At 37.1% G+C, this 1,153,433-nt stretch overlaps 7 protein-coding genes, 5 non-coding genes and 2 pseudogenes across 15 annotated transcripts in view; 10 read left to right on the top strand and 4 right to left on the bottom strand.

The window, feature by feature from the left end:
- The window catches only part of LHFPL3 (LHFPL tetraspan subfamily member 3), a 650,778-nt gene extending 508,321 nt beyond the window's left edge, over positions 1-142,457 (bottom strand). For all 3 annotated transcript variants that reach the window (XM_049783636.1, XM_049783642.1, XM_049783630.1), the window contains exon 1: positions 141,928-142,457. In XM_049783636.1, coding sequence (XP_049639593.1) covers positions 141,928-142,372 — 445 coding nt within the window. In that variant the 5' untranslated portion in view covers positions 142,373-142,457. The remainder of the gene's footprint in view (positions 1-141,927) is intronic.
- A 122,523-nt stretch (positions 142,458-264,980) lies between these two features.
- ORC5 (origin recognition complex subunit 5) lies at positions 264,981-329,872 on the top strand. The gene is made up of 14 exons (XM_049783402.1): positions 264,981-265,134; positions 267,787-267,879; positions 271,950-272,150; positions 284,410-284,484; positions 287,748-287,859; positions 292,983-293,113; positions 294,300-294,348; positions 294,432-294,522; positions 296,949-297,001; positions 298,146-298,258; positions 299,491-299,538; positions 300,892-301,002; positions 319,476-319,588; positions 329,334-329,872. The coding sequence occupies exons 1-14, from the start codon at positions 265,063-265,065 to the stop codon at positions 329,377-329,379; spliced, it is 1,308 nt and encodes a 435-aa protein (XP_049639359.1). The 5' UTR covers positions 264,981-265,062; the 3' UTR covers positions 329,380-329,872.
- Positions 329,873-356,492: 26,620 nt separating this feature from the next.
- LOC126033717 (U2 spliceosomal RNA) lies at positions 356,493-356,683 on the top strand. Its single transcript, XR_007504490.1, has one exon. It is a non-coding gene; the product is annotated as a U2 spliceosomal RNA (small nuclear RNA).
- Positions 356,684-451,868: 95,185 nt separating this feature from the next.
- RELN (reelin) lies at positions 451,869-1,000,465 on the top strand. Its single transcript, XM_049783824.1, has 64 exons — positions 451,869-452,145; positions 520,617-520,727; positions 604,542-604,677; positions 653,047-653,117; positions 681,458-681,490; positions 684,967-685,045; positions 710,442-710,538; positions 717,622-717,673; positions 761,807-761,903; positions 769,307-769,547; positions 786,779-786,924; positions 798,741-798,892; positions 805,051-805,163; positions 806,594-806,802; positions 807,508-807,636; positions 808,718-808,827; positions 813,068-813,134; positions 818,437-818,670; positions 819,283-819,444; positions 824,178-824,414; positions 844,467-844,659; positions 845,396-845,508; positions 853,538-853,675; positions 854,721-854,907; positions 860,515-860,720; positions 866,396-866,567; positions 867,424-867,624; positions 870,194-870,426; positions 877,033-877,190; positions 878,522-878,729; positions 880,960-881,036; positions 898,999-899,157; positions 899,339-899,527; positions 900,346-900,619; positions 902,860-903,000; positions 903,101-903,278; positions 907,789-907,873; positions 908,727-908,909; positions 911,952-912,123; positions 912,217-912,319; positions 917,199-917,428; positions 923,586-923,806; positions 924,642-924,789; positions 928,392-928,650; positions 929,708-929,957; positions 935,633-935,801; positions 948,584-948,724; positions 949,884-950,061; positions 952,503-952,696; positions 956,421-956,677; positions 958,093-958,247; positions 960,582-960,796; positions 963,944-964,121; positions 965,016-965,191; positions 965,319-965,425; positions 967,639-967,881; positions 974,668-974,843; positions 979,526-979,599; positions 981,164-981,325; positions 982,676-982,833; positions 983,387-983,606; positions 986,662-986,859; positions 988,597-988,695; positions 999,385-1,000,465. Exons 1-64 carry the CDS (start codon positions 451,920-451,922, stop codon positions 999,479-999,481), a joined length of 10,377 nt encoding a protein of 3,458 aa, XP_049639781.1. The 5' UTR covers positions 451,869-451,919; the 3' UTR covers positions 999,482-1,000,465.
- LOC126028487 (uncharacterized) lies at positions 473,604-473,704 on the top strand (annotated as a pseudogene).
- LOC126022767 (cyclin-dependent kinases regulatory subunit 2-like) lies at positions 578,087-578,328 on the bottom strand (annotated as a pseudogene).
- Positions 687,910-688,020, top strand: LOC126027365 (U6 spliceosomal RNA). Its single transcript, XR_007502252.1, has one exon. It is a non-coding gene; the product is annotated as a U6 spliceosomal RNA (small nuclear RNA).
- Positions 724,606-724,687, top strand: TRNAL-AAG (transfer RNA leucine (anticodon AAG)). The gene has a single exon. It is a non-coding gene; the product is annotated as a tRNA-Leu (tRNA).
- Positions 1,000,466-1,025,079: 24,614 nt separating the features above from the next.
- SLC26A5 (solute carrier family 26 member 5) lies at positions 1,025,080-1,068,266 on the top strand. Of its 2 annotated transcripts, XM_049783237.1 has the most exons (18): positions 1,025,080-1,025,231; positions 1,027,236-1,027,375; positions 1,031,962-1,032,072; positions 1,033,472-1,033,638; positions 1,034,167-1,034,331; positions 1,037,658-1,037,810; positions 1,038,990-1,039,072; positions 1,042,744-1,042,891; positions 1,044,586-1,044,699; positions 1,045,950-1,046,027; positions 1,046,690-1,046,785; positions 1,047,025-1,047,131; positions 1,049,763-1,049,832; positions 1,052,659-1,052,751; positions 1,054,801-1,054,908; positions 1,059,726-1,059,926; positions 1,062,466-1,062,520; positions 1,068,082-1,068,266. In XM_049783237.1, exons 1-18 carry the CDS (start codon positions 1,025,080-1,025,082, stop codon positions 1,068,264-1,068,266), a joined length of 2,226 nt encoding a protein of 741 aa, XP_049639194.1. The 2 variants fall into 2 exon arrangements, with proteins under 2 accessions (XP_049639194.1, XP_049639199.1); XM_049783242.1 differs by lacking the exon at positions 1,046,690-1,046,785.
- On the top strand, positions 1,065,110-1,065,242 carry LOC126031372 (small nucleolar RNA SNORA51). The gene has a single exon (XR_007503287.1). It is a non-coding gene; the product is annotated as a small nucleolar RNA SNORA51 (small nucleolar RNA).
- A 9,908-nt stretch (positions 1,068,267-1,078,174) lies between the features above and the next one.
- Positions 1,078,175-1,097,504, bottom strand: PSMC2 (proteasome 26S subunit, ATPase 2). Its single transcript, XM_049783414.1, has 12 exons — positions 1,097,337-1,097,504; positions 1,094,214-1,094,251; positions 1,092,942-1,093,023; positions 1,090,220-1,090,319; positions 1,087,550-1,087,681; positions 1,086,499-1,086,571; positions 1,085,432-1,085,527; positions 1,082,856-1,083,020; positions 1,080,730-1,080,817; positions 1,078,692-1,078,894; positions 1,078,497-1,078,593; positions 1,078,175-1,078,411 (listed from the first exon to the last, which is right to left on the bottom strand). The coding sequence occupies exons 1-12, from the start codon at positions 1,097,404-1,097,406 to the stop codon at positions 1,078,254-1,078,256; spliced, it is 1,302 nt and encodes a 433-aa protein (XP_049639371.1). The 5' UTR covers positions 1,097,407-1,097,504; the 3' UTR covers positions 1,078,175-1,078,253.
- Positions 1,097,505-1,100,378: 2,874 nt separating this feature from the next.
- On the top strand, positions 1,100,379-1,132,932 carry DNAJC2 (DnaJ heat shock protein family (Hsp40) member C2). Its single transcript, XM_049783886.1, has 17 exons — positions 1,100,379-1,100,597; positions 1,106,366-1,106,556; positions 1,112,273-1,112,348; positions 1,114,626-1,114,724; positions 1,117,048-1,117,189; positions 1,119,100-1,119,180; positions 1,121,370-1,121,435; positions 1,122,689-1,122,780; positions 1,122,852-1,122,973; positions 1,124,246-1,124,395; positions 1,127,744-1,127,832; positions 1,128,352-1,128,421; positions 1,130,275-1,130,459; positions 1,131,128-1,131,228; positions 1,131,329-1,131,436; positions 1,132,462-1,132,616; positions 1,132,804-1,132,932. Exons 1-17 carry the CDS (start codon positions 1,100,534-1,100,536, stop codon positions 1,132,876-1,132,878), a joined length of 1,866 nt encoding a protein of 621 aa, XP_049639843.1. The 5' UTR covers positions 1,100,379-1,100,533; the 3' UTR covers positions 1,132,879-1,132,932.
- On the top strand, positions 1,119,425-1,119,554 carry LOC126033050 (small nucleolar RNA SNORA77). Its single transcript, XR_007504212.1, has one exon. It is a non-coding gene; the product is annotated as a small nucleolar RNA SNORA77 (small nucleolar RNA).
- A 129-nt stretch (positions 1,132,933-1,133,061) lies between the features above and the next one.
- Positions 1,133,062-1,151,674, bottom strand: PMPCB (peptidase, mitochondrial processing subunit beta). The gene is made up of 13 exons (XM_049783340.1): positions 1,151,564-1,151,674; positions 1,150,334-1,150,477; positions 1,148,999-1,149,085; positions 1,147,936-1,148,065; positions 1,146,691-1,146,889; positions 1,145,662-1,145,741; positions 1,142,129-1,142,241; positions 1,138,633-1,138,776; positions 1,137,211-1,137,371; positions 1,135,140-1,135,225; positions 1,133,943-1,134,031; positions 1,133,234-1,133,309; positions 1,133,062-1,133,151 (listed from the first exon to the last, which is right to left on the bottom strand). The coding sequence occupies exons 1-13, from the start codon at positions 1,151,660-1,151,662 to the stop codon at positions 1,133,090-1,133,092; spliced, it is 1,470 nt and encodes a 489-aa protein (XP_049639297.1). The 5' UTR covers positions 1,151,663-1,151,674; the 3' UTR covers positions 1,133,062-1,133,089.
- Between the last annotated feature and the right edge of the window lie 1,759 nt (positions 1,151,675-1,153,433).

Here is a 1,153,433-nt window from a genome sequence, read left to right as displayed (position 1 = left end):
TGGGGAACCACTCAAAGTTTATATAAATAGCACAAGTTCAGGGCCAAGATAGAAAAGATCTATGGAGCAAACAATTATCTCAGTGGAGACATACAAATGCTATAAAATGTCAGTTTTAAACACAATTTGTTATTTGCATGGGAAACAGAGGCTGACAAAACATGAAGAGCTCATTTGTAAAACTGTTTTCTCATGTTTAGAAGTATGAAATCATGTGTCTATAATTATAAGGTATAATTCTAATTTACAGATTTAGAGTTATCAAAAAGGAGTCAGTTCTGGCTAATATTATTCTAAATGATCCTTTTCTTATTTTTGAAAATGTAGAGTCTGACCCTTAGGAGCTGTCAGTCTTGAGGCTGACTGTTTAGAAAATACTTATATCAAGTTTCAAGAATTAACCTATTAAGTAATACTATGAATAATTAACAGCGTGTTTGTGAGGAATTTTTCACTGAGAGGAAAATCAGACACAAAAAAACATCCAGTCTAACAGCACCCCAAAATAAAACTATATCTACCAGGAAATGTTTATAAAATGAGAATTACTGCACAGTGCTTTCAAGTTCCATCACCAGGCAGAGTTCACTGATCCTTTCATAAAAGGTCACAGGGTTAAAAAAAAAAAACTGTCTCCACCTCTACTCACATAAAACATGTTGTTGATGAGCTGGAAACAGTCTTCTTGCAAACCTCCTGTATAACATGACAATGCTTACCCACTCCTAAACAGCACTTTAATGATCCATGACAAGAATTTCAATAACATACCCCTTAGCTCTGAAAAGACTAGTGCTCACTTTGTTTAAGCCCATGACCATAGGCAGGATTCAAACCTTCCATAAATCCACAGGGAAAAGCTGGTTAACTTGAAATTTCATAATGCATGACTGACACAAACACTGAGTGAGTGAGTCAAAGTTTTCTTGTCCAGAAAATAGTTCAATGGTTATAGGTAGAAAATGTTCCCACCAGTCCTTCTATTTTGGGGGATTTTTTAATTCTTTTTGGAAACTGTGCCAGACTGAGAATGCTCAGTCTGAAAACAGACCTTCGTGTCTTTATCCTCACTTGCCAGGGCACAAACACCTGTAGGTATTTTAATAATCCAAAGTCATTATTATCTTTCTTTTTTTTTTTTTTTTTTGTTTTTGGGCCACACCCAGGAGGCACTCAGGGGTTACTCCTGGCTCTCTGCTCAGAAATAGTTTCTGGCAGGCACCGGGGACCCTATGAATGCCAGGATTCGAACCATCATTGGTCCTGGGTTGGCCACTTTCAAGGCAAACGCCCTAACTCTATGCTATCTCTCCAGCCCCATTATTATCTTTCTTTTGTTTCTCCAGTCCTCAAAATTATCTGACAAAATAAGTCAGGCAGGCTCTCATATGTATTAGCACTATTTCTCATTCTCATTCATTAAAAAAACAGGAAGTTAAAAGCTGCATGGCTCAAGCATAAAACATATCCATGTATGAGGTCCAGATCTGAACATTGGTACCACATTGAATCTTGCCAGCCAGAACTCACACAAGAATCACACTGGCAGAGTGTTATTACATGTATATTCCTACCTGTTAGGAAGTCTAGAAATTCAACTATTTTGGTGTCTACACACCTATAAATGCTTGGAGGCCAGTAGGACCACATTCAACTTTCACTGCAACCCTTTGAGCCTGCTTCCTAATGAAACCTAGAAGCAAGAAATTCGAAGTCTCTGTTCATAAAATGACTTACAACTTACCTTAGACACGCCTGAAACTACACAAATGCAAACAGAAAACTTAAAATTAAAGAACATTTTGTTCTAAAGAGATCTTGAGAAAGAGATGAAGCTTGTGCTAAAATCTTTGGAAGCCTAGTGTCTAATTATTAGCTTCAAGGGAGCAAACCAAATAGGTATCAATCATGAGTAGCACTAGAAAAGACCTCTGAGCACAGAGGCAAGAGTAGCCCTTTAGTACAGATGGGTATTATTACAAATTTCTTTTAAAGACTTGAAATCAAGAGTATATATGGGGTCAGAAAGATAAAACATGGGTTAAGATGCTTGCTTTGCACTTGGCAAACCATCATTGAATTCCCAGCTCTATATGGTCCCCCAATCACCACTAGGTGCAGTGCTGGTGGACTCCATGCACCAAGTAATCTCTGGTACCATAAAGCATGAGCAATCAGAACAAACTAGCTTAGAATAACTGGGAGTGGCCTCCAAACTCTGAACTCTTATCAATGCCTGGAAGGCCACTACCCCAAAAGAAATGCAAAAGATTTCTGTTCCTCCAAGTCCTTTCAATAATTTTGGTAGACTCTTAATTCTCTATATTAAATTATTCTGCTTAAAATATCTTAGTATATGTTTTTAAAATGACAAACTCATCTTTCCTAGTGAGAATTAGATAAGGGCCTACCCTTTACAAAGAATGCTATGGAAAGACAAAAACATTGAATAGTATGAAAGTACATGGATCAGTTTATATAGGTATAAATATAATGTAGAGAAAAAGAAAAAGACAGAGCGATAAGGGTAGGGTGAGGGAAGGAGAAAAGAAAGAATAGTAAAGAAGAAACTAAATGACTTAATGTGGGAGTTCATAATTTGCTCACTGCAAATTCTCAACTTTGCCGATCTATGTCATCTATCTATTCTCAAATATGGTTCTGTGCAAAAGTTTTTAGTTTATTGATTGGGTGAAGAGAAGCCAACCTAAAATGTTATTAAATTGGATATGTATCTATCTGTAGTTTGCCAAGTAATAAAAAATAGCCTGTTTGCCATGAAATTCAGTAGAATACAGAAATAATAAAATGGATTAATCCTACACTGTAAACTTGCCAACTTTTTCCTGAACAAAGATAAGCCCACATGACCTACATTTTCATAGCACTTAATAGCTATATAAGTTATATTCAGACACTATGTCTCATTTATAACTAATAAATTCATATAATAAATGGGTTTGAATTACTTTATTTCAATTTTACAATGGACAAAATAGCTATCTGGGGACTCCATGTTACTGATTCAGAGACTTGACTTAAGTTAGTTTATGGCCTCTGTTCAATTTAGGTGTTTTCCATTAACCCTTCTGCCTCCAGTGAACTCTTTCTTGACTGCCACAGTACCCAGGCATGTAGGACAAGAACACTCACACCCATTTTTTTCTTATTTAACTTTTATTGGGGAAGGATCACTCCTAAAGATATTGAGTGGCTACACCAGACTTGGTGTTTAGGTGTCATGCCTGGCAGTGCTCAGAAGAAGTATCATAATGAAGTATCTTGGCTGGAACACAGAAAACTTTCACTGCAACCCTTTGAGCTTTCTTCCTAGTGAAACCTATAAGCCAGAAATTCGAAGTCTCTGTTCATGAACTGACTTACAACTTACTTTAGACACGCCTGAAACTACAAAAATGCAAACAGAAAACTTAAAATTAAAGAACATTTTGTTCTAGAGAGATCTTGAGAAAGAGGAGTAACAATGTAAAACAAAACAGGGAATTGATGTTAATAATAATGTTGACCATGTATTTTCTGGTTTTAATGCTGAGGATTGACTCTAGGTTTCATGTATACAATCCAAGTGTTTTACCACTGAGGCACATCCCTGGTCAGTAACAAAGTTGATTAGTGAAGAACTGTTAGATGAGGTTATGCTGAAAAGTGATGAGCACTGTAGACACAGGAAGATAGGATTAAAGGAACTGGTCAGAAAGAGTCCTTAAAAAGAAGGAAAATGGGAAGAGAAACCAAAATTCAGATAGTGATTCTGGACAAATCTAAGTTATTGGAGCACAGATGTGGAGTCCTATAATACTGTTTCATTTGATTCTCATCAGACTTTCATTTCAGCTAAAGTATTTTTTAGCCCATGTAGGATTATAGTTAGGTCTAATATCCAGATCAACTTATGCATAAAATCTTGGCAAAACAAAACAAAAAAACACATACAAAAAACCCAACCAAAAATGCAGTTTACTTCAAAGGGGAAGAATTGATGGGAAAACCAGCAAAGTTATGGTTGAAGAAGGAATGACAATAAAATATGGCTTAATGGACACTATAGAATTTGAAAAATCAAGGAATACTATTTAGCAGAAAGCACATTACCACCAAATTACTTAACTATTAATTAAATTAATTAAATTAAAGTAATTAAATATTAAGAAGCACTGTATAATGTTAGAGAATTATTTTTTGAAAATTTTTATTATTGTTATATAATATATACTAATATAATAATATATTATTAGAGAATTTATTACCATAATGATATTATTATTATTATTACCATGCTTCTCCCAAATTCTATAAAGAGCTCTTCATGCCCAAGATCATACTAGTAATAGATGGGGACTTTGATAGGTGATTTTGTGATTATTTTATTATGATGACTTAATATCCTTTAAAAGTCACTTCAGAGTACCTGTATCTCTCTAAGGAAGGACACAGTGAGAAGACAGGAATGTCCAAAGCAGGAATCAGCTCTCACTCCAAACAGAAATCTTTTAGTGACTTGATCTTGAACCTTTCAGCCATCAGAACCATGAGAAGAAACAAATTACTATTGCTTTTAAACCACTTGGTCTATAGGATTTTGTTATAGTTGCACAATTGGAGCAGGACAAAGACAGAGTTGTCTGAAGCATAACATCTTTTCTTTCTTCTTATTTCCAACATCAAAATTTGCCACTCTCCTGGGCAAGAGTAAAAATGTAAGTATTATATACAAACACATTTATTTAATGAGTTCCTGCAGCTCATTCCTTCAATAAAATGTATTCCTAGCCTCTGGGAGGTCTTGAAAAAACACATTTTTAGAAGTTTAAATCAGAAAACAAATAACAAATTCTAAGATTGGGGATTCTGTTTATATTTATATTTAGCTTGCTGCTTGTATTTTAAAAAGTAACAGTTATTGTCCAATCATTGATACACAATGGAATTCTATATTATTGGTGGCACAAAAATGTAGCATGAATAAGCAGTAGATATTAATAATACTATATATTTGAAACCATTATAATTGGTTATTTTTTCATTGGTTTTTATTGGAGGGGAATAGAAAGTTACACCCAAAAGTTCCCAGGGGGTTTTCTGGCTCAGTTCTCAAGGCAGTGCTGGGGGATCATTTGCAGTGCCAGAGACTGAAATGATATCAGTTACATGCAGCGCTGGAATGTTAACCCTGATACAATCTATCTCTCTAGTTCTCTTTATTCATTTCAATTGTCAGATATAAAAGCCTTATCAAACTTCTTGTATTCAAGTCATGCATTCTACCACTGTCCTATATCTCTAACCTCAGACACCTAAAAATTATTTTTATATAAATCTTCAGACACATAAATTGTTACTGGCTTGTATGAGTTGTTAACTAAGTATTTTTTAGTAAATCTGTTTAAACTATAGAGATAGATCCTTTTCTTAAAATTAAAGTTAACACTGGACTGAAAAATCATTATACAAACAAGGAGAATATCTTGCACAAGTGTAAAACCCATCATTAATCCCAGAACAAAGGTGTATAGTCCTTTAATTACATATTTCCTGTCCAACAGAAGACACTAACAAGGCTCTTCTGCCAGTTTGTAAGATTCTAGCCTGGGGGAGGTATAATGCATTTAGATGATCAGATAGTCAGCCGTATAAGTTCTTGTGTTCCTATAAATCCTGCCTTCCCTATTCTCCATGGCAAAATATCTATAAAACACACATTGAATGGCCAGTAGTGTCAGTTTGTATTACCAATTTTTATGTACTGTGAGATCAATATTTCTGCCCACTCCATCCTGTTATATTGGCTTCTTGAAGAAGATACAGAAGGAAGCATAATATCCAAGGCTACAATTTTATTTGGTGTTTAAATCTCTTACTTCAGTTAAAATTCACTGTGTACATTAACATGCCAGGATTAGAACCTATTAACAGGTAGCAAGAGGTATTTAAATATGGAATTGAGCATAATATATTAAGAACTGGTAAGAAAAGAGAAATAACTCTGACTGCATTTTTTTTTAACTTTAATAGGGTAATTGGTTATACAAGTGTTAGAAACTCTTAAAAAGCTAAAGCATGGGGCCGGAGCGATAGGACAGCGGTAAGGCGTTTGACTTGCACGTGGCCAAAACAGGACAGACCCCAGTTCAAATCCCAACATCCCATATGGTCGCCCCAGAGCCTGCCAGCAGCGACTTATGAGCGCAGAGCCAGGAGTAACCCCGGAGCGCAGCAAGGTGTGACCCAAAGACGACAACAACAACAAAAAAAGCTAAAGTAGAGGCCGGAGTGATAGCACAGTGTTATAGCTAGGGCGTTTGCCTTGCACACAGCTGACCCAGGATGGACCTGAGTTCAATCCCTCCCCAGCCCCTGAAGTCCCATGTGGTCCCAGGAGCCAGGAGCAATTTCTGAGTGCATAGATAGGGGTAACCCCTGAGTGTCACCGGGTGTGGTGGCCCCAAAACAAAAGAATTAAAAAGAAAAAAAAAAGCTAAAGCAAGATCAGGATAATGGCTGAAAGAGATGGAACTCATGCTTTGTAGTCAAGAGGCACAAGTTTAATTCCTGACACTACATATATCCCTGAGCACTGAATCAACAGTGCTACCAGGTATGCCCCTACCCCACAAAAAAATAAATAGAAAGAAAATGAAAGAAAAGATGCAGAAACAAACAAGGTAAAGCTACTCAAGCTATTAATAACTTTAAGAAATTATGACTTCCTTCATTTGAAGGAGAAGATTCTCAGAGGCATTAGCTCACTGCTACAATTTAGCTCTGTATTGCAGCCTCGCTCTATGAGTAAGAATCTAAGTTCTGCTGAAATGCTGACCACACTCCCCGCAACCTCCCTCCACCTTTTCACTATCCACTGTTCACAGCCAATTACACTGCTGAAAAGTTGCACTGTTGAAAATTCTCCAGCATCCAGATCATTCTCATCAGTCCAATGCCTTTTCTTTAGCAGAAGAGGATGTAAGGTTCATTGACAAGAGGATGTGAGAGGCACAGTTTGAAACAATCAGAGGGCAAATGAAAAGGTATTCACTAATCATCTCAAATATGCAAATCAAAACGACAGTGAAACATTATCTCATGTAAGGAAGATAGGTATACATCAAAAAAGACTAGAAACTACTGTACTGGTGGGGTTCTGGGGAAAAAGAATCATACATTCACTGTTGGTAAGATAGTTATCTTACTTCACCTCTATGGAAAATGGGATGGCAATGTTTCAAAAAAAAAACTCAGAATAGAATGACAATCTCACTTTTTGGCTTCTATTCCAAGAACAAACTATATTAACTCAAAAAGATGTGTGTCAAAAAGATATTCATTGCAATGGTCACGAAGTTGAAAAGACCCAAATATCCAATGACAATGGATAAAAAAGTTGTGGTGAATATATATGTAAATATATATATATATACTTGAAGATGGCAGCCAGAGCAACATTAGGACAATGATAGACATTTCTGAATCTTGGGCACTTTGGTGATAGTGGGGTACAGTCACTTTGTACATCAACTCTTCAAATGTTAACATTATTGTAACCCTGTTACCTAAAGTACAATAACAATTTTTTTCCAAAGGGAAAACTGAAAGCAGTAGAACTTCAGCAGAGCATAGGATATCTGAGAGAAAAAGGGCCAAGAACAGCACATAAAGTTAAAAAACAAAACTAAACAAGAAAACCCTTTTAAAATGAATTGGGCATAAAAATTTTATACAGTCAAAACATTTAAAATTAAAATGCATGTCCACTGTACATATTACCAGATCAGGAGCAGCATTCCACAGTTTAACTAGTTTACATACTGGGGTTTATTTGGAAACCAACTGACTGAATACTTATATATTGTATCTATATTATTCCAATTTATCAGTATTATTATTTTTAAAGATGTGTGTTATTAATTCTCTATGCACTTATACATTCCATTTCATATTAATTAAAAAAAAACAAAAGCTCTGAAGGTGAGCAGAAAATAGTTCTATCATGAGTTAACTATATAGAAATAAACTTGGAACTTAAAAAACAAAGTATCACACTGTACCTGGTCAACTTTATACTTTTAAATGTATATGAATATTTACATCTTCATTCAAAGAGTACATAAAATTTTAAAGGCATTTCCATATTATATGCAGAACTGTAAGTCAACTCACTGAAAATTGATTCTGATTGTACTAAAAAAATTACAGAAAACAAGAGTATTCTTAACATACTAGAGTGCTCTTTGTTGTGTTGGACAATGGGGGAAGATAATCTCAAAATCAAATAACAAAAGTCCCCTTTTGAATGCTATAAATATAAAACAATTATCGTTAAATAATTATATGTGGTTTTATGAAAATTAAAACTGCTCCCTTTTAGCATTTTTCTTACGATCTAAATACTTGTACAATTTATAGGTATATACTATCATTTCTATAAGCAATTTGAGAGAAATAACTATTAAACAAATGGGATTCAGAGCCTAATGCATCTTTTTTTTATGACTCTGGGATTAGATTGCTCTTTGAAGAACCTGCCATATATTATCCAAATTCTAAGATATGAAACTTTTTTTGATTACTTGGAAATCAACTATGTTGAACATTATAGAACTGAGATAAGCATTTTGTGACTCAATTAAATTGCCTTATCACCAATAACTCTTTAAAGAAAAATTCTGGGGGCCAGAGAGATAGCATGGAGGTAAGGCATTTGCCTCGCATGCAGAAGGTCGGTGGTTCGAATTCCGGCATCCCATATGGTCCCCCAAGACTGCCAGGAGAGATTTCTGAGTGTAGAACCTGAGCGCTGCCGGTTGTGACCCCAAAACCAAAAATAAGTAAACAAACAAATAAATAAAATGCTGGATCATATACGAGCTCAATTTCCAGATTTTTGAGAAATATCCATATTGTTGTCCAGAAAGACTGGACTAGATGGCATTCCCACCAGCAGTAAATGAGAGTTCCTGTTTTCCCCCACATCCACGCCAGCCCTGGTTCTTTTTTGTAATAATGTATCTCTGTGGTGTGAGATGGTACCTCATAGTTATTTTGATTTGCATCTCCATCATGGTAAATGATGTGGAACAGTTTTTCATGTGTCTTTTGGCCATCTGTATTTCTTCCTTGAGAAAATGTCTGTTCATTTCTTCTCCCCACTTTTTGATTGAGGTAGATGATTTTTTTTTCTCAGATAAATACAGAATAATATCACCTATATGTGGTATTTAGAATAACTAAAGAAACACATCAGTCTAAATGGCACTTGTATCAAGCACCGTTGGCTCCAGAGTATAGCGAGGAGAAGGAAACAAACTGTGTGGAAGAGGAGAAACACAAAAGCTATGATATCTTCCATATTTCAAAGAGATATGCAGCTGTTTAGACTGAGCAGATCTTCAATCAATTGCTCTTTATAGAGATCTATAATAATGTTCTAAGTCTTTTATTCACAGAAACAGATGCACATCATTTGGAAGCCAGGGGCTTCCACTAAGTGCTCACTATAAGAATGTTTTAGTGTCTTAATTTTTTTCCTTTGGTTTTATGTCACACCTGGTAGTGCTCAGGGGTTATTCCTGGCTCTACGCTCAGAAATCGCTCCTGGCAGGCTCAGGGGATCATATGGGATGCCGGGCTGCGAACCACTGACTTTCTACATGCAAGGCAAATGCCTTACCTCCATGCTATCTCTAATTTTAATATGCCTATAATACCTCTTTAATCTTTTTGTTCACAGTCATTCTTGGAGATATAGGTTTGTTGTCCTAGTTTTGCATTACAGTGCTCAATTACATTAGACTTGAAACACTGTTCTCATTTTGATAATGTGTGGGGTTTTTTTTTGTTTGTTTTTGTTTTTTTGGGCCACACCCGTTTGATGCTCAAGGATTACTCCTGGCTAAGCACTCAGAAATTGCCCCTGGCTTGAGGGGACCATATGGGATGCTGAGGTATTGAACCGAGGTCCTTCCTTGGCTAGCGCTTGCAAGGCAGATCTTACCTCTAGCACCACCTCGCCGGCCCCACTCATTTTGATAATGTTTTGACAAATATTCTAATCTATTCATTTTCCATTTGATTATGCCTGCTAATATGACCTAGTGTTTATGTCCACAAGTACCATTGGAATAGGCAATTACATGCCATAGACTCATGCTACAATGCTCATTCTTTGAGTATGTTTTTGTAGTTTATTTTCAAGCTAGTTTACTGTTATATAATAATGCAGGGTGTGGGGGAAGAAATAAATAGGGCACGTTGTTGGTGGGAAGGTTGCACTGATGAAGGGGAGTGTGCATTTTATGACTGAAACCCAACTATAAACATCTTTGTAACCATGGTGCTTAAACAAAGGTATTATTAGAAAAATAAAAGAAAAATGCTAATTAATGTGCATTTAAACCCACTCTCTATTTAGGGAACGGGGCTACCCATAAGTCAATGGAGATATTGGTGATGAAGTAAAAAGTTGCAATCTGTCCCTCATTTGTGCAGCAAATTAAATGAAACTATAAAGGAAAAACATCCAAGGCATAATGATGAAGTCAATGAGGAGACTAGCTCACTGATCAAAGCTAATATGCGAGATGAAAGAGGTTACAAACTTTGTTTCCTTTCTATATAAAGTTCATACACTATCACCTAGGCCTAAAAACAAAGGTTACGATTTCCAAGTAGTTTGTATTATTTTAGATGGATAGTATAAGATGTACAAAATCGAACTTTATGAAATTGCAGTCAACATGTAGGGAAGATAAAACAATAGCACTCATTCTATGTGAAGATCTTTGCGTACATTTTTTTTGCTTTGCCAGCACTTTGCATACATGATCTTACTTAATTAACTCAATAATCTTAAAGGGATAATGTCATTCCTTCACAGATAAAAACACTGTTTTGCTTAGAAGTTAATTTCTATTTGTCTACAAATTCTAATAAATAATAAGAGTTATGATTAGAAAACAAGTACATATGATTAAGAACTCAGCTCTTCAAGTATTCAGGGTATTACCTCTAATGCCCTTGTACATGGTGCCAGAAAGATGGAACACTGGAGGAGGGCACTTGCCTTATTTCCAGCTGGTCTGGTTTCTATCCCTGGAACCCCATATAGTCCCCAGAGCCCACCTGGAGTGATCCTTGAATGCAGAGCCAGAGTACTGCCAGGTGTGATCCAAATACAAAAATAAACAAACAAAAACAATTTGTTGACAGATGAGAAACAATACCTTTTTTAAGAGAAAATAAAAAGGTTATATTATATAAAATATAAAAGTAGAGGAGAAAGGAAAAGGAACTCTCCATACAAGGAGGAACTTAGTATAGGGCTAAAGTCAAAATTCCAGTTTTGAATACTCAGCAACACCAATACTCACTAATAATAAGAGAGGGTTCACTGCTTCACTCACTATTACTTCAGCTCAGTAGATTTCAAAATAATACACTCAAATATGATGTTCCACCCCACTATCCACCATGTTCCTTTCCATTCAACATGCATTGTTACATATATGACACATTTCAATCCTAGCCTCTAAAAATGCCCTTAGCCACGATGAAGAAATATTAGTTATTCATTTTCCCATCTCTTTTATTATCTTACCTTTTCCTGAGAAAATGATTACCCCCCCCCTCTCTCGGTTTTTGGGCCACACCCAGCTATGCTCAGGGGTTACTCCTGGCTATCTGCTCAGAAATAGCTCCTGACATGCACGGGGACCATATGGGATGCCAGGATTCGAATCAACCACCTTAGTTCCTGGGTCGGCTGCTTGCAAGGCAAACGCCCCAGTGCTATCTCTCCGGCCTATTACTACTATTCTCTAAGTGAGCAAAAACAGTCTTAAGATTCCTTTCAGCCTGAACTTAATATGCTTCTTTCTAACTGTATGATGCCCTTAACTCTCCCTCCTGGGAGCATTTCCTTTTGAAAACCTGTAGATATAAATTACTGTGCTGTCCCCTCTCTTTTTGGGGGGTCGCACTCAGAGGCGCTCAGGGTTTACTCTTGGCTCTAAGCTCAGAAATCGCTCCTGGCAGGCACCGGGGGTGTGTGTGTGTGGGGGCACCATATGAGATGCCAGAATTTGAACCACTGTCTGTCCTTGGATCGGCTGTGTGCAAGGCAAACTTTCTGCCGCTGTGCTGTGTTATCTCTCCGGCCCTGTTCTGCCCTTTTATGATGCAAATCAATGTTCCAGTATGGCTTTTTTTCAAGGACCTAAAAGGCATCCCTTTAACATACAATCATCAAGAATGATATCTCTCAGTCTCTTTGGGAAGATAGAAACATAATTTCAAGAAGTAACAATTAGAAAACCAGACACAATGACTATTCCTCCATCAACTCCCAAATTTTCAAGCACATTTTCATTAGCTTTCTCTAGTGCCTAAATTCCCTCCTTTTTGTTTCAGTGGAGTTGAGTTCAATCTGTTTCAATAGTCTTGCTTGTCTATTTAATTGATCCAACGCAATTGCTAATTTACAAAAGAAAGTTTTGTATATAAATAAGTCCTAATGGTCAAGGAGATAGTTGAAAGGGCTTAGCAGCCTTATATTTTACATGCAAGATGCTTCGGTTCCATTCCTGGTACCACATAGTTTTCTGAGAACCACCAGGATTGACCTCCTCTAAATGACTGACGAGGAGTAACGCTTAATACCACTGTGCTTTATTTTATGTGACTTCTTTATGTATTTTAGATGTCATTACTTTGCCAGATATCTGATGTGCAAATATCTTATTTCAATTGCTGGGTTACCTTTTTAATTTTGTGGTGACTTTTTTCATATATAGTTCCATTTGTTGAGTCTTATTTTTATTTTCCTTGCTAAGGCATCTTTAATATTCCAACTCTGAAGTATCTTATTGTTTGTTTCTGTTTTTATTTGAGGGGGGCAGACCCAGTAGTGTTTAGGGGTTAGTCCTGGCTCTATACTCAGAAATCACATATGGCAGTACTCAGGGTACCAGATGAGATGCCAAGGATCAAATCTGGATCTGCCATATGCAAAGCAAGTGCCCTACTCACCGTACCTCCTTTTTTTCCTTTTGTATATTTTCATAGCTTCAGAGGTAATATTAAAGGACTTAATTTATTTTGGTTTAATTGGTATTGTGACATACTTTCATTTTGCGGAAGAGGGCCACATACAGTGATACTCCCATTTCTGTACAGAGCGACCACTGCTGCCTATTGATTCTCATGGGGCCATATTCAATGCTGGGGATTGATTGGGGTCTGTTTCAACAAGGTAAGAGCCTTAAGCCCTGTACTGCTTCTCTAATCCAACAGTTATCTTATCTACAGTAAAACAGACAATACCCAAAACTTTATCTTATATAAATGACATTGGAGACATTTCTATAAAAATATTTTATTTTATAAAATTAATTATAATTGTTCCCTAGTATTAAAGCTTAATTACCAAATTCTTTTAGCTTTATTTGGTTGCTTTGCACATATTATGTTTAAAAGTAGAAAAGGTGGGCCAGAGTGATAGAAAAGCTATTTCTGTAGGGCATTTGCCTTGCATGCAGCAGATTCAGGACAGAGGATGGTTTGAATCCCAGCATCCCAGGTGGTCTCCTGTGCCTGCCAGGAGTGATTTCTAAAAGCAGAGCCAGGAGTAACCCTTAAGTGCACCAGGTGTGACCAAACACACCCCCCCCCCTAAAGCCAGAAAAGGCATTGCATTAGAAAACAGGAAAAAGCCACTATAATAGCATTTCTCCTTCCTCAATATCTATTCCCTTGCAGATTAGATATGCTTAATCAATTTATAATTGATTGACTTGCCTTACTGCTTCTAATTCCTTTAGTTGCTTTAACTTTGAACATAGCAGTCAAGTTCATTCTCAGTCTTGCCATCCTAAAACCACAAAGAAATTTTACCAGCTATAAACTACATAAGCAATATCCACAGTTTTCTATCGAAACTTCCCAGACACAATAACAAATAAAAATAACAAACTAGTTATGAACATGCACATGTTATCAACCTGAAAAAGCAAAATCAAGACCTCAAGTTTAAATTTAATTTTTAAGTTGTTTCTGACCCTAAACCTCCTATATTTTAAGGAGCTCCTTGCTCAAGGCTCTGGTCCAATCCATGAACCTCCCACGGTGATGTAGAGTGAAGGAAAAGGGAAAGCACAGTTGATAGGGGTCAGTTTCACTCATTTTTACTCTGATTTGTCTCTTTAGTCAAGGTTTTTCACAGAGGGAGAAAGACACATAAATAGAGATAAAGAGCTCATTGAAGAATAAGGAAAGGATAATCAAAGGGAAGTCACAGGGCAAATAGAATCATTCTTTGTCATTTCTGTCTAAAAATGGGACTTCACTTCCTACAACTACCTTGTAAAAGGGACCATTTAAAACTCAGAAGTCAGCTTTAAATGCCAAGAGGCACTTTTGATGTCAAGCTCCCAAAGCAAAACACATTTTTCTTTTTTTCTTTTTTTCTGTCTTATGCTCTCTACTTTTCTCTGATAGGTTCAGGAAGATTTTTCCCCCCCTTGTGAATTCTTGGGAAAACTCAGAACACCACAACTGTTTCTAAGGGTGGAGAGGGATCATGAAAAAAAAGAATGCATTGCCATATTATATCCATTGATAAGGGTTCTCTTTGTCTCTTTTCCTTAAATATTTCCATTTAAATTAGGGATAAAATGTGAAAACAAAACCAGGAAGTTGTATGGACTAAAGGAAATATAATGAATCAAAGGAAGATCACTCTAACTATGGAAGAGGAGGGCATTCAGGTTTTTACATTGTGTTTTTGTGGTCCTTGGGTATATCCCTAGGAGTGGTATAGCTGGATCATATGGGAGCTCAATTTCCAGTTTTTTGAGAAATCTTCATATTGTTTTTCCATAAAGGCTAGACTAGATGGCATTCCCACTAGCACCTATATTCATTGCAGCATTATTTACAATAGCCAGACTCTGAAAACAACTGAGATGCCCTTCAACAGATGAATAGCTAATGAAACCGTGGCACATATACACAATGGAATAGTATGCAGCCATCAGGAGAGATGAAGTCATAGAATTTTCCTATTCATAGATGTACATGAAAACCATTATGCTGAATGAAGTAAGCCAGAGAGAAAGAGAGACACAGAATAATCTCAGTAATTTATGGGTTCTAAGAAAAAATAAAAGACATTGTTCCCCAGAGATGAGGGCCAGAAGGACCGGCTCATGATATGAAGCTTTCCACAAAGAGTGGTGAGTGCAGTTAGAAAATAACTACACTAACAACTATAATGACAGTGTTAATGAGTAGGAGAAGTAGAATGCCTGTCTCAAATATAGGCAACACAAATGAAGGAGGAGAGAGATAAGGGGGCATTGGTGGTGGGAACATTACACTGGTGAAGGGGATTCTTCTTTGTATGATTGAAACCAAATTACAATCATGTTTGTAAAAAGAAAAATAATTAAAATAAAATTTAACTAAGGATGAAACAAAAAAGAAAACTACACTAAATACTTCAGCATTCTTAAGTTAGCCAAGACATGCTAGAAGAAATAGATCAATATAAACAAATCAGGTAGATATATAAATAGATGATAGATAGATAAATAGATAAAATGATAGATAGATAGATAGATAGATAGATGGATGGATAGGTAAAACTACTATTACCATAATAGATAAGGAAGCAGAACTAAGAAATTGTACTTTGTCCTTATACTCAGGTTTTGCCCTGATTCAATTGTAAAGATAAACTGAAGGAATTCTGAAAGGAATGTAGATGATATATAACAAACCCAATTGCTAAATACTAAGAAAACACATTGTGATAGGAACCAGAGTTCATATTAAAATTTTATTGTTTGTCCTATCTTTACAGAAAGTAGCAGAGCCTTATATGATTCGTGGGATTCCTGCCTAGAATTCTTATATGATTTTATTCTCACTTCCCTCCTCTGTGCCCAATAGAGATTTGAACATGAGACTCTGGTTGTCACACCTGTACTCAGTATACACATTGTGTTTTGGGGGGAAGAAGCAAGAAACAACATGACATTTTCCATCATGGCTCAGGTGTACAGTGTAGAGAGATAGCTCCTTAGTGCAGGGAGTTTCGTACATTTTATGTTATAGATTCTGCTTCACTGCTTTGTTAGATATACTTGTATGATGAATCACTACAAAACAAATGAGCACCAATCCCTTATTATAACATTTCCATAGATTCTTTTATCTTTGTTCTGAAGTCTACTTTTTGGTGCCTCTGGGGTAAAATACCAAAAACCCAAATTGCAATTTTATCCTGAGAGAAATGAGTCCTTTCAGGAGATAAATGAAAACTTCATCTTATTTGAATCTGAAAAGAATCTTGCTAAAAACTAACCGTATTTTTATCAAAGTTCAGTCTCGCTGCACATGCCAGCTTCCATACAGCAGCTATACACACTTGAGCCTATATTCCTAAATGGGTGTTATAATTCTGTCACTAATGTACTCCAGATTTACCAGATCAAGGAAGTAATTTTCTGATGTCTACATATTATATAAAATCATTTTATATTACTATTTCATGACAATCAAATTTTCATTTCTATCAAAGCAGTTCACATTAATAGTCTGGGTGATGTGTCCTGGTGCCTCTAACACTGCTCATAAGAGAAATATCTATAAAAAATAACTCGACTAAATAATTGTTTACACTGAAATCAGGCTTTGTACATTTTTAATAGGCAACAGTAGTGGTTTTTTTCAAAAGGAGATTTCAAAATACTCATATAGAGTGGTGGGGAATTAGCTGAATGCTGTGGATTGACAGGCTACCAACAAAATAACACACATTTTCATAAACTGACTAAATCACTATTTACTTGATGAAATGCAATGTAATGGCTCTGAAGGAGCCATTTTGCTATATTGGCTAAATAATGCGTGTTTACCAAAACGGAGTAATTATAGAGTCATCGTATTAAGCAGTGTCCATGACTGCCAAGGAACTAGATAAACCTGCTACAGTGTGAGACCTTGAAATTTGGCTACAGTTGCTCTAATTCTGTTACTGCAGACAGTTATGAATAAACTATGCACTGAAGAAAAGCTGTAGAAGAAAAGAAATTTCTCAGTCTTTTTCAGTATTCAAAACTATCCAGGCAAAGACAAAAAAGCCTATCAGTTAAATCTATCATTCCAATATTAATTTACTGAAAAGTATGTAATCTTTTTTGAAATATTTATATTAATGATAATGGAAATAACCCACATGAGTTGAGAAGAAAAAGACAATATTAAAATAAATTAATTTAGTTGAAAATGAGAATTTTTCATTGAAGTGTATTGTAAAGCCTAAAGGTAAATTGTATCTCAATTTAAAAAGCAAAAAAGACTAATTTTTTACATGCATGGAAGGAAGCAAATAAAAAGATAAGAGAGAAAAATGCCAATATTTAACCATCTTGACCTGCAAAATAGCTATTTCACATGGTTCAGCTGAATATAGTACAAGTACCATGAACATTTACTTTCAGCAAAATAGATGTTTTTATTTAAACTGTTATAAGGATGTGAAAAGTATGAAATAACATTTTAAAAGCAATTTTGAAAAAGAAATGATTCAGAGAGAATAGAAAATGTTTTAAGATATGAACCTAGTAAAGTAATAAGGAACACTGGGCCAGAGCAATAGCGCAGCAGTAGGACGTTTGCCTTGCCCGTGAGTGACACAGGATGGACCTCTGGGTTGATCTGGCATCCCATATGGTCCCCCAAGCCAGAGCGATTTTGAGTGCACAGCCAGGAGTAATCCCTGAGCATCACTGGGTGTGGCTCAAAAACAAAACAAAACAACATAAAACAAAACAAAAACAAACAAACAAAAACTAGTAAGGAACACAAAAATCATAAAAGGAATATTAGCCTATAGTTCCCAGGGAGATGAGCATTCACTGATGCTCAACACCAGTGAGATACAAAAAGAGTGCTCGAAAATACCACTGGATTTGAAGATTAGCAGGTCAATTATTGGAGACTGGGATGAGCACAGGAGGTAAGGTGCATGACTTGAACACAGCCAACCAATTCCCATTTGATTTCCAGTGCCATATGGGTGCAGTCCTGGAAATTCCCAGCACTGTACATCAGACCAAATCTCACAGCCCATTCGTTCATTGAACCAGTTGGCTAGAATCACTGCAGTCCTCCCCTGGGCCTCCATTATCATATGCTGCATATAATAATTATAATGATAAAAATGAAGAAGGAATGTAAATAATAATTAGGATTATATAAATTTGACAAAAGCAATAGACCATTGGTGCTCTTTATTTATACTGAACTTAACTAGATTTTTTTTTACTTTATTAAACAACTAGAGAGACATTTTGGTGAAGGTAAGAAACTTGTCATTCTTGAATTTTTCACCTAGTTCATAAATCCACATATTTTGGGGGGGGGTTGTTTTTGTTCTTTCTTTCTTTCTTTCTTTCTTTCTTTCTTTCTTTCTTTCTTTCTTTCTTTCTTTCTTTCTTTCTTTCTTTCTTTCTTTCTTTCTTTCTCTTTCTTTGTTTTTGTTCTTTCTTTCTTTGTTTTTGTTCTTTCTTTCTTTGTTTTTGTTCTTTCTTTCTTTGTTTTTGTTTTCTTTCTTTCCTTCCTTTCTTTCTTTCTTCCTTCCTTCCTTTCTTTCTTTCTTTCTTTCTTTCTTTCTTTCTTTCTTTCTTTCTTTCTTTCTTTCTTTCTTTCTTTCGTTCTTTCTCTCTTTCTTTCTTTCTTTCTTTCTTTCTTTCTCTTTCTGTTCTTTCTTTCTTTCTTTCTTTCTTTCTTTCTTTCTTTCTTTCTTTCTTTCTTTCTTTCTTTCTTTCTTTCTTCTTTCTTTGTTTTTGTTTTCTTTCTTTCTTTCTTTCTTTCTTTCTTTCTTCTTTCTTTCTTTCTTTCTTTCTTTCTCTTTCTTTGTTTTTGTTCTTTCTTTCTTTCTTTCTTTCTTTCTTTCTTTCTTTCTTTCTTTCTTCTTTCTTTGTTTTTGTTTTCTTTCTTTCTTTCTTTCTTTCTTTCTTTCTTTCTTTCTTTCTTTCTTTCTTTCTTTCTTTCTTTCTTTCTTTCTTTCTTTCTTTCTTTCTTTCTTTCTTTCTTTCTTTCTTTCAGTTTTTGGGTCACACCCTGTAGAATAAAAGCCCTGATGATTACTGACATGGAGCATTTTTTCATGTGCCCTTTGGTCATTTGTATTTCTTCTTTGAGAAATTATCTATACATTTCTTCTCCCCATTTTTGATGGGATTAGATGTTTTTTTTTCTTGTAAAGTTCTGTCAGTGCCTTGTATGTTTTGAATAATAGCCCCTTATCTGTTGAGTATTGGGTGAATAGTTTCTCCCACTCAGTGGGTAGCTCTTGTGTCCTGGGCACTATTTCCCTTCAGGTGCAGAAGCTTCTCAGTTTAATATATTCACATCTATTTATCTCTGCTTCCACTTGTTTGGAGAGTGCTTTTTCCTCCTTGAAGATGCCTTTAGTCTCAATGTCATGGAGTGTTTTACCTATGTATTGTTCTATATACCATATGGTTTCAGGTCTGATATCAAGGTCTTTAATCCATTTGAATTTTACCTTCATACGTGGTGTTAGCTGGGAATCTGAGTTCGCTTTTTTGCAAGTGTCTAACCAGTTGTGCCAACACCACTTGCTGAGAGGCTTTTTTTTTTTTTTTGCTCCATTTAGAATTTCTTGCTCCTTTGTCAAAAATTAGGTGATTGTATGTCTGGGGAACATTTTCTGAGTACTCATGCCTATTCCACTAATCTGAGGATCTGTCTATATTCCAATACCATGCTGTTTTGATAATTATTGCTTTGTAATACAGTTTAAAGTCAGGGAAAGTAATGCTTCCCATATTCTTTTTCCTAAGTTGTGCTTTAGTTATTTGAGGGTTTTTATTGTTCCAAATGAATTTCAGAAGTGTTTGATCAAATTATTTGAAAAATGTCATGAGTATCTTTAGAGGTATTGCATTGAATCTGTACAATGTTTGGGGGAGTATTGCCATTTTAGTGATCCTGACAATCCATGAGCAGGGTATGTGTTTCTATTTCCACATGTCCTCTCTTATTTCTTGGAGCAGGGTTTGATAGTTTTCTTTGTATAGGTCCTTCACATCTTTAGTTAAGTTGACTCCAAGATATTTGAGCTTGTGTGGCACTAATGTGAATGGGGTTGTTTTCTTAATGTCCCTTTCTTACCTATCATTATTTGTGTATAAAAAGGCCATTGATTTTTGTGTGTTAATTTTTTAGCCTGCCACATTGCTATATGAATCTATTGTTTCTAGAAGCTTTTTGGTAGAGTACTTCCAGTACTACGTTGAAAAGGAGTGATGAGAGAGGACAGCCTTGTCTTGTACCCAAATTTAGAGGAAAGATTTAGTTTTTCTCCATTGAGGATAATATTTGTCATTGGCTTGTGGTAGTGGCCTTAACTAGATTGAGAAAGGTTCCTTTCATTCCCATCTTGTTGAGAGCTTTTATCAAGAATGGGTGTTGGAACTTAACAAATGCTTTCTCTGTGTCTATTAATATGATCATGTGATTTTTATTTTTCTTGCTGTTGATGTTGTGTATTACGTTGATAGATTTATGTATGTTAAATCATCCTTGCATTCCTGGGGTGAAACCTACTTGATCATAGTAAATGATCTTCTTTGAGACATTCTATCCTATTTGCCAGTATTTTGTTGAGGATCTTTGCATCTGTGTTCATCAGAAATATTGGTCTGTAAATTTCTTTTTGTCAGCATCTCTGTATGGTTTTGATATCAAGGTGATGTTGGCTTCATGAAAGCTATTTGGAAGTGTCCCCGATTTTTCGATTTTATGAAAGAGCCTGGCCAAGATTGGTAGTAGTTTCTCTTGAAAGCTTTGAAAAAATTCATTAGTAAATCCATCTGGGCCTGGGCTTTTGTTTGGGCAGACATTTGATTATGGTTTTAATTTCCTCAATGGTGATGAGGGTGTTTAGATATGCTACATCCTCCTTATTCAACTGTAGAAGATTATAAGAGTCCAAGAACCTATCCATTTTTCCAAGTTCTCATATTTGGTGGCATAGAGTTTCTCAAGGTAATCTCTGATTACCCTTTGGATCTCTGCAATATCTGGAGTGATCTCCTCCTTTTCATTTCTTATATGGGTTACCAAGTTTCTCTTTCTCTCTTTCTTTGTGCATTTTGTCAATGGTCTATCAATCTCATTTATTTTTTTCAAACAACCAACTTCTACTTTCATTGATCTTTCAGATTGTTTTTTGGGTTTCACTTCATTGATTTCTGTCCTAAGCTTTGTTATTTCTTTCTGTCTACCTATTTTTGGTTCCTTTTGTTGATCATATTCTAATTTTATAAGATGCTTCATTAAACTATTCAAATATACCCCTTCTTTCTTCCTATTGTGTGCTTGCAAAGCTATGAATTTTCCTCTTAGTACTGCTTTTACCTGTGTCTCATAAATTCTGATAGTTTGTGTCTTCATTGTCATTTGTTTCCAGGAAAGTTTTAATTTCCTCTTTGATTTCATCTCAGACCCACTGGTTGTTCTGTAGTAGGCTGTTTAATTTCCAGTTGTTAATGTTCTTCTTCTGTGTCCCTTTGTAGTTCACATCTAATTTCAGAGCTTTGTGGTCAGCAAAGGTAGCTTGCAAAATTTCTATCCTCTTGATTTTATGGAGGTATATTTTATATACCAGCATGTGGTCTATCCTGGAGAATGACCCATGTACATTGGAGAAGAATTGTGTATTCAGGTTTCTGGGGATGGAGTGTACTATATATTTCTAGTAGGCCTCTTTCTTCAATATCACTTTTTCAGGGGTAGTATATTTTTGTTGGGTATCAGTCTGGTTGACCTATCAAGTGTTAAGAGCTGTGTTGAGGTCTCCCACAATTATTGTGTTATTATTGATGTCCTCTTTCAAATTTGTCAATAATTTTATTCGATATTTTTCTGGTCTCTCATTGGGTGCATATATGTTTAGTAGTCTGATTTCTTCCTGTTGCACATATTCCTTTATTAGTACGAAGTGTCCACCTTTGCTCCTTGCAACTTTTCTGAGTCTAAAGTTTATGTTGTCTGATATTAGTATGGCCACCCCAGCTTTTTTAAGGGTGTTGTTTGCTTGGATGATTTTCCTCTAGCTTTTGACTTTGAGTCTGCTGTAAATCTTATGAATGAATTTCCCTTTTTGATCTTGCTGCTTTCAGTATTCTATCACTATCTGTAGGATTTGTCATTGTGACTAGGATGTGTCTTGGGGTGTTTTCCTTTGGGTCTTTTTTAGCTGGTACATTCGAGCATGCAGGATTTGATTGCATGCAGTATTTAGTTCTTGGAGTTTCTCTGTGATAAAGTATTTGACTGTTGATTCTTCCTGGTAATCTCCTTCTTGGCTTCTGGGACTCCACTGATTCTTATGTTGCTTCTGTTGAGTTTATCAAAGACTTCTATTTTCATCTGTTCACATTCTTTGAGTACTTTTTCCATTGTCTGATCATTTGCCTTAAGGTTCTTTTCCAATCTCTTCTTCTGTATGGAGTTGTTCTGCATTTCATCTTCCAATTCATTGATTCTGTCTTCAGCTGCTGTTATCCTGTTGAAGAGGCTTTCCATTCATGTTTTCAGTTCAGCTGCTGTGTTTTTCAGATGTGTTATTTTAGTTTGACGTTTCCTGATTTCTATCTTTGTGTTCTGTTCAACTAGCAATATGCTTTCTTTGATTTCCATGAGGATCCTCCATATTTCTATTCTAAACTCTTTATCTGAGAGATTAATCAGATGGTTGGTAATTTTTGGGTCATCAGAGCTATCATCTTCATTCTCTGTGCATGGTGTTTGCCTACAAGATTTCCCTATTGTCATGCTTGTAGTGTGATTTTTTTTCCCTGCCTGTTATGGTGGGGTTCATTAGTTTGAAAGAGTGCACTCTTCTGGAGCCTCTAGGAGTGAGTTTTTGCTGGCCGCTCCTTGGCCTTCTCAAGAGAGGTTCAGGAGACAGAAGAGTAAAGAAACATGCACAGGTGACAGGCCCCCTCAGTCTCTCCCAGTTGTCAATCTCACAGCAGGGGCAGATTCCTCCCGCCTGCCTTCACAGACAAAGGATCTGCCTGTCTGCTGAGGCACTGCAGATAGCCAGTTTTCACTCAATCGCTCACTCACTCACTCACTCACTCACTCACTCACTCACTCACTCAGTCTTTATTGTTTTTTTCAGCTTGGGCATCTCTAGGAGAGCAATTTTGCTGGGCCCTTCTCGACCCTCTTAGGAGAGGTTCAGGAGATAGAAGAGTAGAGAAACATGCACAGGCAACAGACCTTCAATAAAACTTAATTACAAAATGTTCTGATGAAGATAAGGTTTATATTCACACCCATAAAGAACACAAATGGCTCTACAGGATTTTCAGTGGCCCACATCTTTCGTGACTATGGTACTATGTTTTTTGTAGGGGAGGGTGGAGACAGAGCACTGCAATAAGTGTTTTGGAAAGACAATACTAGGGGTTCATGAAACTATGCCCAGCAAATATGAGGGCTATTAAGTACCAAAGACGGCTCTACACCTGAGTCATCCCCTTGCTCCCTACAGGGACTGTTTTATCTTTGCTTTTTTTTCAATACTCTTCCTGCTGCAATGTAAGAGACCATTTCAGATTATCACAGAACAAAAAGCCAAAACTGATTTCCCAAAAGTAGTTTCTACTGGAAATTACTTTCTCAAGTCCAATTTTTTTTTTCATTTTTGGGATCATTCCCAGGCCTCTTGAGGAAAATTCATAGAAACTGGACTAGAAGTCATTTTATCAAATAAATATCCTACTTTGTACAATTATCCTCTGTCTCTTGGAGACAACACTGATTAATAAACCTTCCTGGTGATAAAAACAATGTCTTATAACACTTGACTTTCGTTAGCAGCTCCTGCAGGAAAAGAAATATTCTGCTTTGTGTATCAGGGTCATGAAGCTCAGATTAAATCAAAGAACAGGAAAATGGTCTTAGTTTCTCTTTTTGCTTTGCTACTATTAGCATACAGAAGAGATACTAATACAGGTGGGATTTGAAAAATTGGTAATTGCAATGTGCAAAACTCTATCCAAAATACACCAGAGAATGAAATTGTCTCTACATATTTACCTTCAACTTTTCCTTGATAGCATTTTATTAAAAATAAAATAAGGGGGCACCAGCCATGCTCCTTTTGTGAGTGAATATTTTGTAATTTTCTGAAGAGTAAATGTAGTAAGTGGATAAAAATTAACACTGTCTAGAAGGCACTATTTCTTAAAGCTGTGAGAACATGAGAATGAAACATGAAAATGAGAAGATAAAAGTTTATCAAATCTTTACTGTATGTCAAGCCATGTATCAAATGGATAGCATTATTTAATATTCAAAACAACCCTATAAGGTACTCTTTTTTTGGGGGGGGGGGTCACACCCGGTGGTGCTCAGGGGGTTACTCCTGGCTCTCTGCTCAGAAATCGCTCCTGGCAGGCACAGTGGACCATATGGGATGCTGGGATTTGAACCACCATTGGTCCTGGGTCAGCCTCTTGCAAGGCAAATGCCCCACTGCTGCACTATCTCTCCAGCCCCATCTATAAGGTACTCTTAATAGCCTCATTTAACAAAGAAGGAACCAGAGGTTAGAAAAGATTAATAGGTTTGCACTAGGACATATCTAACAAATATGTAGTCAGACCTAAACTCAACTCTGACCCAAGAATTGTTACACCATGTTCCTATACACCAAAACTTATGAAATTAATTTTAGTGCCATAAAATATAAACCATATATGTATTGCTCACAAAAATACATAAAAAGACCATCTCATCTCAACCAGAATAATAGTATTGCATTAAAAATAAAACTACCGGGGCCGGGCGGTGGCGCTCGAGGTAAGGTGCCTGCCTTACCTGCGCTAGCCTAGGAGATGGACCGCGGTTCGATCCCCCGGCGTCCCATATGGTCCCCCAAGCCAGGAGCGACTTCTGAGCGCATAGCTAGGAGTAACCCCTGAGCGTCACCGGGTGTGGCCCAAAAACCAAAAAATAAAATAAAATAAAATAAAACTACCATGAACAAATCAAAAACTGCCTAGGCAACAGAAAATTTCAAATAAACTATAAAACATATTCAAATAAACAATTATCAAAAAGGTTCCCATAGCTATGAAAAACTTTTTTTTTAAAAACCACCTCCATTTTGTGTTGAAGTACTTACTAATTTTCTTCTAGCAGTTATGAAAGCTCTTTAAAACCTAGATATAAATTTATGAGACATTTGCTTAATATCTGAGTGATGGGCATGATGGGGTTGAAAGTGGTGTCAAATATTCATGGCACTTCTCTCCTTCAATGCTAAGAAAATTGAAGAACAGATTCTGGAAGTCAAATATCCATGCTCTGGAAATTACTGTCATACACCTGTCCTGGACCTTCTGACAAGTCATTACTCTAATGTTTGCCATCCAAAATAAGTGTTCCTGGTATGCTTTGGGTGAGAGATGCTAAGTTTTGAGTTGTTGCTAAGTTTAAGTTGTACTGCTCACTTAGGAGAAAAATTTAGGGCTCTATCTCACACATCTCTCTAAGCCTCTTCACTGACTACACAAGACCTCATAATAGCCAAGTTTCTTCCAGCCACATTGATTTTCATTCTCCTAAAATAACTTACTCACACAATTTTTTTACCTGACAAGGTCACCAACTTTAAGTATAAGCTACTGATACTCTCCCCCAAATAATCCAAAATATTGAGCAAATTCTGGGTACATCACCAACCTAAAGATGATCTACTCCAAAGGTACCTCCAAGTATTGAAAAATTTAAGAATTGTGCTTAAGAATCAGAGCAGGAGTACAGTGATATCAAAACTTAAGGAAATCCCTTTTTTAAAAAAATGATTAGCATTATTCTAGAGCATGGGAAACTAAGTAGTAATCTCTGCCAGATCCTGAGATACACTTGATAAAATACACCATAAACTCAGCAGTTTGCCAAGGAGATGCTTAAAAAAATGCATGATATGTTGCCAGAAACAACAAGCTTTAATAAGAACACAATTAAATAATCTAACAAAATACTGCTCCATCAGATGGAATCCAGTCTGCAGAACCATCTGGCTAAAGAAATATTCAGGAAATCATCAACCTAAAAGCCCAGATTCTGCCCAGTAGGTATCAAAAAGAGATTTCTAATATAAATATCTTCATGAAAGTATAATGATACTCAAAAGCTAAGAAATTTTCTCTCTTTCTTAAATTGAGCAAAACTGGGTTGTAAGAGTATAAATATTAGTGTTCTGGAGGTTCAATGTTATCATATCATGGGCATCTCAAAATACCAATGTCTTACTACCACAGTTTAGGGGTTCATTTCAGCCCATTCTATTACCTCCCACCTTAGTAATCTCAGTTCTTTTGCCTAGCCTAAGGGTTTGTTTAGATTAGACATTATCTATTTTCCTACTAAGGTTTTATTTAAATTAAATTTTTTAATTGAATTCCCTTGAAATACATAGTTACAAATATGTTTATTATTGAGTTTGCCATCAATGTATAATTTTCATCACCAATGTCCTCAGTTTTTCTCTTGTCCTCCCCACTGCCTTCTCCCCTGATTGCCACTGTAGCAGACATTTCTCATCTCTTTCTAGCTCTATCTCTTCCATTTTTTTTTCTTCTAGGAAATTTGCAATATTGTAACTGAAGGAGTAAATGCTTATCATTTTATTTCTTTTCAGCTCTCAGTTCTTATTTAGAGTGACAATTTCCAACTATCATTGTCACAGTGGTCTCTACAATAACTTCACTGCCCTGTTATTTTTGGTACTTTTCCTACCATGGGCTAGTTCTCTTGGCCCCTGCCTCTATTCACTCTTGAAACTATTGCCACACTATGTTTTTTTTTTTTAATATTCCACAAATGAGTGTGATCATTCTATGTCTATCCCCCTCCCTCTAACTTATTTCATTCAGCATAATACTCCTCATACCCATATACATATAAGCAAATTTCATGGTTTCATTTTTCCTAAAAGCTGTATAGTATTCTGTTGTATAGATGTACCATTATTACTTTACCCAGTGATATTTTCTCAGACATTTGGGTTGTTTCCAGATTCTGGTTACTGTAGTGTTACAATGAACATATGAATGCAATGGGCTTTTCTGCATTGTTTTTTTGGGCCCCTAGGATATCTTCCTAGGAGCAATATTGCTGGATCATATGAAAAATCAATTTCTAGTTTATTGAGGAATATCCCTATTGTATTCTCAAAGGGCTGGGCCAGTCAACATGCCCACTAGCAGTGAATGAAAGCTCTTTCTGCATCTGCACCAACATGGTTGTTCTTTTTCTTTTTGGTGTGTGCCAGTCTCTTTGATGTCAGATAACATCTCATTGTTTTGTATTTTTCTAATGATTAATGGTGTGGAGCATTTTTTTCATGTGCCTTTACCAATCTTTATTTCTTCTTTGAGGAAGTTTCTGGTCATCAACTCTTCCCATTTTTGGACAAGATTACATTTTTACTTGCTCAGCTCTACCAGATTCTTAAATATCTTCAATGTTAGCCATTTATCAGATGGGTATTTGGTGAATAATTTTTCCCATTCTAAGGGCACTCAATGTATCCTGGTTATTGTTTCCTTTGAGGAACAAAAGCTTTTAAGTTTAGTGTAGTTCTATTAGTTTACCTTTGCTTCCATTTGCTTAGTTTTGCTTTGTTTCATTCATCCTTGAAAATGCCTTTATTTATTTTTAATAATATCTTTTTTAAGCATTATAATTACACATATGCTTTTAGCTTCAAATCATGGAGAGTTCTGCTGATATTTCCATATATGTACCTTACGGTTTCAGGCTGATATCAAGGTCTTTATCCATTTTGCTTTAGTCAAAATGTGCATGACATTAAAAAGAGGTCTAACTTCACATTTTGCATGCAGTTGATCAGTTTTTCCAGCACCACTTGTTGAAGAGGCAAGAGGTCCACTTTGTATTTCTTGTCCTTTTATCAAAGATTAATTGATCTTTATATAACTAAGGTCTGTCTCAGGATATTCAAGTCTATTCCATTGATCTGAGGATCTGTCTTTACTATAAAACCATGCTGTTTTAAGTCTTACCATTTATAGCATAGATTGAAGTTGGAAAAGTAATTCCCCATCTTCTTTTTCCCAATGATAGTTTTATTTATTCATGGAGGACTATTGTTCCTTATGAATTTCAAAAGTGTTTGATGTATTGCCTTGGAAATTATCATGGTTATACTTATATGTATATATAAGGATTAAATATGTGCAATGCTTTGGAAGTATTACCATCTTAATTATATTAATCCTCCCAATACATAAGCAAGGGAAGTGTTTCTATGTCCTTTTATGCTCTTTTATTTCTTGAAGCACTGTTCTGTAGTTTTCTTTGTTTATGTCTTTCACCTCTTTAGTTAAGATCATTCTGGGGTATTTGATACACTGAAGCACAATTGTAAAGGAGATTGTTTTGTAAAGGCCTCTTTCTTTTATTTTACTTCATAACTGTAGAAAAGCTATGGATTTTTGCATATTAATTTAGTAGCCTTCCAGTTTACTATACAAATCTATTGTTTCTAGAAACTTTGTTGTAGTCTTTAGGATTTTATACATATAGTATCATGTTGTCCTCAAACAGTGAGAGCTTGACCTCTTCTTTTCCTATTTGGATACCCCTGATATCTAGTTCTTACCTAATTACTACAGCATGTACTTCCTGTACTATATTGACTAGAGGTGATGAGAATGGGCAACCTTGTCTTGTGCCACATCTTAAAGGAAAGGCTTTCAGATTTCCCTATTGAGCATAATGTTTGCCATGGGTTTGTGGTAAATGGCTTTGACTATAATGAGAAAATTTCTTCAATAATCCTCATTATGAGAGTTATTATAAATGGGTTCTGAATCTTGTCAAATAATTTCTCTGCATACACTGTCTGACCATATGATTTTCATTTTTATTTTATTGATATAATGTGTTGATTGCCATCATATATTAAACCATCCTTGCATCTTCAGGATGATTCCTACTTGGTCATAGTGTATAAAATTTTTGATGACTTGTTAGATTATATTCTAAGTATTTTGTTGAGGATCTTTGCCTCTGTGTTCGCCAAAGATATCAGCTTTAATTATCTTTCATTGTGTTTTATTTTTCTGTCTGTTTTTGATATTAGAATGATGTTAGTTTCATAAAACTTGTTTGGAATTGTTTCTCTTTCTTTAGTTTCTTGAAAGAGCCTGAAAAAAATTTGCAGTGGTCTGCTTTATAGATTTGAAGAATTCACTAGTGAATATATCTGAGCCTGGGATTTTGTTTTTGGGAAAAATTTTTATTACCATTTCAATTCCTTTGATAGTGATAGGTCTGTTCAAGTATTTCACATCACCTTGGTTCAACCTAGATTATAGGAGTCCAAGAATTCCATTATTACTTGTTTTGTGGATAAAATTCTCAAAGTAAATTCCAATTACCCTTTGAATTTATGTAGTATCTGTAGTGACATTCTCACTTTCATTTTTAATTCAATTTATTTTTCCCTGTTTCTTTGTGAGTCTTATTAATGTTTTATTGATCTTTTTTATTTTTTTCAAAGAACCAATTCTTACTGTTACTGATCTTTTGTATTTTGGGGGATGTCCAGTTCATTAATTTCTGCTATAAATTTTACTATTTCCTTCTTCCTGCCTGTTTTTGGTTCATTTTGTGGGTTATTTTCCAATTTCTTAAGCTGTGCTGTTAATTTATTTACATAGTCTCTTTCTTCTTTCCTGATGAATGTTTGCAAAGCTATAAATTTTCCTCTTAATACCACTTCTATTTTGTCCCACAAATTCTAATAATTTGAATGTTCATCCTCATTTGTTTACAGGAATCTTTAGATTTCTTCTCTGACCCATTGGTTATTCAATAGTGAACTGTTTAATTTCCAGGTGTTAAATTTATTTCTCCATGTCTGTTTATAATACTTCTATTTTCAGTAGATAATTATCTGAGAAGATAGATAATATAATTTCTATAATTTGGATTTTATGGAGGAATTTTTATGGCCCAGCATGTGATCTATCTTGAAAAATGTCCTGTGTATACTGGAAAATAATATGTCATCAGCTTTTGGGGAATGAGAAGTTCTCTCTATATATCTACTAAGTTCTTTTCCATTTCTTCCTTCAAAACCAATAAGTCCTTTCTGAGTTTTATTTTGGTGACAGAGAAGTGTTGAAGTCTTCTACTACTATTGTACTGCTATTGATATCTTTCTTCAAGTCTGCTTGAAGCTGTTTTAAAGTATTTCGTTAGCCTCTTATTAGGTGTATTTTCACATCCAGGTAAGTGTGTTATGAGAAATGTGAATACACACATTTATTACAGTCATTGAGCCACTCCACAGCACATAAAAACACCACCATTCTGTAATAGCCACAATGGAAAAGCTTAGTATATAAAGATGGTAGTTCTGAAGATCCAAATAGTATCAACCGCTTATATAGCCTCTATGATAAGGACTTTAGAAAAGAAATATTGAAGATGTTCAAGGAATGTGAAGAAACCATGGACGCAAGAAGATATGAGAGTAGAATTGAGAACAAATAAAACAGAAATGACAGAACTGAAAAAATCGTTAGGTGAAATGAAAAATTCACTGTAAGGCTTCATCAACAAAGTAACAGCTGCTTAATCAGTAAGCTTAAAGATGAGCTGCCTAACACCTCCTGGAAACAACAGAAAATAAAACAGAAGATGGAAAAAATCCTCAAAATAGAGGAACATACAACAATATAACTTTGGGATAAATTTAACAAGAATAACATAAGAATCACTGGGTTCCAGAGATCACAGAAGAAAACCCCTATGAAGAAGAACCAGTCAAAGATATTATTGCTGAGGACTACGCAGAGCTGAAGAGTGCTTGCACTCACATCCTGGATGCCCCAAAAATACCAACTACAAGAGATATGAATATAAACATCCCAAGTAATAATTGAAAACCATAGAAATAGAATATTCAAAGCAGTGAGATCAAAAAAGGAAATTACATACAAAATCATACTTAAGATTTATAGAAGATTTATTGCAGGCCCCAAAACAGTGATATTATATAGTGAAACAACTCAAAGTAAACAATGCCTCATTAAGGATACTTCATCCAGCCAGACTTTAATTCAGGTTTGAAAGAAAAATACAAAGCTTCATGAATAAATAACAGTTCAAGAACTTTATAGACTCGAAACCAACTTTAAAAGAACTGAAGGGCAAGAAAACCCCATGAGACACACAAAACTTCTATAAAATGATGGCAAATAGTACCATGATATTAATCTCTCTCAATATCAATGCACCAATTGTCAAAATGGATCAGAAAACTGAATCCAATATTCTTCTGTCTGCAAGAAACACATTTGAATAGTCATAGTCAGATCAAACACAACTCAAAGTCAAAGGTTTGAAGACAATCCTTCAAGAAAATAAGTCCCTTAAAAAATTCTGGGTGGCAATACCAATATCAGACTATGTAGACATTAAGCTCCAAAAGTTTATGACACAGAGAGGGTCATTTCTCAAAAAACAAGGGATATGTGTTGCCCTTACCACACACAAATCCACCCCTGCCTGAAAACCTGCTCTGCTCTCTTTAGATATTCCCAAAGGAAAAAAGATGAGAACTGCACACAGGATGACTTACATAAAATTTTATTTACAACAACAACAAAAAAATCAAGGGGTATGTACATAAGGAATAAATCACACTCCTAAACATATATTCCCTTACTTTGATTCTTTTATTAGCATATGACTGGAACCATGTAGTATTTGTCCTTTCTCCTATGTCACCTAACATATAAATACCATCGGTTCCATACATATTATGCAAAAAACCAAAATGTCATATTGTATTAAAGTTGAATTATATCCCATATATACATAGAGCACACCAACATTGGTGGAGGGCACACTCAGCAATGCTCAAGGATTGCTTCTGGCTCTGCACTCAGAAATTTCTTCTGGCAATGTTCAAGGGACCATTTGTGGTATTAGTGAATGAATTTGGGTTGGTCACATACAAGGCAAATGCCCTACCTGGTGTTTCACCACTCCAGGTCCAGAACACATTTTCTTCATCTGATTACCAGTCTTTGGGCTCTGCTGATTTCTAGACCTAGGCTAAAGCAAGGCACTATGTAAAATACAAAAGATTAAAAGTCTACTCTTAATTTCTTCTAAATCTTGTACAAATGTTTCTTCCTTAATTTTTCAATTAATTCAACGTGTAAACATCATTCATCTTTTAACTTTTTTATTCTGTTTTTGGGCCACACTTGGCAGTACTCAGTGGTTCCTCCTGACTCGGCACTCAAGAATTACTGCTCACTCATGGTGACTTCTGGGATGCTAGGGACTGAACCTGAGTTGGTCACAGGCAGAGAAAACATTCTACTCAGTGTACAATTTCTCTAGCCCCTAATAGTTTAACTTTAAAAAAACGAATCTTTGTTTCAAAGTTTATGCTAATGCATTAAAATAGGCTAAAATGGGGAAATATTCAGTATGGCTAGAACTTCCCTGAGATGTCTAAAACTAAAACTCAGGGCTTCCCTGAGATAAATAAAAAGTGGACATCCAAAATTCTTAAGAAATTCCTATAAATCAAAGCAAACACCACAAAAACTTCAATTCAAAAATGGACCAACGTGAATAGACTTTGCTTCTAAAGTTATATAAATAGTCAATAGGTGTATAGAGAGTTCTAATCATCAGGAAAATACAAATCAGAACCACAGTGACCTACTATCTAACAATTATTAGAATGGCTATAAAATGTATACTAACTGTTAATAAGTATGTGAAAAAACTGGAAGCCATATACTGCACTTGATATAAGTGCAAATGCTTGGCAAATGGGATACCCAGGTTCAAACCTCAACAACACATGGCCCTCCGCCCCCAGGTACCACTGAGAGCAACCCCCAACCACAATGCCAGGAGCATTCTTCAAACAGAGCCAGGTAGGATTACAAAAACAAACGTGAAAAATAAAATAGCCACAAAATGAGCTTGGATGGGGTTCAGTGGAAAAGTACTTGCCTTGCACATTGAAACTAAAGGCATCTTCAAAGAAGAAACAGCACTCTAAACAAGTGGAAGCAGAGATACACAAATAGGATTATATTAAGCTGAGAAGCTTTTGAACCTCAAAGGAAATAATGCCTAAGATACAAAAGCCACCCACAGAATAGGAGAAGCTATTTACCCAATACCCATCACATAAGGGGCTAATATCTAAGATATACAAAGTACTAACAGATCTTAACAAGAAAAATATATCTAAACCCATCAAAAAATGGGGAGAAGAAATGAACAATTTCTCAAAGAAGAAATACAAATGGCCAAAAGGCACATGAAAAAAGCTCCACATCACTAATCATCAGGGAGATGCAAATCAAAACAACAATGAGGTATCATCTCACACCACAGAGACTGGCACACATCACAAAGAACAAGAATAATCAGTGCTGGTGGGGATGTGGAGAGAAAGGAACTCTCATTCACTGCAGGTGAGAATGTCTTCTAGTCCAGCCCTTACAGAAAACAATATGGAGATTCCCCCCAAAATTGGAATTTGAGCTCCCATTTGATCCAGCTCTTCCACTCCTAGTTATATACCCTAGGAACACAAAAATGCAATACAAAAATCCCTTCCTTACACCTATATTCATCACAGCACTTTTCACAATAGCCAGACTCTGGAAACAACAAGATGCCCTCGAACAGATGAATGGCTAAAGAAATTGTGGTACATATACACAATGGAATATTATGCAGCTGTCAGGAGAGATGAAGTCATGAAATTTTCCTATACATGAATATACATGGAATGTATTATGCTGAGTGAAATTAGTTACAGGGAGAGAGAGACACAGAATAGGCTCATTTATCTATGGGTTTCAAGAAAAATTAAAGACATTGAAATAATTCCCAGAGTTGAGGGCCGTAAGGACCAGCTAAAGATATGAAGTTCACCACAAAGTGTGCCTAGAGCAGTTAGAGAAATAACTATCATAACAATGTCAGTGAGTGAGGGATGTAGAGGACCTGTCTCGAATGCAGGCAGAGGGGTGGGAGAGGGAAGAGATAGGGGCATTGGTGATTGGTGATGGGAAGGTTGCACGGGTGAAGGGGAGTGTTCTTGTTATGACTGAAACCCAACTACAATTATGTTTGTAATCACAGTGTTTAAATAAATTATTTAATTAAAAAAATAAACACACAAAAAATAAAATACTTGTCTTGCATGTGTTGAAACCCTGAGTTGAATTGCCAGTACCACATAGTCCCTTGAACAACGCCAGAATGAACCAAGTATGTAGCTGAGTATCTGCTGAGCACTGCTAGAAAACATTCAAGCACCTCTTTGTTTCCCCTCCGCAAAATAAAGAAAGAACTGCTATTTTATCAACAATATACTTCTGGCTATATATTCAAAGAAGTAAAATCAGAACCTTAAAGAGAAATCAGTCATATTCACTGCAGCAAAATAACCATAATATGGACACAATTGAAGAACATGGTGTTATAAATTGAAAAAGAAACTGTGGTGTGTGTGTGTGTGTGTGTGTGTGTGTGTGTGCATAAAATAAAATAAATGGGCCAGAGATAGTGTATAGTTGATAAAGCACTTTCCCTGTATGCAGCCAATCTAGGTTTGATTCCCAGCACCAAATATGGTTCTCTAAGTTCTGCCGACTGTGATTCCTGTGCACTGAGTAAGTAGTAAGTCCAGAGCACAACCTTGTCTGGCCCAAAAACCCAGAGGGAAAAAAGTAGAATATTTATTATTCAGCCTTAAGAAAAAAGGGAAATTTTGCCATGAGTTAGACATAATTTCTTTAAAAGTTTACAAAAATAATTATTCAGTAATTTTATTGATGTGTACATTTGTATGAGAATAATTAGAAAATCTACTCAACAGAATATTTACCACTGTCATTTAGGAACTGCACATAGAGGAATTCAGGGGATCTAGGGCCACTTCCAATAGAAGAAGTAGTGCTGACCTGAAGAGATAGTCGAGAGGTTAAGGCACAAACCTTATAAGTGACTGGCCCTGGTTCAATTTCCAGCACTCCATAGTCCATAGCATGACTGGGTACAGCACAAGAAACCCTTGAGTACTGTCAGGTGCTCAAGCACCTGGATCCAGGAGCACCTCCAAAGTAGTCTAGATATCTCCAGCACCACAGGGCCCAAGCAGTACCACATTCTCAGGGCCCTGTTCAAAAACTGGAGAAACAGTACTGTTCACCCAGCAGTAGCCAGGATCAAACTCATGGTGGGGCACAGCATGGCATATATTCTACCTCTTGAATTATCTCCAGCCTCTATTACTCTTTTCAGGGCATAGAGTTCATAGTGCTAATCCTTTTGCTTCCTGTTTTCTTCTTCCTTTCTTTTCTTCTCAAAAGTCTTGCTAGATAAAGATATTATTATAAAAAGAAAAAGACAAAAAATGTCTTTCTAGAGACAATACTTTTGTTGATATTTTTGCAAAACCACTTTGGCTTTGTTAATTTTCTGTGGATGACATTTTGTTTCATTAATTTCAGCTTCCTACTTCCTTACTAATTGCTTTTCTTTTATTTTGTGTTGGGTTAAAATATTCATCATTTTTGGGCCGTGCGGTGGCGCTAAAGGTAAGGTGCCTGCCTTACCTGCGCTACCCTAGGACGGACCACGGTTCGATACCCAGGCGTCCCATATGGTCCCCCAAGCCAGGAGCGACTTCTGAGCGCATAGCCAGGAGTAACCCCTGAGCGTCACCGGGTGTGGCCCAAAAACCAAAAAAAAAAAAATATATATTCATCATTTTCTATATAGTAACTAAAATAAAATGATGGATTTTTTTAAATAGTAGCCACCACAAAGGTACTATGAGGTAGGGCCAGCAGAGCAGGCCAAATGTTTGATGTGCTGCAGCTCAAGCCCTGCAGATTTAGGGGATAACAAGATGACACTACAGTCACTGTGGGGCTTTTGTAGCCACACAATTTCCTGGTTTTGTGTGGCCAGAAATGGACTAGTTAGCAGAAATTTTTTTTTAGTTAGCAGAATTTTAAGAACATTCCAATCCTGATGCAATGTATTTTCACTGTCATTTAATTCAATATACTAAGTTCCCTCAATCAAAAATTATACCCCAATAACAAAACCATGATGAATTATTTTTGTTGGGCCAGATAGTACAATTGACCCTAGTTGAGTTCCCAGCACTACATGGTCCCACCAAATTACTATCATGGTCCTAAAATAAGTGTAGCGCCAGATAGGGTAGTTCAGTAATTTCTGGCACTTAAAGGGCCTGAGTAGTGTCACATACATGAGCCCATGCACTGAACCACTGAGGATCACTGGAGGGGCCCCGAGTACCCCTTGGAAGATTCTCACAAACACCACCCCACATCCAAAAAACAACTGCTTTTGTGAAAGAAAAGCTATACTAATATACTAGCAACTACCAAGACAATGTTAATGAGTGAGAGAAGTGGAATGCTTGTTTCGTATATAGGCAGGGGGTGTGGGAGTAGAGAGATGAGGGGCATTGATGGTGTAATGTTGCACTGGTGAAGAGGGGTGTTCTTTTTGTAGATGAAACCCAACTACATTCATGTTTGTAATCACGGTGTTTAAATAAAGATATTATTTTTTAAAAAAGAAAAGCTATACTAGAGAATCTCCATATATACAGTAGACTGATTATTTGGTGAGAAGGTTTGTGGTGAACTTCTGCAAAGTGGTACAAAGTGGTGAAGTAACTTAAATTTAGGATTTTACCCTAAGAAAAAGATACCTAAGGATCTTGTAAAACTCATACATTTCACATGTACAATTTAAGCTGATATAACAAAAAGTCAAATGCATTCATTGTGTAATGAAGCATCATCAGTGTAGTTAGTTTTTTTACCAACATTTTTTAAATGAAAATCTGGTAGTAACTTCACAGTACTTTAAAAATAATATTGCTGCTAACATCAAAAGTTATTGATTTCTGGTGACAACGTACATAATTAAAACTGTCAAATTAAAAAACACTATACACTTTTTGAGGGAGGACAAGTGTTAAGAACTTTGTGAACTTTCTGTGATGACAAGTAGTTAACAAATATAGCAGATATTTTGAAGAAAAGAAATTGATTCACACATTGCTTACAAAATGTGTAACTTTTAGCACTGAGAATATAAGGATGTAAAAAAGATATACATATGGAAATGTTTAAACATAAGGGATTTTAAAGATAAACATAAGAAAGTGTTTTGATATTTTTTCTTCGTGAACACCTTTAAAAAGTTTCACATCATTTTAAGCCCATTCTAAATCTCTTCAGATAAGCAAATTTAGTAGGAACCAGTGGTAATATAAAATGCAACATCATTCAATTAGCTTGCAAGAACAAGTTAATGACATCAGAAGAATTAAAAATCTACTGGTTGAACTTCAATTAAAGCTTCTGCACAATTTAGTAGATTTTGAAATTGAACATCCTGATTTAGTAAGCTCAGGCAATGTCTCTCTCACATGACATATACATAACATTGCAATATACATATTTCATCTATCACATTCACAAAATGAATACATATTTCAAATGAACAAGACATAAAACCTCTATCTGAAAAAACAGAAAGTCATAATTTAAGAAAGAAATCATCGTATTCAATTATTATTCTGTCACTGATATCAAAAAGCAAGTGTGCTAACAGAGTACATGTTATGAGCATGAATGTGGCTTAGTACTGGCTCTAATAAACATCATCCAGGGATAATTTTTTCTCTCTGATTACCAGTTTCTATGAAAAGTGATAACATTAAATATACATTTTTCACTCAGGGTTGTTGTAAAAATTAAAGAAGACTATTTTCTTTCATAAAAATTTTATTAATTATTATTTAGAATTTCTGGGTTTTATTTGAAGTAACATTGTATTTTGATGTTTGAGTCTTGCACATTAAAAATCAAAATGTGCAGACCAGAGAGATGGTACATGGGTTAAAGTGCTTGGCTGCATCCTTCCAACACAGGTTTGAATACCCAGCACCACATAGAGCCCCCTGAGCAATGAATAGACCCTAAACCCATGAATAGCCCCTAAACAATATTGGGTGATCCCCAAAGTATCTTCCCAAGTAAAATTAAAATGTGCATTACTTTTTGTCCTGACTTAGTCCTTCACCATTCTCTTCTTTTCTGGTGATCACTAAGTTAAGTCTTATATCCCAAAAGTTTTTGTTTAGTTATGTGTATTTTCACTATAGAATATATATGAGTAAAATAATATGGTGCTCCTTCATCTGGCTTATTCCACTTAGCATAATATGCTCTATGTTCAGCAATGTGGTACAAAAGGTACGATCTCATCTTTCCTTACAGTTGAATTGTATCCCATTGCTGGAATACTTTAACACTTACCAGCTGCTTTATAATTCATCAATCATTGTACTCCTTAGTTCTTACCCATTAAAAATAATGCTGAAATAAATGTGAAAGATGTATGTATCTCTTTAAATCAATGTTTCTATCATTCCAAGTAAATATCTAGAAGATATAATCAGGTCATAGAATGTAGTAGTCTTAAGAATCTTCATACAATTTACATAATTGCCACTAATTTACGTTACCACTAATAATATAAGGGTTTCCTTCTCTACAGATCTCCAAGATTTGTTTACTTTTTAATAACAGCCATTCTTGCTAGTATGATGGCATGTATCAATGTTTTTATGCATTTTTCCTTGGCGTAAGTGATACTGAACAATTTTTCATGTGTCTGTGAGCCATCTGTATAACAGTCTTTTAAAACTTGTCTATAAAAGTCTTTTGCTCATTTTATACTAAGCTGTCTGCTCTTCTGTTACTGAATTCTGAGTTTTCTCTATGTTCTAGTTATTAAACAATTGCAATGTTGCCTTTTTACTCTTATATTAGTTTATTTGATCATTGTGATTTTCTTTATTTTATAGTTTCATGTCTAATCTCTAAGCCTTTCCTCTATTTTGAGTTAATTTTTGTGTATGGTGTTAGTAACTTCTTTTAAGATTTTTTATTCTTTCTCTTACATGTGCATGAATGTAAACTATTCAGGTTTCCCAACAACATTTGCTTAAAAGGCGTTTTTCCCCCATTATATGAAATTGGCACTGTCGTTGCAAGCTACCTATTCATAGATTCAGTGAATTACTCCTGGGATCTATATTCTATTTCATTGTTCTGCATACCCATTTTTGTTCCAATACATACTGTTCTCATCTCCAAATGTTACAGTTTTTATTACCATTACTGTACAATACTTTGAAGTCAGGAGCATGATTTTTCAATTTATTTTCTTTTTTCTTTGAATTTATTTGCTTAATTGGAGTCATACAGTTCAATAAATTTTTTTAGAAATTGTTTTTTTTAGTTCCTTTAAAAACGTCACTGGTATTCTGACAAGGGTCAGCATTGCTTCGATAGCTTGCTTTAGATAAAATAGGCATTTTAATAATACACATCTTAATTTGTAATCATGGAATATCTTTTAATTTCCTTTGTATCTTCTACTTTTTCAACAAATTCTCATAGTTGTGTGGTTAAAGTTAACCCAAGATACTTATATCTTTTAGAAGCACTATAAACAAAATGTTTACCTTGATTTTTCTTTCTGCTAGCTCACTGTTTGCAATAGAAATGCAACACCAAATTTTTTAATTAATTTTGTAGCTCACTATTTACTATATTTATTATTTCAAACAACTTTTTTACTTGGCACATTTGTGATTTTTTGTATATATTATGTTATAAAAATATTGACTGTTTTCCTTCTTCCTTATAAACTGGGGAGCATTTTATAAACTTTCATCATCTAACTGTCTCTTTTTTAGTATTTATAACCAATATTGAATATAATAATCATAGTGAACATCTTTTTCTTGTGACTTATGCTAAAGAAAGGCTTTCTACTATTTCACCAGTGTGCATGATGTTGGCTTGGTTTTGTCATCTATGGCTTGTATCGTATTTAAATACATTACTTCTGTTGACAGTTTCTTTTCATAAAAAGTAAAAGGTATCATTCTTATTGTGTATTTTCTTATGTAGATTTATTTTTCCACCAGTAGTATCATGTGGCATTGTTCCTTTTTGCATAGGCACATTAAAATGGGGACATCATACATATAGGAAGAAGTTCTTATCTAATACAAATAGGAACTCATAAATTTTATAGTGCAGTGGGGCCTTTCACCCCAAGCATTTGTCACAGTGACTTGACTTAGGCTTCAGCTGATCAGACATCAGCTATTCACCTCAGAACCTTGGATCCCATCTTTGGAAACTGGCACCCATTTTCTGCACCAGCACCAGAAAACTTCTATCGAAGAAGCCCTAATGCTAGAGTGAGTTCATAGGACATCCTGTTGACTTGGAAACAGCAATAAATTGCTTTCAGGTCAGGTTTCCCTGCATCACCACCTAATTATGAGATGAAACCAGAGGACGCTCCATGACACCCTGACTTTGATATAGGATCTGTGCAAAGAACAAGATCTTTAATTACAGAAAGCTGATTGCAACAATCGTGATTGAGGAGAACTTTTACTGGGACCATGAAAAAAGAATTTGAGGTTATGTCGTTTTACTTCATAGTTCTGCATTTTTCTATAAAATTAAGAAGAAAAGAAGAAAGGATGGGAGCAGGAGCCAAGTAGTCTCAGGTACATTGGTGGAGGAAAAAAAAAGGACAGATCTAAATATCCAAGCTGAAATCAACAACAATAGAATGAAAAGACCTAAACTTGAGCAATCTAAACGTAAATGGGCCTGATGTACTGGCAGGCCAGGGGTAAAGTGTGGTGGTATAGAATACACTCTGGGAACATTGGTGAAGGGAGGTCAGCACTGATGGTGGGAAAGGCCCTGATTCACTGTATATCAGAAATTCAACTATAAAGGACTTTGTATATCACAGTGATTTCAATAAAATAAGAATTTTTAAAAATTAAGTTAACTTGTGGCTGGGAGGTAGCGCAGAGGCTAAGGAGAAGGCTTAACATGCACCTAACCAGGTTTGGTTTGTAACACCAAATGGTCTGCTGAGCATCACTGGGAAGTCATGGAAGCCTCCAGCACCACTGTGATGGCCTGGGCATATGTGACTCTGCAGGCCCCAAGCAGTACACCATCCTCAGGCCCTTTCATTGAACATACCACCTAACTAGTGGGAAATGGCTGGCAAGCACCTAGACCAGTGTGGTCGGCAAGCCGGGGCTCGCGAGCCACATTTGGCTCGTCACACTTTTTAATGCGGCTCTCTGTGTGCCGGGGCTGCCGCTCCAGCAATCAGGACTCTGCTCCTAGCCTCTGTCCGTGCGCGCCCCAGAGGCTGGCTCCACATAGCTCCAGTCGGGTCAAGTGGTAGGAGGGCGTGATTTTCTGTGTGGCGCCACAGCGTTGAGGCAGCATCCTCTCTCTGCTGCCCTTAGAAGACTGGCCTCCTAAATCAGCAGCATGTCATCCGGTAGGTGTAGCAATGGCTTGGCTTGCCTGCCTCTGGGTACTCAATTTCTGTCACAGAAAAAGGAAGGGGTGGGGGGGCAATGGAGAGGATGAATATGAACTATATGCCTCTGGAACTTGGAAATGAGAGATGTGGACAGGGCCAAGATGTAATTTTCTCTACATTGTAGGCAAATTTTACGGAATTTAATGTTATCGATAAATAATATCATTCTAAAGTTTTTGTTTTATTAGTTGTGTTAATTGTTTCTTCCCGACCTATGTGGATACTTGCATGCAGAATATTCTCAATAAAAACTTATTGAAAACTAAAAACAGTGTACCATCCTATGTATTTTCGGTTTTAAAAATGTGGCTCTCAAAATAAATTTCAATCGTGGTTTTGGCGAGATTTGGCTCAGTTGAAAAAAAAGGTTGCCCACACTGACCTAGACCACCCTGAGCAGCATTTTAATGATCCACCCACCCAAATTAAGTTGAACTTGCCAGACGCTTTCTTTGTTTATTTGAGAAAATTATATAATTTGTCTCCTTTTTATGTAGTGTTGATTGATCTGCGTATCAATCAATATTGAACCCTCTTTGGACCCCCCTTTATGTCCATATCTAATGTTTGAATCAGAGTTACGTTTGCTGCACAGAATAAGTCAGGAATTTTTCACTCAATTGCACAAAAGAGTTTGAGAAAAAGGTATTAATTTTTCTTTTAAGTGAGATTAAATGCATGTAAAGCGCCAATAGGGCATAGCACTTGTAAAACTTTTTACTACATTATACTGTTATTACATCAATAGTAAAACCATTATCATGTAACTTTTTATAACATAATGTAAGTCACTCACGTAGCTTTAAATAATTCTAGTAGCCTCACTAAAAAAGAAGACAAAGGTAAAATTTTAATATCTTATTTAACTCTTTGTTTTAAAATACTCATTTAACATTTAAAACTGATAAAATTTTTAGTATCTGGCAGTTATATATTACTCAGGACTACATTAGCTAGTACCATCCAGAATAAAATGAATATGTATAAAATAATCATTGTTTTTATTATTATTGTAAGTCTCAAATACCAGATATCCTTAATTTCAGAGGCAAATCCAAAACATTTCCATATATCAAATGTATAATTTAATCTTTGCTATTCTCTTCTGAATATTTAAAAGCATTTTGCTGTCTGAAAGTTACTGAAATCATTCAGTTGAATTACAGGCCCTGGGTTTATTTTTAAATAATTGATCATTATAAAGTTACCCAGAACATGAGCCAAAGAGAAGAGGAAATGTATACATAGACAGAAATCCAATAAGAAACAGATATCTTGAAGCAAACTTTCAAAGTTAGAAAAAAGAAAAAATATTCAAGCAAGAAATTAATTGAAAACCTTTGCATGCTTTACCAAGTCTAGAAAATGTCCAACTATAAAGAGGTGAATTCCCTACCAATTTATACATGTTGGATGAGTTGGGGAGGGCGAATAAGATATCTAATCTGTCTGGAAAAATATAAATGTTTAATTCATGATAGTAAGTGAATATTTTGTATATTTCATTAGATGTAGTTCCTTAATAGGTATAATTCTTAGTGTGTATTTCCTTATGTAGATATAGCTTTCCCATCCTTTTTTTTTTTTCTTTTGAATTTTGGGTCATACTCAGCAGTGCTCAATGTTTACTTCTGGTTCTGCATTCACAACTTGCTCCTGGCAGGCTCAGAGGACCATATGGGATGCCAGGGATCAAATTTGATTCCGTCCCTGGTTGGCCGCATTTAAGGCAAACACCCTACTGCTGTGATCACCCATCATTCTTTTTTGTATTGGCTTAGTAGAAAATTGTAGTAGATAAATTTCCCTTTGGTATTGAGTACAGTACAAGTATTAGATTATAGAGATTGTTTAGCTTATTATTTTTACCCATATTCCACCAGTAGTATCATGTGGCATTGTTCCTTTTTTGCATAAGCACATTAAAATGGGAAATATTACATATAGAAAGTAATTCTTATCTAATATGAATAGGAACTCATAAATTTTATAGTCAGGGTCTCCTTTCACTCTGAACTTTTGCCATAATGATTTGACATAGGCCTCAGTTGATCAGACATCGACTGTTGAACTCGAAACTCATTCTTGGAACCAGCACAGTTTTCTGCCCTAGTGCCAAGAGTCAAACTTTCACCAGGGGAAGTCCTAATACCATCTTGCACCAATTTGTTCCAAGGTGGGCTCATATGACATCCTTACAACTAGGAAACAGCAATAATTTGCTTTCAGGTCAGGTTTCCCTGCATCGCCACCTAACAGTGAGATGAAATTAGAAGACACTCCCTGAGATCTTGGCTTTGACATAGAATCTTTGCAAAAACCAAGATTGTAGAAGTCTGACTGCTACAACCATGATTGAGGAGAACTCTTCCTGGAACCATAAAGACCTTGGGGTTAGACAACTTCATATGGCCAGAACCCAAAGTTGGTCTTATGATGGGCTCCTTCATGTGTGGGACACCCTTTTTTTTTTAACAAATGGTTTTCCCTATCTAATTTAATCAACATTTGCTGCGCCTATGCAAAATAAAACTAAAACTGCCACTCCCTTTTTTAATTTTATTTTTATCTTTTAAATAGGGCTCCCACTTTTTTCATAGAACCTTGGGACATAAATTTGTTTAAACTCAAATTTCTGCATTTCTTTTATAAAATCGAAGGAAAAAATTAATGGGGCCAGAGGCCAAGTGGTCTCATGTGCATTGATGGAGATAAAAAAAAAAAGAAAGAACTAAGTACCCAAGCTGAAGTCAATAACAATAGAATCAAGAGACCCGACCTATAACAATCTAAATTTAAAATGGGCCTGTTACACTGGCTGGCCAGGTTGTTAAGGTATAGTATGCACACTGGAAACTTTAGAGGAGGGAGGTCAATACTGGTGGTGGGAATGGTTCTAATTCACCATCACTCTATGCCTTGAAATACAACTATAAGGACTTTGTAAATTACATGGCTTCAATAAAAAAATTAAAAAATATTTTTGATTGAACTGAATAGTAATTGACAATTTTTAGAAAATGATTTTTTCCTTTTTTGCACTCCATTTATTTGTAATTGACTTGAGCATCAGTTAATAAGATTACAGAATGACATGTAAATATATCCTTCCATATTGTGTTTAATACCCACCACCAAAGTTTCAGTACATAATACCACCAAATAGAAACCCTTACAAATTCCTTCACTTCCCTCCCTTTATTGATAATTAAACATAGTTTTCACTGAATCCTAGGATTAGCTGCTACTATTATTAATTCATTTGCTTTCATAATTCATGCCCACTTAAGCATTGAAACCATATGTTAATTGGTTTCAACCTTCCCCTACTTATTTTACTTAGCATATTCCACCTCAAATTCTCTTTTTGTCCTCAAAGACACAATTTCATATTTTAATAGCAAAGTAGTATTTAATAGATAATTTGTAGCACAACTTCCTTAGTCATTTTTCAAAGGGCATTAAATTGATTCCATACTTCAGCTATTATAAATAATTCTCTGAAGAAAGATACACAAATATCCTTTACAATAATGTTTCCATTCATGAGCAGAGAATATATTTCATATCTTAGTGTCTTCTATTTTTTAATATGTTTTATATTTTTCAGGTCTACACTTTTAATCTACTTACAAAACAGTTTTCTAAGCAAAAAACTATCTTAGCTGTGATCTATTAACATGAATCTGAAATGTTAGACCCAAATTTTCCAATAACTACTTTTTAGGTATTAACCTATTTTCACAATGATGCATGCTTTATAGTTGTTATAGGATATTAACACAGAATTACATAAATTTAATAAAGTATTCTTAGATATTGTGCATATTAATACACACTCACAAAATAGAGTAGGAGTGACTGATCTTGCACTTAAGTTCATTCACTTTCACAGAAAATAATATAGACCATTAAACACTGAAACAAGGAGCCAGAGAGATAGCACAGCGGTAGGGTGTTTGCCTTCCACATAGATGGATGTGGTTCGACTCCCGGGACCCCATATGGTCCCCCGAGCCTGCAAGGGGTGATTTCTAAGCACAGAGACAGGAGTAACCCCTGAGCGCTGCCAGGTGTTACCCAAAAACAACAACAACAAAAAATGCTGAAGTGAATTTATAATTTATTCATCATAAAATTGTTCTTATACTTTTCTGAGTTTGTGACCTCTTTCAAAGGTGAAAGTTACCACTCTTTCCTCAGAAAATAAACTCCCACAGGCAAAGCATTGCTTGCATCTTGTGTCTCTTCTGTTCCTTTGACCCTAGACTCAATTTTCTGAACATAGAAATCCCACAGATAATATTTCATACTTGTAGCTGGCCAAATTTGTAACTGTTTTTCTTTTTAATGCTGTAGCTCTACAATATCTATTTCTTGTCAGGTAAAAATGGAACTAATCAAACAGTCTGCTATAACAACTTAATAAATTAGTTCAGAAAATGCACCCTATATTACATCCACATATAAGTATTATTAAGGCTTTAAAACTAAAATTATATAACTTGATAAATTTTATAAGTTTGTAAACAGGCTGAAGTAATACATATTTATGGTAAAGCATAACCCAACTTCAAAGAAAAATGTGTAGGTAATTAATAAATGCCGTATATAAGTATGTTTCATTCATTTATTTGATAATGCTAATTTTCAAGAACATCTGCATGCCTGTTAAAGACTGGCAATATGCATACCTATGATGAACAAGTTCAAGGATGTATAATAGGAGAGGATGTGGCTAAAATAGATCAACTTCAAAGGAAACCAAAAGAGAGGCTAGGTTACTGGGGATGATTCTAGGCAAAAATGAAACAGAAGAATTGTGCTGTGTACAGCATTTAAAGTTAAGCATATATCAGAAACAATACACTAAGAAATAAAAATATCCATTGAGATCCACAGGCTTTCCAATATGGTAAATACACAGTTCAGAGTGCAGGCACCAAAGAAATGAGTCTGGACAGATAGGCAGAAGTCAATTCATGAAGTGTCTTTTATATCAGGCTGGAACATTTGAATTCATTCCCTAATACCATGACAACTTATAAATAATTACTTTATTTAAGTACCATGGTTACTAAATTGTTTATGATTGAATTTCAGTCATACCATGTGTATTATCCTTCACAAGTGCTCATTTTCTGCCATCAGTGTTCCCCCTTTCCCTCCCACTCCCTCTGACCCTCCCTCCTGCCTGCATCTGGAGTAGATATTTTACTTCCCCACACTCTTTACTTTTTTGCATTATTTCTAATGAATGTAATTTGCATTATTTCTAATGAATCAATATTATGTTTATCACTTTATCCCTTTAAGTACTTGTTCTTGTCCAGAGTGATCAGCTCCAACTATTATTGTTACAGTGGACCAACCACTTACTACCACTTTCTACTCTAATTGCATTTACTGTTCTTTGTGGCAAGCTTCCTACCATAAACTAGTCCTTTTGATCTTCATCTCTATTGTCTCTGGCTATTTTTTATTACCATACTATCATTTATTTTTCTTATAGACCACAAATGAGTGAGATTATTCTGTGTCTATCCTCTCTCTGACTCATTTCATTCGGTATAATCTCCCATCCCTCCATGTATAAGCAAATTTCATTGCTTCATTTTAACAGCTTCATAGTATTTCATTGTGTAGATGTGCCAAGTTTATTTAGCCATTCATCTGTTGTACCATGACAAAAGTTTAAAGTGACTTAAACTGAAAAACAAGAGATCACAATTAAAAGGATAAGACAATGATTTCCTCATGAGATCAAAACTTTAACCATCAAAACTTAAAGTGGGCCTATTATGCTGGCAGTCTGAGGAGCGGAGTGGTAGTGGCATGGGATGCACTCTGCATTCTGGGAACATAGGTGGAGGGAGGGTCAACACTGGTAGTGGGATTGGCCCTGAATCACTGTATAGCTAAAACCAACTATAAAGAACTTTTTTTTTTTTGGTTTTTGGGCCACACCCGTTTGACGCTCGGGGGTTACTCCTGGCTATGTGCTCAGAAATCGCCCCTGGCTTGGGGGGACCATATGGGACGCCGGGGGATCGAACCGTGGTCCTTCCTTGGCTAGCGCTTGAAAGGCAGACACCTTACCTCCAGGGCCACCTACCCGGCCCCTATAAAGAACATTTTAAATCACAATGGTTTCAATAAAATACTTTTTAAAAAGACAGTGATCTCCAATTTGAGATTCATTGATCTCTGAGGGATTTCTAAGATCTTCAGGGGCTATGTTAAGTCAGAAAAATTTCCTACAAATAATGATGCAACAAATAAATAAGACATTACTGCTTAAATCAGAAGAGATCACCATTTTATTCCCTTCAGTGTATACAGTGATGATGCTATCAAGGGTCAGAAGGTTTTTAGCATATGCACTAGTGTTAGAATATGTACTAATATTATTTTTTATATTTTAGTTTTAATTTCTAATAATGTGAATATCTGTACTTATCTATAATACATGTAAATGAAGATCCTTAGGGATCTTGACAAAGTCTGTGAATGTAATGGTTGTCAGAGACTACAAGTTTGAGAACTATGGAATTAAATATTTAATTCTATTTATATTGAATAAACCAGAGAAGGAAGACAAGAGCAATGTCTAAAGTTAAGAAATCAGGAAGATTTTCATCACAAATAAATGATGATGGTGGCCTGGGACTGGGAGATGTATAATGGTTAGGATGGTTGCAATTGAGATTTTATTCCTAGCACCACAAGAGCCACTAGCTCTGACCCTGGAGGTCCTTACCACTCTGTGGTGGTCTAGGAATCCCTTCACTGCAGAGCAGAGCAGCAGTGCATCTTCTGGCCCTCATATTGAACTAAAGTGGCTATTTGGCTAAGAAATATTAGTTGGACTCTCAGCACTGCCCGTGAGGGAGTCCCCACCTCAAAAAAGGAAGTTTTGCACTTCATCACTCTCATCAACAAAAACATCCAGCATGTGGTAAGTAGGATAGATTTATTTATTTATTTATTTTTGGTTTTGGGGTCACACCCGGCAAAGCCCAGGGGTTACTCCTGGCTCTACGCTCAGAAATCTCTCCTGGCAGGCTCGGGGGACCAAATGGGATGCTGGGATTCGAACCACTGTCCTTCTGCATGCAAGGCAGATGCCCTATCTCCATGCTATCTATCCGCACCCCCCCCTTTTTTTGGTTTTTGGTTTTATTTATTTATTGTAAAACTCTGAATATAGACCCAATACCAGTGTTTTAGTTTCAGAGGACAGTATATGTATATAAGGAAAACATCCAAAGATTTCTATCAACTGAATTATTTGAAGGAATAATCATAAGTTTCCAAAATAAAGCCATATTGATATTATATCAAAGGTAGGCCCTTTAGTGGAGAAACATTTTCTTATTCATTAAAATATAGAAATATAGGGCTGGAGTACAGTTGAGAAGGAACTTGTCTTGCATATAGGTTAGTAGGTTGAATCCTCAGTGACCCGTATGGTGTCCCAAGTACTATGAGGAATGATCCCTGAGCACAGATATAGGAGCAAGCCCTGAGCACTTCCAGGTGTGGCCTACAAACCTTCCTCCAAAAGCAAAACTATGAAAATACTTACAACATTAGTTTCTAAAGTTGCAAGGTTAATTTACAAATCCTACAAGGTTATCTCTAATAGTTCCACATAGTTTTATTGCTGGTATGATTTGGGCATGAAGCAGATATTTTAAAATATAGGAAACCCTGTCAAGCTTTGATTAAGTAAAAATTCTAGATTCAACATTGATCAGACAATATATCTGAGTAGCATTTCTTAATGTGTCAAGTATACATAGGGAGATATTAGAGAAATGTATATCAAACTGTCTAACATGTAAAGAAATGTCTTTCATTACTTCCTAAATTGCCAGAAAGATTCAGTTGTGAGCTGGAGAAATAGCAGGTAAGATGCTTGCCTTGCATGCATCTAAAAAAGGGTTAAAGCCCCAGCACCTCCTAGTCTATGGTACCCCAGAACTACCAGAAATGATCCATGAGCACAGAGTCAGGAATAAGTCCTGAGCACTGCTGGTTTGGCTCCAAAACAAAACAAAAAAGACTCAAATGTTTTTATTTCTGACAAATAAAAGAATATTTATTGAATAAAAATATTTAAACAGTATGCACCTTGAGCATGGTAAAGCAACATAATAAGTATTTTAGAATGCTGTTTCATGCATAGTCTCATAGTCTCCTAAGTGAGAAAAATCCAGGGTCATAGATCAGACTATCAAAACAATAAAAATGTAGCAATAATTTAGGATGTTATTTATGAAAAGGCTACATTCTAAGTGGTTAAATTGCTATTTAAAAACTTAGAAAGCAAGATGAAGCAGTGCTGTTGCCTACCTGAAGCATTGTAATACTGAAGTATTGTCTGCCTTATTGAGAAAGTACTTTCTATCTCTTTTAGAAAAGTTCTGTCCTGGCATATGGTATCTAATCTCAGATTTTATCTTTTGCAGAAACAGTTGGGGCTGTTAGTGACAAGTCCTCATTACTAATGCTCATCACAGCAAAAACTAATGCAAGAGGTATTCTGAGTTGTGATTGCTTGAACTGAACAATCCAAGATATTTTATCCGTGACCCTGTATATAAAAATGTCAAGTACTTGAAGAACTAGATGATTTGAATTTGAAATACAACTCGGAAATTCTGATTCCACATGAACCATTGGTCTGTGTATTACCCTAGCTGAGAGAACACCAACGATTTTAATATACTGAAAGAAAAGCCCTAATGTGGAGCAAATATGCCAGTGAACAATCTGTACTGTCTTAGTATAAAGCCTGATTATAGAAAGCTTATTATAGAAAGATATATGGTTTGCATCTTTCACATTAACAAAATAAATGTGTTATCAAAGTACGTACTGACTAAATATTTTCAACCAAAAACCTTGCCATAGCAGCTTTAAAACATGATATATAGCAGCACCATTTATTTTCATACAAGTGATTAGTGAATTTAAAAAGAATAATTATCTTCCTGTAGTAAGAATAAAATTGATTGTTTAACCTGGTAATTTCTCAGAGAGTTCCATGTAGATTGTAGTGGACTTAGAAATAATGAAATTTAATTCACCTACAAAATCAGAGGTTCAAAGGGCTTCATCTGAACCTTGACTGGTCTCCTTGAAAATACTCAAGGACTTTGGATTGTGTGTGTTGTTGTTTATTCTCTATCTCTTCAGAAACATCACTGAATGCTAACAATGACGAGTCTCTGGTGGATTTGATTAGATAAACTCTTAATACCTGGAAATAAAATTCTTTTAATTCTTACCATTTTAGCACAGTATCTAGACAAATGTTCATTAAGTATTCATTAATTCTATTTTATTTAACAAACATTTACAGCTGAGTATATTTATGATATTACATATATTTATGTGACAGGGAGGTAGTAAAAGTAATAACTAAAATGTATTTCCCCTTTTAAAGATTTGCATCTGATAAAGACAAAATATCATAGCAGACAGTATGAAAATACAATATTTTCATATGTATAAAAGGTATTTTTAAAATCACAAACATTAATAAAAGCATGTTACTGACTCAGAGAATAAAGTTTGTTTGGGGAAAGACAAACTTTATTGTATGTATGTATGTATGTATGTATGTATGTATGTATGTATGTATGTATATATATAACCAAATGTACATTGTGAAGAAAGTCAGCAAAACAAAGTTATCTTAGAATACCCTTTTTAAAAATGTTATTATAGGGGGAAAATAAAAATCTAAATGTTACTATAATTTAGGTCAATAATACCATGGTTACAATGACATTATTAATGTCGTAGGTGTACAACTTATGTATTAAAACCACCAAAGTAACAGATCTTTACTAAACTCCTTCATCTGCTATTAATTTGCTATTGAAAAAAAACATTTACTTGACTTGTTTAGAGATTCATTATATTTTGCAATATAGTATAGAATACTAGAATAAAAGTTTCATCAAAGTTAACTCAATAAATTTAGTCCTTATAATAAGCCAAATTAAAATTTGACAAAGTCTTAGTTAAAAATGATTATTTTATTACATAGGTACATAATATACACTAGAAGATAGCCAATGGCACATTGCTTCATCTGAGAAATGGTAACATTTACATGCTCCATGGATATTAGCTAATATTCTTACCTTTGTGAGCAGAAGTGATAAAGAGTGTTGATAGAACACACTATCTATTAATGACACAAAAGATTTCCTGAAATTTGTCTTTCATATACAATAGTTTATTGTAAGAGTATGTAGAACAGTAAAAGGAAGTTCTAGGAAAAGATGACTATTTTTAAGTACACGGTGAAAATGAGATGAGAAATAATTCATTCCGCCCTCTATATAAAGAAAAGCTTCATTTAAAACTTTCTTGGCAGGGTTCTTTCCTTGCATGTGGCTGACCGAGGTTCAATTTCCAGCACTGCATATGGTCCACTGACCACTTCCAAGAAAGATCCCTGAACGTAGAGTCAGGAGTAAACCCTGAATACAGCCGGGTATGACTCAAAAGTAAAAATAAATAAACAAAATACTTCATTGGCAATAACTTTACCAGATTACTTATCTCCTCTCACAGATAAGAGAAACATTTCTAAATGTGAAAATATAACCACAGTTTAATCACTAAAAATAGAAATAAATAATATAACTTATTGTCTACAGATTTGATAATAGAACTAAGAGCAAAAGCTGAAATTTCAGAAAAAAATATTTCAGCTTAACACTTTTTTTTCCTTTCCTTTCCTTTCATTTCATTTCATTTCTGGTCTTTATCTTTATCCTTGCATGACAATAGCAAAGTTAGTTATCTAATTATCATAATAATAATGAAAGTAAAATTTAATAATTATTAAATAACTAATAGTTGTCATCTAGCACTATGTAATATACCATTAGATACTTATTCAACAGTTTAACAAATTAAGAAGTTTTAAAAAATGGGGCCGGAAAGATAGCATAGAGGTAAGGCATTTGCCTTACATGCAAAAGGACGGTGGTTTGAATTCCGGCATCCCATATGGTCCCCTGTGCCTGCCAGGAGCAATTTCTGAGCATAGAGTCAGGAGTAACCCTTGAGCACTGCTGGGTGTGACCCAAAAACCAAAACAAACAAAAAAAGATTTAAAAAATGAAGATTTAAATTTTTATTGTAAATAAAAACTAGTGGGTTGGAGAGATAGTACAGGGTTAAGATGCTTATTTTAAAAAAATTAAATTTTTATTTTAAATAAAAAAAACAGGTGGGTTGGAGAGATAGTACGGGGTTAAGATGCTTTGCATCCATGCAGTCAACCCAAGTTAATCCCTGGCACCACATATGGTTCTTTAAGACATGCCAAAAGAAAACTCTGAGCAGGGATCTAGGAGTAAACCCTAAGCACCAACAAATGTAGTTAACAAAAAGAAAAAAAAAAACCAGGTTCACAGAAGTTAACAAAGATAAAAAGTTTACAGCAGCTTAAGATAAAGTCAAGTACACGTGTATATGTGACATGTAACTTCCTTTGTCAACCTCAATAATACCCCCCAATCAACTACTCTGGAATGGCTGATAGGAGGTTCCAAAAATCTCCATTCTAATGCCACCTATTTAATAAGATTAAAATGTATTTTTTAACAACATAGCTGGAATTAAAAATAATTACACTATGCAAAATAAACTAGAAAGAAAAAAGCAGAGAGGAGTGCAGGGTACTGGTTTTGCCTACCTGGGTTTGATTCTCAGTATCTCTGTGAACACCAAAAGTGATAATCCAGGAGTGCAGAGCTAAAGGCAACCCCTGAGAATTTCCAGGTTGAGACACCCCAAAAAAGAGAGAGAGAAATCTGGATGGTTTTTGCTAATCTGTAGACTATAAATAGTCAAAGAAAAAGAACCAGAAAAATACAAAGCTCAGATTCTGTTAAAAAGAATATGGTGGGTACTAGTAGCAAAAGAGAAGGGTGATGGTGGGAAGGATGAATGGGCAGAAAGATTCATTCGGTTTAACAAAACAGCACTGGAACTTTCTAAAAAGGTGTAGCAAGGTGTATAAGCATATAGAGGTCTGAAGTCATTCCAAATATTTATAGTATTGTAGAAGTAAAGTAAATCAATAAAACATGTTTTAAAAGTTTAAACAAGGGCTGGAGCTATAGCACAGCATTAGGGCATTTGCCTTGCACATGGGCCAACACAGGAAGTCCCGGTTCAATTCTCGGCATCCCATGTGGGTCCCCCACGCCTACCAGGAGTGATTTCTGAGGGCATAGCATAATAGTAACCCAGAGAGTCACCGGGTGTGACCCAAAAACAAAACAAAACAAAAAGTTTAAACAAATTAGTGAATGAATGATATAAAAGAATGATTCATATATACTACTCAAGGGCCACTACAGGTCAAGAATTTTTGGGTGCAACCCAAAAACAAACAAAAGAAACTTAAACAAAATTAGTGAATGAAGGATATAAAAGGATAATTCAGATATACTACTCAAGGGCCACTACAGGTCAAGAATTTTAAAGGAATCAGAGATTTAGTAAAACAGGTAGGGTGTTTTTGCTTTTTCTGTGGCCAATCTGGTTTTATTTCAGCAACCTATATAGTCCAAAGCCTGCCATCAGTGATCCTGAGTGCAGAGCCAGTAATAAGCCTTGAACAACACTAGGTCTGGTCCAAAAACAAACAAACAAACAAGAATTTTTAAATAAATAAAAATTTTAGTTAAAACATTTTAAACCACACATCACAAAGAATGAGAACAAGCAGTGTTGGCGGGGATGTGGAGAGAAAGGAACTCTTATCCACTGCTGGTGGGAATGCCGTCTAGTTCAACCTTTATGGAAAGCAATATGGAGATTCCTCCAAAAACTGGAAATCAAGCTCCCATATGACCCAGCTATACCACTCCTAAGAATATACCCTAGGAACACAAAAATACAATACAAAAATCCCTTCCTTACACCTATATTCATTGCAGCACTATTTACCATAGCAAGACTCTGGAAACAGCCTAGATACCCTTCAAAAGATGAATGGCTAAAGAAACTGTGGTACATATACACAATGAAATACTATGCAGCTGTCAGGAGAGATGAAGTCATGAAATTTTCCTATACATGGATGTACATGGAATCTATTATGCTGAGTGAAATAAGTCAGAGCGAGAGAGAGAGAGAGAGAGAGAGAGAGAGAGAGAGACATAATGGTCTCACTCATCTATGGGTTTTAAGAAAAATGAAAGACATTCTTGCAATAATAACTTTCAGACACAAAAGAGAAAAGAGCTGGAAGTAACAGCTCACCTCATGAAGCTCACCACAAACAGGGACGAGTTTAGTTAGAGAAATAACTACGTTTTGAACTATCCTAATAAGGAGAATGTACGAGGGAAATAGAAAGCCTGTCTAGCGTACAGGCGGGGGTTGGGTGGGGAGAAGGGAGATTTGGGACATTGGTGATGGGAATGTTGCACTGGTGATGGTGGTGTTCTTTACATGACTGAAACCCAAACACAATCATGTATGTAATAAAGTTGTTTAAATAAAAAAATAAAAAAAACATTTTAAACCAAAATTCCCATTCCAAAGATCCCCTGCTCCAATACCAATTTGACTTTCTTTTCATTTCCTCCACTACCCTGACTTCCACACTCACTACAAGTAGACCTTGATCTAGAACATAACAGCTTTACTACGCCTTTTCTAGTTCAAATTTTATATTTTATTACAAAGATTCTCAACTCAGCACTACTGATATTTGGGGCCAGATAATTCTTTGTGGCAGTTTGGCTCCGTTCCTGAACTCTGAGCTTTTGCCCCGAACCAGTCATGGTAATCAAAAATTTCTCCAGACTTGGCTAACTAACCTCTCAGATAAAGTAACATTTAAAAATATTGTCCAAAGGGGCTAAAGCATGTTTATTCAGTGAATCTACACTTAATTATTCTTTGGTATTACTTGATTTCTTCTGTAATAGAAAACTAGACCCAGCTATTCCACTCATAGGGATATACCCTAAGAACACAAGAATACAATACAAAAACCCCTTCCTCACACCTATATTTATTGCAGCACTATTCACAATAGCCAGGCTCTGGAAACAACCAAGATGCCCTTCAACAGACGAATGGCTAAGAAACTGTGGTACATATACACAATGGAATATTATGCAGTTGTCAGGAGAGATGAAGTCATGAAATTTTCCTATACATGGATGTACATGGAATCTATCATGCTTAGTGAAATAAGTCAGAGGGAGAGAGAGAGATGCAGAATAGTCTCACTCATCTATGGGTTTTAAGAAAAATAAAAGTCATTTCTGCAACAATCCTCAGAGACAATGAGAGGAGGACTGGAACTTCCAGCTCACTTCATGAAGCTCACCACAAAGAGTGGTGAGTGCAGTTATAAAAATAACTACACAGAGAACTACCATAACCATGTGAATGAATGAGGGAACTGAAAAGCCTGTCTGGAGTATAGATGGGGGTGGGGTGGGATGGAGGGAGATTTGGTACATTGGTGATGGGAACGTTGCACTGGTGAAGGGGGTGTTCTTTACATGACTGAAACCTAATCACAATCATATTTGTAATCAAGATGTTTAAATAAAGAAAAAAAAGAAAACTAGAGCATTCTGAAATGAATTAAAATGCTATCTAGTTCTGGTGTGGTTCCTTTTTAAGAGTTCCTCTGTGCCTTAATGTAATGTCATTTTTTCTTTTTTTCCTCTTTCAGCAGCATTTCTATGAATTACAATAGTTCTCTGATTCCCTAGCAAAATTACCTTGAGCCAAGTGGGACTCTGTGGCCTCTTGCATAGCAAGTGCTTCTTGAGAGAAAACTAAATCAGAAAACCAATTTCTATATAATAGTATCAGTAACTCATACACTTGGTAAAATAGCCATAGTTTTAAGAATTAACATGAAAAACTATAAGCCAGCCTCTATTTCTTTCCATTTTGTTACTGGACAGAATTATTTGTAATATTGTATAAATTTAAACTGTATAGTGGTACTTTGATACATTTTATAATAAGCAGTTTAAAATGTATATTATATCATTTTAGAAAAGTATTATTGCCAATACTATACTATGTGTGAGGACTCATGACTTGTATTTTTTCTTACAAATTGACCTTCAAACACCTTCAATCTTATACCCCCTTACATATACCATCCTCCCATAATCAATTTTCTGCTTTATTTCTTTTTTAAAGTAGAATAATGTTATATATTCCACATATAGGAGATAGCATATAGCACTTATTTTTCTTGAACTTATATGATTTAGTATAATGGGCTTATGTTATATCTGTGCTCTTACATATGACACATTTGTCATGGCTGAATAATACCCATTACATGTGTATGTCTATATATATAAATGCCACAACTATATTCATTCATTCAATGGTGAGAAAATAGGTTTCTATATATTGGCTCTTGCCAAAATGTTAAACTAAACATAGCATTTTATATAATCTTAATAAAATCCTGTTTTCATATCCTTTGGCTATATACAAAGAAGTGGAATAGTTAAATCACATGATCAAGCTAGACATATATTTTTACAATGAAAATATCAAAATGGTCAATATGCACACTAGGAGATATTTCAACATCATTATTTGTCAGGGAAATGAAAAGCAAATCACAATGAACTATAACTTCATACCTGATAGAAGAATACAATCATCAAAAATATAGGAGACAACAGGTATTGGCAAATACAAAAACATGTAAAAACAGAAACATTTATGACATCCTAGCTATTGCGCTAAGCACTACAATGAACAGAGCTGTGCATATATCTTTTGAAATAGTTTTTGTGATTGTCAGTAGATAATAAAAATTGTCTCTCCTTTTGGTGGTTTGGGACCTGTTTCCTTTCCTATGCTGGGGAAACTCAACATAGTTTTATTAGGAGTTTTATTAGGAGACTGTAAAGGCCAGCTCCTTCCCAAATCCTATTTAGTCTTTGTAATTAGGGCATGGGAACATCCTGAGGATCACCAGGAACATCTATCTGTTCCTGCCAAGCTTTAAGAGTTATTGGCCATCAAGACAGAATGGTAAAGGACTGTTTCTCTCTGGAAAGAAAAAGCGTTTCCTAGACCTACTGAAACAAAGTGCCACAAAGGAGAGTATTTAAAAACAATTGAAGCTTAGTGCCTTGGAGACTTAGTTTTGGAAACTAGAAGTTCAAATTCAAAGTGCTGGCAGAAATGCACTTGACCTGAAACTAGTAGAAGACTTGCTTTTTCTAGCTTCTGAAGTGTGCAGTGGTCCCAGATCTTCTTTGTCTTTTAGCTACTCCACATAGGACTATCTCCTGTTTGGGTGCCTTTCTCCTTTGACAAAGACATCATTCACATTGAATTAAGGTCTCACCCTGTTCTTGTATGACCTCAGCTTAAGTAATGACATCTACAATGCTTTTCAAGTGAGGTGTCATGCTGAGGTCTTGAGAGTTAGAACTGCAAAGAGGAGGTCAATATCATCAGTATCAAGGAGTATCAACTTGTTCCATCTCCAGCTGAAGCTGCAGTGTCCAGTTCATGTGGCAGTGGTGGAGCATATTTTTGGTTCATCATAATTGAACAGGACCTTGCTTTAGACTCTCTAGCCAAGATGGTAGCCTTTCTGGAAATTATGAAAGCTATCTAAAGTCCTTTGGGTCTTAATTTTCTACTAACTTGACTATGTTTCTATTGTATTAAATAAAGGATGCTACACAATTATTTTAAAGTATCTAAAGAATTATGTGTTTATGGCTTTGGCAAATGTGTTCAGTCGTAGAATATCATCTATAACAGTTGCAGTGCCTTAAAAATTCCCTTTGCTATTTATATATCTCTCCATCTCCCTAGTGGAAATCACTAATCTTTTTCATAGTCTCTACTGTTTTGACTTTTACTGACAGTGACAGAGTTTCAAGCTTACAGTTTATAGCATTTTCAGATGAACTTTCATTTACCAATATGCATTTAGGGTCCCTCTGTGTCTTTTATTGTCTGATAGCCTATTTCTTTTATCACTCGGTAGCATCTTATTATCTAGATGTACCCCTGATATATCATCTATTAAAAAAGTATAATACAAAAAGTAAATACCAATGTATACTATGGGTTTTAGTTAATAATTTATCCATGTTAGATCATCAATATAACAAATGAACCATACTTATGCAAGACAATAGTAGAGAAAACTGTATGAGAAAGTTTAAAAATGGAAATTCATGTTTCACTCCATCATTTTGTAAACCAAAGACTGCTAACACAAAGGCAACAGAATCTGAAAACTCTAAAATTACCAGGTTGGGGAGAGACTAGGTGATCGATTGATGGGGGACACTGGTGAAGGGGCATGTGTTGGAACACATGAAATCCTATCATTAACTATACTGTAGATCACTGCCTAAAATGTTAAAAATGAAAATGAAAAACAAACCCTACAATTAAAATACTTTTATGTATCATACACAATAAAAAGATAAACTATAAAATATAATGTTTATATTTGATATGAAAATAAGTACTTACATAGCCAAGAATTTAAACGCAACTTTGGTAACATAATATTATACAGGACTGGTTGAGTGACTAACTGTGGACTATTAATTTTACAGAATTTCCTTTCACATTACTATATGATTTGGGGAATTTTCAAAAATTCTAGAGGTAGGAAGAAAAGAAACAATAACTCTGAGTATTTTTCCAATCTGATTCTATAATGTATTATTTTTTTAGTAGGAATTTCAAAGTAGTGTTTGGGGATACAAGAATCCATCAAACATTTAGGTAGCGAGAAAAAAAAATCAAGTATCATTCACAGAATACTTAAGAATAACAATCACTCAACCAAGCTCTCAAGTTATAAATGGCATCTTTGCTTTTTGACATTAGCACCTGGCATTTGCATCACAATCAGAACATGCTGAATAAATATTTCCTGCTGAACTGTTAAATTATTAATAATTGCATGTGTATGCAAGTGTCCTTGATGTAAGATTAAGGATTTATTCTACAACCTAACTGTTTCTATTTCCAATCTTGTGATTTTTGCTCAGACCAATACCAATTGATATTTTTAAAGTATGCTCTTAAATCAATTTCTATGCTCATCATTCTTCAGCATGATCTCAATTACATGCTAATCAGAGTTAACACTTACTGGTAATATAACAATATGAGGCGAGTTGTTCTCTCTTCATGCTGACCCGTGAATGAATGCTAACGACCATTAAATCCAAACACATCATAAGTGAAATTGTTTTTAAATATCGAAAACACTCATTTGGAATGGTGGATAAATTTTTTCGATGGTAACATTATCTAAACTTGTCTGAATTCTTTTTAAATCAGTAAGAGAATTCAAATCTCAAAAACTGAAATGTTAAGACTTTTGGTTGGCAGCATGAAATTGAATGCAATGAGCTTGTTTTGGATCACTGCTTAGTAGCTAAGGTCAATAAGACCTTGTTTGTGCCATCTACAGTTTATGCATAAATCTAACAGCATAAACGGATACTCTAGCCAATTTACATTCTCAACAGCATCTCTGCACTTACAAATTGTTTCTGTCTTCTGAAAGAAGAGGGGGAAGAACAATCTAATTGATTGCATATAGTGTCTCCCTCACAATTTTCTTAAAAATATCAGGACAGCTGTGTTTCATTTAAGAGTTCCCTGTCCTCAGATCTGGGCACAATCACGTGTTGGTGAGAATATAGAGGAGCCTAAGAAACTCTATACAGAGCTTAACAATGTTCCCCTTCTGCAAGATCCATTTAAAAGAAATTCCTCTGCTTAGGGATCCAAAAAGAAAGTCATCAGCTGCAATTTCCTCTTCTTATTTCTAAAGCTCTCTGTATATTTCTCAAAATTGAAAAGGAAAATTGTAATGAAAAGCATATTTTTAAAATGGATAAAATATAAAAGTCACTGTGGTTGATGGCTAATCATTTCAGTATAACTTTGATTATCTATCTACTCTTCATGCTAAATGCCCAAGAATGGATTTTAAGAAAAAGATTTAACTTTTGTATGATACAATTATCTCTGACTGAAATAACAGGGGGAAACAGTGCCACATTTTGAAGAATCAATGGCAGTGATTAAAATATCCCAGATCTTAAATAAAAGGGGCTGTGGGTTAGAGGACGTGAGACCATGTTGGAAGGAAGCAAACTCGCAGGGGTCTTCAAACTACAGCCCGCGGGTCACATATTGTATTTATTCCCATTTTGTTTCTTCACTTCTAAATAAGATATATGCAGTGTGCATAGAAATTTGTTCATAATTTTTGTTTTTACTATAATATGGCCCTCCAACAGTCTGAAGGACAGTGAACTGGCCCCCTGTTTAAAAAGTTTGAGGACCCCTGAAAGGGAAGAATGTGGTGTTGGAACATTATATGCCTCAAGCCTTTTCGTGAAGAGTGTTGTAAAATATGGCACTTCAAAGAAAATAAATAAGTAGTATAGCACAGTTGTAATGTGACTTCTAACTTTTTTTCTAATGAAAGAAAGATACTGTTTCAGTCACTTTTTTGTGCTGCAGAGAACTTAATCTGGCCAATGGGTCAAATGGAAAGTTACAGAGATCCAAGCAAAGTATCAGTGATTCTAAATATACGAAGTTCTCTTTGGCATAGGACTATAATGGTAATAGAGCTGTGCGAAAACAATGACCTCTAAAACAAAATGAGATGGGATTTCTATACAGGAACACTAGGATGTGTGGTGCAGAGCACACCACATTTTGAGCATCTCAGGAAGGTTTCAGCAGAGAAAGTGAAGCCAAGTTCTTGTCAAAAAGACAGAAGTACTTTGGTCAAGAACATCACCTCTGGTAGGTTCAGAGATAGAATGGCTTCCTGACATGTACAAGGATAAGCTCCTAGATTCAATTTTCAGGGAGTGGGGGAGTTGGAGAGGAGAGACGAAGGGAGAAACAGAGAGAGAGGACTAATTCTAAAGAACATTTGGGTTCTAATTTCCTTTTACCTCTGAAAGATGATGTGACCTTAAACAAGTTATCTTACTGCTCTGTGCCTCAGTTTCTCCATTTATAAAATAGCTATAGATAATGGCTATAGGGAGATGGCTCAAAATGACTGAATATAAATCTGGCACATAGGACCTATGTTTTGTCTCCTATACCACAGGATGTTGCCCCATGGCCCTTGGACCCTATAATAATAAGAAATATAATAGCATGTCTAAAATAGGATTGAGCCTAGATTTAAATGAGCTCATATAAAAAGTTCTTGGAAGAGTAAGTGATTTAAGTGACTACTGTGATAAAAAAGTAAGATCTTTCTGGATCTGAACTGTGAACATACCTAAGTGTGGCTATAACTATAAGATACACCTATATTTAAATATATCCTGGACAAAAATGAAAAAGACAGTGATCTGAAACCTATATCAAGGTCTTTATGTCAACTTTGATTTCACACTATCAGATTCACTATTGTGAAGACAGTGACACTTGACATCCCACTCTATTAGCACATGCTAGCTGCCAATCTGACCAGTTTGATGGGAAAGAAATTTGCAGGTGTCATTAGGCATATAGAAATTCTTTTCTTCCTGCTTCTTGACATATTTCTTAGTTGTTGATTTCAGAGAAAAAAATGACCAGAAGTTATCATGTCTTCCTCTAATGCTACAGGAAGTCAATGAGCCAAGAGCATGTTTACAAAACATACTCTCCTTAATTATGTGTAAGTATTTAGCTGACAGAGAGGAGAGAGAGCAGTTATGAACAGTTATGACATGAACAGTTCATATCTCCAAGTCAACATGCCAACAACATATCTGTGAAATCATTGGTATAAGAGAAGAAAGTTCTTTTCTACAAAATTCTTTTTTTCTGTTGTATTTAGGATTTCATCTGTTTAACATGCGTGAAGTCTGGATTTACAGGACATAAAATAGAAAGTGTCACATAAGCTATAAGCAAATTGTATAAAATGTAGCCTCACCTTCTGTGTAGCCAATATGTTCAGCTTTTGGTTAGCAGATGCAGCAATAAGGGGGAGGGGCTGTTTATGTAATTTAGCAATAGAAGTCTTGCTTTGCATGTGTGAGGCCCTGGCTTCTCTCCTAAGATCACAAAGAAAAAGTAAGGACAGAGGTAAGTGGCAAAAGAAAGTTGATCATTTTCTATCTATCTCACATATATTTCTCTCTTTAAAATTATTACTAATATTGGATCTAGAGAAGAATTTTATATTATGTGAGGATGATTTCACTCGCTGGTGCTTGGTGATATTCAGGCTTATTTTGGATAACTACTGAGCCATTCTAGTCTCAATTTGTGAGTCTTTACAGAACTTAAGTTCACAGAACTTACAGAGTGAGTTTTAGGAGTAGATTGGTAAAGAGCAGAAGCTTTAAGTGTAAGATCACCAGTTACTGGTCACAAAACCATGGAAAAGATATTTAATCTGGCTTCCACTTAGTTTCCTCTTCTGTTAATTAGATATAGAAACACCCACCTCCACACTTCCAGGGATGGATTAAGTGAGCAGAAGTGTATATATTATTTATTAAACCATAGCTATTACTAAAATTAAGGAGAGATTATACTAGTTGAAAGATTGCTGCCATTGGCAGACAGAGAAAAAGTGGAAAGTGACAGAAAAATATTTCTAAATTCCCTTTCACCATCATTTTTTATGCAAATGCTGTCCTTGTTCTGATACAAACAATCAGAAAAAAATATTTACTAGTAAAACTTCACCTACATTTAAAAATATTTAAATATTATTATCTGTTTTGTATTTGCTTTCTGGAGTTAGCAAATTCAGAGCCACAGATAGTTGTAACTTTGAATGACTGAATTGCAGTAATATTAATAAAAGGAAAATATGCATGCATGTGTTATTTGTCCTGGTGATATTCTGATAGCTTTAAGTGAAATTAGAACAAATACTCAAATATGAAAGAAGCTAGAAAGAGCAATTTTATTTTCTGAGGACAACTAGGTAGCCTATTCTCATTTTTCTTAAACAGTTAGTTATAATCATACATATTTAATAGGTAATTTCAGAAGAAGATAGGGGAGGGTTCTGTTAGGTCATACACATTACTTATATATTTCAAACAATTAAGCTACCAAAATTCAAAAACTGTACAAAATGGTATACTCTTTCTCTTTTCACCATCTTTTGTTAGACTCATACCAATAAATCTTTCTATTGTTCCACTGCAAAAGAATATTCAAACTCAAAATAACCTGCCATTCTGAGGAATGACTTGAAGATATTAAATAAAAAAGTTGATAGCAATTTAGTTATGTATCATCTTGCTAGTCCTCACTTATAAAGATAAGTGATCAATATTGCTATCAATAATTAAAACCCTGGAGCCTAAAATTATACTTGAAAGTCAGAAATCAAAATGCTATCACATTGAAAACCATCAAGTCATCAGCAAACATGAAAACAGTAATAGCACGTTCCACACAACTACAATCTTATACTTATTATATCATTAAAATTAATCATTTAGGAAGAACCTACTCTTATAAGGCCATAATCAATATCTAGTGTTTAAGTTACAGGAGGAGGTATTTTCTACTAAATTTATTTCTGGTCATGCCCTATAAATACTTCTCTTTTCCTAAATAATTAAGGAAATGAATCACATTTTTGAAAATCATTCAGAATCACCTTGAGACACTCAAGATGTACCAGCATTACACAGTTTGCTTTGCCAGTCTATCAAATGTTTTAATTTGCATGTTTACTAATGCCTTTCTTAGCTTCTTCCTTGTTGAGCTATTAAGATGGTTTGGTGATTAGATTTTATAACTATATTAAGCAATATATCATTAAATAAATTATTCCAAATGCTTTCCTCACTGCTGCAAAATATGTCCTTTAAATGACCTTGGTCTGGATCTCCAATAAGAACAGTTTTAACTCATAAATGACTAAGTAGGACAGTTTAATGAAGAAATATTACAATTTGTAAATTATTATTTTCTTAAGTTGCTAACAGATCATATCTATGTTAACTTTTAACTTCTATTGATTATTTTATATTAACCAGTCAATTCTCATAACAAACATGTGGACTGGTAAGGTAGTTTCTTCAGTGGAGGATGCAAAGAAATTTTAAAAGTCATGCAGTTGGGACCAAGAAGATCACTCAAAGGACTGAAATATTTATCTGTCATGAGGTAAATCCTGAGTTCAATGTCAATGGCCCCACAATAACCAAAGGTGTTGCTTTGGTGGTCTCCCAAAACTATGGGACCAGAGTCCAAACACTCATGCAGTCCATTCAAAGATTGTCTTGATCTCATAGTTTGGTACAAGTGCTGTTTCTAAATAAAGGAAAACACCTAACATTTGTTGTGAATCTATTGATCTCATCACTCCTCCACTTTTAGTATTATTGACAAAGGTAGACAGGCACACAAGTTTCTAAATCATTAAAACAATCCTTTGAAATACTAAAGAGGGACTACAGAATCAATGAAAGCAGAGATGGTGAATGTAGTCTTCTATATAGTATGATATAATAGTGGTCACTGAAAAGATAGAGAAATGCTTTTCCTGTAATATAAAGAAGCACATGAAAATGATCATTCACTATTTGTCCTTCTACTGTATGATTTCACTAGGAATAAAATAGTCAAGCTTCATCCATGTAACAGAAAATGGCAATGTTTCATCTTTTCTTATATCTGAGTAGTAGTCCAATGTACACATGTACCATAGTTTCTTTATCCAGTCATCTGTTCTTGGCAACGTGGGTTGTTTTCAGATTTGGGCTATTCTGAACAATGCTGCAATGAACAAAGGAAAACAAAAATCTTCTATGACTAGTCTTCAAGCTTCGGGGAATCGATGTAAATCAGTGGAATTACTGAAAGATCAATTCTTAATTATTTTGAGAAGTATCCATACTGTTCTCCAAAAGGGCTGAACCAGTCAAATCTCCATCAACAGTGGATGACTTCCTTTTCCCCACATCATGTTAAAACTGATTGTTTCTGTTCTTTTTTGTGCCAGTACATATTTCTTCTCTGAGGTGATATCTTATTGTTGCTTTATTTTGTATTTCCCTTATTAGTTATGCAGAGTATTTTTTCATATGCCTATATGCCATTTTCATATCGTTTTTGAAGATGTTTCTATTCATCTCTTTTCTATATTTAAATGAATTTTCCCTTTAAATTTTACCTGTTCTTTATATTAGCGTGAGTTTTGCTTGTTAGGTGAGTTGTAGACAAATAAAACTCTTTGCTGGTCTGAGGACTATTAGATCAACAATAGTCAAGATGTGGAAACACCTAAATATTTACAATTAGATAGAAAAATATTATTTAGCTTCCCAAAGGAAATCCAGCAATATGTGACAGTGTGAAGGAGGTTTGAGAACCTCCAGAAGGATAAATGATGAAAAACGCATACATCCAAAATAAAATCCTAGCTGTTAGGATCTTAGAGAAGGATGAAATTGGAAATTTTTGTTTTCAACTTGAACTTCAACTTTCCAGATGATTACCACAAAGACAATGTGATAAGTTAAATAAAACTATTTCACCCAAGGAACCAAAGAGTTGTCTCAAAGAACTGGAGTGTTTTTTATATGGAAGACTTTTGTTGAATCTCTAAAACACAATTAGGAAGGATCCCCAAGCAATAAGTGTAAAATAGCCCTAAACATCATCAGATATGGTCTAAAAATAAAACAAATAAATAATAAAAAATAGAATTATTTCACCGCAAATGAGAAGTGAGGTACAGAGAACATATTTACCTCTACTAATAATATGTACACCATCACTCATATTGATATTTTAACTGTCCTCAAAGAAAACTAGTTTGGGGGGCTGGAGAGATAGCACAACAGTAGGGAATCTGCCTTGCATGCAGCCAATCCAGGACAGACAGGTAGTTCGAATCCCAGTACCCCATATTGTCCCCATGTCTGCTAGAAATGATTTCTGAGTGCAGGGCCAGGAGTAACCCCTGAGAGCTCCCAGGTGTGACCCAAAAACCAAAAGTAAAAAAAGAAAGAAAGGAAGGAGGAAGGAAGGAAGGAGGAAGGAAGGAAGGAAGGAAGGAAGGAAGGAAGGAAGGAAGGAAGGAAGGAACAAAACTAGTTTCTCCCATTTTTCAAGTTCTTTTAATTTTAAAGATTCAAATAACAATTTCCATATCTTTTTATATAAATGTGCCCTACCTACTACTCAAACTAGTTTTGTTTTGAAACAATGATTAAATTTTTAAAAATATTTAAGGGTAAAGATTGTATTTTATAATCTTTTATTGACCACAGGTCCTAGAAGGCTGACTTAATCTTTAGAAATATGGGGCCCGGAGAGATAGCACAGCGGCGTTTGCCTTGCAAGCAGCCGATCCAGGACCAAAGGTGGTTGGTTCGAATCCCGGTGTCCCATATGGTCCCCCGTGCCTGCCAGGAGCTATTTCTGAGCAGATAGCCAGGAGTAACCCCTGAGCACCACCAGGTGTGACCCAAAAACCAAAAAGAAAGAAAGAAAGAAAGAAAGAAAGAAAGAAAGAAAGAAAGAAAGAAAGAAAGAAAGAAAGAAAGAAAGAAAGAAAGAAAGAAAGAAAGAAAGAAAGAAAGAAAGAAAGAAAGAAAGAAAGAAAGAAAGAAGAAAGAAAGAAAGAAAGAAAGAAAGAAAAGAAGAAAGAAAGAAAGAAAGAAAGAAAAGAAAGAAAGAAAGAAAGAAAAGAAGAGAAAGAAAGAAAAGAAGAAAGAAGAGAAAAAGAAGAAAGAAAGAAAGAAAGAAAGAAAGAAATAGTAGCTAAGATGGGGTCAGAGAGGTTGTGCAAGTGGTAAGGCATCTTCCTTGCTTCGATTCAATCCCCTAGCACTCCATATGGTCCCCTAAGCCAGGAGCAATTTCTGAGCTCATAGCCAGGAGTAACCCCTGAGCATCACTGGGTGTGGCCCAAAAACACAAAAAACTAAGAGCAGCTGGAGAGATAGCACAGTGGTAGGGCATTTGCCTTGCATGCAGCTGAGCAGGACTGACGTGGTTCAAATCGGGTATCCCATATGATCCCCATGCCTGCAGGAGTGATTTCTGAGCACAGAGCCAGAAGTAACCCTTGGGCACCTTCGGTGCAACCCAGAATTTAAAAAAAAGAAAGAGAAAGAAAGAAAGAAAGAAAGGAAGGAAGGAAGGAAGGAAGGAAGGAAGGAAGGAAGGAAGGAAGGAAGGAAGGAAGGAAGGAAGGAAGGAAGGAAGGAAGGAAGGAGGAAGGAAGGAAGGAAGAAAGAAAGAAAGAAAGAAAGAAAGAAAGAAAGAAAGAAAGAAAGAAAGAAAGAAAGAAAGAAAGAAAGAAAGAAAGAAAGAAAGAAAGAAAGAAAGAAAGAAAGAAAGAAAGAAAGAAAGAAAGAAAGAAATAGTAGCTAAGATGGGGTCAGAGAGGTTGTGCAAGTGGTAAGGCATCTTCCTTGCTTCGATTCAATCCCCTAGCACTCCATATGGTCCCCTAAGCCAGGAGCAATTTCTGAGCTCATAGCCAGGAGTAACCCCTGAGCATCACTGGGTGTGGCCCAAAAACACAAAATAACTAAGAGCAGCTGGAGAGATAGCACAGTGGTAGGGCATTTGCCTTGCATGCAGCTGAGCCAGGACTGACGTGGTTCAAATCGGGTATCCCATATGATCCCCCATGCCTGCCAGGAGTGATTTCTGAGCACAGAGCCAGAAGTAACCCTTGGGCACCTTCGGTGCAACCCAGAATTTAAAAAAAAGAAAGAGAAAGAAAGAAAGAAAGAAAGGAAGGAAGGAAGGAAGGAAGGAAGGAAGGAAGGAAGGAAGGAAGGAAGGAAGGAAGGAAGGAAGGAAGGAAGGCAGGAAGGAAGGAAGGAGGAAGGAAGAAAGAAAGAGAAAGGAGGAAAGAAAGAGAGAAAGAAAGAAAACAAGGAAGGAAGGAAAGAGAGAAAGAAAGAGAAAGAAGAGAGAAAGAAGAAAGAGAAAGAAAGAAAGAAAGAAAGAAAGAAGAAAGAAAGAAGAAAGAAAAAGAATGAAAGAGAAAGAAAGAAGAAAGAAAGAAATAGTAGCTAAGATGGGGTCAGAGAGGTTGTGCAAGTGGTAAGGCATCTTCCTTGCTTCGATTCAATCCCTAGCACTCCATATGGTCCCCTAAGCCAGGAGCAATTTCTGAGCTCATAGCCAGGAGTAACCTGAGCATCACTGGGTGTGGCCCAAAAAACAAAATAAAACTAAGAGCAGCTGGAGAGATAGCACAGTGGTTAGGGCATTTGCCTTGCATGCAGCTGAGCAGGACTGACGTGGTTCAAATCCGGGTATCCATATGATCCCCCATGCCTGCCAGGAGTGATTTCTGAGCACAGAGCCAGAAGTAACCCTTGGGCACCTTCGGTGCAACCCAGAATTTAAAAAAAAGAAAGAGAAAGAAAGAAAGAAAGAAAGAAAGAAAGAAAGAAAGAAAGAAAGAAAGAAAGAAAGAAAGAAAGAAAGAAGGAAAGAAAAAGAAGGAATAAGAAAGAAAGGAATAAGAAACAAAAGAAGAAAGAAAGAAAGAAAAAGAAAGAAAGAAAGAAAGAAAGAAAGAAAGGAAGGAAGAAAGGAAGAAAAAGAAAGGAAGGAAGGAAGGAAGGAAGGAAGGAAGGAAAGAAAGAAAGAAAGAAAGAAAGAAAGAAAGAAAGAAAGAAAGAAGAAATGAAGGAAGAAAGAAAGAAGGAGAGAAGGAAGGAAGGAAGGAAGGAAGGAAGGAAGGAAGGAAGGAAGGAAGGAAGAAAGGAAGGAAGAAAGGAAGAAAGAGTAGCTAAGAGTGAAAACTAGTGTGAGGAACATTTTTTGAGAAGAGGGTCGCAAGTGTTTCTATGTAATAACATTGAAGCCTCAAGTAAATCTCCAAAGAATACATCCTGTTGTTCACATTCTATAGACAAGAACAGCAGCAGCAAGAGGAGTTCCTGAGAGTGCTCAAGATCAAACACTCATAAATAGACAAGTAGGAATCAAATCCATCTTGAAGACTGAAGCCCAGGGTCTTTCTGCATCATGACCTATGAGATACACATAATTAGGGAACATTTCCAGAAATTATTGATTGTCTGCCCCTGGGGCCAGTCAGGTCTGTGTCCTGGTGGGAATAGGGAACTTCCAATTCTAATCCCTCTCACCAAATGCAAATGCAAATGATGCTGTCTTTTGGGCCTTCCTCAGCCTTCTTCCAGTTTCTAGAGCCATTCCTGAACATCTGCCCCCTGGGGCCAGCCAGGTCTGTGTGTGAAGGAGGAACCCCCACCCCCTTCCCATCAATTCTCCTTTTCCCAAAACAAGTCATTTCAATTTATATCATATAGTTCCTGGCAGATTGGATCTAGCAATTCTTTCTCTAGAAAATATACAATTCAAAATCCTGCTGAACAAACCAATGAACTAGTATGCAATATTTTTATCTTACTTAGATAATTTTGCCTGCTTAGAAAAATAGTCTCTAAAGAAGATATACCTTGAGCCATGTTATAGCCAGATTATAGGGGTTGTTTAGCTTGTTACTTTTACCCCTTATGCACCAGTAGTATCATGTGGCATTGTTCCTTTTTGCATAGGCACATTAAAACAAGGAAATCTTATGTATAGAAAAAAGTTCTTATCATAAATTTTATATTGCAATGGGCTTTTCACTCTGAACATTTGTCACAATGACTTAACTTGGGCTTCAGTTAATCAAACATCCATTGTTAACCCCTGAACCTTGGATCCCATCTTTGGAACTGTCACGGTTTTCTGCACCAGCACCAAGAAACGGACTTCTACCAGGGAAAACCCTAATGCTGCGCTGGCACCAAATTGCTCCAGAATTGGCTTATATGACACCCTGGCGACTTGGATACAGCAACAACTTGCTTTCATGGCAAGATTCACTGCATAATGATGAGATGAAACCAGAAGACACTTCTTGACGCTCTGACTTCAACATAGGATCTGTGCAAAAACCAGAATCTCTAACTACAGAAACCTGATGCCACAACTGTGATTGAGAAGAACTTTTACTGGGACCACAAAGAAAGACTTAGGCGCCTTAGTATGCACAAAGCCTGCAGTTGATCTATGGTAGGATGTTTCATGGGGAGGGGCTCCCTGTTTTTAGGCCAAAGCTTTTTCCTTTATATTTTCCCCATCTTCTGCTGTGACTTGCCAGAAAGAAGAAAAAAAAAAAACTACCACACATATACCCCTTTCTGTTCTTTCTTTCTTTTTTTTTTTATTTCTTATCATAAATAGAAGATCCCACCTTTTTCATAGAACCTTGGGACATGGATTGCTTTGTTTTACCACACATTTTTGCATTTTTCTATAAAACTAAGAAGAAAGTATAAAGGAAAGATCGGGGCCAGGGTCCAAGTGGTCTTAGATGCATTGGTGAAGAAAAAAATAAGGACAGAACTAAATAATTAAGCCAAGTCAACATCAATAGAATAAAGAGACCTAAACTTTAACAATCTAAACTTAAATGGGCCTGTTATACTGGATGCCAGGGGGCAAAGAGTAGTGATATAGGATGCACTCTGGGTTCACTGGTGGAGGGAGGTCAACATTAGTGATGGAAATGGCCTTGACTCACTGTATATCTAAAATTCAACTATGAAGGACTTTGTTGATCACAATGGTTTCAATAAAATAAGATATTTTAAAAAAGAACCACTTACTCTGTATTAGAACTCTACCTGGTACTTTTACCTGTCAAAGTTTTGCTAACTTCTTTATGTTATAGTGTCCTATTTATGAACCAGGAATAATGAATCCTGTGAGGATTAAAAGAAACTGAATATCACTTAAGTAAGATCTAATATTTATTAATACTCAGTAATGCATGCTGCATTCAAATAATTTCAAACATACCCATAACTTAAATGTATTTTATAAATATTTATCATTTAAAAATTTCCAGAAATATAGTGATCAGAAGTCATTATAGTGCAGGGATTAAAGTAATGAACTATGGAGCTGGGAAACAGCTCAAAGTGCTTTTAAGGTCTCAGGTTTAATAATAAATTAATTTTCACTCTCTCAAATAGTGCTCAGGAATCCCACGCTCCTTCTGTTGATTCCCAGCTAATCAGACTTACAGTTCAATGTGAGAAGCCAAGAATGTGGTACTGCTCAGGTCCTGCAATGTTGAGAATTACCTGGGATACCTGGTAGTGCTCAAGGGTCTCCAGGGCCACACTTAGCAGTGCTTGGAATTCTATACCCAAATTTGTATGCAGTAGATATTGAACCAGAGTTAGCATTGTGCAAAATATATGCCTTAATATATATATGCCTTGATCCTTGTTTTATCTCTCCAACCCTTCAAAGTACCAAGTTTGAGCCATCGCATCCCAGTTTCCCCAGTACTACCAGGACCCAAACACTGAACCATCACACTTGTATTACAGGGTTGAACATAATCAGGAGTGGACCTTGGGTCCCCCCAGTACTCCACTAAATATGGCCCCAAGTGAAAATGAACAAAATAATGAGTTATGTTTTAAACAGCCTAAGTTGAATTAAAAATACTGTTATGCAATTACAACTGGCTTGTCTTTTTTTGGTCCAGATTATAAAATAATTTTAATCACAATATATACTTCAGTAGAATTGCTGACAATATGAAAATAAAATTTTTATTGAAGCAGTTTGGAAACATTTGCACAAAAGTACTTCTGTAGCAAATGCTATTGGGAGATATCTGGATTTTATTTATACTTTGTCAGTCATTAATATATTTAGTATTAAAAGTACTATTGAATTGTGCAATAAAAACATTTTATTTCCCAGTATTCTACTTTTTCTTCTCATAACAGCACAAAGAAAAATAAAAATAGATTTTTCATAAAATATTAAATAGGAGAAAAGATCTCAAAGGTCATTTTTACTTCATTTTATGATTCTGGTCCTGAAATTTGTTTTGCCAAGTTCAAAAAGTCTAGTCCATTAAAAAAGACTGCCAGATCCCATTATGATTTATACCTTAACTAAACGTAATAATTAGCACTATTTTTTAAAAAAAATAACTATCCATCTGAACTTATTCAAACATTCACATAGTATCATTAAAACAACAAATATGAAGTAGATTAACAACTTGTTGAGTAGGTTTAATAAAATTGATTAATTTCTAGATACTGAAGAAAGACCAGAGTGAAAGGGAAAATTTTTAAAACACAACATAATTTTGTATTTACTATATAGGTAATTCTAACAATTTTTGGGGGTATTTGTTTGATTAAGCTACGTGGATAACAAATATAGAAAGTAAGGCACTTGGGGCTGGATGAGATAGCATGGAGGTAACTCGTTTGCCTTGCATGCAAGAAGGATGGTGGTTTGAATCCCAGCATCCCATATGGTCCCCTGTGCCTGCCAAGGGCGATTTCTGAGGGCAGAGGCCAGAAGTAACCCCTGAGCGCTGCCAGGTGTGACCCAAAAACACAAAAATAAAAACAAGAAAGTGAGGCCACTTATAGTACCTACCACATAGCATAGATTTATAATACAAAAGAGTTCAACAAATATTTAGCTAGTTTTATAGGTGAGTGACTTCAAGCAAGAAAAAAGCTACCTTGAGTTTTTTCAGGTTAGAAAACAGAGAGATCAGCTACTATGTTTTCTAAAAAAAGATCTCAGGAATGGAGAGATAGTATAGTAGGTAGGGTGTATGCTTGTTAGCAGTTGACCCAGATTTGATCCTCAGCACCTATACAGATCCCTGCCCACCATCAGGAATGATTTCTGATGCAGAACCAGGAGTATCACAAGTATCATTAGGTGAGACAATCCTCATCCCCTCCCCCCCGCCCAATGTTCTTCTCTGGCACCGTCAGCTTGCAGAAACCTAGTGGCAGGATATCTAGTTTTGGACCAAAATGGAGCTTGTCTTTTCTTTTATGGTTCACTGCTGATTCTTTTTATGACTGTAGAAGCGACTCTGGTCACTGACTGTGGCTTATCAGTCAAGTCAGTAATGTTGATTATGACAACAGACTTTTCCTCTCAAGTATCACATGCATTTACCAGATAATTTTACTTCCGAAATTTTTGGTTTACAGACTTCCATATCTGTAGTTCTGATATGCCTGGCAAGTTCGCGAGTATGTTGTTACCTTTGATACGATTAAGTTACTTACTAAAGATATGAGAGAAATATCCTGGCCATTTAATCTATCAACTAAAGAAATGATGTTAGTGGAGGACCTGGTTTTCTTAAGCATTGTTCTGCCCTAACTGTGCAGTTTCTTAGAGTCCATGGAGAATAATGTTTAATAATAATTATAATTACTTGTACTACATAATTGCATTAGAACTACAGTCATTACATCTGTACCAAACATGTACAGACTTCCTTCTCTTGTCATCAGTCCTTAAAAATACAGTATAACAGGTATTAAACAGCTATTACAGGGACCAGAGTGATAGTAAACTTAGTATGATGGAGTACTTGCCTTGAATGTGTGAAATCATAGGTACAATTCCCAGCACTAAAAAGTTAAAATAGGGGTGGGAGCAGTGACGCAAGTGGTAAGGCATCTGCCTTGCCCACGCTAGCCTAGGATGGACAACAGTTAGATCCCCTGGCGTCCCATATGGCCCCCCAAGCCAGGAGCAATTTCTGATTTCAGGACAGAAGAGATAGATAGTGTAATAGGGAGGGTGCATGCTTGCCAGTAGCTGACCCAGTTTTGATCTTCAGCACCCTATATCATCAGGAATGATGGTGTTACCCCTGAGTAACCCCTGAGTGTCATTGGGTGTGGCGCCAAAATTAAATTAAATATAAATTAAAAAATAAAAAATATATAGGGGAAAATGTATTTCAGTTATATGCAACTATAAAACCATTTTATATAAGTGACTTGAGACAGATTTTGATGAGTGTGGAGGAGGTACTGAAACCAATCTCTTACATGTATAAAAGACTATTGTCTGGTAAAATCATTACTGATCTCTTAATAAATCACATAAACCTTTGAAAATGTTCTTTAATTCATTTACAAAGAGTCTAACTCCAAAGAAATTTAATTAAAGGTAATTCTATTTCTTAAATGAAAAATATTTTATTTGAAATATTTAAACTGGCTATTTCCTCAATACTAGTATAGAAAGTAGAAAAATATATAGATAATTAAGCAATCTCATTAAAATACCTATTGAAATTCAAAGTGGACTAACAATCTCAAGATTAGATAGATCAGAATCCATAAAATACACGAAAAATATTAGAAGAACTTTCCAGGAAATTGACGTAGAAAAGTCTTCAACAAGACAACCATAGTGGCATAGACAATAAAAACTAAAATAAATAAATGGAACTATATCAAATTAAAAATCTTACTGCACAGTTATAGAAATTCAAGCTATAATAAAAAAACTCTACTGAATGAGAAAATATTTGCACAGAATACCTCATATAAAGGGCTAATATTCAAGATCTATAAAGTCCTCACAAATTTCAACAACAAAATAATTTAACCACCCTATTCACAAAAGGGTAAGGAAACAAACACTTTATCATAGAAGGCAGCAAGGCCAACAGGGATATGAAAAAGTGCTAATTGACACTCATACCTAGGGGAATATAAATCAAAACAACATTGAGATATCATCTCATATCAGTGAAAATGACATAACAAAATGACATACCAAAAGTCAAGAAACAGTATTGGGTTGTGAGAAAGGAACCTTCACCCACTATTAGTGGGAATGTCATCCAGTTTAGTCTCTATGGAAAGCAATAAGGAGATAACTGAAAAAAGATAGAAAAAGAAATATAGCTTCTATAAACCCCAAAATACCACTTCTTGGAATCTAACTCCAAAACATTAATTTGAAAGGATACATACATGCCTGTGTTTATTACAGCCTTAGTACAACAGACAAAATGTTGAAAAAATCCAAATGCCCAACCACAGATGAATGGATCAAGAAATTGTGCCTAATGGAATTCTATTCAGTTCTCAAAAAAAATCATGCAGTATTCAGCCATGTGGACAGAATTAGAGAATTCCATGCAGTGTGAAGTCAGTCAGGGAAAAAAAGGGATAAAGGAGCCGAAGTGATGGCATAGTGGGTATGGCACTTGCCATGCATACAGCCAACCTGGGTTAATCTCTGATATCCCATATGGTTTCCAGAACCTAACAGGAGTAATTTCTGAGCTCAAAAAAGGAGTAGCCCTAAGTACCTCTGGGTATGGCCCAAAACAAAACTAAAACTAAAACAAACTAAAACTATAAAAATAATTTAGAATGACCTTTTTAAAAAAGAGGGAAGACAAATGTCCTCTATAAAGGCAGCTGTTGGGGGGGGACAGGAGGAGTAAGTGATGAAACTGATGTGGAGGATAAAATCTGGTGAAGAGATGGGAGTTGGAACACTGACTGAAACTCAACTGTCAACAAATTTTTTTTTGTTTGTTTTTGTTTTTCTGGGGCCACACCCGGCAGTGCTCAGGGGTTACTCCTGGCTGTCTGCTCAGAAATAGCTCCTGGCAGGCACGGGGGACCATATGGGACACCGGGATTCGAACCAACCACCTTAAGTCCTGGATCGGCTGTTTGCAAGGCAAACACCGCTGTGCTATCTCTCCGGGCCCGTCAACAAATTTTTAACTGTATCTCATGTTGCTTTAATAATAATCATAAAATGATCTTTCTTATACATGGGACTTAAAGATACACAATAAGTTTGCAATAAAGGGCCAAAGACAACAGAACATACTGGGAAAACTAATCCACACAACTGAGTTGGTGGGGAGAGGGATCCTTAAGGAGGGAGGTGGTTTCTGGTGATGGGTGTGGTGTTGAAATTATAAGCATGAGAAACCACCCTCCCTCTTCTCTTTTTCTCACTTTCTCTCTCCTTCTCTTCTCTCTCTATATGTGTGTATGTATATGTGTGTTTGTGTGTTTCTCCCACTTTCATTCTATCAAAAAGCACGTTTCCAGTGAGTTTTCTCTGTGCAGTACCACAGAGATGTATGGCAATACAGAGAGGGATAAAATCAGTGCATGCCCTGAAGAAACTCAGAATCCAGTAGGAAAGAAAGACGAGTAAATGGAAAATTTTATTGCCCTGTACAGGCATATATTCTCATTCCACTTCAGAGAGGACTGACATCTAATATCCAGCCCTCAACTGGGTGGCAAAGGCCATACCAACTAGTATGATAATTTGAGTTTAATTCAAAGTATTGAACTTTCCAGATAAGGTGAACCAGAATAGTATAAACATAGTTTGTTGGTATATGTTCTTGATTAATTAAAACAAACAAAATTTCCCAATTTAAACCTTGCTACAAGTAGGATCCCCCCCCCAAACCCACCTTCTTAGTGTTTGAATCTGAGACTATTAATGGATTAAGTGAGGTAATAACTAGTGACAAAGAGAGGTTTTTTTTGTTTGTTTGTTTGTTTAATTTGCTTGGAAAGCTCAGTGTTTAAACCTATCACATTTACAGTGTCAATAAATACCCAGACATCTAAAAATACTCACTGGTCTTAAGCTTTTTTTTTTTAATAACCTTTTTTAGTTTATTCAGTTATTTCTCATTATACCCACGTGGCACCATGCTAAATAATTCCCCTCTCTTCATAGTTTTTTACATCTTTTTAATGTTTGTACACAGCTCTTATGGTTCTCTTGAGTCAGTTCTAAGCAAAGCTACACATTTTTTTATACTTTAATCTTTCCTTTGCAAATTAATTGCATTGTTCCCTTAATAATATGCATTATTTGTTTTCTCTTTACTGGATTGATTCTTCAATTTTCTGAATCTTTCCCATATTAAGAGACCTACATCTGGGCTACTCAAATACCAATTCTAGACCAAATAAGTTTATTTATGACTGGTTAAGCAAAGATTTAATTTGCTTCATATTTTCTAAATATTCTCTTTTTTTTAAATTGAATTTCAAAAAATATATTTGGCACAGGTTATCTTGTTTTTCTTTAAATAAAATTTGAGTTTGGGATTTCTGCTTTTGTTTTTCAAATTCTAACTCATCCAAAAGGTTATACTATTTTTTCTTTCTTCCTTCTCCATTGGTCTCTGTCCTTCTCTATTTAGTAAATACACATTATTTTATGGTCCTCTGAACACAGCTAAAATTGATTTGGCTGTTTTCATTTAATGAAAATGTTAGCTTAAATGTTATGCCAAATACATTTTTTATTCCATCCCCTGGTAAATGGGAATCATGCAGATGGGTTAGTTACAGCTTTGGGAAAATGTACAAAATTACTATTTCCGCTCATATTTTCTTTCTCCCCAAGAATATCAACACGCTTTATACACTCACATGGGATAAATGCTAGGGATGTTCCCAGAATAAACATGTTTTATTGTATTTAAAATTTACAGCTGAGAATTTTTATTTTCTCCATACATGGTTCATTATTGGCACTGCTTTCAATCATTCTTCAGGGATATTCCTTGCCATTAACCAAGTATAGTTGGTTACCTAATAGCCAAGCCCAGCCCCAGACTAAAACTGATCTTTAATCTTTACTTCATTTAATAAGCAAGGACACATATTTTTGTTACTTTGATAGGACTCTAGTATAGATGATAATATAAAATCCATTTTTCTAAATTATTCCTTAATGAAACACAGTACAAGTTTAGTATACCTTAGCTGTCTTCATCAATGGGGAATATTTATGAAAATAATTCCAAATGAATCAGGAATACATAACTCAATAGTAGAGAGCATGCTTTGCATGTATGATGCCCCGATTCAATCCCTGCCACCACTGAAAAAAATGTTCAGACAACATATGATGGAAATCATATACAAATTTTATAAACATCGAGAGACATTTTGACAATTTTGTTTAATTGGTTTTACTTTTAGGGCCATATGAGGCAGTGCTCATAACTATTCCAGCACAGTGTTTAGCAGTGTTCAGGGGACCAAGTTGTGCCTAGGATCACACTCCAGGCCTCTCATATACAAAGCATACACTCTAATCCTGTGAGTGATCTTCCTGACCCAAGAAGTTGGAATGGTTGAAGTTAACATACTGACAAAACTTTGTAAATGTTTATGAATTTCAAAGAAATTAGAGGTTAAAACATCCTAGAAAGTGATAAAAGGGTAGTTGAACTTATAAGTTTAGCTGAGTAAGAAAGATATTACTTTAAGATAAAATTTTCAAATCTTTTCATTTATCAACTGTAATGTGGTAAAAACATTGTATGACTAATAACAGAAAATTAGTAATGCTGGTAAGCAATACTCATAAACTAAAACAAATCATTGTGACTTACAGAGATTATTTGATTTTTTTATTATGATGGTACCAAATGACTTATCACAAGGTAAAATAAAAATAAGAATACACCAGTGGTAAAAACTTTGCATGCATGAATCTCTGGGTGGAACCAAGGAGGAGGAGGAAGAAGAAGAAGAAAGACAGGGAAGAGGAAAAGGAGAAGAGTTACTTCTCGGTCTTTTAGCTAAGATTAAGTGGAGAAGAAAAGGAGGAGGAGGAAGTGGAGAAAAAGAAGGAAGATGAGGAGGAGGTAGAGGAGGAGAAGGAAGTGGAAAGGGAGGAGAAAAATAAGGTGAAAGAGGATGGTAATAAATGCACTGCCTTCTGGTATCATGAAATGTGTGCAGTGGGTAAGATGAGACTACTTCCAGTAAGGAAGAAAAAAAGAAACATGAGTCATTGAGGATAAATTAGGAGGTAATTTGATGTAATTTAATAATTTCCGAACCAAGAGGTCTCTTTCTTCTTATGATGTTACTATAAGAAAATACAGAGTTGAGGCTGGAGTGATAGTGCAGTGGTAGGACATTTGCCTTGCACACGACTGACCCAGGAAGGACCTCGGCTTGACCCCCCAGAATCCCATATGGTCCCCCAAATCAGGAGTAATTTCTGAGTGAATAGCTATGAGTAACCACTGAACATCACCAAGTGTGGCCCAAGAACCAAAAACCAAAAACAAACAAACAAAAAAAAAAAACCAGAAGTTTCTAGAAATATCTCAAAGGCTTCAGATATGTTGGAGAAACATAGTATTATAATTCTTACATAACAATATTCAACAAATAGAGACTGGAAATAAAAAACTACAAGGGTTAAGAAACTTGCCTTGCACATAGCCTTCTCTCAGTCCTTGAACTGCAAATGGTATCCTGAGAACCACCAGGCGTCACTTGTGAGCAAAGAGACAAGGAACAGCATCAAAGCACTACTGGTTTTGTTCCAAGAATACAAACATTCATCATAAGTCTGAGGGCCAGTTTCAGAATACTCATCTATTACATTGATCTGAGAGTCTTTATTCCAATACCATGCTGTTTTAATGACTACTGCTTTGTGTACAGTTTGAGAGTGATGCCTCCTATCTTCTTTTTCCCAAAGATTGCTATAGCTATTTGTGGAGATTTATTATTCTATATGAATTTCAAGAGTATTTATCTATTTATTTGAAAAAATTTCATGGTTATCTTTATAGGGATTGAATTAAATCTGCATAGTGCTTTGGGAAGTATTGTCATTTTAATGATGTTAATCTTCCAAACCATTAGTAGAATAAAGGAATGAGAAATATGAAGTGGACCAAGGAAGGTCCCTTCAATAAGTAGTGCTAGGAAAACTCATCAACTACATGCAAAAAGAAGTGAACCCAGACCTCCTTAACTTCATGCACAAAAGTCAAATCAAAATGTATTAAAGAGTGGGGCCACACATTGATCACCTCCCCTAAGCTCTAGGCTCAGACCAGGACCCATGGGAACATCCAGTTCATCTACCCTCCCAATCCAGAGAAGTTTTTTAAGTGACAGAGAACCTAAATCTCCATTATGCCCACTAACAAAATGTAAAAAAGAATGGGGGAACTATGAAAGAAAACAGCAAATGAGGATGTAAAGAAAAACCTAGGCAAATCTCTAAGCCCATGCAAACATCTGAGCCTTGAGATAAGGAACAGAAGATCCACACTTGATGCTTAGCAACAGAAATCAGGAGGCACTAGCCAGTGAAATTAAGCAAACAGTAGATAAACAATTCAAGCAACTCAAAGAAGAATTCTTTCAGAATATAAGAGAATCCAACAAATGGAACTGAAGGAACTAAAGAAGACATTAGCAAGTCAGAGTAGCAGAATCACACAAGTGGAGAACTATAGACACTTGAAGAATACTTACAAACCAGCATTGACAAAGGAGTCAAAAAGAAAGAAAAGGCAAAACCATGGGAGAAAATGTAAGGTTAAGACAAGAGAAATAATGTCCAAATTATAGAAATACCAGAAGGGGACGAATAAAAGAAAGGAGAAGAGCAAGAGAGAGATAATAGCAGAGAAATTTCCCACTCTCTGGAAAGAGGTCACTGTACAAGTCCAGGAGGCAAAAAACAATTCCAAACAAAATAGACTGAACAGAATAACATCAAAACATATAGTAATCCAAATTGCAAAAAAAAAAAAAACCAGAGACAAACACTCTTTCAAGCAGTAAGGGAGAAGAAAACCTTAGGTATAAAAAAAGGAGTATAAGAATCAAACCATATTTCCCATATGCAGCTTTCTAAGCAAGAAAAGAGTGGAATAACATATTCAACTTACTGAATAAAAGAAATTTTAACATGAAGTCCAATACCCAGATAAACCTCTCATTTTTATGAGAGGGAGAGATAAAAACATTCTCAGTCAAAAAGAACTCGCAACATTCACACTAACCAAACCAACTCTAAATTAACTACTCAAAGGTCACTTGTATAAACCAAAAAAGGTCATTTGTATAAACCAAATACCCAATTGTAACAGCAACATCACTACACAATATAATAGCACAATTACCCTTTTTAGGATAGACTACAGTTTAGGACATAAGTCTAACTTTAAAAAAATATCACAACATAAGAATCATATCGAGCATCCTATCAGACCACAATGCCACAAAGATTGAGATTGTTTATAAAAACGGATGTGGATAAACTCTTAACACCTGGAGATTAAACAACATTCTGCTCATTCATAGCTGGATCAAAGAAGAAATAAAGAAAGAAATATATTTATTGAGACGAATGAAAACAGATTACCAAAATCTATGGGACACACAAAAGAGCAGTAATTAGGGGGAAACTCATAGTGATACAGGCCTACATAAGAAAAGAAGAGACAAAAATCAACTATGTACATACACACCTTAAATATATGAAAAAATAACAAAGGAACCTAAACACAAACTGAAGAAAAGAAATAACAAAAACCAGAGCAGGAATCAATGTTATATAAACAAAGAAAATAGATTTTGAAGACTAATTCTTATCATCAAGTAAATTACCTGTTGTTCAGATGATAAAAAGTAAAATTTATAAAATTAAGCATACGGACTTAGGTAAGTTTTATTTCTTTATTGCATTGGTCCTGAAATTTGGTAGGAAAGGAGGAAAGATTCATTTGGGGATCTAATAAAATATGTGATCTTCATCTCAGAAAACACTTTGTGTATAATACAAGGAACTCTTGATCTGACAAGAACAATAATTCCAAGTTAATAAAGAAGTGTTCTTGTTCAAATAGACTTGGAAAATATGCTTTTCAAATGAGCCAAGACCTGAAGAATCAGCGAACCACTACTTGAAAGCTCTAATAACCGAAAACTCTGCCTTCTCTCCCTGCCAAAGCCGTATCTGCTGCCTCTATCTCACAGATAGAGAATCTCACAGAATCACCGTTTTCCTAATGGTCCTGCCTCATTGTCCCTCTATGATTCACTTCAAGACACCAATCTGGTAAAACTTTACAAACAGACCAATTTAGCAGAATAGACAGCTAACAAGAGCTTACTAAATCTTCTGCCAGTGTATTAATGACTTCATTGGAGATACATTGGTTTTCACAAATGTGCTTAATTCTGTACTTTTTTTTTTTTTCCTTTCTTTTTCTTTTTAAAATGTTTCTTTTTCTTCCTTCTTTTTGATTTTTTATTTATTTTTTAAAATTAATTTTTAATTTTGCTTTCACTTATCTGGAAACAAATATATTATGATTATAATACATTTGTGGTCAACTATGTCAATATGTTGTTATGTATTTTCATTAAATAAAGTATAAAAATTATTAAAGACATTGATTTCAGGCTTAAAACCTTGAGATAAAAGAGGAAAATGCAGGAAGAACCATGACATTGAAGTTAAAGGCATCTTCAAGAGTGAAACACCATTGTTTAAGCAAGTGGAAGCAAAGGTAAACAAATGCAACTTACTAAACTAAGAAGCTTTTGTTCCTCAGAGAAAACAGTGACTACTTACAGAATTGATTCACCTAATCAATACCTATCTGATAAAGGGTTAATGTCCAAGATATACAAGGCACGGGTAGAACTTAGCAAGAAAAAAATCATTTAACCCCATTCAAAAATGGGAAGAAGAAATGAACAGGCATTAATTCAATGAAGAAATACAGATGGCCAAAAGATACAAGAAAAAAAGCTTCACAACATTAATCAGGGAGATGCAAATCAAAACATCTCATACCACAGAGACTGACACACATCACAAAGAACAGAACTACCAGTGCTGGTGAGAATGCAGGAGAAAGGGACTCTCATTCACTACTAGTGGAAATTCAGAATGGCCCACCCTTTTTGGAAAACAATATGGATATTCCTCAGAAAATTAGAAATTAAGCTTTCATATGACCTTACAATCCCACTCTTAGAAATATAACCTTATAGCCCAAAAACACAATGTAAAAAAATCTCTTTGCATCCCTATGTTCATTGCAGCATTAGAACCATAATCTGGAAACAACCCATGTGTTGAGGACATATGAATGGATAAAAAAAATGTGGTATATCTACATAATGAAATGCTATGCAGCTGTTAAGAAAATTAAAGTCATAAAATTTGCTTATACCTGGATGGATATGGAGAGTATTATGTTGGAAAAAAAATGAATCAGAGGGAGAGATAGATATAGAATGAACACACCAATCTGAGGGATATTTAAAAAGTTTCATGGTAATAATATCCAGAGACAATAGAGATAAGGGCTAGTAGGACCAGTCTATGGTATGAAGCTTCCCACAAATAACAGAAGAGTGCAGTTAGGGCAGAAAAGGCCTAATAATAGTTGTAAATGGTCAATATGGATAAGAATTGGGTGATAGGCATGATTCCCCTCAGTAACAGTATTGCAAACTAAAGGGGGGAGGAAGTGAGAGTGAGTGAGTGAGTGAGTGAGTGAGTGAGTGAGTGAGAAAACCTTTCTGCCCTACTGGCATGCAGAAGAAAGGGCAAGAAGAAAACTAGTGGTGGGGAAAATATTGATGATTGGAAATGTGTACTAGTGAAGGTGTTGTACATTTCATAACTTTGTATCTGTGAAAAAATGTATTAAGAACAACTTTGTATCCATGGTATTTAAATAAAACAATTTAAAAGCAGACATAGGAAAATAAACCATCATACACTAAAATTATCCTCTCTCTGCACTGCAGCTATAGAATTCTCCAGTTTTTAATTTTTATTTTATATTGGTAATGTTGGGCATCAAACCCATGGGCAATTAAGGCAAGTGCTATACCATTGAGCTACATCCACATACCCTCAGCTATATATCTCTAAAGATAAGAATGTCACAAAATAAATTCTTCTCAGTGACTGCTTCCTTTTGGCTAAGATCAAAGGAATATTACAAAATATAAAATTACAACCTATAATTCTTACAGTAATGGAATTGACATATTTTATTAGAAAATTCAACTGTTATCTATGCTTTAAACATATCAAGTTCCATAAAATTATTCTTTTATGACGTAGTATAGTTTTTCATATTTTATTGTTTTCAGTCATACCTAATTTCTCATATTTTACTGGGATTTCTTAGGCAGCTTAAACTCTTGTATTATTTTTACATTTTATTTTAGTCACTGTGATTCATATTACTGTCAAGGATAGGATTTCATGCATACAATATTCCTATACCACACCTACCACTAGAGTATCTGTTTATCTCTACCATGTCTCAAGGTCCTCCTTTCACACTCCCTCCACTGCTCCCACATATCTAACATGGCAAACTCTGCTGATATGTTTTACTTCAATCAAGCAAAACACTATAAAGTATAAAGTTGTCATAAATATTGGCATATTGCTTATGAAATATAACCAAGGATACAGAAACAAACCAGCACATATTTCTATCAGTTGACTTTCATCAAGTTTTCTATGACCACTTATTGAGAAAGAATAATCTTCAACAAAATGTAATGAAACAATTTTATATTCACAAGCACAAGAATGAATTAAGGCTTCTACCTCATATCATATGTAAAAATTAACTATATTGGATTGTAGATCTAAATGTTAGACCTGAAACTATAGAATGCTTATAAAAATATAGTAGTAGGGACTGGAGAGTATAGGGGTTAAAGCATATGTATTAATTTGACCCATGGTACCACATGGTTTCTGGAGCATCTCTGGGTATAGCACTGGAGGCTCCATGGTACTGCTGGGGTAGTTCAGGTGGTAGAAGTAAATAGTCTACTTTTTTAATAATATATTACTCTTACAATTTTAAGTGTTATTTATTGAATAAATAAACCTCTTATTCCCAATTTGTCTTTTTATAATAAAAAGTATGTTGTTTTTTAAAATGCTTTTCTGATTTCTGCTAAAATTATTATGTGATTTTTGTTTAGTATCCCAATAATATGCTATATTATATTTACATTATTGGAAAAGCAAGTTTACAGTCAATTCCAAATGTTCTTAGTATATAATTTATAGTTTTATAGATTCAGTTTGTTAGTATTATGTGGAAAATATTTTGTCTTTATTTCTACAGAATATTTGTCTGCAATTTTCTTTTTTTAATTTGTTTTATTTGTTTTGGGACCACACCTGGTGATGCTCAGGGGTTACTCCTTGTGTGCCCTCAGGAATCACAACTGGTAGTGCTCAGAAAACCAGATGGGATGCTGCAATTCTAATCTAGTCTGTCCCAGGCAAAGCAAATACCTTACTCTATACTATCTCTCTAGACATGGTAGCTTTCTTTTGAAGTCTTTAATTTTAATATTATGATAATATTCTTTCCAAAGAGTTCAAATTATTAAATTCATTTCTTTTCTTTAAAAATGTTGATGAGCTGTTGTGGCATTATTTTCTTTAAGCATTCACGTTTTGGCAAAAAGTTAAAAGTTCATCCTGTTGGGAATTCCTTTATATGACAGTGTCCTTCAATGGTTTTACAATAAAGTGAAGAGGTGTGTATTTGCTAATTTTTCCTATGTGATATTCCCTCAGCTAAGAATGTTTAGTTGATGCCTTCCATCAAACTTTTAAAATTAGACTAATATATCTTTAATATTCTAAAGTCTGTTTTTTTCTCCATTCTCACTTCATATCTTCTGGGATTCCCATGATAGATATGTTGGTATGCTTGAGATTAGTCTCTGAGACTGATAACTGTTCATGCTTTTTTCTTACTGTTTCTTGGACTATCTTAATTGAGCTCTGTTCAATTTTCTGAGTCTTAATTGATCACACTTCATTTTTCCCGAATCTTCCTTCTACCAGTTCAGATATGTGCTTAAGCCTGCTAATGAATCTTCCTTTATTATTATACATGCAGTCCCCAAATTATTATTCTGTAATTTTTTCATAATCTTTTATCCTTTTTGATAATCTCTGATGATTGTCATTATTATAACATCCTTTAGTTCTTAAGGCATGTTTTGCTCTAGTTTTTAAACATATAAAGCTGATTTAAAATCTTTGTCTAGTAAATTTTGGTTTCCACAGGGATAATTTTATTGACTGCTTTTTTCCTACTATGGGGAAAATACTTATCTGTTTCTTTGTGTGTCCTGTAATTGGGGGTTGAAAATTGGCTGATATGATATAACTACTTTTTAAAATGTGAAGCTTTCTTTCCCGTTTAGAATCTTTTGTTGCTGCTGGTTTTTATTACTGTTTACTGAGAGACTTTTCTGAACTAGCAAGTTAGAATGATGTAACTAAATAATTAAATAATGATATTCTAATTAAATAGAATACTGTGTTTTAACTATGATTTTTCTTAAAATTCAAAGATTACCTTGAACCAACAGCTCTCTGGCCTTGAAACAACCCTGCAATGCTCTGGGTTTCAACAATAAGAGATTTCTGGAAGTTTAGTCTTAGCACCTTCATATCTTTCTTATACAGTACCTCAAGGTCAGGCAGAGAGAAATTTTAGAACACTTAGTTATGTTCCCTGAGCATGATCAGAGCATTGCATAAAGATGTGGTCTTCTAGACACCAGAAATATCACAGTATGAAAAAACAGGGGGAAACAAAGCCTCCTATGAACACCCTTTCTTTGCAAAAATGTCTTTCAAATTTTTAGCAAAGCTTTTATTTATTCCAATTGATCTTGCAGACTCAGATAGAAATGATATAAAAAATTGTCGTGAATTGATTTTTACAAACTCCCTGAGATGTGTAGTTTTCCCTGGATAGCCTTTTCAAAGAATTGTGAGACAAACCAAATAACATAAAGCTCTGAGATAATCAGACCATTTTACCCAATAAGCCCATTCCAGTGGCTGCTAGGCTGATAGTTTTTCACAACAACCATTGTTGTGAGACTACTTGTTTGCAAGGTTATCACACAAATGAAGTAAAGAAATGAGTAAAGTATAAGTAAAACTGTCATTAAGTTCCCCATCCATACTGAGATTCAGCTGTTTTTTTCTGGAACAACTTCTAAGAAAATTTGCAGGACTTTGGTTAATTTATTGCCAGTGTTCTCATCACTTTCATGGCAGTACTGAAAGTCCCTTTCTGAAAGTTCTTCCTTCTTTTAAACTTTAAAAAATATTTTAGATTTTACTTCTATACTAAAAAAGAAAAAAACCAGCACTTTATGCATCTGTCTTCAATTTAGAAGTTCTTTAGTTATCAAATTATAAAATAAATTACAAATACTTTTGTTTTACTTATTTTACCTCATCCAGGCATTTAAAACAAAACTCTTCCTTGACAGTGTAAAATTTTAGTGGTCCTCAAACTATGGCCTGCGGGCCACATATTGTATTTGTATGTTTTGTTTCTTCATTGAAAAATAAGATATATGCAGTGTGCATAAGAATTCGTTCATAAGTTTTGTTTTTACTATAGTCAGACCCTCCGATGGTCTGAGGGACAGTGAACTGGTCCCCTGTTTAAAAAGTTTGAGGACCAATGAATGAACTGATATATTAATAAATTAGTGAATATAGGCATAAACGATAAACACCTACCCAGAGAGCTCAGTGTCACCAGGAAAGGAAGTTTGGCTGCCTACCAGGATGCCTTCTAGAGAAGCAATCATTATCTAGCTGATTTTACCCTGGTGCCAAGTCTGGCCTTCAGCTATGCAAACTCAGCTTAAAGTCAATCTGTTAGCACATAAATAGAGCCATATCTCTGAGAGAACTCCTCATTAACCCAGCTCATAGAGATCAGGATGTGAACATGTTAACTTACAATAAAAGTTATAGGGCCAGGGAGTATGACTCAAAGAGGAAACTCCAGATTAGATTCCCAGCACCAAGCTGAGACAGACCCCTGAACACAGCTGGGTGTAGCCCCAAACCAGAAACACCAATAATCAAAGAACATAAGTGACACGAAGACCAAATCATTCTCTCAGCAGGTCTTGAGCATCTTCACTTTGTAGGGAGGTGAATGAAATAAGATAAATCCTTTTGAGAAGTCTGGCAAGTAAACTCAGAAACTGGACAATGAAAAATGCAAAGATTTAAATACACTGAGTACTAATGCTTAAAAATCTAATAAAAATCTTAATTCTTACTTAATTTTATTGCTTTATGAGACTGGAAATAAAGAAAAGGTCATCTTATCATGTAAGACTTAAAGTTTTCAGGAGATAGTACCTTCGTTTAGATCTTTGCGGCCACTCGCAGACTTTGTGTAGAAATTGAACCTGGTATAAACATAACCAAGATCTAATTTCAAATTCTTGCCCTTTATGTGCCAAAGATTTACTTTTCTTGGACAAAGTTTGACATGTGAATGGTTCTCACAGTGCAATATTCTCCTTGTTAATTATCCTTTTAATACATGCCGCTTTGTGGGGGGGGTAACTATTTTTAATGAACTTAAACTCTTTCTTACTAAGGCTCCATTCTAGTCCTTCAACCTAATTTAACAGAAAGATGCTCTGATCCATATTCATGAGTTCATCTCAGTGTTGCCATCAAATCTTGATACCACCATTTTGATAGGTATTATTGTACTAGAATTAAGCAGGATATTGTGGCATTTTGTGTTTTTAAACTGAGGAAACAGGAATATTATTCAAAAATACTGGAGTACATGCTTAATATGGTCCTTAGTTCAATGCCCAGCTACAGGGGAATTAATTACATGTTCCCCAGAACATCACCTGATGTAACCTGGTGGTCCCCAGCCGACCCAAGCAACAAGCCTGAGCACCATCACTGGCCTGCCCAGACAGAGGGTCACTAGGAGTGACCCTTGGGTCCATGAGAACTGCTGGCAAACACTCCCCTCCAAACTTTTGATCCTCTTCTCTTTTCCCTTTATACTTTCTCTAATCCCCTATTTCCTTTTTTTTCAGAAATTGTTTTAGTTTCTCTTGCATTCTGGTATTCTTATACACTAGGTCTTTTCCCATTCCCAGAACTCAGGGATTGGTTTTACTTCATTTCTCTGTTTACCAAATTTTTCGCTCTATATGACGCACCAGACCATAAGACACATACAGTTTTTAGACAAAAAGAAAGAAAAGAAAAAAGAAAAGTTGAGGGGGCCAGAGAGATAGCATGGAGGTAAGGTGATTGCCTTTTATGCAGAAGGTCATTAGTTCGAATCCCGGCATCCCATATGGTCCTCCGAGCCTGCCAGGCGCGATTTCTGAGCATGGAGCCAGGAGTAACCCCTGAGCGCTGCCGGGTGTGACCCAAAAACTAAAAAAAAAAAAAAAAAAAAAAAAAAAAAGTTGCAGCAGTGATCAAATAATCTTAAAAGCTCTATATGTGAAGGTGAAAGTACATTAACCTGATTGCTCATATTTTGTGGTATATCTGCGCAATAAAGTTGGTGTAACACTGTGGATGCCAAGTGGTTAGTATATGCTCTCCTGTTTCAGCGCCAGGCAACATTCGCTCCATAACATGTACAAACCGTTTCACTCCATCTTTGTAGGGGATGGGGTGTGTCTTATGGTATGAAAAATCCAATATATTATTCTCCCCATATACTAGGCTCAAACTCTAGTTTCTCTTAGTTTTAACGTCTCCCATCCATATCAACTGCAGAGGTAAAAGTAAAGCCAAATGAGCTGCACTCATATACAACCTCCAGGATTCTTAGTAGCTGTCTAGAGACATGAAGAAGTCAAGCAAGTGATCACATGCGTGGAAGTAATTCTACAAGGCACACAGGGAAACAAGCACTATTAACATTCAAAATTCAAAAATAACCTTTAATTAGTGTCTATAAAATCTTCTAAACTACAACTGACAAGACAACAAAAAAAATGTCATTTTTCTTGCTTATTTGAAGGTTTTTTTTTCTCTCAAAACAAGATACAGTTTTACTGAACAAAACATTTCCTTCCAGAAATCAAATGAATTTAAAATGTTGCTCCTTAGGAGGAAAGATCATTTCCTCCAAAACAACCCTTTCAAAGAGAAGACAGGTGCTGTACTTTCAATCAGCAAATAGTTTTGAACACTAAGATCTGAAGCTTGCCTGCCAGTTTATCTGAATATCTGCTAAAGAAATCATAACCACAGGGTGGGGGCATATATATACTTTTGATAATTAACTTCATTTTGACAGACAAGATGAGCCTGTGTCTACATAGAGTAAGAAACTACTAATTTTTAAAAGAAATTTATCTTGAATTTTTGTTATTTTTTTAAAATTATTTTATTTAAAGACCATTCAGCTGCTCATAATACATTTGTTTCAATCCCATGGCTAATGTTAAATTCTCTTCATCATTGTTTTCAGATTCAGACACATTCTCAAACCTTCCATATTGGAAGGCAGGAAAATATATATCTTATATTGCTTGTGTATAGGTAAGTGATAATGAAATATTTTGTTATTCATGCTCTAATTTTTATTTATATTTGTGTGTGAGATCTCATTTTTTGTCACAGTTAAGAAGTTTCTCATGATTTTGTTCCAGTCATACAATGTAGAACTGTCTTTTGTTAAGAGGAGTTGAAAAGTCCATTAGCCCAAGTCCCTATCTACAATTAATCTTGGTGCCTAAAATCTTGATATTACATCCCAAGTGTTAGGATCCATGAGATATGATACTAAATTGCAATTCTTTGGAATAAAGACTAGAAGAGAGATTTTCACATATGCTGCTTCAGAATATATGTTACTGTATTTGATCTTCCCCCAAAACTCCTGTGCTGTTACCATTATAATGGAATTAGCTTATGGTGATCAAAAGAAACACAGGCTGTAGAATGGCATGCTGTTCCTCACTCTAGCCTGAACTCCATGCATCTCTAAGAAACCAGTTGTTGAGGTTTAATTTTCACATCATGCAGATCAAATGAGGCTCAGTAGATCTGACAATTTCCAAGTGGAGCTGGTAGATCACAAAATTTCACAACATGCAGGTCACTGTATCCTCCCAGGTACATCCCTAAGTAATGAAAGTGGCTTCATCATCTCTTCTCTTCACTTCACATGTCACCTGCAATAGTATGATGATAGGTTGTATACAATTAGGATCCACAGAGAAAATCAAAAAGGATCCATAAGACAATCATTTTTTGGTTATATTGAGGATGGACTGATCTGGGGTTCAGAGCTCATCGAAACACTCAGGGAGTATCAGCTACTTCCAAAAGATGATTTCTTTCAGTAACTTTTCATGAATGTAGTCTCAATGCCCCACTATGACACTATCGACAGCACAGCAGGCCTTTCATAATCGAAGAATCTGGTTCTGTCCCATACTAGTCCCACACTAGTGCCTCATTTATCTATATGTGTGAGAGCAAAAAAGGAAGCTCTCCACAGGACACCTCTGAAGAGTCAAGAGATCACTGAAGTTAACCTGACTATACAAATAGCTGGTACTTGGTAAAAATGTAAAAGAATCTTGATTATTATTATTATTCAGCTGAGAAAACTAAGCCATAGGAAGTAAGGTAATCTAGTAACAATCATTACAGAATTTGCTGCCAAAGCCCTGTATTGTGCCTAAGACTATCTCTCTGATACAACAGGCTATCTCTTTGAAACGACAGGCCTCCCATTGGTACACTCTCCTACAACAAGATAGCTAATGAAACTGGATTAGCTTTCTAGGATTCTTAGTAGAAATTGAATTAAGGATATGAAAACTCTGATGAAAAATGGGTTATAGAAATGGATGATGATCTATAAAGATCCGGGCTAATGATACCCCACCTCAGTAGGCCAAGTACAAAAATCTTGATAAATAGGTCACAACCAAGAACAATTGAATTTATATCTTTGTGTTGGGAGTTGTAGGTGCAATAGTTAGCAAAACTCATCAGATTATTCTACTGTGCAATAAACTAGAAACTGTCAACTGGTCAAAACAACCTTTTGGTCCCCAATCCCAGATTCCTGAGGCAGAAATATCGAACTAATAAGAATTAATGTTTTTAACAGGAGTATATGGTGCTACTCTTACTGGTTTAGAAAACTTGCTTTGAGAACTATTTCCTTACATAATCAAGAATAGCTAGGAAATGAAGAGATAATATAGCAAGTATAGCACTTGTCTTGAACTCAGCTGGCTCAGGTTCAATCCTTGGCATTCCATATGTCCCCCAAGCACTACCAGGAATAAATCCTCAGTGCAGATCCAGGAGTAACCCCTAAGTATTGCCAAGCATGGCCCAAAATCAAAACAAAACAATTTTTTTTAAAAAGAATATACATAAGCTGGATAATCTGTGGAACCAAAATGTAATAGGAAGGTGAATATACAGTGAGGTAAGGAGGAGCTAAGATCCCAGAAGGAGATCTGAGGACACTCAGACAGAGGGCAAAACCAAAGTCTTCTGCCCACCTCAAGATTTCTTTTCTAAAACTAATTTAAATGTAAACAAGAGCTTATATTTTTATGCAAATCTTTGTCAGCTTTAATCAAATTAGAGATTCTCTACATTCAAGAGCAGCTGCTCCAGTAGAAGCAGTAATATTTTGCTCAACACCAAGCTTTCAATAAAAGAGATTAAATTTTTTAAGTCAAAATGAACTTACTGTTACTCACCACAAAAATAAATGCTTTACAGTGAAAGGATGAGCAGAGATTCATCAGGAAAATAGTGAAAACAGGAGTTCTGTTCCTTTTGTAATTAAATTACTATGAGATAGAGTTAAAAAGTTGCAGCATTTCAGTCACAATGTTCCAACATCATCCCTTTACCTGAATTTCTGCCAGCAGTTTCCCCAGTTACCTCCCATCCCTACCTCAGCCTGGCTCTATGATAGAACTTTATCTTTTTTTTTTTCTTTTTCTTTCTCTATTCTCTCTTTTCTTTTAGGTACGGTGGTTTGCAATACTGTTATTAAAGGGGCATTATGTCCTTGTCCAAAGTGATCATTTCCAACTATTTCTTAGTTGTCATAGTGATCCCTTCTCTGTCCTAACTATATTTACCTTTTCCCTGATCATTTCATTAGTCTCTGGATATTATTTCCATACTATGTTGTTTTGTTTCTTTTGAAGTAGTAGAGATTAAAGCAGCATAACATTGGGATAAAGACAGGTCAACAGAATAGTGAATAGAATTAAATATTCTGAGATATCATATACCCAGATCTCCAGGAATAAGGTAAGTTAATCTTTAAAGGAGAAAACAATGCAAAGTGAAACAAGAAAGCCTCTTCAACAAATGGTGCAGAAAAACTGGGGAGGTACATGCAAAAAAATTCTTTCTAACACCATACACAGAAATCAAGATAAAATGAATTAAAGACCTTCACATCAGAGCTCAAGCCATAAAGTATATAGAGGAAAGAATAGAAAAAACTTTTCATTACACTGAAGTTAAGGGCATCTTCAAGGATTAAACATCACTGACCAAGCAAGAGGAAGCAAAGATAAACAAATGACACTACTTTAAGAAGTTTCTGCACCTCAAAAGAAATGGTAGTTTCTACACCTCAAAAGAAATGATACAAAGACTTCCCATGGAATGCAAGAATCTAGTCACCCAATACTCATCTGATCATGGGTTAATGTCTAATGTATTTAAGACACTGGTAAAGCTGAACAAAGAATAAACATCCAACCCCATAAAACTGGGGAGAAGAGGTAAACAAAATTTTTCTCCAAAAGATACAGATGGCCAAAAAGCACATAAATATTCCACATCATTAATCATTAGAGAGATGTAAATCAAAACAACTATGAGGTGCTTGAGCAATAATACAGTGAGTAGTGCATTTGCCTTTCATACAAAATCTGGGTTCAGTCTCTGTGAACTCATATAGTCCCCTGAGCACTGTCAGGAGTAATTACTGAGTAATTCCAGAGTCAGGAGTAACCCAGAAGCACCACCAGATGTTACCCATGAATAAAAACAAAACAAACTAACAAAAAAATAACTTTAAGGGGCCTGAGCTATAGCACAGCAGTAGGGCATTTGCCTTGCACATTGCTACCCATTATGGTCCTGGATTTGATCCCCGCATTCCATATGGTTCCCCAAGTCAGGAGCGATTTCTGAGCGCATAGCCAGGAGTAACCCCTGAGCATCACAGGGTGTGGCCCAAAAACCAATAATAATAATAATAATAATAATAATAACCTTAATAAGATATAATCTCATGCCATAGATATCAAAAAAGAACACAGCCAATGCTGATGTGAATAGAGAAAGGGACTGTCATTCACTGATAGTGAGAGTATCAATTGGTCCAGTCTTCTTGAAAAATAATAAGGACTTCCTCAAAAAACTAGAAATTGAGCTTTTATTAACTCAGAAGTACCACTTCTGGAACTATATGTCAGGGACCCAAAATCACAATGCAGAAAAGGCATCTGCACTCCTGGGTTCATTGCAGCACTATTCACAATACCTAGCTGAAAACAACCTAAGAACTCAAGAACAGGTGAATGAATAAAAAAATGATGGTACATCTACACAATGGAATATTGTGCAGCTGTTAGGAAACGTAAAGTCATGATATTTTTTTTATACTTTGACAGATATGGAGAGTATCATGCTGAATGAAATGAATCAGAAGAAGAGGAACAGACATAGAATGACGGCAATCATATGTGCAGGATAGATATAAAATAAAAAAGGAGTTCTGATCTTTCTTTTTAAATTGGACTTTACGTTCCCTGAGAGCACAGAGCAGATATATTTTACTTACAAGTTCATGTCCAGAAGAAATGAAATGCTAGGTCCAAAGTTGTACAATAATTACAATTTGAAGAAAGGAAGAAGGTAATGATGTAGAGAGTATGGAAGGAAAGAAGGAAATAATTTAGAACGTAATTCAGACCACCCAAAATTATCTTTTCTCTGCAATCAAGTTTGTGATAAAAAAATATGACATTTTTTATTAAAATAAAAAGCAGATCTTTTTTTTTTATTTAAACACCTTGATTACATACATGATTGTGTTTGGGTTTCAGTCATATAAAGAACACCACCCATTACCAGTGCAACATTCCCATCACCAATGTCCCAAGTCTCCCTCCTCCCCATCCGACCCCCGCCTGTACTCTAAACAGGCTCTCAATTTCCCTCATACATTCTCATTATTAGGACAGTTCAAAATGTAGTTATTTCTCTAACTAAACTCATCACTCTTTGTGGTGAGCTTCCTGAGGTGAGCTGGAACTTCCAGCTCTTTTCTCTTTGGTGTCTGAAAATTATTATTGCAAGAATGTCTTTCATTTTTCTTAAAACCCATAGATGAGTGAGACCATTCTGCGTTTTTCTCACTCTCTCTCTGACTTATTTCACTCAGCATAATAGATTCCGTGTACATCCATGTATAGGAAAATTTCATGACTTCATCTCTCCTGACAGCTGCATAATATTCCATTGTGTATATGTACCACAGTTTCTTTAGCCATTCGTCTGTTGAAGGGCATCTTGGTTGTTTCCAGAGTCTTGCTATGGTAAATAGTGCTGCAATGAATATAGGTGTAAGGAAGGGGTTTTTGTATTGTATTTTTGTGTTCCTAGGGTATATTCCTAGGAGTGGTATAGCTGGATCGTATGGGAGCTCGATTTCCAGTTTTAACTTAGATACTATTTTCTTTTTTTTCTTTTTTCTTTTTTTTTTTTTTGTGTGTTGCTTAGGGGCTACTCCTGGCTATGCACTCAGAAATCACTTCTGGCTTGGGGATCATATGGGACACCAGGAGATCAAACTGCAGTCCATCCTAGGTCAGCCATGTGCAAGACAAGCACTCCACTGCTGTGCCACCATTCTGGTATTTTATTTTTCTATATTGTTTTAAAAAGTCCTTGGTCAGGGATGTGGTTCAAGTCATAGTAGAACACATCTTGTTTGTGCAAAGCCTGAGTTCAGTCCATGGTACCGTAGGGCCTCTGAACACTGTTGGGTCCTACCCTACTAGTACTTAAATACTGCCAGTCTAACTAACACCTATGACCTCAACACCACCTACTACCAAATAAAGCCTTATTGAGAAATAATTTAGATGCATTAAATTTACCCATTATTTGTGCCTAAATTCAGGGTCTATGCTTTTTGTAAGCTATGGTTCTATATCAAATTTTACTTTAAGTACCTTTTGGTATAAAAAAAAACACATTAAGTATTTGACACCAATTATCAGCAAGAAAATCAACAGTACTTATTTGCTCCCTCTCTTGGGATTATAAAAGTATAGTATTTACTATTTTTCAGGACTTTCCACCAAGTTTATAAAGTTAAACTAGTACTTATCTTCTTTTTGAAGAATCATTTATTATAGTTACATTTTACTCTGTAAACAAATTTTCAACAGTCAAGAATTAAATCTTAAATGATTAAATGTAATGTTCACAACAATCCATATTTCCAATTTGTGTTTGTTTGTTTTTAATTTATATCTCTGTGTATTATAACACCTGAAAATAAAATTTTTGAGCTGTATATAAATGACATATTTTAAGCCCTTCCAAATTTTAAAATAACTTTCTGACTCCTCAGATATCTTTGCACAGTTTAGAATTCCTCCATCACAAGCAATTCCTCTAAAACTCTGCTGACATGTGGCATATATCATAAATGCCTTTTTATCCATTGCAGTAATTGTGTTTCGTTTCGTTTTGTTTGTTTTAAAGCCAGGTTACTCCTGGCTTTACACTCAGGCATTACTCCAGGCAGTGTTCAGAAGACCATATGGGATGACAGTGATTGAAGCCAAATAAGTCACACACAAGGCAAGTGCCCTACCTGCTGTACTAACTTCTAGGCCTTTTAGGAAACATCTTTCCAATATTGAATGATTGTAAGAATTTCTCTTTACTCTTGAAATTTGAGATTACTACATTTGAAGTGTGGATTATCAATAATCCAAATAGATAGTGAAATTATAGGAATTATAAATTTTTCACAAATGTGGTAAATCATTTAAATCTTCAGGTTCAAGCTTTCTTGAGACAATTATATCTATGTTTCATTTGTTCCTGAATGCTTTTCAAAAACGCCAATAACATTATTCTCCATCTTCTACATTTAACATCTCTAATTTTTATAAGACATGTTCTCCATGAAAGATTTTTTCCCATGAAAGATATGCCACAGATAGAATTCATTGTTTCTGTTTTGGTCATGTTGCTTCAAGCCACTTGAAAAAAGCCCACTTGAAAAAAGGCATTTCCCAAATGCTTTTTAAAACCTAGCACAGCACTGTGTCTAAGGATCCCCTATTAAATCTCCACCCACACTCTCTACATCCTTTAAATGGAATCAAGGCTGTGCTTTTCCCTCCATTCCAATCTCCCCCAATCAAATTTTATCTACATATGTAAAAAAATGTTATGAACCCCTCAAAAATAGTTTGGTGTGCTTTGGGGGAGACAAACCTCTGATACAGAAAGAATAGACACAAGGATCAAAGAGATATAGTACAGGACTCATACAAAACTTCAACATAGTTTCCCTGCCAGGAGTAACATGTTAACACGGGCTATGTCTCATACCATCATCCTGTGGTGTCAGAACTACATTGCCCCATAGAGAGGGCCTACAAAATGCACATCAATAGAGGTGAGTTGACCCCGCCCCTGAATTTGGAGCCAGTAACAAAAATAGACTAAATGAATGCTTCACCCAGTCGTGATATACAGTAATAAAAATAAACTAAATGAATGCTTCACCCAGTCGTGATATACAGTAACAAAAATAAACTAAATGAATGCTTCACCCAGCCAGACTCACATTCAGGTTTGAAGGAGGGATACATAGCTTCATGGATAAACAATACCTTAGAAACATTACAGATTCAAAACCAGCCTTAAAAGAAAAACTGAGGGCCCGGAGAGATAGCACAGCGGCGTTTGCCTTGCAAGCAGCCGATCCAGGACCAAAGGTGGTGGGTTCAAATCCCAGTGTCCCATATGGTCCCCCATGCCTGCCAGGAGCTATTTCTGAGCAGACTGCCAGGAGTAACCCCTGAGCAAAGCCGGGTGTGGCCCAAAAACAAAGAAGAAAAACTGAATGGCCTACTTTAAGACAAATCAGAACAACAGACACATCAAACTCCTACAGAAAGATGATATCAAATCCCATGACAAATATCTCTCTCAATGTCAATGGACTAAATACATCAGTTAAGAGACACAGAGTGACAAAAATGATTAAAAGCTGAATCTAAAAATTTTGCTGCCTACAAGAAGAACATCTGAATAGTCAAAACAAATATAGACCCAAAGTCAAATGTTGGAGGAAATCATTCAAGCATACAACTCCCTTAGAAAGCACTGGAGTGGCCATACTAATATCAAATGACACACATTTTAGACTTAAAAAATTTAAAAGGGAAGGAGATGAACATTTCTTAATAATCAAGGAATATATACAACAGGAAGAAATAATAAGGCTTAGAACAGAATGTAATGAATTGGAAATCCAAAAAATAAAATTCAAAAGATCAATGAAGGCAAGAGATGGTTTTCTGAAAAATAAACAAGATCATTAAACTATTAGAAAAACTCACAAAGAAGGAGACACAGAGAAAGTTAATAAATCAATTTAGAAATGAAAAGGGGAAGATGACTACAGATACTACAGAAATGCAAAGGTTAACCAGAGACTAGTTTGAGAAACTTTATGCCACAAAACAGAACCTGGAAGAAAAGGATAAATTCTTGAGTTCGTATAACTTCCCAAGATTGAACCACGATGATATAGCATATCTGAATAGATCCATCACTATTGAGGAAATTAAAATTGTGATAAAAAGTCTTCCCAAAAACAAAAACCCAGAACCAAATGGATTCATTAATGAATCCTCTCAAATCTTTCAAGAGGACCTACTCCCAATCCTCTTCAGGCTCTTCCGGGAAGCTGAAGAAACAGAAATAATCCCAAATAGTCTTTATAAAGCTAACACCAACGTGATACCAAAAGAAGTCAGAGATGCCATAAAAAGAGAGAACTACAGAGGAATATCTCTGATGAACAGAGATGCAAATATCCTCAACAAAATCCTAGCTAATAGGTCCAACACCTCATCAAGGTCATACACCATGATTTTATTCCAGATTTTATTTATAGATTTTATTCCAGAGATACAAAGATAGTTTAACATACAGAAGTCAATCAATGTAATATTTATATAAGAAAGAAAAATAAAAATCATCTGATTATATCAATAGATAAAAAGAAAGTATTTGACAAGATTCAACACCTATTCAAGATAAAACTCTCAATAAGATGGGAATGAAAGGAACTTTTCAAGATCATTTACTAGAAGTGGATGGTAAATTTTATATTCAATGGAGATAAATTGAAAGCCTTTCCTCTAAAATCTGGTACAAGACAAGGCTACCCCCTCTCTACACTCCTATTTAACATAGTACTGGAAGAACTGCCATAGCAATTAGGCAAGTAAAAGATATGAATGGCATCCAGATAGGAAAGGAAGAAGCCAAGTTCTCACAGTTTTCACATGACATATGATACTAAGATACTAAGTATGATAACTATATTTAGAAAATCCTGAAGACTCTACCAAACAGCTTCTAGACACAATAGATTCATATAGCAAAGTGGCTGGCTACAATTAACACACAAAAATGAATGGCCTGTTTATACAGAAATAATGATAGAGAAGAAATAGACATTTAAAAAACCATCCAATTCACAAAAATGCCACAGAAACTCAAATACCTTCGTGGCAACTTAACTAAAGAGGCGAAGAGCTTATACAAAGAAAACTACAAAACACTACTTCAAGGAATAAAAGAGTAAACAAGGAAATGGAGACATATACCCTATTCATGGAGTGGGATGATTAACATCATTAAAATGGCAATACTCTCCTAAGTACTAAATAGATTTAATGCAATTTCTCCAAGGATACCCATGACATTCTTCAAAGAAGTAGGTCAAACACTCCTGAAATTCATTTCAAACAATAAACGGCCACTAAAGCAAGCCTTAGGAAAAGAAGATCAGAGTCATCACTTTCCCCAACTTTATATTACAAAGAAATATTCATTGAAGCAGCATGCTATTGGAATAAAGATAGACCCTCAGATCAATAGAATAGACTTGCATATTCAGAGAAGGCTCCCAAGATATATAATCAATTAATCTTTGATAAAGTGGAGCAAGGAAAACCTCTTCAACTAGTCGTATTGGGACAACTGGCCAGCCACATACAAAAAAATGAACTTCAACCTCCATCTAAGACCATGCACTAAGATCAAATCAAAATGGGTTATAGACATTGACATCAGAACATGAAGCCATGAGGTATATAGAAGAAAAATTAGACAGAGAACTCCATGGTATTGAGACTAAAGGCATCTTCAAGGAGGAAACACCACTGTCCAAATATGTGGAAGCAGAGATAAACAAATGGGACTACATTAAACTGAGAAGCTTCTGCACCTCAAAGGAAACAGTGACTAGGATACAAAGGCCACCCACAGAACAGGAGAAACTATTAACCCAATACCCATCAGATAAAGGGCTAATATCTAAGATAGACAAGGCACTTACAGAAGTTAACAAGAAAAATAAAACATCTAACCCTATCAAAAAGTGGGAGAATAAATGAACAGATATATCCTCACAGAGGAAATACAGATGGGTATAAGGCATGTGAAAAATGCTCCACGTCACTAATCATCAGGGAGATGCAAATCAAAAGAACAATTAGATATCATTTCACACCACAGACTCTGGCACACATCAGAAAGTACAAGAGCAAATCAGTGCTGCCGTGGATGCAGAAAGAAAGGAACTCTCATTCACTGCTGGTGGGAATGTCGTCCAGTTCAGCCTTTATGGAAAACAATATGAAAATTCCTCAAAAAACTGGAAATTGAGCTCCCATATGCTACAGCAATACCACTTCTAGGGATATACTCTAGTAATAACTAAACACAATACAAAAACACCCTCTGTACATCTATGTTCATTTCAGTACTATTTACAACAGCCAAAATCTGGAAACAATCCAGGTGCCTGACAACAGATGAGTAGCTAAAGAAACTGTGGTATATCTGCACAATGGAACACTATTCAGCTGTTAGGAAAGATGAAGTCATAAAATTTGCCTATACCTGGATGGACATGGAGACTGAGTGAAATAAGTCGAGGGAGAGAGATAGACACAGAAGTTTCTCTCATCTCTGGAATTTAAGAAAAATAAGACTGTATAGTAATAATACCCAGAGACAATAAGGATTAGGACCAAAAAGACCAGACCAGGTTATGAAGCTTACCACAAAGTGGTGAGCACAGTTAGAGAAATAACTACACCAACAACTATCGAGATAGAATGAAGACAGGCGTGAGTGAGGGAGAAGGTAAATGGAGGATATTGGTAGCAGCACTGGTAAGGGGGGGCATACATTTTATGACTGAAACCCAACTTTGAACATGTTTGTTACCATGGTGCTTAAGTAAAGATATTATATTTAAAAGAATAAAAAACTTCATAAAAAGTTTGTTTGCTTTCTGTTTAAAAAATAGACAAAGTAAATTTCACTTGAGAAAAATTCAACATTCTAGTGCAAGGTAAAAACTCCTTTATTTTCATGAGGTAGTTTGGGTTTTCTTTTATATTTAACAAAATTAAAGAAGCCATGTGCCAGCAAAACCTAAGTTTTTAAGTAAACAGCAAATAAAGGTATAGAGATTATTACTAAGAAACACACAGGGAAACTTGGGAAGCATAATTTGCCTTTTGTAAAAATGCAGATTTGCCCTTCCAAGGGTTATGTAATGCTGAGAAGACACTGCAGATGATTTGGTTTTCAGATGGGGGTGAAATGTGAGGTGGTCACCACTGGACCAACTTGCCACTGAAGATGAGGAGATTCAACTTACCTTCATTGACCCCGATTCTCCTGGGTACCAGCTGATGCTTCACAAAAGCTAAAAAGTAGGTTTAAGTACATGGCCTCTGCTGTTTCTTTAAAAATTAATTCCAAAGAATAAAATGCTATTATGGTGAAGAGATACTTTTCCAAGAATCTAGTTTGAAATGTTCTTTTTCTTAAGTTCTCCCTTATCCTCCCACTTATGTGTGCCTGTGTGACACACAGAAACCTGATTTTCCACCTTTTCCTACCCCCCCCAAAAAAAAGCTCTGTCTCCTTACAAGGAACACATAATCAGGTGAAAAATAATTTTAAAGAAATAAGTGTGCATTGCGGGAGTTGTGCAGCATTTTACAGCACCCTGCAGTCCTCTCTCTATCACCTTCCATAGTGGTTTGAATCAGACACCTGCAAGGATGGCAGGTGAGTCAGCAAATCCTTCTCTCCTATCTTGTGATTAAACAAGGCATGGAACTTTACAAGATGTCACAACGCATCCAGTCCCCTGAAACCCACACAGCAGAGATATTTTTGACCTTCCTGTAATTCTAATGGAGTTAGCTAGAAATTGGATATCATCCAAATATTTGAGAAAATTTAGCCAATTTATGATGTCTCCTTTTTGTCCTTACCAGGCAAAATTTACAACAAAAATTAAACTTGACCGTATGTCATATGGCAAAAATTTTAAGTCATGATCCACATATTGACATTCCAATAAAGCTAGTTTTCTATGAAAGTCTCCAGATTTATAAGTAAAAAAAATCTATATTTTAATTATAGGTATGTAAATTATATATTGATATAGTGACTAAAATTACATAATTCACTGTTATATTTTAGCAATTTAGTGGAAAAGTTCAGCCACAACTCCTTTCCCAGAGGAAAAATACTATTTGCAGATATTTAACCAATGTTACCAGTTTCTTGATCTCTAACCAAGGAGAATAGTTTGCTGAAAGCTTTCATAGGGCAAAAATTCCTTTCACAATGCAACTTTTCACAAAACTCTGCCAGTTCACCATGACTTATTACCATGGCAACCTAGATTCTAACAAAAAAACAGTAGAGATATGATTGGAAAATGGTAAGAGAAATAGATTCCCATGTTACTCTTGCTCCTACTGGGAAATTCTCAGCTTTAGAAATCTCAAGTAGCATTTCTCTCCCTATTGTATCTAACCATTTGATCACCACAGAGAGGTTCTCAATGAAAACGTCTTATAAACCAGAGATTCAGAATCAGTAATCTAGGGCAGCACCAAAGAGTCTCAATTACTTAGCAAGCATTCCACATGTTACCAAAGCACCTTTGAAAACACAAGAGAGAAAGAACATGAAAGCAGTTTAATATAGAAGACAGAGACAGGCAGCTATGATAAGGATAAGACTACGTAGGTTACAGGACAGTTCTCTGAAAATAAAGTAAAGGGAATAGTAGCCCAAGCAAGGTGACTTGGGAAATCCACTATTGATTCAGGAGAGGATCTGTGAAGCTCCTTTCTATCCATTATTTCTAACAAATTCATTTATGCTTTTGAGATCATATCTTACAAATCTAAACTTTGCTACATTTTCTTTTCCTGTGAAATCTTAGCCAATAAGAAATTTAACCATGTGTGATTTTGAGCCTGGTTAGTTTTATGCTACTTCTATTCCTTTTTTTTTTTTCATCAAGGTTAATTTTCCCAGGCCAATTTTTAGATTTCGATTTTTATCAAAATTTTATCAGATTTAGTTTTACAACTAATTTGACATTCATACTAAAGAATACCATGTGTAGTGTATAATTTCTATTTTACTTTCTGCTGTTATTTATATCATTATGAACATAATTAAAATATACTAACAGTTTCTATTTATTGCTTGAAACAAACATCACCAAGGCCAAAAATATGTTGGAAGTGGTAGGTTGGTCAAAATGTTCAACTTCCAATTTGAGTAGTTCATTAAACATTTAAAAACTAATTTCATAGTTACTGTCAAGCACTTTGCCAGGTTACAAAATCATAGTTTATTGTAAAAAGCTCAAAATCTAATGAAGAAACCCATAATACTCATGAGTTCCAAAATTATTTATAATAACGCTAGTCTATCTGATGCTCTTCGTAAATAGATCATGAACAAAGCCAATTCTATTCTATTATAAAGGTTTCTGCATTTCTAACACCTCAGGAAATTTCATCCATCATATTAGCTCAAGAGCTGTGTCTTAATTTCCAAGTTATTATATGTTGTGATGATGATACAAAAGGGACACACTTAGAGTTCTGGGTCTCATGCATGTGATAATACTATTTTAGATACATCCAATTTCCAATTTAAATATAAATCTCCCAAAAAACACTTTAATATCATAAGTAACAGAATTTCCCCCCTAAGTCCTCCAATGTATATTCTCAGTTTGGGAGTTAAAATGACAGATTAACAAAACATAACAAAAAGAAACAGAAAAAATATCACTTCAAAAGTTTTTTAAAATATATATGCTACTTTGGAGCTAGTGTTTTCCTATATTCACCCAACTAAAAATATATTTATTGTATTTTGTGTGTGTAAAATGTGTCTACAACTGTGCAAATAAGCAAAAACTTTTTCCTTTAATTTATTTCCAAGCAAAATTTTTATTATCATCTTCATCTTAGTCTATTAATAAGGTATCAATATAATTAATATATTAATTAATTATGTTAATATCATAATACAATAAAATATGTTGTGTTATAATATTAATATATTGTATAATAATCTTATATTAATTTTATTAAATAATGATATACTAGATAGACACACTAGTCATTAGATATTACATAATCTATTTTCTAGATAATGTAGTCTATTGTGTATATTGTATGTAATTATGTAATCTAAATATTATATATCTATCACCCAAATAAGTAGAACATGTTGGATTAATAAAGATCACTAGCATTATTTTATTTTTTTAAAGGCTGGTAAGAAATTGGAGTTTATTTGTATGTAAAATATAAGGGCTTAAGACCATTTAAAATCCAGGTTTGAGAGAGGGTTGAGCTCAGGCTCTGCGGCCATCACAGGTGGGAGCTGGCAAGCATGGCCCCGTAGCCTTGGCCACCCCTATTTCTGCATTGGGCTTTGGGTCTCTGCCACTTGGCATCCTGACCTCAGGTACACAGAACCAACAGGCACAGGACGACCGCTAGGATGCTCCTGGTAACCAGGGCCATGCCCGCCGAGACAGCAATCGCCTGGAAGGTGCAGCAGGATGCAGACCCCGAAGGTCATACACAGGGCTCCTTGCAGGATGGTGATGGCCACGCTAGCTCACACCTTGCACGGCTCCCTTTGCTACTGGTTGCTCCAAAGCCTGGATCTCTGGGAAAACACCCGCTTCCGCAGCTGCATCTTAAATTTCGGCTTCTGGGCCAATGGACAGGCAGTGATTTGGGTAAAAGACAAGAAAGCGACCTGGATCTATTCAGGGGGAAACGTCCTTCACTAGCATTATTTATTTTGGGATATCTCAAAACTTTAATATATTCATGTGCTATACAATTTGCTATATAAAAAAAAAAGATTCGAGTATATAGCATTTCACAAATTTATTTGCCTACAGAAATATTTTTCTAAAGAAGTCTCGGGTAGAATTGGGGGTGCATGTTTCAGCCATAGACATTTTCCTTTAGTGGTCACTGAGAAGCTTTATTTGATTTAACTCATTATTCAACCATTAACTGGATAATGTAAAATAAAATTGCATTCAATTGATCCTAGAAATAATAGAAAGTGAACAGCATTCTGGAAACAGTAAAGTGACAGATAAATCAAGAAACTATGCTAACCTGTGCTTCCCTAGCAAAAGAAGGGATGGGTTTGGCAGGATGAACTTCTCACCACTCCAGCACAGCCAATTAGGACAGAGTCAAGCTCTGGCCTCTATTAGAGAACCAAGAAATGAAGCACTTGAATAATATTAAGATGCAATGATCAGTTTTACTGTGCCTCTCGGTTTCATATTAACATCATCATGCTATATTCAGAACTGCAGTCTTAAAAATTCCATTGCACAAGTTCTTAGACCAGAAAAAGACAAGATCCTAAAACTCCAAACATCCATGAGAAAGTAGCTTTCCTCATCATACTCAGGCAGTTAAAAGGGAAATTTTCATGCTCTGCATGAACATGTTGAATAATCCAGCTACATTGCCATTGTTCTTGTGGGAGCCATCAGCTCCATACCCAGAAGTTTGCAGAGGGCGGCAGAAGAAGCTAGAGATTGAACCCAAGTCTTCAACATCCCCAGTCTTCAAGTTTATTGTGTCTAATGGTTGTTTGAAATACTAACAAAGTATAAGCATAAGCTAGTCAAGGGTCTCAAACTGAATTTACCTGGGGGCTGCAGGAGGCAAAGTCGGGGTGATCCTTAAGTGAAAAGTCAGTAGTAAGTCTTGAACATTGGGGGGGTGTGACCCAAACAACTAAAACAAAACAAAACAAAAAAAGATTCCTCTAGGGCAGGGCCACAAAATGTTGTACGAAGGGCCGCAAACAGCCCACGGACCACGGGTTTGAGACCCCTGAGTTATTCTTAAATGGACTGTGACTTTCATTGAAAAGAACTGAATTAATTGGCCATTTACAATCACTCACCAAAACAATTTTAGCCTCCTGATGTTCTCATAGTGCAGTGATATCATTCTGGTTTGGACTTTTGGTCTGAATAAATCTAAAAATTATGAAAAATATATACCTCCCACATGTATATTCATGGAATGGGGAACACTCATATGCTATGTGCATATTCCTGACAGTTCACTTTATTTAGTTACAACACTATTTGTCTATGCAAAATTATGTACCAATACTCATAAATATTCTAAGATGTCACAATTTCTAACATAAAAATACCACACAGCCTACTAAACCAATTATGCATGTGTAACATCTATATTGTGACTCATTTGGAAAAAAATAGATGACTTGCCCAATTTCTTAGTTGAGGAATGCCATAGTACTATTACTATTCTACTATATGGAGGATATTTTGCTGGGTTAAGTTAGAAGGATAGATACAAAATTATTTTTTCATATATGAAATATAAATAAATATCAGAGCATAATAAATTGCCAAAAGCAAAAAATCCTGAGAACTGATTTAAAGAGCTGAGTTTATCAAGGTATGAGGTGAGGGATAGATAGGTTGAGAGGGAGAGACACTGGTAGAGGGTACGGTATTAAAATATTGCATATATGAAATAATTTCAGAGCATAATAAATTGCCAAAAGCAAAAAATCCTGAGAACTGATTTAAAGAGCTGAGTTTATCAAGGTATGAGGTGAGGGATAGATAGGTTGAGAGGGAGAGACACTGGTAGAGGGTACGGTATTAAAATATTGCATATATGAAATAATTTCATTGACAGTATTATATATTGTGATGCCTAAATAATTTGAAATTTAACCTTAAAAATGCATATAGGGGTGGAACAATAGCACAGCAGTAGAGCGTTTGCCTTGCAGACAGGCAAGGCCTGGATTTGATTCCCGGCATCCCATATGGTCCCCTTAGTCTGCCAGTAGTAATTTCTGAGCACAGAGCCAGGACTAAACTTTGAGCACCACCAGGTGTGGCCCAAAAACAAACAAACAAACAAAAACGTATACTCCAGAATTTTCGACCTAAAACACAGAATCAAGATATTTGGACACTTTGACTATATTAGATGGTCTACCATGGACTATATTAAAAGAGATAAGCCATATACCATTAGTAAACCATTTTGCTGTTGTAAGAAGTAGAGAGTTAGATGAGGAAAACAATTATGAATATGTTAAAAAGGAAAAAAAGCAGAACAGCTTCTTTTGAAGACTTAATCTAAAGTTCATAGGCTGGGATTTCTATAAGTAGTTTTTAGACCTGAAATTCTAGTAAAGTATCAAAAAAATTGAATAACCATGATTTTTCCCCCAACCATCCAAATCACAGAAGACATAAGTGTTGACAACAGGATGGAGTACTGTTTGTTTGTAAATCATATGCTTATTACAATAGAGTTACAGCTAATGTAGCAATTGAGTTCTAATCTTAGTTCTTATATATCTTATATAAAGATATCTAGATCTCTTCATAAAGCTACACAATATTAGCACCATGCTCTAACCAACTGAGCTAACCGGCCAGAGTTTTAAAGTTACACAATATTTTATCCTTTATTTTCTCATTTGAGAAATTAAAATAAGAGTAGCTAATAATAATAATAATAACAACACAATATGCCTTATACATGGTCAACCTAGGTTTGATACCTGGTATCCCAAATAGTCCCTGAGCCCACCAAGAGTAATTCCTTACTGCAAATCCAGGAGTAACCACTGAGCACTGCTTGGTGTGGCCCACCACCCAAATAATAGCAGCACACTAATAGTACCACTTATCCAAGTCAGCTATAAAGCTATTGGTAAACAGCTTTGAAACCATCCTTCTATAAGTATTCTGGGGCTTGTACTCTGAAAGTCATGTTTATTCTTTGTCATCATACTCCTTGATAGGCAGCTCCAATGGGGTGAAAGTGTTTGAGAGAAAATGGCAGGTTGAAAGAGGTGAAAAGAGACTCCTTGATCTTCCTGTCAGTCACTTGAACCTTCATCCTTAATCAGCAGCACTTCGCTCCATAGCAGCAGTTGACTGCAGATTTCCATTTCCAGCATTCCAAGAAATGACCCTATTGAACCTTGTAGGGAAATTATCTACTTCTTTTGGTGGTAGGGAAATTATCTACTTCTTTTGGTGGTAACTTTTTCCATGCAAGTTATGTACATGTGTTTTCTTTTGGGCTCTTAACTACTTACATGTAAATATATATGCCAACATGGCTATGAATTCTTTATACTTAAATTCTATCTGCTGCAATTTAGGTGTTAAAAGACCAGCTACAGTCTGGGATAAAATACTTGCCAATTAGAATTATAAATCTAATAAAGGGTATGTATCAAAATATGTAAGAGCACAACTAACAAAAGAACTTGAAGAAACATTTTATCAAATAAGGCATAAAAATTACATATAAAATGCACAAAGTCACTACTGATTCAGAAAAGCATATCAAATCACAATGAGATACCATTATTACTATGTCTATAATCAAAAACATAGATAATACCATAGATAGCCAAAGATATGGAAAAATTAGAAGCCCTGGCAATGTAAAAATGATGCATCTACTTTGGAAAAGAGCTTGACAGTTCTTTAAAATGTCTTGTGGAGTGCTAGAGAAAACATATAGGGGATAAGGTGCTTGATTTCATGCAGTTAACCCAGTTCAATCCTAGAAACATCAGGTAAGATTTCTGAATATACACCCAAGAGTAAGGTTTAAGCACCTCTTGGTATGATAAAACACACACACACACACACACACAAATTATGTAGATATCACACAATCAAGTAATTCCAGTACTCATTTTTAAGTTAAAACATATATACCCTTACATTATTCATAACAAAAATGAGGTCACAAGTTAGACAATCAGTGCTCTTCATATGTGGCAAGCAGAATTCTGGTGGTTGTTTGAATATGGCAACTCTGTGGCCTATGATCCCCAGAACCACATAAATTTCAGCTGGACTAGTGTCAGGTATGTACAAGTGAAAGGAGTACACTTCAGCACCAAGAACACAATGCTCTGCAAGCATAACAGCAAAATGTATGAGCACCACAGCCCTCCTCTCTCTAGTCATTAAAGGCAAAAAACAGAGGGAAGGGCAGGCAGGAAGGAATGTTTTAACATATAACATGCCCAGAAGATAGTTCAATAACTGCAATAACTTACCCCACAAGCATAAGGCCACGAGTTCAGAACCTGGAGCCCCAACATGTACTTGGTCAATCCTGCCAGCACTGTGATTAGGGATCCCTGCCAAGAAAGGGCCCTTAAAATGGTTCAGTGTCTTAGTTAGCACTCAGGACAAGGTCTGAGTTTTGAGCTTAACTATAAGGAAAATATTATTACTCAATCCAAAATTGCTCTCCTAGAAAATATAAAGTACAAGAGCCACAGCTAAGGCTTCCAAGTAAAGGCACCTAATTCAATCATGCTAAATCCTATGGTATACCTATGATGTTTGAATCACAGTCCCACCAATAAGGAGCTAACAACTTCACTGGATCCCACTTTTAGTAGATAAACAACATAGCAGAAGCACTGAAGATTCACAGAGGAAATCTGGGCAAATAGGCAAGAAGTTATTATCAAAGAACAAATGACAAACTTCTAAGTGTTCCTAAGCTAATAACTTCAGATTAAGAGAATAAAGCAAAAGGAAACCTGGATAAAATAGCTCCTTTTAATATGTAACATTACAGATTTACAGTTTTCCCATGTCCTTAAATAAAATTTAAGATTTTAGTATGGCTTTCTCCTTCCTCCTTCCAGCCCAGAAAATACTCAGAAACATGAGCTAGTTAAGACAACTGATTTGCAGTTGTCTTGGCAGCCAATAACAACAACAAAAAAATACATTACACATAAACTTTTTCTAACACTGTGTGAACAGTCCCAAAATTTCCAAGTTGTAGAATAATATCTATTAGACTGGTGTTTCCAAACTCACTCTTTTTGGCTGTGGTCATAGATAAGACAATGATGGTATTCCTTTTTCTTTCTACTTCAAATCTAATCATCTATTTCCCTAAGTCATCAGCAGTTTATTTCCTCTATTCAAAATGACTAGTGGGCAGTGGTTAAACTTCAATTTCATTTAGGACAGAGATACTTGGATATAACATCCCAAATATCTAACTCAGAAACAGAACAATTAGAAAGATGTTCACTCTGGTTACAAGTTAAAAATGGGAATCTGCTTTTCAACTGGAAGTGAGAGATACCCTGACACTTCTGGCCCATATAGATATCAGAACTTAGTGCCAAAAAAAAAAGTCTCTGATGAGCAAATGTGTTATTTGCATGATAAAAGGCAGAAAGTTTAAAGGGCCCTGAAACAATAAAGAATGTCTCTATGGCATATAAATCATTAGAATCCAGTTCAACCCACCCCTATGTAATTAATCCACAAATTTTATAAGAAAATAAAACCACTTCTCAGATAAAAAATCTAATATAATAATGGAGCAAGAAAGCCTTATGCAGTCCAGGCTTCATTACATTTAGAAAACATGCTTCAGGACATTCACCACTAAACGATGAAGTATTATCATAAATATGTAATTAACAACCATCCACACATAGCAAAATAAATGGGGAAAAGGATATTCAGTAGTTCTGGCTGTTTGATTTATTTGTTTTCTTCTTCCTATTTTTCAGCATCCAGCAAACCACAGACTCACCCATCTCTAATATAAACTAGCTGGGCTCTCAACTACTGTTTCATTTTCTCAATATTATATTTACCGGATCTCTGGGAATAACTCTTTATCAAAAATGCAGCCAGGGTCATGGCCATAAAATGAATTCATAAGGCAAGCAGAAAGATATGGTTTTGTATTATGATGATAGCAGAAATCCTTCCTCCAGAAGTGGGAGGCACAGCTGGCTATACTTGGGGAAATGATTCCTTATTTATGGACCCAGTTTTAAAGGTGAGAAGAGCCCTCAATGAGGTACATTGCAAGAGAAACTAGGTCGCTGCCCCCGAAGGAGATACTAATCTGTACATACCAGCCATGCCTAAAGCCTGGCACTGCAGAATTTTCTTCTTAAATCTAACTTTTGTCATCATCCTGCATTTCACTTAATTTTCCTCTGCATGAACAATATACCAAAAGCTAGGATATTAAAGTAAAGCAGATCTTTGTTTCTAATTTGATTGGGCTCACAGTCTAGAACTCTGCCTACCCCTTCCTCAACTATCTCAAAAAGAATGTAATCCTCACTCTGATGCTGAACTTCATTTGAGTCCTCTGCTCAAATGTTTGCTCCAAAATGTTTCTAATCCGCTGTTAACTCTTTTGATCATGCAAACAGTTGTCCTAGATGTTGTCTCTTCTCCTTAATATTTTCCTCTTCCACCACTTCACATATTGGAGGTAGGTTGTTTTTATTGTTTTTTTTTGTTTGTTTGTTTTTTTGCCTTGGGGGAGGATTAGGATAGGGTTTGGCTGTGGTGGTGCTCCAGGATTACTACTGGTTCTGTGCTCAGAGATCTCTCATGGTAGTACTAAGAAATGTATGGTGCTGGAGATCATGCTGGTGACCAAATTGGTTAGGCCATGTGCATGGCAAAAGCTCTAACAGCTATATTGTTTCTCCTACTCACTTAGGCAGAGTTTTGTAAGTCTTCTTGGTGTCAGACCATTCTCTTCACTGTCTTGAAAAACCATTATATCCTTCCCCTGTGTCCTCACTCCAAATTTCCTCCCTACTTTTAAAGGTGAAATATAGTCATCCCTCTTGGTCTTTTGATACCTCTCTTGTCCACTCCCTTCACAAATTTGTTATAAAATAAATCTTTCCCCTATACCTCCAGTTACTTCTTCCAACAGACTCCACTAACTTAACTTTTTTTTAAAGTGACTGTTCCTTCTTCCCTCTGAATTGGCAGTCTCTTTCTTTATTTTCATTAACAAATATAAATTTCTAATTTTCCTCTCCAATATCAGCTGACAAGTGAAAACAAAAAAGCTGAATGTCCTGCCCCATGGTAAGACACATTGTCCATGAGACCAATGTGTGTAAGGTCCAGTGTTCAGTTCCCAGCAACACTCAACTGTTTGAGGTTTAATCCTTGGCATCACAACAGTGTGACTGACTACTCCACTAGCACTACAACAACAAAGACAAGTATGTTTTCACCACAATAGAATTGCCCTTTCTCCTAACGTCTGTCCTTGTCCCTTAAATCTAATCCCAGATGTACCATTGTTTGTACAAAATTCTTAGATCTATTTTTTTGTTTTGTTTTGTTTTTGTTTTTTACTTTTAAACAAGGTTAAAGAAGTATAAAAATCTAATATTATGGTTGGGCTAGAATAATAGTCCAGCAGATAGGGTGTTTGCTTTGTACGTGCCAGCCAGAGTTTGATTGTTTTAAATGCCTTGCAGATACTAAACTTTACAAATAATATTAACAATGTGCTTCCTTCATTGCATAAAATATAAAAATTTAAAAGTATAAAAGTTTACTATAATGGTATTAATTTAGCTGAATTCATTGAAGGCCATCACTAGTTTTTGTATAGTTCTATAATATAAATTCATCCTTATAATTTTATCATTTAAAAACCATACGGTTACCCAAGAACCATTAGGCATAATTCCTGATTGCAGAACCAGGAGTAATTCCTGAGCATCAGAAGGTACAACCGAAAAATAAAAATAAAATGAAATCCAATATTCACTATAGGTTTGTATGGGTTTTATTCCCCTTCAAAGCCATTTTTTTCTATTTTTCTTTTTTTCAGTAACCTCTTTGAAAGCAGTGTGTATTACTACCTAATGTTTCTTTTACATTTACAGTTTAGTTGTCATTCCAGTTCATGAATAAAGCCCACAATGAAATAAGCTGCTGGACCACCTGCTGAAAAGAACAATTCCTCATAAACAAGCCCTGCCACCATGATGAAATGTTATCAAACTGTGCTGCTACTGAAGTCTCTTTTTACTTGTTTGATATTAGGCTTTTGAGTAATGACAGCATGGTTGTTTACTCTTTCAGGCCATCTAAAAAAATGGCTGACTCCCAAGATTATCTTTAGATGCAGTTTGGGAGTAGAAAGTTTTACAACACATCCTCCTCATTACTCTGCCTCCAATTCTCAACTCTAGGAATTTGCAGATTCAGAACCTAGGTAACTCCAAATTTTCATAAATTTGAATAGAAAAATTGATCCTGAATCAAATATACTCCAATAAATATGACCTGCTTAATAGCTTAAATCTATCAAACTATTACCAAGAAAAAAGGAGATTTATAAAAATTAATTAAGCCTACCTGGGGAGACTATATTTTAGTCATCAATATTCTGTGTCCTTACAGTTATTGTCATGAATTGTTAGCAAAAGTAGCACGTCAGCCCTAAGCAAAGTTTGAAGAGACTAGGCTTTAAGTAAATACACACGTCTTCTTCTTGCTGCCAATTGGACTAGACTAAGACAAAGAAAACAAGGATCTTATGGTACAAAACTTAGATGTCACTCATTTGTGGGGTCATCTGGATGCATGGTTGGTGAGTATAGTGCTCAAGAGTGTGTTCCAGAAGTGCCTTAATTGCCTTACCCTGAAACCATTGCTATCAGTGACTATTCCTTTAACTCAGATTCTCAAGAAAAGATCTTATCACCACAATGCCATCCTCCTGAATATCTTAGTAAGAGAAATACACTGAGGTTAAACCATTGGAATTTGGGAGGAGATCTGTTACTATATCATAACCTCTCAATGTATACTACCTACCAAAATTATAACTTGGAAACAAGACAAAATTTTAGTAAAAAGCCAAGTACATTCTAATGTAGCACAGAGAAAGAAGCAGTGCTTAGTTTTAAGCAAACTGGGTTCTGCATACTAGGCTTAACTATATTCTAGTATATGATCTCCTAGTATAATCTATTATAATTATATTCTTAAATTAAGTTACTGAGCCATTTATTAACTCTTCAGTTCTGATTGTGAAATATAAATACCTTTCTGGCTCTTTTCAGAATTAAACAAAGTTCCTGAAAAAATGTGCAGCACATTGCACAAGAGGGTACCCATCAGACGAAGCCCATTTGTCTATAGGTTTAATAATTCCAGAAATACATCCTATAATTGACTTTTCTATATCCTCCCCCTTTTAAATCATTTACCCTCATTTTTTGGGAGTGTATATATATTGTATAAATCTTAATAAATTTATCTTTTTTAAAAATTAAGATGGGCTTATATATTCTGAAATTACAATAGCATCTCTCACCATGATTTCCTTGCTACCTGGCCCCAGTACAAACACGTGTTTAATCATCTAATCTAAACTGTTTTAGTAGAAACCTATTATTTTGTGAGTCTGAGATGAAGAACATTATCTCCAAGCCTTCTGTGAAATTAATAATAATGTCTTATACTTATATAGTGCTTTTCCTTAAACAACTTACTGTCTATATATTATCTCATTAATCCATGAGGCAGCTCTTGAGATGGTCTAGAACCAATGGCCACTGTACCCATCCAGACCTTTCCCTTTGGTTCTCAACCCTCAATAGGAAAGCTCAAAAGCAATTTAAAAATTAAAGCATCTAATCAACATTAATCATGCTCATGCTAATCAAATTCCACATGCCATTCACAATGTACGTTCACAATGGGCAGTAATTATTGCATGCCCTTCACACCAACACAGATTAAAGAAACACCAAAAATCTATAGGAATCTTTAAACAAAATCTATGCTCAGCTAGAAGTCTTTGAAAACAATTTTGTTTTCCCATCAGTCTATTTTTTTATAATAATGTCTTTATTTAAGCACCATGGTTACAAATATTTCATAGTTGGGTTTCAGTCATCAAATGTACACCACCCTTCACCAGTGTATCTTTATCACCATCAATGTTCCCTATTTCACTCCTATCCTACCACCTACCTATCTTCAGAACAAGAATTCTATTTCACCAGTCTTAAAAAGGGATGGTTTAGTTTACTATTGCTTAGATATTTGCAAACTTGTTTTGTTTTGCTTTTGTATTGAGGGGGCATACACAGAAGTGCTCAGAGCTTACACCTGTCTCTGCACCCAAGGATCACTCTTGATGGGTCTCTAGGGTCTGTCTATACAGAGTGCTGGGTCAGCCAGGTACAAGGCAAATGCCTTACCCACTGTACAATATCTCCATCTACCGAGCTTTGTAAAAACTTTTTAGTGACCAGATAATAAATATTTTAGGTTATATGGGACTGTGGGGCTTCATTTCATTATTATAACCACTCATCTCTACCTGTAGCATCAAATCAGTCATAAATAATAAAAAATGCACAGGCTGAAACCTATTTATGGACAACATTTGAATTTCATGCAACTTCAGTGTCACAAAAAATTATCCTTTTGGTTTATTTCAGCCATTAAAAATGTAAAAATCATTCTTCATTTTTTATGAGTATACAAAAACAGTCAACAAGAGGGATTTGGCCCATATACTCTATTGGCTGGGCTTCAGCTTGGAGACCATCCGGGAGATTTTTGAGTTTCCAGAGCAAATGATTTCTCCATTTTCACTCTCTTATCATCTCCAAATTTTGTCTTTATTCTTTCTCATCTTGGTCAAAATGAGAGTATATTAGTATGTACACACAAAATCACTTTTAGAATAATTCACTGTAGAAATTAACTTCCCTAAGTTTGAAATATAATATTTGGATTTGATCAAACTGCACTGCTTTGGCATTTCAGGTGCCAAATAATGCATCCAAAGACAAACACAGAAATAGGTGGCTTGCTTTCAAGTCTTGTTATCCCATCCCAAGTTTCCTATTTTATCTACCCAGTGTCCCCCTGGGTCTTCTATTATCTGAGATACACCTGGATGCCTTTACCTGCCTAATTCAATAAGCACTTTGTGTGGCTCAACACGACAGCTCCCAGTGCAGTTCAATGCTGCCTGTTCCAGGGGGTGTCCATTCCACTCCGTGATCCAGGGCGCTGTCAGAGTCCATTTTCTTGGTGATCCATAACTCTAGATAAGAATTCATCTATGTCTGTCAGTACCAACAAATCTGAAAAGCTTTTCTCAGAACTGTCACCACTGCCAAAGGATCATTATGCTGACATCTACCTTATGCCAGGAGAGAGCTTGTGCTATACACAGAGGAAAAGACCCAGACATCATGGTCTCCGATAAAAAACAAGTCTGAAACACATTTATTGAAGGAAAAAAAGAACCACAGCAGTAAAATATTCTCAAGAGCCCAAGAATAACAGCCAAGCTAAATCTCAGTTTCCTCTCTGACAGGCTAAAGATTCATGACTATCATCCCAATAGGCACATGCTAAGCAAAAGCTCCCTACAGCTGAAGATCTCCATCATTGGCCCTGGGAAGGTCACCTAATCCTGCACTGTATTACTCAGTTCATTTTCAAACTGCCTAAATCAAGCCTGCCTGTATCCTCACATTATACTCTGTGGGTTCAGAGCAATAAGCTTGAACAATGTCCTCAAGTATGTGAGGGAGCTGTGGCTAGTATTTGTCAAGAACTGAATCCCCTGCTAGAAGGTTAATACACTAATGTGGTACTTCTAAATTATACCCACAATGAGGAGTTGTTACAATTTTGGATCTGTAGCTATCAGCTGGGCCAAACACTGTTTTGTGACAGTTAAGTTAGATTATTTTTTATTATAGTAAAAATACACATAACATAAAATTTACCATTTCAAAAAGTACAATTTAAAAACACACTGTGTAGTTATGATCATCATTACCCTGTTCCAAGCATTGGAATTGGTTATTCATTAAGCAGGTTATTTTCTCACAGAGAAGTCTCCACCACCCCCTAACCCTTGGCAAATATATATGTTTTTCTTTTTTTTGTCTCATTGGATTTCTCCCTTTGAGTATTTCATATAAATAGATTCCAACATAAAGTGGTGCTTGTATCTCTGGTTGGGTTTTCTCTTACCTTTCCTTACATTTAACTTCAGGGCTGATCTATGGAAAGTAGAATAGCCCATTTTAACTGTCAATTTGGAATTACTATTGAACATAGTTAGTCAATCAACTATTACTCTATGTTGGTTTTTTTTTTTTGGTAGATATGATTACATTTCAGAATATTTTAGAGCAGAGGTCTCAACTCACAGCCCGCGGGCCATTTGCAGCCCTCCGTACAACAGTTTGTGGCCCTGCCCTAGAGAAATCTTTTTTTGTTTTGTTTTGTTTTAGTTGTTTTGGTCACACACCCCAATGTTCAAGGCTTACTACTGACTTTACACTCAAGGATCACTCGACTTTGCATCCTGCAGCCCTCAAGGTAAATTGAGTTTGAGACCCCTATTTTAGAAGGTCTTAAGAGCAAAATGCAAGCATCCCTAAAGATAATGTAGAAGAAATTCCAACTACAGATATCATCTTAAGATGTTCTAGCCTGCTTAAGAGTCTAGCCTGCATTTTCTGACAAGCCACCTTCCACATTTCAGACCTACCCATGCAGACCCCACAATAACACAAGCCAATTCCTTGGAATCTACCTCTTTATAACTCTTAGTGGTTCGTTTTCTCTGGGTGATATCTTTATAACACCCAATGGTTTTGTTTCTGTGGAGCAAATTTCAATTTATATGATAAGAAAGATAGACTTAAATATAGAGTTAGAAGGGCTGGAATGATAGTACTCAAGGAAGTAGGGTGTTTGCCTTGGATGCAACTGAACCAAGTTTGATTCCTGGCATTCCATAGGAGCCTCTGAGCCCACCAGGATTGATCACTGAGAGCAAAGGCAGGAGTCAGCCCTTGGGGACTGCTGAATATAATCTAAAATAAAAAGTGTGATAGAGTTAAACATAAAAATTTTTTCTTGTTTAATGACATTGGCCACCTAAAGTTAGTGTTTACAGAGTTCAAAAGATTCTCTGACTCAAACTAATAGTTGAAATAATAATTTACTAAGATGCCCTAGTCAATAACCATAAATTTACATTAAGTGGAGGTAAAAAGTCTGACTACATGTAGCCAGAAAACTAGTATAGCAGGTAAAGCCCCTACACTGTCCTCAGCTGACCCGTTTAATCCCTGATACAAAATATGGTACCATCAACACTGCCAAAAGTAATCCTTAATCACTCCTGTTCAGGACAGGAGTAAACCCTGAGCACAGTGAGGTGTGGTATTAAAGGGCAACAAAATCTATAATCTGGGTTATCCAGCCTTGCTAATCAGGGAGCAGGTTCCTACACAGCATCTGACTTGAAAGAAAATAAGGATCATTTTACAGCTCGAAAATACTCTGGGCTGCCTTCATCTACTAGACATACACATGGATACATATTCTTGTTTGTTTTTATTTTATTTTATTTTTTGGGTCATGCCCAGCAACGCTTAGGAGTTACTCCTGGCTCTGTGCTCAGAAATCGCTCTTGCAGGCACTGGGACCATATGGGATGCTGGAATTCGAACCACCGTCCATCCTGAATCGGCTGCATGTAAGGCAAACACCCAACCACTGGGCTATTTCTCTAGCCCCTGGATGCATTTTCTATTTAGCCCTTTAGTACAGATACAATACACAAAGAATCCTATGTGTATAAGAACATTACACTAGTCTTCTCTCTGAAAGAAGGGTAAGTCCTTCAGATTTCTTTTTTAATCAGGTCATCTTTCCTGTGGAAATTCTACTTACACTTCAAAGGTCAATCTCAAAAACTAACTGATCAAGATTTAATCTGAATCCACTAATCAAACTCAATGTAAAGGATTTCCTCTTTGTACTCCTACATTATCATGCATCCTTCTTAGACTACTTAGAACTCTCTACCCTCAGTTTATATTGTCTGTATATTAGCACCATGTCTTTCCCTATATGATAGTGAGGATTACGTATCACTCACCTTAAGGAATTCTATAAAGAAGAGCACAGTGCCTACTGAAAGATCGTTTGCCATAGTGAATTAAGTTTTATGAAAATAGGGAAAGAGGGGAGTCAGAGATTCCATCTTTAATCCTTTTGCATCAAAACTGGTTTTCTTTTCTTTATTCTTTATTTGATCCCACTATAGACTCATTCCTAAAGCAACCATTCCCTTAACCACTAGTGTACAATTCTTGAATACTGTAACTGCCATAGTCTGAATGAAACTCTAGAAATTGCATAAAATAATGGGTAGGGTACAAGATTCAAAAAGGCCATAGAAAGATGATTCTAGTCCATATATGGATATTTCTTTGCATTATGTGCTGCTCAAGATGGCCCATGCCTAATTTAAAGGTTGAAGCTATATGCCCAACCAGAAAGTAATATATATGATTTAAGTGATCCTGAGGTACTCTGGCACTGTTGGAGCTGATAAATAAATACAAGGAAAAGGTATTTCTGATCTGTGCTTTTCTATTTCTCAGGAGGAGGAGGTGCACACTCAAAGGTGCTCTGAGTTTCCTCCTGCCTTTGTGCTCAGGGATCACTCCTGGAAATAACTGGGGAATTATAGGTGGTATTTGGAAATCAAAACCAGCTCAAACCTTTGCAAGGCAAGCACCTTAACCCCTACTATTTCTCTGGCACCTATCAGCTATGTTCTGGCCTTTAGTCTAGAAGATTCTGAAGATTCTGTTTCTTCTTCATATCCTCTCTGGACTGAGCAGTGACCAAGTCTGACTATGTGATTTTTTTAAGTTGCAATAACCATATTTTTGTTCTTCCATTACAGATTGTTTCCTTCTGTTATAAAAGCTACATCCTAATATAATCATTTTATAGATACTACATTTGTTCCACAATCACACTCTTTATTATTAATGTCTACCATATTGCATCTTATTATCTCTTAATTTGGTACATCTGTGTAATGAACTATATCAATGATCTCAAGATGAAAATGAATATTTCTATATATCATTCTTATTAAAATGATACAATTGCTCGATTTGCCTATGCAGTAAAATACATTAACTAATCCTAATGTCAGATTACAACAGATTCAGAGATTGTTCTATTTATTCATTCTAAACAGATGCTAGTGGAGAAAAAGGCATTACCACGAATTTCAGATCCAAGAGATTTCTCCAGGTACTTAGGATATACAACAGTTAATTCTGTGGATGGGTCTTTCTGGGTATGGAGTTTTTTAAATGAATTTATAATAGAAAAATTACCTTATTTCAAAAATTTAATTTGTATATGTTTGATGCTCTTTCCTATCAATTATAAATAAAATAATACATTTGATTTATACATTTATAGGCATGTTTAATATACACTAGGTATTGGAAAACACCAAAAGTTGAGTTATTAGATGATGCACAATTTTAATGAAGTTCAAATATGACTGCTACAAGCTACCTTAGTTTCAAATGACTCTGCTGGCAATTATAGCAAGAATTCCTCTGGATACTAATCCAACAAAAGACTACATTTACAGACACATGATTCTTCTAGAGCCTCACTTTAGTAATATATGAATAATCTTAAATGCAATTAACGCAAGAATGCAGTGAAAATATTTTGTCATGTGAGGTACAACTGCAGTTTGTTGAGAACCAAGAAGAAAAGGTATCATAAGAAAAATTCAAAATCTATAATCTGTAAGTTTATCAGGATGCTCTCTCAGACAGTCCACACTGTGAAGTCAGGAGAAAGGTAACGAACTATTACAAAATTAGATAAACATATTAGATTAATACAAGAAGGATTTTATAATAATCAGGCATTCCTCAAATTTTATAAGCAGTGCAATTTTTGTTAAAACTTTATTTATATACTTATTGGGACCAGAGTGGTGGCGCTAGAAGTAAGGCAAGCGCTAGCCTAGGATGGACCGAGGTTTGATCCCCGGTGTTCCATATGGTCTCCCAAGACAGGAGTGCATAGTCAGGAGAAACCCCTGAGCGTCAACATGTGTGGCCCAAAAACAAAAACAACAACAAAAAACCCCAGTTTATCTATATACTTATATAAGAATATATAAGTATGTGGGGCATTAGTGATGGGAATGTTACACAGGTGAAGGGATTGTTTCTTTAATGACTGAGGCCGAACTGCAAACATGTTTGCAATTTTGAAGAATAAAGTATTATTTAAAAAGTTTACTTATATAAAAAGACTACATTTCATTTTATTAAAAATTTTGCATCTGAAATGAGATTTACTTTGTGTGTGCATATCTATGCATGTGTGATGCCAGATTTCATATATACAAGACATGTGCTTTGCCACTGAGCCATATCTTAGGTCTTAAGTATCCTCTCATTCTTAAAAGGGATTTTGAAGATTATAGAATAAATAAATAGAAAATATCATTTAGTGTTTAATAGTTACATGTAAAATATTTCTAGACTGAGTTGATAATAGTGAATTAATAACTTAATAATTAAGTCAATAATTAATAAAAATTCATAATTAATGCTATTTATTGACTTTTTATTAGTGTTAAGGCCAGATAATTAGTACAAAGGTTAAGGACTTGCCTTGCATGTAGCCAGCCCTGGTTCAAAACCCCAGCATTGCATATGAATCACACTGAGCACAAGAATAGCCACTGAGCATTGCTTGGTATGGCCCACAACCAAAAATAAATAAATAAAAATAAGTGCACCTCTTTTAACATAATTACTAGAAAATTTGAAAGATGTGGTCACATTCTTTTTTGAATGGACAAAGAAATGAGCATTATCTTGGCCATGATCATAATCCCCTGAGCCAGAGAATAGTAAAATTCTAGAAAAATTTTAGCCAACAAGTATATAAAAAATGTATGTATCAAAAACATAAAAATGGAGAAATAAAAATTGAAATATGAGATATTTTATATATTCAAACAAGCTGAAATTAGAAAAATTAGAGAACTGGAGGTGACAGTGGGCATGAAAAGATATGGGCTCACTCTGGTCCTTATTGTTGGTGATAGCCAACTTCGACAGATAATTTACACAATACAACAAAAATGGTATGTAAATTCCCAACAGTTCAATAATTTACCAATAATCCCATATAGTTTTATCAAGAAACATGAATACTAAGTTCACCTCAGAGTTCTTGGGTATGGTGGAGTCTTAGAGGCAATGTGGGTATGTGTCCCTCACTTGATGGAAGTGGTGGGCACTCCCTTTAAATTAATTAGTCATTAAGTAATAACAACAGACTAGAAGCACATTCTCATGAGAAATCTTCTAAGCCCACTGCTGCATGAAAAACTTTCAGTAGTCCCTGGCAGCCATGCCCTTAAACCAGAGCCTTCCGCCATGTCTGCACAAGCAGTCAACTTCATAGAGTCATCAACATCAAGAGTTACTCATGTAATTCTTAAAAGAGAGGCCCAACTAGCAGAAAAAACTCATGGACATACCAGCCTCATGACTGATCTCATGGGGTCCTACAGCGGACCCCTTAGAACTACCACTGTTGCCATATGAGCTCATCAGCCCAAAGCTGCAGATCCTTAAATTGTGGACTGTGACTGCTTATGAGGCCACACAACAACCCAATAATGTTTAATTCTGAACAAAATAAAAAGTAAATTATTTCTACCTGCCAAGGGGCAGGTTTTGGTGGTTGGTAAATTGATGACCAGAGTGGAGGGAATGTTTTATTTGTGGTGAAATATTGAATGATAAAATGCCAGAAATAGCTATATTATGAACAACACTGTAAAACCACAGTATCTAAAATAAATTTATTTTAAAAAGAAAACAATTAAGTAAAGAACGTATAAAAATCTATAGTAGAATTCAATCTACTAAAATTTAAAACATAAGAACATCAAAGCACCTATTTTATTTGTTTTACAAGTACCTATTTAAACAAAGGACACATAAGACTCATGATAATGGTTTGTAAGGTGAAGAAGGCAATGGGTCAGAATATGAGTTTATGGAAGAGAAAATCTAAAAGAAGAGAGAAATATGGAAATAAAAAATTAAAATAAAAATTCTAAAAATAAGGGTCTTGAGCCTTGTTTTTCTACTTGGTAGATTAGGTGGTTCTGAGCAGACAAGTCACACGTCTCTGAGTTTCAGTTACCTCATCAGCAAAGAACAAAATATACCTTGAGGGAATGTTAAGGAAATTCAAGGTGCTTTGCACAAATCACTCAGCACAGTCCTGGAACATCTTAGTGTTCCTTAAATGGAGTTTATGCAGGTTCTGCACCCCCTTTGAAGCGTATCCTTCATGCTCGATTAGGTGCTGATGCTCATAGTTTATTTAACTGCAGGTTAATAAGGCATCAACCAAAAAAAAAATAAGGTGCCATAATTCTGATTTTATTAGTTATAAAGGATTATATCTTACAGGAATTTCTCTCACTCTACAAATTCTTCTTCCATCCATAATATGCCATCTTTATTTATATATGAATGCATAATTTATCACTGTATAAAGAACAGACTCAAACAAAGGCTGGGGAAATATAAAATATATAAGAAAGTATAAAAGACTAAAATGACTCAATGACAGGATACTAAGTTTTGAGAAAATTGTGATAGCTCCAATATGTTATGTTTTATCTATCATCACACCAGAGTCTCCTGAAGCAAACCAGTTTAGAGCAGTTGCTGAGAAGTCTAGGGACTATTCAAGTGTGAATTCCTCCAACACTAATTACTGGTAAAAATCTTACTCTTCCTTGTAGAAGTGAGAAGTACATATTTCTGTCACATATGTAGTGCACAATAGATGTATATTTTTTATGATTTTAAATAACCAAAATGACTAAATTCATCTACAAGTTAGAGTTTTCACAAACTCTGCTTCTTCACAAACACTGCAAACATAAATCAGTACATTTCAACACTTTTGGAAGCTTTGTGAAGTACCCAAAAAACTATAGAGGGAAAATAGCCTTTATGAGTGGTCTCACCAGCTCCCCACTGAAATCAGGCACCTGCCCAGTGCAGTTGGAGACTCACTCCTTCTCATCTGCCAACATTTGAGGTTTTCTGGGCTGTGTTTAAGTGGAGCTAGAAAATCCCAACTGTCACTGGCAGATTTGCCAGAACTATGTGTCTAGTTTGACCTGGAGCCCATATTATGAACTAGGTCCAGAACTCTTATTAAATGGAGACACAGAGATGGATGCATGTAAGATGCATCCTACACTGAGAAAAGGGAAGAGAGAAAGTTGCACTATGGAGAAAAATGACTCATTGTCTTCTACCTTGAAGCTTACCTTTAAAATCATAAAATGCTGTGGTAAGTAGGCAGTATCTCAACAGTTTTGTTTTATTTTGGGGTCACACTTAGTTATGTTCAAGGCTTAGTCATGGTTTCTCATTGAGAAATCACTCATAGTGGGCCTTGGGGAACCATATGTGTGCCAGGGATCAAACCTAGGTTAGCCACATGCAAGGTAAGCACCTTACCCAATAGTAGTTTTGTAGTAGTAGTAGTAGTAGTAGTAGTAGTAGTAGTAGTAGTCAGCAATAGTAGTTTTATAAGACTTTAAAGGGATTTAGAGAATAGGATCACCAATATTTAGGGTAGATTAGAAGGATTATGTAGAGAAGCAACATTCAGGAAAGGAGACATGAGATGCTCAAGAAATAGGGGCTATACTGAACAACATAGTTGGGACACAAAAAGGAAGGATAAGGTGCTTTAGGGAAGACCTGCTAAATAAAGCAAATAAATGAATAACAGGGCTGTAAATAATGATGACAATAACTGACTAACATTTATAAATTTTGAAACATTTTAGGTCTTTAGTTCATGGTTGGCAATGCTCAGAAGCTCTTTCTGGCTCTATGTCCAGGAAAAATTCCTGGCAGTGCTCAGAGGAATCTATGTGGAAATGGAAGGTCGCTGTACTAATTAATCCACTTTTATGATATTTTTATCATGTACTTGGTATTGGAACTTTACATGCTGAAGTACTTATATGTAAAAAGTTTGCTATATAATTGCAAAAGTTTATAGCTACTGATCATTTTAACAAAGGAGTGACAATCATGCAATTGAATTTGGAAGATATAGAAATCAAGGAATGAAGATTCATAATCTAGAGCAGTGGTCCTCAAACTATGGCCCACAGGCCACATGTTGTATTTGTATCTGTTTTGTTTCTTCATTGCAAAATAAGATATATGCAGTGTGCATAAGAATTCGTTCATAAGTTTTGTTTTTACTATAGTCAGACCCTCCAATGGTCTGAGGGACAGTGAACTGGCCCCCTGTTTAAAAAGTTTGAGGACCCCTGATCTAGAGGGAGGATGTAAAGAAATTCTTAATATCTAAGAAATCAAATCTTCCTAATACTTGGCAAAAGAGAAAGATATCCTTACAGGATACCAATATAGTTGCTATCTTTTTTTTTTTCAATTTACTCAAAGTTTAGGAATAATTTCCTTTACCGAGTCAAAGTAATAACAGTTTAAAATAGAATTTGGAAGACTTTCTTGAATCTAGAAGTAAAATTTAGACTACAATTTAGCTTTGTTTCCATTTAACTGTCTTCTAAAAATAACTTTATTGGTTTGGAAGAATATAGAGTAACTTCTATATATAAATTATATATTCAATTATTTATTTCTGTCTCCCCCACAGCCATACTGTGTGGTCCATGTAATAGTGCATCCTTCAAATTCACTGATAAGAGAACATCTAAAGCCAGATTTCATCTTAATCATTTTACTCCTACTTATCTGGAAACAAATGTATTATAATCAACTATGTCAAATATGTGATTCCTGGTCTTTAAATAAAGTTATTTTATTATAGTATTAAAGAGATAACTAGTTTTAGTGACATGGAAACATCTGCCTGTTTTCCTCTATGTTTCTTATGGTTTCAGGCCTGACATCAAGAGGTCTTTAATGCATTTTGATTTGACTTTCTGTATGACTTCAGGAAGAGATCTAAGTTCATTTTTTGCATGAGGCTAATCAGTTTTCCTAATGTCACTAATTAAAGATTTCCTTGCCCTACTTCAAAGTTTTTGCTCCTTTATCAAAGATTAACTAATCATGCACTTGAGATGTGTCTCTGGATTTTTGATTCTATCCTATTGATTAGAGGTTTTTCTTTGTTTCAGGACCATGTTTTTTATTATTATTCCTTTGTAATACAGATAGAAATTGTAAATGTGATGTTTCACATTCTTTTTCCCAGAGACTGACAATTGGGTGGCTTATTGTTCCATATGAATTTGAGAAGTATTTAATCCATTTCTTTGGGGGAAAATGTCATGAGTAATTTTATGGAGACTGCAATGAATCTTTATGACACTTTGGGGAGTTTTTCCATCTTGATTCTCTCAGTCCATGAGCAAGGGATAGGACATTTTCTTAATCTCTTTGTGCCTCCACTTCCTTGTTAGGAAAATAATTGTGGGAGTAGGAGAAGAACAATGAGGAAAACAAAGATAATGAGGTAGACTTTATGATGATTAAATAAAATGCTATGTAGTGTACTAGAATAATATCTGGTACATGAAATTATCAATATTATCTTGAGTAAAAGATGTTGGATTTGGTATGATATTTAATTGTTACTTAAACATAGCAAAAATATTCTAAAATGCATCGGACATATAAGCATTTTCAAAAAAGCAACTCATTATACCAGAAAATAGAGAAAGTGTAAGGGAAATCTAGAATAGCATGTCAACAAGTTGACAATGTTAGCTGCCGATAAATGTTACTCTTTAATAAAATAGCAGTTACCATAGTAGCTAGATATCACAAAGTTATTTCAAAATCAGAAACAACAGAATATACTAAAGAAACTGTGAACAATATAACTGAGCAATATCATAAAAGGGCTCTTTTGTATGTTTGGAGTTTATTGTAAAGAATACTTCATTTCCTATAACGTGTTTCAGTCTTCAGTGTCTATAACTGCACCTAAGATTCAACACGTATTTTATATTTCTGAGGGCTTCATTTAAGTGTTTTTTTTTTTTACAGTGAGACATGAAAAGCAGTTAAAATGTAAGAAAAAAATATCATGAGGCATATCTACCTTATCACTGCAATGGGAACATCATTTGGATGTTATGTTTTAAAAGAGGCTCAAATTATCTTATTATCATGTATTATCTTTGTGTTAGCTTCCAAATAAAATGTTCTTCACTATGCCTTTATAACTTTTTCATTTAAGACTTCCTTTTTTATCCTTCCCCAAGAATCTAAACATCAAGCAAAATTTGGGGAAAGGACAGAAGAGGAGGGAGGAGAAAGAAGTATTAAAAAGCTTATTTGGTTTTCTGAATAGACATTACCTGATCAATTCTCCTCTTGCAACATTATGTAAATGTCTGTAAGTGGAACAGAAATGGTAGAAAAGCTCAAGATTTTTGCTATGTCTGTCACATGCCAGTCCCATCTGTTTATCTCCTTGAACTATGCTGCTCTGTATCTTTTTGTCTTTTCCTTTTGCCCTCTAAAAATTCTGATCTTGCTTTACTCTCAAAATTTATGGCATTATTCTAAAGGTTGAGAACAAAAAGAATTTATTTTAGCAAGTAATCTTATGTTTAAATAAAAGATATAGATTCAAATAAATGATACTTTGTTCAAGATGTTTTTTTCTTAATATTATAGTGAAATTAAAAGTGATAAACCATAGGACCTACATACTGATTTTAGCAAACTATTTTTCATTCCAATGCCTCTGTTTAAGGTGAGGCATTTAGAATAAACAGTCCATATTCATATACACAAGATATCAAAATATACCATATAGTTTGGTTCCGTTTATCATTTTTAAACTTAAAGTAAAACTAGAACCTATTTTCTTTTCTTTCATTTTCTTTTTTGTTTGTGGGCCACACCTGGCAGTGCTCAGGCATTACTCCTGGTTCTGTACTCAGAACTTGCTCCTGGCAATCTTGGGGCCATATGGAATGCCAAGGATTAAACCTGAAACCATCCAGGAGAACCTGTTTTCTTTAGTACAATTAAAGTCTAAAATTTCCAGGAGCACTCACTCCCTAGGAAAAATCACTCCTTCCCCAGAGTGAAGAAATTTCTGTAACCAATTCCTGGGACACAGCTCTGTACTGTGGCTTTATTTTAGTGCAATAGAAGACAAGCCAAACTAAGAACTACAAACAATATGGGAACCAAACATTCAATGAACAAAATGGTCATGGAATCAGTCTTCGAGGCACCTACAGTAAGGAACATAAGGAACTACAACACTTTCCTAAGAATATTGTTGTTGTTGTTGTTTTTGGTCACACCCAGTGATGCTCAGGGGTTACTTCTGCTATGCACTCAGAAATCGCTCCTGGCTCAGGGTACGCTGGAGATCTACCCCAGGTCCATCCTGTGTCAGCCATGTGCAAAGCAAGTGCCTTACCACTGTACTGTTGCTCTAGTCCCCTAAGAATATTATTCTATAGTTTTTCAATTTCCAACCCAAAAGCCTGAAGGCTAAAGGTCATCACTCTCTTAGGAGGGAAGGGTTCTGTTCTTCTTTCACCAATAGCCACAAAGGCCTAGAGTTGAAAGAACTAAGCACATAAAATAAAAATTAAATAGCAGAGGCCAGGGGGAAAGTACAGCAGTTAAGGTGCATTTCTTGTATGCCAGGGTCTCAAACTTAATTTACCTGGGGGCCGCAGGAGGCAGTCAGGGTGAGGCAAGGCCGCATAAGGGATTTCGCTTACCAAATATTCGCAATAAAAAATCGCATTAGTAAGAAAAAAAATCGCAAAAAATTGCATTAAACATGTGCATATCCCGAATGGAACTGCTCGGGGTATGCGAATGTTTAATGCGATTTTTTTTTTACTAATGCGATTTTTATTGCGATTATTCGGTAAGCGAATAATCGCAAATACTGCGATATTTGAAGGCCGCTGCGGGCAACAACACGTTGTACAGAGGGCCGCAAACGGCCCGCGGGCTGCGAGTTTGAGACCCCTGTTGTATGCAGTTATTTCTGATTTGATCTCCAGCACCGCATGGTCCCCAAGCATTGCCAGAGCAGCCCAGTAATTCCAGAAACCACAAAGCAGTCATTGTTTTCTGGGCCTACACACTGAATGGCTAGTCTGGAGGGGACTCAGGCTTCCTGATTATGCTTGGAGACACCCAGAAAAGTAAATGTAATAATGTTTTTAATAGGCAATCACCATATTCGCACCAGGCCAGGTAAATAGATTCACTCCTTCCTCAAAAGAGATGTAAACCAAGTTGTAAAAAATCATAGGTGTATAGCAGGAAACAGTAATCTCCGGAGAAGAGTGTAGGACAAGTCCCCACCCTGCTGAAGCCATGCCTGCTGCATGTATCACCCAAAATCACCATTTTTGCCTATAATCCTTCCTCACCACTCCTCTACCATTCTCTTCAGGAGCACCAATCTGACCAAATAAAGGTATGCCAGTATTTGGGCTGATATTACCAGGGCTTTTTGGAACTATTGCAGGCACCTTCTCCCTGCATCCTCCTTCATCTTAGAGGCCTGGTAGCTAAAAACATACCTCTACAAGACACAGTATCAGTAACAGTACTTTGAATTTCTGGACATCTTCATTTGTTTGATGTCATACTTATAGGAACATACCAATTTAACACAGTGGACAAGTAACAAAAACTTACTAAACCTCTGCCACTGTATTAATGACCTCATTGGAGAAACAATAATTTTCACAAATGTGCTTGATAGCGTACTTTTTTCCATCTTTTTAAAATTTTTCCTTCTCTTCCTTTTTCTTTTTTCTTTCTATTTATTTATATAGTTTTTCTCTAACTTATATGGAAAAATGTAATATTGTCAACTATGTCAACTATGTGATGTATTTTCTTTAAATAAAGAAAAAGTTAAAGTTCTTAATAAATTAGTAATGTACTGTGCAGCTTCACAAGTTCCTCTTGTAGATTAAAAGATACAGGACAGTAACATTTGGGGTCCTTCATTTCTGTTTGTTCCCTTTATGAAGTGTGATGACTATGATGATAACAATGATGGCACTCATGCCTAATAGTTATTAGCATTTTCTGTGTCTGATCATGAGATCATGATGATGATGATGATGATGATGATGATCATGAGATTATCAGAAATAATACTGGAAATGCTAACCAAAAACATAATGATGGCTAGGCTAAGTGACATAACTACAATATAAGTGTATATCACCTTATTTTTCACTGTACAAGTTCAAGCTTGCTTCCTTAGAAATCGTGCTTTTACAATACACTTAAGACAATACTGCACAACACATTAGGGAATAAATTCCAAATGAATTCTTTATGTTACCATAACATGTGACATATATGTGAGAAGTACTCTATTTCCAGAATAAGTGTATCATTATTAAATTTTACTATCTAGAAACAATATTTTATACCATTTATAAAAATCATAATCATAATCATAATATTCTATACACATTAAATTCAACCCAAAAATTCTAAGTTGCACCACAGCAGTACTAGATGCTAGACTTGAGATTTTTCGCTTGACTTTTTTAGGCACAGACACCAGCATACTGTGAGTCTAGAGGGGGGGTTTGGGTCTAATGAGAAGGAATTCTTAAGAGGATTCAAAGGAATTTATTTTTATTATGAGTGGGGGTAAGGCCTTAATGCTGTGCAAAGAATTGTTATTTCTCGATATTTTCTCTGAAGAATTTTTACATTTAAGATAAAGTAGAAATCAGATTGAGTTTAGATCTTTGGTTTATATTTAAGTAATACTGCATTATAACATAATATTAAAGTTTTAGAAACATGCATTTTTAAAAGTAGCATTAGGGTATAAAGACAGCATAGAGGGTAAGGTGCTTGCCTTGCATGCAACCAACCCTGGTTAGGCTCAAGCACCATGTGTTCCCTGAAGCTTTACTGAGTGCAGCTCTGAAGGTTCCTTAGCACCATTAGGTATTAACCAACTCCCTAAATCAATGTATCTATTCCATTAAGTTCACCACCAAAAGTCATATGGAATTTACATGTTTTTAATAAATTTCAATAGAAAATATTATGCTTGAATACAATATACCTAGATTCTTTGTTTTTTTTTTCATATTATTACTAGAGATTGAGATATGCAAACAGGAGTTAATAATAAACGTAGGTGCCCAATTTTTTTATTCTGATAATGTGTACTATTATTTTCTACTCACGTTGAAAGTTATCATAAGCACGAACATTCTGAATAACCCCTAGAGTTTCCCAAAAATGAAATTGTCAATTCTACTTTTTCTTATTCTTAAAATATGTTCAGGCTACTGCAGAAACCACATAACACACAGTTCACAACCTCCAACATCAAAAAGAACTTAGAATCCAACAAGTCAGCTTCTTATGAGTTCCCCAGTTAGGTCTCTGGTAACAGGCTAATTTCCAGGGATGTCCAAGATATTTTAAAGTGTTCATAATGGTTCTGGCAGGGGAGTGAGAAAACCAATGAGTACTCTTTTAAAAAAAAAAAGTAGGCTACTGGAATAGCAGGATAAGGAAATGCAAGGCATCAAAGAGGGTTTACCTAGATTAACCTGAAACTTAGAATGCAGAAATAAGAATAGGGAAGGTAAGAAATGGAAGTCAGGGAAGCAAAAATAATCAAATACAGGATAACAAGCACAGAGGACAGGGCCCTCAAACATGCTGGCGGCAAAGGGTACCATGTACTTAAACATCTGAACCATTGAACCTGAACTAAAAGCATGAGAGCCAAACTCTAATAACTTAACTTTTAAATGTGCCTGGGTGAGACGGTGGGAGGAGGGGGGTTAGAATGGAAAAGCACTGGTGGAAGGGGAGTCAATACTGCAGACCGGACCTGTGCTGATAAGTCTATGCCTGAAACACAACTATGAATAACTTGTAAATAATTGTGCCTGTATTAAAAAGTATTTTCTATAAAAGGCTTCTTGAAAGTCAAAAATGTTTCTTTAGAAATGAGATAAGTTGTAGAGAATAATGGGTAGACTATCAAAGCAAGACCCAACAGAGGAGATAGCTTTTCTCTGCAATCAAAGGAACGTTCCTTTCCTATTGCATGAATTAAGGTTAAACTTCTTTTCTTAAATCTTCATATTTTATATTTTGTCTTCTGTCCCTAGAATGTTATCTTAGAAGAAAGTGTTCTAGGGTAGAGAATGACTCTGGATTGACCCTAATAAAGACAAAGTTCTGAGAAACAGGAGATAACAGGGCTAGAGCTCCCTCTAGAGCCCATATTGCAATCAATGGAGGGTCTTTAGTAAAGTGTGTGAACTTAGGGAGAGTGGATTCTGACCCATTTACCCATGTAGCTCATCTTGTTGGAGAATGTCTCTCAGAGAATTAACAGTCTAGAAATGGATGGGCTTCACTTGGATCTACAGGATGCAGAGAAATAGCAGCTGGTCCAGAAGTGCTCACCAGCATATCTCTTCATTGGAATCTCTAGATGCTGAGACTGATCAAGCGTGGTTATTTAATAAGTTCTCCTGTCAACATCAATTCTGGATACCAACCACAAAAAGGATCTTGTTAAGATGCTCAACAAAGAATGTTCATGTGTTTACTATTCAGAAATTTGGGTCACTATCTTAGCTGTATGTAGTGAAAGCTATTCTTATTTTATAAATGAACTTGGTATATACATATGAAGAAAAAGCCATGCTAGATTTTATTTTTTTTTACATTCTTTTTTTTTTTTTTTTTTTTTTTTTTTTTTGGTTTTTGGGCCACACCCGGTGACGCTCAGGGGTTACTCCTGGCTATGCGCTCAGAAGTCGCTCCTGGCTTGGGGGACCATATGGGACGCCGGGGGATCGAACCGCGGTCCGTCTCCTAGGCTAGCGCAGGTAAGGCAGGCACCTTACCTCCAGCGCCACCGCCCGGCCCCATTTTTTTACATTCTTTAAACAAGTTATAGATATACAAGAAATTAACATGTTTGCGAAAAACAAAAAATCATTATCCTCACCAGTACAAAATTCTGAGAATCCCTTTGTTTTTTTATTACAAAGAAAATTTGAAATGCACAAATATGGAAAAGATTATTTTCAACATATTTCAACTATATTTAATATATTAAAATAATATTACAAATATGTTTCTGATATGTTATGCAAGCCTGAGGCTGTTTATTTTGTTTTGGATAACCACAAAAATTATTTGGGGGTCATGCCTGATTTTATTTCTATAGTATTTGAATAAAAATGCCCAAATGTCTAAGAACTGATATAATCACAAGACTATCTTGCTCACCTTGTCTTCAAAACAAGACTTGATTTTTCAAATTCATCACACTAAAATTATTAAGCAGTTCAAAATTATTCCCAAAATATATTTTGCTATTTTGAGTCATTAGAAAAATACAGTGGATTAGCTAAAGCATGTTTAGATAAAATTAACTCTTAACTGAGTATGATGTTTTATGTAAGTTGTGTAGTGTATGTTTCAGTCTACTAAATTTTCCCAATGTAAACCACCTCTATAGTCCAGTTCTCAATAATAGTAACAGTAATAGTAATAGTAGTTGTAGTTGTAGAGAAGCAGTAGTAACATGATCATAGCTTGATTCACTGTTTATTGTGTCTGAGGTCCTGTTTTTATTTTGTTTATTTGCACAAATTTTGATTGTAGTAAATATTCCAGTTCTCTGTTTGCAATGCATCAATACATTTTAAAGTATTGGTGATATAAATTTCACTGGATTTTGATATTGTCAAATTCCACAGGTTCTTTAACCTTGAATTTTTTGTGTATTTGCTATCATACCTAATTTACATTTGGTGTTTCTTTTATGCTCCTGTCATTCCTCACAGATGGATTTATTTGCTTGTTTTTCAAATACTGAGGAGTCCTTCAAATGTATATAATTATATACATTTCCCATTTGGGTTTTGCAGTCTTGCTTTTATGATCATTAAAACCCAAGAATGGTACCGGTGGAACACCTCCATTAGGTTAATTTCCAGAGTCCACACATCTGAACTCAGATACATTATGGCCTATATATATTATGTAGTAAGTTAGAGAAGCACTCAATTCCATCTCAACAACTCTGTCGTGGAAAGGTTTGCCTTCTTCATTCGTTCTCCCTATATTTTACATAACTGATGTCTGTATATCAATTGTTATATTATTCATATTCCTCTTGCAAGTTATTCAGTTTTCTGTTTTATTTAATTGAGATATGAGAAATGTGCTCAATATTACTATTTAGGACAGCTTAAAAAATAGCACAAAGAAAGTACAACTGGGAGAAGGCTCAAAGGGTCAAAGTACATGTCTAAGGAGCACAGAGTCACAGGTTTGGTCCTGGCCACTTTATGATCTCTGATCCTGGCTCACTGTATGAGCACTGAGTGGCCCTGGTGGCCCCCCATCACTGCTGCTCCCAACTCAAGCTATACTGAAAGACTGAACACTAAAATAATCAGACCATATCACCAGGTCCCTCAGCACCACTGTATTTATAATTCACAGTAGAACATTATAGAACTATAGTTATAATTCAAATTCATGATATTATCTGAATATTTAGATATTGGAAAATTGTTTTCTTTTTGAAATGTCCAAATGACAGCTTGTAAAAGCTTCATATTTAAGTCATCAAATAAAATGTTCACTATTTGTTATGAACCAGCCTCTTACTTTTGGTTATAATTAAGACTTTCTTGTTAGTGTAAAGACTAAAGGTCAGGTCCCATTATCAAATAAGAATTCCAGTGACTCATTATGAGAAAAAAAAAGATTAATTAAAGCTAGTGCTGACCCCCAAAGTTCAAGCATATTATAAAAATTAGACTTAAAACATTCCAGTTATTATACTACTAAGCCCCCAAATTAAAATTCTGTAGCCTTCTTTGCTTCACGCCAATGTGATCAAAAGTTCTCTCTATTGCTTTTCCCATAGTTTATCTCCTCACACCACACACAGAAGTGCACTGAGCCACACACTGCAAGTATAGCTATATGCTCTGCTGTTTAATTTTTATCTTTATTTCTAAATTTTCTCACTGTAAAAGATGCCTTAGGTATATACACATAAAATAAAATATAATGACATAGCTATTTGGAGTCTCTTTCCAAGATCATTCCTCTTTATTAGATCAAACCAAATAAAAACAGTAATTACTAAACAAATTTTTCACCTTAAGAATCTAAAACCACATTCTCATTAGATACACACATATACAGGCATGTACTTATGATTTATTTAAGTATATAAACATCTTATTAACATTTTAAACAAGGGGTAGATATTTAATTGTAATCTTACAACAAAAAAAGGAAAAGAACCTGCCCAACATATACTGAATGGATTATGTGGGACTGTTATTTTATCACAGATATCTACTTAAAATTTTCCTGTTACAAAAATAATTTGTTTTGACATTCACAATAATATATTTTCTAACATCTTTCAATTGTCACATTCCTTGTCATATTACAAAAAAAAGCAGTTACTAAATTCTCATTTGAAATCAATTTTTAAAAGTTTGGTTGCATAAATAGAAATTGGTTCTAAGTAGAACATGTTTGAAAGTGAAAACTATCCTCATATATGATATACACTCATCCCTCTGCATCTAAAGGAGCGTTTAAAACTCTCTGACAAAAGAAAAGCCCTTCTTTAGGAGTCTTCCCTAACTCTGAATGTTTGTAGTTTTTTAAGGCAAACCCTGAATTTCTCATATGTCCAGTTTGGGCCAAATGGACCTGGTCTTAACTATACAGTTTGCAGATGAGTAAATGCCAAGTTTGTCTCTCATTCTTCCAAGCATCCCTGTCAACGTCCTGAAGGCACAAGGGTCCAGACAAGTCTGAAAATGGCTGATGTGTGTAACAAAAGTGAAAGAAAAAAAAAAGAGAGAGAAAAGCTCAGAAGCCAAGTACTATATTACCTCCCTAAAGATACATAAGAAAACCTTCCCTGGTCTTCTGAAAAAAAAAAAAAAAAAAGCCCATATGTGTACTTACATGAAAACTCTTTTTTGAGGAATCCCATTCTTTAAGTGACAAACTAAAAATAAAGGGGGAAGTTCACTGAACTCTACGCTAGAACTGACTATATCCCAGTGTTGAAATACAGTCAATTATCCATTCATCAGAAAACCTTCCATTTGGGAATCAGCTCTTCAGTCATGAAGCTGTCAAGTCACAATTATTATCATCAAAGAAGTTTGAGAAACTTCTTGAGGGACATAACCACTGCCACTCAGTGATTACTCCTGACCCCGCTCTCGAGGATCACTATTGGCCGTGCTTGGGGAACCATGTGGGATACCAGGAATTGAACCCAGGTCTGCTTGTACAAGGCAAAGCCGTACATGCTGTGCCCAGAAAACTATCCCAGCCTCCAGAAGACTATATTTAGTACAATTATTTCTGATGCCACAAACCAATGAGAAAGAGAAACGGCATGGCTTTCAAACTATCTGAATTCCTTTTGTTAACAAGGCATGTGAGAAAATGTAAATAATTAATTTCTCCTTTCTATATATTTTTGCTATACTTTTGCTATATTTCATCACTCTTTAAGTTCCTTGATTCAATAAAAACTTATTTTAGGGGCTGGAGTGATAGTACTGTGGTAGGTGCTTGCTTTACATGTGGCAAATTCAGTCCTTAGCACCATATTGGGTCTCCCCAAACTCCAGTAGGAATGAACCCTGCGAACAGAGCTAGGAGTTAGCTCTCAGCACAGTTAGGTGTGTGCAACTATTCTCCACTCCCCCCCAAAAAGAATAGCCATACCTAACACTCACACATTATACTTGTTTATAATGTACTGGATTCTGGTCTTGGTACACATGTAAACTCATTTAACACCAATCTCCTGGGGTAAAATAGCAGATATTGGGCTGGAAAAATAACACACTTGGTAGACTGTCTTGCACAGGACCAACCCAGGTTCCATCCCCAATATCCTCTAAAGTCCAAGCCTGCCAGAAGTTATTTCTGAGAAAGATCCAGGAGTAACCCCTGAGAGCTATTGGGTATAGCCCAAAAGCCCAAGGGGGAGGAGGAGATAACAGATATTTATTGCTTTACAGAATTTTCAAGGCACTAGAGAAAATACAGATCTTAAATAAACATCAAAGCACATTAGTCACTGCAAATATTGGTAGGATATGTAAGAAAGCAACATGAGGGCAAAAGTAAGAGGAAAGAATAACACTGCAAAGGCTCTTTTTGCAGGCCAAGAAATGCTGTGATTACCTCTGGAGATGCTCATCTCACCTCAATGACAAATTTACAAAATTCAAAAAGACAATTTGGCTAATATGATCAGGAGGAGAGATGGAGGAGATAGATCAAGGGGCTAGTGTACATACTCTGCAAACAGAAAGCCTGAATTCAATCCCCCCAAATTTTTGATTGCATAAGTACCAGCTGGGAGTATCCCCTAAACACTCCAAGTCAAAGTGTGGAGAAAACTAAAGCTAATTATGAAAATTTAGAAACTCAGCCCTTAATCCTTGCCATGGGACCTTGCCATTTGAGTGGTGGAATTTGGGGAGAGAGGGTGGCAAGGAGGCACATCTGTTTGTGCTCTGGACTTACTCTGGAGGGCCCAGAGCACCATATGTGGTGCTGGGGATTGAACCCATGTCAGTTGCGTGCAAGGCAAACACCATACCCATTGTACTATATTTTCAGTTCTTTGGTAGTTTTTCTTATTGTTACATTTATTAGAGCAAGAGGTAAAGGAAAATGCAACCTTTTCTCTCATACTGTCCAAAATAAGAAAGTCTAGTCGAGAACAGTACCCTTCAGAAATAGGTACATCAACTGACTTTAATTAATAAGTTCATGGTGGACAGCTATAAAACCTTAAACTGACCCAGTGCTTTGTCTTACTATTTAAAAAAGAAAAAAAAAATACACCTTTAGAGGCTTGACTATTAATAAGACCTAAAAATAGACTGAAATAGTTATTTTATGAACAAAATTAAAACAAAATCAAATTTCCAGAGCACAATATCCTTTATATCAGAATATTTTAAACTTGGACTTTTTATTATACCACTTGGCCAATACAGTTCTATCTCCTTTGTAAAAATTATAGAGAGCATTTCACCAAAATTCTACAGAGAAAACAAGGTGTCTAAAGAAGTCTTGCATCTATGATTATTCAAGTTATGCATTACTTTTACATCTTCAGTGTTTATATAGAAGTATATCTGTAAGTAGTATGACATATTATTTCCTAATTCTGTCATTCATTATATTGAGGTTAATAACCATTTTGAGGGTAGAGCAATAGAAGGCAGGTGTTCATAACAACACCAATAATCTAGATAGAAGAGCAACATCATTTTCAGGTCCAATAAATTAACTATTTTTTCTACTTCATTGTTCATAGTTATAAAAATTCTTGGTATACTGCCAAAATAGGTCTCCTATTTAATCATCTGAATATTATCATTTAATCTGAGTTGTTATATTCTAAATGGCTCTGATTTATAATGGTACTATATTAAAATACACAGGTAACTAAATACACAAGTTAATAATTTTGTTTCCAATGAGCATTAAGTAGTCTCAAGTAAGCAAATAGTTCACAGCAAATTACACTTAAGATTAGATTAGCCTAAATATACTTAAGTTATAAAGTATAAGAAGTCTCTGGACACCAAAAACCATTAGTCTAAAAGTTAGACATTAAGCTGTATAAGTAACTTATAATATACTATATTAAATTCCTTATTATTTCGTATTTTAAATTAAAACCTAAAACTACATTAATGTGACATTTTTCAAAACTACTTTTTATGCCATTCCTTGAAATAGATGTGAAATAATTGACTTTGATTTTAATTACCCCATCAGAATTCATTCTTTAATATACTTCATTAATAACTAAAACTCTCTTTGCATAGTTTATATATAAATAAGACACCAAATAAATTACAAATAAAGTTTTTTAAAGTATACCTAAAAATTAAAGATGTGAAATTCACTAAACATTAAGTTACTTTTCTATATATGTATACATATATATATATATTAGTACAAAGGCTATTATCACAGTTTACACTGATTTTTGAGAAACAGGATGCAAATGTATGTCAAATTTCATAAAATATGACATTTTTAACTCATAATAATTTTTATAAATTCTATCCCAGAAAGAGAAGGAAACAACATTATAATAGTTCACTTTGTATCAACTTTAAAGTTGATTATTATTTTCCAAAGATAGTATTTCTTTTTCTTAAAAAATTTTAAACCAGTATATAAAATTTTATAAAAATAAAATATTTAGGAATATGTTGTTGAGAATTCACCTACAAATTACTCTCAGACCTTTGAAAAACAATCTAATTTGAATAACCAGTCTAAATAGGTCATGTAACTTAGAAAAATTAAAATTAGCTGTGCAGGGTCAATTCTTTTTCTAAAACATCTGCATCTTCCATGTCCTACCATCTTCAAAGTCAAACCAGAGTCAGGTGTCAAGAACAACTATGAATCATGAATTTTGTTCAAATTTCAAAGTTAATGTGCTCCAAAGTCACCATTATATATAAAGACATGGAGAGGGACTTGCTTTCCGAATGGGAGGAGGGTGTAAAAAGCAGAAGGAAAAGCTAACGTTTCCGGAGACTATGTGAGGGAGGTGATTCTCCAATGAAACTCATTTTTTGCCTTTTACATGCATGTTCAGAATACAAGGCAAATCAAAATAGCAGAGACTCACTGACTCTAAAGCAAATACTTCCATACAAGTTGAGGCTTCCAGAGCTTCTCTTTCATCCAGCTAGCAATATGCAATCATAAGCCTTGACACTAGACACTTGACACCTTTAAAGATTTAATCATCCTGCAGCACTCAGGTAAACTGGGATCAAATCCCTACCCTCTAGGAAATCTTCACTAGTTACTGAAAAATGACAAAACCTTGGCAATAACATCTTAGGACAATGAAAATAAAAACACAGTCCAAACACACATGATAAACGTTGACAGCCTGAGACACTGCACACACACACACACACACACACACACACACACACACACACACAACACACACACACCCTAAATGACCCATAGGATCACAAGGATCCCAACAATGTCGGAATAGGAGGGTGGAGAAGTTTCTAGGGCTGAAATGTGTCTTAGGAAGGCATTTAAGTCAGCTAGCAGAGAGAAAAGTGGCGACCTGGGAGCCAGAGAAAGCGGGCAGTTTTGTGACAGGACTCTACAGAACCACCGGGAAATGCATCACCATCCTTCTGTTAAAACTTTGGAGCCTGGAATGAGTACTAAGATATTTAGCAACCGTTCGAGCATACACATGGGCAAAGAGTGATCATCAGATGCTAATGTAGTCTGGGTTTCCTTCTCTGCCCAGTTCCTAAAATGAGATATCGACATCTTGCTTCCCTTGAGACCTCTCGCAGTAGAAAAGACCGAATGTAAGGACCCATGCTCTGGGAGGAAAGCCTGTTGGAAGACTGGCATTCGGCAACTGCTAAGGAACCTTTTAGATACATGTTTTTCCCCCTTAAGAAGGTGAATGAACACCAGGACAAAAATCAGGACTTAACTCTCTTCCAGGTGGGTGATGAACACATTATAGATGCCGGGATAGAGGAAAACAAGCCAACCACCTAATCCCTGCCAATCCCCAGTAGCAGGAGCAGAAAGATCCCAGAGACTGGCTCCATCCACAACCTTCTTGCCAAAGCCGATTTGTGCAAAGTACACGCGCGCATTACACACATTTACACATACACACGCGCACACACACACACACACACACACACACACACACACACTCCTGGTCCCTTGCACGCCCCTGGAGCGGCCACTTCTCTTTCATTGGGGCCAGATTGGCCCAGCAACAGTGCAAGCTCCAGGGCGCCCCTCTGGGTCGCATCCTAGACATCGGGGAGGCTGTGCAAAAGCCTCGGGACGCTGTGCACGTGCCGGTGCTGGGGGAACCCCAGGGGTTCCGGTAGTCCCAAGGCTCTCGCCCCCCTCCACACACACACACACACACACACACACACACACACACACACACACACACACACACACACTCGTCCCCCCCTGGTCCGAGAGGCTGAAGTTGTTGGGCACCTCGAGGCGCATGGGGACCGAGTCCCTCCCACTCCCGCCCGACCCGGACCCGGGCGCCCGGGGGACCCCCCTCCGGCTCCCGCGCAGCCCCACCACACGCCTCGGCGGAGGTGAGCGCAGACTCACCGGAGGTGAGCTGCATCCAGGCACAGATCTTGTACACGGTGGCCGTGTTGCAGAAGAAGAAGAGGGTGAAGCAGACGATGCAGGCGATGATGAGCATCATGGAGAGGCCGATGAAGAAGGAGGCGGCTTTGAAGGCGCCCGAGGGCAGCGTGGAGAAGTCCGTGAAGCTGCCCCTGCAGGTCAGCTCCCGGGAGAAGCCGTTGCCGATGCAGTAGTGGAAGAGCCCGAAATAGCCGGCTTGCGGAGTGTCCACGCCGTCGCCGATCCAGTAGGGCTGGATGAAGCACACCACGTTGACGATGGCAAAGCAGATGGTGAAGATGGCCCACAGCACGCCGATGGCCCGCGAGTTCCGCACATAGTTGGTGTGGTAGAGCTTGGCAGCCTCCTGGGCCGGGAGCATCGCGGCGGCGGCGGCGGCGGCAGCGGCAGAGGCTCCGGGCATCTCCCCCTCCGCCTCCTCCTCCTGCTCCTCCTGCTCCTCCGGCTCCGGCTCGGGCTCCGGCTCCTGCTCCTCCTGCTCCGGCTCGCTCGTCCTCCGCCTCGCCCGCTCCCCCGCCTCCCCTCGCGGCGCCCGGGAGACACGCGCGCGCTGCCACTCCGCTGCCTCCGCCTTCAGCCCAGCGGCGCCACTTTCGGAGTCTGCACCGTGGCTGGCTCCCGGGAGGAGGAGGAGGGCGAGGGCGGGGGGCGCCGGGCACCCCACCTCGGGCTGCCACGCGAGCCCGGCCTCCCGGGGCTCCTCCCGCCGCTACTACGCCCCTCCTCGGCCCCCCTGTGCGAGCCGCAGCCGCAGTCCCGCTCGGCGCCCCCCGCTCCGCTTCCCGCCTTCCGCGCCCCCCGCCACGGGACTCCCGGCTCCCGCAGCCCGCTCCGCCGCCTGCCACCACTCCGGGGCGCCCCTCCTAAAGGCGGGGTGTGCACCGGCAAGCGGTCCTGGAGTTTGGAGGAAAAAATGGGGTGGGGGGGATCTCCCTGTGTACCCGGCGCGCAAGAGGCGGGTTCGGGGAGCAATTTTTTGCGGCGCCGCACAGACACGTGCTCCGACCTCTGCGTCTAGGCCGAGGCGCGAGGGACCGCGCCGGCAGGTGCGCTGACACTAGCCCCACAGGACGGGACAAACTGCTCACCTGAACAGGTTTGCTCAGGACAGCCACCGAGCCGTCCCACTTGTCCCCGCACACACCTCCTCCTTGCCTTGGCTCAGCTAGGTGGGGAGAGGAGTTGGGCAGGAGCCTAGAAGACCTGGACGTGGGCAGGTGGTCTGGCATGGTCCGTTTAGTTCCCTGCTCCATGGGGCGAGTTGCTACTTCACCTTTGCCTTGGAGACCCTCCTTCAACAGGGCTGCGAGTGGACGCCAGATTCTTGCCTTTAAGCCACGTGTCTTCAAAATCTAGACTTTCAGCCAGAAATGGGCCCTGTGGAACAGGAAAGTGAGCAGAAAGTGAGCCCAGAAATATGTCATCTACCTGACGCAAGCTCGTTGGGCGTGTGTTGTGGTGGCTATACACAGATGTGCATTGGCAAGTTCTAGGGTCCGAGCACTGTGCTCAATGCAGAGGAGACAATAGGAACCTTGGCAAAGTAGCTTTTTCCTCCTTCAGTAACTAGGCTTATTTTTCAAAGTAATTTCCACCAAATGATCCGTCTGTTGAAACTCTTACATTTTCATGGGACTTGGTTTCACAGCCTTACTTTGTGCCATGTCCCTAACTTCATCTCTATGTTCTTCTAAAAAAACCTACCTTCCAAACTCCAATTCTTTATTTCCACTGGGGGCTCCTTCTGAATCTGAAGTACATAAATATGTACCCCAGCAACAGATTTTAGCGACTGTTTTGAACTACATAATGATTGCTGAATTTCTAGGCAGGAAGGAGAGAATTCTGCTAGATTTTCAAACCTGAGCCCTTATTATAATGCAAAGGCATACATGACCCTTCTTGACACCATCTTTTCATTTTGCCCAATCTGTCCACCATCTTCTAAGTGCAATGAAATACTTTATATGCCAGGTGAAATATGAAACTCTGAGGAAACGATAAGAAAATTTAGAATGGTTTCGGAAGAGGAGAGCTCCAAAGGTATTTGCTGCATATGTGGCATTTATATGCAAGAGCAGGCATAAGTGATGAAGACTTCTCTGCAAACCTGATGACTTGACATGGTATAGGGGAGAGTGGAATTGAGGACACATGAAGTAAAGAGCTCTTAGTGAAACTGGGAATGAATTTAAAGAGTGCTGATGTGTGGTTTTTATTTCTTACACATTTAAAATTCTGGTGTTGCATTTGAGGTCCAAAGGCAGAATTTAGGAGATCAAAAGGACAAAACGAAACAAAATCATTACATGTGCAGATTTAACTGATTAAGAATTTCTTATAAGTATGATTGGCGACTCAGAAATTATTTTAAAAGTCAGAGGGAGTTCAGGGAGAGGGCTCAAAAATCCCTAGGGCATACTTTTAATGCTTCAGTTCCCGACTTCAATCCCCAGGACCACATGACCCAACACCAGTGTCACTGAGTGATGGTCTGAGGGTCCAGCACTACTGGACCATTACTTCCCTAAACACTGCTTAGTAGACAAAATAATTTAAAAATCAAAAGAATCAGAGGGAGTTGGTGTTGGGGGGGGAGGATGACCTAAATATGAGCCATCCCAATATAACACTTGCAAGTCTCTAAAAATATAATATGTGATGATGCATCATCAGTGCATTGGTGGCATTGAAAGGTCAGGAATCCTGTTACATTTCACTTGTCTTAACTTTCAAGTTTTTGGTAAGTCCGAAATTCAGAAGAATTTAAACATGCAGAAAAGAAAGAGGAAAGGTGAGGGTAATTGGATATATGGGGCCATCTTGTAAGCCAGTGTTTGTGAGGCAGAGATAGCTTTAAGCAAGAATTGGCAAGTAATTTCAAATGACACTCCAAGTCCTCAAACACTCACACCCCCAGCCTTTTGCAAAGTTTACTTTCATAAAAATAAAAATAAAACATGCTGGGACACTCACTACCTTACTCTTCTCATGGGGTGGTAAAAGAGGACAGGTTGCTGAAAGACAAAGACAGAGAATCCAAAAAGCCTGGTTTAGACCTCAGTGATTAAACTCCACTACAGGACAAAGAAAAGAGTAGCAAGTGACTCAGATTAACATGTTGTAATTCAAAGAGCATTTCTATTTGAGTCATTCTCATGAGAGCCCTTTTCTTATTTCAGGTTTGGAATTGCCTCTGGATTCCTGCTCAGAATCACTATACCAAGGGGGCAGACTCAACAACCGGAAACAAACCTGTGTTGGTATATTGCTGAAATGAAGTAATCTTTCTGAGAATTTGAGCGGGTCCTCCTTGAGATAATGAACTGAAGAACCCTGTCAATGTTCATTCCCCCAGTTTAAGCCTGCCCTGCACCAAAGCAGATTTTCAAGATATTCCAATATGCCTAGAACTCAGGATGGCCTAATTCCTCAGTTGTCATCAATAAAAACAGATTATTTTATGGCTTTCCAAATCTCTTCAATGTCTTCTCCCAGCCATGTGGCTGTCAATAACTATCTCAGAGGTGATCTGATTTCACCCTTAATCTAAAACTTTCCTTTAGTAGCCTATATATTGTCTCTAGGAATTCAGACAGTTAAGCATTTGAATAACAGTAAATTCATCAAATACAATGTCACCAAGAAAGCTGGTTTGAGGAAGAAGCAATAAAATTATTCTGATTCATGCTTACCAAGTAACTATTGATAGAAAAGTATTTTGAAACTATATTATGATTAGTATGTGCTAAAATGAGTAGAAGTTAGTGTCATTGAGAATTAGAAACACTGAACAGTTAAACCTCAAGCTTCATTGTTGAAAATATGTTTTTTCTTTCTGCCACAAAGGGTCAGTAGTGAGACCCACTCTTTTCCCAAATCATCTTAATGAATATTAGGGTTATATAAGAGCAAAATGAATGAAAAGCTGTTGGATTGTGTAACCCTACATATTGAAGACTAAAATTGTTCAAGGTGAGTTAATAAACTAAATGTTTTTACTCCAAATTAATCTGTCATGGCATGAACAAGTGTAAAAGGTTCTAGGGTAGAGGGACATGGATGTGTAGCACTGTCTCATTGAATGAGACCTATGGTGAGTGAATAGCGGTTGAGGGGGTCTGTTTGCATATCTAGTATTAGGATGAGGGAGAGGAGGCATCAAATGAATTTTAAGCTTCCTTTCTGAAACAAATTTCTGTTCTACAAAAGCCATTCTAAGATAACTTTATAAAAAAAAAAAAGATTAAATCCAGTATTTGAAAATGAGGTGGAACCTAACATGAGATACAAGCTTCTAATGAAGTAGAAATTTTATTTAAAATTCAAGATTCCTTCTGAAATCCTGTTGTTTTCATTTTTGTTAGATAATAAGTACTTAGTGTTTTCACATGAGTCATTGCTTTGACCTTGGGAAACAGAGAAAACATTGATTTCTAGACTCTTTTCACCAATTTCTGGTGTCCTTACCAAGGTCAAAGTCTGTCCCCACTCCAGAATATAAACATTCTAACAATGAAGCTCTGAGCTATCTCCAAGGGTTTCCATCAACCCTTCCCTCATCTTAGTTTTCTTTCAGTGCTTTTTAGAAATCAGGAAGCACAACTTCTTCAGTCACTAGGTTAGCAATGGCAATAAAAATGAATTGGTTTATTATCCCCTGCAAATCGTGATCAATTTGATCACAAGACTGGTTTTACTGCAGTTCTGTCTCTCTATTTTTCAGTGAGATATGAGTGCCACACATGTAGAGAAATGAAAACTAGGAGTATCAGTCATTCTCATTTTATTTTCTTTTTCTGAACTTGGAGTTTGTGTGCGAATATCATTTTCGTAAGTTTTCTCTTCTTCAGGTTCCATTTGAGAGCATGTGGTTCTTTCACAAGGCTGGTCACCTCCACAGTCTGTGCTAAAAGAATATCTTTGGTAAATTATTAAGCCTTTGATGATTTTAGGACAGTTTGGGTTGAAGGTAAATAAAGAACTCTGTTAAAATAGTACAGTCATATGATCTGTGAGTTTTAAAAAAATCTTTCATGGGGGCCAGAGCGCTAGTGCAGTGGTAGGGCATTTGCCTTGCACGTGGCTGACCAAGGACAAACCTGGTTTGAAAACCAGGGTCCAATATGGTCTCCCAAGTCAGGAATAACCCTGAGCATCACCAGGTGTGGATCAAAAACCAAAAAAATAAAAATAAAAATCTTTTATGGATGCTAAACTTTTAAATTTCATACTTAATTCTGTTCTCTTTGGTGCTAGTTAATCTTTCTGATCTTTAAGACAATATATTTTGCTTATTCTCAATAGATTATTTTTTCTAAATGCTATCCTTTCAAATGGTTTTCTTGAATTTCCCCCTTCAACTTTATTCAATTTGGGCCTTATATTTTAAACAACTTCTCTAATTCTTTAATAAAGGTACTTTGTCCAAAATGCTTGTCTCTTCTGTGTGGCAATCACTTGAGTTTCTCAAACCTCAGGTTTAGAGGTTTAAAAATCTTGGGGCCTGGCATGATAACAAAGTGGGTAGGGTGTTTGCCTTGCACATGGCCAACTCAGATTTTATCCTTGGCATCCCATATGGTCCCCTGAGCCTTTCAGGAGTGATGTCTGAGCATAGAACCAGGAGTATCACTTGAGAGCCACCGGGTGTGTCCCAACCTCTCCAAAAAAATTAAAAAATCTGGTGAAATCTCCAAGTCAGAATGTAGGTATTTTATATCTTGAAATCCCAAATTCTTCTGTAAATACAAAGAAATACTTTAATTTTAATCGTTTCTTTTACAGCTGCAGTAATGTAAAAATAATTAGTCATGACAATTCATTATTTCTGTCAGTGAGACTTACTTTTATACCTTAATCAGTTTTATTTGCTATATAGACTCTTAGTAGCTTTTCACTACAAACTTTTACTTCTAGCCCATACCTCACCATGTGCTGGTTGTTTGTAAGCTGAGATCCTGCTTCAAAGAGTTTACCTGATTGAAGGTGGACTTGTTTTCTCATTCTGAGGTCCACATTAAAGAAACAACTCCTATCAGGGACATAGTGTTCACATAAGAACAGAGTATAAGTTTTTTTAGGAGTTTTTTAAACAATCTCTAAAACTATAGCTCAGATAAAGCATGCAATCTGTCATCTGTACTCCATTGCCTTCAACAAGTCAAAGTTGGGCAAGAGAGATGGTACTGAGATTAAGGTGCTTGTCTGGCATACTGCTGACCCAGGGCTCCCGTTTGATCCTTGGCATTGAATTGACATTTAAAATTGACAAAAGTTTTTCCAGAAGCCCCAAGTGTGACCTGAGCTTCGCCCAACACACCTGAAAACTTGAATGGAAAAAAAGCAGTAGCACAATGGGTAGAGCATTTGCCTTGCATTTGGCAGGCTCGAGTTTGATCCTCAGCATCCCATATGGTCCTTAGCACTTGCCAAAAGTAAATCCTGAGTGCTGTTGGGTGTGGCCAAAAAAAAAAAAAAAAAAGAATTCTTGATTTGATTTTGAGTCACAACTAGCGATGATCAGGGGTTATTTATTTCTCTGCATTCAGGAATCACTGTTGGGGAACTGCAGGAGAGACTTTATGTGATGTTGAGAATCCAACATGGATCTTGCATGTAAGGCAAGCACCTTACCCACTGTACTGTCTCTCCAGCCCCCCCAAAAGTCATGAACTTTAATCAGAGTTATTTGTCCACTTATTAAACATTGACTCTTTAAATGTTTCCTAGAAAAACTATATTCATATATAGACTATTTAATTTGGGGCTAAGTTTGCATTTTGCTCACTTTTTTATTGAAGAATCTGTCATGTTCCTTACTACTATCATGAAAAACTAACAAAATAAAATTATTCCATGAAATAAAAAACTATAATTATTTTTTACTTTATAATATTCAGGTGTCATGTATGAATCTCTTAAGGTTTATGTAATAAAATCATGTATATCAGAAATGATATACATAAGAATTTTCTTTAGTTTGCCCAAAATTAAAATATATGTTGCCTTGCAAATTCTCACCGGATTACAGTTTTTAAAACTTAAGAAGAATCTTGATGATCTATAAGGAATTACACATGTGATCACACATATTTAAGCTGTCATAGGTCTTTAACATCTTGCCTTGTCAGGTTGAAAACATCTTGGACATATGTCATCAGCAAATCATTTTCTCTATGCTTCTGAGCCTTGTTTGTAATTCAGTAATAAATCTATAATACCTTTATTATTTTTAAAATTCTAGTCTATTCAGGGAAATGCTATAACATTATTATTGTAATGGTACTTAAATGCACAGAGTGAATTTTAAAAAGATAAAGCTTAGTTCACTTTCACTTCTGACTGTCAGGAAGTAACAGGAATCATTCCATGACCCTCTAGATGCTTCATCAATAAAATAGAAGTTGCAGATTAAAGTTCTGCGATAGGGAACATTAGAAACAGGGAGATTAGTTCTTCCCTGTACCCTGAAACTGTTAAGGGAGAAGTTTACATGTAAACATTCTTCTAAAAACAACTTCAATTTTACCTTCAGCTCTCCTCCTTTAAAATTAACCTTCCACCAAAGACATATTTTGGTTGTCACAGATATTTGTTTCCTTACAACAGCATAATGAAATCAGTGCATTCTCTTTGCCCTTATAAAAAAAAACAACAACAATCAAACGAGTAATAAAAACAATCAAACAAATCAAAATTGCATTCATTGTCAAAACAACCATTTTAAAGCTCTTAAGTTTGAACAAAGGCAAACAGAAAGTTGAGAGGTATATGAAGGATGCTTGGAATTTGCATAAGAAAAGTAGGTATCTAAGGTTCTGTTTAGGGTAGTTCCTTTTTTTGTCTTCCACTGTACACCTCTCCACCCCACCCCTACTCCTACCCTACTTAATTATCACATTGTTTTAGTAAGACAGAACTGATAGTGAATACCACTCATCTGTTTCTGCCAGAAGAGGAATACTTAATTTGGAGTGGAATACAAAAGTCCATGCCAAACAACATTATTATTGAAATTAGTGAGCTCAGCTGGAAGGGACTATAGAAAGTCCATAGCTCTGCTAGCCTAAGTTCCCACTGAGAAAAAGCAGTGTACTAATTAGAAATGTGATGGTTATACCCTGGGAATGAGAGCATGTTAGAATAACTAGAAAATATCTCTACACATCCCAAGTCAACTAAGGAGTGACATATTCGTTCAAGGAAGAAAAAATAATTTGTACATATAAAAAACTGGGAAAGACTTAAGAAATTCCTGAAGCCATTGTCAGAGAATAAAATTTCAAAGTTTGATGTATTTGAGCATAGGCTCTGTCCAAATGATTTCCTGAGCGCTAACCAGTATTCATTTATTTGTGAGAAATCTCTAAGAAAACAGACTGAAAAGTAAGATATCAAAATAAAAAGTTTTAAGCCTAAGTAGAGGCAACAGTATCCCACACACCATGAGGGAGACAGGTTCTGTAAATTAATTCCACTGAAGTTACTGGAAAAATTTCCTCAGGAGATAAATATCAGAATCTGTAGTTGCTATAATTTATTATCACAAGGTTTAGTTTTCAACAAGAATAAGACATGAAAGAAATAGAAACACACAGGAGAAAAATCAGTCTATGGAAACCAACTTTGAACAGACCCAGATACCAGTTTTAACAGATATAAACTATAAATACCTATTTAAATATATTTTTTGAATGAAAGGAAACCATGTTTAAAGACTTAAATAACTTTAGGGGATAATACTGTTACTCAACAAATGCTTACTTTCAATAAAAAATAAATAAATAAATAAATAAATAAATAAATAAGGTATATCCATGAATCTGTTACTAGGTGTCCCATAATGACAGGGAGATTTTCTGAAAAATAATGGCTAAAAAGCTCTCAACTTTAATAAAAAATATTACTGTACAATTCCAAGAATGTCAACAAATCCCATGTATGTAAAAGAATCCATACCTAGTTCTATCAAACTTAAGCTACCTAAAATAAAGACAAAGAGAATATTTTTTAAAAAGCAACAGATGAACAATCCATAAAAATGTTAGAACACCAGGTGGACTCTATAGGTCTCCTCAGGCTCCCTCGCCCAGGGGCATGGGGAGGAGGGCGGGCAGAGGTCTGGCTTCGGGTTCCCTTTTTGGTTCTGGAGGCTAGTTCTTGCCAGGCATGGGGTTTGGGGAGGCCCAGGCCATAGGCCTTCTTCCTAGCTTGGGGGCTGCTGGAAGGTTTGGCAGGCCCCCACCCATCCCCCTCTTTCTCCCCTGGACTCCAGGCCTTCCCTGGGACCAGTCCAGGTGGCCAGACGTTGAGTGCCAGGTGGACTCTATAGGAGTCCTCAGCCTTACCCCCATCTCTCTACACTAGAGGGGAGGGGCATAGGGAAGAGGGCAGGCAGATGTTGTACTGGGTTGTGTTGGGGCAGTCACTAACAATTTTTTCTTATTGGTCTCCATTTTAAAAACCGCACGGGGGCTAGTGCCCCCACGCGTACAATTTTTTTATAGTATTCTATGCATATATTTTACATATGTATAATATCCATCTTGTATTGTGCCCTTGGCAGTGCCCTACAAAGCTCATTTCTAGTCCTTTACTGCCTCAGTCCCACCATTATTTCCTCCCATTTACTCTTTTTACCCTCAATACTGTACAGGTCAAATCACAGACCAAAGTGGTGCACTGAATTTAACACCCCACTCAACTATTTCAAAATTGTCCTATGTATTTGTTTTGTCTGTCCTTCTCTTTGTTATCTGTTTAAAAAGGAAGTCTGTAGAAGTGTCCCTCCCTTTAAAGTCTATGCTAGAACCAAGTCAAGGGGATTGTTAAACTTGCTCTAGCGACGTCCCCATAAGCACCAATCACACCATGTGGCATTGTTCTTCCTTTATATAGGCACATTAGAATGGGAAATTACTGTACTTAGAGACACGTTCTTATCTAATAGAGATGGGAACACACAAATCTTATTATGCAGTAGGACCTTACACCCTGAACATTGTCATAATGACCTGGCTCAGGCCTCAGAAGAATGGGCATTGTCCATTTACCTCTGAACTAGGGATGCCATCTACAAAGCAACCAAGGTTGTGTACAACATCACCTGAAAGCAATCCTCTACCAGGGAAGACCCTACCACTGCGCTGGCATAGACTTACTCAACAGAGACTTCCCTTAACACCCAGAAGACTTAACAACAACTACCTGCTTTCAGGACCGAGATCTCCGCATCACCCTCTAATTGTGAGGTGAAACTAGAGGACACTGCACACCATCTTGACTTCAATGTAGGATATGCAGACTCCAGGATCTTTAATACAGAAACATGATACCAACAAGAGAGACTGTGTGAAAAATAAAAGTGTATTGGCACTACAGACAATGACTTGGGTTGGACAACCTAGAGCCTAAAGTTGGTCTTATGCCAGAAAACTTCAGGGGTAAAGTCTCCTAGTATTTAGGTGAAGGCTTTTCCTTTCCATGTCCCCTATATTTTTCTGGGCCCATGCAAACAATTGCCACTCTAACACCATCTTTGCTATGCTCCTTTGACTCATCCTTAATGAAATAATGTATTATGATCAACTGTGTTAACAATACTATAGCCTTTAATGTAAAAGGAGTTGCATAAATTTTGTGGCTTTAGGTTGCTTTGTGTACTGCTAAGAAATATTATAATGTACTACAATATGGGGGCTTGTGGGACAAAGTAATTGTGCATGCATTTTATTTTTCTTAATGTTTTTTGGCTGAAAATTCAAAATTAAGCTGTCAGCAAGGGGATTTCTTTTGAGAATTCTGTTTATGGGTGATTGTCTTCCCACTATAACTTCACCTTGTCCTTTTTCTTTGCATCTTTGTTTTCATAAAATTAAAAAAAAAGAATGAGGTTAAAAAAAACACTGGAACAATATTAACACTTATAGCTACTTATTAATAGAACTGGAAACTAGAGGCACTAGAGAAGAACAAACCAATCCTGTAAACCAAGAATTCCATATTTAGGAAATTGTCTTTCAAAATTTAATAGTATTCTGCAATATATTTTTATTTTGGAGGGGAATGAGGGGCACACTCAGCTATGTTCAGGACTTCCTTCTGACTCTGTGCTCAAAAACCATAAGGATGTAAATGTTCAACTCAATGATTTTCTTAGTAGATTTCTACAGTTATACCATAAGGATGGTGGTGGTGCTCGAGGAACCATAAGTGGTACCAGGGATCAAACCTGTATTGGAAAACAGCACCCTACATTCTGTAATATCACTGTAGATTCTACTTTGCAATTTTCATTTGTTTGTTTATTTATTTATTTATTTATTTTGGGGTTTGGGGCCACACCGTTGACGCTCAGAGGTTACTCCTGGCTATGTGCTGAGAAATCACTCCTGGCTTGGGGGACCATATAAGATGCTGGGAATCGAACCACCATCAGTCCTGGGTCGGCTGCATGCAAGGCAAAAGCCCTACTGCTGTGCTAGCTCTCCGGACCAGGAAAGAAACAAATACACTATATCCACTAATCTATTATTTCTTAAAATGCCATGTAAATCTGAAATTATCTAAAAATAATTATCTATTTATATTTTTGTGCACAAATAAGCATCCACATTTAAACACTAAAAATCATTAATGGACCACAGTACAATGAAAAGATAGAGATTATAAGATTTATTTAAAAATAACCTAAATGACGGGGCCGGAGTGGTGGCTCAAGTGGAATGGCCTTGCACATGCTAACCAAGGACAACCATGGTTCGATCCCCCAGCGTTTCATATGGTTCCCCAAGCCAGGAGCGATTTCTGAGCACATAGCTAGGAGTAACCCATGAGTTCATGAGAGTTATTGGGTGTGGCCCAAAAAAATCTAAATGTTCTAGAAATAGCAATGGGTTTTTTAGGTATACACAAGGTTTTTTTAATGTCTTATAAATTTATTTCCTTATCCTTAAAAAATAAAAAACCTACTGATATAAGTTACTAGATACATAAACTTAAAATATTATACTAAGTTACAAGAAACCCAATATAAAAATATTTTATTTCTAAGAAATTCTGGGTAAGAAGCAGTAAGGTTTCAGGATAGGCACAGTGACTACCTAGAGCTGAATGAAGGGTGGGAAGTAGGAATCAACATCATAGGAGCACAAAAGAACTTCTGAAGAAATTTAAGATGTTTTAAGATTAGATTATTGTGATGGTTTCACAACTGTAGAAATCTACTAAGAAAATCATTGAGCTGAACACTTACAATGGTTGAATTTTGTAGCATATAAATCATCTTTTATAAAACTACAAATTAATCCTCTTAATAGTTATTACTTCTTTTAAAATCTGGTTCTTGCAGTTATAAATACAAAGGAAAATTTATAAATACAAATATCAATCTAAATAAATCACCAAGTCAATAGACTTTTAAATTAACATTTCCAGATATAACTAAAAAAATATAAAATACCACCTTAAATATATCTTATTAAATATTATTCACTAATATATTAGGGCAATTTGTTATGCATAGAGACTATATTAACTCTATAGTGTCCTATCTCATTGTAAATTTGGCCATAGTTGACCTAACATAGGATTTTTAAATGTTGCAATGTCAGTCTGCCCTGTGGCAACTCAATTCTCTCACCACTTTTCTCCCTCTGAATTACTGCAACGTTCCTTTATACAGTTGGACCATAATGTGCTTTACTTGGTGCCTAAATGTTATTTACTAGACTGTAAGCTCCGCAAGACCAAAAAAGTATACTGATTCACTGCTGTATTCCCAAAGCATAAAGAAGGCATATTGTAAATATCTAAAGAATAAATTAATGAACTTCCATATAAAGACTGCTTCTATTACATAGTACTTCTTCACAATTTTATTCTAACATACTATCTCATTTTGAAATGTTAGTATCATCAGCACTAACTAGGAAGCTAATTTCTCATTTAATGAGAATAACTTTCAGTTGCAAGTTATCACCACAAAAGAGAAGAGGTAGTTTTTCAATAAAACCAGACATGCTTACCAACACATTTAACATGAAACCCTTTGTCAATCTCAAACATAGTTATTGCTAGCGGTCAGGAAATCATGTAGTACTGAAGAATGAAATATAGGCTCCCACAGGCATACACTCTATCCTTTAGAACCATCTTCCTCACCTCCAGTACTTACTGTTCTATAGATAGAATATGTTTCAGATAATTTGAAATGTGCTTATATTATTTTAAATTAAGATCTAATTAAAATATAAAATGAAAAAGTTTCCTAGAGAACTCACAAATGCTGAAGAATATGTCATGTTGATCTTAGTTTGGAGGTACTGGCCTAAGTCATTATGTATTTCACCTGACAGTGTTTTTAAGTTTCAGGAGTATATTTATATTCCATTAATGCCCTCATTAACAGCATGAAATCATTCAACTAGTTATTTTGTTTGTAGGGGTATTACACTTGCCACATTTTCTTAAATTGAAAACACCTGCTTTTAATTATTTCTCAAGCCCAATTTACTTCTCTAATATATTTTATGTTGGAAAACTCTAAATTCATAATATTTCTTCAAATGCTGTAACTAGATATTGGATATAGGCAAGAGTAAACATCGCAGAGATAAGAACTGCATACTACAAAGAGAGAAGTAACTCTGGAGTGTTCACCAGACATTCTGGCTACACCAATTATTAGTGATGGTAACATTCTGGAAAAGACTAGTTACACTCATAACATTTCCCCCTCTGAATACCAGTTAGCACCTTTGCCTTAAAGAGTCTTATAAACATAATATTAATTAATTCCTAAAAGCAAATACTAATAATAGTATTATATACTGTAGATTTTACAGTATACCGATTTCTGGGGTTACACGTATGAGTAAGAAGCAGTCCCTGTCTGAGAAATCTCATAAAATTAGGTGAAAGAGAAAAGGCAAATCAAGTGTTGTGATGTAGTGGGAAAGTTCTAATGTTCAGTAGAGAAGACTTTGGGAAGCCTAGTAAGAATGTACTCAACTAGCCTAGATACAGAAAAGCTCTCATGAGAAGGAATGAATTGATGAGGAATGGAGAAATGTGAAAACAAGCAGAAAGCATGTTGTAAGCAAAGAGTAATATGAGTAAAGGAAATGAAGCAAGAGAGAACTAGAGAATTTGGAAATGAAGACGATGGGTGTGCCTAGTTTCTTAATTTACACATCTGTCCATCCATCCATCCATGCATCCATCCAAACAATACTCTTTAAATAGCTCTTAAATTACAGCTACTAGACTCAATGATGTGGATGCAAATTTTTAAATTAAAATTTGATTCCTATTACTCAAGATGTTCTGAACCTTATTTGGCTTACCACCTCTTTAACTGAAAACAAACAAAACAAAAAATTAGTTTAACCCTGTAAATCTACTCTCTTCAAGCAAATGAAAAGAAAATGTAACTCAATTGCATCTGAGGTTACTACCATTCACCACTTCCCTCAGGTGGGGAGTCTAATATTTCAGGAGAGAAGCCAAAATAAATCTAGAACCTATTTTTGAGTCAGCTCAATTGTCTGTCTTTATCACCAGCCTATATAAGTTATTGATCACATGCCTCCTGCGTCAAACACTATAACAACCACTTCATTGTTCTTGCTCTCACCTTCCCCTGTTTATCCTTCCCACTGAGGACACTGTACTTTTTGAAATGCAAATCTAATTATGCCAGTTGTCTCTGCTTAAAATTGCAGAGACAATAGCTTCTCTCTCTTCTAACACTGAAGGCAAGATGCCTTAACATGTCACTGCCTAAACTGGACACTTCTACTGATTTTCTCAGCCTAATATTACTCTTTTTTTTTTTTAATTCTGTCTTCTCCAGGTGTGTAGGACATATTTGTATTCTTGCTCTTATCAAGGTTCTTCCTTCCACTCTGAGGCCTTTCCACATGCTTTCCTGAGCATGGAATAGCCTCTTTCTCCCTACTTCCTATCTTGGTTTAACTCTGGTTTTTCTTGAACGAAGTCTTTATTAACTAACCTCTTCAACTTCTTTGTACTTCTTGATCTCATATTTGCTCATTTATTACGGTGATATACCTATTTTTGCAAATTATTTGAATAGTCTATTTTCCACAACAGAGAGTAAGCTTATCTTTCCTTACCATTAAAAGTAATTTCTAATTTAGTGCTCAGTAGCACTGATTGAATACTCATTATAGGACAGACTGCAGTTTCCAAAGATGACCAAAATATCCCCTCTCCCACATGTTTTTCTTTTTCTTTCTTTCTTTCTTTCTTTCTTTCTCTTTTTTTTCTTCTTTCTTTCTTTCTCTTTCTTTCTTTCTTTTCTTTCTTTCTTTCTTTCTTTCTTTCTTTCTTTCTTTCTTTCTTTCTTTCTTCTTTCTTTCTTTCTTCTTTTTCTTCTTTCTTTCTTCTTTCTTTCTTTCTTCCTTCCTTCCTTCATTCCTTCTTTCTTTCTTTCTCTTTCTTTCTTTCTTTCTTTCTTCTTTCTTTCTTTCTTTCTTTCTTTCTTTCTTTCTTCTTTCTTTCTTTTTTCTTTCTTTCTTTCTTTGTTCTTTCTTTTTTCTTTCTCTTTCTTTCTTTCTTTCTTCTTTCATTTCTTCCTTCCTTTTTTTTCTTTCTTCTTTCTTCTTCCTTCCTTTCTTCCTTTTTTCTTTCTTCTTTCTTTTTTCTCTCTTTCTTTCCTTCTTTTAAGTTTTCTTTTTCTTTTCTTCTTTCTTTCTTCTTCCTTTCCTTCCTTCCTTCCTTCTTTCTTTCTTTCTTTCTTTCTTTCTTCTTTCTTTCTTTCTCTCTTTCTTTCTTCTTTCTTTCTTTCTTTCTTTCTTTCTTTTTTTCTTACTTTTCTCTCTCTCACTCTCTCTTTTTTTTGCTGTCTGTGGGGTATATCTACCTAGTGGTGCTTGTAGACTGTTTTGTACCAGGAATAGAACCCAGGGATCCTGCATGCAAAGCAGAAGGTCAGGACCTTGGTGCCATCTCATCATACTCAAATGCTTTACTTATTGTGTGGCTATAATGCTCCTCCTGTTGAGTGGTGAAAACTATGTCCTTTTTTATAACTAGGTGACCTTATAACATAGAAGAACTGAAACTTTTTCATTTCTGACATTGGGTCATAAAAGGCATATCTGTGAATGGTAATTTTAAGGTTTTTTTGCTCTTGAAACTTTGAGGGAGTTCAAAAAGCCTGAGAAAAAGTTGATGTGAAAAGGTACTAACCCCTCCATTTCTCAGTCTGGTGGAATATCCTTCTGACTACCATTTTAGAGTATTTATGAACCATCTTGAAAATGCAACTTCCAGGGGTTGGAGAGATAGTATAGGGATTAAGTTACTTGACTTGCACAACTGACCTTAGTTTGGTCCCCAATGACAAAAATGTCCCCTGAGCATTTGAAGTGATCTCTGGTTACAGAACCACAAGTCAACTCTGAAGCACTGCTATTTATGCCCTACCATCCCCCACCAAATAAAGGAAAGGAAATGGAGCCTCTAATTCTCAATGATCCACCACAGCTAGTAGGACATGTGGAGTAGCAATGTGCCACCTCCACAAAAATTCTGTTCCCAAATGAATTATTGTTATTGTTTAAATTGTTGCTTTTAAGGGAGATGACTTGTTAAAGATCCAAAGATAACTAGAATATTATAGTTTTAAAAATAACACATACTTCAGTGATAAATTATTTGAATCACTGCTTGTTAAGATCACTGAATCAGGTTTAATAACTGACTACTCACAAAGTGCTTTTCAAAGCAACTATTGTAATAATTAAATAAGAGGTCAGGAAATAACTCTCAAATTTCAACCCTGGCCCAGCATTTTCATGTGTGATGCTGGGTTCTCCAGCACTGCCACATCCAAGCAGTGCTGCCTTGAAGAGCTGATTAGGGAATACCAGATTGGCTGAGGAGTGCTCCTTAACTTCCTATTTGGGATTTACTGTCACCCCCCCCCAAATTAAATAGAGCAAAAGTAACCACCAATTAGCACATTGCAATAGCAATTTTACAATGAAATCATTAAAATAGAGAAGATGTGTGCCTTTGACCAAGTCTAGTCTCTAGTATGTTTTATTTCTGTCCATCCTCTTTTCTAGTCATTCTAGTTCCTTCTTTCCTGTCTCCATTTCCTTTTTCCTTTTTTTTTATTAATATTTAAACACCTTGATTAAAAATATGACTGTAGTTGGGTTTCAGTCATGTAAAGAACACCCCTCTTCACCAGTGCAACATTCCCATCACCAATGTCCCAAATCTCCCTTTTCCCAGCCCCACCCCCACCTGCACTCGAGACAGGCTTTCTACTTCCCTCATTCATTCACTTTGTTATGATTGTTCTCAGTGTAGTTATTTCTCTAACTCTACTCATCACTCTTTTTGGTGAGCTTTGTGTTGTGAGTTAGACCTTCCAGACCTCCTCTCTTTTGTCTCTGGAAATTATTGTAAAAATGTCTTTTATTTTTCTTAAAACCAAAGGAAGAGGGGGACTATTCTGCATCTATCTCTCTCCCTCTGACTTATTTTACTCAGCATAATAGATTCCATGTGCATTCATATATAGGAAAATTTCATGACTTCATCTCTCCTGAAAGCTGCATATTATTACAGTGTGTATATGTACTACAGTTTCTTTAACTTTGAAGGGCATCTGTTGAAGGGAATCTTGGTAGTTTCCAGAGTCTGGCTATTGTAAATAGTGCTGCAATAATTATAGGTGTGAAGAAGGGATTTTTGTGTTGTATTTTTTGTGTCCCTAGGGTATATTCTTAGGAGTGGTATAGCTGGATCATATGGGAGCTCAATTTCCAGTTTTTGGAGGAATCTCCATATCATTTTCCATAAAGGTTGGACTAGACAGCATTCCCACCAGCAGTAAAAACGAGTTCCTTTCTCTCCACATCCCCACCAGCACTGCTTGTTCCCATTCTTTGTGATGTGTGCCAATCTCTGTGGCATGAGATGGTACCTCATTGTTGTTTTGATTTGCATCTCCCTGATGACTAGTGATGTGGAGCATTTTTTCATGTGCCTTTTGGCCATTTGTATTTCTTCTTTAGCAAAGTGTCTGTTCATTTCTTCGTGCAATTTTATGGGATTAGATTTTTTTTCTTGTAAAATTCCATCAGTGCCTTGTATATTTTGGAGATTAGCCCCTTATCTGATGGGTATTGGGTACATAGTTTCTCCTGCTCCGTGGGTGGCTCTTGTATCCTGGGCACTATTTCCTTTGAGGTACAGAAGCTTCTCAGCTTAATATATTCCCATTTGTTTATCTCTGCTTCCACTTGTTTGGCAAGTGCTGTTTCCTTCTTAAAGATACCTTTAGTCTCAGTGTTATGGAGTGTTTTACCTACGTGTTGTTCTATATACCTTATGGGTTCAGGTCTGATATCAAGGTCTTTAATCCATTTGGATTTGACCTTTGTGCATGGTGTTAGCTGGGGGTCTGAGTTCAATTTTTTGCAAGTGGCTAACCAGTTCTCCTTGCTCCATTTAGGATTTCATGCTCCTTTATAAAAAAAAAAAAAAAACAAACTAGGTGATTGTATGTCTGGGGATCATTCTCTGAGTACTCAAGCCTATTCCATTGATCTGATGGTCTGTCTTTATTCCAATACCATGCTGTTTTGATAACTATTGCTTTGTAATACAGTTTAAAGTTGGGGAAAGTAATGCCTCTCAAATTCCTTTTCCCAAGGATTGCTTTAGGTATTCTAGGGTGTTTATTGTTTCAAATGAATTTCAGAAGTGTTTGATTTGATCGACTTCTTTAAAGAATGTCATGGGTATCTGTAGAGGGATCGCATTAAATCTGTACAATGCTTTGGGGAGTACTACCATTTTAATTATGTTAATTCTGCCTATCCAAGAGCAGGGTATGTGTTTCCATTTCCACGTGTCCTCTCTTATTTCTTGGAGCAGGGTTTTATAGGTTTTTTTTTGTATAGGTCCTTTACATCTTTAATCAAATTGACACCAAGATATTTGAGTTTGTGTAGCACTAATGTGAATGGGGTTGTTTTCTTAATATCCATTTCTTCCCTATTATTATTGGTGTATAGAAAGACCATTGATTTTTGTGTGTTAATTTTGTAGCCTACCACATTGCTATATGAATCTATTGTTTCTAGAAGCTTTTTGGTAGAGTCTTTAGGGTTTTCTTTTTTTTTTGGTTTTTGGGCCACACCCGGCAGTGCTCAGGGGTTACTCCTGGCTATCTGCTCAGAAATAGCTCCTGACAGGCATGGGGGACCATACGGGACACTGGGATTCGAACCAACCACCTTTGGTCCTGGATCGGCTGCTTGCAAGGCAAACACTGCTGTGCTATCTCTCCGGGCCCGCCTTTAGGGTTTTCTAAGTAGAGTATCATGTCATCTGCAAACAGTGAGAGCTTGACTTCTTCCTTTCCTATCTGGATTCCCTTGATATCGTTTATTGCCTAATCACTATAGCAAGTACTTCCAGTGTTATGTTGAATAGAAGTGGTGAGAAAGGACAGCCTTGTCTTGTACCAGAATTTAGAGGGAAGGCTTTTAGTTTTTCCCCATTGAGGATAATATTTGCCATTGGCTTGTGGTAAATGGCCTTAACTATATTGAGAAAGGTTTCTTTCATTCCTATCTGGTTCCACTCTTTGTGGGTGGGTCAACTCACCTCCAAGGAAGGGGAGCCCTCCGGATTGAAGCCATACTGGATAAAGTCTTAGGCCTGACCAGGTAGAGCAAGCAGAGAAGACAGTCGAGAGAGGTCTGCTGAGCTTCAGAGACTCAGCACAGTTCCTTCATTTTCTTAAAATACTTAAATCTTCTAAATTGCCTTATCTTTATCTTTGTGATGCATGGTCCAAGACAATGATAATTTTGTTACTGGTAGAGAAGCAGCTTAAGAGACTGTTGCAACAATCATAGAAATACCCAATTAATGAAATTTTCAGCATAATCTCGCTGGAACAAAAATGTCCAAAATTGTTTCATTTCTTGATTTTACTCTCATGTAATTTGTAGCTTGTTTATTACTAGATATGTACAAATGAAGGATCTATATGAGATCCCTGAAACATGACTTCTTTCAGCATAGCTATGGTTACATATCTGTGATTGGGTGTTAAACCACTGTCTCCAAAACCCATCTTGAGAAGTATTGCTCCTGTCTCTTCGTATAAGTTGTGCATCTACTGTCAGGCTAAATATAGCACACAGGAATTTGTACATAGAGTACTAGATATTTTAGTTCAAGTTTCTGGGGCTGAATTTTTTCACTTTTTCATTTGATTACTGTGACTTTCCAAGACTCAATTTCCTTTTTTCTAGAAGCACAAAATGTCATCCCATCTGAAGGGTTATTAAAATAGTTAAGAAATTAATCTCCTTGGAGCCAGAACATTCATACAGTGGGTAGGATGTTTGCCTTGACATGGCTAACCTGGGTTCAAGGTCCAGTACTGAATTTGGTTTCCTGAGTCTATCAGGAGTGATTCCTGAACATAGAGTCAAGAGTAACCCCTGAGCACCACTGAATGTGGCCCCCATAAAAATATTGATTAATCTCCATAAAGTATTGAGGAGATATTGTACTATAGGATATGCTCAAAAAATACCAGCTCTTAGATTATACTCATCATGAAATCATCACTTCCAGTTTCATCCTTTATATTTTCATAGTTTATGTCTACATATTTATGTTTACATATTCTTTATAGGAGTTAGATAATCTTGAAATAAATGAATTTATTTACTATTTTTCAGACTACCTCTGGGCCAGGAATTAATTCAGTAGAAACACTGTCTGCCTCGTAGGCATAGAGCTAAATTCAGTATCTGGTGCCAGTTACATGTGTGCAGTGACCTTGTTTGGTGCCTCCAGACACCAAAACAGAGTGTGCAGTCTTCTGTGAACACACGTGTGAACACAGCTAACAAGTATGACCCTTGTATGCAAGCACTACAGCTAAAAAAAAAAACGGGGGCACAACCCTTGTAGAGCATTACAAACCAAGCATGCATGAGCTCCATGATCCTCATTAATTCATTACAATGGCAAAAAGAGGGAAGGGAGAAATCTCTCTCATATCAAATCAATCTCCACTCTACTACTCTTTACTTGCAGTTTGCTCTAGTATCTTAGGGGAACTTGAATATCATTTATAAATTAAATTCACAGTACCCTGAATGATTTCATCATGTTTTCCACAAATTTCCAGAAATGCCTACTTTATTTTCAGGAAATTGTTTAATAGTGTTTCGGGTAAATCTAAATGAATATGTATTTTAAGTGTGACTATAAGAATGTTTTTCCAGAGAAGAAACAGGGAGAATAATAGAGTATGTTTCCTTTCTCAAAGACTTTATCTACATAGTGCAGTAGAATTTTATTATATTAAGCATAACTGATATGACTAAATATAAAAATGGATTGAGATAAGAGATGACTCAAAATCAATTTAAACAGCAAATCAAAGGTGCTTTGATGTGAGTTGATTAAAATTGTGGTATATTACTTATAAATTTTAACCTAGGAATAAAATAGTATCACATTGATAATGATGTGGAATATAAGAACAGCTTAAAGACCTAGTAGTGTTCAAAATGGTTTATTCACACATGTGATCTTATTTAATCTTAATAGCAATATCAATTGGAAGTGCAAATTACTAATTCCATTTTGTACATCAGCAAGTGTTCCAGAAGACTGAACACCACAACAATGATGGATAGGAACCTCTAGAACCTAAAGACTCTATTCTAGACCCTGACCTATATAACCTGCGCAAATACCAAGATCGCTAGCTACAGTGGCTTGATTTTCTCACACACAACCGAGAGGAAACTTTCCTGGCATCACAAAAAAGCCTTTGGGATGGGGTAATGAGTATATACGGAGCCAGGGGTTGATCCCATGATGGTATGCTTCAAGAATGGAGAAACCCTGAATCTCTTAGGCCATGGGAATTCCCTTTCTTCCCCAATGCTTACTGTGCCTATGCAAAAAAAAAAAAAAAAAAGTGGGGGGAACGCCAAACACTACCACTCCAGCACCCATACTTTTTCTTGTTTTGTTTTGATTTGTTAGTTTTTTACTTATTTTCCTATTTTTATTTGCCAGGTCCATTTTTTTTTCTTTTTTTCTTCCATTTTTCTTTTTCTTTTTCTTTTTCTTTTTCTTTCTTTCTTTCTTTCTTTCTTTCTTTCTTTCTTTCTTTCTTTCTTTCTTTCTTTCTTTCTTTCTTTCTTTCTTTCTTTCTTTCTTTCTTTCTTTCTTTCTTTCTTTCTTTCTTTCTTTCTCTTTCTTTCTTTCTTTCTTTCTTTCTCTCTCTCTCTCTCTCTCTCTCTCTCTCTCTCTCTCTCTCTCTCTCTCTCTCTCTCCCTCCCTCTCTCTTTCTCTCTCTTTTTGGTAGTTGTCACCAAATTTTTTTCTCCCCTTTTTCTTATCCTTTTTATCTCCAATGACGGTAGAATGGATGCTCAATCTACAACAAGCTGTAAAGTGGAGACCAGACCAGTTGCACTAGCATACTGGGGGTAGAGGAGGGAGATATGGGATGCATACTGGGAACCAGGGTGGAGGGAGGACAGGACTGGTGGTGGGAATGCCCCTCACTTATTGTCACTATGTACCATAAATGATGCAGTGAAAGATTTGTAATGCACTTTGGTCACAATAAAAATTAAATATATATATATATATAAATATATATATAAAGAAATTCTAACTTAAAACAATTTTCTCATGGACAGAGTGGTAATATAATGTGTAGGGCATTTGCCTTGCTCAGCCAACTCAAGTTCCATCTCTGGCATTCCATATGGTGCCCTGAGCACTGCCAGGAGTAGTCCTTGAGCACCAGTGTGTGTGACTTTCCCCCCAAAAAAAGTTAACACAACTTCTTCAATTTGTTCAGAGTAAGAATCAGAACTCCTTTTATTGTATCATCCCACTGTCTTAAACACTGTATTGTTATTAAGTAGGACATCACTAAAATTAAGAATGTCTGTTCTTCAGGAGGCACAATTAAGATAGTAAAAAATGTTTGAGAGAAAATATATCTGCATTATCTATCTGACTATAAAACATGATGCTGGTAAGAAATTGAGGGCGTTTTGTCATGTAAGACAGCTCAAGAGCACTCTTGCATAATCAACATCAAGAAATTTCAGAAGCATGAATTTTTTACTACTTGGGTACCTGATGATGGTTGGTCCTAGTTCCTCTATTCTATTACTAAAGAGAATTTTTTTACATTTATCTTAAAAGAATCTGGCAATGTAATTGTCAGGAAAAAGAAAAATAATGGGATAGAAAATGTGTAAGAAGTAAGTCAAGTAACTCAAAAATAGTTGGAGGTGCTAAAGGAGATGTCATTAAAAGGGCTCTCCTGATACTTGTTAGGTATTTTATTGAAAAATGACACCATTAGAGAAATTAACTACAGACTCCATGTGTGTTCATTTACTCTCCCCTATATCCTTCTGTGGTGTATGGGAGACATCTGTTCTGTCATGAATGATAAAGTCAGACCTCTATATCTAGAGATCTAGGTATCTGTACGGGTCAAGGAATAGAGTTTATGAAGAAGTCTTTTTTTTTTTTGGCTCTCGAAGTTCAGCTCCTTCATTGTCGTTTTTATCAGTGTTCCGTGGTTGGTGGTTTTGGTCATTGTGCTGAACCTAAGATAGAGCCTGCAATGGCAATGGGTCTTTTGTTATGCTTTCAGGAGACCCGTTCAGTTGCTGTTGTCTCAGTCATACCTCTGGAGTTAGAAATCTTGATTGTTGTTCAGATCATAGGTTGTACTCCTGGACTATAGGCTTTTGTATTGGACCCAGGATACATTCTGCCCATTGATGGTTGTCACAGTCAGTCATCTGTAGATGGTGAACTTGGCTTTTGTGCTGATCATAAAAATGAACAAGTCGTTCTGATTTTGTCTTACCGTTAAATGGTGAGGGTAAGGACAACCTGCTCTTAGGTCCCGATGTTGCCCTTATTCCCATTGTTAGGATATCATATCAAAGCTGGTTCATGTTGGCGTCAGAACAGCATTTAGGATGTCCCAGAGGGGGGTTGGTTCCTGGAGCTGTTGTGGAGAGCTGTGTCGTTTCTATGTCTGGAGTCCAGGGATCAAGGTTGGACAGTCATTGTATAATCTCCTAGAGTCTAGGTTGGGTCCACATGTCACATGCTTAAGGTAGGAGGAGCCCTGTATTGTTGAAAAAAAGGTGGAAAAACCTGTATCACTTAGGCCAAGGGAATTTCCTTTCTAATTTCCCCAATATTTGCTGTGCCTATGCAGAAGGAAATAAAAAAAAAAAGAGGAACCAGTACAAATTTTAGTTTAGTTTAGTTTAGTTTAGTTTTTGCTTCTTCTGGTTTTGTTATGGTCATTGTTGTTTCCTTTCTTCTTTGGTGCTCCATTCGGACTTTCTGTCAGAAGCGTGATTATTGTGTGGTGCTTACATCTATTGCTGTAGTGCTCATTGATTTCTTGTTTTATTTTTCTTTTTGTATTGTGGTGATCCTCATCTCTTTTTTTCCCTTTCTTCTCTCAAAACTGAGGCTTAGATCCGTTGAGAAGGGACCCTGCCCACTTTTGGGCCTGTGGCATTTTTACCCCTCCTATTTCTTTTTTTCTTATTTTTTTTCTTCAAACAGTACCACATAACTGGAACCATCTTGCTCTGCCCTCAAATTGAGAGGGAAATAATAGAGGGTACCAAGTCCAAATAACTGTATGATCATTAAATAGTAATAAAAATGATCAGACATAACCACCAAATCCAAAGCCAACAACAACAAATTGATACCCAATCTACAACAAGCTAGATACAGAAGGGGAACACTTATACTAGCAGCCCAGGGAGTTAATGGGGGGGGTGGTACCAGATGCATGCTGGGAATGGGGGGGGGAGGCCAACTTTGGTGGCGGGAATTCCCCTGCTATCAATGTTTAATATGTACCAAAAATATTACTATGAAAGATAAGCCACTTTGATCAAAAAATAACTATTAAACAAATAAAAAAGAAAATGACACCATTAGAGCTTTATAAATGAGTTTTGAAAATGTTTCTGTGTGTGTGTGTGTGTGTGTGTGTGTGTGTGTTTGTGCTGGAGTGGGGGGGTGGGTTAGGTGGTGGTGGGGTTGGGGATTATTTTTCAAGTGCTGTCTAGAAGAGCCAGGGGAAACTTCCAGCAATTCTTGGCCAAATGGATAAGAAATTCAACAAAAGGATGTGATGTTTCTCAAACTCTGTGGTACTGGGCATTACCAAGGCTACTGGGTGGTGTTCAGGGACCTCCCTGGCTATATCTAGTGATACTTAAGGGACCCATGCGGTGCTGAAAACCAGCCTTGATTTGTCTGCTAAAACATACCCCTTACATAATAGCATAAATTAACTATGATGTTAACCTTAGTACTCTCTCCCCTCTGGCCTAAAAGTGTTTCTTTAGAACAATTTTCATGAAATACTAAAATATGCATTATCTAGAGTTTTGATGAGACATTAAAACATTGTAGAAAGACAAACACCATCTAGTGTGCTGTATTATAATGTTGAAGGCAAGGAAACCTATCATTAACAGTACTCTGAACTAAATCATGATGACTAGAATAAATTTTGGGAGGGACCCACACCTGCAGTACTAAGGGGTTACACTTAGCTCTGCTCTCAGAAATTATTCCTCTGCAGACCTCGGGGGGATCATATTGAAGTGCTGGAGATAAAATCCAGGTTAGACACATGCAAGGCAAATGCCCTACTTGTTTGAGCTATTAATCTGGCCCCTAAATAAAAAATTTAAGTGCATAAACCATAACAAAGTTTTACAATCACTGAAATTATTAAATAAATCAAAAGTAACAACCATTGAAATAAATAAAATATTAACATTACTCTCCAACAGCTTCCCTTTCTTTCTGCTGAGATAATAGAGCTTTCTTTATAGGTTTTTATTAACTATGTATACAATACTTAATTTCTTAAATGTATATGTTCTTAAATTATATCATATTTTCCACTTAAAAATCTTTAAAATGGAATCTTGCTATAGAATATTTCCTCTTTTGATGCTATCACTGTAAGATTTATTAATGATAATAAAGCCTTTAGCTATTGCAAACTCATTATTATTGATGTATAGTGTCCCACTGCACTTCTACTATTGATGGAATACATTTTCTTTTTTTTTTTTTATAAAAAAAAATACTTTAATGATAAAACAAAGACCGTGTCAGACTCCCCAGACTCTGATGAGCGTATCTGCTGCGAAGATGCCAGTCAGTCAGGAGGAGGCACGATGGCGGAAGTGCACCCCCACCCCCGGGAGCCCAGGCCTCTTTTCCGCTCCCATCCGGGGTATTCATGTCTCGGATGCGATACGGCTTGGTTCCTCAACACCAGGCAGGCAGGAGGGCCTGGGATAAAGGAGCGAGCGCGGGGGGTGGGGGGGTGATACATACATTTTCATTTAGGAGTGTTGTCCCATTGGTTCTTGGGACCATCAGGACAACATTCAGTAGTGCTTAGAAGGTCATGTAGTAATAAAGATGGGACATGAACTAAACAAGCCATGCCTGTGCTCCAGTCCTTTGAGCTATCATCTTGGCCTTTTCATGTTTTGAGTTATCAATTTTTCTACTTCAGTTTTTTGTGCTACATATATACTACGTAGTATACATATATTGATTGCTTTTTAATGATAACTCTTAGTTACCATTGTATTGTATTGGTATACATATATTGATTGTTTTTAATTTTTTTCAGCCACACCCAGTGAATGCTCAGGGGGTTACTCCCTGGCTATGCGCTCAGAGAAATCACTCCTGGCTTGGGGGGACCATATAGGACACCAGGGGATCGAACCACGGTCTCTTTTAGGCTAGCATGCACAAGGCAGATTGCCTTAGCGCTTGCACCACTGCTTTGGCCCCTAATTGATTGGTATTTTTTTTAATGTTTATTTTGATCATAGTGGCTTACCATATCTTTCACAGTAGTATTTTAGGTACATATTAACAATTGAATCAAAGGAATACCTGATTTGTCCTCCCCCACTTCCCCATTCCCTTTCTGCAACCCATATCCCCAACCATCGACCACCTGGACTGCTAGAATAGGTGGTCCCCTCTTTGTCTAGCTTACTATCAGTGATCATATATCTGTATTGCCCTGGTGCCCTCCCTTGTTTCTCCCTCTATTTGAGAGGCTGATCTAGATAAATAGAGTTATGTGGTTTTGTTTGAGGGAAAGAAGAGCAATAGAATGGGGTAAAGAATAAAAAGAAAAAAAATAAATTAAAATATGCTGAAAATGGGGCGAGTCCTTCTAGTGGCTATCATCAACCTCAGTTTGAGAGAGGACATGAAAAAAGTAATTGAAAGACAATCAGACCCGAATCTATAAAGTTTATTGAGAATAAAATAGGCAGAACACTCGAAGACCTATATATCAAAAAGGTCTTCGAGAATGGAACACCAATGGCAAGAACTTTAGCACCAAACATAAACAAATGGGACTATACATCAAACTAAAAAGCTTCTGCATGGCAAAAGAAACCCTACTTAACACAAGAAGACAGTTAACTGAATGGGAAAAAAATCTTTGCACTCAACACGTCAGATAAAGGGCTGATATCTAGAATATACAAAGCACTCAGAAAGCTGAGCCCCCAAAAACCAAATAAAGCCATAAAAAATAGGGGTATGAAATGAATAGAAACTTCTCTGAGGAAGTCCAAAGGATGGCCAACAAACACATAAAAACATGCTCACCTTCACATCATCATTAGGGAAATCCAAATCAAGACAATATTGAGGGTACCATCTTACACCACTAAGGATGCCTCACATCAAAAAATAATGGGAACAATCTCTGTTGGTGGGGCTGTGGTATGAAAGGCACTCTCACTCCACTGCTGGTGGGAATGCCCTCTAGTCCGAACACCTATGGAGAACAGTTTGGGAAGTGATTAGTTTTTTTGTTTTGTTTTGTTTTGTTTTGTTTTTTTATTTTTGGGCCACACCCGGCGGTGCTCAGGGGTTCCTCCTGGCTGTCTGCTCAGAAATAGCTCCTGGCAGGCACGGGGGGGACCATATGGGACACCGGGATTCGAACCAACCACCTTTTGGTCCTGGATCGGCTGCTTGCAAGGCAAACACCGCTGTTGCTATCTTCTCCGGGCCCAAGAGTGATTGGTTTTTACTGATAATTCTTTAGTCTGGATTTAGAACAATTTACATATGTTGAAATTATCTTCTTTTTCTTTGAGTTTCATCCTTATTGGGGTTTTTGGAATCAAGGATATTGCTATCATCATAAAGGAAGTTGAAAAAATATTCATCTCTTCTAATCTCTGGAAGATTTTGTGCCAGATTTGTTTCATCAATGGATGTTTGGGTACAATTTTACTGGCTAAAGAACTAATTCTATTCCCTCACCTTGGATGCTACTGAATAAAAGGTCAAGTTTCCTGGTATTTTTCTAACATAGTAAGAAGTCCTTAGGCATCATTGGCATGCACAAACCTTTTTTATTTCTATAAGATCAGAACATCATTATCTCAACATCTCTCACCTCCCACTTATTTGGCTGAACGCTTCAATATTTAAAAGGCTTAAAAGGTAAATTAAATAAAGTTCAATGCCTGGCATCATATGACCTCTTAAGTGTTATTGCACTGATAAGTGAGAACCAAGTTGGGAGTAAACCTTGAGCATTGACAATTATGATACACCTACATCCCAAAAATCTAAAATATTTTAAAATAAAGTTAAATTTAAAAATGTTTAATTTTGGGCTGGAATGATAGCACAAAGATCGGGCCTTGCATGTGGCTGATCCAGGACGGACCATGGTTCAATCCCCAGCATCCAATAAGGTCCCTTGAGCCAGGAGCAATTTCTGAGTGCATTGCCAGGAGTAACCTCTGAACATCACTGGATGTACCCCCCAAAAAAAAGGTTATTTTTAAGTCAATAATATGGTTTCTCTTCAAGTCTAAGGATGGTGGCTCTAAGAATTTTATATAATATGAAGATGCCTTAATAAAATGCACCTATCTTTGGGAAGTTCATCTTTTTAATACCTCATTCACTAGAGTGCATATGTGTACAGTATGTTCCAAAACTGAGGACTAGATAGGTCAACTGGAGTAAAGGTGAAAGATACAAGGCTGTGCCCCAATAAGAAGACAGACCATGGAAATGATACTTAGCTCCTACACCACACTAGAATTAGTAGGTATTTGTGTTGCCCCTTAGCCACTTATGTCACCAGGTCAGTCCTAACTCCAACATATAATTTTTTTTGGTTTTTAGGCCACACCCAGGACACTCAGGTGTTACTCCTGGCTATGAACTCAGAAATCGCTCTTGACTTGGGAGACCATATGGGACTCTGGGACTTGAACCACTGTTCGTCCTGGATCAGCTTGGTGCAAGGCAAACACCCTACCACTGTGCTATCACTCCAGCCCCTCCAAAATAATTTTAATCTTTGTTACCATCCTGCTGACCCCCCCACTTACTGGCTACACAACTCCTCTGGTTCCAACACTACCAGCCATCTTTGTTCTCAACTTTTTCATACCTTCAGTCTAAAATATGTAACAGTTGATTAGTCTTTCAAAACTGTGAGAACCATCCAGTCATTGAGCCTTACAGATTCTATCTTAAAACAACTGGATTCTTGAAGAGATTCAGTGGCACAGCTTCAAGAGTCACATGGTGCCATGGGTGAAGTAGCCCATCTCAGCAACCACTCTTGACTGTGGAGAAGGGCTCAGATCAACAGCATCAGATAAAAGTCTTCTGTTCTTGAGGCCCCTTAGACATTTTCTTGTTTAGTAATTACCACTTTTGGAAAAGTGTTTTACTCTGAACGTGAGAACTGTCATAACTACTAGTATTCTCAAGTTATGACAATATAGTTTTAACAAGTAATTTCTTTAAAACAATTTTATTTATTTATTTTGGTTTTGGTGGGTTTTTTGGGGGGCCACACCCAGTAGCACTCAGGAGTTACTCCTAGCTCTGTACTCAGAAATCACTCCTGGCATGCTCTGGGGACCATATGAGATGCTCAAAATAAACCCAGGTTCGTCCCTGGTTGGTTGCATGCAAGGCAAACAGTCCTACACCCGCTGTGCTATCACTCCGGAGCCCCATTAACGAGTAATTTTTGTGTGGAGGGGTATATTTAGTCCTGAGAGATAGCTCTTGCACATGAAGCATTATTAGGCTAGTAGGAGAGATAAATGTTTATTCTTTATATAATCTATTGCAGGCTGTGCCTTTCCATGGCAAAACTTTTTGCTTAAATATATGGGCAGTTTCCTTATCACTCCTATTCAAGATTTAAGCTACTACCTAAAATATACATATAGTACATATCTCTGTACAATGACATTCTATTATTTTCCCCTTTCTGCTAATATGTAATCAATAGACAAGTCCTTTGAAAATCCCTATTTAAAATAGATATATCCTGGTGAGCTATAAAATTACTGATCTGGGTCCAGGATGCAGGATAGTGTAAGCACATACCTCATATGTGTAAAGCTGAGAATTTAATCTTTGGCACACTTCTCACCTGCCCTTCAAGGGGAAAAACAAAAACAGTCTGCTTTTCATCAGAGCCAAACTTTAGCACTGATGTCAATGGGTGTATAACACCGAGTATGTGTCACTTATCATCCTGGAACTTTGGGCTACTTATTAAATGATGATTACATTAAATCAAAGGATATTAAAATCTAGGTTTTTAATATAGTTAGCCTGGAAATTCACTTTTAAATTTAAATTATTTGGTTTAAGGGCCAAATCTAGAAGTATTCAAAGCTTACTCCTGACTCTTCCTGCTCAGGAATTACTATTGCCAGGGATTGAGGGAGCCATACGCTATGCCAGGGCTCAATCCATGGTCAAATACACAAACAAATTTACATTTTAAATTTTTATTTTGAGGATTAGAGCAGTAGCCTAAGGTTGAAATCATGTTTTGCATGATTTGCATGAGGCTCAGGTTCATTACCCAGCACTACATGGTATCCTAAGCATTGTCAGTAATGACCCTCAAATCCCTGAGCCAAGAGTAACTCCTGAGCAACACTGGTGTGACCCAATAACCAGAAATATTTACAGATTATATTGGCTTTAGCAAGAGTATAAATTTTAATTCATTTTAGGGGAGCATATTGCCATACAATCATTCAAAAGTTTCAGAATTCAGCCTACTTTATACTCATCAGCCTACTACCTCATTGGTAAACCCAGTTCTGTGCTAACAGTCTGAGAGGTTTTTTCCATTGGACTTGCCTCTTAAACTGCTGACAAACTCATTCAATACAAAAGAGGGTGGACAGTTGTTTTAGAATGGATATATCATAGTATAGTTGCCTCCTTTCTTCAAGAAGAAAATACACCTGAGACTATTAAACTTTTAGGTAGGGGAAAACTTGAAGGGACCCAGCAAAAATAATAGGTTGCTCTCCTATTGTTCTACTAAGGAACTCTGGTTTTCAGCCCTTATATCATAATGCCATTTTACTCATCTCCTGGATATGCTTAGCTATCACCTATGAATGTTTTAGCCAGTCACTGTAACACATCTGCTTTCTTTTGCTTTTGTTTGTGGGTCACACCCTGCTGTGCTCAGGGTTTACCCCTTCTCTTTTTTTCTTTTTTCTCTTTTTCTTCTCCTACTCAGGAATCACTTCTGCCAGGGTTCCAGAGACCATATGTGGTACCAGGGATAGAAACCTGTTTGCAGTTCTCTCTATTTTAACCTATTTTTTTTTAAATTTCCAATCTACTTAAGGATTGTCATAGGTATGCACAGACAGAGCTTTGTATGAGTGCTGATTACTAGCAGAACAATATGAGATGAATTGTGTAATACATGAAAAAAAAATCAGACCACTTATCTATGTCACAACTGTCTTTCTTTCTCTTCTTTCTTCTCTTTTTCTCTTTCTTTTTCTTCCTTCCTTTTCTTTCTTCCTTCCTTTTTCCTTTTCTTTTTCTTCCTTCCTTCCTTCTTCCTTCTTCCTTCCTTCCTTTCTTTTTCTTTCTTTCTTTCTTTCATATCTTTCTTTCTTTCTCTTTCTTTCTTTCTTCCCTCCTTCCCTCCCTTCTTTCTATCTTTTTCTTTCTTTCTTTTTCTTCTTTCTTTATTCTTTTTTCTTCTTCTTCTTTTTCCTTTCTTTCTTTCTCCTTCCTTCCCTCCTTCTTTTCTTTCTTTTTCTTATTTTCTTTCCTTTCATTCTTTCTTCCCTTTTCTTTCTTCTTTCTTTTCTTTCTTTCTTTCTTTCTTTTTTTTTTTTTTTCTTTCCTTCTTTCTTTCCTTCCCTTCTTTCTTTCTTTCTTTCTTTCTTTCTTTCTTTCTTTCTTTTCTTTCTTATCTTTCTTTTTTCTTCTTTCTTTCTTTCTTTCTTTCTTTCTTTCTTTCTTTCTTTCTTCCTTCCTTCCTTCCTTCCTTCCTTTCTTTCTTTCTTCCTTCCATCTTCTTTTTTCTTCTTTCTTTCTTCTTTCTTCTTTCCATCTTCTTTCTTTCTTCTTTCCATCTTCTTTCTTTCTTACATTCTATCTTTTTCTCTTTCTTCTTCCTTATCACCAGGGTAACCAAAAAAATCCACTACAATTACTTTAGACCTCTCTTCTCAATACCCTATCCTTCACTCCCATATTAAGGATTTTAAATTTAACATTCGCCCCTTATTCAGCCCCTTGGTTAATGAGAAGCATAATAGACCACTGAAAGAGCAGAAAATTAGTACAGAGATTAAGGCACTTGCCTTGTGTGCAGCTACTGCAGTGGTGACCTCAGTTTTAATCTCCAGCATCACATATGTATCCCCAGAACTACATGGGGTCACTACAGAGCACTGGAACAGCCCCTAAGAATTACTTCACTGTGATCAAAAATCTCCCACTAAAATTAAGATTTTTTTAATATTTAAAATATACTGCTGAATTAGTGGAAGTAAATGTACCAGAAAATGCCATGTGGAAAAGTAAAAATTATTCTCCTCAAGTGCTCAAGTGTAACCTTCACATCATTTTCTAATTTCTTAAAAGCTACCATATGAACCAAGATAGTTCAGGAGGTAAGGCAGTAGCTTAAATGCAGTAGTCACAATGGTTCAACTACCCAGCACCACATAACTGAGCACTTCAAGGAGCCAGTCTTGAGCACATAGACAGGAATAGTCTCCAAGCACTACAATGTGTGCCCCCACAAATTAATAGATAACATAAGAGCACTATTTTCATTTCAGTCCTTCCTTCATTTATGAATTTTACTTTTAATTTCTTTTGGTTTCTTTTTGGAATTTCTCTGGGGCTACTCCTAGCTTGATGTTCAGGTGTTGCTTTTGCCATTGTGGTGTTTAGAATTCAAAATTGTGTTTTCTGCATGCAAATCTTGGGCTTCAGTCAGTTAAACTACCTCCAACCCTATTTCTGAATCATTGTGAAGAGAATAAGCATCCCTCCATCATTTAATTATATGACATTTTTCTATTACACTATTAAGATCTTTTAAAGTCTTATTCCTTCTTTATTTTTACTTCTCATAGCGACCTACAACCTTGCCAATGTTTCTGAAAAATTTTCCATCATAGATCCTTCTATTGTTTGCTTTGTTTTTTCCATTCTGTAGTTAAGAAATTAATATAGTCATTTCTGCTTTCACAAAGAATTTAATCAGGGTATTTCCTGCTGGGGTACACATTTTCACCCCTCAGTCTTTAAACTAAGCTAAACTTGTTTTATACCAGAGACAATCTCAGCCTTGGGGTTTTTTATTAAAGGACTGTTTCCAAAGTCAGTCATTTAACAATTGTGTATTCTTGGTCACTTAATTCCTTGGAACTAAGATGCAGGAGCCTTGGACCTTTGTAGTTTCCTCCAAAACCCTTTTTTTTCTTTAACAGATGCTTAATTGTTTAACCTATAAAATAATCACATGAGTTAATAGGTTTTATAATTATTTTATAGATGAGAAAAGTAAGATTAACTAATATAAGCAAAACTTACAAATGGCTGAAATGGGATTTGAATCTAGTAGGCCTGAATATAAACTCTATATCTTAATTGTGATATTTCATGACTTCCTAAGAGAGAATCTTTAATGAGCTTTAATTCTCAAATTAATACATAGAGTGGGCCAGAGAGATAGTGCAGTGGGTAGAACACCTATCTGGCACATTGCACCTGTCTTGGTACCTGGCTCTCATATGGATCCCTGAGCACCACCAGGTGTTTTCCCTCCTTATATAAAGTAAAATAAAATTAAAAATGCAGAAGCTGAAAAAATAACAAGAGCACATACCTTGCAGCATAAGACCTTAGATTTGATCCTCACCACCCCAGCACCATTGGATATAGTCCTAGTGGTCAGTAGCACTATTGGGTACAAAAAGTACTTCAGGCCCTTCTATTACAGCTGAACATTGCCTGGTGTGGTCTATGGGGCCCCCACACTGATAGAAACCCTCCCCCAAGTAAAGCTATAAGATGGTCAAATCTAGAGCACTCATTCCTTTCTTTTGTCTATACAATAAGATATGGTATCTTATTTTCATGAGGCAAGCAAAACGTGAATTAAAGATGAAAAGAATGACAATGTTCTGACTTTTTAGTCAAGATTGGATAATTGAAAGAATGGCAGTAATAAATAACCTGTCTTTAGATTTCATGTTATGTGACAAATCAAAACTCCTATTTGTCTGAGTCACTTAACTCGAATTTTCATTACTTGAAACCAAGCTCTTTACTTCTCAGTGTTACTGCATAATACTCTATCTCTCACACTGCTTTTCAAATTGCAACAACAACTTGTACCCATAATACCTTCCCTTACTAAACTGAATGTTCTCTAATAGCAGGAAAAACCTAGTCCAATACTTAGTATCTATGGGAACTGACTCCTAGTGATACTGCCCCTTACTCCATGTCCTTATATGATTTATGTCTTTATGTTATTTCCCTACTTCCAAATGTGGGCAAGAGCTAGTGGCTTGCTTCTAATGAGTAACCATCAGTAAATGTGAAGCAGGATACTCTGACACCAGAGCATAAAAGAATAGTTCTGTCACATGTAGATATATGTCCCTTATTTCTATCTTATATTGATAAAATAGGGAACCATGTTGTGATGTGATCTGTGGATAGGCAAGAAATTAAGGGTAATTTTAAAACAACTACTGCATCAGTTCAACTTGTCTCCCAGAAATCAACTGTGCTATCATGAGTGATTTTGAAAGTGAATCTTTAAGATAACTGTAATATGCAGTGGTTCCCCACTGTGAGAAACTGTAAGTGTTGCCTGTGCGTGTTTTTCCACTGTCCTATCTCCTGAACCTCTTGGGGGTGGGCCGAAAAGGGCCCAGAAAAAATAGCTCTCCCAGAGGCTCCAGAGGAGCACGGCCGCTCAACTTTGCTTCGCGGCCAGGCACTCTTTCTATCCAATGAACCCCCACTACAACACTCAGAAAAAATCACACTGCAAGCGTGATAATGGGGAAACCTTGTAGGCAAACACCATGCACAGAGAATGAAGATGATAGCGAGGATCACCTAAAAAATTTCAACCATCTGATTAACCTCTCGGATAAGAAGTTTAGAATAGAAATAAGGAAGATGTTTGTAGAACTCAAAGAAAGCATAGATCGATCTGAACAGAACACAAAGACTGAAATCAAAAAATGCCAAACTGAAATGACAGATCTGAAAAAAACGGTAGCTCAACTGAAAACCTCAGTGGATGGCCTCGCCAGCAGAGTAACAGCAGCTGAGGACAGAATTGGCATGCTGGAAGATGAGATGCAGAAAAACTCAACACAGCAGAAGAAATTGGAAAAGAACCTTAAGACAAACAATCAGGCAATGGAAAAAGTACTCAAGGAATGTGAACAGATGAAAATAGAAGTCTTTGATAAACTCAACAGAAACAACATAAGAATCATTGGAGTACCAGAGGCCCAGCAGGAGATCTCCAGGAAGAATCAACTGTCAAAGACATCATCAAAGAGATACTCCCAGAGTTAAAGACTACATGCAATCAAATCCTGCATGCCAAAAGAGTACAAGCTAAAAGAAACCCAAAGAAAAACACCCAAAGACACATCCTCGTTACGATGACAAATCCCACAGATAGAGATATTGCACTGGTGATGGGTGGTGTTCTTTACATGACTGAAACCCAAACACAATCATGTATGTAATCAAGGTGTTTAAATAAAATATAAAAAAACAGAGGTTTGAGCTGCAGTTGGAAATAAAATGTTCATCTATTGCAAAAAAAAAGGAACAAACAAACAAAAAAAAGAATACTGAAAGCAGCAAGATCAAAAAAGGAAATTACATTCAAAGGAGCATCCCTAAGACTTACAGCAAACATGTCACAAGAAACTCTCAAGGCCAGAAGACAGTGGTGGGATATTGTGACAAGACTGAATGAAATGGGTGCCTCACCGAGAATACTGCACCCAGCCCGACTCACGTTCAGGTTTGAAGGAAAGATACATAGTTTCATGGATAAACAACAGCTCAGAAACTTCACAGATGAAAAACCAGCCTTAAAGGAAAAACTGAAAGGTCTTCTTTAAGACAAGAGAGACCAACAAACACAGCAAACTTATCTACAAAGATGACATTAAATCCTATGACAATAATCTCCCTCAATGTAAATGGACTAAATTCACCAACTAAAAGACACAGAGTGGCAAAATGAGTCAAAAAGATGAATCCAACCTTCTGCTGCCTACAAGAAACACACATGAATAGTCAGAATAAACATAGACTCAAAATCAAAGGCTGAAGGAAAATCATCCAATCAAACAATACCCTTAAAAATGCTGGGGTGGCCATATTAATATCTGATGACACCAACTTTATACTCAAAAAAGTTGTAAGGGACAAAGATGGATCCTATGTACTAATCAAGGGATATGTGCAACAGGAAGAAATCAGACTATTAAACATATATGCACCAATGAGAGACCAGCAATTATTTAATACAATTACTGACAAATCTGAAAGAAGACATCAGTAATAACACAATAATTGTGGGAGACCTCAACACAGCCCTGTCAACACTTGATAGGTCAACCAGACTGAAACACAACAAAAACATACTACCCCTGAAAAGAGTAACGGAAGAAAGAGGACTAGCAGATATATATAGGACACTCTACCCCAAAAACATCTGGATACACATTCTTCTCCAATGTACATGGGTCATTCTCCAGGATAGACGACATGCTGACACATAAAACATAACTTCATGAAATCAAGAGGATAGAAATCTTGCAGGCTACCTTTGCTGACCACAAGGCTCTGAAATTAGATGTGAACTACAAAGGCACACAGAAGAAAAACTTTAACAATTGGAAATTAAACAGCCTGCTACTGAACAACCAGTAGGTCCAAGATGAAATCAAAGAGGAAATTAAAACTTTCCTGAAAACAAATGATAATGAAGACACAAACTGCCAGAATCTATGGGACACAGCAAAAGCAGTCCTGAGAGGAAAATTTATAGCTTTGCAAGCACACTTCAAGAAGGAAGAAGGGGCCTTCCTGAATAGCTTAATGACACAGTTCATAGAATTAGGAAGTGCTCAACAAAAGGACCCAAAAATAGGGAGACAGAAGGAAATAACAAAGCTGAGAGCAGAAATCAACGAAGTGGAAACTCAAAAAAACAATCCAAAAGATCAACGAAAGCAGAAGTTGGTTCTTTGAAAAAATAAACAAGATTGATAGACCATTGGCAAAATTCACAAAGAAAGAAAGAGAGAGAAACCCGATAACCCATATTGGAAATGAAAAGGGGGAGATCACGACAGATACTGCAGAGATCGAAAGGGTAATCAGAAACTACTTTGAGAAATTTTATGCTACTAAACATGAGAACCTAGTAGAAATGAATAAATTCTTGGACACTTATAACCTTCCACAGTTAAGTAAGGAGGATGTAGCATATCTAAACACCCCATCACTATTGAGGAAATTGAAACTGTAATCAAACATCTGCCCAAAAAGAAAAGCCCAGGCCCAAATGGATTTACTAATGAATTCTTTCAGACCTTTCAAGAGAAGCTACTACCAATCCTAGTCAGGCTCTTCCATGAATTTGAAAAAACGGAAGCACTCCCAAACAGCTTCTATGAAGCCAACATCGCCTTGATACCAAACCAGACAGAGATGCTGCCAGAAAAGAAAATTACAGACCAATATCTCTGATGAATGCAGATGCAAAGATCTTCAACAAAATCCTGGCAAATAGGATTCAATCCATCATCAAGAAGATTATACACTACAACTAAGTAGGTTTTATCCCAGGAATGCAAGGATGGTTTAACATCCATAAATTTATCAACATCATAGACAACATCAACACCAAGAAAAATAAAAATTACATGATCATATTAATAGACACAAAGAAAGCATTTGATAAGGTCCAACACCCATTCTTGATCAAAAATTCTCAGCAAGATGGGAATAAAAGGAACCGTTCTCAATCCATTTAAAGCAATCTACCACAAGCCAATGGCAACTATTATCCTCAATGGAGAAAAACTAAAAGCCTTTCCTCTAAATTCTGGTACACGACAAGGCTGTCTGCTCTTACCACTCCTCTTCAACATAGTACTGGAAGTGCTTGCTATAGCGATCAGGCAAGAAATAGATATCATGGGAATCCAGATAGGAAAGGAAGAAGTGAAGCTCTCACTATTTGCAGATGACATGATACTCTACTTAGAAAATCCTAAAGACTCTACCAAAAAGCTTTTAGAAACAATAGACTCATATAACAAGGTGGCAGGCTACAAAATTAACACACAGAAATCAATGGCCTTTTTATACACCAATAATGATAGGACGTCAAGAAGGCAATCCCATTCACATTAGTGCCACACAAACTCAAATGTCTTAGAGTCAACTTGACCAAAGATGTGAAGGACCTATATAAAGAAAACTATAAAGCCCTACTCCAAGAAATAAGAGAAGACATATGGAAATGGAAACACATACCCTGCTCATGGATTGGCAGGATTAACATCCTTAAAATGGCAATACTCCCCAAAGCATTGTACAGATTTAATGCGATCCCTCTACAGATACCCATGACATTCTTCAAAGAAGTGGATCAAACACTTATGAAATTCATCTGGAACAATTAACACCCTCGAATAGCTAAAGCACTCCTAGGGAAAAGGAAAATGGGAGGCATTACTTTCCCCAACTTTAAACTGTACTACAAAGCAATTGTTATCAAGACAGCATGGTACTGGAATAAAGAAAGACCCTCAGATCAGTGGAATAGGCTTGAGTTCTCAATGTACCCCAGATATACAATCACCTAATCTTTGACAAAGGAGCAAGAAATCCTAAGTGGAGCAGGGAAAACCTCTTCAACAAGTGGTGCTGGCAGAACTGGTTAGCCACTTGCAAAAAAGCAAACTCAGACCCCCAGTTAACATCATGTAAGAAGGTAAAATCCAAATGGATTAAAGACCTAGATATCAGACCTGGTACCATAAGGTATATAGAAAAACAGGTAGGTAAAACACTCCATGACATTGAGACTAAAGGCATCTTCAAGGAGGAAACTACACTTTCCAAACAAGTGGAAGCAGAGATAAACAGATGGGAATACATTAAGCTGAGAAGCTTCTGCACCTCAAAAGAAATAGTGCCCAGGATACAAGAGCCACCCACCGAGTGGGAGAAACTATTCACCCAGTACCCATCAGATAAGGGGCTAATATCCAAAATATACAGGGCACTGACAGAACTTTATAAGAAAAAAAATCTAATCCCATCAAAAAATGGGGAGAAGAAATGAACAGACACTTTGATAAAAAAGAAATACAAATGGCCAAAAGGCACATGAAAAAATGCTCCTCATCACTGATCATCAGGGAGATACAAATCAAAACAACGATGAGATACCATCTCACACCACAGAGATTGGCACACATTACAAAGAATGAGAACAATCAGTGTTGGCAGGGATGTGGAGAGAAAAGAACTCTTATCCATTGCTGGTGGGAATACCGTCTAGTCCAACCTCTATGGAAAGCTATATGGAGATTCCTCCAAAATCTGGAGCTCTCATTCGACTCAGCTATTCCATTCCTAGGGATATACCCTAGGAACACAAGAATACAATATAAAAACCCCTTCCTCACACCTATATTTATTGCAGCACTATTCACAATAGCCAGGCTCTGTAAATAACCAGATGCCCTTCAACAGACGAATGGCTAAAGAAACTATAGTACGTATACACAATGGGATATTATGCAGCTGTCAGGAGAGATGAAGTCATGAAATTTTCATATACATGGATGTATATACATCCATATATACTCCATATACATGGAGTCTATCATGCTGAGTGAAATAAGTCAGAGTGAGAGAGAGACACACAGAATAGCCTTATTCATCAATAGGTTTTTTTTTTTTTTGGTTTTTGGGTCACATCTGGCAGTGCTCAGGGGTTATTCCTGGCTCCAGGCTCAGAAATTGCTCCTGGCAGGCACAGGGGACCATATGGGGCGCCGGGATTCGAACCGATGACCTCCTGCATGAAAGGCAAACGCCTTACCTCCATGCTATCTCTCCGGCCCCTCATCAATAGGTTTTAAGAAAATAAAAGTCATTTTTGCAACAATCCTTAGAGACAATGAGAGGAGGGCTGGAACTTCCAGCTCACTTCATGAAGCTCACCACAAAGAGTGGTGAGTGCAATTATAGAAATAACTACATTGAGAACTACCATAATCATGTGAATGAATGAGGGAACTGGAAAGTCTGTCTAGAGTATAGGTGGGGGTGGGTTGAGATGGAGATTTGGGACATTGGTGGGGGAAATGTTGCACTGGTGAAGGGGGTTTTCTTTACATGACTGAAACCTAATCACAATCATATTTGTAATCAAGATGTTTAAATAAAGAAAAAAATACTGAAAAAAAAAGATAACTACAACACTGGATAACATCTTTTTTGATGAGGGATGGTTTGGTGCCAAACCAGTTTTCACAGAATCTCAGGGTTACAATGGCAATTCTTAGTTGGGCAGGCCATTAGCTCAATACAAGAGTCAAATATGTGATGCTTCTCTGGCCCTGCAGTACTGGGGATATTTGGATCACTCCAAGATGCTGGAATCTTCAGAGTCACGCGAAGTGATGATCAGGGCCTGTGGAACTGCATTCAGTAATGTTCCAGGTATGCATGTGGTGGCTGGGCATGGAACTTGGGTCAGGCTTATGCACCCTAACCACTGTACTATCCACCCCCCCCAGCATGAGGACAATGCCTTTTGTGCTAGTTTTTGTTTTTTTGTGTGCCAAGGATTAAGCCCAGGTCTCATGCATGCAAAGCATTTGCTTTACCATTAAGCTGCTTCATGGGTGCTGAATATCAACTTAATTGAAGCCTTGGCAAATATAGGAGACAGATGTTAGTGATAGAATGAAGTATGTCAGGTGACAGAAGAAATCTCAGTCTGAAGGGAGATGACAGTCTCCACCAGGGCTTCCAAATTTAGTCTGCCTTCTGTGTGACCAGGATTGAGTCTTCCTCTGATTTCTTGAAGGTGACCTATTGGGTTCTGTGACTTTTTATAGGCTCTTCAAAACAATTTGACATAATTTAAGGTCTAATTCAAAATTCTTCTTTTGAAGGGCATCTCTAAGCTCCAAAAATTCAAGTTCTAATATGATTTCAGGCTCTACTATAAATATTGTGCGACTTTTTAATTTTTTATCCTTCTTCCTTCCTCAGATTCCTGCAATGCTGTAAGGATTCACAAGATCACTGTGTTCATTTTTGTATCTGCCTAACACAGAGCAAAGTACTATATACCACAAAGTATTATGAATGTGTAATAAATGTTTACTTTGCATCTTCCTCATCCTAAAATAATTAGCTCTTCAAGAGAAGATTATAAATATAAATTTATAAATTATAAATATCTTCAAGAAGATATTTCCCATTTTTCATAAACAGAAGGAAAACCTATGTATTTTAGTATTTAATTTTTGTGATCAATACACTGAAAGTCTATAAACATAATAATGTTTAAGCATCATTATTTATATCACATTAGGTAAAAATTGTTATAACATTAAAGTATACTGTGATATAAAGGTAAATAAGTCTCTATGAGAAACTGATGGCATCCATCTTCTATGTGCATCAATAAATTGTAAGTGGTCATTTGCAAACTAAATTAATTAAGTAAATTTAATCATTACATTATTAATAATATATTATTAATTATTTAATTATTATTTAATTTAAGTATTACTGTTAATTGAAAAATTAGACTCTGAGACAAATTCACTTTGGTGTTTCTGCCTTTGTCTAATTTAAGAATTCTATCAGGTTAAAGCAAAACTGAGTCAAATTATTATTCAGTTCAATGTAAACTGAGGTCAAGACATTTTCTCTTGGGGCTGGAGTGATGGCCCAGCAGTAGGGTGTTTGCCTTGTATGCGACTGACCCAGGATGGACCGCGGTTCGATCTCCCTGTGTCCCATATGGTCTCCCAAGCCAGGGGCGATTTCTGAGCACATAGCCAGGAGTATCCCCTGAGCATCACTGGGTATGGCCCAAATTTCAAAATATAAATAAAAATAAAATTTTAGCTTATATTTGGAGACCAATTATATCCTGTCTTCAAACTTAATGCAATGTAATAGGTATATGGTAGGTACATATGGAATAATTAGACTATTTCGTGTGCAAAATGTAAGTTCATATCAGATAGAAATGGAAGAAAATTATGTTTCAGTATAGTAGATTTTTCTTTATTGAATCTATATATGGTGTCTTTTATATTGTATAATAAGTCTTTTGGGAGGAGGTACACTCAGAAGTACTCAGGGCTTAGTCCTGGTTCTGTGCTCAGAAATCATTCCTGTCAGTGCTCGAGGAACCGTATGAAATGGTTGATCATGTGCAAAGCAAACTTCTTAACCTTCGTAGTAGCTCCCTAATCACTCATTTCCAAATCATATCTATATATGTAGAAGAAACCCACACTCAATACACTCATCATCCTTAACTCTTCATTTTCACTGAGCCTGAAATATCACAGAATTAAGTTTGTAATGCTTTTACCTTCATCCAAATTGAAGAGCAACTAAAATACCAAAAAGAATATACTCTGGCAGTGTGCTTTATATCATTTTCTCCTTGCATCACTCAGTATACACTGGGGCATTTTTGAGCCAAGTGATAGGAGAATTAAGAGTGAGGGACTGCCTTTTTGAGTCTTAGTGCATCCCTGGCTTTGTGGTAAAAAAAAGCCATCACTGGAGTATTTAGAGGCCGTATGCTTAAGGGGACTGTCCATCAGCAGAGACATAAAGCAATGTTTGAGCCTGCCTGTGATCAATAAATATCCCCTCACCCTTCTGTGAATAGCCTTAGTGTCAGATGACCTCAGTGACATAAAATTTCTAATTTGGATAATTACATTCAGCTTCTCTCTGTTACTCCTGTAGGTTAAATAAAAAATAGAATTCTTCATTTTCGTCCATCAACTGCTGCTTAAGTTGCACTGCTGTGAGGTGTTGCTGTGAGCTGTTAAACAGCTGCTGCGCCCTACTTTGGAGGTGGTTGCATTTTAATTGAATTTTACTTTAATTGACTTGAACATAGTGTATCAGTAATAAATCTGTTTGTAAAAACGCTTTCAAGTCTGTTAGCAAGAGTCACAGAAGTATTAAATTGACAGCTTCATGAAAAAAATATTTGGGAATAGGTTTTTCTTAAAAGACAGTTTGTAGGAGCTGGATAGATAGTATTGGGATAGGTCAGTTGCCTTGCATGCAGTCAATATAAGTTTCAATATCCAGCACCACAAAGCTATGCCAGGAATGATCTCTGAATGCAGAGCCTGGAATCAGCTCCAGGAGTCAATCCTAAACACGGTTGGGTGTGACTCAAAATAAAAATTTGTTTTTAAATAATTTCTTTATTTAAGTACAGAAATGTTCATAGTTGGGTTTCAGTCAATAAAGTCTTTTGCTGAGTGTTTTCCATAAATACAATAAAATGTACATTATCTTTTCTTTGTAAATATTAGCATTTTCAATTGGCATTTTATTGAGTCCATGGGTATGTTCTCAACACTTACTTAGCCCTGAGCTGGGCTCTGTTTTTAATAAAGAAGTGCTAAACAAATCAAAGAATAGATTTTTCTCCACAGAGGTCAGACAGATTCTACTAAAGCAAGCAGTGACAGATAACAAAATGAGGTGTAGGAATGATACTAGGTGCCCTGCCTATGCCTCCAGTTAGGCACAAATTCCTCAAACCCCACTAGTAAGATTCTATGGTAGAATCCTTGAAATGAAAATACATGTCTTGATAGGCCTGTCAAACTATTAAATATTCCTGCACGTTTTTCTTTTAACATTTATTGAGCACCTTATATTTCTAGAAAATGGTTTACATTATTGAGCAGCAAACTGACCAAGGTTGCATCAATACTAAACATTAAAAAAAGTTCTTTTCTAGGACAGTGCTGCTTGTTTCTGTCTGGTACTCCACCCTTCACCCTCCTGCTCCCAACTCAACATCTTCCCTGCTGATGAATTAGATATAGCTTTGGTACTACCTGTTGACAAGAGGGCATGCACATAAGTACATAACTACAGTTTCCACTGTAGAACTGGATCCAAAATAAAAATGAAATGCTCACCTTGAGAAATCAGAAAACAGTTCATGCAAGAGTGGTACTTTAGACTGGGTATTGAAGGGCAAAATAGAATGCATTTCACAACTGATCCAGTAGTAGGCATTTTTGCTTTAGAATTAAGAGAGTTTGAATACTAATTCTAGTAAGTCATTCTGTGAATTTGATCGTTTTATTATTTTTCATGGCATAATTTTCTTATTCCCAAAATGGGCAAACAATATCTGGAAAGACAGATAGCAAAAAGCCTGGCATATAGGGAACTCTAAGTTATCAATGGTCACTTTCTTTAGTTTTTCCCAGAGAAAGTAACAAGCATAAAGGCTTATTGAGGGAAGAGCCAGAAATTTAATTTGGTTTCGGTAAGGGGCATCCTAGTGAGAGTCCAGGTTTATACAGATCCTAAAAACACCTTAGGTTTTCTGCTAGAACACTGACATGTCAAAGTTAACAGTCATTAGACATTTTACTTTTAATTTAGTCACTGTGGGGTGGCGCTAGAGATAAAGTGTCTGCCTTGCAAGTGCTAGCCAAGGAAGGACCGTGGTTTGATCCCCTGGCGTCCCATATGGTCCCCCCAAGCCAGGGGCAATTTCTGAGCACTTAGCCAGGAGTAACCCCTGAGCATCAAATGGGTGTGGCCCAAAAAAACAAAACAAAAAACCCAAAAAACAAAAAACACATAATTTAGTCACTGAAATTACAAAGTTATTTATGATTGGGCTTCAGGCATACAATATTTCAGTACCAATTCCTTCACCAAGTGTCCATTTCCCTCCATCAGTTTCCCCCAACATCATTTACCTCCTACTTACCAATCTGCTTCTACAAGAGATGCTATATATTAATATATAGATTGATTATAAATTTATATATAATATATTATTATCAATGCCATAACTATTATAAAATATTATATATTATGATATATAATTATATTAATATTATTATATAGATTGATTATATAATCTACTATATAAATTATTATACACAACTATCTAAATTCTCATATAGATTATCCTACATATTATTACATAGAAATTATATATAGTTAGTTATATATATCTCAATCACAAACTGTGATTATGACATTTATAAATTTATATATATAAATTATTTGTGCTGTGATTTATAGTAATGTTGTTGATAGGGTGTTTTCCATAAGACTTTACCTTTCAGCACCAGTTTACCTTTTAGCACCACTTCCTATGCCTGGTTGAACACTTTCCTCTAACTCCTATCCCTTTGGTCCCTCAGGTGGTAATATTTCCTACTGAATACCAGTTCTCATGTTCTTTGTTCCCATTGTCTATGAGTATTTGTTATTCTACACCATTACCATTCTTTTTTTTTTTTATTGAGTCCAATGTGAATTACAAATCTTTCACAGTTGTATTTCAGTTGCATAGTGACAGTGAATTAGGGTCATTCCCACCACCAGTGTTGACCTCCCTCCACCATAGTTCCCAGCATGATTCCCATACCTTCACCCTTCGCCACCTTGACTGCTAGTATAGCAGGTCAATTTTGTGTATCATTAGTCATTTTTAAACAAGACAATATCTCATCAAATTTGTTTCTCAGAATAAGTGGGGTCATTGAAAAGATACTAGAATCACAAAGAGGACAGCTATGAAACTGGTGCAGTAGAACAATTGGTAGATTTAAGAGACCCTGTAACTAGTAGGAAAAATAGAAATGAAAAGGCCATGTAATTAAAGAAAAAAGAGGGCTCTTTCCTAGTAACACTTGGTCCACCTATGAAGACTGAGGATTTTATATACTCAGACCTACAAATGCAGCTGACTGTTCTGGGAGTACATCCCCTGGTGCTAAGGAGTGAGAAGAGAGCAGGGGCAAGAGACACACACCAGAATTCTTCATGCAAGACATGCACTTCAGCTCTCTGAATACTCTTCCCAGTTCTGAAGAAAATATTTGACCATTAGAAATTGCCCATTACTTGAATTTTCTAATTAATGAAACTGTGATTGTGTCACTACTAATCAGATACAGGTAGGAATATTTTAGGTGGTATTATTAGTCTTATTTTGTACTATAGACTTTGAGAAGCTTGTGAAACAGACACTACAGTATGCATTTCCAATAAATAAAAATTTGGCCTGAAGATCAGAATACAGACATTAACTTGGCCTTTAATAATATGCAGCTGAACAATGAAATAATGACATTGGGACATTATACTGGGAGTATGTATAACACTACAAGAGGATGCTCAAGTGAGGGGCTGTGGAGAACATAAACATTTGAAGAGGAAGCAAATAATGTGAAGCTAAGAAAAAAAACTGGAGAAAATATCAAAGGAATTTGAAAGAGAAATTTGGAGAAGACTACAGAGAGGTAATCTAGGACATAAGAGGGTACTCAGGAGTGGTAAGCCAGGAAGTAAGAGGCACACAAATTTTTCCCACTATGATGAAATATGTTGCATGAGAAAAGGGACTTTTCTCGCACTGTATTTTACTAATATTTATGCAAACATTTGGAATAGTGCCTGGAAACTAAGTGAAGAAATAGTATTTAACATAATAAAGAAAGGAGTTTTAGGAAAGTTATAGTGGTTAACAGTGTCAAATGCTGTAAAGAGGTTGGGCAGGGTAAAAAATTGAAATGATGAGCAATTGGAAACAAATTGAAGATGGTCCAGTATAGAGCAACCATACTTTAGTGCATTATATTCAATTTTTGAGGCATTAGTGACTTATAACTTTATGTTTTGGAGTACAATTTCACAGCTCTTCAAAAGATTAGTGTTATCCCATATACCTAACACCTCAGTAACAATTCACCATACCATTCATCAAATCCATTGGATTCCATTCATTTTAAAATATATTTTTATTAAAAAAAACATGACTTATAAAGTTAATGATAATTGAACTTTAGTCATATAATGTAGAGTATTCTTACAATTATTCTATGTTATTAGTTCTGTGCTTGTCGTCCCACCTGGATCTTTCCGGTGGGGGCGATTGAGTGAGAAATAAAAGAGCGTGTGGGGGAGGCGATTGAGGCTTTTTTGCCAGAGCTGACGACTGGGTCGGATGGCTGATTGAGCTGTCGTCAGACTGTCAAGAAACTCTCTTTGCCAAACCTTTGGTCCCCTAACTTCTTTGTCTGAAGAAAATTATTTGTGGCGGATTTGTTGCCAGGGTCTCCTCCAGGAGGAGGACGGAAGAATGAGGTTTAATCTTTCTCTCTGGGAGTTACTTTTGGACTCTCAGACCACCAACAAGGGGTTCGACCTCTCCCCACAGTTAATGATAATTGAATTTTAGTCAGATAATACTCAACACCAATCCAATCACTAGTGTCAACTCTCATCACCAATGTTCTCAAACTTCATTGCTCAACCCACAATCATCTTATTCCATCTACCCCTGCCTGTCCTCTTGGCAGGGACATTAAGGTTCTATAGTGTCAGCTTAGATCTCATGTTTTCCATGCTCTGGATTCTGTGCTTTGGATATATAGCTATTACCACTCTCCCACATCCCCAATATAACTAAAGCCCAGAACTCTGATCCCCTATTACTTCCCTTTCTTATCTTTTCCTTCCTACCTTGATTATTTGTTTTGTTTTTGGACCACACTCAATGATGCTTAGGGGATACTCCTAGCTCTCACTCAGAAATCGCTCCTGGCAGGTTCGGGGAACCATATGGGATGCCTAGGATTGAACCTGGGTTGGTCATGTATAAGGCAAATGTCCTATCCACTGTGTTATCAGTCCAACCCTTCCTCACCTTGAATTTTGTTATTCACTGTCATTTTCTTTCTAGTCTCTGGGGTCACAGTATCTAGGTATCCCACATTTACTATATTACATTTATTTATATACTACAATGTAGAATAAAAGCCTTTTGGATGGGGCTGGATGGAGGTGGATGGAAGTAAATGGGACCTCACACTACAATAAGTGAGGTGATTCTGTATTTGTTTTTGGGTTTACTTCATTCAACATGATATCTTCAGTTCCAACCAGATTTTAGCAAATTGCATGATTCATCATTCCTTACAGCTGCATAGTATTCCATCGTGTATATGTACCAAACTTCATAAATACATTCACCTAGACTGATTCCATATCCTAGGTTTTATACTCATTGCAGCAATAAAAATATCTTTTTGAATGATTTTTATGTCCTCGGGATAGTTACCCAAAATTGGAATTGCTGGGTCATTGAAATTACTTGATTCTAATTTTACTAATGACTCTCCATACCATTTTCATAGGGGTTGACCAAGACTATATTTCCACCAGCAGTAAATGAGAGTTCCTTTTTTCAACACATCCTCACCAGCACAGATAGTTCCCACTACTTTTGGTATGTTTCAATTTTACTGATAAGATATCTCGCTGTTGTCTTAATTTGGATTTTCCTAATGATAAGTGCTGCTGAGTACTTTATCATGTGCTTATTGGCCATATGCTTCTCTTCATCTGCTAATTTTCTATTCCCATTTTTATAGAATATTTGAATCTGTATTTTTTTGGTCATTGCTAATATATTGGATATTCTGGATACTAAGCCCTCATCTGAAGTGTTCAATGCAAATGTTTTATCTCATTCATTTTATCTCATTCATTTATCTCATATCTTCTTTTACCTTTAGCCCATATTGCTCTTGCTATGCAGAAATTCTTCAATTTGATATAGTCTCATTGGTTTATTTTTTATTTTGTTGCCTTTGCCAGTGGTATCAGATCAGCTTTCTGTCCAGGCAGTTTTAATCACTAAAGATTTATACTATAGTTAAAATTCTGTATTAAGAATTTAACAAGATAAAACATCTAACCCAATGAAAAATGGGGAGAAGAAATGAACACACTTCCTCAAAAAAGAAATACAAATGGCCAAAAGGCACATAAAAAATGCTCCACATCACTAATCTTCAGGGAGATGCAAATCAAAACAACAATGAGGTACCATCTCATACCACAGAGACTGACTCATCACAAAAAAAAAAAAAAAAAAAAAAAAAACAAGAATAATCAGTGCTGGCTGAGGTATTGGGAGAAGGGAATGTCATCTAGTCCAGACTTTATGAAAAACAAAATGAAGATTCCTCAAAAATTGGAAATTGAGCTCTCATATGATCCAGCTTTATCATTCCTAGGGATATGCCCTAGGAACACAAAAATACAATACAAAAATGCCTCTGCACACCTATATTCATTGCAGTGACAAATGAGTGGCTAAAGAAACTATAGTACATGTACACAATGAAATACTATGCAGCCTCCTGGAATGATGAAGTCATGTTTTCCTGTACATACATGGACATGGCAAATATTATGATGAGTAAAATAAGTCAGAGGAAGATAGACATTGAATAATCTCACTTATCAGTGGAATTTAAGAAAAATAAAAGACAGTATTCTAATAATATCCAGAGACAATAGAGATAAGGGCTGAAAGGACTGGCCCACAATATGAAGCTTACCACAGAGAGTGCTGAATGCAGTTATAGAAATAACTACACTAACAACTATCATGACAATGGTAGTGAGTGAGAGTTATAGAACGCCTGTCACAAATACAGGCAGAAGGTGAGGGAGGAGGAAGATGGGGAGCATTGGTGATGGAAAGATTGCACTAGTGAAGGGGGGGTGTTCTTTTTTATGACTAAAACTCGACTACAAAAATGTTTGTAATCATGGTGTTTAAATAAAAATATTATTAAAAATATTTTGTTAAGGATTTTGGCATCTATTCTCATCACAGATATTGGTCTAAAATTTTCTTCTCTGGAAATGTCTCTGCTTTGGGCATTATCATCACATTTGCTTCATAGAAAGCATTAGGAAAGATTCCTGTCTTCAATGTTTTGAAAAAGACAAGTAAAAGTAGTAAATCTTCTCTGATCCCCTCCACTTTTTAACCTACTCTCCTCCACCTTCAGTAACCTAATTCTGCAAGTCTTGTTGTTGCTCTTGTTGTTGTTTGTGTGGGAGGGGTAGCTTGTTGCCTTACTTTGCAGCTCTATATTCCACATATAAATAAGATTATTCCTTATTAGTATTTTTTCTGAGTTATTTTTCACCTCCAGATACATCCATGTTCCAGCAATAGGCAAGAAAGATTTCACCATTTCTTTCAGTTGAGTAGTGTTTCATTAGATATTTGGACTATTTTGAGTGGTAAATAGGTCCTTAACTAGTAGTGGTCTGTGGGGGGAGGTCAAACCCCTTGTTGATGGTCTCCAAGTCAAAGAATGATTCCCAAAAAGATAAATTGAATCCCATTCTTCCGTCCCCCCTTTTGGGGGAGACTTTGATAATAATATCCGACGTGAATAATCAACGAATGCAAAAGATTAGGGGACCAAAGGTTCAGCAAAGAAAGTCTTTTGTCAGTCGCAGCCAGCTCCAAAAAGCAAACTGAACAAGCCATCAGTTCTGGCAAAAGAGCTCCCTATGCCTCCCCAACAAGCTATTTATTTTTTTCCTTAATCACCCCCACCTGGAAGATCCAGGTGGGATGACAGGCAAAAACATTATTACAACAATCACACAACAGTGATCAGGGCTTACTTGTGTCTCTGCACTCAAGATCATTCCTGGTGGTGTTCAGGGGGCCATATGCAGTGTCAGGGATCAAACAGGGGTCAGATATGTGCAGGTCAAAGGTATTAACCCCTGTTCTATTTCTCCTGTCCATAATATTTTTAATTCATTCCTGTGCCATTGGATATTTGGATTGTTTCATATCTTAACTATTATATATAGTGCCATTATGACATAAATATACATATAGCTTTTGTAATTAATGTTTTTGTGGCTTTTATAAAGTACCTAAAGTAGAATTGCCAGGTCATGGGGTAAATTTTTTTAAATATTTGGAGTCACCTTCATACTTTTACCCATAGATACTGGACCAATTTACATTTTAACTAATAATATACTCTGTCTATTTTTTCCTTCTTCATTCCTGCCCTCTCTCCCCACCTCAGTGGTCTTTTTTATAATTGGTCATTCTCACAGGTATAAGATGATAATCCCATTGTTGTTTCTTGATTTGCATTTCCCTGGCTAGTGATGAGACTTTTTCATGTGCCTATTGACCATTTATATATTTTCTTTAAAAAGGCCTTTTTCAGTTAGAATATAATTCAACAACCCTATTCTTATTTTTAGGGGGGGGGAGTGCAACACTGATAGGGTTCAGGACTTACTCATGGCTCTGCACTCAAGGATAACTCCTGGCAGTACTCAAAGGAACTGGTGTGCTGAGGATCAAATTATGCATGGAAAGATCCCTTCCCACTGTACTATGACTCTGGCCCCAACAACCATCCATGTTCTTTAATTGGTATTGTTGGGCTACAGTCTAACAGAAAAATTTTGTGGACATTTTTTAAAATGCTAAAAATAGAATTACCATTTGATGCAGTGGTTCCTCTTCTGAGTATATCTCAAGAGAAGCAAAATCAATATCTTGAATAAACATTGCACTGCTAGGTCACTTCAGCATTATTCACAATCACAAAAATATGGTAACAACATTTATTGGTCAATGAGTGAACAGAAAAATAAAGTATGGAATAGTATTTATATATATCAACATGAATGAATCAGGAGAACATTAAGCTAAGTAAAATAAATATAAGAAATAAGGTATGATCTCATATAAATAATTTAAAATCAGGTATAGAGAGTGGTTTATCATAGGAGGGAAGGTAGAGGCAATGAGAAAGTTGGTCTGAGTACACAGTTGCAGCTATTAAGATGATTAAGGTTTTTTCTTTTATCATGAATGGAGGTTAGATTTTGTCAAAAGCTTTCTTTGCATCAATTGATACACTCATAATGTACATCATAATGATTATAGCTAATACTAATTCAATACTAATAAAAATTTTAGAAATTTGTTGAAAGTAGATTTCAGGTTTGAGGCAATTATATGTTAATTAACTTGGTCATACTAACCAGTTATGTAGATTTAAAGAAAAATCATTGTTATATATCTTAAATGTTTGCAATTTTATTTAATGTTCAAAATAAAGGAGAAAAGTATTGAATAATAATATATGTAGTGAGAATACCAAAACATTTCAAAATAGAGAAAGAGAGGAAAGCCTTTTTTTTTTCTTGAGGAGAGAAGGGGTTAGAAGTGCCCAGTGCTCAAGGATCACTACTGGTAGTGTTTGAGCAGCAAAGACAAGAGCCTACCTACTAGGCTATTGTAGTTTACCTGCTACAATATTTCTCTAGCCCCAAGAGAACAATTTTGGGTGAGAGTCGTCATTAATATATCTGTAGAGAGATAAATAATGAGAGGAAAAAGAAAACATGCAAAGGCAAGTAGTGACAGAAAACTTTGAGTTCAGTCTTGAGAAGGAAGAGGAGCAAACATTTTTAAGGAGCTTCTTGGTTATTTCTTTATTTTGAAGTGAAAGTGAGAGATTGTGATGATGTAGAAGGTAAGGTAGCCTGACAATGTTGGAGAGACTCAGGATTAGATAAGTGAAGAAAAGCTTAAGAGTAAATGTTGCAGGAAATTAAGGATAGTTGAGGATGTCTCATTTGTTCTAATAAATAAGACTTTGAAAGGCAAAATTCAAGGATCAGAGGAAATGCTGTTAGGCAGGAGGGAAAAAGTATAAAAATGAATATAAAGGGCTTATTGGCCAAAGAGAAATAACAGAAATGGGAAATGCATGATGTTCGTGTGTGTGTGTGTGTGTGTGTGTGTGTGTGTGTGTGTGTGTGTGTGTGTATGTGTATGAAGGAGAGAAAGAGACAGACAGAGAGAGAGAGATGTTGAACTCCTGAACTGAACCAGGAATTCAGAAGCCATCAATTCAGAACTTTAATCCAGAGGAGCATCACAACATTCACTGTGATACTGCAAATATACATATATATGTAACTTTTAAATGTCCTAAAATTAATGTTTATATAATTTACTTCCCTGAGTCTTAACCTTGACTAAATGTGAGTAACAAGATATATTTGAGAGATTAGGAATAGAAAGAACACTGACAAGGTGAGGTAATATTCTGAGATTTAACCTCTGACATGGGAGATAGAACCAGACAATATGACAGTAGTGTTAATAACAAGAGTGTTAATGATTTTTGTTTTGAAAGAGAATTTGCCAAAATGCTTTATTCTCCACATTGGTAATTTTACTTCTTAGCTTCTAGAACAAAGTCTACAGTGTTATGCCATATTATACACTATGTACTGCATCATTCAGGAGATTGGAAGGCTAGATGGCAGAAATGCGTGTTCTTCAAAGAATAGGAGAGGATGAGGACTAGAAAGACTGGTGCATGGTAGGAAGTTTGCCACAAAGAGCTAGGGAGTGCAATTAGGGCAGAAAATGGACTATATTGGCAATAATAGTGGGAAATTATCACTTTGGAAAAGAATTGGGTGCTGAAAAGACTTAAAGTGATATGCATAATACCCCTTCAGTAACAATATTGCACAGTGTCTAAAAAGGAAAAAGGAAGTGTGTATGAGAGAGAAAGAGAGAGAGAAATGTATGCCATTGACACAGACAGGGGAGGGGAGGGAAGAGAGCAAGAGGGAACCTGGGGATGTTGGTGGCAGGAACTGTGCATTGGTGAAGAAATGAGTGTTGGACTGAAACTTAGTCATGAACAACTTTGTAACTTTCTCATGGTGAATCAGTTAAATAATACACCTTTTAAAAAAAAGGAATAGGAGAGGAGATCATTTTAATCAAGCATAATGAATGGATCTTAACCTAGTCCAAAGGGACCAAATTATGAATAATAACGTCATGGAGACAAAATTTATCTTTTTGTCATGCAGTTTGCTGCATCAGAGATAAAATTGGAGGGCATCATGTGAAGTAAAATAGCTCAGAGGGAAAAGAACAAACGTTGGATAATCTCACAAATGTTGGATGATCTCACTCATCTATAAAAGATAGAGTTAAAATAAGAGACTAGATGGTACGAACAATGACAAACCCTGGGCATTGGAATTCAAAACCACTTACTAAGTAGTGGATTAAAACTGGGGAGAAACCTGACTAGAAGAGACAAAAACAATAGTGATGAGTGGTTGTAGGCACATGGTATGTGAGTATAGTTATTTTATATATAAGATATATATATATTTATATATTTAAAAGACATGTATTTATTACCATAAACTAGGGCTAGAGCAATAGCCTAGTGGGTAGGGCATTTGCCTTGCTCACGGTCAACCCAGGCTTGATCCTTGGCATCCCATATGGTTCCAGGAGTGATTTCTGAACCCAGAACAAGAGTAACCACTGAGCACTGCTGGATGTGGCCCCAAACCAAAAGCAAAACAAAACAAAACAACAATAAACTTTAACACTATTGCTGAGAAGGTGTCTGAACAGGATAGACATGAACAGCAATTAGGGGAAGTTGGTGAGGGATCTCTCACTTGCAGGAAGGTGGATCCCTCAGTGTTTAGAGGCAAGGAGTGTTATATCCCTACTCTTTTTACATGCAAAGTATTTTTAATATGGGCCCATAGCACTAAGTTGATTTCACAACTTACAAATGAGTTTGACCCAGAGTTTGAAGAATGTCACTTTAGGATTTATAATGTAGGTTTCTATATTCTTCATTTTGAATAGGATATGAATTTTATTATGTTATAATACTATTGGAAAACACATGGCAATATAAAAAAGGCTGATGAATAAGTAAGGTAGAAAAGAGTGAATTTTTATATTAATGAAAGTATCTCTGGATGAAAAGCTAGACCACGTGTTTAGAAGGTAAGAATAGTAACTGGAATCAAGAAATTAAGAAAAGTAACTGGAATCAAGAACTGGAAAATTTTAAAAGTAGAAGAAAGGATCATGAAAGAAAATGCTTTAAAGAGCCATAGTTGATTGTCATCAAGGCTATTTCTAGACTATTTATGAAAGAAAATATCCCACTTTAACTGCCCAGTGTGCAGCTTATTAGAGAGAGGTAAGCAGGAGCCATTCCTGAGAATGGAGTTCTCTGGCAGCAGTCCAGGTGCTCATTTGAATTGCTGATGGTCGATGATGAACATCTTTATTTGAATTGCTAATAAAGTAGGATCCAATCTTGGTATATCAGGGGGTTAGGTGTATAAGGAAATACTTTCAATCTTAGAGAAAAAACAATATGACACCTAAAATACCAAATATTTGTTACTAAATATTGCCTTTCTGTCTCTTTTCCTGACCTTACCATATTCTGAAAAAACCATACCGGCAGTAGTCCTCAGATGGGTGACTGAATAGTCAACAAACCACTCACCAAGCTTCAATTACAGATTGTGAGAAAAACCAGATGAAATGAATAAGGCTGGTTTTAGAGAAAGGTATTCCAAAGAGAAAGGCTTATACACTGAATAAAAAAATCAGCTCAGCAATATCATTTCTTTGTTGGCAAGAATAGTTAAAATAGCCATTTTAAGCGGACAAGACTAAAAGAAAAAAGAAAGGGAAGGAGAGAAGAGGAATTACAATGAGAAGGGAAGGGGATTTGTAGCAAATGAAGGCTACATTGTTAAACTGATCTACAGATTCAAATAAGGAGGTCTGTAGTAGAAGTACAAAATCCAGAACATTCTGAGCACCTATGTAACAAAACGCAGTGGGAAAAGTTTGATTAGTGTTGGCCCCTTAATTCAGTGTTGGTTCAAGAGTTAAATTCCCAGAAGAAAGTCTGTAATGGCCTGGTTTGAGTCACAGTTCCTGACCTTACCTGGGATCCAAGACATTTTGATAATTGTACCTATAAAGTCTGTATTCAGTCAAGGAGGAAAGATAATTTTCTATATAAAAATGGCATGAAGTTCCAAATTCTAGGCAGGGGAAGACCCTAGTGTCCACCAGCACTGCCATCAGGAAACCATGCTGATTTAAAAAAAAAAAAAGAGGCAACTTCAGGAGGCCTTACAGAATCCAGAAGAAGAGAGGAATTGACATGGATTTTAAGAGGCTTTGGATCCTCACATGGCTCGTGTCCAAAGCAAATGCATTTTACTGTCCACATTTCCTTCCAGGACAGAATTTGGAATTCAAATCAAACATTATTCGGATGGAAGAGATAGAACTTTACCAAGCTGTTTCAAAGAGTACATCAAAGGAACTCTTTGTAAATAAATCATACTGCTATAAGTGTTACATAAATCTTGAAGGACTGTAACCACTCTTCAATATGCAACTGGGTTAACTTACAATTAATAACAAATGCCAGGACACTACTGAATATATTTTCCTTTTATCCTTTTAAGAGATAAAAATATTGATTTCTATGCCTTGGGAGTTATGAATCTATCCAGTGTATTCTGCTCATCATCTGTCTTTACATCCCATGTTTTTACATTCTTGCAAAGCAAATTTGGCTTTGCAAATATAGGTTGGTTCTAATAAAACTAGATTATTCTTAAGTCAGCATAGAACATAAATTATTCAAAGTTAAAATACTCCTGGCTATGCCACTTTCTTGAATGAAGAAACTTTGCACACAAATTCAAATGTATCTCTTTAGTAAGTTTAAGGAACATAGCACAATGACACTGGCATACAAATTTATATGTTCATATTGCTACCACTAAACTGCTTCTGCTATTGCTGTGTCCAGAGCTCTTGAGCCCATCTGAAGTTGAAAATGTACATTTGTGACCAATTTTTCTTTCCCTATAAGACTAATATACTTCCTGGGAAGATTAGTGTTTTCAGAGCTTGAATCGTATCAAATACGTGCTCGTTGCCTCATGATCTGCGTTAACTAAAAACTTCAGCAATCTTCTGATTGCCACTCAATTTTTGTTCCTTGCTGCTATTTTCTAATATATCACAGATTTTGTGTGAAGACAAATAAATAATCTTGAACAAGATCAGCAGTGTATTATCTTTTTGTTTTGTTTTGGGGCCACACCTAGTGACGCTCAAAGATTACTCCTGGCTATGCACTCAGAAATCGCTCCAGGCTTGGGGGGGGGCATATGGGATGCCAGGGGATCAAACTGCAGTCCATCCTAGGTTAGCGAGCTCAAGGCAAACACCCTACCACTTGCGCCACTACTCTGACCCAAGCAGTGTATCATCTTAATGCAAATATGCTATTACTTAAACCCACACATTCCCATGACATTTAGAAGCAAATAACCTCTCAATTCCAATGCACAAATTATTCAACATGTACTGGTACAAATTTCTCTAAAATAGTATATGTTATTGTTGTTTACTCTACTTAGCTAAACCTTTCAAATGGTTTAGGAATTGATAATCCATTTCTGAATACTGATTTTTATGAGGAAAAGAAAGTTATAAAAAGAAAGAAAACAGTAGAAAATTAATATCAGAGGAGCAGAAAGGGTTTAAAAAGGTTATCATTGTTTTTTAGTCTCTGAATGTTAATCCTAGTTGGCAAGAAGAAAGATGAATGAGGCCTACTGAGGGACATTGGAAGGTCATATTCTTAATGTGAATGGAATTAGATAGATCAACATGTCATTTATTCATTTCATGTGGTCACTAGACAATTTCATTTTTTTGACAGATTATCAATTTCATGGAAAACTGGACTTCATACTTATATAGTTATTTTCATTCCCTTTCCAGATTTAATTTCTTTGAAAGTGTGCAATTATAAATGAATGGAAATAAAGATATCTGGATATATAGCTCCTCTTTACCATTCTAGAAAAGGATGTTTTAGAGGATATTTACCTCAAAAGTCTAAGCAAAAAATTTTGAGATTCACAGAAATTCTAGAACTCTAGTTTTTATTTCATTATAAAATTAATAAGGCAAGCACACATAAAATTCCAAATTGTACCAATTATTATACTCTTTGAGTATAGCATACTTCAAATTACTAGCCTTTCCCATGTATTATATGCGATGACCATGGTTTTATATTATACTTATGAAAATCTATACTAATACTACATGTAACCATTTTCCCTTTGAATTTGCTTCTGAACAGCCAGCCAATTCTGTGACTACTAGTATAAATCAATTAATAATATGCCATCTCTTCAACATATTAAATCTTGAAAGCTTCAGTTTTTATTTTCAGATGACATACTGTATTTTCCATGACTTGGGTGTAAGCTCATTTTCCTAAAATAAAGATTAGCTTCATACTTTAAAGGTTTTTTTTCCCAAGTAAGCTTAAGCTTACATGAAAAAGCAACAATATTTTGTCATAATATGAGAACTACACTAGAATTTTTTGGTTGGAAGGATCATTTTTTGATCTTCAACCTGGCTTCTTGTCAGAAAGCAATATTTTCTTATCACTTTCTTAGAGCCTTGACAATCATTTTATAAAAAAATTACAATCAACCTCATGTGGGTTGCTCTTTTATCAAGCATATAGAATCAATTTAGTCAAGTGCAGCTCACTCATCTTGCTACTTGATAACATGAATAATTATAACCCAGGAGACTTCTGAAATAAAAATATAATTTTAATATAGTTTTTAAATTCTTAAGAGATTTAATTATAGACCTGAAAATTATAAAAGAGATATCTATTGTTTTACTTTCTTTTGGTTATTCTAAAGGTTAAAATGATAGCTTGAAATTTTGCTCTATCCTAGAGATCTTTTAAAATGCTTTGTATTGAAACTTTCTATTAATGATGGTTATTATCAATCTAAGAATTATTAAATTGGTAAAAATAATTACTACATATAATCAAATTTTGGGGGCTCAATAATTTTCTTCTTCAAACTTTTCCCTTGTAGTTTTCTTTGAAGCAGTTATATGTGCTGACTCACAGCCCATTCTGACCAACTTCCCATATTAAGAGTTAGACAGAAGTATAATTTGAGTCAGGAGCAAGAAGAAAATATCTCCTGCACAGAAAGAAAAAACTTTTTTCTACATATTATGGCTTGGAATTTTTTTCTCAAGAAGCAAAGTATATTGTTTCATGGCTAGAAAACAAGGACAAACACCTAGATTTAAATTGCAGTGTAGATGAGATTAGATTAATTCTAACTCCATATGCCACTCGCGGGGGCTGGTTATGTAAAGGGTTGGGAAAATAAAAGATGTACCAGCAACAATGAGGGTGAGAAGCTGTTAATAATAACTAACGAATAATAAAAGAGAAGTTGTGGAGAAAATTGAGCCCAGTTGTGAATAGTCAGAAGGCTGAGAGAGCAAATGAAGTGTTGTTGTTGTTGTTCCATTGGGTAAGGTCTTAATCAAGAGAAGTATATTAGGGAATTCAGAACAGAAAACTGATGAGGGGTCATATTGATATCACAGTAGGTAGTATGCTGACTGTGCACACAACCAATCCAGATTTGATCCTCTGTATCCCACTGAACCTGCCAGGAATGAACCCTAAGTGCAAAGTCAGGAGTAAGCCCTTAGCACTGCCAGGTAAGTACCCATTCCCCTCTCCCCGCAAAAGAGAAGAGGCAAAACTAAAAATTGGTGGCATGTTTTTATGTTTTTATATTTTCTTGGTTATGGTGCTTCTATCTGTAGAATTGGAAAAAATTCTGTACACATTGGAAATCTGTACAATCTGTAGACATTGGAAAAAAATTAACTCAACTCTCAGTTTGGGGGCAATACTCTGAAATATGACTAAGGATTTAGATTCTAATCAAAGTTTTTAAAACATAGTAATAGAATGTTAAGCAAATCCATGAAATAGATAATCAGGATACAATTAAATATGTTTATAGTCATGTGTCTCAGATTAAAATACTGAATGAAAATTGCAAACCAAAACTCACTAAAGGACTTTGACGGAATAAAAACGTGTTTTTAATATTTTGTTAGACTTTCATGTAATACAGTACTAAGAAGTTTGAGGGGCTCTAACTTAAGTTAGGGACAGTTGCTCATCAGTATAGTGAACCATGTTACAAAATGTAGTGAATCGTGTCAGCAAAACATTCCAGAAAAATGAAGCAACTTCAAACCAAGAAATATTCTCTGACTAGTGGTATGCCCTAACTATTCATAGCAAGCATACATATGAGAAAGGAAATTGGAAGCAAATTTAGATGACTCTGAACATTTTAAATTAACATAGTGAAAAATATGGACAAAATTGGAAACTGTAATACTCATTGGCTATAAAGGCGAGCTCATCGGGAATAATAATTTTAAACTATTTTCTTTTGAACAAGAGTTCTAGTTTGATGGAACACAAGCATCAGATATTTAATACATACATTTTTCTTGCTTTTATATATTAACTTTGAAATAGAGTCACAACTGGCAATGCCTTAGGGCCAGCCTCACTGCATATAATATTTAGATTAAGAAATAAACAGAAGCTTCCAGAGCCATAGCCATTGATGCTTTGGGACATTATAGAGCCATGGCTCAGTCATACCTCACAGTACTCAACATGTGCTCTACCACTTGAGTATTATTTCCCACTTTCAACTATAATAAATGTTTGATGATGATTTCTGCAGAAGCCTTGTGGATAAGTTGTTGACAACTTTGTTAGTAAGCCATGGAAGATTGTTCAGCCATATTTAGCATTGATGATAAATAGCACACACCTTAACCTTCAGAGCAAATGCTAAGTAAAGTACACATCATTGGGAAATTATCTTTTATTATTGTTTATTCATATCTTTAAGCACAATGCTTACAAACATGCTTGTAGTTGGGTTTCAGTCATAAAAAGTATACCCCCTTCACCAGTGCAACCTTCCCATCACCAATACCCCCCATCTCTCTCCTCCCCCATCATCTTAAATAAAGTTATTTGACTTTGCCCTTTTTGACAATATGAGTGATTTGAATAAATCACAGAAAGCCAGATTATCTGTGGAATCCTGCCATTATCTGCAGATTACTGCAGTTATCTGTAAGGCTGCCTGCTGCTCAGCTATTACTCAGCTGCAAGAGCCACAAAGCTGCAAAGGCTCCATAGGCTGCATAGGCTGTAAGGGCTCAAGGCTGCAAGAGCCTGGTGCTGTAAGGCTTGCAGGGGCCATGTAAGTCTCTAAGGCTGTAAGGTTCATGGGGCCCAGCTGCCAGTGGGGCCAGCTTCCCAACTAGGGACCCCAATTTGTAGCCACCCCAATTTGTGCCTGTCGCCAGCCCAGCTGCCTGGGAGGGAGAGAAAGAAGAGGAGAGTAGAAACTAAGGGTCTTTTCATTCCAGCCTGAAGTCTAAAGTCTGCTGCTGCCTGCAGGTTTTCTGAGAGAAAGAGATAGAAATTCACTGGCCAGAGCAGGCAGGGTGGGGGATTTTCTGTAGACCCAGGTTCAAGAGAGAATAGAATAGGGATAGATGCAGGCAGTAACTCGCCCATGCTTTGTCTCCACCCCCACCCCACTCCCTCTGACTGACCAGTGCTGCTCTGGTCACTATCCTGGGCTCCTCAAACTGTCCAAGTTTTAATTTTTATACCCTGCATAACAGGGGGACTGTCCAAAGGGCATGTCCTCTCCTTTCTCTCCCTCCCAGTCATGTCCAGTCATGGTCTAACTAGCACTATAGTGGGGGTATTCAAGGTGCATGTCCAAGTCCAAATGCAATTACCTCAACAATTATCCAAATCTCAAAAGGTAAAATAAGGAATTATAATTTATTCAATAAAAATCAACCAAATAATTGACTGCATACTTATAGATTATATTCTATGAACTAGAATAGTTTATTAAAATTTATATACATCTAAAGAAATAAATGACAGCCTATACATCATCTTTCACTAAAAAGGCAAACCTGAATGTCTCTTGGAAGTACTGATTATTGTGTTTTATTTTCTTAGTTGCACATTTTAAGAAAGACATTGACAAGTAAGGTGACTGGAACATCCTGGATACTATATGTAATGAGGAGCAACAGAAATATGCTACTTAAGGTTGGCAAGAAAAAGTGGGAAATTCTAAGATATTGGCATGTAGATGATGTGTACATACACAATGGCATACTATTGAATTATTTTTTAAAAAAGAGTAGATCTGTACACTTGTAACACTATGAATTACCGAAAGAGAATTTTACTAAGTGATATAAGTCAGAGAACTGTTTCACTTATATGAAATATTAAAAAAAACCACAAAGTATAAACAAAACAAAAACAAATTCTTAGAACAAAACTGTAACTTCCAGAGAATAAGAGTGATAGCACAGTGGGTAGGGCATTTGCCTTGCAAGCAGCCAATACAAAGGGATAGAGGGACAGTGGTTTGAATCCCGGCATTCCACATAGTCCCCTGTCCTGCCAGGAGCTTTTTCTGAGCACAGAGCCAGGAGTAACCCCTGAGCATCACTGGGTGTGGCCCAAAAACAAAAAAGTTTTTTAAGAAAAAAAAATGTTCTGGGGCCGGAGAGATAGCACAGTGGTAGGGCATTTTGCCTTGCACACATGGTGGTTTGAATCCCTGCATCCCATAGGGTCCCCTGAGCCTGCTAGGGGTGATTTCTGAACACAGAGCCAGGAGTAACCCCTGAGAGCTGCCTGGTCTGACCCTTCCCAAAAAAGAAAAAAGAATAAAATGTTCTGGATTCTTGTTGCTTTGGCAGTGAACAAACATGAACATGTAATACACACATGTTGATTTATATTGCCGTACATATGATACCTATATTATGTTAGAAACCAATGCCATTTTAATAAAATCCTTTTGAAAAAGAGAGTACATGATAAAGATTTTAAATAATATATTGAAGTGTTTTTCTAGATAAGCAAAAGAATAAACTTGTTTTATATTTTCATAAAGGAAATAATAAGAGGGCAAATTTCCATTACATCTAAGAAAATAGTTATTTAAATAACTAGAACAGTAAAACAAGTTTATGGGCAAACAGAGAGACCATCAACCTCATAGAATTGTCTGTGAGAGACTTTCCACAGGATCGGAACAAGACATTGGAGGAAGTAGAGAAGATAGAGATTACAAAGAGAAGAGTACCAAAGAAGAAATTCTGACTCTGGGGTCATTGAGGAAACAATCAAAAGTAGATATAAAGAATTGTTTCTGGAAGGTCAAAGGAGAATGCCAAAAAGAAATAAAGTGTTCATCAGCATCAGACACTCAAGAGAGATCAAGCAAGTTATGGGCTAAAACGTAAGTCTTTCAATCTAATAGACAAATAGTATTAAAACTCATGGAAAATTGCAATTATTTTAGTCTCATTATGAGGAAGAAAGCCAAACAGGGAAGAGCTATGGTGAAATGAGATATAAAGAAGAGAGTGAGAAGTAAAAGTTACTCTTTTCTAAGAGTTAACTGAAAAGTTGTAGAAAGACAATGAGGCAGGATTGTATGGATCTGAATGGATCTTCTTTCCTAATTCAAACATTGTGATTATGACATAACATTCCAATATCCTTAACAATGCTCAGGACTAACTCACGGATCTGTGTTGAGGAATCACTCCTGATGCTCATGGGATCATATGTGTTACTTGAGGCAAAAAGGGGTCAATGCCAGGCAAGGTAAACTCCTTCACACCTGTACTATCTCTCCAATGCAATGATAATGACATTGCATTGATTGACATTGTATTAAGAAAATGAGAAGGCAACCTTATGCAAACTAGGAAAAGAACTCAGCAAAGCTTAATAATGATGACACTTTAGTGTTGAACATCTAACTTCCAGGCCTGAGAGAGAGGTAGTAAACTATTTTTAAATCCACCTAGTCTGCTTCATTATGGTAGCCTGTGATGATTAATATACAGAATAACCATAATGGGATTCTGGGCTAAAGAAAAGACTTAATTTTAAACTCTTTTTTTGTTGTTGTTGTTGGGTTATTTTTTTGTTTTTTTTTTTGGGGGGGGAGACACCTGGTGGCAATCAGGGGTTACTCCTGGCTATGTGCTCAGAAATTGCTCCTGGCTTGGGGACCATAAGGGACTCTGGGGAATCAAACTGCATTCTGTCCTAGGTTACGGCATGCAAGGCAGATAGATAGATGCCTTACCGCTTCTGTCACTGCTCCAGTCCCAGAAAAGACTTAATTTTAAGGTTTTTTTTTTTAATAATCAAGATTGAAAATATGAAAGACTGGTAACTCAAAATGGTCTCAATAAAAATTTTTTTTTAAATAATCAAGATTGAGCATCAGGTTGAAGGCAAAGAAAATGCAAAGTTAAGGAGACAGGAGATAAAAAAAATAATGAATAAGAGAGATAATGGAGCAGAGAATTAGACCATAAAAAACTTGACATAAAAAGGAAAAAGATAGACAGAAAGAGAGAGAGAGAGAAAAAGAGAGAAGCAAATTGTCTACCCTACAGACAGGCAGGGGGTAGTGGAGATAGGGGAGAGGGAGGGAAATGGGAGACATTGGTGACAGGGAGGGTAGACTGGTGAAGGGTGGTGTACATTCTATCACCGAAACCCAACCATGAACAATTTTGTAATCATGGTGCTTAAATAAAGCAATTAATAAAAAAAGAGAATTGACATAAAACAGGATAAGTTATGCACTGGATATTTATCAAGACTTGGTGCTCTTATATGTCATTAAATTATTTAGTATTCTGTATTCAGGCAACGTTGGAGAAGAATAAAGTGACAGGTTAGAGAAGAGCAGATTTCAGAAAATGCTTTGTTAATCAGGAATTATGTTGGTTTATATCTGGTCTTCCAGAATTATTTTCTTCTAATTACAAGACCATGTATTTTCAGGGATAATGGAAGCAATTGTTTTTATTGAAGATATGTTGGCAAAAAGACAGTCTCCAAAAGAAGTGAAAAATAATATATTACTTACGCTGCATAGTAGTTTGTCAAAGCATTTTCTAAAAATTTCCGATGCAAAACTGGCTGCCAAAAATTTTTTTCAAAGGAGAGAATAATTTCACCTCTTGTGGAATTACTAAATACATAATATATAAGATGCTGTGTTTATTTCATTATTGGAGTATTTTTTAAAATATAATGTTATCTGGGTCCTATTAGTCTCTATCAAACACCATCATTAATACAACTTAACTTTGACTTTTCCTTCTCCCATGCATGGATCACAGCTTTTAAGTACTCCTCAAGTAACACCTGGCACCTCTTAAGTACAGAGACGATGTTTGTTAATTCAAATTTTATTGCCTTTTAGCACTTGCCCAGGAAGTAATAAATGTGAGGATCAAAGCATAACTACTTTGTATAGACTCATCTATAGATAATATAAATAGTCTGATTAAAAGATAATCAGCTAATTGTCCTGATTTGCAAGTGAAAGAAAGACATTTTAAAACACTGCCATCTACTGCAATAGTTATAAATTGCACTGTCATGTTTGAAACTAAATATGACAATAGTAAAGTTGTTTCATACCCTTAGCAGGAAAAGGGATTTATTCTTGAGCTGTGGATTCTTGAGTAAAGATTTGCATATAAAACTCAAATGCTTAAGGGGTTAGAGTGGTGGCACAAGTGGTAGGGCATTTGCCTTGCACATGCTAACTTAGAACAGACCGAGGTGCGGTTCTATCCCCTGGCATCCCATATGGTCCCCCAAGCCAGGAGAGATTTCTGAGCACATAACCAGGAGTAACCCCTGAGCACATCTCAAAAACCAAAAAAACAAAGAAAAAATTGCAAATGCTTAAGATGCTAAAGTTTATTGTATAGTTTAAGTAGATGGCTATGAATTCCTCCTCAACACTCAGGCTACTCCTTATACCTGTGTATGACATTACTGTCCCTGGATGTCAAGTCCAAAGTACACCTTCCTAGCATTGTACAATGACCCAATCTTGTCCAGTGCCACCATTCTCTCTCCAGTGTATGCTTTTATAGTCTTAAATCTGCAACTGGAACCCTCTGACCATTGTCCCCTATGGTAGGCCTTGCTACTCTGTGACCTTAGACTATACCCCAGCAGCTCCCTTTCCTTGGCTTTCCTTGGTCTGCAGCCATAGTCACATGCATGAGGTTAAATCCCGGCTGCTTGCTATCTACCTAGGCATAGGTGAGGGGATAAAATAGCCTGGCCTTTGGCAATCTTTTATCTCCTGCTATCTCCCATCCCAGGCATCCCATGATCTATTCCAACTTGGCCAAACTATACCATATCCAACTGTATCATTGTTGTATTATTGTTGAAGATGTATTGTTGTTGAAGATGATTTGAAATCATAACTATTTTCTTTTTTGGAGTTCTGGGGAACAATTCATGTGAGGTGTGTACTGTCCCATTGAGTTACATCCCTTTTCTTTTTAAAAATGTATCTTTTTATTTTATTTAAGCTTATTAAGTATTTATTTTCAACATTTTATTTTTATTTTAAGTTGCTAAATAGCATAAAGTTTCCCTATTCCCTTATTGTTTTATATGCAATATCTAGTACCTATTCCTTTTATAGCCTTTTATTTTATTAATATTATTAATATTTTGTGATTTTTGTTTATTTTTTCTTGATCTGTTGACCTTTTCCAGAACTGATTTCTTTGTTGATTTTCTTGATAGTTTATCTATTTTTATTTCACAGATTATTGTTGTTTTATAATTTTTTTCTGTCATTTATTTTAATATAATTTTACTCATCCTTATTTTATTATTAATTTATTTGCTTTCTGTTTCAATTTTTATTATATTTATATGGTATAACAGCATATTATTATTTTTATATTTGTGTTGATAATCCATGCCCTCCACCAGAGAGCCAAAATCCTCCCCCTTTATACAAAGGCTCCATCTCATGCCTTTACCATCCACAGATCACAATTATATTGTACATCTCCCTATCCTCTGCCTTCCTATTACATTGCTTCACTTTCTAGAACAAAGAAGTTTATTTGAAAGCAGGATTGAAGAGCACTGGTGTGTTTTGATCTAAGAAGCTTAGTGTGAAACTAGTCTTTTTAGTATAGTACTTCTGTTAGTAGCAAACTCCTTTGGCAAGTCTCTTAATAATAATTAACTTGAACCTTTAATTCAAGCTGGGTTTAAAGAGAAACTTATAAAACTTTCAATGAAACTAAATAGCATTTTGTCTGATATTCACAGTCTTTTAAATTCTCAGTTTAAGGAAGGTCATATAATTATATCATAATGCAGAGTTAATCCATCTTTTTCTACATTTTTATTATCTAAAGTTTCTTTCAATAGAATAATCTTCACTGTTTCTTTTTATATCCCATATGAGTATATATATTTGGCAGAAAAAAATTTATAAGAATATTATCTGTAGGGCCTCTATCACCCGAACATCATGAAAAGTAACCTTGACTGAATTAAATTTTTAAAAGGTACTTTCATTGTTAAGTCTCCATTTGTCTAGGGAAAAAAATGTTTTCAAAATCTTTATCTGTTTGCCTCTCACTGAAGTGTATGATCTATCCGATTATTTTATGGTTATTTCCTAGTGATACACATTAAGGTGACATATCTTAGAATTTCCATTGACAAGACAAATATATACAAGCAAGATCAATAGCCTGATGACCCATGGATCAAAACTTCGGAGTCTTTCTGTTTACCCATTATCTTTCATGGGCTTCTGTTTAGATATGTGCTATGAATACCAAACATGCCTGCTTGGAATCTCTGAATAAAGCATATTGGCATAGAAAATAAGAGTGAGGGCATGATAAATGTGTGAGTTCTGTTCTAACTACTGATTATTAGAAAAAGCAACTTTAAAACATGTATAGTAGGGGATCTGTAGCATTAAGATTCAGAATCTATACAAAACTTGAATTATATGTATAGTCAGTAAATTTTGGGATTACTTGTAAAAAGATTAAAAACAGTAGTCTATAAAAATAATGCTTGGGGCCAGAGCAATAAATAATGCAGCAGCTAAGGTGCATGCTGTGCGCATGACTGACCCAGGTTCAATCTCTGACATTCCCATATAGTCCCCTGAGCCTGCCAAGAGTAATCCTTGAATGTAGAGGCAGGAATAGCCCCTGAATACTGCTGGGGATAGCCCTAAAATAAAACAAAACAAAACAGATTCCTTAATTTATCATTCATAGTATCAATATACTCAGTAAGTATGGTATGATGGTTAATTTTATGTGTCAATTTGGCTAGGGCATAGTGCCCATATGGTGCCCAAGTGATTAAGATAAATATGTGTTTAAGCATTATTCTGAATTTTCTCAGAGAAAATTTAGATGAAAGGAACATTTAAATAGATAGACTCAGGTATAAAAGAGTAATCTCTATTAAAAAAAAACTCACCCAATCTGTTGAAGGCCTGAATGAAACAAAAGACTAAACAGTCCTGATCTTGGGGCTGGAGAGATAGCATGAAGGTAAGGTGTTTGCCAGGGGCGATTTCTGAGCATAGAGCCAGGAGTAACCCCTGAGTGTTGCTGGGTGTGACCCAAAATCAAACAAAAACAAAACAAAAAAAACACTCCTGATCTAGAGGAAATTCTGCTGTAGCATTTTAATTTGATCTTTAGCACTAGCTTTGCCTGGGTCTCCAGATTTTGGCTACAGGTTTCTATTTACATAGATAGTCTACTACAGTTTCTTTAAAAAAAAAAAAAAGTATCACTGTGAGCTACACAGTTACAAAATTGCTCATGTAGCATAGTTAGAAAGTTGTTTCAGTTGTTTCAGTAATAAGTGTTCCAACACCAGGTCCTTGACCAGTGCACATTTCCTAATATCAGTGTTACCAGAGTCCCTTCTGCCCTCCACCAGCATGCTTCTGTTGTAGTCATTTCTGTCTGTCTGAGTTTGTCTGTCTATCTCCTTTTAGGCATTGATTGTGGTATTTGCAATACTCAAAGGGTATTATGTAAATCTTAAATACCTGCTTTGGACCATTTCTACTGACCCTTGTTTCTGTTGTCTTGGAATATTACTACAAAGTTTCTATTTTTCAAAAGAAACGGGACTAATATGTTTTGTGTTTAACTGTTACAATTAACGATTTATGTTGTATTAAAGCATTAGGGTTCAAGCAGCAGAACATAACTTTTAGTTGGTTATGGTGTCCATGCGTTCACTGAGTAAGCTTTGGACTCTCAGAGTGGAGGAGGTGTAGCAGCCTCTACCTGTTGATTGTGGAAATAATTATGCATTTAATAAACATTCACAGGAAACAATACTCAAATAATTATCTGTGAGTTAAAACATTAATCCAGAAACTCTAGTACATAAATTACACATATAGTAAATGTAGTTCATTCTAAAATTATGTATTTGTTTCATCTTTTAGAGTATATTACTATACATATCCCCCTTCCATTTTTCTTCTTTTCATTCCCCCTCCTTTTCATTCATCCCAGTAAGTAGCAGGACATTTCAATTCTTTGGTTATGTGTCTTTGACATTTATCATCTAAATATAGATTTAGCTCTATATTTGTCTACTTTGGACTTGCTTGGACTGATTCCAAATAAGGATCTGGAGACAGTTGGAGTACAAATAGGGGCGAATTATCTTTTCCTTGCAATAAAACAAGGTGTTTATACACAAGGTAGGAGCACCCTTCTTAAAGGAGCAGATGGTGCTTCTGGAAAGAGGCTTAGGGAAGTTTATTGGTTTAAGAGTCACCCAAGTATCATCCTAAATTTCAATTCTTAGGAGGACATTCTTTTCCTTAAGAGTTTTTTAGCAAAGGAATATGGCTGTAAATTTATCTAATATAATGAAGCAACAAAGAAATTTAGATAATCAATTTTCAATTTTTATTTTCTAGTATGTTGGTATTTTCTAGTATGTAAGATATTCTTATATTTTAATTTTAGGTATCCTATTGTTTTCTGCTAAATGAGAATAAAATAGGAAGATTCCTCTATTGTTTTTCTTTAAACTATCCAGTGCAATTGGAAGCAACCAGCCAAACCATTGAAAAAGGCTTGGTAGTCCAGATGCTGCTTTGACTCAGAGAAATGAAGAGACAGTCACTCAGGCAAAAGCTCAAGTGGATTCTTTATTCTGGCCAGCCAGGGTCCAGTGCCCGTTCAGAATTGAACAGAGGCAAAAGGACCACGTGGCTTTCTTTGTTCATCCTTATATACCATAAGAAGGGGAGAGGGGGAGAGGGGGGAGGGATGATTTCCTTATAAGGGTGTAACATCCGCTGAGGTAGTACAAGTTCCCTATAAGGGCATAACATCTGCTGAGACATTCTAAGGTAGTACAAGTTCCTTATAAGGGCATAACATCCGCTGAGGTAGCACAAGGTTAGGGTTGGTATAAACTTCCTTTTTAGGACAAAAAGGGTTGGATACAAAAAGCAGGTATAAGCATAGAAAATTACAGAATTCTGGTTACAAAACCTGACCTTTAAGTTCCATGAGCTACAGCAGTGGGGGCTGGTGTAACTAGTTGTTGACTTCCTTTTCACCATCAGCTCTTAAATTCTTTTTTTTTGGGGGGGGGGCACACCTGGCAGTGCTCAGGGGTTACTCCTGGCTATCTGCTCCAGCTCTTAAATTCTTACCATCTTTACATTTTTGCCGTAGTAGCAACTACCTGAAATGCAAAGTAAGTCTTGCCTTCCTTTCACATTTTATCCATCTGACAGTAAGTGTCAATTAGATTGTCTAACTTAATTAGCTCTTTTTGAAACTGTCTGAATGTTGTATAATGTCAGAATCTCTTATTACTAATTCAATTTTAAAGGCCTCCAGACCCAACTAGCCCAGGTATATTATTTCAGATTTTCTTTTTATTCTCTCGTGTTGTCTTTACAGTAACTTTTCAAGTTTTGGGGCCACACCCAGCTGTTCTCAAGGCTTACTCCTAGCTCTGCATTCAGAGATAACTCCTGATGGTGCTTGGGGGACATTTTGGAGTGTCAGGGATCAACCCAATTTGGCACTGTGCAAGACAAGTGCTCTGTCTGCTGTTCTATCTCTCTACACACCTGCTATAATAATTTTATTATTGCTTTTTATGTCAAGAGTTTTCCATGGTGACTAAGAAAAAAGAATGGCATGGCTGATAAAGATTAAAATAAGAAACTCAAGAAATTGTAACAGTGTTGAATTAATTAAGTTAATAAGAGTCCTCGATGGTGCTGGATGATATGGATGAATGGTGAGGGCTTTCTCTTCCAGGCCAGGCCAGGCACCTGCACCCCCTTCCAGCCAGAAGGTCTGGGGTTTCAGAGTAATGGCAAAGAAATGATCCACAGCCAATCAGCAGAAGTCAGGAGACATGAAGCTTTATTAATAATAGCCCCTAACCACCATGTGCGTAATTTACATGACTTCCAAACTAACCTTTTAAGCAGACTTCTTAAACTGCTTTGCATTTAATCCTTTCTCTCCATTTTTCCATCCAGTCTCCTTCTCAGGCTTCTTCCTGAATTCTCTGCCGAATCTCTTTCTGAATCTTTCAATTCCCTTTACACCCCTCAGGCAATCTTTTTGTTACCTTTCATAGACCCCTCCCAGATGTTGTCTGGTCTGACCATCAAGTAAGATTAGCATTTAGCTTTGGGGAGGGGTTACATAGTAGTAGCTAGAGAATGAGCCCAAGATTAATCTTCTAGAAAAAATTATTCAAAAGCCTATGCAGAAGCCTATGTTTTTAAGGAAACTATGTCCACCACCCAACTCTAATACCAGGATTTGGATTTTTCTATCAACATTGCAACTTCTGTGCCAAAGACTAAACCTTGCAGCCAGTGCCTTCCCTTGTAGAGAAATGTTTTACATGTTACTCTAAGGCTTTAAGACAAATTAAATAAGCAAGGATTTTATTAGGGAAAATAGCTGTGTGAAAAAAAAATGGGAAAGGGCTGGAATGGTATGAAGGAGTCATCAGACCTCTGACCAAGTTAGACCCTTGAGTAAATGAAAAATAATGCAAAGGTAAATAGAGGTATATGAAATAGCTTCACTCTAAGGAAATTTCTGAAGATATGTCTTTGATCTCTACCTGAATTGGTTATCAAGGATAGAATAGACCTATTTGAGTATTTCTGTTATTATTTATTGAGCAGCCATATAGAACTTTTGGCTTTAGCAAGGATGCTGCAGTGATTCTAGGATCCAGCTGCTGACCCATGACCTTTAATTTACCTAACACTTGAGGTTACTGCATGCATTTTCATTGCTGCAGAACTCGTTGGGGAAGCAGAAGCTTCATGCCCCAATCCCAAGGGATTGGGGAGTGCAGGTCTGGAGGCAACACAAACACAACACAAACATAGGAAAACGCACCCATAGTTAGGGAAAGGAAACAGATTCAATAATTTCCACCACAAACTTTCTGCCAGCCTGCAAAGGTACCAGCAGACAACCATCTGTGGCAAAGAAACCAAAAGCAGTTTCTCCCTGAGACCTGGGGTCTTTATTGGGAAGTGAAATACCACTGACTGGGGTGGAAAACAGGTAGGGTAAAGGACCAATCCAAAAGGTGCTTTAATCCAAAGGTGCTTCCAGTCCAATGAGTGCCAAACACGTGCAAAGAAGAATTATATACTGAATAGAATGAAAACCAATACTGGTTATTCCAATACTCTTGACTTCTCTTGCTAGCATGCTGAGTCTACATATTGTTTATATATGTGTAGGTGAGTCCTAAGACTAGTAGAATCTAAGTCATGTTCCTGTGTTTTGGCTGTCAGGATTGGAATAGGTTAAGTTGAATTCACAACTTGTGAATCTATGGAATTCACAAATATAGAATTTATTTTTTTTAATTTATTTGAGACAACTGCCACTATGTCTGCCCATTGGCCATAGACTCTTCTAACTCTAGAAAAAGAAGCACACCAAGCTGTGAAAATTCATGGATATGAAGTCTTATAGCTGATTACACTGGAGCCCCTTGGTTGGGGAGAAGGGCTAGTCCCTTACCCTAATGAAACCTCAGCAGCTGCACACACACACCACAACCTTTGATACTCCAATGGCCCAACTTCAATGATTTTTCATTAATCTCTGCAGAAACACCTAACTGCTTAAAACACCTAGTATTTTGAATACTGAAATCTCTAGGGGCTTTTTGAAATCAAGGCAGGCCACCTGCCCCTGCACCTCTGTACTACAGAAGTTCTGGCAGCCATGCCCATATCACAGCCTCTGCCATGTCAGTTCATCAGCCCAGCTCCATGAATCCTTGAATTCCTGGACCTCACAGCCACCTATGCAGCCATAAGACACCTCCATATTTTTCAATACTGATAACCCAGTAGGAATGCATCAAGTTAGATATTAAATTCTCATGGAAGACACCTAATCTCAGCAAACAAAATCAACAACAGAATGTTCAACTAAAAATAGTTTAGTAATCCTTCAGACAATGACATAATGACCCCACTGCAAGATATGACAATTTTCACAGTTTCATTTAATAAAGGGTTTTTAGGATAATTTTATTATGATTTAGTTGAAACAAGCAGTATTAAGTAGATTTTTCATACCTGTCAAGGGACAAGCTAGGAGCAGGATGGGAAACTGGAGACAAGTTGATGAAATATTACACTGGTAGTGAGATTGATGTTGGAATATTGAATGCCAGAAATAAATGTATTATGAGCCACTTTGTAAACCACGGTGTTTAAATTAACAAACTTATTTTTAATTGGAGGCAGGATAGAGTGTATAGGAGGTAAGACACTTACCTTTCATGTGGATGTAGTTACAACACTAATTTCAAGTCTCCAACACCTCATGATTTCCCGATCACTGTTTGGAATAACTCCTGAGCACCACTTGGTGTGGCCCCAAAACCCAAAATAACTCACTGATCATTTCACTTTTTTTTTCAATTATTTTTTTTAATTTTTATTTTGATCATAGTGGTTTACATAGTGTTGACAATAATATTTTAGGTACATATTTACATAAAATCAGGGGGGATTCCCATCACCAAATTGTCCTCCCTACACCTCCGTTTCTGTCCTACCTCCCATTTCCTTTTCAATCACCCCAGGGTGGCTAGAATATGTGGTCCCCTCTGTATCCAACCCACTACTTAGTAGTCTTGCACCTGTTTGGTCTTGATGCCTCCCTTATTTCCCCCTCTAACTGGAGGCAGGACTAGCTAGTTCAAGTTGTGTGGTTTTGTTTGAAAAAAAGAAAAGTAATAAACTGGGGTAAGGGTCTAATACACCGAAACTGGGCGGAATCCTTCTAGAGGCTCTCATCATCGATTTGAGAGATGGAGAAAAAGAAGGTGAAACACTCCACCAGTACCAAAAGAAGTGTCAAATATCCAGTGAGGGCTTGAGCTATATCGATAAGCACCACAAAAAAAAAAAAACAGGCAAACAAACAAAAAAAGCAAAACAAACAAAAAACAAACAAAAACAAACAAACAAACAAAAAAAACACGCCATGGTCTTGAAATGAGAAACATGGCATAGCACATAACGAAAGAAAAGAAAGGAAGAGAAAATATAAGTATGATTGGGGACAATTTCAATACTCACTCCCAAACAGAGAAATCGACCAAAATAGATAGGTAAATAAAAATAATAATAACAATAATAAATGGAGGTAAAAAATATATAGATAATAACCAAGGTTTTGTGCTTTTTGTATTTTTGTTTTTTTCCCTCCTGCCCTGGCACAGTAAATATTGGGGTCATTCGAAAAGGAATTCACTTGGCCTAAAAGATATGGGGTTTCTCCGTCCTTGGAGCATACTGTCATGGGATCAACTCTAGACTTTGCTCAGGAACCTTTACTCTCCCGGTGGTGGTTTTTTTTTTTTTTTTTTTTGGTGTGTGGAAGACTTCTGTTTTGTGTTTAGAGGTCTCAGTATCTGCACAGATCCTGAGGTGGAACTTATGATAAAGTCAGTCTTTGTGGTTCTAGAGGTTCTGTTACCTCAGTGTCATTTTAATCCATCTTCTGTGGTTGGTGATCTTGGTCTTTGCACTGAACCTAGGGTGGCACCTAGGATAGCGTCTTTATTTGTGCTTCCAAAAGCCCCATTCCGTTACAATTTTCTCTGCCGGACCTTTGGGACTGGGGATCCTGATTATTGTGCAGGTCATAGTTCAAACCCTAAACTAGGGCTTTTTTTTTGATCCCAAGATGTATACCGTCTGGTCGTAGTTCTAGCAGCCAGTCATCTATAAATCACGATCTTGGCTTTTGGACCTACCAAAGGGTGCCAAGACTTCTAGTTTTGTCTTGTCGTTAGCTGGTAAGGTAGGTTAATCTGCTCTAAGGTCAGGTTGTTCGCATTTTCCTCATTGTCAGGATATCATGTTAGAGTTGGCCCTTGTTGTTGACCCCGCAGTATTAAGGCTGTCCCGGCTGGGATTTGTTTCTTGCAGCTGTTGTGAAGAACTGTGCCGTTTCTATGTCTGAGATCCAGGGTTCAAGGCTGGATGAATGGTATCTAATCACCTGAGGTCTAAGTTGATTCCACATGACATATTCTCAAGGTAGGAGATATCCCTGTATTGTAAACAACTATGAGTTCCCATCTCTAGTAGATAAGAGCTCTTTTTTTTTTATATGTAAGATTTCCCCTTTATTTGGTGTGCCTTTGCAGGGGGAAGTAGTGCTACATTATAATGTCGGTGTATTTGTGGGTGGACAGAGGGGATAACAGAAACAGGTCACATACCCAAAAACGAGGAAAAAAAAAGAAAAAAAAAAGAAAAAAAAAGGAAATAAAAATGTATGTGCTCACAAATGTATATGTAGGACAAACATTTAAAAAAATAAATTAATTAATTTAAAAAAATTTTTAAAAAAAAGAAAAAAAGAAATAAAGTGAGTTAGTGAGGTTTTTAAAGGACCAAAGTGGTGCAAAAGACTACCTTACATTTGGGGGAGAGCAAGTAAAGAGGTGGTGTATTACCGGTCTTATGCCTATGTTGGAGGTACAGTTTTTCCCATTGTCTTTTGGGTTTTTCTTGTGGTGTGTGGGTTCCCAGGCATCTTCCTATCACACCCCCTGACCTTCTTCAGATTGGTAAAAATTTGCGGCAGGGAGGTCTTGGAAGAGTTCTTGCGTTGGGGACACTTTTGGACCTAGGTCTGGTTTCAAGAAACAGTCTGCGTTAGGGGGAGTTGGTAGGGAGGGCCTCGCAGCATGAGTCCGCAGGGGAGTTGGCTGTCTTTTCTTGCAGGAGACGAGGTGTGGGTTTAACTGGGTGTCCCCTCGCCTGGGTGCTGGGTACTGGTTCGTTGGGTAGGAGGTCGGTCTTGATGCCTAATAGATTAAGGACTGAGGGTGAAGAGTTTTAATATGGTGGGAGATCCAAATCACTCTCGCAGGCGCTCGTGGTCCCTGGGGGATGTGCCGGGCTAGGCGCCCGCGTGAGGGAGCGGAGACCCACCCAGGCCTTTCGGGCCGGCGTCTGGGGTCTCCGGGGATGTGCCAGGCTAGGCTCCCGCGTGAGGCAGCAGGGACTCACCCAGGCCTCCCGGGCCGGCGTCTCTAGGACATATTGACAGGAAAGAAGCTAGAAGAAGGGTAAGACATGAGTGGGGGGGGGGGATACTGGAGATAACTTCAGATTATCTGAGAGCATTTTGTCTTGCATGTATGAGGTCCTAAATTCCATTCCTGCCAACACACACACACACACACACACACACAGAATCTCTTGCTACACTGAAATAATGTAACCCAAGTTTACTACAGAACTAATAAGTAACGCTGATATTTGTATCCAGAGCTCTTAAGTCCTTGTTCTCAGAGCCATTATTACTTCATTAAAAAAAAAAAGTCTCTGGACTATTCAAACGTATTTCACATTTTTTCCAATTTATTTTCATTTAATTTGGAAATAAAAACTTTAACTCATGTTCAAATTAAGGTGGTAATTCATTACTTTAACTATGCCGCTTTTGCTACTGAATAAACTACATAAATGGTCATTAATTTTCTTCCTTGAGTTTTAGTTTTGCTTTCTCCTGCATGTTTTTCCATGCTGGAAAAGAACACATAAGTTTTTGTGTGTTGGCCTGATATTCCCACAATTAATAACATTTGTATTTTCTATGATCCTTATAGATAGCTTTTTATTAGGGATGCCCATTTTTCTCTGTACAATTTTGTGTGGTGTACAATTTAGATCCGAGGCATTTGAGTTAAATTAAATGTAAAATGTATGTAAATAATTTTTCTGGTTTTCATTTTATTTAGGCTGGAAGGATTATAATTTTATTACATGATTTCAGGCTATAATGGCATTGCTGTGTTAATCCTGAAAAAATCAATTGTATTTTATATACTAACTATAACAATCAGTAATATTTTATAGCTATATGATGGCTGTTATGAATACTAATTGCTGCACACTCTTTCTGAACTGCCAACATTTAGTCTCTATTGCTTTGGCTTTACATTGCTCTACAGTTAAATCTCATTATTTTACATTCAATACAGTTTTTAATTCCTCTTTAAAATTTTTTGATTAGACTAATTTTGTCTTCCTATCTTTAATGAATGACTATTGTAGAAATAGATAATTTTGGAACTGGAAGTCTAATTTACTTTTATTATTCATAAATTTGATCTATCTTTATACACATAGAATATAATATATTCTAGCTATACTAAAGGAAAAATTGGAGGGGAGCATTAGTGGTCAAAAGAACTAACAAAATTTAAAAAATCTGAATAATATGTAAACTTTAGGATACTATCAATAACTACATAAAATATAGTCAATATTATTTAGTGACATGCTTTTTATATGTTTGAATAATAAGTAAACATCACCATTATGTTTATACTTCTTTGGGGAAGAATTGACCACAGTTGGCAGTGTTCAGGAGCCACTCTTAGTGGTACTCATGGGACAATGTAGTGCCAGAATCAAATTTGTGACTCAATCATTCACCACTCAGAAATGATCCAAATAAGGGCCAGAATAATAGCACAGCAAGTAGGATGTTTACTTTGCTGAACCTGGTTTGATCCCTGGCACTCCATATGGTCACCTGAATCTGCCAAAAAGAGATCATCTGGAGGACTATATAAAGTTTCAGGAATTTAATCTGACTGGTCCCTTGCAAGGCAAGTACCCTACCCTCTATACTCTTTCAGGTCCTTGATATGAACACTCTTGACCTAATAATATATACAGATAGTATATAATCATATAAAAGTATATGCAACATTTTGTCATTATGGAATTATGAATAAAAGCAAGATACCACTATAATTATTTTTAAGGGTAAAATTCAGAAAGCCCAGTACTAAACTGGTAAAGATGCTAAGCTACAAGAATATTCATCAATTATCGAAATGAAAATAGTATAATTTTGTTGTTTTATTAACCATTTTAATTAAAGGCCCTGGATTTTTACAATACTTTTAATCTTACTTTCCTTGCATACATTGTTCCAACATATCACTAGACCCATTTCCATCTCATCCTCTAATGTAAGCTAAGTTCTATAGACAAACTGCATTTTGGATGACTTTGCCAATTTATTGTTCTTTTAATATGTTTCATTTTCATTCCACATATATCTGAGAAATATATTTTTATTGTGGAAGTGGTGACACCTATCCTCATATAGATGGATAGAGCTAATCTGAAATTTCACAAAAATTATAAAACAATGATAATTAATAAAGTAAGTTTTTACAATAATTATATCTTTCTTCTTTTGGGGATATATATTAAAAATTAATAGTATGGATAATTCTAGGTTAATACATTTTAAAATTTGCACAAAATAGTTAAATAGTACAAATGAGAATTTTAGTAAGCATGAAGAAAATGAAGAAAATTTAAGGGGACAGTCACCGCATTCGCACTGAGCCAGCTCCAGAGACTCACTCTTTTCTCAAAAGAAATGTAAACCAAGCCATGAAACATCATGGGTACACAGGCCAGGCAGTAGAAGGCTGGTAACCTTGAGAGGAGAGGGCAGACCAAGCTCTTTCCTTGCTAAAGCCATGCCTGCTGCATCCATTACCCAATGGCCCTGCCTCACCACTTCTCTAAGATTCTTTTCAAAGATACCAATCTGGGGGTCGGAGAGATAACACATGGTAGGTCATTTGCCTTGCCAACCCAGGATGGACCTGAGTTTAATCCCCAGCATCCCATATAGTCCCACAAGCCTACCAGGAGTGATTTCTGAGCACAGAGCCAGTAGTAACACCTGAGTGCTACTGGGTGTGGCCTCAAAACAAAAATAGAACAAAACAAAACAAAACAAAAAAAACCCAAGGATACCAATCTGATGAAACTTCAGGTACACCATTATCTGGAATGATCTCAACAGGGCTTTTTGGAGAGAGTGCAGAGTCTATATCTTCCTTTTTCCAGGAAACCTGGCAGCTATAACCATACCACAAATGCAGTTGCCATGTTCACACCAGGCCAGCTCCATAAACTCATTCTTTTCTCAAAAGAGATGCAAACCAAGCCATAAAAATTCATGGATACAATGGCTAAACAGCTGAAAGCTGGCAATCTCAGAAGAAGCTGAGACAAGCCCCTATTCTTCCCTCTACAGGATTCTCTTTAAGGACACCAATCTGACTAAACTTCAGATATGCCATTATTTGGACTGATATCATCAGGGTTTTTTGGAGCGAGTATGAGCACCCTTCCCCTGCATCTTCCTTCTTCCAGGAGGCCTGGCAGCTGAGAATATGCTCCCAGAAAAGCCATAGTATCAGTAATAGTTCTTTGAATTCCTGGATAACTTCATTTGTTTGATGCTTTCATCCCTATAGGAACACACTAATTTAACAGAACAACAACTAACGAGAGTTTACTAAACCTTCTGCCATTGTATTAATAATTTCATCAAAGATACATTAATATTCAAAAATGTGCTTGCTGTTATACTTTATTTTTCTCCCTTTTAAAATTATTTTTGTCTCTTCTTTTTTCTTTCTCTTACCTATCTGAAAATAAAAGTATTATGATCAACTATGTCAACTATATGATGCATTTTCTTTAAGTAAAGTAAGAATAGAAAATCTAAGGGAAAATCTGAATATGTCTATAAAAGTCTTTTTTATTCTAGTAAAGGAGATATTGGCTTATTATTAAGAAATATTATAGGGGCTGGAGAGATGGCGTGGAGGTAGGGCGTTTGCTTCACATGCAGAAGGACAGCGGTTCTAATCCCGGCATCCCATATGATCCCCTGTGCCTGCCAGGAGCGATTTCTAAGTGTAGAGCCAGGCATAACGCCTGAGCGCTGTCGGGTATGACCCAAAAACAAAAAAACAAAAACAACAAAAAAAGAAATATTATAGATACTGATTAAATGTCTACATAATAGTAAAAATTTCTAATAAAAATCTCTGTAGATGTAAAAAAGTATTCAGACAAAGCATTTGATATAAATTAAACATTAATTCTCTATCCAAAATGTATAAAAATCCTTTAGCAAGCTAGGAGTGAACATTCCTTTCTTAATCTAGCAAGGAGCAGCCATGAGTGAGTCCATATTCAAAGCCACATGCTGGGAGTTTGTCGTGTGTGTTAATGAAGCTCTTTTAATGCTGCTTGCAAAACTAATTTCAAAGCTATGAATTACTAAATTGTTGCCTGTCCATAAAACTCTGTATTGTTCCTTTAAATATCAATGATAGTCAAAATGGATAGAATGTTCTAGGTGAGTTGTTCATTTTATTGAGTTTTTGTACTATATTCTCTTCTGGCTCATAGAGTCTGATTCGATAGATTTTTCTGTGACTCTTATGGGAGAGCCTTTGTATGTAAGTTCTCTCTTTGATTTTACTGCTTTCAATATTATCTCTCTGTCTTTGGTTTGTTCTTCTGAGTGTGCTTATAGTTTTCCTAATTAGTCTGTTTTCCTTGGAGCTTTCAGGCCTCTTTATTTAGTTGCCTATATTTCTCAACTCTGAAAATTGTTATTTATAAATGTTTCCTTTTATTTATTTCATTTTTTGTTTGTTTGGGGCCATAACTGGTGATGCTAAGGAAGTACTCGTATCCGCACTCAGACTCAATTCTGGAAGACTTGAGGGATTATATGAGATGCCCACGACCAAGTCCGGATCAGCCAAATGCAAGACAAGTGCCTTATCCAGCCCCTCTTTAATTTTTTTAACTATTTTTTATCATCAAATTTTCCTTCAGGGACTCTGATCATTCTTATATTTTTCATCTTGAACACATACCATATTTCTCTGGTCTGCTGGTTTTTTTTTTTTTAGACTCTTTTCCATCTTCTGTTGTTTTCTAGTCAGTCATCTCTGCATAACATCTTGGAATTCCTCAGTCATTTCCTCAGCTGCTGTTGTTCTGCTGCTCAGACCTTTGAAAAAGATATCACGGGAATCCAAATAGGAAAGGAAGAACTCAAACTCTCATTGTTTTACCAAAAAGCTTCTAGAAACAATAGACTCATAGAGCAAGGTGGCAAGCTACAAAATTAACACACAAAAATCAATGGCCTTTCTATACACCAATAGTAATAAGGAAGAAATGGACATTAAGAAAACAACACCCCAGAGAATGGCACACATCACAAAGAATGAGAATAAGCAGTGTTGGCGGGGATGTGGAGAGAAAGGAACTCTTATCCACTGCTGGTGGGAATGCCGTCTAGTTCAACCTTTATGGAAAGCAATATGGAGATTCCTCCAAAAACTGGAAATCGAGCTCCCATACGATCCAGCTATACCACTCCTAGGAATATACCCTAGGAACACAAAAATACAATACAAAAACCCCTTCCTTACACCTATATTCATTGCAGCACTATTTACCATAGCAAGACTCTGGAAACAACCAAGATGCCCTTCAACAGACGAATGGCTAAAGAAACTGTGGTACATCTACACAATGGAATATTATGCAGCTGTCAGGAGAGATGAAGTCATGAAATTTTCCTATACATGGATGTACACAGAATCTATTATGCTGAGTGAAATAAGTCAGAGAGAGAGAGAGAAAGACGCAGAATGGTCTCACTCATCTATGGGTTTTAAGAAAAATGAAAGACATTCTTGCAATAATAAATTTCAGACACAAAAGAGAAAAGAGCTGGAAGTTCCAGCTCACCTCAGGAAGCTCACCACAAAGAGTGATGAGTTTAGTTTGAGAAATAACTACATTTTGAACTGTCCTAATATTGAGAATGTATGAGGGAAATGCAGAGCCTGTTTAGAGTACAGGCAGGGGTCGGGTGGGGAGGAGGGAGATTTGGGACATGGGTGATGGGAATGTTGCACTGGTGATGGGTGGTGTTCCTTTTATGACTGAAACCCAAACACAATCATGTATGTAATCAAGGTGTTTAAATAAAAAAAAGAAACAAACAAAAAATATTGTGTACATTACATTATGCTCTTACCAAATATTTGCAACACAAAAAGTGACTTCTTGCTTTTTCTTTTTTGTCTTTTTTTCCACTTTTGAGGCATGCCTGGTGTACTTACAGTTTAATCTTGGCTCTGTACTTAAGTATCACTCATGGCAGGTTTCAGGGGGCAATATGAGGTGTCAGAGCTCAAGCCCAGATTTGATTCAAGACAAATGCCCTGACTTCTGTACTATCTCTCCAGTCCATTTTAATTTTTTTAACTATTCAAGAGATTTTCTAATCTTCCAGAAAATGACAATCTTGTTTCAATATATTACAAACAACCTCACTGCAAAAGGACTGAGAAAAAGCATAGGCTTAAATAACTTTGGAAATTAATGTAAAAGGAAAGGCAAAAGGAACTGTGAAAAAATAATGTATTCTCAATCTATAAATTGTTTTCTACTGGAGTATGGGATAACAAATCAGAGACTGCTATACATGTTTACCAGAGTTGGGCAATTAAGTAAATGAATGGCAGATGGTAAAAGTAGGATTTCTTACTGCTAGAGAGGAAATGTGTACATTCACAGGGGAGAAAACTAGAAAGATTCTGTTAATCTACAAGAGTTGGATACATCATTAAAAGCTCATAGTTGACAATTTATAGATAAAATGGTTATATATAGAAACATTTATATATGTGTGAATATATTTGGTTTAGTATATAGATACATTTTTTGCTCTGTCAGCTGAGAGAAAATTTAAGAAGTCCTGATATTCTGATAGCAATGAACACATTCCTCTCAACAGAGATTTTTCAATGCCATTCTCCAGTAAAAAGAACAGAAATCATGGAAGAAATGCCTGAGACAGAAAATATACAAGTTACAGTGACAGAAAATAAGAAACGTTTTTTGTAAGAAACATTTTTAATTAATAAAAATACCTACAGCAGTTGGGTTATATCAAAGGATCCTAGAATTAGATTAAAATCTCTTCTAGTGGCCGAAAAATGACCAATTGACCACAAAATAAACCAGTATTGGGTTATTGTTAATATTTATTGAGTAACAACCCTATAACAGATATCATATTTATTCATTGCAGCACTATTTACCATAGCAAGACTCTGGAAACAACCAAGATGCCCTTCAACTGATGAATGGCTTAAGACACTGTGCTACATATACACAATGGAATATTATGCAGCTGTCAGGAGAGATGAAGTCATGAAATTTTCCTATACATGGATGTACACGGAGTCTATTATGCTGAGTGAAATAAGTCAGAGAGAGAGAGAGAGAAATGCAGAATGGTCTCACTCATCTATGGGTTTTAAGAAAAATAAAAGACATTCTTACAATAATACTTTTCAGACACAAAAGAGAAAAGAGCTGGAAGTTCCAGCTCACCTGAGGAAGCTCACCACAAGAAGTGATGGTTTTAGTTAGAGAAATAACTACATTTTGAACTGTCCTAATAATGAGAATGTATGAGGGAAATGGAAAGCCTGTCTAGAGTACAGGCGGGGGTCGGGTGGGGAGGAGGGAGATTTGGGACATTGGTGATGGGAATGTTGCACTGGTGATGGGTGGTGTTCTTTACATGACTGAAACCCAAACACAATCATGTATGTAATCAAGGTGTTTAAATAAAATATATAAAAAAACAAATATCATATTTAATTCAGAAATTATATAAAGAAACGTTATTAAACAAATTAGTGATTAAAATATTAATCATAGGCATATATGTGTATTCAATATACTGATGTTTTTGAATCCCCCAAATTTTTTGAATAGTAAAATAACTTTTAAGGTAAGGAAACAAAAAGAAAGATGATTACAAGGCCAATTAAATGACTTACATAGTTAAAACATGAGTGTTTTCTCTTGCCTGTCTTTTCTTTCTCTTAGGAGGCCACACTGGGCAGTGCTGGCAGCTGCTTTGTGCTGGGGGTTATTCCTATTGGAAAACTGCCCATACAATGCATATGAGCAGCTTGTCGCAATATCTTTCCACTCAATTCTCTTTAGTTTTACATTTTTCTGCAGTAAGAATTCATTTTTATAAAAAAAATGATTTTTAAATTTCCATAGAATACACAGTCAGTGCTTTTTATACCATTCCTGCCTTCCCCTTTCTCTCATCGCAAAGAGTAGTCAGAGCCTCTAATGAAAACAATTAGAACTGGAGGGTTTAGAGTATGTAAGGTTCAGAAGTCCAGGCAAGGAAGAAGGTGTGGGATCAATGATAGCTTAAAGTAGAGGTCCTTAACTGTTTAGGTGGGAATCCTGGAGTATCACTTTTAGGACATGATAACAGCTGAAGACCCTCTCCTGGAAAAATAAAAGTGCCTCAATTTAGAAATTTAGAAATTACAAAATTAGAAACTTTAGAGTCTTATAGTGCTCCTGATCTGCAGAAATTCAGGTTCAGAAGAACTGAGCTCTCCCAGAAGCAGCTGTTCAGCAGACCTCCTCACTCCTAACTTGAAGAGTTAGGGAAATCATTTGAAGAGAAGAAATAAAATGACACATCCTCTTCTTGCCTGCATGTTAATTTTATTGTTGGATATTAATTATGATAATCTAGTAGAATTTTTTTAAAATTTAGACACCAGGATTTACAAAAATTTTATAGCACTGTTCCAGATCTATATAGTATTCCCACCTCCAATCTCACCAACAATCTGATTTCTTGACAGACACATTTTTAAGTTTAATTGTAGTTTGTTCCCAATGCTTTTTTTCAGTTGAGTTGAATATATGAGTCAAAATTTGTATAGATACTTCCCCTCTGCACCACATTAGTATCTTCCATTCTCTATAAAGGTTATTTTTATAAACCACAGATTAGTGACAATATCTAATAATTGTCCTTCTGACTTATTTCACTTAACATCAGAGCCTCCAGTTTCTGCATGATTTCCTCATACCTGTGGCTGCTTATCATTCCATTCATACCACAAACTCCATTATCTATTTTTTTGTCCTTGGACACCTAGGTGGTTTCTAAATGCTGACTTCTGTATATAGTGCTACAATGAATATAAGTGTTCCTATATCTGATCAAATAAATGTTTGGGAGTAGATACCAAGCATGGGATTTCTGAGTATAGAGAAAGAAAAATAATAGCTATTTGTTAATTTTTAATGTAAAAATTGTTTGGTCTCTCGTGCGCCCTGCATGTATTAAGAGTATTCCCTATCCTTATGTTATGTTTTGTGTATCCAGAATGTCCATTTTGTATTCTGCCCTTTCCCACACCCCTACAAAGCTCATTTTTACTCCTTAACTCTCTCACTCCCCAAATATCACTAACCCACATTACTCTTTTTAACTTCAGTACTGCACAGTCCTAATCACAGACCAAAGCCGTGCATTGTGTGTAACAACCTCCAACTATTTCAAATGACATAAAATGGACACGTATTTCTTTTGAATATTTTATGTGTTTTTCTCTGACAGCTATAAGTCTTACTAAATATTCTTTTATACAGTGACGATTCTAACCAATTTTTATCTTCTCTTTATGAGTGTTCAATAAGAAATTTTGGTGAAAGAGTCCCCCAGTTTAATGTTTTTGAATGAACCATGTCATGGAGATTGTTGGACTTGTTCTTATGGCCCCCATATGCGCCAATAACGCCACGTGGCATTGTTCCTTTTTTGCATAGTCACATTAAAATAAAAAAAAATATTATGCATACAAAGCAATTCTTATCTAATAGAGATTGGAACGCACAAACTGTGTAGTGCAAAGGGACCTTACACCCTGAACATTGACATAACGACCTGGCACAGGCCTCAGAAGAATGGGCATTTTCTTCCCCTGACCAGGGAAGCCATCCACGAAACATCCAAGTTTGTCTATAACATCACCTGGAAGCAATCCTCTATCATGGAAGACCCTACCACTGCTCAGACATCGACCTGCTGAAAAGAGACTTCTCTTAACACTGAGAAGACTTAACAACAACAACCTGCTTACAGGACAGGCTCTCTGCATTGCCCTTTAATTGTGAGGTGAAATGAGAAGGTGCTCCACATCCTGAGTTCAATGTAGGATATGCAGATTCCAGGATCTTTAATACAGAAACATAATACCAACAACAGAGACTGTGTGAAAAATAAAAGTGTGTTGGCACCACAGAGAATGTCTTGGATGATCTAGCTTGCCTGGAGCCTAGAGTTGGTCTTATGCCAGGAAACTTCAGGGGTAGGGTCTCTTTGTATTTAGGCCAAGGTTATTCCTTTCCATGACCCTCATATTTTGGTGGGCCTATGTAAACAATAATTGCCACTCTAACACCGTTTTACTGTGCTCCTTTGACTCTAATCCTTAAAAAAAAACACTTAAACTTTTGAGATTAACTTAAACTAATATGCATGTACATGGAAATGTAAAACAAAATATACTATGCCTCTAATGTTTAAGGAGTTAGACATAAGTGTTATGTCTTTAGATTGCTTTGTGTGCTGCTAAGAAATATTATAATGTATTACAATCTGGGGACTTGAGGGACAAAGTAATTGTACATGGATTCTGTTTTATTTATCTTAATGTTCTTTGGCTGAAAGTTCAAAGTTAAGATATCAGCAAGGGGACTTCTTCTGAGAATTATGTTATGGGTGATTGTCCTTCCACTGTAACTTTACCTTGTCCTCTTTCTCTGCATCTTTGTTCTCATAATTAAAAATAAAAAATTTAAAAAAAAATTTTTTAAAAATGAGCAACAAAAAGTTGTTTGGTCTCTAACACCTACAGGAAATAAGATGAATTAGAGAAATGAACATTTTTGTTACTGAAACTTTGAGTACTTTGGAAAGTTGAACATAGACTAAGTTTAAGATGGTGATGGTTCACAAAGTGAATGAAGTGTTCAGAAAGAAATGGTAGGATTTTTAAATATTGTCTTCACCATTGCTCAGGAAAAGGGAAAGGAACATTTCCCTAGCCAGCTGATTAGTGACATATCAAAAATTTACCCCAAATTTGTTTTTTTTTCCATGTTGTAATGACTTCTACTAAACTAAAACCTAAACGTTCTCTAAAAGATTATTCCATGAGTAAATGTAGGTCAAAGTTCTGAGTTACAAATAAAAGTCTGAAACACATTTGATTTTAAAATAGAGGCTGTCTATCTTTGTTCTGACCATAATACTCTTCTTTGTTCTGAGTAGGAAAGAATTCTTCATTAGAGACAGGACTGATCTAATGAGTTCCTAGCTTTTCAGATAATTTTCCTGCAACTATGTTGGCATTCTCCAAACATATGCTTGGGTGTTATTCAACTAATTGTAGAATAATGAAAATTTTAAAATTCAAGTTTGCATATGTTTACATAAAGTAAAGCAGCATATTTTTAAAAAATGCTATTTGCCATCAGAAAAGAAAGCCAATTGTTTTACTATTTATTCAACTAATATCTGCCAAGCATCTTGTCTGTGCCAAGCACTGCAGGTGGGGTTTCAGCAATAAAATAGCAGTTCCTTTTCTCAGAGAGACTATGCTTCCCTAAAACCTTTGCAACAACGTTAGAGTTATTTTACTATGCTTCCCCTGTGGAGTAAAACTAAAACAAAATCAACATATTGAGAATAAAAGGCATAGAGATAGTCTTTTTACCATCATAAAAAGTTACCTCTTGATTCTTCTGCTCATATAGTATACTTACAATATGTTTCCTGGATGAATGCCTGTTGTTCAATCTTATATTCAACTTTTTTCACAGTATGGAGTGTTTTTACAAGTCACAATAGAAGAGAGATGGACATATTCTTAAGCATGCTAGCATATAATGAGGAGACTAGACAAGTTAAATAAGCAGGAATATTCTATGTCAAGTGTTATAAAATATTCTGAAAATGTCTAAATACTGAGTTGAGACTTTAGGTTTTGTGACCTGTATGGTCTCTGTTGAACTGCTGTTTCTACCATTAAAAGAATAAAAGCAAAAAAAAAAAAAAGAATAAAAGCATTCATAAACAAAGATATAGCTAAGTTCAAACAAAGCTTCATTTATAAAGGCAGCAAGGTTTTGCAGGCCCCCTACTTCTGGTGGAGGCAATTTTGCTATAATTCTGATTTCCTGTGTGTGGATGGTCAACGTGATGGTAGACACACACAACCCTTCTTTTCTCATCAAAAATTTGTATCTTTTCAGAGAAGGGCATCTTCCTGATAAATCGGCCATTATTAGAGCAATGGATTTTTGTGTCTTGCATTTCTGTGCTAAAACCTCCAAGTTCTGGAAGCCAAATATCTCTAAATCAAATTAAATTCAAATTAATAAATTAATTCAGATGATCATATGGAGTGCCTAAAATCTACTCTCTAATCAATTACTCACTACTAAGAGATTTGAAAAAGCCTTAGAAGGACTTTCTGCTCACGGCCCGGAGGAAGGATGCCAAGTCCGTCAAGATCAAGAAAAATAAGGACAACGTGAAGTTCAAGGTTCGCTGCAGCCGCTACCTGTACACGTTGGTCATCACAGACAAGGAAAAGGCAGAGAAACTGAAGCAGTCGCTGCCCCCAGGTCTGGCTGTGAAGGAGCTGAAGTGAGTGAAGCAGGCTTGTTGGAGATCCAGATTAAAAATGTGAAAACTCAAAAAAAAAAAAAAAAAAAAAAAAAAAAGAAAAAGCCTTAGGAATAGCAGATTTAGGGCCCGGAGAGATAGCACAGTGGCGTTTGCCTTGCAAGCAGCCGATCCAGGACCAAAGGTGGTTGGTTCGAATCCTGGTGTCCCATATGGTTCCTCGTGCCTGCCAGGAGCTATTTCTGAGCAGACAGCCAGGAGTAACCCCTGAGCACCGCTGGGTGTGGCCCAAAAACCAAAAAAAAAAAAAAAGGAATAGCAGATTTGGAATTAAAAAATTTTGAGGTAAATACACTATACCCTGGCTGCCCATACATATATACTGAACAACATAATTCTGACTTAGGTACTTTGAGTAAAGAGACAAGGGAGAAACACAACATCATAATCTTAAGAAATACATCTGTTGGATGTAGTGGATGCTGATACAATAATCTTCAGCTGGAGATCCCCACTTAGATCCCCAATCTTAGTTCCAACTCAATAACATCCAAAAATCCTCTTGTTAATGTAGAAGAGACATGGTTGTATTTCTGTCTTTAGAAGACTTAATCCATTTCCTTTCACTGAACCTCATTCCCTAAAGTCTAAATGTAGATGTGTCCCTATGTCTACTTGATGCTCTCTATATATTGTTTCAGTATTTTTGAAATCCAAGGTCTAGGAAGATAGTACAAGAGTTAAAATGCTTGCTTTGCATGAAGCCAACCCTAGTTAAATTTTCTGGATTGCCTTTTGTGCCCTGAACACTGCTAAAAGTAACCCTGGTCACAGAATTAGTAATCACCCTCAAGAAGCAACAGGTGTGTTCCTACCCACCAAAAGAAAGCAAAAAGTGTAAAATCCAATTTCTATGAATGTTTTTCTTCATTTTTATGCATCTAGATATTCTTTATTTGTATTTCCACATACTACTTCCCAATAGCTACCTTAATACCATAACCTGTTTCCTTACCAACTGGTTCAGTTAGTCCAAATTTAATTATTAGTATTATTAGCATTTATTAATATTTATTATTAGTCTTTATTCAGCATTTTCTTTTTCTTTTCTTTTTTTTTTTTTTTGTTTTTGGGCCACACCGGGCGCTGCTCAGGGGTTACTCCTGGCTCTCTGCTCAGAAATAGCTCCTGGCAGGCACAGGGGACCATATGGGACATTGGGATTCGAACCAACCACCTTTGGTCCTGGATCGGCTGCTTGCAAGGCAAACGCCGCTGTGCTATCTCTCCGGGCCCTTTATTCAGCATTTTCAATGCCTAAACTCTGTCTTAGGCTTTAGAAATATGATAATAAGATAGAGTAGTTTTCCTTAGTGTGTTCTCTGTTAAATGGATTACACGCATAGGAAGATTTATCTCTAATTTATTAGATATATTTGTGATGTATGTAATAATAGCAATTTATTTTAAAGCATTGATATACTATCTTACATTTGCATAAACATAATTACAAATCTGAACACCTTCAGGGTCAAGTAGTGTGTGTAAATCAATGAAACCTATCAATGTTAAACCTCTGGGGATTGTGATTCATCTGAAGGCATCCATATTAAAAACATTAAAAATATTGCTCTATCAAAATCAAACATTTCTGGGCCTGTGTGATTGAAACTATTGGTTTTGTTTAGTTTTCTACCATGTTAAGTCTAATGAAGTGCGCTCAATTTTTTTTTTCATTAGACCAGCCACAAGGAATTGTAAGTCTGCCCTGACATGAGTTATCATTCTTATTTTACAGGCAAGAAATCTGAGGCTATAGCTGCCTCCTATCTGCTTGAGCGAAATTGTGCTTATTATTCTAATATAATAATCTAAGATATTTTAAGTGTAGCAGCCGATCTCTGTGGAAAGCTCCCTGTGGAGTCCGACCTTTTAGAACAGCATGTGTAAAATAGTGTGCAATGTTGACTATGACCTCACTTGTCTAGAGCGAGAATTCTGTTCCCTGCCCTCCTTAATTACTGTTTTTAAATATAGGCCAGTGAAAATAACCTCCTGTGGTCACCCATCCTTAAGGGGATTACTTGTCATGCAGAATGGGGTTCAATGATTAGTGCTTGTCAACAGTGACCCCATTCAATAAGAAATAGCCAGGACTGAGTCAGCACCCTATTTCTGACAAGAATGTGAAAATGAATAACAGTGGCAACTAAGACTAATTTTCTAAAATAAAAGAAAGAAAATATGAACTTAATAGCAAAACTTCTCTAGTCACAGACTCTTAAATACGAAAACAAATAAAACATGATTTTCAGGCAGATTAGAATAAATTAGGTACTGCTGAGATAGTAGACTAAGTAGGGCATTTTCCTTGTCTTGCATGCAGCCTGCCTGGATTCAATTCCTGGCATCCCATATGGTCTCCTAAACACTATCAAGAGTAATTCCTTGAGAATTCACTTTTATTTTTATTTATTTTTACTATTTTTATACATTTTAATATATTTTATATACAATTATATACTATATAATTATATATTATTTATATATTGTATTATATTATTATATGTTTATATAATATATAATTATATATAATAGTATATTTTATATATTTTATTATATTTATTTTTATTCATGCATTAAAATGAAAAGAGCCAGGAATAAGTTCTGTGCGGTACTGGGTTTTGGCACTCTCCAAAAAAGACTAAGTAATAACATTGTTTTTTTAATACCAGCTGGGTTGCTACCTAGGTTAAAAGATTTCTTCAGACTAGGTAAGGCCAGACTTCATGAAAGGAACACTCTTTTTTTATCTTGGGTTTTGACTAGATCCATCTTCCATGACAAGTGCAGAAAATAGGGGGAATTATTTCCCCCAGCACATAAACTTCCTTTTCAGATCTCCACATCACTCCATTTATGAAGAAGTAGATGCTCCAACTTACACAAAGAGCACTGCCAGAAGCAATCCATCAGTGCAGTCAGGAGTAAGCCATGAGTAACCATTTAGCTGACCTCCAAAATCAAACAAAGACTGGGAGGAGGTACTGGCAGTAGAAAATAATAAGTAAGTAAGCACTATAGATCCCTATCTTACATCATACATAATTCATATATGTTTACACATGATATAAATATATATATATCCATACATAACATCTAATCTTAGAACCATTTGTCTTCCCTTCACCTGACTCTCAATCCTTAAAAATGGTCACATGTATGTGTTGTATGTTTTAAAAAGTGAACTCAAGGCCCTCTAGAAAGATTCTTAAAGGTATTATAAAGACTTTGGGGATAGAAGTTGTTTAATAGAATTATCTTTAAAATTTTAAAAGTAATAGAAGCAGGGGCAATAGTACAGTGGGTAGGGTGTTTGCCTTGTATGAGGTTAACTCAATTTCAATCCCCAGCATCCCATATAGTCCTCTGAACTCCAGGAGTGATCCATGAGTACAGAAACAGAGTAAGCCCCAAGCATAGTTGGTTGTGGCCCCAAAACCAAAAGATTTTTTTTTACAAGGATCAGACCATGATCCCACTGAACTCATTAGCCACTAATGTCAATGTGCACTGACGAGACAGGCTTTTCATCTTTCTATAATCATTACTCACAACTTTTGTTTAATTTATTTTCCAAAAATAAATCCTACATAAGCTCCTGATTCCAACCTGAGACTAAAATGTATTTGGGAAGCAGGAAGAAATCCACTATATTTCTGGTTGCTAGCATCTGACTAAAACCAATTTGCAAATATCAACTCTGTGTCTCAAGTAATTGAACTTTGAGCAATAAGGAATTAAACTTAGGTTTAGTAACTAGCAATGGGTTATGCAATCATATATTCCTTTAGTCAATAAGTATTAATTGGTTTAATTACCAGGCAGAATGACATACTGAAGATATGAGGATAGATGAGCTCATGTAAACTGCATGTAAACACAACATAAGAATCATATCCATTAATCTTTAATATACAGGTATAACATGCCCTAGTGAACCTGAATGAGAATGAAAAATGACTAAAATTCTAAAGTTAGAAATAAAAAGCCTCTTATCTCTTTTGTAGCTCAGTATTGCTTAACCTATTTCTGACCATGGCCTCCTTCTGACCTTGTTTCCTTCCTGTGGCCACTTTATTCATCTGGTTGATTGGCCTCCCAGTCTTGAACTGTGGCACTCACATTTATGTAACTTTTTATGTGACGTTTACTGTGGCTACAGTAAAAATGTCCTGTGGAATGTCCTGTGGAAACACTGATTTAGTGGGTTTTTTAACTGCCATTTAAGCATTATGGTTACAAAATTGTTCACTGTTGAGTTTCAGTCATACAATGTACACCATCCTGCCACCAATGTCCCAAATTTCCCACCCTTCTCCCATACTCTACCCGGCCTGTCTCTAGGGCAGACAATTTGTTTCTCTCCCTCTGTCTCTCTCTGGCTCTCTGGCTCTTTCTCTCTTTGCCTCTCTCTCTCTTTTTCCTTTTTGACACTGTGGTCTACACTATGGTCAATGGAGGAGTTTCTTGCATGTTACTTTCTTCCCTTCCAGGACTGAGTTCTTGTCCAGAGTGATCAGTTCCAACTGACATTGTCCTAGTACACCCTTCCTACTAGTTACACTCTTGGCTCTTTGTGTCAAGCTTTGTATCCTGGGCTGGACTACCTGACCTTTGTATTATTAACATACTATTTCTTGTTTCTTGTTGTTTTTTTTTATATCTCACAAATTAGTGAGATTATTCTATGTCTATCTCTGACTAATTTCACTCTTAGCTATTTTATTTTTTTTCCTATACCTCTTACTTACCATTTTCAAGCATCTCAGTGTCTCAAGCTGAAAACCCGAAAGCCATCAACATCTTATGCTTATTCTGATCTCTGCAAGTATCTAGAGACTGCATTAGTACGTTTGCCTTGTGAAGCCAGCTTGTCATGGCCAGAGTAAATTTGTTGTAAATAGACTGTGGGAAACATACATTGATGTAGGAAATCTAGAGACAGTGCCAAAAAGACTTTTAGCTGTAATTCCCTAAAATGAGAGAACTCTATCAGAATCTAGGTAGTAGATCAAAAGTTTATGAGCCAGGGGGAAAAAATTAGTGTAACAGGTGAGAGAAGATTATAGATTGCCAAAAACATGTATATGCCACTTGTGTGTTAAAATGTTCTTATTGCCTATGGATATGAAAGAAAGCTCAGTTACAAAAAAAAAGTGAACTTAGTGAAAAACTAATGAAGATCCTGGTCTTTAGTCTATTCATCTTCAGACCTAAAATATGAGAAATGATCCAGCAAAATTCTCTGCATCTTGCCTTTCCCCAGTGGGAAGACTTTACCTTAATTTTTATTCATCATCATTTGAAATAAAAAATAACCCAAATGTTTATCAGCAGATTAAAAGATGAACAACTCTTCAGGCCAGTGGGTAGGGCATTTGCCTTGTAGGCAGCTGACCCAGGTTTGATCCCTGACATCCCATGTGGTCTCCCGAGCCAGAAATTATTTCTGGGCATAGAGTCAGGAGTAAGCCCTGGGTGCTACCTAGTGTGGCCCAAGACAGACACACAAAATAAAAAATAAAAATATATATTGAAGTTATTTTTGAATGATTTGAACAATATTTCTTAATCTAAAGTCTTTGGTGGAAGGTGAGAATCTGTAGAAAGTCTATGAACCATGAAGAAATACTTTGCAGCATAAGATGTATATATTCTTTTGTTTGTTGTTTGTTTGTTTGTTTGTTTTTGGGCCACACCCGGCAGTGCTCAGGGGTTACTCCTGGCTGTCTGCTCAGAAATAGCTCCTGGCAGGCACGGGGGACCATATGGGACACTGGAATTTGAATCAACCACCTTTGGTCCTGGATCGGCTGCTTGCAAGGCAAACGCCGCTGTGCTATCTCTCCGGGCCCAAGATGTATATATTCTTTTTGTTTTAAGTTTTGGGTTGCACCCAGTGTTGTTCAAGGTTATATCTTCCTCTACACTCAGAAATTATTCCTAGGGGCTGGCGCAATAGCACAGTGGTAGGGTATTTGCCTTGCACACAGCCTATCCAGGATGGACAGCGGTTTGAGTCCTGATATTCCATATCGTCCTCCAAACCAGAAGCGATTTCTTTTTCTTTTCTCTTTTTTTTTTGGGGGGGGGGTGGGTCACACCCGGCAGCACTCAAGGATTACTCCCGGCTCTGGGCTCAGAAATCGTTCCTGGCAGGCTCAGGGGACTATATGAGATGCTGGGATTCGAACCAGTAACCTTCTGCATGAAAGGCAAATGCCTTACCTCCATGCTATCTCTCCGGCCCCACAGAAGCGATTTCTGAGTTTATAGCCAGGAGTAACCACTCAGCGTCACCGGGTGTGGCCCAAACAAACAGAAAGGAAGGAAGACAGAAAGAAAAAATTATTTCTGGCAGTGCTCAGGGGACCTTATGGGATGCTGCATATTGAACCTCTGTCAGGCAAATGGAAGACAAATACTTTATCCACTATACAACAGCTCCAGTTTCACATATGTACATTCTTTTTTGTTTTGTTTTGTTTTGTTTTGTTTTTTCGGGCCATACCCGTTTGATGCTCAGGGGTTACTCCTGGCTAAATGCTCAGGAATTGCCCCTGGCTTGGGGGACCATATGGGACGCCAGGAGATCGAACCTCGGTCCTTCCTTGGCTAGCGCTTGCAAGGCAGACACCTTACCTCTAGCGCCACCTCGCCGGCCCCACATATGTACATTCTTAAGGATAAAAATTATTCACTAACTGGATAAAATGCAAAGTCTCTCTCTGAGCTCCATCTACTTGGATCTTCAGCTAAACTCCAAATTAAACTAAATGTTGCCCTTAAACATTCAAGTATAGATTCATGCCTTTATACAGGTGCTTCACTTTTCTAGAACACTCTGTATACTTTCAACACTTTTAGTCATCCCTCACAACTCACTCATATATCAAAACTTCTTCTTGACTTCCTTGACAGAGTTTGACTCTACTGCACTTGGTCATGATTCCATGTTTGAACTTAAAAGTTAACAATGCATCTGTGAATGTTTTTCCTGATAGCTAAATTTGGGGCTTTATAATGTAGACTATGTCTCTTCCAACTGTAGTTCCTCAGCATCTCTGCTCTTGTGTTTCAATGAATAGTAGAGGAATTAAACTATAGTCCTGCAAGTTTGTATGTGGGAGAATAAAACAATTGTATCAAGCTATCTATAGAAGTAATGATCCAGCTTCTGGGTGGGAGGCCAACTTGTCAGAAATGGAGCTACATAAAAGTATTTTGTGCCCACAACCTCTCAGATATAAGATTAGACTATAAAGCAACATTTTTTAAATTTTTTTTAAGTTTTGGGTCACACCCGGTGATGCTCAGGGGTTACTCCTGGCTATATGATCAGAAATCGCTCCTGGCTTGGGGGTCCATATGGGATGCCTGCGGATTGAACCACGGTCTGTCCTAGATTAGCACATGCAAGGCAGACACCCTACCGCTTGTGCCACTGTTCCCGCCCCTAAAGCAACATTTTATTTTTTTATTATTATTATTATTTTTTTTTGGTTTTTGGGCCACACCCAATGATGCTCAGGGGTTACTCCTGGCTATGCGCTCAGAAGTCGCTCCTGGCTTGGGGAACATATGGGACACCGGGGGATCGAACCGAGGTCCATCCTAGGCTAGCACTGGCAAGGCAGACACCTTACCTCTAGCGCCACACGCGGGCCCCTAAAGCAACATTTTATAAATAAAAAAATGTTTTTGGTTTTTGTTTTTGGATCACACCCAGCATTGCTCAAGGGTTACTCCTGGCTCTATGCTCAGAAATCACTCCTGGCAGACTTGGGGGACAACATGGGATGCTGGGAATCGAACTGGGGTTCGTCCTGGGTTGGCCAGGTACAAGGCAAACACCCTACCACTTTGCTATTGCTCCAGCCCCAAGCAAACATTTTATAAGCAATGAGTATTTATATTTTAACCAGAATTGTAACATTTTAAATTAAATTAGTAAATACAACAATTTAAACTCTAGCACCTTCTTTTTTAAAAGAAATACCATAGCCATTATTTCATCAATAGTTTAACTAGTTACCCTTGAACAAACAAGAAGGTAAACAATCTCTGGATAGGTTTTTTTGTACTGGTTATGAAACCATTGGCTCAAGCACGAAATGAATACTGGACACGATTATGCTAAATATTTAAGTTACATCTGTGAGGGAAAAACTTTCACTTTTGTCAACTAAAACTTTAATACTCTGAATATCTTCTCACTTGACTTTTAAATATTCTTACATTCAGACCAAGATATGGTGTCAGTATTTAAAAATCACATCTATTTGTGGCTGATGAATAAATTTTTCCTAAGCAAAAAAGTCCATTTTATCCTAATTTTCACATAGTTCTCACATTTTTGCTTAGAGAGCTTTCGTGTTCTAAATATAAAAATGCAAACGAGAGAAGAGTAATGGAAGAGAAAAAGAAAGGGATACTATATTTCTGTTACATGAAACAAACTTTCTAAGTCTTTTATTATATTCTAAAAATCATTTTTAAATATGTGACTAAGAAACAAAAGACATTATTATTTTAAACTCTTTGTAATAGCAAGTTAAGAGTAAAAATATTAAAGCAAAAGCACACTAATTTGTGTGAAACAACATTTTAGGATCATGTATCAATGACTTAGACTTCAGGATATATATTTGAGATACATCAATCTGGACCAGATGCCTCAGACAGCTATGTCCAATTGCTTCTCCTGGCACTAAATAAATTATGAGAACTATTTCTCCAACTAGCCTTCTTAACTCATATACATTTGCTTCCTAAATGCTGTCATGATTTAAATTTTCTCATTTTCCCAAATTGTGAGGTAATAAATATCTTGACTCAGGGCGAGAGAGATAGTAGAGTGTGCAGGGCATGTGTCTTACCTTGCATGTAGTCAACATAGGTTCAATCCCCAGTATTGCATAAGAGCCCCTAAACTCTACCGGGAGTGACCCCTTGAGCTCAAAGCCTGGAGTTATTACAGAGCACTCTGGGTGTGGCTCCCAAACAAACAAATATTTTGACTCAATGACTTAGGTAGTGCTTAGGTAGTGAACTGCCTTATTCAAACCACTTTATTACACTTATAGATGGGCCAAAAATGGATTCCAACTATATTATGCAAGAGAAAGAATTCCTTTTCTTTCTTCAAAGTAATTTTAAACCCATTATCTTAGAAAAGTAAGTTGAATTTTAGAAATCTGACTAGCAAATGTACAGGAATTTAGTAGGCTTTCTTCTCATTATCTCTTCAATTTTAATGCAGATTTTAGGACCCATTTCTCCGCACCCAATCCCCACTTGACTGATCCATCCAGATTTGCTGTAAAGCAAGGTCCATTCTTTATGGGTGACAGAACATTTTATCCAGTCAAAGAACTTGCAGTACTGTCCAACTTCTGCAATGTTGTCTGAGTCTTCTGACTTTATTAACCTTTTCTAGCTGATAGTTGCCCACATGGCTATATTTGAGATGCCTCTAAGACATATTTTGTGTTTCTCTAATTACAGAAATATCTTGACAATGACAGTCACTGCCTATAATTACTCACCCTGGTTTTCTCTGAATCTGAAGAAAAAAATTGCCAAGGCTGACAGGCTACTTGAACATTTCAAAAATAGTTATTTCCTTAGGTGCAAAATTGTTTCCTATCCTGCCTCCCCTATTCCGCCTACTCGATTGTTCTCATGCATCCTCCTCCTTCTTCCCCAAAGGTCTTCATCAATCATTCAGGAATGGACAATACATATTTTTCTCCTCTCAGTGACCCCTGCCCTGAAGCCCCCCAAACACTGAATTGAATATGTGCACTTGAAGATCTTGCATCTATCTTTGCAGCCTTCCATAATTCACTGCACTCCCACCAAAAAGTAGGAGTCAGAAAAACATAATGAAAATTTACCAAGACATCAGTCTCCTAGACAAAGAATTTCAAGTCTGCTAGTCTTGTTAGAATTCCTATGAAAAACAATGATCAAACTAATGAATTATCCTCAAATATACTAAAGAGAAAAATAGACACAAATCTGTAGGGGTGATAAAACTCATTTCTGTGGGGTTTTAATTAATGAGAGAATTATGCCCTTTTTTATACAGAATGAAATCTTTAGACAAGAAAAAAATTATTTAAGAAAGATCATTGAAGCCATTGTGTTATCACTTGTCTAACATTTCTAATTTACATTTGTGCTCTGGCATAGGAAAGAACTGAAATGTGACACTTCTGGATACTAGAAATATTTGCAATGACACAGAGCAAATTTAATCATCTGACTTACTTTCTTACACTTTTTTTAACTTCCACACGCCTCCTCTCTTGAGCCTCTTTTTCTCAGGGAAGGGGGAATTATTTTTTAACATTGGCAGACCATACTGTGGGTGTCTGCACTATGAAAATGTGATTGATGCATTGCTAAGTGTTACTTATTTAGAAGGCTAATTAGGAATAGCAATAGGACATTTTTATTAGTCATTATTACTACTTACATTGTATCAGACCAGCCAACAAAATTAGTATAAATCCAGATTCTGCATTTGTCTCTATATCAACTGCTGAATATTCAGACTATGTGATCTCACGGATATATACAAGATTGAAAATTTCTTAAAGGTGACCTATCCAGGGTGACCTATCTAGTACTTACCACATTAGCTGTGCATCAGTATCACCTAATGTCATATTTAAATTACAAATACATACCTAGGCCATATTCTTTTAGATTTTAGTTTGGCAAATCTGGTATGAGTTCAGTTATTTGCATTTTTAAATTCTCTATGGGGGAATTCTGATCATTAATTATGATGGAGAGTTACCACCTGATCTACTTCCCTTAGTTCAGAACTAAGATTTATACAGCTTTTGAGGTTTTTAAGTTTTTGGGTTGTTTTTTTTTTTTGTTTTGTTTTGTTTTTTTTTTTTTTTGGGCCACACCCGGCGGTGCTCAGGGGTTACTCCTGGCTGTCTGCTCAGAAATAGCTCCTGGCAGGCACGGGGGACCATATGGGACACCGGGATTCGAACCAACCACCTTTGGTCCTGGATCGGCTGCTTGCAAGGCAAATGCCGCTGTGCTATCTCTCCGAGCCCGAGGTTTTTAAGATTTATATAGCTAGTATGTTTGGCTGCCACGGGAAGCTTCAAAGGAAAACCTTAAAAGCTAACCATCCTTTTTGGCATGCTCTATTCTAAGTAGAACGTCCAGTGTAATTAACTAGAACAGCATGCGGAAGATACTTAGGTTATTTTTCGTTGTTGTTTTATTTGGTGTGTTTTTTTAATTTGTTATCAGTTCTCTGTATATTTGTTTACTGTGCCATTTTAGTGATTGTAAGATAAAAATGCACTGGTAAAGCAAATGTAGTGCCAGCAGGAGGTGATTTTCAGTTGTGTATATCATGCAGCATTCGAAGGGACTATGTATTTGTGAACAATCACAGTTCTAAAGCAGATTTTATTTCTAGTCTCGTTTTTTGTGCCAAACCTCAGAGTGCATTGGGCCTGAATCTTTGAAAGCTGTAGACCCATTTGAAGACGATTTTGATTGTCACAAGTTGTAGTGCATGAAAACATTATTTAGCTGATTGTTTTAAAAAGGAAAAAAGTTCTCCAAAGACAAATAGGAACAATTATTATAACAGAAAAATAATTATCATCAAAATACCTGTGGTTTCTTGTATATGCTGCGCTCTTTGTATTTCCCATCTTAGTGCAGTTTGAATGAATGTGTAGACTTTAGAGGTCTTTGTGTTTGCATTTAAACTTAGGTAAAGGACCTCATCATTCACGCTTGAATTCATTATTTATTTTAATTTTATTTTATACAATGTGTAGACAGTTCTCTGTTCTCTGTATTTAGAAGTATAATCTATAAATCTGTTAATTCTGTAAGTAATTTTTATAATCATGATGTAACTCTATCTTATCCTTAAAACATTTAAAATAAACCCTTATGTGCAACTTTTGTCTGTAAATTTTGTGCTCCTGAGCAATGAGATGTGTTAAACCTGCTTGTGGAAAAAGTTTTATTTTTAAGTTTTACTTTTAAGATTTAAGTTAATTTTCTCCCTTTTTGTCATATGTAATTGTCAAGATATATTTAGGAACAGAAAATAGAATTTTTATTTGAGTAATAATACTTAATCATACTTGAAGGAGAGGGACAATAACAGATTGTCATCTGAAATATTAAAGTTTGTGATTTACCATTAAAATAAAACAAGCATTCTATTTCTCTCTCCCATTATCATGGTTCCAGTAGTTGCTGGTGCTGTTATTTCCCTAATTGTACTCACTACTCTTTGTAGCAGGCTTAATATCACTGGCTGGGCCTTCTGGACCACATCTCAATTGTCTCGGAATATTATTACCATACTGTCTTTTATTTTTCTTAAGTCTCACATGAGTAAGACTATTTTGGTCTATCTCTCTCCTGACTCATTTCACTCACCAGAATAGTCTCCATGTTCATCCATGTATAGGCAAATTTTATGACTTTTTTTTCTAACAGCTGCAGAGTATTCCACTTTGTATTACCATAGTTCCTTTAACCAGTCATCTGTTGTTGGGCATCTGGATTGTTTCCAGATTCTGGCTAATGTAAATAATACTGCTATAAACATAGGAGCACAGAGAACATTTTTGTATTGTGTTTTTGTGTTCCTAGGGCATATCCCTAGGAGTGTCATATGGGAGCTCAATTTCCAGTTTTTTGAGGAATCTTCATATTGTTTTCCATGAAGACTGGCCTTCACAGCATTTCCACCAGCAGTGAATGAGAGTTCCGTTCTCCTCACATCCCTGCCAGCACTGATTATTCTTGATCATTCTGATGTGTGACAGACTTTGTAACATGAGATGGTACCTCATTGTTGTTTTGATTTGCATCTCCCTGATAATTAATGATGTGGAGTATTTTTCTCATGTGCCTTTTGGCCACTTTTATTTCTTCTTTGAGAAAGTGTTTGTTCATTCCTTCTCATTTTTTGATGAGGTTAGATTATTTTTTCTTGTTAAGTTCTGTCAGTACTTTGTATATCATAGATATTAGCCCCTTATCTGATGGATATTGGGTGAATAGTTTCTCCCATTCAATGTATCCTGGTTACTATTTCCTTTAAGGTACAGAAGCCTTTAAGTTTAATGCAGTCCCATCTGCTTATCTCTTCTTCTACTTGTTTGAATAGTGGTGTTTTCTCCTTAAAGATTCCTTTAATCTCAATATCTGTGAGATTTATCATTGTGACTAGGATGTGTTTTAGGGTGATTTTCTTCGATATCTTTTGGCTGGTACTCTTCAAGCATGTAAGATTTGGTTGCATGTACTGTTTAGCTCTGCGAGTTTCTCTGCAATAATGTGCTTGACTGTTGATACTTTGTGGGGATTTTTTTCCTGGTCTCTGAGACTCCCATGATTCTTCTTACGTTGTTTCTATTGAGTTTATCAAAAACTTCTATTTTCTTTTATGCTCACCAAATTTTACAAGAATATTTATTTCCTAACATGTCCAAACAAATAAAGATGGAGTCCTGTCACTGAAAGAATTGCCCAAGAGGTCTCTGTGAAGAGCCACTGGACTCCTCAAACAAGTTTGAAAATGATTGACAAGATAGAGTAAACAGAATAACATGTCCTAGGGAGGGAGAGGAAGACACTCGCCTTGCAAGTGGCAGACCCGGGTTCAATCCAGAGACCATATCCCTAAACCCTGCTAGGAGTGATCCCTGAGCACAGGCCCAGATTAAGTCCAGGGCAGTGCTGGGTGTGCACTCCCAAAAAGGGAGGTGGATATGGGACAGAATTAATCCTGAAAGCATCTGGTTGTATTGCCTTTCTCTTTTACTATAGCCTCCTCCCCTGCTTCTACCAGTCCCTGAACCTCCTTTTGGACTCCCACAAGATAGATATCTGCTCATTATCATCTCTTCCTCATCAGCCTTGACCAGGGTCACTGAAGTCCTCCAGCCTAAGTCTTCTTGCCCTTCCCTACTGATGATCTCTACCTTTGCATGTTCTGGCTACTAAATTCTGCCAAGAACCACAAACAATGACTTAATGGGCTCTGCGACAAATAAATGGTTTCTAGCTTTGACTGGGCCACAGATACTGCCTAGAAAGCCCTTTATGGCTAAATTGGCTTTTTTTTCCCACTTGTGTCTAAATTGGCTAACTTGCCAAGCCCACTCTCCACTCATGCCAGGTGCTATCCACAAGAACTAAATCATTATAGCATGGATGCCTTCCTTCTCCCCCAAAACAGATAATATTGATTGATTTGGAAGCCATACCTGGTAGTTTTTTGGTAATACTCTTGGTTCTCTGAATTAAACCCAAGAGCTTCTTACTTGCAGGATAAATGCTCAATCACTAAACCTCATCCCCAAACCCAAAATAAGTATTTTAAAAATCCTCATTTTAGGGGCCAGAGTGATAGCAGTAAGACCTTGCACGTGTCCAATGCAGAACGAACACGGGTTCAAATCCCAGCATCCCATATAAATCCACAAGCCTACCAGGAGCGATTTCTGAGTACAGAGCCAGGAGTAACTTCTGAGAGCAGCTGGGTATGACCCCAAAACAAACAAACAAACATTTTTTTGCAAGCCTGTTTTTGCAAGCCCAGCTTTGTGGCCTCTGATAAATATGTCCACAGCTTTGCTTTGAACACTGAACACTGGTCACTTTCCTCTTTTTCCATCCCCCTTCCCAGGAATATATCTGCATCCACTTTTTTTTTTTTAGTTTTTTGGTCCACACCCAGTAACGCTCAGGGGTTACTTCTGCTATGCACTCAGAAATCTCTCCTCGCTTGGGGGAACCATATGGAATGCTCGGGGATCGAACTGCACGCCGGCAAGGCAGAGACAAGGACCTTACCGCTGTGCCACTGCTCTGGCCCTGCATCCACATTTAAATCCTTACATTTATCTAGTATTTCACTGCTGTTTCTCCAGCATCCCTGAGAACTTGCTCCACTGGAAGCCACAGTGTTTGCCAAGATTGATTTCTGAGCACAGAGTCAAGAGTATCCCCTGAGCATCACCAGTTGCTGTGCAGGGGTGAGATGGAACAACTGGCTCCTCACTTCATCCTTTACAAGCAAGACTTTGAGACCAAGGCTCCTCCAAGTGCCCCCTACCTCACCCCGTGCCAGGATGGAACCCAGGACCTCATGCACGAAGCCACAGTCCCAGCCTGCCAAGGAAAGTATCACCAGAAGTTTTAATAGAACAGTTTCATTAAAAAACAAAAAAACTTCTATTTTCATCTGTTCACATTCTTTGAGGACTTTCCCATTGCCTGATCATCTGCTTTAAGGCTCTTTTCAAACCTCTTCTGTTTTATGGAGTTGTTATGCATTTCATCTTCCAGCTCACTAATTCTGTTTTCAGCTGCTCTCACTCTGTTGGAGAGACTTCCCAGTGAGGTTTGCATTTTGTCACTAAGATTTTCCATCTGTAGAGTTACAGCCCTTAGGATGGGCTTTGATGGTGGTGGGCACATGGAGATGGACCTTTCTCTGCCATCCCAGGCCACGTGGCTCTGCAACCCCCTTCAGCAGGCGGGTATTTGTGTCCAGGAAAGCGGGGGAAAAAATCTCACTCATAAACAGGCTTCCAGAGAGATAATATTATTATTGGCCCTGGCCAACATGTGGCCTATATCATAACCATTTACGCATGCTATCCTTAGCTTGCCCTGCGTCTTAACTTCTTTCAGCCATGTCTCCTCCTCTTAACCTCTTCATGCTGGCAAAGATCCAGGAATGGAAGGGGTCTTGCAGGTAAAGTTACAGATAGTATCTGCTCCCCAAGACCTCTCCCAGGAATAGGTGGGTCTTGTAGGTAGTTGCCCGTAAATCCGAGGTGGAGTCACATCCATCCTGTTATTTTAGTTTGTATTTTTTTTTTCATTTTTACTTTCATATCCTCTTGATTCTTATTTGTGGCTCATTCGGTTCTACCCATGTTTTCTTTGAGTTCTATGAACATCCTCCATAATTCTTCTCTAAAGTCCTTATCTGAGAGTCTAAAAAGATGTTTGGTACTTTTTGGGGTCATCAACGTTACCATCTTCATTCTCTAAGCATGGTGGAGGCCTGCATTGTTTCCCATTGTCACTGTTGCTGTGAGGTGTTTTTCATGTTCTATGCTGGGGTTCATTGACTAGGAGGAGTACAAGGACACGGTGTGGAGCAGAACTGAGCAGTCTTGATCCTCTGATTTTGTCTTTGGGCCAGTCTGCTCCCCTAATGCATGATTTCTGGGGGCAACCATGCACAGGAGAGCAGGCTTCAACCCTCTTGTTCTGTCATTTGGGCTGTCTGCTTTCCTGGACTTCAACAACTTTTAATTCTGTATCATAGAATTTAAAATTTAAAAGTTATATTGAGACAAGTCAATCATGGTCTACTAGTTTGACAAACTGAACAGAAATTAAAGAGGTTGCTCCTGAACACTTTGTTTCACTTATTTCCTTTTCAGTCAGTATCTATAATCAAATGATGGAGTTCTCTAATGACTGGATGAGTGGGCAACTCTGTTCAAGGAGCAGGAAAAGGGACTGATTAATGCTACTGCCATAAATATAGCTGGGAAAGGTGATAGACAAAACAAATTTCTAATTCATCTGCTTAATCTACCTTGCTAATTCACAGCTCTTAAATATTTTGACCCTCAAACTACAGTGTTGAAAATAATATCATCCTAAGATTCTTAACTCCTGTGAAATATAAGTTTTCAGAGAAACAACATGCTGTTCTGCATCCTGATGTTTTCCGTTACATCATATTTTACTTCATTTTTCCCCAAAGCCCTCATCCTTGTATTAACTCACCAGTGTTTTCACAACTTGCTGCAAACTGCTTGAAAACCAGTTAAATATTGGCTATCAATAACACTCATATTCAATTTGACAAGTAGTCAATAAGCAGTTAATAGCATCCAGTAATACAGATAATGCTGTATGATAGAGGTATTATAAAGTACTTAAATGTCATGTATGGCATTCTCCAGTCAGTGAATGATTCCATCATGAAAGTGAGACTGGGTAAGTTATCCAGTGGAAATAATTCTGCATCTCTTGGGAAGACATGATGGAGATTGAGTAGTGGGGATTGTGGTACATGGGAGGTTTTTATGGAATCTAACCACAAGTGATGCTCTATGGGAAATAGACAAGCAAGGAAGATGGATAGCATTCATGATGCCTATAAAGTAAAGCCCAGACAAGGGTGAACAGAAGGTAATCCCAGGAGGCAGCCAAGAAAAAAATAAGTGAGAAAACAGGCAGAAACTGTGAGTAAAGACAATTAGCAAGATGCTGAAGGTAATGTCATATGAGAATCTGTCGCATATGAAAGTAGGTCAGAGGCCCTTTCTTGGGGTTGTCAGGAAGCTGCCTGAGCCCTTCCAGTGAAAATGGGGACTAGAAGGTCCCTCTTCCACCTCCACCACCTGAATGGGAAAAAGGAACCTTGTTATATCTTACCCTGATCTGTTGTTGATGGGTGTAATAAGCCAGTGAGATAGACAGACCTTCCTCAGCTTCTTCAAGAGAAAATGCATATGGAGCAAACATTCCTCTACTATATATAGTTACCTAGGACCAACAGGACAGAATGCCAAATTTCAAAGATGATAAAAAAGATTATTGGCCACTCAAATCTTATAGTCAGCATCTTAAAACTCACAGTGAAGATATTTTGTAAGAGACTTCATAGCTCAAGACAGTTATGTTTCATATATGTTGTGTTTGTAAGTTTAATAATTTTTTTTTGTTCTAGAGATCAAACCCATGCCTCATGTACACAGGGCATGCTTTTATTTAGAAGGTTAAAATGTGGAGAGGAAATTTGATCCAGACCTAGCAGTGCTCAAGGCTAAGTCCTGATGTTATGCTCAATGATCTCTTCTGGAAGGGCTTGAGTGACCTTATATGGTGCCATATCTCCAGCCCACAGATGCAGTTTATTTCTGAGCTATATCCTCAGTTACTTGTAACAATTTTTAATATTCATTTTATTAACTGACTGACTTATGGGCCTAAGGAAGCCACCTATGTCTCTTCATGTTTCCTCTTTGTATTCTTGAAAACTTGCTGCATCTTTACATCCTTAAGTGTTGTTTTGATTATAAAATATAAAGCCTAATATTCATGTATCCACTGGGTGAGGCCTTTCTCAACATGGCATCTTTTGCCCCTCTGGAGGGTCTGGAGAAGGGTAGTAGAGGCAAAATAATTTCACAGGCAGTCAGTTAAAGTTTCCTTGGAGTCAGCTTGCTTTATTCCCTCATGGCTTTTTCTCTGCCATGTGCAGACTCTGCACCAGGTCTGCCCAATTCATCTCTTTCTCTCAGGAGCTCTCTATGTCTCCCTTTCCGCAGCTCTCCAGGTTCCTTGCTGCCTCAATTTCCCTCCCCCACCCCCAGACAATACCTTTTATTCTTTATTCAAAATCGCAGATCCCTCCCAGGGATGGGTGGGTTTGACCATCCAGGTGAGATTAACAAAGGGCTTCGGGAGAGGGGTTCCTTACACTTAAGAATTTCATGTTTGTGTACTAAATGTAGTCTTCTCATTTAAAAAATAAATCAGGTCTGGCTGGATAAAGTACTCATGTCAAAGCATTAATTTCATCAAGTTTTGTCACTACATCCCACCACTGCCTTTGGGCCTTGAGGGTTTCTTGTGACAGATCTACTGTAAGTCTTAGTTTATTGAGGCAACTTTCTGTTTCATTTTCTGTTTTTCCACCAACTACTTTTATTTTTTTCATATAGAGCTGAAATCTACCCTATAAAAACCCTTGGTAAAAATGAAAGAGTTGACTTTCTATACCCGAAACATTGCTTTCTGCTAATAAACTTCAAGGCTGGGCAAACACAACTGCCTTTTCTTCCTGTCCCTCACTTCTGTCTTAAGGGCTTCATTTCAGCTCCAAAGAGAGAATAACACCAGCAAGGAGTTGCCACTGCTCTGTGTTATTGCTTCCCAAACATTACACTCCACATGGAGAGCCTGGGAGCCTCTGGCCACGTGTTAATCTTCTCATGATTTATTGCTCTCTGGCTGCCCTCAGGAGCGAAACCTTCAGGTTAATAAGCCTTGAGAGTGATTACCCTGTATGTGCACTCTGATGTTATATTTGCCTGTAGTTGAAAGTAAGTGACTTGAGGAGTCTGCCTTAAAATAGTTATTCTGTATGTGTTCCCATAAGATCAAAGTCTACAAGTTCCACTATTCTTTTTTTCCAAAATCCTTGTGGCTTAATTTTTTGGAATGCAGAACTTATCCGATTTTGTGAAGAACATATACTGAATAGGCTGTTTTTATTTAATTTTCCAACAGTATGGTACAACATCTTATTATCAAACATATTAATATCCTTTTGGCAGAATATATAACTACTCACATAAATTAAGGCAAGTAAAGGGAGGAAGCACCAAAGAGTATGATATATTTATTTATTTTCTTGTGGGGGCTGTTCCCCACAGTGCTCAGAACTTAATTGTGGCTCTGAACTAAGGGGTCACTCCTGGTGGGGCTCAGTGGACTATATGCAGTGCTCGGGATCAAACTTTAGTTGATCATGTGTAGAAGCTGTGTGCAAGGCAAGCATTTTACCTGCTGTGATGCTGATCCAGCCCTGAGTGTGATGGTTAATTTAATTTATCTTTATAAATCTAACTCTCAGTATCAGGAGTAAGCCCTGACCCAACCAGTGGTGTTCCAAAACCAAAATTAAATAATAAATAAATAAACAAATATTGCCGAAGATTTGTAGCCAATCAATTAGATAATGGAAGTGGCTGGAGTGGCAAATAATAAGATACAAAAAAGGGCACCAGGTATATAACTTCCACTTTGATCCGTCACCTTTCCCCAAAGAACCAAAAGTTCTCATCTAGTGAGAAGAATCCAAACAAAACTGAGAACAAAGGAATGCAAAAAGGAAAAAAAATTCCTGCTGGGCCATATAGGCTTTAAGAGAAAGACTCCAAGAGCCCCAGCTGCAGACAAGATAGCATCAGTAACAGACCAGGAAGACAGTGGGTTGTCTTACGGGGGTAGAACCAGTAAGAGAATAACATAAAACAAGAATGCAGTGTGTGGGAACTAGCAAGAAACCAGTGTGAAGCCAGGACACAGAACATCAGGACTCCAAAACCATTTTCTTGAAGCTGTTAAATAAATAACTATGACTTCAAAATACTTGGAATTTTGTATGCAAGTCTTTGATGTGTTATGCAAAGACCCGCATACTGAGGAGCTAGATTTCATGGTGACAGTTTCAGATCAGATTAGGCCAGATATTACTACTTCCAAAACATTTTCAATTTTCAGTTTTTGAACTAAGGACTGATATCAGAAACAGCAGCAAATAGTGGATTGAATTCTGACTGCAATTCTAGATTGTTTATTCAAAATTGGGCAGGAAACCTCTGGCCTATCTTGCTAATTCTATGAGTCAAGGTCCTTTAGTCAGAGGCATTAACTCATTTCTGTCCCACTCTTAAGCCTATCAGTACAGGCACCCTTTTTCAAAATTGCTGTCTAATTGAGGTGCCAAGCTTAGCAGATATAATATACCGCTTCTTTGATTTAACATGAAAGGATAATTTGTTGAGATAACAACTTTACTTTCCTCAGTGGTTTTTTTTCAGACCCTCAGTTTCAAGAACATAAAAAAAAAATTATCTTCTGTGCCTTTCCTTTTTTTTTTTAATGGTTTTTAGACCACACCTAGTGGCACTTAGGAACTACTCCTGGCTCTGCGATCTGAAATCAAGTCCTGGCAAGCTCAGGGGACCATATGGTATGCTGGGAACCGAAAACAAGTTGGTCCTGGTTGGCCACATGCGAGGCAAATGTCCTACCACTGTGCTTTCACTCCAGCTTGTGTGCCTTTACTTCTGAGTAGCCAGACTTCCTCTGATATTTGACTTACAAAAGCCTAAAATCCTTGAGGAAATTATATAAGAAATGACTGGGGACTGGGTGAGTGTTTTGTTGCAGTTGCTTCTGTTTGGGGAATTCCAAGAAGTACTCAGAGAATTAGGTGGTCTACCATCAGCAATACTTGATGGTACAGCACTCAGATCTGAGGATGCAGAACTGCTTAGTCCCTGCAGTGCCAGGGACCCCACAGAGTCACCTTTTGCACTTAGTGCTTATGGGGCCTCCAGGGTCATATCTCACAATATTTAATTTAGCCTCCAGGGTCATCCCCCACAGTGACAATTTTTCTTAGTGCTCACTACGTCTTCCTTTCCCTTTGTCATTGCTGAGTAGGAGTCTGGCATCAATTTATTTGTGATGACTTACTACATATTTGAAAATTCTCTTGGACTGATTTTATCATCTTCTGGATTCTTCAGTGTGGCAAGGATGATAAAGGTGAATCTGCAATGCCACATGGCACGATAAGAAATAGACATGATCAAACTAAACACCAAATCCAAAGCCAACGACAACAGAATTGACACCCAACCTACAACATGCTAGACACAGAGGGGACCACCTGTACTAGCAGCTCAGGGAGTAAAGAAGGATGCATGCTGGGAACAGGGGTGGAGGGAGGACAGCATTGGTGGTGGGAATGCCCCTGATTCAATGTCACTATGTACCTAAAAATTACTGTGAAAGATTTGTAATCTACTTTGGTCAAAATAAAAATTAAAAAAAAAATCCTTAACAAACTAAAAAATGGGCCGGAGAGATAGCATGGAGGTAAGGCGTTTGCCTTTCAGGCAGAAGGTCATCGGTTCGAATCCCGCTGTCCCATATGGTCCCCCGTGCCTATGAGGAGCAATTTCTGAGCATGGAGCCAGTAATAACCCCTGAGCACTACCAGGTGTGACCCAAAAACCACAAAAAAAAAAAAAAAAGAAAGAAAGAAAGAAAGAAATAGACATGATAAGAAATAAGGGAAAAAGATGATATAGAGGATATGGCTCTTGCCTTGCATATAGTTAATGCTGGTTTGATCCCTGTCACCCCATATGGTCTCCCAGGCCACCAGGAGTGATTCCTGAGTTTGGAGCCAGGAGTAACTCTGAGACCACCGGCAGTTGTTCCAAAACAAAAACAAATAGACTATTAGAGAACAGTCCAATCCAAATGTGTCATATAGAGATCTAGATCTCCCTACCTTTTCCCCCATCCCAAAGAAATCTGTACCCCTGTGATCACTGCTCCGTCTAATTGTAGTGAAGAAGCACTCCAGCCCCTAACCTCCCTCCCCTTTAAAAGTAAAATGGAGAAAGCACATGAAAAAATGCTCCACCCCATCACTAATTATCATGGAGATGCAAATCAAAACAACAATGAGATACCACCTGGTGCAAATGCAGGAAGAAAGAAACTCTCATTTACTGCTGATGGGAATGTTGACTACTCCAGTCATTCTGGAAAAACAATATGGATATTCCTCAAAAAACTAAAAATTAAGCTCTCATATGATCCAGTAATACCAATACTAAAAATATACCCTAAGAACACAAAAACACAATACAAAAAATGCCCTCTATAATTCTATGTTCATTGCAGAACTATTTACAATACCCAGAATCTGAAACCAACCCAGGTGCCCAAGAACAGAGGAATGGTTAAAGAAACTGTGGTACATCTATACAATGAAATACTCTGCAGCTGTTAGGAAAAAAAATGAAGTCATGAAATTTCTTATACATGATGGATATGGAAATTATTATGTTGAGTGAAATGAAACATGGGAGAGAAATAGACATAGAATAATCTAATTTATGGAGTATAAGAAAAATACAAATATAGTATAGTAATAATATCCAGAGATGATAGAAATGAAGGCCAGGAGGACCAGTAGATGGTAGGAAGCTTACCACAAAAACTGGAGCAGTGCAGTTAGGGCAGAGAAGAGACCACTAAGACAATGATAGTTGGAAATGTTCATTCTGGACAATAACTAGGTGTTGATTGAAGATAAAGTAATATACATGGTACCCCTTCATTAACAATAATGTCTAAAAGGAAAAAAAATGGTTAGAAAGAAAGTATAAGAAAGAGAGGAGTTAAATGCATGCTCCAGAGGTGGGTGGGGGAAGGGAGAGTGAGGGAAACTGGGGACATTGATGGAGGGAAATGTTCACAGGTAAAGGGTAATGTATATTGTAAGACTGAAATCTAATCATGAACAACTTTGTAATCATGGCGTCTGAATAAAAGGAAAAAATATTTTAGCATAAAAACAATAAATAAGATAACTTTCATATTCTAAATTCCTATTCATTTAAGAGGTCCTTAGAATCCTGACCTTCAGTGTGTAATATCTTTTGAGGTTCTGAAATTGTATAATAAAATGTTTGTATTTGCTTTTCTTTAGAATTAGAGAGAGAGAGAGAGAGAGAGAGAGAGAGAGAGAGAGAGAGAGAGAGAGAGAGAGAGAGAGAGAGAGAGAGAGAAACATGTGATCAGCTCCCTGGAGTATCAAATGCGGACCACTTAGTTTCCAATAAATAATTTATTCAGATGTCACCTGGTTATAGGAAACTTCTGGAATAACCAGTTGACCAGAACTTGGGAGATCTTAGGACCAGTAAGAAGTTGCAGAACAGTAAGGTCTCTTGTGAAGGATAAAATGTAACTAGTGACCCAAACTAGTTTATTGCCAGGACAGCTGAGATGGAATCACTTTCAGATAACCTAATTTTAGCCTCAAGATTCTTCCTGTATCTGATAGAACAATTATTTAAAAAAAACTAGCTCTGAAAATCTTTATTGGGGATGAGACCTGTCTAAATGCAACCAGTTACGACTTGGCATACCCCTGAATGGCATGTAAGTACTTGTGAAGACTTTTCTTGGAGTGAAGTGCTCAAGAAGTCCTGTTATTCTGTCTCCAAGGGCGACACCTAAAGGCAGAGAAATGTACCTGCACAGAAACCTGAAGTTTTTGTAGTTGCATTTGTCTTTCTTCTCTTCCCTACCCTCTATATCACCAAACCCTTCTTCCCTGGGGGTGTCAGGGACTTCTTCCAGGGTAAGTGATTGAAGGCTGAGGCTAGTATCTTTTTTTTTTTTTTTTTTGGGCCACACCCTGTGACGCTCAGGGGTTACTCCTGGCTATGCGCTCAGAAGTTGCTCCTGGCTTGGGGGACCATATGGGACGCCGGGGGATCGAACCGAGGTCCGTCCGAGGCTAGCGCAGGCAAGGCAGGCACCTTACCTTTAGCGCCACCGCCCGGCCCCTGAGGCTAGTATCTTAATATCGGATCTCCTTGTGAAGTTTGGACTGCATTCGACCTTCTACCTTGTAAATGCAACCAAGAGGCAGAAGTAGTAAAATTTTGTGGTTTAAAGTCCTCAAACCAAATTACATCAGTTTTCACCCCACCTTGGGAATCAACCCACCCTAGGTTTGGAAACTGGTGTGGGAAACAGGGGTTACCATGAATCCCCTTTCTCCTTTAGTCTCAACAGACCCACCAAGTTACAGGGCCCTTTGCTCCTGACATATGTGGATTTATAAGGGGGCACTGGAGCTGGGTGATTGTAGAGGCATAAGTGAGTTCTCATCTTCCTTTTGGGACTGAGGTGTGAGTGTGAGGGGTGAGATGAAAAACTTAATATCCAAGGAGAGAAAGCTCAAGGTCCTCTTCTCTTCTCCTTCTTCATGCTCTTCCTTGTGGCATCTTTTCCTCCTTTTTCTGCTCAAAAAAAAAAAAACTGCTTTATATTAAAAAATTGTTTACCCTTAGTGCCGGAGCAGTGGCACAAGGTGTGAGGCGTCTGCCTTGCCCACGCTAGTTTAGGACAAACCGCGGTTCGACCCCCGGCGTCCCATATGGTCTTCCAAGCTAGGAGCCATTTCTGAGCGCATAGTCAGGAGTAAACCCTGAGTATCACTGAATGTGACCCAAAAACAAACAAACAAACAAACAAACAAACAAAAAATCTGTTAACCCAGTTCAAACCATCTTTGCTTTTGGATCCAGTCAGGGTTTTCTATTAGGGGTACATGGGCTTTCTCTTCTTGCTAACAACTTGCAAATTCCCAGACTTGAGTCCAAAGCCAGGAGCACATCCCCCAGTGCAACAACCCAGTCACTCAGCTGAGGGATTTTCTTTATTTGGCATGAGGTCTCCAGATGGCTCTGAGAGACTAGGACTCTGAGAATGCTCCTTTATTCATGCACCTGCAGTTCAAAAATGGGTGGACACTTTTGTGTCCACTTTTGATCCCTTTATTTAGCCCCTCAGTAGATCCCATATAGAGGATACCTTGTGGTTCATTTTCCCTGGACACCCTACCTTTTAGATACTTCTTTCCCATTTTTTGTGGTGGAGGTGCACAGCCAGCAATGCCAAGAGTTTATTTCTGGCTCTGCACTCAGGCATCACTCTTGACAGTGCTTGGAGACAATCTTTGGCACTGGGGATCAAACCCAAGTCGACCCTATGTAAGGCAAGCACTTTTTTTCCATTGTAAATTTTTCTAGCCCTAGATGTTTATTTCTAATGAAGTGTCCATTTCCTTCACACAATCAGACAATTTTACTGGCTTGTGACACCTCCCCATTTTTCTTGCCTCTATTCCAAAAGTTACCCCAATATTGTCTGATTTGCTCATTGGAATAATGACTGAAAAGGGATTTGGTAAATGCATCAAAAGTCTGTAAAAATGGTTGAAGTAGAAGCCCTTCTGGCCTAAACCCTGAGAGGCGTGAGCACAGAGTTGGTGAAAAGAATTGACCATTTAATGAGATGTTTGACAAAAGCAAAGTTTAATAAAGATCATGTTGGTCAAAGTGGAATACAGTATTTCACTGCACTCCAACAGAGGAACTTCTGTCTAGTGTAGTTCTGATGCCTTTTCATTATCCTTTTTGAGAACATATTTTAGGAATTCTGTGAGTCTGGGGTCTTATATGAGGGAGTTTCACCAGTGATTGGTTACTACATGGGACACCTCTGCTTGGAGCCTTAGCGTCTGTCATTGCCAACTGATTGGATAGGGAAATTGTGCCAAGTTAATTTTAGACTTTCTCAGAACCATCAAGTTGAAGTAGTGCAGACTCTGTAAGAGTTTTATCTTTGTGTGAACTGAGACCTCACAGAGACTGTGCCAGACCATGCATCTAAGCTGGGGATTTGACCACTTCAATTGATAAATATTTTGACCCAGTATCCAGTTCTAGAATATTAACCTGAGGAAATGTTGGGATGCATGCCAAGGTTTATGTACAAAGATATTCATAGACATTTTTATAAAAGCAAAAATTTGGCATAAAATACAGTGGGTGATTGGGCAAATTAATCATACTATGTCCATACAATTGAATTCTATGTAGGAAATGTATTGCAACTATTTTACATTAAAATTATAATGCAGACAGAGTTACTGAAATAAAAAAATGTTTTGCAGTACCCTAGAAGGAAAAGAGGCAGACATCATAAACTTATAATTCTAAATTATGTTTCCTGTGAGTTTTTATAGTACTTACCATTACTGATCATTTCTCTTCTTTAACCTTTCTTGATTTCATGAGGCCTCTTTCCTCATTTTGTTATTTTCTGCACTTTTTGGACTATCTTCTCAATCTGTTAATGTGCTCTTACATCATTTCTGAATATTGTGACTTTTCAGATTTCATATTCTTTTGTCTTCTTTTTATTCTGAGGGGAGTTTATCCCAGGAATTTAACAACAGTTTAAAATGACTCCAATCTAAGCATTTAGATCCAATGATTTTTCTAAACTCCAGAACTATTTAAACAACTGGGCATCACCATTTGATGTTTTTCAGGCTCTTCTCTACACAAGATCACTTAGTCTCCTTCTCTCCTAGTATTCTCATGCTCTTCCTCCTCATTCTTTATTATCCTCTTCCCATCCTTCTTCACCCTCATTTTCCTCCTCTGTCTCTTCTCTTTGTCTCCCCCATCTCTTTCTTTCTTTTTTTTTATGGAAAATGGGAAGTCAGTTTATTGAAAAGCAAAAGGGATCCATCAGAAAGGATGATGGAGCTACATCTGTTACACATCAAGCCAGAAAGATGAGGACACTCTTCTCCAAGTCCCCGCTTCTTCATCCTCAACAGAACAGGAGGCAGTCAAACACGAGGCAGGCTGCAGAGGAGCATCTGCTAGAAACCAGGGAGCACTGTTCTGATGGGGAAGCCAGTGCCATCACCTCCTATGCTTCTGGGAAGAAGGTTCATAGGAGAAGGTTCATGGAGCAGTATGATTTTAGGGGAAGCTCATGGACGACACTTAGTGATACTCAAGGCTTATTTTTGATTCTGTGTTAAGAGATTACTCTTGGCAAGTTTGGGGGGCATATCAGGTGAAATTATCAAACCTAGGTAAACTATGAGTAAGGCAAAGCTCATATCCGTCATACTATTACTAAGCCCCTCACAACAGTATTTAAAAAAACAAAACCAGGATTTATTATGGATTTGAGAGACAAAAGGGAAATGAGAGGCTGGAGAGAGGTAAGGTGTTTGCTCTGTATGAGACTGACTTAGGTTCAATCCCCAGCACCTCACATGGTCCCTCAAGCCCACCAGGAATGATCCCTGAGAGCAGAGTAAGGACTAAGCCCTGAGCATGACTGTGTGTGGCTCCACACACCACCCAAAAGAAAATGAAAAAGGGAAATGAATATGATTTTAAAATATTTTACCTAAAGATTTGCTCAAATAAATGGAGATGGGATGACTGTAGAACAGCAAGGCAAAAATTAGAATAATTATGGGGAGGCCAAAATAATAATTGTTGTGAGCAGACTCATATTTAATCTCCATCTGGTTCTCCATATGATCCCTCAAGTCTGCCAAGAGTAGTCCATGAATGCAGAGTCAGAAGCAGAGGTCCTTAAACTTTTTAAACAGGGGGCCAGTTTATTGTCCTTAAGACTGTTGGAGGGCCAGATTATAGTAAAAACAAAAATTATGAACAAATTTCTATGCACACTGCATATATCTTATTTAGAAGTGAAGAAACAAAATGGGAATAAATACAATATGTGGCCCGTGGGCCGTAGTTTGAGGACCATTGGTCAGAAGTAAACCCTGAGCACTGCTAAGTGTGGCCCCCAAACCAAAATAATAATAATAATAATAATTTGGGAACAATTTTTTGGTCATTGTATTAACATGGCACAGGAGAAACATCATTAACAAGATAGTAACATCTGCTTTCTCTATCACAATATAAACTCATAACTAAGAGAATTCTGGAATAGAGGTAAAACTAAAGCACCCTCTGCACCTTAAAGACCAACACTGACTGCATTAGAAGGATGGAAAGATTGCACGTATTCACTCAACAAATATTGCCCAAGCATCCCAGTCAGTACATTGGAGATAAAAAAAAATTAGACAAAACCAGCTTTCCCTTTCGATGCTTGCATACTACCAAAGGACAGTTGTGGTGCAAATAAGTGCAATATAAGAAATCATCGTCTGTTCTTGGAGCTACAGTGATGTTTTGTTTATTTGGAGGGATGGATGTTTAGGGTTTCATCTAGTAGTACTAGAATTATTTCTGGTTCTATACTCAAAACACCCCTGCCAGTACTTGACTATATATGGTGCTGAGAATTGGCTTGCAACTGTGTGTATAAAGCAAACACCTTCACCCCTGTACTTTTTCTCTAGTTACAGAGATGTCCAATTACAGAAATATTAAGCATGTGAGGTAAGTAATATTTTAGTTTCTCTATACTTTAGAGATGAGGACACTAAGACTTAGTAAAGTCATATGCCTAAGGTCTCAGTTACCAAGTATTGGAGCCAAAATTTAAGCTTGCTTGACTCTTGAGGTTATCCTTTATTATTTATCCTTTCAATAAAAATTTGTTCATGAATATTCACTAGTAAAAATTAATGCAATATCTTTTAAGAAGTATTAAATTAGCCCGTCCTATAAATTTCCCTTAGAAATGCAATATTGGACGTTTAAAAAGAAGTAATATAAAAATAATGGATCTGGCTGTTGCAGTAGAAGAGTTAACTGAATTGCTTTTTCAATTTAATATTGATTTAATTTTGCTCTGATATTGGATTTTTTTTATATTCAACTACATAAATTACTTTTGGATATAGTTTCATTATATACCCATATTGCTTTCTCTTTTGTTGTATAATTTTAAAAATTATCTCATTGAAATAATGAGTTGAGGTAAATTTCAAAATATTTGTCCCATTTAATGTAATATTAAAAAAATCGCTCATATACGTTAGATAGCTCTCGGTGTGTAAAAATCGAAAATTGATATGCATGATGTTGCTTCAGTAACAGTTTTGCAAAACATAGTATCTAAAAGGAAAAAAGAAAGAAAGAGGGAGAGAGAGAGGAAAACTGTCTTCCACAGAGGCAGACAGGGAGAGAATGGGATGTGGGGAGGAAGGGAGGGAAACTGGAGACATTGGTGGCAGGAAACTGTACACTGGTGAAGGAATGGATGTTGGACATTTTATAGCCTTTTCTACTCATATTACTTAACTTTTTTTTTGTCTATTTTATTTCTTTTTCAAACTTTTGACTTTATACCTCCTCCCCCTTTTTTGTTTAGTTTTGTTTAATGATCACACATTGCAGTGCTCAAGATTTAATCCTAGTTCTGCACTCAGGAATCACTCCTACTGGTACTCCAGGGAGCATATGTTAAGAAGTTTAGGCCAGGGCCCGGAGAGATAGCACAGCGGTGTTTGCCTTGCAAGCAGCCGATCCAGGACCAAAGGTGGTTAGTTCGAATCCCGGTGTCCCATATGGTCCCCCGTGCCTGCCAGGAGCTATTTCTGAGCAGACAGCCAGGAGTAACCCCTGAGCACCGCCGGGTGTGGCCCAAAAACCAAAAAAAAAAAAAAAAGGAAAAGAAGCTTAGGCCAGTAGTGTCCAAGCACTGTGCTCTTGTACTATCTTTCTGGCTCTACATTACCTTCTTAACAGTTTTTTGTTTCATGTTTGTTTTTAATTCTCTGTTCTACATTTTTGGGTTTATTATTTTTGCTTGCTTTGGGTTTGGGAGCTACACTTAGTGGTGCTAGGGAGGAGGGCTACTTCCAGCTCTGTGCTTAGGTTGCTCCCCACCATACTTGATGGACTTGGAGTTAAACTCTGCTGGAGAATTTAATTAGGCTCCAGCATGGAAAGCACAGATTCAACCGTTGAGTTTTCTCTTGGTTTCTATTGTTAAATCTTACTATTGAGGTTGAATTCAGCATTAATTGCTAGCTTTTAAGGTTCCATTTCTTCTTTGAACTATATTCACCACATTCTACAAATTTCTATATGAACTATTTTTGTTACCATTATTTGTGATGATATGTTTAATAAGATCTATGTATATAGTCATTTATTTCTCATAGATTTTTCCTGACTTCATCCACAATTCCTGACTTATAGTTCTCAAAACTTTTGGCATTCTCTAATGGTGTGATAAAGGAGTCTCTTATTATATTAGTAAAGTATCTTATGTTAATGAAAGCTATGAAAGTTTCATACCTCCTGGTGGGAAAGGTGCTGAATTTTCTAGCAAGGGTTAATGACTTAATCATTTCTACATAGGAGGAATTAAATAAAAAAAAATTAAAGCAGTTTTCTAGATCACCTGAGCTGGGAACATGTGAATATTCTAAGAGATGTCATGCTTGGAGAGAACATTAAGGCATCAGGCTTTTTTCACATACCTTGCTCTATGCTTCTCATTGACCCGGCATTTCCTATTGCATCTTTTTTTAATAAACTGGTGATCTAGTCACTCTAAATAAATTAATTAAATCTGTGAATGGGATCCTGGAACCTTCTGATTCATAGCTGCACAAAAGCATAAGAATCCTGGCTTTTCTGTACTTTAAAGTAAACACAATCTTAAGAGTTTAACTCTTTAACTATGGACTCTGAAGCCATCTCCAGAGACAATATTTTCAGAATCCAGTTGAATTTCCCCTACACTTTGCTTGTTTCTGAGAACTGCTTGTTGAAATGTAAAAGCCTTCACACACTCATATAGAAATTAGAAATATAAACTGTCGTTTATATTCCTTAAAATGTAATACTTTTATTTAACTTTATTTAAAAGTGTGCTTTCAAATTTGCAAATCAATGGATACTTACTATTGTGTCATTGATGTTTATTTTGCATTGCAAAAAAGACTATGCCAATTGATTAGTTTTGCATTAAGCCCTAGTACATCCTAGTCAATTGTTATGGAGAGAAGAAGGGTCTGAATCATACCTGGTTGAGTTCAAGGATCACTCCTGAAGGTGCTCAGGGTACCATATGCATTGTGGGGATTGAACCTGGGTCGGCTGCATGTAAAATTAGTGCATAATCATTTCTCCAGCTTGAGAGATGAATCTTTTATACTGTTACATGACTTCATGTATATTTGGTAAAATAAGCTTATTATATTTCAAAGATTCCTATATTATTAAAATTTTTTTTGGTTTGCTTGTCCTAATAATTTATCCTAAGTAATTTAGAGAGATTGCTAAATCTCTTGTTATAGTAAAGGATTTGTCAACTTTTTGTGGATTTCTATTATTAAATTTTTGATGCAGTTTTTATGTGTTCCATATTACTAATGCAATCAATATTTTATTTTAGAGCCCATTGCTTTATCCTCACTCCTATAACCAGTGCTGACATCAGCATCTTAAAAATCACATTAAAATAAATTGTTCCAAACACGACTATGAAGACTAAACATAAGAATATTTATTCAGTGGAGTATGCATACCATATCAGAGTTGAATGAACTACAATCTAGAGCATTATCTTTTCCACACATAAATTTTTGATGACAGAAGTCAAAATGAAGTCTAATTGGCTAAAGCAAATCCTCAGTGAGTTAGCAGTCCTTTCTGAAGGCTCTGGGCAAGTAATGATTTTCTTCCCTTTTACAGTATCTGGAAGCACTGCCTAGAGTCCTTGGATTGTAAAACAACCCTGGTAACTCTCAAAGTTCTGTCCTCTGCTTCCATCTTGTTTCCAACCGCTAGGTTATTTATTCTATTTGCCATGCAATTCCTCTTCACCACATAATATAAAAACAATTTTCAGCCTCTGCTCTGTGGAGAGATGTTGGTCTGTAGGTGTGAAAGAAAAGCTGAAAATAGTGATCCATTATGTGCACAGTTCCTGAAATTCACTGAACTTCATGCTGGTGGAGGTCCCACGTGACTATGGGAAGTGGGGAATGAGGGGCGGCATACTAGCAGAGAAACTACCTCTTTCCTTCCACCTCTGCAACCCAGAAAAAGGCTTCTGGGAAGATCTAGTGCTGTAGGCCTTGCTCTGGCAAGGAAAACAAGGTTGGTCTTAGATCTTGCCCACGGGTCTGCCGCTTTTCCTAACGGAAAATAATTTCAGAGAGAATAAATGAAGTAAAAACAAGTTTTTACTTGGAAATATTGAGGAAGGAGAGAGGATAAGAAGGTAATAATGTGGGCCCAGAGAGATAGCACAGTGGCGTTTGCCTTGCAAGCAGCCGATCCAGGACCAAAGGTGGTTGGTTCGAATCCCGGTGTCCCATATGGTCCCCCGTGCCTGCCAGGAGCTATTTCTGAGCAGACAGCCAGGAGTAACCCCTGAGCACCGCCGGGTGTGGTCCAAAAACAAAAAAAAAAAAACAAAAAAAAACAACAACAACAAAAAAAAAAGAAGGTAATAATGTACCCGAAAGAAAACACAGGCTTCTCCGAAGGCGGAGAAAGCCCTGGTACACAACTCAGTATGGAAGCAGGCAAGTCCTCATCTCAAGAGGGGAGATATAAATATGTGCTAGGGCACCATGGACCAGGTAACACGTGTGTATACCTCCTTTGTCCTAAACTGAAAATAGGCTTTTTCCAGCCTGCCCCAAGTGGGGCTTTTCTACCGAGGTAAAAATCCTGTTGCTAGGTTGGTTGCCAGGGGGAAGTATTGAGGGTAGTTGATGGCCTTTTTTGATAGTCCTGACCTGGCCTTTCGATATCCCTTCCTTGGCTGCCTGCCTGCCTGTTTAAGTCCTAACGATAAAACTCAGTGTATCCTATGCATTTTAAATTATGTATCCCATAAATCAATAACATGAATATTTCATTACTGGTCCCTCTTTACTCCCCACATTCTCAAGTCAGAGAAACATACATGCAATTCACAATCGTTCCAAATCTCTTCTCTGGAACCTGCTTCACAATCACTCATCTTTTTTACATTCTCTTAGTTGGCCCTGACTAGTTTCTGTATAGAGGTGGGCCTCGGATGCATGCGAACTCTTCCTTGGACAGTTCCAAAAAATGTTATGTATTTCATCATTTGGGGCACCTGACGGGGAAAGCTAGGGCCACGATATGGGGAGTCATTGAATTATTACATTCAATGCTTATAATTGACCTGAGCTCTTCCCAATCCCTAGGCGCGTGTTCTTGGGTATTTGGAGGAAAAGGCCTCGGTCAAAGAAGCCTGCCCTGAACAGATAGAGAAGTCTTAATTAAGCTCTGGGCCCAGAGAACCAGCCCAGCACTTCCGGACACCGGCGACGGGGCGGGGCTACGCGCGGCACGTGACGTCACGACGTCGCGGGTCACGTCGGCTCCTCCCCTAACCCCGCCAGTCTGGTTTCCGGCGGGAGCCGCCACCGCGCTGCTCTGCGGGGTTACTCTGTTGCTGGTGGCGCGGCCGAGGCTGGCGGCGGGCTGCGCGCCCCCACTCCGGTTCCCGGCAGCATGCCTCACTTGGAGAACACGGTGCTCTGCCGCGAGTCTCAGGTGTCCACCCTGCGGTCCCTGTTCGGAGAGGTATTGATTGTCACGCCGCGCTTTTCTCTTCCCAGTCCCGGGGGCGAACATTTCCCTGGGCTGGGAGACCTGGTGCAGGAGAAGTGTGTGGAGCAGCGGGAACGATCGAGCCCTCTGCTGAGGGGTGAAGGCGGGAGAGGCAGCTGGAGGTGCTCGTGGGGCATCGATTTAGAGCCCAAGTGTGTCTCCCCCCCCCCCCCCCGATCCGTGCCCCTGGAGACTGGGTCCGCCGAAGTTGGCATCCCCGGGCCATAGGAGTGCGAGCCACGTGGTTCAAACCTTGGTGCTTTTTCTTTTTGCTTCCCAAGGCTGGAAGGAAGAACCCCAGGAGCTCGATCCTGGGCCTCTTTCTTCCCTGGCTTTTCACAGGGACCTCTCAGGAAAGAGGGGTATCTTCTCAGCCAAATTGTTGTTCTCAGTCACACCCTCACCAAAGTTGATCTGAGTTTTCCGATTGTTTTTCTAGACTGGTGGCTTCTGCTGAGGCTTTTGCTTTCAGATTGATTATTTCGACTTGGATCTTGCCTTAAAGTTTAAAGTTTAGGACGGTACTGCTCTCCCACAGGCACCGCTCTCTCTGCCCCCCCCCCACACTTTCTGGGTTGCTTGCTGGAATTTCTCCAGAAGTGAGGGGATGGTAGTTGAGTGGCTTTTGAAGTACTAGTGGCAACCTCTCCCCTCCTTCTAAAGGACCGAATCTGTGACTGCATATGAAGTTGCACATATATGTGACTGCAATAAAGTTGGTCTTTTATTTAGCTTCATCTAGTTACAGTTGTCCCACTTGGGCTACTGTTTGTGTAAAAATAGGTTTTGTAATGGTATGATGTTAAGTAACAGAGTTAAAACAATATAAAGTAAACTTGTTTTTGCCTGCAAGGGGCCAGGATAGGGTGGAGGAGGGTGGAAAATTGAGGACATTGGTTAGGGGACTGTCATGCTGGTGGTGGGATTGGGCTTTGAGCATTTAATGCCTGAAGTGACTGTATTATGAACAACTTGGTAAATCATGGTGTTATAAAAGTGTTTTGTTTTGGGGCCACACCTGGCAGTATCCAGGTTACTCCTGGCTCTGCACTGAGGAATTACTCCTGCCAGTGCTGGAGGGACCATATAGCATGCTGAGAATTGAACTTGGATCAGCCATGTGCAAGGCAATCGTCCTACTGCTCTTCTATAGCTCAGGCCTATAACATTTTTTTTTAAGAGTTTAGAACAGTTGATGGAGGGAATTTGATATTGATGTTGGAACGTTGTATGCCTGAACTTAGTTATAAAGAACTTTGTAAATCACTTTGGTTCCTAATAAAAATAAGTGAGAGTTCAAAATAATGCAAGAGTTCATTCGAAAAGATGTTATAATGTGGTTATTAATGCATCACACAATAAGTACAGGCTATGTGGCAAGGTTCCAGAAAAGAAGTTTCAAATGTTTGGGTAGCAAGGATGCCCACCATGCCTGTGTTGGACTCTAGAGGCATTGGGTTTTTTTGTTTGTTTGTTTGTTTTTGTTTTTTCCCTTTTTATCTTATCCTGACAAGCCTTCTTGGGGCAGGAGACTGCTACCTGCAGTAGGGTCTCTAGAGACCGAATATAAGTAGTTGGTGAACCCCGTTAGCCCAGAAATAGACCTAGAGTACTCGCTGGGTCTGATCAACTTAGTGGGGACTTCCTTCCCCCCAGTATAAATCATCCCACAGCACTGCCATCCCTTTTTCTTCGAAGATCCCTCTTCCTTCAGTTTACTCAATTCCTTGGAGAACTCTGCCTCTGAAACTCCACCTGGGCAGACTCTGCTCTTCCTCTCCCCCAAACTCTGAACCACCTTCCTCAATTCTATTGACTTCTTACTCTTTACCATGTAACTTTATATTCTTCATTACCATGTATTTGAATACCATGTCTTCTTTCCTTCTCTTCCTTCTCTTTTTCCTTTCTCTTCCTTCATTCCTCCCCCCCTTCCTCCCTCCCATGGGAGTAGGGGTGGTCTAGTAGTACAGTCTACTCCTGAGCTTAGTGCTTGGTGTTGGCAGGGTGGGGGTGCTAAGAGAACCATGAGTTGCCAATCAATTAATCAATCAGCCCCACAGTTCTGCAATTCTAGCCCATTGAGCTATCTCCTTAGTCCAGGGATAGAATTTTTTGTTTTGTTAGGGAACCACACCCAGCCTACTCGGGGCTTACTCCTGGCTCTCCGCCTAGGGATCAATTCTGCTGGGACTAAGGGGACCAAATGGGGTGGCAAGAACTGAACCCTAGTCATCTTTGTGTAAGGCAAGTACATTTGCAACTATAATATCACTCTAACTCCTAGAAATTTGACTTGCTTGGATGTTGCTTACCTCTAGACTCCATCCTTAGCCTCCCAAATGGTTCTTGGAGTACCACCCATAATAATTCCTGAGTGCAGAGCCAGGAGTAACCCCTGGGCATGACCTTCTGTGGCTCCAACCCCCTTACACCCCTAGAAGAGTTGAATTTAAACAGATTCGTGATTAGAAAGTTGCTTAGAGTTGAAATAAAATGCATCCACTGAATGCGCACTGTTGAAGTGATTCGGGTAAAATATTTTACCACAGATAATCTTTTTCAAGACTTGTTGTTTATATATTTATTTTTATATTTGTATACTGATTGTCTTTTCTCCCTTAGAGACATCACTTTAGCTTCCCTTCTATTTTTATATATGGACACACAGCTAGTGGGAAGACCTATGTAACAGAAACTTTATTGAAAACTTTGGAGGTAAGAATAACCCTAAATTTTATCTGCATGGATTTTGTTGAGGGGATTCTAGAACTGGAATGATCTAAGTGATTATTAAGTATAATTTATCTTCTTCTAAAGCAGTGCTTCTCAAATAGTGGGGTTTACCCCCCAGGGGGGCGCAGGCTCTATAAAGGGGGCGCGTTTGACCTCGGCAAACACTGTCATAACAAGCTAAGCCCCGTGTTTATGTCTATATTTCTCTGGAGCTGAGAGTTGCCGTGTCCTGCTTCAAACCCTGCTGCGAAAAGCTATGCATTGCAAAACGTGCTCATTGTAGCCATTAATCCAGGTATCACCTCTGATTAAAAAAATCAGCTCAAATTATTTTATGTATTTTTGTTTTGCAGGTTAAAGTGTTTTTTTTAATAAAGATACTATTTACAGTCGCGTGGTGGGTGCGATAAATGTTTTTTTCTTCCTGGGGGAGGCGTGACAGAAAATAATTGAGAAGCACTACTCTAAAGGAATATCTTATTACATAAAACATTTGTGATCAACTTTTGTTTGAATATGTTCAAAACTATAAAAATTTGAAGGCATTATTAGTTAACTTGAGACCTTTTTTGAGGATTGAGGCTATAGTCCACAGGGCTTATTTCTGGTTCTGAGCTTAGGGGATCATAGGAGGTGCTGGGGATCAGGATTGTCTATATGCAAGTAAGTATCTTAACCCCTTTATTTCTCTTTCCCTTACCTTGAGCCTTTGTGTCAAACTTTCACTTTTTTTTTTTTTTTTGGTTTTTTTTTTTTTTTGGGCCACACCCGTTTGACGCTCAGGGGTTACTCCTGGCTATGTGTTCAGAAGTCGCCCCTGGCTTGGGGGGACCATATGGGACGCCGGGGGATCGAACCACGGTCCTTCCTTGGCTAGCGCTTGCAAGGCAGACACCTTACCTCCAGCGCCACCTACCCGGCCCCAAACTTTCACTTTTTAAGAAAATGTTATTTGGGTGCTTGGGCCACAACTGGTGGTACTAAGCATTGACTCCTGGTGGGCTTGGGGGACCATATGGGGTGCTAGTGATCGAACCCAGGTCGTCCATTTGTAAAGCAAGCTATCTACCTACTATACTATCTCTCTAACACCAGAAAGTTACTTTTTAAGATGAGCCAGATTGCTCTAACTTAGCTTATTATACTTGTGGGGAAATACATGATAACTTTAAAATACTAAAATCTGTTTTGTCTATTGTTATATCAATACTAATAATTCTTTTTTTTTTTTTTTTTTTTGGGCCACACCTGTTTGATGCTCAGGGGTTACTCCTGGCTAAGCGCTCAGAAATTTGCCCCTGGCTCAGGGGGACCATATGACACGCCAGGGGATCAAACCATAATCCTTCCTTGGCTAGTGCTTGCAAGGCAGACACCTTACCTCTAGTGCCACCTCGCCAGCCCCAATAATTCTTAATCTCATCAGCTATGGAAACCCAATGCTCTATTAACAGTATCTCTCAACAGATACAAAACTCTACCCATACCCAGCCTTTCTTCACATATAAACATATAGTAATTTTTTAATTATTTCATAGTATTTAATCCTTTAAGTGGTGATTGTACATGCTTTTTTTTTCTGGCTTGATACTATGAATGTCTTAAAATATCCCCAACATGGAATTTAGTCTTTGATCATGAGGATCACTGATACATTTAAAAAATATAGATGAGCAGAGTGGAGGTTAAAAAAACCAACAAACAAACCATAGAAGCACGGACTTTATATAGCACACTTAAAAATAAGAGTGTATGAGCTTCTGGCTTAGGCATTTATACATGAAAACTCCCTGTAAGAATTGTCCAAAAATAAATATAGGAAATAAATGCCTGAGAACTAAGCTGGGTATTTGACTCAGGGCCTATCATTGGATCCCCAGTACCTCATATCTTATTTGGGCACTGTTAGGTTTGGAGTGCCCCACCCAGATTTTAAAAGGGCTTGAGAATCAAATGTGAATATTTCAGGGTTAGGTTGGTTTGTTTGTTGTTTTGTCCAACCTCAATAATTGAGGCTTGGAGCTGTCATGAGAGTACAGCATGTAGGACATTTGTCTTACATGGGACCAGTCCAGGTTCAGTCCCTGTCATCCCATATTGTTCCCTGACTCCGTCAGTAGTAATTTCTGAGTCCAGATTCAAGCTGAGAACCACCAGATGTGGCCCCCAAACAAAAAAAAAAACAAACAAAAAAAATCAAATTACTACTTAGAGGCTATTGTCTTGGCCACTTTTGGTGCGAGATTGAACCAGTGCCTTCCTCGGGCATTATATCTGCCCTAGCCCTTTGAATCATCTTCCTGGCATCCTGTATTTTATTTTAAACATGTTACAAGTTTTGGTGTTTTTTCTTAATTTTTTGGGGGGACCCATACTGAAGTGCTCAGTGCTTACTTCTGGTTTTTGCACTCAGGAATCACTCCTTATAAGGTTCAGGGAACCATATGGGGTTCTGGGGCTTGTGTGCACTCAAACACCCTATTCTGCTATACTATATCTGTGGTCCCCAACATGATACAATTTTTGTAACTACATAATCATTGTAATACAGGCTAACTCATTTGTATTTATGCTTTTTGGCATAAATACACAAAGAGATACTTAGAATACTGCCATTATGTTGAAGGTCCTGGGTAGCAAGCAAAGAGCAGTAAATTGGACCCATAAAACAGGTGATGTTAATGGACTTTGGTTTCTAAGGGAATGGGAGGACGTCATCAAATACAAGTAAAAAACTGCATAAATAAGTATGATGTAACTGTAGTTAATAATGCCTTTCCTGGGAGAAAAGAAAGCATGATTGGATAAGATCTATGGAATGTCACTAAAAATAAATATAAATTTCATTATTTGTAGTGCATGCCACAAGTTTTCTTCTGAAGGAGTAGCATTTATTTTGTGATTTCATTTTGGGAACAGACTTTTGTTTTGTTGTTATTTCTGGAAATACTTCCATTTTCATAGCTATCTAAATGAAGAGCCAGTTCTCAATCCTTATAGGAGGATGACTATGGTTTGTAATTCTTTGTTTTTCAAGTGTTTTGGAGATCCAGGGGGTTACCTGGCAATTCTCCAACCATGCTAGTGGTTTAATGTGAGGACTTGAGGGTGCAGTACTGGTAGGCCCTGCAGTGCTAGGAATGACCAAGGCTGCTTCAACAGTGCTTGGTGGACTCCATTTCTACACCTTGTGATGCTTAGTGCCTGAGGTTGACCAAGATTGACCTTAAAGCATTTTATACACTTCTATACTGTATCTCTAATTCTAGGTTCTGACTTAACACTTCTAAATTCTAACTCTTAAAACTTTTTTAAATCTTGTCTCATTTATCATTAAATTTATTTTCTGACATTCTAACTGTGGAATTAATTCCCACTAAAAAAATTATCATTCGTTTCTTCTTAAGAATTTGTTAGAGGGGCCGGAGCAGTGGTGCAAGTGGTAAGGCGTCTGTCTTGCCCATGCTAGCCTAGAACAGACCACATTTCGATTCCCTGGTATCCCATATGTCCCCCCAAGCCAGGAGTGATTTCTGAGTGCATAGCCAGGGGTAACCCCTGAGCATCACCGGGTGTTGCCCCAAAACAAACAAAAAAAATTGTTAGAGAAGGTACAGGAGGTTAATGCACTTGCTTTGCATGTAGTTAATGCCTGTGTGATCCCTGGGACCCATATGCAGTTCTAAGAATGGGAATGAAGCCTGAGAACTGTCACGTGTGACCCAGCAGGCTCCATTCACCCTGTGCAACAATAACAACAACAACAAATACACTAAAACTTTGACAGTGAGGAGTGGGAAGATGAGTCAAATAAATTACTCAACATCTTCCTCATATCACCATACTTGAACCCCCTGTTGATTTATTCATTGGCAGAATTATTCAGCTGGCATGCATGTTAGCCACGTGTATATGTGTGTGTGACCAACTTCCTAGTACACTGCAGGTTATAGAACAATGAGGCGAAATCTTAGAAGGGAAAATGTCATCTATGTAGCAGAGCCATTATTGTGGATGTGTTTTCCTTTTACACTTCTGGTTTTTGTTTTCAGCTTCCTCATGTCTTTGTGAATTGTGTTGAATGCTTCACCATAAGACTGCTTTTGGAACAAATCTTAAACAAGTTAAATGATCTTAGTTCTTCAGAAGATGAAAGTTCAACTCAAATAACCTGTGAAACATTTAATGACTTTGTTCGCTTGTTTAAACAAGTAACCAAAGCTGAAAATCTCAAGAATCAGACTGTATATATCGTAAGTAATTTAATTATATCCTATTTTATTTGAAAGAAGATTGTTATGGTTATTATCTTAAGTCTCATCTATATTTGTTTTGAATCACATGTAAAGTTTTTTGGGATTAAAAAATATTTAAATATGCTTTTTATCCAATTTAATTTCACTGGAGTTCCCTTTGGATTCTACATACTGCTGTGCAGGCTGTGATTTGTAATGGCCTTAAGATACAAAGTGCTAGTTAAATTGCATCTAGTGTAGCTTCCTGAGGTGATTTCATTTTACATGGATCTAAAGTTGTAGTTAAGAAGAAACCAAGAAAGAGGAATTTTAGATAGAGGGACCAGAAGAGCCAAGATATGCAGATAGAAATGGAAGCCAAGGAATGACAAGTAGTCTGCTTTTGTGATTTTTTGGGGAATGGGAATAGAGGATGGTGTCAGAGCTCCCAGGCAGTATTTAGGGTGGCCGTAGGCCATTTCCAGTGATATTCAGGCTGGTTTTTTAGATGAATTCAATTTGAACCTAGCAGTGCTGGGGATTTCCAGAATCTTTTCGTAGTGCTTGGTGCCATCTTGGTATACATGGCAGTGTTCAGAATTAGACTCAGTGGAACTGGTGGGTGTCATATAGCACCAGAGATCAAACAGATCAACCAGAGATCATATGGCACCAGATTTTGATGCCTACCTTGTATGTACCCCAGATCCTGAGTTATCTCTCCTGTACTTGTATATAGATTTTGAGCAATAAGCATACTTTAAGAAAGATAACTCTAAAAGCACTCAAGTGGTTGGACTCTAGTGGGAAGAAATGATTTGAAGATTGTATAACTGTTTATATTAGAGAATATTTGGACCTAAACTAGCTAGGGAAGAAGAGGCAATAAACAATCAATGGGGGGCACCAGAGCAATAGTACAGGGGGTAGAATGGTTGCCTTGCACAAGACCAACTGGGGTTCCGTCACTGGCATCTCATATGGTCCCCCAACCACTGCCAGGAATGACCCTTAAATGCAGAGCCAAGAGTAACCCCAAAGTACCTCTGAGTGTGGTTCAAAAACCAAACCAAAATAAAACCAATCAAAGACAAAACAAAAAATATAGTCAATGGAAGAGACAGTGAAGATCAGCCTTGTCCATTGTATGCAGACAGGTTAATGGAGAAAGAGGAACATTTGATTTTAGATTGGTTAAGTTTGGATTATAATTATTATATCAATGTGGAAATGACTTCAAGACAACTGAAATTATGCTATGTTTTATACCAGTGAGTTTCTTCCCTCTTTTCCTTTCCTTTTATAAGGATTGCACATTAGGTTGCTTTGCTCAAACCTTTGGTAGTGGTGCTTGCTAGGAACCACATTAGTTGATTGTTGTGTATGGGAAATTGATAACAATGGTTGTGTTGGTCAGAGTTGCTCTCAGCATAGGCCTGGTGCTGGAACCTGAACTTATTAACTAATACCTACACAGAGGCACAATGTATGATTCTCCTCCCACCCCCAAAATGAGTTTTGTAAAATGATATTTTAATTTTTAGGATCTGGAACAATTGTACAGCAGTTAAGGCACTTGGTTTGCATGTGACAGGCCCAGATTTGGTCCCCAGAATCACTTATGTTCCCCCCAGTCTGCCAAGAATGATTACTGAGAGCAGAGCCAGAAGTAACCTTGGAGCACTGCTGGGTGCAACCCAAAAACTTAAAAAAAATTATCTCAGGAATATGAATCAACTTTTAGTATAATGCCTTATCTTAACAGCTAGGAATTCACTGAAGGAACTTAAATGTCATTAAATGTCTCCATAAGTGTCTAAAATGGTTTCTTTCATGTTCAGGGATAGGACTCAGGTAAACACTTTCTTCCTCTCACCTATAAGGATCTGGAATTGACCCCCTAGGCTGCAGAAATTTAAAAAAAAGTACTTCCTTTCACAATTATATTTTAGTCTTTCATTTATTTTTTATTTTCTTATGCTTTACTTTTATTTTTATATTTCTGATTCTTTTTGATTTTTATGTTTTTTCCTTTACTTAAGTACCATGATTACATATATGATTATAGTTGGGTTTCAGTCATAAAAAGAACAGCCCCCTTCACCAGTTCCACATTCCCACCACCAATGCCTCCATCTCCGTCCTCCACCCCCTGCCTGTGTTCAAGACAGACACTCTACTTCTCTCACTCATTAACATTGTCATGATAGTTGGTGTAGTCATTCTCTACACTCACCACTCTTCACGTCGAGAACTAGTCCTTCCAGCCCTCATCTCTTGTTTTATTACAATAATGTCTTTTGTTTTTCTTAAAACCATAGATGAGCGAGACTATTCTGTGTGTGTCTCTCTCTCCTTCTGACTTAACTTTACTCAACATAATGGTTTCCATGTTCATCATGTATAGGATAATTTCATGACTTCATCTCTCTTGATGGCTGCATAATTTTCTATTATGTATATGTACCACAGGTTCTTTAGCCATTCATCTGTTGAAGGGCATCTTTTTTGTTTCCAGAGTTTGGCTATTGTAAATAGCACTGCAATGTATATAGGTGTGAGGAAGGAATTTTTGTATTGTTTTTGTGTTCCTAGGGTATATCCCTAGGAGTGGTATAGCTGAAACATATGAGAGCTCAATTTCCAGTTTTTTGAGGAACCTCCATATTGTTTTCCATGGAAGCTGAACTAGACAGAATTCCCACCAGCAGTGAATCAGAGTTCTTTTCTCTCCACATCCCCGCCAGCACTTATTCTTGTTCTTTGTGATGTGTGCCAGTCTCTGTGGCATGAGATGGTACCTTATTGTTGTTTTGATTTACATCTCCCTGCTGATTAGTGATGTGGAGCATTTTTTCATGTGCCTTTTGGCCATTTGTATTTCTTCTTTGAGAAATTGTTCATTTCTTTTCATTTTTTGATGGGGTTAGATGTTTTTGTTTTTTTAAGTTCTGTCAGTACCTTGTATATCTTAGTTATTAGTACCTTGTCTGATGGGTATTGGGTCAATAGTTTCCCTCATTCTGTGGGTGGCATTTGTATCCTTGGCACTATTTCCTTTGAGGTGCAGAAGCTTCTCAGCTTAATAGAGTCCCATCTGTTTATCACTGTTTCCACTTGTTTGAAGAGTGCTGTTTCTTCCTTGAAGATGCCTTTAGTCTCAATGTTGTGGAGTGTTTTACCTACATGTTGTTCTATATACCTTATAGTTTTGGGTCTGATATAAGGTCTTTAATCCATTTGGATTTGACCTTTGTACATGGTGTTAGATTGAGGTCTGAGTTTGTTTTTTTGCAAATGGCTGACCAGTTGTCCTAACACCACTTGTTGAGGAGGCTTTCCTTGCTCCATTTTGCATTTCTTGCTCCTTTATCAAAGATTAGTTGATAGTATGTCTGGGAAACATTCTCTGAATACTCAAGTCTATTCCACTGATCTGAGGGTCTGTCTTTATTCCAATACCACGTTGTTTTAATGACTGTTACTTTGAAATACAATTTAAAATTGGGGAAAGTGATGTCTACCATATTTCTTTTTCCAAGAGTTCCTCTAGCTATTCTTGGGTGTTTACTATTCCAAGTGAATTTCAGGAGTGCTTGATCCACTTCTTTGAAAAATATCATGGGTATCCTTAGAGGATTTGCATTAAATCTGTATATTGCTTTGGGGAGTATTGACATTTTAATGATGTTAATCCTCCCAATCCATGAACATGGTATGTGTCTCCATTTCCTTGTGTCCTCTTTTATTTTTGTTTTGTTCTTTGTTTTTTTTTGTTTTATTTTTCCCCCCTCCCTCTTTTATTCCTTGAGCAGGGTTTTGTAGTTTTCTTGACTTCAAGGTATTTGAGTTTGTGTGACACTAGTGTGAATGAGATTGCTTTTTTAATGTCCATTTCTTCTCTATTATTATTGGTGCATTAGAAGACCATTGATCTTTGTGTATTAATTTTGTAGCCCCCCCCTTTGCTGTATGAATCTATTGTTTTTAGAAGCTTTTTGGTAGAGTAGTGTTTCCTATATATATTATCATGTCATCTGCAAACAGTGAGAGCTTAACTTCTTCCTTTCCTATCTGGATGCCCTTGATATCTTTTTCTGGCCTAATTGCTTTGGCAAGAAAGTCTTTTTTTTTAAACTAACACATATTAATGAGCATTTCCTCTATGCCAGATACCGTACTAGGTAGGTACTGAAAATAAAGAATAAAAAGATGGCTGCCTATTTGTAGATTATAATTTTACTTTATACCATTAAATATGAAGTATGCCATAAATAATGTACTAATAATACAGTGTAAGGGAAAAGCAAGTGAATATGGGAGAGTAGTTGTTTTTCACAGTCGAAGTAATAGGGAAGACCTTGTCGAGATAATGAAAACTTAGCTGAATCCTGAAGATGTATCCAGAGTTTAGAGTCCTAGAACAGATTCTAGTTTATAATCTGGACTTGCTTGCCTTCATTTGCACATGTATGCTGATCTTGGAGGCAGAATTCCCAGAATGGTAAGATAGTAATTTCCTCCTCTTTTTCTGCTGTATTATGATAACACTAATTCAATACAGATAGTTATGAGGCATTTGTGATAATTTAGTTAGAACTTAATGTTGATTAAGATAAGGACAGTGGAGGTGGTAAGAAATCTTCTCTTTATATTTGGATGGCAGGGTTTATAGTTTTTAATTGTTTTGGTTTTTGGTTTTGGGGCCCTACCTAGTGATGCTCAGGTTACTCCTGGCTCTATGCTCATTACCTGGTGAGCTTGATGGACTATATGGAATGCCGTGGATAAAACCTGTATATGTCAGCCTGTGCAGGGCAAAATACCCTACCCACTGGACTATCACTCCAGCCTCAGGTTTACCGAATTTTCTGATAGATAAATGGAGAAGGACCGAAAGAAGTCAGAGATTATGAGTTGTCATTTGGACATTTGAGTCTGAGATTGAGAAGATTAATGCTGAGAAGAATATTGAGTAAGGTGCTTGGCTTGGCTTGCATCTGTCCTGGGTTCAATTCCTGCACCCCGTATGCTCCTTCAGGCCACGAGGAGTGATCCCTGAATTCAGAGCCAGAAGTAAATTGAGTACAACTGATAGTGGCCCAAAACACAAAACAAAAAGAAAGAGAAGCAGCACAGTGTAGATAATATTTGGAAGCTGTGAGCATGTAGATAGTGATGCTTCCGTTTTGAGTCTGAATTTCAACAAGAGTAAGAAAAAGTAAATTGTGGAGGTCAGAGCGATAGCACAGCAGGTAGGGAGGGCACTTGCCTTGCACACGACCAACCCAGGTTCGTTACCTGGCATCCTCTATGGCCCCCGAGCCTGCCAGGAGAAATTTCTGAGTGCAGAGCCAGGAGTAACCCATGTGCGCAACTGTGTGTGGCCCCAAAACCAAAAAAAAAAAAAAAAAAAAAAAAGAACCAAATTGAGTGACTGATCTTTGTGGTATTCACAGATATAAGAAAGAACAAACAAGACAGAAGATATTTGTGATGCCTGAAGAAAACTTGGAGTGTAGTGTTCTAGAGGTCTTCATTTCATTGCCCTTTTCTAGTCTAGGGACTAGGGAAATCAGACCTTTGCTGGGCCTTTTTGGCATTTTTGGCTTGCTCCGTCAGTTCTCTTTGGTGAGTTTTCATTTTAGTTTACTCCACTAGTACTTTTACACTATTAGTGAAATTGTAAATGTATTGAAAAAGGAAAATATTTTAGTGTTTTACGTAAATAATTTTGATTTATATAGTGATCTTTCTTTGGAAGGATTTCATATTCCTGCCTACCTTCCCATCCTCCTGTAAGCCACAGATCACACTTTAAAAAGCCCTCATAGGACCAAAGTGGGTAGGGTATTTGCCTTGCATGTTGCTAACTCAGATTCGATTCCCAGCACCCTGTATAGTTAGTTCCCTGAACACAATGCCAGGAATAAGCCCTGAGCACAGCTGGGTAAGGCCCACAAACAAAACAAAAAAGAAAAAACAAACAAAAATATATCACTCATGGGGTCAGAGTGATAGATAGTACAGCAAGTTGGGTGCATATCTTGCAAGTGTCCAAACCCATTTTGGTCCCTGGCACAACATATAGTCCCCCATCCACTGCTAGGAGTGATCCCTGGGCACAGGGCCACAAGTTAACCCTGAGCACTGTCCCCCACCTCCCAGAATGAAAAACCACACATTTAGGAAATAGGTTGGTAGGGTAGGCAACAGGATAATTGGAATTTAAAGACATAAGCCCATCATAATAGAAGGGAGTCCCTTATGTGGAAGTGGGGCGCGACTCCCCAGGGGGGGGGGTGCGAGGCTCTTGTAAAGGGGGGCGCTCGGCAAACACTGTCATAACAAGCTAAGACCTGTGTTTATGTCTCTGTGTGTCTCTGGAGCTGAGAGTAGCTGTGTCCTGCTTCAAACCCCGCTTCGAAAAGCTATGCATTGCAAAACGTGCTCATTGTAGCCATTCATCCAGACATCACCTCCAATTAAAAAATCAGCGCAAATTATTTTATACATTTTTGTTTTGCAGGTTACAGTTTTTTTTTAAATAAAGATACTATTTATAGTCACGCGGGGGGTGCAAAAATGTTTTCTTTTTCCTAGGGGGGCATGACAGAAAATAATTGAAAATCACTGACTTAGGGAATCTTACAGGGTGCTAGCATGAATTAGGGTCACCTATGTACAAGGCAAGTACCTTATTCTCTTTATTATTTCTCTAACCCCTTTTTTGGTTTGTTTTTTAATTTGTTTTGAAGGCCATACCAGGTGATGCCCAGGGCTTATTATTGCCTCTGTACTCAGGGTTCAGTGCTGGTACCAGTTGGGGAACCAAAAGTGCTGGCGATTTAAGCCAGACTGGCTACATACAAGGCAAGCACATTACCTGCTGTACTATTGCTCTGACCTCTACTGTAAATATTTTTAGAGTAAACATGTAGACTAATATATAAATTGGTAAGCTTGAATTCTTAGACAATAATAGAGAAGGACGCTAAGAATATTTTCTAGTATGTAAATTGGCTAATAAATCAAGACTTTGTGGAATGCCTTCCCTAGTTTATTAAGAAAAATATTTTGCATATGAATTAAAAGTTTTGCATTTCTATTGGTTATCATATTTGCTTTTGAAGGGTCATTTATTAGAATACCATAAAATTATTAACTACAGTGGATACCTATAACATCAGAGAAGTGAACTCAGTCATTTTTAGCTTTGTGTTTTTTATTAAAGTGGGTATAAAAATGAACCAATTTATGTGAATTAATTGTGTCCTGGATTAAAGAGTAATTTAAACAGAGAAAATTGCATAATGAGAATGCAAAGTGGAGAGTCTAAATTGTTTTTTTTTTTAGCAGTAACCAATTTTCGCTTTATTTTGTCAAAACTAATTAGGAAGGAAATATGTTAAGTTGATTACTCAAATTGTTTCAGACTATTAATTGATATAAAATGATTTGAACTATTCAGGGAAATTTTTCTCTGCATTTTAAATTTTATTCCTATTTAAGTTATTAATAAAGTATAAATATATTTAAAAAGCAGGTTTCTGGGTTCTGGATTAATTTAGTGAGCCTTGCATGTATGGGGCCATAAATTCAATTACTGGCATAGAAAAGAAACAAAAGAAAACATTTTTGGGTGGAAGAAAGAATGGTTTTAGTTATGAGAATATGTAGCAGGTGAACTTAAATATCTTGCCATCAATCAAAATGCACTGAAAATCTTATATATAGAGAATTATTATTTTATCTCCTTGGTTTTGGGGCTACATCATATGTGGCTTGTACCTGGCTCTGTGCTCAGGGATTACTTGTGGCAATGTTTGGGGTCCATATGTGTGCTGGGAATCAAACCATGTTGACTGCATATGTCAAGTACCCTAACCCCTATACTATATCTAGCCCCGTAGAAGAAAATAATACTGTTTAAATATCTATACTACCAAAATCATCTTCAGATTTAGTGTAATCTCTATTAAAATTCCATTGACATTTTTTACCAAAACAGAAAAATTAACACTAAAATGTATATGGAATCACTAAAGGATTGAATAGCCAAATCTAGCCTAAAAAAGGAAGAATTTTTTCATTTGTGGGATATAAAAATACCAAAGGTCCAGAGAGACTGGTCAAGCTTGCCACAAAGAATGGGAGTGGTGGTGGTGTGGTAGTGCAGTTAGCACAAAGAAGAGACCACTATAACAATGGTAGCTGAAAATAATCATTCTGGACAAAAACTGGGTATTAAAGAGAAGTAAAGTGATATGCAGGGTGCCCTTTCAGTAACAGTATTGCAAGCCACAGTGCCTAAAAGGAAAAGTTGGGGAGAGGGGAGAGAGAGGAAAAAAAAAAAAAACATCTGCCACAGAGGCAGGCAGGAGGTAAGGGGAGGCTGGAGGGAAACTGGAGACATTGGTGGTGGAAAATGTGCACTGGTGAAGGAATGGATGTTGGAACATTATATGTCTGAAACTCAGTCATGAACAACTTTGTAACCGTGTATTCTGGTCACAGTCATATTTTTAAATATTTTTAAAGAAACTCAATAAATTGGAAAGGAGATCTAATATTTATTAGGAAAATAATTTTAATTATTCTTTTGAGGGGCACATCTGGTGACACTCAGGAGTTACTCCTGGCTATACACTCAGAAATTGCTTCCTCCTGGCTCGGGGGACCATATGGGATGTCGGGGGATAGAACTGCGGGGAACTGTGGTCCATCCTAGGCTACCGTCCATCCTAGTGCAAAGCAAACGCCCTACCATTTGCGCCACTGCTCCAGCCCCAATTTTAATTATTCAGCAGTTAATTTCCAATGTAGATGAAGACTAATAAATTTAATTTACAAAAATATAAACAAAAATTACTTAAATTAAAAAGTGGACAAGGGGGCACCTGGAGCGGTGGCGCTAGAGGTAAGGCATCTGCCTTGCAAGCACTAGCATAGGATGGACCAGCGTCCCATATGGTTCCCCCAAGTCAGTGATTTCTGAGCGCATAGCCAAAAGTAACCCCTGAGCTTCACTGGGTTGCCCCCCTCAAAAAAAAGTGGACAAAGGCCTGAATAGACATTTTTCCAGAGAATATAAAATTCCAAGTGGAAAATCATTAAGGAATTTCAAATTGAATTTACAACAGTTGGTACAGCCTATCCAGGACCTAAGGTGATTGGTTCAAATCTCGGAGTCCCATATGGTTTCCCGTGCTTGCCAGGAGCTATTTCTGAGCAGATAGCCAGGAGTAACCCCTGAGCACTGCCGGGTGTGGCCCAAAACAAACAAACAAACAAAATTCATCTAGATAATCTTGCCTTTTATGTGAAGTACTCTGATTCAGTCCTTGACACCCTATATGGTTCCCTGAGAATAGAGCTTGGAGTAGTCCCTGAGAACCACTGTGTATTGCCCAAACCTACCCCACAAACACACAAAAGAAAGAGGTAGTATGGAAGAAAAGTAGAGGAAACAGAAGCAAGACAAACTATATTAATGTTCGTTAGGATGGGGCAAAATATATATGGGAGTCATGATACTAATGTTTCTACTTTGATATGTAATTTTAAAATTTCTTTGATAAAAGGTAAAAATAAAAGTATGACAGGTATTTTATACAGTGCTTTTATTTCATGAGATTTATGGAGAGTTCAAACATATGAAAAGAGTATTATTAATTTACTTTGATGAACTTGTTACCCAGTTTCAATAATTAAATATTAATGTCATTAGACTTGCATTATTTTTCTTTGTTCATTGTTCCCTAATCATTGCATTATATTTATATACACTTACATAAGTATTATTTGCTATGTATATACTCTGTATTATTAATAAATATGTTATATTCATTATGTCATTATATAAGCTAAGTTAGAAAGTTATATAAAGGATAAGTACTTTTAAAAATATAATCTTGAAATGACGAGGATCAGGGGTCAAGGGGTCTCAAGTTCATTGGCAATGTTAAGAATGGACAGACTAACTATCAGGAGACTCAAATTTTAACATGAAACTTATAAAAGGTTGCCTTTTATAATGGTGAACTGGGACAGGGGTGGTGCCATGGAATGGAGTCTGGGAACATTGGTAGAGGGTGAGTGACACTGATGGTGGGATTGATCCTGAAACATTCTATGTCTAAAACCCAACTTTTAAAATCACAGTGATTTAAATAAAAAATATTTTTTTAAAAATATACAATCTCATAATGAGTAAAATATTTAGTGGGGTACCAGGACCACATACTTAAATCTTACCTAAATTATAATTAGTGAGCCACTTAAGCAATATTTAGTATGTAATTCAAGAGAAAGAAACTTTTATGTGATAAGATTCAGAATTTTTCTTCACTTAAGTCAGATCTGTCATTTTCAATTCATAGTAGACATTAAGTTTTTTTTGGCGGGGGGACAGAACACATCAGGTGGTGCTCTGAGCTCAGGAACTATTTCTGGCGGGGCACTAGGGACAATATGGGATGCTGGGGATTGAGTCATAGTCAGCCATGTGCAAGGTAAGCACCCTACCCACAATACTATAGTTCTGGTCCTAAATTGCTTTTTTGTTTGTTTTTTCTTTTTGGTTTTTATGGGTCACACTCTCAGCAGTGTTCAGGGATTACTCCTGGATCTGTGCTCAGGAGTCACATCTGGCAGGCTCAGGGGACCATATGGAATACCAGGATTCGAATCACCATCTTTCACCATGCAAGGAAAATGCCTTACCTCCATGCTATCTCTCTGCCCCCCCTAACTTGCTTTTTATTGTTTTATTTTTAAAACAATAAATAACATTTATTTGAGACCAGGGATCATGATATGGGTCCTCATCCCTGGCACAATTAATTTATTGGTTTAACCCTAATTAATGTCTTAGTATTGCAATTAAAAATGAACATAATTCACACACCAAAAAAAAAAAAAAAAAAAAACCACCACCGGGAGAGTAAAGGCTCCTGAGCAAAGTCTAGTGTTGATCCCATGACAGTATGCTCCAAGGACGGAGAAACCCCATATCTCTTAGGCCAAGTGAATTCCTTTTCGAATGACCCCAATATTTACTGTGCCAGGGCAGGAGGGAAAAAATAAAAATACAAAAAGCACAAAACCTTGGTTATTATCTATATATTTTTTACCTCCATTTATTATTGTTGTTATTATTTTTATTCACCTATCTATTTTGGTCGATTTCTCTGTTTGGGAGTGATTATTGAAACTGTCCCCAACCATACTTATATTTTCTCTTCCTTTCTTTTCTTTCGTTATGTGCTATGCCATGTTTCTCATTTCAAGACCATGGTGTGTTTTTTTTGTTTGTTTGTTTTTGCTTGTTTTGCTTTTTGTTGTTTGTTTGTTTGCCTGTTTTTTTTTTTGTTTTTGTTTTTTTTTTGTGGTGCTTATCGATACAGCTCAAGCCCTCACTAGATATTTGACACTTCTTTTGGTACTGGTGGAGTGTTTCACCTTCTTTTTCTCCATCTCTCAAAACGATGATGAGAGCCTCTAGAAGGATTCCGCCCAGTTTCGGGGTATTAGATCCTTACCCCAGTTTATTACTTTTCTCTTTTTCAAACAAAACCACGCAACTTGAACTAGCTAGTCCTGCCTCCAGTTAGAGGGGGAACTAAGGGAGGCATCAAGACCAAACAGGTGCAAGACTACTAAGTTGTGGGTTAGATAAAGAGGGGACCACATATTCAAGCCGACCTGGGATGAGGGAAGAGGAAATGGGAGGTAGGACAGAAATGGAGGTGTAGGGAGGACAATTTGGTGATGGGAATCCCCCCTGATTTTATGTAAATATGTACCTAAAATATTATTGTCAACACTATGTAAACCATTATGATCAAAATAAAAATTAAAAAAAAAAATGAACATAATTATTTTAGTTGACCTTGGAGCATCTTACACATCATCCTTTTTGATAATGTACCAATAAAATCTTGTTAATTTTTCCCTTCAGTTTTGCTATTACCATTGCTCTTGTGTACACAATGTGGTATTTGTACACAATTGGTTATGGTGTGGAACCACGTCCCACTTATACTGAAGTAAAACTTTAAATATAGCTATGATTCATTCTCTGTTTAGATATTTGGGTTAAAAAAGTTAACTTGTTCTATTTGAAAAGTCTCTATAAATATAAGTAGCATTTAAAAATTAAAGTTATTTTATAATTTTTCTATGTAACAAGTTAGGGAAGTTCACATCTTGAATTGTGAAGTATAAAAATGCTTTTTAAAAATTTTGTTAATTAATGTTTTTTTTTAAATAAAAGGTTCTGGATAAAGCAGAGTATCTCAGAGATATGGAAGCAAATCTTTTGCCTGGGTTTCTAAGGTTACAAGAACTGGTAAGTAATATAAAAGAATATTTCTCCTATCAATAAATTATATTTCAAATTTCTTCATTTTGATGTATGAGAGGTTAATAAATGATATTTGATATAATTTTAATATAAAATATAACCTAAATTATGACATAATTATATTATATTATATTATATATTATAAAATTTATTATAAAATATATTATAAAATAATTTAAAATTAATATGAAAACTAATTTGTTACTTTATGACATTTTAAAATTATATTGTTTTATTTTTAATTGTGACTAGCACTATCTGCTGAAACATTGTAGGTGTTTGCTAGAGTAATGGTTCAGGTCTAAATTTTCTTTTCATTTTAGTAATTTAAATAATGTTGGAGCTAGAGTGATAGTCTAGTCAGTAGGGCACTTCCTTTATATGTGGTTGATCTGGATTTGATCCCTCGTATCCCATAGGGATTGATCCATGATCGTAGAGCTAGGAGTAAGCCCTGAGTACAACTTGATTTGGCCCCAAAACCAAAAAGAAAAACAAAAAAACAAATAAATAATGTTATATCTATTCTGAAATGTAGAAATCTGTCTCCTGATATTTCTGCCTTTGAAATGTTAATTATATTATTTGATTGTAATAAGCTACTAGAAGTTCAGGGAGACTTTCTAAGTGCCAATAAATCATTTTGTACATAAGGCTGCCTCCTAAACTTATTTTTAGTATGTGTCATCAAGGAGCAGTGTACAGATGATAGAGGAAAGTTAGAGTAGTATTTAGCTCTCCTGAACTTTCCTCCCAGTGGAAAGTTTAATGTTTCCCAGTCTTATTAATACCTTGGCATTTTGCTGTTGAGACCAGGAACCATCCTCTTTGAGTAGTTGTCTTTTTTTTTTTTTCTTAACTTTTGTGAGTGTGTGTGTATTGTTTATAATGTTTTGGTTTTTTCTGTTGCATGCCTTCACATGTACTATTATCCATTGCTTTCCACTTCTGCTGGTAGCCAGAGTGCATTCCTTTTACCCACTTTTTTTTTTTTTTGGCAGCGGGTGGGGGACTACAGTTAGTGCTCTATCCTTTCCAGTAACACTTGGCCATTTGGAACAGAGAGTTCATGGTCAGGATCTGAGGATATGGTGCTGCTCAGGTCTGTTGGTGTTTGAAGTTTGTTTGGTGTTGGTGTCTGTCTGCAGTGTTTATGTGATTTCTAGGCTATACCAGATAAGCCTTAAGGGGCTTAAGGGATCTGACTAGACTAGCACCACAGAGTGAATTCTCTTGTTTTCTTGCCCGTGCAGTTTCTTTACCCTACATTTTTCCCTTGTGCCTAGTAATGGTGATTTGTACATTCCATCATGTAGTTAAACCTTTCACTTTAAAAAACGTTTTGATTATGGAAACTAAAGAAAGTTAATAGATTCAGAGTAATTTCAACTCTGTCAGAAAAGAAAATTGTTGTTTTGACATTTCTGAAAACATGTTTGGTTTCTAAAATTGTATTTCATTTAAGAGGAATACAGCAACAGATTTCTCATTTCATATTATTTTGCTGAGTAAAATGAAGCTTAATTAAGATAGATATTGTATAGTGAAAGTTTTTGGAGTTAAACAGATAAGATATTAATTTAAGTTTTTTTAGATTGATAAATACCCTCTTTTTAACTTAATATTGTTTAACTGATTTTATGAAATGCTTTTGAAGTCATCTTAAAGGAAATATAACTCAATACTTTGTAATCAGGATTGCATTAAGAACATGCACTTTTATTTCTATATAAGTAAAATAATTTTTTTTAAATAATGAGATTATAAGACAACAATATAATACATTTGAAAGTAAAAGTATTTTCCTCTTTCATAAAGATACTAAAGTTTTCCAAGTTACTGATTTATTAATCTTAGTCTTCACTGCTAACCAGCTTTTTCTAAATAAATATATAAAATTAAGTGAACATTAAACAAAACTAGTAAGCCAACATCAAAGTATAATATTTCATATATGAGAGTGGGTCTTAAGAATAGACGGGGGACAAAACAACAGTTATAGTACAAATTACTAACATATCTACTTTATAAAATTTTTTTTGTAGATTTAATTTTGCGGTATGTGTGTGTTTGCGCTACACTCAGAGGTGCTCAGGGGTTACTCTTGGCTATGTGCTCAGAAATTGCTCCTGGCTTGGGGGACCATATGGGACACCTGGTCCGTCCAGGGTTAGCCACGTAGCCACGTGGAAGACAAACACCCTACTGCTGTGTTATCACTCTGCCCCTGTAGATTTAATTGGTGTGTGTGTGTGTGTGTGTGTGTGTGTCACACCCGGCAGCGCCAGGGGTTGCTCCTGGCTCTACGTGCAGAAATCACTCCTGGCAGGCTCGGGGGACCATATGGGATGCCGGGATTCAAACCACCTTCCTTCTGCATGCAAGGCAAATGCCCCACCTTCATGCTATATCTCCGGCCCTGTAGATTTAATTTTTAAGTATATTTTTAAATTATGTCTTTTTACTTAGAAATTACATTTTAGATAGCAATATTTAAACTTACTTAGGTTTTTAATATATATTCAACTAAAAGTAATCTTTGAGTTAAGGCGCACACCATTTTGAGTCACCCATGTCCCTCCACTCTGCGACTTTTTCTTTTCTGGCACCTTTCTGGTTTCTAAATACACTCCACTTGGGGTAACTCCACCTGCATCCCAACTTGGTATCTGTAATTTTTTTTTATTACTTTATGGGATTCTCTTCTTTCCTCTTACATATTTTCTAGATAAGACTGATTTGCATCACTGTCAACCATAGCAACAACACAACATACAACAACACAACTAACCATCATAATTGTTTATTGGTAGGGCATATCTATTTTCTTCAACTTAATTCTTCTGACTTGTTGTAGCCATTTAAATAAGAGTATTTTGCTTTTTATTTTTTGCTTATTGAATGCTAAGGATTTCTTAGAAAATTTCCATAAAAAGCCCTTGTCTTTATTCAAGCAAATATGTTTCTGAATTTCTATAAAACAAATCCTTGATGACTGCCCTCTATTGATAGGTAACTGAAATGTCAATTAACCTAAAATGTTTTATGGAAATTTCTGTAATTGTGTATGAAAATTTGCAAGTGGATGAGATCCTTGATTAGGTTTCTAAATTCAGCTTGTTAATATGTAAATAAAAGCTTATATATTGGAACTTACCGGACTTATTTGAAAAAAGAACTCAAACGAAGTTACTGATATGATGAACTTTTTAAATGCATAGTTATTTTTATTTATCTTTCTTTTACAGACTGACAGAAATGTGACTGTTCTCTTTCTCAGCGAAATAGTGTGGGAAAAGTTTCGTCCAAATTCTGGATGCTTTGAGCCATTTGTCTTGTATTTTCCTGATTATAGCATAGGTAATTTTTAAGGCATTGTTTTGAAAAATGATGTGCAGTACGATAGCTTTTGTTATTAGTAAGGTTCAGCTACCATGTTCAAATGGAAATACTTGTGTCATGCATAATCTTATCTGTTATGACTTGCTACTGATCTCAACTAAAATGTTTCTTACATTTCTCGATATATATGTAAGTTTTATTAAAGAACTGTGGAAGTATATTACTAAAATCTTTTGAATAGGTAGTTAGCATATATTTTGTGCATTAATGATATAGTTTCAGTGTTTAAGTACATTAAGATAAGTACATTAAGTATACACATATAATGATTATAACCAGTATGCAAAGAAGACTTAAATGAGACATATTTATTTACCATTTACTTTAAGTGCTATGTGGCTATGTCTTTGATTTTATATATCTCATTTTTTATTTCTGTAACTCATAATTTCAGCCATTTGCCCCTGTTTCTTATAATAGTCATCTTAAATTGAATATATTTTAATGATTTTTTTTCCTTTGGAAGAAAATAACTGCTTTCTGTGTTGTCGAATAGTTCTGTAGACTACTATGCTTTCACAATACAAATAATACTTCTGATTTAAAGAGTATGACTGAGACATTGGTGAAACAGACTGGAAAAAAATAGCATTGCTTCACCTTGGCTTCATTAACATTATCCCTCTAAATAAATCAGGTGTAATCATTTATTAATAAGATCAACAAACACATTTTTACTATTTTTACAAGAATAATCAAGTAAGACCCCTGTCTTAGTTAATTAACCAAAAGAAGGGGGTGTAAAAGAACCTAAGGGGTGGAAGAGATAGTACAACAGAAAGGGCACTTCCCTTACAGTTAGTTGTTGCAGCTGATCCAAGTTCAATCCTTGGCATCACATATGGTCCCCTGAACACTCCCAGGAATTATATCTGAGTGCACAACAGGAGAAACCCCTGAATGTTGGTTGTAGCCCCCAAATAAACAAAACTTAAATAGATGAGGAAATTCTTGTGTTCAATAGCTTCTTTGCCATAAAAATCACAAAATAAGAAAGGAATTGGAGAGGGCTTGTTTATTAAAAATTTTCCTTATTCTTGGTACCAGAGTGATAGCATAGAGGTTAGGACATTTGCTTACTATCTGGCTGACTTGGGTTTGATCCCCGCAATCCCATATATTTCTCCAAGCCTGCCAGGACTCATTTCTGTGCTCAGATCCATTTCTGTGCTCAGATCCATCTGAGTGTCACCAATATATATATATATTTTTTATTATGTCATTACTATTTCAAATTTAAGGTTTTGTGATTTATTTTAGGTTGAATAAAAATAAAATTATTTAAAAATTTAAAAAGTTATTTTAAGTGTCTAGTTTTATGCATATTAATGAAATTGTATAAAAGAATTGCATTGTGAATGGTAGAAATGATTTTGAAATGTTAAAGAGCTACAAAACATAGATACAGTTTAAGGATATAAAGAAAGTGATCTTACCAGTGGGCTTATAAATTTTTGAAAAGTATATAGCAAAAGAGTCAAGTTTATTTTGATTATTAAACTTTAGGACTTTATATATATTATATATAAACATATATAATTAATATATATCATATATATCATATATAATATATATAAATATATATTTTAGGGGCCAGGCGGTGGTGCTAGAGGTAAGGTGCCTGCCTTGCCTGCGCTAGCCTAGGACGGACCGCGGTTCGATCCCCCGGCGTCCCATATGGTCCCCCAAGCCAGGAGCGACTTCTGAGCACATAGCCAGGAGTAACCCCTGAGCGTCACCGGGTGTGGCCCCCCCCCAAAAAAAATATATATATATCTATTTTAAGTAAACCACCATAATTACATAATTAAAATAAATACAAATTAGTAAGCCAGAATACAGTCAAATAAGTAAGCATGGGGCTGATATTAAATCAAAGTAAAGGATTATTTTTGTGATTAATGTCATTTAATTATGATTTGGTATATATCTTCTTTAGAAATACACTGTGATATTAGGGCATTTCTTATTTTAGCAGTGATTTCTAGAGTTCCAATTTAGAATTCCTGTTGTATTGTCTCAATAACATACATGTGAGACTCATCTTTTGGTAAAGTTTTAGTTTTTATTTGTATGGATTATAGTGCAGATTTTAGCTTAGTTATATCAGTTAGGGTATGTTATATTCCAATCAGCAACTTGAAAATCTCATTGGTTTAATTTCTTGTCTTGTTTTCTTTGTGCTATTGTTATCTATGTTTATTTTACTTTCACATTTATTATAAACTCCATGATATATCACTATATTTAGTCTTAAAGAAATAGGCCATGAATAAGGGTATCATTATTTTTTTTATACTACTGGAGATTTTTTGAGCTTGTTGGACATATGGATATATGGTTTGAGCCTTTTAGCCACTAGTTCTTGTTCCTTTTCTGGGACTGCGTTATTTGTTAGACCACTTGATTTTATTTGATATTTTATCTTACATTTATTTGATTTTAAACCTGTTATTTAAAATTTAAATCTTTTTAATGTTTCATTTGAGATAGTTTCTCTGTCCTCAAGATTCACAGATTTTTTTTCCCTCCTTATAAATACCTTATCTAGGAGCCAGAACGGTGGCGCTAGAGGTAAGGTGTCTGCCTTGCAAGCGCTAGCCTAGGATAGACCGGGGTTCTATCCCCCGGCGTTCCATATGGTCCCCCAAGCCAGGAGCGATTTCTGAACACTTAGCCAGGAGTATACCCTTGAGAGTCAAACAGGTGTGCCCCCCAAAACAAAAACAATCAAAAAACAAATACCTAATCTACAGTTAAATTCATCTAGTGGAATTTTTCCTTACAGATATCATTATATTTTTATTGTTCTTTACATCTAAGTATAAGAACATATTTGTAATAGTTGTTTTAATGCCCTGGTATACTAATTCTGTTAATTCTTTTATTTTGGGTCTATTTCTTTTGATTCATTGTCTCTATTAGGGGTATATGAAGGCTTAACCAAGTTAAGAACATTTTGATTGAATGATAATTAACGGTTTTCTTGCTGCATGTTGATGTTTCTGATGAATTTTTAAATGACTTGAAAAGGTATGTGTGTGATTGAATAATAATGGTTTTCTTGCTGCTTGTCGATGTTTTTGATAAACTTTTATATTACATGAAAAGGTGTGTGCGTGTGTGTGTGTGTGTGAAAAGGTATGTGTGTGATTGAATAATAATGGTTTTCTTGCTGCTTGTTGATGTTTCTGATAAACTTTTATATTACGTGAAAAGGTGTGTGTGTGTGTGTGTGTGTGTGTGTGTGTGTGTGTGTGTGTGTGTGTGTGTGTGTGTGTGTGTGTGTGTGTGTGTGTGGTTTCCCAAGCACTGTATAGGCATTCACTTTAAAAGTGTGGGGTCATTCAGCATAATGCCTGGCCTAGCTGAGTAGAAGCGTGTGTGTGTGTGTGTGTGTGTGTGTGTGTGTGTGTATGTGTGTAGAAGCGTGTGTGTGTGTGTGTGTGTGGTTCCCCAAGCACTGTATAGGCATTCACTTTTAAAGTGTGGGGTCAATCAGCCTAATGCCTGGCCTAGCTGAATAGAAGCATGTGGTACCAGTAATTTAATCTGGGTCTGCCTGGCTCCCTCAGTCTCATGAACACAGAACGAAGACAACCCTGAAGACTACTGGGTCTGACCTAAACCACACACTGTCCCTTCCCTAAAAGAAAACAGCCTAAGCTTATGGTTAATGGCATGGTAAAAATGCCAACTTAAAGAGAACCTTATATAAATGAAGTTGAAATAGACTTCTCAATTTAATATCTTTTGATTTCAATTTCATAATATAAATTGTTGAATTAAATATTAATTATAAAGTGTACTAATACTTTATGGTGGATGGTGCGACCTTTCTTGGCTCAGCCTGGTGCCTGCAGCCCCTTTGGCCCACAGGCCTGTGGGTTCAGGATGAAGTTTCAGGAGACATCTTATTTACTAGGCAGGCCCTGAACACTATGTGCATATTCTTCACATGGCATCTAAGCTAAGCAGCCTCTCAGCATCCAACCTGTGTCTCTGATCTCCTTCCTTGCTATGTCTGCCTCTCATCCCCCTTTCCCCCCAGGCCACTCTTAATTACCAACCACAGACCCTCCCAGCTGTAGGAGGGTCTCACCATCCAGGTAAGATTAGCATTTGGCTTTGAGGAGGGGTAACAAATGCTCAGAGTTTTTGTTTGAAACTATTGCAAAAGTCTTGAATCCAAACTAGTGAGATTCATAGAACTCATTACTCATGTGTTTAAGGAAACCATTGCATCAATAAGTCAGAGGGAATTGTAAAGTTTAAAGGGGTAATTGATCTATGTACTATAACTGGGAAATTTTGGTAATGTGTTGGGCTTTAATTTTACTGTGTTTCTACAGTACTATGTACAAGTTAAAATACACATTTAGCACTTTATTTATATATGTGTATATTTGACTTTTTGAGCAACTTCCCACAGTACTCGAGGCTTACTCCTGGCTCTGTACTCTGGGATCATTCCTGGCAGGGCTTGGGGGTGGGAAGTGGGGGAGATTATATAGGGAATAGGAATTGAACCTGAGTCAGCCAGATGCAGGGCAAGCACCCTAGCAGCTTTTTTATTTCTCCAGCCCCTATGAGTTTAGGGCTTTAAATGTGTGATACTGTGTAAAGTAAGCAAAAAGAGAAATAAAGATGCCAAGTATGTAGGAAGAAAATGATTTGCTGTAAAAGGCATGACCAAGGATAATTTTCTTGAGTTAATTTTTTTTTCATTTTATTAAAGAATGAGTATCATTTTTCAGTTTGTTGGTGGTTAATGTAGTAGCCCTTTTTGTCTTTTCTTTTCCCTTATTGGACATATACCTCACCTTGATACTGACTTTGACAGTAATAAAGTTCTTGAGATTTTCTTTAAATGTCATTGGTCGTCTTAAGCAGCATTACTTTAAGGCATAAGTTTCATGATTATTTTGTCAATTGCAAAAATTTCTCTAAATTTTTATTTGTGTCATATTTTATTATTCCCTAGTTATAGCTATACCTGTGTATTTATTTTAAACTTTTGTTATAAGATTAAACCAATGTACTCTGTTGATCACTATCGTTCACTTATGTCCTGTTAACAGGAAATCTTCAAAGGATACTGTCCCATGACCATCCTCCAGATTACTCAGCTGATTTCTATGCTGCCTATATTAACATTCTTCTTGGAGTTTTCTATACTGTTTGCCGGGATTTGAAAGAGCTTAGACATTTGGTAAGATTGCTTTAAAATCTAAACATATATACACATTTAATACTTTTTTAGGTAGAAATGATATGAGATTGAGAAGAAGCTGAAGTTTTATTCTGGACATTTGGATATGGACTTTTAAAATAATAACGACCCATTGAAAAGTACTGCTTACAGATTTTCAATAGATATTTTGTATTTGACACAGAAATTAGATTATCTAAAACTTTAATCATGTTTAGATGTATGTTTAAGCATCTTCTGAGTAGGGAAAAAACAAGGATCTTTCTCCTTTGTTCTATTCTATGTTCTAGTTGTCATTATTAGCAGATATCTGTAGTTGAATGTTTTGAATCCTAGATGCCCAGTTTTAAGAGTCAGTGAATAGTTCCTGGGTAAGATTGAATTGTATTTAAATTTAAATTTTGTTTGTTAGGGGTCCACACTTGGTTATAGTCAAGGTTTACTCTTGGCTCTGTGCTCTGGGATCATTTCTAGAGCCTGAGGGAACTATATGGGGTTCTTTATTCACTGTATTATTGATCTAGCCCAAATTAGATTTTTTTGTTTTTGTCTTTGGGGCACACCCATTGGTACTCAGGGTTATTCCTGGCTCTGTGCTTAGAAACTGCTCCTGGCAGGCTTCAAGACCAAATGGGATGTTCAGGATTGAAACTGTTGGCCATATGTACTAACTTATTGGGCACTGTTTACCAGTTAAGGAGTAATTTACATGTTGTTTCACTATCATTACTAATATCTACTATGTTACTATTATAGTAATAAGCTGCAGTAACTTTAAGAAGGAGGGTGTTGGGGCTTACTCCTGGCTCTGGCTCTTGATGAGGATCAGGGAAACATATGGAATACTGGTTTTAAAACAGTATGCCTTGTGTAAGGAGAGTGCCCTACCTGTTGCAATAACATTTTGCTTGAACAGTGTAATTAAAACAGATTTTCCTGGGGCCAGAGCAATATATAGCAGATAGGACACTTGCTTTGCAAGTGGCCAACCTGGGTTCAATCTACAGCACTATCTATGATTCCTGATCACAGAATCAGAAGTAAACCTGAACATAGCTGGGTGTGGCTTTTTCTCCAAATAAAATCCCAAAGTAAAAAAATAGATTTGCCTAAATTATAATGCAAATTGTACTTGAAAATTTCAAAGTGTTGTAGATAAGTCAATTTTTTTCTTTTTTATTTATAGGCAGTGCTAAATTTTCCTAAATATTGTGAACCTGTGGTTAAAGGAGAAGGTAACTTTGTAATTTTACTCTATTTCTTATGAAAAAAATTTCTACAGAATACACATTATTAAAATTTTCTTCTTTTGGGATAGCAAATGAACGTGATACTCGCAAACTCTGGAGAAATATTGAACCTCACTTGAAGAAAGCCATGCAGACTGTTTATCTCAGAGAAATATCAAGGTAATTTTCTACTTAGTATGTATATTATTTCCTTATCTTCAGTTGAAATATTATACTTTTATGTTTGTAGGGGCATATTTTTTTTTATCTTCACACTGGTGAAAGCTATTAAAGTTGAAATAACTTTGGGGGCCAGAGAGATAGTACAATGGGTAAGGTACTTGGCCTAGTTCAAAGCCCAGAATCTCTTATAGTCCCTGGACACCAGCAGGGGTGATTCCTGAGCATTGCTGAGTGTGACCCAAAAGTCAAAACAAAGCAAACAAAAAACATAGAAGGCTAGTTCCTGACTTGTTTTTAAAGCCAACTTGGCTTTTGTTGCTTTTATAACTCTTATAAACAGCTTGAACAAGATAATGAAGAAAGGACTCCAATATTGCATGTTGGTTCATCTTAAAATTTTATGTCTGGTTGGGGCCGGGCGGTGGCGCTGGAGGTAAGGTGCCTGCCTTACCTGCGCTAGCCTAGGAGACGGACCGCGGTTCGATCCCCCGGCGTCCCATATGGTCCCCCAAGCCAGGAGCGACTTCTGAGCGCATAGCCAGGAGTAACCCCTGAGCGTTACCGGGTGTGGCCCAAAAACCAAAAAAAAAAAAAAAAAAAATTTTATGTCTGGTCAACTTCATTGAAATAGTTACACCGACTCTGCAATACCTGGAAATTAATATGTATATATTTTTTCTTTGAACAGTGATGTTCTATTCTGTTTCTACCAGTTAAAAGTTTGCAAACTTACAGTGATTAACATCTCTGACTCTTGAGTTTTATCATTTGAAATAAAAGAAAAAAAGGGCATACTTTATTCCATAACATTTTTGAGATTTAAATGAAATATATTAAGAAATAGGTTCATAATAGTTAAAAATATGTAATAGTTATATTATGTGTATAATATATATATAGTTAAAATGTAATAGTTACTACATAAATTTTACTCTCTGCCCTTCCCATTTTAAGATATTACCAACTTTACCTGGTTGTCTTTTGGAAGTTTAAGTAGCTGCATCAAATGGGTAATTGCTTATCGATTTACTTATTTATTTTGGTGTTTGACCATACCCAGTGATACTCTAGAATTATTCCTTGCTCTCGGATCAGGACTTATGAATTACTCCTGGTAATGCTTGGAGGATTCAACAGATTAGCCACCTGCAAGACTCCAGTCCTACCTGCTATATAATAACTTACTGTAGCCAACATTCTTAAATTAAACAGTCTTTTTGTTTTTGCTTTTTAGCCATATCCAGTGATGTGCAGGACTTGCTTCTAGCTTTGTGCTCGGGTATCACTTCTGGTAGGGATTATTTGGGGACAATATGTTGTGCTGGTGATGAAACCCAGGTCAGCTATATACAAAGCAAGCACCTTATCCATTATATTTTGTCCAGCCTCTCAATTTACACGGTCTGAAGTTCTGGGTTCTAATGTTTTAAGTGACAAGAATCTATTTCCATATGCATTTGTAAAAAGTGATGTATTTAAAAGTTTCTTATAGATCTAGTTTGCAAATCTTTTTTATTTTAGGTCTACTCTTTACAAGGTTACTAGTAGCTTATCAAAAGTTCTCATGTTGTAATAGTCACAGAATTTGGGGTTATGCTTGTAGGTAGATAAATACATATATATATAGGATTTGGTTTTGACTGATTACTTTGTTCTGTTTTGGCCATTATCCTTGAATTAGTATTTTAAATTAGTTTTAAAGTTAGAGGAGATCCTTAAAAGTTTTACATTTAATTGCCTTATTTTTGCTGAGATTATTTATTTCTTCAGGTCTTAAAATTAAAAATTCTTTCTCTGAGGTCTTTTGCATGATCTTTTCACATACAGTGTGTTTTAATATGAATTCATCTTATCAGGCTTACCTTATATTCTTCATAATATGTGTGGTTCTTTTTTGGGAGGGGGTTGGATTTGGGGAGGGCCACACTTGGTGGCACTCAGGGGTTATTCCTGGCTCTGTGCTCAGAAATTGCTCCTGGCTCGGGGGATCATATGGGATGCCAGGGATCAAAGCTATGTTCATCCTGGGTCAGCCTCGTGCAAGGCAAATGCCCTACCACTGTGCTACCACTTGGCCCCTGTTTAATACTTTTTTGTACTTTCAATTGCAAGAAAGCCAGAGTAGTGCTGTAGAAATAGCACAAACTCCCCAGACATTCTGAAGGAATTAGCTCTTAGTTACCCTACTAAGTGTCCTTGGACAGCTTTCTCTGTGTGCCTCGATTTTGAAATATCTGGATATAATAATTATATCTAACACAACAGGAACAGTGGAAGTTTCACTGAATGATTGATAGCACTTATTATTGGTGCTTTTTGATAATTTTCCAAGTATCAGGATATATTTTATAAGTAGACAGGAGGGTATCAACATATGTTGTTATTTTAATATTTTCAATTTTTTATTTTCCATTTTTTTCCAGTTCACAGTGGGAAAAACTACAGAAAGATGATACAGATCCAGGACAAGTAAAAGGTATTATAAATGATAAATTTACTGATGACTCTCCATTTATTAGTAGTAGTTGAGATACTAAAGTTTGTACTAAAGATATATTAATAGATTAGGAGAACTGGCTTGATAGTAGAAAGTCTGCCTTGAATGTGTGAGACCTTGGGTTCATTCCCCAGACCCACAAATGAATAATTAAGAATATGTTAGTAGGGGCCAGAGAGATATCACAGTAGTAGGGGATTTGCCTTATGTGCAGCTGATCCAGAATGGATGGTGGTTCAAATCTCAGTGGTCCCCTGTGCTTGCCAGGAGCAATTTCTGAGCACAAAGCCAACAGTTAACCCCTGAGCGCTGCTGGGTGGGATCCCAAAACTGAAAACCAAAAAATATATATATATATATGTTATTAAATTATGTTTAAAAAGAATTTTCTTTGTAAGCTGTAGAATTGTAGTATTTTAGTTGATTATTTAAGTGAAGCAGGTCTAATTTAATAGGAAATAAATTTTGAAATTTAACTTTTTTAAATTTTGGATTATGTGTGAAACCAAGCAGTTTAATATTTTTTTTTATTAATTCTGTGACCAGTTTTAGTATGTTTTTAATGATTTCTGTGAAAAAAAGATCCAATTCTATGTTAATCTAACTTAGAGACTAAATTTCAATTAGTCATATTGTTTTGTTTTGCTTTTGGGGCCACACCCCGTGACTCTCAGTGGTTATTCCTCCCTATGTGCTCAGAAATTGCTCTGGCAATAAGGGACGCCGCCATATGGGACGCCAGGGAATTGAACCACAGTCCGTCCTAGGCTAATGCTTGCAAGTCACACACCTTACCTCTAGCGCCACCGCTCTGGCCCAAGGTAGAGATAGATTTTTCTATACTGTTCTGATACAGAAGAATTAAAAGAACTTCAATGGATACTGTGTTACTTTGAAGTGGATATAGGATTTGGACTTCTGAGCAGAAAACACAAAAATAATAGAATGAGCAAATTAGATCTCTAACAATAATGTTCACCCCAATCACTCATTATCTTGCCAATATAAGCTCTGATTATTGGTTATTTTAAATGTAGAACATTGTACAGAATTCAAAAGATAAGTGAAGAAATCAGAAATACTTAAAATCTAATAGTAGTCTGTGAAATAATTTATTCTACAGGTCTCTCTGCATATACTCACGTGGAACTTCCCTATTACTCCAAGTTTATTTTAATTGCTGCATATCTTGCTTCATACAATCCAGCAAGAACTGATAAGAGATTCTTCCTTAAAGTAAGTATCTGACTTCTTTCACCTTATTTTTGAAGGTATCAGGGAATGCTTTAAAATTTTTCAATACTTATATATTTCTAAGGACAAGAGATGAGAATAAGAGATTGTTAATAAGAATGAAAATCAGAAATTCCTGAAAATCAGAAAACCTGAAATTTGGGAGAAGTACATTGTCTCACAGAAAAGTTTATGTATTGACTTTAGGTAGTAATTCTAGATTTAAAGAAGACTTAAAATGAAAAAGGAATTTATTGAGTCAGAATGTTAGATAGGACAGTGGGTACAGTGCTTCCCTTGTACATGGCTGGCCTGGATTTGATCCCCCGTTACGATATACCTAGAGTGATATACCAGGAGTGAGCCCTGATTACCACCAGTTTTTGCCCAAAAAGAAAGAAAAAGGAGATTTTTTTAATTTAAAAAAATTTTTTAATAAGTATCATCCCTTTATTTGTTGACGCTATTACAAAAACTGATTACATTAGCAACAAAGTGTATTCTTGAGTTGAAGTTGCAGTTACTTCTCAAAATGTTAAGTAAAACAGTGTACAACATCAGTAGTAAAATGTTATAACATATAACATAATTAAACATTTTTTTATTTTTACCATTTTTATTGAGGTACTGGTATTTATAGTAGTAAATTATACTTTTTATGCATATATCAATTCAACAGCAAATCACATGAAAGAAGAATAATTTTAATGGTGATAGCTCTTTGTGCTGAACACTGTTACTGTTCAGAACATTTAAACTTCTGTAGATACATTAGTTGGAGTTGGAGACATCCCGTCTAAAGTTGTCTTCTTTCTAAAAATAATACGGTTTGTACTCATTATTAAATGCTGTACTAAATCAAATAATTGCCTTTTCCCTGGCTATTTGAGATTAAAAATCACTTCTATTAACGCCCCTATTATTGAGTCCCAAGCACTCAACTAGATGTTTTAAACAATTACATGTTATGTGAACTGACAACCTGCGCAAAGGGATAAATAAGTCTATCTCTGCGAGTTTTCTTCTTATGACAATAGGCTGTAATGAATCAATATAATGAATTCTTTTAGGAAATATCACAATTTTATTTTAAAATCTTTTTTAACCTTCAAGAATAGTAATAGAATTATATTTTAGAATCTGACAGATGTAAATTAGTATGATTGTTTCATGTTTTGTGAAAGTGTCTTGTGAAGTATTTTTTTAATCTTAAAATTAATTTTCCTTAATTACAGCATCATGGGACAATTAAAAAAACCAACTTTCTAAAGAAACATGAAAAGGTATTTATATTTAATTTCTCTAATGAACAAGCATTAATTTAGGATAAAAAAAGCAAACTCAGAATTGTATGAGCCATTTGGATATAAGAAGTTATAATGTGGTATTTTGTTATTTTGGTTAGAAATAAAATTTATTGATAGCTTTTAGTAAATTAATAATTTTCTCTAGAATTTTTAATTGAAGACTTTCACTTGTCTTTTGGAAATGCTTATGAAAATGACATTGATGAAATAAAACAGATGAATTAAAAAATACTAAGCAGATTAGAGCATCCCTAAAATTAGGATTGCATATTAATAAGAAGATACAAGTTATAGACCAGTGATGATTGAAACTTAAGCCTCCAAACAAGTTGATTTTACCTAGTATGAGGAATTGGAAAGTTTTCGAAGTTAGAAGAACTAGGTGGTAGGGGTATGGACAAGATTGAAACTAGTTAAATGTTTATGACTCTTCAAATTCCTTGGGTTTTTTTTTGAACAGTACATAATTTGCTTCTCTTGGCCAAAGATGTGGAGGTTTGGAATAAGTTTAGCAGTATAGAAGCTGTGAGCTTTGTGCCGTTCTTAAAAGCAATTCTTTTCTTTCTTTCTTTTTATTTATTTATTTATTTATTTTTGGTTTTTGGGTCACACCCGGCAGCGCTCGGGTTACTCCTGGCTCTACGCTCAGAAATTGCTCCTGGCAGGCTCAGGGGACCATGTGGGATGCTGGGATTCAAACCACTGTCCTTCTGCATGCAAGCTAAAAGTTCTACCTCCGTGCTATCTCTCTGGCCCCTTAAAAGCAATTTTGCTTCAAAATTTATAGCATTTTCTCAAAACTTTATAAAGACAGTTTTGCCTGTTTTGTTACTATTGTTAAAAAGAAAGAAAAAAAAAACAAACAACCCTGTGGGTTAGTCTCTTTGTTGCTATTTTCTCTAGCTTTGTGTGGGAATCAGGGGATCCTTCATTCAGGGACCCACACTAGTGCATGTGTGGTTCCTTCTAAGCACTGTAAGGTCTCCAAGTATAACCCACTGCAATTGAGCTAGGAGTAGCTCCAGCACATGGCCCCAAATAAAATAAAACAGCCCAGTAGCAGTGAGTGCTGTTCAGTACAAATCTGGGTGACTTGTGGGTTTTTTCCTTTGACAATATAAATCAGGAGCCACTTGAAGAAAATGTTAAAAGAGATCATGATTAAATCAGAAAAAAATATTTTAACCTAGAAATTGCAAAATATATTTTTAGTATTCTTAGGGAACTATATTCAATATAAACTATTCATTATTGGGATTTTTTTTTTTTATAGTACAGGAAGTCTGTATAGTATATGGATGAAAACCTATGTTCCTTTTTTTTCCACAGACAAGCAGTCATCTCCTCGGACCAAAACAGTTTCCTCTAGACAGATTATTAGCGATATTATATAGTATTGTGGACAGTCGAGTTCTTCCAACAGCAAATATTTTTTCCCAGGTAAATTTAATGCTAATTTATATCTGATATTATTTTTATGGAATTTTTCAACTATATTATTGATAGACTCCTGTCATTTATATTTTTGGTGATCATGTAGCACTATTTTAAGAAATGAATAAAAACAAAAACATAATTAAAAAAACAAATGAACAATATAGTTAATAAATAATTTAAAGTTCCATATTTAGAATACTTAATGGTATTTTTAAATTTGCATATACTTATAGGTATAGCTTGGTGAGAAAATGTGGTATTTCTAAGTTTTTCCTTTTTTAAATTACGTCATTAAATGGTACTATTTTTCTGAAAAGTAATTTCTTGATTAAATGACTAAATTATATAGGTATAATTTAGTGAAAAGGGAATTAAAAATCTAACATTCTATAGTAGTCTTTTTCCTCCTATGTTATCTACTTACTCTTTTTAAAGATCCAGAGCAGGTAGAGCACTTGCTTGTATGCACCTGTCTCAGGTTCTGTCCCCAGAATTCCAGTTGGTCCCCAAGCATCACCAGGAATAATTTCTGAGTGCAGAGCCAGGAGTAACCCCTGAGTATCACTGGGTGTGGCCCCAAAACCTAAACAAACCACAAAAATAAGAAGGGGATAAATTTTCTAGAATGATCATATTTTGCACTAGATGGCAGCCTTGCCCACGCTAACCTAGGACAGACAGTGGTTCTATCCCCCAGCATTCCATATGTTCCCCCAAGCCAGGAGCAATTTCTGAGCTCATAGCTAGGAGTAACTTCTGAGTGTCACCAGGTGTGGCCCAAAAACAAAAACAAAAAAAACAAACAAAAAAAAATTATGATTACATTTACTATTTTGTAGTCCATTATTAAACTATGTAAATGGCTAGTTAGGTTGTATTGGCAGTCTAATTCAGTTCATATCTGTACCTTTTTTGTTTCCAAATATTTTTAAATGGTGTTTAAAATAAAGTTTTAATCGCACTTCGCCATTTATTAGTAACTTTCAAAACCAGCACATTTTGAGGTGATTTGCCCATGCAAAATTAGGAGGAAAAACTGCTGTTAATGTTTTTTAAACTAAAGAACTGAGCCTCAGAAAGGTTTAATAATTCCAGTAGGAATTATTCATTTTGGAATGAAGTTTAAGGAAGGTGAGCTTGTTTCTTTGTTTGTTTGTTTGTTTTGGGGTCACACCCAGTGGTGCTCAGGGGTTACTCATGGCTTAATAATTCCAGTAGGAATTATTCATTTTGGAATGAAGTTTAAGGAAGGTGAGCTTGTTTCTTTGTTTGTTTGTTTTGGGGTCACACCCAGTGGTGCTCAGGGGTTACTCATGGCTCTCTTGCTCAGGGGACCATATAGGATGCTGGGATTGAACTTGAATTTGTCCCGGGTCATCTGTGTGCAAGTCAAACACCCTACCGCTGTGCTATTGCTCCAGACCCTTATCCAAATACATCTAAGCAGAGTAGGAAGGTTTTTCCCATTATATGTGATTATGTTTCTATGGTTTTCCAATTTATCACAAGAGGATAATACTTTTTTTCCTTTTTGGAAAATTTATAATTTATGCATTTAAATGAGGATGCTGAGGCTGAAGAGATAATTCAAAGGACTAGAGCATGAGCCTTGTATCTGTATGACCTTGAGTATGGTTCTTGAGACCACATAGTCCCCCCAAGCACTACAGAACTCAAGTAATGCTCAGATAGCTGATATTGCTGGGAGAAGCCTTTTCTGGCTGCAAATTTAGGAACTCTTCCCATGTCCCTCATCTTACCCCCTCCTCACAAAATGAAAAAAAATGTTGTAAGTAATTGGCTTGATTAAAGAAAGCCTAAAGTCAAGTGGTTTTGGGAAGATCATTTAGGGCCCAGTGGTCCTCAAACTATGGCCCGCGGGCCACATATTGTATTTGTATCCTGTTTTGTTTCTTCATTGCAAAATAAGATATATGCAGTGTGCATAAGAATTCGTTCATAAGTTTTGTTTTTACTATAGTCAGACCCTCTAATGGTCTGAGGGACAGTGAACTGGCCCCCTGTTTAAAAAGTTTGAGGACCCCTGATAGGCATTCTGCTCATCAGTTGTACTCTTTAATAAAAATTAAAGAAAATTAATTTCTGAATATACAAATAATACAGATGTTGCTATTTGTGAATAACAGTCTAATAGACTATAAATGAATGTTAAGCTGTACTACTAGAGTAGAGAGATCACTTATGGATTGGTCAGGATATGAGGGAACTGGTCAGAACGGAATGATTTGATTTTAAAAATCTTTCCAATTTATACAGTTGAAGTGTATGTATTATTTAAAAATGAGGAAATGAGTCAATATAAAGGGATGTTCTCCTTGTGTCTTATTTACAAGAATAGAGTTCACAATATAAGAACAGTATAGTATAGTCAAAGGTGTGAGAACGAGAATACAAGGTACATTTGTGACTAAACTACCAGTTCAGTTGAAATTGGTCAGTTTAGGGTTTCTTAGTGGTACCTCTTCATGTTCCTAGTGTTTCATCATTGTCCTTGTGATTTACTAGGAGTAACACTGTTCCCATCAGGCATCACACCTACTTTAGCTACTTTACATAGGATTCAATAGTTGTACTCTTTGGAACTTATGACGTATTGTCACATAATGCCTATTTTAATCTTTGAAAAGAAACATCTAGGGCTTCTGAAAGATCTTCCCAGCTTGAGTTGTAAAATTTATCATAGAAACAAATAAAATAAAAGAGGAAGTTGCTGGTATGGAGTTAATTATAGATAAAATTTAATGCCTATAATGAAATTAATCAAAGTTGACTCAAAAACTCTCTTTAATTTTGAATAGTTTAATCATTTTAACTTCACAAACTTCTGAAATTCTTTTTTGACCCAAACAACCTGAAAAACCATCTCTTTATGATCCAAATGATAAATTGTGAATATTTAAAGCATTGCTTTAATGAGTTTTTTGGTTGTTACTTAAAGAAAATGCTTCACATAGTTGATATAGTTGATCTTAATACATTTGTTTCCAGATAAATGAGAGAAAAGTTATTGAAAAAATGTGAAGAAAAAATTAAAAATTAAATTGAAGGAAAGAAAAAAATACAGTAGAAACCACATTTGTGGAAATTATTGTATCTCCAATGAAATTATTAATAAAGTGGCAGAAGCTTTAGTAAGCTCTTAACTGTAAACTGCCCATTCTGTTAAATTGGTGTATTACTTTAGGAATTACAGCATTAAATAAGTGAAGTTGCCCAGAAATTCAAAGTCCTGTTACTGATACTATGACTTTTAGAGACATGTACTCAACTGCAAGGCCTCCTGGAAGAAGGAAAATGTGGGGGGATGGTGCCTATATTCAAAAGCCCTGGTGATTTCATCCCCCAAATTGGTGTACCTAAAGTGTGGTGAGATTAGAGTCTTTGAAGGGACTCTAATCCCTCTATGAGGGTCAGTGATGATGAGGCAGGGCTATTGGGAAACTGTTATTCTGGGTGACGGAGGCAGCAAGAGCAAACATGGCTTCCATAGGACAGGGATATGGGCCACCCTCTTCACCTGAGTTGGCCAGCTTCCTGATGCTTGGTTTGGTGTACCTATAATCTTTCACAGCTCAGTTTACATCTTGTTTGAGAAGAGTCTTAACTGGATTTTTTCACATTCATTTGATGGGATATCATTTTTTATTTGTGATACAAAGAAATTTCATGTGATGGGCGGATGAATAGATATTAAGTCATTGTAATGAGTTGACATTTATGTTTTCTTGGTCATAATATCTAAGAAAATAGTATCTGATGAATGTTTTTAAATATAAAATATGGCACAAATTGCGTCAAAAGGGATAATTCTGGTCCAGAAGATAGTACAGGAAAGGCACCTACCTGCTCGTCTAGGACAGACCCAGACCAGGATTTGGTTCAACAAGCTTCTACCAGGAGAGATCCCTGAATTTAGAACTAGGAGTAAAACTCTGGATGTTTTGCTGGGTGTTGTCCCCTAAACATGAGTGTTTTTCTCACTTTTTTTTATTTAAATTTCTGTTGACTCAGTCATCTTTTTTGTCTTTTAGTTATGTGTGAAAACTACACTTTACCTCTAGGAATAGTAAAAATTGTATTAAACCTATGCATCCCTGGTTTTAGGGGGTGGGAGGATAGGATTATTACATGTTTTTTTAAGTTCAGGGCTGCTCCCAGCTCCACCCAGAGAACCCTCTGCTGCTGGTAATCAGATCTGGGTTTCCTGTATATGCTAATCATGTATTTTAACCCCTTGATCTGCCTTTCGGATCCTGCATACATACATCTCTCCCCATTCCCCACCCCCTTTTGTGGGGAGTGGTGTTGAGCCACACCATCCATGCTCAGGACTTAATCCTGGTTCTGCACTCATGGCTCACTTCTGGCAGGGCTTGGGGGACAAATGGGGTGGTGAGAATCAAACCTAGGAGGCGGGGAAAATCCGCGAAAGTACACCGGCCCAGTGGGGCTCAGCTGTGAAAGACTGTGAGTGTGACCTGTCTATGTCTGTCTACTGTCCTCTTGCGTGAAACTCTTGCGAGTGGGGCAAAAAGAGGCTCAGAGGAGCACGGCCGCTCCGCTTCGCTACGCGGCCGTGCACTCTTTCTAAGGAAAGAACTCCATTGCAACAAGAAGGAAAAATCACACTAAGAACGGCGCTATATCACAGAAGCAAACATTTCTCTCTGGACTGTCTTCTCTGTTGCATGCTCGGGCCTAAGATTTGACCCAGTGTGAGGCTTCATCCACGGAGGACTCCCCTCCCTTAGAGGCAAGTCAGCCCATCCAGAAAGGGAGGAGCCAGAGGAGTGTACTGCCTACATCATATAGACAATGAATACCACCACAACACGTAGAAAAACCCACAATACAAGTGTGACAATGGGGAAACAACGCAGGCCAGCATCAGACATAGAGAATGAAGATGACAATTCTGAGGACCAGATAATGACTGAACAACTAATCAACCTCTCAGATAAGGACTTTAGACTAGCAATATGGAAGGTGCTCAACAGACTCCAAGAAACCATGGATCGAGTTGAACAGAACACTAATAAGAACCAAGAAAATATGAAGGCAGAAATGACAAAACTCCAAACTGAAATAACATGTCAACTAACAGGACTGAAAAAGTCAGTAAACGAAGTGAATGACAAAATGGATAAGCTCTGGGACAGGGTATCAGAAGCTGAGAATAGACTTGGTGCTGTGGAAGATGAGATACATAACAATTCCATACAGCAGGAGAGATTGGACAAAAAACTTAAAGCAAATGAGCAGACAATGGAAAAATTAGTCAAAGAATGGGAACAGACGAAAATAGAAGTCTATGATAAGATCAACAGAAACAACTTAAGAATCATTGGAGTCCCAGAGACCCAGGAAGAAAATTTCCAGGAAGAATCAATGGTCAAGAACATCATTAAAGAGAAACTTCCAGAGCTAAAGAATATATGTGATCAAATCCTGCATGCCCGAAGAGTACCAACCAAAAGAGACCCCAGAAAAACCACCCCAAGACACATCCTAGTCACAATGACAAATCCCACAGATAGAGACAGAATTCTGAAAACAGCAAGATCAAAAGGGGAAATCATGTTCAAGCAAGCTTCCCTGAGATTTACAGCAGACCTGTCACCAGAAACGCTCAATGCCAGAAAGCAGTGGTGGGATATTGTGACAAGACTGAATGAAATGAATGCTTCACCCAGAATACTATACCCAGCAAAACTCACTTTCCGGTTTGATGGAAGAATACATGGTTTCACAGACAAAAAACAGCTCAGAAACTTCACAGACACAAAACCAGTCTTAAGAGAAAAACTGAAAGACCTAATCTAAGACAAGACTACCCAAAAGACACACCAAATTTTGAAATAAAGATGGCGTTAAATCCCAGGACAATTCTTTCTCTCAACGTCAATGGACTAAATGCACCAGTTAAGAGACACAGAGTGGCTAAATGGATCAAAAAACTCAATCCAACCTTCTGCTGCCTACAAGAAACGCACCTGAATAGTCAGAACAAACATAGACTCAAAATAAAAGGCTGGAGAAAAGTTATCCAAGCAAACAACACCCATAAAAAAGCTGTAGTGGCCATACTAATATCAGATAATGCAAACTTTATACTCAGGAAGGTTGTAAGGGACAAAGACGGACATTTTATATTAATCAAGGGGTACGTAGAGCAGGAAGAATTCACTCTCCTAAACATATATGCACCGAATGAGGGGCCAGCAAAATATTTAATACAACTGTTGACAAATCTGAAAAATAATATCAACAACAACACAATAATTGTGGGGGACCTTAACACGGCCTTGTCAACACTGGACAGGTCAACCAGACTGAAACCCAACAAGAATATACTAGACCTGAGGAGAGAAATGGAAGAAAGAGGCCTAGTGGATATATATAGGACACTCCATCCCCAGAAACCTGGATACACATTCTTCTCCAATGTACATGGGACATTCTCCAGGATAGACTACATGCTGGCACATAAAACATACCTCCATAAGATCAAGAGAATAGAAATTTTGCAGACTACCTTCGCTGACCACAAGGCTCTGAAATTATTTGTGAACTCCAAAGGGACTCAGAAGAAACACTTTAACACCTGGAAGTTAAACAGCCTCATGCTCAATAACCAGTGGGTCCGAGATGAAATCAAGGAGGAAATAAAAAGGTTCCTGGAAACAAATGACAATAAAGACACAAACTCTCAGAACCTATGGGACACAGCAAAAGCAGTACTGAGAGGAAAATTTATAGCTTTGCAAGCACACATCAGGAAGGAAGAAGGAGCTTACCTGAGTAGCTTAATGACACAGCTAATAGAACTAGAAAATGCTCAACAAAAGGACCCAAGAATAGGAAGACAGAAGGAAATAACAAAGCTGAGAGCAGAAATCAACGAAGTGGAAACTCAAAAAACAATCCGAAAGATCAACGAAAGCAGAAGTTGGTTCTTTGAAAAAATAAACAAGATTGATAGACCACTGGCAAACCTAACAAAGAAAGAGAGAGAGAGAAACTTGATAACTCGTATCAGGAATGAAAAAGGAGAGATCACTACTGATATGACAGAGATTCAAAGGGTAATCAGAAACTACTTTGAAAAACTCTACGCCACTAAAAATGAGAACCTGGAAGAAATGGATAAATTCTTGGACTCTTATAATCTTCCACGGTTGAAGGAAGAGGATGTAGCATATCTAAACACCCCCATCACCATTGATGAAATTAAAACAGTAATCAAATGTCTGCCGAAAAACAAAAGCCCAGGTCCAGATGGATTCACTAATGAATTCTATCAAACTTTCCAAGAGGAACTACTGCCAATCTTGGCAAGACTCTTTCATGAAATTGAACAAACAGAAACACTTCCAAATAGCTTTTATGAAGCCAACATCACCTTGATACCTAAACCAGACAGAGACGCTACCAAAAAAGAAAATTACAGACCAATATCACTGATGAATGCAGATGCAAAGATCCTCAACAAAATCCTGGCAAATAGGATTCAATGCCTCGTTAAGAAGATAATCCACTACGATCAAGTAGGTTTCATCCCAGGAATGCAAGGCTGGTTTAACATCCGTAAATCTATCAACATAATACACAACATCAATAACAAGAAAAATAAAAACCACATGATCATATCAATAGATGCAGAGAAAGCATTTGACAAGGTCCAACACCCATTCTTGATCAAAACTCTCAGCAAGATGGGAATGGAGGGAACCTTTCTCAATATAGTGAAGGCCATCTACCACAAGCCAGTGGCAAATATTATCCTCAATGGAGAAAAACTAAAAGCCTTCCCTCTAAATTCTGGCACAAGACAAGGCTGTCCTCTCTCACCACTCCTATTCAACATAGCACTGGAAGTACTTGCTATAGCGATTAGGCAAGAAAAGGATATCAAGGGAATCCAGATAGGAAAGGAAGAAGTCAAGCTCTCACTGTTTGCAGATGACATGATACTCTACTTAGAAAACCCTAAAGACTCTATCAAAAAGCTTCTAGAAACAATAGACTCATATAGCAAGGTGGCAGGCTACAAAATTAACACACAAAAATCAATGGCCTTTCTATATACCAATAGTAATAAGGATGAAATGGACATTAAGAAAACAACCCCATTCACAATAGTACCACACAAACTCAAATATCTTGGAATCAACTTGACTAAATATGTGAAGGACCTATACAAAGAAAACTATAAAACTCTGCTCCAAGAAATAAGAGAGGACACACGGAAATGGAAACACATACCCTGCTCATGGATAGGCAGGAGTAACATCATCAAAATGTCAATACTCCCCAAGGCATTATACAGATTTAATGCCATCCCTCTAAAGATACCCATGACATTCTTCAAAGAAGTGGATCAGACACTTTTGAAATTCATTTGGAACAATAAACACCCTCGAATAGCTAAAGCAATCATTGGGAAAAAGAATATGGGAGGAATTACTTTTCCCAACTTTAAACTGTACTACAAAGCAACAGTTATCAAAACAGCATGGTATTGGAATAAGGATAGGTCCTCAGATCAGTGGAATAGGCTTGAATACTCAGAAAATGTTCCCCAGAGATACAACCATCTAATTTTTGATAAAGGAGCAGGAAATCCTAAATGGAGCAGGGAAAGCCTCTTCAACAAGTGGTGTTGGCACAATTGGATAGCCACTTGCAAAAAATTAAACTTAGACCCCCAGCTAACATCATGTACAAAGGTAAAATCCAAATGGATTAAAGACCTCGATATCAGCCCCAAAACCATAAGATATATAGAACAGCACATAGGCAAAACACTACAGGACATTACAGGCATCTTCAAGGAGGAAACTGCACTCTCCAAGCAAGTGAAAGCAGAGATTAACAGATGGGAATATATTAAGCTGAGAAGCTTCTGCACCTCAAAGGAAATAGTGCCCAGGATACAAGAGCCACCCACTGAGTGGGAGAAACTGTTCACCCAATACCCATCAGATAAGGGGCTAATCTCCAAAATATACAAGGCACTGACAGAACTTTACAAGAAAAAAACATCTAACCCCATCAAAAAATGGGGAGAAGAAATGAACAGACACTTTGACAAAGAAGAAATACGCATGGCCAAAAGACACATGAAAAAATGTTCCACATCACTAATCATCAGGGAGATGCAAATCAAAACAACGATGAGATACCACCTCACACCCCAGAGAATGGCACACATCACAAAGAATGAGAATAAACAGTGTTGGCGGGGATGTGGAGAGAAAGGAACTCTTATCCACTGCTGGTGGGAATGCTGTCTAGTTCAACCTTTATGGAAAGCGATATGGAGATTCCTCCAAAAACTGGAAATCGAGCTCCCATACGATCCAGCTATACCACTCCTAGGAATATACCCTAGGAACACAAAAATACAATACAAAAACCCCTTCCTTACACCTATATTCATTGCAGCTCTATTTACCATAGCAAGACTCTGGAAACAACCAAGATGCCCTTCAACAGACGAATGGCTAAAGAAACTGTGGTACATATACACAATGGAATATTATGCAGCTGTCAGGAGAGATGAAGTCATGAAATTTTCCTATACATGGATGTACATGGAATCTATTATGCTGAGTGAAATAAGTCAGAGAGAGAGAGAAAAACGCAGAATGGTCTCACTCATCTATGGGTTTTAAGAAAAATGAAAGACACCCTTGTAATAATAATTTTCAGACACAAAAGAGAAAAGAGCTGGAAGTTCCAGCTCACCTCAGGAAGCTCACCACAAAGAGTGATGAGTTTAGTTAGAGAAATAACTACATTTTGAACTGTCCTAATATTGAGAATGTATGAGGGAAATGTAGAGCCTGTTTAGGGTACAGGCGGGGGTTGGGTGGGGAGGAGGGAGATTTGGGACTTGGGTGATGGGAATGTTGCACTGGTGATGGGTGGTGTTCCTTTTATGACTGAAACCCAAACACAATCATGTATGTAATCAAGGTGTTTAAATAAAAAAAAAAAAAAAAAAGAATCAAACCTAGGTTGGCTGCATACAAGGCAAGCAGTTTACCGGCTGTGCTATTTGGCCTTCACAGTTTGAATTTTTTTAAGTTGAAAAAAACAATACTTTTGTATTGAATATACTTATTTGACATGAACGCTAGATGGCAGTATTGTCACAGTTTCATTTCAATGTGGCTAGAAATTTTTAGCCAGGAAAACCTCTGTAAGTCTACTATTTGGAGATAGCATTTATCATACTGTTTTATTTGAATAAAAATTAAGTTGAAGAAATGTAATGATGAATGTGTATGCATGCACATATCCATGAGCTTTTATGAATATGAGTTAAATTGATAGGAAATTGTTTTTGTATGCTGGAGAAAATAACCTAGGGCCTCAGACACTAATTATTGTATTTTATGAGTACTTTCTACCAGAAGTAAATTGGTTTTTATTGACTCTATAATGTCCATATGAGACATCTAAATGTAAATTATTTTAAAATGTAAATATTTTCTATTGGATCTACATGTACTGTTAAAGTTCTGATTCCCTACCACCCCACATCATATTATCTCTCTAACACCACCAGAGGTCACTACTGAGAACAGAATAGCTCCTGAGTACCTCTGGGTGTGGCTCTAACACAGCCCCTTTCTAACATAGGGCCCCCAAACCAAAGGATTTATTTTGTAGTAGTTCTCATTTTTATAGATTTATTTACCAGTTATGTATTTTTTAAAAAATAACTTCTCACTTGTGTCAGATTGTTCAAGTATGGTATTCTATATTGTTCTAACATTTGCTTGAAGTAGAAGTATTTCTGTAGTAAAGTTAAAATATACTAGTTTATAATAACTACCATGACAATGTTAATAAGTGAGAGAAGTAAAATGCCTGTCTGAAATACAGGCAGGCAGGGGGTGGGTAGAGGGAGATGTGATGTACTGGTGGTGGAAATATTGCACTGGAGAAAGGGATGTTCTTTTGGTGACTGAATTCCAACTACAGTAATATTTGTAGTCATTGTTTAAATAAAATAAAATTAAAAAAATAATTTAAGTAATAAATATTCAGTGTTTTAACTTCTTTCTTTTAGTATACTGTACTTATCTTCACATTATTTATTTAATAATAAAATTCCAAATTAAAAAATACTAGTGTAAAGAATTTTAGTTTTTAAACTGAGAATTAGTTATTTCATTGTTATAAGAAGCAGTGCTCTCTGAATTAATATTAAGGGAACAACTGGGAGATAAGAGAGAGAAGCCGGTTTTTGGTTGGTTAGTTGTTTTGATTTTGTTTTGGTTTTGGGATCACATCCCTCTGTCCCCTCTTCATGTATTGGGGATCATATAGGACACTGGGGATGGAACTGGGGTTAGCTGCAATATAATTATAAGTAATTTACAGTTAGTTATGTTTATTGGTAGATCTCAAACAATCCTTTGTTAAGAATTAAAACTTAAAAAGTTAAATGCTTACATATAAAAATATTTTATTAAAATCATAGTTTTTATCTTTTTGTATATATTTCAGACAACTTTTATTTCTTTTTAGTGAAAAGTACTTTAATCAAGTTAACTTATACAATTCCCGTACCTAAAAATTTAGTTCCTATATTATAGTTATCATTTTCTTTCTCTACAGAACATAATTGCATTTATCACATGCTAGTCATATACCACCAGAGATCAGAGTTGATCAAATATCTAGTGCATGTATGGGTTAGTTAAGAATCCTAAAATATGGGCCCGGAGAGATAGCACAGCGGTGTTTGCCTTGCAAGCAGCTGATCCAGGACAAAGGTGGTTGGTTCGAATCCCAGTGTCCCATATGGTCTCTGTGCCTGCCAGGAGCTATTTCTGAGCAGACAGCCAGGAGTAACCCCTGAGCACCGCCGGGTGTGACCCAAAAACCAAAAAAAAAAAAAAAAAAAAAAAAATCCTAAAATATAGCTATATGTCATTGATGAAAATTGGTTTGAACGTGAAGTTCATCTTTATAAACGAACAGAAGACACATTTATTATAATTCTCTGGTTTTCTTGTGCAATTTCTTTCTGCTTCATTTAGCTTATTCCAGTATTTCAGTGATTCTAATAGCTAACTGAAATACCTGGTGCTATTAAGGTAATTATGTAAATTCCAAGAAAATACTTGAATGATAAACATTTTCTAATAATTCTTCTGCTTATTACTTAAGCATAATTGAGACTATGAGGTCTTCCACCCCAGAGATGGTAAAAGGAGCCTTACTGAAAGCAATCGTCCCTGATGAATAGGTCAGTGGGGATGCTAGGGCAAGAGCTGCCTGGGCCCTTTAACATCTGAGAACCCCACCACCACGGAGCCCAGTCTCCACTGGTGCAATAAATTAGATTCTCAAATCTCCTGTTGCCCCTGGTGCAGATGTATTACTATTCTGCCACCAGTCCACTCTGCAGTAGGTGCCTATTTCAGCTGCTTTGTGTTCTATAATTTGTGTTCTATTAGCTGCACTATTGTTTAAGGTATAGCAATATTAATCGTTATCAAAGATAATCAGAGGCATAGTGTTTTTACTATATTGCCCAGGGAACAAAGGTTGTTTCCTGTTTTCATATGTAAAAAAATGTTGATACTTCCTCTTCTGTTGTATTTCATAAATCTAGTGTTAAATTTTTTCCAGTACATTCACTTTTCCTGTGTGAATGTATCATCAGTAGGAATGTTTTACTAAACTATGGGTAAAAAGGAGGCATTGCTTAAGGGTGACATGTAAAGTACATTTTCATTAATTCTGCCTTCAGCTTTTCAGTAAAGTGATACATTGATACTTTATTTTTGTAGCAATAGTTTATAATAGCTTATACTATTATGGTGGTTTATAACTCCTGAAAGTATTGTTTTCAGTACATTTGCCAATTATTTATTCTTTATTCATAATTTATTGAAAATTATATTTAGCACATACTAAGAAACTTTGTTTCATTTGGCAAACTTCACCATAGGGAGCCAGAGCAATAGCACAGCAGTAGGGCATTTGCTTTGCACACAACCGACCTGGGACCTGCCTAGGTTCAATCCTTGGTATCCCATTCGGTCTCTTTGAGCCTGCCAAGAGCGATTTCTGAACACAGAGCCACGAATAATCCCGATCGCCACCAGGTGTGGCCCCAAAACAAACAATGACAGAAAGATAAAAAAGAATACACACCATGAAGTATGTAAAAGTATGTGCTTTTACATTTCTGTTTAAGAAAATCTGTACTCTGTATATAATTACGTAGGCAAAAAGATGCCCTAGGTAATTTTAACAAGGGAAAGAGTTTTAATAAGAACAAATTAGGAAGTAAATGATTGTACAAGCTATAGTGTGAGCATATGTGCTGTTTCAAAATACTTTGCTAAAAAGATGTTTGAAAAAAATTTTGGTTCGTAAGCAGAGGCTGTAAGAGGAAGATCCAAAAACAATTCGCCTTGTTTTCTTTACTATTAACTTTACTGTTTGTAGTCTTGGAGATCAGCTCAACATACCTGTATATAGATATCTTTCAGTACTTGGTTCTACCACAAAACCTTCCCCCTCCACCTTCCCAAGAAAAGATATTTAGGTCCTCAGTTCCAGAACAAATCTAGAACCTAACTGCTTCCTACCTTGGGTTCTAAGAATTTAATTATCTATTATCAAGAATATTAGTAGAAAATTGATAGTAGATAATTGAAGTTTTAGACCAGAAGCATTTATGCCTTTATTGTTAGAAATAAGAAAGGAACTCTCTTAGGATTACCTAGATAGGATTGTATTATCTATTGTCCTCTTTTCTCTGGCTTTTAATGTTTGTAGTAATAATTTAACTTTTAGGTTTTTTATTTGATTTTGATTGGGGCCACACCCAGCTATGCTCATGGATCACTCTTAACCAGGCTCAGGGAAACATATGGTACTAGAGATTGAGCTCAGATCAGCTACTTGCAAGGCAAGCATCCTACCCACTCTGTTCTTGTTCTCTCGCTCTCGAGCTCTCTCACCTGTATTGATTTGAAAATTGATTAAAGTTGACAGATATTATTTGCTTATGTTTTACATTATGAATTTAATATTTGCACCTTGTATGTGTAAAATGACAATTGAACTTTTTTAGTGTATACCATATGCTTATTAGCTATTGCATGGCCTGAATTCAGATCAGTCATGTTTCATATTGGGTTTTGTGGCCCTCAGACACTGACATATCACATATTAAGTTCCTTATTTTAAACAATATGCTTCAGATTGTGGTTATTCTCCAGGATATGCAGTTATGAGACATGTCATAAATCAGTTGACATTTACACCAATCCATTATATTATAAAAATAACGATCATGTTAAGAATTAATTACAGTTGTAAATTGATTTTCTTTTGTTGGCAGAAAAAACAGTTTATTAGCCCAGGAACAGGTTCACACTATTTTAACACCAAGCAGTTCCAGCTGAAGCTTGTTAGTAACTGCCTCTCAGATTAAGGAGAAAAATCTTCACTTAGGTGCATGAACTCCTATTGTTAAGACATTATCAGAACTCAGACTCAACATGAAGGAGAACAAAGAACATGGGAGTGCACAAAACAGAGTTTAACCAGTGCTATTTGGGAGGCCACTAATCCCACCACTACCAAATCTGATTGATGGCAACATTCATAGGTAGTGGAAACTAAGAGGATGAATAATAATTTCCTCATAAAACTTGAATTTTACTTAGGTAATTAAAACAAGATTCCTAAAGAAGGATTCTACTGTTCTAGGAAAGACTTCTTTAAAGTTCTTAAATTTCTATCATAATTTTTAATTTTCTCAAGTATTATATATTTTGCATAATTTGTAGTTATTGTTTTGTAAATAAACTTTAATCCACAAATATCTAAGAAATGGTTTTTTTGTTTTGTTTTGTTTTTTGGTTCTTAGTTTTTGGGCCACACCTGGTTATGCTCAGGGGTTACTCCTGGCTTTGTGCTCAGAAATTGCTCCTGGCTTGGGGGACTATTTTGAACCACCATCCATCCTGGATCTGCTTCATGCAAGGCAAACAAACGCCTTACCGCTGTGCTATCTCTCTGGCCCCTCTAAGAAATTTTTCTGAGCCAGAAATAGTACTGTGGGTAAGGCATTTGTCTTACATGCACCTGACCTGGGTTTGATTCCTGATCCCAGCATCTTATATGGTCCTAGGTGCCCCAGCATTAAAGATGCAGGGCAGAGTGGCGCAGCAGTGGGGCATTTGCCTGCACGCGGCTGATCCAGGGCAGACCTTGGTTTGATCCCCGACGTCCCATATGGTCCCCTAAGCCAGGAACGATTTCTGAACACATAGCCAGGAATAACACCTTAGTGTCACCGGATGTGGCCCAAAACCCAAAAAAAGCATTAAAGATAGGTCCTGTCATAACAGATTCTTTGGTTTTCTTTGAGGGAAAAAATGTCTCAATTTCTACTTCATTCACAAAGGACAGTTTACTAGATAAAAGAATTCATTATTGCTAGATATTTTTGGCAAGATTTATTTATTTCAGGAAAGAAATAAGCCTACTTGAAGCTTTATTTCATGTGGTAGGGTTTGGCAGCAGTGCTGGCCTGCATCTGCTGTTGGATGGGAGTCATGAAACAACCCACCTCTTTAATGTTACAGTGCTGTTCCCTCTGAGTATGGGCGCCTTCCTCTTTCTCCACTCTTAGGGTCCTCCTTTGGTTACCTTGTAAGTTATTTCCCAGGTTTATATTTGTACTTAATATAGCAGAGAAAATCTAAATATTTTAGAGTCTCTGTCATTTTGTCTGAACCAAAATTCCTCTTGGACTGTTCCCCACTCTGTTTTGAATCATTTAGTACTTACTAATGAAATACATTCCTTAATAATTCAAAGTTCAATTGCATGTGATGTTTTCTACAAATTAAACAGTGCTAAAAATTATTTTGGAACATATGAGAATGTATTTTCACATCTTAGAGAAACCTTTGCCCAGAGACATGACTTTTTATATCTCTTTTCTTTGACTGTTGAGTTCCTTTCTGAATTTTCAGTTGCTGCAGCAAATAAACATCTTCACCTTGTGCACATACACACAAACTGAGATTCCATTGTGATCTGGTTCTTGCTGCCTTCACTGTCTAGAGATGTCTGTAATATTCCCATTGATCATACCAGACTGATTATGGGTTCATGACAGATAGCCTGGAGATACAACTTCATCACATTGTCATGAACATTTAAAATTGGGCAAGAAGTATATCAATATTTCAAGAAGTCTCATTTATCTTATATGGTACCTTAAGCAAGTCCTCTGAGTTTCAGTTGGAAATAGAAATTAGATAACTTTAATTATTGGGTAACATAGAGGAGGGTTGCTCTTTTTTAGGGAGATATAGGAGTAGTTTTCTAAAAGTTTCTGAATTTTTTCAGAAGTTTGCTTAGTTATTGATCTGCTTGAGATTAGAAATGTCCTCATAAATTAATCATTTTACTCTTAGAATATTTTAATAAACTAGCAAGTACTTTTTAAATTATCGGTACATTTTTTCAGTGCTTTTATATGATGTTTTCTTAAACATATATATATATATATATATATATATCTATGTTCATTCCTGTGACAAAGTTTACAAGATTTCTGAGATTAGTAATTCTAAATGTGGAAGATCACATTATAATTGCTATATTTTAGCTTAGATTTTTCATGTGTTAACTTATTAAATAGACAATTCCCAAAGTTATTAATATTTTAACTACCCTGGATTACTGTATCTTGCAATCTTTGTAGTTTGTTATTTATAATTATTTATTGAATTCTTATAGAGTTGCAAGTGATTTCATCAGAGTCTTGTCAAATTTTTGCTTCTGGAAGTACATTATATTCAAGGTGATAAATTAATAAGAATGTAAGATAATTAAATATACTCAAATTTAAGTAAGCTAACAGATTTGTGTTTATGAAAAATGTGGGGGGAAAGTAACAACATACAATTTGGACTAAAGAATTGAGTTAAGGGCTGGAGAGTTAGCACAGTGGAGTTTGCCTTGCAAGCAGCCGACCCAGGACCTAAGGTGGTTGTTTTGAACCCCGGCGTCCCATATGGTCCCCTTTGCCTGCCAGGAGCGATTTCTGAGCAGATAGCCAGGAGTAACACCTGATCGCCATCGGTGTGGCCCAACAACCAAAAAAAAAAAAAAAAAAAGAATTGCGTTAAATATGTGAGTATTTGGATCACAAAAAGAGAAGTTATTAGAAATATTATAATGCAATACCTATAGCATGTAAAAGATAATGTTTTATTAAAAACAGCTACTAAAGAAACCTGCCTTTGGTAGTAAAGGGAGATTTAATGTAAGTTTTGAATGACTAGTACTGAGCACTTTAGAAAATGAATACCTTTTAGAAATGTAAAATGAATTTGTTAACAAATGTGGTTTTCCATGGAGACTTCATTAACACATTTCTATTTATCCTCCTGTTCATTAAAATTTCAGATCAACCTTCTCTTCCTGATTTCCTGCTTGTTTCTGAAATAAGGTTGAGTTTTTCTCGACATCCAGCTTATACTTACTCTCCTCCAACAAGCTCATTATTTCTTATTTCTTTATAGTTAAGGCCTCAAGCAACTCAGCTTATCAGAAATAAGAGTTCATTACCTACCTGTACTTTATTATTTAAGTAAGCCTTTAACATTAATTTTCTTTTTAGTTACCATTGGATCTGTCTCATTCTGACCTTTTCCTTTTATCTTTACCATATTTTTCTGTTTTATATTTACCTTTTTTAAACAGTTTAAATATAGTGGACTTCACTTTTTTCCAATTAGTCAGTTGTCTTTTAATATACTTACAGGTGTGATTTTGTTGACTGATGATGAGTTTTAAAACAAGACTAAGTCCAGATCTTAAGTCCAGATCTGAGGATTGCATTTTCTTTCTCCTTAACTCATTTTTGTTTTGGTTTTGGGTCACACCTGGTGGTGTTTAGGGATTACTCTTGGCTTTGCTATCCAGAAATATTCTTGGCAGTGTTCTGGGGACCATATGGGTTACTGAGGATTAAACCCTGGTCTTTCGAGGTGCAAGGCAAACGCTTTACCTGTTGTACTTTCACAATGGTCCCTAACCCAACTCTGAATAAAAACCAAATCTGCACTTGAACTTCTTGAGGAAGTACAGCTTTGAGGGTACTGAGGTATTTAGATAGAAAGTATAAAATGTTTAAAGGAACTTTACTTCTTTTGTGTTTATAAAAGGTAATAGTAAGGTTTGGTCACTAATAAAACGAAGCTGTCAAGTTAACAAAACTTCTTAGTTTGATTAACTAGAACTTTAACCAGTACACATTTATGATTCAAAATTTCTGTCAAATTTCTCTAAATTTGGTTACATAATGTTGTCTTAAAATATAAAATGTTTTAGAACAAGGTCATTCTGTAATCTTATGAAAGATTATTTTCATAAAAATATTTAATTTTCAGATTACTTCTCTAGTGACCCTTCAGCTATTAACTCTGGTTGGCCATGATGATCAACTTGATGGACCAAAATACAAATGCACAGTATCTCTAGACTTCATCAGAGCTATTGCCAGGTAAGAGTACAGTAACTTAGTATAAAAATGCTTTGAATTATGTAAATAATATGCTATGCAAAATAATGTTCTTTCTGATGTAATGCCATTTAAGAGAGAAAAGAATGAATTTTTCACTATAGAATTAAACTCTTAACAGTTTACAGATTATATAAGATTAGAAGAATAGACTTATGTATTATATTACAGAAATTAAGATTCTGAGAGACAGGCCGGAGCGATGGCGCAGCAGTGAAGCATTTGCCTTGCACACGGTTGACCCAAGACAGACTGCAGTTCAATTCCCTGTCATCCTATATGGTCCCCAAGCCAGGAGCAACCCCTGAGCGTCACCAAGTGTGGCCCAAAAAATTAAAAAAAAAAAAAAAAGATTGAGAGACCATAACAGGTTGAAATAATAGTTTCCATGTAAATCCATGTAAATAGTAACCATGTAAATCTAATGTACTATAAAGCAAGAAGAGTAGAGAGCTGGCTTAATTTGTGTATTTTAAATGACTACAAAAAAATCCTGGCTTGGCCAGGGAACTACATTAAGAAGTAGAACACTTGCTAGCACCACAGATAGTTCAAGCCGTTGAATTTAAACACTTGCAGCATTACTGATACCCTTACCCAGTACCACTATGGGTGGTCTCGATTTTTTTTTTAAACTGACTTTGAGATCCAAGATTTACAGTTTAAGATGTGTGCCTTGTTCTTTGAGGACCCTGGTTCCATCCCTGAGGCCACTCATGGTGGTCCCCTGATCACAGAGTCAGGAGTAAGCCCTCAGCACTGCCACATGTGCTGCCCCCACCCCCCCAAAAAAAACCCTACAAGTTAGGCTTCAATAACATTGATAGAAATAATTTATTTAATTTAGGCATTGTGGAATAAATTTACTTTGAGTAAATACATGCATCAAATTTGGTGTGCAGAGTCCGGAGCCATAGCACAACAATAGGGTGTTTGCCTTGCACAGGACAAACCCTGATTTGATTCTCATCATCCCATATGGTCCCCTGAACTTGCCAGGAACAACTTCTGAGTGCAGAGCCAGGAGTAACCCCTGAACACTGCCGGGTGTGGCCCAAAATTAAAAATAAATAAAATTGATGTGCTCTGCTTTGGAGTTATGCTGTTGCTCTGGAGGGGCATTGAATACATGTGATCGTGAAGGGGCAGTAGAGCAGTAGATAAAGAAATCTATCAGATTCCTTATGAAATGAGAGAAACTGGTTAGGAAGGATAGAATAACTGTCTTAGGTATTTCAGAGAATATTGTATACAAAATGGATGAAACTAATTCTGGGTATTTCTAGAACATTAGAAGATATAGGACAAGGCATTTTTGTCCAAATTAGATCTATCTGAAGATAAAAAGAGCTTTCTTACAGAGTTGTACTCACTATTACAGAAAATGTTAGTCATTATATGAATGAATAAATGACTCACTTCAAGGTTGCGACTGGATGATGATGTGTTAGAGTAGCAAAAGAGCCCGTGCACTTATAGACTGATACATTGAATAATACCATTATTTTCGAGCCCTCCTAAATATGAAGGTTTCATATTAAAATGTTTTAAAGTTGGTCCATAAAATAAAATCCATTTAAAATTAGTATAGGACTTAGGTACTTTAAAATTATGGATATATACTTCAAACTTAGTAACATACAAGCATGAAGCAGTATTTATCAAGCCCAAAAAATGATGCTTGACAAATGGATATGGATTTGTACATCTCCTCTATTGAACTTTACTTCTTGAGGTTTTTAAATTAATAGGATGGCAGCCTCTGTCCTGATTTCTTTCGAATGAAAAGTTCCATGATATGATAATAGCTATATGGAACATTTTGGTGATTCTTAGACTCTGAAACATGCATGAAACATGAACCATGAAATGTGTTGTTATGATTAAACCACAAAGAAGATATCGAACAGGAACTTTTGGGGAATGTACTTCATATGACTAATGAAACAATAGCTTCTAAGCAGTAATACTGAAACTTGCTGTATCTAGTAGTCTGTCAGCATAACCTTTGAATGAGACATATCTACTTCAGGTATGTAGCCTTCTCTGCTAGGTTGTTCCCCAGCACCCTCATGTACAGGACTTAGGTTTGTAGGAATCGGATGTGATGAACATATAGTGAAAAAGCCAATGAGAGCATCATTGATAGTAGAGAAGTGCACTTAGTTTGTTACCAGAAAAGAACAGGATCCATAGACCCAGAAATTTACCATAGAACTTGAGAACTCTGTAACTATTTGGTTACTTTTGTTTTCTCTATTCTTCCCTGCTTTCTACTGGGCAGTGTCCAAAGAATAATCATTTCCTTCCTTTATCTCACCTATTCCCATGATGTTTATATCTTTTCTGCTGATTTAACCTCCTATTGCTTTCTTTACCTTCCATCTCCCAATATTCTTGCCCTAGAATCAGAATTATTGCCTTGGAATACTGTTTACTCTGGCATTATCTCTAATGTTAGCTGGCTTTTTTCTCAAAACTTAGTTAGCCAAATGCATTTCAGTGCCAGTTATTTTTGTTTTGTTTTGCCTCTATGCCACTTCCATATTGTTATTGCCCTCAATGATTATCCTTTGAAGCCTGAGAAATAACAAGTGGTGGTGGGAATGTTGCACTGGTAAAGGGGGGTGTTCTTTTTGTGATAAAATCCAACTATAATCATGTTTGTAATCATGGTGTTTAAATATTTTAATAAAAAATGAAAAAATTATTAAGAAGAACAGAACTGCTTTTTCTCTCCCCTTTACTACTAATATGCTAATTAGAGTAATTGATAAAGTTTCCTTCTGATAACTGGGTGGCCAGGTATTTTACTCAGCACAGAAAGAACAGGTCATTATATAAATTGTTTTGACCGCCAATTTAAGATCTAGCTTAAATAGCCTTTCTGATCTAAGATATCAGTCTCTTTCTCAGGATCCATCTCCACATTCAGTACTGCCCAGAATAGGAGTCCAAAGTCCTTGTTAATGCATCTTGTCATGGTTTCCAAACTGTAGGCCTTGGGCTAATCTCTCTTAGCTCTCCTAGCCCCAGAAAGCGCTTCTAAGTTTTAATATTATTTTTTTCCTTTAGTCAGAATCTATCCCATGACAGCACTCTTGACCAACTAAAACTGTATTACGTAGACCCTCCCAGATTGAAAGAGCAACCTCCTTTGTTTCCAGGTAGATTGGATTTATATTGTGCAGAGTTAAAAATTAAGACCAATTTTAGAACAATTCAAACTCAGTTTAAACTGAGTTTAACAAATGCCTAGGTTTTATTTTTTTTTTTTTATTTAAATAAGACACTATTTCCTTACTTTCAGTATTTTCTAACTCCCATTTCTTTTGTTGATGTTTAGGTCTGCAGTTTTTGTTTGTTTTTGTTTTTTGTTTCTATTAGTCCACACCTGGCAACGCTCAGTTTTTAGTAATTGCTCCTGGCAAGCTCAGGGGACCATATGGGATGTCAGGGATCAAACCCTGGTCAACCATGTGCAAGGCAAACACCCTACTCAAGATATTACTGTTATTGGGTGTTAAAAAACATCTTTTTACTGGACACTCTTAACATTCTTTATCCTTTATTGTCCATTTAGTTTTTTCATAATAAATATTTTTAATTATAAACTCAAATTCTTTTCATAGGATCAATAACCAAAAATTTTCCAATTTTCCAATTTTCCTCTCTTCTATAGAACCTGTGTTAAGTATAACATAGAAAGAAGCCGGGTAATATGATATTTTGTCTGTTTACCAGATTTTGACAAAATCTAATTTTAACATACAGTATAATAATTCAAAGATCTATTTCAGGCCATCTTTCCTCAAATTCTGTCTCAATCTAGGCCAAGCAGTATTACAATAGAAAATCATCTCTTTACTCATGGATACCATCTTGCTAGGATACAGCCCAGAAAACTTTTAGATGGTATTAAAGCCTAATTACCCATTGTGAAACAAAACAAAGAATAAAACCAAATTCTAAACACAAACTCAAATAGAACAAAACCAAATTCCAAAACCAAACAGAACGCCTCCAAATGTAAATCTTTCCAAGGAGGAAGATTGAGGTCACAGAGTCTTGTTAAACTTTCTGTTGGCTCTGCAAATGACAGGGAGTTCCAGTCCTGAAAACAGGACTTTGGATTGCATACTCTCACCAAATTAAACTGATTTTCTCTCCATCAACAGAATCTGTTGTTCCCCCTATCTCACAGAGAACAAGAGGCTGCTCATAGATGAATCAGTTCACAAATCTGGGTAAAGTCCAGCTCTTCTCACTCAGTTTCCACAGGGAAATGGGGATTAGGTGGAGGGAAAGGTAGCTTCTTGGCTGTGAACCCAAGGTGATTGACTTTCCCACTCTTGGTGGCCACACTTGGTGGACTGACTCCCTTCCAGCTATTTTCTCTGACCCTTGGGAAGTAGAAAAGAGACAGCCAGCATCAGTATGGGGAAGTAGGGACAACCCACAGGTCCTTTCTGTCTTGGACTCACAAGCAGAATCCACTTCAAGCTGGCTTCCCCAAATTGTCATGTAAAGCTGGGTGAGGAGGATAAGAGAAAGTTTTATTAGCAAGAAGCTGATTAGAAGTTGGAAGACTTGGGGCTGGAGAGGTAGCATGGAGGTAAGGCCTTTGTCTTTCATGCAAGCACTTGAGCCCTTCATGCATGTAGCTCAGTGATAAGAGTATACTGCTGACATGTATGAGCCCTAAGCGCTATTCCAGACACTAGGCATTAAAACCTCAATCACTCAACCAATCCTCTCATGCTGGTTTGGGGAACGAAAGCATAAAAGGGCCCATATTATTATCTAGAATTTTTTTTTTGGTTTTTGGGCCACACCTGGTGGCGCTCAGAGGTTACTCCTGGCTCTGCGCTTAGAAATCGATTTTGGCAGGCTCCAGGGACCATATGGGATGCCGGGGATCAAACCCGGGTCTGTCTGGGTCTGCCACTGGTAAGTAAATGCCCTACTGCTGGGCTATCACTCCAGCCTCTATCCAGAATTTCTTAGTAGAAGAATGACTCCAATCCCGGCATCCCATATGGTCCCCTGAGGCTTCTAGGAGCAATTTCTGAGCATAGAGCCAGAAGTAACCAATGAGCGCTGCCAGGTGTGGCCCAAACCCTCTCCCCCCCCCCCAAAGAAAAAGAAGTTGGAAGACTTACTATGTTTTCAAAGTAGCCATCTTATCTGCATGATCACAAGAAAGGGTTTTTATAGAGAAAGGTCAGGGAAGCACAGTATTAGGAAGGGCAAGTCTTGAACTGTAGTATCAGTAATGAATACTGACCCTGGGACTGGTCCATTTTTGGTAGATTTCTGAATAGGTCTCAGCTAACACTGACCAAATGGTCTTTCTGATTTCTAGTGTTGATTTGAATCCTAATTTCTTTGGGTCTCATTCAGATGTGTGGTCAGTTATATATTAATCTATTTGCATGAAATCATTCTTTCTTATTAGTTTTATGGCTTATTTATTATTTATTGGTTTTGGGGCCACACCACACCCAGTGACACTCAGGGGTTACTCCTGGCTCTGAGCTCAAAATCGCTCCTGTTAAGCTTGAGGGACCATATGGGATGCATGTATATTTCCGGGGGAGGTAGGATTAGAAAAACTAACAACTCCCATGTTACCACAGAGGCTATTTTTTAATGTGTCCCAGGTGGGCACATGCAAGGCAAATGCCCTACCACTGTGCTATTGCTCCAGCCCCATGTAATCATTCTTAATTTCTGTAGTACTCATAGGCCATTTGTCATAGCATTATTTCTTTTTACACCATTTCTTTCTAGATGTTGACTTTGGAAACTATTTCATTTAGTGGCTAGAGAGATAGTACAGTGAAATGGTAGGGCACTTGCCTTGCTTACATAAAGCCAACCCAGGTATAATTCCAGGTATCCCGTGTAATCCCCCAAGCCCTGAGTTAGGAATTAGCCTTGAGTGCAGAGCCAGGAGTAAACCCTGAGTACAACTGGATGTGGCCCAAGAAGAAAAAAAGAAAAAGAAAATCTCCTATAGAATACAAAAACTGTCCTCAAATCTTAAAGTTCTATTAAAAGTTCTTTTAAATCTTAAAGTTCTGGAATAACCTGAATTTTAGTAACCTAAAACCATGAAAAACAGAAACCATAATATTATAATATTATGCATGTACTTATTCCAAGTACATAGCATTCAGAGTTAAAACTTTTTCAAGAGAAAACGTTTTTTTTGAATGGGTCTTTGGGTCACACCCAGTGGTGCTCAGGGGTTACTCCTGGTTCTGTGCTCAGAAATCGCTCCTGGCAGGTTTTGGGGACCATATGGGATGTCGGGATTTGAACAGGGTTTGATTCTGTGTTGGCCACATCCAGAGCAAAACAGCCTACCACTATGCTATCTCTCCGGCCCCAGAAAACAATTTAATTTTATAAATAGCATGTATATTTCCGGAGGCAGGGATGGGCAGAAAAACTAACAACCCATGTTACCCCAGAGGCTATTTTTTGAATATGCTTAGCTAAAGCAAAGGACATTAGGGAGAAAGGGTGAGAAAGGAAAGAACAGTAAGGGTGGGTTCTCAGGGAAAAGAATATGAAACACATGTATGCAAATTTAAATTTGCTTTCTTTGCAAGGATAGGGAAATTTTATCTTCCTCTGGTACTCTTTAGGGTGACATTCTTTTTTTGTTGTTTGTTTGGTTTTACCCAGCAGCGCTCAGGGGTTACTCCTGGCTCTATGTTCAGAAGTCACTCCTGGCAGGCCCAGGGGACCATATGAGATGCCGGGATTTGAACCATCATTCTTCTGCATACGAGGCAAATGCACTACCTCCATGCTATCTCTCCGGCCCCAGTAGGATGACATTCTTGCAGGGAGAAGTACTGTCTATACTCAAGTATAAGCCATGTTTTACCGGTTATTTAATTTGTTGCACACTTATATTCGAGTATATATGTTAACTTGAAAGTGCATCTTTATCCATAAGCAATCTCCTTTCTACCTTGAGTACCCCTTCCATGAAATTCTGCTTGTACCAACGACATATTTTGGGGTAGTGGTTTTTCTTCACTTTCCTAGTTTTGCCTTTGGAACTTCTCAGGAAGCCCTACAATTCACAATTGATTTGTTCAACATCATTGATCTGTTCTTAAATCACCAAGTTATATTTGGAATGTATGGTATAGGTTTTGATGTTGTACATGGCTATCCTTTTAAATTCTGCCATAATAATGTATGTGCAGGCATACTTATTGGGAGAGTAAAGGAATAATAGAGAAAGGCTATCATTCACTTTGGGTAGAGTTCTTAAAAAAGGGATCTGAAAGGGTGGCATCCTTGAAATACCTTGAAATACTGGTGGAGGAAAATGGGCTATCTAGTGGTGAATATAGTGTTGGAATGATGTATGCATGAAAAGAATAATTAGCATTGTTGTAAATCACAGCACCTCAACAAAAATGATAAAGACAAAAAGAAAAGTATCTTATGTATCAATTCTTTTTGAAAATCAGAAAATCTTAACTGTGTTTTACTTTACTTACGTGCTTCCTAGACACAAAGCAGAGAAATGGAATATAATGAAGCTTTTAAAAATGAATACATTTGAATTTCTATGTGCTTTTTTAAATCTTGTTTATTCTGTTAAAGAAGAAAAGTTTAGACACTCTATACTATTGGTGTCACAAAGGGACCCTATTCCTAACATATCATAGTATTTTTATTTCTCCATATTCTCTTCTTGTGCTACTCCCTACAAAGATTCCTACTTTGCTATTGAAAGCATAGTTGCGATTCTGTTTCCCTTTTCCCATTTACTATTCTTAGTTTGTCTTGCAATTGATCATTTGAGGGGCGAAGTAATAGCAAGTGGGGAGTGCATTTGCCTTGGACATGGCCAACCCGGTTTCTATATGGTCCCCTGAGGACTGAGCGCAGATCCAAGAATAACCCCTCAGTACTGCCCAGTGTGGCCCAACCCCCACATAAAAAATTGATCATTTTGCATTGCTATTGATATTCTACCAAGCTGTGGTTCCTAGTCCTATAGTTGGAATTTTAAATTGTTCAATTTTAGCTTTGTCTAATCTTACCAATTAAAAGCCAATAAAAAAAAAAGCCAATAAAAATGAGCTTAAAGTTCACATTACCTTTTTATTTCTAGTTGTGAAATCTCATGTCATTTTAAGAAATTGTGCCTGGAAACGTAGATGCAGTCTGCTTCTCTTTTTTTTTTTTTAATGTGACTAGAAATAGCATATTCTAAGATCTCTTTAGTCAGAATCATGATTTTCTTTTTTTTTTTTTTTTTTTTTTTTTGGAGCCATACCTGGTAAGTGCTCAGGGTTTACTCCTTGTTCCGCACTGATCACTGCTGGCAGGGCTAAGGATACTGAATACAGTGCCAGGAACTAAATCTGTGTTAGCTGCATGCAAGGCAAGTGCTCTAGCAATACTATCCCTCTGTTATTACCTTAGTATCATGATTTGAAAAAGTAAAATTTGGTAGAGGCATTTTATCAGGGTGTTAAAAGTTGAAAGAATGAAATAGGTTCATGATGTAATAATAAACCAGCCTTTTGTGTCTTTATGCTTTGTATAAGAAAGTTTTTATTCCACTATTTTTAGTTTTTTATTATTGCTAATGATAACTGGAGTTGTTTTGGCAGTGATTTAATACCATTTTAAAGGATTTATTATTCTTTAGAGAGCCATTCTTGCACTAAAGCAGGATATTCGTGAGTCTGACACTAGGTATCACAATAGCCATAGCATCTCATTTGTGCTATTTTTAAATGTGTTTTCATCAGCAGTATTTTAGTTCCTCATTCCAGATTTTTAAAAACATTTAATATGTCAGTCATTTGCTCAGAAACCTTTTAGAAAGTATTATAAAATGATAGACAAAAACATTAATTGATGATGGTTTAATAAATAAGTATATAATTAGTGAATATAGAAAGGCTGTTCTCACATGGATGATTATTTTTGCAGAATTGAATACTTAAGGCTTTAATTTTATACTTATTGCTAGATCATTATATCTAATTATTTTGACCACTTATTCAAATAATAATCCTCCAAGCTTGAATATTTATAGTGAAGAATGAGTTTGAAGAAAGAAAAATAATTACATGTCTCTCTCTCTCCCTGCTATTTTATTCTGCCTGCCATCAGAGTACAAAAATATACATTCACATAATCTGTTTGTTGTATCGTATTCTTGGATCATACAGATTTAGTTACAGTATATACACAAGCCAACCAGTGTTCAAAAGACTGAGAATAATTAAAAACTACAAGTGAGGACAGATGGGATTTGCATTATATAATATCATCACAGGTGTTTTGGGAGATAAACAAAATTTTGAAACAAAGTTAACTTAAATAGTTTGCCATCTCTATTTTGTTCTAGTTAGACAAAAAGCAAATAGCCTTCAAATGAAATCTAAGTTCTCTGTAATATAACTGCAATACCAAACGCTGAACAGTACTAACTTGTTTCCTTTCTTTTTTTTTTAAGAATAAAATATAAACTTTCATGTAAAGGGGAAAAAAGTAAATCTTTCTAATAATTATGTTCTGATATTTTTTAAATTGAATGTCAATCCTGTTATACTCTCAATAGTATATGGTAATATTTGATTTTATGTGAGTTGTTTAGCATGTGTTTCCAAGGACTCATACAAAGCTGAGCAGTCAAGAGAGGGGAGGATGCTAACGTATTTGTTTTTGTTTATAGGACGGTGAACTTTGACATAATAAAATACTTGTATGATTTCTTGTGAAAACAAGCTTCAAAACCATATGGACACTGTGACAAGGACTAAGCCAAGCTGTGTTCATCTAACTACTTGGCTGGCCAGGGAGAGGAGTTCTTTGGCTCTATTGGATTTGTCCAGACAGGTGCTGGCCCAGCATGGAATCTGATGAAAATACTCTGATTGGTCTGAGTGGATGTGAGCAGAAGACTATTTACCAGGGACCCTGGAGTATTTGGAAGCAACGTGTTAATTATAAACAGCAGGGTTTGAGCGCAATCTGTTCTGCTCTTAATGATGTTATCTTAACACTGAAATTGCCTGAAACCCATTTACTTAGGACTACATTTTGCTCTGTGAACTATCCCCTTGCACTTTGAACATGCCAGCAACCCTTGTATCTAAGCCCTGTCTTTTCACTTCCTCTCCACAGATGCCTGCCAGAGCAGATTTTCGCAAGGCTACCGTTTTAAAGATGATAGTTGCAAAATATATATAATAAATAGAAACTTTTTGAAAATCTTATTGGTATATGCTTATCTTTTCACTGAGTTTTTTCAAGAGGCAAGGAAAAGTAGTTTGATCAGCTAGCTACAGGCCAACATCCCATCTCTTAGCCTACTTGGAAACTATGATGTACAGATTCTCCTCACTTAACGACCAGGTTCCATTTCAAGGACTCGGTCATTAAGCGAATTGGTCGTTAAGTGAGGAACTTCATGTACTGTATACAGTAGTACAGTATATGCATAGTACTTGTCAATACAGTATTCTGAATAAGTAAAATAATGAGAAAGAGCAAACTGAAAACTGCCACTTGTTTAATTTGCATAGGTTGTGTGTAATTTACACACAGTACTGCAATGGATTACAGAACATAAAGTTAGTAAAGTAGGTACATTAAAGCACCAAGAACCACAGTACTGTACTGTAGAGTGTACAAGATGGAAAAAGGATATTTAAAATAAAATAACGGTGAAGATATGGTGGTAAGTGCAAGCGGTTGCTAAACAGGTAGGTCGTTAAGCGAGGAGTATCTGTACTTGTGTGAGGCTTTATCTGGTAACTCTTGGAATTAACCGCCCAACCAGTTTTTTTTGTAAATCCAACAGTGACTTTCTTTTTCTTTGTTAAATAGTTGGCAGAGTTCTGTAACATTCTCCTCGTATTATATCTGCTATGGATTTTAGGCCTTATATGTTTGTGTGTGTGTGTGTGTGTGTGTGTGTGTGTGTGTGTGTGTGTGTGTGTTTAACTTTTTTTGTTAGAGGACTATACATCTTGGGGACTGAACCCTGGGCTCCAAGTTGTAAAGCAGGTGCTCCAGCCTTTTCAGCTATCTCTATGAGCCCAATATTCTTTTTTTTTTGGGGGGGTGGGTTTGGGCCACATATCTGGTGGCAATCAGTGGTTAATCCTGGCTCTGCCTCAGAAATCGTACTTGGCAAGCTTAGGGAACCATATGGGATGGCAGGAATCGAACCCAGGTTGGCTGTGTGTAAGGCAAACACCCAACTGCTATGCTATTGCTCTGGCCCCAACTTTCATATTTTAAATAAGTTTTCTATTAGCAGGTGGAACATTCTTCAAACAGATTAAAAGTGATAGAACCTAGTTTAAATTTCACTTGTGATTTTTTTTCTTCATTTTTTTGAAGAAAGCCTCATAATAGTAATTGTGTAACACTTTCAGAAAACAAGTATTCAACTTGCATTTATTTAGAAGTAATGAATAAGGGAAGAATGAACAAAATTCCTTTAGTTTCCCTTCATGAGACCCCAAGACTTTCTTGACCACAGAATCACATCCACAGCAAGTGTTTAGAATCGCTTGACCCCAAATCTCTTGCCCCCTACATAAAATTTATCTTCCATGGGATAGAAGGATTTCCATGGGAGGAACTGAATTCAAGTAATAGCTGTATACATTCAAAGCCCCAGATTTCTGACTCTGAAGGTCATCTTTAAGACTGGAGCGATGGTACAATGGATAAGGCACTTATCTTGCACACTTCTAATCCAGATTCGATTCCCACCACCCCATATGGTCTCCCAAGTACTATCCTGAATGATCCCTGAATGTTGGAGCCAGAAGTAAATCCTGAGCATCACCAAGTAATACCCATCCCTTGGCCCGACCCCCATCTCAGAAGAAAATCTATTAGAAAACTAAAAGTAGTTTGGGTAACTGATTTGATGAGGAACAATGTCACTTGGGTAGTTTTCAACCATTTTGCTGTAAATTGCAGGTCTGTTATGCCCCCCTTTTGCATAAACTGGAAACACTACATTTTGAGTTAAGATTCCCAAAATATTAAAAAAAAAAAAAAAAAAGATTCCCAAAATATGAGAGAGGAAAAAGATTGTCAAGCAGGGAAAAACAGGAACTTGAGAATATGGAAGCCAGAACTAGCTGTGAATTCATACCACCACCTCATTTCTCAAAATCTGCCCAGATTGACTCTCTTATATAGCCCACACCTGACTAGCAGTACCACTTGTGACCTTCCTACAAACACTTTTAACCAGAAATTCCCTGCCCCCTTCAGAATTTTGCAGTTTTGTAATTTACTTCCTAATGGCTTGCTAAATGACTCACTAGTTGATTAAAAGAAGAGTATCAGAACTTAATATGGTTATTGGCATTTTAGCCGGGTCATCTGAAAATGAATCCTCTTAATTGGAAAAATATAAATCTCTAGTTATAGGAGAGAATGTAATGATGAGACTTAATTTTGGCTGGTAGGCCAAATATTTTATGCATCTATTTCACCAAGATCTAAAAATTAAAAATTACTTCTGATGAAAAGAAATTACTACTGTACAGTTTTTTTTGGGGGGGGGGGACACCCAGTGGCACTCAGGAGTTACTCTTGGCTTTGTACTCAAAAATCACTCCTGGCTAGGGGGACCATATGGGATGCCAGGGATTGAACCTGTGTCTGCTCTGGGTCAGCTATGTGCAAGGCAAACACCCTACAGCTGTGCTGCTGCTCCAGCCCCCATTTTTGTATATTTTTAGTACATGGTCAATCTTCCCTTTAAGGAAATGTCTTCAATTCCATGAGTTAGGTCCCATGACCATGGCCCATACACATATGTGGGGCTCTTTTTCTTCCTTCTTACTGTAAAGCCAGCTTTCATCCCTGAATCAATCTTACTGCTGATGCAATTCCTTTACTAGTAATTCTGGAAGGGATTCTGCCACATCTTCCTTATTTTGGAAGTTGTAAGTCTCCAGAACAGCAATTAAGATAGGGCTCTGGAATCAAACTACAGGTACTTTAAATCCACTGCAAACTGTGACTATAAGCAGTATGATGTCAAGCAAGATACTGACTCTTGGTTTTCTCACCTTTTTGGTGAAACATTAAACTCACGATGGTGTTTAGAGAGGGTTAAAGAAATCGATTATCTTTTGGGACTGAAGGAAAAGTACAGAGGGTAGGGCACTGCTTTTTATGTGGCAGACCAGGGTTCAATCCTTGGCACCATCTATGGTTCCCCGATCCTGCCAGGAATGATCCCTGAACTCAGAGCCAGGAGTAAGCCCTGGGCACCATTAAGATTTAAACCTCCTCCCTACTGTTGTCCTCCTCCCCCCACTCCCAGGTTGATATATTTCAAGCAGTGCTTTTTTTTTTTTTTTTTTTTTTGGTTTTTGGGTCACACTCGGCAGGGCTCAGGGATTACTACTGGCTCTATGCTCAGAAATCGCCCCTGGCAGGCATGGGGGAACCATATGGGATGCCAGGATTCGAACCACTGTCTTTCTGCATGAAAGCCAAAAGCCTTACCTCCATGCTATCTCTCTGGTCCCTCAAGCAGTGCTTTTCAACCATGGCAGCATTGCCTACCAGAGAAGAATTAGCAGTAGTTTGGTTTTCACTACTGGCTCTAGGTTAGGAAGGCCAAAATGTTGCAAACATTCTAACTATGTCCCACAACAAAATCAATGAGTTTGAAATAGAGTTGAGTACTAAGGTTGTGAACCCTGACTTAATAAGTACTTTGTACACAGTGCTCAAGATGTTAGCTCTTGTTATTGTGAAATAAATGTGTGACCTAGAAAGGAAGTAAATGGCAATTTTCACCTGGAATGAGAGGAGGTACTTTTGTAACTATACATAGGAAAATTATTGATTAAAAATTATGGAATTATTTAAATGAGCATATACTTTGGATTGTTACTTAGAATTATCGACTAGTGGGGCCGGAGAGATAGCACAGCAGTGTTTGTCTTGCAAGCAACCAATCCAGAACCTAAGGTGGTTGGTTTGAATCCCGGAATTCCATATGGTCCCCCGTTCCTGCCAGGAGCTATTTCTGAGCAGATAGCCAGGAGTAACCTCTGAGCACCGCTGGGTGTGGCCCAAAAGCCAAATAAAAGAAAAGAATTATCTACTGGTTTCCAGTTCTCATGCAGATTTTATCAAATGATTTTTTCAAAAACTTGTTGAATCACTGAAAGCATGAAATGAAAATGATTAGAGCAGAGAGCCACTAAAAAAGTAAACTGCTTGCCCTCAGGCTATGAGGCTAAATAATAAATGGTATAGCTCCAGTTGATTTAGTTAATCAACAACTGTTTGATGCAATTTTGGTAGTCTGGAGCTTGGAAAGTTCAGACAGTAAAACCTTAGTTACTTTGAAGTATTTACCCTCTGAGTTAGAAAATGTAAAATAATAGAGGCTAGAGAGATAGTACATAATTTTAGACAATTATCTTGCATATGGCTGACTGTAGTTCAATCCCAAGTTTCATATGGGTCCCAGGTGTGATCCCAAAGCACAATTATAAATCAAGTTTATAAATCAAGCCCAGGAATATTGTATTTCTTTTTTTGTTTGTTTGTTTAATTTGGGATCACACCCAGCAGCGCTCAAAGGTTACTCCTGGGTCTATGCTCAGAAATCACTCCCGGCAGGCATAGGGGACCATATGGGATACCAGGATTCGAACCACTGTCAGTCCTGGATCAGCTGCATGCAAGGCAAATGCCCTACCGCTGTGCTATATCACCGACCCAAATATTGTATTTCTTATTTTATTAAGAATTTGGTAGTCTTGGGGCTGGAGAGGTGGCACTAGAGGTAAGGTGTCTGCCTTGCAAGTGTTAGCATAGGACGGATGGCCGTTCGATACCCCGGTGTCCGATATGGTCCCCCCCCCCAAGCCAGGGGTGATTTCTGAGCACATAGCCAGGAGTAACCCCTGAGCATCAAACAGGTGTGGCCCAAAAACCAAAAAAAAAAAAAAAAAAAGCAGAAGAAGTTGGTAGTCTTGAAAATAGTTGACAAAAGACAATAACTATAGTTATTGCATAGTCAGGGCTATGAGAGCATCCTCCATCAGTACCTGAAGCCTCACAATATTGCACATCATAATTATTTGCATTTATTATCTGTTCATGTTCTTGAACAGAGTCTTGGATTGGAGGTAATTAGGCAAGCTTCATCCTCTACATTTTGAAAGCTTCATCTGCTACAGTGTGACTGTCATGTGAATAGTTCGGATAATTTTGCATGTAATTTCAGTATGCTAAAACAATTTGCTTTTAGAAATGTTTAGTAGAGCTCAAAGAAATCTTTCCTATCAAGATATCAACATTTCACACAGATTTGCCATTAAATGCCCTGAATACACAGTTAATGTTCATTTTCCAGCAGTGACACATTCATGAAGCACAGTATGAGGAGGAGAAATTTGGTAGAGCAGAGAAAATTATAATCAATTCATTCATTTAACTGCATGTTGATGCACAGTAATGATGGAAATTTTATAAGGCATTCAATTCTGTGAGTAAATAGTGGGAGCTTTGGCATGGTGGGAAGAGTCTGGATTTTAGAGACAGTAAAGATTTGCTTGGGGCAGGCAAAGTGAGCCTGTAGGAGTGATCGCTGACCACTGTGGGAATGATACTCCCCCCTCCGAAAAAACAAGATTTGCTTGGAATTCATATAAACTACTACCAATTTCCTTGGAGGAGACGCGACTTTGACCAGTTTCCATAAGATTTAAATATTTACTTAAATGCTAAGTACTAGCCTAACCAATGTTAGGCATTGTGTTGGTGTAGGATGTAACAAGAGTGAATAGGGACTGGAGAGATAGCATAAGGTAAGGCATTTGCTTTACATGCAGAAGGATGGTGGTTAGAATCTCAGCATCCTATTAAACATTTGCATACCCTGAGCAGTTCCATTCGGGGTATGCAAATGTTTAATGTGATTTTTTGCGATTTTTTTCTTACTAATGCGATTTTTTATTTATATTCGATAAGCAGATAATCATGAATACTTTGCGCCTAGTACAGACATCATTTCCGCTGCTCCTGCCTGCTGTCCCTTGCATTATCGGAGGCCTAAGGGAAAGAAGGAAGAGAAGTTTATTACAGAATTAGATTTTGTCATACCTTCATCATGACTTCATCAAAGCCTGCAGTGAAGAGAAAGATTGATGACGAGCACAGACAATTTCAGGAAAAGTGGGAGACGCAGTATTTCTTTGTTGAGCACAGGGGCATCCCCACATGTCTTATTTGCTCAGAGAAAGTTGCAGTGCACAAGTTGAAACGCCATTATTCAACTAAACCTGAGGAATGTGCAAAAAATCAAGGAAATGAGAGAGCCAAGCAGGTTGCCAGTCTTAAAGCATGTCTAATGAGGCAACAAGATTTCTTCAAGAAAGCAACCAAAGAGAATGTTGCATCAGTCGAAGCTAGTTACATGGTTAGTGAGATGATTGCTAAGGCAGGGAAACCATTCACAGAAGGAGAGTTTGTTAAAAAATGCATGTTACAGCCTGCAAGTATTATCTGTCTGGAAAAGAAAGGTCAGTTTAGCAAAATCAGCCTTTCTGCCAACACTGTGGCAGAGCACATTTTTGACATGTCAAGTGATATTTATCATCAACTGTGAGAAAGCCAAATGTTTTGATGCATACTCAGTTGCTCTTGATGAGGGCACAGATATAACAGACACTGCGCAGCTCACAATTTATGTCCGTGATGTTGATTGCAATTTTGAATTGACAGAGGAACTGCTCACAATAATTCCAATGCATGGCCAGACCATCACTAATGAGATATTTCGTCATCTATGTGATGCCATTGAGAATGCAGGTTTGCCATGGAAGAGGTTTGTTGGAATAATAACTGATGGAGCGTCATCGATGACAGGGAGGAAAAATGGACTGGTGGCACTTGTTCAAAAAAAATTGAAGAGGAAAGTATAGAGAAGGCCATTGCTCTTCACTGCATTATCCATCAGCAGGCCCTTTGCAGTAAATGCCTGCCTTGTGACCATGTGATGTCTGTTGTTGTGAAATGCATCAACCAAATCAAATCCAGGGGCTTAAAGCACAGGAGGTTTCGTGCTTTTTTAGAGGAAATGGAGTCAGAGTATGGAGTTTTGCTCTATTTCACCGAGGTACGTTGGCTCAGCAGGGGAAATGTCCTGACAAGATTTTTTGAGTTGAGAGAAGAAGTGAAAGCCTTCATGGAGAAGGATGGGAATGCTGTTTCTGAGTTGAGTGATCACAAATGGCTCATGGATTTAGCTTTTCTTGTTGACATCACACATAAGCTGAATGTACTAAACAATATGTTACAAGGCCCGAGGCAGCTTATCAGTGCTGCCTATGACAACGTGCGAGCATTCTCCACAAAACGTTTATGTTATGAAAATGTTATGAAAATCTCCACAAAACTTTTATGTTATGAAAATCTCAGCTCTCTCAGACAAACTTTTGCCATTTCCCAGCATGCAAGGAACATGTGGATGCAGGCATACCATTCAGTGGTGAGAAATATGTTGATGCTATTTTTAAGCTGGAGAAGGAATTTGATCACAGATTTGCAGACTTCAAAAAGTACAGAGCTACTTTCCAAATTTTTGTGGACCCCTTTTCCTTTGATGTGCCGGAAGCCCCTCCTGTGCTTCAAATGGAGCTCATTGACCTGCTATGCAACTCTGATTTCAAAGCCAAGTTCAGGGAGATTAGTGGAAAAGCAGACATGCATGGGCAATTTTTGAGAGAATTGCCCCCCAGCTTCCCTAAGCTTTCCCAAATGTTCAAGCACACCATGTGCCTTTTTGGGAGCACATATTTGTGTGAAAAGTTATTCACATAGAACTTCAATAAGTCAAAGTACAGGTCTAGACTTAATGATGATCATCTTCAAGCCATATATATTGAGGGTCTCAACTGCTTCCTCTCTAAAGCCAAATGTGGTTCAGATTTGTGAGAAGCGCTGTCAAGTCTCTGGCAGCAAGGAATAGGCAAAAGATGCCATGTTCAGAAGAACTGTTCATGATCTTCACTCAATGTTCTATTCATGTTCAGAAGAAATAATTAAAACTGTTAATAAAGACGTTTGTGGACTTTTTTGTGTGTGAAATCCCTTATGCGACCCTGCTTCACCCCAACTTTGCATCCTGCAGCCCCCAGGTAAATTGAGTTTGAGACCCCTGCTTTAGGGTGTCTGAAAATTTCTGAATCCTTTAGTGTCACTTCTGGGAAGGATGAATGTTCCCTATTCATCCATCTATGAATGAAGATGCTGAAATAGTTATTCAACATTGTTTCCTACATTTGTTTTTGATTTTGTATTTGAATGACTAAAAGACATGTGGCCCCAAGAGAAATAAAACAGATGCTAAAAATACTTCTTACTGTAAATATATCATTGAAATTAGATGAATTGCAAGAAAGAAAATTGGCAGATCTAAACAATTGAATTTTACTGTACTATCAACAAAAGGTACATGAGAGAAATAAATGTAGCAATAAAAAGAAATTTTCTTAGATTACTATAATGTGAGGGCTGTGAGAGAACTTCCTTGCTTAGATAAAAATGATTTTGAAACTGTTGAACAAAAGAGGAAGTCATCTTTGGAGCATGAAAACTGCTTGTCTGAATTTTTTGGTTAAAAAACAAATCTGAATTTAACTGGAAAAAAAGGAGAAAAGGGGAATGTAAAAAAAATCCATGCTCTCAAACAGTAGTCATTTTTAGACCATGCATGTCTTAATGTTGTAGACTATTAAAAAATGATTTTAGTTATTAGAAAAGGAACATACTCTTGAGGGCTTTGTAAAGAAGTAAAAGCCACTCGTTTTTAATATCCAGATTTAGCCTCTAAATGGAAGTTTTAGTATGTTTATCTCTAGTTACTATCTTGTCCTTGTTATCTAAAGAAAAAGTATAATTATAATTAATGGTGAGCCTCATCAGTCTGCAAAATTATTAATAGACTTAAAACTGGAGTTTCAGGGTCATTCATACTCAAGTAGCAGAGCACAGGTCTTGCATGCCCAAGGCATTAAATTCATCCGCAGCACTTCATGACCATCTCCCAACTCCTTCATACCTCTAGGTGTAGTCCTAGAGGCCCTTGAACATCACTGTTTGGGAGATGGATAGTCTCCCAAAACAATGACAAAAATAGGACCAGAGAGACAGTTCAGCCTACAAAGGTTTGTTTTCCAGCATCTCATATGATTCCGCAAGCTTGTCAGAACTGATTTTTTTAGTGCAGAATCAGGTCCTGAGCACCACCTAAGAACTAATTCCTTAGTGCAGAGCCAAGTTCTGAGTACTTCCTAGTGGTGTTCAGGGGTTACTCCTGGCTCTGCACTAACTCCAGGCAGACAAAGGAAATCATAAAGAATGTCAGGGATCTAACACAGGTAGGCTTCATGCAAGGCAAATGCCCTACCCACTGTACTATCTATCACTGACCCTAAATTCTGACTTTTTTCTAGAGGCTCTAGGATGCTTACACCATTGATAAATAATGTCTGTCTCCAATTAAAGGGGCAAGTCAGTAGGCCCACCAGATAAAATTTCTAAATTTTCCTGGCACAGAGAACTGAAAAACCCCCACGGAATTCCATTCCAAAGGCCCGCTGCAGATGCTTTACCCCTGCATGGAGAGTTGAGGAATTCCCAAAGAGATATTTCTGAAATTCATGTCATGGTACTGACATTATATTCCCTTCATATTATTCGGTCTAAATATTATTTTTCCCTTGTTTGCTTACAAGCCAAAGTATGGTCTCAAGCAAATTCTTTTGCCCAGGGAATTTTTAGTACCAAATGAAACCAAGACAATTTTCTTCTCTCTGTCAGCCCTATTTACATCTAAAAGCCTGGTCAGAAACTTAGCTATAGTCATCACTCCTAGCCAAATACAAACTTTACATTTCTTTGACCTGGCTCTCTTTAACTCAAAGGAATTCCCTGCCGCCCCTTCCCCCCCACCCCACCCCACCCCCAGCTAGCCTGCAGAGCCTGTCATTCTGGTTTTAGCTCTCAAGTAGCAGCCAAGCTGTTTCTACTTTCATTATGCTACTTTTCCCCTTCTAACTCAGGACTTCCGGGATTGATCCTTTTCTCCTGAGCTGCCTTGCCAGTTAGATTTCCAGGCCTACTGCTAATGTTTCTGTTTTTCTGCTCTAAGAGTGTCATTTTCCCCCTTAAATACACCTACCATGGAGATTAAAGTTGTAACATGCTTGCCAGAACGTGTCCCCATACATTTATTGTGTGGTCTCAATTTCTTTTTATTTCATCATTGGCTAGTGTTTTTATCCACTTCCCTGAAGTAGGATTCATTGAAGTCCAACTAGATCTGTAGGACAGAAGCCACCTACAGCACTGGGAGGGATGTTTCCTTTTTTCAGGTTTTAGAAGGTACCTACCTCATTGCTTTCTTTCTTTTCTTGTTTTTATTTGTTTGTTTGCTTTTTTTTCTTCATCATCAAAATTACCAGCAAGGCAAATGCTGAACTATCTATCTCTCCAGGCCCCTCTGTTTCATTTTTCAGGTGCAAATTTGTGAGTGTGAAAAGGGAAATCAGCCCCCCCCCCACCAACCTTGGCGGGTGTCCTGCCCCTTAAGGAAGTCGTCACTGCCTCAGCCCCACCTCTACCCCTACCTCACGAATCATTGGTGTTATCGTAGCGGAAGTCCAGCCCTCAAGGACTCTTCTTCCCCTCCCACTTCCCATCCTATATAAGGGGGTGACGAGGAACCCACGAGGTCTTTGGTCCCCTTTCTATTCTGGGGGAACTTTGACCCTGGCCATTTGACTGGTCAGTATTAAAGCACTTTAAAGCATCTGCTGGAACTCATCAGCCTCTTCATTTCTCTGCGCCGGGTAGCTAAATTAGGACGTCCGGACCTTTCAGTTTGGCGAGCCAGCCAGGAGTCCTCATTCTGCCCGGCACAGAGAGCTATGAACAGGTGTCTGGTGAGTTCTGATGTGTGTGTGTGTGCGCGCGCGCTTTGCTTCGTGTCTGTCTTAGTCTAAAATTATGTTGTATTCTGTGACCAGCGGAAAGCTGACTTTGTGGTGGCTTGGCTAATGTTATGAGCTCTTTGCTCGATGTGGAATCCGAGTAGAAGCAGACTTTGTATAATAGGAGGGTTAGAGTCTCCCGTGTGACTTAGGGATCTTCCACCTGATGTGTTTCCAGGTGTGTGTGGTTCCCCACCTGATGCGTATACCAGGTGGGCAGGAAGTTGACGAACTTTGGCTGCTTAGGTCACGACCCTGGTGGTACCCCAGGGGTTCAGTAAGAGCAGCTGGAAGACGTTCCGGGCTGCTGGAAAAGGGTGTCTGCTTGTGATTTGTGGAGCTCAAGAACTTGGTCATTGGCATAGCTGTCTGTCTAGGATTTATTGTGGGCTGCAGAGATTACTTGAACATTTGTGGCGCCATTGTCTGTCTGTTTGTCTGTCTGTTTGTTTTTTGTCTGTGTGTTCTATGTTTTTCTTTGGTCTGACCACGGGATGCGCCCGACCCCCTCTCGCGGGCCGACCCCTGGGGAAGGGGGCCCAGCCTGCGTCTCCCTCGCCCGTCAGTCGTTCCAGCCCGGGATCGGGAGGCCCAGCAGGACGCGCAACCCCCGCTGCCCGTGTCGCGGCGAGAGGGCGCCCGAAACCCACTCCCCACCCAACCAGGAAGCGGGCTCGTGCAAGGGCCACGCTAGGAACATGGCGGAGGGTGTTGAAAATTGCAAATCCCAGATTTCTCAAATGGCCATCGGGGATAAATTTTCCCTGGAGAATTTCTGGACTTTGCAATTAATTTCCCAACTATCCTGCCATGTGTTCAGGCCAAAGAAAGCAACTGGCCGTTTTTTTTTTTTCCTAGCTAAAGAAAAAAAAAAAATAAGTGCTTTTAAACTCCAGCCTGAAGGAATTCACTAAGCCCCAGGGCAAACCATTGTCCTCCCAGCCTCACCCTCATCTGGCTGGGGAATGTAGATCATTTACATATCAAAAAAAAAATCTAGCTAATGGTTTGGAAGTCAAAAAAAAAATTTTTTTTTGAGCGTTTAAATTTCTAACTGAAAGGTTTCTTAAAAAAAAAATAATAAGAGGATGTTGCAAATTACTGTTGTTATTTTTGTTTGTTTTTCGGTGCACGTGGAGATTTTTAGCAGCGGAACCACTGCAAAAGAATGAGTGGAGAAGCTTAAAAAAAAAAAAAAAGGAAAGGAGAAGGAGCCGGATGGTAGGACATTTGCCTTGCATGCAGAAAGGAAAGTGGTGCAAAAAAAAAATTAAAAATGTGTAATAGGAAAAATCTGTATAATCAAACTAAATAATTACTAATATGTCTCTAGGTTAAAAAAAAAAGTGTAAATGTTTTTAAGCATGTTCTGCCAGTAAGGTGTTTTCTGTCTGCAAACCAAGGTAAAAAAAACTAGGTAAATTTCTATATTTAAAATTAAGCATAATTAAAATATTATTTTGCAATTTTTCATTATATGTTACCAAGAACATTAATATTTGTATCACAGGAGGTTTTATAAAATTGGTCTGGTTTTAAAAATATGTATAAAATATTTCGTTGTAAAAAAAAAATTCTAGAATTATCTAAGTAATTTAAGTAATATTTTCTTTTTCTCTTCTCCCAAAACCTTTTAGTATCATTTATGTCATGGCATCATGTTGCTTTGCACAAGATACAAGCAGATGGCTTTTCTCTCTGCATGAGGAGTAGTCCCCATGCAGACAAAAAATCAAAAAAAAATTAGTGAGGGGACCCCAGAGACCTCTTTTAGAGGAATAATTGGAGTTAAGGTGGTGTGGCAAGCAGGCATCCTCAAGCATTTGGCTGAAAAGACCGGCGAGAGACTGAGATAAATGGCCTAAGTAAGGAAATTGAAGATTTTCCTAGAAGATCATCACAGCCTGTGGGCCCTGCTCTCACCCTCTAGCTCAGAAGAGAATTCGAGGTCAGTCTCTTCCAAACCTGGAGAGGAGTGGAACAGACAAGTCACCTCTAAAAATTCCTGCAGAGGGTGAGATGCCCAGCCAGAAAATCCTCATGCTGAACCGACCAACTCATCAGCCAAACCTGAGTGACTGTGAAAACCCTGCTGTGTCTACAACCTATCCTCAGAAAAGTTCTGTAAGTAATGGGGGTGCCCCAGATGGAGATTTCTCCAACAGTGCGGTATATGTGCAAAGGAAAAAGCCAAGTTATTCAAATTCCTGGTAAGGTACAAGGTAAAGGTGAAGAAAAAAAACCATTTTTGGTAGCTAATTAAAATTCTAGTGGGCCTAACTTAAAACCCACTTCTTTGAAGTAACTTATGTAAAAATGCTCTTACTAGTTGTAAATGCAAATGGGTTAGTCTAACTAAAGTAACTCAAAACTGTGTTTATTCATAATGCTATAATGCTTTGTTTTCTGTTGATTAATTTGTGCTATCATTACAGACAATAAGAACAGCTGTGCCATTCAAGTTGTGCTATTTACTACTCCAAGGCCTGAGTGGGTTAAGTAATATTCCCCTGTATAATTAATCTGATCCTTTTCAGGTGTTAAAACTGCAAAAGTGAACCAGTTAACTGCTCCTTTAGGGAAATATGAGATTTCACCCTATCTAGAGATTGAAACTGCAGTCCCCTGTCAGCCTGAAGTAGCTACAGAAGATTGATCTTCGACCACGTTCCCTCTAATAACTTCTAGGGTGATGAAATCTCTAAAGCAAAATGGTCATCAAAAAAAGCTATAAGGGAAATAAGGGGAAAAGAAAGGCCACAGGAATTAATAAGCCAAGTTAACTACTAAAAATAACATTATGCCTATCTATCCCAGAGGTTAGAGCAGGTAGCAAAAATTATGCTTCTCTTGGTAATGTTAAAAAGTAAAACAGTCATTAATAAAAATGAAATTTCTTCATCTCTGTCTGACCCAGTGCAGGAAAGGCAACTGGAGTTTAGGGCTCTACTGTCCTCTCTACCCCAACAGCTGTTTAAGTTGCAGAAATGAAGAAAAGAAAGCAAAAACCTCCTTATTTTCGTTGTGGAATTCACAGCCTATGAAAAGAAAACCCTGAAGGCCCAGCTGAGTTGGCTCATAGGACCAGAATAAAAGTCCTAGTCTTCCTTCAGCAGCAACCATATGGCGCCCCGCCCAGTGCAAATGTTTTCTGAGTCTTATAATGTTTTTCTCTCCCCCCTTCCACTCTCCTAGCAGCTCGGCCGGCCACCATCGATGCCCCCTACAAAGCTAAGTCTGAAAGGGACCCAAACAGGCATATGAGCCCCAGAAGCCGAGAGACCAGGTCCTAGTAAAACGGTACCGCTCGCAAACACTAGAGCCTATGTGAAAAGAACTGCTGTCAAGGTGAACTGCATGCTTCCTGGGTTCACGCCTTCCATCTAAAACCTGGAAAGTGGAGCACACTGAGGATCCCCTCAAGATACGGGTCCGGCGGGCACACTTCAGCCCTAATGCACTCACTGACTCTGGCAATGCTCTCCCTGGCACTTGCTAAAAAAGGGCTTAATCAGGTCATGCACCCAAATGAACTGGTGAAAAGACTATATGGAAACCCCTGTGACTGAAGGGTGGGGGCATCAAATCAATAGTAGGCTTGTGTAAAACTAGAACCGCTTACCTCCGGTCCCCTACTTCTTCCCATGTGGTGGTGGGGGAGCCGAAATGGGGGTGTAAAGCAAAACCTCAGCCTTTGCCTCCCTCTTGGGGGTGGGGGGAAAATTGGCCTCTGGCTGTCCCTGTCTGACTAGGTAATCTAACCTTTGCTTCTTCTAGCTGTACTTATGTCAAAAGGTAGTCCCGTTTAGCTTTAAATCTTCTGTTTGCTATTCATAACAGCACCAAATCTGTAAACCTGGGTCAGGTAAAAGGTATTCAGTGCTCAGAAGTCCTGCCTGCTCCCTCTAGCCCAGGGTATTTACCTCCAGAACGGGTATAAATGTGTGGTAAAAATTTGGCTTATACATCCCAGCATTAGTGCTCAAAAGTAGCAGGTAAATTGGTAACTGGGGGAGCAGGGCTAGCAGAACTAGCAGGACTAGCGGGGCTAAACAGAAATAACAAACTCACAAAAGTTAATTTCAAATGTGTGGAACAGAATCAAGCACCATCAAGAGTAGCTGGCCAAAATAAGGGGCTACTGAATGGTCCCTTATGGTCTTTATAGGGTGGGAATCACATTGGCTTCTAGGATTAGAAGCCTCAAGTACAAGAAGTGGGGATTGAAAAGGGAAATCAGCCCCCCCCCACCAACCTTGGCGGGTGTCCTGCCCCTTAAGGAAGTCGTCACTGCCTCGGCCCCACCTCTACCCCTACCTCACGAATCATTGGTGTTATCGTAGCGGAAGTCCAGCCCTCAAGGACTCTTCTTCCCCTCCCACTTCCCATCCTATATAAGGGGGTGACGAGGAACCCACGAGGTCTTTGGTCCCCTTTCTATTCTGGGGGAACTTTGACCCTGGCCATTTGACTGGTCAGTATTAAAGCACTTTAAAGCATCTGCTGGAACTCATCAGCCTCTTCATTTCTCTGCGCCGGGTAGCTAAATTAGGACGTCCGGACCTTTCAAGTGGAAAGATTATTAAGAATTCCAAATCTACATAGTTTATAACAAGAGAGAAGAGGGACCATTTGAGAACACTGGGATATTAAATGTATTTCTGTTTGGCAGAATTGAGAATTCCAGTAAGTTTCTACAACCTGGTTCCTGGCTAAGGCTCTCCCATCCCACCATCACTTTCCATCTGCTCCTCTACTCCCACCAGGCTAGTCTCTGGCTACTCTAACCTTTCAAACAGCTTCCTGCTTCAGTCCCTTTGCCCACTCTTTGCGTGGCCTGGAACACTTTCCGAGGTGTCCTCCCAGCTTCCCTTCACTTAAGCCTCAGCTCAAACCTCAGGGACCTTTTTCTGCTCCCCATATCTGCAGTGATGCCACACAGGCTTCCCTGTCAGGCCCATGTCCTTTATCGTTTCCCTATTTTTTCTCATCACTCACCATCCTGAAGCTAATAGTATTTTTGCTATTTGTTCTCCAGTCCCCTCCTTTGTGGATACCTATTCACCTCTGAAGAAATGAAACTTTAATTCCTCCAGCCAAACACTCCAGTTACTAACTGAGAACTTAGCTTTGAGAGGTTGTAGAATTTTAAAATTTTTCTTTCCTCTTGCCCATGGTTTTTGGTCATTGTGATTATTGTTATCATGATAGGGAAGTGACTTGCATGCACCTGTGACTGATGCTCACATTCTTCTTTTAGTTGTGCTTCTCACTAGGGATTGCACATAAAGTTGTGATTACACCATTGGGGACTGTTGCCAAGATTTTATGTTCTGTTAGTTGTGATGCTCTCCAGGGGTTGTTCTCTTAATTAATCTCCATGCTTTGGTTGTGGTGTTTGCTAGTAGTTACTGTGGTGCTCACACATTTTTTTCAGGGATCACGCTATCCTGGTTTTGACACTTGCACATCTTGTAATTTAAATGTTATTGGTTCTATTGTTGTGGTTTTTAAGCCACAAGCCGTGGTTCTAGGGGTTATTATTTCTGACTCTGTGCTTAGCACTGCTTCAGGCAGTGCTAGGGAACCAAATATGGTTCTGGGCTTTGAATCCAGGTTCATGGGGGTGCACGAAGAGTGTCTTCTATCCTACACTATTGCTCCAGCTCTTTGCACATCATTTTAGTGGCAGTGCTTGCAAGGGTTTATATCCTTTTATGTGGTCCTCTCATACATGCCTTTCTTAAGTGTACCTATTAATCACTGGCACTGTTGAGGATTGCAGATAGGAGACCTGCCAACTTTGGACTTGGTACATGTGGGCCACCGGAGATTGAACTCATGACCATGCTCTGGTAAAGAAAACATTCCACACCATAGAACTTTTCCTCTAGGTCTAAAGTTAGGCATTTTTTTTTATTATTGGTGATATTCTCATTTTATTTTATTTTTTTATTCATAAACAATTTATTCAATTTATTCACAAACCTTCACTAGGTAATTTTAAAAACATCTTGATAAAATATAGGGAAAATAAGGAAAAGAAAATATCAGATACAAAACTATAAAAGGCAGTACAATATTGTAGTTCATATATAAACATACTTTTATAATCCTTGTTGAACATTTAAATTAAGAATCTTTGTATAATTCTTCTACCAGTAATTGTTATTAATGTTTATCCTGTGAAATAAGATAGAGATTAAAGAATAGAAATTTTGAAAAATTCATATTGTCAACTATGTCCCAAGCTATGATGCAAACTATCTTTTTATTACATAAACACAATAATATGTTCTTAATGCAAATATTTGAAATTTAATTTGAACATTTATTAGATATTATCTTTTACTTATTGTATATTTTGATATACATTGACAATTTGTGAATGAGTTTATTCATAGACTCTTAATTCTGTTTTACTGATCTCTTTTTTTAAATAATATTTTATTTAAACACCTTGATTACAAACATGATTGTGGTTGGGTTTCAGTCATGTAAAGAACACTCCCCATCACCAGTGCAACATTCCTATCACCAGTATCCCAAATATCCCTCCTCCCCACCCCACCCCCGCCTGTACTCTAGACAGGCTTTCTATTTCCCTCATATATTCTCATTGTTAGGATACTTCTCAATGTAGTCATTTCTCTAACTAAACTCATCATCACTCTTTGTGGTGAGCTTCATGTTGTGAGCTGGAACTTTCAGTCCTCCTCTCTTTTGTCTCTGAAAATTATTGCAAGAGTGTCTTTCATTTTTCTTAAAACACATAGATGAGTGAGACCATTCTGCATCTTTCTCTCTCTCTCTCTGGCTTATTTTGCTCAGCTTAATAGATTCCATGTACATCCATGTATAGAAAAATTTCATGACTTTGTCTCTCCTGATGGCTTCATAATATTCCATTGTATATATGTACCATAGTTATTTTAGCCATTCATCTGTTGAGGGGCATCTTGGTTGTTTCCAGGGTCTTGCTCTGGTAAATAGTGCTGCAATAAATATAGGTGTAAGGAAGGGATTTTTCTATTGTATTTTTGTGTTCCTAGGGTATATTCCTAGGAGTAGTATATAACTGGATCACATGTTAGCTCAATTTCCAGTTTTTGGAGGAATCTCCATATCGCTTTCCAGAAAGGTTGGACTAGACGGCATTCCCACCAGCAGTGGATAAGAGTTCCTTTCCCTCCACATTCCTGCCAACACTGCTTGTTCTCATTCTTTGTGATGTGTGCCAATCTCTGTGTTGTGAGGTGGTACCTCATAGTTGTTTTGATTTGCATCTCTCTTATGATTAGTGATGTGGAGCATTTTTTTCATGTGCCTTTTGGCCATTTGTATTTCTTTTTTGTCAAATTGTCTGTCCATTTCTTCTCCCCATTTTTTGATGGGATTAGAAGGTTTTTTCTTTCTTGTAAAGTTCTGTCAGTGCCTTGTATATTTTGGATATTGGCCCTTTATCTAATGGGTACTAGGTGAATAGTTTCTCCCATTCAGTGGGTGGCTCTTGTATCCTGGGCACTATTTTCTTTGAGGTGCAGAAGCTTCTCAGCTTAATGTATTCCCATCTGTTAATTTCTGCTTTCACTTGTTTGGAGAGAAGTTAGACATTTTTAAAGTATAAACATTTTGGGGGAAAATTTAATTCATAAAAATATGACAACTTATATCATGATCAATTTCTTTATTAGGCTAATCAAACCAGTTTTTCAAGTTGCATATTCTCTTTGGGATATATCTCCAGCAATGCTGCAGAGAAAGCTTTGAGTTTTGATATGTTAAATCCCAGAAAGAGTTTGACAGTTTCCTTACTGCTTATAACCTGCAGTTCCCTACAGAGGCCTCCTCTCCACCAAAGTCTCTGCCAAGGGGCTGTCACAGCATTAATTAAACTAGAAGAATAAAGGCATTGCATGTCATTTTCTATATTGAATGCCTTCATGTTATGGACATATCTCCATGGAGAAATCCTGAACATAAACTGAAAACAAATGCCTAGTAACTTTATGAAAGCTCAATCAGAGTATTGTTAGGGGAGAAACTGAAGCACACTCAATTCTGGACTCCATCACATCTATTCTATTTATAAATGTCTAGAGGAATATGAGTTTGATGCCATTTTTACTCCCCAAGTTAAATTTCGGGTTCCTCCCCAAATATATTTGGCTGCTTTGAAATGATCGTATACTTTTTCATGGTTAGAATTTGTTCGATTACTGCATTTTAGCAACAGGCTATTGTGAAAGAAATTCATATCTATGGATAAAATCTTTCTTCCAAGATATCATACATATGAACTATGTAAGGGTTTTGTATTTTAAGAAATATGTTTTAGGGGACAGAGAGATAGCACAGTAGTCAGGCATGTATTTGCCTTGCATGTGACTGACCTGGGATGGACCCGATTCAATTCCTGGCATCTCATATGGTCCCCCAAACTTTCCAGGAGCGATTTCTGAGCACAGAGCCAGGAGTAATTCCTGAGCATCGCTGGGTGTGGCTCAAAATCCAATCAATCAATCAATCAATAAATAAATTGATTTTAAAAAAAGAAATATGTGTTTTAACAACAGGAAAAAGTTGAAATATAAGGCAAATTGAAAAAATAAAACACAGGTGTCAGAGTGATAGCACAGCAGGAAGGGTTTGCCTTGAATGCAGCCAACCCAGGTTTAATCTCTGGTATCCCATGTGGTCTCCCAAGCACCACCAGAAATAATTTCTGAGCCCGTGTGTAACCATTAAGCACTGCCAGCTATTGCCCAAAAACAATAACAATAATTAAAAAGACAAAAATTTTGGGACCTTATGTTCCTAACTGAAAATATTAGTTTTAAAAGATAAAACTTCCTCCCCATAGTTCAAAGGTTAACTTCACTGGGCTTTTATTGAAGTAGGATCTGTGTGAATTCAGTAAATAAGTCTTTTAAGGCCTACCCAGGAGGAAACTGTGGACAGAACTACTAGGTTCTATAGCCAGCCTTGTCTCCCTAAGGGCTAGGAATTGAATCCAATCAGCAATGAAACTCTCATGAATTTAGCAGCAGAACACCCTCTGATCAGCAGACATGTAAACCAGAATTACATTTTTATTTTTAATTTAATTTCCCTTTTGAAATCCAATTTCAGTCAGAATGACAATCCAGTCTCTTTAAAATTCTTCTATTTATCCTAAATCCCTGCTATCCAAAAGTTCTGAATTTAGCACCAGAGCACCCTCTGATCTTAAAAAGAACTCCTTGCAGAAAAGATAAAGACAAAGATTGGTGGGAGAGCTATTCCAGAGCTTTCTTCAAGCCTGCACCTGACAATAAGCAACTTGCTTAAGGTCCCCCAGCTGACTGATGCAGCCAGGCTTTAAATTCAGAAGGTATAAGCCAAAGCCCGTTGATGTTCACCATTTCTCTACTCATTCTCTTAATTTAATGCAGCACTTTCCAAAGGATAGTTGCAATTGGTTCTCTGAAATCGCACCACCCCCAGGTAAAAATGACCAGTACTCTCTCTCCCAAATTCTATAGTTACCAACTCTGGGCATTCAGCTTGTCTGGATTGAATGTCAGCCAGTTCATTTCCAGCCAAGTCTCTAATTTAAGCAGCAAGTGGATAAAACACAAAACCACCCTGTAGGCATCAGATGAAAAAGAAATACAGCCTGGGCCATTCCTGGCATCATGATGAAGCAGAAGGTCGAGATTCCTTGCTGGTGTTTTAAACAGTATCCTATTAACATTGAACAGGGAACATCCCTCTGGCAGGAGACAGAGTAGCACCCTCTGTGGACCAGCAATCACCACAAACCACCTTTTGGGTTTTGGGAAAGAAGAACTGGTCTGCCAGAGCCAAGCCAACCCCACCCCCAGCTGCCCTCATCCACAACATCCAAAATAGAAAAGTAGTTGGCTCTGATACAAGATGAAATCTGAAATCAGCCAAACTCAATTTTATTGACTGAGACTCAAAAATGAGGAACCAGAAAGAATAGATTGAAATGATTCTGCTCATCCTACACCACATCTATCTGTCCCTTTATCTGTCTTTTCCACCTGCTCAGCCCTCTGTCCTCAGGAGTGCCATGAATGCAGCAATACTGAAACAGCCCATGTGGAAAGTGGGTGGACAGCAGGAAGAACCTCAGGAGTGCAGAGATTTAGAACTGTTGTTTCTTTTCACACTTAGGTCAGTCAAAAGTTTCAGAAGAGATGTGTGTGTGGTGGGGGGGGGTCAGGACTTGTAGGTTCTTAGTTGAGGTTGAGGGATCAACAGAGGAGAAGAGGATTGAGACTTGAGAGAAATGTAGAAGGAAAAGGATGGGGTTAAAAACTAGAAAAGAAGAAGGTAAGAATAGAACCCTTGTGAAACTCCAGCGTGTTTTGGTCAGAACTCAATGTCTTCTTATTTTTCCTTCACATCATTGGGGAATTTTTTTTTTTTGTCTTTGGGTCACACCTGACAGTGCTCAGGGGTTACTCCTGGCTCTATGCTCAGAAATCGCTCCTGGCAGGCTCGGGAGACCATATGGGATGCCAGGATTTGAACCATTGTCCTTCTGCATGCAAGCAAACGCCCTACATCCATTCTATCTCTCCAGACCCTCATTGGGCGAATTTAAATGGTTTCAAAACAGGAGAGATATGTGGGAAGTATTGCACCCTATTGTATACTTCACTGAGTTATTGTCCTCATCCATGTGCATCAGTCTCCCCAATTGGAAGACTATTATTAGAGTGAGGTCTTGTCTCTAGTATGTCTTTGTATTTCCTAATCTTGATACTTATGATCCTTGTCTCAATCTGGGACTGAGTAAATAATTGGATATCTAAGTGCCACAAGAGCCAAATAAATGGGCAATGAGATATCTCAAAGGACTGTTATTTGCATGTGCAAGAACCCAAGCTTGGTCCCTGGCACTGTGTGTGCACCATCGCCCTGACACCACCGAGTGTATCCTGGAAATGCCCAAACATTTTCAGCTTGGCCTTTCTGGTCTACATCAACATAGGCCCAAATTGCCACCACATTCTTAGTCCCTAGCACTAAAATGAAGCCTGCTTGTCCAAGTATCATTGGGAGGGGCAGGTTCCCAGGCTCTCTGGGCACCATTTAGGAGCCCCATCTGCCCCTGAATACAAAAGAGAAAGTCCTTAGACTGGCAAAACTAAGCTGGTATTGGAGTCAGCATTACTTTTAAATAGAGGTAATAAGTGGGAGATGGTGTGAGCTGGCCTCTGAGGAGTGGCTGTAGTCTATTGCTGGAATTGGGCCTTTTTGTTTTCGTTTGTGTGTTTTTTTAGCAAAAATTATTGAGCAGCACACTTAGGATTTGTGCTATTTTCTGTTTATGTGTTATATATGCTTCAATTAAAAGTCTGCTAAAAACAAAGAAAAGAAAAACCCAATCATTAGCTGCTTCAGACAGAGAACCTATCATAAGAAATGAAAGTGTATGAAAGATCCTAATTATCCGAGGATCTGTGTCTCCTTTCTTTTGCTGAGCATGAATTAAAATAGCTTGCAAATTATATGACAACCTCACCAGCACTTCTTAAACATAATTAGTAAGTAGCATATTTTATTTCACTGCTGATCAGGCATTGATCCTTAACAGGTCAATATAAAGAAATACACCCATATGTAAGTACAAATTACATTCTAATTAAGGGCTGGGATAGTACTATATTCTATGTTATTGATTCTCCAAAATGGTGTTACGCTGGAAATGAACAAAAAGACAGACTTGTCTGCATCAGTAAGCTTTCTGAATGTCAGACGCTGAAAAGTGAATTGTGCCTGATTAATAGAATTTAATAATAATAATTTTATTGATATAGAGACCTTGCCAAGGCATTCAGGGAGTTGTAAAACAACCCATAGTCCATGATTAAAGCATTATATAAGCAATATATAACAAGACTTCCCCTATAGTCAAACAAAGAGAAGAGACGGATGGGCTGTGAGAGGAAGGTGCTAGAGAGAAAAGGGGCTATAGATTCAGAGGGGAGAGGGTGATAAATGCTTCATTAGGGAAAGAAGGGGCTTTCCTGGGATTAGTGAGGGAGAGTGATTTACAGAGTTGGATGGAAATAGTGGTCTGTGGGGAGTCAGTCCCATCTCTACTGAGGCGTACACTTCTCTCTGAGCTCAATGGAGGGAACACGCATAATACTCACATTTTTCCTGCCAGTGACTTTCTCCCATAAGTAAGGTTTTTTTTTATAATGATCCAAATGGCAGTAGTTTATAAAAGACTTGAAAATGATTCTTCACTTCTTGGCAATGCCAAAAGGTCTAGATTTTTTTTTAACCAGTTCTCAGCAAAGTCCAAGAAAACATAAGAAAACCACTGAAATGGCTGTGAGGGTGACCAAGTGGGAAGGTTCTTAGAGAACACCAGTAGGAAAACGAGTTTGGGATGATCAGTTGGAGTTTCTTTGACTGCTCATCCCCCTGCCTACTGCCTTTCACAAACTAGCTACTGCCTATCCTACTCCCACAGCATCTTCCTTGTTACTTAGCCAAAACCTCTCTTCCCAGCTCTTGTTTAAAGGGAGGACTTCTTTAGTGATTGGAGAACCATGCAGTGCTTGGGATCCAACCAAAGGCTTCTATATGTAAAGCATGCACTACAGTCCTGCAAACCATCTTAGTCTTCTCAGTTCTGCCTCCCTCAGTTTTCTTGCTCACTTTATTTATTTATTTATTTATTTTTTGTTTGGGGGGGGTCACACCCAGCAGTGCTCAGGGGTTACTCCTAGCTCTATGCTCAGAAATTGCTCCTGGTAGGCTCAGGGGACCATATGGGATGCTAGGATTTGAACCACCAACCTTCTGCATGCAAGGCAAATGCCTTACCTCCATGCTATCTCTCCGGCCCCCACATTCTTTTATTATGCCTTGCAAACAGAGAAAGGAGGGGAAAAATCTTCTTATACAAATACCTACATTTTGAATTAAAAGAAGCCCGTGTTAATAGGTGCTCATATATGCATGTGTGCATATTTACATGACATATATATCAGAAAAACGTCTCTGGAGATATGAACCAGTGTTGTTAGTTGTTATTTCAAGGAAGTGGACAGTGGAATAATGACTTATTTTCATTTTTTCTACCTTTATGCAATATTAGAAAAATAGATACGATATCTATTAGTTAAAATTAAGCATTAAGCAAGTTTTTGTTGTTGTTGTTGTTGTTTTTGGTTTTTTTGTTTTTTGTTTTTTTTTTTTGTTTGTTTTGGGCCATACCCAGTAGCACTCAGGGGTTATTCCTGACTCTTGTGCTCAGAAATTACTCCTAGCAGGCTCAGGGATGCCAGAGATCTAACAGGGTTTGCTGCATACAAGGCAAACAACCTCCCCTCTGAGCCCTAAGCAAGTTTTTTTGTACCTTTTGTTAGATGCTATTTAACCTTTTTTGGGTGGAATCATGTAATGATGAAATGTGATTTCCAAAAAGGATTAGGTTGGCTGGTGCAATAGTATAATGAGTATTTTACCTTGCATCCAATTAACCCAGGTTTTGATCCCTAATATCCCTAATATCACATCTGATCTCCAAGCCCCTGCAAGGAGTGATCCCTAAGCCCCATTGGCAGAGGCCAACCCAGTCCCACAGAAAAAGAAGAATTAATGCTGCAGATGCTGAAGCCTTTTTTTAGACAGAAAGCTAATGGTCTAGCTGATGTAGTGACTATCCAGTCGGGAGTAAATAGCCAAGAATGTTTTACTCTAGGAAAAGTAAGAGTAATTAGGGTGGAAGGAGATCAACACTGATAGTGGGAATGGCCCTAATTCACTGTCACTAGGTACCTGACAAATAATTGTGAAAGACAAATTGGTCATAATAAAAGTTATTTTCAAAAAAGTCAGAGTAATTAACAAAACTCACTAGTGAAGAGAGGGAAGGTGAAAAGTGCCACAGCCTTTCCTAGCATATTGAGATATGTAGTTAAATAGAAACGCAGAGAATTTTTCTCTAGTCAGAGCCTGTATAGAAAATTCCCAGTGGCTCAATTCATTCCACTTAGTCCTTGAGTAAATCATAAAAGTTCTTATGCTTGTAAAATACAGCGACTAATATCTACCCAATAGTTTAGAGTGTTTTCTGAAATGAAAAAAATAATTTTTAGCCTCTTTAGTTTTGTCTGATGAATGCTGAAAAGATGTTCTGGCAGTAAAGAAAGGGGAGCCAGAGTTTACTGAGAATCCTTGGGCAATGAGTGATTGATGAGTGGCTGAGGAGTCAAGTGAGAGCTAGTGCCCTGGTCTGAATAAAAGAGTCTCCATTATTCAGAGAGTCAAAGAAGGATGGGGAGAGACAGCATGGGAGGCTGCCAGGAGTCTAGGAGAAAAGCTACTCCTGGGAAAGAAAGCAGACATCAGGGCAAAGAAGGTAACAGAATTCTACCCACTGAGCAAAGAATTTGACATTAGGGAGGACAGCACATTAAAAAAAAAAAAAAAAAAAAAGACTAGAGAGAAGCAGTGTGGAACATTAACACTTGTGTTTGGCTTTTGTGAGACTAATTTTCCTTCAATATTTGCTTTCCCCTGATTGCTGATTACAGCAACCAAAGGGACTATAGTCACTGATGTAGCTTTTTATGTACAAAAATGAGGATTTTTTTAAAAGCCTATGACTAATGCTACATATTACTTGGATTTTTTAAATTTCTTTGGGCATGCGGTATTTACATGCTACAGGTGACCTCTGAGATCACTACCAAGGGAAGACAGCAGACAAGACCATTTATACTTTCTCATGCTCCCAAAACCAGGATAGCTGCTGAGTCAAAGTTCTGAGTCAAAGGTCATCTGGTGGCAAACTGAGTTCTGTTTCTTGGTTCCTATGTTAATGTAATGTGCTAAAACTTTTTTTTGATGGGTTGGAGCAATAGTACAGTGAGTAGAGGGCATTTGCCTTACATGCTGCCTATCTGGGTTTGATTCCTGGCACCCCATATGATCTCCAGAGCCTACCAGAGTGATCCTTGAGCACAGAGCACCAACTGAACAGCATTTATCTAAGTAGGCAAGGAACTATTACTGGTGTATAAAATCATGGGTGAATTATTTAGCATTTTTCATAAAACTAAAGGAATAGGACAGAAAATATCACCATGTGCTGGGTTAGTATTGTTAATTAAACTTCTTTCAGAGAATGGAGCAGGGAGGCTGCTTACATTGCACATGGCTGACTTGGGTTTGATTCCCAGCATTCCATATGGTACCAACACTTGTCAGGAATATTTCTGTGTCTCTCTCTCTGGATGTGGCTCAGAAACTAAAAAATATTTTTTTAACTTGCTTCACAAACACATATATAAAAATATACTCATTCACATGTGTGGGTATTGAATTGCCATATAGATTTAGGGTTGGAGAGTGAGCCACATTGCAAGTGGTTAGGGACTTTTCTGGCTCTTCCCTCAGAATTGACCCCTGGTGGTGATTGGGGGGCCATATGGTGCACAGAGATTTAAATTGGGGTTAGCAGGATGCAAGGCAAGAACCATAGCCCTGGAATTAGCTATCTGGCCCTGTAAAAATTGTTTTCTATAGGTCAGAAAAGAAGCCTCAAAGCTATACTATCATGAAGTTCATTATTTAATAATACCAATATTTTAAATCAGTGAAAAAAATTAAAAATTTTCCTAGACTGGAGAGATGTACTCACTCATGTAGAGAATATTTACAATGTCCGGCCATGAAACTACACTTTTTTTTCTAGAGCATAACACAGAATGAGTCAACATTGATCTGGATAGAAGTAAATAAATTACTAAAACAATAATATAGTTTAACTTTGTTTAAAAAATTCTTATACATGTATCGCTTCTTGGCCTTTTGGCTAAGATCATGTGTAGTATCTGTTCTTATCAGTTTAATATCTGATACGTCGTCTATCCGACGGCAATATATTAAATGGATTTTTGGCACTAGGAACTGGAATAGGAGCTTGCTCCGTCCATTCCACGCATGGACCTGGTATTGCAGTACCTCCAGGAATGGTGCACCAAAAAAAAAATTCTTATACATGTAACCCTTAAATAAAAGTAGCAATAGATGAAGAGGACATGATAATGAATGATGAGCAGCACTGAAGAAAGAACAGTAAAAACATCCTTTTGCCAGGCTTTTACATAAAAATACATTAAAAGGAAACTTTTGTGAATCTCCTCTTTTTGACAGTATCACTAAAATCCTCAACAATCAAACATCTATAATGTAGCATTTTAAGAGCTTGCACCAACATATTGAAATGTGGTTATTCCTTTTAAATAGTTCATTCACTGAAAATTCATCTTATACTTTGTTCTTAAGAAAGTTGTTGGAACAATGTAGTGTTCTCTTTAATAATAATTAGCAATCAGATTTCTTCAAAAGGGAAAAAATATCTTGCAAAATTATCCCCTTTTTAAAGAAGTTGCTGATTAAAGAGCACTAGTCCTTAGTAAGAGTGTTGTAGATTACTTGCAGCCTACATCTTTATTCATGAATAACCTTTGAAATTCAGTTTTGCATGTGTTTAATGTGATTTTTCTACCAAATGAGTTATAAAATAAAAATAGCACAGTTATTCCCCTGAAAAAAATTAAAATAGTTCAAGGTGATTGTCCCTGAAAAACCTCTTTTTTTAAAAAGTTACTGACCATCACCTTAAAAGACATTCTTTGTAAATTTTAAAAATATTAAGCATAGTTTCTATCAAAGCCTTGTATCTCTTACAGAAGTTGACAAGCTGTATTAAAATTCATCTGGAATACAGAGGCCCCAGAATAACCAAAATACTCTTTAAAAGAATAAAGTTGAAGGACACACACTTTACAATTTCAAAACTTACTGAAAATCTCAACAGCATAAAATTAGCATAAGTTTACATATAAAGATCAATAGAACAGAATAGAATTGAGATGACAAAAATAAATCCATCCATCTATGGTCAAATGATTTTGACAAAGATACCATGAGAATTCAACAAAGAAAGAATAAACTTTTCTGCAGAACATGTGAGAACCATGTAGAACAATTGGATATTCATGCTGATTTTTTGTTTTTGTTTTTGGGTCACACCAGGCAGTGCTCAGGGGTTACTTCTTGCTATCTGCTCAGAAATAGCTCCTGGCAGGCACAGGGGGCTATATAGGACGCCGGGATTCGAACCAGCCACCTTAGGTTCTGGATTAGCTCTTGCAAGGCAAACACCACTGTGCTATCTCTCCAGCCCCATAACATATTTTTGTTTTTTTGTTTTTTGTTTTTTGTTTTTTGTTTTTTTTTTTTTTGGTTTTTAGATCATACCCTGCAGCGCTCAAGGGTTACTCCTGGCTCTATGCTCAGAAATCTCCCCTGGCAGGCTCAGGGGACCATATGGGATGCCGGGATTCAAACCACCATCCTTCTGCATGAAAGGCAAATGCCTTACCTCCATGCCATGCTGATTATTTTTTTAAACATTCAGAATAAATAATAGACCTAAATCTAAGAGAAAAACTTATAAAACTTGTAGAAGATACAGACATACTCTTTGTGACCTTATACTAATCTATCATATCTTAGATGTGATTCCAAAAGAACAAATGACAAAAGAAAAGGCTGAAGGTCATCAGGATTTTGTCCTTAAAGGAAATATTACCTTGAGAAAGTTTAAACAACTCAGAATGGAAGAAAGTATTTGCAAATATGTATATGATGAGGGTTTGGCACACCTTAATGAATATATAAAGAACAACTTACATGTCAACAATAAAATGGAAAACAACTTAATATTTGAATTTTCAAGGAATTTGTATACAGTTCTCCAAAGAAAACATATATATAGTCAATAGATAACATGAAAAAGAAGCATAATTAATGTCATTATCAAATACACATCAAAACCTCAGTGAGATAATCATTCAAATTAGGAAGGCTTGATAGAAAATTGAACAATTAACAAGTATTAATGTTGAAAGAACCAGAGACCCTATAAATTGCTGATGGACATATAAAATTTTTTAATTACTTTGAAAAATACTGATGATCTTTAACATTTGTATACAGCGTTACCATATATCTTGGAAATTATGCTCCTAAGTATAAACTGAGAGACTTTAAAAAGCACTTTGAAAGTACTTCAAAATATAAACATGGTATTATCATATGTCTCCTAAGCATATTATAATATAAGCATGATATATAAGTATAATTCTATACTTAGGAATTATACTTCAGTATAGACTTCGAGTTAAAAACATATGTCCAATGTACAAAATGTACATTGACATTCATAACAGCATTATTCACAATAGTTCAAAAGTGGAATCAATTCACATCTGTCAACTGATAAATGGATAAACAATGTGGCATATCCATTGTGGAATATTACTCAGCCATAAAAAGAGCTCTGATGTAGTCTACCATATGGATCAGCCTTGAAACCATTATTAAGTGGAGAAGCCATATATAATGATCATATATTATCTCATTTGTGAAGTTATCAGACAAGGTAAATCCACAGAATTGAAAAATATATTAAATAGTTGGCAAAGACTTTAGGGAAGAAGTAATTAAAAGTGACTGGTAGGGGCTGGAGAGATAGTATGGAGGTAAGGCATTTTTTGCCTTGCATGCAGAAGGTCGGTGGTTTGAATCCCGGCATCCCATATGGTCCTCCATGCTTGCCAGGAGTGATTTCTGAGTGCAGAGCCAGGAGTAACCCCTGAGCGCTGCCAGGTTTGACCCCAAATCCAAAAAAAAAAAAAAAAAAAGAGTGACTGGTAGTGGGTAAGAAATTTTCTTAAATGATACAAATATTCTAGAATGTAATCATGATGGTTTATACTAAATCTACTAAATGGCATACTTTGAAAGAATAAATTTTATGGCATGAAAATTATATATCGGGGCCCGGAGAGATAGCACAGCGGCGTTTGCCTTGCAAGCAGCCTATCCAGGACCAAAGGTGGTTGGTTTGGTTCAAATCCCGGTGTCCCATATGGTCCCCCATGCTTGCCAGGAGCTATTTCTGAGCAGACAGCCAGGAGTAACCCCTGAGCACGGCCGAGTGTGGCCCAAAAACCAAAAAAAAGAAAAAAAAAGAAAGAAAATTATATATCAAGATAGAACTAAGGGGCCAGAGAGATAGCATGAAGGTAAAGCACTTGCCTTTCATGCAGAAAGTCGGTGGTTTGAATCCCGGCATCTCATCTGGTCCCCTGAGCCTGCCAGGAGCGATTTCTGAGCATAGAGCCAGGAGTAACCCCTGGTCACACACTGCCAGGTGTGACCCAAAAATCAAAAAAAAAAGATAGAACTAAAAGGACCATTTAGGGGACAATTGGTAAAAATCAGACATACATAGTTTAAATATTAGATGCTACTAATGAATAATTTCTAATTGTAGTAAAGTAAAAATTATATGAGACTATAACAGGTTGCAATTTTATGATGAATTCAGAAATATTTAAAGGTAAATAAGATGCTTGCAACTTATTTTTAAAATAGCATAGCAAAAGAATGTTTCATACATGGATAAATAAAGCAGTTAGAAAAATATTAATAATGGCTTGATCCTATTGATGGACACCTGAATGACTATTGTACACTTCTTTTATATTTGCTTGAAAATTATTAAGGCCAGGGATGTAGCCCAGTGGTAAAGTATTCGTTTGAAATGTGAGACCTTGGATTCAATACTGCTACTAGGAAGAAGGAAGGAAGGAAGGAAGGAAGGAAGGAAGGAAGGAAGGAAGGAAGGAAGGAAGGAAGGAAGGAAGGAAGGAAGGAAGGAAGGAAGGAAGGAAGGAAGGAAGGAAGGAAGGAAGGAAAGGAGTGAGGGAGGGAGGGAGGGAGGAGAGAAGGAAGGAAAGGAGAGAGGGAAGGATGGAAAGGAGGGAGGGAGGGTGGGAAGGAGGGAGGGAGGGTGGGAAGGAGGGAGGGTGGGAAGGAGGGAGGGAGGGTGGGAAGGAGGGAGGGAGGAAGGGAGGGAGGGGGGAAGGAGTTGACTGAACCAGGAATTAATAAGAATAGAGTGAGTTTAGACAAAACCCTATATAGACAAGCCTCATTTATCTGATGGAGCAGTTCTCTAGGTGCTCAGCCCCTGGGAAGTGTGTATATCTCTGACCCTGTTACCCTGACAGGCCAATTAACTCTAACTGCCACCCTCTTTTCCAACTACATGCAATAGAAGTAAATTTTGGATCTATAGACTTATTGATAATATAAAGAAAAGTTGGTTTTTTTTTTTTTTGGATTTTTTGGGGGGTTTTTTGGACCACACCCGTTTGATGCTCAAGGGTTACTCCTGGCTAAGCGTTCAGAAATCGCCCCTGGCTTGGGGGGACCATATGGGACATCGGCGATCGAACCGAGGTCCTTTCCTTGGCTAGCGCTTGCAAGGCAGACACCTTACCTCTAGTGCCACCTCGCTGGCACCAAATTGTTTTTAATAAAAGGGTTTTGTTGTTGTTTTAATCCCTTTTAAGAAGTGAGAAGGACTTTTAGGCCTTATAATATCCTGAGAACATTAATGATAACTAAATACCCAAACATTCATATGTTTACTCCTTTGTTCACTTGAACACTCACTAACAGACATTACAAGTAACCACTTTGTAAAGTAGGAGTCCCATGGAATAATGCTCGATTCATATTGTTTGAATAAATTAGTATTATTTAGTGCCAAGTTTATTCTATCCTATATTACATATAGGCATTACTAAAATGAAGAAAATGTTATCCAGTTCTGTTAGTGAAGCCTAGGGCTTCAAAATCAGAATCTGGAAGCAGGAAATAATCCATACAGTGGTTGGGTTCAGGAAATCCAGCACTCAAGCAAGGAATTCAACCACCCAAGCTTTCTGCTCCTAAGAAGAAATGCAGCTCAGTGGAAGAAAACTGAAAATGAGCCTCTGCCTTCCTCAGATTCCTGCTTTTCTTGACTAGAATCAGGCTCCACTGTAGGGTGGGAAAGGAATACCAAGTAGGGAATAATCCAATATCACCCATCACACCCTAGGGCAGAGTACAAATATTAAGGTAGGACTAGTAAACCAACATAACTCTTTGTTTTTGTTTTGAAATCACACCTATAGGTGCATAGGAGTTATTCCTGGCTCCGCTAGCCAAGGAAGGACCGCGGTTCAATCCCCCAGCGTCCCATATGGTCCCCCCAAGCCAGGGCAATTTCTGAGCAGTTAGCCAGGAGTAACCCCTGAGCATCTAACGGATGTGGCCCAAAAAACCAAAAAAAAAAAAAAAATCATTCCTGGCTGTGCCCTGGGCACCATTTGGGATACCAAGGGTGAATTGAACTCAGGTTAATCACATGCAAGGTAAATGCCTTACCTGCTATGCTATCTCACCAGCCACTTGATAAGCTCTTAAGGAACTTTAAAAGTGTCGGGGAAAACAGGGATAGACTGTGATGATAGCACTAATTTCAAGGGAAGAAAAGTATTATGTATTATGAAGTCACAGAAGATGGATAAACAGAAAACTTTTTCATAGTTCCATGTATGTTTAGTAAAAATAGGTATTATTTCATTGAAAAATATTCTAATATTAGGGTGGTTAAAACCTAGAGCTCATGTGAACAATGTCTATACATATTTGTACATTTGGGCAGTTGTTCATAAACAAAACAAAAGCAAGAAAACTAGGCAGGAATGGATTCATTGCTGCTGACTTGTGTCTATTTTACCTTTTGATAGACTCATCTCTTCTGAAAGAAGAGATCACCATACAATCCTGCTCAGATTTTTAATCTGCATACTGTCTTTATTTTACTAATAAATACTGACATATTGTTTTGAATTGTTATTTGTGTTGCGTGTCTGTATGATTTTTCATACTTTATTTTATATTTTATTTTCATTTTATTTTATCTGTTTTATTTTCATATAAATTGTTAAAAGAATAATGACAAGTAGTTATTTCACTTCTATTTCATTTCATGCTTCTTTTACAGCCAAGAACTAGCACTCAACTGAAATTAGTTTTACCTTTAAAACTGATCAATGTGTTGACTTACGACACATTGGTAATTGGTCATTACCAACAGCATCACATTATCACCTCCCATTCTTTTTCTCTTAACTTAAGACCCTTTATGATTTCCTATTTATAAAATAATTCTTTTCTAGTTCTCATGAAGATCATGACCCTTTTGATTTTCTTTTGTTTCAGATTCTCTTTTGATTCAGTGGTTACATGAACCAAGTAGACACTGACTAGTCAGAGTGCACTGCAGGAAAGGAGTTTTATGATATAGATTTGCTTTAAATTCCTTTTTTCTTCTCTCTTCTGGGACATAGTTTTTCTTTCTATTCTTAAAATATGAGATAAAATCTGAAACTTAATTCTCAGTAAGATACAAGTAACGATAAGATTTTGAACATCTTTTCGTAAGTTAGTTTTAATGGCATAATCTAACACAATCTCTACTTAAAGTAAGAAGTGAAACTCAAATAATGGGATTTCAGATGTTATTCTGCAAGAGAAGAAAGATTTCTGGCCACCTTGGTTTCTTTACCCAACTTAGCACTTTACTCAGCTTGTCTCTAAATTCAGCAATTTCCCAGGGGGTCACCAGTTTATATCTGAAATTGGCATTCGTTGATGCCTTCTTGGTGACAACTTGCTATCTATGTGAAATGAAGTGGGAATTTCATTTGCTTTTCCTGGTACAAAGATGCCCAATCCACAAAACCTATTCTAAGAAATTTCTGCCAATAATTAGCACTCTGTAGGATATCAGACACAGGTGATTGAATAATCCAGAGGAAAAACTCCTTTGAGTGCTTTCTTTAACAAAAAAAGTTGGCATATTCTTAAGCAGGGAAAGCTAACAAAAATGTAATGTGTAACTTTCTAATATCTTCTGGGTATAAATGGAGTTTGTACTAGGATTCACTAGAATCCAATTTTCTAATCTTAAGAAAGCACCTTAAAATTTTGACATGAATTTAGAGATACTCTTGGAAGGAGAGCTAGGCAATACAAATGTCTTTTTGATTTACAACTGCAATAGGAGACCTTGCATGCATCCAAATGATGTGATCATATTCTGTCAGAGTGTGAACTCAGTGTAGATCATTTACTGACTCTCATAATAAAAACATCATAATAAGAGCATCTCTTTCTTTGGGAGCATAACCACAAGATAGACAGTTAAGAGCCAAAAGACTGTTATCATAACAGTGGGAGCATAGCCACAAGACAGTTATAAGAAAAAATACTGCTATCATCCACATTTTGGATGGCTATGAAATTTAATTTAGATTATAGTAATAGAGGTCAGAGAACTGAAAACATGTGCTAAAATCAGCAAATGTCATAAATAGTACTTGAAAGATTTTGTGGCATATTATGCTTTAAAAGAAGCCTTAACTTCCAAATTAGCTTTTAATTCACAACAACGTAGAAACTTACTATATTAATTTCTTCCAAATAATTATATTAATATTTTCATATGCATATAAATATATATATTTTACCCTATGGAACACCTAGCTACTTAACAAAATTAAATATTTTTTCTATCAACTAGAATGTCTGTCCAAGTTTTATTGGGAAGGCAACATTGTGCAAGGTCTAAAAATAACAATGCTAATTACAAGTTGTGTGATATTGTAGATGTTTTTTAGCTTTTCTGTTCTCAGTTTTTTGTCTGTATAATAAATTAGAGTAGAATCTATAGAAAGTATTTAAAATGGTGTTTGACACAAAGGAAGGTTTCTATGAATGTTAGCTCCTTATACTATTTTATTTTTATAGTCTAACTTCACTGGTTATTTTTAATAAGCATTGCAGCATTAAAGTATATTACCGTGGCTACCAATGATAGAGCTAGGTTAGGCAGAGAGGCAAATTGTTGACTCAAGGAATCAAAAAATGAATGAACTCTTGGAATTGGAGGAAGTTTCCTTATCTATAATGGTGTCTAGGACCTCTAGAGTCAGGATTTGGATGCCTCCAAAACATTATTATTTGCTTTTCATTCCTATCTTTAAGATCATCTTAATTTACCTTTCTCTGAAGACTGGCTTACTTGCTCTTTATTTTTTTGGTTTAGAGGTTACAAAATATGAGAAAATATTTACAAGTCATTTATCTAATAGTCTTATATATAGAGCTTGTCAAAAATCTTACAATTTAACAAGAGAAATATAGCCCAATTTTCCAAAGACTACATACAAATGATCAATTAATATATGAATTAATTCATGTTCAACATCATTAATCTTTGAGATAATGCACATCACAATTGCAGATGTGGCTCAGTAGTAGAGCACTTACTTCACGTGGATGATACCTGAATTCAACCTAGAGCTGAAAAGAACAAGGAAGAAAAAAACCCATCAAAACTATAATTACATACAATTTACATGCATTAGGATCACTATGTTAAAAACATCACAATTACAAGTGTTGGTTAGGATTTAGAGAAACTAGGACCCCATTTATTGCTAGTAAGAATGTAATATGGTTCAACTGTTTGGAAAACAAAATGTTTTCAAATAGTAAGCAATTATACAGAAATTATTCTAGATAATATACTTCTATGTATACAATTGTGAACTGAAACATGTCCACACAAAAATATGTATATAAATGCTCATAGAAGTATTATTCATAATAGCTCCAAGGTAAAACCAGTCCAAATGCCCAAAAATGTTATGGATAAATGAAGTGTGCTGTATTTATTAAGTGGAATGTTAATAAGCTATAAAAAGGAATAAAGTAGGGGCTAAAGCAATAGCACAGCAAGTAGGGTGTTTGCCTTGCACATGACCTATGTTGTCCCATATGGTCCCCTGAGCCTGCCAAGGGAGATTCATGAGCATAGAGCCAGGAGAAACCCCTGAAGGCCACTGAGTGTGGCCCAAAAGTTCCCACCAAAAATGGAATGAAGTATTGATTTGTACAACATAAAAAAATGAAAATATTATGATAGTTCATTTAATTATTGAACACACCTATTTGGTGCATATAATAAATATTATGCCTATATTTACCTTTATGTATTTTCTAAATTCAATATTAATTAATTCAAATTAAGTATCTATAAGGATATTTAATCTATTTAAAATTTTACTTTTGTGTGTAGTGTGACATAAGGGTGCATTAAATTTTGAGTGGCACATAACTATTCAGCTTTCCTAACACCATTTGAACACCACTTTTCTTCTTTTTTTTTTTTTCAGGCCACACCCATTTGATGCTCAGGGGTTACTCCTGGCTAAGCGCTCAGAAATTGCCCCTGGCTTGGGGGGACCATATGGGACGCCGGGGATCAAACCACGGTCGCAAACTTTCCTTGGCTAGCGCTTGCAAGGCAGACACACCTTACCTCTAGTGCCACCTCGCCGGCCCCTTCTTTTTTTTTTTTTTAAACTTTATACAGTTAGCTTCTTTGTCATAAATTTAACTGTCATATATATGAGGGTTGACTTTTTGATTTTCAATTATGTTCAATTCCTTTACTCAAGTATTACACAGTCTATTAATTCCAGCTCTCCATTTTTCCTTTTTTGGGGGGGGGGTCACACCTGGCAGCACTCAGTGGTTACTCCTGGCTCTATGCTCAGAAATCACTCCTAGCGAGCTTGGGGGACCATATGGAATGCCGGGATTTGAACCACCGTCCTTCTGCATGCAAGGCAAATGCCCTACCTCCATGCTATCTCTGTGGCCTCTCCATTTATTCCTTTAAAGCTAATGTATCTTTACCTACATTTTGTCTGGCTGATCTGTCTAATGATGAGAAAGAGTTAATTGCAATCTGTTACTGCTGTGTTTTCAACATCTTTCTTCAGGATTATTAGTAGTTGATTTATGTATTTTAATGCTCCTTCACTTTGTGAATATACACTATTGAATGTTAATTGTTCATCAATCATATTGTTAGCCTATTTATCCAATATCTTACTACCTTTTTTAGTTTGAGTGTATTTTGGCTGATATAAATATCATCCTCCCTGTTTTTTTTTCCAGGCAACTAGTTGTATGATTGTTTTCCTGCCTTTTATTTTGATGCTGTTTATCATGTGTGTTTCTTGTTTATAGCAAAAGATATGGCTCATCTTTCCAGCTACTCTGTGCTTTTTGATTGGTGAGTTCTGACCATTAATATTAAGTAAAATTATTGATATATAGGAATTCAGTATCTTTTTAATATGAAGTCTGAGTGTTTGTGAAGTTAATCTGTTTCTTTGGCCTTCTATTTATTTCCCCTGTACTTTGATATCTATTAAACAGTTAGTTGTCAAGTTTTTGTTTGTGCCTTCAAATGTGCTTGTTTTGAGAATACCAAGGCATTTACTCATAAAGTTCTGAGTCTATATCTTTTTTTATGTTCAAAGCATGTGAATCTGCCCATTATACTTTTTGTTGGGGGGGGGGGGTTTGAGAGGCGGTCAGAATTGACTGTGTTCAAGGCTTACTCCTGTCTCTGTGCTCAAGAATCATTCAGAGTGGGACCTGGGGGTTATATGTGGTTTTGAGGATCAAACCTAGGGGGTGTGTGTGCAAGCAAGCACTTTATCCTTTGTACTATCTCACCAGCCCCTAGATCTCACTATTATGCTCCTTAATTTTTACATTTTATGTTTAAAATGTCTTGTTACTTCTTGGTAGTTTGTTTTTTTAAACTTTTGGTGAAAAAGTTTTTTGTAAAAACAAAAGATAGTGTAGTGTGTCTTGGATAACTGGTTTAGTGGTCATGAACTTTTTATGCTTTTTTTTCTGTGAAGCTTTGTGTCACTCCTTTGAGTTTGATTTATTACTGTCATACTATTCTCTTCTACCCTAAAGGGCTTTATTTGATAGATCTCCATGTCTTAGGAGGTTGCTCTAATATGTAAAATTTTGCTTTGTTCTTACTCTTGTTAGGATTCTATTTCAGAATTTGTTTTTTGCCATTTTTATTACAATAAATCTTGGTGCTCTTCTATTTCATTTGGTTTACTTAGAACTCTTTAGACTTATTAGAAGTTTTCTTATCTCCCAGTTTTTATTTAGGTACTGTGATTTACAACACTGTTAATGACAGGGGCTGAAACGGTAGCATAGCATTAGGTGTTTTGCCTTGCACGGGGCTGACCCAGGATAGACCTCAGTTCAATCCCCCAAAGTCCCATATGGTCCCCCAAGCCAGGAGCAATTTCTGAGAGCATAGCCAGGAGTAACCCCTGAGCATCACCAGGTATTGCACAAAACAAACAAACAAAAACCCATGACTGTTAATAACAGTTTCAGGCTTACAATGTTCCAAATTCAAATCCACCACCAGAGTGAGCACACTAATGTCTCAATGCTCCACCTCCCTTATCAAACTCATTAAAAATTTTTATAGTTTAGGACATGTATTTACAATAATGTCAATACTTATGGTTTTTATATACCTCCTCTCATGATCACCCAAGTGCCCAACATAGTCCAATATCCATTTGTGCTATTAGTCTACCTTGTTTATTTTTTTTGTTTGTTTGTTTTTGGTTTTTGGTTTTTGGGTTATACCTGGCAGTGCTCAGGGGTTACTCCTGGCTGTACACTCAGAAATTGCTCCTGGCAGGCTCGGGGGACCATATGGGATGCCGGAATTCGAACCACTGTCCTTCTGCATGCAAGGCAAACACCTTCTCTCCATGCTATCTCTTTGGCCCCTAGTCTACCTTGCTTATATTTCTATTCTTTCTTTACCTGACAATCTCAGTTCTGTAATCCAGAATCAAAGGCTTCTGACTTGCCATAATTTACTATCTTTCCTCCTCTGTCTTGTTTTATTCTATACAATAATTGAGAGAGATCATCTAGTATTTGTTCTCCTTCTAACTTATTTTAGTTAATATAATACTCCTCCAGTTCTAGCCAGCTGCATGAATTCATCTTTTCATATGGCTGCACATTATTTCATTGGGTATATGTGCTATAACTTCTTTATCCACTCATCGGTTATTAGTAATGTTTCCACATCCTATTACACTAAGAACTTCAATGAATGTAGTTGTCTACATGTCTTTTTGAATTAATGTGTTTGTGTTGTGTGTGTGTGTGTGTGTGTGTTTGTGTGTGTGTGAATGCTCACCATGGGGTTATGGAAGCTCTAGTCTTAAATTTTCTTACTTTCTTGAGAAATTTTCATTCTGTTTTCTATAGGGTCTGAACCATACACCATTCCCTTCAACAGTGAATGAGTAGAAAAATATTTTTTCTTATTGGCCACACCCAGCAGTACTCCTAACTCTATGCTCAAGGATCACTCCTGGTGGTGCTCAGGGCATCAGATAGGATGCCAAGAAGTGAACCCAGATTCGCTATGTGCAAGGCAAGTGCCCTACATTCTGTAGGAGGAAATCCTTAGCTATAATTTCTTCCCCCAATACTTCTCCATTCTCTCTTCTTTTTCTGAAACTCCTGAAATGCAATAGTTATTCCTCTCAATGTTATCCCATAAGCCCCTGTTTTGTTTTGTTTTGTTTTTCATTTACAAATATTCTTTGTTGTTGTTCTTTTGGCTGAAGTGATAGTACAGTGGTTAGGGTGCTTGCCTTGCACACAGCCAACTAGGATTCGATCCCCAGAACCTCATAATGGTTCGTGAGCATGATCAGGAGTAATCCCTGAGTACAGAACTCATGATCACCACTAGACTTATTTTGGGTATGGCCACAAAACAAGCATATGATTCTTTTTTCTGTTCCTTATGTATTGTTTTAATGTTATCTTTTCCTCAAGTATTCTGATTCATTCCTCAGCTTCTCCTGTTGCTGAGGCCCCCTATGGTGATTTTTTTTTTTTTTACTCTGCTCCAGTTTAGTGACTTCAGATTGAAGTTTTCTCATGCTTTTGTTTCCTTCTTGGGTCCTCTTCTCTTATTCTCAGTTTAGTAAACATCTTTACTATAGCCACTTTAAATCCTTCATCAGGAAGTTTCAAAACTAGTGTGTGCAGGAGTCCTTCCCAAGATTTTGTCTTCACCCATACTGCAGATAAAACGCTCTACTTTTTCATTATTTCTGGTGTGGTATCCCTAAAAAGGATGAGAATTTGGTTTTGTGCAAACCTGGTTGGCAGTGGGTGGCTCCCATCCACACATTCCATGCAGAAACTGGTACTGGCTTGTGTTACTTAGGAATTCTTTTCACTTTTTTTTTTAAATAATTTTTAAGCACCATGATTACAAACATGTACGTAATATGCACACTTCCCTTCACCAGTGCAACATTTCTGCCACCAATGTCCCCCATTTTCCTCATTTTGCCCTCTCAATTTTAGTGGGTCAACTGAAATCCTGAAGACAGACAGAGCAGTGCTGCCACCCAGCGTTTGCAGCTGTGGTTATTGATTGAGGCTCTGGTGTTACTCCATCTGGCTTGGTGTCTACCCAGCTTCCTCTCTGCCCACACTGATTGCCAGTCACAAGCAAACCTGGGAAGCATCTATGGCCCCAAGGGCCAGCCCTGATCTTTGTGCTCCTGTCTGCTTTATTTTGCCCGGGCAACAGCTGCATTCAGCCTAGTGTTTCACAGTCCTAAACTTGGAATTGGGGGTGGTGGTGGTCCACAGGTGGGCAATTTCCCATTTAGGTAAAACTAAGTGCTCCCTGCTGGCTAGCAGGGGATCTACTTATCTACTTTGTTCCCTGGTCAGTTGCTCAAGCCTGTCCACAGACATTGTTCTGGTTTTCAAGGTTTCTACATTCCCCAGTTGCTCTCAGGAAACTTTTTGTTTGTTTGTTTGTTTGGCAGCTGTTTTGATTCATTTTCCATGGTGGGAGAATCTGTCAAAAATGTTTTTCTCTTCTTTCCAGTTTACCTGCTCAACAAGGTTCCATGCAATTTTCCTTGTTTGATTCTGTTCTTTCCACTGTGGTTTCATTAAGGAGATTGGGGGCTCTCTCACCTTTCCACCATCTTCAGGTTTGGCTCAGGTCTATTTCTGAACTCTTAGATCTAATCTATAGATGTCTATGTCTGTACTTTTGCTGGTGATGGGGTCTTTATTATTGTAGTTGTATAGCTACGTTTTTCCCTTCTTCGTGTCATACCAGGCAGTAGTTAGGTGTTACTCCTAGTTCTGTGCTCAGAAATCACTCCTGGCAGTCTCAGGAGACCATATGAAATGCCTGGGATTGAACCCAGGTCGGTCATGTACAAGGCAAATGCCCTACCACTATGCTATCACTCTGGTCCTGTAGTAACATTAAAACAGAAGATAAGTGTCATCTAATTATACTCTTTCAAAATTAAGTTAGATTCCAGTGGAGATTTAAGTCACTTCTATCTTAATAATATTGTGTTTGAATCTCTGATTCTGAGACCTGTTTTATTTTCTCATTTTATAAAGAATGATTAATGCACATCATTGGAGATGCTCTTTTCTTACTTAGGCCATTTTTTAATTTCTGTCAATAATATTTTGTAGTTTACAATAGAAGTCGTGTCCCTCCTTGGTTAATTTAAATTTTAAGTAGTTAATCCTTCTGATGCTTTTATAAATTAATATTTTTATTCTATAGGGATTCATACAGTGATTATTAAAGAGTAGGTGATGGGCTGATGGACATTTCTTGTGAAGTGACCTGATGGTTTGGCGTTTGGAGGTCACTGTTGCTGAGGGCAATCAGGGCAAACCTGGTGGTGTTCAGGATTCTGAGGATTACATTCAGCAGTGCTTTGAATGCCATTGCTCTGGGCATTGAATTTAGGGCTCTATCACTCTGCTCTGCTCTGCTCTATCACTTTGTGCCACAGTCAATTGATATCTGGTGTGTCGGAACACAACAGCATTTTAAATATTGAGCTTGTATCCAGTAAACTTATTAAACTTGTTCATTATCTCTATAATATTTTTATTTTTGTTTGTTTTGTTTTGGGATCACACCTGGTGATGCTCAGGGGTTACTCCTGGCTATGCATTCAAAAATCGCTCCTGGCTTGGGCGACCACATGGGATGCCAGGGAATGAAACCTCGGTTTGTCCTATTCTAGTGCGGGCAAGGCAGATGCCTTACCACTTGCACCAATGCTCCGGCCCCAAATCTACTTTTTTTTTTTTTTAATGTGTGAGCTACTTAAAATAGTATAGACTATGATCTCGAACATATATACTAGTCTACATTCAAGATTGTGTTGTAAATATAATCTAAAATAGAGTTATATTTTCTTTCTGATCTTGATGCTTTTTGTATATTTTTATTACCTGATATCCTTTCATCAAAGAGACAAATGGTCACATTTTATAAATTAAAAAACTCAATGTTAAGCAGTTACATGGTTTTTGTTTTGTTTGGGGGCCACATCTGTCTGTGCTCAGGGCTTGCTTACTCCTAACTTAGGGCTTCATTCTTAAAAACGCTCAAAAGATCAGATAAAGTGCCAGAGATTGAACTAGGGTTGGCTGCATATAAGAGACTTAAAACCCCTGTTTTATCTCTCTGGCTATTATACATCTTTTAAAGTTTCTGTGTGGCTGGGAAACTGATTCTGATTTTATTTTGATTCTGAATTACATAGCTCCTCGTGGACCTACAAGAAGTTTTTCGTAACCAAAGTAGGTTTTTGTAGGAGTATTTATATATGTTGTCTCAACAAATTCTTCAGATTTCTTTCTAGAAATACTGTAGATGAGAATTTCTTTCTCAGAATCATTGTCAGTGTTTAGTGCTCCTTTCTAATATTTCTTACCCTAATGGAAAATATATATCTTGTTTTATTTAGCACATTTTTGACTATTAGAGAAGTTGAAAATTCTTTTACATATTTATTTGTTAATCGTTTTCCCCATATGAAACTTGTATGCATATTTTTCCCATTTCTCCTAATATTTTCTTTATACTTTGAGTAACTTTATATTTATATACCACCGTTTCTTTATCCATTATCTATTATTGGATACTTGGGTTGTTTCCAGATTGTGACTATTGTAAATGGTTCAGCTAAGTTTTCTTTTTTCAGTCAAGTTTTTATTTCAGAATTTTTTCTGAATATACATTTTGTTGTCTTGGTAAACAGTTACCTAAGGGCCCGGAGAGATAGCACAGCGGCGTTTGCCTTGCAACAGCCGATCCAGGACCAAAGGTGGTTGGTTCGAATCCCGGTGTCCCATATGGTCCCCTATGCCTGCCAGGAGCTATTTCTGAGCAGACAGCCATGAATAATCCCTGAGCAACGCCGGGTGTGGCCCAAAAAGCCAAAAAAGCCAAAAAAAAAAACAAAACAAAACAAAAAAAAACGACCCAGTTACCTAAGCAAAAGTATACCGTTTTCTTTATAATCCTTTCTTTTGACATTCTGTTTTTTCCTCCTATATTGTTTTCTCTTCTTGTTGGAATACACCCCTCAAAACTTCCTTTAAAGATATTGTTTGTGTGAAAAACTCAGGGAATATTTTTTTTCTTTTTTCTACTTAAATGATAGATTATTGATTAAAAAGTTCATGGATGGAAGTTATTTTCTTTTGGGAATTTTAAGAGATTATGTATCTATCTTCCATATAGTTCTTCTGTTGAGATGTCTTGTTTTCTTTTTTATTCATTGTTTCAAAATTTGACTATAGTGCCTTTGGAGTAAATATTGTTGATCTAGAAGTTTTGTAACTCTGGTACATAATTACTTTATTTTAAATTGATTTCTACATATTTGGTTATTTTCTTACTGCAATGATCATAGAAACAGTGAAATAACAGATTAAATTTATAACAAAAAAATTCTACTCATCTTTCCAATTACCCTGGGAGAAGAGGACTGTAATCATTTGCTCCTTCTACAAGAGTAAGTATAACATAGGATGACTTGCCCACCATCACACAGCAATTAGGTGGTTGCATAAGGCTTTAGATCCAAGTGTTGTAGTCAGGCTGCAGTTTCCATTCCTGTTTTTAAGGCAGGAACTGCTTCCCTTTGAGACACCAAAGGATAGGAATTAGATTGAATCTTTTTATGAAGTGATAGTTATGGATAAGCTACTATGCCTCTGGGAAGAGAAGCTTGTTTATTATTTCACATCTTTTCTGCAAAACCAATTTTTGCAGAGCCCGAATTTATATCACAAGTAAATGAAGCAGTTCTCATTAGACCTCCAGGCTAGTGTAACTCTCACTTTACTATTGCTCTAAGAAGACAAATAACCCTAAATGTTCTCTATGGAAATTTGGACATCATTTCTATTCAGGAGTTCACTAACTCAAGTTTCTTTAGATTGAGTTTCATGAAACAAACAAATGTTTCCTTGGTGAGTAAAAGAGGAAAATGCTGTTGTTCAAAGCAAAAAAGCTAAGCAAATGTTCCCAGTTCTTTCCTTTTATGGTGGTCTATGAAACACATATGCACAGACTGCCATAGTGTATTTAGTGAAAGTTACTAAACATTTGTTTTGGAGTCAGGAAAGCATATTACCTAATGTCTGACCCTTCCTGAGGTCTACTTTTTTGATTTTATTGAGCAAACAGTGAGATGTCTTCTAAATAGAACCCATCCAGTTTGCACAGACAGTGGACTTCTACCAACATGGGAGCAGTATTTATCTAAGGGATTTCTTCAGTAACTGATTCATTTAAATGACTCTTCTTTGTGAAGTGTCTGTTGCCATTTACCTGAGGGTAAACAAGGGATCAAAGTTCTCCTTCCCCCAAGATTAATCATTTTCTTCTTTATCTGCTTCAAAGTTCTTTGATATGCCAAAACTTCCTTTTTCAGTTGAACTTACTGCATGTTTAGGTATTAATCAATAATTTAAATATTGACTTGAATCATCATTGCTTACTTGAGGGAAAAAGGTTAGAAAATTTTTTAGTTTTACATTTTTACTGCTTTTCTATTATTCCCTAAAAGTGGACTATTGTAAAATCTTAGAAATGTGAGAATAAAAAGTTAGCATACTGGGGGCAAAGGAGGGGAACATGCTGGGAACAGGGGTGGCGGGAGGACAACATTGGTGGTGGGAATGCCCCTGATTCAATGTCACTATGTACCTAAAGTATTACTGTGAAAGATTTGTAATTCACTTTGGTCAAAATAAAAATTATTTAAAAAAAAAGTTGGACAAAATTTTATCTTTTTGTGGTTGTTATTTTGGGTCACACCTGGAAGTGCTCAGGGCTAACTCCCACTTTGTGGGAGTGTGGGGTGTTGGGAACTGAATTGAAGATTGGTCACATGAAAGGTAAGAACCCTACCTTCTGTACTTGCTCTCTGGCCCCAGACAAAATTTCTTTGCTGTTTCGTTTTCTTTCTTTTCAAAATGGTTAAGAGAACTTTTCTAAATCTATATGAATCTTATCGCATAGATCTCACAAGCACCGATATTTTTTATAGAATATCTCTATTTAAGCACCATGATTACAAACATATTTTTAGTTGGGTTTCAATTATATAAAAAAAAAAAACTCCCCCAGTGCAACATTCCCACCACCAATGCCCCCATCTCACTCCTCCCCGCAACCCCTGCCTGTGTTCGAGACAGGCATTCGATTTCTCTCACTCACTACCATTGTCATGAAAGTTGTTAATGTTGTTATTTCTCTAACTGTACTCACCACTATTTGTGGTAAAGTTCATATCCTGGGCTGGACCTTCTAGCCCTCATCTCTATTGTCTCTGGGTGTTATTAAAATACAGTCTTTTATTTTTCTAAAAGCCCACAGATGAGCGAGACTATTCTGTGTTCTCTCCCTCTGACTTATTTCACTCAGCATAATAGATTCCATGTACATCTATGTATCATTACTTCATTTTTCCTGACAGCTGCATAGTATTCCATTGTGTATATGTACCACGGTTTCATTAGCCATTCATCTGGTGTCGAGCATCTGGGTTGTATCCAGATTCTGGCTATTGTAAATAGCACTGCAACTGCTGCAATTAACAGAGAAAGCAGAGTTTTTAACCATAATCACAAGTATTTGATTTATGGTTCTGTACTTTTTCATTGTCTAATTTTGGGTTCATCAATAAAAAAAATAATGACATATTGATTTCAGGGATTGAACCCAGATAGTACAATTACCTTGTATTTTATACTATGTCTCTGTACTCCTGGACTCAGCAACTTTCTTAAAAATTTAGTTGTTCTTGGGGCCAGAGCGATAGCGCAGTGGTAAGGCATTTGCCTTGCAGTGGCTTACCCAGGACAGACCTTGGCTTGATCCCCTGGAGTCTCATATGGTCTCCCAAGGCAGGAGCGATTTCTGAGTGCATAGCCAGGAGTAACCCCTGAGTGTCACCAGGTGTGGGCGAACCCTCCCCCGATCAACCTTACTTATAAATGGGCAGATATGGTGCCAGAGAGATGGCATGAGGTAGGGCATTTGCCTTGCATGCAGAAAGATTGTGGTTCGTATCCCGGCATCCCATATGGTCCCAAGCCTGCCAGGAGCGATTTCTGAGTGCATAGCCAGGAGTAACCCCTGAGCATCACCGGGTATGGCCCAAAAACCAAAAAAAAAAAAAATGTTGTTGATCTTTAAAAAAATTTTTTTTTTGCTGGGGTCTCTCTCTAGTGGTACTCAATGGGCTCCAAGAACCACTTCTAGTAATACTCAGCCAACCAAGTTAGTGAGTCAATGCAGGGGATGAGGATGTGATACTTCTTGAGAATTGTGATACTGGGAGTCACCAAGACAGCCCCAGTGGTATGCAGGGCCTTCCATAGTCACACTGGTGGTTTTCGGAGGACCATGAGTACTGGGGATCTAACCTTAGTAAGCAACATAGTATGAGTATGAGTAAGCTGCATGCAGCTTTAACTTTTACTTCCAAAGATGGCAACAATATTCAGTAAACATTAATGTTCTTTCCCCTAGTACGGGAGTGCTGGAGCCACTATTGGCAGCATCATGATAGTTGAATGCTCCATAAAGGACAAAGAAATGATTGGATCCTGTGGTGCCAGTGGCCTCCAAGACTACATCTTGCATTGCCCTGAGATCTTGCAAAGCCAGGGGTTTGACCAGAGTCCCAAATATGCAAATATTCTTCTCTAACCCCTGTTCTATCTCCCTGGCTCCTCAACATGATTTTCAGAAATTAGGCATGTATGACAAGTTAGCTTGACTTTGTACTTGAAAATAGTGAATATATTTTTACTTTAGAATTCAGATTTGAGGTCCACACTGCTCTCTGTTTATAAATATGTATTAATTGATATTATTTGTGCTACATAGTTAATATTGATGTGCATATAAATGTAATTCTGAATGTTTTAAATAGACACATATGCCTGCAAATTAGCAGCAATTGTTTCTCTTCATTACAGTAAGCATTTCAGGAGCACTTTTGAACATTTTATTTTTCAAAATGCAGATACCTGAGCCTTACCTTTGACTTAGAAAATCGGAATTTCCTGTAATGGATCCAAATGTATTTGCTCTTTGACTACTCTAGTACTGCCAAAAATTACTAGAAAATGAAAGGGTATATTCGAAAGTGTAGTTTTGACATTTGATAACAGAATGTGCAAGACTCTGCTTCATTGAAAGGAGGCAGATGAATGAGATGATTCTCTTAATTGCTCCTTTTCTGCCTGGAAGTTATTTGCAGGCCCTAGCTCAGGAAAGGGAACTTCCACTTTTACTTAAACTTTTTAACTCTCATCATAATCTAATGTCTTCATATCACATTTTTTGTGTGCCAGAAAGACCTATGACACTATCTTTTTTTGTTCGTTTTATTGGTACTTTGATGCTTTTCCTCTTTTTTATATTGATTCGTTTTTTCAAGGTTTTATCAATTTTTAAATATTGCCAAAGATTCGATTATTTCTCCTTTTCTTTTCTTTTCTTTTCTTTTTTTGATCTTTTCTCTTCTTTCGTCTTCACTTTTTTTGCTTTGTGCTATACCTGACTTTCTCGAGCTCATTTCTAGCAGTGCTTCGAGAAATTCCACAGTCGTATCTGCCTATGTCTGGAGGATAATGTGGTACCAGGGATCTAAGTGGGATCAACTACATTCATGTGCAAATCATGTACCATAGCCCATACTATCTCTTTGGCATTTTTGGTGTTTGTCTTTAATTGAAATCTTCATGATAATATGAGAAGAGAAAGTAACCAAAATGGAACAAGGACAGGCAGAAGTTTCTCCCTCCTGGTGGTGTACTCATGATTAAGGTATGTTAGATTGCAGAAGCAATTGAATGGATGTAATTCAAGCCCCAAGTTCAGTTTTAGTCAATCAAAATAAGATTCTCCTTGATGAACTGAACCTTATCAGATGAGTCCTTTAAAAAAAATCCCTTTCTGTGAAGAGAGATGAGTATATGGTAACTCTGAAGGGTCACATATAAAAAAATCTGAGAACATCCTTTCTAACAGCTGAGAGCACTAAAGAATAAGACCTCACCAACTTAAAAAATTCTGGGGCCAGAGTGATAATACAGTAATAGGGCATTTATTTTGCATGTGTCCAACCCAGGTTTCATCCCTGGGTCATCTCACATGGTCCTCCAAGCCTGCCATAAGTGATTCCTGAGCTCAGAGCTATAAGGAAGCCCTGAGCACTGCCTGAAGTGGTGAATGAAAGAAAAAAAGGAAGGAAGGAAAATAAGGAAGGAAGGTAGGAAGAAAAGAAAGAAGAAATGAAGGAAGGAAGGTAGGAAGGAAAGAAGATAGGAAGAAAGATGAAATGAGACATAAAGAAACAAAGATGAAATGAGACAGAGAGAAAGAAAGAAAAGAAAAATTAAATGAGATAGAGAGAGAGGAGGGGAGGGAGGAAGGAAGGAAAGGAGGAAGGAAGAAAATAAAGAAGAAAAAAAAAAAGAAAGAATTCTGCCACAAATTGAGAAAGATTGGAAGCAAATCTGCCCCAAGCTGAGCATTCAGATGAAGACACTGGCATTTTGCTGGCATTTTGATTTCAGCCTTGTGAGATCATGAGTAGCAGCTAAAATATGCTAGATTCATAATTCACCAATGACCTGATAATTTTTGTTGCTTGAAGCTACTAAATTGCAATAATTTGTTACATAGAAAAATAGTATGATATAGCAGTCACTTCAAGCAAAGTTGGAAGAAAAATAAAAAGTTTACTTGATTCAAAAATAAAATTTATGTGTTTTTTTCATTCAAATTTAAAAAATAATTACTACTAGGCAAAGATCAATTTAGGCAAAGAGCAGGAATATCCTTTCTTATAGCCATAAAATGATTTAAATTTGAACCTCATAAGTTCTTTGAAACTAAGAATCTTAAAGTATATATCTCACAGACTTAAGCAAGAGACCTTTTCCCATCTTAAAGAATAGCAGCTCTATAAAAACTCCAAAGCAGAAAATAATGAACCATAAAGAGATTTGAGGTTGCAGCTTTCTTATACTTAACCTGAACTGAATTTAATATGATTCATATGGAATATACAGACTAATTATGAGAGTTGTTCCGATATAAGCACTGTTAGATTGAGCTGAAAGCCAAACATCACAGAGAATCATTCCCAAGAAGTGGTACTGATGGTGTGACCTTATAAATTCCTATAATGCTTGCAAAAACATTATGAAATGGTTTGAGGCCTTGCTTTGCTCCATCCAGAACAAGGTATAGAAATGGTAGGCATTTCTATAGAAAATTGGAAGAATGAAAAGATGGGAATGAGCTTTGACCACAAAATTAAAGTGTGTACTTGAGAGTATTTTTCAGAATGTCTATAGCCCAGTGATTTTTTTCAGTCTCCTCCTGTTTTCTCTTTCCTTTTCCCAGCTTCAACCTTTAAATCAAATCCCTGACTTTCCATTCTCTCTTCCTTGAGATCAGGGGCAAAACTAAGTCAAAGAAGTTAATGTCTGACACCAAAGACCCTCACCTCTGAGGAGTTCAAGATACTGGAAGAGTAAGAAAAATTTGACAAAAGCTTTTATACCTTAGTTTTCAGGAGCTTTTGTGATCCTATAGATTTCTCCAAAGGAAATTAAAAGATTGTGGGACAGGATTTGATCAACTTCTATATTTTATTAAACTTGTTTCTATGTGTTCTTCTCTCCACTGAGCAAATTTACTTTGCCCTCTGTAGCTAAATTTTCTTGTGTGTGTGTGTGTGTGTGTGTGTGTGTGTGTGTGTGTGTGTGTGTGTGTGTGTGAGAGAGAGAGAGAGAGAGAGAGAGAGAGAGAGAGAGAGAGAGAGAGAGAGAGAGAGAGAAGAGTGTGTGTATGTGTACGAGAAAGATCTTTTCCGTTGTCTAATCATTTGCTTTAAGGCTCTTTTTTAATCTCTTCTGTTGTGTAGAGTTGTTATGTATCTGTCTCAATACAGGCAGGGGGTGAGGGAGGAGAGAGATGGGGGCATTGGTGGTGAGAAGGTTGCACTGGTGAAAGGGGTGTTTTTTTTTTTTTATAACTGAAACCCAACTACAAACATGTTTGTAATCATGGTGCTTAAATAAAGATACTATTTTAAAAAAGAGAGAAAGATCTTTTTGGTTTTTTTTGTTTTGTTTTGTGCCATACCCAGAGGTGCTCAGGGGGTGCTCTTGTCTCTGTGCTCAGGAGTCATTTTTGGTGGTGCTCTGAGGACCATCTTGGATGCCAGAGATTGAACCTGAGTCAGCCACATGCTAGACTTACCTGCTGTGCTATCAATCCAGCCCAAGAGAGATCACTTCTTGTTTAACACAGAGGCATATAATTATTAGTGAAATGCCACATCACAAATTGCTCAGGATCTAGTCTACCAGTTATATCCTTAGTTTAGATGATGGTATGGTACTATGGATGCTACTTGACAACAACCAACCCCCTCTAATCCTCACACCACCACCCCTACATCCCACATGTGGCCACTGGACTCCCAGGATGTCCTCATCCAACCCCTGCACAGATGCAGAGAAAAGGCAAGGAAAATAAAATCTTTCATTCAGTGCTTCTCAGAGACACTTCACAGAAGAAAACATGGTTAACTGAGCAGTGTAATTGTCCTTGCAGCTTTGAATGTACTTTCTTCATATGAAAGAACCAAAGAGTTATCTAAAATGGACCACATGCATTTTTTTCCCATTTCCTAAGGGAAAACCTGTTCAACTTTGGGTTTCACCACTCATAAATTATCAAGTTATTTCTCACTTATGGCATAAATATCAGTCTGGTTGGTATATGCATCCACACATCAGCTGAGAATGAAGAGAGCTAAATTTACAAAACATTAAATCAATAAGCATGTGTGAATGGGTAAACAGCGTGATATCCTTAACTTAATAAGGCCACAGCAATACTGTTAATCATCTGTTTTGCAACTTCTGAAGTTTTTTTTAACTTCTAATTTTATGGTGTTATGCTAGAAGTCTAGATGAGTGAAGGTCCTTCCATCAGAACAGAACAATGTAGAAATAAAAATAGTCAAATTAGCAAACAACAAATAGTCGCAGGGAGATGAAGCCTTGCTATCCAGATTGAAAAAATGCTGTATTTATAAGGAAGAAATAATAGTTGCAGTGCATTTGCTTTATTTAAACAAATGAGAAGCACGGGAACAGACATGATGGCCAGATGTCTTAAGAAGATACTAGTCTTCCAGATGGGGAGTGAAGATTCGTGACAAATTAATAAAAATAGTACTACTTCTGCCTCCTTTCATCTAGAGTTTCTCCCAAAATATGCCTTCAAAACCTCAAGAACAAATTAACAATATCATCACATTAAAAAATATCCTTCTGTTATATACCTACTTGTACCATGGGATATCCTTGTACATCACTAAGAAATAGTTCTAACAGACTATTGGGAATACTTGAACTGTGTTACTTATCATGCCAGAAGACTGCAAAACTGCAAGTACCATCCTAAACAGCGTTGAGTTTTGAACCACAAGCAAAGAACAAGAGTGTGAGGAAAATCTACTTGCCAGGAAAAGTCTGTGGGGACTCTGGACTTGCATTGGCAGGGGTGGAATGTGAGAGTGAGACAAGAGATGGAAAACATGGCATTAACTGAAAGTCTGTTTGAGAGCATAGAATAAAGTGCCTGAAGAGAATTAGGGCAGCTGAGTGGATTCTGGCCTCCCAATTCATTAGTCTGCCAAATACAAAGGGCAACTCTCCACCACTAAAACAAATGCTCTGTGTCGACTCCTTCATTTTCTCTACTACCCTCACACACATAAACATTTCTACAAAGGGGTTAGGCTGAATAAGGAAATATACAGCTACTTAAAACCGTAAAAAATTGTTTTTTAATTTTGGGCCATATTTGGTGGTACTCAGGAGTTACTTCTTTTTTTTTTTTTTTTTTTTGGTTTTTGGGTCACACCTGGCAGTGCTCAGGGGTTATTCCTGGCTCCAGGCTCAGAAATTGCTCCTGGCAGGCACAGGGGACCATATGGGGCGCCGGGATTCGAACCGATGACCTCCTGCATGAAAGGCAAACGCCTTACCTCCATGCTATCTCTCCGGCCCCCTCAGGAGTTACTTCTACCTCTGCATTCAGGAATTATTCCTGGCAGGCTTGAGAAACCATATGGGATGTGGGGGACTGAACTCAGGTCTTTTGACTATAAGGCAAACATCCTACCCATTATGCTATCTTCCTGGCTCCCAGAAATTCTTATGTTTTCTAGAAAGAATAATCTCCAAAATCTTTAAACAGAAAAGACAAGATTCAGGTTAATTTTTATTGCTGTGGTTTGATTTTGAGGCCACACTTGGCTGTGCACAGGGGTAATTGCTCTAAGGAATTATTCCTTGTGGACTCAGGGGACCATATGAGATGCAGGGAACTGAAATCATTTGGGACATGTGAGCCACCCAATGTGCTATCGCTGTGGTCCCTCCAGGTTAGTTTGTGTAGCCCTTCTGATACTTCTGCCTCAGGCTCAAACCTGAGGCCCTTGGAGCACCAGTAGGGTTTTCTGTGTCTTTCTGGGGATTCAGAGGCCCTGTCAAAATGCCTATTTGCTTCTCAGCCTTTGCAGAGGCTGGAGTGCAGAGTCGTGGCACCAACTTAGGAAGAGACTAGGGCCATCTGGTCAAAGGTGAGAATTTTGCCCCTTGCCTGAGAATGCGAGTGCGAGCACTATTGCTCACGTGCCGGGCGTACATCTGTTCTCCTCCTGGCCACGTACATCATCTTTAATCATCCAGATCACTACAGCTGTTTCGTTTCCTGGGCAGGAAGCTTCATCTTGTGGCTCATTCAAGAGAAACGAACATAGGACAGATTGGCTGGACTCAGGAACAGCTTCTTCAGCACAACCATGTTGAACATAGGGTGCATATGACCAGAAGCCAGGAGAGTTTTAGGTAGACATTCTGGCTCTTGGACTCCTTGATATGCACCTGATAAGGCTCCAGTAATATGGACCCAGAGACTACTAGGTTTAGCTGACATCTGAGTCTTTCTCTACTGTTATTCAAATAACAAAGTATACGATATGAAGCTTATCAGAAAGGGTGGTGAGTGCAGTTAGAGAAATGACTACACTAAACACTATTATAATAGTAGTGAGTGAAAGAAGTATAATTCCTGTCTCGAATATAGGCAGTGGGCTGGGGAGGAGGGAGATGGGGGTCATTAGTGGTGGGAATGTTGCACAGGTGAAGGGGACTGTTCTTTTTATGACTGAAGCCCAACTTTTTTTTTTGTTTTTGTTTTTTGGGCCACACCCGGTGACGCTCAGGGGTTACTCCTGGCTATGTGCTCAGAAGTTGCTCCTGGCTTGGGGGACCATATGGGACGCCGGGGAACAGAACCTTAGTCCGTCCTAGGCTAGCTCTGGCAAGGCAGACACCTTACCTCTAGCGCCACCGTACCGGCCTCATGAAGCCCAACTTCTAACACGATTTCAATTTTGAAATTATTTAAAATAAATTAACAAAAACAAAGAAAAAAATCCCAAAAGTACACTATTAAAGAGAATCAGAATAAAGGACTCTTAGAAAACAAAAATATTGGGGCAGAAGCGATGACACAAAGGTACAGCATTTGCCTCGCATACAGCTGACCCAGAAGGGACTCAGATTGATCCCCAGCGACTCATATGGTCCCCAAGCCAGGAATGATTTCTGAGTGCATAGCCAGGAGTAATCCCTGAATGTCACTGGGTGTAGCCCAAATATTATTAATGAAATAATTTAAGTTAGAATAAGAAAGCCAGTGCATATAAAGATAAAATAAGCTACAACAAACAACTCATTATATGAGTCTCATGAAAGTAAACTAGAACAAAAATACAGATATTTTTTAAGAAATAATAGAAGGGGCCAGAGTGATAGCAAAGTGGAGCGTTTGCCTTGCACGACTGACCCAGAACAGGCCTAGGTTTGATTCTGGCGTCCCATATGGTCCCCTAAGCCAGGAGCAATTACTGAGTGCATAGCCAGGAGGAACCCCTGAGAGTCACTGGGTGTGACTCAAAAACAAAAACAAAAACAAAAAAAGAGAGAATTAATAGAAATGTATATTTTGATAATCCATTTGGGACTTTTCAAATGGCCTTTTAGAAAAAAAATTAAATCCTAGTAGATTATGATATGGGTAGTGGATTTATAATCTGGATAGGCATAATATCCTTTCCCCCATTATGTTCTGAACCAGAAAATATAGGAGTTGGGTAAATGAAGAAAAAGGTGTCAGCTTTAAAGCTGACTGATATTGAATTGAAGGATGTAACCAGGAGTTGTTATAAAGAGAATTTTTGAATATTGAATTTTAGGATCTTATCAACATAGTCTCATTATAGGCAGCATATGAAAACCTCACCTGCCACCTGCAGAGCCTTGGCCACTAAACCTACACTGGACACATGACTACTACCAGACAAGTTTCAAAGACAAAAGAGGGAAAGGTGGATGAAGCCCTGAGTAATGAGTGAGGTTCCCTGTTCCCAGTCATATAGCAAGTAACAAAGTCCTCCTTCTTACTTGGGATGAAGGGGTGAAAGATTTTAGGGGTGATACAGAATGATTGTCCCTCCACAAGGATAGAAATCTTGATGGAGTTTTCCTTTAGCCCAGCAAAATTGCTAGTTATATAGTTATTATCATGCTTCAGCTCATGGCATTAACTTGTGTCTATTCTAATGTAGCAGTAAGGTTGCCATCTAATGTAGCATTAAGAAGAAAAGACCTACAAAAAGTCAGTCTTTAAATCTTTAGAGACTTATTCATCTAAAATAGGTATAGGAAGTTGAAAGATATTCCTGACCAAGGTTTCTTAGTCACATCACTCAGGAAATAATTTTCTTTGATGAGTTGGAACAGTATTCTTACATGTATTGCAATCTTTTATAACCCTGACAATGCTGTCATCAATTCTGGGTCACCAAATGTAGCTGATGGCTAAAGACTTCTTTTAAACAATTGCTTCATTGTGCTTCACCTATTGTGGCTCAGATAATGTGACAGATGTCATCTGGGATAACAATGGGGCTGCCCCATACAAGTCATTCTTAGTGGGTAGATAGCTCATGATGGCAGTTCGTTAAAAGGTTGGGTTTATTCTGCCCCTTTTCTTTTTCTTTTGGCTACTTCATCTGTATTGCATTTGTGTCCAGGAAGTTAATATAAAGTGCCTAACTCCAAAAAATTGATCAAAGAAGTACTTCACCCTAAAAATCTTGCAAGAGGATGGCTTAGCACAATTTGGAGATCACTGGGACAGGTAGATTTAGGATACTATGAAGCAATAATATTACATTTTTCCCTCAAACATTTATTACATGACTGAACTAATAATAAGTGGGAAGCTACCTTTATTTTGCATCTATCTCAATATTATTAATGTGTAAGTTGATCTTTAGAAAAGTTATCTAAAGAAATTTGGGATTAGCATAATTATAGTATCAATGCCAAATAATTAGAATAGCTAACAATTCTTAACTCTTCTGGTAAGATAAAAAACTTTTTTCCTGACTTATGTCCAATTTGCTAGTGAAAATGAGGTTTGTTCATGGGGATGAGAATTCTCAATGCCACCTAATACTTGTGGCTGCATTAATCAGAGTAATTAATTGCAACAGACAACCTTGAAACCTCAGGGGCTTAACACGATAAAAGTTTATTTTCACTCTCCTCAAAGCCCAAAGTTAGCCAGACAGCCCTCCATTTTCTGCGATATTCACATATGCCTTTTAAAGTTGCCTCTGTTTGGGAAGGATGATGGACAAACACGTCATCATACTCCACTTACTTTAGTCTGAAAAATACACATTCACAGCCCATCTGAACAGATCCATCTTTTCATGTAACTCTAACCTAACTATAGAGAAGTTGGGAAACAATAAGGAAGGTGTACATTGATTTTTACCTTTTAGGAAAAAATCTCAAGGAACTCAATACCTGCCATAATTTTTAATGGCAGTGCCATGGAGAGAGTGCATGGGTATCTGAAAAGCATGCACTTAGTCACTGTGACTCAAATCTGATAATAGGTACTTTTTTTTTAAATCAGTAGTAGTTAATTTTAGTTAAGTATTCAAACTACATTAAGAATCAGCATTTTACATCCTTAAGCCTATAAGCAGAGTAGGTATTGGTATAACTAATCTGATCTTTAGATATTAAGTAGCATACTTTTCTTTTTCACTTTGCCAAACTTATTAGCAAAGGTTATTTTTATTTTTTAGTAAAAGGTAATGTGTTCTTTAATATCTGAGACTTGTTGTCCAGGACTCCTTATATACATTTTGGTTTGAGGGGGTTTGAAAGCCACTAATAATGTCCCTTGAAAGGTGTTCTTGCAACATTAAGAAATCTATAAGATTCCTGGGTGGAGACAGATGGTGCAGCATGGCAGTAAAATAATCAGTGCTCACCAGACTGTAGATCTTGAATGTGGATCATAAATCTGCAGGCAATGGATGATGGAGTTTGTGACCATCATTCTTCTCCACAAATGCCTCAGATGTACTCATCAAAGAGAAGCCAGAAAACTGAACCCCTGAGATGGGCATTGTGAATGACACAGGTGGGGAAGCAGAGTACTCTTGACCAAATCATAGTGTTTGCTTTGTCTTAAAATATAGATAAGTGTCACAGATGTTCTAAGAAATAGACTTTTAAAATTAATTTAATTCTTGTATTTAAAGTGGTGTGATTCATTTATTGAACAGTAATATCCAAACAATGGATTTACAGTAGGTCTTCCCCCCGCATATCATCACTTATCTATTATCCAGAGAGGTCTTTGAGTTTGTTCAAAGTGAATAGCAACAATAGAAGCTTTATAACATATAGACATATAACTCAATAGACATATATATATATATATATATATATATATATATATATATATATATATAAAACAATAGATCTTTAGCAAGATTGCTCTAAATGGTTTTAGAAATACTTTAGCCAATGTTTCTTAGTCCTTTGACAAACTCAAAGGAACCCAAAACACTAACATTGAAGCATTTTACATATATATTTATAATGTATAATCCAGAAACAGTGTGGGAGACTTTAATTCCAATTTATTTATATTGTAAATCATTAAATAAAATATTTTAATTTTCTGAGAACATGTTTTAGTGGGGAAAGCTGATGATTTTATATTATGATAGTTGAATGAGGAATAGGACACCCTAAAATTGGCAGACATTTTAGGTTTAGGAATTGTTCATGCATTTGAGCTTTGCCTCTTCTTTCACATATCCTAGTTTAGCATTTTTCAACCACTGTGTCGCAGCACACTAGTGTGCAGTGAGATATTTTTTGGGTTTTTGGGTCACACCCGGCAGTGCTCAGGGGTTACTCCTGGCTCCACACTCAGAAATCGCTCCTGGCAGGCTCAGAGCACCATATGGGATGCCGGGATTTGAATCACCGACCTTCTGCATGCAAGGCAAACACCTTACCTCCATGCTATCCCTCTGGCCCTATTGTCTGATGTGCCATGGGAAAAATTATAATTTCATCCATAACATGCAGCTTTGGCTCACAAATAGACCAATCCGATTATTTCATAATAAAGTAATTTTAAAATAATGTCTGTTTATTTGATTCCTATTCAAGAGAATTACTTTATATATAGTCAATATAGGTACAGAGTTGAAAAAAAATTTTAACATTTCCTAATGGTGTTGTGCCTCGTGATTTTTTTTTTTCATGAAAAAAGTGTGTCTTTGTACAAAAAGGTTGAAAAACACTGTCCTAGTTCATCACAAGTTCTAGGGTAATATGTTATCCCAGGAAGTCTATGGCTATGCTGATTTAGAAGATGGTTTTTAGAAAAAAGCTATCAGGGTATTTAAGAATGTAGGCAATTTAGATTGAGATAGAAAACAATTGTTTTGATTTGTCCTCCACCCCCAAGAATGATCTTAATTGTCTGATTAATAGCATTATGGGCACAGAATTACTTAAAAAGTAACTTGTTAATTTCTTCATTAATAGGTAACATGAGAGAGATGAGATTATATCCATCTAACTGACAAAATAAGGATTTTGATATACAGATAATGTTACTTATGAAGAAAATAGGAAACAACAATGTTAGAACATAATCAGCTTGAAATCATAGGTCCTAGGTTCAATTCCAAAGTATTGAAACTAACTCAGAATAAAATAAAAATTCTGCAAGGACATATAACGAGAGACTAAATTAGTCATTTTAAAACTTCCCACTAGAAAAAATTTCATGCCAAGTGGAATTTAGGTGGAAATTTACTGGTCAAGTCTACCAAATGTTTAAACACAAATTAACACCAACGAAATAGAAAAATAAATCAGATTTCATGTATCTAAGTTTTAGTTTCTTTATCTATAAGGAGAAGAAAATAGTATCTAGTCTTGGATATAATTATGATAGTTAATGAGCTTACAACCTTAAGAATTTAGCATAATTTAGTCTTTAAAGTTAGATTTTATAGGGAGCTTCCCAGGTGGTACTCAGAATGTATTGGCTTTCTCCTGGAGATTCTCAGACAACCAATTGGACTAGAAGTTCAATACAAGGTTCCTGAGATATTGAGAATTCTCTGACACCCCCAGAGTTTTCAAGGGCCACACCAGGAGGTGCTTGGGGGCTGCATCCAGCAATGCTCAGAGACCATGTGGTACTAGAGAATGAGCTCAGGGTGAATGGCATTTGCCTTACTTCATGCCTTACTTACTATCTCTTTGGATCCTAAAGTTACCATTTTTGAATGTACTTACATAACTTAAGTAGGTATTGTTTAAGATTCTAGATCATAGTCTATCATGATACAGTACAAACAGTATAGATAAATAAATAAATAAATAGATCATTTGCCTATAAACATGCAGTCAGCATAGTTTATCAAGAAGGTAGTTTTTAATTTAGTCATGTATTTATGTAGGGCCATAATTTTTTTGTTTTTTTTTTTGGGGGGGGGCAATACCCAGTGACACTCAGGGGCTACTCCTGGCTATGCCCTCAGAAATCGCTCCTGGCTTGGGGGACATATGGGACACCGAGGGATCAAACCGAGGTCTGTTTAGGTTAGCACATGCAAGACAAATACCCTACCACTTGTGCCACCACTCCAGCCCCTAGGGCCATAATTTTGAATAAATTGTATTATATGAAAATTATCTTATGTAAGCTGTATGGTGAAGTTAAGTGACATCAAAATGAGTAGTATTAAAAACAAATTTTGCTGATTTTGGAAGAATAATTTAAATAATAATTTATACCCAGTATTGGTTTAATATAGTAGATACTTGATATGCTGGATCACAATTTAAAATACATTAAAATAATAATTTTTTCTGACTTAATCTTAAAATATGTAAATTACAATTCTGAGTTTTACATTGCTGTTTATAATGATTTTTCATGCACATAATTGCAACATTATATCCATTACCAGTGGTCCTCTTCCAAGGACCCCAATATTCCTTTTTCTCAACTCCTACCCCCATATAAATTGTTAAAATACAGCAGCTCTTAAACCCCAGTATGGACTGGCTTTTAGACTTCATTAAATCAGGGCAATCAGGCATTGGATAATGCAAATCCCTTCTATCTGATTCTTATGTAAATGTTTTGAAATCCAGCCTTATGTTTTGAAACTCAACAAAATGAGTATCTACTGTCTTCTCTTTTTCTTCACATCCCCCAAATACTAAGATTTAAATATTTGCAAAGAAAAGAAATCTATATAGCAAATTGTTGAACCTATAGGCATCTTTCAGAATGTCAAGTTCATCTATTAATTTATTATTATAAACTTTTAAATATTTTATTGTGATTAGAATAATGCAACTGTTTAAAAAACAACAGGTTTGGGACAGGAGCAGTGGTGCAAGCAGTAAGGCATCTGCCTTGCCAAAGCCAGTCTAGGACAGACCAAGGTACAGTCCCACAGTGTTCTATATGGTCCCTCCAAGCCAGGAGTAATTTCTGAGATCATAGCCATGAGTGACCCCTGAGCATCACTGGGTGTGGCCCCAAAAACCAAAATAATAAAATAAAATAAAATAAAAAGCAATAGGTCAATCTAACATTGGTAAGCTTTCATTAATAAAACTTGCTCAATAATCAAAACTTCCTATATCATATTACATATTTTGTAACTTTTGGCTTTTACTCCTTGGCTATCTCTCATTTGAAAGCAAGTATGGCCATCAGGGCAAGGTAGTCTTTATTTTCACTCCTTAGTTTTCGAGCCTAGAAATGCACATGGCATATATAAGATATGCCAAAAAATTCAATAATCTACATGAAAAAACAGTACACATCTAGAGGGATAAACTATTGAAACTGACTCAAAATTAAATAGAAATTCTGCATGGATATATAACAGAGACTAAATTAGTCATTTTAAAGTTTCCCATTATAAAAGATTCCATGCACTGGAGTGATAGCATAGCAGTAGGGAGTCTTCCTTGCTTGCGACCAACACTGGAAGAACCTTGGCTCTATTCCCAGCATCCCATATGGTACCCGAGCCTGCCAGGGGCGATTTCTGAGCACAGAACCAGGAGTATTCCCTGATCAACGCCGGGTGTGACCCTTCCCCGCCCCCAAAAAGAGAAAAAAAATCCATTCTAAGTGGAATTTAGGTGGGAATTTAATAACAAATGTTTAAATACAAATTAACTGGCCAATTCTACCATTTGTTTAAACACAAATTAATACCAATTTATCACAAACTTCCAACAAATAGAAGGGAGCTCATATCTTACTCTATAATATAGATACTATCCTTATTGCTAACCCAGAAAAGTATTACAAGAAAATAGCAGACCTATGTATCTTATTAGTATAAGTGTGAGAACAAATTCTAAACAATACTAGCAATACAAGCAATCTATATACAAGATTTTGCAATAGCATCAAGTGCTATTTGTCCCAAGAATCAGTGAATAGGACTTTGCCTTGCATGCAGCTGATCTGAATTCAATTCCCAATACTCTATATGGTCCCCTGAGTACTATCAGTAATCATTCCTAAGGGCAAAGCCAGAAGTAACCCCTAAGCATTGACAGGTGTAATAACCAGATGGGAGCTGGTTCAAAATATAAAAATAAATTAATGTTAAAAATGATATTACAAAAAATAGACTAAAAGCCACATGATCCTTTTAACAGATGCAGGAAAAGCACTCAATGAACTGTAACGTTTTGTTTTTTTTTTCTGATAAACGCATATGTATACACAGATTAGAAGGGAACTTTCTCAAATTGATAAAGGGAAGCTACAATCTACTCCCTCTCCCAACATACAATTAACATTGATTTTTATTGTAGTTTAGGTTACAATCATGTCAATACTGTATGTCAATGGTTATGACATACAAACTTAATCAACATCAAAGTGCCCCAAGGTCCCCTCCCTCCAATGACATCACTTTTTTTTGTTTGTTTTTGTTTTTGTTTTTTTTGTTTGTATTTTTTTTATTTAAACACCTTGATTACATACATGATTGTATTTGGGTTTCAGTCATGTAAAGAACACCCCCCCATCACCAGTGCAACATTCCCATCACCAATGTCCCAAGTCTCCCTCCGACCCCCCCCCCCCGACCCCTGCCTGTACTCTAAACAGGCTCTCCATTTCCCTCATACATTCTCATTATTAGGACAGTTCAAAATGTAGTTATTTCTCTAACTAAACTCATCACTCTTTGTGGTGAGCTTCCTGAGGTGAGCTGGAACTTCCAGCTCTTTTCTCTTTGGTGTCTGAAAATTATTATTGCAAGAATGTCTTTCATTTTTCTTAAAACCCATAGATGAGTGAGACCATTCTGCGTTTTTCTCTCTCTCTCCTCTGACTTATTTCACTCAGCATAATAGATTCCGTGTACATCCATGTATAGAAAAATTTCATGACTTCATCTCTCCTGACAGCTGCATAATATTCCATTGTGTATATGTATTACAGTTTCTTTAGCCATTTGTCTGTTGAAGGGCATCTTGGTTGTTTCCAGAGTCTTGCTATGGTAAATAGTGCTGCAATGAATATAGGTGTAAGGAAGGGGTTTTTGTATTGTATTTTTGTGTTCCTAGGGTATATTCCTAGGAGTGGTATAGCTGGATCATATGGGAGCTCGATTTCCAGTTTTTGGAGGAATCTCCATATCGCTTTCCATAAAGGTTGAACTAGACGGCATTCCCACCAGCAGTGGATAAGAGTTCCTTTCTCTCCACATTCCCGCCAACACTGTATTCTCATTCTTTGTGATGTGTGCCATTCTCTGTGGTGTGAGGTGGTATCTCATCGTTGTTTTGATTTGCATCTCCCTGATGATTAGTGATGTGGAGCATTTTTTCATGTGTCTTTTGGCCATGTGTATTTCTTCTTTGTCAAAGTGTCTGTTCATTTCTTCTCCCCATTTTTTGATGGGATTAGATGTTTTTTCTTGTAAAGTTCTGTCAGTGCCTTGTATATTCTGGAGATTAGCCCCTTATCTGATGGGTATTGGGTGAATAGTTTCTCCCACTCAGTGGGTGGCTCTTGTATCCTGGGCACTATTTCCTTTGAGGTGCAGAAGCTTCTCAGTTTAATATATTCCCATCTGTTAATCTCTGCTTTCACTTGCTTGGAGAGTGCAGTTTCCTCCTTGAAGATGCCTGTAGTCTCAATGTCCTGGAGTGTTTTGTTTATGTGCTGTTCAATATATCTTATGGTTTTGGGTCTGATATCAAGGTCTTTAATCCATTTGGATTTTACCTTCGTACATGATGTTAGCTGGGGATCTAAATTCAATTTTTTGCAAGTGGCTATCCAGTTGTGCCAACACCACTTGTTGAAGAGGCTTTCCCTGCTCTATTTATGATTTCCTGCTCCTTTATCAAAAATTAGGTGATTGTATGTCTGGGGAACATTTTCTGAATATTCAAGCCTATTCCACTGATCTGAGGGCCTGTCCTTATTCCAATACCATGCTCTTTTGATAACTATTGCTTTGTAGTACAGTTTAAATTTGGGGAAAGTAATTCCTCCCATATTCTTTTTCCCAATGATTGCTTTAGCTATTCTAGGGTGTTTATTGTTCTAAATGAATTTCAAAAGTACCTGATCCACTTCTTTGAAGAATGTCATGGGTATCTTTAGAGGGATAGCATTAAATCTGTATAATGCCTTGGGGAGCAATGACATCACTTTTAAGTTATATCTGACCCTCTTCTTCCTTCTCTCCTTCCTTGCACCTAGGCTATCTTAGATTTGGGCTATGTTCACCATATAAAATGACCTCTCTTTTAATGCACACCAAGTGAAAATTATAAAATGTAAGAGAAAAAGAGTGTAACCCTCAAAGGTTAACAGTACATGTTTAATAAAGCTAAACTTTGGGGTGCCAAAAATCATTATACAGTTGTCATTTGTAGTGAGTAACTGTGATTTTTTTCATTGTGATCTACATAGTGAGCAGGGAGAAAAGATGCCTCCAAGAACAGCTGGCTGAGGTGAAATGATCAATAGGACAGCTAGAAAGAGACAGAAAACCTTCTCTGTGTCCCATAAAAGCTAAACAGAGGACTTGAGTACCAGAAAGCTGCACACCCGGCGGCTGGATGAGATGCAGCACTTGGTAACTCAGCTCCTCTTCACCCTGAAAGATGAATCAGGACAAGCAGAGGACTGAGCACAGGAAGGCCACATACTAGTGATGACACCTGGCGGCTGGATGGGATGCAGCTCTCAGTAACTCAGCTCTTCTGTGTGCCCTAAAAGATTAATCAGGACAAGCAGAGGACTGAGTGATGACACCTGGCAGCTTGATGAGATGCGGTGGTAAGAGGGGGGCAAATCACTTGTCCCTGAAGCTGGAGTAAGTTTCAGCATGCCGTATACCAGAGTATAAGATGGTATTAAGAAGTTTTCATGGTTTGAAAAGGCGTTTTAAATGACAGAAAATATGGTAGCTACACCCAAGTTGCAGCAAACTATAAAATTTCATCTTTTTCTTATTGCTGCATAGTAGTATTCCATTGTGTATATTTATCACAACTTTTATATTCATTCATCTGTCATTGGATATTTTGGGTTGTTTCCCTATCCTGCCATTTGTACAAGAACTGCAATGAACATAGTTATGCATATATCTTTCCAACATGATGTTTTATGTTTGGGTGGTAGATTTCCAAGAAATGGAAATTTCCAAGAAATGGAAATTACTGGTCATATGAATATCTAGTATCACTATTGTTTTTTGGTTTGGGGGCCACACCCAATGGCTCTCAGGGTTAACTTCTGACTCTGAACTCAGAAATTACTCCTCATATGCTTGGGGTACCATATGGGACACAGGGGATTGGATTTGGGTTTCCAGCATGCAAGGCAAACAGTCTATCTGCTGTGCTATTTATATGGCCCTATTCTCACTTTTTAAGAAGTCTCCTTACTCTTTTCTACAGAAGTTGAACTAGATGACTAACACATCAATAATGAACAAGAGTTCCTTTTTCATACATTCCCACCAAAACTAATTGTTTTCAGTCTTTAGGATATATGTCATTCTCACTAGTGTGAGAGGATATCATCATTTGCCTACTGACCATTCAGTGCTCCTTTTTCTATTTTGCTTTTTCTTGGTAGTGGGTGTAAGCCTGGTGGTGCTCAAGGATCATCACTTCTGGCAGGGTTCAGGAGACAATCTCTGGGCCAGGGCTCAACCCCAGGTAAAGAGCATGCAAGGCAAGCACTCTACCTGCTATCACTCTAGCCCCTCTCTTGTTTTCTTATTGATTTTTCTGTAGATATTTCCAGTGATGAAAGTTGGATGTTAAAGTTTACTAATACCATTGTATTGCCATTAATATGTTTCCTCAGGTCTATTAGTAGTTGCTATATGAATTTTACTATTTATTCATTTTGTGCATATATGTTGATAAGACGTTGAGTTCTCTCAATCTGTTTCTTAACCTTTTGAAACATTCATTCTATTTCTCAAACCTTCCTTATTTTAAGCACTATTTTATCTCATCAGTTATGCCATCACTGCCTTTTTTAAGCTTATAATTTGCCTGTATTATTGTTTTCTACCCTTTGAACCTATGTTTATTGTGAGTTCAAATGTGTCTCTTATAAGTAGCAAAAGGTTGGAAGATGAATACATTGGTGATGAGTGCGGTGTGGGATATATACATGGGAAACCATAATATTGTAAGTTACAGTATATCAATAAAAGATCTCTAGACTTTTGTTATAGCTCTCTGTTGGGATCTGTAAGCTATTAAGACTTCTAATTAAGTAGATCTAAATTTAAATAGATTTAAATTTAAATAGATCTAAACAAATAAATAAACCAATACTCTAACATCTAAAAATTTACAAAATTTGTATTCCCAAGTCATTAAATACTCAAACAATTTAGGTATTCCTAAGACCCAGCTCACCTATTTTTACAGGGTGAAGCAAAATGACTCTAGTGCCAAAGTAATTTTGCATCAGCAAGGGCCTGCATTCTTTCAGTTATACTGTTTTAATGCTCAGAAAAGTGCTGTGTTTGAAGCATATTGTAGGACTGACACATCTTTCAAATGTAACATTTCCTATGCCTGCATTTTTTCCTAGTCCCTTACCTATCATTAGATGAAACTTTTATGACTACTTGCAGACAAAGGCCAGAAACACAAAGGGAAGAAAAAAGAGAATAGTTCAGTCAATAACAGATCAGCAATTTAAGCTCAGCTGAGGAATTCAGCCTTTTACCCCAGATTGCTGAAAAGGCTGGATTTGGTATAGTTGAAACTGACTGGTGATGGGTTTTAAACCATTTAGAAATGGGCTTTAAGTGCCCTCAGGTTCTCCTGTAGAGTACTTGTTCATCTGGTAACCAAATCACAGAATCTCACATCAGTCACTTAAACTGCTTCTGTTTCTTTGCCTGTTAAAAGGAATCTATTAATGCTGTTTTCTCCTTTGATATGTCATATTTCTATAAAATCCTGCAAATGAAAAATGATTAGAAAGCAAGTCACAGCGCTAAATTGTGACTTAAATAGTCAGTAATAAAAACAGCTCACTGCAGGCATGAAGAGCAGAATTTTGATTTCTCTCTAACAATAATAACGTGCATTCATGGAGGGTTTTACTATGTGCGAGGAATTATTTTAGATACTTTCCTTATTTAATCATTTATATAACCCTTTTGCAACCCTGTGGGTTTACAATTTCATCTATGCAATGCAGAGAATAATGATTCTACATCACAGAATTGAAATAATTCTAGACACAGAGGAAACATGTCATAAATGTTAATTATTATTCAGCTCACAGTTTTCTCTTTTTGACTCCTTGAAAATTTAGGCATTTGCTTTTATCTAATGTTTCTGATACCTGTTTTTCCTTCATGACATCACAAAAAGTCACACTCAAGTTTTTTAAAGAAATTTTAGGATGAAAAGTTGAGTACTTTTAAGTAACAATGGCATGTATATTTGGTATCTTGTCTTCTCTACTATCTTTTCATTTCCTTTCTTGCCAGGTTTTCTGCCATGCTTGCCTTGTTAAATAATTCTGGTATTTAAGTGGTATATTTTAACATTTCAAAGTTATATTGAATGTGTTCTTCCCAGTCTCTAGAACTCTAGAATAGTTTATGTTGTGTGATGTTTAGAGTGATCTTTAGAATTAAATCCTATTTCAGCATTTGTTGATATACTGTGTGAAGTGGTTCATTCATCTTAATCTAAGCTTTCTCAGATATAAATTAAATTAATAAAATATACACCTTATTTATAAATATATAATTATTTTGAAATTGTATAATGCATAAATATTTTAGCACAATTCCTGGCACAATAGAAGAATACATAGTAAAAGTCAACAGAGTTTATTTTTGTAATGATAGTAGTAAATAATTAAAAATTATTTTTATAATGATAGTTCGATTTTTATAAAATCTATTCCAACCCATTGAAGCAGTGTGAAAAACCATTATAAAAAATAAAAAAGGACAATCTCTTGTGTCTAGAGAAAAAATAAAGGGGCCTTGAGATACTAAAGCAGACAACCTTGAGTTTACAAATATCTCAATAAAGAAAGGCTGTGGAAAAGCAGTTCCAGTCAATTACAGGACCTGACCTAGAGACCAGAATCACGATTCTATTTCAATTTTCTTGTCATTAGGCCACCAAATATATGCTAGCTTACACATTTCAAGCTTCTTACTAGCTACCAATCATATCAGCAGTGTATGATGAAGCATATAGATAGTCCTTGTATACATTACAACTTTAACAGCACACTAATTATGCTACTCTTTTTTTTTTTTTTTTTTTTGGGTTTTTGGGCCACACCCGGTGACGCTCAGGGGTTACTCCTGGCTATATGCGCTCAGAAGTCGCTCCTGGCTTGGGGGACCATATGGGACGCCGGGGGAGGCAGGCACCTTACCTCCAGCGCCACCGCCCGGCCCCTAATTATGCTACTCTTGCCCAATCCATTAGTTGGGGTTTGGTGAGCGGTCATAAAGGAAGTTAACTAAAAGGTTTGGTGTTAATATAAATATACATATTCCTATACAGATACATGCTCATTCCTCCTCTCACTTTTATACTTTTTACACAAAACCTGGTGTGTGATATTCCTTTGAGAACACCCACACCTCTATTTATCTCTTTCTTTTATTTGATATTGGTTTTTTTTTTTTAATTTTACTTGAGGCACCATGGTTAAAGACATACTGTTAATGAAAGGGTTCCATGCATAACAGTCTTGTGCCATATACTCCCTCCATTGTTACCACAATGTCCCCCATTCCTAATTTTACCTATGCTGTCCTTTCTCATGGTAAGCTTACTAATTAAGACAAGTCCTCATTTTTGTTGCCTTTGGGCATTTGTTACACTCCTAACTTTGTTTCTTTATAACCCACTTATGAGAGAGATTATCTATAATCTATATCTCTCCTTTTCACTAGTGTAATTCAACATTATGCTCTCCAGATCTGTCCACATAGCAGCAAATCTCATTATTTTGCCTTTTCTTAAAGCTGTGTTTATCTTTTTGTTTGTTTTTGGCTCTGTATTCAGGGATCACTCTTGGCAAGCTAAGGGGACATTATGGGGTGCCAGAGATCAAACCCATCAGGTCAGTCAAGGGCAAGGCAAATGCCTTACCCATTGTATTATTGCTTCTACCCCTATGTTGATCTTAATAAATATTTTCAATTACACATATATCTTGCCCTTGGATTTTTTTGGACTAATAAAAATTACCTGTTTTGATTTTGTTTTATTGCATGGAGCCTCTTTCACATATTTTTCTGGACCTCAAATTATTAAATCTTGTTTCATCCTGAGTTCTCTGCCCCTAAGATTTAGAGTGGCAAGGATTTTTCCAATGCAAAACAGATCAAAGGTATATAGGTGTGTGGTCAGTTAGCCACTTCCTAGGACAAGATAATTGCCCATACCACAAAAAATTAACTTGGTCCTTTTTTATTTCTGTAGCCTTCCCAATCCTGTTCTTCCATGACAGTTATATGCTTAACCTTACTGTGACTGACTGTATCTTTGATAATGACAAAAGGTAACACAGTTGATAATTTTATTGAAATGCCAACTCTTTGATAAACCATCAGGGAACCTAGGAGAGTAGGGTCCTATGAATATGTCATGGCCCACTCCTTTTAGTTGAAGAAATCTCCAGATATTTTTCATGACTATCCCATGGTAACTGTGTTGGTTGATGAGACCTGCTTTTAGGATGGCACACAACTATAGAAGAAAAGCAGGGAAGGCAAGTAGAAGAATGAGTTAAGGTAATGGTTCTAAAAAAAGAATTCCAGTGAAGAGTCCCTTTTCTTCCTTTGAGCATTATTATTCTTGAAAAAAGAATGAGAATATGGGGTTGGAGAGATGGCACAGCGGTGGGGCATTTGCCTTGCATCCCATATGATTCCCAGCCTGCCAGGTGTGATTTCTGAGTGCAGAGCCAGGAGTGGTCCCTGAGCTCTTCCATATGTGGCCCAAAGACCAATCAATAAGTCAATAAAGTTTAAACCAAAAAAACATTGGGAATACATGGGTCATCTTACTGTGGATCACCTTATGGATAAAAAGGAGTATCCTTGTGGATCCAGAGGAGGACAATGGAATTGAAGCCCTAAGCCCTAAGCTTGAAACTGCCTATCTATGAGCTTTTAGGTACATATTCTTATGCTTAGCTCATTTTGGGTTGATGTTTTCTCTTATTTGGCTTTGGGGCCAAGTAAATTCCTTTTATAAATTAATTTTGTTAGTTCACTTTTCTAGCTAGGAAAATATTTTCTTTAATTTAGGAAGTTTAAATAAGTTACCTATGGTAATGAGTAAACTCTTGGGTTTGATTTAGAATATAGAACCAGTTCATGAAAATTAAAATAAAAGTTTACTATGGGACATGCACTAAACCATTTTCTTGGTAAAGTCTTCATAGTAAATACACAAATAAAAAGTCCATGTCTTTTACTGTCAACATTTTTTCCTCCTAAAGTCAAGGTTTCTTAAGAATGCTGTACAGTTATATAGAGATAGAGTAATATATAGAATCTTAATGCATTATTCTTAAAATATTGATAGTATTAATAATCAGTATCAGATTATAAGACTACTGAAGTTTTCTATTTCTCTATTTACAAAACTTTGAAGGACTTCTACAAATGAATAATTTAATTCAAAATTTTTTTTTTACAAAAGAAGCAATCAGTTCCTTAGAGCAAACTTAAAGATGCTATCTTCTAAGTTTCTATTAGTTGATTTTAAGAATGATGGGATTTTACATTTGAACTGAATATAGTGGAGGGTGATGAGTTCATAAAATACTATCCATAAGATCTGACTATGACTCTAACTCTTTCCATGTAGTGATAAAATTGAATCTGTACAGTTATAGAAATTTAGAAATTAAAGATTCATTAATAGCTTTCTATTACAACCCCCCACATCTTTTTACTATCATTGCTTTGAAAATGTTAATATAAACATTGACTTTTAAGGTAGATTATCAAGTAACATTTCCAGGCAAGTAATCTATTGCTGTCTTGAGAATATTTTTAACATGATCTATTGATAAATCTATTGATCTCTTGTTAATCATATATATATATTAATATATGGTAGTTTAGCTAGGACAATTCCTTCTATACTCTGCATCCAGTACTGAGAGTGAGTGACTGCCTAACTGCTTTAACTATACTTTATTAACATAAGCTGCTTTCATTAAGCAGTCCAGACATCCACCCTTCTCTAGTTTGCTTTTTTTTGTGTCTACATCTATTTTATGTTTTTCTTTTTCATTTTGTTTTTCTATCCTTAACTATTCTTTCAACATTTTTATATTTCTTTATTATCTACAGAGCATGCATAGTGTCTATGAGTGAGCAGACCCTTGGTTGTGCAGCTGTATTCTGTCTAAAAGAAGAGTGTTATGTTACTATAGTACTTATATATTTCTTAAGTAATTCACATCTACAAAACTGTGCCACTGTCTTCATAAGATTTCTATCTTTTTATTATAGTGCATTCAGTTTATTGTTCTCTGGCAGTCAGATTGAAACCAGAGGACTGGATACAAAATAACTGACTTCAGCATAAACTTTATTTGAGGAAAGGAAGGAGAAATTAAGGAAATAGGAGGGAATAGAGTATATTTAAATATAAGCCCAGAAACATAGAAAACCTTCTCTTATTATATTCTCTTTAGTAGGATGATGAGTATGCATTCTGTACTGGGGCTAGGACATACAAGATAGAAAGCTAAAGAGGCTGAGAAAGAAAGATGCTTGAAAGGATTATCTTTTATAATCTTGGCTGCATATTCTGGGCCTATTCTTTTTTTAAATTTATTTAAAGAAAATGAAGCACATAGCTGACATAATGCATTTGCTTCCAATAAGTTCAATAAAACATATTGAAAAAATAGAAAGAAAAGTAATGAAAGAGAACATTTAAAAAAAGAAAGAAAAAGTACAGTAGCAAGCATATTTGTGAAAATTATTGTATTTTTATGAAGTCATTAATATAATGGCATCCACATCTCCTAAAATGTGCTTTATTACCTGAGTTGTGTTTTATTGTATAATTTGTATTTTATTGAAAAACTTGTTTTATGCAGGATTTTGCATAGAGTGGTGATTATAAGAAACTCACATATCACAATAAAACAAATAACTTCTTGAGTTAGTTTGTAAGGTGTAAAGTATAAAATGAGTTAATATGCACAAAATAAGATAACAAGTACATTATCAATGACTACTTTTGCTGTGATAACGTGAAATAGAGTAGGTAATATTTCACAAATTTCACAATTTTGTTCATACCCTCTCATTATAAGGGATGGGATATTTGAAAAATGCTCAAGGTTATAAAATTAGTTAATGAGGAGAGATCACTGGCGCCCAGGACTCTTTTCTTTTCAATCAGTAACCTACAAAAATGAAAGCGATTACAGAAGAAGACTCATTGCAAAGTCTTTGAACACCTCTCAATTGTATATATACCATATATTATATATACATATATAAATATATAATAAGTGTTGTAACACACATATTATGTAATATATACATATGTAATACATATAATATCCATATATAATATATACAATATATAAAGTCTCCTTGTTATGGTAAATTTTTTTCAGATGGGAGAAATCTAAGTCTCCTAGCTGTTGGAACTGGGAAGAAATTATAGCCAGATGCCTATTCAAAATTTACTCTGAATTCTAACCACCTTTCAATATTTGTGCCTGAAGAGAGAAAGACATATATGGATGCCATTCAGTTATTGGCAGATCACAGCCTAAGGGACAAGATACATTTACTTTTTTCTTCCCATCACATTGTTATCTTTTCTGCAGCAATTCCACAACCCAGTACATTCAAAATTTTAGGCCCTGGGGTGAAAGATTTTTCTATACTATTTAAAGTATACAATATATGACTACCTAAGAAGAAATATGGTTTTCTTTATGTTGAAATTGCCTCAGGAATCTCTAAGACATAATTCCCCTCTTTTTAATCCTTATTTTGTACTGGGCTAAGAGCAACCATAGATATAAACTTCCTGCAATTATTATCACTCTTATTTGACACTTCAATTATCATTCAGTCTATAAATGGTGCTGTTTTTGTTTTATATTCCATACTTTTCTAGCTTGCCAGATCTATAAGAACTTTTTCAGATGATTAATAGGGAATGATGGGTAAATTAATTTTAATCATTGTGTCACCTCTTTGAGGAATGATGAAACAATTAAAATGAGGGCAGCCTGATAAATATGTACTTTTATTTTCCAAGCTGGTATTATTAAAACAAGAGTAAGCTGGGTTTTTTAAGTGGTTGTTTTCAAAGTGTGTTCCATAGTCACTGGGAGTTTTTGGTGACTTTATTTTAGAAGGGTAATGATGTTAAGATGTCACCTCCCCCACTTTTTGTAATGTTAACATTTGCCCTGATAGCACAGACACAAGATGCTGACACTTTATCCCAATCAAAACAGTAATACCAATATATATTAGTAATCAATGTATTCTTCGCCATCACAGACACGGAGTTAAACTAATGGACAAATATTAGTTTCAGATAAGAATGTACTCTTTTTGCCTTCTCTTTTGGAATGACAACTGCAGCTATGAGTATGCTCAGGGTTCAGAAGAGGCTTATTTTTAGCGTCTTGAACAGAAGGTAAGAAGTCTTGGTAAGAAAGTCTGACTGGACCCTAACGAAACCAGTGAAATCGTCAATGAAAACTTGCACTTCAGATCTGGAAGCTGATCAAAGATGGGCTGATAACCTTGTGACTGTCCATTCCCAATCTTGTGCTGGAAAAAAAAAACAACTTTCTTTGGCACACCACAAGGGCCCCAGCATCTGGGCATAGGTAAGTGCAAAAGTATTACCAATGATAGAATGGAGGAGAAGGTAATCTGAAAGAGGAGAATGAGGATTCTGTGCCCCCTGCTCAGGAGATACCAGGAATCTAAGAAGATTGATCGCCACATGGATCACAGCTTATACCTAAAAGTGAAGGGAAACATTCAAAAACTGGAGAATTCTCACTGAACATATCCAGCTAAAGGCAGACAAATCCCACTGGAAGCTCCTGGCAGACCAGGCTGCAGCCCGCAGATCTAAACCCTTGAAGAATCATGAAAGTGCCAAGATGAGGGTGCTGTGCAAAGAAGAAAATCAAGACTGTCTCAGGAAGGGGACGACCAAAAAATGAAAGTTTCAAATGAAAGTTCAAACTTTTCCTGTCTGTATGTAGTGGCCTTTTGTGTTCCTGGTCATTGAATTCAACAAAACTTTTTCTATCTGTATGTAGTGGCCTCCAGTGCTATTGATCATTGAATTCAACAAGACTTTGGGAAAAAAAGAAAGTAAAAAGTATGTTGTGAAGAATGAAAAATTATTACTATTTTGAAGTCTCAAAATTCATGAACTGAATTTAAACTACTCACTTTTCCCCCCTAGGAGCCCTGATTTGATTGAAAAAGATCGAAAAACATACAATACTTCCAAATAATTCATGTGTGATATTTATTATAAAACCAGGAATGAAAGAAGGAAGGAAGAATTTAAAACACAAATGAGTCCAATAGATTTTAATTGAAAAGTTCATTGATAGAGATCCATATTCTGCACTAAAACAATGAAGAAATTTCCACTTGTTAAGTTTTTCTATAGAATCAAAGAATAATATCCACGCTTATGTTAAAAATTATTAAAATATTCTCTCTTGCAATTAATATCTTTGTGAGACAGATTTTATTTATATACTTCAGTCTCAAGCAAAATAATGCAAGAGAATGAAGGCAGAAACAGATCTGAGAATACAAATGTTTTCAATAAAGACATACAAACAAAAAACCAACTATACTTCTATTCTCAATAAATTTTGTTTTAGAAAATGTAATTATTTTTATAACCAACATGTTATTTATATTACTATATAATGGAATTGTCTAAAAGAGAAATTTTAAGTTAATCACTTTAAATGTCTCTTTTTAAATTTTAGAACTGTACACAATAAGATGCAATTTATGAAAACAAAAGCTTTCAGGAATTCTCAGTTGTTTTAAAAGTTTAAATGGTTTCTGAAACCTAAAAGCTTGAGACTGATCTTTCATAGGGCCCTGAAATAGATTTAAAGATGTTCTTTCTGAAGAATGATTATGAACCTATAACACTAGGATCATAGCAAGTGTGTGTGTGTGTGTGTGTGTGTGTGTGTGTGTGTGTGTGTGTGTGTGTGTGTAAAACGAAAACTTCTGGACCTGCCCATAATCCTGAAACAAACTTTGCAGTGTCAGAAGGGGAAAAACCTCATGTCAGAAAGCTTCTCAGTCCACTGAAATCGTGTATCTGACTGTACTGGCAGAGGAGCCTGGACTCAATGCCCAGATTAGCTGTAATTTATTAAATAATCCTGGTTCATTCTGTTAGCTCGCGCAACCTCAGTTTTCAACATAATAAATTGGACTCATGGGTTCCCAACAACAAAGCCCATTCAAAGAGCTTCCCACATGTTGCCATTTCTTAAATGACATCTTTAAAGAAATGACTAAAAGGCACACATTGCAAATTAGTATCCTTCTCTTTAAAAAAAAACTTCTTAAAGTAGTCTTTTAAAATATTTTTTAAAAGTCGTCTGCTGATCCATTATCCAGCAGTTTTAAAACCTCACAGTTCTAGCCATTGTCACATGTCACATATTAGCTGGATTTCTAATTCAAAATGCATTCTCAGAAAACAATGTCTCAATAAAGGAAGAAAAAGGAAAGCATTAAAAAAAATCAGTGTGGTCCAAAAAAAAAAAAAAAAAAAAGCCAATAACCACCCCCAAACAAACCCTAACAGAATTTGAAAAACCTCACTGAAAACAAGAAAGAATAACTAAAACTTATATAGAAAATGAATCTGGGGTGCCAAGGGGCCCTGAGACATGTGAGCTTTTAAAAATGAGAGCTGATCCTCCCTGCCTGGGGGCTGCATAAGGAAGATGTAGGGACTCTTTAATGTTCTGTGAAATCTAAGAGTGCAGAGCACTGTTCCTTCAAAACCCGCGGAAGGCAAAGGTTGGCCCAGAGCTCCTAAAGCTCACTTGGAAGGAGTCCTTCAAGAGCTTTAAAAGTTAACAGCAAATGCTTAAACTTAATCTGATGCTCACATAAAGATCCAGAAAAGAGACACAGCTATGGGCACTGAGTCCGCTATTCTCAGAAATGGCAGGTCTGTGTCTGTGTCTTTCCTTTGTTCCCTTATCACGATGCAACCAAGTCACTCCTGGTCCCTGATGGTGCCAACACACATCTTTTCCCTGGGCCCTGGGACTATTGTGTCATGTTAAATCCAGGTATCTTTTCCTAATAAGTAGTCTTTTGATTTCTGACTCTGTGAACAGAAAATATGCTAAATATTAATGACTCTTATATATGAGCCTAGACATATCAGATATAAGTTTAACAGGAGCGGAGTGATAGCACAGTGGTGAGGCATTTGACTTATATGCTGCCAACCTGGGACAGACCCAAGTTCGATCCCCAGCCTACCATATGATCCCCAAAGCCTGTCAGGAGCAACTTCTGAGAGCAGAGCCAGGAGTAACCTTTGAACACCACAGGGTATAGCCCCAAAACAAACAAACACACAAACAAAACCCAACACAATTCTTGAGCAGTTATTATTCGTTATTTATTGTTTTAGTCATGTATATTTACTATTGTTATTTGTTATCTAGTTAAAATGAGAAAACAGGTGTGGAGTGGTTGTTTATCTTTTTTGAACACAATCCATAGATTGGAGCATAAGATTATTATTATTATTATTATTATTATTATTATTATTATTTTTGGCCAGGGATGGAGGTGTGGAGCGGCACACCCATCAGTTCTCAGGGATTACTCCTGGCTCTGCACTCAGGAATCACTCTTGAAAGCTCTGGGGATCAAATGAGATGCTATGGATTAAACTAGGTTGGCCCAGTGCAAGGCCAGCTTTATACCTGCTGTACTATCTCCCCCATTCCGTTACAATTCTAGGGTAGCTGTTCACATCAAAGTTCTGAAACCAGAGAATTGTAAATAGCTGAGACTTTGATTTCAACAGCTGTCCCATTTCCTTTCATGTGAATCTGAGAGGAACTAAGCACCCATAGATAAATTATTGAGGTAGTAACCTTAATAACTTAAGATTAATTTAAGTAACCTGCAGTAAAATCCTTAAAGCTTTGCTTAGAAGTGGCCAGAGAGTACAGCAGGTAGGGTGCTTGGATGCAATCCCAGGTACCTCATGTGGTTCCCTGTTGATTTTAATTATTGAGTCCTGGATGGCTGTGGATGGTGATGAATGGATGATGAGGTCTTTCTCTGCCAGCCCGGGCCAGGCGCCTGCATCCCCTTCCAGCCGGTGGGTCTCAGGGTTCAGAGTAACAGCGAGGAAATGATCCACAGCAGTCAGATTTCAGGACACATGAAGCTTTATTATTAATACACCCTAGCCTCTAGGCTAACCTTTCAAGGAGCCTCTCTCCAGCCGCCCTACATCTCAACCTTTCTATCATCTCCCCATCTTGCTTCCAGCTGAAGCTTCTTCCTGAATCTGTCTTCCTTCTCCACCCCTGAAGCAACGTTTTTGTTTCCTTCCGTAGACTCCTCCCAGAAGTGGGCTGGTCTGCCTCTCCAAGTGATTTTAGCATTTTGACCTGGGAGGGGTTATAGTTCCCCAAACACCTATAGGATTGATTCTTGAATTCTGAGCCAGAAGTAAGCCCTAAACACTACCGGGTGTGACCCCCAAAGAACAAAAAAAACAAGTCTTCAGACTAGTATTCTCTCATTTCACTTGCATTACATTAAAATGTTGTACGGCATAGTTTAATTTGCCACTCTTTTCATTGTGAGTGGTAGATAAGCTACTAATTGGGGCAGCATGGTTGTCAAAGTTTACTAATTTCACTTTTGGGGGTTAAAGTTGTTTCCAAGCTCAGGAAGCCCTGGATCCTCCTGGAGATTTTCTACCAGCCCCACAAAGGGACTGGAGAGGGTGAACTGCTGCTCAGACCCTGCAGTGTTGGTGGTTTCCTGAGTCATTTTGGTAGTGCACTGGTGCTCCAGGGCTACCCCAGAGATTCTTAGGAGACCATGTTGTGTCTGGGATGGAACTGTTTAATTCTATTCAAGGCATGGGACTAACCCCTGTACTATCTCTCCAGGTTCCCTGTCCACTTTTTTGGTGGGGGCTGTGTCCTGATAGGGATTCAGGGCAAGGTCATGAGTGAGATTTTTGTGGTATGACCTGGAACTCAATGCAGATAATGTTAACCTTTGGGCAAATTTATTTTTTATTTTCCAGCTTTTGTAGATAATGTTAAAAAAGAAAAAGGTATTCTTTGCTTTGAAGGTAAAGGAGGATTGAAGAACTTTTGCTTTTGGAAGAAGCTTTGTGTTAGATGAGAAAAGCATTAAAAATTCATTGCAGGGGCAAATGCTCCTGTATTTGAGTTGAATTATGGTCCTTTTTGGGTTTCACTGTTCCCTCCTACTCTTCAAACCTTCAAGCTGAGATTTAAAAACAAACATAATTATTAGCGATCCCATTATTCTTACTTCCTGTGTCCTCTAGCTCTTCCCCCAGTGGAGTCCATTTTGATGTTCTATGCTCTTAACATTGACATTTGTTTTCAGTCCCAAAGTTACTTAAATCCTTTGGGCGTTATATGATTTGACTTGAATTGTACAGACTGTAGAAATTGTACAGCTGTAGAAATCTAAAGAAGCAGGCAGTTAGTTTCTTTGCTCAAAGGAATGTCAAAGGGGCAAAAACTCCTCTGAGATTTTAGAAAGCATGCATTCATTTCTTAGCCCCCTCCACCCCTATTTTAAAAATTCCTATTAAACTTTATTTCAGTGAAAAGATAAAAATCCTTTGAGGGTTGCCAGTCTGAATTTATATTAGTTGCATTATAGACTATGTCAGGAGAGGATTTTTACTTACTATCAAATCCTCAATAAATTACTAAGGTTTGCCTTGTGGGTACGGCTAAGGGAGTCTTCTGTCTAAAATACTTGCATGGCTGTAAGTGAATGTATTTAGTAAAATTAATAATATTTATGTGGTTTTGCTTATACTGTGATGTCTGTCTTCATAGCAGTGCTGTTTAGAAGGTGTCACAGATATCACTCAAGAAGTTAGGGAACTTGTTTAAAGTCAGGCAGCAGATAAGCTGAAGAGCTCAGGGCATTTTCTTCTACACTATGTTAAAATAAAAAAACTTTAATTTCCATTTAATGAACAGGTTGTCATTCAAATAGTATATACTATGCATCCCTTAAAACACAAAGACATGCTCTTTAGAGCTAAGTAACGGCCCTGAAACCGCCTATTAAAAGAGACCTTAAATCAGCCTCATTTATAATAATTGCAATGAAAGAAAAATGAGATTTTAGAATATGAGCTGAAATTGTATTTAAACATGAATAAGGAGAACCTGCTATTTTATATTATACCACCATAAATTATATTATAATGTATATATTCACCTTCTAGTTCATTTTCTTCATCAAGTGACCTTAAATGCTCTTTGATTTTGTTTAGACTCTAAATCAGTGTTTCTAAAGTGGGGCAAAATAGCTCCTGGGAGAGCACTGGAATGACTGAGGGAGGGAGGCAGATGGAGCCTTGGGGGCAACTAGGCAAAATTTTTGTTTGTTTACTTAAAGAAAGACTTCCAGATGAGGTGAAGACGCAAAGTAATTTTTTCTTTTTTTTCTTTCTTTTTTTTCTAAACAGGGAGGTGTGCCAAATAAATTTGGAACTTCTCTAAACCTTAGATTGAGATCATTTCAATTTGTTTAATTTTGCTTGTTGTGGAGGCTACACCCAGCAGTTCTCAGGACTTACTTCTGGCTCTACATTCAGGAATTACTCATTAGAAGTGCTCAGAGACTATGTGTGATTCTGGAAATCAAACCCATGTTGGTTGTGAGCAAGGCAAGTGCCTTACCTGCTTTACTATCTTTCTGGCCCCATTCATTTTAATAAAAAAATTTATTTTATTTTTATTTTTGGAGTTTGAGCCACATTTGGTGGAATTCAGGGGCTACTCCAGGTCTATGCTCAGTAATAACCCCTGGTGTGCTCAGAGGACCATATGTAGAATGAAACCATCAAATCATGATTAGCCACATGCAAGGCAAGTGCTTACTCAGTGTACTGTTTTGCATATGAAATAATTTTGTTTTAAAATATTTTTCATATGCCCATATTTCATTAATCTATAAAATGAAAATACCTAATTATTTTTCAAATTAAAACAAATTACAAGTGAGTTGAGTTTTAAGTAGATCTAAAAAATAATTTATCACCATTCTTAAGTGAAATGTCTTTGTTATATTACTCCAGGTCTATATGTAAAAATGTCTTTCAAATATTTCTTGATCCACTTACCATCCTTTTTGTTTAGTTGTTTGATTATTTAGTTGTGATTAAATTATACCATATCACATCTAGATCTCTACTAATAAGCATTTCATGGGACTCTGTATCTAGAGATCTTTGTATTTACACAAGTCATAGTTTTGGTTTGGTATTTGGGTCACACATGGTGGTTACTCCTAGCTCTGCACTCAGAAATCACTTCTGGTTTTAACTATAGAAACCTGATAGCAAAAACCATGATTGTGAAGAGCTTTTACTGGGACCAAAAAGAAAGACCTTGGGATTAAACAATTTAGTATGCCTGAAGTCTGTAGGTTGGTCTTATGCCATGGGTAGGGTCTCCCTGTTTTTAGACCAAAGGTTTTTCCTTTCTATTTTCCCCAGATTTTGCTATGCCTATGCAAATAAAACAACAACTCTCACACACACATACACACATACCTTTTTTTAATTGTATTTTTTATCTCTTATTTTTAAAAAGAAAGAGTTAATAAATCTTCTGCTATTATATTAATGACTTTATTGGAGATACAATAATTTTCACAGATATACTTGCTACTGAATTTTCTTCTCTCTTTTTTCTTCTCTTCCATTTTATTTTTAGTTTTTCTTTCTATTTTCTTTCTTGCTTTTCCTTATCTTGAAACAGATGTATTATGATCATATATGTCAATTATGTAATTCATTTTCTTTAAATAAAAAAAATTCAAAAAAAAAAAAAGAAAAGACTTCTGGCAAGTTCAGGGGACCATAGGGGTGCTGGGGATCCAGGTTGGCCATGTACAAGGCAAATGTCCTACCCGGTGTACTATCACTTTGGCCCCCTAACTTGTTCTTACCTCGGTCCTAAGGCACCTGCAGGCTCTGCACAGGGAAGATTGTGACTTGTCAGATCATATCTGAGACTGAGAGGAAGAGACAAGAGTCAGAAAGGAGGGGGAATTGGTGAGTGAGGGGCACACATTCCACACATGTGCTCTGCGGGCCCAGGATGAATTGGTTGCTAAACAGGACAGGCAGCAGTGGCAAAAACACCTGGTGGGCTAGATAAATGTCCTTGACGAGCTGCATGTGGCCCTCAGGCTATAGTTTGGGGGACCCCAGATCGAAAGCAACTGCAATAAATTTACCAGGTTGGTTAAGTAATCTCGATTAACATCGAGTTATTATTTTTCTTGGTAATGAGACCTATGTTGGACCAATCAGATGGAAAGAATGGAATTGTATCTTATTATCAGTTATTTTCACTAGTTGCCTGTGGTGTGATCGCATCACATCTCTTTCATTTTCTGCTTGTAAATGAACTATTATTACTATTGGCAATCATGTTCTAAGGAGCAGATCCACACTGGCAAAACAATGACACAAAAAGAACATTGAGCCTAGATGTCTTTGAGTTGCTTTATCAGTCAACCTTGAAAACCAATCCACAGTGATATTGTTAGAGGAGATAATTTTACTAATCAAATATTTTAGAAAGGATCCTATTAACACCATTAAAGATAAAAATGCACAAAAAGGGGCCCGGAGAGATAGCACAGTGGTGTTTGCCTTGCAAGCAGCCAATCCAGGACCAAAGGTGGTTGGTTCGAATCCCGGTGTCCCATATGGTCCCCCGTGCCTGCCAGGAGCTATTTCTGAGCAGACAGCCAGGAGTAGCCCCTGAGCACCGCCGGGTGTGGCCCAAAAAAAAAACCAAAAAAAAAAAAAAAAGGGCCCGGAGAGATAGCACAGCGGTGTTTGCCTTGCAAGCAGCCAATCCAGGACCTAAGGTGGTTGGTTCAAATCCCGGTGTCCCATATGGTCCCCCGTGCCTGCCAGGAGCTATTTCTGAGCAGACAGCCAGGAGTAACCCCTGAGCATCACCAGGTGTGGTCCAAAAAAGAAGCAAAAAAAATGCACAAAAAGTGAAATATTACAGCTTTACTGGTTTTCAAGCACAAGGGTTTTAAAATATACATTTTTGGGGATATTTTACTCCCAGGTAATCTTCTCTAAGCACATATTCAACTAAAAATAGAATATGTATATACAGTTAGGGTCAATATCTTATTGGATCTGGAGCCAGCAGCTTCTTGATTTTGAAGTACATGGATCTATGTTTCACCGCATCATGTGATTGTTGAATTCTGGCATTTGACATTTCTGAGTTCAATGTCTGAAACTTCTTTCCCCCAAAGTTTGGCTTCACTCAGAATTCTTTTCATTAATTTCTCATTGATGTGAAGGCATCACTATATATGTAAGAATGTAGTGCTTTTTTAAAGACTTGACAAAGTTATTATTAGTTTTATGCTGTTATCTTTATATTGTACCTTCATTATGAAGATTAGTACTACTTAGGTAATTTATTTTTAAAATTAAGAACATTGGGGCCGGAGCAATAGCACAGTGGTAAGGCATTTGCCTTGCACGTGGCCAACCCAGGATGGACCCTTCCAGGAGTGATTTCTGAGCACAGATCCAAGAGTAATCCCTGAGTGCCACCGGGTGTGCCCCCTCAAACCCCGCCCCCTCATGAAGAACATTGTCAAGTATTTCCTCCAAAATCTTATTTTTCAAAAGGGAACTTAATAGTATTCACAAGAACCTTAAATTTTGTGTTTTTATTTTAATAGCATAAAGGAAAATTAATATAAGTGTATTTGGGGTAAATTTTAACTTATCATTGATGTCACTTCATAGTTTCATTGAGTTCCTATTTGTGCTTTCTTTAGAAGTGATGCCAAGTAGAGCTTCAAGAATTTCTACCAGATAATAAGGAAAGAGAGGAATAGGCTTAATATTTTGAGAATACCTTTCCACCAAAAGAATGACAACAGGCTAGATGACTACTCAGTAGCCTAATTAGAGAAAAATGGAGGAATAATTAAGCCATCAAATTCTTACCTATAAGACTTAAATGAACTTTTATCTTAGCTTTCAATTACTTGTTTATATTGCAAACAGGATGTAGTTTCAGATAACACAATTTATATAGAATCAAAGCTGTTAGATGACTTTTTTCTTAATTTTATAAAATTTGTTTCATATAGGTGAAAACATATCACATGAAGTTTTGCATCTTGTTTATCTACATATGTACTTGGAGCTAGAATGATAGTGCAGAAGGTAGAGGGCATTTTCCTTGCATGCAGAAAACCCAATTTCAATCTCCAGCACCCCATATAGTCTTCCTCTGAGCCTACTAATAGTGATCACTGAATGCAAAGCCAGGAGTAAGCCCAGAGCACCACCAAATGTGTCCTCAACACACACGTGCTCGCGCGCGCACACACACACACACACACACACACACACACACACACACACACACCATATAACTTTATCCCTCATTAGATGCATAATACATCTTCTAAGGTGAATTTCATAATATCTTTTCCCCTAATTTATTAAGTTATGAAATTAGTGCAATAATGGTAGAATGATAGAAAAATGGATAGGGCACTTACTTTGCACACAATAAACCTAGATTCAATCCCTGGCACCACAGTCCTTCAAACCTCATGAGGAGTGATCCCTCAAGACAGAGCCAAGAGTTTCTTGACAATGGCCCAAAAGCCAAACCAAAAAACCCCAAATAAATACAGTTCACAGTATTATCTATTTCATCAGACTTTATGTGGATAAAGTTACTTACTATATGTAATAAACTCAAGAGAATCTCCAAATTATGGAAAGCACTCTATGTGTTAGATCTACTATTAGCCAAGATTACAATAAAAATAATTTGAGCAACACTGAATATTCAACAAGAATTTCTATCTTATAAGGATGCACTAAAGACTCTTATCTATTACTACTAGAAAGCTTAGCCTCAAATTTGTGACCCATGAATAGGAAAAGAAAGATAATATTTTGTTTTCTCTGGCTTTGTGTTTGATTTCATTTATGTTCACAATGATGTTTTTCTTTACTCCTACTCATATATTAAGTTTATAAAATTTTGTTTAACTGTTTATATCTTTTTAAGACTTTATATGTCTATATAAGTCCACTTTGGAGTAGAAGGTATGGTATATAAGAATCATAAAAATGCATACCTATTTGTAGACTGTGTGAAAATAGGGCACTTAATAGACAATAAGGCTCAGTGGGACATATTACCACATAGAGAAAAATTTTAAAACTTATTTTCTACTCTGAGAGATATTCTACATTCCTCTCTCAGGGATAGGAATGTAATATAATGAACCACAATTATATCTGACCATTCCATGAATTCTTATCATTTATCATTTATTACAATTCTTATCATTTATGTAAAACTCTTAAATAGAATTTTTTAAGTCTCAGAATGAGTTCATTTAGGAAGCTCAATATTTGTCTTTTATTTAGATTAATCAATTTTTGGTGATTTATTTTATTTTCTTGTGAATGATATTTAAGTGTTTGTGGTAAAATATCCTCTGAGTCAGGTCCAGAGAATATATGATTATTTGTGATGACAGTTATACACTTTCCTTTCCTGATCTTTCTACTCCATTTTCTGGGCCAGATTTCCACCTCTAGTTTTTATAATGAGATAAATGAATACCTTGTAAGGGATTTTTAACTACCTATTAGAATTTGTTAAGTGAGATCAGAAATAAATGATTCATCAGGTGTTGAAATTTGCTATTTATAGTCCGGGGGGTGGGGGATACCTATCAGTATATCCAGAACTACTTTTCTTTTCAAGCAATTATCACTTTGCACTGAGATGAGAGTGAGAAAGGAAGTGATAACTTTACTTAGAAGTTATCATCCATATCCATAAGAAAGATTGTTCTCCAATTAAAATTCCCTTTTCAGTCTGACATTCAGTTCCCATTTAATTCACTCCCCCAATGCTATTTGATGTATGATTTATTAAGACAATGAAAAGAGAGAAAACAAAGCTTGAGGAATTCAAATAATAACTTTCAATTGATTCTTATGTAAATGCTTCCTTCTTTTATTAATTGTAATTTCTGCCTCTTAGACTGGCCTATACATCTAACAGCAGAATATTCTTTTTTTTTTTTAACAGCAGAATATTCTTTCAGTGTGGGGCCAAAGTGATAGTACAATGGCTAGTCACTTTCTCACATCTGACTGACTTAATTCAATATACAGAATTTTATATTATCTCGTGAACACTGCCAGGTGTGATACCCAAGTGTAGAACCAGGAACACAATCACACTATGGTCAACTGTGGCTCCAAAACAAAGAATATTTATTTTCTCATTTGTACTTTATATCATCAATATTTACCTTCTATCTGTATCATAAAGTTATATAACTATACATTGCATTTTACAGTGAAATGAAGTAAACAAACTAAGTTTTCTTGAGATGTGTGCATAACAAGTCATTTTGATGCATAGTTTTCCGGTTTCTTATGATCTGTGATTCAGTGTGATGCAAAAATGACAAAGGATGGGTAGATATGAATACAGTAAATCAATTACATAATGTTTACCAACCTCCATACTTTACATTTCATACATTAGTATTCTGAGTACAGAGCCAGGAGTTACTGGGCGTGGCCCAAAAATTAAAAACTAAATAAATAAAAAGCAAAACAAAACAAAACAATCAATGAAACTGGGCCAATCCCATCACCAATGTCAACCTCCCTTCAACAATGTTCCCAGAGTGCATCCTAGACCACCACCCTTTGCCTCCTGGCCTGCCAATATAACAGGCCTATTTTAAGTTTAGATTGTATAATTTGGGTCTCTTGAGTCTATTGTTGTTGACTTTGGCTTGGATATTTAGTTCTGTTCTTTTCTTTTTATCTCCACCAATGCACCTGAGACACTTGGCCCCTGGTCCCCATCCTTTCTCCTCCACCTTCTTAATTTTATAAAAATAAATGCAGAAATATGAGGTAAAACAAAACAGGTTCTATGAAAAAGGCAGGAGCCCCTGTAGAAAAGATAAAAAGGGGTGTCGGTTTTTTGCATAGGCATAGAAAAAGTTAGGGAAAATACAAAGAAAAAATGGTTTGTCTATCTTGTTTTTTCTTTTAAAAAAAGAATTCTGGTGCAGAAGAGATAGCAAAGCAGTAGGGAGTTTGCCTTGCATGTGGCTGACCCAGGATGGACCCCATTTCAATTCTCTGCATCCCATATTGTCCCTGACTTTGTCAGGAGTGATTTCTGAGCACAGAGCCAGGAGTAACCCTTGAGAGCCACTGGGTGTGGCCCAAAAACCAAACCAAACCAAATCAAATCAAAATACAAAAGAATTCCTGGTCTCGTCAATTTTTTGCATTGTTTTTTGTTTGTTTCTATATTGTTAATTTTTATCTGTTTTTATTTATTGATTTATTAGTACTATTTCTTTTCTTTTCTTTCTTGTTTTTTAAAGAGATTTTATTTTATTTGGTGCGGGGTGGGGGGGTGGATCATACCTGACTGCACTTAGGGGTTACTCCAGGCTCTGCACTCAGAAGTTGCTCCTGGCAGGCTCGGGACTATATGGGATGCTGGGATTCTAATTGACCCACTCCTTTGGCCTCATGCAAGACAAACGCCTTACTGCTGTGTTATTGCTCTGGACCCTATTTCTTTTCTTCTGCTTAGGTTCCTTTGATGTTGGTTTTCCAAATATTTAAGGTTTAGGTTGTTGATTCTGTCTTTTTCTTCTTTTCTAATGTTGGCCTGTATTGCTGTGAGTTTCTCCTAATTATTTCTTTTGTTGTGTCCCATAGATTTTGAATTTGTTCTTCATTATCATTCATCTCAAGGAATTTCTTTATTTCTTCCTTGATTTCTTATTTTATCCAGCTATTGTTGAGCAGCTTATTGTTTAGTCTCCAGATGTTAGATCTTCACGTCTTCTTTTTACAGTCTTTATATCTGTGGCATTGTAGTCTGATACGGTGCTCAGTATAATTTTTATATTTGTGAATTTATGTAAGTTAGACTTGTGCTCTAAAACATGGTCTATCTTAGAGGAGGTTCCATGTGTTCTTGAGAAGAATTGTGTATTCAGCTTTTTGAAGATGAAAGGTCCTGTAAGGATCCATTAGTTCTAGTTCTTCTAGTTTCTCATTTAGGGCCCTAATGTCTTATGTTCTGCCTAGTTAGTTGATCTGTCTAGTGGCGATAATGGAGTGTTGTAATTTTCCACTATTCTGCATATGTAGGTTTGTGAGAAAAGCCTTGTATATTTTCTGACTCTACATTTGGTGCATAAATTTTGATCAGAGCTAGTACTTATTGGATTATTGTTCTCTTGATCAATCTGTAGTGTTCATATTGGTCTCTAAGTACTTTCTTGAAGTTGAATGCAATTTATTCTCTAATTATGGCTGTTCCAGCTTTCTTTTAATTTCCAGTAGCTTGTATAATTGTTTTCTATCCTTTTACTCTGAGCATTTGTATTTTCTTTAAATTTTCAGTGTGGTTTCTGTAGGCAGCAGATGGCTGGATTTTGTTTCCTCATCCAACCTGCTATTCTGTGCCTTTTGATTGGGGGGTGGGTGTTAGTCCATTGACATTTAAGGAAACTATTGATAGAAAGGGATATTGTGCCATTATATTGTGTAGGGTTGTTGCTGTTAACATTGGGTATTTTGTTTATATAAATGATCTTTGAGTAGTTCATTTAGAGTTGGTTTGGTTAGCATTGTGAGTTCTCTTTTGCCTGAGAATGTTTTTATCTCTCCCTCCCATGTAAACAAGAGGTTTGCTCAGTAGTGGATTCTGTTGAAAGTTTCTTTCTTTCAGTAGTTTGAATGTTATTCCACTCTTTTCTTGCCTGGATTGTTTCAAATAGAAGATCTGCTTTGATTTTTATGTTCTTTCCTTTATTTGTTTTTGGAGGTTTTTATTCTCCCTTACTGCTTTAAACTTTAAAGAGTCCATCTCTCTCTTTTTTTGTTGTTGTTGTTATTTTTTGTTTTTGTTTTGCTATTTAGATTACTATATGTCTTGGTATTGTTCTATTAAAGTCTATTTTGTTTGGTACTCTTTTTGCCTCTTAGAGTTGTCCCTCTTTCCTCTTTTCTGTATTCCTATAATTCGGAGATTATTTATTTTGTCTTTGTCCACTAAGTACCTTACATTTTCTTCCATTGTTTTGTCTCTCCCTTCTTTTTTGACTTCTTTATCAATGCTGGCTTGTAATTTGTCTTCAAGTTCATCTAATCTCACCACAATTGTAATGGTTTCTCCATCCTTGTTACCAGTTTTCTAAGGTCCTTAGGCCTGCCCCTTGGCAGATATAAATAATTTACCTAATATTGCCTGGTAAAACTAAATGGTAATGAAACTGTGGAAAAAAACTTCATTAAAAGAAAATTTGTGAAAATTGTCACCTCAAAATGGAATCATTGTCTGAAGGTTTACTAAGCTGTTTTTTGCAAGCTGAGCATTCACAGAGGTTGGTAGATTACTATATTACCTTTCCCACCAGATTTCCCAAGATATTAGTGATGGATACTATTAGATATTGCGGTGTCATGCTCATGCTCAATCTTACCAATGGCAAGTATTGTGTGAAGCAATGAGTAGGTAATATTTTAGAGTTTAAATATGTTTTTCTTTCTTAGGAAATTATTCACTTACTATCTGCATTAATCAAATGTACTAACAACCTCATGGGATTTTTTCAGCATTCAATTAAATGAATGATTATGTATGCAAAGTGTTACCTCAATTATAAACAATTTAAAATTTACTTGCAACTGTGATAAAATTAGACTCTTGGTCAGATTAGTCATCTTCTGAACATATCTTGTGTTAAATGCTGATTTCTAAGATCTTTGTATAAACTTTTACTGAAAATAAATTTCAACAGCAATGGACTTCTCATTGGAATTTGAAATAGTACAGAGTATTTTTTTTTTTTTTGTACCTGGAAAGATGTGACTTTAGGGCAGTGCGTCTCAATGATTTTCTGTCATGCCCCCCTAGGAAGAAGAAAACATTTTTTGCGCCCCACCCCGTGCGACTGTAAATAGTATCTTTATTTAAAAAAACTTAAACCTGCAAAACAAAAATATGTAAAATAATTTGAGCTGATTTTTTAATCAGAGGTGATGTCTGGATTAATGGCTACAATGAGCACGTTTTTCAATGCATAGCTTTTCGAAGCGAGGTTTGAAGTAGGTAGGACACAGCAACTCTCAGCTCCAGAGACATACAGAGACATAAACACGGGGCTTAGCTTGTTACGACAGTGTTTGCCCAGGTCAAATATTTACGGAGCCTCACGCTCTCCCTGGGGGGCACTTTCCACTATTTGAGAAGCGCTGCTTTAGGGTTTCCTCGGTCCCGGAACTTTTATATAGTTCTCTTTTGCTTTGGTGCCAAACCAGGCAATGCTCAGTATTTGCTCCTGGCTTTGCACTCAGGAATCACCTCTAGTGATGTTAGAATATAGAGTAACTATATTGATAGAATATTAAAGAGCAGAACCACATAAGATGCTGGAATTGAACCTGGATCAGCTGTATGCAAGGCAACACATTGTACTATCTCTCCAGGACATAAATATAGTTTTTTCAACTTTAGTAAGTGGATTAAAAAGTCAGTCCACACACTGACTTAATGTAACATGTTCTGCTATTAATTTTTCATCTGTCAGGATAATTAGAAAAATTATTTAGGTTATTGAATTTTTGCAACATTATTTCTTTTTCCTTAAGTTCATATTTTCTTGTTTAAATCTAATGTGGAAGAAAACTAATCTTAAATCCCCTATGTATTTTGGCTTCGAGCCAGTCAAGGCAATATGATATCTAAAGATAACTGTTAAAATTAATTAAAATTTTTTAAAATTAAAAATTAATATTTCCAAGATAATAAAGTAATGCTCAATACCAATAGCAATAATTGGGTTAGTGTAATTATTGTCATGATCAAATAAGACACTTAAACTATTAGCAAAAATCATCATATACTAGATAAAAGAAACCATACCTCATTTTCAGATACTAGATTGTGGCTACACTTCACTGTCTGTGAGCAGGGGACACTTTTGTACAGAAGGTCATTTTGAGCATAACATTATTTTTCAACACTAATCTTGGCCACAGGCTCTCTTAAATTGGCAGTTATCATTTTTGTCCCTTTTTTTTTTCTTTTCCTTTGACCTGGAAATCCCAGGACAGGCCATTGATGTAGGACCTTTATCAGCTGGCCTTAGAATTAAAGTCATGACTCACCCTCAAATTCAGAAAAAGAATGCTCAATGATTAACAGAGTTGAAGAGAAATGGTCGAGCTGGATGCTCATTACTGAGTTCCCAGAAAGTGCTACTTGTTGACATACAAAGTTTAGCTATTTTAGTGTCAGTAAGCAAAGCTCTGGAGGCCAATAACTCACTAGCTCTGTCACCTGCATATGAGTCAACTTGTCTACACAGGTCAGAGAGCATGTACCCCTTAGCCATATGGAAGTTCCATCCTCACTGTGGGTGTCCCGGTCACTGACCAGATGGTTAGGAAGCATTTCCGACCTCGATCTCACCTTATGTAGAGTCTAAACTAACCATTTTTTGGAGAGATTCTCTAGAGTAACTCAAATGACTCATAACTAGCTTGCTTGCTGAAAGGGTTTCTGCAAATAAAGTAGACACCTAGATATGTATCATTTGCACCGGAGTTAAGAAATCAACCTCTATATTACAAATATTGCATCTTATGGTCATTTTTGAGCTTATGCATGTTGAAACTATGTTTGTAGAATATTAAAGAGCTATACATAATAAGTAAGAGCCAAAAATATAGCCCTTAGCCAGTGGTACCCTGAGGATGCAATATTAATCAGACAAAATGGTGAAAATAATGATAAACTAATACTTTTATTTGAGGGGTAATCTGGCTTGTGCTCAAAGGTTACTCCTGACTCTGCACTCAGAGATCACTCCTGGTAAGCTCAAGAAACAAGAGGAATGCTGGGGATAAAACCTGGGTTGGTCATATGCAAGGCAAGAGCCCTACCCACTATATTCCAACTTTGTCATCCGAATTAATACCTTTGGCTTGAATCTGCGTTTACTGAGAAGAAAATAACTAGTATTTAATAATGTTGTGTACTTTTCAAATGAATCTGTAAATTGTCACACAATGGAATATTTTGTCTCATTCATAATTCCAGAACTCTTAAATGAAACGCAACCTAGTATAATTACTTAGAAGTAAATGTAAAAGTTAAAGGCAAAAAAAAAGGTAAAGGCTAGAATGGTAGAATAGCAGTTTTCTTACCCAATTTAAGTTCAATTCTAGATGGGACCCCCTAGCTTACCGAGAGTGATCCCTAACGTCAGAACCAAAAGGAAGCCCTGGGCACTGAGGGAGTAGTTAAAAACCAAACGAAGTTGTAAGGTTATATTTTAGTGAAATTCATAAGTTACCAGAAAGATAGAAAAATATTATAAGACTAGTTGAGTCTTGTTAAAAATAACATAAGAGAGGCCTTAAACAAATATTTTATAATGCAAAATCTTCCATATTTATAAAACTGATCACTTAAAATATTAAGACAGTGATTTATCTAGTTGTTCATAATAGAATTTCAGGCATACAATGGTTCAACACTAATTTCACTCAGTGTCAATTTTTTTTTTTTTGTAAATGCCTTTTTTTTTTTTTTTTTACAAATAATTTCTATTGTAACCAATGTGAATTACAAGTCTTTCACAGTTTATTTAAGGTACATAGTGACAGTAAATTAGGGCCATTCCCACCACTAGTGTTGTCCTTTCTCCACCCCGTTCTCAGCATATATTCCATACCTCCGCTCTTTGCCCCTCGGACTGCTAGTGTAACAGGTCCCCTTTGTAATACCTTGTTGTAGATTAAGTATCTTGATTCTATTTTTGTTGACTTTGGGTTTGATATTTAGGTTTGACAATTTTTTATTTCCACTCAATGTTCATGAGATTGTTTGATCCTGGTACTATCCACATTTTTCCTGCCTCAATTTATGAGGCAGAACAAGATGATTCAAGTTCTGTGGTTCTGTTGAAAATAAAGGAAAAAGAAAGGAAGAAAAAAGCCGGGAGGAGCCCATCTAGAAGCTATAAATATAAATTTAAAGAAGAAAGAAAGAAAGAAAAAATCAAGCAATGATAAAAAAACACTGCAAAATAAAAAACAACGGCACAATTGAGTGTCAACTTCTTTCCACCAATGTCAAGTTTTCCTCCTATTCCCACCTCCTTCATACAAGGCACATTTTAAAGTTTGATTATTGTAGTTCAGGTCTTCTGTTTACACAAATATTTTGGACTCTGTAGTTTAGATATATACACAGAACACAGTTCTACACCACCAATATACCTGAGGTCCCTGTCCCCTGTTTGCTACCTCCTATCCACCTCTTCTTACTATCACCCCATCAACTTTTCTCTTTCCTCATCTTTCTCATTTCTATAATCTAGGATCAAGACTCTATCCTTGACACTTTGTCCTGTTATTTTTATATATCAAAGATATGCGAGATTATTCAGATTTGTCCTTCTGGCTTACTTTACTTAACATGATATTCTTCAGTTCCATCCAGGTTGCAGCTAATAATTTTATCCTTCCTTGCAGCTATATAGTGTTCCATTATGTATCTGAACCACACCTTCAATAACCACGTATCTCTCTTTGGATACCTGGATTGATTCAGGTCCTATATACTATACAAAGTGTTATAGTAAATAGTGGTGTGAATATGTCTGTTTGAATAAATTTTTTTTTTGTTTTCTGGGCCACACCCGTTAGATGCTCAGGGGTTACTCCTGGCTAAGCACTCAGAAATTGCCCCTGGCTTGGGGGGGACCATATGGGACGCCGGGGATCAAACTGCGGTCCTTCCTTCGCTAGCGCTTGCAAGGCAGACACCTTACCTCGAGAGCCACCTCACCAGCCCCTAAATAAATATTTTTGAATCTTGTAGATAGATAATAAGAACAGAGTTTCTGGATCATATGGAAGCTCTATTCTTTCCTGAGAATCTCCATAATGAAATTTGTCTCGTTTAAGAAATGGTTGCACATATTTACTATATAGTCATATGTTAATGGCCTTAATTTGGTTAAACTATCATTTATAAAACCCTTAAAGACTTGGGGCCAGAAAGATAGTTCAGGGGTGCTCGCCTTGTTCACAGGCAGTTCTAGTTCATTTCTTGGCATGTCTTATGATCTGCCAAGCACCACCAAGAGTTACCCTTGAGCCAAGAGTAAACTCTGAGAACATTTTAAGTGTCCCAGAAACCAAATGTAAAAAAGTAATCATTATTGTCATTTTTAAGCATTTATTTATTAAATTGGGTTAGAATTATATTGTTGGAATTTTAGGTTGTGAAATATCATAATACAAACCTATAATCTCTCTGAAATAATAATCACAGTTTCTGGCAGTAAATGCAAATTGATTAGAGCTTCATTAATCCCTATAACTAATGTTATTGTCATATTATTCATATTATTTCATTATGCACAAAACAAGATGGATTTAAACACTTAGAGTCATGCGTCCAAATTCATTTGCAATCTTTTTTCAAAAAGTAATATAACTGATATTATTATAAATACCTTTAATCACATTTTAATGTAAAAGTTGGGATTTTTTTTTGGTTTTGGGGTCACACCTGGTGTTGCTCAGGGTTTACTGCTGGCTCTGTGCTCAGGGAATCACTACTGACAATGTTTAGGGGACCATATATGTTGCCAAAATCTGGTGTTCCTCATGCAAGGTAACCACTTTACCCACTGTACTAACTTTCAGACTCAAATGTCTGACAGTTAATGTTTCCTGTATAAATTTTATAAGCCACAGAGGATTTAGTTAAGTTGAAACTTGTACCTATACCTGCAGAATTAATTTTATAATAAAACATATCTAAATGAAATTAGTTTTCTAAATCTTATAGTGTTTTATATTTAAATTATAAGCTAAAATTAAAATTTTTCTAATGGCTTTTCTCATTAAATCTTTTAATCATGGTCAAAAATGAAATGTTCATTAAACTCTTAAGAAAGAAGATAACAAATTGTTTTCTGGAATGCTGAGAAGTTTATATCTTCAATGACATTACAAAACCTGTCCTTGACTTGGAGAAATATCTATAGTAGAGTCATTAACTGCAAATAAGGATAAAAATATGCTATTGTGTCTGCTATGTAAAAAATAAAATCTCGTAATATCATAGGCATGGAAGTTGCTTATTATTTCACATTTAGTGCTTTGTTTGACATTGACCCATGACTTGTTTGAGATCAGAGTTCATGCAACTGGCAAGTAATGGTGGTATTATTATGTGTCTCTGACATGTGAAGTACACAAAAACGGAATTCATAGAGATAAATTGGTATGAGCAAGTCTCCTCTCAGCCTTAAAGCCTCTCAAATTCAAATGAGGATAAAGAATGAGAGAAATAAATGATTAAAGGTAGCCAGTTTCATTTTCTTCCTCTTCCCCCAAGGCTTGGGATTTCTAGTTCTTAAATATTTGTATGCCTTTCAGTATGTGTTTCATGGTTCAGGACCTGCACATTTACTACGTATGACAGAACTTTTAACAGAAGAATAGTGCTATACTTTATCTATGTAATGTGTCAATTAGGCTTATATCTAGGCTAAAACCCTAACTGTGATTTACTATAGTTGCAGGGAGCAAAGGAGAAAAGGGGAATAAATTGTGAACTGAAATACAATTTTCTAAGCAACCTACAAAGAGCCAAAATTACTTCCATGCACACTTTATTGCTGTGCACAGACCCTGCCCACAGATGGAAGGAAGCCTGATGATTTATGATATAAATTCAAGAGGAAGGCCTACCCCAGAGGCCACACCTAGAAATTCTCAGGCCTTACGCCTGGTTCTTTGCTCAGGAATCACACTTGTCAGAATTTGGGAGACCATATAGACAGTGCTTTGAATTAAACCAGTGCCTTATATCCTTTACTATCTATTCAGCACTGTATTAAACTTTTTTGTGTTTTGTTTTGTTTTGTTTTTGTTTTGGGGCCACACCCGGTGACACTCAGGGGTTACTCCTGGCTATGTGCTCAGAAATCGCTCCTGGCTTAGGGGGACATATGGGACGCTGGGATCGAACCCAGGTCTGTCATGGGTCACACCTGGCCTGGTTCTACACTCAGAAATCACTCCTGGCAGGGTCAGGGGACCATATGGGATGCCGGAATTCAAACCGCCAAGATTCGAACCACTGTCCTTCTGCATGCAAGGCAAATGCCCTACCTCTATGCCATCTCTCTGGCCCGGTACTAAACATTTTTTAAAGTGATCTTTGAGAGGGTGGTCATTTAGGAGGAAAAAGAAAGAGAAGGACTGTTCAGGCGCATTTAAAGCATAAGGTTTGCCACCGAGGTCATCATAGCTAGGAATTGTGCACTATTTTTGGAATCCAAAGTCCTTGCTTCAATTCACAACCCTAATTTAAGATAATTAGAAGCAGACTTTTGGTTTTGTAAATAAAGCTCTTTTGTAATAGCTATATTTATATAGTTACTATCACATTGTTTGATTGCTTGTTTTTTTGTTTTTGTTTTTGTTTTTTGTCACCCACTGTGGTGCTTAAGGTTATTCCTGACTATTCAAGGATCACTCTTGAGCACATTTGGAACTCAGGAGATAATAGGTGGTGCTATGATTAACCCTGGATTGGCCACATGCAAGGTAAACACTGTGCTATCACTCTGTCCTCACTCTCATATTGTAACTTTAAAGTATAATATAAACTGTGTGGCATGAAAGCCAAAAATATTTTTACATGTCTTTAAAATATTTATTTTTTAGAAGCTAACATGTGTATAATAGAAAATAGTAAATACCAAGAAGCAAAGAACATAGTCACACACAATTACATGCAAATATATCTGACAGGTACTTCTATGTTCTGGTTATCTACACTACTAAGCATTCATTGTGTTATTAAAATCATACAGATATGTATTATGCTTATTTATACATCATGAATATTTACCATTTCAAAGTCCCAAAGTCATATAAGTAGTTATAAACAAGAATACACAACACCAACTCAGTCTAGAAGGAAAATTTCTTAAATGACAAACATGGCAACAGGTCTTCTAGATAAAGATATTGGCATAATTACAATTAAAGTGCTGCATTCTCTTAATGTTCAAGTGAAAATAAGACAAAGCAACCGAGTAACAAAGTATAAGTTTCTAAGAGAATTTATTAACGAATCTATCCAGTATAATGCTCACAAGGAAGCCAAGTGCTAATTGATGTTCCACCATTGTAGCCCATGTGTAGCCAGGGATACACACAGACACACAGACACAGACACACAGACACAGACACAGACACACACACACACACACACACACACACACACACACACACACACACACACCAGGCACCATCAAATGCCACCAGCAACAGCCCTTTCCTCTGCCCCTTTGCTGTCAACTGCAGGAACAAGACCTGATGTTGTATCATTCAAAGATGGTTTAACAAATTTATGTCCAAGACTCTTTCTTTCAATTATACAAAAAGATAAATGCAAATTGGGTTAATTCACTAGTTTCACTTTTTACCCTACAATGTAACTTCAAGACATCTGAAAGCTTAGATGTTGCAGAGAACTCAAAGAACCTATCTACTATAAACACAGCTCCTTTACAAAAGTACACATGTAGACCTATGTTTATAATTTAGAACTGTATCCTAGTTGAATTACTAATAGCTGATCTGAATTACTAACTTTCCTTCATCCTTCTTATTCCTCCACCATTTTAGTGACCAAGTACAGGACCTTATCTTGCTCCAAGGATTAACAGACTCTCCCAGAAGAAAGTCTTTTTTAAAATATTAAAGGAATTATATAGGAATTAATTTTACTAATATTACTTTTTTAAATACTGTATTAGGCCTTATTGTTTAATACATAGTCATGTTTACTAAAATGCATATATAAGACAAAAGGCAATCTGAATATGCCTAAGACTCATTGATAATTTTTTCCCCATTGATGTTTGTCAGAGGCCTTTGGTAAATTTCCTTGACTATATTGAGAAAAGTTCTTTCAGTTCCCATCTTCTTGAGAGCTTTTATCATTAATAGGTACAGGACTTAGTCAAATGCTTTCTCTCCATCTATTGATATGATCATATGATTTTTATTTTTCTTTTGTTGATATGCTGTATTATATTGCTTGTCTTATGTATGTTAAACCATACTTGCATCTGAGGAATGAATCCTACTTGATCATGCTGCATTATCTTCTTGATGAGGTATTGAGATCTATTTGCTAGCAATTTGTTGAAGATCTTCACATCTGTGTTCATAAAGGGTATTGGTCTGTTATTCTTTTTTCGTGGTGTCTCTGTCTTCTTTTGGTATCATGATGATATTAGCATCATAGAAACTTTTAGAGAGTGTTTCTGTTTCTACAATTTTCTGGAAGAACTTGAAAAGGATTGATGGTAGGTTCTCTTAAAAATTTTGAAAGAATTCACTAGTGAATCCATCTAGCCCTGGCTTTTGTTTTTGGGAAGCATTTTGATTACCATTTCAATTTCCTTAATCGTGATTGGGCTGTCCAGGTATTGCAGATCATTTATGTTTTTTAAATGTCTGTATTGTTTATGTCTGTTGAAATCCTGTAAATCGTTTTCAAGTGCAGTTAAAGCATTTTTCTAAAAAATTACTCCCCAGATTGTATTTCCAACAGTGATAAATATTCTATGTCTTATATATTCCCAGTATCTGAACACTTGTTGCTGCCTTACAAGAAAAAAGCACTTTTATGTGAAAAATAAAGTCTATTCTTGAGAGTTAAAAAAGTGGATATTGGCAATTTAACTTTCTCAAATGTTTTCATACATCATTACTATGATTCTTTTTTTCCCTGCCCTCCCCCATTACTATGATTCTTAAAGTATACAGAGTACTTGTTTATTAATTAATTAATTTTTATATTGGCAACCTCTTAGGCATTATAAAGACTAGATTTCATAATTTAGGACATTTTTCTCTTATATATAATATATAGAAACAGCTAAATAAAGCAAAATAGAGACATAAAGGACAAAAGCTAACCTCACCTAGCTAAAAATGTTATTAGTCTAACACTCTTTGTGCTTTCTTCCTCCCTCTCTGAACCAGCACAAAAGTGAATTGTTCAGAAGTAGTTTTATCATTCTGGTCATTACATTTCTAAAACACTACATCTAATGTATTTTTAACAAAAAAGTATCTAAAATGTGTTAATTTTGCTACTTATACTTTTAATACACTGTGTGTACCTCTAAATATCTAGAAAAACAAACAAAATAAATATCTAGAAAAACAAGAACCTTTAAAATAGGACTTATTTTTCCCACTATATTAATAGAAATGTTGAATAAACCACACACATGTAATAGTAGTCATATCCCAAAGTGTCTTCTTTGTAGTCTAAATCCCTTCATTTTTCCAATTCTTCTTTTCCATCACCTGGTGAGGGTGAGTGTAATTTCATTTTCAAAATCTTTCTCTGAAGACAGCTCTAGAAGAATTTTAACAGAAAGTGTACAAAATGTGTTTGTTTACTAATTCTATTTTTGTCATTCATTAACCCAAAAATATTTTCCCTCGGGCCTTATACAGAAAACTTCGTTGAGCTCTAATTCTGATAAAATACGAGAGCAAAAATTTGATTATACTAATTGACAGCAATACTTGGATAATTAAAACTGTTCTCTGAACTACTTGCCAGAGTATAAACCTATTAAAAATTATTTTAGACAAATTTAAGTAGTATTGCATAGAAAAAAATCTAGTGGTTCTTTGATTTTTTTCAGTATGTACCCCTTTCTAGGTTTATCAGAAAATGACTCTTATCTTCCCTTGCATAAATTTGTTCCTTAAGCTTAATTTTAGTCACTGGGCATTCTTTATTTGCTCGTTTTTCTGCTTGCTTTGCTTAGGTTGTCCTTTTAGATAAATTGATTGATTGATTGATTGGTTTGGGGCCTACACTCGGCAGCGCTCAAGGGTTAAGGCTCTTCACTCAGAAATCGCTCCTGGAAGGCTCAGAGGACCATATGGGATGCTGGGAATCAAACCACTGTCCATCCTGGATTGGCAGCGTACAAGGCAAACGTCCTACCTCCGTGCTATCTCTCTGGCCCCTGGTCCTTAATGCCCCAACAGCAGCTCTAGGCTTAGAAAATTCTTATTTGTCCTTAAAAAACGTTGTAGTAACATTAAAACATTTATCCCCCATTGAATATATCTGCTATCCAATTCCATTTTTTCTCAATGACCATCAATTCTAGGTACCAGATTTTTTCATTTTATCAAAACATTTATAACATTATTATTATTATTATTAACTGTATGTTTCTTCTATTAAAAAAACTTTGTAAGCTTATATGATTTCTCTTCACTCATATTTCACTTTTATCCAGGGCTTAACATGGAGCTTGTCACCCAGTAAACAGTACTTAATAAATTCATATTCATTTATCTCCCATAGTGGAATATCTGATAAGTAAAATTTCTACGACCTGTTTCAGTGGAATTAGTGTATATAAGTAGAAAAAATTTTCATAACTTTTCTTAAATACAGTTATAAGAAAATGGTTAAAGGTAATCTACAATTGCATCTTATTTTGGGCACTACTCATAGTTGTTAAATTCCAAGATAAAGAAATTTTTAGGGGCAAAAAGTCACCAACAAGGTCATGTGCTCAGAAAGTATGTATATATATTTTTAATATAAGTCTAGGTGTGTTAAGACATTGGTAATGTATACAATATTTTCTTGGGAATAAAATGTTCTAGAATAATTTTACCACTATGTCAGTACACAGTACTAAATTCAACAATATTAAACAAATGCTTCTTTTTTATTTAACTGTACTGGAAAGATTTATAGAATTTTATATTATTCATATAGAACTTTATCATGGAAGTAGCATGAGGAACCAATTATGAAGAACCACTATTTGTTGTAAACTATGGGAATCCTGTCCTCTAGTTACAGTGATCCAGAATTTTCTTGTCCAAATTTCTTGCCTTATCTTCCCATGACTGCTATTTCTAAAATATAGTCCTAATCAGCACTCCTCATTAAGCAGAAGACTCATTTATACATAGTGTCAGACATCCTTGATCACTGGAATAACACACCACAATGAAAGTACATTTCAATTCTCTCTGTTGATATCATGGCTATGTGTTATTCAACTTTACATTTGATTTTCCTTCTTTTAATACATCACAGTGACTAACTTAGGGACTCAACACTAAGTCAGTCCAATTAGAATAAGATTTGCAATGATAAAAAATGTGCAGACTTTTCAAAAAACACCATATTGAAAGGACTGTCCCAAAGTGTGATAGCATAACCCTGCAGGAAAGATCAAGAAAGGTGAGAAATGGAAGGAGAGTCCTCGTAACATTATTTAAGTTGTTCCTAAAGCTAGGATATTCTCTGGATATTCAGTTATTCCCTACCAATAATAGTTTTTTTGGATTTAACTTATTTGCTTTTAGTTGTTTACAACTGAAAAATTCTATCAAACCCAATCTTCAAATAATATTGTAATAACTATTATAGTTATCTTGAAAAGTTGTCCAAAATATAGAGTTCAAATAAAATAAAAGGAAAAAAAAATAGAAAGAATAAACCTTTCACACTCTAAAAACATTTTTAAGATAGTTTCAAAATCAAACATATTCTCACTGAGAATTATTTGGGAAGATCAGTAATATTTTTCACTCTCGGGGCTGGAGAGATAGCATGGAGGTAAGGCGTTTGCCTTTCATGCAGAAGGTCATTGGTTCGAATCCCGGCATCCCATATGGTCCCCTGAGCCTGCCAGGAATGATTTCTGAGCATAGAGCCAGGAATAACCCCTGAGCGCTGCCGAATGTGACCCAAAAACCAAATATATTTACTCTCCACTATCTATTTCACAATTTTGAGTATAGGATAGTATTTTAGTATCCTCACATAAATATTTTATTACTCACAAAGTAATATTAAGTAGAGGCTATGCTTCTTTCTTGGTTACATGTAAAATGATTATTAATCAAAATTGACATTTAATTTTTCAAATTTAAACATTTGAAAAACTTATGAGATACTTTATAAATATGAAAATACAGCAGAAACATATATCTGTACCTGTGTATTATCAGTTTTACAAATTATAAGAAACCATAAGATAAATACAATTTTATTATTTTATTAATATAAATACATGATCAAATCTGTAGATATATATTTCCACCTATAAATGTAAACCCATGTATGCAAAGTCAATTAATGTTGTTTGGGGCTGGGAATGTGTGATAGAATTAATCAAAGAGGAATAATAGGTATTTTTATAGTAACAAAAACGTTCTAAAATTAATTCTTGGGTTGAAGACACAGTACAGGGCTTAAGGCACTTGCTTTGAGTGCAGTGGACTCTAGTTTAATTCCCAGAACTATATATAGTCCTTCAAAAACCACCAAAATGATCCCTAAGCACAGAGCCAGGCGTAAGCTCTGAGCACTACCATTCGTAGTCCCCAAATAAAAATAAATAAGTAAAACGTGTTTTTTTTAATACTGCACACTTAGAAATTTACTAAAATATATTGGTTTGTACACTCAGATGAATAAACATATTGATATTTAAATTAAATTTTAATGATGAAATTAAAAAATCAAGAACTTTTTTTTTTTGGCCACACCCGGCGTTGCTCAGGGGTTACTCCTGGTTGTCTGCTCAGATATAACTCTTGGTAGGCACAGGGACACCGGGATTCAAACCAACCACCTTTGGTCCTGGGTCGGCTGCTTGCAAGGCAAAAGCCGCTGTGCTATTTCTCCAGGCCCAAAACATTAAGAGCTTTTGCTACATTGTATGATCAGATTTTTTAATTTGTTGTTCTATTAAGGTATATTTAGGTTTTCCATTTTTGTTTTTGTTATTGATAATAATACTTCTATAAGGATTCTTTCACATGTCCCCTTCTGCACCCACTGAGCAATGCTCGAGCTATAGTAGAGACAAAATCATTAGAATGTTTAAGCTTTACTATACTTCAAAACAACCCTTTCTAGTTGCTTCCAATAATTTACATGCCAGCATCAATATTTAATAAGAGTCCTTGTCCATTCATAGTTTTGTCAATACTATGACTTGACATTATTATCTAGATGGATAAAATGAGATCTCCTTTTTATTTGTTTTACAACATCTGTCTTGTATGAGATTTTTTTGTGTGGTGTTTTCTTTTCTTAAAGTACAATAATTATAGTTGTTAGGTGCTAAAGGGCATTCCAAGTCTGAATTACTGTTCTACCACTCTCTAGAGGATAAGTAACCTGGGAAATTTATTTTATACTTTTTTTTTCTGAATGTAACTTCACATTCCAAATATCTGGAGGGTGTGTTTTGATCTTTTTTGTTATGCTTCTCTGAGTAGTGTTTATTTCCTGTTATTCATGTAAGCAATCAAATCACTTATGCCATGTAAAATATTTATCTTATAAATATATTTGATTAATTAATTGGAATTAATTAATATATCTCTCTTAAACATTCTAGCATCTATTAAGTCAGTCACAAATTCATATGATGATTATACATATATAAATACTTAACTTTTAAATTTGTATGTGCATTGATTTGTTTCTACCATAATTAAGTATCATTACCATTATTTGCTCATACTTAACAGCTCATTTAAAATGTATGATTTGGGGCCCTGAGAGATAGCACAGCGGCGTTTGCCTTGCAAGCAGCCGATCCAGGACCTAAGGTGATTGGTTCAAATCCCGGCATCCCACATGGTCCCCCGTGCCTGCTAGGAGCTATTTCTGAGCAGATACCCAGGAGTAACCTCTGAGCATAGCCGGGTGTGGCCCAAAAACCAAAAATAAAATAAAATAAAATGTATGATTTACATTCAAATAGCTGTGTATATTTAATATAGACAATTTGATGATTTTAGTGATAAATATAAACCATGAGATCATTGTTCAGATCTATGCCATAAACATATATATATTCATATATACATATCATTTAAGGGTTTGTCCATTCCCAACACCCATTAGATATGGGACTAATATCTAAGATATACAAGATACTGACAGAACTTAACATGATAAAACATCTAACCCCATCAGAAAAGGAGAGAAGAAATGAACAGATACTTTTTCAAAGATGAAATACAAATGGCCAAAAGGCTCATGAAAAAATTCTTCACATCACTAATCAAATGCAATCAAATCAGATGCATATCAAAACAACAATGAGGTACCATGGTACACATCACAAAAAATAAGAACAATCAGTGCTAGCTGGATATGGAGACAAAGGAACTTTCATTCACTGCTGGTGGGAATGCCCTCTAGACCAGCCTTTATGGAAAATAATATGGAGATTCTTCATAAAATTGGAAAGTGAGCTCCCATGTGATCTAGCTATATTACTCCTAGGGATGTACCCTAGGAACACAAAAAACACAATACAAAATGCTTTCTGCATACCTATATTCATTGCATTGTTATTTACAATAGCCAGAATCTGAAAACAACCAAGATGCCCTTCAACAGATGAATGGCTAAAGAAACTGTGCTACATATACACAATGGAATATTATGCACCTATCAGGAGAGATGAAGTCATGACATTTTCCTTACATGGATGGACATGATAACTATTATGCTGAGTGAAATAAGTCAGTGGGAGAGAGAAAGACACCAAATATAAACATTCATCTATGGGTTTTAAGAAAAGTAAAAGACATTATTGTAATAACACCCAGAGACAATAGAGATGAGGGCTGGAATGGCCAGAAGGACCAGCTCACAATTTGAAGCTCACCACAGAGAGATAGCACAGCGGCGTTTGCCTTGCAAGCAGCCGATCCAGGACCAAAGGGTGGTTGGTTCGAATCCCAGTTAGAGAAAGAACTATACTAACAACTATCACGACAATGTTAATGAGTTAGAGAAGTTGCATGCCTGTTTCAAATACAGGCAAGGGGTTGGGGGAGGAGGAAGATGGGGAGCACTGGTGGTGGGAATATTGCACTGATGAAGGGGGATGTTCTTTTTAAGACTGAAGACCAACTACAAACATGTTTGTCATCATGGTGTTTAAATAAATATATTATTATTTAAATAAATATATTAAATTATATACAATTTAATAGATTATTAAATATATAATTATATATCATATACTATTAATTCATATATAATTAAATATATATTAATATATAAAAATTGAAAAGAAAAAAGTATATATAAAACTCTAATATAGCATTGGTAAAATCAATTTAAGAAGTGCTTCATTAACATCATACAAGGACACACTTTTGCACACTGACTGAATATTATATCTCAGCCTAGATCCAAGTTGTGTGTATGTAAGATATGTATACTTTGGAATAATTTCTCTTTAAGAGGAATAATAAATTCTATAAAAGATAATTTTATTAATAAGAAGAAAAATAAATGGAGTATTTTTATCTTTGTATATTGACTATAAGGCTACATATATAAAATTTACATTATAACCATTTTTGAGTTTACATAAGAATGATTTAAGAATATTTACATTGTGTGCAACCATCACTCTCAGATTTACCTCCAGAACATTTTCTGGGGGGGTCAAACTGAGACTTCATTCCCAATAAACATTAATTCCTCCTTCACCTCTTATCCCAGTCCTGGGAATTACCATTCTTCTGCCCATAAATTTGGATATTCTAGGTACATCATGTAAGTATGTTTATACAGCCTTTGTCCTTTTGAATCTGTACTACTTTACTTAGCAAATGTTGAAGTATAATTTTTAACAAACCAGACTACATTTTAAAATGTGAAAAAAATAGCACAACATATTTATTACTGAGCATTATGACCTATTTTAAATGATTGCTTCCCCACATATTTTATTGTACATTCTTTAGTGTACTACTTCTTATATTAATAATAATCTATGAATTTTGAGAATTCTTTTTTATTTCAAACATTTTTTTCTTTATTTAAACATCTTGATTACATATATGATTGTGATTAGGTTTCAGTCATGTAAAGAACACCCCCTTCACCAGTGCAACATTCCCACCACCAATGTCCCAAATATCCCTCCATCCCACCACACCCCCACCTGTACTCTAGACAGGCTTTCCAGTTCCTTCATTCATTCACATGATTATGGTAGTTCTCTGTGTAGTTATTTTTATAACTGCATCCACCACTCTTTGTGGTGAGCTTCATGAAGTGAGCTGAAAGTTTCAGCCCTCCTCTCATTGTCTCTGAGGATTGTTACAAAAATGACTTTTCTTTTTCTGAAAAACCCATAGATGAGTGAGACTATTCTGCGTATCTCTCTCTCTCCCTCTGACTTATTTTACTCAGCATGATAGATTCCATGTACATCCATGTATAGGAAAATTTCATGACTTCATCTCCCCTGACGGCTGCATAATATTCCATTGTGTATATGTACCACAGTTTCTTTAGCCATTCGTCTGTTGAAGGGCATCTTGGTTGTTTCCAGAGTCTGGCTATTGTGAGTAGTGCTGCAATAAATATAGGTGTGAGGAAGGGGTTTTTGTATTGTGTTCTTGTGTTCTTAGGGTATATCCCAAGGAGTGGAATAGCTGGGCCGAATGGGAGTTCAATTTTCAGATTTTGGAGGAATCTCCATATCGCTTTCCATAGAGGTTGGACTAGACAGCATTCCCACCAGCAGTGGAGAAGAGTTCCTTTCTCTCCACATCCCCGCCAGCACTGATTGTTCTCATTCTTTGTGATGTGCGCCAATCTCTGGGGTGTGAGGTGGTATCTCATTGTTGTTTTGATTTGCATCTCCCTGATGACTAGTGACGAGGAGCATTTTTTCATGTGCCTTTTGGCCATTTGTATTTCTTTTTTTATCAAAGTGTCTGTTCATTTCTTCTCCCCATTTTTTGATGGGATTAGATGTTTTTTTCTTGTAAAGTTCTGTAAGTGCCCTGTATATTTTGGATATTAGCCCCTTATCTGATGGGTGTTGGGTGAATAGTTTCTCCCACTCGGTGGGTGGCTCTTGTATCCTGTGCACTATTTCTTTTGAGGTGCCGAAGCTTCTCAGTTTAATGTATTCCCATCTGTTGATCTCTGCATCCACTTGTTTGGAAAGTGTAGTTACTTCCTTGAAGATGTCTTTAGTCTCAATGTCATGAAGTGTTTTACCGATGTGTTGTTCTATATACCTTATGGTATCCGGTCTGATATCAAGGCCTTTAATCCATTTGGATTTTACCTTCATACATGATGTTAACTGGGGGTCTATGTTCGCTTTTTTGCAAGTGGCTAACCAGTTCTGCCAGTACCACTTGTTGAAGAGGTTTTCCCTGCTCCACTTAGGATTTCTTGCTCCTTTGTCAAAAATTAGGTAATTGTATGTCTGGGGGACAATGTCTGAGAACTCAAACCTATTCCACTGATCAGAGGATCTGTCTTTATTCCAATACCATGCTGTTTTGATAACTATTGATTTGTAGTACAGTTTAAAGTTGGGTAAAGTAATGCCTCCCATTTTCCTTTTCCCTAAGAGTGCTTTAGCTATTCGAGGGTGTTAATTGTTCCAGATGAATTTCATAAGTGTTTGATCCACTTCTTTGAAGAATGTCATGGGTATCTGTAGAGGGATCGCATTAAATCTGTATAATACTTTGGGGAGTATTGCCATTTTAATGATGTTAATCCTACCAATCCATGAGCAGGGTATGTATTTCCATTTCCGTGTGTCCTCTCTTATTTCTTGGAGGAGGGCTTTTTAGTTTTCTTTGTATAGATCCTTCATGTCTTTGGTAAAGTTGACTCCAAGATATTTGAGTTTGTGTGGCACTATTGTGAATGGGATTGCCTTCTTGACTTCCTTCTCTTCCCTATCATTATTGGTGTATAAAAAGGCCATTGATTTCTGTGTGTTAATTTTGTAGCCTGCCTTTTGTTAGAGTGTTTAGGGTTTTCTAAGTAGAGTATCATGTCATCTGCAAACAATGAGAGCTTGATTTCTTCCTTTCCTGTCTGAATTCCCTTGATATCTTTTTCTTGCCTGATCACTATAGCAAGAACTTCCAGTACTATGTTTAAGAGGAGTGGTGAGAGAGGACAGCCTTGTTTTGTACCAGAATTTAGAGGAAAGGCTTTTAGTTTTTCTCCATTGAGGATAATATTTGCCATTGGCTTGTGGTAGATGGCTTGAACTAGATTGAGAAAAGTTCCTTTCGTTCCCATCTTGCTGAGAGTTTTGATCAAGAATGGGTGTTGGACCTTATCAAATGCTTTCTCTGCATCCATTGATATGATCATGTGATTTTTATTTTTCTTCTTGTTGATGTTGTGTATGATGTTGATAGATTTATGGATGTTAAACTATCCTTGCATTCCTGGGATGAAACCTACTTGGTCGTAGTGTGTGATCTTCTTGATGATGCATTGGATACTATTTGCCAGGATTTTGTTGAAGATCTTTGCATCAGCATTCATCAGGGATATTGGTCTGTAATTTTCTTTTTTGGCAGCATCTCTGTCTGGTTTTCGTATCAAGGTGTTGATAGCTTCATAAAAGCTGTTTGGGAGTGTTCCCATGTTTTCAATTTCATGGAAGCACCTGGCTAGGATTGGTAGTAGCTCCTCTTGAAAGATTTGAAAAAAAATAATTAGGAAAACCATCTGGGCCTGGGCTTTTCTTTTTGGGCAGATGTTTGATTACAGTTTCAATTTCCTCAGTAGTGATGGGGGTGTTTAGATATGCTACATCCTCCTTACTTAAATGTAAAAGATTATAAGTGTCCAAGAATTTTTCCATTTCTTCTAGGTTCTCATGTTTAGTAGCATAAAGTTTCTCAAAGTAGTCTCTGATGACCCTTTGAATCTCTGCAATTTCTGTCGTGATCTCCCCCTTTTCATTTCTAATACGGGTTATCAGATTTCTCCCTCTCTTTCTTTGTGAGTTTTGCCAATGGTCTATCAATCTTGTTTATTTTTTCAAAGAACCAGCTTCTGCTTTCGTTGATCTTTCGGATTGTTTTTTGGTTTTCCACTTCATTGAGTTCTGCTTTCAGCTTTGTTATTTTCTACTGTCTCCATATTTTTGGTTCCTTTTGTTGGTCATTTTCTAATTTTTTGAGCTGCTTCATTAAGTTATTCAGGTATGCTCCTTCTTTCTTCCTGATGTGTGCTTGTAGAGCTATAAATTTTCCTCTCAGGACCGCTTTTGCTGTGTCCCATAGATTCTGGCAGTTTGTGACTTCATTATCATTTGTTTCCAGGAAAGTTTTGATTTCCTTTTTGATTTCATCCTGGACCCACTGGTTGTTCAGTAGCAGGGTGTTTAATTTCCAATTGTTAAAGTTTTTCTTCTGTGTGGTTTTGTAGTTCACATCTAATTTCAGAGCCTTGTGGTCAGCAAAGGTAGTCTACAAGATTTCTATCCTCTTGATTTTATGAAGGTATGCTTTATGTGTCAGCATGTAATCTATCCTGGAGAATGACCATGTACATTGGAGAAGAATGTGTATTCAGGTTTTTTGGGATGGAGTGTCCTATATATATCTACTAGTCCTCTTTCTTCCATTACACTTTTCAGGGATAGTATGTTTTTGTTGGGTTTCAGTCTGGTTGTCCTATCAAGTGTTGATAGGGCCATATTGAGGTCTCCCACAATGATTGTGTTATTATTGATGTCTTCTTTCAGATTTGTCAGTAATTGTATTAGATAATTTGCTGGTCTCTCATGGGGTGCATATATGTTTAATAGTCTGATTTCTTCCTGTTGCACATATCCCTTGATTAGTACAAAGTGTCCATCTTTGTCCCTTACCACTTTTCTGAGTATAAAGTTGGTGTCATCAGATATTAATATGGTCACCCCAGCATTTTTGAGGTTGTTGTTTGCTTGGATGATTTTCCTCCAGACTTTGATTTTGAGTCTATGTTTGTTCTGACTATTCAGATGTGTTTCTTGTAGGCAGCAGAAGTTTGGATTCATCTTTTTGACCCATTTTGCCACTCTGTGTCTTTTAATTGGTGAATTTAGTCCATTGACATTGAGGGAGATGATTGTCATAGGATTTAATGTCATCTTTGTAGATAAGTTTGCTGTGTTTGTTGGTCTCTCTTGTCTTAGAGTAGACCTGTCAGTTTTTCCTTTAAGTTTATGGTTTATCATCTGTGAAGTTTCTGAGCTGTTGTTTATCCATGAAGCTATGTATTCTTCCTTCAAACCTGAATGTGAGTCAGGCTGGGTGTAGTATCCTCAGTGAGGCATTCATTTCATTCAGTCTTGTCACAATATCTCACCAATGTCTTTTGGCCTTGCGAGTTTCTTGTGACATGTCTGCTCTAAGTCTTAAGGATGCTCCTTTGAATGTAAATTCCCTTTTTGATCTTGCTGCTTTCAGTATTCTATCTCTATCTGTGGGATTTGTCACTGTAAGGAGGATGTGTCTTGGGGTGTTTTTCTTTGGGTCTCTTTTAGCTGGTACTCTTCAGGCATGCAGGATTTAATTGCATTAGTCTTTAACTCTGGGAGTATCTCTTTGATGATGTCTTTGACAGTTGATTCTTCCTGGAGATCTCCTACCTGGGTCTCTGGGACTCCAATGATTCTTATGTTTTTTCTGTTGAGTTTATCAAAGACTTCTATTTTCATCTATACACATTCCTTGAGTACTTTTTCCATTGCCTGTTCGTTTGTCTTAAGGTTCTTTTCCAATTTCTTCTGTTGTGTTGAGTTTTTCTGCATCACATCTTCCAGTACTTCGATTCTCTCCTCAGCTGCTGATACCCTGCTGGTGAGGCCATCCATTGAGGTTTTCAGTTGAGCTATCATGTTTTTCAGATATGTTATTTCAGTTTGGAGTTTTCTGATTTCTGTCTTTGTGTTGTGTTCAGATCAATCTATGCTTTCTTTGAGTTCTACAACATCTTTCATATTGCTATTTTAAGTTCCTTATCCAAGAGGTTAATCAGGTGGTTGGAATTTATTAGGTCATCCGAGTTTTCCTCTTCATTCTCTGTGCATGGTGTTTGCCTGTGAGGTTTTTCCATTGTCACGCTTGTAGTGTGGTTCTTCCTGCGTGTTGTCGTGGGGTTCTTTGGTTAGTAAAAGGGCACATCTGTGAAGTGAAGCAGCTGCACTCTTCTTCTGCCTCTAGTTGACAGTTTTTTGGGGGTGCGCTCCCTAGGCCTCTGAGGAGACCTTCAGGGATTCAGAAACAGAGCTGAAACTGCGATTGTAGACCATGCTTTCATGTTGCTTGCAAAGATTTGAGTCAAAAATTTCCATTCAATGATAGTAGAGCTCCTGTCTCCTTTTATGGCTCCTGTGTACTCAGCAGTAGTCTGAGAATTCTTTAATTCATGCAGTTTAAATACCTATCTTATATAACCAAACTCAGATGCTTTGATAGCTGGGTTGATAAATAAAATAATAAAAGCAATCCTTTCCTTTTACAATAACTCAAACAAGATTATATGATATGCTGGCTACTTGCAAGTTTGTCCTTATAGGACTGAGGCTGTGTCTGACAGGCCTGAGTATATGCTTTGAGTCCCAGGTTCTGTCCCTTGCATTGTGTGGTCCTCAAGCAATGTGCCACTGAGTTGTCCCTAACTCTGCTGAATATGACAAAAGACTTATTTCCCAAAATAAGGTTAAATAAAATGACATTCCAGGGGCCAGAGCAGTGGCACAAGTGGTAGGGTGTTTGCCTTGCACGCACTAACCTAGGACGGACCCCAGTTCGATCCCCTGGCATCCCATGTGGTCCCCCAAGCCAGGAGCGATTTCTGAGTGCATAGCTAGGAGTAACCCCTGAGCGTCATCGGGTGTGACCCAAAAAGAAAAAAAAATTACATTCCAAAAAGTCAGAATCGCTTTTTTGTTGGTGCTGGTACACACTAAGTGATACTCAGGGATTACTCCTGGTTCTGTACTCAGGAATTATTTCTGGAGTGCTAGGGTACCATATGGAACGTTGGGGACCAAATCCAGGCCAGCTACATGCAAGGTAAATACCCAACCTGCTGTATCATTTCTCTGTTACCCCCATCAGAACTTTTTATTCTGTGAAAACATTATAGTTCTTTTTAAAAATAATATTATTTATTTGGGGCTGGAGAGGTGGCGCTAGAGGTAAAGTGTCTGCCTTGCAAGCACTAGCCAAGAATCAGGACCACAGTTCGACCCCCTGGCGTCCCATATGGTCCCCCCAAGCCAGGGGGCAATTTCTGAGCGCTTAGTCAGGGGTAACCCCTGAGCATCAAACGGGTGTGGCCCGAAAAACCAAAAAAAAAAAATTATTATTTCAGAGCCAGAGCAGTGGTGCAGCAGTAAGGCATTTGTCTTGCATGTGGCTGACCTAGAAATGAATCATGGTTCGATCTTCCGATGCCTCTCAGGGGTCCTCAAACTTTTTAAACAGGGAGCCAGTTCACTGTCCCTCAAACCATTGGAGGGTCTGACTATAGTAAAAACAAAACTTATGAACGAATTCTTATGCACACTGCATATATCTTATTTTGCAATGAAGAAACAAAACAGATACAAATACAACATGTGGCCCGTGGGCCATAGTTTGAGGACCACTGCCCCAGATGGTCCCCCAAGCCAGGAGCGATTTCTGAGCACATAGCCAGGAGTAACCCCTGAGTGTTACTGGGTGTGGTTCAAAACAAACAAACCCAATCCCCAAAAACCCAAATAATATTATTTCATATACTTTTGATCAAAGAGAACTTACATATTAAATACCTTATGTTTGGAATGTTTTTTCATGCACTACTTTTTTGGCTCCACACATTTCATTCTTTTAAAAAAAATTCCGTTAGGGGCCGGGCGGTGGCACAAGAGGTAAGGTGCCTGCCTTGCCTGCACTAGCCTTGGACGGACCACAGTTCGATCCCCGGCGTCCCATATGGTCCCCCAAGCCAGGAGCAACTTCTGAGTGCATAGCCAGGAGTAACCCCTGAGCGTTACCAGGTGTGGCCCAAAAATCAAAAAAAAAAAATTCCTTTACATAGATGTAGTGCCGGGAACCCTGACCACATTCTAGGATATAATCTCTAATCTCCCTATACATATCATGATTCCACAGTTTAATCTATGGACAGAAAATGTATTTCTGGGATTCATTCTTTATAGGACAGAAGTTAGCAATAATTTAAATGATACAATGAGTGCAAACCACAAAAATACTCAGTAAACTCAAATGCAATGACTCTCCCAAAGGACTTCCTTTTCACCAGAAACAAAAAATGAAAAATCTCTCAGATGTTTTGGTGACAGTACACACACACACACACACACACACACACACACACACACACACACACACACACACACATTATGACAGAGAGGCAGAATAGAAAGGGACAATGATCCTAAACATTACAGTCAAAGTACCTTTATTTCTAGTTTTACAAAAGCCTACAACCATATGCTTCCATTGTCATGTGCCTCTCAAAACTTGGAAGAAGCTACTAGAAGTGAAAGGTCCTACCCTGAAACTGTGACCCAGTTGGAAGAAAATAAAATCCAATTTTATTATTTTTCCATAGAATAACAAATTGTCTCAGAAAATTTATTGAAAAGCTCATTTTCCCCTAATTTGATCTGCAGTGTCAGTCACCATGTAATGTTTCCATGTAAGTGAAGTGCACATTTGTGTGTGCTCACAACACATGGTTCTGGTTTCTCTCCTTTTTAAATATCCTGTTCTTTTTAGCAATTTCCTAGCCTTTTTATAAGCCCAATAACACAAGAAAATTATTTTTTATGCTGCATCTGTTTTATTTCCCCCCACACACAATAAAAATATCCCAGAATGACTAATAATGTTTATACTAGCAGCAGAAATTTCCTCTGTCTTTGGAGTACTACATTTTAAATATTATTATTATTATTATTATTTATTATTTTGGGGGGCCACACCCAGTAGCGCTCATGGATTACTCTGGCTCTGCTCTCAGAAATTGCTCCTGGCAGGCTCGGGGGACCATATTGGATGTTAGGATTCAAACCCAGGTCTGTCCTGTGTTGGCTGTGTGCCAGGCAAATGCCTCATCTCTGTGCTATCTCTCTGGCCCCTCAAATGTATATTTTTTTAATTTGAGAGTTTCTATTCATTTCTGATTCTGATTCTTGGTTTTATTTTTATTTTTAAAACATTATCTCATTTTTCTGAACTTGTTAAATATGTCCATCTTAGTGAAGGGATAATGTACTTACAGTATGTAGCTGACTCTTGTTCAACCCCTCGCACCACTTATGGTCCCTAGCACTTTCAGGAGTGATCCCTGATTATCTACAATGTGGCTCCCAAACTAAAAGTTACACATCTTGAATTCTATAACTGAAGTATTTATGGACCTGAATATGGTTTTAAGCTATTTCTATCAACAGATTAGTTCCTTTTTTGTTTTGTTTTGATTTTTGGGGGCGGGGGCATCTCCAGCAGTTCTTAAGACTTACTCCTGGCTCTGTGCTCAGACATTGCTCCTGACAGGTTCTGGAGTCCTATTTAAGGTGCTGAGGACCAAACCTGGCTTGGCCAAATGTAAGGCAAGCACCCTGTACTAGATCTCTAATCCCTATCAACTGACTAGTTCTGCTTTCTCTTACCATTGAGAGTTTTTTATTATGCACAGGTGTGAATCCTAACTTCAAGGAATTTCTTTTTCTTCCCAGATGATTTGAATTTGTTTCTGCTAGGTACTACTTTGACCCCAATGCCATCTTAAAATTAACTATTGGATAGAGAATTTTTAATTTATTTAGAAGTATGGTCACAAACTCTAGAAAATCATGGTGTGGTTTCAGTTTCTGGTAAGAGAAATTTTAAGCCACTATATATACCCTGATGCCAAAATTGAGACAAATAAAGGTCTCCCCTACTTCCAAGAGTCTAATACTTGTCTTTACTGAGGGCCTACTGAGGGCCTAATAGTTGAGGATAGCTAGATCATAGACTTGTGTCAGAGAATCTTACCATGGTGCTTGCCATTCATCACAGACAGATACTATAAAACACTATCACAAGGAGGGTCTAAAAATAGACTACTGCTGGATATTATATTAATATAAAGTTACTATCAAAGTTTTTAAATTCTCTCAATTTGTCTATGTGTCTTAGGATAGATTGGCAATAGACAATTCTTAGATCTATTGAGAACTCCACTTTGAAATGACAGCACTGTCATTCTTTCCCCTTAGGCAAATTTTACTATCTTCTGTTTTCTTTCTAAAGCCAATCAGATTGGCACCTTCAGCCTCTGTCCAGCGGTGATTTGGTGGTGGAGAATGAGATAAATATATAAGGAGATGAACAAACACACAAAGACTTTTCACGCTTTAGGGCCGCCATATTTTGTGCTCAGGTTGATTATTTATTCAATACAATGTCACCCTCCTACTCTGGATACTAATACATGAGCCATTGTTTAAATTGACAGAGACATTAAGGACAGCAAGTACATAAAAATTCAATAGGTACATAAAGAGCAAAGGCCCCATGGGATGCACAGACCCCACACAGTCAGTAGGCACCCTTACACTGTAAAGTCATGACAGTACCCTATTCTATTATTGGCCTCTACATCTAAACTGTCCTAAATTATTGTATTATTTTTCTTTCCTGGTGCATTTGCTCTATAATCAGTTCTGGCATTTTCCCCCTATTTCCCTAAACCAGGTGACTGCCTACCAAAGGTAGATGATCTATTGAGAGATTAAATGTTCTGAGTAGTTCTGAGTAGGTTTTCTAACTCATTCACTTATCTAGATTCCCGCTTTCACTTCATTCTGACCTTTAATGATTTCTCTTTATAATTCACAGACCTGGCAATGCACAGAAAGCATTGTCCCAAGATCTAGTACTCCCTCTCCTTACCCATTGACTGATATGCCTGTATGTACCACAAAACCTGTATAGGCATATATATATTTGGGTTTTGGGCCACACCTGGTGATGATGCTCAGGGGCTACTTCTGCTTATGTGCTTAGAAATCGCTCCTGGCTAGGAGGACCATATGGGATGCTGGAGATCAAACCAGATCTGTCCTGGATCTGCTGCGTGCAACACCCTACTGCTATGCTATCGCTCTTGCCCATGCATAGGCACATTCTTACTAAATTTTTATTGTTCTTCCAAACATAAAATTGACAAAACTTTCATTTTTAGCATAAACTGTGAATTTCCTCCAATGATGCATAACAAGAACAAACTAATGGTTGCTACTTGTTGCTAATCTAAATTCTTCAATATTTAATTTTTCAATCTAAAGGAATCTCCTGTCTTATAAATTCACTTCCACAGTACTTTATTTCTTCATACATTTTATCACTGTCAGAAATTCTTATCGTATTTCTTTACTGCCTATTCCCCATACTAGATTATAAATCTTCTGAGGGTGGGCCTTGAATTGGCTTTCTTCTCTGCTGTCTCTACTACTTCTGGTACTTTGGCTTATATGTGGTGTTTGGTTAATACTGAGTGAATGTGTTAGCAACTGAGCATACATATACATATAAACAAATATCAGGGTGCTTCTGAACACTGATCCAGTAGGATCTATAGATAACTAAATAGATACATTGTAATGAGATGTTCTTTGGGAGTTGGGTTGAGGTTTGGTTATCCCAAAGTTCCCAAAAGGGAAAGGGATACCCTATATCCCCTCTAGGGAGTAAAAGAGAAAAAAGTTTATTAACAATTTTATGCAGTAGTAATCCACACAGATTATTGAGGAAATAGCAGGCAAGAAAATTTACACTGAAAGGTGTTCACCCACAATTCAGTTGCTCCAACAAATGAAACCACAAGCTTAGATGACAGCCCCAGCCCAGCTCTCCTGCCTTCAATTTATTGAAATCCAAATTCAAGCTCCTCCCGAGAGGAGGGGAAAATACCAATAGAAAATGATTGAGATACAAATGAGAAACAAATGGGGATTATTTCAAAAGGCCTCGATTTACTTAATAATACATAGGTATATATAAAATATTTATCACAAGAATTGATAAATAAGATTATGGATGTCTAAAAGTCCCTCCCCTAAAATTTGCTAGCTACAAAATGGAGAAGTAGTAATGAGCAATGTAGTTCAGTCTAAGTTTCAAGGGCTGATAATGTAAGACGTGAATTGAATTCAAAAACTTGAGAATCAGGCTGTACAGATAGAGGGAGAAGTGTCTTAGCTCAAGCAAAAAGAGAAAGTTCACTTGCCTTTCCTCTGTTTTTTTCTCTATTTGAGTCTGCAAGAGTCTGGATGATGCTTATTCACACTGGGCAATACTTGACTTAGCTAATCAGTTCAATTTTATCTTTCAGAAATATTCATGCAGATACACTTAAAAATAATGTTTTACTATCTGAGCATCCCTTATCAAATTGACTAATACAATGAACAATTATTGTCTATATTGTTCAAAATACTAAATATTAGTCCCATGTAGCTATAAAATACTTTAAACGTACTTAGGGAGAAACTTAATTTTTCATTTCAATGTAAGCAACCACATGGACTTGGCCTACTATATTGAGCATTGCAGCTCTAAGTACCTAATACAGGATATAGATGCTGGTGATGGTTTCAGGAAAGTTCTCTTGTAAATGGAGACTTAGGATGAGTTGAGAGCATCCAGTGAAGAATAAGGGGAGGGGAAAAGGAAAGGTTGAAGGTGTGCAGTTAGTACTAAATATGGGAAGGGCAATCCAGAACAAGGAAATGGTTAGAGTAAATTTCCAGAAGTAAAAAAACTTAAAGACAGAGATTTTTTTGTGCATATCCTGAGGAAATATATTCTGTTTTGGAAATTTTAATATATCATGACCTTTTACTGACCCAGCATTTATTTCATTTCAGCATTTTAATTTGGAGTGCATGAAGTAACATGTTCAGGTAGAACATGCATATTATAGCTAATGTTCAAATATCCAGATTTCAATGCCTAAAGATTTAACTCTTTTTTTTGTCTAAGCTTCAAATTTTAAGATTACTTGACACCTATGTGTAACAGATTTTATCATTTTATTAATAGACTATGCAAGGAAGGTTTGCCTTTTGCTTTTATTTGCTGTTTTATTACCATTTTGGAATCTAGAAAGTTTGACCATTTCAGTTTGTTTGTCTTCTCCCCATGTTTATATTTGAATTAAAATATATATTTTATTTTTTATCTTAATGTTTTTTAATTATTGGAGTCATACTAGGCAATGCTCAGATGACTACTCCTGGTTCAGTGCTCAAGAGTTATTTCTGGAAGTGCTGTCTTCAAAGTCATGCCTCCTTCACGCAGTCTCCAGTCTCCAGCTCCTTTCAACTTTACTTTTCCAGAGTAAAGGTCCCCTTTCACATACTCGAAGCATCTAACACTTTAGCCTATAATAATAATCAATGAAAGACAGACAGTGCACACACTCTTGCAACTTCTCAATATAAGTCAACATCTTCTGCATTTCATTTAGATTCATTATTAATGACTTTAAAGTTGTGGGTCATATATATAGACATATATACTAGAAGCTGTTGTTTCTAATAATCAAGGTGATTCTAAACCTGTCTCATGCATTTTCCTGATTTACTTCTAAGCTTAGTCTTCAAAATGTGTCTAGAGTACAGGCCGATGTGGGGTGGGGAGGAGGGACACTTGGAATATTGGTGATGGGAATGTTGCACTGGTGAAGGGTATTTAAAAAAAAGAAAAAAAGATTTATTATAAAAAATATATGTCATGTTGATTCCAATTTACCCCAAATCCTTTAGAAATAAACTAAAATTCTTTATTTTTCAAGCACCTATACCTGGAATCCACTTTATAAATCTAAGTTTGTAAAAAAAAATAGATAAAATGTATCAATAAGGACAGAGATAGTACAGGGGGGTAAGGTACTTGTATATGACTGGCACCAGTTTGATCACCAGTTTTATAGGCACCAACACTGCATATGATTTCCTGAGCACCACCAGGAGTGATCCCTGTGCATAGTCAGGAGTCAGCACAGCTGGTGTGGCCACCCCTAAAACAGCAATAATATATTGATAATTAGTGGAATAATAACTAGTTGATTTTTTTGACTTGGATTCCATTTTGAAAGTCTCAGACCCTCCATTTATGTCAGGATGCAGGATGCAAGTGTTCATGCTGGTCCAAAGGACTAAATGGAGGACAAAATCTTTTCCTCTCTCTTCATCACTGCCAGGGCATTTTTTAAACTGTCTCTACACTTGTTAATAAACAACCATGGGACTGTAGCTGGAGATTTTTGGCTTGTTTGTTTTGGGGCCACATCCTCCGGTGCTCAAGGGTTATGCCTGGTTCTACACTCAGGAATCACTCCTAGAGATGTGTGGGACTGTATGCGGTTCTGGGAAAAAACAAACAAACTTGGATTGTATGTAAGGCAAGTAGCTTACCTCTATATTATCTCTCCAGCCCCTGTAGCCAGAGATTTGAGACTGCATAGTTAGGAGTATAAAAGTCTCCTATTACTTAATCAACAATAACTCCAGATATGCCAGTTTGGTAACTGAAAACTCTGGGGTCTTCTTGCAGCAAAGGTGGGCAGCCTCCCATGTCTTATGGCAACCCTGCAGCCATGTTCCATACCCACCACCAAGTCAGCTTCATGGCCCAGATCTGTTACCCCTCCCCAAAGCCAAATGCTAATCTTCCCTGGATGGTGAGATCCTCCCACAGCTGGTTGGTAATTAAGGAGTAGCTGGGGGGTATTGGGAGGGGAGAGGCAGATGCAGCAGGGAGAAATTAGAGAGGATGAATGCAGGGCAGCTTATGGAGGCTGCTGAATAAAGCTTAACATAGAGGCCATATGAAAATTTTCACATGGCAATTAGGGCCTTGTATTAAAGCTGGATGTCTCCTAAAGCTTCATCTGATTGCCTGTGAATCATTTCCTCACCATTATCCTGCACCAACAGACCCTCGGGCCTAAGGGGCTGTGGGCGCCAGGCTGGGCCGGGAAAGGCCTCACTATCCATCCATCCGCACCACTAGCACTTTATAATTAATAATTCAACACAGATCCACAAATCCAGGAATACCTGTAGCCTGTGGTCATATAAGTGGCCACAGGACACCTCCAAATACTAACATCCCAGTAGGAACTCATCAAGTTAGATGTCAAAGTAGCATAGACGTCACCTAATATCAACAAACAAAACCAAAACACTGAATGCTCAACTAGCAACAGTGTATTAAACTTCAGACAATGATTTAATGACTCTATTGTGAGATACAACAATTTTTATGAATTTTTATTGACTTTTTTTTTTTTTTGATTCACACCTGGAGGCACTCAGGGCTTATTCCTGTTCTGCGCTCAGAATTCACTTCTGACTGGCTCGGGGAACCATAGGGATGCCGGAATTCAAACTGTATCTATCTTGTGTTGGCCCCATGCAAGGCAAATGCCTTACTGTTGTGCTATCGCTCTGGCTCCTTATTGGTGTTTTTCTGATAATTCCATTACTATTTGGTTGTAATAAGCAATGAAAAGTTAATTATTTTATCCCTGCCAAGAGGGAATGCTTGGAGGTGGATGGGAAATTGGGGACAGCGATGAAGAGAATTTTATGCTGGTAGTAGAACAGTGTTGGAACATGAAATACCAGAAACAACTGTATTATGTATTATACATTGTGGTATTTAAATAAACATACATTTAAAAATATCACCTCAACTTTTGGGGCACATAACCAAACAAACAACAAAGAAAACATTAAAAAGAACAAAAAAAGGTTAAGTTGGAAAATAAACGTTTTCACATAAATAGAATATTAAGAAAGTAATGTTGAGAGATGCAGAAGAAAGTACTTATGGAGTAAAAAGCAGAAGCCTCTGGGAAGCACTGTTGACAAATTATTTACATAAATCTGAAAAAATGAGACAATTTTATCTGACATTGAATGATGACTTCAGGTCATTCTTGCTTAAAAGCTGTGTGACCTTGGAAGAGTTTCTCAATGTTTCCGCATTCCAGTTTTATTAACTGCAAAACGAGGATGAGGGTATTAATAGGATTGTAAAGTAGCTAATATATGCATTTAGGGCAATACTGTTCATATAGCGATCATTTCTAAAGTATTGTGGCCAGGGAGATAGCTCAAAGGGCTGGGAGTGTAGCCTGACCTGTTCAAGTCCTGGTCTTGGATCCCTGGTGCTGCCAGGAGCAACCTTCAAACAAAGAGCCAGGAATAGCTCCTGAACATTGCTGGGTGTTCCTCCCTACCTTCTACCTCCTAAATAATAAAGTATTAGCTAGGACTACATAGCTCCATGAACTGAGCTCATGTAGTGACAGTTCCTGAGTACTGCCAGGAGCACTCTTCACCCCTTTACCCAGCAAAGAACTGGGAGTTGCTTATGAACACTTCAGGTATGTTACCAAACAAAAACCGTTAGCTAAAAAACTTCAGTAATGGGGTAAGAAATAGAACAGCGGGTGGTACAGCTTGCTTTGAAACTGAGGTGAATTCGGTTTGATCCCCAGCTATACATGTGGTCCCTTGAACCCCACCAGGAGTAACCCTTGAGCACAGAGCTAGGAGTAATTAATCCCTGAGCATAACCGGGTGCCTCCCCCTTCCCCATTTTCAGTACTTTGAGATTCTTTCATCTTTGTGTATAGTCACACTACTGACAGGAGGATGTGGTCGATCTTGCCAAAGGTTGACAAGCGTCCTATTACTCCCTTTGAGAGGCTGCGAACAGGTGGTGCAGCTACCTTCCCTTCCTGCAGAAGCTGTAAATGCTTGCAGCCTCTGACCAGAGCTCTAGAGCCCTAGCAGGTGCTTTACACCCAGCCTTTGTTACCCGTTTGAAGGCACGGGGAGAGAGGAGAGTGATTTAGTACTCCCCAGATGATGTTAGGATGAGAAGATAATTTGCCCGAAGTCCATCGTCTGCACCCAGCACGAAGTGGCAATGATGAAATTTTATTACATCGAGTATTCGTAGCAACTGAGCATTCTAATATTAAAGGAAGGAAAGCCAGCAGGCATCTCGAATTAGCTCTTTCTACCTATCTGAACTGCGCCAGGGACGAAGAAAAACACCATCTCTGCGAGCCGCGCCCCTCGGACCCTGCCTTCCACACACCCCCTTTCCCTACCCCGGCCAGGACAGCAATCCCATTCTGTTCGACAGCTGAGCCATTTTTGGGCGTGAGGGCTTCTGTCCGCTGGTAGCAAACCCAGAGTGGGTGGGGACAGGCAGGAACATCTGGCGGCTCCACGTCCCGCCCCGATCTCCGAAAGCTGCTGGGCTCCTGCCCGCCGCCCTCTGTTCCAAACAAGCTTTAGGCTTCTTGTCGTCGCGCTGTCCCCGTGCAGCTAACAGCTCATTCCTACCCGCTTCAATCATCGCCGCTGCAAGCGGCTGCCCAGAACGGTCTCCCAAACCCGCAGCCGGGCGTTCAGGGACGTTGGTCGTCACTGACATTTAGAGGAAACAAAATACCGATTTTTAAAAAGACATACTTCACCTCCCCAACATCCTCCCCTTGCAGCCCTCGGCTGCACTGGACAGCCGGGAGCAATCGGAGGGTCCCGCGCCCCCGGCTCCGGGCCAGCACGAACCACGGTTTCCAGGCAGCGCTCTCGGCTGCCAAATCCACTCGCGCCGAGTCTCGTTTTTAAATCCGGCCACGCGGGGAGGCTCCGGGGTGGCCGTGGGGGTGTCAGGAGAGGGAAGCCGGGAGGAGTGGGAGGGCAGGGGGTCTGCCTAGAGAAGCGAGCGCCCGGGACCCCAGACTGCTGCTAGGCGATGGCGGGAGGATGCCCCCAAAACTGTGCGCTCGGAGGCTGGCGAGCCCCGAGGGGCGCGCGAGGGGCACAGCCTGCGCAGACAAAGAAGGTGGCGCCCACGCAGAACCCCAGCGCCTCCTTCTCCTCCCCGGGTTCTTGTGGGGGAAGAAAGGGGACAAGTCTAAGGGCCAGCGGGGATGGTTCCAGGGCTCGGGCTAGCCAGAGGTTGGCTAGCCCAGGAAGGACTCTGCCACCGGCCCCCGACAGCGCCCCCCGCTTTCGGGTTCTGAACAGATCCGGGGGGCGCCAGTTCGCTCCCCCACCTCCCCCACCCCACCCGGAGGCGGGCAGCCCGGGGTGCGCGTGGTGCGGCGGAGCGAGCCGAGGCGGGCGGGTCCCGGCGCGCAGCGGCGCGCGGGGGTGGGCGGGGGAGCGGCCGGGACACGTGTGGCGGCGGCGGGCGGGGGGCGCGGCGCCCCGGGCTTTAAGAAGGTGTGGAGGGGGGCGGGCGCTTTCCCAGGCCCGGCCGAGGGGCGTCGCGCACAGGCGGCGGTGGCAGCGGCAGCGGCGGCGGCGGCGAGCGGAGGAGACGGACGACGCGTCCACCGCGCTCCAGGTCCTGGCCCCGCGCTCGCTTCCCGCGGCCCCCAAGAAAACTTTGGGCGCAGGAACTTGGCGGCGGAGCTTGGGCTCGCTCGCTCTTGCCTCCGTCCCTCCCCGCGTGGCTCCGGCACCCCACGGCGGCGGCTCCCCAAACTGAATGAGCGAGCGTTGCGCGGGACGCTCGGCGGCGGCATGGAGCGCAGAGGCTGGGCCGCTCGGACTTTGCTCCTGGCGCTGGTGCTGGGAGCGACGCTGAGCGCGCGCGCGGCGGTGGGCTATTACCCCCGCTTCTCGCCCTTCTTTTTCCTGTGCACCCACCATGGGGAGCTGGAAGGGGATGGGGAGCAGGGCGAAGTGCTCATTTCCTTGCACATTGCGGGCAGCCCCACCTACTACGTGCCGGGACAAGAATACCATGGTAGGTACTCTCGCCTCGCCGGAGCGCAGCCTCCATCCTGCCCGCCTTCCAGGGGGCTTTGCACCCAGAGCCGGGACAAACCCCACCCCAGCGTCGCGTCGTATGTGTGTGTATGTGGGGAGAGAACAAAGTTAGTGCAGGTCCCCCGAGACCCGACTTGGCATCGGTTCTCCTCCCCGCCACACTCTCTCCGCACACACCCACCGCGTGATGGTTTCTTACGGCGGCACAAGGGTCAGTTCCTGGGGTTTGGGTAACCCCCAGCCACACACACAACCCGTATCCTCGCTGCTAACACGTTGCACGAAGCCGCGCATCTTGTTCCCTAACCCCTAGGTAGGTCTTGAGTTCCCGACCTTTGTCCTGTTTCCCACTCCCACCGCGGAAGAGGACCCGGGTGGCGCGGGACTTGGCAGTCGGGCTAGTGACAGATTGACTTGCCCCAGGTCCTCGGCTGCCCAGCGCGCGCCAACGCCCGCCGCTGAGTTTCCACCGCTCCCCAGCCGGGGGTCCGGGTGTTTCCTTGGGCATCGCGCTGCTCCGCTGCGCTCAAACAGTGCAAATGCTTCTAGCAAGGCTTCTTTTCAAAGTGGCATTTCCAATACCAGTCACGGATGGGGGTTCTGATCCCCCGCTTACTTTTGACGTGCTGCTTATTTGCAGGATGATTTCCAAGACGTTTATGAACGACTTTTTTTCTCTTTTAGCAGCACAAGCTTCAGTGTCCAGGTAGCGGCTGCAGGCCCCCTCAGAATTTAAAGGTACCTTTGAGAAAAAGAGTGTAAGGAGTAGACTAAAAAGTAACATTATAGAAGAAGTAAAATTTAGACCTAGGAAATAGAATCGTAGTGAATGTGTTTCTAAATAGTACAAGCTAGGAAACTGAGTATGTGGAAGCATTTTTTTTTTAAAGGAACATATTTTCTTTATTTCCTCTTCATTTTATTTTATTCTGGAACTTCAGAATGTTGGATTTCCATGAGCAAGCGTGTAAGACTTGAGAAGTACCACACTTAGTATATCTAAACCAAACACTTATACTCAACCAAAACTAAACTATTGTTTCATATTCTTGTAGTTTGGGTGTCAAGTATGCTAATAATAATGATAATAATAATAATAATAATAATTGACCTAGCAGGAGATAATTCACAGAGCAGCTGGCATTTTAGATAAACATGCATATAAAATGATTAAAGCCCTTTAAAAAAAACCTTTTAATATTTGCTTTAAAAATGTTTAGCTTCAATGAACATTGCCTAGTGATTTAAAAAATATTGTCTTACAACTTTGTTGTGGCCTAATGGCCCCTTGTCTCTAAAGGGGTAGAATTTGGTGGAATTTTAGACCTTGGAAATTAATTTTCTGTGACTAGTCAATTCATAAGAGTGTTTGCAACATTTTCTGCCCAAGAAAAATCTGGTGTTTTTTTTCTTTCCTGAGGTCATGAGAAACTTAAATAGACAGACTAACCTGTATGATGGCAAAACAGAGCTAGCCCAAGGGCTGAGAGGCAGTTGTTGCCTTTGAACCCTAGTAAGTGGTGTCTACTTGCTCCTTATTAGCGCTAAGCCAGAGTGGTAGGTAGGACACCAAGGATGGGAACCAAGGATGACCATGTTTGTGATAAAAAGCCCATGTGAGTGTGCAAAGATGATTATATTTTGTTTCCTATAACCTTTGTAAGATTTGGCCTCCAAATTTTCAAAATACCTAATATGTTGAAACATTTTCTTTTTGCTATCCAAATAGAAAACTGAAATGAATTTAAAATTGCCCATAATCACAACCCCTAAGTCTGAAAAGGATTATAAGGATGAGGCATAATATATGAGATGGGGTGTCTCAATTTCTACCTTTATTTCTGCCTCCAGAAAAGATAAATAAACTTTAATAGATAACTTTAGAGGTCAGACTATTGTATGTTTTGAAAATAGTTCAGGTCAGTATTTAAATTTCTGTTACTTGCTTTATGAAATATTTATTTTACAAATAAATATTTTATAAATTAATAAAGGCTATAGGCCTTCAGTAAGAATTTTCACTCGTAGAATCTTCAAAGAGTAGAAGAAGTAGTATTTAAAATTATAAAGATGCTTACATGGGTCTTTTTTATCTTAGAATTGGGAAAATTAATGTTAATTTTTTAACAATATCACCTTTAAGAATAGAACTGAGAGAAAAACTTTACCCTGATATGTTTTTGTGCTTATCCTATTTTATGAGACCAAAATCAAAATCATTCAGCTAAGAATTTCTTACATTATTTTTGTAAGATATTAGCATGAGTCTTTATTTCTTACTTTCTAAAGGTTTAAAATGTAACAGTAGTATCAGGAATAAACCTATCTTAATCTATAATTTGAAATGAATAGAATTTGTAGAGGAACAGTATTTAGGTACAGTTGATAGTTGTCACCTTTATTTCTTAAAAGAGTGCATTGAGAGAGAGGTGGCATGTACAATCAGTACTAACATGGAACATGACTGTGGATCAAACTGTGGCAGTTGCCCTTTGAGACTTGTGCTGTGTGACAGAGCTCAAAATGTGCAATGGGAAAATGTCAGGGAGTGTAAAAGTGTTTCAGAATTATGCTATATTTCATGATTTCTATTACGTTTTAAAGTCTTTTGAAAAGATCTAGTGCTAAAGAATTTTAAAATTGCTCATATGGTAGAGTTGTCATTATAATGCCAATGTTAAGTAGACTGTCCATTTATTTGCAGTTTTGACAACTGCAACAGTGTAGGGTTACAGCTAATAGTTCTCTTAATTAAAGGGTGTCACTACATACCTTTGTTATCTTTGTGCTATTTCTTCAAATCAAGCATTGCATCTGGTTTTTTCTTTTTGGGGGGACATGCACCCCGTGGTACTGGGAGGGGGAGGAGAAGGCATACCTCACCCTACTAGTGGCAGCCACATGCAAGGCAAGTGTCTTAACCTCTGAGCTGTCTCTCCAGTCCTCTTCCTGTAATTTTTTAACTAGGATGCTATGACTCTTGAGTTGGCATCATTAATTCCAAGGAACTGTGGTGTCTGAGTCCATATACCATGATATAGAAACATAATAAAGAGATGTAATAGCCATTATATTGAATTAGAGTAATTTCAGGGTCAAAAAATATTTTTCCCTAGAATTTCCTTTTATTTCTTCACTTATCATAAGATATGGTTAATTTCACAACATGGTTTTTAGGCCCAAATCCACAATTTTGGAGTGTAGAACTTTTTGAATGATGGGGGAGGGAAGTGGGAAGTAAGAAGAATTTACATTTCTGAAAGCCAAGCACAGGTAAATAAGGCTTCTTGAGCTGTGGTTACAGTTAGTCTGAATTACTCTAATATTTGCTGCTGGGATGACTTAAAAGTGGGGGAGTGTTCCATCATAGTAAAGTTTGCTCTAGGGTCCACAGCAATAGCATAGAGGGTAGGGTGCATGTGGCCAACCCAGATTCAATACTCAGCATCCCATAAGGCATACCCAGAGTCTGCAGGGAGTGATTTCTGAGTGCAGACCTAGGAGTAACCACTGAGCACTGCCACTGGGTGTGGCTCAAAAGTCCCCCCCCCCAAATAAAAAGCTTGCTCTAGTTTAAAACACTGAAATTGCCTTCAATAAAACTGAATTAATGATATAGTTTAAAATGAGGTTTAAAAAATATCACTGAACTAGGAGGCCGGAGCAATAGCACAGTCAGTAGCATGCTTTCTTTGCACTCTGCTGACCTGCGTTTGATTCCAGAATCCCATATGTTCCCTAAGCCTGCTAGGATTGTGACGCCTGATCATTCCTATCTGTCCTATTTAGGAGACCATATGGGGTGTCAGGAATTGATAACAGGTCAGCAGTACCTGCTGTACTTTTGCTCATATCTTTCCATTATTTACCCAATTCTGGGGTGGAGTGAGCAGGAAAATGAATTCCTATTGCTAACACTAAACTATTTCCTAAGAATATAATCAGAATACACAATTTGATGTAATAGTTGTCAATATTACTATTTTATATACATGTGTGCTGAAGTTAACTGGTTGCTATTTGAAAATCATTGTTCAAAGGCAGTACAAAGCACTGACCTTTCAAATACAGGAGTGATAGCTATATTATACATGATTTTTGGTAATAATAATGTTCCAGGCACATTCCCTTTAAAGGAAATGACTTTATCACTTGAATTAAAAGATTCTGCTTTTGCTAACCTAACTGTTGATGATCTTGTATATGGATATTTATTTTTATATGTCTCACATTCTCGATTTAAAATTTTTAAATCATTTATGAAATGCAATTTATAAGTGAACTGTTCCTGTATCCTACTTGTATGACTGAAATTGACCATTTTAAAGCATTTTGCTCTATTGGTCACATATTTCATCACACTCTCTATAATTTATTTCAAATGTATTTTCTGTTATGTTTCAGATTGTTTCTAAATCATACAGAGTTTGATTTAGTGTATATTTCTTGTATGTGTTTAAATTCTAATCATAACTAAAACTGGTTAGAATCAGTTTCTTCCCTTTTAATAGAGAACTCAATTATTAGAACTTCATTTGAATATGTCCTCCAGTTTTAATGAATCAATATTTTGAGCTATTTTATTTTTATTAAATAATAAAATAAGGAAGCTTATTGTTTATAACTCATATATTTTTTATAAAATCGCATTATTCCCTCAATTTTTTTCTTTCATGTTTGTAAAGTAGGTGATAGGTTTCTAATCAGATTTTTAATTTGATACCACTGACTTTTAAATTTTTAGTAAACTAACTTTATTTATATCTACATATTTGATTGTATTTTTTCACTTCGGAACTGACTATCTGAGATTTTCTGGGAAGCCTTACATTATCAGTTATTTAGGATCTGTTCGAATTAAGCATATAATTATTTGATTATTTCAGGGGCTACTTTGACACTTATGTCTTTAGTCTTAACAAGTACTTTCTGATATCCTCTTGCTTTATTTCATAGAGCTTTATAATTAAAAGCATAAATAATTGGAATAATCTACTTTTTTTTGTTGTTTTTTGTTTTTTGTTTTTTTGGGTCACACCCAGCAGTGCTCAGGAGTTACTCCTGGCTTCACTCCTGGCAGGCTCGGGGGACCATATGGGATGCCGAGACTCAAACCACCGACCTTCTGCATGAAAGGCAAATGTCTTACCACCATGCTATCTCTCCGGTCCCGGAATGATCTCCTTTTAAACATTGTCTCATATAAAATATGAAGTTACTTGTGTCATGGAGAAATAGAACAAGTGGGTGATCTACACTATCATATAGAAAAGGAAAGTGAAGCACATAGTCTGGAATCGACAGGCTCACTAAACAAAAAGAAATGGTTTCATTTGTATCTCAGTGGTGATATAATAGTAACATATGTATATATATCAATGTAAAATTAATTTATCTAGATATTTGGGTTTCAAGATACATTTAGATGATTAATCCACTGTCATATTCCACTGTTGTAGAGTCATTTATGAAGTAACCAACCTGTATAATTTTAGTTTCATCAACCTTAAGTGAAAATTATTAAAAACACATTTTCTGAAATTGGCTTTTACAAATATGAAGATTTATAATGACTGCCCAAGTGCATAGATGGTATATTTAAAATAAATGTGTTCATGGCTTTTAGGAAACTTCCATAGGAAATCTCACTTAGACATAAATTGTGTAGCTCAGGGAGGTAATTTTTGCCATGGTCACCTGCTAGGTTCCTCTCATTGATGACAGCGCTTCTATATGGTTGAAAGCTGTGCTATGGATTAACCAATTATTTCTAAAACAGCGGGCTTTTCTAAATCTGTACCTATTTTTTTTTTCATTCAATCCCCCTGCAGAAACCTACTATAGCAGGTGTGTGTGTGTGTGTGTGTGTGTGTGTGTGTGTGTGTGTGTGTGTGTGTGTGTGTGTGTAAGAATTAATTATTGCAAATGTCCAGTGACTTAAGGAAGCTCCAAATCCTTGGGGGTTGAGGGTACCTAAAACTAATTAGATCTCTGAAGACTACAAAGAGATAGTTACAAGAATTTTGCTGTTTCAAAGTAAACATTGGATACCAGTTATCTTTTAATGCTGGTTACAAGAATTTTGCTGTTTCAAGGTAAACATTGGATACCAGTTATCTTTTAATGCTGTTTAATGTTCCTTTGAAATAGAAAAGTAAAACTTTGGTTTGAAAACAAAATCTTAACCACTGAAGGATTCTATTAAACAGAATACTCATGAATATTTCATACGGCACTGTGAATGACGTAGGAAGTGAGTAGTTCTTATTCTTAGTCAGCTCTGTCCTCTGCATTTACTGTTCTGCCTTCTCCTTCCTTTTGTGTTTTACCTTTTTTCTCCTTTGGTCCCTGTCTTTCTTTTCTTATTATTTTTCCTCTTTGCTCCCTTTCACCATATCACAAACCCTACTTCTTTCTCTTTCATTCTCTTTTCTACTTTGCAACTTTATTTATTTTCTCTTTGTTCGTTTTCTTCCTTTCCTCAAGACTTTTATGTATATATAAAATATAAATATATTTATATTTCTTATATATGTACATATACATATATACATATGTATATCTATATACATATATAAATGCCTTCTAAATGTTTCTCAGGGGTCTCAGGGGTCACACCTGGTAACTTCTAGCCACCCGAGCCAAACAATTCAGTGTAAGGACTCTAGGATGCTGTTTGGGCCCTATTTTTCCAGGGACCACCCATTCCACACTCATGGTATCCCAGGAACCCCCGGGCATACCTGGTGAAGCTTAGGAGACCCTATGATGCTGAGGGTCAAGCCAGGGCTGGATGCTGATTTTGTACCATCTTCCAAGACCGTTCTTTATCTTTCTTTGTGTGTGCATCTCTAGTCCTCTTTTTTCCTCTAAAAGTAACATGGAAAATTTCAGAATTTTGTGATTTATTTTATTCATTGAATATTTACATAAAAATGGGGAGTGGTCAGTTATATAGTTCCTTAAAAATGGTAACCTCTTTCAAACACATAACATTTTTCCTTTTCAAAAGGTCTGAATTAGTTGTTCCTGAGAAAAAAGTGGGCTCTTTCTTCTAAACTATAAACATTTTCAGAAGAACTTGCAAGACTATAGCTATTAAATTTTGATTTAGCTACTTTCCCTGTTATCTGTTTCCCTGCTCTCTGATAATTGAATGCTTGTGTACAGAAGCACATATAAATGCTGTGAAAGAATATAAAAATTAGAAACCTGCATACTCAATTAACAAGTTTAAAGACAACTCAATCCAATGATGTCTTAAATATCTACATGTGTATAGCTTCTTTCTCCTGATGAAGGACTGTCACCATTATCATCTCAATCCCATCAAATCCTTTGATTTCCTTGCTGTTCTCATTGCCAAGGTTTATAATTGCAGTATACTAATTCATAATAATGCAGTTCAAGTAGCAAGTACTGTGGCCAGGTATATGGCTCAAGTGCTAGAGGGAGTTTGATATTGAATTTGGCATGGGCTCCTGCACTCTCTTGGCTCTGGCCCTTGTGATCCCTGACTACTGCTGGGATCTAGAACCATTAAATACTCTTGGTCAGCTTCACAGGAAATACCCTACTCCTGAACTCTCCCCCAGCCCTTACCCCTGCTTTGTCTCCCAGCTCAGCTGGGTGCATGGGCCCTGTTTTAAAAAAAGGATGAGTATTTATTAGTACATTAAGGAGTAGGGTTTCTCAGTGTAAGACTCAGTATAGAGCCATGAAGAGAAGTGTATGACTGTGGGATGTCTCTAGTCTTTCTTGAGCAAGATTCATGTGAAAACTGCCTATTCCAGCTCAAAAGTATAAAGATTCAATGTCTTAAAGCTCAGACTTACAACACTTGAAAGGGAGGTATAGGGCCCAGGGAGTTAGCTCAAGGCGCTGGAGTGTATTCTTTGTCTGGCTTCAATCCCAGGGACTACCTGGTCCCCTGAGCATTGTTGGGAGCATCATCCACAGTGTGCCAGAAGTAACACTTAATTTTGCTGGGTGTGGCCCTCAAACCAAAAATGATCAACAAGTAAATTTTTTGTTATCTATGAGGACAGTAGTGTGTGCTTTAAATTTCTCTTAAGATTTATTTCTAATGTAGAAGCAATAACATACATGCTCCAGGTTTCAATTATTTTAAATGTTAATGCATATAAAGAACTTAGCACATGGTAGTAATTTTCACTTGTTATAATCACCCACATTAGGTCAAGGTGATATTTGAAACATTGTATATATAGATAGAAGCCTTTACCCATGCCTATTCTTTTCATTCCTTGTCAATATATTGTATATTTTGTTTGTTTTGTTTTTGGGTCACACCCGGCAGTGCTCAGGAGTTACTCCTGGCTCTATGCTCAGAAATCACTCCTGGCAAGCTCAGGGGACCATTTGGGATGCCCGGATTCGAACCACTGTGCTTCTGCATCCAAGGCAAATGCCCTACCTCCATGCTATCTCTCCAGCCCCAATATGTGGTATATTTTAGGAGAATTTCCAAATCCAGCATATTGTAGTCCATGAAAGTTGGAGAAAAATCAGCTCAGTACCAAACATATATGATGACAAAGTGATGCTCAGTTAAATTAAAACAGGTAATTTAAAATTTTGTGTTTGGTTCACACCTGATACTGTACACAAGGTTTACTCCTGGTATGTACTCAAAGATCACTCTTGGTGATACTTGGGACCATTGTGGCTGCTAGGATTAAACCTGGGTAGCTACATGTAAGGCAAGTGCCCTCCTTGCTGTACTCTCTAGATACAAGGCTAATTAGTTCAGTTAAATTTATATTAATTGATTCAGTTCCTCAGTTTAAGAACATCCTCTTAGTCCTAATTATCTTGACTTGATAGTTATTACAGAAATTCTGGGCAAGTAAGTAACAATTTCAATTTAATATTTTTGTCATACCATTTAATATGTATGTCTATAATTGAACAAAATATTTTAAAACTATAAAGTTATTTTGGCCTCACTAAATCAATGAGAGATTGAATATAATAGTAATCCAGAGTTTCCTAGTCTACAGTGATTTACTGAAAGACACAAGAAGTTGGGTGGTAAGCAAGCTAGTTTCTTTGTTTTTGTTTGTTGGTTTGGTTTTTGGGCCACACCCAGCTTACTCCTGGCTCTGCATTCAAAGATCACACCAGGCAGGCTCAGGAAACTATCAGATGCCAGGGATTGAACCCAGGTTTGCCCTAGGTTGGCAACATGCAAGGCAAATGCCCTACCAGTGTGCTAGCACTCTGGCCCCATGATGGTTAGTTATTTTATAAAGAAAAATATACTTGTTAGGATATAGGAATTGACTAGTCAAAACATTCTTTTGTGTACTGTAGCTGAGTTTTTTTTGTTTTTGGTTTTTTTTTTTTTTTTTTTTGGGCAACACCTGGTGGTGCTCAAAGCTTACTTTTGGCTCTGGATTCAGAGATTACTCCTGGTGTGCTCTGGGTGTCAAGGATTGAATGTGGGCTGACTTCATACAAGGAAATTGCCCTACCCACTGTGCTATTATAGTTAAAGTAGAGGCAGAGCCCATATTCAATCATGCCACTCATCTAAGTATTTAAAATGTCAACAGGATTTAGATATGGTGATACTAACTTTAGAGAAAGAGGACTGTTATGAAATAAAGTTTGGTAATATAACCAACTATAAATTGTCATTATTAGAAACACCAAACACTGTGCTTTTGCTCTAGCCTTGTATCTTGAGTTTTTAAGAACAAATGACAAATTATAGGTTGCCTGGGTAGATAGAGTTATATGATTTCAGTGACTGTTTCAGCATCTCTGAAAGCTTTTCTATCCAACTCAAGACAGTTGAATGGGTTGGAACCTTCTCCTTAGAATTGGAGGAAGAATATCTTGTTTCTAGATTCTAAAATATTTTATATTTTATTGATTGCTTGTAATGAGTCAGTTGTTACTAGATTTTCTTTTTTTGCCACTTCCTTTTATACATAATTATATATTATTTAAAAATACCTCCAAACTAGCCTTACAGCAATAAGTTTCTATGTAAATTAATGGGGTGAAGTAGAAGTCTATTGGGTGAGATCTTTGGAAGTATTATGGGTAAAATTAACAAAGGTGATATTTACAAAAATCTCAAGAAATGCTTTTAAAACCCTCCCATTACATATTCTAGCCAAGATGGAGTATAGCATTTAGTTCGTATCTAAGAACATATCACATGCTAATACTAATAAAATAGAAGTTTAGAAAGACTCTGGGTCTTTATACTCTAGAATAGTTTAATGTTGAAATGCTTCTTCTTAACTTCATGTGTCATAAGAAATATTACTTTATTAATTTATATTTCTATTATTTGAAGTTGAATGTATCCTAATTAATATGAATTCTAGACACAAATGAGTCAGTTTGCATCTGTTATAGGCAAGATATTCATGCTTATTCCAATTTGTGAATTAGTACAGCCCTCACATATATTTGTATTTTCTTACTTTGATTGATGATCTAGGATGTTTCTGAGACATTTTTGACAATACAATTTCAAAATAATTCCTGAGGTATGTTGTTTCTGCAGGTAGGAAAAATGGTATGTTTTATTTTGGTGTTTGAAATAAGGCATTGAGAAGGTAACCTGACCCTGACCTCCAGTTTTTGGAGTTTTTTATACTGACAATTTATACTAATTGGTTATTAACCAAACTTTATTTTGTGACGATCCTCTTTCTCTAAAGTGCAGTATCACCATATGTAAATCCCGTTGACATTTAAAATACTTAGATGAGTGATATGAATGAATATTGGCTCTGCCTCTACTTTAACCTTGTTTGTTATGTCTGGCTCAGCTTTTAGGACCAAATCCAACTTTGTCATTTCTCTTGCTTGCTACATATTGACAGAGGAAACAGGCATCTCACTTTACCTTCAGGAACATGTCATCTTTTTGTTTAGGCCACCTTTGTTATGAGTGTTGAAATATCTCATGATCATAGTTCAGTTATTTTCTTCCTTTTGTCAGTAAACACTTCCTGCATTCTCATCCTGCAAAAATGTTGTATGTCCAGTGTTTTGATAGGGAATCTAAGGAAATTAGCTTTATTTTTTTCTTCTTCAGAAAATGTGGCTTCTCATTCCAATTTTAAACACTGATATTATCCAAAGATTTAAAATGGTAACTTTAGGGATTTAGTACCAAGTTAATGACAATGTGAACAATAGCAGCCTATAAAAGGCTACTTAGGATGTGTGAGGCTCCGATTTAAATGCTTTAAGTATATTAATTCACAAATTTCTAACAACTACCTCATGTAGTAGGTATGATTATTTTCCTTTCAGACATGTAGAAATTGAGTTGCAGTGAGTTGAGGCAGTCAGTATCATAAAGCTTTATGCAGTGTAGTTTGTCTTGTATTATAATCTATACTTTAAACCTGTATGTGTTTATTTTTAGAAGTGACAGTGACTTCAGGAAATGGATAATAATGGGAAATAGTGAAATAACTTTTTATGAAGATGGGAAAAATAAAACGTAATTGATATCTGAAACAGATCATGAAATCAACCTAGACAAATGATATTCATGTCAAACAAAGCCAGCATTTTCTAGGTTTTATAGTTCTAAATTTCCCTTGGCCAGACAATGTCTTTCAGGTAAAGACAAAGGCAATGATAGCATCTAGAATATTGCTTACATAAATGCAATGCCTTAAAGCATGATAATGTTATGAAAAAATGATGTGCAAATTTTGTCCAACTTTTACTGGTCATATTTTATTACTTTTTTTGTTTGTTTGTTTTTGGGCCACACCATGATATGCTCAGGGCTTACTCTAAGCTATGTGCTTACTATGGTAGTGCTTGGGGGGAACCATATGATGTGCTGCGAATCAAACTGCATAAGACACTTGTCCCTTTTCCCATACACTACCTCTTTGTATCCTATTAGATCTTTAAAATGAACTGGAAACTTGTTATTTGACTCTAAGAACTTAGGTAGGATCTCAATATGAGAGGAGAATAATAAACTTAGGCAAGAACCATTGTAAAAGATCTTATTGGAGATCATCTATTTGTGTGATAGTTCTTTCTTTGGGAGGTTCCTTTCAGTGTTCTCTGTCAGCAGGTACAGCCTGTGAAATCGAGTGTGTGGTTTTCACTCAGTCCTGGGTGACAACCCAGAGCTCTATGAATCCTTTCACTTGCTCATGAGCCAGAAGTCTTCTCTCACTGTAAATGTGAAATCAACACTGTAATGCTTGTCTTCTACTTGCCTTTTAGAGTTATTTTTCATACATGGGCCAGCATTTTTAAAGATCAACTTTTTGTTGAGCTTTTTTACATAAGAATTAAAAGATAAACAGTTGAAATAGCTGCTAAGCTTCCTCTCTCATATCCTGTCATGTAGTAGAGGGCTTTAGGCTTTGGGACAAGCATAACAGGTAACCTTTGCAGGATTGCAAGCCTCTTGGTGCATAGAAACAGTTCTTCCATTAGAAATATAAATGTTTCTAGATTTGACACGTGTGTGGTGCACATTGTGATTTGCCATCAGCTGTGAACTGAAATCCATTAACCCCCCTGGGAAAGGTCAAATTGAGAGTGGAAGACAGATTCAGGGTGTGTGTGTGGGAGCCTGTTTGCAACTAAAAAAAGGTTTTCAGAGTACCCAAGGGGAGATCCATGTTCCCTGTTTCCCTGTTTCTTTATTGGATTAAGGATAGTAGCTGTGGGGTCAGAGATAGTATAATGATAAGATGCTTGTCTTGTATGTGGTTGACCAGGGTTTAATCCCAATATTTCATATGGTTTCCTGAGTCTGCCAGGAGTGATTCCTGAGTGCAGAGCCAGGAATAAATTCTGAGCACCACCAAGTATGGTCCCAAAACCAAAAACACAAAGCAAAACAAAACAAAACAACAACAACAAAACAATTAAAATAGAATTACTGTAGGATCTAGTACTTTCACTCCTTCTCTATTCCAAGAATACAACAATACTATTTTGAAAAGGTACATGCAAACCTCTATTCATTGAAGTGCCATTTATAATAACTGAGAATGAGATTCAAACCAAGTATCTATCAAGTAGGTGAATGACTGAAGTTGTGTATGAAGACAGTGGAATATTGTGAATTTATAGAAGATGAAATTTTGTGTTTTGTTACAACATGGATGGAACTAGAGGGATTCAAATAAAGATTAAATCAGAAAAAGAAAAACAAATACCAGATATACTCACTCATATATGGGATATAAAGAAACAAAGCAAGGAAATAGATGTATCTGATGAAGATAGACTCTCAAACATTGATGATGCTTCCTGGGGACATTGTAACCAATTTGAGGGGAGTGGGTAAAAAGGTCCTATGGATAGTAGTAGAGGGATATTAGTATTTTGGTCATGGATATGGTCAGTATTATTTTACCCCTTAGGTAATATAATATGTTACATCACTATTTCTTTTGTGGTGTTTTTTTTTGGGGGGGCCACACCGGCGGCACTTAGGGGTTACTCTTAGTTCTGTGCTCAGAAATCACTCCAGACTCAGGGGACCATATGAGATGCCAGATTGTCCATCCTGGGTCAGCCACCTGCAAGGCAAATGCCCTACCACTGTGTTACCACTCCAGACCCATGCATCACTATTTCTATAAAGCAGAATTACCTTAAAATGTTTTAAAGAGGGGAACTCAACCATGAACAACTTTGTATCTGTATCTCATAGTGATTCAATAAAAAAATTAAAAAATGGTAGGGTATGGTTGTCTGAGGTCAGGTAGGAAGCTGTAATACCTTTGATACTAAAATATGGCTTGATACAGGTATCAAATCATTTAAGATACTTTTCTTAAACAGTAATGGCTCAGGTTTTTTATTTTTTTCTATTTGGAGTCATATCTGATACCTATAATGTTCAGGGTTATTATTGGCTCTGTACTAAGGAATCACTCCTGGAGGGTTTGGGAGACTATATGGAATGACAGGGATTGAACCCAACTCAGCTGCATGCAAGGCAAGAACACTACCCACTGTACTGTTTTTCTGGCCCTATTTTAGTCTTTGAATAGAAACAGTGAGACAGTTCTCTCAATTGCAAATAATTTGAGATACTTTAAATGCATAGTAAACTACAATAAATTAAAATTTAAAATTAGTATTGCTAATAAGTACCTAGAGGATACCTGTCTGTGTTCATTGAAAGAAAATGAAAATCTAGCAAGTGAACTCTTCACAACTGTTAAAATAATACTCATGGATTTGTTCTGTGTCACTCAATAACTTTTGCTCATTTAAACTAGTCTGTTCTTCCTATTCCATTCCCAACTTCCCATAATGAAAACCAGGGAAATTTTTCAAAGAGTAAATAGGAGTTCTTAACTGAAGCACATGCTTTGTTGCTCTTCTGTAGACAGCTGTGAAAGTCCATTATTTTCATTAATTCAATACTAATACGTATCTAATGAATTAAAAACAATGTTTCTAATAGAAATATTTCTCAGTGAAATGTCAGAATTTAAGGGCAGGAATTGGGATAATAACAAGAAAACATATTTTATAACTTTATACTATTATTTATGCTTAGGTTGAAACATTGACCTGTGTTAAGATTTATAGGTTTTATTAACTACCACAGAGTAACACTGGAGAGTGGCCAGGTGCAGGCTTCTCTGTTTGTGAGCCATTAAAACTAGCTTTGGGGGCCCGGAGAGATAGCTCAACGGCGTTTGCCTTGCAAGCAGCCGATCCAGAACCAAAGGTGGTTGGTTCGAATCCCGGTGTCCCATATGGTCCCCCGTGCCTGCCAGGAGCTATTTCTGAGCAGACAGCCAGGAGTAACCCCTGAGCACCACCGAGTGTGGCCCAAAAAACAAAAAACAAAAACAAAAACCAGCTTTGGGTAATTTGGACTAAAGAAATATTAATGGGAAGTGAGTAGACATCTGCACTCAATATTAACTAGATGTTTCAGCTTAATATTCCTTCAGATGAGCTGGTCATTTTCTTTCAATTCTTATACCCACAAATTGACTCCTGCTGGAGTCTCCCAACTCCATTAACACCAACTTTTATTGTTAAGTCCCCAAATCTTTTCTTACATCCCACTTCTAACCATTTCTAAGTAGTGGCTTCCCTTTAAAACACATCAGATTCATGGCCACTCATCTGGATCACAGTCTCACTTTCTCTGCTTCATTTCTTTATTAAGCTCTTAAAATAGCAGTCACAATCTAATTAGAATCAAAAATCATGTCACTCCTATAAAGACCTCTGGCACCTGACATAACACCGTTTTTCTGAACTCATATTACTTTAGCTCTTAGGCTTTTTTTGGTTTTGGTGGTGCTAAGAGCTTACTCCTGACTCTGCACTCAGCCATCACTCCTGGTGCGGCTCCCAGACCATATGGAGGACAGCCTGGGTTGTCCACATTTGCAAAGCAAATGCCCTACATACTGTACTATTTCTTTGGTCCCAACTTTGCTCTTACTATTCAGTCAAAACACAAAAGCCTCTTTTCTGCTTCACAGACATATCAGTTGCAAAGATTTTGCAACTGTTGTTCCTCTTTCTAGAATGTTCTTCCCATGTAGCTGCAGACTTCCCTGCTTCTTGATTCAGGAAGATCTTAGAAAGATTGATTTTCAGCATCCTACTTAAGACTGGTCTTCTTCATCTTAGTACTCTGGATGCTCCTGAATAGATGACAATCTTTCTTCATAGCTGTTATCTTCATCAGTAAATTTAACTCCTTACATTATTTCCTTTCTGTGCACCCCTGATATAAGTTTATTTAAGTTCCACCTAAGCAGGAGTTTTGGTTTGCTTACTGGTCTGTTTTTTAGTGACTAGAATGGTACCTGTCACAAAATAGTCACTTGAAAAATTAAATTTTGGTTTAATGATTATATGAATACAAATAACACTTGGTATTTAGAGTGGTTCGATTTTTTTTTTTTTTTTGGTTTTTGGGTCACACCCGGTGGTGCTCAGGGGTTACTCCTGGCTGTCTGCTCAGAAATAGCTCCTGGCAGGCACAGGGGACCATATGGGATACCGGGATTCGAACCAACCACCTTTGGTCCTGGATCGGCTGCTTGCAAGGCAAACACCGCTGTGCTATCTCTCCGGGCCCAGAGTGGTTCGATTTTGGGGGTAGTCTTAGGGGTCATGATAATAATTGCTGGGCTGGCGCTGATGATTAGAGCACCTCTGCATTCCAAGCTTCTCTCATTGAGTGTCCTGCTCTAGTGGCTAATGTGTATCCCTGGGAATGGCCTTGCGGACCCCTGAGCACTGCTTAAGAGGTCTTCATTCACACTCCCATTTTAACCTCTAATAAATTTAGAAGTGGAAATACAAAAAAAGTGTGGAGCCAGAAATAATTTTAGGATGCTTGCTTTGCACACAACTGATCTAGGTTCTATACTTGATACCTTATATAGTTTCAGAGAATCACTAGGCATGATCCTTGAAAAAAGAGCAAGAGAAAAGACCTGAGCACTGCTAGGTATAGCTCCCCAAAGATAAAACAAGACAAAAACAACAAAACATATGTGTCAAAGTAATATCAAAATGAGTGAGAGAATAATTTATAAAGATAATTTTTGATTACGATTTCTAAATGTTATCCTGCTTCTGAATCTATGGTAATGATGCTTAATCTGAAAACCACTGTTCCACTTTCCCACCATCCAAACTTATAAAATTCTCATGCTTTTTTGATATAATACAATGCTATTTATAGTAGTGTGCTGGAGTGTCTTTCCTTTAACTATATGTTAGCATATCCAAAAAGTTCCCAGAGCAATTAGTGACTACAATTATTAATAGAAACATAATAGATTTAAAGTTCTTATTCCCAGAAGCTTCTCTCTGCTGCACCATAAATAATTTGAAACAATTTTGATGAATGGGTAGCTAGTTTGCAGTTAAGTTTTCATTTGAATGAGAATAAATAATGAAAAGAGACCAAAATATCTTGGCACTCAACTGAACAGATATAAAACAATCTTATAGAAAATATATGAGAAAGGAAATTCAAATGTGCCTCAAAAGATTTTATATACTAAGGGAAATATATGTGGGCAGTTATTATTATATGAAGTAACTGAGAATTTTAGATTTTCAGTCATTTTTTTCTTACTTGCCGTCTATAAATTAAGAGATTTGGAGGCTCCACACTTGTGAGTATCAATGTAAATGTTTCCAGCTAAGTTGTTAATGAGAATTGAACATAAAGGATGCTGGGGATTGACCCTGGTCAGCCGTATAAAGGCAAACACCCTACCCAATGTATAATTTACTCTGACCCCATATTTGGATGTTTTAATTTATGAATCTTTGAAATCAGGTTGATTTAACTTAAAGATTTGAGGTGGTGGATGGGACACAAGTACAGGAGTTCAGCTGGTTTGATTTCTAGGCTTTACTATGTAGCCTTGTCCTCATCTTTTCATGTCCTAGTTTTCTCTTCTAAAATAAAGCAGTGATGATAGCACCTGATTGCTAGGTTTGTAATTTAACTCAACTTCAGTGAAATGGTGAATAGTGAGAGTATTACTATGTTTGCATGGGAAATAATGTTAAATATCATTATTGTGGCATACATTCCTATTTTTGCTCTTGAGTAAATCTGCATTTATTAAACAGAATTTATAATATTTTTCCCACACTATGTGCTTTTTTTATTGACATCTTAATTAATTTATTGTTGTCCACAACCTGTGGTGCTGAGGCTCTGTCCCCAGAAATCACTTCTAGCAGGCCAAAAGCATATTGGATGCCAGCAATTGAACCCAGATCAGGCACATGCAAGTTAAATGCTCTACTCACTGTACTCACATGCCACCTGCCCCTGTATATGTATGTACATATGTATGCATGTATATATGTATATGTATTTGTAGGAAGCTTCCCTAGAGGTATTTTTGGGTACCCAGGCCCACTCCCTTGAAATGTTCAGCTTTTGTCAGTGTTGTGGGCCTGATGGCTTGGGAAGGGTGGTACAAGTTGAACTCAGGGCTTCACACCTGCTATGCATGTATTCTGCCATTTGAATTATCTCCTTGGATAGAATTGGCTTTATATGTAAAAAGAACTATCATAGTGACAAAAAATAAGGGAGATCATGTGATTTGTAGAGAATTGGCTGGTAATGTTAGCAGCAATTACTGTGGAATGGTTTCTGTCTTCAGAGCTATGCATATAAAAAGCTTCCAGTTATCTCAGTTTTTGAAGAAATTATGGAAGCAAGGTCAGGTAGTAGAAGATGTTTTGCAAAGATGTGCATGTTCATATAAGGTCCTTCCTTCCTTCCTTCCTTCCTTCCTTCCTTCCTTCCTTCCTTCCTTCCTTCCTTCCTTCCTTCCTTCCTTCCTTCCTGCCTTCCTTTCTTCCTGCCTTCCTTCCTGCCTTCCTTTTTTCCTTTCTTCCTTCCTGCCTTCCTTCCTGCCTTCCTTTTTTCCTTTCTTCCTTCCTGCCTTCCTTCCTGCCTTCCTTTCTCCCTTCCTTTCCCTTAGTCCCTCCCTCCCTCTGTACTTCCCTCTCTCTGTCCCTCCCTCCCTCCTTCCTTTTCTTCCTTTTGTCCTTCCCTTCTTCTCTTTTAAAAACAGGTTTATTGAGAAATAAAGGGAGGTAGGAGAGAGATAAGATATGTGCTCAAGTGAGAACACTGCTTTCTCCAGAGTAGAGAGAGAGCTGGTGCACATCCAGGATTATAGTAGAAGAGTATGGACGTCCACCACCTCTCAAGGAGGGAAATGCAGGTAGCAATATTGGGCACTTGTGTGCACATGGGCAAAGAAAGCACATGCTCACCTCTTTGCATCTTTCAGGAAAGATATCTGAGCTACTCTAGTAGTATCAAAGATTCGAAAATGGGTGACATATTTATTTTATTTTATACTTATATGTATTATATATTCATATTTAAAATATTAAATTCTATAATCTTGACTTTTGATAACTTTATCTTTAATTGAAACATTTGTCTATATATAAGGAGTCACAGTGAATTTTAAAAATGCATCTTCTCACTTTTGTGGCCACACCCAGTGATGCTCAAAGGTGATTCCCCGCTCTGCACTCAAGAATCATTTCTGGCCGACCATATGGAATGCTAAGAATTGAACCCAGGTTGGCCACATATAAGTCAAGTGTCTTACCTGCTTTATTATTACCCTGGTTCCAATTTTTCACATTTTTATCCTCGTCATAGGCTATGTAAAAACAAAAAAGTAGAACAGTTAAATTTTAGAAATAATTTCTAAATCTTAAGCTTTTGACCTGGTAAACAGGCAGAAATAATTAAAATTTTAGAAATAGAAAAGAGCACAGAATACTGGTTCAGACTAGATAAACTTAACATTAATTTAAATAATCACCTGATTATATAAACAATCTTAAGTGTTCATTTTCTTTTTTCCTTTTTTTTTGTTTTTGTTTTTGTTTTTGGGTCATACCTGGCAGTGCTCAGGGGTTACTCCTGGCTCTAGGCTCAGAAGTCGCCTCTTGCAGGCACAGGGGACCATAGGGGATGCCAGGATTCGAACCACCGTCCTTCTGCATGAAAGGCAAACGCCTTACCTCCAAGCTATCTCTCTGGCCCCTAGTGTTCATTATATTAAATAAAATATTTCCTAAAACTTTCACTGTTTATATAAGAACTCGGTTATAATTTCTGTAGCTTTATTCTAAACCAGAGCTTTCTTGGCTGTGTTGGCAAAAGCAAAGGCTTGGGAATTGTTTTGATGTAGCCAGGTGAACAGGGAAATATGTATTTAAAATATGTTAGCACTGTCATAATGTCAAAATTAACTTTATTTTCCCAATAGGTTACCGATAATAGAGTTGTAGCCTCTAGAACAAGAGACAAAGACTCAAGATTATGGGAAGAATGTTTAAGAATCTGAAAGGGAAAGTTTCATTAGGTTGTTCTGTTCATACATTTCTTTCAAAGTAGGATACTATAATATACACTTTATTTAATATGATATTTAGTTTTTGTTGTTGTTGGACTTTTTGGTGCTGGGAAGAGCAGACGACAGGGCTGCCAGTACTGTGCTCAGCATTTGAACACATGGATTTGAACTCATGCCCATTATGCTCACACTATTACAAGGGAGGTGCTCAAAGCCACTCTGCTATTTCTATAGGTCCCTGTGTTTTTTTTAAAGACTACTCTCTGTTGTATTTTCTGCCAAGCATGTTCATAAAAGTACTCAAAGCAACCATTTTATTCTTGTGAACAAAGGAAGTTCATTGATTTTCAGTTATAGGTTCTTTTCTAAATTTCTTATACTATATTAATTTTTAATGTTTGATTAATATACTTTATTTTCTACAGTCCTTTGCGAATGCATCTCTAAGTAGCATTAAAAAAACTTCTCAGAGCCAGAAAAAAAATACAGCAGATAGGGAACTTGCCTTGTACGCAGCCGTCCTGTGTTGGATCACTAGCATCCCATATGGTCCCCCAAGTCTGCCAAAAGTAATTTCTGAGTGCATATCTAGGAGTAACCCCCTCAGTATTGCTGGGTGTGGCCCTTAAATAAAACAAACAAAACATCATTCTCCTTTTAGGCATTGGGATGTGGCTCAAGTAGTAGAGTACAGGTTCCATGCAAAGTCCAAGATTCCACTTCAGGCATTTCATAAGCTCCAATCTAGAATTGCCACATGTGATCCTGTTGGCCCTTAAGCACTCTGAATGTGGCCCAAACAATAAAAAGTATTCTTGCTTTGATTAAAAAATATATATCACAGGCCTCTTTGGGATCATGGATAAATCCTAAATTTGAACATGGAGGTAGGGCATTTGCCTTACATGCAAAAGGACAGTGGTTCAAATCCCAGCATCCGATATGGTCTCTCCAGCTTGCCAGGAGCGATTTCTGAGGCTAGAGCCAGGAGTAACCCCTGAGTGCTGCCAGGTGTGACCCAAAAACAAAAACAAAAAATACATATCATAGATACCATGTTTGAAAATTATGTTTAAAAATCTTTCCAGTAATGCTTAAAATTTTTATCCCAATATTTGTTAAAGAATATGGATTATATGACTGAAATTTTTCCATATTATTTACACATTTAGTTTTACTGTTATCTAGCTAACATTCTTATAATAGTGTTAACTTTCAAGTTTTCGATGAATAAAATTACAGTACTTTTACCATCACCAAATTACCCCACACTCTCAACCACTATCCTAATGTCACTTCTAGTCTGCTTCTTCCTTCTGATACCCATTTCACCACACAGTTTAACCAATTTCAGTTTTGCAATCAATGGCTAAGGTTGCTATGTTTGACACTGATTATTCTCTTGCTTGGTTTCTCTATATGCTTCAGATAAATGAGGTCTCTTATATGTTCCAGATGAGTGAGATGTTTTTCTCAAACGTATCTTATTTAACATGATGATCTACAGTTCCATTCAAGATTTAGTCAACAACAAGATTTTATCTCTGTGCTCACTTCAGCAGCACATATACTAAAATTGGAAGAGAAGATTAGCATGGCCCCATGCGCAAGGATGACACGCAAATTTGTGAAGCATTCCATATTTAAAAAAAGAAAAGATTTTATCTCTGCTCAAACCTGAATAGTATTTGGCTGCTCTATCTATTTCATCTCATCAGACATAACTTCTATATCCTCCTGTCTATTGTACATAGAGGTTCAATGAACATAACTATTCATATTTTTTTTTTTTTGGTTTTTGGGCCACACCCGGTAACGCTCAGGGGTTACTCCTGGCTATGCGCTCAGAAGTCGCTCCTGGCTTGGGGGACCATATGGGACGCCGGGGGATCGAACCGCGGTCCGTCTCCTAGGCTAGCGCAGGTAAGGCAGGCACCTTACCTCCAGCGCCACCGCCCGGCCCCAACTATTCATATTTTAATTAATATTTTTATTTTCTTGGCATAGACGCTAAGAAGTGATTGATATTAGAAGATCATATAATCTTCTTGAAGCTGGAGTGATAGAGAGTGGTAGGGTGTTTGCCTTGAACTTGGCCAATCTGGAATGAACCTGGGTTCAATCCCTGGCATATTGAGCCAGTCAGAAGTGATTTCCAAACGCAGTAGCACCACTGGGTGTGGCCCCAAAACAAACAAACAAACAAACAAAAAAGGTCTTTTCCTAGTAATTTAAGAGGTGTTCATAGTGTTTTCATAGAAGCAGTTCCACTAACAGCGAAAGAGGATTCTTTTCATTTCCTTTGTTTATAAAAAGTTTTTTTTTTTTTTTGGGGGGGGGTCACACCCATCAGTGCTCAGGGGCTACTCCTGGCTCTACGCTCAGAAATTGCTCCTGGCAGGCTCAGGAAACCATATGGGATGCCAGGATTTGAACCACCATCATTTGCATGCAAGGCAAATGCCTTACCTCCATGCTATCTCTCCAGAAGCGACTTCTGAGCACAGAGCCAGGAGTAACCCCTGGGTGCTGCAGGGTGTGAACCAAAAAACAATCAAAAAGAACATTATTAAATAGTAGTGTTATTTTACACTTTGTAAGTGCTCTGTTTTTGTTAAAGACTAATTTAATTTTCATGAACTCTTGGAAATGTTTCTTTTGCATAATTTTTGCATGTGGAGAGACAGAGTTAGGAAGAGAAATGACTTTCCTGAGATCATACAGTCAGAGCAAATTCAAAACTGAGGAAGACGTGGCTGGAATGATAGCACAGCAGTAGGGCATTTGTCTTGCATGCAGCCGAACTGCGACTGATCCAGGTTCAATCCCAGGCATCCCTTATGGTCCCCTGAGCCTGCCAGGAGCAATTTCTGAGTGAAGAGCCAGGAGTACTTCTGAGCATTTCTGGGTGTGACCCAAAAACAAAAATCAAAACCAAAAATAAAAATTGAGGAAGATGTTTTCTGAGGAAATTTTTGTCTCACAATTCTACATTATGTTTTTTATATTTGATTCAAGGAGTGAGGAAAATGATTCAAATTCCTAAAACTAATTCAGCATCATGTTATGTTTATACTTACTTTACTTGTGAGCATATAAGTACACTTCTTGCTATTGTGTGTTAACTGACATGTGATGAATATAGTAATCAGCTAGATCACTGTTCTTTGCTTCTTTTCTAGCCTTATTGTCCCCCTTTAATTGGTTATTTACTGCCATAAGAATACAATATATAATGGGCAGGAAGAAAACAAGCTAATTCTATTCTCAATTTAGTTGATCCATAGCTAAAAGTGCAATTAATAGAAACACTTTTCATATGGCTATTACCAATCTTGCTTTTCAAAATTGAATTCTGAATTCTGTAAAGTTTTAAATATACCAAAAAAGATGCAGTTTGGGAAAAAATAAATTGATTCTTCATTGGGAACTGAAACAATTGTGAAATATCTTCTTAATTCTGTATTCCCTCAAAATGTTCATTTGTCTAGTTAGCCAAGAACTCAGACTTCTATAACAATTTGTTTTCTATTCTTGTATTTCTTGTATAAGCAACATCTTAAATCCCACTGTTCATTAGCACTTTGCTGACCAAACACATCATCCACATTGTGTTCAAAGGAATTCAATCTGTCCTAACAATATTCATTTTTCTCTTGTGTACACTCACCTCCATGAACATTAGCCTTCCATAAAATTTTGCCCAAGCTAGTTAGGGATTTCTGAGGAGTGAAATTATCTTGCATGTGAGGAAAAGACCTAAATGCAGGTACTTTATTAGCTATACTGTTGCTGGAATTTCTAATCTTGGGAAAATGGTACAGTACCATTTCTATATGTAAAAGGGGACTTTGAGGTCCAGGCTAATCTAATTGTGCTTATCCTTAACTGTTGTCAGAGAAATAACACATGTGTACACATACTAGCATGCCCATAACAAATGTACAAATATAAATAAAGGGTTTACTCCTGGATCTGCACTCAGGGGTCATTCCTGGCAGTGTTCAGGGGACTTTATGGGATGCCAGGGAATGTGGGTCAGCCCCAGGCAAAACAAGTGCCCTACCTGCTGTGCTCTTGCTCCAGTACTCAAATGGTTAGAAATATTTTGTAGAAAATTTAGGTTTATTTTAGAGGTTGATCACTCTTATCTTTGAGGATCATTTTTATTTAGAGAGGTTTCTATTTTTTATTAATGGATTTATTTATTCACCCATAAATGTACCAGGATCACTCTGCCCTTATAATGCTTATAGGTCAGAAAACAATAAGAAATAAAGAGTATAGTATATTGAATTAAAAAAGCTAGGAAATACAAGGAAGGGGCAATAGAGGGTCAATTATTTCTTCCTTTTAAAATGGCTATTAAGGGTGCAATGTGTGTTGTTGGCTTGTGCACATGTCTCCTATATCTCCCCTTCTGAGATGTGGACTTTCACACTTTCATGTTGAGATGTGTACTGGGGCTCTCTCCAGTACAGTATTTGGAAATACCCATGCTCTCTCTCTCTCTTTTCTCTCTCTTTTTCTCTTTCTATATTTATCTCTCTCCTTTTCCCCTTTCTTAAACCTTCAAATAAAACCCATTTTTGCTTTTTAAAATCACATTATTTTGAGTTGCCCAATTGTGAGTGAATTGCAGACAGGTAAGAATGGGAGAAGAGATCAGCTAGGAGATTCAGGTTGGCAATATGGTTGGTAAATCACAACGAACTAGACTATAGTGGTAACAGATTTTAATTTATCGATGATGACATAGGAGACAGAGAGAGTGGGAGAGGAGTGTCTGGATAAATTTAAATTTCCTGGCTTGAGCAATTTGAAGACTGAAATTGTCATTAATTATGGGGAGGGGCTGGAGCAGTGGTGCAAATGGTAAGGCATTTGCCTTGCCAGTGCTAGTTTAGGACAGACCAAGGTTCAATCCCCCGGAGTCCTATATGGTCTCCCAAGCCAGGAGCGATTTCTGAGTTCATAGCCAGGAGTAACTCCTGAGCATCAGTGGGTGTGGCCCCAAAACAAAACAAAATAAAATAATGGGGAGACTGTAAGATGAAGAGTTCAGGCAAGAGTATCGGGAATTCAGTTTAGGAAACATAGGTTTTGGGGAATTGTTAGTTATTTGAGACTTTTTTAATTGACTATTAAGAGCAAAACTTGGAATTCAGAGGAGAGGGTTGGGGTTATAAATGTGGCTGCCATCTGCATGAAAGTACTATTATAAGAACTAAGTGCGGTTAGAAGCCCATGTGAATTCAGTTAGTCATGCAGAAGAGGATGGAGCATCATGTGGTTAAGAAAACATTACAGGACTTTGTGTTCACAAGTTTGTGTAACTTTAGAGAAATCTCTAGTTTTAGACTCAATTTTCTGAATGTAGAATGGGGAGAAAAATAGTACTGATGGTTCTTTTAGGGGACTTAAGTCTTTGGGTCATTTGTAAAATAAAAAGTTTTAATGTTTCTGATTCCCTCCCCATTTTTAGCTTGTCAGTGAAGATGCTCAGAAACTGAGTATCACTGTCAGACTCAAACAATAGAGCAACCAGGCACTCAACTCTGTATTTGTGGGACAGCAGTTATTTAAATTTATAAACACACGCTTGCAAGGCAGACTCTCCAAAGCTCTTGCCATGCTTTGGGGTCCACAGTTCAATGACCCTAGTCTTTCCTTTGCCAAGATACATGCTTTTAAATACATTTTATGATGGCAGTCTCTATTAGTTTGATGTTCATACCATCTCACTCAGATGTATACACACACATGTGCACGCACGCACACACTTACACTCAGAGGCATATAAAAATCGTCACTGAAATCAGAAACACATTGAGACCCTCATCACAGTGGAGATTTTACGTCTGTGTTTGATTTTGGTGAAAGGGGAGAGATAGTAGGATGGCTGAGAGAACACAGCAAGTGGTAAAAAGAAAAAACTACCTCTGAGCTGTTTAATTTGTTTTGGACAAGAAGCAACTATGTTATCCATGGATTTTCTTTAGCCTTGTAAGAAATCAGTTAGAAATCAGATTTAACCTCATTTCAGGAATCTAAGAACTGTATTGTACTTTCCTTGGCATAGTGAAAACCATGGACTTACTCTTTACAAGATTATTTAAAGTTTTCAGAATATGTACTGGCATTGAGCTCTGTTCCATGGATAAGTGCACTCTGCAGAAAGTGACTTGTTCTTTGGTAAGGGGAGTGTTCACTGGGTATAGACTCCAGGTGGGCACTGCTCGATACTTTCTGGACATTATTTTGATTTAGTTTCCCCTTACCTGAACACAGTAGGGTAGATACTGTTCTTATGCTCATTGTTAGGTGAGAACCTAAGACACAAATAGCTTAATTTTTTTTGCCTTACATTGTAGGATTGGTAAATTGAGGACTTAGGCATCAAACAAATTCAGAATTTGGTTTCTTCTTTCTTTCTTTCTTTCTTTCTTTCTTTCTTTCTTTCTTTCTTTCTTTCTTTCTTTCTTTCTTTCTTTCTTTCTTTCTTTCTTTCTTTCTTTCTTTCTTTCTTTCTCTCTCTCTCTCTCTCTTTCTTTCTTTCTTTCTTTCTTTCTTTCTTTCTATCTTTCTTTCTTTCTTTCTTTCTTTCTTTCTTTCTTTCTTTCTTTCTTTCTTTCTTTCTTTCTTTCTTTCTTTCTTTCTTTCTTTCTTTCTTTCTTTCTTTCTTTCTTTCTTTCTTTCTTTCTTTCTTTCTTTCTTTCTTTCTTTCTTTCTTTTCTTTCTTTCTTTCTTTCTTTCTTTCTTTCTTCTTTTTTGATGTTTGGGCCACACCTGTCAATGCTCAGGGAGCTATTCCTGCTTCTTTGATCAGGAGTAATAATTGGCAACCTAATGGGAACCAATCATATATGGTGTCAGGATTCAAATCAGGTTTGGTCACATATAAAGCAAGAATCTGACCTTTTGTACTGTCCTTCCAGCCTAGAGGGTAGTAGATTTTTTATTTGACATGATCTCTTAGGAAGTATAGGTCAGAAGAGCTTCTGTGTATATCTGCTGCTGGAGTTCAAGCCTAGATCCCCCATGAAATGCTTGTATCTACCACTGAGACAGTGGTACAGTCCCAGGAGAGACATTAGGAGAGGTAGAGTCTGCTACAGGATTCTGAGGGGTCCATGTCTGCAGCTGGCACTTGACCAATATTGTACCAGTACCAAATACAATACAGCTGGCACTTGTTCTGGAGTGCTTAATGCTCAGAGGACATGTGGGCTGTATAGTATTGTCCTTCAATGAATAATGCTATTCATGTTCTGCCAATATAAAGTATTTATTTCACAGACATGAGTATTATTTCAAACAGAATCCAGGAGTAACACTGGAATCTAAAATACTTCAACTGAAAATATTCAATACATATTAAAACCACTGCAGATGCATTCAGGAGTGTAGGCCTCTTGTATGGGCATATACAGGGCATTTGCTAAAGGTGTGCTGCTGACTATGTGTGGATAGGGAAGTGGGGATGTGGGTAAATGTACCTAAGGCCTGAGCAAGTTAACTTCATCTTCCTGGGTAGAACTTGAGATACCAAAAAAGCCAAAGAGAGCCTGTGATTTTCTCTTTGTCAATATTACAAGGTTACTATTTTTTTTTCATTTTTATCTCCATTAGTACTTATTTTTATTTTATTTTATTTTATTTTATTTAAACACCTTGATTACATACATGATTGTGTTTGGGTTTCAGTCATCTAAAGAACACCATCCATCACCAGTGCAACATTCCCATCACCAATGTCCCAAGGTTACTATTAAGGTTAAATTAGACATGTAGCAATATTTTATAAGATATTTCACACACATAAAGGACTCTTTGATCCACTCAACTCTCTTAAAATTATATAACTCTTTATTAGTTAAAATCAGGGGACTAAGACTAATTTCTCTTGTTTCAATCCCTGAGTTAATTATTACAACACCACTCATTTTTGTTCAACAGACTCTGTATCAAAAGTAATTTATTTTCCTTCACATATTAATTTTCTTCTAGAGTTCTGAGGAAAGTTTGAAATAATCTTTCTTTTTTCACATGGGACACATTTCAGTGTAGTCCTTTAAAAAAATACATGAAACTCAAGGGAACTGAATTCCAGAGATATTTCCAATGAGAATGGCTTGATGAAGCCAAGGCAAATACCCCTGTGCCCTGCAATGACACCTCTGCAACATGAGTCCTGGACTCTTTCCTCTCTAACTGCAGTTTCTTTCCTGCTTTCTGGCAAAAGTCTCAGTCTCCTGTTACCTGGGTTCATTTTTACAGTTCCAAAGAGGAACTATTAATTTTCTCTGTGGCTCAGAGAATCCCAAGACACCCAAACACCCATTGATCCTTATCCTCCTTGTTTTCTTTTTATCTTTCTCTTTGCATGTCATCTCTAAGCACAAGCTGTAAAGTTGCCAGGACAGTTCTCTTTCAACACACCAGTCATTCTAGTCTCCTTTATTTTGGACCAAGACAAAAGTATTTGCCACTATCTGCAGCTTCTTCCTTCACTTCTATCTCCTTTTCAAGGCTTCTAAGCCTTCTTAAATCCTTGTTAATAACCCCTTTTGGGAGAAGATATAAACACAGTTTCTTGGTGGAACATGCTTTCATATCTTCTCGTTAACTAAGCTTCTGAAGATTATAGTATATCAGTATGATTCCTAATTAAAAAGTTTTGAGAACTAGCCCAAAAGAGATTTTCTCATAAGAGAATTTATTTTATTATATCTAGAAAGCATTTTGTAAAGATAAGCTGTCATGTTGTGCTGATTAAAACTTATATTTTGGGAGTTATGTTTCTTAAGTTCTCTTCGACTTTATCCTGGTCTATATTTTTTCATTAGTGGAGATGAATTTAGCAGTGTTATTACATTGTTTCTCTTAGTGAATGTTTCTAATATAAAATCAGTTTTACCCTGGTTTCATGGAACTCATGGAGTCTCCTTCGGGAGTGGCTTCTCTAGATAAAAGAGTGACTCTGATGACACACTAGCACAATAAGTAGAACTGAACTGTCAGACAACAGAATGTTTTCATGTGCTCAAAGGACCAATCGCAACATAGCTCTATCATCCTTGTAGATCTATGAGGATCTAGCAATAGAGAATGGGCTAATGTGGAAAAGGCCTGATACCATTGCAGGCATACTAATGTTGGGTAAAATGTGATGTAGATATTTTTCAGAAGTACATAGTTGAGCTCAAAGCAGGTAGCCATAACATAAAAGAACCCCAACAGTAGGTTAGGTTTTTGTTTTTGAGTCACACTTGGCACCATGCTCAGAATCACTCCTGTCAGAATCACTCCTATCAGATTCAGAGGACAATATGGGATGCTGGGGATCAATCTCTGGTTGGCTGAGGAAAATCCGAACTTAACATGTATGTGCCTTAAGAACTTATATATGTTTATGCAGATATGATTATATATAAATTTATATATTCATAGTATAATTATTAATGGATGTCTGTGCTTGGGGAACCTTATATGGTGCTGAGAATCAAACCAGGATTGCAACCACTACAGCTGCATGTAAGGCAAATACACTTGGAACTGTTTTACCTCCTATACTGTCATTCCAGATTGGGAAATGAGATTCTTAATATATGAGTTGGGAAGTTAGGTATGGTGGATGGAAAAAAGATAAGTGTGAGCCCCCAGAATAATGTCCTAAGTTCAGTGGGGATTTTTAGTTTTTGTTTGGACAAAATTTATTTCTGTCAGATTTAACATGAGACATGGATGTAATCTTCTTGGGTGAAGAAAAGGATCCGTTAGAGGGCCTGAAAGATAGTATAGCAAGTATGGCATATGCCTTGTGCATGACCAATCTTGTTTTAATTCCCAGCACCACATATGGACCTCTTAGCCCACTGGGAGTTATCCCTGAACACAGAAACAGGACTTGAGCACAGCCAGGTGTGACCCACCGCCCACCACCTAAAGAAAGAATCCTTTAGAGAAACCAGCTAATGCCTGTTATATTTGTTGATAGGGGCTCGATTCTGTGCAATCAGAAACATGAGTGAAAAATTATTCCTAATTAAATATTCCTTCTAACAGAACTTCTAGAAGAGGGTACAGAAATGAGGGCCATGCAGTATTCAAAGGTATCAGATTTCTTGGAATTGGAGAATGTTTTGAATCTTTAGGCTGGATATATACACAGGTTATCCCTGAGTAGGATTCATTTAGGTGGTGTATAATAACAAAGAAACACCATATTACATCCATTAAATATGAACAAAAAGACTTTTGATTATTTTTATTCATTTTAACTTCTATATAAAGGAATTCAATAATTGTAGGATAGTATATAACCCTATGAATTTCATAGGACTATACAGAGATTTGGAGCTGGAAAGCTGATATGATAACACTCCATCTTTTACTTGGCCTGGGACCCCCACCTAGAAGGACCAGCCATGGTGGTGTGGAGCTGGGATTGCTGGGAACCATTCTAGGCAATTGTACAAATGTTGTATTTTCTCTACTTCTGAGATACTTTCTCTTGCCCCCAAAAATGAACTTAAAGCTATGAGGGTTTGATTTGTGAGGGGCACACACAGCAGTGCTTGTGTTACTCCTGGCTCTGTGCTCAGGGATCATTACTTGCAGGGTTTGGGGCCATATGGGTTTCCAGGAATTGAACCTGAGTTGACCACATGCAAGGCCAAATGCCTTACCAGCTGGTACTCTTTCTGGCCCCTGATCATTGTTTTTTTATCAAAGCAAATTTACATCAGTAGGCCAGAGAGATTGTATAATTATTTAATATTTAGATGGGCATAATTTATATTTTTGCAATGCAGGAATTAGAATCCAGGTTATCTATTATTAATATTCTTTTTATTTTTCCTTAATTTTCTTTTTCTTTTTTCTTTTTTAAATATCTTTACTTAAATACCTTGGTCACAAATATGATTGTAGTTGGGTTTCAGTCATATAAAGAACACCCACCTTCACCAGTGCAACATTCCCATCACCAATGTCCTAAATCTCCCTCCTCCCTAACCTCTCCCACCTTGCTTGTATTTGAGACAGGCTTTCTACTTCCCTCATTCATTCACATTGTTATGATAGTTGTCAGTGAGGCTGAATATTCTTTTTATTAATGTGATATTTTCTTATAAGTATACTATCCTCTACTTGTGCCTCAAATATATCATTAATGCCAAAATGTGGGAAGTACATTCAAATTGCTTTTAGTGAAGCTGTGGAGAAAATAGAATGTTACTAGAACTGTATCAAATAGTTTGAGTTGTTTTGAGTACTTGATGACAAAGACTGCAATGAGAGAAGCATGTAGATTCAAATCTGAATAAAACCAGCTAGACTTTCCTAAAACTTGAGAGTCTTAGGCAAATCAGTCTTGTGCATCTTTTTTTGTTTGTTTTTGGTTTTTTGGGGGGGTCACACCTGGTGATGCTCAGGGAGTCTTGTGCCTCTTTGCAGTAAATGTGAGCTTAGTATTCTTTCAAAAATTTATCTTCTCATAGAAGCATAAAACATAGCTGGTACAGAGTTGCTATAAATGCTATTATATTTGATCTTACAGCTTTTATTTGATGGTAGATTTGGAAGAGGATTAGGGAATTCATGGATTTGAAAAGTGTGTTAATTTTGTGATTGATAGAATTAGAGACTCATCAAAAGAAAACATCAATATTATTTGCATAAATTGTATTTTTAATAATAAGCCAGCAGTATGTTTAATATAGAGCTGGTTATAGATCAGTTGTTATATGAGGTAGGAAATATATTCATAATAAGGGTCCTTTAAGAGACAGATAGTACAACTGGTAGGATAGTTCCTTTGCATGTGGCTAACAAAAGTTCTATTCTCAGTCTACCACATGGTCTCTTTAGCACTGCTGGAAATAATCCCTGAGCACAGAACCTGAAGTAAGCCCCAACTACAACTGTGTGTGGCCCAAAAACTAAAAAACAAACAAACAAAAGAGACAATAAATGCTTTATAGAGAGTCTAAGTAAAGTTAGAAGTTTTCTTGATTGCATAAGTCACTTGAAGTGCCTTCAAATAACTGTGATGGAACAGATGTTAAAGTTATTTAATATTTGATGCTTGAACTGTTTGATATGTTTATGTTTGCATAGCTATGGGACAGATTCCTAGGAGACTCTTTAGAGCAGAATTTAGCATTCTGTATGCTTCCTTTTGGATAACCAAATTAATATTGTTAATTCTTCATCTTCATCATGAAACAATGAATTGTTTATAATTTAACATTTCATTCAGTTTTATTAATTTTTATTTTAGAATATGTTATATCTGCTTGAATCTTAATAGACTAATGTTCATTGTAATTTCGGTTGTTTTGACTATTATTAATCTTAAAACATATATAAAAAATTTACCCTAAGTTACTTTCTTAGCACTTTGATACATAAATATAAATACATTAAAAATAAACTGACTAACTTTTGAAAATTAATTCAATTCTGTAGTAAGTAAACATTGAATATGGAGTATTACATAGGTGTAGAAGAGAAAATAAAATGTCTTTTTCAAATTTATGATTTAAAATGTCTGCATAAGTCAGTTGTCTACTATACATTCCCTGTCTGTAAACTGACTGGTATGACCTTTGAGCTGTGATTTTGTAGAGGTTACTTTTCTCTTAGTGAAGTTTCTAATTGTGTTTGATTTTAGGGCTATAGCCAATGCTTCTTTGGGAACTGCTCTGGGCAAAGTGAGAGTTCAGGTGAATTTTTCTAAGATAGGGATAGGGTAAAGGAAGAAAAGGTGAAAATGGTCCATTTGATAGAGAGACTGACACAAGAACTTTAATGGTAGGTGCAGTGGGACATATACATATTTCTAGGGTTGGGACTGTAATCCCCAAATCTGGATAGTATTGTACACCAATGAAAAAATTAAAAAAAAAATCCTTTTCTTTCCAAAAAAATTTTTGAAAGCATTTTCAGCCACAATGGTAAAGTCACCACCCCTCTGTGTTCCTCTCAGCTATACAGGTAATCAAAAATGGTAGTAGATATGTCAGCAAAAGAAAAGCCAGGCTTTTATAGGACAATATCCTGAGAAGGTTCAGGGCCTTTCTGAGCAGTGTTCAAGGGAACAAGGAGCAAATCCAGCAGTATTGGGTGAAGTGGGAATTGCAGTGTTGGGGATTAAATTCAGGACCTCACATATGGTGGGCATGTTCTCTATTCCTCAGAAGCAATTTGATAGTTACATATGGAGAATTTACAGATGGTAAATTCTAAAGAAAAATGGGGTAGGTCTGGGTTATATATTGGGTGTTACAAAAGCTGAAGCGTCAAGGAGGGAAGGAAAGCTTTCAGCTAGTGTGTGGAGACGAGACACTTCATGGTTACTGAGAGTAAGAAGATGAGTTTAGATAGAAAGATGACTATTCAATGATAAACTTACACCATAATGATACCCTCCAATTACATTTTTTTAAGTCATAAAAAGAGGAAGGGCAGGTGCCTGAGAGATAGCATGGAGGTAAGGCGTTTGCCTTTCATGCAGAAGGTCATTGGTTCGAATCCTGGCATCCCATATGGTCCCCCGAGCCTGCCAAAAGCGATTTCTGAGCGTGGAGCCAGGAGTAACCCCTGAGCGCTGCCGGGTATGACCCCCGCAAAAAATAAGAGGAAGGGCAATGCTTAGTTTTTCAATTAGGAAAAGAGAAAAGGATATTGACATGATACATAGCCTCTGGGGCCTTCACTGCTCACAAAATTTATCTGCCTTCCTAAGTTTAATGGTTCTGAAGGCCCATGGGACTTCTTTAACCCTGGGTTGCCCACACCTAGGGGGTAGGCATGGAGAAGAGATCTAGTTTGAAAAAAAATCTATTTGACTCTTGGAAGAAATCTATCCTTGTGCATATATTTAAAATATAGTAAGTCCGGGCTAGAGCGATAGAGCATTTGTCTAGCAAGAGGCTGACCCAGGACAAACCTGGGCTCGATCCCCAGTGTCCCATATGGTCCCCTGAGCCAGGAGTGATTTCTGTGTGCATAGCCAGAAGTAACCCCTGAGCGTCACCGGGGGTGCCTCTCCCCCAAAACAAGTAAGGCCAGGAATGTGACTCACGGGTATGTGACTCTTGTCTTGAATATGAGTGATCTGGCTTTTCTTCTCAGCATTGCTAAAATAATATGTAAAGGGAAAAAATATTTGGGGCCAAAGAGATAATGCAAGAGGTAAGGCATTTACACTGCACATGTCTGATCCAATTTGATTCCTAGCACCACATATGGTTCCCTGAGCATCATCAGGAGTGATCCCTGAGCATAGAGCCAGGAGTAAGTCCTGAGCATTGCTGGGTATTGCCCCCAAACACTTTTCCAAAAACCTCTTAATACTCTAATTTTATTAGATATTCTTGGGATTATTATGGCTATGGGCATGACATTAATATGCTTATGGGTATAGTTATTTATTTACTTGTATATCTGACTTAATTTGTTTTACTTAACAAAAAGGTTAATTCATCCAAATTAAAAAGATAATATTTTTTCATTTATACTCTGCTGTCTATTTACTATAGTTCAATAGAGACAAAATTTATTTTGAAAAGAAAAAAAGTCATGTTAAAAATTTAGAACAATGTGTAAAAAGATAAATGTAAGAACAACAAATACATAGATGCTATCGTTTTTCTAAGTAACACTGACATTGTAAGAAATAATGTTTCATAATATGTTAATATTTTCAGATTAATTTGTTATATGCACTGGCTATATATTGTAGATTCATGGAGAAATATTTTTGGCCACACCCAGTGATGCTCATGCTTTCTCCTGGCTCTGTCATCAAATATCATTTCTGTTAGTATTCAGTGGACCTTATGGGATGCCAGGGATCGAACCTTGGTCAGCTGTGAGCAAGGCAAGCACCTTAGTTGCTGTACTATGTTTTAAGAATGAAATATTTTTGTTAAAATGTCATATTTTCTTTTTAGGATGCTATAATAAGTTCTCATAAATCAGGTGATTTAAGACAACAGACTATGGTGTCTTACAGTTCTGATACCAAAAGTCCTGAAGTTTGTAGGGGAGTGATTGATTCATGTGGAGGAAGACTGTAATAGAAGGATCATAAGGATATTTCACAAGGTTGTTTTGTAAGAATAATAGTCCTGTTGCATTAAACCTCTACCAATATCATTTTAATATGTGTGTCCTGGGTGTATATGTGTGTGTGTGCATATACATTCAGGTTGTTTTGTGTTTGATGAGCCAAGGTGTTTCCCCAGTAGTGTTAAAGAACTGAAATATGTTCTAAGATATAATGAATGAATATAATGTTCTAAGATATAATAAAGCCGATTTTCTTGAGATTTCTGAGTGATGGGGTCTATCTTACCTAAAAATAAAATATTATGGCTATTATTAACTTTTTAAATGCCCACATTACTTGTAAGATGCTTGAGAGAACTTGGTATGAATGAATTTATTTGGAATGTTATCTTTTATTTACACAATGTATGTTTTGGTTTTCTAGTTTAACCTGCAAGCAATAATATTTATTACCTAACAGGGCTTTGGCACTTTGGTATACCACTTCTGTTTGTCTAGGAAAGTTCATAAACACTAAGATTTTTAGTAAGCTTCTACAAATAATTCACCATGTATGAGTAGCATTCATATCCCACAGCACTTACTTTTGATTATTATGAGCATTTTGTTGTCATTATTATTATCTCCATGTATTTGAGATACACTGAGAATTTTATCAAGAGCTAGTGCACTACAACCATGTTTTACTCTAATGTGAAGATCACTATAGATTTCATGACCAGAAATCTCAGATATTATATATCAACTCTATTGTTATGCAGTTGTAAGAGACATAGTAAAGCATAATAATTTCAAGAGACTGTAGAGCACTTACATTAAATATTAAACATTTAAATGAGGAAGCACTGATTAATTCATAATATTCAGAGCAGCTCATGAATATTTAATACCCATATCTTTCCTTGATTGGATATTATTTAACCAGAACCCCGGTCAATGTGGTTACCAATATAGTTTACAGACCCAGTTTACAAAATTATTCATTTTATTATAGTTAAGAATTACTTTAAGCTTCTCGCCATTTTTTATTTCATATGCTAGAGCACAATGAAATATTGAAGGTTAACAATATCTGTTAAACATACAAAGCCATATTATCTTTAAACGTAATACTTGAAGATGAGCTCAAATAGATTTAATGAAGTAAGAGTACCTTATTGGTAGCATTAACCAATTTTTATTTTTGGTTGTCTGTTATTCACTCAGCAAATATTATTCAGCTAATGATTTTTCATCTCTAGAGTGAAAATCAGTCAGCAATGAACAGTTATTGTCATTATTTAAGTTCATAATCTTTAGAGATTGTGTGAATGATTACTCAAGTAATTATTTAATTGCAGTAGGGTAAATACTAAACAAGAAGGATGTAAGATTTTGTGAAAATATTTTATTTTCACTTGCACTTGCAACCTAGGACCGGCAAGATAACACAGCGGTAGGGCGTTGGCCTTGCAAGCAGCCAATCCAGGATGGACGGTGGTTTGAATCCTGGCATCCCAAATGGTTCCCTATGCCTGCCAGGAGCGATTTCTGAGCACAGAGCCAGGAGTAACCCCTGAGCACCACTGGATATGACCCAAAACCAAACAAACAAAACAAAAGAAAACATAAAAAAAACTTGCAACCTGATCATGAGTATTTTAGGGAATGTTTTTGAAAGGAAAAGCCATTATGATATAATTTACAAGCAGCATAACCTTTGTCTAGGAGAAAGGCTGCAAGGGAGAACATTCTAGGTAGACAACTCCATAAGGAAGACTTGAGGCCCGGTTAGAGGGCAAATATTTCTTTTTATTTCTTTTTGTTTGGGGGTAGTACTCAAGATACTCCTGACTCGACTCTCAAGTATTAATTCCTGATAGAGCTTGGAAGACCACATGGAGTGCTAGGGATCAAACCTGTGTTGCAAGACAAGCACTGTACCATTGTACTGTATACCTCCAGTCCTACATACCTCCAGTCCTGCAATTATTATTTTTTCCTCAAATTGAACCAGGTTTGAGATCCAAAGTAATATTACATGAGAACCATCCCCCCACCCTTGGAGACTCTGTCATCTGTGGAAAAATCTGTGAGATACCTGTAGAATCAGTTACATACTTTTGGTGTGTAAAAATGAATTAGGAATATTCATGATTATTGATTCTAGGTCAAAGGAAAAAAAATCACAGAATTTCTTAGGTAGGTTAGGTGATAAAGGATAAACTTTCTTTGAAAGCTCTTTAAATGGCTAATTTTGAGTGTGAAATGGGCTCAAATACAGAGACTTATAAGGGGATTCATTGGTCTATCTATCTATTTATGTATCTTTACCTAATTTATATCTATATATCTCTACCTACCTAATCTACCCACCTATGTTTTTATACCTACCTTCCTATCTATCTATCTATCTATCTATCTATCTATCTATCTATCTATCTATCTATCTATCTATCTATCTATCTATCTATCTACCTGTCTGTCTGTCTGTCTGTCTGTCTGTCTGTCTGTCTATCATCTATCATCTCTCTATTATCTATCTCTACCTACCTACTTATTTCTCTCTTCTCATCTACCTGTATCTATCTTTCTCTGCTTCTATCTCTTCCTATCTAACAATTGCTAGTGGTTGGGAATGTTGAATTCTCAGGGATCAACCAAAGAGAACTGTCCCTTCAATGGTTTTAGTAAAGAAATTATAAGGTCCTCTTGTCCCAAACTGAAACAAATTTCTTCCAGCACTCATAGCTTGGTCAGGGTTATAGTCTTACCATAATTTGAAAGCAATGCAGAGTAGTGGTTAACAGTTCCTCAGGTAGGAGTCACCTTACCACTTGGTCTCAAGAGTTTGCTTCCTCACAGTGCCAGTGAGTTCAGGCCCACAGTAGCTATTTCCTGTCTCTGAAAGTGGGAAGTACGTAATACTAAAGCTTTAAAATGATTTCACCAAACTCAACATTATTTAGCCATCCAGGAAAGTCTACAACATTTTAAAGAAATTTTGGGGGCTGGTTCAATATCTACCACCCCTATGGCTCCCTGAGCCCCTCCAGAAGAGATCATGAGAGCAGAGTTAGGAGTAAACTTTATACATAGCTGGGTGTGTACTTGCCCCAAAAGAACTGAAAAAATGTTTTGTCTATAGGGATGGACAAAACTTCTCACTTTTGTTTTATGGCTATGGTAGAAAATTTAAAAACAATTCTTAATTTTATGAACTCATACAACATTTGGTTTCTGGTTGGCAAACTTAGTCTTCAAATTATGTCTTCTCAAAATTTGCAGAGGTTAACTTGAACATAACCTCAAGAAGGTCTCATTAAGTTTCCATATTTGTGCCACAAATGACATGGCTTCCCTTTTGTTAAATCTCATGCATGAAGCTTTCCCCATATTTTAAGGTTCATAAGTTTTTCTGATTTAGAAAACTTTTGTTAATTCAAGTTGTGCCTAGAACCCACTTATTTCAGTGATTATCATTCCTCTAACATCTACCATTACAGTGGTTTAACCTGTCTTCTCTTTAGGAAGAAACTTTTTTTTTTAAAGATGGGAAATTAGAATTCGAAGATGGAAAATTTTAGGGTTACAATGCTATGACTCTTATTTATCTTGTCATATTATTTATTGCATGCAATTTAGGAGATAATCATCATCATGAATAAGTAGTACTGTGTGCAAAGATAACAGACCAAGTCTGTACAAGAATACCAAAACTATGATTCTTGAGTTTTAACTCTCAAAGCAGCTACAGTTGCCATTGCTATTACTTCGGAAAGCAAAGAGGTGAATTTTCAATTTTAGTACTTTTAGTTTTATTATTTTGAATACCTAAACATGTAGATTCCCAGATCTTCCTCCTTGACACTCAAGACTTAGAATTTAGAAATTCTGTTTTCTTTCATATTTGATAAGAGTCAAACTTTTTCTCTATTACTATGTCCCCTAGGAAATTGTATATAAATTTTAGTCTGTGGCTATACTTTGAAGCTTACTATTAAAAAATAATGAATTATTGAATAATCATATGGATACAAATCCAGGGTTTTATTGGGGGGCACACCCGGTGACTCTTAGGGGTTACTCTTGGCGATGCAATCAGAAATTGCCTCTGGCTTGGGGGCCATATCGGACGCCAGGGGATCAAACCGGTGGTCCATCCTTGGTTAGCACATGTAAGACAAACGCCCTATGGCCTGCACCACCGCTCCAGCCCCAAATTCAGGTATTTTTTTTTATGAATTAGATACAGATTTAGATATTTTATACAAATTAGATATAATTAAAGCTTATATTATTAATAATTTTTATTTTGATACCAGGAACTCATACATGCAAGGAAAATTCCAGGCTGAGCTACATTTTGGATGTCTAAAAAGTGAAAGCCTTAACCATGCTATTTAATCTTTTCATATATGTATGTGGGACACATATGTACATATACTTATGATGCACACACCACAACTCTACTTAAAAAGATTTTGCTTTGGAAAAATAAAAAGATATTGCTTTGGGCTGGAGCATTAGGACAGTGGGTAGGGCATTTGCCTTACATGCCGCAGACCTGGGTTCTATCTCTGGCATTCTGTATGATCCCCATGCCTGCCAAGAGTGATTTCTGAGTGCAGAGCCAGGAATAACCTCTGAGCACCACCTGGTGTGGCCCAATAAATAAGAAAACAAAACAAACAAACTAAAAAAGTTATTCCTGCCTCTTAAGTTCTCTCTTTGTTACAGTAGCTCAGTTTCTCATGAGGCCTTCAAACAATCTGATAACTCATCAGTAGACTGTCCTGTTTGTAACTTGTAAGTTTTGGAAATTTACTGGGCTCTGTAAATGAAGAATCAGACAAAGGACCTCTGATTAAATGTTAACATTTTATTTGTATGTTTGGAAATAAGGTTGACAGTAGTATTGTGAGATTGTGATTTGTATATGAAATATTTGGTTTTTGTCTGCCTGTCTGCCCCTTCCCTTTTTCTTTTTTTGCTTAGAATTCCTAAAAGTCTTGGAATTTTCAAGCTGGGAGTGCTTAAAGATGTCTTTTGTTATGTGACTAGGTGATGTTTAGAAAGCATTTAAGAATGAGCTGCCAGGATTCAGAATTTTAGTTCTTTTTCCATATTCTTCCTATGGCTGCTAGATAGAGCCTGAAGTTTAAATCATTACCATGACAATTATCTAATCAATGATGTGGTTTGGGGGTGGGGAGGGTCACACTTGGTGTTGGTGGAGACTAGCCTGGCGTTTGTGTTCAGCAGTCAAACCTGGTGATCTCAGTTTGTGGCACAGGGGATAAAACTGGGCATGCAAGATCAGTGTCTTACCTCTGTATTTTTCACTCCAGCCAATGATGCGGGTTTATTAGAGTCAAATAAGCACTCCCAAAGGAGTGGTCTAAGCTGACTTTCCAGTTGCTAGAGGTGCTTGTAGTGTGGCAGGTTTGGGGCGTAAGAGCTCCATGTTTACCGACTTACCTTATCTTAGGCATTTCTTTTCCTTGGCTGTTTCTGATTATTTAATAATCAACCAATGTAAGTAAATAAAGTAAGTAAAATGTTGCTCTGAATTCTGGTCAGCTGCTTTAACCAACCTAATTGAACTTAAAGGGGAGAGGTTCTGATAACCTTTCATTTATAGCTAGTCATTTCATACATACCGTAATAATCTGGGATTGAGTTGATATTTAAAATGGGGACATGAGGAAGTAGGGTGGTTAAAATGGGGGATCTTGTAAGACCCAATACTTGAACTATGAGATCTGATCATTTTGGGGTACATAATGCCAGAATTGAGTTGTATTAGAACAGCAGAATTGGTGCATTATATGTTAATATGAGGAAACCCCCCTCTCTTCACATACATACATATACACATAGAAATTGGTGATCAGAAATTTCAACTGATTTCTGAATAATAATATTTTGATGGCTTTGTCTTTTTTGTTTGTTTGTTTTGCTTTGTTTTGGGGTCACACCCATTGACGCTCAGGGGTTACTCCTGGCTGTGCGCTCAGAAATCGCTCCTGGCTTGGGGGACCATATGGGACGCTGGGGGATCAAACTGAGGTCCATCCTAGGCTAACACTTGCAAGGCAGATGCCTTACCTCTAGCACTACTGCTCAACGCCCAAATGGCTTTATCTTTTAAGATAAGACATTAATCAAACATTTTTTTACAATGAGTAAGCATTATATTTACAATTAGCAAAGAAGGTACAATTTAGTTTTAGTAAGTGGAATGTAATTTTCACTTGATTCAATATGATTGGAGATAGAGAAAAGAACAAATAAAATAGAAGGGAATTTTAGATCACAGAAGATCAATTAGCTTTAAGTGGAGTCATTTGACTAGTGAGTTTGAAGGATGAAAAGTCAGTTTGCTTGACTTCTTCCGTGCCCTTTGGACAACTCTTGACAACCTGTATTTGTCTTATTGAGTCCCAGTTGTTTAAAAGTTATTTAACTATTATTTAGAAGACAGAGTTCTGGGAGTCCTGAATGAAGAAATGTCAGTATATATATATTTTTTCTTTTCTGGCTGCATGTAAGCTTTCCTAAGTAGAGAATTAGGGAAATCTGATAACTTCTGAGGGGATAGTTTTGACTGGATTGGTATGGGGTCCAGAAGGAAAGAAATGATGACTAGACGTTCTCATCCAGAGTGGAAAATTTGAACCTCTAGTGTTAATTGAGAGTAAATAAGCCTCAATTCCTCCTTAATCTTTGGGGGGAAAGATTATTATTAATTTATCAGTGAAGTGCTTTGGTTAGGATTGAATCCAAAGTGTCCATCAAAGTGTAGATAACAGGTACAAGCTTAAACAAAGGAAGGAAATGTTACCCACAGCTGATATTCTGTAAAATTTATGAACAAAATCTCCTGTGGAAAAGTTGGAGTCCAGACAACTTTCTTCCACGTCTTTTCCATCATTCTCCACATCCTTCCACATCATTCTCCAACCATCCAATACCAAATTAAATGAATCAGTTGACTCTGGTGACAAGTCAGAAGAATTTGGTTTTAGATTTGGTTATCAGGGATCAGTGAGTTTTTATGTCTTAGGGTACTGCCATTTGAGGTAAATTTATAGTGTGGAGGTAAATTTATGGGATGCTGCTGTATGAAATGAAAGGTTAGAATGGCTCTCCATTAAGGAGATGGATGTAGAAATGATAGCAGCTACTGATAAGCAGTGACAATTGTGGGGTAGGAAGCTGATAACAATAGCACAGTATTCTGAAAAAAATGCACATATATGATCTCATTTAATCTGTTTATCTTCTGTTTTCTTTTCTCCAAACCAATGAATTAGCAAAGCAAATACTGGGAAGTCAAAAAATATATATTTTTAAATATCCTTTTCGCTAGCTGACTTTTGTTATTTGCTTTGTTTTCTAAACTTTGAATCCATGTTGACATCTGAATTAATGAGTTCCTATGAGGATGATAGTATTGAAAAAATTTGGAGTTGCCACCCAGTCCAAGAATTCTAAACTCTGTGGCTGATATTTTGTGTGGCATGGGAATGAGAGGTAATCCAGGGAGAAGGTTGGAGTGAATTTAACATTAGGGGTGGGATTGATCTTGGAACAAATGTTTTATGAGCAACTATATAATACATGGTCTTTTAAATAATTTATAATAAAAAATTCTCTTTTGTTGAAGGAATACTGAGTATCTGTATAAAACTGAAAAGTAATGCTTAACAAATGTTTTTTATATGTATCATACATGAGAAAAAAGTGAGTAACATAAATGTACAATTTATTGAGTTTTCACCTATGTGTAAATGTGTAATACTCATCTAGATGAACAAATAGAGCTTTTATAAGCACATTTATCTTATTTTGCTTAATTATTTTTGGTTTGTGGCCATTCCTAGTGGTGCTCAGTGCCAACTTCTAGCTCTATGCTCTAAGATTACTCTTGGCTTTGTGCTCAGGGATCATTCTTTGTATAGCTCATAGTACTGGGTATTGAACTCAAGTAAGGTAAGACAAATACCTTACCCAATGTATTCTCTCTGTCCTTTGTAAGCACATTTTAAAGTGGAATTGGATCCTATTCTTGTTAACCTTGAATATCACATCCCATCCTTTTAAAAAAATTGTTATTTTGCCAAGTATTTCTCACATTATTTTATGTTTTTCATAAAGCCAAGCTTTTAAATGACTACATGATAGAATGTTACATGCTATGCAAAAATTTGTGAAACCATTCTTTTTTATTCTTCTTGCTATAGCAGCCAAATTCCATGATACTGGGGTAACATGGTGCAAGGGATTGAGCATAGGGCCTAAATCCATGCAGGGCTTGTGCTCTATAACATAAATTATATCTTTGTCCTATATTACTCTTATTTGAATATTTAATATTTAGGTTATTTTATTTTTACACTACTGTAAATGACATTGTTGATTATAGTTTAATCATAAATCTCTGGTTACATCTTTACTTTCTGAGGATACATAACTGGAAAGTTTCAATAATCATATCAAAGAGCATGAATATTTTAAAGTTTTTGATACATATTGGCAAATTATCTCATAGCAAGTTTATGCCAGTCCACCATGGCTTCAGATACCCACCTATCTTCCAATACTGCCTGTTGTCTGTATGTACCTTTGCCTGATATATGATATATGATTTTTTTGTATTTTCTCTGAATATTAACATAGTTCATGTTTTCAAGTTTATTAGATATGATAATACATTTTATAGAAATTAAATAGAACATTTTAAATTATTTTAATTTTATTATTTATTCATTTATTTGTTGTTTATATTACTAAATTATTTATAATTTATTATTATATTAGTAATTATGACATTACAACATTATTTATAAATGAGTTTCAGGCATACAAAGGTTCAACATTGATCCCATCACCAATGTTCACTTCCTTCCACTAATAATACCCCATCCCCATTTGCTTCCTACCTCTTCTATGGGAGGTTTTTTTTTTTTTTTTTTTTTGGTTTTTGGGCCACACCCTGTGACGCTCAGGGGTTACTCCTGGCTATGCGCTCAGAAGTTGCTCCTGGCTTCTTGGGGGACCATATGGAACGCCGGGGGATCGAACCGCGGTCCGTCCTAGGCTAGCGCAGGCAAGGCAGGCACCTTACCTCCAGCGCCACCGCCCGGCCCTGGGAGGTTTTTTTTTAAATAAGATTTTTCTTTGTGGTTTATATTACTATTACTAATAGTATTTCATACATAACACTTCATCATATTCAATACTATTTCTTCTCCTGGTTGAAAGCTTCCTTCTGCCATAGATGTTGCCTCCTCCCTGTCCTGTCCTGAGCTACCACCAAAGAGGCATGTTTCCTACTGAATATCAGTTTTCATGTTCTTTGCTTCTATTGTCTATGGGTATTCACTAGTCTACTATTATGGTTATTTATATCCCAATATGAACTAGATCATTCTTTTTTTTTTTTTTGCTTTTTTTTTGGGGGGGGTCACACCTGGTACTGCTCAGGGGTTACTCCTGGCTTTATGGTCAGAAATCAGTTCTGGCAAGCTCGGGGGACCATATGGGATGCCAGGATTTGAACTACCATCCTTCTGCATGCAAGGCAAATGCCCTACCACCATGCTATCTCTCCAGCCCCAAGCTAGATCATTCTATGTCTGTCTCTCTCCCCTTTCCTAATTTCACTCAGAATCATACTCTGCAGTTCCCTCCATGTAGCAGCAAATTGCATAACTTTATCTTTTCTTGTGGCCAAGTAATATTCCATTGCATATATGTACTATAGTTTCTGATCCAGTCATCTAGTAATGGACAATTAGGTTGTTTCCAGATATTGTCTATTATAGATAGTTCTATAAGGCAACATTTTTCAACCACTGTGTCGCAGCACACTAGTGTGCTGTGAGATATTGTCTGGTGTGCTGTGGGAAAAATTCCAATTTCATCCGTAACATGCAGCTTTGTGTCACAAATAGTCCAATCATTAGATTATTTAATAATAAAGTAATTATAAAATAATTTCTTGGGGCCGGAGAGATAGCATGAAGGTAGGGCATTTGCCTTGCATGCAGAAGGACGATGGTTCAAATCCTCTCATCCCATATGGTCCCCTGAACCTGTCAGGAGCAATTTCTAAGTGTAGAGCCAAGAGTAACCCTAAGCGCTGGCGGGTGTGACCCAAAAACCAAAAGAATAATAAATAAGTAATTTTTTATTTGACTCCTATTTTAGAGAATTACTTTATATATAGTCAATATAGGCACAGAGTTAATTTTTTTTTAACATTTTATAATGGTGTTCTCCAACCATTTTGTGCAAAGGCACACTTTTTTCATGAAAAAAATTATGAGGCACATCACCATTATAAAATGTTAAGAGGCACACTTTTTCATGAAAAAAAATATGAGGCACACCACCATTATAAAATGTTAAGAGCTCCCATTCGACCCAGCTATTCCACTCCTAGGGATATACCCCACGAACACAAGAATACAATACAAAAACCCCTTCCTCACACCTATATTTATTGCAGCACTATTCACAATAGCCAGGCTCTGGAAACAACCAAGATGCCCTTCAACAGATGAATGGCTAAAGAAACGGTGGTACATATACACAATGGAATATTATGCAGCCATCAGGAGAGATGAAGTCATGAAATTTTCCTATACATAGATGCACATGGAATCTATCATGCTGAGTGAAATAAGTCAGAGGGAGAGAGAGACACACAGAATAGTCTCACTCATTTATGGGTTTTAAGAAAAATAAAAATCATTTTTGTAACAATCCTCAGAGACAATGAGAGGAGGGCTGGAACTTCCAGCTCACTTCATGAAGCTCACCACAAAGAGTGGTGAGTGCAGTTATAGAAATCACTACACAGAGAACTACCATAATCATGTGAATGAATGAGGGAACTAGAAAGCCTGTCTGGAGTACAGGTGGGGGTGGGGTGGGATGGAGGGAGATTGGGGACATTGGTGGTGGGAATGTTGCACTGGTGAAGGGGGTGTTCTTTACATGACTGAAACCTAATCACAATCATATATGTAATCATATATGTAATCAAGGAAAAATGAAAAAAAAAACACTGCTATAAGGAACATAGCAGATATCTTTTCTCCCTTTTGTTTTTTGTTTTTTGGGCATCAGGCACCAAAAATCATATGATCATATGGAAGCTCACTTTCTAGACATTTTAGGTATTTCCAAATTGTTTTCCAGAAAGGCTGGACTAACCAACATTCCCACCAGCAGTAAATGAGTGCCTTTCTCTCTACATCCATGCCAACTCTTTTGTTCTTTTTGATGTTTTCCAGTTTCTGTGGTGTGAAATGGTATCTCATAGTTGTTTTGACTTAGAATTCTTGGGAAAAAAGAAGATGGGAAGCATCACTTTCCCCAGTAGCTTTAGCTATTTAAGGGTCAAGGGAGGGGAGTTATTTTTCATTTAAATTTCAGTAGCATTTGATCTATTTCTCTAAAAAATGTCATATCCATATAGGTACTGCATTAAATATATAATGCTTTGGGTAGTATTACTATTTTGATTATATCAGTCCTCCCTATCCATGAATAGGAGATGTGTTTCCTCATGTCCTCTTTTATTTCTTGAAGTAGTATTTTGTAGTTTTCTTTTTATAAGTCTCTCATCTCTTTAATTAGGCTGATTTCAAGATTTCTAAGACACAATTATGATTGAATTTTTTTCAGAATATATCTCTTTTCTCTTTCATAATTTTCATATAGGAAAACCTTGGACTTTTGATTATTAATGATGTAAACTACAACTTTATTATACAAATCTATTGTTTCTAGGAGCTTTAGGTAATTTCTTTAGGATTTTTAAATATTATGTCATGTACAAATAGTAAGAGTTTGATTTCTTCTTTTTCTATCTATATGCTATTGTCCTTTTCTTGCCTAACTGCTATGGCAAGTTCTTCTAGTACTATATTGAATAGAAGTGGCAAGAGTGGGAAGCCTTTTCTTGTGACTGATCTTAGAGGGAAAATTTTAATTTTTCCTATTGAACATAATAATGTTTGCTATGGGCTTGTAGTAAATGTCCTCAACTATGTTGATGAAAATCTCTTCAATTCTCATTTTGCTGAGAGTTTATTTTATGAATAAATTCTGGATCTGTCAAATGCATTTTCTGCATCTATAAATATTCTTCATATTATTTTTATTTTTTATTGATTTTTGTATTATGTTAATTGACTTGTTAAACTATCACTGCATCTCTGGGATGAATATTATTGCTCACGGAGTATGATAAATTATTGGATTTTAGTATTTTGTTGAGGATCTTTGCATCTGTATTCATCATGTATACTAGCCTGTAATTCTGTTTTTTGTGGTGACTGTCTGCTTTTGGTAATAGGGTGATTTTTGTTTTGTAGAAACTGCTTGTGAGTGTTTGTTTTTTCAGTTTCTGAAAGAGTCTAAAAAGAATTGGCAGTAGGTCTTCTGTAAGTGTTTGAAAAAAATCACTAGTGAATCTATCTTGGTCTGAACAGAATTCTGGTTTTGAGTTGGCTTTTGATTACCATTTCCATATCTTCAAAAATGATACATCTATTTTGGTGTTCATATTTTCTTTGTTCAGCCTTGGGAGGTGATAGGAGTCCATGAATTTACTTATTTCCTCTAGGATCTCTTATATCATGCCATAAAGATTATCAAAGTAATCTCTAATGATTCTTTGAATTTATGTGGTTATTTGTTGTGATATCCCCCTTTCATTTCTAATTTTTTTTATTAAGGTTCTCCTTCTTTGTGAATTTTACTAATGGTTTATTGATTTTATTTTTTTTCAAAGAACCAGCTCTTCTTTTTAACAATCTTTTGGATTGCCTTTAAAAAAAATCCAGTTCATTAATTTCTGCTTTAAATTTTATATATTTTTTCCTTATGCCTGCTTTAGACTCTTGTATTCCTCATTTTTCTGTTACTTAAGTTGTTGTGCAGTTATTTTTGTGGACCTTTTCTTCCTTCCTTCTTGATAAATGTTTGCATAGCTTTGAACTTTCCTCTAAACATTGCTTATGTTATGTTCATAGGTTCTGGTAGATAGCGTCCTCATTCTTATTTGTTACCAGGAATCTTAATTTTTTTCTATGATTTCCTCTTTGACTCACTGATTGTTCAGTAACATGGAATTTAGCTTTCAGATATTTGGTTTGTTTTTCCATTTCTATTTGTGATTAACTTCTATTTTACACTAGTGCATCATAGTCTGAGAAAATAATTGATATGATCTCTCTCCTTTTGTGTGTGTGTGTGTGTGTGTGTGTGTGTGTGTGTGTGTGTGTGTGTGTGTGTGTGTGTGGTTTTTGGGTCTCACCTGGCAGTGCTCAGGGGTTACTTCTGGCTCCATGCTCAGAAATAGCTCCTGGCAAGCACGGGGGAGCATATGGGATGCCGGAATTTGAACCGATGACCTTCTGCATGAAAAGCAAATGCCTTACCTCCATGCTATCTCTCCGGCCTCGATCTCTCTCCTTTTGACTTTGTGTATCTATGTTCTGTGTCTCAACATATGACCTATCTTGGAGACTGCTGCATTGTCTTGGAGAAGAATGTATATTTTGCTTTTTGATGAAAAAGTCATATATATGATATATACTTATATACATTAATTTACATATGTATACATATATGTACACTAAGCCCCTCTCTTCCATTTTTCCTTCAAGATAAATATTTTCTTACTGAGCTTTAGTGTAGTTGATCTGTCTAGAAGTGAGAGGTGTTTAAATCTCCAACTACTATTGTGTTGCAATCAATGTCTTTCTTCAAATGTGTTAGCAGTTGTATTAAGTATTTTTCTGGTCCCTCATTATGTTTATAGATGTGAGTTTCTCCTGATGTATATATCATTTAATCATTAAGAAATGACCATTACTGTCTCTTATAACCTTTGTTAGCCTGAAATATGTGTTCTTTAATATTAGGATAGCTAACCCAGCCTTTTGGGGGCAGTTGTTTGCTTCTAGAGTTGTATTCCAACCTTTGACCTTGTTTTGTTCGTTTGTTTGTTTATTTGCTCTGTTTCTTGCAGACACAAAATGTTGGGTTTAATTTTCTAATCCATCACACCACTCTGTTAATTTTAATCATTCTACTCTCTTAATTGGTTCATAGGCCACTGACTTTGAGAGATTATTGTCATGGTGTTTCATGCCATACTTTTGCAAGAGTTTGGCATATAGGTTAAAATATTGTTCTGTATGGATCCATTGCAGTATGGTTGCTTCTTTAAAGATTATGAGTATCTAGGAACAAGGAAAGTGAACTTTCTTCTCATTGCCACCCCTTTCTGTCTCTAAACCCAAAATTAGTGATTGCTATAGTCCGTTACTGTCATCTATTATGATATCTATTATGGTGGCCTCTGCCACCAGGTGGACTAGTATGAACACACATGCCTTGCCTGGCAGCGTGGTTGCCTAGCAACATGAGGCAATGTTGATGGTTGTCAGTGTATGCTCAGGGTGAATTCTAGATCCAGCTGTTTGAGGAACACACTCTTTTCATAGACCTTCCTTGCCACCTCTGGAAGCTTCTGAGACTAGAATCATATATTATTTTTGGAAGAGAACTGTAGAATAGAATTATCTGTTTGCATAGATAAGTATTCAAAAACAAGATTTGGGTTTCTACGTATGTCTTAAGGAGAATAATGAGCTCCTGACAGAGGATAATGTAATCTTATAAAGACAAGAAATATGTATCTAGCAGACAAGTGAATCTCACTGGATATGAGGAAATGGTAGACAAATGTAAGGCAATCCTCCTCTCTAAAAATCTCCCTATATAGTTTTTAGAGGTTAGCAAGAGTGAAGTAGGAAAAAAAATCCATGGTGAAAATAATACTCAGAATGGTTATGAAATTTTAACTCAAACCATTTATTTTATAGCTATGATTGAAATTTGGAAGTTTCACTCAAAATTCATCTCTTTGTGGTTGCCAACTATCCTGAAAATATTTGGGACAAGTTCCAGAATGTCTTGGTATAGACTAATGAGTACGAATCTTTGAGATACCAAGGATTAAAGGCACACACAAGAAAGCCCAGTGTTTTTTCATCTTGCAAGGAGGTGGGCGGGTCCAGGGTATGGTGAGTACTGGGTGTGGGTTTGCATTTCAATGAGCATCCACCCACCATTTTTTAGTAGAGCAGTGAGAAAGTTGTCCAGTCTTTGAGGGGAATTATCGGTTAGTATGGAAGCAGGCAGCCAGGAAGTTGAGTTGTTTTGGGACTCACCTGTCCAACCCTGGATTCAAAGAAAGCCCCAACCCCAGCCCTCATTCTTTGGAATTCTGAGCTTGGCTGTATACTTTCCTGCTGAAAGGAGGAGACATTTTTAGCTGTCTCTTAGACTCCCAGAACCTTTGCCATTGGCTTCACAGGAGTAGTAAGATCCTTATTTAAAATACAATATAGATATATACTTATATATATACCTCTATATATGTGTATGCATATATATCTGTGTTTATATTATCTGTTATATAGCATATAATATATAATATAAATATAAATATAACATAAACATATATGTGTTTATTAAAATAAAATTTTGTGTCTATTAAAATGTGTTATTGTGTTTATTAAATGTGTTTATTAAAAAACAAAAAATAAAAATAAAATTATATAAACACACAAATGTGTTTATTAAAAAAAGTCCAGAACAACTTCATATTCTATCAGCTTAGTTCAGAAAAAAACTGTTCAATTTTCAGAAAATCTGCAAAGTGTGTATTGTTAAATGAAGTGTTCATTTAAAATGAAAAGATGTAAGAGTCACAGAGTTGGTATAGACAGGGGTTAAGATCCTTTCTATATATGCAGATGACTCTACTTTGATCTCTGGCACTGCCATAATATCTTGAACACTGGCAGGAGTGACCCCTGAGTGCAGTATAAGGAATAGCCCCTGAGCACTCACTGTCTGTTGTAACCCTCACAAAATAAAGTAAAAGAATGGCAAGAAGTAAATTATGTTAAAAACAAAGGTAATACATTTTCCAAGTGCATCTCTTCCTGAAGGTTTTACTACATTTCACCGCTGTTTATGTCTTTTGCTGTCTGTGGGGAAGATGCCTGTGGAGTGTGGATGGTGCGATATTGTGCTGCTCTTCCCAATTCAGCACTCATGAGATACTTGCTGGTACCTGGACATCAGCTATGGCTAGTATTTGTTCTATTTATTATGGACCAGTCCTTTTGGCTTCTTTAATACATTTACTAACATACCATTCCCCATGTCCTTGAACTTTGCTTCTCACTCTTCCTCAGCTCTAGCTGTAAACTATCTCTGAACTACAGAAGAACTTAAATTTTTCACTCACAACATCCTTTTATCTGAGACATATAACAAGGGGAATGCTTACATAGAATCATTACATGGGCGATTGCGAGTTCATTTTTGGTGGTGTGTGTTCAGAAAACTTTTTTTGTTGCCAAATTTTTCATGCCCTTCACAATCACTTTACCCTCTCTGGGTTTCACCCTCAGTTTACCAGGCTTAGGACTTGAGGAATTGGTTTAGATTCTGCATGGGTACATGTACACAGTTGAAAGCAGAATGAACTTCCTTAGGATTAGCCTGCACAGATGAAAAATATCATTAATACATAGATTTTTTTCAACTTTCTTCACCTGCACAGATAGCTTTGAGGAAAGATCTTGACACTATTTTCCAAAGTTCTCCCACAAGATTAAGTTTCAGTTGCACACTCTGATATCTCTGATCATTTTTGCTTGTTTACTTAGGAATTTAGGCCACACCTGTCTGTGCTTGGGGGTTGCTCCTGGCAGTGCTTGGAGGATCATTCAGTGACAGACATTAAAACTAGGCCTAAAGCATAAATAGTATTTGCTCATCCCATGAAGCTATCTCCCTGGCTGTTTCTGTGCTTGTACTGTTGATTGTCTTCTGCATCACTTTTTTTTCTCTTCTGTGATGGTGATATCATTACCTTGCCTTAGGGTCCACCTCTGGCCACAGTTGTATGAAAGGGAAGAGAGAACTTTGCAAAACTTTGGATGTATGTGTGAAGTGTTAAAGCAGGAGGTAGAACTATGATGTCCTGGGGTTGGAGAGAGAGAGTATAGGCACATTCCTTGCATTAATTTACCTGAATTTGATCCTCTAAGTATCACGTGAGTGCAAAGCCCAGTGTAAACCATAAGTACCACTGATATGCCCCTTTCCCCAAATAAATAAATTTAAAAAACTGTACCCTGTGAAAATCAACATTAGCCAGCCAGCCAGATAACTGATGTGATTCAGGGGGCATACAACAGTGAGCTCTAGGTGAGCTAGTTAATTTAGTTAGTCATTTTATTCCTTACGCATTGAAAAGGTATCCAGCCACAAATGTTAATGGGATGGCTGGGTTGGAGATGGTAGCAGATAAAAGAAAGCACCCAATCAGACCCCCTACCCCCTCCTTTTCTTCCTCACACTTGTGCACTGAGACAGACAACAGAATCAGTTAGGGTTCATTGATAAATAGAAACAGTGACAAGGTGCTGAGAGCATAGGGTTTCACACATGTGTACATGGCTATGGTCATAGATTAAGGAAAACTGGGGAGACAGGGCATCACTGGGGTACAGCCCTAAAGATGCCCAGGGACAATATTTCAGACTAAGAACATGTATATTGATGACGAACAGTTTAGGGGCAAGACTAAGTCGTTGTACATTGATGGTGACCTGAACGTGATAATTTGTATCAGTGAGTAAGACAAAAGACAAGGAAAGATGTCCTACATGAGGAACTGGGACCCTTCTATTTGAACTATAAAATAAGCTTTAACTGCTTAAGCATCTGAGTTTTTTATGCAAATCCTTCATACCATTCTTGAGAACAGACTAGTGCAAAAAATATATTAACATGTTAACAACATGGGTGATGATATTCTCATAGTGGGCAGAAAAGCAAGAGAATTATGAAGAACTTCAACTGTATTCACCCAATTCTATTCCCTGTTTTACAGAAAGAAGAGCATATCTACTTAAAAATACTTGGAAATATTTTGTATTAGTCTACTAGGTATAGTTCTTTGGGGGTGTTAGAAGTCATTGACAGAAGTTCCAAGTTGCTTATAACCATCAAGGAATATTGGGTTTATATGAAGATTTTCAGGTAGAAGGAGATAAGATTCATATAGCTAAGAGTGAATGTAGTTCTTGGGAGGAAGAATGAAAGGATTGTTAAGAAGATGACATTTAGAGGATATATTGAAGACTGGAACTAATTTTGACCAGAAGAGATGAAAAGGGAGTTAATTCTCGCTGAAGAATGGTCAGAACAGAGGCCTAGAAAAGGAAAGACAGTCTTTGTTTTGATGTTATTGGAAAATTTGAGGTGTGTAGAAATGTGGAACCACAGGAAAATTTGAAAAGGCAGGTTGTGTGTCTTGGATGAAATTCTGAAGAAATCACAGTAGGTCTAACATGTACTCAGGATACTAAGAAAATATATGAAGGACCTGATATTCTGGCCAGAGGCTCCAAGAGGGAATGTTAGAGTACCTTCAAATGACAGGAATCTTTAAACAGTTAATTCTATATAAATTATAACTTGTTATAAAGAAGAATAAATAGGATAAAATCTTGGTCAGTTTGGGTTTCATAAAGCATTTTAGAGACTTATCACATGAAGAATGCTATATAAGAAGGCCAACAAACTATGAATTGAAGCTTGGAGAAATTGATATATCCAAAAAAACAGTGACAGTGTTAGAATGGATTGTTTTGCCCTCGCCTATTTATATGTTGAAGTATAACTCCCAAAATCTCAGAATTGTTTTGGAGACAGGTTCGTTAAAAAGACAGTCAAATACTTTCCCCTGTGCAGGGCTGTATGCATCCCACCAAGCTGCCTTATATTCTGTACTGTGTACAATAAAAAAGACAGTCAAGTTAAAATGAGATATTGGGTTGGGATGGGCTTCAGTATGACTAACGGCATTATAAGGAGAAGAAATCTAGAGAGAGGTATAAATGTGAACAAAGTAATAAGACACAATGAGGAGGCTGCTTAGAAAGTCCAGGAAAAGAGCCTCAGAAGAAATCAAGCCCATAGGTGTCATGAGCTTCAGCTTGCAACTTTCAGGACTGTGAAAAAACCTTATAAATATTACCTCCCCAATAGGTGGTGTCCTAGAAAACTAATATATTTAGCAGAGGAGTAAGTGTTCATAGAGGCAGGCTAGGCAAAGCATTCTGACATCATTTATCTTTGCTTCCATATTTGCAACTTCAACTTGCTAAAAATTTATGTGTAAACCTTCAGAACCAATGTTTTCACAGCAGTAAAATTTTTGGGCTGCTATTTTGTATCCTTATGTTCATAAAAGCATTACTTACAATGGACAAAACATGGAGTTCTCCTAAATATTCACTAGAAGATAATTAAGTAAAGAAGTTGTGGTATATATACTTAAATACTACTATTGTTAAAAAAAAATAGATGAAATTATACCTTTGGGGACAAACTTGAAGAGACTTGAGGCGATTATGTTTTGTGAAATAAGTTGGTGAAAGACAAAGACTCATTTTATTTCTACTTAAAATAAGAAAAACGAAGGCCAAAAAGAAAACAACCTAACCCTATCAAAACCTACAACTTGTTTCTAGACTTGGTGAAAACCATTGTGATTAGCACAAGGAAAGACAGAGAGTAGGAGAAGGAAAGATTGGCAGGTTTGATTTTTATTATTTATTTATTTACTTATTTATTGTGGTAAATGTCATTGGAGCTTTGATGGCGGGAGTGATGATCGTTATACATCTATGAAGCTAACCCCCTGCATTTTCATAATACTGTAAATCAGTGATAAACAGTGAAAATTGTGAAAAAATTGAAGACATTGAAAACTTGGGATCATCTATGTAGCACAGCATGTGGTTGGATACGCTGCAGCTACCTAGTAAAAAGACTATATGTCTAACTTGGGCTATGTAGAAGTGGGATTTTTCCTTTTGTGGAACAAACATTCCCATAGTAGAAACTGAAGAATCCAACATGGAATAATTAACCTGTAATCCCGCAGTGCCTGAATATATTTTTGTATTGTTTACTGGGAAAAAAAGAGAAAAATTGAGTTGCCAGATGTGTCTCATCAGCTGAGGCAAAGCTCTGCTATCTTGCTTCAACTCTGTATAATCCAGTGGTTGTTTTTTTTATTTTTATTTTTATTTTTTTTTCTCTTGCTGTTAAAAATCATCCCCGAATGGCAGTGCAAAAGTGCTAAAAATTGTGGTATGCTTTCTTTTCTTTGGAAATACACATGCTAGATAAAATTAGTTCAAGCATGAATTGTTGTTGGCCTTAACTGCTAATGAATCAATAAAATATATTAAATTGGTGTGTTTTTTTAAATAGAAATGTACATAAAACAAGATTTTATACTGAAATAGTCAAAATGTTGTGACTAGACTTGGAGGAACCTAATCCTTTATGTCTTCTGGAAGCCTTGGTTCAGGATTCACAAATTATTGTTTGAGGTCTCTTTATAGGACCATAAATAGAGGGAATCAACTGTATGAAGCTGGATGATGACAGTTAATATTTAGCCATACATATTCCATTTTCACTCCACCAAGAAGATTATTATAAATGAACAATAAACATTATGAGATGAGCAATGCCTAAGGTAGATAAATATATAGTGAGATTACCTCAGGGCACTGGAAGAGAACTGAGTCCTGCAGTCTTCACTAAGAAATGTACACATCTGGCCACTGAGTCCCAGTTTCTCTTATTTCATGAAGGATAGGATTAATCTGACTACTTCTGATAAGTTTTCAGTAGCCATTTAACTTGAGATGGCTGTTCTAGAAATTCTAATGATTCAGTAGCAGTTAGAATGGTACATCATAATGATAACATCCAGAAAATAAGAGATACTAATTTCAACATGCTCTCCTCTTTTCGTTTGGGGGACACACATGACTTTTCAGTGCTTTTTTTCCCTCTTTGTGCTCAGAAATCACTTCTGGTAGTGCTGGGGATGGTATGGGGTCTGATTACTTTCAAGGCAAATGTCTTGCCCATTTTGTTACCTTACTGCATCCTCACATCCACTTTTTTGGCTGCTGAATTCATAATGTATCCATAATGTAATACCAGTTAAGTAATCTTGAAAGTATATGTGCCAGATTCAGGGAACAATTTTCTTTTCTTTTCTTTTTCATTGTTTCCCCTTTTATTTGGGGGAGGGCATACACAATGACACTCAGGGGTTACTCCAGGCTCTGTACTAAGAAATCACTCCTGGCAGGCTTAGAGGACTATATGGGATGCTGGAGATGGAACCTGGGTCAGCCCCACCCACTGTGCCATCACTCCAACCCCAGGGAACCATTTCTTTCTTTATTAATTTTTTCACAGTGATTTGCTAGTTATAAAAAGGCTCTAGCATTGCTCTTTAGCATTGTTCTGTGTTTGCCTGAAACACCACGAAACTTTGGCTGCTGTTCTTCATTCTCTTGTTCATGTCTGTCCTCATCTGTCAGAGAAAATTCACTGACACACATGACATCTAAGAACAGATGTGCTATTACACCCTCTTCTTGTTAAACATTGTTTGCTATAGAGGTATATGTAACTGTAATATAAAAATAAGGCAAAATGTCTTTTTACAGTAGTGGAGTTCTTTTGTAGTGATATTCTACCATTTCAATTGAATAATTGTTTTGTTTTTCTATGGTTAGCTTTTACTGAAAATTCTGTCACCCATGAGGATCTTACTCTGGACCTTTTCATATCATTATAATTGTCATAGTGTCAGATCATCTACTACACACTAAGCTAATTTCTGGGCTTTACCTGCATCCATAGGATTATTATCCCAAGGCTGGCTGAGTAGGATATGAGAATGAGAAATCTGACTCTTTGTCCCTCAGTCCATTCGAGGCTGGACTATAGCTTAAACACACACACACACACACACAACAACAACAACAACAACAACAACAACAACAACAACAACAATAACAACAACTATGAGCAACTTTCTATGCACACTGCACATATCTTATTTTGAAGTAAAAAATAGCAGCAGCAAAAACACCCAGAAGGTCGGATAAATGTATTTCTATCCTTGTAGTTTTATTTTAAATAAACATTTATGTATGAGAAAAGTGGTAATTTTATAAAAACGTGTAACTTTGTCCTTCATTCTGCTCTTTTATGATAAGTTTTCAATTTAAGAATTTAGATATATGTTCTCAACAACAAAATTGCAAAATTAAAACAAGTATATGCTAAGGTTAGTTTAAAATTTGCCCAGAAATTCTGTACTTGAAAATGAGACTACAGGTGCAAAGCATTTTTAGTCCTTTGCATTTAAACATAGTTTTATATAACAAATCTTTTAACTTTTTTATATATTCATAAGACTAAAAACCTTTATGATAATTATTCAAACCTGGAGTTTTTTTCTTTACTCTTATTAAATTGACTCTTATTTGAGATTTATATAAAACTATCGAAGGTTTTGTTATTTTCAGAAGGATTTTAATATTAATTGTACTGTTATGTTTTAAAATATAAAGTACTGGTATTCCTTTTTTCATCTTATACATAAGAGAAAACATAATGGTAATTAAACTTTGATGTCATAAATTTTTTTGTGCATTTATATGTTTTAAAATTAATTGAATATCTATCAGATGACATTTTTCTATCTATCCAAAAATAATAATTGTTTTATTCTTTGTGGGGTTAATATAATTTTTAAATTTTAGAAAAGTATTTTATTAGAGTTTGTTAGAAGAGTAACTTAATGCACCTGTACATAAAAATTTCTCTGGAACATATTTTACATAAAATTATTTTGTGAATTTTAGTGCTAGCAATTTTGGATTTTATAACTTGTAGTTTGAAAAATAGACTAGAGAATCTTAAAAGTAAGTAGAAAACTTATTCAAGATTTAATTCTTGTAATATGTAGGTGTTTCACTGTTATAGTATCAATATCAGGTAGTTTTAAATATTTATTTAATGAATAAATGATTTAAACAAGATACACATAAAATATTAGATCTGATCATAAATGAAATATTTGCCTATTTTAAAGTAGCCATATGCATAATTTATTTAAATGAATTTTTTATTTTATAACTCTAATTCACATTTAGATTTGAAATTACATACAAAGTATCAAAGGGAATACTATGAAATTTCTTTTAAAATACATTTTTAGGGGCTAGAGGTAAGGTGTCTGCCTTGCAAGCGCTAGCCAAGGAAGGACCGTGGTTCGATCCCCAGGCGTCCCATATGGTCCCCCTAAGCCAGGGGCAATTTCTGAGCGCTTAGCCAGGAGTAACCCCTGAGCATCAAACAGATGTGGCCGAAAAAAAAAATAAATACATGTTTAGGGGCTGGAGCAGTGGCGCAAGCAGTAGGGCATTTGCCTGGCACGTGCTAACCTAGGATGAACCACGGTTCAATCTCCCAGCATCCCATATAGTCCCCCAAGCCAGGGGAGATTTCTGAGCGCATAGCCAGGAGTAACCCCTGAGCATCACTTGGTGTAGCCCAAACCCCCCCAAATACATTTTTAATAGTTTACAATATTATTAATTTTTGGTAATTATTAGTTTATTTGTTTATTATTACTCAAGTTTAATCAGTTCAATAATAACAGATATGTGATATTTTGCTGTCACATTGCATTTAGAGATACCTAATAGATACATATGAATCCCCAAAGTTATGTTGACATGTTCTTGAACAAGTGTGCAGTTCTGGCAAGCATGAAAATTGTTGGAAAATTTGTAATGATACACCATTAATCTTTTGAACTATACAGAATAGCATACGTTTATGTTTTGAACAACTTGATGGCACCATTAAGAGTCATCCTGTGATTTATTACTTGAGTTCAAATTTACCATAGTCACTCCAGGGTCAAACCACATTTTGGTGAATATAGAGTCTGGGAATTACTTCGTGTTTAGAAGAAAAAAATTCCAGTAAAATAAAAAAAGCAAGAAAAGAGGGGGCCGGGCAGTGGCGCTGGAGGTAAGGTGCCTGCCTTGCCTGCGCTAGCCTAGGACGGACCGCGGTTCGATCCCCCGGCGTCCCATATGGTCCCCAAGAAGCCAGGAGCAACTTCTGAGCGCATAGCCAGGAGTAACCCCTGAGCGTCACAGGGTGTGGCCCAAAAACAAAAAAACAAAAACAAAAACAAACAAAAAAAAAAGCAAGAAAAGATATTTTTTGTATATAAAGGTTTTTAAACTCTTAAATATGTTAAGAAGAATTGTTCATATATTTATTTGCCAGTTATTTGTAGTTTATGTTACACTTATCTGAATATGTACTTATGGGAATTGCAAGGCTTGGTTTTCTCGGTATATAAAGGTTTATTAACATCCATGCATCAAAGGAAAGTATATTTAGATCTTCCTTTAGAAGCTTGGGGATAATAAATTGCCCCACATACTTTCTTTCAGGTTAATCTTTGCTTAAATTAAAAAATTTTGTGAAGTTATGGACAAGTCATCTTTTCTTTTAAAACAAAGAAGAAAAGGAAAAAATTGCTGTAAACCTGAAACCACAGTTCTATTCATCTTTCTTTAATAATTTATTGAGTGCAGGGCCAACAATATGAAATTTTTATGTATGAGTATCATCTAGGTTCATATAAAAGTAACATGAAAAATAAGGTCAGAGATGAATGACAAATACTAGTATCTCTTGGCTATAGTCCTCTAAATAGTAGTAATAGCATGCTTTGTAAAGAAAAACATCTATATTTAGTTCTAGAAATTAATAATTTTACAGATAATACAAATTGTATTTGTAGTATTTTAAAAAATTACAAAGAGAAAAGTAGATTTAATAATCATTACTGTCTTAACTGATTGGGATTATATTAAGGATATAGCATTGTAAAATTATATGTATACACACATGTTAGTAATCATGGTCACTACTTAAAGAATTTTGTTTACTCTACATTGACAATCTTAAGAGTATTTGAAAACTATTGTTCACAACCCTTTGTAAGAATTTAATGTGACACAAATATATAAGTCTTGGAAAGGGATTTCATCTGAATAAAACATGTGAAAATTTATCACAAAGGTTGGTGTTTTTAGAAATGCTCTGTGTGTGTGTGTGTGTGTGTGTGTGTGTGTGTGTGTGTGTGTGTGTGTGTAGGCATTTGGAGAGATGATGGAGAAATTGCAATTTGCTTCATATTCACTGAGAAATATTATTTAAACTTACTTCCAAAGTGCTTAATTTAAAAATTAATAAATTCACACATACTTGAGTATATGTTTTATCTCTTAAGAAGATTTTAAAGGAGAAAGAAATCTTGATAGTTTTCCATTTATTACTGGGAGTGCCAGAAGATAAGACTTTATTCCTCTAAACCTCTGCATCTGTAATAAACATAAAATAATTCCCACAGAGATGCTGGATTTCCCTTCCAACTAGCATGAACATCTTTACCCGAGAAAATGCCTGAATATGTCATTGAATTTTGCTTATGGTGAATCTCCTGTATCTGTCACAATTCCTGAATCTTTCTTGGATTTTTCCCTCTCCTTTCAGTTGGAGACAAAGCTGTCAGGACTTGTGCAGGGCATTTCCCCCTTGTTTCAGAAGTGGACTGACCCAGGACACTTTGACCTTAATATTTTGATGTTTGGCTTACTTCTTCATCACGCTGCATTTAATTCTCCCTGGAGGCCATTCTTTCTGCCTTTTCTGTTCCCCAAGGAAAAGTACAAATCCATATAAAATGAAAAAGAGAAGTAATAATAACAATAATAAAGGACTGTGACAATGATTGGTGTGGCTGACACCAGTTTAAAATGCATTCTGCAGAGCAACCTACAGAATTCCCAGGATACTTTATCTCACACTTAAAGATTGGGGGTTCTGAAGGTATCAGAGCCTTCCAAGGGAAGGTCAAGGCTCTGTCATCTGCTCAGAACCTGAGGAGATGGAGGGCCTATATTTAATGCAGTCTGTTTTATGTGTTTTACATGGCATTTTACTTCTGGCACTCCATCCACACCTTCTTTATTTCAGCTTTCTTACGGGTAAAATGTGTCTCTGTAGTTCTTATTTCTCAGGAGTTTTGAGAGAATTAAATAAGTTAATTCCTGTAAGAGACCTCAAACTATATCCTGACATTTTATATTTAAATATTATTTAGTTATTACTGTTATTATTCTTATTATGGAGATGTCTATTAAATCTGAGAATCAATAACTTTAGTGATGATTTATATGACCTGTGTAATAGTGACTTAGGGGAGCAGAAAGGACAGACACTGTTCATGTCTTTCTAGATGCTGATAGGCTAGGTAGATGTCTTGCCCTTCTTCATGTAGCCCTTTTGGGGTTGGGTCATTGTTAGAATTCAGAGGTAAAACCTGGCTGATCTTCTCTCTCCCTCACAGAGTCTGACTGAAATTCAATTTTTTACTGGTCTAATTATTTAAGATCTCTTGTGCAGCTCCCTACTGTGGATTCACACTTTCTTCCATTGTAGGCGTGTGGCCTCTGGCTATTATCCTTATATGGTTACTTGGATTTTTCTCCCCTCTGTTGTTGATTTGACAATATTACTATTGTAATGCCTGGTTTAATATTTGAAAACCACATAAAAAGGTGATATAATGAAATAAATATATATAATGAGAAAGAGTTCAGGGTAATATTCATATACAGGTTTTTTAAAATATATTAGAATGCACTTATATGCGGTCTGTTTGGTACTCAGAGCTGGTAGCACTTTAAAGAAGAGTCAGTAGTTGTACACATCATGTTGATGATATTTTCCATCAAATAGACTCAGTTTATTTCATTTTCAGAATAAAGTATTTCTTAGACTATTTAATTTGTTCAGTATTCAAAAGGCAAACGAATTTCCTTTTGTAAGGAAAATGCACAACGTTTAGAAGTAGTGACAATATTTTTTCTTCTTAAAATACATAAAAATAAGAAATGGAACTCTGTAATCAGTGTGTGATCACTATTAATTTCAGCATTTTGCAATTTTCTATCCTTTAATGTTTGTTTCCTTGGAAAAGATGGAAACATCATTTCAAATATTTTATGTTTCTTTCCTGCACATAGTAAAGACCTTTTGTATAAAGTAGTAATGGAATATGCTTAAAGTGATCAAAATTTAATAGACCATGGAGCGTTTATAGGCCAGGAGCTTTAGGATGAAATACAAACAGCATTAAATGTCTAAATTTATTTTCTTTCAGACTTTCATCTTATAGTGATTTTCTGCAAGAATGGTATTAGGGCCTTGTTGGGAAGAGTTAATAGAAGCTATGATAGATAATGACTGGCTCTGTAATTAGTCATTTCAAGACAGCAGTATTCTTTGAGCCACTGATAAGAAATGAATTGTGTCGCTACATCATGTTTTCATTCTGCTGTCACAACCAGGCAATCCATATTCATAGACTTGCAGTGCTAAGCTCATTGCCAATTTAACACAGATGTGAGAGAGATATATCTAACCTCCTCAGCCTTGTGAGCCCTTTTTTTTATTTTTTAATTTGAGGGAAAAGCAGAATAACTTCAGAATGAGGTTATGGCATAAGGTTTCTTAGTAACAAGCTATCAGAAATTAATTTATATTTACATTGAATTTGTCTCTATATATTCATATACAACATAAATGCCAAAAATCACCATGGTGGAAACGGAAAAACCCAACCCAAATTTCCTCAGACATTTCTATTTTTTGAATGTTACAAAACAATGCTGTTATGTTCATTTTTTTATTTCTGTTAGGAGAAACCTCCATTTTTGTATATACCTTTTAATTAACATTGGTCCTCTGTTTTTCTGTAGATGAGAATTCACAACATTAATTTCATTGTCTACAGTATCTTCTCAGCTACTCTTTATTTTATTTTTAAGTTTTGTTAACTCTACATATATTTATAGAATTAAATTCAACGAATGTTGACTGAACTCAGAGTCACGCTTTCTGAAGAGTGTGGTCAGCTCTTCAATGGAGTCTAAAGGTTGTGAGACAAACATGAGGGGGAGGTTTGCCTTTCCCCAGGAGGTCAGAAAACATTTCTGGAGAGAAATGGCATATGGGTGGTCCTGAAGAATAGGCAAGATTTTAACAAAAGGAAATGTGAAGTGTGTCGAGGTGAGGGCACCCACTAAAGAATATGTTCTACTTTAACTGCATTAAAGGTGTTTCAGCTAAAACAGGTAATTTAAAAGGGAGGTACAGAAACAAGTCGAAAGCTTTTAAAACCATATTGAAGATTAAATATTTTAATCTGTAGATGATAGGAAGTCAGACTTTTTTTATTTTATTTTATTTTTTTTGGTTTTTGGACCACACCCGGTGATGCTCAGGGGTTACTCCTGGCTATGAGCTCAGAAATCATTCCTGTCTTGAGGGACCATATGGGATGCTGGGGGATGAACCACGGTCCATCCTAGACTAGTGAGGGCAAGGCAGACTGCCTTACCGCTTGCACCACCTCTCCGGCCCCATGGAAGTCAGATGTTTTTTGAGTAAGAGAATATTGTGGCCTGACAAGACATATTTACTTCTTGGTTATAGGTAATACATTACATGCTTTATTTCTTTCCTTTGTGTACTGAAAAATTCAAATTTGTATTTGTAATTAATTTTTAATTACCTCTCTATAATGAAAGAATCATGTTCTTAGCATTTTAATGCAAAACTATAAAAAATATATCTTTTAGGGAAAAGAATTCACCAGGAAAGGATTTTACAAACTTTACCATGAATTTCCATAAAAGCATGAAAGAAGTAGATCATATGGAGACTTAATGGAGTAGTTGTTTACTCGTTGCATTATTATTGATGATTTTAAATAAATCGTTGGTGTTTGAAATAAATAACTGATTGACCTTGTCCCATGGTGGTGAAATAGTTTAATTTATATTAAAGCTATAGAATTGCTAAGGTATTAGATAGTATATATACATTTAACCAGTAAGAATTTAGTTCTAAATTTATTTTCTCTTTCTATTAAATAGAACTCAAATTATGGTATCAACACAATTCTTGATTCATAGAAAGTTTCATATACATATGTTTAACTATGCTTTTCCATATTCTTATACATATATGTACATATACTGTGTCTACACACATGGCTGTATGTACTTATATGCATAGCTTGATTCCCTAATTAGAATAAATAATATGCTTTCTACTGCCTTTTTTGTTTAATTAGCTGCTCATTTCATACATGTTTATTGCAGATTTTTTTTGGGTGGGGTCACACCTGGTAGTGCTCAGGGGTTACTTCTGGCTCTACGCTCAGAAATCGCTCCTGGCAGGCTCGGGGGACCATATGGGATACGGGATTCCAACCACTGTCCTGCATGTAAGGCTAATGCCCTCCTCCATGCTATCTCTCCAGCCCCACAGAAAAATTTCTAATCTTCTTTCCCTAAACATTTTAGCATGAGTTTTATAAAAATTGAAAGACTATTACAACAGACTTCTGTAAATATCTAGCAGTATTTACTCATATTTCCTAATTTCTTGCTAAATATTTCCCCTCATCTTAACATTAGTTGAAATGTTGGTTGATAATTTTGGGTTCAAGTTCAGGACTGTAACATTCTGAATCAGAGGATTCTTTTATATAATTATGCAGTGGGGATTATTAGGATTTTTCATTTTATTTTATTTTATTTTATTTTTTTATTTTTTTTTTTTGGTTTTTCGGGCCACACCCATTGGATGCTCAGGGGTTACTCCTGGCTATGTGCTCAGAAATTGCCCCTGGCTTGGGGGAACCATATGGGACACCGGGGGATCGAACCGTGGTCCTTTCCTTGGCTAGCGCTTGCAAGGCAGACACCTTACCTCTAGCGCCACCTTGCCGGCCCCTCATTTTATATCTGTATATGTATGATTATGCTTTTCTTTGTTTGGCCACTCCTATATGTGTTCATGGCTTATTTCTGGCTCTGCGCTTAGGGATCACTTTTGGCAGGGCTTGAGGGACCAAAGGGGCAGTGAGGGATTGAACCTGGGTTAGTTGCATGCAAGATGTTTCTATTCTTAATTAGGTTCATTAATGGGCCAAAAATCATAATCATGCTGAATTTTTCTTCTTGTTCATATATATATATATATATATATATATATATATATATATATATAGTTTTTGCTTTTGGTTATTAGCTTTTTAGCCACACCTGGTAATGCTCAGGGGTTATTCCTGGCTCTGTGTTCAGAAATCTCTCCTGGTTTGGGGGACCAAATAAGATGTCAGGGGATCGAACCGTGGTCGGTCCTAGGTCAACCGTGTTTGCGGCAAATGCCCTACTGCTGCACCACTGCTCCAGTCCCCTTGTTCATATATATATATATATATATATATATATATATATATATACACATACGTATATATATGTATATATATATATTTTTGGTTTTTCGGGCCACACCCGTTTGATGCTCAGGGGTTACTCCTGACTAAGTGCTCAGAAATTGTCACTGGCTTGGGGGGACCATATGGGACGCGGGGTTTCGAACCGCGGTCCTTCCTTGGCTAGCGCTTGCAAGGCAGACACCTTACCTCTAGCACCACTTCACAGGCCCCTTGTTTATATATTTTTTAAAATAGTTTTAAACGCAGAATGTGTTCTGATTTGCTTCAATAATGATCCATGTTAGAACTGTACACAGTAGATTTTACTTTATTTTAACTCACTTTTAGAAAGATTACCTAGAGAGCAACAACAATTTATGAATAAAGTGATGAGTTAACACTGGAGAAACTTAATGCTTGAAGCATGAACCTCAGTGAAAAGAAGTTTTGGGAGAGGAAGTTAGGTGAAAGGAATTTAAGTCAGGACACATAGGAATGGTATGAATTAGTGCACACTGGGGAGTTGTGTTATGAAAATACTAGAGGGTAGTTGATCCAAAGAGGCCCCAGATGAAAATGGAAATCTTTAAGGGCTAATGACAGCTCAGATAAGTAAACTAACTACTATTCACTGCAGCATTTCCAGCTCAATGCCTAACACATTTGCTTCTATCCCTGTAGACTAAGAGAAAGTTGTAAATGGGGGTAAGTCGAAACATTTGATGACAGGAAAGAAAGAGAAAAATTGTTTCTGACATCACTGCAAAGTCAAGGTGCCTTGGTGTGAGTTTTCAGCATATGGTGCAGCTACTCAATCATTCAGAACATGTGCCCTTAGCCAGTTTGAAGTTCCCTACAAATAACTAGCGAACTCAAATGATCATTTAAAAAAACACAGAAACAAGAGCTTATATTTTAAGGGAAGTCTGTGATTAAAAAGATATGTACCAAATCTCATGAGAGACTGGGTAACTTTTTCTTTATCTGAAAAATGGGGACTGATGGTCAGCTCACATAACTATTGTCCATTACATCTATTTTTGGAATGTTTGACCAACAGTGTCTAGAGAGAAGTGGTTTTTTTTTTTCTCAAATGCTACATTGTCCCCCCCAAAGAGACTTTTAAATTCTCAATTCTAGCAAAGAAATAATCATTTAGTTTCTGATGGAATTTTTCTTTACATGATGTATATAGACATCAAAATGTGAGGAAATATGTATGATTAATTTCTTTTACCATTTCATAAACATTTTGGCTTAACTCTTCATTTCTCTCTACACTGATAGAAAACACTAGCTGATTTTGAGAAGTGGAACTGAAGTGATATTTAAAGTCTAGTATTTATAACATATTTTTCCTTTGGAAATAAGGTTGAAATTAGCTTTCATTTTGTACCACTTTGGACAGATGAACTACTTTTCAATACGCAATGAATATTTAAACATTTGGATGAATGAGTTATTAATCAATAAATAACATATTTATTGAACACACAAATAACAGGATTGCTCCAGACAGGTAAGCAATAGTAATTTAACAAAGCACAAGACATTTACCTTACTGGAGGTTATATTCTGCATGTGCCTGAAAAATTAACATAATAACTATTATAAATAGTTATTTGAGTATAATGTGTTAGAAGGTGATAGTTATGAAAAGCAAAAGGAACAACATAAAGCCACATATGAAATGTGGGAATTGTGGCAGCCAGGAGACAGAAGGATCTTTGTAATTGTATTTATTTGTTTGTTTATTTATGTATTTATTTTTGATTTTTGGGTCACACCCGGCTGCGCTCAGCGGTTACTCCTGACGCTATGCTCAGAAATTGCTCCTGGTTAGGCAAGGGGGGGGCATGGGGGAAGGACCATATGGGATGCCGGGATTAGAATCACCATCCTTCTACATGCAAGGCAAAAGCCCTATCTCCATGCTATCTCTCTGGCCCCATCTTTGTAATTTTAAATACAGTGAGCTAGTATTTGAATACAATTAGTTCTTATTGTGATTGTTTGATTTCTCAGATATTGATTTTAAGTGAAAAAAGATAAAATATATATTTGTCATGTCTGAGGTTGTATGATTCTTGGACATCCAAGGAGATATATTGATCAGAAGTTTGATCTATCTATGTATTTATTTGGAATATATACACAATATATATACACACAATATCTATATCTATATATAAATATATTCAAACTTGAGACAGAAATTTGGGAGTAGTCAATTTATTGATGGTGTGTAAAAGCCAAGAAGGTCTTCAAAATTAACAAGTGTTCTAAGTAATTTCATTTTTAAAAGATACTCAGTGCTTAGAAATAATTGCTCACATATGTATGCCTATCTAGAGCTAAAGATAGAAAATATTAGGTATTCAATCCCTTCTAAATATAATAAGATGGAGAGAAAAATGCCTGTTTTGACATAGTAAATTAATAGTGCTGGAGAATCAAAGGTGTAGTTCAGTGATAGAATTCTTGCCTTACCTGGATGAGGTATGGGTTTGATCTCACAAATCAGATACATACACAAAAAGACAAATTAATAGCATTAGGAATAAAATAGTCTAGGGATTTTACTTCTGTTTGTTTTAATTAGACTTTATTTCTTTAGCAACCAAGATTCTATGTTAAGGGAACTAAAGCAGGCTTCTAGGAGAAAGAATTATTTTGCTTGAAAAATACACTTGATCTTATTCGTCTGTTCTCAGCTGATGTCATATTGGTTCACACAGTATTAAATACTTTAAAAAATTTATTGATCAAATCACAAAATTTCAGTAATTCCTTTGACTGCTCCTACAGTGGTAATGAAATTGAATATTCAATTCTTTGCAGATGATTTTTTACTTAATTGGTAAGATGTAAATTAGCACAGAAAGGCTTAACTGATGCATTAATTTTTGGACAAGCAATTATAGATATTATAATTTCTTTTTTCTTCAGTGTAATATCTAAAATAAAGAAAACACTAAATAAAGGTAATATAAAAACAGTTAAGCATAAGCTAAGATAGTTTTGATAATATCTAACATTTTAGAAATACAGCTTATTTTTTCTAGCTGTACTAATTGAGATTTCTTGTCTCTTTCCTCCCCTGTATTTCAGTGACAATTTCAACAAGTACCTTCTTTGATGGCTTGCTGGTGACAGGACTATATACATCAACAAGTGTCCAGGCTTCACAGAGCATTGGAGGCTCCAATGCTTTTGGATTTGGTGAGTTATCCTGATACAAGAAATAAGTAGTTGTGGACTTTTTATATTATGTTAAGCCTTACAGTGTGAAATACATGTTTTTAAGGGATTAGACATTTATTCCTACAAAGAATAATGTAAAGTGATTGTGTATTTTCTAAAATTGAATGAATTGAAATGAGTTTTGTTTTTAGTACATGATATTTGGGGTCAAATATCCTGGATTGCACCATAGCACAATTGAGTAAAAACACATGCCAGCACTTGGACATTAGAACCTTTTTAATTTTTGTTTCTGGGCCACACTCAGCAGTGCTCAGGGTACTGAGTAGTTCCTGGTTCTGCTTTCAGGAATCACTCCTGGCAGTGCTCAGGGAAACCATATGGGATGCCGGGGATTGAGCCTGGTTCATCCACATGCAAGGCAAATACCCTACTCACTGCTATGGCTTGGTCCTCACGGACATTAGAAATTTTTTAACTTTCAAAGCTCCCAGATTTCTATTTTTTATGTATGAATAAGAACATAGTACTGGATCAGTTTAGGGTCTAGAGACATTAGGGTCACCTTGAAATCACCTTCCAGCGATTAACTTTGATAATTAACTCTGGGGAGTATGACCTTGTGATCATTTTTCTATATGATTTTCAAGTGATTTTGATACCGCTTAGTTTTAAGAACCACTCATTTTATTTATTACACCGGAGAGACAGACATTATTGGAATGATAATAGAAATATGTAATAGTAAATCTTGCCAGGGGTGAGCAAAGGAAAGTACTGAGTCCTTTGGAAAAGTGTGACAGAGAAGCAAGTCTGGAGAAAAGTGGAGTGTAGTTAGAAAAGACTTCCCTGAAGATGGGAAGGATGAGTAAGAATTAATTAGCTATGACTTTATGGATACTGGACCAAAGCACATCTGAAGGAGGGAACAGTGAACAAATTCAGGGTGGGAACAGATGGACTATAATCTGAAAATTTGGGAGGAACTGGATTTGGAATCAAAAGAAAAAATGATTGAAAGAGGCTGTCTAGAGTACAGGCGGGGGTTGGGTGGGGAGGAGGAAGATTTGGGACATTGGTGATGGGAATGTTGCACTGGTGATGGGTGGTGTTCTTTACATGACTGAAACCCAAACACAATCATGTATGTAATAAAGTTGTTTAAATAATAAAAAAGTGGAAAAATTAAAAAAAGAAGAGGAAATCATTGAGGCATTTTTGGTTGATGTTTTATTTATTTAAAATGAGTTTATTCAAGTTTTGTAAACATTTTATTAAAGTACTAGGAATTACAAAGTTATTCTTAGTTGAGTTGAGTTTTATATATGGTATTCCAGCACCTGTCATGACAACTTCCTATACCAATATTCCCAGGTTCCCTCCCATAAAACCTCCTCCCTCTGCAATTCTTTGTGTTTTTTTTTTATCTATAAAGAATTTTTTTTAATATAGGAGAGGATAGTACAGCAGGTTTTCTTTGTATAGGTCCTTCACATTTTTAGTCAAGTTGACTCCAAGATATTTGAGTTTGTATGGCACTATTGTGAATGGGGTTGTTTTCTTAATGTCCATTTCTTCCTTATTACTATTGGTGTATAGAAAGGCCATTGATTTTTATGTGTTAATTTTGTAGCCTGCCACCTTGCTATATGAGTCTCTTGTTTCTAGAAGCTTTTTCGTAGAGACTTTAGGGTTTTCTAGGTAGAGTATCATGTTATCTGCAAACAGTGAGAGCTTGACTTCTTCCTTTCCTATGTGGATTCCCTTGATATCTTTTTCTTGCCTACTTGCTATAGCAAGTACTTCCAGTGCTATGTTGAATAGGAGTGGTGATAGAGGACAGCCTTGTCTTGTGCCAAATTTAGAGGAGAGGCTTTAAGTTTTTCTCCATTGAGGACAATATTTGCCACTGGTTTGTGGTAGATGGCCTTAACTATATTGAGAAAGGTTCCTTCCATTCCCATCTTGCTGAGAGTTTTGATCAAGAATGGGTGTTGGACCTTATGAAATGCTTTCTCTGCGTCTATTGATATGATCATGTGATTTCTATTTTTCTTGTTGTTGATGTTGTGTATTATGTTGATAGATTTACAGATGTTAAACCATCCTTGCATTCCTGGGATGAAACCTACTTGATTGTAGTGAATGATCTTCTTAATGAGGCATTGAATCCTATTTGCCAAGATTTTGTTGAGGATCTTTGCATCTGTATTCATCAGCGATATTGGTCTGTAATTTTCTTTTTTGGTAGCATCTCTGTCTGGTTTGTAGAATATAATCTGTCTGGTTTAGGTATCAAGGTGATGTTGGCTTCATAAAAGCTATTTGGAAGTGTTCCTGTTTTTTTCAATTTTATGAAAGAGTCTTGCCAGGATTGTAGGTAGCAGAAGGTTGGTTTGAGTTTTTTGATCCATTTAGCCACTCTGTGTCTCTTAACTGGTGCATTTAGTCCATTGACATTGAGAGGAAGAATTGTCCTGGGAGTTAATGCCTTCTTTATATCAAAATTTGGTGTGTCTGTTGGTCAGTCTTGTCTTAAAGTAGGCCGTTCAGGTTTTCTTTTCTTTTTTTTTTTTTTTTTTTTTTTTTGGTTTTTGGGCCACACCTGGCAATGCTCAGAGGTTACTCCTGGCTATCTGCTCAGAAATAGCTCCTGGCAGGCACGGGGGACCATATGGGACACCGGGATTCGAACCAACCACCTTTGGTCCTGGATCAGCTACTTGCAAGGCAAACGCCACTGTGCTATCTCTCCGGGCCCTCAGTTTTTCTTTTAAGACTGGTTTTGAGTCTGTAAAGTTTCTGAGCTGTTGTTTGTCTGTGAAACCATGTATTGTTCCTTCAAACCTGAAAGTGAGTTTTGCTGGGTGAAGTATTTTAGGCGAAGCATTTATTTCATTGAGTTTTGTCACTATGTCCCACCACTGCCTTCTGGCCTTGAGTGTCTCCGGTGACAGGTCTGAAGTAAATCACAAGGATGTTCCCATGAATGTAATTTCTCTTTTCAATATTGCTGCTTTCAGAATTTTGTCTCTATCTGTGGGATTCGTCATTTTGACTAGGATGTGTCTTGGGGAGTTTTTTCTGGGGTCTCTTTTAGTTGTTACTCTTCGGGCATGCAGGATTTGATCGCTTGTATTCATTAGCTCTGGTAGTTTCTCTTTAATGATGTTCTTGATTGTTGATTCTTCCCTGAGATTTTCTTCCTGGGTCTCTGGGACTCCAATCATTCTTAAGTTGTTTCTGTTGAGCTTATCATAGACTTCTGTTTTTATCTGTTCCCATTCTTTGAGTAAGTTTTCCATTGTTTGATCATTTTCTTTAAGGCTTTTTTTAAAATTTCTTCTGCTGTATGGAATTGTTATTCATCTCATCTTCCAGTGTATTAATTCTATCCTCAGCTGTTGTTAACCCATGGGAAAGCTCAACCATGTTTTTCTTCAGTTCATCTACTGAATTTTTCAGACCTGTTATATCACCTGAAATTTCAGTTTGTAGTTTTCTGATTTCTATCTTCATATTCTCTTGATTCTTATTAGTGTTCTCTTCTATACTTTCTTGAATTCTTTGAACATCTTCCATATTGAGACTCTAAACTCCTTATCTGAGAGACTGACTAGTTGGTTGGTCATGTTTAAACCATCAGAGTTGCCATCGTCATTCTCTATGTCTGGCGATGGCCTGCGTTGTTTCCCCATTGTCACACTTGTATTGTGAGTTTTTCTACGTGTTGTGGTTGTATTCATTGGCTAAATGATGTGCATGGCCGGGAAGTGAAGCAGAGTGGCCGTGCTCCTCTGGCTCCACCCTTTCTGGCGTGTAAGTTAACCTCCAGGGAAGGCTCCATGGAAGGCAGATGAGCCACACACAAGATGAAATCAGGCCAAAAATGGAGCACAGCACATAAAACAGGCAGATAGGGGTGCTGGCATCTGAGTTCCAGCAGAGTTCAGCGGCTTCCCCTTTCTGGGTATGTAAGTTCACCTCCAGGGAAGGCTCCAGGGAAGGCGAGCCATCTGCATATGAGCCACACACAGGATGAAATCAGGCTGAAAATGGAGCACAGCCCAGAAGACAGGCAGATAGGGGTGCTGTCATCTGAGTTCCACTGCAATTCTTTGTTAATTAGGCTAGTGGTTTAATATGAAGGCCTAAAGATGCCCTGTGGTTTTGGGATTACCTGCATTACATGGGTAGGGCTGGGGGCTAATAGGGTTGTATCCCAGGATGCTGGGTGACTAAGTGATACTGGTGACTGAACTGGAGTTTGTCTTGTGCAAGACATGTGTCTTAACTCCAGTTTTATCTTTCAAACTTCTAAGTATCACTCTTAATTTGATCTAAATAAACTTTGAAAGAACATGTAAAATGAACATAGTTCCCTTTTTTCTGATTAGCTACTAAGCCTAACAAACAATCTATGAGTGAACTAATAAACAACCTATGAATGAAATTGTTAGAGTTAATTTTTTGTGCCACATCCAGAGGTGCTTAGGATTGGCTCTGCATTCAGTGGTCACTCTTGACAGGCTCCCAAGCCTTAAGAGAGTTGAGGATTGATCCTTGATCAGCTGTGTGCAAGGCCAACACTCTACTTATTGTACTATCTCTCAGTCCTGTTAGATAGAATATTTTAGAAGTATGCAGGCCACAAGATATTTTTATGACTTTAAAAATAGTAAAAAGGCATGTGCAGTTGAATTGAAATATATTTGATTATGCTTAATTGCACTTAGTCTTTCTATTATTATTCAATTAATTTTAATCAATTGGTGTTCAAAGAAGCTTTTAGTAGATGTTCAAAGAGACTTCTGGTAGTTGCAGACCATTGAAGGTAGTTTCACTTCCATAACCAATCTGGTCTTTCACTAGACACTTGGAATTCCATAGAATATGATTTTTTCCGGGATGAATAGATCAATGAACTCTTTTTATAAGTTCCAATAATAAATAACTCAATAACTTTAAGTATACTTAGTTATGTGAGAATGCTAGTTAACCTCAAAGTCAAATTTAATAATATAAGGGAATAGTGTTTAATAGAGTTAATCTTCCTAGACATTGTTTTTCATAGGAATTATAAAGTCTTCAGATAAATGTCATTCCTGCAAATAAAAATACATTAATTTATTGGTATTTTATTTAAGTGTAACACATTCTTTAAAACTTGTTCTAAAGAACAAATTCAAAAAAATTGTGGGGGGGGGGAAACAGGTCAAAAAGTAGAGGAAATTCTTAAGAGGGTGAAATGTAAAATTTTGAAAGAAATTTAATTAAAAAATTTTAGTTTAGTAGTTGTAATTGGGTCAGACTAAAATAATCTGGCATTCTTTGACCTTGAAAGAGTTATTGGATAACTAATCTATCATTAGACTTATTTTTTGATGGAATGTTAAGCAAATGTGATTTTTTTGTCATTTTCCCAATATATTGTAAGATTTTTGTGTGATGTATTTAGCTGTTACAAATAAACAACATACAGTTTACAGTTAATTCTGAAATGATACTTCTGAAACTTCACCACTTAGAATTAATTTTAATTATACTAAACCTATAGCTACTCTTCTAAAATATGAAATGTATATATGCCAAAATTAAGCCCATAATTATGCTTAAGATATCTTAATTAAGATTAAGATTATGTTGTATAAATGTAATTTTATGAACATAACTACAGCCTTCTATGCAAAACCATACTTTTTTAAAATGCATACATTGCTGATCAAAAATAGACAAATGTCTAATAGCTAGAAATACACAAAAACAATAGCCATGCAAAAAAAAAAAAAAGACTGTATGCCAACAATGCATGATTTGAAATACTTCATTTTTGCTTGTCACTATAAGAAAACATGCTGTCCTGGGAAGTGTGATGTTTAATTACGGATATCTCTTTGTGAATCCCAGAAAAAAGAAGCTTCCTTTTTGTATGGCATTGAATTCTAGCTCAATCATGTAAATCTTTAAGGCTCATTGTGGCTGCTCAATAAAGAGCTATTTGAATATCCTTTCATACAAAATTGTTCCCTTTCCAGAGGCTGAAATGCATTTTATTCAATATTTAGTATTCTGGCTCTAAAAGCATTTTACTCATATTTTGGTATTCTGGCTCTAAAACCTGAAGATTGAGTTTGTAGGTTTGATTTTTTTTTAGCAGACAAACTTAAATTGTTAGGCCTTGAATAAATTAAACTTTTGTGTTTTGCAGTGCATAGTTTTATTCAACCACTTTAACACTACTTTTATTTAAACATTTCCTTTATTTTCTATAACTAGATATACTAGACCCACTCACTTTTTTAAGTTATAGCATTCTTATAAATGACAAGATTTGGTGAAATTAAATTTCCTTTGGTGGAAGAGAACATGAGACCAAATCCAAAATTTTTAACGTTATTGTAAAATTTTATTTTTGTATTTTGGTTTTGGGGCCACATTCAATGGTACTCAGATCTTACTCTGGCTCTGTGCTTAGGATCTCTCTTGGTGGGGGTTAGGGATCATAGATATTACTAGGAATGATCCTTAGAATGCTAATGCTTTATTCCTGGGATTCAATTTCTGTTAGAATATTATTTTATTGTGGCTAAAAATACAAATAGCATCCATGAAATTAACTTTTGGTTATCTCTCACTTTAGAACTATGTGGAATTTTTTACTAACTTGCTAATTATTTTAGTGATTTCTGTGTCCTATTTTTGTTGTATTTTGTTTTGTTTGGGGACCATACATGGCAGTACTCAGAGGTTACTCCTGACTCCATGCTCAGAATTGCTCCTGTCACTCTGGCTTGGATCTCCGTACCCTAAACTTTTCTTATAGTTCAATCTTGAATATTTGATGTGTATGACTAGATAGGCACATACACTTACTTAATTTTAATATTTGTGAAGCAGCAACAGCCACTAGCAACTTTATTAGAATCTGAATAGTAGTGGTATTTATTAGCCTGGATTAAACTAAACTACTCATAATGGTTTTGTTAAACTCGTTTTGTTTCTCTTTTTACAAAGAAATTTCTTAAAACATACTTAGAAGATTTCAAATATACTTAGGGATTCGAAGGCATGACCTTTTTTTTTTTTTTTGGTTTAGGGCCCCATCTGGGGGATTGAACTGCATCCATCCTAGGTTAGCACATGCAAGGCAAACGCCCTACTGCTTGCGACACCATTCCAGCCTTTAAAGGCATGACTTTTATTAGGAAGGGTAAATGGTCTATAATTAACAGGATGACTCTAATTAGTTGAACAAATTAGTCTAGTCAATAGTATAAGGAGCACAGCTAATTTTTCCTACTAAGAGAGTATTCACCTGAGTTTGATCTTTTCACATTCTATTTGGGAGTGCCACCATTTCTTTCATTAAGAAATGGTATTACCTAGTTTTCATTCAATTTAAGAAAAAGAATTAAGCTAAAGAAAGACAAAAATGTTATTTCCTAAATAACTAAAAGTATAGCTGTTGAATTTGACCTCATTATAACCATGAGAAATTGACTACAAATTTACTCATTCTGAAGTTTGGAGATGAAGCCATAACTTCTAGTCCTAGTTTTGATGAGCTAGTTCCAAAACACAGGTACACATTTGGGAGTTCTGGGAGTCGATCCTTCACAGTGACACTCAGGAATATTCAGGAAGAGGATAGTATTGTTTAAAATACCAGGACTTTCATGCTCTTATTTTAGGCTTTCTTTCCACCAGTCTCAGCTATTCTTGGAATCTAAGAAATAATAATGAGATAGCTAGCATCTATCAGGTACTTATTCTATGCCAGGTGTGTTGCAGGTATTAACTCTTGAAATTGACAAATGTAGATTTTATCATCTGGAGATAAATACAGTTCTGAGGAAATTAATTACCCTATTTTCTACTAGTCTACAACTTCATTCCTTTCTTTCCTGGAGCTAGACACTAATGTATTTGATAGGAGAACAATAGATTTTGTGCAGTTTATAGAATCAAGAGGAGAGAGAACTACAGTAATCTTAGGTCAGGTTAATAGCTTAACAATATAAACATCTTACTTTTTTAAATGTTATTTTCCTAAGTGGGGTACCTTTTGTAGGAATGGGAAGGCTTGAGGTGTTGAGTCACATTTGGCTGTTCTCTGGGCTTACTCTTTGCTGAGGGATCCACACCTGCCAAGGATTGGGGGCCATTTGGGGTGCTAGTGAAGTACAAGCACTTTACCCACTGTACTCTCTATGGCCCTAAATTTTAATTTCCTATTTCACCCCTTACATCTTCCCCAAAATAATAACTCTGTAATTTCCTGGGCATATGACTATATTATATAAGTAAGGTCATTAAGTAAAATTTCTTTTGTGTAAGCCCTTGTTTACCTCAAAATATCCTTATATTAAATATACACTTATATACACATCACACCACACAATCAGTATAAGAACCATACATTTTCGAGGGATATTTATATTGTTTTTCCAAAAGGTTGAGACAGTCTATATTGTGACTAGAAGTAATGAGAGTCCCTTTCTCTCAGTATATGTGACAACATAGGCTGTTCTTGCTGTTTATGTCAGCCTCTTTGCTGTGAGTTGATATCTTATTGTTTTGATTTGCATCTCCTTGATAACTAATGATATGGAGCATTTTTTCATGTGCCTTTTGGCCATTTATATTTGTTCTTTGAGGAAGTGTCCATCGTTCTGTTTATTTCTCTCTTCTCATTTTTGGATAGGGTTAAGTATTTTTTTCTCATTAAGCTCTACTAGTGTCTTATATATTTTTACATTTTAATTTCTTATCAAATTGGCACTGGGTAAATAGTCTCCCCATTCTTTGTCAGTCTTTATATTCTAGTTACTATTTCCTTTGAGAAATAGTAGTTATTATTTCCTCTGGTTTAATGTAGTCATTTGTTTATCTTTGCTTTCATTTGTTTGGCCAGTAGTGGTTCACCTTTGAAGATAACTTTGGCTTGAAAGTCATGGAATGTTCTACCTATATTTTCTTCTATTTATCCTGTGTTTTTAGATCTTAAATCAAGTTTCTATATGACCTAGCAATACTGCTCCTAGGAACATACCGTAGGAGTCCAAAGGCACAATATAGAAAAGTCCTCTATGTTCATCGCAACACTATTCATAATAGTCAGAATCTGGAAACTACCCAAGTGTCTGAGAACAGATGAGTGGCTAAAGAAACTGTGGTAATCTACACAATAAAATGCTACACAGTTGTTAGAAAAAAAATAACGTTATGAAATTAACTTATATACATTAATGCATATGGGGAGAATTATACTGTATGAAATGAGTTAGAGGGATAGACATAGAATGATCACACTCATTTGTGGAATATAAAGAAAACGTTAGTATGGTAGTAATATCCAGAAACAATAGAGACAATGGCTATGGGATCAGTCTATGGTAGGAAGTTTGCCACAAAATCTGGGTGCAGTTAGGACAGAGATGGGACCACAATAACAACGATAGTTGGAAATGATAACTCTGGACACAAACGGGGTGTTGAAAGGAGATAAAGTGATATGCATGATATTTCTCAGTAACAATATTGCAAATCACAGTGTTGAAAGGTTAAAAAATGAAGAGAGAGAAAAGATGAAGAAAAAGAGGTGGAGGAGAAAGAGAAGGAGGTGGAGGAGAAGGAGGAGGAGATGAACAAAGAAGATGAAGACAAAGAAATCTAAGATGAAGACGAAGAAGATGATGATAACTATGAAGAAGAAGAGAAAGGAGATGAAAAAAGACAGAAAAGAAGTAGAAGTAGAAGAAGTAGAAGAAGAAAAGGAAGAAGAAAAAAGACAAAAACTGCCTATGTTATGCTTAGTGAAATGATTCAGAAGAAAAGGGATTGACATAAAACCATCTCACTCATTTGTGGGATATAAGTAAAACAAGAGATAGTATGGTAATAATACTCAGAGACTATAGAGAAAAAGGTCAGGAGGACCTATGCACGGCAGAGAGCTTACCACAAAGAGTGGTGAGTGTAGCTAGCGTAGAGAAGGGTCTACTAGGACAATGACAGTTGGAACTGATCACTCTGGATAAAAACTCAGTGCAGAAAGGGGAGAAAGTGACATGCAAGGCACACCTCCATTAACAATAGTGCAAACCACAGTGAGAGAGAGAGAGAGAGAGAGAGAGAGAGAGAGAGAGAGAGAGAGAGAGAGAGAGAGAGAGAAGAGAGAGAAAGGAAAGAAGAGAGAGAAGGAGAGAGAGGGGAGAGAGAAGGCGAGAGAGGAGAGAGAGAGAGAGGCAAATATACCTTAGAGCAAAGTGGGGATGGAGTTGGGAGATATTGGTATTGGGAAGGGTGTCATGGTAAACGTTGATTGACAAAATTAAACAATAAACACCCGGCAGCGTTCAGTGGTTGGTTACTCCTGGCTCTGCTCTCAGAAATTGCTCCTGGAAGGCAAGGGGGTGGGGTAAGGGGGCGAGGGGGGACCATATGGGATTCTGGGATTCTGGATTTGAACCACCTTCAGTCCTGGATCAGCTGAGTACAAGGCAAACACCTACTGCTATATTATTTCTCTGGCCCCAAACAATTTTATTTAAATGTAATAATTTAAATCAAAAGAACCATTTCTTTTCTTCTATCCCCGTACTATTACTTAATTAGTGTTTGTTTTCTCTGGGCAGTTCATAGGTTTAGATAGAAAAAACTTTAGTCCTGATATGTGCTAGAAACTTCTATTGCTACTGAGTATCCTCAAGACAGAGAAATTTTTCTAGTTCTTTAATCATCCTTGTTCCTGCTCAAATCTGTGTGTTTAGAATTATAAACTAGTTGTTTATAAGTAAGAATGTCAGGAAATATATACTCTTAGTGCATATTTTAATATAAATTGCCACTGTGATATACCAGTTTTGATTTAAAAAGTAATTTAACACTTTTTTTGCCTGTTCACATTACAAACTTGTTTATGAAGAAATTGTTCTGTCTTGGCAAAGAATAACCTTGTTTCTGTTACTAAAAAAGACTTCTGCTCCCGTTTAAGGTCATGTGGAATAGAATAACTTCTCTTGTATGTTTTCTTTTTGTTGTTTATTTTTGGTTTTTGGATCACACCCGGAAGTGCTTAGGGGTTACTCCTGGCTCTATGCTCAGAAATTGCTCCTGGCAGGCTCTGGGACCATATGGGATGCCAGGAATCGAACTAGGGTCTGTCCTATGTTGGCTGAGTGCAAGGTAAATGCCCTACCATTGTGTAGCTCCAGCCCTCTTGTATCATTTTTAAGAATAATCCTACAATAAGTTTCTGTAAATGAGGTTTTATTTTCTAAATAAAAGCAGAATTAGAAAGAATACTTATTATTTTAAAATAATAAATACTTATTATCTTTAAAATAATAAATATTTATTATTTTAAAATAATAATTAAAAGATGCTACTTAGCAGTCATGAGTCCTTACTGATAAGAGATACCATTTTTCAAAAGAGTGATACCTCTCATTGTGTGCCAGACTGTCCATTTTAACTGGAAACTAGATCTGATTTAAGGGGATAAACCTCAAAGGTTGATTCTCCTGTAACCGTCATTTTGCCTGTAATGAGGCTTACTCTCAAGATTTTCCAGTCCCCTCCATAATGAAAAATGAGCTCATGTTTCATGTTCACAGTAACTGGTTTATAAATACTCTTGGATAAAGTTGGTTTCTCCTTTACTGGAACCTAAATCTGATAATAGCTTAAAGTAGCTTTGTAATGTTCTTACTTCTTAATAATAATTCTGGTGCTTATCTTTGAAATAATTTTTAAAAGTAGTGGAAGTTAAGTTCCTGACATTGCTTGAAGAGCAATTTCCAGATGCTGTATATGAATTTATAAATACATGTAGGAGCACAAAAAGACACTTCACCAAATTTCAATTCTTTTTTTACTCTTGTATTATGTCCTGTGGTTTTTATTCAACCCTCTGATGCTGAATTTTTCATATAGCCTAATAGACATGTAGGCTGCTTTCTGTGGCAAGTACACAACTAAATTATTGTTTTCAAGACTGTGAATGTCTAATAGAAAGATATTTGTTAGTGTGGGAGTTGCCATTTTGGAAAAAAGAATAGCAAAAATTGTTAATATTTTGGTAAAAGTTCAACTTGAACTCCCCTCCTGCTTTTTTTCCTACATATTTTCATACATCAGAGACATGTTGTTGTTATTATCTGGTTAATTATGTTATTTCTGGTTCTCTCTCAGAAAAAGTTTTTCACATAAGCTCTTATAAATAACAAGTTAAAATAAAATGGAGCAATCAAAGTTCTGGAAGGATGTTTTGTTTATGCTTTCTTTTCTTTTTAAGATAATGAATTATTTGCACTATGAGACGGTTCCTTTTTAACCTGACTTTTAACCTATACAATATAATAGCATTTTTAATGATATAAACAAAGTAGAGGCCTGTTACTAATGGAAGAAGACTGCATGGAATTTGGCTTTCTTCTTCTAGACTAGAGGATTGCTTAAATGACCAACTCTAGAATAATTATGAAATTGATTAAATGAACCTTAACACTGTCACATTGCTCCCTTTTTTTTTTTGTTTTTTTTTTTTTTGTTTTTTTTTTTTGGTTTTTGGGCCATGCCCGGCTGTACTCAAGGGTTGCTCCTGGCTATCCGCTCAGAAATAGCTCCTGGCAGGCACAGGGGACCATATGGGACACTGGGATTCGAACCAACCACTTTAGGTCCTGCATCGGCTGCTTGCAAGGCAAACACCGCTGTGCTATCTCTCCGGCCCCTCATTGCTCCCTTTCTTCGCTCTTTTTTCCTTGTCCTGTCTTCAACAAGAGCTGGTATCAGCTACGTTCCAGAATTAATTTAAAAATGTTCTATAGTGGGGCTGGAGAGATAGCATGGAGGTAAGGCATTTGCCTTGCATGCAGAAGGACGGTGGTTTAAATCCCGGTATCCCATATGGTCCCCTGAGCGTGCAAGGAGTGATTTCTGAGAGTAGAGCCAGGAGTAACCCCTGAGCACTGCCGGGTGTGACCCAAAATATCAAAAAAATGTTCCATAGTGATAAAGTTAAAAAAATTGATCAATTCATAAAAGTTGTGTTCAGAGTGATAGTATAATGGGGAGTACACTTGCCTTGCATATGACTCACCCTGGTTTTATCCCTAGTACCCCATATGATGTCGGAACCCCACCAAGAGTTATATGTACCTAAGCACAGAGCCCTGCAGTAGTTAGCCTGACAACTACTGGATGTCACCATAAAACAATCAATCAAAAATGTTGGGTTAACCAAACTATAACAAGCTAAACACAAAATGGACCTGTTAAATTAATGGACCAGGGGGCTAAGGGTGGAAGTATGGAATGCATGCTGAGAACTCTGGAAGAGGGAAGTCAATACTGGTGGTGGGAATGGACTTAATTCACTATCACTATATGCCTGAAATTCAACTGTAAAAGACTTGTAATTCACAATGGTCTCTATAAAAAATTTTAAAAAATGTTGGGCTCATAGTTTTTCTTACATAGATTCTTGCGGACATTAGTGTCTCATCTTAATAAGCCTTACATGGAAAAGAGTGTTATGGTGTGGTTATCCCTGAAATTTACTGGCGAAACAACATTAAATGAATGGGACTTGGAATATTGAACTTATTTTTTTTCCTTTTTGAGAGATAATTATATAATAATAATTACTTTAAAACATACAACTCTGTCATTTCTTAATATTTTCATTGTGTTTGCAGCTGTCACCAGTAATTTGACAACCCCTTCACCCCAGAAAGAAGCTATGTATCTCCTAGCAATCAGTCCCTCATCTCATTCCCTAGAAAACCTTTAGTTCAATTTCGGTCTCTATGGATTTACCTATCTTTCACATTTCAAGTAAATGAAATATCATGTGTCTATTGTAATTGGCTTCTCTTATTTAGTATATTTTTAAAGATTTACTCATATTGAAGCACATTGAAGAAGTACAGTATTTCAGTCATATTTATGGCTAAATAATGTTTATTGAATGGATATTCCATATTTTACTTATTTGATAATATCCTGAGAGATAGTTACACATTTGGCCATTATAAATAATTCTCCTATGATCAACTCATGCACACTTTTACTTTTTAATTTAATTTAATTTTTATTATAATATTTTTATTTAAGCATCTTGAGTACAGACATGATTGTAGTTGGTTATCAGTTATATAAAGAACACCCCCTTCATCAATGCAACATTCCCACCACCAATAGCTCATCTCCCTTATCCCCACCCAGTTTGTATTCAAGACAGTCTTTCTACTTTTCTCACTCATTGATGTTGATTGCACTCACCACTTTTTTTGATGAGCTTCGTATTGTGAACTAGTCCTTCTGGCCCTTATCTCTATTGTCTCTGGGCATCATTACAATAATGTCTTTTATTTTTTTAAACCCATAGATGAGTGTCTATCTCTCTTCCTCTGACTTATTTCACTCAGATTAATAGATTTCATGTACAATCCATGTATAGGAAAATTTCATGACTTCATCTCTCCTGATAGCTGTATAATATTCCATTGTATATATGTACCACAGTTTTTTTAGCCATTCATCTGGTAAAGGGCATCTTGATTGTTTCTAGATTCTGTCTATTGTAAATAGTGCTGCAATGAATATAGGTGTGAAGAAGGCATTTTTGTATTGTGTTTATTTGTTCCTGGGGTATATCCCTAGGAGTGGTATAGCTGGATCATATGGGAGCTCAATCTCCATATTGTTTTCCATTAAGGTTGGAAACTATACAGCATTCCCACCAGCAGTGAATGAGTGTTCCTTTCTCTCCACATTCCTGACAGCACTGATGGTTTTTGTTCTTTGTGATGTTTCATGCACCATTTTCTATAGGCATATATTATAAATCATCTTTGCTATATAATCAGGAATGGAATTACTTGGACAATTCTGCTGTGATAAGTCTGCATTTAACCTTTTGTAGAATTGCATTTAACATTGCTTTGGAAAATGCTTCCTATAACAGTACTGTGTACATGTCCCAGTAGCAATGTATGAGGTCTCAATTTCTCCACATCACTGATCACACTTCATTGTATATGTGAAGTAGAATGTCATTATGGTTTGAATTTTTTCAAAATATCTTCTCATGAGTTTATGGAACATTTATGTATGTTCTTTATGGAAATATATTCAAGGATTTAGCTATTCTTCAAAATCAGATTATCAATCTTTTTGTTGTGCAAGATTGTAAGACTAATACACTTTTTATTTTTACAAAGCTTTTTGTGTTTTTATTGTTTTCCTTTCTTTTTTCTTTCTTTCTTTTTTGTGATGCCAGAAATTGAACTCAGAACCTCAAACAAGCAAGGCAAGTGCTATACAGTTGAGCCCCATCTCTGGCCCCAGCCCCATAATGATGTTTCTTTCAAACTTTATGTGATAATCTTTATTTTCCTAAGAATATGTTTATGGCATTCAAAATTTATTTTTCAGGGACAGTTTTGAAATACTATTTTAAAGAAAAGGTCAAGGGCTAGAGAGATGGTAAGGGATAAGGGTGCATATTTTGCATATGGTCAAGTCCAGTTGTACCAAATATGGTCCCAGCAGGACAGAACAACTGCATCCTGTTGGAATCTCAAAAATCAAATAAAAATTAAACACAAAAGTCATGGTACTTTCTCATCTTCAAGGCAGGTGTTATCAAATGAAATTAATGAAACATTAACATTAATCTCACAAATTCTCATTCACATTTGCTAGATGCTATCTGATGTTTTGACTCAGTTTTACCATAAATTAATTTTATTTATTCTAAAACTTTGTGTGATTAATGCAGTCATTTATTATGTGTTTTTGTTATGGTAATTTTTCTGAACAGTTTGGAAATCTCTACATGGTATATCTCAGTAGTTTTTCTTTATTTATTGCTGTTATTCATTGTTTTTCTATGTGAATAATGGAGCACTTCTATTTTTGAACAGCTGAGATACTCTAGTGTGTATATGCACATGACTGCTATGGAGTTTTTCTGTGAATATGTTTTCATGGTTATTGGGTAAATAATGTTGCAATGTCTTATATTATAAATGTTGCAGGATCTCATATTATAAAATAAAGCTACCAGGCCATTTCCAAAAATGATTGTAAATTTTCTTACTTATATTTATACAATGTTAGAATCACAATTGCTTTGCATCTTCACTTACAATTTTTAATATAATTATTTTAATTTAATAATTTTTATAGGTATATGGTGATATTTTTCTATAATTTAAAGTGTGCTTTCCAGATATTGTGAACAGCTTCTCATGTATTTATTGGCCACATTTGTCAATTGTTCAGATATTATTCCTCATTAACTGAATTATTTTGTCATTTTTAATTATAGGGTTAATTATATATTGGTGGGCAATCTTTTTTGGGGGGGGCACACTCAGTGACCCTTTGGGGTTACTCCTGGATATGTGCTCAGAAATCACTCCTGGCTTGGGGGACCATATGGGATGCCAGGGATTGAACCAAGGTTCATACTAGATCGCCTCGTGCCAGGCAGACACCCTATCACTATACTATCTCTCTGGTCCCTGGTGGGCATTCTTTTTTTCTTTATCCCATCCCCCCAGTGAGCATTCTTAAAGGTACTCAAAGAGTATTCCTGGCTCTGTGCACAGAGGACCACGTGCTCTGGGTTTTGAACCCAGTGTTGGGTTTTGAACCAGGATTCGGCATGTACAAGATAAGTATTTTAATCTTCATACTATTTTTCTGACCTAACATATTGGCTTTTTATATATACTCTTAGTGGCACATTTTATATATGTAACATATATATATATATGTCTATTCATATGATATATTTTTCCAGTTGTGAACTTTTTGTTTTTCTTCATGGTAATAGAAATTTAGTATGTTAATGAACTCTAATTTGTCTTTGATTTTTATCATAGGAATTTTATTTTCTGTTTCCTCTTTCATTGTATACCCTAATGCAAGTTTAATTTTAAAAAAGATACATGCTCCCTGTGATAATTTCTGAAAGGATATTTTTCAGTCATTACCTTTGAATGAGTAGAAAGCAAATACAAGAATTTGAACCAACATTTCTAAAATTTCTCTTAAATAATATTCTTATTTAAAAAAATCAGAATACTTTTATTATGTGGCATTGTCTTCACACCTTAATTTTATTTATTCTGAATATATAAGCTTCTGATATTAATGTCCCACTTTAAACATTACTGAAATTGCTTCAGACTCCTGGATTACACTGTGATAAGCCAAATCCACTTCAGAATGATACCTTCACACCAGAAACACATGCCAGAAACCAAACAGATGGTAAACTAGACAGAAATGACCCTCAGCATTCTCATTAGAGCAGTTGGGGAAATTTTAATGGGCCCCCATTTGCCTTGTGCTCTATCTAATACCCTTTGAACTGCCCTTTTTGTCTTGTTAAAAGTCAACAACCACCATGTATATTTTAATAAGGATTATCAAGCACAATTTTCCCAGAAGATGTACATCCCTCTAATGCAAATTAGCCCAGTTGAAATAATCACTGAGTTCTGGGATAATTGGAAGGAAACACTGTTTTTCTTGCCAGTGCATAATTACTAATTAACGAGAAGATAAAATATCTGTGTAGGAGTCATAACCAGAAGAATCTGTTAACAGCTAATTAAGTGATAAGGTGGTGCCAGATTAATGTTGGTCAAGAAAGTTTACAAAAAAGTTCTTGTAAGATAAATAAATAAAGGAATACACACTATGTAAATATTACACTTATTTTGGTAAATATTACATCTTTGAGTTAGAAGTAAAATATGGCTTGAGTAAAGATTGTGCTAATTTGGTTTAGGTTAGCAGTGCATAAAGAGGACGGATGGTCATTTCATTAAGGGATATGTGTTTCTTTGACTCTAAATATTGAAAACACCAACTGCTACTTTGCTGCTTACACATAATAGAAAATAATCTGTATCCTAATAATTGCATGGACGTTCTCAATCTTAAAATTTCCTCATGAAATTGGACCATCGCTTTCTTTGTGTTCTTCTTTGTTTATTAGAGTTTAGAACCTGAGTCTATAAGATGGATAGCTGGCACAAAGACCAAAATGAAAACTCGACTGCCAAATTTTTTATTATTAATAGGAGTTATCATTATGTTTTTCTTCAGAAGAATTTGAAAATAAAGTACTAAGCCATTTTTAAAATAAACATTTTAATTAAAGAATACTGTGGTTCATTTAAAATTTTAATTTATACTAATGAATGAGTGGGTGGTATCACGTATTTAATACAAGCTACTAGTGTTTTAAAATTGCACTTGTCTGTAGGAATCTTAATTGCTGAGGAAAACAAAAAAAATCATGATTTTATGAACGTGATATTTTATCAAAACTTTTTGCATAAGCTTTATTATAGTGAAGAGCTCACTGTAGGCAAAGTATATTTTGGATGTTTTGTAAATTATTGAATTTGCAAAAGAAGAAAATGATGGAACATTTGGTAAAACTATGATTTTGTAGATTATGATAGAAATATGAAGAATATTTCTTCTATTTTTTTTTGTTTTGGGACCACACATAGCTGTGCTCAGAGGTTACTCCTGGCCCTGTACTCAGAAATCACTCCTGGAAGGTTCAGGATATACACAGGATGCCAGGAATTAAACCCAGGTCAGCTGTGTGCAAGGCAAATGTCTAAGCACTGTACTATCACTCCAAACCCTTCTACTAATTTCTTTAGAAATAAAATGAATAAAGAAAAAATTGTAGCAAATATATTTTGGTCATTGCACATTAATTTCCTTCCAATTCCCTAAAGGTATGGAAATAATATTAAAGTAGGAATTTTAATGCTATAATAATTCAGATTTTAGCCTAAGATTAGTTTGTTTCTGAAGAAAGAAGGAAGATGGCAACTGTGTAACTGTTTTCTGTTATTTTATCAGTCAGTTCCGATTATGGGAAATCAACTAGCCAATTTACTAATTAGTTGTATATAGTCCCATATCTTAATGATCCTGGATTTTGTGGGATATTCAGTATTTTCTTCCATGTTTCACACATCATGGCAAAACCATATATTGTTTTATTATTTGTATGTTCTTGGTTGCAAAGTAAATTGCATAGTCTCTGCTAGATGTGTCATTAAAAACTCACCGCTTCAAGAGATCTCTCCAGCATATTTTCTTGCTTATGTGTGTGTGAATTTATGGCCAGGCATTTATAAAAGTAGATTTTGGTATATAAGACCTAATGTTTGCTATTTCAGTGTTCACCAATATTGAACACTCTCCATAGAGAATCAGAATAATGTAAATGTTATTCTTCATCTAAAGAATGCTTTGTACGTTCAAATTAACCTTTTATTGATTTATCATGGATTTACAATTCGACTTGTTTTGGAAATAAAGGAGCAGGAAGCTTTCCTAAAGATTAGTATGCATATGCACTTGACCAGTTCAGCCCAGCACCACATGGCCTCCTGATCATTATCAGATGCATCTGAGGAGAACACTAAACCCAGCCATGGTAGCCTAGGTAATCTCTGGCACTACAAGACTTCGAGCAGCACACTCCTTACATTGACCCACCAACCCAGTTGGACTGGTGAAGAATCACCAATATGGCCCTCATGGGTTTTTGTTTGTTTGTTTGTCTTTTTTTTATGGGCCACACCTGGCAGTGCTCAGGGATTATTCCTGGCTTTGCACTCAGAAATCGCCCTACTGCTGTGCTATCACGCCGGCCTCTGGTGCCATGTTTTGGGAGCACTGTTTAAGGGCCTCTCTCCCGATTTGGGTAATACAACTTCACACTGCTATATGTGTACAAGCCTTAATTTTGGGCCAAGCAGTGCTACATCTTTAACTTTGGCTTTAAATTTTAGCCTAGTAGTCTGAGAATCTCCGAATGGGTCTCCTTGTCTTCTAAGCACTACTTGGGACACCCCTGTATCTAAAGAAGTACTTCCAGAGGCTGAGAATGTGATTCAGTGGCAAATATCGGCCTTCCTTGTATGAGACCTGTGTTACTAAGCAAGCAAGCAACCAACCAACCCAGAGATTCATCCGGAGAAATGGCAGCCTTATATGCAAAGCACTTTACAACTGATTACATCCTTTTTGGTCAAGCTATATAATTTTTTAAATGGTAGCTTGTTTTATTATGATTGGAGTTAAATGATTCAAAGTTGTGCAAATATATATGCTTTTGGCGTATAGTTATTGCACCATCATGACCACCAGAATGCCCCAGTCTCCACTCTGTCCCAAGGTGCTTGTTTCAGATGCTTCACTTCTCCCCACCCATTTTGCTCGCACCCTAGGGTTCATTGTATTAGATACTGTCTATTCCCTTGCTTTGTTTCTTTATATACTACTTATGTGAAATCATTTGTGAGGTTTATATGAATAAATATAAATCATGTGAACTTAGGTTTCTAGGGTCCATAGGAACTCAAAAATTTAGTGAGGGTATTTGTAAAGGCACTGGGTATATGACAAATAAATGAACACTGAATAAATAGTGGAGGGGCTAAGGTAGTAAGAATTAGAAGATCGTAGTATTTAGATAGGGATCCACTATGATAGCTAATATTTTCCTAGTAATACAGTTCAGACAAGGGAAATGTCTAGTGTATTCTCTGACGTGTTGCCCAGAGTGAAGAAGGTAGTGGCATTGATTTGTTATAAACCTGGAAAGAAAGGGTGTAAGAGGAGACATCTAAGAATGCAGTAAACACACAATTACATCAAAGATAGAAGGGGCTTACTCCAAGTCACTGGGTACCCATTGGAGAGAAACCTACTGTCTTACCCGCCACATTAATTACCACCAATAGCTTGATATAAGAATCATCATCTAATCAGCACATTTGTATGATATACTTCAATTTACAAGTCAGTGTCATGCATCCTACTAACATAAGCTTGAAAGTGTCTGAATTGAACACAGAGTTGTTTTTAAGATGAAAGAGAGTTTATTATTCTGGTTCAGCAGACTGGCTAAGGAAGACTTTTAGAGACATAAAGGATGACCTAGTTAGATCAGTTGTTAATTTCTTTTTCAAGCAAATAAAGACTTTGATAGAATTCCACTTTCAATTGCTACTCCCCACTTCTTGATTCAGAGAGAAAATAGTGAGACTCAAGGATCATACTATTTTATATTGAGCTTAAATCTCAGCAGAGTGACTTTGCTCAAATACCAAAAGGGCTTTAGTATCCCCCATAAACATAGTTTGATACACTCTTTGTACTAGAACTGCAGTGAGATAAGATAGAAGAGGGTTAATTAGAAGGAAATTTTTAAAAAAAGTGTTCTGAGTTCTGTATACCATGTCCAAACTGTTCTGAAACAGGGACAGTTGTTCCAAGACGTGCCACAGAAGGTCCACAGTGGGACCACCAGCATTTCTGAGCCTGCATAGTACTGCATAATGAAGGAAGAGCATCATTGGAGTTGTTTCTGGGCTCATGGGCACGTTTTTGGGAGCACCACCTTAAATAAAAAACAATACCAGCTATGTTTCACTTTTAGTTTTTTGCTATATTTTGGCCCACGCTTAGTGGTGCTCAGGACTCAGTCCTAGCTCTGTGCTCAAGAATCACTCCTAATAGGTGCTTGTTATGGTGCCAGGGAAATAGGCTCAGCTGTATGGAAGACAAATGTCTTCATCTATTTACAAATTCATAGTGCCCTACCCATTTATAACTTTGGTTTCTGTCTGTCCATTCATTCTGTGTATCTCTTCCTATTTTAATTAGTCACTCAGAAAGGTGTAGTTGATTCAAAACATCTGAGTCCATTTGACTCTGGTCTTGCCAGTGATGATTAGCAAAGATCCTACTGAGAGAGTAAGAAAAGCAATTTAGTGACCTTACTCACTGAAACCCTATTCAGGCTCAGAATCACACATTTTAATACGGCTTTTCACACTCTCTACAATTGCTGCACTTTGTAATGCACTCTGAAGTTACATATTCAGTTCTCTGTAGTATTCTCAAAAAGGGAACAAGGGTGACAGACCTCCAGTCCTCTGTTACTAGTGCTTTCCATGTACTAGAATTAGCTGCCTTCTTGGTACCAGTGTTCATGTAGTTAAGGTACTCCCTGAAAACTAACCATATTATAAAGGTATAATAACAGAAAAGCAAGGGTGTTTGATGTACATTACATGAAATATAGATGGTTTTCATAGAATTCCTGGGTTCTAAATAACTCAGAGATTTTAGTGCTTAGAATTTGTTTAATGATGCTGTAAACTGTCCCCCATTCCCGACATTATCACTCGATAAATATAAGCCTGTTTAATTAGCTGGGTTGGACTCTGCTTTTTCTCTCTAATCATAATCAGGGATGGGTAACAAGGGATAAGTATAGGAAGCTACATCTGGTGTCTTTAGTTTGTTGATTTGAAGTCATGGATTTTGGGCCAGTGACTTGCTGGTCAAATGAAAGTACAGGATTATATATGGATTTATAAGAATTATAATGGAGATTCCATAGGAATACCCAGAGATAGAAGACACTGTGAGGTTCCTGGGCAGCACAGCCACTGCGAATGGCAATGCAATTTGTGCTTTGCACAGTCTCCTGGCAGATGGGGTTGAAATCTGACTCATAACACTCTTGCCAAGTCTTGTGCTTTGGAGCAAGATTGTGATTTCTAGGAGAAAGCAGCTGTGGATTACCACACTGTGGAACCATGGTTTCATTCATCCGGAGGGAATGTCCTTAAACTTTCTGAGAGGCCCAGAATGGATTAGCAGTGGCTCTGCCAGAGAAACTTTTGACTATTCTTTGAGGCCATTTGTTTTTATACAGAATCTCCAAAAATCTTTGTTTTGTATAACTGAATCTTTTTATCCTTTAATCAATCCACCATCCCCCACCCCACCCCAGGAGACCTTAGAAGTTTGATAGGACTTCTGAGAGAAGTTTATGTTCTCTTGCTTCTGTGTTTGAGTTTAAAAATTCCATATATAAATTTAAAAATTTTGTAGTATTTGCCATTCTGTGCCTGTCATTTTTCACTTAACTTAATGTCCTCTCAGTCCATTCATGTTGTCATATGACATATTTACTTCATATTGAAGATGAATAATAACAACATTTAAAAGTTTATCATTACTGATTAAGGGAAATAAATATCAAAACTAATATGAGGTATTACTTAACACCTATTGGTATGACTACTTATAAAAACCAACACTACAAGAAATACCATGTTTTGGTAAGAATGTCGAGCAAAGGGACATTCTTGAGTATTATTGGTGGGAATGTAAATTGTAGCCACTATGGAAAATAGTATGGAAAATTTCCCCAGAATTGAAAAATAAGATTACTCTTTGATCCAACTTTTCACTTCTAGGTATATATATCCAAAAGAACTGAAATCTAGATCATAAACATATCTGTATTCCCAGGGTCATTTTACTGTTATTTACAATTGCATGGAGAACAGTTAAGTTGTTAGAAAACTGTTAAATGATTATGCCTTGACATTTGCAAGACACTATTAGGTGTTGACAGTCATTATCAGTGTATAAGTGTATTCAAACACTAAAACAATTTCAGCTTCAGTTTTTCCTCTGAATATCAGTGGCCAGTCTCAGAGGCCCTGGTGAGGGAAGAGGCTATTTAAGATCCTGGTTGAGGTGGAGTGAACACAGTTCTTTGTGGTTCTGCTATATCTTCGACACTAACTTGATTCCAGGTTTTTTAGCTTACAATTTTTGTTCAATGAGCAGAAATAAATTAGCTCAGATCCAGATGTTATTTTGGGAGAGCAGGGATTTTTATTTATGGAATAAACTTTTATATGAGATTTTGGTATAAACCAGAGAATTATTTTAGAACTCTCACGATGTCCTGAGGTGTATGGAAGAAACAGAACCTTTACAGGGCAAATTAAGACAATGAGTTTTCTGGAAGTGTGAGAATATTTACTATTTTTCTATTAGCTTCTGGAAAAAATTTATGTAACTGAGTTTTCCTTAGAACTCTCTGTCTAGTTAAACTATTTATTTTAATTTTTAGTTTTTTAAATGTATGCACAATGATTTACAAAATTTTTACTAAGAAAATCTAGGGAATGGTGTTCATCTCCATTCCTACCACTGTCCACTACCAAGATTCCTAGGTTCCCTCTCAACTTCTCAGTCTGTCTCCTTATCGGGCACATTTTTAGATTTAATTATGTTGGCTCTAGTGGTTTTGATTTACACAGGTAACCTACCTCATATCAGTACTATGTTAAAGGCTCCTGATCATTAATTATGCTATCTCCAGACTATCTCTTCTTAATTTCTCTCAATTTCTTTCCTTTGGCACTTTAATTTCTGTAATCTAGGGTCAGGGTTTTCCTGCCTTTGAAACCTTCCATTTCCTTGTCTTGTTATTCTTTCTTCTTCAGATAACTGAGAGAATCTAGTATACTTGTCTTTCTTTTTATGAGTTACTTCATTGAACATAACATCCTTCAGTTCCATCCAGGTTGCAGTAAATTGCACAATTTCATCAGTCCTTATCCTCTTATCTGATGTTGAACATTTGAGTTGTTTCCAGATCTTTACTGTTATACCAAGTGCTACAATGAACACAGGTGTACATGTATGTATCTTTTCAAATTAATGTTTTAGTATTTGGGAGGTAGATATTAAGATGTGAAATCCCTGTTTTATATGGGAGCTATGTTTTTATATATTTTTTGACAAATTTTCATGCTGTTTCCTACAGAAAACCTTAATTATTTTGCTATTTTATATCTGTGTGGAAGATGAGAGATAAACATAGTACACCACACTATATGGATCACCACAGTACAATCAAGTCACATCATTCATTTTTCTTGAAATTCTCTCTCAAGGAGACTCAAATCTTTCTTAGAAGTTGAAATTTTACTTTAAAATATCTACCTTTTCTTGGCCAATATTTGAATTAGGATCCACTTATTCATTTATGCTTTCAGCTCTCTACATCTCACTTTTTATATTTGATCTTGTACTGCAAACTCCTCCATTTTTCACCCCTTCAAGTGCAGTGAGAACAGAATGTCTTCCCTTTACCTTGAACAACATAAGGACATTTCATCAGGTATTCAGCTAGCCCATTTTTTAAAAAATTGCTCATTAGTTAACAGTGGTTTGAGACAAGAGGTTGTCTGGATGTCAAACACACTGAAGTTGGAAAAGAAAATAGATTCTGAATCTACACAACCTTATTTTGAGCTCCTCAGAAGCTAGGTTGTGTCACAGCTAACACGCGTTCTTCTTTACTATTAAACCAGTACCAGTACATAATAGAAACAAGCAGAAGTTCTGGAGTTATCTATTCTGTTCACAAATAACCTTCAGTAATAATCTCTATATAAGCAGTATTTGTATGAAACATTAAAATGACCTTGAATTTGTTCTCATCTTGTTTTTATTATTTTTGTCTTTGTTTTTCTATTATATATTTATTTTTGTTCAAATTTCTTTATGTAATATCTCTACTTCATGAGTAGAAAATACATTTAAAGATGGTGCCTGCCTCATATAAACACCATTGAATGCACATACATTGTGGATATGGAATTATCACTGGTGAGGATGTACAGCCATACAGTAGCAGAAAAATAAACTTTTCATTAGGGAACAATAAGTTTAGGTGACCTTAATTGTTATCACAATTGCTAGTTCACAAACAACTACTTATATCTCATAGCTTTTCTCTAGGTAAGATTATATCATTATGGCATTTGCCTAATCAAAATTACTTCTTTTATATCCTGAATATCAAAATGTCTTTCATGTTCTCCCAAAACAAATGATTCACTGTAGCATAAAAATTAGATGTGCATTAATTTGTACATGAAAGATAATCCTTTGATTAAGAAGGGCTAATTGAGGTTAGCTTCTGTTACTACAGAATAAGGAAATAGCTCTGATAGATTTTAGCATATGGATATATTCTGTTTCTAAAATTTCCACTATGAAGTAAACCTTTCAATTGGGAACCCTATAAAGGTGTCAAATTTTGTGCACAAATAAAAATCTTCCTAGGCAAAAAATGTTTGTCTATTTGGTCTTGATAAAGATAATGAATTCCTTATTCTATTAGCTGAGGTTGAACTCACGTATACTGACTGAAGAGACGGAATTCCAAAATGTTCTTTTCCCCTTTCCTTTGACCTATTTATTTCATTTTTGGCTTGAAGACTAACAAAAACAAGTTTAAATTGCTTTCCTTACCGTAAACATCATTTATCACCTGTACATATGGCATTGCTCATGAATAAAACTCATTAAATAATAGAATCTAATATTTAGTCACTTTACAGAAATGTTTTTAAAATATCAATTTACTTTCACCTTTACCAATAGTATAATTTCTCTTTGGAAAATTCAATTAGTGTTGAAATAATTATAATGTATTCTAAAAAAACAAAATACATAATTATATTATTCTTTAACTTTTAGTAGAGTTTTATGTTCCAAGCACACTTTTTCTTGGAAATGCAACAATAAGTCTATTGATGCATTTTAAATATAAGACCTTTTTTTTATAATTTTTTATTTTGAATTATGAGAACAAAAGATGCAAAGAAAGAGGATAAGGTAAAGTTACAGTGGAAGGACAATCACCCATAACATAATTATCAGAAGTCCCCTTGCTGATATCTTAACTTTGAACTTTCACCAAAGAAAGTTAAGATAAATAAAACAGAATCCATGTGCAATTACTTTGTCCCTCAAGTTCCCAGATTGTAGCACATTATAATATTTCTTAACAGCACACAAGGCAATCTAAAGCCATAAAACTTACGTAACTCCTTAAACATTAGAGGCATAATATTTTTTACATTTCCATGTACATGCATATTAGCTTAAGTTAACCTCAAATTTTAAGTGGGTGCGTTTTAAAGATTAGAGTCAAAGGAGCACAGTAAAAATGGTGTTAGAGTGGCAATTGTTGTTTGCATAGGCCCACCAAAATATGAGAGGCATGGAAAGGAATAACCTTGGCCTAAATACAAAGAGATCCTACCCCTGAAGTTTCCTGGCATAAGACCAGCTCTAGGCCTCAGGCAAGTTATCGTTCGATCCAAGACATTGTCCGTAGCACCAACATAAATATAAGACATTTTAATATTGTAAAACATTAAAAAAGCTATACAGTACTACCAACACAGGAGTTATGAGCTGAATGAGGTTAGGAGCACAAATATATAAATATTTTATATAAATATAAAGTATTTCTATAATATAAATATGTAATTTATATTATATTAACATACAATATATACAAATATATTTATATATATTTCCAGGCAGTTCTCAAGGGGCCTAGAGGCCTCTAATATTGATACTGGCCAAATAGACTGAATGGTTTAATACTGAGGGCCCAATGATACTGTGCGACATAGACACTCTGATGTTGGAGATCACCATGGCCACTCTAGCAGTGTTCTGAGACCACCTGCCACATCTGGCAGTACTTAAGGGATTTCTATAACTCTAACCTGGTGATTTATGAGGGAGGAGGGTCTTGGGATGCCATGTTGCCATATGCCCCTTCCCCCAGTGCTACTCTCCAGCTCCAGGAATAGAAATATTTCAACTGACATGATGAATTTAAGAGGGAAAAAAAGGAATAGCTCAGCCTAATTTATTGAAACTAGAAACAGGACATATTTAGAGGGAGACCAAGAAATGTGTCAAAGATAATATTGAGATTTAGAAAGAAACTGCAAGTTTTATAAACAAATAAAGTCAAAGAGTTTTGTATAGTTGTAAAATTTTAGTCAGAGTTAATATAGGGGACACACCTCAATGGGAATTTGTTGTGGGAACTGGAAGGTGTGAGAGTAGATAGCCATAGAAACAGATGCAAGTTATAGTTTTATATCAGGGGTTTCTTCTTTAGATGTGCATTAGCATTAGTTGTTTTCATTTATTTCTTGCCACTATTTTGATGGCTTTTTTTGTCTTTAGTTCAATATTCTTCAACCTTTACTCCTATGGATCAGCTCTGCCTGGCATTACTTTTCAATGGATCAGCAGTTATAACTAAGGTCGTTATTTTAAGCAACACTTAGTTGATTATAATAAATACACATTTTATGATTCTGTAATTTGTCAAGATTTTTAGGGAAATTTGTTTATTTTAATGGTGATAACATTAGTTTCTATTGCTGCTTGTATTTTAGGTGAATGTTTTTTATATAAATTTTATTGAGACCAATGTGAATTGCAAGACTTTACTAGTTGTATTTTAGGTACATAGTGACAGTGAATATGGGCAAATCCTACCACCAGTGTTGAACTCCCTCCACCATAGTTCCTAGCATGCCTCCCATAACTCCATCCATAGCTCTCTGGACTTTCATTATTACAAGTCCCTTTTGTGTATAGATTATTGTAGTTTGGGTCTCTTGATTCTATTGTTGTTTACTTCGGTTTGGGTATTTAGGTTTGACCTTTTTTTATTTCCACTCAATGCTCCTGAGATCTCTTGGCCCCTGAAGCCCATATGCTTTTTTTTTCCAGTTTGTATAAAGACATATAAATATGAGGCAAAACAAGCTAGTTCATGTTCTATAGTTATGAAAAAAAAAGAAGGTGGGACGCCTTGTCTAGAAGCTATAAATATAAATTAAATTAAAAATAAGAAAGAAAGAGAAAGAAAGAAAAAATGAGGGGAGAGATGTGGCAAGTTTTTCTTTGTTTTTGCATAGGTGCAGTAAATATAAAGAAAATTAGGGAAGAAATTCTCTTGCATTAAGAGATACCTTTGAAGTATATTGTTATGAGACTAACTACAGGCTTTGGATATGTTAGTTATCAAATCCAAGTTCTTTATGTTATCAGGAGACATTCTGTTCAGTTGCAGTTGTCAAAGTCAGTTCTCTGTAACAGAGATCTTGGTTTTTGCACAGATCCTAGGATGAAGCCGAGTATAAAGTCTTTCTTTACGGTCCCAGGAAAAGTTCTGCACAGTCACGGTTATTGTAGTCAACTTCTGTAATTAGTGATCTTGGTTTTTGCATAGGATAGATGGTCTTATAATTTCATCTCACGGTTAGGTTGATGAAGTATATCATCATTATATCAAGATTGTTGTTGTTTCCTCATTATCAGGCTATCATATAGACCTACCCTGATGCAATTTGGTGCCAGCGCAGCATTAGGGCCTCCGGGGTGGAGCGGGGGGGTGGGGGGAATACCAGGTGCTGGTGCAGGGAACTGTGCCGTTCTACAGTTGGGATCTACAGTTTGGGGTCAGATGGTTGATGTCCTGTCACTTGAGGTCAAAGTCGAGTCCTCATGTCAAAAGTTCAGGGTGGAAGGTGTCCCTGTATTATAACATTTTTTGGTTCTTAATCCCTATTTAAAAAGAACTTGTGGAGATTGGTAACTGAGAGAGACTGAGGGGACCTGTTGGCTTTGTGTATTTCTCTTCTGTATCCTGAAGCTCTCCTGAGAGGGTCAGAAAGGGCCCAGCAAACTGTCTTCTGGAGCCACTCAGGCTGAAAGGCCAAGAAAGACTGAGTTAGTGAAAACTGGCTACTAGAGACACCAGGCAAAGAGGTGACTCCTTTGTCTGTGAAGGCAAACAGGAGGGTCTGGCCCTGCTGTGAGATTGGCAACTCGAAGAGACCGAGGAGACCTGTCAGCTTTGCATGTTTCTCTTCTCTTCTGTATATTGAAGCTTTCCTGAGATGAGCAGGAAGGGCATAGCAAAAACTCTCCTAGAGGACCCAGAAGATAACAGCAGCTCTGCTTCACTTCACAGCCACGTGCTCTTTCTAACTAATGAAACCCACCATAACACAGAAAAAAATCACACTACAAGCGTGACATTGGGGAAACCTTGCAGGCAAACAATGTGCACAGAGATGAAGATGATAGATCTGATGATCCAAAAAATACCAACCATCTGATTTATCTCAGATAAGGAATTTAGAATAAATTAATAAGGATCCTCATGAAAATCAAAGAAAACATAGTTCTACCTGAACAGAACACAAAAACAGAAATCAGAAAACTCCAAACTGAAATACAGATCCGAAAACCATGGTAGCTGAACTGAAAATCTTAATGGAAAGCCTCTCCAACAGGGTATCAGCAGCCTAAGACAGAATCAGTGAACTGGAAGATGAAATGCAAAACAACTAAATACAGCAGAATATACAAGAAAAGAACTTTAAGGCAAATGATCAGACAATGGAAAAAGTACTCAAGGAATGCGATCAGATGAAAATAGAAATCTTTGATAAATTCAACAGAAATAACATAAGAATCATTGGATTCCCAGAGGCCCAGGAAGATCTCCAGGAAGAGTCAATAGTCATAGACAACATCACAGAGAAACTCCCAGAGCTAAAGACTGCATTCAATCAAATCCTGCATTCCTGAAGAATACCAGCTAAAAGAGATCCAAAGAAAAACACCCCAAGACACATCCTAGTCACAATGACGAATCCACCAGATAGAGATAGAATAATGACAGCAGCAAGATCAAAAAGGGAAATTACATTCAAAGGAGCATCCTTAAGATTTACAGCAGACATGTCACAAGAAACTCTCAAGGCCAGAAGACAGTGGTGGGATGTTGTGAAAAGACTGAATGAAATGGATGCTTCACCTAGAATACTGCAACCAGCCCAATTCACATTAAGGTTTGAAGGAAGGATACATGACTTCACAGAAAGCAACAGCTCAGAAACTTTACAGATGGAAAACCAGCCTTAAAGGAAAAACTTAAAAGGTCTCCTTTAAGACAAGACAGACCAACAGGCACACCAAACTTATACACAAAGATGACATTACATTCCATGACAATCATCTCCCTCAATATCAATGGACTAAATGCACCAATTAAGAGACACAGAGTGGCAAAATGGATCAAAAAGATGAATCCAGCCTTCTGCTGCCTACAAGAAACTCACTTGAGGCCCGGAGAGATAGCACAGCTGCGTTTGCCTTGCAAGCAGCCGATCCAGGACCAAAAGGTGATTGGTTCGAATCCCGGTGTCCCATATGGTCCCCCATGCCTGCCAGGAGCTATTTCTGAGCAGACAGCCAGGAGTAACCCCTGCAACGCCGGGTGTGGCCCAAAAACCAAAAAAAAAAAAAAAAAAAAGAAACTCACTTGAATAGTCAGGACAAACATAAACTCCAAATTAAAGGCTGAAAGAAAATCATCTAAGCAAACAACACCCTTAAAAAGGCTGGAGTGGCCATATTAATATAAGATGACACAAACTTTAGAGTCAGAAAAGTTGTAAGGGACATAGATGGACACTTCTTATTAATAAATGAATATGTGCAACAGGAAAAATTGCACTACTAAACACATATGCACCCAATGAGAGACCAGCAATATATCTAATATAATTATTGATAAATTTGAAAGAGGATATCAATAATTACACAATAATTGTAGGAGACACAGCCCTGCCAACACTTGATAGGTCAACCAGACTGAAACTCAACAAAAATATACTAGCCCTGAAAAGAGAAATGTGAGAAAGAGGCCCTGTAGATATATATAGTCCACTCCATCCCCAGAAATCTGTATATAGATTCTTCTCCAATGTATATGGGTTATTCTTCAGGACAGAACACATGCTGGGACATAAAACATGCTCCATAAAATCAAGAGGATAGAAATTTTGAGGGCCGCCTTTGCTGATCACAAGGCTCTGAAATTAGATGTGAACTACAAAGGGACATGGAAGAAAAACTTAAACAACTGGAAATTAAACAGCCTACTACTGAACAATCAGTGGGTCCAAGATGAAATCAAAGAAGAAATCAAAACTTTCCTGGAAACAAATGACAATGAAGACACAAACTATTAGAATCTATGGGACACAGCAAAAGTGGTACTGAGAGGAAAATTAATAACTTTGCAAGCACACATCAGGAAACAAGAGGGGGCATACCTTAATAGCTTAATGAGGCAGCTTATAAAATTAGAAAATTATCAACAAATGGAACCAAAAATAGGTAGACAGAAGGAAATAACAAAGCTTAGAGCAGAAATCAATGAAGTGGAAATTCAAAAAACAATCCAAAAGATCAACGAAAGCAGAAGTTGGTTCTTTGAAAAAATAAACAAGATTGATAGATCATTGGCAAAACTCACTAAGAGAGAGAGAAACTTGATAACCCGTGTTAGAAATGAAAAGAGGGAAATCACTACAGATATTGCAAAGATTCAAAGGGTAATCAGAGACTACTTTTAGAAACTCTATGCCATGAAACATGAGAACCTGGAAGAAATGGATAAATTCTTGGGCTCTTATAACCTTCCACGGTTGAATAAGGAGGACGTAGCATATCTAAACACCCCCATCACTATTGAGGAAATTAAAAAGGTAATCAAATGTCTGCGCAGAAACAAAAGCCCAGGCACAGATGGATTCACTAACGAATTCTTTTAAACCTTTCAAGAGGAACTACTACCAATCCTGGCTAGGCTCTTTCATGAAATTGAACAAATGGAAACACTTCCAAATAGCTTTTATGAAGTCAACATCACCTTGATACCAAAACCAGACAGAGATGCTGCCAAAAAAGAAAATTACAGTTCAGTATTCCTGATGAACACAGATGCAAATATTCTCAACAAAATCCTGGCAATTAGGATCCAATGCCTCATCAAGAAGATCATTCACTATGATCAAGTAGGTTTCATCCCAGTAATTCAAGGATGGTTTAACATCCGTAAATCTATCAACATAATACACAACATCAACAAGAAAAATAAAAATCACATGATCATAGCAATAGATGCAGAGAAACATTTGATAAGGTCCAACACCAATTCTTGATAAAGACTCTCAGCAAGATGGGAATGAAAGGAATCTTTTTCAATAATCAAGGCAATCTACCACAAGTCAATGGTAAATATTATCCTCAATGGAGAAAAATTAAAAATCTTCCCTCTAAATTCTGGTACAAGACAAGGCTGTCCTCTCTCACCACTCCTATTCAACATAGCACTGGAAGTACTTGCTATAGTGATTAGGCAAGAAAAGATATCAAGGGAATCCAAATAGGAAAGGAAGAAGTCAAGCTCTCACTGTTTGTAGATGACATGATAGTCTACTTAGAAACCCTAAAGACTCTACCAAAAAGCTTCTAGAAACAATAGATTCATATAGCAATGTGGCCACAAAATTAACACACAAAAATCCATGGACTTTTTATACATCAATAATGATAGGAAAGAAATGGACATTAAGAAACACCCATATGCACATTAGTGTCCCACAAACTCAAATATCTTGGAGTCAACTTGACCAAAGATGTGAAGAACCTATACAAAGAAAACTATAAAACTCTACTCCAAGAAATAAGAGAGGACACTTGGAAATGGAAACACATACCCTGCTCATGGATTGGCAGGATTAACATTATTAAAATGGCAATACTCTACAAAGCATTGTACAGATTTAATGCGATCCCTCTAAAGATACCCATGACATTCTTCAAAGAAGTGGATCAAACACTTCTGAAATTCAATTGGTACAATAAACACCCTTGAATAACTAAAGCAATTCTTGGGAAAATATATGAGAGGCATTACTTTCCCCAACTTTAAACTGTATTTCAAAGCAATAGTTATCAAAAACAGCATGGTATTGTTATAAAGACAGACACTCAGATCAGTGGAATAGGTTTGAGTACTCAGAGAATGCTCCACAGACATACAATCACTTAATTTTTGATAAAGGAGCAAGAAATCCTAAATGGAGCAAGGAAAGTCTTCTTCAACAAGTGGAACAACTGGTTAGCCACTTGCAAAAAAGCAAACTCAGACCCCCAGCTAACTCCATGTATGAAGGTAAAATCCAAAAGGATTAAAGATCTTGATATTAGGCCTGAAACTATAAGGTATATAGAACAACATATAGGTAAAACACTCCATGACGTTGAGACTAAAGGCATCTTCAAGGAGGAAACTGCATTCTCCAAACAAGTGGAAGCAGAGATAAACAGATGGGACTATATTAAGCTGAGAAGCTTCTGCACCTCAAAGGAAATAGTGCCCAGGATAAAAGATCCACCCACCTAATGGGAGAAACTATTCACCCAATACTCATAAGATAAGGGGCTAATACCCAAAACATACAAGGCACTGACAGAGCTTTACAAGTAAAAAACATCTAATCCTATCGAAAAATGGGGAGAAGAAATGAATAAACACTTTGTCAAAGAAGAAATACAAATGTCCAAAAGGCACATGAAAAAAATGTTCCACATCACTAATCATTAGGGAGATGCAAATCAAAACAACTATGAGGTACCATCTCACACCACAGAGATTGGTGCACATCACAAACAATGAGAACAAGAAGTGATGGCGGGGATGTGGAGAGAAAGGAACTCTTTCTCAGTGCTGGTGAGAATGTCTTCTAGTTCATCCTTTATTGAAAGCGACATGGACATTCCACTAAAAACTTGAAATTGAGCTCCCATATGATCCAGCTATACCACTCCTAGGGATATACCCTAGGAACACAAAAATACAACACAAAAATCCCTTCCTCACACCTATATTCATTGCAGCACTATTTACAAGATCCAGACTCTGGAAACAAGCAAGATGCCCTTCAATAAATGAATGGCTAAAGAAACTGTGGTACATATACACATCAGGAGAGATGAAGTCATGAAATCTTCTTATACATAGATGTACATGGAATCTATCATGATGAGTGAAATAAACCAGAGGGAAAGAGGTAGATGCAGAGTAGTCTCATTCATCTATGGGATTTAAGAAAAATTAAAGCCATTTTTGCAATAATTCTCAGAGACAAAAAAAAAAGTAAGGCTGGAAGTTCCAGTTCACGACATGAAGTTCACCACAGTGATGAGTGCAGTTAGAGAAATAATTACATTGAGAACTATCATAAGAAATTGAATGAATGAGAGAAGTAGAAAGCCTGTCTAGAGTACAGGCTGGTGTGGATTGAGGAGGAAGGAGATTTGAGACATTGGTGATGGGAATGTTGCACTGGTGAAGGGTGGGGGGGGTGTTCTTTACATGACTGATACCCAACTACAATCATATTTGTAATGAATGTGTTTAAATAAAGATATTAATAAAAAAGAAAAGAACTTGTTTCTATACATAAGATTTCCTATAGGTGTATATTTTTATATGCCTTCATAGTATATCATAGAACTCCCACTACTAAAGCATCAATATCCACCATTACATGATTTTTGTTGTCATTCCACATGTCATTTATTGAGAATAGATTCCAGAATGTTTTTCCACTCAAAAATCTGCTTCTAGGATGGCTGGAGAATGGGGTAATGCTTGGCCTTAGTTTATAAGTACAACTATATAGGATAAAAGAGAAAGAAAAATGAATAGGTGATGTATAGGTAGTGAATAGCAAGAATGAAAAACAGTGTGCAATGTGATGCATTGTGGGAAATTTAGGTAGCTCAGTGACTTGAAGAAGGGATGCAGAATAAAAGAACAAGTGTTTAATTGGAGAAATGGAGTCTATAGATATAAACAAGTACAGCTCACATAAAGAAGTTTGTTGAACCAGAAAGAACCTATAGCAGAGGATGATGACAACAGGTAAGAATGTTTTAGAGATGAGAAGTTAACAGAAAATTAGATGGAGAAGGAAGAAGGCAGGAATCAATATTATAGGAGGATTTCACAGAATCTAAAGGAGGGAGTTTAAAATAAGTTAATGTAATCACAGGGTTAAAGTGCTCTAGAGCAATCAAGGAAAATAAGGAGTGAAAAGATTCCTTTGAGTTTTTTTACCCAGGCAATTGGTGGCCTGGGTAAAACTAATTTTAATAGAACTAGAAGCCATGTGATAATGGATTGATCACTTATATGGAATTGGAAAATGGAAGGGAAGACAAACTTAGCTAGAGATGGAAATAGTTTATTTGTTTAGGATGGGAGAGACCTTGGCGTATCTAGGAAAAGTAACTGGTAAGTTACAAGCAAATTGACTATTGAATGCTGATTATGACAGGTTGGAGGAGACACAGAAACTCAGAAATTATGCAAAGTATTCTTGTCACACAACCAGGAAGTGAAGGAACAGAGATTTGAATCTAAGTCTCACTGTCCAAAACTCACACTCTTAATCTTCATACTTTTAATTTTTTAATTTATTTTTAAATTAAGACAGTAATTTAAAAAGTTGTCTATAATAGAGTTGTTTTAAGCATACAGTGTTCCAACACTAATTTCTCCACTAGTGTGCCCTTCCTTCTACCAGTATACCTAAGTTCTCTCCCAACCCCCCAGACTGCCCTTTTTTTACAGGCATAAAATAATTTTAGTTTGTATTTCTTGTACCAACAAAACTGAAAGGAATTGTGAATGGAATTAGTAGATGTAAAATTCAGTTATAGTTAAGAGAATTAAATTTAAATTTAAGAAATTAAGAAAATTTAAATTTGTGCCTTTAATCACTATATACATGAAAATGAAACAATAATAGTGAGGATAGTAGTAAGAAAAGTAAGTGATTTCTTCCACTGACATTTCACTAATGAAATGAACATTGTACATAAAAATCTTATTGCTATTAGCATCTTAATTCTTGCATTTACAATAGTTTTCTTATAATAGAAATGAACTGACCTAAAATTAAAAAATGCCTAAAGTAGCTTTAAAATAGTTGAGTATTTGTACATGTAAGATTTTGTTTTAATTTTTTCAACTTCAAATAAAAGTTATGTATAAATTACACCTAGATTTGTAAAATGTGCTATGGATGTGTGGATATTAAAATGTGATGGTGGATATTAAAATTGCCTGCTTCTTAAATCCGCCATCTGTTTGCAGTGTAGAAATAATGGGAGAAGAAAACACAAGTGATTGTGGCATTGGCTATTGCTTGGGGAAAATGTATTTATTTTTGTGTAGCTTTTTATTTCACAGGGAAAGAACAGCTATCTTATTTGAATAACTTGAATATTAAATTCTAGTTTGTATAAAATGTTTACAAGTGATATTTTGATATCATTGTAATGAGATATAATGAAAAGGAGACTCAAAGGGAAAGGAAATTGATGACTGGGAAATAGTCAGCTATATGACTTTACGTGTGGAAGATCAGTTTGTAGAAAAGCATTTTTCTATTTCTATATTTCTATTTTTCCTGCCTTCCATTGTCAATACTGAAAATTAGAATAATGTCCAAAACAAAACTGACCCATGGGAAAGACAGAAGTCAAGGTTATGAAAACATTAGAAAACAGTGAATTATTGCACCCACTCTTAACACCTGTAAGAAACTGCAAAATGATGGAAGTGCATATGTTGCCAACTCGACCATCTGTTCTTTCTGAGTTGGCCTGGTCAGTGTTTGGAATGGAGACACCTGTCAGAAAAATTCACATGCTGCAGAAAGCATAGTTGTTGGTGTTTTGGCAGGTCTTTCTCTTCCCTTTGAATTAAAATGAAACAAAATTTTGGCACTGCAGACAGTGCACCATCTTTCCAACAGAATATGGAAGTGGGGTTTGTTATCTTCACTGTGGTGTGCAATATTTTATCATTTAATACAAACATTAAAACTTGAAAAACATGAGATATTCTCTTTCTTATTCACTGGAGTTGTCTGAGTTGTAACAGAAATAAAAAAAACAGTGGTAAATCAATAAAAATTCAATTAAAAATTTAAAAAGTGGAAGGAAAGGTAGAAATATGATTAAGTTATCTAAAATTTGGGGAATATATTGTGTTTAAGATGTGCATATTGAATAACTCAATTATACTTTTCAAGAGTATTTAACAAAAGGGTAGACTGTTTAGAAATTAAAGGGAAGAGAATTTGAACAACTTACCAAAATTGTAAATGATCTGAGATTGGAATCCAAGTCTCTAACTGCAGAGTGAAGTCTTTTAACCATAATGTTGATTCCTTTTGATGCTAGAAGAGGATATTCTTAATGATATTTTACACATGGTTTGGAATTCAACTTAGGTCAGACATGCTGTTACTCTGCTTTGCTCTGAGCATTATACTTGGATCCTGATGTTTATTTGTTACTAACAACTTCAGTTATAACGAATTAAAATCTGGTCTTTGAAAATTGACCATGAGTAAGTCAAATCCTGATTATTTGTTCATATATAGGGAATAAAATAAATAATAGAAAATCAACCTGGATATTTTTTCTGTTTTGCTATCAGAAACATTCTGGTGGAGACAAACATTGGTCAGGGGCCGGAGAGATAGCATGGAGGTAAGGCGTTTGCCTTTCATGCAGGAGGTCATCGGTTCGAATCCCGGCGCCCCATATGGTCCCCTGTGCCTGCCAGGAGCAATTTCTGAGCCTGGAGCCAGGAATAACCCCTGAGCACTGCCAGGTGTGACCCAAAAACCAAAAAAAAAAAAAAGATACTTAAAAATATTTTACATAAAAATTAAAAATACGAAGGCACCATGACTCACAAGTTACTTAGAATTGAGTTTTAGGCATACAGTGATCCAACACCAATCACACAATCAGTGTCAGTGACCCTCCACCAATGTCCCAACTTCCCAACTCCTAATGTACCATCTTGACAGTCAACATTTTAAGTTTGATTGTTGTAGTCTGGATCGCATGTTTAGTATTTTGGCTCTGTAGTATATATATATGTATATATATATATATACATATATATGTAATAGTCAAAGACTATATATATGTATAACCAAAGTCCTTGACTACTACCTTTTTACCTCCCATTTTAAAATATTTTTGGGGGGCCAGAGAGATAGCACAGCAGTAGGGCGTTTGCCTTGCAAGCAGCCGATCCAGGATGAATGGTGGTTTGAATCCAGGCACCCCATATGGTCCACGGAGCCAACCTGAGTGATTTCTGTGCATAGAGCCAGGAGTAACCCCTGAGCGTGGCCAGGTGTGACCCCCCCAAACCCCCCCCAAATATTTATTTTTCATATGTGTGAAATTACCTTAATTGACAGAAAAATGAATTCTTATTTTTTCTTTATGAAATTTTGGTATTTCATATAACCCTCCATTATGGCAAGTTTGAAATGTTTACTACAGTAATGTTTTTCTTTTTGGGACATACCCTGTGATGCTCAGGGGTTACTTCTGGCTCTGCACTCAGAAATCACTCCTGGCTTGGGGACTCTGGGGGATCAAACCGTGTTTCATCCTAGGTCAGCTGTGTCAAAGGCAAATGCCCTACTGCTGCGCCACGACTCAGGCCCTACAGTGAAATTTTTGAAGCAGAAAATTTTGTCTGCATTTTCATCAGTCTGTCCTGTTCTGCCATTGATCTTTGTCTGCCTACCCCTGGGGTCTCTCAAATAGGAGTTACTTAGACCCCTACTTTAACACATTACTGATTAGAAGAATGGAGCAAATACAATTGATGAATAGTCAAACAATATGATTACTGCTTACCAAGTAGACACCAGAGATAGAGTACTGAATAATCTTAGTCATAGTTCTAGTCTGAAGATAAAAGTATCAATGCTAAGGAGAGGAAAGAGGAGGAATGTTCACTAGCTAATATAGAAAGATTATTATGTGTGTATAGGTGAAAAATCATTTTAAAAAGGTATACTCCAGAAAGTGAAACGAACTAGTGGTAATTCATGAAGGCAAAAGAGAACATGGCATTCTAAATAAATTGACGAACTTTCATATGGTCTGAAATAAAATGGAAAGATGGAATCTTGCAAAGAAAGCAAAAGTCAATCCATAACAGGTCTATGACTGATAGTAGAGTCTGGATTGAGGATATTTTATCCTGGAAGTGATATTTGACCAATTTGCTTTTTAGAAAGAACCCATTGGGACTTCTATATGGTGAATAGATTAGAGAAAAGCAGGATAGAGGGAAGGGTATTATTGGCAATAATCCAAATTAAAAATGATGGGACTAAACAAAGTGGATGAGGTGGAGAATAGAAAGAAATGTGGATACTTCAAAGACACTAGAGAAGTAAAATCTACTGGCTTGAGAGTTATCTGTTGAATACAACCAGATTTCTTACTTGGGTCAAAGGTTTTCAGTCTGATGGGTACCACATCAAGAACAATGAGTTGAGCCAACATTTTATGTTATTTAAGTGGCAGTGCATGAAGGTATGAGTGCCTGGAGTTGTTGAATAAAGGGAGTTGCTGAATAAAGGGAGTTGCTATTCAGCAGTGGGGAGCTTAGGGAAGACTTTTGGTTGAGATATAAATTGAGAATGATACATTTTCATGAAACTATGATTGAATCAAGTTACACTTGCAGGGGAGTGGAAGAAGAGAGGAATGAAGCAAATTTAACTTTATAAATATAAGTTTAGAAAATCTTGGGAAGATATTGTTAAAAGGTAGGAGTCATTAGTGGAATTCTAGAAACAAAAGGGAGGACATTTCTAAAAGGGGTGATGATGTCACCAAGTCAAATGAAATAAAACAGAAAGAGTCCATAATCTTTAGGCTTTGATGTGTAACCTTGAGTTACATTTTGTATGTTTGCAAGTTTCTGAAGAGCTAAACCAATAAGTAAAAGCAATTCAGTTTTAAGGTATTATTTAAAAGTCTAAAGTAATTATGTTTTAACCAAGAATATTTTTTTGATTTAAGCTGAAATTTAGCCTGTTATTTAATTTTTTAAGTAATGCAAAGTTTTTTTAAATAATTACAGATCAAAATAAAAATTAAAAAATAATTACAGTGGATTACAAATCTCCTACAGTAATATTTTAGGTATAAAGTGACATTGAATTAGGGGCATTCCCACCACCAATGTTGTACTCCCTCCACCCCTGTTTCTATCATGCATCCCATATCCCCTCCCTCTCCCCTGGGCTGCTACTATAAGTGGTCTCCTCTGTGTCTAGCTTGTTGTAAATTGGTATCGATTCTGTTGTTGTTGGCTTTAGATTTGGTTTTTAAGTCTGATCACTTTTTATTTCTACTCTATGTTCATGCAACTGTTTGGTCTTGGTACATGATTTAATTTTTAAATATACTTTAGAGGAGGTTTTTTTTCAGAGAGCATGATTATATGGTATTTCTGAGAAGAGATACTCATAATTAAATTTTTATATGGAGATTAGTTTACAGAGCGAAAATAATGTGCATCATTCTTTATCCTATTAATGCTTAGTACAATTACAATATAAATATCGCTAATATTAGTATAAGCAAAAATGCAATAAAAGTTTAAGAATAACTATTTCACAATGTTTTGTACTTATGTATACATTTGAGTATAAACAAAGTTTATAACTCATTAAGTATCTTTGGAGCTAAGTGCAATAATCAAGCACATTCATTCTGCTCAGATATTTTAGTACAGAATATCTCAAAGTTAATGCCCTATCTTCATCACAGGATGTTTTCCTTTGAATAAACCTTACACAGTTACATTATTGAGAGGACAAAGTAAACATTATTTTGGTGAGAGGAAGGTAAAAAGATATATATGCACATTTCATCTCAACTAATTTTCTTGAAGAAATACCTTTTCTTCAATCTTTCTACACAAATTTATAATAAAAATGCACTATTAATGGTCAAATGTTAAAGAAAGCACTAGACAGAAACTGGAATCAATAGCCCCATAAGAGTGTATAATCAAACAAAGAAATAAATAGGTTTTCAGTAACAGGAACATCTTGGTTACTGTGGGAATTCCTGTTATGTTGTCTTCAGAATGCTTCTTCAAGAATGCTTACTAGAAAGTGACTTTCATGTAATATTGCATTGACTTTTGGGAGTTGGTTTCACGTGTACTTAAAATATGAATTATGCCCTAAGTCTTTTGAGTCTCTGCAGAATCATCTTACTCCAATGAAATTTCATTTAGAAGGTCCCAAGGTGATTTTTATTCATCAATTATGAAAGAGAAATTCAGGGTCTTGAGTTTTAACTGACTGCAGTCTTTGACAAAATCCCCAAGTCTTGCAAGTATTTTCTTTTGCTATGGTTAATAAGAAGTAAGACACAAAATATATAGGCTTGTACCAGCCAACTTTATGAGGCATTATAAACTTGCTTGGATTGTGACTAATATCTAAGAGGTTTTGAATGATAATACATTAAATCTCTATTATGGTTCCAACCTGTATTTTATTTGAACATTATTTTAAAATGTGATCCTTTAAAATATTTGAATCACTCTATATGGAACTATGTTCATGTATTGTAGCCTGAATATAAATAAGTTATCACATGAACAGTTAGCATTTATCTCATTTTTATTTATAATAAAATAAATATATATTATGAATTCTATTATGTATATCTCCTAGTAGCTTCTCTGTCTTTTATATACTAATGTTGAAATATATAAATAAACAAGTCAGGTTATAAAACAGATTGTACATTCCTCCCAAGCAAGAACTGCTATTATTGCAGTTTTTAAATTTATTTGTTTTTGTTTTCTGGGCCATACCCAGTGATGCTCAGGCGTTATTTCTGGCTCTGCAATAAGTAATTATTTTTTGCAGAGATGGGGGACCATATGGAATTCAAGGATCAGGTTGGCTGCATGCAAGACAAATACCTACCTGCTGTATTATTGCTTCACTTCATATCATTGTAGTAATAGACATGATGTTTTGTTCTTCTGTTATCAGCTTCTTCTCAATAATAATCTAGATTATAATGCTTAATATATAATTTCTCAGAATATTTTAATTCCTTTGCTATTATCAGCTTTGTTATTGAAATACTTGTATCTCAAAACTCATACTCAATGCTACCTCTATACTCATTCATTATGTATGTCTTTAAATCAATAAGTTGAGCAAGAAACAAGGTGTCTAGATTTAAAGCCTAAGGCATAATAATCTGTGATTTTAATATATAAATGGTGGTGAATATAGCATTTTGCTTTGGAAATAAATTTTTGGTAGTAATTCTATGGTATATGATTTTCCATATATCATAAGAAAAAATCATGTTGGTATGGGCCAGGAGACACTACAGCTGTTAGGCCACCCAAGCATGAGTGAAGTCTGGGTTTGATTCCATTCACTACTTGATCTCCTGTGCATAATAGGATGCAGTCCTGGAGTCCCTTAGTACTGCCTACTGTGGCCCTGGAGTCCCCCAACACTGCCAGGACATTCAGGTTAGACCCCGGTATGGTACTGCAGGGCCTAAGTCACACTTCATCCTGGTGCTCTTTGAACAGTGGCCCTTGTTGGCCAAGAATTGCCAGTGAGACCCTCAGATCTCCTGAGTACCTTTTGGGAGTCCCTTACCAAGGAAAAGTAAGTTTAATAAAAATTATTATTTATTTGTAATTTTAACACTTCATATATGAAAAATAGTTTGATTACTTATAATATAAAAAGCGATAATGCAAATGAGTTTTCAAAAGAAAGAATGTTTGAGAAGGTAGATGTGTGGTATAATTCTTGAGTTCATTGCTTTAGTTACTCTGAGGCATTACCCATTTAGCCATAATGAAGTTCTGACAGTGGACTACACAACTCTGGTCCATCCTAAAAACAAACAAAACACATGTGAAAAGTGTTTTTACTTCTTAGATTTCAGGCAGTGTAAGTGTAACACAGAAGAGGCCTCATCTCCACTTTTTGCATGTGAGCATTCTGCAGAACTGTATTAACAAAAATTTAATTAAAATTTTCATCATAATTTGAGGCCAGAATGGTAGAACAGTGGTAGGGCATTTGCCTTGCACATGGCTGACCCAGGATGGACCCGGGTTCAATCCCCAGCATCCCATGTGGTCCCCTGAGTGATTTCTGAGTGTAGAGTCGTGAGTAAACTCTGAGCACCGCTGGGTGTGCCCCCTTAAAAATCTAACAAAACAAAAATTTTTCCATAATTTTGGTTGTAAGTAATTGGATGTGTGCCTGAATAAAAATCGAAATTCTTCAGAGGAAAATAACATAATTCAGTTTTATTTGTGGAAATATATAGAAATAAACAGGGAAATAGAATTTATAGTTAAGAACAAACAAGAAATTAATAGAAACTTGTCCTGAGATTGCCTTAATATTGGAATTTTAAAAGATTGGAAAGCAGCAATTCCAAAAAATGTACAAAGCAGTAAGTAATAAATATATTCAGAGCATTCAATGAAATGTTTATAAGGCAGAACTGAAAGAACAAAGTGCAAAACAGACAAAACCAAAATCTAAGTGGGAGATCTTAAATTTAATTCTTTGTTTATTTGATTTTTTTTTCCTGCACCAGCAGGAGTTATTCATGGCTCTGCACTCAGGAAATTACTTCTGGAGGTTCTTGGGGGACCTAAGTTGGTGTCATGCAAGGCAAATGCCCCACCCACTCTGGCATTACTATTGCTCTGGTCCCAATAAAAGTTAATTCTTATTTATATCGCATATCAGTCAAAAAGGGAAATATATTGTAATCAAATATTTCTGATTTGTGGAGAGTGATCTGGATGAACAGACTTTCTCCAGTGTTAAATTTATAGAGGAATGATGGCAAAAGAACTTATACCAAAGACATTTTCAACACAAATAGAATTTAGGAGACCTAAAAATTATGATATGGGCTTTAAACTTGTTCTTTGGATGTAAAATTCTTCCCTTTTCCTTCCCTTTCCTTTTTTGTTGTTGTCACAGTGCATTAGGAGTCATACATACTTGGTTATGATTTTGTACTCTATAATTGATTGTGTTGTGAGGGATTGTACTATAAGATGTGGGGTGGTGCTAGAGATCAAACTGTCCTTCATATGCCTAAAAAGTAAGTCTTGCCCACTGAGCCACATCCCAGAGCTTCTTGAATATCAGATGGTTTAACCCACCCATTTAGCTTGGGCAGTTTTCAATTGGCTCCTGTTATTATCTTTTACTGATCAGTGTGTTTTGGGTTATAGAGCTGCAGGTGGCATTTCATTATGAAAATCCAGGCATTCTTTTTTTGTATTTGTGTCCATATGGAGCACCATCCCACTTATGCATGGAGGTGGCCTTAGGGGTGCTTTTGGGTAGGGCCAATTTCTTTCTTAAAATAGTGCTTTGAATTTTGTCAAGCACTTGGACAGAGCAGGAGGGCACTTGGCGCCAGGGGGAAAAAGGCATTGAAAAGGGAGGTGGAAGGACACAGTGGACAAATTTGGCTGACTTCACATGGTTGCCTGGGGTCTACTCTGGCTTGGAATATGAATTAGGCAGCGTGTGATTGGTACACATAGTTTTATTTCACAAAGAAAATTGGTAGATTTCACCCTTCATGCTATTCTATAAAATTAACTAAAGTATACACTTATATAGTTATGAAAATTATAAAAGTTACACCTGTAGTCAAGAAAAGATTAAGTTTCAGTATAACAGAGAAAACTTACCAACCTAGAAGTGACACTACAGATATTTCAATGACATATTCAAAGATAAGAAATTTGAGTTCAAAAATCAAGATATTTCAGTTGAAGTAATACTAATTTTTATAATGGGAAATACTTAGGATATTCTGTTTTATTTTTTTTTAATTTAAGTATATAGTTGTATTGAGAGCTAAACAACTTTGATTCAACATATTTAAAATGGTGTGTAATAGATATTCCCAGATAAAGTCATAGATCTCTATGACTTCACATTTTCATACACAGAGGACACATAATGAATCTGTATGTGAGATTTTTTTCTTTCAGCAGAGCAATCTAATGAACTAATTTGTCTCTTAAGGGTTGACTTTGGAAACTATTTTGGATACTATTATCAAATTGGGTAATATGAATAGTCTGGTTTATCTAGTTCATCTTTTAAATGAAGATACACCCTCATGGTTGTGACATGTGCAGTCATAAGTGTATAAATAATTATTTTATAATAAGATCCACACAGAAAGGTTTAGTTAAATTTCTCAAAGTAAATATTAACACTTACTTACTTGTGGGACTTCTGTAAAATCTATTTTAATTTTAGTGTTACCAGTTCTAATTTTCATTAGGGTCATTTGATTTTTAGCCTATGCAACTGTATTTTATCATCTGGAATATTTTGATCTTTTAATACAGTGAATTAAATTTAATTTAATAATTTTCTCTAAAGTATTTCATAGTTCTGTGCCTCTGCACATATCTTATGGGAAGGGAAAGGCAATGTCATACATGATAGACAAAATAGCCTATTGGATGATGTAAAGAAAGATTAGGACATAATTTTACATAGTTTATTTTATTATTATACCATTCTTTTACAGTCTTTACTTTTTGATGTATTTTCTAATGTGCATGATGTAACAATATTATAATAAGTGTGCATTATTTTAAAAAATGAAGATACATATGTAGGAGTATATATTCTAAATTTATTTTTGCTGACAGGGACCTGATTTTTGGTCCAGTTACAACACCTTAAAATGTGAAAATAAGAAAAAATAGATTTGTAAATTAGTGTGATTACCTAAATGATTTCATGGTGTTTAAGTAATTTCAGTGCAGTCACAAACATCTAATTTTTAAAATACACATAGTTAGTTATGCACTTAATAACCTAGGTTTACCAAAGCTGCATCCATCTCTAAGAAGTACTAAGTTGATGCCTGTGTAAAATTGGCCCTAATGTGATCCCGCAAATTGTTTTTGGACTCAGTTTGGGAGCTTGTTTGGAAGTTCTAGCAGGGGAACATAGCTCCTACCTTACACTTGGCCTCTATTTGGGGGAAGGTTGTCTGTGGGATGGGCACATATGTCTAAGGGAGGAGGAATACACCCTCCTTGCCAGCCAGACAGCCAAATCAACCCTCGTATTCAATGGAATGAAAAATGCTGTAGCATCGTTGCCCTCAGATCCACTTTGATTCACTTTTGAAGAACTATAAGGTAAAATTAAATCTGTTTTGATGTATTTTTCACAATGTCAATTTTTTAAAAGCCATGCATATAGTGAAATATGTTTTACTCATGTTTTGCTTCTAGTAATACATCGATGAGTTCATCATGTTTCCTAGATCAATTCTAAAAAAAATCAAAATAATAAATTTTGGAGGGTTTTGGGCCACACCCAAGGGCTCTTAAGGGTTACTCTTGGTTCTGTACTCAGAAAATATTCCTGGCAGGCTTGGAGGACCATATGGGATGCTGGGGATCAAGCAGGGGTCAGCTGCATGCAAGGCATATGCCCTACCTATTATGCTACCACTCTGGCCACCAAACAATAATAATTGCATTGTTCTGAATTTCCAGTTTTCAAAATATCATCAAACCATTTTATCTATGTAACATACTGTAAATAAAAGATTGATAATGTTTTTTGTTTTATTGTTTTTCTTTTTTGTTTTTTTTTTGGTTTTTGGGTCACACCCAGGAGCACTCAGGGGTTACTCCTGGCTCCTTGCTCAAAAATTGCTCCTGGCAGGCTCGGGAGACCATATGGGATGCCGGGATTCGAACCAATGACCTTCTGCATGAAAGGCAAATGCCTTACCTCCATGCTATCTCTTCGGCCCCTGATAATGTTAATGTAATTTTGCAGTTCATAAACTAATGCAACAGTTGAGGAAATTAGTCAAAGTTCCATATGGGGCCAGCAAGGTGGCGCTAGAGGTAAGGTGTCTGCCTTGCAAGCGCTAGCCAAGGAAAGGACCACGGTTCGATCCCCCGGCGTCCTATATGGTCTCCCCAAGCCAGGGGCAATTTCTGAGCACATAGCCAGGAATAACCCCTGAGCATCAAATGGGTGTGGCCCAAAAAAACAAAGAAAAAAAAAAGATCAGAAATAGTTGTCAAATCATGGTGTCCTAATTCTAGGGATTTCCACACTGATCACAATAATCACTTTTTATTATTAGTTTTTTCATGATATAATATGCAGTAAGACTTGAAATGCCACTTGTCTTTTAGAGTCACTTAGTTATACTCTATGTATGTTCAATATAACTTGAGGATGTAATGATGGTTGAAAGATAGAAAGAAAAATAAACAGTGTGGAGTGATTCACTCTCAGGGAGCACATACCTTTGAATACTGTAAGATGTGGATCTTCAGTTTGTCTGCTATGACTTCAATAGTGTTAACATATCCTTGGCTGGGTGTAATGTTATTTAAGGGTGCTTATGTCTTGCACATGTCACTTTCTTGCAAGCCAACTACTACATTCAGTATTCAGCAAATGAAACAAGGCTCTCTTCCAATATTGAGAAACTTAGGGATTTTTTCCAAGGAAAATTTGAGTTCTAGTGATTTTGCCTTCTGTGAAATGTCTAATCTAGATTGCTTTGGAGTGAAACTTCACTGTGTAAAAGGAAGCTAGCAATATTTATTTTACCAGCTAAAGAGAAGATTCAGGTGAAGAAATATATATAGAATTTTTCTGGGAGAAAAATGTACTTATATGATAGAAGTTTACGTAGATTTATTTAATCTAATTCCCATTGCAAAGTTTACCACTCTATTATTTGAAATGATTGAAGTCCCCTGGATACCTTTGCATTAAGTACTATTACTTTTTTAAATAAAAATCTTCTTCAATTTTTATAATTTAGTGCCTTATGAAGATTTGGTTAAGGAAGATACTAAACTGAGGGCATTAAAAATATTGCATTCATGAAGGATGTCGGGTTTTAAGAACAGCAACCAGTGCCTCTGAGATATGGATTCCAGCACCACTTCAGTTACTAACTTCTATATCCTTAAACAACTTATTTTCTTTCCTGAGCTCCAGTTTTTTCCTGTAAAAGAAGATTAAGTGAGATGCTGCCCAGGGAACCTTTTGAATTCTAGCATGGTTTATATTAGGTTTCTTTTAAAAAGCTGCATGTGTCAAATTGTCTTTTGGGGAGAGACTATAACAATTATTGTTCTTCTTTCTGCTTTCAGGTGTTGTGTCTTTCCCTCTTAGGTTAATAAACATTTTACCACCTTCATTCAAAGTCCTACATCCCTTTTTTCGGTTACTAGAATGTTTATTAGTGGTGGCCCATGTGCTTTATTTTATCAGTAGTGTCTTTTGATGGACTTTATTATTTGAATGGTGGATGACTCAGTACTTGAAACCCTTTTCCCCTTTTTTCCTATCTGTGTTTGGAATGTTTCAGTTCTTCACCTCCCTACTATATTTGTGGACTTTATAACTCCAGTAAATTTTGATGTGAATGTAAAAGATATTTGCTTTTGGGGCCAGCCTGGTGGCGCTAGAGCTAAAGTGTCTGCCTTGCCAGCGCTAGCCTAGGATGGACCGCGGTTCGATCCCCAGGTGTCCCACATGGTTCCCCAAGCCAGGAGCGACTTCTGAGAGCATAGCCAGGAGTAACCCCTGAGCGTTACCAGGTGTGGCCCAAAAACCAAAAAAAAAAAAAAAAAAAAAAAGATATTTGCTTTTGAATAATTGTCTCTCTAGATAAGTCTTTGAATTTCTTTTTTTTTTGGGGGGGGGTTTTGGGCCACACCCGGCGGTGCTCAGGGGTTACTCCTGGCTGTCTGCTCAGAAATAGCTTCTGGCAGGTACGGGGGACCATATGGGACACCGGGATTCGAACCAACCACCTTTGGTCCTGGATCAGCTGCTTGCAAGGCAAACTCCGCTGTGCTATCTCTCCGGGCCCATCTTTGAATTTCTTAATTTAGGAAGTAACCACACGTGTTGCCTGATTTCCTGTATATTTTGTAACAGTCTAATGATTTTTATCCATCCCCTAGTCTAGGCCCATAATTCTCAACTTTTTGCAACACCTGGTTGAAAGTCAGTGTTCTAGACTATGGACTCCTTATTTCCTATCAACTGGAAGACAGCATGCTTAAGCTTGATGTGTATGGGTGTCCAAACTGGGATTTCTTTTTTTTTTTTTTCTCACAGCTTTGTGTTTAAGTACTTGATAACCATTTCTGATGATTAGTCAAGGTGCTTCCTCCTTGGATCAACGATAATTGGTTGCAATTGAAGAGTTTGTAGAATGAATTCTTTATTTTTGTGGGAATGTGGTGAAAACTTATCATGTACAATGGTCCAAATAATAGGAACCATAAGCAGGAGGACCATAAACATTAAAACACTGAAAGGTAAATGGGAATATAAAGGTAGTGAGGCATGAGAAAGCAAAAGGAAAGGGGGAGTGTACATGAAAAGAGAGAGTTCTATATGGAAAGTTTGAGAGATACGGTAGGTAGATGAGTAAAGCACCACAGGAAGGCTAAAGCTATGATTATAAATTAATTTCAATATGTCATTTTATTTTAAATGAAAACTATGAACATGTTCCTAACACAGTAGCCTACAAATGGTCAGACCATGGTGTGATATTTCAAATTTATTGGCAGGTGATCAATTTCAGATCCACAGAGTGAAAATCAGCCTTACTTTACTTTTCCAAATATTTAGCATTTCCTTAGTTGGGAAAAATTCATACTTTTGTTTCAGTTTAGTTCCTGAGTAGCCTATTTTATCTAAGAAGATTGGTATAATACACTAGGGTGAGCATAAGAAATAGGTAGATATTCACATAATTTAATTTTTAAGCTCCTCACTGGCTGAGTCTAAGTTTTCATTTTTCCTTACATCTGTTCATTTTTTAAAACTTTTTCTTATCTTCTATTCCTAAATCTACAAATATTCTCAGAATACTAAGAATAACAACAGCAACAACAAAAACCCCACTTTCACCTTTCCTTTATTATCTTCTTTTGGGGGAGTTAGTACTTGGTTTGGAGGCCACATAATGGAGTGCTCAAGGTTTATTCCTGGCTCTGTGTTCAGGTTTCATGCACGATGGGTTTGAGGACCAAATGGGGTGTCTGAGATCAAACCCACATGAATTCAAATGCCCTCTCCATCATACTATCATTTCAGCCCCTTATACTATATATTTTTTATTTTAGTATTACTTTATTCAACTTGGTATAGCCAAAATTTTCTCATTTATGCATATAATATATAAAGATACTTTAAGCAATATTTACATTGTTAAAAACATTTCACTTTTTCTTTTGGTAATAATTACAAAATACAGCATATAATTAATTTCTATATCACAACTCAATTTAAACTACTAGTATTGACATTCAAGTGTCCAATATCATATAAGGCAATGGGTACATTTTTAATATAATTTTTACTTTGATCATAGTGGCTTACATATTGTTGACAATAATATTTTAGGTACATGTTAACTTAATATCAGGGGGATTCCCATCACTGAATTGTTCTCCCTACACCTTCGTTCCCATCCTACCTCCCATATCTTCCTCCCTCACCCCCGGGGCTGCAAGAATACTGGTCTCCTCTGTGCCTAACTTGCTACTTAGTGGTCTTACAACTGTTTGGTCTTGGTAGGTCCCTTATTTCCTCCTGTAACTGGGAGCCGGGACTAGATAGATAAAGTTACATGGTTTGTTTGAAGAAAAGTAATAAACTGGGGTAAAAATCAAATACGCCAAAAATGGGCGGAGTCCTTCTAGAGGCTCTCATCATCTGTTTGAGAGACGAAGGGGAAAAAGGTGAATCACCCTAACAGTACAAAAGAAGTGTCAAATAAAATATCCACTGAGCACTCTGACAATAAAGGTAAGCACCACATAAAAGCCATGATCTTGAAAGAAAAACATGGCAGAGCACATGAAGAAAGAAAAGAAAGGAAGAAAATAAATATATAAATATAAATAGAGACAACAACTTCAATAACCACATCAAAACAATGAAAACGACAAAAACTAGATAGATAAATTAAAAAAGGAGAAAATTTGTTTTGTGCTTTTTTTTTTCCCTCCTGCACAGGCACAGTAAATATTGGGGTTATTTGAAAAGGAATTCCCTTGGCCTAAGGGTTTCTCCACCCTTGTAGTATATTGTCATGGGATTAACTATAGACTCCATACAGGTGCATTTACTCTCCCCTTGGTGCTTTCGTGCTGTTTGGAAGACTTCTGCTCCGCCCTGGGTGATAAAGTCAGACTTCTGTATCCAAAGGTTTCTGTATCTACACAAGTCAAGGGGTGGAACTTATGATGAAGTCTTTCTTTGTGGTTCTAGAAGTTCTGCTCCCTCAATGTCATTTTAATCCATCTTCTGTGGTTGGTGGTCTTGGTCTTTGCATTGATCCTAGGATGTTTCCAGAAGACCCATTCCATTGCAATTTTCTCAGAAAGACCTTTGAAACTGGAGATCATGGTTGTTGTGTAGGCCATAGCTCACACTCTAGACTAGGGCTTTTATATTGGTCCCAGGAAACATACAGTCTGGTCATGGTTCTATCAGCCAGTCATCTGTAGATTGCAATCTTGGCTTTTGGATAGACCAAAGGGTGACAAGTCTTCTATATTGTTAGCTGGTGGGGTAGGATAACCTCTCTTAGGTCAAGTTGTTCGCATTTTCATCATTGTCAGGATATCATTTTAGAGCTGGCACTTGATGGTGTCCCAGCAGTATTAAGGATGTCCCAGATGGGATTTGTTTCCTGTAGCTGTTGTGAAGAATTGCATCATTTCTATGTCTGGGATCCAGGGTTCAAGGCTGGATGAATGATATCTAATCACCTGGGGTCTAAGTTGGGCTCATGTGATATACTTTCAGGGTGGGAGATGTCCCTGTATCGTAAACAAGTATGAGTTCTTATCCCTAGTAGATAAGAGCTCGTTTTTATACATAGACTTCCCCCTTTTTTAGTGTGTCTTTGCAGGGAGAAATGGTGCTACATTATATTGCCGGTGCATTTGGGGGTGGAAAGAGAAGAAAACAGAACAGGTCACACTCCCAAAAAATATTAAAAAAAATAGAAATAAAACTATATGTGCTCACAGAAATATATAAAAAATGAAATAACAAGGTAATTAAAGGAACAAAATGATGCAAAAGACTATCTTACATTTGGGGGAAAAGCAGGTAAAGAGGTATTGTGTACAGGTCTTATACTTATGATGAAAGTATAGGTTTCCCCATTGTCTTTTGAAATTTTCTTGTGGTGTGTGGGTTCCCAAGTGCCTTTTCATCATGCACCCTGACCTTCAGGAAGGTCTTGGGAAGAGTTCTTGCTTTGGGGGTACTTTTAGAGCTAAGTCCGTTTTCAAGTAACAGTCCATATTAGGAGTGACACACAGCATGAGTCAGCAGGGGAGTTGGTTGGCTCTTCTTGCCGGGGATGAGGTGTGGGTTTGACTGGGTGTCCCTTCAATTGGGTGCTGGGTACTGGTTATTTGGGGTAGAAGGTCAGTCTTGATGCCTAATGGATTAAGAACTGAGGGTGAAGAGTTTTAATAAGGTGGGAAATCTGGATGGGGTTGAGGGATGCAGGGATAGTCGGATATCCAAAGGGGGGAAAGGGGAATGTATATAGAAGGGGCAGGGAAGAAGAAAAGAGAAAATACATTAAAAAGAAAAGGAGAAGAGAAAAGAAGAAAAAAAGAAGAAAGTAGTGAGAAGAGAGGAGTAAAGAGCAAGGGAATTCTAGTTTACTTGAATGTGTTCGATGAGTAGGGCCTGTAGTATAAGTCTGTAGGTTACTGTTGCTGCTTCGATGGTCTGGGTGGTCATGTGCTTCAAGTTATACCTTCTTAAAAGAAGATATAACCTAGAGATAAAGTGTATGTTAAAGAGTTTTCTCGGGACATTCTCATAGTGCAAGCCGGGTATGGTATCTCGTGTGACTGAGTCTCGAGATGCCATCTTAGTTTGTCCATCCTTTGTATCTAAGAATGCCTGTGGACAGAAAAGCTGAGAGGTTATTTTAAATATTGTAAGATTAAGGCATTAAGACATATTGTTATGAGATGTTTTCATTGGAGTCAGTGATTTCCCATGGTATTCTTTACCTGTATTTCTGTATAAGATCCCTAAGGGGATATTATGGGCCTTTGCGGTAGAAGGCTGATTATATACCTGTTCTCTCTATGCTACTGTTTCTGCTGTTGTTGGTTTCTTTGTGGTATAATGTGTAGTCAAGAGTTTGTGTTGTTCTTCTTTCATATGTTTTGGGTACTACTTTGCGGTATTTGTTGACTGTTACAGTGTTTGGAGTTTCTACCCTGTTAAACCCTGTTATTTGATTGTTGAGTATTAGTTGTATATAAGGTGTATGTTCTAGGTGCTTCAGAATAGTGTTATCATTCTATATTTATCTTTCGTCTTCTGACTTACTTCGTTTAACATAATATGTTCTAGATCCATCCACTTTACTGCAAAGTCTGTGATTGTATCATTTCTGACTGCCATGTAGTATTCCATTGTGTATAGAAACCACATCTTAATGATGCATTCATCTGTTGTTGGACATCTAGGTTGGTTCCGAGACTTGGCTATTATACTGAGTGCTGCGATAAATAGTGGGGTGCACACATACTTTGGAATGAATGTCTTTCCAACTTGGGGTTAGATACCTAGGAGAGCAATTGCTGGGTCAAATGGTCTAGGGCGCCCACATGGGGAGTGGGGACTCACCAGGTCCGCTCTCCGTTTTTGGGCTTGGGATCCCTGGGGTGCAGCACTCGTGGTGGCGGTGGCAGGCGTGGGTCTAGGGCGCACACGTGGGGAGTGGAGACTCACCCGGTCTGCTCTCTGTTTTTGTGCCTGGGGTCCCTGAGGCGGGGCGCTTGGGGTGGTCTTGGGTGCCCACGTGGGGAGTGAGGACTCACCCAGTCTGCTCTCTATTTATGGGCCTGGGGTCCCTGGAGCGGGGTGCTCGGGGTGGCGGTGGCAGGCGCGGGTCTAGGGCACCCATGTGGGGAGTGGGGACTCACCCGGTCTGCTCTCCGTTATTGGGCCTGGGGTCCCTGGGCCCCTTATACTATATTATTACTATTTTCTTACTTCTCAATAGTCCTTTAATGATGAATTTCATCAAAACATTATACATATTATTTTACTTCCCTATTTTCTATGTTATTATAAAGCTTTCATTTCCCCTACCACACTCTTGGTTTTACTTTTATTAAAGTCAATTTATCTTTAAATCTACTGTTTTAATCTACTGAGACAAATCTACTGTCATATTTATAATCTTATTTTCCTGGTATCTTGACTGCATTTGATACCACTAATCACTCTATATAACTTATTTTTCTGTGGAAATAATTAGTTTTATTAGTGTTGAGCAGGTATTTTTGTGACTATTTATAGCTTTTCTTACTGCAGTAACCATATGTTACTTTAAATATACTCAAAAATAATATAAATTTTCTACCATTAGTTTTCTGAATCAGACCTGTCTCTTGATAAATATCCTGATTCATGGCCAGGATTCTGCCAATATTAATGCCAGTTCAACTATCACCTCTTCCTTCTCCTTCCTCAATTGATAACAGCACAAATTTTTGTATATGCTAATTTTTTCTAAATGTGAGTCCAAACACCTATCAACATACCATGTATATGGGACAATTATTTAAGAACTAGGGTAGCATTTTAGTGACCAGAGATCTGAAAGCTTATTACAACAATTATTTCTAGAAACCTTATAAAACCTTTCATTATAATTATGTATATTAAAATGTAGATGTTATTTAAGCAACCCCTATTTATACAAAAAGGGAAGCAAAACTTTCCTATTTAGACATTACTTTAGCATCTATAATTTAACACTCATACAGTAGCTTTTGCTTAATATTTATTAGTCAATTACAACATAAAATTTTTGTTGTAAAAAAGATTTGTATTTTGTGTTTGTATTTTTGACAAATGGTTGTGTTACATCACTAATTATCAGGGAGATGCAAATCAAAACAATAATGAGATACCATCTCACACCACAGAGACTGACAGACATCACAGAGATCAAGAACAATAAGTGCTGGTGGGGATGTAAGGAGAAAAGAACTCTTGCTGGTGGGAATGCCATCTATTCCAGCCTTTATGGAAAACAATATGAAGATTCCTTAAAAAACTGGAAATTGAACTCCCATATGATTCAGCTATACCACTCCTAGGGATATACCCTAGAAACACAAAAATGCAATAAAATACACCTTCCTCACATCTATATTCATCGCAGCACTATTTACAATAGCCAGACCCTAGAAACAACAAAGATGCCCTTCAACAGATGAATGGCTAAAGAAACTGTGGTGCATGTACACAATGGCATATTATGCAGCCTTTGGGAGAGATGAAAATTTTCTATGAATGGATGGACATGGAAACTATTATGCTGAGTGAAATAAGTCAGAGGGAAAAAAGAGACAAAAAATAGTCTCATTTATCTATGGATTTTAAGAAAAATAAAAGACATTATTGTGATAATGCCCAGAGACAAGGGATGGAAGGACTGGCTCACAATACGAAGCTCACCACTAAGAGTGCTGAGTGCAGTTAGAGAAATAACTACACTAACAACTACCATGATAATGTTAATGAGTGAGAGAAGTAGAATGCCTGTCTCGAATACAGGCAGAGGGGTGGGGTTAGGTAGAGGGAGATGGGGTTCATTGGTGGTGGGAATGTTGCATTGATGCAGGGGGGTGTTCTTTTGGTGACTGAAATTCAACTACAGTCATGTTTGTTATCATGGTATTTAAATAAAATAAAATAATTTATATATATATATATATATATATATATAAACAAAAACCAGTTGTGTTAGCATGTTAAGCAGAATTATCTTCAGATATTAGGAACTTTTCAATGCCAGGATGTTGAATACTTTGAAGGCTTTGGTATAGAGTCAATAAATTGTTTTTCTTTCAATAATAGTAATAGTAATAACATAATAGTAACAATATCACCAATTTTATTATTAACATCAGTGCTTTTTATCCCACTTTCTTTTGTTTTATAATAATTGGTACATTCTTTCTCTTTCTCTTTCTTATTTTTCTAAATATAATTTTTATTTTAATCATAGTGGCTTACATATCATTGACAATATTTTAGGTACATATTAACATAAAATCAGGGGAGTTCTCATCACTGAATTGTCCTCCCTCCACTTCTGTTTCCGTCCTACCTCCCATATTCTCCTCCCTCACCCCTGGGGCTGCCAGAATAAGTGGTCCCCTCTGTGCCTAGCTTACTACTAGTGGTCCGACACTTGTTTGGTCTTGGTACCTACCTTATTTCCCGCTCTGATTGTGAGTGGGGACTAGATAGTTCAAGTTATGTGATTTTGTTTGAAGAAGAGAAAAGTAATAAACTGGGGAAATATCAAATATGCCAAAAATGGGTGGAGTCCTTCTGGAGGCTCTCATCCTAGGTTTGAGAGACGAATGGGAAAAAGAAGGTGAAACACCACAACAGTAGACAAAGACTTTCTCTTTTTCTTTAATGCAACATATAAACTTTATGTAACAAAAGTAACAGGTAAACTCAAATAGGCACTTTTTTAAAGAGAATAATTAGAAGAATTTTTGTTATAAGCATTTTTATCTTAACCTACTGCAGTTGCATTTAACGGACCTCAGTTGCTGTGAAGAATACAGCTCATGCACAGGGATGATAAACAATTTGTACATTTTTCAAGTATTCACTGAATACTACTGCATATACACATATACATTAAATTTGAGAGATTTAATCGACATCTCTAGATATACTTCATTTTTGTTGATCTTTGGGAAAAGGTAGCCTAAATAGAATTTGTAACTCTGGTTTGTGAATCATGTAATGAATGCAGCCTAGATCCTGCTGAACATCAAGTCTTCTCTGTTCCTCTTCAAGCATCAGATGAGTTTTGAGTACTCTTTTAGAGAGTCTTCTGGGTAATATGACAATGTCTGCTGGTACTCATTGTGCTCGTCAAAGTATTTCTCCAAATAGTAGATCTGCTTATGAGCCATTCATGCTGTGGGGTAAAGGCAGGGAAGGAAGGATAAAGCATGTCCTCAACAGAATGAAGAGACCCAATTGCAACCCAATTTCTAAAAGAAACTTATCCATCTAAGCAAATCATCGAATAATTTCCATGTGAATTAACTAATTATTGTTTTGAAATGTGGTAACATCCCAGAATAATGTGCCCAAGGGCAATTTTGACAAGAAAATATACAGATTCCAATATAAAAACCAAGATCTACTTGGTATTTTCTTTTTATTCTTTTATTTTTAAACATTTATTTATTTATTTGTTTGTTTGTTTGTTTGTTTTTTGGGCCACACCCGGCGTTGCTCAGGGGTTACTCCTGGCTGTCTGCTCAGAAATAGCTCCTGGCAGGCACGGGGGACCATATGGGACACCGGGATTCGAACCAACCACCTTTGGTCCTGGATCGGCTGCTTGCAGGGCAAACACCGCTGTGCTATCTCTCTGGGCCCTTATTTATTTATTCATTTATTTATTTATTTATTTATTTATTTATAAATTTAGGAGTTTGAGGCACATCCAGTGGTGCTCAGGGGCCACTCTTGGATCTGTGCTCAGAAATTGCTCTTGGCAGGCAAGGGGACCATGTGGGATGTCGGGAACCGAACCTGGGTCCATCCTGGGTTGGCCACGTGCAAGGTAAATGCCTTACTGCTGTGCTATCACTCTGACCCCTACTCAGTACTTTCTGAATTTGAAAAGCACTTGTATATAAAGGAAATATGTCATGAGAGAACTTTTGGAGATTATATTATATGTGATATATATTTTTTAAATTGTGCTGATGGCTACACAACTGACATTTTTTTTTCGTTTACTTTTTTTTTTTTTTTTGCCACATTCAGCAGGTCAGTGGTTACGCCTAGTTCTGTGCTAAGAAATTACTTTTGGCAAGCTTGGGGGACCATGGGATGCTGGGGAGCGAATCCAGGTTGATCAAGGGCTATCATCCCTCAAGCCCATAATTAGTACTTTTTTTTTTTCATTTAAATTACTGTGAGATACACTGTTACAAAGTTGTTCATGATTGAGTTTCAGGCATAGACAGTTTAAACATCCTTCACCATTGCACATTGTCCATCAACAATATCTCCAGTTTCCTTCCTGCCCTCCCCCTGAGAATGACCTTTAGAAACTTACCCTGATACCCAGCAATATCAAAAAAATGGTATGAAGAACTTAAAAAAAATGGGTGAAGACATAACTTGAATTATCAAGCTCCACCTCTCAAATAGAGGGGAAACAAGGGAGGGTACCAGGACCAAACAGATATGTGATCACTGATAGTAAGCTAGACAAAGAGGGGACCACTTACTCTAGAAGCTCGGGGGGATGTTGGTGGGGGATATGGTTGCAGGAAGGGAATGGGGATGGGGGGAGGACAAATTTGGTGATGGTATTCTCCTGATTCAATGTTAATATGTACTTAAAATACTACTATGAAAGATATGTAAGCCACTATGATCAAAATAAAAATTAAAAAAAAAGTATAATCCTTAACTTTGAAACTTACCTTGTCAAGGGAACAGTGGAGTGAGAAAGGGATCAGAGGAAGCTTGGAAACACTGGTGGAGGGAATTAACAGAGGTGCTAGGAGTTTGGGGGGGGGAATGTTATATTCCTTATAGTGTATTATCAACAACTTTGTATATCTTTAATTAATCAATTAAATAAATTATTTTTATGTGAGTAAAAATTTAAATAAAAATTTAGTTTGTCTGTAACTTACCTTTAATTTAGTAAAGATAATAAATTTAATTAATAATTAATTAAATCATTAAATAAATAGAATAACCTTTGATAAAAAATGGGTGAAGAATTTAACAGATACTTCACTGAAGACATACAACTGACCAACTCATGCACATAGAAAATGCTCACAATATTTATTATTGGTGGAATGCAAATCAAACAAAGATGGGATATAACACCTGTGAAAATACCTAGTATAAAAAAGGCTAGAAACAATCAATATTGGTTCGGGTGTGTCTAATTAGGAACATTCATAGCATTTAGTAGAAATGTAAATTGATTTGGTTTCAATGCAAACAGTATAAAGATTTCTCAAACAATTTTAAAAAGTATAGCTGTATGATACTACAATCTAACTCCTTGACATCTCTCTGAAGAGCATACAAGCAAAAGTAATGGAAGCAAAACCATGGATGTAGAAATAATGTGTGGGGAGCGGAGATAGGAGAGAAATCTAATGAGCTGTCTTGGAGGGATGTTGGTACTTGAATAGTAGTTACATGGTGTACTTTGAAAAGGTGTGAAATTATGCTATCATGTAAGCAAAGACTATTTGAAACACATATAGACATATAAATAAAGATTTTTTTCCTAAAATTTCCAATTACAGTTTTCAGCATATACTTTTGGGTTCTGTAAATATTTTAAATTCAGGATTTAAAAGTATTAATGTGTTTCAGTCCATGGAGATTATCATTCTGAAGCCCAAACATTATCTCCTTTCAGCACCAATTTCTTGTCCAGAGTGATCATCTCTATCACTCAACTGACAGATTTTGGTCTCATTTGGACCAGTGGAAGCCTATTGAAATTACCCCTGAGTTCTTGATAACTTGTTTGTTTTTCTGGAATGATACTTGTTTGAAGCTTTGGAATATTCTCAGGGCCAAACAAAATCCCAAAAAGTGAGGGTAGAAACAGGATTTCATTGAGAGAGGCAAAGCAGCGAGGCCACAGGCTTTACAGCCAGCCAGTAAACCGAGAGAGAGAGAGAGAGAGAGAGAGAGAGAGAGAGAGAGAGAGAGAAAGAGAGAGAGAGAGAGAGAGAATTCCCTTCCAATTGTGTTTTAAAAATTATGGCTGATCTTGTTATTGCTTTATCAAATGTTGCTATAGTTTTATATATTTTCTCTTAGGTAAGTAGCAATATCCTACATTGTTTTTAACTTTGTAAAAGTTAATAATAATAATATTGGTTAAAGTCATAGTATTTTGGTTTTATTTTTATTTTGGGGGGGATGTGGGATCACAGTTTGCCATGTTCAGGGTTTACTTTTAGCTCTGTACTAAGAAGTCATTCCTGGTACTATTCAGTACCAAAGATTAAATCTGCATTGGATGCACGTGAGTCAAAGTACCATATTCGCCAAAATACCAATCCAGTGTATAAAACCATAGCATTTAAGAAATAATGTAAGGGACCGGAGCAGTGGCACAAGCAGTAGAGCGTTTGCCTTTTATACACTAATCTAGGACAGACTGCAGTTTGATCTCCCGGTGTCCCATATGGTGCCCCAAGCCAGGAGCTATTTCTGAGCACATAGCCAGGAGTAACCCCTGAGCGTCACTGGATCTGGCCCAAAAAGCAAAAAAAAAAAAAAAAGAAAGAAAGAAAGAAAGAAAGAAAGAAAGAAAGAAAGAAAGAAAGAAAGAAAGAAAGAAAGAAAGAAAGAAAGAAAGAAAGAAAGAAAGAAAGAGAGAAAAAGAGAATGCAGGAAGGAAGGAAGGAAGGAAGGAAGGAAGGAAGGAAGGAAGGAAGGAAGGAAGGAAGGAAGGAAGGAAGGAAGGAAGGAAGGAAGAAAAAGAAAGAAGGAAGGAAGAAATGAAGAAAGAAAGAAAAAGAAAGGAAGGAAGGAAGAAAGAAAGAAGGAAAGAAAGAAAGAAAGAAAAGAAAGAAAGAAAGAAAGAAAGAAAGAAAGAAAGAAAGAAAGAAAGAAAGAAAGAAAGAAAGAAAGAAAGAAAGAAAGAAAGAAAGAAAGAAAGAGAGAGAGAAAGAGAGAGAGAGAAAGAGAGAGAGAAAGAAGGAAGGGAGGGAGGGAGGAAGGAAGAAGAAAGAAAGAAAGAGAGAAAGAAAGAAAGAAAGAAAGAAAGAAAGAAAGAAAGAAAGAAAGAAAGAAAGAAAGAAAGAAAGAAAGAAAGAAAGAAAGAAAGAGAAAGAAAAAGAAAGAAAGAAAGAAAGAAAGAAAGAAAGAAAGAAAGAAAGAAAGAAAGAAAGAAAGAAAGAAAGAAAGAAAGAAAGAGAGAAAGAAAGAAAGAAAGAGAGAAAGAGAGAGAAAGAGAGAAGGGAGGAAAGGAGGAAGGAAGGAAGGAAGGAAGGAAGGAAGGAAGGGTGAAAGAAGGAAGGAAGGAAGGAAGGAAGGAAGGAAGGAAGGAAGGAAGGAAGGAAGGAAGGAAGGAAGGAAGGAAGGAAGGAAGGAAGGAAGGAAGGAAGGAAGAGGAATTACATATGGTCCCCTGAGCCTGCCAGGAGCCATTTCTGAGCACAGATCCAGGAGTAAGTAACTTCTGAACACTGCCAGGTGTGGCCCCCAAACCAAAAAAAAAGTTAAAAAGAAATAATAATCAAGGGACTGATCAGTAGTAGTAGTAGTAGTAGTAGTAGTAGTAGTAGTAGTAGTAGTAGTAGTAGTAGTAGTAGTAGTAGTAGTAAATATGTTCTTCCTTCTGATTTTTTGTTGTTGCTATTTTGGGGCCACAGCTACATCCATATGTGATGCTGGAAATCAAAGCAGAATGTACAGATGCAAATGAAGCACCTTACCAGCTGCAATACTCTCTAGCACCTTCCATGTTTTTGTTTTGTTTTTGGCAAACTCTTGGCAGCGGTCAGGAATAGCTCCTGGTGAGATGGGGGACCATATGGGATGCCATAGACCAAACCTGGGTCAGCTGCACATAAGCCAACAACCTTACCTACCTGTTGTACTAGTGCTCTGGCTCCTTGTCCATTTTTTATTAGCTGAATAGTAGTTTTTATGTATGCCATATTTATCCATCATCGTCTCTTAATTCTTTGCTACATTGTTAAATATAGGTAAGTTGTAGTGTAAACAGTTATCAGTTTTTAACCTCAAAGATATTTCTGGGTTACATTTTCTGATGTTATGGGTATTTGAGTTTTTTGTTTGTTTGTTTGTTTGTTTGTTTGTTTTGGTCACACCTGGCGGCGCTCAGGGGTTACTTCTGGCTTAGGACTCAGAAATCACTCCTAGCAGGCTGGAGGGACCATATGGGATTCCAGGATTCGAATCACCGTCCATCCTGGGCCGGTTTTGTGCAAGGCAAATGCCCTATCGCTGTGCTATCTCTTCGATCCCTTAATGGGTATTTGTTATGTGAAACAGATTTGTTTATACAAGTATCAATTTTTTTGCAGCTATGTGTTTAAACTAGTCAGAATGGACACTTTAAATCACCTAGACAATAAGACATAATATAGGTAAATGGACCCTCACATATATATTACTTAGTTTTAGCAATCACCAATTAGAGCCAATTTTGTTTCATCTTTAGTCACACTTATTTTTACTTTCTCAAACACTGGATTATTTGAAGCAAAAGTTGGCACTTAAAATTGCAAGTTATCAATTGTCTCCTCCATCATACAGAATAATCATATCTATTTTCAGTGACATGACGGTATATGCTTGAGACTATCACTGTGGAAAACCGAAACAAACTCTGATATGTAGTGTTTGCATGTTTCTGCGGTGTAAATATTTATGCTCTGACCTCTTTCAAGTTGACTAATTTGGGAAGGGTTTGGAAAAGTCAAGTATCAGTTAGCCAGTATAATCTAAAACTACTGGCTGTTGTGCGGAATTATTAGGGGAAAAGAAGGTGGAGATTGTATAATACGTATCAATAAATGTAGCTTCTTAGAGTTGTGGCTTTATTTTTAGTAGAATAGGACTTCCTTCTCATTTGAGAGCCTTTTATGTTCTTCCTCATGTTATATTTTTTCTTCATCTAAACATCTTTCTCAGTTTTTTTCAAGGATGCAGAAAGCAGTGTGGTTCCATCCACTGATTTACTTCACAAAATAATTGACTTGCTACACCTTATAATTAAAATAAAAACTTAAACACCTCGATTCCTTAGGGAATATAGTAGATAAGTGTTAATATATTTGGTCTCACAGCTTTCATAATATGATGATTATTAAGTGTTTTGAGAGTTGAGTATAAAGTTTTTAGAGGGTTTTTTTTAGTCTTGTCATCATTAATTACTTTGTGTTATTGATAGTGACAGCTGGGGAATATTAAAAAACTCCATTTATAGTTATGATATAATGAACAACATATGCCCAACTTAGTTTATCATGGTGTGGCTTACATGTTTAAAGCCAATAAAACAAGTAATTGCAGTAATGCCTTTAGAGGATGCAACTTAATGGTTTACTTACATTGCTTTGACATTTTGTTCATGGGGATTTGAGGAATGTTAATTGCAGTCATTGTGTACATTTAAAGCAAAATTAAAGTGGTCTTAGTTTCTTACATTGGATACCTCCTCTTCCTTGTGTAATCTTTTGTCTGTGAGCTAAAGCCAAATCTGATAAATACTGAACTGCCTACCACTATGTTCCATGTTACATTTATTCTTATTTTGGAAACTTGCTAAAGATTTTACCCAAAGACAATGTATAGTATAGGGTTCCAAATTTTTGCTTTTATGGGAATTGGAGAGGGATTGACACCCAACTGTGGTCAGAGCTTACTCTTGGTTCTGTTCTTAAGGATTTGATTATCTCTTGGAAGTGTTCACGGTGTTATATGTAGTGCTGGGGATGAAATCAGGATCTGTTGCATCCAAGGCAAGTGCCTGATCCATGTTTTTTGAAAAAAAAATTTACACACCATAAAATCATCTAATATTAAGAAATTGAATTAAGTTATATATATTGTAAATTCAGTTAATATTTTCCTTACATTATATTTAATTCAGTATTGATAATGTGAAATCTCTAAAGATACTGAATGTACAGAGCATTATCATGGTGAAACTAGGGTAAGCTATCTTTGAGTAAAGATTGTGTGAGAGCTACACACATTCAAAAAATGTACAAAAAGTTTTTTTCCCATTAAAGCTAATCTTACTTTTTCTATTATCTAGTGTACTTCTTTACCTCATAAAAAGATGTTGACTAGTTTTTCATTTGACCATTTTGGGGTGGGGAGTGGAGTTTGGTGTTGTCCATACTTGAAAGTGCTCAGAGATTACTTCTGACCCTCTACTCAGAGTTCATTCCTGGAGTGTTTTGGGGAACATATGTGATGTTGGGATTGAATCAGTTTGAGCCGTGATTAGTTTTAAAACATTTAAAACCTCTAGGAGTGGAAGAGATTAAAGATGGTTGCCTTGCATTCAGCTGGCCCTAGTTTGATCCTCAACACTGCATATGGTAACCCCCAAGCACTGACAAGAGTGAGTCTTGAACACAGTTAGAAATGTCCTTGGAACACTGCCAGGTGTGACTCCAAAACAAAATAACTAAAGAAATTGTCATCTTCAAAGCAAAAGAATCATATTTGCTCTAATTTCCAATGAATGTCCTAGTTTTAAGACTTGAAAAATATAGAATTGAGGACAAAGGTATGGCTCAAGTGATAGAGCACATGCCTTGCATATGTAAGGTGCGAGATTCAATCCCTGGCACTGCATGTTTCCCCGACCCTAAGAACAACCAGGAATGGCTCTAGTGGCCTCCGAACACTGAAAATGTTCAAATGTGAAAGGATTTTGCCTTCTACAACTCAAAAAGAAGAAAATACAGAACTGAAGTTTCCTTCTCAGTTTTTCATTTATTGTATCCCTGTGCCAAGCCTGTACATGGGTAGTCATGTTTAGAATAAAATAGAGTGGAACTTCATAGATTTAATATGAATTTTGAAGGTTAAGGTGGATATTAGTAAGGTCAGTTAATAAATAAAGCCTGTATCAAATCATCAAAATTTGTTGTGGTAAGAAATATAGGCAGTTGAAGTATCATAGCTATATGTATTATGTCTATATTTTATGTATTAAAGCAGCAGATGCTCTACTCTAGATGATATATATATATGTGTGTGTGTGTGTGTGTGTGTGTGTGTGTGTGTGTGTGTGTGTGATTCACCAATGCCAGGGTTGATGCAGAAAAAAGAGAAATTTTGGGTAAGCTAAATATAATAAAGAGCTCAGGAGGTCACTTCTGGTGGTGCTTGGGTGAATATGTGGTGCTAACACTTGAACACAGGCCTCCTGCATGCAAAGCATTTGCTCTATATTATATTATAAGCAATGTTTAGGAGTTTTAACTGTGTACTTAAGAACAAAAACAAAAAATATACAGAACACAAAAACAAAACAAAGTCCAAAATAAACACTTCCTGAAAATATCTGATTTCTGATTCTCACTTCTGTAACACATCAAAAGTCATTAAAATATTTGCTTTGATTACTCAGATTTTAAAATAATATTTACTAGGAATACAGCTCTTGTGTGTAAAGCTAATAGGCAGTATATCAAATTATAGTAGATAACATTTACTGATTTCCCACTACGTGCCATGTATTGTTCTAAGAATTTTGTTTTAGTACTGATTAAATCCTTCCAACAGATAAAAACTATGAATTATGATAATTCAATTATAAATGTTGGGAATTGAGTTTAAGTTGGTCAAGGTCATAGAGTCATTAAGTGACAGAGTTAATATTTGAACCTAGTCTGCCTTGTCCCAGGCCTGTTATCGTTAGCCATTATTACGTTGAGTCCCATAGAGAGTATTGAAAACATAGACATGCTGACTATATTTAAAATTTAATAGTTAACACCTGGTAGCTTAAAAGGCAATTTGGAGATATCCAGAGACTTAAAAAAGTTATCATTTAAAATAGTACAAACCTTTACCTGGGATAGAAATATTAGATAACTAGAGATAAATGTAAAAATTTAACCACAAACCTCTGCAAATATGTAAAAGATGTGGCTTTCCCCTTCCTCCTTCCCAAGTGACTTGTTTTCCTGGAGTGGAATAACTGATTAGCATATTTTATTTCTGTTGTTAATGCCAAGCCTGTTTGCCACGACTAGATTTGCCTGATTGGTGGCGTTTAGTACAGTGCTTGCCTGTTCTCTGTGGAGTGCTTAGACTTCAGCTGTAAATCATCTGTTCAGCCTCCCTGCCTGTGAGTTTCATACCTCCCACCTGGTGCGCTGGGCACAGACATCCATGCACTCGCCATATGCGGTAGAATCATGTTCAGCCTCTGGGGGCAACACTACAAATTAGAAGGTGAATTTGCAGCTCTCTGGACAGGCCCTTACGTGTGCAAATCCTGTTCCTTGTAATTGGAAGTATGTTCTTAAATCCCTGTTCAGTCAGGTGGGACTATATTACACTCCTATACATTGGTTAGAAAGGGGGGAAAAAAAGACAGTCTGCTTAAATGAGGCCAAATTACTGCCCTCCACAAAGCAGACAGACTAAATGAGTTTTAATGCAGTTACACTCTTCGATGGGATTACAATCACCATTTTAATAGAGAGCCCCTTCTGTCTCCCAACATTCTCCCTCCTTTTGTTGCTGTTGTTGTGTTGACTGGGGGATATACCACCAGGTTGTTGTGGTTGCACACTCACTACCTGGGCTAGCACACTTGGCTGCAGTATGCCAGAAATTACAATGTGTTGTGTCTCCAGAGATAACAGACAGCAACACTACCAGAGTCACATTCTGTATGGGAAGTAGTGCCAGGGGTTGAATTTGCAAGGCTTCCCCACTCTCACTGAGTCAAATCCTCAGATCCAGGAACGTTATTTCTTGAACAAATAGTTTAAATAAGGCATGGTCTTTCTTAACCTTGTTAGAAAGAAATCTGATGACATATCTTATTTCTTGAGACATCTTTATAAGGAACTAGAATTATATTATGATGTAACCCTACACACGGCCTGGTTTTTATCAAGAGCATATTCTGGGTCAATGGTGGTGGTGTGGAATAATTCAACTAATTGTGCTAGTTTTTTTTACAAGCCCCCTCCTTAAGAATATTTTCCCCTTTAAGATCAACATCAGATATTGATTTGTTTATTAATCCTGTCTTAGTTAGATGAAGATAAAAACAGAGATATTGAATATCTCTTTGTGTTCTCAGATTTTTAGAATATTTAAAATAATTTTATTTCCATTGTAAACATCTGTTCTTGAGTCTTCCATTTCTTCCAGCAAAAATCTGGCATCCTCAAACTAGATTGGAATTTCTTAGAAGACTTACCAGCATCATATTTTGATGATTTCAGGTTTCTCTGTGCCTCACTTCAAATATTTCCCTTCATTTTCTTGACGAACATTGCAATGAATTTAAATCAAAACCTTTGCTTTTCTTATCTTGATCATTATTGTATTTAATTCCTTCTTACTGACCGCAGAAGAATGTTGTTTGCTCAGCTCAGAAAGTAGGGAGGCGATTTGTTATCCTAAATTTCTCAATTCTATACCTGATCTAATGAAATCTATAATGAAAGGTAACAAAGTTTAAAAACATTTGTATTTCTGCAATAGTAGAATGTTTTCTCATGTATGTATGCTATTCTATATTTTTGTATTTCTGTTTTAGAAATTTCATATTTAAGCTCGTATATCTCTCTCTTTTATTTTTTTTTTTACAAATTTTATATCAAGGTAAAAAATTTAACATGTTTTTTCAGCTATATCTATTTTTAAAATGTTTGGGTGATTACCTTTTCAGTAAAAAATCGTAGATCGAGGCAGCAGGGGAGAGAGTGGGGGAGATAGGGAAGAAATTAGGGACATTGGTAGCAGGAAATGTGCACTGGTGAAAGGTGTATGATTGAAACCCAGGAAAAAACTGTATTATGAACAACCTTGTAAACCATGATGTTTAAGTAAAGTAATTTTAAAAAATCTTTAAAAACTTTAAATAAACTAAATACAGATCTACAATGAAAATTGAGCTCAAGGAATAGAAACGAATATAAACTTTACCAGTAAAACATATGTAAATCCATTTAAACATTCACATTAAAGATAATATATTATATTTAAAGTGTAAAATAAACTAAAGTAGGACTAGAACGATTCATATTTTTACTTGGAATTTGAATTAAAAAGAAATCTCAGTGAGGGCTGGAAAGACCAGTCCATAATACCAACCTTACCACGAAGAGTGGTGAGTGCAGCAGAAAAATAACTGCACTAACAACTTTCATGGCAATGGTAGTGAGTGAAAGAAATAGAATGCCTGTCTTGAATACAGGCAGGGGAAATGGGGAGAATTAAATGGGAGGTATTGGTGGTGGGAAAGTTTCACTGGTGAAGGAGGGCTGTTCTTTTCTATAACTGAAACCTAACTACAAACATGTTTGTAATTATGGTGCCTAAATAGTTATTTATTTTATTTAAATAATAAAAAAGAAAGAAATCTCAAAAGGTTCATAGATTTAGATTGTTCATTATAAACAAAGAAAAGAAAACTATTGAAGGGAAGATTTAAATTTTTGTTAAAAAATAACATGGTTGGGGTTGGAGAGATGGCATGGAGGTAAGGCATTTGCCTTTCATGCAGAAGGTTGGTGGTTCGAATCCCGGCATCCCATATGGTCCCCTGAGCCTGCCAGGAGCGATTTCTGAGCACAGAGCCAGGAGTAACCCTTTTGCGCTGCCAGGTGTGACCCCAAAACCAAAAACCAAAACAAAACAAAACAAAAACATGGTATCTAGAATATCTGTCACTATAGGGAGCAAGACCTGAGCAATATGCAGATATAATAAACCCTGAGCATATTGTTTTTAAAATGATACTGGGAGTTATCTGAACATATATACTCAAAAAATCAACCAAAAAGTTTTCTTAGCAAAGCATCTTATTTTGCTTTTCTGTTGTTTGTTATTGTTGTTGTATTTCATCTATTTTAATTTTCTTAGTCTATGGAAAGTATTTTGGAAGGAAAAACATTTCTATGATCATGCTTGTAAACATGATGAGTGAAGCAATAATTTTTCTTAATGATTTAAATAAATTTGTTTTATTGTGGATCCTAGTGAAATTTGTATTAAAATAGTAACTTCAGGGGCCGGGTAGGTGGCGCTGGAGGTAAGGTGTCTGCCTTGCAAGCGCTAGCCAAGGAAGGACCGCGGTTCGATCCCCCGGTGTCCCATATGGTCCCCCCAAGCCAGGGGCGATTTCTGAGCACATAGCCAGGAGTAACCCCTGAGCGTCAAACGGGTGTGGCCCAAAAACCAAAAAAAAAAATAGTAACTTCAAATTTGAAAACAATTTTTTGTGATTTAAAAATGTTTGGGTGTAGGAGTAGATTTGAATCACACCTATCTCAGGGGCTACCAATGTCTCTGTGTTTAGGAATAACCCCTAAAGTACTAAGGTGGTTCCAGGTACTCTAGTGCCAGGGATTGAACTAGAATTGACCATACGCAAAGTTCTTGTATTATCTTGATGGCCAAAAACAATGTATCTTTGTGTTTGGGTTTTTTTTTTGGGGGGTCACATCCACCAATGCTCAGGGGTTACTACTGGCTCTATGCTCAGAAATCACTCCTGGAAGGAATAGGGAATCATATGGGATGCTGGGATTCAAAACACTGTCAGTCCTGGATCAGCAGCATGCAGGCAAATGGCCCACCACTGTGCTATTGCTCTGGTCCCAACAATGCATCCTTGATCTTATACTATTTGGGGATTAAGTAAACTATTGTTGCTGGTTTTTATGATATCTTAGCTGATTGCCATAGTTATAATATTTAATATACATTTAAATTTATATATGATGCAGTTTAATATTTTCAATTTAGTAATTAATTATATATGAAAATTTAGACTGTAGTTAATGAATAAAAGAACTTTATCCTTATCCCCAAAGTTGAATGTATGTTCTTGTGGATATGTGTAGAAATTTAGGATTCCAAAGAATAAGTTTTATCAATGCTGTAATAACTAATATTTTAGTAAACACTAATGGAGTGAGCACTGTTATTTTCTGTGTTTTTTTCTGGTGAAAAAACATTATGTACAATTTATCATGAACATAGCCTGTCTTAGACAGAATTTAAATGTGACTACACACAGTTCGCTTCTGGAGTATGATCTTGTCTACTAGCAAACAGCCTAAACTCATTACAGTTTTTCTTTGATGTAAAATAAATGAATTATTGTTATTTTTGAGCGTGAAATTATCATGAAGAAGAAAAATAAAGCAGCCTTAGGAGTCTGTTTATTCATTTATGAAACATGTATTGATTGATACTATGAAGAATCAATATGGTCAATGCTACATATTTTAAGAAACTTATAATCTAATAAAGGAAATAGAAATAATTGAACTTCTATGAGGTATATTAATGAGGTTTATTTAAAGGATATCTCAATTAGGAAAATCTGATATTTCTGTATTAACAAACTAACCTTTAAGTTGCAGACTAATATACAATCCAATGTGAGTCAGATTCTTCAGTCTTATAGGAGTCAGATTTTCAGTGTATTTATTCTGTGACCAGGAGTTCAGTAATCTAAGACATTTTCATTGTGTGGCTAAATCCTCATTCTGATTTCTGTGTTTGGAAAGCAAAGGAAATAAAAGAAATGAGAACTAACATTTTATTCTGAACTTAAGCTAGGAAATAGTACTCTGATTTTCTGCTCATATTCCAGGTCTTAAGCTTATTTACACGGCCTCTTGAACAGCAGTGACTGGAAAATATAGGGGAGCAGATGGTGAGCAATAAATGCTTGGGTTAACAATAAATGCTTTGACCGAAAGATACTTGAAATCAATGAAAGGAGAAAGGATTTGGACAGGAGCAAAAGTCCTGCAGAAACTTGTGCTGTAAAGTGAAATAACAAGGCATAATGTTCTCACAGAAGCTAGTAAAAATAATAGAAAAGCAAAGCAGAGAATCTGGTCACCACCCCATAGCTATTCAGGGAGTCTCTTCAGTACCATGGAGAGCTCTTGCATTTAAACTGAGGTGATGACATACAAAGTCAGTTGTCTTGCTTTAGTTTACTAGTACTTCATTCCATAAACAATTGTCATGTTCCTTGGATTTTCTGGATAAAAATGTATAGCAGCCTAATGCGTAGATTCCCAATTTTTCGTCATGACTACCTCCTTTTCAGGAAAAAAATGTCTTTCAGTATTCTTCAGGAAATCTTTCTTACGTGAACAAAGTTTATGCATTTCACCACAGGTAGACATTAGAATACATCCACTCTCCTGTTAGTTCAATGTTCTTCTAGGTCTCGCCCACGTTGGGAATTACTAGTCAATAAAGAATTTATTTAAGTGTAACAAGCAGGTACAATAGCAACGTTTCTAAATATTAAGAACATTGATTAGGAAAAGGTTGTAGTGGAAACTTTTGTGGAAATGATTTTGGGGGGGGCACTCCTGGTGGCATTCAGGGGTTACCTCTGGCTCTGTGCTCAGAAATAGCTCCTGGAAGGCTTGGAGGATCATATGGGATACTGGGGATTGAACCTGGGTTAGCAGCGTGCAAGGCAAACTCCTTACCACTGTGTTATCTCTCTGGCAATCTAGAAATGATTTATAATCTCTTATATGTATTAATTGATGAATAATATTTTGGTCAGATCAAATTAAGAAAGTGTACTTTATTCTAGGGGTCAGGAAGTTTTTGTTGTTGTAATTAGCCTAACATTTAGGATTTTTATGTAAAAATAATGTCTATGAATATTTTTTGTTTTACTCTTTATGATATAAAGCTTGGTCCCCTTACATTCTGAGGGATAAACATGTGTAGATGAGATTGTTGTATATGCTATGACCTCAGAAAATAAATTTCCTTTTTTTCTTTCTTTTTTATTAGTATCTTTTGTTTTTGTTTTTTGTTTTTTATTTGTTTTTGTTTTTCGGTCACACCCAGTGACACTCAGGGGTTACTCCTGGCTTTGCGCTCAGAAATCGCTCCTGGCTTGGGGAACCATATGGGATGCCAGGGGATCAAACCACGGTTTGTCCTAGGCTAGTGAACGCAAGGCAGACAGACACCTTATGCCCAGCTTGCGCTACCGCTTTGGTCCCAGGAAATAAATATTTTGACTTTAGAATAAAATCCGTGTAACTTTTGTTTGTTTGTTTGTTGTTTGTTTGTTTTGGGTGCTATTCAGGAGTTACTCCTGGTTCTGCGCTCAAAAATTGCTCCTGGCAGGCACCAGGGACCATATGGAATGCCGAAATTTGAACCGCAGTCTGTCCTGGATTGGCTGCATGCAAGGCAAATGTCCTACTGCTATGTTATGTCTCTGGCCCCTGTAAAACTTTTTAACTCGGTGGTTGCACAAAAATTGACAGAGGTACAGATTAGAACCTTTTGCCATAATTATCTGATTCCCATTCAAGGCAGAGAAAACAATAACAAAACCAGAAAAGTGTATATCCCATTCTTTAAAATTTGGTTTTGATGAGATAGGAAGTCTAAGTATAATGATAAATGAGAACTACATAAAGGGAAGAATGTCATGCTGAGAAGCTTAATTTTTACTTGTATTGCTATGGATTTTCTCTGAAGCATATAAGCCACTGGAATAATAAAGTCAAATTCACATTTTAGAAAGATACCTGTGTTGAGAATAAATGTGAAGAAGCAAGACTGATCTCAAAGGGTTTAATTAAAGAGTGGTTATGAGTGGTTAAAAAGAGAATGAAAAAAATGAAATAAAACTGTAGTGAAAATATAGGTAAGAATATGCATGATTGAAAAACTTTGAGGGATCACTGAGGATTTGATAATTGCCTCAAGTCTAATTAGTGTTACTTATAGTAAATAGGCTCACTTACTGATGCTCCTTCTTTAGCAGGAGCTCTCATTATTGAAAGGACCTTGCTATTTACTTCATTTGAACATTATTTTTAGCAAAAGAAAAGCATAGTCATGTCTCCTCCACTGGTATGACCTTGGGAAATCTATTAGACTATTCCGGAGGCATATTGTTTTGCTCCTGTTCATAAAAATGCATTGTTTGCTACAAGTAATACTTTTTCTGTGGCATTCAAAGTAAAGGTTCACCACTCTGGGGATGTAGCTCAGTGGTAGAGCACCTGCCTTGCATGTAGAGGCCTTTAATTTGAGGTTCCTTGCCTTTTTCAATAAAATAAAGAAAATAAAAGGCAAAAGGTAACAAAAATGGCATAAGAAACTTGATGTATAATAATTAGTAATTAAAAATTATGGCCTATCATTTATCTTAGCTAATTTAGGATCAAGAAATTAAAAACTTCATTGATTTTGAACTTGTGTTCTATAGTAACATATCATAACATTTATGGTTGCTCATTATTTTAATTTAGCTTTCTACTATGTGAGTTAAACTGTGTCCAAATAGAATTATTACATTTTTAAAAGGTTAAGACATATAACTTAGTTTTTATTTAACATACTATGAGACTTGGTTATAAAAAGAATACTATATAACATTATCAAATCTGGTGAAATCCAAATGAGATCAATATAGTAATGGAATATTATTAAGTTTGGGGGAATAAATTGGTGACATTTCTTGTTTTTGTTTTTTATTTTTTCAGTACAAAAATGACTGATGTTGAGGACTTCGGAGAGGTGGCTATTGTTTTTATGATGGAATCACCATTTATTCCTTGCTATGTGTTATTCAGATTAATTTTTCTACCTTCTAGAGGAGCAGACTAATATCTCTTAAAAGTCCTTAAATTAAATCAATTGCTTTCTGGGATTTTTTTTATCTGAGAATTTAAATAGATATACCTAGAAGTTTAATTAGATCTGCTACATATTATATAAAATAAATGGAATAGAGAGTATTAGAGAAAACACCTTAGACTTATTAAAAGAAAAAAATCAAAAACTCTCATGTGAACTAAATAGGCAACAGCATCAGTTTTCAGACTGACAGTGACAGTTTGTTTGATCATGGTATAGGGGAAAAGGGTAGGTGATACTATTTGTAAAAGTCATGGGAAGTGGACAATTATGGGCATACTACCATGCAGCTGAAAGCTAGCAATCTCAGAAAGGAGCAAACAAGCCAAGTTTCCACCATGCTAAAGCCATCTGCTGCACCTATCAGCCATAATCACTGCTTCACCAGTGGCCCAGCTTCACCACACATGCCTACAGATACCAATATGACCAAAAAACTAGATATGCTGATATTTGGGCTGACATCAACAGGGCTTTTGGGGAGTGAGTGTGGATAAAACATCCCTTCATTGCCTTCTCATATTTACAGAAGCCTTGGCAGCTGAAACCACCCCCACAAACACAGTCTTCATGTCTTCATTCAACCAAACCAATAGACTCACTCTGTTCTCAAAAGAGATGTAAACCAAACTGTGAAAAACTCTGGGTTCACTGGCCTCGGAGCTGAAAGCTGGAAATCTTGGGAGGAGAGGGCAGACCAACTCCCTGCCCAACTAAAGCCACACCTCTGCACCCATCATTTACAATCACCAGTGGCCCTGCCAAAACAAAACAAAACAAAAAAAAAAACCTCTACAGCTCTCTGCAGAGACACCAATCTGACCAAAACTATATGTATGCCAATATTTGGATTGATATTACCAGTACTTTGTTGGAGTCCATGTGGAAACCCTCCCCTGTGCCTTCTTATACTTTTGAAAGTCCTGGCAGCTGAAAACACATCCCACAGAGCTTCAGTATCAGCATTAGTTCTGGAATTCTTGGGCCACATGGCCACATTTGCAGTCACATGATAATTCCAGTTTTTAATACTCTTATTCTCTTAGGAACACAACATTTTAGACTCTATTGTATATCGAAAGCTACCTAATGTTCAGAAACATAAGAAGTAACAGAATGATTGACTAGCCACAAGAATAAACTAAACTTTCTGACAATGACTTAATTATCTTATAGTGAGATACATTAATTTTTATTGTTATACTATTTTTTCTTTTCTAAAAATAATTTTCTTATATTCTTTGTAGAGGTATAATATTTAATATTAAAATATTAATTTAATATTATTTAATATTGATAATGTTTAGATACTAATATCCTTAATTTTAAGGATATATATACTGATATTAGCTAAAGGTTATTATGAACCTTGTATTTACTTTGCCTTGGGTATATTTTGAGTGATTTAGTTAACTTACATAGTTGAAGGATACTTTTTATATGAGAAGAGTTAAAACTGAACTGAGATATATTTTTAATCCTGTAAATAATATATCATTTAAGGAATATTCTAGTTAAAGTACATGCAATTTAGAATTTGACACATGATTATTTTATTTAGTTCTTCACACAGTTATAGGAAGTATATATTATCTATCTGTCAGCTACTAATTACGTTAACATAGAGTTTATGTAACTTTGATTGAGATGGCGACCACAAAAGTTTCAGGACAGGATTTCAAGCAACTAGTAATTTTTGGATACCAGTCATTTGGACAGCTTAAGCTCTTTAAGTTTCAAATTCTTCATTTATAAAATGGGTAATAATAATATGTCAACATTTTTACTGAGTTATTTTTTGTTTGTTTGTTTTTTGGGCTACACCCGTTTGATGCTCAGGGGTTACTCCTGGCTAACGCTCAGAAATTGCCCCTGGCTTGGGGGGACCATATGGGACACTGGGGGATCAAACCGCAGTCCTTCCTTGGCTAGCGCTTGCAAGGCAGACACCTTACCTCTAGCGCCACCTCGCTGGCCCCTGAGTTATTTTTTTTAAGTATAGCTCTGCCAACATCTCAAACACTCAGAAAATATTCATCTTTACTCTATACAGGATATTCTCTTTTCTTCTTTTTAATATTGAAAGAGAAGCTTGAGTCAGCTTACTGATAGTAATTCTGATATGGAATTCAATTTTCTAGGTAGATCAACTGAGAAGTATTTGAAAGTTAGAATAGAGAAAAAGAGAGACTTAAGGTCTTGATTAAGGATGATGTGTGCAGTAACTGGTACATGAAATTATAACACATTGTAATCATATTACTGAAATAAAATAAAAATTATTTAAAAAACAATATAGTACATGGTGTTTAGGACCTGTAGTTACTGCAACAAGGAAATAATTTGAGGGTGGCAATAGTTTTAATTTTTTTATTTATTATATTAAGGACACAATAATTTTAAGTGTATTGTGTAGTATAAACTATTCCACACACATTGTAGAATGCAAAATTGATTAATCTATATGAAATAAACCCAATTCCTTTAAACAGTTTATGTCCGTTCAAAGGAATTAAAACAATTAACCTTTTTTAAAACTAACAAAGGACTTGGAAAGACATTTAAGTAATTAATATTATGGCCTATAGTTATGTGAAAAGATGCTGAACATATCATGCTAGCATATCATGCTTATTAGGATAGCCATTATCAAAAAAAGATGGCAGGTGTTGGCAATATATGAAGAATTTGAAACCTTTATACAATATTGGTGGAAGTATAAAATGGTGCAAAGACCATGAAAATAAGATAAAGGCTTCTCAAAATATTAAACTAGAAGTTACATATGCTTCACTACTGCCACATGTGTATTCTTCTTCAAGAAATACCTGAATTCTCACATTCATTGGAGAATTATTTATAAAAGTTAAAATATAAAATAATCTGTAGGTCTGTTGGTTAATGAATTGATAAAAGAAATATGGCACAAATACATAGTGGAATATATATATGTTAACAAGGAAACAAAGCCTTCCACATGTGGCAGCCTGGGGGTCATTTTGCCAAGTAAAGTCACATGATAAAATATGATTACATATAGTATATGATTTTATTTATGTGTAGTATCAAATAGTCTTACCTCCATGTTATCTCTCTGGCCCCTCCTTGTGCTTTTTTTTTTTTGGTTTTTGGGCCACACCCGGCGGTGCTCAGGGGTTACTCCTGGCTGTCTGCTCAGAAATAGCTCCTGGCAGGCTCTGGGGACCATATGGGACACCGGGATTTGAACCAACCACCTTTGGTCCTGGATCTGCTGCTTGCAAGGCAAACACCACTGTGCTATCTCTCCAGGCCCTCCTTGTGCATTTTCTAACTGATTCCCAGAGATAGAGTTCCAAATAATTTTAAAATGATTGTTGTTCTTTTGAACTTCTAGATTATTGAATCTGAAACCAAATACTTTCAAATCAAATTTACTATAAGATATAAAATATACTCACTATACACATATACTTTTTCTTTTTTTTTTTTTTTGGTTTTTTTTTTGGGGGGGGTCACACCCGGCAGTGCTCAGGGGTTACTCCTGGCTGTCTGCTCAGAAATAGCTCCTGGCAGGCATGGGGGACCATATGGGACACCGGGATTCGAACCAACCACCTTTGGTCCTGGGTCAGCTGCTTGCAAGGCAAACGCCGCTGTGCTATCTCTCCGGGCCCACACATATACTTTTTCTACTTGTATAGGTTATGTTTGGTAATAGTCTTCAGAAATTTTCTTGGAAGTTAAGGAGTATTTATGGAATAAATACATTTTTATCTCAGAAGTGGGGACTATAGTAAATTCTAGTTAGAGTTTTGAAGACCCAACATATGAACATTAAGAGCATAGAAAACTATTCTTAAGGGAAATAGAGTTCATACAAGGTTTAGTCTCAAACTTAAAATAACTGAAGACTTGTCAAGAAAAATGATGTCCCAGAAGTCAGAGAAATGTGTATCACTGTCTTAAAAGAAATCATAGAGACAACTTTAGAACAATTAAAGACAGTGTGTCTAATATTGCAGATTATAATGTGCATAAAGGAAATATGTATCAGTTTCTATCCCATAATCATAACTTTGATTGAGAAGTAAAGTAGTAGGTGTTTTTCAAAATTATAGTTTAGGTAATGGTGTTACAATAGTGCATCAACTTATGGTATTGATATACAAAACTACTATAGAGTACCCATCCTATAGATACGTCTCATCCTATGCCACTTCCTGTCCAATATATTTTCCTTTCACACCCTTACCATTATTTGTTAATTGTCAGTTATGATTTAAGTGCAGATATTTTAAGATTTGAGGAAATTTAATAATGTTTTCCACTCCTTTGGGGACAATTTATATTCTCACCAATCATGCATAAGGGTTCTCTTTCTGCCACATCTTCACCATCATTGGTTGTTTCTTGTCTTTTTGTTGATGACCATTCTGTCATTAATGATGTGATGATTATATATGATTTAATTTGCATTTCCTTAATGACTAGTGACAGTGATATGATATAAATTGTCACATTTAATATCATATGATATTTAGTGTCATATTTGGAAGAACTCCTATTTATTTCTTCAGTTCCCTCCATTTTGTTTTGTTTTGGGGCCTTCTCAGAATGTAGGACAGTTTCTGGCTCTATGTATAGGAGTGACCCATGGGGGCTTTCGCTTGGGGAGCTGTTTGTAATACTGTGGGTTGAACTCAGTTCTCTGTCTATAAGGCCAGTGCCTTATCTGTAGTGTTATTTCTCTAATCCATTCTGCCTATTTTTAAATAAGATTTTTTTGTTATTAGGTTGTCTGACATCTCTATGCATTTTAACTCTTAACCCCACATCAGATTGGGATTGTAAAAAAAATATCACTGTTTTTTCATCTCATCTACTATTTTTTGTTGTTTTATAAAAACTTTTAGAGTTTGAGGCACTTTCATTTATTGACCTTTGCTTTTGTTGTTTGTACTTTTGATGTCATATTAAAAATTGTGTCAAGACCAATTTAGATGAGTTTTCCCCCTATATTTTATTCTAAGAGTTTTATGGTATTATATCTTTGGGTCATTTATTTTTTCAAAAAGTAAGAGGTAGGAGTACACTTCCATTGTTCTACATGCATTTCTCCAGTTTTCCTGTTACTATTTGTTATGGGGCACACTTTGAGTTGGGTGTTCTTGATATAATTCTTTTTGATTAATGTTTCTTGACTATCAAATATTTTTATTTAGAAAATATAGCTTGATAATTAAATATTCTTTCTTTAAATGTGTACACAGTATCAAAAGGACATAAATTTATACATAAACATTACAAATTTATTAAATTATGGCAATTGTAAATCTTATAGAACTTCAGAGTTTGAAGAACATGTTCTTATTTCTTTGCCAAAGTTAGATCTGTATATCCATAACTCTTGAAGTACCTAATTTCTCCCATAGTCTAATTCCTTTGGAAAAGTATAGCTTCTTTGTGGAAGAAATACTACATGAGAAAATATTTTCATGTGTGAAAGCTTACAAACAAATAAACAAATATTTATTGTGACTCTACTGTACATATGTAATGTATTTCCCAGAGATAAGCAGTATGATTAAACTATTTTATTATAGATTCTTTTTTGTTTTGTTTTATTTTTTTTGGGGGGGGTCACACCCGGTAGTGCTCAGGGGTTACTCCTGGCTCTATGCTCAGAAATCATTCCTGGCAGGCTCAGGAGACCATATGGGATGCCAGGATTCAGAGACCATATGGGATGCCAGGATTCGAACCAATGACCTTCTGCATGAAAGGCAAACGTTTTACCTCCATGCTATCTCTCCGGCCCTGGAGATTCTATTTTCTCTTTTCTTAGTCATAATCAAAGTTCTATATGTATACTATTATCCACATACAGCAAGGAAATTAGTGTCGAATTTAAATTAATTATCAAATTTTTCATCCCAAAATAGTTTTTCAAACTATATATACTAATCAGGCAATAGGTCTCTTATATATGCCCTTCATGACACAAGAGCTACTAAAAAAGATAATAGTGTCAGATGCACTGAATTGCATTTCATAGAACCCTGAAATGTTCTAGATTCTGACTGCTCTCATTTTTCGATTTTCACTTTATATGCACACTTTTATGCATTATGTCTCCCTTTGTGAAGCATATCCTCTTTTTATTTATGTACCTTAAAATCATTCTCAGAATTTTCTGCACAAGACAGCCAAGAAGACACCATCAAACATAATTTCCAGGTCCCAAACCCTCCAAGAAGATGCCATCGAACATAATCTCCAAGGCCCAAACCCAACAGCCAAGAAGATACCATGAAACATAATCTCCAGGACCCAAACTGACATCCAAGAGGACGCCATCGAACATAATCTCCAGATCCCAGTAAGCGGCCCCACCCAATAAGGTGGGTGCTGATCCCTGCTGTGTGTTTTAAGGCACAGGAGAGCAATTATTAAGGACTGCTTCGTTGCTCCCTGTCTGCTTTTCTGCAAAAGACAGCTAAGAAGATGCCATTGAACATAATCTCCAGGGCCCAAACCCAGCTTTGCTCCATGGCTGTGCGCATCTTCTAACCCATGAACCCCACCACAGCATATAGTAAAAACCACTATACAAGTGTGGCAATGGGGAAACAATGCAGGACAACACCATGCATAGAGAATGAAGATGACCTGAAAAGTACCAACCACCTAGATAAGGAGTTTAGAGGATGTTCAAATATGAAGGATGTTCAAATAACTCAAAGCAGGCATAGATTGAACTGAACAGACCACAATGATAGAACTCAGAAAATTCCAAACTGAAATAACAGGTCTGAAAAAATTGATAAATGAAATGAAAACCCTCTCTCCAATGGAGTAACTGCAGCTGAGATAGGGTCAGTGAGTGGGAGGATCGGATGCAGAACAACTCCATACAGCAAAAGAGATTGGAAAAAAACCTTAAAACAAATGATCAGACAATGAGTAAACTACTCAAAAAAATGTGAACAGATAAAAATAGAAGTCTTTGATAAACTCAACAAAAACAACATAGAAATCATCGGAGTCCCAGAGACCCAGGAAGAGAATAATAATAAGAGTTGGAGGAAGTGTAAGAAGAGGAATAGGAGGAAGAAGAAGAAGAGGAGGAGGAGGAGGAAGAAGAAGAAGAAAAGAAAATGGAAGAAGAGGAATAAGAAAATGAAGAGGAGGAGGAAGAAGAAAAGGAGGGAGAAGAGAAGAATGAGGAGGAAAAGAAAAAGAAGAGAAAGAAGTAAAGGAGAAAGAGGAAGGAGAAAAAGAAGAAAAAGGAGATAAAAAAGGAAGAAGGAAGAAGAGGAAGAAAAAATGAAGAGGAGGAAGAAGAGAAAGAGGAAGAAGAGATAGAAGAGGAGGAAAAGGAAGAAGAGAAAGAAGGGAAAGAGGAAGTCAAAAAAGAAGAGAAAAAAAGAAAATGGACTGAAGATTTATTTTTAACTTCTTTCTTATAATAGTGTTGTCAGTTTAAGCACCATGATTGTAAGCATGTTTGTCGTTGGGTTTAGTAAAAAAATTTAAAAAAATTAAAAATATGAAAAATAAAATCATTCTCAGAGAGCTACGAAGCCAAAAGAGGTCTTACCAATTATCCCCATTTTAAAACTTAAGAGAGAACACTGAGCACAGTTGGACAGCTGAATGTTGAATAAAGCCCTTTTTGCTTTATAAACCAATGGTATTAATGGCATATTATTTCCACATTTCAATTAAATTAAAAATAAATATATCTTAAATCTTAACTCTTTCCTCAAAACTCAGTTCCAGTTGCCTCCTTCAATAGAACCACTTGTGACTTTGTGACAAAGGCCATAGTTTGAATCTAGACTACATTCTTGACTGCTTTATGATCAGAAACAAGATCTTTTATTTCCATTATCTTAGTGTAGTCATAAGCAAAATGGGAAGATCAACAGCTCCTACCTCAAGGGCTGTTAAGAGCCTTAATATTCATGAAGATATTAATAGTGGATAGGTCACAGTAAATGTTCAGTTAATTATTAGTTGTCATTATAATTGTTTATATTAATTACCATTTCTCTCCTGTTTTGTATACTTCATAAAGGCCACCCAGTTAGTAATTAATTTCCAGTTTAGAATAATTTAGAATATTAGTTTATTCCAATTTTTTCCTCTCTGCTTAATTCATTTCAAAGTAGGAACTATGTTTCTTCCTCCATAGGGCAGTATATAATGTTTCGTGCAAAAGAGAAATTCTAGCAGTACTGTTTTTTTTTCTCATTTATATTGAAATAGATTTCTAGTACTTATCACTTCGGAAAATTTTAGATACTCTCAAAATTCCAGTTAAAATGTAATAGGAGAATAATATGCTATAACATCATGGGTTTTTAAAGCAAACCACTACATATTCTTAGTGAGTTTTAGGCAGCACATTAAAGATCCTCATAACAGTACTGTGGGATGTATTTAGGAGCAGTGGGTAAAAGGATAGGATATTTACATTACTACTAAGGGCCATTATGTGAGACATCCCTGGATGCATTCAAGCTGTGTATTTGTACCTTAATTATAAGGCATTTATTACTCCAATTCCCAAGTTTTTTGATATATCTTTAAGACATGTTATTAGTCACATATTCGAATTGCTTAGTGAACTTTAAAAGCTCCAATACTTTAGGCTATTCCTTAAATCAGTATTTCAGAATTTCTGGAAACCAATATACAATCTCATCAGGTGATGCTGCTCCAAGTTAGAGATAGAAAGTTCCATGCTGTTGTGAAATGAAATCATATTGTTCTGTGGCAGATTTACTCAGGTAAGATATGAGGCAGGTAGGGCAATATATACATGGACTCACTTTACGAAGGGGACTTCCGATGACTGAGGAGTCATGAATTTGAATCCTAGTACCAAAGCTGTGAAACCTTGAAACTTTAATTTGCTTGATTCATTTCACTCTTACAAGATTCTTTCTGGGACTTTTATTTCTTCTTTGGCTAGGATGATGCCGAAAAAAATGTATCATTTCCACCCACTGAATTTCTGTTTTATGTTCCGCTAGAGGGGAGTAACAATTCCTGAATCACAGCTATTGAATCTTCTTCAGCTCTGTGATTTCCATGGGAGTCTTTAATCCTCCTAAACCGATTTCGCTGGTTTGATGGATTTTTTTCTCAAGATAAACCTTTAAAAAAAAAAAACTGAGTGAGAAAAAGAGCTTCATCAAGATATATCAAATGGACACTTGCTTTTCAGTTTTTCCAAATTAAGCTGTTTCTAGCAATATGGAAATGTATAGGGTTTGTTCGAGGATATAAAACTTTCAGTATTAAAGTCAGGAAATTCCCAGATCTTCCTTATCTCTAAAACAAGCCAAATTATATTATAAGCAAAATGTTGCACAAGCCCTTTCTGATAACCTCATAATGTGATGTCTTTTCTGTTTGTGTTGCTAACTGACCTTCCTTATTGCAGTGACTTCTGATACAGTTTTTTTTTTGCCAGTGTAGTACTGCTGGTGATTTTAGTGATAGACAAAAACTAATTAATGATATCAAACAAATTATATGGCTACATATTTAATTGATTATTAGTTCTTTCAAATGATTTCTTTCTAGTAAGTGAAAAATGAACAGTTTATAGAGGAACCATTTAACCTGAGAATCCAAATGTAAGACTAATGAACAGAAAGTTTTTTATGTCATCATAAACACTTCCTTTGCTTGTTTTATTAACAACTTCTATTTTTCACTGTTTCCTCAGGGATCATGTCTGACCACCAGTTTGGGAACCAGTTTATGTGCAGTGTGGTGGCCTCTCATGTGAGTCACCTGCCCACAACCAACCTCAGCTTTGTCTGGATTGCCCCACCTGCAGGAACAGGCTGTGTGAATTTCATGTAAGTACTGGAAATGTCTCACTGAAGCAGAAGCTTATATCTCTCGAAGAGTTGCATATTGAGTACTCACATCTATTATTTAACAGATTTGATCATTAGTTCTATCTACTGATTTCAATGTCAAAAAGAGGTCACAATTGTTCAAAAGGAGTTAAATGTTTTACTTCAGGCATATTATACATGTTCTTATCTTGGAATTTAGCTGACAATAAAAATAAGCCATCAGGTATATTGAAGGAACTGAGGTATGTGAAAAAAAACAAGGTAAATAAATATTTAGAAAATAAAATGAGGAGACAGAGCGGTGTCACATGGCATAAGGCATCTGCCTTGCATGCACTAGCCTAGGACTGACCGCAGTTCAATCCCCTGGCGTCCCATATGGTCCCCCAAGGAGGAGCGATTTCTGAGTGCATAGCCAGGAGTGAGCCCTGAGCATCACTAGGTGTGGCTCAAAAACCAAAAAAAAAAAAAAAAAAAAGAAGAAAAGAAAAGAAAATGAATGCAGGTACAAAAATACCATAATTCCATACATTTTGAGGAAGAAGACAGCAAATTTAATTTTGAGTTTTTTGGTCTCTTCAATACCTAGTGATAATCACAGACTGATTCAGAAGACGATCCCATTTCAGAGCTAATTTTTGCCATTTTACTTTAGAATGATCACTTACATGTTTTATTGGGTAAAATATCCTTTTAATGAAAAATCAAATAGTTTGTACTATGTAGTATCAGAATTTCTCAGATTCCTTTGTAATGAAAATCAAATAGTTTGTACTACATAGTATCAAAATGTCTCAGATTTTATAAAATGGTCACTGCGTGTTTTCAGTATTCATTTTGGAATCTAGCTCTCTATAAAATTTAATAACATTATTGAATACATTCTGATGTCAAGTTACCAACTTAAACTTCTGAAATATGGACAACATAGTGGAGTAATATGACAAACATGGGCTTGTTTTTTACATATTGTGATGTGGTTCATTTTTTGAGATACAGTTTATATTCCATCATTAATCTCAAAAGGGCTTCATGTAGGAAGGAATCAATGTATGAGTTAAAAGTAAAATCTATCATCATTAGATTTTAGTGCCTAAATTAGTGATAATTTAATCTTAAGTTAACCACCTTAAACTAGACCAGTATAAATAAACTAATGTTCAATTTAACTGAACAAAACAAAGAAGAAGCTCAGGTCAGCAAAACAGTATACATACACAGGTGGACCATACTTGAACATTTAATATTTTAAAGCATGATTTTCCTACAGGGGCTTTTAAAAAAGTAACTAAACAAGACAACAAACACCATTTAAAAAATGGAAGACTCTAGCTGTTTCTGATTACTGTACAGACTCAAAAATAATACAGGCTTGGAGATTTGAAGTGCTTCCTTGAGTGTATCCCAGATGCCTTCAATTTTTGATGAGAGTCATTCTAGTGTGTCTGGAGGATTATCTAGGACAGATACTGTAGTTCTCATTAATTTCTGTCTATCAGAGAAAAACAAACAATTGTATTTTCCCTTTTATTTAAATATTTGAAATAAAAAACAGGGACTCCCCTCTGGGTATGTTTATAAGAGTGCATTCATATCTGAAGATAAGGATGCCAGCAGTCAGTACATATAAATATGGTACTACTTTATGTTATACAGAGCTTAGAGCAAAAATTAATTGCCTCTCACTTTAGACTAAAATTATTTCTCAAGTTAGGCTGAAAATAGCCAAATCTCAGACATAAAGAAAACTGGTATTTTATTAAAAAAGGAATTTCCTTAATCCACTATTAGTTTTTCTGAAAACTATAGTTATGTTTATTTAATAAAATTATTTCCAACTTGGGACATTTATTCAAGTGTTACTGAAAAGATGCCTTTGAATGAGATGATTTAAAAAAATAGTCTATTTTTAGTTGAATTCCCAAGAGTCTGGTAGTTCTCACTTTTCCTGGCTTCTGTTTTTTTATCAAAGTTAAGTAGCCAATTAGGCTTGGATAAAGAAACAAGCTAAGTCCTGATTTATCAACATTTATTTGGCAAATGAGGTCAAGATACTTATGGGAATTTAAAGTTTTAGGAACAATTATGAAATCTTAACATAAAATATGTGCACTCATTTTCAGAAGGTATAAAGAAATTATTTTTGTTACAGTAGTTATGAAACATAAAATTAAGTAGATATTCAAAAGGCAAAATTGCTTCCTTCATTTTATTCTTGTCACCATTTTCCTTTTCTGAGGCCTCTCTGCCTTCCAAGAAGCTACAGTGTAAGAGGCTCTCTGATGATGGTCAAACAACTTGCTGGAGTCTCAATATACCACTTTTATTTGCATCAAAATTATAAGCTTATTAAAGATTTGAAGCTGCTTTATACTTTATACTTTATGAGAAAGCTTTTCTGTTTAAGTAATGACACTTTTATTAGGGTCCAAATTTGAATCTGAATTCCGTAAGTCTAGTTCTGGAACTCTTTAAGAGTATTACTTATTACTTATTAGTCAATTTGGTCTTAAATATAAGTATATGTGATTTTTTTCCCATTTAGATAAAAGTATCACTATTTTTTACATAAAAGAAATACTGAGGCTGGAGAGAGAGAGTATAGCAGATAAAGTAGCCTTGGATAAGGCCTTGGATGTAGCCAATCTTGGTTTGAACCCCAGCATCACATATGGCCTCCTGAGTACTGCCAGGAGTAATTTCTTGAACTCAGAGAAGGGAGTAACCACTGAGTACCACTAGTGTCGCCCAAAAACCAAAATAAATTAAAAATAAATAAATACGTAAACAAATAAATAAGAATACTTCTCAGAATTTAGATCACAAGCAAACAATACTTCAAAAACATCAACAGTGAAATATTGAAACTCCATGTTTCTTTCCTCTTCTTTTTATTCTTGGTAATAACAAGTCAGTGGATTAAGGTTTGGAATCCACAAGATTCTTATTATCATGAAACTTGGGAGTTCTGATGGAGATTCTTCTCAGTTTTCCTTGACATTACATAAGACACTCATGGAATCAGGGGGAAAAAGCCAAGAAAATGCAAGTTAGGGGCCTGAGCAGTGGCTCAAGAAGTAGGTGCTTGCCTTGCACATGCTAACCTAGGACGGTCCACAGTTCAATCCCCTGTGTCCCAATGGTTCCCCAAGCCATGAGCGATTTCTGAGCGCATAGCCAGGAGTAACCCCTGAGTGTCACCGGGTGTGGCCCTAAAACAACAAAAAAAAAGCAAGTTAGCATATTCTAATTATTAAAAGTTACCTGTATCCAACAGAAAAAATTTAAATGTGACATGTGCAAGATTCCTCTTTAATTAGAGCTGATTAAACCAGTGTTAGAAACCTTGAGTGTGAAGTTACTGGTTTTTTTGTTTTTGTTTTTCAAAATGCCTACACTAAAATAGTGGAGGCAAAGTCATTTGGAAAAAAGATGAATAAAGTTTTCTCATGGCAGTAATAACCCATGGTTTGCCAATACTAATAGCAGTATTTTATTCAGTTTTGCTTTTAGTAAGAATCTATTAATATTAAGGTCTTAATGTTAAGCATAAGTATAAATTTTGGTTGCCTTTTATAGATATGAATTTTTAAAAGAACAAATCCTTTATGAATCAAATACATATCTGTTTGTCTGTGTGTACACAGATACATGTACACAGAGACATATAGATATGTATGCATGTATATGCACATATATGTGTATATATACACATATGTATGTATATGCATAATTATACAGATGCAGTATTAAGTTTTATTTATAACTATACTTTCAACAATGGTAGTTTCAAGCCACATGTAGCTATTTAAATTTTAATGAACTAAAAAATCAAATTCATTGCCTCTGTGTGCTAGTCACATTTTAAGTTTTCAGTAGCCACGTAAGAAAGGATAGTTAAAAATAGCACAAATGTAAAATATTTTATTTTGGGGGACTGGGGGGTTGGGTCACATCCAGCAGTGCTCAGGGATTACTTCCTGGCTTTATGCTCAGAAATCACTCCTGGCAGGCTCAGGGGACTATATGGGATGCCGGGATTTGAACCACCGTCCTACATGCAAAGCAAACGCCTTACCTCCATGCTATCTCTCCGACCCCATAAAATATTTTCTATCATCACGGAAAGTTTTATTTTGCATCCCTAGTTTAGGTATTTAAATTACCTTTCCTTCTGTTACTTTAACATTTTATATAATGTGTGACCTGAGAGATAGCACAGGGGTTAAGGTATTTTTTCCCTTGTATGTGTCCAACCCTAGTTCAGTCTCCATTACCGCATAAGGTCACCCCTAAAGGTCACACAGGAGTGATCTCCCCAGTGTATAATTCATAGTGTGACCCCAAATAAAAATTAATTTTATATATTGTTGCCCTTTACATCAAAGAACATTTGAAAAAATAAAGCAAAAACTCATGGTGTGACTCAATAATTAACAATAAAGCTAATTAGCAAGTAGTCAGATACCCTAGTAAAAACTGAATATACAAATAAATTTTTAATTGTTGGATTTTTTTTGGCCACATTTGGTGGCACTCCTGGCTTTGCACTCAGAAATTGCTCCTGGCAGACTCGAGGGACCATATGGGATACTGGGGATCTAACTCGTGTCTGTTCTGGGTTGGCTGTATGCAAGGCACACTACCACTATGCTATTACTCTGGCCCACCAATAAATTTTATATAAATATTCACCAATAGCTACTTTTATATGGAACATAAAGACAAAGAAAAATTAAAATACTAGGCAGTATCAGTGTGTACAATGGGATAAAGAAGGGATAAAAGGAATGTGCATCAGAGTTTTCTAAAGTTTTCCAGTAATTCTGGAAGCATTTTAGGCCTAGTTAAGATGATTGTTAGAACCATAAAGATATAAGACTGTAGCAGTGACCCAGTGGTTGATGAGCATTGTATCCAGAGCCCCAGAGCCCCAGAGCCTATCCCTTGAGCACCACCACTAGGAATGAGCATCAAGATCTCAGCTGGGAATAGTACCCTAATCTACTGGGTGTGGCCACTTAAAAACAAACCCAAAAATCTAAAACATATATTTACAGTACAGTAATAACATTATTTTTAAAATAGGAGAAGGGTTAAAGAAGTTTCTTCAAAGAAAGAAGAAAATGCTACTTTAAAAACATTAAAGTATAAAATTTAATATTTGATATTATAAATAAGTATAAGTAGTTACAACTAACATATTTAATTCACCATTTATTTTCTTAAGGCAATTTCAGAAAGCCAGCAACATATTATTGCCAAGAGACAAATCTTAGCATAATGTTATAAAACAGTGAATGTTTATATTAAACAAAGCAAACTAAGCAAATGCTAAGCAGAAATGTTGTGCCTTTGTATAAATAATAGACAAAATAAGTACAAAGTAATAATGTTATGAGTAAAGAAGAGTTAACTAAGAAAATAAAGTAAATATATACAAATCTAAAAGAAATACATAAAATTGAAAATTGATTTCAGGAGCTGGAGAGATAGCATGGAGGTAAGGCATTTGCCTTTCATGCAGAAGGATGGTGGTTTGAATCCTGACATCCCATATGGTCCTCCAAGCCTGCCAGGAGTGATTTCTGAGCATAGAGCCAGGAGTAACCCCTGAGTGCTGCTGGGTGTGACCCAAAAACCAAAAAAATAAATAAATATATAAAATTGATTTCAGTAAAGGCATCAGGATAATGAGTGCACATTTTTTTTAATAATTCTGTTTAATGATGAATGACTATGGGTGAAAAAAGTTTTTGTTGTGGACACCAACCAACTGTTCTCAAGCACTGGACTTCATATAATCAGCTTAGCTTGGTGAGGTATACCCAGGCCTACCACCACCATGACCACCTCTGGCCATGCTCGGGTAAGGAAAAATGCAGTTTCTGGGATTCAACTTGGAGTCTTATTTATGTGGGCATGTGCTTTACAACTGAGCCATATCCTAGGCCCCTTAGCAGGAATTCTTTAAATAGTATTCAGTGAATGGATAAATGAATGCATGCACATATGAATGAAAAAAATGTATGAGTATTGAATGTACCTGCAGATTGGGTAGAGAATTATGGTTTATATAGTGCTAGTTAAACCTCCAGGCATGCACTAGTGATGGGTGGCTTTATATTATAATATTTCAAGTGCTCTGAAAAGGCCAATATGGTTATTTAACAAATTTTTAAAATCCTGATTTTCCATTAGTTCTTTTCTAATAATTCAAGTGTTGTTACACAATTTTTCTTCTAAATGGGATTTTCTATAAGTGAAACATAAAGAATGTTAATAATTCTATCATAAATAAGATAATTAAAATGTTTCCTTTTTGAACACTTTTTTAAAATATAAAAATTAGTAATATCAACAGTATTTATAATTGAAAGGCCCAAGTCTATGGAAAACTTTAGGAAAAATATGAGAAAATAAAAAAGTTAAAGTACATGTTTTCTGAAATTTTAAGATAATCACTTTAAAATTCAATCAGAGATTGAGAAACTGTCTTAATTAGTACCTAGAAATATTAATAAAATCATTTTCATCTCTTTTTTTAGCATCTCACAATATTGGGTTTAGGTTTTGGTTACCCAATTTGACATGTCCTTGATGGAAAAATGTGTTAGTCAAATTTCCTTCATTTGTTTTCACTAATCATATTTATAGAAGGGATTATGAATACTATTAACATATTAGTTATTTGGACTGACATATATTTCAAAAGGCAATGTCCTAAAATATTAAACAAAAGACAAATAGTATAAGTGCATCTAATTAAAAAGTACACTGTAGTTGTAAAGGAGCTAAGATGGTAAGTCCCTTAATCAACCATTGGTTTTAACTTAAGCAAATATATTAAAAGTATAACTGTAAAGCTAAGCTACATAAGCCTTTCTTCTAAATCCACTGCAGGCATTAATGCTCAGATTTGAGACATCATCCTTATTTGCTAAGTGCAGAGATGGTTACAAAAGAGCTTTTCTCACTTTGAGGATAAAAGCTAAAGTATTCTTTAATTTTGGTTACTGCCCGGCTCATCTCAGCACCATAATAGTTATTTGGCTCAAAACCAAAAAGTAGCAATACAGTGCTTACATGTCTATGGATCAAAATTAGATGAAAAATTGCTGTTTCTCATCTCCAAAGCTATTTGCTGCACGTTTTATAACCCTCAAGATGCCTTTTGTAATATGTGATAACAGAGCCAACAGCAGCATCTGCCTGGAAAGAGATTACTTTAATTATGGACTCAATGTCCTATTTTCTGCAAGTGATCCCCAGAGACAGGCTTCCTGCTGGAGGAGAGGTGCAAGAATGCACATTAAAACCTACATATCAACAACGAAGAGGTGGATAAAGGGAGACAAGGACACCCATAAACCACCTTCATTTTCCTAGTATGTGATGTGATAGAAGGGCCTATGGTGATAGGTTTTATTTTTTCCCCGCCCCTAGTGATAGGTTTTTAATTATTCCAGCATCTGTTGTTATGCACTTATGATGGTAAGGGCAAGATGAACTTGTAAAAGAGCAAAACCTTCAACAAGTCTGTACAGGAAATAGTTTATTGAAAGGGGTTGGTAAAAACACAATTTTCTTTCAAATTTCCCTTTTAAATTGAAAAATAAATGTGCTCTATCAATTGCTTGTTCTAATATTATTAGAAAAGGAAGCTAAGTGATTTTCTTGTCAACCCTAGTTCTGGATAACACACAAGTGCCTCATTATTAAGAATTCATTTGCCACTCAATATAATAGAGCTTCTTACAATGAATTTCATTTGGAATCAACGTGTATGTTTTGTGTGTTTCCATGAAAGTTCTTTATAATTTAACATTATGAATGGGCACTAAAGGCAAAGTGTTATTTGCTTGTATTAATTATAGAATTAGGCTCCCTGATGAATAATGTTTTTGAGGAATGTGTTTTTTCTTTAAGAAAACATAAAATATATTTATATTGAATGTTTGAAATTTTGTCTGATTTCTCATGATGTTTAAGCATATTTTCCATTTTTTGAGGAAAGCAGATTATAGAAAAGTGATTCTGGGATGAAGTTTAAACTTCAAAAGAGGAATTTAAGGGATTTGCAGTGGTGTCATTTAGTTTGGGGGAGGGAAATATGGAACAGAATATGTTCTATAATCATATTAGGTGAAACGCCATCGTTAAATACTGCTCGAATTAAAACATTCTTTGTTATCTGGTGTTCAAATGAAATGCTACTAAAATTGTTTGAACTTTGGTTAATCCAAGTAAATATATCTTAGATATTTGAAGTAATAGCAGTTGAGTATGAAAATCAGATGAAACATTTTTGTGTTTTTTTAGGATCTATGATCATACTAACTTAGATTAATAATATTAATATGCATGTTAAATTTAAATTTAAAAAGATTTTAAAGATAAAGATCTTTATAGTTTGTATACATTTAAATTTGTATAAATTTAAATAGATTTATAAAGATAAAGATCTTTATAGTTTGTATATATGTATCTTATAAATAAATAATTGAATTTGCTTACTTTATATATCATTAGATTTTAAAAACAGAAGAATGGTTAATATTAACCCCTGTTTAAAGGTTTGAGATATAAGAAATTAACACACTTATAAACTTAGAAGAAAATAGAAACCTTTTAGTAGAAAAGAGGTTATAAACAACTTTGCTAAGTCAACAATACAAGGAAAATTATTATTTTTATATATATTTTATTTAAACACCTTGATTACATACATGATTGTGTTTGGGTTTCAGTCATGTAAAGAACAACACCCATCACCAGTGCAACATTCCCATCACCAATGTCCCAAATCTCCCTCCTCCCCACCCGACCCCCGCCTGTACTCTAGACAGGCTTTCCATTTCCCTCATACATTCTCATTATTAGGACAGTTCAAAATGTAGTTATTTCTCTAACTAAACTCATCACTCTTTGTGGTGAGCTTCCTGAGGTGAGCTGGAACTTCCAGCTCTTTTCTCTTTTGTGTCTGAAAATTATTATTACAAGGGTGTCTTTCATTTTCCTTAAAACCCATAGATGAGTGAGACCATTCTGCGTTATTCTCTCTCTCTCTTTCTCTCTCTCTCTCTGACTTATTTCACTCAGCATAATAGATTCCGTGTACATCCATGTATAGGAAAAGTTCATGACTTCATCTCTCCTGACAGCTGCATAATATTCCATTCTGTATATGTACCACAGTTTCTTTAGCAATTCCTCTGTTGAAGGGCATCTTGGTTGTTTCCATAGTCTTGCTATGGTAAATAGTGCTGCACTGAATATAGGAGTAAGGAAGGGGTTTTGGTATTGTATTTTTGTGTTCCTAGGGTATATTCCTAGGAGTGGTATAGCTGGATCATATGGGAGCTCGATTTCCAGTTTTTGGAGGAATCTCCATATCGCTTTCCATAAAGGTTGAACTAGACAGCATTCCCACCAGCAGTGGATAAGAGTTCCTTTCTCTCCACATCCCTGCCAACACTGTTTATTCTCATTCTTTGTGATGTGTGTCATTCTCTGGGGTGTGAGCTGGTATCTCATGTTTTGATTTGCATCTCCCTGATGATTAGTGATGTGGAGCATTTTTTCATGTGTCTTTTGGCCATTTGTATTTCTTCTTTGTCAAACTGTCTGTTAATTTCTTCTCCCCATTTTTTGATGGGATTAGATGTATTTTTTTTGTAAAGTTCTGTCAGTGCCTTGTATATTTTGGAGACTAGCCCCTTATCTGATGGGTATTGGGTGAATAGTTTCTCCCACTCAGTGGGTGGCTCTTGTATCCTGGGCACTATTTCCTTTGAGGTGCAGAAGCTTCTCATCTTAATATATTCCCATCTGTTAATCTCTGCTTTCACTTGCTTGGAGAGTGCAGTTTCCTCCTTGAAGATGCCTGTAGTCTCAATGTCCTGGAGTGTTTTGCCTATGTGTTGTTCTATATATCTTATGGTTTGGGGTCTGATATCGAGGTCTTTAATCCATTTGGATTTTACCTTCATACATGATGTTAGCTGGGGGTCTAAGTTCAATATTTTGCAAGTGGCTATCCAGTTGTGCCAACACCACTTGTTGAAGAGGCTTTCCCTGCTCCATTTAGGATTTCCTGCTCCTTTATCAAAATTAGGTGATTGTATGTCTGGGGAACATTTTCTGAGTATTCAAGCCTATTCCACTGATCTGAGGGCCTGTCCTTATTCCAATACCATGCTGTTTTGATAACTATTGCTTTGTAGTAAAGTTTAAGGTTGGGGAAAGTAATTCCTCCCATATTCTTTTCCCCAATGATTGCTTTAGCTATTCTAGGGTGTTTATTGTACCTGAGATATTCTCCAGGATAGACTACATGCTGGTACATAAAACATACCTCCATAATATCAAGAGAATAGAAATTTTGCAGGCTACCTTCGCTGACCTCAAGGCTCTGAAATTATTTGTGAATTCCAAAGGGACTCAGAAGAAAAACTTTAACACCTGGAAGTTAAACAGCCTCATACTCAATAACCAGTGGGTCCGAGATGAAATCAAGGAGGAAATCAAAAGGTTCCTGGAAACAAATGACAATAAAGACACAAACTATGAGAACTTATGGGACACAGCAAAAGCAGTACTGAGAGGAAAATTTATAGTTTTGCAAGCACACATCAGAAAGGAAGAAGGAGCTTACCTGAGTAGCTTAATGACACAGCTAATAGAACTAGAAAGTACTCAACAAATGGACCCAAAAATAGGAAGACAGAAGGAAATAACAAAGCTGAGAGCAGAAATCAACGAAGTGGAAACCCAAAAAACAATCCGAAAGATCAACGAAAGCAGAAGTTGGTTCTTTGAAAAAATAAACAAGATTAATAGACCACTGGCAAACCTAACAAAGAAAGAGAGAGAGAGAAACATGATAACTCGTATTAGGAATGAAAAAGGAGAGATCACTACTGATATGACAGAGATTCAAAGGGTAATCAGAAACTACTTTGAGAAACTCTATGCCACTAAGAATGAGAACCTGGAAGAAATGGATAAATTCTTGGACTCTTATAATCTTCCACGGTTGAAGGAAGAGGATGTAGCATATCTAAACACCCCCATCACCATTGATGAAATTAAAACGGTAATCAAATGTCTGCCCAAAAACAAAAGCCCAGGCCCAGATGGATTCACTAATGAATTCTTTCAAACTTTCCAAGAGGAACTACTACCAATCCTGGCAAGACTCTTTCATGAAATTGAACAAACAGAAACACTTCCAAATAGCTTTTATGAAGCCAACATCACCTTGATACCTAAACCAGACAGAGATGCTACCAAAAAAGAAAATTACAGACCAATATCGCTGATGAATGCAGATGCAAAGATCTTCAACAAAATCCTGTCAAATAGGATTCAATGCCTCGTTAAGAAGATCATCCACTATGATCAAGTAGGTTTCATCCCAGGAATGCAAGGATGGTTTAACATCCGTAAATCTTTCAACATAATACACAACATCAACAACAAGAAAAATAAAAACCACATGATCATATCAATAGATGCAGAGAAAGCATTTGATAAGGTCCAACACCCATTTTGATCAAAACTCTCAGCAAGATGGGAATGGAAGGAACCTTTCTCAATATAGTTAAGGCCATCTACCACAAGCCAGTGGCAAATATTGTCCTCAATGGAGAAAAACTAAAAGCCTTCCCTCTAAATTCTGGCACAAGACAAGGCTGTCCTCTCTCACCACTTCTATTCAACATAGCACTGGAAGTACTTGCTATAGCGATTAGGCAAGAAAAAGATATCAAGGGAATCCAGATAGGAAAGGAAGAAGTCAAGCTCTCACTGTTTGCAGATGACATGATACTCTACTTAGAACACCCTAAAGACTCTACCAAAAAGCTTCTAGAAACAATAGACTCATATAGCAAGGTGGCAGGCTACAAAATTAACACACAAAAATCAATGGCCTTTCTATACACCAATAGTAATAAGGAAGAAATGGACATTAAGAAAACAACCCCATTCACAATAGTGCCACACAAACTCAAATATCTTGGAATCAACTTGACTAAAAATGTGAAGGACCTATACAAAGAAAACTATAAAACTCTGCTCCAAGAAATAAGAGAGGACACGCGGAAATGGAAACGCATACCCTGCTCATGGATTGGCAGGATTATCATCAAAATGGCAATACTCCCCAAGGCATTATACAGATTTAATGCTATCCCTCCAAAGATACCCATGACATTCTTAAAATGAGTGGATCAAGCACTCTTGAAATTCATTTGGAACAATAAACACCCTAGGAAAATTATTATTGATATTTTTAATTTTATATTTGTCTATAAAAAGACAATTGTCTATAAATTGTCTATAATATTCATTTCATTGAATTAATCTTAGAAGCATACAAAGAAGTAGCAAAGAGATAGTTCTAGAGAGCTCATTTGAAAGGAATAAATTTTCTCTAAAGGAGCATTTATTTTGTAATACTAATTTCACAGTACACCTAGCTAACTCCAAAACAGATTAGTATATATTTTTAAGTAATAAGTAAATTAAATTAAACAATCTGTTGTCAGCCATGTAATTCTGTCTTTATACTCTGCCAGAATATACATACATCCAGAGAATGTATATAAATATATATATATATATATATAATTTAAGGTATTTTTTATTCATTGTGATTTAAAAAGCATTAGTAGTTGAGTTTCAGGTATACAATTTTCCAACACCAATCCTGTAACCAGTGTTAACTTCCCTCCACAAATGACCCCTTTTTCTCTTTGACAGGCATATTTTTAAATTTGGTTCTTGGCCTTTAGATGTCATTTTTTCAGTTTGATTGGTTCTGTACTTTAGATATATAGTCACATAATGCCTCCTCATCTCTACTGTGTTTAAAACTATCAGTTGTCAGAAGGTTATATATTCCAAATTCAGCCGTTGGATTAAATCATAAACTTTTTTCCTTCCCTATTCTTAGTCTTAGTCTTAGTTCCAGGATAATTTAGATATTCCCCAATTTTATGGTTAGGTAAGGAAGAAAAGAGACTAAAGGGGAGAAACAAGAAGAAAAGGATGTAAGCAGCAGGGATAAGAAACAAGGGTCTTAGACACAATGTTTTATTCGAGGGTTGCATTTGTAATTTATGACCACCTGCCAAGTGTTAGTTTTAAACTTCTTTTGAGGGTATTTTTGTTTGTTTTTGTTTTGGGCCACACTCAGTGACACTCAGGGGTTACTCCTGGCTATGAGATCAGAAATTGCTCCTGGCTTAGGGGACCATATGGGATGCTGGGGGATCAAACTGTGATTCGTCCCAGGTTAGCACATGCAAGGCAAATTTCCTACCACTTGTGCCACCACTCCGACTGGGTATTTTTTTTTGGTAAAAATATTGTTTTAATTTTATGTATTTTATGTTTTGGATAAAATACAAAATGACTTAAATAGTACTGGAGAGATAGTACTGTGGATCGGGTTCTTGCCTTGTATGTATCTAACCTTGGTTTCACTCCAGCATCGTTTGATTCCCCCTTTCCACCTCCCACCACCAGAAGTACAGAAGCAGGGCTAAGCCCTGGGCCCAGCCAAGTATAGGTCAAAAAAAGAGGGGGGCAAGAAAAGACTTAATTTCTATTTATAATTAAAAAGTGAATGACAGTATATTATATAGTATAGTGTATATAGTATAGTATATATATATATATCTATACATAGATAGTATATATAGCATACATGGTACCATATATTATATATATTGATAGTATATGCCACAAAAGTCTTACTTTCAAATGACATTTAAGAATGACAGAAAATACCATTTCTTTTTAAATGAGCTTTGAAATAATTTTCTGCTAATTTAGAAAGTGATGCTTTCGTTTTGGTTTGTTTTGGACCATACCTGACAGTGCTCAAGACTTGGCTCTATGTTCAGGGGTTGTCCCTGGTAGGCTTTGGGGATGATGGGTGCTGGGGATCGAATCAGAGCCCATCATGTGCAAGACAAGCACTGTATCTGCTATACTATTGCTCTGATCCTGAAAGTGACGCTTTTTATTAAAGAAAGTATTTTAAATTATAGTCAAGAAATTAACTATGAATTAATACATATACATTCACAGTAATAAAACCATGCATATATACTCAGAGTCTTTCTATCCTAGAAATGCTATCTTGGTGCTTATTTCTCTAGACACTTGTAATGTATTTTTGTAATGTTTCAGTTCTGCTATACATTCTTATTTTTATAATCAGCTTTGCTTTTAGACCCAGAATTATACTAAGATTTTAACAGTGCTCAGGGGTTACTCCTGGCTTTGTGCTCAGGAGTAATTTCTGGCAGTGCTGAGGTACCATATTGGATGCTGGATATTGAACCCAGGTTGGTCACAGGCAAGGCAAACACCCTACCTGTTATGCTATTGTTCTGGCCCCAATACTAAGATATTTTTGAATAAACATCTTTCTACAACAGCATCTGGGTCATATTTTATTATTTTGGCTCTATTAAAGAGTATTTACTCATTTCTTTCTGCATGTTTTACTTCTCTTTTTCACTGCTGTAACAAATTTATGATTAACTACCTTATAGTTAATGGTCATCACATGCTCCTAATTGTAAAGTACATTGTTTTTATATGTATTTTATGAATTAACTATGGAGTCAACCTAGTAAAAAGTAAAATTTAAGATTTGTATAAAACTATAGTACTATTCTTGTCATTGTACTAAGGTCAACATAGAATAAGAGTAGTTAGCTTTTTAGACTTTAACTTTTGTATAATAATGTCGAATAGATATTTACTCTCAGGTTAAGATAAATTCCTGTGTTCCTATCATTATTCTAATTATGTAATAATTGTTTTAATTAAGATATTCATATTTAAATATTTTCTGTACTATTTTTAAATTTTAGTATATGCTTTTAAAATATATTATAATTCAAGTGAAAAGTAGCATATTTTGATCCCTTGAGCATTGAATACTTGGTATGGTAACAGGTTGTCAAAATTAATGAGTTTCTTAGTTTATTTTTTATTTATATTTTGAGAGGTTTTTATTATTTTAGTGTGTAGTTGGAATTTAATGTTACCTTTTTTTGCTATGAAAAATGTAATGTAAATTCTATTAGTGAATAAATATTGTCTTTATTATGTAAATATTTCCCTTCGCATTCTTAATTATTTAATTATATGCCCATAGCCGAGCCTTTAAAATGATTGTGAATGATATGTACATGTTTCTATATACCAGTTATTTTATTATAACATTATCATTGCATATCCTTTCTTTGCTATTCCATTGAGTATTAACTGGCGAAGTAAATTCTTAATTTAAATATCCTTAAATATTTCCCAAAGGACACGTAATTCTCTTTTTTTGGATTGGGGCAACACCCAGCAGTGCTTAGGGCTTACTTCTGGCTCTGTGCTCAGGGATCACACCTGGTAGGTTTGGGGAACCTTATGGGGTTCAGGGAATTGAACCCAGGTTCGCCACATCAAGGCAAGTTCCTATCAGCTGTACTACACTTTGGCCTGCTTAGTCTAATTTTTAAGACATCATAGTTTATTGTATAACCACAAATATAATTGTGATTAATATTGATCTTATTAACCATTTAGAATAATACTTAAACCAAGTCTTTTTAATCTGGATAAAAATCTATTTCACCTTGAGCTTTGTTTGTGCTATATTAAAAACACGACATTACAAAGAGGTCCTGGCATTATATTTAGAACCTGGCATGCTTCTATGAATGTCTACTTCCTCTTGCTGTCAATTTATAGATATAAAAATAACAAATATTCACAATGTGATTTTTAATTTTATGTGTAATGCTAGATTCATTCAGGAAGTGGAAAATTACTTGATGTAGATAAATTGTAGGAAGATATTGTAAGTATAGTAAGCAAAAGAGTGGCAAAAATTAGTATTAATAGGTTACGTAAAGCAAGGTAAGCAAGGAAAAGTAATTTGAGCTGTTATTACATAATAATGCTCTAGAGTTTTCAGCTTTATTCAAAAAGGGAGAGTCAAGGACTATTTCTTTCTTTCTTTCTTTCTTTCTTTCTGTCTTTCTTTCTTTCTGTCTTTCTTTCTTTCTCTCTCTCTCTTTCTTTCTTTCTTTCTTTCTTTCTTTCTTTCTTTCTTTCTTTCTTTCTTTCTTTCTTTCTTTCTTTCTTTCTTTCTTTCTTTCTTTTTTTTTAAGGACTAGTTCTTGAGTAAATCAAACAGTCTCTTGAGGCTTACATGATCCACCAAATTCCATGAACTGAATCCTCTCAAGGGCTATTGGAAAGAAAAAAGTGTGATTATTTTTCATGTAGAATCTAGATTACAGTAAATCCTGAAAAGAGCCCCTTGGAAAGAGAATATGTATGTTTCCAAAAAAGGTTTTGGCTGATTACTTTAAATGGTTTCTGTTTATGTTCAAATTATTCAAATTAAAAGTTGAGTTAAATTTTCTTGGTTTTCAAATTAATATACCTATCTTGAAAGTCAGAATATGCAGAGGTGAATTTTTCTTGTTTTGAAAACTTGACATGGAACAATTCAAATTACAGGCCATTACATGTGTTTGAAAGTAGCTTATATTTATTTGAAATATTTAATTGGGGATTTAAAAATAAATACCTTGTAAATATTTATTGTTGTTTCAAGTCCATTTATACTTCTAATATAGCTATTTGGGGGTGGAGCCTTGCATAACTAATACTATTTTAAAAGTTTTAATGGAAACTTTCAAAGTAACCTGCTTTGGTGTGCAATTTTTTTTTTGGGCGGGTTGGTTTTTGGGTCACACCCGGTAGGGATTACTCCTGGCTCTATGTTCAGAAATTGCTCCTGACAGGCTTGGGAGACAATATGGGATACTGGGATTTGAACCACTGTCCTTCTGCATGCAAGGCAAACGCCTTACCTCCATACTATTTCTCGGGCCCCTTTGGTGTCCTTAGGTTCATACATTTTACTTACAAAGTCACTACCAAACTGTTAATAACAGCAAGTTAGTAGCACCTCACTTTACAAGTATCATTTCCTACATCCCATGTTGATAACTAATTGTCAAGAAGTTTTGTTTTTATGTATTAGAATAGATAAAGCAGGAGTCAAGAAGATCAATGAAAAACTGAAGTACATGCCTGGAAAGCAGAAGCCATGAGTTCAAACCCTGGAACTACGTTGTCCCTTGAGCACTGCTGGAAGAAGTCAGAGTGGCCCCCTGTACTATTGGGTCTTAGCTGGACTGCATGGTCTGGCCTAAGCAGTGAACCAGCTGGCCTACATTGCTGAGCTAACTATCTCTGGGAGAGGTCTGTGGGCCTCCTGTGCAATGCTTGGCAGACCTTCCCTCGGATTGTCACAATATCCAGTATTTGACTAAGAATAACTATGAATCACTGGAAAATCAAATGTTTAACAAAAAGAACCGAAGTTTATGTAGCAAAGATATTCACATATAACTTATTTTAGTAAGTTTTTTGACAAATATTTCACCTTCATTTGATGAACGAAGTTGAATGAAGTTGACTCATTACTTTAAACTGAGGATAATTATGTCTTCAAGAATTCATGAAGCTCCCTGTCTTAGAAACCTCAAAACATGGATAAATATTTTGTTTGCCTGGAAGGAGTAAAACTTTTACATGTCATCATGAGAAAATGTGTAAAACTTTGCCAGAGCAAATATCAACTAAAATATAATTATATGATCAAGAGTTGGATCTCTCAAGTAAAATTTGAAAACAGGACAAATTTTATAGAAAATTATTTTTTAGCAAAATTATCAAGATTGTCTTGTTAAAATTCTAATACCCTGAGAGTATAAGGGTTTAAGAACTCACCTTGCCCACAGCCCTCTCCAGAACTGCACATAGTCCCCAGAACTAGGAGTAATTCCAGAGCACAAAGCTAAGAGTAAGCTCTGAGCACAGCTGGGTGTGCCCCCCATCTATAAAACACAATAGCAAGAATTTTCTTCTCCTTGTTCTCACTGTCTCAGTCATCCTATTTGAAAAGGTATTTATCTTATTGAATAGAAAATTATGAAAGCTTTTTACGCTGTTTGCTGTTTTAATAATCTCAGGAATCAGAAAGTAAAATACATAAAGCAGAATATACAGGAGGTTGGAGTCATAGTACAGTGGATAGGGTGCTTTCCTTGCATGAAGCCAACCCAGGTTTGATCCCCAGCACCCCATAGTCTCCCAAACTAGATGTGATCCCTGAGCAAATCCAGGAGTAAGTCCTGAGTACTACCCAGTATGGCCTCAAAAATGTGGGTAGAGGCAAAGCAGAATATACAAAACAGTCATCCTTTGCCATTGTCTTTAATCAATTTCTAGTTAATTTTACTGAAAAGCCTCAAATTGAGAGATGATTGAGCTTTGCAAGTCTGAATATGTACCTATGTCTCTGCTTTTCCACTCTGGAGAAGTCCCTGTTCTCTCTTGGACACATACTTCTCTCTCTCTCTCTCTCTCTCTCTCTCTTGCTTTTTCTCTCCCTCTCTCTCTCCTCATAGCTTTCCTCACATCTTTCTATCTTGCTTCCTATTTTTTTTTAAAAAATTACTTCATCTATAGTTACATTTGCTTGAATGAAAATTCAGTTTTGAAGCTTCAATTTTGATCTTGTTTTTGTTATATCTTGACTCTTACATAGGCTAGTATTTAGTAACAAACATCTCTCCATTTAATATCATCTGATAATTTAATTAACTTGTGATGTCTCTTGTTTGGAGTCAATAATGAGGAAGTTAATACAGATGTGACATCAGTGACCTTAGATGGTCACCGGAGATCTATTTTTTTGCTACACTTGCTGTCGATTACCCTCTGTTCTTTTGACCCATTGTTTTATCTTGTTTCCTAGTATGTGGTAACATCCACATCTGCCTTTCCCTTTCCTCTGCTGATGCTTGTGAGGGCTGATCATCAGTTCCACACATTGGAACATTAGAACATTAGTTGCTGTTGTCACACATTTAGTTGTGGTGGTTGCCAGAAGTTACACTGTGTAGCTGTGGTGCTCCATTACACGGTAGGTATGTATTCATCATACTCATGGCTGTAATGCTCATTCATCTTTTCAGTTGTGCTGCTGGTAGGTGACTGCACTCTTTACTTTAGGGTTTGTACACACCTGAGTGCAGTACAGCCATAAATGGATTGTAGCACAGGAATCTTCCACAGAGCAGAGCTGCCAGTATCATACTTGGAGTATTCAGCAGCCCTATGACTAAAAGTGAGGCCTCTCACTTTTGCAATACTGCAAGTATTTTCAGTAAGAGGGGCCGGAGAGATTGCACAGGGATAGGAAATTTGCCTTGCACATGGCCAATCCAGGACAGACAGTGGTTCGATTCCCGGCTTCCCAGATGGTCACCGAAGCCTGCCGGGAGCAATTTCTGAGTGCAATTTCAGGAGTAACCCTTGAGTGCTGCCGGGTGTGACCCCCCCCCCCAAAAAAAAACCCCAAAACTTAAGAAACAAGAAAAAGCAGTAAGAAAAAGATTAGTCTTTGCCGTTGTATGTTCAAAAACCTACAGCACGGAAAATCCAGTATTAGTCAACTAAGTCTGCAATGACATTCTTCCTATCTGTAGTGCTTTTCACAGTTCATGTGTTCAGAGTTCATCTCTGTCAATTAGATTTCTGTTCCAGACAGTCTATTAAATGGTTCATTAGTTACCTATGAAGAAGCCTACAAACGCGTTTTCTCTAAAGATCTTGTGGTCTTTAGCAGCCCTGTGGCAAGGGGCACTCACTGTTTAGAGGTGATGGAATGTGTGCTGTGGTTGTGCACAGGGGCCAGAGGATCCAAGCGATGTCCCAAAAGCTGAAAGCACTTGTTTCTGGAAAGAAAGGGAGGTGAACTTGCAATATCTTGGTTACTGATTATTGTGAGGGGTTAGTGAAAAAAGTCCATTTGATCTAGAATGTGTTCTGATTCATAAGCCTGAGAAGCCAAGCAGCTGTGGCCACAATGACTTCATTTTCTTTTGGCCCCATAAATGCAGCAAAGCAAAACTTCTTGAATCACTATCCTTGTTCATTTTTACAGAAATGTTATTTAAGTTTTCCACAGGAAAAAACTCCCTTAGGGGAAGGATGACTCTAAAATGAGGGGTAGAATGAAGGAGGAGCAGTAGCAGCCTCTGATGCAACTGGGGGATGCTTTTTATTTGTTGGCTTAAAGAAGTTAGATTTTAAGAGGGGGGTTACTGAGTAATTTTTTTCGAATAGGGGTGGTATGCCAAGTTTGGGAACTCCTGGAAGGGATTTATAATAGGATAATATAGATGTAACTGGATAAAAGGGTTCACTAAAAATTGTCCCATTGAATTCAATAGGTGAAACATGTTTTGCTTTGAATGAAAGTACTTTGGAGGACTGATTTAAAAAAACCACATTGCTTATGTCTGACAAGAGAAATGCACAATAAATTAATTCTTCCCAGTGAATTTTTGCTCTTACAAAAATTGTCTTAATGCCAAACACTGGTAGTTTCCGAATTGCACCAGAGGCATTTATTTACAAGCTGGTACATATGTAGTTTTGAGCTTCTTAGCATAGCTTACAGTGAATTAATGACTTGTTATTTATTGCTTAACCACTCTGCAGAAGTGATTTATAGGGCGCTGCAATGCACTGTTGGTTAGTCTGCAGTCTCTGTGCTGGCTGTCTCATCAATATCATTAAATGAATTCACAGTGACACAACTCTGCTACTGTAGCTTTTGATATGAAGGATAACTGAACATAAATCAGAGCTTATGTTTAATTCATAAGATATACCAATCTTTCATGTAGACATGAGTTAGGTTAGAGTATGTCACAAATGTGTTTTACAGGACCTCTTGTGATTAAACTCAGGCCCTTCTATATGACTGGATGCTCCAGGTAAAAATAATAGGTTCCTCTATACTCTGCTATTTTTTCAGATCAATGCAATTTATTTTTATTTAGGTATGATTGTTTTCTATTGTTACCTCACAAGTGGGTATATTTTAGAAAGCAAGACTGAGAGAGACAAAGTGAAAGAATGGTCTATGTAAGTTTGTAATACTTATATATTCCTTAAGTAGTTTAGCATGAATTAATAATAAATACAATTTATTTTTAAAATTCTTGCATAAGGTCATACAGAAGAGAACAATCAAATACTAACTCTGAGGAAAAGCAGTTTTTACTTAAAGCCTTAAAGTTTTTTGGTAGCAATAATTTCAGAAATGCTTAGTTCTAAGAGACTGGGCATGGGGAATCTTTTTAACACAATTTAAAAAAGGGGAAACTATTTCACCTTTCTATATAGCAAGGAAAGTTCATTCCCTACTTGTTTAGGAACAATAGAGAATAGACTCAGAATCGATTTAGATGTCCATTTCCTAAAAGGGCTGAGAACTAACTCTCTCCATATCCGAGTATCATTGCCTGATACTTCATATTTTAACCAAACACCCATGCAGAAGTTGTAAGATTCCTTTGGAGAGAAGATTGATCTGGCTTCAGCAGCACTGCATAAGGGATGCTAGGATAATGGGTACTAGCCAGGTTGTCGAGTCTCAGCCTTGTCACTGTCTACCGCAGAGGCTGTGATCAGCTCTGCTGACTCCACAAAGGAAGAATGTGACATGTTTCTGCCAAAAAAAGAAAAGAGGAGTAATTCCAGCATGTGCAAGAAAACAGAGACAAATGCCTTCCCTTCCTTCCCTAGGCTCCAGTTGATTAGACCTAGCTTGAGGTCGTTAGGATTTTTAAGACCTACTTATTTAGGCCTTGCTCTGAAAAGAAGATGGATGAGCCCATTGCTTTCAAGGCCTGAGTGACAAAAGGATGAGAGGAAATGACATTGCTTAGTAGTGTAATAAGTAATTGATTTCATAATGCTTGGGGCAAAGGGCACAGTAAATGTGCACTTGAGAGCTGAGGTTGCCCCAGGCATATCTGCAGAAGGGAAAGTAAGTGAAGCATACAAATATGAGGAGGTAGAGGTACCTCAGAGGGGAGAAACTACTAATTGCTATTGGCTGGCCCAATAGCAACATATTTCTTTTGAGATGCTGAGTCTTCTAATAAATGTAGACATGTCTGTAAATAGAATCAACCAGATGATCTACATCCAGGCTTTATGTTTTAAGAATATAAAGCCTGATTTCTAGTATTTTGAAAACAACAACAACAACCAGAAATCTGCTTTTGTTCGTCCAGTAAATTATAGATATCATATGTTTCATACCATGTGTGTTTTTGCTGTTCATGGTTACAATCATGGTTACAGCAGGGCCTACCTCTTTTTGATGCTTTAGGTATTTTCCCTTTCTTTTTCTTTATAATATACTTACTTTGCCGATTCTTGGTTTTCCCTTTTTACATTTATTTTTATTGAAGGTCTGTTGATTTCCCACAATGAAAGACAAAGCTATTATTTGGTAGAACAATATTAATACTATTGATTATATGGAAAGCACTCTAGGGCCTATACAGTGTGTGGGGTGCTGGCCTTACATAGGGCTAGCCCAGGTTTGATCTTCAGAACCCCACGTGGTCCCCTTGCACTACCATGAGTGATCCCTGGGTGCAGGGACAGGAGTAAGCCTTGAACACTATCAAGTATGCACCCCAAACCAAACCAAGCCCAAACAAAAACAAAACAATCACTTGTAATTTCCTTTTCTTTCCAGGAACATTTTATTTTCAAAATTAATGATTTCTTTCCATTTATTCATTTGCTTTGCTTTCCTTGTATTTAATTGCATTAGGTTGTTCAGTTAATTTTTTGAAAAATTTTCTCCTGTATCCCATTGGTGTATTCTAATTTGGATGGGCTGTTACTGCCATTTTACTATATAGCTTGTCTAATAGGATCTCTTTAACCTCCACTACTTTGGGTTTATCATTTACTATATTCTACATATTCTTTTAAAAATTTCCCTTACCCCATCATCAGAATTGTTATTGTTGTCTAGAAGTATGAATGTTCTCAGGCCTTTCTGAGTAGAAAATTTTAGCATTTATTGGCCTGAAAATTCCTTGAAAATTTATTTGGTTGAGATTCTCTGGTTTATTGTTAATAATGGTTTCTCATGCACATAATTCTAGCACCATACTTATCACTATCTTCCTCCCAGAATGACCCCAAAGTTTTTTTCTTTCCAAGCCCCTACTTCAACTCAGTCATGTGAATGAGTTCTCCTAAACGGCCTTTGTTTCTCACTTATTCTCCCACTGTGTATCTTTATGTCCATATATGAGAAAGATCATTCTTTATCTCTCTCTTTTCTTCTGCCTAACATCACTCATATATATATATATATATATGTGTTTTTTGGTTTTTGGGTCACACCTGGCAGCACTCAGGGGTCACACCTGGCTCTATGCTCAGAAATCGCTCCTGGCAGGCATGGGGGATCATATGGGATGCCGGGTTTCAAACCACCAACCCTCTGCATGCAAGGTAAATGCCTTACCTCCATGCTATCTCTCCAGCCCCAGTGTGATATCTTTTAGTTTCACCCATGCTACTACAAATTACATTATTTTGTTCTTTCTTATAACTGCCTAGTATGCCACTGTGTTTTCTTTGTGACTGATAATTATACATAGACATCTAGTTGGAAAGATTTCTTTAGGAATAGATAACAGACATTTTGGGGTTTTTGTGTTTTGGGGGTATACCCAGTGATGCTCAGGGGTTACTTCTTGCTTTGTACTCAGAAATAGCTCCTGTTGGTGCTTGGGGGACCATATAGAGTGCTGGCCACTGGCCACTATATGAATTTTCATCTAACTTTTACGGGCCATGGATCTGATAATGTGGTTGAAATTTTGGGAATGTAAAGACTGTTCATATCTTCCTGTGTCATGGGCTCTTACCTATAGGTGTTTTTGATTACAAACTTTTTTTTTTTTTAATTTTGGGCCACAATTGTCAGCGCTCAGGGCTTAATCTGGCTCTAGAGTGACTCCAGGTGTCACTCCTAGGAGTACTTGGAGGATCATATCTAGTGCTAGGGAATAAATTGGGGTTAGCCATGTGTAAAGTAAGTGCCTTACTTGCTGTACAATCAATTCCAGCTCTATTCACAGACTTTTTGAAAGAATAAGAAACTGAGTCAGAGCAATAGTACAGTGGGTACGTAGGGGCAATTGCCTTGCATGCAGCTAATCTGGGTTTGATCTCTGGCACCCCATATGCTCCCCTGAGCATTGCCAGGAGTGATACCTGGCTACAAATCCAGGAGCAAGCCTAAGCACTGAGAAGGAAGAAAGGGAGGAAGGGAAAGAGGGAGGGAAGGAGGAAGTGAGGGAAGGAGGGAGGGAGGGAGAGAGGAAGGGAAGAAAGGAGGAAGAGAGTGAGGGAGAAGAGTGGAAGGAAGGGAGAGGGAAAGGAGGAAAGGAGGAAGGAAGGGAGGAAGAAAGGAAGGGAGGAAGGGAGAGAGGAAAGAAAGAAAGGGAGGGAGGGAGGAAGGGATTGAGGGAGGAAAGGAGGAAGGGATTGAGGGAGGAAAGGAAGGAGGGATTGAGGGAGGAAAGGAGGGAGGGATTGAGGGAGGAAAGGAGGGAGGGAAGGAGGAAGGGAGGGAGGGAGGAAGGTGAAATGTGGGTCTGGAGAGATAGCACACCAGGTATGGTGCTTGGCTTGCATGTGGTTGACTGGGATTTAATTCTTAGCACTCTATATGGTCCCCCAAGCACCAACAGGAGCTATTTCTGAGTACAAAGCAAGAAGTATTTGAGGCATACGTAGAACCACTACTTCTTCATATACATATTGTAATATTAGCGCTGTTTTCTATATTTATTTTAGAGTAATAAATGAGCATAATGGCGCAGACTTCAAATATTGATGCCAGCATTACAAAGTATGACAATGCATACCATTGCTTCTTAGATACTTTTGTAGTTGTATATGCTCAAACACATGCTCACTTGTCACATATATTCACACCCTGGATTTAGTGAAAATATAATATTTTAATTTTATATTACATATATTTATGTACATATGTAAAATATATGTATTTATATTTAGTATTTAAATTTTCTACACATATTGGATCTTTTATGATATATAAAACAGTTCATATATTGCCATATTGCTATTTTTCAGCATATGAGATAGACAAGATATCTACTACTTCTATTTAGGCAAGGTCCTTTTACCAGAAATATTAGTGGCAAAACAGTTGAATCACGCATTTTCCTAGACTTTCAATAGCTTCCTGAAACTGAGTCCCCCACCAACTTAAGGGAATATATATAAAATATCAAATTTTAAAATCCATTATTTGTGGTGGGGTGGTCCTCCCCAGATGTGCTCAGAGGATCCAATGTCACTTCCAACAATTCTTGTTTGACTGGCTCTATGATTTAATGCAAGGACCCCAGGAAACAATGCTGGGTGGGTCCTGTGGTACCAGAGACCATCAGGGTCACAGAGACAAAATTCTATTATGTAAGGAATATCTCTGATAAACAATTTCTCATTATTTATACCTGATCATTTCTTTACTTCCCAAATAAAAAACATTTGGCTAGGACGTGTGCTTAATAAAATAATAGAGAGAAAAATATATCAAGAAAATCTACCCTGTACTGAATAACTTATGCAATGTTTCCTTTATTTCTTTGTTTTTCTTTGCAACTAATATTTAAGATTTAAGGGTTTCATTTGTTAGCAAGAAATAACCTATTACTATTTTCTACATTATTTCTTAGTGATGTCATGCATTAGTTCATTATATCTGTCTAAAAGATTTGCTTCTTGCTTCTTATAAATAATTTGTGGATGCCTAGACATTGTAGAATCAGGCATCGTATTATTGCGCATTATTTATGACTATATTCTTTAAGCACATTCTAACCTGAAAATAGTGTGTCGATTTCACATTCCCATGGCTAATATATGCATTGTTGCTGACACACAGTTAGAAATGCTTACCTGTCAAGCTGTGACCTGCATAGTGTAACACGCATTACTCCTAACTTGTCACAGATAAAGATCATAATAAATTATGGGTTTCTTTTCACAATATTTAGTTCCATTCTATTTGGAATGGAAAAGATTTTCCACCATCTCCGATGAAATTAGAAATAATTCCTTGGGGCCGGAGAGATAGCATGGAGGTAAAGCGTTTGCCTTTCATGCAGGAGGTCATCGGTTCAAATCCCGGAGTCCCATATGGTCCCCCGTGCCTGCCAGGAGCAATTTCTGAGCCTGGAGCCAGGAATAACCCCTGAGCACAGCCTGGTGTGACCCAAAAACCAAAAAAAAAAAAAAAAAAAAAAGAAATAATTCCTTAATAATATATTGCCTTTGTTAACAATTGTGAAGATTAGGTTAAACATGATTTGGAATAATTTTTATATATCCCCCACTTTATAACCAAAGCGTAAGAACTTTTGTAATGTTGTCAATAAATAAATAAAATGTCAAAATATGATCATTTAAAAATATTCCACTAGTGGGATTTTTCCCCTATGAAAATGGGGTATAAATGGGAGTCAAAAGACCCTCTCTAGAGTGAAGGCGAAGGTAATTACAGGATGTAAGTTTCTAATTTTGCATTATTTGAAGATCTTAAATGCAGCAGTGGTTTTCATAGCCTAGAGATATTTTAGGATGCCATTTTCACATAAAAACTTTTCTTTTAAAATGGCTAATGAACTCCAATCTCTACAGCCTTTCCTGTTACTGCATGTGTTGCTAGGAGAGGAGAGGAAGGAAAGTGACAGCATTTGAAGATCTGTAACCTTCTGGGTTCTGTTGTACTGGGAATGTAGATTTCAAGCTTGTTATCAAGTTCTCTCATGATTGTCACCCATAATAATTTGCAGAAGTGCCTAGAAAATTCTGTGTCTCCCAAATTTCTTCTAACCTTAGAAACTGGACAAGAAATTGCCATCTACAAATAATTTGCTAACAATTGGTAGATTGGAACTTGATGTAAAGTCTGAAACTTATAAAATGTCCAAGAACCACCATTGTAACACTAGACAGTTTCATAGTTAATCTTATCACTTTTCAAAATCATCACTGTAGTCAAATCTTTTATTATAAAATACTTTTTAAACCTGATCCCAATCCCTGAGAATTAATTATCTAAGAAAAGAATTTTAAAGTATAGTCAAGACTCCTATCATATAAAGAATATTAAGTAAAGGTGGTAAATTAAATAGGTAAAGTGGGAACAGAGGAAATAATATAGGGGTTAACACTCTTGCCTTGCAAAAAGCTGACTCTGGTTTGATAAGGTATTGCATATGTGGTACCCTTAGCACCACTGGGAGTTACTACTGAGCACAGATCCAGGAGTAATCTCTAAGCACATCCAGATATTGCCCAAAAATCAATAAATAAGTAGCTTTATTTATTAAGTGAAGTATTGAAATGTATTGAAAAGTATTGAAGTGTTTTCATCATCATCATTGTGAAAACAATAGTATGAACAAAAGATAAGTGCTTTTAGACAAATGACAATTTAAGACATCAGCAACTAGGGCCTGTGGAAATAGAACAATGGGTTCTATTCACTTGCCTTGTAAACGGTAGCCTGAGTTCAATTTCTGGCACTCTATATGCTCCCCCCAAGTCTGCCAGAGTGATTCTTGAGTGCAGAACAAGGAGTAAACTCTTGATTACTGCCATGTGTGGCCCCACAAAATGTTATTAAAATGTATGTATTAAGTGAGTTTATATAAAAAGATGAATTATTTAGTTCTGCATTAAAAGACTGAAAGGGGTTTTAAGGGAAAAAAAACCCTTAATTTTAGTCTCAAGATGCAAAATTTTGGCTTTACTATATCTATGTAGATGACTCAAATTTAAATTCTCTTGGAAATAGGACCTAGGACTATTTATCTAAACAATAACTCTAATTAGGAAAATATAATACTCTATTACCTTATCAAACAAACTAAAAAATATACTCTTATCAAACAAACTAAAAAATATACTCTTGAAATGGGTAAATTATATGTTTTCTAAAATATGCTAATAAAGTTGCTTTTAAGATTTAAAACAAGTATCAGAATTTCTAAAATGACTTTTATATTGTGACCATAGATATTTTGAGGGCTAGATTTTTTGGTCATGCTCAGTAAAACAAGTATTACAGGAATTTTTCTATTTGCACTTTATATGAAAGATAGAATTTTAAAAAAATCCCTGCCTGAATATTTCACATGTAGTTATATACCTAGCCCTGAAGCTAATCCAGGCCTTTTTATGGAACTGGAACACTGATTTCATAAGGAGACTTGCAATTATATTGGTACTTAGAAACATAGTTTATTTTCCTAGGGATTTAATGCACAGTGCTAATATTATTCTTTGCAACCAAACAAAATGCTTCTCAAATTTTCGCATCTGGGTATCTTGAATTTATGTGGCTTTTATAGCACTTTTTCTTTAAATTAATTTAAATCCTGATGAGCTTTGATCTAGGATTAAATCTAATTTGTAAAACCAAGTTTATATTAAAAGATCAATTAAAGGATTATTACTTGTTTCACAATAGGAATATTTTAGCTAGCTATCTTCCTTTGTTCACTTAATATTTGTATGCCTGCATATTCCTTTTCAGGAACACACTCATAATATTATAAAGGCAATCTTTATTTAACTTGGCCATATCTCACTTTTGTTACTGAAAATGCTCATTTTTAGCACTTGGTCATGTTGTTTCCTTTTTTCCATTTAGAGATTATTTTAAAGAAACTGTAGCTAGGTTTTGAATATCATAAATTGCTTTTTCTTTTGAATGCATGTATATTTTGGATGTATGATGTTCTTTTCTTTGTGTTCTTATTGAATTTCATGCATGAATAACTTTCTGTTAACTGAATAGTGAGATTTCCTCTGACCAAGAGATGTTTATTTATTATCTTTCTCATTTATTCAGTAATCTGATAATTTAATTATGATTAAGAATTTAATCATTTAATAATTTAGCAAATATTTACCACTCACGATGGGCTGTGGATTCTTACAATCCTTAAATATATTTAACAGTGAACAAAATATGCATTCCCTTTCTTAGAAATTGTATTATTATTGTTGTTACTAGTATAATTAATCATAATTATCATGGGTAATATGGAAATATCGTGAGTAATATTGCTACACATCAGGCTAAATGTGTTGTGTGGATAATTGTTAAAACCTTCACCACCAATCTGAGATAGACATTAGTGAGGCACAGTGAAGTTCTGATGTATTCATGTGACTTATCTCTATGTGTCTTGGAATCATATTTAAACTCAAACATTTAGTTCTTTAAGATGGTCTCCTTGACCACGCTGCTTTCACATACAGCTCTGTGACAGATGCCCTGAAGAGGTAAAAGGTAGAATGTGCTACTATAACAAAGATTTTTATAAAGTTAAGATAAGTAGGAATAAGATATTCAAGGAGATGTCTCTTACAGTAACAAGTTTTTAAATCTGTAAACCAATTTCTCAATGTAGATAATTATGATGCTGTTTTGATTTAATAATACTAGTAAGGTTATAACCTTATAACTATTTTTACTCTTCTTATGGGCTATCCCTCTGCGATTAGTGTGGTGATTAAGGCATCATGGAGAGCAAGAAGAAAGGAGGTCTGATACAATATTCAAAACACTAACTTCATGACAGAGAATGACTTACATTTTTGAACTAGGTAAGGAACAAGCAGTTCACCAAAGAATACTGACACAGGATCTTCTCTTAATTGGAGTCAAATAATATAGCATGGCAGCCATCATTGTTTCTCTATGGATAACTTATATTCTTGATGTATATTTCTTGTAGGACCTGAACAGCTTTATTCTCATCACCTTAACAGTACCTGGTATTATTACCTGGTACAGTACTAGGACATGTTGGAGGATACGTACCTAAGTTGAAATCTGGAGTTTACTGAAACAAAGTAGAAGGGAGAAAAGAGTGCTCTGTGGCTGCCTTCATAGGGAAAGAGCCCAGGTCTGCCTAGCCTGGAAAATTTAATGAGAACAACTAATATTCTCAAAACCCATGGTTGATCCTTGAGATCTTATATCTGAAGAGACTAATACATTCTAAATTCTGCTTATGTTAAGCAGAAAAATAATGCTTTGCTCTTCCTTACTCTAGAATTGGTTAAAGAGTATGGATAAAATTGACCTTATGGATATCAAGGATGACTATCTGCCAAGCCCATATTCACAGGGATCCTCTTACTTAGTTCGCCCAATGAAAATGATGAGGCCCTGTTATTGCCCTTATTTTACAATTGAGTATTTCATTAAGCTGAGACTAGGGGAGGCTATTTCATTTGCCCAAGATTGATACTATTAACTGGTAGCTAAGATTCAGACTGAAATTAGCCTACAAAGCCTGTCCTTTGAAACACAGCACTTCACTCCTTCTTAAAATGTATCTGTGCTATGTAAGTAGCCCATTCAAGCAGGGCCATGACTCTGAAGGGCACCTTAGGGAGGCACTTTGGTGTCTTCACACAAAGCACCTTGCACTGAAGACCTGGAAAAACTGGAGAAGCCAAATGGTGAACGATGAAGAGCATAAGTCACTGAGCATGTAGAATGCACAGCAAAAAAATTGAATCCATGACTGATTATCATAATTAATGATTTGTTGTGTTCTCTCAAATTAAAATTAGTTTGTCAGATGTGGTAATTGAGGGAGCTAATTACACATTGAGGCACAGGGTCTGCCCCAGGCAAAATTGAATGTCTTTGGCTTTGATTTGTTACCTCCTTTCTTGGCAGCATTTCTTTCCCTTCACAGTTCCTTTATGTACCATCACATACCCAGGATTTTTATGCTGCCCTTATCTTTTCCTTCCAGAGGAAGATTGATGTAGTAAATAAGTTCATAATAGGGTTTGTTGGCAATTTAATACATTTTACTGCCTGTAATTTTTTGTCTTTCAAAAAGCATCTCACAAAATGTGATATGGCAGCCTCTGGTGGATACTTAAGGGGGAGGGGGAGAGAGGAAGGTTTAGGAAAGGACTTCAGGAAAAAAGGGGTAAATTATTAATGTTCATTTTCTTAGCATTGGTAAATGACTTCTGGTTATTTAAAACTTACCATTAGGGGAAGTTGAGTGATGGCTATGTGGGAACTCTCTTAGCAGTTTCCCACAAATCTAGTCATTCCCAAATATCAGGGGCCAAAGTGATAGTACAGCAGGTAGGGCACTTGCTTTGATCCCTGGATTTCTTGATTCCCTGATGGTCTCCTGTGACTGCCAAAAGCACGGAACAAGGAGTAAGCCTTGAGCACAACTGGGTGTGTCCCTCTAAATCATATAAAATAGCAAAGATACCTGATAGGGGAATTAAATTACTGTTCAAAAAACTATATCTCTAAGAATTTCAGGTATGTGAGGTTGTCTCATTAATTGTATACCTATTGTATTTTCCACAAACCCTTAGTTTACTCAGTCATTGAATTTTTCTGCCTTTAAATTTGTGATAGTGATGATGTGTATACTATCCAGGGTTAAAAGATTGTATCCATTCTTCTCATTGCAATAAACTATCCTGATAGAAAAAAGCCAGGCTAGTATTTCTGGTTTCAATACAAACCAGTCTTCTGCTCTTTCTAATTTAACAATGACATGGAAATCAATGTGCCCTAATTTAAAGGGATAATAAGTCTTGAGTACATACATTTAGTTCAGTGTTCAAGAGTTTACTGTATAACTCCAGGGACATTAAAATTAGATAAAGAGTTTAAAAGCACGATTTCCCTCTTAGAAAAGGTAGACCAACTAGTTGGAACTGTGTCAGAGTGAGAGACAATAGAATCTTGTTCTATTATTTATACAAATTGACTGGTTTGGCAGTTGCTACAAAAATGAGCCATAATGAACTACAGAGAAATGAAAATGTGATTTCTTTAGCATTTATACGAAAGTAGAGTATTCATCAGAAGGCAGAGAATAATATTATCAGAGCCCAAACTGTGTCAAAATGGTCTTCCTGGTTGCTACTCCATCCAGAAAGTAATTTAAATAGTGTGTGTTTGCTGGAATCAAATTATTATTATGGGACATCATTTTGTGCTCTTAGTCAAGGGCCTGTCCTTCGTAATTTTAAAGAAATTATAACATTTATTTTTCTGTGACTGGCTTTTCAACTTTTATTTTATTTTTAATTTTTTCTATTGATGTATTATAGTTGGCCATAGTATTGAAGCTGTTTTATATCTGCAGAGCTACTATGCCAATCCTCTCTCCTTGTTTCAGGATCCCTCCATCACTGTCCTCTAGTCCCTCTCCCCTATCCTTCTAATCTCTTCAGTTCCCAGTTCTATGGATCCTGATGTTTCGCTTTTGCCTGTAACTGACTCCCTCTGTATTTTTTTTTTTAGCAATAAAGTCTCTATTCTTAGCCAAGTTTTGAAATTAGATGATTTCTTCATGTTTTCCTAGCATAGGAGAGGAGACATAAAGTAAGCACATAATACAACTCTGAGATACCTAATTTTCTTATTAACTGTTTCAGTCCCATTGTTCTTTTAGAGGATACATGATCTTTGTGGTATGCTCTGACTTTGAACTTTGGTGTTCATATGTATATGTTACATTTCTATAACTCTCACCCATTCATGTTGGGTTTTCTGTGACAATATTGTGTTCAACTCCAGGAAAGACCTTTTAAACAAAACACCGTATCAAGTTCGCCAGCCTCTAAGACTATGTTATTCAAAGAATAAATTTGTAGAAAAACAGCTTTACTAATGCTGAAAAAAACTTGAGCTAGCAAGACCATTTAAACAAGCATTTACTCATGTGTGTATGTGTGTTTGTGTTGGTTCTTTTGTCTTTTGCCCAAAGCTATGCAGGAAGCTGAGTAAGGCTGTTCTGGATAAATTGACTTCAATATAAAATTCTGTTTGGCATTATAGAATATTATATAAAATTAAATTCCTAGACATGAGCCAAATTTGAAATATTTCTTGGAGTATAAATGTTAGCATGAATGATACTCAAAGTGCAAAGTAAGATACAGTGTAAATATTATTTTGATATGGGTTGAATTCTAACAAACTTACATATGCCAGTGATTTTAACAATAGGAATATTTGATCTGTTCCCTGCTTATACTTGACAATGTGTATAGACATTTTTTATTGACACACCTGTCATCTGGTCATTAAGAAACCAGAATTACAGCAGAAAATTCTGCCATTCACAGGACAGTCCCTTTCTGCAACTAATTACCCAGTACAGATGTTAGAAGTGCTCAAGTTGAGAAATCCTAACTGTAGTATTTGCTTACAATTGATTATAGCTAAGAAAACTAAAATATACTTCATTGGAATTCCTTCAGAATAGTAAATAACAAAAACATACCTTTCTGAAAGATTTTTAAAAATTTGTTTATTTACTTTGGAGGAGGTTCTCCTGAATACTACTTGGGCACAGAAGCCTTTGCCAGTGATTGTTGACCTACTGGAGAGTTGTTTAATGCACGGACCTAAAGATAAAATGTTGCTCAGGCTTTGCAGTGTCAGTGATTGCCAGGGTCACCACTGATAGTATTTAGAGAGTTACATGGTCACATCTGGCAGTGCTGGTGGACCATATGGTGCTGAGTATTGAACTTGGATCAGCACGTGCAAGGTATAAGACTAAACTCTGTAATATCTCTCTAGTCCTCTTACTGATGTTATTGTGAGTTAGATATATATGTGATTTACAAAGGTGGTTAAAAATTGGTATGATGGGGCCGGAGAGATAGCATGGAGATAATGCATTTGTCTTAAATGCAAAAGGTCGGTGGTTCGAATCCCTATGGTTCCTTGAGACTGCCAGGAGAGATTTCTGAGCATAGAGTCAGGAGTAATTCTTGAACACTGCCAGGTGTGACCCAAAAAACAACAAAAAAAATTGGTCTGATAAGAGCCTGAGAGACAACATTTGATATGTATGTGACTGATCTGGGTTTGATCCCAGCATCTGATATGGTCCTCAAAGCCCACCAGGAGTGATTCCTGAGCACAGAATCAGGTATAATAACTGAGTACTGCTAGGTGTGGTCTGGAAACAAATACAAAATACAAAAATGAATTGGTATGTATATATTATAGTTTTAAATTTTGACTATAATTAGGGGCCAAAGAGATAGCACAGCAGTGTAACAGTGCTTCATGCATACATTCCATAACCACACTCTCCACAACAGAGCCCACTTTCCTCTATAACTGTCTCTTCCCCACCCCCTAGTAATCCCCTCCTATCCCCTCACCTTGGCTAACTCAGTTCTATAAATTCATTTTAGCTTTGTTGTCTTTGACCACTTGTTATTCCCTTGCTGTTTCTTTTAATCTCACGTAGGAGAAATCTTATTCTCTATCTGACCCGCTCTTTATGTCTAATTTCACTCAGCATGATACATTCTATTTTTCTCAGTGTAGCTGCAAATTTCATAGCTTCATCATTTTCAGGGCATTATTCCCATTTTGTATTTGTACCTTGGTATCATCCTTTCTGGACAGTTGGTTTGGTTCCAGATTTTGACTATCATGAATAGTGCTTCAGTGAATACAGTAATGTAGATAGCTTTTCTGAATAGTTTTTGGGCCCTGGAGACTGATACACAGAAATTCTGGGTCATATAGAAGATCAATTCTCAATTTCTTTTTTGAAGTTTTTTTTTCATAGCATTTTATGAAGAAGTTGGAAGTCACTTGGAATTCACATTGACAGTGGATGAGGGTTCTGTAAGGGTCCAAAGTCGAAGGATGAGACCACACAATTGAAATAAAGCAAAGCAAAGCTTTATTTCATCACCAACAGCTCCAAACTGACCGAAAGTGTCACCTACCAAATAGGAAACACCACTATGGTCACAAGCCAGTTTATATAGGGTTTTGCACAGGGAAGTCCACAGTTGGGAAATGGAAACAGCCTTAAATGGGATGGTCAGGTGCCTTGGCCTTGGTCAGATGCCTTGGATGAGTATGGTCAAATGCTTTGGGCAGTTCGGCCAGTGCCTTGGGTGGTATCTTGTGGTTTATAACTGTATTTTGCATTACACCACAGAAAAGTGGAACTTACTCTCAAGAAGAAAGAGCTATGCTTTCTTTGGTTGAGAGCCCAGGGCAACTCAGGGTCCTTCACAGGTTCCTTTTTCCATGTCATTTCTGGTAGGTTTTTATTCTCTTGAATGTGCAGGTCATACTGATATCTTGATTTGGCTAAGTTTCCATGATTGCAAAGGATGCAGAGCGTTTTTCCAAATATATTTATTGACTAGTAAATATTTTAATGAACTTTTTAAAATTAATTTTTCAATGAGGTATTATAGATTATATTAATATTGTCTCCCACTTGAAAAATATTATCCCAACCCCATCCTTCAGTAAAGAATGAACTTTTTAAATGCACTTAAAATAAAAACAAAATGACACTTCTTGAGAACTACTAGCTACCCTAGCTAGCTACTCAGTTCATGTGTCTCACTCATGATATTCACCACCACTCTCTTCTTATTTTGTGGTGTGTAATGTGTGTGTGTGAATGAGACCACCCTGGCAGTGCTTGGGGGTACTGTATAGTACAGAGAATTGATCTAGTGCCATTCTTACTAGCCATTTTTTCCACTGTGCCTTTTGCTTTCTCTGAAAATGTACCTGGATGGTGTTCTAGTGAGTTGTGAGTTCTATATTTGTAATGGGAACCACTGTTTTTTTCTGTTTATATTTGGTTTGGTTTTTATTAGCCTTTTTAGTATGTGAAAAGTATTTATACATTTATATGATATTTATATACAATTTATATGACATGTTTAGGTTTGTTAAGTCCAGAAAGCTAGGAAGGGTATGAGTGATTTTTTTCAGGGGATGGAGATCTTGAATTTGGGAGTTAATGAGTGCAAGGTGTCTTTGGGAGACAGGTTAGTATAGGAAATTGTACTTTTTCAAAATCAGACTTGCTAGTAAGTGATAGAATTGGTGATACAGTTTTCAGTTCCACCTACATAGTTTCTTCTAACAACATGCAATGTTAAAATTTTCTTAAAATACTAAGATGATTTAATCTTAACACAGTTCTGTCTTGCCTGTGGGAGTGTATTTCTAGGTGAGAAAGGCCAAAATATAATCCAGTTCTTATCCTGACAGTATCCTGACCATTTACTCTGATTATTTCAGTGCTATAATTTATTTTTAAAAAATTACACTCATGACTGATTTTGAATGCACTTGCACGAGTTCTAGTTTTGTCTGCATAGGGCCAAAGGACAATGCTAAAAATCTGTTGGATAATTTAAGGGGACTTTCAATTAATCATTATATCAATAATTTAATGTGTTTTCTTTCATCTAAATGTGTCCCGAGGCAGGTAAGAACAGCACTACTTAAACATTGCAAAAGAAAAATTATTCTCTCTCTGGGCTCAAAGTTGCATCTAATGTGTAGAAATTAAACTTTAGTTTAATTGAAATTTGATTGTGATTTGAGGCTCTATAGTTTCCTTGGGCTACCTACCACATTACTTTTAATGAAACATTGGAGGATGAAAGTGTAACAAAAATACTAATTTAGCTCTCTTCTCTGGATGTTTCAAGCAACGCTTCATTTGGTCCTTTATAAGAAATTAGAGATATCCTTCAAAATACACCTGTCTTTAAGAATGATTAGATTTATATATCTCTACTACTATTTTATTTATGATGTAACAAATATATTTTTATTTTATTTTTAAGTAATACCTTGATGGAAATAAATTTTACACACATAAAATTAATCATTTTATTTAGAGTTAAGTGACGTTTACACAGAATTAACAATCACCTAAAATTCAACATATTTTTTTACTAACCGGCTCCCAAAGACACCTTGAACTCATTAACTCTCAAATTGACACTATCCATCCCCTGAAAATCACTCATACCCATCCTAGCTGTCTGAACTTGTTCATCATTCATATATGTGAGATCATACAACATGTAGTCTTTGTAACTGACCTTACAAGTTTGATTGTTTTAGGGGCCACTCCTGGGTAGTACACAAGGACCAAATAATACCAGAAATTGAACCAGTGTCTTCCACATGCAAATCACTGTTCCAATCTTCATTTCATTTTTTAAGTTAAAAAGATATTCCAGGGGCCGGAGTGATGACACAGGGCATAAAGCATCTGTCTTGAGTGTGCAAGCCTAGGACAAACCGTGGTTTGATCCCCAGTGTCCTATATGGTCCTCCAAGCCAGGAGCAAATTCTGAGCCCATAGCCAGGAGTAACCCCTGAGTGTCAACAGATGTGGCCCAAAATCCCAAAAAAAGATATTCCATTATAAGGATATATTTCATTTTACTTAATCATCATTTATTCATGGATTTTGAGTTTGTTTCCTCTTTTGGTTATAGTTAATAATGCTCATAACTGTATGCAGGGATTTTGTGTGTGTGAGCTAATGTTTTTAGTTTTTAGTCATATACTAATCAATAGATTACTGTCATGTGATGTAATGTTTAACTTTTTTTTTTTTTTTTGGTTTTTGGGCCACACTGGGCAGTGCTCAGGGGTTACTCCTGGCTGTCTGCTCAGAAATAGCTCCTGGCAAGCACGGGGGACCATATGGGACACCGGGATTCGAACCAACCACCTTAGGTCCTGGATCGGCTGCTTGCAAGGCAAACGCCGCTATGCTATCTCTCCGGGCCTCAATGTTTAACATTTTGAGTATTGCCATAGTTTTTTCAAAATTGGTGATAGGATTTCCCATTATCACTAAAATATCTATCTTTAGTGTCTGTCTGCATCTTCATATTTTAGTATTATCTTTTTAAAAAATCACTTCTTTTCTCTCTCTTTTTGTTTGTTTGTTTTTTTTTTGGGGGGGGCCACATATGGTAGCTATTAGAGGTTACTACTGGCTCTTTGCTCAGAAATTTCCCCTGGCAGGTTCAGGGAACGATATGGGATGCTGGGAATTGAACCTGGGTCTGTCCTGGGTCAGCTGTGTGCAAGGAACACACCCTACTGTTATTTATCACTCTGGCCCCTACTTTGACATTATCTATTTTCATTTCTTTACTGTGATTTACAAAGCTGTTGTTAATAGAATTTCAGGCTTTCAGTATTTCAACTCCAAACTCAACTGCCTATATCACCAGTGGCCCACATTTCACTCCCACTTTTTCTGTTAGTAGGGGTTATTTATTTATAGTCTGTAGATTAACAGTTTGCTTTTAGTTTATTGGTCTTATATTCAGCAATTTTCCACAATTTAGCTCATATATTGTCATCTATACTAATTAGTATCTTCTAGAAACTAGATTATGTCATGTGTTAATACAAATTATTTGTTTTCTTCTTTTTTTAAATTAAGATGCTTTGTGTCTTTTTCTTTTCTGATTCTCCTGATTAAATCTTCTACAATATTGAGTAAAAGTGGAAAGAGCAAAAAACATGGGGCCAGAGAGATAGCACAGCGGTAGGGCATTTGCCTTAGATGCAGAAGGACAGTGGTTTGAATCCTGGCATCCCATATGGTCCCCTGAGCCTGCCAGGAGTAGCCCCTGAGCACTGCTGGGTGTAACCCAAAAGAGCAAAAAAAAAAAAAAAAAAGAGCAAAAAAAAAAGCCACCAATAATTATAATGTTAAATGTTTTTCATAACATTTATCAATGAAGATGTTCTCTTATAGTTCTAGTTTGTTTCTTTGAGTTTTCCCTTTTTTCTTGTTTTTGTTTGGGGCCACACCCTGCAGTGCTCAGGGCTTACTCTTGACTTTGTGTTGAGAAATCACAACTAGTGGGCTCAGGGGACATATGGATGACCCAGAATTGAATTCAGGTTTGCTGGGTACAGGACAAGTGTCTTTTTGTTTGTTTGTTTGTTTGTTTGTTGGGCCACACCCGATGATGCTTAGGGATTACTCCTGGGTATGTGCTCAGAAATCGATCCTGGCTTGTGGGATCATATGGGACACCAGGAATCGAACCTTGGTCAGTCCTGGGTCAGCCAGTTTGCAAGGCAAAAGCCCTACCACTGAGCCACCACTCCAGCCCCAGGACCAGTATCTTACCATTGTACTAGCTTTGCAGCCATTGTTTCTTTCTCTTTCTTTCTTTATTATCTAAGAATATTAGATGTTGGATACTTTCTGTGCATCATTATTTGGCTCAGAGTGATAGCACAGCAGGTAAGGCATTTATCTTGCATGCAACCAACCAGGGTTTGATCTCTGGCATCCATATGTTCTCCAAACCTGCCAGGAATAACTTCTGAGTGCTACCGATGTGGCCTAAAAACAATAAATGAAAATTTTTCAAGAGCTCTTGCAATCAGTCAGAAATTCACTAAGCCCAAAACAAATGCATAAGAGCATGTAAAGAAAATTGACTAAGATAAAAAATGTAACCAACAAGCATGACAATCTCCTACTAATCAGTGAAATTTAAATTAAAAGTAAACTGAGCATTGGAATGAAAGAAAAAATAAACTAAAAATACTCAGTACTCCCAGGAGACATTCTAGTATGGATACTCCATGGACACTCTAGTATGTTGGTAGGTAGGGAATATCATTCTTTAATGCTTCTTCATAGATATAAACCTTAAATGTCTATGGTTAATAAAGGTTATTCAGTTATCCCAATCCTGAAAAATATCTTAAAGTGTAAGAAATATTAAAAAATATTAAGGGCCCGGAGAGATAGCACAGCGGCGTTTGCCTCACAAGCAGCCGATCCAGGACCAAAGGTGGTTGGTTCAAATCCCGGTGTCCCATATGGTCCCCTGTGCCTACCAGGAGCTATTTCTGAGCAGATAGCCAGGAGTCACCCCTGAGCAATGCCGGGTGTGGCCCAAAAACCAAATATATATATATATATATATATATATATATATATATATATATATTAAAAAACTTAGAAAAGTAGAGAATAGAGTGGAGATTAAATGATATGTTTTCACTTAAACATTAACTAAGTTGGGGTCGGAGAGATAGCATGGAGGTAAGGTGTTTGCCTTGCATGCAGAAGGACTGTGGTTCATATCCCGCCATCCCATATGGTCCCCCGAGCCTGCAAGGAGCGATTTCTGAGCATAGAGCCAGGAGTAACTCCTGAGTGCAGCTGGGTGTTACCCAAAAGCCCAACCCCCCCAAATTAACCAAGTTGTAGCTGTCGTATATAAATTAATTGTATTAGGAAATGTAAAGGGGAATACATAGATCACTCTTGACTCCAGAGCCTAGTGAGAAGGAAAGAAATCAACATGGGAAGGAAGATGAGAAAGGGAATAGGAGGAAAAAGGATATGGGCTTTATTTATACTATGGACATGAAGGAGTGGTATGGCCATATATTCAAATTAAACTCAATAACACTGAAAACATTAGATTAAACTGAAACCACCAATCTTTAATGTGCCTGTCAAGTTGGCAGGCAAGGGGTGGGGGAAGTTACTTAGTGGTGGAGTTGACAGAGTATGAGAGCGTGGTGTTGGGAGTTGACACTGGAGATGAGATTGACATTGAAATATTATATAACTAAAATTAACTATCAGTAACTTTGTAAACCTCAGGTCCTTTAAATAATTTTTTAAGTTAAACAAGTTAAAGTATCTAATAAATAACTTCATGATTCTGATAACTTCTTTTTTTGGGGGGGACACACTGGTGATGCTCAGGAGTTACTCCTGGCTAAGAGGTCAGAAATCACTCCTGGCTGGGGGACCATCTAGGATTTCGAGGATCAAATCAGGCCCATCCTGTTTTGGCCTTGTCCAAGGCAAACGCCCTGCCACTGTGCTATCACACCAGCCCTGTGATAACTTCTTATCATATGTTTCAGTGTTTCCAAGAAACTAGATTTTTTTAAGTGTTCTTACACAAAAAGAAATTATTATTATTATATGACTGAATGGAGGTACTGCTATGGAATCTCATTTTGCAAGATGTAACTATATCAAATAAATGTACTGTGTACTTTTAACTTACTAATGTATAACAATTAACTTGGGCAGAATTAAGATGTAAACAAAGATTTATGTAATTTATTTTAAATAGTAATACATTAAAATTATACTGCATTAAGTAGAGAATCCATTATCTAACTATTATATAATAGTGAGATCTTATTTAGCCCTTAAAAAAATCTTAACCTAAAAATGTTCTACTGGTATTTTTTTCTCTTCTAAATATGCTTTGCTATTGACTTACAGTGCATTAAAAGGATGTTTTGCCAGTGATGAATGTCTACATTTATCATAAGTGAGCATTACAATCTAACTTCTTTTGACTGAATACATAAGAAGCACAAAAATCTAGCTGTGCCTGTAATTAGTTTATTTTTAAGTGGAAGTTTGTACCTTTAATTATAATTTTATTTTTGAGTTCTGTATTTTTTATTTTATCCGCACATTGCCAAGTTCTCACATATGTAGTCAGGGATGGAAATTTGTCATAACCCATAGTTCTTCTGGGCAGGAGATAGATTTTTTTTGACAATATAGTATTTACTCTCAGATAATAGAAATATAAAGTAATTGCAAATAAACATGCCAATTTATTCTTTGTTGTATTCCTTGCTCTGTGTTCAGGGATCATTCATGGTTTTAGGTTCAAGGGGTCATATTGGATACCTGAGATCAAACCTGGGCTGGACACATGGAAATTAAAACATCCTATTCCCTATACTGTGCTCCAGCACTTAAATAGTCTTATTTCTAAGGTATTTTCTCCAGGAAGGTATTCATTTTTCCTTTTAATAGATTTTAAAGCATTTGGTTCCCCCCTTTTTATTTTTGTAAGTGTCAAGCAAAGGTAAGTATCCTCAACTTTATTAGCAAGTGAAAAGAAGTTGAGGATCTTTGTAAGTGAATTGATTAATTTGAAATTCAAATTTACCAAATCCAGACCTCCTTCCTTTTTTCCTGTATTGCACTATATAATAATATTTCCTGGAGGGTAGCTTGATACAAGCATGCTGTTAGCACAGTCGATTTATGTCACATTGATGATTAATGAATGTGCTTCTAGCTGTCTATGCCAAGCACAAAACATACTAGACCTCATTGATAAAGGAGAAATGAGGGAAAGTTGCCCATCCTTTTCCTAGGTATAAAGTGATTCTCTCAATTAATCTGTGGTAAAATTGGTTCTTGAAGTAAAAAAGCAATACACTTGGGAATGCATTTTAACAACTATATTAAAACCCCAATTTGTTATGCTTTTTTAAATTTATATTTTATATTCTAATGTAAAGAAAATGCAAAATATAGTTGACATAGTTGACCACAATACATTTGTTTCCAGATAAGTGAAAGCAGTTATTGAAAAAATTGAAAGAAAAAAATTAAAAATAAAGTGGAAGAAGGGACAGAAGAATTGCCAGGAGCAATTTCTGAGTGCATAGCCAGGAGTAACCCCTGTGCATCACTGGGTGTGGCCCAAAACAAAAAAAAATGGAAGAGAAGAAAATAAAAGAAAGAAAAGAGAGGGGCCGGGTGGTGGCGCTGGAGGTAAGGTGCCTGCCTTACCTGCGCTAGCCTAGGAGACGGACCGCGGTTCGATCCCCCGGCGTCCCATATGGTCCCCCAAGCCAGGAGCGACTTCTGAGCGCATAGCCAGGAGTAACCCCTGAGCGTCACCGGGTGTGGCCCAAAAACCAAAAAAAAAAAAAAAAGAAAGAAAAGAGAAAAAAGTATAGTAGCAAGGACATTAGAGAAAATTATTGTATCCAATACATTTGTTAAAACAATGGCAGAAGGTTTAGGAAACTCTTGTTCTTAGCTGTCCATTCTGTTAAATTGGGGTGTTCCTTTAGGAATAACAGCATCAAACAAATGAAGTTGTTTAGAAATTCAAAGCTCTATTACTGATACTATGATTTTTAGGGGCATGCACTCAGCTGTCAGTCCTCCTGGAAGAGGGAAGATTCTGGGGATCATGGGGCTGGGGGGTAGGTACCCAAACTTGCTCCAAAACCCAAAATCAAAAGCCTGAAGTGTGGTCATATCAGTATCCCTGAAGGTAATCATAGAGGTTCAGTAATGAGGCAGAGCCACCCTGAAAATGGTGATTCTGGGTGAGGGAGGCAGCAAGCATGGCTTTGGCAAAGACATGGCTTGGCCCACACTCTCCTCCCAGGATATCCAGCTTTCTGCTGTGTGGGCTGGTGTAGCCATGATCTTTCACAACCCAGTTTGCATCTCTTCAAGAAAAGAGTGAATATATGGACCTGGCCCAGTTTGAACATGGCAACTGCGTTTGTTTATTTTTGTAAACTGGGTGGTAATATCACACATTAAATCATATATATAAATTGATAAATAGCTTTGATTCCTTCATACATTTAAATTTGTATATTGGGTCATTTAGTGAGATGATTTTAAAAAATTGATTATTCATACTACTTCAGAAGCTTGAAATGTATTAAGGTAGAGAGAATTGTAAGTATCTAAAGGGGAATGCTAATATCATTAAATATTATTGTTAGCCAAAGAATAGTATGAGAGATAAGGCATTTACTTTGCATTCAGGATTTGATTCCTGGCTCACGGTTGGAAGAAACCACTGAACAAGGAGCCAAGAATATCCTCCAAGCACTACCAGATATAAGCTAAAATCACACCCCATCCACCCACAAATAATTACTATTATTTATCCCTAACTTTATATTGGGAACCTGAAGCCTAGATTAATTAAAATGTCAGGTTCTCCTAAGTGTGTTCCAATATTGTTTCGTGTTTCCAAAGATTGACCAAGTGATTCCATTTCTAGCTATCTATTGTAAGAAAATAAAAACATTAACATAAAATATGCACGTACCTATATTCATAAGAACATTCAGTACAATAGTAATAAATTGGAATTAGTCCAAGTACCCCAAAACAGATGAGAGGATAAAGAAGTTATGGTAAGTGTATAGAATGGAATCTTCCTCAGCTATGAGGAAAGATGAAATCTTGCAGTTTACTGTAATTTGGATGGAATTTGATGGTGTACTACTAAATTAAGTCAGAAAAATAAACAACAAATACAATATAATCACTTTTCCATGCCAAGTATAGAGCAATAAAGAAATGGATCAGACAATTCCCTGTAAAAGCAGATTATTAGACATGAGCAGTAGGACTTGAGAACTTGGGGAGAGAGAGAATTATGGGACAGTGATAGACATATCCTGACACACTGATCGAGGGATTGATAGAGCAGCTCAGCAACCATAAAATGAGTTCAGTATTATTTAAGCAGTGAAACCTCAATAAAAATGGACAACAATGATAAAAATGTAGACTACTTTCTAAAAATGTTTTAAAGATTTCTCTTTGCATCACACCACAATACATACTTATTCTTAAAAAGAATGGGCCAGATGTTTCTCTTGGAATTCAGTTAAAATTGAGTCTGACATGTTCTTTTAAATTCATATTAACAAAGGCTATTTCAGTTTCTAAAATGGATATCATAATGAACTTTCTTCATTTGGTAGGCTCTATGGAGCTATTCAAATGATATATTACAATGGCCCAAAGGTATTTTAAAAATTACTTTATTTAATAAAGAGTCTTCTCAGCAAATTTGCTCTAGAAATTTATGCATCTCTCAAAAATGATAAGCACTTATTAGAAAAATTTTAAAGAAATCTAGTCTAGCTTCCAGAACAATGAACATCAACATTCTTAACTCTTCTGAAAATTACTGCTAATTACGTAAGTGAAGTTCATACTAACATGGTTATTAGTATCACAAACTTGATGAACTTCTCCTTAAAACAGCTATAAATAATATAAACTACAATTCTGAAAATAAATAGGGCATACCATCATATACTATGACTGTTTATTTTTATTAGAAAAGTACAGATTAAAATTGGAGAACATGCCCTATAGCATCTTATAAGTTGCTCTACTTTTAGCAATTTCTGAGTATGTGCAAATGTATATATTTAAAGGTATATTAATAAAATTTATAACTAATATAAATTATATGTTTTAAAATTTTTAATATATAGTGTATACATTTCCATAGAAATTTTTAAGTAAGTGATATGATTTTGTAAATTCCTATGGAGTTTTGTAACTTTAAATATATTCAGGTTTTCCCTAGCTAATCTTAGTTAAACTATGGGGAACATAAAGCAAATATGTCATGGCATAAACCAATGGAACTGATGTCTTTGCTGACCTCCTATGGAACTGATGTCTTTGCTGACCTCCTACTTTTTTCCTGTACTAAGATACTGCTTTGCATATCTTTAAAATCACTCACTTTGCATCACCTTGGGTACTTTTCATTGTAATGTTATTTTAGAAATTTAAAGATTTGTAAAAAGACATACAAGATGATAGATGTCAACGTGTATCCCCATAGGAGTATCTAGTGTAATCTTACAAGCATCTGACAGTGATATGACTGACATTGGCATGTAGTTCTCTTGTATTAAGTAGAGAACAGGAAGACTGCGGATTTTGGAGAATTTGGGTGGAAATGTGCTGGTGTAGGGAGGGAGCTATAGTTCTAGATGACTAGAAGTTTAGAGACTCACGGTGCTCTGCAGAGGGATAAAGAGAAGTGGTATTTTTTGAAGACAAGATTCATAGTTTTCTTGATCAAATAATCAAGAGTCCATTTAAAGTCAGAAAAATCATCTAAAGAGATCAAATTAATGGCCACGATGTGCTCAAGGAGGAGGTTTTCCCTCTGAAGAAAGATTAAAAACAAGGGGCCTAGTGACAGATCAGCGGTGGGGCATTTGTCTTGCATGTGGCCTACCCAGGATGGACCCAGGTTCCATCCCCGGCATCCTACATGGTTCCCCTAACCCGCCAGGAATGATTTCTGAGTGCAGAGCCAGGAGTAATCCTTGAGCACCAAGAGGTGTGTCTCAAAAACAAACAAACAAATTAAGCTGTCTTTGCATTAGAAAATGACACTGTAGTATGATGGTTAAAAGCAAGGATTTTGTATTCATAGTGCCTGGGCTTGAAACCCAAGTTCACCATTAGTTGCATCACATTAGGCAAACAACATAATAGCTGTTTCCCAGGAAAAGCACCTTGTGTGATTATATTCTATATTAATTGAGTTAATTTATGTAGAACTTTTACAACAGTACCAATAGGGTATAAATTTCAATTCATGTATGAATTAAATATATATTATGACGTTTTTGGTATACATTAGTATATATCTCATGTGTGTTTATTGGTCTTTTTATGGTTGTTACTACATTTTTCCAAAACAGACTTTAAGATAATCCTTAGAGATTCATTTATTGTACCAAAATGGCCAAAATAATACCAGTGAAATCAAGAAATCCTAAAACTTGGGAAACTAAATATGGGTAAATGATTATGGACTATTCATAAGGTTCTTTGTTAGATTAGGATATCTCAATTTCTCTGATATCAGGGAAAAGACAAAAATATCTTTTTCATTAACTATTTTCTGATACTTTGACCTTACTATGTTCACAGGTAGCATAACTACAGACCAATAACCATTTTGGGGACCAATTGGAAATATTATAGTAGAAATATTACATATTTAAATCAGAAGACAATTCATATGGATGATTGTTTAAACCATCATATTATAGGGCTTACTGTGATGGTTAGTGAAAACAAATAGCCACCCAAAGCAAATGTTAAAGTTCTACATTTTTTGTTTCTGTCATATAGAAATATATGTGAATTTCAAAATTTCTGTCTTAAGTTTAAATAGTCTATTTAGATAAGAAAAATTCCCATGTTTCTTCTGAACATAAATCTATAATAGGTTAATTATTCTGTAGGCCAGGTTTATGCTTTAGATAAAAGTCCTATATTTAGGACTTCTTATTTAAGCATGCTAAAAGCAAAAAAATGTTAATAAACATATGTGAGTCTATTTAGAGTTATACCACCTGTTTCTCTGTAACTTTGATAATGATTAGTATACAAGGGTTAAACTTCACATTGTGCAAGTTGAAGGCTACACAATGATACTTTTCTTCATTTATGTATTCTTTTTAAGCTTCCTTCTCACCTTAATTCTCAGTAGAATGCCATTGTGTGTCTAATTATAATATTTTTAGATCCACTCCAAAATACGCTGTTTTGGTATGAAATCACTCATTAACACCAGCATGGCTTGGTTTATTAGATTACTTGTAAGAATTGGATCCTGAGGAACTGATTAAAGTATTAATAATAACTTGATAGAACATTGAAATCAGAAAATCTTTATCATGGAGAGGGAGTTATATGCACATGGACACTAGTGCAGGGATTGCTAGGAACTGGTAACTTCTACTGAGCTCTTCAAATTCTAAGGGATTGCAGATATGAAAAAGGAAATGTAATAGCCAAACTTTTCTTCTTGTGATCTATCACAGTTCTTTGTACATGATTAATATTCAAAAAATGTAGGCAGAGCCAGATTACCTTTGTTTAAGTGGTTGTCTAGAACTAAAGTTGAAATTTTATTTTTATAATTTTAAGATTTTTTTCTGGTGTGTGTGTGTGTGTGTGTGTGTGTGTGTGTGTGTGTGTGTGTGTGTTTATTCAGGGCCTCAAACAATTGAGGGTTGTCCTTTACCTTAGAGGTGTTTCCCTGGCCAATAATTATATTTTTTTCAGTCATTAAAAAAGAAGTGGAAATTTCAATAAAGTATTGAAAGTTTTGTAAAATAAAATTGCTTAAAATTATGTCTTTTTATTTTAAATGTATTTAAGAGTAATTTTTAAGGATAAACCTTGTGAAACACAAATAGTTCTTGCTTTGATAAAAACAAGTTTCTTTTATAGTCATTGAATAACATATTTGCTGCAAGGATGTTGCTTGGTGTGTTTTTTCCCACCAATCCATGTGCACAGCTCTGATTAGAGGAGTGAAAAGATGTGGATCACCTTCAAATGAATTATACCCAGTAGGGGAAAAAGGTGTATTTTATTATAACAGAGATTGCTATTATGGAAACTCTAAATAATTCTTTTAAAACTATTTTAAATGCAATTCTTTCTTCAATTTTCTATGTACTGTGATTACTATTGATTTCAGAAAAAAACACATTAAGAACATCTTTGTTCAGTATTAATATCATTATTGCTCCACAAACATTTTCATTCAAGGTCTCCTGAAGAAGAATTTTAATAAGTGTCCTTTCACACTTTTTCTTCCAGCCAGTATTTGCTCGCATTTTTTGTTTTTGGAATAAATCCATAGATTATACAATATCTATATAAAGTAAAATCAAAAGATGATCTATAACCCAGGTGCCTTGGTTTAAGCCTTGACTCATTTATTAATGTTCAAGTGTATATTCATTTATTTTCTTGGAAATCATATCCACAAAATTACTTTTTAAATGAAAATTTTAGAAGTTTAGACAACATGGTACAAAAATTGTTATGAGATTCTAATTAATCTTTTCCTCTTCATGTATAGGGCAACAGCAACACACAGAGGTCAGATCATCTTCAAAGATGCTTTAGCTCAGCAGTTGTGTGAGCAAGGAGGTAAGAAACATCTCTGATTACTCCATATAGATTGTATCCAAATTATTTATGGTAGGCCCTACATCCTATGTATTAATTAAGCATTTCATTATTCATATTTGATCACAAGATTAAATATGCCTTAGTTGGCATCTTAATATCTCTAATAATTATAATTATTGAAAGACATATATAAAAATAAGCAAATGAGGGGCCGGTGAGGTGGCGCTAGAAGTAAGGTGTCTGCCTTGCAAGCGCTAGCCAAGGAAGTTACTGTGGTGGTCCCCCCCAAGCCAGGGGCAATTTCTGAGCGCTTAGCCAGGAGTAACCCCTGAGCATCAAACGGGTGTGGCCCAAAAGCAAAAAAAAAAAAAAAGCAAATGCTTGTTAAAAATTGAAAAAAATTAAGTAGGGGAAATTATTCATTCATTTGCATGTTTTTTCCCAATAAGTTATTTTTAGATGCCCCAAATATAAATATTAGTAGTGATTTTAGTATTCTATAAAAACACATGATTAATTTCCTATTTCAGTTTTTTATCAACTTGCATGACAATGATTGCTGCTTTAAATGATTTATGATGCTATATGATGTTATTTGTGCTTGTATTTGTAGTTATCTGTAAACTTGTTATAACTGTGTACACTAATAATTTCTGACTTGCACTATTTTGAATACATGGACTATATGTAAATGAAGGAGTTCCATGAAGAATCATAGTCTTTTTAACTGCCCTCATACATACTCTCAGCCATACATACTTAACTCTTATAAGTGCAAAACCAAGTTTAACACATACAGGGAAAAGAAAGAAAACTTAATTCATGTCCCACACAGAGCTCTTCTCTTTTGTATCTAAAAGTACTTACCACTTCACATAGGCTTTTTATGTGAGAAGTAATAGTTATCACCTTTGAGAGACAGATTCTCAAATGATCAGACTCTGCCTTGATATTTTCTGAATCTGACATAGTGCCTGACACTTAAAAATTACTAAATTATTCAGAAAATGTTGATAGATTGAATGCATGTTAACCTCACTTGTCAAAGTATCTTGACAGTGATTAATTTTGTTCAGTGGATTATTTTTGGACTGATTATTTATTTATTCTTTGAAAATTCCCAGGTTATTTTCACCATTTTTTATATATTGTCATTTTTTCCAAGTGATGGAAGGATTTTAAAATTTAAGAATTGTAATTAACTCAGTAAAATACAAAATGTAATCATCCTTGTAGTAAATCCAATAAATCTACCACAGTGTAAATCTTTTCAGACTATGAAAATACTGACATTACTGAAAATATGAAAGTACTATGGCAGTGAACAGCAATAACCTGCAAAATGCAGTATCAGAAAAATGATTAATTTTATTAATAGTTGTCAGTTTTTGGAAACTGATTTATGTTATGCCATGGATTATTGAATCTTTTCTATTATAAATTAATTGTTGGAATCTTTCATTTCTAATGAAAAGAAAAGGCAAGAAAAATTCTGAACCAGTGAGGGAGGGGAAATCCTTCCCTAGTAATAAACATTATTTATATGATGATAGATATGCATGTTATTAAAAACGCTCTTCAGTCCAGAAGTAAATGGAAATATTGAGCTTTTTAGCACATCCTAATCAATTAAATCATATAAATCTATCCAAGAGATAGTGAAAGTAATACTTAACTCAGTGATGACTTTCTACTGTCAGAAATAATAAGGAAAATAATTGGTGCTATAAACCATGTATTTATTTTGGCCCCATCTAGCTTTTAATTAAGACATTAATTATCTCCTTAAATAAAATAACATAAATTTAACATGCAGTAATTTCCTGTGCACTGAAAGAGGAATATCTAATATATTTATCAGAGAGAATAAAACAACAACCTGTGTGCCACAATATATAGTCTTTCTTTTCTTTTTTTTTTTTTTTGGTTTTTGGGCCACACCCGGCAGTGCTCAGGGGTCACTCCTGCTGTCCGCTCAGAAATAGCTCCTGGCAGGCACGGGGGACCATATGGGACACCGGGATTCGAACCAACCACCTTAGGTCCTGGATCGGCTGCTTGCAAGGCAAACACCGCTGTGCTATCTCTCCGGGCCCAATATATAGTCATTCATTCATCACATACTTAGTAGGCTCATTGGTTTTAATTTGATTAAGCTATTTAAACAAAGCTAATTTTACTTTGTGGAGCTTGAGGTCAACCATAATTGCTAAATATCTTTTGGAAAAGGGTCATAAAAATATGTGATATTTATAGTTTTGATATCTTTTTTTAAAATACATTCATTGGAGCTGGAGTGATAGTACAGGGTAGGGTGTTTGCCTTGCATGTGGATGACCTGGGCTCAGTCCTCCACATCCTGTATGGACCCTGAGTCCATCACCAGGTGTGGCCCTAAAAAAACAAAACAAATTGCATTTATTGAGTAATTTCACACTACAAATGTTTCTAGCACCTGCAAGATTATCCTTCATCTTGGGGCCAGATCGATAGCAGAGCAGTAGGGCATTTGCCTTGCACACGACCTGTCTTATCTAGGACGGACCTTGGTTCTCTCCCTCCCAGCATCCCATATGGTTCCCTGAGCCAGAGGCGATTTCTAATCATAGAGCCAGAAGTAACCCCTGAAAGTCACCGGATATGCCCTCCTCCCCCCAAAAAGAAAGATTATCCTTGATCTTAATGTGGACGTAAAGGTTGAAAGGACAAATGCAGCTTGGGCTGCATTGTAAATCTAGACCAAAGAAACACAGAGGGGCTGTAGGGAAATAATACAGTGGGCAGGTTGCTTGCATTGCACTCAGCCAACCCAAATTTAATCCCTAGCACCACATATCCTGAGCACCACTTAGTATGGCCCCCAAATGAGAGAAAAAAAAAACAATACAAAGAAGTACATATAGATAACTTTGTGTGCCATTAGAATAGGCAGAGGCAGATTAGGAAAGTAGTCCTGAATGGTCAGAGAGAAATTAGGGAAAAAACAGGCAAGGGTTTTTAATATGTCTCCTCCTTTCCATTCTTAACCACATGCATCACATTAGGCCTCATTGCTGCCTCTGTATGGATAACATACAGAGCTGTTACTATGAATGTTCTCACCTGGAATGTGATGCTGTCATTTCTTGCCCAAGATCCATTAGAATTTTATTTGGAAATAGCAATTAATTAATAGAGTAAAATATCTACTACTTTACAAGAAACTCCTTTATGTAATTCATTAATATGTATATTATTCTGAGTATATATCCAGTTATATACACATATGGTATATATAAATATATATGTAAATATCTTTATGTGTATAAATACAAGTTGGCATAGTTTGATTCCTCCACTACATTTTTCATCATCCTCTCATTTCCTGATTAAAATTCCTAGAAGCATCTTCCTTAACATATTGATGCCAATGTGTACCACCAATGGCTCACATTTGAATGTGCTTAATTAGCACAAATTGAATAATTGGTTTAATACAAGTATTAATCACTTCAGCATTATCTGTTCTTTCTGTTTTCTTTGCTTAGACTACTCTTGTACATCAACTTCATCTGTCTAGTTCAGGTTTTTAGACCCTGTATAGGTAGGTATTGTCTCCTCTTGAAATAGCCAGACAAGTGGCTAAAGAAACTGTGGTACATATACACAATGGAATATTATGCAGCCATCAGGAGAGATGAAGTCATGAAATTTTCCTATACATGGATGTACATGGAATCTATCATGCTGAGTGAAATAAGTCAGAGGGAGAGAGAGAGAGACGCAGAATAGTCTCACTCATCTATGGGTTTTAAGAAAAATAAAAGGCATTTTTGCAACAATCCTCAGAGATAATCAGAGGAGGGCTGGAACTTCCAGCTCACTTCATGAAGCTCACCACAAAGAATGGTGGGTGCAGTTATAGAAATAACTACACTGAGAACTACCATAATCATGTGAATGAATGAGGGAACTGGAAAGCCTGTCTAGACGGGTGGGGCGGGGTGGGATGGAGGGAGATTTGGGACATTGGTGGTGGGAATGTTGCACTGGTGAAGGGGGGTGTTCTTTACATGACTGAAACCTAATCACAATCATATTTGTTATCAAGATGTTTAAATAAATAAAAAATACTAAAAAAAAAGAACTAAGTTCATTGAGAACATTCACTTCCTAAAAAAAAAAGAAATAATGTCTCTGATATCTGATCTTTCTCAGAGATGATCATGAACAACTTCAAACATGGTGACAAAACTCTCAAGGTACATAAGAACATAGATGGAAACACTGTCCTACTAGGTGCCAGGCTCCACTAAAATGATCTGAAAGCATAAAATCATTTAATTGGTAGGGCAAGCCTATGGAGAAGGAACTGTTATGATCTCTACCTTAGAGTGAAGAAACAAAGTACAGTGAGAAGAAATTGCTTACAAGTCAAACAACTAGAATTTGGGAGGGTGATGAGGAGAGCCCAGGCAGTATAACCAGTAACCAATCAGTGTTAGCTATCATCATAATTAACTTTAAAATAAAATATTTACTAGAGCTTGAATTGTTTATCAGCTATTCTTTTTATCTTTTAATAAGAATATGATCACACAGGCTTTGTCAGCCATTGTGTGAAAAATAGTGAAATAAATGGAGACTCGTTTCTATCATTGAATCTTCAAAGTTTCTCACAATATTTGGTTCACACTGTGTACCTATAAAATGCTCATTAGCCAATGAAGTGAACTGAATGGAAGTGATATCTGTAAGAGAGGAAGCTCCCTAGCTTACCATTGCATCTAAGCCTTGAGGGAATGTAGGGTGGGGCAGGTGAGAGAAAAACCTTTATCATATGCTCAGGAGCTAATCACTGATCTATAGGTAGAGTGGGAAGCAGAATGACATGAACTTATCACTTGAATAAGGATGGGAAAAGGATCTAGGTGACTCTTTGGATTCTGACCTCCATAGATGGTGCTGCTAGACATAGAAAAACAATTTTAGGAAAATAAATTAGAAGTGTTTGAAAAACTTGAAAGAAAGTGGCTGCAGATGTGGTCCAATTGTGGATCATTTGCTTGTGGAAGACTTGCTAAAAATTCCTGAAATAAATAGGGGAAAGACAGTTTTTGGAGCAATTATTATTAACAAATTAAGAATAAATATCATACCTAACACATATTCCTCTGAAGCTTCACAGAAATTTGGTTGAAATGTGTATATATTGATATGTATATATACATATATAGATTGAAGATGAATAATAATAGAATTCATCTAAATTAGTTTCTAGGGAAATAATGATAAAATTTCTTTCCAAGTTAGTTAAGAAGTCAAAAAGTTGTACAAAATATATATTACTTATAATGGGCAAGGCTAACGTACAGATTTCTAGACTCAGCCCACTTTTGGGTCCATTAAAACAAGAAGATCCTAAGTGGATGGAACTAAGATTTATGCTAAGTGAAGATAGTCAGAGGGATTTATATATATATATATATATATATATATAATATATATATACTATATATATTTATATATATATATATAATGTAATTTTGTTCCCTTTCATATGTGAAATATAACAAAACAAATCAGGGAACAAAATTTTGCCAATGCTAACAACCACTGAATTTCTCTACAAAAATGTCTTTGCCAAGAAGATGGGGAGGGGGGTTGAAAATGGGAGAGAACATGAGCACATTAGTTACAGGATGTTGAGCACTTTCATGGTAGGTATGGTGTTGGAACATTATATGCCTTAATCTCTACTGTTAGTAGTGTTGTAGATCATGGTGTTTAAATAAAAATCTTGGAAGGAAAAGGGTAAAGATATTAAAAAATTAAACATTGAAAATTCCCAGGAACCAAAGTATCTTCATACAGGACCATCACTACTGTTATAAATATCTGAAGAGAAACATACATTTTGGTGAGAAAGAATTAGAAACCTGTCATGAGCTTAGGTGTAGCTTGTCTACGCTGTACACACATCATGGTGGGGTCAGGATGGGGAGAATAATGCCATGTTGTAAAGTCAGTGGCCTGTGAACTTCTTGGCATATCCCCTTCAAACACACACATTGATTATTTAGCAAGGCCAGATGGCTGGTTAGCAGCCGATAGCATTTCTGGCCTGCAGTGCCCCCAAAGGGTGCCTGCCATTTATAAAACATGCTGGAGTTCTCTGTTGTGGGTTGATGGAAGTGGATATAACCAAAGGCAAATGTTTTATGTCAGGAGGAAAGGGGTCAGAGCAGAAAACCTTTTTTGCTTTCTGCCAGGCTCAGCAGTTTTTCTGCTGTTCATCACCCACAGAGCAGTAAGTGGCAGAAAGTATGGCTGTATTTCCTGCAAGCCTTGGGATCAAGGTGAGAGGAGGTGCATTTACTTTCTTCATACCCCAAACTCCAGGAATTCCTTAATGATTTGTAATAAGGACTGGTGCAATTTTATTTAAACTGAGAAATTCAGGGAGATAAAAGTTCATTACCCAAGTCCAGATTGTGAATGAGGCATATAATCTAACTTTGTTTCAGCACTTATAAATACCTCTTAATATGAGGCTATAGGTAATATATCTCCATATATAGGTAATTATCTCCATAGGTGGTGATTATTTCACTGTATATACATATAAAGATATCAAAGTGTAAGTCACACATTTAAAGTATATCTTTTTTATCTGTTAATCATATATCATTAAATACTGTGACAAAATACCTTTGTGTTCAAATAATAAACAAATTGTAGATCACATGAACACAACCTTTTCTTGGCTAACTTTTATTATTTAATAACTTAGTATATGTACTGTCAATGCAAACACTTGTTTGGTCAGTAGCTTAGATTAGTAAAAAAGGTTTCCCAATACCTGGAAATACTTTTTTTTTCCAAATTAATTCAGAGTGTATAAGTCAGAATCAACTAGTTATTGGAGCTAGATTTTACTTTGTCTACTTTCATTGTTAAAGTAAGAAATAGCAAATGATGTGAAATATTTGAATTTGACTAAAGTTAATACTTTCACTTGTCAAAGACATCTGTTTTCCCCATGGCTATTTTATAGTTTAGATTTCAGTTTAGTAGTTAAAACTGCTGTTTTGACACCCCTGCACTTTGCATTTCACAAGGGAAAGAAGATGAATTCAGAAGCTTGGGTAAAACCATCTAGAAACCCAGTGGAGTTTTAAGGTCTCATACACTTTCCAGTAGAGAAGGAACTGAACTCATGCTGGGTGCAGGAAACAAAAAAGTCGCTGGTGGTCATGATTACAGGGAAAATTATAGGGAATGGCAAAGTGCAAGAGGCCAGAATATAATTATTTTGCTACTGGCTCTAGGTGGGCCTGAATACTTTTTTAATTTCCAAAAATTGCACTTTTGACTGGTGCTGTTTATCCATAGGTAATTGAATGTAAGTTTAAACAGCTTTCTTTTCGGTCTTGGAACTGTATACCTTCACACTTGACACACTTGACAGCTTTATCTAGTTCAAAGTCAAAACACCAAGATTTATGCCTAAATTTGACATTGAGTTCTTATGGATGTCCAGACAATCATGCTTCTTAACCAAGCTGCTATATAGTCTGCTAGAATCCCCTGCATTTTGAAGGACAAAGCCTAGATTGGGGTAATTATCAGATAAAAAGAACAAAATTGTTATAAATACACATAAATTATAATTTTATTTTGGCTTGTGAAGTATTTTGTGTATTAATCCAACTTTATTCTTTACATTGAAAGATTCAGTTGTAATTAATACAGATTTTTCTTACTGTGTTTTTAAGAATTGGAATTCATCAATATTAATTCACAAATGTGTCACCATAAGCATCTGTAGCCACTGTATAAGACTCAAGGGGACTCTAAGGCAAAATCAGTTTCACTTTGTTTTCATAAATAGCTTATAATTGCCCTAGAAGTGAAATACTAAAACTCATGCACAGGAAAAAAAAAAGACCTCAATGGAATGGCATTCTTCTCTTTTCCTCTGAGCCTTTCTCAGAAATTTTGCCTCTACTTTCTAAGTCATTGGCCTCTTTCTCTTTGCTGTCCCTTTGTCCTCGGTGTCTGAGCATTGTTGACTTTCTTCTCACTATTTTCCTACACATTCCCAATTTTTTTTGTTTTTTTTCTATCTTTTGTTTTTTAGTGAAGGGGAGGGAGAGAGTGGGGAGAGAGAGAGAGAGAGAGAGAGAGAGAGAGAGAGAAAGAGAGACAGAGAGACAAAGAGACAGAGGGAGTGAGAGGGAGAGGGGGAGAGGGAGAAGGGGAAGAAGAAAGGAGTAAGAGGGTGAGAGAGGGAGGAAGAGGGAGGAGAGAGAGGAAAGAAGAGAGAGAGGACGAGGGAGAGGAGGGAGAGGTAGGGAGAAGGAGAGAGAGAAGTGACAGGGAGAGGGAGAGAGAGGGAGGAGAGAAAGGGAAGGAGAGAGAGATGAGGAGGAGAGGGGACAGGGAGGAGAGAGGCGAGAGAAAGGAATGACAGGGAGAGGAAGAGAGGGAGAAGGGGAAGAGAGAGAGGGATGGAGGGAGAAAGAGAGAGGAAGAGAAGAATAGGGAGGGGGAGAGAGAGGGAGAGAAAGAGGGAGAGGAAGAGAGGGAAAGGATGAGAGAGAGGAAGGAGAAAGGGAGGTAGGGAGAGGGAGTTTTTCCAGACCTCCCCCAATTTTTTCTTAATTCAACCACGTTTACTTTCTATTCTGCTGCCAACCAATCTACAGAAATGGTTAGCTTAAAGGTCACAATTAGCTATTAGGTCCTAAACTACCCTAACGAAGGACCCTTGTCCTCATTCTTCCTGACTTCTTGCTTCCCTGTAGCTTAGTAAGTTCTTAATCTATGCATATTTACATTCTGGATTGACATTGATTCTGTCCTGGGGGCTTCCTCTTCATAGTTTCACATCATCTGTAGTGATCTCACTTACAACTGTGATTTTTATCTATTGAATATGCTCCCTTTGTTTGATGCTTAGTCAGTCATGCAAAATAACTGAAAGCATGGATTTTGGAGCTATATACATCTGGTTTCAAATTTTTTGCTCTGAAATAATCTAGCTACATAATCTTTCTGAGTCTCAACATTCTTACATAAAATAGAGAAACTTTTTAGTTATCCCATAACTTTTCCAAAAGCCATACACAAAATTCAATACCCAGAGCAAGACAATATAGTTTTGAGATTTAAATTCAATAATTCTGTGTATAGGATAGTAACCAATATAAACTCTACAAATAAAAGCTGTAATTATTAGTAGTACATGCATATGTCTGGATGCTGTTTGGTACTTGAACTCAATATATTCCAAAATAAACTTATTTTTTATCCAAAATCTTTGTCAAAGTGCTATTTCCTTGATTAACACACTCAGCAAATTGTGTTTATAAATACTAATATTTCTTTCCTCATTCTTTTCTACATGTCCTCATTCTTTTCTTTCCTGCATGTATATACCAGTATTCTTAGATATATAGTACATTATATCTTCCTTATTTCTTTTAAACCAATATTTTTTTCAAAGGGTTCTTTGATTGAACCCTTCTGTCCAAAAGTTATTTAAAAATGTTAACACAGGGGCCAGAGCAATGGCACAAGCAGTAGGGTGTTTAACTTAGGACAGACCTCGGTTGATCCCCCAGCGTCCCAAATGGTCCCCTGAGCCAGGAGCGATTTCTGAGTGCATAGCCAGGAGTAACCCCTAAGCGTCATCGGGTATGGCCCAAAAACAAACAAACAAACAAAAAACAAAAATTCAATAGTGTTCATTGGACCATATGTGACGCTGGGGATTGAATTAGGTGGGATGTATGCACAGCAAGCACTTTAATTCTTGTATTATTTCTCCAACATCTCAACTAACATTTTTGTACAACTGTGTGCCAAAAACTGTGTTAGCCTTGGGAACACATATCATGATTGAGATATTCTCTATTCATAGAACTGACAGTCTGATCATCTCTAATGTTCATTCTGGCCTTTAGAACTATGACTGAAATAGAGTAGTTACTTTTCTGCAAAAGAAACTCCACAGTCCCCCCAAAATTTCTGCTTTTAGGGCTTTCTGCTGTTAGTTTAGACTAAACTTCTGGGAGCCGAAGAGATAGCACAGCAGTATGGCTTTTCTTGCATGCAGCCTATCCAGGAGAGACAGTGGTTCAAATCCCAACATCCCATATGCTGACCAGGAGCAATTTCTGAGTGCAGAGCCAGGAGTAACCCCTGAGCACTGCCGGGTGTGCCCCCCTCAAAAAATATGCTAAACTTCTTTGGCAAAATTCCTCCCACTATAGATGACTAACTTGTCTAGATGGTTATTACTTAGTCATGAGCCATACCAGAGATTTATGCTTCAGGAATGCTGGAGAAGCTCTACAGAGCCCAGATCATAATTTCCATATCTAAGGATGAAGCTGGCTACTCCAGCACTGTCCATCTTTTTGTAACAGAAAGGGGAGAAGACTTAAAAAGTTTGTTCACTATTTGTGAGAGCATGATGTAGTTCTAGATGTGTCTCATATCACTTCTCATTGGAATAGGGGCAAAACTTTATTTTTTTGTTACTGAAAGTTTCAGGGCATGTTAATGAATAACCTTGAACTAGGGACCATGGGATGGTTAAAATAACGAGAGAGTAAAGGAGACAGTACAGGGTTAGGTCATGCATGTTTTTGATCCATATTCAATCCCTAGCATCATGATGGGCTCTTGAGTATTATTGGGTATGGCCCTGGAGACTCCTAAGAACTATCACCTTAATGGTGACCTTCAGTCACCACTGGCTCCCAGAACCCAGGGGCCTTAGCATTCAACTGTTGATCCAATTAACCAAGAATTTTCAAGACTAGCCCCTGGGACTGCTTGAGCTGTACCACACAAAAGGAGTAGAAAGGAGATATTTGTACACTTAAATATTTCTGCTAACATTACAGGCAAGGTGTCTTGTTTTCACCCTCCTTTTCTTCTCTTCCCACCTGTTAATATTTCTATTATTATTCAATGATACTGATGTTACTATTGAATTTTTCTTTTCAACCTCCTAATGTTTTTTTTTCTTTTTATTTTTGGGTCACACCTAGCAATGCTCAGAGATTACTCCTAGGATTACTCAGGAATTACTTCTGATGGTGCTCAAGGGATGATATGGGATGCCAAAGATATTTGAACCTGGGGCTACTGTGTGTAAGTCAAATGACTTACCCACTTTACTCCTAGCCCCACCTTTATTTTAAGTTCATATTTTTTTTTGTTTTTGGGCACACCCGGCGATGCTCAGGGGTTACTCCTGGCTGTCTGCTCAGAAATAGCTCCTGGCAGGCATGGGGGACCATATGGGACACCGGGATTCCAACCAACCACCTTTGGTCCTGGATCGGCTGCTTGCAAGGCAAACACTGCTGTGCTATCTCTCCGGGCCCTTAAGTTCATATATATTCTGGTTTCAGATTAGTTATAGCTACATTTCTCAATTATAAACATCATATCTTTACATGCGCTGTCTAAATAAAATTATTAAAATGTTTTAAAATTAAAAATACAATTGTTGATTTTCAGGGAGGGACTTCAGAGCATAAAAACCGGCTAACCTTTGCAAAAGCTGGCTCCCTGTGTGTGACACCAGGCGGGGAAAATCCGCAAAAGTACACCGGCCAGTGGGGCTCAGCTGTGAAAGACTGTGAGTGTGACCTGTCTATGTCTGTCTACTGTCCTCGAGTGCGTGAAACTCTTGCGAGTGGGGCAAAAAGAGCCTCCAGAAACCTCGCTCGCCCAGACGCCATTTTCAGGGAGGGACTTCAGAGCATAAAAACCGGCTAACCTTTGCAAAAGCTGGCTCCCTGTGTGTGACACCAGGCGGGGAAAATCCGCAAAAGTACACCGGCCCAGTGGGGCTCAGCTGTGAAAGACTGTGAGTGTGACCTGTCTATGTCTGTCTACTGTCCTCTTGCGTGAAACTCTTGCGAGTGGGGCAAAAAGAGCCTCCAGAAACCTCGCTCGCCCAGACGCCATTTTCAGGGAGGGACTTCAGAGCATAAAAACCGGCTAACCTTTGCAAAAGCTGGCTCCCTGTGTGTGACACCAGGCGGGGAAAATCCGCAAAAGTACACCGGCCCAGTGGGGCTCAGCTGTGAAAGACTGTGAGTGTGACCTGTCTATGTCTGTCTACTGTCCTCTTGCGTGAAACTCTTGCGAGTGGGGCAAAAAGAGCCTCCAGAAACCTCGCTCGCCCAGACGCCATTTTCAGGGAGGGACTTCAGAGCATAAAAACCGGCTAACCTTTGCAAAAGCTGGCTCCCTGTGTGTGACACCAGGCGGGGAAAATCCGCAAAAGTACACCGGCCCAGTGGGGCTCAGCTGTGAAAGACTGTGAGTGTGACCTGTCTATGTCTGTCTACTGTCCTCTTGCGTGAAACTCTTGCGAGTGGGGCAAAAAGAGCCTCCAGAAACCTCGCTCGCCCAGACGCCATTTTCAGGGAGGGACTTCAGAGCATAAAAACCGGCTAACCTTTGCAAAAGCTGGCTCCCTGTGTGTGACACCAGGCGGGGAAATCCGCAAAAGTACACCGGCCCAGTGGGGCTCAGCTGTGAAAGACTGTGAGTGTGACCTGTCTATGTCTGTCTACTGTCCTCTTGCGTGAAACTCTTGCGAGTGGGGCAAAAAGAGCCTCCAGAAACCTCGCTCGCCCAGACGCCATTTTCAGGGAGGGACTTCAGAGCATAAAAACCGGCTACCTTTGCAAAAGCTGGCTCCCTGTGTGTGGACACCAGGCGGGGAAAATCCGCAAAAGTACACCGGCCCAGTTGGGGCTCAGCTGTGAAAGACTGTGAGTGTGACATGTCTATGTCTGTCTACTGTCCTCTTGCGTGAAAACTCTTGCGAGTGGGGCAAAAAGAGCCTCCAGAAACCTCGCTCGCCCAGACGCCATTTTCAGGGAGGGACTTCAGAGCATAAAAACCGGCTAACCTTTGCAAAAGCTGGCTCCCTGTGTGTGACACCAGGCGGGGAAAATCCGCAAAAGTACACCGGCCCAGTGGGGCTCAGCTGTGAAAGACTGTGAGTGTGACCTGTCTATGTCTGTCTACTGTCCTCTTGCGTGAAACTCTTGCGAGTGGGGCAAAAAGAGCCTCCAGAAACCTCGCTCGCCCAGACGCCATTTTCAGGGAGGGACTTCAGAGCATAAAAACCGGCTAACCTTTGCAAAAGCTGGCTCCCTGTGTGTGACACCAGGCGGGGAAAATCCGCAAAAGTACACCGGCCCAGTGGGGCTCAGCTGTGAAAGACTGTGAGTGTGACCTGTCATATGTCTGTCTACTGTCCTCTTGCGTGAAACTCTTGCGAGTGGGGCAAAAAGAGCCTCCAGAAACCTCGCTCGCCCCAGACGCCATTTCAGGGAGGGACTTCAGAGCATAAAAACCGGCTAACCTTTGCAAAAGCTGGCTCCCTGTGTGTGACACCAGGCGGGGAAAATCCGCAAAAGTACACCGGCCCAGTGGGGCTCAGCTGTGAAAGACTGTGAGTGTGACCTGTCTATGTCTGTCTACTGTCCTCTTGCGTGAAACTCTTGCGAGTGGGGCAAAAAGAGCCTCCAGAAACCTCGCTCGCCCAGACGCCATTTTCAGGGAGGGACTTCAGAGCATAAAAACCGGCTAACCTTTGCAAAAGCTGGCTCCCTGTGTGTGACACCAGGCGGGGAAAATCCGCGAAAGTACACCGGCCCAGTGGGGCTCAGCTGTGAAAGACTGTGAGTGTGACCTGTCTATGTCTGTCTACTGTCCTCTTGCGTGAAACTCTTGCGAGTGGGGCAAAAAGAGGCTCAGAGGAGCACGGCCGCTCCGCTTCGCTACGCGGCCGTGCACCTCTTTCTAAGGAAAGAACTCCATTGCAACAAGAAGAAAAAATCACACTAAGAACGGCGCTATATCACAGAAGCAAACATTTCTCTCTGGACTGTCTTCTCTGTTGCATGCTCGGGCCTAAGATTTGTCCCAGTGTGAAGCTTCATCCACGGAGGACTCCCCTCCCTTAGAGGCAAGTCAGCCCATCCAGAAAGGGAGGAGCCAGAGGAGTGTACTGCCTACATCATATAGACAATGAATACCACTACAACACGTAGAAAAACCCACAATACAAGTGTGACAATGGGGAAACAACACAGGCCAGCATCAGACATAGAGAATGAAGATGACAATTCTGAGGACCAGATAATGACTGAACAACTAATCAACCTCTCAGATAAGGACTTTAGACTAGCAATATGGAAGGTGCTCAACAGACTCCAAGAAACCATGGATCGAGTTGAACAGAACACTAATAAGAACCAAGAAAATATGAAGGCAGAAATGACAAAACTCCAAACTGAAATAACATGTCAACTAACAGGACTGAAAAAGTCAGTAAACGAAGTGAATGACAAAATGGATAAGCTCTGGGACAGGGTATCAGAAGCTGAGAATAGACTTGGTGCTGTGGAAGATGAGATACATAACAATTCCATACAGCAGGAGAGATTGGACAAAAAACTTAAAGCAAATGAGCAGACAATGGAAAAATTAGTCAAAGAATGGGAACAGACGAAAATAGAAGTCTATGATAAGATCAACAGAAACAACTTAAGAATCATTGGAGTCCCAGAGACCCAGGAAGAAAATTTCCAGGAAGAATCAATGGTGAAGAACATCATTAAAGAGAAACTTCCAGAGCTAAAGAATATATGTGATCAAATCCTGCATGCCCGAAGAGTACCAACCAAAAGAGACCCCAGAAAAACCACCCCAAGACACATCCTAGTCACAATGACAAATCCCACAGATAGAGACAGAATTCTGAAAACAGCAAGATCAAAAGGGGAAATCATGTTCAAGCAAGCTTCCCTGAGATTTACAGCAGACCTGTCACCAGAAACGCTCAATGCCAGAAAGCAGTGGTGGGATATTGTGACAAGACTGAATGAAATGAATGCTTCACCCAGAATACTATACCCAGCAAAACTCACTTTCCGGTTTGATGGAAGAATACATGGTTTCACAGACAAAAAACAGCTCAGAAACTTCACAGACACAAAACCAGTCTTAAGAGAAAAACTGAAAGACCTAATCTAAGACAAGACTACCCAAAAGACACACCAAATTTTGAAATAAAGATGGCGTTAAATCCCAGGACAATTCTTTCTCTCAACGTCAATGGACTAAATGCACCAGTTAAGAGACACAGAGTGGCTAAATGGATCAAAAAACTCAATCCAACCTTCTGCTGCCTACAAGAAACGCACCTGAATAGTCAGAACAAACATAGACTCAAAATAAAAGGCTGGAGAAAAGTTATCCAAGCAAACAACACCCATAAAAAAGCTGGAGTGGCCATACTAATATCAGATAATGCAAACTTTATACTCAGGAAGGTTGTAAGGGACAAAGACGGACATTTTATATTAATCAAGGGGTACGTAGAGCAGGAAGAATTCACTCTCCTAAACATGTATGCACCGAATGAGGGGCCAGCAAAATATTTAATACAACTGTTGACAAATCTGAAAAATAATATCAACAACAACACAATAATTGTGGGGGACCTTAACACGGCTTTGTCAACACTGGACAGGTCAACCAGACTGAAACCCAACAAGAATATACTAGACCTGAGGAGAGAAATGGAAGAAAGAGGCCTAGTGGATATATATAGGACACCCCATCCCCAGAAACCTGGATACACATTCTTCTCCAATGTACATGGGACATTCTCCAGGATAGACTACATGCTGGCACATAAAACATACCTCCATAAGATCAAGAGGATAGAAATTTTGCAGACTACCTTCGCTGACCACAAGGCTCTGAAATTATTTGTGAACTCCAAAGGGACTCAGAAGAAACACTTTAACACCTGGAAGTTAAACAGCCTCATGCTCAATAACCAGTGGGTCCGAGATGAAATCAAGGAGGAAATAAAAAGGTTCCTGGAAACAAATGACAATAAAGACACAAACTCTCAGAACTTATGGGACACAGCAAAAGCAGTACTGAGAGGAAAATTTATAGCTTTGCAAGCACACATCAGGAAGGAAGAAGGAGCTTACCTGAGTAGCTTAATGACACAGCTAATAGAACTAGAAAATGCTCAACAAAAGGACCCAAGAATAGGAAGACAGAAGGAAATAATAAAGCTGAGAGCAGAAATCAACGAAGTGGAAACTCAAAAAACAATCCGAAAGATCAACGAAAGCAGAAGTTGGTTCTTTGAAAAAATAAACAAGATTGATAGACCACTGGCAAACCTAACAAAGAAAGAGAGAGAGAGAAACTTGATAACTCGTATCAGGAATGAAAAAGGAGAGATCACTACTGATATGACAGAGATTCAAAGGGTAATCAGAAACTACTTTGAAAAACTCTACGCCACTAAAAATGAGAACCTGGAAGAAATGGATAAATTCTTGGACTCTTATAATCTTCCACGGTTGAAGGAAGAGGATGTAGCATATCTAAACACCCCCATCACCATTGATGAAATTAAAACAGTAATCAAATGTCTGCCGAAAAACAAAAGCCCAGGTCCAGATGGATTCACTAATGAATTCTATCAAACTTTCCAAGAGGAACTACTGCCAATCTTGGCAAGACTCTTTCATGAAATTGAACAAACAGAAACACTTCCAAATAGCTTTTATGAAGCCAACATCACCTTGATACCTAAACCAGACAGAGACGCTACCAAAAAAGAAAATTACAGACCAATATCACTGATGAATGCAGATGCAAAGATCCTCAACAAAATCCTGGCAAATAGGATTCAATGCCTCGTTAAGAAGATCATCCACTACGATCAAGTAGGTTTCATCCCAGGAATGCAAGGCTGGTTTAACATCCGTAAATCTATCAACATAATACACAACATCAATAACAAGAAAAATAAAAACCACATGATCATATCAATAGATGCAGAGAAAGCATTTGATAAGGTCCAACACCCATTCTTGATCAAAACTCTCAGCAAGATGGGAATGGAGGGAACCTTTCTCAATATAGTGAAGGCCATCTACCACAAGCCAGTGGAAATATTATCCTCAATGGAGAAAAACTGAAAGCCTTCCCTCTAAATTCTGGCACAAGACAAGGCTGTCCTCTCTCACCACTCCTATTCAACATAGCACTGGAAGTACTTGCTATAGCGATTAGGCAAGAAAAGGATATCAAGGGAATCCAGATAGGAAAGGAAGAAGTCAAGCTCTCACTGTTTGCAGATGACATGATACTCTACTTAGAAAACCCTAAAGACTCTATCAAAAAGCTTCTAGAAACAATAGACTCATATAGCAAGGTGGCAGGCTACAAAATTAACACACAAAAATCAATGGCCTTTCTATATACCAATAGTAATAAGGATGAAATGGACATTAAGAAAACAACCCCATTCACAATAGTACCACACAAACTCAAATATCTTGGAATCAACTTGACTAAATATGTGAAGGACCTATACAAAGAAAACTATAAAACTCTGCTCCAAGAAATAAGAGAGGACACACGGAAATGGAAACGCATACCCTGCTCATGGATTGGCAGGATTAACATCATCAAAATGTCAATACTCCCCAAGGCATTATACAGATTTAATGCCATCCCTCTAAAGATACCCATGACATTCTTCAAAGAAGTGGATCAGACACTTTTGAAATTCATTTGGAACAATAAACACCCTCGAATAGCTAAAGCAATCATTGGGAAAAAGAATATGGGAGGAATTACTTTTCCCAACTTTAAACTGTACTACAAAGCAACAATTATCAAAACAGCATGGTATTGGAATAAGGATAGGTCCTCAGATCAGTGGAATAGGCTTGAATACTCAGAAAATGTTCCCCAGAGATACAACCATCTAATTTTTGATAAAGGAGCAGGAAATCCTAAATGGAGCAGGGAAAGCCTCTTCAACAAGTGGTGTTGGCACAATTGGATAGCCACTTGCAAAAAATTAAACTTAGACCCCCAGCTAACATCATGTACAAAGGTAAAATCCAAATGGATTAAAGACCTCGATATCAGCCCCAAAACCATAAGATATATAGAACAGCACATAGGCAAAACACTCCAGGACATTACAGGCATCTTCAAGGAGGAAACTGCACTCTCCAAGCAAGTGAAAGCAGAGATTAACAGATGGGAATATATTAAGCTGAGAAGCTTCTGCACCTCAAAGGAAATAGTGCCCAGGATACAAGAGCCCCCCACTGAGTGGGAGAAACTATTCACCCAATACCCATCAGATAAGGGGCTAATCTCCAAAATATACAAGGCACTGACAGAACTTTACAAGAAAAAAACATCTAACCCCATCAAAAAATGGGGAGAAGAAATGAACAGACACTTTGACAAAGAAGAAATACGCATGGCCAAAAGACACATGAAAAAATGTTCCACATCACTAATCATCAGGGAGATGCAAATCAAAACAACGATGAGATACCACCTCACACCCCAGAGAATGGCACACATCACAAAGAATGAGAATCAACAGTGTTGGCGGGGATGTGGAGAGAAAGGAACTCTTATCCACTGCTGGTGGGAATGCTGTCTAGTTCAACCTTTATGGAAAGCGATATGGAGATTCCTCCAAAAACTGGAAATCGAGCTCCCATACGATCCAGCTATACCACTCCTAGGAATATACCCTAGGAACACAAAAATACAATACAAAAACCCCTTCCTTACACCTATATTCATTGCAGCTCTATTTACCATAGCAAGACTCTGGAAACAACCAAGATGCCCTTCAACAGACGAATGGCTAAAGAAACTGTGGTACATATACACAATGGAATATTATGCAGCTGTCAGGAGAGATGAAGTCATAAAATTTTCCTATACATGGATGTACATGGAATCTATTATGCTGAGTGAAATAAGTCAGAGAGAGAGAGAAAAACGCAGAATGGTCTCACTCATTTATGGGTTTTAAGGAAAATGAAAGACACCCTTGTAATAATAATTTTCAGACACAAAAGAGAAAAGAGCTGGAAGTTCCAGCTCACCTCAGGAAGCTCACCACAAAGAGTGATGAGTTTAGTTAGAGAAATAACTACATTTTGAACTGTCCTAATATTGAGAATGTATGAGGGAAATGTAGAGCCTGTTTAGGGTACAGGCGGGGGTTGGGGGGGGAGGAGGGAGATTTGGGACTTGGGTGATGGGAATGTTGCACTGGTGATGGGTGGTGTTCCTTTTATGACTGAAACCCAAACACAATCATGTATGTAATCAAGGTGTTTAAATAAAAAAAAATTAAAAAAAAAAAGAAGCAGGCGAAAAAAAAATATGAATCATATTTAGGAAACATGATGCCATTCTACATTTTTTATCATCTTACTGTATACCTTAAAGTCCTTTAAGGCAGAGAAGTAAAAAAAATACCATAAACAGAGTAACCCCTTCACCACAATTATGACTATGACTGAATCCAATTACAAACATGCTTGTAATCATGGTGCTTAAAGATATATATACATATATATATATATATATATATATTTAAAATAAAACATGTATTCCAATATTTTTCAGATATGTACAACTAAAAGTAATGTCATACTGTTAATTAATAGTAAATGTCTGTTGAAAAATATTTTTGTCATTATATCACTGTCTTTAAATTCATCCTTTTATTGAAATAAAAAATGTAATAAATAAAAAAAAAATTCAATTGTTATGGCCAGAGCAATAGTATCTGTCCTCAATTTTTAAAGTATTATAATACTTATTATTATGCTTTTTCACTTACAAATTTATTAGGCAAAATTTTGAGAAGAAAGAAGTGTCTCTCCAGATTGTCTCTCTCCAAAAACGTGATGGCATGAAAATGGCAAGGCAATGAATCACAAGATTTAGTGTTTAAAATCTCATTGTTAATAACTTAGGATACAACATTTTTTACCTGTAAGAGTTCTCTTTTTCTTACTTGTAGGTTATAATGACATATTTTAATTTTTTCTATTCCATTTACTTTAGAATATGAGAGATCATAAGTTATTATGAGAAACAAATTAAATTGAGTGGGAAATAGAAGAGGAAGGGAAATTTAAAAACACTTCCTAATATTGCGAGTTCTGTGTATAATTTAGCTATCTTGAAATATTAACTAATCAGTTATACTGATCATAAGTATATTCCTGAACACATAGAGCTATATTTTTACTCTAAATTTATAACATTTTGGAAGCTTAATTAGCATACTTGAAGGTCAAATGGTGCTTTATTGTAATAAAATACAAAAAGTAATAAAGAAATTATTCCTGGGGAGATGAAAGTCTAGGTTCACAGCTCATTAAATGAAAACTTCACAGACTGTGTCTAATTTGTCATATTTAGCTTTGGAAGTTTCATATATTTGAATTTCAAATGAGGTGAAGGGATACCTGAGGCAAAACTACCTAAGGCCTTTGAATTCTAAAATGATTTCTGTAATATAATACCTTTATCACATAAGAAATTTCTACACAGATATACATGTATTTATTACATAATGTTTGCTTTTATTGATACATAACAGTAATTATTCTGAATAATTCAGAGACTAGACAATAATTGAGCAACCTCAAATACATTGATAAGAGAAAAAAGTAAGTATACATTTAATAATAATACTCATATTTCTGTACACATGGGAGAGACTTAGAAAAACAGTAAACTACCAAGTGGTCTTATTTTCTACCTTAAATAGTTTTGCTAATACAGAGAACATTGAGAAGGGGTGGTACATTAGGGAGGTTACTGAAAAGGCAAGAAGATTTAAGCTCTGCCATATCCATCTTCTGTTCTTTTCCCTGGAAGATGCCCTTGAGAAAGATGTTTGTATGTCATTGTCTCTTAGAAAAGAATTCTTAATTCTGGTTTAGAGTTCTTTCCAGAAAAGTAACCTTTTACCAAAGACATGTTGTGGTGGGTAATTTTTTAAATTTATTTAAAAATAAATTTGTAAAGGAAGAAGAAAGGTGGAAAATCTTTTGAAGAAAATAAATACAGACTCAATCTTTCTAATGTGCTTATTCTGGATTGCTTTGATCTCATGAGTTGCTGTTGGGTTTAACTTTGAAAGAAAATTAAAAAATGAATTGCTTTGTAAGAAATAAAGTCTCTCTTTACTTTCAGCATGCCATTTATCTCTTGGACACCACATGTTAATATGATAGAAAAAGTTTCTGCTTCAATTTAATAGTGAAGTCAGATAATGATCCATGTTTATGATAATTGCTAAAAAAACATTGCTATTAAAATGTGATTAAGAAAGCATCACTGATAGCTACAAGATCCAAGTGAAACCATGAAAGCTAATATGAAATTGGAGGTGTTTTATTCTTCTTTTAGATTGTAGAAACTTTTTAATCATCCACCTTTAAGTGGATAAGTTCAACTAGTATTATTTTCTCAAAGTTATGAGGTCAAATTGTTATTTTTAAGGAAATTTTGTTATTTCCTTATTTACCCCATTTTTATTGAGGTACTGTGATATAATACTTTTAATAATAGTTTCATGCATACATTGTTCCAATAGCACACCCACCACCAGAATTGCACTTCCTCCACCAGTGTCCCAAAGACCTCTCCCATACATCCCCTCTCCCCCAGGTAAGCACAGCTATAAACACCAAGTCAGATTTGTTGCTTTTGGTCATTTTTTGTTTCATTTATATACCATATATGAGAGAGAATGTTCTGTATCTGTCCCTCTCCTGGATGACTTTATTCAACTTTATTCTAGTTCTATCCACATAGTGGAACATTTGCATAATTCAATCTTGTCTTAGGTCTTAGAGTACTTCATTATATATATGTATTATATATAAAATTACATATATGTCACAACTTCTTGATCCATTTATCTATAGTGAGCATATCCTGGCTATTGTACTAATTAGAGTGGTGAACATACATATGCATAAATCCCTTAAAATGAATTTTTATATTTTAGGGATATATGACAAAAAGTGATATTGCTTGGTCATATGGACATTCTAGTCTTACTTCCTTCTCTATCTTTTTTTTTTTTTTTTTTTTTTTTTTTTTTTTTTGGGCTACAATCATGATGATCAGGGCCTTATTCCTGGCTCTGTGCTTCTGAATCATGAATCATGTCTGACAGTGCTCAGGGAACCATATGGATTACTGGGGATTGAATCTGGTCAGCTGCCTTCAATGCAAATGCCCTGCCCAATATACTCTCTCTCCTTCCCTTCCAGTCTTACTTTTTGAAAAATCTTTATATTGCTTTTCACAATAATCAAACCAGATGACTTTGCCACCAACAGTAAATGAGGCAGTTATGTGTCTTGAGAAAGGACAAATTAGTCATTGTGATCTATTAGATTCTAAAACAACTGAGGATAGTAGCGAAAATATATTTGTTGAAAATATATTTGTTTACAGAATAAATAGCAAAAATCAGCCAATTTTTTAATATTGGTTGTGTGTGGCGTATATGGTTATTTTTAGATCACAATGAAGGCCAGATAAACTCACACTAAGTGAAAATAGTGAGCTATTAAAAAATCCTGCCTCCCCATTCCGCCAAAAAAAAAAGCTATCCCTTAGGAGTGGACCTGAAAAACTCTGTGACTCCAGAGCCAACACCAACACACAATATTACTAACATCTAAGGGCTATGTGTTTTTTGTCATGTACTTAACACAGTGTCAGTACCCACATTTTCTGTCTTATTTTTAAATAGTAACTTGGTTTAAATCCATGAAGAACCATGCTTTTTGAGGTAAAATTTGGTATAGAATTTATTTCCATATTGGGTCTACTGAGTACTGAGTTGTGAATTTGTTGTTATAATGTAACTTTCCACATAATATTTGCCTTCACTAGTTTCTTGCTTAATTTAGTCTAGCAAATCTGCTTCTATACAAAAATCTCATATTCATTCAAGATTTTTGATCTTTTTCCTCTACTAGAATATATGACTAGTAAAACATTTCAAAAAATAGCTATAATGGAATAAAAAGAAATTTTCTGTAAACAGTATATTTTCTAAACAAACTGTAAGATATTTCCTAAAAGCAGAAACTAGATACTTATGTTTTTATCCTTTCAATAATATTGCATTATCAATAAAAAGTAAATTTGTATATTCTTTAGATAATATTTGAAATTGAAATAAATGCATAGGTAATCTTCACATAACTTAATAGCACCCTAATTCTATGAAAGAATCAAGCCTAGAATATTATGGAAATATTTTACTATTGATCTGTAGATTACCAAAGCAAATACACTATGTGAGTTCTGATCAATCTAAAATAGCTTTTAAATGCTGCTATATATTCAAATATTGCTCTCTATAGTATATGTTTAATAAATAGCAAAATGAATATGGAAAAATAAATATCAAGACTACAGTTATGAGTTATTTGTACACTAGTAAAATGTTTATAATCTAGTTAGTATTAAATCTTCAAAAGTTAATTTTTTAGAAAAACAACGGGAGACAGTGAGAGAGGGGGGAGGAAAGAGAAAGAGAAGAAATAGAAAAAGAAAGGGAATGAGAGAGGAGAGAGAAGGAAAAAGAGGGAGAGAGGGAGAAGGAGAAAGGAAGAGTGAGAAAAGTAAGTGAAAGAGGAGAAGGAAAGGAGAGGGGAGGGAGAAAGAGGAGAAAAAGGGAATCTTTTTAGTTTTTGCTTCTTTTTAGGAATAGAAAGGGGGAGAAGGAGAGGGAGAGACAGAAGAGAGAGAGAAAGGGAAAAATAGGAGAGAAAGAGGAAGGAGAAAAGAACAAACAGAAGGAAGAGGAGGGGAGGAAAGGAGAGGAAAAAGTTTATTTTTTATCACTTACCATACTCTTGGTAAAAATGATTTACTATATCAGTTATCATGCTTTTGTTATATATTTGGCTGATAAAATTACATCTATTTTATTTTAAAAATCTTTTTTATTTAAAAAATTTCTATTATTTTAAAAGCACCAATACATGTTCATTCATTTTGATACATTTTAAAAGTGACTTTTCAACTAAAAGGAAACCAGAAAACAGCTAGGGAATGACTGAAGTGGTGGAACGCACATGTCTTATGAGGCCCTGGCTCAATCTCTGACATGACAAGTACCTCACTCCCAACTCCACTAGATGTACTCACCACCATAACAAAAAGCCAGTGTGTGCAATGTCTTTATTCTTAATTTGAGTAAATGACTTTAAAAAAAAAAGCATGAACATTTTAGTAAGTCTGTTGTGGTCTTTAGATTTTGTTTATTTTCTTTTTTATTCATTCTATGTTTACATTATTATTGGTATATGGTTTAAATAGTGTTTATGCTTTAGGCAATAGTGTTTCTGTGACACACAAACCACCTAAGTGTCAAATATCCATCTACTATCTCTGTGTTTCCTTTTCTTCTGCTTTTTACACCTCCATTTCCCACATGTGGTACACTCAATTTTGTTAGTAGAGAAGTATTTTTCTATTGGCTAAAATGGCTATTTTCCATTACCTTGCTATTTTCATATATTACTTGTGAATGAGATCATCCACTATCTCATCTTTCTATCTTCTGACTTACTTTATTTAATATGAAAATTATATATATTTTTTGTTTTTCAGCTATACCTGATGGTATTCAGGGCTAATTTATGACTCTGCACTTAGGAGTCACTTTTGGCATGCTTAGATGTATCTTAAGGGGTGCCAAGGATCTAACTCGTGTCAGTCATGTGCAAGTCAAGGAACCCACCTGTTGTACTATTATTCAAGATTTCTCTTCCTACACCAAGGCTTTAGATGCACATTTTCATACTCATGCCACTTCTTTTTTCATATCCTACATTGTCTCATAGTTAAAGTGAAAACTGCATTATATCTGGGGCTCGGGTGCGGGGGGGTGCGGGCTGGCACAAACCAAACCCCTGAGCCCAGACTGGGGCAGGTGTGGAATTGTGTCCAGTCATGGTAGAGAAAAAGTTTGGAGGTGAGTTTGTCACAGGTGGACAGCAGGTGATAGAACTCCCAAGGTTTATAATTCAAAAAGTGTTCTAGAAATATCTTGATGAAGATGAAACCGTGTGTGTTTGTTTACATCTATTCCTTTTACTGGGGGAAGTGTAAGAGAGAGAGAGAGAGAGAGAGAGAGAGAGAGAGAGAAGATCAAACAAGAGAACTTGGGATCTTACCTGTGTCAAACTTTTATTGTGCCTTGTTTTTTAATATAAAATATTATATTATTCTCTATTATTATGTATAATTCCCTGTTAATATATGAATGATTTCCTACTAATATCTGGTACAGATACCCATCTTAGCTCTTTTTTTTTTTTTGGTTGTTTATGGGCTGCACTAGCTCTGTACTCAAGAATCAATCTTGGTGATGCTCTGGGGACCATATAGGATGCCTGGGATTGAACTATGGTCTGCTGCATGTAAAACTGATGCCCTACCTGCTGTAATTTTGCTCTGGCTAAACCTTCTTATCTCTTATTCATCATTGTACCATAGAATTTTAATGAAAATCACATATATAATTTAAAGTCTAGTAATCACATCTATAGAACTAAAATAAAGAATTTTAATGATATATTTTATTAAATAATATATAAATACTAGACACTTCAATGTAGTCATATGTAAAATTATTAATAAACTATTTTTACAGTTTTTACTATGTAACAAAAATCTTTTGTGCACTTTACCTCTAGAACACATCTTAAGTATTAGAAAATTTAATCTGATTAATATTTTATAAAATTTATAATTGAAGAATACATTCATACATCCAAATATTTATTACCTAAAGTTCTTAAACAGTTGAATATAATATCAAAGATTATTTCCCTTTGCTATCCATATCTAACTGAAATATTCCTGAAAGTTTATTTAATCTTGATAAAGCACATCTTTTCATAGTCATATCTGTAACAATAAATTAATTTATTCTTTTGACAACCGAGCATCATTAACATGGAATTCATAAGCATATTGCATAAACTAAACAGAAATTCAAAATTATCAATATCAATAAAATATTGTTTAACTTTTTCACATAGCCAAATGATAAAATACTATAACTTGCAACTCAAGTCTGCATTAAAAATTCATTTTTAGGAAATATGCAATATATCCTCATTTTTGATGTTTAAACACAAATTATTTTTTTAATTAGTTTGCCATTAGGCTTTTGTTTTTCTCAAAGTTTATATGCAGCTCATTCATTTGTAGTGTGAAATTCATGAAGGAATAACCATAGCTGTACCATGATTTTGTTATTAATTATGCATCATTGTCAATTACTCATTTTGTCTCAAAAGTAATAGAGTTTACAGTTCCGGGACTATTTGTAGAACTCTTTTACAACTTAACTAATAAGCACTGGAATAAATCACGATATCACTTAAGTCTGTCTTCTCTTTTTCAAGAGTTTCATGAATCACTGATGATTCAGAGCATTTGCTCATTTGTTTTAAACAGATACTAATTAACTGTATCCTATTCATCACTCTTCCTATAGAAGTTGCTTCAGAAAACTGAGCACAAGAATTTTAAATATGTATAAGATTCATATAAAACAATATAATAAATGTTAGTCTCATTTAAAAATGTTGTTAAGCTTAAAATTTAGGGGGTTGAGGAGGGGTTGGAGAGTGTTAGCACTTGGCATTACTCAGGATTTACTTATTTCTGATTCTGTGTTCAGTGATCACTGCTGGTGATGGCTGGAGGAATTTAACCCAAGCATGCAAGGCAAGAGCCTACTTTCTGTATTATATATCCAGCCAGATATTTGGATTATTCCCCTCAAACTTGAATTTTTAATATAACATAATTTAAGTACTATGCATCATGATGCTTTATATTTAGTTGAAATTGTTCTTTAACAGAAGTACGTTTACTTTGTGAATGCATGTTTCTTCACAGGTATGAAAGTCATTTGAGAAAAATAACCAAAGTATTAATTATATAGTTTGTGCCCCTGCTTTTCTATTAATATATTTAAACACCTTGATTACAAATATGATTGTTGGGTTTCAGTCATGTAACAAACACCCCCCCTTCACTAGTGCAACATTCCCATCTCTCTCTTCCCCACCCACCCTTGCATGTACTTGAGACAGACTTTCTACTTCCCTCATTCATTCACATTGTTATGATAGTTCTCAGTGTAGTTATTTCTCTAACTGCACTCACCACTCGTTGTGGTGAACTTCATGTCATGAGCTGGACCTTCCAGCCCTCATCTCTTTTGTCTCTGAGAATTATTGCAAAAATGTCTTTTATTTTTCTTAAAACCCATAGGTGAGTGAGACTATTCTGTGTCTATCTGTCTTCTTCTGACTTATTTCACTCAGCATAATAGGTTCCATGTACATTCATGTATAGGAAAATGTCATGACTTCATCTCTCCTGACGGCTATATAATATTCTATTGTGTATATGTACCACAGCTTCTTTAGCCTTTATTTGTTGAAGGGCATCTTGGTTGTTTTCAGAATCTGGCTATTGTAAATAGCACTGCAATGAATATAGGTGAGAGGAAGGGATTTTTGTATTGTATTTTTGTGTTCCTAGGAGTGGTATAGCTGGATTGTATGGGAGCTCAATTTCCAGTTTTTTGGAGGAATCTCCTTATCGCTTTTCATAAAGGCATCTTTAAGGAAGAAACAGCACTCTCAAAACAAGTGGAAGCAGAGATAAACAGATGGGAATATATTAAGCTGAGTAGCTTCTGCACCTCAAAGGAAATAGTGCCCAGGATACAAGAGCCACCCACTGAGCTATCAGATAAAGGGCTAATATCCAAAATATACACAGCACAGACAGAACTTTACAGAAACCTGGAATTAATATTTCTCACATGCTCCCTGTCAGTCCTCAACACCATCTGAATTCTCTACCACAACACTTATTATACTGTGTATGTCATTGTCACCAAATGTAAGCAAGCTCTTTGAGTGTAAAAATGGTTCTTTTTGTCGTCTCCTCAAAACGCTTGTGGCATATAATAGGTGCTCAGAAATGGCTGGATTAAACATGTAAAATTAATTTTGTGTGATGGAGATTCTACTATTCTCTATGATAGTAATCAGTTTCTTTAAAATACTTTAACTAAGGGCCAAGAGATAGTACAGTGAGTAGGCTCTTGATTTGCACTAACTGAGTTTCAATCCTTAGCATCGCATATAGTTCTCCTGAGCACTGCCAGGAGAGATCCTGAGCACCACCATGTGTGGCACCAAAACAACAAAACCACATTAATTAAATAGAACAAATGATCTAATTAGCATTTATCTTAGTCTTCTAAAGTGGGTCTAGCCATTGGAATTCTTTACTGTGACCTAAATTTTAAATTCTGTGACCATGTATTACTGTATTTTGCTTTTGTTGCTAATCAACCATCTTTTTCCTTTTTCTCAATCCAGCTCCAACAGAGGCCCCATCACGCCCACATCTAGGTGAGTGTTTAAGATTTTAATATCACTAACTTAAATATTAAGATTTACTTGTTTTACTCCTTTGGCTGTATGTGCAGATGATAAAAAGATGATCTCTCTTATCTCTCTAATGGCTACTCATTCACTGGAATTAGGATTATTCACTAGAATGGGACTATGCTTAAGTATGGGGCAAACATGCTGCCCAGTCAGTTCTGTGAGTCCATTTATCCTTGTTATTCTGTTACATGTATTCTTTTCGGATAGTGGCCTGATATGGTGTTTCTACTAAAGTTACTAAAGCTACTTTCTATTATAAATAAAATCCAGATGTGGTGGGTGCTACTGTGAGTGTAGAGGAGCTGAGGCCATTTCAAATTTGAAATTTGTGCTCAAACTAGTATGATTTGTAAAGACATCCAGGGAATTGGTACTAATTTTGAAATAACTCTGCTTTATTTAATGAAAATTCCTGCCTCTGGTATTTCTAATATTTCCTTGATGGGAAAGGGCTAAAAGTACTAAAAGTACAGGTTGTGTCACCCAGATGCCTCGGTTTAATCTCGCCTTATTTACTATATGACACTGAGAATGTCAATTAACCTTCCTGTGCCTCAGTTTCCATTTTCTGTAAGGTACTTACTTCCTAGGGTTGTTACTAGTATAAATGAACTCATATTTGTGATACATACAGTCACTAATTTAATAGTACTTGGAAATAAATCTATGAACAAATGACCATTGAGAACCAGCCATGCCTTTGTAAAACATTCTTTAGAAAACAAAGTGCTGTTAAACTTACATTCCTCATTGTATTTTAAAAGCAACTTCCTACAGTGCACTATTTATTTAATATAATAGAAATGATCTAGCTCGCTCCAGATTTTTCAGATGTCTCTCTCTTTGTGGGACTTGTAGGCAGGTCAGTTATTTGTCTCTTGGGTTTTTCCTTTCAATTTGTATACCCAATTAATTTATTTTTCTCTTTGGAAAAATCGGCCTTGAGAAGCGCTGCTTTGATGTAATGCTACAGCTTGGGGCTCCTCTTTTTGGCTGATGAACGGCAGGGCTTAGAAACATGCCTTCTGGCACTTCATGCAGGCTGGTGACCCACAGTGGCCCTGCTGAGTCTCAGCCAGGTTGGGTATTTGAGGAGGCTCTACCCTGTAGGCATTTCAACCATTGCATCTAATCACTCAAAGGAATCATTAAGTCACACCCACACACAAATACATCACAGCCTTCTCTTCAGTGTAAATCTATATTCCTCTGTAATGGTGCCTAAGGCTTTAAATCTGAGAAGTCATTCCTCACTGTACATGCTGATTCACCAGCTTTCTGGACAGCAAAAAGTGGCAGCGTCACCAAAGAGAATTTGAAAGTATGTTTACTGATATTGGAAGGTGATTATAATTACTCAGTGAGTTCAGTAAATTTTATATTTCTGTGAGCCAGGGAATAAGGGATAGGTTTAAATTGACACCTTTAAAAGAATAACATGTGTGTGGATAGGGATTATAGTTTTAATCACAGGATTAAAACTTTTTCAAAATATTTGTTAGCTAGTTCAAACAAAACTATAAAGGACCAAAATATTATTATTTGTTGCTGTTTTTCTGAAGAATTAGTATCAAGAGAAATAAAATACCTTTCCAAGCACATCATGGCAATCATATGACAGATTTTTAGGCACTTAATTTATTATCACAGTTACCATAGGAATAATTATTATTTCTCAAAGCCTTAAAAATGGGCCCACCTCACTGGTGGTGGTAAAAGTGCAACAGATTTTGTCCATCAAGAACATAAGTGCTGTAATCATGCCATCTAAAAAAGAATAAAAATTAATGTTTTCTTTAATTAAAAATTTAAAAATGGATTCACTGTATATCAGACTATAAAATTTTTTCACTTGCATGCCCTCCTCTATATTCAGTAGAGATAATATATACTCTTTATTTTATTAAAAAGATCTGCTCTCAGCATGAGTTTTTTAGTGCTTCAAATTTTTTTCAGTTTTGGGATACACCTGACAGAGTGCACAGGGCTTACTCCTGCCCCTGTGCTCAGGGATCACTCCTTGAGGGGCTGAGGAAATCACATTTGGTGCTGGAGATTGAACTTCAGGTTGGCCGAGTGCAAGGCAAACACCCTAGTTGCTATAATATATCTCTGGCCCCTCTAGTACTTCTTTTTTTGTTTTTGTTTTTGCTTTTTGGGCCACACCCGGTAACACTCGAATTACTCCTGGATATGCACTCAGAAATCGCTCCTGGCTTGAGGGACCATATGGGACACTGGGGGATCTAACCTAGGTCTGTCCTAGGTTAGTGCTGGCAAGGCAGACGTCCTATAGCTTGCGCCACCACTCAGGCCCCTCCTAGTACTTTTAGTACTTTTAATATACATTAAAATGTATATTTATCTGCTGAGCTATAGGAGATGAAAATGGGCATTTACCTACTAAACTATAAGAAATGAAATGATGCAATTTACAGCTACATGAATGGAACTGGAAGATATCATGCTGAGTGAAGTTAGCTGGGAGGAGAGAGACAGATAGAGAATTATCTTTCTCATGTATAGGATATAAAAATCCATGACCAAAGTAATAGAATCTAAGAACTAGTTTATAGAACGGTGCTTACCAGGACTGTGAGACTTGGGGAGTAGCATGAGGAATGTTAGAAGAGTGGAAGTTGAGCAGGGCACTCAGAAACTCTGAGACAATACTGGTGGAAACAAGTGCTTCCAGTGGGGGGAAGTGATGTTGGACTATTGTATGTATAAGACTCTACCATTAAAAATTATAAATCATGTCTTGTATTTTATAAATCATACAGTATTATAAAATTATAAATCATAGTGGCTAAGATAATTTCTAACATGTATTTAATACTTTCTCAAGTATAATGACAATATACTTAAAACTATGGTGGACTTACTGGCATGCCTTCTCTAATATGATTTTATCAGGGAACTTCAATCATATAATTTTATCTTTCTTGCTTACAGGTAAAAACCTATTTGAAATATATTAAAGAAAAAAATTAATGAATATAGGGAAGGAGAGAAAATAGACCAAGACAAAGGAATAGTAAGAAACAGGAAAGGAAATCAGTAAAATTAGCAAATAGCCAAAAACATTCAATGTGTTCATATCTGTTCTATAAAGTGAGTTAGACATTGAATTTGTTCTGAACATTGGGGGCTGTGAAAAACTTGCCTGTCCTTATAGGTTAGTACTGGCCTTGACCTTACTGCCCACTAACAAGGGAGGTGGAGTTTCTTTTAGAGAACTATGTTGAAACAGCAGAGCCTTTACTCTTGTTTCTTAGTAGTTTAGGAGTGAAGAAACTATAATATTAAAATATTGGTGGTTTAAAATTTGGCTTTAATTTAAAATACTGTCATTCCTCATAAAAGCCAAACATAGTCTTTTTGTTTAATTATTTTGCCATCTAATTATTTTTATAAATGCTTTATTTTTCTCTTAGCTGAAATACACAGTGACAGTATTATCCTGCGAGATGATTTTGACTCCTACCACGAACAGGAATTGAACCCAAATATATGGTAAGTTACAGGCATGTACTTTCCTTGGTTTGCTCAATACAAAAATGAATGGAGGGAGGAAGGTAAAGAGAGTGAGATGGAGGGAGGGAGGGAGGGACGGACGGACGGAGGGAGGGAGGGAGGGAGGATAGAGAGTAGATAAATACTGAGGTGCGCCCTTAGAGTGGTTAAGTAAAATTAGTCTTTTGTACTAAAGTATCAGAGTAAATTGCTCAAGTCTAAAATTGGAGTTAATGTAGACTATATAATCTTAAAAAAAAAAATAACGTTCTTAAAGGGACTGAGTCTACATGATTCTTACAGTCGTGGTTTGGAGAGATTTTTTTTTTTCAGCTGTATAAATCTCTTGCATAGAAGACATTACGCATTGGGGCCCAAGTGCTAGTAAAAGGGGAGGATTCTTGCTTTGCATGCAACTGACCCTGGTTCCATCTATGGTACTGCATATAGTTCCTGTAGCCCCGAAACAGTTATTTCTCAGGGTAGAGCCAGAAGTAAACCTTAAGCACTGCCAGGTGTGAACACACAATAATAACAAAAAATTTAATGTGTTTAGTAATGACATTTGATCAAGATAGCAGATCATATTTTAAGTAACTTCTCAGTTATTCTTATTTATGCTCTAATACTCTTGTGAAGGCTGTTTATGGACAACTCCATAGGAATTTTGAAGGCAAAAAAATAATGAATTAAAATATTAAAATAAAAAAAAAATTAAAATTTTGTGTGGGCCCAGAGAGACAGTACAGTATGTAAGGAGCATGCCTTGCTATATGCTGTCCTGAACTAATTTCAGGTACAACATATAAGACCTGCAAAGAGTGCCCTGCCCTGCCTAAAACCACTTATAAATAGTATTTATGGGGCCACACCTGATGATGCTTAGGGTTCACTCCTGGCAGTGCAGGGGGGGGGGGGTGTCAAATGTGCTGCCAGGAATCAAACTAGATTTGAGTCACATGCCAAACAAGATTCTTCACCTCTGAACTATCTCTTCAGCCCAAAATCTGTTTTGAAAATGCTTTATAATCCAAGATAGAAATCTTTAAGTGTGGTAGATTTGCAAAAATAAATGGGGTTCTAAAGAAGGAGAAATGATGTTATGGAGAGTTTTTTGGGAAAAGTGAGAAGTAGAGAAAATACTGGTGCTATTGTACTGGATAGAGAATCTTGTTCCATCATTTCTGGGAAGAAATAAAAATGTATAAAATATACAAAAATTATCAGTTTACAGACACAGTAAAGCTCATAATTTAATTTTATTCAAAAATAATTTACTAATACTTCCCTATAAATGCATCCTAAGTATAAATTTCTTAAAATAAGTTTTAAAATTTTAGTAGAAAAGGTAAAAAAAAGCCACTTCCTTAGCACTGCTTTTACCCAGGAAAATTTCACTACTTCTGACTTTCAGGCTATATTTGTCTCTATTAATATAGTTGTTATTTGATGATTTGTTTCTTTCATGGCAAGTTTATTTCTGTCAAACTAATTCATATTCTTCATTGAGTTTTCTTGACAAATACAAAATGTGTCTGTTAGCTGGTTCCGATTCTATTGTTTTTTTTCAATCAATAAAATGTGATTGATTTTCTTTCACCCATTTTCATGACTGATCTGATGATACATGATTTTTTTTGGCCAGAGTTATGGATTTTGTGCTCCTTTTCCTTCAGCTATGATTTTTCTTACTTAAAAAAACAAGCCTTTCAAAAAGGCACATACTTTTACCTTTTATTTCATAAACTTGAGAGTTCTTTTATCTTTATGTTTAGATTAAAAAATGATTTTAGCCACTGTAAATCAGACTACTCTTTGTTTTGTTTTGTTTTGTTTTGTTTTGTTTTGTTTTGGGGCCACAACCAGTGATGCTTAGGGGTTACTTCTGGCTATGCACTCAGAAATTGCTCCTGGCCTGGGGGACCATAAGAAAACCAGGGATCGAAGCTAGATTCATCACCTGGACAGCTGCATGCAAGGCAAATGCCCTAGCACTGTGCTATTGCTCCAGCCCCAAAGTACTCTTAATGACAGGGTTTCATGCTTGCCGAATTCACAGTCCACACCAGCCAATAGTATCTACGTCCTTCCACTATTATCTATGGGTTCCCCATCAGTGCCCCGAATCACCATCTGCCATCACCCTGCCCCATCATATGCTTAGATCTGTATATCACTTCTCAAGTTCATTTGGGTCACCCCAGCACCTTTCCACGTCCTTTCTCCGGAGCTCCAGGGCTACCCCTCGGCCTCATGCTGGGGGGCGGGCAGCGAGGTGGGTCCTGCCAAGGAGTTTAAAGAGTAGCCCAGGCTCTCCCCATTCTCCACTCAGCCCTGGAGGGAGGGTTTGGGTGGGGCTGGTGACCTCCCAGGCTTCCAGCTCTTGAAGGATCTCTTTCCTTCCTGGATGCTGGCTTCAGGCAACTTTCCTTCTTACTCCTGAGTGCAGTTAGAGTAATAACTACACTAACAACTACCATGACAATGATATAAAGAGAAATTTAATGCCTGTCTCGAAGACAGACAGGGGGTGGGGGAGGAGGGAAATGGGGGACACTGATGTCTGAAAAGTTGCATTGGTGAAGGGAAATGTACATGGGGGGGGTTGGGGCCACACCCGGCAGTGCTCAGGGGTTACTCCTGGCTGTCTGCTCAGAAATAGCTCCTGGCAGGCATGGGGGACCATATGGGATACAGGGATTCGAACCAACCACCTTAGGTCCTGGATCTGCTGCTTGTAAGGCAAACACCGCTGTGCTATCTTTCCGGGCCCGGAAATGTGCATTTTATGGCTGAAATCCAATTACTAAAATATTTGTAACCCTGTTGCTTAAATAAAAAAAAAATCACAAAAATAAAAGAGCGTGCTCACTTCGGCAACACATATACTAAAATTAGAACGATACAGAGAAGATAGATGAGCATGGCCTCTGCGCAAGGATGACACGCAAATTCGTGAAACGTTCCATAGTTTTCTTTAAAAAATAAAATATAATAAATAAATAGCATTGTCTATTGGACTGAAGGGAATGAGTGGCACTAAGGATACACACCTCAGTGCGGGAGGTATCTGGGGGTAATATTGGGGATAATCTAAGGACCATCTGAGTAATGACACGTTTAATTATTCTCAGTACTGCTAAATTTATTCAGCTCTTAAGATAAATAAATAATCACAGTAAAATCAAATATCCTAGTAAAATATCTTCTATAAAATGACAAATTTCATTAATGTTTTTTACTCAACTTAGGTCTCTCTTAAGATATGTATGGCACATGGCTTTTCTGCCTTGTGCATTACCTTCTATTTTCTTTACTCCAAAGAATTAGAAACCACTGATCAATGTGGAACTGTGGGGGAAAAAAAGAGTCCTTGTTGCCATTGCCAAAACCCCCAACAGAACAGAGAGAAGCATAGTGATTGGGGGTGCATTTTCAGCCCTAGGTGAAATTCCCATGATTAAGTAATAGGTTGCAATAAAAAGAGGGCAAACGCACTTTTCTGAGTGTGTTATTCCATAGCTGCCTATGAGCATCAGATGATGTATTTGATCTTTAATTTTTAAGCACAAGCAAAAGGAAAAATGAAGAAACAAAAGCCGTGTCTTTGCAATATTGGAGTACATCCATTTAAACATTAGATAACTCATTACTTATTTGGTTTCATTAGATTCATCTAATGAAATCAACAGTTTTTCATTCCATTTCATTTAATTCTTGATGTCCAACTTGTCTCGTATATAAATTACTGTGCATAAAAACAAAGAATATGAAATAACATTATTATTTATGAATGAATGAAACAGTAAAACCAGTATTCTATATGCCTGTGAGTTGTTGAAATAAAACTGAGAAACTTAAAAGCAATCAAACCAGGGCTAGATTTAAACAGCAGAGAGGAGGGCACTTGCCTTGTACACAGCCAACCCAAGTTGTGTCCCGAGCATACTATATGATCACCCTAAACCTGCCAAAAAATCCCTTTTGGGGGTGTGACCCTCCAAAAAAAAAAACAAAATAAAAACCACATCAGACAAATATTAATTTTAATGTCAAAATACTTGGCTTACATGCTATATTTGATTTTAAATTTAATAAAAGTACTTGAAAAAGTACAATCATACAAAAAATAAGAATAATTAGTCTTTCCTTTATAACTAGGAAAGGCTAGTTTCCCTTTCTCCAGAAATAGCAGCCATTTAAATTTATAGTAGTTCTCCTAGAAAACTGTTTATGCTTAACAAGTGTTAAGCCAGTGTAGTTCAAAACTTAAAGTTTCTGTCTACAAATGTGTATCAGAGAAATAACATTTTCTTTAATGTATCATAACCTAATGCAGAGAAATAACATTTTCTTTAATGTATCATAACCTAATGTAAGTTCCTTTATTGTTCCTCTTCTGCTGAAACTTAATTTCTGTGAACTAACTTTCCTTCACTCAGTTTTCTATTCTTCAGTAATTGACTGGATAATTTTTATCCTCACACTAACATGCCTTCAAGGCAATGAATCTATCATGAACCCCCTTTTTAAAAATTAATTCTTGGGTCACACCTGGCAGTGCTCAGGACTCCCAGCAAGGGACTGAGGAATTGAACCTGGATCAGCTTCATGCAAGGCAAGCACCTAACCCCCAACCTGCAATAGTATCATTTTGGCCTCACTGAGCTCCTCTTTAAGATATAGAAACTGTTCTGATCCTGGACCTGGTGCATGGACATCTTTATTATGATGTTCTTCTTTCTGAAGCTCTGCTCAAAAAGTGGTCCATTAGTTTCTCCACTATCACATTCCCATCTTCTGGAGAGATAAGAAAACAATAAAAACTCCTTCATGTAGGTGGCAGGAGGTGGCGCTAGAGGTAAGGCCTTGCAAGCGCTAGCTAAGGAAAGATCTCGACCTTGGTCCGATCCCCCGGCGTCCCATATGGTCCCCCCAAGCCTGGGGCAATCTCTGAGCGCTTAGCCAGGAGTAACCCCTGAGCATCAAATGGGTGTGGCCCGAAAAACCAAAAAAACAAACAAAGAAACTCCTTCATGGGGCTGGAGTGACAGTTTAGGTTTGATGTGGGTGACGTTTCTTCACTCAACTTGACCATATGGTGCACCACACTCAGATGTACTTCTGGTCCCACAATGAAACATATTTAAAACATTTTTAAAAATCTTTATTTAAGCTCCATGATTACAAGCATGATTGAGTTGAGTTTCAGTCATAAACAGAACACCCACCTTCATTAGTGCAACATTACCACCACCAATAATACCCTTCCTTCTCCTCCACCCCTGCCTGTATTCAAGACAGGCATTCTCCTTCTCTCATTCTTTAGCATATTTAAAAGTTTAATATATCATTGAGCTTAATTCAGATTATAAATGAATGGAAGAACTAATTTATAAAATGGGTGCAATGTTTTGTAATGCTAATAATAGAAGGAATCAGTAGTGTTTTAATCATATAGAAACAACAATTAAAAAAAGAGAAGAAAAGCTTCATATTTCTAAATTTAAAAGAAATTTAAGGACCTAATAAAATGCCATATGTTATTAACATTTTATTTGTACATCAACTACTCTTTAATGATTCTTTTGTGTATATTAAACTATTTTAAATGATATAAACATAATAATATTTTATATAAATGTAGAGAAATTTTTTAATTGAGTCCATCCCCAGCATTGCAGGTGGGATGGGTTTAGCAAACGGCCCTTCGTACAACATTTTGTGGCCCTGCCCTAGAGGAATCTTTTTTTGTTTAGTTTTGTTTTAGTTGTTTGGGTCACACACCCTAATGTTCAAGGCTTACTACTGACTTTGCACTCAAGGATCACCCCGACTTTGCCTTCTGCGCCCCCCAGGTAAATTGAGTTTGAGATCCCTGGTTTAGAGAATGTAGAGCCCACTCTCGGAGGTGCTCAGTTGTCACCAGATTTAAACCAGGTGTAGTTTATGTGATCACGTAGTGCCAGCCATGTAACTAGACCTTTCATATGCTAGGCATACCTTCTGCCACTATAGCTGTCTTTCTGATATAGCAACCTTAGTTTTTTTTACTGTTGTTGTAGTTGAAAAAATATATTTATATACCACAACACCATAACAATCAAAAGAGAAGGAAATGGGATAATGAAAATAGAGGAAATAGATATAATGTCTAAAAATTGGTTGCTCTTTTAGTATCTATCAAGATATATTTGTTCATTCATCATCATGTATAAATAATGATATACTATATAGCATAATATTGTTCACGATAAAAAGAAATGAGTTGTATTTAGTTAAGCTAACATAGTTGAATCTCTAGAAATATTGAAAGGAAGTAGATTAAATAGGTTATAATTTATTACTTTGCTTATAGGATATATAATTGTTATATAATAAAAATTATCTGAAGTTCTAGAAATTAGATCAGTGGCTGTTTCAGAGTTGGGGTAGGTATCTGGGAAAGGAAAGAATCTTATAGGAACAAAATATGTTCTGTTCATGAGGATATGGGCTACATAAGTGTAATGTTATTTTGCAGCATAGTGGGTAGAGCACTTGCTTTATATTCTGCCAACCGGTGTTCAATCTTTGACACCACATGTGGTCTTCTAAGCTTTACCACGGGTTATCCTTGATCACAGAGCCAGGAGTAAGCCTAAGCACAGCCAGATATGCCCCCTCCATCAAAAATAAATATCCACACACACACAAAAAAAACAACATAGAATCGTCACATCTGTGTATTTTTTATTGTGTAAATTTACTTCAAAATATATTGACAGGGGCCGGGCGGTGGCGCTGGAGGTAAGGTGCCTGCCTTGCCTGCGCTAGCCTAGGACGGACCGTGGTTCGATCCCCCGGCGTCCCATATGGTCCCCCAAGAAGCCAGGAGCAACTTCTGAGCGCATAGCCAGGAGTAACCCCTGAGCGGCACCGGGTGTGGCCCAAAAACCAAAAAAAAAAAAAAAAAAACAAAAAAAAAAAAAACAAAATATATTGACAACTCTTTGTTTGTTTTTGACCCACAACTTAGTGGTATTCAGGCTTTATTTCTGGCTCTGCACTTAGGAATAACTCTAATGCGCTCAGAAAAACATAAGGAGTTGTTGCAGACCAAACGCAGGTTGGGTGCATGGCAGGCAAGCACCCTGCTCGCTGTAATTTCTGGACCCCTTGGCAATTTTTTAAATGAGGAAAAAAGAGAAATGGGAGCTATTTCCAACTCATCACTTTGAGAAAGAGTTTACAAAGAGATGAAGAACTATAGAGTAAATGGATTTTTTAAATAACAATTGAATTTTTCTTAAGAAGTGTCTTTATCCTTCAGCTAATTACAAAGTCAAAGAGGAATCTTTGTTTTGCTTAACAGATTATCTCTTTAATATGTGTTTTCTGTAGTTCACAGAAGACATCCAGAGATATATTACTTGTCTCTGATGTTCTTGTGGGAAATGTGGATCTGTTAGAAAATAGATGATAAATGGCAACTACATGACAACAGATGTTCCCCTCCAGCACAAGTAGTAATAGCAGAAAGCTTCTATTCAGTAGAGATCAGGAAAGAACAGAAGTTACTCCTCAGAAGAAGTGTCTTAGGTGAGTAAGTAATGATGCCAACAGGGATAAGAGACACCAAGAAGATACAAATGAAATTGTCTCAAGTCTTAGAGTACATAGAGACTGTCAGTTGGTGTAAACATACAAAAAACACCAGTGTACAGTTAATATTGCAGAAATTATGATTAACATTCTACAATATTGAGTAAAATAAATAGCATATTCCATGTTTATATGTAAAATTTATGTACACCACAAAGGAAGCAGAGACCACACACTGATATATTTGGTACCATATTTTCCGACGTACAAGATGACTTTTGAAACAAAAAAAGTCAACCAAATCAGGGGTCATCTTATACTCTGAGTATATCCCAAAAAATGTTTCAATATGCCACTAAACAAAAATTGCCTGAATATTGCCACTAAACGAATTTTCCAACTCGATCCCGCACCAATCACTGCAAGGCTGCTCGGACTACCTCTCTAATTCAGCCAATCCAAGCAGGCTTTTTATGCATGCAAATTAGACAATGTTCTGGACCCGAATCTACACTGTCAAAAGCCTGCTCAGATTGGCCAGAGTCAGAGAGGAAGTCTATTACAGTATAACCTTTGAACCTTTGCTTGTTGTGATTGGTTCACTGTGGTACATGAGCACAGGAACACATGCAGCACATGCAGCACAGGAATGTTCTGTCTGATACAGCCAATATAGGCCTAAACCTATGTTTTAACTGCAAAACTAGGGGGTCGTCTTATATGCCCGGTCATCTTATATTCTGACAAATATGGTAGTTTCTTGAAAATACTAAATTATTATAGTACTTAGTCTGAGATAAAGCAAAACAATTGGTGATTTAACTTATTAAAAGTTCATTTTCTTTATAATACTGGCAAAAGAATTGAACAAAACTTATTGAAAGTCTGAGATTTTAGGAGGGGGCAAGGTCATCTAGCTGGAGCTTTATTTAGTAGTTAGTTATTAGCTATGTAGTCCATAAAAAATTTCAAATAAGCAGTAAAACCACTTGTAGGCCACTGGTAACTTGGAGTCCTCTCCCTGCCCCTATCCCATCCATCTGATAAATAACTTGCCAAAAATACTGAGAGGATTCTATATATTAGCTAAGTGTGAGTGCCACGATATCAATAACATTTCATTGAGTTTGGACTGATGAACCATGTCACTGGGAAAGAAGCTGGCTAAAGGAGTATTAATTTTGTTTAATGTCCTTCATTGTGTTAGACAAAAACTAGCCAACGACACCAAGGCTTCTCTTCCCCACTGAAGGTTTCTAATGATAACTTAGAAGATATTTGGGGCCATAAAGGTACTGGGTTAGGCTCTTTTATATATGACTAACCTAGGTTTGATACCAGGTCCTCCATATGGTTCCCTGAGCCTATCACTAGTGACATCTGAGCACAGACAGGAATAAGCCCTGAGCACAGCTGGCAATGTGCCACATATTCCCACATCCCCAAAAGTAACAAACCAAAAATATCTAGAAGACCCCATACCTAATAGGCCTGGTCTGGGGAATATGTGATATAAGCTTTATACTTTTCTTGAGAATAAGTGACTAGGTAAGATTGTGAATACATTAAAAATATAAGGTATAATGAATATTTGCTCTCATGAATGCCTTTGTCAGAGTCTCTAAAACACCAATGTATTTCTGAGTGTGGAATTATAAATTGGTTTTTTAGCATATGTGCTGTTGAAGCAAGCACTAAATTGTTTTATTTTTTAGATCTAATAACCTAATGGGTTGATCTTTTTACATCTTTTTCAACTTTCTATTATATTTTCACTTCCTTCCTCTTGACTTCTTCACCTTTGTCTATTATTCCCTACTTGTTCTTTCTGCTCATTGGTTAATAACTCTTCTCTTATTACAAAATGTCCCTCCAATTTTTTCTTTTTTCTTCTTCCTGTTTTCTTGGGTCGATGTAATTGTCCTGGGGGAAAGCTTCATCTACAGCAGAAAGGTTAGCAAGAAGTAGTACACTAATAAAGTATGGTAAGAATCTATAAGCTTATAGTTTCCTTCTACAGTCTCTGTTTTGGTGACAGAAACAAGGTCTCACTCAAAAGAATTAAATGTCAAGCACATTTGAAGCTACTGAGAAAGTATTTCTTCAAACAGCATGTAGTGGAATTCACCATAGTGGGAGGTCAGAATATTATGTGCAATAGTAGGATTTTAGAGGGGTTATTTTTAACTCAAATAATATTTGTCATTGTGCCTGTTAATAAAGAAGAGATCAATTTTTAAACTCCCTAGTGAACCCAGAAGAGTTCTCTGATGTTCCTCAGTGAGAAGTAATGAGAAAGAGGAGCTATATATGGAGTATGTCATTTTCACATTTAGAGCATGTGTTAGTTCCTTTTTAAAAAGAGGTCTGACTTAGTTGAAGGTGATATTATTCTCTCTCTTAGAGACTGAAATTTCCTTGCCTATTTTCCTTAAAATATTCCACATTTACAGAATAATAGAATCTTAGGGATTTTTTAATTTATTTTGTTTAATGCTGATCTCCTGTAAGCAAATGGGCTTACTTTATTTATTATACAGTATTGTCTCTTTATAATAAGATGGAAACAAAAGTGAAGTGTTCTGGTTGGTGAAGTTTTATTTGGAAAGTAAAATGGTCTCTGATGTCTTTAGAAGAAGGTAACTGACTATCCAACTACACCATCACCTCCAGGACCATTGATTCTGGGGGGTTCTCAACTCCTCTGACCCAGCCTTCCTTACAACCTCACATTTAAAGTCTCATAAACATTTACAGTTTTACCTGGGAAAAGAGCAATATTATCCTTGGGTCAGGAATACCAAAAGTTTTCATTTCCTTTTTCAACTTTAAAATAATTTTCTTAAGAATAAGAGATTAAAAATACAATCAAAAAGGTGTGTGTGTGTCAGTTGTTTGCATAGGCACAGCAAAATATGGGAGAAATAGAAAGGAAAAACCTATGGCCTAAAACTAGGAGACCTTGCCCATGAAGTATCCTGGCATAAGACCAGCAATGCCAAAAAAACCAAAAAACCCTGCCCTGAGAGCAGGTTGTTGCTGTTATCGAGTCATTAAGATGTCATAAGAGCCCTCTTTGGAGTAAGTTGATGCCAGGGTAGCAGTAAGGTCTTCCCTGGTAGAAGTTCACTTCCTGATGATAGTGTAGAAAACCGTGGTTGTTTCCATAGTTGGTATCAAAGGTTCAGGAGTGAATGGTCAATGTCCGATCTTCTGAAACCTAAGCCAAGTTACTATGACATGTGTTCAGGGTGTAAGCTCCAATTCCAGTATAAAATTTATGTGTTCCTATTTCTATTAGATAAGAACTTGTCTGCACACGTAAGATTTTCCCATTTTAATGTTACTATGCAAAAGGGAACAATGCCACAAGGTATTACTGGTGCATATGGGGGCAGAATTAACAAGCCCAACAATCCCCATAACCTGTTTCTAACATGAACTCTAAACAACAGCGAGACTTATCTACTAGAATTCTCTACTAAATAGATTATTTTTAAAAATGGGGGAAATTGCATCTATACAAGAAGATATTCAATAAGGGTTATACCTATTAAGGAAATTCATCTAAACACAGTTTGTGGCCCTCTGTACAACATTTTGTGGCTCTGCCCTAGAGGAATCTTTTATTTTTATTTTTATTTTTTATAGTAATTTTTATTGTGACCAAAGAGTGAATAACAAATCTTTCACACTAAAATTTAAGGTACATAGTGACAATGAATCAGGGCCATTTCCATTACCAGGGTTGTCTTTCCTCCACCCCTTTTCCCAGCATGTGTCCCATATCTCCCATTTATCCCCCGGAGTGCTAGTGTAACTGTTCCCCTCTGTGTATAGCTTGTTGTAGATAGGGTATCGATTCTATTGTTGACTTTAAGTTTGATGTTTAAGTTGGATCATTTTTTAATTCCACTCTCAATATTCATATGGCTGTTTGGTACTGGTACTGTTCATTTTTATTTTACTCCTCAATTTAGAAGTCAAAGAGAAAAAAAGAATAAGAAAAAATAACAAAAAAAAGAAAACCCAAGTTTAAGTTTATACAAAAAATAAAAGAAAAGCACCCAGCAGCAAAAAAGAAAGAAAAAAGGAAGAAAAAAGAGAAAAAGTAAAAAAGAAAAAGAAGAAATAAAAAAGGAGTGCTGGTGTGGCAAGGTTTTGTGCCCCCCTCCACCTTTTTTGCACAGGCACAGTAAGTATAGGGGAAATAAGAAAGGGAATTCCCTTGGCCTAAGAGTTTAAGGGTTTTTCTGCCCTTGAAGCATACTGTCATGGGAACAGCTACTGGCTCTGTACATACTCATTACCACACCCCAAGGTCTTTTTTGTGGTGCCAGGAGACTTTCCGCTCAGTTGTGGATGATTAAATCAGGCCTCTGTAGCTAGAGATCTTGGTATTTGCACAGGTCATAGAACAAGGTCTAGGATAGAGTCTTTATGGTTCTAGAAGTTCTGTTCCATCATTGTTGTTGTAATCAGTCTTCTGTAATATGTGGTCTTTGTTTTTGCTCAGATCCTAGCTGAAGCCTAGGATGAGAAATCTTTTTTTGTTTTGTTTTGTTTTATTTTGTTTTAGTGTTTGGGTCACACCCCCAATGTTCAAGGCTTACTACTGACTTTGCACTCAAAGATCACCCCAACTTTGCCTCCTGCGGCCCCCAGATAAATTGAGTTTGAGACCCCTGAAAGAAATACTCACAGGAGATATACATTCCCCCTTTAAGTCTTTTGAAATAGTCTGGGGGAGGGGGTAAAAATTGTAGCACAGCTTCAGCCTGTGATTTGGTCTTGTAAAGTCTAAATAATGGCTCCCAGCCGTAACATATCAGAAAATGTCCTCAAGCGAGGACTTCTCAGAAACTGAATCTATAGCAAGCAAAGGTCCACAATGAAAGGAGGTGGAGGAAAAGAGGTGCCAAGAGCAAAACAGTAGCAGAGGAGTATCAGTTTCTTCTCCCTTGAGAATCTACCTTTTCACTTTGGGAGCTGGTTGGTAGATGGCTGAGGTTTGGGGGAATGTTCTGTTTCGTGAAGAGTTAAGAACTGAGGGTAGGAAGGGTTAACCTTTTTATTGTATTTTTTAAATCTCTTATCTTTAAAAATAGAGCTTACTAAATCTTCTGCTATTGTATTAATGACTATTGGTGATACAATAATTTTCACAAATATACTTGCTACTGAAATTTTTCTTCTTTTTTCTTTTCTTCCATTTTAATTTTTAGTTTTTCCTTCTATTTTCTATTTTTAAATAACTTTGCTTTCTGTCTCTTGAAACAAATGTATTATGATTAGTTATGTCAACTATGTGATGCATTTTCTTAAATTAAAAAAAATAATTTTCCTCCTCAGAGAAAGGCTTTTCAGAATAAAGTATTTTGAAATTTGATTCAAAAAATGCTGGTGAATAGGTAATTTTGGCCCATAGAATACCAGATTATTGATTCCAGAGCTTAATCTCAGTTTCTAACTTCTGTAGAGGCAATAAATTATGAATAGTTAATAGGATGTCCTCAGTCTTGGGGACAAATGAATGGCATATACCTCAAATGAGAATTTGATGAGAACTGATTGTCAGTGGGTTTCCAGGTGATTAACTTGTTTCAGCAGAGTGCCTGACTAAAGGCTGAATGATTTCACTTTAATCTAAAAATGAAGAATGAGTCATATAATTAGATTGCTTTTGAGAAAATAGTATTTCAGTTATTTTTTTATTTTTGTTATCAGGATGATGTCACAATCAGCCATTCATAAATCTCTAGTTGTACAAATGACCAACTTTCTCATTAATCCTCCTCCTCTTTCCTGTATCCTGTGTGAGTCACTGCTTTACGTGGGACCTTAGACTCTAGAGACACTTCTTTTGAGTTTTCTCTGTGTCCACTAACTGCATTTGGAGACATACTTTCCAGTCTAATCTTTTAAAAATCAGAATTAAAAGCGTAATTGTATCTTCCAAAGTCTATTCTTGTTTCTCATCAATACTGCATTTTGAACTGTTTCAAATACAAAGAGAAGCTCAAGCTTATATTGAATACTCATATATTTACCAAATAGATTATATAAAATTAATATTGTGACTTGTTTGCCCCATCAAAAATTTGTCCAAAATGATATGTCTTAATGTGGGTACATTTTAAAATCAATTGCAGTTATCAGAATACTTTACAATGTCATTTTATAAATAAAAATTTGGGGATGAGTTTTGAGAAATTAAAATTGTCCTCAAAAAGAAGCAAGTAATACCTGAGTTGCCACAAATCCTACATTTCATCATTGTTAGATGATCCACCTAACCCTACTGTGCCCTCCAAAAAGTAATTCAAGAAGACTGGAGATAGTGCAAGTTGTACAGCATATACCTAATCTGTCTGACACCCTAAATTTGATCCCCAAAAGCTCATGGTCCCCAAGAATCACTGGATTTGTGACTCTGAAGCCCCTATAATACTGCCAAGTATGATAATATTAAGCTGGAAAATATGTCCCTATAAAAAAAAAGATAATACAGATCTATAGAATCCTGGTGCCCTTTCCACACTGTTACTTTTAGCTATTCCAGATATCCATCATTCACAATTAAAAGGTACATTCACTGAGCAGAACTGTACACCACACATAATTCCTTATTTCAGACAAGAAGCATCCACTTAAATAATTGAAAAACAAAAATAGAGAACTGACATCAAAATAATAAGTTTGAAACATCCACAGATATTATGATAGGGAAGGAAAAAAATCTGGTTTAAAGCATTTCCTTTTGGGAGGCTGGAAAACTATTACAGGGATTAAGGCAATTGTCTTGCATGCAGCTGACCCAGGGTCAACATATAGTATCACATATGGTCCCATAGCACTGCTGAGTATGGCTAAAAGAGAAAGGAAAACAAAACCCTATTTGTGTTGGTCACTAAATACTGTTCTTTAAATTTGTTGATTCTTTGCATTTTTGTTTTTGTTAGTGGAAAAATTAGTGTGATTAAATATATATGATGAATAATCTAAGAAGGAATATAACCAAACCAAAGGAACAGTGAGTTTCTTTATTTACTACAGACCAGAAACTTTTATTCTTAAGATTTTTTTTCAAGGAAGACCAGGACTTTTTTTATGTACATTTCAATAGTAAAGAAAAATCATTTTATCTTATAAATGAAAAAGAATTTAAAAGAAAATCCATTGTAAACTTTGGCAGAAGAAACAAGGATACAAAGTCTTTGAGTTACACATATTTTCTTAAGATTGGTATTCTTTTTCTCTTTCTGGCTGCATTTTGGTGAAATGGAAGGGAATATGAATAAGTATGTTTGTTTGATTGTTTTTTGGGTCACACCCAGAAATGCTCAGGGGTTACTCCTGGCTCTGTGCCCAAAAGTTACTCCCTGCAGGCTTGGGGGACCACATGGGATGCAGAGATCAAACTCGTCAGCTTACTTGCGAGGCAAACACCTTAACCACTGTACTATTGCTCTTGTCCCAAAATCTGAATAAGTAAAGGATTTAAATTCTAATTCTGTTTCATCAGTTGTAAAATGAGAGGATGAGGATGGAGTGAAAGTTCCCTCTAACTTGAACATGCTATATTATGAACTCGATTAATAGATAACCTTCATATGTAACCTATGTAGATTCAGCGATAGCTTAATGAATTCAGGCTTTGCATGGTTTCTGAGGATACCAGGCATTTTCCTTAAATATATCTTTTTATTCATATTACTTACTCATGACAGAATATATTTTGAGCTGGGCAATTTTTATGTACCATGGTATGTTAGATTCTAATTTTCTGTCTTTCATGTTTGTAAATAAGGGAGAAAAGCTTTCTTAGATTAGAGAAATAGTCAGTATTTCTTTTTACTACTAGCCAGAAAAGTGTACTCATTTCTAATCCCTAGCCTGGGAGGTCACATTCCTTTTCTAAATTGAAAAACAAAAGTCTGTTTAACTGGGATTATTTAAAATTTCCTTCTTCCCACAAACCTCTAAAGACTGTGTTATCTAACTTCACAAAGCCCATCATTTACTTGAGAGAAAGAGAAAATGGAATAAATTCAATTGGGAGGGTACAGTTTAAATGTCAGGAACAAATGGCATCGTTTTTCCCCCCTCAAAGCCTAAAGAGAATTGGACAGCTCTTTATCCTGCTTATTGAACCCAGTTCTTAGAAACTTGTAGAATTTTCATCAAGGAAGAGTAGGACTTCAGAAAGTCAGTGATCTTAAGAGAGAACACCCACTGAGGTAAAGTATGTAACTTGACTCAGACAAATTAAATTGTTAAAGACACTCTGAGAAAAGAGAGGAGGCTAGATAAAATTGGAGGAGCACTGAGGTATTGTTTTAAAGTACTGGTTAAACCAGGAATTATTTTCTGGAAATTTGGCTGAATGTTTATTTACAGCTATAGATTTTTTTCAATCTATTTTCTCTGGTTAGCATGGCCCACTAATTTCTTCTGAGAGCCATGACCACTAGTTAACCTTTTTCTATTATGATAATGGCAGTCATGCAGTTGACATTGTTAACGATAATGAAAATTGAGTAGTAGTAGAGTGAATAGGGCACTTGCCTTGTACATGACCAACTTAGGTTTGATCGTAGGAATCACCAAGAGTCATACCTGAGGGTAGTCCCAGGGATAAGTTCTGAGCACCACCAGCTTTGGTGTTGGCTCCAAAACAAAAGGAAAAAAAAAGTATTAAGAGAGTTATTTATAGTAAAAAAAAAAAAAGTGCACTATTAAAAAAATGTCCTTGATGGGAACTTTAAATGAACTGCTGATGTTCATAAAACAAAGTAAGCATGAACTTGAATGATAAACACCAGTGTGTATGTTATTTGACCTTTCCAGAAACCAAAACAACATGATTGTTCCCCAAGTTCAATTCTTAGACCCCTTTAATTCTCACTCTCTATATCCTTTCCTCTCCCCTGACACCCGATAATATTCATTCCTGTGATTCAAACATATCCTCAACTGATATATCAGTTTTCTCTGAAGCTTACATATATAAACTCATATATAACATACTATATTGAATATAACTATTATATATTGAACAGCACCTTGAAACTATAAATAGTACATATGACTGTATATAAGCTATATATATGTCTAATGGCTATAATTTTGAACAGAATGGCATATATTGAGCAGCATTATGTATAAGTAAATATATATGTAAATTATATAGCTACATATTTATAATTTATCTATACTTTAGAAGCTTTAGATATAACTATAGTTTTATATAGCTCTATATAAGCAGTTATTGCTAATTCATCAGCACTTGTCAGCAAACTAGTGTTCAGTCACTTTTAAAACCCTGTAATTTGCTGGAATTTTGTTGTGCACTAACTATATTGAACATCTGTCATATTTGGCTATTGAACAATTAAAATGTGGCAAGACTGAGTTAAGAGGTACTGTGAAAGTGAAATATGCCCACACTTTGTAAACAGTATAAAAATGTAAGCGGTAGCACAGCGGTAGGGTGCTTGTCTTGCACACAGCTGACCCAGGAGAAACCACAGTTCCATCCCTGATGTCCTGTTGGTCCCCTAAGCCAGGAGCTATTTCTGAGCGCATAGCCAGGAGTAACCCTTGAGTGATCATCGGGTGTGGTCCAAAAACAAAACAAAACAAAAAAATCTCATTAATAATTTTATATTAATTTATATAAAAAGTAGATAAAATGTCATTAAATTAATTTGCCCTTTTAATTTAGGTCACCAATAGAAAGTTGAAAATGAAATGATTCATATTATGTTTTTGTTGTATAATGAGGCTCTAAGTATGCCAGCTTTTCTCTATCTCCTCCTTATTTCAATGCTTTCTTATAACCTTCTTATTACATTAAAAGCCTTTTCTTATCTATCTCCAATATTAACTAGAGTAATGTTTCTAAAAGTTGGATTTGTCTCATAATTTAGAAATAGAAAAACAGAAGCTTGAATTCTAGTTTAGAAATTAAAAACTGTGTAATCTTGGACAATCACTTAATGCCTCTAAATTAAAAGTGGAACATTCTCTAAATGAGGATCAAAATAAAGGAAAATATATATATTATTTGAATTAAAGTATTGTTTGTAGAGCTCCTAGAACAGTAGCTCTAACTTTGTCAATGGTTTTAAATATACTGATTCGGAGAGAGCATTTTACTTACATTCCATAATATCTGTTTTCTCATTTACCTCTTACACTCTTTCCTTTTTCACCCTTGCCTAAATAGTTCCCATTTCTTGATCATTCAGGATCAGTTTCTTAGAGTTCTTTTCCTTGTTTTCTCAATCTAAATTTAGAGTAATTCTTATAGTAGGAATGTCATAATTGCTATCTTCTAATAGTAATATCATGGGAATTAAAATTAGTAAACTGAATCCAAATTGCAACACTTCCCAACAGTGTGATCTTGAAACTACTTCTCCAGAACTCAATATTCATATGAGTACAATAAGGACTCTGATAATTACTTAAAAAGAAATTGAGGGGTCAGAGAGATAGTACAGGGCTTAAAGTACTTACCTTACCCTACTAACCCTGGTTTGAATATCTGGTACCATCTGTAGTCCCCTGATCATCAGTAGAGGTTATTCTTGAACATCAATTCAGTAATACACTGGAGTACTTCTATGTATAACTCCAAAATATCAGTGGCAACAAAAGAAATGGAAATATTTGAATGAGGTTTAGGTTATCTGCAATATGTAACTATGATTGTGTTAGCACCCTATGTAAGTTCTGGGGAATTTTTGGACCTGGTGATAGGGGTGGTGGTGGTTGTCTGAATTGAATTCAGGACTTCATACATGGGAGTTCTGTGCTTTCTCTCCAATTAAGCTGTAGCCCAGGTCACCAGTTTCCTCTATTGTTACTGTGTATTTGTTTCTCTCTACTTTTTTATCTGGAATTCAAAAGCCTGGAAGAAAATTACAGTTTTATTTGTCTTTATCACTAAAAGTTACTAGAATAGTAAATCCTCAACACAAATGTGTTATATACAAGAGTTAATGAGTGAAGGACGTATGAATATAGAACATTCTTGGCAGCTAAGTGTGAGTTAGATTTGATCACCCAAAGGGATGGCATTCAGGGCAAATTAAAATAAATTATGTTGACAAACCCAGTTACACTATAAGAAATTCAAGCAAAGGATATTTAAAAGACTTTGGCAGGATATTGCCATCAGTCCTTAATGAAACCTATGTGACTCCAAGTGGAGCCAATCGATAAGTAATAGCTGATATTTACAAACCTTTAAGTATGTCTGATCAAAAGGATGTAATATTAAATTTTATATTAATTTATTTTCAATTTTTATTTAGACACTGTAACCTCTAATGCTGTGAATAACAGCTTCAGGCATACAATGTTTCAGCTCCAAACCCCCCACCAGTGTCAGCATCACTCTACCAGTGACCCCAGCTTTCCACCTTACCTTTTTTTTTTAATCAGTCATGGAATTTAGTATTTTTATTCAGTTCATATGTTTATGTGCTGGTTTTTCTCGTTTTGTTTATTTTAGTCACAGTGAAACAACAAAATATTCATGACTGGGTATCAGGACTAGTATTTCAACACTATCTACTTTCTACCACATATTGTTCTTTCACCTACCACCAACCCCATTTTGCCTCCTAAAATCTTTTTGAAATAAAATTTTGCACTGTGGTTTTTAGTATGGTTGCTGATAGGATTTTATACAGAACACTTTACTACCTTTCAACACCACGTCTTCCTCTTTGTTGAAAGCTTCCTTCCATCTCCACTGTCTCAGCCCCTTCAAAGGCCATGCTTCCTACTGAATACCAGTTCTCATGTCCTTTGTTGCTATTGTCTTTATTTGTTATTGCACCATTATTTTTCTTCAAATTCTACATATGAGAGAGATCATTCCGTATCAGTCTCTCACTCTATAACTTTACTCACTATGATATATTCTCCAGGTCTCTCCATATAGCAGCAAATTGCATGACATTGTCTTTTCTTATGGCCAAGTTTTATTCCATTGTGTGCATATATCATAGTTTCTCTTTCTAGTAATCTATTCTTAGACACTGGGTTATTTACATATTTACATATATTTGGCTATATTATAGATAGTGATGCAAGAAACATACGGCTGTATGTCTTTTTCAATTTTATCTTGGGGCCCTTTTGTTATTATCCAAGTAGAATTCATAGGTAAATGCAAGCTCAGATCCTGGATTTTTTTAAGAATGTCTATATTGTTTTCCAAGAGGGCTAGATCAGTTGACCTTCCCACCAGCAGTGAAATAACTTTTCTCTCTGTAGCCACACCAGTACTAGTTCTTCCTGTTCTTTTTGATGTGTCTCTGGATGTGAGATTAGATCTCATTGTTGCTTTGATTTTTATGTATCTAATTATTAGTTATACAGAGCATGTTTTCATGTATTTTTAGCCATTTGTATCCTCAGAAAGTCTCTGTTCTCTTCTCTCCATTTGTTGATGGGGTTGGGATTTTTTTCTTCTAATGTTATACCAGTACCTTATATATCCGTGTCATTAACCCGTTATTAGATAAGTGATAGGTAAATAATTTCTCCCAGCCAGGTGCTACCTTTGTTTTCTAATTATTGTTTCCTTCGAGATAAAACACTTCTTTATTCAATATAGTTCCATTTGTTTATCTGTGCTTTTGCTTACTTGGTCAGAGGCTTATCATCCTTAAAGACCCATTTAGCTTCAAGATCATGTTCTGCCTGCATTTTAAGCTCTGGACCTGATGGTTTCAGGTCTGATATCATTTTGATTTTATTTGCTCTGAATTTATGGTTTTGCATGTACATAACATGTTTCCCAACACCATTCGAAAAGATTTTTCTTGCTCCACTTCATATATTTTGTTCCTTCATCAAAAAATAACTGATCATATACATGAGGTTCTATCTCAGGTTATCTCTATCCCTTTAATCTGAAGGTCTATATTTATTTCAATTCATGCGATTTTAATTACTACTGCTTTATTGTATTGTTTTTAGTTGGAGAAAGTGATGATTCTCAGTTTTTACCCCAAAGATTGTTTTAGCTATTTTGGGAGAATTTATTGTTCTTTATGTTTCAGGAATTTTGATCTATATCTTTAAAAATATCATAGATATCCTTAAAGTTATTGTACAATGCTTTGGGACTTGTTGCCATTTTTATGATGTTATTACTCCCAATCCATGAGCAAGAGATGTGTTTCCATTCCTTGTGTCTTTTTTTATTTCTTGAAGTAGAGTTTTGCCAGTTTTTTGTATAGTTTTTTTCACCTCCTAGTTGATTCCGAAATACTTGATGTTCTGAGGCACGATTGTGCCATTATTAACATAATGAAAAGTCATGGACTTTTGCATAGTAATTAAGTATCCAGACACTTTATTAATTAAATCTATTGTTCTGGGAGTTTTTTGTAAAGCCTTTAAGACCTTCTAAATATAGCATCATGTCATACACAGACAGTGAGAGTTTGACTTCTTCCTTTCCTATATGAATACCCTTTAATATATTTCCCTTTCCTAATTGCTACAGCAAGTAGTTCCAGGCCTATATTGAATAGAAGGGGCAGGATTGGGCACCCTTATCTTGTGCCTAGTCTTAGAGGGAAGGTTTTTAGTTTTTCTCCATTGAGAATAAAGTTGTAGGTTTATGGCAAATAGCTTTGATTAAATTGAGGAAGGTTCCCATTTTGTTGGCTTTTTTTTTTATCATGAATGAGGAGTAGGTTTGTCAAATGCATTATCTGCACATACTTATATCATTTTGATTTTATTTTTTCTTTTATTTATATATAGTATCACATTCATTGACTTGTGTATGTTAAACCAACTTAGCGTCCCTGAGATGAATTCCACTTGATTATTGTGTATGAATTTTTTTTTTACTTGTTGGATTCTATTTACTAGTAGTTTATTGAGGATCTTTACATCTGTGTTCATCAGGGATATAGACTTATAATTCCCTTTTTTTCCCATGCAGACTCTGTCTGCTCTTGGTATGAGGGTGATGATAACTTCACAGAAACTGATTGTTTCTATTTCCTCATTTTCATAGAACTGGTTCTTATTTTTTCTCTAATTTTTTATTGTGGTCAAAATGAATTACAATTGTTGTTCACAGATATATTTAAGGCACATAGTGACAATAAATGAGGGGCATTTCCACCCCCCCTAATGTTGTCCTCCCTTCACCCCTGTTCCCAGCATGCAGCCCATATCTCCCTTCTTACCCCCATAGTACTACTGTAACTATTTCCCACTTGCACAGCTTGTTGTAAATTGGGTATTGATTCTGTTATCGTTGACTGTGGGTTTAGTGTTCAAGTTTGATCATTTTTATTTTCACTAAATATTCATTCGACTAACTGGTTTTGGTACTATCTATTTTCCCCCTCAAATTGTGAGGCTCAACAAGATGATTCCAGAACTATGGTTCTGTTGGAGAAATATGGAAAGATATGAGAGAAGAAAACTAAAACACAAACAAAAACAAAAGCAAGAGGGAAAAAACGTTTTAATGTTCAGTTGTCTCACCTCTACAGCACCAAAGTTTTCAAGGCCTTTCGCATTCTCTTTCTCCTTACCTCTCTTCCCCACTTCCTGCCCATTCTCATTTCTGCCTACCTTAAAGTTCAGAACTGTGCATGACAAGTCAGAAAGCATTTTTTGGTTTTGTTTATTTTCCCCCTTGTGTTCATTGAATATTTTTAGTTCTGTGGTTCAACAAGATAGAAATGGTTCTTCAATTCTATCATTATTGGTTTACTATTCCCTTAATGCTGGTCTACAGGCCAACTTTGCTAGAATCATCTTTAAACAATACACAGATATATAGACTACCCAAATCTTAAAGAAACCTCTTGGGAAGAAGACCTATAATATGTAGTATAGAGTTATTATTATGTTAGGTAGGGAAACTTCCAATTAATATTTATAGAAAAATATATTATATAAATTGAAGCACCAGGTTTAAGATTTTGTATCATTAGTGGTTCTTTTTTTTCTACTGTCCCCACCCAGAGGTGCTTAATGGGTATGGTGACCTATTACAGTAATTTTTGTCCAGTGTCAATATTTCAATATCAGAGCCCAAGAATGTGATGCTTTATGAGCCTAGTGGTATCTTGGATACACAAAAAAGCTCAATAGTACTTGTGAGTCTGCAGGACCATACCCAGAAGTGCTTGGGGACTTCTTGGGCTATACCTAATGGTGCTTAATGAATCACAAGATAATGGGGATTGAATTTGGGTCAATTGCATACAAAATCAGCATTTTTTTTTTATTTTGGGCCACACCTGGTGATACTCAGGGGCTACTCCTGGCTATGCACTCAGAAATCGTTCCTGGCTTGGGGGACCATATGGGATGCTGGGGGATTGAATCGCGGCTTGTTCTGGGTCAGCTGCATGCAAGGCAAAAGCCCTACCACTGAGCCATCTCTCCGGCCCTCAAACAATCATTTAATTCCTGAATTTTCTCTCTAGTCCAACAATGATGGCATTTTAGTTTAGTTTTGTTTCTTTTTGGTGGGTGCTCCAAAGCAATGCTCAAGAAGCCAAGGCCATCTACGGTTATCTAAGCAAGGGATTAAGTATGTGGTATTGATCACACCCCTTGCATCTGGGATTACCCTTGTCATGCTTGGGGAGCCTCCAGGATTATATCTCTTAATACTGTACTTCTGAGAATTGAACAGAAGTTGGCTGAATGCAAGGCATGTATCTTAAACCCCCTGTACTATCTCTTCCTGACCCCAATAGTCATTTCAAGAGTTGAACATTATTTTAATTTATTCTCTGCTAAAGTTGACATTACTCTCAAATTATTTTATAGTGATTTTAAAGCCAAAGAATCCTCATCTATCACTAAGTAAAAATCAGATTATAAATTTTGACTACTTTCTCATAATTCCCTCCCTTGAAAAAAATTTTAGTGTAAAGAATGGATAAAACATGGTAAGAAGTTATTTTATTAAGCTTTATGTGGAGTAAAAACTCTATATGCCTGGTCTGGATAAAAATGGTAAAAATACATAAATTTCACATTTTATATTAGTATGTAGATTAAATAAACTTTAATTCCATGATTAAAGCTAATATCCTGATGCTTACCTAATAATTACTATTGCTTGACACTATTCTAAGTGCTTTACAGAGAAGAGCATAATATTCGTTATTTATGAATTTATCTAGAAGTCATTCATTCAACAAATCCTTGTGAAATGCAGTAAACTAAACACCAAATGATGAACAAGAGATGGGTTAGTTTTACATGTGAAGTTACTACTATGTCTCTTTTAATATCAAGGACATTTTATTAGATTCTTGCTTTACAGTAATTTAGAGGCGACTTAAGTCTTCTGTTAAGATTTGTGGTGCCACAAGATGCTAGTATTTTAAGCCCCTTATAAATTATTCTTCTCCTTATGAAAAACTTCAAAGGTTTATTGGCTTGCCTTAGTTTTTATTTAGTTCATTTAATATTATTATCACATAGGTAATATGGTTATGATAGAGCTGAGGTTTATGGTATTTATGTACAAAATTACTTCAGTCTTGGTTTCTATGTTGCTGATCACCTTGTGTCAGAATGCAGCTAAAACGTTTTCATAATCTTTTATTTCATATAATGCACATATAAGAAGCTCATTTATTTTTTATGTGGTTTTGCCTGTTGGCTTTACAGCCCACCTCAGATCTTTTCATGGTTTTTCCTTTTTCCTCCTCGAATACCTATATGCTCTTTTTCTGAAACTAGCAAACCACTGAAATGGCATAACACTGTGATCTCCAAAACAAAGAGCATAGCACCCTTTCCAGAAGACTATTTGGTATCTGGAATGTGCAAGACTCTTACAATGTTTTATACATGAAATACAATTTTCTGTGGTTTGAGGTTCAGACCTAAGAACCACAGTTCTTCTTTCTCCAGCATAGGCATATAATTGCAGATTGGAAAGTTAAGATGCAAAAACTGTAATTGTTACTGTAAATATGCAAAGTCCAAGTCTAATATTTATACCTTTAATTTCTGCTAGAGACATGTTTTATTAGCCCACTCATTTTATAGTAGTAATAGAGAAGCTAATTAAATTATTTGCAAGATTAGTATATTAAATTATCCAAAATCTGCTTAAATTATATATTTCATATTAATTTGTAGATTAAATAAACTAACTCCATCATTACAAAAGACTATATTTCATAATCCCAAATATATTTATTTGAGGATAGTTGTTTTAAATATTTATAGTAATCACAGCTCAAAAGAAAATGATTAAAATTATGAAGCAACATTATTTCAGAGATAAACATTTTATATTATTATACAGATATATTAATCTTTTTTTTTAACATTTTAGGTATCATTATATTGAAAGTATATGTTATATTTAGTTGTTGATAATAAACCCCACTACTATTAGTCACTTCTATGATATTCTGTATTCTGTATTTTATGTACTCTCTCATTTGGACTTCACAATAACTATGTGAGATTTCAGTTGTATTATTATTTTTATATTACAGGAGAGAAAATTTGAAATTTTAGAAAGTGAAGAAAATTTCTCATTGTTAGGAGTAACTGATATAATGTGGATTTAACTTAAAGTCTTTCTGGTTTTATGTTTCTTTAACATGGAATTACATGGAATATTATTACCTTCTTTAAAATGTTGCTTTGATCTGAGTAACCATAACTATTGCATCTTTCTTTACCAAAAATTATTGTTCTTTATACAGAAATCATTATTCTATATCCAGAAATCACTCTAGGTCTCAGACTAGGAATGTATTCTGTGTTCCCACAGGGTTGAATGTAACAACTGTGAGACTGGAGAACAGTGTGGTGCAATTATGCATGGCAATGCTGTTACCTTCTGTGAGCCATATGGTCCAAGAGAATTGGTAAGTATATTCTATTTATGAACATCATTTCAAATATATTATTCTTACTGAACTTTTTGTTAGTGAAGGGTTCTCTAGCAGCTCAGATGAAAATTTTCAGTTTTATGAGACCTATTACAAATACCTCAAAATTAAAAGAAGCTATTTTTATTTTATTTTCAAATGCAAAATTACACTGAAAAAAAAAAACCTTTGAAACCAGTTAGGTAACTAGTTTTTTAAAAAAAATAACACCTAGAGAATTAAGTAATAACACTTGTAGTCTCACTGGATCTTGAACACGATCATTAAATGGTCTGGACATGACATGTGTGCCTAGTGGAATATATAGAATTTATACCTATCCACTATCTAAATAAGTTATTGTTTTAAAAATATAAAGCTCTCTTATAAACTTATTTTATCCTTGAGAACAAAAAATGTTAGAGGAGCAGTTTATCACATTTTAGAACTTCATTTCTTAACCACAGGTAAACAAGAAAAACTTGAAAGTGAAAGCGCACACTCAAAAATGAGGGTGCTTTGATTTGTAACAGGAGTGCTCAGGAGGCCACTTGCAATACTTGGCAGACCAGATGTGGCAGTTCAGTGACATTGCTGAGGATGTGGAGCTGTTTGGACCCCACCCAAGCAGTGGCAGGGCCTACACTCTGAGATTTCAGGCAGGCAAAGGACATACTTCACAGACCATTGATCAATCCTTAGCCCCTAAAAAAAGTTTTTAGGAAGTGTTTGTTTTATGCAAGACTATTCCAAAAAATTTACTTTCAATTTAGACTCTAATGTGAGTTCTTTCTCATATGTAAAATGAAAGGGGAATATTCTAAATCGAAAGCAGTTCAAGTGCTTCTCATCCCCGTGTAACCATGAAGATTCACTTTTATGGGTTGTTTTTTTTTTGGGGGGATTGGTGGGAGAACCCATCTGTGCTTAGGGATTACTGCTCTGTGCTTGGGAATTCTTCCTGAAGGTGCTCAGGTACTATGCAGTGCTTGAAATTGAATAGGCCTCCTATGTGCAAATTGTTCCTGCCCAGTGAACATCTTGAAAAGAAGGATAAACACTGGTGATGGAGATGGTGTTGAAATTACGTGCCTGGGTACCACCAATAACAGTACTGTACATCACAGAATTTCAATTAAAAATTTTAATAGAGAGATAGCTGGCTTCCGGTGCCTTGATCCTGGAGGCCAGCTCTTCCCAGGTATTGGGGTTAGGGGACACCCCATGCCGGATGGCATCCTCCCTAGCTCGGGGGTGCTGGGAGGCTTGGCAGGCCTCCAGCCATTCCCCTATTTCCCTCTGGACTCTAGGCCTGGCCTGAGTGCCACCTCAGGTGGCCTGCTGTGAGTTCCAGGTGGACTCTATTAGGGGTCCCCAGGTTCCCCCCCACTTCCCTACTCTAGGGAGGAGGAGCAAAGGGAGGGGCCGGGCAGATAGCTGGCTTCCGGTGCCTTAATCCTGGAGGCCAGCTCTTCCCAGGTATTGGGGTTAGGGGAGACCCCATGCTGGATGGCTTTCTCCCTAGCTATCTCCCTTTATTCCAGGTATTCCTTGGTTGCCGGCCTAGGTGAACTCTATCGTGGTCCTCAGTCTTTCCGCCTTTGTCTCTCTACACTAAGGGGGGGATGCATGGGGTGGAGGGCAGGCCGATGCAGCACTGGTGTATGTCTCGACATTCATTGGTATTTTTTTTTCTCATTGGTCTCCATTTTAAAAACCGCGCTGGGCATAACACCCCCGCGCATACCATATATATTCAAAATAAAAATGGGAGGATGGACTCTCAGTCTGCAAGGAGACCACTTTGCGTGGGGGTACCATATATATTCAAAATAAAATTGAGAGGATGGACTCTCGCTGGGAAGAGGCCAGTACTCTTTCTACTTGTTCACTCTCAGTGGCTTCTTGGCCTCTTCCTTTCTTCAATGTGTAACTGTGTTTGCTACCATACTAGGTTTCTGATTAGTTCCCACATACGGTGACTATTGAGTCCACTGTCTTTAGTTAGATTGTTTATTTTCCCCACTTTTTATCCCTTTGTTATTTGTTAAATAAGGAAGTTAGTAAAGGTGTCCCTCCATCTAAAGTTTATATAAGAACCAAGTCAATTCGATTGTTGGACTTGTTCTAATATCCCCATAAGCACCAATTTCGCCATGTGATACTGTTCTTCCTTTGCATAGGCACATTAAAATGGGAAATTAAATTCAAACACGTTCTTATCTTATACAGATGGGAACACAAAAATCTTGTAATGCAGTAGGACCTTACACCCTGAACATTGTCTTAAAGACCTGGCTCATTGTTAAATAAGGAAGTTTGTAGGAGTGTCCCTCCATTTAGCGTATATATAAGAACCAAGTCAATTAGATTATTGAACTTGTTCCAGCATCCCCATAGGCACCAATCTTGCTGGGAACTGTTCAATAAGAAATTTTGGTGAAAGAGTCCCTCAGTTTAATGCTTATGTTTGAACAAGGTCACGGGGATTGTTGGACATGTTCTTGCGGCCCCCTTATGTGCTGATAACGCCAGATGGCATTATTCCTTGTTTGCATGGGCACATTAAAATAAAAAATACTATATATACAAATAAGTTCTTATCTAATAGAGACGGGAACACACTAATCTTGTGGTGTAATGGAACCTTACAAACCTTGAACATTGACATGATGACCTGGCATAGGCCTCAGAGGTTTGAGCATTTTCCAGTCACCCCTGAACCAGGGAAGCCATCTATGAAATATTCAACGTTGTTTATTACATCACCTGGAAGCAATCCTCTACTGGGGAAGACCCTACTGTTGCTTTGACATCGATTTACTCAAAAGAGTCTTCCCTTAACACTGAGAAGATTTAAACAACAACAATGACTTGCGTACTGGACAGGGCTTTCTGCATTGCTCGTTAATTGTGAGATGAAATTAGATGCCGCTCCGCACCATCCTGACTTCAATGTGGGATGTACAGATTCCAGGACCTTTAATGCAGAGGCATGAGATCAACAACAGAGACTGTGAAAGATATAACTGTATGGGCACTGCAGACAATGACCGGGATTGGACAAACTGGTTTGCTTGGAGCCTAGAAATGGTCTTCTGTCAGGAAACTTCAGGGGTAGGGTCCCTTGTACTTAGGCCAAAGTTTTTCCTTTCCATGATCCCCATACTTTGGTGGGCCCATGCAAACAATAGTTGCCACACTAACATTGTTTTTACAGTGCTCCTTTGACTCCAAACCTTAAAAAACATTGATGGTCACTATCACTCACAGGTATAAATAGCACAAACCTGAGAACAACAATCCATGTTAATTTATAAGAATTGTGTCCTTGTGGTCTTATAAATAATGCACTCTATGCAGTACTGAATAGTTGCATCATGCTGATATATTTAATTTTGTGTGTATCCTGTAATTATGTTATAATGTTTTTAGAGAACTTACTGTAAAGAACAAGATATACCATTGATGTACTATACTAAGCATTGAATGTGTTTGAGTTTAGAATGGTAATACTTCCTTATTAAGAAAAATAAAATAAAATAAATTTCTAAAAATTATATTTCAAATAGCCTTCAGACAAAACCTTGGTCTCACATTTAACGCTGAAGTTCTGGGCTGGAGCAGATAGCTTAAGAAAAAACTCTAGGGGCCAGAGCAATAGCACAGCAGTAAGGCATTTGCCTTGCACGCGGCCAACACAGGATGGACCCTGGTTCAAATCTCAGCATCTCATATGGTCACTCAAGCCTGCCAGGAGTGACTCCTGAGCGCAGAGCCAGGAGTAACCCCTGAGTGCTGCCGCTGCCGGTCATGACCAAAAAAATAAATTAAACAAAAAAGGTGAAGCTCTGAAAAAAAAATAATGGAAATTATCAAATAGATCCTTTAAAAAAAAAAAGAATGATTTTCAAAAAAGCAATCATTATTTATACTATTGATTCTGCTTCTTTGCTACTTTATATTCTTTTCTGCTTTTTGACTTAGACTTCACAATTCTTTCTCTCATTCGTTTTATCATGAGACTTTGTGTTTTTCACCTCAATGATACATATTATATAAATTAAATTTAAAAGTGGCCAAAACTTGTCTGTTACAATAGAGATACAAACCCATATACAACATTTTTAAGAAGATTTAGTTATCAAAATTTGAGTCAATTACATTTTATAACATGCTTTTATATACATTACATATATACTGCTCAAATACCTTTTCATGGCAATGGATTTAATTTATTAAAGATATGAGCTTCAGAACATTGATAAATTGAAAAGATTTTAGTTGAAATTAGAACACAAATTGAATTAATCGGATGCAAATTAAAATAATAGTTGCTCATAATTCAAGTCTTAAAGTGTTAAAATTTTCCTGCAGATAAACGCAACTCTAATAGTGAAGATCTTTAAAAAAAAGATTTTAGTACATTTCAAATAATGTACCATGACTGAATTAATTAACAATAAACTTTAAAGCAAATTAAATTTTTACCAGTTAATTGAGCTTAGAATAAGTGTCTATAATGGAATGTCTTTCATTCAGTAATATTTTTGGAAGTAGTTCTTTTTATTTTCTGTTTCTATGGATTAATATAAAATAAAAGTACCTGGAAATGTAATTCCTAGATTCATACTTCCATAGCATAAAAACTTAAGTATACTGTTAATTTGATACCATGTATACTTAATCCTGGTTGTTTCATTATATCATTGTACACTAAGCTTTTGAGCTCATATAGCCAATGCACTACATTTTAATTATACCCTAAAATGAATGTGAAATTGGTGTCTCAACTGAAGAGAAAATTGTTCAAAATAATTATCTAAATCTGAAGAAAAAAGAAAACAGATTTATATTTTCATAATAAGTATTTCTCTATATTGAATTTCTTATAGACAAATGGAATAGAATGAAGATACATTGACAGCGATGAGATGATATTCACACTTTATACACTACCCATTTCTAAATTCTAGTAATTTTATACTGTTTTATATCCAAAGCTAAAACTGCATTGCATAAAGATTTGTTTTCAGAAACTAAATCAGTAAAATGATGAGAAAAATTTAAATTGTCCTTTCCTAATATTTGTATGAATTTTATAACCAAGTCGTGTTAAAAATGCTATGCATGAGAACTGATGAAAGTTTTTAGTCCCTAGAAATCACTTTTTAAAATCTAGCTTTTTGTTTTCATAAATCCAGTTCTTACTGACATTAGACCATAAGCAAAAAAAAAAAAAGAAAAAAACCTTAAAGTGCCAAAAGAATACATTTGTCACACGGCCATTTCATTTTTAGCAAAGCCAGAACCAGCGAGTGTGACCTGTGCTGATGTGTGGGATCCCCCTGCATTTATGTTCTCACTTTTACTGTGCCAGCAACCCTTCAATATTTATTTAACTAATGTTTTAAGTGGTGGCATTTAATTTCATTCATCCTGCTACTCTAAAATGAAGATAAGGAGGAATTCATGTCCCACTCCTTTAAGACAAAATGTGCACTGTAAAAGTGAACTTTGTAGGTTACTCTCCATTTAAAAACATAAGTTATTTACTGAATTATTCTCACATATTTGTAAATGCTATTTAGTCATAAGGAGAATTTGGGACTAGTGCAGGATCAAACTCAAAAAATTGACAGGGAAAACAAGACAGAAGCTTCATGCTGCAATGAGTTCTTCAGATTTATTTAGTGTTCATACTGATTTTCTGTGCTTTGGTATCTTAGTTTTGTTTTGTTTTAGGGTCACACCTAGAGGTGCTCAGGGTTACTCCTAGCTCTGTACTCAGAAATCACTCCTGGCAGGCATGGGGGACTATATGGGATGCCAGGATTTGAACCACCATCCATCCTGGATAGGCTGCTTACAAAGCAAGTGCCCTACCGCAATGCTCTCTCTCCGGCCCCTGCTTTGGTATATTATTGATAACTTATGAACACTGAGGTTTGGAAGGAAAAAAAGTTTCACGTCAAATGGTCATAGATGCTCTATTATCAAAAGCACTGTTTTTTCAGCCTGTCAGATATAAACACTAACATCACTGGCTAAAATGACATATTTGAACTGAAGAATAATATACAATTTGGTCAGGGAGATGGAGCAAATATGCTTTTTAATTCCAACACCTTACGGTTCCCAACTACCTCCAATAGAGTAATGTTATTTTGGAAGAATAAATGACACAGTCCATCACTTTTTGTTTAGTATGGTGCAGTCATGGAAGATAGAGCACACTTAAACTTAGAAAATCATGAACCCAACAAGAGAGGCCTTGAAAATGAGAACCTTATTTTTCAGATCATATGGGTCAAAGTAACTGCTTGAAAGAATGAACAATTTTAAAGTAAATAGGTGTCATTCATCTTTCAGAAGGAGGAAAATTAGTCAGCTATACTTCTACTAAAGGGAAATAATAGAAATATGTTGGAAAGGTATTTCTAGACTCATAACTCATTCACTTTTAGGGAAAAATACAACAGTTTCATTGAGAAATAAATCATTAAAGATCTCAAAGAATTTTTTGTTCATTTTTTTAAAATTTCTGCAAATGTTACCAAAATCAGTTTTAGAACATTTTCATCATTCCCTCAAAGAAATCCCACACTTTAAACTGTTATAATTCCATTTAATTTCTAAAATAATTTTACATTCCTCATTTACCCTTAAATTATCTCTTGGTTGTTGCTTGTTAGGTTTTTTATAACATTTTTTTGAATCTGGGATTTTGGTACTTGGTGCTGGGGAGATGGTGGAGTAATGAAGGGGGCGATATTAAGCTTCCACACGAGATCAGCTGGTAAATCACACTGAATCAATTTTCAACAGGACACAGAAAGATGTGCTATGAGTGCCTGCATCAGGACGTTCCAGGAATGTTCCACCAGGGAAACCTGAGATGTATCTGTACTCAGACATCTTGGGAAACAAATAAGCTCATCTCTGGATAAACGTAATCTCTGTTAATGACTCTTTTCTTCCCTCTTCTCATCCTGACCCCAGTTTATATCACAACCCTTTTTCCTTTTTTCTATTTTATGTTATATCTTACTTGATTTTCAATCTTGTCTTTTATTCTAGATTACCACAAGCCTTAATACAACCACGGCTTCTGTCCTCCAGTTTTCCATTGGTAAGTGTTTTTAGCAATTATACATATTAATGTAATTCATTATTTTGGATTATAGTAACAAATGTTTTCAGGTTTAGGAAAGAGTATTAACTTTGACTTAATTTTCAACAAATTATTTGAAGCATTTTTAAAGTGAAATAACTAAATGCCCCATGCACTTCTCACTGTTTTCAAGCAGCCAGTGGTAAAATGACACAAGTAAATCTTAAAATGATTTACCTGTAGATTTTGAGTACATTGGATTGTTTCAGTAAAGCTGAATTAGGGGGCAGAGAGATAATACAAAAGGTAGGGCACTTGTGCAGTCAAGCCAGTTTCAGTCTTCAGTATATAATAAATGCCCATGTTGTGAAATCACCACAGGCAAATGGGTCTAAAGAAAGGTATCCATAAAGGATTAATAAACCCAGCCAGTCGGGAGAAAGGCATGGAGTCAGTGCCTTTTCCCTCATGGTCTCTCCTAGCACACCAAACAAAACTGACTTTTTTTGTATTCTCAATACAAATTTAACTGTATGGTTGAGGGTGTACTAAGATCCAAGTGGACTTTTACATATCAAAGATCTAGGTCAGTGGTCGGCAACCTGCGGCTCATGAGCCACATGTGGCTCTTTACACTTTGAATTTGGCTCTTCTGTGTGCTGGGCTGCTGCTCCAGGAGTCAGGACTCTGCTCCTAGCCTCTGTCAGTGCACGCCCTGTGTGGCTCTCAAAATAATTTTTAATTGTGGTTTTGGCGAGATTTGGCTCAGTTGAATAAAAAGGTTGCCAACCACTGGTCTAGGTAAAAAGAAAGAGGAATTGGTGAAACACCTTTGTTTTGGGTTAATAACTTGGTGTCATCTTACAATATTTATAGCTGGGTGTCATCTTACAATTTCACCCTTTCTGTTCAAAATAAAGAAAACAAAATTTTGAGGAAGACTACAAGTTCGTTCTATGTTCTCTGCCAGAAGCAGGAACCCCAGAATAGAACTTATAAAAATGGTTGTTATTTTGCATAATCACAGTAGAAGTTGGAAAAATAAAAGGAAAAAAATCCTATAGTAGTAAGTGAGGTGATGAGCTATAAAAAGCATCATAGAGTAAATTGTGCATATATAATTCTCAAAACAATAAGCTTTTCACTGTCCTTGTCTTATATATAACATATCACAAAGGTTTTTCAGACTTCTCTGAAATATACATTGGAACCTTTCTGCAGATATAATTAATTTGAAAAATTCTCAAACATTCTTACCATTAAAATATGAGTCTAGAACATCCAAGTTCCTTTTCCATAAACTGCCCTAAACAAAATTATAAAAACATTTCTGCAGATATATGTACAGTTTGAAAATAAGTTTGCTAAAACATTCTTATAATGAGCATTGTAATAAGAATAAGAGTCTACTGTACCCAAGTTTCTTTCAATCGATTTCTGTGGACAAAGACATTAGAATGTTTTTGTAGACATAATTTGAGAATACGTTACTACTTAATGTACACAATCAAGCATTGCAGCAATTGGGCAGCATTCCCAATTGGATGACTGAGAACCATTAGAAATCTAACAATGTTATGCATTTCCCCAGAACTGTGCAAAATAATATTAAACCACCAGAGTTGGATATAAAATGATCTGTTTGCAGTATGGCATAGAAAAAAAAAGGAGTAGAACACACAGTTTAACCAGAAATATAGTGACTTATGCAAATAGGATTGAGAGATAAATCTAGATGAAAGTTGCAGGAGGTTCTTAAAACAGATTCTCCTCAGTTGGGCTTTGTCTGGGCTTGGATCCTTCCCCCTCTCCTCCATCTTCTCCTTCAGTAGTAGGCTGCTGAAGTCATCTGGGATGCAAACAGTTTCAGTACCTAGACTGGAATCTGGGTTGGGGACCTGCTCATCTCCCTGCTGTTGGTTTCTCCCTCATCAGTGACCTTGATAAGATGCTGCAGTTTGGAGGGCCAAAGTCCTTGCACAAAGCACCTGTGTTAGAAGAAAGACAATAGGCTTTAACCTCCGGGATGCTGCTCATGGTCTTCAGCTCTCTCCTTTTCACTGCCTGCTTCTGTTCCATCTGAAGGGACCTCTTCTACCATGGGTGGGGGTAGCTGAGTAACCAGACAGGGAGCAATATGAAACCATTCAAACAAGGCCACATGAACTGATTTTCTGGTGACAAGCCACACACTCAGACCAGCTAAAGGAATTCTGATGTAATTATCCTCCAGAGTGTCAAATAACTCACCATTATTGGGTCCTTGGGTCACTGTTCAAGCGCCAGTTGTAAAATAAATCCCCATATTGTGAAATCACCCCAGGCAGAGGCGTCTGAAGACAGAAAGCTGTAAAGGATTAATAAACCAAGCCATCAGGTGAGAGTTATGGAGTCAGTGACTTCTACCTCATGGTCTCTCCAAGAACAGGAACCCCAAACTGACTTTTTTTTATTCTCAGTACAAATTCATCCTATGGGGAACGATGTAATAAGATCCAGGTTGACTTTTACATATCTAAAAAAAAGAGGAAGTTGGGGTAACACATTTGTTTTGTTTTGTTTTGTTTTTTCTTTATGTCATCTTATAATAATTAATAGTTGGGTGTCATCTTACACTCGGCATCATATGATCCCACACATCCACCAGTAGTAATTCCTGAATGCAGAGCCAGGAGTAAGTCTTGAGTACTACCATGTGTGATTCCAAAACAAAACAAAACAAACAAAAGATAAAGCTGAATTACTTTACTAGCTATGCTTGACTCATATTAAGATAAAATTTATTAAATGTAATGTGCTCTTAATGACTAATAGCAAAAAAGATAGTAAATAGTGACCAAGAAACCAATTAGGCCTCATGTTTGACATATATAATCTGTTTAATTCAGACCTGGCTAACAAAAACAAATGACTGGCAGCATTTCTTTTAGATGATTTTATAATGGAACTAAAATTTTCTATTCAAAAGTATTTAGTAAAATAAAGGTGTCTTATAATTATTTATCATTTTACTATTACTATTACTGTTACTAATAGTATACATTATTAGTACTTTCTAATTTAATTTTCAATACTATACATTAATAAATGGCATGCACATATTTTCAAAAGGATTTTTCTAGTTGAAGAAAAAAAATTTGTAGTATCCAGCTTTATTTTTTTTTCCTTCAAATTTTGATCCCATAGCATGGAAATCTCTGCTGGCCTCTCCTATTAACAGGGGGCTGATGTGACAGCAGTACTCCATTGGCCCTGGTGTTCATACTCAAGTCTTTGGAGAACCCCATTAGCACAACAATGGTCTCCTCAGCAATCTTCTATTACTGCAAGTTTTTTTACAGCCAGGACCCAAAGGCTGATTGTGTCTAAAAGCAGTTTTCTCAAATCATGAGGTTGTCACTTTCTAGTCATTGTGACTCATTTTAGCTTTTATAAAAATTATTTAAGATTGCCTACTTATAGTTTGGGTTATTTTCTTCTCACATTGATCACACTTAAACAAGTTACAATCCAGAAGCCCATATGTGAGCATAAGAAAAACATTACAAAAGCCTAGAGTTTTTTTTTTCCATGAGAGAATTTTCTTTGATCTCTTAACAAGTGTCTCCTCCATTTTTTATAATAATCATATGATACTTTTATAATTAAAAAAGAATTAAGTCCATATTTCAGAGATTGGGCTACAAGAATACATTTTTAGAACTCTAGCACAGAAAGCAAGCAAATTAGAACATTTTAACCAGAACAAATTTGTTTAAAATCATTATTCTTAAATTTAAAAAATGAAGGACCAAGTATATGAATTATATATATATATATTTCCATATTTCCATATTACATATTTCCATATAGCAAAGCACATGCCTCACATGTGTGAGATCTGGTATTTAATCCCAAGCACCACAGAAGTAAATAAGAGTGAGACCATCATTTATATTTGTTTTAAGTCTTTATTTTTACTCTTTTGCAGGAGCAGTGAATGTTAATTTCCGACAATTAATTTAAGCCATTAATGAATACAAGAGAATCCACTTTACTTTTTAGTGAGGCAACACTGGTTGACAGGAATTTAAATTATTTGTAAATCTTAGGATAACCACTTTATGTAACTCTTTTCTGCCTGCTGCCAAAGTGCTCTCCACCACTGTCCTTTTTCCTCCTGCCATAAACTCCCCATCTCCCACCATGATTAGATTTGTGGCCAAAGTCTAAAGGTTTATTTTAGTTGAAATTTATTTCCTTGCTTTATTTATCTATCAGTTATGAACAATATCAACCACTATATTTTTTTCTCCTCTGACTTATTTAGCTTCTCATGACTCCTTCTTGTTCCATCTGTGTTCTCAAAAAAGGCAATATTTCATCTTTTATTATAGCTGAGTTATATTCCTGGTGTACACATTTTTTATTATCCACTCATTTTTGGCTTGGGTTTTGTTTTTAAATCTTGACTGTTTTTTATACCACTGCATGAATGAACATAGTTGTGTATATACCTTTACAAATTACTGTGACATTCTTGAGTAGGTATCTGGGAGTGGAATTGTGGGCTTAATTGTGGCTTTAATTTTTTTGAGAAATTTCTATGTTGCTTTTCATAAAGGGATTTCTATTCCCACCAATAGTGTATTAGAGTTCCTTTATAGTCCACCACCTGGAAATATTGTTGTCCACAACATCCTTTTGTTTTAGTTTGTGCCACTCCCAGCAATATTCTTGTCTTACTCCTGGCTCTGCATTTAGGGATGTCCTGGTGGTACTCAAGAGCCCCTATATGGCACTGGGGATTTGCAACAATGCAAAAGTCTTTACCCCTGTACTATTGTTAACTTCTAAAGTTAACCTCAGATTCGAGATCCACCCTACAAAGACCACAAGAGATGAACAGCACTGCAATAAAGCATGGGAGTTTATTTACCAGCATGCTGGGGTCACCCCCTGTAAGGCAACAACGACCTTACTGAGCTATCAGGCTCCTTTGATAGGGTTTCAGAGACTTCAAAACATCACAGTCAACCTGTAAGTTGATTCACTGTTGTCTAGGTTGTTTCCCTTTATGGCTAGATATTTAGAGTGTAATACTGTGTTTTTAGGGCTTTGGGGTCTGTGTCAGCTGGAGTAGTAGAGGAGTGACTCCAGCGCCTGGGTGCCCGTGACCTTCTCTACCTCCTACCACCCGGATGTTGCTATTTTGTCTGTTTTTGAACAGCCCTTGACATTCCTGAAGCTGGCTGTTCTGGCCTAATTTTTGTTCCTTAAAACTTGAGCCTGTCATGGCTGTACTTAGGTTCACAGTAAAGCTAGGTTACAGTTAATTCTAAATCAAACTTTAGATCCTAACATTTCTTAGATCATAATACTATCTCTCCAGCTCCCAAGAAAACTCTTTTATATAGGTTATTACCACCCCAGGTGTGGTGAGTGAAGAGGAATTTACCTTAAAATATATTCATGTACTTCTGGTATATTATTTTAATTTTAAAGCTATGGAAAAATCTAGATCAATTAAATGTCTTTTAAAAGAATAATTTTTTTTTAATTTAAGCAGGAAAGAATATCCTATAGAACTGGCATAGATTCTTTACTTATCTTTCAGTAGTTACTGACCATAAACAGTAGGGCAGATTAAAAAAAAAGGTGGGTGCTGGAAGGATAGCACAGTAGATAGGGTGCTTGCCTTGTATATGGCCAACATGGGTTCTATTCCTAGTATCCTATATGATCCCCCTAGCCTGCTATGAGTAATTTCTGAGTGCTCCCAGATGTGGCCCAAAGACAAAATAAAGAAATTAATTAAAAGGTTGGGAAGCCTAGAAAGAAAAATCAAAACAGAGTGTAACATTTGGTTGCAGTTATGTGACTTAATTAGAATTCTTGGTTTTCTTATTGTGTCAGGGAGTTCCTTAGATATTTAAAATATGAATTTGGAACATGAATTAGAGAACTTGAAGAGAAACAAAACCAAGGATTTGTAAAGAGATAAATAATTCTCACATTTATAGATAGATCTCAAAATTATAGCTAGAAATATATTAGGAAATATATTTATAACTAAAAGTGGAGGTCTCTGTGATTTTGGCTCAAGTGGTAGAGCATTTGTCCCTCACATAACAACTCCCTTAGCTTACAATCACATGCACATATTCCCACCACACCACTACTTGTAGCAATTAAAAGAAAAGAAAAGTTTTAGAGAAGTTTTAAAAATCAAAAGTGCAATTTCGGTGTCTGTGTTATAGAATAAAGCCACATGTTTACTAAGGTAAATGGTGATATATTATTTAGAGAAAACATTTGCAAATTTGACTATTGTTATCAAGAATAAAATGTTTTTAATTTCTTTAATTTAAAGCATTGCTATTTACAAAGTTATATATAGTTGAGTTTTAGATAATGTTTCAGTACCATTCCCACCACCAGTGCCATCCTTTTTCCACCAATATTCCCAGAGTCCATCCTATAACATCAATCCCCATCCCAGCCTGCCATCATCACAGGCCTGTTTTTAATCTTGGTTGTTCAAGTTTGAATCACAGGGTTTTATTGTTGTTGAATATGGCATGGATATTTAGTTCTGACCTTTCTTAATGTCACAATGTACCTGAGTCTCCTTGGCCCCTCTCACTCATTATTTCACATCTTTATCCTCCTTCACTCGATTTCTTTCATTCTCTTCACTATATTCTGGGGCAGAAGTATTCTAGACAACTTCCATTTAAACCATTGCTTTCATTCATGTGTTCATTCTAAATACCACATATCAGTGATATCATTCTGTATTTTTATTCTTCTTCCAAAATTATTTACCAAAATATCTTCCAGATCGATCCATGTTGCAGTAACTTGCATGATTGCATAATTTCTTACAACTATGTAGTATTCCATTATATATATGTACCACATATTCATGATCCACTCATATTTTGTTGGACATCTAAATTGATTCCGTAGGTAGTGAGGCTGAGCGGTCTAAAGCGCTGGATTAAGGCTCCAGTCTCTTTGGGGGCGTGGGTTCGAATCCCACCGCTACCAGATAAATTGATTCCAACTTTTGTCTATTGTACTGAGTGCTGCAATGAATAATGTTGTGCTTGAATCTTTTTGGATGAATGGTTTTCTGTCCTGGGGATTGATATCAAAAGTGGAATTGCATTGTCATATGCAGCTTGATTTTGAGTTTATTGAGAACCCTCTATACAGTATTTCATAGGGGTTGAACCAGACAGCATTCCCACCAGCATAGGATGAAAATTCCTTTTTCACCATATATCAACCAAAGAGAATAAAAAAAATTCTTTTTGGTTTTTGGGTCACACCGTGTGCCACTCCGGGGTTACTCCTGGCTCTGTGCTCAGAAATCGCTCCTGGCAGGCTCGGGAGACCATATGGGATGCTGGGATTCAAACCACCATCCATCTGTATGCAAGGCAAACACCCTACCATTGTGCTATCTCTTTGACTCCAAGAATAAAATTTTTTAAAGGACAGAGATATCTTAAAAGGCTAGAGCACATTCTCTGAATGTTGAAGCCCCAAGTTTGATTCTCATAATCACACGATCCTTTGAAACGATGCTAAGAGTGACCTCAAACACTGACTTTGAGCTGGGAGTAACCTCTGAGTATATCCCTGTGTACTCCAAAACAATACAAAAAGAAACATTCTTAAAAACTAATAAGTATTAAGACAGGAGAGAAACATGGTAGTGACAAACCATGTAGTCACATAATTTGTATGTGCTAGATATAGTTTTGTGAACAGAACTTTCCAGAATTGGTTTATATATCCCATTATAGGTACTAGAAATATTTTTTTATTTTATTTTTATGGATGGTACAAAGGCTAGGTAGAGATACTTAAATTTAAAAAGAAGCCATAATTGTATGTATTCATCCTGAGCTTTGAACACCCCACAGTAACCAAATATCAAAGTCAACTGAAGTCAAGGGCCATTGAATTTATACTCAGTTTAAACATTAGTCTGAATATGTTGTTTAAAATAACTTTACATAATTCCAATTTATGTCTATTAGGAAAATTGACAAATCTTTGCCAACTCTGTGGTTAAGTACAGTCATTTAGATTTAGTATTAATTGTTAGGACCTTTAATATAGTAAATGAAGGTTCATTAAATAGCATGATAATCCAGATAGAAATTACATAATTATTTACATCATTATGGTGAAATGTTTATAATTATATACAAATAACCTCAACCTATAAATTGAATAAATTATTGCCTTGATAAATTTATATTGCTCTGTGAAGAGTTTCTTTTTTTAATCAAATATTATTCTAAGTGAATCCAAATAATTTCACAGATAGATATATCAAAAATTTTGTTACTAAGAAATGTCTCAAATAGTTTGTATTATGGAATTTTTAGCAGCAATGCTCACACAACTCTTTTTTTGTATGCAGAGGTGTGTGTATATATATATATATATATATATATATATATATATATATATATATGCCTGACTATAGGTGAACTTAACCAAATGACTTTTAAAATGAAAGTATCTGAATAATGCCTTCCTGCAAGCTGAAATTTATCTGGCTGTCAACAGCAAAATCATCTTTTAAAGTGTCCTAAGATTTTCTCTGAACTTTTCATTTTTCTATTCCAATGAATGATCCATTTCTGTACTGAAGCATCGATCTGTTCCCGCCTTCCCTTGATTTATTAGATTCAGCTTTTTGAAATTTATGGTTGTCACCTTAAGGCCATCAGCCCCTTTCCCTTAGATTTCCTATGGGATAGGAAGAAAAATTTGAGATGACACCTTTGCAAACCATTATCTTATAGATGCCTCCCAACTGTGTTTTTCCAGGAAGGACCCTAGGACCAAGGGAAATGCTAGTAATGCTTTGTAGGCATCATGATTTAACAATATTTCAAATAAATATTTTCTGTATTTTCAAATATATTTATCAAAAGTACTTCCTATATCCCTATATTTTTAACCATAAGGGAGAAAATGAGAAATTTTAAGGATCTTGGAGTAAAAAGGTTTAGGTATATAAAACTATGAAGCTTCCAGTGAACAGGTTAATTATTATAACAAGACAAGAACATATATACAAAAAGGGTGGCTTTTTTTTTAAATAATATCTTTATTTAAGCACCATGATTACAAATATGTTTGTACTTGGGTTTCAGTCATAAAAAATACACCTCCTGGGGCTGAAGTGATGGCACAAATGGAAGGGCATCTGCCTTGCACTTGCTAACCTAGGATGGACCGAAGTTCAATCCCCGGGCGTCTCATATAGTCCCTGAGCATTATTGGGTATGGTCCAAAAAAAAAAAAAAAACAAAAAAAAATACACTTCCTTCACCAGGGCAACCTCCCTGCTACCAATGCTGCCCCTACCCTTACCCACCCTTCCTGACTTTGAGACAGACATTCGATTTTTTTCTCTCATTCATTACCATTGTCATTATAGTTGTTAGTGTAGTTATTTATCTAACTTCACTCACCACTCTTTGTGGTAAGCTTCCTTTTAAACCCCATCTCTGTTGTCTCTGGGTATTATTACCATACTGTCATTTATTTTTCTTAAATTCCACAGATTAGTGAAACTATTCTGTGTCTGTCTCTCTCCCTATGACTAAGTCACTTAGCATAGTAGTTTCCACGTTCATTCATGTATAGAAAAATTTCATAACTTCAATTTTCTGGTGGCTGCATAGTATTTCATTATGTATATATAGTGGCTTTTGTATATATATATATATATATATGTATATATATAAAATAATCCCTGAAAGTGATTGAAAACATAAGTCATTGGCAAATCAAGGGAAAAAAGTGATAATGGGAATGATCATGTCTCTTCCCTTAGTGAAGGACTGATGGGGTGGTTTTGAGCAATGTCAGATAAAATTGTTCATTTAAAAACTTTATCTGCAGTTATTTTTTATAAAAACTTATTTAACAGATAACATAAAGAAGCAAAATGGAGTCTTCGCTCATGCACAATAAAGAAACACAATGAAATAAATTCTTAAAAACAATTATTTGGGAAGTAAAGTTAAGAGTGGCCTTGGGTCTTGCAAGTAAAACTTGCAGTGGGTAGGTTGCTTGCCGGGTGAACAGCCAACTCAGATTTGATCCATGGCACACTGTATATTCTCCAAAGCTCTGCCAGGAATAACCTTTGAACTCAAAGTCAGGTGTAAGATCTGACCACTGCTAGGTATTGTCTAAGAAAAAGACAACAATAACAATAAGAAGGTTAACTTGAATTTGCTGTAATATGCTCATCAGTTTATTTCAGCTTTCCTTGTAGATTAAAATAATTTATCAAGCAAAAAAAGATTAAAAGTAGAACTTTTGGGGCCAGAGTGATAGCACAGAGGTAGGGTATTTGCCTTGCACATGACTAACCTGTATTCGATTCTGAAATCTCATATGCTCCCTCAAGTCAGTAGTAACCCTGAGCACTGCCAGGTGTGGCCAAAAAAAAAAAAAAACGCCAGCAACAATAAAAAGAACTTTTATAAACATATGACACTGTTGGAGTGCATATGGGTCCTTGCTCCCAACCCCTGCCTATGAAACCCAAACCATGCCCCACAGCCTGCATTGGCCAGTTCTGCATTGACCAGTTCTATAAACTCAATCTATATATTTATATTGGCCAGTTTCATAGATTCTATCTATTCTTGAAAGAGATACAAACCAAACAACAGTGGTGGTGGTAATACCCTTGCCTCACAGCTGAAAAGGGGCAATCTCTGGAGGAGAAGGCAGGCCATGACCCCACCCTGATGAAGACTTGCCAGCTACATCCCCCACCCACAATTGCTGCTAAGCCAATAGTCCAACTTCACTGCTTAAAAACTCATCTCTGCAGAGATATCTAACTGACCAAAACTCTAGGGATGCCAGTATTTGGGGCTGACATCACCAAGATTTTGTCATAGTGAGCACGGACACTCTCCCCCTGCCTTCTCATACTACCAGAAGACCTGGCAGCCAAAACTATACCACAATGGTTTTGTGGTTTTGTGGCAGAGTTGCCACAATGTCAGCCACAGATCTTGGAATTCCTCAATCGTTTGTTTCCTTATGCAGCCGCACAACAACTCCACATTTTTAATACTGTGATCCCAGTAGGAACCCACCAATTTAAATTTCAACATGGAATAATAACCACCGATAACAGAAAGATCAATTAGCAACAGGTATCTTAGTAAACTTTCTAACAATGAATTAATGATTTCATTGCAATAAATAATAATTTTCACAAATTAAAACAAAACAAAACAAAACATATACCATGAAGAACAAATAGTTAGGCTTGGGATAGACCATCATAGTATTCTTCTAGTCCAGGACCCAAAATGTAAATGTTCATAAATGTTCCTTGCCTAAGTGACAGGTAACTATTATTGAGACAGCTGTAAGAGCCCATAACCAAGTGCTAAATTGATATGATTTAGACACTTATGCCAAGAGGTAATCTGGGGGAAGTGACCTCAAGACTTCAACAAAAATAAATGACTCAGAAAACATCATAAAAATTACCCAAAACTGACTTTAGTAAAGTCACTAGACAAAATGTATAGTCTTGTACTGATTGATATTATTACTACCCTAGCTAGAATATATGTACATAATTTATAAAAATTAATATTGTCAGGCCCAGAGAGATAGCACAGCGGCATTTGCCTTGCAAGCAGCCGATCCAGGACCAAAGGTGGTTGGTTCGAATCCCGGTGTCCCATATGGTCCCCCGTGCCTGCCAGGAGCTATTTCTGAGCAGACAGCCAGGAGAAACCCCTGAGTACCACCGGGTGTGGCCCAAAAACAAAAACAAAAAAAAATTAATATTGTCACAAGTGGCTTGGTAAAGTGGAGAAACCAGGGAGCTAAACTCAAGAAAAGAGTACCTCTACCTCTCTGCTTGACCTAGCCACCAGAGGAAGTACATGGCTTGGCTCAGAAATGGTAAAGTTTGCTTCATGCATGGATGCTCACATCCTTCAGTCTCACAAAATAGTCATCAAGATACACCTTAAGTCCACTTGTTCTGTATGGCATGAGAGTGGTTCCTGCCACTCGATTTCTCAGGGGCCTTGAAGTCAGGCTGGTGAGAAGAGTTCTCTTTACTAGAAAGTCAGTCCTAGCCACTGCATTGGTGTTATTGCCTCCTTCGAAGAAAAGAATCTCAGGAAGGGACAAATAGTAAAGCAAGATAGCTTTTGATTAAAGAAAATTTACTTAGAAAGATGTGAAGGGGTTAATGAGAGGAATACATATGCAAGAGAGAACACTTGAACAGCAAGTCAGCAAGATGTGTTTAGGAGAGAATGTGAGTTTGCAAGAGCAAGCAAATCTCAAATGGCTTTGGAATCAAGTTATACCAGTTCCTCCTAAGGTACCTTGGTATTTATATCTCCAAAGAGTTCAGAATTTACTTCTCAAAGAGTTTGGTCCTTATGCCTATGACTACTTTGGGGCTGGGCAATATCTTCTAATTTTATATTATTTCCTAAAATCTCATTACCTGGGCACTCTGCCTATCTGCTTCAACAGTGTCTTTTTTTTTCTTTGTCTTTACTTATGCATGTCCTTAAGATATAGGAGTTTTGTGTATTTGGAGCTTATACTTTAGCTTTCTTGTTTGTTTTTCTTGGATTTGGGGGCCACATTTGGCAGTGCTCAAGAGTTGTTTCTGGCCCTGTGCTCAGAGGATCTTGTGTGGTACTAGAGACCAAAATAGAGTTAACAGGATATGAGACAAGCACTTTAACCCCCATTCTCTTCACCTCAATTTTCTGTTTGTTTTTAATTATCATTAAACAGAGGAAATTCATTGAATCACAAATACTTTATATTTACAGATTAAGATATGGAACTGTCTTGAGAACTTTTATCTTTTATGTGTTGTATGAGCTATAGTCTCAGAGAGACTTATTCTGTATGATAGTATTTTAAGAAATAAGAGCTAGAGAATTATAAAAATTAAAGGTACCTTTATTACTGTACTGGAAAATTTTTTTATAAAATTAAAGACATCTGATTTTTTAGATACAATGAATAAAATGTTATATATAGAAGGCTTTCTACTGCATTTAGTATAAGAGAAGCAATTTTCCCCTCAAGACTAATTCATAAGCATCTTAATTACTTAAAATTTAATTCAATAAAATGATCTTAGACTCTTAGAATAGCTAATTCACACGGAGGAGAAATTGAGCCTTCTATTATATTATATTATATTATATAGCCTTCTATTATAATATAGCCTTATATTGTTAGAAATTCTTATTTATTCTCTCTGCTACATATTGAAATATTTTTCCTAAACTATATTACTTTTTACAAGTGTCACATTTGTTGGTAAGTAAAGCCTCAGATATATTATTGTGAATAACTAAAACCTCTTCTAACACATGCTAATTACTTAAGTATATCAATAATCAAAATCAAGGATACCTTGGTCATAAAACAAATAGAAATAAAAAATAGAAATTTAGAAAATTTCAGTGGTAAGATTAATATATTTACTTTAGATGGCAAAGTACACATTTTATTTGAATGTAAAATTCTTGAATATAAAGCATATTCAAATAAGAGTCACTTATGGTTAGGTCTTTAGATCATTAAAGCTCTATATTAACAAAAAATGTAAAAAATAGGGAAAACATTTTTGCTGTCTAAATTTAATATGTGGAGACTTGGAGATAGAACACAGAAGTGGAACACATGCCTGGAATGTGTGAGGTTATAGCTGGCCTTGCACTCCTCTTCCAGAAATAACAGGTGTGCCACTGGGGGTCTGAATAGCATCACATCCTGAGCCCATAGTTAAACCATCAAGCCACTACAAATATTATTAGGTGTAATCCCAGCCCTAAGTGCCACTTGAGCTGCACCCCTCAAAAAAGAAAGTAATTGTGATTCACCACTCAAAAAAAGAAATAATGGTTTGGAATTGATTGTAATTCAAGATATCTATGATTTTTCCATCTTGGAGTTGACCTATTACTTTTCATTAAATATATTTTTTAAAGGAAAGTTTAAATGAACTTTAGATTTATTTGAAATCTTATCTTACCTCAACTACAGTTTTAAGTAACATAATGAAATTTTCTGAAATTTTATAAACCTCTACTAAACATAAGTTTCTGGCAAAGATGTTAGGGTTGTGATTTTGTACTATTAAAACTGGTAGCTAAATAAGGAATTAACTTACTTAAAATGTTGCTTCAAGTAAGTATACCCCACTTTCCTTTTTTGCAGTAGATAATTCATTGTCACCTTGGTGGTACTTGAAATAGTTATATCAGTAATTAATTCTTAAACATATTCTTTTAGTATTTGTTGAGGATTTCTAATAAAAAGGGTATTAGAGGACAAGATGAGAAGAAATAGTTCTCAAGAGGTCCTAAACTCACTGACCTTCTAAACTTTTCACAGAAATAAATTTATTCAGTGATCCTCCTGCCAGAAATTGACTTTCTTTTAGCAAACAAGAGTCCTCTACCAATTGCACCATATTGCCAGTTTCTTACTAGCAACCAGAACTAACTGTATAAGAACTGAACTGAATTTAAGTCAGAAATTATGAAAGGGAATGATGTTTCATATTGATTTTTTCAAGACTATAGTGTTCTTGACTGCTGGAGCAAGGGAGTGTGTTGAATGAGTGATGGGCAATATTAGAACTATATCTGAGTTGGCTGTTTCACTTTTATAATCTATCAAGGATTCTTGCTCAAGGATTATTGTAGCTAGAGATCTTTATGTGGGCTATATATAAAACTGTGGCAAAGTAAAACCTAAGATACTGGCCATCCTTGAGAAGTTTATTTTCAAATAGTTATGGGAAGGATGGGTTTATCCTTTTGTAAGAAGAACACAAAGGGATTTCTGCATCTCCATAAAAGGAGAGTGGAACCTGCTGGAAAGTCTGAAAGAAATGGAAAGGCAGCAATAAGACCTCATTGTCTGGGAGGGACACTGACAAGAGTAGGCATGTTTAGCCTCAGAGGATGAATGTCACACGAAGGTTAGAGGAATAGAACAGGGTCTTTCTGAAACCCAGAGATCAAGAGCAGAATAAATAACAGTCATGGTAAGGTTAAGTCTCTAGATTGGGAGGCCTGGGAAATATGGCATTGAATACCTGCTTACTATGTGGAATTAGCTCTTCTTGAAAACTGGCCAACCAGAAGCACTGGGGCTTGGCTGTATGACCTTAGGACTGGGGAAGGAGGAATGCTCACTAGGGAACTTGACAAAATCTGCACAATTTGCATTTCCCTTTCTTGTGTTTCCCACTCATATACAGACTCTGATGAAAGATCTATGCAGTGAATTTATGAATCTACAAAACATGGGTGCCTCGAAGTGGTTGGAAATGTCATGGCATTCAATAAATTGGTCTTCTCTTCCTTTTTGATGGGAGTGTTTGTATAAGGGAACAAATACAAGTATTCTGGGAATGAGGGAATTGGGCATAGACTAGAAAGGGAAAAGGTACAAAAGGGAGGAGAACAGCTGTTCATTTTATATCCTGTGGTCATTGTCCATCTGCCATAAACTGAAAAGCATCACCTCATGAGGTCTGGGGATTATAGCCAAGGAAGTGAGTAAGTGGAAAAATATTAAATACAATAAATCATTTTATGTCACACTTATTCTGAAACAAATGTTTGTCAATCTAATAGCCTGATTACTAATAGTATAATTCAAAACAAGTTACTATTAGTAGCTTCAATTTTAAATTAAAAATATATAAAACGTGATAGTTCAGTATAAAATCTGGTGCTTTAAAAACGTTCTGTAAAAGTTCTTTCAAGTTCAGAGGAAGCATGATTTTTAGTATAATAGAATGTTTTTATGATTCTTATTGTTTAACTTTATGATCTCTCTTAATCCTGAAAAGTCAGTTTTAGTGGATACTTAAAATAGAAAATTTTCTTCCATTTAATGTCCCTTCTTACAGTATTGTCCTTCTTTATCTAAATGTATGCTAAATTTCCCCAGGCATATTTTTTGGTTGTGCAAAACAGAGGTGTAGATGTAAACCCAAAATTTGCATACTCTGAAAATTTACTTGTTAATCATTGGGGACTGCTGACAATTTTGGGACATATTTGGATTTCTCTAAACAGATAACTGTTCTTAATAAAATAATTTTTCAGCTTTGATCACTATATACCAAAATTGAATCTATTTGTCCTTGACAGATTTAAAACTAATTTGAGGCTTTCCTCTCATGTGGAATGGAACTGTTCTTCATTAAAGTAATATCTGTGGGCGCCTTTCAGTCACAATTCTCATCCGTAGCATTGGGACCAAGAGGCCCTAGGATGCTTCCTGCCTGGGCTGCCACAAAGCATTATCTGAGACTGTAACCACTTCTCCATTCCCTGCCTATGACTCATGAATCACACTGCTGCCTCTTTGGCTCCCGACCCTGACCTTCAAAGTGACATGAGCTGCTGTCTTTTGTGTAGTCACAGAACAAGCAAGGGAGCTAGAGTTTTATGAAAGCTTAGCACAGCCCTTTGTGGCAACATGTGTGGGCTGGTTAGACATGAGAACAACAACAACAAAAAAGAGAATGACTGTGATAGGCTGGGAGACCATTGTCCCTTATCCAAGAACAGACTTCTTTGTTTGGTCCTTCCTTATGCATTTATTTCACACATAGAATTGATAAAATAGACCTCTTAGAGAAATTTTCTTCTCCCCAGGTAAATTTTTCCCTTTCTCTTTGAACTGAACATTCCTAAGTACTCTATGTATATGTGATATATGTAGATAATAAGAATAGTAACAATTTGTTTCAGAAAATCAGAAAAGAAGCTAGCTCAGTACGAAGGTAACAAAAACTTGATTATCTTTTTACAATATCTCAAATTAGTGAAATAAATTTATATCAGTATACCATATAATAAAAATATACTCCCAAAAGTTCTTATTGAATGCAGGATTTTGTACTAGGAAAGAAGTAAAACAAACACAACTTAGAAACATATTAAAGCAGTTTTCTTGTAAATTACAATATTGTGTTAAAAGGGAGAGTCCTGTTGTAGATACTGTTGTAGATAATATTCCACCATATTACCAAAATGTTGCTTTCCTAAGAGAGTATTGTTTTTAATACCATAGTCCAAAAGAACTGATGTCCTTAGGATAGTTTTAGCAGGTTTAATAGTGAAGGAAATTTTTTAAAGAAAGAATAATCTAATAATTATCTATATCAGTATTTCTAGATAATAAATTAAAATTCTGGCTGCTTCCAATAAATATTTGAAAAGTGTTTTGTAGAACTGTAAAAATGCATATTGTTTGTCTTACAAAGAAACCCAGGCCTTATCTGAGGCAGACTTATTTTAAAAAATTGCAGAGGGGCAAGTTGACTCTTCCTATATTTTCTGATGTATTGAGGGTGCATTGAAAGTGATTTTCTTTCCAGAGAGTGGTACTGTCCTCAGAAATAAGTCATCATAAAAAGGACACAATATCAGTGGAATTGCTTATACCAGTATCTTCATGTTGCTCATCACACTTCCTCACAATATAAAATGAGGCAAGTTCCTTTCCTGAATGTTCAAGCCTATGTTGGCATGTAATATTTCCTGGGAATGACAGTGCGTAACTGTTTTAAAAGCTCCTCTAAAAGTTCCCCCAATCATCTATCTCTCTTTCCATTCACCACAACCTTGAATTAATGGTCTTGTTTTTATCTTTCTTGGAGAGAAGAACGGATGTGTTGATCCAGCTAAGATTTGCGCAAGTCATTGCTGGGTGCTCTGAGTAGCCAGATCACATCCATTTCATCACTTTATGACCACTCTACAGCAAATGCTGTTGTTTACATGCTGCTCCTGGAGCCCTGCTTGTGTCTGAGGACTGAATATTGAATAATGGCAGTGGCAGCACTTATGCTGTAAGAATCCTCAACAGGCTCCATCTAGCCCCTTCTCCATTCTTCAGTATTTATGGGCCCTGCTCTGCTATCTAGAGGCATGATTTCTGGCAGTGTTTTCCCATCTATAAATTCTCTGAGATCACTTTTTTCCTTTTTCCGTGACCCTGTGCTACATTTATAAAGGTAGATTGTTTTTCTCAGCAGAGCTTTGAGGAGGAAAGCTGCTTCAGGCAACCACTCCAAACCCCCAAGGGGACAGTAGCTCCTTCTATTGTTTCTGCTATGATTTACTTTGAAAAGTCCTGGGCTTTGTAGAGAAGGGCATAACCAAATAAAAACAAAGCTAACCAGACCTTGGGAGACTAAAACCAATTGATTTATCTTTCTACTATAGAAGTAAAACAGAAATAGAAAGAGTTACTATCCCTGATCTATAATTCTATATTACAAAAAAAAAAAAACTTTTGGAAAATCTCATGCGTATTTTTTAATTTATGTAATGGCAAATCTCACTTGACCTGAATTTATTTGGAGGCAAAACATGACTCAAAATTATTAAGGGCTATATATAATCTTTATTTATACTGAGTAACATGCAGAAAACCAGTTTGGTTATAGATGTCTGCTCTGATTTTGCTGAAGGTGTTATATATATTGTATTTACCTTTGTGAAACCCAGAGGTTATTTAACTCATTAGTAATTTGAAACCTGAGTTTATCTTATCAGGGATGATGTACTTGTATGTCTATTACTCTGAAAAAGAAAGAAAATCTTAAGTTAGTAATAGAATAAATGAGTAATCTTCGACTTTCAAGTGATCTTATACCAAGTTCAAGCTACTTGTAAGTTATCTACTTTTGAAGCAGCCATCCACAAGAGTTGAGAAAAATGAAAGACGTTTATTGATGAATTTGGGGAACTTTCTGGCTCTCAAAAGGCATTTGCAATCTCCTCTGTATATGTATGTTACTGTCCATAGGCTCTTGCACAATTCACACATGTTCAATATGCTTAGATAAGTGCTCATTGATAAGCATGCACTTCTTACTACTTCACTTGCCTATATATTTTGGCATCATAAACTCTAACAGATATTTTTCTTCCATCTATGACTGCACTAATGCATTCCAGTTAGCATGTTTCAGAAGTTTCATATTCACTCTGGCTTTTCTTGAGCCTCTGAAGTTCATGGGGATGAACATAAGTTTCACTCAGTGAACACATTTTCAACACAGACCAGAAATGCATGGAAAATTGCTTGTGTAAACAATTACTTGAAAACTCTTTCATCAATCTGAATTCAGTTGTAAAGTTATTATTTCCTTTTGAGAAATAAAATCCTATTGCTTCCTGGACCCTTTCATTGATTTACCATTAGTTTACAGCATATGGAAATCCAGGCTCTAGAGGAACACCTCTGTGGCTATCTAAGTTTTACTGTGCTGTTCACCGAAGTTCAGTGCCTTTCCATCACCAAAACACCCCTCTCTTTATTCTTCCCACCTACCCTCCCCCTTTCCCTCTGGTAACCCCACGTTTTTTGTTTTTTTGTTTTTTGGGGTTTTTTTTGCCAATTCTAGGAATTTTGTTCTTTTTTTTTTTCTGTTCATTTGCTTTAGTAATTCATATTCCACATACAAGTGAGAGAATCTGGCAATTGCCTTCCTGTCCTTATTTATTTCACTTTACATAATCACTGTAGACTTACAGCCCTTAGGATGGGCTTGGATGGTGGAGATGGAGGCCTTTGTCCTTAGGCCCCGGCCACGTGGCTCCATCCCTCATTAAACATTGGGTCATTATCTTCAGGTGGTCCTGGCGGGAATCAGACAGGCTTCATGAGAGATAACATCTTTATTGCCTTGGCCAACATCTGTGTGGCCTATATATAAACCTATTTAAGCATTTGCCATTCTTAGCTAGCCCTGCATCTTACTTCTTTCATCCATGTCTCCTCCAACCTCCATCCTGGCAAAAGACCTTAATCCCTTGGGTCAAAGGCCTCATCTAACCTTCCCAAGACCCCGCCCAAGCGTGGTCTTTCAGGTAAAGATACACGTAATATCCAGGTGGAGTCACAGATCACCTCAAATCCCATCCATTTTTTTCTAAAAAAGTATATTTTGTCTTTTTTTAATGGCAGAGTAGAATTCAAAGATAAAGCTTATACCAGATTTTTTTTATCCTGTCATCATTCAGTGGGCATTTGAGTTAATTCTATTTGAGCTATTTTAAATAATGCCTCTGTGAATACAGGAGTAGCAGTTACTTTTTTGAACTAGTATTTTCATGTTCTCAGAGTGAAATGACTAGTTCCTATGGTATTTTCAATTTTAAAATAATTTTAATACAATTTTTATAGAGACTGAACCAGCTCATACTCTTATCAACAATTTTTCATTAAGAATATTTTAAATGAAGAGCCTGGGATGTGACTCATGGTAGATGATATACCTTACATGTGTGAAGCCCTAGTTTTATCTTTACAGATATACACACACTTTTTTTTTCCTTTTGGTTTTTTTTGGGTCACACGCAGCTTTTGCTCAGGGGTTACTCCTGGCTCTGTGCTCAGAAATCACTCCTGGCAGGCTCAGGGGACCATATAGGATGCCGGGATTAGAACCACCAACCTTCTGCATGCAAGGCAAGCACCTTACTTTCATGCTATCTCTCCGGCCCCAATATACACACACACTTTTAATTTAGCCAATTATGCTTAAATAATAAAGAAAAAAGTAACGAAATTTTTTCATTCTTTTTTTTTATTGATCTTCATTGAGATACATTTATTGCTAATTGTGCCATAGTAGGATGAGTGATAAAAGGACTACATAATTTAGATTAATGTGTTCTAGGACCTGTGATGTAAGATGCTTATGTTTATAAAAATCTGGAATTAGGGCCCAGAGAGACAGAACAGCGGCATTTGCCTTGCAAGCACCCAATCCAGGACCAAAGGTGGTTGGTTCGAATCCCGGTGTCCCATATGATCCCCCGTGCCTGCCAGGAGCTATTTCTGAGTAGACAGCCAGGAGTAACCCCTGAGCAGTGCCACGTGTGGGCCAAAAACTAAAAAAAAAAAAAAAAAAAAAAAAAAAATCTGGAAATATAGTCAGTACAAGCCCCCAACAGAGGTCAGTTCACATTTGCTAGTTCTATGTTAGAGGTGAACACAATTTGAGTGAGATCTTTAAGTAAAATCTCTTTAAGTAAAAGAATAGAAAATTACACAATCAGAATTGCATACAGAGGTAAATGGAATGAGAAATGAAACACAGCAGTGACACATTTTCAGGAGTGAGAAAAGCCTAACATAATACAAAGCCAGAAATGTAATATCTTTGTTAACTGCTTGAAAAGCTCCAGTATACTTTTTTCTTTACAGGTTTGGCTACATATTTTTCCTACCTTTCACATAATTTATTGCTCCTTCTTCTTGAATCTAATCCACTGATATTCACTGCCTGAAACTAATGTGGCAGTCACTGTATAGTAGGTCGAACATACAAAGTATTTGCAATTCTCTTTACACCCAAAAATTAAGAGTAAGGAATCTCCTTTATAGTCCCATAGTAAAACCTCAGATTTATTGGAAATTAATGTACAACAGGGGAACTGAATGCATAAAGTGGAGCAAAGAGAGCCTCTTCAAAAAATGGTATTGAGAAAACTGGATAACCATTTAAAAATGAAACTGTATCTATATCGCACACTCCATCCAAAATTTTATTTGAAGTAGATTAATGATTCCCATATTAGACCAGAAACCATAACATGCACTGCAGAAAATATAGGCAAAACATTCTAGTTGGACCACAAAAGTGTTTTCAATTATTCAGTTACATTGTCAAAGACAACAAAACCAAATATAAACAAATAGGGCTGCATCACATTAAAAAAGTTTTGCTTGGCAAAAGAAATCTAGGTTAAGATTAAAAGTCTATAGAGTGGGAGAAAATAATTGGACAAGATACTTCAGATAAATATAAAAATATATATAAAATATATATATAAATATAAAATAAAATATAAATATAATGTATAATAAATATATATAACTTGCAAAACTCTGCTGTGAAAAAAAACATTCAAAAATTGGGAGAGGATATAAGCAGATATTTCCACAAAGCAAACATGGATGGGCAGTAGGTATTCAAAAAGTGTTTATTTTCACTTGTTAGCAATATCATTTTATACCAATAAGAATATGCTGTAATTAAAAAGACTGAAAACAACCAATTATGATGAGATTCTTTGTGAAAAAGGAGATTAGTTCATTGCTAGTAGGAATATTGTTTGATTGATTTCATCTCCATCGAAAATAATATGGTGACTTCTCAAAAAAGTAGGAAGTGAGCTTTCCTATGACCCAGCAATTCTATTTTTTTTTTTTTGGTCTTTGGGCCACACTTGGTGACACTCAGGTTACTCCTGGCTATGCGCTCAGAAATCATTCCTGGTTTGGGGGACTATATGGGACCCCGAGATCGAACCGAGGTCCATCCTGGATCAGCTGTGTACAAGGCAAATGCCCTACTGCTGTGTATTGCTCCAGCCCCAGCAATTATATTTTTTGACATCTACCTCCAAACATAAAAAAATTAGTTTGAAATGATATGTACACGTCTATACTTAATGTTGAGTATAATAGCCAGGTTATGAAAAACCTATTGTCTAGTGACAAATGGATAAAGAAATTGCAGTATGTAGATACAATGAAATGCCATTAAGACATAAGAAAAAGAAATCTTGCAGATAACTGCAACTTGGATGTAACTGGAGGTGTTATGTTAAGTAAAACAAATTAAGAGGTTAAGTACTGGATTATTTCATTCATCTGTGGAGCATAGAGAAGCAAGACACGGGAATAGACAAAAATAAAATGTCAATAAACCCTTGGGCCTGAAATACAGAACTGAGAATAATAAGCCAGGGTGGGCAATATGTGTGGAAGGGGAAATAGTGATGAGGAGGTCTGTAAGGAACAAAAGGATATCGATGGGGGTATTGGACACTTTGATGGTGGTGAAATGAAATAACTAGGTGCCTCAAAACCACAAACATTAATAGAATTGTAAACGTTGGACTTAAACTATACACATTACATTTAATTTAAGAAGAAAAAGTACTAATAAAAAGAAATGCACTGATTAAAAATAATATTTTCTTAGAACTACTTGCCAGTATCTTCACAAAAGTTATTAAAATATGTTCATTGCCTTGAGAAAAGAGAAAAAGAAGCCCCCTTTTTTTTTTCATGTATCAGTTTTAAAAGAACTGAACGGCACTATCCACAGTAGCCAACATCTGGAAACAATTCTGTATCTAAGAATAAATGACTAGATAAAGAAATCATGGTATACATACACAGTGTAATACTACTCAGCCATAAGAAAAGATAAAGTCATGCAATTTTCTGCTAAATGGGGGGGGGGGCGGGCCTGGAAAGTATCATGCTGAGTAAAGTGAGTCTATGATCTCCTCATATTCTGAGTATAAAGGAACATAACTTCAGTGTGATGAATGCCCAAAGACAGTGGAAACAAAGAACATGACAAATGGTTTCAGTAGGAAATATGCCGCTTTAGGGGACTGGAGACAATGAGAGGGGGGACAGTGCGGGGACAGTCTCTAGTAGAGGGAAGAGTTCAGCCAGGAGGAGGAAGTGGAGCTGAAAGATGGTAAAGTGTTTATGTATGAAACCCCATAAGCAACAACAATACAATAAATCACAGTTTATTAAATTAAAAGCAAATTTTAAAGTGCCTCTAATAGAGAAAGACTGGTAAGTGAGAGGTAAACAAGGGGGGAAAAGGACATAGGTGGAGGCAAGTAGACACTAGTGAAGGGATTGCAGCTGAAACATGGAATACATGGTATGTCTTAAACCCTTTCAAGAATAACTGTAATTTCACTATGACTGAATAAAAAGTAAAATAAGAGGCCTGAACTATGTAGCTGAGTATTTACTTTTTTTAAATTAAATAATTTTTATTTTGACCAAAGTGGATAACAAATCTTTCACAGTAATATTTTAGGTACATAGTGACATTGAATCAGGGGCATTCCCACCACAAGGACAACACTGATGAGTATTTACTTTTTAAATGAGCTCGTTCTCCTTGGTCAAAGTTTCTATACCTGCCATAGAAATACTATTTTAATTATAATTAGCATATGTTCAGACTAGAGGAATTCCAGGCATCAGAAATTTTCTATGAGTGGGTGCCAACAGTCAAACATAGGTTTTCACACATGAACTCTAGTACTGAGCTACATTTCTTTATTAATAAAGCTACTGTGCTTTATTATGAGTCTTTTTTATGTAATGTCTTTCCTTCTTATTTCTAAACACTGAAACAAGTCAAACCTAAGATTATATATTAAACAATTTCTCTCTACCTAATTCTTTTCCTGAAAAGGCTGACTTCATTGTTAGTTTTTTCCTTTGGTTTTGAGTCTTAGTCCACACTTGGTGTGATGCACAGGGCTCACTGTGTACTCTATGCCTAGAACTGCCCAGGGACTATATTTGTTGCAGGGAATCGATGCCAGGTCGGCTGCTACAAGGCTAGTGCCTTTACTTCTTGTCTATCTCTCTGACCCTTGGATCTGGTTTTAATTTGGGGCAGGGAGTAAAAGCTGCTGCTACTGCTTAAAGGCATTGAAGAATCTACCAGTGGACTCTCCAAACTGCTGGCTCTGTTTTTTACCTCTAAATTAAAGGAAGTTAAGCCAAGTTGGGGATAAAAATGACACGCTTCTACCCCCAACCCTGAGAAAACTCCTTTTTAGGGTATAATATACCATTAGATTTGAGCAGAATAGTAAATTCTGAAGTAAATTTCCTTCATGTTTCAAGCTTGCCTGGAAAACAGGTCACTAGCGCCCCATAACCTGATGGGTAAGACCAGACCCAAACATGGATCAGCCTCACTTATTGTCTAATTCTGTCTAGGACTTTTTATTCCTCTGGCTCTGATTTAGTCATGTATGTTGTAGAATGTAGAACATCGTCTCACACTAGAAGAAACTTTTTCTCTAGTTCATGTGAGTCTTCATTCCCCTTCATATGGTACTTGGCATTTTGTTTACCTGTAAGACAACAGAATGTGGCCACTGCCATCTTCTGCTCTACTCGTGGTCCAAGGCAGCCCACATCAGCTGAGCCACTTTGACTGCAAGGAGAGTAATTGCCGTATAGTCCTCATTTGATACCTGTTACAATCACTTCTTCATTTGACAGCCTGAAAGTTTTTTTTAGGATACACTTTAAGGATACTTCTGCTTCTCCCTTGGAGAAGTTTGTTTTTCCTTAACACTTTACTTTCATATCTTTTTTTATCAGTGTCATTTAAATTTTTAGGATCATTTTAGCAGTCTGAAGAAACACTTGTGTCTTTCATAAATGACCTGCCTGCTTCCAGGACCATTTCTTTTTTCTTATGAAGTGACTAATCTCAGCTACTCTTTGCTTTGATGTCATATACTCAGTAGTTTTCCATCATTGTCCTTGAGTCAGTCTGCTTGGGAACATTTGCAAAACAGGCAGTAGACGTGTTCCTCAAAGGTCTTTCTAGAAGAATGGCCACTCTATAAGGTAGAATTGACCTGTATAAACACTTAGGCATATTACAGTATTCCAGATTAGCACATTTCCAACTCAACCTCCCCTTAACCTCAAAAGAGCCATCCCATGTCAACCTCATCTGACAGTATGGAAACAGAATAAGATAAGTCAAGATGGGGACAGCAGACCTGTGATTTTATTTTAAGTTTTTATTTGATTGAGTTGTTTTGATTTATAATACACACCACACCAATCACCAGTATGCTCGCTGCCTCCCTCAAGGATCCTAATATTCTTTCCTTTTCAATCCTTCTCTCTACAACTCAGTCATGCAAATTGATTTTTTTTGTTGTATTGACTTTGGGCCTTTGTTGGTACTTTTCAAGAACAGCAACCTTAACTATTTTCAGAGGCTTTAAGATATTGTGTAACTCTGTTGTAAGGGCCATATAAGTGGCATATCATCAGTGAGTGTATCAGTAAATCTGTTTGTGTCTGACCTGCACTGTCTCCACTAACATGTTCAAATTGAGCATTGCCATTAGATGTTATACTGATGTGTGGGTGTTCACATTCTGATAACAAAACTCCAGCTATTTCCATGTATCTTTAGTAATCTTCAAATTGCTTCAACTTTCCCTTCCAGATACTTAATTCACCCAATTACGTTTCTTTATTGTTTTCCCTTTCCTTCCCTTTGTTGCTGGATTCTTGCAGTGATACAGGAGGTGCACCATTGATGGTGTTGCTCTCACACATAGCCACGGGGTTCTCAGTGTTTTTTGCAAAGTGCTTGTCAGAAGCTGTTACATTTAGTGGTAGAGTTAACTTACCTCCTGGTTTTAATGCTCTGCAGGGATCATGATGGTACCCACCTACTCCCCTTGTTCACAGACCAAACTGTGATGCTCCAACATTTTCTACAAAAGTGATCACTAAGGAGACCCTGGCTATTGTCCTTGCAGGTGCCTGCCAGCAGAGTTCACAGTGTAATCTAATCTATGTGGCTGTTCATTGCAGGCAGCACCAGTACCTCTGAGTGTGCTGGAAAATCTATTCTTATCCTATCTTTATGCAAGAAACACCACAAAAAATATCATTTAGGACAAAATGATTTTCCCAGGATTAAATTTCCAAGATATTATGGCATTTGTTATTAGGATGCAAGTGTGGATGACATGGCAATCTTAAATTCAGTCCTAATTATGCTATTATATTAGGTTAATTTTCTTCATAAATAAAATTATTTGAGGAAAATTTCAAGCTATTATTTTTTTGGACTGCAAACTATTTAAATCTCTTTTGAGATTTTATGGCAATTGTCTTTCTATGAAGGAGCTTCCAGCAGTTCTTAGCCAACCTGGATATTGTGATATCAGAGATCATTCCAGCCATCCTGGTGCTGCTTAGGGGACTCTAGAGCTGTACCTGGAAGTGCTTCAGGGACACTAAGGCTATAGCAGCAATAATTCTGTGGTATATATATATATATAATAATTATGGGGATTATATGGTACCATATATTGAATCAAATCAGCTGCATGTAAGGCCTGTGCATGTGCATATGTACTATCTTTCCAATCCTATAGATTCTTTAACAAATTTTGTGGAGTCAACATATGACTGCCAAGGATATGGGATACAATGATGGAATTAAGCTCAGGGTATTACTACACATATAAGTTATGTGATCTACCACTTAAACCATATCCCAGAATTCTTTAGGTTTTTAAAAGATAACTAACTCAGTGTTTGGGGATCACTTAACTGCTTGGAGAATCATATATGATACTAGAGCTTGTACCCAGGTTGGCTTCAGACAAGACAAACACCTTATGTGTTATACTTTTCTCTGGTCCCTCCTATAGATTTTGGGGTGGGTGGTGTTTGGGTCACACCCAGCAGCACTCAGGGGTTACTCCTGGTTCTGTGTTCAGAAATCACACCTAGCAGGCTTGGGGGACCATATGGGATGTCAGGGATCGAACCACAGTGAGTCCTGGGTCAACCGCATGTAAGGCAAATGCCCTACCACTGTGCTATCTCTCTGGCTCCCTCCTATAGATTCTTGAAAGAAAATGGTTATGAATTCTGTAGAGTAAAAAGTTAAAAGTTTTTTGTGTTTGATCTGAGAGCCTGGTTAGATTACCCCATTGATTTGGGTAAGAGACATTCTAAGGAGGTAATAGTAAAGATAAAGGAAATGTATAGGATTAATAAATATGGAGGAAAAGCCATGGTTTGGGTAGCTAGCTATAGTAGTAGGGAAAGAAGAAGAATAGTACAAAGAGTAATATTTCTTCCTTGAACTTTTTGTTGTGATAATCTCTTATAGCAAAGCCAGAGAGTAACAAGGTCCAATAGTGGTCCAGTCCTTTAGATTTTCTTCTCTGTCCCAACAATGTCGTTATGGCCAAAAGTCATGAGTAAAAGTACAAAGAAGCATATTTTGTTTCAACATGTTTTGACTGTCTGAAATGAAGCACATGTTCTGACTGTGTGAAATTAAACACTGTACTTTTAAGTGTTCTTTGTGCTCTAGCAGCAATAGGGTGACATATTTGAAAACCTGGGTTTTGATCTGCCCAATTCTGAATCCCATTTGGACTGTGAATAAATTTCTTAGCTTTCCTTCCCTCAGTTTCTTTATTTGCACATGTCTGTCATGGTTTCTAATTAGTTAGTTTTGACCATAATTGTTCTCCAGTACAGGAATTTTTTTCTTAGGGTCTCTGACATTAAAAATATTTTTTGGGGGGCCAGAGAGATAGCACAGAGGTAAGGCGTTAGCCTTCCATGCGGAAGGTCAGTGGTTTGAATCCCGGCATCCCATATGGTCCCCTGAGCCTGTCAGGAGCGATTTCTGAGCATAGAGCCAGGAGTAACTCCTCAGCATTGCCGGGTGTGACCCAAAAACCAAAAAAAAAAAAAAAAACAACCAAACTAACAAAACACTATTTGTTTCTTTGCATGCTAAGAACTGCAAAATCAGTTATTCAGTTAAATTTTAGCAATTGTATAGATCTTAGGAAATGTTTCTTCTCACTTGTTTTGTAATCAAACTCCTAGAGTTCCTTCTTTTTCTTATCCAATAAGCTCTTCGCTTCCCACCTAAGATAGTTACCAGATATAAAATAAAGAAGCAAATTGCTAATTTAAGTTCCTTTAATTTCCTCATTGACTATATAGTATTTCCAATAAAGAGTCTGAAAATAGCCCAAAGTAAAAAAAAAGTTCTGGAGAATAATTATGCTGTATTTTTTGATAGACATAAAATTTAATTTGATAGCTTATCCCATGAACAAATATGATCAAATATTTCTCCTTTGTACTGTTTTCCCTAGAGACTAAACTAACGGACTGCCCTATCCAAAGTGAATAAAGGATCCCTTTTTACTACATCCCCAGCAACATTCCTCCAAAATAGGTGTTTTCAGTTTTTAACAAATATGTAGCATTTTTGGTAGTGTCAGATGATATCATTACTGTCCTGATTTAAATTTTCCTGATAATATGTAACAATAATTCTCAAGTGCCTATTTGCCATTTTGTTGTCTGCCTCAGAGAAATGGTTATGTCCTTCCCCCATATTATTATGAATTACTGTTTATTTCTTTTATTGAATATTATAAATTATTTATACATTTTATATTAGTCCTATATCTGATGTATATTAAAAAATTTAATAATAGAATTCCCACATGACCCAGCAATTCCACTTTTTTCTTTTTATTTTTTTATTGTGACCAATGTGAATTACAAGTCTTTCACATTATGTTTAAAGTACATAGTGACAGTGAATTAAGGCCATTCCCACCACCAGTGCTGTCTTCCCTCCACCCCTGTTCCCAGCATGCATCTGATACCTCCCTACTTAGCCCCCTGGACTGCTAGTGTAAAGGTCCTCTTTGTTTATTGCTTGTTGTAGATTGGGGGTCTTGATTCTGTTGTCATTGACTTTGGGTTTGGTGTTTAGGTCTGATTATTTTTTATTTCTACTCAAATTTTAAGCGTTTGTTTGTTCCTGGTATCATCCACGTTTTCCCCCATCAGTTCATGAGGCAGAACAAGATGATTTAACTTCTGTGGTTCTGTTGGAAAACAAAACAAAAACAACCAGCTACAGCAAAAACACAATAACAACAAGAAAAAACAACAACAAAACAATAAGAAAGAAAAAACAAAATAGAAAGGGAAAGAAAAAAAGAAAAAACAGGGGGAGGGCTAGTGTGGCAAGGTTATTTGTTTTTTTATTGTTGTTTGTTTTGTTTTGTATTGGTTTGGTTTTGCATAGGCACAATAAGTATTGGGGATATTAGAAAGGGAATTCCTTTGGTCTAAGAGATTCCTTAGGTCTAGTTCCTTTGGTCTAGTGTTTCTCCACTCCTGAAGCATACTGTAATAATGGTAACAACTACAGGCTCCAGACATGCTCATTATCAACCCCCAGGGTCTTTTAATGGTGAAAGGAAACTTTCTGCTCAGTTGTGGCTTACAAAATCAGTCCTTTGTCATTAGAGATCTTGGTCTTTGCACAGATTCTAGGACAAATTCTCGGTTAGAGATTGATGATTCTAGAAGTTCTGCTCCTAGGTTAAAGATTTATGATTCTAGAAGTTCTGCTCCTTCATGTTTGTTGTAGTCAGTCTTCTGTAATTAGTGAATTTGGTTTTTGCACAGATCCTAGAACAAAGCTTAGTATAGAGTCTTTCCTTAAGGTTCCAGAAGTTCTGTTTAGTCAGTATCAAAGTCAGACCTCTGGAATTAGAGATCTTGGTTTTGGGTTTTTTTGTTTTGTTTTGTTTTGTTTTGTTTTTTACTTTTTTTTTTTTTTTTGTCACATCCAGCAGCGCTCAGGGGTTACTCCTGGCTCTATGTTCAGAAATCACTCCCGGCAGGCTCAGGGAACCATATGGGATGCCGGATTCGAACCACCTTCCTTCCGCATTCAAGGCAAACGCCTTTCCTCCATGCTATCTCTCCAGCCTGTGATCTTGGCTTTTATACAAATCCTAGGCCAGAGCCTAGACTAAGCTTTCACTTATTGGTCCCAGGAAGAGTTCTGCTCAGTCACAGTTGTCAAAGTTAGTCTTCTCTTGTTAGTAATCTTGGGTTTTGTACAGGACAAAGGACAGAGTGTATTCTGGAATCATTTTACCATTAGGTGATAAGTTAGGGCTCTTAGATCACGTTGTTGCTGTTTCCTTGTCGTTGTCAGGATTTCTTATCAAACTGGTGCAAGTTGGTGCCAGAGCAGTATTAGGAACTCCCTGACCGGTGGGTGGGTGGGGTTGATTCCTTGTGCAGGTGGGGTTGATTCCTTGTGCTGCTGCAGGGAACTGAGTTGTTTCTATTGTTGGGATCTTCACTTTGACCCACTTATTCAAGTTTAAAGTCCTAAGTCCCATCTACTGTTATCTTCACCTTTCCTAGTAGAAATATGGCAGTAAATGAATAGAAATGGAGAGTTTAAAATAAATCACACCAAGCTTGCTCATGGACCAGTGTTGATCAAGTTTCTATTGTGTAAACATCACTCTTCTTGGTACTAAGAAAACAAGCTGTTAACAAAATAGTCACAGCTTGGATTTTATTATCATAGTAACTATTTTTTATTTTTTATATCTTTACTTAAGCACCATGATTACAAACATGTTTATAGTTGGGTTTCAGTTGTAAAAAGAACACTCCCCTTCACCAGTGCAACATTCCCACAACTGAAGCTCCCTATCTCCCTCCTCTCCCCATCCCCTGCCTGTATTTGAGACAGGCATTTTACTCCTCTCTATTTTTATATCAAACAAATGAGTCCAATCATTTTATGTCTGTCCCTCTCCCTCTGACTCATTTTAATACTCTCATTTAATACTCATTATAAAACTCTCCATATACATCCATGTATAAGCAAATTTAATGACTTTGTTTTTTCTAACAACTTAATAGTATTCCATTGCGTAGATGTACCACAGTTTCCTGAGCCACTCATCTGTTCTTGAGCATTTAGGTTGTTTCCATTTTCTGGCTACTGTAAATACTGATGTGATGAAAATAGGGCAGTAAAGGGCTTTTCTGAATTGTGTTTGGGACTCTTAGGTTATATTCCATGAGTGGTATTTCCGAGTCAATTTCTAGTTTTTTGAGGAATGTCTATATTGGTTTCCAAAAAGGCTGAACCAGTAGATATTCCCACCAGCAATAAATGAGTCCATTTATTTCTACATCCATGCCAGTACTGGCTGTTCTTGTTCTTTGTGATGTGTGCCAGTCTCTGTGGTGTGAGATTGTTGTTTAGATTTGCATTTTCCTGATGATTATTAATGTGGAACATTTTTTCATGTGTCTATTGGCCATCTGTATTTTTTTTTTGAGGAAATGTCTATTCATTTCTTCTCTCCATTTCTAGATAAGGTTAAATTTTTTCTTGCTATGTTCTATCAGTGCCTTATATATTTAAGATACATATATAAATATATAACCCCTTATCAGATGGGTATTGGGTTAATAGTTCTCCATTCTGTGGGTGTTCTTTGTATTCTAGTTACCATTTTCTTCCTGCAAAAGTTTCAGGTTTACAATAGACACTTTAAATAGACTGTAACATACTTTATTGTAATTTTTTATTTTATTTTGTTGAAACAATTGTGATTTACAGAGTCCTTCATAGTTTAATTTCAGATATACATTCAGTCAAAGTCATTCGCACCACCAGTGTCAACCTCCCTCCACAATGGACCTAGAGTACATCTTATAACCACCAACCTTTGCCCCCTGGTCTGCCAGTATAACCGGCCCATTTAAGTTTAGATTGTTAAAGTTTAGGTCTTTTGATTCTATTGTCATTGATTTTGGTTTGGATATTTAGTTATGTCCTTATTTTTTCCCCACCAATGCATCCCAGACTAACATATACTTTAAATAGACTATCAAAGATAACCAAACAGTGTTTGAAGGGTTATGACAAAAAATTAACCCTCATTGACTTTTGGTAGTATAGAAAAGTGGTATTACCTGTATGGAAACAATATGGGGATACCCCCAAAAGTTAGAATTACAATATGACCTAGTAATTTCATTTGTCTAAATCTAAGAACACAAAACCACTAATTTAAAAAGGTATGTACTTTCTTGTGTTATTTTCTACTTTATTTCCAGTAACCCATATATGGACAACCCAAATGCTCAAGAGGAGTATATGAAAAAATTACAAATATATATGTCACATAAAAAAGTTTTCAGACACAAGAAATGATGAAATGATGCATATTTCTTCAATATGGTTGAAACTAGAAGGTATATAAATGAGCAAGACAGAGTAGATTATTTCACTCATATGTTGAGTGATAAAAAAACAAATCAAGGAAATGTACAGTGACCAGTGGACAAACCCATTATACTCTAATTATGGAAGTAAAGTCACAAGTACTGGATGAAGCAGAAGGGAAAGTTTCCACAGGCAGTTGTATAGAAATATACTTTCACTTGGTGATGGATATAGTGTGGCAAAAAATGGGTTCTCCAAACATAAACATTGAAAGTTTTATAAATCATTGTACCTTAAATAACAATTTCTTATTGTTATTTTAAATAACAGTTTTGCACTATAATTCCAGTTTTTCCATGTATTTATAGCAAAAAAAAAAATAAAAGACAGCACAGATTGAAGATGGAGAAGGATCAAGCAAACCAAGAAGATAAATTTAAATACTCAAAAAGTGCTATGCATAGCATTGGAATGAGAGAAGATAGAGATAAATGGAACCCTCGAGGGGACCATTTTTAGATTGAGTGGCTAGAAAAGACCTCTTTAAGTTGGCAATATTTGCATAAGTACCCAAAAAAGAAGAGGGAAGTGGGAGAGGGACTAAGTGAAAAATCAAAGATGACTTCTTTATTTTGAGCACATGTGGTGCTGTTTATTAAAAAAAATGAAGAGTATTCTTTTTTAGCATAGGAAAAAGCAATCATTTTAATTAACACTTGATAATTTTATATATTCACTAGAGACAGCAAATAGCAATTGAATCCACAAGTGTGAATCTCATGAGACATTTAAACTTGGGCATTGCTGATGATACATGTTATTTTCATCCTTGTCCATGAGTAAGTCACCAAAAATATCAGTGGTGATAGTACAAGAGAAAGGAGTCTAAAAAGTGTGAGGTTGGCAAGGAATGGGGTAGCAGAACTGATGAAGAAGCAGAAACCAATGGAATAGAGAAATATGTGAAGGTAAATCTATCTGAGGAAGAGGTAGAAAAGGGGAGTGACAAATTTTGTTGAAAAATCAAGTTGCCTGAATTTGGAAAAGTGATGTATTTACTTGGTGATGTGGAATTCCCAGTGACCTTACCAAGAACACCCTCTTTGGTGGGATAGGCTGTGCTCAGGGTTTACCACTCAATCTCAGGGATCACTCTGGGCAGATTTGGGATCATATAAGGTGTTAGGGATTTAACCTCAATTTAAAATTTGCAAGTGAAGTATCCTGCCATACTATCTCTCTGGCCCTGAACACTTTTGGGGTGACTGTGAGTGTCATAGACACTTTCAACAGGGCAGAATTTTTCAAGAGCAGAATTAGTATTAGGGTAGAATAATAGAAGTAAAAAAGTAGAAGTAATTACTATTACTTCTGAGATTTACTTGGAAGTGGAACTAAATATGGTAAAGAATATAAAATGAGGATGTGATTTAAGAAAAAATTAAAATGGAGCATTCTTTGTGTGTACATAGAATATGGTACATGTATATTTGTGAAAAGAGGATTAATACACTGCTGTTTTTCTTAACCATATATATTGAATTGTTAATAATGAGATTATAATATTCTTACTTGAACATTTATTTCATTTGCTTGGCTCTCTGTCTTGCTTTCTCTTTTAAGCTTGTGTTTTCTCTTCAACGTGTACTCATTTCCTTCTCACCCTACCATCTGCATCTTTCTAAGTTTTGTTCAATAATAACTATGTTGCATCACTGAAAAAAAGAATGAAATTACATATTATTTTATGTTAAATTTTTATAAATTAAAGGCATTATTTTCATACCTGATCAAAAAGGAAAGTATCAATTTATTAATTTAGCACAGCTTCATAAGTACATGCTCTAATAGCATAAATTCAAGAATTAGAGAGAAAGTACATATAGGTGGTAGAGCATTTGCCTTACAGGTGGCTAAAACTAGTTCAAATCCCCAGCATTATATATGGTTTCTTGAATACCGCCACAAATAAACCCTGAGCATCACCAGTTTTGATCTCACAAACAAACAAAATCAAATTCAAGATAGCAAATTTGTTTCATGATCTTTTCCAACATTATGCAAATATCTACTTTAGAGAAGAGATGGTTTATATTTATAATATACTGCAGAAGTCTTAAACTATAGGCCAAACTATAAGATAACAGAAGGCCATAAATGTAGAGTACAAACCTTGAATGGATGAAACCCTAGGTTTGATTCCTCGTGATCTAGTGTGGTCTCCACTGCCACAACAAAAAAAACAACAAAATATTATTATATGATGTTGCATGAATTAAGCCATCAAAATCATGTAAATAACCATTATTATAAAAACGATAGTTTTCCTTTATCAAAATATCATAAATTTAACATCGAGAGTTAATCTTTGTCAACCAGTGAAGCAACATCACTGAGGCATATTTGACATAAATTACCTTCTTTCTCCAACTATAGCTATTATAATCACTTCTGTAGGTGTAGCTCTGCATGAGAAGCAGATTTCTTACCCTGCAAATTGAGGTCCTTAGTAACTTCTAGAAGTTAATTAATTTTGTTCGCGAATAGCAAATTTTGTGAAAATGTAATTACTTTAAAGTTGTTTGTACACTTATTTTGGATAAAAATATAATATATAGGCCTACTTTTAAGAACCAATAAAAGTATTTGAATTGCTAGAGTAGTTTCAGTTCATGAGTGGCTCCAGAACCATAGCTCTATTGCTATGGTCCTTCCTTCCTTCAGCAACTCAACAGATTCATGCAAAATTTGTACTTCAGGATGAAAGATTACATCTGGAGGAGAGACTAAATATGCAAATTAGAGATTGTGCATTTAATATTTGTGTTTATCTTTCTGGTTTTTCATTTAGCTCTGGTAATTTATAATCTTTGATTTGAGAGTAGAGTGAAGGGTAGGCATCTCTTATTGGGGCACCTGACTGTTAGTGTCTCTTTACTGCATGAAGGGTGCTGGAAAAGTATGGGAGTCGGCACCACAGGAAGCTAAAATCTTTGTATTAGGCTCTTGGGTACATAGCCATGGATTAATTCTTTATTCCTCTAGTCTCATATAGACCAATAATATTCTGCTTATGATGTCTACATGTCAGTTAGGATGACGTTTAGACAGATTTAATAAAAGAAACATTTACCCAGAATTTATACAACAGTTACTCTCAGAGTGGGAGGGTAAATCATTTGTTCATGGGATTAGCACTATCAGATGAGATTGGCTTCAGGTGAAATGGCCACACTTATTGTAAGGAATATTTGTGGTGATCATTTGTCCTTTCAATGTATTTTTTAGGGATTTACCTTATAGAATTGCTTTAAATACTTGTGCACAACAAAGGAAGGACATAAATGCCATTTAAATTCTTCAGATACACTTAAACTTCTTTTTGAAAATGAACGGATTCACTACCAGATATCATTCATGTTTGTGTTGAAGTTCATGACACATAACCCTGGCTATTTCCATTCCAAGCCTTACACTTTGTTACTTATTTTTGAGCAGTTACTTATGAAATGTAGAATTTATCAGTAATCAAAAGGCATAATAAGGTAGCTCTCCTTCTGAGCGTATGGTTGCTGAGTAACTTCCTTTCCAATACCCTTTTTTTCACCTATATTTTGATGGTGAGAATCAATCTAGGAAAACTGTTGTTTGGCCTTTAGCACATTGTCAGCTTTGGCAATGACAGACTAACTGGTGTTGTACTGAACAACACTGAAATAAAATAAATGAGTCTGCTGAAACCTTGGAACTCATGTATACTACAAATGTAAAAATCATCAACAGATGTCATTTGTTGAAATGGAGGCTCCTCCAGCAAATGTGTGAAAGTTAAATATAAACTGCTCTATTCTTCTTTTGGTTTATTTGTTTTTAATCTAGTATAAAAATTATCTCAGTTACATGATACTTTTGGCATGTGTTTCATGGCTATTTTGTGTGTTGGGAGAACTTTAAACTATAGATATACTATGATTTATTATTTGAATTCTTTAAGTATATACGAACAGATCCTTAAGAGCATATTAAAGCTGTCTTTGGTCTTCATATTTCAATCACTAAAAGTAATCATGATAAACAATCACCAGCTAGTCATAATGGAACATAATGTCCCTTTTCAGTCTTTAATATTAGATGATAGTAGAGTAATATTCATCATATATCTAGTAGTTCTTATTTCTTTGGGATTTGATATTTGAGTACAACATTTTAATTTCCCATATATTATCTCAATTTAATAGCACTAAACACATAAAAATAAGGGGGAAAGAGCCAAACAGGAATGAAATTTTCTACAACATTGCTGAATATTTTTTCTGTAAAGGGTCAATAGGCCAAGTAGGTTTGGAACCTCTGATTTAATGCAGTCACTGTTCATTGATAATAATTTGAGTCATAATAGCAATATTAATTATTCTTTATTATAGTTGTTTCTTGGCATAGACTAAGAAAATTTAATTAATTTGCTCTTTAATATATCTAAAGAAATATAGAATGAATACTCTGAGGTTTGGCTGTCTACTAAAATTATCAAATGATATTGATCAGAATGAGTCATAAGAAACGTCAGCATGGAGTGAGTGAGTGAGAAATGGCTGCAGGTGGGGGTTTCCAGGCAGAGTGCTGACTGCTCTACCTGCAGAATCTCCACCGGGCTGTGCTTCTTCTGAGGAACTGAGCACCGGAAGGGAGCCCTGTCCTACTCTTCTCTGTCTTTCCTGAACTCTGGAAGCTCTCCTCAGAGCCTGGGGAAGCGAACCCCAAAGAAACTACATTCGGGAGCTACCCAGCGAGCCAGTGAGTGAGTGAGAAATGGCTGCAGGTGGGGGTTTCCAGGCAGAGTGCTGACTGCTCTACCTGCAGAATCTCCACCGGGCTGTGCTCCTTCTGAGGAACTGAGCACCGGAAGGGAGCCCTGTCCTACCCTTCTCTGTCTTTCCTGAACTCTGGAAGCTCTCCTCAGAGCCCTGGGAAGCTAACTCCAAAGAAACTACATTCGGGAGCTACCCAGCGAGCCAGTGAGTGAGTGAGAAATGGCTGCAGGTGGGGGTTTCCAGGCAGAGTGCTGACTGCTCTACCTGCAGAATCTCCACCGGGCTGTGCTTCTTCTGAGGAACTGAGCACCGGAAGGGAGCCCTGTCCTACCCTTCTCTGTCTTTCCTGAACTCTGGAAGCTCTCCTCAGAGCCCTGGGAAGCGAACCCCAAAGAAACTACATTTGGAAGCTACCCAGCGAACCAGAAACTGAGCACCTGAAGGGAGCCCTGTCCTACTCTTCTCTGTCTTTCCTGAACTCTGGAAGCTCTCCTCAGAGCCCTGGGAAGCGAACCCCGAAGAAACTACATTTGGGAGCTACACAGCGAGCCAGTGAGTGAGTAAGAAATGGCTGGATGTGGGGGTCTCCAGGCAGAGTGCTGATTGCTCTACCTGCAGAGTCTCCACCCGGCTGTGCTTCTTCTGAGGAAACTGAGCACCGGAAGCGAGCCCTGTCCTACCCTTCTCTGTCTTTCCTGAACTCTGGAAGCTCTCCTCAGAGCCCTGGGAAGCGAACCCCAAAGAAACTACATTCGGAAGCTACCCAGCGAGCCAGTGACTCTCCTCAGAGTCCTGGGAAGTGAACCCCAAAAATACAGCATTCTGAAGCTGCCCAGCGAGCGAGTGAAAACTACGCCTGACCAGTGGGGCCTGACCGTGAAAAACTGTGAGTGCTGCCTGTGTGTGTCTCTCTGCTATCCTGTTGCGTAAACCTCCTTAGAGTGGGCTGAAAAGAGGCTCCAGAAGGCACTTAGCTCCACTTCGCTACGCGGCCGTGCACTCTTTCTAAGGAAAGAACTCCATTGCAACAAGAAGGAAAAATCACACTAAGAACGGCGCTATATCACAGAAGCAAACATTTCTCTCTGGACTGTCTTCTCTGTTGCATGCTCAGGCCTAAGATTTGACCCAGTGTGAGGCTTCATCCACGGAGGACTCCCCTCCCTTAGAGGCAAGTCAGCCCATCCAGAAAGGGAGGAGCCAGAGGAGTGTGCTGCCTACATCATATAGACAATGAATACCACCACAACACGTAGAAAAACCCACAATACAAGTGTGACAATGGGGAAACAACGCAGGCCAGCATCAGACATAGAGAATGAAGATGACAATTCTGATGACCAGATAATGACCAACCAACTAATCAACCTCTCAGATAAGGACTTTAGACTAGCAATATGGAAGGTGCTCAACAGACTCCAAGAAACCATGGATCGAGTTGAACAGAACACTAATAAGAACCAAGAAAATATGAAGGCAGAAATGACAAAACTCCAAACTGAAATAACATGTCAACTAAAAGGACTGAAAAAGTCAGTAAACGAAGTGAATGACAAAATGGATAAGCTCTGGGACAGGGTATCAGAAGCTGAGAATAGACTTGGTGCTTTGGAAGATGAGATACATAACAATTCCATACAGCAGGAGAGATTGGACAAAAAACTTAAAGCAAATGAGCAGACAATGGAAAAATTAGTCAAAGAATGGGAACAGACGAAAATAGAAGTCTATGATAAGATCAACAGAAACAACTTAAGAATCATTGGAGTCCCAGAGACCCAGGAAGAAAATTTCCAGGAAGAAAATTTCCAGGAAGAATCAACGGTCAAGAACATCATTAAAGAGAAACTTCCAGAGCTAAAGAATATATGTGATCAAATCCTGCATGCCCGAAGAGTACCAACCAAAAGAGACCCCAGAAAAACCACCCCAAGACACATCCTAGTCACAATGACAAATCCCACAGATAGAGACAGAATTCTGAAAACAGCAAGATCAAAAGGGGAAATCATGTTCAAGCAAGCTTCCCTGAGATTTACAGCAGACCTGTCACCAGAAACAATCAATGCCAGAAAGCAGTGGTGGGATATTGTGACAAGACTGAATGAAATGAATGCTTCACCCAGAATACTATACCCAGCAAAACTCACTTTCCGGTTTGATGGAAGAATACATGGTTTCACAGACAAAAAACAGCTCAGAAACTTCACAGACACAAAACCAGTCTTAAGAGAAAAACTGAAAGACCTAATCTAAGACAAGACTACCCAAAAGACACACCAAATTTTGAAATAAAGATGGCGTTAAATCCCAGGACAATTCTTTCTCTCAACGTCAATGGACTAAATGCACCAGTTAAGAGACACAGAGTGGCTAAATGGATCAAAAAACTCAATCCAACCTTCTGCTGCCTACAAGAAACGCACCTGAATAGTCAGAACAAACATAGACTCAAAATAAAAGGCTGAAGAAAAATCATCCAAGCAAACAACACCCATAAAAAAGCTGGAGTGGCCATACTAATATCAGATAATGCAAACTTTATACTCAGGAAGGTTGTAAGGGACAAACACGGACATTTTATATTAATCAAGGGGTACGTAGAGCAGGAAGAATTCACTCTCCTAAACATATATGCACCGAATGAGGGGCCAGCAAAATATTTAATACAACTGTTGACAAATCTGAAAAATAATATCAACAACAACACAATAATTGTGGGGGACCTTAACACGGCTTTGTCAACACTGGACAGGTCAACCAGACTGAAACCCAACAAGAATATACTAGACCTGAGGAGAGAAATGGAAGAAAGAGGCCTAGTGGATATATATAGGACACTCCATCCCCAGAAACCTGGATACACATTCTTCTCCAATGTACATGGGACATTCTCCAGGATAGACTACATGCTGGCACATAAAACATACCTCCATAAGATCAAGAGGATAGAAATTTTGCAGACTACCTTCGCTGACCACAAGGCTCTGAAATTATTTGTGAACTCCAAAGGGACTCAGAAGAAACACTTTAACACCTGGAAGTTAAACAGCCTCATGCTCAATAACCAATGGGTCCGAGATGAAATCAAGGAGGAAATAAAAAGGTTCCTGAAAACAAATGACAATAAAGACACAAACTCTCAGAACTTATGGGACACAGCAAAAGCAGTACTGAGAGGAAAATTTATAGCTTTGCAAGCACACATCAGGAAGGAAGAAGGAGCTTACTGAGTAGCTTAATGACACAGCTAATAGAACTAGAAAATGCTCAAAAAAAGGACCCAAGAATAGGAAGACAGAAGGAAATAACAAAGCTGAGAGCAGAAATCAACGAAGTGGAAACCCAAAAAACAATCCGAAAGATCAACGAAAGCAGAAGTTGGTTCTTTGAAAAAATAAACAAGATTGATAGACCACTGGCAAACCTAACAAAGAAAGAGAGAGAGAGAAACTTGATAACTCGTATCAGGAATGAAAAAGGAGAGATCACTACTGATATGACAGAGATTCAAAGGGTAATCAGAAACTACTTTGAAAAACTCTACGCCACTAAAAATGAGAACCTGGAAGAAATGGATAAATTCTTGGACTCTTATAATCTTCCACGGTTGAAGGAAGAGGATGTAGCATATCTAAACACCCCCATCACCATTGATGAAATTAAAACAGTAATCAAATGTCTGCCGAAAAACAAAAGCCCAGGTCCAGATGGATTCACTAATGAATTCTATCAAACTTTCCAAGAGGAACTACTGCCAATCTTGGCAAGACTCTTTCATGAAATTGAACAAACAGAAACACTTCCAAATAGCTTTTATGAAGCCAACATCACCTTGATACCTAAACCAGACAGAGACGCTACCAAAAAAGAAAATTACAGACCAATATCACTGATGAATGCAGATGCAAAGATCCTCAACAAAATCCTGGCAAATAGGATTCAATGCCTCGTTAAGAAGATCATCCACTACGATCAAGTAGGTTTCATCCCAGGAATGCAAGGCTGGTTTAACATCCGTAAATCTATCAACATAATACACAACATCAATAACAAGAAAAATAAAAACCACATGATCATATCAATAGATGCAGAGAAAGCATTTGATAAGGTCCAACACCCATTCTTGATCAAAACTCTCAGCAAGATGGGAATGGAGGGAACCTTTCTCAATATAGTGAAGGCCATCTACCACAAGCCAGTGGGAAATATTATCCTCAATGGAGAAAAACTGAAAGCCTTCCCTCTAAATTCTGGCACAAGACAAGGCTGTCCTCTCTCACCACTCCTATTCAACATAGCACTGGAAGTACTTGCTATAGCGATTAGGCAAGAAAAGGATATCAAGGGAATCCAGATAGGAAAGGAAGAAGTCAAGCTCTCACTGTTTGCAGATGACATGATACTCTACTTAGAAAACCCTAAAGACTCTATCAAAAAGCTTCTAGAAACAATAGACTCATATAGCAAGGTGGCAGGCTACAAAATTAACACACAAAAATCAATGGCCTTTCTATATACCAATAGTAATAAGGATGAAATGGACATTAAGAAAACAACCCCATTCACAATAGTGCCACACAAACTGAAATATCTTGGAATCAACTTGACTAAATATGTGAAGGACCTATACAAAGAAAACTATAAAACTCTGCTCCAAGAAATAAGAGAGGACACACGGAAATGGAAACGCATACCCTGCTCATGGATTGGCAGGATTAACATCATCAAAATGTCAATACTCCCCAAGGCATTATACAGATTTAATGCCATCCCTCTAAAGATACCCATGACATTCTTCAAAGAAGTGGATCAGACACTTTTGAAATTCATTTGGAACAATAAACACCCTCGAATAGCTAAAGCAATCATTGGGAAAAAGAATATGGGAGGAATTACTTTTCCCAACTTTAAACTGTACTACAAAGCAACAGTTATCAAAACAGCATGGTATTGGAATAAGGATAGGTCCTCAGATCAGTGGAATAGGCTTGAATACTCAGAAAATGTTTCCCAGAGATACAACCATCTAATTTTTGATAAAGGAGCAGGAAATCCTAAATGGAGCAGGGAAAGCCTCTTCAACAAGTGGTGTTGGCACAATTGGATAGCCACTTGCAAAAAATTAAACTTAGACCCCCAGCTAACATCATGTACAAAGGTAAAATCCAAATGGATTAAAGACCTTGATATCAGCCCCAAAACCATAAGATATATAGAACAGCACATAGGCAAAACACTACAGGACATTACAGGCATCTTCAAGGAGGAAACTGCACTCTCCAAGCAAGTGAAAGCAGAGATTAACAGATGGGAATATATTAAGCTGAGAAGCTTCTGCACCTCAAAGGAAATAGTGCCCAGGATACAAGAGCCCCCCACTGAGTGGGAGAAACTATTCACCCAATACCCATCAGATAAGGGGCTAATCTCCAAAATATACAAGGCACTGACAGAACTTTACAAGAAAAAAACATCTAACCCCATCAAAAAATGGGGAGAAGAAATGAACAGACACTTTGACAAAGAAGAAATACACATGGCCAAAAGACACATGAAAAAATGTTCCACATCACTAATCATCAGGGAGATGCAAATCAAAACAACGATGAGATACCACCTCACACCCCAGAGAATGGCACACATCACAAATAATGAGAATCAACAGTGTTGGCGGGGATGTGGAGAGAAAGGAACTCTTATCCACTGCTTGTGGGAATGCAGTCTAGTTCAACCTTTATGGAAAGCGATATGGAGATTCCTCCAAAAACTGGAAATCGAGCTCCCATACGATCCAGCTATACCACTCCTAGGAATATACCCTAGGAACACAAAAATACAATACAAAAACCCCTTCCTTACACCTATATTCATTGCAGCTCTATTTACCATAGCAAGACTCTGGAAACAACCAAGATGCCCTTCAACAGACGAATGGCTAAAGAAACTGTGGTACATATACACAATGGAATATTATGCAGCTGTCAGGAGAGATGAAGTCATGAAATTTTCCTATACATGGATGTACATGGAATCTACTATGCTGAGTGAAATAAGTCAGAGAGAGAGAGAAAAACGCAGAATGGTCTCACTCATCTATGGGTTTTAAGAAAAATGAAAGACACCCTTGTAATAATAATTTTCAGACACAAAAGAGAAAAGAGCTGGAAGTTCCAGCTCACCTCAGGAAGCTCACCACAAAGAGTGATGAGTTTAGTTAGAGAAATAACTACATTTTGAACTGTCCTAATATTGAGAATGTATGAGGGAAATGTAGAGCCTGTTTAGGGTACAGGCGGGGGTTGGGTGGGGAGGAGGGAGATTTGGGACTTGGGTGATGGGAATGTTGCACTGGTGATGGGTGGTGTTCCTTTTATGACTGTAACCCAAACACAATCATGTATGTAATCAAGGTGTTTAAATAAAAAAAAATTATGCATAAAAAAAAATAAAAAAATTAAAAAAAAAAAAGAAACGTCAGCATGGTGATAAGAATAGGAAAACAGAGAAGTATCTCAATGGTTAGAAATTACTGAAAATTTTATCAAGACAATATATAATTCCAATTTCTAACATTGAAATGTTTGCTATTGTTATTTGCAGGTTCAGGCTCATGTCGCTTTAGTTACTCAGATCCCAACATCATTGTGTCATATGCCAAGAATAATACAGCAGACTGGATTCAACTTGAGAATATCAGGTTTGTAATCATTTGAAGTGTTTTCTTTTTATTTTGTTTTTGGGTCACTCCTTGCTTTGCTCAGGTGTGACTCCTGACTCTGCCCTTAGGAATTATGCCTGGTGATGCTCAGAAAATCATAGAGATGCCTGGATTGAACCTGGATAGGCCACATTATTGGAAAATCCACTCTGCTTTTACTCTGCTTCTTCCTTTAACTAAAGTAGTTTCTCAAATTCTGATGCAAGTGGCAGGTTTCCCACTATTTTCCTTCATTATACCACTGACTTGATTCTTTACAGTTAAAAACAATCTAGTTGTTAATTATGTTGGATTTCATGGATTCACATATTAACTATTCTATTTGACAAAGATACAATTAAGTATCATTTTCCATTCACATGGAAATTATGTGAATTTTGTTTCATTTTTGTTAAAAGAGCAGTTGGGGTCATAATGATGTTCTTTATGATAACATTCTTCACGAAATCACATCTCCAGCCATTTTTCGAGCTGACTTCTATAATGGCTTGGTTAATAAATCCTAGAAATATATCAGGTTACTGATTATATTTCTTCCAGTCTGTGCTGTTGATGCACTGGGTGTTTTTTGTTTTGTTTTGTTTTGTTTTGTTTTTGTCTTGCAGGGTATTAGGAGGTGTAGGTTACACCCATCAATGCTCAGAGGTTATTCCTAGCTCTGTGCTCAGGAATCACCCCTGAGGAATTCAGGGAACCACATGGGATGTCAAAAATCAAAACCAGGTTGGAAAAAAATGGGTTGGCTACATCAAAATAAGCCTCTTACCCACTGTGCTACTGCTCTGGCCCTGGTTCTGGGATTTTTACATCTTATTCTAAGCTCTAACATTTCCATTCTTTCACAAATTTTACTATCATAATTTTAGTGTTACTTGTAATCATTTGTTCTATTACCTTTATTTTTATTTTAATAAATCTATAATAAAATTAATTTTTTATTGTGACTGAAGTTCATTACACAGAATTATTTACAATACATAGTGACAATGAATGAAGGGCATTCCCACCAAAATTAATTTTTTATTTTAAATTTATTTAAAGAAAATGGTTCACATAGCTTGCATAATTGATCATAATACATTTATTTCCAGATAAGTGAAAGCAAAGTTATTGAAAAATATAGAATAAAAAGGAAGAGAAGAAAATTAAGTAAAGAAAGAAAGAAACAAAGAAAGAAACAATGTGCAAGCACATTGTGAAATGAAGTCATTAATACGATGGCAGAAGGTTTAGTAAGTTCTTGTTATTAGCTGTCTAGTAGTTAAATTGGTGTGTTCCTATAGGGAGGACAGCATAAAACAGATGTAGTTGTCCAGAGATTCAAAACACTATTAATGATATGTTGACTTTTAGGGGCATTTACTCAGCTTCCAGACCTCCTGGAAAAAGAAAGATTTGGAGGAGGGTACCCACATATACTTTGAAACCCCCCTTGTGATACCAGCCCCCAAACTGGCGATCCTGAAGTTTGTTCAGATTGATGTCCCTTAAGGGAATCATAGAGGGTCAGTGATGAGGCAGGGCCATTGAGAAAATAATGATTGTGGGTACTGGAGACAGCAGGCATGGCTTCTACAAGGTAGAGACTTGGCCCACCCTCTTCTCCAGAGATGGCCAGCTTTCTGCTGTATGGACGAGTGTACCCATGATCCTTCAGGGCTCAGTTTACATCTCATTTGAGATCAGAGTGAGTCTATGGAGCTAGTGGTGCTTGAAGTTCAGGCAAGTTTAAAGTAAGTTGATTAAATAAGCAAAACTGTTTGATTTACTACTTATATACCAGTAAAAAATAAATTCAAAACTTATGCTTACTTTCAGACATTGTACAATAAAAAGAATAAATATCTTAAATTTTTATGAAGTTGTTATTCTGATTGATTTAGGTTATAAATCAGTATGATGCAAATAGAACTTTTTTTTATCCATTTGTGATAGTTTTCTTTTTTGTGTTATTTTCCTTCCCGTGTCTTCATCTTGAAATAATCGTGATTTATTTAGGTGATAAAAATAAATATTATGTTCTTAACCTTAAGCCAACTGTCCAGAGTTTCTAGTAGTATTGCAAAAACTTTTCAGATGTCAAATGAAAATCACTGAGAACGTGATTTCAATCCAAAATCACTGTGAAAAGTGATTCCAACCCATGGAATCTATTATATTATCTGTCACAGTGTAGAAAAACATGTAATTTATAGACTTATAGACTTATAACCACCTTCTGTCATATTATGCCAGTTTTATTTTATTTCCCACTCATTATGCTAGTTTTATAACACTATTTTTCATTTGTTTTTATTTTCTAGTAGTTACTATGAAGATATATCCATATTAAGAAATTATTAACATAGATGACTATAAGAAATGAGCATAGTATTAAATATATACATATCCATAACTTTTTCTTCTAAGAGTTATATAATATAACAAATTATAGTAGCTCTTCCTTGCTGAAAAAAAAACCTAGCACCATTTTTACATAGCAAACATAACTATATACATGTATTTAAATAGTAGAGGGAACACATTCAGCTGATTACATTGATTATGGGAGGCCTTCCTGGTATTGTTCAGGGTTATTCCTGATTTGGCACTCAGTTATCACTTGTGGCAGTGCTCAGGAGAAACACATGGGATGCCAGGGATTGAACCTGGATTGACTGTGTGCAAGACAAATGCTGTTCCCTCTGTATTATTTCTTTACTTCCCCTACATTAATTGTTTTAACTAAATCAAACTTTTGCTTTTAAATTAACAACTGTCATTCATTTGCACCTATTTTGAAACCTTTATGAAACTTGAGGCTTGAGCCATATCAACAGCAATAAGGAAATTCAATAGTGATTACGGCATTTGCCTTGCAAACAACTGATCCAGGACCAACCTGGATAAGATCCCTGGCATCCTATATAGTTCCCAAGCCTGCCAGGAATGATTTCTGAATGCAGAGCCAGGAGTAAACCCTGAGCACTGGCTGTGGCCCCAGAAAACCAAAAATTCAAACCGACCTCAAAATAACCATTTTTGAAACTAAAAATATAATCATTCTGACATATTTTAAAAGGAAAGGCAGCTGGCTATCTCTAAAGTTAAGGTTTACCATCTATTACCTACACTAACAATTCTATTGACATAAATGTGCTTCATCTGATGAATAAGAACTGTGTCTTTTTTCTAATTCTTTCAAAAGAGATTTTATAGTCATCCCAGGGAACTAGTAGTTTCTATTTTAGTGACATTTTTAATCTTGCCTAAAGATATCATTTTTACTGTACTATATTTCTACTTTGTTAAAATAAAATGTTTAATAAAATCTTTATTATGTGGTAGAAAGGCCTAGGTTCTCAAAGATAAAATATAAATATCATTATGCTATATCATATTTTAATAATTTATTTGCATGAATTTTAAATTTCTTAGTGATCACATTGACCTCTCATGGAAAATGTCATTTTCATATAGGCTAAACAATAAAAATGTACCTGACTTCTAGAAATAAGTATTATATTAAACTAGTTATGAATGAACACAGATGCAAAGATCATCAACAAAATTCTAGCAAATAGGATCCAGTAGCTCATCAAGAAGGTAGAATTCATTTCAATTCGAGGATGGTTCAACATATGCAAGTCAATCAATTTAATACACTATATCAACAAAAGAAATATTAAAAGTCTTATGATCATATCAATAGATGCATAGAAAGCATTTGATAAGGTCCAACACCTATTCATGATAAAAACTCTCAAGATGGAAATGGAAGAAACTTTTCTCAATATAGTCAGGGCCATTTATCACAGCCCTTGGCAGATATTCTGCTCGATGGGGAAAAACTTCAAAGAGGTTTTAAAGAAGATTATAGATTTTTTTTCTAAAATCTGGCACAAGACAAGGCTGTCCTTTCTCACCACTCTTATTAAGCATAATAGGGAAATCTTTGCCATAGCAATTAGGCAAGAAAAAGATAACAAGAGCAATAAGGTAGGAAAGGAAGAAATCAAACTCACTGTTTGAAGATGACATGATATTATATTTAGAAAACCCTAAAGACAAAATGCTTCTCTAAACAGTAGAGTCATATAGCAAAATGGTAAGCTACAACATTAACACATGAAAATCCATGGGTTTCTTATATACAAATTGTCATAGAGAAGAAATAGGCATTAGAATAAACAATCCCATTCACAATAGTACCACAGAAACTCAAATGCCTTGGAATCAACTTAACTAAAGAAGTGAAAGATCTATCCAAACAAAACTCAAAAATATGCTCCAAAATAAAAGAAGACATGTGGAAATGGAGACATGTACCCCACTCATGGATCAAGAGAATTAACATCGTTAAAATGGCAGTACTCCCCAAAGCATTGTACAGATTCAATGCTGCCTCTCTAAGGATACCCATGACATTCAAATAAGTGGATCAAACACTTTTGAAATTCATTTGGAACAATAAACACCCATGAATAGCTAATCAATTCTTAAGAAAAAAAGGTAGGAAGCATTACTTTCCCCAATTTAAAATTGTACTAAAATATATAATCTTTAAAACAGCATAGTATGGGATTAAAGACAGACCCTTGAGACTAAAAGCATCTTCAAGGAGGATAAACCCACTGTCCAAGAAAGCAGATGTAAACATAAACAAATGTAATTTCATTAAACTGAGAAGTCTCTGTACCTCAAAGAAAACATTGTGACAAAAAAAAATACCTATGGATAGGGAGAAACTGTTCACCCAAAACCTATGAGGGCCAAATCTCTAAAACATACAAGGTATTGACAGAACTCAACAAGAAAAACACACCTAATCTCATCAAAAAATGGAGAGAACAAATAGAAATTTCATCAAAGAAAAAATACAATTGGCCAAGGCACATGAAAAATGCTCCATGTAGGGGCTGGAGTAGTGGTGCAGTGGTAGGGTGTTGGCCTTGCACGCGGCTGACCTAGGACATTCTGCAGTTCGATCCCCCAGCAACTCATGGGGTCCCCCAAGCCAGGAGCAATTTCTGAGCACGTAGCCAGGAGTAACCCTTGGTGTCACCAGGTGTGGCCAAAAACAAACAAACAAACAAAAAGAGTCCATGTCATCCATCACCAGGGAGATGCAAATAAAAACAATGATGAGTTATCATTTCACACCACAAACCCTGGCACACATCACAAAGAACAAGAACATCTGATGATCCAGTGCAGGCATGGATACAGGGAGAATGAAACTTTCATTCACTGCTAGTGGGAACGATGTCTAGTCCAGCCTTTTTGGAAAACAATATGGATATTCCTCAAGAAACTAGAAATTTTGCTTCCATATGATTCAGCAATAACACTCCTAGGGATAACCTAGGAACACAAAAACACAATACAGAAATTCCTTCTGCACTCATATATTCATAGGAGCATTATTTACAAATCTGGAAGCAAACCAGGTGCCAACAACAAATGAGTGGCTAAAGAAATGATGCTATATTGGCACAATGAAATACTATGCATCTGTTAAGAAAAATGAAGTCATTAAATTTGCCTATACATGTATGGACATGTAGACTATTATGTTGAGTGAAATGAGCCAGAGGAGAGGTATAGACATAGAATAATTTCACTCAATGCCAGGAGTAATGTGTGTGTGTGTGCGTGTGTATGTGTGTGTGTGTGTGTGTGTGTGTGTGTGTGTGTGTAGTACTAATATCCAGAAACAATAGAAATGAGGTCCGGGAGGACCAGCCCATGATATGAAGCTTGTAACAAAGAGCAGTGAGTGCAGTTATAGCACTAACTGCAATGGCAATGATAGTGAAAGAGAGAGGTAGAATGCCTGTACCAGAGAAAGCATGAGGGTGGGGAGTAGGAAGTAAAATGGGGGACTTGGTGATGGAAAAATCACATGGTAAGTGTATATTCTATGACTGAACACAAACCATGAACATTTCTATAATTGTGGTGTTTAAATAAATAAGTTATTAAAAATAATAAAGTTAACATTACTGGTGCTAGAGAAATTACACAGCAGGTAGAGCACTTGCCTTGCATGCAGTCAATCAAGATTCGTTCTCCAGCATTCTATTTAGTCCCCAAGCATCACCAAAAGTAATTCCTGAGGGTGGATTGGAGGTAAGAGGTAATAAGGGAGGGTGAGGGAAACTGGGGACTAAGGTGGGTTTATTATGACAATGATAGTTGGGACTAATCACTTTGGACAAGAAATTGGTACTGAAAGGATAAAGTGATATGCATGCTACCCCTTGACTAACAATAGTGCAAATCTGGTGAAGGGGGATATTCTCTTTATGACTGAAAACCCAACTATAAACATGCTTATACATACATATATATATATATATATACAATAGTGAAACCACACACACACTATATATATATTGTTTTATATATATTGTTTTATATATATATATATATATATATATAAGCAATAGTGCAAACCACAGTGTCAAAAAGGAAAGAGAGAGATAGAGAAGCAAAATGCCTGCCCCAGAGATAGGTGGGGTGGGGGATGGGAGAGAAGGTTGGTAGTAAAAGTGTACTGGAGAAGGGTGGTATACATTCTGTGACTGAAATGCAACTATGAACAATTTTGTAGTCATGATACTTAAATAATAAATTTTAAAAAAGATTGTAGGGGCTGAAGAGATAGGAGAGCAAGTAGGGCAAGTAGGGCCTTGTAAGCAGCCAACCCAGCTTCAATTCCTGGTATTCCATATGGTCCTCCAAGCCCACCAGGAGTGATTCCTGAGAGTAGAGCCAGGAGTAATTCTTGAATATCACCGGATGTGGCTCAAAAACAAAGCAAAAGAATAAAGATAGTCTAGTTTCTAGTTTTTCTCCTTTTGTTTTTAAGTAACTGATTTAAATGGTATCCTTTATGTCCCAATCTATTCTAAATATACTTGGAGTTTTTAAAAAAAAAAATGAATGCCATTCTATGCTCATCATTTCTTATATAAAGCTATATTAAAAAAGCTATATATAAAAATTATTTTAAAAAAAGAGATAGCATGGAGGGAAGGTGTTTGCCTTGCATGCAGAAGGTCAGTGGTTTGAATCCCAGCATCCCATATGGTCCCCCAAGCCTTCCAGGAGCGATTTCTGAGTGTGTAGAGCCAGGATGTAACCCCTGAGTGCTGCTGAGTGTGACCCAAAAATAAATAAATAAATAAATAAATCTCTTGAAAACAGTCATCTACATAAACATCTTAATAGCCACATGCATTAGATTTATGTAGCATTATATTTAATTGTCACGCATTAGTTAGTGAAACTATAACCTTAATTTAAAAATAAAGTTTATTTTTAAAAAGAAAAAGTGAACATTGTTGAACTTTATTGCACCACCAGTTCTTACCAATTCTCATTCACTTTTATTCCAGAGCACCTTCCAATGTCAGCACAATTATCCATATCCTCTACCTCCCTGAAGATGCCAAAGGAGAGAATGTTCAGTTTCAATGGAAGCAGGAAAATCTCCACGTAGGTGAAGTGTATGAAGCCTGCTGGGCCTTGGATAATATCCTGGTCATCAATTCAGCTCACAGACAAGTCATTTTAGAAGATAGTCTTGATCCAGTAGACACAGGAAACTGGCTTTTCTTCCCAGGAGCTACAATTAAGGTTTGGTTCCTCTTTTGTTCCTTCTCCATCTCTTCAAACCTAAAATTTAATTAACCAATGTGTACAGTGATAATTAATTTACAAAAAAAATACTGCTAAAGAAAAAGGCAACATTCAGGACCGGACCGGTGGCGCAAAGCAGTAAGGCATCTGCCTTGTGTGTGTTAGCCTAGGAAAGACCACAGTTCAATTCCCCACTGGCATCCCATATGGTTCCCCAAGCTAGGAGCGATTTCTGAGTGCATAGCCAGGAGTAACCCCTGAGCGCCAGGGGTGTGGCCGGGGGGGGGGGGGGAAGGGAGAGAGACAAAGGCGACATTCTTATTTATCTTAAACTGATTTTTAGGGTGGAAAGTTATTAATAGTAAAGAACTTATTTTTTTCACCAATTCAGCAAGTATTTTTGAGGATTCACTATGTCTGTACAGGTTGTAACCACAAAAATAGATATGTTTCTTCAGTTCACATGCTGTCCAAATAGTTGGCCATTGGACATGTCAACTTGCAAATACAAATCAGAAATGTAGTGTTCTTTGAAAGTTAAAAAGAGCTATGGAAATTCAATATACAGTACCAAATTCAGACTTTAAGAATTAAGAAGTCTATTTAAAGTAGGGAATCTATGCAAGATTGGAGGGTAACTTAGAGCCAGACAGGGGTAATATTTTTTCTAGAAAATCAGAAGTCTTGGACAATGTTCAAATAGTTACCTAACAGATTTAGAGTTGAGACTGTTAGGATGAGCTGGGATGGTTAAGTCTGGGCAAGAATTTAAAGGTCCTTACATGCTGATATTGAGTTTGGGAGGTGACAGGAATCAGTTAAGGGCTTTAATACAAAATCAATATTATTTTATCTTTGAAGGCTGAGAATGGAATGAACCAAAAACATTGTGTACGTGGAGAACATAGTTTGGTATCATATCATGTCAGTTAAGTTACAGGGAAGTAAATAAGAAAAATAAGTGAATTTTAAGAATTTTTTCATAGGAATTGAATATTAGGGCATGGTTGAAATGATAAAAGGATGGTAGGCATGGGAACAGTGGAAAAACATTGGTACCATCCGTAAACAAAATGCAAAAGAATAAATAAGTCTGCAATAATGGATGAATCCACATTGAACATACTGATCTTGATAATCTAGGGGCAAACAAGAAGAAATATTTGGTGGGGTTAGAATATTTGATAAATTATATCCAAATTGTGTTGTTACCAGTATTTCAAAAGACAATTATCAATTCCATTAAGCTGAAATCATGAGATTGTATGCTTAAAAAGTGAATGGAATAAAAAAAAACATTATACTAAAGCAATATAAAAATGACTTTAAATCCTTAACTCTTAAATTAATCCTTAACCTTGTAAATTCTCAGTTATGTAAATAAGGCACAGATGCAGTTAGAGAATCTTTTTATTTATTTATTTATTTATTTTTGTTTTTGGGCCACACCCATTTGACGCTCAGGGGTTACTCCTGGCTATGTGCTCAGAAATCGCCCCTAGCTTGGGGGGACCATATGGGACACCGGGGGATCGAACTGTGGTCCGTTCCTTGGCTAGCTCTTGTAAGGCAGACACCTTACCTCTAGCGCCACCTTCCCGGCCCCAGTTAGAGAATCTTTTAATGTGACTCTAGTGTAAAGATTCATCCTGCATGGGAGTGAGTTCACCTGGGGGGGGGGGGGGATGAATAGAATACAAAGATCTAAAATATTCACCTCCTTTTAATAATTTATTTGAATTCTGAAAGAAATTTCAGGATATTTATAATACAAAAACTCCCTGAATCACCATATTCTAGACATTTGACTTTAACTTTAATATAATTGCATCTACTTACTGGATTTATGATTAAATACTATCTATGCTTGGTGTGAGGAGAAAACAAAACACTGAACTTGTGAAAAAGTATTTTGACATAGGCTCTTTAGTCTTGTCCAATTAAAGAGTGTCCTTGAATTCCCTTCATACAGAAAGGCTTAGAAATGAAACTTTATAAAAAATACTCCATGTCATAGCTTACTGTCACTTGATTAAAATAATTCCAGCTGTCATTGTTCAGCATTAGCAAGAAGATTCATAAGCTCGAGAAACTCATGGAGACCTCAGGGTCTGGGATTCACATTTTTTCCCATGATGATCATTAACATTTGATCTCAGTGCCCTTTTCTGTGTAAGTGTACTTTTATGCCTCATTTTGCAGATCATTATACTAATTTAATTAGCTATTTGGCTTTTTAATACATTGCACTTTGGTCTGCCCATGATAAAAATGCATGAAATGTGGTTTTGCTTCAGTGTTAATATTTAATTAAATTATAGCTTTGTGTAAAAATACTTTTGCCTTGAGATCCCTCCCTCTTCTTACTCATAAGCTTGAACAAGTACATATATGAGATTTGTCCAGTGACCTAAACCAACTAAGAAAAAAGTCATTGTAGTAATAATTTATATTTTTATCTTCAATTTGGCTATCAGGTAGTAATTTTTCTATGATTTTTTAAGGAGTTGGGCCATACTCAGTGGGGCTCAGGGATTACTCCTGGCTCTGCTCTTTGGAATCATCCTGGAAGTGCTTAAAGAACTATATAGGATGCTGGAGAATGAACCTGGGCTGGCTGCCTCTTACACTCTATGCTATCTCTCTGGCCCTAATTTTTTTAAACTCAGATAAATGTAAAAATAATCTAAGCCTTTCTTTTAAACTTATTTACATGACCACTCTCTAACTCAAACGTCCAATCATGGAGCGGGGGGGGGGGGGGGTGGAGAATTGGCAGGGAATTGCTCCTGCCATGAAATTTGTAATTCTAAAAGAAAACTTTTCCATTTAAACTATATGAAAATTCCTTTGTTTCTTGATGGTTTCTGTGATAAAAACTGAATTTGATCAATTAGAAAGTATATCTAAAGTGTCTATTTGTTACAGGGAATGTTTTGAATATTTGGACTTTCAAAATTTTGTTCAAATTAAATTATCTTTATTGTTTATTAAAACTCTCCAAGATGTAATCAATTGTTATTTTAATGGCAGTCTAAAATAGGGTGTTCAATTATAAACTAGTTTATTTCTGGAAAAATTTGCACGCACAGATGATTCTCTTTGACACAGTAGGAAAAGCTATTTTTTATTGAGCACTTACTATTCTAGGCACTTACTGTTGCAGGTGGATGTACATATGCTCACACCTACACAGAGGATATCAATCATCTAATGTAAATTTGGCCATTTGCTCCTATAAAAATGGTATATGTTGGCCAGAGTGATAGCACAGGAGTAGGGCATTTGCCTTGCATGCAGCCGACACAGGTCAGACCCAGGTTCAATCCTTGGCATCCCATTTGGTCCCCCGAGTCTGTCAGGAGCGCTTTCTGAGTGCAGAGCCAGGAGTAACACCTGAGTGCCATTGGGTGTGGCCCAAAATCAAACAAAACAATGGTATATTGTTTTATATATATATAGATATGGTACATTGTTTTATATATATATATAAAGAGAACACAGAGTTGTTGAATAACTTATTCAAAATTATACTTCTCAGCAACAACAAAACCAAGATGCAGATGCAAAAATATGACTTCAGAACTTTTGCTCTCAGTTAATACCTGACTTTGCTCTTACTCATAGTTAATGTAGACTGACATGCTTTCCAAATCCACTAAATTATATGGGAGTTTTATTTTTCCCTTCCCTCTCTAGATAAGGTTAAAAACCCTGTGGGGTATTTTCTTTATAGTTTTTTAATTTCATGATTTTATTCCAGCTTTGTTTGATTTGTATTATATGTTCATTACTCCAGATGACTGATGTTTAGACACGAGCTTAAAACATGCAGATCAAATACTGGCCGCTTTCTTCCCTCCTTGTAACAGTTTACTTGGTTTTCTTCATCTTAGTGACTTGCTGACCATCAGGTATTGACTGCATGGACTTAGTGATGTGGATCAGTAATAATGCACTTGCCTGGTAGAATTAGGCCAGGAGATTTCCTCCAGAACACTCCACATGATGAATGCCTAGTGCTAGTCCTAGTGCCTCTGCATTTGTGGTCCCTAGTGCCGTGGTCAAGTTTTAATTCCCTAGCAAATGCCACAACAAGTGTGTTTAAAGGAAATTTAAAGAGATGCAAGTATTAAAGTACTTCCTATAGGGAAAGAATGTCTTTATGCAGTTACCTACACTGGAGGTGAAACAGTAGTGAAATGATAAAGAAAATGAAAGCAATGGTTTGAACTCACCAATCAAGAGACAGGCTGGCAAGATGTATCAGAAAACTGAGCCCAACTTTCTCTTGCAAATCCAATCAGAAAAAACTCAGGCTTAAAGTCAAATGCTGAAAACAATTTAGGGACAGATAATTCCTTTATAATGCCTGGGATAGCGAATTATATTAGATAAAATAGACCCCAAAATTGAAAATACTAAGGACAGGATGCTGAAGGGAGGTAAATTGATATGCATGATACCCTATCAGGAACAATATTGTAAACCACTGTATTTGAGAATGGGGAAATGGGGTGGAGGCAAGACAGAGGGAAGTTGGGGACATTGGTAAAAAGACTGGTGTTGGAACATTGTATGCCTGTAACCTAATCATGAGTAATAATTCATTGATTTAATTAAAAAATTTAAAGACATAAAATAATAAGAAAGTGAAATCAACAGTGCCAATAGCAGATTGTCAAAGAGCTAGTACAAAAGAGGGTTATTAATGGTGTATGACCAATAGGTTAAATGAGCAGAAATGGGGAGTGAAGGATCACTGTGGAAAACAAATATATCCTTTTCCCAGTGACTATTCACTTTTACTCTGACAGCTCTTTTAACCCTGCCCTCTTTGCTTAAAAGGGGCAAGTTCCAAAAGTATTGTAGATCAAAAAGGTTATCTAGTTTCCTCAGCTTCCCATAAAACTCAGTTCAATACCAAATATTACTGGTTACTAACACAGTGAAAACTTCACTCTTCATTCAGAATTTCTGCCCAGATTTAACTGAGCATTCTTTTAGCAGAGAAGAGATAGAGATTTGCTGCTTCTTCCTCCTCATTAACCTCTAAGAAATATAAGGCTCTGAACTCTAGGAATTTCTCCTAGGAAAAAGCACCAGATATTGCTATAAGCTGGAATTGTTTAATTCTTCAGACAGATAAGTAATCAAATATGTGTTTTTCTTGGTCTACCATATGCTCTTTGAAAATATCTCTTACTCCTTACCAGATCTGCAATCTCATAGCTAATGTATTTTCTGGTGTATGTCTGCTTCCTTTCTTGGCCACAGAACTGGGGTTAATTTTTGCAGCTTGTTTCTTCTGAGTTTCTTGCCCCTCTAGGGAGTTCTTGGAGTTGAATCTTAGACAAACTAAGCTCTTACTGTGTGTGTGCATAAGCAAGCCTAGTCTGTGGTAAGCATTCACTTTGGGTTCAATCGGGACAAGAGTGAAAGTTACTGTTTCCTGCCCCATGTTACCCATTTGCCTGCCAGGCATCTCCTGGGCACTAGTTCAAGTCCATAGAGTGTGCCAGGCATGTTACCAACCACATTCAGTAGTCCTATACACTAGACTGGAAGTAAGAACCTTTTTCTCTAACATGTATGTGGTTGGGACTCATATCCCCCTACAACCTTCTAAAGTCTTTCTCTTGTCCAAGCCTACCCATATCAACTTCAGACTTGTGAGTGACTAAACTATTTATCTCCTTTTATTCTGTGTCCTTTTACTTAAACATAGGTTTGGGATATAGGTGGCTGTCAGCTGTTCTATTGGCAATTGAATCAAAACTTTTACTAAACTAGTCATTTTTATAATATTTCCCTGTGCATATGCCTCATTGATAACACATATATAACATATGTTATATAACACACATATATATGTGTTATATATACATATATATGTGTGTGTGTTATATAACAATATATAAATAACACTGCTTTATGCAATTTTATTTTTCTGTCTACCCTGTTAGAGTACTAGCTTTTTATTCCCATAGGCCAGATGAATCATTTCTGAATTCCCAGATTTAGACACATGAAAGATAGTTGGTAGCTCTTAAATAAATGGGTGAAAATCTAGGAAAGAGAAAACAAGATCTATTATGTGAGGAAAAAGATAAAATTTAGAGAACTTGGATGGAGTTGAAAATATTGTGAATGGGACAGAATAGTGCATGACTGATAAGAAAATGTGCTTAACTATCTGAGTTCAAATTTTGGCTCTGCCTTTTATTTACTGAATGATCATGGAAAAAATATTTTATCGCTCAGTTTCTCAGTGTCCTTACCAATAACAATAATAATAATAGTATAGTTGTTGTGATAATTAGGTAAGAATGTTAAACCTATAAAACCATTACTGGCACATAGAAAGGACTTAGTAAGTCCTTTATTTTAATTTTTTTTTTACTTTTATTTAACTTTTTTTTAACTTTATTTTTTTTTACTTTTTCTTTGAAAACTTTGGGAACTAATAGGCTTTGTAAGGAAGCAAATATAGAAGAAATTATTAGCAAGCAAAGGATTAAACTGACAGCACTAATTGTGAGAGGAAAAATGTCATAAGAAAGTAGACATTTTACATATTGTCACACTTATATGTTATTAAAGTAACAGTAAAGTCAAATGCTTTATATTAATTATATTAGACATTATTACCCATATGTAGTAGATATTATTTTCAATATCAGAAAGGTAGTACAAATAGGGCACTTGCCTTGCATCTACCAAAACACACTAGTAGTGATTTCTGAACACAGAGTCAAGAATAAAAAGGAAAGAAGGGAGGAAGAGAGGAAGGAAGGAATATGGGAAAATATTTTAAAATGGTTTTAGCTATTAAAAAATATATTTTAAAGGGCGAAGCGATAGTGCAGTGATAGGGCGTTTGCCTTGCATGCAGCTGACCCAGGATGGACCTGGGTTCTATCCTGGGTGTCCCATATAGTCCCAAAGCCAGGAGCGATTTCTGAGCACATAGCCAGGAATAAACCCTGAGAATCACCTGGTGTGACCCCAAAACCAAATATATATATATACATATTTTAAGGGCTGTTACTATCTATACAGTAGATAGCCATAAATAGCTATTTATTAATTATTAGTGGTAGTAATTATTATATAATTAATATTTATTAATTATTAATATATTATTTCTGAACAATAGCTAGCTGATGGTCTTCTCTAGAAAATAATGTTTGGGTATGTCAGATAAAATGAGAAAGATTTAAATTAATCCCTGATATTTTCTTCTTCTATTTCTTTTTTTCTCATTTTTTTTAGGAATATTTAATTTACTCCATCTGAGCCTGTCCTTGTTTATCTCAAGGAGTGCAAAATCATATAAGATCAAATGGTGTAATTAGCTTAAGGAGTTTTTGTGGTCTTTAGAATTACAATTATAGTTTGCCATTTAATTATAATTATAGTTGCCTTGGGTTATTAGAAAGCCCTTTACCATCTGTTGGACTCTTAGTTATTAGAAGAAGTAGATGTATAGTAATGGCAATTTTTAAAAAATCTCTTCAAAGTAACACTGCACTAACAAGCTTCCCCAGTAAGAGCTTATAGTCTAGTAACTCAAGAGAACTTAGAATCTATTCTAGATGGAATCATCTATCTTAATTATAGGTTACATATTTGTGCCTCCTTTTTATAGAATATTGCATTCTTTTGCATATTATTTCTGAATGAATTAAGATTTTTGTCTGTGCCAGTTTTTTCTACTCTTAAGGAGCATACTCTGTAGGTTTATCATCTGTAATTGCTAGACTTATTGCCATTGTTGCCATCTTTATCAGGTGATAAAGTGTTTATTCCATCTTTAATCATGAAAGGCTCAATATTCTGGCCTAAAATTGGGGAATGAACTATCTCAAGGAAACTTCTGGCAGCTCAGCTCTGAAAACGGTCTTGGTTCTGCCTTTAATGTTTAAGGGAAACTAACTGATTTCATGGCTCCTTTTATTTAATACAAAAAAAAGCATTAAATATCAACAACTTCACCTGGTAGGATTCTCATATCTAGGAAAGATACTTGCAGTAGCATGGATACTAAACAATAATAATATTAATAATGATGATAATAATAATAATAGTAATATTAGGGCTGAAAAGATAGTTTAATGATCCCAGAGCATGCTTTGCATGTGAGAGGCCTAAGTTTGGCACTTAATACAGCATGCATGGCCCCATGAAGCAACATTTATGTCAGCATATACTTAGAGTAAACCGGCGCCAAATATCAGCTTCTGTTATAAATAATTGTCCTTTAGAACAGGGTTTGATTTCATCACATCTATATAAAAGAAATATTCTTTAAAATATAAGCCAAGTATATCTCTTAAACATGACCAGGTGTGGCCCCCAAGCAAGCAATAATAATAGAATAAATAATAGTGGTAGTAATACTGGCAGTGGTGATGCCAATCATGGCATTTTATGAATGCTTTATAGGCAATAGAACTGAGACAAGGTCTGTCATTCAAGTTTTACAGGTACAGTATATAAATCTATAAAGACCCTGAATGCTTAGTGTTAGTGTTCAGTTTTTCATAGTCATGCCTGAAATATCTGCACAGGTTATTCAATTACCTCTTTAACAATTCCTCAAACCTACACCCTCAGTCTTAGGGTATCCTTAATTTCAAGTTTAAAGAAATATACTGACTGGAAGGTTTTAGAGGGTCTGAAATTACCTGCTTTCCATGAACTATCTACAAAGATTAATAAAGTATTCAGAACATATCCCAGATATAAATGATTTGGAAAGAGATATGGGTATGTTTTTGTGTGTGTGTGTGTGTGTGTGTGTGTGTGTGTGTGTGTGTGTGTTTGAGTTCTGTTTTTTGTTACCCCTCCTCAATTCCGTACGCTAAAATCACCTGCATAGTCAGACCCACACACAGCTGGGAGGGGTTTGCAGTTGGGAATAAAAGCCTTGCCTGGGGGGAAGAGAAGGAGATTCAGTCAGGATGGATGGAGGGCAGGCTGATGGAGGTTGTTTTAAAAAGCTTAGTACACCCCCAAAACTAAGACCAGTTTTTGTTCTTTTTTTCCTCACTTTTTAATAATGCTGGAACCAGAGTTTCTGACTGGTTTGATGTGCCATGGATGTGATTGTTGGTCAAACAGAATTGCCTGTTTGATTATGTACTCCTATCTTTGGTGCCTGTCAAAATTTGTATTTTGAAAGCATGAATGATGCATAATCCCTTGTGATCTGTGTTAGCATATATTTGAAAGAGTGTATACTTGGCTCACTTGCTATTAGTAAATGTTTGTGTCTGCTCAGCTAGCTTGGCTCTCCTCACCTTGCAGAAGCATAAATCACTAGCTTCTGTCAACTCTGGAATTAACCCACAGAATAAATGCAGATCACAGTGAGATATAAGTACTATTCTATGTATTTTTACTTTAAAGAAATCGTACCACTCCAACTGCTGTATCTGCACCTGCTTATCTTTTTTCTTATTATTTGTTATCCTATTTCACTATGTGAATAGGAAAGAAATACCAATTACTCCTACACATTCATGTCAGCATATACTCAGAGTAAACCGGTGCCAAATATCAGCTTCTGTTATAAATATTTGTCCTGTAGGAAAGGGTTTGATTTTATCACATCTATATAAAAGAAATATTCTTTAAAAAATAATTTGTTAAAATTTGCAAATTTATCCCAAAGATTTGTAGTAACTAAGAATAACAAATTAGAAGGGTTGCATCTTAGTCTCTTATAATGCTTTCAGCTAAACAGATCGCTTTCTCTTTATCTCATTTGCTATTAATAAATATCCTTTAGTCAATTTTCCTATTTTAACAAGCACCAAAATGATTTAATGAAGACAACCAGTAGGTAAATTAAAGACCCTTAAAGGTAAATATCAAGTCAGAATTGGAGAATTAATTAATTTTATATATAGCTCATATTTATGAAGTGTTTGCCAAATTTATTGCCCCAGTAGACACAAGGCAGATCTCTAGTTCTGAATAAGAATTGAAGTTTTTATTCTGAGATTCTGCTGTTACCTGTCTAATATTATTGTCACAAACTATTGAATTATTATAAAGGTCATTTTTGTCCAAATTAGTTTTAAAATGGAAATTAATTTACCTGAAAATGTAAAGTTTAAACATAAATTGAGGCTAATGAAAAAACCAAAACAAGTAGTAAAATGGATGATCACACTCAGAGCAGAATTCATTTTAAAATATTCTTTTAGGGGCCCGGAGAGATAGCACAGCGGCGTTTGCCTTGCAAGCAGCCGATCCAGGACCAAAGGTGGTTGGTTCGAATCACGGTGTCCCATATGGTCCCCGGTGCCTGCCAGGAGCTATTTCTGAGCAGACAGCCAGGAGTAACCCCTGAGCAACGCCGGATGTGCCCCTATCCCCCCAAAAAAAAATTCTTTTAGGGAGAATAATTTTCTGGCACAGCAATACTTGCTTACTATAAAGTGTGTATTATTTTTCAGAAATTGGATGTCTAAAAAAATATCCATTCAATGACCTTTCTTTTCTTCAGATAAAAAGAAAAATAAGAAGAAATCAGGTGTGATTTTTCAGATAGGTGCTTTGCAGATCACTGTGCTAAAAACTATCTGATCTGTAACTTGAGGGATTTGAGTACTAGCTTTCTAACGAAGATAAACTAAGCTCAGTATGACTTGTGGCTAGTTCATGTTCTCATGTCTTTTCCCATTAAGAATCGGAATGTTAACTGTGATTTTCTGGCCAGATTCCAGCTTGGTTAATTGCATGCTGTCTACCTAAATTCCCTTTGCTTGGGATGCTCTTCACTCTGGATTGCATTACTCTTATTGTCATGTTTCCCCAAGAGGCAGATACATGATATCCTAGAATGAGCCAGAATATAATTTATTAAACTAATAAGAGTACTTTGGGGATGAAGGGTTAAATATAAGTCGTGTTCTTTTCACAATTTCCACCCGATGTGGCCTATTTGTTCAGTAATTAATGTGGAATAGTGTAAGTAAAATATGGAATCGAGCCAAATCACCAATGCAAGAGTGACAATAAAATGGGAACAGATGATTCTGATAAATTTTACTAAATGTAATCATTCCAATAAGCCTCCAGAGCCACTATGTCTAGTGAACTTTCTTTTTTCTTTTTTTTTTTTTTTTTTGGTCTAAAGCTGGCACACTTCATCACTAATTATGTTAACAGTTTATTCAGAAAGCAAAATTAATTTTATATTTTATGAACTTCAAAAACATAGTAAGTTTCTCTCATCTCTGTACCCAGCACAGCACACAGTAACATTCATAATGACACTCATTAAGGAAAGGTTTGTTAAATGAATGAATGAAGATACAAGCAAAAAAAAAAGTGCATTGACTGATTTTCTAAGATTCATGAAGCTTTGAAGAGGCATGTTGCCTAAAATAGCTCATCTAATTCTTACAGTTACCCACATTTAATAGATGGAAAGCAGACTTAGAGAGGTCAAATGGCTACTCCCAAATCAAACAACTTTGATTTCATAAGCAAGGATTTCTTGTTTTAAAACCTGACCATTTTATTTCTCCATATCTTGCATTCTCCCATTCTGTGCCTGGTATTCTTTGAGCACAGAAAGCTGAAAATCTCATACACTGTGAAAGACAGGTTTATTCCTATACACAAGATTAACAATAGCCCTATGGAATTTTACATTGTTATTCTTCCTCTCATTACTCCAATTCAAATCTGTCACTGTTGCTGTTTTAGAGTTGTCATCACTATTGCCAAGTAATTATATTCTTGTCATAAAATATACCATAAATTGAATCTTTATGAATCTTAGTACAAAGTGGTTCACGTGGGGATGCTTAATGAATTCAGAAAATAATGAGAAAAAAAATACTCTTTAAGCTTCCTAAAATTCAGTCACCAAGGTTGACTCTATTGTGTTGACTAGAGAAAATGCTCTTCAGGCCTACTGCACCTGGACTGTATTCATAGCCAAGTTTTCAGCTTTTTAACTGACATTAAATTACCTAGAAACTGAATGCGTGGAAAATGACAGAAATTTATTTCGCCTCATGAGAGAAATAATTCTCTCTCCATTTTAATTTTTTCTATCCTGCTAAATTCTGTATCTTTAAAGATCATTGAACCAGGAAGTAGGAAATAAGCGTATGATAATAGCTATAGCAGAGCGAAAGACTTAGAAGACACAATGATTTGTAGAGTGCAAGTGTGTTGCTTTACAATAGCTGAATCACACATCTCATTTTAACCCAGAAACTCCGATACCAATATATTTCATTTCCATCCAGGCAGTGGCTAATTTATGGCTCTGCCAACAATGCCATTTTAATTAATTTTATTCATCTTATTTCTCTTTCCTCTGCTCTCCATATCTCATCTGTTTGCGTTGCTTAGATTTTAATTAAAAAATCTCTCCTCTCTAAGGAGCAATCTGAAGTGGCAAAAATAATCACTTAAAATATTACAGTCATTAAAAAATTGGCTGTGGTGAAAGCCATGCATTTTCAATTTTCCTACAAATGATGTTTTAGCTTCCTTTTAAAGTGCACTTTGTATCTGAATTGTCTGCCACCAGCCAGCTTGGCTATCAAAAATGGTCTTCCAGCTGGGTGGGCTGAGTGACAACTCCTTAATGGAGGAAATGGATAGTTCTTTGCTCATGTGGAGGGGAGGGCATACCAGGCAGATTTTGTTCCATCTGCCACCAGCTCTCTCCAAGCTGGCATTGCCCAAGTGTCCAATATCCATATTCCAACAAAATGTATATTGTCAAAAAATAAATTGTAATACTCTAGAAACCTGAAAGAATCATAAGGATCACTATATTCCAGGGACATCATATTTAAAGGTACCTTGATGTTCATCTTGTATAAAAACCTAATTAAGCTCTACACATACTTTTACAAGTGCTGAGGTGAAGCCATTAATATTTTCAACGGAGTATAGGGAGCAACCTTAGAAAACTGCTATCCTGAATTGTTGCCAAGGGTTTACTATACTGAGGAATTTGAACCGATGTTTCCTGTTGATACTTTCCTGAATGGCAAATTCTTAGTTACACGATGTTACTTAGTTACACTATGTTCTTCATATTAAAGGAAATATTAAAATATTTTCAGTTGACTAACAGAAACAAATGACATATAATTAAAGGATTTTTGAAAATAGGAACTCTGAATCCAGGGACTTGAGTACATTTTTTGGCATGCTGTAACTCAGGTTCAGTCTCCGACACTGCCTGGTACTCTAAGGACCCATCCAAGGTTAGACCCCCCCAAAAAATATACTACTATATATTGAAATAAAAGTGAAACCAAAATATAAAAACATGCTTACATTTAGAGGTAGAAAATATCATTACTTGGTATAAAATTAATGAAAATAAGGTAAAAGAATTATAATAAATATGTAGTAGGAGGGTTAGAAATAGAATAAGTGAGAGAATTTACACCTATATTTTTTACCCAAAATCAATGCTTTTTATCCTGTTCTGTATTCAATATAATTTGGTCAAAAGCTCTTAACCTAGAAAATTATGTTACTTCTGGTTGTTTTCTGGAGAAAACTTGATAGATTTTCTTACTATATTTACTGTAGTTCAGAATTTTGTATTGTTCTTGTTCTTATCTTATGAGTCATATATTTCACAAAGATAGATACTTGTATTTTGAAGATTTTAGACCTTAGTTGTTATTGTATATAAGTGAACCTGAATAGATGCTAAGCAAAAAGAGCTGTGTATTAAAATCTCTGAGAACAATTGTCCTGAATTCCATTTATTTACCAGTGTACATTATGTTTGGATTTTAACATAAAAGACTGATGTTCAGTGCAATGCAAATTATCTCTAAGAAAAGTGGTGACAAAAATCTTACATTAAGTTTTTTCATCTTGGTAGAATGTTTGGCAATCTGTCAAAATTTGGAGGACTTGAAACATTCTAATGAATTATTCTACTTTCCCTGAAAATAAATGTATTGGCAGTATTATTACCATAATTGTATGTGCACAAATTCTCTTACGGATTGCCAATGACTTTTAGTTTATCCAAATAATTTAAATGACTATAAGTGATATAATAAATATTACTTATATTTAATAATCAACCACCATTGTAGTTATGCTTAAATGTAGATATGGATCGGAATGTATCATTGCTAGCTAATTTTTAATGACTAGATTATCACAAATGTCCTCTTAAACTAATAAATATATTTAGCAGCAGCAAAATAATGAATGAAAAGATTCCATAAAATATACTTCTTCCAGATTCAATCTCTGGTATCCCATCCTGAACACCTTCATATGTGATTGATCTCTGAGCTCAGAGCTAGGAGTAAGCCCTGAGCACCACTGGTGTGGCCCCAAAACCAAAAAATATATGTGTGTGTATATATAAATATATACTTTAACTTTTCTAAAATAACACTTGTTTACATTTTCTAAAATAATATTTCTACATATTTTATACAAATTTTACATAAATTTCAATCTCAACCTAATTAAAATGTAGCAAAGTATGTTAATAATAAAACTCTCAGAAGAGTAACAAAATATAATTATACATAACACCATATTAAAATAGTAACAAGTCTAAAAGATATAGAAACAAAATGAAAATAATGAAAATTATATTCCTCTAAAAATTACCTTTGTTTCATGTTAGTGCGCTATTCTTTTTCTAAACTAATATAGCCTTTAAAATTATAATGCATATTATACCCTTTTCACATTTCACAGCTCTTTCTCTTTACACAATAATAGACATGTATGCTGTTCATTGGGTAGTGACTTAATGTGTTATTTGATTTGATGTCAGAATTCAAATTAACATGGGGCCTGATTCTTCAAGATTCCAAAATGTGAAGATAACTGTGCATGTTGTTATTTAGAGCTTAGCTTATATTTTATCAGGAAACAAAATTTTTCTATAAAAATAGTTGTCTTTACAAAATTAGTATTAGTAGAGTGTCCTTGTGTTTGTCATCACTTGACAATTTTTATTTACTGTTAAATTGAACCCTAGTTTTGACCATTGAGTATGGGTTAGGGATCATTATGTGCTGAGCTCAGTTTATCCCTCATGAATAGTAATATTCATTATGTCATGAAAAACATCTCTGAAGCTGATATATGCCATACCCTAGAATATTATCTAAGATGCCTCACTTCTTTGTGTTGTGAAATTATGCCTCTAAGATCATATTCACTCTGACTCACTTGAACTTCAGAAAGCCTATGAAAACTTCATTTACTCTTTCAGTATAGTACACTAACTGTTTCCCCAGTTGATTTTACCAGTCATAGATATTTTATCAAAACACACTTCTTAGAATACATCAATTTTGTTCTGAGGGGCCGGAGAGATAGCACAGCGATAGGGCTTTTACCTTGCATGCAGCCAACCCAGGAGACAGTGGTTCAATTCCAGGCATCCCATATGGTCCCCCAGCCTACCAGGGGTAATTTCTGAGTGCAGAGCCAGGAGTAACCCCTGAACACCACTGGGTGTGACCCAAAAACCAAAAACCAAAAAAAATTTTGTTCTGAAATACTGCTGACAAATAAATACTGAAATCTCATAGACAGCTATTTATAATCTTTATAGTCTAATTCTCAATACCATGTCTAGCCTTTGATATTTAAATTTGAATTTGTACTTTTATTTGTCCATTCAGAAACTATTTAAAGAGCTTATTTATAAAACTTGTTCACCTAGACCTTACTGGGACAGTAATTTTTATCCTCACACATTTTCTAGCATCTACTCGAAACTATTGTTACATCTTTATACAGGAAATTTTTGATAAAAAAGGATTACAAATATAAACTCCTTACCACCAATGCAATTCCTTTCTGAATGCATATGAGTTTTCTGTAAAAGATTAGTTGAAGGATGGAATGATAGTAGAGCAGGTAGGGCACTTGCTTTGCATGCAGCTGACCAGGATTCAACCCCTACACTACCATATTGTTCCCTGAACATCACCAGGAATAATCTAGGAGTAACCCCTGGTAATCACCAGTGTGCCTCCCTCAAAAAAAGACGCATAAAAGATTAATTTATTACCTGAAAAGATATAAACATACCATTTATTCGATAATTGAATTTTCATTAATATTTTAAATTATTTATTTGAAATGCTGTGTGTGCTAGAATGCCGTAAGGAACAAAATAATAGTAATTTCTGTTCTGCAGAACTGGTAGTTATTAAACCTAACTAGTCAGTTTTGTACACTTAATTTTCCTTATTGGTATTTTATTTTAAGAATGCAAAAAGGTAAAAGAATTTTAACCTTTATTCTACAATCATATGTGATTTATAAATCATATGTGATTTATTGCCAAAAATGATACAAAGCTTTTATTCAGCACTCAATTTACCCAACTCTAAACTGTGACCCTGCCTTTGACTATCACATTTAGATGCAAAAAATTTTTTGCCTAAAAGGCATCATAAAAAAGTTTTTGTCTTGATTATTTGTATGGCTAGAGTTTTTTTTTGTTTTTACAGTTGGTGAAGTGATTACAATAATGTTGACACATTTTATTTTGATACATATGGCTACTACTTGTGTGTTGGGGTGTGGGCTTGTTTGTTTATTTGTTTGGTTGGTTGTTTTATTCTTGAGAATAACAAATTGTGAATTCCAAGCTTCTCAGAGTGGTCATCTTACATATATCAGGTATGGGCAGAAGCTTTTACTCAAAAGGTAGCCTAGAATATATGATTATATCAGGGATTACTTTGACCTTTTGTTATATTCAATGTTTTGATTACCTGGATATTCTACTCATATCCCATTTACAGAAAAATTGTGAAAGACTTGAATGGCAAGTCAGAAATATGGAATATTGAAAAGGTCAATGTGATTTAGCCCATAACCACATGATTGAAAATATCTGGCAGGTAATTATCACACTTAGTTCAACAAGGACTGTGGTAAAGATGGGATATTATTTCAATTAAAGTATTCTTGTTTCACACTAATGCTGGAGTTGGCAGAGCTCAAATACCCTTTTGACTCCATTTGTCTAATAACTTAATAAGTTAGAAGCAAAATGTAATTGAATTAAACAAGAATAAAAGAAGAGGTAACCAGCTCTTTTGATCTGAGTGTATTATAATGGGAATAATATAATGACTTTTCTACAAACTAATTATACACGAGTAAGGCAGATACAACTACAAAACTAATTCAACAGTCACCCCATGCTCTCTTTTTTTAATCTACAGCATAGTTGTCAATCAGATGGGAACTCTATTTATTTCCATGGAAATGAAGGCAGCGAGTTCAATTTTGCCACCACCCGGGATGTAGATCTATCTACAGAGGATATTCAAGAGCAATGGTCAGAAGAATTTGAGAGCCAACCTACTGGGTAAGTAATTGTTACATCCCATGCAGTGTATAGCACATAATTCACCTATTGGATATATTTTAAAAGCATACTGTTAAATAGCAAAAGAACATTTAAAACTGATTATTTTTTTCATAGATAAGCCTAAAGAAGTAGTACATGTACACTAAACAATCTTTAAATAATCTGCTACTTTTACTGAAAATGAAAGTATTGAAACACTTTCATCAAATCTTTGTTTCTCCATCTCTAATTGGAAGACCTTTTTTTCTCTTTGTGTATATACTTCTTTTTTACTACCACTATATTGAGACTATCAGTTGTCTCCCTAGGATCTGAGATGTTAGATGCTTATCCCCGATTTTCAGCAAAATATGGCTTTAATCTATAAAAATTATTTGGGAGGACGTTAATCTTTTGAGAGAATTTTAAGAGGCTGAGAGACTGCAGTAGAAAATACCTAAAGCAGTGACAATAGTGGGCATTATTTTTTAAAATTCTAAGCTGTGTGCCTACTCCATAGCCTATACCCCTAAATTATTCCCTACTAATTAAGCAGCAATTTCAAATGTTAAAAAAGATTAGTAAATTCAGAGAATCAAAATATGTCTGAATTAGAAAGAAATCCCTAGGAATTTCTGGGCTCTATGTTTCCTGAGGCTATGATGCAGATGAATAAATTAACATAAAATGTAGTTTCTTAACATATATGAATATAATTTAACATGGAGAGTTTCTGCAGCTCACAACCACATGAAATTTAGCTATATCTTTCAAATCTCAACAAATTAATTGAAACTTCTTTTGTTTGTTTTTTTGGTTGCTTGGTTGTTTTTTGTTTGTTTGTTTGTTTTTTGGTCCACACCCAGTGATGCTCAGAGGTGACTCCTGACTATGTGCTCAGAAATCACTCCTGGCTTGGGGGACCGACCATATGGGATGCCAGGGATCAAACCATGGTCCCTCCTGGGTCAGCCATGTGCAAGGCAAACGCACTACTACTGTGCTATCACTCTGGCACCATTAATTGAAACTTCCAAGTGCTGTTCTTCTCCTAGCAACCCCACTTCCTATACAGTGCTCAAGAACATTTATAGTCAGTGAGGGAACCAACAGCCTGAACTGCCATTATTGCTGTGTCTGCTGCCATGTATCATTATTGGCAGATTCCTAAGTAGCCAACGAAGTCCTGATCTTCTAGCTTTGGGAAATCTAGTAAGCTTCTAAAAAGGGTGATATGTAAAAGGTTCACCCCCTATCTCATTGTAGACCTACCTTTCTGGGCCTCACTTGAACCCTTCAGTCTTACAAAGACTTCCTCCTCCATGTTTCTATTTGCTTGAAGTTTTGTACCTGGTGGCATTTGAGTGTCTTCTTGATGGATCACTACAACTACTATTGTTCTTGTTCATCTCCAGGAGCACTCTAGGAGTTGAACTTCTTTCTTTGTAATCTTTATAGTATAAAGAACAGAGTTCATTCCAGTGTCCATCAGACCATCAGGTTTTGGTTTTTGTTTATTTGTTTTTGGTTTTTTGGGTTTTGGGTCACACCTGGCAGCATTCCTGGCTCTATGCTCAGAAATCACTCCTGGCAGGCTCAGGGGACCATATGGGATGCCGGTATTCGAACCATCGACCTTCTGCATGCAAGGCAAACACCTTACTTTTGTGCTATCTCTCTGGCCCCCAGACCATCAGGTTTTAATGGAGTTCAAAACGATTGACACAGGCTTGTTAATCTCTCTTTGGGAAATAAAGGATTTGTTACCAACTGGAAATCTGATATAATACACCAATTTCTCCTACAGAGCTAGTATAGGGGTTAAGACACTTGCTTGCACATGGCTGAAACCTATTCAGTCTCAATACCACATAATAGTATCCTGAAAACAGAGCCAGGAGTAAGCCCTGCCCATAGATGACCACCCACCACAAATGATCTAATAATATACTACTTCAATCCCTCAAGTCTGATTGTGGGAATTTACTGCCTGGATGGGATTCCAACTTTTGAAGCACAAGAAATTCATTCAATCCATAACCTACACCTTCATCACTGAAGGGATTCTGGGCCATCCTCTGCAATGGCCCTCACATCCTCTGGGTCATCAAATAGTTTCCTATGACACTAGATCATTTCCATGGAAGCAGGGAGAGAAACACAAGTTTAATCTCTAATATTATCTTTCAGATACACATATATGATCTCTCATTTATTATCTCTTGCCCCTATCCAGGAAGTCTTCAATTATGGCCTTATTATCTATATGTTCTTCCTCAAAAAGTACCCTCTTTTACTTTTCACTAACTTTCAAATATCTGTTAATTTATTAGTGGAAGCTTCGTTTAGACAAATGAAAACCTCTTAGTTAATTGAACTTAGAAAGTAAAGGTTTGATATGACAAGAAAGAAAAAATTTTACAAAAATAAATGTATTATTCCAGAGCCAGTGTTAGCTAAATAATATGTTCCAGTGAACAGACCAAATATTCTGTTTTCAAAAACACTAATGATATAGGAAAATTTGTGGCTGAACCAAATAATTCATCCTCTGAATCATGAAGAGGACTTAATTATTGGCGCCAGAAAAAGTCCTAAAATCAATATGGACTATCACAAAATATGTCATTCACTCAATGACTCAGGTGGTTTTAATGATCCTCTAGCCATTTCTCGGGACCAAGGAGTCATCAGGGTTTTGGTTACATTTAATATGCTGATACTTTTAGACCATGGTATTGTCAGCATTTCTCTTTTAGTAGCATAAAATAATGTGCTTGACAAAAAGCACCTGTGTTATTCTAATTGGTAGATTCATCCAAATTCTAAACGCAGTTTAATTATTCTAGCAACCACACCTTAGGGTTATTTGCAGCTTCTCCCCTAGGATATCAGGTCGCACATTTCCCACGCACACCAATTACCTAACTGAAGTTCTCATCTGAGGCTCAGTTAGCAAGTTAGTTTTATGTAAGATAATAAAGGTAATGAGAGAATCTAGTTTTCTCTCTGAGATTATTTTTTAAAAAATGCAATTTTTTGGTGGCGGGAAATGCTCACTGGTAAAGGTTGTTGTACATTGTATGACTGTAACTCAATCATGAACAACTTTATCTGTGGGGAAAAAAAACACTATAGTTTAAACAAACTTATACCCACGGTGCTTAAATAATTTTTTTTTATTTTACATGCAAGTTTTGTCGAGAATGAATGATAATGGTGATTCTGAGTGAGTGAATGAGTGTATGAGAGTGAGTGAGTGAATGAGTGAGTGAGTGAGTGAGTAAGTGAGTTTCTTCACCACACCCACCCATCCCCAATTCCAATTGTTGCTTTATTGGTCTAGAAAATAATGCTTTTGTTTTTAATCATAGCTTTAGTGTTCAAATATCTTGTTACGAAATCAAATTAATGTGACTTTTTTTTAACCTAAGTTAAGAATTGACAAAGGAAAGCAGATTACCATTGGTAGTAAAATTCCTGATGGGTTTTGTTTTCTCAGCTAGGTTACTGAATATTTGCCTCATTCTCAGTTATCACCACCCACGGACAGTTTATCATTAGAAACTCATTTGCTAAAATAGAAAACAGAGATGCTAATCTCCACTCAAAAAGTAGCAAATTAAATTTAGTAAAATCTGCACTTTTGAGGTCACTTTGTTTTGTTTTATTTTGGAGGAGTATCCTGGCAGTGCTCAGGTCTTACTCCTGGCTCTGTGCTCTGGGATCATTCTTGGAGGGCTTAGGGGTAACATAAGGATTACCAGAGATCAAATTCAATTTGGTCACATACTAGGTAAGCATTCTATACACTGTACTATCTTTCAGTCGCTTTGCCACTCCTCCAAAATATTTTTTCTTTTATAAATAAATTCTTTAATTGAATTATGGTTAGATACAAAGCTACAAAGTTGTTCCTGATTTAAGTTCAGCCATAAGTGTACAACATCCTTCACCAATGCATATTTCTCACTACCAATATCTCCAGTTTCCTCCTCTTATTCCTCCTACTCCTCCTCCCTCTTCTTTTTCTCTCTTCCTTTTTTTTCTTATAAACACTGTGGTTTGCAATATGTTACTGACAGGCTATCATGCTTGTCACCTTATCTCCTTTCAGCACCTAGTTCTTGTCCAGAGTGATCACTTCCAACTATAATTGCCAGAGTTCCTTCTTTGCCCTAACTGCACTTCCCCCACTATTTATGGCAAGCTTCCTACACTCTTTTAAAGAAAAAATGCATTTACTATGGATAGAATATTGTCATTACTTATGTTTTCCTCTATAGGAATTATGAAAAAAATAAAAAGTATATTCAGTCCTCTCTAATAATACCTCCATAGTCTTTAGTATGAAGCAAAATATAGACACTAGCTCATTATAATATTTAACTGATAGCCACTTTCTCAACTATTTTTAGTTTTCTACTATTGAATCGAATTATTTGATCTCAAATCACAAGAATTCTAGAACTGTTTGTCTTTCCTATCACAAAGTTGTCTCAATCCAACACTGCCCATTTTATATTTTAGGTGATATCTCAGTTTTTGTTCCTAAAGAAAATACATCTGTTACTTCAGCAAGAAAGAAACTTTAATAGATACACTGATAATTTATGTGAGTCTATCTAAACTTTGGCTTAACCTTAACAAACACATCATTTGATTAGCAACTGCCACATTTCACCTAGCTAAGGCTGTTTTTAAATAGTAATGGGCTATACAAAAACACATTCCTAGGTTGTGCAAGTTGTATGTCTTTTGTATCAAATGCAAATATTGTGCTTTGACTATTCACTTTTTTCTTTAAAAAAAATAAACCTGTTTTATTGTTGTAGCCAGAGAATTTATGTTAAAGAATAGTGGCACAAACATCATGAATATTTGATTGTTGAATTAAAACATCATGTTTCTCGGGGCCAGAGTGGTGGCGCAAGCAGTAAGGCATCTGCCTTGAGTGCACTAGCCTAGGACAGACCGTGGTTCGATCCCCTGGCATCCCATATGGTCCCCCAAGCCAGGAGCTATTTCTGAGTGCATAGCCAGGAGTAACCCCTGAGCATCACCGGGTGTGGCCAATAAAACAAAACAAAACAAAACAAAATTTATGTTCCAGTTTTCCAGCTGCCTTTCAAATCCTTTGACAGTATAGGAAATGAGCAAATGAACCTATATTACACTGTAAATCAAGAAGCTATGCCCTGGTTGGGTCAGTAATTCTGAATGATTATAAGAGAGCAGAAGAGAGAGAGAGAGAGAGAGAGAGAGAGAGAGAGAGAGAGAGAGAGAGAGAGAGAGAGAGAGAGAGAGAGAGAGAGAGAGACTTAGGAAGGAGAAAATTCCAGCCAGAGCATTGTGTTGAATATAATAATAGAAAGGTTCCAGTGCTGCTCCCATTCCTGCTGGACTGGACAGGGTGACACTGGAGGGTTGTTAGGGAGGGGCATTAAATAAGATTATTTCTAAATAGTCTTTTTAAAATTTTATTTATTTATTTTTGGTTTGAGGGACACACCCAGTGGTGCTCAGGGTTTACTCCTATATCTACACTCAGGATCACTCCTAGTGGGCTCGGGGTCTATATAGAATACTTGGGATTAAACTTGCAAAGCAAATGCCCTTGACTCCCTAAATCAAATTATTTGCTATACCTACTCCAAGCCAAGGCTTTTGCCCAAGGAAAGAACAATGACTGGAGTAGCAGGGCATTGTCTAGTAAGCATAAATCTAACAGGAATTTAAAATTCCATAAGTACTCATCACAACTATTTCTGCCCAGCATCAGTGGCGTTTGTTTGTTTGTTTGTTTGTTTGTTTTGAAACCACACTGAGTGATGCTTAGAGCTTAGCCCTATCTCTGCACTCAAAGATCACTGCTGAAAGTGCTCAGGGGACCATCTCGGATGCTAAGAATCAAATCCTGGTTGGCCATATGCATATCAAGTGTCCTACACTCTGTGTTATCACTTGCCTGATCAATAACAACTTTAAACAAAACTGAGAGAATTGCAGGTTTAATCTAGAATCATCAAGTTGATTTGCTACTTATATGTTTAGATGGGTTCCTATCAACCTATGTTCTGTTTTCTATTTAGTATAATTTTTTTTACTATTTACTCTTATTCACTTTCTTGACATTTACTATACTAAGTAATTTGTCTGTGTTCTGTTAACTTGAATACCTTAAAACTTACTAAGCCTAATGTTAATCTTTTAATTTACATATTGACATGTTTTTTTCCTAACATTAAGGGTTAACCAGAGAGCTGCTGCAAGCAAATTCTCCATTTCTCATGATCATTCTTTCTCATCTGTAACTCTTATGTTAGTTCACCTTGCTTTAATTCCAGGTTTTTATTAAAAGTTTTAATTAACCAGTAGTTATTCAGACTAAACTTCAAGATTTACCTTTTTTTCTTGCTCACTCCTCTTTTCTGAATTTCTCTTCCTTCTTTTTAATTAATTTTTAGTAATACACTTACAGCAGTTTTTTTTTTTCAGAGAGATATTTCAGGGGTGAATAGTGAATAGACACTGCAGAGTAGTCAGCAAGGCCTTAGTACAGGGATTGTGCTGTGGAGTACCTCAGACCTGTCAGCACCACCTCAGCACTCTTGTGTTACAGATGAAGTGCAATCTTTCATTCACTCATCATCTCCTTACTGAAAGATTGTTTAAGTATTAACACTCTGTACTGTACTATTACTTCTTCAAAACTGATGCTCTGTTAATTCTAGTATAAAAATTAGAACTGGAGACAGGAGAGATAGTACAGTGCTAAGGCTCTTGCCATGCACACAGCTAACCCAGATTTAATCCCATGCACTGCCAGGAGTAATTCCTGAGTGCAGAGCTAATATCAGCCCCTGAGCACTTCCAGATGTGATCTACCCCCCCCCCCAAATAGAACTGATCATAATTTATAAATTTATATGCATGATCACTAAGATTTGTTTTAAAACATCACTAGCACCAGATTTTGCAAGGGTCAAAAGGAGACTAACATGTTAAGATTCTGTAATGTCCAGAAAATTTTTTTCTTTAAATACTCTCCATGTAGGTGAATTTCCGCTGGATTGTCATGAATGCTGTGTGCTTTTTTACCATCCTGAATCTAAAATATTTTTACTAATATTACTCCAAGTAGAGTGTATATAAATGTAGTACATGTAATAAGACCCTAAAATAAATTTAAATTTGGTGAAATAGAGAGGAACCAAATGAAAAAGAAAATTCCTGAAAGTCAGTGTATACAGGAAGCTTCAAACAAAGCTCGTTTTTTACCTTCATCAAAGCTGTCATGCTGGAGAGAAAGTCTATAAAAGCAATGGCAGTGGAGAAACCTTCAGCCAAAGGATAGACCTTGCTAGACATCACAAGAGTCATAATGGAGAGAAACCTCATGAATATAAATGAATGTGGAAGGGTCTTTACCTATGGCACATTCCTTATTAAATATCAGAATCATCCCAAATAGAGGCCTCACAATGTCATGAATTTATTCAACCTTAGAGAATTTATAGTAGATTAAAAAAAAACTTATGAATTTGGTAAATGTGGGTTCTTAAAAACTAGGCTTTATTCGGTATTGAGCAGAAGTAGAATATCTGGTAATTTCAAATCTAAAGTTTTCAATTTTAGGCAGTTTAATAAATTTTAGAAAATATAATAAAACTATCTTCATAGTATGAAATTCCCTCATTAACTTTTGAACCTTCAATACTAATATTAGAGAAAATGTGGTTAAACTATCATATCTTTATTGCCTGCTATATGAATTGACTGTTTCTTCATTTTTCATGAAAGCTATGTTCTTAGTGCAAGATAGACATGTAAAATAATAATTAAAATCCCCCTCTTCTAATCCCATTTTCACTATTAAATATTAAGTTTTACTATCAAGACAAGTTTTACTATCAAGACAAAAAGAAAAGAATTGAATTTTCTATACTAAAGAATAGCTTGATTTAAAAGTAAAACCAACAAACTGAATATTTTTAGTTAGTAAGTATGATTATTATTTCAAAAGGGAGATATAGTGGTTTAGATATGCCTCAATATATAAAATTTATTAAAAATCAGTGGTTTATATGTTTATTAATTTCTGAAATATATTTCTAAATCAAAAATTGGATAAATATCTGCATTTGTATATATTTTTCATTTTGATAGTTACTTAAATATTTCTAGTACTTAAAAGATATATAGTATTTAAAAACTTATGAAGTTGGGGCTGGGGCAATAGCACAGTGGTAGGGCATTTACCTTGCATGCGGCCAACCCAGGACAGACCCGGGTTTGATCCCAGGCATGTGGTCCTCCGTGCCTGCCAGAAGCTATTTCTGAGCACAGAGCCAGGTTAACCCCTGAGTGCTGCTGGGGTGTGACCCAAAAACAAAAAAGACAACAAAAAAAACTTAATAAGTAATAGTAAGTTTCAGTTTTATTGGTTTAAATGACATTCAAAGTAAACAGCATATTGTGATGATTTGATATGAATATACATGTAAAAGTTTCCTCTTCTCTAGGTCATTAATATATCTATCATCTCACATTTATTTACTTATATTTTTGCTAAAAACATTTTACTCTTATATATTTCTTAAAAGTGCTTATGAATGAACTAATTGAAAATTTTATTCTCAAATTATTCCAAAACAACTAATAGTAAGAGCTTTTCTGCTAAAATAACTCTATATGTTGCTTGTTGTTTTAAGACAATATTTCAGTGACATATATCTATATTAGAATTGAATGAGGAAAAATTGCATTTCAGTAACTGGGAAGGTTTTTACAGCAAGAAGGATGCTTGCCATGCACATGGCTGAATCAGGCTCAATCACCAGCACCCCATATTGTTCCCTAGCTCCTACCAGGAGTGATCGCAGAACACAGCTGACTGTGCCCTGCCCAAAATAAGGAAAGATCAAATTTGATGAGTGGATATCTATAAGGGCCTTTGGGTGACTGCTGAAGAAAAGTGGGCTCTCTGGTGGTGGGTTTGGTGTTGGAATGATATATGCACGAAAAGTATAATTGAAAGTATTTTATATTCTGGTATGTCAATAAAATAGGTTTTAAAAATATTTCTCTCCGGGGACGGGAAGATGGCGCTAGCGTAGGACGGACCGCGGCTCGATCCCCCGGCGTCCCATATGGTCCCCCCAAGCCAGGAGCGACTTCTGAGCTTATAGCCAGGAGTAACCCCTGAGCATCAAATGGATGTGGCCCAAAAACAAAAACAAAAAAAATATTTCTCTCCCTTTAAACAAAAATAGACTAAACATTATTCTAACCTTCTTACTTCTAAGTAACAAAGTTGTCGTATGTGTTTTATTGATTATATAACTTTCTGTGTTTCAACTTCACTCCCATTCTGTAATAAATAATAGATATCACTTTGCTTATAATAAATATTATAGGGGCATTTTTTTTAAAGAAGTGACATCAAAGAATAAATATAAATTTCTTTGTTGGTTTTCCCCCAAAGGAAGAAATTTCATCAAATGCAGTTCACAAGAACCTGAATTTCTTTGGGAAAAAGCTAAATGTAAACCATAAAAAAATAACATGCCATGCTAAGAATTTAGCTAAATATTGCTAAATCTATAAAGTTTTTAAAGATTCGTTGAATTTTGAGGAAGTTATACCCGCTTACCTGAAGGATTATACTGTTTTTTATTTTAGGTAGTTGTCAAATGTGATATTTTCATAACTAAAAAACAATACAGCTTTCAACCTTACAGATGGAGCCATAGAAGTTCAGGCAGGTCAGAGTTCATCCAAGTGGTACCTGAGTTGATACTGCTCTGGGATCTCTTCAGAGATTCTTGCTCCAACAAAACTGAAGCCACTGTTAATAGAAATCATTGAAAGAGTGAGATTGTACTGCAACAGGCTTCTACTAATTTTAGTAGTGCATAATTTATTCAAAACAATGAAATTATTCACTTATTTTCACTTCAAGGGAAATAAACATATTGTACTTGTTTCAAAATAGGTTTATAAAGAAAAAATACTTCACTTTTGGGTTTTCTAAGAGTGGGGGAAATAAAGGCCAATGTGGAACAATGTTGAATTTTCTGACACTAAAGATTAAAAAAATATATACTCTTTGGACTATATCTCACACAGATCTCACTAGAGGTAGTGGGATTGTTGCTTTAAGAAAATTTGAATTTTAGTTTTCAACAAATATTTGATTAAATCACCATGAAATACACAGTAACAAAGTTGTTTATAACTGAGTTTCAGTCATATTATGTCCAATACCCATCTCCTCACATTTCCTTTCACCAGTGTCCTGAGTTTCCCTTCCACTCTCACCCCACCTGCCTCTCTCACAGACATTTTATTCTCTCTTTCTCTTTCACTCTCATCCTTTTTTCCTTTTAGACACTGTGGGTTGCAATATTATTAGTGAGAGGTAGCACACATACCACTTTACCTCCTTTCAGCACCCAGTTCTTGTTCAGAGAGATCATTTCCAACAATCATTGTCATTGTGGTCCCATCTCTGCCCTAATTACACTCCCCCTTATTTGTGGCAAGCTTCCTACCAATGACTGGTCCTCTTGGCCTTCTCTATTGTCTCTGAATATTATTACCATACTATCTTTTTAAATTCCACAAATGAGTAGACATTCTATGTCTATCCCTCTTCCTCTGACTCATTTAACTCAACATAATACTTTCCATATCCATTCAAGTATAAACAAATTTCATGACTTCTAAATGTTATTTTTTAACAATGAATGATTAAGAGAGAGAATTACTAATCTTATTTGACACTTTAATAGAAGGTTGTTTTAGTCTATTTCAATTCTTTTTCATTTTACATTTGGAAAATACTCTAAAGCAGATAGATGCCTTAGAGGAATCATCATGTGCATCATTTATAACTTTAACTTGCTTTGTGGATCAGTAAACTAAGTGGTTTAATTGGAATAAATGGAGCAAGTGAAAACCTAGTGAACCAATGTGAAATTGTCTTGTATGAATCAAGAGAGGTTTCTGATTAATTTATGGTGGTCCAATACTATTAAGAGCTACTTCCAAAAGTTAGTTACTATATTCCTTGAATAATTAATTCATTTTATTAAGAGACAAAAGAAAATCTCCATTTTTTTCACATAGTTGCAGAAATCTGGAATGTTTCAAAATAACCAGTTTAACACAATACCCAATTTAGAACTGAAACTACTAAAATAACAGAAAACTGACAAACGGAAGCTCTCAGACTGTATTATGATTTATCTGTTTGTATTTATCTGTGTATTTCAGTTTTATCCATCTATAGGTATGCTAGTTGCAGAAATAACATTGATCAGGTTAGACATTTCCAGAAATAAATAAAAGATTGAGTAATGATTTTAAAGTTGGTTAATATTTTTATTCTCTTCTTTGCATTCAAATACCTAATTGACAACCTATAAATCTCATTTCCTTATGGAAAATTTGCTAAGTTCTTGTAAGTTATTATTTTCATCAGATGACTACTTTCAGTATGGCAAGTAACAGAGTATGAAATTATTATTTACACTGTTCCTTGTTTCCTTAGTTCAGATTTTTTTACCTCACTTGTAAATACATTGGGAATTAATTATGTCACAGGCAAACTGCTCATAATACTGATTAAATGTTTATCTTTCTGAGAAAACCATACTTGTGAATTAAATGTACTTAAAAGACTGTCCATTATCTAAAATATCTAATACCACAACATTTTATCTCATATGTATCACTAAGTAAACATTTCTTATTAAAAATAAAGTATTAGATGGAGTCATATGGATATGACTTAATATTCTAACTCTTAATGGTTGTCATTTTTTAAGGTGGGACATCATAGGAGCTGTCATTGGTACAGAATGTGGAACAATAGAATCTGGCTTATCACTGGTCTTCCTTAAAGATGGAGAGAGGAAACTGTGCACACCATATATGGACACAACCAGTTATGGGAACCTGAGATTTTACTTTGTTATGGGTATGTATATCTTAAACAAATTGTATTGCCTAGGATCAGTTGTAGGCCAGCACCTCACTAGTTCCAAAGAAGTAAGATTGTTTATTATATAAAAAAATGATAAAAATACAAATTCTACTGGTTGAGCAAAAATTCACTCTTGCTTCCAGCCATCTCTGCCAGAACTACTCAGTATAAGAGCTAGTCCTTGCATGCCATGACTAAGCCTAAGGACGAAAATGCCATAATACCTTCCTTCTACCTCACCCTCAGTGGTTATAAATGAAAAGGCATGGGAGAAAAATGCAAAGCAAGTTCTTTGTCCAAAATCATTAGATTACACAAAAATCAGTCATCATGCAATGTAATTTCTGTCTACATGGATATCTCATCATCACATAACTTTTACTTTGGGAAGCTAAAATATATAGTCTCTTAGTAATACTCTTCATTTCCTAATATGTTGATGAATACATTAATTAGAAATGTTCATTAAGAGGTGGGACAAAAAAAGAAATGTTCATTAAGATATATGTTCTTCCAACTATTATAAAACAAATGATAGAAAAATACCCAAAATGGAGGTAGGGGATTGAATTTTTATAATAATTATCATTTTAATCAGAAATTATTCTTTCATTGGAGATCATTTTAGAACTGTGAATAGGTGTCACATGCCTTTGTTACTGAGAGACTAGAAGCTGCCAGGCAACACCTGGAAGTAAAATGAAAAATAAACATTGTCCACCTTTGAATTTACTATCAGATCAAACAGTTCTCCTGAGTCCAGCTATTAATTTCTCTCACAGCACTCACTTTCTACAGTTCAGGATAACATAGCAAACTTCAGGCCATATCGTGCTCTCAAACTTAGTGTCTGTGTAATGTTACCCCATTTTCCATAATGATTTGTTTGGTGACAAGAAGGTCGTAGTCATAAAATAGAACAATCTTCATTCCTACAGTAACTAAGGATGGAGCTGTCTGAAGTGACACCCAACTGACTATGGCCATTATGTTGGGAAGTAACACATAATCCCCTTCTGGTTGAGTAGGAGAATGGTGTCAGGTGATAAAACAGACAGAAGCATCAACTATAGAGTAGGGGATTTTTTATATTGAGAAATGTTGACATTGAAGCCTAAAGGTAGTAATCATAATTCAAGAGAGAATTGTTATTTGAGGTAAAAGGAAATGACAAAAGATATTGATAAAAGACATAAAGAAAGGCAGGTAGAAGGTGACATTTTGTGTTACAGGAGGAAAGGAAAGTAGTGAGTGGTTCAAGAGTGAGATGACAGAAACGTAATCGGCAGTGTAGATAAAGCCAAAGAGAAAGATATCAACCAACAATAAGGTCTTAGAGGCGATCATTGATTTTTGAGGGACTGTTTGTAAAGTGTATAGAGTTACAAGAAATGAAGTCATATGTCACTTGGAGACTGTCCCTTTAGGAAGTTCATCTATAAACAGAAGAAAGCAAATAGATCTGGTAAGAAAATTGTTTCCAGAGAAGATGTTTTTAGCATAAGACAAGTAGATCAAGCTGAATAGAATAATGGAAAAGAAGAGAAGACAGGGTAAGACAGAATAGAGTAGTTAAGGACAGTGGTAAATGATCACAGGCCTTTACATGGTGATGTGCAGTAACTTAGTATATATAATATATATATATATAACATATATACTTTCCTAGGAAAAGTAGGAAAGTAGATGGAAAGATATTTAGATATGATAATATTGAAGTGTCCCCTCAAAAACTAGTGCCTCAGAAAATTTGTGATTGATTGTGAGATTGGACCAGATAATACTCCCTCTTTCTGTGGTCCTAACTATATGTTCTTTTTGTTTCATTCCATGTTTTTATCAGCTTATTGTAACTATAATTTCTGGACAGTTTGATCAACTTTCAAAGTTATTTTTCAAGGATTATTTCCTTCTTTCATGAATTCATTCAATGTAAACTTATTGAGTACAAAAATGCAGTACTGTCTTTAGGAAGAGAATGTCATGACTAAAGGAATATTATATATGTCAATGTTTATTTACTTTCTTTAACAGTACTCACTAAGCATTTCCTATGTACCCACATCTTTTTTTTTTTTTTGGTTTTTGGGCCACACCCGGTAACGCTCAGGGGTTACTCCTGGCTATGTGCTCAGAAGTTGCTCCTGGCTTGGGGGACCATATGGGACACCGGGGGATTGAACCGCGGTCCGTCCAAGGCTAGCGCAGGCAAGGCAGGCACCTTACCTTTAGCGCCACCGCCCGGCCCCCGTACCCACATCTTTTAACCCATACTTATATCACTTTTCTCTGAGTTTGACTACAGTTGTAAAGCACACGCGCGCGCGCACACACACACACACACACACACACACACACACACACACACATATATATATACCTTATTTTACCTTGTTAAATTTTTTTTATTTTTTATTGAGACCATTGTGAATTACAAGTCTTTCACAGTGGTATTTCAGGCATATAGTCACACTGAATCGGTCTATTCACACCACCAGTATTGACCTCCCTCCACCATAGTTCATTCCCCACATGCAACCCATACCTCCACCCTTACCATCCTGGACTACTAGTGTAACAGGTTCATTTTTGGTCCATTTTGTGTTTGGCTTGTTATAGTTTGGGTCTCTTGATTCTATTGTCATTGACTTTGCTTGGGTTTTCAGATATGACTTTTTTCTTTTTTTTTTTAAATAATATCTTTAAACAAACATGTCTGTAGTTGGGTTTCAGTCATAAAAAGAACAGCCCCCTTCACCTTTCCCACCATCAATGTTCCCATATCCCTCCTCCCCCAACCCCTGCCTATATGTGAGACAGGCATTCTATTTCTCTCATTTATTAATAGACAGAGCGATAGCACAGTGGAAGAACATGTGGCTTACATGTGGCCGACACAGAGCAGACCTGGGTTCAATTCCGACATCTCCTATGGTCCCCTGAGCCTGCCAGGAGCGATTATCTTTTTTTTTTCACTCATTGCTCCTGATACTACTTGGTCCCTGGGTACCAATCACTTTTTTACCTTTCTCCTTTTGTAGGAAGACATAGAAGTATGAGGCAGAACAAAATAATTCAACTTCTAAGGTTCTATGTAAAAGACAGGAGCACCTATCTAGAATATATATATATGTATATATATACATATATATGTATATGTGTGTATATATAATTTAAAGAAGAAAAACAGGAAAGGCATATGTGGCAAGTTTTGGTTTTGGTTTGCTTGTTTTGTTTTGTTTTCATAAGCACAGTAAACATTGGGAAATTAGAAAGGAAATTTCTTGGCCTAAGGTATAGGGTGTTTCCACTGTTAAAAACTGAGGGTAAAGAGGGTTTAATAGGGGGGAGTGAGCAGATCAGAATTGAGGAGGTGAGAGGATAGAAGAGCATTTGTAAGGTGTTAGAGGAGGAAGAGATAGTATATAATAGGAACTATATTCAATATAGACAGATATTATATATGATGCAGATTAGACAAATATAGAGGAATTCACCACACACACACACATACACACACACACACACACACACACACACACAATGGAGATCTATTCCTAAGTTACAGTTGAAAGTCTGACCCTTATGATATGGGTCAGAGCACTTAAAAAATGTAGCCAACACAATGGGAGGGGAAGAATTTTCCAGTTTATAGGCAGTTAATCAATAGTGGGGATAAACATTGCTAGATAAAAGCTTCTGTGTTTAGATTTGCATGGAGCATTCTTAGGGCAATCATAATTTTCACATCTAGGAATCTACCTTGTTAAATTTAAACTTCTAGTTTTTAGCCATACCCAATTGTGCTCAGGGGCTGTCTGATTGGAAGACATTTCTTTTGGTGCTCAGGGAACCATAACACTGGGATCAAACTTAGCACTACATGTTCCCATCTATAAACTCCCAAATGCTTATCTTCATTTGCTTCCACATACAAGGGGTGTGGTCAGCCTGTTGAACTTTTTTACTCAACAGCCCATAAATTGCAAGCTCTTAAAGACTTATTTCTCCTTTTAGCCCAATGTTCTATATATAGTAAATATAAAAACACATTTCTAATAGTAATATCTTAATGACTGCCTGAAAGAGATTTAATATATCTTTTAAATAACTATCCATCTAGTGTCATGAAAGACTTCTGTACCTTAATTGCTTTACAAAATGCCCCTTGAGTCATTCCATTTCACAGTGCATCAAAGCATGTGAAGCTCATGAAGAATCCATATCCTTCTGTAGGAGCTGCTGTCACTGAAACTTCACAGAACTGATAAATTGCCCCCAAGGGGATCTTTCAGATAAAGTCTGTCATCATTTTTTTAAGTCTTGGCTCCTTTTGGACTTTCTTCTCCTGTCATTGTGGGCTGGATGAGACTCCCACATGTGTTTCAGTTTTCTGAAAGGCAGGTGCAGTTCATGAACTGTTCTTAAGAGAGCAGAAGGGATTTATAGGTAACAAGCCAGTGAAATTAGAGACATGTTGATTCAATTCCTATGTTTCTGAGTATAGTGCTTTAAACATTCTACCTTGATCTTTTACCCTTTATGTTCTTTTGGGAGGAGGATAGTTTTTTAATAAGTACTCAAAAAAGAATTTAAAATTTTTGAATGAGAATTGGGTTTTTATCTATATCTTTCTACAGATACTGTCACTGAATGAGCTGGGGCTAAACTGTATTTTTCATAACATTGAAATATGTGCTAAGATACCAAAAACTGATGCCAGATGTCAAAAATCATAATATTTTTTCTGCATGTTGTTGCCCTTAAATAGTAAACATATAATAGGAAAGTTGTACATCATCACCATATCTGGCTTTTCTATTCTCAGTTCAAATTGCTTAACTCAGTAAATATTTATTGCATGCCAAGCACATATGTGTATCAAATGTGACTGGCTGCATTTACACTTTACAAATATCTTCATATAAGTTATTTATCTTATTATCTCATTTGTGCTTAACATTTGAAGTTTATTACTTAACATCAAATACCAATAATTTATACTCAAGATCAAACCTTAATTGCCCAGGTTGAATTAGAGCCATTTATAGTAATTAATTTACTTATACAAATAATGAATTTGAACCACTATTTTGATTTTACAAGATTTACTCAGAAGGTAGATTACTTTGTTCTTGAGTTCTGAGGTTGTCCTATTTGACTCTTGCTAGAGTATTAGAAATTACAATTACAGAAATTGCCTGTAGATGAAAATTAATATTGACAGTAATTGATTGAAAATGGAGGAAGTTTTTGAAGGGTAATAATTTTTAAAAGCTAATGTTGCAAACTTTGAGCCTTAGGGATAGCCTATATGCCAAGAAGTATCACAAAGATACTTACATCCCTGCTATTATTGGTGCTAATATGAAGAATTAAAGAAGCAGGGAAAGGCATCTAGTTAGACATAAAATCCTTTAAAAACCTATGATGTGTATAGTTGACAAAATCAGCAACAGTAAGAATAGTAAATGATCTTCAATTTCACTTACCAGCTCTGTAACTCATTTTATCACAAGGATGATTATAATTACCTTTCAATTCTAGCATTATATCATTTCATATTATTATAAAGTATAGTGATAAAGGAATAAAATGTGTACCTTGAAAAGGCAAATAAGATACCAAAATCAAAAATGAAAATGTAAAATGAATTACATTTAAAATTCCAATGCCAGGTATGTGCTAAAATATTAAGTATATTCTATATATCAGTTTAAATACCACTGATTCAAAAATCTTTGATGTAATGAAACATGATTCTTTTTAAAAAACCATAATTAGTAGATTATGAATGTTAACTATAATGGAACTCAGATCTAAGATAGAAGTGGTTTATTTAAAAGCAGAGCACATCTTTGTAATGAGAGCTATAATATGGACATGCAGTCGCGACTCGTTACAGACTATTATTTGATTAAACTCATTAAGCAAATAGTTACTTTGGCCTTCACAAATGTCAAGTCTTTGATCTTTAGCACGGCCTATCTGAGCTGTCTTCATAAATTATCTCCTTGGGTTTAGTTACCTTGCTCAAGGTGATTTTTAAGTAAAATCTGGGTTCTATAATTCTTCTTATCCTGAAATTTAACCCTATGATATGTTTATGGTTACATTTGGATATTAACAACTGAAAATGTTTGTTTGTGCAGGAGGTATTTGTGACCCTGGAGAGTCCCATGAAAATGATATCATCGTGTATGCAAAGGTTGAAGGAAGAAAAGAGCACTTTACACTGGATACTCTTTCCTATTCCTCTTACAAGGTACTATTATCAAACTTGTGAACAATGGCCTGACCAGTCTGTGTTAAATCCCCACCCTAACAACCACATGCAGAAGATAAATATCTCTTCTAAAGCTGAAGAAGTGGTCTGATTTCTTTAACATGGTGTTTTAAGGCTCAGCTTTTCTTATTTTATTTATTATTATTATTATTATTATTATTATTATTATTATTATTATTATTATTATTTTGGTTTTTGGCAGAGCTCAGAGGTTACTACTTGTGGCTCTACTCTATGCTCAGATAAGGCAAAAGCCTTATCTTCATGCTATCTCTTCGGCCCCAAGGCTCACCTTTTCTTTTGTAATACAAACTAAAAATGCAAATTCATCAGGAAGAATGTTTCATGACTACTGAGATAATGAATGACTTCTGTAGTCCCCATAGCTATTGTCTCCAAGAAAACCTAAAAAGTGGCCATAGTGATCAGCCTTACAGACTTGCTCTCAGGCATAGTAAGAATTTAGCTAACAACTAGAAGTCTCCCAAATGGAATATGTTGTATAAGTACAAATTAAAGTACAAAAAAAAATAAAACTATGGACCTTTTTTTTCCCCTTGCCTCTTGAATTTAGGACAGGTATGGGTTCTAAATTTGTTATGAAAATCTTCAAAACAGTGTATGAACCTTGTCATAAGTGTAGAATTGTTATTCTAACAGTAGATTAGTATTTGTTAAAGCTGCATTCAGAGTATTGATTTGTTAGTATTATATTCACATTGATTTAAAAAAACTTGAAAACTGCCAGAGCCTAATATCTTGGATCTTTCTGTAAAGACATGGGAGTCTGTTTAACATGGGAGTTAAAAATAGAAACAACCAGTGAAAGTGTCCAGCACCCTTTACATGTCAATATCACTCAAATTATTCCATTTGAGATTTCATCATATATTACTTTTTCTGTAAAAAGGATTATACCTACTCTACATACCACAGAGCATATCAATTATGTAAGCTACCTTTCATTAACTCACTGTATCTAAATGGTTCTAGACAGACTACCTATTTTTAGAATACCTAGATTTGAAAATCATCATTATTCCTTACAAACCTATTTGGAAAAGATTGATGATGATACAGTATAAATTTCAAGTTTCCTTTGCCTTGTATTACAATATATAACTTAGATATACATACTTTGATAACTTTTACCAATTTGTCTTCCAGTCATGGAGGGCCTGTATGTTATGTGGTAAGCTCCACTTTTTTTGTGAAGATGAAATTCTAATTGACTAAAAAAAATGTTCACTGAGGACAGTGCCTTCTATGAAGTAACAGATGTTACGCATTGGGCTTTGGCACTTAATAGATAGCTGCTATGCACATTATGCTTGTAAGATCAAGTCTAGAATATTTCAAACAGACTCACATGGGGAGAATTTGTGATTTTGGTTGCCTTTGTTTTCAAGGTTTCATCTTTGGTTTCTGTGGTCATCAATCCTGAACTTCAGACTCCTGCTACCAAATTTTGTCTAAGGCAAAAAAACCATCAAGGACAAAATAGGAATGTTTGGGCTGTAGACTTCTTCCATGTCTTACCTGTTCTTCCTTCTACAATGTCTCACATGATTCAGTTTTCCATTAATCTAGGATGTGGAACACACCAACCTGGTAACAGGTAAGAAACTAGTATGTAATGTGGAAACTGATTGAAAATGAACATGTTGGCTTGTCAGTGAAACCAGAGAAATTTGAGAGTAGGTTTTTAGTTAGATCATAAACAAAATAAACATCAATAAATTATACACTTCTTCCCCAAAAAAGTTTGATTATTATACAACATATGGTTGAATAGAGTTTAAGCAGAAATGTCTTTATTGTAGGAGCTGGGTCTTAGGTATGGCTGTGCTATGGCAGCCATTCATTCCAACAGATTGCTGAGTGAGAAGGCAAAACAAATAACTGGGGAAAAAAAAGCTTGACCTCTTGTTGGTTAGTGACCCCCTAATAATAGGCACAGAAATCAATTAGCACGTCAAGAGCTCTGACTTCTCAGTTTCACTGGCTGAAGTGTGACTCGTGTCCTTTCCAAGATTTTTGTCAGTCTCACATTCACAGGAAGAAGTGACAGTGTGAGACATGGTAATTACCTTGCCATCTATCAAACTCAAGGGCATGAACTCAAACTACCATTTGTCTTCTTTAAAATTGTTTGTTTCCATAACAGTAATTTAACTGCATTCCCTTCAAAGACCTCAGTGGAAAATAAAATATTAATTTTGGAAGGAGCATCTCAATATTTTTACCCTTGTTCTGTAACCATTGAGATAAGTAATATATTTTCTTTACCCCTTTCATGTTCTGTTTCTTCTGGTGTTATCAGTGTCAGCTTAGAGTTTTCAACGAACCATGGACGTTCTTGGTCCCTTCTCCACACCGAATGTTTGCCTGAGATCTGTGCTGGATCACACCTCCCCCATAGTACCATCTACTCCTCTGAAAACTACAGTGGGTAAGTTCTCTTAAGATACTGACAAATATGAATTCATGTTGCAAAATTAAAGTTAATGAAAAGGCTGATGACTGCAGTTTTGGCATAATAGATAGAGAAATGACCTTCTTTTTCAATCAGTTTATTTAGGAATAGTTGCATAAAACGACAGCAACTATCTGATAAAAGGTCAATCTGATAAAAGTTGAGACTCTGCAGACGCCTGATGGCTCTTACATAACTTGGCACTTACATTTTGACTTACATAAATTAATTTTTTTGCAAAGTAAAATGTTTTATTTAGAAGAGAGAAAAAGAATGAGAGAGAGAACACATCATAAGTTGAGATGCTGGTGAACCTTAATATAAAGAAATGCACTATAAATTAGAATGATTCATAGTGATCCTCTGTTTATTGCCAAAAGACTCATAATCAAAATACCTATGAAAAGATGCAGCATCAAGAAGTGTAATTAAGCTTTAGAACTGAACCTGAATTCAAATCCTGGTTCTTTCAGGAACTATTTTTGTAACAATATTTACTCTAACTTTTCTCTTCTTTCCAAATACATTGAGGACAATAATACACCCTTTGGAACTGTTCACATAATTAAAAATTACTTTATAGAATCCTGACCATTTTTGAAATAAGCTCTTGATAAATAGAAAAATGACAATCAAGGATATCAAAATTGAGAGTTATTTTTTTATCTTAGCCTCTCTGTGTATAGGACTAGAGAATAGCCCCCCAAAAGGTGTTCATCAGCCTCTTTTCTTTGTGTAAATGTTTACAATAAAATAGCACCATGAAACAATATATGTTAGGTTCTATCATTGATAAAACTCTAAAAAATAATGTCAAAAAAGTAAGTAAATAGTACTTGTCATTTTTTAACAAACCAACTACATAGGTAAGATAGAAATGCTGTTGGGAGTTGTATGCACGCTAAAAAAAAGTAAATAAGCTTCACAGGTAAACAATTTGTTATCAAATTTTATACTATCCCAAGTATACAGACACTAAGATATTAAAAGCATGAAAAGTATATCTTTGTTAAATGTGAAACATAATTTGGAAGCTGTTTGTGCTAAATTCTTGCAGGTGGAGCCGAATAACTATTCCCCTTCCCAATGCTGCGCTAACCAGAGACACTAGAATCCGCTGGAGACAAACAGGACCAATTCTTGGAAACATGTGGGCAATTGATAATGGTTAGTTTGTGTCTGTCATAATCACATGCCATTGATGTAGAGTCTTCCTGTCCTTTTGTTCATCAGCACAGGCTTAATCACATTCCTAAGTCATGGTCTTGTGATTCATTAAACACCCTTTCTTCACTTTCTCCTTTGCATTCCATTAGAAAACCAGGGATGCACAATCATTAAAAAAAAAAAGGAAAGAAAAAAAGAAAGAAAGAAGGCAATGGAGTCAGCAATATTGGATGCTAGAATGTTTCAACATACATAATTTTAAAATGCAGAAAGCTCTGAAACTCAAATTCAGAGTTGATGACAAGGGCTATCCTAACATTTTCTTTGAATGTCTTATACAAAATTAACATAAACACTTACCATACTATGTATTAAAATAGGAATCGTTCTCTTAGTAACTACTGCAACATCTGGAATGCTTATCTTTTAAATGCAGACACCACACAAAAAATATCATCTCCAAAATGCTAGTGAGATTTTATATTGCCTTCTCAGAAAACAATATAAAATATATATGCATGGAGATGGAGTTATATAGCACAGTGGGTAGGGTATTTGCTTTGCAAGCAGCCAAGCTAGCTTCAATTTCCAACATCTTATACAGTCCCCAGAGCCTGCCAGGTGTGATTTCTGAATGCAGAGCTAGGAGTAACCTCTGAACACCTCTGGTTATGACCCAAAAAAACAAAAAATAAATGAATATAAATAAATAAATAAATAAAATATATACATAAAATATTCTGTTAACTTTAAAATTAACAGAAAAGTGATAATATTCACATAACTTAAAAATCAAGATTACTTATGACAAATTCACATGAAAGAAGGTATTTAAACTATTTTGGTATATGGCTGTTTCTTGTTCTAAATAACCAACTTTTTTTAATGAGTCTACCAACAGGCATATTCATTAAAGTAGATTTTCTTTTTCAAAGAATATATAAAAGTGACTCTGTATATAGAGTTATAAGGAAAATAAAAAAGAAAAGGAGAGCCAACTGACAGTACTTACTAACTTTGGGTCATTTTTATAAAGTGGGAAGATACTATACCATTATCTTTCCATGTATTGATATTTTTGTTATTTACGAATAAACTGGAAATTGAAGCCATTAAATTTATAGAACTAGGGGCCAGAGAGATAGCATGGAGGTAAGGCATTTGCCTCTCATGCAGAAGGTCAGTGGTTCAAATCCCGGCATCCCATATGGTCTCCTGAGCCTGCCAGGAGCAATTTCTGAGCATAGAGCCAGGAGTAACCCCTGAACACTGCTGGGTGTGACCAAAAAAAATGTATAGCACTCATAAATAACTTTAGGCAAGATAACTAACTGATGAGCAAATATAAATTTTTTCAGCACTGTTGATTCAAAGAAGCCCAATTAAAAGTCCAGATATCAAAGACTCATATGACTTGTCAACATTAAATAGTACAGAACATTTATGAAAACATCTAAGGATAAATTATTAAAATGAAACGAAGCTTCTCCATTGGTAGAACATTCTGCTTAGCATTTTACTGAGTAGTCATGATAATTAGCTCTAGAGAATAATGTGTGACAGTAAGATATGGGTGACTTTTGCCTACTGTCATACATTTCACCATCCTGTAATAAACATTATTTTGTAATCATAAAATAAATTTAAAATACATTATAAGCAAAGCAAGTAAATTAAAATTGCAACGAAAAATTGATAAGCCTAAGTAAAAAAAGCTAAACTTCTAACGAAAGTTATCCCAACTTGATTCTAAGTCAGAAATTACATACTACACATCTAGAGCACCCATAATATTGCTTTGAGTTACAAGACATAAAACCAAAGGAATGAGCAAAAAGAGTCATGCTTGTTGCCAGTTATATAACTTGGATAAGTTGTACTTCAATTCCGTTATCCTTTATTTAAGCTGTCAACCAAAACAGGATCTGCTTTCTGACTTCTTCCTAAAGCAAGAAGACACACACTCCTTCCCAAGAGAAATGTAAAACAGTTTACCCAAGCATCCTCTCCCACTTCATTGTGGAATTCCAGGATTATGTCACAAAAAAACAAGTATAGATGGGGGCAAAAGAGGTAATCTCATTTTGTTAGATATGTATCCTTTAAATAGTGGTTAGTTCCTACTAATAAAGTTAGTTTCTGCTAGTAAAGAAAATATTTTTTGTAAATAACTTTGAAATTCTTAGGAAAATAAGTGGGAAATCCTGGAACAAATTTCAACACATTTCAGCTTTTCTAATTGATCACATTAACAGAAATGATAATAATAAGGAAAGCTGATTTGTCCTTTCTGTAGTTTTAGGAACAAGGAGCCTGTAAAGTTACTCATACTTTGAGTCCTAATGACTCAAGCATTAGCAAGGAGAGATAACAAAAAAATTCTTAATTACAAGGGCCAGAGATGTGACCAACCACTGTTTGACCCGCAGCATCATATATGGCTTCCAAAAAAATGCCAAGAGTGATCCCTGAGTAAGCCCTAAGCACGTGGTGTGTTGCTTCAAAACAAATAAAAAGTCTAAATTATATACTTTTTTAATTTCAATTACCTGTAATCCTGCTTCATTAAGGTTTTCGGCAAAAGGGATTTTTTTGAACCATGGTGTGATGTACTATAAGGTAATTCCCAAAGTAACCCTGTAGAATGCACTGAACCTCTTACAGAATTCATCAGTCAACAAGTAAAGCATACAACCAAATATGCTGGAAAAATAGTTCATACACATTTCCAGTAAAAGAATAAACAATCAGTTTTCTAATTCCTCAGTCCTTAGCTAATGGGAGGCATCAAAGAAGATGAACAGGAGGACATTAAAGGATGTCTGGCAGTATGGTGGTAATGATCCTAAAGTTATGTATCAGAATCCTTGCTAATGATGAGATGTTTTCTCTTATTTTTTTCCTCCAAGAAATATTAACTCATTTTCAAGAATTGGGACACAAGGACTTAGTTAAGATAAATTATTTAAATTTCCCCAAGTGAAATAGAACAATTTTATCCAGGGTTATGTGACACCTAAAGCCAATATCCTTAAGCACTTTGCTTCTACCCACCTAATCTCTCCTAACTCAGCAATTTCCTTCCTTAAGAGTAGCAGCGCTGCCTGCTTTGCTTTTCATTGGCGTTACTACAGCAGTTAATTGACTCCAAAGAGTAAATGCGTTAGGGAGCACAGACCCCCCACACACACACACACACTCACTCACACACACACAAATTTAATTTTAAAATAAACAACTACATTTAACATGATTATTAAACAGGAGAACCTTAGAATGGTAAATTTGTTTATGTCTAAAATTGAATTCTTATGATCTTAACAGACAACATTTCTAATTACAGATTTGTCTTACTTTTACAGTATTTTGTGTTACTGATTATAGTGATGATCAAAAGTTTAGTATCCTAAGTGTTAATCAGTATTTTATCAGTACTCCAAAGATTATAATTTAGGCTTATGCTAACATTATTAGGAAAGTTACCATTTAGGAAAAGATTTCCATTGTGGAGAAAACTTTATGCACAACAACAACTTTTTCTCTCCCTGTTTCATGAAGCAATAATTAATATTTGAAATAGATTTAGCAATCATTTACAATATTAAAGACTTTTATCCTGAAAGAAACAATTATTAATTTTAAAAATAAGTTATACTATCTCCATTTCATATATACCAAGTGGTCCTTCATAAATTTGTTTTTATCAAAACCGAAATGTCATGGAAAGTTCAAGACAGAATCACTAATATTCTATGCAAGAGCATCTTAACTGAAGAGACTTCATTAAGGAACCTCAATTATATTTTCTACCTCTTTTTAGTTATTAAAACCATAGAAGAAATATTTGTGTGGGCCCGGAGAGATAGCACAGCGGTGTTTGCCTTGCAAGCAGCCAATCAAGGACCAAAAGGTGGTTGGTTCGAATCCTGGTGTCCCATATGGTCCCCCCGTGCCTGCCAGGAGCTATTTCTGAGCATACAGCCAGGAGTAACCCCTGAGCACTGCCGGGTGTGGCCCAAAAACCAAAAAAAAAAAAAGAAATATTTGTGTAAGTTATGTGATTACAATTGATTTGTAGTTAGGGACTAACCTCTTACATAAAGCTATAAACCTGGATTCCTGTGCAAACATTTAAGAATCTAGATTTCGTACGTATTTCATAAAATTGTGTCATATGCTGATGGCATTCTTGATTTTTCCAATTATGTTACTCTTTCACACGTTCTCTTTTGCCCTGCAGTTTATATTGGTCCATCCTGTCTCAAATTCTGTTCTGGCAGAGGACAGTGCACTCGGCATGGTTGCAAGTAAGCTTAATACAATTATATTTATGCTTCTCTTTTTGGCATGTACTTTACATATTGAAGTCTTTGTCACTTTTATAAGACACTGTTTCCTTTATAGGCTCTGGAGGTCTTTGTAGATCTAAAAGTGGAATACCACAGGGGCTAGACTGATAGTATAGTGGATAGGGCATTGGCCTTGCACATGGCTGACCCAGATTCCATCCCTGGCATCCCTAAGTCCACCAGGAGTGATTCAGGAATATAGAACCAATTCCTAAGCATTGCCAGGTTTGGCATAAACCCAAAAATAAATAAATAAAAATTAGGATATCCCAAATGGCATTTACGTAAACTAGAATATTAAAAGATAATAAATAGAGTTTACAATATAAATTATATTGCAAGTGGAAATTATTAACAAACAACCTTTTAAACTATGCTGTGAACAAACAGACCTCATTAAAATCTGTGAATAAATTTGAATTCCTCTTAGTTTGATTCCTGCTTCTTCTTCTTTTAGTCACCTTCTTCACTCTCTTTCTCCATGAAATTCTACTAGTGTTCAATTGTATTTTATTTCTTAACATACCTTGTTAGTGAATTCTAAAATTCATTAGAAGAAGCTATAGAGATAGCTTGAGATGGCCTACTACCCACCCTAAGTTAAATTCCCTGAGCATGCCAGTAGTGAAACCTGGGCATAGAGCTAGGAGTAATCCTTGAGTACCTCTGACTATGGCCTTCAAACAAACAAACAAAATACCCAAAAAAATATTAAGCATTTTTACTATACACACACACACACACACACATTTAGGGACTAAAGAGAGAGCTAGACTAGAGTACATGCCTTTTGTGCCAGGGGCCCCAGGTTGAATCCTAGCACTGGTAGTCCCAAAACACCACATCTAGGCCCAAACACTGAATCATTAGGTCCATATCCTCAAAAAAGACCTAAATAAACAAAATGAAAATACTTTTCACTTCTTACAAAAGCTTTTGGGCTTTCAAAAAAATGTGAAAGCATATATTTTTAAATAACTGTGACAATTAACTGCAATAAAGCCAACTGGATTCACAAATTCAGCCTTTATTCAGTTGGAGCTCAGGCAAAGAATGAGGCAAACACACAAGGACTGTAAAACTTTGAAGTTGCCTGGGCAGCCATGAGTAAACTCATAGCCTGGCTGTTTATTCCATACAATCTGGCTTCAATAGGTGAGCTATTGTTTAAGTTGACAGAAACATTAAGGACACTTAGTAAGTGTATCAAAATTTTTTAACTGAATCAAAATTTTAAAAAATAAACAAAGGCTGGAATATTTTACATAGTCAATCAGCAGACACCCTTACAGAGTCAATCTCCTATTCATTTTTGACTCTGATGTTAGCTCTGGGAGTGGTCCATTAGATTGAGGCTGGTGTTGCCAATCCCAAACTGATACAGGATTGTATATTTGTGTCAATTTCTACAGCCAATCTCCTCTCCCCTGACAGAAGTCAAAGATGCTGATTCAAGTGGCTTTATTGTAGAAAATTGCCACAATAACAGTAATGAATATGAAGTCTAAAATGTCATTTTGGTATATATTTATCAATAAAATACCCTGTAATACCAGAAATCATGACCTTTGTTATATTTTTTTCAAGAGCATATCATCTAACTCTTTTTATCCACTAAATGAAGAGAGTAATTAATTAGCCAGTTAATTAATGAATAGTTCATAGAAGTGCTTTGAACTTGGTCATTTGAAAATTATACATATAAGGCAGACAGTTGACAACATTGGTGTCAGGATAATTTTTTTAAGAACCAACTGGGACTGAGGGCCACTAAGCATACTTTTTTAAATGTGGTCGAAGTAAATTACAATTCTTTCACAGTAATATTTGAGGCACATAGTGATAATGAATGAGGGGCATTCCCACCACCAGTATTGTCCTCCCTCCACCCCTGTTCCCAGCATGCATGTCACATCTCCCTCCTTTACTCCCATACTAAGTCTACTTTTGACAGTGTTCATGGTATCGCAGATCAGACTCTGGGCCCTTACATAATGAGCATGTGTTCTACCATTAAGATACCAAACTAACCTTTTAACTATATTTCAATGAATTTAGTTAATAAAGAAGGCACTCTGCAAAGTTAAAGTGTTTATGGATTATGAAATGACCTGAAGTTTCTAATCATATTTCAAAACTAACATGTTTATCTACTTTTAGTAGCTCACCATCACCTGCTCAGAAACGCTGACTCATTAGTTACCAAATATTTCATGTTTCCCCTAGTTGTTATCTTAGAAACCATGTTGTCCTCTTGTTTAGTGCAATTTCACAGGAAATTAACAAAAGAAGGCCAAACTGTGATCCCTGTCAGTGTCCCCGAAAGGATTTTGTTTTTCTTTTTAGTTCTGTGATCACTTCTTTTTTACTTTCTATTATAAAACTTGGCTACATAGTAATGCTACTGATTAGTACTAATTGTTGATGATTAATAAATGTCTGAACATATACTGTGTTCCAGGATTTACTGAAAAGTATTGAAGATAAATGACCCAAATTGATAGGTGTTTTTGATACAAATAGAAAGTGCTATTTTTAAAAGATGTCTCTATAATTACATTATTGGCTTTTGTGTATGGCATTGCTTTTCACTTCTAGTAGTTTTATTAAGTCTCAGCCTTAATAGATGCAAAAGATTCTGAATGGCAGTTTTATACTTTCAACTTCATTCTGTTTTTATACTCTTTATTATACTGAATCATCCTGGCCTTTTCCTCCTGAGGTTTTTCAGGATATTTTCACCACTTGAAACTTTCAAATGTGTCTCTATTTTTAATAATAATATTAATAAGATTTGTGTTGGATAGAATCAGTATTTGGCTACCACTTTTCCAACAGTATTTTCTCTGACAAGTTTGAGCAAAATTGCACAGAAAAGAAAATCACATTAAATACCACTTATTTTCTTTAGACATCCTTGATTTAGGACCACTCCCACTTTGTGCTTTTTTTCCCCTTACTTCTCCTCTTCCAGTCACTTGTTGCCTCAATTCCTTTCTCTCCAGTGCCCACTTTTTTGTCTGTGAATAATACCTACACCTGGGTTTCTAAACTGACAACTCATTAATCCTTTACAACAACCCCTATTAAAGGTGCATGTGAAGAGACAAACAGATACCTTAACAGAAAGCTTCCCCCCCACAATAGCCCACCCACAGCTGGCATGCAGGGTGAAATAATATAATATTTAAGTGTGAATAGATGAACGAGTATTTATTATTCCTAAAAGCGCCAAGGTTTTTGCTGCAAACAATGTTTATATTATTTAAAATAGATTGTAGACTACATTATATATCCAAATATACATACACTTTCAAAATCTCTCTATGGAAACTGATCCCAAAGACATCGTCCTGTTTCTCCAAGTCCCATACCTAAAAAGACACATTTAAGAGACCTAGAGAATTATTTGTTCTGAAGCATACTCAGGCAATAGAAACTGTTATTGGAAACACATATTCTAATTATGGCCACGCCAAATTACATTCCATTTTCCAGTATTAAATTCATCCCTTATGATTTTCCTTATCAGTTTTTTTTAAATGTTGGGTTTTCTCAGCTCCCATTCCTAATGACAAAACAGCCTTCAAACAGCATTATACAGTAGATTTAGGGTTCAACTTCTTTGGTAATCTTGTTAGCACAGTGAATCTTCTCCCTAGAAATCATAAAATTTGGGCCAGAGCGATAGTGCAGTGGTAGGGTGTTTGCCTTGCACACAGCTGATCCAGGACTGACCTTGGTTTGATCCCCAACATTCCATATGGTCCCCACAAGCCATGAGCAATTTCTGAGTGTATTGCCAGGAGAAACCCCTTCGAGTCACCAGGTGTGTCCCAAAAAACAAAAATAAATCACAAAATTTGACTTTTATTTTAATACATTGATATACTACATCTACTCTTCATGAGGTCAGTAGAGATTCCACATTCTATACTGGTGTTAAAGTAGCCAAAGACCTTGCACAGGGGTCAGGGTGCATGCTTTGTATGCCTGGAACCCTGTATTACTCTCCAGTATCTCCACTAAGCTTCTGTATCCCCTAGATCACTGAATGAGGTTCTGGAGGCATCTGAGAACCACCAAGGAGACAAAAGCGGCACTGACTGATTCTTTGTTTTGACATCTCTGGCTGAGGCTGGGTTGATATTTCAGGGATGGCACCCGGGTTCCCTCAACCCTACTTGACATTCCCCTCCCCCAACCTGAAATAAAATAATGAAAAATGGAGCGTCTGAGTAATAAGCTAGTCTCTGTGTTGGTGCATCTATTAGTTGCAGGAATTTATCTCCATGGTAGGGTGCAGACTTTCTAGCTTCCTGGTCCAGCAGCCCACACACACAATGTTTCAGACTTTATTACATGTTGAATGATTTACTGAAAATGCAATTACCCCAACCCACAAAACACCAATTTAGACCTAACCATATCTCTCACTGTAAATACAGTGAGTAGTGCAGTAAAATAATAAAGAATGTAAAACTAGTTTCTGATTGATAAACTTCTTAAAATACAAGAATTTTCTGAGATTCATATAGTGGGTGGCCTGTGATGAGTTTTTTATTGCTAGAAGAGTCCGAGAGATTAAAATCTAATCAGCTGATCATAAATATAGCACATCCTAGTAATGGCAGCAGGCAGGTTGTTGTGTGTGACTTCTTTTCTTAAAGCATTGCTAATTTGTGATTCAACTAAGAAGCAGTACACTCCTGAGGACACCTATCTAGGTCAAGGGTTTTGGGATTATCTTACTGTCAATGTACATTTGAAGTAATTATGGTTAAATGCAGTTTCCAAATAGTTCAGATAATTCCTGTTATGAACATAGTATTGTTCTTATAGTAATTTTACTCTAGATATCTAATAAGAAGTAGTTTACTCATGCAATTGCTTTTATAAATTTAGTGACCATCATGAATAGTCATGTGCATATATCTTTACTAACATTTTGAAATGGAAGTGCACAAAAGTAAGTAGATTTACAGATAAGTTGTTGGAATTTGTTAAAGGTGAGTGTTGAATTACTGTTTTCATCAGAATCTTTTTATGGGAGGGTTGTCCAAAGACTGTATTCTTTAGGATTATTTACAGTTGGTCTGGCCTTATCAAGTTTTAAGATTCAGTATTCTCCAAAGATTAATGGGCTTTGCTTGTCGTTTGTCAAGTGTTGGCCTCTAGTCTTCTTCCTTTCTAATATATATTCAGTAATCTCTGTAAGGACCAGAAATTGAAGATTTCATTTTATGGCAATTTCTTTCAGATGTGACCCTGGATTTTCTGGTCCAGCTTGTGAAATGGCATCTCAAACATTTCCAATGTTTATTTCTGAAAGCTTTGGTAATTCCAGACTCTCCTCTTACCATAACTTTTACTCTATCCGTGGTGCTGAAGTAAGCTTTGGCTGTGGTGTCTTAGCCAGTGGCAAAGCCCTGGTTTTCAACAAAGATGGGAGGCGCCAGCTAATTACATCTTTCCTTGACAGCTCTCAGTCCAGGTGAGTTAAGAAAGGATGGAATACACATATAAACCAAAATAATTAGTTTATATATGTATTTTCCATTCTTAATTCCAATTTATAACAAATAGGCTACAATTTAGATAGAATTAACATGACCTAGTTTTAAATGTATCTAAAGGCTCTTGGATGACTCTAAGATACAAATGACTCCCTAGATTTTTTTTAAAATATGAAATATTAGCATCCAAACTCTGTTCTTAAACCAAGATCTAATTAATTATTTATGTCTTTTTATTTATTTGACAGCTTGCAGGGACTGATTAGATTTGCCCTACATCTTCCCTTCCCCCAGTGCCTAATAAATAATGCAGTAAATGAATGATAGGCATTTTAAGTATATGTACACAAGTACATAATATACAAATATGTGTAAACATAGTTTTAGTTATACGGATATATTTATATGTAAAATAGGTTCATTAACTTTATCTTCTAAACATATTCACATATCTCACCATAACATCACATATATTTTATGGAGGGGTTGAATTTGTAATTCAGTAAATTTATTTGAAAATATTTTAAAAACCAAAATAATATGATTTCAAGTGTTTAGGCATGCAGTAATCATAGACACTTTATGTCTAGGTTTCTCCAGTTCACACTGAGAATAGGAAGCAAGTCCGTTCTGAGCACATGCCGAGCCCCCAACCAGCCTGGTGAAGGAGTTTTATTGCATTACTCTTACGATAATGGGATAACTTGGAAACTATTGGAACATTATTCATATCTCAACTATCATGAACCCAGGTATGTTGGAAAGAATTTGGAAAAATTATAACAGTAATATCTCCTTTCCGGGGAAATTGTCATTCATATGGTATACATTTCCAGTTATACGTCCACAGCAAAAATAAAAGGTGAGAACAGAGTTCTTGCATGAAAAACTAGTGGGTTATGTTCTTTTGATTCATTTGGTCTCCTAAATTCTAGTAATTTGAAGGAATGTATTCACATCTTTTAAAATATGCATTCAGAGAAATACCATAATGCCTATAAAAGATAAAAAATTATTAGGATACTTATATCTAATATGAGATTAGCTTAAATTTTAACATGGTACTAAATTATAAGTATATTGATAATATTAATTAATAATGTTATAATAAAATATTAACTTATTCATAAAACCAGAATTTTCTCTGAAGCTGGGCCACCCTTTAATGTTGGCAGAAATACTAATCGCTGTGACTTATATACCATTTTGGAAGTGTCCAACTGACCCTTTCTATTATACTTACTGACCTGTTTATTATAAATTTTAAATGGCAAAAGATGACAAAATTTAAATACCATTAGAGGTGGTAGTTATGGTTTACATTTACAAAGATAACTTTGCACGGCATTCAACTACCTGGAAGAACATAGAAATTGTGAGGAGATGTGGAGACGATGAGAACACTGAGTTACAAAATTTGCTCTGGCACCCTAGTAAAAAACTCAAAGCACTGATAATAACTTAAATTTTGGGACTCCCTGCATTAAAATATTTGCATACATATGAAATCTTTTGTTTTATGGAAAACAAAGATCCGTGCAATAGATATAATAAATAACTACAATGAGTAATAAATATTGCACTTTGTAAAAATATAAGAATGAACAATATGTGGTACAAAAAACTTTTCCTACAAAAATAAATAGAATGCTAAACTCAATGAATTCTCACTCAGTGGAAATTCATAAATGTTAAGGCAACGGTCTGGAAATTTTTCATAGTAAACATTAGAAGAAAATTAAATGAAAATCAAGGTGATAATTATGAAAATATGAAGGACATGCCACTATCCTTAATTTACCCTGAAACACAATTTTCCTAACAAGTATAGACAACTCCAAAATTTGGTAATCAATCTGTATTGTGAAATTTAATTAATCTTTGTCGATATAAAATAATTACTCATAATATGTGCTATTGCAAATGTATGTTTAATCTTCCTTTCCATTTGACAGCCACATTTTTCTTTTAAACAGAATCATGGTGGTTTTATAACACTTGGTGTGTGCATAGCTTGAAAAATAAATCTTAGAGTGGAAATTTTTAAGAAGTAACAAAAAAAACTCATTTTCTGTATATGTACTTTCATCTGTAAAACTCTTCCACCCCCTCACAAATACTAATAGAATATGAGGTAGGAGAAGTGGATTTTGTTATGTTCTAGATACTAAATTCTATTTTTCATGATAAATAATGCATGTAAATTCTTCACAAGAGAACTGAATATAGTATGATGCCTTAGCCATTGCTATATTTTATTTATATATTATTTCTTCAATTGTTGTAAAGTTCATATGTCTCTGCTTTGATGATTCAAAAACTAGTATGAGCCTTAAAATAATTTGATGTTTGACAATCCACTTGCTCCTAGACAATTTCTAGAAGTAAATTAATCATTTACTTGCCTATGATTTACTCAGTAAATAGCTACTTTCATTTTCATTTTATTTATACAATTTTGAATCTACTACTATGTAAGAATCTTTTCATTCAAACTGACTAGATGTGGCCTGGAGTGATAGTACATCAGGTAGAGTACTTGCTTTGCAAGCAGCAGACCCAGATTCTATCACTGGAATGCCATAAGGTCCCCAATCCTGCCCAGATTAATTCTTGAGTGCAGAGCCAGGAGTAACTCCTGAACACAGCTAGATGTGGCCCCAAAAACAAACCAAGAAAACTGACCAGATTTTATCTAATTGCTATTTAAAAAATTGCTATTGCTGGTGAATAAAATTATCCTAGATTTTTCTTAATTATGGGGTTTACTACTTAATTAATTGCTTGATTTCTCTATTTTGGTTTGGGGACCACACCCAGTGGTACTCAACAGTTACCCCTGACTGTACTTAGGATCATTCCCAGTGGGGTTCTGGGACCTGGGTTGTTGGGAATAAAACCTTGGTTGACCACATGTGAGGCAAGTCCTCTACCTGCTTTCTTATCTCCCTTCCCTAAGTTATTATTAGTTTTAAATTATTAAGCAGTCTATTTCCTTTTTTTCAACTGTTGTGTTTAGTTATAACAAATCTTTGAGATTCCTTTCTACTGAAAAAAGAAATTTTGAGATTCAATAGTTGACCTAAATTCCTGGATTCATATCTAGGAATATTTTAATCACTGATCTCAGTTATTCTAACCTAGGCCCTATAAGATACATAGAGTGGTGAAAGAAAAGACTTCTTTTCCACACTAACTGCCAAGGCTATGCCTTGGCCTTTATGCAACTTAATGGATGTTTGTCCTTAAAGAGGTTTAACCTCCTTATTCCCTTTATCTAAATTTCAATTTGGATGTACTAAAATATATAATTATACTATATATTATATATAAAACGTTATATATAAATATATAAAGTTTATATATATATTATATATTAAAAGGTTACATTATATATGTTTATACATAATATATATAAACCATGCAACAAAAATTTGTTGAGTTCTTTTTTATATGCCAATTACTTGTCTAGGTTCTAAGTATATTACAGAAAAATCTAAAGGACTCTGAATTTTCCATAAGAATATTACTGACATAATTTTAAGGATGCTGAGAAACATGGAAATTAAGTAACTTCCATGTGGCTGTAAAGTCATAACCATTGGGTATTAGATTTTAGAATCTTAACCCCAAAGTCTGATTACAGACTCACAGTTTCAATATCTGATAGGAAAAATACTAACCATTTCAAGTATTGTTATTAATGTGTCTGTACCTTTTTCTTTATAGTTGAGAAATTCTATAAAGAATTTTATTTTTAGTTATTTTATTAATTCTGTTTGGTCATAGAGAATAACTCTTAAAATTATTAATATAAATAATAATTATAATTTTCTAAAAATAAACTGACCAGAAATTTTATTAATACATATGTTTGTTGCTTTTTTGTGAATATGATTTTATATATTTTATACTTATAAATAAAAGTAACTATATAAAGGGTTAGCAAGATAGTATAGCATGTAGGCGTTTGCCTTATTGTGACCAACCTAGGTTCAATCCTCACTACCCAAAATTATACCCTGAGCCTTCCAGGAGTGATCTCTGAATACAGAAGCAGGAGTAAGCTCTTCTCACATCTTATACCAATGGGTCTAGCCCTAAAACAAACCAAAAAGTAATTATTTACTAAAAAATATTTAGAAATTTTGATTTTTACTAAGATACTTTAAATTTTACTCTTATAGTCACAAATTTCAGTAAATTATAGAATATATTTCAAAGCCATAACCACATTACAGCTATTTTTCTTTAAAAATATTTTATTTATATATATATTTGTTGTTGTTGTTTGTTTGTTTTGTTTTTGGGTCACACCTGGCAGTGTTCAGGGGTTACTCCTGGCTCCACACTCAGAAATCACTCCTGGGGACCATATAGAATGCTGGGATTTGAACCAATGGCCTTCTGCATGAAAGGCAAATGCCCCACCTCCATGCTATCTCTTCGGCCCTTAAAAATATTTTACTTTTATATTTATCTATTTAAATATTAATTTCTGATATTTAAAGTATGTTTATCATATTGCAAAAATGCCCTACCAGTATTAGCTCCATTTATTCAATAATGAATATCATATTATTCTGTTCAAATTATTTAAAGAGAAGGTAAGTGTGAAGTTTAATATTTCAGTACATAAAAATGACAGGTGCTAATTAGAATTTTTGGACATAACAAATGATTAATACAATATATACTAAAATCAACCTTATTATCTCAGTAAATTCAGCATAATTATTCTTAGTAAAACAGTTTTGTAATATTTTTTTAAGTTTTCCAATTATCTATCTTTGGGAGTTTTTTTTGGACCCACCTAGAAAGCCACATTTTCTTCAGTGTGCTTGCTGCAATACCTCTCCTGATGTTTAATTGTATATTGATGGAGACAAATGTTCCATTTCCCATTTGCTTCACATATCACCTTGTATATGAATGTGAGTAGCATGATACTATGATTTATGGAGCTTTTAAGTACATGTCATTGCGGTGGCAATTAATGTTTGGTTCCTGCTGCTGAGAGCAATAATTGCTCCTGAAAATTAGATATTATTCTTAATTTTTTTCCAATCTGTCATATGCAGGTTTGTTGTCATAGCTGCCATGAGATTGCAAGTGACCTCTCACACCCTGCTAAATTCCTGGGAGTGAGGAAATGTTCTGATTTCAACTGGTCCAAACTGTAATATATGTAACATGTCCAAGATCCCATACCAGACAAAGATGAATCCTCACACTCTTGACAATTGAGCTTTATGGAATTAGTGTCTCTAAGAGAGATGAGTGAAAGCAAAGTCACATTTCTAGATGTACTTAGAAGACCATGTGGAAAATCAAAAAGAATCTAGATATCTCCAATTATGTTTGTAACAGTGGAAGATTTATAGCTACTATACAGAATAAAAGTTCCTGCTGGAGGAGGGGGAGGAAGTTCCTGCTGTAAATGTTTGTGTTTTAAGATATTACTTTACTTTCATTTTTCCCTTAGAATAATTTCTGTAGAATTACCAGATGATGCAAGACAATTTGGAATCCAGTTCAGATGGTGGCAGCCATATCACTCTTCCCAGGGAGAAGATGTCTGGGCTGTTGATGAAATTATTATGACATCTATACTTTTCAATAGCATTAGTCTTGACTTTGCCAATCTTGTGGAGGTCACTCAGTCTCTGGGATTCTACCTTGGAAATGTTCAGCCATACTGTGGCCATGACTGGACCCTCTGGTGAGTATTTCATGTTTTTTGTTAAAATGTACATTAAATACTTGAACACTTTTATTATTTTACAGTGCATCCAGTATTAAGTCATGTGTAGACAAACATTAACTGCACACAAATTATTTAAATAAAGTCATTGAACCACTGGCCTGGTTGTTTGAGAATCACTGAGAAACCCTTTCAGGGCTACTAAGCACTGCAGGGAGACCCCACAAATCCCTCTTTAATTTAAAAGGTGTTAATAACTTAGGTGACTCTCATTTGTTCCTTCATGGAAGCCCACCATTGTAAAGTGAAACATGAAATTATTCTTGTAACTATCTTAATAAATTGTATTAAGTTTTTATTTATTTTTTATTTTATTTATTGAATTTTATTTACGTTTTCATTCTATCTTACATGAAGTTCAATAGGTCTTATCATCCTTAATTTATTAACAAATATTGCCTTGGATTCCTCTTCTCAGTTAGTGTTGGATCAGGGATTCACATAAGAAGACTTTCAAGTAGTATTAAGTAGTAGTATAGACTTTCAAGACTGTGGAATGTTTCCTAGTCAGTACCTTGTATTCCTGTATCCCCCTTTCATACTCATATTCAAATTCAATATACAATGTACAATAAATAAGTAATCTAATACATCATTAATACTTAAAGACTGTCAATAATTTGATACAACAGTGATTAACTGGAGTGAGCTGGTAGTTCCTTTAAATAGAGATGGAAAGGGTCTGTTCACATAGTTTGGAGATTTGATATAATACAGTCTACTAATTGGAAAGTGGGAATAATTAAGAAGTTCCAAGTATATAATAACATATAATAACCTGAAAAGAAAAGTATTTCAATGCTAGTAAAGAATCCCAAAGCCGAAGTCACCATGACATTTTCAAAGACAAAAGGGGTGCCTATCAGGGTGCTGGAGCCCAGGTAGTATGGGAAGCAGGAGAGGTAAGATCTAGTAGAGTCTTCTAGAACTTTAAAGAGTGGATTAAAACTCAGTTCTGTGTAATTCCAAATCTAAGATGGACTTTGCCATGTATCATACTGTCATTCTATGGATTTCTTTAAGATTTTTCAACATGATTGAAGAATAATTTTCTAAGAAGCTTTTACTTTCTATTGGGTAATAGGCCAATTTAATTTTTCCAGATGAATCTTGCCAAGAGCTATTCACTGCAATTCTCTAGAGAGCATATCATAAATGACCCATCAGTGACCTTATCATAATTAGAGGTAAATTTTGCACACCATTGCACACAAAATTACCTTTGATGTGAATTGTGAGTAGACAGTCACATCTCACACACAGCAGGCTAAAACTCTAGCGTCAAAATGACAGCTAATGGAATGGAAGTGCAGCTATGTGCTTTTTCAGTGCACAATGTGTAAGATAGAATAAAATTTCTATAAAACCAAACATAATAAGTTATATTCTGTTTTTTATTCCATTTGATAGCCTCAGATGCTTGTTTTATGAATGTGATCTAGGAGTCTTCGAAACTAAAGGGGTGAAGGAGATAAGACAAAAGAATATAAACCAAATAATATTTCTTAGAGTGTTAAACCTTTGAAATTTTAAATGGACTCGATTGAACAATAATTCAAATCATTCATATACCATAAACCAGATTCCCCAAATTCTGTCATAGTTTTCTTTTGCAACACTTTTAATAAGCAAAGAGTCATATCATGAATGCAAGGCCTGTGTCATTTATTTTCATAAATAGTTAACATCTGTTCACATAAACCCCAAAGTTGCTGAGCATTTTAATTTAGCACTTGTGTTGAATACATGGTAGCAGCCGTTTAATTTTTGTGCTTTGATCAAAACTCTAAGAACAATATCCTTTTACACCAGTCTGATGAATATTTTTAACCTACTACTGCTTTAATTGGTGGAGATACATTCACTTTGTGAAAGTACTATTGCAGTAATGATAGAAAAACCACAAGAAAATATAAATAACTTGTACAGTCCCCACAGACACCTTGAGCTGCACCACAGGAGCTTTATTAACAACCACATATGAGCAGTCAGATTTGACTTTCTGATCTTCTTCTAAAACGAAAAGGAGTTGTCTTGGTTATGAAACAACAGAGAGTATACTCTGGTGGTGATAATGAGACTAGAGAAGCACATTAACTGCTTTAATAAGGACATGAAAAATGCTCCCTGCTCATTAAAATGAAACAACATAGAAGATCTCAAACTGTTCCCATTTTCTTAGCCAATGAGTCAGAATAAAACCCCTTTTAATGACAGTGTTTTTATCCCTGCTGCTGTTGAGGAATATATTGTTCAACTTCAATGTGAACCCACTTTAGCACATTTTTCAGACACTTTTTATAATAATGAACTTCAAGTGATGATATTGACCAACTATTTACCATAATCTCTTATTCTTAAAAGACTTCTTTAAAATGTAAAACCTTTGGAGCATACTGTCTTCTTGTGTAAAAATTCTTTGAACACATACAAATATGTGGGCTCTGCCCTTTCATGACCTTGTTTCCCTCAAAGGAAATACTGAAATATATAACTGTTCACTCTACAAGTGACTGGTGTAAAATTATTGTTTGCTTTTCCTGACTGTGAGTTCATTTGGTTTTCATTTTCTAAATAATGATTCCATGAGCATAGATTGTTCTTACTGAGTGTTCTCCAGGGAAACCGTGGTCAATTGCTTTTTCATTAGAAGATCTATGGTCAATATGCTGCAACTCACTTTACAGTGTCCCATTTTAATACTCTTTCCCATGGAGAATGAATTGCTTTTAATGATTACTAGTAATTTTCTTCCATACATAGTCTTTGAAATCATAAGGTCTGTGCTTTTGAGTTCTCACAAGTTGTCCTTAAACCCTCCTATAAGGGAGCGATTTTAATGTTTTTTTTTGGGGGGGGGAGGTGGGCCACACCCTGTGATGTTCAGGGGTTACTTTTGGCTATGCACTCAGAAATCGCTCCTGACTTGGGGAACCTTATGGGATGCCAGGGGATCAAACCTAGGTCTGTCCTAGGTTGGGGCATGCAAGGCAAACACCCTACCACTTGTGCCTCTGCTCCTGCCCCTTTAATGGAGCTTTTTAAAGTAATCTGACTAAACTACTAATTACAATACCAAAACACTTCTAGTTCTCTGTCTTACCTAATCCTTAGCTAACAGAAAGGTTAAAAAGCATTGCTGTCATATTATATAGGATTTTATTTCAAAATGTATGAATTATAGTAAGATCATCATTATAGTATACTGGAATTGGAAATTGGGTTTTTATGAATTTGAGAGGTTTTTTTGTTTTTATTTTGTTTGGTGAAAATGCTTGATAATGCTCAGGGATAACTTCTGGTAGGGTTTAGGGAAAGCATATGAGGTGCTAGGGATAGAATCTAGTCTTATGTAAACAACTTCCTTATTGTATTATCTCTTTATCCTTTGGAAATTAGTTTTAATAGGAGATCTAAAAGAATGTTTAACATAAGCTAAAACAGAACAATCTCATCACTACTAGACAGGGCTTATAAGAAATGTTAAAGGAAGTTCTTCAAGCTGAAACAAAAGTGTCTTAATCAGTAACAAGAAAACAAATGTAAATCTATCTAATAGAGGTAAATATATAGTTAATTAGGAATATTAATGTGAAGGTAAATATTCAACTTACAAATCTAATAAAAATATAAAAGACAAAATTAAAGAAAGTGAACTGTAAGTATTAATTTGTAGATATATAAGGTTAAATAGAAGTAAATTGTGACAATAAGAAAATATTATGGACAAGGATAAAATACAGAGCTTTAATATGTTTTAATTTAAGTTGTAATGAGCTTAAATAGACCTTTATAAAGATAAGATAGGCCTCATTGAAAGTATAATGCAAAAACCTGTAGTAGATTACATAAAAATAAAGATACAACTAAAAAAATTTTCATCTCAGAAAAAGGTAAAAATTAGAATAACAACTATCAAAAAGCAAAAGGACAATCAAAAGACCATAGATTAATAATCACTTTATATATAAATGCACTGAAATTTTCAATAAAAATATATAGAGCAATAATTGAGTATTTTTAAGGCCCCACTGTATGCTGCATATGAGAGATTAGTTTCAACTTCAGTTTTGCACAGACAAAAAGAGAATCAATTCAAATAGAAACCAGACTAAAGCAGACTAACAATACTTACCTGGTGGGGTGTTAACTTTTGTCCAAATGTTTTAATAATAGGCAAAGAAAGTCATAATAGAAAATCATTATCTTGGTCAACCAAGATACTATCACATTTTTTGGAAACATGTATAAAAGGTAATTTATTAGCTTTAAAGAATTTTCACAATAATTTCTCTTTAAAGTGAGGACTCACAGATAAAAGATATTAAAGTGACAACTTGAGTAACTCAGTGAGAAAAACAGAAAACTGAAAACAAACAAACCCAGTGGATAATGCAGTATACCTGCCACATCAATAAACAAATGCATTTATAATGTAAGACTGTAAAATAAAAATACATGAGTTGTGATCTCACCCCAAATGCTGTGTTTCTAACCCCTTAGGCAGATAGGTCTGAAGAAGCAGGGTAGAGGTGGAGAAATAACACCAAACAATCAGGAAAGAATGAAAATGTCTGGTACTTTTTGGGCATGCAGGAGTTGATTGCATGTAGTCTTTAACACTGGGAGTATCTCTTTGATGATGTCTTTGATAGTTGATTCTTCCTGGATATCTCCTACCTGGGTCTCTGGGACTCCAATGATTCTTATGTTTTTTCTGTTGAGTTTGTCAAAGAATTCTATTTTCATCTGTTCGCATTCCTTGAGTACTTTTTCCATTGCCTGATCGTTTGTCTTAAGGTTCTTTTCCAATTTCTTCTGCTGTGTTGAGTTTTTCTGCATCTCATCTTCCAGTACTCCGATTCTCTCCTCAGCTGCTGTTACCCTGCTGGCGAGGCCATCCATTGAAGTTTCCAGTTGAGCTACCATGTTTTTCAGATATGTTATTTCAGTTTGGAGTTTTCTGATTTGTGTCTGTGTTCTGTTCAGATCAAGCTATGCTTTCTTTGAGTTCTACAACATCTTCCATGTTGCTATTTTAAGTTCCTTATCTGAGAGGTTAATCAGATGGTTGGAATTTTTTAGGTCACCCGAGCTATCGTCTTCATTCTCTGTGCATGGTGTTTGCCTGTGAGGTTTCCCCATTGTCACACTTGTAGTGTGATTTTTTCTGCGTGTTGTGGTGGGGTTCATTGGTTAGAAAGAGTGCGTGGTCGCGAAGCAGAGTGGCCGCGCTCTTCTGCGGCCTCTAGATGACAGTTTTTATGGGAGGTGCACTTTCTAGGCCTCTGAGGAGAGCTTCAAGTATTCAGGGAAGACAGACAAGCAAAGCAAAGAGTTTTCTTCAAGTCTTCAGGGTCATCCAAGCACAGCAGGTGGGCGTAGCCAGCCAAGAACTCTATGTAGTAGGCAGGATTGCTGGCAGGAATGCTGATGAAATCCAGTCTCAGGTGGCTGGAAGCACCATGGCCCAAGATGGCTTCTGTGCCCTTCTGACACCCAGCAGAAACCAGCAGGAATCAGTGTGTGTACTTCCCGACCCACCTCTGAAGCAGGCAGGATCACCGGCAAGAACGCAGATGAAATCCAGTCTCAGGCAGCTGGAAACCGCATGGCCCAAGATGGCTTCTGCGCCCTTCTGACTCCCAGCAGAAACCAGCAGGAATCAGTGTGTGTACATCCCGATCCACCTCTGAAGCAGGCAGGATCATCGGCAAGAATGCAGATGAAATCCAGTCTCAGGCAGCTGAAAACAGCATGACCCAAGATGGCTTCTGCGCCCTTCTCTACTAACACATTTGTAAATATTTGTACACCTACCAGAAGAACACTCTATACTAAATTTTTTATGGAACAGTTGAAAGATCTGAATAGTCAAAGTAATCATAAGAAGCACAAGTCTGGAGGTACCATACCTCTTGGTTTTTAAACTGTAATCGAAGTCTGTAGTAATCAAAACACTATGGTATTGAGAAAAATACATAAATCTAAAAGAAAATTATGTAGAGAACCTCAACGTAAACAGACGCCTGTACAGTCAGTCAGTGTTTGACATGAGTAAGGGTATGCAGCAGGAAAAGATCTTTTCATTAGTCTTTGGAAAACTAGATCATTTTGCAACCATACAAAGCTATCAAACTCAAAATGTATTTTTATTTACATGCAAAAAAAGAAAGCATAAATTTTTAGAAACAAACATAAGGTGAGCTGTTTTACATAGATCTTAGCAATACTTTTTTATTTAAAATCTAAGGCAAAAACAACAAAATTCAAAGTTAATTAATCTGGAAAACCATGATGATGCAAGAGAGTGTGCAGTCTCCAGCGCAGGGCCAGTTGTGTGAGAATACCACAACCAAAGTGAAATCCCAAGGGAACGCCATAACTATAGATGTATGTGCCCTGCAGCAAGCACATGTGCAATCACAACTTATAAGTATACAACCAAAACTTATAAGTATACAACCAAAAAGCATAAACACCACAACCAAGCATGTGTGCAATTCCTTCATGACAATAAAAAAAGAAGAGAATAATAAGAAGATGACTCAATGGCAAAGTAAATAAAACAGTTGCCTTGTAACCATGAAACTATGAATGTGATCCCAAGTGTGACCCAAATGCTGTAGTGAGAAAAGTCCCACATCTCTGCTCTCTGGGACTTCAGTGGCACAACCTCCACTGTGACCTCCAGCTTATAGCCCCGTGTGCAAGAGTACCAAAATTGATTATTTGTCAGCACTGTGTCCTCCAGGAGGATGACCTCCAACCAACATGCTATCAACACAACAACCCCTGGAAGCACACAATTAAAATGTGTGTGAACAATGCAACTGATGATATGTGAACCCTGGTGATCACTGCAGCCAAGTGTGTATGACCTCAGCCATTGTAGTTACAATATAACAGAAAGAAGGGGAGGGGAATTATTTTGTTTTGTTTCGTTTTGGGGTCACATCCAGCTGCGCTCAGGGGTTACTCCTGGTTCTACGCTCAGAAATCGCTTCTGGCAGACTCGGGGGACCATATGGAAAGCAGGGATTCGAACCACAGTCCTTCATCATGCAAGGCAAACACCCTGTCTCCATGCTATCTCTCCAGCCCCTAGGGAAAATTTTTTAAGACAAAAACCTTCAAGTAGGGCAATCTTAAAGTCAAGTTCTTTATATTAAAGGAAATGGCTAAATAAAAGGCAGACTCTGAAATTGGGAAAAATATAACTCAATAACAAAATAAAACCAATTTTCAAAAAGGGCAAAGGATCTTAATAGACATTTTTTATTTATTTATTTATTTATTTATTTTGGTTTTTCGGGCCACACCCGTTAGATGCTCAGGGGTCACTCCTGGCTACGCGCTCAGAAATTGCCCCTGGCTTGGGGGGACCATATGGGACGCCGGGGGATCGAACCGTGGTCCTTTCCTTGGCTAGCGCTTGCAAGGCAGACACCTTACCTCTAGCGCCACCTCGCCGGCCCCGATAGACATTTTTTAAAGCAGAGCTGTGCAGTAGAAAAGTGGGTAGAGTGCTTGCCTTGCAGTATTCTGACCCAGCATCTTGTATAATCCTCCAAGCACCACCAGAAGTCCCTGAGCTCAAAGGCAGAAGTGAGCTCCGAACACTTCCAGATGTGGCCCACACCCACCAAAAGAAATTTTTCTAAGTGGTAAATTCTTCCAGAGACTTGTGACAACTTCGATAGACCTTGAAATCTAGGTGAAATAAGTCAAACAGAAAGACAAATAGTCGATCTCACTCATATGGGAATTAAAGAAAGGAAGGAAGGAAGGAAGGAAGGAAGGAAGGAAGGAAGGAAGGAAGGAAGGAAGGAAGGAAGGAAGGAAGGAAGGAAGGAAGGAAGGAAGGAAGGAAGGAAGGAAGGAAGGAAGGAAGGAAGGAAGGAAGGAAAGAGGGAGGGAGGGAGGGAGGGAGGGAGGGAGGGAGGAAGGAAGGAAGGAAGGGAAGGAAGGAAGGAAGGAAGGAAGGAAGGAAGGAGGGAGGGAGGGAGGGAGGGAGGAAGGAAGGAAGGGAAGGAAGGAAGGAAGGAAGGCGGAAGGAAGGAAGGCAGAAGGAAGGAAGGAAGGAGGAAGGAGGAAGGAAGGAAGGCAGAAGGAAGGAAGGAAGGAAGGAAGGAGGAAGGAAGGAGGAAGGAAGGAAGGAAGGAAGGAAGGAAGGAAGGAAGGAAGGAAGGAAGGAAGGAAGGAAGGAAGGAAGGAAGGAAGGAAGGAAGGAAGGAAGGAAGGAAGGAAGGAAGGAAGGAAGGAATACAGGTACAGAGTACAGATTGGTGGTTGCCAGAGTAGGTGCAGAAGAGTGGGGAAAATAGGTGGAGATCAAAATTGAAACTATGAACTGTGATTTTTTTTTTTTGGTTTTGGAGCCACACTCAGGAGTTACTCCTGGCTATGCACTCAGAAATCGCTCCTGGCTTGGGGGCCGTACGGGACACCAAGGGATAGAACCATGGTCTGTCCTTGGTCAGTGCATGCAAGACAAATGCCCTACCACTTGCACCACCGCTTCAGCCCCTGAACTGTAATTTTTTTTTAAAATGAATATGTTGGGGGGGGTTAGAATATATAGTCTAGTAACAATAGTTAATACTCCCTAACACTTTCATGAACCTTAAAAACAGAAGGTACTCATATGTCTAATCTTTTTCAGAAAATAAAAGTTTTTTTGTTTATATAAATAAAACTCAAGCATTAATCATCATAGAAACCTGTTATAAAAAAGAAATTTCCTAAAGCAGAAGTGTAAGGCAAATAGGTAAAAGCAACTTTCAAAGATGTAAAATAAGGTATGAATGACAAAAGCACAAGGAATGAGAACATTACACCAGCATATAATTCTTTGAAGGGAGGATATTAGAGCCTAGTTTGTTTCCATTACTTTACCTTTTTCATCTCTAATTCATTACTATTAAGCCTAAAATACTGAGAATCTTGGATAATTTTGAATCAGAAACTTTAGTTCCCAAAGAGTCATATAATATTTGTTGCTTTTTAATATTGTTAATTGATACATGAATCTTGAATTCACCAAGTCAGTCTATTTGGTTAACACTTTATTCTGTTCGGCCCAAATAATAATGTAGTTATTACTGTAATAGTTATTACAGTCCTCATTTGTTTTTACATTAGAATGGTTTTAGAAATTATCTAGCCCTTCATTTCTTCCTTCCCTCCTTTCTTCTTTCTTCCTTCCTTACTCCCTTCCTTCTTCCTTCTTTCCTTCTTTCCTCCTTTCCTTCCTTCCTTCCTTCCTTCTTTCCTCCCTTTCTTCTTCACTCCCTCCCTTCCTTCCTTTTTTTCTTCCTAGCTTCCTTCTTTCCTCCCTTTCTTCACTCCCTCCCTTACTTACTTTTTCCTTTCTTCCTTCCTTCCTTTCTTCCATTCCTTCCCATTCCTTCTTTTCTTCCTTCCTCATTCCTTCCTTTCTTCCTCCCTTCCTTTCTTTCTTCCTCCCTTCCTTCCATTTCTTCCTTCATTTCTTCCTCCTTTCTTCTCCTCTTCCTTCCTTCCTTCCTTCCTTTCCTTTTTTCTTTCCTCAATTCCTTCCTTCCTTCCTTCCTCCCTTCCTTCTTTCTCTCCCTCCCTATATTTTTCCCTTCCTCCTCCTGGTGATCCCTGGAGCTGTAGAAAAGGAGAGGTGTGAAGGAGCAAAGTTGTAGAGTGAGAACATGAAAATGCTAACATGTTCAGCACATTCAATAAGAACATGTTAATATTTATTCAATGTCTACAAATATATGCAAGGAAAAAGAAATTATATGTTTTATGAAAAGCTTCATTATGCAAGCTGAGAAAAAATTCCAACTAGAAAATGTCCGGAAAGCCTATTTTCTCCTAATATAAATTAAATATAGTTCACATTAAATATTATGTCTCCAGTTACAAAGAAAACCCAAAAATATTTATTATGTAATAATACTAAAATTGAATGATGGGAAATGTATTTAAGAAAAATAAAAGGAAATATAAGGTAATTATGAAAGTATTTCTTGGTAATAAGAATCATCAAAAATAGGACCAGAGTAATATCACAGCAGAGAGGGTACTTCCCTTGCATGAGGCCAACCAGGTTTGATCCTCAACACCCCTTAAGCCCCACCAGAAGTAAGCCCTGGCAAAAGCTGGGTGTTCCTTTCCTCTCCAAAAAAGAAACACCAAGAATCAAAAGTAATGTGTAGAGATAGATACAAAAATATTTTGTAAGTGAATAAACACTTTTTTTTTTTTTTTGGTTTTTTGGGTCACACCTGGCGGTGCTCAGGGGTTACTCCTGGCTGTCTGTTCAGAAATAGCTCCTGGCAGGCATGGGGGACCATATGGGACACCGGGATTCGAACCAACCACCTTTGGTCCTGAATCGGCTGCTTGCAAGGCAAACGCCGCTGTGCTATCTCTCCGGGCCCGTAAATAAACACTTATATGTTTTCATTTCATTTCATGCTTGCACTGACCAAATGTGCTTCTATAGGGACATTTGAACCATCCAGAGTAGCTAAGGACATATAACTAATAGTATTCAAGCACTTTGTTCTTTTGTTTGTTTGTTTGTTTTGTTTGTTTGTTTGCTTTTTGGGCCACACCCAGTAATGTTCAGAGGTTATTCCTGGCTATGTGCTCATAAATTGCTCCTGGCTTGGAGACCATATGGGAAGATGGGGGATTGAACCGTGATCCAGTACTAAGCGCATGCAAGACAAATGCCCTACCACTTGTGTCACTGCTCCAGCCTCTAGTCAAGCATTTTTAAATGGTATCTACCTTCATTTATGCTGGTTCTGGTTAACTTTTTATAAATTAGAATTATATAGAGACAAGATATATGAAACAATGAATATGGGCATTTGATTTGCACATAGCCAACACAAGTTTATTCCCCAGAACCCCATGTGGTCACCTGATATAGGTGTCAGGATCCCTATGTGTAGAGCCAGGAGTAAGCCCTAAGTACCATCAGGAGTGGCCCCCATGCAAAAAAAAAAAAAAACAGGATGCTGAAATGGCAAGTCCAGTGATAAGTAATGTAAATACAGACTTAACAACTTCCAAACATAACTGGTTCTGGAATTAATGTGGATGCTACTTAAGAACAGCAGAGTTGAGGAGATTCTGGACAAAAAGTGAGTTGAGGTTACAAACAAATCTGGGAGGTTGTAAAGGTAAATCTCCCCTATGTGTGAGATGTCCAGTACCTAACAGCTTTTCACCCATGGCATTATATGGTACCCCAAACCCACTACTGATGAGGGTTCCCACTACTGCACCAAGTGTTTCCCCTTTTGCCCCTTTAGCTAGTCAGCAGAAGATTGCTTATTTTTGTGACCATAGCCAGTGTTATGTACTCATCTGGACCTCTAGCTTAAGTGACACTTTCCTCTCAATTTGAGCTCCTATCTAGCAAGTTATCTGATGTTTGAGAGAAGAAAATTTTATTCTAAATTTTGTTTTGAAAGTGGCCGCTTTCTATAAAAGCTAAATAAATAGCATTCAATTTATCACGTTACCATGCTTAAGCTTTTATTAGCCTCAGAGTTTAACTTATATTGAGTTTGGCCCTGAATTGTAGGACTCTGTTAACAGCTATGAGAAAGCAGAAGCTAAGGAATCTAAACTAATTTTTTTTTTTTTTTTGGTTTTTGGGCCACTCCCGGCATTGCTCAGGGCTTACTCCTGGCTGTCTGCTCAGAAATAGCTCCTGGCAGGCACGGGGGACCATATGGGACACCGGGATTCGAACCCACCACCTTTGGTCCGGATCGGCTGCTTGTAAGGCAAACGCCGCTGTGCTATCTCTCCGGGCCCTGTTTTTTTTTTTTTTTGTTTTTGTTTTTTTGGAATCTAAACTAATTTTAATGAGGATGTTAACAGATAAACAAAATAAGCAGGTGCTAGAGTCCAAATATATAAAAGATTTTGAAATAGAAACTGAAAAACACATGCATTCCAAAATATCCTCAATAGCTCTGAAATATTAACAAGATAAATAAGGAGTAATCTAGCTAGCCACCGAGAAAGTCATATGGACTTTTTAATGAAGTGTTAAATATACACATGAAAAATGCATTATGTTGAAAATTTCCAAATTCATTTAAACTTAGAGATTAATTAGTAAAAAAATTATAATAAATAATTTAGTACCCGGAAATTTCTCCTATTGAGAATTGGTCCATTTGAGGAACTGAGAGAATGTAGCCAGAAAATTAAAAAGTCAACTGATTGTAGAAATATGACAATGGATGTATATTTTCACAGAAATTAAGCATTTTTGCCTTTCTCTCTAAAATCCCTATTAAAATTATTTTAGCAGTTTAACCAACAACTGCTGTATCAATCTTGAAACTTGAATAAATGTATGGAGAAACTGGCTTTAGAGATAATGATGAAAGTAAAGCCAGTAGAAGTGTAGTTGCATTCCCTACCCAAACTAAACTCTTTTGAACTGAAGGTAGCTTTAGAGACCAGTGACCAAGAGCAAAGGTGGTGTGGTCTAGAAATATACCCTAGGAGCCCAAAAACACAATGCAGAAAAGCCTTTGCATTGTTATGTCTATTGCATCTGTATTCACAATAGCCAGAATCTGGAAACAGCCCAAGTGCCGGAAAACAGATGAGTGGATAAAGAAACTATGGTACATCTACACAATGGAATGCTGTGCAGCTGTTAGGAAAAATGAAGTCATGACATTTGCTTATACATAGAAGAATATGGAGTATTATGCTTAGCAAAATAAGTCATGGGGTAGAGGGATAGACATAGAATTGTGGGAGAATTTTTAAAAAGATAATATGGTAATAATATCCAGAGACCATAGAGATGAGGGCCAGGAGAACCAAGTACATGGTAGGAAACTTGTTACAATAACAAGGGAGTTCATCTAGGGCAAATAAAGGACCACTATGATGATGGCAGTTAGAAGTGATCACTCTGGACAGGAACTGGGTGTTAAAAGGAGATAAAAATAATATTTATGATACCCCTTCTGTAGCAGTATTGCAGACTACAGTACCTAAACAGAAAAAAAAAAGTAAGAGAGAGAAAGAGAGAGAGCGAGAAGAAAAATGTCTACCACAAAGACAGGTAGGGGAGAGAATAGGGTTCAGAAAGGATGAGGGAGGGCAAAAAGGAAACTGAGACATTGGTGGAGAGAAATGTACACTGGTGAAGGGTATCATGAACAACTTTGTAACTCTGGGTTGGGGTAGAAACTTTACTATTAAATCGTTATGAATCACAATGTTTAAATAAATACATTTTGAACATCTAAAAAATAATCTAAATTTTTTTTAAAAATCTTTTAAAAATTTAAAAACTTGTAAAAATTTTTAAGAAGTCTAAAAAAATCCTAAAAATTTAAAACATAAAATAAAACAGCATTCCCTATTTTAAAAATATGGTATTTATCATAAAGAAAAACTTTGTAAAAGTTGCAGTCAGTTAAAAACAAAACTAAAAATAAAGTCCAAGAAAAAAAAAAGCCAAAAGTGATATGTGGCTGCTAGTTGTACAAAGAGATGAAAACTGTTCAGACACACCACCAACCATACCAAGTACTGTATCGTGGTGATCATTCTCTAATAGGAAAATCTGTAAGAAGTACAAAGTGAAGAATATAACCATAATTAAGAATACAATTTCAATATTTAGTTTTAGTACTTGAGAGAATAAGCAAATAAGAAAAAGTGAGAACTTAGATAAATGTAAGGAAATGTCAACAGGGGAGATTCACTAGAAAAATGGGAAATACTTGTTCAAATTGAAAATGGATATCTTTTTAAAACTTTCATTAGATATTTGCTAAATAAGTGAAACATGACTGTGAACTCCTCTCTACAGTGTCAACAGATACAAAGAGACGTTACAATTTAAAGAAGGGTCATAAAAGAACATATTTTATGTCCTATATAAGATTTGACTATAAAATTGCATATAGTGACTGAAGACAAAAATACTGACAACTTAGTACAGTTTTTGGAGAGCAATTTTGCACTAAGCATCACTTTTTAAAAAAAAAATTTCTTTATTTGGGTTTCAGTCATAGAACGTACACTGCTCTTCACCAGTGCAACTTTCCTGCCACCAATGTCCCTCATTTCCTCTCCCCCTCATATTCCCCCCACCTGCCTGTTTCTGGGACAGGCGTACTGCTTCTCTCTCACTATCATTGTCATGGTAGTTGTCAGTGCAGTTAGTGCTCTAACTGCAATCACAGCTCTTTGTGGTAAACTTCATATCATGGGCTGTTCCTCCAGACCCTCATCTCTAGTGTAGTTGGATATTATTACCATACTCTCTTTTATTTGTCTTATATCCCACAGATAAACATCAACTTTTAAAATTTGTTTTGACCAAGCATTTTGTTTTTAGAAATTTATCCTAAAGAAATAATTGGACAGGGCTGGAGAGATAGCATGGAGGTAAGGCATTTGCCTTTCATGCAGAAAGACAGTGGTTCGAATCCCGGCATCCCATATGGTCCTTCATGCCTAACAGGGGCGATTTCTGAGCGTAGAACCAGGAGTAACCCCTGAACACTGCTGGGTGTGACCCAAAAATTAAAAAAAAAATTGGACAAATGCAGCAAAATACCAAGATGCGTATTATAGAAACACTATTTATAATAGTAAGAAATGCAAACAGCCTCAAAATTTTCCATAATTACGGTCTGGAGCGGTGGGGGCAGTGGTAAGTGCCTTGCTGGCACTAGCCTAGAACAGACTGCAGTTCAATCCCCAGGTGTCCCTTATGATCCCCCAAGATAGAAGCGATTTCTGAGCGCATAGCCAGAAGTAACCCCTGAGCATCACCGGATGTGGCCCAAAAAAGAACAAAAAAAATTTTCCTCATAATTACAGAAAATTTATATTCCTAAGAAAATAAATGGCACATAATTTTTCAAAAGTAAAAAGTAACAATAAATGGTTAAAATACTTGTGAATTTATTATGGTTCAATAATTCTTTTTAAAAGGAAAGAGTGATATTTATGTACATATAAAAATGAAAATAGGAAGTAATTACACTAAAATGTTGGCATTAATTATCTCTAAGAAGTGAAATTTGTCAACTTTTTACTCAGTGAACTGGAGAATATACTCATGACCCCCTGAGTACCACTGAGAGTTCTTGAAAACAAAATGTTCTCATAGTATCAGTTTGCTTTCACCAATGAGTTTAATATATATGTGTATCTATAATGAACTAAAATTTTAATTTAAAATAAAAATATTTTATATGTAAAGATTAATTTTATTTTCACAATACCAAGTTCTCTGCCAATTCTAGCAAACATTTCTTTGATAATGATAATTACAAAACTCAAAAATAGTATCATATTAGCCATAATATTGGATTCATTAACTTGCCCTCCTTGTGTAGATAAATAGAGCTTTTGAGTGTATTCACATAAAAGCAGTTTTATATTTCCCTTCTGATTTTCTGGTCAAGAACTCTACAAAGCTATCTTTTATTATGAGATTCCCAAAAGTAACAGAATATTCCTTAAATATCTGGTTAATGTAAATATTGGTATTGTCTCTCTGTGGCAAACTGACTTAAGCCACATTGTATTGCTAAATTCATTATATAAAAAATGGTGGAATCCATGTATAAGTTTCAATACCTGGCATCAACAGTGAGGAGGAGAGAAAGACAGACAGAAATAGAGACAGACAGGCAGAAACAGAGAGAAAGAGAGAAATAAAGAGAGAAAGGAAGAGAAAAGGAATGATGGAGACACGGAGAGATGGCATCAATTGTCAAACATCACTCATCCTTTGGGGATTTGACGTTTTTACATTGTGGCCTGTTATTCTCCCACTCATGATTATTATGTGTATCATAGTCTTTTCTCTAAAAGAGTATTTTATTTTCCTATAGATGGAAAAGAAATTCTAAGGAAATGCTGGAATGGTGTTTCCTTAAATGAAGTTAACTTTACAATCATGTCTCTGTCAGTTACAGCATTAAGTAACTTTATTTTTATACTATGTTGTTTCTCCCCAGTTGAGACTCATTCACATGTTCATTTTATGTGATATTCTTTATGTGCCTTTGATAGCATAACAATGGAAAGGACATTAAAGTAGAAGTGGAAAGACTTAGTTTCTCTTTTCAGTTACTTGTGTGACCTGGAGCCAGCAACTAAGCTCAACTGGGCCATTCAGTCTTCTGTAAAATGTATATAGTTTTTCTGAAGGAGCTTTACTCCCTATTAAAGGAGAGACTGAAGTTACTTTATGGTATGATTCAAATTTTACATAATTATAACAAGACCCTGCAATTCTTCTTGCAGCTGAATGTGAAAAACACTAGGAGATGAATTTGTCCTAGTGTCATTTTCTTGTTCAGTCTTGTGCAGAAGGGGCTGGAGAAATACTACAGAAGTAAGATCCTTCCTTGCCTTGGACACTGCCGAGCCAGATTTCATTCCTGGCATCCCATATAGTTCCCCAGTCATCCCAAGAATGATCCTTCAGTGCTGAGCCAGATTTAAGACCTGAACATAGCAGAATATGATTCAAAAAGAAACAGAAATTTTATACTTCGATGCATCTTTTTATCCCTGTGTAACTGAGGCACTCTTGCAAATCAACATGAATAAAGCTGTCTGATTCCCAGTGCATTCTGCCTCTAGAATTTCCTCCACCCCCTCCAAAATGCTGACATGTGCTCCTCTTTTCCATTTCTGTAATTGTGGCAGAAACTTAGCTTCATTTTGCCTTTACAACATATCTTGATTTAGACAAGGAGCAGAAAGGAGCCATTTTATAAATTAAAGGATTGCAGTCTATGAAATGAAATTCTCTGTCACAAAGGCTCCTGCTGAGTTTCAGAAAAGGGAAAACACAGATCTAATGTAACTAGCTGACTTTCAGTTCATCTTGAATAAATCATACATGACCAAATAAATTTGTACTAAGAATTGTCAAGATAGGGGCCGGCGAAGTGGCGCTAGAGGTAAGGTGCCTGCCTTGCAAGCGCTAGCCAAGGAAGGACCGAGGTTTGATCCCCCCGGCATCCCATATGGTCCCCCCAAGCCAGGGGTAATTTCTGAGCACTTAGCCAGGAGTAACCCCTGAGCATCAAATGGGTGTAGCCTGAAACCCCCCCCCCAAAAAAAGAAGAATTGTGAAGATTTTAAGGCATAGAAGCCTGTGATTTTGTGTGTGCATTATTTTGCTTCAGATTAAGATATTATTATAGGTTGGACATGGTCATTTTGAAGTAGTGGGCATAGGGAAAGTATATTGTTTATAAAGACTTTAAACTCAAGGTTACAATAGAAAACAAGAAAAGATTGGCCTTGGCAATAAAGAAATAAACTGACTTATTACTTGTAGCAAGCAGCTTAGCAAGGCCACCAGGGACCATACTCACTTCATCTTTCTACATCTTTCTCTGAGAGCAGAGGGTCCTCCATCCTCATGTTCATTCTGTTAATGTGACAACATGATTGTTGTCCCCACCAAAGAGGAGTAATAAAAGTAGCAAAGGAAATGCTAGCAAAGTTCATTGGCCTCTTTAAAAGCTTTAATCGGGGGAACCCGGGACATGGGCAATGAAAGTACAGGACCCAGGATACTTTCTTTGCATGTACCCAACCCTAGTTCCATCTTTGGCATCACTGGATGTGACCCTGGAGCACTAAAAATCAACCACACATAGAAGACTTAGCACCATGGAGTGGCCCAGATGATCCTTGGCATAGTAGAGCCTGAGCAGAACCACATTCACAGGCTCTCCCATTAAACTAGTGGAAAGTCCCCAGGAGTATCCCTCAGGCCCCTGAGAAACACTTTTGAGCACACACAAACACACACACACACACACACACACACATACAGACACAATGCATTATATCAAAGTTTCATGGTAAATCCATATAGCTTCTCTCATTTCTGGAAACACTGGTGGGATGGAACTCTAAACCAATCACTGAAAGATGACTTGGGAAAAAGGAAATTGTTGGTGAAAGATAATCCTCTACACAACCACAATTATCTATTGAGTTCAACTATCTATTGATTCATGCTAAGTTAAGAATTTTATTGTCATTGCTTTTGCTATCATCAATTAGTTTCTTAATTTGTCTATCAGTGGACTTTGTGTCTTGTTTCTGTCTTATGTATAGACACCTGTAATATCTGTCAAAACATCAGAAGTCTTTTATAAGCAATAGTCAAAGGGTAAGGCACTTGACTTGCAAACAGCAGACCCCTGTTTGTACCCACACCATACAAGCCTCATTCCTGAGCACCATTATATGTAACTCAGGAACAAAATAGAAAACCCAGGGGGCCGGAGAGATAGCATGGATGTAAGGCGTTTGTCTTTCATGCAGAAGGTCATTGGTTCGAACCCCGGCATCCCATATGGTCCCCAGACCTGCCAGGAGTGATTTCTGAGCGTGGAGCCAGGAGTAACCCCCGAGCCCTGCCGGGAGTGAACCCCCCCCCAAAAAAAAGAAAAACCAAAAAATCTGTAAATCCAGTTACCTCAGAGTACACACTTAACAGATTTCACTGTTTCCCCTACAATCATTTCATGGATAATATGTAACCATGCAAAGTGAGGTGAAGGCAGTATTTGCAAAGAGAAGCATTTTTTCCTTCGATGTATAATTGTGAAGACATAAATCTCAAAAGAGAGGAATATACAAGGACCTTACTGTGAAAATAATTCTTATATTATTTGAAATGCTAAAACATTGTGCATAGCATGGCCTCAGAACATTTTGATGCCTTAGTGTGACTCGTAAACTCTTCAGCAGGGTGCTTTTTCTACCCACGTGTTCAGGACTTAGCATATATAATTCAAGTCAAGAATTCAGATGAAACTTGGTTGACTACCTTTTTCATAAACAGTAATAGAAACTAAAAGCATTACTTATTACAGAATGATCTGGGATTTTTCAGCTTAAAAGATTCTGGAATTTATTTGGATGAGTTTGTACTTGTACAGCTTACAGATTTTTGATCTGTGTGCATTTCTTTTTTAATTTTTGGTTCCACTAATATTGCATTCTACAACTTTATATTTTCTATGTTAATCATTTATTTTGCAATATTGCTAAAATATACATTCTGAAGCTTTATATTTTCTATATTTTATTCTGTACACCCTAATATATATCAGCAATCATGGTTTCTTATCTCTAACAGAGTATCATTGCATAGTAATAAATGTTAACAAAAATTTTTATTTAACTTTAAATAAAAATTTTTTGAATAGACAAAAACTCTCTTTTCCATGTTAGGCAAACCAGGAAAATTCACACTGACCCTCACTGACTATAGTATAATGTATCTCATTTTAAGCTCTTTCTATTGATTATGAATTCCTTGAGTAATTTTCTCTTTTTTAATATCTTTATTTAAGCACTCTGATTGCAAACATGTTTATAGTTCAGTTTCAGTTATAAAAAAGGTGCATCCTTCCCACCTTCTCACCAGTGCATCCTTCCCACCATCAATCCCCCCTACCACCCTCCTCCCAACTCCCTGCCTGTATTCTATACTTCTCTCACTCACTACCATTGTCATGATAGTTGTTAGTGTAGTTATTGCTCTAACTGAACTCATCACTCTTTATGGTAAGCTTCATATTGTGGGCCGGTCCTTCCAGCCTTCATCTCTATTGTCTCTGTGTATTAAAAGGTAAAAGTGCCTGCCTTCAAATTGTTTGCAATTATATAGTACTCAATGAGGTTTAATAAAATGTGAATTTACTGATTTGAGGTACAACCATTAAAAGTTCATTGTGTATTTTCAAAATTTAATATACAAATGTTTACAACACTCTAAGAGGCATGTTCTTGTTGGAAGGTCATCACTGCTGGAAAGGCAGATTGTTTTAAAACATATTTATCTAATAGGCTAAATTCATTCTAGAACTTAGTGAGATTTAAATGAATATTAAAAAAACTGTTTTGGTACATAATATGCAATAAATTCCCATAAACTTCATTTAAGTTTTTCTGATGTTTATCTATATCTTTCAGTTTTACAGGTGATTCTAAATTGACCTCAAGTATGCGTTATGTAGAAACACAATCAATGCAGATAGGAGCAGCCTATATGATTCAGTTTAGTTTGGTAATGGGTTGTGGCCAGAAATATACTCCACACATGGACAACCAGGTAAAACTCGAATACTCAACTAACCACGGTCTTACCTGGCACCTTGTTCAAGAGGTAAGTCTATTTTCTCTGGAACTTGTCACAGATAGCCTCCTCTTTCCATAGGAAGCAGAAAATTATAATTTTAAAAATATTAGTTTTAGTTAAAAGGAAACATAGTATTTGTAATTAAGATTTGACATCAGTTCTGCAACCAGAAGATGTTGTTGCTCTTTTCTATCAGAGAGCAAAATGTAATTGAAAATAAAAGAATTGATGGGAATAATCTCAAGTCTATATATTCTAGGAAGAAATTTTGAACAATATTTTCTTAGTTTCTTTCCTCTATAAATGTATCTCTTCTTTCTCAATAGCATGTTTTCACCTGTTCTTTTCTGAGTCTCTCTTTGAGTAGGTAGACAGTATTTAGATTCCTAAATTCCTCTAACCTGCAGTAACACAAACAAGAAACTCAAAGATTGTTTCTTGAAATATAATGTACTTTTTAAACATGTGTATTGATAAACTAACATATTATTAATCATAGCGAATAGAATTTAAAATTTGTTACCAAATTTCTATCTTTACATATTAGACAGAAAACAATTCATTCCTTTGTGACAACTCATTTCAATTATTTCCTAAAAGTATTTCTTTCCTAAGAAAAAAAAATCATGAAGTATATCCATGTCAAAAATGGTAAATGACTTTAGATTTCTTCAAGGTCTTTTCACTTATGGTAAGTGAGTAAACTCAATGCCCCCACGGAAAATTAAAGTTAAATTTAATTGTTTGCCTTATTCTCTTTTAGGAATGCCTTCCAAGTATGCCAAGTTGTCAGGAGTTTACATCAGCAAGTATTTACCATGCCAGTGAATTCACACAGTGGAGAAGAGTCATAGTCCTCCTTCCCCAGAAAACCTGGTAAGAGATAATGTCTTTAGAGGTGGCCATCACTCAGCATGTACCATCTCTGCTATCAAGATTCGAATATGAGAATAAAACACAGTAGGATGATGCTTTCTTGATTTCTTTTTTGTTTGTTTGTTTGTTTGTTTTTAATCATCCAAAGCTCCAGATCTTAAACTGGAGAGATAACAGGGTTAAGGATCTGACCTTGCTTGTGGCCAACCCTATTTCAATTTCTGGCACAATGGTGGGCCCACAAACCCCACCAGAAGTAATTTCTGAAAATAGAACCAGGCTTTATCTCTAAGAATAGCTGGATATGGCCCAAATAAAAAGTCCAAAATCATCTTTTCTTTTGGGGTTTTAGTTTGGGGTCACTCCTAGTGGCAATCAGAGGTTATTCTTAGCTCTCCACTCAGTACTTACTCCTGATGATGTTAAGGAGATAATATGGGATGCCAGAAATAGAACCTGGGTTAGGCACATGCAAGGCAAATGCCTTACCTACTATTCTCTATTCTCCTAGGTATTTGTTTTTAATACTTAGGGTATTTGAAAAAAAAGAGATGTTATGCTTTATATGCAGGAGACTTAGGTTTGGTCCTAGCATCACAAGGTCCCCTGAGCACAGTTAGAAGTAATCCCCAAACACAGAACCTGGAATAGCTCCCAAAAACACTGGGTGTGGGTAAAAAACAAAACAAAACAAAACCAAAAAAAAAACATGAAATATCAGAGTGAAAGAAAATTTATTGTTTTCTTATTTTTTTTTTTTTTGGTTTTGGTTTTGGGCCACACCCGGCGGTGCTCAGGGGTCACTCCTGGCTGTCTGCTCAGAAATAGCTCCTGGCAGGCACGGGGGACCATATGGGACACCGGGATTCGAACCAACCACCTTTGGTCCTGGATCGGCTGCTTGCAAGGCAAACGCCACTGTGTGCTATCTCTCCGGGCCCCAAATTTATTGTTTTCTAACCCATACCTGCTATTTCTTTTTTTTTGGGGGGGGGGCACACCCAGTGACGCTCAGAGGTTACTCCTAGCTATGCATTTAGAAATCGCTCCTGGCTCAGAGGACCATATGGGATGCCGGAGGATCAAACTATGGTCCGTCATAGGTTAGTGTGTGCAAGGCAAATGCCCTACCACTTGCGTCACTGCTCCGGCCCCTTTACCTATTTCTTAAGTTGTTTATTTTATGTTAGAATTCAAATGACTGGTCACTCTTAGGTTTAACACACCAAACAGAACAATACAAGAATCTAAGCATACGCATGCACGCGCGTGCGCGCGCACACGCACGCACACACACACACATACACACACACACACACACACACACCACATTATCAAGACATTCTGGATTGTAAAGGTAATTGTTTTCTATTTCAGAAGCTTGGTGTATACTCCTTTTTTTTTCTATTCACGTTATATCTGTAGCAATAAAAAATATCAACTTACAGGAAGCAGGAGTGTCAGAAACTAGGGAAAAAGTTAAACATCTGATATTATGAGCAATGCTTGAGGGTTAGATTGTAGAAGAAAGAGAGAAGTGGTAAGCCAGTAAAGTGGTTACAGACCAAAGGACTTTGTAAATAAATGCTTGCAGTGTGATTAAAACAGACATGGTACAGCTTTGAAATATATTTTAGTTAGACTCGACTTTGTGATAAATCAGAGGGAATTGTGGTAAAATATAAAGGGAGGAAGAAAATGTTTCTAAATTATGGAATGAGGAAACAGGTTAAATGGTTACTGCTGACTAAGATAAAAAGGATTCAGGGTTATGGGTCTAGATGGAAAATTATGATTCTTTTTCTGTAATATGGTTTGATACACTTATCTATTCAAGCAGAAGTTCCCCTACATCTCACTAGGGGTGATTCCCTGAGCCTAGAGCTAGGAGTAAGCTCTGAGTACTGCCAAGTATGGCCATTGGTCTTTAGTCCATTAGATTTAAAAATCAGAAATTTAGGAAGCCAGAGAGATAGTACAGGGATAAGGCATTTGCCTTGCATCTTGCCTCTGACTCAGTTTCAATCCTCAGTATGACATATGGTGCCCTATGAACTGCCAGGAGTGATCTCTGAGCAAAGAGCCAGCTGTGGTCCCCACTCCCCCAATGAAAAACTTAGAAGTTTAGGCTAAAGAGTTCAGTACTATGAGTACTACTATTTAAAGCATGATTTCTTATCCAAGGTGCCAATATGAACCTCGTAGAATATCCAAGGGAACATATGAAAATTGCATAAATGGGGGTCCACAGATGAGATTAGTGGACCAACCAGTAAGATGAGTCTTGGTGGGCACAGGAAAGAAATAAAGTTGGACAGGGACCACAGTAGGAAAAAAAAATGAGAAACAGAAACACTAGTTTAAAATACAAGCAGAGGTTAAATTGGCCAAAGATGTATCTTTAGTTTAAAAATTAAATCTTGTATTCTTAATTTATATCTGCCAGTGATTAAACAAATGATTTTAACCATTAACAGCTTTGTTATGCCATCTTTCTTATGAGTATAATGAGAAGGTTTTATTAGATTATTAAAGGCCTCTCCAGTTCTGGAGTGATAAGATCTGTGATATAGTAGAAAAAACATCAGTGAAACAATTAAATTTTTCTTGTTGTAACTGCCTTTCCAGAAATTTTTTGTAAAAGGAAAATCATTAAATAAATCTTTTTTCAGATTATTTTATATAAAAGTTAGGCTTAACACAAAATCAATTGGTTATATTTTCTAGAATTACAAGTATACCTCATTTGGTTAAAAACTGGATTATTTCATTATGTAAGAATACTTCCTTGATTGTTTTTATGGATTCATCATTATGTCAGTTGGAATGAAATGCTTAAAATTTGATTTTCACAGATTCTTTTATATCCAACTGTGAGCCATTTCCTGGATACTCTGTTAATTCTTTGTATAACAAGTTTCTACTTTCTCTAGCAACCTACTTTTTTATATCTACTGCTGAGAATATAATGAAGAGTTTTTTTAATTTCAATGATATGCCAAGCAGGTCTATAAAGATTACCAAAAAAAAAACAAAAAAACCACTAAACAATTGGATGTTCTTCATTCTGGAATCAAAGCTACTGTGGTTTATTTTTCACCATTTCACCATTAAGTTCATTATTCTCACTATTTTTTAAATTGTTTATTTGTTGACATGTGAGGTACAATTTCAAAATCTTGATTCACTTTAAATTGTCCATTTTGGGGCCGGGCGGTGGCGCTGGAGGTAAGGTGCCTGCCTTGCCTGCGCTAGCTTAGGAGACGGACCGCGGTTCGATCCCCCGGCGTCCCATATGGTCCCCCAAGCCAGGAGCGACTTCTGAGCGCATAGCCAGGAGTAACCCTGAGTGTCACAGGTGTGGCCCAAAAACCAAAAAAAAAAAAAAAAAAAAAAAAAAAAATAAATTGTCCATTTTATATCATGCAGTTTAGGAGGTATGTAAAAAGTATTATCTTTATTAGAAAAAATTTGTGTTATTTTGTACTCAGATTTATTTAGTATTGTTATTTCTTGGCATGAAGGAGAAGCACAATTTGGACATTTAACTATACTCATGAAAAGTCAATTCTCATCAGATAGATGATATAGATATTTAAGAGGAAAGATAATGATCCTTAAACTTCTTAGTTCAGGCCTAATGTCTGCAACATTGTTAGGATGTTTATTAAATTTGTGGAGTTAAAGAGAATTTTAATTCCATGTATCCCATTAAAAACTAAAGAAACTCAGGGCCGGAACATTAGCACAGTGGTAGGGTGTTTGCCTTGCATGTGGTTGACCCAGGATGGACCTCGGTTCAATCCCCAACGTTCCATATGGTCCCCCCAGCCAGGAGCAATTTCAGAGCACATAGCCAGAAGTAGCCCCCTGAGTGTCTCTGGGTGAGGCCCCAAAACTTTAAAAACTAAAGAAACTTAAAGAAATGTTTATTGAACAGTATCTCTTCTTACAAACAGAAAAAGTATATTTGATTATCCCTCTGACCATTTGCCTTTAAGTACATCTATGTAAATAAATTTTTGTTTTTTTGTTTTTGGGTCACACCTGGCAGTGCTCAGGAGTTACTCCTGGTTCTATGCTCAGAAATCACTCCTGATAGGTTCTGGGGACCATATGGGATGCCAGGATTCGAACCACCCATCTTCTGCATGCAAGGCAAACGCCCTACTCCATGCTATTTCTCTGGCCCCCTATGTAAATAATTTAATTCTGCTTTTCGAAATTTCTTCAAAGCTCTTGGTAAAGAAAGTCAAAATATTTTTTCAAAACACAAACAACCTGGGCCAAAGCAATAGCACATGGGTAGGGTATTTGCCTTGCATGCACTGACCTGGGTTCAATTTTCAGCATCCAATATGGTCCCCAAGCCTGTCAGGAGTGATTCTGAGCATAGGAGTAACCCCTGAGCGTTGCTGGGTGCAGCCAAAAAAAAAAAAAAAAAAAACCTACTGGGATATTTATTTTTACATTTCTGCTGAGTAATACTTAATCTAAACTCTACTTTAAAAACAGTTGTCAGCTGGGTGCTGCAATTGTTTTGGGTTCTATAATGCTTAAAATCTTAGTGGTGAAGATAAAGTACTTGTATTAGCATTCATCATAACTTAATTTATTATATTCCTTTCAAACTTTTGCCAATAGTATGCTTTTCTCAAAGATTGGGAAATTGGGAATGTTGTTTAATTTGAAATAGTATTCCATTTGGCACAACTTTGTTCTGCTGTTTTCATTCAAGTGTATGTAAATATAAATTGAACACATACAAGCAAATGTGGTCCTGGGATTATCAAAGGTCTTTTCACTTAAAAGAAATGTGCTGAAAAATGGAAATATGGAGTCTATACACACCTGATCAGAGAAATTATATTGTTATGAACTGAACATTTGTTACCCAATGAAAATTAATCTTGTTTTTATGAAAGACATTTACATAAGAACAGGGTCTAATGAGACCCAAACAGCTGTCAGTTAGTGACTTCATAAACAAATCAACACCTAATGACTGGAGAAGTTTCAGAATAATTGGGTAAAAGTGATTACAGTAACTCTGAAGGTGGAAAATACAATTTAGTCAACCTTCATTTGCCTTGATTCCTCAGATTACTTAGCTATCAAGAGCTGACTCAATGTTATTTTCTTTCAGCCTCAAAGTTTATATGGGGAAAGAAATCAAATAGAGAAAAACTGTTTTCTTACTTTGGGGACTAGAGAACCTGGATTTTTAAATGCATGTCAACTTCTTGATCCACATAGTTGTAATCCCACTTATTACTGAGTGCAAACTGCATGAAATTGCTCCACCCAAGAACAATGAAGAGTGGGGAGAGAGAAAAAGAGGAATATTTGTATTAAGAGTTGTATTTAACAGTGATTCAGCTGCAAATCAGCGAGATCACACCTTGCTTTCTCACCTTTGTAGCCATAGAGATCTCTCACACAAGTCATTTTTTTTCTCACTAAAACAAAGCCAATATTCAACCCCTTCTTGTTTCTTTTTCTGTTAATTAACATCAACACATTAAACCCCAGGAACCTTTTTCAAGAGTTCATTAGATGTATCTCAGGATTAAATTAGAGAAAAGAAATGCAAAAAATATAAATAAATAAAGTGTATGTTACTCTGTAAAAATATAAGAACTAGGAAATCCAGGGCTAGTTTCTGAAAACCTCCAACTCCCATTACTCAAATTACCAAAATAACATATTCCATGAGTTTTTCTAACCAGAGCTCTGAAGAAAGTAAACTATTGCTTCAGTCAACAAACAACCAGAGTAATCATTAAGTTTGAGAGCTAGAAGGAATCTTAGCAATCAATTAGTTCAATCCCTTTACTTGAGAGGTAAGGAACTAAAAGCCCTGAAGGATTCAATTTCTCACTAAAGGTCACATAGCTGATAAATTGCAGAGCCAGAGTCCTGAGGTCAAGTCCCCTGATTCCTAGCACATTCTTCACTGTTACCCACAAAAGTCAGAAACCTACTGGCCTTTCCTTGTCTGTCCATCCTCTCATTGATTTTTAGAAGACTTTTTTCGTACCCCTATTTTATTCTATTCCATAAAGACTACTTGAAACAAACAAAAAATATTTTTTAAATAAATTCTTTACTTGAATCATTTTAAGATACACTGTTACAAAGTTGTTGATGGTTGAATTTCAGTCCTACAATGAATGACCAACATCCATGCCTTCACCAATGCACATTTCCTGCTACCAATGTCCCCCCTTTCCCTCCACCCCCACCCCTGCCTGCCTCCAAAATAATTTTTGTCTCAAAAACAATTCATGACCTAAAAATCCAGTTCCCTAGACTTGACTCAGATTATAATCAGTCTTTTGTTTTATTTTGGTTTGGGGGCCACAAACAGAAGTGCTCAGGTTTACTCCAAGTTTTACACTCGACACTTAGCAGTCACTCCTGATGGGCTCAGGGGATGGAGCATATAAGGTGCCAAGAGATCAAACCCAGATCATTCGAATTCAAGGCTAGTGCCCTACTCACTGTACTATAAGTCTATAGTCCCAGATTATAATCAATCTTAAAATTCTCCATTTAACAATGCTGGTGCATGACTGGCTTCATTTTTGTAGGACTATATGTGATAAGTAACATATTTATTTAAATAGTAGGCTGTCCTAAAAATAGTGGAGCTAGGAAAATTGTAATGGCTCTGACCAGAGTAAGCCCAGTGCACCCCAAGGAGTGGTATACAAAAAAAATAAATAAAATACAAAATTTTAATAGATATTCAATTACGAATATAAATGTTTGCTGGAATATAAATTTGGGGCTGGAGCAATAGAACAGCAGGTAAGGTTTCACTTTGCATGTAACTGACCCAGGGTCAATCCCCAGCATCTCCAAGCACCACTAAGAGTAATTCCCGAGTGCAGAGACAGATGTGGCCCTCCCAAAAAAACAATAAATGCAAAACATAGCAAAGATACATCTATCCCATTGTCTGTACTATGCTGATCATAATGCAGTAACTTGTGTCTACTGAATGTTCCTCAGTTAATCCTGGAATTATCCTACTAGGAATGAAAATGCAACCTATTAGCCACAGATCATTGGTAAAATAAACAATAAAGGCTTAGTCCAGATTTTAACAGTCTGCTATGTACTTAGGGAGTATTTAATATGTGGGTAATTGATGCAATAGACTTTAATGGATCATTCAGAGCTGTTAAGATCAAGAGTAGCTGTAGATAGTGTGCTTAGGTCAGATTTGGTGAATGGAAGTTAGCATGCATGCTAATTCTGCAAATCCTCTTGGTTTGGTTTGGTTTTTATTTTAAAGAAAACTAATAAAGAGGTTATGGAGGTTAAAAATATATGCTTTTAGAGGCCAGAGAGATAGCATAGCAGTAGAGCATTTGTCTTGCAAGTAGCCAATCCAGAACAGATGGTGGTTCGAATCCTGGCATCCCATGTGGTCCCATATGCCTGCCAGGCGTGGTTTCTGAGCACAGAGCCAGGAGTAACCCCTGAGCTGCTGGGTGTGACCTACCCTCAAAACAAAACAAATGCTTTTAAAGAAATTTTTGTGGTAATAAATGGGAATAATTTTGACATTGCTCTCAAAATATCATCTTCAAATGATATATCTAGTTTATGTGAAACAAGATCTCAATTGTTTCTCTGTTATGTATCTCTTTGGGTTGAGGGTGGTTGTACTGCAATAGCAGTGCTCAGAGACCATTCGTGCCTCTATACTCTGGCCTCTTTTGGTGCTCAGGCATATGTGGTGCCAGGAATTCTAACCAAGGTTGGTGGCATACAAAGCAAGTCAAACTACTGGGTGTGGCCCCAATTAAGATGAGGTCAGTACAATATAGGCAGATTTCTCTTAACATTCCTTCAAAGGTAGAACTGTTCAATTTCATGATAATTCAAATGAAAAAGAACTTGGCAGCTTGATACAGGTTTTAGAAAGTTAGGTGTCTAAAAGATTTTGAACTCTTACAGTGTTTTGGTGTCTGCCATATGTGGTACACATATTCTTAATATTATGTTTTGCTTCCAGGTCCAGTGCCACCCGCTTCCGCTGGAGTCAGAGCTATTACACAGCTCAGGATGAGTGGGCTTTGGACAACATTTACATAGGGCAGCAGTGCCCCAGCATGTGCTCTGGCCACGGTTCCTGTGACCACGGCGTGTGCAGGTATACATAACACAAGGCAGGATGGAATCTCTGCTTCTCTGCTTCCTGAATTGTGTGTTTACTAAATACACATTGCCATCAGTGACAGGGATTGGTGGATAGATAATGAGATAGCCAAAGGGGAATTCTCTTTTCAGTTCTTTTCTTAAATATAAAAGAGATTTTTTTCATGTTTAAAAAGTTGAACATCTGATCTTTAAAATATAACCTCAAGAGAACTCCTGTGTTTAAATTCCAGTTTATTAATTAACCCTGCAGTCCTCTTTGGGAACTTAGAGTGTGCTGCTATTGTTTCCCGTCCCTTCCCCTGATGGTCTTAAAGCATTAGTCAAACAGCTGCTACACATAGTTCTACAGAACTTTGCCAGAAGCTCAAGGTTGCCTGTGAGATAGTGATTATCACTAATGAGTATGAGATAGGAATAGACCCAGATACTTAAAATTTTGACTCTAAAAGCGATGTAATTTAATCAGAAAAGAAACTATAAAAGATATCCAAAATCACATGTTGGTTAGCAGACATGAACATGTGACTCTTTTTGCTTGGTTTCTAGGCCATACCTGATCCTACTCAGGGATTACTTTTGGTTCTGTGCTCAGGTATTACTCCTTGATGGTGCTCAGGGGACCATTTTTTACCAGTGACCAAACCCAGTCAGCTGCTTGCAAGGCAGCACACCTTAATCTCTGTACTATCTTTCTGGTTCATACAATTGACTTTTTAAGGATACAAGAAAATTCCCAGTATCCCACTCCTCCTTCTCATACATTCATGCACATATTTATATCCTTCTTCATTATTCCTCAATGACTTTGATTCTTTTGGTATAGTACTATTTCTTTTAAGAAAGGATTTTATTGGGGGGGCAGTTAGCAAATACAGTGAAGGTTAGTACTACCATACACAGAGATAATATTGGACATAAAATTCTATTGTACTGCCTTCATAGTAAATAAAAGTGAGATAAAGGAATTGTGGATTGTATGAGTGGAGCCTTCAAAGGTGAGTCTAGATCTTGTGTACTGAGCCCTCTTTTATTCTAAGGTGTGACCAGGGATACCAGGGTACTGAATGCCATCCAGATGCTGCTCTTCCGTCCACCATCATGTCAGATTTTGAGAACCAGAATGGCTGGGAGTCTGACTGGCAAGAAGTGATTGGTGGAGAAATTGTCAAGCCAGAAGAAGGGTGTGGAGTCATCTCTTCTGGATCATCTCTGTATTTCAGCAAGGTATGGCTACAGCAAGTGACTGGGGACAGTGCTGTGTCCATATGTAACTGAGTGATAGAGCAGTCAGAACTCAGAAATACAGATATGAAATGGTCTTTCTTTCCTTTTTAAAATATACAGTGCTTAACACTGCTTCCTTTCAGCAAAGATAGTAGACATCAGTTCTTAGACAATCAAAAATATTCTACTCTGTGTTGCATCACAAGTACACAGGTGCTGGTAATGTACCTGAGGTTGATGGGTTTCAGAATCTGGGCAGAAATCCAAGACAAGTTAATTTATGGAAATGCAAAAATAGGTACAGGTTTTGTTTTGATGCAGGTGCAGAACAAAGAATTAGCAAGTAAACAAGATAGAGAATGATTGAAAATCAGGGGTGGATTTCACGTAACAATATTCCCTATGCATTGACACTAAAGGTCTCTGATATAGAGATAGGTCTCTGATCATTATCATAGAGATAATCAAAAATAAGCAGATCCATACATAAATATGGATACTGTATGAAATTGTGTTGAATTTGGAATGTTATGCCTCCCAGAAGCCTCTTTTTATTTTGAAGCAATATTGGTTTACAAAACTCTGTATCTTACAAGTACCGTTAGCCTTAACATCTGCATCTCCATCTTCTTAGTTGTAAAGTGGGATGTTGGGAATATTGACTAAGTTACTGTAGAGAAAAAATAAAATACAGGAACAAGAAGGATAGTAAGGTGTTGAAGTACATGCCTTACATGTGATTCACTCCAGTTTAATTCCTATGAACTACTTATTCCCCTGAGCAGAACCAAATGTTGCCGTAGAGGCCTCAAGTCCACTGCCATTGCACCGGGTCAATCCTAGCACCACATCCTGGCAGCACTATGTCCCCAGGCCCTCACTTTGAATAGCCCAGTTGGTTGAGAATTTCCAGGAGGGGGTTCAGCTTCCCCTGAACACTGCTTGGGATGCCCCCGCAAAAGAAGAAAGAATAAATATAGAAATAGGTCTATGTTAGCTATCACACTTATATATTCTGAAAAAATATTTTTAGTTTAAATTTTGTATAGTTGAATGTTTCCATAGATATATATGCACTGCCACTATTTAAAAATAAGCTTTTAAAAAGTAAAAATCATTTAAGATAGTAGTCAAACCATGTTCTCCCCCTTCCAATTCAGCTATCTCCCTAATTTCTTTTATCAAAGTACCTGAGGATCACATATTCGCTTTTTTCTTTCTTTCATTAGTCAAATCTGTTTTTGATTCTAAGTAAGAGAGAAAAGTTAGAGAAAATGAGAAATTACCAGATGATGTTCATTGCTAGGGCATATACTTCACATGTTTGAAACCCTGTGTTTGATACCTGGCCTCAAAAAAGAAACAAATTTTTTAAAAATGAGCCCACGGATATCTGGAACAAGACACTCGACTACCTACAGGACTTTCTCCTTGAACGTAAACTCTGTTTCCAGTTCAGCTGTCAGAGTAGAATTATGGCCACAGAGCATTCTAGAAAATCCATGGAAAAATCTGGGAAAGGTTTCTGACTGGCCAGTCACAGTGTCCTGGTATTCTGTGCTTGATATAGCCAAAGTCATGTGCTTACCTTACTCCCCTAACAGAGATATAAATGAGTTTGGCAGTCCCCACTTTGCTTCAACATATTTCAGGTCTGCTGCTTTCATGGAATGTTGTGGTTCTATGGTTTATGGTTCTATGTTGTGGTTCTGTGGTTTATATAAGTATATAAATGAAAGCAAGTCAAAGAAAGAAGAAAGAAGAGATCAGTGCAGAAGATCAGTGCTGCACTGATCTCTTCTTTCTTCTTTCTTTGACTTGCTTTCATTTATATACTTATATAAACATTTTATTATCTTAGAACCCAGCAAAATGTGTAGTCTTATTTACTGAGTTTAGCTCTAAGCTCTAGGTAAGCTGTTAGACTCAGAAAGATTTGCCCTGCAGTTGATACTTACATAACAGTAAATATCCCTTGAAACTAAAGTTATTGGAAAATTAATAAATGATCATTTGGCTAAATGGAAATCAAAACAACTAGAGCTGGTCTAGTTGGCATTACAGTCATTGCCACACTTCAGTGAACTACTTTCACATGTGTTTTCATGATTCCTGTTTTTGTGCTTATTATAATTAGCACATAGTAGTTAGTTGCTTAAAAATGAATAAATAAATATTGAAACTTGAAAACCAAAAACAGACTTTTAAAAATTATATTTTTCAAATAAATGATAAAATTGCTTTCCTAGTGGTATTTCAGTTAAAGATTTTAAATGAAAGGCTTAAAGTGGCATGTGATAAAATATTAGCAGGATAAAATTATACTACAGCTGGAGTGATATTACAGTGGGTAAGGCACTTGCTTTGCACATAGCTGGTTGTATCTCCAGCTTTCCATGTCTCCTGAGTACTATGAGGAGTAATTCCTAAGTGCAAAGACAGAAGTTACCCCTGAATATTGGGTGTGACCCAAAAAAAGAGAGAAATTATAAAATTATAAAGACCACAAGTAAAGGAAGTGTACAGTTATGAAGGAATATTGGCAATTTGCTTGTAGGTACCAGTTGATATGGTAACATTGTACCCCTAAAACATCTTAACTTCATCATTCTTATCAATCAGTGTTACCTCAATAAAAATATTTTATATGCTTTACTTGTTAAAACTGTTTTATATTAGTTAAACTAAAATATATCCCTACTTAACTTAGAGTAAACTTATTTAAGTAGAATATTGAGGGGGAATTCAGAGAGCATTTCCTACACCCTAGAAATGTGTATAGAAACCTTGACTTGAACTTACTAATTACTTCAGTATGCACACTCATTGCATATATATAGGTATCTATATTTATACACATAAATATATTGATCATAGTTCAATAAGGAAATTTTCAAAGCACATGTTATAATTCTGACAAAAACTTGCAAGAGTCATTTCTCTCTTTGTTTCTCTCTCTGTCTCACTCTCTTTCTCTCTCTTTCTTTGAAACAATGTTCAGCATTTCAGGTCTCTGAACAATGGAAAATGATTTGTTCTTTTCTCTAGGAGCGGTGGCGCTAAAGGTAAGGTGCCTGCCTTACCTGCGCTAGCCTAGGACGGACCGCGGTTCGATCCCCCGGCGTCCCATATGGTCCCCCAAGCCAGGAGCGACTTCTGAGCACATAGCCAGGAGTAACCCCTGAGCGTCACCGGGTGTGGCCCAAAAGCCAAAAAAAAAAAAAAAAAAAAAACAATTTCAGTGCCAAACTAAGCATTTGTGGGATGCTTTCCACTATCCGCTAATATCCCACAAAACAAACTCTTTCATGACCTGTGTAAAATGAACACCACAGTCTCCTGTAAAACAACACTGCTCTGTGAATTTCACAATAGACCAATAATTCCATCCAGCTAATTGTGATAATTGGATTTTTATGATTCTCCACACCTTTCGTCCTTATGCATCTGGCACATTTCCACCTGCCAGATTTTCATAAAAGTTTACTAGTGTAATTAACTAGCTAGATTCTGTAGTTTTTTTTTCCTTCTCAGAATTATCCTTTCTGTATTGATCCTGAGCATAAAAATTGTTGGTCAAAGTACAATAATTATTGAGGTATTGCTCAACAAGTCAACAAAAAAAATTTAAGAGATTATAACACCTTTAAAATTCATTTTCTTTTTAGGATTTCCTTAAATGCATACTTAAAAAATTGAACATACCCTGACTGTAACTCAATCATGAACAACTTTATCTGTGTAACCACGGTGTTTAAATTTAAAAAATTGAACATAAACAAGACTAAATTCATGTCTCCCAATTTTAGGTTCTCATTTCACTGACACCCTCATCTACTTTAGAATCTCAAAATAGTCTTTCTATCTGTCACTAATAGTGTACCCTTTTAATTGGCCTTAAGTTGTTTACCTGTGATTTCTAATAACTGCAGTCCTTTCTTAATTAAATTAGTAGATTAGCACAAGGTTTAAATTATAAGTATAAATGTTGTGTTTTTTTTTCTATACTGTGTATCCTATCCCCATTTCTCTTCCTTACATCTAATTGAACTCTTTGGGAATTTTCCAAGACTAGTCCAGTGCATTTCATGAATTAGCTTGAGCAGATTATTTGGAAGTAGTAGAATCTGGGAAGGAAATCTCTTTTCCATCTTACTATCAGATAAGCATTTACACGGAACAGGAATGATGACAAAAATTTGTTAATTTGTATTTAGTACCTCACAATATAACTGTGGCATACAGGCACACTTTAAAGTTTCTGGATTAAAGTTTAACCAGTAGATTAAAGAGATTGCAAACACATATCAAATATTCTCTCCTCGTTTCTTTTTCAGAGATAGAGCAAAAGAGAGGAGGGGATAATTAAAAGACAGAAAAGCTTTAGAAACAAGTTTTTTGGTTTTCTTTAATAAGTGTGGAACATTTTTTCTAACAAATATTCCATTTGCCTATACATGGATGGATATGGAGATTATAATGCTGAGTGAAATGAGTCTAAAGGAGAGGGATAAACATAGAACAGTCTCACTCATCTGTGAAATATAAGGAAAATAAAATAAAAGAGGGGCTGGAGTAGTAGCAGAGGTAGGGTATTTGCGTTGCATGCAGCTGACCAGGAGGGATGCAGGTTCTATCCCCAGCATCCCATATGGTCCAGAAGCGGTTTCTGAACGCAGAGCCAGGAGTAACCCCAGAGTGCCACTGTGTGTAGCCCAAAAACTTAAAAAAAGAAAAAAAAGACAGTATGCTGTAGAACAGTCCTGATGGGACTGAATGATGGTGAGATGGATGGAGGGTGAGGCCTTTCTCTGCTGGCCCAGGCCACGCATTTGCAACCCCCTTCAGCTGGCAAGTCTGAGGGTTCAGAGAAGCCATGAGGAAAAGTCTCACAGCAATCAGGTTTCAGGCGACATCAGCTTTATTCAAGGTCCTAGCCACCTGGGCTAACCTTTTAAGCAAACTCCATAGGTAGCCCTGCGTTCAAACTTGTCTCCTATTCCTCCATCCTGCCAACCTCTCCTCCTCCTGCTCCTTCCTCTCCCTCCATCTCTCTTGCTGAATCCTTCAGTCCATCCCCTTTTTGCCCCTGAGGCAATCCTTCTGTTACCTACCAAAGACCCTCCCAGAAATGGGCAGGTCTTACCATCAGGTAAGGTTATGCAGAAGATGGGGGTGGATGACAGAATGGTAATAATGTCCAGAAACAATAAAGATGAGAGATCCAGGAGGATCAGCCCATTAATCTTTCTGGAAGTGATTTACAAAGCAAATATTGGGATATTTTAATTAAACTTCATTTTACTTTATTTATAAGGTGGTTGAATACTCTGGCTTCAGCAACAGCCCCATAAGCAAGTTCTAATAACCAAATACTGGAAACCGTGGCATAGAGACTAATTGGTGTGTCCAGGAAAGGTTACCATCACTAGAGCAGAGAATTTAAGTGGCATAATTAGTTTCCCAATAACAATTGGGGACATAATCATCTTTATGTTGTTCTAGGATGCTCATCTGAATTGAAACTAAAATAAGAAAATGCTAAAGAACTTCTAGCTGATCAAATCTGTATATGTTTGGTTTTTCTTTTTGTTGTCCTTTGGAAAGGCTGGAAAAAGACAGTTGGTGAGCTGGGATCTCGATACTTCTTGGGTGGACTTTGTTCAGTTCTACATCCAGATAGGTGGAGAGACTACTGCATGCAACAAGCCCGACAGCAGAGAGGAGGGCATCCTCCTTCAGTACAGCAACAATGGTGGCATCCAGTGGCACCTTTTGGCAGAGATGTACTTCTCAGACTTCAGTAAGCCCAGGTAAACATGCCTGTAGCCTGCCGGTGGCCTCCAGGAACAGTCTAGTGGGCACTATTATTGAGCTATTTCTCAGATGGTTAGTTGTTGCAAATATAGACCAATTCATAAATATCTGACTGACTGTATAAATTCAGCCTAATGTATAAAAATACTTCATTTTCCTCACAGAAAGAATTTGTATTCATGCTTATATTTTAAATGCGTTGATATTTTTAAATGATTTAAGAAAGGTTATGACTAGAAAAATTTCCAGTCTGTTTTCCCAGACTAATGTATGGGAATGTTCCAAGCTCACATTTCCCATTCACTGGAATTTTTAGTGCATTCACAAAGTGTCTTCATCTGTTAGCTTTAACAGCAAAATTAATTTGCTAAAAGTTTATATGGTTGCATCTGGGGTTAGTCCTATGAACGACAAATCTGTGAACTTTGTATTTTCTAAGACATTACACTAGCTCATCATTTCTTTATTTTTGATGGATAAATAATGTGATAAATGTAATAAAATACCTTAGAGAGGGGCCAGAATGGTAGCACAGTGGTAGGGTGTTTGCCTTACACACAGCTGACCCAGGACGGACGGACATGGCTTCTGTCCCTGGCATCCCATATGGTCCCTCAAACCAGGAGCAATTTCTGAGCACAGATCAAAGAGTAACTCCTGAGCGCTACCGGGGTGCCCCCCCCAAATAACCCCCTAGATAGTAACTATTAAGAAGTTTGGTGAAATTAATTATTTAATACTAATATTTATTCTAGGTAATAAAAATATTTATATTCAAATATATTTCCTTTTAAGTTACTAGGTGTTGTGAAATTCTGTGTACTTTGTGCATACTTAAATTCACTTAAGAATATCTCTATAGGGGCCGGGCGGTGGCGCTGGAGGTAAGGTGCCTGCCTTGTCTGCGCTAGCCTAGGACGGACTGCGGTTCGATCCCCCGGCGTCCCATATGGTCCCCCAAGAAGCCAGGAGCAACTTCTGAGCGCATAGCCAGGAGTAACCCCTGAGCGTCACAGGGTGTGGCCCAAAAAAAAAAAAAAAGAATATCTCTATAAAGAATTTCTTTTTAATATCTTAATATTTGCACTTTAACATTTTTTTATTTGGCCCTCAATAAAACATCAATATTAGGGTTCAGAGTGATAGTGTAATAGGTAGGGCATTTGCATGCAGGTGACCTAGGTTCAATCCCCAGCATCCCATATGGTCTCTGACAAGCACCACCAAGAGTAATTCCTGAGCTCAGAGCCAGGAGTAACACCTGAGTATTGCCAGATGTGGCCTCCAAAATTAAAAATGCATCTCTATTAAGCTTTAATGAACAAAAGCTCAATTTTGTAGTTTATACATGAACATTATTTTATTTAAAACTATTATTGAAGAATTTATAAATCCAAATACAAAATTGAATATATTTAAAATATATCTATTTTGAAAATAAATAAATAAAATATGCCTACATTTTAGATGGAAGTTTGATGTTTTTGTTTATTGTTTGATTTTGGACTACACCCAGCAGTGCTCTCTGGTTTTATTACAAGCTCAGTGCTCAGAAATTACTCCTGACAGGGTCGGGGGTCATATGGGATGCCAGGAATTGAACCCAGGTCAGCTGCATGCAAAGAAAATGCCCTACCAACTGTATCATCACTCTGGACCCTAAAGTTTGACATTTTAAAACACTGGGTCTTGAGTCTGGAGCAACAGGATAGCAGATGAGGGCTTGCCTTTCTAGAAACTGACCAGGGTTCAATTTCTAATATCCCGTATGGTTCCCCAAGCCCAGTAGGAGTGAATCCTGAACATAAACCAAGAGTAAGCCCTGAGCAGCACCAGTCATGGCCTTAAAACAAAGTATGACTTTCCAGGCTAAACAATCAAGGGAAGAGATAGAAACCAGAAATGGGACAATGAGTGAAAACAAAAATAAAGCACAAGCACAAGCAAAAAAGCAAGAAATCACAGTCAGAACGATACTACAGTGGTTAGAGCATTTGCCTTGCACAGAGTCAACCCAAGTACAACCCCCAATACCCCCTCTGAGTGGGGCTGGATATGCCCCTTCCCCCAAAAAAATAAGAAAAGAAAAGAAATCAGTCATGGATAAAGTCAGAATGGTAAGCAGGAGATGTATCCTGGTAAGGTTTCTCACAGATACAGGAAAGAAGAACTTGATGGTGTATGCCAAATGGATTTGAGCAGTAGTTTTATTTTTTGCAGGGTTTTTTGTTTGTTTGTTTGTTTTTGAGTCAGGGATTGGTCCTGATGATCTTGAGGGAAACACATGGAGTGCTGAATATCAAACCTAGGTCAGCTGCTTACAAGACACATGCCCTACCCACTGTACTCTCCCTCTCTCTTCAGACACTTTAAGCAACAATTTTAAATAACCAAAATTACTTTTCAAAGTAACAGAACTGTCAATCAGGAAATTATTGAAAATTCAGCAAAACACCAGATAACTGTGTAAAAAAATTAGTAACTTTTCAAATTCCAGAAATATTTCATTTTTTTGTATGGCAGTTTCTCTTTAAGGACCAAAACTCATCAAATTCTCAAAATAATGCATAAGACTGCCATGATTAAGAAATTCCAAGTTGGAAGATATCAAAGGAAGACCTCCCATGTGTGGTGGTGACAATTACATAAAATAAAAATATGTCCGGGAATCTCTGTGAAGAAAATTCTAACACTTCAGGACTTTCTTAGCAATATACAAGACCAGTAAATGAAAAAAGCATATTAACCCATGGAGAGGAAAACTGAATATTATGATAAGGAGCTATCTCTTCATTTGCTTAATGCAATTCCCATCAAAACCCTAGTGGTTTCTTTTCTTTCTTTTTTTTTCTTTTCTTTTTTTTTTTTTTTTTTTTTTTTAATTTTTCGGCTTTTAGGCCACACCTGGCAGGGATTATTCCTAGCTTTGAGCTCAGAAATCACTCTTGGCAGTCTCAGGAGTCCATATGGGTTGCCCAGAATCAAACCTTGGTCAGCCACATGCAAGGCAATCACCCTATCCACTGTGCTATTACTCCAGCTTTAGTGCTTTTTTTGGGGGGGGGGCGCACCCCATGACGCTCAGGGGTTACTCCTGGTTATGCGCTCAAAAATTGCCCCTGGATTTGAGGACCATATGGGACACCAGGGGATCAAACCACGGTCAGTCCTAGGTTAGCCACTTGCAAGGCAAATGCCCTACTACTTGTGCCACCACTCCAGCCCCAGTGCATTATTTTTTTGATTTTATATTTAGAATTATAACCTGACATAGATAGCTTAAGAAGGTAAAGAGAGAAGCCTACATAAAAGACATAACATTTATATAACCTAAATAATTTAAATGGAATAGTAGAGAAGAGTCTACTCAGACAATGATAGATGGAACCGACCACTCTAGATAAGAACTCTGGCTGAAAGTGGAGAAACTAACAAACAGGAACCCCTCCATTAACAATAGGGTAAACCATTGTGTCAACAAGGAAAGTCAGGGGAGAGTGAGAGACAGAAGCAACTTGCTTTCCCTAGAGCAAGATAGGGTTGAGGTAATGAAGGGTGGGAGGGAAATGAGAGACATTGATGGTGGGAAGGGTGCACTGGTAAAGGGTGGTGTGCAATGTATAGCTGACACCAACAATAAACAATTTGGTAACCATGGTGCTTAAATAAAGCAATTAAAAAATAAAAATATTCAGGGCCAGAGTGGTAGCACAGTGATAGAACGTTTTACCTTGCATCAGCTGAACCAGGATGGACGAAGGTTTGATCCCCCACATCCCATTTGGTCCCGGAGCCAGGAGCAATTTCTGAGTGCAGAACCAGGAGTAAACCCTGAGTGCCGCCATGTGTGACCCCCTCCCAAAATTAAATAAATAAAATTAAATTAAAATATTTAAAAGCCAGAAATTTATTCAGATATATGTAAGCACTAATATATGAAAAAAGACAACAAATATGATGAGAAAAAATAATTTTTACATAAAGTGGTATTCAAAAAAAGTTAGATTCTTGGGGAGAATTTCTACTTATATTTCCATGCACATCATCCAACTGTTAAAGATGATAAAAATTTAGTTAAAAAAATATTAGTTAAAAAAAAGGTTAGTATCTGACATTGGAAAAAGATCTACGCTTACTAAATATAAATTCAGTTGAAGAATAAACAGAAAAAAAGGACTACTTCCCTAGAAATATATGACATGAGATTGTAAAAACCACATGCACATGTAAAACATGTCAAAAATTATGTGCAAACAACACATGAAGTGCTTGAAGAAATTATTTTAAAATAGTGTTAAGATCCCAATAGAGCACTGGGTAAAAGATTTGAGTAGATTTTATAAAAGAGAAAACATATTTACTAAAATATGCATGATACCCAAACTCCATTTGCAACTAAAATATAATTTTTAGTATATGTACTGCCGAAGCGAGCACCAAAAATATAATTTTTAATGTTAACTTATTTTAAATCCTAATACCTAGCTTTCTGTACACATGGCAGCAGCAAAACAAGCTTTCATATTATTCTGCAAATCATCATGACACATGCAGAAAGAAATTTGGAAAAATATCCAGACAATTAACCTGATCTATTTATTTGACCTGATGATTTTATTTCTAGGAATCTTCCCCAAAGAAACAGAAGCATAGACAAAACTTACAAATAAACATTTTCATAACAATTATTCATAAAGAAAGGTAAAAAGATAGCATGCCTATTTGATGAAAATTATGTAGAAATTAGTATTATTTTAATAATGTTGATATGAGAATGTACCTGTTATACATTTCAAAATATAGATTACCAATTTATATATTTATATGTATAAAATAGTATATATAAAAGACACTCATGTAATATATCAATATGTCACAGAAACTAACCTTATGCAGTGAATAATGGGTGTTGTTTCATTTTAAGTCTGTCTTCCCACAATAAGCAAAAACTGCTGGCCAAAACGATAGCACAGTGGTAGGGAATTTGCCTTGCACACAGCCAACCAGGGACAGATCCGGTTCAATCCCCTCATCTTATATGGTTCCCTGAGCCTGCGAGGAGCAATTTCTGAGTGCAGAGCCAGGAGTAAATCCTGAGCACTGCCAGGTGTGGCCAAAAATAAAAATAAAAAATCTGTGAGATAAATTTAATAAAATTTAATGTTTTAAATAACATATTTAAGAGGCAGTTTTTGCTTGGTATTTCTTTGACATGTTTTTTGCCATTGTCATACTAGTCAAAAGTTTTTCAGTTTGGGGGGAGGGCCTGCATCCGGCAGTGCTCAGAGGTTACTATTGGCTCTGAATTTAGAAATTTCTCCTGGCAAGTTTAGAGACCATATGAGATGCTGGCAGTCAAACCTGAGTTGACCACATGCAAGGCAAATGCCTTACCCACTGTGCTATCAGTCCAGCCAAAAAGATATTGTCAATGAATCAAACTCATAAAGCCTCCAAATACAATTCCTAGAGGTATGAACATGGCCAGTACTAGACTTGCTTACAACTTGGAAACTGCTTGCCTGATCTATCGAAACTCAGAAACTTTCCAAAATATCAAGAGATCAAACAGAACTAAATTTTCTGTTGTTGCTACTCCTGTTATTTTATCAGGGGCAGAGAAAAGCACTGCTTTTACACTCCCAACCATTAATGATTTGCTTTTATGCAGATTTGTCTATCTGGAGCTTCCAGCTGCTGCCAAGACCCCTTGCACCCAGTTCCGTTGGTGGCAGCCTGTATTCTCAGGGGAGGATTATGATCAATGGGCAGTTGATGATATCATCATTCTGTCGGAGAAACAAAAGCAGATCATCCCTGTGGTCAACCCAACTTTACCCCAGGTATTTCTCGTCTGTCTGAACTACAGGAAGATAGAACATTGCAAATGTGTTGAAATCAAAGAACTATTTGCAGGGGCAGGGAGATGTATAGGCAGGAGTTTAGGTACATTCCTTACACCCCTAGCATCACAGATCTTCCAAGCATGGATTATTGCTGGGTGTGGCCCCCTGAGTCTCCTTGAACCTATAGCATCACCAGGGCAACCCAGGTAATCCTTGCACATCAAGATCTGAGCAGCACTGCATTCTTTGCCCTAAGCATTAAATCACTGGCTTCGTTGATTGAGAATCATTGTAATAGCAGCCCTCAGACCCCCCCGCAAGTATCACTTGGGCGGCTGCAAAATCAAATGATTAAATAAAAATTAAATTGTAAGTAAAAGCTGCTCCCTTACCCAAAGTGTATGATGTTTAAAAACATCACATTTTAAGTTTGCACTTAATTTCTTGACTATATTTCTATACTACTATATTATAGATTATTTAGATGTTTAAGAAAATTAGAGAGAGGTGCATGCTTGCCAGGTTCAATTCCCAGCACCCTATGATCCCCTGAGCACCACCATCAGTGATCTCTGTGCAGAGCAAAGAGTAAGCTCTGAGTGTCTATGCCCAAAAAAGACTGTAATCTGACTAAGTTGTCAAATAAATCATTAGTGTGTTAATAAAATGATGAAATACACAGTGGCGAAATTTTTTCATTAAGTTATCAGGAGAAAAAATTTATGGTACTTTTTTAAATTCATTAACTCAATATTCCTCTTATTTCCTGAAATAGATATGATACCTATCATGAATTAAAAATTCCATTCTTGTTTCCAAGTTAGCAAACTACCTTTCTGTATTGTTTCTTTAGAACTTTTATGAAAAACCAGCTTTTGATTACCCAATAAATCAAATGAGCGTGTGGTTGATCTTGGCTAATGAAGGAATGGTTAAAAACGAAACATTCTGCTCTGTCACACCATCAGCCATGGTATTTGGAAAATCAGATGGGGATCGATTTGCGGTAACCAGAGATTTGATTCTGAAACCTGGCTATGTACTTCAGTTCAAGGTAAGGCTTACAGTTTTCTTCCCCGGAAAGGTTAGGAAGCTGTACATTCTTCCAGATCCCCAAGAAATTGACAGACAATATATTTTCCATATACTATTAATGAAGGATCGCTCTTATAAGTGCAACAGCCTTGGGATTGCAAAGTCTTAGGAAATTTGTTTTCAATGAATCCCAGAAGTTGAGGCTATGGTGTTTGTAATTCTTTTTAAGTGTTCAAAGAATCCTACCAGAGTGTTTTTAAAAAATTGACAAGATGAATCCCAAGCTTCTGAGTAGATCTATGGATCATTTTTCTACTTGTGCTAGCTGCTTTACAAACAATATCTTTTCCTTAGTTCAATCAGTTTTCACTTTACTTATCATTGTTCTCTTAAAAAGTTTGTTTTTCAGCACATGTTGACATGGTAACATGTCAACATGTATAACAATTATTTACTTTGACAAAATCTTGTATTAGAACTCTAATCAAAATTTTATTGTGTCTATAATAAAATCCCATTGGTAGATTCTGAGGTCTAAAACAATGCAGTTTTAATGAGTCAGCAAAACTACATAGTCCTTGCATAATGGCAGGATGCTGCTGCTAAATAATTTACAAATGGAATTATTTAAAATATCATGTTTATAGACAGATCTTTAAATATAATTTCCACATTTATGTAAACAGCAAAGTTAGTCTTAAATAAATGATTGGTGAAATATTCTCTTTAAATTCTGGTGCTAAACTGCAATAGAAAAAACTTTATTAATAGTATGTGAATTTATATTCATTTTTGTCAGTCTAAAATAGCAACAAAATACATACAATAGAAAAAACATTAGAAATATATTACCTAACACCTTTTCTGCTTAGTCACAAAATAATGATAGTATAGGTGTTAAAGATTGCGAGTATTTGTATATAGTACAAGTTTTGTATTCTGAAATTTAAAAAGAATTTTAAAAAAAGAAAACATTAGGGGCCGGCGAGGTGGCGCTAGAGGTAAGGTGTCTGCCCTGCAAGTGCCAGCCAAGGAGGGACAGCGGTTTGATCCCCCGGCGTCCCATATGGCAACCCCAAGCCAGGGGCAATTTCTTAGTGCTTAGCCAGGAGTAAACCCCTGAGCATCAAACGGGTGTGGTCCAAAAAACAAAAAAAGAAATAAAAAGGAAAACATTAAAATGTTCCAAGTACATAAGTATGTATAAATGCCTAAGAAAATTATCAATTATCAAAACTATTGATTTGAAATGATTAGTTGATAGGATATTAAATCTGATTCACTCAGGAGTTGACAATGTATATTTAGAATATACAACAAAAGTTTTGGTGTCATTTATATAGAAATGTGCATTTTTATGCCATAACAAACACTAGGTACTAGAATATAGACATGAAAAATATACCCATAGCCTTCAGAGAACTGAGAAACTAGCAAGTCAGTCAGTTATAAAAGTGAACAGTCACTTTATTGTAATAGGAGTGCTATAGTATAATATGTCTGGAAGCTTATTATTTTTTTAGAGTACAGGGCATAGGGCATGGCTTGTGTATAATATGTTAAAATATGTTAGTTGATTAAATGGCTGGTGGAGGGAGGGTCACATAGAGGGGTGAGTTATAGTTACAACTCTTTGGAGTTAGGACTATAGCCACCTGATGACTGAAAAGGAAATATGAAAATATCTGAAAATAAAAATTTGAAAGCAAAACTGAAAATGAAAAATTTGGAAACTTCATGGACTTTGCTGTATTATCACAAAGATTGATCTTAATTGTGTTTTAATGTTACACTGTCATTTGAACATTAACTCAAGAACAATTAGTTCTGGAAGATTCTAACACATTGAGTGTAAGAATCAGACTTGTGTTTTAGAAAAATCATTCTAGAAACAGTCTAGATACTGATTTAACATATGAGAAATTTGGAATTACTCATTCATTTACTCAACAAATATTTATGAACCCACTAGTATGGGCCGGGCTCCTTTCTAATCTATGAAAATAAACAGATATAGAAAGTGTGGAATAGGATGATGTAGGGTGGGTGATATTAAGCCTAGACAAAAAGAAACTGAAGGAGTGAGTTATGCCCTATCTGAGAAAGAGCATTCAAAACACAGATACAAAGACCTTGAAGTCTGAGTGTGCTTGGAGAAAAAAAAATCATGAAGATATCATTGTTATGAGACTGAAAAAAGTGAAAAAGTGAAAAGGTGAAGCCAGCAGGGAAAAAATCAGACTTCAGCCCTTGCTTTTAATAAAACAGCTAACAAAAGCATAATATACCATTACTTGGGTTTTGAAATTATCACTCTGGTGATTGGCAGGGGCAGATCCAAAACAGAAAGATTAACTGAACCATCAACGAAGAGATGATGGGAACTTGGCCTAGTGTGATGGAGAAGGCAGAGAGAAATGCTCAGATTGTTATATAGAGTTTGAGTAATGATGCTAGAGCAGTCATCACAATAAGCAATAAGATCAGGTGAAAGCATGCCAAGAAAGTAAAGATGTTCTAACTCCTTAATTATTAAGTGATGACTTAGCACCAAAACCTTGTCTGATTTTTGCCCTTCTTTCTGATAGCTGAACATAGGGTGTGCCAGTCAGTTTAGCAGTGCTGCTCCAGTTCTTCTTCAGTATTCTCATGATGCTGGTATGACCTGGTTTCTGGTGAAAGAAGGATGTTACCCAGCTTCTGCAGGCAAAGGATGTGAAGGAAATGCCAGAGAACTAAGTGACCCTACCATATACCACACTGGGGACTTTGAGGAATGGACAAGAATCACCATTGTTATTCCAAGATCTCTTGCATCCAGGTAAAGTAACTGGTATTATATGTCAAAACTGCCACTTGAAGCATCTGTTCAACTCAGGACTTTATCATTATAATCACTGGTGTTGCTGCTGTTATTGATTTGGAGCATAGTTAAAAATAGTTTTAATATTTATGGTTTTGATGCATAAAATTACTTTATCTTCACCACCACCAAGGTGCTAAAGACCCTCTATTACTCTTCATTTTCTCTCCCCACAGTACTTTTAATTTTTTAATGCTTTATTTAAGTTTTATTTTTGTGAGGTTTCTAAGGAGTTTCTAAGGAGTTATACCTGGCAATGCTCAAGGCTTACTCCTGACTCTGTGTGCAGAGATAATTTCTGACAGGGTTTAGGGGACCATATGGGATGCCAGAGATATAACTCTGGTCAGTTATGTGTAAGGTAAGCACCCTATCTACTGTATTATCTCTCTAACCACATATATTAGTTTTATAATTCATGGCTAAGGGTTTGGGCCAAAGTGATTAATACAGCAGGTAGGGCAATTGCCTTGCGTGCAGCTGACCCAGGACCAACCCAGGTTCGATTAACCCTGGTTCATTCCCAGGCATCCCATTTGGTCCCACCAAGCCTGCAAGGAGTTATTTCTGAGCACAGAACCAAGAGTAGCCCCATGAGTGCTGCTGGGTGTAGCCCAAAAGTAAAAAAAAAAATCAATTGATAAGGCCAAGGGTTTGTTATCATTTAATACTGTTTACCCCCATGGTTTGTTTCTATATAACAATTTAGACCATTCAGTTTTATACTCCCGTTAGCTTCTTCCACTTAATTTTAGTCCATCCAGTTTCATCCTAGACGCAGCAAGTGCAAGATTTCATCTTTCCTTATAGTTGCATAATATTCCATTGTGCATATATAACAAAAATTTTTGTTTGTTTTGGGGCTACATCAGGAATATTTAAGATCTATACCTAGCTCAGGGCTCTGCCACCTGAGCTATATCCCTGGTCCAGAGATCAGTATTTTTGACTTTGTCATTATTCAAATGATAAAAACACATTCTTCTTATTTAATCCTAGAATATATTACTAAATTATGATTTACTCAGGTCATTTTTGTGGAGAACTGAAATGGTATCCTAAGTATTTGCTTTGCTTCTCGGTGCTACAACCTAATATGTGTTTTAGATACTCCTTAGCATCATTCTGCAGTATGTGCAGCTCGCCTTTTTCCTTGGACGTGGTGCCTGTTAATTTACAGAACCTAAAAGAAATGGGAAACACATAGCAGAACATTTAGAACATATATACTCTGAAAAAAAAGAAAAAAACAGAGATTCATTACTAGACATTCATTCTCCAAGTCTAATGTCAGGGATTTAAAAAAAAGAATTCTTGAAAATGGAAAAAATGGGAGTCTTACATACATATAGAAGTATACCTGACATTCTATAATATTGTTTATTATATTATTATATTTTATATGTTTTATATCATATAATGTACATGTGTTATATGTAATATATAATAATATAATATGTCATATGTTATATGATTTGTGATATATTGGATTATTAATATTTAAATATTATTATATAGTACATGTCTAGGAGTGATTTCTTACTCTTTTTTAAGTTTTATCCATGTTTTCAACTGAAAGTTGATCTCTTGTCCATCTGTTCATTTGGAAGTATTTTGCCCACAAGGCAGCAATTTTACTATAGTTACTACAACATTATCCTTTCACACATAATTCAAATAATAGTGCAGCCCTTAAACTCCTGACCTCCTGCACTATCTTCCTTTCCACGGATTTCTCTGAAACTGTGGCCCTACCATGGTTCCCCCAAATAGCATCCAGTATCTCCTCTGTGAAGTTGAGGAGCATCAAGTAGTGCATATTTGCTGTGATGACTAGGGTTTCAAAATATTGAAAGATATCACAATGAAAATAGTCCAAGCAAGAGCCAAGGAACACAAGCCTTGATTTGATTTGATTATCAAAAGCCAGATACTGTAGAATAGAATCTGAAACCAGGTTTGATTGACATTGGGAGGAAAAATCCAATTGTTAAAGCTACATGTAAAAAATAAGAGAAGGTTGTTCTTCGCAATCACAGAGTCAGCCATTATTTTGAGGCTTTTTAACATATTATTAGCTTTTTGGGTGAAGAAATATTTCCATTAGATTTCAGCTTCCTGGTTGATTTGACTAGCATCCAGTCTGTGCTTGATGGCAGTTGGGACAGAAAGCTCTCTGCTCAATAGTAAATGTGTTTCTGTTTTAACCCAAGCCAATTGTTGTTCCTTCTGCAATATGTTAAATTCTGCTATCTCCAAGCACAATGTTAGAAAGCTGAGAATGCTAAGTGTGAAAATTGCTAAAATTTGGAAGTATTTTGCCCACAAGGCAGCATTTTTACTATAGTTACTACAACATTATCCTTTCACACATAATTCAAAGCTGATTTTTTTCCAAAGGAGCAGTTTGTGCTCATATTAATTCTTGTTCTTGCCTACAGAGGAGAGACATTAATTGCAGTAAATATTTGCTATGTCCCTGTGACTCCTCCCAGCTGGTTGTATCATCCCTAATCATACAGCCTGATCTAGGTTTCCTAGACAGAATATAAACAGTTGGGACCAGAGCAAAAGCACAGCAGGTAGGGTGTTTGCTATGCATTTGACCAACCTGGTTGAATCCCCAGAATCCCAGATGGGTCTCCGAGCCTGCCAGGAGTGACTCCTTAGTGTACTGCAGGACAAGGAGTAACTCCTAAGTGAAGAGCCAGGAGTAACCCTTGAGCGCCACTAGGTGTGGCCCAAAACCCAAAAATAAAATAAAAATTATACAAAAAGTTTTCTCCAGGGTTGCTAGGAATATGGTTGCTTGGTATTCTGCAGAAGTTCTCCATCACCACCCATTGCTCATGCTCCTGTGCCCAGGACAAGCAGGTGGTTAGGAAGTAAGGTTTAAGAGGCAGATGCAGCACCTCTCTGATATGTGGTGGCTGAAAAGTGGAGTACGTGGGCTGCATAGACAAATATTTCTGGCCACCCAGGTGTCTTCCAAACAAAAGAGTTGGGGAAAGACAATAAGAGATTATTTTTTTAAATTATTTAAACACTGTGGTTACATAAGACTATTCATATATATATATGTATATATATATATATTTTTTAATTACAAAGTTGTTTGTGATTGAATTGTGAAAAGATCATGTTCCGACACTCATCCCTTCACCAATGCACATTTCTCACCACCAGTGTCCCTAGCCTCCCTCCTACTCTATTCCCTGGGGCAAACATTTTTCTTGTCTCTCTACAATGATAGAGTCTTATCTTCTACTTCTTTTTTTTTGAAATGTATAGGATAATGGGGAAGTTCTATTGAATGATATGTGCAGTGAAATCTCACTTGCTTGATTCTTTTCCTCAACTGTCTCTTCCTTCTGTATCTTCCCAGATATTTCTTCCTGCTCCTAGCAATTAACTCCTCAATACCACAATTACCTGAACTGTATTTTTATAATTATCCATGTAGGGGCATGACCCAGTGTGTATCATCCCTTGACTGTGGGCTACAATAAACACACTAGCCAAGAAAACTTCTGCTGCCCTCCGTGTCATTTCCATAGTACCATGTGTGCCTTGTTGTAGGTACTTGAGAAATACCAGTTAAACAGAAGGATGTGGAATGAAGATAGGATCAGTAGACAAATTTCTGCATTGAACACCCCTCCAATTTTAAGAAAATGTGTTTTTAAAAGAGGAATCAGTGCAATTCAGTGGAAAATCATTGCTCTGCATTCTGAGGTATCTCCCTGAAAAAGCATCAGCAGTACATACACTTGTATATGTAGTGATACACATATTAATAATGGTAAAGCCATATTTCATATTTTAAAAATGTCAACTAAAGAGGGACTGGAGTGATAGTACAGCAGGTAGTGTGTTTGCCTTTTATGTGGCCAATCTGGGTTTCATCTCAGCACCGTGACCACTTCTGGATGTGGCCAAAAACTATATCTAATATATACAGATTTATATAATAAAATCTATCCATGCTTATCAACTTAACTTTTACGCTACCCCCCCACCTATTTCTTGCTATATGATTTAAAATAGTTTTATGTATAGATATGAGGGGAGGAGAGAGAGAGGGAGGGAGGTATTAAAGAGAAGATAATTCAAGGTTAGGTTTCTGGATTTGGTCTAAGCCTGCTTCATCTATAAAGTTAAACAGTTAATAGAACAATGCTTTTACCCAGATAGAGGAAGCTGGATTAAGGGAAAGAGATTATATTTACATGGCCTAGAGAGATAACACCACTGTGGGTAAGGCTCATTCATGCCTTGCCCTTGCACATGGTTAACCTGTGCTCAGGATCCTGAGCACCTCCAGGAGTAACCTCTGACCACAGTTAAGGGCAGCTCCTAAGTATTGCTGAGTATGGCCTAAAGAAGAAGAGGAGGAGGAGAAGGAGGAGGAGGAGGAGAGGAAAAAGAGGAGGAGGAGGAAGAGGAGATGGAGGAAGAAGAGAAGGAGAAGTAAGGGGAGGAAAAGAAAAAAAAAATTTCTTAAATTTTTAAGAAAATTTTTCCTGGGGTCAAATATTTGGCTTCTACTACAGAAACATAAATGAGGAGATAAAACTAACTTCTAATCAGGGGTTTTGTATAAGAAAATTGAGCAGGTTCTGAGGTCTCTGCATATTCTTTGGGAACAACTCTCAACTGGTCATCTCTTCAGAAGTCTTAAGAAGTTCCTTTGGGGCCGGGCGGTGGCGCTAAAGGTAAGGTGCCTGCCTTGCCTGCGGTAACCTTGGACGGACCGCGGTTCGATCCCCCGGTGTCCCATATGGTCCCCCAAGCCAGGAGCAACTTCTGAGCACATAGCCAGGAGTAACCCCTGAGCATTACCGGGTGTGGCCCAAAAACCAAAAAAAAAAAAAAAAGAAGTTCTGGGAAAAAATTTGTTTTCATATGCTAAATCACTTGATAAGCTTAATGAGGGAACTTTCTTGATGAGGGAAATTTTTTTCTTTTATTCAATTATTTTACTTTAAAAAGTAATAGTATTAGATATATCTTTTTGTCCATAAACCTCCTAAACAGTATTCAGGGACCAGGGAATCAGCAGTGCTGAGCCTGGCTGTGTGGGCTGTGGGCTTCAATTCATGGTCTCTGTGACTCTATGCAGCTTAGGCCCAATGGTACTGGGGCTGGAAGGGGCACCCCAGGAGCACTCACAGATCCACAGGATCCACCTTAAATTTGTAGGCAGTGAGGAGCCATGTGGTATCAGGAATCAAACTCAGGGCCTTCACACATAAAGCACTTTTGACCTGTGAACTATTTCCCCAACCCAAGCCTAATCTGTTTTTAATTCCATAAGAAATTTAAAATATGTTTACCTTCTTCTTGACCATATTTAAAAATATGTTTAACACTTAGTTAATCAATCTCTGATCACTTTTTATACCAAATAAATAATACTGTTAACTACATTTTTCAAATTTTCCAAGAGTATATTATTTACAGTAATAAAAAGGGGACCAAAAAAAGTCTGAAATTATAGTTCATTGTTGCCTAATTACCAAAAAAGAACCAGAAAGAAAAAATTGATACTGCTGTGTTATTTTTACAATAGCATAGGAGACAAGGAACCATCTTTTACAACAGTTATTTTTGACAGTCTTCACTAATTTTAATATACTTTACTTTTATTACTAAGACACTGGATTCATTAAAAAATTCTATAAATAGTGGAAACAGCATTAACTAGAATCTAAATGGTTTCATCTATCTTGCCTTTTATGTCAGTAGAACTAACAAGGAAGAGAATTTTTGGATATGAAATTAAGGGTGTGTTTTCATATATTTGCAAAAATTAAGATTTATTTGAGTGATGGGGGAAACTGTAAAGCATGTGAGACAAGTGTTAGATCCAGACCTTCAAACTGTAGTGGGAAGAGGACTAGGCAGCAGTGCTGCCACCACTGTGGTTTCAGGGTTTTTGCATCACAGGGACAAGGATCCTTGGCATTGTCCATTGGTAATGGCCAGTGTTCATTGACAGCTCAGTTGGTTTCTCAGAGCTGATAGATTGAACTCTTAAAGATTTTAAGAGAGATGAAGAGGAAGGTATGGAAGGAAATAAGTTGAGTAGAGCTGTGAACACAGAAAATTCTGGTGGCAACTAGCCAGACTCCCCTTATATGTCTTTACAGACAACATTCTATTTGATGTCACAGGAATTCCCAAATAAACTCTTCTAAAAGTAAAAAAAGCACAATGGAGCAATAAAATGTTAATTAAAATAGTGTCTTTCTGTTTCTCGTTTATACTGAGAATGTGACATGAAAAAACATCTAAGTGAAAATCCATAATGTGTCTATTACAAGTCTTCTATACCCAATCTCCCTCACTAATAAAATATTTCTACTAAAGAAATCATAAAATTTTAAGAAAGATTGAAAAACACAACAATGAATTCTCATTCTTATAATTGTTATATTGTCAATGAATTCATGTATTCATTCATTTGCGAAAAATTCACTTTGAGCTATTTTTGAACAATTCCCTAGATTGTGGTTTGGTATGAGCTGTTGATAACAAGATATATGTCTTTTTACCCAGCAGCAAGACCAGATTCCGATGGATCCAGGAGAGCAGCTCACAAAAGAATGTGCCTCCCTTTGGTTTGGATGGAGTGTACATATCAGAGCCTTGTCCCAGTTACTGTGGTGGTCATGGGGACTGTGTATCTGGAGTGTGTTTCTGTGACTTGGGATATACAGGTAAGTCACACAGATGTGTGTGTCCAGTATTCATCTCTAATTGTTTTATTTCTCTTACTTCTCCAAAGAAATATATTCTGAATTTATTCTTCCTTAAATCTTATTGGAATTTACAGCCTGGGTACATGAAATGCAGAGATATCTTGAAGTTTTGAGGTACCTAAGGAAGATAAACTAACTACAAATCTCACTACCTAAAAAGATTTATGTATTATCAATAGCAATAATAATTAATATTGCTAGAGGCCCTATTTCATGTTCATAAGTGGCAATTAAGTACTTTTTATTTTAATCTCATTAAATTCTAATAGTATCCTACTACTATAGGGCACTCTGTTTTTGTTATGTTTGGGGCCCACACCCAGCAGTGCTCAGGGTTTCCTCCTTCTACTGCACTCAGAGATCACTAATGGTGGGCTCCAGGGACTTTGTGTGGTGCCAGGAATTGGATCCAGGTCAACTGTGTGCAAGGCAAGAGCCTTTACGCTGTAGTAGCCTTCCTACTGCCTCTTCAGCCCCATCAAATACTTTTTGTCCCTCTTTCCAGTTAAAGAAACTGACATAGAGGTATTTTGAAACTCTCTGTGCCACACAGCTAAGAGTGCTGGAGTTATACTTCAAACACCAGCAGATTTTCTCTCAAACCCAAACTCGGGCTTTGACAATTCAGCTAAAGAGTTTCCTATGTTTCTTACATTGTTTTTTATAGGAAATATAATGTCATACACTTACATTTTTTATTTAATTTAATCATAAATCCAGGACTGCCAAAAAATTAATTTGTAAGAAAAGAATTTTTCTATCCACAGTTACCCTTGGATGTTGCTACAAGCAAAAATTAAAAAATGGAACTGAGATTAAAGAGTATAATTGGAAAAAACATTATAAACTTCAAGATATTTTTTAGAATTTTTCATGGAAAAAAACTTCAAAAGGGTCTTCCCGCTTTTCTGTGGTCTGTTCTTCATTTGGCATGTGACCAAAGACAAACATATGTTGTTGCAGTCTCTGCTGTCACTAGTGGTTGCTAAAATCTGAGATTAGCTCTCAGTTTTTTGGATTTTCTAATACAAGGGTAGAAAATTAGCAAATGTAATTATGGACAAAATTTATTTCTCAGTGTCACAGATCTTCTGAGTGGTTGCCAATATCTCTTTACTAAAACTTTAGAAATTTTTGATGGTGATGATAGCTATATTTAAGGCAGACAAGTGTGAGGTACAACTTTTCATGAGATTTTTTTTCTTTCAACACTTGGAGAAATGCTATTTTCCCATATACAAAATCTGCCTTCTAATGTTTAGTCTTTCTGATGTATTTTTTCTTGGCAGCTGCACAAGGAACCTGTGTGTCTAATGTCCCAAATCATAATGAGATGTTTGATAGGTTTGAAGGGAAACTCAGCCCATTATGGTACAAGATAACTGGAGGCCAGGTTGGAACTGGCTGTGGGACACTTAATGATGGCAAATCTCTCTACTTCAGTGGCCCTGGGAAAAGGGAAGCAAGAACTGTCCCCCTGGACACCAGAAATATCAGGTATGCAATTGATTGATATGCCTATCGATGTACATAGTACTTGCAACATGTGGTCCAGCCTAAAAAACTCTGTTCTATTACTGAGAATTTATATAATAATATTATTTAATAACATTATAACTAAATATTCTTATATGTAAAAGTGAACCCAAACTATAGCAATTTAATTTCTCAGTCTATTAAAATTCACAGGACCGGAGAGATAGTTGAAGTACTGAAGTGCACATCATATGTGCAATCCCTGAGTTTGATCCCTGGTGCTGCATGCGGCACCTCAATCACTGTCAGGTGTAGCCCTGGTTGCCCTAAGACTAGCAACTCTCAGAACCCCCCTGGTTGAACATTGTACCTGTCAGACCTACTCCACTGGACATAGTCTGTTGGGAGTGATCCTGGATTACCTAACACCTCTATGTTTGGCCACTACTTATGACAGATTAATATAGGATCATTTAATAGATATTTAATTGACAGTTAATAGTCACTGAAAAGACAATTAATAGTGTGGCAAGCTTGACTCGCATGCAACTAACTAAAGTTTAATCCTAACCCCTAGATGATCTCCCAAGTCTCACTTGGAGTTATCCATGAGCACAGAGCCAGGATTAATACCTGAGAAACTCTGAGTGTGGCCCCAAAACAAAAAATTGATATATATGGATACAAGTCTCCTGTCAAGGAAAAGATTTGCAAATGCTTTTTAACCATTCAGCAGATTGCCTTTTTCTCTTTCTAATGGTAGTCTGTCCAGAAATATTGAAAATGTTACATTTTGATGAAGTCCAAAATCGTCTTTTTCTTTTGTTGTTTGTGCTACAACACTTAAACCATAGTTCCAAAATCAGTAAACAGTCATCGCCTGTTACTCTAATATATGCCCATATGGCCAATGGGCATAACAAACCTTAGTATATGACTAACAGGATACAACTAATTCAGGATGACAGTGAGAGCCCCTTTCTGCCACAGGAGAGCAGGATATGGTGGAGATCTTGAAACTCTGCTGGTGGGTGTGGCTCAGTAGCTTTGTAAGTCTAAAACATGAATTAATTTAAATATTAGTACTGTTTTATGTCTTGAGACTTCAATAAAATATTTTTAACAATTTTTTTGGTTGCTGAGCTACCCATGGTGATGCTAATGGATTATTCCTGGCTCTGTACTCAGAAATTACTTTTGGCAGGCTTGGAGGACCATATGAGGTACAGGGAATTGAACCCAGGTTGACTGCGTGCTAGGCAAATGCTCTACCTGTTTTGCTATTGCTCCAGCCCCACATTTTTCTTACCCCCACTTGTCCTCCAGCCCCACAATTTTATTTAAAAAAAAAAAACAGTTCTCAGACCACTCACATAGTGTTCTTTGTAGTTCTTTATGTGGCACAGATCCCCTTTTGTCTAAACTAGACAATAGAGCACTGGTTCATAACACTGGAAATAAAATAGTATGGCAATTTGATTTTCTAAAGTTCTTTACTACTATGAAGACTATTTGGCATTATTTTGACTGTATTTCAAGTTGAATGAAGAGTTTCATAACTTCAAATTGTGTCCCAAAATTATTTATTCCTATTTAAATTTATCAATAGTCACTCCAGAAAAGTAAAATACCTTCACTGACACCTACTGGTAATAGAAATAACTGCTTTGTTTTAAGGTTAAATAAAATAACATAAACTGTGCTTGTTTCGCAACTAATGAATTGTTTGAGAATTGAAAGATAAGAAACTAATTAAGTACTTGAAGCTTTTAGGCCATATCCTCACTAAAGTCTGGGTTTTATATAACTTCTCTTCTGCTTTTCCTCTATTTATCTTTCTTATTGAGGCTTATCTGTCTCAGAGACACTATTTTGGCTCATGATAAACAGAGTACAAATTACATCCAAGTGACTGTTGGTTGTAAAAAATAAACCATCTAAGTTTTGATCAGCAATATTTTAATAACTATTTGTCCTTAAACAAAAACATTATTCAACTTCTATATATTTATGCATTTTCCAGTGAGGAGATTGCCTGGACTGAAGAAATTGCCATTCAGTACTCATTAAATTACATTAGCAGAATAAAGTGAATGCTGTGTTTTCTTCTTTTAAATTCTAACAAAATTAATTTAGTTAATAATCTCTAAGGGTTTTGTTTTGCTTACCATGTATTTAAAAGCAGAAAGCACAATCTATTCTGAACTTACCTATGTGTAAGTTACTGAATGTGTTTTTTAATTTTTTTTAGATTAGTTCAGTTTTATGTACAAATTGGAAGCAAGACTTCAGGAATTACCTGCATCAAACCTCGAGCTAGAAATGAAGGTAAGATGCTACAGTTACATAAAATCACAATGCTACATAAAAACCACAAGTTACTGTTGGCAGATTTGTTCATTTTCCTCCCAAAGTTTGTCCAAGATTTTGCAAACTGATTTACTATCCCCAAAGCATCCCTTCTTTTCTCCACTACTGAATGAGTGGCTGCAAATAAGGCATGATTTTAAAAGATTCCTCTCCAAACCCTTAAGTCACACCCTGCATACTCTGTCTGGATCAAAGCTTGTTGGTTTTAGGAACCCTGTTACCCCTGACTTTTTACAAGGAGAAAAAGAAATAACAAACCTAAGCATCCAGAGAGGAGGTGATGAGGTGAGAGTAGACACATGTTTGAACAAGGCATTTCTGAATGCAAATCAGGCTCTTCTTCCTGTGGGAATTACTGCAATCCTTAACAGGAAGAGCAGTTCTTGGTAATAATAAACATTAACTCTATTGCATACTTATTATATGCAAGGCACTGTTTCCAGCATTCTAGCCATGTTCAATTCATTTTACTCTCCACCATACCCTTTACCACAGGTATCTTATTTGTCCTGTTCCAAATGTAGAAGCCAAGCCATGGGAAGATTAAGTAATTTACCCAACATCAAAGAGGTAGTAAGTGGCTGAGCAGAAATTCAACTATTCTTGTTATCTTAAAAGCTCCTATCTTTACCATCATGTTATAGTGCCTCTCTCTCTGCCCAGAACTTTACAATCTAGGCATCCATACTGTTATCTATTCAGTACAGTGCTGTGAGAAATACATAAATACTTCAGCCATCCCAGGTGACTTTTAAAAGCTCTACAGATATGATAGGATATTCTTTAAAAGACCCTGAATATGTCTCTTAAAGTGCAGGGCAAAATAAAAATCCATAGCACAAAATCCATGGGTTTCTCATTTGGGTCTTCTTTCGAACCTTGATATCTCCTGGTATCATGTGAGTGGTTTATAGTTCTAAGTATGTTATGATCTCAGACACAATTGACTTAAACAAAACCTCTTAATCACTAGAATTACTATAATTCTGTTCATTAATTTCAATGTCCTTTGCCATATCACTAATTAGAAACTTTTATGCCTAGTTTTTGGTTTCTTAGTACCATAAGCTCTGTAATTATCCAGATCATCTATTTACCAAGACAGCCCAGAAACATTTTTAGACCATTATTAAATGGTCTTAATTTCTTTGGTAAATATTTATTATGAATTTGTTTTGAGTCACACACTAGTATGGGGGTTATGTCCACAAGTGTTGCCATAATACCAATGCATGTGATGGTTCATAATCCCCCCAAAATGGTATTTCAGAAGTTGCTGTTTTATTTTATTTTTCCATTTATTTGAGAGGAAAATATTGTAGTCTTTCTAGCCCCAGTAAATGTAGAGTGCAGGGGATGGAGAAAGATTGATAACATCAATCATGATGAATTCCGTTAAATTACAATAAATATCTACCCTCTAAATCTCAATGAGTCAAAACAAAAACCATTTCCCCATCGCTCTATATGTTCGTTTGGGTTCTCCAAGTTTCTCATCCCAGCATCCAGGACAATGAACAGGTGCTGTGTAGATTATGGATGTTGCCAGTGATGTGGCAGAGAAAGAGAGAATATTGAGCCATATTGTATCAAGTACAGGATACTAGGCCAAAGAGATAGTACAAGTAAAGCACTTGCCTTGCAACCAGCTGCCAGGATTTAATCCCTGGCACCACATATGTTCCCCTAAGCCCTGTCAGGAGTGAGCACATAGCCAGGTGTAATACCTGAGGACACTTGGGTGTGTCCCTAAAAGAAAATAAAAATGCAGAGTACACTTGCCAAAAGCAGTGAGTGGTAATTACTGACAAGACAGCTGCCCTTAACAAACCTTGTACTCAAGTAGCAGGATCATAAAATAAACAATAAGAAAAATGAGCAAGAAATGTTCCATGGCCAGGTTTGACAGAAATAAGAAGATGAATGGAAAATACATTTATGCAGGGAAGAAGTGGATTCAGATATAGTAGCTTTAAGGTAGCTCATTCAACAAGCAACACAGATTTCAAACTTTGAAGGGTCAGAAAAAGTCAATCCATAGCAGGCCATGAAGAGCTCATGGAAAGCTTTCCAGGCAAAAGAAACAGTATAGGTCATGAAATATACAGGAAGTGCTATATTAGGGAGTTAAAGAGAAGACTTCCTGACTCATGTGGATGAGGAATGGTGTGGGTGAGGGCCCAGAGCCAAGTCAGATGAAATCTTTACGGCCATCAAAAAGAGATAGTGTCAGTCCATGTGCTGTGGAAGCCACTGAAGTCTTTCAGACCAGGCAGCACTGTAACCTAATTGAACTTTTAAAGTTCATCCCACAGAAATAATCTGTATTACAAAACCAACGGATATGTCTCCAGCATCACTACTTTGCCCAGGTAGAGATAAGAGGAGTACAGAAGGAGGCTGGTTCTATGAAAAGCTTGTTTTTTCTGATTGGCAAATTAAAGCGTTCAAATATTTTTCTTAACTGTTGCAGGAAAAAAAAAATTATTTTTTGCTTTTTTGGGCCACACCCAGTGACGCTCAGGGGTTACTCCTGGCTATGTGCTCAGAAATTGCCCCTGGCTTGGGGAGCCATATGGGATGCTGGAGATCCAACCGAGGTCCGTCCTGGATCAGCTGCGTGCAAGGCAATTGCCCTACCGCTGTGCTATCAATCGACCCCCAACAGCAAAATTATTTTAAAAATGATGTGGGATTGGTATAGAGGAGAAATTGTATGCATAATTTTTTTCTAAAAATTTTAAATTCCATACCCTTATTTGTATCTGAGCAAAATTAAAAGCTGTTTAGAGTATATGCAATAGGAAGCATTCACTTTATCATGGCTGAAACATATGAAAGTTATGTTCTATACTTAGTCTCAAATTACAAGAGTAATTTGAGTCTATACTTCAATTTCCTTTAGGCTCCGGTTAGTAACCAGTGTTTCGGGTTTTTTTCTCAGCTAGTCTCAAGCCATTTTTTGAACTCACTACTGGTTGTGTAATTCACATCCCACAGACATGTCTTTTTATTGAAAACTGGCTTTTAAAATGTAAATCTACCTAAATCCTTGAACAAATTTCTTCCAGTAATCACAGTAAAAAAAATTTTACTTACCCAAGCTGAAACATCAGTTTGCATATTTAGAATTAGAATCAAAAGTAGGCTATTTTCAGTAATACAGGGCAGGAGGCAGATGGAGTTGTCATTTTAAAAAAGAAATGTTTTACATGCCTTCAACACTTGGTAGATAAGCTAAAATGGCTTGATGTATTCAGATGTACAACGTGTTAGATGACACAGCTAATGAGGCTCAGCAATTGATATAAATATGGAGATTACAGGTTCCCTAATTTGCATTTCTCTACTGTTTGATACTTATCTGGAAGTCACACCTTCATTGTCCCTTTTTATTTTTGTTTTTGTTTTATTTTGGAGTCACTGCAGGCATGTTCAGAGGTTACTACTGACTGCATTCAGGAATTACTCCTGGTAGGTTTTGAGTGATCACTTGAGATTCTTAGAATAGAACCCAGGTCAATGGCATGCAAGGCAAGAGCTCTAAACACTATATTGTCACTCTACCAGGGGTCCTCAAACATTTTAAGCAGGGGGCCAGTTCACTGTCCCTCAGACCATTGGAGGGTCTGACTATAGTAAAAACAAAACTTATGAAAGAATTCTTATGCACACTGCATATATCTTATTTTGCAATTAAGAAACAAAACAGATACAAATACAAGATGTGGCCCGCGGGCCATAGTTTGAGGACCACTGCGACCCTTCATTGTCCTTTTGGATTGAGGTCCTCAGCTTTGCAGACTTTATTGCTGTCAATGGTATATATGACACTCCTGAGAAAACTGATGAGGAGAAGGGCAACATATAAATCAAACAAATATATATTTCTTGATTTTACTCTTCTCATGTTTCAATATGCACCTGAATCTTTGGAGAGCCTGATTTAAATGCAAAGTCTGATTCAATATGACCAGGGTGATGTGCTGCATGATAAATTATCCAAAACTGAATGGCTTAAAAGCAGCAAACATGTATTATCCTCCAGTTTCTGTGAATCAGAACTTCTGGAACAGCTTAACCAGATGGTCTGACTTCGGTGCTTTAAGAGGATAAAAGCTTGGAGGGGAAGTATGAAGACTCAGCCAGGCTTTTAGAATCAAGTTCCAAGGTGACTCACTAACAGGGGTGTTGGAAAGAGGCCTCAGTTTCTCACTTGTGGATGTTTTCAGGGCTTGCTTGAGTGTCATTCCTACATATAGGATCACTTTCCCTAGAGAGATAAAATAAATGACAATGCCTTTTACAGATTAATGAGAAATCATTATTTCTACCATATTCTTTTCACTAGAATAGAATAAGTTCAGCTACGGTCTAAAAGAGAATTGATAGCATCTTTTGAGCATGGAACTTCATTTAGAGAGTTTATGGACTCAGTTTACAACTGCTATAGGAAAGTGTCTGCTCCTGGGGAATCTGCTGCTAATCCTTGAACCATTATTTGAATAGAAGATGCTAGAAAGGAACATCCAGGGAGGTTTTAGCCTCAAAATACTGTATGTTATTGTAATATACCTTCTGAATTGGTAAGCTTCAGAAAATGATCTAAATTATTATCTCAGGAGTTTAAACTTAAAACATACTAAGCCAATTTAATAGCCATAAAATAAACCTAAAATTTGAGTTGTTCATTATCTTAGCCACACACACACACACAATATCGCATTTAAAAATATTTTGGGACATTTTGTAAGCAAATATTGAAGATAGGAGAAATAAGTTTTGCAGACATTCTTTAACTTGATTAGAATAAACACTAAAAATAGGCTTGCTTCAGTTTTTTTTAGGGACTTTGGGAAGACTGCCTTCTGGGTCTTATGGGTCTATCGATATCAGCCACTGAAATTCTTTTTTTTTTTTTTTTGGTTTTTCGGACCACACCCGTTAGATGCTCAGGGGTTACTCCTGGCTACCCGCTCAGAAATTGCCCCTGGCTTGGGGGGACCATATGGGACGCCGGGGGATCGAACCGTGGTCCTTTCCTTGGCTAGCGCTTGCAAGGCAGAGACACCTTACCTCTAGCGCCACCTCGCAGGCCCCAGCCACTGAAATTCTTAACTCTCTTCATTTCATTTCTTTTCTTTACTTTTCTTTTCTTTTTTTCTTTTTCTTGCTTTTGGGTCACATTTGGCAGCACATAGGGTTTACTCCTGATTCTCTGCTCAGAAATCGCTCCTGGCAGGCATAGGGGACTCATGGGATGCCGGGATTCGAACCACCATTGGTCCTGGGTTGGCTTCTTGCAAGGCAAAAATGCCCTACCGCTGTGCTATCTCTCCAACCCCTTCTCTCTTTATTTCTATATAGTTTACTATCTCCCCAGAAAACTATCATTTTATCCTCACATTCAACATGATGAATTAATTCTTTTATTATATCATAGAACTCTTATATTTCTAATTTTTATATATCACTAATTATTCCTGGCATTATCTTATCAAATAAACTGACAGTAATAGATATGTTATCAATTTACCTGAAAGAGTTTCTTTTGTTGTATTTTTTAAATTTTTAATTACTGTAAATTACAGTTACAAAGTTATTAAGTCTTAGGCACACAATGTTCCAATACCAACCCTTTCACCAGTGTTCCCAGTTTCCTTCCCTCCCCCAGCCAGCCTCTAGAATAGGCACTTTTCCCCCTCTACCTCCACCATTATCCTAGTTTTACCTTCCCTAATTTATTCCTCTAACTCCAAGCCAAGTAGCAAGTTTCCCAATGAAGAAAAGTTTCTCTTTCCAGTAATCTGTTCTTGAGTACTTGGGTTGTTTCCAGGTTTTGGCTATTGTGAATAAGTGTTTCAATGAAAATAGGAATGGATGTCTTTTCTGGATTGTGTTTTTGAACCCTTGGGATATATTCTGGGATTGCTGGGTCATCTGAAGCTTTGTTGCTAGAGTTTGGTTGTTTTGTTTTGTGGGGGTTTTTTTGTTTGTTTTATAGTTTTTGGTTGTTTTTTTTTTTTTGAGCAGTGACCATACTGACATCCACAGCTGGTGAATCAGTTCACATTCTCACCATGAAAATAGTGTCCCTTTTTCTCTACATCCTCACCAACACTGCTGCTGGTGGTTGTTGTCCTTTTTCAAGAGGGTAGGTCTCCGATGGTATATTATTGTTGTATTTTCCTGATGATTAGTGATATAGAACATTTTTTCAGTTTTGGGGGGCACTTTTTGGGAGGAAGTTTCTTTTTATTTTTTTCTCCTTTTTTTGATGGGGTAGGATGGTTCCTTCATATAGCCTTCTACCAGTGCTTTATATATTTATATATTAACCCTTTATTAGATGACTGGTGAGCAAAAAGTTTTTACCACTTTGTTCTGTTTTGTGTTCTGGTCAAGTTTTTTTTTGAGGAGCAAAAGCTTCTTAGTACTTTAATGAGATTTTTTTTATTATTGCTTCCACTTGCTTTGTCAGTCTAACTTCAATGTTAGAGAGAATTCTGCCTATATATTTCTCTGAATATCTAATGGATTCGGGTTTGATATTGATGTCTTTAAGCCTTTTTGATCTGACTTTTGTTTATGTCATTAGAAAGAGGTCTGACTTTTTTTGCACGTGGATGACCACTTTTGCCAGCACCACTTGTTGAAGAAACTTTCCTTACTCCACTTTATATTTGTTGCTCCTTTATCAAAGATTGACGGACAATATACCTGTGGGTCTGCCTCTGGATTTTCAATTCTATTTCATTGATCTGATAGTCTGTCCTTGTTCTAGTACCATGATGTTTTAAATATTACTGATTCATAGTAGTGTTGAGGGAAATGATGCTTACAATCCTCTTTTTCCTAAGGATTGTTTTGACTACTGGGGGTGGGATCAGAGGACTGAGTATTGTTCTATATAAAATTCAGGAGTGTTTGATCTATTTCTTTAAAAAATTCCATGGATATCCTTTTAGAGACTGCATTGAATATATATATATATAATATATAATATAATATATATAATACTTTGGGGAGTGTTGCTATTTTATAGTAATTCTCCCAATCCATGAACAGGGTAGGTGTTTTTATTTAATGTCATCTTTTTTATTTTCTTAAGAATTGTTTTGTTGTGTGTGTAAGGTTGTTTTTTTGTATAGGTCTTTCACCTCTTTAGTTAAACTGATTTCTCTGTACTTTTCTGAGGCATAATCTAAAATGGGATAGATTGTTTTAATATCTTCTATTTTATTATTCAGGTATAAGAAAGCAACAGATTTGTGTTAATTTTTAGCCTTACGCCTTACTATAGAAATGTGTTGGTTCTAGGAGATTCTTTTGGTAGATTTTTAAGGGTTTATAAATATAGTATCATATCATCTGCAAATAGTGAGAACTAAACTTCTTCCTTTCTGATTAGGATGCCATTAATATCTTATTTTCTTGTCTAGTTGCTATGGCAAGTACTTCCAGTACTTTGTTGAATAGAAGTGGCTAAAAGAGGCAACCTTGTTTTGTACCAGATCTTAGAAGAAAGAAAGACTTTAATTTTCCACATTGAGTATAGCGGTTACTGTGAACTTACAGTAAATAGCTTTGATTACATTTGACAATATATATTGAAGAAAGTTTATTTAATTCCCATTTTATTATCATAAGAGGGTGCTTGAACTTGTCAACTGCTTTCCCTAAATCTTTTAATATGATCATATTTTTCTTGTATTGATACAGTATATGACAAAGACTGACTTTCATATGTTTGCATTCCAAAAATGAATCCCACTTGATCATGGTGGATGGTTTTTGGGTAAAATGCTGGATTTTATTTGCTAATGATTTGTTGAGGATCTTTCCATCTATGTTCATCAGTAATATGGGTTAGTAATTCTCTGTTTTTGTGGTGTCTCTGTCTGCTTTCTGTGTCATGTTAATGTTTGCTTCATAGAAACTATTTGGGAATGTTTCTGTTTCTTAGATTTTTCTGAAAGAACCTGAAAACCATTAACAGTATTTCTTTTTTAACAGTTTGAAAGAACTCACTAGTGAATTTATCTGAGTCTAAGCTTTTGTTTTAGGGGATAATTTTGATTATCAATATTATTAGCAATAGACCTGTTCAGTTGCTCCTTATCTTCTTTGTTCAGCCCTGAGAGATTATAGAAGTCCAAAAATTTAGCCATTTCATCTAGGATTTTTTTTATGACATAAAGATTTTCTTTTTTTTTTTTTTTTTTTTTTAGTTTTTGGGTCACACCCGGCGTTGCTCAGGGGTGACTCCTGGCTGTCTGCTCAGAAATAGCTCCTGGCAGGCACGGGGGACCATATGGGACACCGGGATTTGAACCAACCACCTTTGGTCCTGGGTCGGCTGTTTGCAAGGCAAACAACACTGTGCTATCTCTCTGGGCCCGACATAGAGATTTTCAAAGTAATCCATCGTTATCTTTTGAATTTCTGAGGTATCTATTGTATTATCTCCCTTTTAATTTCTAAGTTGGATAATTAGGATTATCTTTATGAATCTTGCTGGTATTTTATGAAACTTGTTTATTTTTTAAAGAATCATTTTGTATTTTCATTAATCTTTTGGATTCTTTTTTACCTGTGATTCCAGTTTATTCACTTCTGCTCTTTAATTATTTCCATTCTCCTGCTTGCTTTGGGCTACTTCTGTTGATTGTTTTTCCAGTTTCTTGAGCTGTACAGTTAGGTTATTTATGTGAATCCCTTCTTCCCTCTTGATGAGTGCTTGAATAGCTCTTAACACTGCTTTAGCTGTGCCTTACAGGTTCTTCTAGATAGTGCCATCCTTCTTGTTTGTTTTTAGGAAACATTTGTTTCCTTTCCAATTTTCTCTATGAATCAACTGATTGTTCAGAAGTAAACTGTTTAATTTCCAGATATTTGAATTAATTTGTCCCTCTCTATTTCTAAATAGCTCTCTGACTCTAACCTTTAATCATGAAGTCAGTATTGTCTAATTCTAGTATGACCACTCTGGATTTTTTTATGGGGAGGGTTGTTTACTTTGAATATTTTCTTCTAGTCCCTAACTTTGAGTCCGTGATTGCCCTTACTATTAAAATATGTTTCTTGCAGACAGCAGAAAGTTCAATTCAATTTTCTTTTTTTTTTTTTTTTTTTTTTTTGGTTTTTGGGCCACACCCGGCGGTGCTTAGGGGTTACTCCTGGCTGTCTGCTCAGAAGTAGCTCCTGGCAGGCACGGGGGACCATATGGAACACTGGGATTTGAACCAACCACCTTTGGTCCTGAATTGGCTGCTTGCAAGGCAAACACCGCTGTGCTATCTCTCCGGGCCCGCAATTCAATTTTCTAATCCACCCTGATTTTTCTTAATTGGTATATTTAGATCACTGACATTGAGAGAGGTTATTATCATGGAGTTTTGTACCATTGTTATATAGAAGTTTGGTGTTTTGGTTACGTTTTTCTTGTATGACAGTAGCTACTTCCATTCATGTAATGCCAGTTTTGAGTCTTTGAAATTCCATGAACTGTTGTTCCATGAACTTGCGTATTGTCCATGAAGTTGAATATTGTCTCTTCAAATCTGAATGAGAGACTGGTTGGGTAAAATATATTTGGTGAGGCATTTATTTTATATCTTATTTTCTTCTTACTATATTCAACCATTGTCTTCTGGTAGATGCATTTAGTTAATCTATAAATTTTAAGGATACACCTTTGGATGTGATTTTCTTTATTGTTCTTGATGCTGTAAATATTCTATTTCTATGACTTTCATCATTCAGATTTCTTAATCAGAATTGCCATGAAGTCTTTTTATTTGTGTCTCTTTACCTTTTACCCTTTGGGCTTCTTGAATCTCAGTGCATGCACTCTTCGACTCTGGAAAATCCACAGTAATAATTTATTTGACTATTGCGCCTACATTAGATTAGCCTTGCTGGTATTCTGGGACCATGATGACTATTAGTTGTTCCCCTTGAGTTTATCCCAGAGTTCATTTGTCTGCTGTTCATTTATTTATTTTTTGTTAATAATTTTTATTGTGACCCAAAGTGCATTACAAATCTTTCATAGTAATATTTTAAGTACATAGTGGCATTGAATCTGGAGCATTCTCATCACCAGTGTTGTCCTCCCTCCACCTCTGTTCCCAGCATGCATCCCATATCCCCCTCCTTTGCCCCTGGGCTGCCAGTATAAGTGGTCCCCTCTGTGTCTAGCTTGTTGTAGATTGGGCATTTATTCTGTTGACATTGGCTTTGGATTTGGGTTGTCTGATAATTTTTTTATTTTCACTCAATGGTCATACAACTGTTTGGTCTTGGTACTATCCATTTTTCTCCTCAATTTATGAGGCAGAACATGAGGATTTAAATTATGTGGTTCTGTTTGAAGAGGGAAAGAAAAGCAAAAAACAAACAAACAAAAAACCAGGAGTACATCTAGAGAGTTATAAATACCAATTTAAGAGAAGAAAGGGGAAAGGGAGAAAAACATAACAAAATGACAAAAAAATACAAAAAAAGAACAGACAAACAAGAAAACAAGAACAAAAAAAGCTACAATGACCAACAACAACAAAAAAACTACAATGATGGGGCCAGAGAGATAGCCCAGCAGTAAGGCTTTTGCCTTAGATGCAGAAGGACAGTGATTTGAATGCCGGCATCCAGATGGTGCCCCGAGCCTGCCAGAAGCGATTTCTGAATATGGAGCCAGGAGTAATTCCTGAGCACTGCCGGTGTGACCCAAAAACAAAAAACAAACAAACAAAAAAAAAAGTAGCACCACCACAATACAGACAAGAATCATGCAATAATCACAAGCTCAAAAAAAGAACAGAAATTGTTGTTGTTGTTGTTCTTCTTCTTCTTCTTCTTCTTTCTTCTTCTTCTTCTTCTTCTTCTTCTTCTTCTTCTTCTTCTTCTTCTTCTTCTTCTTCTTTTTGCATAGGCACAGTAAATATTGGGGATATTAGAAAAGGAATTTCCTTGGCCTAAGATATATAGGGTTTCTCTGCCCTTGAAGCATACTGTCATAGGAATAGCTACAGGCTCCCTACATGCTCTTTTACTCTCCCCTAGGTCTTTTTGTGGTGTCTGGAAACTTTCCACTCAGTAGTGGATGATAAAATCAGGCCTCTGTAACTAGAGATGTTGGTATTTGCACAGGTCATAAGAAAAAAGTTTTGAGAACATTTTTGTCTTCTATTAACTGAAAAATGTATGCATCTCATATTGGAGCTCATTGATTATGTCCTCAGCTGCTATTACTCTACTGCTGAGTTTTCCATTTTGCATACCAAACTATTTATATAATTTCTTCTTGTAGTTTCCTCACTTCTACTATCACATCTTCTTGTGTTTTATTGGCTGTCCTTTCCTTTTTTATTTAATTTTAGTTTTTTGGGTCATACCTGGTGTTGCTTAGGGCTTAATCCTTGATCTGATATCAGGGATCATTCCTGATAATCATATGGAGGACCATATGGAGTACTGGGAACAGCAGTATGCAAGGTAAGCATCATACACACTGTGCTATCACTCCAGACCCTCCATTGTTTCTTTAAACTCTTTAAACATCTTTAACATTTCCTTTCAAAAGTTGTTACCGGAGTGATAGCACAGTGGTAAGGTGTTTGCCTTGCATGCAGCCAACACAGGATAGGCCCAGTTTAAATTCCAGCATCCCATATGGTCCCCCCAAAAGTCCCTGTCAAAAGTGACTTCTGAGCACAGAGCCAGGAATAGCCCCTGAGTGCTGCCAAGTGTAACCCAAAAACAACAACAACAACAAGTTGTATCAGAGAAGTTATATAGCTGGTTATAACTGGTTGAGTCTTCAGGGCAACTAACCATGGGAGTTCTGTGTTGCTTCCTTATTGTGAGTCTTTCAGTCTTGAGATGTTTCTTTTCTTTTTTTTTTTATAATATCTTTATTTCAGCATTATGGTTACAAACACGATTGTAGTTGAATTTTAATCATAAAAAAAAAATGACCCATCACCAGTGCAACATTCGCATCACCAATGTCCCCCATCGCAATCCTCCCCCACTGCCTGTATTTGAGACAGGCATTCTACTTCTCTCACTCATTAACATTATTATGGTAGTTGTTAGTGTAGTTATTTCTCTAACTGCTCTCACCACTTTTTGTGATGAGCTTCATATCGTGAGCTGGTCCTTCTGGCGAACATGTCTATTGTCTGTGGGCATTATTACAATAGTGTCTTTTAAAAAAAAAAAACCATAGATGAGTGAGACTACTCAGTGTCTATTTCTCTCCTTCTGATTTATTTATTCTGCATAATAGTTTCCATGTCCATCCACGATAGGAACATTTTATGACTTCATCTCTCCTAATGGCTGCATAATATTTTATTGAAAATATGTAGCACAGTTTCTTTAGACATTCATTTGTTAAAGGGCATCTTGGTTGTTTCCAGAGCCTGGCTATTGTGAATAGTGCTGCAATAAATATAGGTGTGAGGAAGGGATTTTTGTATTGTATTCTTGTGTTCCTAGGGTATATCCCTAGGAGTGGAATAGCTGGGTTGAATGGGAGCTCAATTTCCAGTTTTTGGAGGAATCGCCATATCGCTTTTTATAGAGGTTGGACTAGATGGCATTCACACCAGCAGTGGATAAGAGTTCCTTTCTCTCCACATCACTGCCAGCACTGATTGTTCTTGTTCTTTATGATGTGTGCCAGTCTCTGCAACATGAAATGGTACCTCATTGTTGTTTTGATTTGCATCTCCCTGATAATTAGTGATGTGGAGCATTTTTTTCATGTGCCTTTTGGCTATTTGTAGTTCTTTGAGAAATTGTCTGATCATTCTTCTCCCCATTTTTGGATGTTTTTCTTGTTAAGTTCTGTCAGTACTTGTATATATCAGATATTAGCCCCATATATCATGGGTAGTGGGTGAATAGTTTCTCCCATTCTGTGGGTGGCTTTTATATCCTTGTCTCTATTTCCTTTGAGGTGCAGAAACTTCTCAGCTTAATATAGTCCCATCTGTTTATCTCTGCTTCCACTTGTTTGGAAAATGCTGTTTCCTCTTTGAAGATGCCTTTAGTCTCAATGTTATGGAATGTTTTATCTACATGTTGTTCTATAAATATTATGGTTTGGGGTATGATATCAAGGTCTTTTTTTTTTTTTTTTTTTTTTTTTGGTTTTTGGGCCTCACCCAGCGGTGCTCAGGGGTTACTCCTGGCTGTCTGCTCAGAAATAGCTCCTGGCAGGCACGGGGGACCATATGGGACACCGGGATTCAAACCAACCACCTTTGGTCTTGGATCGGCTGCTTGCAAGGCAAACGCCGCTGTGCTATCTCTCTGGGCTCAGATATCAAGGTCTTTAATTCATTTGGATTTGATTTTTGTGCATGGTGCTAGATGGAGGACTTGTTTTGGTTTTTTTGCAAGTGGCTGACCAGTTGTCCCAACACCATTTGTTGAAGGGGCTTTTCTTGCTTTATTTTGCATTTCTTGTCCCTTAGTCAAATATTAAATGATTGTATGTCTGGGGAACATTCACTGGATACTCAGGTCTTTTCCAGTGATCTGAGTGTCTGTCTTTATTCCAATACCATGCTGTTTAAATGACTATAGCTTTGTAATACAATTTAAAGTTGGCTAAAGTGATGCCTCTCATATTCCTTTTCCCAAGGATTGTTTTAGCTATTCGTGGGTGTTTATTGTTCCAAATGAATTTCAGGGGTGTTTGATCCACTTCTTTGAAGAATGTAATGGCTATCTTTTTAGAGGGATTGCATTAAATTTGTACAATGCTTTGGAGAGTATTGCCATTTTAATTATGTTAATCCTCCCAATCCATGAGCAGGATACATGTCTCCATTTCCATGTGTCCTCTTTTATTTCTTGAAGTATTTCTTGAAACAGGGTTTTGTAGTTTTCTTTGTATAGGTCCTTCACTTCTTTAGTTAAGTTGACTCCAAAATATTTGAGTCTATGTGACACTAATATGAATGAGATTGTTTTCTGAATGCCAATTTCTTCTCTATCATTATTCGTTGGCAAGAAGACCATTGATTACTATATGTTAATTTTGTAGTCTGCCACTTTGCTATATGAATCTATTGTTTCTAGAAGCTTTTTGGTAGAGTCTTTAGGGATTTCTAAATATAGTATCATGTCGTCTGCAAGCAGTGAGAGCTTGACTTCTGCCTTTCCTATATGGATGCCCTCGATATCTTTTTCTGCCTAATTGCTATGGCAAGAACTTCCAGCACTGTGTTAAATAGTAGTGATTAAAGAGTGTGCCTTGTCTTGTACCAGATTTTAGAAGGAAGGCTTTCAGTTTATCTCCTTTAAGAATAATATTTGCCATTGGCTTGTGGTAATTGGCCTTGACCATATTGAGAAAAGTTCCTTCCATTCCCATCTTTTTTGTTTGTTTGTTTTGCTTTGTTTTGGGGTCACACCTAGCAGCGCTCAGGTGTTACTCCTGGCTTGAAGCTCAGAAATCACCCCCGGCAGGCTTGGGGGACCATATGGGATGCCGGGATTTGAACCAATGTTCTTCTGCATGCAAGGCAAATGCCTTATCGCTGTGCTATCTCTCCGGCCTCTCCATTCCATTCCCATCTTGATGAGAGTTTTTATCAAGAATCATTGTTGGACCTTATTGAATATTTTCTCTGAATCTATTGATATGATTAGATGATTTTTATTTTTCTCTTTGTTGATATGGTGTATCTTGTTGATAGATTTATGTATGTTAAACCATTTTGTATTCCTGGAATGAATCCTACTTGGTCGTGGTGTATGACATTCTTAATGAGGTTTTAGAACCTATTTGCCATAATTTTGTTGAGGATCTTTGCATTTGTGTTTCATCAGGGATATTGGTCTGTAATTTTCTTTTATTGTAGCATCTCTGTCTGGTTTTGGTATCAGGGTGATGTTAGTTTAGCTTCACAAAACGTATTTGGGAGTGTTTCTGATTCTTCAGTTTTATTGAAGAGCCTGAAAAGGTCTGGTAGTACTTCCTCTAGAAAGAATTCATTAGTGAATTCATCTGGTCCTGGGCTTTTGTTTTGTGGAAGACTTTTGATGACCATTTTAATTTCCTCAGTAGTGTTGGGTCTGTTTACCACTCTAACAGGTGCATATAATCCATTGACATGAAGATTGATAATTGTCATGGTATTTAGCGTCATCTTTGTGTAGAAGTTTGGTGTGTCTGTTGGTATGTCTTGTTTTAAAGTATACCTTTCAGTTTTCTTTCAAGTTTTTTTTGAGTCTGTAAAGTTTCTAAGCTGTTGTTTATCTATGAAGCTATGTATACTTCCTTCAAACCTGCAGTTGAGTCTGGATGGGTGTAGTATTCTAACTGAAGCATTCATTTAGGTGAGTTTTGTCACTATATCCCACTACTACCTTCTGGCCTTAAGGATTTTTTGTGACAGGTCTGCTGTAAATCTTACGGATGCTCCTTTGAATGTAATTTCCCTTTTTGATCTTGCTGCTTTCAGTATTCTATCCTTGTGTGTGGGATTTGTCATTGTAACTAGAATGTGTCTTGGGGTGCTTTTCTTTGAGACTCATTTAGCTAGTATTCTTCGGGCATGCAGGATTTGGTTGCATGCCATCTTCAGCTCGGGAGTTTCTCTGTAATGATGTCCTTGACTGTTGATTCTTTCTGGGGATTTTTTTCCCTGGGTCTCTGGGACTCCAATGATTCTTATAACATTTCTGTTGAATTTATCAAAGACTTCTATTTTTTATCTGTTCACATTCTTTAAGTATTTTTTCATTGTCTGATTATTTGCTTTAAGGGTCTTTTCCAATCTCTTCTGCTTTATGGAGTTGTTCTGAATCTCATCTTCCAGCTCACTGATTCTGTCCTCAGCTGCTATTACTATGTTGGAGAGGCTTTCCCACTGAGTTTTTTATTTTATCTACAGAGTTTTTCAGTACTGTTATTTCAGTTTGGAGTTTTTGATTTCTACCTTTGTGGTCTGTTCAGCTTGATCTTACTTTCTTTGAGTTCTATGAACATCCTCCATATTTTTTTTCTAAACTCCTTATCTGAGAGGTTAACTAGGTAGTTGGCAGTTTTCTAGTCATCAGAGCTGTCATATTCATTCTTTATGCATGATGTTGATCTGCATTGTTTCCCCATTATCACACTTGTAATGTGTTTTTTTTCTACTTGTTATGGTGGGGTTCATGGGCTAAAAGATGCATGTGGCCATGAAGCAAAGCAGAGCTATCACACTCCTCTGGCTCCACGCTTTGTGGTGGGACATCTCACCTCTGAAGAAGTACCCTCGGAATGATGGGTGGTGAGAATCAAAGTCCAGGACACAAGAGAGCAGAGAAAATAAAGTCCAGTATATTTGCCATGTTTCAAAGCACACAGCAGTAATCAGCTCTACCCTTTGTGCGGGACAACTCACCTCTCTGAAGATGTTTCTTGTATGTTGTGTGGCTAGATGACTTGACCATCCTGAGTAATGACCATCTGAGTAACAAATCATGATGCCTCAGTTTCTCAAAACTAAGACTGAGCAAAGCAAAGACTTCTTTTCAATTCCTTTCAACCTAGAATTATAGTATTCTATCCAGCCTATAACATGAAAATTAATTATGAAGTGTTGTATTAAGAGTTTACATTTTCCATAAAATGTTAAAAATATAATAAAGTTCATATAACAAATACAACTTTATCAGGCATAACTTCTGTTAAAACTCAGAAAAGAGTTCCATATAATATCCAGTCATAATTATGAATATCCAGTGCTAATTTAGGATCAATTAGAGATAGGTAATCAAATGGCAAGATACCCTCTGTCTCCCATCAAAAAATAGGTTGGATTCAGGGGCCAGAGCAGTGGCGCAAGCTAGCCTTGTGCACGCTAGCCTAGGACAGACCGTTGTTTGATCCCCCGGCATCTCATATGGTTCCCCCAAGCCAGGAGCTATTTCTGAGCACTTAGCCTGGAGTAACCCCTTAGCGTCACTGGGTGTGGCCAAAAAAATAGGGTGGATTCTCACAATTTTATCATTTTCCTTAAATTCATAATAAAATAAAATGTTTCTAGGAAGGGAATAGGTAGCCTCACAAACTCCTTAAGCATTATAATGTGTAGTCCTCTAGTTCATGTCACACATGAAGAGTGGTGACACAGAATAAAAACAGAGCTAATGCCACAAGGGAGTGCTTTATTCTGTTTGCTATTTAATAACTTGATTTTTGTCTGGCTTCCGTGACTAAAGTCTGCCAATGTGTAAGTTCCCATGTAAATGATCATATGCTTAATAGAATTTCAGAGTAAGTCATGCTTACTGTTGGCAACAACAAGCTCTACTTGATTTTATGCTGAGGGGTTGAGTGACTTCTTCAGAGTGTAGAATAGTAGAAGATTGTAACGTTCATGAAAGGCTCTCAAATTCAACAATAGAATGTAGAGTGGAGTTTTTTTTTATTTTCCCCTAACCAAATATTTCTCACTCATATAAAACTGAGCAGTCTTAAAAGAATTTATGTACTTTTCCCTCCATTTTCTTAGAGTCTGTGCATTAGAAACTATCAAGGGATTAATAAGCCTTCAGATCTGCTCTTTCATTTCCTGGAACTTAAACAAGTGTATCTCTATGCTTTCTGTGACAATGTCATCATTTAAAAAATACTATCCCGGGCCCGGAGAGATAGCACAGCGGCATTTGCCTTGCAAGCAGCCGATCCAGGACCTAAGGTGGTTGGTTCGAATCCTGGTGTCCCATATGGTCCCCCGTGCCTGCCAGGAGCTATTTCTGAGCAGACAGCCAGGAGTAACCCCTGAGCACCGCCGGGTGTGGCCCAAAAACCAAAAAAATAAAAAAAATTATTCCTATCCTTTTTTGTCTAGGAAATCTGTCTGTCTGAGTAATAGGATTTATATCTTTATGTCTTTCAATTTAGGGCTGGTTGTTCAGTATTCAAATGACAATGGGATAGTCTGGCATTTGCTCAGAGAGTTGGATTTTATGTCATTTCTGGAACCACAAATTATATCCATTGACTTACCACGAGAGGCAAAGACACCCGCTACAGCTTTTCGGTGGTGGCAACCCCAACATGGTAAGTTGCTGTTCACCCTAGTTTTGCTGGTAGACTTAAGAACAGATGGCTAAAGTCATGTTTTATTGTTTCTTAATTTGCTGTCATCTTCAATACAATTTGATTTAACTCACAGCCATAAAAATACCTTTACTGCTATATAATGAACCTTCTCTATCTGCCTTTATTCATCTCATTTCAGGAAAGCATTCAGCCCAATGGGCCTTGGATGATGTCCTTATAGGGATGAATGACAGCTCACAAACTGGGTTTCAAGACAAATTTGATGGCTCTATAGATTTGCAAACTAACTGGTATCGAATCCAAGGTGGTCAAGTTGACATAGATTGTCTGTCCATGGATACTGCTCTGATATTCACTGAAAACATAGGTATTTTCCCCCACTGGATATAGAAAGAATATTTGATTAACTAGAAACTACTTTAAGTAAAGCCCCAAGAGAAGATTATCAAATGCAAAACTGAGTGCATAAACATGTCTTAAAAAGTCATCTAATCTGTTATGTCAACTATGTGATGCATTTTCTTTAAATTAAAATATTTAAAAAATAAAAGAGGCATTTATATAACTGTGTTGTAGAGGACACTTGGGAAAGAAATTCTGTTGTCCTCTAAGATAGCTTGATTTACAGTGACAGATTTTAGTAGAACTGTCTTTCTTAGAGCATTATGTAACTAAAGTTTCTCAAAAGCAGGGCAAAAGTTATCTTAATAAATTGCTGTTAATCATTCTCAGAATTACAGGTTTATGATTGTATCAACTTTTCTCATGTAGTGAAACAAGTTGAAAACAAGTGAGCAGGGGCCCGGAGAGATAGCACAATGGTGTTTGCCTTGCAAGCAGCCGATCCAGGACCAAAGGTGGTTGGTTCGAATCCCGGTGTCCCATATAGTCCCCCGTGCCTGCCAGGAGCTATTTCTGAGCAGACAGCCAGTAGTAACCACTGAGCGCCGCCGGGTGTGGCCCAAAAACCAAAAAAAAAAAAAAAAAAAAGAAAACAAGTGAGCAGCCATCCATATTTTTGAGTTTGCTCACCAGATAAAAACTGCATGAGACACCAAAGTCAAAACACACGAGACACTTAAAACGTATTTTTAATTCCTGAAGGAGTTCATTGTATAAACTCAAAAGAAGGGAGGGAGAAAGAGTATAATTATATGCTACACTTACATGTTCCCTTTTTTATAGGAAAACCTCGTTATGCCGAGACCTGGGACTTCCATGTGTCAGCATCGACCTTCTTGCAGTTTGAAATAAGCATGGGGTGTAGCAAACCCTTTAGCAACACCCACAGTGTACAGCTCCAGTATTCTCTGAACAATGGCAGGGACTGGCATCTTGTCACCGAAGAGTGTGTTCCTCCAACTATTGGCTGTCTGCACTACACAGAAAGTTCAATTTACACCTCTGAGAGATTCCAGAGTTGGAAGCGCATCACTGTCTACCTCCCACTCTCTACTATGTGAGAATTGTTATTTGGCAACAAGTCAAAATGTTAGGTTTATGTCCCCTGATTTGAAAATAATTGCAGTTCCACTTGGCAATTCTGTTTCTCTCTAACCATAATTATGCAGGAACTGTGTCAGAGGGGTGGGGAGGGAGGCTTGCGAGGTGCTTTGGGTTGCAATTGTTTTATGTGTTTGGGAGTTCCAAAACTATTTCAAGGATAAGTTTTTCTATTCTTCAGCACTGTGAAGACTTATCCATCAAAATCAGGTTTTCAAACAATTATACAAAGAAGTACTCAATAATTAGATGACATTTAGACACATTCAGCTGAACTGAACTTATCACATATGGGAGAGTCTCCAAGTTTGCATTTTTTTAAATCTCACTATCACAATAAGTTTGTAATTTGGGCTCCTTCTGAATGCTCTAGAATTTTGCATCTTCACCTCTCCAGCATTTAGATCACATTCTAGATATGCATGAAAATGATGTACAGCATATTCCCTCCTTTGTAGCTTAGTCATTAGATACTTTTGAGGTTCTTTATAGAATACTGGAGAGTATTCTATGGGAATTGAGATATCTTAGACATCTATCTGCACATTCCCCTGTGCCCCCCCCCCAATCCTTGCTTCTTCTTTGATCCATTCAGTCTTCAGTTATAGGGAAATTGGCCTCTGCAGAATTTTCACAGTCTCTTTTATTTTCAGGCTTCCTGGCAGATTTAAGCAGTGGCAGACCTACGCGAAAGATTGGAGAGTAGAAAGAGAAAAACCAGGGTGTCAATTCTCCAACTTTTCTGCCTCACCTTGATCTCTATCAAGCAGCAGAAAATGATATAGAAACCAAAGCATTTTTAGAATGAACCTAAGCAACTTCCTGTGAACCACTAGAGCTGGTTTACAGTTCATTTATTCACTTTCTTTAATAAATACTAATCGAATGTCCAAAATATATACAGCATTTGTGGATCTCTAGTACAGAACAAAGGCACTGATGCCAGAGGGCATATATATTACTTATAGCTTATCTACTTGTTATTCATGATAATAGAGGCCATATGGAGAAATATTATTGAAATATGGGAAGCTAGGAGTTTCTATTTGACTCAGTTTGGGAAATTAGAGGGAGAACTCTAGAGAGGTTGCTGTTTGATCTAAATAAATGTACTCTGCTTATTTGCCTGAGAGGGTATTTGTGTTATTGTAAACAGATGAACAATTATAACAACCAAAACTCCAGAGAAAAGAGAAGCATGAGTTGATGGTAGAAATTGGTGTGAGTTGGTGTGAGGGAAGTAAAGGGAAAAATAAGTCCAGAAGGAGGGGCAGGTTAAAAATCATATGTCTCTGTTATCTTAAGCAGATACGCCTGGACATGTACATCTACTGGAAACTATTTGAAGGGTGTTGAGCAGAGATGTTACAAATAAATTTTCCTTTTAGCACCATCACACTGGCAATTGTGTTGAATTGAATAAAAATTGATGTCAGTAAGATAATAGCATTTGAAATATCATTGTTGAAATTTTTTATATTCAAGTAAACTATGCTTCTGATTCTAAAAGAGAGAATAATACCTCCTGCAGTTCCAACTGTCTGGGGAGACAGGACATATCTGAACAAAGGGGTCTTCTAATGGTGGATTCTAGAAAACACTTGAAATTGTAGCATGACGGTGTTTAAATAAAAATAAAAATAAAAAAAAAAGAAAATGTAGCATGAAACCTGAGAATATGACATGAAATCCAAAATGGAAGCCCATCTTTCTAGTTCTCAGCTTTAGGGAGCCAGAACATCAGGAACCAAGCAAGTGGCAGGAATGTGATCAATTCATAATTATCTCAGAAACCATTGAGAGATATTAAAATAGGGACCTCATAGCAAACACTTTCTATGACTACAGCATTTTCTTCATGTTTATCATAGTCCCTCTTTTCTGAATCCTGATTAATAGTAAACATCTAAAAAACACTAAAGTTCTGCGTGTAATTTAAAAGCAGAATAAATGGGTAGTTCAAAATCTGTTTCCCTCTCTTCCAAAGGCATTCAGAGAACTTTGTATGAGAGAAATAGTGAGACTTTTTTAAAAGGCTGTTTCAAGAGAAAACAGTACTTGGTAGGATAAGAAAGCAGGTGAAATGATCGAGAAGTGGTGTTGTAAGAAGTAATTTAGAATAATTAAAGAGAATTGAAAACATATTCTTATGATCTGAAGTTTGTTTGTCAACCTAAGTGTGTTTTCTTGGATTAGATCTCCCAGGACGCGGTTCAGATGGATTCAAACCAACTACACCACAGGAGCTGACTCCTGGGCAATTGATAATGTTGTGCTGGCCTCAGAATGCCCATGGATGTGCTCAGGACGAGGGATTTGTGATGCTGGACACTGTGTGTAAGTTAATGGGACTTTTTCTTTTCATTGCAAGTGCAAAAATAAAAGTGGCTTTTTGAATTTATAAAAACAATGGCTTTCTTCCACTCTTTCTTATTAGGTGTGACCGGGGCTTCGGGGGTGCATCCTGTGTTCCTGTTGTTTCTCTGCCATCAATCCTGAAAGATGATTTTAATGGAAACTTACATCCTGACCTCTGGCCTGAAATGTATGGTGCAGAGAGAGGGAATCTGAATGGAGAAACCATCAAGTCTGGAACATCTCTCATTTTCAAAGGGGTTAGAGAAAGATTCTACTCCTCTACATTCCTTATGAAAGTTCATTGTTCATAGATACATTTCTTTTTTTTTTTTTTTTTGAGTCACACCCGTTTGACGCTCAGGGGTTACACCTGGCTATTCGCTCAGAAATCACCCCTGGCTTGGGGGGACCATATGGGATGCCAGGGGATCGAACTGCTGTCCATCCTACGCTAGCGCTTGCAAGGCAGATACCCTACCTCTAGCGCCACCTTCCCGGCCCCAGATACATTTCTTAATTTGTTCAAATACCATTATAATTAATACTTGGTTCAATGTATGATTTTTCTTCTAATCACTATAATTACATTTTTAATCATTTAGGCATAAAAATTTTCCTCTGCTTTAATATTTAGACCTTTGCTACTTGCTGCTGGAAGATTACTTGTGGGAATGTCACAGTTTCTAGAATTTTGTTTCTTAGATTGTAGCATTTTTATGTTTTTAACTATTTTATTTGTAATTTTAAAGATAATTTTATTAAGTAGCTTTTCCTTTTATCTTTTGTGTTTTTCCTTTTCTTCCAATCAGTAGAAACATTTGATTTGTCTTTCTACAAAAGTCAAACTTTTAAATCATGTTAAATAGCATTTTCAAACATTGTTAGTCTAATTCTGCTTTTCAAGGCTAATCAATTGTGTGAAAGTCTGGACTAAGCTGGCACAACTTCATATATGAAAGCATGCTATATCCTGCCTCTCTCAGCATGGGAAAATTAACTAATTTAGTGTGCAAATGAAAGCTTTACCAAAAATATGCATAGGTTTCTGTGAAACCTTAATGATTAACACCAATTCTTGAAAAATTAGACACCCTGGAAGTTTTCAATTAGAGTTAATAAATGAAGGATATCAGTGAGTCCAGAATTCTTGTCAATTTTGGATAAGAAATAAAAAGAATTATGAACCCAATGAAATTGAGGTAAATACTTCAAACTCTTAGGTCTTTCTTTTTTAAGTCTTAATTTAGACTTTCTAAGTTCTTATATTCACAGCCAGTTTCTGATCTTCCAGTTTCTGGAAGTGGTTGACAAGACCAGAATGTCCTGTGGCTTTTCATGATTCATATATCTAGATCTGATAAATTTCTAAGCAACAGAATTTACCTGAACCCCAAGTCATATCGAAATGGAAGATACATAGCCTTTATATTTTCCTCTTATCTATCCAGATACAAGAGCAGTCAAGCATTGTATGTTTGAGATGTATAATCTGAAATAGGTCATGTAGAAAGATCTCAGTGTGGAAAGAAAGAAAGAAAGAAAGAAAGGAAGGAAGGAAGGAAGGAAGGAAGGAAGGAAGGAAGGAAGGAAGGAAGGAAGGAAGGAAGGAAGGAAGGAAGGAAGGAAGGAAGGAAGGAAGGAAGGAAGGAAGGAAGGAAGGAAGGAAGGAAGGAAGGAAGGAAGGAAGGAAGGAAGGAAGGAAGGAAGAGAAAGAGAGAAAGAAAGAAAGAAAGAAAGAAAGAAAGAAAGAAAGAAAGAAAGAAAGAAAGAAAGAAAGAAAGAAAGAAAGAAAGAAAGAAAGAAAGAAAGAAAGAAAGAAAGGAAGGAAGGAAGAAAGGAAGGAAGGAAGGAAGGAAGGAAGGAAGAAAAAGAAAGAGAAAGAAAGAGAAAGAAAGAAAGAAAGAAAGAAAGAAAGAAAGAAAGAAAGAAGAAAGAAAGAAAGAAAGAAAGAAAGAAAGAAAGAAAGAAAGAAAGAAAGAAAGAAAGAAAGAAAGAAAGAAAGAAAGAAAGAAAGAAAGAAAGAAAGAAAGAAAGAAAGAAAGAAAGAAAGAAAGAAAGAAAGAAAGTAAAAAAAAGAAAGATCTCAGTGAATACTATTTAATCTATTGTACTTTACCAGGAAAAGCATACTTTTGTGAAAAGGGAAATCATTTTTTAATGTTTATTGATTTAGGAGTACTTTAACTATTAAAATAACTTGTGAAATAATTTCTCATATTTAGCAATATGGATTACTGATCCTAAAAAATGAGAAAAGATGCATATACTAAAATACATCTATACACTAAAATGCATGTAAAAGCAGAGCTTGATAGCTCCATGTAATTATTAATTTTAACTGCTGAATTGTAACAAATACTGCAAATATGAAAGAAAGATGTTTACACACAGCATAGTATATCCACATTTTAACAACATAACTTCTTCAAGAGACACTGTAAAATGAATCATTAAATCACTAATTTCATTTGTCTGTAGGAACAATTTTATGCTCTCATTCCAAAAAATCATGAGGAAAGATTAATCTTAATCAGCTTTCTTTATCTAATTGTTAGCAGGGTATTTTTATTAATTTGTTATATCAATACCTACCTGAAATCTTTTTTATAACAATTAGAAGAAACTACATTCCCCATGACTCTCAAATTCCCTGTGGCATCAAGATATTTAAGGTTGCATATTTAAGGGGATAAATGAGAAGACAGAGACATCGAAAAGTAAATTTCAAGTTCTATTTAGGATTTGTAAATAGAGTGGGACCATGAATTATTTGGCATAAAAAATGATGAAACCAGATAGATAATACAAATAGTAAGGCACTTGTCTTGTACACAGCCAACCCAGTTCATCTCTGATATCCCATATAGTTCTCTGAGCCTGCCAGGAGTTATCCCTGAGTGCAGAGTAAAAAGTAGACACTGGGTATCAACTAGTGTAAACACTCCCTCGAAAGAAAAAAAAATTATAGGCTTTAACTTGGAAACCTTCAATCCTGAAAATATGAATCTGCTTAAGTGAAGTTTGGTGATGTATAAATGCATTTTGCTTTTGGGGGATGGTATCAAATAATCCACAAATTATAAATTTAAGAGTTTCTGAATTTTTTATTTTCCCTAAAGTAAAAGTTAATGTAAAAAAAATCACAATTTTATAAATGATAGAGGATAAGTATCTATCTGACCTAGGTGGGTTCAAATCATGCCATCACCACTTAAAATCTATGTACTCTAGCAAGTTGTTATTTCTCTCTAAATTTTGGTTTCCTTATCTGCAGCTTAAGAATAATATATTTCCCTTGGGAGAGCTAGATGCTTTAAAAAAGTACAGTGTCTATTTTAGAACACAGCATGATGTAGACTCTCAATTTATGGTTGCTATTATGAAATCTATTCCATTTAAATTTTTTCTACTACTGAGTATGCTCTATTATAAATGTGGAACAGAAAAGGAAGAATTTGCTTTCTCTAGCTAAAAATCTCATTTTTCACCCCATTGGTTAACAATTAAGAACTCAGTTAGCAGTATCTGCACAATTCTACACCACTAGAGTTGCTCCTTCCAGAAGTCACAACCAGGAATCTAAAAGACCTGCTTAGACCTGCTTAGACCTAAGATATTGGCAGAGTGAACTTCTATTTTGCTAGCTGTCATGCAATCCTGTGTACACAGGAGGAAATAAAAGTCATGTAGGTGTCAATCCCAGGCAACCAAAAATAGTTAATTAGCAGAAAAAATTACTAAAACTAATGTGATCCCTTTCCCTCATTTCTCAACTTCTCTGCATGAACCATTTCAGCCCAGACAAGGAGACTTGCCTTAGTTATGCTTTATTGAATTTGACCAAGTAGGAGGTGGGTGTTGTGTCAGTCTAAATGAGAGCCTCCTGGGGCTGTCAGAGCCAGCAAAAGGGTAGTAGATTCATAAGACTCCTTGAAACCCTGAAAAGTATCTATTAGTTCCTGGCTTTCATCAAGAGCACTTGTTACATGTTCCATCTGTTTCCTCCTTACTCCTCTCACAACATGCTGAGATCAAACAAAGCATTTTTTTAAGTCCTATAGATATGAAATGCTGTTGGTTTTGCTCTACTTTTCTTAAAAAGAAAGAAACAGTACTATCTGATTTAGAGTCACAAAAGTGAAATTGTGCTGCTCAGACATGGGCAATAAAAATCATTAAAAATGGAGAAGCAGGGGCCAGTGGTAAGGCCTTCCTCCTTACCAAATGATTGGCAGGTGTAACTTTCGGAACTCCCAACCATCAAACAAGGCAAACACTGATGATGAGACCCAAGTGACCCCTCAAACAGTGCCATCAGACCTGCCCTTCTAGCCAAATATCACACTGAGTATCTCCAGGACCACAAGCACTGCTGGAGTTGACTCCTATTTTTTTTTTTTTTTTCAAAATAATCAAACCATCTTTCCTTTAAAAGTGAACCAAAAGAAAAAAAAAAGTGAACCAAATATTGGATTTTAGTCATTAATTATTTGTATTCATTCTTTAGGTAATGTGAATGAGCTACATAAAAACCAAAGGAGAACAATTTTGTAAATGAATATTTTTTGGGGGGAGGAGGGGCCACACCTAGCAGTGTTCATGGATTATTCTTAGCTCTGAGCTCAGGAATCACTCCTAGCAGACTCAAGGATCATATGAGAAGCCAGGAATTGAACTGGGGTCTGGATGCATGCAAGGCCAAGATCCTACCTATTGCTCCAGCCCCTGTAAATGAAGATTTCTTAACATGTATATTTTTATTTTTAGGAAGGACTGAGGATGCTTATTTCAAGAGATCTAGACTGTACCAATACTATATATGTCCAGTTTTCCCTTAGATTTATAGCAAAAGGTAAGTCATTTTAGCGGTATTAATTTATTACTCCAAGAAAATTCCTTTTTTACTGTAAGAAAAATTTATAGTAATTTTCTATATTACAAATCATCCAGAATTATGATTAAAAATTACTATAATTCTCTTTCATAAAAATAAATTATTTGAGGCCCATACTTAAGTTTTGGAAAGACTAGCATCTATATAAATACATATTTGTTCAAAAGTGTTCTTCCAGTATGTAAACTCATTTAATAGAAGATAACTTCTGATTTTGTTATAATTTCATATAATTATCATACTAGTTCTATGGTAGTTAAATTTATCAACATGTCTCAATCCTTCACTGTGATATCTCACTATGAGAAATTCAAATTTAAAATTTTAACTTTATGAAGAAATTGGTGTTTTTATTATAGATGTGAACTCTCAAAAGACAGTTCTTTGCCATTTTACTGTTTATAGTAATCACATAGCTTTCTTGACAAATAATGCCATTTAAATGTAATGGCTTTTAAAGTAAATTTTTGTACGTATCATAAAATGAAAATACCTGACTTCTTGTAAAATTATGATGCTTGTAAAATAAATGTTTTGATGCAATATTTTATAAAATGCAAAATGTCATATATTTATATCTAGGATTATGGTTGTTTGAAATTTTAAGGTTTGGGGTATGTGTTGAGATATACTCAAACAGAAAGCCCTATTTGTCACAATTTTTAAGTTTTCTCTGAAACATTTGGGCTGTTAGCACTCTATGAGAATAGAAGTTTACTTATGCATTGATATCAAAAGTATAGTCTAAGAGCATACCTTGTAACCATTTTTTATCACAACACATTTTTATATGTGTAATCTTTTTTTCTAGGTACTCCAGACAGGTCTCACTCTATTCTATTACAATTCTCCATCAACGGGGGAATCACTTGGCACCTAATGGATGAATTTTACTTCCCTCAAACAACCAGCATACTTTTCATTAATGTTCCCTTGTCCTACACTGCCCAAACCAACGCTACAAGATTCAGACTCTGGCAGCCATATAATAATGGTAAAAGACACATGTTCGAATTGAACTGATCACGGAATACAAATGTGTTTGTTTCTAAGAGTAGAAGTGTTTGTCACTTTTGTGACTTAACTATCCACACATACCTTCAGTGTGCTTCACTTTTGATAAATCTAAATAAGTATTTAACTTTTTTGTTTTGTTTTTGGGCCACACCCAGTGATGTGCTGGGGTTACTCCTGGCTATGCGCTCAGAAATCGCTCCTGGTTTGGGGGATTATATGGGATGCCGTGGTTCTAACTGAGGTCCGTTCTGGATCAGCCATGTGAAAGGCAAACGCCCTACTGCTGTGCCTTCGCTTCGGTACTGAGTATTTAACTTTTTATATCTTTATCTTCACTCCGTACTTGACTCATAAGTACTGTTGACAACGTAGATAAAATTGAGTTTTCTCAGAGAGCTAAAGATTTAAAAAATTAACACAACATTACCATTAGGCACCAGCAGTTGTAATTTTTGCTGAATTCTTTTAGGAATACATAGTTCTTCTGAGTGTGATATTTCATTAGGGAGAAAGAACAACATAATAGCCATCACAAAGTGAAAGGAACTTACATTAGGGAACAATGCCTTGGGTAGAATATTCTTATCACATGCTTGCTTCAGTGATAAGTTATAGTAAATATATAATTTAATATCATTTTCAAGTGGTTACATGTTGAATAACAGGCCCGGATGGGGCTGGATGGTGATGGATGGAGGGTGAGACCTTTCTCCTCCAGCCCAGGCCACAGGCCTCCAAGCCCCTTTAGCTGGTGGTTCTGAGGGTTCAGGGTGGTGGCGAGGAAGACTCACATCAGTCAGGTTTCAGGAGACATCAGCTTTATTCAAATCCTGGCCACCACATTGTGGCTCCTAAGCTTAAGCCTTTTACGCTGGGTTCATAGTCAGCCCTGACATCCAACCTCTTTCAGCCATCTCTTCTCCTGCTGCTGAGTCTCTTCCAATCTCCCAATCAATCCGCTTCCTGCCCCTCAGGCAAACCTAAAGACCCCTCCCAGAAATGGGCAGGTCTTACTAGCAGGTAAGGTTATAAAGAATGGAGGATGAGGGTAACAGTTACATAAAATTAACTTACAAATTTATGTTTTATTGCTTCCCATATTTCTATTAACTAGAAAATATAAAATATGAGACTACAAAATCATGCATGTAATGGCTGAAGTAAGCATGAAGCTATCACATTAAGCAGTTTCTTTGCAGAAGTAACGGAGAAATTTATATGACAAATGTACCATCATATCTAAAACTTAATTATTCTACTTCCTTCATAAATAATAAGTCAAAAATAAAATTATTTTAGGACCTAGCTGATAGTACAGAAGGTAGGGTGTTTGTTTTGCACATGGCCAACTCTAATACAGCTTTTCCAAGTTTGCCAGGAGTGATGCCTGAATGCAAAGACAGGAGTAAGCCCTGAGCACTGGGAGTAAATCCTGAGCACTGCTGACTGCTGGATATTAGCTCTAAAACCAAACTACTACTAATACTAATACTAATAATAAGAATAAGAATTTTAACTTTTTTAAACAGAAAACAAATAATCTTTTTAAACATGAAATGAAAGGGATTCTTTTGGCATGTATAAAGATCCCTGATTCTGTGTGGAAGGATTACTTCTGTCAGGACTCAGGCTCAAACCAGATCAATACATGTATAGCAAGCACCTTAGCCCCAGACTATCTCTCTGAGTCATAAATATATATTTAAAGCATTTTTATAGTCCAGAGGGTCTTTGTCTTCCTTTAAGTTATATTTGGAATGCATAGCTGAATTTTTTTTCATCTTTTTCATCTTTTTTTTTTTTTTTTGGTTTTTGGGTCACACCCGGCATTGCTCAGTTACCCTTGGCTTGATACTCAGAAATCGCATCTAGCAGGCACGAAGACCATATGGGATGCCGGGATTCAAACCACCTTTCCTCTACAGTCAAGGCAAATGCTCTACCTCCATGCTATCTCTCCAGCTCCTTTTTTCATCATTTTTTTTTATTATTCTTTCAGAAAAATCTTTTTTTTATTGCTTTTTTCATCATTTATACAGCTTCTTCACAAATACATAAAGGAAAGATAATTTCTAGAATAATAACAGTATTTGAGAGAGACAGAGAGATGTGTGACTTCATCTAATACATCAGGTTATTTCTACAGGTTCATTTGATTTTTGCAAAACAAAACAAAACAAACAAAAAAAAAAACTATTGCACATTCATTTGGTTTTTATGGGTGGCCATACCCAAAGATGCTCAGGAGGTACACCTGGTTCTGTAGTTCAGAATCAATCCTGACAGGCTTGGGAAATCATATTGGATGCCACCTGCTGTACTACCTCTCTAGCCCTACACATCCTTTTTCATTTTTTATAAGAATTGTATTAAAAGTAGTGCAGAATTAATCCCAGAGAATCATGGCACATTCTTTTTTTTTTTTTTTTGGCCTAGTAAGGTATTGTTTTCTAGTTTGCCCAAAAAGTGTTTTGTAAAAGCAACTTGTATTTGCCTTATTTTCTGTTCTATAATATTTCCTTTAAACGTCCAATCTAAAGCTCTGAATCCAAATAAATGACAGCCTAAGGAATTATTTTACTAGTTTTCTATATATTTCCATCTTTATATAAGCATACAAATTTTGAGAAGTACACGAAGGAGAAAAATAATTAAGTATTATATAACAGTATTTTCTTCTATTATTTCTCAGTTAAATAAAAGTAGACATCAGGTACTTTATTGGCCAATATGCAAAGGGCAACATATTACACAGGCTCTTTCTCAGCTTCCTGAAAAAAAGTGAGGCCATTCCATGTTTGATCAATGTGATTGAAAACTTCTCTTTTTGTACTTATTAACTGCAAATATTGCCATCTAGTTTAGAATTCTTGATATACAATAACTGTATTTACATGTTGTTAATGAGTTCCTTTAGACTTTTCCTCTACTTTCTTCCACTGAGCAAAAATATTCATCTGCTTTTTTAATTGCAAAAACTTACTTTATCTAAAATGTTATTTTACCTAAAATGTTTTAGGTAAGAAAGAAGAAATCTGGATTATTGATGACTTTATCATTGATGGAAATAATCTAAACAACCCTGTAATGCTTCTGGATACTTTTGACTTTGGACCCAGAGAAGACAATTGGTTTTTCTATCCTGGTGGTAACATTGGACTCTATTGCCCATATTCTTCAAAGGGAGCACCGTAAGTGTTTGAGGAATTGCAAACAAATCCCTATTCTATGCAAATCACAGTGAAATTTTGCCAAGATGAATTTCATACTTTCTTACCTTATAGTGAGGAAGATTCCGCTATGGTGTTTGTTTCCAATGAAGTTGGAGAGCATTCTATTATCACTCGTGACCTGAATGTGAATGAAAACACCATCATACAATTTGAGGTACTTTGTTCTATTAGAAATGCTTTACATTTTTTCTTGGACAAAAAAATCTAGAAAAATTTAAAAAATCCCAAATAATTTTGTGCATTATGACTTTCCATTTTTATGCAAAGAGAAAGTTGTTTAATATAATTTGATTTTATGAGCAGAATCCAATATTCATAAAAGTTATATTACTAAATTTTTGTCCTTTATTTATGATACAATCTTACCATCTACTATAATGAAAAATTGTGGAAATAAATTCTAATAATCATTACAGAAATGGAGGAAAGCAGTGACCTGAAGCAATAGAGAAAAGAACAGGGAGTTTACACATGATTGATCCAGATTTGATTTCCAGTACCTCATATGTCCCCCATACCCATAGAACTGATCTTTGAGTACATGGTCAAGAATAAACCCTAAGTGCCACTAGATCTGACCCAAAATCCCCGATGTAAATATTTTAATATAATTTTATAATTATCTGTCACTTAAAATGTTGGTCAATCTAACTATGGTATACCTTGCTAGAACATTTACTTATACAATACTTATATGTACATATGTTACACATAAGATTATACTAGGAAAAAACTATTTTTTGTTTCATTGTTTTGTAGTTCTGTGGCTCAAACCGAGAACCTTATAAATCTGAGATAAGAGTTCTACCATTGAACCAAATCCCCAGTCTATATACCATAGTAGCATTGTAATTTTAAATGTATTTCCTTGTATATCATTAATATTCATAAGCTCCTTATAATTTTCAAGAAAGCAAATTAATGATGTAAAAGAAATAAACCGGGGGCAGAGAGGTGGCGCTAGAGGTAAGGTGTCTGCCTTGCAAGCGCTAGCCAAGGAAGGACCACAGTTCGAAACCCCGGCATCCCATATGGTCCCCCCAAGCCAGGGGCGATTTCTGAGCGCTTAGCCAGGAGTAACCCCTGAGCATTAAACGGGTGTGGCCCACCCCAGAAAAAAGAAATAAACCTTTCTGGGGCAAGAGCAATGACGCAGCGGTAGGGCATTTGCCTTGCACGCGGCTGACCCAGGTCGGACCTCAGTTCGATCCCCAGCGTCCCATATGGTCCCCCATGCCAGGAGTGATTTCTGAGTGCATAGCCAGAAGTAACTCCTGAGCGTCACCGGATGTGGCCCAAAATCAAAAAGAAAATAAAAGTTAAAAAAAAAAGGAGAAGTGGTATAGCTGGATCGTATGGGAGCTCGATTTCCAGTTTTTGGAGGAATCTCCATATCGCTTTCCATAAAGGTTGAACTAAACAGCATTCCCACCAGCAGTGGATAAGAGTTCCTTTCTCTCCACATCCCCGCCAACACTGTTTATTCTCATTCTTTGTGATGTGTGCCATTCTCTGGGGTGTGAGGTGGTATCTCATCGTTGTTTTGATTTGCATCTCCCTGATGATTAGTGATGTGGAACATTTTTTCATGTGTCTTTTGGCCATGCGTATTTCTTCTTTGTCAAAGTGTCTGTTCATTTCTTCTCCCCATTTTTTGATGGGGTTAGATGTTTTTTTCTTGTAAGTTCTGTCAGTGCCTTGTATATTTTGGAGATTAGCCCCTTATCTGATGGGTATTGGGTGAATAGTTTCTCCCACTCAGTGGGTGGCTCTTGTATCCTGGGCACTATTTCCTTTGAGGTGCAGAAGCTTCTCAGCTTAATATATTCCCATCTGTTAATCTCTGCTTTCACTTGCTTGGAGAGTGCAGTTTCCTCCTTGAAGATGCCTGTAATGTCCTGTAGTGTTTTGCCTATGTGCTGTTCTATATATCTTATGGTTTTGGGGCTGATATCGAGGTCTTTAATCCATTTGGATTTTACCTTTGTACATGATGTTAGGAATATACCCTAGGAACACAAAAATACAATACAAAAACCCCTTCCTTACACCTATATTCATTGCAGCTCTATTTACCATAGCAAGACTCTGGAAACAACCAAGATGCCCTTCAACAGACGAATGGCTAAAGAAACTGTGGTACATATACACAATGGAATATTATGCAGCTGTCAGGAGAGATGAAGTCATGAAATTTTCCTATACATGGATGTACATGGAATCTATTATGCTGAGTGAAATAAGTCAGAGAGAGAGAGAAAAACGCAGAATGGTCTCACTCATCTATGGGTTTTAAGAAAAATGAAAGACACCCTTGTAATAATAATTTTCAGACACAAAAGAGAAAAGAGCTGGAAGTTCCAGCTCACCTCAGGAAGCTCACCACAAAGAGTGATGAGTTTAGTTAGAGAAATAACTACATTTTGAACTGTCCTAATATTGAGAATGTATGAGGGAAATGTAGAGCCTGTTTAGGGTACAGGCGGGGGTTGGGTGGGGAGGAGGGAGATTTGGGACTTGGGTGATGGGAATGTTGCACTGGTGATGGGTGGTGTTCCTTTTATGACTGAAACCCAAACACAATCATGTATGTAATCAAGGTGTTTAAATAAAAAAAAAATTAAAAAAAAAAGGAGAAATAGACCTTTATGTATAATTTCAAAAATTTAGCTAAAATCAGAAGAACTAATTGACATTATGCCAGTGTTCAGCAATATTAATTTTCTTTTTTAATATTTTTATTTAAACACTTTGATTACAAATATGATTGTAGTTGGGTTTCAGTCATATAAAGAACAACTTCTTCACTAGTGCAACATTCCCATCACCTATGTCCCAAATCTCCCTCCTCCCACCTCACTCCCATCTATACTCTAGACAGACTTTCTACTTCCCTAATTCATTCACTTTGTTATGATAGTTCTCAATGTAGTTATTTCTCTAACTGCACTCACCACTCTTTGTGGTGAGCTTCATGTTACAAGCTGGACCTTCCAGCCCTCCTCTCTTTGTCTCTGAGGATTATTGCAAAAATGTCTTTTATTTTTCTAAAATCCATAGGTGAGCGAGACTATTCTGTGTCTATCTCTCTCCCTCTGGCTTATTTCACTCAGCATAATAGATTCCATGCACATCCATGTATAGGAAAATTTCATGACTTCATCTCTCCTGATGACTTGCATAATATTCCATTGTGTATATGTACAGCAGTTTCTTTAGCGGCCAGGGGTCTCAAACTCAATTTACCTGCAGGCCACAGGAGGCAAAGTCGGAGTGATCCTTGAGTGCAAAGTCAGTAGTAAGCCTTGAACATTGGGGGGTGTGGCCCAAACAACTAAAACAAAACAAAACAAAATTCCTCTAGGGCTGGACCACAAAATGCTGTACGGAGGGCCATTAGAGGCCCGCGGGCCACGAGTTTGAGACCCTTTAGCCATTCATCTGTTAAAGGGCATCTTGGTTGTTTCCAGAGTCTGGCTATTGTGAATAGCACTGCAATGAATATAGGTGTAAGGAAGGTATTTTTGTATTGGTGTGTGTGTGTGTGTGTGTGTGTGTGTGTGTGTGTGTGTGTGTGTGTGTGTGTGTGTTCCTAGGGTATATTCCTAGAAGTAGTATAGCTGGATCGCATGGGAGCTCAATTTCCAGTTTTTGGAGCAATCCTGTATCATTTTCCATAAAGGTTGAACTAGACGGCATTCCCACCAGCAGTGAATAAGAGTTTCTTTCTATCCACATTCCCACCAGCACTGCTTGTTCTCATTCTTTGTGATGTGCGCCAATCTCTGTGGCATGAGATGGTACCTCATAGTTGTTTTGATTTGCATCTCCCTGATAATCAGTGATGTGGAGCATTTTTTTCATGTGCCTTTTGGCCATTTGTATTTCTTGTTTAACAAAGTGTCTGTTCATTTCTTCTCCCCATTTTTTGATGGGATGAGATTTTTTTTTCTTGTAAAGTCCCATCATATATATCCCTTGTATATTTTGGATATTAGCTCCTTATCTGATGGGTATTGGGTGTATAGTTTCTCCCACTCAGTGGGTGGCTCTTGTATCCTGAGCACTATTTCCTTTGAGGTACAGAAGCTTCTCAGCTTAATATACTCCCATCTGTTCATCTCTGCTTACACTTGTTTGGAATAATCCAAAAAATAAAACAATATTAATTTTCAAAGGTCCTTGTTTCATAATTGATATCCATAGCAAATTTTAGGCCATCTTACTTCCACATAATTTGCCGTATTTCCTTTACTTTCTCCGTTCTCAAAGTTAGACTTTTCTCTTTGCATTTCAAAAAGTCAGAGAACAAAAAATGCCTCAGTGGAGAAATTTTTCTGATTCTATTTTCAACTTTCTGTTATATTTTCTAATTTTATATTATTATTTATATAACTTATTGATTGAGCACATGCCAAACATCTTCAGAGTTCTTGATACTACACATGTCCTGTGTGTCATCATGTTCCCTCAGTACTTTTAGATGTAGCCTGAAGAGCTCTGGTGACCTCTATTAAAAATTAAAAGTCTGTTTGGCTCTTCCTGTACCAAGAAAATTTGGTTTTCATAGTGAATACATGCTGAATATTTTTCCTACAAGATCTTTTCCAACTGTTTGGAAAGCATTACAAAAAGAAATTAAGTTTTTCTGCTTTGGCAGATTGGAGGAGGTAGAATTAATGGTTAAAATTAAGGAGTCTTTTCATAACAATTGGCATAGCGGGCTATTAAAGGACCAAGGCAAAATTGCAATTCTGTGCCAGTTTCTCCTTTACTCACTTCTGAATTTTCTTAATCATGTAAAGAAAAATAAAAATTTTATGAGGTCCTTTGAGAGTCTTTATGAAAAAAGAAACTATTTAAAGATAATATATGATATTACTCAGGCAAAACAGAAATTGACTGTGTTCATTATTTCAAAAAGACAGTTCCCAGAAAAACAGACTCAGGAAAATAATGAAGTGGTGAATCATTTTGAGGCTTGTTTCTCTGACGTAATTTATATCTTTTATTTTTTAAACTTTTTCCTCCAGATCAATGTTGGATGCTCAACTGATAGTTCATCTGCTGATCCAGTGAGACTGGAATTTTCCAGGGACTTTGGAGCCACCTGGCACCTGCTTCTGCCCCTCTGCTACCACAGCACCAGTCATGTCAGCTCCTTGTGCTCCACTGAGCACCATCCGAGTAGCACCTACTATGCAGGGACCACACAGGGCTGGCGGAGGGAAGTCGTGCACTTCGGGAAACTACACCTTTGTGGGTAAAGACCTGCTGTTTCTCATAGCGTTTACTTTTCATGATGGTTTTCTTCATTTCATTACACATGTACCACTTTAGCAGGGGGAAATTGCACCTTACATGTCTTTCTTCATTCAGTTGAAGGAGATCAAAGGCTTTTTCAAACACCAGACATAGAGCTAACCTGCTACTCAGAGTATGTAGCTTTCCAAGGGCTCACAATGAATGGCTTTCCCATACTCATGGGTGATTGTTAGATCAATTAGGAAACAACAGAACTATTGTTTTCCTTTAATGCAATGACCTTCCCCACTTCAAAAATATAAATCTGGTTAGAATGTTGTGACCTTCAGACATTATTTAGATCTCTCTTAAAGAAACAGGGAGTATGTAGAGAATGAATGCTCAGAGAACATTTCTGGGTTTCTATTGAAAAAGAATGTTGGGCCCTCTAAACCCTAGGCATTTCTGCTTTTTAACCTATTCTGGCATTCTTATTACATATTATGACTCTTCTGTTGAAAAGCTATTTGTAGATAAAGGTCTTCAACTTTAATAGAAATAAAAAGAATAGTTCAAAAGTATGACTAATAATATCAGGGAAAAAAGAGAGTAAGTCAACAAAGCAACTTGTCTCAGAATTTTTCTTTTCTCTCAGAATAAAAAACTTATTCTTTCAGGGTATATTCAAAAAGAAGAATGTACAAATATACTTTCAAGGTTAGAACAGATTTATATTGTTGATATAAAACTCAGCATAATTAGAAGTCTTCTTGGATCTTCAACAAAACCACTTAGTACCTACTACTTTTCCAAAGGGATTACAGGAACTTTTAATATTATTATTATTTAATCATTGTAAGATACACAGTCACAAAGTTGTTGATGGTTGAATTTAGTCATACAATGTTCAAACACCAATCCCTTCAACAGTACACATTTCCCTCCACCAATGACCCTAGTTTCCCTTCTGTCTTGCCCTGCCCCAAGTCTTCTTCTCTGGCAGACAATTTTGCTTTCCTTCTCTCTCCAAAAGAAATCTTAAAAAGTTATATTCTCTCTGAATATAAATCCATTTTCTCCTCACTGCAACATCAGCATGGGTTGTTTTTATGATTTTGATTGCCAAAGACTTTAATGTTTTGTCTTTTTGTGGTATGCTATTTTTAATTCCTGATGTTATACCAAAACCATCAGTATTTTTAGAATTCTTGATATTGTTATTGTAATAGAAAATCGATTTTTCAAAAGTATGTCTTACGAAATGTAATTACCTCAAGTTTCTTTTATTTTTATTTTTATTTTATTTTATTTTATTTTGGTTTTTGGCCACACCTGGTGGTGCTCAGGGGTTACTCCTGGCTATCTCAGGAATATCTCAGAAATAGCTCCTGGCAGGCATAGGGGACCATATGGGATACCAGGATTCAAACCAACCACCTAAGGTCCTGGATAGGCTGCTTGTAAGGCAAACACCACTGTGCATCTCTCTGGCCCCACCTCAAGTTTTTTTTTGTGGGGAGATGGAGGCCACACCCAGAAGTGCTCAGGGGTTATGCTTGATTCTGTGCTCAAGAATTACTCTTGGATATGGGATGTTGGGGATCGAACCTGGGTCAGCCATGTGCAAGGCAAGGGTCTTAGCCACTGTACTACCAGTATCTCTCCAGCTTCGTTTAGCCCTCACTTTTAACATTCTGACATAAATATCTCTGAGCAATGGTAATTGACATTTTTCAGAAATCTTAACTCCACACTTCTTGATATAAAAAAAACTAGTCAGCTGGGGCTTTAGAGTCAAGTGTTATAGGAGAAGCACAGAAGCCAGAAGTACAAATTTATTGGGTAGTGTAGGCAGGGAAAGGGGCTGAGAGGCTATCACTTTAGACTGTGACTAAAACTATGGGCATTAATCCATGATGAAAATATCCATGGTTTCCCTTTGGTGGACCTCTCATTTCCACCAATTGCCCAACCAAGAACCAGAGTTAAGAGAAAATATTCCTGGGACCAGGGCAATAACACAGCAGGTAGGTCACCTAACTTACATGCAGCTGACCTGAGTTCAATCTCCAGTATGCCATATGGTTCCTTGAGCACCACCAGGTATAACTCCTGAATGCAGAGCCAGGAGTAACTGCTGAGTATCACTGGGTATGGCCCAAAAACAAAAGAGAGAGAACCTAATAATCTCATGGTTATGGGCCATGATTTTAGATTATTTCAATAAAAAAACAGACTTGCTTCAAATGCCCAACAAAAGTAGTCCTATTTAAAGAAGTATGAAGTTTGAGTCAAAGCTATAGTATAGCAGGATGGGTGCTTGCCTTACATGTAGCCAACCCACATTCAGTCTCCCACATGGTCCTCCAAGTATCATCATGAGTTATTCCTGAGTGCAAGAGTGATGAGTAACCTATGAGCATGACAAGGCATGGCCCCAAAATAATAATAATAATAATAATAATAATAATAATAATAATAATAATAATAATAATAAATAGTAAAATAATAAAGAAACAAGTATGAAATAAGATCACAAAGATTTATCAGAGGTCTTGTGTGAAGATTCTCTAGGAGAGTACTCAAGACTCTTTTCCCACTTCCTTTGGTGATACCTAGTAAATTGAACTTATGCATAAGGCCTGATGATATATTTGGAATTTTGAAAATGAAAAGTGTTTTAATCTATATTTTCACCTACTGATAATATCAGTTTAACAAATTATGTTGAAAAAAGAAATTAAACCATCATGCTATTTACTGTTCAGAAAATTTCTGTGTATGAAAATAATGTAACTTGAGGAGGCAGACCCACTCCCAGATCAATATACTTACATTTCAGATTGCCTTCAACCATTTCTGGAGAAGAATTTGCCTTCAGGTAAAATAGAACATTGGTCAGTAAAGTTCTTAGTCATTAAACTGGCATAGAAATGTGGTAAATATACATACATATATATATATATATGTGTGTGTGTATATATATATATATATATATATCAAAACCTTCAGAGTCAACACCATTGTAAGCAAATAGCCCAAATTATAAGTAAACTTTTAATGATTTTACTAAGGAGACAAGGTGGGACTAGAAAAGACATCTGAGTCTTTGATGGAGATATGCAGACACTGGTGATAGGTTTGGTGTTTGGACCTGCCCAAAAGTCTTTTAACCAAAAAGTAATCGTATTAAATTAAAAATTTTGTAAAAAGTGGCTGGAGAGATAGCATGGAGGTAAGGCATTTGCCTTGCATGCAGAAGGTCGTGGTTCGAATCCCAGCATCCCATATGGTCCCCCAAGCCTGCCAAGGGCAATTTCTGAGCCTAGAGCCAGGAGTAGTAACCCCTGGCTTCAAATGCCAGTTTTGAGTGTGACCCAAAAACCAAAAAAAAAATTTTAAATACACTTTAAAAATTTTTTTTGCCTTTAAAGCACTTTCTAGTTCTTGTTTTAGGAAAGAATTGAATACTGATTTTAAAATACACAAGTATGAGTTTCTGGAATGCAACAATTAAATTTTATTCAACTCAGTAACCCATTCCTTGGTTTGTATTCAGTGTGGTGCATTATAATGGCACTTGCTGGATGCTTATATATGCTTATATAAAATGTAATTAAATTAACCTCTGTGTAATCATTGGAATCTAGGTATACCAAAAAGTATATTACATACTTTCAAGAGAAGAAGTGGTCACTTTCACCTCCAAATCTAGTAAACCCATAGTGGAAGCATAGTATTGTACTCCCTCTAATTTTATGTCCATCACCTTTGTGTCCTTTTTGCCTAATTTCTCTTTTGCTCCAAATTTCCTAATTGCGTTTTGCTTTATGCAGTTTTATAACAAGTCAGTGAAAACCCCTATTTAATGAAAGCACTATATGTGCTTGAAATTTTAAGTTTATGTTTAAAAAACCAGTTCCTTTTAAATACACTGACTGGAAAAAACAAACACTGACACTCTCCAGGGGAGGATGGTGTTGAGAAATTTTGAAAATAAGATTTTAGCAAAAGGTAAACACAGTGAAACCAAACCCATCACCCATTTATCATAGTGATTGCAGTTTCTGTGTCAAAGCAGGTGAGCAATAATAAATATCCAACCAAGGTGGCTCATTTGTATTCAGAACATTTGAATAAATAAGTTTAGAAACTCCTTGTAGACTGTTGTTCAAAGGAAAATGCCAGACATTTCCCTCAGCTCAGCAGTCTGAAAGTTCACAGTAGAAAGTGCTTCTTGCCAAAACTAAACTCTGATAAGTATTTGAAAATGTAATTCAATTTTGAACTGGCATTTTGGGGGCAGATTGACATAGTTGGAGTTCTGATATAAATAATGATATTATAATTTAAATTATTTGTGAATTTGATACCATCTGATTCACTGTCTACTAAACTTTAAATCTAGGGCTGCAGAGATAGTACAGTATGTATAGCATATGCCTTGCATATGGCAAGACCAGGATTTGTTCCCTGGCACCCATATGGTGCCCCAAGCCCCACCAGGAGTGCTCACTGAATGCAGAGCCTGGATTAAGCTTTGAACACTGCTGGATGTGGCACCCCAAAAAGTAAACTATAAAAACCTATTTCAGTTTCAATCCTTATATAACTTCTGTTTTACAAGTAAAACTATTCTGAGGGGCTGGAGAGATAGCATGGAGGTAAGGCGTTTGTCTTTCATGCAGAAGGTCATCGGTTCGAATCCCGGCGTCCCATATGGTCCCCCGTGCCTGCCAGGAGCAATATCTGAGCATGGAGCCAGGAATAACCCGTGAGCACTGCCGGATGTGACCCAAAAACCACACACACACACACACACACAAAAAAAAAAAACCTATTCTGAATTTAGTATCTATGATAATTGAAAACTGCAGATTTGCAGAATAAAATTAAGTCTTCAGGCCAGCTCTCTATATGTGTACATAATAAAATATAGTAAATATGTCTGTAATGCTACCAAAATACTAGATTATTTCCAAGGATCTAATATATCAGTGGTTATATTATAAGAAATTCACTTATAAATAAAACTGAAGATTTTGATCTATTAAAATTATTAAAGGTATGCCACTAGGATAAAATCCCAAATACCTTAGTTTGGCTCTTAAAGCTGTACACAAAACAATTATAAATAAGAAGCATTTATTGAGACCTCTTGTATATGAAAGCAGTGAATTGGACACCATGAAAGGATAGAACAAAATGTAAGTTATTGGCATCTGGAAGCACCTTGTCAGTAGGGGAAATAGATATACTTTAAATAACCCCAAATACATGACTATAATCATGGAACTTCATAAGAAATATACAAGAGAGATCAAGATCTAATTGTTTACTATAATGTTCAAAAACTCTACTACTATCCTACCCAAAAGATTTGGAAACATGTAGTCAATCAAATACTTAAGCATACTCACTGTAGCAATATTTGCATTGACTTATAAAAGTAGAAGAAAGCATATTGACAAATGGATAAAGTTGCTATTTTTATACAATGAAATATTATTCAGCCATGAAAAGAATAAAATTCTAACACCGCTACAATATAGATTAACCATGGTAACTTTCTACTGAATAAACAAAGGCAGATCTATAGATCACATAAAAAATGGTTCTTTTATGAAATATCAAAAACAGGCAAATTTATAGCGATATAAAGAAGATTATAGTGGTTGCCAAAGGTGGTGATAGAGAAAATTAATTAGTACATATTTTCTTTCTGGAGTGATGAAAATGTCTTGAAAGTAGATAGAGATAATAGTGAAAGTACTAAATGTCACTGAACTATATTCTTTTAAATATATTAATTTTGTCCTATAAATTATACTTCAATTATTAAAACCTTGTAATAGGTTAGATGGCAAAATAGATAGTTGAGATGATAGGTAATTCACCAGTGAAGTTAATATTGAGTAGATAAAGGAGTGAAGATAAATTATTGACACTGTGATGAAATTTGGAAGGATATACAAATAGCAGGAACCTTATTGGCAATGGCCTGGAATTTTAAGGCAAAATACTGGATGAGGAATGGACTGTGTGTTCCTGAAATGGTGAATTGTGTTTTCTACTTCTTCAATGTGATGTAGATTTCCCATTGCTCATTATGTGGTTCCTTTGAAAATAGGTTGATTGGTTGATTAACTTTTGAAATATTTGCACCTCTTTTCCAGATCTGTGCGTTTCAGATGGTACCAAGGGTTTTACCCTGTTGGTTCTCAACCAGTAACATGGGCTATTGATAATGTCTATATTGGTCCCCAATGTGAAGAAATGTGTAATGGACATGGAAGCTGTATCAATGGAACCAGGTGTATATGTGATCCAGGATATTCAGGTCCAACCTGTAAGATAAGCACCAAAAATCCTGATTTTCTCAAGGATGATTTCGAAGGTAATACTTTCTCATAAAATCTGATGTAGCTTTTTGAAAGAACATAGATGTTCAATTCAATTTGCAATATAGGCTGAATCAATTAAATCCTACTTTATCATTTCATTATTTACCATTACAATTGGAGCCATGCAACTTTTCACTGAGATCTGACTTTTATATACCTTCATTTTGAAAACATGATCAGTAAGAGCAAACAATGTCATAATTTTTAAAATCTAAACCTGATTTTGCTACTTTCTGTTTGTGTAATTTTTGAATAATAATAATTATATGAAATGTCTAAATCTTCTTGTATAGAAAGAACAAGAAGAAGATCATATTGGATGCAAGGATTGAGCGCAGGGTGGAAGCATATAAGACAAATATCCTACTCAATATGCTCCAGGTGCAATGATCAAAAAATTTTACAGCTAATTTTCTATTCACTGTATGTGCTCTCTGATAAAATCCAGGAAAATCATTCTTATAAGAGGAACCTGAATCTAATAACTATGTTAGGATAGTTTGGTTAAAAATAATCTTCCTTAAATAATCAGAATGGCACAGATACATTGAAGAAACCCATGGATTGTAATGGAGCAGAACGGAGGGGCCCATCTGATTGACCCAGAGGAAAAAAGAAGTTCCCCTTATTCTTTCATGTGGATCATTGACTTGTATAGCTAAAGGTGAACAGTTCAGACACAGTAAAATGTTGAAGAGATCTCTTACATCAAAACTCTGACTTTAATATTTATTATTTACATTTAAGAACTATAAAGCACACTTATGTTCCTTTTTTGAAAATATATATGACTGTATTCTTGATCATAGTTTTTCTACTTTTTTTCAGGTCAGCTAGAATCTGATAGATTTTTATTAATGAGTGGTGGGAAGCCCTCTAGGAAATGTGGAATCCTTTCCAGTGGAAACAACCTCTTTTTCAATGAAGATGGCTTGCGCATGTTGATGACACGAGATCTCGATTTATCACATGCTAGGTAATATTTTCTTTCTTTTCTTCCTTCTTTCTTATTTTATTTTAGTCACTGTGACTTACAATAAGTTTAATATTGGTGTACCAAACGACAGCAGTCCACTTTTTTTCATCAATATCTCAGGGTTTAAGCCTTTTAGAAAACTGTAAGAACACTTCTTTAAAAAACTGGGAATTGAGACTCTATATGACCTAGCAATCCTGTTTCTGGATATGTACCTACCCCAAAACTTAATTCAAAAAATATCTGTCCTATATTCATTGTAATGCAAACCTTCATTTCTTCTTTCCTATTTTTCTTCTTTCCTCTTCTATCGCTTTTTTCCTTTTCTTTGTTTTTTATTTTCTCTCTTTTCTTCCTTTCTTATTTTCTTCTTTCTTTTCATTCTTTTTCTCCCCTTCCTTCTTGCCTGATCTTTCTTTATATCTTTCTTCCTTCTTGTTGAAGTAACATTGACTCATATTATTATATTATGATATAATATTATATAGGTTTCAAGTAGACAGTGTTATAAATTAATATCTGTATTTACTGTATTATTTTTGACATAAAAGACTTGTTTGCATCCATCACCAACTAATTCATTTTACTCAGTATACCTATTCCTGAGGTAGCTTTAATTTTTCTTGTACTTTAAGGGTTTTGTTTTGTTCATTCATGTTAGTTTGTTTCTTTATTAAATATAAGTGAATTCATTTGGTTAAATCATTTTAGAATCATTTCCAAGTTATTTCATTTAATATAATATCCTCTGGATTAATTCATGTTGCAAATGGTAAGATTTCATCTCTTTTTATGACTGGGTAGTATACTGTGTATATAAATTATATCATCTTTATTCATTTATCTGGCAACAGAAGTTTAGGCTTTCCTAATTTTTGCATATGGCTTGTTTAATTATTGTTTTCCTATTCTGCAGACAAACTTTGGGACTTCTGGGCCATATAGTATTTCTATTCTTAATATTTTGCTAGTTTCTATACTATTTTAATGGCTGTTTAATAAGTTAATAATTTGTAAATGCAGTAGAAAAGAACACTTTGAATTGTGCAGTAGCAAAATAGAGTTGAATTAGAAAAAAGGGTAGAGAAATCTCAGGGATAAGCCTTTCTATTGGAAATGCTAAGATTCTTTCTTGTCAAAGACATTCCAATAAGACACAATTTACATAATTTCCATTATGAAAATGAGATTTGTGCAATAACTAGATCAGAAGTGAAACACAACTGATCAGATGACAGTTGATACCTGGCATTTTATTAGATACCTGGTAACTAGGAAATTACTCACTTTAACTTCAAGAAAATAATGTTTATCCATCTTTATCCTCTTTATCCATCTCCAGTAGAACAGTATTTTTGGCACCTGAACTATGAGGAAAGTATTTACTTTCCATGCTTAGTAAAAAGCTTAATTAAAATTCAGTATATCCTCATATTATTCACAATTAATCTTATATCCATTAGCCATGTAAGTTAAAAGCATGTGAAGCATAGTTCTATTCTTATAAGCATTTTTTCTAATGAATTTCTCATACAATCTAAGCAGTAATTTTCTAAATTGAGCACACTAAGAAACAGACATTTTAAACTGGCTCAGAGGATTATGTCCTGTCAGGATGTGTATCTCTTGATCACTTGATGAGCCAAAAACTTAACCAGAAAAATAAAAAATAGAATTTAACATATATAAAATTTGAACCCTGACCTATTTTTTTAAATAAACAGAGAAGTCATTGTTTTCGTTTTATAAAACACTGCAGGATATGGTACATCTTAACATACTCAAAATACCATTCATCATATTTTCCTCTTTAAAATCTTTTATTTGTAAATATAAATTTGACTGTGACTCACAGAAAATATTTCATTTGTGAGATAATAAATTTAATTATAGAAATTTTGTGAGTTTTTTTAAACATCGGCCCTGCATTGATGTGCAGGATTTAATTGAATAGTCTTTATTTCAGATTTTTATTAACAGCTAAATTTTTTAACTTAGAATCTGTTAGTTTTATTTTTCCAAAAAAATTCTGACATGGTTTATCTATATTAAATTGATTGAACATTTTCTCAATACAAGGAGACAAAATACTATTTTTCTATAAATGATTATTCTTTTATAGAAATAAACCTCACTAGGCACTATGTATCTTTTTTTAAATAATCCAATGTTAAAAGCTCCATTATTTATCTCATCCCAGTAGCCTGCTGTGTAGGATTTGCATATATTGACCTCAAAATACTCTGTACAAAGTACCAATTTTCTCAGGGTTATGAGATAAGTGAATGCCTGATTAATAAGTGGGGAAAGAGGAACCTATAAAAATGCTTGATTCTAATATGGTATTGATAACTTTTGTTATAAGCCCTGTATGTTTGGCTGCATATAGTATTGGGTATGAGTGTTGGTTTGCTGTGAAATTTATTCTGTATTGCCAGCAAGCATGGCAGCCAGACCAAGGACCAGCAGCTTGCCTGCCAAAAATAACATGTGAGCTAATTTTCATGGCCACCCCAGCTGGTTTCTGCCACTATGTCCACCTCCCTGCCAACTGGGAAAGTTGCCATGGGCTGACCGCCACCATTCTCGATTGCCATTATCATCCATCCTAAACCAGCAACAGTCAGAGTCAGCTTGACCCGCCACAACCACCACCCACACTCATCCACCCCTGCTCCTGGCACAAAAGGCAGCAAAAGAGCCCTGGCTTGATGTATCTCCTCCAAAGGATGCCTGCCCTGTCAAAAAGAGAGGCTACAACTAGCAAATTATAAATGTCACCTCAAACCAGTAATAAATTCAATCTAAGAAACTACTGGTAAAAACTTGAGTAGGAATAAATTTGTCAAGAAACATCACAAAGTACATGAATTACACTCTTCTGGTATCACTAATACCATGACAGTGTTCACTTCCAAACTTGGACAGCTTCTGCTGTCCCTCCCATCTTTCAAAATCACCAGAGAGCTCAACTCCCTCAGACTCCCCTCTGTGGAGGGGTGCAGATTAGAAGCATGGCCGTAGAATTGATATTTTTCAGACTTCATATCTCACTTTTTTCTTTTTTTTTTAAAGAATTTTATTTATTGAGACCGGAGCAATGGTGCAGCAGTAGGGCATTTGTTTGCCTTGCATGCGGCTGACCTAGGAAGGACTGTGGTTTGATCCCCCAGAATCCTATAAGGTCCCCAAAGCCAGGAGTGATTTCTGAGTGCATAGCCAGGAGTAACCCCTGAGCATCACCGGGTGTGGCCCAAAACCAAACAAACGAACAAAAAAGAAATTTTTTTCATTTAATTATCTTTATTTAAACACCGTGATTACAAACATTATTATAGTTGCATGATTACCCCTCTTCACCAGTGCAACATTCCCACCACCAATCAGCCACGTGCAAGGCAAATGCCCAGCTATGTGCTACCTGTCTGGCCCCCTACTCACTATTTTTCACACACAAAAAGAAAAGTCATACTGTTTGGAATGTGTAATAAGTCCTCATAATTATTAAAGATAGCCCTGGTATGACCCCACCTGCTTTCTTTTGTCAATGCTCTGAATTTCTCTTGGAAATAAAAGTCTACAGCCAATTGTACTCCTGACAGATTTGTGCAGTTTTTCATGAGACTGGGATGTGGGAAAGGTGTTCCAGACCCCAGGAGCCAGCCTGTGCTTCTCCAGTATTCCCTCAATGGAGGCCTCTCATGGAGTCTTGTTCAAGAGTTCCTTTTCAGCAACTCCAGCAATGTGGGCAGGTATATTGCTCTGGAAATACCCTTGAAAGCTCGCTCTCCTTCTACTCGCCTCCGCTGGTGGCAGCCATCTGAAAATGGACACTTCTATAGTCCGTGGGTTATCGATCAGGTCAGTCCTTTTGCCATTCACTTCTTTTTTATCTCTTTCTTTCCTTCTTTCTTTCTAGCTTTATTTCTTTCTTTTTCTTGAATTAATGTTGTCTTAGATAGTATTTAGTCTAACCTCCACACCAAGAGAGGATGCCAGGACTGACAGTTGAATGACTTGCCCATAGGAATGAAGATAGATTAGATCAACTCCTCGATATTTCTTTAGTTGCTTGCATCTATAAAAATACACACAACAAGGGCCAGAGAGATAGCATGGAAGTAAGGCATTTGCCTTGCATGCAGAAGGATGGCAGTTTGAATCCCGGCATCCCATATGGTCCCCCAAGCCTGCCAGGAGCAATTTCTGAGCATAGAGCCTGCCTGAGCGCTGCCGGGTATGACCCAAAACCAAACAAACAAACAAAAAATAGACAAAACAGAAGGTCCAAATCCTGCTCATCAAAGATTCTGCCATATGGATAGAGGAACTTAATCAAGCATAATATGAGTTTATAAATCTCTAAAAAAAGAAAATGTGAAAATTAGCATTGGTGCCACATGCTGTAGTTCCCAAATCCTCTTTCCTTGACTTTGAAGAAAACATAAATAAATCTTCCTAATATTCGTATGGACAGTTCCAAAGGATCTCCATTCATAATCAAATGTGTATCAATTAGAACTCAACCCTTTAATAAACAGCAGCATCCATGTGAAGAATAGGGACCAAGATGCCTTAGGGTACAATCATCCTTATATAGAATGTTACATGGAAAATAGTTACATGGAAGCCAAGTTTTGCCTTCACAGCTAGAGTTCTTGCAGTTTCTAAAGGCACAATTTGGCCCATGAAGGCTGTGAATAGTTTTTTCAATCCTTTGATTTGTTTTCTATAGTTTCTTGCCAAATGGGCAAACAGACCACATCAACAAAAAGCATTCTGAAAGGGCCCCTCACATTATGCTTGCTGGATGCTAGTTTTTAGCAGTCTGATCAATAAAAACAAACAAATGATGGGATTTGCTTCTATCTTAAAAATCAAACTGAAAATTTAAGCATCTTTTCCCCCTAATTTTCAGATTCTTATTGGAGGGAATATTTCTGGCAATACAGTCTTGGAGGATGATTTCACAACTCTGGATAGTAGAAAGTGGCTGCTTCATCCTGGAGGCACTAAAATGCCTGTGTGTGGTTCTACTGGTGATGCCTTAGTCTTCATTGAAAAGGCCAGTACCCGTTACGTAGTCACCACAGACATTGCTGTGAACGAGGATTCCTTTCTACAGATAGATTTTGCTGCCTCCTGTTCAGTCACAGACTCTTGTTATGGTAAGTATCCCACTTCCAGGTAAAGGAACAGGTGTGAGTAGATGGCATTTCTTATTACCTTTGTATGTGGATCATTTCCATCTCTGATAAGTGAAATCTGGGAGCTAAACCATAGCTGCAGTCTTCAGAGGATTGTATGTAAATTGAATTTTAGTAGTCCATTTTTTAAAACATAAGAAGGCAAGCTTTTAGCATATGGACAAAATTTTAATTAATAAATAAACACATGAAAACTTTTAATAAAATATTTTATTAAATATATTTTTATTTAAAGTATTGTGATTAAGTTATTCATAGTCAAGTTTTAGACATACAATGTTTCAGCACCAATTTTACTACTGGTATCAACCGCCCTCCACCAATGTTCGCAGAATTGATCCCATTCCCGACCCCCCTACACACACAGACACATACAGACACAAACACACACACACACACACACACACCACCACCACCACACAGCTGGCCATCATAACAGGTATCTTTTTAAGTCCATTGTTAAAATTTGGGTATCATGATTTTAGTGTTGTTGACGCCATAATTTGAATATTTAATTTAAATGGCAATCCCAATTAATATCCTTCTTAAATACAAATTTGTTGGGATTTTTTTGACTATTGGGTCTCCCCAGGAGTACTCTTAGCTCTGTGCTGGAGGATCACTCATGGGAGTGCTTGGGGGTCTTGCAGTGCTGAAGATCAAATCCAGGCCATCCATGTAAAAGGCATATATGCTCAGTTCTTTGAATTAGCTCTGCAGTCCTGCAATTATTGAATATTCTTAGTATAAGCTGTGCAGAATAAAGTCTATTAAGACAGAGTGAACAGCAGAATAAATACATGAGAGCTACATGTATGGTTTTCCTTTTGTTTTGTTCTTGGCCCACACCAGAAATGTTCAATGGTTACTCCTAGCTCTGAACTCAGAAATTGCTCCAGGTGGTGTTTGGGGGCTAGAGATTGAACCTGGATCTGTCACATGCAAGGCAAATACCCAGCTCACTGTACTATCTCTCTGTCCCCATGATCGTTGTTATTGTTTTTAATGAATTTATTTAAAGAAAATGCATCACAGAGTTGAGAGTTAATCATAATACACTTGTTTCCAGATAAGTTAAAGCAAATTATGAACAAATTAGAAATGAAAATAAAAAACAAAATGGAAGAGAAGAAAAGAAATAAAATAAGAGAGAAAGGAAAAATACAGCAGCAAGTTTGTAAAAATTATTTTATCTCCAATGAAGTCATTAAAACAATGGCAGAAGGTTTAGGAAGCTCTTGTCGTTAGCTGTACATTCTGTTAAATTGGCGAATTCCTAGGGATGACAGCATCAAAGAAATGAAAGTGTCCAAAAATTGGGGCCGGGCGGTGGCGCTAAAGGTAAGGTGCCTGCCTTGCCTGCGCTAGCCTTGGATGGACCGCGGTTCGATCCCCCCGGCGTCCCATATGGTCCCCCAAGCCAGGAGCAACTTCTGAGCACATAGCCAGGAGTAACCCCTGAGCGTTACCGGGTGTGGCCCAAAAACCAAAAAAAAAAAAAAAAAAAAAAAAAAAGAAAGTGTCCAAAAATTAAAAGTATTATTACTGATACTACAACTTTTAGGGGTATGTACCCAGCTGCCAGGCCTCCTAGAAGGAAAATTTGGGATGAGAGTGTCCACACTTACTTACTCCAAAAAGCCCTGGTGATATCAGCCCCAAAACTGGCATATCTGAAGTGTGGTCAGATTAGTATCTCTGCAAGAAATTATAGAGGACCAGTGATGAGGCAGGGCCATCAGGAAAATGGTGGTTCTGGGTGATGGAGGCAACTAGCAAGCTTCAGCAAGGTAAGTCCACTCTCTTCTTCCAAGATGGCCAACTTTCTGCTGAGTGACCCATGTTTTTAATTTTTTATTCATTGATTTTTTAAATTAGTCCAGTTATTTTGTCATTTTCTCCTTCTTTCCCCACTAATTATGGAACTTTTTAGTTTGGTGCTATACTTTTTTTTTTTAAATATAATTTTTATTTTGATCATAGTGTCTTACATATTGTTGACAATAACATTTTAGGTACATATTTACATAAAATCAGGGGGGATTCCCATCACCAAATTGTCCTCCCTACACCTCCGTTTTTGTCCTACCTCCCATTTCCTCTTCCCTCACCCCCAGGGCGGCTAGAATATGTGGTCCCCTCTGTATCCAACCTACTACTTAGTAGTCTTGCACCTGTTTGGTCTTGATGCCTCCCTTATCTCCCCCTCTAACTGTAGGCAGGACTAGCTAGTTCAAGTTGCATGATTTTGCCTGAAAAAGAGAAGATAAATAAACTGGGGTAAGAGTCTAATACTCCAAAAATGGATGGAATCCTTCTAGAGGCTCTCATCATCGATTTGGGAGATGAAGGAGAAAAAGAAGGTGAAACACTCCACCAGTACCAAAAAAGTGTCAATTATCCAGTGAGGACTCCAGCTATATCGATAAGCACCACAAAAAAAAAAACAGACGAAAAACAAAACAAAACAAAAAAACAAACAAAAACAAACAAACAAACCAAAAACACGCCATGGTCTTGAAATAAGAAACATGGAATAGAACATAACGAAAGAAGAGAAAAGAAGAGAAAAAAATAAGTATAATTGGGGACCTCGATTTCAGTAGTCACACCCAAACAGAGAAATCGACCAAAATAGATAGGTAAATAAAAATAATAATAACAATAATAAATGAAGGGAAAAAAAAAATATATATATATAAAATAACCAAGGTTTTGTGGTTTTTGTATTTTTGTTTTTTCCCCTCCTGCCCTGGCACAGTAAATATTGGGGTCATTCGAAAAGGAATTCACTTGGCCTAAGAAATATGGGGTTTCTCCGTCCTTGGAGTATACTGTCATGGGATCAGCTCTAGACTTTGCTCAGGATCATTTATTCTCCCGGTGGTATTTTTTTGGTGTGTGGAAGACTTCTGCTCTGTCCAGGGTGATACAATCTTTTTTGTCAAAATGGATCACAGAAGGTTCGAGAAGGCATTGGTGGCTGGATGGATTTGAGAATACAGGGAAAGAAAAGAAACCCCCAAACTTGGCTTGTAACATAGAAATAGAGGTGGAAACTTTCCTGGTGCACAGGGAAGCCTGAAAGATCAGGTTATACACTCAGTATTTACATCTGCTGGGGTAGAAAGGAGAAAGTAAATGATATATTGTTGGTGCCCACTTTTCTCAATATAATATATAAAATGAGTGGAAGCACAGGGTAAAATAATCATGATAACATATTCCACTTAACAACAGCCTCTCAGTTCAATCATAAATGCTTCTTTCCACAGTAAGACCAGTCATGTGTACTTCCTTCCACAGATTGGCACACCCTTTCTGAGACTGATAAAATAAAAGAGGAAAGTGTTAAGCAGAGTTGGGAATAAATTATAAAGGTTTTCAAAGGAAAGAACAGGGATTTATATTTGACAAGATTGTCAAATAAGAGGGTTATTTAATTGTGCTTTAGGAGGGTTAGCCTAAAAGCTGATGAGCTGATGATAAGGAAACCCAATTTTAAAGCTACATGATGACATTTGTAGGAAGTGTGGCTTGCAGAGAAACTTGAGTGGATAAGGTTAATATGAGATAATGCAAACAGGATACAAAGCAGCCAATCTCAAAACTTCGTGACTGGTTGAACTTGGTAGGTAAAGAAGAAAGGAGATTTCTGAATTTGGGGGGACACCCAGTGACACTCAGAGGTTACTCCTGGCTATACACTCAGAAATTGTTCCTGGCTTGGGGGACCATATGGGGTGCCAGGGGATCAAAGTGCAGTCTGTCCTGGATCAGCCGTATGCAAGGTAAATGCCCTATCACTGTGCCATCGCTCTGGCCTGAGATTTCTGAATTTTTAAACTCGGAAGATCAATGTAAAAGTTTTGGCATTTGGTAGAATTTAGTGGTCAAGAAGAGATGTTTGTTTTTAGAGATGTTTGTTTATGAAAGAAAATGAGTCTTTTTAGGTAAAAATAAAATTCAGTGGAGCTCTTTTTTAGATCACATAAAGACCATGTTACCACTTTCTATACTATAAGTCTTCCTTGCTAGAAATCACAGTATGCCTGAATCCAGAATAATTCCAGCTGAATGACTAAAATCTATATTGTGAAGTAAAATTAGGAGATTTGAATATACAGGTAGTAATTTAAGTCCTAAAAGACACCTGTGAAGTAGAAGACCAGAAATGTGTTTTTCCATAGCATGGAAAACCATTATTAACAGTATTATAAACCACATATCCTCATCAGTTTTTTTACTTTGATTTAAAAATGAAAGGAGGAAAACAAATGGAGTTTAGAGGAAGATACAAGCAGGAAGAGATAGCACTGGAGTCAGAGAGAAGATAGACTTTCAGAACAGTATCCCCTCCCCACAAAAAGTAACTTCCAGCAGCAATAGAGTAATCTGGAAAGTCTAGTTTAGGGAGGACAAGTCCAATGAAACAAGCCATTGTCTTTGAGTTGAAAAGGCCACAAGGCTACTTAAGAGCTGTGTGTGGTCCCACGTAGGCCACTTACAGGGAGAGTGGAAGTAAATGTTTAAAGGACCTGACACCGCAGCTGAGTGCAGAAGAGTGAAATCAGTCTCCACAGGTGAGACCCTAACATCCACAGTGTCTAAGGTAACCGAGTGGTTTCAAATGTGCCATCAAGATTGAGTAACATGGCTTTAGAGAAAACAATTTCAGTAAAGAGGTGAGGGCTAAAGAATTTTAGAAAGCCTCAAGAGGAGAACAGTGAACATTTTTTAATGTGTTGTAAGTTGGATGTTTCCGAAAAAGGAGAAAGGTAAATATATCTTTTCCTAGAATCACTTCACCTGATCTCCTACCTAACTGTGTATTTAGGCACAAATTGCATGGCTTCACCAATCTCTTGAAACTCTCTCATTTTCAGGTATAGTGTATGACTCAGCAGAACAGAGTATATAAAAGCAAAAGAAAGTTTGCAACTTCTCTGCAGTTTTACTTATGCCAGAAACAAAACTAGCAATTAGCTCTCAGAGTCCCTCTAAAATGTCAATTTTGGAAGCATCTGCTCCAAATCATTACTTTAAATGATTTTGATAGGTCAGGGAGATACTCAGTTGTCACAGGTATGTGCTTGGCATATGCTGAAACCTAAGTATGAACCCTAGCACCATATGCCTACACAGTATCACTAGATTAGTTAGCTCTGGTGTTCCTCAGGATCACCAGTTCCAGCACCATCACTTCACCAGGCTTAAACATTGAACTATCTAGCTAAGTATTGCAAGGACTGACCTCTGAGCACTGCTTGGGCAGTCCAAAAAATAACAATTGAAGAGTAATCATTGTACTTTATGGTTAAGATGTTAATTATTAAATAGACATACTGTTGTTATATTTAGATATATATCATTTATATGATATGATCTCTAGTTATTATATCAATAAATATATGTTATACTTACAAAACTATTACTCTAATATATCTGAAGTAATAATTTTTTTATGATTCTTCTGAAAGTTTCTCAGAAAAAGTTCTCAGGAAACTCTCAGGAAAGTTCTTTGAGTCACATGATCCTTTCCCCCTGAAAAGAAAATTTTGACTGAAGTTAAAACATAAGTAATCATGGCACCTGGATCTGTGCATTTCTATTCAGAATAATGCTTCCTGTTTCAGCTATTGAATTGGAGTACTCGGTGGATCTTGGATTATCATGGCACCCTTTGGTGCGGGACTGTCTGCCTACCAACGTAGAATGCAGTCGCTATCACCTGCAGCGAATCCTGGTATCAGACACTTTCAACAAATGGACCAGAATCACTCTCCCTCTCCCTCCTTACACCAGGTATGGATACTTCTGCGTGTGATGAAGCCAAATGTGAGATAATTTGGCTTGTCATTTCAGCATAGTGAATATGGATGAGAGTCAGGATTCTTCATTTCTAACTTAAGGTATTGAAACGCATGTATTTTTTAGGTAATGTTATATACAATACAAATCATTTTTTCTAGTAATCTTATTTTGTGTTTTCCCCAAATCCAACCCTTGATTAATTCTTAACTCTCTTATGTTTGATTTTGTTTGTTGGTTGGTTTGGGTTTGGGAACCACACTTGGATGTACTCAAGAATCACTCCTGACTCTACTCCAGAAATCACTCCTGGCAGGATTAGGAGACAGCATGGGGTAACAGGGGTTGAACTTGGGTCATCTGCATGTACAGCAAGAACCTAGCCACTGCACTATATGTCTGCAGTCACTAATATTTTTAAAAAATACCTTGTGCAAGAGAACAGTGACTAAATTAGTCATCTCCAATTTGGTTCGGATTTGCAAGGACCAAGTCTTAATTTTGAAGGGGTTAGGGGAGGCCACACCCAGTGATGCATAGAGGTTACTCCTAGTTCTACACTTAGTGGTGCTCCAGGGAGATGCTGAGGATTGAACCTGGGTAAGCTGTATGCAAAACAAGTACCTAACCCACTGTACTATCTCTCTGGCTTCAAAGGATATATGTTGTTTTTTGTCTGTTTACTTGTTTCATTTGTTTTTTGTTTTAGGGCCATCCCCAGCAATGTCTGGCAATATGCAAAGCAAATAGTCTCCCTACTGTATTATCACTCTGGACCCCAATGCTTAAATTTAAAGTAGACTCTAAAATAAAACAGATTTAAATGGTGTCTGTTTTCTGTCAGACTCCTTACTATAAACATAGTAGTAAGTGGTATCATATAAATTGATGCATTCTTTTATTTGGATAGCAATTATCAATTCTCCATTATAGTGTCTTTAAGAAATTATTATGGCTTAATAAAATTCATAGAAAATACTGATAAGGTAGTTAAATATTAATTGTGTGTGTTGACCTCTTGCTTGAGCAACAAGGGAATTCACCTTTTCAGCGAGAATAGTGTTTATACCTCTCTCTCTTTTTTTTCTCTCTCTCCTGCTTTCTCTCTCTTGCCAGATAAGTTTTTAATCATAGAAAGCTTTAAAATCTCGATAGAAAGTCTTACTTCCTGCAAATGCACTATCTCTAGTTACTGCCATTAAGAAAGAAGTAGAGGGCTAGAGTGGTTGTCCAGCAGGTAAGGTGTTTTCCTTGCACACAGCTGACCCAGGTTTGATCCCTGGCATCTCATATGGTCCTCCAAATCTGCCAGGAGTAACTTCTAAGCTCAGAGCCAGGAATAACTCCTGAAGACTGCCAGGCATGGCCACCCCCCACCTCCACCAAATAAAAAGAAATAGAGCAACCAGTGTAGTATGTGGAAAAAATTCTAGTTTGGACTCATTCTTGTATTTTCACCCTCCCTCAAATGAAAAATGAATAAATTTTCTAGGAAATTAAATAAAATGACCATTTATATGGGGAACAATTTTTCTTGGGATTATCCTGAGTGGAATGGTTTTAGTTACTAACAGCCAGAGCTGCTCTGCAGTTGCTGGCTCAAAGGAACAAGACTATATTAACTGTCAGCAAAGTTGCCAAGTTTAAATGAGATACACAAGATTTTGTTGCTCATTAAAGGTATTGCCACACATGAATTATTAAGGTGATCTTATTAAGTGAAATAGAAAAACCTCCATTAAAGCAGTAGTCTTTTATGTCTTTATGAATTCTGTGAATTATTACCGATCTCCTTTGTAGCATTTTGCAAATAAATGACATTCTAAGATTTATTCCAGCTAGTTATTATACCCCAGAGTCTATTACTCAAGAAAATTATTCCTCCATTTTAACCTATCCATTAATTGTCTCTTGCACATACCCATAATTTTGACCCTTTCAAATAATAGTTGAAAAATAGAATGAATTTCTATTTCTTCTTGTAGTTGCATTGAAATTTCAAGAAGTTTTGTATATTACCTTAAAAACTTTTATATTCTATCTTAAAAACTCATGTTGACCAAGATTCATAAAAGCAATAATGCCTGCTAACTAGACATTTGGGTAATTCAAATATGTGTTCTGGTAGAACCCAAACCAAGACCCACTTTCATCATTTTCTGCTCTGTGACATGTGGTATGGATCCTTAGTACTCTGTCAGGATCTGAGTACTTTGTCCCAATGAAAGAAACTCAACATATCTACACTATATCTGTTCTTAACTCCAATTTATTCTAAAATATAGTCTGTCTTATTTTCACTTGAATTTGCTGCCTCAGTATCTGCAACGAGTTGAGATGGTTTTCTGTGTCTATCAGTGAGGATGTCACTTTGTAGTTCTTCAATTAAACAACATTGTACTGACAGCTCAGAGCCAGGTGCTGATGGGTGGTTAGGAATGACTGTGACAATCTGCCAATTGTAGTCTGTTCATTCATTTATCATGAAAACATCAGACTAGGATCCCTGTATGACTGGCCCAGAGGTGATGAAAGTTAACTGAGGCTGGTTGTCCACAGGTTGACATCAAACCATTCTCTAAATTGAAATGGCCAGATATTATCAGTACTTATCATTCAGTGATTCATTTAACAAATGCTTTTTTAAATGGTTTGTTCTATAGTAAGTCTTTGTTAGAAACTGAGCTTATCTCTGTCTGAACATTTAGTCCTGTGGGAGACATATTAAACAGATCACAGTAATTATCAGTGATCACAAAAATAAATATTTAATTCCAAAATGATAAGTAATCGGTTTGGATACAGGAGGATAGTTGCATGAAGCTGAAATTATATAACATCTGGAGATTTTTTCCTTGGTCAGAAAAGGTTTATGAATTTCTAGGTACAATAATAGAGATAAGATATGAAGGGTGGATAGGGGCTAACTTGTTAAACCGCAAGAAGGAGAATGTACTCAAAATTGGGGGGGGGGTTGTTATTGAAGGATAAAAAGCTTTGAGCAAAGCACTAATGATAAGATTTGCATTTAAAAACCTTTATTTAACTGGATGACAAGTTGGGACAGATAAGAGTAGATGTAAGGAGACTCTCTTTTTTTATTTTTAAAAATTATTTTATTTAAACACCCTGTTTTACTAGGTTGTTCATAATATAGTTGTGTTTTTTTTCACAGTTACAAGATTGTTCTTTATTGAGTTTCAATCATATAGTGTACAACACCCTTCACCAGTACACATTTCCCCAGTTTCTTATGTCCCACTTTTCCCTCTCTCCCTCAATCGCTGTCCCTGCCTATGTGATCTCTCTCTCTCTCTCTCTCTCTCTCTCTCTCTCTCTCTCTCTCTCTCTCTCTCTCTCTCTCTCTCTCTCTCTCTCTCTCTCCCTCCCCCCACCCATAAGGAGACTCTTAAACAGGAAGTAAATATGGTCCTTTGGACTAAAAATATTAGTGTCAACCATGATATAGCAGACATGAAGAAAAGTGGAGGAAACAACATTGTCTGAGCTGAGTGGTGGACATGGGATAGTAAGGGAAAAGGCAATGTTGAAGATGATGTCTTTGTTCCTAAATTAAAAAACTGAAACCTGGGCCCGGAGAGATAGCACAGCGGCGTTTGCCTTGCAAGCAGCCGATCCAGGACCGAAGGTGGTTGGTTCGAATCCCGGTGTCCCATATGGTCCCCTGTGCCTGCCAGGAGCTATTTCTGAGCAGACAGCCAGGAGTAACCTCTGAGCACCGCCAGGTGTGGCCCAAAAACCAAAGTAAAAAAAAAACTGAAACCCTGGTGGTGGGGCTGGTTTTGTTTTTGGGGTGTCATCAAACCCAAGGCTTCATACACAAGAAGCACATTCATCACTGAGCTACACACTGCCAGCCTGAATTGTCAGTGCTTTGCACTGAGACACTTGGCTTCAGATATGACTAGGTTAAAACCTAAATAACCAAGAGTATATAGAATCACCATCTCCATTCCTTCCTTTCTATACTAAGTTAAATCTTCTTGGAAGAAAAAATGTGTAATAGTCCCATTCTAAGTTAAGTTTTTTCATGGTGGGAGATAAAATCTGGGTGAAAAGAATATGCCCAGTCAACATCAGCTAATCATTAATGCCTTGTTAGTTTATCATTGCTCTGGGGAATGTAGGTGCTAACAGATAGGAGATAGTGTTGGGAGCTGAGAGGTGGAGGCCCTAGGCCTTCAAGAGTGTAGATTATGTAAATAAAAGAACCTTCTAAATCGGGAGAATAATGAACAGAGCTGGGATTCAAAAACATGAGCCTGGGGAAAACACAGGAGTTGCTGATGGAAGCAGAAGGCTTATTTCTGATATTGCCAGGAGATGCTGGTTACTAGAATTTAGTTAACAATCATTATGCAGGACAGAGAAGGTAAGGCAGTAGGGAAAAATAAAGTCTAGTGAGTTTTACACTGTAAATACCTTTTGTTTGTTTGTTTGTTTTGTTTTGGGGCCACAGCCGCAACGCTCAGGAGTTACTCCTGGCTCTGTGCTCAGAAATCGCTCCTGGCAGGCTCAGGGGACCATATGAGATACTGGGGAGTGAACTGGGGTCTGTCCCTGGCCATCTGCATGCAAGACAAATGCCCAACTAATGTGCTATTGCTCGGGCCCAGCAAATACTCTTTTAAAGAAAAACAGGAGCCAGGATACAACAGGTACATTTGCCTTGTACATAGCTGAACTGGGTTCCATTCCTGGCTTCTCATATCATCCCCCTGAATATCACCAGAAGTAATCTTTGAGCACAGAGCCAGGAGTAAGCCCTGTGTACTACAAGGTGAGGTCCCCCAATAAACAAAAGAACAAAAAATATTTTTGTGTATATACAATATATATACATATGTATACATATGTGAGATCAGCTAGACCCAAGAAAGAGAACATGCAAGTTGTTATGATAATAGCCATACGTAAAGTAGCAAGGTCTTGACTATAGCTTAAATGGAGAGGATAATGCTGCTGTTCTAAGAATTGACAAAACTCAGTTATCAATTTCATTTCCAGTGCACACATTTAAGGGCAGAATGAGTGAACTAGCTATTAAAGAACATGAAAAAATGCAATCAGGAAAGTAGAAAAAGACTTCAAGTCAAATGTCATTCAAAATCTATGTGAGAAAAGAATATCCAAGTAGAAAGAAGTAGCCACACTAACAGAGTTAAGGAGAAAAGAATTCACAGTTAATTTATTCATTATTCAATAAGGAGACAAGAGTATTGCAAAAAAGTTTCAGTAAACTAAAATAAAGTGAATACAACTTTTCTAACCCCAGAGACTATGGACACACATGTACTACATTTTAGTGCTACGTTTTCTTATTTGTAGTACATTTTTCCCTTTATGGTTTCAGGGATCAAACCCAGGACCTCTCTAATGCAAGGCAAGTGGCACTACTGAACTGCCTCCATTACCCATAATACTACATCTTTATTACCTGTCTTTGGAGAAGAGAGAATGCTAAGAATCCTTAAGACAGACTTTTCTCAAAAGACAGTGTTGGAAGGTAGTGCTGTCAGGTTTAACCCATAGAGCAAACAGTGTGGGAGACTCCTCAGAAAATTAAGAATAGACCTTCATATGACTCAGCAATTTTTTTCCTGAATATCTGGCCCTATACTAGAGTATTAACTCGCTAGCATATATGTACATCAATGGTCATCACAACACTACTCACACAATAGCCAAGGCCTGCAAACAGAATGAATGCCCAAGAACAGATGAATGGATAATGAAATTGTGATATATATGTGTATATATACATGCATATATATAATTATTTATATATATATATACCCACAATGGAATGCTATTTTGCTATAATAAAAGGTGAATTCATGCAGTTCACTACAACCTGGATGGAATTAAAAGTAATCCTGCAAAGTAAGTCAGAGGGCAAAAGACAATTATTGAATAATCTCATTTTGTGAAAATAACCCCTGAGATGTTGCTAATAGAACAGATACGGTGGAGTCAAGGGTGAAGGGAGAAGGAATCATAGTGGAGAGTTACTGACACTTGAGTAGTGGAAGTAGTGAAGTAACATTGCAAGTATAAAACAATAATATGGAAACTATTGTAAACCAGGTTCCCGTAATAAAATTAATTTATTAAATAAGAGAAGATGAGAAGCTGTCAATTTTTTAACCTCTCATCTAAATCAACCTCTAATTTCCCAAAACTAAAAATAACAGGTGACTCAAGTGGCATGGCTATTAAATGTCACCTGAGAACCAGGTGAGTCTGCAGGTAATCCAAATCCACTAAGAAAGGACTCAGAGGGGTAGCTGCCACTGTAAGGCTCAAGGCTCCGGTGTGACTTAGCTATTTTAAGTCACAGTTTGAAGATGATCCATTCCCTTCTACTAGTCCCAGTGACCTAGCTGATACCACAGTCTTTAAAGATTAACTACAACTCTTTGGAAGCCAAGCATCTTTTAACCACAGCAGGGAAGCTATTTAATGTTAGCAGGAAGTTTAAAGGAAAGGTGATAAGTACAAGAAAGGGTAAGAAGAGAGTTGGAAAATTAGGGTGGAAGGGGAATAGGAATGCCTACAGCTTTTTGCAGGTAAACAAATTTTGAGCAGGAGGAAATTTTTCACTGAGATTATCACCTACTATAACTGAAAATAAAGAAAAGGTCTTATCCTTAGGAAGACTAATAGTTAAGTAAAAATGAATCAGATTTATCTGAAGAAATAGTTGAGGGAATTACAATTCACTTTTTAAAGCAAAGATAACTTCTCAGTTAGCAGTAGCTTCTGAGACTTTTTCGGGCAAACATTCATATTACTAAAGAGCTTATTGATTTTCAGTCATTTCAAAGAAGCCTTACATCTTATCCAAAGGCAAGTCCACTGTGTTTAGTGTCCTCCGTGAGCTTACTGAAGTAAGTTGTAGTTTTTCTTATTCCTACTAATTATAATTATCATCAAAATAACAAAGAAAACTATTTAAACATATTTGATTTTACTTGGAATTCTCAAATCAGATTTTTACTGTAAGTTTAAAAGGCCTCCAGATAAGACTGAAGAGATAATAAGAGCATGAGGCACCCCCTCCTTTGATCGACTCATCACATATGGTTTCCCAAGCTGAGTCTCTCCTGAGTAAAGAGTACAGAGCCAGGAATAAGCATTGTGTGTGGCCCAAAACCCACATTACAGAAATAAATTATTCTTCACTAACATTAAAGTATGAAAAATACCAAATTAAGGAAAATAGGAAAATACATGCTAAATTCCCATCGTGTCACCATCTAACTTCAAAAAAATATTCATGATCAGTCTTGTTACATCAGTAGCGTCACTCCTGCCACTCCCATACTATAATGAAGCAAATTCAAGCCATGTTATCATTTAAAATGTAAATACTTTAATATAGCTAAGAGTTTTTTTAGAAAGATAACTGGTATCATCACACTAGAAAATGAATGATAATTTGTTATTTACTCTCAACCCTGTATTCAGTATTGAAATACCCTCATGCATCATGAAATGTGCAAAATTTTTAAATTCAAATAAAAATCAATATAATTGGCTGACATGTCTTTTAATCTCAAAGTCCCTGGTCTCCCTCTTCTTTTTGTTTGTTTTTGATTTTTGGGTTACTCCTGGAGGCACTTAGGGTTTACTCCTGGCTCTGTGCTCAGAAGTCACTCCTGGCAAGCTCGAGGGATCATTTGGGATGCCAGGAATCGAGCCGGAGTCCATCTGGGGTTGGCTGCATGTAAGGCAAATGCCCTACCACTATGCTATTGCTCTGTCCCCACCTGGTCTCTCTCGTAAGATAAGGATTAAGACTCTAGGGAGGGTCCATGCTGAACTAGGATGAACAAAGCTCTCCGTTTGTTTTCTTACAAGCAAGGAGAGACTTGCAATTTAAATGCTTTATAAAGTTTGGGGTTGTAACCTATAATTTAAACACTTACTCTTCTCCATATACTATTCAGACCTAAGTGGATCATTAGAAATTTAGGAAAGAGGAAAATTAAATAGCAGAATATATTATTCTCTTATGTACTGATTTATATTACCTTAAAATCCCAAAGTATTACCTGGATGCTCTGCAAATTTCCACTGTTAGTTCTAGTCACCAAGATATTTTTTTTTTACCACAAGATCGGGGATATCTAAAATAAGTCTTCATTGCTAGGTGACAGTTCTGCTCTCATTTCCACCCCAAAGTGTAACTTTCTTCTTCTGTTTGTGAATTAGTATTCTCTTCTTGAAGTTGTGTCCCAAAGCAGGATCTACTCAGCCCTTTAAAACCCTTTGTCACACTTTATTCATATTCCTGGTACTTATAGTTTATGTATCTCTTTGAAAATAAAGGAAACATTAGAGAAGGATGAAAAGGTTTAAAAATGGGCCAGAGAGATAGTATAGGGATTAAAATAGCATAGGGATTAGCCTTGCATAAAGCCAATCCCCAGAACCACTTGAAGTCAATTTGTATACACACGCACACACACAAACACACACACACACACACACACACACACACTGCTAGGAGTGAACCCTGAGCACCACTGGACGTGTTTTTCCCCCCATATATACAAATATATATACATATATATATTATCAATGGTCTTTTTCTTCTGACAGTAAAGATGACAATGAGGATTTATTTTATAAGTAGGCAGTCATCTTCAATGCAATAGTTATAAAGATATTGAGTTATGTAACCAAATCTATTGACAAGTGTGGATGAGTTTAAGGAAAGGTTTCTGAGAGTGAGGGAAGATTTTTTTAACTGTTTAGCAAAGGCATTTAATTATTAAACAACACTTAGTGATGTACTTTATGTGCAATAGGCAAAAAGAGTAAATGACAGAAGTTCAGAAAAGAGGCAAAGAGAGAGATAGCAATGATTTAGAGAAAGGGAGCAATCTCTGGGTTATTTCCTCAGTTGCCAAGAAGGAGCAGTAGAGTTGGGGAGGGGCCCTCCCTTACTGTATCGAAAGTTGGGGATAAATGATGACACCTATCAAGGGACTACACCTAAAATCTTGCAGGTCCGAGGTAACACTAATTAATTAATTTTTATAATACCCTTGTGAGGCGGGAAGGAGGATTTTCTGACTCGCTCGAGCAGGGAGGTGTCAGCATCTAAAAGTGTTTGAGGCTTGCCATGGTGAAACTCTGACAGGACTGGAATGTCAACTCCCAGACTCTAATTTTTAACTTCTATTTAAGTTCATCCCTTTGGTGAAAGCATGCTTTTTTTCCTTATATAAGCATATTGGATAACATATACACTCCCTTCTATGCTTGTAGATCCCAAAAGTGTAGAACTTTACATTTTAACATGGAAATAAGGGAATTACTATCCCCTTTGAGATTGGCCCTTAGAAATCATCATCAGCTTTTACTCCTTCCTTGTATAGGACCCATTACTCATCATGCTCAGAGAACTTTTAGCATCAGAATAAAGCTTTGTACCTTCACTTATCATCATTCCAATTGATTGGCTGGGCCTGCTTGTCATCAACCACTATTTTCTTTCCTGTGGAGTGCCACAAGTGTAGGAAGCCAAATATCATGACTAGGGGCTTGAGCCTATAGGGTGTTTGCCATGCATACAGCCAACCAGCTTTGATACTCAGCATCCCATATGGTTTCCCAAGCATCACCAGGTGTGACTCAAAAACAAAAAATCATGGATTAAAGTTTCTGTAAAAGCTGTTCTCAACCCAATGATGAGCAGAGCACATATCTGGTTTTTAAATCTTCTGTACAAATTCTGCTGACCATTTGCCTGGTCTGTAATTAAAAGTCAGTGATCAAAAATCCACACTTGTGGAACAACTCTTGCCAATATTGCTATCCACCACTACTGGATTTTCCCATCTCCCTTTCAGAGACCTCTAATCCTCAACTGACTTTTCCCCACCCACTCTACAAGGCATCCCTAACTTTTTCCAGACAACTTTATTCTGATAAACTTAATATTTGAAATATATATATTATTATGGGCTGGAGTGATAGTACAGTCGGAAAGGCACTTGCCTTGCATGTAGTCAACCCAGGTTCAGTCCCCAGCATCTCATTTGGTCTACTGAGCCTGCTAAGAGTGATTCTTGAATACATAGCCAGGAGTAACCCCTAAGCACTATAGACTATAGCCTAAAAACAAAAAAAAAAAAGGCTTATTATGATAAACTTTACATTTACAAACAACTAAAAAGTAAACATTCCTAAGCTTATCTGATCTCAGAAACTAAACGGGATATAACCTGGTTAGTACTTGGAAGAGAGACAGAATGATAGCAAACAATCCAATACAAAAGTCTATATATAAAGTGGCACATTATGGAGGGCTTCCCAGAAGTGCTCAACAGCTCTGGGGCTGTTCCTATGACACTCAGTCTGCTGAGTGAACCTGCAGTGCTCAGTGCTTGAACTCCACTAGAGCCACACCAAGCAGGATAGTGCTGGGGATCAAACTCAGGGTCTTTTAAATAAAGCATATGCTCTACTCCTTTGACCTTTCTCTCTGGCCCTAATAGATACCTTTAATAATATGGTATGTGCTCAATGGGTCATGCATAAATATTAGGTAAACGAACATTTTGTTTCTTTACTATTTTTTTCTAATCACGGGAGATAGAAAACAATATTCCCAGAAGTATTAGAGTGCTATTACCAGTTCTTCAGAACCTTCAGTCTTAAAAAAAAAAAAAAAGACAGGAAGAAACAGTCAACAAAACAAGACCACAGATTCTAACCAAGCATTAAAGTTACTCATGGAAGGAGGAGAGAAATAGCTCAAAGGGCAGAAAGGTAGTATATGGGGTACTTTGGCTATGGGTACAGCACAGTAACATGGTACTCTTAAAATACAAAAATTGTACAGTCATATAAACCCATATTACCTGGATTTAAAGCATTTTTATTTAAAGTGAAAGGAAGGCAGAATACTTATCAGAATCCAAGTAATGACAGGCTCCGGAAATAGGATATTACACTGTGTTGTGTTTATAGTGCTAGATGTTGTCACATTGCCATATATATAACAGGTATAGTTGTGAATTAACCAATCATTAAAAATTAACTGATCAGCCAAGCCACTGAGTTCCTAACCTCAAGGAGTTGTGTTTCCATTATTTACTATGAGAAAAAGACCAACTCTTTCTGCCTATTGAGCACATCCAACTGATTAGCACACTGATTATATAATGTGTTCAACATTATATATTCAATATTATATAATGTGTTCAACAAAATGAAATTAACCTTGCTCTCATACCTGACTCTTGGAGGCATAGATATTTAAGAAATACACATGCAAGCAAAAATTTATGACTTTAATTGTGATAAATACATGAAGGGAAAAAAATGTTTAATGTGAAGGTAGATGAAGTAAAAGGGAATCAGGAAGAACATATCTCAATGAAGAGCTGACACTTCGAGATCTGAAGGACTCTGAAGACTTAAGCAGGTAGTGAGATAGGAAAGAAATTTAGTTCAAGTGCATGGGGTGGAGGGGTCAGGTAAGGGAGTATTATGATCTTCGGAGACAGAACAATGCTCCAGAAGTGAAAGGCCCAATGAGGAACGGGAGGGAGGAGAGAGTCCAGCTTTGGCATTACCTCAAGGACCAAGGATGTTTTGGAGGTTAATACAATAGCAAATAATAAGAGTATATTAGGTAGATTTTTACTGCTGAGAGGGATGTATGGGACCTTGGTGAAAGAAGAGTTGTGAAAAAAAATCAATACATAGATTCTTAGTAAACAAATCAAACTGAATTATTTTCAAAGTTAAGATTTTCCTTCACATTTGTTTCCTTTCTGTTTTCTAAAGTTAATTTGCTTTCAGTGAAAATCTATAAAATTCTTACTATTGTTTGGTCTTTATCCTTTCTAAAATAGAGCTCTCTGTTAGAGTCAAATTCTCTATATGACAAAATACGTGTATGAATCCCTGAAACAAAACTGGCTTTGGCTGACTATTCCTGCCCGCCCCCTGCCCCCAGCAGATCTGAGTGTTCAAACTCTGTGGGCATTGTCTGAATTTTACTGCCATCTAGTGTCTCTGGAAATGGGCTTATTTGTGATTTTGAACAAGATGCTCCTTAAAGATGCGAGTAAACAACGGATTTCTGCTTTCATCTATGGTGAAAGAATTAATTCCAGTTTTGATCTATATTGCATTTAAATCAATACTTAGCACTCTCTTTGTCCTATCTAGGGTTTCATTAATCCCTCTGATTTTCACTCATCTTTTCACAAGACTTTCCTCTAAAATACTATGGAAGCTTCACCATTATATCTGCTTTCAAAATTATAGGCATCTAGGAAGGAATTAGGAAGGAAATTCAGCTCGTATCCTGCTTCACCAATCAAATGGGATAGGATTATAGATGCTTCTCTTCCTTATTTGCACATAGTTTTTACCAAAAACCCTGGCCTCCCTACACACACACACACACACACACACACACACACACACACACACACACACACACACACACACACACACACCATTCAGCACTCACTGTCCTCTGAGGCTGGTAGCTTTAGGATCAGTTTGAGTTTGTTTTACTCCATATTTCCAAGGCTCAGAAAGATCACAGGCCCACAATCATTTCTCAAGATATGGCAGTTCAATTTGGCTTAGTTTTGTGTTCATCCAAGTTTTACCTCAAATATAACTATAATGTTATTCCCTTCCGTGCACTCATTCAGGCATACCAAAACACATCCCCTTTTCCACTACATCATTCATTATACTTCTCTTTTACTTCAAAGGTCCCAAGCCACTCGTTTCCGTTGGCATCAACCAGCTCCTTTTGACAAACAGCAGACATGGGCAATAGATAATGTCTATATTGGGGATGGCTGTGTAGACATGTGCAGTGGCCACGGAAGGTGTATCCAAGGAAACTGCATGTAAGTAGATTTTTTTTCTTCTTCCTTCTGTAGGAAATTTCTCATTCACATTTCAGCCAGGAGATTTTTTTAAGGTACTTGTTTAATCACTCTCTAGCTACCTTGGGTGACACATTTTTCTTGAAATATGATTTTGAACTAACTATGGAATTGATGGATACTCTATGCTCATTCTTTCTAGAAAATTAGAAACTGAACAATAGCTATTTGTCAGAGAAAGGCTGAATTATAATTGACTATTTTATTTCCTCCCATGTTTCTGTGATATAACTGAGTCTTGAAAAAAGACATTAAAGAAAGTTCAGAAGTTCATTGTGTTCTGAAAGAAAACCTATGCCTTTTTCCCCCCACTTAGTTCTGAACATAGGTAATTGCATGCATTACTTATGATAATATGTTTGCATAAGAAAGTATATTAAATCCCAATTATCATTCATATATGGTAAAGAAGACTAGTTTGTTACTCTTGGAGACCTTTATAATCTTTGAAGGAACCTTACTAAATGTTTAAGTGTGTGTGGGGGTGATTCCTACTATAGTTCTCTACTTTATTTTTAAAGATCATGCTGTCTGATGGTATGCTATCGATGGAGATATTGATAAAGAATACATAGTTCCTTCTCTACTAAATTTTGTATCACTATAAGTCTAGTTCATATCCAAAATGACCTGAGACACCCCCCTAAGCTTCCCAGACATTCCTGTTTACTCCCACAATGAACATAAAAGTTAATTCTTCAGTCAGAAATAGCAGGTGTTATCTAAAATATCTTCTGTTATTTGTAATACAGCCCTAAAAATTCTGTTAGACCAATTTAATAAATTATTAGGACCCACTAGGCTAGTCTAGCAGATATCCTCCCCCAAGGGCCACAGATGTGTTATTAGAGACAAGGCGTTAGTACATGCTTTGAAGTTGCTTTATTCTCTCCAGCTGTAAATGCAAGTCAGGACTTCAGGAAAGGCCAGAGGCAGTTAATTCACAGTTCATTTCTAATCTGAAGCACTGTTAAGAAAAGCAGGTGAACTCTAGCAAGCTCTGTGAGATAAGCAACCTTTCATCATAGTGATCTAGGAAACAGAGTTGGCCTCCCTCATTTGCGAATACACTTTCGAGGCCTTTGATGTCTCCTTTTCCTTTCTTCTACTCCATACCCAGCTGTGATGAACTGTGGGGTGGCCTGTACTGTGATGAGCCTGAGACCTCCCTTCCAACCCAACTCAAAGACAACTTCAATCGTGCTCCATCAAACCAGAACTGGCTAGCTGTGAATGGAGGGAAATTAAGTACAGTGTGTGGCGCAGTGGCATCAGGGATGGCTCTGCATTTCAGTGGGGTGAGTGTCTTACAGCTGGTTTTTCATCTCTGCATTTGCTGATTTCCTCAAACATTGATTCTCTTGAACTGTAATAGGCAAATCAAAATGCATCTGAGTTACTCAAAATCAGAGATTTCCAAATGTCTTTGTCTACAACCCTTTTTAGAAAAAAAATAAAAAAAGAACAACTCTGGGCTGGAATGACAGGTAATGTGCATGCAACCCACCTGTGTTTGATCCTTGACTTCCTGTAGGGTCCCACCAAGCACTACCAGGAATATCTCCTGAGGGCAGAACCAAGAATAACTCCTGAGCATTGCCAGTGTTTTCCCCCAAAATAAACAAAAATATCACTCACCATCCCTTCACTCTGGAAATCTACCATCTTTAAGCAAACAAAAAGTGACCCCACTACTGTGTTGATCACATGCAACTACTACCTCCCAAGATCTTTACAATGGCCCTCTCAAGAAGGCACTTGTTACCCACTTTGGGAAACACACTTCCAAGTGTATATCGGAGGGTAGTTGTCAGTACAAGGCACATTAAAAATATTAAATATTAATATTAAAATAAAAGCATATAAGTGGTGTGGTTTGACGATAAAATCCCTAGTTCACATTTGTGTAACTTGGAGTTAGCTCTTAGCATTGCACACACACACACACACACACACACACACACACATACATACACTCACACATCTACACAAGTGCACACGACCTAAAATGAACTTTCACCTATCCGAGGGGTGGGAGGAGAGTATCTTCACTGTGTGAAGATGAGCATATACTAAATGAAAACTACCTTTGCTTACATCAGATTTGGGAGATGAGGCCTGGAGAGCTAATGCAACTGTTATGGCACTTGACAGCAGATTCTGATTTTTATCCTGAGAATCCAGGAGTAATTCCTGAGCACAGAGCTCATAGTAACCCCTGAGCATGACCAGTTGTCACCCTCCAAAAGAAGTAAAACAAATATCCCCCCCCCCAAAAAAAAGGGCAGATATGGGTTGTAAAGGGCCAAAAATCTGAAAACTAAGCTTCAGGATTTCCTGAATTTATTAACAATTCTTTCTATAAATTATCCCAGAAATTTATAATTGCAAGTACTTGCTAGACATTTGTGGTTACAGCAAATTATTTTCTGAATAACAACTATGTTGAAAATTTTTCTTTCTTTTTGTAATTCTACCTCACTACCCAGACTTGCTTAAAAATAGAATTTCTCTGGTACCATAATTAAATACCCTTCATAGACAATTAAACTTTTAAAAGTTAAAAATTTATTATCAGTTATTTACTCCCCTACCATGCCCTTATAATTTGCATTTTTCCAGTGAAGTATATTATTTATTCAGCATTTCAACCCAAGAATAATGAGAGGGCACAGAGCATATAACATTTATAAATCAACACTAAGAGTGCAGTGTTCACAATATTCTTCCTAGCTTAGGTAGAACTCTGAGTGTCCTAGTTTTCTTTATATATTCAACTTAGTAATTTCTACCTCCCTATTGCATAAATATATATATATATGTGATAATTATATAATTATATAAATTGCATAGCTTGTAATAGAAACCCTAAAATTTTGAATTAGATCATTGCAACTATTACTACTATTGACACTAACCTATATGAAATTACCAGATATAATATTTTAATTATTTATTAAAATAGTCACCTCAGGTACTGGAGCAATAGAGTACAATGGATAGGGCATTTGCCTTGCATATTGCCAACCCAGGTTCAATCCCCAGCATCCCAAATGATTCCTCAGAGCACTACCAGGATTGATCCCAGAGCAGAGTTAGAAGTAAACCTTGAGCCCATCAGGTGTAGTTCAAAAACCAAAATAAGTAAATAAAATAGTCACTATAATATACTGTTTTATTTAAAGTTTATGTCTTTTAAAAAACTAGTTAGTATTTATAATATTTATAATTTAATATTTATAAATATTTAATAGTTTAATAGACTAATAAAAGCATGGCATCCCATCCCATCCCTAGCAAGTCCCCCAAGCTTGCCAGGGGCAATTTCTGAGCACAGAGCCTGGAGTAACCCCTGAGCATCACTGGTTGTTACCCCAAAACCAATAAATAAATAAATAAATAAATAAATAAATAAACAAACAAACAAACAAACAAACTGCTTTTAAAAATGCTGGAAGCCGGGCCTGGAGAGATAGCACAGCGGTGTTTGCCTTGCAGGCAGCCGATCCAGGACCAAAGGTGGTTGGTTCGAATCCCGGTGTCCCATATGGTCCCCCGTGCCTGCCAGGAGCTATTTCTGAGCAGACAGCCAGGAGTAACCCTGAGCTGAGCACCGCTGGGTGTGGCCCAAAAACCAAAACAAACAAAAAAAAATGCTGGAAGCCAGAGAAAACCTTATATAGCCTGTGATATTGATTCCGTCACTCATTGTTCTGGTGTATTCTGTTTCCATTTTTAGGGTTGCAGTCGACTATTAGTCACTGTGGATCTAAACCTCACAAATGCTGAATTTATCCAATTTTACTTCATGTATGGATGTCTGATTACACCAAACAACCGTAACCAAGGTGTTCTTTTGGAATATTCTGTCAATGGAGGCATTACCTGGAATCTGCTTATGGAAATCTTCTATGACCAATATAGTAAACCTGGGTTTGTACTTCATTTTATTTCTAATAAATAGTATGTGGGGAGGGGTCAGAGATATAGCATAACAGTGGGGCATTTGCCTTGCATGTGGCTGACTTAGGATGGACCTGGGTTCGATTCTCAGCATTCCCATATGCCCGAGCCTGCAAAGAGTGATTCCTCAGCACAGAGCTAAGAGTAACCCCTGAGCACTGTCAGGTGTAGTCCAAAACCCACACACACACACACAAAAGTATGTGGGGAAAATTGCTGATAAGAACTGCCAGCAGTCAGCCCAAAAACTGTTCCAGTAGCTTAGCTGACTTTCAGAGAGAGGATGCCTCTGGGGCTGGCCTGAAAGTAAGGTTTATGAGATATTTAAACAACTGCTTTCAGTTTTTTTTCTTTTTTCTTTTTTACCATCCCAGCCCCGTGCCTCTGCTTTTAGTTTTTATTTTAAGATAAATCAGTTTTCCAATATTAGAGGATAAAATATATTCTCAATGCCAACAATTAATAGATCCCCATATAATCAATCAATAAATCAATAAATCCCCATATAAATAGATGTGCATGAGATAATTGTGTGATTTTAATAACATTTTCTAGAAAACAGAAACAGAACACCTTTATTTGTTGATGTATTCTTATATTATACACTTATTTATAGTATTCATTCATTTAATAAATTAGAGCCTAGAAAATAAACACAAAAATAGAAATAGCTTTAAGAAGTTTAGTGCCTATTCTTAAATCACTTATTTTAAAATCTTGAATAAGAACAATAAATACAACAAGGCCAGAGCAGTAGTACAAAAGGTACTATTGGCTCAAGATTATCCAGCATCCAGTATGGCGCCCCAGCATTGCCAGGAATGATTCTTGAGTACTGAACTAGGAGCAATCCCTGAGTATAGCTGGATTTGGCCTCAAAATAAACCCAAAAGAAAGTGGTAAATAAAAATTTGGGGGAGGGGGTCATATCTGGCAGTGTCAGGAGTTACTCTTGGCTCTGCGCTCAGAAGTCGCTCTTGGCAGGCACAGGGGACCATATGGGATGCCAGGATTCAAACCGGGGTCCATCCTATGTTGGCTGCATTCAAGGCAAACACCTACCACTGTGCTATTGCTCCAGCCCCAGAATGTCATTTTTAATTATTTAATCCTAAAAGGCAAAAAGCAAACAATGTGTGACCAATTGGAAAGATTGAAAGATTGTTACAAAAGAAGAGTATATTTATTAAAACAGGTAAAGGAAAACAGTGAAGAGGAAAAAAATAAACAAGATTGTGCATGAGAAACCATCATTATTAAGTTTTGTAAATCACAGAACCTCAATAAAATTGTTTTAAAGAAAGAGATAAATGAGAAGTGGTAGACTGGAGAAGAGGAAAGCAGAGTAGGGTCGAAGAATAGGGAAGAAAGAAATTAATGTGGCCCTTTTGTTTTCAATACCAATAAAATCCTCTCAAAAGGAATATAACATATTTATTAATTCAGGAAACCTAGGTGGCAGCCTTAAAAGTAGGGTAAAGGCAATGTTAAATTATTGCTATATGATCACTTAGATTTGTTATGTTTATGATTGAAAAAATAATATCCTACCATAATCCAAGTCTATATCCAAAAACAAGTACTGATATCAGTGAGAGATAAAATAAAGCAAAATGGTAGAGGAAGAAAACTAATTAAACTAATCTCTAGGTAACCAAAAAAATATCTATAATAGTGGCTGGAGAGGTAGCATGGAGGTAAGGTAAGGTAGCATGGAGGTATGCATGCAGAAGGTCAGTGGTTTGAATCCCGGCATCCCATATGGTCCCCTGTGCCTGCCAGGGGCGATTTCTGAGCATAGAGCCAAGTGTAACCCCTGAGTGCTGCTGGGTGTGACCCCCAAAAAAATCTATAATAAGCTTACAGCTATCAAAGTGCTTATAGTCAAGACCTCAGATCCCCAGGCAAACTAGATATTGTTTTATTTTTATTTTAATTTAATTTTATCTAAAATGTTGTAACCTACAAAGTCTTTCATTGTTGGATTTCAGACATATAATGGCTTAGGGCTAATCCCACTACTAGTGTCGACCTCCCTCCACCAGTGAACCCAGAGTGCATCCTATATCACCACCATTCTCCCACTGGCTCCCATTCTTTCATTTTTCCCCTTCTTAATTTTATAGAAAAATTCAGAAATATGAGGTAAAACAAAGTAATTCATGTCCCAAAGTTTTATGAAAAATACAAAAGCCCCTATCTAAAAGATAAAAAAAAAAAGTGGCAGTTTTTTGCATAAGTGCAAAGTTGGGGAAAATAGAAAGAAAAACCTTTGGCCTAAAAACAGGGTGTACTTACACATGAAGCTTTTGCTATAAAACCAACTATAGGGGGCCAAGGGGGAAAAACCAACTATAGGATTCAGGCATACTGTGTTGTCTAACCCCAGAGTCTTTCTTTGTAGTCCCAGGAAAAATTCTTCTCAACCACGGTTGTCATAGTCAGACCAGTAATTAGAGATCTTGGTTTTTGCACAGATCCTAGGTCGAAGTTAGGGTGTCACGAAGCGTCTCTTGGTTTCATATCACCATTCAGTAGCAAGGCAACCTAGATATTGTAATCCTCAGGCCTATCCAGGGACAGGCAGGATAAATTGGTAGTTGGTGTATACTTGAATTTGTTTATATTGTTTCTTCAAATTGGGACTTTATAAAATCAGGCCTGTCTGTATTGAATTTCTAAAAATATCTTCAGTTGATATGCTCACCTCACCTGTCATGTGTCAAGCAGTATCTTATCTCTGCGTGAGAATTGGACAGACAGTACAAAGGTACAGACAGAATTGGACAGACAGTACAAAGTACTTGCAGTGCATCCTGCTGACCTGGTTTGAATGCTTGGCACCACATATGTTTCTCTGAGCACCTCCAGGAATCATTCCTGAGCAGAGCCAAAAAAAAAAAGAAAGAATGAAAAGCAAAGAAAAAGAAAAGAAACAATGGGCCAAAGTGATCATATACTGTTGAATCAAATAATTAACGATGGGGCTGGATGGCGATGGATGGAGGTGGATTTCTCTCTCTGCCATCCCAGGCCACGTGGCTCAGCAACCCCCATTCAGCTGGCGGGTCCCAGGTTAGGTGAACGGCGGGTATAGAACTCACTCACAGGCAGGCATTAGGAAGCATCATCTTTATTCATGCCCTAACCACCACAGGTGTGTGGCCTATCTCATAACCTTTCAAGCATTCGGCCATTCTTAGCCCTGCATCTTATAATTCAGCCATCTTCCTTTGGCCTCCATATTGGTCAAAGACCAAAAGAGGCAAAGAACCTAAAGCCTGCGAGCGCAGCAGGGCAGAGACACCCCTAATCCCCTGGCTCCAGGGTTTATCTACCTATTCCAAGACCCCTCCCAGGAATGGGCCGGGTCTTGCAGGTAAGGTCACACCTAATATGCGGTTCCCAAGACCCCTCCCAGAAATGGGTGGGTCTTAGGTAGCTACACGTAAATCCAGGGTGGAGTAACAATATACAAAACTCTTGCCTTAGATGTGGCCAACTTCAGTTCAAGTCCTGGCAAGACAAAGGTCCCTCAAGTACCATCAGGAGTGACCACTGTATACAGAGCCAGGAGTAAGCCCTGAGCACAGCCAAGTGTGACCCTCTACAGAAAAATTATTTTTTATTTGTGTGAGTCATTTTCTTACATGAGACTTTTGACAAGACTTTATCCCCACCATCATCTTTTTAGATTCGTGAATATCCTGCTCCCACCTGATGCCAAAGAGATAGCTACTCGCTTCCGCTGGTGGCAGCCCAGACATGATGGCTTGGATCAGAATGACTGGGCCATCGACAATGTCCTCATTTCGGGTTCTGCGGACCAGAGAACTGTCATGTTGGACACCTTCAGCAGCGCCCCTATGCCCCAGCATGAGCGCTCCCCTGCCGATGCAGGTCCTGTGGGCAGAATAGCCTTTGACATGTTTATGGAGGATAAAACTGCAGGTGAATGTCTCAGTAATGTTAAACAAAAATCCAGTGGAAATGTGGTTTGCATTTGGATCTATCTTATCAGAGTGGAATATGGGACCTTGGACAAACTGATAGAGTATAGAAACTGTGAAAAGGATGACACTTTCTATTTCTCTCAGCCTTCGTCCTTTATGTCTAACTAAATTTATAACTTGATCTTCTAATTTTGTTCAAGTCAGCAATTGTAACTGAGTAAGCAGCATTCTGTAATCTTTTATCAATGAAAAATTTTCCTTAGAGAATGCTCCCTATTTTCTACTTCAGATAGAAAACTGTTTCGGGGCCACTTGTTAGAATATCTGAAGACAAATTTTATGTTGCCACATGCTAGAGGCATTCATTATGTTATTTCATGCTTCAGAGTATTCATAGTGATCTTTGGGAAATACAGAGGCTCTCTTTATGCTGCTCTTATTTTCACCGCCATTTTCTTTTTAAGAGATTGTAGGTATTTATGAGTACAGTAGATAGGCATTTACCTTGTACATGACGGTCCATTTTCTATCCCTGCATCCCATATGATTCCTTGAGTCTTCCAGAAGTGATTCCTGAATGCAGAGGAAGAGTAAACCCTGAGCACAGCCATATATAACCGAAAAACCAAAAAAGAAAAAGAAACTGTAGATACTTAAAGCATACAATATAGTGAACTCAAAAATAAGCTATAAACCCATGAATCCATGTCTACAAAGGCCATAAACTAACCAAACACCTACCTCCAATTCTTTCCCACATCTCTTTATTTTAGAGTATTGATTTTTTTATAGTAAAAGCACTCAACATAAGATCTATCCACAGAGTAAAATTGTAAGAATGCCATAGAGTATGTTAATTGCAGACTTGACATTAAACCATATATCTATATGGCATATTTTGCTTATAATATGTAACTTTGTACTTTTAAACTGAGACTTTCACGTTTCCTCTGTCCCCATCTTTGCACTGTCCCCTGCTGTCAATATTCTACTCTTTGATTCTATGAGTCAGGCTCTTAAAAGTTATTTAAACACCTAGAATTTTAGCAGACGTTGTTAACTCACTTCCCTATTTGACTACTTAAAATTCTCCTGTTGCAATCCTACCTAAAACGTTAAGTATATATCAAAAGAAAATACAATAATTTTTTCCTTTGCTTTTAACTTACAACATTCAGTACACTCCTTTTTCAAAAATGTAGACTTAATAATATATAATGGGCACATCTCAAACATCTCAAACAGTATTCATGTCCCTTGAAAGAAATTATCTGGCATTGATGTTTTCTCTCTAGATTTTATGTCATGAAGGATCACTTCCTGCTTAAATAATTGTAAAAATAGCTTTGAATGAATATTGTTTCAAGTATTTTTTTCATAAATTTTCCATTAAAAATTCTCTTTTGATTCTAGTGAATGAGCATTGGCTGTTTCATGATGATTGCACAGTAGAAAGATTCTGTGAATCCCCTGATGGGGTCATGCTCTGTGGCAGCCATGATGGAAGAGAAGTATATGCAGTGACCCATGACCTGACTCCCACAGACGGCTGGATCATGCAGTTCAAGGTTAAAATGTTATGGTCTCAACTGACTAGGAGACAGTTCAAAGGACACTTGGGGTTGTCATGATGGGTCTCACCACCAGCAGCCCAAGCCCTAAACTTTAGGCCTAAAAGGCCAAGCCAAAAGTTATTCCCAGGATCCTGAGCACTACAGGAGAGACCCCCCCCCAAAAAAAAATTTATGGTCTCTATTTTACAAATCATTTCTAAGCCAGAGACCTTATTGCAAAGTGGCCACAGGAAAAAAATTATGTGAATGGGGTTTTAGTGATAGAACAGTGAGTGAGTAGGAGATTTGCCTTGTGTGTAACTGACCTAGGTTTGATCCCCAGCATCCCATACAATCCCCAGGAGTAATTTCTGAGCACAGAGCCAGGAGTAACTCCTGAGTACCACTGGTGAGGCCCCCCCCAAAAAAATAAATAAAATAAGGTGAATAGGGGAACACAGCATGAGATTAGAGAACTATTCAGGTACCCAAAGAAAGAGAACAAGATTAGAGGGGTTCTATGGTCAGGAAAATGTTAAGAAATACTTGCAATAATTATTCTTGCAATAATAATTTTCAAACACAAAAGAGAGATGGGCTGGAAGTTACAGCTCACCTCATGAAGCTCACCACAAACTGGAATGAGTTTAGTTAGAGAAATAACTATATTGTGAACTATCCAAATAATGAGAATGTATGAGGGAAATAGAAAGCCTGTCTAGAGTACAGGCAGGGGGAGGGTGGGGAGGAGGGAGATTTGGGACATTGGTGATGGGAATGTTGCTCTGGTGATGGGTGTGTTCTTTACATGACTGAAACCCAAACACAATCATGTATGTAATCAAGGTGTTTAAATAAAATATAAAAAAAGAAATACTGACATAATCATACACAGGCAGTATAAAAATAGAAAAAAATGTAGAAATAAAAATAATCTGTTTGGGGGCCAGAGAGATAGCACATGGTAGGGCTTTTTCCTTGCAAGCAGCCAATCCTGGACAGACAGTGGTTCAAGTCCCAGCAAACCATATGGTCCCCAGAGCCTTCCAGGAGTGATTTCTGAGAGCAGAGCCAGGAGTAACCCCTGGGGTTACAAAACAAACAAAAAAGCATCTGTTTTTCTTGGACTTGCATTGCTCGTGGCTGACCTGGGTTCAATCTCTGGCATCCTAAATAGGCCCCAAACAACATCTGACAACCTTTAGGTATGGCTCAAAATAATTTTTTTGAGGGGGGATCAATTTTTATGTTAGGTAATACACCACTAAACCATATGTAACTTAATTATTAAAAAAACTATTCTGTTTCCTAATTATTCCTAATTATTGCAAGGTAACTTGGGAGCTGGGGGCCACTCCCTGAGTGCTCAGAGCTTATTCCTGGCTTTGTGTTCAGGGTCACTCCTGCTGTGGTTTGGGGGAACCATATGGGGTGCTGGCAATCCACCCCGGTCAAGCCATGTGCAAAGCAAGCAAGGTTTTTTTTGGCCCTCATGATAAAATATCTATAAGAATTAATATTTCTGCTCCAAATAAATGTTTCTGCTCAAAATTAAATGATAGAGCAAAATAGTGATAATAGGAATACAGCTGATACTATCACCGAGTTTAAATCATTATATGATTAAGGCAATTTTTTTCATTTAGAATAGATTAAAGCTATAATTATGCTTTGTTTTTTTTCCTTTTTTTTTTCCTTTTCCTTGAGGAAGAAAAGAATAGAAAACAAAGGCATGATTATCATTAATGCCAAAATTAGTCTTGGTCAAGATATTATCTCAACCAATTTATTCTGTCAACCTCAGTCTCACTGTATTAGCAACAAAGGTCATGTTATGGATATCTCCCATCAACAAAGGATACTATGCCTTATTAAAAGTACCTTCTGTTAGCACTTAATTACTTCTTACTTGTAGTTGAAAGTGATTTATTGAGTCATAAATTGTACAACAAAATACTAAACTTAGTAAAGCTGTTAGCAATCCTTCTTGGTCAAGTATTCTGCCAAATAAAAGTGCCAGGCCATTAGCACAACAAACAACAATTTGTAAGAGTGGGTCTAGGCTTTCCAAGGCAGTCAGCCAGGCCTGGCAGAAGTGCAGATTTTAGCTTCTCTCCAAACTCCCAACACAATGTATTTGGCACCTTCTATAATTTGTCACCTTGGGCAACCATGTCAAACCCTCCCCCATCCATCAACAGAACAAATAATGAACCTGAAAATATAGGATAGATGTGATGTAGTGTCTACTGTAAGTGATCTGCAAATATTTTATTGCCAAGTCCTTAGTAGAAACAGCATATAATATTTTGGATACCTTAATGATTTTGTTTTTTTTCTGTTTAATAGATCTCTGTTGGATGTAAAGTATCTGAAAAAGTTGCCCAGAATCAAATTCATGTGCAGTATTCTACAGACTTTGGTGTAAGCTGGAATTATCTAGTCCCTCAGTGCTTACCTGCAGATCCAAAATGCTCTGGAAGTGTTTCCCAGCCATCTGTATTCTTTCCTACTAAAGGATGGAAACGAATCACCTACCCTCTTCCTGAAATCTTAGTGGGAAAGTAAGTGTGAAATGGAAATAATTCTTGGTTCCAAGCATCCAGAAGTCAATTATGGACGCTATGATCCAACATGAAATGTTGTGTGATTGTTGGGAGAATTTCTCTCATCTTACCTAAATCCAAATTTCCTAATTGATGATCCTTAACTTGAAGAAAACTTGCGTTGTAATAGACTTGGTATAATAAGTTTGAGCTCACTCATCTCCGGGTCTCCAGATGGGTCAGAACAAGTGATGGCTTTGGGGCCACATCAAGGTTACTTTATAAACCTTGAAGAATGTAGTCTACTGTGTCTCATATGCTTCCCAAGTGTATTAATGCTTTATCAATTCATGAGGGGAATAGCCACTGGTGAGGGCTCCTTCACTAATGTAGGGGTGTGTGCTTCCAGCAAACTGCTGGTATAACAGAGTCTTCATCTCTCCTCCTCAGAATGCAGATTCCAGTCACAGCTTGGATTATTAGCTGTGCTTCTGAATGACTAGCTGTAAATACACATTCATACGTATATATAAGTGCATACATATCACATATAGCCAATATATTTGTATAAATTACAGTATTGCACTCATGCTATTCATACAAATTGTCCCTGTTCATGTCCCTGTTCATGTTATTTTTATAAATGTAGTTTATAGTTTTTTGTTTCTCATCAAACAAAAGCATTGTGTCCTGCACCTATAGTGAAAATTAATTAGCCTAAAGCAGCAGTAAGACAAGATGATTAAACTGCTTTATGATAGTTCTGTGGGTAAGTTAATTCAAGGTAATTCCAAACAATTTCCTTTTGACTGTAAAAGCAGGAGAAAATATCCAAAAAGAAAATTTGTTAGTGCACCTCACCATTATTAATCATAGGTTGTCTAAAATGAAATTTTTGTAAAATAAAATTTAAATGTGTGACCAGAACATATAATGCCTTTGAATAAGGTGCTGAAACACCACTTTTCTTGTGTTCTATTGATAAATCATTTCCTAATTACAGAAGCAATTTATCACTCAGTTTTCTGAAACAACTCTCTAAAGGGCTTAGTGAGTTAGCATGCTACAAATCTAAATCAGAACAAGTTTAGCTACTGAACAGAAAGTCCATTTCAAACTCACTCCATTTCAGACTCATTCGATCCCTGGCATCCCATATAGTCTCCCGAGCCAGGAGCGATTTTTTAGTGCAGAGCCAGGAGTAACCACTGAGTGCCACTGGGTGTGGCCAAACCCCCCCCCAAAACAAAACAAAACAAACAAACAAAAAAAAACTCACAGTGGGCAGAGCACTTGCCTTGCATGCAGTTGATCCAGATTAAGTCCTCAGCACCCCATATTATCCTCTGAGCACCACCCAAAGTGATACCTCAGTATAGAGCCAGGATTAAGCTTCGAACACTACTGAGAATGACCCCAAATCAAAGAAAAGACAAATATTTTGTCAAACATGAAAATTAAAAGGACTCTAGGATTGGTCAGTTCACAAACTCAGTGTCCTCAAGGACTATTCTTTCCTTTTTTTTTTTTTTTTTTTTTGCTATTTTTTGCTTTGCGAGCACACATCAGTGTCACTTTCAGCTCCCAGGCTGATTTTTCCCTTGTGAATACAGATGATTTCTAAAACACTGGAGCAGATGTATTCTACACTATACCCAACTAGAAAGCTTTTATTTCATACAGAGCCGAAGTAAGCAGCATTCTTGCATCTGTTGGTACAAATTGGCTCAAGAATACTCATTTGTGACTTGGGCAGTAGAAAAGACTGTTATATTACATAGATTATCTCATAGCTCATATCTCATAGTCATTTGGGATAAAGCAATGCCTGGAAGCCACCACATTGTCATCCTTTCATTTTCCCATTCTCATTGCCTTTTCATAATGAGGTGTAAGTCACATTTAGGGAATGTATGAATATTGACTCTTTGGCACAGTGAGTGCTTACCATTGTGTTCACCCTTGTAACTACCATATTCAAGATATAGAACATTTACATCACCTCGCAGAAAGTTTCTTCCTGCACTTTGGACTTTTTACACCAAGAGTTTGGTATATTTTAAGGTTAATTATAAAACTGGTTTATTTTTTGTTTGTTTGTTTGGGTTTATTTTTGCCCAGAAGACAGAGAGGAACAATGATAAAGTTAAAATCTCCTATAAATTGTTCTTGGTTATAACTTTTTTAATTGTTTTCTAATTAGCATACTTATTCTGAAAAGATTTATTATCTTGGGGGAATTCAGAAACTGCTTTTCTCCATTGCCTGAGGACTCTATATGCTGATAAGATTCTACCAAATGATTTACTTACCTACTAGACAATTTCAGGAATTGAGTTAGAGACTAAATTGCATGCAACCATTTGGTCTCTAATTCATAAGCAACTTGATTTATAACAATGACATATTCCTATTTTTAAATGTTACCAACTTAGTAGTAAAGTACTTTCCATGTCGTATGAGGCTTAGATCCTTGGCATCAAAACTAGTCTTTTTAATATTATCAATAATGCTTGAAAGAGATATTTCTCAGTATTTTCCTTTTGCTTTATTAGTATGCTCACATATCTTAAAATTCAAAATAGAAATACCTTAAAACTCCAATACTAAAAGAAGAAAGGTGATGACAGGGTCAAAGCGATAGCACAGTGGTAGGGTGTTAGCCAACCCAGATTCGAAGATCCCCGGCATCCCAAGTCAAGAGTGGTTTCTGAGTGCAGAACCAGGAGCAAACCCTGAGTGCTGCAGGGTGTAAACCCCCACCACCACCAGAAAAAAAACAAAAACAAAAGAAAAAGGTGATGGCATTCAAGTTACATTTTTTTATTAACCAAATTTCCCCCTTAATGTCCTCTCAATCGTTTTTTTTTTATTTTGTTTTATTTTATTTTTTGGTTTTTGGGCCACACCGGGTGACACTCAGGGGTTACTTCTGGCTATGCTCTCAGAAATCGCTCCTGGCTTGGGGGACCATATGGGATGCCAGGAATCGAACTGCGGTTTGTCCTAGGCTAGCGCTGGCAAGGCAGACTCCTTTCCACTTATGCCACCACTCCAGCCCCTTAATTGTTTTTTCTGTAGAACATTGAATGCACTTGAAGGAAAATGGACCTAAATGAAGTTAACTTTTTACTTTTTATTCCTTTATTCTTACATTGCTAACAGTCCAGTAAGGTTTAGGTTCTATCAGAAGTACTCGGATATGCAGTGGGCGATCGATAATTTCTACCTAGGCCCTGGATGCTTGCACAACTGCAGAGGCCATGGAGACTGCCTAAAGGAACAGTGCATATGTGATCCAGGATACTCTGGGCCTAACTGCTATCTTACTCACACTCTGAAGGTATGTTAAACACCCTGTCAGAAGCATCACCTGGCATTACAGGTTGCATTTTAAGAACCAAGTGGCGGAACTGGAGAGATAGTATAACAGATAAGGCACTTGCTTTGCACACTGCTGACCTGGGTTTAATCCTGGGCTCTGCATAGGTCCCCTAAGCTTCACCAGGAGTGATTCCTAAGTACAAATCCAGCACAGCCAAATAAGACCTCAAAATAAAAACTAAAAAAAGAGTAAGAACCAAGTGTAATGGTTAAAGAACACATTACCATGAATCTTGGTCCTGATAAATTTATATTAACATCTTTGAAACTGACTTCCATAGGTAATTTTCTGTTAAATTTATATAGAAAGCTTTGATTTCAGAAGCCTGGCCATATAAACATCTGAGTTCCCTTTGTGCTGGAAACTGCATAATCTTTTGGCCTGACATATCTCCCAGTATGGGGACATGCTTCAAGGCAAAGAAGACAATTTATTGGTGAAATAGTAAAGGAAAAAAGTGTATCTTACTTTAATCTTACTGTTATCTTACTTTTTTGAATTTTTATTTGGGGTATGTTTAATGATAGCCTAAAATTTATAACAGTAATTTCATATACTTCATATAAATGCACATATTTTAAGAGTATATGCCTAAGTAACTTTACAAATAGGAGTGTTGCTATAGTCAATTTTGATTGTTTTAAGACTATTTTGCTTTTATAAATTTACATTAGAACCCAGTTGCTAGTCATTAGCTAAGCAGTTAATCTTCAATATGATTGAAAACATTATGTAAATAACTTGTTTTCTTGCAAATATTTTTGGAAAAACATTTTAAATCCATTTCTTTAATCAAAGGTAACTGAATGGTTTTACCTGATGTGTTTTTAACCACATAACACTTTTTCCCAGACTTTCCTGAAGGAACGCTTTGATAGTGAAGAAATCAAGCCTGATTTATGGATGTCCTTGGAAGGTGGAAGCACGTGTACTGAGTGTGGTATTCTTGCTGAGGATACTGCACTCTATTTTGGGGGTTCCACAGTGAGACAAGCTATTACTCAGGATTTGGATCTTCGAGGGGCAAAGTAAGTCAATTATTTTTTGTCACAGCCTACCACAGCAAGGAGCACACATGAGGAAAGCACGATTATCAGGTCCTTGAATAGACTGTTCTAATTATTGTTCTGGTGGATTGTGTGTGCTTGCTTTCAGGTTCCTGCAATACTGGGGGCGAATCGGCAGTGAGAACAACATGACCTCTTGCCATCGGCCCATCTGCCGAAAGGAAGGCGTACTGCTCGACTACTCTACTGATGGAGGCATGTTTCAGGGTGAAAACCCACACCACAGAGCAGATGGCCAACATCCAATCAGTGCCCCTCCAAGGATTCTCTGCAAAGCTTTTCTGACTTTGCACTATAAATTTGGGAAAGTAACAAACACCTAGGGAGTTACAGATCTTGTTTGTCTGTACATCCCTTATATGTGGCTTTTGTGTAAGGCAAAACATACCCAGAAAAAGGGATGAGAGAAAAATAAAGCCCAGGGGACCTAAGAGATAGTTCAATGGATAGGGAATTTTCCTTGCACATGGCCAACCCAAGTTTGATTTCTGGGATCCCTATGGTCTCTCAAGCACTGCCAGGAGTGATTCCTGAGTGCAGAGTCAAGAGAAAGCTCTAAACACTGCTAGGTGTGGCCCAAAAACAAACAAATAAATATATTCCAAGATGGGCAGAGTAATAGTATAGGGGCCAAGGCATTTCTCTAGCATGGGCTGACCCCAAATCAATCTCTAGAACACATAGTAGGGTCCCTTGAGCACTGCCAAGGAACCCTGAACACAGAATCAGGAATAAACTCTGAAGATAATCGGGTGTAGCCCCAAAGAAGCTCGGAGGGCCAAGGAGGTAGTTTGAAGGACTGGAGCTTGTGTTTTACATATGGGATTCCGGGTTTGAACCCCAGCACTCTTCCCAGTACCATCTGCTAGGGCCCCAAAATAAAAATAATCTTCAATCTTGTTGACTAAAATAATCTCTTTGCTTAACTAGAGCTTAATTACAAATAATGCAAGTAATAAATAAATCTTTTATAGTTGTCTTAGTAAAAGGCAATTTTATAAAACATTAAATTCTTTTTAAAATCTTTTATGTAATTAATTAAAATATCTCTTATGTGAACAAACATTCTATAATGTTATAGACAATCTACAAGAAAAACTTCACAATGAAAGAAAATATTCTAATTTCATAAATCTGACACATTTATTTATTTGATATATTAGTTGGAAACAGGAAATTTATAATATAGTTTTTTTAATTTTAGGTATCATGGCTGACAGTATTTTTAAGGGTAGGGTTTAGACATGCTATTCTAACAAAATTTTTTTTTTATTATTTTGAAATAGCTGAAACTGGGACAATAATAACATGTAGTCTTTGTAAAATCAGCTTTAGCAAATATGTTATTCTTTTTTTGGGGGGCGTGGGGGTCACACCCGGCAGCGCTCAGGGGTTTACTCCTGGCTCTAAGCTCAGAAATTGCTCCTGGCAGGCTCATGGGACCATATGGGAAGCCGGGATTCTAACCACCTTCCTTCTGTGTCTAAGACAAAAACGCCCTACCGCTGTGCTATTTCCTGGCCCCAATATATATTATCCTTAAAAACTAATAGGCAAACAATCTCCAAAGCTATTTCAGGATAGTCAGAAGGTATTTTCTTGATTACCTTAAACATCTTGCCTGCAACCTTATCAGTTAGTTGTTACTTTTTATCTAACAAATTCTAAATTGCTTAAAATTGCAATAACTATGTTGTAAAGTACTAGAAGTTTTTAACTAGAAACATAAAACTTGGGAATGCTTCATTATTTTTGAACATTATTATACTTAGGGACCTAGAACAAAAAATTTAAAGCAGAAAATAATTTCTACTGCAGATATTTTTTTCAATACAGAGATTAGGGTGCTTGTCTTGCATGTGGCAGATCCAACTTCAATCCTTGGCATTCCTATGCACTGCCAGGAGTACTTCCTAAGCAAAGAGCCAGGAGTAACTCCTGAGCACTGCTGGTATGGCACCCCCCAAAAAATAAGAAATTTTAAATACTAGCATCATCAATCTTACTTTGATTAGATATCTATCTGTTACATTAATATAAGCTTATAAGTTTTTTTGTTTGGTTTGGTTTTTTGTTTGTTTTGGGGGGTTTTGTTTGTTTGTTTTTTAGGGTTTTTTGTTTGTTTGTTTTTGGGCCACAGGGGTTACTCCTGGCTATGCACTCAGAAATTGCTCCTGGCTTGAGGGATCATATGGGATACCAGGGATCGAACCGAGATTCATCCTGGTTCAGCCACATGCAAGGCAAATGCTCTACCACTGTGCTTTCACTCCTGTCCCAAGCTTATAAGTTTTATATTCATGTCAACAAAAAGGTTCTCATTATTATTTCCAGTAGTAGCTCCACATACTGGTGGTTGTGGTATATTTTCCAATGAGTTTACAGTGCTGTTCTATTCATTACTTTAGGGATTACCTGGACTCTACTTCATGAGATGGATTACCAGAAATACATTTCTGTAAGACATGACTATATACTTCTTCCTGAGGATGCTCTCACCAATACAACTCGACTCCGCTGGTGGCAGCCATTCGTGATCAGCAACGGACTTGTGACCTCAGGCGTGGAGCGTGCTCAGTGGGCACTAGACAATATTTTGATTGGGGGAGCAGAAATTAACCCTAGCCAACTTGTTGACACATTTGATGATGGTAAGAAAATAGGTTATTGGGGCCAGGCGGTGGCGCTAGAGGTAAGGTGCCTGCCTTGCCTGCGCTAGCCTTGGACGAACCTCGGTTCCATCCCCCCGTGTCCCATATGGTCCCCCAAGCCAGGAGCAACTTCTGAGCGTATAGCCAGGAGTAACTCCTGAGCGTCACCGGGTGTGGCCCAAAAACAAAAACAAAAACAAAAACAAAAAAAAAAAAGAAAATAGGTTATTGAGCTTTCTTTCCTGCTAACCTTGTGTCTACATGTGTCTTCAGGTGCATTATTCCATGAGTTATATTTCGAAGGTTGCCCAGCACATGTTCACTTCTCAAGAAATGTTAGCTAGGTTGCCGGATTGATAGTGTAGTGAGCAGGGCATTTGCCTTTTTTTTTTTTTTTTTTTTTTGTGGTTTTTGGGTCACACCTGGCAGTGCTCAGGGGTTATTTCTGGCTCCAGGCTCAGAAATTGCTCCTGGCAGGCACAGGGGACCATATGGGGCACCAGGATTCGAACCGATGACCTCCTGCACGGAAGGCAAATGCCTTACCTCCATGCTATCTCTCCGGCCCCGGGCATTTGCCTTTCATATAGCCAACACAGGTTCCATCCCCAGAATCCCACATGGTCCCTCAGAGCCTGCCAAGAGTGATTTATGAGTGCAGAGCCTGAGCATGGCTAAATGTGTCCCCAAAATAACAACAAATAAGTGTTAACTATTCTCTTTCCTAATCTTCAAAGTTGAGTATTGAGGGGCCGAGCGGTGGCGCTAGAGGTAAGGTGCCTGCCTTGCCTGCCCTAGCCTTGGATGGACCGCGGTTCGATCCCCCGGTGTCCCATATGGTCCCCCTAGCCAGGAGCAACTTCTGAGTGCATAGCCAGGAGTAACCCCTGAGCATCACCGGGTGTGGCCCAAAAAACAAAAAACAAAACAAAGTTGAGTATTGAAATGTCAAATGAGAATTTAATAAGTTCAGTTAAATACAAAATCTAATTCAAACATAATTTAAAATTTCATAGCTGCCCAATCATTTTAGTTCCTTTATAATTTCTCTCTTCTAAATGTGATTAGTTGCAACTTTCGTGGGAGTCCCCCGACCCACGGGGGTGTGGAGATGAAAGTTGCTAGTTATTAGTGGGTTCACTCGAGCAGAACCGACCTGTAAAGAAGAACTAGAGAAATTAGTAACAGAAGCCTTCAAGACAACGCATGCTGTTCAAAAAGGGAAGTTTATTGTTGGGGGATCAGCTTTTAAGGGCTGAAACACATCAGGGGTGTTACAAATTTTACACCAATCACAGTTACAAGCATTCATTAGCATAAACTGGGGCAGGTAGTAGGGAGGGGCAAAGAGGTAGATCTGAGCACGTTTTACTAAAAGGCATAAGATTCAAACAGAGTTCTTAATAATGTTTGCTAACACAAAGGCAAACTCTATATTTTTCTTTCTGGCTGGATATATTGGGCTGCTCTGAATTACTTTATTTTTTGTCTATTTCCTTTGTTCTCAAGGCATGGGCCTTTTGGTCACGTGGGTGACCAGATTAGGAATTACTGAGGTGTCCTATGTCCCAGGTTTCATCAGCTAGGCTCCCCACAGTTCCCCCTTTCCTGTAAATAATAAAAGAAGAAGAGCAAGGTGGGTGGAGTAGCCTGTCTTAGGTCGTTTGGTGGGCTTCCAGTACTGGACATGGCAACAAGAGACCAAATTAAAAGTTTTTGCGCGCAAAATATTAGGAATGCCATGTTTGCACCCAGACACTAGCACCAAGCTATCCCCGTCATGGGCATCTCCACAGCCAGGAGCAGAGCAAGCAGGGGCGTTTAGCCAGATACTCAAAACTCCTTAAAGCTCAGAGGTATATCCAAGGCTTCAAGTTCTTCGGGGTGCATTTAGGAGAGCCACTGATATTGGACCTATACTGAACATTAGGGCAATCTCAGTAACCGGATTTTTAACAAACTTGTGAGGCGACAGAATGCCTTGGGGCCAAAGGAAAAATTAGCAAAAAGCCAATGAAAGGACCGAATTAGGTAGCAGCTTAGACAGCCAGGCTGAGGTAGAGGACCAATTTTTATATCAGGACTCATCTAAATCCTTCTGTCAATTTCTATTCTCTAGACTTTCTTCCACAAGTTTAATGCTATCTTTAGCTAAGCCAAGTTTATTTTAAAAAGCAACATTTTTCTCTGAGGATGACACAAATTTCCCCCTCCCTCAAAAAAAGTCAAATTTAAACCACGGCAGTTTTTCTGCTCTAATACTGCTAGGGATTCAACAGTTAAGTAGTGTAAACTTTTTCTAAGTTTGTAAACATTTTTAACAACAGTTATAAGGCATTAACAGATTCTAGAGTATGAACCAATGAATAAATTTTTGTGCTTACACCAGTAACACCCAGGCCTTTCAATAAGGCTGGGGTGGAGGCAATGTTTGTTTTTATACTGCAGCGGGAGAGAGACAAGGTTATTTTTAAGAGGTAATAAGGCAATTTTTGATTTAACAGTCAATTTAGGCATTAAAACAACCAAAACACAGTAGTTCTAGGACTAAAGAAACAAATGTAAAACAATGGGGGAGATAAACCAGTGAAACAGGCAAAAAAACGTTGAATTGGGGGCAATTATGAACTGAAAGGAGAAATCAACGACAAGAATTTGATTACAATTTTCAATAGGGGGAATCATATTGGGTACCAAGGGGCAAAGTTCAAGTCCCACCACTAGTTTTAAAGTTAAGCCACGTTGTTGAAGCTTCATACCGCATCGCAGAAGGTTGGTGTCATTGGTGAAGTAAGGCAGGTCAAGGCAGCAATTTAGGCCAGTGAGGTGGGTGAATAGCAGGTACCGAAGGCGTCTGGGCGGAGGCGTTGATCATGACAAGGATGAGCTGAGAAGAGGAGGGGGGGTCCGGAGGACAGCATGGGCTGGAAGGGTGGGGAAGCAGGCAGAGTTCTGAAGAGCTCGTGGCGTGGGAGAGGTTGAGCTGACATTCACGGATGCCAGAAGATCGCCGGATGCCCAAGGTTTTTTGTAAGATCCAATTTTATGAGACACTGTAATCCAATTCGTGTTGGCAGTGGTTGCACAACTCCAAAATTTTCAAACAAAAATACTTGAGCGATTGCCGCACTTGGAATGAAGTGCGGTCATGGTGGTGGCCGGGACAAGCATAAAGGGGATAGTGAAAAAAAAAATTCTCTAAAGGTAGGCAGGTCACAGCGGGGGGCGCTGGCTCTCTCGTCAAGGTGGTTGTCGCCAGTGTGTCCTGGGGAATGGGTGAACGGGCCAGGTCGTGGCAAAATTGATTGGGGGTGGCTCACTGTTCCTCAGCACCCATGGTGAGGGCACAAAGGGTTACTTAAGGATGGGTCAGGGGATGGGTGGGAGGGGAGTTGGCTATGTCTCCGGCACCATTGTAGAACTAAAAGTCAAAAGGGGAGGGGAAGGAACCAGGGGTGTTGTCATCGTCTTGCAAGGGAGATTCAAGAGGAGCGCGGAGAGGGAGAGTTTTTGAGGTGCTGCGGCAAGGATTGTCAGCCAGCGGTGTCCTTGGGGAAGTGTCAGGAGCGGCACCTGAAAGGGAAACAGAAGAGTCCTCAGGGGCGTTACCCCTGGGAGGGTTATGGAGTTTGACCAGCCTATCAGGAAGCCAGCGCGTTTCAGAGGTGGTTGGGTTGTGAACACAGGCGTGACCTTTGCCCCATATGAGAACAGGGTGTGGGCCAAGCCATTGTCCTGTACGAACATCTTTCCAAAGCACTTGCTGAAAATTCTCACGAGTGGAGGGGTGCCAGAGTCGATCAGCCGCTGAACGGCCGCTGGAATCCAAGGAGAGAAAATTGAGCACGAAGAGTGCATGATTCAAAAGCAGGCGGTGTTTGCCTTTGCGAGAGTACAAATTCTCGCTTTCTGAAGTGAGTTTAAAAAGTGTATTTTTCAAAGTTTTATTAGCTCTTTCAACAATGCCCTGGCCTTGAGGGTTTAGGGGAATTCCTGTTTTAAGAGTGATACCAAATTTTTCACAAAAATTCTTGAATTTGGAACTAATATATCCTGGACCGTTATCAGTCTTAATGACCGTAGGGACAGGAACAATAGTAAAGCAATGTAAAAGATGAGCAATGACATCCTTGGTGGCTTCTCCTGTTTGGAGAGAGGCACAAATAAAACCACTATACATATCTACTGTAACATGAATATACTTAAGATTGCCAAAGGCAGAATAATGAGTAACATCCATTTGCCAGAGTTCTCCAGGTGTAAGGCCACGAGGATTAACTCCGGTGTGAGGTTCAGGCAAGAGGGAAAGGCAAGCTTTACATGACTTAACAATTTCTCGAGCCTGTTCCCGGGTGACAGAATATTTTAACCTAAGCGTTTGCGCATTAAGGTGATGTAGCTTATGGGCTTGTTGCGCCAACTGTAAAGAGTCAGGCTGATTAAAGACAGGTAAAAGACGGGTAGCCTGGTCGACTGAGTCATTGCCCTCAGCCAAAGGGCCTGGGAGGCCAGTGTGAGCTCTAATGTGGGCAACAAAAAATGGATTGGTGCGCAGCAAAAGGAGTTCTTGTCAGTGCCAACAAACTAGTTTGGCAGGACGAAGATGGTGACACAGGTCTCGTCCGTCCTTACATTATTCCCGACTTACCCATTAATCTTTGGGGTCGGGACATTATGGAACAAATGGGTGTTTATGTTATAAAGTGTAAAAATCCTGTTGTATTACAGCAAATGTTACAACAGGGCTACACACCCTCCAAAGGACTGGGAAAAAATTTACAAGGTATCACTCAACCCATTACCCTTTCACAAAAATCAGATAGGGCTGGATTAGGTTTTTCGCCCCCTGCTCAAAATTTTCAGTAGAGGTCACTGCCTCTCCTGCACCCCCGGCAGATAAAATAACTTGGCTTGATGACAAACCTGTCTGGGTTGGGCAGTGGCCCCTAACCAAAGAAAAATTGGCTGCGGCTCAGCAACTTGTGCAGGAGCAACTTAATGCTGGCCACATAGAATCTTCCACCTCCCCGTGGAACACCCCTATCTTTGTTATTAGAAAAAAAATCAGGCAAATGGAGACTTTTACACGATCTTAGAGAAATTAATAAAACCATGGTGCCTATGGGGGCTACTCAGCCTGGACTTCCTTGCCCCTCAGCTGTACCCAAAGGAAGCTATAAAATTGTTTTGGATCTCAAAGACTGTTTTTTTTCCATCCCCCTGCACCCCGAAGACTGTAAGCGTTTTGCCTTTTCGGTACCTTTAACTAATTGCGTGGGCCCCAACCCTAGATTCCAGTGGAAGGTCCTCCCCCAAGGAATGACGAACAGCCCTACGCTCTGTCAAAAATATGTAGCATCCATTATAGACCCATTTCGAATCCTTTACCCCTCAGTTTATATCATTCATTTTATGGATGATATTCTGTTAGCTTGTGCTGATGATTCACTTGTCCTACACACTGCAAAAGAACTCGTTTTTGCTCTGCAACATCGCGGATTTAAAATTTCTGAGGACAAGGTCCAAATTCACCCCCCCCCAACTTTTTCTTGGATTTGAACTGCTTCCCAATCAGGTTCGCACCCAGAAAGTACAACTTCGTACCCACCACCTAAAAACCCTTAATGATTTTCAACGCCTCTTAGGTGACATCACATGGCTGAGACCTTACCTACAGGTCTCCACGGGTGACCTGAAGCCACTTTTTGACATCCTTCAGGGCGATTCTAATCCCACCAGCTCACGCCAACTTACCCCTGAGGCTTCCAAAGCCCTTGCCATTGTTAACACCGCCATTCAAAGCCAGTTTATTACTTATTATGAGCCCTCTCACCCCCTTTTCCTCATTATTTGCCCTACTGCCATTGCACCCACAGCTGTTTTGTGGCAGTTCGCCCCACGTTGGGCGCCACTCTGCAACTTTCGTGGGAGTCCCCCGACCCGCGGGGGTGTGGAGATGAAAGTTGCTAGTTATTAGTGGGTTCACTCGAGCAGAACCGACCTGTAAAGAACTAGAGAAATTAGTAACAGAAGCCTTCAAGACAACGCATGCTGTTCAAAAAGGGAAGTTTATTGTTGGGGGATCAGCTTTTAAGGGCTGAAACACGTCAGGGGTGTTACAAATTTTACACCAATCACAGTTACAAGCATTCATTAGCATAAACTGGGGCAGGTAGTAGGGAGGGGCAAAGAGGTAGACCTGAGCACGTTTTACTAAAAGGCATAAGATTCAAACAGAGTTCTTAATAATGTTTGCTAACACAAAGGCAAACTCTATATTTTTCTTTCTGGCTGGATATATTGGGCTGCTCTGAATTACTTTATTTTTTGTCTATTTCCTTTGTTCTCAAGGCATGGGCCTTTTGGTCACGTGGGTGACCAGATTAGGAATTACTGAGGTGTCCTATGTCCCAGGTTTCATCAGCTAGGCTCCCCACAATTAGTCACATTTGATTTATATAGCACCCATTAAATAAAATTAAAATCCACTTTAAAGGGTAACTAAAAAGCTACCAAAAACCATAAAGTGTAAATATTTAAGGACTTCAGCAATAAAACAGCTCAAGAAAATAATATGTCAGGGCCATAGAGATAGAATTGAGGTAAGGCGTTTGCCTTGCATACAGAAGGACAGTGGTTCGAATCCTGACATCCCATATGGTCCCTGGAGCCTGCCAGGAGCAATTTCTGAGTGTAGAACCAGGAGTAACCCCTGAGCGCTGCCAGTTGTGACCCCCCCAAAAAAAGAAACTAATATGTCATATTGCTTCTAATTTCTCATAACAGAAGGAACTTCCCATGAAGAAAACTGGAGTTTTTACCCTAATGCAGTAAGGACAGCAGGATTTTGTGGCAATCCATCGTTCCACCTCTACTGGCCAAATAAAAAGAAAGACAAGACTCACAATGCTCTCTCCTCCAGAGAACTCATTATACAGCCAGGATATATGATGCAGTTCAAAGTAAGAGAAAGCAACTCTTCAGAGAGGGAGAGAGGGGAGGAATATGGGGAGGGAGAATGCTTCTCTAGACAACTACAAGGAAATGATGGATTTCATTCATTAGAATAGATTCTATCTGTTGACTAATAACCAATCTTTTATAAATGTGGTTTTTCAGAAAGGAATATGTAAGCGTAAGTAAAGCCTAAGAGTATGTTGAGACATAGAAATGCGATATTATATCTCACTGAGGTAATCCTGATTTCTGTTTCCTAAACCTTGGAATTCAAATAGATAATATTCTTGCTCCAGCTCCCTCTCTCCCTCTGTCACTGGCTCCCTCCCTACAAACCCCCCTCTCTCTTGCTTCCTCCCTTCCTCCTTTCTTCTCTCTCTCTTTCTCTTTCTCTCTCTCTTTCTCTCTCTCTTATTCTCTCATACCTTCCCCCCTTCCCCTCCCTCTCATTTTGGTCTTTCCCTCACCTTTCTCCCATTTTGGGGGGTGGGTGGGTTTGGGTCACACCTGGCAGTGCTCAGAGGTTTCTCCTGGCTCTATGCTCAGAAATCGCTCCTGGCAGGCTCTGGGGACCATTTGGGATGCAGGATTCAAACCACCAACCTTCTGAATGCAAGGCAAACACCTTACTTCCATGCTCTCTCTCTCCGGCCCCTTCTCTCATTTTTTCTCTCCCACCCACCTTGTCCCTTGTCTCCCTTCCATTTCTTTATCTTCGCCCTTTTTCATGTTCTTCTATTTTCCTTTTGTCTCTGACTTCCAAACACAAACCTGTACATGAGCCCAGTGAAATTTTCCAAATCCTCAAAATAATTTAAAGAATTGCTCAAATATTTACAGGGCCTCATTGATTTCTAAAGAAGGATCCAGAACACAGAGCCAAGAATAAACCTTGAGCATCACTGGGTGTGATGCTCACACCAGCATTACCCCAGGGGAAAAAAAAGTCTAAAAAGGAAAGTTTAAGAATCAATCTGAAGAAGGTGTTATAAATTGATGCCTTTATGGTGATAAGCACACTAAAAGAGGGCATTCTAGAAATGCAGTTTATTTACTAGGTTCTTTAAGGTAAGGGACTACTGGGGCCAAACTGCTAGCACAATGGTATGGCATTTGCCTTGCATAGGGTTTGATCCCTGGCCAGCTTTGATCCTGCATCCCATATGGTTTCCCTGAGCCTGCCAGATATGATTTCATAGCAGAAAGCTAAGAGTAACCCCTGAGCACTACCAGGTGTGGCCCCAAAAACAAATGAAAAAGACAAGAGACTTACAGTGAAGTTTGACAACACTATTAGGGGCCTAGAGAATAGTACAATAGTTAGCTAGGTGCTTGATTTATACACAGCTGACCCAGGTTCAATCCCTGGCAATCCATCTGGTCCCCAAGCCTACCAGGAGGGATTCCTGAGTGCAGAGCCATGAGTAATAATGCTGAGCACCTCTGTGTGTGGCCCTAAGACAAAACAAAAAAGAGTCACTATTAGTATAAATAAAAATTATCACAGCTAAAAGGAGGATATAAAGCACTGATTAATGGGCCTTGCAGTATAAAAAAAATTAAGGAAATACATTGCAAAACATTTCTAAGGGATTCATTCTTCCTCAGCTGCATGCTAAACTTCCCTTGAAAGACCAGAGGAGGAAGTCATCTCTCGAAATGCTGGCACTCCTTCAGCACCATATTTAGCTTAGCAGTGAACTATTAATATATCAGCACTGATTCCCAAGCAACAATCCTTACTGCATTGGGCAGGGAGGAGATGGACCAGTGGTCCATAGTAAGTTTTCTTACTTGATTGAGTCTGTTGTGGTTTCCTTTGCTGAGGCCTCTATCAACCCCAACTGAATCAAATCAGTTTGTTGGATCTTTTCTAAGTTTATCCCCCAGGAATTGAATAAAGTAGCACTAATTAAGATTTTTCAGAAAACTATAAACTTTCTAAGTACCACACCCAATGATCTCACCCATTCCACCTCTTCCCTTTCTGATGGAGACCATTTGCCACAGTTGTCCTCTTACGCCTCTGAAACTCTTTTCCTTTAACTTCTAGAGTCTTTTCTGGTGTTCATGAAGATAGCTCATAAGCCTTTTTTGTTTGTTTTGCTTTGTTAATCTAGTCAGGCTAGTCAGGTTAATCTTTACAAAGAACCCTGCATTCAGTGATTTTTCTTGACTGCATTCAGGAATCACTTCTAGCAGTGCTCAGGCTGTTTCTAAGGCAGCTATATATGTCATGCCAGAGGTACTGTGATTTACAGCACTGTTAGTGATGGTTTCACATGAACACAATTCCAGCAGTGATGGGCTGTGTGTGTGGTGCGCAGGATTGAACCTGGGTCTGCCGAGTTCAAGACAAGCACCCTACCCTCATTGTACAATATCTCCTGCCCCACACAGTTCTTCTTCCTCAATGCTCTAAATACCAGTATTTCTCAATGCTTGTACTTGCCTTCTTCTTTATAAATACTACCACCATTGAGAATTTCACTGTTCCTATGACTTAAAGAATTAAATCTGTAGGTCAGCAAGATAACTCAAAGGACTCATGCATAGGGCCCTGGGCTTGATCCCTAACACTATATAGCCTGCCTAACACACTGATGGGTGTAACCCTGGTGTCCTCAAGAACTTCAAGATGGGATGCTTGGAATCAAACCTGGGTTGGTTTGTTCAAGGTAAAGCTCTAGCCTCAGTGCTATTGTCCCAGATTTACATCTTTTAAGAGCAGCTCTTGGAGTGTTATAGATCAGCAGTTCACAGCTAGGGCCTTTTGTACTTCCCACACCTAATTCATAAGTCCACAGAAGGAAAAAAAAAAGAGCAGCTTTTAAATCTATACACCAATACTTAACTGGCTCACTAGTCAAGTCAATAATACTTAATTCAATATTTTTAAATAGCCTGTACATTTCTCCACCTTTGTTTTACTAGAATCTGTTCAATTTGGCTAAAAGTTAATTTCATCTCCTCCCTGCCCATATCAATTCTTCTTTTTGATTTTCCTATTTCTGTTGATAGCACTGCCTGATATGTATACATCAATCTTACATTTTAAAGTACTCTGATTTTTTTACTTTTTTGTCTTATTTTGTCTTTTGGGGGGGGCACATCTTACAGGGCTTACTGTTCAAGGATTACTTCTGGCAGACTCAAGGGAACATATGTGGTGTCAGGGATTAAACTTGAATCAGCCACATGCAGTTACCCTCTCTATTATCCCTCCAGCCCTTGGTTTTTCTCTTTTAATTGTCACATATGCTCTGCTACTGTATCCTATAATCCTAATATCTAATGTTCCAGACATCTATCCCATTATCTCTATTTGAACTCTTACCACTGTATTCTGATACTAAATAATTCAGTAGACTAGTTTTTTTTTTGTTGTTTTTTTTTTCACATAGACTGTTTCTCCAGTCCTACCTCTCTTTGATAGCACAGTCAGGTTAATCTTTACAAAGAACAGCTCTGAACATATGGCACTGCTCAGAAACCTTGAATAATTAGCCATGCCTACTAAATTAAGGCCATTTGACTGAGACTACAACTCATGGTCTGCCTGACTCAACCAATCTTTCCTCCCAGTGTCCCCAAGGTCTGCACTGGGATTGAAATATATATACTACCTCTGTGCTCATCTTGACCTAAGTGTGCTGCCACCTGTTTGCCTTGTTCCATTTAAATGTTTTTTCTCCTACCCCTACAACTTTCCAATTCATCCTATTACTCTGTAATACTTCATATGCACCCCACCTGATGAACTACTCATGATCCACTGAATTGACCATCTCACCTTCCTTTGAAAACTCTGCAGAATTTTCTTTATATCTTTTTATAATTTCATTTACATTATTGGAATATGTTTCTTATTCTCTCCAAAAACATGGCTGTTTTATTCATGACTGAAATAGTAACATCTAGTAGATGATTAGATCTTAAATCAGGATCACCTCATTTTTATAGCATTATGCACTATTGATTATTCATAAATTTAATTACATATAATATAGAAGGATTTCATTCAGAATTTTAACTGTATATAATATGAAAAACTTTCACTCACACGGAAATAACAAAACTAAGAATGAATATTAATTCATTTTAAATGCTATTTTTAATTTTAAATGAAAATGGCAGCATCCTGGCAATTGGAATATAAATGAAAATATCTTAGATCAGTGATATTTGGAGGATTTGCCCATAAATTATCCCAATGCTATATTTCTTCTGGCCAACTTGTCTTTTCCAAACTTACAGTTATAATAATTAAGAAATAAAAATAGTATTTAGTAAACCTCATCTTTGCACAAAATTCCATCTCTTGTTTTGTTTTGTTTTTTGGGGTCACACCCAGCAGTGCTGAGGGGTTACTCCTGGCTCTATGCTTGGAAATCACTCCTGGCAGGCTCGGGGAACTATTTGGGATGCCGGGATTCGAACCACCGACCTTCTGCATGCAAGGCAAACCCCTTACTGCCATGCTATTTCTCTGGCCCCAAAATTCCATCTCTTTAACTTAACTGATAAGGATACATGTTTGGTTACCTGAAAAGAAGCGCTATAAAAGTTTCTTTGAGTATTTTTTGGTTATTTATCAGAGTCATATGAAGAGAGATAGGATTTCTAATTAAGAAATGGTATAATTTAGTTTTTTTTGATATATCTTAATGGTTTGTGTTCGTTGTAGATTGTGGTTGGATGTGAAGCCACTTCTTGTGGGGATCTTCACTCTGTAATGTTGGAGTACACGAAGGATGCAAGGTTTGTGTCATTATCTTTAACTTTTTCTTCAAACTTGGGTGATCAAAAGTGAGAAATAAAAAGGGAAAATGCAAAATTCAATTGATGGACTTTTTTCCTGCAATTGAAATTTTATTTTCAAAAAAGATTTTATTGATTGAGGTACTGTGATTTACACAGTACTGTTGGTGATGGTTTTACATGGACACAATTCCAGCAGTGGGACTATTTCTAAGACATCTCTGTACAGAAGAGCAATGTTGCATATTGAAAGTGGCACTGACTCTACCTGATGGGTGCAGCACTATGCATGAAACATTTCTAAAACCAGGATGGTTAAGTCATGGTGCCTAAATTTTAAAAATGATTATAAGCTTTCAATGCTTTTAATTAATTACTTTTTAGTTAATTAACCACCATGGTTGTTCATAATGAAGTTGGATTTTTTTTTCATACTTGCAAAGCTGTTCATGATTGAGTTTCAGTTGTTTAAAGTGGCATTTAATGGATGACATTTTATGTACAAGTTTTATTAATATAAAATTTACCTATTTTTGTTGGAATCTTTCTTCAAGTCAAGAAAATTATTTTCATACTAGGAAAAATATTAGCAAACAGAAACCTTTATAATTTAAAATAAAACTCCATGTTTGTCCTCAGAGTTGAACTCTCACGTTATGAGCATTTATAACCCTCAGTGAAAACTAAAATCAATACCCCAGAGACAGGAAAGGGAGAGGGCATTGGGGAGAGAAGGAAACCAGGGGCTTTGGGGAGAAATGTGCACTAGTGAAGGTTGTAAATAACTATACAACAACCTTGTAATAACAGTGTTTAAATAAATAAATAAATAAGGAATGAAAGTAAGAAAGACGAGAAAAGAAAGAAAAAGAAAACTAAAATCAATGAAATAGCTAAATATGCTTCAGCCAGAGTCAGAACTTCTAATCAAAGTCACAATATGATATAGTAAGTCAAAATGTGACATAGTGCAATTGCTAACAGTTCTGACTCAACTACTAGTTTTTGTTTGTTTGTTTGTTTGTTTGTTTTAGGGCCACATCCAGCATTGCTCAGGGTTTACTCCTAGCTCTGCACTCAGAAGTTGCTCCTGTGATCCCCCTAGCCAGGAGCAATTTCTGAGCGCATTGCCAGGTGTAACCCCTGAGTATCACCAGGTGTGCCCCCCCAAAACAAACAAACAAAAACAAAAACAAAAGAATCAGAACTTGGGAAATAGCTAGGTGGCAGAGCACATTCTTGACCTGTGCATAGCCCTGAGTTTAATACCCAACCCTACATGTCTCCCTCAGTACCACAGATCTAGTCCTAGTAACCTCCAGCTAGCACCAGGTTTAGTATAGAATCTTCAACACCCATAACCCTTCTGGGAACACCACCTTTTAAATATCTAGCACAAATCAAGGCATGTGCCTATGAAAGGCGCTGGGTTTGATCCTAGATGCACCACCTAGATGTACCCCAAGGAGTGACCCTAGATCCTGAGCACTGAATGGAGCCATCCCTATAACAAACAACATAGGAACAAAGTGGAATTGTATGCACAACCTCTTGTCCTTTGTAGGTCCGATTCCTGGCAGCTCGTTCAGACCCAGTGCCTGCCTTCCTCTTCTAATAGCATAGGCTGTTCGCCCTTTCAGTTTCACGAAGCCACCATCTACAATGCAGTCAACTACTCCAGCTGGAAGAGAATCACCATTCAACTGCCAGACCATGTCTCCTCCAGGTAATCTGCCTTCCTCAGTAAACTTTCTGGACTTGTCTGGCAATTTCAACAGGGCTGAGAACAGTCAAATGATGCCAGAGTTTTTGCAGCATCTCTAGGTCCCCACTCCCTCTCACTAATTCAGACACCAAAATCACTGTTACATGCCCCAGGTAGAAAGAATTCTATTGTGTTTATTCCCCTTCATTCCCAAGTTGTTAACATGAAGAGTGGACTCTCTCTCTCTCTCTCTCTCTCTCTCTCTCTCTCTCTCTCTCTCTCTCTCTCTCTCTCTCTCTCTCTCACACACACACACACACACAACACACACACACCCTTGGTTTTACTGTTTGCACATTTAATTGTGGGGCTCTCTGGTGTGGCAGTTTGCACACTTGAGTTTCAGTGCTCACACAGGAGACTGTGCACCAAAACTGGCATCCTCTGTTGCATTGTCAGAGGTTGCTGACAGCAGAGACCACATTTGGCATATGTGAAAAACAAGGGACCTAATTCATAGTCTCTTGCTTCCCAGGAGCCTTTGCTACTGAACCATCCCCTGGGCTCCAGGCTTTTGTTTTGTTTATGACTGAATAATATTACGTAATAAGGATACTTTATATTGTATTGATAGTTAGAGGTACATAAACTGTTAAAAATTTAATTTACTTCTACTTTCTTTTTAATTATATTACTTTATTTCAACACAGTCATTACAAGGTTGTTTATAATCCAGTTGGAATTTTTTTCACAGTTACAAAATTGTTCATGATAGAGTTTCAGTCATACAATGTACAACATCCTTCACCTTTCCTGTCATTAGAAATTCTGGCTCTTGTTTGCAAATGATTCCTAGTACTCAAGTTTGCTTTTAACTAAATATCACAGCCTATTCCTAGCTCAGTACAGGACTCTGAACCATCGATGCCCAGAAGACGACCTGATGTGGTCACCATGCTACCCCAGTTTCCTGTGTTCCCAAAGGCTGCAGCTCTCTGAGTTGACCTGGTGGCCCACATCCACAGAACAGATCTGATGGAGAGCAGTCTTCCCAGAAGAGCATTCCTCTCATTTGGAGATCTGGATAATAATACATCACTAAAGGCTAAATGGAAACAAGTTTCAGGGGAGAGAGAGCATTCTGGAATATAAAAGAAAAATCATACCAAAATTTTAGGGAAAAGCAGCAGCTTCCAGATATGGCATTTGGGGGCACACTCCCAGAGTGTGAGGGGTATAACCCTGCTAAATGGGTTCCTTAGGAAGAAGTTTGGGAAACTTTTCTCAGAAACTTCCCCATGTTTAGAGAAACACAAATATAGCAGCAACTAACAGCTAGCTCAATCTCCTTTGCTTTCTGTGATGCTTCAGTGCCACACAGTTCCGCTGGATCCAGAAGGGGGAAGAGACTGAGAAGCAAAGCTGGGCAATCGACCACGTGTACATCGGAGAATCTTGCCCCAAGCTCTGCAGTGGGCACGGGTATTGCACCACCGGTGCTGTCTGCATCTGTGATGAAAGTTTCCAAGGTACAAATTCCAGCAGATAAGTTTGACATGGGAGAGAGTGAATTTCTCCTTCCCTTAGCATGTGTGGGACAGCCACTGCGCGGTGAGCAGAAAGGACAACTTGAGAGATTGTTTCTAGACTGCAGTTACTTTGATTTGGATTGATTCCATTATGCCATAAATTTATACTAGAGCTCAGTGCTTTAACACCTACTTATTTTAGTAAAAGTTGACTTGAAATCATGGGTTTGTTAGGTTTGGGGGGGGGCTGTTGTGAACACCCTGAGGTGCTCAGGGGTTACTCCTGGCTTTGCACTAGGAATTACTCTTGTTAGTGCATGGGGAACCATATGGGATGCTAGGGATTGAACACAGGTGGGCCATGTGCAAAGCAAACTACCCCCTGTACTATCGCTCCAGCTCTGGGATAGTTATGTTTGCTTTGACGTAAACAGTAAGTATGAACATATACAACTTTCTGGAAACTCCTCTATGCTTGGTTTTTTGTTGACTTTACTGAAACCTGAAATCTTTGAATGGTTCTTCTTCTTCTCACTTCTTCCTTTGCCCGTAGGTGATGATTGCTCTGTTTTCACTCATGATCTCCCAAGTTATATTAAAGATAATTTCGAGTCTGCACGAGTCACTGAATCCAACTGGGAGACCATTCAAGGTGGAGTGATAGGAAGTGGCTGTGGGCAGCTCGCCCCCTATGCCCATGGCGACTCACTCTATTTTAATGGCTGTCAAATAAGGCAAGCTGCGACCAAACCGCTGGATCTCACACGAGCCAGGTAACACACCCTTGTACCATAGTCCATAGACTGTTAGCACACTTGATTATTGTCTGCTCTGTAAGAAACTACCATAAACTTTTCCACACATGTGTCACTAAGAATTAGAAACTTAAGTATCTTTTTTATTGTATTTTTTGGCTTGGGTTGTTTTTCATATTTTGGCTTTGGTCTTTGGGCTATTCCTGGCAATGCTCACAGGTTACTCCACACTCTCAGAAATTACTTCTGGTTTTGCTGGGGGACCATGTGGGATTCAGGTATTGAACCTGGGTCAACTACATGGTAGATGTCCAACTCACAGCCATCCCCTAAATACCTTTTTGAATAAAGTATGCAGAAACATAATGTATTATGCAACTCTGAATCATGCTTTAATTTATTCTTGCATCCCCATTTTCTTCAAGCATACTGGTAACATGATGGTAATCTAGTAAGTATAAAGAAATGCCAACTATTAAAGAATTTATATATCCCAAATCAGCACTTTATACACCTTATACATAATGGTGTAAATCCAGTTGGGTTCATTAGATTGAAAATAAAAAAGTAAAGTGTTGACTGATGGCCAGCTATAAGAAATAATTTTCTGCTGACCATTTGCAAACATGTGAATATAAATTTGCACATGTAGACTAGCAGTATTGCAAACCTATACTTTCATATATAGGTATAAATATAGAAAAAGATCAGTGGATTATGGAAAATAAATTTTGTATGCTATAGAAGCATATTTATTCTGAATGTGGATGGAGATCTTGCAAATCAACAAGAAAAATAATAGAGAAAAAGAGGTCTTGGAAGTGTTAAATTTCCTTTTTACCCAGACTTCCCACTTTTGCCATCATAACCAGATCAAAGATAGATCTTTGTTAGTATCAAAACAAAAAATTCTAAGGGTCAGAGTCATAGTACAGGAATTCAGACATTTGCTTTGCATGTAGTTGACCTTGATTATATCCCATAAATTCCCTCTGAGTACAGAAACAGGAGTGGGCCCTGAGTATACCACCATGTTTGGCCTTAAACCTAAAAAAAGTAATAATAAACGGAGCCAGAACAATAGTGTAGTAGCTAGGATACTTGCCTTGCACACAGCTTACTAAAATTTGATCTCTGGCATCCCATATGGTCCCCTGATCTCACCAGGAGTGATTCTGAGTGTAGAGCCAGGAGTAACCCCTAAATTTTACTGGGTGTAGCTCAAAGTGCTAAATTTTAAAAACTAATAATAATTCTGAGTTATTAAGAAAGTTGCAAGATTTTAGTATAGGGTATTTCCTGAATGCTGAAAAGTATTTAACAGCTATGAAAATATTTGACATTTGAAAATAAGATGGGGCTTTTTTGTTTGTTTGTTTGTTTTTGTTTGGGTTCCACTCCCAGCAATGCTCAGGATTTACTCCTGGCTCTGCACTCAGGAATTACTCCTGGCTATGCTTGGGGGACTATATGGATGCTAAGGAATGAACTCAGGTCAGTCGCATGCAAGGCAAGTTCCCTATCTGCTGTGCTTTGTCTTTAGCCCCAATAATAAAATGTTTAGATAGTGAAGATATCAAATTTTTGCTGAAAATTTGGAAAATGTTATCTATGTGGTTTCAGTAGTGGGAAAGTGGGTTTGATGGTTGTTAATATAACAATAAAAATACTTTAAAATTAGTTCCTGCATTATAAGCAGGAAAAGGCCAAAAATTTAATCTACTTACTTCTATATTCTTCCTAAGGTGTACATTGATAGTGGGTTGGGGGGCTTCCCAATTAGTGCTCAGGGGACCCCAATTAGTGCCCCAGAGACTCTCCCAGGAATTCTTGGCTAACCAGGTTATATAATTCTTTTTATTTTTTTATTTTTTTTTTTTTTGGTTTTTCGGGCCACACCCGTTTGATGCTCTGGGGTTACTCCTGGCTAAGCACTCAGAAATCGCCCCTGGCTTGGGGGGACCATATGGGACGCTGGGGGATCGAACTGCAGTCCTTCCTTGGCTAGCGCTTGCAAGGCAGACACCTTACCTCTAGCACCACCTCGCCGGCCCCTAGGTTATATAATTTAATGATACTCTGGCCCAGTAGTTCTGTGGACCATCAGAGGAATCTTAGCAGTGCTCAGAGAACACTGCATCTCCCTGACCACTGGGCAACCACCCTGGATCCTGTATGTATCTACAGCTAAACTGCTTAGTTCACTGTTGCACACCATGTTTGGATAGGTCAGTTTCAAATTAATTTTAATTGCATTTACAAGTTTTAAGTCAAGCTCTTATTTATTTGACCATATATTCTAAATTAGACTGCTCTATTATTCATTGGGTATTTTCTGAAAATAGATTCAGTGCATTTAAAAAACTGTTTCCTCATATGCAAAAATTTTCCTGTGAAAATCAAAAGGACACATCAGAGTAGCAGATACGGCCCAGAGTCTGCATGTCTCAATTTTCTCTAAAGCCCGATCTCCAGACACTCTTTCCTAAAATAGATGTGATGATTTATCTTTGTCCAAATATTTACAGCTTGGAGCTATTTGTTAGAGAAAAAAGGAAAGAAAGAAAAGGAAAAGGCATGTAGTTTCTATACTGTGACTTTCTTCCTTGTCCTCTCTATGTCCCCAGCTGCCTTTTTGATCTATATTACCTTTTTGAAGGTTTTTCAGGTAAAATACTAAGTATAATAAAAGTTCTGACATTAAAAGAGAAAAGAGTTTTGAAAGTCAAACTATTTTCTTTGGCTAAAAAAACCCAGCCTTCCTAGGCTGTTTTTTTTTTTTTTTATATACATTGGTCATTAAAAGATCTTTGAAACAAATTTTGTTATTAATGTTACCTAGCCATAGCATTAAGGAATAAGAAAAAATAATGCTTGAGGGCAGAAAGCATTTAAAGGGCTAAGTGCAGACTCTGCATGGGGGCACCAAATTCAATCCCAATTCCTCATGGTCCCTTGAGCACCATCAGGATTAGTCCCTGAGTCCCCACCAGATGTAACACCCAAATGGAATCCTTAAATACATTCTGGTTTTGGCTTAAAGTTGATTTCCCCTCTGTATTTTTTTTTTCAGCAAAATCATGTTTGTTTTGCAAATTGGAAGCACAGCACAGACAGACAGCTGTAATAGCGACCTGGGAGGCCCCCACGCTGTGGACAAGGCGGTGCTACTACAGTACAGCGTCAACAATGGCATTACGTGGCATGTCATCGCGCAGCATCAGCCCAAGGACTTCTCACAGGCCCAGAGGGTGTCTTACAACGTCCCCCTGTGAGTGACTTCAGCAGCATGGCCTGGGATCATGCATGACTCCCTGTAAATCCCAGAGTTGGAGCTAAAAGCTTGGATTCACACCTCCCAAAATGTTGTTTTCCAAAGGACTAGAAGTAGTGGCTGGCCCAGGTTTAATCCCCTGCATTCCATCTGGTCCTTTGAGCATATCCAGGAGTAATCCTTGAGTACAGTCAGGTGTCACCTGAAAACAAACAAAATGAAACCATGAATTAAGGGCAAGAAGAAATTGAGAATCATAACTAAGTGCAAAGGCACTTTTGCTTATTTTTCCTTTCTTAACAGATACTTTTTTTTTTTCCTTTCTCAACAGATACTTTTTTTTTTTTTTTTTTTTTTTTTTTTTTTTTTTTTGCGCCTCACATAGTAGTGTTCAGGGGTTAATCCTGATTCTGTGCCCAAAAATTGCTCCTGACAGGCTCAGGGAACCATATCGGATACTGGGAATGGAAGCATGGTCAGTCCTTGGTCTGCCACATGCAAAACAAATGCCCCATCTAATGTGCTATTACTTCAGCTTCATCAACAAATTCTTCTTCGGAAAAACATATGTGGACTGAAGGGATTACACAGTGGGTAGGGAGTTTGCATTGCACGCCGTCAACTCAGATTCAAACCTCACATTCTCTATGGTCCCTGAACATACCAGGAGTAATTTCTGAGTGCAGAGCCAGGAGAAAGCTTTCACAAACACACACACACACACACACACACACACACGATTTGTTGGCATTTTCGATTTTGAAAACTAGCAACAATATCACTTGTGATTAGCATTTTATACCCAGATCTCCTCATTCAGTGCCCCTCACATTGAACATACTTCATCTCTGCTGACTATAGGCACTGGTGGAGCCAGGGGAATGAGAGAAAAAGCTGCAAAGGTGTCACAGTCAAGTGGCCAATAGAATCTGATGCAGCTCATAAGTCCTAAAAAAATTCGAATATCCTATGTTTTTTATTTATGTTAACCTGGTTAAAATCCCATGACTACAGCAATTACCAAGCAGGTTGAAGTGAGAAGCAAGAGACACACTTAAGTAACATAAAGACAGTGGTGACAGGTATATGGCCCTTTGATGGTGGTGGTTCAGCAACAACATTAACACTCCATAAATAAATTACCTCCAATACAATTACCTCCAATACAATAAAATATTACTAGACTTGGCTTGATCTTAGCAAGATGCTGAGAAGAAATGCATTAAAATAATAATGATGGGGCCCTGAGAGATAGCACAGCGGCGTTTGCCTTGCAAGCAGCCTATCCAGGACCAAAGGTGGTTGGTTCGAATCCCAGTGTCCCATATGGTCCCCCGTGCCTACCAGGAGCTATTTCTGAGTAGACAGCCAGGAGTAACCCCTGAGCACCGCCGGGTGTGGCCCAAAAACCAAATAAATAAATAAATAAATAAATAAATAAATAAATAAATAAAATAATAATAATAATAATAGCATTGAAGGGCCATAGAGATAATACAAGATTTTAGCACCTGACTTGCACACTGCCAACCACAGTTCAAGCCCCAGCACTCTGTAGGTTCCCTGGACGACTGCTAGGAGTCACCCCTGAGCATGGAGAGAAAAGTAGCCCCTGAATACCACCCAGTGTCTTCTAATTCCCCTTCTCCAATAATATTTCAAGTCCAGAAGTCACACATCAGGAAGTTCTGCTTTCTAGAATTTAACCTTTTTGCCCTTGTGTCTGTGACCCAGGGAGGCACGGATGAAAGGAGTTCTGCTGAGATGGTGGCAGCCACGCCACAATGGGACAGGTCATGATCAGTGGGCTTTGGACCACGTGGAGGTTGTCCTGTGAGTATCTGATGTGCGGTACCCTGTGTCCATTTGAGAAAGGTTTGAAATTCCTTTGATGTAGCATGCTCTGAATTCAGTGAGAACAGTTCCTGATGAGAAACCCCAACAATGTACCTTTGGTTTATGTCCCTTGGCAACTGCAACTTCTAGTTTAAGTCAGCGTGAGATGGGAAAGCTCTGAATGTCATTGAAGATAACTTAGAAAACTTTAGAAAGCAAAAGATTCATTTAAATATCAGAACGTATTAGTTAAAATTGGATCAAGCAAAAACTTCCAGGTAAATGGGAACCAGTGTCTTCATCAAGTCTGTTGCTTTATGAATAGGAATGGCATCTTGAAAAGACAAAGGCTTGGTGCAAAGTTTCACTGGTGAGAGTGCCTGTTAAAAACTTGGGTCTGAGTCACAGGTGCCTGAGGCATTCCCACATTTTATCATGAAGTTGCAACTAGAACAAAAACTTTGTCGTTTCAGATTTCTCCTGATCTATCTCAGCACCTAAGACATTAAGGGGGGGGTTCCTCTTTGGTTTTCCCCATGTCGTAAGGTTGTAGCTGCTCTCACGTAGCGGACTTGACTGTTCCAAGAGAGTTGACCTGCTTTTTCTCCAACAATCTAGTTCCTGTAGAACTGGAAAGCTTGTGTCTCGTCGGGTTCGGACTGATGGCTCCAAGTGGTTGGCCAGGAGAGGAGAATCTTCTCGGTAGATAGGTTCAAATGTTCCTTTTGTTTACCAACTCGAAAGTGAAATCAGTCCCTTGGCTGATTTCAGTCATTTTGAAAGCAAATTTAATGATGACGTGGTAGGAAAACTACCAGATTTGTTTTCTTTTCATCATAGCCATGAGCTGAACCTTTCAGTCTTAAGTTAGCCTTTGTCTTAGTTTTCACGGAGACGCCTGCTTGCATGGCATCCATATCAACCACAAACCCAAGAGCCACCCAGCTGCACAAGCACACACTGCGCGCTGCTGCTTTGGACCACTTGCTGGGCTCTGCCTCCACAAGACAAAGTTGAAAGTGACAGTTCAGACTCCTTTGAATCCAATAAGAGGCTGATGTTTTCCTTAGACAGAGACTTCCTCAGTGTATATTGTTTCAGAATAGAAAGAACAGCAGAACTCCAAATCAGATACATGTGTGATAAGGCCATAAAGAAAGGCTCAAAAAGACCAGAAACTAAAATTCCCATCATCCTTCCATGACTACGTTACCTGTAAAGCAGCATTTCTCTATTCAACATCAGAATCATTAGGAATATGGAGACATGTCTACAAGTGGCCCAATGGGCAGGATGATCCCTGCTGTTGCTTTGATTTAAATTACCTGTAGCAGGATCTGACATCAATCTTTTCAAAAGCACTTTAGGTCATGGTAATAGTACTTTGGCTGAGAATCAAATTTAGACCCTATCACATTTTAATCTTTCAAGTCTCTTGCTAAGACAGTTTACATTAAGGGGGCTTCCCATGCCTGATCAAGCATCACCAATCATATGGAAACTCCCAAACCTGGCAGCATGTTTCTGCTGCTCTTGGGTAGATGGTACATTTCTCAACACAGCAAAGGAAATCATTCTCTCCCATTCACCAAACAATCACAGTGGCCTCTTTGGGAATACAGAAGCAGGTCATCACCACAGTTTCCTCTATGGGTTTACAGAAAGGTGGGACTAGGAGTCCCATTACCAAATAATCCCCTCATAACTTGGATGCAGAACTCTATACCCTACTCCTATTGCTCTGCTGCCACAGAGTCTCTGAGATCATCAGAAGATTAAAAACACACACATCCCTGGATACTAGAGGCAGATGTTAGTTTTTAAAAGCAGTTATGGCATCATGATATTACTATAGGATCCGAGTTCCGATTATGTCACATACTCAGAAACCTACTGTTTCACCATTTTCTGGAGTCATTGATATTGGTACAGATTTAATTGTATTCCACCTCCAGAAATATAAAACCTTGAGAAGTTTATTACTTGCCAGAGTTTATTACTCTCTATTCCAAACCCACATTATTGTTTCTAAATCTCAGGACACCAAACCATTTTAATTAGAACAAAGTATTGACACATATGCACAGTGCTGTATGATTAAATTTTATTCAGTGCCTTATTTCAGAGAGTGGGGTTGTGGCTAGTGATGAAGCACATGACTTAGTCATGTGAGATCTCTTAATTCTAAATTGCTGCCATTAAAGGATTTAGTGATTTTTTTTTTGAAAGTAGAAATTTGAGGGTGGGAGTTTGGACCATGCCCAGCAATACACAAGGGTTACTCCTGGCACTGAACTCAGGGATTACAAAAGGAAGTCTAACCTGAGTCCACTGCATGCATGGCATGAGGCAAGCACTCTACACATTATACTATCTCTGTGGCCCAAGAAGACATATTTTATGATTCTATAAATATTTTTTAAAATTATACAAAGAAATTACATTTTCAGGATTGCATTTCACGTTTTTCCCTTTTCTTTGGACTATTTCTAAGCCACTGAACCTCTTCAAAATATTTTACTTATTAAGTCACAGGTGGCTGAGCAATAATTCAGTGAACAGAGCATTTGTAGTATACCTGGGTTTGATCCTTGGCACCCAAATGATCCCCCAACCCTGTGTGTGATCCCTGAGTGTAGAGCCAGGAGTAAGCCTTGAGCACAGGCAGATGTGACCTGAAATCCCAAAATTAAAATAAGTCACGGGAAGATTAAGGCATTCACCAGTTAATATGTCATTGATAGCTCTGTAAAATAATTACTTTAATTCATCAATTTGATAAGCTTACTATTAAACTGGAAATCTTCAAAGAATTCAGAAAAATTAAATATAGTACTTTTCCAGTGTATCTTTCAACTAAATGAGGCACAAAGAAACTATCTGAGGCTCACATAATTTGTAAATAATGTTAATTATAGCTTTGCTACTTCAGATGTATATTGGAAAATAGGATGCTCCCATAAAGCTCTTTTGATCCAGAATATTAATAAATGAGCATTTCATATAATAACATATTTTTAGATGCCTCTGGGTAGAGGAAAAAGAAACAATGGAGCCTATGCAGAGATACAAGCCCTCTCTAACTGAATGATGCCAGTAGGACTCCTAATATGTTTTTGCAACTAATGGTTGGGGTTCTACATATTTAGAATATACTTTATCTTTTCAGTGAAGATCAGTCTTTATTTACCTTTATTACCATAGTTTTGCTTTTATGCATGTGCACTAAGAACACATGCTAAAAAAAAAACCCTAGAAGGAAAAATTGTGGTCATGCATGGTATCTTGAATTTAGCCTCAGTGCTGCCCATAGGAACCAGTGAGATTTGAGCTGGAAAACACATTCAGCACATTTGAACTATTTAATGATTTATGAGCACATATTAAAATGAACAACATGCATAATGCATTTTTTATTTACTGGCTTAATTCCAAAATATTCGATATAGAAGGATTTCCATTTCATCAGTATGGATATACAGAGTGACAAGCCGAACACCATAAAGAAAAAGACACTTTTCACATTTAACTAGCAAAGTCACTAAATGCCTTCTGCTTGAGAGTGTAATCTTCCCACTCTGGTGCTATTTCCCATAAAAATCTTCATTTAAGAAGCACTTCATGGTGATTAGCCTCTGCTAATCTGCCATAGAACAGAAGAACCGAATCGACAGATCATTTTTACCAGCCTCACTAGCTTACAAAAAGTCTACATTCCTAAATGATGTAGCCTAACATGATCATTGACTATTCAGTATCAGAAACTTGATTTCTCTGACTCCATTCACTAGTGTAGAATATTTGTTTCTCAATAAATGTTTGTGAATACATTTGGGCAGATCCCTCACAAGATCCATGCTAGTGGGGTTCTTCTTAGGATATAAGAAAAGGCTTTGTCTGATCCTTTTACGTTGGATATCCAACCTTCTATCCTAAGAATCTCACTCACTCAATTATGCATTTCATTCACATATCACATTTCCTGTGTGCGTGTATTAAGTCACAACCTATCATATACACAATGAAATGGGCAAATATTTGCATGTGTACCTTGAGAGCAAATTGCTCAGCAAAGAGAGCAAATTTATTTACCAAAACATGAATTATTACCACATTTACTAATGTTGAAAAACCAAAATGCCTTTGCAATATGTTGCAAACTATGGTCTTAAATGCATTTATCAGATTTTAATAATATGAATTTCATCATTACCATCCCCTCATGCTATTCATTATTGAGATACTGTCACATTTTTGGCACAAATGATTTATTTTTTGATGAGATGAGTATATTACATTTGTTGCAAAGCATATTTATCACTTATTAAATTCAACCATGCTATCTGATGGAGAGGATATTTGCATTTATAAAAAAATTTCTATTATATTCAGGATTATTTCCTTTAAAATAAATAAAGTAAAGTAAGATAATAAAATTTATCATAGTTGTTAAATTATTTTAATTTCTATGCAACATTTATGCCAAATGTAGTACTATAGCTACTTGTACCCTTACATATGGTTATGAGCAAATATTGCATGTTGCATTACATAGAAGTTTAAGTGTATATATATATTGGGTATTGAAGAATAAGAAATAACTTTTTTAATTTCTGTTTTCAAAAGAGATGAAAAATCCTATATTGCGTCTAAACCTGATCAGACTTTTATGAGTAATCACAGTGCTGCATGCATTGAAAGGCATTTTTTAACTTGTATTATATTTCATTATTTGCTGTCATTGGTTTTCTACTAGAGTAAGGTAAGTCCTCTTCCTAAATCTGGAAAACTATTAACTAACTATTTCATCAGTGTCACCTAATAGAGAAGTCTTGTAGAAGACCTTTGAAATTAAAAAAAAAAAAAAAGAACTATGAAGCAAAGTACATATAATTTTGAGATATGCTGGAATTTTTAAAAGCTATTTTTAATACAGGGTACACATGTGTCACCCTGAATTATATGCTCCTCACTGCAAAATGCAAAAAAAAAAAAAACCTATAATTGTTCATTTAAACTTCAGCCAAACTGACATAATTCTCTAAACTATAAAGATATTAGGCACAGTAGCTCAATTATATTAAAAATATAGACAATTAATTATATTAAAATTATTGGCCACAATAATATGCATTAGAGTAATAATAAACTACAACTCTTTTTCATTGGATAACAGATTCGACATAGGCTCCTCCCCTGTTCCTGGCAGTGTTCTGTATTAAGTATCCTTGAAGGGCTCAGGGTTTATAAATTTGTTATGAGAGAATAATGAAAATATAAATCTGTGCAAAATACATAGGATCTTTGATTAAATAAAATGTCTTCCAAAAGGATAGAGATGCCTGAGGGTGCCTTGACTTAACAATTCTATTTTAATTTAATAAATGATATATTAGAGAAGGGAATATTAGAGAAGGGACTTATTCATAAAACTCTGAGCTCTAGCCTGTCTTTAAGTGAGATTGGCTTTCTTTAATACAAATTGTTATTTGTCATCTAATAGAGAGTTTGTTTGTTTTTGGTTTGAGGCCACACCCAGTGATGATCAGGGGTTACTCATGGCTCTGTGCTCAGAAATCGCTCCTGGCTTGGGGACCATATGGGATGCTGGGGATTGAACTCAGGTCCGTCCTGGGTCAGCTGTGTGCAAGGCAAACAGCAAATAGCACTGTGCTATTGCTCCGGCCCCCTAATAGAGAGTTTTTTAACTCAAGAAAGCAAATAAGTTTATAATTATGAAATAGCTGCATATTTAGTCAAAAGCTTTAATTTAATCAATGAAGTTCTCTGAAATACACTTGATCAATTATTATTCTAATATTAGTAGCTAAAAGTAATATTAAATATTCACATTTGTGAGGTATTGAGCCTTCATTTACTTACCTGTAGCCATCTGTGGGCACACAGTGGACAGCATCCTCCCTATAGAGAAGTTTTTTGGTTAGTTTAAAAGGAAATTTTATCTCATATACATACCACTGCATTTCTGAAAAATACAATATTCCATGAACTCTTCCTCATTTACATAGCGTTATTTGTTGTATTCTTTGATGACATTTATTTTGCTATAAAAAATGCTTCTGTTTCTGTGCAATTAAATTACTTGTGCCAAGTCACAGTCTCATCATACCCTTTAGAATCTAATTAAAATAAATTTTAAATTCACTAAAAATAAATTGAGGGCCAGAACTATAGTACAGCTGGTAGGATGCTTGCCTTGCATGCAGTCAACTTGAGTTTTATCCCTGGCACTACACATGGTCCCAAGTACTGCCAGGAGTGATCCCTGAGCACGGAGAACCAGAAATAAACCCTGAGCACTGCCAGACATGACCCCAAATAAAATTAAAATAATTTATTCAATTCATAATTTAAAAAATGACTTAGGATAATTGCACCATTGAAAAGTAAGAGTTCAAAAATAGTCATGCCAGTGAGAACACGCTATGGGCTGAAGACCCACTTTGATCCCTTACTCTGCCTGATCTCCCACATACCACTGGGTGTAACCCCTGAACCCAGTGCCACCCCTACTGTTAGGCGTGATCCCCAAAAAACAAAAGAACAATCACTTGTTTTTCAAAGACCTTGTAATATTTAGTTTCCCTATATAGAAATAGAAGCAGGGAACTGGAAGATAGTACAGGGGTTAAGGCTCTTGCCTCTCATGAGACTAAACCTAGTTCAATTTCTAGTACCCCAAGAATGGTACACATGAATGATCCCTGAGCACAGGACCAGGAATAAATGCTGAGTATCATTGAGTGGGGCTCCATCCCTTCTCCCTCAAAAAAGAAAAATAAATTGAAACATATTAAAAGTTTATTAGCCAATAAATTCAAATAACAGAATTGAGAATTTTGAGGAAAGTGCTAGAAATCAGACTCGGGGCCTCATATATAAAGTGTCTGTGATCTATAATAAAAATTTGAATCAATATTTCCAAGAAGTCATCATTGTACATTTTCTCTGTTTTCAAGGACTTATACATAAAGAGGGAATCCATTAAAATAAAAATGTTCTTCTATCTTCAGGCTGGAGAGATAGCACAGCGGTAGGGTGATTGCCTTGCACACAGCCAATCCAAGATGGACAGTGGTTAGAATCTTGACATCCCATATGGTCCCCTGAAACAGCCGGGAGCAATTTCTGAGCTCTGAGCCAGGAGTAACCCCTGAGCACTGCCGGGTGTGACCCAAAAACAAAAACAAAAACAAAAAAACAAAAGAATAAAAACTTTCTTCTATCCAAAGGCAAAACAAAATTTTGTTTGTTTATTATACAGTTTATAATATATAATATAGTTTGGTTATAATACAGTTAATGTGACTGGGTATAAATGTTATTCACATAAGTTACATAAAAATAGCTTTTCTCTGCAGTTTCAGTAAATAGATAAGGCTTCAAAATTCTACTGTACTTAGTATTCTAGCAATAAGATTATAAATAAGTTTTTAAATAGCTATTGTTTTTCTAGTACTAAGATTATGTAAAGATATTCACCAGTGTTTATCAAAAACAATAAAATATTTTTACAGATATTTTTATAAAAATTAGTAAACATTGGGACCGGATCGGTGGCGCAAGCGGTAAGGTGTCTGCCTGGCACGCACTAGCCTAGAACAAACCATGGTTTGATCCCTTGGCGTCTCATAAGGTTCCTCAAGCCAGGAGTGATTTCTTTTTTTTTTTTGGTTTTTGGTTTTTGGTTTTTGGGTCACACCAAGCAGCACTCAGGGGTTACTCCTGGCTCTCTATGCTCAGAAATCGCCCCTGGCAGGCACAGAGGACTATATGGGATGGCAGGATTCGAATCACTGTCCTTCTGCATGAAAGGCAAATGCCTTACCTCCATGGTATCTCTCCGGCCCCCAAGGAGTGATTTCTGAGCGCATAGCCAGAAGTAACCCTGAGCATCACTGGGTGTGGCCCAAAATCCAAAAAAAAAAAAAAAAGTAAATATAATATATCTAAACTTGTTTAAAATTCTCCTAACACTCAGACCTTATAAATTATACATTTTTAGAAGCTGCGTTAACTATTTAATAACTATATCAGTTTATTAAAGGCTCTGTAAGACTAATAGTATTTAGGTATAGCTTCCCATGGTACTTAATTTTGTAAAATTTATGGGAAAATCTGCCTCATAAAGAGTCTAACCAAAATGGACTCCAGATATTTATATTTCACATGCCAAAACACCATTGATATTCCAAAATACTTAAAAAATATGACCATATTTCATGTGGTTAAATGAATATTAGGCATCATAATGTGATTATTTGAACATTTGACATCTAAATGCTGTGTGTATATCAACATTTTCTTGGGTCAAAGAAATGCTACGAGTAACAAATTTATTTAAAATTAAAAGAATCAAACACCTAATAAATTCTATGCAACTTCATGCTGAGGTAATTATTAGCTATTGAAGATCTTTAACTACTTAATATTGAGTTATTTCACATATATAGAAGAACTTTAATTCAGAAGTAGTTGCATGAGAATTTGCTTTAAAACATCAAACATGCATGCTAGTTTAATTTTTAATTAAATGTTCCCATTTATTGAGGTCACTTTATGTCTTTTGAGGTTGTTTAAAGATAACTAAGAGTGTTCTGGGTTTTTTCCTTTTTTTTTTTTTTTGGCATGTAAAATACTGCATTTTTAACTGAGTGCCTTATATCTTTAAATATGTTTTCAACAAAATAACTTTCATTGCTTTAACTTTGCAATTATTCCTTATAGTTAAAGAGTAATGATTTACAACAGGAATCCAATCAGTAAGTCACCAACAGTTCAACAAACATACCTTGAAAATCCCATGGGTGAGGCAGGATGTTCAGTGCTGTGGTCTGGTGGTTGGGGTTGGGGGTTGGAAGGTAGGATGACCCAACAGAAGTTTAATTCATCATGAGAGCCAAGATAGGCGCATACATAATCTCCATTCAAAGCAGAAAATGTGCAGTGTGAGAGTTCAGATTAGGGGTTGGGAAATTGAAATGTGATACTTGAGAAATGGATGAAATTTAGGAAGTAATACTGGAGACTGGCTTGCAATGCGGGTAAATAAAGCAGATAGAAGGGACTCCAGGTGAGTTTGAATAGTTTCTCTAGGATGTAATGGAAGAAAGCTCTTGAAAAGGAGAACAGGATTAAGTTTATAGAAGGTATATGGCTAAATTGACTGAGATACTTTTCCATTAGCAAAAGTACAAAGATAGGCTTATTTTAACAGGGCAAATCCAAAGCTCAAGGACAGTTTGCTGACACTAACATGTAAAATCAACTGTATGTATGTATGGAAAGAGTCATGCACACATGTGTATATATACATACATTCATATAGTGACTGTATTTCAGTTTCCTCTCAGTAGTGTTTCACAAGAGAAGAACATGAGGAGTCTAGTTAAGGTCCTACTGTGACAGCTCCAGGAATGGGCCACAAAGTGACATAAGTGTTGGCAGGAAAACACCTAGTGCCAGTTCAATATGTTGTGAAAGAAGATAACTGGGCTTTCTTCCAACACTTGATTAGTATAACACATTGGGTCATCTATCTTTTTTCTTGAGGGGGAAAAGATATAAATAGACTTTGCGTAATTTGTTCTTAAAGTGCTCATAAATCATGGATAAATTTATGTCTTGCTAAGTACATTGATCATCATTGATCAATTAGTACATTGATCAGGAGAATACACTTATCAGTACAATATGACATTCTCTCCCCTTTTTTAGCCTCATTCACCTTTCTGGCATTTTTGACCTTCGTGATAGAATCACATTGCATGACATTACCCTGTTCCAGATACATTTTATAACAGAAACTCAGTGACTTTGAAAAGTATTGATGCATTTGCACTTTATAAAAACATTTTTATGCCACATAATAGATAAGTTGTCACTAAAATCAGTGCATGATTCTTTGCAGTGGTGCTATAATGAGCCTTCTTAAGTTTATCTTCCAGACTGAAACTAGCAGGTACCAGGTGTCATTCCCTACAGACTTCTGAAGTCCATTGTCATAATTTTTAATCAGCCTATATATATATATATTCACGAGTGTGTATACATACATGGGGAAATATATATTTATGCATTCAAATACGGCATTCTGACAAGAACTTGCTTTACTCTTTCCCGACTATAAAAATAGGAAGGTCATGCTGATTCACTCAGCAAGTTTTTCATTTCCTTTTTAAGCTTTATATGAGAATGCTTTCTAATGGAATTAAATTGTTTCCTTCTTGCTAAAGATGTGTTTCATGCAACGTAAAGTACAAGCTTCCCCTTAGATAAATCAATTAAAGCAGATGTTTGCAGAAAGGTTTGAGAGTAAAATTTTAAATTCAAAAATACTTCAGGCCACGCTTGCTGTGAATCATGAGGAATGGCCATCTTTTTTGTTTGGAATTCATAGTTCGGAAACTGTGTTTTGCAACTCTGAGGTTTGGAAACTCTGGTTTGGAACTATAAGAAGGGAATTTTGTTTAACGTTGTGAACACAGGTGTCAACCAACCTTAGTTGTTCTGTCCCGGGAAGGTCATGCACCATCTCGGATTAATCCTGAATATTTCCAAATCTCGGGTAGATTTAGGACCTAAATAATATTGTGTTTTCAGTGAGGCGACTGATATGCTCTTTCTCCTTTCCCTCCCTGCCTCTGCCCTCTTTCATGTTAACAGCACTCGCAAACAAAATTACATGATGAATTTTTCACGACAACATGGGCTGAGGCACTTCTACAACAGAAGACGAAGGTCACTTAGGCGATTCCCATGAAGAATCTAAAAGTTTATTTTCCTTCCAACATGTGATGTGTTGCATCCCATTCATTTCAATCTCGCACTGCATCTGATATCAGGAAATGCCTCCGAAGGAAGTCGGTTAATCACTGAAAGCCCTTCTCAAGACCAAGTGTATGCCACTTTCCCACACTGTGAACGAATGACAAGTGACTTACTTTCTCATAAGCAAATGTCTCCATGTTGATGTGTCTGTGAAGATTGTGATCTGTTGTAATATCAGTTACAGTGGCAGTCTTGAAAGTAAGAAATAGTTTAACAGAAAAAAGTTTACACACAAAAGATTAAGCTATTTTATGTTTAAAATGGCATTTAGGACAGTATTTAACATTCTTGGTCACAAAGCTATTTAAGTGGACTGTATTTCAGCTATATATCATGTTTTATATGATTAAATTATCATTGTTTGTCCTTTATGTATTATCTTCTACAATATAACACACTGACACTGTATTAACTTGTTATGTTGCGATATTTTGCTGCTGAATTTCAGGCTACTTATATTCTACAGAAATTTCATGGAAATACCTACTCAAGATGATAGTTGTAAAGATATTGTATCTCCTTTAATATACTCCTTAAAAAGTATGTTGGTTTAGCCTTGTTTTGTGGGTAAGAAAAAATGCTTGACCTTGAAATATTTTCTACTTAAAACTTGTGGATGAAGGCCCTATCTCCACAAAGGAGTTGTGTTCTGTGGCTGATTTACTAACAGTAACTTCCATTTTGTGTCTGTGGTAACAGAGTGATTTGTAAAACAGTGGATGTTTTCATTGTGTTCTCTTTGTGGGTTGTTTTTCCAGTGGGTCATATTCATACCTTCTGATGAAGTTGTACCAACACCAGCAACATTAGAATGGCCCTGTAGCCCTGGGCTCTTATTAACATAACGAAGACTTTGCACTCTGGGGAAAGCCAAGCTAAAAGCCCGTGCTCCAATAAAAGTTCTGTCCAAAAACCATTTGAAGTTTTTGTGTCTTTATTCATTTCTAATTACATTTTAGGTAGAATTTGTAAGCAGCCCGGTCAATTTGAAAAAAAATAGTGTCAAATATATTTACAGTTTTAGTTTTATTAGTGTCCATAATAATAATAATGAAGCAGCTCTTTCTGTGTAATCACTTTTTGTCTCCTCCAGCTTTTTCTCTTCATCTAGCTAACTTTAAAACGTGCTTAGAGGATCAGAGTGATGGCACAGTGGGTAGGGTGTTTGCCTTGCATGTGGCTGACCTAGGTTTGCTCCTTGGCATCCCATATGGTCCCCAAGCATCGCCAGGAATGACCCCTGAGCACAGAGCCAGGAACAACCCCTGAGCGCCACCAGGTATGACACCCCCCCCAATAAAAAGTTCCTAAAAAATTTACACACACACACACATTCAGGAATTAAAAGAAAACATGTAAACCTTTAGCTTCTAAGAAGCACCAAGCTCCACAGAAGTCTGGAAATATAAGAGAGCATTTTCCTGAAAACCCGAGTATTTATTCTGAAGAAAGAGACCACATCTGGAGGTGGGACCAGGTGGTCTAAACACCAGTCCAAGGTGCTACATTCAAAGATATTTCCAACAAATGAGTAACAAGGTGTATACTGACAGAGATGGGATCAGATCAATCCCACAATCCAATTAATCCCACAGAAGCAGACTGGTAAGTGGGAGGCAATTGCAGGTAGGGGGTTGGCAAAGGGAAGTGGACACTGTTGGTGTTAAAGCATTGAATGTATAAAACTAAATTATGAAGAATTTGTGGTTTTATAGTGATTAATCTCCTTTTAAAATTTTTAAAGAAAAGGTTCAGTAATTGCAATAGCAACTTTCCATGTTTTCTAAACTATAGTCTTTTAATGTATAATAGAAACTATGCAATATCCGGTCTAAAATATACTCAATACCATATTTTCTAAAATATGGTTTTGGAAAATTCATCAAACTGAGGTTGCCATGACTAGCAAGGACTCTCTTCTTGTATTCAAAAGTTTAAAAAGAATGGGATAAGTAATAAATATACCTACAGTTTTAGCATTCACCAATGTGACATTTTTTGACAGCAGTTTATATTGAAGATGGGGGCATACCAGTAGCTCAGGAGGCTACTTCCTACTCAGTGCTGGTACTGCGGATGTCTGTACCAAGTTAGTGCCAGAAATCAAACTTGGGGCTCTCATGTGTGGAACATACATACTATGCATTTAAAAAAAATACATACTATACATTTTAGCAATCAATTCAGCCCATTATCTTATCTTTTGTGCCTTTCTTAAATATGGCAATTGCTATTTGTAAAACCAAATAATATACTTTTTCTCCCTACTTATTTTCCAACCAAAGATGGGGTCTTTTACTAACTATGGGTATTTAGGAAACATTTCAAGTAAAAAATGTTTTTTTAATATAGTAGTTGTGCATATGGTAAGTATTTAAATTACTACATGGGGGCCAGAGCAGTAGGGAGTGGTAGGGCACTTGCCTTACACACAGCTGACCCCGGACAGACTGCGGTTCGATCCTTCCGGCATTCTCTTTGGTCCCTCAAGCCAGGAGTAGCCCCTAAGCATCACCGGGTATGGCCCAAAAACCAAAAAAAAAAAAAAAGAAGAAGAAGAAGAAGAATTATTACATGTATTTGTTGTTAAGGGGTTGAAAATGTGCTATTTCTCATATAAATATGTTATTTAAAATAATTTAATCTTGAATTTGCTTTGTATTATGCTGTGGTGAATAATTTTCTCCAAAGTTAGTAGTCCACTACCAAAAATAGAATCTAGGCGTAAATATTTTCTTAATTTGCAGTTTGTGCAATGATAAACTTGTGCAATACTTTTGACGCCATTACAAATAACCTAGATATATCACAGTCAATGAATAAATGATTTTTCAAATAATACACCCTTGCATGTCAGTGCCTTTTTTAAGCACTTAAATGTATCAAAGGTTTAAGTGCTTTTTTTAACTATACCCCAGTTCAGCCCATTTTTTAATACACATAGGCATCAAATATTTACTGAAATTCCAGAGTATTTGATTGCTATCCATTGGGAAACTATTGAACAGCTTTGAGCTTATCAACTTAGGAAAACTCACTCTAACCAAGACATAGACAGAGGTCAGTAAGTGAATAAAACAAGTGGGAGACTGCAAATGGCCTCCAAACATCAGTGGGGAACCCTGAAGTCCCCCATAGACCTCTGGATCCTTCAGCACCACTTGGGAAATCCATCCACCCCCAGGCCCATTCAGAAAAGAATATGAAAAAGGTTGAGAGATTAGTGATATCTGGAACAACAGCTGAGGAAGAGTTTTATATTGTCTGACAAGAACTTTCTAAAGATTCATACTTCTCCAGAGTAACTTAGTAAATATTTTTTCTAAATATTAGATGTTTAGAGATAGTACAATTGATAAGGCACTTGCCTTGCATGTGACGGATCCAGGTTTGATTCCCAATACCCTATATTTCTCCTGAGCCCCATCAAGAGTGATCCCTGGTTATGGAGCCAGGAGTAGGCCCTGACAATATATGGGTGTAACCCATATATAATATTTTAAAATAGGGTTTTATTTATTGCTACTGAAGGATTTTCAATTCAGAAGTAAGATCTTGTCATGATGTTACATCTTCTATTTTAGTCCTCTGAATTCTTATTATGTGTAAATATTTAGTTTCATTCTGTGTTTTTTGTTTGGGGTAGCTACACTCACTGTGATCAGGATTTAATCTTGACCCTGTGTTCAGAGGACTATGTGTGATGCTGAGGATCAAACATGCACCTCATTACCATACTATCTCTCCAGCCCATTTACAGTTTTTTAACCTCTACTAATGTTTTTTAAACAGAGGCAATCATGTAGTGACCATGGGAAAATCAGCCTTATTCTAGTGTTTAGAAATCAGGCCAATATTGCAGAGAAAGAAAAATAATCTGAGAAAAAAAACAGTATTTTATGGATAAAGTGATAGTAAAATAATATACCAGATGTGTAAATAATGAAAGGCACAGAATTGTGTGTAAGAAATACTGCCTCTGTAAACCTAGTGACAGTAAAGTAACTTCTACCAATGATATCACAGAAAACTTTAGCATTACTATTTATGGAAAGCAATTTACTTTGATCAGTCACTTTCAAACAGCTCTACAATCACCTGAAGAGAAACTGAACAACTCCCGGAAAGCTAAAGTAACCCTATCAACCTAATTCCAGAAAACATTTTTCACCTGGATATTTAATGATTTGAAGTTGGTCTACCTCTAAATGTCCTCGTTTTTAGTAAAATAGTTATATTCCAGCCTCTTTCTTAATGTGACACTTGATAAAATTCTGCAAAAATTTTAAAAATTTTAAAAATTTTAAAGCCTCTTTCTTTAAGACATACCTGCACAGACTGAGAAACTACACAAATCCTCACACCAGATAAACCATTTATTTTGAGGAAAGGGAAATGCAAATTCACTAACAATCCAGCTGTGCTATAGAACCATTGCTATCCAACTATTACTATAGAATAAGCTATAAATTCCCCCCCAACACAGTTTTATTTAATAATTTGTATTGAATTTTCCAGAAATGCCTAAGGATCTCAATAAGTTAGTAGCCTGAATGACAGTACAGTGGATAGGACACTTGCCTTGCAGGCCCAGGTTCAAAATATAGCACTATATATGGTTCCCTGAGCCCCCAGGATTGATCCCTGAGCAAAGAGCCAGGAGTAATCCTTGAGCACCAATGGGATGCCATTAAAAAAAATGGTGATGTTGGATGGAACTGGAGGATCACGTGTTATATGACGTCAAAAGGAAAAGGACAAATATCAAGGTTATCACTAGTCTGTGTGAGTCAGAAGGACAAGAACAAATATCTGAAGTTCTCCATAATCTGTAAAATATTGAATAGCGTGATGAGTCCAGATTACAGAACTGAAAATTCCAGGGAAGTAGAGAAATGGAGGGAGATAAGAAAGGTGGTCTGTAGACAACATTGGACCAAGGGTCAGGAGCCTTGAGGTATAGAGGCAAGGAATAGATATAAATCACTCAAACAACCCTATTGTAAGCAAGAGACCCAAGCTACAAAAATTAAACTTTAAGGGCCAGAGAAATAGCACAGGAAGTAGGATGTTTGTCTTGCATGCAGCCAACCCAGGTTTGATCCCCGGCATCCCATATGGTCCTGGAGCCTGCCAGGAGTAATTCCTGAGCGCTGCTGGGTGTGCCCCCCAAATGAACTTTAAAATAATTAAACATAGAGGTCACAGATATGGCACAGCTGGCAAAAAAAAATTTTTTTTGCATGCAGCCGAACAGGGATTAGTTCCCAGTATCCCATATGGTCCGTGATACTGCTAAGAGTAATTCTTGAGTGTAGAACCAGCAGTAACCCCTGAGCATTGCCAGGTGAGGTTCAAAAACAAACAGAAGTTCAATAAAAAAAAAACTTAAAATTTTTTATTAAACTTAAAAATGTGTGTCAAGGAGACAGTTGGGTATGTTTATTGATGGAGGGATGCATTCACTGATGGTTGGATTAGAATTAAAACATTGTATGTTTGAGGGTCAGAGTAATAGTACGAGGCACTTGCACATGGCCGACCTGGGACAGACTTTGGTTTGATCCCTAGCATCCCATAAGGTCCCCACGCTTGCCAGGAGTGATTTCTGAGTACAAAGCCAGGAGAAACCCCTGAGCATCACCTGGTGTGACCCAAAAACCAAAAGAATACAGGTTAGTTGTAGTGCACACAAATGCTCAGCATTTGATAGTGAACGTACCTAGGATGGCATATCTACCCTGCCTTGTGCATTCATCTCTGGGAGATGAATGAATTCTTATAACCAAAAAAATGGACTTTATTTGCTGTACTTAACAATACTTAAACTGTGTCTGAAACAGGGGCTGGAGAGAGAGGATGGAGGTAAGGTGTTTGCCTTTCATGCAGGAGGTCATCGGTTCGAATCCCGGCATCCCATATGGTCCCTCGTGCCTGCCAGGAGCAATTTCTAAGCCTGGAGCCAGGAGTAACCCCTGAGCACTGCCAGGTGTGACCCAAAAACCACAAAAAAAAAAAAAAAAAACCTGTGTCTGAAACAAATGAATGAAGAAGGGCCAGAAAAATAGTGCAAAGAGTAAGGGTTTTTTTAGTTGTATTACACATTGGGGGGGGGGGTGTTCACACTCATTTTTGTGGTGCTGACACATATATGACAGTAGTATAGATGATGCCAGGGATTGCAGAGAGCAGAGGTGCCAGAGTGGTGCTTTGTGCATGTGGGACACCAGGGATTTGAACTTATGATCATATGCATGTAAGACAGATAGAAGCTCTAAGATACTCTGCCAGCTTCTGGATCTCTAGTTAAGTTTGGTTTTTGAGTTGATGCATTTGATCTTTTGCCTTTAGAACATTTACCCAAGTGAATAGTTATATTTTTCTTAATTTCATTATCTGACCAAACTCTGTTCTCTTCTCAACTATTTGATTATAAATTCCATGACAGCAATTTGCCACTTCTAAAAATTTTTACATTATACTATCATTTATCCTCCTATTCCTGGACAAGCCATATAATAGTGTGCTTATTAGTGTGTAATAGGAAAATACCTACTCGTGGAACTCTTGAAAGTGGAAAAATATAAGTGTGTGTGTGTGTGTGTGTGTGTGTGTGTGTGTGTGTGTGTGGTGTGCCTATGTATGAACTTGGGCACTCAATAGAGATTTGGCCTAATGGGTGGAACAAAGGAGGGAAGACACTTTTCTGTGACCTTTTGTATGATTCTCAATTGGATGATTATGTTGACATTCTACAAAATGAGATTAGGGCTAGAGAGATAGTACAGGATTAAAGTGTTTTCTTCGTATCTGCATGCACAGACTGTATATGTAGACAAGGTCCCTGGAGCACTGCAAGGAGCAATCTCCAAGCATATTTGGAGCAGGGCTGGATGTAGCCCCTAACCTCCCGCCCCTCCAAAAAAAATAAAATCAAGCCACTACGAAAGGGAAAGAAGGAAAGAAGGGGAATAAAATAGAAAGTAAATTCATCTCTGCACTGGAAATAAGAGCAGTGTCTTGCCAGCAATTTGTGAGATGAGTTAATATCTGTAAAATACTTAGAAAACTGAGCACTAAAGAAACGTCAACCAGTACTTCATTATATTAGTATCTTAGCTGCTACTTCCAAAAAGAATGTATTATCTGTTTATAATACTGAACAAGAGCCAGTTCCTTTAGCCAATCAGAATCAAAGGGACTTATTAAAATGCAAATCTCAGGCCTCACCCAGACTGACTGAATCAAATGTGCAATTTTGAAAGGGATTCCCCCAGAGTCTGTATACATAGTTTAAGCAGTGGTGTACAAGACATGTGTACGAAAAGATAAGATGCCAAAGGCCAATGGACCACACAGCAAATACACGTCACAGCAATCGAGATCCTTCTTCGGACTTTGTTCTGTAAGGATTCGTTCGAGATGGTTCGTACGATGAAGCAAAGTAACTTTTCTTGAGTGGTCCAGTGTGCTTGAAGAGTGCGCCCTCGTGTGGACGATAGCGGAAATCTCAAGCCCGAGCTCCCCTGGTGTAGCCCCTTAGCTACACCTTGGGGACACCGGTGTCTCTGGGCCCAAAGACAAAAACAAAAACAAACAAACAAACAAACAAAAAAGACTGGTGGTAATAAGTGTTTATCGTTTGGGTCGACATAATGTGCACGCGACAAAATACACAACTCAGGAAAACAGGTGTCTCTAAGAAACCAATTGTAATCCTTGCTAAGGCATAAAGCTAGAGAAATTTTATACCAACACTTCAAAATTAAAATTTTAGTCCTTCGCCGTCTTGGATCTGAAAATTTTTGCAACACTTTCCTTCCTCATAAAGTCCTTCCTCCTTCCCTCCCTTCTTTCTGTTCTCCGTTTCTCCACATTTTCCATTTTTTCTTTCTCCTACACTGTATGGTGCTGCTTTGTTTAATTTTGTTTCTGTTTTTGGACCACACCCGGTGACGCTCAGGAATTACTCCTGGCTATGCGCTCAGAAATCGCTCCTGGCTAGGAGGACCTAGATGAGGCGGCGGGGATCGAACCCAGGTCTGCCCTGGATCAGCCGCGTGCAAAGCAAACGCCCTACCTCTGTGCTATCGCTCCGGCCCTGCTCTTTTAATGTTCTACAGCTATTTTATAACATCTGACTCAAACGCCTGGAGAAGAATCTATCTTCACCTCGTGGCCCAGCAAACAAGGTGCAAAGTCCAATCTCCTTCGAAGGCATGTTATCCATCGATGGAAAGCAATCCTCCCATGGTCATTCGAAGTTTCTGAGTCTCCATCAACTTTGAAAATAGAATTGCAGATCTCCCTGACACACAGAAACAATGTTGGCTCCTTCAATGCAACGTCTTGAGCAAACCCTCCATCCCTGCTATTCGCTGGGAGGACGCCTGGGTGACCTGAACATCCCACCCCCGTTAACTGCCGGCGCTCCCCGCGCAGGAGGCTTCTAGCTCAGTTCAAGTCCAGCCCCGCGGCCTGCAGGGTCTCAGGCTCCCGGCGGGGCGGGGCGGCGCGGGGCGGGCCGGGCCGGGCTCGCGTTACTCCTCCGAGAGCCGCGCTCCAGGTACAACGCTGAGTCGAGGCGGCAGCGGCTCGAGCGCGGCGGGGCGGCGGCTCCGCCCAGGGCAGCCCCGGGCAGCGCCGGCGGGTGAGTGCGCGCGCGCGCGGGCGGCTGCTGTGGCTGCCGCTCTGGAGTGCTCAGAGTTGGCCTGCCCAGCCGGGGGTTGCGCTGGTGCTGTCTCTCCCTGTCTCTCTCTTCGCACCCGGTCTCTGCTCTGTCTCCCAGGCTCTCTCTTGGCATCTTTCCCCGAACCAATACCGAATCCCTGAATCCTGGGGGCTCCCAGCCCTCAACTGGCGCATACTGTTTGCCAACTCTGTCTCTGCCCCCTTCACCACCCCAAATACACAGAAAATAGTATTGTTGGTTTTCGAAAATTCCTGTTCGGTGCGGGGGTTTGGGAATAGGAGGTTACTCCTGGCTAGGTTTAAGGGATCTTGGGGTGCCTTCCAGTGATGGAACCTGGGCATCCCTTGTGCAAAGCATGCACTAGGCCTTGAGAGCTATGTCCGCTGCTGGCTTGCCAGATGTGTCCATCTTTTTTCAACCTGGTACTCCCTTAGACTAGAGTCCAACTGCCTGGCCCCAATAGCCGAGCACTTGATTTTGTCATTTGAGTGACCCAACTACCCACTGACTTGCCCCAGAGATGAGTGATGTCAAGATGCCACTAAGTTCTAAGTCATTTGTAGCTTTGCTGTTTGTTGTTTGTTGTTTTGTTTTGATTTGGGGGCCACACTGGCAGTGCTCAAGGGTTACTCCTGGGCTTTGCTCTCAAATGGTGCTCAGGGTACCATATTGGATGCTGGGGATCGAACTGGGGTAGACAGGGTGCTGTGCTCTCGCTGGAGTCCATGTTTGGAGGGGGGAGTTAAAGCCTTTCCCCCTTATCCCTGGAGACAGGGGCTTGTGCCGGTCCTGCCCCTCCCTATCACTAACCAGGTTAAGCCTGGTTCTGAGAATCAGGGCGGCTCCAGACCCTGTTCCCACACAGCAATCAGGCGTGAGAAATGAGTTTCCCCTGAGCGGACTCACTGCGCACTCTAGGCCCGCCCTGCAGGCACCAACGTGGCTAAGCCAGAGACCCACTTGGGTATACACGCTGGGCTCAGAGCAGCATCCGCAGGAGGAATGATGCCCCTGTCTCCAGGGTCCCGAATTTTCAAGACATGAATGGAAAGTCTTACAGGGAACAGACTTTAGGGGTTGGGGTGTAAAATTGTTCGTTTTCTTATCTGTTCATTGGGAATAAGAAGGCACTTTTGAAATAATGTGTAGGCTCAGGGAAGCTTACAAGCAGAGAACGCACTCAGAAGGACAGGCCTTTTCGAAATGAAATTAGAGCTCCATATTTTATGAGGCCATCTAATTTCTAATGACTGTCGTGTGGATTTGCCTCAGAAGACTTTCAGACTGGGGAAAGGAGTCGAGAGAGAAATTTAAACTGATTTGCCTTCGAAAGTTAGGGTGCTGCGTTTCTAGGTAAGGTTGCTATGGCTGATATCTTAAGTGCTCTGTTGGACCGCTTTCCAGTCGATTGGGTAACACCTGAAGCCCCAATTCTGTTACGTAGCATTTCTTTTTTTCTCTCTAACTACTCTGAAACTATACAGAGTTACAGGCTCCTCATTAATTTACAAGTGATACCGAAAGAATTGACTTAGTCCAAGTGCTTTTTCTATAGACCTTGCTAAGAGCTGCAGAAGAAAGGAGGATGGTGTGATTTTCCAACTCTGACAACTGTGACAGCAAGTGGCCTGGCTTGTCCAGAAGAGAGCAAGTTGCTCAGCCTATTCATCTTAAAAACATCTTAAAAAGTTTTCTCTCAATGCCATGTGCATGCTGTGACATAATCATTTTGTCATGTTTCTACAATTGCAAATAGTCTGAATTTAGGTAATTCTAGAGTAAATGGTTTTCAAGGAAGTCTAACTAGATAAGGTATTTCCTTTCCCCTTTATTATTTGCCTTATCATTGGATTAATAAAGTCAGAATCAATAAGAACAAATGAGATCACGACTTACCTTTGGTTTCAAACTAAAGGAATCTTACATGAAAGAAGACAAAGTCAGTGTAGATAAACTTAACCCTCTGATGTCTCCCAAACTGTTAATGACATCTTTCTAGCATCCTTTTGGAAGATAGTTCCAGATGCCAGTTTCATAAAATCTTCTGAGTATTTTAAAGCCATCAATGTAATCTCCCTTGAAAACAACTGTATTCTAGGGATTTTAAGGTTAGTCTTGAAATCTTTATTACTTGAACTAGTGTAATGTCATTTTAGTCTAATGAAGGAGGGTGAGAATAGATGGAGTTCATTCCACCCTTTTTTGGAGGGGGGAGTGGGTTTTAGGCCACATATAGCTGTGCTCAGGGCTTACCCCTGACTATGCTCTAAGGGACATTCCTTATGAGCTCAGGAGACCATATATGGTACAAGGGATCAACCCAGATTGCCATTTACAAGGCAGTCATTTTACCAGCTGTACTATCTCTCCAGTCTCCAATCTTCCCTTTGCTATACATTACTCAAGAATTAGAGCAAAGTTAGGGGTCAGAGCGGTGGCGTAGGGCATAAGGCATCTGCCGAGGCATCCTATGTGGTCTACCAAGCCAGGGCAATTTCTGAATATATAGCCAGACGTAACCCCTGAGCATCATTGGGTGTGCCCCCCAAAAAAACCAAAAACAAACAAACAAAAAGAATGATAGCAAAGCTGTGATGAAGAAAGTTGAAGAACTTTTATATGATTATTTTTAATAAATTGTTGTATCAACTTGAAAGCAATTTAAAAAATCAGAGGTAAAAATGGAAAAAAAATCTTCAAGCACTATAAAATGGACAGTTTTTCTCCTTAGTGCTACTTTTCTGTTTTTCACAAAGGATCCCTAAAATACAGGCTCCTTTCTTCTCAAATGAATAACATTCTAATTGCATATATAAATGAAGAATATAAATAGAACCTTCATAAGTCCTGACTGTTCACCCCATATCATATCCCATTCATGAGAGGTATAGGTCTTTATTTTAAAAATCTTGGTCAAATCTAGGAGTTCTCCCCCCAAAAAAGACACATTCATTTAAAATGTTGTATATCTTTCAAACAGTTTACTTTGTCCAAATATAAAATATCCTTTTAGAAGAGGAGCTGTGACTGATAAGGAAGAGGTGGTTATTGGAGGAAAAGATAAATCCACAAACTAAGTGGATATGATTAGTTCATTTTAGAATGGAATAAAAATCTGACTTTGAGTACATGTTCTGTGGATGGGATTAATAATTGCTTTGTTTGTAAAAAAAAAAAAAAAGTGAAGATTTATACCTGCCTTTCTTCTTGTTGATCAAGATCAACTTTTTTTCTTGAACATATGGTCTCTCATTTTTCAGTGTAAGAAGCTTTTCACAAGGAAAGGAAATGAGGCTATTTTCTCCTAAGACTAAGGCTTTATTTTGGAGGGTTTCTCACTATATATTGCTAAAAATAGGAATGGCTGAGTTCACAATTTGAACTTGGTTTGTCTATGTGTCTATCTCTCTCTCTTCCTCTCTCTCTCTCTCTCTCTCACACATGCACACACACACACACGGTGTAGCTTTATATGGGAAAGTAGATATACATTTATATTTGTTATAAATATAAATAATTGAATAATTGGGGCCAGAGAGATAGCACAGCGGTAAGGCATTTGCCTTGCATGCGGAAGGATGGTGGTCCAAATCCCGGCATCCCATATGGTCACCCGAGCCTGCCGGGGGCAATTTCTGAGCATAGTGCCAGGAGTAGCCCCTGAGCACTGCCAGGTGTGACCCCCCAATATATATATATATATATATATATATATATATATATATAATTATATTCCATGTAAAGCACTGTGATAGCAATAATTGTGTTTTAGGAGAAAACTGGTTGGTATTAGGAATAAGTTGAGAGCAATAATAAATATTGACCTAACTTCTTTAAAAGAGCAAACTAGGAGCTGTCTAGTTAACTGTCCTTTCTTCTATACATAGAGCTAAGGAGTAAATTTCTCTTCTCCAATTTTGATCCTACTGATCAAAGTTTCAACAAATTATCCTGGACCTCTGTGCTATACATTGTCTCTGGATTAGTAGAGGCCTCCCTGGAACTAGTAAAATGGGGAAAAAGTCAGAGGTAGTAATTGATTTATCTGGACCAAAGGATTCTTCACTTAGCAATAGGCCTGAATTACACACTATTCTTTCAGGGGAAAAGAGTGAAAGAGAAACTACCAAAATCATCACAGCTTTTAACTTGGAGCATCACCAGCTTACCTAATCCTTTGATATAAATCAGCTTTGGTTTACTATAATGAGAGATAGTTGACTGATTGTTGACTGTCGCAATCCTACTACATCATTGTTGGATATTTTTCAGATGAATAATTACTAGAGTTTATTATTTATTCCAAACTCTGCCATTAGCTACATATATGATCTTTGACAAGTCACATGTCAAATCAATTTTAGGGACCTTAATGCATATACTGTGAAGTCGTCATGTAGAACTGCGGATTGTCATTACACTGTGTGATTTCATGCACTGGAATCACTTAGAGAGTTAATTGAAGAAATTTCAAAAATACTAGGTGAGTAGAAGGGAGGGGTTCAGTCCAGTGAAAGGTGGTTAAATGAGATTGATTCTTGGATGATGTGGTAATATTCCTTTTGAAGAGATATGAGGTTGTATCCCTAAAATGTGTGCAGTCTTGTAAACTAAGATTACCTCAATTCTAATCAAATCAAATCCAAAAACTGAAAACATTAGGTCAACAATTTTAATTTAATTGGACTAGAGAAACCCATACATCTCTTTAAAAAAATAAAAAGGACTATATCAAGCATTGATGAGTGGACTAAAGGGGAACATAATATTAAGATGGAACTCGAGTCTTGCACAGGCAAGGTCAATATTCTGGACTTATCTCCCCAACTCTATTTTTAAGCCCTGCCTACATATATACATAATATCGGGAAATATTTATTTCCAGCTGAGTTTGAGAATTACTTGATTAAATAACACTAAAAACTGTCTTACTTAGGAAACTATGTGGTGCTTGGGTTATGAATTAGGATCATGCCCAATGCAACTACATGCAAAGCAGCTACCTTACCTCTTGTGCTCTCTGGTGTACATACTCACTTGTTTTGTTGCTCATGTTGTTTTTGTTTGGGAGCCACAGTGGTTATGTTCAAGAGTTACTCCTTGGGTCTGCACTCAAACGTCATTCCTAGTGGTGCTCAGGGGACCATATAGGATGCCGGGGATTGAATCCAGGTCCACCGTGTGCAAGGCAAGTGCCCTACCACTGTACTATCTCTCCAGCCCTGATATCTGTTATATAAAACCTGACCCTGCTTTACATATACAGTAGCACTGAAGCATAAGCATGTCTTTCTCAGGAAAGACACAACCAAGCAATTTAAGTTTATTCAGGGGAGGTGCAGTCCCTTCTCACTACTCAGTATTCCCACGGCGCTTTACCGAGTTCTCAGTGCCTCTGAGGTGTTGATGGACTGAATTAGGTGTAACTCTACCTATCCAAGATGGTTAAATGCTCCGAAAGGTCCCCCAAGACCATTATCTCTCTTCTTTCCATATCCTTACCAGTGTTTAATAACCCGCTGAAATTTTCTCTGAGGGGTGACCTGTAACTTGCTCGGGGTGAGGAGTTCGGTGCACTCAAAGGATGATCACCTTGATCATTGCTGAAATGTGAGCTTCTGTGTCCAAACTGTGATAAAAAAAATGATCCTTACACCTTCTCAAGTAGTTGTAAACTATTGAGTTACATGAACTGGGATAGGAAAGAATGAGAACTGTGTTTACCTGAATCATTTGTTGGGACCTAATCTTGTTCTGTTGTCAGCACTACAGAAGTTCAGGCTTTGAAAGTTATTCTTGCATTTAAATATATAGCACTATATTGCAATCCAAATTATTGATTTCTGTTTGTTCTGCATTGCTCTCCTACTGCACCCCCCTTCATATGCCAAAAAGTGAAGAAGAGCAGAAGACATAAGTGCAAATGTGCTGCTGCCAGATCAGTAATGGAGAGATGGGTAGAAGTTGACCAAAAAATGGGGCAGAATAAAGAAGGGAAGGCAGAACAAGATTAAGGAGATTCGTAGGCTTCAAGGAGCTACACTTAATTTCTCTCTGCTATGGATTTTATTAGATACTACAAGAAAATTCTCAAGCTGCCTAAAAGTTAGGCAAATCATGGTATGCTCCCCTTACATATTGGCAACTGAGGGCATCTTCCCAATTTCAGTATGTTTCCAGCCATCTTCCACACATACTACATAGAGTAGTCTTACATGTGATCCATTCTCATATTGACCAATCCAGGGGCCAGACTTAACTCAAAATTTTAATTATATTGAGGAATATTTTCTTCCAGAACGAAAAACCAGAGAAAGCAGAGCTCTTTTTTCTTGGTATCTCACAGAAAGAGCCCTTCATTGTATCAAAATCAGATTCAAGGGGCAAAGAGATAGTACAACAGATAAGATACTTGCCTTGCATGTGGCTGACTTGGGTTCTATCCCTTAGCACCTGATATGATCATCTGAACATCACCAGGAGTGATTCCTGAGTGCAGGGCTTGGAGTAACCCCGTATTATCACTAGGTATAACTCAAAAACAAAAATCAGATTCATCACCAGCTATGACTCTGATCTCTGATGGCCACCCATCCTCCTCCCACAGGCAGCACACAAATTGAAAAATATATTCATTCACTTTATTAAATAATCTGCAAAGCTAGCATGTGTTTTGTTTTTCCTTTGATTTTCTTGCTCATATAGTAAGTGTCATTGGAACTCCTATTATATACTGCCCTCATGTAGCTTTTTTCATGAAAGTAGGAGCAAGGACATAAACAAATTAAATACAAATTTAAATACCATATTTTCCGGCGTACAAGATGACTTTTGAAACAAAAAAAATCAACCAAAAATCGGGGGTCATCTTATACGCCGAGTATATCCCGAAAAATGTTTCAATATGCGGCTAGACGAAAATTGTCTGAATATTGCCACAAAACCAATTTTCCAACTCGATCCTGCACCAATCACTGCAAGGCTGCTCGGACTGCCTCTCTAACTCAGCCAATCCAAGCAGGCTTTTTATGCATGCAAATTAGACAATGTTCTGGACCCAAATCTACACTGTAAAAAGCCTGCTCAGATTGGCCAGAGTCAGAGAGGAAGTCTATTACAGTATAACCTTTGAACTTTTGCTTGTTGTGATTGACTCACTGTGGTACATACAGTTGCAGCACAGGAACGTTCTGTCTGATACAGTGAATATAAGCCTAAACCTATGTTTTAACTGCAAAATTAGGGGGTCGTCTTATACGCCCAGTCATCTTATACACTGGCAAATATGGTACAATTAAATCTGATGATGACTATCACTAACAGGAGAGGAGTTGGTTTAGGCAATTTTAAAAATTAGATGGTGGGGCTAGAGAGAGCACAGTTGTAGGGCTTTTGCCTTGCACGAGGCTGACCCAGGACTGAAGATGGTTCAATGGTTCAATTTCCAGCATTGCAAATGGTCCCCTGAGCCTGCCAGGAGTAATTTCTATGCATAGAGCCAGGAGTAACCCCTGAGCACTGCCAGGTGTGACTCAGTAAGTTTAAAAAAGAAAAAAACATAAAAAATGTTAGATGGTCAGAAGCTAGAAGAGAGCCCCTGTGATAGAATACATTCCAAATATGTTTGAATTAAATTCCTGGCACCATACACATGCCCTTAGTATCACTGGGGTAGCCCTGGTGCTCTCCACCCAGAAGCACTAAGAGTGACTTCTACTGAAAAAATAAAAATAGGGGTGGAAAGATAGTACAGTAGGTAGGGTACTTGCCTTGGATGCTACCAACCCAAGTTTGATCCTCAGCATCTCTTGAGCACCACTAGGAACAATTCTGATTGCAGAGCCAGGAGAAAGCCCTGAAAATCACCAGGTGTGGTCCAAAAACCAGGTGGTCTGGAAAAGTAATGCCCGTAAAGATATATCAACCTAATGGTGAAAAAGAGAGTAATGAGGCTCTCTGGAAGTATTTTTGAAGATGCTAAGGTCCTGCGGCAGTTGTGTGTGCCTGGCTTGTTCACAAAACAAGGTCTGAGTGGATGAAAGAGGATGGCAGGATGGAGACAAGGAGGAAATACCAGGAGTCAAGAAAAGCCACTGTGTGCTAAAAATGGTGGATGGCTTCTTGAGGACTTGTAAGGCGAAATGCCAGTCAAGTATGGTCTCTGTCCTTGGCATCCTTCTAGGTCTTCCCCCAGATTATTTTCCCCTCTAGAGCAACCTCAACCTCCATTTTGTTGGTGGTTTCTTTCCTTTCAAGGCTAGCTATGAAATGGGATTCAGATTCTGTTTCTTCTTTCTAAATTGATCCCCCCCCCAAGATAAGGCTTCCCTTTCCTTTTTATAGAACGATCTACTCAGGACCAGAGCAATAGCACAGTGGGTAGGGTATTTTTGTCTTGCACATGGCCAACCCTGCTCCGATTCCTAGCATCCCATATGGGCCCCAAGCCTGCCAGGAGCTACAGAGTACGGAGTCAGGAGTAACCCCTGAGTGCCACTAGGTGTGCCTCAAAAACAGAACAAAACAAACAAAAGAATGTTCTGCCCCTTGCTAAAGAACTAAAACCAGGGCTGGCAGAGTAGGATAGTGAGTAGGGGTGCTTGCTTTGCATGCCGCTGACCAAGGTTTGATCCTCAGCTCTTTGTTTGGTCCCCTGGACACTACCAGAGCACAAAGTCAGTAGTAAACTTGAGCACCACAGTGTGTGACCCTAAATATTTTTATTAAAAATAATTTTAAAACATTGGGATAGGGGCTGGAGATACAGCACAGTGGCGTGGCATTTACCTCGCATTTGGGCGACCCAGGAGGGACCCGGTTCGATTCCTGGCACCCATATGGTCCCCCAGCCTGCCAGGGGTGATTTCTGTGTGTAGAGGCAGGAGTAACTCCTGAGCACCACTGGGTGTGGCCCAACAACCAATCAATTAATCAATCAATCAATAAAGTTTAATAAATAAATAAAACATTGGGACAGATCAATGAGTTATGTACTAAAGTACATACCTAGTGTGTGTAAGGCTCTGAGTTCAATCCCCAGCACCACCTGGTCTCCTGAGCACTGCGAGACTCAGCACCACTTGAGTGATTCTTTTTTCGATGCCAGAGACTAAACCCAGCACCTCACTATGCAAAGCAAAACCTCTGTAGTCAAACTATGTTTTAAAAAAAATAGTTTATTAAAGAATGAATAAAGCTTAAGTAGTCATGGGTAAGAGAGATAGCTTAGTGGGCTGAACCAGCTCTGAGTTTGAGCCTGGTCCCATGATGTCCCTCAAGCCCCACTGGAAGCATCCCACAAGCACAGAGTCAGGAGGAGACCCGGATCCAGGAGGAGCTGGTAACTAAAAAATTAAAATCATGAAGGAAAGTAATTTTTAGGGAGTTGGAACATTGTAATACTGAAACTCAATCATAAACAAGTTTATAACTGTGAATCGCATGTGATTCTATCTCAAAAATTTAAGTTGGAGCCAAAGCGATAGCACAGCAGGTAGGGCATTCACCTTGCATGCGAGCAGACCTGGATTCCATCCTTGGCAATTCATATGGTCCCCCAAGCCTGCCAGGAGTAATTTCTGAGTGAGAGTCTCCAACTATAGCCCAAAATCCAAAATAAAATAAATTTAAGTAATTATTAGAAATTTATTTTTGTTTATACTGGAAGCCAAAGTGCTCACTTTGCTGGAAGGTTCAGTCTAGCCCTGTTTCCTTGAATCTGTACCAATAAAATTTTATGTTAATTTTCAACATCTTAAAGTTGAGAAAGTTTTCAGGAAGATATAGTTTTAAATTTTCCTTAAAATTTGGTCTCCTGGGGCCGGTGAGGTGGCGCTAGAGGTAAGGTGTCTGCCTTGCAAGCGCTAGCCAAGGAAAGGACCACGGTTCGATCCCCCCCCCCCACGTCCCATATGGTCCCCCCAAGCCAGGGGCAATTTCTGAGCGCTTAGCCAGGAGTAACCCCTGAGCATCAAACGGGTGTGGCCGAAAATAATTTTTGGTCTCCTGTTTGTATGAAATTCTAGAATTGGTAACATTAAACTTAGGGCATTAGAAATCAAGGGGGTGGAGCTATATCACAGCAGTAAGGTGTTTGTTTCCTTGCAAGTGGCCAACCTGGGATGGACCCGGGTTCAATTCCTGGCATCCCATATGGTCCCTCAAGCCAGCCAGGAGCAATTTCTGAGCACAGAGCTGGGAGTAACTCCTGAACACAACTGGATGTGGCCCAAAAACCAAAAAATATCAAAACTAAGATTTCTGGACATGGAGCATGCGTACGAGGTTGGAAAAAATTTGGATACTAGAGAGGTCCTATTTGTAGTAGTCTGAACTGTGTGCTAAAAACCATACACTAATCTGTGTAGTTCACTATATTGAACCTCAATATATAGGAAGTGTCAGAGTGGAAGCCAGCATTCTGAGAGAGCTGACTAGCTGCCGACCACTTTGGGCTTGGCATGTGTTCTCCAGATTGGCACCTGCTCACCAGGTTCATGCCAATAGCTGTCATCACCTACCTTTTCCCTTGCAAGTGGTTTTGCTATGTGATTCCGGCTGTAGATTCTTGGGGGTTTTGGTTTTAGTTCTCCATGAGGAACAGATCTGAAGAGGACTTGTATTGTTTTCTTGTTTTATGGGCAAGGTTTGGGTTGTTTTTTGTTTTTTGTTTTTTTTTTTGCTTGATATATTCAATAGCCAATAGAAAAAGTATTTGCCTTCTTTCAATGGTTGTATGTAATGCAAGTAATAGAAACAACCTGAGTGCTTGAATGAGTCAGGTAACCCATATCCATGCCTCAGTGGTACTCTCAAATCTAGGATTCTCAAAGGTCCCTGAGCAAAAGGACGCCTTTTCTCTCAAATGTCACAGGACTTTTTATTTGCAGACTTGTGATAGGATAATCAAAGGCATCATGATTCCTATTATCAGTACTTTAAACTTATATTGTCTCTTACAAAAAATAATAGTGCATAGAAAATGCAGATTAAAAAATAATAATCCACAATTCCACCATGAAGACATAATTTCAGTTTACTATTTTGGGGGGATGCTGACTTAGGGGTCACACATAGTGCTTAGTGCTGATCAGGGTGTGTTCATGGCTTTGTGCTCCTGTATCACTACTGTGGGGGGGACTAGGGGGACAGACATGGTGGACCATATAGGATGCCAGAGATTGAGCCCAGGTCATCCACTTGTTAGGCAAGTTATCTATTTGCTGTACTATCTCTCTAGTACCTGTTTACTACAGGTTTGAAGCCCTCAGATAACTCATAGAAGATAAAAGAGAGCATGGGATTCTGGTCAAAGACGTGAAAGAATGCTAACAACATACTCTTAGAATACTTGTATGTAGTGGGAAGAAACTTTCTGGTGGTTACAGAAATTAAACTAAATGGGATGAATACTCCAGATCCTGTCTAATCAGAAAAACAACTACAAGTTGCAATTTGAAGCCATGCTAATGATTGATGAATGGGTTAAAAATAAATGTTATACACGCACAATAATGGAATGTTAGTCATAAGAATGCTCGGGGCCGGTTATACACTCCTAATTTTTGGAGAGCTTTATCACTCAATAAAGAATAAAGAAAACTTTGTTGAAAAAAAAGAAAAAGAAAAAATAAAATCTTACCTTTTGCAAAATGTAAAATGTGTGTGATAATTTTAAGTAAAATAAGAAACAGAAAGATCAGATCAGATCACTCTCATGAAGACTATAGAGAGGCAAAGCAAGGGAACAGACGAAACCAATGGAAACAAACATGTGACTGCAGATCTGTTTTTACTGGAGTGGGAAAGAATATTGAAGCAGGTGAGAACTTAATAGCCTGTGATGAAAAGTATTGTAGTGGTTGTAATATGGTTACATACTTTGGAAAGGCATGAAATTGTATTTCTGAAACACAGACTTGTGCATACCAATGTTATCTTGATTAAAGAGTAAACACACACACACACAAAAACACACACACACTGCAGTTGAAGCAGTTTGTACCCATAAACCCTGTTTATCTGTGCTTCAATCCTCCATTTTTTAAAAATAATTTTTATTGTGACCAATGTGAATTACAAGTCTTTCACAGTTATGTTTAAGGTACATAATGACAGTGAAATAGGGCCATTCCCACCACCAGTGTTGTCCTCCCTCCACCCCTGTTCCCAGCATGATCATATACCACCCTCCATGCCCCCTGGACCGCTAGTGTAATATGTCTCCTCTGTGTATAGCTTGATGTAGATTGGATTATCCTGATTCTGTTGTTGTTGACTTTGGGCTTGGTGTGTAGGTATGTTCATTTTTTATTTCCACTCAAGGTTCATGTGAATGTTTGCTGCTGGTACAAATCCACTTTTTTTCCTTTCCCCTCAACTTTTAAGGCAGAACAAGATGATTCAAGTTCTATGGTTCTATTGGAAAAAGAAAAAACAAACAAACAAACAAACAGAACTTGCCACACCAGGCCCCTCCTTAATTTCTTTTTTATTTTTCTTTTTTGGTTGTTATGTTTTTGTCGTTGCTTTTTTTGGTTAGGGCCTTTTTTTCTTTCTTATTTTAAATCTATATTTATAGCTTCTAGACAGACTCCTCCCAGTTTTTTAAAGCAGTTTATTTATTTTATTAATTGTTCGGTTTTTGGACCACACCTGGCAGGCTTTACTCCTGGCTCTGTGCTCAGAAATAACTCCTGGCAAGCTTAGGGGACCATATGGGATGCCAGGAATTGAACCAGGTTTGTCCTGGGTTGGTCTCATGCAAGGCAAATGCCCTATCACTATGCTATCTCTCTGGCCCCTCAGCTTTTTTTTTTTTTTTAATCCTCCTTTTTTAGGCACAGAGCTACCCATCCAAAAAAAAAACCACTATGCAATGGAAAAATGATATATTCCATTATAGACACTGAATTTCTTCCAATACATATTTACTGTTATTAAATAAGATAATAAGATGATAAATTGCATGATTTATTTTTTCAGGCTACACCCATTTGATGCTCAGGGGTTACTCCTGGCTAAGCACTCAGAAATTGCCTCTGGCTTGGGGGGGACCATATGGGACGCCGGGGGGATCGAACCGCGGTCACGATCTTTCCTTGGTTAGCGCTTGCGAGGCAGACACCTTACCTCTAGCGCCACCTCGCCGGCCCATGATTTATGTTTGATGAAGGAATACTTGAAAGCTCATAAATGAACATAAGAAATAACTCTAAAATCTCTGGGGAAAAGAGCTCAGTAAATTTACCCTTAAATTTTCTTTTTTTTTTTTTTTTTTTTTGGTTTTTGGGCCACACCCGGTAATGCTCAGGGGTTACTCCTGGCTATGCGCTCAGAAGTTGCTCCTGGCTTGGGGGACCATATGGGATGCCGGGGGATCGAACTGTGGTCCGTCCAAGGCTAGCGCAGGCAAGGCAGGCACCTTACCTCTTGCGCCACCGCCCGGCCCCACCCTTAAATTTTCACTTCAAATTTATACTTAAGTTTGAATGTCAAATATCAGGGGGAAAGTCCTGTACCTCCAGTGAAAATAAAAATAAGTTGGTTAAGAAGGAGGAAATAAATAAATTGGTAACGCATCATTTCTTTTTCTAAAATTTTTACTTTTAGGTTAAAATAATGTGAACACATAAAATACAAGTATTAGAGAAGGCCGAAACTATCTACTCACCTATCATTTCACATGAAATGTGAGCAGCCATTTTCCTTTTCCTTAAGTAGAGGAGATATTTTTTAGTGTGGCATTGTGATTTACAAAGTTATTCATGATTGAATTTCAGGCACAAATGTTCCAATACCAGTATCTGCTTCCCTCCACCAATATCCCCACTTTGTCTCCCACTCCTGAATACCTTTATGGTAGGCACTTTTTTCTTATCTGTTCCCTATTTTCTTTCTTTTCCCCATCTTCATTTTAGGTGCTGTAGTTTACAATTTTAATACTATTTCTGATAAAGTTTCATGCATAACACTTTGCTCTTACAGAATCACCTCTGAGTGGTCATTTTCTTAAGATCATTTTAGGGGCTGGAGCTATAGCACAGTGGTTAGGAAATATGCCTTGCATGAAGCTGACCTGGGTTTGATCCCTGGCATCTGTTATGGTTCCCTGAGCACCACCAGAAATGACCCTGCGCATAGAGCCAGGAGTAACTCCTGAACAGTGCCAGGTTTGAACCAAAATTAAAATAAAACAAAAATATAATTTTAGGTATTAGCTCTTTTGCATTTACTTTTAACTCTAAATATCTCTCAAACAGAGTTCTTGTAGTATTATAGGAGAGACTTCTCTGGAAATGTACTATGTACTTATCATCTTTGTTCCTGGCACTGAAGGTTAGCACTGCCTTTCTCCCCAGCCAGTAGAAAGCATTTGCAATTAATCATAGGATTGAGAACAACTGTTCCTAAAAATATGACTATATGACTTTCAAAATGTATCAAATTAATGGGGCAGAGAAATAATAGAGAGGATAGGCATGTGTCTTATATGCAGCCAAGTCTGTAATTCCTGGCACTGCAATTAGTTCCCAGACACAGTCAGGATTAATCCCTGAGCACAGAATCAGGAGTAAGCTGATCCCCAAAATAAATGAAATAAAATTTATCAAATTTAGATTTTATCTATGAATACTTACTATGAAAAATATTTATAAGCCCTCACTACTGTTTTTAGTAGCTTGCATTACCATTTTAAGTCATTTTTTCTTCCTTTTTCTCCCTTTGGAATATCTTTTAGATATGTGTTGGAATTTTTCACTGTATCTATGCATCCTTTGGCCCTAGACATTCACCCTTCTTTTTTTTTTATTTCAAAGGTCTGGTTCTAATAATTTACTCAGGGTCATTTTGCTACAATATGCTCTCAGCTAGCAGACTGAAACATCAGTGTTTATATTTCTATATTTTATTTTTGAAATGTGTTTGGTTTTTTATATTACTATTTTACTTTTTTCCATTATATTTATGTATTTCCATGTTTTAAATTCTTGAGACTTGACCTATTAGTTTTGTCTTCTGATGCTTATGTGAAAATTTGTGAACTCATAATTAAAGGGAGCAGGATGAATCTCCCATTCAATCTGTATCTCACAAGGAAACTTCTATGGGTTGTGCTATGTACAAATTTAAATTTTTTGGACTTTCAAAAAATACAATTTTTTTCATTTTCTCTTCAGATCATTTTATTTCCAAGTTTCCTATTTGAGGTCTCCAGTGCTGCACCCAACAATGCTCAATGCTGTGGTGCCATCAATTGAACTACATGCTAGCCATGCACCCCAACCACTGTACTATCACCAACTCCTTAAGTTTCATTTATATAGATTTTTTAAATCTCATCTTTTTTTACTTTATTTAAAGACAATGTATCACATAGATGACATAGTTGACTATAATACATTTGTTTTTATATAAGTGATAACAAAGTTGATTTTCAAAAGAATAGCAAGCAGGGGCCAGAGAGATAGCATGGAGGGGGAGCATTTGCCTTGCATGCAGAAGGATGGTGGTTCGAATTCCGGCATCCCATATGGTCCACTGAGTCTGCCAGGAGCGATTTCTGAGCATAGAGTCAGGAGTAACCCCTGAGCACTGCCAGGTGTGACCCAAAAAACAAGCCAAAACAATCAATCAAAAAGAGAATAGCAAGCAAAAAAAAAAGAGAGAAGGAAAAAATTTTTTTAAAAAGAAAGATAAAAGGAAGTACAGTAGCATGCATATTTGTGAAAATCACTGTATCTCTTTTTTTTTTTTTTTTTTGGTTTTTGGGCCACACCCTGTGACACTCAGGGGTTACTCCTGGCTATGCGCTCAGAAGTTGCTCCTGGCTTCTTGGGGGACCATATGGGACGCCGGGGGATCGAACCGCGGTCTGTCCTAGGCTAGCGCAGGCAAGGCAGGCACCTTACCTCCAGCGCCACTGCCCGGCCCCAAAATCCATCTTTTTTTTTGGGGGGGGGGGCACACCCGGCGGTGCTCAGGGGTTACTCCTGGCTGTCTGCTCAGAAATAGCTCTTGGCAGGCACGGGGGACCATATGGGACACCGGGATTCGAACCAACCACCTTTGGTCCTGGATCGGCTGCTTGCAAGGCAAACGCCGCTGTGCTATCTCTCCGGGCCCGAAAATCACTGTATCTCAAATGAAGTCATTAATACAATGGTAGAAGTTTAGTAAGTTCTTGTTGTAAGCTGTCTGTTATGTTAAATTGGTGTGTTCCTATAGGAATGACAGCATCAAACAAGTTAAGTTGTCCAGAAATTCAAAGCACTGTCACTGATACTGTGGCTTTTAGGGGCATGGTCTCAGTTGCCAGGCCTCTTGGAAGAAGAAGAAAAAGAGGATGGGGTGGGGGAGGGTTCCTGCACTCACTCCAAAAAGCCCTAGTGATATCAGCCCAAATACCAACGTACCTGATGTTTGGTCAGATTGGTGTCCCCAAAGAGAATCATAGAGGGGTGGTGAGGCAGGGACATAGGCAAAACAGTGATTCTGGATGATGGATGCAGCAGGCATGGCTTTAGCAGGGCAGGGACTTTGCTTGTCCTCTTCTAAGATTTCCAGCTTTCTGCTATGTGGCAGGTGTATGTATCATAGCTTGATTTACATTTCTCTCAAAAAAAAAGTGAAATCTCACCTTTTCATGCCACTCTACACAGAGCACTATGTTCCTACTCTAGGATGTATAAAGATGAAGACATTCTCAGGAAAACAGACTATACTATCAGGGAAAGCTGAGAACAATCATCCCTAGCATTTCAGAATCTGAAACCGAGTTTTTTTTTTCACCCTCAGGAAATGCTCATTTCTTGTTGTCAATGAATAACTGCAGTACTATGGATCATGCTGAAGAAAATGAAATCCTTGCAGCAACCCAGAAGTACTGTGTGGACAGGCCTATCTTTAGCCACCCAGTGCTCCAGGAACGACTTCATACGAAGGACAAGGTGTCGGATTCCATTGGAGATAAGCTGAAGCAGGCATTCACGTATGTTATGTGCTAATCAACTCTCTTTCATGAGATAAACAAATTTACATGTATAAAGAAAAATAGAGGGGAATATGATTGATGAGCACTTGTGATTTGCTGAACAGTCCCCTGGTCCTGTCAGGGATGAATATTTGTCTGACCAGGAGCTTTTGTAGGAAGCTCACATTTTAGTTAGTTCCTACAATGCAAGTTTAGAACCTTCTTTAAGCAGATTATCTACAAATTTCCACACACTTTTAAAACACCCTTCTCTTCCCTTCATCAAAAATATTCAAGCTATTCTTTCTTTCCCATTTAATGTCAGCTCCAGCACCCTGAATCCAAGTTCCATACTAAACTACTAAGGGTGCTCAGGGTCTGCCCCCCCCCCCGTCTTTTTGTAGACACTTTCACAGCTATGTTGCAGACCTGAGAATATAAAGGCATATGTACTGACTGATAGCCCCCTAGCTTCAAAAGCAAACCAGCTGATTGCTGCCTCCTAAACCCCAGACCCTGCTTTCATGTCGTGTGTTCATTAGCTTCACACTGAACCTGTGCAATAAAAAGGATCATCAGGAGATGTTTAGAACATACATATGGGGGTCCCAGAGAGATGGTACAGTGAGTAAGGCACTTACTTGCCTTGAATATGGTTATCCTGGCTTGGGGGACCATATGGGACGCCCAGGGATCAAACTTTGGTCCATCCTAGGCTAGCACGGGCAAGGCAGATGCCTTACTGCTCTGCACCACTGCTCCGGCCCCAACTAGGAGTGATTTCTGAGGGCAGAGCCAAGAGTAACCCCTGAGCATTGCCGGGTCTATTCAAAAACCAAAAAAATTTTTTTAATTTATTACAATAGTAATTTATTAATTTATTTAATTTATTACAATAGTAAGGACTAAGTTTAGTGGGAAGATACATATGTAGCATGTGTGAAGCTCAAATTCAATCCTAGCACTGAGGCATACCTTCTATCATGGAACTACATTCCCAGCACCAAAATATAATAAAAATAATAATAGGAAGCTCAACTATTCTGAAACTAAAGAATTTTTTGTAAGACATTATTTTTTATAGGACATTATTATGGAACCAGTTCAGATATTGCATATAAAATAACTGGGGTTGGAAAAATAGTACTGTGGGGAAAGCACTTGCTTTGCACATGCCTGACCCAAGTTTGATCTCTAGCATCCCAGAAGTAATTTCTGAGTACAAAGTCAGGAGTAATCAACCCCTGAGGTTTCTGCAGTGACCTCATAAAAAAATTAATTAATTAAATGGCAAGGGTTGGAAAATAGTGCAGGAGTTAAGGTGCTTGCAATACATACAGTCAATCCCAGTTCGAACAATATAGCACCACCAGGAGTGATCCTTGAGCACAGAGATGAGAAGAGCCCCAAGGACTACTACTAGATGTGGCCTAAGCCCCCAACCAAGAAAAAAAAACTAGAAGAGGGAGCTCTACTTGCCTCTGATCTTCACAGATTGAAAAAAAAAAAAAATCCTTAAGAACAGTTGTAATAGGGGCCAGGCGGTGGCGCTGGAGGTAAGGTGCCTGCCTTGCCTGCGCTAGCCTAGGACGGACCGCGGTTCAATCCCCCGGCATCCCATATGGTCCCCCAAGCCAGGAGTGACTTCTGAGCGCATAGCCAGGAGTAACCCCTGAGTGTCACCGGGTGTGGCCCAAAAACCAAAAAAAAAAAAAGAACAGTTGTAATATTTTTCTTTTTTTGGGGGGGGGGGGTTGGGTTTTTGGGTCACACCTGGCAATGCTCAGGGGTTATTCCTGGCTCTACGCTCAGAAATCTCCCCTGGCAGGCTCGGGGGATCATATTGGATGCCAGGATTCGAACCAGCGACCTTCTGTATGCAAGGCAAACGCCTTACCGCTGCGTTATCTCCCCGGCCCATAATATTTTTCTTATTGCTCTAGGATATGGGGTGGTGGAAGATGCTTTGGTGTGAATCCTATGGAAGTGTTTATAATTTGAAACCTTTCTTTATTCTCCCAGATGTACTCCGAAGAAAGTAAGAAATATCATTTATATGTTCCTACCTATAACTAAATGGTTACCAGCCTATAAGTTCAAGGAGTATGTGTTAGGAGACTTGGTCTCAGGCATAAGCACAGGAGTCCTTCAGCTTCCTCAAGGTCAGTGGATCATATTTATTTCTTTTGTTTTCTGCTACTCTCTCAGATAAATGCTTGACTACTTTTTCTCTTTAATTTTTTTATTATTGCAAATTCAGGTGCCATCAGATCATCATAGTGTACTTAACCTGTCTAAAAGAAATCTTCAGAAGTGTTTAGTTCTTTCAAAGTCCAGAGATAGTACTATATCAAGGATACTATAGTGCAGATCAGTATGTACATTTAGGAATTTGCTTCCCCTCTTGCTAAGTTAATAAATCACTCAATAAATATGGGATTGTTATTAATAAGGTCCTAATTTATAAATCCATATTCTAATCCCAAGGTGCCATGACATGCTGAATTCTTCTGCATTTAAGTGATCTTATAGGAATTATAGGAATTTTGTTTTGTTTTTGTGTTTTGGGGGCCACACACAGTGACGCTTAGGGGTTACTCCTGGTTATGTACTCAGAAATAGCTACTGGCTTGGGGGATCATATGGGATGCTGGGGTATCGAACTGTGGTCCATCCTAGGTTAGCGTGTGCAAGGTAAACACCCTACCGCTTGCGCCACTGCTCCGGCACCAGGAACTATAGGAATTTTAAAAAAATACTCTCTTATTTATTTACACATGTTGACCAGCATCTGCCTAGCCCTCCTCACCCTCGGAAACTAACTATCCAGTCATGGATAGAGTCATAAAGGAAACAGAAACATACACAAATATTCAGTTATAGATGTGAGGGCCCCAGAACTCCTAAACACCACATTGGAGCCCCTCACAAAGAAGTAATGAGAATGAATGCTTTTCTGATGGCAGGTGTGTGTATCTGAGGGTACTTCATGAGCATAAAATTGGGTGTTTGAAGATTCAGTTTGGAAAATTTCTCCTAATGGCTGTGTGCCATCCAGGCTGGGCCTGAGGTAGGCAGGAGCAGAGTTACAGAGTCAGGTACCATTTGTGTTTTATTAGGAGGACAATAAAGTTTTTCATATGGTGTTTCTTTCTTTATAAAGAGCTGCTGAGATGGGGTGGGGTGAATTTGGTTGGCAAAAAAGGCTTCAATTAGATTCGATAATAACTGGGAATAGAGAAAGATGATATTGGCTAACACAACCTCCATGCCACCTGGCAAAAATCTAGACTCTTCTCAGTTTCCCTGAGGTTAGTTGGCAAATACCTTAGTTTTTTTAATTACTTCTCCTAATGGCCACTTTTCTGAGTTTTTACTTTTGCCAAATCTATTCAACAAAAATATAGAACTAGGTTTAGGATACTTTTACAATTAATTTGGCACCAGCACTTTAAGAATAAAGAAAAAAAGAGTTTCAAAGGCAGAATTCAGGGCAAAAGTGTGAACAGAGACTCAGTTCTGGAACAGGAAACTAACTGAAACTGATATTCTACCATGTGGGATTGATAGCTGCAAGGTGACTGCAAAGCTGACTGTGGTGACCCCTGTAAGCAAATATGTCCAGAAACTCCCCAGGGTATCATGCTTCATTGGGTTTTCAGTCCCATTCTATAAATTCTTTCAACTTGTTCATCTTCCTCTAGCTTTTATTAGGGTGGTGTCTATAACAATGAAAATAAGAGGGGTTGGAGAGATAGTAAAGCAAGTAGGATGCTTGCCTTACCCTTGGTTTTGACCTAGGTTCAATCCCTGGCACCACATATGGTTCCCTGAGCACTACCAGGTATAATCCCTGAATGCAGAGCCAGGAGTAAAACCTAAGCTTACAAAATAAAAATAATAGAGGTAGGGAGAAGAATAGCTGAAAGGACTGGAGCACAGGTTGTCCCTATAGGAGACCTGACTTTGATCCCTGGAACCACAGGGTCCACCAAGGAAGGTTAGCAGGTGACCACTCAACAACAATGGCACAAAAGGGGGAGAGAGAGAGAGAGAGAGAGAGAGAGAGAGAGAGAGAGAGAGAGAGACAGAGACAGAGACAGAGACAGAGACAGAGACAGAGACAGAGAGGCAGAGGCTAAGGATGTGAAATAAGTGCTAGAGCACAAGTCTTACATGTGTGATGTTCTGGAACTGTTCTTGTATCCTACACACATGTATACACACGAAAGAACTGGAAAGATACATGCACTGTGTAATAAAGTCAACCAAACTGGCTGATGGATTAAGTTCTGCGGGAGAAAGAATAAGGATCTTGAGTGTATTACAAAGTGCTTTAAGGTTTATGGGCTAATGAAGACAATAGAGACAATTAGGAAATGGTATGGTCAGATTCTTAGCTTTTTGGTCGAGACACTTGAGCAGGAGTGGCGAAGAAGTTCGACACAAAGAGCCAAAATTTTAAACTGTGAGAGTCAGAGAGCCACATCACGCAGTGACCTGCCAAAACAGACAAACACTCACACAAAAGCATATAATTTTAACAATAATCTACTCAACACATATTGCATTTTGCCATTTTGAGTGAGGGTCAAAATCCTGCAGTGATGGTGAGGGTGTGCTGCGTCCTCCACATTAAGAACTCACAGCCATATTAGGTCCAATTCGACTTCTGCTTTTTCAAGGAAAAACTTACTTGGAATTGTTCGTCTTGGACGCTGTAGATTTTTTCTGCTCTGGAGCTTGTAGTTGATTCCTTTACATCTGTTTCTGGTTTTGAACACCCTGTGTTAGGTTAAACATTTTTCTATACTTTTTCCAGTGATGTGCTTATGCAAACAGCCACTCTTTTACCATTGCTTAGTTGTTCTTTTTACAATGGTAAAAATATTACTTACTTCTGTATATTATTATTGTTTCTTTACAAAAAAGGGGGAATTGTAGTATATGAAAAAGTTTCCATAAGATTATTCTTGGAATTGTTGTATATAAAAATATTTCCTTAGGGGAAAAAAAAAAAAAAGAACTCACGGCCAAAAAAAAAAAAAATATATATATATAAAGAACTCACGGCCAGATGTGACCCAACATGTGCCACACGGGTCCCCCGCTCGCTAGCCCCCGTGCAGTTATTTCCGAGGGATGGGAGACGGGAGGACGCAGCCTGGGGCGGGACTCCGCGCTCCGAGATCTCTCCTCAGAGGTCCCTCCTCAGAAGCAGCAGAACCAAATCCAAACGAGGCAAAGAGCCACAGTATACAAAATCATGAGAAGAGGCAAAGAGCCGCATTCATTTTGGCCGTGTGCCGCATGCGGCTCGAGAGCCACGTGTTCGCCACCCCTGCACTTGAGAGATGAAAATGGAAGGAAATTGACAGAATACATGAAAAATAACTTAAAACAATGCACACCATAGGAAACCAGAGAAAACAAGGAGGAAATACAAGATCCCAAACCTTTCCTTAAAGGAAAAAAGAACCATTCTGAATCAGGGTGCCAGGCCATCTCTGCAAATCTATGCGTGAATGACATCTGGGCACACCCCAACAATTCCTTCAACTAGGCATGGGAGGGACAAGGAGATTTGCATCAGATTGAGGATGAGTATTTTCATACTAAAATTCTACCTTCTACATAAACTAAAGTTCTAGCTTCTACCTAAGGTCAAGTGAGGAGAAACAGAAAGGAAAAACTGTGCTAGCATCCTGAGGGGGCTGGTGTTTTGTATTTGCAGAGGCAAACATTGAAACTATGGGTCTTGGGGTTGTTTGCGTGTGGCTTCAGAATGAAAAGGGAGCTCTCCAGTGCAAGTGATTTGGACTTTTAAAGTTCCATGGTGAAGGTGTCAAACTTTCTACTAGAGTGCTGAACACCCTAGAAGGTATAGTCTTGGCTCTTTTCAAAGGGTCCTGCTCAAGATTTCTATAGGCCAGTGAGTTAGTGAAGGGGTTGAGGTGCTTGCCTTGCATGCAGCTCACACAGGTTTGATCCCTGACTCCACATATGGTTTCTCAAACACCACCAGAAATGATCCCTGAGAACAGAGCCAGGAGTAGGCCCCATACAAAATTAGGTGTGGCCCCAAAACCAAACCAAAGAATATATATACATGTATATGTGTATATATATACACACATAATATATATATATATGAAAAGCCCTCCACAGGATGAGATATGCCAACAGGAAGAACCTAGGAGCAGGAACAAGATTCTGGACCCTATAAGGACTGCTTTGTTGTTGTTGTTGTTGTTGTTGTTGTTGTTGGTGGTGGTGGTGGTGGTGGTGGTGGTGGTGGTGGTGGTGGTGGTGGTGGTGGTGGTGAGATTCACTACATTGGCTAGAAAATGGCACAGTAGTACTTCTTTATGAAAATGGAATTCATAAATCCCATGAACACACCTCATGTAAGTAATGGCCAGCACTTGTGAGTCAATATCAGATTACAACTGCAACAGTCTAGTGAGACTTTTTGCCCTTATCTAAATTGTGAAAGAATAAAACAGACAGAAATCCACCCATGGCAATGAGGCGATAACAAGGAAAACTGTCTCAGCCCAGACTCCCTGAACACAAACCCAGGTTGCATGCAGAATCAGAGTAGAAAGAGCAAGCGGATTCAGCAAATCAGCTTAAATGAAGATAGTTTTCATGTGTTCATTGGCGATAAAGCACTGAGGGAAAAGCACATAGAAGCTGCTGTTTTCTAAGGATCTCCCTGTTTTCTGTTTGGTTTTTAACTTTGCAGGTTTGGCCTTCGCTATGTTGGCAGCTGTCCCTCCAGTGTTTGGGCTGTACTCATCATTTTACCCTGTTATTATGTACTGCTTTTTTGGAACCTCCAGACACATATCCATAGGTAAAAACTTATAATTGTTACTTTAGAACCTTAGCTTTAAAAAAAAAAAAAGACTTTATTGATTGATTGGTTGGTTCTTGAGCCACACCCAACGGCACTCAGGGGTCACTCCTGGATCTGCACTCAGAAATCACTCCTCGCAGACTGGCAGACCATATGGGACACCAGGAATCAAACCAGGTCCCTCCCAGATCAGCTGCATGCAAGGCAAATACCATCTCTGTGCTATCTCTCTAGCCCCAGACCTTTGCTTTTGAATGTCAAAACCATACAAGGAGCCAGAGAAATAGCATGACTGTTATTAGAACATCAGCTTAATAATGTGTTAACAGTAATTTTATTATGTCATTTTATTAATTATCTCCCCCTCCCACTCCAAGATTTATAGAACTAATATTTGATTACAATTTGGGGGTAATGAAAATGTTTTTCTTGTATAAAAGTGAGCAAATATGGGACTAGAAAAATAGTACAATAGGTAGAGCACTTGCCTTGAATGTGGCCAGCCCAGGTTCAATCCCAGCACCCCATATGGATCCCCAAGCATTTCCAGGAGTCCTTCTTGTAGAACCAGAGTATCACAGAGTGCAGAACAAAAAAGGCAACTATTAAAATAAAATCTATAAAATAAGCTTTCACTTGTTACATAATTTGCTTGTATCTTGTTTTCTTTTTGTTTCATGCATGGGACTGCAAGTTTCTAATTACTGTGCAATGTTGCATTTTCATCTAATTCAGCCTACTTATAGGTGCTAAACTTTACATAGTTTATCTTTATTTAAGATCAGATTTATCTAGGGTTCTTAATCATATGGAGTTGACTGGCTACTATCCACTAACACAAAATAATGTTTCATGTTCCCATTGCTAGTAACAAATGCCCTTAAAAATAGCTGCTTAAAACATCAATCATTTCATTTTCTCTCACAGTTGCTGTGGGAACAGATTTGAGTGATTATGGATCAAGCAGTTGAGAATATAATTGCTAGATCAGCTAAAAGTTAGAATCTTTCCCCCAACCTCTTCTTTTATTGTCCATGATCCTAGAATTTCTCAATGTAGTCCAAACTGAAAGTTTATCTCCCATACCACATGGCTGCTTAAATCTGGTAGAAGCCTTTTTTGTTTTCCACAAGTCCACATAGATTCAAGAAGAAAGGAATTAGACTGTGAATAGGGAAATGGCAAGAAAATTATGCGGAATGAGTGATATTATTATGGTCACTTTACTAGGCTATAATCTGCACATGCACAGTTTATACTCAGTCCAGGAGCCCAATGCAAAAACTTTGAAGCATAATTTCAATTCAGTGATGATGCACCAATCATGGCATAAGGGGCAACAACCACATCACAAACCCTGAAAATAGTTCCTTTGTTGAGAACTTTGTTCTTTCAGGTCCCTTTGCTGTGATTAGCCTGATGATTGGTGGTGTGGCCGTTCGATTAGTACCAGATGATATAGTCATCCCAGGAGGTGTGAATGCCACCAATGGTACAGAAGCAAGAGATGCCTTGAGAGTGAAAGTTGCCATGTCTGTGACTCTGCTTTCAGGAATCATTCAGGTAAAATTTGCAGATGGAAAAACAGGCTCTCTGAGGTTCATTCCATATTTCTGTAACTGTAATACTCCAGATCGGTCAATGACAGGGTAGGCAGACAGCCAGCAAAAAATCTCAGATCTCAGAAGATCTCAGGGGCCATAGCACACAGGAACACCATGTCAGCACCATGTTTTTTAAATGGATTTGTATGAGGAATTAGCCAACATCAGTTAGATATTTTAGAGATTTCAAAGCAAGAAAAGCTTGAAGCAAGAGAACACCTTTTAGCTGCTTGAAACAAACAGGGTTCAGGACACTCAATGGTACAGGACAGGGAAGGTATGAATGTTGAAAGTCCTGTGGGGCCCCACATTGTTCCTATGAATAGCCCGTTAATGTTCTTTTAGCTACTTGGCAGCTGCAAAGACAATTATGTAGGGAGTTAGAAAATGATTGGAAGAATACTTGAGTATGTTTTCTTGTGATTATAGCTTCCTGGTCTAAAGTAAATCAACTTATTTATTTATTTCTTTGTCATTAAAAAATTAGTTTTGCCTAGGTGTCTGCAGGTTTGGGTTTGTGGCCATTTATCTCACAGAGCCCCTGGTCCGTGGCTTCACCACTGCAGCAGCCGTCCATGTCTTCACATCCATGTTAAAGTACCTGTTTGGAGTCAAAACAAAACGATACAGTGGGATCTTCTCAGTGGTGTATGTAAGTACCGACTTCTGGCTTTCTTGTTGATTCCCCCATTCCCCCCCAAGGCTTGTTTTCCTTTTTCCCAAGAATTTCAATATAGTAGGGGAAAAGATTCCGTTATTTTAAGGCTTTTCTGAGAAGTCTGCCTCAAAAGAGAATTAAATCTTATTCTTTTTATTAGACTATCTCCCTAGGAATTTTTGGTTAGGTCTGTTTGTTTTTGTTTGTTTGTTTTAGGGCTATACCTGGTAATATTTTGGGCTTACTCCTGACTCTGCACACAGGGATCACTCCTGTTGAATTTGGGGTCCCCTATACGTGCCAGGGATTGGATCTAGGTTGAATATGTGCAAGGCAAGTGCCCTATTTGCTCTACTATTACTATAAATCTAACTCCAAGGTCAGTCTTTATTTAATTATGACTCCTTATCCTAACAAATGAGATACTTTTCCTTCTGATCTTTTGGGAAACAAGCAAATGACTTAGAAAACATTATGGGACTCACTCTTTGAAAAACTGCTGACTAGAACAGACAAAAATAAAAATTTATAAAAGATTCTTATTTTTCTTCTCAAATATGCTGATACCTTGTATAGTTAACAACAGAGTTGAAATAAAATGGGGTTAAAATTCCCACCAGCTGTGGGAATTTTATATGTAACACTATATATATATATATCACTTGCTGAGGTACATATAAAATATTCAGTTGGGGGAAAAAGAAAATATGATAATTTAGCCTAATATTACCATAAATACATTTATACATCAGATTTGGGTTAGATCCCAGGAACCAAGTTTTAATAAAAAGAAATACATGGAGCTAAAATAGTAGAGCAATGGGTAGTTCTTTCCTTCTTTCTTTTTTTAAATCGTATCTTTATTTAAACACTGTGATTTCAAACATGATTGTACTTGGGTTTCAGTCATAAAAAGAATATTTCCCCTTCAAGGGTACTTTGTTTTAACTTGCATAACAATCTACATTTCCTCCTGGCTCTGTGCTCAGGAATTACTCCTGATGGGCTTGGGAGAACCCTATGGAATGCGGAGGGATAACCTCAGTTGAAAAGGTGTAAGACAAATGCCCTACCCATTGTACCATCACTCTGGTCCCCAAACAGGAGAACATTGGATAAAAGGTCTTCCAGAAAGTGACACTAATTCACTGATTGATTAGAGTGGAATCAGTTCCCTGCATTGAAAAATTTATTTTTCTTGAGTCAGAGGGAGAGGGATGGTCATAGAGTAATCTCACTCATCTGTGGGATATAAGGAAAATAAAAGACAGTGTGGGGATGATATCCAGAGACAATAGAGATGAGGATTAGGAGGACTAGTCCAAGGGGGCCGGGCGGTGGCGCTAAAGGTAAGGTGCCTGCCTTGCCTGCGCTAGCCTCGGACGGACCGCGGTTCGATTCCCCCGGTGTCCCATATGGTCCCCCAAGCCAGGAGCGATTTCTGAGCGCATAGCCAGGAGTAACCCCTGAGCATTACCGGGTGTGGCCCAAAAACCAAAAAAAAAAAAAAAAAAAAAAAAAGGAGGACTAGTCCATGGTAAGAAAGCTTGCCACAAAAAGCAGAGTGCAATTAGTGTAGAGAAGTGTCTACTATGACAGGGACATGCATGACACCCCTTCATTAACAGTAGTGCAAACCAGTATCAGAAAAGAAAAGAGAGGAGAGAGAGAGAGAGAGAGAGAGAGAGAGAGAGAGAGAGAGAGAGAGAGAGAGAGAGAGAGAGAGAGAGAGAAGTAAAATACATGTCCCAGAAGCGTGTAGGGGAAGGGAGGGGGAAGAAAAGAATATCAAGAAAGATGAGAGGGGAACTATTGACATTGGTGGCAGAAAATGCTTACTCTTGAAGGTTGTTGTATGTTGTCTGACTGTAACTCAATCATGAACAACTTTGTGGGGCAAAAAACTAGTATGAACAACCTTGTAATCATGGAGTTTAAATTAAAAATAATAAAACTCAAAAAATTAAAAAATAAAAAATTATTTCTCATAATAGCTAGCAATGTGCTTTCTTTTTTGTTTTTTGAGAAGTGGACTTTCAGGAAATGCTCCGAGTACCCAAGGGTTAATTTCCAGTGACACTCAGCCACTCAATGCTAGGACCCTGCAATATAATGTTGTTTGAACCCAACACTGCTGGTAAGGTCACCATTGGCTAGAATCAGCAGTGTTCAGGGTCTGCTAGGGCTGTGCTCAGAAGTTACGTTATATCACAGATCAAACACGGATTCTTGAACATGCAGGACATACATACCTTACCACTCAACTATCTCTCTGGTCCTGACAACAGACTTCTTTTGTTTTGTTTTGTTTTGTGACTACACCTGGCCATGCTCAGGGTTTACTCCTGAGACCATATGGGTTGCTGGGGAGTGTACCTGGATCAGATGCATGCAAGGCAAATGTCATAAACACTGTATTATCCCTCTGGTTCTGCAGCCTGCTTCTTAACTCCAGGATTTCTTTAAATGCCTTGTCACAAGTAAGTGGAACAGATCCACACACATGCATATGATTTAGGCGCTGGTGGGTAGGAAGGCTCAAAAACAGTCTCTTTCCTAGGATCCAGATGAGCACCTCTGTGCATATGGTGCTTGACTCAGCACTTTACACATCAAGAAACTTTTCTTCTTGTTCTTTTTCATGTTTTAAAAATTTGTATTAAATAACCATGATTTACAAAGTTATTGATAGTTGCTTTTTTTTTCAACATATAATGATCTAGTTCCAATTCCACCACCCCCAACAGTCTTCTCAGTTTACCTCCCCCAGTTCCTAAACTGAGCCTACCACTTTGACAGGCACATTTTAAAGTTTGAATGTCATGTTTTCAGTGTTGTTGACTGTGATTTGGACATCAAGTGACATTCTCCTCTAATTTTCCAGGGTTTCTTTTCAAATATCAGCATCTTCTTGCCTTCAAAGCACACCTTATTGTCCTCTTTTATCTGCTCATCATTTCTCCCTCTTGCAATTTCCCAAAACTTTTCTTTGGATTTTTTTTTATATTCATCCCTAGTCCATTCCTAATGATTAAGACTCAGCATAAGGCTCCCTTTTTTAGTGTTATAACACTATTTGAGAGGTTTACTTAACAACAACAAAAAAAAAATGATAATATAGAGCTATAAAGTTGTGTGACTGGGTTAAATTGCCTCTGTTTAGGAGGAAGCTATAAAGAGAGAAATTTCAGCCTGAGAACTTTTAGCTGAAAATACCAACCAAGGAATAATGGTGTGAATTCATGCATGGGGGGTGGGGGGGTCCTGTCTTTTCCTGAGCTATTTTGTGATGTAAACACCCAGTGTTCACTATGTTGCAGAGTACAGTTGCTGTGTTGCAGAATGTTAAAAACCTCAACGTGTGTTCCCTGGGCGTTGGGCTGATGGTTTTTGGTTTGCTGTTGGGTGGCAAGGAGTTTAATGAGAGATTTAAAGAGAAATTGCCGGCACCCATTCCTTTAGAGTTCTTTGCGGTAAGTCAGCTTGTGCCCCTCTCCACCTAGATATAGCTGTGAGGGATTCAACCATGGGCCAGGGGGGAACAAAGAGAGATTGATTCTGCCAAGAGGGAACTTTCATAGATTCATTAACCAGAAAGAAGAAATATATCATAAATATATCACAATCATAGACCATTTAAAAATATAATTGAAGCCATTAAAGTATTCATTACTTTTGCATGATAGAATGACAGATTTTTCTTCCTCAAAAGTTTTATTACCAGGGGCCAGAGCAATAGCACAGCCATAGGGCTTTTTTTGCCTTGCACGCAGCCGACTCAGGACGGACCCGGGTTCGATTCCCAGCATCCCATATGGTCCCCAGAGCCTGCCAGGAGTAACCTCTGAGTGCCACCGGAATGCCCCCTCCCAGTTTTATTACCAGGCCAGAAAATTAACATAGTGGCAAAGTACTTGCTTTTTGCTGATCTCGGTTAGATCCCCTGCACTGTCCTCTGATCCCCAGCAAAAGTGATCCCTGAGAGCAGAGCCAGGAATGATCCCTGAGCACAGACAGGCATGGTCCCCCCACAATAAATAAATAAATAAATAAATAAATAAATAAATAAATAAAATGTTATTGTCAGGCCAAAGAGATAATATAAGAGGCTGATACTTGTCTGGTTTGAATCTCACTCTGCACTGCCAACATTGTTTCAAACCTCAGCGCCATATACTGTTCCCTGAGCATGGTGGTGTGGCAGTCAAAACAAACAGAAATAATTGCAATCCCAGGGTGTGTGTTGGGGGGCGGGGGCATTCATGAAGCCCAGACTTGATTCCTAGCACCTCTTGGTCCCTAGGTCTCCCAAAGTACAGCTGGGCCCAAACTTAACACTTTTTGGTTTTAGTTTGGAGGTAACACCTAGCTGTGCTCATCAATTACTCCTGGCTTTGTGCTGAGGAATCAATTGGGTGGGTGGGGGGAGTTAGGGGGCATATAGGATGCCAGGGATTGAATTCTAGGTGGTTTTGATTGCAGAGCAAGTGCCCTACCTTCTATGTTATCTCTCCAGTCCCTAAATTGAACATTAAATGAAAGCTCGACTTGACTTTGCTGACAAATTATTTGCAACTTATTTTTGTGGCACTTAAATGTTCATCTCTAAAGGTGTGGTTATGTCTTCTTTTTTTTTTTTTTTTTTTTTTTAGGTAGTGATGGGAACTGGCATTTCTGCTGGGTTTAACTTGAAAGAATCATACAATGTGGATGTCGTTGGGACACTTCCTCTGGGGTAGGACATTGTTTTATTTCAGTCAGAGTGTGATGTGACTAATCAGTGGATCTCGTCTCCACTCCCCGCTCTTCCCAGCTGATAAGAAAACACCATTCAACTCTGTGTCTCTGACAAATCTAAATATCTCTATTTACTGGAATCATATCACGTGTTTTTCTTTAATAACTGACATATTTCACTGAGTATATATTTAACATTGATCCAGGTTCAATATGTGAGGGTATTTCCTTCCTTTTGGGGGGAGGGGTTGGGCCACACCTGGTAGTACTCAGAGATTATTCCTGGCTCTTCACTCAGAAATTACTCCTGGCAGGCTCAGGGAACCATATGAGATGCCAGAGATCGAACCTGGGTCAGCCACGTGCAAAGCAAATGACCTACCTACTGTGTTATTGCTCTGGCCCCTAATTCTTCATTTTTTTAAACTGAATAAAAATTCCCCAGTTTGCCTGTACCATTTTTGTTTATCCCATTCTTCTCTCCCAAAACATTTGGGATGTTTTCCCCTTTAAATTATTGTAACTAGTGCTACTATAAACATTGATGAGTGAGAATCTTTTGGAGACTTGACTTGAATTTTTTTAGAAACTTAATCCAGAAATGGGATTGCTGGATTACAAAATGGTCCTATTTTAATTGTTTAAGAAACTCATATTGTCTTACATAGAGGTTATACCATTTTGCAATCCCACTAATGGTGGTCCTGTGGAGTTCTGTGTAATTCTTTTTCTGTTGTTTAGCAATTACTGGATTTGTTTATTTTTTTCATCTTTTTTATTCTTTTGGATTGGAAAAATTTTAGCAAGAGCTGGAGAGATAGTACAGTGAGTAGAGTGCTTGTCTTGCACACAGCCAACATTGGTTTAACCCCCAGTATTCCACAATGTCCCTCCACTCCAAGCAGCACCAGGAGGAATTCCTGAGTGTATAGTCAGGAGTTTATCCCTGAGTATTTCTGGATGTGGTCCAAAATCAAATAATGATGAGCAAAAATTATTTGAATCTGTCATTTTTGTGCCCTTTTTTGTATTCTTTCAAAACCTCAATGTGTTCCCCCATCAGATAAGCACAATCCCTGTCTCCCAGGTGATTGTAAATGCTACAGGTATAATGCAGCCAATATGCACCCAGTGAATGTTCAAAGCAGATCAATGGAAAATCCTGAAGTTTATTATTTCAATGAACTTTCTGATTTCAAATCATTAACATTTTATTTATTTTATCTAACTGTAGAGTGTTAAATCTTTATTATTCTCTTCATAGTTGAAGGCACGAGTGACTATAATCCTTATCTTACCTCCTCTTCCTCTCTTTGATGCTTTTAAATCTGACTTTGTATCTCTTGTGTTTTCTCTCTCTCACATACACACACACACACTCTCTTTCTCTCACTCTCATGAGATATTTGCCCACATTTTGGACATTGATAGAACCTAGAATGTTCCATTAGGCCTGCCTCTGGTCCCAGCTAAGAGTCTTGAAAAGTGGAAGAAATAAGAATTTCTCTTTATGCAAGTGTTGAAGGAGTAAACCTGCACTCTACGCTGAACAGTAAATTTCTAATATGCATGTGTACTTAGATGGATTCTATGGAAAGTAATAACACAACTTTTCTATTTGTGCTCATAGTATATAAAAATAGTTTTATCCCTGTTATTTGGGTTGTCGTTCACAGTAACACTTATTTTTGAGTGCCTTATTATGTGCCAGGGACACAACATTTAAAAAGAAAAGCAAGCATGCAAGCAGAAATCTATTGGTTCTCAGGGAGCTTCTGTTCTGTGAGTAAGATAGACAATAAACTAATAAGCAAATACTGAGGACTATGAAGAAAAGAGAAGCCAGGTAAGGGATAGGAGAGTCTGGGGTTGTTTTAAACATGTTATCAGAGAAGGTGACATTTGAGAGATGTGAAAGGGTTTAGTGACTTGCTGTGAGTCCCAGCTTGGACCCAGCACTCCATCTCCTGATTACCTAGTTGTGTTTTCTTTCCATTACCTCACCCCTGGTCTCTAACACAGTCAGTCATGTGGTGAACCTGCCCTTCAATGTATATAACAGACTATAACTAATTGCAGTGCTAAATACCTGTTTTCCCTAAGGCTTGGTAGACAGATATGTTGCTTTTTATGAAATGTAAGAACTGATCAATCTGTCATTAATAAGGACACGTGAGGTGCCCAACAGATAGTGTAGTAGATAGGACATTTTGCTTTGCATGTCACCAACCTGACTTCAATTCCATATGATCCCTCAAGTACCACTTGGATTGATTCCTAGTACAGAGGCAAGAGTAATCCTTGAGCATCACTAAATGTAGCCTAAAAGACAAAAAGAATGCTTTACCATTCTGGATCTTAACTACCCATAAACATTTTCCTTTTGGAATTTTTCCCAAGCAGAAAACAAATATCTAGCAATTAATATCCTTTAATAATGTTCTTCCCCTTCTTTCTGCTGCAGGACATATATTGCTCCCATAGTGCCTTTGAAGAGCATTCTGCCATTGCTTCCAAGCCTCCAGTTGAGGGTGGGCTCAGTTCCAGCAGTTCTGCCCTCTCAGTAGTTGTCAAATAGTCGTCTCACAGTGTTGGTGGTACTGAGAGAGCCCCCAGGGGCTTCTCTCCTGTCTAGCATCTCAGGTGGAGAACTGGAATCTTTTTCTGCTTAGTGTTTCCAGTGGAGTAGCCTCTCTATAGAGTAGTTTAGGGTAACCAGAAAGAGAAGCAGAAACTCTGGGTCTCTGAAGACCAAACACTTCTTCTCCTACATTCTGTTGACAGAAACACATCACAAGTCAGCCCAGATTCAGTATGAGGAAAACAGTGTTTACTCTTGATGAGATCAGTGCATAAGTGTAGGAGGAGCTGTTAGTGAACATATATAAAGCAGACACCTCACCTACACAACACACACATATGTGTACATGCATCCCAAAAGTGAGAGCTGACCATTCAAGATTTAATCATAGCAATATTTCCTGTTGTTGATTTGATTTCCTTAATTTATTCCAAAATATACTTTTTATTCATTCCAAAATATTCTTACTATTTATTCATATTCTTACTTCTCAGGCCCAAACCTGAGAAGACCATATTTCCTTGGAAATGTTTGTGCAGCAAAGTGGAAAGCAAAGAGAATAAATTTCATAGTTATATCCCCTAGGTTTGATTCTCAGTTCTCTCTGAGATAGATTGCTTTGATATTGGCAATCATCCATTATACACCTATATCTGGGGACAGTAAAAGCACTTACTTATTTGGATTATTGTAAGAATAAATGAGAGGATAATGCCAAACTTTTAGCACATGGAAACTTCTCTTTCTTTCCTTCCCTTCCTTTCTTACTGCCCCTTTTTTTTTCTAACATAACATTCCTTACATGTGCCCTCTGAGATGCCATGAGCTGTGCAGTTACTTCTTCCCTAAATGATATGTGACCTCTGCTGATTGGCCATATAAGTAAAAAGCAAAACAAAACAAAACAAAGCAAAAACAGCTTTGAGTCTAGGCTCTAGGAAGAAGCTGTGTGTTGGGGAAGGTTCACCTTCTTGACAAGCGGAACAACAAGTGTCTAAGAGTTTATCTCTTATCTGCAGTTAATGTCCATCCAGTTGTGTGTCTAATCCATAGTGATCACTCAGAGTAAAGTAAATTTGATCTTTCAGATTACTGCCTCCAGCCAATCCAGACACCAGTCTCTTCCACCTTGTGTATGTGGATGCCATTGCCATAGCCATCGTTGGATTTTCAGTGACCATTTCCATGGCCAAGACCTTGGCCAATAAACATGGCTACCAGGTCGATGGCAACCAGGTACTAACCATCAGTTTCTGCAGTTTTGTGTGTATAATCTATGTGCATGGGGTCATCAGGGTCCTGAGCTCCAGAGTTGTTCTCTTATGATTGATTTTTTATTTTGTTTTTGTTTTTGCCACTCCCAACAGAGCTCAGGGCTCACTCCTGGCTGTGCACTCAGGGATCACTCCTAGTAGGGTTTGGAGGATCACATATGATCTTGTGGATTGAGCCCTGGTTCACCTGTATAAGGCAAGCACCCATCCTGCTGTATTATTGCTTTGGCATGCACTAAAGTCCTTCTTTGCCTCATGGGAAGGAGTCTTGCTAAAGAGATGAAATGTCCTATCTGAGTCTGACAAATTGTCAACCTAGACAAAATTGACAACCTAGATTGTCAACCTAGACAAATTGATAACCTTGTCAAATTAGAAAAGTTATCCTCACTTTGAAAGCCCAAAAATTTTTTTCCTAGAACCACTTGACTCCCTCAGAGACTTTTCCTTCATTTACTTACTTTTGACAATATACTTCATCAAGCTTGCAGTATTTTCTTTGCCGCCTTCTATTAGAGATTAACTATGGATAAGGTATTTAATGTGAATACCCATTGGCAAAAATATTGATGTGACATGCTTACTTTAACAGATTGTATTCTTTTTTGGGGGGTGCACACATGTCTGTGCTCAGCGGTTACCTCACCTCTGTGCTCTGGAATCACTCCTGCCAGGCTTGGGGAACCATATGGGATACTGGAGATTGAACTGGGTGGGCTACGTGCAAGGCAAGTGCCCTACCTGCTCTGCTATTGCTCCAGCCCCACGTTCTTTTTCAAGGAACTGTTTTTGAGGGCAACCTCTCAAGTGATACTCTGGCTGCCAGGCCTCCACCTGATGATTTTGAGCCTACTGGGCTTATGGGTCAAATAGGAGGTCTGAGGATGTGAAGCTACTCAGACAAAGCTCACTGAATAGGACTCCTTCATTGTCCCAGGCAGACACCCTCATGTCCATGTTGATGGGCAAAGTGTTTAAAATATGACAACAATTCTATTCAGCAATGTCTTTCCTTTCAATCAAAATATTTTCAGGGCTTTAGAGATAGTGCAAGGAGCAAGGCACTTGCCTTGCATGAAGTTGACCCTAGTTATATTCCCAGCACTGCTGACAATGATTTATGAACCCAGAGTGAGGAGAAGCCCCTGAGTGTACTTCCCACCCCTGCAAAAACAATTTTCCCCTCTTGCTGCAGCTTTTTTATTGTTTCTGGGAACCAGAACAATAGTACAGCACAAGGGCATTTGTCTCTTTCACATGGCTAACTAAAATTTGATTCCTGGCATCCCATATGGTCCCCCAAGCACTCAGGAATAATTCCTGATGCAGATCCAGGAGTAATCAGACATTATCAGGTGTGTTCCAAAACAAAAAGCCCACCCCCCCAAAATAAAAGCATTGTTTCTGTAGAGTGTGTTTGGGAAGGAGAGGTTTAGGTGATGAGTACAGCATTTATGTTTAGTACAATAAAACTTAGGTATTTTTCCACCATAAATTCTGCAATTATTCCTATTTCAAATTCTTACTAAACAGAAAATGTTATATCTGAAAAAAGACAGCTTACACTGCTGAAAATGTGTGTTAAACGAGCCATTATGCTTTTCTTCCTGAAGAACAACTTAATCTCTTTTTTATTTTATTTCCCCAATGGAAAAGGAACTCATTGCCCTGGGACTATGCAATTCTATTGGCTCCCTATTCCAGACATTTTCAATTTCATGCTCCTTGTCAAGAAGCCTTGTTCAAGAAGGAACTGGAGGGAAAACGCAGGTGAGTACACCACAGACCTAAAGGACTCATTCTCTGGTTTTTTTCTGGACCTGGGTTGGGGGAGAAAACAAACAATGAACAAATAAAAAAATGCTTAACCTAAAAACATCCTATAAGATTCTCTAATTTCATCAAAAAATTATAAAATATTTCCTGCCACTAATAAGCCACCAAATTCAAGCAATAGATGTTATGAAATTCTGGGAGTGAATGTAGACAGCCTGGTGAGCCTATCCAATAGCACTTTCTGCAATTATGAAACTATTCAATAGTTGTATCACCCAATATAGTTGTCAAGGGCAATCTGTGACTCTCAAGCTCTTGAACTGTGTCTAGTGCCACCAAGATCTGAATTTTTAATCTTAAATATATTTAATTTTATGTTTCATCTTAATTATTTGATTAATGTAGCCCTATGCCCTATATCATCATACTGGGCTTTGGTGTCTCATCAGAACTCTCTGGTCTCTGTGGCTCTGTCAGTCTCAGCCACCTCTTTTCCCCACTGTGGCAGGAAGTTTCAATTAGGGTAAACATTTCCACTTTATTTAAAGGAAAATATTGTGACAACACAGTGAAAAGAGCATTGGCTTTGCACATGGCTGACCGAGGTTCGATCTCTGGCATTTCATATGGTCCCTCAAGCCTGCCAGGACTGACTTCTGGGCACAGACCCAGAAGTAACCCCTGAGCACTATTGGGTGTGACCCCAAAACAAACAAACAAAAAAAATATTGCTCATAACAAAAACTAAATAAGGTCAGGGCTGGAGCAATAGCACAGCAGATAGGGCATTTGCATTGCCCACATTCGATTCCTGTACCCCATGGTCCCCCGAGCCCACCAGAAATGATTCCTGAGTGCTAAACCAGGAGCAACCCTTGAGCACAACTGGTTGTGGCCCAAAATCAAATAAATGAAGAAACAAAAAGAAACTAAACAAAAGGGTCAGAGAAATAGTACAGCAGGTGAGGTTCAGTTTGTGACATCCCATATGGTCCCCTGAGTCACACAGGAGTAATTCCTGAGTACAGAGCCAGAAGTAGCCCCTGAGCATCACCAGGTGTGCCCATCTCCCCCCCCAAAAAATATAGAAGAAGTTAGAGATAGGCGTCAAAGTTTGAATGAGTCTCAGGATCCTTAATTTTCTTGCTCTTCTTATGGCTCTTATCAGAAACCTGATAGAGCCCATAGCCTGCTTCTTACTGATATCCTCTATGTTCCTTCCATATGTTTTTTTTCTCATTCAGCTTGCAGGGTGTTTGGCTTCGTTAATGATCCTGCTGGTCATATTAGCCACTGGATTCCTTTTTGAGTCATTACCTCAGGTATGTAGCTTGGATATGCTGTAAAGTTGTTCCATCTGCAGAGATTTTATTTATTTATATATAATTTGGTTGTTTCCTGGGGAGTTTCTGTGACCCTAGAAGGATGGTATGAGAAAGGGTTAAGGGTAGGCCCTGTATCCTGCTGCAGCTCCTTGGAGTCCCTCAAATAGAAACACTGTCATCACTTTGCTGGGTTACTTTCTTCCTCTGCAATGCAGGGATTTGAACCAACTAAGTTCCAAGTCCTTCCTTTGAGCTCCTCTGAGCTTCCATTACAAGTCTGAGATGATCCAACAACTTCAGACATTTGTTCAGTGGTATATTTTATTGAGCATTAATTGGGAGCAAGATAGAGAGAAAAAAAAAACTCTTAACACTGAGTCACATTACCCTGTGTGAAATAATTCCTTGAATACAAAGTTTAATTCTGAACCTCTTGGCCACCATGCAGGTTTGCTACTAGGATGAGTCTGGTTTTCCAAGACCCATTTTAGCTAATCAAGTCCTGAAAATCCAGGTGTTCCTGGCTTCAAACATATCATCACTGCCACATAGTGAGTGGGGCAAAGAGGTGGGGAGGGCAATCGCAGGACAGTGAGGAACCAGCACAAAGGGCTCTTGGGCCCCACACAGAGAACCACGGATGGGTATGTGTGTTTCAGGCTGTGCTGTCGGCCATTGTGATCGTCAACCTGAAAGGAATGTTCATGCAGTTCTCAGACCTCCCCTTCTTCTGGAGAACCAGCAAGATAGAGCTGGTAAGTGGCAACGGTGGGTGCTTGGTAGGTGATTGTGTCAGGACAACACTTGGATCATGTTGAGAAAGAAGTTTATGCAGTTAGTTGTTATATGAAGTATCAAGCTACACCAGGTAAAGTTAGGGTTTTGTGTGTGTGTGTGTGTGTGTGTGTGTGTGTGTGTGTGTGTGTGTGTGTGTGTGTGTGACCTATCAGTGATTTTTAACAGAACACAGCCCAAAACTCTGTCTTTTCTTTAGACCATTTGGCTCACCACTTTTGTGTCCTCCTTGTTCCTGGGATTGGATTATGGCTTGATTACTGCTGTGATCATTGCACTGATGACTGTGATTTACAGGACACAAAGGTGAGTGCTCAGATTAGGATGGACATGGCTCAGCATTCTTCCATATGGGTTTTATTTATTTACTTGGGGAGAAGGAAAATTTGGGTCACACTTAGCAGTGCTTGAGGGCTACTTCAAGCTCATATCTAAACAATCACTGTTGATAGTGTTAGGGGAATTTGTGGTGACAGGTACCAAACCCAGGTCTTCCACATGCAAAACACCATGCACTAACCTCTTGAGCCATCTCTACCTCTCAGTGTAAACTTTATAGAGGGTTTTTTTGTTTGTTTTGGTTCGGTTTTTTTTTTGTTCATTTGTTTGTTTGTTTTATTTGGGGGGGCCACACAAGCAGCACTCAGGGGTTACTCCTGGCTCTGTGCTCAGAAATAATTCCTGGCTCGGGGGACCCTATGGGATGCCGGGAATCAAACCCAGGTCTGTCCGGTCTGCCACGTGCAAGGCAAATGCCCTACCGCTGTGCTATTTCTCTGGTTCCTCAGTGTGAACTTTAAATATGGTGGTAGTGGGGCTGGCATGATAGTACAGTGGGTAAAATGTTTGCCTTGCAAATATAGCTGACATGAATTCAAGCCCTGGCAATCCATACAGTCCCCTGAGCTAGCCAGGAGTAATTCCTGGGTGCAGAGCCAGGAATAATCCCTGAGAATTACTGAGTGTTTCCCAAAAGCCAAAAAAAAAAGAGAAAATAATAATAATAATAATAATAATAATAATAATGTAATGGTAGTTTTGTTTAAAATGGAAGCTTCAGTATTTCTAGCCAACATGAAAGAAACCTAGATGGTCCTGGTTGACTAATAAACAAGTTGACTGATTAAAACTTCCATGCAATCTTGCCAGATGCTCTGCTATGCTATGTTAATACTTTTGTCAGTAAGTCTTTTTAAAATAAAAGTTTACTTACAGTAATTATTTCTGACATTTGGGGCCCAACAGTGTATACAGACTTATTTTTTTTTTCTGTTGGGCCACATCCGGCAGTGCTCAGAAATCACTTCTGGCAGGCTGGGGTACCATATGGGGTGCCGAGGATAGAACCCAGCTCCATCCTGGGTCAGCCTCTTGCAAGACAAAAGCCCTACTGCTGTGCTATCACTCTGGCCCAACTTATTCTTTTTCTGAATGAACCATGGGAGCTTCCAATTTCCTATGGTGCCTAATTTTGACATGAGTTTTGATATCATAGAGAAAACTCCCACTACACATTATCATGTGCTGGTCTTCATTTATTGTCTGCCATCTTTTTCCTTTAGTAGAACACTGAGTCCACTGGAGAAATTACAATAGAATCTTTAAAAATATACTGCAGTGGCCAGAGGTAGTACAGGAGTTAAGCACTTGCCTTGCATGCAGCTGACACCAGTTGGATCCCCCAGCACAGTGAATGGTTCATAAGCACCACCAGAAGTGATTTTTGAGCACAAAGCCAGGAGTAAGCTCTGAGTATAGAGCCAAGTATGAAGCCTTCCTCTCCCCCTCAAAAAGAAAGAAAGAAAGAAAGAAAGAAAGAAAGAAAGAAAGAAAGAAAGAAAGAAAGAAAGAAAGAAAGAAAGAAAGAAAGAAAGAAAGAAAGAAAGAAGGAAGGAAGGAAGGAAGGAAGGAAGGAAGGAAGGAAGGAAGGAAGGAAGGAAGGAAGGAAGGAAGGAAGGAAGGAAGGAAGGAAGGAAGGAAGAAAAAGAAAAGAAAGAAGTCAAACCTGTCATCATTGCAATTCTAATTTGGAAAAGACTGTCCTTTACAAAGAGTGGAATGAGGGTGGGAAGAGCTCAATAGATTGAGCACAGGCTTGGTATGCAAGAAGCCTAGGTTTGCCTCTGGCACTACATGATCCCTGGAGCATATAAAGGAGTGACCCCTGAGTTCCCAGTCATAAGTAGTCCTTGGACACTACCAGGAATGCCCCACAAAAAGGATAAGAATTTGTTTAAGCAAAAAATGTTCAAATTAAAGAGGAAAACTTCAGTGCTAGTTTAAGATTTGTCCCCTGCCCCATCTGATACTATTGGCCTTCGTGAGTCAGAGGTGGTTCATTGAAACACAAAGGAAAAAGTCTCTCTGGTTTTAAAATCTGACAGGATGACAGTTCTACTGGGGGACATAAGAATCGAGTTCTGGGTGACAGGACTTTGACTTCTGCAGTTTGTTTTAGTTTGTCTTGGTGGCTTTATTTTGGAGTTTTGGTTCTGGGACCATACCTATCAGTGCCCAGGGTTACTCCTGAATACACACTTAGGGGATCACTTTGGCAGGTTTGGGGGGATCGTATTGGGTGCTGGAGTTTGAACTTGGGTCAGCCATGTGCAAGGCAAATGCCCTACTCGCTGTTCTACTACTCCACCCTCTATTTTTCAATTCTTGATTTTTGACCAGATTTTTTTGGTGGTGGTTGTGTGTTTTGGCATGTATGGTATATGTGTTTTGTGAATATAAGGGTAATTGGGATTGTGTGTGTTGTATGAATTATGGGCAGTTTGGTAGGGTTGAATGGCCCTGGAAATGTGCACATGCAGAGTCCTCCTGAATTCACAGCAATTCCAGACCTGAGTTGTGGATGTATAAAGGGCCATGTTTCAGTCACCTGCCCTGCACCAACCCACAGGAATTGTAACACACTTTCTCTGGCTTTAGTCCCAGCTACAAAGTTCTTGGACAGCTTCCAGATACTGACGTGTACATTGATATTGATGCCTATGAGGAGGTAGGACCTTTTTGTGTTTTAAGTGTATAATGTGACCATTATTTTTACCTGGTGGGATTGAAGGGTAGTATAGAAAGTAAAGAGCTCAAATTTTAATTTCTCTCTGGATTTAGTTTGGTAATTCATATATGGTATATATCCATTAATTAATCAACTTTCTAGTACTTATTAATAGGGAGAAATATGTTTATTGCCAGAATTTAAAGATAAGCATACAAAATTCTAAAACTGAAAAGAAGCCTGATTTTACTCTAATGAATTTATGCATATAATAAAAGACAGAGTTTAACCATGGAAATAGATTGGGGTTATAGCACAAATGGTAGACCACATGCCAATCATGTAGGAACTCCATCCATCCATCCATGACTGACTGGCACTACAGAGTGGCCCTGAACTCATTTGGGTTAGCTTAGTGTACCACAGCTCCAAACTGTCAGGCCGTATGGCCAGTGCAGCAGGTAGATGTTTGCCTTGCAGGTAGTTTTGATCCCCAGCAACCCATATGGACCCCTGAACCCTTCAGGAGTAATTCCTGCTAGTTATAATCTCTGTACTCCACTGGATGTGGCTCAAAAACAAACAAACAAACACAAAACTGTCAGGCCAGCAGCACAGAGCTGAGACTCACTGTTAGTGGCCTTGAGATCCCCTTCCCAGCTTTGTTGGAGGTAACCCCTAAAAAATGGCATAAGTAGAAAATAGGCTACAGATTTTTCCCTGATTCATTTAAACTAAGGTTTATTTTTCTTTTGTGGTATGAAACTTTACTTAAACAGTGATTTACAAAGTTGTTCATAATACAGTTATTTTCAGATATTCAATTTTCCAACACGAATCCCACCAATGTCCCCAGTTTTCTGCTCATTCTCAGAAGCCTACTCCCTGAGAAAGCACAAAATAGTTTTCATCATTTTACTTATTACAATGTATTTCTTTCTTTTTTATTTACTTTTTTATTTTGGGGCCATACCTGGCAGCGCTCAAGGGTTACTCCTTGCTCTGCGCTCAGAAATCGCTCCTAGCAGGTTTGGGGGACCATATGGAATGTCAGGAATTGAACCCAGGTTCAGGGTCAGCTGCATGCAAAGCAAATAACCTACTGCTGTGCTACCACTCTGGCCCCCCATATAACATATTTTTTATAATAGTGTTATTATTTTTTCTTTGGTTTTTGGTCACACCTGGAAGCACTTAGGGGTTACTCCTGGCACTACACTCAGAAATCACTCCTGGCAGGCTTGGGGGACCATATGAGATGCCAGGATTCGAACCACCATCCTTCTGCATGCAAGGCAAATGCCCTACCTCCATGCTATCTCTCTGGCCCCTATAATAATAAGGTCACAGGATTTACTGAGCTTTTAGGTACTAGTTGAACATTCTGTATTATTAGTTTCATTAAGCTTAGTGGTCTTCTACACAACTTTCCCATCTGATTTTTGTTTATCTTGGTTTTGATTTTTGGGCCAAACCCAGAGATGCTCAGGGGTTATGCCAGGCTCTGCACTAAGCAATCACTCCTGTGTGTGTGTGTGTGTGTGTGTGTATATATATATATATATATATATGTATAATGGTGTTCAGGGACTATCTGGGATGTCAGGGATCAACCAGATTAGTTTTTTGAAGGGAAGCTCACTACCCCTGTACTGTCACTCTGAACTTTCCTACTTAATTTTCTGTGCTTTTACTGAACTGTCAGCTCTTTGAAGTTTGGACAAGTCACGTGGCCACATATGTAGCCACCGGCTTCAAGAACTTTAGAGCTGGAATGACCAGCTGGGATGATTGATTTTCTGGTGACAGAAGGAGCAAGGAGCTGGATGCATGTGGGTGGAGTGCTGAGCCTTTGGCAGGGCAGGGTAGTCCATATGCTTCCATCCTGTGATGGCTCCAGAGATCTGAACCCACAGCAGTCAGTCCTACCTGGAATAACTCAGCTGCCAAGGCCTCTCAGAATCAGTCACGAAGCTGGGCCATTTAAGTCAATATGATTAATTGTAAATGTTTTCAGATATATATTCTGAAATTATTTTTGTAAGGGGGTGAAAATGGGATTGAGGCCATACCCAGTAGAGCTAGGGTTTACTTCTTGCTCTGCACTCAGGAATCCTACCTAGTTAGGGGTCGGAGTGGTAGCACAGTGGTAGGGCATTTGCCTTGCACGTGGCTGATCCAGAATGGACGCGAGTTCAAACCCCAGCATCCCATATGGTTCTCTGAGCCAGAAGTGATTTCTGAGTGAGGAGCTAGGAGTGACCCCTGAGCACCGCTGGGTGTGGCCCCCAAAAAACCAAAACCAAACAAACAAACAAAGGTCCCAAGGATCAAACCCAGGCCAGCTACATGTAAGGCGCCCTACCTGCCTACCTATTAGTGCTCTGGCCCCCAAATCTGGAAAACTTTTACAAAATCATTTTAAATGGGTTTTGTCTATTTGCTCTTGTTTTGTTTTCCTTTTTCTTGTTTGTATGTTGTGGCCACATCCAGCTATACTGAAGTTATTTTCCTGGCTCTGTGGTCAGGGATCAGTGCTGGCAGGCAGATCTCATGGAGCTAAATGAGGTGCCAGGATTTGAACCATATTCGGTCATATGAAAGATATCTTTACCTACTATATTGTCTCTCAAATTCTTAATGACTGTTTCTTCTCAGTACTTCTTCCACCAGAATATGAAAAAGTAGGAAGGTGACATTATTTTAGTAAATATTTTAAGATGGAGCTTGTATTCATTTTCTAGTTGGAGAGAGGCATTTACAGTGTGGTTTCTGAAATAGTTGCTTTTGAAATGTGTGTTAAATTTCCTCTGTTTTTTTCCTTAGGTAAAAGAAATTCCTGGGATAAAAATATTTCAAATAAATGCCCCGATTTATTATGCAAATAGTGATTTGTATAGCAATGCCCTAAAAAGAAAGGTAAGTAATAGGCTCTCAAGTGCTTATTTCTTTTTGGGGAGTCTGGGCACACCCGGTGACACTCCGGGTTACTCCTGGCTATGCACTCAGAAATCATTTCTGGCTTGGGGGGCCATATAGAATGACAGGGATCAAACCTAGGCCTGTCCTGGATCAGCAGCATGTAAGACAAATGCCCTACTACTTTGCTTTTACTCTGGCACCTCAAGTGCTTATTTCTGAGGATGGAGACGATTGGTGGACTTGGGCATGAGAATCATCACTAAAATGTTTGCTGTTCCAAGTATTCAGTCAGTGGATAGCAGGAAGTCCTGCCACTGTCTTTGTTGTCCTTCAAAGTCTGAAAATATTACTTTTTCAAATACATTTTAAGAAAATAAAGTAAAAAATAACTTTAATTAGGGGCCTGAGTAATAGTACAGTAAATAGGGCTTTTACCTTGTACACAGTCAATCAGGATTTGATTCCCAGCCTCTGATATGGTCCTAGAGCCTGGCAGGAGTGATTTCTTGAGCACAGAGACAGGAAATACACCTGAGCATAGTGGGGTGTGCCCTTCCCAAACATTTAATTTTGACTCTTGGAGTCATGCGTGCTCCTAACAACATGATTAGAAATCAACCCCACATTATTTTGATTTTCACCTCCTAATTCAAAGATTTTAGACTCTAGAGTTATATTGTCCTGCTCTCCTGTGGGACCCCAGAACATTTCAAGGGGCCCACAGATAAAAAATGAATAAATGAGAGATAGATGCAGAATAGTCTCACTTTTCTACGGGTTTTAAGAAATATGAAAGACATTCTTGCAATATTTTCAGAGACTAAAGAGAGGAGGTCTGGAATTTCCAGCTCACTACATGAAGCTCACCACAAAGAGTGATGAGTGCAGTTAGAGAAATAACTACTTTGAGAACTATCATAACAATGTGAATGAATGAGAGAAGTAGAAAGCCTGTCTAGAGTACAGGCGGGGATGGGGTGGGAGGAGGGAGATTTGGGACATTGGTGATAGGAATGTTGTACTGGTGAAGGGGGGTGTTCTTTACATGACTGAAACCCAACCACAATCATGCTTGTAATCAAGGTGTCTAAATAAAGATATTTAAAAAATGAATAAATAAGGAGAAATGGCATGAGAATAGAAGGTCAAACTTATTAGATGGGTGAAGGGTTGTTACAAAAAGGAAAGAAAGTTAAAAACAGTCCTAATCAATCCAAATATAATAATGCAAAAGTAAGGAAATCAAATATGAATATAAGAAATAGAAAAAGATAATCATGTAGCTAACCCTAAAAATAACACTGTAAGCATCTTCTTTGACTGGATGGGACAGATGAGAATACAGTGGCCAGTATTCAATCTCCTATATGCCCTGGTCCTCCAAACATCATTAGGTGAAGACTTGGAGGACTCTGAGCACGAGGAAAGCCTGGTTATCTTCAGTACCCCCACTTCATATTCAGACAACATAATGAGCCTTTGGTCCAAATAATTAAGAATTGCTGATGGGGCACTCAGATTTCCCAAGCACCACTTGGGAGACCCTCTCCCCAAATCCTCTTTTACTGGAAATGTGATTCAAGTGATAGTGCACATGTCTGACATGTAGAGGCCCAGAGTTCAATTCTCAGAAACACAGTATACTCAAGTATCATCTGGAGTAATATCCATAACAATTTAAAAAAAGATAAAAACATTTCTTGGGGCTGGAAAGATAATATAGGAGGTAGGGTGCTTTCCTTCCATGTACCCAACCCAGGTTCAATCCCCAGCATCCATATGGTCCCCTGAGAATCACCAGGAGTAAGTCCTGTTGCTGGGTTACAAAAACATCAAATAAAAACAAAACTACTTGAATAAAGACCAAACTTAACAATATCCCTCAAGTTGTTTAGATGATTTTTTGAAAATATCTTAATAAAGGAAAAGCAGGGGTTGGATTATATCTTGACATAGAAGATGGGGGGGATATTTGTCCATCCATTTGTATTTTAATAGGTACCTGGGTAACAATAAATTATTTGCTTGTATTGCTTTTCTTTAAAGACTGGAGTGAACCCAGCACTCATAATGGGAGCAAGAAGAAAGGCCATGAAGAAGTATGCTAAGGAAGTCGGTGATGCAAATATGGTCAATGCAACTGTGGTCAAAGTGGTGAGTATTTTCTTCACTGTGATTTTCCTTCTTCTCCTCACTATAACCACTTACTTAGGACTGATATTTTAACCAGTTCTGTTTCTTGAGATAAAAAAATATTTTTATTAATAATATCTTTATTTAAACATCGTGATTACAAACATGATTGTAGTTGGGTCAGTCATACACCCCCAATCACCAGTGCAACATTCCCACCATCAATGCACCCCATCTTCCTTCTCCCCCACTCCCTGCTGATATTCAAGACAGGCATTCTACTTCTCTCACTTATTGATATCGTCGTGGTAGTTGTTAGTGTAGTTATTTCTCTAACTGCACTCACCACTCTTTGAGGTGATCTTCATATTGTGTGCTAGTCCTTCCGGACCTCTCTATTGTCTCTAGGCATTATCACAGTAATATTTTATTTGTCTTAAAACCCATAGATGAGTGAGACTATTTTGTGTGTGTCTCTCTCCCTCTTGTTTATTTCACTCAGCACAACAGTTTCCATGTCCATCCATGCATAAGAAAATTTCATGACTTCATCTCTTCTGACAGCTGCATAATATTCCACTATGTATATGTGCCACAGTTTCTTTTCTTTTCTTTTTTCTTTTTTTTTTTTTTTTTTTTTTTTTGGTTTTTGGGTCACACCTGGCAGCACTCAGGGGTTACTCCTGGCTTTACACTCAGAAATCGCCCTGGCAGGCAAAGGAGACTATATGGGATGCCGGGATTTGAACCACTGTCCTTTTGCATGGAAGGCAAACACCTTACCTCCATGCTATCTTGCCAGCCCCAGTACCACAGTTTCTTTAGCCATTCATCTGTTGAAGGGCATCTTGGATGTTTCCAGAATCTGGCTATTGTAAATAGTGCTGCAATGAATATAGGTGTAAGAAGCCATTTTTTTGTATTGCGTTGTTGTGTTCCTAAGGTATATCCCTAGGAGTGATATAGCTGGATCATATAGGAGCTTAATTTCCAGTTTTTTGAGGAATCTCCATAGTGTTTTCCATAAAGGTTGGAGTAGACGGCATTCCCACCAGCAGTGAATGAGAGTTCCTTTCTCTCCACATCCCACCAGCACTGATTGCTCTTGTTCTTTGTGATATGTGCCAGTCTCTGTGGCATGAGATAGTACCTCATTGTTGTTTTGATTTGCATCTCCCTGATGATTAGTGATGTGAAGCATTTTTTCATGTGCTTTTTGGCCATTTGTATTTCTTCTTTGAGAAATTGTTCATTTCTTCTCCCCATTTTTATGGGGTTAGATTTTTTTTTTCTTATTAAATTCTATCAGTAACTTGTATATCTTAGATCTTAGCCCCTTGTCTGATGGGTATTGGGTGAATAGTTTCTCCCATTCTGTGGGTGGCTTTTATATCCCTAGGCACTATTTTCTTTCAGGTGCAGAAGCTTAATATAGTCCCATCTGTTTATCTCTGCTTCCATCTGTTTTGAGAGTACTGTTTCCTCCTTGAAGATGCCTTTAGTCTCAATGTCATGGAGTGTTTTACCTAAGTGTTCATCTATATACCTTAGGATTCGGGTCTGATATCAAGGTCTTTACTCTATTTGCATTTGACCTTTGTGCATGGTGTTAGATGGAAGTCTGAGTTTACTTTTTTGCAAGTGGCTGACCAGTTGTCCTAACACCACTTATTGAAGAGGCTTTCCTTGCTCCATTTTGCATTTCTATCCCCTTTATCAAAGAGTAATTGATTGTATGTCTTGGAAACATTCTCTGAATTCTCAAGTCATTCCACTGATCTGAGGGTCTGTCTTTATTCCAATACCATGCTGTTTTAATCACTACAGCTTTGAAATAAAATTTAAATAAAGTTGGGGAAAGTGATTCCTTTTCCCAAGGGTTGCTCTAGCTATTCACAGGTGTTTATTGTGAGATAGAAAATCTTAAAAATGGGCCGGAGAGATAGCATGGAGGTAAGGCGTTTGCCTTTCATGCAGGAGGTCATCGGTTCGAATCCCGGCGTCCCATATGGTCCCCCGTGCCTGCCAGGAACAATTTCTGAGCCTGGAGCCAGGAATAATCCCTGAGCACTGCCGGGTGTGACCCAAAAACCACAAAAAAAAAAAAAATCTTAAAAATAAACTAATTTCCCTTCATATAGTAAGGCATATGATATGATCATTTATAGAAATGTTTATGATAATAAGTGATGATAGAGGCAAGGAATAATACTTTTAGAAAATAAAAATATAGTGGCTGGGAAGGTGGCGCTAGAGGTAAGGTGTCTGCCTTGCAAGCGCTACCATAGGACGGACAGCGGTTCAATCCCCTCGCGTCCCATATGGTCCCCCAAGCCAGGGGCAATTTCTGAGCGCATAGCCAGGAGTAACTTCTGAGCGTCAAACGGGTGTGGCCCAAAAACAAACAAACAAAAAAAATATGGGGCCGGAGTGGTGGCACAGGTGTCTGCTTGCCAGCACTAGCCTAGAACAGATCGTGGTTCAATCCCCCAGCGTCCCATATGGTCCTCCAAGCCAGGAGCGATATCTGACAACATAGCCAAGAGTAACCTCTGAGCGTCACCAGGTGTGCCCCCCCCCCAAAAAAAGAAATAAAAGAAAAATAGATGGGGCTGGAGTGATAGGACAGCCAGTAGGACTTTTGCGTTTAACAATGCCAGTCTGGCTTTGATTTCTCAAATCCCATATAGTCCACAGCCAGGAATATTCCTGAATGTAGTGCCATGACTAACCCCTGAGCATTCCTGAGGATGACTCCCCCCTATAAAAGAAAAGAAAATTGCAGGATTTCTTAATAAATGTATCATTTTATACTTTGATGTAGATTCATTTAACTGATAGTAAAAAATAAAGCCTTAGAGGTTGGTTTTTGCTCTTAAAGATTATAATAATTTATGGACTATTATGCTGAAGTAAATGGAATTATTTTAGAAATTAGGGGAAAATGGAAAGATGACAAAGAATAGATTTCATTGAACACACACAGGAAATAAAGAAGGGAGAAAATAAACCAAGCTAGAATGGGATATTAAGAGCCAGAGTGATTGTACAGCAGTTGGGAATTTGCTTTGGACATGGACAACCAGGTTCAGTCTGTAGCATTCTATAATCCCCGAGTCCACCAGAAGTGATCCCTGAGTACAGAGTCAGGAGTAGGCCTTAGGCACCACTGGGTGTGGTCCCCAAACCAAACTAAAATGGTATATTAAATGCACATTTCTTTTTTTTTTTTGGTTTTTTGGGCCACACCCGTTTGGTGCTCAGGGATTACTCCTGGCTACGCGCTCAGAAATTGCCCCTGGCTTGGGGGGACCATATGGGATGCCAGGGGATCAAACCGTGGTCCTTCCTTGGCTAGTGCTTGCAAGGCAGACACCTTACCTCTAGCGCCACCTCACCGGCTCCTGCACATTTCTTTTATGTTACAATGTAAGGCTGAGATATGTCATTAGAAATTATCAACAGGTCTGGAAAAACTCCCTCTCCCTCTCTACCTCCCTTTCTCCTTCCTCTCTCTCCTTTCCCTCTCTTCCTGTCCCTCTTTCTCTCCCTCTCTCTCCTCCTCCCTATCCTTCTCTTCCTCTCTCTTTCTCCCTCCCTCTCTTCCTCCCTCCCTCTCTCTCTTCCTCCCTTTCTCCCTCTCTTCCTCTCCCTGTCATTCCTTTCTCTCTCCCCCTCTTTCTCCCTCCCTGCCCCTCTCCTCCTCCTCTCTCTTCTTCCCTCTCTCTCCCCCCTCTCTCTCCCTCTCTCCCTCTCCCTGTCATTCCTTTCTCTCTCTCCCTCTTTCTCCCTCCCTGTCCCTCTCCTCCTCCTCTCCTTCCCTCTCTCCTCCGTCTCTCTCCCTCTCCCTGTCACTCTTTTCTCTCTCTCCCTCTTCCTACCTCTCCCTCCTTCTCCCTCTCCTCCTCCTCTCTCTTCTTTCCTCTCTCTCCTCCCTCTTCCTCCCTCTCTCTCCCTCTTACTCCTTTCTTCTCCCCCCCCTCTCATCACTCTCTCCCTCTCCTTCACTATCTCTTTCTCGTCTCTCTCATCCCAGTGGCCCAAATACTACAAATAAGAAAGAAAAAAAAGCGGGCCGGAGAGATAGCATGGAGGTAAGGCGTTTGCCTCTCATGCAGGAGGTCATCGGTTCGAATCCCGGCGTCCCATATATGGTCCTCCCGTGCCTGCCAGGAGCAATTTCTGAGCCTGGAGCCAGGAATAACCCCTGAGCACTGCCGGGTGTGACCCAAAAACCACAAAAAAAAAAAAAAAAAAAAAGAAAGAAAAAAAAGAAAGAAATTATCTGTCTGTTGGACAATAGATCAAGAGACCCAAACTACAATAAGCTATACACAAAAGGGACCTGTTACACTATCAGTCCAAGGAGCTAAGGGTGGAGGTATAGGATGCATGCTGGGAACAGTGGCGGAGGGAGGTTAACACAGGAGGTGGGAATTGTCCTAATTCACTGTCACTGTATATTGTAAATATAACTGTCAAAGATTAGTAATTCACATTGGTCTCAATAAAAATTATATTAAAAAAAAGAAATTATATCTCTGTTGGAGCTTTAGCACGGTGGTAGGGTGTTTGCCTTGCGCACAGTCAACCCAGAACTGACCCATGTTTGATTCCCAGCATCCCTTGTAGTTCCCAGGGCCTGCCAGGGGTGATTTCTGAGCGCAGAGCCAGGAGTAACCTCTGTGCATGGCTAGCTGTGGCCAAAAACCAAAAAAGAGAAAAAAAATTATTTGTTTATTTTATTCAGTAGCTGGAGAGTCTCCTAGTAAATTTTCCTCAGAGCCAAAATGTATGTTGTTTCTAGAGTCCTCCTTTGGCATAATTTTTTTCTGTAGGATGCAGAAGTTGATGGAGAAGATGGAACAAAACCTGAAGAAGATGATGAAGAAGTAAAATATCCCCCAATAGTTACCAAGAGCACATTTCCTGAAGAGCTGCAGAGATTTATGCCTCCAGGGGATAATGTTCACACTGTCATTCTGGATTTCACTCAAGTCAACTTCATTGATTCTGTTGGTGTGAAAACTCTGGCAGGGGTGAGCATCATTTTAAAATAGTAATTTAATTTTTCAGTCCAGTGTTGCCTCAATAAAATCAGGGTTCAACTAGAATCCTTTCTCAACTCATAATAATCTTTCTTTTCACTTTTTATTTGGGGTGTAAAATAAAAATATAAAAATATCTACGAGTTGGGTGAGATGGCCCCAGGAACCGTGTTTCTAACCCCTTAATCATACGGGCCTGTTGAAGCCAGGGTAGCAGTGGAGAAATAATACACCAGGCAGGTAGGATGAGATTCATTGGAGACAGCCTGCTTTTTGCTTCATGGTCCTTTTCTGCCATGTGCTGCCTCTCATGCCCAAAGCCAAACTTCTTTTTTTATTCAAACCAACTCCCAAATCTCAGGTAGGGGAAGGTCTAGTAATCCAGGTGGGCTTTCACATATCAAAAGAAGAAAAGGAGAAAAAAGAAGTTGGAGGAAGGTTTCACCTACATTTCTATGTTTCTGTTTTAAACAAAACAAAACAAAAAATGAGAAAAGTTACAAAACTTTTTTTCTACTTTTCTCTGCCAGAGGCTGGAACTCCAGATCAGAACTCAAAGCATCAAAGTTGAAATTGTATACATCATTCTCAAAACAATCAGCCTTTTCCATATCTTATACAAATTACAAATTTTTTCATTGATTTATCTGAACATAAACATTAGAACCTTCTTTTTACAGATACACTTAATTTGAAAATTCTTAAACATTCTTACATCAAGCACTGTAATACAAGTCTAGAACATCTAAGTTTCTTTCCATAAATGTCTTTCAATAAAATCACAAGTATATTTCTGCAGATACATATACAGTTTCTAAATAATTTTGCTAAAACATTCTTATAATGAACACTTCTAAGAAGGATCTATAGTATCCAAGTTCCTTTTCCATCTACATCTGTGGTCTAAGACATTAGAACATTTTTGCAGGCGTAATTTGAGAATAAGTTGCTATATAATAATACATAATAAAATGTCCTAGTAATTGGGAAACATTCACTAGGATAGCTGAGAACTTTTAAAATTCTAACATTATGCATTTTTCAGGAAGTGTGCAAACTAATATTAAACCACTAAAGTTAAATACATAATTTTCTGTTTGTAGTGCGGCTTAGAACAAAACAAAAAGATTCATACAAATAAAACACTTTTAACGCAACATAGTTACCTATGCAAATAGGGTCAAAAGATTAACCTGAAACAAAGTTGTTGTTTTTTGTTTTTTGTTTTTTTTAAATAACCCAGGTGCAGGAGATTCTGAAAAACAACTTTTCCTCAGTTGAGCTTCATATGGGCTTGTATTCTCAATTTCCACCTTCTCCTTTGATGTTAGGCTGTTGAAGTCATCTGGGATGACTTCAGTTCCAGAGCCTGAATTTGGATTTGGGGAACCTATTTATCTGCCTGATGCTGGTTCCCTTCCAATGGAGATTTCTTTTGGGTTTCTTCCCAATCAGTGAGCTCTGATTGGATCTCTGTTAGGAGATAGGTGTCCTAGGTCCTCAAACAAAGCACCTTTGGTAGAAGAAAGACCCTGGGCTTTGGCCTCTGGGAGGCTACTAAGAGTCTTCAGCTCTCCCTTTGCCTGCCTGCTTCTGTCCCACCTAAAGGGGCCTCCGCCATGTTCAGAACAGGTGCTGTGTGCATCAATGTTCTGGTGATGGACTCTGCATTCTCAGTCCAGTTCAAGGCCAATAATTAGCCACCAGAGGGTCAAGGCACTCACCATATTTGGGGGTCTTCTCAGGTCTTTGGGTCCACTGTTACAGCGCCATTTGTAAAATACAAATAAAAATTCCATGAGCTGGTGAGAGTGCCCTAGGCACCTTGTTTCTAACCCCTTAGGCGGATAGGTCTGATGAAGCAGGGTAGCGGCCAGTGAGTTAAAGTTTAATTAGAGTTAGTCTGCTTTTTTTGCCTCATAGCCTCTCTCTGCCTAGTGCTCTCTCTACCAACCCCAAAGCCAGCACTCCTTTCTTTATTCCCCAGAACCAATTCCACCAGGGTGGGGCAAGGAAATAATACCAAGCAATTACTTTTAATTAGCTTGTAATATATAATCATTGAAGTAAACTAATTCAAGTGAATGAACTAAATTATGTTATGTCATGGAGTATGTTTAGCTAGGGAAGAAGAAACAGATAAAGATGAGTAAGAGAAGTAATGGGAGAACAGGGGTCAGGGCTTCCATTAAACTGATAATATGGGAGAATCTAAAGCAGAAACTTAACACTGTAAACACAAGATCTAAGATGCAAGCTGAAATCACCGAACTCTATACTGTGCATGTCATGGTGGTAGGTGGGAGATGAGGGAGGTTGGTTGGGAATAGGGGATGACAGAGAATGGGAACACACTGGTGATGTGAGTTGACACTGGCGATGGGATTGATGTCGAAATATTATATGTCTAAAACTCAACTAGCAATGACTTTGAAAATCAAGGTTCTTTAAATAAAAATTAAAAAGGAAAATACGTTTGCACCGCACAAAGCTTATAAGAAAAATAATCTTTGTTTTAATATTATTGCAGATTGTAAAAGAATATGGAGATGTCGGCATTTATGTGTATTTAGCAGGATGCAGTCGTAAGTACATTTCCCAAAAGGGGGAAAATTAAAAGATTTTGGTTTCATTTCTACATTATAATAATTGCATTTGAACTTATTTTGACTTTTTGGCAAAATAAAAATTCTTCTGGAAGTCACCCTACAACTAGATATCACTGGATAACTCATGGCAGACTCAGGAAATGGAGTTGCAGGAAAAGATTTAATAGTTCTTTCAGGATTATTAAATATTTAATAATCACTGTTCAAGGTTGTGTAGGCTTTTGTTTTGTTTTGTTTTCTTGTTTGTTTTTTGTTTTGTTTTCTGGTCTTTGGACCACACCCAGAAGTCCTCTGGGACTTAAAAACTAGAGTTGGCAGGTTCTAGGAACTACATGGGATATGGGGGATCAAACTCGGGTTGGCTGTGTACTAGACAAACGCCCTACCACTGTGCTATAGCACTGGAACCCTGTGTAGGCCATTTTGTTTGGTTTGGGTTTGAATTTGGGGTCATCCCGGCAGTGCTCAGGGGTTACTTCTTGCTCTGCACTCAGAAATTATTTATGGGGGCCAGAGAGATAACACAAAGGTAAGGCATCTGCCTTGCATGCAGCCCATCCAGGATAGACTGTTGATTCAAATCCCGGCATCCATATGGTCTCCCATGCCTGCCAGGAGCAATTTCTGAGTGCAGAGCCAGGAGTAACTAACTCCTGAGTACTGCTAGATGAGACCCAAAAACCAAACCCCTCCAAAAAAATTATTTATGGTAGTGCTCAAGGGACCATGTGAGATAGATAAAAACCTTGGTCTGGAGCTTCAGCAATAGTACAGTGGGTAGGATGTGTGCCTTGCACGTGGCAACTAGAGTTTGGTTTCCAGCATCCCATATGGTCCCCTGAGCATGCAAGGAGTGATTTCTGAGCTCAGAGCCAGGTGTAACCCCTGAACACAGCCAAGTGTGGCCCCCAAAATACCTGGGTCTGCCCATATGCAAGGCTACCTACTGTACTATCAAAACCCCCTGGGTTCTGAGAGCTTAGTCCTAGCTCTACACTCAGAGATCAGTCCTGGAGGTGTTGGGGGACCATATGGGGTGCCAGGACATATGGAGACCAGGGTTGGCTATGTGCAAGGCAAGTACCTTCCACACTCTCACTGTACTGTTGTTCTGGCCTTGTGTATTTTCAGTCATTGTTAAGTGACTTATAAACAGTAACTAGGGTCATAGATTTTTTTCTATTCAATGCTTACTTTTTTTTCATATTAAAATTTTGGATAGAAGTATTTAAAGGGGACCTTTAAATACTTTAAAAAGAGTACAGCAGGTAACATACATGCCTTACACACGATGAACAGAGTTTGATTCTTAAGTTTGATTCTAAATGGTCCCCCAAGTCATCCAGGAGTGATTCTTGAATGCAGAGCCAGGAGTAACCTCTGAGCATCAGCAGGTATGGCTCAAAAACAAACAATAAAAAAGAGAAGTGGTTTAAAGGGTTAGACCAGTGGTTCTCAAATAGTGGGGCATGCCCCCCAGGGGGAGCGCAAGGCTCGGTAAAGGGGGGCATGTTTGACCTCGGCAAACACTGTCATCACAAGCTAAGCCCCGTGCTTATGTCTCTGTATGTCTCTGGAGCTGAAAGTTGCTGTGTCCTGCTTCAAATCCTGCTTTAAAAAGCTATGTGTTGCAAAACGTGCTCATTGTAGCCATTAATCCAGACACCACCTCTGCTTTAAAAAATCAGCTCAAATTATTTTATATATTTTTGTTTTGCAGGTTAAAGTTTTTTTTCAATAACGATATTATTTATAGTCGCACGGGGGTGCGAAAAATGTTTTCTTCTTCTGGGGGCGGGAGCATGACAGAAAATAATTGAGAAGCACTGGGCTAGAGAGAAAAAGAGTAAAAGGATTAAATCACTTCCTTTTTCCTTGGCTGACTCTGGTTCTAATCCCAGGACCACAAATGCTCCCCTGAGCTGATTCTGCTGATTCCTCAGCAGAAACAGGAGTAAACCCTGAACACTGTAAAGGTTTACTCCCAAAACCAAAACAGTGAAAACCAATGATAACAGTTGGCGGGGAGGGGAGTTGAGCCACATCCAGCAGCATTCAGAGGTTATTCCTGGCTCTGCGTTCATAAGTCTCTTCTGGCAGGCTCAGGGGATGCCGAGGATCAAACCCAGGTCTGACCCAGGTTGGCCACGTGCAAGGCAAACGCCTTACTGCTGTGCTATCACTCTGGCCCCCCACCGAGAACAAGTTTATGAAAAGTGCTTAAAGATGCAGGCGTTAGAGGCCGGAAATGTGGTACAGGAGGTAAAACACCTGACTTGCATGGGCAATAGCCATACCCTGGCTTAAATATCTGGTACTTCATACGATCTCCCAAATACCAGCAAAGATTATTCCTGAGTAGAAAACCAGGAATAGATCCTGAGCAGCTCAGGATGTGGGGCAAACCTCCCAGCCCCTAAATGAAAATATCACTTGTCTAGAGTATAGGCCGGTGTGGGGTGGGGAGGAAGGACACTGGGATATTGGTCATGGGAATGTTGCACTGGTGAAGGATTATATATATTTTAAAAAATCAAAAAAAAAAAAAAAAAAAAGAAAAGATAAGGCCTCCAAATTTTTACCACAGGCTGTGTTCTTTACACTGACTGTATAGAAAAAGGAGGTACAGTAAATGCACCCCATATACACCTCAACATAGGCCCTTTGCCTGGTCTGTATTGTGAATTGGGGAACAAAAAAAAAAAAACAAAATAAAATATCACTTATGACTTATCAAATGATGATATGTTGGGGCCAGAGCAATGGTGCAGTGGTAGGATGTTTGCCGTGCACGCGGCTGACCCAGGACAGATCGCAGTTTGATTCCCGGTGTCCCATCTGGTCCCCCAAGCCAGGAGCGATTTCTGAGCGCATAGCCAGGAGTAACCCCTGAGGATCACCAGGTGTAACCCCAAAACAAAACAAAAAAAATTCAAATGATGAGATGTGATGCTTTTGATTGAACCCAGGTCAGTCATGTGCAAAGCAATGCCCTATCTACTGTACTATATTGCTTCAGCCCTAAAAAAAGTAATCAGCTCTTACCTTGCATGTATGTATGAGGTCCTGGGTTTGATCTTCATCACCATAAATAAAGAAAAAAAAGAGGAAAATAAGAACATATTTAGATTTGCATTTATTTATGTATGAAAATATAAATAGAAAGTACAAGAAAAATCATTTTATGTGACTTGGAGAGTGTATTATTATATGAACTAGAATTGGAGTGAGACTTTTTTGTTTGTTTTTTCTTTGTTGTATTTTTTGTTTGTTTGGTTTTGAGCTGGGCCACACTCAAAAGTACTCTGTGCTCAGGGGTCACTCCTGGAGGAGCACAAGAGACTGTGCTGGGGTTTGCAAAGCCCTACCCACTGTATTATTGCTACAGTCCTATTTGTTTTTGTTTTTTGGGGGAAAGATTTTACTTTGGGGAAGGGACACACTTAGAAGAACTCATGGACTATTCCTGGTTCTGCACTCAGGAATGACTGTAGGCTGTGATTGAGGAGACCATCTGCCTCTAACATAGCCATGCTTTAATCCTTATAACTCTTTCTTCTGTTATGAAGTGAGATTTTCTAGTCTCTGACTCTAATATTTTCTTTAATTTTTTATTCTAACATCATGATTTACCAAGTTCTTTATAATACAGTTATGGCCTTATATGCTCAAATATCAATCCCACCCCAGTGTGACTTTTTCTTTACCAGTGTCCCCAATTTCCCACTGATCATCATAGCCTGCCTACGTGCAGGCACAAAAAATTTACTTCATATTGTTTGTTACAACACAAAGACAAATGGAATTATCAAAACTTAGATCAATGAGGATTAATTTGAAATGATGGTTATATATATCCATGGTATTACTAAAATCAGTGTCTAGGGGATTACTGGACTGTAGTTGGTGCTACTGTTAAGGAAACAGTAGATTTTTTTTTTTTGGGAGGGGGTTTGGGCCACACTCGATGACGCTCAGGGTTACTCCTGGCTATGCGCTCAGAAGTCGCTCCTGGCTTGAGGGACCATATGGGACGCTGGGGATCGAACCGCGGTCTGTCCTAGGCTCGCACTGGCAAGGCAGACACCTTACCTCTAGCGCCACCACGCCGGCCCCAATGATAGATTTCAAAGTAACTTTCCTATCAAATTTGCAGGGGCCAGAATGATCGGTAGGGTCTTTGCCTTGCACACGGCCAACCAGGGATAGACCTGGGTTCGATCCCCAGCATCCCATAGGGTCCCCCCCCCCCCCGCCTGCCAGGCAATTTCTGAGCACAGAGCCCTGAAAGCTGCTGCTGGGTGTGGCCCAAAAAAAGCAAGCAAACAAATAAAAACAGAATCTATAGATCTGAAATAAATTTAGTAGCTTGGCAGCTTGATAACGTTAAGCTGTGGAGCTGGGCTATTTCTATCAGAGATTGTCAGGTGTGACCATACTACCTAGAAGAGAGTGCAGCCCTTATTTTCTTTTGGAGTTTGGCAGGGGAGCCAGGCTGTTTTTCTACCAGAAGGATGACAGGTGTGGGTGGAGACTGGAAACTGGAGGCTGCTACTGAGTTTTCTGGTAGCAGGCGTGTGTGTGTGTGTGTGTGTGTGTGTGTGTGTGTGTGTGTGTGTGTGTGTGTGTGTGTGTTGGTGGAGTGTGGATAGGGATAAGGGCAGAGGGGATGATGGGAAGAGATCAGCCCATCCCCATTCCAAAACTATCTCAGCCCATAGTCGGGTCCCATCTGAGAATGATACCAGGACCAGTCATATGAACATGTAGTGTAAATAAAAAAAATGACCAGACTGGAACACCAAACAGAATAGATACCCAACCTATAACAAGCTGTAAGGTGGAGACCAGTGGCACTAGGATTCTGGAGGGTAAAGGAGGGATATGTGGGAGACAAGCTGGGAACAGGAGTGAAGGGAGGACAACATTGGTGGTGGGAAAGCCCTTCATTCATTGTCACTATGTACTGTAAATAATTCTGTGTAATGAACTTCAGTCACAATTAAAAAAAAAGTAAAAATATCAATCAATCGATAAATAAATATGTGGAACAATGAAGAAAAAAAAAGTTCAGCTGCATATTATTTGAGTACCGAGCCCTTTTTTTTGGAGGGTGAAATGGCTGGGGGTGGGGGAGTGTTTGGCTGCTGTGTTTTTCTGCTGATGCAGAAAAGGGGAGTCTGTACCCCCACCCCCACTGCCATTTTGAGAATGCCACAAAGGTGTCACCCCAGACTGGGAACAATTTTCCTTTTCGTTTTCTACTTAATCTATATGAAGGTGTGGATTAAAAAAATTAAATTAGGGGCCGGAGAGATAGCATGGAGGTAAGACGTTTGCCTTTCATGCAGAAGGTCATCGGTTCAAATCCCGGCATCCCATATGGTCCCCCGTGACTGCCAGGAGCAATTTCTGAGCATGGAGCCAGGAATAACCCCTGAGCACTGCCAGGTGTGACCCAAAAACCACAAAAAAAAAATTAAATTAATATTGTTCCTCAGTGTGTGAACTAATTTTCTCTCTTTGTCTTATTATAGCACAAGTTGTAAATGACCTCACTCGAAATCGCTTTTTTGAAAACCCTGCCATGCTGGAGCTGCTATTTCACAGCATTCACGATGCAGTTTTGGGCAGCCTAGTCCGAGAGGCTCTGGCTGAACAAGAAGCCTCGACTCCACCTCCCCAGGAAGACTCAGAGCCTAATGCCACTCCTGAGGCCTAAAGGAGGGACAGCTGGGGGTGGGGTGGGGTGGGGTGGGGATGTGAGCTGCTTGTGCATACTTATGATTTATTAGACAGTAGATTTTCCCCTAAGGGTAAAAAGTAGTCAAGGCTTGATTTGGAGGGTGAATGACGCATAGCAAGATGTATCTTACTTGTGGTTTTTGTTTTTCTTTAATTGAATATTTCAGAGATAAGTTGGCCTCTTGCCTGCATTGATTGTGTGGTGACATTTCTGTTCCTTTTTCATCTTGTCTCTTTGGTTTGTTTATTTCTGAGCCACACCTGGCAATGCTCAGGGGTTACTCCTGGCTTTGCACACAGTAATCACCCCTGGCAGTGCTTGCAAGACTGTATGAGATGCCGGGGATCAAAACTAGGTTGATAGCATGCAGAGCAAAGTACTACCTCTCTGGCCCTTCATATTGTCTCTTAAGACAAGCACTTCAGAATTTGTTTTCTTGAAGTATTTTACCTAAAAATTAGATGAGTGTCATCCTACCTCTTTGTGCTTTATGATCTTCGGAGAGTTTCTATAATCAGTTATCTGACAGAGGGAGCAAACTTACAATTTTCTAGACATTCCTTTGAAGGAATTTTTACTATCATATCATACTATATTACTATATAAATGTATTTTTGGAAATTAGGAAAAAATAAGACCAATCAAAATAAGGGAAAAAATAGATTGCCACTGCTCAAAGATTATCACTAGCACCTTGACACATGTTCTTCCAGATCTTTTCTATGTATATATTTTAAATTTTAACTCTAGTTGAGAGTTAACATAAATTATGTTCTTCTAAGATTATATTCAAGATAGTATTTTATAACTTTTTTTCAGTTGACAGTCTCCACTTTCTCGTTGTATAACAGTTTTACTTCAGACCATATTAAAATTCCCCCCAGTTGCCCCCAAATTTGTTTTATTTTTGAAGGGCCATATTCAACAATGCTCTGGGCTTACTCTTGGCTCTGTGCTCAGGGATCACTCATGGCAGTGCTTAGGGGACATAAGCAATAGGGGATCAATCTGGGCTCAGCTCCATGCAGAGCAAGCACCTTATCCACTGTACTATCTCTCCAGCCCTCTGAAATTTGTTACAAGTTTGTCTAAACTGATACCCATTCCTATGATCATACATGGACTACTTCAGGTGCCTTAAGTCTGTTGTAATCAAGCTTAGTTCCTTTGGAAAGGATGATATTAACTTGTTAAAGTGGAATTTTGTCCTTTTTTTGTGAATATGTCTTTCTTTTTTATTCTTTTTTGGTTTGTTTGTTTTTGTTTTTGGGTCACACCTGGTGGCACTCAGGGATTACTCCTGGCTCTGCACTCAGAAATCACTTCCAGCAGGTGTGGGGGACCTATATGGGATGCTGGGATTCGAACCACCATCCTTCTGCACTCAAGGCAAACACCTTACTGCGGTACTATCTCTCCGGCCCCGTCTTTTTTATTCTTTTATGGGGGCAAGAGGGTTCCCCAGTATTACTGGGGCCCACCAAGCAGCACCCAATGGTGCTCAAGAGAGCGTACCATTCCCCAGGATTAAAACCGGTTCTGTGCTTACTAGGCATGCACTTGAGCCCTTAAAATAGTTCCTAGCCCTCTACTTGCTTTCTTCTTCTCCCCCCCCCCCCTTTGGTTTCTAAATGTCACCCTCTGACTCTGTACTCAGGGATCAGTTTTGGTGATATTTGGGGGACCATATGTGGTACAGGGGATTGAACCATGTTTAACAATCTAAAGTGGGGCCGGGCGGTGGCGCTCGAGGTAAGGTGCCTGCCTTACCTGCGCTAGCCTAGGAGACAGACCGCGGTTCGATCCCCCGGCATCCCATATGGTCCCCCAAGCCAGGAGCGACTTCTGAGCGCATAGCCAGGAGTAACCCCTGAGCGTCACCGGGTGTGGCCCAAAAACCAAAAAAACAAAACAAAACAAACAATCTAAAGTGAAGCACCTTATTAGCTGTACTTTATTTCTTCCTGCTACTTTCTTTCCTTAATTGTTGTTTGTTTTGTTTGTGCACTTGTCACTACTGCTCAGGACTTACTTCTGGCTCTGTTCTTAGGGAATCACTTCTGGCAGGGCTCGGGGACCATATGGGATGCCAAGGATCGAGCCTGGGTCTGTTGCATACAAGGCAAATGTCTTACTTGCTATACTATTTCTCCAGCCTCTCCTCTTATTTCTTGAACTGAATGTAATATGAAAACTAAATATGACTTTTTTGTGTGAATTTGGGTACAATAGCATTCGCTAGATTCTTTCATAGAAGAGAATCATGCTTCAAATCACCTCACATCCAAAAAACACAGAGCATCTAGTTAACATGCCATTGATAATACTAAGATAAACTGCTGGATTTTTCATGACAGATCTCCACAACTACATTTTCTGCTTTGTGACTAATGAGTTGTCTATAAGGGGCTTTGGGCATTGAATGAATTCCCAGATGTCCATTATCTGTTCAGCCCACAATATTTTATTTTGTTGGGGTTGTTTTTGGTGGTTGTTCAGGGGTCAAGATGCTCTGCACTCAGGGATCACTCCTGGCAAGTTTGGGAGATTATATGAGACTGAACCCAGGTCAGCCATTTGCAAAACAAGTCTGTTACTGTACTATTGCTGTAGCCCCCACTCCAGTATTTTAACATCTTGTGATAATTTTTTGACCAAGTCAATAATTATATTCAGATTTGCAATTTTAATCCTGTTATTTCTTCTGCAATTATTAGTTGGTGTTTCTATATAAACTATAGCTTTACTTTCTTAATGTGAATGATTTGATAATTCTTTTATTCTTACTGTAAAGGCATGCTGAATGTTTTAATTATCAATATTAGAATAAGGATTGATCAACAGATAAATTCTTTTACATTTACCTTTTTTTTTTTTGGTTTTTATTTGGGGGGCATGTTTTTTGGGCTACACCGGTGATGCTTAAGGGTTACTCCTGGCTATGTGCTCAGAAATTGTTCCTAGCTTGGTGAATGTGGGTCCGGGAGTGACCAAAAAATCAAAAAAAAAATTGCTCATCAAAAATTGCTTTAATTGGGACCAGCGAGGTGGTGCTAGAGGTAAGGTAGCTTGCAAGGGCTAGCCAAAAAAGGACCGTGGTTTGATCCCCTGGGGTCCCATATGGTCCCCCCAAGCCAGGGGCAATTCTGAGCGCTTAGCCAGGAGTAACCCCTGAGCATCAAACAGGTGTGGCCCGAAAAACAAAAAAAAAAGTGTTTTAATAGGGGTCGGAGAAATAGCACAGTGGTAGGGATTTTGCTTTGCATGCAACCGACCTGGGAGGGACCCAGTTTGATTACTGGCAACCCACATGGTCCCCCAGCCTGCTAGGGGCAACTTCTGAGTACAGAGCCAGGAATAACCTCTGAGCACCACTGGGTGTGGCCCAAAAACCAACCAATCAATAAAATAAATTTTAAAATAATTGTTTTAGCAAATTGCTTATCAAAAATTTGTGTCCCTGGGCTGGAACAATAGTTACAACAGGTCTGACTTGAGTTTGATCCTCAGTTTGATCCCCGAGTCTTCCAGGAATGATTGCTGAGTGTAAAACCAGGACTAAACCCTGAGTACTTCCAGGAACAAAAAAACTAAAAAACAAAAATCTTTTTCCCTTGTAGTCTAATTTCTGGCTCACTGTAAATCAAAGCACAAACATTAGTCTCTTTCACTAAGATGCATTTCTAATAGTTTATCTTACACTTCCTTATAGACTCCTTGTTTTATTTTGTATAAAGGAGAAAAAGTGACCACATCATATAAAAAACTATGCTAGAATGAGTTCTGCTCGAACCCAAAGCACTGCTTTAACTCATGTGAGGTTCATTCATAGTAGTCTATTCCTTTTTAACCTATACTTTTGCTTTAAATTAAAAATAGATTTGTATTCAGTTATTTCCTTTATAATGATCACAGGCAAGATCGGTACATCTGCATTCTGATACAGACTGCCTTCTGAAAGAGCATGTAGCAGTAGAAACTCAGCTTAGGAACTTTTGTAAAAAGGCTCACATATTTCAACCATTAAAGTAGAACATCAGGATTTCAAGTCGCAGGAAAGAAACTTTTTGCATTTCTTTGGCATCAGCCTTTAACAAATGCTTACATGGAAAGTTGTTCCTGATAGATTGTGGACAAAAGTAGTTGTTGTCTAATCATACAAATTTGTATTGTTGCTCTCTGTCTCTCTCTGTCTCTCTATCTCTGTCTCTGTCTCTCTCTGTTTTTCTCTGTCTCTCTGTCTCTGTCTCTGTCTGTCTGTCTCTCTCTCTCTCTCTCTTGGTTTTGGTTTTTGGGCCACAGCCAGCAGTACTCCTGGCTCTGCACAGAAATTGCTCCTGGCAGTCTTGACGGACCATATGGGATGCCAGGAATTGAACCCAGGTCTATCCTGGGTCAGCCGTGTGCAAGGCAAAATACCCTACCACTGTGCTATCTCTCTGGCCCAATTTTTAAACTATTTTGGATAGAATTCTACCTTGTATATAAAGGCAAAGTTTTATTGATGGAAAATATATTTTTGTTTCAGCATTGCTCAGAGAAGTTAAGAGTACATTTTAAATATAGTTATGTGTATAAAGTTTTTCTTAAACTTTATGGAGCAGAAAATTTTCTGACCCTTTTTTACTTAGTCCAGTGTTTTCTCTACCTTCTTTCTAGTCCCACAGCTGTTAGAATATGTATAGTCTCTATTTTCAGTCAAGATTGTAATTCAGTTACTGATTTTCTATCAATATGGGTTTAAGTCTCAATGATAGAGTAGCATTGATAATCACATTGATAATCCAGCTATTGATGGATTAGTTTTATTTTAAGGCAATAGGGAAAATACTGTTCTTGGAAAGATTCCACATAGAAAAGTTCTTAGTCTTTTTCAAATATAACAATGATTATCTCTATTTCAGGATGGTGAAATACATTGTTCTTTTTTGTTTTGTTTGTTTGTTTTATTTGTTTGTTGTGGTAGGGGAACATGAACTAGAGCCCCAAAGCCTTGTAATTCATGTCACAGGTATAGTGTCATCAGTAACGTGACAGCTGCCACTGGGATCCCAGTGGCCTTATCTGCAGTGAGACTCGGACAAATAGGCAATGTCTGAGTCCTCTGGAAGCCTTGAAGTGATTTGTTTTGTTAGTTTTTGAAAATATCTAAAACATCTGCTCCACATGGCCTGAATTTTGGAGAGAATGAGTCTGCCCTCTTGTGTTCATTGTGAGGTCAGCAAACCCTGAAAATATTGCCTGGAATGGGTGGGTGATTTTGTTATGGGGGGATTGGGGGTGTCCTAGTAGAGAGGTAAGAGAGGATATATAGGAGTATACCATAAAGGAGGCTTTATCTATTATGTCCCCCTTTAAAGGTAGTCAATCAATTTAAATTCAAAAGCAAAAAAAGCTCCCTGTTTGAAGGTGTGTTTTATTGTTGTTGTTTTTGTTTGTTTGTTTTTTTAGTAAACCTTCCAGCAAAATCTTTAAAATTCAGTATATTTAATTTAAGTCCTTGGCTATATGGCTTGAGTGCTGATAAAAGTTAGTTTGAGAATGGATAAAAAGAGGCCGGAGAGATAGCATGGAGGTAAGGCATTTGCCTTTCATGCAGAAGGACAGTGGTTCGAATCCCGGCATCCCATATGGTCCCCCGTGCCTGCCAGGGGCGATTTCTGAGCATAGAGCCAGGAGGAACCCCTGAGTGCTGCCGGTGTGACCCAAAAGAGAATGGATAAAAGTATTTTCTAATTCTGTAAAAATATAGCCAACCAAGCTCCTCAATACCAATAATTAAATGTTCAAAAGCTAGCATTGCACCAGGTAGACCACTTTTTGACTTGGAATCAATCAAGTTTGAACATCTCAAAAATTAATCTTGCCAAGGGCCAGAGCGGTGTTACAAGCAGTAGGGTGTCTGCCGTGCCCAGGTTCGATCCCCCCGGTGTCCCATACGGTCCCCAAAGCCAGGAGCAATTTCTGAGCGCATAGGCAGGAGTAACCCCTGAGCGTCATCGGGTGTGGCACAAAAAACAAAACAAAACAAAAAAAATTAATCTTGCCTTGATAAAATTTCATCTGGTTTCTCATTGTAAAATATGTCAGTGTGTCACATATGAACCTGAGCTTTGTGGAAATTAACTTTCCCCTTTGTTTTCAACACTAGTTGCTCTGTGCTCAGGGATTCAGGGGCAGGAATCAAACTGGGGTTGGCTATGTGAAATGCAAGTGCCTTACACACTATAATATCTATTTGGTCTTGGAAATTAAATTTTTATAAATCTAATGACATTTAATGGTAAACATTTAAAGAACATTGCAGTGCTTCCTTATTCTTTTTTTGAGTATTTTGGAGCCATACCTGAGGGATGCTCTGATTTTGTTTTGGTTTTGGTTAAATCCAATAGTGCTCAGGGGTTTCTTCTGGCTCTGCATTCAGATCGCCAGAATGCTGATCATATGGGAGAATACCAGGGATCAAATCTGGGTCTGCCACATGCAAAACAAGTGCCCTATTCTATCTCTCTGGCCCCATCTCGAGTTTTTAGGCCACCATTGTCTCTGTGCTCAGAAATCACTCCTGGCATGCTCAGAGAATAACCATATGTGGTGCCATGGACCAAACACACTGCTCCAGCTTCAGCAGTATTATTTTTCTAAAGTCATAAACACTTTGGTTTGTGATTTGTCAAATACATATGCAAGTCTATACGTACAACATAATTTTAGGTGGGGTAAATTTTTCTCAAAATTAGAGCACATACTAATTATTAATGTGTATACATGGCTGTCTCAAAAATCGTAATTCACTGTACATTTTGCATCATGTAACACTCAGTAATACTCAGTCCTAAGCTCAATGTCTTGCATTATCTCTGATTCATGTTATGTATCTTTATATAAAATAGGTGAAAGTTCAGGGTTTTTGTTTGTTTTTGGGCTACACTGAGTGCTTAGAGCTTTCCATCTCTGTGCTCAGAAATTACTCCTGGCAAACTCAGGGGACTATGAGAAGCCAGGGATTGAAACTGGATTGACTGCATGCAAGGCAAGTGCCTGATCCACTGTGCTATCAATTCAGACCTATTCAAAATTCCTATGTTCATCAAAACATTACCAAAAGTTGCTTTTTAAATATACTTATTATGAGCATAAGCAGAATGTTCAATGAGCTGAGAGCATATTAGGCAATGAGGCTCTTCCAATACCAGGTATCATAGTCCCCTAAGTACTAACCAAGAGTAGCCCCTGACTACCACTGAGTGTGGGCCAAAAAGAAAAATGTGGAAATGGTCAATTATATCAAGAAAGACTGAGAACAATCCCAATATGTACACACCTCGATTTAATAACGTTTTTATAAACATTTGGAGGTACTAAGTTTTATTTATACTTTCATTCATTTATCATTCAAGCTCCACACTTTGACCAAATGACTTTGGTCATTTGTTGTTCTCTTATCATGCTTCTTTATATTCCATGAGACACCTTTTTTAAGGTTAAAACCTAAAAAAATTATTACTGATCAAGTTCATGAACATAAGAAACCAAGAAAGGATGTTAGTTGAATTTAATGAAGGTCTTTTCTGCTTTGAAACATTCTTTTAATATATTTAATGGAACAATTTTTCTATGTTGCCAACTTGTTCTTTTATATCTTGCTTTCTTTCATTCTTTGCATTAGGTAGGAACACTGAATTTCAATAAAAAATCATTGTGCTTGGGTTTTATTATTTGTGAGGTATGGAAGAGAAAGTAGGTAATGAAATAAAGGAAGAGGATTTGGGTTTTCACAAGAAGTAATTTTTATATTAGATATACCCCTCTTGGGCCCAGAGAGATAGCACAGCGGCGTTTGCCTTGCAAGCAGCCGATCCAGGACCAAAGGTGGTTGGTTCGAATCCCGGTGTCCCATATGGTCCCCCGTGCCTGCCAGGAGCTATTTCTGAGCAGACAGCCAGGAGTAACCCCTGAGCACTGCTGGGTGTGGCCCAAAAACAAAAAAACAAAAAACAAAAAAAACAAACAAGATATACCCCTCTAAAGACCAGAAGGCTAATAGTAGCTTTAACAACATTCTGAACCACTGATATATAAAATAAAAATGTGTTTCTCTCAGGAAGCCATTCTGGGTTTAAAATGGATTATTCTGGGTATATATTTTACTTTTACTCATTACTACTTCATTGGACATTAAAATTCTTGATAAACTTGAAATTAAATATAATTGCAAAGCAAGTTTCATCAAAAATTTCTTCTGATAGTAATTGGAAATGGTCACTCTGGACAAGAACTAGGAATTCAAAAGTAACTGCAAACCACAGTGCCTAAAAGGAAGAGACAAGAAAAATATCTGTCATAGAAGCAGGCTGAGGGTAGGGGCAGAAAGACAGGATGGTAACTGGGAAATTGGTGGTAGGAAATAAAGCACTGGTGAAGGACTGGGTATTGGAATATTGTATAACCTAAACTTAACTATCAGCAACTTTTTAACTCTGTATCTCACCGTGATTTAAAAAAATTTCTTCCAGGGAATTGAAAGGAAGTAAAGAGGTATACATGATTCCCCTTTGCAAAAGGCAATGCAAACCACAGTGCCTAAAAAGAAAAGTGTCTGCCATAGAGGCAAGATGGGGGGAGGGAAAATGAACAATGAAGGAATGGGTGTTGGAACATTGTATGACTGAAACTAAACTATCAAAAACTTTTTAATTGTATCTCATGACGATTTAATAAAAAAAATTTCTTCCAGAAACTGGACTGAGAGTGGAAATGGCAGGGTAAGGCACCTGTCTTGTATGAGGTGGACCCAAACAGACCTCGGTTCAAATCCCGACATCCCCTATGTTCCCCCGAGCCTCCCAGGAATGACTTCTGAGTGCAGAACCAGGAGGAACCCCTGAGCACCGCCTGTTGCGACCCCTAAACAAACAAAAAACAAACAAACAAAAAACACTCTCCCTTTGGGGCCGGAGAGATAGCATGGAGGTAAGGCATTTATTTGCCTGCATGCAGAAAATGGTGGTTTGAATCCCAGTATCCCATATGGTCCCCCAAGCCTGCCAGGAGCGATTTCTCAGCGTAGAGCAGGGAGTAACCCGAGTGCTGCCAGGTGTGACCCAAAAATAAATAAAAAGGAACCAAAAACTGGAGTGAGTGAACAGCATTTGTGTTACACACAACTCGGTTTGATCCCCAGCATCCCACGATCCCACGTCTATCAGGAGTAACTAACTCCTGAGAGCAAAGCCAAAAGAAACTCCTAGCACAGCCAGGTGAGGGCCCAAATAAAAATAAAAATTTCTTCCACTTTGGGGTCAGAGAGATAGTATGGCTAGTAGTAGTAAAGGTTCTTACCTTGCATGTGTCTATCCCCAGTTCCATTCCTAACACCATATGATTTCCTATAGCTCTGGAGCTGGTGTGGTTAATCCAGCGCCACAACCCCAGGCCCTCACATTGAAACACTAGCTTGGTTGATCTAATTACAAAAGTCCCAAAACCTCCCTTAAATATTAAAAATTTTTGAAAAATTAAAAACTAAAAACATTTCTTCCATTTAAAAAAGGCTTGGCTAAGCTTTACTATTCAATGTACTAGAGGATAAAAACCCATCAAAACACATGTTCATGTGCTGCCACGGGTTATTTTGATGTCGGGCAGAAGAGAAAAATGAATAGAAACAAAGGTGACCAAGGTTACACTCAGTCTTGAAATCCAGTTTTGATGTAGACCAATATATGTGGTACACAAGCACTTTATGACATACAATTTTAAGTGATAGTGAGTGAAAAAAGTCAACATCAATAATAATAAACTTTTCTGTGTAATAACACATAATTGTCTTTTATTATAGTACAGACCAAAACACCAGGAAAAAAGCATACAATTTTGAGATCCTTTATTTTTTTCTGTGAAATGGTTAAAATACAAGTTAGGATTTCAATCAACAGAAATGTTTCAACAAGTCTGGGGAGCTTAGTTGTATGTCATGTAGCGAGGAGTAGCACTGAATTTTGCATAGGACTTAATGACCTTATTTACAGCTTCCAAGAAATCCTTCTCAGTAGCAATTTTTCGCCGTGCTCTGATGGCAAACATACCAGCTTCTGTGCAAACACTTCTTATTTCAGCACCTTTCAAAAAAGAAAGAAAATAAGAGGTTTAATTAAAGAAGCCTGAACAAAAATAACAAAGTATCAGCAAGGCCTTCCCACCTACCTGTGCTATTTGGGCAGAGCCGTGCTAACAATTCAAATCTAATATCTCTTTCAACACTCATTGAACGAGCATGGATCTTAAAAATATGAGTCCGACCCTAGAAATAAGAGAAATGATAAATATTAAAATGGAAAAACATGACAGGACAAGAAAAAAATGTCAAGAATCCCTTTTATTATGAGTGGTTTTTCTCACCTCTAGATCAGGTAAGCTAAATTCAATCTTCCTGTCCAGCCTCCCTGGCCTCATCAGGGCGGGATCTAGAGTGTCAGGTCTATTAGTGGCCATCAACACCTTAATGTTACCTCGAGGGTCAAACCCATCCAGCTGATTAATCAATTCCAACATAGTTCTTTGCACTTCATTGTCACCTCCAGCACCATCATCAAAACGAGCACCTGAGAAGATAAAGAAAGATGAACTCTTCATCTCCGCTGAGTAGCTCTAGAAATAAATTTTACCTATAATCATGCCCATATTTTTGAGCAAATCCTAAAAGAACAGATTACTATTTATAGTCCATTAAGTTGAAACTAATCAAAAAGTCAATCTTTACTTCCAATAGTATCTGTCATAGATTTTTAAATCAATTCAATCAAGAAAACTTCCATTGCTTAACATATTATACACATGGACGAAATGTACACTCTTTAGCAATAGTGACTACACTGTTGAAAATTTTACAAAACTGTCTTCTCAAACATGTCTACAACACAATAGAATTATAATAAGGATTACACTATGGAAAATTTCCCAAAACTGTCTTTTCAAACATGACTAAAACACAAACTTACTGTCACACTGCTGTGTGTGAATTAGAGCAGTGTTCTTCAAAACTTTACATCTGTGGCTAGCTCCTGGCCTACAGACTGGCAGTTATAACCCAGGTGATAAAACCCTGGTTCTCAACATTTCTGTACCTGTGGTCTGGAAATGACCGGCCTGCTGACCAGTAGCTGAAGACAACTGGATTAGTTTTCTACAGTCATTTCATTTTACAAATAGTTTCTAAATCTCCTTTTTAATTATGTAAATACATTCCACTGTGTAAATGAATTGTGTATTTATAAAATACAATTATGGAATAAAAAAATATTTTCTTATGTACGTACTATTAAAACCAATTGCTTCAGAAAACCCTGCTATCCAAAGGCTTATACCAATACTATAAAAGTAACTTCAGTGCCAAAGAGATAATACATGGTTAACTTGCCATGAATGCAGTTAACCTGGGTTTGATACCTAGCTCTACATATGACCCACTTAGCACTACCAGGAATGATCCCTGAGTGCTGAACATTGCCAAGTATGATCCCAAAACAAAAACAAAACAAACAAACCTTAAAACTTCAGTCACACTGTATCAATGTATCATGGTCAGATTATGGTTTGTGTAAATAGTAGTATTTACTACTATCTTGTAATACAATATCTAACAATGCCCATCCAATGTAATATCAAGACTAAGTCACCCAAATACTATCCCAAAAAATATCAGGGACATTCTCACACCTAAAGGATTCAATCCCTGCCACTCCATATGGTTTCCACCAGGAGTGATCCTGAACAGAGAAGGAGTAAGCCGTCAGAGCTGTCAGTTTACAATGCCATGCATGGCCTAAAATCAAAATAAAAATTCTAACTTGACTAGGCTGTATAGGTGATTTCATAAAATCTATTAAATCAAGGGTAGTGTGTATATTTTAGGAAATATTACCTCTAATTAAACCATATCCCAATACTTTTTGAATATTTTTTTTATCTTTTTTCTTTTGGGGCCACACCTGACTCAGGAATGAGTTCCCCTGGCCATGCTCAGGGGAGCATATGAGATACCAGAGATTAAACCCAGGCCAGCTATGCTGAGTATACTGCTTTTCTTTTTAAATGCAGTGCCAAGGACTGAACTTAGACCCCATATATGTGCAGTATGCACTCTACTGCTGAGTTATCCTCAGCACTGCAGTGAAACACTGCTTCCACCCCCATGCTTCCTTACCACATTAACTAAAGCCATATCCCAATTATGGACTTGTTGAAAGTACGAAAATAAACATTGTATCATTTATATCAGTTACATACACATTAAAGACAGAAATAGCAATAAAATAAATTTACTTTTTCCTTTATGTTACAGAAAAGATTTGGAATTAAAATTTCATATAGGTGAACTCTACATATAGAACATAGATAAAAAAAATTCATTCAAAGTAGTTCTCTAAACCATTCATACCTCCAATAGCATCAATTTCATCAAAAAAGATAAGGCAGGCTTTTTTTGTTCTGGCCATTTCAAAGAGCTCACGAACCATTCGAGCCCCCTAATAAGAAAAAATATATATATATTTAGTATTTTAATATAACATTTATATTTTAAACTTCAATATTCTTTTGTTTTGTTTTGTTTTGCTTTTTGGGCCATACCCCATGATGGTCAGGGATTACTCCTGGCTATGTGCTCAGAAATCACTCTTGGCTTGGGGAACCGTATGGGATACAAGGGTATCGAACCACGGTCTGTCCTAGATCAGTGCGTTCAAGGCAAATGCCCTACCGCTGGACCACAGCTCTGGCCCCAAATTTCAATATTCTTAACAGCATTATTAACCTAAAAAACTTTTTTTTTAGGGGCCGGAGAGATAGCACAGCAGTAAGGTGTTTGGCTTGCATGCGGAAGGACTGGTGGTTCAAATCCTGGCATCCCATATGGTCCCCTGTGCCTGCCAGGGGCGATTTCTGAGCGTAGAGCCAGGAGTAACCCTTAGCACTGCTGGGTGTGACCCAAAAAAAAAACAAAAACAAAAAAATTTTTTTAAAGATTTAAGTTTATAAAGACAAATTCCATTAAACCTTATTTTCAATATTAAATAATTTCATGATTCAATGTTAACTAAAAAGCTGAAAACTTTAAGACTGGAAGAACTGAAATAACCCTACTAAATAAAGGCATCATTCCAATCTGTAGGATATCTGGTCATAATAACCTATCTAACCAAGGTCTAAAGCAACAATACAGCAAGTAGCATGCTTGCCATGCACTCAGCTGACCCAAGTTTGAGCAGTGGCACTCCAAGTGGTCCTCAAAGCATCACACAACAGAGTCATTTCCTCAGAATACAGAACAGGGAAGAAGCCCTAAGCACCTCTAGGTATACCAACAAAAATAGAATGTAATTAAATAAAACCTATTTGATCACTTAAAACTTGATTACTGAACTTGACTTTCAAGTTAAGAATATTACAATTAGGGGCTGGCGAGATAGCATAGAGGTAAGGCATTTGCCTTCTGTGCAGAAGGACAGTAGTTCAAATCCCAGCATCCCATACGGTTCCCCGTGCCTGCCAGGGTCGATTTCTGAGTGTAGAGCCTGGAGTAACCCCTGAGAGCTGCTGGGTGTGACCCAAAATAAAAAAAAAATTAAAAAAAAATATTACAATGAATAAAACTCATTTTATAGTTATTATTTAAGTATAATAATTATTAAAGTTTTACATATAATATATATTGCCCTATACTTTTTCTCTAGTGAGAAACAGAACAAAACATACTGCCTCTGAAATGAGAGCATACTTCAAATTGTTTCCTATGTACTGAGGGTATTTATCCTGAAAACCAATTCTGTAAGATCTTCTGACTAGTGAGTACACTGGGTAAAGGATACTCAGATGTTTTATATAAAGAAACAAAGCAAGGAGTTGGGGATGTAGCTCAGAGGAAAAGCACTCATCTTGCATGTGTGAGGCCTTGCATGAGTGAAGGGAAGGGAATATACAGTATTGAAAGATGACAACCCACTCTTGGACTTTGACTACAAAACTGAGGTTATCAAGCAATGAGACTCAGGGTACAGGCAGAAGGGAACAGAAAGGAACAAGACAAGGGCAGGGAACTAAGGTCTTTGGCACTTTGATGGTGATTGAAGGTGATGAAGGTGTAGTAACTCTGTATATCAAAATTAAAATTACATTACATTAATACTATAACTATGTTACTTCATTTAATTTTTTTTGTTTGGCGGCGCTCAGGGGTTACTCCTGGCTCTGCGCTCAGAAATCACCCCTCGCAGGCTCGGGGATCATATGGGATGCTGGGAATCGAACCGCAGTTAAGTCCTGAGTTTGCTTCGTGCCCTACCGCTGTGCTATCTCTCTGGTCTCGCTTCCCTTATTTTGAACTAAAAAGATAAAATGTATCATAGGCTGCTTATTTTCAAATGATCACCAGGGAAGCTTCTTGGCTTCCGAACTCCTAAATACAATCACTCAAGAAACTCCAGTCTCCATTTTCCCATCTGAATTTTATCCATGCATTATAAATTGCTCAGAGAGCTACATACTCATCATGATCAGTTACTTTACCTCACCGACATACTTCTGTACAAGTTCCGATCCAATAACACGGATGAAGCAAGCATCAGTCCTATTAGCAACAGCCCGAGCACACAAAGTCTTGCCTGTACCTGGTGGCCCAAATAGCAGCACACCCTTGGGAGGCTCGATTCCAAGGTTCACAAATCTCTCTGGCTGCATAAGACAAAATTTTTATTTTAATTTTTTTATTTTAAATTATGAGAACAATGATGTAAAGAAAGAGGACAAGGTAAAGTTACAGTGGAAGGATAATCACCCATAAACAGAGTTCTCAGAAGAAATCTCCTTGCTAACGCCTAAATTTTGAACTTACAAAGAACATTAAGAAAAATAAAACAGAACCCATGTACAATTACTTTGTCCACAAGTCCCCAGATTGTAGTACATTGTAACATTTCTTGGCAGTACACAAAGCAATCTAAAGCCATGAGATTTATGTGACTCCTTAAACATTGAAGGCATAGTATTCTTTTACATTTTCATGCACATGCATATTAGTTTAAGTTAACATCAAAAGTTTGAGTGGTTTTTTTTTTTTTTTTTTTTAGGGTTTAGAGTCAAAGGAGCACAGTAAAAACGGTGTTAGAGTGAAAAATATTGTTTGCATAGACCCACCAAAATATGGGGGACATGGAAAGGAAAAGCCTTGGCCTAAATACAAGGAGACCCTACCCCTGAAGTTTCCTGGCATAAGACCAACTCTAGGCTCCAGGCAAACTAGTTTGTTCAATCCAAGTCATTGTCTGTAGAAGACAAAGATTTTATATGTAACACTCTGGTTAATGAAAAAAATGCTTTGACATCAATACAATCTAGACCAAAATGCCTAGAGTTCCACAATCTATAAGATCTTTTCTTTTTCTTTTTTTTTTTTTTTTTTTGGTTTTTGGGCCACACCCGTTTGACGCTCAGGGGTTACTCCTGGCTATGTGCTCAGAAATCGCCCCTGGCTTGGGGGGACCATATGGGACGCAGGGGGATCGAACCGCGGTCCGTTCCTTGGCTAGCACTTGTAAGGCAGACACCTTACCTCTAGCGCCACCTTCCCGGAATCTATAAGATCTTTTACTTACTAGAAGATTTAAGATCAAAATTAGACCTATGTTAGGGTCAGAGAGATGACTCAAAGGGTTAAGATATGCATGTAGGAGCACAATTTGCTTAGTTCCTCCAGTGTTGAGTGGCCCCTGAGCATCAATAGGTGTAGACAACAATAAAAAAGAAACAAAAAAATATTCCTCTAATTTTTAAAATATGTGTTGGGGCAGAGATAGTACAGTGGGTAGTTTTTTACCTACATGAGTATTTGCCTCGAGGAGTGATCCTGAATGCAAACTCAAGTAATAAGTACTGACCAACAATGAGAATGGTCCAAAGTCTTCTCCCTCCCCCACCAAAAGAGAAAAACTAAATATTAAGGAGTTAGGGGAAAAGCTGAAGAAGGAGAGAACAGGTCAGTACTTGAATGAGAACTTGGATGAGACCAAGTTCAAGACCCAGCACCATCATAGGCATTCATTAGCCCATCATTCCACACCCCACACTGTAGGGTATAGAACCTATATAAAATAATTATAAAAAAAATAAAGGTTTTATTTGGTATTTCATCTACTGATCTATTACCTTCTATAATTAATGCAATTTCATTTGAATCCATTTCCTCAATTCATTTAAATATCAGGATATATGTCCTACTATACAATAATCTACAAATGTAATATATTGCTTAAGATTTCATTTCAACTCCAGTTGCTCTAAATAGGTAATTTTTGTCTTTGTTTTTAAATAGACAGGGTCACTCAATAGTTCAGCATTCTTTTCCTCTGGATCTTATCAACTCTGAACCTTTACCCTTTAATCCTTCAAAAATTTTCATTAAGAGGGCTGGAGCAATAGTACAGTGAGCAGGGTGTTTGCCTTGCATGCAGATGACCCAGGTTCAATCCCTGGCATCCCATATGGTCCCCTGAGCCTGCCAGGAGTGATTCTGAACACAGAGCCAGCAGCAACTCCTGATCATGACAGGTGTGTCCACTAACAAAAAAATGTTTTTCCATTAAAAAAGCAACCATTAAAAAGTTATTTATTATATAGGTCATTTCAGTGCGTAGCACACTATTACATCTTTACACAAAATTTAAAAAATGCAATAAATTGGATGGAAAGACAGTATAGCAGGTAGGATGTTTGCCTCACATACAGCAGACCCAGTTCAATTCCTGGCATCCCATATAGTCTCCTGAGTGCAGAGCCAAGAGTAAATTAAAGCTTGAGGGGCTGGACCAATAGCACAGCTGTAGGGCATTTGCTTTACATATGACTGATCTGGTATGGACTGGGTTTAGTTTCTGGCATCCCATATGGTCCCCCAAGCCTGCCAGGATCAATTTCTGAGCTCAGAGATAGGAATGACCCCTGAGTGCCACTAGTAGGTGTGCCCCCCCCCCAATAAAATGAAACAGAACTAAAAAAGAAATAAAATCTGAGTACTGTCACGTATGGTTCAAATACAAACCAAAAAATAAAAATTTAAAAACAAACAATAAAATGCAAGATTCACTCACATGGAGTAATGGAGTTTCAACTACTTCTCGAAGTTTTTCAATCTGTTCCTTACAGCCACCCACATCACTGTATGTGACATCAGGTTTTTCCTCTACCTAGAGAGATGAAAGAAAATGTATAACCACAGAATTTAGAATACTAATTTAGAATACTAATGTTATAGCCAGTAGAATAAGCATCATACCCTAAAAATATTAATTTAGAATACTAATGATATAGCCAGTAGAATAAGCATCATACCCTAAAAAGAAAAATTAGCCATATACCACTTAAGAATCTGAACAAAGGAATCAGAGCAATAGTACAGTGGGTAGGGTGCTTGCCTTACATGAGGTAAACCAGGGTTTGAACCCCAGCATTCCATATGTCCTCCAAGCACCACCAGGAGTAATTCCTGAGTGCAGTGCCTAGAGCAACTTCTGAGCACTGGCAGGAGCATCCCTTCCAAAACAGGCAAAAACAAAAACGAATATAAACAGAATACAAGAGCCATAACAATAGTACAGCAGGTAGGGAATTTGCCTTGCACATGTCCAACCTGAGTTTGAGCCCCATACCACATTTGTTTCCCAAGCATACCAAGTTCTGTGAACCCTGAGCAGAATCAGGAGTAAGCCCTGAGCACCGCTGGGTGTCACCCAAAAAACAAAAAAATTAAATAGAATACATTGTTCAGTATACTAGAACTATTTTGGTACATGTAATTATCTTAGAGAGATAAATTAGTAAAATAAGCACAAATAAAACATTCTCATTTGATAGCATACTTAAAAACTTGGCAACTCAACAATGAATACATATTAACAGCTTAATTGCTCAGGTTCAAAAATTGTTGAGGGCCAGAGAGATAGTATAGCAGGTTAGATACTTGCCTTACACACAACTAAGAGGGATTGATCCCTGGTGCCCCATATGGTTCCCCAGACTGCCAGAAGTAATCCATGAGCACAGAACCAAGTGTAAGCCCTAAGCATTGCTGGATGTGGCGCCCCCACAAAAAGAAACAAAAAGTCTAGATGATACATTAAATGCCATGCCATTCATTTTCTCTCCTGTACTCTTTTACCTGCATCATGGTAACTGTTGGGTCAATCTTAGGAGGCAGTGGAATATGAATTTGGTACTTATTTCTGTCCACACTAAAAAAGATAAAAAAGAGAATAACCACAATCTTTAAACTTTCAAAATATTTACATGCTTTGATGTTTATTCCTTTACTTTTAAAACTATACTTTAAGCAACAAAAAGACACGGTCCCTAAAAGTCATAAAAAGAAACAGTCAGCAAATGGGGCCAGTGCAATAGTGCAGCAGTAGCGCGTTTGCCTTGCATGCAGCTGACCCAGGTCAGACCTGGGTTCTATCCCCAGCGTCTCATATGGTTCCCCAAGCTAAGAGCAATTTCTGAGCGCATAGCCAGGAGTAACCCAAGTGTCACTAGTGTGACCCAAAAACCAAAAAAAAAAAGTCAGCAAACAAAGCCTTGACAACAGGGAAGGAGAATTTTATCTGGTGAATTATTATGTACTCTATATGCATTAACTCACTTATTTCTTATATCTAAGTCAAATGTTTCCTTCCTACATCCACCATGTTATCATAAATGGACTGGCAACATCCACATTGAAATTCTGCACTTATTTTATGATATTTGAAGTCTTTCATAAAAAAGCAATGGTGGAGGAAAGGTGGGAGGAAGGAAGCCGATGCAGATAGGTCATTTAATTATAGTACACTAGATTACTCCTGGCTCAGTATTCATTCATTCATTCATTTATTCAAAAAAAGCCAAGTTAAAAAAATGCTAATATGGCTCCTTAATGAAAGAAAAGCATCAAGCTGGAGAGATAGCAAAGTGATGGGGCATTTGCCTTGTATGCAGCCGACCTGGGAAGGACCCAGTTTGATTCCCAGCATCCCATGTGGTCGCCCAGCCTGCCAGGGGCGATTTCTGAGTGCAGTCCAAAAATAACATGCCCCCACCCCCTCCAGCACTGCAGGATGTGTGACCCAACAACCAACCAATCAATAAATAAATAAAGTTGGGGAGGGGAGGGGAGGGCAGGGCATGGCAGGGAAGGGAAAAAGAAAAGCATTTATTGTAAATAGTAATCTTACCCAACTCTCATTCCTTCTTCAATGTCAGTAGGTGCTACCTGATCACTGAGGTCCACCACAAACTTGGCAAACTGCTTCACATTGATAATGTATTTTGGGTCTTCCGAATCAGCATTTATTATCTTTGTACACCTAACACAGTAAAAGGCTTGATTAGAGTAAGAAATCTAAACCTCTAAAAATGAATTAAAGTAACCAAAGTCTCTCCTGGGTCACAGTTTAATCATAAGCAGTATGAGAACAAAAGGGCCACTGTTAAAAGATCTTTTTGAAAGAATATGTTCAATCCCAAGATCATTCAACTTTAATGAAGCCATAAAATATTTTTTAAGTTCTTTTAAAAAGTTAAAACCAATTTTTATTATTAACAAGTTCCCTAACATCTATTTTCATAAGCTGATTGATTATGAGGTCAGAAAGATATTACAGTAGGTAAGGGGTCACTTGCCTTGCAAAGGGTTGGACCAGGCCCCATCCCTGGTTTTATAAAGGACCTCCTAAGCCCCACTAGGATCTGAGCCAGGAGTACTTATAGCACCAAAACAAATTTAGAAAGAAAAAAAAAAACAACAACAGAAAACGTGGACCAGAGAGATAGCATGGAGGTAGGGCGTTTGACTTTCATGCAGGTCATTGGTTCGGATCCCGGCATCCCATATGGTCCCTGAGCCTGCCAGGAGTGATTTCTGAGCGTGGAGCCAGAAGTAAACCCTCAGCGCTGCCAGGTGTGACTCAAAAACAAAAACAAAAAAAAAGTAATTATAATTTGATTTCTTCTTCATTTTTTTTTTTTTTTTTTTTTTTTTGGTTTTTGGGCCACACCCGTTTGATGCTCAGGGGTTACTCCTGGCTATGCGCTCAGAAATCGCCCCTGGCTTGGGGGGGACCATATGGGACGCCGGGGGGATCGAACCGCAGTCCGTCCTACGCTAGTGCTTGCAAGGTAGATACCTTACATCTAGCACCAACTTCCCGGCCCCACTAATTTGATTTCTTCTAAGTGAAGGAATTGCGTATCTTTTTCTTTTTTGGTTTTTAGGTCATACCTGGTGACACTCAGGGTTACTCCTGGCTCTGCGCTCAGAAATTACTCCTGGCAGGCATAGGGACCATTTGGGATATAAGGATTCGAGCCACCTTACATCCTGGATTTGGCTGCATGCAAGGCAAATGCCCTACCATTATACTATTTCTCCAGCCCCATATTGCATGTCATATTGTTATCTTTTTAATTTGTTCTAGAATAGATAGTATCCTGTTTTATATCAAGTAATATTTTTATCTTTTCCTGAATTTATACTTTAAATCTACTTTTATGGTTGCTATTAAGAGATAAAAGTATCTCTTAATCGTTAACTCAAATATATTTTATGTGGGGCAGGAGCAGTGGTGCGAAGCAATAAGGCGTCTGCCTTGCTGGCACTAGCCTAGGACAGACTATGATTCAATCCCCCAGCATCCCATATGGTCCCCCAAGCGAGGAGTGATTTCTGACCACATAGCCAGGAGTAACCCCTGAGTGTCACCCCCCCCAAATGTATTTTATGTGTGACACAGTACAGAAACCTGGTCATATACATTACAATAAAAATGGTTTACTTCCTTTCCTCTTTTATACTGTATACTAAAGAAAAACAAAATACCACTGAAAAGCTATTACATAAGCTCTAGCAAAAACATAGGCAAATAAAATAAAAACTTCTGGAGTATAAAATAGAGCTGAAAGTGAATTAACAGATGTGTCTAAGGGATGAAGACCAACAATCCACTGCTAAGTCAACAGATAGCACCTACAACTGCAAAAAGCAAACAGTGGCTGCTTGCAGCCTGGATAAGAGGTAGAACACTGTATGATATCTCACTAAAGTGAAATATGCAAAGAAATAAAGAAAGCGACAAAAAAGAATGAGGACAAATCTTTGGCCTGTGACTACAGCAATATTATTACAAAGGAGAGGAAGAGAGGCAGACTAGAAATGACATGAGGATAGAAGTGAGGATCTCCAGCAGTTTGATGGTAATAAAGCTATAGTAAATAACTTTGCACATCAGTATCATAAATGATAAAACTTTTATAGCCACGTTACCAAAGCTACAAATATTTTTAATAGATTTTTGGATCAAATCAGGCCGTGTAAGGGGACTATGCCAATTCTTTGTTAGGGGACCATGTAGGCTAGAAATTGAATCTAGACCAGAGATAAACAAAGCAAATGTCTTAACCTCTCCTATTTCTCTGGCCCTGAAGTTAAAAAATTCTTAATGATGGGGCCAGAGATAGAGCACAGCGGTGTTTGCCCTGCAAGCAGCCGATGCAGGACCTAAGGTGGTTGGTTCAAATCCCTGTGTCCCATATGGTCCCCGTGCCTGCCAGGAGCTATTTCTGAGCAGATAGCCAGGAGCAACCCCTGAGCACAGCCGGGCATGGCCCAAAAACCAAAAAAAAATTCTTCATGAGGCAAGTGGTCAGAAAAAAAAAATCTTAATGAGGGGCTGGGAGACAGTTTAAGGGTTAAGGTTCTTGTCTTGTGTCCTACCAACTTTGGTTAGAATCTTCAAGACCTCAGCACTGTCAGGGGTCACTCAAAGGCAGAAATAGCTCAAGAACACAGCAAAGTGTAGCCCAAACCCCATTTCTCCCACCAAAATCCCTAAATCCACTAGGCATACCTCGCAACCTGCAAAGGCTGTTCACTCTGGAGTGTTTGCTTATCTGCAGCCAAGTCCCAAAGGGCAGGTGGGGCCAGACCAGTATCAGACTCTTTAATACCTACATAAAGAAAGGTTACAAAATTTAGTGCAATGTAACACATCACCCTAAAGAAAGCTTACTTAATCTGAGCCCTAATAATATGGACTGCACCATATGCTGTTGGTGGCTAGGTAGCATCCCAGCATATACTACATATGAGATGTCACTAGCACCATCACCACCTCAAGTCATGTAAATCCAGACAATCTCCAGACTGTTCTGGAATGAGAAAAGATCACACACAGTGAGAACTGCTGCCCTAAAAGTTACAAGCCAAATATTTAATGTTGTATTTGACCATTTTTGTGCAAGTCAAATAAAATAAAATTTCCCTCAAGTTCCCAAGAAAGAAAGCTTCCAGGGCCAGAGCAATAGCACAGCGGTAAGGTGTTTGCCTTGCACGCAGCCAACACAGGATGAATCCCAGCATCCCATATGGTCTCTCGAACCTGCCAGGAGCGACTTCTGAGCGCAAAGCCAGGAGTAACACCTGAGCATCACCGCCAAGTGTAACCCAAAAACAAAAACAAAACAAAAAAACAAGAAACAACAACAAAAAGAAAGCTTCCAACTACTAAGCAAGAGACCAATTACTTCTAGCAATACTTCATGCAATCATATATATAATATATATAATATACAATATAATATATATAATATAATATATACGTTATATTATATATATTATATTTGGGTTTGGGGCCACACCCAGCAGCACTCAGGGGTTACTCCTGGCTCTAAGCTCAGAAATCACTCTTGACAAGCTTGGGGGACTATATGGGATGCCAGAGATCGAACCTGGATCTGTCCTGGATCAGCAGCATGCAAGGCAAACGCCCTACCACTGTGCTATCACTCTGGTCCTGCAATCATATTTTTATTCAGTAAGAAAATATGATTTAGGGGCCGGGCGGTGGCGCAAGAGGTAAGGTGCCTGCCTTGCCTGCGCTAGCCTTGGACGGACCGCGGTTCGATCCCCCGGTGTCCCATATGGTCCCCCAAGCCAGGAGCGACTTCTGAGCGCATAGCCAGGAGTAACCCCTGAGCGTTACCGGGTGTGGCCCAAAAACCAAAAAAAAAAAAAAAAAAAAAGAAAATATGATTTAGGGGCCGGGCGGTGGCGCTGGAGGTAAGGTGCCTGCCTTGCCTGCGCTAGCCTAGGACGGACCGCGGTTCGATCCCCCGGCGTCCCATATGGTCCCCCAAGAAGCCAGGAGCAACTTCTGAGCGCATAGCCAGGAGTAACCCCTGAGCGTCACCGGGTGTGGCCCAAAAACCAAAAAAAAAAAAAAAAAAAAAAAAAAAAAAGAAAATATGATTTAAAAAAAAAAAGGGCCCGGAGAGATAGCACAGCAGCGTTTGCCTTGCAAGCAGCCGATCTAGGACCAAAGGTGGTTGGTTCGAATCCCGGTGTCCCATATGGTCCCCTGTGCCTGCCAGGAGCTATTTTTGAGCAGACAGCCAGGAGTAACCCCTGAGCACCGCCGGGTGTGGCCCAAAAACAAAAAAAAAAACAAAAACAAAAAAAAAACAAAAACAAACAAAAAACTATGATTTATTAGCTTTTTATTAGCTTATTGTATTTCCTTTAATCACTAGGAGCATTACTTGCCCATAGGACAATAAAATTTAGTTGCTTAAATATTAAACATTTTAAAGCTTTTTAAGTTTTATGTTGGTATTTTTGTTTTGTTTTGGTTTTTCTCTTTTTCTTTGTTATTGTTTTGGGGTCAGATTTAGCAGTGTTCTGGGGTTACTCCTAGTTCTGCATTCAGGAATCTCTCCTGGTGGGGTTTGGAGACCATTTGGAGTGTTGTGCATTGAACCTGGGTTGGCCATGTACAAACACCCTGCCATCTGTACTACTTTTCTAGCCGCTAAACTTGGTTATTAAAGGTAAACTTCATTAAACTTCATTTTTAAAGTTTATTATGAGAAGACTTAAATAACCTTTAAATAATATCTAATTTATTTTCTTTTGTTGTTGTTTATGGGCCATACCCAGTGATGCTCAGGGGTTACTATTCCTGACCCTGCACTCAAGAATTACTCTTGGGGCCGGTGAGGTGGCGCTAGAGGTAAGGTGTCTGCCTTGCAAGCACCAGCCAAGGAAGGACTGCGGTTTGATCCCCTGGCATCACATATGGTCCCCCCAAGCCAGGGGCAATATCTGAGCGCTTAGCTGGGAGTAACCCCTGAGCATCAAAGTGATGTGGCCCAAAAGACAAAAAACAAAACAAAACAAAACAAAAAACAAAAAATAATTACTCTTAACAGACTCAGGAAACTCTATGGGAAACCAGAGATTGAACCTTAACAGGTAAGGATTCATTTTAAAATCTGTAATGCAGAAAAAAGTATATTCAAATTCCTTTGACATGATTTATACATTAAGGAGAGGAAAAATTGGAACCGAAAAGATAGCATAGCAGTAGGGCATTTGCCTTGCACACAGCCATTCCAAGATGAATGGTGATTCGAATTCCGGCATCCCATATGGTCCCCTATGCCTGCCAGGATAGATTTCTGAGCGCAGAGCCAGGAGTAACCCAAGTTCCACTGGGTGTGACCCAAAAACCAAAATAAATAAATAAAATAAAACATGAGAGGAAAAATGACAAATAATTAAAAAGAACATACCAGTGAGTTCATTAATTTTCTTGAGAAGTTGTTGAATGTCATCTTCAACCTGCTTGATCTGTCTGGAGTAAGTGCTCTGACCCTAAAAGATAAAAATCAATTTAATTAGAAAATCAGAATAGGAAGCTATTTTAAAAACTTCTAATAGTTAACAATTTAATTGCTATTACTGTATGAAAGCTGGTAAAGTGAAAATAGTTCTAGAAGTATACATAACTTTCAGAAATAATCCTGAATCTATTTTCCTGCAAACAATTTAGAATATAAAATAACAAATAAAAATCATACCTAAAAATATCCAAAACTATAGGTTCATTTGTCTGAAATAAAATATTTCATTTTAGGTCAAATTTAGCCAAGCACAAATAAAATAAATTACTGAGTTAATTTCAACTATTTTCATTATTTCAAATAACTTTCAACATAATTTCATACTTTAATTACAAATAGTATTTTAAAATATGGTAAATTTAGGGGCAGAGCAATAGTACAGCAGGAAGGGTGTTTTCCTTGCACGTGGCTGACCTGGGTTAGCATCCCAGCATCCCAGATGGTCCCCGAGCCTATTAGAAGTAATTTCTTTCTTTTTTTTGTTTTGTTTTGTTTTGTTTTGTTGTTTGTTTGTTTGGTTTTGGTTTTTGGGTCACACCCGGTGGCACTCAGGGGTTACTCCTGGCTCTGTGCTCAGAAGTTGCTCCTGGCGGGTTCAGGGGACAATATGGGATGCTGGGATTCGGGGTCCATCCTGTGTTGGCACTGTGCTATCTCTCCGGCCCCTAGAAGTAACTTCTGAGCACAGAGCAAGTAATAACACCTGAGTGCTGCAAAGTGTGGCCCCAAAACAAACAAACAAACAAAAAGTTTAAATTGAGTCTAAACTTTCAGTTTAGTTAAAAGTTTAGACACTTCTAGATGAAAACTTATAGGAAGTGACTTTTTTCAGTATAGAGTAAAATAAACTGCAAAATATTCTCTTCCAATTATTTTGGAACAATAATAGCAATCCTTATTTCAACATGAAAAAACAACTACATGGGGCCGGAGAGATAGCATGGAGGTAAGGCATTTGCCTTTCATGCAGGAGGTTATCGGTTCGAATCCCGCGTCCCATATGGTCCCCCGTGCCTGCCAGGAGCGATTTCTGAGCCTGGAGCCAGGAATAATTCCTGAGCACTGCCGGGTGTGACCCAAAAACCACAAAAAAAAAAAAAAAAAAAGAAAAGAAAAAGAAAAAGAAAAAACAACTACCATTTTGATTTTGAAAGGACTTACGTAAGTTTTCAGTAGGGCAATATCACCTTCATCCAGAGCTAAAAAAAAAGAGATTTATTTAATACATGAATTTCAAACAACAGAAACTAGAGATAATGATTCTTTTCTGCCCAATTCAAATTACATTAAACAGTAAGAATTAGTACATAAAGTAATGTGCTTGCCCTGGCAACCCATATGGTCCCCTGAGCCTGCCAGGAGTAATCCCTGAGTGCAGACCCTGGTGTAACCCCTGAGCACCACCAGGTGTGGCCCATAAAATAAGAAAGTAAAAAATAAAGCTATAATATACTGATTATATAGCATTAACTACTCCTGGATGCAAGAAACTTTCAAGTATCTGGGTGAAGGTAGGTCCAAAAGTACTTAACAGCAAACACAGTTGCTATGTCTGTATTTAACCAGCAGCTCCACAGACTCACTGTTTTCAAGACATGTAAACCAAATTGTAACAATTATGGGTACATTGGCCCACGCAGCTGAAAGCTGGCAATCTTGGGAGAAGAAGGTGGGCCCATTTCTCACCCTGCCAAAGTCACCTCTGCTGTACCTATCATCCACAATCACCACTTTGCCAATTGCCCAGCTTCACCACTTATCTAAAGCTCTCTGCAGAGACACCAATAACTAAATTCCAGTCCAATAATAGGACTGACATTACCAGAACTTGTTTTGGGGTCACATCCAGTGGTTCTCAGGGGTTACTCCTGGCTCTGCACTCAGGAATCGCTCCTGGCAGTGTTCAGGGAACTATATAGAATACTGAATATCAAATACTGGTTGGCTACATGCAAGGCAAGCACCTTAAACGCTGCACTATTGCTCTGGTACCTCATCAGGGCTTTTTTGGAGAGTGTGGACACACCCCACCTTATCATACTTCCAGAAGCCCTAGCAGCCCAAACCACGTCCCAGAAAAGTAATACTTTTCCTTAACATCAAAACTGCTTAGAATTTCTGCACCACCCAGATGCAAATACAGCTGCATGACAACTCTAATTTTTTCTATTACTGTCATCTCAGTAAGAGCATACCAATTTAGGGGCCGGTGAGGTGGAGCTAGAGGTAAGGTGTTTGCCTAGCAAGCGCTAGCCAAGGAAAGACCGTGGTTCGATCCCCCGGCGTCCCATATGGTCCCCCCAAGCCAGGGGCAATTTCTGAGCGCTTAGCCAGGAGTAACCCCTGAGCATCAAACTGGTGTGGCCGAAAAAACAAACAAACAAACAAACAAACAAAAAACGAACAAAAAAAAAAAAAGAACACACCAATTTAGACACCAATGTGTATCTGAAGCCACTGAATGTTCAGAGACAAAAGCAACAGAATGATCAACTAGCAATAAGAACTTATTAAACCTAACAAAAGATCTATGGCCACATTGCAAGATACAATAATTTTCACTTTCTTTTTGCTTCTGTACATTTTTCTTTTTTCTCTTTTTTTAATAATTTTGGTCCCACTTACCTTGAGACAAATGTATTATGATTGACTATTTAAACTATTTGATACATGGTCTTTACATAAAGTAATTTCTATTTTCAAATAAAAAGTATACAACAGGGGTTGAAGAGAGAGTCCAACAGGTAGAGGGAGTTGATCTCTAGCATCCCATATCACACCTGAGCATGCATGGCCAGGAATAATTCCTGAGTGCAGAACTAAGAGTAACTCCTGAGCATCCCAGGTCCAAAAGCAAAGATAATTCCTGTGTGTGTGTGTGTGTGTGGTTTTCTTTTTTGGGTCACACCCGGCAGTGCTCAAGGGTTATTCCTGGCTCCAGGCTCAGAAATTGCTCCTGGCAAGCACAGGGAACCATATGGGACGCCAGGATTCAAACCGATGGCCTCCAGCATGAAAGGCAAACGCCTTACCTCCATGCTATCTCTCTGGGCCCCCTTTCTTTTTGTTTTGTTTTTCTATGTTTGCTTGCTTGCTTTGTGGTCACACCTGGCGGCCCTCTTGGCACTGTGCTCAGAAATAGCTCCTGGTAGGCTTGAGTGGGGGGGGGGGATCATATGGAATTCCAGGATCGAATTTAGGCATAGGTTGGCTGCGTGCAAGGCAAACACTCTCCCCACTGTGCTATTGCTCTGGCCCCATAAAGGCAATTCATTATTTAACTTAATGCAGCTTTTATTTTGCATGTGGCATAAGATAGATCATATTCGCTGCTCAAGAACAGCAGCAGAGACTTAAAAGTTTGTAAATAATTAGTTACATGAACTACTACTGCCCAGTCAACGAAACAGAATACTACGCAGTTGCAGAGACAGACACTATGACTGATATCAACATATCCTTGAGATATCACCAAGTGGAAAGAAAGCAAGATATAGTCAGCCAGGTTGCATAAAAAGAGAGGAACATATGAAGCACGTGTCAAAAGATACATAGATGTGTGTATATCAAATCTAGAGAGAATACAAAACAAAACGAGTGGCTCTACTCATTTTCTTTTGAAATCTGAACCCACACGAATGTGTTTTCTGTGCTCCAGGGATCGATCACTCCTGGGGTGGGGTGGCGTGGGGGGCTCGGGAGACCAAATGAAGTCCCGGGGATCAAACCCGGTCCGCGAGCAAGGCAAAACGCCCTACCCGTTGCACAAACGCTCCGGCCCTCGAATACATCTATTTATTTTCTAGCCCAAGTCGCGTGTAAGAGGAAATGAAGTCTGCCTGTCCTGCTGCAGGCGGGGGAGCGGGGCGCCGTGAAGCTGGGGCAGGCGAGGCTGGGTGGGACCCCGTTGCTTTGCAAGCTCGCAGAGCTAGGCAGGGAGCCGGGCCCGACTTGCAGCCCTGGGGGCTCCACTTCATTAGGATCCCAACGGGGGCCGGAGAGAGAGCACGGAGGTAAGGCATTTGCCTTGCATGCAGAAGGACGGTGGTTCGAATCCCGGCATCCCATATGGTCTCCCGAGCCTGCCGGGGGCGATTTCTGAGCGTAGAGCCAGGAGGAACCCCTGAGCGCCGCCGGGTGACCCCAAAACAAACAAGCCAAACAAGTCCCAATGGGCCGGCGTGGGAGGAGGTGGGCAGGCCGGCTCGGAAACGAGGAACAACAGGGCCGGAGGGGCGGGGAAATGAATCCTGGAGCCCAGAGCCCCTGCCGGCGATCACCGACCTCGGATGGGCTTGTCTTCCTTCTCCTCCTCTTTGGTTTTCCGCTGATCCGCGCCCAGGTAATCCGGCATTTTGGAAGACGTGCGCGCTTCAAGCCGAGCTCCCTGCGGGATTACACAGCACCTTCTCGGCTTCCGGGTGGTACTCGCCCTGTCCCGTCCCGGCCGGAAACAGAGCCCGGCTCGTCTGGGTTCCTGGCTCGGTGCCCGCGAGGAGGAAGAGAGTCTCGGAGCACACCCTCGACTTCCGGGAGCGCGCTCCGGAACAGGAAGTACGCTGTGAGGCGCTGCCCCGCCCCTGACAGAGTGCCAGGTCCACCCCGCGGGCGTTGCCGCGAGATTTAAATCCCAGCCTGGTCCCTCCTATGCCTCGTAGGTTAGGAACTTCTGCTTAGTAAACGTGACCTGTGCAGTATCAGGAGTATTAGATACAGATCAGCAAGCAAGGGCTGCATCTGCAAGGGGACTAAATAAGATAAAAATATTCTTACATCCATGGGGCCGGAGCGGTAGTCTGCCTTGCAAGGTCTAGCCTAGGACGGCCCTCGGTTTGATCCCCCGGCATCCCAAATGGCCCCCCAAGCCAGGAGCGATTTCTGAGCGCATAGCCAGGAATAGCCCCTGAGCGTCGCCGGGTGTGGCCCAAACATCAAAAAAAAAGGGGGGGGGGAGAATGATCATTTGACATTCCATATGGTCTAACATGTACCACCAGGAATGACCCCTGAGTACAGTTGAGTGTGGCCCAAAAACAAAAGGGGGGACATTGTGAGATAGTATAGTATTAAGGCATTTGCCTTGCTCCATTCCTACCTGGCTCAATCCCTTGCATCCTATAGTCTCCTGAGTATCCCTTGTGCCTAATTCCAGAGCCAGGAATAAGCCCTGAGTACTGATAGGTGCAGACCAAAACCATATTCGGACACATACTACAATTTTGAGGACATTATGATAAGTGGATACTGAATAAAGACACTGGTTCTATTTAAATTCACAGAATCCAGAATTAGCATGTTGCTGACCAGGGACTGGGAGAAAAGAGGAATGAAATATGGTTGCTAATAGCAAAATAGATTTTACGCTGGAGCGATAGCACAGTGGGTAGGTCATTTGCCCTGCTCGTGGCTAACGCAAATTCAATCCCTGACATCCTATATGGTTCCCCTGAGCCTGCCAGGGGTGATTTCAAAGCGCAAAGCCAGAAGTGACCCTTAGCACTGCCAGGTGTGGCCCAGAACCTAAAAAAGAAAAGCAAAAAAAATTCAGTTTTGCAGATTAAAAAATGTCTGGGGACAACTACCATGACAATGTTAGTAAATGAGAGAACTAGAGTGCCTGACTTGAATGTAGGCAAGGGATGGGGAGGAGGAAATTGGAGGGCACTGGTGGTAGGAATTGTTGCACTGGTGAAGGGGGTGTTCTTTTTTTTTTTTTTTTTTTTATATAACTGAAACCCAACTACAAACATGCTTGTAACCATTATGCTTAAATAAAGATATGTATTAAAATGTCTGGGGATTGTTCACATACAAACAATGAATGTACTTAACACTTCTGATCATATACTTTTAAAATGGTAGAGATAAAAATTTATTTTCTGTGTATTCTATAGGAAACTTGCACGATCTTATACCTGATGGGGAAAGTGAATAGGGAAAAATGAGAGGAAAAAACTAAGTAGAATCAGCTGTTCATTTGAACAGTGATTATGTTCATAATAGATAGTTGGGAAAAAGCTTTGGAGATGAGTAGATGGTGTTTGAAATATCCCCCCCCCCTTTTATTTTTGTTTTGGACCCATACTCTCATACCCTAGCAGTTCTCAGGACTTTACTCCTGGTTCTATGCTCAAGGATCACTCTTGGAATTGTTCAGGAGACCATGTGTAGTACTCAGGCTTGTACAAAGGCCTACTGTATGCAAGGCAATTATTGCCTTAACCTCTGTACTACGTCTCTGGTCCTTGAAATGTCCATGAGCCAGAGTGGGCTGTGAAGACTTCTTTTTTGCCCAGCCTGTTCAGACACTTCTATTATGGAATGAGTTTTTACCTTTTTTTTTTTTTTGGTTTTGCCATTTTTTCTTATGCTTTGAATTCAGTCCTAAAAGGAAATCATACAGTATTAAGGTATTATTAAGCATACAGTATTAAGATATTATTTTATTATAATTAAACAGTTACGTTCCAAAATACTATAATTAAGACTTATGTTGGTTTTATTTTTATTTAAATAACACATTTTGTGGACAAGATAAAAAGATGGCTGACTGGAAAGATAGGACAGCTGTTAAGGTATAATTGTCTTGTATCTTGTCAACTTAGATTTAAATCCCCAATACCATATATGGTCGCTGAGGATCATATATTCTCCGAGGCCCTGTGCATCACTAGGTCTGGGCCCCCAAAGCCAGTTTCCCCTTCCCACATCATGCACATACATACAGACTGCTGGTCCTGTCTGAATATAACTACAAAGGGATTTCTTCTCTAAATCTTATAAGGATTAAATGTAATTATGCAGTGAATCACTTAGTCATAGCACATACGTTATATGTAGAGAAAATGCTTTACAAATACATGGGTAGTATATATAGGATTCTCTGTGAACAAACAGACCCCGATGGTCATTCTTGATTCTAATCTGTGCATACCTTTTCTATAAAGAGACATACTGAAAAACTCAGTGGTTGAGCTTAAAATAATACAATAAGTGGTAGGAAGTTTTACAAGATTGTAAGAGCTGCCTTAGGAATGTGTGTTCTACATAGACCGCTATTGTTTTTGCCGCGCCAGGCACAGAGACGAGGCTAGTGGCTTATCCTGGAGGTCCATCCCCCAGGCCAGGAAACCATGAGATGACTGTTGCTTGTTTTCTTTTCTTTGTCTTTCCAGCCGGGACCCAAGCAGTCTCGGAACCCTTCATGCTAAGACTCTGTTCCTAGCCGGCTCTGAGTTGGAGAAGGACCCGGAAGCGGCCCGCGTGGGCGGGGCGGGTGGGCTCGGAATTAGCGTCCGTGCCGTTCCGGAAGTAGTTCCTGGCCGCGTCGCGTCCATGCGCCGGCTCGGGGACGTCGGCCAGCCCAGGCGCGAGCGAGCCCCGCGCGGCCCGATCGGACTCGAGCCGGGAGCGCCGAGCGCCCTGCGCGGGGTTCGGGACGCCAGCGGCTGCCCCGCGGGGCCGGCCCGCCCGCCGCCGTCATGCTGTTCCTGCCCAGCGCCGCGGACGGCCAGGCCACCGCCGTCGCCCGCGCGCTGACCTCCGGTACGTGCCCCGGGGCCCGCGCCGGCGCCTCGGCCAAGTGCCCCTCGGGGGGAGGCGGGAGGGCGGGAGCGAGAGGGGCGCCCGGCTTGTGCTCCTGCGGCTCCCCGGTCCGGCCGCCTCTGCTGACTCACGGGCTGAGTGCCTCGGCGCCGAACTTTTCTCGCCTGCCTTGCAAGCACCTTTTCTCGTGGGCATCGCTCCCAGTGCGCTCCAGCCAGCTTTGGACTTTATTTGGGGGGGCCCACACACCCGGGGATGCCCAGGGGTTCCTCCTGGTTCAGCGCTCAGAAACCGCTCCTGGCTCGGGGGACCCTCTGGGACTCCGGGGGTCGAACCCAGGTCTGTCGTAGGTCCGCCGCGTGCAAGGCAAAGGCCCTCCCGCTGTGCTCTCCGTCGCTCCGGCCCCTCAGCTTTGGGTTTTACGGGCGAGAATCCCGACGCCGCCCCTCGAGGGGGGCTGAACGGAGGAGAGCCCGGCTCCGCAGCTCCTGGGCTCCGTGCAGCGGGCAGGCTTTTGCTGGCTGTCGTTGCGGGCCAAGCGGGACCAGACGTCCCAGGCGCCCAGATTGTACAGCCCGGGATGGTCCTGGGCACGGTGAGCTCCGAGCCTGCACTCTCAGTAGTGTCTGTCTGTCTGTCTGTCTCTCTCCCCCCCTCTCTCTCTCCTCTCTCTCCCCTCTCTCTCCTCTCTCTCCTCTCTCTCCCCTCTCTCTCTCTTTCCCCTCTCCCCTCTCTCCTCTCTCTCTGCTCCGGTGCTTGGTCCGTGTGCTTTGGAACTTGGCTGATGACACGTGTTTGCCTTCCCGCGTAGGATTGGCTCCACTTTTTGTAAGTAGAGGCGATATGTTTAAAAGCCGTACCCACGAGACTCTCTCTCTCTCTCTCTCTCTCTCTCTCTCTCTCTCTCTCTCTCTCGCTCTCTCTCTCTCTCTCCCTCTCTTTCTCCTCTCTCTCTCTCTCTCTCCCCCTCTCTCTCTCTCCTCTCTCCTCTCTCTCTCTCTCTCTCTCTCTCTCTCTCTCTCTCGGAGGAGATCTTCATCCCTTAAAACAGCTAACGCCAGGAAATTTTAAGTTTTTATTTTGGGGTGGGTTTCTTGTTTCTTCTTTTTTGTTTTCTTTTTAGAAAACTGTGGCCGTTAGGCAGATGGGAAACTATACATCTGAGATGAGGAGTTGTTTGGGTTTGCTGTTTGTATTGTTTTGGGGCCACATCCGGCTGTACTCAGGAGGTTCCTCTTGGCTCTGCGCTCCGAAATCGCTCCTGGCAAGCTCGGGGACCTTATGGGATGCTCAAGATTGCACCCAGTTGGCCGCATGCACTGCAAAAACGCCCTATCCACTGTGCTATCACTCTGACCCCTGTGATGAGATTTGACTTATTTTTTAATCGCCATGAATTACATGATTGTTGCGTGGACAATGTTCCTGTAACACTGATCTCCTAAGTTTCTACTTTCTTTCACCAATGTCCCCAGTTCCCTGGCCCCCACTTCAAGCCCCTTAAGTATTTTTCCCTCCACTATTAGTCCTTGGTTTCTTTTGCCTGGCATATCTCCTAACCCAGTGGTGGGCAACCTTTTTTTTCAACTGAGCCAAATCTCGCCAAAACCACGATTGAAATTTATTTTGAGAGCCACATTTTTAAAACCGAAGATACATAGAATGGTACACTGGCAGGAAGAAAGTCACACAGAAAGTCACGCCCCCCATACCACAGGACCCGACTGGAGCTGTGTGGAGCCAGCTGCAGGGGCTGCGCAACAGCGTGTGCATTGACAGGCTGCAGAGAGGAGCAGAGTCCTAGCTCCGGGAGCGGCCGCCGGGCACACAGAAGAGCCGCATTAAAAAGTGTAAAGAGCCGGGCCGGGCGGTGGCGCTGGAGGTAAGGTGCCTGCCTTGCCTGCGCTAGCCTAGGACGGACCGCGGTTCGATCCCCCGGTGTCCCATATGGTCCCCCAAGAAGCCAGGAGCAACTTCTGAGCGCATAGCCAGGAGTAACCCCTGAGCGGCACAGGGTGTGGCCCAAAAACCAAAAAAAAAAAAAAAGTGTAAAGAGACCACTGCCTAACCCAATTCATGACAGCTTCCTGCTGAGGATCAGTTCTCATACTCTTTCTTTCTATTTGCCTTTTAGCATTTCTTATTCCCTTGCTATGTTCCATTATGTCCTGCATATGAGACACCCATCTGTCTATCTTAACTTCACTCAGTATAACTCTAGATCCATCCACACTGCAGCAATTGCATGGCTTCATCTTTTCTTACTGCTGAGTAGTGTTCTACTGTGTTTATGTACCTTAGCTTCTTTATCCAATTATCTGTTCTTGGGCATTTGTGTTTCCAAATTTTGGCTGTTCTGGATAGCGTTGCAACGAACACAGGAGTGTAGAAGGCTTTTCTGCATTGTGGTTCTTGAGCCCATTTGGTATACCATTTCCAAACAGTGGAATTGCTGGGCTATGTAGAACTTCAATTCCTAGTATTTTGAATAATGAGTTTTCCAGAAAGGCTGGACCAGTCCACCACCAACAGTTGAGAGAGAGAGTTCCTCCCACCTTCCATACATATCCAGTACTGGTGGTGGTTCTTTCTGATGTGTGCCCATCTCTTGGTGTGAAATGATCTCTCCGTGTTCTGATTTGCATCTTCCTGATTAGTGATATGGGGCATTTGTGTGTGTGTGTGTGTGTCTTTTTTTATTTTTAATTATGAGAACAATGATGCAAAGAAAGAGGAAAAGATAAAGTTACAGTGGAAGGACAATCACCCATAAACAGAGTTCTCAGAAGAAATCCCCTTGCTGACGCCTAAATTTTGAGCTTACAGTCAAAGAACATTAAGAAAAATAAAACAGAACCCATGTACAATTAATTACTTTGTCCACAAATCCCCAGATTGTAGTACATTATAATTTTTCTTAGCAGTACACAAAGCAATATAAGGCCATAAAATTTATGTGACTCCTTAAACATTGAAGGCATAGTATTTTTTTAACATTTTCATGCACATGCATATTAGTTTAAGTTAACATCAAAATTTTAAGTGGTTTTTTTTTAAGGTTTAGAGTCAAAGGAACACAATAAAAACGGTGTTAGAGTGGCAAATATTGTTTGCATAGGCCCGCCAAAATATGGGGGGCATGGAAAAGAAAAGCCTTGGCTTAAATACAAGGAGACCCTACCCCTGAAGTTTCCTGGCATAAGACCAACTCTAGGCTCCAGGCAAACTAGTTTATTCAATCCAAGTCGTTTTCTGTAGTGCCAATACAGTTTTATTTTTCTCGCAGTCTCTATTGTTGGCATCAGGTTTCTGTATTAATGATCCTGGAATCTGCATATCCTACATTAAAGTCAGGCTGGTGTGGAGCATCCTCTCCTTTCACCTCACAATTAAAGTGCAATGCAGAAAGCCCTGTCCAGTAAGCAGGCCATTGTTGTTAAGTCTTCTCAGTGGTAAGGGAGTCTCTTTTGAGTGGGTCGATGTCAGAGCAGCGGTAGGGTCTTACCTGGTAGAGGATTGCTTCCAGGTGATATTTATGGCTTCCCTAGATCAGGGGTGAATGGAGAATGCCCATTCTTCTGAGGCCTGTGCCAGGTCATTATGTCAGTGTTCAGGGTGTAAGGTCCCATTGCACTACAAGATTTGTGTATTCCCATCTCTATTAGATAAGAACTATTTGTATGTATAGTATTTTCCCGTTTTAATGTGCCTTTGCAAACAAGAAATAAAGCCACGTGGCATTATCGGTGTATATGGGGGCGTAAGAACACTACCAAAATGCCCATGATTTGGTTCAAACATAAGAATTAAACTGAGGGACTCTTTCACCAAATTTGATATGGGGCATTTTTTAATAGGCCTTCTGGCTATTTGTATTTCTTCTTTGAAGAAATTTATGTTTGTATCTTCTCCATTTTTTGATGGGGTACATATGAGTTGTTTATTACATAGTCTTTTTGTTTTCATGATAGAAAATTCTGATTAAGATGTTTGCTTTTTGGGGCCGGTGAGGTGGCGCTAGAGGTAAGGTGTCTGCCTTGCAAGCGCTAGCCAAGGAAGGACCGCGGTTTGATCCCCCAGCGTCCCATATGGTCCCCCCAAGCCAGGGGCAATATCTGAGTGCTTAGCCAGGAGTAACCCCTGAGCATCAAACGGGTGTGGCCCAAAAACAAAACAAAACAAAACAAAAAGATGTTTGCTTTTTTTTTCCTGGTCCAATTTACATTTTTGAATTGTTAATATTAAAATATTATTTTTACCAACATTTCCTGAGGCTAACAACTGTTCAAGCAGTTTGTTTTCAGAGTGCTTTAATGGTTTGCTATTTTGTCTTACAAGGAGCCATGTGAGATAGCCAATAATCCGATTTTTATATCTGTGATCAGTCATTCCTTCTTAGGCTTAAAACATTCTTAGACTAAAGTTCAGTTTTATTTTTCAGATTCAGAGTTTGCTCTGTTGCAGCACAGCTGTGTTAATGAATCCTCACTGGAGATTGTCCTTCTAGAACAAATCATTGTTAATTTTTTTAAGATTTTAAAGCTATCAAGATTTGTTACAGTTAAATCATGTTTAGTTTATTTTTGGGAAAATTTTGTGTGATGAACTCAGATCTTTATGAGAGCTTAGACCACACTGGTTTTATGCTCAGGAAAAAATTACTCCTGCTGGATTCAAGGAACCATATAGGATGCCAAAAATTTAGCTCAGGTCTGCTATATGCAAGGCAAGTAAGTGTCTTACCTGCTATATTTTCCCTATAGTCTCGTTCCCAGAAAGGACTGATCACATTGCTGATTGTTTGTTTGTTGTGTGGCTAACTACATGTTAACTGTATTACTGTGGTTATTTTCTTAATTGATGATTTTAAAATTATATTCTGGTACATCACTATTGATTTTTTTTTTTTTTTTTTGGTGTTTAGGCCATATCTGTTGGTGCTCAGGTGCTACTCCTGGCTCAGTGCTCTGGGTTGCAGCTGGTTTTTCTCTGTGGGAGGAAGAGGAGACCATGTGGTACAGGGGATTGAGCCAGGATTGTATTGAACCAGGAACTGAAACTCAAGGCAAATACCTTAACTCCTGTACTGTCTTTTCAGCACTGATTTCCATAAAAAGAAAAATACAAATTTAATACATTTTTTTGTTTTCTCTTGTTTTTTTGTTTATTTTTTGGTTTTTTGGGCCACACCTGTTTGATGTTCAGGGATTACTCCTGGCTAAGCACTCAGAAGTTGCCCCTGGCTTGGGGGGACCATATGGGACACCGGGATCGAACCGCGGTTCTTCCTTGGCTAGCGCTTGCAAGGCAGACACCTTACCTCTAGCGCCACCTCGCCGGCCCCTGTTTTATTTCTCTTAATTTTTTAGTACTGTGTGACTCATCAAGAGTCAGCATTTTGATTTGTTTGGGACCCATAGCCAGGTGCTTAGAGGCTGTTCTCTATCATACATGGTGTGATAATGAATTTGACCTGTGGCATGGAGAGAGATATGTATGCACTAGCCCTCCCTTTGAGCTGTCCCTCGAACAATCAACATATTTTAAAATAGTTACAGTCACTGCTCTGTTTTGGAAATGGGAAGTGACACTATCAACAGTGCTGGGAGAACCATGCAGTAATGGGGATCAATCCTGGCCTCTTACTTGCAAAGCCTTTTGAGGTATTGCTCAGGCACTGATCTTTTTTCCTTGAAAATAATTATTACCTTGCAACAGATTTATTCCATATAATATATTAAAACCTCTCTTGATGCTTTTAATCACAGCCTCAACACTCTGTCAAGTTGAACCTGTGGGAAGATGGTTTGAAGCTTTTGTAAAGAGGAGAAACAGAAATGCTTCCACCTCTTTTCAGGAACTGGAGGATAAGAAAGAGTTGTCAGAGGAATCAGAAGATGAAGAATTGCAGTTAGAAGAATTTCCCATGCTGAAAACACTTGATCCCAAAGACTGGAAGGTATTTAATGTAATTCTTGGTTTAGTAAGATGCTTTGTTAAAAATAGACAAAAGCCTGTGAATTTTCCATTACAAGCCATGCTTTAAGATGCTTAAATGAAATTACCATAATTAATCACCTGTTGGTTATAAATCTCAGAGTAAGATTTTGTTGTAGAATTCTCTCTGCCTATTAAATGCTGGAAAGTTTCATAGTACTGATCATTTTTGGGGGCCAGAGCAAAAGCATAGCAGGTAGAGCATTTGTCTTGTAGGTAGAGCAGCCATCCCAGATTCAATCCCCGGCATCCTGTATGGTCCCTTGAACCTGCCAAGAGTGATTTGTTGTTGTTTTGGAGCCACACCTGGTGGCACTCAGGTTACTCCTGGCTCTGCACTCAGAAATCTCTCCTGGTAGGCTCTGGCACCATATAGGATGCTGGGGATCAATCCAAGGTCCATCCCGTGCCGGCCACATACTAGGCAAATGCCCTACTGCTGTGCTATCACTCCAGCCCAGGACTGAGTTCAGTCAGGAGTATCCCCTTTATTGTCTTTGAGTTGGTCTTAAAAAGTGAGTGACAGGCCGGTGCAGTTGTGCAAGTGGTAAGGCGTTTATCTTACATGCACTAACCTAGGACGGACTGCTGTTCTATCCCCCAGGGTCCCATATGGTTCCCCCAAGCCAGGAGTGGTTCCTGAGTACATAACCAGGAGTAACCCCTGAGCATCACCGGGTGTGGCCCAAAAAGCAAAAAAAAAAAAAAAAAAAGAGTGAAGAATGAGTGACATATAAAAGCAGAGAAGATTCTGGGTATGAAGGAAGCAATACATCTAGGCAGATAAGCAAAGACATCAAGGAATAGTAGAATGTGTACTGCCTTTGAAGGGAACAATAAAGGCTAGAACAGTGTGCTCGAGGGATTCTGGGGAGATTAAGGACCCAAACAATCTAGATCAAGCTATCTATTGCCCTTTCCATATCATGCCAAGAAAGAAATTCAGATTTTAGTTTTAGAGCAATGGGAAGTCATCAAACATTTCTGAGCTAATTTTAGGGAAGTAATTTTGGTAATAAAGAAAGCTTCTTGAAAAGAGAGGGCAAGATTGGAGGAAAGTGAATAGTTAGCAGTTATAGAACTAGTACAGCAACCCTTGCCTGCAAAAAGATTTTGAACTAAATTGGTGGCTGAGTTTTGAGAAAGAGAGACAGATTTGCCCACTTTTTTTTTTTTTTTTTTTTTTTTTTGAAGCTAGATTGACAGATTTTGGTGACCTTGCTGTTTGGTTTAAGAGACATATATGGAAGATCTCTAAGTAGTCTAGCCTTTGTGGCCTACCAAAGAGGGAGTCATTGACAAGCACTGGCATGCAAGAAAAGGACATTTGTGGGGAGAGGGATGGTTTTATTCATTTGGCTGTGTCAGAATTAAGGTTCTAGTAACAGTGGTTAAGTCATTTTAGTACAGCATTTCTCAACAGGTTCCCATATGGCTCTCTGTACACCCCCAGTATATTTAATGGGCCAGAAGTGAAAATGATATATATTTAACATATATTTAATGAGCCAGAGGTGAAAACGATGTAGAGGAGCCATAGCATAGTACTAGGGACCAATCAGGGTGACGGGGGATTGGGCTCAGGGAAGAAACAAGTTCTAAAGGGTGTCATAGGTGAGAAGATAGAAACACTGGTCTAGTGATGGAAATTATCCTCATAATCTGAAAGAAGACTGGGGCCCAAACCTTTACAAGTCTTCTGGCACGTGAGTGGTAGATAAGTCTGAGAAACTTAATGACATCAGCAAAGTTTCTATATAAACAAATAGGAGTTATGATATTCTGGGGGCTAGTAGACTACTCACATAATATATGATGAATTAGAGTGCCTGAATTCAAATCTGGTCCTGCCCATTTAGTGTGCTGGGACCCTTAGGAAGGATTTGTGACATCTTTGTACTTCTTTTTTTTTTTTTGGTTCTAGAAGATAGTTTAAAGCTCAGAGAGTAAGAGAGGTATAATACAATCATGCACATGAGACATTTAGCTTAGTACTAAGCAATTTTTGCTAAATAATGCTAAGCATATTAATGCTAAATAAATAGTAGATCTAAAACTTTTTTAGTGATTGGAGTTTGGACCACACCCAGTGGTGCTCGGGTTACTCTTGGCTTTACATTCAGGAGTCATTCCTGGCTGTGGTTGGGGAACATGCCAGGAATTGATCCTGGTTTGGCTGCATGGAAGGCAACTACTACCTACTGTACTATCTCTCTGGCTCAAGACTTCTTATCTCAGGTTATGAGGATTAAGTGAAGTAAGGCACTTATGTATCTAAATTTTACATATGTGCACACACATATCAGGCACTTAAGAGAACTAAATAAAAAAGTGTAACTGATTCTCCTGTTCTGTCAGCAATTTTTTTTTGTTTGTTTGTTTTTGGGTCACACCCGGCGGTGCTCAGGGATTACTCCTGGCTGTTAGCTCAGAAATAGCTCCTGGCAGGCACGGGTGACCATATGGGACACCGGGATTCGAACCAACCACCTTTGGTCCTGGATCGGCTGCTTGCAAGGCAAACACCGCTGTGCTATCTCTCCGGGCCCTCTGTCAGCAATTTTAAAGAAAAATGAACAATGAGGAATAAAAAAGAAACAGCAAAGAATACTAAGATTTAAAGTAGGAAGAAAACAAACTAACATAAAAATGTGTTCACTGGGCAAAGGGTATTTCAATATTAGGCACTAAACTCTTCCAAAAACTAAAGGAGTGGGAATGCTCAGGAAGAAAAATCAGGGATGCAGAGTAGCTTACAGGCTAAGTATATTCCCCAGCTCCATAGTCCTAAGCTGGGAATAATCTGAGTAAAAGCTAGTGTATCCCCCACCCCCAGCAAAAAAAAAAAAATAGGAAAGTGGCTAGGAAGATAGTTCAGATGACTGGTGTTCATGCTTTGCATGCTAGAGACCCAGATTCAATCTAGTTCTTGAGTACTGCCAGCTGTGGCCCCCAAAGAAAAAAAAGACAACAAAGGGAAAGCTGTCCCCCTGTGTTCTGGAGAGGGTTTAGTCATTTAACATGAATAATGATGGAAAACCTCCAGACTTGCAAACAAATGAAGGAGAAAGCAGTCCCAATAAATTGGTTGGAATACAAATTGCAGTGCATTGAAAAGTAACTACAAGGTGATGAAGAGATCTAACTGTAAAATACTCTTTCAATGCTGGGTTGTAAAGAAATGAGAATATTGTAACTTATTTTTAAGAGAGATTGGTGCATATTGAGGTTTCCTAGAAGAAAGAACAGGAAAGGTCTGTACTACAGAAAACTGTAGATCGCATCAGAGCAAGGAAGCGGGGTTCATGTGTGTCTAGTTGTTTCATTCAGTAAAAGACCAGGCACCTCTGCATGGTCCTGTACCTGCAGACTCTGATAGGTGTTATGATCCTGTGCATGTTAGACTGCCTCTGTGCCCAAATACTTTACACTCCACTTAGTGGAAACTGAGGTAAGTATTCAAAGATGGGGTGATATGATAGTGTCCAGATGGCAGCTGCAGACTAAATCAGTTGGTGGGAAGGCCAAGGAATTGACAGTTCATATAATGTATGAATAGTGTGCAAAGGGGAAATAGCATTGGAAATAGATAAGTATGCAGATGCAGAAGTTTAAAATACAAGAGGAATTGAAGACTGGTGATTGAAATGAGAGAGTGAGGGTGAGGCTAGGAAGAAGGATCATCTGGGTTACTACCAAAAGGCTAGTGCCATTTGTTTTAGCCACATCTAGTTGTTTCTAGGGGTTTAGATGTCATTCCTGGTGGTGTTTGGTGGGGATCATAACCCAGGTCTGGACTTCTGCACACAAGTAGCTGTATGCAGTATACTACCTCTCTGGACCCCAACGCAAATACCTTAATTCCCTGTATTCTCTCTAGCCCTCAGAGAAGAAAATTTCTCACAATTTTCTTGTAACGTCTGGTCCTACCCTGTCAATGCCGCTAATGTGACCAAAGGGAATGCTGTAATGATCCACTCATTTCTAAAACCTTTTTTTTCGGGGGTAGGGCACACTCGGTGACGTTACTCCTGGCTATGTGCTCAGAAATCACTCTCAACTTGGGGGAGTATATGGGATGTATATGGGATGTTGGGGGATCGAACTGCAGTCCACCTTAGGCTTGCGCGGGCAAGGCAGATAGATGCCTTACCACTCCGTGCCACCGCTCCAGCCCCTCATTTCTAAAATCTTTCTGTAGATTGTTACATTTTTTTTTTTTTTTTTTTTTTTGAGGAGCAGAGCCACACACAGCTGTGCTCAGGAATAACTCCTGGCTCTACACTCAGAAACCACTCCTGCCAAGCTCGGGGGACCCATAGCATGCCGGAATTGAACCCAACTTGGACTCTTGCAAGGCATACAACCTACCCACTATGCTATTGCTCTGGTCTTCTGTTACTAAATCTTAAAAAGAACAGTAGTTATGGTGATTTTTTTAAATGCAGGGTTCAGGCTATATATACAGGGGTTAAGGTGCTTGCATTGCTTGTGGCCAGAGAGAGAATACAGCAGGTAGTGGTGTTTGCCTTGCATGCCACTGACCGGGTTTAATCCCATCACCATATATGGTCCCTCGAGCCTGCAAGCAATAATTCTTGAGCATAAGGTCAAGAATGAGCACTGAGTGCTGCCAGGTGTGACCCAGAAACCAAGGGGAAAAAAGTGTTTGTTGCACCTGGCCAACTCCAATTCAGTTTCTAATACTATTGTTCCCAAGCACCATCAGGAGTGACCAGTTGAAAACAGAGCCAGGAATAAGCCTTAAGCAACAGCCAGATGTGACCCAAACCTTTGTCTTCTCTTCCTCCCCATATAGTTAGGCTCCAGAGCCATAGAGAGAGCTTGACAGACTAAGCATATCCTTTGTATGTATGAGGCCTGCATTTGATTCCCTGCTACCACCTGATCTTTGGAATATTGAGCCAGCAGGGGCCCTTGACAACCACCCGGTTTAATCTGGAAACAAAAAATACTGGGTTTCTGGATTTGGGCCAAGGAGATAGCTCAACAGGAGTAAATTGCATGCTTTTTATGTAGGAGACCTGAGCACACTACTGGTACTGCATGGTCTCTCAGGAACATATGGAACAGACACCAAGTTGGGAGTGAGTAGCCTCCAGTACCACTGTGTGTGAAGGGCTAGAGCTCCATGCTTTGCATGCCAACACAGTATGGTCTCCCAAGTACTGCTGCAAGAGACCCACTAGAATTGAGCTGATAGTAGCCCCCAGTTCTGAGTTCTGCCATGTATGGCCCCAAAGAAGAACAAAAAAGTTGGATTTTAGGGACTGGAGCAGTTGTATAGCTCATAGGACATTTGCCTTGCATGCAGCTAACCTGGATTTGATCTGCACCCCAAATGGCCCAAATGGTCCCTGAACACCACCAGGAATAATTTCTGAGTAAAAACCCAAGAATAACCCCTGAGCTTAGCCAAGTGTGGTTCTCCCAAAAAACTTAGGTTTTCTCTTGTTATCTTTTTTTTTTTTTGAAAAGGACTTGTCAGAACCTTTGTTACATGCTTTCAAATCCAAGGGAACCAACTACAATGATCACATGTTATATTGCCCTCCTCACAGGTTATAGCAGTCACTTGGGGAAACACTTTCAGGGATCAAGACAAGGGATAGATATTGCTCCCTTTCAAACTTGGTTCCTTTTACTGTCTTTATCAGAATCAGGATCATTATGCAGTACTTGGACTTGGCCACGTACGATACAAAGCTACACAGAGACAAATCAAAGCTGCCCGTAAGTACTTAAACTAAAACTAATGCCTCATAACAGAAAGGTTATCCTTTTTTTAAAGATGCAGGTTCATAATCATAGTCACAGTTCTAGATTTAAGCTTATCTGGTGAGAACCCTGTTATCACCAGTCTCTTTTATTTTCATAAGCTTTCTTTTAAGAACAGAGGGTGAGGGAGGAAAAGAGAGCATAGATATTCTTGCATTTACAAGCTCTTGTTAAGTTAAAAATATTTACTGTTTTTTAGATAACATGATTACAGTAAAAAGTATTACCTTTCATGGTTTTTATATCCAAAGTTATTGTATCTTCCCCACTATTCAAGTGCCTGACACCCTTTACCCCGTACTTGTGACACCTCTAATCCAGCTTTTCCCCCCCCACACATTGCTTAGTAATCTGTTTTGCCATCTAAGGCTAAGAATTTTTTTATCATTTAATATTGTGTATTCCCTTTGTTCTGTTTCTCTGTATCACAGATGAGTGAGATCATCTGATATTTGTTCTTCTCCCTGATTTATTTCACTTAACATGACACACTAACAAGATTTTAAAGCGTAGTATTTCACCAGTTAGATATGGCCAGCAATTTGATTAGGTTGTTAATAGGTTTTATGTTATTTTGTGGTGTGAAGAACACACTGTTGGTATTATCATCTCCTTTTTTCCAGGATAGAGTTTCCTGGTGTTTTATTATTTTCATTGACAGGATCAAGACCTGGGAGCTGGAAATGCCTTACAAAACACTACCCTTTAATATTTCTAAATATACTATCCTTTACATAGCTGTGGACATGATTCATGATTAAATTCACCTGAATTTAATGAAAGAGGGGTTGAAGTGATAGTACAGTGCTTGCCTTACAGCCAACCCATGTTAAGACTCCCAGCATCTGGTATGGTCCCCCAAGCCTGTCAGGAGTGGTTCCTGAGCACAGACAGGAGTAAGACCTGTATACTTACCAGGTGTGCCTCCCCTTCCCCATGAAGATGATTAGTTTTTGAAGGATTTTTTTTAGAAGAATTTTCTGCCCTCCATGTTAGAAAACAGATATTGAGGGCCAGAACGATAGCACAGTGGGTTGGGCCACTTGCCTTGCACATGGCCAACACTCCTGATCCTGCCAGGAGTGATTCCTGAGTGCAGAACCAGGAATAACCTCTGAGCACTGACAGGTATGCCCCTCCCCAATAAAAAAGAAAGAAAGAAAGAAAATAGATTATTGAGGACCAAAGTGATAATATAGCAGACTTATTACCTGTATGTGGCATTACCTTGTATGTGGCCAACCCAAGTTTAATATATGGAACCCTGTGTTTCCCCAGTTTACCAGGAGTAACCAGAAGTAACTCCTGAGCACTAGTGGGTGTGGCCCAAAAATGAAAAGGGGAAAAACTAGAAAATAAATATGAGGTTAGATAAGGAGATAAGATAGATAAGACAATGGAAAAAGTAGGCAGTCAAATCTAATTAAAAGAAATAGTATTGTTTGGGGCCCGGCCAGGTGGCGCTAGAGGTAAGGTGTCTGCCTTGCAAGCGCTAGCCAAGGAAGGACCGAGGTTCGATCCCCCAGCATCCCATATGGTCCCCCCAAGCCAGGGGCAATTTCTAAGTGCTTAGCCAGGAGTAACCCCTGAGCATCAAACGGGTGTGGCCCAAAACACCCCCCCCCCGAAAAAAAATACCAAAAGAAATAGTATTGTATATGAAGGAAGATGAAACAGAAACTTTTAATCATTACAAATAAAGAGAAACATTAATGGGGCTTTAGAGATAGTACAATGGATAATGCTAAGTAATTCCCAAGCACAGCTGGGGCTCAAAAAGGAGAAAAAAAATTACCAAATGACACAAGATTGTGGTTTAGGCCTGTGAACAAGATTGCACTGCTCAACATACGCTTTGCAGTTAGGAGACCAGTGAGTGTCAGTCCTCACTACACAATTTTGTCACTAGGGGTGGCAGAGCAACTTGTAGAGACGCTTGTGGCTCTCCCCACTGATTCTTGGCAGTAGAACTAGCCCTGGCTCAGTTCTGCAGTGCCTCATATTGGTGAGGATCAGTACCCCCAATCTCAGTATGATTTGATGATTTTTCTGCCAGACCTGGCAGTGCTTAGGGTCACTTCTTGGGGGCCGTTCCCAGAAATGACTGGGACCAAATACTGGGTCCCACCCAGTGCTTAGGGACCATGATATACAGGAGATCTAATCTGATGTTCCCCTTTGTTCAGTTCCCTGGTTCCTTTGATTCTTAAAGTGATAAATCTTATTTTGTAGATAAAGCAATGGTTTTAAAACATCATCCAGACAAAAGGAAAGCAGCTGGTGAACCAATTAAAGAAGGTGATAATGACTATTTTACTTGCATAACAAAAGGTAAGATGCTTTAAGAGTCAAGAATTTCAAACAGTAATAATCATTTAATTGTAGGGAATGGGTTTATTCTTCACTGGTGATACTTTGTGGAATTAAACTGGTTTTGGTTTGTTGATTTATATCAGGCTGATTGTATCCTTCTTTGGGGCCCACAATTCATAGTGAGAGGCTCATCTGGAAAATCATTATAGGTAGTCGTTGTTCCTCAATGTTTCCTTAAGTGATTTCACATTTCTACTGTTAACTTTTTTTTTTTTTTTTCAATTTGGACCACACCAGGCTCTGCATAAGTTAACTCCTGAATCTGCACTCAGGAATATGGTGGACTTGACCATTCAGGATATCAGAGATAGAAAACCTAGGTTGGCCACATGCGAGGAATTAAATGTCTTACCTCTGTACTGTCTTTCCAGCCCCTTGTTTGTTTGTTTGTTTGATTTGTTTTGTGATCACACTTGGCAAGGCTCAGGGATTACTCCTGCTCTGCACTCAAGAATAACTCCTGGCAGTGCTCCAGGGACCTTACGGGATGCTGGGGATCAAAGTCAGGTCAACCGCTTGCAAGATAAATGCCTTCTATACTGTACTATCATTCCAGCCCTGCTGTTAATTTTTGAAAATGATATACATACTTTTTGGTCCACTTATAATGTTATGCTATTATACAATGCTGACAACCCCTAAGAGCCTTTGATCTTGTTCATTCTTGAGATTTAACAGTTAATTATCTAGTTTTTTTCTCAGTCCTATTTACTAAGAGGTAATTTTTTTTTTTTTTTTTTTTTTTTGGTTTTTGGGCCACACCCAGTAACGCTCAGGGGTTACTCCTGGCTATGTGCTCAGAAGTTGCTCCTGGCTTGGGGGACCATATGGGACACCGGGGGATCGAACCGCGGTCCGTCCAAGGTTAGCGCAGGCAAGGCAGGCACCTTACCTTTAGCGCCACCGCCCGGCCCCGAGGTAATTTTTTTAAGAGGTAAATTTTCAATCGTTCTTTTGTTTGTGTTCCAGAAAAGATACTTGAAGTTAAATTGATTATATCAAATAATGCTAAAACTGTCATTACCTGGAGCTATCTATCACATCATATCTCCACAACATAAGCACACATGGTCTTTTTTTGTTTTGTTTTTGGATGACATCCAGTGGCACTCAGGGAGTTACTCCTGGCTCTGCATTCAGAAATTATTCCTGGCAGGCTCTAGGGACCATAGGGGATGCCGGGATCGAACCCAGATCAGCAGCCTACAAGGCAAATGTGCTATCCACTGTACTATCTCTGGCCCCCATGTGATTTTTTGATGGGGGGTTGCTACACCTTCTGGTAGTTAGGGCCAGTTCCTGGATCTGTGATCAGAGATCACTCCTGGCAGTGTTAGGGGACCATATGCAATGCTGGGGATTAAATGTATATCTGCCACATACAAGGCAAACATCTTGTCACCTATACTGTCTGTCTCACTTTTTTGGGGGAGGAGTTCACCCACCTGTATTCAGGTCTTAATCCTGACTGCTCCAGGATCACTCCTGGCAGTACTGAAAGACCACATAAGGCAGGGGTCTCAAACTCAATTTACCTGGGGGCCGCAGGAGGCAAAGTGAGGGTGATCCTTGAGTGCAAAGTCAGTAGTAAGCCTTGAACATTAGGGGTTGTGACCCAAACAACTAAAACAAAACAAAACAAAAAAGATTCCTCTAGGGCAGGGCACAAAATGTTGTACGGAGGGCCTCGAGTTTGAGACCCCTGATAAGGTGTCTGGGATCAAAGCCAAGGTCAGCCATTGCAAGATAAACACCTTCCATACTGTACTATCTCTCTGACTCCATCACATAATTTATAATATGAAAACCAGTAACTTGGTTTTGTTATTTTTTGTTTGTTTGTTTGGGGCCACACTTGGCAGGTTTTGGGTTACTTTCAGTTCTGACCTCAAGAATCACTGGGGGGGGGGGGTCTGAAGAGATAGCACTGTGGTGTGGTAGGGTGTTCGCACGCGGCTGACCCAGGAGGGACATTGGTTCGATTCCCGGCATCTCATATGGTCCCCCAAGCCTGCTAGGAGTGACTTCTGAGCACAGAGCCAGGAGTAACACCTAAGCGCCACCAGATGTGACCCAAGAAAACAAACAAAAAAATAAGAATTGTTCCTGGCAGATTTAGACCTTATGGGATGCTGGGGATCAAAACTGGGTTTGCCGCTTGCAAGTCAAATGCCCTATCCACTGTGCTATCATTCCAGCCCCGATAGTAACTTTTTTAAGCTAAGGGGTTTTTCTCCTATTAAATATTCTACCTATAAAAACCTCTATTGTTTTTCCTTAGCTTATGAAATGTTATCAGATCCAGTGAAAAGACGCGCATTCAATAGTGTAGACCCTACCTTTGATAACTCCGTTCCATCTAAAAGTGAAGCGAAGGACAATTTCTTTGAAGTGTTTTCCTCGGTGTTTGAAAGAAATTCCAGGTGAGTTAGGGTGTCCTCTGACCATAATGCTTTGTGGGATGCTTTTAGAGTCTTGTGGGTTTTTGCTTTTTCTCTCGATTTGATTCTCCTCTTAAAATATTGTACCTTTTTAGCAAATATATTGCTCTCATTTATCTTACCGTTTAACAGAAGATCTAATACCTTCACAATTCCTGGAGTGCTTTCCTTATAAATTTACTTTAGGATAAAGATCCATAGCTGGTTTTAATGTTTTAGGTAGAATGAAATTTTTTTACTTTTGCATACAAGGTATGGGCTTTACCAAGGAGCCACATCATTTTTTGTAAATAGCATATACCATTATTTTATACTTTTACGGTTACATGTGCTTGGAATATTTCTTACAGCACTGTTTAAATACACATGGTAATCATCTGAAGAGCTTGAAACACAGGATGTCTGGTTCTACATAGAGACATTTTTATTTTGGTGGTGGGAGGAGAACGTAGGGACTTATTTCCTTTTGCTTAATTTTTGTGGAGCAGTGTCAGAGATCAAACTTGTGATCTCAGATCTGCAGCACAGGCATTCTGTCACTGGGCTATATATATTCTGGGAGGGAGATTGTGTGTTACTGACTTGAGGTGCAAGGAGGATTGTTCCAGACTCTTGGATAATTTTATCATTCACTTGACATTCTCATTAGTGTCTTGGTGTAGTTTTGTACATGAAATCTTTACATGATTCTTTAAAGAAAAATGTGGCGGTGGGTGGGATTTGGAACTACACACACCACTGCTCAGGACTTCTTCGTGGCTCAGGGGTCACTCCTGGCAGCTTGGGGAACTATGTGGTATTGGGGATGAAAGTGGGGTCTGCTGCTTGCAAGGTAAGTGCCTTAGTTACTGTACTGTATGTGGATCCAGGGTTTATTTTGTCATAGAATGTTTTCAAGGTTGAAAACTCTGGTATATTTAGTAGTTGCCTTGGGATGCTTTCAGTGATGATAGGTAAAGTGCTGAATGTTTAAGTCTAGCTCTTAGGGAAGCTGGTACCATAGAGAAAGTGAAAGTCTGTTCCATTTCTATAAACTTTTTTTTACGATATCCATCAATGCTCAAGGATTACTCATGACTGCACTCTTGGCCATGCTAGAAGTCCATTTGGGATGCAAGACAAGTGCCTTACTCACTACAATTGCTACAAGCCCTATATAAGCTTTTTTTTTTTTTTTTTTTTTTTTTTGTGGTTTTTGGGTCACACCCGGCAGTGCTCAGGGGTTACTCCTGGCTTAATGCTCAGAAATTGCTCCTGGCAGGCACGGGGGACCATATGGGACGCCGGGATTTGAACCGATGACCTGCATGAAAGGCAAACGCCTTACCTCCATGCTATCTCTCCGGCCCCCCTATATAAGCTTTTTTGTTTTTGTTTTTGGGTCACACTTGGCTGTGCTCAGGGATTACTCCTAGCTCTGTGCTCAGAAATAAACTCTGGCAGGTTTGGAAGACCATATGGAATGCCAGGGGTGAAATGCATGTCGGTCACATGCAAGGCAAATGTCCTATATACTGCACTCCAGCCCCTCTATAAATAATTTTTATAAGCCTAGGCCCTTAGATTTTTCTGTATTGCTTGTATTACGGGCAGCAGTAAATTAGCATGGGAAAAGGAGCTAGAGCTTTTTTCCTTGCCAGCAATGCTGTAATTCACAGAATTGAAGATAACTAAATGGTTAGAACACTGTCTGTTTACTAGACCCCATCTACCTTTTCTTCTACTTACTTTATTGCTTTATTCAATACACCACTGTGGTCTGACAGTTTTAACTTTTAGTAATAGAGAATGTAGGGAAGGGAGATTATGGAGGATTAATAAAAACTATTTTTAAAAATGGACTTAAAAGTGTTGTACGAATTTTAAGTGAATTTCACTTTGTTTAAATTCAGATGGTCAAATAAAAAAAATGTGCCTAAACTTGGTGATATGAATTCATCATTTGAAGATGTAGATGCATTTTATTCTTTCTGGTAAGTCATTGCAGTTTTTGTTATGCGGTCTATTGTTTATATGTTATTTGCTTGTTTTGGGGTCAGATCCAGTAATACTCGGGTTACTCCTATCTCTATGCTCAGGAATTACTCCTGGCAGTGCTCAAGGGGAGCCATATGGGATGCTGGGGATCAAATCCAGGTCAGCAAGGCAAGAATCTTACCCACTGTACTGTCTTTCCGGCCCTGATGTGGTCATCTTTAAAAAGAACAAATACCCGTTGCAGACTCACTCTGCACCCTGCTGCATCCACAAGCATGGGTGCTTTTTTCGTCTGCCACAGGAATGAATGTGCCAGGGGCCAAAACCGCTTTGACCTGTCAAAGTGGACAGAGCTGCCTAGGACACACACATCCGAAAAACAATACTCAGTAAGTATTTGACTGGCATAATATGAGGGATTGGAGAACTGCAGATTATCACTAAGCAGCTTTCACATAATGCTGCATTATTTCTTATGGACTATTTAGGCTTTTTTTTCATGCATTCAAGTTTATATATATACATATATATTATAGCAATTAAAAATGAGGATTGAGTGATTTTATATATTGAAAATTTGTTTTCTGGTTCTTCTGATAATACTCACTGGTGATCTTGGACTGATTTTAGACTACTCCCAACTGCTTGGGGGACCATATGGTACTAGAAATTCACCCCTGAACCTCTTACATGCAAGCAAACATACCCTCAGCCCATTGTCCTATCTTGCTGATCCTTGGGGAATCATTTTAACTCATCAAAAATAAATATATTTTTACTTAGCTATCTTCCTATTTAAGCCTCACAAGTAGAGAGAGAGAGAAGATGGTGACAATTTGTATCAATAACTTGCTAACATTTCATAAGATTAAATAAGTTGTGTTTTCTCATTAAAGCATCTGATAAAACCTAAAATAAAAATGGCAAAGCCATAGCTCTATTACAATTGCTTTTGCCTTTAGAAAATTCAAGCCAGTGATAACTAGTACTAGAGCTGCCAGCATGCTCTAGTATGATAGAGCATACTACCATACTCAGCGGTAGAATACCTGCCTTAAAATTTTATATATATATATATATATATATATATACATATATACATATATATGTGACTCTGGGCTCAATCTCATAATACTCAAAAAATCGGGTTGACAGAGAAGTGAAGATAAAGTCAAGAAAAATTAACAAGTGTCAAGCAAGAGAGAAACCTGGCAAAGACAAGATAGTTGGGATATTTTTATTTAAGGATGGTATAAATAGTTTAGATTTTAATGCTAAATAGTTATTAAGAGATGAAGAAAGATAAAATTTGAACACAGCGGTACTTCCATTCCAAAAGGAAGGAAAGGGTCCTAAACTCATAATTATTTAAAATGTTATTCTATGGACTAGAGCAATAGCACAGGGGATAGGGCATTTGCCTTACACTGGTCTGACTTAGGTTCTATACCCTGCGTACCATATAGTCTCCAAAGTCAGCCAGCAGCAACTTCTAAGGACAGCCAGGAGTGACCCTTGAGTGCATTCAGGTGTGGCCCAAAAATCAAATAAATAAAGTGTGATTCTGTGGGAGAAGAGTGGAGTGTTACTGGAGAGGAATGAACATTGTACACCTACTGAATGACTATAATTTTAATGACTAAATTAAAAAATAAACAATGTTTAAAAAATGTGCCCTACCTTACTTTTATTTATTTTTTTATCTACTTTACTTTTAAAAGGAAGAATACACCTCATTGGTGATGTTGGTCTTTTTATCAGTCAGGGATAAAGCAAATGGCCCTTGTTCATCCTAGCTCTGTATCAGGATTGGTGGCCAAAAGTGTTTCATGAGTGAGGTAAAGTTTAAACACTGAGCTTTTCCTTCCTTAGTCTTCAAGGAGAAAGGATCAAACCCTGGTCTTATACATAGATCTTGCCACTCTTGAGCCTAGGGGATACCAATGTATTTTTAAAGTGTTTTGAGTTGTGATATTGCTTTCCTACCTCCTGAAGTAGACATGCTACCTAGTACATGTTCATTTGCAGGAATGTAACAGGACAGGCAGGGCATATGCCTCTGTATATACAGTTTGTTGTTATGATAAATGAGTCATGGTGAACTTTGAAAAAGTCTAAGGTTATTTATGCCTGATAAAGGAAACATTGTTTTTTAAAAGATTTATTTTTATTTTATTTATGTCAGGTATAATTTTGATTCTTGGAGAGAATTTTCTTACTTAGATGAAGAAGAAAAAGAAAAAGCAGAATGGTAAGTATATAAATCTTAAAAGAGGATATTTGACTTTATGGTATTTTTTTGATGAAATAAAATTTTTAAAGTTATCATAGTTTACAAAACTTTTATTTTACACTGCTTTACAATTGTAGAACTGTTACATCAGTCCCTCTTCACCAGTGGAAGTACATAACTTTGTTTTTCTTTTTTGGTGGGGTCACTCCTGGAACCATGAAGTGCTGGGAATCAAACCTGGGCCTCCTGCATGCAAAGCAAGTGCTTAGAGACTATTGAGCTCTCTGTCTCCTTGAGGATTAAAAATACACTAAAGGGTCTGGGGAGATGGTTCAAAGACTAGGACATGTAGTATTCATATAGGAGCTATGGTTTTCAGACCCCACTATGGTTTCAATACCACTAGGAATGACCATTTTTTAACTGTAGTAGGAATAGTCTTTCAGGATCACCAGGTGTGACCCATAAAAGAAAAGTAAGTACACAAAAACACATCTACATATAATTTTGTATCCTTTACGGTGGGGGTTTGGGGATGGTGGAGTATGGCTCACACCTGATAGTGCTCTGGGGGCTATAACAGACTGCTCAGGAATAGTACCTGGCAGTGCTTGGGACCATATGTGGTTGCAGGTATTGAACCAGGGTTGGGTTAAGGTAACCACATGCACACACACTCGTGTGTGTGTGTGTGTGTGTGTGTGTGTGTGTGTGTGTGTGTGTGTGTGTGTGTGTGTGTGTAAGTGATCATATGTGTTTGCAGGTATTGAACCAAGGTAGGGTGGTTAGGGTGTGTGTGTGGGGGGGGGAGGTTAGGGGTGTGGATGTGTGTGTAACCATATACATTAGGATTTGCAGGGCTACTAACCCCTGACTCCAACCTGGCAACTTGTTTTGCCTTACTGCCAGGGAATAAAATCGAGTACCCTAATAGAACAAATTAATTATCCTTAATAAATTATATATCCAAATAAATTATCCTTAATTTAATATCCTTAATATTTTAATATGTAAGAAAAACTTTTGATATAAAAATTCCAAAATGTCCCACTTCCATGAAGGCCCACCCCTGAGAGTGTTCAGATGATTTTGTGCCACTAAGTTTCCCACATGCAAAGCATGTGCTCTAGCCTTTGGACCATGCTCCCAAAATTTTTAAAAAATCCAAAATAATTCTAGATAACCACCCTTTAATATTAATAGTAAAACACTATATAAAATATTACTTTCCAGTAACATATAGTAATTTGTTTCCATTTTTTGTTTTATAGTCGTGATGAGCGGAGATGGATTGAAAAACAGAACAGAGCAACAAGGGCACAAAGAAAGAAAGAAGAAATGAACAGAATAAGAACATTAGTTGGTAAGTAAAATTGTTTTTTTTTTATTTATCTTATTGTTAGAAATCCAAAAGATTAACTGTCTTTCTGATAGATAATGCATATAGCTGTGATCCAAGGATAAAGAAATTTAAAGAAGAAGAAAAAGCCAAGAAGGAGGCAGAAAAGAAAGCAAAAGCAGATGCAAAACGGAAGGAGCAGGAAGCTAAAGAAAAAGTAAGATGACATTTGATTTGATGATGCTGGAGATTAAATAGAAAATATGTAATCTTAAGATTTATTTTGGGGGGGCCAACATCTGCCGGTGCCAGGGGCTACTCCTGTCTCTGCTCAGAAATCACTCCTGGCAGCTCGGGGGACCTATGGGATGCCAGGATTCAAACCACCATTGGTCCTGGGTCAGCTGCTTACAAGGCAAACACCCTACCGCTATGCAATCTCTCTGTCCCCTTAAGATTTATTTTTAAAAACCTATAACGAAGCAGAGAATTAAGAGTAGTTGGGATAAGATAATAATCATTCCTTATTAATAGCAAATTATTACCCAATATTTTGTGCAGTGACAAGTATGCTTAAACATCATGCTTAATTCCACCACTCTGGGAGTCCGCATTCCCAACCCACAGCTTGTTTTTGTGTTTTTGTTTTTGTGGCATCAGGGATTGAACCCAGATCACATACATGGCTACACAAGTGACCTGTTAGGCTACATCTCGAGTCACCACCTCCCACCCCTCAGAAAATTCTTATCTAGCAAAAATGTGACTTCACATAAATTTCCTTTAGCACTTGCCTATTTCTAGTGTGTCTCAGGAGAGGGAGATCATACCCAGCGATTTTTTTTTTTTTTTTGCGGAGGCCACACCCGGTGATGCTCGGGTTATTCCTGGCTATGCGTTCAGAAACCGCTCCTGGCTTGGGGGACCATATGGGACACTGGGGGATTGAAGCTGGGTCCATCCTAGGCTAGCACGGGCAAGGCAGATGCCTTACTGCTTGTGCCACCGCTCCGGCCCCCATATCTGGCATTTCTGAGGATCAACCAGCAATGCTAAAACTTTTGTACTCTCTCTCTCTGGCCCTGTATCTTACAATTCTTATGTTTATAGAATAAATTTTAATCAGCTCCTTTTCCTAGATCCATTGTCATAAACTGCTATGTCCCTTTTTCTAGTTTAATGTATTAAAAGATTGAATTCTCAAGGATTATGGTAGACCCTGATACCATATATTGTCCCTAAGCACATCCTGGATCAGTTGCTGAGCACAGAGGCATGTGAAAGACCTGAGCACCAACCATATAATATGGCTTCAAAAAGAAAAATAAAAAGAATTGGATTTTTAAAACAGGATTAAAGGACATTGAAAATTCTAACTTTCCCTAATCACAATCATGTTTGTAATCAAGGTGTTTAAATAAAGATATTATTAAAAAAAAAAAGAAAATTCTAACTTTCTTACTAATAAGATTGTTTCTCATTATTAAAGCAAAGACAAGCTGAATTAGAAGCGGCTCGATTAGCTAAGGAAAAAGAAGAAGAGGAAGTTAGACAACAAGCCTTACTGGCAAAAAAAGAAAAAGATATTCAGAAAAAAGCCATTAAAAAGGAAAGACAAAAACTTCGGAACTCATGTAAGGTATGTCAAACAGCAATTAAGCAAAACACATTAACAGTCTTCGCTACCTTCCACAGAAATTTCTTGTCAGCCCTCATAAGCTACCTGAATATTTCATTTTACAATTTAGATTTTAAGATCAATAAACAAAAGATTATTGTTAAGTTTAGTTTGTTTTTGTTATGCATGAACAATCCCATTTTCACTGGTTCAAAAGTGAAAAAATGTAAAACTATTGCAGCTTATAAACTGTGTTTATTAAGCATTAAAGTAGTTCTGTATGCTACTGATTAAATTACTGTGAAATTTTTATCTGAATATATAAATATTGTAGTGGGGTTTTTATGTAATTTTTTTGGGGTGCCACACACAGTGATGCTCAGGGGTTACCTCTGGCTCTGTATTCAGAAAACATTCCTGGTGGTACTGGGGGTCTAATCTGGGTCAGCCACATGTAACGCAATTGCCCTATCTTCCCATCTTACTATCTCTCTCCAGCCCTTGGCAGTGCTCATGGATTACTCCTGGGCCAGCACTTAGAAATGGCCCCTGACAGGTTCAGGGGACCATATGGGATAATGGGAATCAAACCCAAGTCTGTCCTGGGTCAGCTACATGCAAGGCAAACACCTTACTCCTATGCTTTCATTCCAACCCCATGCAAATGTTTTTAAAATCACTACTTGCTTGCAGCACAAACACCCTATCACTGTGCTATCTCCAGCCCTTGATGACAAGATTTTTTAAAACTGGTAGGGTGCTTGTCTTGAATGTAGCCAACTGGCTTCAATCCCCAGCACCCTTTATGGCCCTTGGAGCAATACCAGTAGTGATTCCTAAGTTTGGAGCCAGGAGTAATCCTAGAACGTAATTGGTCATGGCTTAGAATCAAACCAAAAAATCATGCATTTGTGGGTTTTGGGTTTTTTTTGTTTTGTTTTGTTTGGTTTGGTTTTTGGGTCAAACCCAGCAGTGGCCAGGAGTTACTCCTGGCTCTATGCTCAGAAATCGCTCTTGACAGGCTCAGGGGACCATATGGGATGCCGGGATTCGAACTACCATCGTCCTGCATGCAAGGCAAACACCTTACCTCCATGTATCTCTCCAGCCCATGCATTTGTATTTTAATATGCAACTTTTATTGAGTTGTTATTTGTTTTAATATACTTATGCCATTTTGAAGCCTAAAGGAATAATATTCTGATGCTTAGTTCATATTTAGATTTTTACTTTTTCTTTTTCTGTGTCTTTCTATAGTTTATCTGAATAGCATCAGAGGCATTGATTGTGTTTCCTAATTAAGTCTGTAATAGGTCCCTCCAACTCTACCTCAAGGCCATTGATTGGTTGGAGAAACTGGACCATTTTGTTCAACATTTTTGTCACAATGTACGCCTAGTTGTTCTCTGTATGGTATAAATTTAGGATGTTTGCATGCAAAACATATTCCAGTCCAATAGTTCTCTCTGGCCTCTAAAGTAAAAATTTTTTCGAGTTATAACCAGTAATATTGGGAGTCATTCCTGGCAATGCCCACAGAACCATTATAGAATTTCTGAGATTGAACCTGTATACTATGGGTTCTGGCCCCTAAAATTAATTTTTATTTGAGAAAAAGTTCTTATAGGAGCAGGAGAGATAGTATAACAGGTAAGTTTCCTGCCTTCCGTGTGTCGACCCAGCCTTGAGCCCCAGTCTCCCATATGATTCCCTGAATTGCCTGCCTGATGTAGCTCAAAAGCCAAAAAAAAGAAATTTTAGAAGTTAATCTTGGTCATTTTGGAGTCACATACAGTAGTACTTGGTGGCTACTCTGGCTGTCCTCAGTTATCTTTTGTTACTTTTAGAAATCTAAAAGCTTTTTTTGTTGTTTGGGCCACATCCAGTGATGCCCAGGGGATATTCCTGGTTATGCGCTCAGAAATCATTCCTGGCTTGGGGGATCATATAGGACACCAGGAGACCAAACCATGGTCCGTCCTAGGCAAATGCGGTCAAGGCAGACACCTTACCGTTTGCGCCACTGCTCTGGTCCAGTAAAAGCTTTTTTTTTAACATGCCGCCCACCCCACCCACCCCCAATAAACTAAGGATAGTCATTTGGGTAAGTATTGGTAGTATGCATTCAAATACAGTTGTCACTAGAAATAGTTTACCAGGGTTGGGAAGCCATCTTGTGTGCTGGGGATTAAAGCTGAAGCCATGCATGATAGGCATTTAGCTGTCTCTTCTGAACATACATACTTTATAAGAGGGAGGGTACACAACTGTTGGTGTTCAGGTGTTACTCCTGGCTCTTCACTCAGGAATCACTTCTGGTGGGCTCAGAGGACCATGTGGGATGCTGGCGATTGAACCCAAGTTGGCTTGGCTGTATGCAAGGCAAGCACCCTCCCTGCTATGCTATGTTCCAGCCCCACAAGCATACATTCTTAAATGGTAGTCAAAGCCATTATTCTTTCTTAGCAAGTAGTTTGAATATAAACCTATATTAATGAAAATTCAGTTAAAGATTAGCATGTAGTATTATGTACTCTACCATTCATTATAGTTAAGTATTCAACAAAGAAATGCTTACTGGTAGAAAAATCATCTTTCCTGTACATCCAGGGACTGATGTATCATACACATTATCAACAAAATATTCAGTTAGATTGAAATTAATCTGTCCAATCAACAGACTTTGAAATGAGGTTTAACAAAAATACAAACACATCTTCAGTCTTTTGTTCAACTGGAGGAAAATCTGAATAGAGAGATGTAAGACCTTTTAAGATTCATCTAGAAAAGTAAGAACATTTGTTAGGTGCATGGAAGCAAAATAGGTCCTACTTTTAAGTTATTTACCATCTAGGTTATTACAATCCTTTGTGTCTCACTTGATCCATTTCATTTAATATTCACAACTCCATTACTAGATAGTTATGAAGATTAAATGAAATAACTCACATTTAGTATCTGGCATTTTTATGGGGCCACACTCAGCTGTGCCCAGCGATCACACCTGGGAATTACTGGGAGACCATGCAGTGTTAGTGATTGAACTTGGGCTGGCAGCTTGAGAGTACTGACCCCTTACTATCTCTGTAGCCCAAGAATTTCTTGGCTCTTAAGTGATTCTATGAGGAATTAAAAGGGCCCAGCATTGGTAGAGACTTGGTCTTTGTCAGGCCAGGGTTTTCCAACACTATCATCTTTCCTGGTTTGTTCCACCATTAGTTTCTTCCTAATGCTTTTCTGCTATTAGCTGGTCAGGCAGAGAGATTTAGGATATGCCGACAGTTTTTATAGTTGAGTCTATAATGTGTTTATGGATATATTCTTGAGTGTCAGTATAGGGAAGATAAATGGTCACTTCTATGTTTCTAGACTTGGAATCACTTTTCTGACAATGAAGCAGAACGGGTTAAAATGATGGAAGAAGTGGAAAAACTATGTGATCGACTAGAATTAGCAAGGTATACCTATAACACGTTACTAAAGTTTTCTGTGGAATTTTGAAATTCTTTTTTCTTTAATGTTATTTTATGTATGTACGTACATATGTATGTTTTGGTTTGGGGCCCACACCCGGTGACACTCAGGTGTTACTCCAGGCTATGCGCTCAGATATTGATCTTGGCTTGGGGAACCTTATGGGATGCTGGGGATCAAACTGAGGTCCGTCCTAGGTCAGCTGAGTGCAAGGCAAACACCCTACCACTGCACTATCACTCCGACCCCTTCTCTGGGATTTTTTTTTTTTTTTTTTGGTTTTGGTTTTTGGGCCACACCCTATGACACTCAGGGGTTACTCCTGGCTATACACTAAGAAATTGCTCCTGGCTTAGTGGACCATATAGGACACCGAGGGATCAAACCGAGGTCCATCCTAAGCTAGGCATAAGGCAGATGCCTTATGCCCTGCACCACCACTCTGGCTCCATTCTCTGGGATTTTTGAAAGATAAAATTTCATCACTTTTTTTTCCCCTTTAGTTTACAGTGCTTGAATGAAACACTCACATCCTGTACAAAAGAAGTAGGAAAGGCTGCTTTGGAAAAACAGGTAATAAAAGGACCATCGCTTCTACTTCTATTCAGCATTTAATTCTTACAGTCTTCACTTGCACCTCTGAATATTTCCATCTTTCATAAACCTTAAGGGCAGTGTCTTTAGTTCTCTTTGTGCTCCTAATTTGTGCTTTTAATTTGAAAATGTATTAGGTTATTACCAAGTGTTATGTTTGATTTCTAGTACACACTGATCAGGTTATAAAATAATTTAAAAACTATTATTTTGTGGCCAATTTTGTAGGGTAGCAATTTGAGCCAAACGAAGTCTTTGTTTTGTCTAGTTTACATCTTTTATAGATGAGGAAAGAGGCTCAGAAATTTTCAGGTAACAAGAGTTAGACCTACTGCACACAGTACTACATTTAGGGAATTTGATGTTACTATCAAAGGAGTTCAGGAACAGTTCTGTGGAAAATAGGAAAGAAAGGGACCAAAAGGTAGGCGTCTACTCCAGGCTCAAATGTCAGGGTAGACTCAGTGATACTGACCTTAAAGTTGTTGGACAGTGTTCAAATGACATGGAGAAATGGAATGTCAGAGGCCAAATAGAGCCAAATTAAACAAGTTTAAAAGGTTTTAAAAATAGATCTGTGGGGCCGGGCGGTGGCGCTAATGGTAAGGTGCCTGCCTTGCCTGCACTAGCCTCGGACGGACCGCGGTTCGATCCCCCGGCGTCCCATATGGTCCCCCAAGCCAGGAGCAACTTCTGAGCGCATAGCCAGGAGTAACCCCTGAGCATCACCGGGTGTGGCCCAAAAACCCAAAAAAAAAAAAAAAAAAAAAATAGATCTGTAATGCATAGGTATATAAGAACCTGAGACACTTCAAAGACTTCCCTCTAAATTTTGTTGTGGACATGCAATGCTATGTGATTATCCTCATTCTGTGGGGCTGCTAGATAGTGCGTTGACACTGAGGTCTCTTGAACACCCAAGCAAATACCCTGGTAGCTAATTTTCATTCCCACATATCTTTCCATGACAAACATTAACAGTGAATTATTATCTGGGCAAGATATAAGGAATCTAAGTGACTAGTTAAGTGAATCTTACTGGAAAGACAGAATAGTGATAGAACTATTAGAATAATTGGGTGTGGAGCCGGTGAGGTGGCGCTAGAGGTGTCTGCCTTGCAAGCGCTAGCCAAGGAAGGACTGTGGTTCGATCCCCCGGCGTCCCATATAGTCCCCCCAAGCCAGGGGCAACTTCTGAGCACTTAGCCAGGAGTAACCCCTGAGCATCAAACTAGGTGTGGCCCCAAAAACCAAAAAAAAAAAAAAAAGAAAGAAAGAAAGAATAATTGTGTGTAGTGGAAGGTTTAAAGTGGGAATCTGCATCTAAGATTACATAAGAAACAGCTGAATTGCAGTAAGATCAAGTAAACGCTTTTGTTTTCAGTTGTGCGGACTGGATTATGACTTACGTAAAGAGAATTTCATAGCCACTTTGCTAGGCCTTTTTTTGTTTTTGGGTCACACCCGGCAGCACTGGGGTTAGTCCTAGCTCCAGGCTCAGAAATTGCTTCTGGCAGGCTCTGGGGACCATATGGGATTCCGGGGTTCGAACCACTGTCCTTTCGTATGCAAGGCAAACACCTTACCTCCATGCTCTCTCTTCGGCCCCGGCCTTTATCTTTTTGAAACATAGATTTCTATGAATTTATGGATGAAAAAGTCAATGAATGTAAACTTGCCAAGGAGTATCCTAGGCAAACATCTTATGATACGAACACAGAGTGGGTAAGCAGTAGATGAAACAATTTAGAACCACGGACACCCAGACAGAATGGGAGTGTAACTAGCAAGTCCTGCTTAAAGTCTCTGACTCACCTGTGGTATTTGTATAGATAGAAGAAATCAATGAGGAAATTAGAAAAGAAAAAGAGGAAGCTGAGGCTCGTATGCGTCAAGCATCTAAAAATGCAGAGAAATCAACTGGCGGTGGTGGAATTGGCAATAAAAACTGGTCAGAGGATGATCTGCAATTACTAATTAAAGCTGTGAATCTCTTCCCTGCTGGAACAAATTCAAGGTACTAGTTTTATGAACTTTTCTTTGATACATACCAGAGCCTGGGAATAAATGTGTAAACGAACCTATCCATATTAGCAGCACTAGTTCTAGTAGAAATTTTATTTTTGGAGGTGAGATGCAGGACTTTTTTTTTTTTTTTTTTTTTGGTCTAGCAGAATTTTTTTTTTAAAGAATTCTTTGGATCTGGAAAAACTGCCTTCCACTAAATTCTGTGCAGTGAGGTACATTTTGTATCTGTTATTCTTAATATATGCATATACAGCAAGATGCTACATCATATTTTCAGGAAATTAAAGATCATAAAACATTCTATCATCACTTTAATTTAGTGTCCTCTTTCGCAGCCTTTCTTGGTTTTCCATCTCAAACCAGAACTTAATGCCAAGTCTGAGTTTAGAGCCTCAATGGTCCAGCCTCTCTCCTTCTATAGACAAAGAAGCAAACATGGTTTGTTTGCAGTTTACATGAATGTGTATTTCTATTTGTAACAAAATAATACATAGCAAAAACTAGAACAAAGGCAGTAATATTCACAACAATTTAGAGCTAGTTCTGCAAATAGTGTGTATATCAGTAACCTTCAATAAAAAAATATAAGGACTGTCCTTGCCAGTGGACTGTCATGGTACGTTTCCATTACTTCGCTTTTTATATTGTTTGCTGTAGATGGGAAGTAATCGCTAATTACATGAACATACATTCTTCTTCTGGAGTCAAAAGAACTGCCAAAGATGTTATTAGCAAAGCAAAGAGTCTTCAAAAACTTGGTGAGTTCTACAAAATTTGTCACCTTGAAAAATAACTATACAGGTTGATGAAAGATTATGCAAGAATATCTATTAAATTTTTTTTTTTTACTATTTTCAGACCCTCATCAAAAAGATGACATAAACAAAAAGGCGTTTGATAAATTTAAGAAAGAACATGGAGTGGTGCCTCAAGCAGACAATGCAGCACCTTCAGAAAGATTTGAAGGTAGTTAAATTTCATTTTTCTGAAGTTCAAAGGTCTTTTGAAAAACCTAGGGGCCAGGGCAGTGGCGCTAGAGGTAAGGTGTCTGCCTTGCCAGCGCTAGCCTAGGATAGACCACGGTTCGATCCCCCGGCATCCCATATGGTCCCCCAAGCCAGGAGTGACTTCTGAGCATATAGCCAGGAGTAGCCCTTGAGCGTCACCGGGTGTGGCCCAAAAACAAAACAAAACAAAAAAAAAAAAAAAAAAAATCTAGCTGTTAAAGGAAACTACCTAGTTTACGTACAACATAAAGAGAAAAAAAGGTAAATAGTGAGAAAATGTTGATATTTGGGAATCTGAATTTCAAGCTGTAAATCATGATCTGTATATTCACAAAATAAACTTAATGGTTCATAAATAGAAAATGCATAGAAATATATATCAGTATTGTAATTATGACGCTGTCAAAAACTTAGACTTGGGGCCAGAGCAATAGCAGGTACAGCATTTGTCTAGCACACAGATGCTTTGAGACTGTCAGGAATAACCCTGAGTACTCCCAGTTGTGGCCCCCCAACAACTAAATAAAAACTTTGACCTTGCAATTTAAGCAGTAGTCAGTCTACTTACAGAGTAAGGGCTAAATTGATCTCTTTTTACAAAAATTAAAATATATTAATTAAGCCTTACATAAGAGATCCGTAAGGTTTTAATGAGTAAATTCTGTGACAGTGAAACCTGGAAGGTCTCACAGTTTTGTAGTTCTATAGTAGTAACTATCTTTGAAAGAAATCAAATATATTTAAATTCAGGGGAGAAAAATGGTGTGTGAATCAAATGTTAGATTGTAAGAGACTAATAAAATAAAACAGGCTTTTTGTACTGAGCTTAAATTTTCTTATTTGTACTTTAAAGGTTTTTGTACGTATCTCATCTCTAAAAGCTTGTTCAAAATGATAAATCTTACCAAATCTTGTGTACTAGGTCATTATGGGAAGATATTCCAGTATCAATTTTCTGACAATTAGGATAATATTTTTCAATAGGCCCTTGCACAGATTTCACCCCTTGGACAACAGAAGAACAGAAACTTTTGGAACAAGCTTTGAAAACATACCCAGTAAATACACCTGAAAGATGGGAAAAAATAGCAGAAGCAGTGCCTGGCCGAACAAAGAAGGACTGCATGAAACGATACAAGGTTGTATACGTTATCAGTTTATAAATAATATAAATTTTTATTTTTAATACATTGGTTAAGATTTTTCTAACTCTAGCAATCAGTAAAATCAGCTTTTTCGATTGGTTAATTACAGACTTATGTTAGAAACATCTGTTTTTGCAAATCCTGATAATTGCTTCTTTGAAAATATCTTTTCCTTTATTAGGAACTTGTTGAGATGGTAAAAGCAAAGAAGGCTGCTCAAGAGCAAGTACTGAATGCAAGTAGAGCCAAGAAATGACTATGACAATCTTTGTGTGTACATTTTTATAATAAAACTGAAAATACCATGCAAGTTTCATTCTTCAACATACTGTGACAATTTGAAAATATGTTGTTTCCTCTAAGTATCCTCTAAGAGTTTGATACAGTATAGCTAAAAACCTACATGAGTATATACATATATAAAAAACTACATTACATATTATATATCTTGATTAGGAGCATTTTAATCACGGAGCCCAGCACATGCTACTGCGAATCTGGTTAAAATCTGGTAGATGCTCGATGGGACCTGAGGTTGAAGAGGAAAGGTTAAGTTAAAACTGAAGTAATGTGTTAAATTTTTCTGCATAGTGTAAAGGTGTCAGACTTACCAACAGCAGCAACAGCTGGACTTTTATCATAAATATATTTCATACAAACTTCTCGAATTGTCTCCGCATTTACAGCCTAAAAAAGAGTAGTATACTGCATCATTTTATTTTTGGTGGTTGACCTCAAAAGCAGAGTCCTGAATATGCTATATATAAACATGCTCTATTACTTAAGCTCTCTCTCCTAATCTTCTATACCTGGAATATATTAGAGTTAAAGCAGGCAAGATTTTATAAAATATATCAGCCTAGGATCTTTTGGAGGGACACACGTATACATTTCACTTATATAACTCTCTTCCTCAGCCCAGTATCATCTTTGAATTATTTGGGGAGTGTCACCAAAAAACTATTGAAGAGACCCTATAATTTTCAGCCAGCCAGGCTAGTTGTGGAGTGCAAAGACCAAAAGCATCTTGTCTTGGGCCCTGTGGTGGTGAAAATCAACAAGGTCACCCATTAAGTCCTCTGTGGTCTCCAAGGGGCTCTATATCTGGAAATCATTGGGGGACCATGTGGTTTGGGACATTGAATCAGGGTCAGATGATTAACCCCCCTGTACAAACTCTAGCCCCACAACCGAGGATATTTTTAAACAGGACTCAGTAAGGGCTGGAAAGAGCTCAAAAGACTGATTTCAGTGCAGGAGGATCAGTGCCCAATGCCACAGAGTCACTTAGAAGTCTATCAATAATATCTAAGAACTTACATCAATTCTTGCTTCAAGTTCAGGGATGGGAATTCTTCTATTGTAACACAACATTTGCCTACCAATATCTTCACATATTGGAGTAGAACCTGTTTAAAGGAAAAGAAAAACTGAGTATTGGTTTGTATGTCAGCCTATATTCACCCTCAAGACGTGGGTTTAAATTGCACCATCCATGTGCACAAAAATGTTTCTACACTAGGGGCTGGAGTGATAGCACAGCAGTAAGGTGGTTTGCCTTGCATGAGGCCAACACAGGACGGACCCTGGTTCTAGTCCCACCAGAACCTGCCAGGAGCGATTTCTGAGCCCATAGCCAAGGAGTAGCCTGAGAGCTGCCAGGTGTGACCCAAAAAACAAACAAACAAAAAAATTCTACTCTTAGTGCCATGACCATTAATTCAACTGATTGCCAACTGGATGAATTCTTGGGTGTAGCATACACAAATAAGAACTTCAAATATACAAGTATATAAAATAAGCATATAAATCATTTATCCTTAAAAGTTGCTATATGATTGGGACTGGAGTGACAGCACAATGGGTAGGGTGTTTGCCTTGCATGTGGCCAACCCGGGTTCGATCCCTGGCATCCCATATGATTTCCTCCCAAAGTTACTAAATAGGGCATGACTCACAATTCAAAAAACTAGACTCAAGACTGGAGAAGACAGAGTAGGTAAGGCGCTTGCATTGTGATGTAGCCTACCCAGATTTTATCCCAAGCTCCCATAGGGTCCCCTGAGCATGGCCAGGAATGATTTTTGAATGCAGTCCGGCAGGAGTAAGCCCTACCATACTGGCACCACTTGGTGAGGACCAAATTACACCCTCCACCCTGGTGAAAAAAAAAAAAAAATTTTTTTTTAAAACGAAACTAAAGGACTTGAAGCTCTGTGAGATTCATAATGGGAAGAGACCCTAAAACCAATTATCCCCACCCCTCAGGAGAAGTCTAGTTTTGAGGGAATGAAGAAGTCTTAGAATTTTCCAGGGTTGGAGTGATAGTTCAAAAGTTAGGGCATTTTTGCCTTACTTGTGGCCAAATCCAAATTTGATCTGCATCCCATTTGGTCCCCTAAACTGGGAAAAATTTCTAGATGCAGAGCTAGGAGTAACCTGTAAATTCCAGCAGGTTGTGACCTACTTCCCATGTTCAAAAGTCAATTGTGTATGAAAAAAGAACTTTGTTTTTACCATCTAGTTGTAACAGCATATTTGTTTTCAGCAGATTTTTGGCCCGAGCAACTTCACTTTCAGTGACGCTTGTACAAAGTCGCATCCTAAGAATCAATTGAAGGAATCAAAATGTCAAGTAATTTAAATGTAACATGTTTGTGAGTTAATAATTTTAAAGTGTTTCTCAACCTGGGCCCTGCGTAAGACTAGGGATCAGCTGACAGGAAAAGGGACAGCAACTGAGAACACTGATCTAAAAAGTGACAAGGAACAGAATATGGTATAGCAGTTAGGGTGTATGCACCTACCCAAATTCAATTCCCAGCATCACCAGGGTGGCCTAGATATTCCCAGCACCATAGTGCTCAAACAGCACCACAACCACAGAGCACAACAGTTGGCCGAGAATTACCTGTCGATTCCCCAGACCTCCAGAACCTTGGTAGCCCACCCAAAGTACCACATACCACTAGACAACTGGTTGTGATTTTACAAGCAGGTGCCATTAAGTACTATAACAGCACTGACAGTTTTTGAGAAATTGGAAGGCAATACAAGAAATTAAAAAACATAAATAATACAATATAAAAACAAATACTATAATCATTTTGAGACTTCACAAATGACTAGCTAATTAGTTTCTCAAAAAAACAGCTTATCTGGTCCCGGAGAGATAGCACAGCGGCGTTTGCCTTGCAAGCAGCCGATCCAGGACCAAAGGTGGTTGGTTCGAATCCCAGTGTCCCATATGGTCCCCCGTGCCTGCCAGGAGCTATTTCTGAGCAGACAGCCAGGAGTAACCCCTGAGCAATGCCGGGTGTGGCCCAAAAACCAAAATAAATAAATAAAGAGGACAGAACCAGCATAAATCATTTTAAATTCTTTTTTTTTTTTTTTTTTTTTTTTTGGTTTTTGGGCCACACCCTGTGACGCTCAGGGGTTACTCCTGGCTATGTGCTCAGAAGTTGCTCCTGGCTTCTTGGGGGACCATATGGGACGCCGGGGGATCGAACCGCGGTCCGTCCTAGGCTATCGCAGGCAAGGCAGGCACCTTACCTCCAGCGCCACCGCCCGGCCCCTTAAATTCTTTTTTTTGCACTACGATTCAAATAATACTATTTTTTATTCTTAACAACAGCAACTAGATATAACACTATCCTTCCAAACCAGGTAAGTCTTAGGGATTTCCCCCAGACTTCGAGTTGGTGTTTTTTCTAAAATAATCTGGTTAAGGACCAAACAGTCATGAACATTGAGTGGAAATAAAAAATGATCAGACTTAAACACCAAACCCAAAGTCAATGACAATAGAATCAATACCCAATCTACAACAAGCTATACACAGAGGGGAACAGTTACACTAGCAGTCTGGGGGGCAAATGAGGGAGACATGGGATGCATGCTGGGAATAGGTAAAGGGAGGATAACACTAGTGGTGGAAATGACCCTAATTCATTGTCACTATGTACCTTAAATACTGTGAAAGATTCGTAATTCACTTTGGTCACAATAAAAATCATTTAAAAAATTGAGTAAACTAATCTGGTTGAAGAGGAATGAATTTCCATCTGCTTCATATGTGGCTTAGAAGAATCATATCTGGGACCAGAGATAGCACAGCAATAAAGCACTTCTAAGCAGCTAACTCAGGTTGGATCCCTGTCATCCCACATGGCTTCCCTACCCTCCTGAGCACATTAAGGGATCATTCCGGGCCGGAGAGATAGCTCAGCGGCGTTTGCCTTGCAAGCAGCCGATCCAGGACCAAAGGTGGTTGGTTCGAATCCCGGTGTCCCATATGGTCCCCCGTGCCTGCCAGGAGCTATTTCTGAGCAGACAGCCAGGAGTAACCCCTGAGCACTGCCGGGTGTGGCCCCCCCCCCCCAAAAAAAAGGGATCATTCCAGAGTAGAGTGAAGAGTAACCCTAGTATCACTGGGTGTGGCTCTAAAACCAAAACAAAGAGTGTGACCTTTATTTAGGATAATGGCAGTCATTGCCACTGTTGAGATCTCTTGATTAAATACAAATATTATCAAGAAGAAACTTCTCAATATGAATTCCAAGCAAGACAAATGATATTTTCTCACCATTCTCTTTGAACAAGATGTAGCATATCTGCAATAGTGGTTGGTTCACAAACCATATAAATTCCCCATAGTCCTGTGTCTGTGTACGAAGTATTGAAAGACTGGAAACTATGGCAGAGGTTACCATGACACGTGAGCTGAGCCAGCTTGCTAGATAAATTCTGTAAAGAAAAATACTGTCTAAAACAACTATAGGTATATATAACTACATTCCCCATAAGTAGAAAGGTACAGAAAATAGTTAATGCCTTGAGAGGAGATCTAGTTTGTTGGTTTTACCTAATAATACCTTAATGAAGTTAAAATTCAATCAGACAGCTGCAGCAATATCATAGACAAAAGGTCACTTGCCTTGTATGCAGCTGACCCAGATTCATCCCTAGAACCCCATGGGATTTCCCAAGATTGCCAGAAGTAAGCCCTAAGTGCAGAGGCAGGATTAAGTAAGCCCTGAGTACAGAGCTTGTAGTAAGCCCTGAGCACGGCCTTTGATGGCACCAAAAAAAAAAAAAAAAAATACAAAAAAAACAAAAAACATCAATTTCAGTAAGAGAGATTTTTACTTATCTGACTAACCAATACATTCTCTAAAAAATTTTTTTCTATAAAAACAATTTGTCATTAATGTACTACATTGACATATGCAAAAGATATAACATGCATCAACTTATTATTTTGGACTTTCTGAAGAAAAGGTTTCATTACTATTTAAGATCTCCAGGGCTACACCTAGCACTGAGCAAGAAGGTCATGTGATACAAGAGCTCAAACACAAGGCCTAGTGCAGGCCATGTATGCACTCCAGGCCTTTAAAGCAATTTTTGTTTTTGAAGAGGATGCACTAGTCTAGTCTCTCGCTGAGGCTAGTGGAGATTAAGAGCCAGGGTCTACTCCCAGCAAGGTCTCATCTGGTTGGAGACGCCTGAGAGTTTATTGCTCAGGATTGCCAGGCCCATGATTAATCAATTTTGCCAGGGCAATTCCTAAGCAGGTGCTCTACCACATGAGCTATCTCCTTGACCCTTTGTATCCCTTCTAAATAATACACTGCTGCATTTTACTAAAATTCTCAGAGTACAAATAAATATACTGGAATATAAATTAATATATTACACATCTATATTCTAAAATAATTTGACTTAGAAAAATTTACAAAAATACTACAAAAAAATCCATTTATCTAAATTCCCTAATAACTGTCATATTTACTGTTTAGTGTACATTCCTGAAAAACAAAGAAATTAACCTTAGCATAATTATTAAAATTATTAGGATATTATCATTGACATAGAACCTTTAATTCTATCTTCATTCAAATTTTGAAAATTATCACAGTAAAATATTCTGGCCTAAGGTGCAATCCAAGATTTAAAACATGAAAATCCATAGTACAAATGTCCAATACATTTAAAAATCACTTACCATCCCTCCTCCAAATGAACGATCCCAGTTGCCAATCAGGGTGTTTGCAACCATGAGGCAGATTGTATCTGGATGTGCCCAACCAACAGCTTCAACAGCAACTGCAATATGTGCTAAAGGCATCTTGTCATCCCGTAATCGAATCTAGTTAATATAAAAAAAATGAAACTGATTAAGATTACCACTATAGGGGCCGGCAAGGTGGCGCTAGAGGTAAGGTGTCTGCCTTGCAAGCGCTAGCCAAGGAAGGACTGTGGTTCGATCCCCCCGCGTCCCATATAATCCCCCCAAGCCAGGGGCAATTTTTGAGCGCTAAGTGAGCATCAAATGGGTGTGGCCCAAAAAAGCAAAAAATAAAAAAGATTACCACTATATATGACATAATTTCAGCTAGTCCCATTGATCCAGAATTAAAATGTTCAATTATTCTAGATTTTTAAGTTACAGGAATAGTTATACTAGCAGGGGTCCTCAAACTTTTTAAACAAGGGGCCAGTTCACTGTCCCTCAGACCATTGGAGGGTCTGACTATAGTAAAAACAAAACTTATGAACGAATTCTTATGCACACTGCATATATCTTATTTTGCAATGAAGAAACAAAACATACAAATACAATATGTGGCCTGCGGGCCAAGTTTGAGGACCACTGCTATAGAGTTTAATCTTGAAGAATTTCATGATTTAGGACAGAAGACGACCTCCACTTCAAATACTACAAACACAGCTACCAGACAGTGGAACTGTTCAAAAGGTTTTACATTTAGGGCCGGAGTGATAACACAGCAGGTATGGTGTTTACCTTGCATCTGTGGCATCCCATACAGTCCCCAAGCCTGCCAGGAGTGATTTCTGAGTGCAGAGCCAGGAATAACCCCTGAGCACTGCTGGGTGTGGCCCAGAAACCAAAAAAACAAAGGAGCTTTACATTTTCCCACTGGTAGAACCAATCTGTATTTGTTACCCTAGATTTGTTTTATAAATCAATGTAGGATAATATTAACACAAGCCTTTTTTTCACTAACAATGACAGTTGCAGTTTCAAGCAAATGCTGTACATCAGACCTCTTTCTACCTTCTTTCTACAGAGTAAGAAAATAAGCCCCAAATAAGTTTAAAGCTAATAATATACAACGTTTAAATAATTTTTAAAAATGCAAAAGGAGGGGCCGAAGAGATAGCATGGAGGTAAGGCATTTGCCTTTCATGCAGAAGGATGGTGGTTCGAATCCCAGCATCCCATATGGTCCCCCAATCCTGCCAGGGGCGATTTCTGAGCATAGAGCCAGGAGTAAACCCCGAGCGCTGCCGCCGGGTGTGACCCCAAAACAAAAATGCAAAAGGAAAAAATAAAATTATTGTAGTTGATTATCTGCAAGATCTGTCTCTTAACAGACAGCCCAGAAATATACCGTAGGTAGAATTTAGCCAAGAGTAAACCTAAACATGAAAGTGAAATGTTTTAAAAACATTACTCGATGCAGTATTGGGAAGAGAGTGAACTGAGTCTTTACCCTACCAAAGCCCCATGCCAGCTGTACTACCCATAGTTGGAAATTTGCCAATGGCTCTGCTTCACCACTCAACCATGCAGAGATGCTAACCAAACCAAGACTCCAGCTGTGGGTATCCCCTCCCCAACTTCTTATTTATCCCACCTGAATGATCAGAACTGCCCACACCTGGAATGGGCGGATAGAGGAGTGTGCATGGTGGAGAAAGGTGATAAGGAGTTAGAGAGAGAAGTATATGACAGGCATTATCATCAGAGATTCATCATCAGATTCAGCATTAGCAATTGAGCACCATCAAAGAAGCAGCAGCAGTAGCATCACCAAAGGGAGTTAGTCAGCCTGGAAGCCAGTTAGTAAGCCTGGAAAAAGCAGCTGAAAGGGAGAAAGAGGCCAAGAGAGCCAGAAGGAGCAGAGAAGTAGCTGTTAGGAAAAGGCTTAGTATGGAGGCCAGGTGAGGAGGTGTACATAGCGGTAGGAACTGTGAAATAAAGCTGGCTGATTCCTGGAACTTCATGTGACTGTGAATCTGTCCGTCCTTACCCTGCAACCTTCAGGCCCAGAGCTGGATTAAGCTCAGAAAGGCCTCACCATCCCCATAACAACTCTAGGACTCGTTAATTTAATTAAGACAATACCAGCTATGCCAGATTTTAAGTTGACACCACCAGGACGTTTTTAGAGTGAATGCAGGAACCCTCCCTCCAACTTCTCATAATTTTGGAAGCCCTGGCAGCCAAAACCATGCACCCCAAAAACTACAATATTAGAGAATTTGGAATTCCTGGATCATATGGCCACATACATGGCCACAAAGTAACTCCAAATTTTTTCAGTACTATCATCCCAGCAGAACACACCGATTTAGACACCTGATGTTGACAAACAAAATAAATAGAAAATCAACTAGTGGGCCCGGAGAGATAGCACAGCGGCGTTTGCCTTGCAAGCAGCCGATCCAGGACCAAAGGTGGTTGGTTCGAATCCCGGTGTCCCATATGGTCCCCGTGCCTGCCAGGAGCTATTTCTGAGCAGACAGCCAGGAGTAACCCCTGAGCACCGCTGGGTGTGACCCAAAAACTAAAAAAAAAAAAAAAAAAAAGAAAATCAACTAGTAACAAATCTTCTGATGATTTAATGACCTCAATAGTACATTAACTTTCTTTCTTTTGGGGGGAGGTATACCTGACAGTGCTCAGGGGACATTCCTCACGGTGCTCAGAGAACCATATGGGATGTTGGGGATAAAATCTGGGTTGGCTGTCAACGCCCTATCCCCTGTGCTATTGCTCTGACCCCCAAGATAAGTTAATTTTCACAAATTATTACTGCTACTCTTTTTAACATATAAATTACCACTTACCTATAAACAAATAATATAAAATGTATTATTTTGTGCCTGCCAAAGAGGCAGGCTTGGGAATGGGTGGGAATCTGGGAACAACAGAGAAGGGAATTTTTACATTGGTGGTGGAACAATTTATTATGAGCAACTGTGTAATGCATTAAAAAATTAAAATAAAAAGATTAACTTTATACCAGATAATATATGATGGGCATATTACCAAAGACCAAATTCTATGTCCCTTAAAATTTAACTTACTGGGGCTGGAGTGATAGCACAGCGGTAGGGCGTTTGCCTTGCATGTGGCTGAGCCAAGACAGACCCAGGTTAGATTTCCAGTATCCCATATGATCCCTTGAGCTTGCCAGAGATGATTTCTGAGTGCAGAGTCAGGAGTAACCCCTGAGCGCTGCAGGGTATGGCCCAAAACAACAACAAAAAAAATGTAGCTTCTTTAGAAAGAAAAATAGGTGGCCAATTAATTTATAATAGGACTATAAGCTATGAGTTCACTCTTTCTTTTTCTGTTTCACTTTGAAACTTTGATTTCCAGTTTTATCCACATATCCTGTACAAATCTTCAAAAATAAAAAACATGGAATCCAAATGACTAGATACCAGCTAGAATACACTTGCCCTACCTCACTTCCTGTGAATTTGCAAGGAGGCAGAGCAGGTATTTCTCCTTTGTGTGAAGACAAAGAGTCACCAAAATGATACTTCGCTAACTCGAGCAATTCATCATGTGAAACTCCTAAATTGAAGGAAAATATTTTTTATAATTAGATTTAAGAGCAATATCACACTGCACCTTGTAAAAGATTTGAGGCAGCTTTTTCATTCTTTGGCTGACAGATTTCATCAACAAATTCTTCACAGGTAAGGACAGTTAACACTTTCTGGGGCTGGAGAGAACAGTGGTCAGAGTCCTTAGCTTGCATGAAGGTGACCCAGGTTCTATATTCAGCTCTAGACATGATCCCCAAAGCCCTGCTAGTAAAGACCCCTGAGTTCTGCTAGGTATGTCCCCCACCCAATAAAAACAAAATACACCACTTCCTGGAGCAAGGGATATGGCTCAAAGGGTTGGAGCACAAGCCTTTTATGTGAAGGCTCAAGTCCAATTCCTGGCACCATAAAGAGCCCTTGGTATATACTGACATACACACTGATGGGTATAGTCCTGATGGTCCTTTATCTAACATTAACAGCAATGAGAACCTGCTTGGGAAGACCCCATAACTACAGTAACACTTTCCATACAAAATCATTTAAATTAGCATATTAAAATGTCTTAAACTGAAAACTAGCAAGAAAAAAAGTTGAATTTTTTGATTTTGGGGCCACACTCACCAATGCCCTGGGGTTACTCTTGGCTCTGTGCTCAGAAATTACTCCTGGCTGTGCTCAGGGACCATATAGGATGCCAGGGATTGAACCCGAGTCAGCTTCGTGCAACACAAGCTGCTTATCCACTGTACTATCTCTATGGCACCATTAACAAGTTATTTTTTAAACAGAAAATATGAACATTTTTGCTGTCAGAACTCAAAAAGCTATCTGCATTTCTGAATAAATCCTTCCCTATCTAAACATTATGTGTTTTCCAAAACTTAGAAATTATTAAGATTGGGGCCTGGAGAGATAGCACAGCGGCGTTTGCCTTGCAAGCAGCCGATCCAGGACCAAAGGTGGTTGGTTCGAATCCCGGTGTCCCATATGGTCCCCCGTGCCTGCCAGGAGCTATTTCTGAGCAGACAGCCAGAAGTAACCCCTGAGCACCACCGGGTGTGGGCCAAAAACCAAAAAAAAAAAAAAATTATTAAGATTCTGTATCATATTATCCAAACACAGATAAATACTTACTTAGGCATGTATATATGTTTTTAAAAATTCTGCCATAGGTTTGAGAGAGGTAGTACAGCACGGCAGGCACTTTTACCTTGAATATGGTCAACTTCATTTCTATCCCTGAAACCCTATATAGTCTCCTGATCAGCCAGGAGTGAGTGATTTCTGAGAGGAGCCAGAAGCAATCCCTAAGCACAGCCAAAAAGGCCCCAAGCTAACAAAAAGCTAAGTATGGCCTATTTTACTGGATAAGTCCCTCAGTTTAATAGGCATAACATCATTAAAAAAAAATAAGGCTAATCTAGGACAAGTCATTAATTAAGATAACTCAGTAACAACAAAATTAATAAACTATGACAAAAATTTTTGTTTACATGGTATCCAATATTGGCAGAAACATCAACCAACTAAGCTGTGCCCATCTAATCCATGGCTTTCTCATTTCAAATGCTGGATCAGCATTAGCCACTTCAGAAACAATGTTAGAGTCTGTGAGCACCCCTTGTTCTACACAAAGGTAGCATGATTTTGCGGAGAGCCACACAATGAATATGTTTAATGGATTCAAGTCTGGAGGATAGAGATGATACAAGGTTTAAAGCACTTGACTTACATCATCCAGATTTGATCCCCAGTATTCTTATATGGACCATCAGTACTGCCAGGAGTGACTGAGCACAGAACTATAGGTAGTCCCTTACCACTGCTGGGTGTGGCTTACAATCAAAAAAAGTATTTAACCCTATTTCGATTATCTTCATCATTCACATGTCATTATATCAGTACTGTATTTTCCGACGACTTTTGAAACAAAAAAAAGTCAACCGAAAAATCTGAGGTCGTCTTATACACCGAGTATATCCTGAAAAAAATGTTTCAATATGCCGCTAAACGAAAATTGTCTGAATATTGCCACAAACCAATTTTCCAACTCGATCCTGCACCAATCACTGCAAGGCTGCTCGGACCGCCTCTCTAACTCAGCCAATCCAAGCAGGCTTTTTATGCATGCAAATTAGAAAATGTTCTGGACCCGAATCTACACTGTCAAAAGCCTGCTCAGATTGGCCAGAGTCAGAGAGGAAGTCTATTCCAGTATAACCTTTGAACCTTTGCTTGTTGTGATTGACTCACTGTGGTACACACAGTTGCAGCACAGGAACGTTCTGTCTGATACAGCGAATATAGGCCTATACCTATGTTTCAACTGCAAAATTAGGGGGTCGTCTTCTATGCCCAGTTGTCTTATACGCCGGCAAACACGGTAACTATCCAAGACAACTAAAATGTTAATTTATTATTATTTGCAAACTAAAAAAAAATTAACTGTGTACAAAAGAATACATTGTAAATATTCTCTAAAAAAGAGGGGAGGGGACCAGAGCGGTGGTGCAAGTGGTAAGGTGTCTGCCTTGCCCGCACTAGCCTAGGATGGACTGCAGTTTTATCCTCCGGCATCCCATATGGTCCTCCAAGCCAGGAGTGATTTCTGAGTACATAGCCAGGAGTAACCACTATGTGTCACTGCTGTGGCCCAAAAAAACAAAAAACAAAACAAAACAAAAAAAGGGGGCCAGAGAGATAGCACAGCAGTAGGGCGTTTGCCTTGCAAGCAGCCAACGCAGGATCAATGGTGGTTCAAATCCCAGCATCCCATATGGTTCCCCATGCCTGCCAGGAGCAATTTTTGAGCACAGAGCCAAGAGTAGCCCCTGTGTGCTGCTGAGTGTGACCCAAAAACAAACAAAAAAAAAACAAAAAAGGGAGAGAAAAATATTAAAACCACTAAAACAAACTGCCTAGAATCAGAGTGCCAGGAAGTCTAGCAAAACCTGATAGTAGTTTTCTTTCATTTACCAGCTTAACATGTTCCCAAGGGAGGTATGTCCAGTTGCCACTCATGTTTTATATTGCCATGAAACTTTCTATAACTCTCTGTACTTCTTTTCATATAACTGGCTGACCTAATGAATCATCTACACAATGTCTGACAAGGGCTGGCATTCTAGAGAAATCATTTAAAATATAAAGAGATTCCCCAGCTACAGAACACTATTATCTTCCAAGTGTCATGACTCCCAGTTCACTCATGAGTCTTTTTCTTGCAAGAACATGCCAATTTGAGTGTACTTATCTACTGGAGACTGGAGAGTTCTTAAGTTTTTCTATTTTAACAAACTCTACAAAAGAGAAAGACACGAACAACAATGTGGTAACATTAGTCTTACAACATGCACTGTAAATAAAATTTTAGGATAGCTCCCAATAGGATCAGACCAAAAACCCATCACTGATGAATGTGTAGAAATTTAAATGGACTAACCTCCAGCTGCAGCAAGTACTATCCTTGGTCCCTTATAATGTGTGGTTATATAATCCACTAAATCCTTACGATTTATAGATCTATAAATTGAGTGAGAAAAGCATCATTAAAAGAAAAAGAAAGTTAACAAGCAGATCTAGTTTATAACTGAAATTAACAATCTTTGTATATATAACTCAAATATAAAAGAAACAAGATGGATCTTAAGGGTATCTCAAGGTAAATACATTCAGAAAAGAGATATACAGAAGTATCTAGTACAGCAAGAAAGGAACCTGAAAAAAAAAAGAAAAAGAAAAGAAAGGAACCTGGCCAAGTGGCCAGCCATCAAGAGCCCAGCTAAGAGAGATCCCTGAGCACTGAGCCAGAAGCCCTGAGGCACAAAAAAAAAAAATTAAAGAGATTTGATACCCCTCTCTCTCTCTTGCTCTCTTTCTCTCACTCTCTTCTCTCCCCCTCTCCCTCTCTCTCTCTCACACGAAAAAAATTTGAAGAGATTTCATACCATCACTTAGTACTTATTCCAGAACTAACTATAAGCCCAAACACAGGGGAGTTAAATGGATAAAAGTAAAACTTCAATTTCAGAGACGGGACAGAAATTACTTTCAGAAACAGACTTCCCACTCCCTCCCCAAAGTCAGGGAACCATACCCAGATGTGATCAGGGATTATTTCTGACGACACTTAGAAATCACTCTTGATAGGATCACAGTGCTAGAGATCAAACCCAGGTTGGCCACATGCAAGGGGCAAACACCCTAGCTGCTGTACCTTACTCCAATTAAAAAACAGACTTTTTGAATGTTTATCAATGTGAATTTAGTGGAAGGGTAATTTTGGGGCCACACCTAGCAGCGCTCAGAAATTACTCCTGGCATGCTCAGGGGACAACATGTGATGCTGGGGATTGAACCTAGGTCAGCTGTGTGCAAAGCAAATCTTCTACCCACTGTGCTATCATACCAGACCCAATGTCAATTTTTACAACTTAAATTTTCTCCCACGAAATTTGAAAATTATACTTACTTGATATTTTCAGTTGGTCCTAAAATTGTCCTACCAAGTGCAGTATCTTGGTAAGCTGTGGCATGAAGATAATCAAAAACAACTTCTTGTAAATTGGTTTCAACTTCCTGCATTTCTCTAAGGATTACTCCACGTTCACGTTCAATCTCTGCCTCTCCCAAAGTGCTGTTTTGAATAATGTCAGCAAGAATTTCCACAGCTAATTGAAAATAAAACATAACACTAAAAATCTTAAATTGCTATTAAAATGGCTAAACTAGCATGATAATAACCACCTCTCAATACTGAATAAATGATCAAGCTAAGAAGAAATAAGTTTTCCTATGTATTTAATATACCTAAAAGGACACTATTAAAAATTTAAATATAGAAAGCAAGGGGTCAAAAAAGAAGCTAAAAGGGCTGTACTTGGAGCCTTCCACACAGAAGCTGAGCAATGCCATCTTTATGTCCCCGGTGGTCCCCAAAATAAATGTGAAATATGAACCCCAATGTAGAGCACATGCTTCACATATGTGAGGCCCTAGGCTTGATCCTGGGACATTCTGCCCTTCACCAAATGAACCAGTGCTCAAATGGGCTGGAGAGAAAATTTGTTACAAGTTGTCAGAAATGCAGAACACTTGTTTGTTTAGGCAACCTGGCAGCGTTTACCAGTTACTCCTGGCTCTGCACTCAGAAATCACTCCTGGCAGGCTCAAATGACTAATATCTTAAAGAATAGAATCATATGACAATGGGAGATGATCATGTGAAGAATGGCTTTAATTTCATGGATAAGGCACCACCAGGAACTAAAAAAGAAAATAAAAAGAAAGAAGAAACAGAAGTAGTGAGAGCTTGATAGATGCTCAAGAGTAATCAGAGCAGAGCCACCCTTTAGGGTCTGGGGATTGAACTTCAGGCTGGGCTCTACCAGATGAAATATTTTGGACTACGTGGGCCAAGAGCGTTTGTATCAAAGACTAAAAGCAATGAGAAAGGTTCCACTATATAGATATGGCTCTAGGGAATTACTTTCCAGTAAACTGTGTAGGTCGGTTTGGAAACGTATTACAGCCGTAAATATTTGATATAATTTGTTATATTTGAAGAAATAACACAGAAGCTTCCTCACTCATGTGTTTTCCCTCACATGTCTAGGGGTTTTTTAATTGTTAACAGCAGAAATAATAAAAGCTGTATTAGCTTACTTGTGAACCCTCAAGAAAATCACTTATCTGTAATAAAATCACTTATCTGTACCTCTTGGCAAATCCTTAGAGAATGCTTTGGCATAATACACAGTCTGCTCTCTGGACGTATAGGCATTGAGATGAGCACCCATGTTTTCAATCTCAAGTTCTAAATCTAACTGTGATCTCTTTTTGGTGCCCTGAAATAAAAGGGAGGACATAAACAAAACAAATAAAAGGAGGACATAAGCCTAAGTAAGCTCTACACAAGGGGCCAAATTTGATTTCTAAAGTACATCAAGTTTCTAAAATAGAGGCTACAGAGATAGTGGGTAAGGTGCGTGACTTGCATATGGAAGATGCAAGTTTGATCTCCAGCATCCCATATGGTCCCCCACACCCGGTCATGAGTGATTACTGAATGCAGAGTCAGGAGTAAGCTCTGAGAACTGTTCAGACCCAAAACAAACAAACAAACAACAAGAAAATCACAAGTAGTGGAATACATTTAAATCATGCTAACATCACTGAGGAAAAAAATCCTTGTTTCAACTCCACAGAGAAATCATCAGTAATTATTTCATATATTTATCTGTGATAAAAGAACTTTTTGGGCCACACACAGTGACACTCAGGGATTACTCTTGGCTATACACTCAGAAATCGCTCCTGGTTTGGGGGACCATATGGGCCGCCAGTGATAGAACCGTGGTCATTCCTGGGTCAGCCGCATGCAAGGCAAATAAATGCCCTACTGCTGCACCATCGCTCTGGCCCTAAAAGAACATTTTTACATAATAAAAATAAAAGATGCTTGGCTCTAGAAGATAGTATAATAGGGTATATGACTGTTATGTGTCCAACCCAGGTTCATTCCTGGCATCACAGAGTTCCCTAAGTTGGATACAATTCTCCACAGCACTGCATCCTCAGGTCCTTGCACTGGATTTCCAATCCTATTGACCAAGAATTGCAAGGAGATGGATGGGACTTCCTGAGCACCACTTAAGAGGCTCCCCAACACCCCAAAATACATATGCTAGACATGAAAGTACATTCCTTGCCTTAGAATAAGGGTTTCTACTTATTATCTCTTAAAATGCATTTTTATAAAACAAAATCTTATAACTTGCCTTAAAAGCCATATGCTCCAGAAAATGAGCTGTACCATTATTCTTGGCATTTTCATATCTACTTCCAGCATCAATCCAGAGTCCAACCTAAACCCAATCAAAGAATAATTATACATCATTTTCTTTTGAGGAGGTAGAATATAGGGGTAAAGGTAATCCTTTTACTGACAAATTAATTCTGACCTTTATACTCAAAGTGTCTTGAGACCTACTATTCCTATTAACCATGAGATATGAAAACAGAAGTCACTGGGCTACAATATTAGTAGCTACAAATATATACACAAAGGAGTAATTATTTTGTTTTAGACATTATCAATGTTATGGCATCACAATGACCACCAAAGTGCCAACAAAGGATCAGTTTCTTATTTCAACTTTTTTTTTTTTTTTTGGTTTTTTTTTGGGGGGCCACACCCAGTAACGCTCAGGGGTTACTCCTGGCTATGTGCTCAGAAGTTGCTCCTGGCTTGGGGGACCATATGGGACACCGGGGGATCGAACCGCGGTCCGTCCAAGGTTAGCGCAGGCAAGGCAGGCACCTTACCTTTAGCGCCACCGCCCGGCCCAATTTTTTCAACTTTTTTTAAAAATTATCTTTAAACACCGTGATTACAAACATAATTGTAGTTGTATGATTACAGTCATGTAAAGAACACCCCCCCTTCCCCAGTGCAGGATTCCTACCACCAATGTCCCAGATCTACCTATTCCCCACCCCACCCACACCTGTACTTGAGACAGGCTTTCTTTTTCCCTCATTCATTCACATTGTTATGATAGTTTTCAGTGTAGTTATTTCTCTAACTGCACTTATCACTCTATGTGGTGAGCTTCATGTCATTAGCTGCACTGGGTGTGGGTCCTGGCGAGATTACAGTCCTTGGTTATCTGTAGGCTGGCTCAGCAGAAAAGAGCTATTTCAACTTTGTATAGTTAACACTTAACCCCATTAATATAAAGAGCATTAGAGGCTGTCAGAAAACTGAGAATTGAATCCTAGGTCTGCCATGAATGTGCTATATGACTTTGGACAAAGCCCCATAATTTCTCTAACCCTGCTCTTCAACAATGAAATGAATGTGACAGTTCATACCACACAGAAAACTGTTTTAAAGATCAAATACAACACCTTGTATGACACCAACCCATCTGGACTAAGAGGGTCTTAGAACACAGACTGCCACCTAAGAGGGAACATCTGCATTGGGCAGGGAAGAAGGGCCCAAGTGGGGCTGGGCCTGTCATAGCAAGGTAACTGCCACTACTTCGCAAATGGCTACATGGTTCAGCTGCAGACTCTTTGTGAAAGTGGGCCCCAATCCATTCACTTACCGTGCAAGTGGAGATCCCAGAGTCTTCTGAAGCCACTCTGAGTCCATTCTCCAGGCATGTCACCCGCGTTTCGGGCACATTCAGAAGCACCTGCGCTGCGGCCTGGGTACTCCTGAATCTGCTTCCTCTCAAAAGCACTGCGGGCTTGGTCGAGTCAGGTGGGAGAGAGGGAGCAAGACCCGTGATTATCCATCACCGTCAAACTAGCATAAACGGCGAAATTTGGGAACTGATAAAGGTATCAAGAAAGTCAAACCTACATCGGAAAGCTTATTTCTTCTCCAGGGCCCGAACCCGCCCCTAGGCCCGGCTTAGACACCGGTCTGTAAAGCCAGCATAGGGGCTGGAGCGATATAACAGAGGAAGGAAAGCCTCCCACAATTCCAACCTAAATTTGATCCCTAGCCTAACCTTAATTGGTGCCAGAGAACGGCCAGTAGTCCCAGAGCTCAGCGCCAGAGGTCAGGCATGAGACGGGCCCACTTCCCCAAAATAGCAAAATATATAGCCAGCATAAGGGGCCTGACCTTGGGGAGAGAAATTCCCACCCCCTTTTAGCAGTTACCCAGAAACTGCTTTTATTTCAATAGCTCTCCCAGAAGCGTACAGTTTGAGAGGGACGGCAAAATTGGGAGAAAGAAAACTGTAAAGAAAGAAGGGGGCGGGTACATATCACAGAAACGACGTGCTGGCGTCCGCTACTGGAGGAAAGCTAAACCCTCTTGCAAAAGCAGCCAGATCTTAAGAAGGGCAGATGCCAGGGTCAGCGTAGGCGTCTCCCCAACATTTCTCGGTTTTCTCCGCTTCTCCCAGCATCCATCCCGAGCCAGCCCTTCAATGGACCCAAAGCCCGAGGACTAACTCGCTGAACCAACGTGGCTCAATGGCACGACACACCTATCCAAGTTGCATGGGATGGAAGAGGCATCTGGAGGCCAGGCCGTCCCCCGGGCTCACGGAAAGCCTGGCGGTGGTATGGAAAAGTTTGGGGCAGAAGCACAGCGCTGTGAAGCAGTGCTCGCTGCACGTTTCCATCCCCGGTGTTTGCAACCTCTTGCAAGGCCAGACCCGGCAAGTGGCCAGCAGCGGCCGCGCAGAGGCCAAGCGGGCTCCGGTCCCGGCCGGAAGTCCCCGCCGCCGGGTCGTTTGGGCACCGCGGCCCGAGGCTCTGGGGCGTCAGCGGAATCCCGTGCCCCGCGGCTGTGCCCAGAGAGAAGACGAGGAGCTCACCTGCCGGGCTGCGCCTCTGACGAGGAGCCGCTCGGGCACAGTCCACAGACGCCGCTGCGCTGCCCGCAGAGCCAGAGTCCTGCTCACCGGCGCCGCCATCTCTGCACGTGACCGAGGGAGGGATCTGCTTCCGGGGCCATGACCCCGGGCCCTAGCGAGGACAGCGAGCGCCATCTGGCAGTCGTGGCGGGAATGACAGGCCTGGAAGGGATGCTGGCCTGGTGGTAGGCACTCAAAGGGAAGGAAGGCCTCACTTAGGGCGTCTAGACTTGAAGCTGTGTTGTCACTTTTAGCCGGCCCCTACGCCTTGAAAAGGCATGGGTGCAAAGCCGTTAGCCATCACCCATGGGGGACCGAAATTAACTGAAAAAAGTGGAGGGACAGGAGAGATGGTGCAGGGGGTAAGAGCTTACTTTGCAGACTGCAGACCCTATTCTATTTCCTGCCTCTGATGGTGATCCCTAAGCAAAGTGCATAAACACCTAGTGGTTCGAAAACCAAAAAGAAAATAAAGGAGGGCAGAAAGTGAACTATAATTCTCTCTCCTCTCTTCTCTCTCCTCTCTCTCTCCTCTCCTCTCCCCTCTCTCTCTCTCCTCTCTTTTGGTTTTGGGGCACACCCAGCGATGCTTAGGATTTACTTCTGGTTCTGCACTGGAGGGCTCAGGAGACCATGTGGGACATCAGGGATCAAATCCGTGTTGCCTGCATAACGAATGCTTTATTCACTGTTCTATGGGGATACACTGTACTGTCCAGCCTCCAAGTGTAGTGTATTTCCGTAAGATTGTTCTTTGCCTGTCATCCCACCTGATCTTCCAGGTGGGGGCGATTAAGTAGAAAATAAAGGGCTGGGGCTTGGGGCCAGTGAGATAGCATGGAGGTGATGCGTTTGCCTCCCATGCAGAAGGACGGTGGTTCGAATCCCGGCATCCCATATGGTTCCCCGTGCCTGCCAGGGGCGATTTCTGAGTGTAGAGCCAGGAGTAACCCCTGAGCGCTGCCGGGTGTGACCCCCCCCCCAAAAAAAAAAGAAAAGAAAATAAAGGGCTTGTTGGCGGGATGAGGGAGGCTTTTTAACAGTTCTGATGCCAGTTCCGAAACAACCTCCAGCTCTGCCAAAAAGCCTCCCTGGCTTTGAATTTTTTTTCTTTCGTTTTATCTTAGATCTCCTACTTAGCAGGAGGTAGCTGGGGTAGCCCTTTAAGAAACTAAAGCTAGAAACAACATAGAAACTAAAAATAGAAACCACCTGAAAAGGGAAGTCAACAACTAGTTACACCAGCCCCCACCGCTGTAGCTCATGGAACTTAAAGGTCAGATTTTGTAACCAGAATTCTGTAATTTTCTATGCTTATACCTGCTTTTTGTATCCAACCCTTTTTGACCTAAAAAGGAAGTTTATATCAACCCTAAACTCATGTGCTACCTTAGAATGTCTCAGCGGATGTTATGCCATAAGGGAATCATCCCTACCTCCTCTCCCCCTCTCCCCTTCTTATGTATATAAGGATGAACAAAGAAAGCCATGAGGTCCTTTGCCTCTGTTCGGTTATGGACTGGCACTGGGCCCTGGACAGCCAGAATAAAGAACCCACTTGAGCTTTTGCCTGAGTGACTGTCTCTTTATTTCTCTGCATTGGAGCAGCATCTGGACTACTGAGCCTTTCATTTTGGCGAGCCAGCCAGGAGTCCTTGATCTGTCCGGAGCAGAGTGGTGAACCAACGACTCAGTGGGTTCTAAGCAATGTGTCTTGTGTTGTTGGTCGTGATTTGATGTGTGTTGGAAATAGAAATGGGGAATGGTAGTGTGACTGAGGACTTGAGAATCCCCACTTGACGTGGATTCTGGGTGGTAGTGAACTGACGGG

The sequence above is a fragment of the Suncus etruscus genome, chromosome 1, assembly GCF_024139225.1.
Source record: "Suncus etruscus isolate mSunEtr1 chromosome 1, mSunEtr1.pri.cur, whole genome shotgun sequence".
NCBI lineage: Eukaryota > Metazoa > Chordata > Mammalia > Eulipotyphla > Soricidae > Suncus > Suncus etruscus.
The sequence above is the reverse complement of the archived record's forward strand: the minus strand, read 5'-3'. Positions and strand labels throughout refer to the sequence as shown.

Excerpts from the sequence above, each read along its gene's own strand:
- ORC5 (XM_049783402.1), top strand. The coding sequence starts at position 265,063 with ATGCCTCACTTGGAGAACACGGTGCTCTGCCGCGAGTCTCAGGTGTCC. Across the intron at positions 294,349-294,431 it reads ACCTGTGGTTAAAGGAGAAG|CAAATGAACGTGATACTCGC; the intron begins GTAACTTTGTAA and ends CTTTTGGGATAG. Across the intron at positions 301,003-319,475 it reads CAGCAAATATTTTTTCCCAG|ATTACTTCTCTAGTGACCCT; the intron begins GTAAATTTAATG and ends TTTAATTTTCAG.
- RELN (XM_049783824.1), top strand. The coding sequence starts at position 451,920 with ATGGAGCGCAGAGGCTGGGCCGCTCGGACTTTGCTCCTGGCGCTGGTG. Across the intron at positions 903,001-903,100 it reads TGTGATGCTGGACACTGTGT|GTGTGACCGGGGCTTCGGGG; the intron begins GTAAGTTAATGG and ends CTTTCTTATTAG. Across the intron at positions 912,320-917,198 it reads ACACCATCATACAATTTGAG|ATCAATGTTGGATGCTCAAC; the intron begins GTACTTTGTTCT and ends TTTTTCCTCCAG.
- SLC26A5 (XM_049783237.1), top strand. The coding sequence starts at position 1,025,080 with ATGGATCATGCTGAAGAAAATGAAATCCTTGCAGCAACCCAGAAGTAC. Across the intron at positions 1,033,639-1,034,166 it reads TGCTTTCAGGAATCATTCAG|TTTTGCCTAGGTGTCTGCAG; the intron begins GTAAAATTTGCA and ends TTAAAAAATTAG. Across the intron at positions 1,047,132-1,049,762 it reads GTGATTTACAGGACACAAAG|TCCCAGCTACAAAGTTCTTG; the intron begins GTGAGTGCTCAG and ends CTCTGGCTTTAG.
- PSMC2 (XM_049783414.1), bottom strand. The coding sequence starts at position 1,097,406 with ATGCCGGATTACCTGGGCGCGGATCAGCGGAAAACCAAAGAGGAGGAG. Across the intron at positions 1,094,252-1,097,336 it reads GGAAGACAAGCCCATCCGAG|CTCTGGATGAAGGTGATATT; the intron begins GTCGGTGATCGC and ends CTTTTTTTTTAG. Across the intron at positions 1,078,594-1,078,691 it reads TTAGCTTACCTGATCTAGAG|GGTCGGACTCATATTTTTAA; the intron begins GTGAGAAAAACC and ends TCTTATTTCTAG.
- DNAJC2 (XM_049783886.1), top strand. The coding sequence starts at position 1,100,534 with ATGCTGTTCCTGCCCAGCGCCGCGGACGGCCAGGCCACCGCCGTCGCC. Across the intron at positions 1,119,181-1,121,369 it reads GATGCATTTTATTCTTTCTG|GTATAATTTTGATTCTTGGA; the intron begins GTAAGTCATTGC and ends TATTTATGTCAG. Across the intron at positions 1,124,396-1,127,743 it reads AACTTCGGAACTCATGTAAG|ACTTGGAATCACTTTTCTGA; the intron begins GTATGTCAAACA and ends CTATGTTTCTAG.
- PMPCB (XM_049783340.1), bottom strand. The coding sequence starts at position 1,151,662 with ATGGCGGCGCCGGTGAGCAGGACTCTGGCTCTGCGGGCAGCGCAGCGG. Across the intron at positions 1,149,086-1,150,333 it reads CTGGGATCTCCACTTGCACG|GTTGGACTCTGGATTGATGC; the intron begins GTAAGTGAATGG and ends GATTGGGTTTAG. Across the intron at positions 1,133,152-1,133,233 it reads TCCAGCTGTTGCTGCTGTTG|GTCCCATCGAGCATCTACCA; the intron begins GTAAGTCTGACA and ends CTTCAACCTCAG.